At 41.3% G+C, this 1,002,261-nt stretch overlaps 3 protein-coding genes and 2 pseudogenes across 5 annotated transcripts; 2 read left to right on the forward strand and 3 right to left on the reverse strand.

Moving 5' to 3' along the window:
• Positions 1-295,457: 295,457 nt before the first annotated feature.
• On the reverse strand, positions 295,458-321,674 carry LOC134354121 (sodium/hydrogen exchanger 10-like; annotated as a pseudogene).
• Positions 321,675-382,851: 61,177 nt separating this feature from the next.
• Positions 382,852-398,145, forward strand: thbs1b (thrombospondin 1b). The gene is made up of 22 exons (XM_063051180.1): positions 382,852-383,061; positions 383,180-383,267; positions 383,426-383,976; positions 384,329-384,404; positions 384,786-384,979; positions 385,063-385,191; positions 386,175-386,268; positions 387,094-387,270; positions 388,084-388,260; positions 388,391-388,564; positions 389,249-389,376; positions 389,468-389,620; positions 389,799-390,017; positions 390,525-390,632; positions 391,120-391,279; positions 391,762-391,880; positions 393,354-393,588; positions 393,717-393,944; positions 394,727-394,998; positions 395,442-395,539; positions 395,710-395,849; positions 396,129-398,145. The coding sequence occupies exons 2-22, from the start codon at positions 383,201-383,203 to the stop codon at positions 396,134-396,136; spliced, it is 3,507 nt and encodes a 1,168-aa protein (XP_062907250.1). The 5' UTR covers positions 382,852-383,061; positions 383,180-383,200; the 3' UTR covers positions 396,137-398,145.
• Positions 398,146-400,942: 2,797 nt separating this feature from the next.
• Positions 400,943-814,385, reverse strand: fsip1 (fibrous sheath interacting protein 1). 3 transcript variants are annotated; one of them, XR_010018372.1, is made up of 15 exons: positions 814,330-814,385; positions 801,190-801,363; positions 793,240-793,462; positions 787,411-787,500; positions 784,643-784,812; positions 781,025-781,109; positions 768,902-768,994; positions 759,869-760,005; positions 754,419-754,520; positions 744,365-744,538; positions 573,275-573,415; positions 411,623-412,181; positions 406,370-406,422; positions 403,408-403,668; positions 400,943-401,151 (listed from the first exon to the last, which is right to left on the reverse strand). XR_010018372.1 is itself a non-coding variant. In XM_063051206.1 (14 exons), the coding sequence occupies exons 2-14, from the start codon at positions 801,355-801,357 to the stop codon at positions 401,140-401,142; spliced, it is 2,007 nt and encodes a 668-aa protein (XP_062907276.1). In that variant the 5' UTR covers positions 801,358-801,363; positions 814,330-814,385; the 3' UTR covers positions 400,943-401,139. The 3 variants fall into 3 exon arrangements, 2 of the variants coding, with proteins under 2 accessions (XP_062907276.1, XP_062907264.1); XM_063051206.1 differs by lacking the exon at positions 403,408-403,668; XM_063051194.1 differs by lacking the exon at positions 400,943-401,151 and having other exon boundaries at positions 401,162-403,668.
• Positions 543,708-544,676, forward strand: LOC134356587 (sin3 histone deacetylase corepressor complex component SDS3-like; annotated as a pseudogene).
• Positions 814,386-828,089: 13,704 nt separating the features above from the next.
• On the reverse strand, positions 828,090-895,594 carry gpr176 (G protein-coupled receptor 176). The gene is made up of 3 exons (XM_063051220.1): positions 895,195-895,594; positions 863,465-863,717; positions 828,090-830,464 (listed from the first exon to the last, which is right to left on the reverse strand). The coding sequence occupies exons 1-3, from the start codon at positions 895,439-895,441 to the stop codon at positions 829,339-829,341; spliced, it is 1,626 nt and encodes a 541-aa protein (XP_062907290.1). The 5' UTR covers positions 895,442-895,594; the 3' UTR covers positions 828,090-829,338.
• Between the last annotated feature and the right edge of the window lie 106,667 nt (positions 895,595-1,002,261).

Raw genomic sequence — 1,002,261 nt, forward strand, 5'->3', positions numbered from 1 at the left:
ATCTAATCATAAAGGACCAGAAGCTTTTAGCAAAGTTCCTGGATATTTCTCCTTGAGCAGAAGAAAATCACTTGTTTTCTACAACCATGTACCTGGAGGAAGAGAACCTACTTCACGTTCAGTAATCCAGCTCCAAATTGTACCAGTTTTCAGAATTGAATAATTTGTTCAAGTATCAATATAGAATCACATATAAAATGTGAACAAAAAATCATCAGCCCAATAAAGTGATATAATTTTTTAAATGAATGTAACTGTCTTTTTTTCTGGTTTTTAATATTCTTGAGAATAGTAACATAATTGTGTTTTATTTATAGCACTAAAATAGGATTTGATAAGAAAAACAACAATTTTTAGTTGAAATGGAAAATAATTATAAATAACCTGACCATTTAATAGCTATATGGCATCATTTGCTAGCTGCAAGGTTGTATATAAACCAATAACTTATTAAATACCTTTTTGGTATTAAAATCTTTGGGAAGGTGTCTATTACAATCATTCTAAATCAAATGCTTAAAACCTTGAGCCTCCTTGAAAACCTGCAGATCAGTGCATTTCATTTTTTAAATCTTGTTTATTAATTATTATTAAAGATCAACAAAAAATACATTAATGTAATCAAGACAATATGTCAATATATACAATGAAGAAGTAAATTAGCAAATAACTGATTAACAAAGCTAAGCAATATGTCAATAATAATAAGAAAAAATAAAGTGTTAAGAATACTTTTTGGAAAATAAAAAAAGAACCCCTACTAACTAAGAGAAAAAAACCCTACTAACTAAAAAAAAACCAAGAAACAACCATTGGGAGCACAACCCCGGAGCTATACGTTATATAAGCTTCCATAAAAGAAAAACATCAATCCACCAACTCAAATCTATTTAAACAAAAATCCGAAGGAAACCATATTAATTAACTCAAATCAGGTGATAGTAGTGGGCAAATGAACCCCACATTTTTTCTCGAAATCAAATCGAGGATCAAAAGTTCGACTTCTGATTTCTCCAAACTAAGACATAGCATCACCTGAGAGAACCATTGTATCAAAGTAGGAGCAGAAGCATCTTTCCATTTCAACAAAATAGTCCTTACGGCCAATAATGTAACAAATGCAATTACATGTTGCCTGATAGAGAAATAGCATGAATATATTGAGGGATTATACCAAACAGAACTGTCAATTTATTAAGTTGTAGTAAGTTAATCTTTAAAACTTGAGAAATTATAGAAAAACTAGATTTCCAGAAATGTTTCAATACAGAACACAGAATACAGATCAGTGCATTTAACAAAATCTCGCCAAGGTGGTAAATTGACTGGCTACCCGAGCACATTGAGCTGCCAGGATTCCGTTTTAAAGACAGTACACTTCCGATTGAGGTTAGAGGCAGAATCGGATGCACATCGGCTCTGGCAGGGTTTGCAGGCCAGTACTTTCTACAAAGGGAAAACTTACATCGCGAATGTCTGTGATGCTTCACTCCTAGATGAGCTCAACGCCTCTTATGCACAGTTTGAAAGGGAAATAAAACTGAGGATCCCTGCAGCATCCCATCACCCTGTGAGTTCTGTCCCAGAGGCCGATGACAGAACGTCTTTCAAGAGGGTGAACCCTCGCAAAGGCCGCGATGGAGTACTTGGTAGGGCTCTGAAGCCCTGTGCCAACCAAATGGTGGGAGTGTTCAAAGACATTTTCAATCTCTCATTGTAGCAGTTGAAAGTTCCCACCTGCTTCAAAAGGACAACAATCAGTGCCCAAGGAGAACAGGGTGCGTTGCCTTAGTGACTATCATCCGGTAGCAGTTACACTTATGATGATGAGGTGCTTTGAAAGGTCGGTTAAAGATAGAATCAACTGTGACACACTGCAGTTTGCCTATCTCCACAATAGGTCTACAGTGGATGTGATCTCATTGGCACAGGCTGCTGCTTAGTGAGTACAGCTCAGTGTTCAACACAATCATTCCAACAGTTCAGATCAAAGGGCTCCAAAGCCACGGTCTCTGTACCTCACCTACAACTGGATCCTCACCTTCCTCACTAGAAGACCACAATCTGTGCGGATTGGAAGTAACGTCTTCACCCCACTGATAATCAACACTGGTGTCCCTCAGGGATGTGTGCTTCGTCCACTGCTCTACCCTCTCTACACCCATAACTGTACAGCTAGGTACAGCTCAATTGCAGCTTATAAATCTGCTGATGATACAACTATTATTGGATGAATTTCATATGGTGAGCATCTGGTTGAGTGATGTTCCAGCAACAATTTTGCACTCAATGTCAGTAAGATCAAAGAATTGATTGTGGACTTCAGAAAGCATAAGATACCAGTCCTCATTGAGGGATCAGTAGTGGAAAGGGTAAGCAGTTTCAGCTTCCTGGATGTCAACATCTCTGAGGAACTATCCTCAGTTCAAGTATATTGATGCTGTTACAAAGAAGGCATGACAATGGCTATATTTCATTAGGAGTTTGAGGAGGTTTAATATGTCAGCTAAGATACTCACAAATTTCTACAGGTGTAAGGTGGAGAGCATTCTAACTGGCTACATCACCGTCCGATATGGGATCAAAATAAGCTGAAGAAAGTTGTGAACTCACTCAGCTCTATCATGGGCAGCAGCCTCCCCAGCATCCAGGGCATCTTCAAGGAGCGATGCCTCAAAAAGGTAGCATCCATCATTAAGGACCCCCATCACTCAGGATATACGCTCTTCTCATTGCTACCATCAGGGAGGAGGTGCAGGAGCCTGAAGGCACACACTCAATGATTCAGTAATAGCTTCTTCTAATGAACATTGAGCCAATGAACACTACCTCACTACATTTAACTTTTTAAATTATATATATATATATATATTTACTGTAAATTACAGTTTTTAATTATAATGTTTCACAATGTACTGCTGAAACATAACAACAAATTTCATAACATATGCTGGTGATGTTAAACTTGATTCTGAAACTAATGGAAACAGAATTTACATTGATCATTATTTGTGCTTGAAATTTCCTCTCTCTTTTATGTAAACTGGCCAACTCTGAGCAAATTGCACTGAAGAATATGATGGAAGCCAATGGACAACTTGGCACTTGTGACTGTTGGTAGTAAATAACATTGCTCAATCGTGCAACTTATTATGAAAGCTCTTCCAGCTCCCTGGCACAAAACACAAGTGACAGTCCCACATTCATTATTATTATTCTCATCAACATCAGAAACATGAAAGCACAGTCTAAACATTCAAAATGGGAAATATACTGGCCAATTATTTTCCTTTTCTTCATAAACATTCTGTTTCCATAACGTTCATGTAGTTGCTTCATACTTTAATTCTGGTCATTTCCCACTCCAGTCATATTGTTTTCATGTTTTGCTTTTGATTGGAAACCAACTTGAAGCACTTTCAGACACTTACCTTTCCAACTTTCTCTCTTATATTTTCCAATCTCTCTTCCAAATCTGAGGAGATGATTTCATTTTCTTTTTATTTTTTTTCGCCCCAATATTTTTGCTTCTTTGAGTCACCTAAAATGACCCAACCCTGCCTCACTAAGTGTATCATGTGCTATTATATCTATGAATGACAAAGTAGCAGAATTCAAAGAGCAACACACATCAAAGTTGCTGGTGAACGCAGCAGGCCAGGCAGCATCTATAGGAAGAGGCGCAGTCGACGTTTCAGGCCGAGACCCTTCGTCCTGACGAAGGGTCTTGGCCTGAAACGTCGACTGCACCTCTTCCTATAGATGCTGCCTGGCCTGCTGCGTTCACCAGCAACTTTGATGTGTGTTGCTTGAATTTCCAGCATCTGCAGAATTCCTGTTGTTTGCGTTAGAATTCAAAGAGAATAGTTTATCTATTTAAGTAACTCTGCTTTTCAGTTTCATTGCTAATTATCACAGAGAGCTTCATTTCTCCTCACTAAAAGATCTCAATGACCATGGCAATCTGAGTGAGTTCACCATGTTCCTGTACCTGCATTGTCTCAGATAATCTTCCAAGTCATTTCTGCAACTCCATTACCAATTCATGCAGAATATCTTCTTCCTCTTCTGTCTGTTGTTTTGTATTTCTCTCCTCTAGTGTGTTGTATAATCAGTCACAAACATTGAATTAGTCTGCTCTTTTATGGCACTGTGGTTTCTTCCAAATGCTCGCCAAAATTTTAATGGACCCGCAAAAACTGTCAGAAAAAAAGTTGTAAATGTGTATCTTCTGTCAAAGGTGTAGCAATCATTTGGAAGCATATCTGTGTCAATTCAGGATTGGTAAAGGAACTGAAAGAGTACAATGAGAATTTGTGTAACTCCAAGCTTTAAATCTTGCATTCTGTTATTTTTTCCAATGTTAATTAGGCCAATAAACAAACAGATCAGCCTTCAGGAGGTTGAAATGCTTACACTTAATAATGACCCTTTTTATATTTTTTTGCAATAGCATTTTTTTTAATGTAATTTATCTGTCTTCTTTTAGATGGAAAATTGACCAAGTAGAAATGCAGCAAATTTTGATGAGTCAGACAAAATCTTCGCTTCAAAATTATATTTCAGATGAGGAAGCAAGGAAAAGCATGAATGTCAATAACCAAACAACAGGAATTCTGCAGATGCTGGAAATTCAAGCAACACACATCAAAGTTGCTGGTGAACGCAGCAGGCCAGGCAGCATCTGTAGGAAGAGGTGCAGTCGACGTTTCAGGCCGAGACCCTTCGTCAGGACTAACTGAAGGAAGAGTGAGTAAGGGATTTGAAAGTTGGAGGGGGAGGGGGAGATCCAAAATGATAGGAGAAGACAGGAGGGGGAGGGATAGAGTCAAGAGCTGGACAGGTGATAGGCAAAAGGGGATACGAGAGGATCATGGGACAGGAGGTCCGGGAAGAAAGACAAGGGGGGGGGACCCAGAGGATGGGCAAGAGGTACATTCAGAGGGACAGAGGGAGAAAAAGGAGAGTGAGAGAAAGAATGTGTGCATAAAAGTAAGTAACAGATGGGGTACGAGGGGGAGGTGGGGCCTTAGCGGAAGTTAGAGAAGTCGATGTTCATGCCATCAGGTTGGAGGCTACCCAGATGGAATATAAGGTGTTGTTCCTCCAACCTGAGTGTGGCTTCATCTTTACAGTAGAGGAGGCCATGGATAGACATGTCAGAATGAGAATGGGATGTGGCCACTGGGAGATCCTGCTTTCTCTGGCGGACAGAGCGTAGATGTTCAGCAAAGCGGTCTCCCAGTCTGCGTCGGGTCTCGCCAATATATAAAAGGCCACATCGGGAGCACCGGACTCAGTATATCACCCCAGTCGACTCACAGGTGAAGTGTTGCCTCACCAGGAAGGACTGTTTGGGGCCCTGAATGGTGGTAAGGGAGGAAGTGTAAGGGCATATGTAGCACTTGTTCCGCTTACACGGATAAGTGCCAGGAGGGAGATCAGTGGGGAGGGATGGGGGACGAATGGACAAGGGAGTTGCGAGGAATAGTCCAGATAGCTGTGAGAGTCAGTAGGCTTATAGTAGACATCAGTGGATAAGCTGTCTCCAGAAACAGAGACAGAAAGATCTAGAAAGGGGAGGGAGGTATCGGAAATGGGAGGAGCCAAATGGGAGGCGGGGTCTCTGTCTCTGGAGACAGCTTATCCACTGATGTCTACTATAAGCCTACTGACTCTCACAACTATCTGGACTATTCCTCTTCTCACCCTGTCTCTTGCAAAAACGCCATCCCCTTCTCGCAATTCCTCTGTCTCCGCCGCATCTGCTCTCAGGATGAGGCTTTTCATTCTAGGACGAGGGAGATGTTTTCCTTTTTTAAAGAAAGGGGCTTCCCTTCCTCCACTATCAACTCTGCTCTTAAACGCATCTCCCCCATTTCACGTACATCTGCTCTCACTCCATCCTTCCGCCACCCCACTAGGAATAGGGTTCCCCTGGTCCTCACCTACCACCCCACCAGCCTCCGGGTCCAACAGATTATTCTCCGTAACTTCCGCCACCTCCAGCGGGATCCCGCCACTAAACACATCTTTCCCTCCCCCCCTCTCTCTGCATTCCGCAGGGATCGCTCCCTACACAACTCCCTTGTCCATTCGTCCCCCCCATCCCTCCCCACTGATCTCCCTCCTAGCGCTTATCCGTGTAAGCGGAACAAGTGCTACACATGCCCTTACACATCCTCCCTTACCACCATTCAGGGCCCCAAACAGTCCTTCCAGGTGAGGTAACACTTCACCTGTGAGTCGACTGGGGTGATATACTGTGTCCGGTGCTCCCGATGTGGCCTTTTATATATTGGTGAGACCCGACGCAGACTGGGAGACCGCTTTGCTGAACATCTACGCTCTGTCCGCCAGAGAAAGTAGGATCTCCCAGTGGCCACACATTTTAATTCCACACCCCATTCCCATTCTGACATGTCTATGTACGGCCTCCCCTACTGTAAAGATGAAGCCACACTCAGGTTGGAGGAACAACACCTTATATTCCATCTGGGTAGCCTCCAACCTGATGGCATGAACATCGACTTCTCTAACTTCCGCTAAGGCCCCACCTCCCCTTCGTACCCCATCTGTTACTTACTTTTATGCACACATTCTTTCTCTCTCTCCTTTTTCTCCCTCTATCCCTCTGAATATACCTCTTGCCCATCCTCTGGGTCCCCCCCCACCTTGTCTTTCTTCCCGGACCTCCTGTCCCATGATCCTCTCGTATCCCCTTTTGCCTATCACCTGTCCAGCTCTTGACTCTATCCCTCCCCCTCCTGTCTTCTCCTATCATTTTGGATCTCCCCCTCCCCCTCCAGCTTTCAAATCCCTTACTCACTCTTCCTTCAGTTAGTCCTGACAAAGGGTCTCGGCCTGAAACGTCAACTATGTCAATAAGCAATCTTTCTTTGTGTTTCCAATTTTAGATGTGGAAATAACTGTTCAGCCAAATTTTTCATGTGTTACTATTATTGCTGATGTTCTCATGATTTTCATATTCTCAAAACATTCCACATAAAACCATACAGAGCAGATGACAGAAGGGAAAACTTGGATTTACCTTCAAAAATAATCTTAAATGAATGTTTCTGCATTTTTTTTAGTTTAAATATTGAGTTAAAATTAAACAATGACAAAATGTCGTTTTCTGTAAGGAGGAAAGATTACATACAACAGCAAATCCCACTCAATAACAGTATCATCATCATTATTATCAGATTCCATGCCCAGTTTGAGCTTTGACTGCCCACACAAACTTTTTGGCCCACACACTCCTGTTTTGCGTCAAGTGGATCAGTTCATTGGTATTCATTTCCAGTTCTCTGGCTGCTGTCTCCATCGTCATTTATCTTTGCCTTCCTCTTGCTTTCTTCCCTTCAATCTTTCCCATAATAACCTTGCATTCTAACTCCTCTTTCCTAATCATATGTCCAATGAAGTTATGTTGCCTTTTCATGATCTCATACATTATTTCTCTTTTTGTGCTTGCTCTGTTCATGACATCCTCATTAGATATTCATCTCGTCCATGATATTCTTTGCATCCTCCTCAAAAACCAATCAGTCCTCCGTCAGTCCAGATTGGAAGCAGCATCTCCAACACCATCATACTGAGCACAGGGCCCCCCCAGGGCTGTGTGCTCAGTCCACTGCTGTTCACTCTGATGACCCACGATTGTGCTGCAACACACAGCTCAAACCACATCATGGAGTTCGCTGATGATACAACTCTGGTGGGTCTCATCAGCAAGAACAATGAGTCAGCATACAGAGAGGAGGTGCAGCAGCTAACGGACTGGTGCAGAGCCAACAACCTGTCTCTGAATGTGAACAAAACAAAAGAGATGGTTGTTGATTTCTGGAGGACATGGAACGATCACTCTTCGCTGAACATCAAAAACTCCTCCGTAGAGATTGTTAAGAGCACCAACTTTCTTGGTATTCATCTGGTGGAGAATCTCACCTAGTCCCTCAACACCAGCTCCATTGCAAAGAAAGCCCAGCAGTGTCTGTACTTTCTGCGAAGGCTGAAAAAAGTCCATCTCCCACCCCCCATCCTCACCACATTCTACAGAGGTTGTATTGAGAGCATCCTGAGCTGCTGCATCAATTTCCTGGTTCGGAAATTGCACCATCTCGGATCACAAGACCCTGCAGCGGATAGTGAGGTCAGCTGAGATGATCATCGGGGTCTCTCTTCCCACCATTACAGACATTTACACCACACGCTGCATCCGTAACAGCATTATGAAGGACCCCACGCACCCATCACACAAACTCTTCTCCCTCCTGCCATCTGGCAAAAGGCACCGAAGTATTCAGGCTCTCACGACCAGACTATGTAACAATTTCTTCCCCCAAGCCATCAGACTCCTCAATACCCAGAGCCTGGACTGACACCAACCTACTGCCTCCTACTGTGCCTATTGTCTTGTTTATTATTTATTGTAATGTCTGTACTGTTTTATGCACTTTATGCAGTCATGGGTAGGTCTGTAGTCTAGTGTAGTTTTGTGTTTTTTTTTACGTAGTTCAGTGTAGTTTTTGTATTGTTCATGTAGCACCAAGGTCCTGAAACACGTTGTCTCATTTTTACTGTGTACTGTACCAACAGTTATGGTCGAAATGACAACAGAAAGTGTTTTGACTTGATCTTTGCTGCTTCAATTCGTTTCCTCGTGTTATTAGAGATTGTCCAACATTCTGAGCCATGTAACATAACTGGATAAACGTAACATTTCAGTACTCTAAGCGGTTGTCATGCCTAGTTTAGTATTGGTCAGTATACTCTTCATTCTCATAAAGGTGTCTTTTGCCATCCCTATTCGTCTTTTGATGTCCATGTCGCACCTGCCATCTGATGTCACCCAGCTTCCTAAGTAGCAAAAGTTCTGTACTTGTTTTATGTCTTCCCCGTTTATTCTCAGCCTGCAGATAGGATTCTCCTTCATTTTGGATATCACCATACATTCTCTCTTTTTGCAATTGATAGATAGACCCATTTTTGCACTTTCTTCAACAACTACATCAATTAAGTTTTGTAGTTCTTCCTCCGTACTTGCAATTAACACAGTGTCATCCGCTTATCTGAAATTATTGATGTTTTCACCACCAGCTTTGATTCCCAAGATGTCTCCTATTTTTTATAATATTGTTTCACTGTACACATTAAACAAATCGGGGAGAAAGCACATCCTTGTCTAACGCCTCTCTTGATTTTCATAAATTGACTCACTTTTCCATCTATTCTTACAACGGCAGTTTGTTCCTAGTACAGATTTCTGATTAGGCGGAGGTCTTTCGAATCTAGATCTAGAGTTTCCTGTAATATTTTAAATAATTTATTATGCTTCACTTTATCAAATGCTTTTGTGCAGTTGATAAAACAAACAAATCTTTTTGCACTTGAATAGCTTGTTCTGATAGTATTCTTAACATCAATATTGCATTTCTTGTACTTCTGTCTTTCACAAAACCACATTGTTCTTTACCTATTTCAGCTTGTATCTTTCTTTTAGCTCTTGTCATCAAAATTCTTCGAAGTATCTTGGTGATATGACTCATTAAACTTATGGTCCTATGTAATTCACATTCTATTGCTCCAGGTTTCTTAGGAAGAGTGATAAATACTGATTTTTTTCATTGATTTTGATTTTGATGGACTGAGTATATTCAGGAATTGCTTGAAGACAATCAAGGTGAAAAAACAGAAACTAAGAAGAACATCCAAGTATTTTAAAATCTGAAGTTCATAATGCAATAAATAAGATGAAGAAAGGAAAAGCAGCAGGTCCTGATGAATTAGTGATAGAACAAATTATCACCCTTGAAGATTATGGATTTGAAAAACTTACTGATTTAATCAATGACATTTATGAGACTGGAATAATCTCAGAAGGGATGAAAAATCAATAATAATATAGACAATAAAATGGTATCGTTAACACTTGCCTACTTGTAATAAAATTAAGAATGAGTAACCTGCTGCTTCTGGTTCACTTTTGGAAATCTGACTGCAACCTATCATATGTGCAGCACCACTGCTTCCTGTATATATGTTGTTTTAGATTATGGGGCTGTATTGGATCAAACTTCTCAACAATTGCAGATTATAATTATTTTTTGTACTTTACTAACCTAGCCGGATACATTTTAGAATGAACCAATGGTTATTATTTTGAAATTTCTGGTAAATGTAAGAGGATATTATTAATTCACCTATCTCCCCAGGGTTGTTTCTCTTTAACTTCCAGAAGGTATGTTTATAAATATTCAAGATAGGTGACACAGTGCGCAGCCAATGCTCCTGCTGCCTCGCTGCCCCGGCAACCCTTGGTGGATGTCTGCGAGGAGCTTGTGCGTTCAACAAGAGAAAAAAAAGTTGAACGTAAACTGTACAAAATTCTACTAGAAACAACATGATTAGAAGAAAAAGATGTCCACTGTAGTAAAAAAGCAGAAATTCCCAGCCAGAAATTTTAATCCCGATTCCCATTACCATTCCGACATGTCAGTTGATAGCCTCCTCTTGTGCCACAAAGAGGCCACCCTCAGGGTTGAGGAGCAACACAGTATATTCTGTTTGGGTAGCCTCTAACCTGATGGCTTAAATACTGATTTCTCCTTCTGGTAAAAACAATTTTCCCTCCCCATACCCTCTTCTTCTATTCCCTACTCTGGCCTCTTATCTCTTCTCGCCTGCCTATCACCTCCCCTGGTGCCTCTTCTCCTTCCCTTTCCACTCTCCTCTCCTATCAGATTCCTTCATCTCCAGCCCTTTACCTTTCCCACCCACCTGACCTCCCCTATCACCTTCTAGCTATCCATCCTCCACTGCCCCCACCTTTTTATTCTGGCATTTCCCTGCTTCCTTTCCAGTCCTGATGATTAATCATTTCCCAAAACATCGACTGTTTATTCATTTCCATTGATACTGCCTGACCTGCTGATTTCCTCCAACATTTTGTGTGTGTGCCATTGTAGTGTGTTCTTTCTGTGACTGTGTGAGCTTTCCCCCAGTGGCCCTGGTTTCCTGCCATTTCACAGGCTGATAGGTTAATTGGCTGCTGTAAGTTGCCCCTCATACGTACTGTATGTGGCTGGTAGAATCTGGGAGGAATCAGTGGGGATATGGGGAGAATAAAATGGGTGGGGTAGGATTAGTATAAAATTAGGTGCTTAATAGTCAGTATCAAAATTGATGCTCTAAAAGGGCTTTCCCCCTACTTTTCTTTACTAAAGTGATGTCCTTTGTTCACCAAGTTGTTCTAATTTCCTTTTAAATATCATTAAACTGAAGAGCAATTACAATATTTTATATCTACTTATAACATTTCTAGTTTCTGAATTGGAATCAGGTTTATTTGCATTGTTTTATATGATATGAAATTTGATGCTTTGCAGCAGCAGTACAGTGCAAAGAAATTTAGAACATGTCAAAGCATACCTGGCCCTACCTGCACACAATCTTCTGGTAAGAAATTGCTTGAAAAGAGTTAATACTTACTAAAGAAACTGATACGTTGGAGGCCATCTTGGATTATTCCAGCCCGCACATCAGCATGACTTAGCTCAACGGGAAATCAAAGACTTGACCTCTGGTCTGCCCTCTGATTTGACTGATTGTTTCCACGGATGCTGCCCAACCTGCTGAGTTCCTCCAGCGTGTTGTGAATGTTGCCCTCTGATTTCTCTGTTTGGGAGTTAGCCAGTTTAGCTGTCAATCAAACTGAGTACCACTTGGTAAAAGCAAGTGCTCTCTAGCTTGACTCGTGCATTGAGGAAATTTGAATGTCCGATATTGTTTATTCTTTGCGGGCTGTTATTGTAATTCATTATTTCATATTGTAATAAAATCAATTATTTTGTGTCTATTATATTTTTGAGAGCATAGTTTATCTGTTGTTTTAAAGTGCAAAAGGTACTACAGTTTTAATTTGTAATGTTAAAAAAATTCTGTTGATACTAGAAATCTATATAATTAAGAAAATATTGGGAATACTCATCTGGTAAGATAACATCTGAATTCAAAGAAACAGTTTTAACATTTTTGGCTATCCCTTATAGTTTCAGAATAAGTGTATTTTGAGAATTGTCAATAAGATTTAAATTAAAAGGAAATGTTTAAATCAAGTTAGTCGAAAAGGTTATTTTGGCACAAATTATAACAGGCAATAAGGCCGCAAAGGTTTCCTCTGAGATGGAGCTATTGCTGATAGGGTTGTGGTGGAGTTGATGAGACTGGGCGGCAGATCAATAACAGGTTGGAGAGAGAAGCAGTTTATGTTGTTTGGAAATGAAAAGATGAGCTGTGCATTGCTTGCTACCTCATAGCTCTACACAAACCTCACAGCCTCAGAAATGCTGTGCTATGTTATAAGTTTATAGACTGTGGAGCTTACCTACTAATGGCGCTATCTGACCTGCACAACTGTGAGAGAAAGGATAGCCACAAGGTGGCTGTTTCAGAATGATACTTCTTGGATTTAGAAAAGTCAACCTCATCCACTTCTGCTTCTCTTTTGAATATTTACAACACATTCGGAAAAATAAATTCCTTCCTCTGTATAACAGAGATCCAGATTACTGCAGCTTGGTTGTTTACCTTCTCATTCTATTCAAGCAATCTGAAAACAGGCAGAAGGTATGAACTGAATTGACATTATTTTCTACATCTTTCACATACATGAGGAGTAAAAATCTTTATGTTACATCTCCGTCTAAATGTGTAATGTACAATCATTGTAATGTACAATCATTTATAATAAATAGAACAGTCAATGTAACATAGGACACACTCAAATCAGCGTGAGTTAATCAGTCTGATGGCCTGGTGGAAAAAGCTGTCCCGGAGCCTGTTGGTCCTGGCTTTTATGCTGCAGTACAGTTTCTCAAATGGTAGCAGCTGGAATAGATTGTGGTTGAGGTGACTCGGGTCCCCAATAATCCTACAGGCCCCTTTTACACACTTGTCTTTGTAAATGTCCTGAATCATGGGAAGTTCATGACTACAGATGCACTGGGCTGTCCGCACCATTCTCTGCAGAGTCCTGTGATTAAGGGAGGTACAGTTCCCATACCAGGCAGTGATGCAGCTGTAGAAAGTTCTTAGGATTTGGGGGCCCATACCAAACTTCCTCAATCGTCTGAGGTGAAAAGGGCATTGTTGTGCCTTTTTCACCACACAGCTGGTGTGTACAGACCACATGAGGTCCTCAGTGATGTGGATGCCGAGGAACTTGAAGCTTCTCAACCCCAGATCCATTGTTGTCAATAGCGGTTAGCCCGTCTCCATTCCTCCTGTAATCCATAACCAGTTCCTTTGTTTTTGCGACATTGAGGGAGAGGTTGTCTTCTTGACACCACTGTCAGAGAGTTAATTTCTTTCCTGTAGGCCACCTCGTTATTGTTTGAGATAAGGCCAATCAATATAGTGTCATCGGCAAATTTAATTAGCAGATTGGAACTGTGGGTGGTGATACAGTCATGGGTATACAGGGGGTAAAGGAGGGGACTCAGTACGCTGCCCTGAGGGGCTCCTGTATTGAGAGTCAGAGGGGTGGAGGTGAGGGAGCCCACTCTTACCACCTGCTGGTGATCTGACAGGAAGTCCAGGATCCAGCTTCAGAAGACAGGTCAAGTCCGAGGTCTCTGAGCTTCTTGTCAAGCCTGGATGGAACTATGGTGTTGAATTCTGAACTGTAGTCCGAGAACAGCATTCTCACATAAACATCCGTCTTCGCCAGATGTGTAAGGACGATATGTAGAGCAGTGGCTATTGCATCGTCTGTCGATTCGTTGTGTCAGAAGACGAATTGTAGAGGGTCCAGTCTGGGTAGTAGCAAGCTGTAGGTGTAATCCTTGACCAGTCTGTCAAAGCATTTGCTTTTTATTGAGGTGAGTGCGACAGGATGCCAGTCATTCAGGCATGTTACCTTGGTCTTTTTTGGTACAGGGACAATGGTGGATAATTTGAAGCAGGAGGGCACTCTACACTGGGAGAGGGAGAGATTAAAAATGTCAGTAAACACACCTGCCAGTTGTGCTGCGCACATCCTGAGTACTCGCTCTGGGATGCCGTCCGGTTCCGCAGCCTTGTGACTGTCCACACATGAGAAACATCTGCATACCTCAGCCTCAGAGATGACCAGGTTGCAGGTTGTAGCGGTGGCTTTCCTCGGAGGCTCAGAGTTAGCGACGTCGAACCGAGCATAAAAGTGATTGAGCTCATCTGGGAGAGAGGCCACGATGTTGGCGGCACCACAACGTTTGACTTTGAAATCTGCGATGGTGTGCAGCCCTCGCCTGACGTCACGTGTGCTATTCATTGTGAATACGAAGAGAAAAATCGAGACCATTTACCTGAAGAACGGTATTTGAAAAGTTGTTGTCTGCAAATGTTTAAAAGTGCTTGTATTAATTATTTTACAGACGATATAGAGGGTCATAGTCAGAATCATAGAAGCATAAAGCAATGAACAGGGTTTTGAAGCTTTTACCCAATGGCAGCAAAACAAAAGAACTCATTATTGACTTCAGGAGGAGGGGACCGGCTGTCTATGAGCCAGTCCCTATCAGGAGATCAGAGTTGTAATCATTTCAGCGGATCTGTCCTGGGCCTAGCATGTAAGTCCAATTATAAAGAAAGCACAGCAGGGCCTCTATTTCCTTAGAGGTTTGTGAAGATTCAGCATGACTCCTAATACTTTGACAACCTTCTCCAGATGCGCAGTGGAGAGCATATTGGCTGGTTGCATCATGGCCTCATGTGGCAACATCAATGCCCTTGAATGGAAAATCCTCCAAAAAGTAGAGGATACAGCCCAGTCCAACACAGGTAAAACCCTCCCTACCACTGAGCACATCTGCATGGAGCACTGTCACAGGAAAGCAGCATCCATCATCAAGGGCCCCCACTATCAGACAATGCACTCTTCTCACTGCTGCCATTAGGAAAAAGGTACATGAGGATCAGGACCCACACTGCCAGGTGAAAGAACAGTTATTACCCATCAACCATTAGGCTCTTAAACCGGGGATAACGTCACTGACCCCAACAGTGAACAGTTCCCACAACCTATGGATTCATTTTGAAGGACTCTTCATCTTACGTTCTCAATATTTATTGCTTATTATTTATTTATATTTTTCTCTTTTGTATTTGCAGTTTGTTGTATTTTGCCTATTGGTTGTTTGTTCATCCTGTTGGGTATGGTCTTTCACTGATCCTATTGTGTTTCCTGGATTTATTGTGTATGTCTGCAAGACAATGAATCCCAGGCTTGTATATGTCAACAGAGAGTGTATGTACTTTGAACATAACCCCAACATGTCAGTGTCAACTAAGGTGCTATGCTTGTCTCAATTGTCTGCATTTGACCTCCACTCAGTGGTTACTTTATTAGATACACCTGCTTGTTAATACAAATATCTAATCAGCTAATCTGAAAAGCATGCAGACATGGTCACAAAGCTCAGTTGTCGTTCAGACCAAATATCAGAATGTCTAAGGAATGCGTTTCAAGTAAATGACCATGGAATGACTGCTGGTGCCAGACAGGGTGGTTTGAGTATATCAGAAACTGATGATCTCCTGGGCTTTTCACACGCAAAAGTTTACAGAGTATGGTATTATAAACAAAAAACATCCAGTGAATGGCAGTTCTGTGGGCAAAAACACCTTGTTAATGAGTGAGGTCAGAGGAGAATGACCAGACTGGTTCAAGCTGACGGAAAGAGGAGAGTAACTCAAATAAATCATGTGTTACAACAGTGGTGTGCAGAAGAGCATCTCTGAATGCACAACACATCAAACCTTGAAGTGAATGGGTTACAGCAGCAGAAGACCATGAAGATACACCCAGAGCCATCTTCTTAGGTACGGGAGGTAGGTGGAAGGAGCATCAATCACAGAACAGTTTGTGGAATTAATGATAATTTAGTTAGAAATACTTTCAAAAGAGGGAAAATATATACTCAGAGTAAATATCCTGAAAAGTCATTTTCAACTTTGCTTGATTGATATGACAAATGTGAATTAGAAATAGCAATTTGATAAATCAGTATCAGTAAAACTCCATAATGTGGTTCAGAGCAAACATGTTCCTCAAGGGAAAATTGTGACTGGATCTAAGACTGAATGAACATTAAGACTAAAGAAAGAATGTTTATATCTGACATTACGCGTAGCAGAAGGGAAAGTTTGAATGCAAAGAGAAGCTTTGAATAAATGCTAGGATTTAAAAGCAAAGGAAATCCAAATCGACAGCATGTCTTGTATAGATATCTTCAGAAGTTAATGCAACAGACTGAAAGAGCACACAATGAGATTTGTTGAATGCACTGTAAGCTTCAGTTCATGCTACAAGAAGTACTTTCCAGCAAAACTCCTTTGTATGAATCACATAAAAATCATGATTTGTGAGGGGGTCCTATCTCACCAGTGTTCAAAATCTGATTTTAAACAAACATGGCTTCTCGTCTCTAGGACAGATGGATGAGATTGAATAGCATGAGGAAACATTGTCTGCACAAGATCATATTTGTAGAACTGAAGTGTCTGAGCATTATCTGCCATGTTTCTTACTATAGAGAATCGACTTTGGAAGTTTTTCCTAGTAAAGTACTGTACATGGGGATATTAGAATAGGCTCAGAGAGCTAAATGACCTTCTCTGAGTCAGGGAAGGAAACCTATACTTAATCCTCATAGAAGGAAAGGAAAACCACTGCTCCTAGACCATTAATTCCTGAGTGTACAACAGGTAGGCCAGTTTACCAGTTAGTCTGTTGTTTCAAATGGATTCAGGACAACTATGATCTACCAGTATTTCTGTTTGATACATTACTTAGATATTCTTCAACCACTAACATATGAATCTGCACAATAAAATCCTTTCAGAGAAAATCCTCGCAATACTGAAAGTAGTGTTATGTTCCATATCTTTTAAAGTGGACACAAAACAGAGGTTAAACTCATGAGGAAATTGCTACCTAGAATTACATACAATGAGTCTTATAACATAACAAGTACAGCGCCTACTAACAAAAACCAGGACCCCACCTGAGCCCAAGGTTGTTATCAAAGCAATTGCTGATGTTAAGTCCTTTACATGTCAAACTCATAAAGGAATACTGATAACATTTTTCATCATTCTTCTTGAATTTATACTGATTTGCCAATTATCACCAGCATAGAAGCTTGTATATTTATATGCAACTGACTGTTGTGCAGTTAATCCCTGAAATTAATACTGGGTTTTCTTTGTGATACCCTTCACCATAATCAGAAAGATTTCTTTCACCAGCCACATCCAATTCCATATCTACGATCATTTCTACAGAGGCAAAGTATGCTGAGAGTGCAAGCAATAGGGGCTCCCATGAAAAACTAAAACAATTCCAGCCCAGTGCTTTACGTAATAAAATGGATAATGGATAAAAGAACAAATTGGCAAGACATCAATTAAGTCATGTCAATATGAATGTTGAAATAAACCATGCTCTGTTGGAATGAATAAAGTTTCTATTCATGACCTTGCCTATGGTATTTCATAGTGAGAAGATTGATCAGTTTTCATTGTCTTTTGCAATTTGACTAAATAAAATATTAAAATGTGCTCTAACATTTGGGGCAAATCTGCCTTAGTTCTGACGTCCACTATGTTGAAACAATGGAACTAAGGCAAATTCTTGGTTTTATTCAGGTAACTTGGACATGATGCTGGAACAGAAAGAGGCGTCCTAGAGAAGACCACGGTATTAGATTTATAATCATTCTGGTCAGTGAGTTGATGAAAATAAAACACAACTTGAAAGTTCACTTCTAAGAAATCATATCCAATGTCTCAAAGGAGCAACTTATTAACTGAGAACAAAATATCTCACATAGAGTAGTTCTGAGAATGCTGTCAATTGAGAGGTAAATCTGGGAAAAAAATTATAAAATAATTGAATATAATGGAATAAATTTTAAACAAGATGCAGTTGGCCCCAGGACAGGCATTGCCACCTTTCTGAGAACATGTTTGTCAGAGAAATAATTTTTCAACAGAACTTTGGCAAAGTGGATACTCACAGTAACATTCTCATGTACAGGAATGATTTCAGTGGAACAAAACATGGAAAAGTACTCATTTTCAGGTTGGAATGATTCATGGGGGAAGATGTTGGTGCCAGATTTTAGCTACTTCTTTCTCTTCATGTAACAGAGTAATAATATCCGCTAAGTCTTCCTCTATGTTATCAAATTCTTTCTTGACGAAGCTGTCTACCAGCACATCTTTGGGGTGTGGGAGGAATGCAGAGCAATCACAGTAAACCCACAAATACACAAAACTCCACACTTGAAGCCTTGATTGATCCGGAGATGTGCACTAGTAGCACTAACTGGTGCATTACTTTGCCACCCACTCTCATGGGGAATATCACCTCCCCACTCACCCCTATGAAATTAATTGTATTTCAACTGATTGACAATGTCCAAAGCTCACTTCTAGCTTAGCCACAATCAGAATCAGGTTTATTATCACTGACCTACAGAACATCATGAAATTTATTGTTTTGTCACAGAGTACAGTGCACATCATAAAAATTATTATAAGTTTCAAAAATAAAGACATAAATAGTGCAAAAGAGGTAGTGTTCATGGTCTCTGCCAACTGATTTCTGAATGGACCTTGAACCCATCAAAACTACCTCACTTCTTTTTAAATTTCTGTTTTTGCACTGCTTATTTAATTTAACTATTATAGGCTCCAGTACCTCCTCCCTGATGGTAGCAATGAGAAGGAGGGGTGGGTCCTTAATGATGGATGCCATCTTCTTGAGGCCCTGCCTTTTGAAGGTGTCCTTTTGATGATTTGGAGGGATGTGCCTGTGATGAAGCTGGCTGAGTTTACAATCCACTGTAGCTTCTTTTGATCTGTGGATTAGAGCCTTCACACCAGCTAGTCAGCATGCTCTCCACTGTGCATCTGTAGAGGTTTGCTAGAGTTTGTGATGACATGCTAAATCTCTTCAATCTTCAAATGAAGCATATCTGCTAATGTGCCTTCTCCATGATTGCATCAATATGTTCAGCTCAGGATGGACCTTCTGAGGTGTTGACGCATAGGATCTTGAAACTGCTCACCTTTTCCACTGCTGACCTCCAAGTGATGACTGATGTACGTTCTCCTGACTTCCCTTTCCCGAAGTTCACAATCAATTCCTTGGTCTTGCTGATATTGAATGCATTATTTTTCGTAATACTAGTCAAGCAGTCATTCTATCTCATGCCTGTACTTTTCCTCATTGAGATTCTGCCCACAACAGCGGTGTCATCAGTGAATTTATCAATGGTGTTTGAACTGTGCCTGGTCATAGAGTCTAGAATGTAGAGAGTAGAGCTGTATGCTAAGCACACATCTTGAGGTGCTTCTGTGTTGATTGTTGGAGAGGAGGAGATGTTATTTCTGAACCCCCAATGAGGACATTACCAGTTGCAGGGGGAGGTCTGGAGGCCCAAGTTTTGAAGCGTTGAATAGCACTGAGGAGATTATGTTGTTGAATGCCAAGCTATAACCAATAAAGAGCAGCCCATCCTATGAGCTGCTTTTGTCCAAAGCCGAGTAGAAAGCCAATGAGATTGCACCTGCTGTCAACCAGTTGTAGTATTAGGCAAATTGCAGCAGGGCCAGATCCCTGCTCAGGGGAGGAGTTAATTCTAGTCATGACCAACCTCTTAAAGCACTTCAGCACAGTAGATGTGAGTACTACTAAGCGATAGTTTTTAAGGTAGCTCACCCCTGCACTTTTTTGGGCATTGGTATGATTGATGGCTTTTCAAAGCAGCTGGGAACCTCCAACCATAACAGTGAGAGATTGAAGATGCCCTTGAACATTTCAGCCAGTCGGTTTCCAGTGCCTTGCCGGGACCTGAAACCTGGTGAGGGTTTGCCATCTTGAAGGACGTTCTGATGTCAGTATCTGAGACAGAGATCACAGGTTTGCCAGATGCTGTGGGGATTCGCACAGGTACAGTGTTATTCTCCCTTTCAATGTGTGCATAAAAGTCATTGAGCTTATCGGAGAATGAAGCTGTTAGGTTTCGCCTCATAGGAAGTGCTGGCAGGCAAACCCTGTAACAGTTGCATGTATCCAATTGTGTCTTTAACGACATTATGGCCTTTTCACACCCATAATGACATTATGTGTCCCACCTAGATTTGTTTTAGAGTTCTGGATTGCACGTCTTGAACACCACAGATCTGGCCCTCAAGCAGACTGCAAACCTCCTCTAATACATGCAGAATGCTAGAGTTACTCAGCAGGCCAGGCAGCATCCATGGAAAAGAGTGAACAGCCGATCTTTGGTGCTGAAGGTCTCCGTAGATGCTGTCAGACCTGCTGAGTTCTTCCAGCATTTTGTGTGTATTACTTTGATATCCAGCATCTGCAGATTTCCTCTTGTCTGCAAATCTCCTGGTTCATCCAAGACTTCTTCTGGTTTGGGATGTTTGCTATTTTCTCAAAGACACACATTCATCCACACAGGTCTTGGTGAAGTTGGTTTATTCATTCAGATTCGAAGAATACGGTCCAGTCCACTGATTCAAAGCATTCTTATAAACTCTCCTCCCCCTCCCTTGACTCTGTGGTCCTTTTCACTGGTACTGCAGTCCTCCGTCTCTGCCTATATGCTGGAAGTAGAAGTATACCCAGATGATCAAACTAACTGGCGTGTGGGGCTGAGATGACACAGTAAATGTTCTTGATGAAAGTGTAACAGTGATCAATTGAGCTGCCAGATTAAAGGTTTCTGTTGTATTACCATATTTATTTGATTGATATAAATGAAAATTTACATTGATAATTCTTATATATTCTTGTGCACTTATTTTATGAAATGGTTTGATATTTATTTATTTAGCAATTCAGCATGAAAACGGGCCTTTCTGGCCCAATGAGCCTGTGCTGCCCAATTACACCCAGGTGACCAATTAACCGACTACTCACACGTCTTTGAAATGTCGGAGGAGACTAGAGCACTTGGAGGAAACCCATGCAGTCATGGGGAGAACGTGCAACCTCCTTACACTCAGTGGTGGGAATTGAACCTGTGTCTCTAGTGCTGTAACAGCATTATGCTAACTACTCTGCCACCATGCCATTCACATTTGTTAGGTAAAGTTTACAATGAATGTTATTGAAAGAGCAAAAGGGGATTCAGATGCCACAACTTAAGGAAATGTCTTTGTGGAAAAGAGGCCAAGACCATACCCTTCCTTAGACACCAATCAGACTAGCACAGCGTGGGATTTGTCAGAAGGAGATAATGCTGAACTATTCTGAGACAGGTCGTGCCAACAGGGCTTTTACCAAACCATGAGAATTGTGGTATGCCAATCTACAAATACCATCCCAAGAAAAACAGCAGGAGTTGGACACACATTAAGTCTGCTCATCGTTTCAGTAAAATCAGGATAAATACCTAATTTTTCTGCCTGCTCACTATATCCCTTGATTCCCAAAAAGTCCAAAAGCTTTACATCTCTCTACAGCTTGGGGCTTTGAGGCCTCAGTCATCGTCCACCAATTAAGAAGAGGAATCACTCCGAGTATCTTGTGGTAAATTGAGTACAGTATATCTGAATACATTAAAGATTTTTCTTAGTGAGGATTGCCCCTCAGTAATATTGATCAGTTAGGCAGAGAGAGGATCTGTATTTATGGACAATTACCTTCATCGGCTCAGTTAGCAAACACATAAATTTACAAAACTAATTACCTGTGTGCACATCCACTAGGTTTCCCTGACCCTCCCAGAACAGTTGAAGAAGAGAGAAGGTAATACCCAGGAAAACGAGTCAGCTTCTGATATGATCTCCACATAACTAACATGGAGTTCTCCGCATCCACGATGGTTGTTCTCCATTGAACTGTCACTGCTTGTGCTCCCAAAATCCGTTGGTCTTTTTCTTTTCCTTATCAGATCAATCTGTGATATTTCAATTTCATTGGCTAAAGGTCATCTGACTGAACTGTCTCTCTTTCTCACTAGATGTGGCCTAAGGTGACAAGTAGTTCCTTTCAGCCTCGTGACCTAGGTAATGTCTTTTGATCTGTTCAACTCAAACTGGTTTAAACTAGTTTAAGCAAGTCAGTCAAACATTGGACCCAGCTGATCAGATCATAGACCGGTTCTTCTGCAAATTTGCCATTTTACAAAATAAATAGCTTCTTATCTGAGAATGGTCTCAGATCATTAGCAGAATTTCCTTCCGTCCAACTTTGCTGGTTAAGTTATCCGGGAGCAAGAGCCAGGTCAACAAACAGACCTGGCTCTTGCCAGACCTGGCGCGTGAAAGAGCAATTTCACAAAATATTGCCTCCATTCCTGCAAACACACGGCAAGATTTTTGCTTTGTTCTATTTCTATTGCCCTTGCCTCATCTCTATTTGCTAATTTGTGGATTGTAGTTCTTTCTGGCCTACAGTGATTTGCATTTCCTTCATATGCAAAAAATTCTTTGGCAAGTTTTTGAAAGTTTTTAATGCTTTTGCATGTTGTTGAATATTTTGAAAGTCGGGGTACTTTTAGGGTTTGACAGCTTTACATTTGCAGCCAGACAATAGACATGTTCCTGGTTTGCTGTCCGTTTCAGGGATGGGGCTTAACCAACGGATTTCAATCTATGGCATCTACTCCACAGGGCCACGATTGCTCAATTATTAAGTATGTCATAGAGTCAGAGTGTCATACATGATGAAAATAAGCCCTGCGGCCCAACTGGACCAAGCTGACCACAGCATCCCCACTTTTGTCCCAGCTTTGGGCCCATAAAAACCCTCCGAGCTCTTTCCTGTCCAAATGCCTCTCCAATATTGCAATTGTGAACTTTGATCACTTCCTCTTGCAGCTGGAGTACAAGTCTTTATATTTAAGGCAGGCTGATAGATTCTTGATTGGTCAGGGCATGAAAGGTTACGGGGAGAAGGCAGGAGTTTGGGGCTGAGAGGAAAATTAGATCAGCCATGATGAAATGGCAGAGCAGACTCGATGGGTCGAATGCCCTAATTCTGCTCCTATATCTTATGGTCTTATGGTCTTCATTCCAAAGGTTCATTTATTATCAAAGTATATATGGAATATACTAATATGAGATTCTTCTCCAGTTAGCCACAAAACAAAGAAAACCATGGAAGTAAGTTCAAAGAGAAACAGCAAACCCAACCCCTGCACAAATAAAGAACGGTGACATGATCATTAACCCTCCCAACACCCCCTCCCCACCCACACAAAAACAGGTAATCATTGCCCTCTGTGTAAAGAAGTTACCTCTGGGGTCTCTTTTAAATGTTTCCCCTGTTATCTTGTACCTGCACCGTTTTGGACTCTCCAAACCTGGCAAAAAGGCTACAACTTGTCCACCTTATCCACATTTCTCCTGATAATATAAAATTCTATGAGGTTACTTCTCATTCTCATGTGCTCTCCGAAGAATAAAAAAATCCAGGGCAAAATTTATTCAATTTGTGCATACGAAGTGGATTTAACAATATGTGCAATAAAGTTAACTTAAGGTTTACCTCAGGAAAAGGATCAGGTAGAGTTTTGTTGAATAATAAAGACCATTTGAGTAGGGGAATCCATTACTTTTGCAGGCAGAGGAGTTGAGGTATGGGAGTGTGTGACCACTGGAGGGTGATGCTTGTCACCATTGACTCTGAAGGCATTAGTCTTCTGATGGAGTGAGAAAGGAAACACTGTTCCTGACAGATTCCTGGTGGCTCGACTTCAAAATCTTTCTCGCCTTTCTCCTTTGATCATGAGTCAGTACGAGGCTTCGCCCCACAGCCTTTGTCCTCCTTGTCCCAGTCACACAACAGACTAGCTGGGAGTCTTCCAAATATAATAAAATGACAATTGCAAAACTGTGGCAAGTCCAAAGTTCAGCACGGGTGACTGCAACTCACTTTCTTGCAAATGATTTCCAAATCAACTCAAAAATAATTAATGATGCTGAACAGTTCAGCACAAGAACAGGACTTCTTGGTCTACAGTGTTGTGCCCAGTGCTAATCTCTTTGGTCCATTTCCTTCATTCTCTGCATACCTATATGCCTGCCTATAGGCACCTTAAACACTTTTGTCATATGGGTGAGAAGCCAGAAAGTGGTGTAACGCTCAGCTATATTGGCTCGTATATATCTAGGGGAAATCCCACCCAGCACCGACCTGAACGCTTCCCACGGAGTCGGTTGCTGTACCACTGCCACCCAAATCAATCCCAAACATAAATCCTCAGCCAGCACACACAGTACGTTTTACCAAGTACATTTTATAGATGTTACTAAGTCTATGAAATTAATATAAATTTGATACAGAAAAGGAAGTAATGGAGAAAAAAAGGCGCCAGACTTATCAAAGTTCAAGTTCTTCGTGCGCAAGTTGGAGCTAAGAAATTCCTGGTGACCACTCGGACCCCGTTGACTCCCGGCTTGGGACCACCCAGACCCCGTCAACTCGCGGCTCGGGACCACCCGGACCCCGCCGACTCGCGGCTCGGGACCACCCGGACCCCGTCGACTTGCAGCTCGGGACCACCTGGAGTGATCAACTGGAGCGTTTTCGCATGTCTGTCGTCCTCCCAGTCTCTCCTCCAACTCCCCGCCAAAACCCCGTCCACCGTTCTCCCCGTCTCTCCTCCGACTCGCCCCAAAAATCCCGTCCCCAGTCATATGACACAGCATTATCACCCCAAGAAATAATAACATGAGCACCCATTGGCTGATAGCACCCTGCTGTCTGTATTAGCCCAAGCAAATGTCCAGCTAGAGACTTTCTCAGCATTTAACATAACAGAGAAGCCATTTTAATCCACATACGCAGCAGTTTAAAATATTAACATAACAAAGAAGCCATTTTAAATTTAACATACAAAGAAGAGACCCCGTACAGTGGTAGTAGAAGATTGCCTCTCTGAGTGGAGGCCTGTGACTAGTGGTGTGTAACAGAGATCAGTGCTGAGTCCTTTGCTGTTTGTCATCTATATTAATAACCTGGATGATATTGTGGAGCTGGAGCTGCAGACTTGTAAATGACACCAAGATTGGGGATGTAGTGGACAGTGAGGAAGGCAATCATGGCTTGCAGAGAGATCTGGATCAGCTGGAAAAATGGGCTTAAAAATGGCAAATGGAATTTAATGCAGACAAGTGCAAGGTTTTGCACTTCAGTAGGACCAATCAGGGTAGGTCTTACACAGTGAACAGTAGGGAAATGAGGAGTGTGATTGAACAAAGGGATCTGGGAATACAGGTACATAATTCACTGAAAGTGCTGTCACAGGTAGATAGGGTTCTAAAGAAAGCTTTTGGCACGTTAGCCTTCATAAATCAATGTATTGAGTACAGAAAATGGGATGGTATTTTGAAGTTCTATAAGAAGTTGGTAAGGCCTAATTTGGAGTATTATGTGCAGTTTTGGTTACCTATCTACAGGAAAGATGTAAGCAACGGTGAAAGAGTGAAGAGAAAATTTACAAAGATGCTCTGGGTTTGGAGGGTCTGAGTTAGAAGGAAGAACTGAATTGGTTAGGACTGTATTCTTCAGAACATAGAAGGCTGAGAGGAGATTTGATAGAGGTAAACACAATTATGAGGGTATAGATAGAGTAAATGCAAGAAGGCTTTTTCCACTGAGGTTGTGTGGTCTACAGCCAGAGGTCATGGGCTAAGTGTGAAAAGTGAGAAGTTTAAGGGGAATGAGAAGAAGCATTTTCACTCAGAGGGTCACAAGTGTGTAGAATGAGCCGCCAGCATAAGTGGTGCATACGAGCTTGATTTCAACATTTAAGGTAAGTTTGGATAGTAGTGATATGGAGGACTATGGTCCTGGTGCAGGTCACTGGGCTGAAGGGCCTGTTTCTGTGCCGTATTTCTCTATGCCTCTCTGAGTCCTTGAAAGTGACTCCATTTCAGCGGAAAGTTTAGTGATGGGACGAGTGAAGTTGAGTGAAGTAATCCCCTCTGGTTCAAGAGGGTGATGGTTGAGGGATAATAACTTTTCTGAACCTGCATGGGGGTGTGGGTCCTGAGGCTCCCGTGCATTCTTCCTGATGGCAGCAGTGAGAAGATATCATGGCTTGGACAGAGGGGGTTTTGATGATGAATGCTGCTCCCCTGCAAAGGTACTCAGTGTAGATGTGCTTAATGGTGGGGAGATATTTATCCATGGCCATATCCACTACTTTTTGTGGGCTTTTCCGTACAAGGGCATTGGTGTTCCTGTACCAGGCCATGATGCAACCAGTCAATATACTCTCCACCACACATCTATAGAAGTTTGTCAAAGTTTTAGATGACATGCCAAATCTTCACAGACATTTAAGAAAATAGAGGCACTGCCATGCTTTCTTTGTAATGACAGTTAGGTTCTGGATCCTGGACAGATATACTAAAGTGGTAACACTGAGGAATTTAAAGTTCCTGACCTTCTCCGCTTCTGATACCCTGATGAAGATTGGCTCATAGACCTCTGGTTCCCTCCTCCTGAAGTCAATAATCAGCTCCTTGGTCTTGCTGACATTGAGTGAGAAGTTGTTCTTGTCGCACTACTCTGCTAGATTTTTAGTCTCCCTCCCGTATGCTGATTCATCATCACACTTGATTCAGCCAACAATAGCATTGTCATCAGAAAACTTAAATATGGCATTGGAGCTGTGCTTAGTCTCACATTCGTAAGTATAGAGTGAGTAGAGTATGGGACTAAGCCTTGTGGTGCACCTGTGTTGAGGGAGGTTGTGGAGGAGATGTTGTTGTCAATCTGAATAATCTGGGATCTGCAAGTGAGGAAATCAAAGATCTTGTTGCACAAGGAGGTATTGAGGTCAAGGACTTAAAACTTATTGATTAGTTGTGAGGGTCTGATAGTATTGATTGCTGAGCTGTAGTCAATAAAGAGCATCCTGATGTATGCAGCTCTGCTGTCCACATGTTTCAGGATTGAGTGAAGAGCCAATGAAATGGCATCTGCTGTTGACCTGTTGTGACAGTAGGCAAATTGGAGTGGATCCAAGTCACTTCTCAGGCAGGAGTTGATATGTTTTTTGTTGGCAACCTCTCAAAATACCTCATCACAGTGGATGTAAGTGCTACTGGATGATAGTCATTGAGGTAGGTTACCACGTTCTTCTTAGGTACCAGTATAATTGAAGCCTTCTTGAAGTAGGTGGGTACCATGGACTGCCAATGCGATATCAGTGAACCAGTGAACACTCCAGCCAGTTGATCTGCGCAGGTCATTAGTACTCGGCCAGGTACACTGTCTGGGCCAGGTGCTTTCTGTGAATTCAGCCTCCTGAAGGATACTCTCATATCAGCCTCAGAGACAGTAATCACAGGGTCATCTGGGACAGTGGAAGTCCATAAAGGTGCCTCCATGTTTTCATGATCAAAGCGAGCATAGAAGGCATTGAGCTAATCTGGGAACAAATCCTTGTCACCTATGTTGCTTGGTTCCACTTTGTAGAAAGTGATAGCATTCAAGCCCTGCCACAGCTGTTGAGCATCCTCCATGATTCAAGTTTTGTCTGGAATTGCCACTTCCCACATGAGATGGCTTCTGGAAATCATACCTGGACCTCTTGTATTTAACTTGGTTGGCAGTCTTGCATGCCACTGATCTGGCCCTCAGAAGATTGCAGATCCCATGGTTCATCCAGGACTTCTTTTTAGGAACCATTTTGTGGGGACACACTCGTCTACGACAGTTCTTATGAAGTCTGTGTACGACAACAGTGGTGTATTTTAACCAAGATATTAGCCTGGTTCTTCAGATCTGATTTCCTATCTATGCATTAGTTCAGTCCCACTGAGCAGAGGGAAACATAACTTAATTTATTGTTTCATATAACTGAACTACTGGAAAGTCAAGGATGATAGCTTGTGATGGCAGTGTGTGGCTGTTTCAGATTATGGGCATGCCAAAGCATCCATCTAGTAATGTGGAAAGTGACACCATGTGGTTAAAATTACTGCAAAATAAAAAGATAGTACGATTGTGATTAAAAAGTTAATAACACAATCCAGATTTCAATTTTGGCATTGGTCAAAAGAAAACAGCTTTACACTTTCAATTAAATGGGTTATGTTGGAATTATAGAAGATGAAAAAGATGTTTTGTTTTTCTTGCTGCTGTAATGAAACAATTATCTATAAATGAGTTAGGTATTCTGATCATACTTGCTTTCTTGGCAACAACCATATGCTTGAAGAGCTCCATGTTTACATTTACTGGAAATTTACATCATTTGACAAGGAAAGAACGTAAGTTCCATTGCCATCAACATAATACGAAAACTTGTATCATGAAAAATTTCCTTTTGGAAGACCAGGTAGAGAAATTTCACCTCAAGTATGTTCAACTCTTCTGTCAGCTATTTTCTCCACTAAAATAAGTGGAATTACCTGTCTTTTTTTGTAGAAAAGGCAATGACTGCATATAAGCAGATAGTCTTGTGTCATGTAACAATAAAAAGCAAAATTCCAAAACTCTCAATTGGTTGCATTGAAGTATTTGTGTGTATCTTGTGGATATAAGCTAGAAAATGCTAAGCTGGTCTGCATTCACAATAATTGAGCTTACTGCAGTGTAGTAAGTTCACAAATTTATTATCTCAGCGGTGAAAGGCAGAATTATTAGACTAGTATCTGGGAGCTAACACCATTCATGCAGGCACAAGTGCAATTGCCAATAGTAGCAAGGGAATTTAAATTCAATTAAATTAGTAAGTACAAGGTTAGAATGAGTGCTGGAGATCACAAGACATTAGGATGGTCATAAATACTCATTCAGCTCACTAATGTTCTTAGAGCTAATAGGACGATGTTTCAATCCTTATGATAAGTTGGCACTCTCGATGTTGGCAGTGGGCTTGGAGTGGTGACAAGGAGGGTAGGTACCTCATCAGGGTTGTCAGGTGGGCTCTCTCCTTCTTTGACGTTTAATTGATAAGCCCACGATGTCTCCAGAGGGCTCACCGGTGCTACCTGGCACCGCAGATACACCCCCCTCAGTTCCATACCCTCCTGTCTTCATCTTGCAGCCCAGTTGTTGTATTTCCTTTTAATCCAAATCCAATTACTACTTTCTTCTGCTGCATTTGACAAGGACTTGATTGCTTGTTGGAGTGAATAACCCCAACCCCCATCTTTTTCAATAGACTGGTCATAGGTGTAGCCCACTTCTACAGGGAAAACCTTGGTCTTCCAGCCGTTCTGAGAAGCTTCAGTTACCAGTTCAGAGTACTTGGTCTTTTTCTTCTCATAAGCTTCTTCAACACCATCTTCCCATGGTACTGTCAATTCCACAACATATGCCAACTTGGCTGTTGTGGACCACAGGACCATGTCTGGCCGGAGTGTTGTAGCCACAATGTCTGGGGGAAACACAAGCTCTTTTTTCCCAAGTCCACATCCATTTTCCAATCCCGAGCAACCTGCAGAATGCTTACCTCTTTTGATGTTATGTGGTGCTCTGGATGTTGGCCTGCTGGTACAAATCGTGTGATGTGAACATTTCTTGCTGATTTTTGTGAGAGAGCATTTGTGGTGATTCGCCACTGTTCCAAGATTGATGCCAGCTGTCTGAGAACTTGGTTATGCCGCCAAGTATAATGCCCCTGGTTGAGGCTCATGGTGCATCCTGTTAAAATGTGCCTTAGTGATCCAGGTGCTTGACAAAGAGAGCAAGCGGGGTCTTCTCCCCACCACTGGTTCAGGTTCTGGGGTGTGGACAGGAGGTCATAAGTGCCTCTGATGACAAAACTTAGCCAAGATCCCTCCATCTCCCAGATGTCACACCAGCTGAGTTTCCTCTTTTCCAAGCTCTCCCAAATAGTCCATTGGCCCTGCTTGGCCATTGAGACAGCCCTGGCATGTTGCTCTGCCTCCTCCTGTCTTCACAACTCCTCCACCACGAGCCGTCTCTTCTGCACTGGTGTTGCCTTGTGCCATTGAGGAGCTTTTGGGACGAGCCCGAGCCCGGCTCTCACAAGTTGGACTTGGCCAACCACATCCCTGAAGCGAAGAGCAGACTTAGCACTCTGAATGGCCTCAGATGGGGTCCACTTCCTACCCGTTGCCACACCGGGGGCCACTGTTCAAATAACAGTATCTTCAGATTCAGTGAGGGGCATGACCAACCTTGCTTTGGTGCATTTGAATTCTTCCACAAGACTTGCAATTGGTAATTCTAATTTGCCATTCCCGTACAGTCCAACAGGACTTGAGCATTGTGGAAGTCCAAGCCACTGTTTCACATGTGTGCTGATCACTCTTTCGAGCTTTTCCACCTTGTTGATGGGGATTTCATACACTGTTAAAGGCCACGTGAGTCTTGTGAGTATGCCGAACTGGAAGCACCACAGCTTGAGTTTTCCTGGCAGCCAGGTCTTGTTGATGCGAGCTATGTACATGATGGCATCCTTTTTGAATTGTTTAAACTGCTCAGTGTCCTTGAGCTTAGCATCATACCATCGGCCCAAGCTCTTCACTGGCATTTCTGAAACAGTTGGGACGAGTGTTCCGTCAATATGAAATCTTTGATCCGTGACTTGACCTTTGACAATGGAGATGCTTCTGCCCTTGCTGGGCTTGATCTTCATTCTTGCCCATGTGATGTTTTGATGAAGCTTTTCCAGAAGTCTCTTGGTGCAGGGGACAGTTGTCGTCATTATTACTTTCTCATCTTTGAAGGAAAAAAAGGATGTACAATTAATACCATTTTACTTTCATAGCTGCATATTCAGAAACATCAATTGAAACTGGGTGAGTGTGAGTAATCCCATGGATCATCCCTCCAGATTGGAGTCTCTAGATTTGTGATCGATGGTGATGGTTCTGCTATCATTTTTAGTGGTGGCAGTGTAGAATTAGATTAAAGTATGCAGCTTCCCATAATCAACATTATTGGCAATTTTGCAGTTCATTTATCTCCTTCACTCTGCGATTCCTAATCTTTATTTTTCATGTGGAACCTTTTTGAAATTCTATCTAAAGGACATCACAATCCTCACTCTTTTTATTCCCTTCCTAAGTATCCTGTCAGATTATTTAATCATAGCTTAGTATTTTGATAACCACACTAGTTATTTCCATTATTATATTTTCTTCCTTTAGCTGTACTTCAGTAATTAATTTAATGCAGATGGGAGAGGGGGAGGGGGAAGAGGGAGGGGACAGAGAGGGGTACAAGTAGGGGAACAGAGATGAGACAGAGAAGAGGAGATTCACTAGGATGTGCTTGGAACACAGGGCAACAGTTGAAGGGAGAAATTGGACAATTCTGGGTTTATTCTCTGGAATGAGGAATGACATCATAATAGTTTACAAAAATATCCTATATAGATAGGATATACAGTCAGGACCTTCATTTTTTTTTATTGAGCAGGGGAGTCCTAAACCGGAGGCAATTGGTTTAAAAGTGAGAGGGGAGAAAGGGGATCTGAGGGGTTAGTTTTTTTTAATAGAGAAAGTAATGAATATTTGCTAGAGAAGGTGGCAGAGGGAAGTACTCTTACAACAGTTAAAAGGCATCTTGGAAAGGAAAAGAGGGATATAATCCTAATGCAAGTGTATGTGATCACCACAGATCAGCATGGACGAGGTAGGTCTATACTGTTACATTTCTGTGATTCTATAAAGTACAGATACTATTATCATTGCTATTATTGACATTCAACTGACAGGTTTATCATTCACAGGTTTTGTTCTGTCCATTCTGTGTATGAAAACATTGATTGTTCAGCAGTCCTGGATGACATTACACTTTCTCAGCTTAGTAAAATACACCATTGTCTCTGCTTTCTTCTTTCAAGTGACTGTGCGAAGATAGCATCTGGAGGTGAAATTGGATCCTTGATTTTACTATTTTGCCAATTATTTCTTTCTTTCCTATCTCAACAACATTAATGTTTATTTTAAGTTTAGCCTCTAGCAAAAAAAATATTTTGTTAACCTCTTAAAGAAATAGTCATTAAATGCAAATCATGAATATTCTTTATATTTTTCTGTGAATAGCTTTTACGTTTCACTGGCTCACTAGCCATTGGCCCTGTCCTTACTTGAAGTTTCCTTTTGCTCCTTATATAGAAATACTATTATTTATTTTAACCTTTGTTAATAAATTTACAGTACTTTGAGCTTTTATATGCCTCTGATTCAATTATGTAATTTCACATCACCTTCCTCATAGTTTTTGTGAATTTCTCTCCTACATTCTCTGTATTCCTTATCATCCCCCTCATCTTCAGTACCTCAATATTTCATGTATGCTGTCTTTTATAGAACTAATTAGTTGTTTATTCACGGTGTCCCAATATTACCTTGCTTGTTTTGAGGTTTTAGTGACCTACACTTCTCCTGAGCTCTCTTCCACTTCTAGTTCTTTACAGATTTAGAAATATTGAAATTTAACTTAACTTACTTTAATCACTTTGCTTCATGTCTTGTTCTTTTCTTATCTTTTACCTGTCTGCACTATGAATGACACTAATCTTGAAACTTGCTGCATTGCTACCAGCATGTCTCCAGTTCTTAGCAGTCTCACCTGTTCTAGTTCACCAACCAATTCAAAACCCAGAGGTAGTAATTTTTTTTTATTGTCTCATCTGTATTGGTTGAAGAAAGAGTCCTGTATATTAGCGTAAAATCTTTATTCCCTTGAGGTTTGTAGAGTGAATTTCAGATACAAAATACAGATACATTTCTGGGCAACTACCTATCTTCTAGTTGAAGAAATAGATTGAACTGTTCTATTTTAACATAGTGCACATTTGTGACTTATTGGTAGATTTTATGTTTTGTGCATTTATAAAACAGTATAACCATCAGTTTTCTCCTCTGCAACTGCTTCACTTGGACAGCCATTTGCTCAGTGGTATGTTGGTAAGGGTACTGGCTGTATTCTCCACTGTCTTTTTCCACAAACTGACAGGAATTAGCCTATGTCATTCACTCCTGACAGACTCACTGATTTGATTATTTATTGTGTCTTTTGACATTTGAGTTCTTGAAAGCTGTCAAGATGAAATAGGTTATCCAAAGAAGAAAAACACTAAAAGCTTTTCCCCTGCACTGGCACTTCAGCTTAATGAAAGTGCACACTGTTCGATATACCACGCAGGTTGTAATATTCTAGCCAGCCAGTGTGGTCAAGAACTACATAAACGAGCATTTGATTATATTGGCTGGCATTAAATGAAAATGCCTTTTCATACAAGCACACTATCCACATTAATATAAAATGGCTTCAAACTGAAGATTCCAGCAGCCCAGCCAACATTCTTTAATGGAAAAGAAATGAGGTTTTAGCAGTCAAATTAAAATTAATTAATAGCAAAAAAAAGATGGAAAATAAAAAATGCACATACAGAGAATGAATTACACATTCCTGACTAACAAGAGGGGGTTACAAAAACATCATAATATACAGGGAACTGGGTAGCTCATTAGTCTGAGCATACTGCCATTTACTGCACATGGATGGAATGAAATTCTCTGGTCTCAAGATTAACTATGAAAAATTGGTGTTACTCAAAGTCTATATAAATGCAAGTCTTTGTCTTTTGTTAAATTGTGTGAAATTAGTTTGTACTTTTATTCATCCATTCTGCTTTAGACTAAATCATATTTACATCCATTACATCAGATTATGAGTTAACGAATCTGAATTTCTGTTAAAGTTGCTCCTGCCTGTGATTGGTCTTTAGATTCACCATCTAACAACACATTATTTTCAGCTTACTCATTCCTTGCTTTTTTAAATTGTGCATTCAAGATGAATGCTCTAGAAATTGACAGAAAGCAGACCTCCATGACATTTAGCTAAACTGAAAAAAATAATTTTTGTTAATTTTGAAAATAAAATGTCAACCAGCACAAATCTGTTTTTCAACTAATCAGCACAGTGGACCACACTCTAGATGACGATTCTAGGAACTGGTACTTAGAAAACAGAAGGAAAACCACTATTATTACAATTGTCTCAATGTATACAATACCCCCCAGCATCAAAAGCATGGTTATATTCCTCCTCAGTTATTATCAGAAGCAATTTTCTTGCAGTTTTCCTTCTGAATGCACAGATGAAGAAATGCAAAATTTATTAATAGATTACCTGCTTTGCTGCATAACAAAATAACAAAATTTATTCTAATTATAATAGTCCTATTAAGTTTCCTTCTGTTGATACAGTCCACAGAAAATTGCAGATTTGACCACTACAAAAGTGGCTGTCCCACTTTGTTGAATCCAGTGAATAACTGGTCTTGCTATGTTACAATCCATCACTGCACTTCTGTCAAACTCTCGTTTTCTCTTCCTTTGTCTCGCCTACAGATTTTCTTTCCTCACTGTCCTTGATATGGGAATGGCTGGAGACTGAAAGTGTATATCTGAGACATATGACACTTCTGTAGTAAGTGGAGAAATGGGAGGATTTCTTGCCAAATCACACATTAAGTATCAATGCCTGTATTTCATGAAAACACATGGAATTGCTCTCCCTTATGCCTTTAATTTCTTGGACTATTTTGATAGGAACTATAAATAACTATCAAATGGAAAATCAGGAAGGAAAACATTTCTGCCATTATATTTATCCATAAGGGCAATGATACGATGTAAAAACCAAATGGATTTTTTATGGAATAGCCAAACAATAACGCAATCTCAAATCTTTCTTCTGTATCTCACTGAACCCATTACAGTCATTTGTTGTGACGGATGGTTTAAGTGCATGATAAAACACTGTCAGATTAAATTACTCTGATAATGTTTTTTTTCTTCACAGCAATGAACTAGTGATCTAAACGCCTGTAAAACTTCCAAAAGTTATGTTCCTTAACTGTCCACAAATTCCAGGGTATTTATTGAAAAAGAAACATATCATTGTAAGGTAATGATTTAGCTTGACATTACAGAATTTGGAATTCATTGCTTTCCACTTATTGTATATTTACATGTGTTCAGCAGCTGCCTTTAAAATTAAGTTACAATGATTAGATGACTATCTGTGCAAACTCTTTTAAGTTCAGGCTCCGGGGAGGCGTGGCAGTGAATTCCGCCAGTTTCTGACTTCATCAGAAGGACACTTACTGAGTGCTGACAGGCACGATGAAACCACCCTGTGATCTGACCACACCAGGTGGCTAAGGTAATAATACACTGCCACTGCAATCCTTCTTCGTAGTGTTGATTTTTTTTCCCCCTGAAACACTGGCTTTTGAGAATAAACATAAATCAATTAAATGTCCCACAGTTCACTTGACTATACCTCATCCCACCCTACTTCCTGTAAAAATGCTATTCCCTTTTCTCAGTTCCTTCACCTCTGCCACTTCTGTTCCCAGGATGAGGCTTTTCTTTCCAGGACATCGGAAATGTCCTCCTTCTACAAAGAATGGGGTTTTGCTCCCTCCACTATTGATGCTGCCCTCACCCGTATCTCCTCCAATTCCCAAACATCCACACTCACCCCATCTTCTCACTGTGGTAGAGTTCCTTTTGTCCTTGTCGTCCTCTCCATGAGCACCCACATCTAATGCACCATACTCAGCAACTCCCACCGTACCTTTATTTCCCATTTCCCTCCTGCCTTCTGCAGAAATCCCTCGATGATAAATCCCTCCCCACTAACCTCCCTCCCAGCACTTATCCCTGCAAGTGGCCTAAATGCCACACCTGTCCATACACTTCCTCCCTCACCTCCATTCAAGGTGCCAAACAGTCCTTCCAGGTGAGGCAACACTTCACCTGTGAATCTGCTGGGGTCATCTATTGTGTCCAGTGCACCAGATGTAGCCTCCTCCACATTGGTGAGGCCCGTCATAAACTGGAGGGCCACTTTGATGAGCACCTCCTCTCCATCTGCCTAATGTTGAACTTCCCAGTGACCAAACACTTTAATTTTGATTCCCATTCCCGTTCTGACATGTTGGTCCATGGCCTCCCCTTGTGCTAAGATAAAGTCACCTTCAGGGTGGAGGAGCAACACCTTATATTCTGTTTGGTTAGCCTCCAAATGATGGCATGAGTATCAATTTCTCCTTCTGGTAAAAAAAAATCCCCTCCCCTCCCCTCTTCTTCTATTCCCCACTGTGGCTTCTTATCTCTTCTCACCTGTCTAACATTACCCCCTGGATCCTCTCCTCCTTCCCTTTCTCCTGTGGTCCACTCTCCTCTCCCATCAGATTCCTTCTTCTCTAGGCCTTTATTTTTCTTACCCACATGGCTTCACTTAGCACCTTCTCACTATCCTCCTTCCCCTCCCCCCACATTTTTATTTTGGTGTCTTCCCCCTTCCTTTCCACCCCTTAATAAGGATCTCAACCCGAAGCGTTGACTGTTTATTCATTTCTATAGATGCTGCTCCTGACTTGCTGAGCTCCCACCTCCGTTTCCACGCCCCCCCCCCCCCCGCCAGCAGGCTGACAAAGCCAGTAATGGAGTCACAGAGTCCTGGTGTAGATAGACTTACTAATGCTACTTGTTCTGACTTTCCCTGGCATAATTGTATGGTGTGGCCCCTAGGCATGAGACCCTTGAGGTATGGAGTGTAATACTAATATAACCCTACTTGTCAAGATCCACCAATCCATGCAAGTGTTATACATGTATCAGATTCAGAAAGGACGAGTTTGATCACTGATGCTCCTCACATAGGCAAAGAGCCTCTTGCTATTCTTGACAAAGGGTCACATGTAAAAACCTTGTTGCAGAGTGAACTATGAAAGGGGACCTTTGCAACCTGAGATCTATTCACTCTTACCATGGAAGGAGATGGAAAGACAATTGAAGTGAAAGTAAGGATTTACCTACTTATTCTTTCACTGGCTGCGGATATCACAGGAATACTGGCATTAATTGTCCTTCCCTGATCATCCCAGAGTGGGCCATTATGAGTCACAACATTGTCTGGCAGCACTTGCAAAACCCTCTGTGTGAAGAAGGTCCCCTTTAGGCTTCCCTTAAAATATTTCATCTTTAAGCCTTAACCTATGACCTCTAGTTCTAGACTCACCCTGCATCAGTGGAAAAAGCCTGCTTGCATTTACTTTATCGACACTCCTCATAATTTTGTATCCCTCTGTCAAATCTCCTCTCAATCTTCTATGTTCCAAGGGATAAAATTCTCAGCTATTTAACCACTCCCTATAACTCTGGCCCTCAAGTCCTCAGAAACGTCCTTGTAAATTTTCTCTGCATTCTTTTAATCTTATTGATATCTTTCCAGTAAGTAGGTGACCAGAACGGCACAAAATACTTCAAATTTGGCCTCACCAATGTCCTGTACAACTTCAACATCCCAACATCCCAACTCCTGTACTCAATAGTTGTCTATTTATTTACAGATACAGCACGATAACAGAACCTTCCAGCCTTCCAAGGCTGTGCTGCACAATTACAACCATGTGACCAATTAACCTACTAACCCGTGTCTCTGGAATGTGGGAGAAAAAAGGAGTGTGTTGTGAAAAGCCAGGTGGTCATGGGGAGAACGTACAAACTCCTTACGGATAGCAGTGGTATTGAACCCAGTTCACTAGGTACCATAATAGCATTATGCAAACCGTGCAGCACCAAATTCATGATCGCCAGCATAGAGATGGCGGAGACTGAGACTCATACAATGCTTTTATTTATGAAGGATAATGCACCAAAAGTTCCCTTTATGACCCCATCTACCTGTGACACCACATTCAAGGAATTATGGATTTGTATTCCCAGATCTATCACACTCCTCAGTGCCCTACCATTCATTGTGCATGTCCTACTGTGATGGTACTGCATTGTCTGCCTGCAGGGCCCTGAACTCAAAGGAAGATTTTAACTTTAATCCAATATCCAGTAGATATCTATGAGTACTCTCACTGTAGGGAGGTTATACTGATCCATGTACTCTACAAGGCCTAGCTTACTTCCCTGTCTAGTCTCTTTGGTGAGGTCTAGTTGCCAATATCCACACTTGAGTGGTGGGTCCCCCCTCCCTCCTAAAGAGGAGATATATCCAGCGAACAAAGCTGTTTTAACTTTAACTTAAATTTTATTTTTAATAACATACGTTTATTTTTGGACAAATACAGTAGTTCTTAACACACATTTAACACTCACAGAGGATTTCTGATGTATAAAAGATTTCCAAATTTCAAATGATTTATGAACTACAAAGGATTTACAAACTCAGGAACAATTCTTATGAACTAAAAGAACATGCCAACGAGTTGCAGACAATCAAGACATCTATTAAAGAAATCGAAAGCTGAGGAATGAATTCTAGTTCTTCTTTCTGTCTCCTCATCTTTCTGTCAATCTCCTTGTCATTTCTAACAGTCCCCAGTGCGTTCCAATATTTATACTGCATTGCTACTAGTTGACATTATTTGCATGTGATGTTTCACAGACACCTTTGTTGGGATAAAGTAATTCGCACAAATGGTCTAAAAGCTTCTAGATCCCAAATACCTAAAATACACGTTGTGACGGCTGGCTCTCTGGGCACACAAATATCCCAACCTTTGACTGATCGTACCTGGGGCCATGTTTGTGTTTGGCTAATGCAGTCAAGAAATCAGATTCAGGTTTAATATCACCGGCATTTCATGAAATTTGTTGCCTTTGCGGCAGCAACACAATAAAATACATAATAATAGAGAAAGTAACTGTGACTTACAGTAAGAAATGCAGTGACTACAGTGAGTATTGTGGTCACTTTATTTTGCAATCCATACCTCTTAGCAGCCAGCCCCCTGTTATAGGTGAGTGGCCTCTGCTGTGTAACGCTGTTTGCAAAGTTGTGCTTTTATCTTCAAACTGATTGTTGCTTGCAATTTACATTTAGAACTGACAACTCTTATTTACAACAACAAGCTGAGCAAGGAATACTTGTTAGAAGTTTAACTTTGTCACAAACAACTCTGACCCTCTGGAAAAGTCACGCTGCTGCCCTAGAAATCTGACTACTACTACTACGTTGACTCTGGCCTAGGGGGCCAGCGTCGGGCAGATTTCTGAAGTTAGCAGTAAGCCTCCTGGGCCCTGGAAAATCAATATAAATCACACGACCCTGGTTTGTCCTCCCAAAGTGCAACACCTCTCAATTGTCTGTATTAAATTCCACTTGTCATTTTTCATCTCAATTTTTCCAGCTGGTCCAGATCCCACTGTAAACTGCGATAACCTTCCTCACTATCCACTATGGCCCCAGTCTTCCTGGCATCCACAAATTTGCCAATCCAGTTTATCATGTTATCAGCCAAATCATTGATATGGATGACAAACGGAAACAGATCCCAGTGCTGATCCCTGCAGAACACCACCAGTCACAGGCCTCCAGTCAGAGAGGCAACCAGCTACTACCACTCTCTGGCTTCTCCCACACAGCCAATGTCAAATCCAATTTACTTCTGAGCATCACACTTAGGAATTCCTTCCCGAAAGGCATGAGTGAATCAGACAAGTGGACTTGTTTTCACTAGACTCTGATAGTTTCCTGGTTACCCTTATTGATAGCAGCTTTTTACTTAAGATTTAATAATTACCTATAATCGTGTGAATTTAAGCTACCCAGCTGTCTTGATTCAATTTAAACTCAGGTCTATAAATCAATATTCCACACAGTCAGATAAATGGCCATACCAACACTATACTATCACATGTATGGGGTGTCAGGGAGAGGTAGCACCCCTGGTGGGGGAATATGTCACGTCCTTTTCAAGGCGGTTAATCCACCTTTGGTCCCCACCTGGCACACAGCTCTCACCTGTGGCTCCCTGTAGCTGTTTGCATGCGACAGCAGCCACACCCCAGGCAATGGCTTCAAGAAGCCGGCTAAACCAGGTGAGGGTAGCCGACGGGTCTCAAACCCTCGGTGAGATAGGGAGTTGTCTATCCCAGCATGTGAAGACAGACTCCAGTGGATTGAGCGGACGAGACCAATGGAAGGTCCAACGGTCAAGAAGGCGGTCACTGCAAGCGTCGTGGAACGTGTAGAGCAGGACAAGACACAGAAGACGTCCTGGTCATCCACTGCGCCTAGTCCCATCTCCAGCCGTCTCAACTCCGTCTTGCCACTGGATCCACATGGGAATTGGGAAGAGAGAGTGAGGCTGACACTGTGCAACTCTCCCTCACTTAAATCAAAATCAAGCACTAGTCTCGACACCGTCATAATGGTGTTAAGGTCCTCGTCAACGTCGACGATGGACGAACACATACTATCACATCTTGTTGGCCTCTAAGAACAACAAAAATAGTTTAAATAACTGCTTAAAAGGGTTACAGTTGTAACACAAAAGCATGCTACTATCATTAAACAATGGCATATTGACTGATACACAAGTAACAAATATTTCTGCTTAAGATGCTGCATAGTTCCTTGGTGTTTTGAAACTACAGGTTTTCACCATTTTTCAAATTTGAATCCTTTGGCAGAAATAAAACACTCAAATGAATCATTCAAGAACTTCCAACAATTCTTGAACTGGCCAGTTATGTCATAAAAATTCATGGAGCAAGGTGACCTTTAAGAGAAACCACCATCTCTGAGTTGGTTATACTAGTTAGTTAGGAAGCTAATTTACTAAATGATTTTACATTTGAATCGTTTTCTCTAGTTAGCTTGCACTTGGAAAATATCTTTTCCCACTCCATTTCCCTTATTTTTTCCCATTCCAGTTTTGAATTTTAACCATTTGCACTCAGACATTTTTATGCCAAAATGGTTTAAGGCAGGGAAAATGCATCTTTTAATTTTATTATTAATATGAGATGAATAAATTTGTGATTAGAGGTAAGAATGAGAATCGAAAGGAGTGGAGTAGTCAATGTAACTTCCTTTTCTCTGTGTTCCAATGCATTTTCAGCCAGTTAGTGAAAACGGAAATCTGTTACTAATCCAAAATGTTTTTAAATTGAATATTTGTTTTCTTTAATTATTCCTAGTTTATTCAGTGAGAAAAACAATATAAGGACTGACATGCTGGCTTCTTATAAGAGGTCAGCATGCAAAATCAACACACATGGGGTTGAAGGCAGTGGATTGAGAACTACTGGACTACAGGACATCGTTTCAACCAAAAAAACGATCATTTCAACCCAAAGGCAACCTAACCTGAAGGAAATACCCAATAGAATGTTTAAATTATATAGTAGTGACTCCTAAGGCATTCTCTGGTTAATCATTAAGCTTCAGCTAGAGGTTAACATGAAGTGCTTTGAAAGGAGATTGAAATTCAGAGACAGACAACCAAGTGTTTACCATGGCTCTCAATAACTATAATACCTGCATTTGACATTGTTTTGCTCTTTGAACCAGATCATATTCAATTCAGGCTGCATCTATGGAGAGCAATAAGCCATAAACATTCCGGTCCAAGACCTTATCTAGGTGTGTTCTCACCAGTGAAGTCCTCAACCATAGGGTCAACCATAGATGTTGTGTCCCAGCTATCTACATGATATGCAAACCAGTACACACACCAAGGCAGTACGATATGAAAAACAAGCTGTTGTCCATGTAGCTAATGAATCCAAAGGAATGGCAGAGACTGATATAGGCTGGCATCTGGCATCGCAGAAGATGCTGGTCAGAAGTTGAACTCAATGTAGGACTGCAGGAGGGACTCCAGCTCTGGATTTTTCCTTCGACTTCACTCCCAAAGTCTTCCTATAAGTGGGTATAGCTGCAAGGCACCGTAGGTTTGAGATTAGAGTTCTCATCCTCCTAAATGAGCTGCTAACCACAGCCTACGAGCCCGATCTGCCCAAAGTGAATGGTTTTAATGTGCCAGTAACCCACGTTTGTCCCTTCGCCTGTCAGTAGAAATGGTTCTGCGGGATTAGTAGCTAAGCCACACGTGAAGGCCAAGAGCTGGACTTGGTCATCAGAGCTATTTGAGATGCATGCTATGGGATGCATTTAATAGGTAGTGGGAGCTTGTCCTCACTACCACTCCCAGCCATAACAACCTTTAGAACCACTGGTGTTCTCACCAATATAATAATAATCATCGTCATTATTATTATTATTCAGTTTCCTCATCGAAATCGCAGATGTTTTTGTGGTTGGCTGGAACCCAAGCACTGATCCCTGTGGTATACTGAAAAGAATGTTTATTCCTCGATGTCCTGTAGTCTACCAGTTCTCAATCCACTGCCTTCAACCCCACGTGCGTTGATTTTGTATGCTGACCTCTATGGATTTTTATTATAAGCTCTCAGAAAATATAGATAAACTATACCCCTAGTTCTCCATTCTCTACTTCACTGCTTACGCTCTGCATAAAACCTTCCATGAACCAGAGCATTTTGGAAGTTGACTGCCAATAATGTATTATTTCTGTGGCTACCTATTTTAGTTCTCTTTCAGTCCCATTAAATTTACTGCCACAATATTTTCACTGATATTAATTTTGTTTAGCTCCTCATTTGCATTACACTCTTCACTCCTGAGTGCTTCTGGGAAGCTACTTTACTTTTCCTTTTCTGAGGTATTTTTCCACAAAGATAAAACTAAAATATTTTGTATAATTATCCTTGCTTTTTAATTCTCCATTACAAATACACCTGTTTCTGGTTGAAAAAGATAGAAAATTGATTTCACTAATCGTTTTTCTTTGCATGTATATACCAGTAGGAGCTTTTACAGATCATAGGTCTTATTCCCAAAATCTTGCTGTGACATGGAACAATCTACAATTAACAACTAGTCCTTGAGACTCTGCCAAAAGAATGCTAACGGGCCTTTGAATTCTTATTGTTGTCAGTGGCTTTTGTACTGCTCTTAAAAATTTATGTTGATCAGAAATGGTTAAAATGAGTTTAATGGAAGTCAAAATATTTTAACAAATAAAATGATAACACATTTACTAAAATATCACCTTTACAGACCATTAATTAAAAATATTGAGATTAAAGAAAAAATTTTAAAGACCTCATCTTACTTACATTTTCATTTCTGGTGGTCTCATTCAAGTGAATAAGACTGTGCTAACAGCCAGCCATGACTGAGGCCGGATGCAAAGTTCAATCATCTGCACTGCTAAGGATGTTTATTCTCTGGCAATGTAACCTGGAATGGATGGTAAATATTGGCCTTGCCACTGACATACATATTCCATAAACTGGATAAATAAATGAAAATTTAATTTTGATAAATCCCAACATCAGTTCTTAAAATAATTTGCTGTAGCAGTCTGACCTACCCGACAGGCCCACACAAAAATATCTGCTCTTAGAACCTGTGCCAAGTCAGAGTGTTCGAGCAGGAGTTCCTTCATCTTAATGGAGATGTCATTGTGAGAGGTGAAAATTAGATGTTACCTTTTTTAATTATTTATGCTTGCAGCAGTGTTCATAAATTCTAAGTGCTTTTCAGTGATTTAATCTTTTTATCTTTTAAAAAGTAATTTATTAATTATACTTATTTCATTCTTTATTGAAGTGGCAGCATGTTTGAACACAGCAGCCTCTCTGGGGCCTACCAAAGGTGCTCTGTCCTTTGCTAAATGTGTTTTTTATGATTGAAAGACAGTGCTGGGCTCCAAGAACTTTGGGTGCAGCAGGTCTACTGCACCAGTGAGCTGCTTGTTGATCGAAGTAGCTAGCTGGGATGTCAAAGGAGCTGCCCGTAGTGTTGGAGAAGGAGACAGCTGAGGGCTGGGGAATGAGCTGGTTGAAATGTTGGAGGAGCCGGACTGGGTTTGGAGGAATGGTGCTGGCTACAGACCGTAATGTTATCTGCTACTCGAAGGCATCGGAGTTGGTGAGCAATGGCAGCATGCAGTGTAACCATGAGTGACTGTCTTGGATGTTTCTCCTGTGATCACATGACTCTGTTGGACACTGATAATATAAATTGGCACAGGCCTGGTTCCCTTGTTTGGTGATGAGACAGGCACCATAGGACCTGTGTAGCCTCAGTTGTGGTGAGGACAAGGCCTCAAGTCGCAGGCTTGCCTGCTGCTGCTGTCCAGGTAAGGTGGCACTGGAGGCAGTGAAGCATGGCAGCCAAGCTCAGTTATGGACTGGCATCTACCATTGGTGCTGCCCTCCAGTGTTCAATCAGTAGAATGACAAGCTGATTTGCCAGGAACAGTACCAACTATGTGTGGGACATGTCATTCAAAGTCTTGGACTACATGTATGTTTTGTTTTTGCTCGCTGTTTTGAATGTGCTGTGTATGTTTTGCACCTTGTCTGTCCATCATGCTCTTTGTATGTGCCCTGCTTTGTTGCATTTTCTGCAAGTTTTGCTTTTAAACCTACATTGGTCTGGCGTATGCGAGTTCCTGCCACAATGGTAACATAATTTGCTCAGCCAGGCTGGTTTCTGTTCAGATGTTGCAATTTTGCTCACTTTCATTTTCATTCCTGACTGCAATTCAATTCCTTCTCTGGCTGCTGTTTCCACTAATACAGCAATTTCAACTATTCTTTTAAACATAAATTGTACTTCAGCTGGGAGGTATTTTTTGAAAACCTCCTTTCAGATTCCACAAACTAAAGAATCTCTCAGTGCATCATTAAACGCATCACTGAACTGACAATGCTAAGACATCTTCTTCAATTCAGCCACATATGCTGATAAGGACTCCTGTTCTTTTTGACTTCACTTCTGAAACCTAAAGTGTTCAACAATCAACAATAGTTTCAGTTCTACATGTTCCTGCATTGCTTTAATGATATCAGCAAAGCTCATTCTGCTGGTTTTGCTGAAGTAGTTAAACTTCCAAGGAAACTGTATGCTCCTCCACCTATTACACTCAGCAAAACTGGCACTCGCTTTGTATTGCTTATTTCATTTGTTTCAAAATGATAACAACTCTAAAGTGGTTTAAATCCTATTTACAGGACAGGGAATATTGATTGGTAGCTGCATATCTGACTGAACAAAAATGACATGTGAAGTACCTCAAATGCCCATATTAGGGCCTCTTCTGTTTAACATAAACATGCTCCCTCTAGCTCAAATCATGGTGAGCAACAAAATTTCTTATCATAATTATGCAGATGACACTCAGATTTATATGTTAGTGTCATCAAGTGACTATGGTCCCATACAATCACTAAAAAACTGTATTGAACAAATCATTGATTGGATGAGCCAAAATTTCCTCCAGTTAAATGAAGCGAAAACTGAAATAATTGTTTTTCATGCCAAAAAAGAATGAGTAAAAGTCAGTGTTCTTAAAATCCCTATCACTACAGACCACAAATCAAGCCAGAAATCTTGGTGCTGTGATGGACTCTGACTTAAATTTTAATTGCCACATTAAGATAATGACAAAGCCTGCCTACTACCATCTTAAAAATACAGCGAGAGTTAAAGGGCTTATGTCTTAGCAAGATCTAGAAAAACTCATGCATGCATCTATTTTTAGCAGGCCTGCCTACTGTAAGGGTGTTTTTACAGGTCCCTGAAAAAACAATCCCCAAGGCAGCTGCAGCTCATTCATAACACTGCTGCTAGAGTCCTCATTAAGACCAAGGTAGTAGAATCTATCACTTCAGTTCCCAGATAGCCACGCCATCAGAGGATTGACTTTAAAATATTACTACTGGTTTACAAAGCACTGAATGTCTAGGGCCAAAATACATCTCTGATCTCTTGCTGCATTATGAACCTTCCCGAGCTCTCAGGTCATCTGGGGCGGGCCTGCATACTGTCCCCATTTTACAACTAAACATGGTGAAGCAGCTTTTGGGTATGATGCTCCACATATATGAAATAACCTTCCAGAAGATCTGAAGTCTACCCCAACTTTAAGCTTGATTAAATCAAGGCTTAAAACTTTTCTTTTCATTGTAGCTTTTAATTAGAATCTCCTGTGCCATAACTTCTATTTATCATATCTATTTTTGTGTGGTTTTATTCTCTTACATATTGTCTGAAACTTGATGCTTGTTTTTTATATCTTCTTCCATGTAAAGCACTTTAAATTGCCTTAAGTTTGGAAAGTGCTATAAAAATAAACTTGGTTGCTTCAAAATGCTGCTCAATTAGCTCAACATACAATATACAGTTATCTGTCATGCAATTGAACACATCTATCTTTCCAATGCACCCAGCCATTTCTGCTTTTTAAAAAAATTATTATAATCACCCAGTACTTACTGTTCATGAACTCATGAATTTCATCCAATTATTTCTTTATTCTTTTAACTCAACTGTATGCTGTGCTTCCAAAGAAAAAAGAACGCTCTGCCTTTCTACAGGTAGCTAGTCTTCTCAGATTTATTTATAAAATTTACTCTTCACCATTGTTATGTTTTGTAATTCCAAAACATAAAACTAATCAAAAGAACAACATGGAGCAACGAATAATGTGTACATTTAGTTTTCACTTTAGTGAGGCACTTATGTGTGGTGTAATGGTGTGTGCCATTCACATACTTTTATATATGACCCATAATCAATTATGTAAACAACAAAGAAAGCTTAATCAAACAATATATACACAATATTACTGAAATATTAAATACATAATATAAATAGCGCAAAAGGAGAACAAAAAGGAAGAAAAATAGTAAGGTACTGAATATATAAAGTATATGTTTGTTGACCATTCAGAAATATGGTGCTAGTTTCTATAGATATGCTTTTTGTTTGCTGTGGGTAGAAAACAAAGGTTGAAGATCACACATTTAGCAACCAATTTCTGTTCGAAAACAGCAAAATTGTCACTGCCTGTTCTGTAGTGATATCTGACATTGGGAAAACATGCTTAAGAGACTTACATCAAGGAAGATATAGGCCATTTTCTCATGACCTGTAAGTGATCACTTGTGGGACTTTATGGATGCAAACAGCTTTCACCCATAAGCAGTATTTTAAAACTGAGAGCAAATCAGGCTAATTTCAGGGTAATTTTCTCGATGTGTAACCACTGAAATCAGATGCAATTGGTCAAATCCTGAAACAAGAGATTGCAGATGCTGAAATCTGGAGCAAAGGTAAACTGCTGGAGGAACTCAGTGGGTAGGACAGCATCTGTAAGGGAAAGGAATTTTCCTGATACAGAGTCTCGACTCAAATTATTGACAATTTCTTCGCACCCCTCCCCCCACAGCAGCTCGACCCTAAACGTTCCCTCAGGATTCTGTTTATTTACCTTTTAAACAACCTGAGTCTGGTCAATTGAGTCTACTCCAGTGTTAAGTTTCCTAGCATAATTCACATTTCCCAATAAATGGTAAATCTTATTTGACTTAATCTTCTTTGAATATTATTCAGTATGAATGTTTTTTTTCTAGATGAGGAGACCAGAATGATTCCTAACCATATATAGAAACATAGAAAACCTACAGCACAATACAGGCCCTTCGGCCCACAAAGCTGTGTTGAACATATCCCTACCTTAGAACTACCTAGGCTTTACCAATAGTCCTCTATTTTTCTAAGCTCCATGTAGCCATCCAGGAGTCTCTTAAAAGACCCTATCATTTCCGCCTCCACCACCACTGCCAGCAGCCCATTCCATGCACTCACCAATCTCTGCGTAAAAAACTTACTCCTGACATCTCCTCTGTACCTTCTTCCAAGCACCTTGAAATTATGCCCTCTCATGCAAGCCATTTCAGCCCTGAAGAAAAGCCTTGACTATCCACACGATCAATGCCTCTCATTATCTTGAACACCTCTATCAGGTCATACCTCACATCCTCCATCACTCCAAGTAGAAAAGGCCGAGTTCACTCAACCTATTCTTATAAGGCATGCTCCCCAATCCAGGCAACATCCTTGTAAATTTCCTCTGCACCCTTTCTATGGTTTCCACGTCCTTCCTGTAGTGAGGCGACCAGAACTGAGCACAGTACTGCCAGTGGGGTCTGACCAGGGTCCTATATAGATGCAATAATACCTCTCAGCTCTTAAACTCAATGCCACGATTGATGAAGGCCAATGCACCATATGCCTTCATAACCACAGAGTCAACCTGTGTTGTAGCTTTGAGTTACCCTTGTTAATTAGTGTCAGTTGCATATTTTCAATATTAATATTTGAAAATTTGTCCTCTTAAATTCTGGCTGAACTTGCATACAAGTCTACTGTAACCTGTTTTCAACTACACCCAGGACTCCCTCACCACCAATTTCTATCTCACCACATAATAAATATTCTGTGTACCTGTCATGATTATCAAAGTAGATGGCTTCACATTTTTTCTACATTATATTCCTTCTGCCTTGTCCTTGTCCAATCACTTATTTTATCCAGGTACCCCTAAAGCATTTTTACATCATCTTCTATACACGTAATCCTGTCAAGTTCAATATTATCAGCAAATAAGAAAAAAAACTGACTTTTCGTACCATCAGTAAAATTGTTGATATACTGTTCCCACTGGTCACAGCTAGCTCACTTAACTTGAGTCTGTTTGTTCCTACTTCTTTTGTTTTCTGTCCAATTACCAATTTTCTATTCATGTCACACCCTATCCTTATTAACCAATTTCCTGTCAGTGAAGTGGAACATTATCAAAAGTATTCTGAAAATCCAAATTCAATAGATTCCAGGAATTGGGACACATTGGGACTAGTACATTTTGGCCCAATTAAGTGGCTGCCCTGATTAGCCAAAGAGTCACGGAAATAGTTAAAAAGGTTAAAAAAAAAGACAAACAACCGTTTAAATGAGTAGCAAATTATGCATTTAAATTAAATTCAGAACAAATTATAACACACAAATACTACTACAGTAATACAAAGCTGTGTATTAGTTCTTAATAGTTATCGATGGAGGAATTCATCTGGCGTACGCTGCTGTGTTCTTTTGATTGACTGTAACTGAACAACATCAGTGCAGACAACTAGTGCAGATAATGGATTGCCTTCATTGCCTTCCTGCATGAAGTAATGTAGTAATCTAATAATAAATCTCCTGGCATCCTGCATAGTCACTAGATTAAATTCAGATGTGTCATCTTCATCTCTTTCCTCGTCCTCATATTTCCTGCCATGGTGTTTTGATACAATGCTTTCAACAACTGCATCCTCCAAATCTACATTTTCATCATAACATTCAAGAGAAAACTGATCAATTTCTCTAACACTTCTGGCAGGGAAAGTGCACATATTTGTAGATAACTTCAAATCCTTTGTAGTTCCGAACTTGTTGAAGTAGTGAAATCATTCCATTTTCACTCACAGCTGTTTTTGGCATTTGCAAGCCATTCAAATGTATGCAACTGACACTAATAAGAAACTGTTCAGCAACAGTCTCCTGTCCAAATTAAGTGGCATAGTGGCCCAAATAAATGAAGGGAATCCCAGCTATTTTCTCAATAACTTTTTGTTCTGTAAGAGTTGTCCCAAATATGTGATTTCCCCCATTACCCAATGGCCCAATTAACTGGAATCCACTTGTTTTATTGTTCAATGTTATTAGTGGTGATACAAATATTCACAGTGGACATGACACCAGTAAAACATTTTCTGCAGGATTTCAGGCATAAGCTTTAGTGAAAGTGGTTCTGAATGATTGTTTACACACTGCTCAATATCAGGGCACAATAGGAAGAATAGGAACCTATTCACTTGTAAGTAAATTGGTAAAACTGTGACAATTTTTAGTAATAAATGTTCAGCTATATTTTGTTGGCAAAAATATTATATTCAAGTTCCAGCCACAAAATCATTACAGTTATTTTGATCATAGTCCATCCTAATTATTGGAACTAAATAAATCAGCCAGCACCTCACTAAATATGACGAGATGTTCCCACAATTAACTGGCAGCAAGTTTAAGGTCCTCAGCAGTTATGATTACAAAGCAAAATGATATTACTTCACCATGATGTCATTTAATCTCCCATGCTTAACACAAGTGCTGTATCCATTAGAAAGATCAAAAGATTTCTGCCCGGTCATTTTGCCCCCTCTTTCATACTTGTTACTAATCAGGGAGTTACACTTTCAAATATGGACACTCGCCAAATTTGCAATAGAATTGGGGGCTTTCATTGTTTCCCATCCACCCTTAGGGTAATACCAGCTTTGTCATCTGAAACTTCTGGTAATTTCTCCCTGTTTCCCCTTCTCTCTTTTTCCATTTCCCATTCTGGTTCCCCTCTCACCCCTTCTCGTCTCCTCACCTGCCCATCACCTCCTTCTGTTGCCCCTCCTCCTTCCCTTTCTTCCATGGTCCACTCTCCTCTCCTATAAGACTCATCCTTCTTCAGCCCTTTACCTCTTCCACCTATTACCTTCCAACTTCTTTATTTATACCCCCTCCCCCATCCACCTTCCCCCTTCACCTGGTATCACTTATAGCTCACCTGTCAGCTTGTACATCTTCCCCTCTCCCCCACTCCACTTTTTCTTCTGGCTTCTTTACCCTTCCTTTCTAGTCCTGATAAAGAGTTGGTCCAATCCATCAATTGTTTTCTCCTTCCATAGATGCTGCCTGACTTGCTGATTCTGAGATACATCCTGTGGATGCGCTGGGACACACCATCAGTGATGTAACCTGGGGTCGTCAGGCGTTTCGGGTCTTTCGACACCATACACCCTCGCCCAGGTGATCCTGCCGGGGTTGATCAGACCCCAGCTTGTGTCCCAGCAGCATTGGCCCACGGGTCACCCCTCCTGATCCACAGCCATCTCGAGGCTCTCTCAGTGGCCTCTGTGATCGCTTTCCTCTTGCCAGCCCCAGTGATGCCAAGTAGGGGGTAGACTCTGCAGAGTGAGCAGCCGGCAGAACCCCTGCACCCCACTTCGATGGGCTTGCAGTGAGCCTCCCAGCCTTGCCTCCAGCACTGCTCCACCAGCTCCTGGTACTTGGCCCGCTTCCACTCATTTGCCTCTTCAATGTGGTCCTCCCAGGGAACTGCCATCTCGATGAGGACAACCTGCTTCGAGGACACTGAAGAAAGGACCACATCTGGCCTCAGTGAAGTTGTTGCTATTTGGTCGGGAAACTTCAGCTGCCTCCCCAGGTCAATCTGAAGCAGCCAATCTGCTGCGGTGCTAAGCAGGCCCGATGATGATGCTGGTCCAGGCTGACGTAAGGGTTGTGCTCCGGTTCTGACAAAGGAGATGTTCTTCCTCTGACCACTCTGTTTGCTGGTGGTCATGGCCATTGCAATGCTCTCTGACACTGGAGGTGGTCCAGGAGGGAGTCATTAGGGTAATTTTTGGGACGAGAGGGCTATCCTACTACAAATAGCTAAAGCACTTACAGTAGATCTACATATATTCTTTGGAGTTTACAAGACTAAAATGTTCCCGTTCAAACATATAAGATCCTAAGGGTATCTGACAGGGTAAATAAAGATACGTTTCCACCAATGGAAGAGTCTCATATAAGGAGACGTACTTCCAAGATGAGGTGGCAGTCACATGAATGTGAGTTGCATAAGAATTTCTTCCCACTGAGAGAGGATAGAAACTTTTTGTCTATCTCAGAGAGCTGTGGAAGCCAGATCATTAGAGATATTTAAAGAGAAGGTGAACGAATATTTGAAAGATCGGTGAATGTGGAATTGGAATGGAGGGAGAACAACATCCTGAGACAGGTCATGAGGAGCCAGGTGGCCCACAACTGCTCCTATTATCTTACTTGCTTGTATTAGAACTCATTATGAGGTAGACCAGTAGAGTTAACCCCACATCACAGTGATAATGAAGACATCAAGTAGGCAAAACTGACCATGTGTGAAGCATTCATGTACTGAATTCATTAGAATGGTTTCAAAGTATAAAAGAAACTGTTTCTATTTAATTTTGACATTGGTTCATTTGGAGGAGAATAGAACAATATGAATATGGCTGTTAATTTAGTGAATTATTAGGAGAGAAAGATTTCTGGACATGTCTCAGGCAACATTAGATAGCTACAGCTTGCCAAAGAGAAGAAGTGGTTAAATTAAATTGTCACACCATTATTTAACTAGAAGTTCTACCAGTATAATAGAACTGCATCTCCAATCAGAAAAAGTGGTAAACAATAGGGACAAGTCAAAAATTCAGCTTTGTAATACTCCTTGAGGCTTGAGAAAAATTAACAGGCTCCAGTTTAGACACAGATGCTACCCAGCCTACAAAGTATTTAAAAGATTTATTGCTGTTGCTTTCACGCACCAAATGTTAGAGGAATTTCTTGACAAATCACCCTCAAAGGATCTAATGGGCTCCTGCTTCTCCTATGAGCTGTTAGTTTCTTCCTGTAGGTGCTGGGAAATTGTTATGTATTTTCATAATTTTCTGTTTTTATTAATCAGTGACATGTATTGGCAGGATTCAACCTATACAATATTAAACGGCCAAAGATTAAAAAAATATACTGTTCTTCTAGTTCCTAGAATCCAATATATATGATAAATAAATATTTTTACTGAGATTTAAAGCAAATTTACGATTAGTTACTAACACCCCTCTATGAATTTGATGGTCAGATTGATTGACTTAGCTGAATAAAATGTTAAAGCATTAATTAATGCAATTGATATTAAGCAGGCTATCTATGAATACATATGTAAAAGTTGCCACTGCAGATACAATTTGAACCCATTTTTACATTCACTGGGGTGTTTCAACATTTTTCTACACAATAATGATTCGTTGGACTAAAGATGACCATTTAATAAAAAAAGATCAAGCAGCTGAAATAAGAAGAGAAATTGCAGGAGATAATCAATATGTCAAGCGGCATCAGTGGAGAAAGAACCAGAGGTAATCTCCCAGATGAAAGAACCCTCATCAGAGCTGAAAAAAAATTATGAAAAGCTATTGACTTGAAAGTATGACTGTTTTCCTTTCACTCTTTACAGATGCGGCAGGAGAAGAGAAGAAGATGGCGGTGCGACGGCAGCGTGCGTGGTCTCTCCGGTGATTGATATCTGTAATATGTCAAATAGGAGACCGTGCACAATTCTAATTTGATGGAGACGGACGTGATAGTACGGAGGAACATCTGGAAAACTTCTGAAGTACCCGCTTTGCTGCTGCTGCTGCTGCTGCTGCTGCTACTGTGTGGTAACTGGAATCTCCGGAGCAGAAGGCCCAGAATCCTCGACTTTGCTTGTTTCGGCGGCTGGGGCGAGGTCGAAGGTGCTCGGCAGAGGATGGCGCTCGGGAGGCTGCATCGGAGGGGCTGGTCGGTGGCTCGAAGTTTTCGGATGGATGGACTCAGTGTCGGCTGTGATCGGCTGCTTCCAAGGCATCGACGTTGACGGTGCCTGGAGGTTTATAGCAGGGAGTTTCTCCCTTTTGCCGCCTGCTATCGGGGACTCGGGAGTCAATCGACTCGGGGACTTGGAGACTATTTTTTTACCGTGCCCATGGTTTGTTCTTCATCAAATTATGGTATTGGTTTGCACTGCTGTAACTATATGTTATAATTATGTGGTTCTGTCAGTGTTAGTCTTTGGTTTGTCCTGTTTTCTGTGAAATCACTCCGGAGAAACATTGTATCATTTCTTAATACATGTATGCATTCCTAAATGACAATAAAAGAGGACTGAGTGTTCTCATAATCTAATCTAATCTAATACTGCCTGACCTGCTGAGTATTTCCAGCATGTTCCATTCTTATTTCAGGCCTCAGATATCAGTCTTTCAGTGACCGCAGAAGCAGAGCACATTCGCGTTTCTTCCAAAGAGGAATGCAGGACTGTATTATGTCATCGGTTACCATGTAACAGAAGGCCACATCAAGGCAAGCTAGAGAAAAGGTGTACATTTTCCCAGCCTTTAATAGTACCTCAGATGCTGAGTGACCTGCCAATAGCCAAAATTGTTTATTTCATTCCTACTATTTCAGCTATAATCCAAATAGAAAATTATAGAAATGTTTAGCAGGCCGGGCAGCATCTGTGGAATCTGTAACTTCAAATATTTAAGGTCAAAGACCCTTCCTCGGAACTGTTCAAGAATCTGCAATTTTTGTTTTCATTGTAACCTTGAAGCTAATTTGCATCAATCAATGTGAATAATATCACGATAGGCTGCATATTTATGCAAAGAATGGTTAACATCTAGACCTCCTAGATGCATCTTACCACCTCTAACTCTCAAGCCAAGCCTAAGTGATAGAGCTGCAGTAACACTCAGACAGCTTCACACTATCCAGGACAGGCCACATCACGTAATCAGTATATTTATATCCACTTGTTCTTTCACTTCCATTCAATGGCTTCACACATGAGATTTAGAGATTATTCCAGTGGCAGCTGCCTCTTTACTACCTCTGTCATTGAAAATGACAAGCTCAGCTTCAAGTCAAATCCCATCCTGGAAAAGGGAATGTTTTGGCATCTCTTCATTGAAGTTAGGTCAGAATCCTGCATTTCTCCCAGCCCACACTTAGATTGCAAGGACTGTGGCAATGGTAAAGTTAAGAAACTGCATGGATGAAAAGAACCTGTTGGGAGTTACACAGGTGACTAAATAGTAGCAAAAGTGTGGAGGACAATTTACAAGAGATAGAAAAGGCATGTAAGAAAGGCAATGTTGGGGTGCTCATAGAGGACTTCAATATGCAGGTAGACTGGGAAAATAAGATTGGTGCTGAATTGCAAAAGAAGGAATTTGTAGAATACCTGTGAGATAGCTTTTTAGAGCAGCTTGTAGCTGAGCCCACTAGGGAAAAGCCATGTCTGGATTGGGTACTGTGCAATGAACCAGATTTGGTTAGGGAACTTAAGGTAAAGGAACTCTTAGGAGACAGTGGTCATAATAGAGTAGAATTCACCCTACAGCTGGAGAGGGAAAAGTTAAAATTGGATGTATCAGTAAAAGTAACTATGGGACATGAAGGAAGAGCTGGCCAAAATTGATTGTAAGAAGCCCTGGCAGGAATGATGGTAGAGCAGAAATGGCAGATGTTTCTGGAGGTAATTCAAAAGATACATGATAATTTCATCCAAAACAAGAAGTGGCATTCCAAACGGATGATGGGTCGGGGGGGGGGGGGTGATCTCAAAGACAGCATAAAAGCAAAAGAGAGGGTATAAAATATTGCAAAAAATTGGGAGGGTAGAGGATTGGAAAGATTTTAAAAATCAACAGAAAGCAATTATAAAACCAATAAATGAGGAAAATGAAATATGAAGTAAGGTAGAAAATAATTTAAAAGAGGACCCCTAAATCTTTTTCAGATACGAATATAAAGAATAAAAAAGATGCAAGAATGGAGATAGGACCAAGTGAAAACTACACTAGAGAAGTAGTAATGAAAACAAAAAATGGTGGAGGTCTTCACTGTGGAAGACAGCAGCAATGTGCCAGAAATTTGAGAATCAGGATGGCAGCAGAAGTCAGAGTAGTTGCTATTACTAAGGAGAAGGTGCTTAGGAAGCTGAAAAATCTGAAGGTGTTTAAGTCACCTGGATTCAATGGACTGCAATTTAGTGTTCTGAAAGAGGTATCTGAAAAAATTGTGGAGGCATTAGTAATAATCTTTCAAGAATCACCTGAGTTAGAAATGGTTCCAGAGGACTAGAAAATTGCAAATGTCACTCCACTTCCAAGAAAGGAGGGAGGAAATTATAGGCCAGTTAGCCTGAGTTCGGTAATTGGTGAGATTTTAGAGTCCATTATTAAAGAATGGGTTTTCGGGAATTTGGATGCACATGATAAAGCAGGCCGAAATCAGTATGGCTTCCCTAAGCAGAGATCTTGCCTAACAACTCTGTTGAAGTTCTCTGAGGAAGAAATAGGTAGGATAGATAAAAGAGAACATACAGATATTGTTAACTTGGATTTTCAGAAGGCTTTTGACGAGGTGCCACATATGAGGCTGCTAAACAAGATAGGAGCCCACCATATTGCAGGAAAGGTACCAGCATGGATGGAAGATTGGTTAACTCACAGAAAACAAACAATGGGAATAAAAATGGCCATTTCTGGTTGGTTGTCAGTGACTAGTAGAGTTCCACAGGAGTCTGTGTTGGGTGTACTACTTTTCATGATCTGCATGACAGAACTGATCTCTTTATGGCCAAGTTTGTGGATGATACAAAGATAGGTAGAGGGACAGGTAGCGCTGAAGAAGTAGGGAGTCTGCAGAAGGATTTGGACAGGTTGGGAGAATGGGCAAAGAAGAGGCAGATACTGCAAAGGGAAATTTATGGTCATGAAATTTGGTAGAGGGTATAAAAGTGTATTCTATATTCTAAACATGCTGCGAATTCAGAAATTGAAGATGCAAAAGGACTTAGGAGTCCTAGTGCAGGATTCCTTAAAAGTTAACTTGCAATGTTAGTATTCCTTTCAAGAGGAGTAGAATATAGAAGCAGAAATGTAATGCTAATACCTTATGAAGTAAAGGTCAGACCGCATTAAGAGAGTTGTGAGCAGTTTTGGACCCATATCCAAGAAAAGATAGGCTGGTGTTGGAGAAGGCCCACAGGAGTATACAAGAATAATCTTGGGGATGAAAGGGTTAATATATGAGGGGCATTTTGAGGCTTCAGGCCTGTATTCATTGGAGTTTAGAAGGATGAGGAAGGATATCATTGCAATCTAATATTGTAAGGGGGTCTGAATTCAGTGGATGTACAGAGTATGTTTCCATTAGTGGAAGAGTCTAGGATCAGAAGGCACATCAGAATAAAAGGATGTCCCTTTAGAACAAAGATGAAGAGGAATTTCGTTAGCCAGAGGATGGTGAATCTGTGGAATTCATTGCTAAACGTAGCAGTAGAAGCAAAGTCATTGAGTATACTTAAAGTGGAGGTTGATAGGTTATTCATTAGTAAGTTCATCATAGGTTTACAAGAAGAAGACAGGAGAATGGGGTTGAGAGGGAGTAATACATCAGCTTTGACCAGCTGGTGGAGCAGATTTGATGGGCTGAATGGCTTAATTCTACTCCCATGTCTCATGGTCTAACATCAGATGGTAGTTCAGAAATGTGACAGGTAGTAGTGGCTTTTGCAGCATTACTAATGTCATAGGTGAAAAATGAAGTCTATTTGAAAAAGAACAGTATATTTTCAGATTTTTTAAAGTTTAATTTTAATATTTCATGTTAACTATGTTGTGCTGTTTGGATATAATTAAGCTTAAAATCAAATCCAGTCATCCTTTTTTTCACTTGGAGGTTTCACATTTAACAATAAATAGAGTGTGATAACATCCTGCTCTGGGATCACTAGATTTCATTTCATAACTCAAACAGAAAAGAAGGGAAAGTATTTCTGGTAATATTTGCCATCTTATCCTCATGGGTCACAAACATGAGAAAAAATGGCATTCAATGAATTCTGGATAAATTTGCTTCTAAATTCAAAGAAGTTCAGAAGAACAAGATAAACAAATACTTTGTGGAACTCTTTTTTAGCAGAAATGTTGGCACCACTGTTAGGACAGATTGAAAGCCTGGAATTATGCTGCTTTGTCTTTTTGGAACAGATGGCTATTTTACAAAGTACTTTTTTTGGAAGACTTAACTGTGACAATTCACTTTCTAATCAAATCGATCATTTTATACTTTCTTCTTGCTTGTTAACAAGAGGATAGATTTATTATTGCCCCAAGTTCATTAAGGGTTAATCCAACCCAATGAAAAGGAGGTGTGCATCAGCCAAAAGGGTGAGACTGAGACCCTTTCATTTCTAAATGACATGAACAGAACAACAGAACAAATAACTTTTTTAAAACAATTCAACAGATATCTTGGATTTTTTTATATCTATTTGGCATTAACTCATAATTTGGTATATTTAATTAGTTTAATTTCACAAGCAAACTAGAATGTGAGAGAGGTTGTGTATTATCATGTCCTCAACTGATTAGGGAAGGTTCAATAAACATTCAAATTGTCCAGAGAATATTTTTGTTCAATTGCTTTACTATAAAAATGCTCAGTACACATCAGTCATAACCGAAACCCAGTTGGCAGCATTCATACCTCTCAGTAAGCAGATTAATGGATTCAGTCTCCCCCTAACCCCCCCCCCAAACACACACACACACACACACACACACAGTGCTGTACAGGTGGAGGTTTTGCTTTCTGATGAAATGTTAAAGCAAGTCTTCATCCCCTTTCTCAGGTAAATGTAAAAGCTCAGAGGTTCTTACAACACAACCATTCCCCAAAGTACTTCATTGGTTGCAGAGTGCTTTGAGTTTTCTTGAAAAGGATGTGATGGCATGGTCTTTCTTTATGCCAGTGATGGTAGCAACAGCACTCACTGCATTTTTCTGTTTGCCTTGTTGAATAACAAAAATTGCAATTGCTCTGCAATCACTCGATCTGTGCTTCCTCACTTCGTTGCTTTTTTGTTTATCATTTTAAAGATTACACAGCACACTTGCATTTTAATTAAAAATTACTGAATCAGAATCAGGTTTAATATCACCAGCATTGTTGTGAAATTTATTGTCTTTGCAGCAGCAGTACAATGCAATACATAACAATAAAAAAGCACAGTAAGTATATATACTGTATATTAAATAGTTAAATTAAATAAGTCATGCAAAAACAGAAATTTAAAAAGTAGTGAGGTAGTGTTCATGTTGTCAATGTCCATTCAGAAGTCAGATCGCAGGGGGAAGCTGTCCCTGAATCACTGAGTGTGTGCCTTCAGGCTTCTGTACCTCCTTCCTGATGGTAGCATTGAGAACAAGGCATGACCTGGGTGATAGAGCTCCTTAAAGATGAACGTTTCCTTTTTGAGACTTCACGCTTTGAAGATGTCCTGTACACTACACGCACAACACGCTGGAGGAACTCAGCAGGTCGGGCAGCATCTGTGGAAACGAACAGTCAACATTTTGGGCTGAGACCCTTCGTCAGGACCCAATGAGTTCCTCCAGCGTGTTGTGCATGTTGCTTTGACCCCAGCATCTGCAGAGTATTTTGTGTTCCCAAATACTACGGAGGCTAATGACTATGATGGAGCTGACTTTCTGCAGCTTATTTTGTTCCTGTGCAGTAGCCCTAGCCCCCATACCAGACAGTGATGCAGCCAGTTAGAATGCACTCCGTAGTACATCTGGAGAAGTTATTGTGCGCTTTAGGTGACACACCAAATCTCCTCAAATTCCTAATGAAGCTGCTGTCTTGCCTTCTTTGTAGCTGCATCAATATGTTGGGTCCAGGTTAGATTCTCAGAGATATTGAAACACGAGAGCTTGAAATTGCTCAGTCTTTCCACTTCCAACCCTCTAGGAGGACTGGTGTGTGTTCCTTTGTCTTACCCTTTCTCAAGTCCACAATCAATTCTTTGGTTTTACTGACAACGAGTGCAAGGTTGTTGCTGCGACATCACTCAACTAGCTGACATATCTCGCTCCTGCACGCTCTCTCATCATCTGAAATTCTGCTAACAATGTTGTATTGTCAGCAAATTTATAGATGACACTTGAGCTGTGCCTAGCCACACATTCATGGGTGTAGCGAGAGTAGAGCAGCGGGATAAGCACACATCCCTGAGGTGCACCAGTGTAGATTGTCAGCAAGGTGGAGATGTTATTTCCAATCCACACAGGTTGTGGTTTTCCAGTTAGGAAGTCAAGGATCTAGATGCAGAGGCCCAGCTTCTGAGCTTTTTGATCAAAACTGTAGGAATAATTGTGTTAAACGCTGAGCTGTAGTTAATAAACAGCGTCCTAACATAGTTAGTTGTATTGTCTAGGTGATCCAAGGCCTGTGAAGAACCGCTATAGACCTATTGTGGCAATAGGCAAATTGCATTGGATTCAGGTCCTTGCTGAGGCAGAAGTTAATTCTAGCCTTAACTGACCTCTCAGAGCACTTGATAACTTATGTGAGTGTTACTGGATGGTAGTCATTACAGCAGTTCACCCTGCTCTTCTTGGGCACAGGTACGATTGCTTCCTTTTTGAATCAAGTGGGAACTCCCAAATGTAGCAATGAAAGATTGAAAGTGTCTTTGAACACCCCCACCACTTGGTTCGCACAGATTTTCAGAGTCCTTCCAGGTACACCACTGGGGCCTGTCGCCTTACGAGGATTTACCCTTGTGAAAAGCAGCCTGACATTGGCTTCCAAGACAGAGATCACAGGATCACCGGATACTGCAGGGATCCTGTTAGCTGTAGTTTTATTCTTCCTTTCAAAGTGTACATAAAAGACATTGAACTCTTCTGGGAGGGAAGCATCACTGCCATTCATAATGTTAGCTTTTGCTTTGTTGGAAATACTGGCCTGCAAACCCTGCCAGAGCTGACATGCATCCGATTCCACTTCCAACCTCATTCAGAATTGTTCCTTTGATCTTCAGACAGCCTTCTACAAGTCATGTCTCGTTTTCTTGTACAAACCCAGCTCACCAGACTTGAATGCCACAGATATAGCCCTCAGCACACCACGAACCTCCTGGTTCATCCATGGCTTCCGATTTGAGTCTGTACAATAAGTTCTTGTAGGCACACTCTCATCCACACAGGTTTTAATGAAGTCAGTGATAGCTGTGACATAGTCATGCAGACTCAAAGATGAATTCCTAAATGCAGTCCAGTCCACCGATTCAAAGCAGTCCTGTAGGTGCTCCTGCACCTCCCTTGTCTATACCTTCTTGGTCTTCACTACTGGTGCTGCAGTTTTCAGTCTCTGCCTATACTCAGGGAGTAGAAATACAGCCAGGTGATCAGACATTCCAAAGTGTGGGCATGGGAAAGCATGGTAAGCACTCTTGATGGTGGTGTAACAATGGTCCAGTGAGTTGGCTCAGCTGGTATTACAAGTGATTTCTTTGTAATAATTATTTAGAGACTTTTTCAAGCTTGCTTGGTTAAGGGGGAAGGCATCAGGATGTGCTGTTGATTATATTGCTCAGTTCATCTAGAGCATGCTTTACACTGGCTTGAGCTGGGATGTACACCACTGCCAAGATGATTGCTGAAATATCCTGCGGCAGATAAAATAGACGACGCTTGATCACGAGGTGCTCCAGGTCTGGTGAATAGGACTGGGACAGAAATTGCCTTCTGCTTTCAATGTTAATTCATGCATAATATGTTAATTCATGCATAATATTTTGGCGCATTGTACAATATTAAAGAAAACAGGAGGCCAGACCTTCATTTTCCACAGTTTAGCAATACTGTACATCACACATGGATCATGAACAGATGTGTTAACTGATGAGTTCTACTGAGGAATCTTGATCAGATGGATTATGCAAGATCCCACTCCACATTTATTTTAGAGAGTGATTCATTTTAAAACAAAGCTGTATAACTTCTTCTACATAAATTATTAATCTTCCAGACCTATTGTATATATTGTTGGTTATAAAGGCAGTTCCCCCTCATGTGTTCATCTTGTTACGTACCCTGTAACTGGGTTGCCAAACCAGCAGAAATGGATCACTCAGTTGGAGTCTGGATTACTAGAACTAAGAAAATTTTATTAAAGAAACAAGCAACACAGTACTCTAATCAAAGGATAATAAATGCAACAGTTCAGCAATGATAAACACACATGTACACAGAATTAAGATAACAGGATCAATCAAGCTCTATCGTTGTCTAGGGGTAAATGACCAGTTTCAAAGTGACGCAAAGTTCAGTTCAATTTAGTTCAGTTCAGTTTGCAGTAATTGCTGCCGTGGGAGATGGACAGTAGGGGGAAAGAGAGAGAGAGCAAAATGAATGAATATTCAAATGTCTTCCACACACAGACCTTCAATATTCTTCACAGTCAGCTTTCGTGTGAGCCCTTTGTGATGTCATTTGAGGTCACCGACCGTGACCCCTCCGTTTCCAGATATGATCGTTTCTCTGCGGTGAACCTGGCACCCAGGCAAGGGCGGACACACACCAGGTTCCCGCCGATCATGTCTTTCCACCCTGTACGTCTTTGGCTTGAATCCGTGACCAGCCATCCAAAACTTCCCACCAACTTGTGGGAGACGCATCGCTTCCAGGGTCTCGTTACCTCGGGGTGTCGTGTGTGTCCTGCTTTAGCGAACCTGTCCCTTTTTATCCCCCTGCTGGGGTATCGCCTGTCCATCACTTTAAACAGTTCAGGGTTTAAAGGGGGAGCCGATCTTGACAGCTCTCCTTCCATTAGACTCTCCCGTCCCTTCATTAACATCTCCAAGTGCAGCTCTATTGTTTTCCTTATCTCTCTCTCTCCTGAAGACAGGTGGCAGACCAACTGCTGATCCCACTGGTGCCAGCCCAGGCCAGCTAACATCGTAATTTATGTGTATTCTCGTCACACTTCCCACCTTTAAGGATTTTTACCGGGGTAAAAATTACAAACATGAATACATTATTTGATACACACAAATATACATCTTTATCAGCTATTTGGCTAATACAGCGAATTTGAAGTTGTCAACACCTGACAGACAGTCAGCCATCACATTTTCTGTTCCTTTTATATGTGTTATTAATAATCCCTTAGACCAGGCTCCAACTTAGCAAACTTCGTAGTGGCCAAAAACACTGATGAATTGCGATCAATGTAACCTCTCATTGGGGTTTGTCCTGGACCACAATAACAAGGGTCGTCCCATTCCGACTTAGTTTTCTCTCGCAAGGGCTTAGTAGGAGGGGGAGGGGTAGTAACCGCAGAGTTATTGCAAAACCTCCTACAGTACCCCACCATCTCCAAGAGCCTTCTGAGGGCCCTCTTGTCTGTCGGGGTTGGGATGTCAGAGATACCCGCACTTTAGCTTGCATCGCTGCCAGCTGCCCCTGTTTCACCACAATTCCCAGGTAAGTGACCTTCGTGTGGCCGAACTCATTTTTTTCAAGGTTCACTATCAAGCTGGCTTCAGACAGCCGTATTACATCGCCAATACACACCTCTGTGTTCGTCAGCCCTTTCGTCACTGAATTACTCATTCTATAGGACTGATGCTCGCTAGGCTAGCCTAGTGTAACAAACACCACCCAACATCCCAGTTCTTTGCATTGCCTCGGGACAATCAAACACACGTGTGCGAGTCGTTTAATTACTTCTCCTAAAGAGTCGCTTTGTTCGGGGATTAAGGGAGAGACCTTATCAGCAGAGCTGGCCAAAACAATAGCCTTCTCCCATCTGGTCGATACCATACTCATCTTTTCAAAATGGTTTTTTTCTCTTATCAGGGGGACCCTAGCTTCATTGATTTCCACGCTAACACCGACTAGGTTTGTTAGCATATCAAAAGCCTGTGACCGTCTCAGTTCGCGTCGGCCATAATCAATAACATCCTTCCTCCGGTGCAGCCGGTAAACTTCTTTCATGATTCCACCAATTGTTTCCTCCAGCACCTCAAAATGTCAACCGAGGGGTACCTTGTGGGCCAGGTTAAAAATATCATCCCCATAACTCTTTTGCACCACCCCCCATTCCTCATCTGCGGGTACGGTACTTGGTCTCCCTTTCTTCCTTAGCACTTCCTCCTCCACACAATAGCCTACTAGTTCCCTTGTTAATTCTGTGTCAGAGAGAGCTGTCTCCGCCCAAACCATCAGCCCCTCGTCTCACTCCTGCGCCTGCACAAATTCTTTCCTGGTTAATGCTAAGTCTGTCTCAGCTCCCTCACTACCTCTTGTTTCACTACACTCCTTCTTTTCACTTTCTACCCCCTTCTCGTACAAGGCTGGCAGAAACGTCTCAGCTAAATTTACTACCGCAGTCCCGTGATGAACCTGTGAGTCCATGGGCAGGGCCTCAATGCTGGCAGGCTGACCTGTCAATCTCACAGCTGGGAACACGATTCCCCCGGCCAGGTCATTACCGAGCAAAACTTCCACGCCTTTCATCGGTAATTCGGGCCTCACCCCGATCGTGACTAGTCCAGAGACCAGGTTGCTTTGTAAGTGTATCTGGTGCAAAGGGACTGCCTCTGTCCCTTCCCCAATACCTTTGACCTTGACCTCCCCAGTCTGGGTCTCTGAGCTAAACTCTAATACACTCTTCAGTATCAGTGACTGACATGCTCCCGTGTCTCTCCAGATCTGCACTGGAACTGGTTTTAACCCCTCCTTCACTGACACCAATCCGGCCGAGATAAACCTCTCGCACCCTTCCTGAACTTTGGCAGACCTGTCCTTTCCTAGCGGTTCGTTTACCAGCTCGATACAGCCAGTCAAAATCGCCGTTTTTCCTTTTCCCGTCTCCTTCTTTGGGGCAAAGCACCTGGACGCAAAGTGTCCGACTTTCCCGCAATTATAACAGACGACCCCAGGAGACTTCCTACCAGACTGCTCCCGGTCTACCTTATCCTTCTCACTAGTCCCCGGCTTACTTTCTGACTTTTCTGGTGGACTCTCCCCGCCGTCCTGACTACCCTTCTGGTAGCCTTTACTCGGGGCAAACTTCATTTTATGCGTCAACGCATACTCATCCGCTAACTTAGCAGTTGCGGCTAACATGGCTGCCTCTTTCTCATCCAGGTAGGATCTCATACCCTCAGGGACACAACCTTTAAACTGCTCAATCAGGATCAGCTGTAGCAGTCTGCCATAATCCCCCTCTACCCCCTTCGAGGTGCACCAACGCTCACAATATGTCTGCATCTCACGGGCAAACTCTAAATACATGCGGTCCCACTGCTTCCTCGCATTCCGGAACCTCTGCCGGTATACCTCCGGGACCAACTCATAAATCCTGACGATGGCCTCTCTCACCACCTCATACCTCTGGGCATGTTCCGTGGACAAAGCTGAGTAAGCTTGTTGGGCTTTTCCTTTCAGTACACTCTGAAGCAAAACAGCCCACTTATCCCTCAGCCAGTCCTGACTTGTAGCAACTTTTTTGAAATGGGGAAAGTACCGATCCATGTCGGTATAGTCAAATGGGGGAACTAGCCTAACCTCCTGGGTCGCCCGGAACCCTCCACCTTGGTTCGGCATGGGCCCCTGCTCTGCCCTTATCCTTAACTTCTCCAGCTCAAATTCCCTTTCCCTCTGTTTCTCCTCTCGCTCCAACTGTCTCTCTCTCTCTCTCTCCTGCCTTTCTAACTCTCCCTCCTGCCTTTCTAACTCTTTCTCTTTCTCCTGCCTTTCTGTTTCTCTTTCTCCCGCCTTTCTAATTCTCTCTCTTTCTCCTGCCTTTCTAATTCTCTCTCTTTCTCCTGCCTTTCTAACTCTCTCTCTTTCTCCCGCCTTTCTAACTGTTTCTCTTCGTGTTCTAACTGCCGTACCCGGAACTCGTGCTCGAGTCTCAGTTTTTCAAGCCGCACCTGTACCGCATCTCCAGCAGGTTTTTCAATAGACACCACCTCCAGCTCGTCTTGGGGAAACACACCTTTTGATACATAGTGCTCTACGATAGCTCTGTGTATCTCCTCTCTCCTCATTGTCGACTTCCCCTTAGCAAGATTCAACCGTTTGGCCACAGCTACCAATTCCGTTTTCCTGGCATCCTCTAATGCCTCCAAGGTCGGCGCCTTTATAAATTCCTCAACCTCCATTTCTGCTGTTTGTCTTTTCTTTCTTTCGGGAATTTTGACCCAATCAATTTACTCCATCCCAAATTTAGCATTCAAAATTGCGGACGAGAACCCCACTTATGTTACGTACCCCGTAACTGGGTTGCCAAACCAGCAGAAATGGATCACTCAGTTGGAGTCTGGATTACTAGAACTAAGAAAGTTTTATTAAAGAAACAAGCAACACAGTACTCTACAAAAGGATAATAAATGCAACAGTTCAGCAATGATAAACACACATGTACACAGAATTAAGATAATAGGATCAATCAAGCTCTATCGTTGTCTAGGGGTAAATGACCAGTTTCAAAGTGACGCAAAGTTCAGTTCAGTTCGCAGTAATCGCTGCCGTGGGAGATGGACAGTGGGGGGAAGAGAGAGAGAGGAAAACGAATGAATATTCAAACAGTTTCCACACACAGACCTTCGATATTCTTCGCAGTCAGCTTTCGTGCGAGCCCTTTGTGATGTCATCTGAGGTCACCAACCGTGACCCCTCCATTTCCAGATACGATCGTTTCTCTGCGGTGAACCTGGCACCCAGGCAAGGGTGGACACACACCAAGTTCCTGCCGATCGTGCTTTTCCACCCTGTACGTCTATGGCTTGATCCTGCCATCAGCTGTCCAAAACTTCCCACCGACTTGCGGGAGACGCATCGCTTCCAGGGTCTCGTTACCTCGGGGTGTCGTGTGTGTCCTGCCTTAGCGGACCTGTCCCTTTTTATCCCCCTGCTGGGGTATCGCCTGTCCATCACTTCAAACAGTTCAGGGTTCAAAGGGGGAGCCGATCTTGACAGCTCTCCTTCCGTTAGACTCTCCCGTCCTTTCATTAATATTTCCAAATGCTGCTCCATTGTTTTCCTTATCTCTCTCTCTCCTGAAGACAGGTGGCAGATCAACTGCTGATCCCACTGGTGCCAGCCCAGGCCAGCTAACATCTTAATTTATGTGTATTCTCGTCACAATCTGTACAGTGAAGTAGCAAACACTCATTTCATACAGAACCTTTATCAGATCAGTAATATTTTCAGCTCATTTATCTGAGCTGAGATTCATTCCTGAGCACAGGAGAAAGAGTTGAACAATTAATTCTCTCTCCATTCTTTTCTTATTCTGGAATATAATAGAAGAGGTATCTCAATCTGGAATTTATTGGAAGAGGTGTCTCAAAAAGTTGAACAAAGTTGAACAATTAATTCTTCCTTATTCTTATCTTTAGCTGGGATTTATTGCAAGAAGTACAGTACTTTTCAAAAGTCTTAGGTATATATATTGCACTGTAGTCCTGCAACAAAAAAAAACAAATTTCATGACATATATGAGTGATGATTCTAATATGGGTCTCTGTTGTGGACTGAGAGTGGGAAGGGACAGGGAGTGGGGAATCATGGTTGGGAAAAAGGGAAGGGAGAGGAGAAGGAGCAGGAAGCACCAGGGAGACATAATGTAATGATCAATAAACCAATTGTTTGGAATTAAATGACTTTGCCTGGTGTCTCAGGGCTGGATGAGTCTGCACCCGTGCTGCCCTCTGCCCTTGTCACTCCCAAATCACAGTACTAATTCTTTATGTTTTTCAGCAGCAATAACAGCCATTACCACACTGCCAGTTTTACATTTGGTCAATACATCTGAATAGATAATCAGATGGGAAACTAATTACAATCAAGATAAGTACTTAGGAAGATTCTTTCATTATTTTAATAGGGGTGATTCTGATTCAACTAATGAAGTAGCACATGTCAGGGAATAAGAGATATTTTTTTAAAAAGGCAATCAATTCACCAAGTGAGTTGATGTTCCTGCATGATCCTACCCTCTGTAGGAGGGTAAATTACCATTCTTAGATAATTGTACAACATGAATTACTGACAATACATTGGGAAATGCTGTGCAAAGTGTGGTTTCCTGATTACACATAGTTGGCTAAGGCATTGTGCAATCTTATCTCACTTGTTAGGAAAGATTGTCATTGTACGTGCGATATGGAACGAAACCGACACAGAAGGAAATCTACATTTCAACCCAAACAATTTTAAAACTTATTAATGCACTGTTTTAATTTTGAAAATCTGCTCAGTCAACACACTCTTATATGAGTGAGTAGTTTCCTGGAATTCATTCTGTGTGAATACCAAGCTGATGACATGAGCCATTTTGGCTGGACTGGACTGGACTTGTCGGAAACAATTGGGACCAGAGGGGACTGGACTAGGCTAGACCAGATTGGTTGGGACTGCTCCCCTCCCTCACCCCTCTACACAGATCCCAGCTGGATTTGAATGAATGTGCAGGGCATGTGTCCTTTTACTCTATATGTTCACATGTTCACCATGGCTGAGACCAGCCAGCAGCATACTGAACTGTGGAGGACTGACATTGAGGAGGAAAGAAGTACTTTTGTTACAATTGCTAGAAGTACCTAAACTGCAATAAATATATTGCTGAATTTTGCCTAATAACATTGCAATCAAGTCTCCTGTCAATCAGATTAGTTTCTCAAACATTCCCCACACACGTCCAGAAGGTGAAGAGTTCATGAAAGGGAGCAAGAGGAAAATTAGTCGAAGCTTGGTATTGCATTTTAATTAGGAGGGCAGTTATTTCATTCCAAATGATACTATATTCTTCCTATAGTGTGGTGGCCAGAACTGTATACAATGCTCCAAAACAGGTGCAGCATGATGTTCCACCTGTTATACTCAATGCCTTCTTCTCTACTTAATCCACTGGAGTCACCACTTTTAGGGAGCTATGGGCTTGTACTCTAAGGTCCATCTGTACATTAATTTTCCTGAGGTCCTGGCATTTGTATATTGAAACAGAATTTCATCTCCCTAAATGCACACTTAGCCCAATTAAATTCCACCTACCACAACTCCACCCAACTCTCCAGTCGATCTATGCCCCACTGTATCCTTCGATAAAATTTCTTTGCTATCCGACTCCACCAATGTAATAGGCTTCACTTCTGATTATTGTTTTGTTAAACCAGCAAACCTGTGCAGTGTGTGATTTCCTGATTACAAATAGGCCAAAACATTGAATTGGTAACCACAATCATTTACAATAAGGAGCATATCATTGAAAGCTCTAAACTTTATCCTGACCTACTAAATTGCTGGATGATATCTCAACTAAGTTGGGATGTCAGTCATTCTTTAAACATTTTTTAAAATCTACCACATAGGAAGTGTGTCCTTATACTTCACACATTCACAATGGTTCACAGCTGATGGAATGGATAAAGTAGAATTGGACAGGTTGGGTCCAGACCAGACTGAACAGAGTTCACTAGAGATGTAGCTGGCCAGTCAGACCCACACAGAGCTAGATAAGACAAGACTAGGTAAAAGTCAGGACCAGACCAGTTGGGTCCAGACTAAACCAGTTAGTTCTGACATTGTGGAAGGAAGATGTACTTTGGTTAGAACTGCTGAATGTGCCCAAACTGCAATAGGTGTATTGATAGATTTTATTGCATTGACTTCACAACCAATTCACTGCTAATCAGATCAGTGTCTCAGACATTCCCCAAACATGTCTTTTCCAGAAATAGAACAAAAGGAAAATTAACTGCCTTATGGTGTTGCATCTTAATAGGGATGCAAGTTACTTAATTCCAAATGATACTGTATTATTCCTCTGTTGTAGCTCTTATAATCAATGTCTTCTTCCCTATCTTATCCATTTACGTCTTCACTATCAGGGAGCTATGGGCTTGTGCCCCAAGATCCATCTGTACAATAATGCTCCTAATGTTCCTTCAATTATGTGTCCAAATAGTGTTTGGTTTGCTCAAGTGCATTACCTTACACTTGACCTGATTAAATTCCATCTGCCTCATCGATCCATCTTTCCAACTGATAGATGCATATCCTGCTGTATCCTGAAAGAACTTCCTTTGTTGTCTATGCCTCCACCAAAGTAACATACTTCACTTCTGATAAGTGAGTTGTGGAACCACAACTTATAAGATGTGTTAATCAAACCACAATTGCTTGCAATAATATTACTGAAGCTCCAGACTTCTATCCTGACTTCTGCCATACCATAGCACTGCTTAATACAGATTATAACATCAAAATTAGCCACTTAAATTCAGTATGGGAAAATTGCTAGGAAACCGAGTCATCAATAAGAATAAAAATGCTTTTGTACAACACAGTCATTGGTGATCACTCAAGAACAACTTGGAGCCAGTCAGGTTGTTGCTGCAGTAGAGGAAGCATAAGAGCTGACAACATACACAGCAAACTTCCACAACAACAAGGTCATTATTATTGGGCTTTTGAACTATTTAGCGAAGGGTTTGCATTCAGGGCCTCTTCTTCTAAGTTGTCTCTGTGATTAGATCTGGTATAATGTAAGGATTCATTCAGACAGCTCATCTGAAAGGCAACACTATCAGCTTCAGTCCCAATCCACTGTGCTGTCTGTACTTCTGATTTCTATCTGAGACTGTGGTGTCGAATTTGACCTCACCAACCTTAGACCACAAAAGTTTACTGACCCAGACACAGATTACACTTGAACAAATGGTGAAGAAAAATACCACATGCTTGCAATTGTCTTCTCTCCACCACCACCCCACCGCCTTATAACTTAACCCATCACGTAAGGTCAAATGAGTATAAGCTATAAATAAAGCAATCCCAGAAGTTTCTTGGGTTTACGTAACTGGATTATACATTAACATTTTCATTGTGGTTCCCTCTGTGCCAGTATATTGTAATTTACTTGTGGAAATGAACTGCTGAACTACTGGGAGTTGTGCATTAACCTCACAGAGTGAGAAATTATCAGCCTAAATAAAACACTGGGCTGTACAATTACGTGCCATCAAGTGCCCCAGCAGCAAGGAAATACATTTGTTTCTGTTGGCTTGCCTTGAAAAAGAACTCAGATATCATAAGGCTGCTTTCAATTAGATTGCTTCCCATCATCTGAATTCCACATATTGAGCTGCACTCTAAACGTGATATCCTGAATTTATATACTATACAACATGGTGCTCCAAGCAAAATTTCTGAAAATACAGTGCTTACTCCTTGATTTCTGACCAAAAGAGAACAATTCCTTTGTCTGCTTAGAGGCCACGTCATTAGACCCAGAACATTAAGCCACATTATGGTTTGGGAAAAAATGCTCAAAGGAGCAGGAAATCAGTGAACTCTCACTGCTTTAATTTATTTAATTAAGTTAAACATCCCCAGATACTTCATACTTTTTATTGTGAAAAGAAATTAAATAAGATAGCCAATGCTCACTAAAGCTTAGAGGAATGAGAATTGGTATGCTTTGTAACACGAAAACATTAAATTAATGACAAGAAAAAGACAGGATTCCGAAATGTGAGTCTAACTTAAGTTATACTTTCAAGTGAGGCACACACTTATCACATGGTAGAGTCATGACGTATGCAATTCACTTATTTTTACATATAAACTGTAAAGAATTATTTAAATGAACAAGAATGCCTAGTCAAATAATATATTTACAATATTACTCAAATACTACTGAAATATTAAATACAAAATAAGAACTGATCTCATTGAGATTCAGAGAGATTGTGACATGGTTGATGCTGAGACAGTCCAGCTCAAAAGTCTATCACCAAGAGACATGGTGTTGAGAATTGGGTTGACTATTTAAGATTGATACAACAGGGACATTTGAAATTCCTTACTCCAGAGGGCTGTGAGCACTCCATTATTGTTGCTTTGAATGAATCACTGGATGCTGAGGAATTCAGAGGACATAGAGACCAGTTGGCAAAGCTAACAGGGCACATGAGCTTATCAAACATTAGGCTGTTCCCTTCTGAAAGTCATTATCCATGAAACACTCAGCCTCTTGGATGAAGCCAGCAATGACAGCTTCTGTTCAAACTTAAAAATCCAAAGCTCAGCCTACTTTAGACAAAGCCATTTGCTACACCTGTTATTGCTCAGCACATGGGAAGTCTCATGGGCACATTATATGAGTTTCATTAATTGTCTCTATCTATTATTTTAAGCAGAAATCTGTCACAGAAAGCCAATACGCAAACGCAGTAAGTTATTACCAAAGTAAACAGTGGATCAGCCTTACCATGAGGGGATACAAGTAGAGGAGTAAGGAAGTCTGATTACACTGCACAGGGTCTTGGTGAGGCCTCACCTGGAGTATTGTGCATAATTTTCATCTCCTGAACTAAGAAATCAGGGTCGTAAAGAGAGCTTTTAGTACATTGGCCTTTATTAATCAAAGTATTGAGTATAAGAGCTGGAATGTTATGATGAGGTTGTATAAGGCATTGGTGAGACCAAATCTGGAGTATTGTGTTCAGTTTTGGTCACCAAATTACAAGGATATAAATAAGGTTGAAAGAGTGCAGAGAAGGTTTACAAGGATGTTGCCGGGACTTGAGAAACTCCATTACAGAGAAAGGTTGAATGGGTTACGACTTTATTCCCTGGAGCGTAGAAGAATGAGGGGAGATTTGATAGAGGTATATAAAATTATGATGGGTATAGATAGAGTGAATGCAAGCAGGCTTTTTCCACTGAGGCAAGAGGAGAAAAAAACCAGAGGACATGGGTTAAGGGTGAGGGGGGGAAAAGTTTAAAGGGAACATTAGGGGGGGCTTCTTCACACAGACAGTGGTAGGAGTATGGAATAAGCTGCCAGACGAGGTGGTAAATGTGGGTTCTTTTTTAACATATAAGAATAAATTGGACAGATACATGGATGGAAGGTGTATGGAGGGATATGGTCCATGTGCAGGTCAGTGAGACTAGGCAGAAAATAGTTCGGCACAGCCAAGAAGGGCCAAAAGGCCTGTTTCTGTGCTGTAGTTTTTCTATGGTTTCTATGTACTTCCTGTTCAGAGATGGTGTGGTAAACCATATATATGTTGTAGCTGGGTTAACTGTCTGGCCACACACCCCTCTGCTGACTGCCCCTGTGGTTCCTCCCACAGACCCTCAATAAAGGTGATTTCGCCTTGCCCCTCCCCCTCAGTGCAGGGGCAGACACTCAGCATGGAAGTCGTATTGTACAGCGAATAAAAGCCCTTCAGTATTTACTCTACTTCAGTCTTTTGGAGTTATTGAAGGTGCTTCAATGTTATTCGCTGTAATTTTAAAGCATGGAACGTGTTCTGAGACCCGACAAGTTAGATCTCAATCCACAAATGCCTGAAGCTGGAAACGCTTTCGAACTCTGGCTGGCATACTTTGAATCGTACCTAGAGGAGATTAAAGCGACCAACTCCGCAGTGAAGCGCAGAGTTCTACTCTCCAGGGTCAGTCCACGGGTCTACTCAATGATCAGAGACCAGCCGAGCTATGACAGCATGATGAGCGCACTCAAAGGACAATACCTGCGGCCGATAAACAGTGTCTACACACGACATCATTTAGCGACTTGAAACCTGTGGCCTGGGGAATCAAGTGCTGAGTTTGTCCAGGCCCTACGGATGCTCATGCAAGCCTGCAATTGCCAAGAACTGACGGCAGTACAGCATGTAGAGCTCCTAGTGAGAGACGCCTTCGTCACGGGGACCAGGTCAGTGTAGGTGCACCAGCAGCTGTTAGAAAAAGCCAATCTTACCTTAAGTTTGGCGATCAAGCTGGCCAACACGCTGGAGGCCGCTCTGCATAACTCTGAGGCTCTCCAGGCACGTGATCCCCCAATGGCCTCGTGGGTGCCGCAGACCCTGCAACCCACTGGTGAATCAACCATGGCTGCTGCTGGTCGCGAGTCCGTGAAGTGCTACTTCTGCGGACTCGAGAAGCACCCCCGGAAACGCTGCCCGGCTCGACAAGCTACCTGTTCCAGCTGTGCAAAGAAGGGCCATTTCACCAAGGTCTGTAAGTCCAAACCATGAGCAGGATCGAGCAGCGCCACGTGCGAGACATGGGGGTCGCAATCTTGCCTGCCGCCATCTTCCCTGCACGCCGCCACCACGTGCGAGACATGGGGGTCGCAATCTTGCCTGCCGCCATCTTCCCTGCACGCCGCCACCATGTGTGAGACGTGGGGGCGGCCATCTTGGTCGTCGCCCCTTCCCACCGCCTACGATCAATGGGTACTCATGGGGCACCCCACCGCGCTGGACCAAGACAGCGACTCCGTGACTCTCGACCAAAGCGCCCCTCACCAGCTCGCAGGGTCAATGATGGACATCCTGGTGGAGGGGCGCAGGACAAGCTGCCTGTTTGACATAGGCAGCATGGAGAGTTTTATCCACCTGGACACGGTGCAGCATTACGGACTCGTGATACAGCCGGTAAGTCAGAGGGTCACCATGGCTTCTGGGTCGCATACAACAGACATCCGGGGAGGGCTGTGTAGCGACGCTAGTGGTGCAGGGCACAGAATATCGAGACTTTACGTTACTGGTCATGCCTCAACTGTGTGCCCCTGTGTTATTGGGGTTCGACTTCCAGAGCCACCTGAAAAGCGTGACAATGGAGTATGATGGGCCCCTCCCACCAATCACTGTCGTAAATCCCCAGTTTGTAGGAATACTTCACATACCCTGCTACTGACCACCCACACACACCGACCCGCACATCCCACCCAACACCATGCCAACTGCCACACTACCAATGCCACTTACGGCTTCTCCACCCTCAGGATCCCTCCCCCACCGCTGTTCGCCAACCTGACCCCCGACTGTAAACCTGTGGCAACTAAAAGCAGGAGGTACAGCACGGGGGACAGAGCCTTCATTAAGTCGGAGGTGCAGCGGCCACTTAGGGAGGGAGTCATTGAGGCAAGCACAAGTCCTTGGAGGGCGCAGATGGTCTTTGTTCAGAATGGGGAGAAGAACAGGATGGTCGTGGACTATAGCCAGACCATCAATAGGTTCACGCAGCTCGACACGTACCCTCTACCCCGCATCGCAGATATGGTCAATCCGATAGCACAGTACAAGGTGTACTCGACCATAGACCTAAAATCCGCTTACCATCAGCTCTCCATCCACCGGGAGGACTGCCCTTACACTGCCTTCGAGGCGGACGGCAGGCTTTATCACTTCCTGTGCGTCCCCTTCGGTGTCACGAATGGTGTATCTGTCTTCCAGAGGGCAATAGACTGGATGGTGGAACAGTGCCAACTGAAGGCCATGTTCCCATATCTGGATAATATCACCATCTGCAATCACGACCAGCAGGATCACGACAACAACCTCCAAAAATTTCTCCAAGCGGCCAAAGCTTTCAATCTCACCTATAACAAGGACAAGTGTGTGTCCGGAACCACCCGACTTGCTATCCTTGGGTGTGTCGTGGAGAATGGAGTCATTGGCCCTGACCCCGACCGTATGTGCCCCCTGTTGAAACTCCCTCTTCCCAAAACCCTCAGAGCCCTCAAAAGGTGTCTGGGCTTCTTTTCATATTACGCCCAATGGATCTCTAACTATGCAGACAAGGCCAACCCCCTGGTCAAGTTCACCACATTCCCCCTCTCAGCCGAGGCCCGTGCGGCCTTCAGCCGCATAAAAGGGGACATTGCCAAAGCAGCAATGCATGCGGTGGATGAGGCCATTCCCTCCCAAGTAGAGAGTGACGCCTCCGACTTTGCACTGGCTGCTACCCTCAACCAGGTGGGAAGACCAGTGGCGTTCTTCTCCCGTACCCTTCAAGGCCCTGAAATTCGGCACTCCGCAGTGGAGAAAGAGGCCTAGGCCATAGTGGAAGCTATTAAGCACTGGAGGCACTACCTTGCTGGCAAAAAGTTCATGTTTAACAACCCACAGCGGGGCAAAATCAAAAATGATGAAATTCTGAGGTGGAGAATCGAACTCTCCACCTACAACTATGACATCATGTACCGGCCTGGGAAGCTCAACGAGCCCTCCAATGCCCTATCCCGGGGAACATGCGCCAGCGCGCAGATCGACCGGCTATACGCCCTACATGTAGACCTTTGCCACCCCGGGGTCACCCGGCTTTTCCACTTTGTGAAAGCCTGGAACCTGCCTTACTCCCTTGAGGAGATCAGGACGATGGCCAGGGACTGCCAAGTCTGTGCAGAGTGCAAACCGCACTTCTACCGACCCGAAAAGGCACCACTCATCAAGGCCACCCGCCCCTTTGAGCGACTGAGTGTTGACTTTAAGGGCCCCCTTCCCTCCACCGACCGCAATGTGTACTTTCTTAATGTTATCAACAAGTACTCACGGGTCCCCTTTGCCATCCCCTGCCCCGACACCACTACCACGTCAGTTTTAAAAGCCCTGTGCAAGCTCTTCACTCTGTTCGAATACCCATGCTATATCCACAGTGACAGAGGGTCCTCGTTTATGAATGACGAGCTGCGCCAATATCGACTGGTTAGGGAAATTGCAACTAGTAGGACCACGAGCTATAATCCCTGGGGGAATGGACAGGTAGAGAAGGAGAATGGCACAGTGTGGAAAGCCACACTCTTAGCCCTCAGGTCAAAGGGACTGCCGGTCTCCAGCTGACAGGAGGTCCTTCCCGAGGCACTCCACTCCATCTGCTCCCTGTTACGCACGTCCACCAATGCCACCCCTCATGAGTGGATCTTTTCTTTTCCCAGAAAGTCGACCACTGGGACCACCCTACCAACTTGGCTGATGTCCCCGGGGCCAGTGTTACTCCGGAAACATGCGAGGAGCAATAAATACTCCCCGATGGTCGAGAGGTTTCACTTACTTCATGCGAACCCTCAGTATGCCATTGCGACTTTACCTGATGGGCGGGAGGACACGGTCTCCATCCGCGACCTGGCGCCCGCAGGAGCACCGGGCCCCTACCCTGAACACTCCGTGGTGACTATTGACCTCGTACCCACCGATGTATGTACCCACGAGACACCACGCACTCTAAGCCCTACACAGACACCACACGACACTCTCACACCGGGCATGATGCACACGCACGAAGGGCTAACAACGCCTAACATGCTGACACCTCAAGTCAGGCCGGAGCCAGCACAACCGCCATCGCCGACGTAATCACCGTCGGTGCTACGTAGATCACAGTGACGGACTCGACTGCCTGATAGACTTGACCTGTAAATATACTTGTTTTAAATATTGTCAATCACTTCACCCCGCAGGACTCTTTTAAAAAAAGGAGGGGTGAATGTAGTAAACCATATATATGTTGTAACTGGGTTTACTGTCTGGACACGCCCTCTGCTGACTGCCCCTGTGGCTCCTCCCACAGTGTCCTATATAAAGGTGTTTCGCCTTGCTCCTCCCCCTCAGTCCGGCGACAAACACTCAGCATGGAAGTTGTATTGTACAGCGAATAAAAGCCTTTCAGTATTTACCTTACTTCAGTCTTTTGGAGTTACTGAAGGTGCTTCAGATGGAAAGATATTAAATGGATTTTTTGCATCTGTATTTACTCGGAAGATGGACACAGAGTCTATAGAAGTGAGGCAAAGCAGCAGTGACATCATGGACCCTGGACAGGTTACAAAGGAGGAGGTGTTTGCTGTCTTGAGGCAAATTAGCATGGATAAATCCCTAGGGCCTGACACATTGTTTCCTTGGACCCTTTTGGATGCCAGTGCAGAAATTGCAGGGGCCCAAGCAGAGACATTTACAACATCCTTGGCCTCGTGCGAGGTGCGGAAGGATTGGAGGATAGCTAATGCTGTTGCTTTGTTTAAGAAAAGCTCCAAGAATAAGCTAGGAAATTAGGTGAGCTTAGCATCAATAGTGGGAAGGGTATTGAGGTTTCTAACCAACCGAAGATCTAAGTATTTGGATAGACATAGACTAATTAGGGATAGACAAGCTGGCAATGTGTGCAGTAAATCATATGTAACTAATCTCATAGAGCTTATGGTTATACACTTTGGTAGAAGAAATAAACGGGCAGACTATTATTTAAATGGGGAGAGAATTCAAAGTTCTGAGATGCAACAGGACTTGGGAGTCCTCGTGCAGGATACCCTTAAGGTTAACCTCCAGGCTGAGTCGGTGGTGAAGAAGGCGAATGCAGTGTTGGCATTCATTTCTAGAGGAATAGAGTATAGGAACAGGGATGTGATGTTGAGGCTCTATAAGGCACTGGTAAGACCTCACTTAGAGTACTGTAGGCAGTTTTGGGCTCCTTATTTAAGAAAGGATGTGCTAACATTGGAGAGGGTACAGAGAAGATTCACTAGAATGATTCCGGGAATGAGAGGTTTAACATATGAGGAATGTTTGACCGCTCTTGGACTGTACTCCTTGGAGTTTAGAAGAATGAGGGGGGGACCTCATAAAAACATTTTGAATGTTGAAAGACATGAAGAGACTGGATGTGGCAAAGTTGTTTCCCATGGTGGGGGAGTCTAGCACAAGAGGACATGACTTAAGGATTGAAGGGTGCCCATTCAGAACAGAGATGCAAAGAAATTTTTTTAGCCAGAGGGTGGTGAATCTGTGGAATTTGTTGCCACGGGCAACAGTGGAGGTCAAGTCATTGGGTGTATTTAAGGCAGAGATTGATAGGTATCTGAGTAGCCAGGGCATCAAAGGTTATGGGGAGAAGGCGGGGGAGTGGGACTAAATGGGAGAATGAATCAGCTCATGATAAAATGGTGGAGCAGACTTGATGGGCCAAATGACCGTCTTCTGCTCCTTGGTCTTATGGTCTTTTTGAGGAATTTGCCAAGAAAGTTGATGAAGGCAAAGCAGTGGATGCTGCCTACCTGAACTTTAACAAGGCATTTAACAAGGTTCCACATGGAGATTGGTCAAGAAGGTTCAGTTGCTTCGCATTCAAGATGAGGTTATTAATTAGCTTTGTAGGAGAAGCCAGAGAGTAGAAGTAGATAGTCACCTCTCTGACTAAAACACTGTGGCTAATGGTGTGCCATAATGATTGATGCTGGTTCCATTGTTCTTTGTCATATATATAAATGATTTGCATGATAATGTGGTAAATTGGACTTCAAAGTGGTGGATGACACCAAGTTTGGGGGTGTTAACAAGTGGACAGGGAGGAAAATTATCAAAGCTTGCTGCGGGATCTAGGCCAGCTGGAAAAATGGACTGAAAGAAGGCAAATGGAATTTAATGCAGACAAGTGTAAGGGTTTCTTCTTTTATGTTACTGCTAAGGTGAATAAAATGCTTTCTCTGTACTGTTAACTGCTGAGACAGCGGTTCTCTATAGCAGTGTGTTTGGATTATAATTAGTGATAATGGGACTTGTATTAATTTGTTAACCAATTGGGATAGATGTTATTCTTTCTGTCTGTGTGAAAGCTGTTAGTTCATGCGGGCTTGGGAGACGAAGGCGTGAAGAGGATGAAGAGAGAAGAGGTGGCTTGAGGAGATGGTTGCTGGACCTGGGCTCAGGACAGGAGCCCAGGGGTCGACGATGAGCGAGGTAGGATCAGCGAAAGGGAATTCGTGAGCTCCAATGTTTGCACACTGGACATGTTGATGAGATTATTGGTGCCTTTTATTTGTTCTCCTTTTCTTTTGTTTCTCTACTAACCCCATACTTAAATATAAAATCTTAATCGTTTAACCGCACATTGTGGACTGAATGTTATTTCGGGGTACTGATATTACACAGGGGACACGACACACAGCATTCACACAAACTTGATTACCCAGTTTGGCAGGGTCGAAGGCTGGTCCCCCTAAACGGAAGCGAGCTGAGGGAGCCTGAGGCTTACCAGGGGGCTGCACAAGTGTGAGATGTTTCACTTTGGGAGGACTAACCAGGCTAGGCCTTACATGGTGAGCAGTAGGGCATGAAGGAATGCAGTACCCAGAGATATCTGGGAATACAGATGCATAATTTCTTCTAAGTGGCATCACAGGTAGATAGAGCTGTAAAGAAATCTTTTGCCGCATTGGCCTTCACAAATCAGTGTATTGAGTACAGGAGTTGGATTGTTATGTTGAAATTGTATAAAATTTTGGTGAGGGCTTATCTGTAATTCCCTTTGCTCCAGAGGAATGAGGTGAATGTGCAGAGTGAATTTTATGATATTATAATTACTGAACTCCTAAGGGTTCCTTTACTTTAAGCTCCCTAATCATATTTGGTTCATTACCTGACACCCAGTCCAGCACTGCCTTTTCCCTCATGGGCTATTCTAAAAAGCCACCTTGTAGGTATTCTACAACTTACCTCTCTAAACTTACCAGTCTAAGTTTCCCAATCACCCTGCACATTGAAATCCCCACGACTATCAGAAAATTCAAACACGAGGAAATCTGCAGGTGGTGGAAATTCAAGCAACACACACAAAAATTGCTGGTGGCCTGCTGCATTCACCAGCATTTTCTGTGTGTGTGACTATCAGAAAATTGTCCTTTTTAATGCCTTTTCTATCCCCCATTGCCAGGTGTACTCCACATCCTGTCTACTGTCCAGTATATAATTCCCATCAGGGAATTTTATCCTTGCAGGTCCTAAACTCTATCCACAAGAAGTCTAAATCTCCTGATCCTATGTCATCTCTTTCTAAAGATTTCATCTCATTCTGTACCAACAGAGCTACCATAATCCTTATGCCTATCTGCTTGTCCCTTTGCTACATTATGTATCCTTGGATGTTATGGTCCCAACTATGATCTTCTTTCAGCCACAACTCAGTGATACACACACAATGCTATACCTGCTAATGTGCTACAAAGATCATCTATCTTATCCAGTATGCTGCATGCATTCAAATATAACACTTTCAGTCCTGTATACATCACCATATTTGATTTTTCCTGCATGTTACATTTCATCTCATCCCACTGACTGCAATTTTACCCTATCATCTGCTTGTTCTTCCTCACAGTCTTACTACACTCTGTATCTACTTGTATACTAACTGCCTTATCCTCAGCCCTATCAGTCCGTTTCCTAAACCCCTGCCAAATTAATTTTACTCCTTCCCAACATTTCTAGCAAACCTGCATGCAAAGGCATTGGTCCCAATCGAGTTCAGGTGTAACCTATCCTTTTCATACAGATCACACCTTCCCCGGAAGAGATCCCAATGATCCAGAAATCTGAAACACTGCCACCTGCACCAATTCCTCAACCACACATTACAGTGACATTCATGAAATTATTCCTCCAGACACTGTCTAAATAAGCTTTCTCAGTGGAAATGTAGTTCTTTGAAGACAGATTAGCTCAGTCTACATAAATGCTTCTAAATCTATTTCACAGTGGTTTTTAAATCATACTGTCTGCTTCCAAAAATCTGACATAGAACGTAAGATAGTTTCAGTACAGAAAGAGGCCATGGAGTTCACTGTGTCTATACTAGCTTCCCAAAAAGAACCCAAAACTAATCACAGTTTTTCTTCATCCAAGTAATCTGTTATCATTAAAGCCTCTGAAATATGTATCTACATTTTCCTTTCAAAGGTATAAGGCATAACCTCAGCCTCAATTTCTTGTACGCATATGTCTCTTAATGTTACCCCTCAAGCTTCCCCAACAGGAGAAAACTGTCCTTCCAGTTCAATCTCTCTGGCCCTTACATATTTGTAAAAATCTTCTTACCCTCCCCATTAGTGTTGGAATAGATCGAACATCTCAAATTACTGTTTATGCATAAACAACTGTAATGAAAGAACAGGCTAAAGTCTGGGTGTACTGCAGCAACTTCTCTGGAATTCTCCTATTTTGGGCAGTGATGTTATAACCTCTACTTGCTTTGATGAGTACACCTCCTATAACAATCAGATGATGGACAGCATCTAGCATAAAGCAGCCTGTTTGATTGACACCTCATCCACCAACCTACACATAAGGCTGAGGTGTCTGCCATCTCCATGGTATACTGCAGTGACAGAACAAGGCACCATTGACTGGAGCTCCCAAACACTTTTACCGTTGCCATGTGAAGGGATAAATGCAATGAATACATGGAAACAACAACACCTGCAATTTCCCCTGTATGTCAAAGACTGTCCTGGCTTGGATCAGTATTGGATCTGAATCCCAGAACTTCCTATCTAACAGCACTGTGGAAATACTAAACCTGGAGGTATTGAAATGGTTTTCATCTCTGCTGCAATTAGGGCTTAAGCAGAAATTCTGGCCCTTTCAGCAAAACACATCCCAGGAAGGGATAATTAATTATAAGTCCTCACTGCTAAGCAACCACCTTTTCCACTCTATTGTCTTTGTCTTTAATATATTTTGAAAAAGGACAATCCAAAACCATACAGCAATTCATCAAGAACAGATGAACCTATGTTTCACAGTTGATGGAAGTACAGCTCAAATCAACAGGTTTTTTTTTATTTTACCCATAGGTGATGATAAACAGAGTCATTTTTAACTTCATCTCTTGAGAAAATGTCATGTCCTTCCTTTCTAAAGCCCACCTTATTTTGATTTTCAAGGGTTTTACAATGGAACATGTTTCAGGTCTTAAAGATGATAGTGCGGTTACTCTTGATCCACAGAATGACAAGAACAATCACAGTCACAATCCCAAAGCCATTCAGAAGTACATAACAGATGTGGCCAAGCCCACTCGCCTTTGGATCTGCTCACAAAAACATCCAGCGGTTGGAGAGCCTTAAAGCACACATGCCACTTTTACAGGCATTTTTATTACCAACATCCCACCTTATAAAATTATTTAGAGAAATATTGTGAACACAGCCTAATGCATCATGGAGAGTTCTTGCCAGAGCTGAAGGATTTTTGGGTCTCATTTAATCATGAGCTTTTTTAAAAAAAAACTGGAATTTGATTTATTAGTCATTATTTGGATCTAAAACTGCACTATTATCCTTAATAAATTCTAATGGAGAATTTATTAAGGAGAAGATTAGAGACGTAACATACCATTGAATAACAAAACTAGCTTCAATTGTTATGTCTGACTGAAGAAATTGGTGTCTGTTGGCTCATTAGACATGATTTTAAATCAATTACCTTGGTCTTCCTTAATTTTGTCCCAGAAGGATACTGAGCTAAAAATTTGCTTTTGTTCATTTTATGGTGATAGCAAGTGACTCCCTTTCTCAGATGAGGCACAGTGACTTTACCAGTGAATGCAATATTTTATCTTCTGCTCTGGCTTAAAAGTAATGTGTCCATCATTCTCAATTTCTTTCAATTCAGTGATGTTGTTGTCTTCCATGAAGTTACTGTTAGGCACTTCATTTCAGTACGTAGGGACCGCAGGGTCACAGGTGGGTATTTTAAGCAAGAAGTGCATGTTTTAAGGCCTGCCTGGCAACATTAGAGGGAGCCGTGGTCAGAGACATCCAGGTACACATCTGGTAAAGTTAGAGAATGAAATGTGGTATTGGTAATGAATCCGTATAAACCACATTTAAACCATGAATGAGCAGTGGTTTAGTTACTATTGTAATGCATGTACAAAGAGATTCACAGTAATATATGGTATTTAAAAGTTAAGTCATTCTCACAAACATATTACGAGATAGAATTTTATTTGTATCTTTACTATGTATTACTACATGCATCCTTGATTTTCAGACAGAGGTTTTGAAATTCGATTGTACCATTCATTCTTCCAGTGTTAAAATGTTGTTACTCATCTCTTTTCAGCACTCAAACTATGTTGTTAGAGTCTATCACATGATGCTGATTCAGGAACAGCAAGCATTGATTTATTTATTTATTTTCAGCAGCTCACACTACATTGTTAGGGTCTATCACATGATGCTGGGTACAAGGTACAGCAAGCATTTATTTATTTATTGAGATACAGGGTAGAACAGGCCCTTCCAGCCCTTCAGCCTACAACTCCTGATTTAACCCTAGCCAAATCACCGGACAACTTACAGTGACCAATTAACCTCCTAACCGAGAGGTCTTTGGACTGTGGGAGGAAACCAGAGCATCTACATGGCCACGGGGAGAACGTACAAACTCCTTACAGATAACAGTGGGAAGTGGTACTGTAAAGCATGGTGCTAACCACTATGCTACCATGCTGCCAGTCCAAGGCACCAGTCAAACTTCTCACCACTGCCTGGGCTTGGTCAGACAGCTGAGAACTCAGCAACGTGATGTTAAACATACAAGTGCACAGCCCCATCAGCAGTCTTCTAGCAATTGGATACAAGAGACTGCGGGTGCTGGAACGTGCAGCAACACACCAAAGCACTGGAGGAACTTCATTTTCCAGGAGCAACAATGGAAAGAAATGGAAGTCAATATTTTGGGTTGAGACCCTTTTCCTGGACTGGTCCAAGTGAAGGATATCAACCTGAAACATTGTCTAGTTCCCCCCATAGATGCTGCCAGACCTCTTGAGTTCCTTCTGCATTTTGTGTTTTACTAAAGACTGATGTTTCTTCACCAGTGACTCCTCAGCTCAGAGCTCTGGTTTACAAATAGGGAACTTGGGAGGAGGGCAAAGCAGGTCATCCACAGGAGTGTTCTTCTCTTCGTGGGGCAGCAGAGATTTACCAATGCCACAAACAGGAACTCCTGGCAGGAAGCTGCCGGGATCTCTGAAAAGACATTTGTGCAGTCTGTGAGTGTCTGTAGTATGGGCAAGGCTGGCATGGCGCATTATATCTGTACCCACTCTGCCTGCTTCTACGGGCTGGTGGGGAAGTAGCTGATCTTCTCTTGTTATAAGCAACAAGAGAGATATGCTTGTGCTCAGCAAAGCTGCGCTGTGCGTCATGTATTAACAGCCACAGGCTGGAATGATTCAGAGGCCAGGAAACCAAGAGTGATGTCTACATTTACTGACTGTGAGCACATTCCAGCCACATGTACAAGCTTGCATTTGATCCATTACAAAACCATGTTATCATCACGGAGACATAGCTAGCATAGCAATTACACCTTCAAGCAATGGAGATTAGAGCATGGGAACAGTGAAGTCTGGGTGGATATAGTTTTGTGCTGATCCCTTGAATGCTTCATGATATGGTCACCTTGTGGGTGCCTGTGGGGTGTAGGAGGCAGCATTTGTATGCCCACGTCATCCATAGGAAATGAAAGATAGCCACCAGGAGGCAAATTAGATGTATCAAGATAATTGAAGGTCCATGGAACACCCCATTCTTGGTGTGAGCACTGTGCAGAATGAGCATGTAGATCTACATGCAACAGTCTACAAATGCAGGTCTAGAGTGATTGACCCGACATATAACACAGTTGCTTAGCAAAAGCTTAACCTTTTGGGTGGCTTCGAGGCAATGGAGTAGCAGTGTTACCTGATCCAAAAATGCCCTTTAAAAATGCACAGGAGATCATAGCATCTGTGCTAAAACAATCAGAAATGGACTCAGAAGTGTTTTACTGCACATTAACACAGTATTTAACTTTTCAGTTTGATGTTGTGCAAACAAATTTCAAGGCTTACTGCTGAGGGAATATACCATATTCATGGTGAATTAATGAATAGTTCATTGAGAAACACAGAAGTGAGATCATCATTAGATGTAGATAAATATTAAAGTTTTAGAAAATTGAATGGATAAACAAATAACCAAATATCTTCCAACCTCTCCACATTTCAAACATCTCCACTGTTTATAGTTGCAAGTGATAGAGCGACATCTTGCATGGTGGACGCCAGTTGAAAACTGCAAGATTGGTCAGGAGAGAGTCACTGTTTGAGCCAATAAAAAGGGGTGTGTAAGCGGAGCGGCCATTGTCTGAGAGGGGCAATATTAGAGTGGTCCAGCTCTGGCTCAACAAACTTGGTCAAGCACAGGAGCAGATTCTAGTTAAGTTTCTAGTAAGTTTTTTTTACCTCTGTTAGTACATAGCTAGTTTGCTGAGTTAGTGGTATGTTTCTTGTGTGAGTTGTGGGAACTTTGGGAGAACTCCAGTCTCCCTGACAACTACATTAACAGGAAGCGCACAGAGCTACAGCTCCTTAAAGACCGGGTTAAGGAACTGGAGTTGCAACATGGTGAACTTTGGTTCATTAGGGATAATGAGAGGTGACAGGTAGGAGCTACAGGGAGGTAGGAACCCCTAAGTTGCAGGAAGTAGATCCCTGGGTGACTGTCAGGAGAGGGAAACTGAATAGGCAGCCAGTGCAGGGTACCCCTGTGACCATTCCCCTCAGTAATATGTACACCACTTTGGATACTGTTGGGGGAGATGATTTACCAGGGAAAAGCCACAGCGAACTGGTTTTTGGCACTAAGTCTGGCTTTGTGGTGCAGAACAGAAGGGGGGAGAAGAGGCGAGCTGTAGTGATAAAGGATTTGTTCCTTAAGGGAACAGAAAGGAGATTCTGTGGATGAAAACAAGTTTCCTGGATTGTTTGCAGCCACCCTAGTGCCAGGTCAGGGATAGCTCAGATTGAATCCATGTCATTGTTAAGAGGGAGAATGAAGAGCTGGAGGTCCTGGTCCACATTGGTACCAATGGGTAGGATGGGTTATGAGGTCCTGCAAAGTGAGTTCAAGGAGATAGGTACTAAGTGAAAGAACAGGACCCCCAGGGTTGTGATCTCAGAACTGCCACCTGTGAGGCCAGAAATAGGAAGTTTTAACATGTGGCGAAGGAGATGGTGCAGGAGGGAAGGTTTCAAGTTTTTGGATTATTGGGCTCTCTTCTAGGAAAGGTTGGACCTGGACAGAAGGGACAGTTTGAATCTGAAGTGGAGGGGGACTAATATCCTAGCAGGATAGTTTGCTAGTACTGCATGGGCTGAAGAGGGGGGTTAAACTAGAGCTGCAGTTTGGAATGGGAACCAAAGCACCAACACAGATCGTGAAATGGTTGTGAAGAAAAATGCTGTTAAGCCCACATACAAGGTCAGGAATCAAAAGGTTGAGTTTAGTAGGATTAATGTTCTGAGCTGCATGTATTGTAGGAAAGGCTGATGATCTCAGGGCAGGCATCAGCATGAGGAAATATTGCATTGTAGCCATTAATTGCAGGAGGGACTGAACTGGCAGCCTGGTGTTCTGGGATTCTATTGTTTCAGCTGTGATAGAGTAAAAGGGATTAAAGGGGGAGGAGTTGCACTACTGGTCAGGGAGACTATCACGGCATTGGTCCATCCGGACAGACTGGAGAGTTCATCTATTGAGGCTTTATAATTCGAACCATGGAATAAGAAAGATATAACCATGTTAATGTGATTATATTATAGACCACTGAACAGTCCACGGGATTTAGAGGAACAAATTTGTAGAGAGATCGCAGACTATTGCAAGAAATATAAGGTTGTGATAGTAGGTGGTTTTAACTTTCCACATATTAACTGGGACTCCCGTACTGTAAAAGGGATGGATGAGAAAGAGTTTGTCAGATGTGTTCAGGAAAATTTCCTCAATTGGTACATAGAAGTTCCAACTAGAAAGAGTGTGATACTTGATCTTCTATTAGGGAATGAGACAGGGCAAGTGACAGAAGTTTGTGTAGGGGAACATGTTGCATTTAGTGATTATAATGCTATTAGTTTCAATGTAATTAAGGAAACCAATTGGTTTGGCCCTTGGATTGAGATTCTAAATCGGAGAAAGGCCAAGTTTGATGGTATCAGATAGGCAAGGTGTAGATAAGATTGAATGTGCAGAGAAACTTTACAAAAATGTTCCCAGGACTTAAGAACCTGAGTTCCAGGGAAAGGTAGAATAGGATAGAACTTTAATCCCTAGAACATAGAAGACTGAGGTGAGATTTGATGGAGGTAAACAAAATTATGAGGGGTAGAGATGGAGTAAATACAAGCAAGCTTTTTCCTCTGAGGTTGGTGAGACTAGAGTTCATGGGTTAAGGGAGAAAGGTTAAATGTTTAAGGAGAACATGAGGGGGAGCTTCTTCACACAGAGTGTGGTATGGGTTGCCAGCATAAGTGGTAGAGATGCAGGTTCAATTTCAACATTTTAGAGCCGCCTGGATAAGTACTTGGATGAGGGAGGCATGGAGGGCTATGGTTTACGTGCAGGTCGATACGACTAAGCAAATTAATAGTTTGGCATCGACTAGACAGGCCAAAGGGCTTGTTTATGGGCTGTAGTGTTCTATGACTCCATAAATCTTTTAAAGATGAATGATGAATCTTAAACTGAGCAGAAATATATGCTTTGCCATAAAATTTACCAAAAAACTTATTTTGTTCAAAGCTTACAGACTTTTGGACTTCTCTCATGACTCTATGTTGACCAACGATGGAAATAAAATAAAAAGGACCCAAGTGTATTTGTTTATTGTTTAACCTATGACATCACTTGACAGATGGGGAAAAATCCAATTCACATTCTTGGACTCTTTTCCCTTCCTCTGAAGTGCGATAGAAAATGTGTTTAATTCAGCCAATTGAGATCTCAATATTTTGGAGCATTTTCTCACTGAAAATAATTCAAAGTTAAAAAATTCAAAGTAAATTTATTATCCAAGTATGTACTGTATATATATGTCACTATATACTGTACCGCATTGAGGTTCATTTATTGCAGACATTCACAGTAAAACAGAGAAATACCATGGAATTAATGAAAAATGACACAGACTGACAAAAAAAACAAGGTGCAAAAGCTGACAAGCTGTGCAAGTAAATAGTAAATCAAGTCCATGGAAGTGAATCCACGGGTTATGGAATCAGTTCAGTGCTGAAGTGAGTGAAGTTATCCAAAGTAGCATAACGGTTAGCTTGACATTATTACAGCTCAGGGGTCGGAGTTCAGAGTTCAATCCCAGTATCCTCTGTAAGGAGTCTCTGTACGTCCTCCCCGTGGAATGTGTGGGTTTCCTCCGGGTGCTCTGGTTTTCTCCTACAGGCAAAGGCGTACTGGGTAGGTTAATTGGTCTTTTTAAATTATCCTGTGATTTGGTTAGGGTTAAATAGGGTTGTCGGGGCTTACTGTGCAGCATGGCTCCAAGGGTCAGAAGGACCTTTTCCGCGCTGTATCTCCAAATGAAAAATAAATAAGTATGCACTCTGGTTCAGAGGCCTGATTGTTGAATGGTTCTGAACCTACTGGTGTGGGTTCTGAGGCTCCTGGGCCTCCTTCCCAATTGCAGCATCGAAAAGACAGCACAGCATGGATGGTAGAAGTCATTGATGATGGATGCTGCTTTCTTGATGAAGAACTCCTTGTAGATGTGCTCAATGGTGGTGAGGGCTTTCCCTGTGATAGACTAGATCGTGTTCACAAGTTTTTGTAGGCTTTTCCGTTCGTGAGCATTGATAGTTCCATATTATTTATTTATTTGTGTGTCTACTTATTTGGGATGAATAGAACAGTAAAATTATTGGCCACACTTGGTAGAAAGTCTTTCCAAGAAGTCTAACTCCTTCAGACGGAATGCTGGTTCAGCATGATGGGGTTGATGCGGTTCCGTTGGCAAGAAATGACATTTCACATTGCATCGGAGACTAATCTCCCAACCAGCACTGCCTCAAAGTCCCAATAATGAAATATGTTTTCTATTAATCGGCTGACAAAAAATAATAAATGATTGCTGTAACAGTGGGTGATAACAAGATTCAGTAAGCTATTAGCGCTAAGGCTGAAGAGATCAGAGAGCAATGTTTAACTTTAGTTTTAATCTCTTAAAGGAATGCTTCCAAAATGGAAAACACCATATTTGGTTATGAGGAAAACTATATTTTCCCTTTAAATCTTGAATGGGATAACGATGAATAGTATTAGCATCTAAATAATGTTCTGCTTATAGCGTACATCCACCCCTGAACCGTGCGACTCCCTTCTGTTAATCAAAATGACCAGGCCACTTAACATTCCTTCCGCATTCGCTGTTCCATATAACCCCTGGAAGCACAAGTATCCAATCTGTAGCTAAGGAACACAAGATAAGGTCTAGCATGTCACGCCAGCGAAAGTCCCCTCATCATCCTCAAGTTTTTTTTTTACAAACTAAAGCACCAATAACATAAACACAAAGCTAATCTAATTTTAAAATATTTGATTACTTAGAATCCAAACATTTTCTGCATTGGTGATCTAATAAGGATGACAGGATAATAACGACAATGTTTTGGAACATATTTGGAATTAGCTCAGCTGACATTTGGTATTAATTCTTTTTAAGGTGTAAATAATGAATTTATAAATGAGCTGTGAATTACAGGTTATTCTCAACATTGGGACCAGAATCAGGAATCCCAATAGGGCATCAATGAGAAAAATCTTGAGATCTGGCAGTACCTCAGCCAAGGGTTCAGGTGATCCATCGGCGAGGGGCATCTGGAGGTCCAACTGTACCTCAGAATTGGATACCTGACTGTACATCAGTAAGGAGATCAAGAGATCCGCATGTACCTCAGTGAAATAAATCGAGATATATGGGAGCTGAGAGACCTATCTGCATCTGAGATAAGAGGTGGGATCCAGCTGTACCTCAGTGAGGGGGAACTGGGGTGGCAGGAGATCCAGCCATACCTCTCTGAGAAGGTCAGCTTATTTAGCAATATCCCAGTGAAGGGGGATTGGGAAATCTGACTGTACTTCAGAAAAGAGGCTCAGAATATCTAACTTTATCTTAGTGTGACTGTCAGGATATCAGGCTATACCTCATTGAGGAAGATCAAAAGATGCAAGATCGGAGTGAGAGGGAATCTGGATATGCATTTGTACCTCAATGGGCAGACTGGAGCTCAGGGTGTACCTCATTGAGAGGAATAGAACACCTGACTGTAAGTCATGGAGGTGGCTTTGAAGATACTAGTGTAGTGGAGTGTGGGAACACAGACCACAGGTGAAGGGTAGGTGTCAGGTTATTCTGGCTGGAGTTTGGATTCAGGGCATAGTTTGATGCAATACCGGACAAATCACAGGTGGAGCCTTCAAGAAATGAGGTTGAGTAATGTTCTGCCAAGATAATGCGCAAGACCCAATGACCACGGGATGAAGAGAGCCTTTCAAAACACCGTCAGAGGAGATTGCAAGGGAAATTACATCATGGGGACACTGCTGAAATGGAATCATGGCAACGTCAAGAGATTAACTCATGACAGGAACTGTCTAGTCAAATGTTCATAGTCAGTCGTTTGGAAAAAGTGGCATTTCTGTTAGTAGCTATGTAGGAAGGTCATGTGACTATTTAATTGTAACGCTACTTTTGAGTGAGAGTGTGGCAACAGTACCTTTCAGCACAGCAACTGAGTGATGCAAGCACGTATACAATTTACAGATACAGCATGGTAACGGGTCGTGCTGCCCAGTTACAGCACACCCATGTGACTAAATAACTTTTTAGCCCAAATGTCTTTGGCATGGTCTTTCTGCAATAGAATGCATACCCTTGATTTGAAGATCCAGCATCTCCTAGGAATTATCAGCACCACAAAATTGGCTCACCCCCAAAATACATCTCAACTGGTGACAAAGATAGTTACAAAATGAAGGGTTATGTGTTGCAGAGCAACTAGAAATTGAAGGGAGCTCTTCAATGTCTCCACCAAGCACTAGTGATTGATTTCACTCAGGGTAACACCTCAAGATTCTGCACTCGGGCTGTCAACATTTTTTGGAAGCAGGAAGAGTTAGTAAGTCTGAGGGGGTAGTGGCAATTAAACAAAACACACACATAAGCCATTCTCTGTATCATGGAGAGAAATACCGATCAAAGAAAGCAGAAACAAAACAAAGCGGAATGATAGTTCAAGCACTGAAAGATCACATAAGTAGCATTGTGGTGTGCAACAAAGACATTCACAGTGTTTATGGAAAGAATGAATGATATTTATTCTAACAACATCTTTGAGCTGGAAGTTTATGTTGAGAATATGCAGGCTCTGAATACTGCTCTACGAGAGCTATTCAGCAGAGGAAGATTAGCACCGAGAACTTTCATGTGCTTACTAATCCTGAGGCATCACAGAAAGCTAAAGGTGGTTCTTCCACGGTTGTAGAATAAAAACTCAAACTTCAGGCATTCAGAAAATATGGTGACAAACACAGATTGGAGAATTGTAAAACAGGTGAAACTGTAAGTGACCATGTTGTGGTGTTGTAATATTGGAAACTTTTTAAACTCTGCATTGTGGGACAGATTTGGTTGTGGCTTAAATCATGAAAGATCCAATCAAAAAAAAAAGGATTTCAAAGGCAAGAGAGATTCTGAAGATGCTGGGAATCCAGAGCAACACACACAAAATGTGGGAGGATCTCAGCAGACCAGGCAGCATCGATGGAGAGGAGTAAACAGGCCTTCAAGCACAAATAAACTCAATCGCCCTTTAGGACTGAACATCAGTGGAAATAGCTGCTAAAGATAACAAAGAATTTCTTCAAACATCAAGCACAAATGGGGCAATAGCTTATTGTCAAAAGATAGCAGAAAAAAAGCTCCACTGTCGGGGTACCATGTGAGGAAATGTGGTATAATGGCACTTTTGATGTAATGGCAACCGTTCACTCACAGTTGGTCCCCTAAGCAGATGCATCACAGAGAATAAGGCAACTGCATTGATAAGAACACTTATTAGCAGTTTTTTTTTTACTCAGAGACTGGTGTGTGTGTGTAGAATGAGTTGCCAACAGAAGTGGTAGATGCAGGTTCAATGTAACATTTAAGAGAAGCTTAGATAGGTACATGGGTAGGTTTGGATGGATATGGTCTGGGTATAGGTTGATGGGACTAGGCGGAATATTGGATCAGCATGGACTGGATGGGCTGATGGGCTTTTTCTTGTGATGTAGTGCTCTATGACTCTAAAGACTATTACCGTTGCGAGACAGGGAGATGGGGAGACGGACTTGGATAATGCAAAATTTAATTGGTACATCATCTATACCACAAGTGGTATTGAAAAGAAACACAATGACTTTAAATCCCTTTATAGATTATAGATCAATCAATAGGAAGTCATATTAGTAAGAATATCTGTGGTAGGAAATTTTTTCACCATCTTTGGCAGAATAAAGAAGTGAAGTACTGAGAAGTAACAGAGCAAATACAATAAAATATGTGCTAAAGGTCAGAGATTACTAATAGTTGTAGCTGACTACATTAAACAACTGACATTGTTGGCAAGAATCAGAATCGAAATCTAAACAACACACACAAAATGCTGGAGGAACTCAGCAGATGAGGCAGTATCTATGGAAAAGAGCAGAGTTAACATTTCAAGCAGAGACCCTTCAGCAGGACTAGAGAAAAAAGGCTGAGAAGTGGATTTGAAAGGTTGCAGAAGGGGGAGAGAGAGACACAAGTGATAGGTGAAACCTGAAGGAGGGATGAGGTAAAGAGCTGGGAATTTGATTGGTGAAAGAGATACCGGGCTGGAGAAGGGGGAGTCTGATAGAAGGGAACAGAAAGCCATGGAAGAAAGAAAAAAGGGGGAGGAACACCAGCAGGAGATGATGGGAGGGCAAGGAGATAAGGTAGATTGGGTGACCACTTCACTGAGCACCTACACTCCATCTGCCAGAAAAAGTGGGATCTTCCAGTGGCCACTCATTTTAATTCCACTTCCCATTTCCGTTCTGATATGTCTATCCACGGCCTCTTCCACTGTTGTGATGAGACTACACTCAGGTTGGAGGAACAACACCTTATATTCCATCTGGGTAGTCTCCAACCTGATGGCATGAACATCGATTTTTCGAACTTCTAGTAATGCCCCCCACCCCCGCCATTCCCCATCCTCTTTTCCCTCTCTCACCTCATCTCCCTGCCTGCCCACTGCCTCACTCTGGTGCTCCTCTGCCCTCTTCTCTATTCCATGGCCTTCTGTCCTCTTCTGTCAGACTCCCCCTTCTCCAGCCCTGTATCTCTTTCATCAATCAACTTTCCAGCTCTTTACTTCATCCCTCCCCCTTCAGGTTTCACCTATCACCTTATGTTTCCCTCTCCCCTTCCCCCACCCTTTAAATCTACTCCTCAGCTTTATTTCTGCAGTCCCACCGAAGGGTTTCGGCCTGAAACATCAACTGTACTCTTCTCTGATGCTGCCTGGCCTGCTGAGTTCCTCATGCATTTTGTGTGTGCTGCTTGGATTTCCAGCATCTGCAGATTTTCTGTTGTTAGTGATTAGAAATCTGAAGTGCAGTTATAAGAATGTATTCTTATAATTGTTCTTGAAATCATGCTTGAAACCACTACTAGACAATTATAATGAAATCATTAAAACTGGCCACAGTGACTCATAAACTGCAAGTGTACACACACACACACACACACACACACACACACAGTATACACATATACAGTATATACATATATCTATAGTTGTAAGGTTGTACAGCTCACAAGGTCCATGCCAATACTCTTACCCATCTACACTAATCACATTTACTCTATATCTTTCTATGCTTTTCCCATTGAAGTGACTGCCTAAATATCTCTTAAACAGTGTGATCGTATCTGACCCCACTACCTCCTCTGGCAGCAAATTCCAACTGTCATCCATATTTTAAGATAAAAAAATCTTTCCCCTTTAAACTCTTTCTTTAACCCTTACATACTGTTCGGGTCAAATTTGACCCGTTTTGACATTTGACAGCAGTAAAAACACCCTAAATGCCATTTTTTTAGTCAAAATTTGATGACTTTTCCTAAAGTGACCCAAAATGCGCAAAAATGAAAATATTTTAAAATGTTATACTTTTGTACAGGTGCTACAAATTTTTGTACATTGAGGCTGCTCTGGGTCAAATTTGACCCGTATCTATTGAAATGGATATTAAATCTCTGAAACGTTAATTAAGGATTAATGCACATTGAGGCTGTTGCGGGTCAAATTTGACCCGTATCTATTGAAATGGATTTTACATCTCTGAAACATAAATTAAGGATTAATCACCTATTTATTAATGTCAGATAGGCTATTTATACATTCTAACTAGATCTGTGGTTCAAAATTTGGTATAGACACTTGTTATGAGGGGATTCTTGGGCCGGGTCAGAATTGACCTGGACCATACTGTGAAGGTATAGAATATGAACTGTATGTAAAGGTTAAACTTAAACCCATGCCCTCATGTTGTTAATGCACCTACCATGGGAAAATATTTCTGATTATATATCCTATCCATGCTCTAATCATTTTATTTGTATGTATCAGATCACTCTTCATTTCATCCTAGTGTATCTCCTCTACAATAAATCCATATCAAATCGAATGCGAAAATTGCTGTATTGTAAAGACAAAGATTAGTTTATAACAAACAAGGAACCCCAATCACAATTTCACTCGGAACTAATCAGACCATTAGATTATTCAGAAGCCATAAGACATCAGTCAATAATGGCAACCTCTGAATGCAGAAATGGGTGTTTTTTTCTGCCCAATAGGCTGATAAAATTGAGTATTGGTCTTCCAAGCAAAACACTGTTGCCAATAATTTTCCTAGAGAGTCATATTAAGATTCAGGTGTACAGTGAGGATCCATGAATTCTCCATCTAACTACAACTACAGAAATTGCTCAGATGACAAGCACAATATGCTTTTGGAATATCTATTAACAAACTCCAAGACTGAAATCACTTGGATGTGTCCAAATACAGCCTGCCATCATTTTACAAGAGAAGATTTGTCCATTGAATCAGGGCAGAGAATATCTATCTCCAATGTCCTGAAAAGACAAATTTTGAATGAGATATATTCAAAGCCCACTGGCAAGTTCAGTGATCCAGAGCTATACAGGAAGTCCAGGTACAACACATGGAAGGCTATTTTAAGTGTGAAAATAAAACTCTAGTTGAACTTAGAGATGAAATGCACATCAGCTCTGGTAGGGCCTGCAGGACATTACTTCCTACAAGGCAAAACTTAGCTTCATGAATGGCTGTGATGATTCACTCCCAGATGAATTCAACACATTTTGTACATGCTTTGAAAAGGAGAATAAAACTACACGTGTGTGAATTCCTGCACCATCTGGTGACCCTGTGATCTCTATCTTGGAGGCCAACGTCAGAACATTTTACAAGAGAGTGAGCCTTGGTAGGGCACTGAAAACTTGTGCCAACCAACTGGGTGGGAGTCTTCAAGGACATCTTCAATCTCTGACTGCTGCAGTCGGAGGTCCCACCTGCTTCAAAAGGGTAACAATCATATCAGTGCTCAAGAAGAACAGAGTGAGCTTCCTAAATGACTATTGCCCAGTTGCACTCACATCTGCCGTGATGAAGTGCTTTGAGTGGTGAGTCATGGCCAGAATCAAGTCTTGTCTAACCAAGGATCGAGACCTGCTGTAAGTTGCCTATCACCACAATAGATTACAAAGGATGCAAAACCACTGGCTGTTACCTTGGATCACCTGGACAATAACAGTATCTACAGCAGGCTGCTGTTTACTATTTACAGCTCAGTGTTCAACACAATCATACTCATAGTTCTAACCAAAAAGCTCCAAATCCTGGGCCTCTATACCTCTCTCTGCAACTAGATCCTTGACTTCTTCATCAACAGACTACAGTTAGTGCTCTTCCTTGCTGACAGTCAACAATGGCACTCTTCAAAGATGTGTGCAGAGCCCATTGCTGTACTCTCTGTACACTCATGACTCTGTGGCTAGGCACAGCTCAAATGTAATCTATAAATTTGCTGATGACACAACCATTGTTGGCAGAATTTCAGATGGTGAGGAGGCGGCTACAGGAATGAGATCGATCAGTTGGTTGAGTGGCGTTGCAACAACCTTGCACTCAACATCAGTAAGACCAAGGAATTGACTGTGGACTTCAGGAACAGGAAGTTGAGGGAACACACACCAGTCCTCATCAAGGGATCAGCAGTGGAAAGGGTGAGCAGTTTCAAATTCCAAGGTGTCAACATCTCTGAAGATCTATCCTGGGCCCAACATACTGATGCAATTACAAAGACACAACAGCAGCTACTTATTATTGGGAGTTTGAGAAGACTTAGTATATCATCAAAGACTCCCACAAATTTCTGCCCATATACCATGGAGAGCATACTAACTGGTTACATCAATGTCTGGTATGGAGGGGCCACTGTACAGGATTGAAAAAAGCTGCAGAAAGTTGTAAACTCAGCCAGCTCTGTCATGGGCACTAGCCTCCCAGGCATTGAGAGCATCTTCAAAAGGCGATGCCTTAAAAAGGCAATAGCCATCATAAATTTGTTTATTTATTGATTGATTAATTGAGATAAAGCTCAGAATAGGCCCTTTGGCTCTTTGAGCTGCACTGCACAGCAATCCCCTAATTTTAAAACCAGCCTAATTACAGGACAATTAACAATGACCAATTAACCTACCAACTGGCACATCTTTGGACAGTGTGAGGAAACCAGAGCACCTGGAGGAAACCCACGCGGTCACAGGGAGAGCGTACAAACTCCTTACAGGCAGTGGTGAGAAGGACTCCCGTCACCCAGGGCATGACCACTTCTCACTGCTACCATCAAGGTGGTGGTACAGGAGCCTGAACACACACACTCAGTGTTTCAGGAACAGCTTCCATCAGATTTCTGAATAGACAATGAACCCATGTAGATAACCTCACTACTTCTCTTGTTCCTTTTGCACTACTTAATTTAATTTTTATATATATATAAAAAAAATTGTAATCTATATTTTTAATTATTATGTATTGCAACGAACTGCTGCTGCAAAACAGCACATTTCATGACATACCCTATGCCAGTGATATTAAACCTGATTCTGGTTCAACGCTAGTGAAATTTCAATGCTAGTGTAATGTCAATTACGATAGCAGCATTTAAGAGGGTTTGGATGAGCATATGAACAGGCAGTGACGACAGCAATAGGGGACAACCTGAGAGCAGACGGGATTCATTTAATTTGGCATCAAGTTTGGCACAAATCAAAGACTGCAAGAGGCCTTTCCTCTGCCATACTGTTCTCTGTTCTATATACCAGGAGCATATTATAAGATGTGTATAAGATGATGAGAGGCATTGGTCGTGTGGATAGTCAGAGGCTTTTTCCCTGGGATGAAATGGCTAGCACGAGAGGACACGGTTCTAAGGTGCTTGGAAGTAGATACAAAGGAGATGTTTTTTTACGTAGAGAGTGGTGAGTGCATGGAATGGGCTGCCGGCGACGGTTGTGGAGGCAGATGTGATAGGGTCTTTTAAGAGACTCCTGGACAGGTACACAGATCTCAGAAAAATGGAGGGCTATTGGGTAACCTTAGGTAATTTCTAAGGTATGGACATCTTTGGCACGGCTTTGTGGACTGAAGGGCCTGTATTGTGCTATAGGTTTTCTATGTTTCTAATATATTGGCCATATGAGGGGTGATTGATAAGTTTGTGGCCTAAGGTAGAAGGAGAGGAGTTATTAACTTCAAACTTTCTGCATTATCACTCAAAGAGTTGACCTGCACGTGCATGTAACGAGAGCATCTTGGACCTCCAGGTGGTCCATAGCAGGGGCGATTGATAAGTTCGTAGCCTAAGGTAGAAGGAGATGAGTTATACAGCTCTCGTTCCATGCACGTGCAGTTCAACTCTGAATGAAAATGCAGAAAGTTTGAAGTTAATAACTCATCCCCTTCTACTGTAGGTGACGAACTTATCAATCACCCCTGCTGTGAACCACTTCTGTAGGTCCAAGATGCCGACCTCTACAAAGAAGCTCCACGACCGCTGGACTAAGTGTGTAAATGTAGGAAAAATAAATGTGCTAGGTTTTCTAAAATTGATTCCTTTTACCTTAGGCCATGAACTTATCAATCACCCCTTGTATATTAATATAGATTTAGAAGAATGAGGATTGATGTGTATGTTTCATCAAGTGTGTGGGACAAAACAGCAAAAACACCAAAACGATCATGGAAATGTCTGACATGACTACATCAGACAGTTCATGTTGACTTGTTGTCAGAAAGGCAAAGGCGGGTTTGTAATCTTTCTTGGTGACACTTGAGAAGTACTGCGAGAACCTGCACAACAGGAGAACGTAACCTGCAATAACTGGGATTCATCTGTGGGAAAGACTGTTCTTGAGGAGCTAGCATCAGACAATGGGCCAAGATCATATCAGATTTGTTTGAGGGTTTCATAATCATCCCAGACCACTCAGCCTTTAATGGTTTAAAGTATATATACAACCTTGAGAGTTGTCTTCTTGCAGGCAGCCACAAAACAAAGAAATACAATAGAACCCATTAAAGAATAATCTCACACAACAAAGACGGTCAAACACCCAATGTGTGAAAAAAAGAGCAAATTATGCAAACAATAAGAAAGTAAACAAATAACACAGAGATCACTAACCAAAAGTGAGTCCATAGCCAGGGAGCCAACTCAGCACTGCAGCCAGTGAAGCTGGTGGCTACAGGCCATAGCCACCGAGCCAATCCAGTGCTGAGGCCAGTGTCGATGGTTGCAGGCCACAGCTGCAGAGCCAGTGCAGCACTGAAGTGCCTTGATCAAATCGTGCAAATAGTGAAAACAAAAGTAAACAAAAACACATGGAACGTGAACTGCAGAGTGAGTTCACAGCTGCAGAGCCCGTTCAGCATCGAGGTGAGTGAAGCTGGTCCAGAAGCCTGATGGCTGCAGGGTAACAACTGCTCCTGAACCTGGCGAAATGGGTCCTCCAGGACCTCCCACCCCAAGAATTCTGCCTGTTGTTTTCAGCTGCAGGGAAAGCAGTGTTGGACCTTGCTCCCCAGATGGCCTTAAAGGCATGCCCCCACACACATGCTTGGGCCATTGTCTAGTCCATAAGGGGAGGTACGTGGCAGCATTGCTGTTGTTTTTAGTTTATTTATTTTAGTGACCATGTGTACCCATGTGAGGTGTGTTACTTATGTAGCTCCTTTGGTACATTGTCCTGTGAGTCACGACTTTTATTTAAGGTCTTTTGCTTAACTTGATTTTATGGTATTTGTATGGTTAGACTTAAAACTGCATGTAAACCTGAGGCACTGCTGTGCTTTATTATACTGGTGAGTAACTGTACCTACACTCTTTATTCAGTCTGGTGATAACTCAGAAGCTGTATCTTCTATGAAATCTGACTTGTCTCTCTATGTACAATGTTTTAACAAAACTGCTGTTTGTTAATAAAATGCTATCAGCTTAGAATACTTTGTCAGACTGCCTGCCTTAAAGGTTCAGAACCTGCCTGTAACCCTGGGATCTGTAACCACTACGTTCTGCAATGTACAAAAAGAGCTGCACAAGTAACATACCTCACATAGTCACTAAAATAAATCTAATAAAAATATTAGTAATGCTGCAATTTACCTCCCATTATGGACTAGACAATGGCCCAAGTACATGTAGGGCATGCTTTTAAGGCCATCTGGGGAGGAATGTCCGATGCTCTTTTCTCTCCTGCCGGAAAGAACAGGCACAATTCTCTGTTCCACCTGGCTACATTTGCCCCCCCCCCCCAACCAAAACTAATCCCTATCCCACTGATACTCATTTACACTACTGACTGGGAATCTTATTATACAGCCCTCCCTATCAGTACTATGAAGGCTCCCACGCAGCCCCACTCTCTTCACTTCAGCGATGGATGATAGACCTCAGTAAATTGAAGGAGTTGGAATGGGCGCCAGCAGGGTCCGCATCGATCACCGGAGGGAGCACTGGGGAGCCTTCTCTGCCTCCCTCCTCTTCGGACCCTGAGGAGTTCTGCTGCTCCTGCCCAGAGCTTTCATGTGTGGTAAACCATATAATTATATGTTGTAACTGGGTTACCTGTCTGGACACGCCCCTCTGCTGACTGCTCCTGTGGCTCCTCCCTCAGACTTCTGAATAAAGGTGATTGGGCCATTGCTCCTCCTCTCAGTCCAGGGGCAGATACTCAGCATGGTGGAGGTCACATTTTACTGCTAATAAAAGCCTTTCAGTGTTTACTCTACTTCCAGTCTTTTGGAGTTATTGATAGTGCATCATCATGTTCTTCCAATTGATCTAGCACTGAGCTATTACCTGCCATATATTCTATACATTCTTCTGGTCCATAGGGAGCCTGGAAACACCACACTCTCAGAGTCTGTCTTCTCTTCATTGCTCTATGGCTCAGTAGGGACCCACTCAGGTGCAAGATTCTCTGGTTGTCTCTTGTCCTCAACTCCAGGGCTGTGTAGTCAAGGTTCAGAGCAGTGGAGATTTCTAAGGGGCCGTGAGGAATCCGCTGGTACTACTGTATACACTGGTTTATCAGGGCTCAGCTGTGGTGGGGAATGGAAAGCTAGAGATCCTGAATCTTATGGCGGCCTGTGTATTGCCAATTTCGCACATACACTGGTCCTGAGTGCAGATCTGCATCCGTTGTGGGGTGCTTGGAGAGCTAACACCAGGACTCTGTTGCCTTTTCCAGCCTTAACACAGCCTGGCCATAGGCCACCTTCAATCGGCCTCAGTGCAGCTGAATCCACTCCTCCACCCCTCCCCCAAAGTCATCCTCTTCAGCCCCCAATATAATGTCTAGGGTATGTTGAGGATCCATCCAAAGAGGAGAAAATATGGACAATACTCAGTACTTTAAGTAGTTGTTACTCCAGGTCTGAGGCAGCACAAAAAAAATACCATGGTAGTGTAGCTTCTAGCACAATACTGTTGCAGGTCAGGTGTCAGAGTTCAGAGTTCAGTCCCAGCATCCTCAGTATGGAATTTGTAAGTCCTCCCCATGGAATGCATAGGGTTCTTCCGGGTGCTTCGGTTTTCTCCCACAGTCTAAAGATGTACCAATTAGTAGGTTAACCAAGGCCTTAAACCTATCGAATGTGAAAGGTCTTGATAGAGTTGATGTGGAGAAGATGTTTCCTATGGTGGGAGTGTCTAAGACCAGAGGACACAGCCACAGAATCAAGGGTGCCCTTTTAAAACAGAGAAGAGGAATTTCTTAAGCCAAAAAGTAGTGAATCTGTGGAATTTGTTGCCACAGGCAGCTGTGGAGGCCAAGTCTTTATGTATATTTAAGGCAGAGATGGATAGATAGATTCTTGATTGGTCAGGGCATGAAGGGATACAGGGAGAAGGCAGGAGATTAGGGCTGAGAGGAAAATTGGGACAGCCATGATGAAATGGCAGCACAGACTTGATGAGCCACATGGCCTAATTCTGCTCCTATAGCTCATGCTGTGTGGTCCATGAACAGGGTGTGTGGGATCTTTCAGGATGTTACTGGCCCTTTTCAGGCACCTTTCTGTATATATGTGATACAAATGCTTTGATCGGTGTAGAAAATATATTGCAAACGGAAATGAAATTCCTGAACTGAGAAGCTAGGGAAACAGACATAAATACATTTTATAATGATAATTCCAGGAATATAAATCACACAAGTGTTCTGGATATTTCACTTCAACAAATCTGCAAGATCATAAATATTTTTAACCTGTTGCTTTTGTCTTGTAGGTGTCTTCAACGTCACGTTTGCATATTTGTAGGGTGATGGGAAGATTGGCGAAAGCAGTCTATGTGGGTAAGTATGATATCACTGCTCAATGTACTTGATCATATGTGTAATATTGTACACATGTGAGCAGTCCAAGAAGAGCCCCGCGAAACCAGATGCACCTTTCAAAGCTCTTTGCTGCCATATGTTTTTCTGCACACTGTGTATATCACAGTGTCTAGTGATCTAACATTGTACAGGCAATGAAAATCAAATGGAAAAGGTTTGAAGCTGCCCAGAGTACTTAAAGTTGTCAAATGCACTGAGCTTCCATGTGGGAGAATAGATTTGAAAACTTCTATTACCCACAGCAATTTCAATGTGCAGACTTAAAGCAACTCCACAGACAAGCGCAGGAGAAATAAAGGGCCGATCGCTGAGTATCAATGCTCACGTGACTATTGAGCAGAAACTGTGCAGGATGGCAGCTCGAACCCAATATGGTGTCTGTAGTGTTCTTGTGCAGTGCGTTGAAACTCTGACTAAATACCAAGTTAAACCGGAGCCAATGAAGACAGAGTCGTAGTAAGGTTAACCATTTACTGTTCACTCTTCCACATTAACATCGTATGGTGAAAACTCTTGGTAACAAAATACCAACATATACAATGTCTGCTTCATTCTTGAGACAACACACGCGCTTTTCTTTTAGCGAGTGTCTTCAGCCACCCGGGGAGGGAGATGGTCGCGTCAAACTGCCGCCGGGCTCGAGCTGACCCCACATTTGAAACTGAAAAGCCGCCACTCATGCTGCTCCAACCGCCGCTTCCTTTAAGAGAATCCGCGTTAATATTTTCACTTCAAATACTGTCATATGAACTTATGGTTTTGCTTCTATAATGCTTCTTTGTGGGTAAGCACGGAGCTCTTCCCCTTCATGCTGCACGATTGGCCCCACCTTTTCACCTTCTCTGAACCGGAAGTTACCTCCAAGACGCGACGAAACCGGAGTTGACGTCACCACACGCCGCGACATACCACAGACAATGAACTTTACCTTCATTAAACTGTAATGTAGTTATCAACCTTTAACCCCAACTAGAAAATGGTTACAAACAAATTATTTAAAACAGAAACTTAACAAAGTCAAATAAATGCCTTAAGGGCAACACTGTCTGTTTTGGGGGAAAATTGGTGCGCCCTTCAGTTCTTGTATAGAACAAATGGAGTTGCTGGCTGGTCAAATGATATAATTGATGTTGAAGACAGAAGCAAAAGTGTGCCTGTTCCAAAGGAACCTATGCATAAGCATAAGAAAGTAAAGTCAGTAGTGTCAGTAACAAAAGTTAGGCTCACAGATACTTGCCAGTTTAACAGACCTGACACCAACAAGACAAAAGATGTTTAATTCTTTTTAATTAAGGATTAATTAAATCCTTTTTCAGTAAATTGATAACAAGATTTCAGATTGTTGAAAACCATGATACTATTAGTGACTACGGAGTTGTTGGGATGACTTTGTCTCAGTTGAACAATTTTGGCCCTTTCTTAGTTGAGAACTGTGAGACTAGTTCACATATGATCGGCCATGGGTAAAAAACCATCAGTCTAAACCAGTGGTCCCCAACCACCGGGCTGCGGTGGAAACGATATGATTTGACGATATGAGTCAGCTGCACCTTTCCTCATTCCGTCACGCACTATTGAACTTGGACATAGGGTTGCCAACTGTCCCGTATTAGCCCGGACATACCGCATATTGGGCTAAATTGGTTTGTCCCATACGGGACAGCTCTTATCCCATATTTTTCCCACTAAGGTAGAGCGTTCCTGTGAAACCATTCGTAAGCCAAAATGGCATAAAGCGAAGAAGCAATTACCATTAATTTATATGGAAAAAAAACTTGTTCCCAGACCCAAAAAATAACCTGCCAAATCATACCAAATAACTCATAAAACCTAAAATACTAACATTTAGTAAAAGCAGAAATGATATGGTAAGTACACAACCTATATAAAGTAGAGATAATGTATGTACAGTGTAGTTTCACTTAACACAATCGGGAAGATTAAGCCAAAACCGACCTGTAGAGGAGAAACAAAAAGGCATGTACACACATGCGCGTGTCACACATGCACACACAGGTGCCCAAACAAGGCTTCATGGTCATGGCAGTGTTTCCCGGGGTAAGCACAAGTGTCCTGTATTTGATGCTACTTTTGTCCCTTATTTGGGAGTGAGAAAGCTGGCAACCCTACTTGAACACCCCCATCCACCCCGTCAGCCCGTCCGCAAGAATATTGTCGATATTAAACTGGTCCGCAGTGCAAAAAAGGTTGGGGACCCCTGATCTAAATTACAGAATTCACCAGAATTAAACTTTCCAGTGTTTGTAAGGTCAAACGAAATGGTTTCCATTCGCAGCAAAACATGACAGCTACTGCACAGACTCCATGCTGATGCTGTACATGAGTAAATTGTAGAAAAAGTGGGAGATCACGTAATATGGCCAATTCACATGTGTAAGTAGACACAGGCAGGAAATGCTGCTCCTGACATAACGGACCTTTCCCTTCACAATAGCAGTGGTTTAGTACCACAAACTGCTTCAATTAGGATAAGGACATAGACCAAGGACTGCAAGGCAGAATAAAATCCAGTCAAGAAGCGTTTCAATATAAATGAAACACTTAAACAAAGTTTCATAGAAAATACTGTAAAATCAGTGTTGAATCTGATGAAGTGCAAACACCTGATTGACATTAATGGTAATGCATCAGTTTTCAAATTAAATGTAAATTAAGGATTCAACTATCAATAGAGAACTTAATACAATTTTTGAGTGCTGAATTGTGGGTAAGAGTGAACAGTTTTTAAAGAGAGTTTCAACTGCATGTGTTTGTGTTCAAAAAGTAGATATTGTTGTTACTGACAGACAGTTAGGAAAAAGCTAAAAGACAATTTAGAACTGTTTGCTCACTGTGGTTTCAAGCATTCAGGCTTAGAGATGCCAGAAATGACCAGGAGTGAAAATGAAATGATTTTGCTACCTCAGTGAGTTAGGAACTACAAAGAATTTGAAAGTATCGACAATCATCTCGAATGTTACAATAAAAATGAAGATTTGGAGGAGGCAATCATTGACAGCATTGTATGAAGGCAGTCCATTATCGACACTAGGAGTTTGCACTGATTTTGTTCATTTACAGTCAATCCAAAGAGTACAGCCAGTTTACAATACTGTGGTAGTATTTATAGTGTTCCAGTGTATTTCATTTAAATACATAATTTGTTATTCAGTTAATGATTTGTCCTTTTTACACTCTTAAATATTTCCATGAAAATTCAACTGATTGTGACACCTGCTTAATTGGGCCAAAATGTACTGGTCCCAATTAACCAGAATCCACTGTACATACATGCACTCCAAGGCTACTTTATTAGGTCCACCTGTACATCTGTTCGATAATGCAAATATCTTCCCAGCAATCATGTGGCAACTCAAGGCAGAAAAGTGTGCAGACCTGGTCAAGAGGCTCAGTTGTTATTCAGACCAAACATCAGATCTAAATGATTTTGTGGAATGATTGTTGGTGCCAGACAGGAAAGTTTGAGTATATCAGAAACTGCTGATCTCCTTGGATTTTCATGTACAGCAGTATCTAGAGTTTACAGAGAATGTTGTGAAAAACAAAATAAAGCCAGCATGTAGCAGGTCTGTGGGGAAAATGCCACCTTAATGAAAGAGATCAGAGGAGAATGACCAGACTGGTTCAAGCTGACAGGAATGTGGCAGTAACTTAAATAACCACATGTTAAACAGTGCTGTGCAGAAGAGCTTCTTCTGAAGAGGATGGACGACAACAGAAGACCATGAACAGGAGGTATCTAATAAAGTGGCAACTGAATGTATTATTACTTAAAATAATCTTGAGTGGACATCCCTTAAACTAGCATCCATATGTAATCAAGATTGGATTAGCCAAATTTGAGAGAAAATTGAACTGAAATTCTCTCAAGTTTTCTGATAAATAAATTGAGAACTTAGTGCTCACTTAGCCACAGGTCTAAAAAAAATTGTTAAGTCAGTCATACTTTATTGATCCCAGGGGGAAATTGGTTTTTGTTACAGTTGCACCATAAATAATAGTCATAGAACCATAAATAGTTAAATAGTAATATGTAAATTATGCCAGTAATTATGAAATAAGTCCAGGACCAGCCTATCAGCTCAGGATGTCTGACCTCCAAGAGAGGAGTTGTAAAGTTTGATGACCACAGGCAGGAATGACTTCCTATGACGCTCAGTGCTGCATCTCGGTGGAATGAGTCTCTGGCTGAATGTACTCCTGTGCCCACCCAGTACATTATGTAGTGGATGGGAGACTGTCCAAGATGGCATGCAACTTAGACAGCATCCCCTTTTCAGACACCACCATCAGAGAGTCCAGTTCCATCCCCACAACATCACTGGCCTTACAAATAAGTTTGTTGATTCTGTTGGTGTCTGCTACCCTCAGTCTGCTGCCCCAGCACACAACAGCAAACATGATAGCACTGGCCACCACAGACTCATAGAACATCCTCAGCATCGTCCGGCAGATGTTAAAGGACTTCAGTCTCCTCAGGAAATAGAGACAGCTCTGACCCTTCTTGTAGACAGCCTAAGTGTTCTTTGACCAGTCCAGTTTATTGTCAATTCGTATCCCCAGGTATTTGTAATCCTCCACCATGTCCACAGTGACCCCCTGGCTGGAAACAGGGGTCACCAGTACCTCAGCTCTCCTCAGGTCTACCACCAGCTCCTTAGTCTTTTTCATATTAGGCTGCAGATAATTCTGCTCACACCATGTGACAAAGTTTCCTACAGTAGCCCTGTACTCAGCCTCATCTCCCGGGTTGAGATTCTTCATCTCGAAAGAGTGTGTTATCATTGAATTCTGCCAGTTGGATTTCATGTGGTTCCATAGGTATACCCCTTGCTTCTTCCCAGGGCTGGTCAATGTGGAGAAGCACTGATTTATCAATGAAAGACTAAACTTGGTAATATTCAGGAGTGGGTTCCCTACCTTCCAAGGATATGAGATATGAGTTGATCTTGAGAAATCTTGATTCCTACATGACTTGTGCGCTGGTCTCTGTTCAGATTTGTAAACACAGAAGGAATCAAATGGAAAATTTTCATTTTAATAGCATAACCAGAATAAATAATGCTACCATGACAACCCTTCAACATGTTGGACTAAAGGCATACCAGCATGAGTGAATGTCCAGTATATGTCATATTTCACAGGAATTTCAGTGTGAAGACAACTGTTGCCCAGAAATAAAGTGACTGGTGCTAAAATAAATCTTTATAAAAAGTAATTTTTTATGCCGCATCAGTACATAATTTTTCTTAAGTAATCTATTTGAAATTTGCTGCTTTGAGGATTTGAGCAGTTGTGTCAGGCCACATGTCGTCATTTTGATGTAGAATGCATCTCCAGAATTAATTGTATGGTTGCACTGAAAGATTTTTAGGTATGGAAAGTTTGCAGTTGATTACCATTTCAAAAATTTCTTAACCCACTCCTGAATATTACCAAGTTTCGTCTTTCAGTTGATAAATCAGTGCTTCTCCACATTGACCTGCCCTGGGAAGAAGCAAGGGGTATACCTATGGAACCACATGAAATCCAACTGGCAGAATTCAATGATAACACACTCTTTCGAGATGAAGGATCTCAACCCAGGATACTGACTGGCCATTTCTCTCCATAAATGCTGACTGACCTACCGATCTCCTCCAGCTTTTTGTGATTTGCAGCATTTGCAGTCTCTCGTGTTTCCTATCTGGAGGAAGTTAATGCCCATTACCAGGTCGGTTTGGTAACAACCAATCAACCTTATCTAGTCCTGAAGGGGGGCTTGTAGTACATGGAAAGTGGAGCAACCTTACTAACTTCTTACATAATCTAACTCCTTGAAATGCACCTTCTAATAAAACTATTAGTAATGAGGATACTTTCCATTAAGCAACAATGAGATCAAAACAAATTACTCTCATAGCATGGACAATCCATTGGGCCATCAGTATCAGAATTATCCAATCAGGACCTTAGTATTTCATTAAAGTCAGGAGGACAACACCAGTTTATGGAGTGTGTAAAGGCATTGTATAAGCAGTAGCAGATACTCCAAGAAAATATGGTGGCATTATATGTATGCTACAGGCAAACTGCAGCATGCAGTGGGCAGAGATAATCCCACAGACAAGAGATCGGATCAAAGTTTTGTAGTCCTGATTCATCCATGAGCGAAATACATGTTAGTAGGGAAGTGGTGTTAGGTAAATTGAAGGGATTGAAGGCAGATAAATCCCCAGGGCCAGATGGTCTGCATCCCAGAGTGCTTAAGGAAGTGGCCCAAGAAATAGTGGATGCATTAGTGATAATTTTTCAAAACTCGTTAGATTCTGGACTAGTTCCTGAGGATTGGAGGGTGGCTAATGTAACCCCACTTTTTAAAAAAGGAGGGAGAGAGAAACCGGGGAATTATAGGCCGGTTAGCCCAACGTCGGTGGTGGGGAAACTGCTGGAGTCAGTTATCAAGGATGTGATAACAGCACATTTGGAAAGCGGTGAAATGATCGGACAAAGTCAGCATGGATTTGTGAAAGGAAAATCATGTCTGACGAATCTCATAGAATTCTTTGAGGATGTAACTAGTAGAGTGGATAGGGGAGAACCAGTGGATGTGGTATATTTGGATTTTCAAAAGGCTTTTGACAAGGTCCCACATAGGAGATTAGTGTGCAAACTTAAAGCACACGGTATTGGGGGTAAGGTATTGGTGTGGGTGGAGAATTGGTTAGCAGACAGGAAGCAAAGAGTGGGAATAAACGGGACCTTTTCAGAATGGCAGGCGGTGACTAGTGGGGTACCGCAAGGCTCAGTGCTGGGACCCCAGTTGTTTACAATATATATTAATGACTTGGATGAGGGAATTAAATGCAGCATCTCCAAGTTTGCGGATGACACAAAGCTGGGTGGCAGTGTTAGCAGTGAGGAGGATGCTAAGAGGATGCAGGGTGACTTGGATAGGTTGGGTGAGTGGGCAAACTCATGGCAGATGCAATTTAATGTGGATAAATGTGAAGTTATCCACTTTGGTGGCAAAAATAGGAAAACAGATTATTATCTGAATGGTGGCCGATTAGGAAAAGGGGAGGTGCAACGAGACCTGGGTGTCATTATACACCAGTCATTGAAAGTGGGCATGCAGGTACAGCAGGCGGTGAAAAAGGCGAACGGTATGCTGGCATTTATAGCGAGAGGATTCGAGTACAGGAGCAGGGAGGTACTACTGCAGTTGTACAAGGCCTTGGTGAGACCACACCTGGAGTATTGTGTGCAGTTTTGGTCCCCTAATCTGAGGAAAGACATCTTTGCCATAGAGGGAGTACAAAGAAGGTTCACCAGATTGATTCCTGGGATGACAGGTCTTTCATATGAAGAAAGACTGGATGAACTGGGCTTGTACTCGTTGGAATTTAGAAGATTGAGGGGGGATCTGATTGAAACGTATAAGATCCTAAAGGGATTGGACAGGCTAGATGCGGGAAGATTGTTCCCGATGTTGGGGAGGTCTAGAACGAGGGGTCACAGTTTGAGGATAGAGGGGAAGCCTTTTAGGACCGAGGTTAGGAAAAACTTCTTCACACAGAGAGTGGTGAATCTGTGGAATTCTCTACCACAGCAAACTGTTGAGGCCAGTTCATTAGCTATGTTTAAAAGGAAGTTAGATATGGCCCTTGTGGCTACAGGGGTCAGGGGGTATGGAGGGAAGGCTGGGTTCTGAGTTGGATGATCAGCCATGATCATAATAAATGGTGGTGCAGGCTCGAAGGGCCGAATGGCCTACTCCTGCACCTATTTTCTATGTTTCTATGTTTCTATTTGTGATAGTGGGCCACAATTAGCCTACAAACAGGAGGTAGACATTCCCGAATAGCCAAGCCCATATTCACAAGGCAGATACAGTAAGTGAGATGGATCCAGGCAGAAGGAGGAAGGGAGACTGGAAATATAGAATCAATTATCCTTAGCCTTTGTCACCTCTACCCATCACATTTTAGCTTCAATCTTAACTCCCACTCTCTTCACTCCCATCTGCCAATCACCCCTACTCACTTTGATCCACCTATTGCTGGCCAACTCTTGCTCCACTACTTCCCTCCATATACATCTCCTCTAACTTCCAATGCCCTGGGTGCTGGAGGTCCTTAGTAAGGGACACTGCCTTTCTGAGACTCCACTCCTTGAAGATACCCTGGGTACTTTGTAGGCTAATGCCCAAGATGGAGCCAACTAAATTTATGACCCTCTGCAGCTTCTTTCAGTCCTGTGAGGTAGCCACCCCCCATCCCCCCTACCAGACAGTGATGCAGCCTGTCAGAATGCTCGCCACTGTACATTTATAGAAGTTATTGAGTGTATTTGTTGATGTACCAAATCTCCTCAAACTCCTCAAAGTATAGCTGCTGTCTTGCCTTCTTTATAGCTGCATCGATATGTTGGGACCAGGTTAGATCCTTCGAGATCTTGACACCCAGGAACTTGAAACTGCTCACACTCTCCATTTCTGATCCCTCTATGAGGATTGGTATGTGTTCCTTCGTCTTACCCTTCCTGAAGTTCACAATCAGCTCTTTCGTCTTACTGACGCTGAGTGCCAGGTTGTTGCTGCGGCACCATTCCACTAGTTGGCATATCTCACTCCTGTACGCCCTCTCGTCACCACCTGAGATTCTACCAACAATGGTTGTATCATCAGCAAATTTATGGATGGTAATTGAGCTACAACCTGGTCACACAGTCATGGCTATAGAGAGAGTAGAGCAGTGGGCTAAGCACAAACCCCTGATGCGCATGCACCAGTGTTGATTGTAAATGAGGAGATGTTATCACCAATCCACACAGATTGTGGTCTTCTGGTTGGGAAGTCGAGGATCCAATTGCAGAGGGACGTACAGAGGCCCAGGTTCTGTAACTTATCAATCAGGATTATGGGAATAATGGTTTTAAATGCTGAGCTATAGTCAATGAGCAGCATCCAGATATAGGTGTTTGTATTGTCCAGGTGGTCTAAAGCCATGTGAAGAGACTTTGAGATTGCTTCTGCTGTTGACCTATTGTGGCGATAGACAAACTGCAGTGGGTCCAGGTCCTTGCTGAGGCAGGAGTTCAGTCCAATCATGACCAACCTCTTAAAGCATTTCGTCACTGTAGATGTGAGTGCCACATCTGGCGGACAATGCTGAGGATGTTCTACGAGTCTGTGGTGGCCAGTGCTATCATGTTTGCTGTTGTGGGCTGGGGCAGCAGGCTGAGGGCAGCAGACACCAACAGAATCAACAAACTCATTCATAAGGCCAGTGATGTTGTGGGGGTGGAACTGGACTCTCTGACGGTGGTGTCTGAAAAGGGGATGCTGTCCAAGTTGCATGCCATCTTGGACAATGTCTCCCATCCACTACATAATGTACTGGTTGGGCACAGGAGTACATTCAGCCAGAGACTCATTCCACCGAGATGCAGCACAAAGCGTCATAGGAAGTCATTCCTGCCTGTGGCCATCAAACTTTACAACTCCTCCCTTGGAGGGTCAGACACCCTGAGCCAATAGGCTGGTCCTGGACTTATTTCCTGGCATAATTTACATATTACTATTTATGGTTTTATTACTATTTAATTATTTATGGTGCAACTGTAACGAAAACCAATTTCCCCCGGGATCAGTAAAGTATGACTACCGGGTGATATCCATTAAGGGAGCTCGCATTATTCTTAGGCAGTGGTATAATTGTCACCTTTTTGAAGTTGGAACTTCTGCCCATAGCAGTGAGAGGTTGAAAATGTCCTTGAATACTCCTACCAGTTGGTTGGCATAGGTTTTCAGAGCCTTACCAGCAATGTTCCCTCTAATTTTTAGTAGTCAGTGTGCACAAAAATCTTTTGTGCAAATGTTTTTCCTGTGACAAAAGTATGTGCGCACTGAATGCGCGCATGGCATAGTTTATGTAGGTTTACAAAATATTTGATATAAAACTGCACAGAATAACAACAAAATAACATACATATTTAAGTCACTCAGTTATTTTTTCTCTCCTGTCTTTGGCATTTACCCATTCTTTGTAAACTATCTAGACTAATAGAACTTCCATCCAATTGATAGCATTTGATTCTTATTAAAATATCCAAATGACATTCACCCAAATGGTTTCTCAGCTTGTTTTTGAGTTGATTCATTAGGCCAAAGCCTTGCTTACAGTCCGCACTAGACGCAAGAAAGGTTCCCCCAATGTCCATCAACTGTGCAAGATTGCAAAACTGTTCATTTTGAAGTACAAATGCCACCATTTGAGCAAAGTTTGAAATCAGTTTGGATTTAATTATTTCTTGCACGGAAAATTTGAAATCATTAAACTGACTAACTATTACGGTATTTTCAGCTAGAAAATCATGATATTTTAGACACAAGGCATTAACTTGTTCATCGCCAAATGTGAAGTCACAATCTGCAATTGCGGAGAAATCAAAAGCTGACTATTCTTGTACCTCATCTTCAGGAAACCTTTCTTCTAAATGAACACAAAGACTATTTATAAAAGTCAACAGCGAACTTGTATCTACTGTGATGTTTTCTTCACGTTGTTGGCTTAGCAAAACTTTAACTTTGTCACTCCACAAAACATTGTCTCCCCGATACAGCTTTCTTATCTTGTTAATTTTGTGTCGAGCAAAATGAAGTGAATTAATCAGTGTCAGGCCACTCTTTTGCAGAATCTTGCACAGTGCAGCCAGTTCATCAAAGAAATCACTTAAAACCTGTAAAGCTACTTTGTATGTGATGTTTATCCATTTCTTGTGACAGTATTTAGCCGCAAGGTTATTTGACAGATCTTTTTCAATAAAAACTTAGTAAGCTATCTACAGGATTTGAAACAGATCTTTGTCAACTTTACAATATGAACACGGTCCGCCAAAGATGGCTGCCGCCGTGATGCAGCTGTACAAACCGGAACAGGACGGTGAGGTGATGTAAATTAGTGACGTGCATTATGGTATTTGAAAAACTGACTAACTAGTTAACAGAAACATTTAGCTAAAAGATTATTTTCAATAAGTATAAATATTAATTACTACATTATTTTAGGTAACTAACCTGTGTGCACATTAATTTCCTTTGTGTGCTGGTTGAAAAACGTGTGTGCACGCACACACGTGCACAACTTAGAGGGAATATAGATTACCAGTTACTCCATCAGGACCTTCCACCTTGCAAAAGTTCACTCTCTTTAAAGACAGCCTAACATCGGCTTCTGAGACAGAGATCACAGGGTCATCAGGTGCAGGATCTTCACAGCTGCAGTTAATATTCTCCCTTTCAAAGCAGGCATGGAAGGCATTGAGTTCATCAGGTTGTGAAGCATCGCTGCCAGTCCTGACGAAGGGTTCTGGCCCAAAACGTCGACCGATCTTTTCCACTGATGCTGCCCGACCTGCTGAGTTCCTCCAGCCTGTTGCGAGTGTTGCTTTGACCCCAGCATCTGCAGATTATATTGTGTGTTTACGACTGCTATTCATGCTATTGGGTTTCTCTCTGTAGGAAGTAATGTCTTGCAAACCCTGCCAGAGTCGTCGTACATCCGATGTCACCTCCAATCTCATTCAAAATTGTCTCTTCGCCCTTGAAATAGCCCTCCACAAGTCATATCTGGGTTTCTGGTACAGGTTAGGTTTGGCAGACTTGAATGCCCCAGACTAACCTTCAGCAGATGACATACCTCCTGGTTCATCCATGGCTTTTGGTCTGGGAACGGACAGCATCTTTGTAGGCACACGCTCATCCACACAGGTTTTAATGAAGTTTATAACATCTGCAGCATACTCACCCAGGTTCAAAGATGAATCCCTGAATACAGGCCAGTCCATCAATTCAAAGCAGCCCTGTAGACACTCATGTGCTTCCCTTGTCTAAACCTTCTTGGTCCTCACTACTGTTGCCGCAGTCTTCGGTCCCTGCCCGTACTCAGGGAGTAGAAGTACAGCCAGGTGATCACACTTCCAGAAGTGAGGGCATAGAATAGCACTGTAGGCATTCTTGATTGTTGTGTAGTAATGGTCCAAAACACAATAATTGGTTGCATAAGAATTCACCCCCTTTAATATGACACACTAAATCATCACTGGTGCAGACAATTGGTTTTAAAAGTCACATAATTAGTTAAATGGAGATCACCTGTGTGCAGTCAAGGTGTTTCAATTGATTGTAGTAAAAATACACATGTATCTGGAAGGTCCAACTGCTGCTGAGTCAGTATCCTGGCAAACACTACACCATAAGACAAAAGTACACTCCAAGCAACCCTGCCATAAGGTTATTGAAAAGCACAAAGTAGGAGATGGATACAAGAAAGCTTCCAAGTCACTGAATATCCCTTGGAGTACAGTTAAGTCAACCATCAAGAAATGCAAGAATATGGCACAGCTGTAAATCTGCATAGAGCAGGCCGTCCTCAAAAACTGAGTCACTGTGCAAGAAGGGGACTAGTGAGGGAGGCCACCAAGAGACCTATGACAACTCTGGGGGAGTTACAAGCTTCATTGGCTGAGATGGGAGAGACTGTACATACAATAACTGTTGCCTGGGTACTTCATCAGTCACAGCTTTATGGGACAGTGGCAATGAGAAAGCCACCATTGAAAAAAAGACTCACATAAATCTTGGCAAGAGTTTGCCTAAGTCATGTGGGAAAATCTGAAGTCAGCCAGAAGTTGTTCTATGGTCTGATGAAACCAATATTGAGCCTTTTGGCCATCAGACTAAACTCTATGTTTGGTATAAGCCAAACACCACACATCATCAAAAACACACCATCCCTACCGTGAAGCATGGTGGTGGCTGCATCATGCTGTGGGGATGCTTCACTGCAGCAGGCCATGGAAGGCTTGTGAAGGTAGAGGGTAAAATGAATGCAGCAAAATACGGGGAAATCCTGGAGGAAAACCTGATGCAGTCTGAAAGAGAACTGTGACTTGGGAGAAGATTTGTTTTCCAGCAAGACAATGACCTCAAGCATAAATCTAAAGCTACACAGGAATGGCTTAAAACAACAAAGTTAATGTTCTGGAGTGGCCAAGTTTGAGTCCAGGCCTCAATCCAATTGAAAGTTTGTGGCTGGACTTGAAAAGCACTGTTCACTCACAATCTCCATGTAACCTAACTGAGCTTGAGCAGTTTTGTAAAGAAGAATGGAGGAAAATTGCAGTGTGCAGATGTGCAAAGCTGATAGAGACCTATCCAGACAGACTCAAAGCTGTAATTGCTGCCAAAGGTGCATCGACTAAACACTAACTTGAAGGGATGTGTTGTATGCCATCAGTTATTTTGTGTTTAATAATTGTAATAAATTTAGGCCAATTTGTAGAAATTAGTTTTCACTTTGATACAAAAGAGTCTTTCTGTTGCTCAATGTCAAAAAAGCCAAATTAAATCCATTGTGATTCAATGTTATAAAAGAATAAAACATGAAAACGTCCTAGGAGATGATACATTTTATAAGCACTCTATATACAGAGTCCTTAAAACTGAGTCCATAGGTTGTGAAATCAGTTCAGTGTTGGGGTGAGTGAAGTTATCCCCTCTAGTTCAAAAGCTGATGGTTGAGGGGTAATAACTGTTCCTGAACCTCCTTCCTGATGGCAGCAGTGAGAAGAGAGGATGGCCTGGTTGTTGGGGGTCCCTAATGATAGATACTGCTTTCCTGCAACAACACTCTTTATAAACGTACTCAGTAGTGGGGGGGGGGTTTTACCTGTGATAGACTGGGCTATATCCACACCTCCTTTTTGCAGTTTCTTTTTGCATGTTCAAGGAGCTTGGTGTTTCCATACCAGGTTGTAAGGTAACCGGTCAATACACTCTACACCATGCATCCATAGAAGTTTTTCAATGTTTTAGATGACATGCAGAATCGGTACAAACTTCAGAAGAAGTAGAGGCACTGCCATGCTTTCTTTGCAATGGTAGTTACATGCTGAACCCAGGACAGACCCCCAGAAATGATAATGCCAAGGAACTTAAAGTTGCTGACTCCCTCTACCTCTGATCGCCTGATGAGGACTGGCTCATGGACCTTCGGTTTCCTCCTCCTGTAATCAATAACTGGCTCTTTAGTTCTGCTGACATTGAGACAGGACAAATGTAAGCAGGTTTTTTACACTGATGTTGGGTGAGATTAGAACCGGAAGTTATGATTTACGGATGAAGGGTGAAGTGTTTAAGGGGAAGGTGAGAGAAGATCTCTTCCCTCAAAAAGTGGTTACAGTGTGGAACAAGCTGCCCATGGAAGTGGTGGATGAGGGTTCAAATTCAGAGAAATTTGGATAGGTACGTGGATGGGAGAGGTATAGGGTCCTATGGTCCAGGGGTGCAGATTGATGGCAGTAGGTAGCATAATGGTTTGGTATGGACTAGATGGGCCAAAGGACCTTTTTCTACGCTCTAGTGTTTTATTACTCTACGATTCTATAGAAAGGAAGATGTCTATGGTTGTTGGAGGTCCAACTGCGCAGTCCTAGCATGACGTTATCCCATGACATTAAATGACACTCCCATTATTAGTATACAGAAACTGAAGTGAAAAGGTACCTTGGTTACAAAAGTAGCTCAGAATTGGAATTGGTTTAGTATTGTCATATGTACTGAAGTACAGTGAAAAGCTTGTCTTGCACACTGTTCATACAGATCAAATCATTGCACAGGTCATTGATGTAGAATGAGGTGAAACAATAACAGAACACAATAAACAGTAACAGCTGCAGAGGAAGTACAGTGCACGTAGACAATAATGTACAAGATCAAGAGCCCATCTTGTACTAGAGGACCATTCAATATTCTTATTAAAGTGAGGAAGAAGCTGTCCTTGAGCCTGTTGGTATGTGTCCAGATCTTCTAAACAAAAAGTCTGCTGTTGCTGGAAACCCAAAGCTAACACATTCAATGCTGGAGGAACTCAGCAAGTCGGGCAGCATCTATAGAAATAAATAGATAGTCGCTGTTTCATGCCAAAACCTGTCATCAGGACTCGTATCTTCTGTCTGGTAGGAGAAGGAAGAAGAGAGAATGTCCAGGTTGGGAGGGGTGTTTGATTTTTCTGGCTGCTTTAATGAAGTAGCAAAAAATGTAAACAGCTTACTCTATAGCTTGGCATTCATTACTATCATCCTCTTAAAACTAATCAATCAGCTTCAAGACTGTGAGGCGAAGCACAGCTCTAATGCCATACTTAAGCGTGCTGACGACAGCACTGTTGTTGACTGAATCAAAGGTGGTGACGTATCATAATATACAAGGGCGACTGGAAATCTGGCTGAGTGGTGCCACAAAAACAACCTCTCACTAAATGTCAGCAAGACCAAAGAGATGATTATTGACTTCAGGAAGCGGAAACTGGAGCTTCATGAGCCAGTCCTCACTGGGGGTCAGAAACGTGAGGTTCCCCGGTGTTATCATTTCAGAAGATCTGTCCTGGGCCCAGCACATAAGTGCAATTACAAAGAAAGCACAATAGTACCTCTATTTCCTAAGAAGTTTGCGAAGATTTGGCATGACTTCTAAAACTTTGACAAACTTCTATAGATGTGTGGTGGGGAATATATTAACTGGTTGCATCATGGCCTGGTATAGAAACAGAAATGCCCTTGAACAGAAAATCCTGCAAAAAGTAGTGGATATAGAAACATAGAAACATAGAAAATAGGTGCAGGAGTAGGCCATTCGGCCCTTCGAGCCTGCACCGCCATTTATTATGATCATGGCTGATCATCCAACTCAGAACCCAGTCTTCCCTCCATACCCCCTGACCCCTGTAGCCACAAGGGCCATATCTAACTCCCTCTTAAACATAGCCAATGAACTGGCCTCAACAGTTTGCTGTGGCAGAGAATTCCACAGATTCACCACTCTCTGTGTGAAGAAGTTTTTCCTAATCTCGGTCCTAAAAGGCTTCCCCTCTATCCTCAAACTGTGACTCCTCATTCTGGACCTCCCCAACCTTGGGAACAATCTTCCCGCATCTAGCCTGTCCAATCCCTTTAGGATTTTATACGTTTCAATCAGATCCCCCCTCAATCTTCTAAATTCCAACGAGTACAAGCCCAGTTCATCCAGTCTTTCTTCATATGAAAGACCTGCCATCCCAGGAATCAATCTGGTGAACCTTCTTTGTACTCCCTCTATGGCAAAGATGTCTTTCCTCAGATTAGGGGACCAAAACTGCACACAATACTCCAGGTGTGGTCTCACCAAGGCCCTGTACAACTGCAGTAGTACCTCCCTGCTCCTGTACTCGAATCCTCTCGCTATAAATGCCAGCATACCGTTCGCCTTTTTCACCGCCTGCTGTACCTGCATGCCCACTTTCAATCACTGGTGTATAATGACACCCAGGTCTCGTTGCACCTCCCCTTTTCCTAATCGGCCACCATTCAGATAATAATCTGTTTTCCTATTTTTGCCACCAAAGTGGATAACTTCACATTTATCCACATTAAATTGCATCTGCCATGAGTTTGCCCACTCACCCAACCTATCCAAGTCACCCTGCATCCTCTTAGCATCCTCCTCACTGCTAACACTGCCACCCAGCTTCGTGTCATCCGCAAACTTGGAGATGCTGCATTTAATTCCCTCATCCAAGTCATTAATATATATTGTAAGCAACTGGGGTCCCAGCACTGAGCCTTGCGGTACCCCACTAGTTACCGCCTGCCATTCTGAAAAGGTCCCGTTTATTCCCACTCTTTGCTTCCTGTCTGCTAACCAATTCTCCACCCACACCAATACCTTACCCCCAATACCGTGTGCTTTAAGTTTGCACACTAATCTCCTGTGTGGGACCTTGTCAAAAGCCTTTTGAAAATCCAAATATAGCCCAAATATGGCCCAGTCCGTCACGGGTAAATCCTTCCACACCATTGAGCACATCTACATGGAATGCAGTCGCAAGAAAGCAGCACCCATCACCAAGGAGTCTCCTCACTACGGCCGTGCTCTTTTCTTGTTGTTGCCATCAGGAAGAAGGTACCGGATCTGAGGACCCACACCACTGGGTTCAGGAGCAGCTATTACCCATCAACCATCAGGCTGTTGAACCAGTGGGGATAACTTCACTCAACTTCACTCGCCCCATCACTGAACTGTTCCCACAACTAATGAACTCACTTTCTAGAACCTTTTATCTGATGTTCTTGATAGTTATTGCTTATTTATTATTATTTCCTTTTTTCTTTTTCCTTCTGTATTTGCGCTGTTCGTTGCCTTTTGTACACTGATTGTTTGTCCTGTTTCTATTATGTTTTCTTGGATTTTCTGGGAATGCCGGCAAGAAAACAAACCTAAGGGTGTATGAAGTGATGTGTAACTACTTTGATAATAAATTTACTTTTAATTTTAATAATCTGGGAAGACTGCCTAAGTAGATACATATACAATATTTGATGCAGAAAAATGGTTTCCCCTAGTGATAGCATGGAGATCAAGGCAGCATTGGAAATGTAACTGAGCCATGCCAAGGAGAGGAGTCTTGGGAAAACGGAAGGCATAATATTGAGTTTGTTGAATCCTTCATAGACCACAACAGAAGGTCCATCAAAAGTCGTATTGTTTTAAAATAAGCAGGATTGTTTAGCTTGAGTCTTGAAGGTACTTGGATATATTTCTGAGCAATTATCTTTCAGGATCAATCAGAATTTCCATTAACATCTCAAAATCCACAGCCACTGGGGTGTTATCAAGGATTTCATTTTGAAGTGCATTCATCACTGTTTGAACAACACCAGTCTAACCAACAGAAGCGGACAGATACGCAAATGAACAATATTGTGGTAGTGGAGTCTCATATTGATGAGTACACAAGGCAGTGCCATCTCCATTTTTACACAGGCCCATGATTTCTTAAATGTTGGCCTGAAAAGTTAGACAGGGAGTCATTCTCCAGCAGGCATCTCAGAAAATATACCAGCTTCTCAGCCCTGCATTTAGATGACCCAGATCCCAGACCAATGCTTGAACCACCTACAGCATTGCAAAGCTAACACTGGAAAGAAAATGAATACTAGGAAGTTTCCTTTTGGGGGTTAACTTGCAGCTGTTCTGTAAAACTGCCTTTGACTCTCTTCATGCTGTTTCACAGCAGAGCAAGTGTAACCATCAGCCAAATACTTTTGGTTCAACAACTGTTTCTGAACAACATCTTCTCGGACCTAGTCTGCATCCTGGGCTCACTGCCAACTGTCCTCTCTTACCCGTATTTGCTTTTACAAGATACATTGGATGACACGGAGCAGGCTCAGGGAGGTAACTCGTCCTCCGACATCCTGCATGCGGGACATTCTAAAAGCTTTTGTCAGTTCGCCAATTGTTAAAAGTTTCTGAATTACTTCAAAATGCTTCTGAAATTCAGTAACATTTTAAAAATTTTATAAATAAATCTAAATAATGAAATAATATATTTTCAATAAAAGCACATTAAATCCTGGAATTAATTAAAAACAGGGAATGTCGGGACCAGAGGCAATGGTCAAGCCAATTCTGCCTGCTCTCCTGAGATATTCACTCCTCTCTTCACAGTGCTGAAGCTGTGAGACTGCCCCGGTTGTTACGCACTTAGTGCCCATAAGCTTTGCAGTGATTTGCCCCACTATGTGATATCAGTTCCTTAAGGTTGTTATAGCTGGGGGTGGTAATGGGGTCAAACTCCCAGTACCTATTAAATGCTCCCAATGGCGTGTGCCTCAAACAGCCTCTGACAACCAAGTCCAGCTCCTGGTCTTCACGTGCGGAATGATTTCTACTGATAGGAGGAGAGGGAAAGGCAGGTTACTGGCGCCTTAAAACTAATCACTTCGGGCTGATAGGGCTCATCAGCTGTAGCTGGCAGCTCACCCAGGAGAAGGAAAACTCTGATCCCAAACCTCCACTGCCTTGCGGCTATATCCACTCATGGGGAAGGCTTCGGGAGTAAACTGTGAAGGGGAGAAATCCAGAGCTGGAGTCCTACACTGAGCTCAGTGTTGATTGGCAACTCCCGCGATGCTGCTGGTACCAAACTGTATCGGTCTCTGCCGTTCCTTTGGGTTCATCAGATGTGTGGAGAAGGGGAGCTTGCTACATGTGCAACAACTTGCTCTTCATATTGTACTGTCCAGGTTTGCATATCTAGACAGCTAGGACTCAGTATCCATGATCAACTCTGACCGACGGAGGCCCTCACCTCACCTCATGATGAACTGAGACTGAGGCTTTGGGCCTACACCAGCTGCTCCAGGATTCAGGTCTGTGGACTCAGTTTGGTTTGAAATGCTTTTGATTGCTTCTATTCTTTGCATGATCTGTGTTTTTTTTTTCTCTTTCTCTGCACATTGGGTGTTGGTCTTTCTTTTTTTAATTGGGTTATTTTGGGCTTCTTACTTTGTGGCTGCCTGTCAGCAGGTGTATTTCAAGCTTGTATTATTTGTGCATACTTTGATAACAGATGTACTTGGAATCCTTTGAATGTCATTCAAATGAATGGGATTTTCTTTATTGCGTCCCTCCTCCCACCTCATCCCCCCCTCCACTGCCCCACACTGAGGCATCCCAGTTTGAATTATGCCAAAAAATGCAGGAGGAACTCAGACATCAAGCAGCATCAGAGGGAAATAGATAGTCAACATTTTGGTCTTGACTGAACGATTGAAGGGAGATAACCAATACGGAGGTGAGAGGGAGAGATGGAGTAAGTGCTGGCAAGTGACAGTGGATTCAGGTGAGAAGGGGAGAAAGGCAACTGAAGAGCAGAGACTGGGAGGTTATGGGCATCTGCAGCCATTTGTTGCCTCCATCTATCACCTCCCAGCCTCTGTCATTGTTTCCACTCTTCCCTCCTCCATCTGCCTATCACTCCTCCTCACCTGGACCCACCTATCACTGGCTAGCTCTTGCCTTACCTCTTCCGCTCACTCCTTTATATTGGCCATCTCCCCTCTATTCTTCCAGTCTTGACTGCCAAACACTGACCGTCCAGTTCCATCACAGTTGCTGCCTCACTGCTGAGAACTTCCAGCAGCTTGTTCCTTGCTCCAGGTTCTAGCATCCGCAGTCACCGTATCTCCAGTGAGACTAACTTTGGACGACCTTCAGGGTTTGATTATAACTGGCAGGAACAGGAAGGTTGAGAGATAGTGCAGAGCTCATCCAGATCCCCTCTTCAGGAAATGACAGCTCTGTGCTCTGCTGAACAGAGTGTCCAGATGTAGATAGGCAGTCAGATAGGTAGGCACCTGACCTCCAGGACACCTGATGCTTCCATGTTTGTTTGCAAATGCGCACAAATCCACAACTTCCTGAGGCATGACAGGCAAGTAGCCAATGGTTGATTTGGAATTGCTGGCCAAGAGGCAGCATGATTTAATTTAACAATTCACTGTACAGGAGTGCAAACTGATTGAGAGCAACCATACAGTATCAGCATGTCCTGCCAGGTGAAATATCGCCTCAAACAGCTTCCTGAAGTAAGAGACAAGGAAAATTGCCCCTTCTTTCTCCAACTAGAGACAGTTGAGAATGCGTTAGTAAAACCGCTACATCATAACCCCAGTCTCCCATGTTCAACCGTGACCTACATTGGTGTCTGTATGGAGTCTGCATATTGTCCCGGTGACTACACAGATTTCTCCTGGGTGCTCTGCTTTCTTCAAACATCTCAAAGACGCGTGGTAGATAGGTTCATTGGCTACTGTATGCTGCCCCTGGTGTGTCAGGAAGATGTAAAATCCAAGAGAAAATGATAGAATTGAGGAGAAAATCAGATGGTATAAGTGTTGGCACAGACCACGTGGGCTGAAAGTCTGGTTTACATGCTGCGTTACTGTGTGGACAAGCATGTTACACCAATTGGCCTTCTGGGTGACCGTGGCTCATTGCTCCTGTATTCACCCAACTTTTTCTCCACCTAACTTTTTCTCCACCTTCCCCTCGGACATACAAAATGTTCCAAAATTCAGGAGTAATGTTGCCTTCTACCATATTCAGACGTACCCCAGCAATTATAGGATCATGCATGCACACAGCACCCCAGTTCGATATATTTTAAATGCACTTCAGCGCTACTATTTTGTTTAAACGGCAAAGAAATGAAGTGTCGTATTTCATTGTGCCCCACACATTTACATTGTTCTGTGAAGTGGGATTTTTCATTCACAATTAACAACAGATGACAATGTGAAAGAATTATTCATTTATAGCAACATTATCAGAGCCATAAAGAGCCCACGTGTCCGTTTCCCTTTTGCACTAGGAAAGGTCAACTATTGGCCACACCTTGGTATTTGGGCCTTCTGCCCACAACCAACACCCAAAGCATTAGAAACTAAAGGAAAGAATGACACTCACAATAACATTTCCATAATTTTCTGATCAAGTTGACTGCTGATACAGAATACTGGCCTCCAAATGATAAACATAGACAGTTCTCTAATGTGGATTAAATGCCATCACACCCACTGCGCCATTCATTCCTAATCAATGTTTGTCAGTCTGCCTATCAGTCCTTAATAAGTGTGCATGGATCTAGGGCACTGGTTCAAAACAATTTGACAATACACAACTTAGCTGTAAGGATTTAATGACAACCAGATATAAATCTTATGCCTTGTAATACATCATGAGAGTAACCTTTAAAGAAAAGTCACTCTCACTAAGGAACACATTTCCTTGTTCTTTAGAGTTATCACTCCTACATTCCCAAAAAGGCTAAAGTGACAGGAGTGAGAGACGCCCGTCATAAAGTAAACTCAAGTAAGAATGGAAGTATTAACAGTTTTGTAGTCCATATTTAAATAAGCATCAGACTGTGACTGATGAAGAGCTGATCCACTAAGCACAAAGTGTATCTGAACACTCTCTATTGAAGGGCAAAGCTTAACTACACATAACAACATTCTACCCCTTCTGGGACAAGTAAATAAAGGCAGGAAATGATACAAGATGTGGCCACACATTAAACTGATAAGTGTTATGTGGTCCCTTTGCTAGAATGAAATGCCCTTACAACACTTGTCTCCACATGGCACTGGGAGATCCAGAAGTGTTCTCATAGGTTCAAATGCAGCTCCAAAGACCATTGCCATCATCCTCTTGGTAGTGTTCACAGTCCTAACTGCCCACTTCCTCCTGATCACTTTCCTTTTATCCAGGCTTGTCCCCTCCATCTCAATTACTTCCCTACCTGCCCCTAGAGCAATCTCTGTCCTTCATTCTACCTCCCACTCTTTGATAAAATTGGGGCTTTATGACAGGGAAAAATATCAGAATAATGTTGGGATTGAAAAAGAAAATGAATGCTCCAGAGAGGCAGGGATCACCTGAAATCTATTTGATTTGTTTTCTAAACTAATTGGCCTACAAGCATTAAAGCACCTCCATGTACGAGGGGTGATTGATAAGTTCATGGCCTAAGGTAGAAGGAGTCAATTTTAGAAAACCTAGCACAGTTATTTTTCAACATAGTCCCCTCCTACATGTACACACTTAGTCCAGTGGCTGTGGAGCATACGGATCCCTTCTTTGTGGAAGTGGTCCACAGCAGGGGTGATTGATAAGTTTGTGGCCTAAGGTAGAAGGAGACGAGTTATTAACTTCAAACGTTCTGCATTATCACTCAAAGAGTTGATGTGCATGTGCATATAACGAGAGCATCTTGGACCTCCAGGTGGTCCATAGCTGGGGCGATTGATAAGTTCATGGCCTAAAATAGAAGGAGATGAGTTACATTCACATGCAGTTCAACTCTTAGAGTGAAAATGCAGAAAGTTTGAAGTTAATAACTCAACTCCTTCTACCTTAGGCCACGAACTTATCAATCACCCCGGCTGTGGACCACCTCTGGAGGTCCAAGACACCAACTTCTAAAAAGAAGGGATTTGTATGCTCCACGACCACTGGACTAAGTGTGTAAATGTAGCAGGGGACTATGTTGAAAAATAAATGTGCGAGTTCTTCTAAAATTGACTCCTTCTACCTTAGGCCATGAACTTATCAATCACCCCACGTACACCACTATTGAACTCAAGATGGTTTGTAATGTGATGTAGTCAGGTTTATCCATTCCTTTTGTGTTTGCTGCAGATACAGTAACTCAACCAGCCTGGGCTGTGTTAATCAATGCCACAGTGTTTACTTAACCATAGAGTATATCAGGGGCTACCTCCCTGATACATACAGGACAAGTAACATTAAACAAAATTCATCACATGGCATTGTGTTTAAAAATAATCAGTGAATAATAAGTCCCTTTTAAAGCTGAATTGGTAGTAAGTTTGTGCATGAAAGCACTGAATTAAAACAATTAACAAACTTTTCCAGAGGAAGTGTTTGAGGCAAGTACAAACATACAAATGCTTTATTTAAGAGGCATTTGGATTGGTATACAGACCGGAAGGGCTTGGAAGGTTATGGGCCAGACATGGGTAACTGGGACCAGCAGGGAGCATTCACTGGTTGGCCTGGAATACTACAGCACAGAAACAGGCCCTTCGCCCCTTCTAGTCCATGCCAAACTATTTATCTGCCTAGTCCCATCGAGCTGCAACCAGACTCATAGTCCACCATACCCTTCCCATTCATGCACCTATCCAAATTTCTCTTAAATGTTCAAATCAAACCTGCATCCCCCACTCGTGCTAAAAGCTTGTTCCACACTCTCACAACCCTCTGAGTGAAGAAGTTCCACCTCATGTTCCCTTTCATCATTTTACCTTTCACCCTTAACCCATGACCTTTAGTTGAAGTCTCACCCAAACTCAGTGGAAAAAACCTGCTTACATTTGCCTTAATCTATTCCCCTCATATTTTGTATATCTCTTTCAAATCTCCCTTCAATCTTCTATGTTCTAAGAAATAAAGTCCTAACCTGTTCAACCTTTCCCTAGAACTCAGGTCCTCAAGACCTGACAACATCCTTGTAAATTTTATCTGCACTCTTTCGACCTTATTCACATCTTTCCTGTAGTACAATAGACGACCAAAACTGCATCACTACTCCAAATTAGGCTTCACCAACATCTTATACAACTTCAACATAGCATCCCAACTCCTCTACTCAATGCATTGATTTATGAAGAATAATGTGCCAAAAAGCTTTTTTTATGACCCAATCTACCTGTGACGCCACCTTCAAGGAATAATGGATCTGTATTCCCAGATTCCTCTGCTGTACTGCACTCTTCAATGACTTGCCACTTACTGTGTAAGACTTACCCTGGTTGGTCCTCCTTTGTCTTGTCAGCTAAAGCAACCTCATGTTTTCTTTTTGCCCTCCTGATTTCTTCTTAAGTCTTCTCTTGCATTTCTTATACTCCCCGGGTACCTCATTTGTTCCTGCCTGCCTATACACTTGCTTCTATTTCTTACCAGGGCCTCAATATGCCTTGAAAACCAAGGTTCCCTAAATGTGTTTTCCCTGCCTTTTATTCAGGCAGGAGCACTAAAGACCCTATTCTCTCAAAATTTCACTTTTTAAGGCCTCGCACTTACCAAGTACACCTTTGCCAGGAAACAACCTGTCCCAGTTGACACTTGCCAGATCCTTTCCGATACCATCAAAATTGGCCTTTCTGCAATTTAGAATCTCAACCTGAAGACCAGATGTATCCTTTTGCATAAACACAGGAAAATCTGCAGATGCTGGAGATCCCAGCAACACACACAAAATGCTGGAGGAACTTAGCAGGCCAGGCAGCATCTATGGAAAAGAGTACAGTCAACGTTTCAGGCCAAGACCCTTTGGCAGGTCTATCCTTTTCCACAATTATCTTGAAACTAATGGCATTATGATCACTAGATGCAATGTGTTCCCCTATGTACCTTTCTATCACCTGCCCTGCTTGTTCCCTGGCAGGGGATCTAGCACTACACTCTCTCTAGTTAAGACTTCCATATATTGATTTAGGAAACTTTCTTGAACACATCTGACAAACTCTATCCCATTCTTTCACACTATGAAAGTCTCAATCAATATAGTTAAAATCACCCACCATCACAAACTTATGTTTCTTGCAACAACTGCAAGCTCTCTAGAAATTTGCTCTGCTAAATCCCACAGGCTGTTGGGTGGTCTTTAACATAATCCCATTAATGTGGTCGTCCCTTTCTTATTGCTCAATTTTACCTTGTCATGAGGTTTTGGTTATGGTTTTGTACTGCTCAAGATTTATGTTGCTATTTATGTCATTTTTATCTTCACTGTCCATGCATCTGGTCCCCTTAGTTTATTTTTAATCGCAAATGGCTACAAATCTTGGCAGACAATGAGTGGCACGGTAGCATAGTGGTTAGTGCAATACTTTGCAGCATTATGATTCAAATCCCACCGCTGCCTGTAAAGAATTTGTACATTATCCCTGTAACTGCATGAGTTTCATCCCACATTCCAAAAAGATATATAGGGGTTAGGGTTAATAAATTGTGGAGAAACTTTGTTGGCATGAGAAACACCATGACAGTTGTGGACTTCCACCAGCAAATGCTTGGACTATGCAGGTCGATAACACAAGTAACACATTTCACCGTATGGTTCAATGTTTTTTATGTACGTATAACAAATAAACCTAATCTTTCTTTAAACTTTTAGCTATGAGCCCAGTTATAGGCCACATTTTCCTGATTAAAAGTACCAGTCATCTCTTTCTTTCAAAATCTTCTCAGATTTCTTCTTGCTGTTGCTAACTGTAAACAGCTGTAAATGATCATAAATGGAAGTCTTACTGAATTCTGTTCCAGTGCAGGTGATTCCCAGCTTATTCAGTGTTATATCTGTAATTGGAATGTATGTCTGATTATATGGTTGGTATTGGTGGCAATAGCTTCAGAAGATTAGAGGTGCATTGATTCTGAATTAACAGGAAATTGTCACCTGCATATGGGTGAACCACTGAAGATTATAGGCTGGATCCTGACCGGTCGTATTGTTCTCTTCCTCAGTTTTCTCCTCTCTCCAGAGTTGTGAGCTGAGAAAGAGCACCCCTTGGACTATTAGCTGGTAACCACCAGCAAGCAGTGTTCTTGCCTTCCACAACCATGCATTTCTGACCTTTGCACTTCTTCCATCATCATTACTTCATCACTTCCTGTCAGTCATCTTATCTGCAGAATCTCCTGTACCCAGCTTCATTTCATGGACATACAATCAATCTATGTAAATAACCTATCTTATGTATTGATACTTACTGTGTTTTTTATTATTATTGTGTTCTTTATCTTATTGTTTTTTTAGCGCTGCATCAGATCCTGAGTAACAATTATTTCATTCTCTGTTACAGTTGTGTACTGGAAATAACATTATATAATCTTGAATCTTGAATCTCTCTGGCCACTAGACTATGTTGAGGGATGAAGATCAGTTTTACTGAATTGAAGAACTGGATACACTTCATATCTGGATCCTCAGCCTTCTGGCCTATTTAGTTCAGGCCCCAGTTACTTGAAATAAGACCATAAGACGTAGGAGCAGAATTAGGCCATCTGGCCCATCGAGTCTGCTCCGCCAGTCAATTATGGCTGATCATTTTTTTCGATCTTCTCAACCTCAGTTCCCGGACTTCTCCCCGTAACCTTTGATGCCTTGCCCAATCAAGAAACTATTAATCTCTGCCTTAAATACGCCCAACAACCTGGCCTCCACAGCTGCATGTGGCAACAAATTCCACAAATTCACCACCTTTTGGCTAAAGAAATTTCTCCGCATCTGTGTTTTGAAAGGGCGCCCCTCTATCCTGAGACTATGCCCACTTGTCCTACACTCTCCCACCATGGGAAACATCCTTTCCACATCTACTCTGTCTAGGCGTTTCAACATTCGAAAGGTTTCAATGAGATCCCCTCCCATCCTTCTAAATTCCAGCAAGTACAGGCCCAGAGCCATCAAACGTTCCTCATAATGATAACCTTTTCATTCCTGGAATCATCCTTGTGAACATCCTCTGGACCCTCTCCAATGCCAGCACATCTTCTCTAAGATGAGGGGCCCAAAACTGTTCACAGTACTCAAGGTGAGGCGTCATCAGTGCCTTATAAAACCTCAGCATCACATTCTTGCTCTTATATTCTAGATTTCTTGAAATGAGTGCTAACATGGCATTTACCTTCCTCAGCACTGACTCAACCTGCAAGTTAACTTTCAGGCTGTTCTGCACAAGGACTCCCAATTCCCTCTGCAACTCAGATTCCTGGATTTTCTCCCTGTTTAGAAAATAATCTGCACAATTATTTCTACTAACAAAGTGCATGACCAGGCATTTTCCAACATTGTATTTCATTTGCCACTTTCTTGCCCATTCTCTTAATGTGTCTAAGTCCTTCTGCGTCCTACCTGTTTCCTCAACATTACCTGCCCCTCTGCCAATCTTCATATTATTGTCAAACTTGACAACAAAGCCATCTACTTCATTCACTAAATCATTTATATACAGCATAAAAAGAAATGGTCCCAACACTGACCCCTGCAGAACACCACTAGTCACTGGCAGCTGACCAGAAAAGGATCCTTTTATTTCCATTCACTGTCTCCTACCAATCAGCCAATGCTCTAACCATGTTAGTAATTTTCCTGTAATAGCATGGGCTCTTAACTTGGTAAGCGCCTCATGTGTGGCACTTGTCAAAGGCCTTCTGAAAGTCCAAATATACAACATCCGCTGCATCATCTTTATTCTATCCTACTTGTAATCTCCTCAAAGAATTCCAACAGGTTTGTCAGGCAGGATTTTCCTTGAAGGAAACCATGCTGACTTTGTACTATCTTGTCCTGTGTCACCAAGTACTCCATCACCTCATCCTTAACAATTGACTCTGACATATTCCCAACCACTGAAGTCAGGTTAAATGGTCTATAATTCCCGTTCTGTTGCCTTCCTCCTTTCTTAAAGAGTCGAGTAACATTTGCAATTTTCTAGTCCTCTGGCACCTCGTCAGAGTCCAGTGAGTTTTGAAAGATAATTTCTAATGCCACCACAATCTCTAACGCTGCCTCTTTCAGAACCCTAGGGTGCAGTTCATCTGGTCCGGGTGACTTATGTACCTTCAGGTCTTTCAGCTTTTTGAGCACCTTCTCTCTTGTAACAGTAACAGTACCCACTTCTCTTCCTTCACACACTAAAACATCAGGCATATTGTTAGTGTCTTCCACAACAAAGACTAACGCAAAAAACTCACTTAGTTCATCAGCCATCTCCTTTCCCCCCGTTATTATTGCTCCTGCCTGATTTTCTAGTGGTTCTATATCCACTCTCATTTCTCTTTTATTTTTAACATACTGGAATAAAACTTTTACTATCCACTTTGATATTATTTGCTAACTTACTTTCATATTTCATCTTTTTCCTTCTAATAATTTTTTTAGTTGCTCTCTGTAGGTTTTTAAAAACTTCTTAATCCTCTATCTTCCCACTATTTTTTGCTTTCTTGTATGCCCTTTCTTTTGCTTTTACAATAGCTTTGACTTCCCTTGTCAGCCATGGTTGTACTATTTTACCATTTGAGTTTTTCTTTATTTTTGGAATACACATGTCCTGCACCTTCCTCGTTTTTACCGGAAACCCACGTCATTGCTGCTCTGCTGACATCCCTGCCAGGAGTTTCTTCCAATTTACTTTGGCCAACTCCTCTCTCATCCCACTGTAATTTCCCTTACTCCACTGAAATACTGCTACATCAGACATTACTTTCTCCCTATCAAATTTCAAGTTGAACACGATCATATTGTGATCACTGGTTCCTAAGGGTTCTTTTAACTTTGCTCCCTAATCGCCTCCAGTTCATTACATAGCACTAATCCAGTATAGCTGATCCCCTAGTAGGCTCAAGGACAAACTGCTCTAAAAAGCTATATCCTAGGCATTCAACAAACTCATTCTCTTGAAATCCATTACCAACCTGATTTGCCCAATGGACCTGCATGTTAAAATCTCCCATGGCTACCATAACATTGCCCTTTTTACTTGCCGTTTCTATTACCTGTTGTAACCTGTGGTCCATCTCCCAGCCACTGTTGGGAGGCCTGTATATAACTGCCATCAATGTCCTTTTAACCTTGCAGTTTCTTAACTCAACCCACGAGGATTCAACATCTCCCGATCCTATGTCACATCTTTCTACTGATTTGATGCCATTCTTTACCAGTAGAGCCACACCACCCCCTCTGCCTACCTTCCTATCCCTCTGATATTACATTCAGCTCCCAACTACCACCATCCTTCAGTCACGATTCAGTGATGGGCACAACATCATGCCTGGCAATCTGTACTATTGTAACAAGAGCACCCACCTTATTTCTTATACTACATGCATTTAGATACAACACCTTGAATACCGTATTTGCTATCCTTTCTGACTCTGCATCCCCAATGTTTTGATACTCAGCCTGTTGGCTGCAACTAAGTCCCATCGCCTGCCTGCCCTTCCTGACAATCTGACTGCAGGCTATCTTTACCTTTTTACCATCTGTCCTTTCCTGAGTCCCTTCACTCTGGTTCCCACCCCTCTGCCAAGTTAGTTTAAACCCTCCCCAGCAGCTCTAACAAACCTGGCCATGAGAATATTGGTCCCCCTTGGGTTCAGGCGCAACCCGTCACTTTTGAACAGGTCATACCTCCCCCAGGAGAGATCTCAATTATCCAAGAACCTGAAGCCTTGCCCCCTGCACCAGCTTCTCAGCCATGCATTTATCTGCCAAATTATCCTGTTTCTACCCTCACTGGTGCGTAGCACAGGAAGCAATCCAGAAATTACTACCTGGGACGTCCTGCTTTTCCTACCTAGCTCTCTAAGTTCTCTATTCAGGACCTCATTGCTTTTCCTTCCTATGTCATTGGTACCAATATGTACCAAGACATCTGGCTGCTCCCCCTCCCTCTCCAAAACGTTGTGGACATAATCTGAGACATCCCCGACCCTGGCACCTGGGAGGCAACATACCATCCGGGGTGTCCCGTTCACATCCACAGAATCTCCTGTCTGTTCCCCTCACTACCGAGTCCCCTATCACTACTGCTCCATTCTTCTCTCTCTTTCCCTTCTGCACCAAGGACCCATGCTCAGCGCCTGTAACCCGGTCGCTGTGGCATTCTCCCATGAGGTCATCCCCCCCACAAAAGGATCCAAAGCAGCATACTTGTTTTCGAGGGGAATGGCCACAGGGGTGCTCTGCTCTAGCTGCCTATTTGCTTTTCTCCTGACGGTCACCCAGCTACTCCTGCAACTTTGGGGTGACCACTTCCCTGTAACTTTGATCAATTATATCCTCACTCTCCCATATAAGCCGAAGGTCATCCAGTTGCTGCTCCAGATCCCCAACACAGTCTTCAAGGAGCTGCAGCCGGATGCACTTCACGCAAATATAGTTCCCCAAGAGTCTTTGGGTCTCCCAGTTCTCCAACATCCAGCAGGAAGAGCACACCACTGCCATTTAAATGGTACAGTAAAAGAGGGGGGGAAAAATCCCAAAAAGTTGCTACTCTGGACTGAAAAATAAGTGCAGAAATGTTTTTTTTCTTTTAATCACTTTGCTTAATTTATATTTATTTAATTTATGTTAATAAATATATCTAAACAGATAAATACTTTTTCAGATTAAATAGTTTTTATATTTCCGTAGCAAAGGTTCCCAAGTTTGAATCCAGTCGGACCGCTCCCGGGCACGCTTTCCATCCGTGCCAGGTTGAGTGTCGAGCTCGCAACTCAGCCGCGTTAAAAAAAAATCTGTGCTGTGAGAAGGACGTGGGGGACCACTCACAGATTCTTTCCTCCAAGACAACCACTTGAAAAGTGGTCGCTGAGGCTCTGGCAAGAGTATGGCACACAAAAAAAAGTTTTTATGCTTCTATGTTATTTAAATCTGTTTCAAGTTTTTAAATGACTCTGATCACAGGCAATTAGGAATAGCTGAAGAGCCCGTCAAGAAGATTCACTTCCTGACACCCAATCACTCTTTGTGGATTGCTCTGCTGACAGGACAGGAAGACTTGGAGGGTGATCAGTCCCATGCAGTTATAAAGAATAAGGGCAACCACTGGGGCTGTATTAGGATAGGGAAATGGGATGATGGAGAAGGAAGAATATTGGGAACACACCACCTCAAGTTTGAACCAGCCCAGTATTAGGAGTGCTCTACCACACTCTGGAGCAGAGTATTCCCATTTACAGGAGACCCCATTTTTCAAAATTACCAGCAGTGAGTATTCCTTTTTTAAAAAGTTTTACAATGCCTCAGATGTAATCCCAACAGCAAACTTCCATTCTCTATAAAAAATAGAATATTGTCATTGACTGTGTGCATGATAACAAATAAAACTCTGAACACAACTCTCTTTTACCTTCATGACTGAAGGCTGTGAGACAGCAATGATCTCATTGTATGGCCATCCATTACCATTCAAAAGATGCAGGAAATTCCAATCCAAAGTGATAAAGGTAGATTTATAACAGACTGGCTGAACTGAAGAGATTAAAAAAAGGTACAAATAGTTTTTTTAAACACAATTTGACTGAGATCCTGTTTTTTTCCTACCCAGCAGCCATCCATGTCAGAATGTTTGATTTACAGGTTGATGTACAGTGAACAACAGGAAATTGCTGCTCTTCCTGTGAGATTGTGTTGAAATACCGACAACTCCTAAGCTACGTTCAGTCCCAGAAGCAATGCTGTAGCAGTGAAATCATGGGTGGGCTCAATGCCACAAAGCCCTTGATGCCAACACTTCAGCGCCCTTCATTGCTATATTGTGGAATTGCCACATTTTTCAAGGTGCTGATGTTCTGATGAGATTGCCTTGATATTATTTGAATAAAACAGAGAATTCAGCAAAATCTTGGTCAGTGTCCATTCCTTTATCAATATCAATAAATGTAGGTGAATTGCTTCTTCACCAATTTACTGTTGGTGGTAGAGAATCATAGAGTCATAGAAAAAGTACAGCACAGAAACAGGGCCTTTGGCCTATCTAGTACATGCCAAAACTATTTTAACTGCCTATTCCTATTGACCTGCACCAGGACCATAGACTACCATACCCCTACCGTCCATGGATGTAACTAACCAAACTTTGCTCCAGTGTTGAGATCGTGCTCGCATGCACGTCTTGTCTGGAAGCACATTCCACATTCTCATGACCCTCTGAGTGAAGAAGTTTTCCCTCGTGTTCCCCTTAAACTTGTCACCTTTCAACCTTACCCCAAAACTTCTGCTTGTAGTCTCACGCAACCTCAGTGGAAAAAGCCTGCTTGCATTTACCTTCGTAATTTTGTGGTAGGTGACCAGTAACAGCAAAAATACTCCAAATTAGGCCTCACCAACATCTTATAGAACTTCAAGATAACATCCCATCTCCTGTACTCAATACATTGATTTATGAAGGACAATGTGCCAAAAGCTTTCTTTGCAACCCTATCTACATGTGATACCACTTTCAATGAATTATGGACTTGTATTCCCAGATCCCTTTGTTTTACCACACTCCTCAGTGCCTTACCATTCACTGCGTAAGACCATTCACTGGTGGTCCTACCAAAGTGCAAAACCTTGTACTTGCCTGCATTAAATTCCACCAACTATTTTTCAGCCCATTTTTCCAGCTGATCCAGATCCCTTTGCTGACCACTACACCCCAGTCTTGGTGTCATCCACAAATTTGCTGATCCAATTAACCACATTATCATCCAGATCGTTGGTATAGATGATAAACCGCAATGGACACAGCCCAGTCCCTGTGGCACTCCACTAGTCACAGGCCTCCAGTCAGAGAGGCAATCATCTACTATTCTCTGACTTCTCCCACAAAGCCAATGTCTAATCCAATTTACTACCTCATCTTGAAAGCCAAGTGACTGAAACTTCTTGATCAACCTCCCACATGGCACCTTTTCAAATGCCTTGCTAAAGTCCATGTAGACAATGTCCACTGCCTTGCCTTCATCGACTTTCCTGGGAACTTCCTCAAAAAACTACATAAGGTTGGTTAGACATGACCTGCCACACACAAAGCCATGCTAACTATCCTTAATCAGTCCAAGTCTATCCAAATACTTATATATTCAGTCACTTAGAATAACTTCCAATAATTTTCCCACAATTAATGTCTGACTCACCAGCCTATAATTTCCTGATTTATGTTTAAAGCCTTTCTTAAACAGCAGAATAACATTAGCTATCCTCTAATCCCCTGGTACCTCTCCTGTTGCTAAAGTTGATTTACATATCTCTGTAAGGGCCCAGCAGTATCTGCACTTGCCTCTCATAGGTCCAAGGAAACACCTTGTCAGGCCCTGGGGATTTATCCACCCTGATTTCCTGCAGGATAGCAAACTACTCCTCCTCTGTAATCTGTACAGGGTCCATGAAGTTGATGCCACTTTGCCTCATTTCTATAGACTCTGTGTCCATATCCTGAGTAAATACAGATGTAAAAACTCTTTAAGATCTCCCACACCTCTCTTGGCTCCACACATGGATTACTATTCTGATCTTCCAGAGGACCAATTTTCCCATTGCAATCCTTTTGTTCTTAACGTATCTGTAGAATCCCTTAGGATTGTCCTTCACCTTGTCTGCTTGGGCAACTTCATGCCTTTTTTAAGTCCTCCTGATTTCCTTCACAAGTATCCTCTTGCATTTCTTATACTCTATAAGCATCTCCTTTGTTCCTCCCAGCCTATACCCGCTATTCATCTCCTTTTTTTTCTTAACTGGTGCCTCAATGTCTCGTGAAAGCTAAGGCTCCCTACATTTGTTATCTTTATCTTTTATTCTGACAGTCAAGATACAAGCTTTGTATGCTCAGTACTTAACTTTTGAAGGACCCCCACTTACCAAGTACACCTTTGCCAGAAAATAACCTGTCGCGATCCACACTTAAACCAAATAATTTCAGATACTGTCAAAGTTGGCCTTTCTCCAATTTAGAATCTCAACCCGCGAATCAGACCTACCTTTTTGCATACTTTGAAACTAAAGTGATCACTAGATACAAAGTGTTCCCCTACATAAACTTCTGTCACCTGCCCTGTCTCATTCTCTAATAGCCGATCAAGTATTGCGCACACTGTCATTGGGACTTCTATGTACTGATTTAGGAAAACTTTCCTGAACACATTTGACAAAGTCTATCTCATCTAGTCTTTCTACAGTATGAGAGTCCCAGTTAATATCTGGAAAGTTTAAAATCTCCTGCTGTCACAACCATATGTTTCTTGACACAGTCTGCAATCTCTCTCCAAATTTATTCCTCTAAATCCCTCAGATTGTCAGGTGGTCTGTAATATTGCCCCATTAACATGGTCGCACCTTACTTATTTCTCAGCTCCACCTGTAACACCTCATTTGATGAATTCTTCAGTCTGTCCTGACAGAGCCCTGTTGTGACATTTTCCCTGACTAGTAACACCACTCCTCCTCCTCCAAGAGGGTTTCCAGGAGGGTCCCGACAGGCAGCTCAATAATCTGGGGTTCTATTGTTTTAGATGTGGCACTGCAATCTTGCTGTGAATTCATCATCTCTTGTCTTTGCTGACTTAATGGCAACAACAGTGCTTCAAAAATAATTCACTGATTATGGTGCACTTTGGAATATGGTGCAACTTGGAAACTGCTGAGGATGTGAAGAAATGCTATATAGATGCAAATTCTGCCTTTCTCATTGTTTTGGGGTAAAATTTTTGAACTGCTTTGGTGATCAGGGCGTTAACAACAAAGACACTCACACAAAAATGACCTTTCATTGGAATTGTGATGGGAAAGATTTCAGGGCAATGTTAAAAAAAAGGTTTATTTTGAGCTAGGACATTGCTTAACAACATCTGTTTTGAATTTGTCCACAACTCTTGATCACCTTTGGAAAATGTAACCTTCATCATTTGACTGCTGTGCAAAGAGCTGCAGAAGAGGAAAGTGTAACCATTTTGCTTCTTCCAGCTGGAACAGACCTTTTCTCAGCCCTTCACAACATTCCAATGACCCTTCCAAAGCAACCACAGATGCTCAAAACCTGAAATAGCAACAGCAAATGATGGAAGTACTCAGCAAGTCAGGCAGCCTCAGCAGAAAGGGAGAAACAAAAATAATGCTTCAGCTCAATGACCTTTCATTGCAAGGTCTTCTATCCAAAATGCTACCTTGGTTTGTCCCCCTACACATGTTCCATGACTTACTAAGTATTTCCAGCTCTTTATATTATCATTTAATGACAATTTTGCATTCTAGTGTCCTGGTATCTATATGAAGCAGTAGCAAGTTGACTCATCAATAAACCTCTAATTCAATGGTTTGTGACAGGCTCAGAGATGGTTTACAAAAAAGCCCATTGGTGCAGAAATTTGGCTCCAAACTCTCGAAAGTATACAACATCGAAATCAGCTTTTGTCTCAAGCTACTGATATACCATATTTCTAAATATAATCATTGAGGCATTGACTGGTACTTGGGAGAGTTCGAAACTGCTGCTTGTCATTGTTTGGCCAAACTAATAATGTGGTGAATAGGAATCCCATCAGGCCATTGAGAGTATATAAACTCGGTTGTAAACATTTACAAATATCATTAAAATAAACTAGTCTAAAAGCAGTTCAATTATAACATGAGTCTGCTCGGAAAGAATTATGTCAACTGATACCAAAATTGTTCAATCTTAATGCCTCCTGATATGGTTTAGCAAGCCATGCAGTTGTGAAAGGAATGGGAATTGAATGATAGATTTGATCTCTTCTGTCCCATAATTCATTTTCAGACCTAGTAGAAATCATCCTCTGTAAATTGTTCTTCTTTGCAGAAATTCTGTTGGATTGTGCACTCATTTGATGTAGGTTTATGAATAGTTGTTATCATTCAGGACCTTATAAATACTCTCAGGAAAGATTTTTCACATTTTTGTGAAAAGTTCCCCACACAACATTGTAACCACAAACTTAATGAGATATTTTGTATTTTTTGTCAAGTATTCACTGACCACTACTTCTGCCTACAACCCCCTTGCTCCTTGTTCTTCACCATAAAGGATTGTTCACTGACTATTAGTCTTCCATTCTGATCCTGGAATTTGCATTCATGGTCAGCAAGATTTATCAGCAGAATTTTAATATTGGTTTTTCATCGGTACTTTTCCAAATGCAATTTTTTAATATTGGTTTTTCATAAGTACTTTTCCAAGTGTAATTTTTTTTACTGTTTTGTTCATATACAAGCAGGGGTAAAATCTACTCAATTGATTCATGCGGCTGATTTCAGAGTCAACTCTGTTTTCTACATGTTAGCTCTCTTCCCATAAATTATTAACTAAATAAAAGATCATTGACCTGAAATGTTAACTCTGTTAATGTATTCACAGATGCTGCCTGAACTATATTTTTAAAGTTTGTCTATGATTTTGCCTCTCCTACTATATCAGTATGGAGTCCATTGAGTAGATTGAGGACTCTAGGTTGTAATGGCAACATTCAGTGATTGAAGACCACATTCTAAACTTGGGAGATGGAACTCACAACTTCCTAACTCCAAACTCTACATCTCTACTGTGGCTTTGTAGTCAACCTGTTAGTAAAGAACCTAAACAAGAGGAATTCTGCAGATGCTGGAAATTCAAGCAGCACACATCAAATTTGCTGGTGAACGCAACAGGCCAGGCAGCATCTCTAGGAAGAGGTACAGCCGACGTTTCAGGCCGAGACCCTTTGTCAGGACTAACTGAAGGAAGAGTTAGTACTTAAGAGTTAGTAACTCTTCCTTCAGTAAAGAACCTAAGTGTTTTGTGGCGTTAGGAAACATTTCTCTTTAAAGGACAGAGATCATTTGCTGCACACACTGGCAAGTACAAAATAAATAAATCCTAAGAAACCTCCTTTTTAGCTTTGAAGACATACAGTAATATTTGTCCTTGTATTATTTTACGAATTTTTGACGTCAAATTGGATCATAATTGGGATTCTAACTGAACCTTGAAATCTCATTTAATGTATTATATTACTGAAACATTTGTAGTATGATATGTTAAATATTTTAATCCCTAAGATCTCTGTAGAAGAATTGCTTTATTTCTTCATTCACTCTTCAAAAAGCTCCAGACTTTTGAAATGCTATCTGCTATTTGTATCTGAAAACAGTTCAAAACTATTTTTTCTTACATCATTGCTGAGAAAGGTCAGGATAATCATATGTTTTTTCAGGCTCGGGGTGTTCTGGAGTTCAGAGTTCATTTCTTATGCCGACTGTGAGCAGTTTGTACTGTGGAGGTTGGAGTAAGGCAAGGATAGCCTGGGGCAGTTTTAGTCAAGTGAGATCTTTCGAGGAAGACTGCCATTGACTACAGATGAGATAGGCTACTGCTTACTACAGACGACATAAGCTGGGTTGACTGTGCTAATGTGTACTCAAGACAGACCAGCGAGGCCTCTGTAGTGAGCCTTTTCTAGAAAGGTCTTCCTGGGGCATAGTGTCCCTTTACCCAATGGGGGGAAGGGCCAGAGACAGGCCAGTTAAGTATAACAGAGAGATGTGAAACGACCCCAGCAACCAAGGCGCTATTGCTTTTACTAACTTCAAAACATCATTGGCTGTCTGTTCAAAGTTTCAATTGACTTCAACACCTCTATTGTGAATGGTGATTGATCTTGCAAGTAAGGAATTCAAAATATACAATTCACAATGATCATTGTCCATAACTGATAAGCTAGTTCTGTATAAAAATCACAGTTTTCCTCTTAGACTTCAGAACAGTGTGGGTGACACGGGCTCAAGCTGCTCTCCTTGTGCACAAATAAAATAAGAAGAATGCTCGGGTCATACGAGTGTGTGTGGCTTGAGCCCAGTTATTTTAGTTATATTAGTTATTTTATTTTACTGTCAGCAACGACGGTCACATCGACAGCATGTTATTTCCATGAGTGCCTGGGTTTCTACTGGGTACTCCAGTTTCCTCCCACACTTCACAGGTGTACCAGTTAGTAGATTGGTCACTGTAAATTGTCCTGTGATTAGGCTAGCGTTAAATTGTTGGGTTGCTGGGTAGTGCAGCTCATTGGGCCAGAAAGGCCTGTCCCGTATTGTATCTCTAAATAAATAAAAAAGAACTAAATAAGTTGTATATCAACACATTGGACACACACAATGGACACACATTCACTATAATACACACACACAGACGCGCACACACACACACACACACACACACACACACACACACATGCACGCACATGCACACACACGCACACACACACGCACAGAGGTACACACTGAGGTGTGCACACGCACACACACACTAGCATGAACACACAAGTGCTCATGCATATGTATCATATATCATACAGATGCACATAAGCATATACTGCACACATACTCACACTCAGGTAAGACGACGTTATCCAGACATAGAAATACAGACATACTGACACACATGCAAAAATATAGCTGTAAATAGGTATATACAGTATATATTCACAGACAGGTACATACCAACTAAAAGAAAGCTATGTACAACTATAGTATCTGCAGCTAATCCATGTTCCAAGAAGAAAGTCATTCCTTTCAAAACACAGAACCGGTAGAATACAACTTTCTCATTTGAACTTATCAACAATAGTTAAATGCATCAGGTTATCTCCTGGCCAAATGTATCAGATTTAATTAAAGGTCTCTGTAAAGTGTTTACAAATTAGAAATAAAGTATTGTGTTAATCTTATGGTTTATACTACTAAGAAGTTCAGCTGCTTATTGTAGTCAGGAACATAGGAGTCTACAAGATAAACATGAAATTGTAATCAGTAAATTATGTAATTAAGAAATTGCTTTTCCTGGTTGGTTTTTTCATCTTCATATAATTATATGAATTGAGGTGTAATTCATTAGGATGTACTTTGGTTAAATAAAAGATAATAATGCAGATCTAATCTCATAAGAACATAAGGCCATATGACATTGGAGCAGAATTTGGCCATTCAGCCTATTGAGCTTGTTCAGCCATTCCATCATGGCTGATTATATATACCTCTAAACCCATTCTCCTGCCTTCTACTCTTACTCATCGAGAGGCTATCAACTTTCACTTTAAATATACCAAATTACATCAAATTTTAACAACATATGCCTGTGATATTAAACATGATTCTGATTCTGATTCTGACGTGGCCTCCATAGCCATTCATGGCAATGAATTCCTCATCATCTCTGTCCTAAAGGAATGTCTTTGCATTCTGAGGTAGTGGCATTTGGTCCTAGACTCCCCTACTACAGGAAATGTCCTTTCCATGTCTACTGTATCTACGCCTTTCAATATTCAATAGGTTTCAATGAGATCCCCCCCCCGCCCGCATTCTCCTACGCTCCACCGAGTACAGACACAGAGCTATCATGTGCTCCACGTATATGAAACCTTTCTTTCCTGGGATCATTCTCATGAACCACCTCTGGACCCTCTCCAATGCCACCACATCCTTTCTTAGATAAAGGGGCCCAAAAGTGGACACAATAATCCAAGTGCCATCTGACCATTATCTTAAAAGTCTAGACATTATATCCTTGTTTTATATTCTAGTCCTCTTGAAATGAATACTGACTAACCTGCAAGCTAAACCTAAGAAAATCCTCCCCATGTCCCTTTGCACCTCTGATTTCTGAATTTGTTCCCCAGTTACAAAATAATATGTGCCTTTATTCCTTCTACCAAAGTGTATGACCATATATTTCCCTAAAGTGTATTCCATCTGCCCATTCTCCTAATCTGTCTAAGTTCTGCAGACTTCCTGCTTCCTCAACACTACCTGCCCCTTTGTATCATTCACAAACTCAATCACAAATGCGTTATCTAATCATTGAAATGTAACATGAAAAGGAGAGGTCCCAAAACCAACCCTTGCGGAACCCCACTAGTCGTTGGCAGCCAAGCATAAAAACGGGTCCCTTTATTTTCATTTTTTGCTTCAAACTGCTTAACCAATCTTCTGTCCATGCTAGTATCTTTCCTGTAAGACCATGGGCTCTTATCTTGGTAAGCAGCCTCATGTGGGTCACCTTGTCAAAAACCTTCGAAATCAAATTAAACAGCATCCACTGACTCACCTTTGCCTATTCTGTTATTTCCTCAAAGAATTCCAACAGCTTTGTCAGGCAAGATTTCCTCTTAAAGAAACAATGCTGACTTTGGCCTTTTTTATTACATGCCTCCAATACACCGCAACCTCATCCTTAATAATGGACTTCAACATCTTACCAACCACTGATGTCAGGCTAACAGGCCTATAATCTCCTTTCTTCTGCCTCCTTTCCATTTTAAAGAGTGGAGTGAAATTTGCAATTTTCCAATCCTGTGGAACCATTCCAGAATCGAGAATTTATGTTAGTCCACTATTAATGCCTTCACAATCTCTTCAGCTACCTCTTTCAGAACTCTGGGGCGTAGTCCATCTGGTCCAGGTAACATATCTACCTTTAGACTTTTCAGCTTCCCAAGCACCTTCTTCTTAGTAATAGCAACTACGCTGACTTCTGTCCTCTGACACCTTCGAATTTCTGGCATACTGCTAATGTCTTCTACAGTGAAGGCTGACACAAAATATTTAAATGCATCCGCCATTTCTTTGTCCCCAATTACTACCTCTCCAGTGTTGTTTTCCAGTGGTCTGATATCCACTCACAACTTTTCTGTACCCTCTATACATCTGAAGAAATTTTATATTATTGGCTAACTTACCTTCACATTTCATCTTTTCTCTCCTTATGGCTTTTTAGTTTCTTTCTGTTGGTCTTTAAAAGCTTTCCAATCCCCTAACTTCACACTAATTTTTACTATATTGTGTGCCCTCTCATTTGCTTTTATGCTGTCTTTGACTTCCCTTGTCAGTCGCGGTGGTCTCATCTCACTTTAGAATATTTCCTCATTAGGATGAATTTATCGTGCCCCTTACAAATCACTCCCAGAAACTCCAGCCGTTGCTGTTCTGCCGTCATCCCTGCTAGTGTTCCCTTCCAATCGACTTTAGCCAGCTCCTCATTTGTGCTTCTGTGGTTCACTTCACACCTGCAATCTTGATACACCCAACTTTATCTTCTCCCCCCTAAACTACAGGATGAATGGTATATTATGGCCATTGTCTCCTAAGGGCCCTTAAGCTCCATAATCAAGTCTGATTTATTACACAACACACAATGCAGAATTGCATTTTCCCTAATAGGATCAAACACAAGCTACTCTAAAAAGCCATCTCATAAGCATTCTACAAGTTCCTTCTCTTGGGAGCATTGCTCTCCCAGACAATAAGTGACCTATCCTCCTCTACAATGACTCCCATTTCACGGCAGCTGTTATTTACCACAATATAAGATCATAAGATATAGGAGCAGAATTAGGCCACTTGGGCCATAAAGTCTGCTCTGCGATTCGATCATGGCTGATTTCTTTTGTTCTTAACTCCATTCTCCTGCCTTCTCCCCATAACCTCTGACAGCCTTACTATAATATCCAAGGTAGTAGCAGGTTCATGTTGCTGGTGATGCATTATTATGCAGCCTTTATGCAAAGAAGAAGGAGGATTATTTTGTTCTGAAAATATTCTGAGAAGTGGCTTATTACTGGAATCAGAATCAGGTTTATTATCATTGGCATGTGACATGAAATCTGTTAACTTAGCAGCAGCAGTTCAATGAAATACATAATATACAATAGAAAAAATAATAGTAAACAAATAAAAAATAATAATAAGTAAATCAATTACAGTATACGTATGTTGAATAGATTTTTAAAAGTGCAAAAAACAGAAATACTGTATATTTTAAAAAGTAAGGTAGTGTCCAAGGGTTCAATGTCCGTTTAGGAATCAGATGACAGAGGGGAAGAAGCTGTTCCTAAATTGCTGAGTGTGTGCCTTCAGGCTTCTGTACCTCCTACCTGATGGTAACAGTGAGAAAAAGCATGCCCTGGGTGCTGGAGGTCCTTAATAATGGATGCTGCCTTTCTGAAACACTGCTCCCTGAAGATGCCATGGGTACTTAGTAGAAAAAATAGTGAGGTAGTGTACAAGGGTTAATCATTCATTCAGAAATCTGATGATGGCTGGGAAAAAGCTGTTTCTAAAACGTTGAGTGTTGCCTTCAGGCATGAGAAAAGAACAGGTCCTGGGTGATGGAGATGTTTAATGTTGGATGCCTTTTAGAGGTATCTTCTTTTGAAGATGTCCTCAAAGCTGGGGAGGCTACTGCTCGTGATGAAGCTTGGTGAGTTTGTAACTTACTGTGTTTTCTTCCATCCCCACCATACTAGGCAGTCATTCAGAATGCTCTCCATGGCACAGAGCATTTGTAGAAATTTGCTATTTTTTGGTGACATACCAAGTCTCCTCAAGCTCCTAATGAAATATAGCTGCTGTCGTGCCTTCTTTGTAATTGCACCAATATGTTGGGCCCAGAATAAATTTTCAGCGACACTGACACCCAGGAACTTGAAACTGCTCACTCTTTCCATTTGTGATACCTCGATGAGCACTAGTGCATGTTCCCTTGACTTACCCTTTCTGAAGTCCTCAATCCTTGTCTTACCGACGATGAATGCAAATTGTTGTTGCGACTTCACTCAATCAGCTGATCTATCTCACTCCTCTACACTTCCTTGTCACCATCTGAAATTCTGCCAACAATAGTCCTGTGATCAGCAAATTTATAGATGGCATTTGAGCTGTGCATAGCATACAGTTGTGGTTGTAAAAGCAGTAGAGCAGTGGGCTAAGCACACATCCTTGAGGAGCATCAGTATTGTCTGTCAGCGAGGAGGAGATGTCATTTCCAATCTGCACAGATGGTGGTCTCCAGGTGAGTAAGTCAAAGATCCAGTTGCCAAGGGGGGAACAGAGGCCCACGATTTGGAGCTTGTTGATTAGTACTGAGGGTATGATGATGTTGAATGCTGAGCTGTAATCAATAGACAGCAGCCTGATGTACTGTAGGTATTGCTGTTGTCCAGGTGATCCAAGACCAAGTGACGAGCCAGTGAGATTGCATCTGCAGTAGACCTATTGTGGTCATAGGCAAATTACAGCAGGTCCAGGTCCTTGCTTAGGCAGGAGCCGATTCTGGCCATGACCAACCTCTCAAAGAACTTCATTACAGTAGATGAGAAAGCAACTGTGCGATAGTCATTGAGGCAATTCACCCTGCTCTACTTGGCCACAGGTATAATTGTCACCACTCTTTTGAAGCAGGTGAGAATCTCCATCTGCAACAGTGACAGAATTAAGATAACCCTGAATTCTCCTGCCAGTTGGTTGGCACAGGTTTGCAGTGCCCTACCACAGAGATCCCCAACCACCGGGCCGCAGACTGGTACCAGGCCACAAAGCATGTGCTACCAGGCCGTGAGGAGACGATATGAGTCAGCTGCACCTTTCCTCATTTCCTGTCATGCACTGTTGAACTTCAACGTAGGGTTGCCAACTGTCCCATATTTGCTGGGAAATCCCGTACATTGGGCTAAATTTGTTTGTCCCGTATTTCCCCCGCTAAGGTAGAGCGTTCCTATGAGAGCTTTCGTCCCGAAATGGCGTGAAGCAAAGAAGCAATTACCATTAATTTATATGGGAAAAATTTTTGACCGTTCCCAGACCCAAAAAATAACCTAACAAATCATACCAAATAACACATAAAACTGAAAATAAATAACACTAACATATAGCAAAAGCCGGAATGATATGATAAATACACAGCCTATATAAAGTAGAAATAATGTATGTACAGTATAGTCGGGAAGATGATGGCAAAACCGATTTGTGGGGAAAAACATTGGCACGTACGCGCATGCGCACATCACATGCGCACGTCACACATGCGCACACAGGTGCCCGCGCAAGGCTTCATGGTCATGGTAGTCTTTCCTGGGGTAAAGTGTCCCAGGATTTGACTGCAACTTTTGTCCCTTATTTTAGAGTGAGAAAGTTGGCAACCCTAACTGTAAAAGACATGTTGAGGTGACTTTAACCCCACTTGAACACCCCCCCCCCCACCCCGGTCAGCCGGTCCACAAGAATATTGTCAATATTAAATCGGTCCGCAGTGTAAAAACGGTTGGGGACCCCTGCCCTACCAGGTACAACATCAGGGCCTGATGCCTTGTAAGTGTTCACACTCATGAAAGATGTTCTGACATCAGCCTCCGAGACAGAGATCACAGTGCAACCAGGTGCTACAGGGATTGAAACAAGTGCAGTTCTATTCTCTCTTTCAAAGCAAGCATGAAAGGCATTGAGCTCATCAAGGAGTGAAGCATCACAGCCAATCTGGATGTTAGGTCTACTTTATAAGAAGTAAACGCCTTCAAACCCTGTCTCAGCTGACAAGAGTCCAATTCTGCCTCTAACCTTGACTGAAATCACTTTTTTCGCACTTAAAATTGCAGAGGGTAGTATGACTAGTGGTGTGCCTTACAGATTGGTGCTGGGTCCATTGCTATTTATTATCGATATCAATGATTTGGATGAGAACATATATGGCATTGTTATTCAGATTGAAAATAACACTAAACAGGGGGTTTTGTAGACAGTGAAGATGGCTATCAGGAACTACACAGGGATTTTAATCAGCCAGGTAACAGAGCAAATGGGATTTAATTCAGATAAGTGTGAGATATTGCATTTGCAGGAGACAAATGAAGGTAGGACTTTCACAGTGAATGGTAGCGCCCTGGCAACCATTGTAGAACAGAAGAACTTAGAGGTACCAGCACATGGTTCCCTGAAAATGGTATCACAGACAGATAGGGGGTAAAGGCTGCTTTTGACGTGCTGGCTTTCATCAGTCAGGACGCTAAGCTCTGAAACTTGGAGGTTATGTTGAAGTTTAATAGTTGTTAGTGAGGCTGATTTTGGAATAACTGTAATATGGAAAGATGCTACTCTAAGTTGGAAATCGTGCATAAAATATTTACAACAATGTTGCCAGGACTTGAGGGACTGAGCTGTATAGAGAAGTTAGCAGGCTTGGACTTTTTTTAATTGGAGCGTGGGAGAATAAAGGGTGAGCTTGGAAAGGAGTATAAATTCATGAGGGGCATAGATAAGGTGAATGAACAGTCCTTTCCCCAGAGAAGGGGAATCAAGAACTAGAGAGCATCAGTTTAAGGTGAGATGGGAGAAATTTAGTAGGAACCTGAGGGACGACTTCTTCACCCAGAGGAAGGTCCATATATGAAATGAGCTACCAGAGGTAATAGCTCAGGCAGCTACATTATGACCATTCAAGAGACCCCTGAATATGTACATTGATAGGAAAGGTTCAGAATGAAGTGGATCAAATGTAGACAAATGGGTCTAGCTTAGATGGGCATCTTAGTCGAAGTGGAGTGGTTGAGCTGAAGGGTCTACTTCCGTACTGTATTACTCTATATATGGAAACAACCAATCGGTTTCTGTCTGTGCCACAGCACTGCAATGATCCTTATTTAAGTTGCATATGACATCTTATGGGCTAGTGACCGCAGTAGACTACCTGTGCCTTTACCTTCCCAACTTTTGATGGAGCTGGCCACAGCATTTACTTTTACGTTTCTTCTCAGCCATTTGTTGGACAGGCCTTTTCCAGCCATGGTTTTCTTCTATCTTTTCTATTAATGCCAGAGATGGCTTTCTGGCAGGAATCCCTATTACCTCCCCATGACCCTTGGCTTTTGTTCTTGCAGGATTCCACATGTAAACTGAGGAGATTACCCATGAGCTCTACCACTAATTCTCACCACCATTCTACTGTCAACGATCTGTCTTTTCGTGTGCACTGCCCCAATATCCCTGGAATACAAAATTACAACCATAAAGTATGGAAGAATAAAATCATTGCCTTGGTCTCCATCATAACCGTAATCACAATTGACAACCCACTCCTTGAATGCAGATGAACCAAATTGTTTGTGGTTTTGTCATGCAGTTTGACATTGGTTAAGCTCCTGATCCATGTTTTCACCATCTCTAAGAGAGGTAAGCACTTCTGCTGCTGAAACCATCCATGTCTTTGTCGCTTACTGCTCAGCTATTCCAAACGCTCCATGTCAATGTCCTATTTTGCACCTTCTATAAACTTGCTGCCTGTAACTTAATTCATCAAATTTGAGTCAACCCTAATAAAAACAGATCATGGTGAAATATCTCAGGCAGTCTGGCAGCATTTGTGGAGAGAAAAACAGAGTTAATGTTTCAGGTCAACAAATTGTCAGTCTTGGGATGTTTTGTCTCATTTGATATATATTGAAGGAAATATTCTATGGAGTTCTTCACGTGTAAACTCTAAATGAAGAATTTTGATAAAATCACTGATTTCATAAATGCCAATGAAATGATTATTTAATTGGGTTAATTGAGGTGTTTGAATAAAGATATTTTATTAGGGAAGCAATTATTTGTAAAGCCACTCGTGTCTAAGTCTATCAACACACACAAAATGTTGGAGGAAATCAGCTGGCCAGGCAACATCTATAAAAAAAGTACAGTCAACATTTCAGGCCAAAACCCCCTTGACAGGACATGAGAAAAAAAGCTGAGGAGTAGATTTGAAAGGTGGGGGGAGGGGAGAGAGAATCACCAGGCCGTAGGTGAATCTTGGAGGGGGAGAGATGAAACAAAGAACTGGGATGTTGATTGGTGAAAGAGACAGAAGTACATGGAAGAACGAAGAAGGGGGGATGGGGATGAGGAGCACCAGAGAGAGGCATTGGGCAGGCAAGGAGATAACATGAGAGAAGGACAAGGGAATTGGAAATGGTGAGGGGGGTGGGGGTGGAGGCATTACTGGAAGTTTGAGAAATTGATGGTAATGCCATCAGGTTGGAGGCTATCTAACGGAATATAAAGTGCTTTTCCTCCAACCTAAGTGTGGCCTTATCCCGACAGCAGACGAGGCCATGGATGGACATATTGGAATAGGAATGGGAAGTGGAATTAAAATGGGTGGCCACTGGGAGATCCCATTTGTTCTGGCTGACGAAACATAGATGCTCGGCAAAATGGTCTCCCAATCTATGTTGGGTCTCACTGATATACAGGAGGCCACACCAGGAGCACCAAACATACTATATGACCACAACAGACTCACAGGTGAGGTGTCGCCTCACCTGGAAGGACTATTTGGGGCCCTGAAAGGTAGTAGGGATGATGTGTAGGGCAAGGTGAAGTACTTGTCCCACTTGCAAGGAGAAGTGCCAGGAGGGAGATCAGTGAGGAGGGACGAATGGACACGGGAATCACATAGGGACCGATCCCTGTAGAAAGTAGAAAGTGGGGGGAGGTAAAAATATGTTTGGTGGTGGGATCCAGTTTGAGGTGGTGGAAGTTTCGAAGAATTATGTGCTGCCAAGAGTGTGTGAGGAGTTACGGATGTAGAGTCGAGGTATACCTTTATGAGTTCAGTGGGGCAGGAACAAGCTGAAACAATAGGTCTACCTGGACAAACAGGTTTGTGGATTTTGGGTAGGAGGTAGAAGTTGGAGGTGCGGGGTGTGGGAACTTTGAGATTGGTGGCAGTGGTTGGGAGATCCCCAGAGTCAATAAAGTTGGTGATGGTGTGGGAGACAATGGCCTGGTGTTTCTTAGTGGGGTCCTGTTTGAAGGGTAAGTAAGAGGAGGTGTCTGAGAGTTGTCACTGGGCCTCAGGAAAGTAGAGATCAGTTTCCCAGACTACCACAGCACCTTCCTTATCTGCAGGTTTGATGGTGAGGTTAGGATTAGTGCAGAAGGAGTGGAGAGCCGAGCGTTCGGAAGAGGTGAGGTTGGAATAGGAGGGAGGAGTGCTAAAGTCTAGACAGTTAATGCCCCATCAGCAGTTGGTAATGATAAGGTCCAGAGCAGGTAGAAGACCAGAGCAGGGTGTCGAGGAAGAGGAGAGGGTTGAAGACGAGAGAAGGGGTCATCAGTGTGGAGCGGGAAGTCCTTGCCAAAGAAATAGGCTCAGAGACAGAGGAAGAAGAGCTCAGCCTTGTGACGGGTGTGGGTGCAGGGGAGCAAAGCTGAGGCCCTTATTGAGGACAGAACAGAAGGTTGGAGGGAATGGTAAAAACCCAGCATGGATGAGAGCTGGGATTGGAAGGGGGAAGGGGGTTGGTGGGCTCAGAGGAGAAGGGAGGTTTGGAGTGTTCAGGGCCGGTGGGGTGAGAGGAAGATGGAGTCTCAGATGGAGACCCAGGAGCTGACAGTGGGCCCTGAGAGAGATAGGATCTAAGTCCATCACTGGCCAAACCAAGAAAAAAAGGCACTTAAAATTTGATTTGAGAATTAACTTTGGAGCCATTAGCTGTCAGAGTATTATACTTGCCATGAGAAAGTATGACTGCTTGACCCGGGACAGACTTGAGTTCAATGGGTTTACGGTCATACAAAATGAACTGTAGAAAGCTATTGAATTTACAGTACATCAGCTTGTTTTCCTCTAGCTAAAATGCTGGCAAATGCTCTATAGACATAGTTGAATAACTCAAACACTAAGCCAATGTACCTATTCTAGTTTCAAAGGGACTTTATCCAGTACTAAAACAAAGCCACATTGTGATACACAATTGCATTAGAAGACTAAATTGATGTTCAATTGTAGCAACACAGAAACATTCCATAAAATGGAATAACAATGCAGATCTTGGGTAATCTGGTATTAACTGTGCTCGATAACAAGCTGTTCAGTTTCAGAGCCACCCATGGAACCTGGTGTAGTATAAAACTATTCAAGTATCCCATTACAAAAGGTGGTTTAACCTTCCCTCCCCAAATCAAGGAACATCTCCATAGTGCATACATTTAGAAGTGAATCTTCTTCACTCTATTTTCCTTCTCTTTGCATGTCTTAATGTCCTTTCATAACTTCATAAACTCAGATTGTTGTACAGCTCCTTAAAGTCAAAAGGGATATTGTAATCAGTGCAATTCTGTAAAGTTTCTCAGGTTTACTCTAATAACCTTGTTGAATCATCATAGTACAATGCCAGTGAGGTGGGCCGTGCCACAGTGATGGGATAATAAACTTCAGAGTGCCTGTCTCAACTTACGGCTGGCAAATGAGGGAAGCCAGCAGCAACAATGCTCTCTCTACTGCAAACAAAAAACTGACCCTGCAAAGTTATCTGATTCACCTCATGAAACAATATATTTCAGAGCACATCACTGATAGAACAGAGAATAAAGGAAGCATTAATGGGAACTTGTCGAGAAGGTACGTCAATAAACGAGGACATTTTAATTGATACGTGGACTGGAAAAGAAAATTAACTGGGCTAAAGACACAATCTTAAAGCAATAGAATGAAAGCAAGCTGCCCATCAGGCCCATGCCAGCTCCAAGCAGAACAATCTTATTAGGCCCATTTCTGCCAGAGGAACGGAACACAACATTTAGAGGTTGTACTTAGTATACAGGGTATTGGTGCTATATGGGTAGATCACAATGTGCAATATTCGTCTCTTCAAGAAACGATGTTAATGTATTGAAGCTAGGTCAACTCTCTGGTTGATCAGAGTTTTAACAAGAATAGGCAGATTGCTTTATGATGAAAGGTCAGACTTTCTGGGCTTGCACAGAGTTTAGAAGAGAAAGAGATGCTCTTATGGAAACCCAAAAGGGTCAACAGGGTGGATACAATGATGTTATCTTCTGTTATGGGAGAATCTAGGACTAGAGATCACTGCGAATAGGGCGTTAATTTAAGACCGGTGAATATTTTTTTCTTCAGAATGTCACGAGTCTTTAGATCACTCTTCCTCAGAGGGTTGTGGAAGCAAATTCTTTGAGCATTTTTAAAGCAGATTCTTAATATGGAAGGGGGTGAATGGTTATCTACCACAAGTTCACCGGAATGCAGATTTAAGGTCACAATCAGATCAGCAATTATCTTATTAAATTGAGGGTTGGGCTTGAGGAGCTTCGTGGCCTATTCCCGTTCAAAATGTCTCTGTTTGTATTAATCTGCTATTAGCCTTTGGCGAGTTTTAGGATAACAACTAACTGACACTCTAAAGTTGAGCTTTATTTTGTAATATTGCACTGTGCTACTTTGATTTTTAATTTCAAAATTCACAACTGCTCCAGTCATTTGTATCCAGAAAAATCACATGACTTTTGACTGCAAACATCAAATCAAACTTTTTTTCTGTTTGACAAGACTTCTAATAATTCCATATAATAATTTAACTTTTTTGAAAAATTCATTTATATAATTGTGTTTACTTTTCCCCCCAGCTGAGAGTTTAAAATATGGTGCATTATAAAAGATCGCCTAAACACAAGACCAATTCAATCAGACATAGCAGCAGTTTCAGTGTTATTCTGTAGAAGATCTCAATAGCTGAGTTAAATTAAGTGCCAATTTTACTGAGCCTTTCTGTGAAATAAATGCCTTATGACTTTACCAAATAGCTATCCTCTTCTGTTTTAAATATAAAGACGGGATAAAAACAAGTATGTACAAGGAAACTGTAGTGTTTTATTACCGTAGCCAAACTTTAGAAGAATGCAGTTGAGTTGAGTTACAAATGAAAAATGAAAAAGCAATTGCTCATAATTCTTGATATCTACATATATGGTAGTAAGATTATTTTATATAACAAAAGTATATTGTTGCTGGTTGTTTTAATAATTGCAAGACATATACAAAAATGTATCTGACTGTAAAATAATCTCAAAATAAAAAGTAATAAACAATAGTTATTTAGCAGATAACACATTTCTTTACCTAATCAAGTTGTACTTAGTTAATTTTCACATTAAGTAAGAAATATTGTATATTTATCAAGAAGCTACAGTGTCAGAGAGTTGCATTTCTATTGTAAACACAGAATAATCTGCAGATGCTGGGGTCAAAGTAACACTTACAACACGCTGGAGGAACTCAGCAGGTCAGGCAGCATCCTTGGAAACGATCAGTCAACGTTTTGGGCCAGAGCACTTCGTCAGGACTGTAGAGGGAAGGGGCAGAGGCCCTATAAAGAAGGTGGGGGGAGGGTGGGAAAGAGAAGGCTGGTAGGTTCCAGGTGAAAACCAGTAAGGGGAAAGATAAAGGAGTGGGGGAGGGGAAGCAGGGAGGTGATAGGCAGGAAAGGTGAAGAAGGAATAGGGGAAAACACAATGGGTTTCCCTCTTCCCTCTGCAGTCCTGATGAAGCATTCTGGCCTGAAACGTTGACTGATTGTTTCCACAGATGCTGCCCGACCTGCTGAGTTCCTCCAGCGTGTTGTGAGTGTTGTATTTCTATTGGATGGATAGTTGCACTCAGAGCTCTTCAATCCATTACTCCCACCACTGTCCACCTTTGGAAGTCAATTGCTCATCTTAGCTCGAATGCTTTACAGAGAACCTCATAATGACCACCAACGTTTCTCAAAGATACACACTTTTTCACCACAGATTCATCTGATTGGCCATTCTGCTGAGCAAGATTTGCATCTTGCTAACATGAAGAAACTAAAGATCTTGATTTATAATCTCCCAGATGATTAGTGAGATCAGGATCAAAAGTGAGGACTAGAAATAGTTTTAGAAAGGAAAATGAATTAATCAAACGTACTGTACTTTGAGCAAATGGGACAGGAGAGGGCTATACCTCACCGTCTTGCTGGTCCCTGCTACTTAGTTCATTTTATGATTGTTGTTCTTAATCTATTTTAAAAATCCAGAGGGATTTATTTTAGTAGGTGATGTGCAAACCAAACAAAACTGTCAATTTATTAATTTAGCATTTCTTTATACTAACACACTCTCAGCTTTCAAAGTCTATGTAGATCCTCAGATGAAATCAAATAGCTCTGGCATGTCAAAGATGAAAGTTCAGAGTAAATGTATTTTTGAAGTATATACAGAATATATCACCATATACAATCCTGAGATTCATTTTCTTGTGGGCGTACTGAATACATCCAATAACCATAATAGAATTAATGAAAGACCACACCAAGAGAGTGGGCACCCAGTATATAAAAGACAACAAATTGTGCAAATACAAATAATAATAATACATAAGCAATAAATATTGAGAACATGAGATGAAGATTTTTGAAAGTGAGTCCATAGGTTGTGGGAATAGTTCAGTGATGGGGCAAGTGAAGTTAAGTGAAGTTATTCTCTCTAGTTCAAGTGCCTGATGGTTGAGGGGTAATAACTGTTTCTGAACCTGCTAGTGTGAATCCTGAGGCTCCTGTACCTTCTTCCTGATGGTAGCTGTGAGAAGAGAGCATGACCTGGGTGGTGGGGGTCCCTAATGATGGATGATGCTTTCCCGCAACAATGCTCTGTGTAGCTGTGCTCTACCGTGGGGAGAGTTTTACTTGTGATGGACATGGCCATATAAACTACTTTTGATAGGATTTCCTTTCAAGGGCATTGGTGTTTCCATATCAGGCAATGATGCAGCCAGTCAACATACTCTCCTCAGCACACCTATAGAACTTTGTCAAAGTTTTAGATGTTAAGCTGAATCTTCACAAACGCTAAGGAAGTAGATGTGCTGCTGTGCCTTCTTCGTAACTGCACTTATGTGGTGGATCCAGGACAGATCCTCTGAAATGATAACACTAAGGAATTTAAGGTTGTTGACTCCTTCCACCTCTGATCCCCCAATGATGATTGGCTCATGGACCTCCGGTTTCCTCCTCCTAAAGTCAATTATCAGCTCCTTGGTCTTGCTGATATTGTGTGAGAGGCTGTTGTTGTGGCACCGCTCGGCCAGATTTTCAATCTCCCTTTTATGTGCAGATTCGTTAGCACCTTTGATTAGGCCTACAACAGAGGTGTCATCTGCAAACTTGAAGATGGCATTAGATCTGTGCTTAGCCATACAGTTTTAATTGTAAAGCAAGTAGAGCAGGGGGCTAGGCACACAGCCTTGTGGTCCACCTGTGCTGATGGAGAGTGTGGAGGAGATGTTGTTCCCAATCCAAACTGGCTGGGTTCTGCAAGTGAGGAAATTCAGGATCCAATTACTTAAGGATGTATTGAGATCAAGGTCTTGAAGCTTATTGATTAGATTTGAGGAGATGTAATTCTGCAGACTTTGATTGATTAGACAAATATTAGATCATTTACATTACAGGCAGAGAATGTCTAAGCTCTGGTGAAGTTACTAAAATTGAATATAAGCAATTCACCAGTTCTTGTGTATAATATTTATTTACCTAAGGTACAAAAGGGGAATATTCAAGAACTTAATAATGCTTTGCTCCCATTCCTAAGCCTTGATAGTCAGAGATGGAAAACCTTTCAATGCAACATCATACTCAAAAAAAACTTCCAAAAAAGCTAATTCATTGTTACTACAATAAAAAGCTGCATATTCATTTACATTTTTCAGCTGTATAGGATATAAAATCAAAGTTACTTTTAACATGTTGCGAATATAATACACAAACCCAACAAACAACTGTGATGAGATTGATCATGAAAGCTTTTCATAGACAGTAATGCATTCCCCAACTAATCAGTTTTAAAATGATCAAACTTAAGCATGTTTATAGATGACAAAAAATTATTGCTTTATTAACTTCATGGACTATAAATTTTGAAGACCATTATGCCAGCATAAAAGCTCAAGCAAGTGAGAATATGGTAAAATCGTTATTATTTCAACAAACAATTCTGGTGCTGTGTGATACAAATTGAAACTCAGCAAAAATGTTATACTCACAATTCAAAATAAATTTGATTTACTTCTCTTCCTATTCTAGGCCTGTTTTTAAACATGAACTAGTTTATGCATTTAGACTACACTCACAGAACTTCCAACATTGGAGTTTATGTAATTTGGGGAGGTGATCTCATCTGGGTAACACGTTGGCCAAGATAATTAGAATCATATTGCAATTAGAAATAAAAAACCAGCAAATACGGGAAACACTCAGCAGATCAGAAAACGTCTGTGGAAAGAGAAACAGAGTTCAAAATCCAGTGCTGACACCCTTTGTTAGACCCAGTTCAGATGAAGGATCCAGGATCTGAAACATAAACCCTGTTTTTCTTTCCATGAGCGGTTCCTGACCCACTGAGTGTCTCTAAAATGTCCTGGTTTTATTTCAGAATTCCAGTATCTGCAGTTTCTTGATTTTTTTTCTCAGAAGTTGCAATTCTGACTCCCCTATGAGTGAACAGCAGAGTGTTCCTTCAATCTGCTGAAATCAGTGAACTTATTGCCTGCACAGAATCCAATTTAAGTTTAAAAGAGTGCACCTGAAGGACTCTGAGGAGAGAAATCCTTGTAAATTTCCATCTATAGGAGGAGCGCTCAATCACCAAATATAAGGCAGCAGCTCAGAAAGAAATATTTCCGCCTAAGCAAAAGAGCTGACCCTCTGTCTCTTTTGTTAGGCCTGTTTCCATTAAAGGGCAAGGGCCCACTTCAACTTTGAGAGAAGCCTATCAAATCCTAGTATCAATGGAGCAGAGGCTGCTGCGCCATTATCCACTGCCCTTGGGAAAGCAAATACCAATTCCCTAAACACAAGGCACAATGGTCAAGAATTAGTCATGATAAAGGTCTTTTCTTTGTCCCAGTTTGTATTCTCAAATAGCTTTGATGCTAGTGAAACACCTTCTGAGGGTCAATATTAGCATCTGACACTGCCTGGATCAGATGCGATTTATACTTCCCAACACATTGAGGGAGCGAAGAGAACAACCACAGAAAATAACACAGCTCTTCAAGATAAGAAAGCAGGGGAATCAGAGGTAATAAAATACCTTTGATCACACTATATATAAGGCATCCGTTAGTCTTGCGAGACCATGGATCTGCACCTGGAAAGTCTTCACTCTCCACTAACTAGCAGCATATACTGTATGTGCAGATGGTTTCTCCAATAACATTCAAACACATGTGAAGTTCATAGGAATAATCTGATTATTCATACATCAATGTGGAAATATAGAGCAAGATTGTTTATTAAGAATAAAATGTACTGCTTGAGTATCTTCCAAGTAAGCTTTGTGCGCCACTTAAGGTAATTGTGATCCAACATCTCAATAGAATTCTTAGGAGACATTCAGTCGTGGTCAGGCTAAAAAATTGTAAAGTATGCAACCAGCAGTAATGATCCTGCCAACATTTTGCAGAACAGCTACTAAACTACTTAAATATTATAGTCAGTGCAATAGATAGTGGCTGTGGAAGAGGTTTGGGTCTTCTTCAACGTGGACCAGAAATGTAGTGAGTGCTTCCAAGCTCCAAAACTGTACTTTTGAAATGGTAACGAATATTTCATCCCAGCAATATATGGTATTTTGACTATTTTTAAGGAAACTTTTATCAATTTCTGTTACCCGAGATGAGTGGCCAGAAGCAGGCTCACTTACAGGCTGAGACATCTTTGAGATTCATGTGCTGTTCACTGGGTGTTCGTCGGTTAGCAAATATGAAATCAGTCATCCCATAAAATGCAGCTATTTCTACGATTCCTAAGTTCCTTCCTGATTAGTTCTTCCTCTTTGATGACCTGTTGCAAATAAGGAATTGGTTCTTTAATCAATGTGCTCTCCTCCACTTTGTAAGGGCCCAGAGCAAATAAGGTGCTTTAGCTCTGTAGAAATGTTTACGAGCTGTTGACACCATTTGCCCTGCGGTTAGCGGGAGATCATTGAGAGGTATGTTGCTGAACTCTTCATGGCTGACAAAAAGGTGAAGGTCCAACTAAAATATTCATGAACACTACAGGTTCAACATAGTATTTCTGAAATCAAGTTTTATATGAAGGTTAATTAGAAAAAAGAGTACAGTGAGATCCCAATAACCTAGAATGCACGGGTCCTTGGTTGTGCTGGACCATGATATTTCCAGACTACTGGATGTTATTATGTCACTGAAATCTCAATACGTTATTTTAGGTATTACACAGTATTATGACAAAATTTTCAGCGAACCCAACAGGTTTAGTGGGAACATGGGAACCAGGGTCCCAGTGGATTAAAACAGAGAATCAAAAACATCATCCAGTGAGCCAGATACTAAAATATCAAGATTGCCAAATAGTTGGACAGCAGATTACTGGAGTTTTCCTGTGGCAGGGACAAACACAAAGGAGTGTTACCTAAGGTGATGTTATGCCACATCATTGTCATTAGCACTTTGTTCCTTCCGTTGGCTGGGAGATTCCTGGATTTGTGTGGTTACTGAATAAAACAGCATGTTATATGTCAAAGGGCATAGAGTTTTTAAGACATTTTTCTGTGGCATTATAGCCTGTATATTCTCACACAGCTGGCAATAATGGTGAAGAAACACCTTCACAGGCTTTTGGGCAGAGCAAAATGCCCACAATAGTCATGAAATGTAGGGAAACTTGAAACACATTTCCAGCTTTTCCTTGATGCTGTTTCACAGAAATTCTCAGTAAGAGGAGGTAAATGTGAATACACCAAATCTCTGTAAGATTTCACATCTTCTGTTTCATTCCCCTCATTTGAAAACTGACACACAGCAGTAATCATCACCACACATGTACTTTCTTCTGCTTCAAGCTAACTACCCACTCAGCTCCAGGAATATATGTATTAATATTGGCCGATATGCTATATTTTGCCCGGATTGAATGATGACATGGAGGAATCTGGCCCAATTTGGTAGCATGGAAATACTGAACTTACGGCATACAGCCCTCAGGATTCTCTCTTTAACCAGATGTATTAAAGTTACTTGCTGTTCTAAATTCAGCTTGGCCAAATACACCAAATCTATTTCCCTACCTGTTGGTTGCACAAGGCAGGTACTGGTGCTGAGACCTGGTAGCAGGGCTAGTTAGTTGTGTGCATACAAGATGCATTAGGAATAACTTTTGACATATCTCCAAGTTTACTTTGCATCATATTTTGGGAATCCTAGTCCAAGCATAAAATAATCTCCTGCCCATTGAATATTTGAGGTTTAAAAAATTTCTTTTATATTAGCAAATGAAAAAATATTGCCAGTGCAATAAAAACTGCCCTGTCTGTCGAGAAAAAAAATATTTTCCTGGGCATATTTCAACAGAGAAAAAGTGGAGAAAAACATAAATCTGTTGTCTAGAAAATAGCATAAGCATCATGACAAAGAGGCTATAGCCCAACCTGACACAAATGAAACTAAAAATGCCAATAGTATTTTAATTCCTCCACGACAAAAATCAAAGTTCAGCAGTTGTAATGGTAGCTTCACCTATGCTGATTAAATATAGGCAGCATTCATCGGTTTTGGTGATCCCTTGGATCAAGGCTGACTCATCCCCACTCTAGTTCTGTGGATTCTCAAGGAATTGATGTGGCTACTGAGAGAAACACAGAGTCTCTCTGATGAAACAAGCAGGTGGGTGCTGGGCTTCAGGCGCTTGTAAAAATATAGGTCTCTAATTTCTCAATTCCCATTCTAAATGCTGATACTCCATTTTGGGCAGTAGTGGGTCTTAGGTTCCCAAGAGTCGGTGGGGCGGGGGGGGGGTTCCATTTTTTCACCAAGTCTACCTCACACACTTTTCACAATTCATGCAGACTCTGCTCATTTGCCCTATGTACATTTGCACAGGGCCATATTTGCAGCTGGACTTGAGTAGTGAACACTGTCACCTTGGGTTGACCTACTGTAATCCAGTCTTTATTTCGACATTTGATTTATATTCTGAGTACACAACACTAAGAAGAAAAATAAACAGCAATGACCAGAGTGCAAACTGGGCAATGGCAGTCTCAGATTTACATAGCAGAGGTTAAATTCAGGATGGGAACCAGTGGTATAATTAAGGTGCCTCCAAGGATGAGAACTATTAGTAACCATGGGAAAATTCTTAACAGTGAGTTGCAATGTCACAAAAGGCAATGGTAAGGCTGTGAATAAACATCACAGAGTCAATATCAGAAAATGCCTTGCCACACACCAGCAACAAGGAAACATTTGATTGGCCAACTTCACTTGCAGGAAAAATTCTGCATCAGGCCCAGAAATTCTTATAATCCGGTGTTTCACGTAGTTGTGCAGTGAGAATATTAAAGACAAACCAACAGAGCAATTCATTAATTAGATTTGACAGAATGGGATTCCTTGCAGAATCTGTACTTTGCAAAGATCACAACATATTTTAACACACATTTACATGCACATGTAGATAAATGTCTAGATATGAAGGGTGTGGCAAAATAAACAGGGTAGTAGTGAAATTCTTCTCATTATCTGGACTGTAAAAAAGACAGATCATGACAGTCTTTGGAAACATTCTTACATTGGTATGTCCTTAAGAAAGTTGTGGTATTAATTTTGACATGGTCAGAGTTGAGGCAAGTCAGGCTGGAAAATTTACCACACTGAAACAAAATCATAACAAAGCTTAGTGCAATGTTCTTCCAGCAGACTCCAGACTGAGCCCACACTTCATGGACTGCAGTTCATTCTGTAAGCAGAAGCCATTCAAAGTACCCTTTCAGCAAGAAGGTTGGAGGACAGTGATAGTGTCATAGAAACCACTTTCTACACCAGTCTCCACAATATGCTTATCCCATTCCTCCCAAGCTGAGCTCAATTTGTATCCCCATGCAGTGAACTCATTCCTTTTTACAGTCTGGAACCATATCTTCCCTTAATAATATAGAGAGTTAAGTTGTCCCTCAGGACTAAGTACAAGTTAAAACCCCTTGAAATGAGCATAATGTCATTGCCAAGGAAGAATATTTGCGTCTTTCCCTTCTCATTTTCCTCCCCACAAATGAGTCTAAACTGTAAGTATAAGAATTACATTAAATACCACCTTCACCCTGGTGGTTCACTTCCACCTTCACAACGGAATCCCATAGCTCCAATGACCGTGTGATTTCAGTTTCTGAGGCTGACATGAGATCATCATTCAGAAGGGTTCACCCACAGAAAGCATCCAGTCCAGACGGGGTAGCTGGCTGAGTACTAAGGGCTTGTGCTGATCAAGTGGCTGGGGTGTCCACTGAGAAGGTTAACCTTTAACTTTGGCAATCTGAGGTACCCATCTGCTTCAAGCAGGCTTCAATTATAATGGTACTTAAGAAGAATGTGGTAACCTTCCTCATTAACTATCATCTAGCAGCACTTATAACCACAGTGATGAAGTACTTTGAGGCGTTGGTGAGGAAAGATATGAAATCTTCCACTCCAATTTGCCTACCTCCACAACACGTCAACAGCAAATGCCATTTCATTGACCCTTCACTCAACCCTGGAACAGGTGGACAGTGAAGTTCTCTTTGACTACAGCTCAGCATTCATTACTGTCATCCCATCAAAAATATCAATACGCTCCAAGACCTAGGCCTCAAAGCCTCCTTGTGCAACTGGATTCTCAATTTCCTCACTTTCAGTCAGTTTGGATTGGGAACAATATCTTCTCCACAATTACCATCAACACAGGTGCACCACAAGGTCTCTACTCTACTCACTTCATACTTATGACTTTGAGGCAAAGCACAGCTTGAATACCATATTTAAGTTTCCTGATGACACCAAAGTCACTGGCCAAATCAAAGGTGGTGATGAATCAGCATATTGAGGGAGATTGAAAATCTGGCCGAATGATGCCACAACAACTAAACCTCTTACTCAATGCCAGCCAGACCAAGGAGCTGGTTATTGATTTCAGAAGGAGGAAATCAGAGGTTCATCTGTCAGTCTTCATCAGTGGATTAGAGGTGGAGAGGGTCAGCAACTTTACAATCCTTGGTGTTATCATTTCAGAGGATCGGTCTTGGGTCCATCAAAAAGAAAGCACAGCAGTACCTCTAGTTTCTTATAGGTTTATGAAGATACAGCATGTCATCTAAAACATTAACAAACTTCTGTAGGTACATGGTGGAGAGAATATACTGAGTGGCTGCATTACAGCCAATATGGAAACACCAATGACTTTGAATGGAAAATTCTACAAACAGTTGTGGAAACAGTCCAGTCCATCAATGGTGAAACCCTCCCCACCTCTGAGCACAAACAAGAGAAAATCTGCAGATGCTGGAAATCCGAGCAACACACACAAAATGCTGGAGGAACTCAGCAGGCCAGGCAGCATCTACGGAAAAAAAGTACAGTTGACGTTTCGGGCCGAAACCCTTCAACAGCACAACTACATGGAGCATTGTCGCAGAAAAGCAGCATCCACCGTCAGGACCTCGATTACCCAGGCCATGGTCTCTTCTCGCAGCTGCCATCAGGAAGGAGGTACAGAAGCCTCAGGACTCACACCACCAGGTTCAGAAAGAGTCATTACCCTGCAACTGTCAGTCACTTGAACCAGAGGGGATAACTTCACACCACTTCACTTGCCGCCATCATTGAAATGTTCCCACAACCCCTGAACTCACTTTCAATAACTCTTCATGTTCTCAATACTTATTGCTCACGTATTCATTTTTTTTTCTTTCTGTTTTTGCACAATTTGTTGTCTTTTGCACATTGGTTGTTTTTTCATCATGTTATGTACAGTCCTTCACTGATGCTATTGATGTATATTTGCATTTTCTGTGAATTCCCCACAAGAAAACAAACCTCACAGTTGTATATGGGGACGTATATGTACTTTGATATCAAATACGTTTGATATCGTATATGTACTTTGAAATAAGAACTCCTGATAAGAGAAAAAAAAATTATCCGGATCAGTGAATGGAAAATTGTTGAAAATTTAAATAAACACAGAGAGTGTGGGAACATTCAGGTTGTCAGGCAGATTTGTACAAAGGAGAAAGAGTTAATGCTTCAGGTCCGATACCCATCATCCAAACTGGGAAAGCGAGGAAACAAGTTAGTTTTCAGTGCCAAATGTAGGGAAGGGATGGATAGAACAAATGGAATTGCTCTCAAAGATTGAGATTAACAGAGAACCATTAAATTTACTCATCTGCTCTTGCCAGGTCAGAGAAATTCTTTTTGTTCTACCCATCCAACCATGCCACTCCATAACCACCATTTCTGCTACTACAAATTAGTGTTTTTTTCCCCGCAGGTCTGATGTAAATTCAATGTGTTTCTTTTTCTACAGATACTGTCTGGCCTGCCTAGTGCTTCCACCATTTTTTCTTTTATTCATTTAAATTGACAAGAAGAAGATAATCTAATCCTACCTCCTTGCATAGGTACAAGTGACCACCCACCATGTTATGGACATTCAGGTAATGGAAATTCTCCATTAAGGAGTTAACACAGGCAGCTAGGTCAAGGTGAACGGAGACCATTATTGTTGTGTATTATCTCCCACCCTCTGGCACCTTCCTATATAACCAACCAGCCATTACTCTTCCAAACAATAAATTTGAAAAGGTACAGTATGTCAAGATACCGTATAACATAAATTTCTATAGATGTACAGTAGGAAGCAACCTGGTTGCATCACAGCCTAGTACGGGGGTTTCTTGCACAGGATTACAAGAGGCTTGTAGACTCTTCCAGCTTCATCACAGGTACAACCCTCAACCTTTCCCTCCATCCAGGCCACCTTCAAGAGGCGGTGCCTGAAGAAGGCAGCACCCATCACTAAGAACCCTCAACATCTGGAACATGCCCTTTTCTCATTGCACCATCAAGGAGGAGGTACAGGTGCCTGAAGACCACTGATGATTCTGAAGCAGCTTCTTCCCCTCCACAATGAGATTTTTGTATTGTCTGTGAATAATACCCCCTTTTTTTACTTTAAGGTTGTTAAAGTAAAATATGGGAGGTGGTAAAGGGGATAGACTCCCACTACCTATTAAATGCTCCCAGTGGACTGCACCTCAAATAGCCTCTGACAACCAAGTCTAGCTCTCGGCCTTCACGTTATGGCTTAGCTATTAAGCCCGGCGGAACCATTTCTACTGACAGGAGAAGGGGTAAAGGAGGGTTACTGGCACCTGAAAAACAGTCACTTCAGGAAGATGGGGGCTCGTCAGCCGTGGGTGGCATCTCATCTCAAAGAAGGAAAACTCTGATCTCAAACCTCGGCTGCCTTGCAGCTGTACCCACTCATGGGGAAGGCTTTGGGAGTAAACCCAATGGAAAATTCTGGAGCTGGAGTCCATAAGGCAGTCCAACGCTGAGTTCAACACTGACTGGTAGCTCCTGTGATACCACTGATACCAAACTATATCGGTCTCTGTCATTCCTTTGAATTCATCAGCTGCATGGAAGGGGAAACCTGCTGCATGGGAAACAGTTTTCTCGCTATATAGTACTGCCCGGGCTTGCGTATTACATTGACAACCTGGATGCAATATCCATGGTTGAACCCCAACCAGCAGAAGGCCTCATTTTTGTAATTTATAGTAATTTTGTACCTATGCACTGTACTGTTGCCTCCTGTTGCCTCAAAACAACAAAATTTCATGGCATATCAATCAGTGAGAATAAATCTGATCTGGTGCCAACTGACCCATCAAAATAAATCCAGGGCACGTTTTCAGCCAATAACCTGTTGCCAATCACTTTGCTAAAGGGCCATAGTGTATATTACTAACCAAAGAAAGGCAGCTGGCCCTTTAAATAAAAGTGCCTTTCACCATGCTGGAACTACATTAGGTTATTTGATTCAAAGTAAATTGACGTGTGGAAAACAAAACAGAGAGAGAGGAAGAAAGATGGAACGAAAAGAGAAATAAAAGACATGGAAGGGGAAAACAAATTAAAATGTAGCTTTTTTAATACTTAAATTTAAATAAATACAACTTTGCCTTTCTAAATTTTCATTCCCATAGCCAGACGAAATTTTGAAGAGTAATTTCAAATTATATTTTGTTATTACAGAGAAGAGGTCATCTGGTCCTTTGAGTCTATTTTAATAAGTATCATGATGCCAAAAACTCACTTTCACTTGAAAGCAAGAGGACTGGTATTTCCATATGCTTAGTGGGTAATTAAGTAGGTATAAGTATTGTAAGCTCAAACCCTTCACATATCTTTCAACAAGATACTGATGTTCCAAGAACTTCTGAGAATGGGAAAGCAAAACAAAAATCAGCTGGCAGGTTCTGGATTTCTGCATATACTGTAACTTTGCATATGGAAATGGTGGAAGCTGCCAGACTGACTGCACAGGAATGATGAGAGTCGTGAGTCTTCTCAGCATTATTATGCAACCTCGAAATCAATGTAGCTCGTGATTCCAAGCCAAGGTCCTGAAGAAACTTTAAAAAGTTGCTGCGTGGACTGAGCTAATTTATCACCTTAAGTGGAAAGGAACCTCAGGGCCTCACACTCCAAATAAAAGGTAAAACAAGTTCTCCCTAGAGCTATTTAAAATGTAATATATCTACGGCAAACTTGTAACTTTAATGTCAATGAAGTGAGTCATATTGAAAAATGTGGTTTAAATCAGAAGCAAATTTAAAACAGACATGAAGACGTATTTTACTTAAAGGTGATAATGCCATGAAATGATTTAGCAAATTGATTAAGAGGTAGAACTTGGTGTCTGGATAGTGTATCAAGTGTTGTTTCTTAGTCCATTATGGGTACAATTCTTTGCCACCAAAATACCTGGGGTCAGGGGTAAGGGAGACCAAACGCACTACCTGCAAGAGCAAGAAGGCATCTGTAAGCGGGAGTGGAATTGAGTTCAACGGGCATTCTGTCTGAGATAACCAATGCAAGAGGATCTGACAACTGAGTGGGCTCAATAAAGCTTCATTTGCTACCTCAGAGGAAAGGATAATTCCCATGACTTTGCTCTCACCCTTGCCCAGAAGTCACCTCCATGTCTTCAACAGAACGTCAAGCTCATAACTTCCTTTCCAATGGAATAGAATGGTCACCTTTGAAGGGAAGGATGCTCACGTAGACAAAATGTTAATCTATAATATACCAACAGAATCAACAAACAGTAACAGACACCAACAGAATCAACAAACTCATTCGTAAGGCCAGTGATGTTGTGGGGATGGAACTGGACTCTCTGACGGTGGTGTCTGAAAAGAGAATGCTGTCCAAGTTGCATGCCATCTTGGACAACGTCTCCCATCCACTACATAACGTACTGGTTAGGCACAGGAGTACATTCAGCCAGAGACTCATTCCACCGAGATGCAACACAGAGCGTCATAGGAAGTCATTCCTGCCTGTGGTCATCAAACTTTACAACTCCTCCCTTGGGGGGTCAGACACCCTGAGCCAATAAACTGGTCCTGGACTTACTTCCTGGCATAATTTACATATTATTATTTAAATATTTATGGTTTTATTTTGCTATATTTATACTTTATTCTTCGTTGGTGCAACTGTAACAAAACCCAATTTCCCCCAGGATCAATAAGGTATGACTATGACTATGAATATGTTGATGCCCCAAGCCATCCGTATGGGCTACTGGGAGTTGCATTCCTTTGTATTTCAATTGACATAGAGTTTCGGTGCTGCAACCTTTTAAGTAGATCTGAGGATTATTAAACCTTCCTGTTATGTTCAATCTGGCCACAAATGGAAACTGATGTGAGAAAGTGTCTATGATCTTTTCTGGATTCTTTTTTACTATGGTGATCAGACTTTCAGAAACTAAGGTGATCGATTAATGCCAGATGATTATACTTCTTAAAATGTTTGTGCATAATTGGTTAGGTTTTCTGGTTAATTATTTGAACGGGGAATAGACTTTAGAGCGTACTTGAAAGATCAGATCATGCCAATATTATGCAATCCTAAATCTCATTATATATTAATTGTGACAAACAACAATTCTCTGACTTAAACATCAATAGACCTCTATACAATGCTTGGAAATCAGGGTTCCTGCTTTGTAGCTAGTAGCAGGCTTGGAACTGGTTTAATAGCTTAGTTATATACTTGACTAGAAGAATTTGGTACACTTACTAAACCATTAAGTTAAGTCAAGTCATCACTTTTTATTGTCATTTCAACCATAACTGCTGGTACAGTACACAGTAAAAACGAGACAACGTTTTTCAGGACCATCGTGCTACATGAAACAATACAAAACCTACACTGAACCACGTAAAAAGAACACAAAAACTACACTAGACTACAGACCTACCCAGGACTGCATAAAGTGCACAAAACAGCGCAGGCATTACAATAAATAATAAACAAGACAATATGCACAGTAGAGGGCAGTAGTTTGGTGTCAGTCCAGGTTCTGGGTATTGAGGAGTCTGATGGCTTGGGGGAAGAAACTGTTACATAGTCTGGTTGTGAGAGCCCGAAAGCTTCGGTGCCTTTTGTCAGATGGCAGGAGGGAGAAGAGTTTGTATGAGGGGTGCGTGGGGTCCTTCACAATACTGTTTACTTTACGGATGCAGCGTGTGGTGTAAACATCTGTAATGGCGGGAAGAGAGACCCCGATGATCTTCTCAGCTGACCTCACTATCCGCTGTAGGGTCTTGTGATCCGAGATGGTGCAATTTCTGAACCAGGCCGTGATGCAGCTGCTTAGGATGCTCTCAATACAACCTCTGTAGAATGTGGTGAGGATGGGGGGGGTGGGAGATGGACTTTTCTCAGCCTTCGCAGAAAGTAGGAACGCTGTTGGGCTTTCTTTGCTATGGATCTGGTGTTGAAGGACCAGGTGAGATTCTCCCCCAGGTGAATACCAAGAAATTTGGTGCTCTTAACGATCTCTACGGAGGAGTCGTCGATGTTCAGCGGAGAGTGATTGCTCCGTGTCCTCCTGAAGTCAACAATCATTTCTTTTGTTTTGTTCACATTCAGAGAGGGGTTGTTGGCTCTGCACCAGTTTGTTAGCCGCTGCACCTCCTCTCTGTATGCTGACTCATTGTTCTTGCTGATGAGACCCACCACGGTCGTGTCATCGGTGAACTTGATGATGTGGTTCGAGCTGTGTGTTGCAGCACAGTTGTGGGTCAGCAGAGTGCACAGCAGTGGACTGAGCACACAGCCCTGGGGTGCCCCCGTGCTCAGTGTGATGGTGTTGGAGATGCTGCTTCCAATCCGGACTGACTGAGGTCTCCCAGTCAGGAAGTCTAGGATCCAGTTGCAGAGGGAGGTGTTCAGGCCCAGTAGACTCAGCTTTCCAATCAGTTTCTGAGTAATGATTGTGTTGAATGCTGAACTGAAGTCTATGAACAGCATTCGAACGTTCGTGTCTTTTTTGTCCAGGTGGGTTAGGACCAGGTAGAGGGTGAGGACAATGGCGTCATCTGTTGAATGGTTGGGACGGTACGCAAACTGCAGGGGATCCAGTGAGGGGGGCAGCAGGGTCTTGATGTGCCTCATGACGAGCCACTTGACTTCATGATGATGGATTGAGTGCAATGGGACGGTAGTCATTGAGGCAGGACACTGAAGACTTCTTCGGCACGGGGACGATGATGGTGGCCTTGAAGCACATAGGAACAACAGCGCTGCTCAGGAAGATGTTGAATATGTCAGTGAGAATCTCTGCTAGCTGGTCTGCACATCCTCTAAGCACTCTGCCAGGAATATTGTCTGGTCCAGCAGGCTTCCGTGGGTTGACCCTGCACAGGGTTCTCTTCACATCGGAAAGTTCATAACAAAATCATAATTTCCCCATAGCTATCAAATTCTTTTCAAGGCCTCAGTTTTACTTACGAGTTTATTAAGTACAAAAAAACTTTAATTGACATATCAGTATCTCTTTCACCAATCAACTTCCAAATTCTTTACTTCAGCCCTCCCTCACCTAGTTTCACCTATCACCTTGTGTTTTTCCCTCCCTTCCATCCCACCTGTTAGAGTGATTTTTGGGTTTAGGCCATTTACATTTAACAAATGGCGTTGGCTACCAGTTTGTATGTAGCTTCCAAAGATAGAAAGCATTTTCTACTTTGTAAATATGAAATTATCCTTTGTGTTTAGCAAATAAATATCGAGCCCCACATTGGGTCAGCAGACCTTTCCACTGAAAGCGTCTCTGTATGATGTCTGCTGTACCTTGTTTTGTTGAATAAAGAAGCTGCTTTGTATCTACCAGTAACTCTCTCTCCGGTGATCTTGTTCACACAACGACACCACCCTCTTCCTCTGACTCCTCATCTTCTTTCTCCAGCCCTGCTGAAGGGTCTCAGCCCAAAATGTCAACTGTAAGCTTTTACATAGGCATTGCCTGACATGCTGAGTTCCTCCAGCATTTTGTGTGTGTTGCTTTGGATTTCCAGCATCTGCAGATTTTCTTTTGTTTGCTACCTGTTGAAAAGATTTTTCAATGTGTATTTGTTTTGAAGCATTCTGGATGAACATAAGCTTCATTTCTAAGAGCAGAAAAAATTGTTAAAAGATAGAAGTTTGTTTTGGTATCAGTTCCACGTGAATAGCTGTGCAAAAGAGGATATTGCGGAAAGACCACTTGTATGTTCTCCCTGATACTCAGCTGCACTGATTTCAAGAGACTGTAACATCCATCAGGGTACATAACAGCTACCGAAGTCAAATTGCCGCTCCTGTTATAGAACTTCAAGCACTGCAGCAAGAAAATAATTAGGAGGGCAAAGAGGAGAGTGAAATATCAATAGTAGACAAGATTAAAGAAAACCCCAAACAATTTTACAAGTATTATAAGGAAGAGTTGGATTAATTAAGAATAGCACGGTCATCCATGTATGCTGCAAGAGGACGTAGGGGAGGACTTAACTGAATATACTGTAGTTTTCATCTTTACTCCATTCAAAGAAGAATATTGTACGTAGAGTGTTCAAGGAGGAGGAGAGGTGACATTCTAGAACATGTTATCTCTAAAAAGATGAAAGCATCAGGCTTAATAAGAACATTAGAAATAGGAGCAAGAGTAGGCCATCTGACACATTGAGCCTGCTCCACCATTCAATAAGATCATGGCTGATCTGGCCGTGGATTCAACTCCATCTGCTTGCCTTTATCCCCAAACCTTTAATTCCCATAACATGCAAAAGATCTATCGAACTGTGTCTTAAAGATATTTAATGAGGTAACCTCTACTGCTTCCCTGGGCAGAGAATTCAACAAGTTCTCTATTCTCTGGGAAAAGCAGTTCTTCCCCATGTTCATCCTAAATCTTCTCTTGCAAATCTTGAAGCTATGATTCCAAGTTTTACTCAGAGCTTTCAATGGAAACAACTTTCCTGCCTCTAACTTATCTATCTCTTTCATAATTTTATATGTTTCCTTCTTATTCTTCTGAATTTCAACAAGAATAGTCCCAGATGACTCAATCTCTCCTCATTGGCTAAACCCATCACCTCCACAGGCAGTATATATTTTCTTAAGTCAGGAGACCAGAACTGTGCATCTGCACCAGTACCCTGTACTGTGAGCGTAACCTCCCTGCTCTTTAATCCAATCCCTCTAACAGTGTAGCTCAACATTCCATTTACGTTCTTGAAAACCTGTAGCACCTACAAACCTTCTGCAATTCATACCCTCCCAAGTCCCTCTTCACAGCAGCATGCTGTAATCTGTCAGTCTTTAAATAATAAAGTAATCTTTAATATTTAACGATGGATAAGTCTCCAAAGCCTGACTAACTATATCCATGGTTGCTACAGGAGGTAAAGTAGGAGACTGCTGGAGCTCTGAAAAATAAATTCAAATTTTAGAAGGCCACAGGCCTGGAGAGGAGCAAATGAGGTGCACATATTAAAGGAGGCAGCAGGAGTAAAATAGGCAATTACAGGCCTGTGATAACATAGCGGTAGCAAAGATATTGGAAGAATATCTGAAGGACAGGATTAATCTTTTCCTGGAAACCAGAGATTAATCAAAGGAAGTTAGTATAGTTTTATGAGTGGTAGATCCCATCTGTTCAACTTGACTGGATTTTTTGAAGAGGTAATAAAATGTATTGATGAGGGCAGTGTCGTTGACATAGTCTACATGAACTTCAGTTAGGCCTTTAGTAAGGAGAAATTGATCAGAAGGGTTGAAGCCCATGGAAACCAGGGCAAATTGGACCTAAACTTGTCTTGGTGATGGAGGCTGCAGGTGATGATAGAAAGCTAGAACACTTGTTACTATATTATTGATTTAGATATGAACACAGGAGGTATGTTTCGTTAATTTGTAGGTGATATAAAAATTTGTAAAGTTGATAGTGAGGAGGATAGTGATAGGCTGCAGAATGACAGAGGATAGAGCTAGAGGGTAGAGTGGATAGAGGGGAACAGGTAGATGTTGTATACTTGGATATCCAGAAGGTGTTTGATAAGGTGCTGCACAAGGTACGGAAGCATGGAGTTGGAGGAAGTGTATTGGCATGGATAGTGGATTGGTTAACTAATAGAAGGCAGAAAGTTGGTACAAATGGGTGTTTCTCTGGTTGGCAGTCAGTGGTGAGTGGGGTGCTGCAGGGGTAGGTGCTGGGCCCGCGGCTGTTTACCATTTACATTGATGTTTTGGAAGCGGGGACTGAGTGTAGCATAACCAAATTTGCTCAGACTTGCTGTTGAGAGAACAGGAACAAGGAAAATGGAACACAGAGCCGGGACCCCTCCTTGGGAACAGGACTTGGGGCCAGGGCTCTACACAGAGTCAGGACCCCTCCGAGGGAGCAGGACGTAGGGCCGGAACTCATACACAGAACACTGAGATACAGATCTCCACTCAAGCTAGCGGCAAACAGCCAGACCTACCCAGTGGAGGCGAGGGCACAAAGAGACGGATCCCAACACAAGGTAGTGGCAAACGGCTGGACTTACCTAGCAAAGGCGAGGACACAAAGAGACAGTTCCAAACAACGAAAGACAGTTCCTTATCTAGACACAGCAAGGCTCCGGTCTTGCCCTGGTGGGTGAACTTGATGATGTTACAGGCGAGGGCACAGGCTAAGGTAGCAGGCAATGCTTCAGACGAAGGTAGCAGGCGATGCTCCAGGCGAAGGTAGCAGGCAAGGGAAAAGTCCAGCAAATGAAGCTGAAACAAGGAGCTATTTGTGTAGCCAGCCCAAAATGAGAATCATGTGCCTCAATTAAGGTACACAACAGGACAAGGGAAAACCGGAAAACCTGGAATACGGATCGATGGACTGGACCGTGACAGTCCCTACCTTAGAAATTACTAGGCTTACCTACAGCCCTCTATTTTTCTAAGCTGCATGTACTTATTTAAAAGTCTCTTAAAAGACCCTATCGTATTCACCTCCACCACCGTTGCCGGCAGCCTACTCACCACTCTCTGAGTAAAAAACTTACCCCTGACATCTCCTCTGTACCTTCTCCCCAGCACCTTAAACCTGTGTCCTCTTGTGGCAACCATTTCAGCCTGGGAAAAAGCCTCTGACTATCCACACGATCAATGCCTCTCATAATCTTATACCCCTCTATCAGGTCACCTTTTATCCTCCATCGCTCCAAGGAGAAAAGGCCGAGTTCACTCAACCTATTCTCATAAGGTATGCTCCCCAATCCAGGCAACATCCTTGTAAATCTCCTCTACACCCTATCTATGGCTTCCACATCCTTCCTGTAGTGAGGCAACCAGAACTGAGCATAGTACTCCAAGTGGGGTCTGACCAAGGTCCTATATAGCTACAACATTACCTCTCGGCTCCTAAATTCAATGCCATGATTGATGAGGGCCAAAACACCGTACACCTTCTTAACCACAGAGACAACCTGCGCAGTTGCTTTGAACGTCCTATAGACTCGGACCCTAAGATCACTCTGATCCTCCACAATGCCAAGAGTCTTACCATTAATACTATATTCTGTCATCATATTTGACCTACCGAAATGAACCACTTCACACTTATCTGAGTTGAACTCCATCTGCCACTTCTCAGCCCAGTTTTGCATCGTATCACTGTCCCGCTGTAACCTCTGACAGCCCTCCACACTATCCATAACACCTCCAACCTTGTGTCATCAGCAAACCTACTAACCCATCCCTCCACTTCCTCATCCAGGTCATTTATAAAAATCATGAAGAGTAAAGGTCCCAGAATAGATCCCTGAGGCACTCCACTGGTGACCAACCTCCATGCAGAATATGAACCATCTACAACCACTCTTTGCCTTCTGTGAGCAAGCCATTTCTGGATCCACAAAGCAATGTCCCCTTGGATCCCATGCCTCCTTACTTTCTCAATAACACTGGCATGGGGTACCTTATCAAATACCTTGCTGAAATTCATATACACTACATCTACTACTCTTCCTTCACCAATGTGTTTAGTCACATTCTCAAAAAGTTCAATAAGGCTCGTAAGGCATGCCTGCCCTTGACAAAGCCATGCTGACTATTCCTAATCATATTATACCTCTACAAATGTTCATAAATCCCACCTCTCAGGATCTTCTCCATCAACTTACCAACCACTGAGGTAAGATTCAGTGGTCTATAATTTCCTGGGCTATCTCTACTCTCTTTCTTGAATAAAGGAACAACATCCGCAACCCTTCAATCCTCCGGAACCTCTCCTATCCCCATTGATGATGCAAAGATCATCACTAGAGGCTCAGCAATCTCCTCCCTCTCCTCCCACAGTAGCCTGGGGTACATCTCATCCGGTCCTGGCGACTTATCCAACTTGATGCTTTCCAAAAGCTCCAGCACATCCTCTTTCTTAATTTCTACATGCTCAAGTTTTTCAGTCTGCTGCAAGTCATCACTACAATCACCAAGATCCTTTTCCATAGTGAATACTGAAGTAAAGTATTCATTAAGTACCTCTGTTATTTCCTTTGGTTCCATACATACTTTCCCACTGTCACACTTGATAGGTCATATTCTTTCACGTCTTATCCTCTTGTTCTTCACATGTTTGTAGAATACCTTGGGGTTTTCCTTAATCCTGCCCACCAAGGCCTTCCCATGGTTCCTTCTGGCTCTCCTAATTTCCTTCTTAAGTTCCTTCCTATTAGCCTTATAATCTTCTAGATCTCTAACATTACCTAGCTCTCTGAACCTTTCGTAAGCTTTTCTTTCCTTCTTGACTAGATTTATTACAGCCTTTTTACACCACGGTTCCTGTACCCTACCATAACTTCCCTGTCTCATTGGAACTTACCTATGCAGAACTCCACACAAATATCCCCTGAACATTTACCACATTTCTTCTGTACTTTTCCCTGAGAACATCTGTTTCCAATTTAAGCTTCCAATTTCCTGCCTGATAGCCTCATAATTCCCCTTACTCCAATTAAATGCTTTTCTAACTTGTCTGTTCCTATCTCTCTCCAATGCTATTGTAAAGGATTGAATTATGACCACTATCTCCAAAATGCTCTCCCACTGAGAGATCTGACACCTGACCAGGTTCATTTCCCAATACCAAATCAAGTACAGACTCTCCTCTTGTAGGCTTATCTACATATTGTGTCAAGAAACCTTCTTGAACACACCTAACAAACTCCACCCCATCTAAACCTCTTGCTCTAGGGAAATGCCAATCGATATTTGGGAAATTAACATCTCCCATCACGACAACTCTGTTATTATTACACCTTTTCAGGATCTGTTTCCTTATCTGCTCCTCGATATCCCTGTTACTATTGGGCGGCCTATAAAAAACACCCAGTATAGTTATTGACACCTTCCTGTTCCTAACCTCCACCCCCAGAGACTACATAGACAATCACTCCATGGCGTCTACCTTTTTTGCAGCCGTGACACTGTCTCTGATCAACAGTGCCGCGCCCCCACCTCTTTTGCTTCCCTCCCTGTCTTTTCTGAAATATCTAAAACCTGGCACTTGAAGTAACCATTCCTGTCCCTGAGCCATCCAAGTCTCTGTAATGGCCACCACATCATATCTCCAAGTACTGATCCACACTTTAAGCTCATCTGCTTTGTTCACAACACTCCTTATGTTAAAATAGACGCATCTCAAACCTTCGGTCTGAGTGCATCCCTTCTCTATCACCTGCTTATCCTCCCTCTCACACTGTCTACAAGCTTTCTCTATTTGTGAGCCAACCTCCTCTTCCCCAATCTCTTCAGTTCAGTTCCCACCCCACAACAATTCTAGTTTAAGCTCTCTCCGGTAGCCTTAGCAAACCTCCCCGCCAGGATATTGGTCCCCCTGGGATTCAAGTGCAACCCATCCTTTTTGTATAGGTCACACCTGCCCCAAAAGTGGTCCCAATGATCCAGAAATCCGAATCCCTGCCCCCTGGTTCAAACCCTCAGCCACGCATTTATCATCCACCTCTTTGTGGTCCTGCTTCTCAACTTCCTTCCTAACTCCCTGTACTCTTTTTTTCGGATCCTCTTCCCTTTTCCTACCTATGTCATTGGTACCAATATGTACCACGACCTCTGACTGTTCTCCCTCCCACTGCAGGATATCTTGGACGCGATCTGAAACATCCTGGACCCTGGCACCAGGGAGGCAAACTACCATCCGAGTTTCTTTCCTGCAGAAGGGAGTGTATTTAATTCTATTTGCCTTCTGTCACAACTTGCTTCAAACTCATTTCACTTCCACAACATATTTTGCAGTCTTCTTGAAAATATTTAGCACTTTTTTCCTTACGTCTGAGGGGCGGCCAATTATTCATCCCATTAGCTTTCCTCTGTCTCCAAGCCACACATACCAGCACACAATCTCTTGACTCACTCTCACTAAGAATTGCATGCTTAATCACATTTGCTGGCTATTCCACCCACTGTTCTCATCAAAAGTCTACTAATAAATGTCAGGAAAATTAAAAAAAAAACATTCTTTCCTAGAAATAAAGCTGGTGCACACAGAGAAACTCCATAGGATCCATCTGTTCTTGCTTATGCTGCCCTTCTGAAAGAAAATGAGGACTCAATGACCTTGTGTCCTTTTTTTTGGCTTCTGTTACCTTGTAAACCTGTGTCCTGTAGCTTATCCCATAGAATCATCTGCTGCACCCATCCTGGGCTACCTTGAATACCACCGTCAATAAAAGGAAAACATTGCCCAGTTCCTATTCAATCCACACTGTCTATAATAACATCATGGAATTGTGGAACTACTTTCTTCTTTCAAATCAACAATCACCAGAGTTAATTCATTAAACATAAAAAATATATCGTTAGAGGATGAGCGCTGTTGGCAAGGTTGGTATTCTTATCCATTATCAAAGTGCTCATCAATTAAACTCAACCATATTGATGCAATACTAAATATAGGTCAAAGTACCTTTAATTGTGTAGTGTTTTTACTGATGTTTCACGATGCCTTAAAAAGTAGCGGCATTTTACTTCACATATTTTTTTTTTAATCTGCTATCCAGGGTAGGATTTGAGCCATTGGGGTATGAATCACTTTTACAGGCTTATTGATGACTTGGCTGGTGATATATTTTGAGATCTTCAATACATTTTTCAATAAGTAGTTTTAACCATGTGCAGCCCCCTGGTCAGCCTCAAGCTCCCTCAGCTCACTTTCATCTAGGGGAGCAGCCTTCGGCCCTACCAAACTGGGTAATCAGTTTGTGTAGATGCTGTGTGATGTACCCCACCATGCCAAATAACAGACAATACACCATATGCGATTAAATGATTACACTTTAAAATTTTTTCTGGAACTATGTAATTAATAGAGATACAATATAAAAGGGAAAGTAAAAGGCGCCAAACTTATCAAAGTTCAACCATTTCATACACAACCATTGGAGCTCAATTAACAGAGTCTTCTTTCCACCATTCAATCTCCTCCGACCTCCTCGACCCGCCGCCACGGTGGTCGAGCAGACGCTCCACACGAGTCTGTCCTCGTCTCCTCTCCTCGCCGAAGACCCTGGGCCTCGGACTCCCACTGGGGGTCAGTTCCATCACCCAGCTTACAGCATCGCTCTCCTCTCTCTGTCCCCATCGCGCTTTCTGCCCCAAAGCCTGCGAAAACAATAGCTTACAGACACACAAGAAAGAACAACATCTATCCCAATTGGTTAGCAAATGAATACAACTCTCTTTATCAGTAATTATAACCCAAACAACCTACTAGAGAGAAGCACTTTCTCAGCAGTTAACGTGACAAAGGAGCCATTTTATTCTAACATAACAAAGAAGCCATTTTTATTAGCCTTAGCAGTAACATAAAAGAAGAAACCCCACACATGAGTTATCCTTTGAGGATTCTTTAGTTAATCCTGTAGCCTTCATCCTAACCTATAAATAAGGAGCCAAAATACTATGCCAATCTTTATTCTCTACAAGACTGTCTTTATCCCTTAATAGTCCAAATGGAACAATTACAAATTGCAGTCAAAGCTCTAAATAACCTTTAATAAGGTACTGATATGCAACAGCATAGATAATAAAATAATAAAAAAGGGTCTGACTAACAAGAATTTACTCAGTTTTATAAACACATTAGATTCTGCAAATGCTATAAATCTTGAGCAATACACACAAAATGCTGGAGGAACTCAGCAAGTTAGGCAGCATTCTTGGAGGTGAATAAACAGTCAATGTTTTGGGCCAAGACCCAATGTACATAAGCAATTTTTTGTATTTATATTTATTGTCTTCTTCTTCTTATTATTATTATTATGTTCTTTAACTTATCGTGTTTTCATTTTTTTGGTGCTGTATTGTATCAGGAATAACAATTATTTTGCTCTCCTTTACATTCGGTGTACTGGAAATGACATTAAATAATCCTGAATTAGGATTGGAAAGGAAGGGGTCAGGCACCAGAATAATAAGGTGGGGGGGGGGTGTGGGAAGAAGGAATAGAAGCTGGTAGGTGATAGGTGAAAAATAGTGGGGAAGATGGGTTGCTGGGGGAGGGGTGATGATACAAGAAGCTGGGAGATGATAAGTGGAAGATGTAAAGGGCTGAAGAAGAATGAGTCTGTTGGGAGAGGATAGTTGGTCATGGAAGAAAGGGAAGGAGGAGAGTGGTGGAGGGGTGAGGAGAAGAGATGGAGTGACAGGGGAACCAGAATAGGGAATGGAAAAAGAGAGAAGGGGTAGAGTATTTTCATATATATAATTCCTTTTGCATATTTAAATATCTCAAGAGGCTTAGCAATGAACAACACAATGAACTAGGGTTGGCAAAGACTTGCTAAGAGTTGAGCGGAGTATGGATCATTGCTAAAAGTGGGAATGAAAAGGTAAGTTTTATTAATGCTGAACATGGAGTCTAAAGACAAAAATGATTATATATGTGGAAGTGATTGATAATTTTGTGGCCTAAGGTAGAAGGAGATGAGACTTACAGCTCTTGTTACATGCACATGCAGTTCAACTCTTTGAGTGATTATGCAGAAAATTTGGTTAATAACTTATCTCCTTCTACTGTAGGCCACGAATTTATCAATCACCCCTGATGAGTTATTAACTGATGGGTTATTAACTTCAAACTTTCTGCATAATCACTCAGAGTTAAGCTGCATGTGCATGTGACAAGAGCTGTATAACTCATCTCCTTCTACCTCAGGCCACGAACTTATCAATCACCCCCGCTGTGGACACTTTCTGGAGGTCCAAAGTCTGTATGTTCCACAATCACTGGACTAAGTATGTAAATGTAGGAGGGGACTAAGTTGAAAAATAAATGTGCTAGGTTTTCTAAAATTGACTCCTTCTACCTTAGACCTCGGGCTTATCAATCACCCCTCGTATACACACACAATTAAGGCAAACAAGAAAGATACCAGAGAGGGGAAGGAAGATCATTAGAGAGTAACAGCATGGAAAGAGACCTGTACTTCAGCGTAAAGAATGAGGCTTTCATTACTAAAGAGAATAAGAAACAGTAGAAGTACTTAATTATTACTTTGGATGAAAAGAATTGGTTGCAAGAATGCTAAGTGAAAAATTATAGAGCTACAATTAATATTAGATACATGACTGTATTAAGCAGGTGAATAGAAGCATAAATCATCCGAGAGTTTCCTGAAGATATGCATTTTGAATAGTGTATCAATTCTAGTGGTACCATTTTACATTCAAACTCACTGGAAGTTATAAAGTTAATTTTTAAGCCATTCATAATTTCCAGTAAATCAGCTGTGCTCCACCAATAGCTTTGCCAAACCAGTGCAAGGATAATCATCATAGTTCATCTCTGAAGTTAAATCAGTGGCAGTTGCAAATTTCCTAGATGTTTGTCAGTTTTTTTGCTTTAGCCAATTGGACTGAAAATTATTGGTGTAGGTAACCGTGTTTAAATTCAAGTATACAAAATATTAGGTAGTGCAACTCAGGGCGTTTGGATTTTCGATTTCAATTCTGGCTCTGTTTGTGAGGAGTTTGTATGTTCTCTTCATGACTATATGGGTTTCCTCCAAATGCTCTGGTTTCCTCCCACAGTCCAAAGACATATCAGTTAGTAGGTTAATTGGTCATTATAAATTGTTCTGTGATTGGGCTAGTGTTTAATAGGTGGATTGCTGAACAGTGCAGCTTACTGAACTGCAAAGGCCTATTTTGCACTGTATCACTGAATAAATATTTAACAAATAACAAATAAATATAAATACTTAACAAAGAAATAAAAATTAATAATAAATTAATATAAGATACAATTTCTGCTGCTAATTGGTCATGTAAATTTACTATATATCCTCAAAAGAAAATTGGATGTCCCTAAACTGCAGATATTATCAGGGCTATGAAAAATTCAAATGGACTTTTTAGGGACCTGGCAAAGGCATAATGGGCCAGATTTTCTCCATCTACCCTGTAAATTATCATGCATATATTTAATTATGAGGACACGCAGTCTTCTTTTATTGTCATTTAGTAATACATGCGTTAAGAAATGATATAAAAATAGATTAGATCAGAAATGGCTCAGCTTTATGCAAATCATTCGATCTATGAGGCTATTTCTAGCTTTTTAAATTTAATACATGCTTATCATGTGAGGTCTACGGTTTCTACTTGCTGAAATGGAAGCAAGTAAAATGAGGCTTTTCAGCTGAGGGTGAACCATTTGAGAATATGTACATCTACACCTTGCATTCATAAATTGTCGATTTTCTTTACCCAATAAGCTATAATTCTGTAATTTAGAGTTAGAGTTCAACACATCTCTCCACCTGTGTAAATGCTAAACAGTAACTGTACCTCCCCACATGTTTGTTCCCTCCTGAAAGAGCCACAATTAAAGGTTCACATGGGCTGTGTCCTCCCCTCCTGAACTCTGCTGTCACTGTGCTCACAAGCAGTGTTTTCTTGCTCCTGGCTCTGATGTGGGTAAACCAGGTGTCCATCAGGAAACAAGAGAAACTGCCAACAGGCCTTTTACTTACAATGAATTCTTTTACTGCAGTCTCAGTGATTTCACAAACATATCTTATCTGGTTTCTGTACTATTCCAAATAATATTTGCAGAGTACTTAATTGAAATGCAGTTCCAGCCGAAAAAGAAGGCTGGAAGAGAAGTGATAAGCTTGTACTGAATCCTGTTAATAAGGCTACTGTTTATATCTTTCTATCTGAAAATAATTTTGAAGGCTTTTGATTAGGATTGTATGAGGTGATTGAAGGAGGAATGTACTGTAGGTATATACAGGAAAGGATAGCCTTATCTTAACAAGTCAAAAAGGGGTGGCAAAAGCTGTAGCCTTGTAGCATCAGTGATCTGGGTTCCTGACCTCCTTGGTGACCTGTGTGCAGCTTGCACGTTCTTCCTGTGACTGAGTGGGATTCTCCCTGGCCCCAAAGACAGGTGAGTTGGCAGGTTAACCAGTCGCTGTAAACTGCCCTGAGTGGACGAGTGACTGGTAGAACCTAGAGGAAGTTGATGGGAAGGTGAGCTGAATAAAGTGGGATCAGTCCAGGGTCAATCTAAATGGGTGCCTAGAGATTGATGTAAACCTAGTGAAACAAAGGGTCTGACTCCTTGATGTTTCACTCTGTGACTTTAAAATTACAAGTTTTCAAGATCACTATGATCCTTTACCATGTTGGCTGTTGCAATGTCTTCTATGACCGTGGGAGGAAACTGGGGCATGCAGGGAAAATCCACGCACTCCACGTGGAGCATGTACAAAAACACCTTACAGAGTTGAAAACTCCAGAACATTCTGAGTTGTAATAGCGTCATGCTAATGTTAATCCACCCAGGGAAGAACAATTGCAAAAGTCTGAGATAGTACATTTACCTAAAAATGCGAAGATGTTAGTTAATTGCATCAAGATTAAACAAAATAATAAAACGCTAACACTTTTTCAAATGAGATGGGCCACGTAAAGTTAGGGAGCCAGGTACAAGTTACTTTGGCTGAGGACAACTGTGCCCTACTTACATTAGATGTTCAACTCACCTCGCAATGAGCAGGCTTGTCTGCCTGTTAAATATCTAAAAATTAATTACATAAAGATCAGTTGTTCATTCCAGCACACATTCTCCAAAAATTGACATCTACCTGAGATGTATTCTGGTGACAATGTTTGTGAAATTGTTTTGTTGTGGTTGGAGATTGTTCAAGGTTTGCAACATTTTAAATGAAGAAATCTTTCTTAGAAAGAAAGCTATGTTGAGTGACTGGGGATGGGGTAACTATATTTAATAGTCCCTGAACTTAGTTGCAGTGACTATGAGGCACAATTAACCAAAACCCATTCAGTGTAATATAGGCAACAAGCCAACTGTGAGTTACTTGCTAATTCCAACGAATGCAGCTTCTAGCCAACTGTAATAATATCTTCATTGACAGAATACATCTGTCAGGAACCAACATCTTGAGCAGACAAAGCTAGCCTACATACCTGTTAGGGAGGTGCATGGTGGAAGCAGGAGCTGTGGATAAGCTTCCGATACCTGAGGTTAATCAGGAATTTTTTGAAATGAGAATGTACTCTCTGATTTTCCATAGGGTGTATAGGATTTCTTGAAAGAAGAAATGAAAAGAAAGAGAAATGTCCCATAACTTCAAATAGCTTAAGAATACTCCAGATCGATCCTGAGCAGGAAGTGGGATCCACCAGGAGTTGAAGGGTCGAACCAGGAGTTGAAGGCCACAATGTAAAAAGATCATAGGGCTCATTTGAGTAGGCTGGTAAATGTGTCTTCAAAATCTCACACCAATTCTTTAACATCAGAAACTGCTCAGTTTACCTACAGAAAAGGCATCAATAAACTTGAAAGAGTGCAGAGAAAATTTATACGGGTGCTCTGAACCTTGAAGACCTGAGTTAAAGGGAAAGATTGAATAGGTTAGGACTTTATTCATTGGTGTGCAGGAGAATGAAGGGAGATCTTATAGAGGTATACAAAATTATAAAGACTATAGATAAGGTGAATGCTTGCAGGTTTTTTCACTTCAGGCTGGATAAAACTAGAACTAGAGGTTTAGGCTGAAATGAAAAATATTAAGAGGAATCTGAAGGGAATCTTCTTCACTCAGAGGGTCATGCAAGTGTGGAACAAGCTGCTGGCACAGTGGTAGGTATGAGTTCAATTGTAGCATTTAAGAGAAGTTTGGGTAGGTTCATGAATGAAAGGGTTATTATGAAGGGCTATGATCCGGGTGCAAAGTGTAGATGGACGAGATAGAAGAGCAGGCTGGGTGCAGACTATCGGTGCTGAAGGGCTCTGTCTGTGCTGTAGGGCTCTATGACTCCACCAGCCATTCCCACCCAACCAGCCGTGACCCACCAAACATCTCCACCAATCACAATGTACAGTTTTAGTGTAAATGGGCAAAGCGTTGTCAAGGATGGTACTTATTGTTCACAAGCTCCACACTTCACATGCTTAGCAACGCTGTCAATCCACAGCTACATGTGCTGCCAAAACTTGCTGGCTACAATACCCTGATATCCTTTCAATCCTTAGATGACTAAGAACTGCATAATTCAGATGGTATGGCAAAGGAAGAAAAGGAATGATGAGTAAGACTCACCCTCACGCTGGAGGTGGCATCATATCTTCAGTAGTACCAAAAAAATGCCTGATACTAAGTGCAGTTGATCTTCAATTCTAGAAATAGCAAATGTTCTACATTACAGGGCATAATGGTTCGTTGCAGATCTCTGCAAACTTTTTTCTTGGTTATGTGACTCAGCCATTCAGTAGTAACTATATTTCTACTTTCCAGATGGTGTTTTGTCAGTTAGGAGACCATTGTAGCTACAGTTTGCTATACGAGGGGTGCTTGTTAAATTCGTGGCCTAAAGTAGAAGGAGTCAATTTTAGAAAACCTAGCACATTTATTTTTCAAAATAGTCCCCTCCTACATTTATACACTTATTCCAGCGGTCGTGGAGCATACGGATCCTTTCTTTGTAGAAGTCGGCGTTTTGGACCTCCAGAAAGTGGTCCACAGCAGAGGTGATAGATAAGTTCGTGGCCTAAGGTAGAAGGAGATGAGTGATACAGCTCTCGTTACATGCACGTACAGTTCAACTCTTTGAGTGATTATGCAGAAAGTTTGAAGTTAATAACTCATCTCCTTCTATCTTAGGTATATATCTTTAAATTTTTATTATTCTTTAATAACTCATTTTATCTTTTTTATTTAGTTTGCCAATAAATGTTCATTATTATACAGCACGCCCTCATCTGTAAAAGGGATGGAATAAATACTTTGGAATGAGATCAGAAATGAGTGAAGTAAATGGAAGAAATAATCAAAATTAATCAAATGTGCAAGTGTTTCTATTTTAAAATGTATTGAAGAAATTCCAGGATGTTTCATTCTATTTATTCTAATCTTCTTTCAACAAAGCAGTAAGGAGATTTTTTTTCTCAGCATTTATGATTCAGATTATTAACATCTGGATCCAGGCACTCAGAAAGTTCAGAATGTACTCATCTGGATGGAGTTAAATGCAAGTAACAAGAAAAGCCCCATTGGCTGATATGATGAAAGAAATTTCACATCCTGGCATAAATTTATATGTTCACAAGTCTGTGGAAATGCTGACATCATGAATTTCTGATAACAGTTGAAAGACCATGAAAAAATTTTGTGAACTAATTTTCCAGACTAACTTTATTGCCCATCTCTTTCCATCTGATTACAGAGAACCATGCTGGTGCAAACTTGCTAAAGCAATGTAAGATAATTCGAGCACTTAGAAACATAGAAAACCTACAGCACTATACAGGCCCTTCGGCCCACATAGCAGTGCTGAACATGTCCTTACCTTAGAAATTACCTAGGGTTAGCCCTCTATTTCTCTGAGCTCCATGTACCTATCCAGGAGTCTGTTAAAGGACCCTATTGTATCCGCCTCCACCACCGTTGCCGGCAGCCCATCCTATGCACTCACCACTCTCTGCATAAAAAAACTTACCCTGACATCTGACATGCAAAGTTTTTATTGAAATGGCAATAAGGCACAACTGAAATATGAGACAATAACCAAATGCTTTCTTTAGGATCTTTTTTAAATTTTGGAAGAATCTACAAATTTGTATCAAAAGAATTAACTGGAAGCTTGGGTATATTTCTTTTAGGCATTTCCTATTAGGACCATAGTATGGTATCAGCATATCTTACCTTCAATTGTGAGAAGATAGATTCTAGTTCATTCTGTGCATTTCTGTTATCTCTATACCAACCATAATCAAATAAATATGGCACTTCAATATACCTGTGGGGAATGATCCTGGAAAAGCCAGCCTCTTTATTGTTAGAACTTCAAAAAACTGACTCAAAGCCAGAATCAACAGAAAACAGCTCCTTGGATTTAATAATGGCACAATTAACATAGTAAAATAACCCATGTTGATTTATGGATGTCTTGCCAATTAAAGTTTGGGGCTAAGATATGAACAATGAACAGAAATGTTATAAAAGAGACAGGGTTTTAATCAGTTTCATAAAGAGGAGAGTCAGGGAGAGGAATGACCACAAGTAACAAAGCAGTTCCCAGATGATTGTCGAGTTCGGGCATAATGCAAGTCATTTTGAACCATAATTGGTAGACCCCATAACCTGACTACGTCATGAAGTCCTGCATGGTATACTAGCTTTCGGAGCTGTCAAGAAAATCGAATATTTATTAATATTCCAACATCCAGAATTCCAAAAACATTATTAAAACTAAAAATGCTGTTAAGTTACTTCTCTTAAAACATGAAAATGCTAAAATATTTTTAAAAAATAAGGAAACACTTGAAACATTTAAAAAGCTTTCCAATTAAATAAGAAAAAAGGAAATTATTTTCCACTTGGAGCTTTGAGCAGCAACCAGTTGAGAGATCAGAAGCTTGAGAGCAGGGAATTTTGCTCAGGCTTGCTAACAGAGTAGAAAAAGGCAGCAGCTCGCAGCAATTTTTTCTTTGAGCTTTGACTAGCTACCGATCGGAGATCAGAAGCTTGAGCAGAGGGAATTTCACACAGATTCACTGACCGAGTAGACAAAGGCAGTTTTTTGGAGCTCTGACCAGTAACCAATCAGTGTTTGGAATTGATTAGCAGGGACAAGCACAGTAGCCATCGTCACAGTGGCCATTGCTGGAGTGACAGTTAGAGTGATGATTTTGAGGCTTTAGCGAAGAGAGGCTTCGGTCGGAGAAAGCGGAAAAGAAAAGCTGTAAGTAGAGAATTTTCCCCTCTCTTCTTTACATTTGCTCAGATAGGACAGTAGGGATGCTGAGCTGGATATTTGAATGCTCTTCTTGTGGGATGTGGGAAGGCAGGGGGGCATCCAATGTCATTGACAACTACTACTGCAGGAAGTGCATCCAGATGCAGCTTCTAACAATCTACGTTAAGGAGCTGGAGTTGGATCTGGATGAACTCCAGTTCATTCGGGAGGCTGAAGGGGTGATCGATAGTTCATATAGGGAGAGAGCTACACCCAAAATGCAAAATACTGGAAACTAGTGACAGTCAGTCAGGAAGGGGAAAGGGGTTAAGGAGCCAGTGCAGAATACCTCTGTGGCCATCCCCCTCAACCATCAGAGCTCCATCCCCATCAAACTCCAAGGCAGAGTACAAAGTAAATGGCAGGATACTTGGTAGTGTGGAGGAGCAGAGGGATCTGGGGGTACATGTCCACAGATCCCTGAAAGTTGCCTCACAGGTAGATAGGGTAGTTAAGAAAGCTTATGAGGTGTTAGCTTTCATAAGTCGAGGGATAGAGTTTAAGAGTCGTGATGTAATGATGCAGCTCTATAAAACTCTGGTTAGGCCACACTTGGAGTACTGTGTCCAGTTCCGGTCGCCTCACTATAGGAAGGATGTGGAAGCATTGGAAAGGGTACAGAGGAGATTTACCAGGATGCTGCCTGCTTTAGAGAGTATGCATTATGATCAGAGAGTAAGGGAGCTCGGGCTTTACTCTCTGGAGAGAAGGAGGATGAGAGGAGACATGATAGAGGTGTACAAGATATTAAGAGGAATAGATAGAGTGGATAGCCAGTGCCTCTTCCCCAGGGCACCACTGCTCAATAGAAGAGGACATGGCTTTAAGGTAAGGGGTGGAAAGTTCAAAGGGGATATTAGAGGAAGGTTTTTTACTCAGAGAGTGGTTGGTGTGTGGAATGCACTGCCTGAGTCAGTGGTGGAGGCAGATACACTAATGAAGTTTAAGAGACTACTAGACAGGTATATGGAGGAAATTAAGGTGGTGGGGGTGTTATATGGGAGGCAGGGTTTGAGGGTTAGCACAACATGTGGGCCGAAGGGCCCGTAATGTGCTGTACTATTCTGTGTTCTATGTTCTATGTTTTAACAACAGGTGTATCATTTTGGGTACTGTTGGGGGCATGAACTAGCAGAGAAAAGTCACAGTGGTCAGGTCTCTGCCACTGAGTCTGCCTCTGTGACTCAGAAGGGAAGAGGGGAAAGAGGCGCACTATGGTGATAGGGGATCTGTTATTTAGGGGTGCCTGGGTCTGGGACATTTTGGGTCATCCTCAGCATTCTCAGTGGGAAGGTGAACAACCAGAATTCATGGTCCATGAAGGTACCAATAACAGAGGTGGAATGAGTGACGAGGTTTTGCATAGGGAGTTCAGGGAGTTAGATGCCTAGTTAAAGGGTAGGACTTCAAGGGTTGTAATCTCAAGACTGAACCCGTGCTACGTGCTAGTGAGGCCAGAAATAGGAAGATTATACAGTTTTAACACATGGCTAAGGAGTTGGGGTAGGAGGGAGGGCTTCGTATTTTTGGATCATTAGGCTCTCTTCCAGGGAGGATAGAACTTGTACAGAAGGGACAGTTTGCATCTGAACTAGATGGGGACTAATATTCTAGCAGGAAAGTTTGCTAATGCTGCACAGTGGGGTTTAAATTAGAGTTGGAGGGGGATGGGAACTAGAGTGCCAGAACAATTGGTGGAGAAGTTGTGGAGACAGATATTAGTAAGACCTCAGCCAAAGTCAGGAATCAATTGGTTGAGCATGGTGCGACCAGTGTCCTGAGCTGCGTATGTTTCAATGCAAGAGGTATCATATGAAAGGCAGATGAGCTCAGGGCATGGATCAACACCTGGAATTGAAGCCATAGTGAGACTTGATTGCAGGAGGGGCAGAACTGGCAGCTCAGTATTCCAGGGTTCTATTGTTTTAGATGTGACAGAGTGCGAGGGGTTAAAGGATGCAGGGTGGTCTTACTAGTCAGGGACAATGTCATGGCAGTGCTCTGCCAGGACAGACTGGAGAACTCATCTAGTGAGGCGGTATGGGTGGAACTGAGAAATAAGAAAGATATGACCATGTTAATGGTGCTTTATAACAGATCGCCCAAATAGTCTAGGGATTTAGGGGAACTAATTTGTAAAGAGATCACAGACTGTTGAAAAAACATAAGGTTGTTTAGTAGGTGATTTTAACTTTCAGTATTGACGGGGACTCCCATACTGTAAAAGGACTAGATGGGACATAGTTTGTCAACTATGTTCAGGAGATATTCCTTTATCATTACAGAGAAGTCCCAATGAAAGAGTGTGCGATACTGGATCTTTTATCAGGGGATTAGACAGAGCAGCTGACAGAAGCTTGTATAGGGAAACACGTTGCATCTAGTGACCACAGTGCCACTAGTTTCAAAGTAAATAAGCAAAAAGATAGGTCTGGTCCAAAGGTGGACATTCTAAACTGGAGTAAAGCTGATTTTGACTGTATCAGAAATGATCAGGCAAGTGTGGATTGGGACAGGCTACTCTCTGATAAACGTGCACTTGGTTAGTGGGAGGCCTCCAAAAGTGAAATTTTGAGAGTACAAAGTTTGTATGTGCCAGTCAGAATAAAAGGTAAAGATAACAAATGTAGGGAACTTTTTAACAGATTTTGAGGGCCTGGTTGAAAGAGAAAGGGAAGCACATAGCAGGTATAGGCAGGTAAAAACAAATCAGGTGCTTATGGAGTATAAGAAGTGTAAGAGAACACTTAAGAAAGAAAATAGGAGGGCTAAAAGAAGGCGTGAAGTTGCTCTAGCAAACAAGGTGAAGGACAATCTTAAGGGTGTCATGGTCCGGTCCGTAAAGTCCAGATTCCGGTTCATGGTCTGGTCCATTGCTCCTTATTCCAGGTTTTCTGGTTTTTCCGGTTTTCCCGTTTTCTGTTGGGTGCTCTAACTGAGGCAGCTGATGCACATTTTGAGCTGGCTACATAAATAGCTCCTTGGGTCAGCTTCAGTGGCTTTTTAATGTCATGATAAATGATATCTTTGATCAGGTAGGGACAGGATTTGGCAAATCATTATTTGTAGATGATGGTGCAATCTGAAAAAGAGGAAGAAACAGCAAGTATATATTAAGGCAGGTACAAAAGGCTTTAAGATCAGTTGAAAACTGGGCCAATAAATGGGGTTTCAGGATTTCTGCTTCTAAGTCCAAATATATGATTTTTGACTTTGGAAGAAAGATTCCTGATTGTGAATTGTGATTCTCCACTAGAAAAAGTCAAGGTATTCAAGTTTTTAGATGTCTAGTTTGATGAAAGACTTACTTGGAGGGTTCATATAGATAAAACAACTGGAAAGTGTGAGAAAGTTTTAAATGTAATGAGAAGTATTGCTGTATGTGACTGGGGAGCAGGGCGGGAAACTATGTACTTAATATATCTAGCTATGATTAGATTAGTTATAGATAATGGTTGTATTGCTTATGGTTCTGCTGCTATGGCAGTGCTTGGAAAACTAGACACTGTGCAGTCCAAAGCACTTAGACTCTGTTGTGGAGCTTTTAGAACAACATCAGTCCTGGCATTATGTGTGGAGATGGGAGAAGTACCTCTGCGTTTAAGACAAATTCAATTGGGCCTGCAGTATTGGGCAAAACTAAATGGATTCAATCACAGCTGTCTACCAAAATGTCTTTTACAGGGGAAGTCGGAGTGCCAAAGTAATATTAAAAGATACCCATTTTTAGATTTGGGGTTAATGACTGGGCTGTGAAATTGAAACAGACTGAGGAAGACTTAGTTGACCAAATTTGCTTGCCACCTGTCCCTTTTTGGCTCTTTCCAGAACCAGAAGTAGTCCTATTCCTCCTTTTTCAGCTTCAAGGAAGCAGTGCAACTTTATCAATATTGATCACAAAAGAATATTTTAATAATAAATGGGGATCTTATCTGAAGATTTTTACTGATGGCTCAGTGGACCCAGAGAGCAGTAGGGCAAGATTTGGGATGTATGTGTCTCAACTTGGAGTTAAGATTGCTCACTGGGTTTCAGATGGTGTTTGTCTTTGCAACAGAATTATTAGCAATCCTCTGGGCCTTATGGTGGATAGAAGACTCTCGACCACGTAGGGATATCATCTGTTTGGATTCTGCTGCTGCCTTAGAGACTTTAAAAGGGAATAAATCAAAAGCTCGTCCTGACATAGTTATTAAGATTCTCTTAGTGTTGTTTAGAGTAGGGAAGATGGGTTGTGCAGTTAGATTTTCATGGATACATGGGCATACTGGGTGGAGGGAAATGAAACTGTGAATGGCATTGCAAAGTCTTCCTTGCAGAGCAGGCAAGTAGAAATTAAGAGTTCCCCTAGGCAGAGCAGAATTGAGAAGTAGGATTAAAAAATCTATAGAGAAGAAGTGGCAGGAGGATTGGAAAAATGAATTAAGGGGCAGGCATTATTTTTCTAGTTACCCACTAATTAAAAAGGTCTCAGACTGTTCCCTTTTAAGTCTTAGAGATATGGTGAGAATAACATGACTTAGGTTGGGGCATTGTGAGTTAAACTATTACTTAAAGATAATAGGAAAACATCCCACTGGATTATGTGACTGTGGTAGTCCAGAGACAGTCCAGCATGTTTTGCTAAGCTGTAATCGATACAAACTTGAAAGAAGCATGTTGTTCAAGAGGCTAACTGGCTTAAATTTATTTTGGTTTTCTATTAAATCTTTGTTAGGCCATCAAGAGAATCAATATCTGATTGAAGAGTTTATTATTCAGTTTATACGTGAGACTAGGTTATATTCGAGAATTTGAGTTCCTTGAAGTTCTGTAATTAATTATACATCCTGCAGAGGGCTGTAATACGCCTAGATGCATCTAAACAGCTGGAAATAGAAGAAGAAGTAGAAGAAGCTTCAGTGGCTGGACTCCTCTCCTCCCGCTGGAGCAAGACTGGAGCCTTGTTCTATCAAGATAAGGGACTGTCTATCATTGCTTGGAGCTGTCTCTGTGTCCTCGCCTTCACTAGGTAGGTCCGGCCATTTGCCGCTACCTTGTGTTGGGAACTGTGTCTCTGTATGAGTCCCAGCCCTACGTCCTGTTCCCAAAGAGGGGTCCAGGCTCTGTGTTCCATGTTCCTGTTCTCCCTTGACTAATGCTCTGCATTCCTGTTCTCCCTCGACCAAGTCAAGGCTTCATGTTCCCGTCCTGTCCATGTGTCTCGCCCAGCACAGGAGTACCTCACCCAGCCCGGTGCTGGAGTTCCCTCGTCCTGTCAAAGCCACGTCCAAGAACCTCGTCCTGTCCAAGTCAAGGCTTTGTGTTCTCGTCCTGTCCATGTGCCTCATCCTGTGCAGGAGTTCCATGTCCTGTTCTGTAGCCACGTCCTGTCCTAGCCAAGATCCTAGTCCCGAGTCCTAGCCTAGACCCGGGTCCCGGTTCCGAGTCAAGACCCAGATTCTGGGTCCTTGTCCAGGCTCTGGTTCCAGAGTTCCATGTCACTAGTCCAGGCTCCTTGTTCCTAGTTCCCTGTCCGGGTTCCGTGTTTCTTGTCCATGTTCTAGCCCAGGCCTTTATCCTAGTCTCGTCCAGGGCCTGTGTCTTGTCCAATATCGTTTCTTCCCCACTTCCCTTGCTTTCCTGACACTCCTATTCCTGTTCCTAGTCCTTCAGTGTCTGTGTCTTGCATTTGGGTCCACTCCCAGTGCCCTTCCCCCAGTACGACAAAGGGATTCTATAGATATATTAAGAGCAAAAGGAATTCAAGGGACAAAATTGGTCCTCTTTGAGATGAGAATGGTAATCCATGTGTGGAGCCAAAACAGATGGAGGAGATCTTAAATAATTCTTTTGCATTTTTGTTTACTCAAAAGATGAGCACAGAGTCTATAGAAGTGAGGCAAAGTGGCATCAACTTCATGGACCCTGTACAGATTACAAAAGAGGAGATGTTTGCTACCTTGAGGCAAATCAGGGTGGATAAATAATTATTTGGACAGACATGGACAAATTAAGGGCATGACTTTATGTGTGGTAGGTCATGTTTAACCAATCCTACAGAGTTTTTTGAGAAAGTTCCCAGGAAAATGGATGAAGGCACTTTATGAAGGATGAAGGATATGGTCTACATGGACTTTCGCAAGGCATTTGACAAGGTCCTACATGGGTGGTTTGTCAAAAAGTTTCAGTCACTTGGCATTCAAGATGAAGTAGTAAATTGGATTAAGCATTGGCTTTGCGGGAGAAGCCAGGGAGTGGTAGTAGATGGTTGCCTCTCTGACTGGAGGCCGATGAATAGTGGTGTCCTGCAGGAATTGGTGCTGGTTCCATTGTTCTTTGTCATCTGTATCAATGATCTAGATGATAATGTGGTCAACTGGATCAGCAAATTTGTGGATGGCACCAAGACTGGGGGTGTAGTGGACAGCAAGGAAGGCTATCATGGCTTGCAGAGGGATTTGGATCAGCTGGAAATATGGGCTGGAAAATGGAATTTAAAGCAGACAGGTTTGAGGTTTTGCACTTCAGTAGGACCACGTCAGGGTAGGTCTTACACAGTAGGGTACTGAGGAGTGTGGTAGAACAAAAGGATCTAGGAAAGTCTTGAGGAAATTGTACTGGCTTAGGTCAGACCATATCTAGTGTAATGTGTACAGTACACTCCTACTTTACAAAGAAAGCTTTCCTTGGATGTTGTGCAACTAGCTCAGTACACTTGTGTACTGGAAATAACATTAAATAATCTTGAATCTTGAAAAGGGAAATAAAATAGAGATGAATTAGACCATTACCCATGATCTTAATGAATGATAAAGAGATCATTTACAAGTATTTCCAATTATATCTTTGTGTTCGAATCCTTCTAATTGATTAGGGCATTTACTGCCCGTCCGAATTACGTTACTCATGATAGCTGATGATATGCAATCATCTTGAACTGCTGCAGTCCTGTGGATGAACGTATTCCGGTAGTGCTGTTGGTTAGGAGTTCCAAGTTATGAATCCTGTGATAATGGAGTTGCAAAATATTTCCAGGTCAGTGTGTGGCATCAGAGAAGTCACTTACAGATCATGATAATGGCTCTGTCCTCCTTAGTGGTGGAGATCAGGGGTTTGAGACAGTACTTCCAGAGCAATTGAGAATCCTGGGATGAATGCAACTCTCGCTTCGCCTAGCAGCTTAATATAAGGGGTGATAACCCCCTGTCCGGCCAAACTTAAGAAATTTCTTTTGTGTGGATGCTGTGTGATGTGTCCCCTGTTAAAAATCAGTACCCCGAAATAACAAACAGTACTCAATATGCAATTAAACGATTAAGCTTTATAACTCTTACCTTGACTATATGGTTAGTAGAGAAACAAAATTTTAAAAAAGGGCCTAAATGTTATTGAACAATCTGTGCGCAAAGTTGAATCTCAGTCATAGGCTGATCGGTCCCCATCGACCTTCTCCGATCGTCGCTGCCCTTCGGACGCTTGTTCCAAGTCCACCCCATCTGGCGGTCCACCAAATCTCTCCATTCGCATCTTCTCTCTTCATCTCTCTCCCCCTCACCCTCTCTCTGGCAAAAGCCCGTGAAATCAACTGCTTCAGGATTCACAAGACAGGGCAACAAAATCCTGATTGGCTAACATGCATCCCATAGTCCTGTTATCTCCAGACATAACCCAAACATTGCTGCTACAGAGAAACCATTACTTCAGCAGTGAACATTACAAAAAAAGCCATTACATTAGCAGTGAAAACTTATGGCGTATTACATGAAAATGTAGCTTTGGCTTGAAATTGATAACCGCATGGGCCCAAGGCTACATTTAATAATGCCTTATGTGTTTGTATGCACATTGAATGACAAACCATCTGCAAGCTTTTATTATGATGATACCTACACAGTGTTCTAATCACTAGATTTTACTGTAAGTGTTAAGATTCTGCCGCAAGTTGAGCTCATATTATTTTAGCATGATCTACTGAAGTTTATAGAGATCACTCCGGGATATGATCTGAAATGATCAAGAAGGATTCCATAAAAGTTTTTGAAAAGCAATGTGAATCAATAAATGCTGAATGGAATAGTGTCTGGCACCTCAGAATAAACATTCCATGTGGATCTCAAGAACAAACTGAAGTGGTGAGAATTAAAATTAAGTTTTAAGCAAGAGTCTTGAAGTTAAAAGATTCCAACCATGCATCCCAAAAGAAGACCATATTTTCCCAACCAATGTCTTTTAGGAATAGTATTAGCATTAATTTTCAAAAGGACTTAATTCTCAAGAGGTAAAACAAATCTATAAATCTGTATTCATTGTGTATCCTTAGCTGCTCCATGCATTTCTGCCCAATATCAGTACAAGAACCTATATGTACATGCAAGCAAACTAACCTGCTTTAGACAGGTACCAGGATTAGCTGAAAAATGGCCACACCAACCAAGTCAATGCAAACCTGTGGTCTTCCCACACTGTTTTGCAATGTGGAGGGTAAAGAGGTGAAAAAAACAATTCTCTTAATCTTCATTGACAACCCAAATAACCTTGTTTGATGTTTCTAGCCTCCTATTGTCAGTCCACTATTCCTATATGTGACACTGTTTCCCACCATCCCCAGGATCTCCTTCGTGACACTCAGCTGTAGCCCTTTCTGCTGATTTTCCACCTGGCTGAGACATCATAAATATGGAACACAAATACAAAAGGGAATAGAGGGATCCTTTACCCCCTTTCACCCCACAACCAGTCTCCCATGATAGGGGTGTCTAAAACTAGAGGCTATAGATTTAAGGCAGGGGTCCATCAAGGGTCTCAGCCTGAAACGTCGACTGTATCTCTTCCTAGAGATGCTGCCTGGCCTGCTACGTTCACCAGCAACTTTGATGTGTGTTGCTTGAATTTCCAGCATCTGCAGAATTCCTGTTGTTTAACTTATTTTTATTGTTTGTTATCGTTTTGCAAAACTGGACAGTTCAAATGAGAATTCTTAGCTCTCTGTAAGGCCAGCAGCCCTTTGACATAAGAGACTCCATGTGCAACATTGGCCAAATTTCATAGTGTTTTTTGTGCAGAAGGTGTCTTGCGAACAGGTGAAACCAGCAAAACTGAAAAAGCACCTCAAGTCTGTCCATCCCAAAAATGCATCTAAAGATGCAAATTTTTTTTTGTATGAAGAAAACTCAATTGGAAGAAGTTGGAACACTTCCGAAACTTGGATTTGCCATTTTGCAAAAATTTTTTCCGGAAGCATCCTTTAATGTTGCTTACCGGATTGCCGAACAAAAGAAGGCCCACACCTATTGGAGGGACTTTAGTAAAGCCACTTGCACTGGAAATGGTCGAGCTGGTTTATGGACTGGAACATAATTTTTTTAAATGGAAGCTGTTCCCTTATCAAATAATATGATTCCTTCTAGAATACTTGATATTCCCTTTCGCAATTCCCATTCAGTATGCAAGTGGATAAAACTACAGACATCTCTCAATGTAGCCAGATCCTTGTTTACATTCGTTGGTTTCAAAGAATTCATTGGAAATGGTAATAAGTCTTTTTTTGCCTGGAAAGAAAATCTTCATACACTTTGCATAAATGGAGCACCTGCGATGCTTGGTAATGCATTTGGTTTTGCTACTTTAGTGTAAAAGGAAGCTCCTCATGTTGTTGTCATTCATTGTTTTTTACACAGACATGGAGTAACAACAAAGGCTCTTTCATCAACCCCGACTGAAGTTTTGTCAACAGCCATAAAAGTTATTTAATTTATTCAAAGCAGAACTCTGAATAAAGGACCTCACTGAGAATTAGGTGTAGAATATGAAGTGCTTCTCTACCACACAAGAGGATAAGTCTTGAAGCGCTTGTTTGAATGGAGGACAAAAGTTTCACTTTTTTGAAAGAGAAAGAACCTCCACTCTTGGAACAGTTTGAAACAAAAGGATTGCATCCATGCATTGGCTTCCCTGCAGGTATTTTTAACCACACGAATGAAATAAACCTTTCAAATCAAGCTCCTGAAGTTACCATTATAGATTCTACTGAAAAAATACAAGCCTTCTTGGCGAAACTACCGATATGGAAGTAGACGGTAGAGGCAACATCTTTGCAAACTTACAAATGTTGGAGGAAGTACATCTTAACGTTAAGGCTACAGTCAGTCTGTGCGGGCAGAGATGTCTCTTGTCCAATATGCTGAGCACTGACGCTCCCCAAGGCAGTGTGCTCAGCCCGCTGTTGATGCATGACTGTGTCGTAGGATCAAGTACAAACTGTGTCAGGTTTGCGTATGACACAACCATAGTTTGGCCTTACCAAGAATGATGACGAGGCGGAGTATAGAGAGGAAATGGAGTGGCTGGTGAATTGGTGTGGGAAAAACAACCTAGGCCCAAATGTAGAGAAGACAAATGAAATTATTGTGGACTTCAGGAAGGTGCAGATGAGCCATCCCCCTCTGCAAATACATGGCTCCTCCATAGAAAGACTTAAGTGCACCAAGTTCCTGGGAGTTCACATCACAGATGACCTCACCTTGTCCCTTAATATCACCTCCCTTTGAAAAGTTCAAAGTAAAATATATTATCAGAGTACGTACATGTCACCACATACAACCCCGAGATCTTTCTCTATGGGCACACGTAACAAATCTGTAGAACAGTAACTATAAAGTAGAAACATCAGGAATTGCAAACTGTAACCAAACTGTGCAAATACAGATATACAAGAAGGCACAGCAGTGCCTCCACTTCCTAAGAAGGTTGAGGCAAGCGAGACTTCCCCGCCACACCCCTCCACCCATCTTAACTGTGTTTTACAGGAGCACCATTGAGAACAACCTGACGTTGCATCCCCATTGGGGACATTTATCAGGAGTGCTGCGTTACCAGGGCCCTTGGTATTATTAAGGATACCACCCATCCATCGTGCATCCTTTGACTTTTCTACCATCAAGCAGGAAACTATGACGCATAAAGACAAGAATGGTCAGGATAAGAAACAGTTTTATCCCCCAGGTCATTAGGCTTCTGAACTCCCCGCTGCATCGTATTCTCTTCTGTACCTAACAATATTTAATATTTGTGCACTTTTGTTTGTTTTTTATGTGTAATTCATCTGTAGATTTTATCCTTACCTTCATAAGTTATTGTGTGTTATGTGTGTTACTGTACTTTACACCCTGGTTTGGAGAAATGTTGTCTCATTTCTATATACATTATATGGTTATATATGTTATATACATGTACATAGTTAAATGACAATAAACTTGACTTGACTTTGCCAAGATTGAGTTGAGATACAAAATTCTCTGTCAATTTCTTTGAAGAGAGACATCTGGGAACATCTGGGAACACTTCAGAACTCTTTTGAAAGTTATTTCCATCTTGATGATATTAAAGTTGAACCATGGATCCACAGTCCTTTTCTTTCTGATATAAACTGTATCAAAGGTGTTGAAATAGCCAAAGATGAACTCATTGATCTTAGAACACAAAACTTACTTCATTTGGAGTTTAAGTCTAAAAGCCTTGGATAATTCTGATGTTCCTTGAGGGAAGCCTATCTTCACCTGGAAAAGTGAGCTATGGAAGCTTTAATTCCATCTGCAACAGCATATCTTTGCGAGTCAGGATTTTCAACACTTGTAACGTTAAAACAAAAAATCAAAATGGATTGGATGTCTGACATGACGTGTATTGCTTTTGTCAAAGACAACCCCACTTGTTCTTATAATGTTCCTATTCAAGTGGAGCAACAACAACTTCATACTGATATGTCGTTAGAAAATAAAATTTAATCGTAACTTGCATATATTTTTAATGTATGACTTTGTTACTTACTGCATTAATAAAGAAGCCCATATATTACAATATCACAAATTTTGATGACCGTATTTCAATATAATTAGTTTCATTTGTAATCCTATGCATTTTATTTGATATACTTAGAACATAGAAGTTTACAGCACATTACAGGCCCTTCATCCCACCATCTTTGCCATTCATGTAACCTTCTCTATAAACTGGCTAGAATTTCCTTAGCGCATGGCCCTCTATTTTTCTAAGCTCCATGCACCTATCTAAGAGTCTCTTAAAAGACCCTAATGTATCCTCTTCCACCACCACCGCCAGCAGTGCATTCCACGCACCCACCATTCTGTGTGAAAAACTTAGCCCTGACGTCGCCTCGGTACCTACTTCCAAGCACCTTAAAACAATGTTATCTTATGTACAGTTAATAATCAAACCACCTCAATAGGTATTTCGAATGAATCACTGCCCCAACTCACATTCACTTGAGTGTGATCCCACAGAACTGTAAACTTACCATGGACGTCATTAACTAAGGACTGTTCAGTAAATGGACCTAAAAACGCTATTGTTCCCTCCGTGATACTTGACATGAGCTTTCACCTTTGTAAATGTATTCTTTTACCCTCAGATATATCCCACATTTGGGTGTCTTCTCACCATCCTGTACAGGTGAGCAATCATCTACAAAACATAAATATTATTTATTTTGTTTGTCTTGGTTCTCAGATATTGCTTTCTGATCTTGTTCTACCACCCCTCATTATTATTTGATACAAATGGTGCCTTGGGATCATTTGTTATCGTATCCTGATGCCCATGTGGTTGTCCAGTACATTAAAAATATCTGCAAGGAAGGTAGAAACATTAATACCCTTTTACATAGAGCATAGACCATAGAAATCTACAGCACATTACAGGCCCTTTGACCCACAATGTTGTGCCGACCATGTAATTTACTCTAGAAACTGCCTAGAATTGCTCAACGATGTAGCCTTCTATTTTTCTAAGCTCCATGTACCTGTCTAAGACCCTATTGTATACGCCTCCACCACCATCACTGGCAGTGCATTCCAATGCACCACTCTGTGCGGAAAACTTGCCCTGACATCTCCTCTATACCTACTTACAAGCACCTTAAAACTATGCCCCCTCCTGTTAGCCATTTCAGCCCTGGGGCAAAGCCTCTGGCTATCCACACGATCAATGCCTATCACTATCTTATACACCTCTATCAGGTCACCACTCACCCTCTGTTGCTCCCAGGAGAAAAGGCCAAGTTCACTCAATCTAGTCTCATAAGGTATGCCCTCCAATCCAGGCAACATCCTTGTAAATCTCCTCTGCACTCTCTCTGTAGTATCCACATCTTTCCTGTAGAGAGGTGACCAGGACTGAGCACAGTACTCCAAATGGGGTCTTACCAAGGTATTCTATAGCTGTAACGTTACCTCACGGCTCGTGAACTCATTCTCATGGTTGATGAATCTCAACACACCATATGCCTTCTTAACAACACTGTCAACCTGCATAGCAGCTTTGAGTGTCCTATGGACATAGACCCTAAGATCTCTCAGATCCTCCTCACTGCCAGGAGTCTTACCATTAATATTATATTCTGTCTTCAAACTTGACCTACCAAAATGAACCACTTCACACTTATCTGGGATGAAGTCAATCTGCCACTTCCCAGCCCGGTTCTGCATCCTATAGATGTCCTGGTGTAACCTCTGACAACCCTCCAGACTATCCACAACACCCCCAACCTTTGTGTCATCAGCAAACTTACTAACCCACCCTTCTACTTCTTCATCCAGGTCATTTATAACCATCACAAAGAGGAGGGGTCCCAGAACTGATCCCTGCGGAACACCACTGGTCACCGACCTCCATGCAGAAAACAAACAATCTACAACCACCCTTTGCCTTCTGTGGGCAAGCCAGCTCTGGATCCACAAAGCAAGGTCTCCTTGGATCCCATGCCTCCTTACTTTCTGAAGGAGCCTGGCATGGGGAACCTTATCAAATGCCTTACTGAAGTCCACATACACTACATCCACTGCTCTACCTTCATCAATTATTCTGTGAAGGGGTCCATAGGCTTTACTGGTCTGCCAAAGAGGTCCATGGCATTAAAAAAAAGCCCTTGATTTAAGGTGAGAGGGAGGAGTGAATCTGAGGAGTTAATTTTTCACACAAAGTAGTTGGTATCTGGAATAAACTACCAAGGACGTGGAGGTGGCAGGAGCAATAACAACATTTAAGAGGCATTTGGGCAGGTACATGAAGAAGTAAAGCACAAAGGCATATGGAATTGAAGCAAGTAATTAGATACGATTGTCAGCAGAGGCACAGTTGGCTGTAGCTCTGTGTTTCTATGGAGTAAAACTTTCTGACTCAATTACCTTCCTTAAGCAATAGAGCCTCTTTTCCAGATGTACTTTGGATCAGAACAATAGTCCCTGATATTACCTCTTGTGCCCATTCTGCACCTGGAAAATACACTTCAAAATCTAATTTATCATCTAAAATATGTGCAACCTTGGACTTGTTTTAGCAATCACACTTTAATTCAAAGAACCATATCAATCAAGGTTTTGGACTACAAGCTTGTTATTTGCCACCATCTTTTACTTCACAGACATCTGTCAGTGAATGGCAATTAAACTACAATGGTCTTTATCTTGGTTTATTTGTCATCAATTAGTCTTTACAGTCTTCTTGGAAAACCTTGGAGGAACATTTTAAACATAGGTACAGTATAATATGTCAAGATAATGTAATGTAACATCCTGACGAAGGGTCTCAGCCTGAAACGTCAACTGTACCTCTTCCTACAGATGCTGCCTGGCCTGTTGCTTTCACCAGCAACTTTGATGTGTGTTGCTTGAATTTCCAGCATCTGCAGAATTCCTCATGTTAATGTAATGTTTCATGCTCTGTCATGGTCCAGTCCATGAAGTCCCCATTCCGGTTCACTGTCCGGTCCGTGGACTCAGGACTCTGGGTCTTCCAGCTGTCCCTTGTTTGACTAAATCAAAGGCACCTGATTCCCATCCTCGGGCTTGCACCCTTGAGATTGAGTGTGGACAGCTGGTTTGTCTTGTCAGTCCCCCTTGGAGTAACCTGCTGATGGAAGGCTAGTGAAACCATTCGTGATCTCTAGGCCTGGTTGGAGGACCACTGCTTCATGGAGCCTTGTTGCCACTCGTTGGAGTGGTCTTTGTGGTATGGATTTGGCTGTTTCCCGGGCCAGCTGAGTGGCTGCCAGCCACTCTGAGCTAGGTAGGGAGCTGGCTGCTTCCGTAGCAAGCTGAGGTTGCTGGCCAAACTGAGACTTGGAGCTTCCCGGAGCAAAGGTGGAACTCTCTGTCATTCTTTGGTGTTTGTCTCTTCTTGTCCTTGCCTCCGTGGGGTAAGTCAGGCTATTCTGCTGTTGCCCCGTGGGGGGTCATGTCTTGTCTTGTCCTCACCTCCGTGGGGTAAGTCAGGCCATCTTGCTGTTGCCCTGTTGGGGGGGGGGTGTTGGTGGTCATGTCTTGTCTTGTCTTTGCCTCTGTTGGGTAAGTCTGGCCATCCTGCCGTTACCCAACAGGTGGACCTGTCCCACCTTGGTGTGGAGATGAAGTTGAGTCCCGGCTTGTCATAGGATAAGTCCTGGCTCTATGTCTATGTTCTGTCCTGTCTCATGTTAGTGTTGTGTTAAAGATGAGTTCTGGCATGTCGAAGGATAAGTCCCAGCTCTATGTTGATGTTCAGTTCCCAGTCTGTCTCTCAGCTCCAGCCTCCGAGTTATCAGACTTCGCATTTCAAGACGACAATCCCGCAGCCAAGCTCCAAGAACCCTAGCCTCGATGATCCCGCAGCCAGGCTCCAAGAACCCAAGCCTCGAGGATCCCGCAGCCAAGCTCAAGACCCAAGAACCCAAGCCTCGAGGACCCCGCAGCCAAGCTCAAGACCCAAGAACCCAGGCCTCGAGGATCCCAAGCCAGGCTCAAGACCCAAGACAACAGCCTCAAGCCATGTCATGTCCTTGCCTGGTTCTGGGGTCTGAGCCCAAGGCAAGACCCAGGCTCTGGGTCCTTGTCCAGTCTCGGGCTCAGAGTCCAAGCCTTGTCTCCTAGTCTATGTTTCCTAGTCCTGGTCCTGCCTTCCCTAGCCCAACTCTGCGTTCTTGTCCCTGCTCCTTGCCTGAATTCTGTCATGTCCCTACTCTGGTCAAGTCCTGTCCTTGTACTTCAGTGTCTGTGTCTGCATTTGGGTCCGTTCCCAGCACCCCATTGAGACATGGTTACATTAATAAAACTTTTATGTCCAGAGTAAACATCTATCAGGTCCTGGCCCCGGCGGCTCCAAGTCTCAAGTCCTGGCCCCGGCGGCCCGTGATTCTGAGTCCTAGCCCAGACCCTTAGTCCCAGCCTAGTCCAAGGCCTGAGTCCTTGTCTGGTTCGCTATTCCTGCTTCTGCTTTGTTCTCCTTGTAACAAACAATAAACTCAATTTAGTTTACCTCACATAGTGTTTTTGTGTCTTGCATTGGGGTCCACCCTCACTCCCAGCCCTCCCACTGTGACACATATAGTGTAACGCGAGGAGCAAATATTAACCACAACCCGGCTTAGAGCAGCACACCCAAAATGCTGGAGGGAGTCAGCAGGTCACCATCAATGGAGCCATTAGAACATGGCTTTACTGATAAGAACAAATCAATCTAGCAGATTTTGAGTTCAGTTGACTTGGAACTTGGCAATATAAAGTGAACACAGGAAACCGATCTAGCCTTCCCACACCTCAAGGATGGCCTTACACAGTGTGAGATCTTTTCAGAACAGTCTGTGACGGTTTGTCACCAGAGTGAAACATAACTTTAATAGCTGCAGAGAACAGTAGATTCGCCTCTAGATCAGAATCCCTGCAATGGTGCCTCTCATGTTTTGAGGATTACTCACTGTGTCACATATGATGATTTAAAACAAAACTTTAAGGTGTTGCTGATGTATACTGCATCCCTGTAACAACACTTCATGTAGATGTGCTCAATGGCGGGGAAGGCTTTATCCATGATGGACTGGGTTGTATCCACTACATTTTTAGGCTGTTCCACTCAAGGGCATTGTTGTTTCTGTATCAGGCTGTGATGTAACCAGTCAGTACTCTCTCCACTACACATCTATAGAAGGTGGCAAAGTCTTAGATGTCATGCCAAACCTTCACAAACTCCTAAGGAAGTAGAGGCACTGCCATGCTTTCTTTGTAATTACTGGGTCCAGGAGAGCTCCACCAAAATAATAACACCGCGGAACTTAAGGTTGATTTTCCTGTCCATCCATGATCCTCCAATGAGGAATGTCTCACAGACCTCTAGCTTCCTTCTAAAGTCAATAATCGGCTCCTTGGTATTGCTGACATTGAATAAGAGTTTGTTGTTATGGCACCACTCAGCCAGATTTTCAATTTCCCTCCTATATCCTGATTTATTACCACCTTTGATTCGACCTACAACAGTGGTGTCATCAGCAAACTTGTATATGGCATTGGAGCTGTGCTTAGCCTCACAGTCATAAGTGTGAAGTGTGTAGAGCAAGTAGAGCTAAACACACAGCCTTGTGCTGTTGGAGATTACGGTGGAGATGTTATTGCCAGTCCCAACTGACTGGTGTCTGCAAGTGGAAAAAATTGAGGATCCAATTGCACAAGGAGGTATTAAGGCCAAGATCTTGCAGCTTATTGATTAGTGTTGAGGGGATGATGGTATTGAATGCTGAGCTGTAGTCACTGAAGAGCATCCTGATGTATACACCTTTGCTGTCCAGATATCCCAGGGTTGAGTAAAGACACAATGAGATGGCGTTTGTTGCTCTGGTAAGCAAATTGGAGTGGATCCAAGTTGCTTCCCAGACAGGAGTTGGTCTGCTTCATCACCAGCCTCACAAGACACTTTGCCACTGTGGATGTAAGTGCTAATGGATGGTAGTCATTAAAGCAGGTTACCACTTTCTTCTTAGGCAGTGAAGTGAAGTCTGTTTGATGCAGATTGGTACCTCAGACTGCCGAAGCAAGAGATTAAAGATCTCATTGACCACTCCAGCCAGTAGATCAGAGACAGCTCTTTAGTACTTGGCCAGGTAGCACATCTGGGCCAGATGATTTTCATGGGTTCACCCTTCAGAGGGGAGCTCAGACGTTGGCCTCAGAGACTGAAATCACAGGACCATCGAGGGATCTGGGAGTGCATGAAGTTTCCTCCATGGCATAGAGGCATTGAGCTCACCTGGAAATGAAGCTCTACTGTTGCTTGATTTAACTTTATAAGAGGTGATAGCATTCAAGCCCTGCCACAACTGTTGAGCATCCTTCATTGATTCAAGTTTAGTCTAGAATTGTCACTTTGCTCATGAGATGGTTTTCCAGAGTTTGTAGCTGGATCTCTTGTATCTTCCTTGGGCACCAGACTTGAACACCTATGATCTGGTCCTCAGCAGATTGTGGATCTCATGGTTCATCTATGGCTTCTGGCTGGGGAAGACTCTGAATGATTTTGTGAAGACACACTCCTCTGCAACTGTTTTAGTAAATCCATGACAGCCATTGTGTATTCATTCAGATCCACAAATGAGTCCTTGTAAACAGCCCAGTTCACTGACGCGAAACAATCCCATAGCCGCTCCTCTACCTCTTGCAACCAAGTCAGTCCACAAAAAAGGCAGAGGGTCTTATTCAGTTACCAAGGAAGGAAAATGAAATCAGGAAAAGTAGGATTTCTTTTGATAGAGCAGAACAATAACTAACAGTAACAGTTAAATATTAGCCTTGCTGATCATGCATCACAAAGATCTTGCAATACTGGATTGTTTGAAGCCAGCTAAAAGAACAACTTCCACGTGGGTTTGAAGGGATGCATGACAAATAAATAATCTAGAAAATTATCCATGGTTGGTAATGTTAAATCTGCTGTATAATTTAATCAAGGTGCGTACCCTTCCACTGAAATTCACTCTGCTGATGGAATGGATGCTGAAGCAATATATAACACATCAAAGTGACGATATAATGTATTTAGCAGCATTGAACAGTGATGATCTTTCAATGTAACAAAATCATGATCATTCGCTTAGAAAGGATGGACAGCCAGCTACAATGTGGACACTGGAGATTGTGTCAACTCCTTGGCTCCTTGTGCAGCCTACTTTCTTTGAGCAATACTCAATACTTTCACCATATTTACTGCATGAGGGGGCCTGGCTGATTTTAGACACCTCTGTTTCACCCTTAACACCACCCAGTTTTTCGAACTGGCCTCACTTGCAATAGATGGCGACTTCAGCTGGATTTATAAAGATTTGGGCTGTCCAGCAGCATTCCAATTGGAAAACTGCTAGGAATGTTCAGCATCATTATATCCCAGCAATGACAGGCTAATCCCCATCCAAACTCAATCAGAACCAATTGGAAATTCATGAAACTAAAAGGCCAAATCAAGTGTCTTCACCTCCCTGCAATACCATGTATATGTTATTAACTTTTGACATGTTTTAAAAATCCTTGCAGGAGTCCCCGCAGGAATGTCAGTTTTTCATTGAAAACGTTCACATTAACCTACACTGTTCCACTAAATATTTTTGCTGAAAGTTTTGTCATTGGAATATAGAGGTAGCATTCTTCTCTCTCTAATCCTCAAAGCCAATTAATAAAATATTTATTTATAATTTATAAAATATTTTATATTTGTAGGCATACTGCACAAATTGCAGCCTGTCTGCACATCATTACATTTTAAGACGTGCTGACCAGATAGCTTTTCATTTCAAAACCTCTGGACAGAGGCTGCATTGTGCACAGACTGATAGCACCACAGTTAAACAAAATAAAGTCTGTCAAGGCATTGCTGAACCGCTCAGGAATGTGAAATGCTGCTCAATGCTATCACAGGTACTTTCTTGACCTTAATTTGCACAGGAGGCTTGCTGGGTCTCAGAATAAAAACTGTGCACATTGGAACATCAGGATTTCTTATTTTCACAAACACAAGCTGATCTAGAAGTGGTGGAAGAATAATTTTCCATATGGCTTTCCAAGTCTGTCACTCACTCACAAGAGGAAATTGTTGGAGGCTGTGTTGTACCACTTGTCAGATACTTCATAGCATGTTATCATTCATTCAAAGAATGTCTGAGATGAACCATTTGTCACATGCTTTTACTGAAGTATCAAAGAAATCCAAAATGGAAGGTGTCTCAATATTAAAATGTCCTTTCTGTAGTAAATTACTATTTCTTAGTGACTGGTCCCAATTTAACTTGTTTCATGAGAGTGATAAGATGAATGGGATGAAGGAGAAAGGGAGTGGTGATGATTTGGGGTGGGAGTGAAGGGAGACCACAATTCTACCATCTGAATATTGTTTCCTTTTTCATTCCAAGGCAATTAGCATTATATCTAAATACGGACTCCTTCCCGAAACCTACGGGAATGATGTGTCTGAGGGTTTGAGAAGAAGAAAAGGAAGCAGTGAATCGTGAAGGGGCTTTATGTTGGCTTAGAACCAAAGGCAATAACAGCAGGCAGCCTATGGCTGGGGCTGTCTGGTCAAGTTTTGATAGGGTTTAATGTGAGTATGACAAACAGAATGCCTGAAATTTAAATGGAAACTGCCACTTGGCTTAATGTTACATTCCTTCACATTGTGCCAACTAAAACAACTAGGGTTAAGATCATGACAAATCCCAACTTTAATTCTTAAGTAATATTGAGGGGTCTGCCTGTTGAGACTAGCCCCAAGATCAGCAGTTAAAATGGTAACAAGCACACTTGCAGCAGCAGCAAATCATTATTTTTGACCTTCCTCATCCCTCACATTGCCCAAAGGCACTGTTAAAATCAGGAAAATGGTGCAAACATTAGTGAAGAGTTCCTTGACTGTACAATAAGAGGAGTTATTAAGGCATATTTCTATGTAAAGAGCCAGTGATTTGGCAGATCCCTCCAACTTAATATAATTCTGAATTTATTTATTCTCATTATTATTGGAATTAACTTCTATTGCAAAGTATAACATGACTTATTTTAGTTGGCCCTTGTACTTCTATGAGTATATTGAGAAACCTCATTCCGGCATGTTCTCAGTCTAGCACTAGCATGCCACCCCTAGTCTCTAATACAAGCCTCTTTCCAATCTACCTATCCCCACCACTCAAAGGTTAGCAGTCCTCCTCAAAAACGAGACATACTTCTAAGCCACAGTGGCTAATATCTTAACTCAATAGTTTGGCCAGTTGATCTCCGAGAAATGAGTCTCTGTTTCTCTACAGGGAATGTTTTTCCATCTTCTCTAATCATCCAGTCTCTCCTCTGTGGATCTTGGCTGCAAATTAACAATGTGGCAAATGAATGAACATTTTCCTACCATACAACAGTGTTTCTACTTCAAAAATACTTTGGCTGTAAAGCACTTTGGGACACCCTGAAGTTGTAAAAGACAATAGGTAAGCACATAGTTTTTAAAGTTTTTGACATTGCTCAAGGCTTGAATATGTAAATGTTTCTTCTCTTTTTATAACTGTTGGTATCTGAGCTTATAAATTATGGATTGATTGATCTGAATTAGAGAAACATTGTTTTGCCATTTAACTTATAAGTACCGTAACAATTATTCTCCTGCTCTTATTCTTTACGTTCTAATGCTCTTATTTATTAGCTAAGATTAGGAATAATGTTGAGGATAGCATCAAAGTTATGCAGCAGTATCAGGCATTAAAGAATTCTCAAATACCACAGACCCATCTATTTGGTCTTTAAGAAAGTCTATTGTAACCAGTGATTCTCTTCAATTTGTGGGATTATTCAGTCTCACAATGGAAAACAGATCCTTAACAAAGAAAAGTATTCATTTATTCTTCTGCTATTTGCATCATCAGTGATGATGGAAACATAATCCAAATTTGTCAAGGAGCCAGAAGACTGGTTGAGCTAATGTTCTACAAGTATCAAGCTACTACATACCTTACATAGCCATCTTGCAACCCTTAACCACGACTCCATCAATGAGTTATGGTCAATTGCAATGCAATGACACACACAGCACCAAGAGCAGAATGAGATACAGTGGTGCTGTGTCTGTGAAGTGCAGCCAAAGTGTTTATTTGTCTTTGTGGTCTTTAAGTGCATGCTACAATGACTCCTGAGCTCAATTCAAAATATATATTTTCTCCATTTATCCATAAATATCTCACATTGTTGGACAAACAAATTTAAAATATTACATTTTTCTGCGTGTTCTGTAAGGATATAATAACTTTAATCTTATCCAAACCTCCAGTGTCATGGTTCACAACGATTTAATAAAATAAAAAAAAGCCAAAGTCTGTTACCTGGGATATTCTAGTTATGTGACCTATGAACTATTGTGTGGACATCCCCATTGATCTATGTGCCATGTTATCCAAAGGGCATTTGAGATGTCAATAGTAAATTGCAGATGCTTCAAATGTTAAGAAGCAAACATACACCCCTCAAAAAGGCCCTGCTAATTCCTTGAGATGCAATGTATACTAGTGCATGACCTTCCTGATTAAAGAGTGTAACAAAGGGTGGTTACCAGGCTGGGTTGAACCGGGGTTGTTATCGTGAAATTCAGTATCTTTAACCAGTGGACGACCAGAGGAGATGTAAACCATAGACCAGGACTCAAGTGCAGAGAAAACCAGAGATGAGGATGGAGTTGAAAGAAAAATCTGTACTTCAGGATTAGTTTGTGGGGACCTCAAGAATCGCCACACACAGACTGAAGAAGTTCAAGACTGAGTGAGCGAAGACATTCTCTGGAGAAACAAGCAAGGCACAGATGCACTGGTATCTAAAACAAGATACAGGTGGAAATAATCAACTGGTAATCAGGGGAAGAGGAGCATTGGATTTTGGCAGATTCCTGAACCTCCTAGTGATCAAACCAAAGTATGACAGGACCACCTCGCTAGACCTAGCACCTGACAGCCCAGGGCAATCTGGGTGATGACACTGGAAGTGTCTGATCCGGTCTGAGTCCAGGAGGTCATGGGAGAGAACCCACAACCTTTCCTCTGGGCTGTAACCATCCCAATGCACTAAATGCTGGAGCCAGCCATGAACCAGACAGGAGTGCAGAAGCTGACAGATGGTGCATGACCGCTGAACATCACCAGGTCTTGGGATTGGTGCTAGCGGACTGCACTGAAGGGGTTTTAGATGGGAGACATAGAAGGTGGAGAGATATGCATTGCATGAGGTAACTGGAGACAGTAAGTGACTGTGTTGATCTGACAAGGAACCTTGAACGGCCTAATGTAGCATGGCGCCTTTTTCCAAGACTCAACCCACATCAGGAGATCCTTTGTGAGAGCCAGACACTCTGACCAGGATGGAACAAAGGCCCCAGCTGCTGTCGACAGTTGTCATGTGGCTGTTTCTGCTGAGAGGCCTTCAGCGAGGCTGCCCAGCTTTCTTCTACTTCTGGTGGCAATGATGGGCCAGTTGTTTAGCAGCTGGGACCCCCACCTCAGACACCTGCTTTGGAAACAGAGGGGATGGATAACCAAACTGACACTCAAAGGGAGATGTACCTGTGGAAGAGTAGTGCAGTGTTATGAACAAACTTTGCCCAGAGCGGGTATCACTCCAAGAGGATGGGTTGCCCAACGCAAGACCCCTCAGGGACTTGTCCAGGTTCTAGTTAGTCTTCTCTGTCTGCCCATTGGACTGGGGGTGAAATCCATTGAGAGCCTGACTGTAGCTCTAATGAGCCAACAGAAGGCTTTCCAGAAGCAAGAGGTAATCTGAGAATCTCAGTCAGAAACAACGTCTTGGGGAAAGCTGTGCTCTCTAAATACATGATGCAGCTAAAATTTGGCCCTCTCTGGAGCTGAGGGAAGCTAGAGTAGGGGTACAAATTGGAGGCCCTTGGAGAACCAGTCCATCACCATAATCATAGTATTTCCTTGTGATGGTGGCAGACCAATAATGAAGTCCATGGAGATATGGGACCAGGGACTGGAAGATATGGGCACTGGGTATACCAGTTCCTATTGGCATGATCTCGATTCCTTGTTCTCAACATTGATGTGACAGGCTGAAAGGTATAATTTAACATTCCCATCCATGCCCAGCCTCCAGAACTGCCTGTTGATGAACTCCGCTGTTCAAGCAGTCACTAGATGTTCTGTGGTACATGACGCCTGCCCCCACTGTAACGCACCTAAATGGAGAGAGTGCAAAGACAACCATATGGGTTGTTCCCTGGGTCTGCTTCCTGCTGTTGTGCTCTCCCGAAATGGTCTCAACCTCCCATTGATCAGGTGCCACCAGTATGGACCTCGGGAGGATGCATTAAAGTGTTTAATGGATACATTAGACATTTACTTTAGGGACAATGGTGAAGAGAAACTTCATATACCTTTAGTGGTTTGATGATTGAGAAATAGAAAATGAACCCCTGATGGCCTTATTTTCAAAATTATAGTTTGTGAAGGCAGACTGACTTTGAAAATGGTGCAAGACTTTTATTAAAGAGTTTTATCTTCACAATTTTTTAATAAGGCAGAGGTTAGGAAAAACTTCTTCACACAGAGAGTGGTGAATCTGTGGAATTCTCTGCCACAGCAAACTGTTGAGGCCAGTTCATTAGCTATGTTTAAAAGGAAGTTAGATATGGCCCTTGTGGCTACAGGGGTCAGGGGGTATGGAGGGAAGGCTGGGTTCTGAGTTGGATGATCAGCCATGATCAGCCATGATCAGCCATGATCATAATAAATGGCGGTGCAGGCTCGAAGGGCCGAATGGCCTACTCCTGCACCTATTTTCTATGTTTCTATGTTTCTATTCAATGTGACTTTGACTGATTTGCTTTACTCTACAGACACCATTCTAATTTCCAACCATGAGCGCATGATTTTGATTGTGTGCTGCCCTGTATTAACATATGGGAGGCTACTCATTTAAACTGATGACAAAGTTTGATCCTTTTTGTACAAACAGAATACTCAGCATCCAATTCAACTTCAGTGAATTCAATAGCCAAATGTTCCTTCAAGCACTGGAAGAAACTTTCATCTACTTCATTTTTCTATGTCATCTACAAAGTATTTTTATCAAATGTAGATTTATTAGTGTTTAGCCTAGTGAACATACTGTTTTCACAAAGTCATCAAAATCCTAGCAAAGTACTCAAAGGATGAATTAATCCAACTGACAGACTTATAATAAGGCTCTGGTCTGAACTCATTAACACAAGTGACTTCCACTTAAGTTATCAGTGCTGCATTTGAAATTAAAAGCAAAAATTGACATGTGATGTAAAATTTATTCAAATCTGTCCTAACAAGTATATTGTCCTTGAATATGTTTTTTTTTGGAATCTGTGGATCACTAGCAAGGGCAACATTAATTTTTCATCTCTAATTGTCAGTGGTGGTGAGTCACCTGCTTCAGCAGCTGCAGTTCTTTTGGTGAAGATGCTTCCACAGTACTGATGAGTAGGGTATTCAACAGCCTAGTCCCAATGTGAAGAAGAGATAGACATCTATTTCCAAATTATGATAATATGTAGCTTGGAAAGGAATCTAGAGGAAGTAGTGTTACCATGCACTTGCTATCACTGTCCTTCTTGGTGGTAGAATTTGTGGATTTAGGAGATGCTGTCAGAGTAGCCAAAGTGAGTAAGCACAGTGTATTTTGAATTTAGCACATACAGCCACAGGACAACAGTGTCAGGAGATTCAATGACTATTAAATGGGCTCAGATTTATCCTTAATGGTGTTGAGAGTGTTTCTAAAGCTGCACTCATCTGGGAATTCATGCTGTAAATCTCCTCATTTTTTCCTTATAGAATGCAGAAAGGTTTGTGGTAGCAAGAGGAGAGTTGTTCACAGCAGGATACCTACTATAGCATCTGCCCTGTTCTTGTAACCACAGTCATCATACGATTGTGAAGGTTGAAAAGGTCAGTGTGTCAAGGCCCGAGGTGAGGGACAGGCCAGTTTAGATCGCTGCACAGAATACGGGACTCTCTTTGCAAACTTCAGTTCCGAATGCTACTTGCTTGCGGTTACTGCTGGCATAATGTAATTATTTTCTTTCTGCACAAAGGGTGTTCGATGGTCTTTTTCTTATATGAGTTATTTTGTGTTTCTTTGTTTTGTGGTTGCCTGTTAGGAGACGAATCTCAAGGTTGTATAATGTACACATACTAAATGTACTTGATAGATTTAGTATGATATGATAATAAAAGTACTTTGAACTTTGAATGGTTTTATTGAGTTTCTCTAATTTTCTCTTAACTCTCCCTTCTTTGAGTTGAGTACTACCCGTCATATAGAGAACAGAATTGAAGTAAATGGATCATTTTCATGCTGTTGCTAGTGGAGTGCACTACGGATCAGTTAGACTCTCAATTGATTACTATTTATAATGTTTCCAATTTTGCTGAGGATACAGAATTAGGCAGAAATACATATTTGTGATGAGGATGTTGTGGTTCTGCAACAGGATGCAGGTAGATTGAATAACTGGGCAAAAATTTGTCAAATGGAGCTTAATGTGGAGAAGTATGAAATCAGTAGAAGATTATTATCTATAAAGGCAGATTATTATCTAAATGTAGAGAGAGTGCAAATGAATGAAATTCGCAGAGTATTTCCCAAAATGGGAATTTTTATGCATGAATCACATAGAGTTAACAGGCAGGTCCAAAGTGTAGTTACAAATGGCATGCAGGCTTTCATTCTGAAGAAGTGGTAGTATAAGGACAGAGAGGTTTTGTTACAGTTGTATAGGGCATTGGTGACACCACATCTGGAATACCGTTTTGATACCTTTGCCGAAAAAAACATATACTGGACTTGGATACATTCCAAGTGAGATTCACCAAACTAATCCCTGGGCTGAGAGGGTTGTCCTATCAAGAGCAGCTAGGCAGTTTTGGTCTGTTTTCCTGGAGTCTCGAAGAATGAGAAATGATCTTACTCAAATATATAAGTTCCTAAGAGGACTTGACAGGATAGATGATGAGATGCTTTCATTAGTGGAGGAGTTATAAGCAAGGGGATATTACTACAAAATAAGGGGCTAGTCATTTTTTTTTAAATTAGATTCTTTTTCTCCCAGATTGTAGTGAATCCCTGTGATTCTCTGAAAGTAAGAATGCTGAGGGCCAGAGCTTTAGATACACTTAAGATGGAGATAGACAAATATCTGAAAGATCAAATAATTGAGGGAAAAAAGGGAACTGGCCACTAAAGAGGAATTGAGGGCAGCATGGATCAGTCATGATCAAATTGAATGGTAGAGCAGACCTGAGGGTCTGAGTATCATACTCCTGCTCCTATTAGAGTTAATAGATTTTCGGTTGTTTTCCTGGCTACCAAATATAAAGCATAAAATTTTGGTTCATTAAGGGTTAATTTTAGGATTATGTTATTTTTATGATCAATATCTGTAGTATGCAATTGTAAAAGAATCAAATGAGCAAAGCTAGCAAATATTTGCTTGGGAAATATTGTCTTTCATTGAAGAGATCTTGAAATCAATTTTTTTAATTTTCTAATGTGAATGTTATAAACCAAGAATGGAGAAATACTTCACATTAAAATCCATCACACTGGGAACCCTGAAATTATATTAAGCTCCATTCATTAGAATTGTCAGCCTTATTTTTAATTCTGATGTAACTTGATTCAGACTCGGATGAGTTGTCATTTATTCCAGAATCCAGACAGACCTACTGCACCTCAGTTTCCAACTATACTACTTTCACGTGACCAGTCTTCCGATTATGGTGAAGGAAAAAAATGCCCGTGAAAACTCTTTTGGAGCAAAACAGGGAATCTTCTGGACAGAATATACTATACTCTTGGAATCACGTGGAAAAAGGAAACATTCTTCACATAGTAAAAGAATGAATATTGTAACTACCCTGGAAGCGACATTTCCAGCAAAACCAAATTCCCGGTAGATGATCGATTTTAGTTCCTTCCAACATAGTTGTGTCTGTCATGGAAAAGCTGAAAATAATGCTGAGGGTAACATATGCTAAACTAATATTCCACAAACAAGTGCTAGAACCTAATGTTTTAGCTTTTTTTTTCACCACAGTCCTAAGAATATTATAACAGCTGCTGATTTGATTTAATATATGCTTCTGGTTGTAAATTACAATAGACTACCACTTTCATAGAAGCGGCAACCAATTTTTGACCAACAGTGAAGCTATAGTTGGTCCAACTCAAAACAATCTCCAATAGCAGTCACTTTAACCCCTCAACTATAAAAGGGATAATAGTAACATCTGTGTTTCAGTTGTAGATTTGTGCAGTTGATTAATCGATTCTCTGATTTGCTGTCAGAAATAAAAGGGGAAGAAAGGAGAAATTGTGGCAGTTCCATGTCCTCTAAAACCAACCATCCAAAAGGACTTTCAGATAAATTGATGGTGTTATTCAATGCAGTTAAAATACAATAAAAGTGCAAAGAAATAAAACAGTAATTTTACACCTACAATTGAAAAACACTTGTAAACTGCTGAGATAAGGCTTATGTACTTAATTTCCAAGGTCAGTTTCCTGCCAGTTTGAATAACACTGCCTGTGCCATCATCTTCCATAATGAGATCACGTCCACTATCAGTAGCACCATATTTCATATCAAGAGCATGTGCATTGAACATTCAGTGGCAACTTTATTAGTTACGCCTGTCCATCTGCTCATTAATGCAAATATCAATCCAACCAATCATGTGGCAGCAACTCAATGCATAAAAGCATGCAGACATAGTCAAGAGGTTCAGTTTTTGTTCAGACCAAACATCAGAATGAGGAAGAAATCTAATCTAAGTGACTTCGACTGTGGAATGGTGCCAGACAATGATTATTGGGTGGTTTCAGGATCTCAGACACCGCTGGAATTTTCTAGAGCTTACACAGAATGGTGCGAGAAACAAAAATCATCCACTGAGCAGCAGTTTGGTGGGTGAAAATGCTTTTTTAATGAGAGAGGTCAGAGGAGAATGGCCAGACAGGAAGGTGACCGTAACTCAAATAACCACGTGTTACCACAGCGGTGTGCAGAAGAGCATCTCTGAATATCCAGCCTTGAAGTGGATGGGCTGCAGCAGCAGAAGACCACAAACATACACTCAATGGCCACTTTATTAGGTACGGGAGGTACTGAATAAAGTGGGCATTAAGCATACATGCTAATTTTTGTATTGAGTCTGTGTACTATCAGCAGCACTGCCATTTGTTCTGAACTGTAGAGAACTGCACACACTTGAAAATACTGCCTTTTGCACTCAGTGGGTGTATTGTCAGTAGGCACTTTTCCTATCGTGAGTTTGTGCATTTTCTTCACTGATAAGAGTTTACTCTCAGAGGTATGTCTTTCATGCTGAGAGTATAGGCAACATCAAAGATACTGGTTTTCAGCTTCTGATATTTACTCAAGATGTTGTTTGCTCTCTCAAAGGGGTAGAATTATCCCGTTGCACTATAGAGTAGTGAAGGCTGGTTTTCCCTGTGGCCAAACACATATATAAATCCATCAATAGCATTAGTAAATTATAATAGATATCGAACTGTTATGGTTTGTGTAGTTTGTTATTTTGTTACTTTGCATTGTTTGTCATTTTCTATACTCAACAATATTTCATTGTGTTGTGGCAAAATTTCATGTCCTGATTTTCTTTTCAACTTCTTCATTAGCGTTCAAAAGCAACCCTCTTGCTCAAAGTGTAAGGAAATACCAGTTCTATTTGGATCCATGGAGCAAAGCAGCAGGGTGGAGATGTTTGAGCCAATCTTACCCATACTGACTGTTCAGCAGAGTTTTCCAATTTGTTTAGCTCCCAGGTTCTGTCCCCACAGCCCTATAAAAGATTTCTACATGAGTACATTTCCAATTACCCTTTAAAAGTAACCAATAAACTTTGTTCCTTTATGTTCTTAGCCAGAGGATTCCTGCATTCAACAAATATTAGCAAATAATATCCTGACGAAGGGTCTCGGCCTGAAACGTCGACTGCGCCTCTTCCTATAGATGCTGCTTGGCCTGCTGCGTTCACCAGCAACTTTGATGTATGTTGTTAGCAAATATTATGACCTTTTTCTCTTCTTTGTTCCATTAGGTTACTGCTATGTTGACTCAGGCCTAGGGGGCCGGCATCGGGCCTCCATTAGGTTCCTCCCCTGAAACTCAGAACCTCTGGTTTCTGCCTTGATTGCTGCTATGAATAGCTTCTCCATCTTTACAGACTTGTCCAGTCTGAGGATCAGTGCATGTCTTCTGGAGAATGAGGCAGACTTCATGGTGAAAGAAAGAGGACAATAGGGAGCCATGAACAGAACACAGGAGGAACCAGATAGAAAGTGACCCGGGGTGGGGTGGGGGGGGGAGAGAGAGAGAGAGAGAGATGTCAAATATGAGCCAATTATTAAGCTCATATGCCTCCTCTGCTTTATCATTTTGTATATAATTTCAGTCATCCCTCAACCTCTCCTATTGACATATTTCCATTATTTTATTTCTGCTGTGTGTTTACAACATCTCCTTTTTGATGGTCTCTCAATTTTTTAACTGTTGTTTTGCCTCCTGATGTTTGAATTAAATCTCATTTATTACTTACATTTACAATCAGCTTTCTTTCAAAGATCATTACTATATTATTCCATACCCTTTTCTATATTTACTTTACTTATCTTATTTTTTATTTATTTCTCCAAATAATCTCTGGGTAATATCTGCTGACTTGCCCATTCTATTGCTCAGACTGATAGACTGTGAGGCCACTTTTACATGAGAGGATTGGCATCCTTAGTGACTTCCCACACAGGGTGGTGAATCTCCGCAATTCTCTACCTTGAAGGAATTCTGGAGACCGCGGATCATTTTTCTGGAAGATTGGGAAATTGAAAGCTGTGTGAAACTGGCAGAGATGTGGAGTCTGCCATGATCATATTGAATAGTGGGACAGGACTAAAATGGTAAGTGCCCTTCCTGCTACTGTCCTTTCATATTTCTGTGTCATCGTGAGTTTACATTGCTTTAATCATGTTTTATTTTTAAGGCCAAAATTCACTATGTCTGTCAAAAATATCTTATTTATTATTCCTTTACTGAGAAAAATAGATCAGGTTAATGGAAGTTAAATTAGTAAAGATATCTGTATCTATTTTGCTGAATGACAATGCAATTTGTTACTCCTGCTTTTTCATTTAGCAGACAGCCTCCTGAGAAGACAAACAAGGAACTACAGTACATCAAGAATTCAGGGATTTTTATTTATATTATACACCCACATTTTCAGCCATACAGAGATAAGGTGCAAGGTTATTGTGACTGAGTCAATTGCTGCACTATGACAGAGGTCCCCAACCACCGGGCCACAAAACATGTGCTACCGGGCTGCGAGGAAACAATATTATTTGGCGGTATGAAGCGATATGAGTCAGCTGCACCTTTCCCCATTCCCTGTCACGTCCACTGTTGAACTTGAACGTACACGATGTCATCAATCTGTATGAGTAAAAAACAAACGTCGTTTGAGAGTTTCTTTGAAAGAGGTTGAAGATGACATAAAAGGCCTAATGATGATGATAACGCAGAGACAGCTGAGGCAGAGACTGCAAAAATAAAGAAAACTTCCTTTAACAGAAAATACGACGAGTCGTACATAAAATATGGCTTTATTGCAACCGGTGACTCGCATGCTCCAAGCCCCCTGTGTGTGATATGTGGAGACAAGCTGTCTAATGAGGCAATGAAGCCCTCAAAACTGCTTCAGCACCTTGAGTCCGAGCGCCCTGCACTTAAAGACAAACTCGTTGAGTATTTCGAGAGGAAAAAACGTGAGCAAGCGGGACAGAAGCAAATGCTGAGAGTAACGACCTCCACAGATGTTGCTGCTCTGAGAGCGTTGTACTTACTGACTAGCTGTGTGACATCTTCAACCTGCTCAATGAACTCAGTTTGTCACTTCAGGGGAGAATGACAACTGTCAAGTTGGCAGATAAAGTGTCTGCTTTCAAAGCGAAACTGTAACTGTGGGGATGGTGAGTGGACAGGGGCATATTTGACTTGTTCCCAACATTAACTGGGATTTTGGGAGAGACTGAGGCTGCACCGTCTTTCTCACAGCTGGTGCGCGATCACCTAACTTCACTGTCGGCAGAATTTGAGCGTTACTTCCCAACCGCAAATGACCGAAGACGTGCAAAGGAATGGGTCCGTGACCCATTTATGAATGTCCCCGGTGAATCATCCATGTCAGCGTGGGAAGAAGATCAACTCCTCAAGCTTGCAAATGACGGTGGGCTGAAAAGTATGCTTGACATAACATCTCTGCCGGCATTCTGGATCAAAGTCAAGGCTGAATATCCTGAGATAGCCATGAAAGCACTGAAAACGTTGCTTCCATTTCCAACATCATATCTCTGCGAAGCAGAGTTTTCTGCAATGAATGCAACGAAAACTAAATTGCGGAATAGACTGGACATAAAGAACCCCCTTCAAGTATCGCTGTCTCCCATCACCCCTTGATGGGACCGTCTTGTTGCAGGGAAACAAGCCCAGGGCTCCCACTGATTCACTGATGATTGCAATGATTTTATATGTTCAAACAAGGAAAATATGCGCTGTGTGTTTAATATCCAAACGTTACTTAAAATGTTATGATGCTATTGACTTATAAGTGACATTATTGGCTTATCACTATATTCATGGGAGGAAAATATGTGCTGTCTGTTTAATATTAAATTTTTTAGATAAACCCTTTTAGAAATGAAATTGAGTGTATTATTAGCCACTTACAAGTGACTTATAGTTTCAACTATATTCCAGGTCGCAATTAACAACCCACCTCCCGGTTGGCCGGTCTGCAAGAATATTATCAATATTAAACCGGTCTGCGGTGCAGAAAAGGTTGGGGACCCCTGCACTATGACCCCACCAAGAGCAAAGGACTATGTTAATAAACAGATTCTGCCGACTGGTTATCGAGCCAACATTCCAAGTATACAACCTACAAGCTCTTTGTGTAGATTAATTATCCACTCGGGGCTCTGCCAGCGGTGCAGCTTGACAACTACCTCCAGGATTCTATTGCCATTAAAAACGCTGAGCTTTCGTAGCTGGAAGTGTCGACAATCTAGATTTATGCAGATACTGGAAGGATAAAATGTAGTTATTTCAATACCAAAGCCAAAATTATACCTTCACTGGATTTGAGGGAATTCTGTTCACGTTTGCATTCCAATTCCTTTCATCAGATCAGCTGGATGGCAACTCTGCCCAGATCTTGACTGCAAAATACTACAAGATAAAACCCCAGAACATAGAAGACAGCCACCTCATTATAGTTCTAATATTCTTTTAGACACTGGAGTTTATTTGGCCCATTGAGTTGATGCAGGCCCGCACACTAGGTCATAATTGGCTCCTTGTTACCTACGCTCTCCAGATTTTCCTGCCAGTCACTTATTCTTGGGGTAGCTTACAATAACCGATTAACAATACATCTATGGAAAGTGGGGGCAAACCAGAGCACTCAGAGGGGACCCACACAGTAATGGGAAACATAGAAACACAGAAACATAGAAAATAGGTGCAGGAGTAGGCCATTCGGCCCTTCAAGCCTGCACCACCATTTATTATGATCATGGCTGATCATCCAACTCAGAACCACACCCCAGCCTTCCCTCCATACCCCCTGACCCCCGTAGCCACAAGGGCCATATCTAACTCCCTCTTAAATACAGCCAATGAACTGGCCTCAACTGCTTCCTGTAGCAGAGAATTCCACAGATTCACCACTCCCTGTGTGAAGAAGTTTTTCCTAATCTCGGTCCTAAAAGGCATCCCCTTTATCCTCAAACTGTGACCCCTTGTTCTGGACTTCCCCAACATCGGGAACAATCTTCCTGCATCTAGCCTGTCCAATCCCTTTAAGATTTTATACGTTTCAATCAGATACCCCCTCAATCTTCTAAATTCCAATGAGTACAAGCCCAGTTCATCCAGTCTTTCTTCATATGAAAGTCCTGCCATCCCAGGAATCAATCTGGTGAACATTCTTTGCACTCCCTCTATGACAAGGATGTCTTTCCTCAGATTAGGGGACCAAAACTGCACACAATACTCCAGGTGTGGTCTCACCAAGGCCTTGTACAACTGCAGTAGTACCTCCCTGCTCCTGTACTCAAATCCTCTCGCTATAAATGCCAGCATACCATTCGCCTTTTTCACCGCCTGCTGTACCTGCATGCCCACTTTCAATGACTGGTGTATAATGACACCTAGGTCTCGTTGCACCTCCCCTTTTCCTAATCGGTCACGATTCAGATAATAATCTGTTTTCCTGTTTTTGCCACCAAAGTGGATAACTTCACATTTATCCACATTAAATTGCATCTGCCATGAATTTGCCCACTCACCCAACCTATCCAAGTCACCCTGCATCCTCTTAGCATCCTCCTCACAGCTAACACTGCCACCCAGCTTTGTGTCATCCGCAAACTTGGAGATGCTGCATTTAATTCCCTCATCCAAGTCATTAATATATATTGTAAACAACTGGGGTCCCAGCACTGAGCCTTGCGGTACCCCACTAGTCACTGCCTGCCATTCCGTTTATTCCCACTCTTTGCTTCCTGTCTGCTAACCAATTCTCCATCCACATCAATACCTTACCCCCAATACCGTGTGCTTTAAGTTTGCACACTAATCTGTGTGGGACCTTGTCAAAAGCCTTCTGAAAATCCAAATATACCACATCCACTGGTTCTCCCCTATCCACTCTACTAGTTACATCCTCAAAAAATTCTATGAGATTCGTCAGACATGATTTTCCTTTCACAAATCCATGCTGATGATTTCACCGCTTTCCAAATGTGCTGTTATCACATCTTTGATAACTGACTCCAGCAGTTTCCCCACCACCGACGTTAGGCTAACCAGTCTATAATTCTCCGGTTTCTCTCTCCCTCCTTTTTTAAAAAGTGGGGTTACATTAGCCACCCTCCAATCCTCAGGAACTAGTCCAGAATCTAACGAGTTTTGAAAAATTATCACTAATGCATCCACTATTTCTTGGGCTACTTCATTAAGCACTCTAGGATGCAGACCATCTGGCCCTGGAGATTTATCTGCCTTCAATCCCTTCAATTTACCTAACACCACTTCCCTACTAACATGTATTTCGCTCAGTTCCTTCATCTCACTGGACCCTCTGTCCCTTACTATTTCTGGAAGATTATTTATGTCCTCCTTAGTGAAGACAGAACCAAAGTAATTATTCAATTGGTCTTCCATGTCCTTGCTCCCCATAATCAATTCACCTGATTCTGTCTGTAGGGGACCTACATTTGTCTTTACCAGTCTTTTCCTTTTTACATATCTATAAAAGCTTTTACAGTCAGTTTTTATGTTCCCTGCCAGTTTTCTCTCATAATCTTTTTTCCCCTTCCTAATTAAGCCCTTTGTCCTCCTCTGCTGAACTCTGAATTTCTCCCAGTCCTCAGGTGAGCCACTTTTTCTGGCTAATTTGTATGCTTCTTCTTTGGAATTGATACTATCCCTAATTTCTCTTGTCAGCCACGGGTGCACTATCTTCCTTGATTTATTCTTTTGCCAAACTGGGATGAACAATTGTTGTAGTTCATCCATGCAATCTTTAAATGCTTGCCATTGCATATCCACCGTCAATCCTTTAAGTGTCATTTGCCAGTCTATCTTAGCTAATTCACGTCTCATACCTTCAAAGTTACCCCTCTTTAAGTTCAGAACTTTTGTTTCTGAATTAACTATGTCACTCTCCATCTTAATGAAGAATTCCACCATATTATGGTCACTCTTGCCCAAGGGGCCTCTCACGACAAGATTGCTAATTAACCCTTCCTCATTGCTCAAAACGCAGTCCAGAATAGCCTGCTCTCTAGTTGGTTCCTCGACATGTTGGTTCAAAAATCCATCCCGCATACATTCCAAGAAATCCTCTTCCTCAGCACCTTTACCAATTTGGTTCACCCAATCTACATGTAGATTGAAGTCACCCATTATAACTGCTGTTCCTTTATTGCACACATTTCTAATTTCCTGTTTAATACCATTTCCGACCTCACTACTACTGTTAGGTGGCCTGTACACAACTCCCACCAGCGTCTTCTGCCCCTTAGTGTTACGCAGCTCTACCCATATTGATTCCACATCTTCCCGGCTTATGTCCTTCCTTTCTATTGCGTTAATCTCTTCTTTAACCAGCAACGCCACCCCACCTCCCCTTCCTTCATGTCTATCCCTCCTGAATATTAAGTATCCCTGAACGTTGAGTTCCCATCCTTGGTCACCCTGGAGCCATGTCTCTGTGATCCCAACTATATCATAATCATTAATAACAATCTGCACTTTCAATTTATCCACCTTATTACGAATGCTCCTTGCATTGACACACAAAGCCTTCAGGCGCTCTTTTACAACTCTCTTAGCCCTTATACAATTATGTTGAAAAGTGGCCCTTTTTAATGCTTGCCCTGGAATTGTCAGCCTGCCACTTTTACTTTTCTCCTTAGTACTTTTTGCTTCTACCCTCACTTTACACCCCTCTGTCTCTCTGCACTGATTCCCATCCCCCTGTTGTGAACTAACCTCCTCACGCCTAGCCCACAACATACAAATTCCACACAAACAGCTCCAGAGGTCAGGACTGAACCCAAGTTATAGCAGCTGAAATATCCAAACTAACTGCTGCAGCATTGCATTGCCCTGTAATATACGTACTTTGTAAATCATAATCACTTAATATGCAGTGGTGCAAATTATTCATCATTTTTGCACCAATATAGGCCGGCAAATGCTGCAGATGCAGGTAATTGAGATCACAATACCTTTTCAGTGTTTTGTCCCCTGAGGAAATAGTAGATGTGGCCAAAGAGTTTCACATTCTATTGACTTCCACCCACAAGTTGATCAGTCACTGAAACCAAAGAGATTTCAAAAATTCCCTGTCCGCTTTCTGGGGATGAAAAACCTCCATGTTTTTGGAATAGCTTATTCCCTCTACCATCAGATTGTCGAACAGCCCATGAACCCGTAAACACTACCTTGTTATTCTTCTTTAGGAGTGTATGGGGTGTCAGGGAGGGGTAGCACCTCTGGTGGGGGAACATGTCGCGTCCTTTTCAAGGTGGTTAGTCCACCTTTGGTCTCCACCTGGCACTCAGCTCTCACCTATGGCTCCCCGTAGCTGTTTGCATGCGACAGCAGCCACACCCCGGGCAATGGCTTCAACAAGCCGGCTAAACCAGGTGAGGGTAGCCGATGGGTCTCAAACCCTCGGTGAGATAGGGAGTTGTCTCTCCCAGCATGTGAAGACAGACTCCGGCGGATTGAGCGGACGAGACCAATGGAAGGTCCAACGGTCAAGAAGGCGGTCTCTGCAAGTGTCGTGGAACGTGTAGAGCAGGACAAGACACAGAAGACGTCCTGGTCATCCACTGCACCTAGTCCCATCTCCAGCCGCCTAGACTCTGTCTTGCCACTGGATCCAGATGGGAATTGGGAAGAGAGAGTGCGGCTGACGCTGCGCAACTCTCCCTCACTTAAATCCAAGTGACGCGCTAGTCTCGACACCATCATAATGGTGTCGAGGTCCTCATCGACATCAACGATGGACGAACAACAACATTCTTCTTTAAAACTATTTATTTTTGTAATCTATAATAAATTTTGTGTCTGCACTGTACTGCTGCTGCAGACAACACACTGTACATCAGTAATAATAAACATGATTCTGATTTTGATCATCTCACTGCAGAATGTGCCAGCCTGTGGGAGGCAAAATAAACTGTAAAATTTACGGTGTTTAATATTTATTTAGTGTTTGTGACTACTAAAAACAATACACTTATTTAAACACATTAAAGTTACAAAAATAATGAAAATAACTAAATAAATAAAGTTCAGAAATGCTTTCCATTTACCTTCCATTACATTTTTACAGTCACAGGTGGAGTAAAGTGGAGAGGCCAGAAACAAAGTGTATCTAACCGCCCATTTCAGCTCATTAAAGAAAGTGAGTTGCATCATGACCATGGGTCCAACCACACACCAAATATGGAGCATTCTGATATTTCTGCTATAGTGGGCATCCATATAAGTCTGGAGCACATGTAAGTCTCAAGCTAGCCCCTGTTCTTTTGGTCTGAGTAATCTGGCCTAATGCATTTGGACTGTAATCACTGTGAGCTGGAAATTGAGCTATCCCAGAAAACAGTTCCTCATGGGTCGGTGCCAATTTAGCACAGGGAAACCCAGGCAGTCGCAATCTTCCCTGCTTGAAGTGAAACTCTATATGTCCTTCCCACAGCCAGTTCTTGCCGCTGCAAATCACACAGCTGGCAGGTTACAAGAAGTGGGCGAGGATGGAATAATGGTAGAATGAGCATTGTAAGACATCCTGAAGAGAGGATCAAAAGGGAGAGGGAAACAGAGATGTGCTTAAACTTTAAAATATGTACCACAAACTGGTTACAGCAACAGAAACTATAATTATTGGTTGATGAATTGGGTGGCAACTTTTTCAGGAATGGAGTTAGCAATGTTCTTTAGAGAAGTAACCTTGCATTGTCTAGTCTAGGTTTTATTAACTTCAGGCCCAGTAATGTGCATTGTCTTCTAAAACAGCTGAGAGAAGCAGTGCCAATGAGAGACAGGCAATAAATCCAAACTTTGTTAGTGGTGGTCAGAACAGATGTTTAAACCTCGGCTATTTGTGATCTTATTGAATGGCAAGAGGCCTAAGAAGCAAATTGGCCGATAGACCATGTTCTTATTTTACTTCTTGCATTTGCACAAAACAATATTTTATAGAAATGTCTCAGATATTGAAAATTACCCTGAAGAATTAGAATTGAAGGTCAATCAGTATAATGGTCTGTAGAAATGCTACCCACCATTTCAGGGACTTCTGGAATGCTAGTATATAAGTCAATTATTATGAAAATTTGTGGAGAGTTCCTTTTTGTTGCTAGAAGATCCTATTAGCACTAGCAAAACAAAAATGATTAAATAATCTTCCATTGACTCAGTTGTCAGAGGCACTGCACTTATCTTTCAGCAGAAGTCTGCAGGTTTCCTGTGGACTAAAATTCTATCTACTTTCACTCATCCAATAGTTAAAAGACAGGGCAACCTCACTTAGATCCTTCAATCATTTGTTCCCTTTTTGACTTTACTTGACCTACACAAGATCCAATTAGGAAAAAACAAATATTTGCATGACTGTTCCTTAAATAAATACTGCTTCTGTGTATATGGTTCTTATCACAGTCAAGTGCAGGGTCAGCACTAAATTACCAAGAAATGTATTATTGCTAAGTATGAAGCAAATTCACTGGAAACATTGATACAAGAATGCCTGCATCTTGACATCGTGGGTCTGTACTATTGTAAGCTGCTTTCGTATTGGGAACTTTGAGAGCAGAATTCAGGCTGGTCAGTTCCACCTGTAGTTTCAACCAAATTATATCAAATCTTCATTTCCAAACAATTTTGCACAATCAACCCCTGTCACCCTTCACTCCATCGGCCCTACCTAATAAAAATGCATCAGATCTATGGACTCTACACAGAGAGTAAAGCAAGCCAAATATCCACTAGTCTTTAGCTGAATCTATATTGTTTGCTGAGGATAAGTCTGGATAGAAAATAACAGATAGACATGGAAATTAAAAATTCTCCACGTGTCATTTTTTCCGGTCCCAGTGATGCCTGGGAAAGAAAGCATATTCAGGAGCCACCCCACCTTCTGTTCTATCTCACTCTCAGTCTGTTACTCATGGTTGACAAATAACTTTTAAGTTAGTAGCAAGTAAATAGTGGGAACATTGGGTCATGTACAGAGGGGACGACAGGATTAAGCATCTCATTTAAAAACTATTTATTAATCAAACACTGAATCACCACTTAAGAAAAGATTTCTACAGTTCAGTACATGCTTTATATAAAATCATTCCCCTAGGGTTGACAACAAATTGCAGACATCCTTTCAATGACTTCATTCAGCCTACACATGGCCAGTGAAGTATCAAACGATCTACTTGGTTCCCCTACAGGGAAATGCAATAATCAGCCGGTTAGCCGGAGCTGTTCCCTGGTAACATCCTGCTGCAATTCCCATGGCTCTCCGTGCTTCTTGGCCAGAGCACTAGTGGAGTCTATACAGCTGGAGGAACAAGGTCAACATTTTGTTCAGCTTACTACGTTGTTTAGTCTTTAATACATTCATTTCTACTGGAGTAGATTAATCGACTGGTAAAGAATGAAAATTTATTTACACTAACAAACAGCTTCATTCATCAAACTACTTTGTAGCATCAGTAAACAGTATAACAGGGTTGTTAGCTTTTGCTAAGCCCAAGATAAGATTATTTTTTGCGCCAAGCATTGACAATAAACCATCTCACGTAGCACATTTTGTTGTGACGATTGTCTAGTTTGAAAAGAATCATACAACTCAAGACAAGATATTTTGGACTTTTTTCAATTACATTGGGCTTATAAATATGGTCCTCATTGACCTCTTCAAGGAGGAGTATCAGGTAAAGAATTGATTCTGGGAAACAATCTCTACCTGCAATCCAGAGGGCAGTCTCTCCAGTAATTTTGAACTAAGCCATGGTGAAGGAGCTCTACCATCTCACTAGCAGGCCCATGAACATCTTAAGGATGCACTTTAACTGCCTGCACAAATGCAGAAGCTCTTTAGCATCCTTCAGATCCATTCTCATGCCCAGCTTCGCCATTCAAACTGAGCTAAGCTTCCTTCTCTCATGTAATCAATAAGTGGTTGCTTCTCAATGAGAGGACAGCAGTGACACCCTCCCAGAAGGAAGCTGCCATGGGAACTCTTCAGAATCAGCTTTATTATCAATGAGGGGTAGATAGTGCTGAGGAAGCATGCGATTGCAGCAGAACTTAGGCAAAAAAGGGCAGTGGAATACAGTGTTGGGAAATGCATGATAATACATTTTGGTAAAAGGAACAATAGTGCAGAGTATTTTCTAAATGGGGAGAAAATTCATACATCAGAGGTACAGAGGGACTTAGGAGTCCTCATGCAAGACTCCTACCGAATGTTGATAGGACTAGATAGGGCGGATGTGGAGAGGATGTTTCCTATGGTGGAGTATCCAGAACTAGAGGGCACAGCCTCAAAATTAAGGAGCGACCTTTTAGAACAGAGGTAGGGAGGAATTCTTTTAGACAGACAGTATTGAATCTGTGGAATACTCTGCCACAGACTGTGATGGAGGTCAATTCCAAAAGTATACTTAAAGCAGAAGTTGATAGTTTCCTGATTGTTCAAGGCATCAAAGTTTATGGCAAGAAGGTAGGTGTACAGAGTTGAGTGGGATTTGGGGTCAGCCATGATGGAATGGTGGAGTGGACTCGATGGGCTGAATGGCCCAATTCTTCTCCTATGTCTTCTTGTCTTAATACTTAGATGATGTGAAAATTGTTTTGTGCAGTAGTACAGTGCAGACATATAACAATATGCAGCAAGTCCTGGTAACAACGCGGTACACAGCTCCATCGCTATCAAGCAACTCACTCATGGGGTAGACCTGATGTTCTTAATAGCCAACAGTGTCTTATGATGGTGAGAAAGATATTAATGACAAACAATTTCACCTTTGGTTTTACCCGGAGAGGCCGCTGCAACCATGCTCGCAACCATCTTACCAGAACCTGCTCTCATCAGAAGACATTCTACCCCTTTCGTTCCTTTCTGTAGTTGGTCGTCCTGCTTTGCTTTAATTGGAATTACAGGAAGTGGTTGGACATGGCTGACAGTTTTGATTGAAGGAACGAAAGGGGTAGAATGGCAGCTTCCTTCTGGGAGGCTGTCATTGCTGTCTGGATCTTGAGAATTAACCACTTACTGATTGAGATATTTTAAAATTTGTTCATAGGATCTGGCATTACTAACTATGCCAACATTTATTACCCATCTCTCATTAGCTCCCCATCTCCTCAGCTACCTTCGAGGGCAATATACATTACTGGGCCTACAATTACACACAACCCAGAGTGGATAATTATGCCAGATTTGCTTCCCCAATGAACATCTTTTTAAACAATGGAACATTTTAATGTCTGCCATTATTAAAAGAAAGAAACATTGGTAAATTCAATTACATTAGCAAATTGGTTTATTAATGTCACATGTACAGAGGTATAGTGAAAACTTTGTTTTGCATGTTGTCCATACAGATAATTTCATTTACAACAGTTTATTGAGGTAGTACAAGGGAAACAATAATAGTGTGCAGAATGAAGTGTTATGGTTACATTGAAAGTGTAGTGCAAATAGTTAATCAGAGTCATTGCAAAGTACCTCCTAGAGAAGCACAACCTTGTTGTGGTTTGGAGGCTTACGTGCCTTGCCTCAATATCCTGGAGAGTTACATTGGCTGGAGTCAGGGCCTCGTGTTGACTCTTGGTAGGGTCACCCATGCCAAACAGGTCAAAGGGTACAGGCCAGTGGACAACGGTCCTCCAGGTTTGGGGCTTCAGCTCAGGGCTAACATCTCTGACTGGTCAAAAAAAATTGTTATGAAAACAGCAATGAAGAATCTTTCTCGATCTGTGCGTGAAGATATTCCTGAGTCTCTGCTTGGCATCTGCATGAATGACAGTAGTGGAAAGCAAGAAGAAGCTACTGAAATGATGGAAGAAGCAAAGAACACTGCCAAGACCAAGCAGAACCTTCATTGCTGCCTTAAATGCCAGCAGTATAAGAGGCAGTAACTAACTGATTACAAGATAGATCATGAGGTGAAGAGTCTATCTGTCATATGGAGGTGCTGGGAGCAGACCCAAATGCAAGACACAGACACTGAAGTACTAGGAACAGGACTTGACTAGAGACCTGGGACAAGAACACAGACTTGGCTAGGCAAGCAGGACCAGAACAAGGAACTAGGAACTTGGAACCCGGACAAGGACTCTGAGCCAGAGACTGGACAGGGACCTGGAACCTGGGTCTTGACTCGGGCTCGGACCCTGGATACAGGAGAGGATAAAACGTGGACAAATCCCCCTCCTTGGGAACAGGACTTGGGACTGGGGCTCTACACAGAGTCAGGACCCCTCCTAGGGAGCAGGACATAGGGCTGGGACTTGTACACAGAACATTGAGAGACAGATGTCCACTCAAGGTAACAGCAAACGGCCGGACCTACCCAGCAGAGCCGAGGGCACAAAGAGACGGTTCTCAATACAAGGTAGCGGCAAACGGCTGGACCTACCTAGCGAAGGCGTGGACACAGAGACAGTTCCCAACTCAAAGGAAGTGGCAAATGTCCGGACCTACCTAGTGAAGGCGTGGACACAGAGACAGTTCCCAATTCAAGGTAGTAGCAAACAGCCGGACCTACCTACCGAAGGTGAGGACACAAAGAGACAGTTCCAAACAATGAAAGACAGTTCCTTATCTAGACACAGCAAGGCCCCGGTCTTGCCCTGGTGGTTGAACCTGACGGCGTTACAGGCGAAGGTAGCAGGCGAGGCTTCAGGCGAAGGTAGCAGGCAAGGCTTCAGGAGGAAGGGGAAGGGGAGGGAACAGTCCAGCAACTGAAGCTGAACCTAGGAGCTGTTTATGTAGCCAGCCCAAAATGAGAATCATGTGCCTCAATTAAGGCACACAACAGAACAAGGGAAAAGCAGAAAACCTGGAATAAGGATCAATAGACCGGACCGTGAACCGGAATGTGGACTTCACAGACCGGACCATGACACTATCCTTACCATACAGGGGACCATTCAATTGTCTTAGAAAAAGGGAATAGAAGATTGTCTTGTCAAGAAACAAGTGATTGTCACACACTTCCCAAACTCATTTTGCTGTGTTGATCACTCAGAAGCACAGCCTCGATTATCCTGCTATGTGGAAGTCCAAGTGAGACAGACTTGAGATTGCTTTCACAGAAGAAATCATGGAGTGATCTCCACAATAACTCACTGATGGGCTTGACTCGACTTATCCTCACCTTATCAACTACACCTTGGGATTATGGCTCAAAAATAGTTTGTTGCCAGTCTGCGTTATTTCCCCTCATTTTATCAGCTTTATTACTGTTGTGGATTTGCAAGAAAGAAGGTCATAGTGAGCCCTCCAAAAAGGAAGTGCTGAGAGCATATCATTGTGAGATGCTTTGCAAGGACAACAGGTCAGTAATGCTGTGTCTAGTCACTAAAATTACATTGCTAATATATGCCCCTATCTTGATGGGCTCTGACAAAAGCAGACCTCTATCAGTTTATATTGGATGATATAAATATGCAGGATGAGGATTTGTTGGCCTGGACCTTTTCTGACTATCACATTTTGATGCTTTGCTGGGCTCTGTGTGCCGGGGTTATATTGTAGATGGCCCTGTAAGGATACTTACTCAGTATTTTTAAGAACAAAAGATATCAACATAAAGCTGGCCCGGATTGTTCTCTTTGGAGCGAGTTGATAGAAATATACATAACCATGACCACTTTAAAGAGGGTAAAGAGAGAGAAGTTGTTCTGCTAGTACGAGGGGTGACTGATAAGTTCGTGGCCTAAGCTAGAAGGAGATGAGTTATACAGCTCTCGTTACATGCACGTGCAGTTCAACTCTTTGAGTGATTATGCAGAAAGTTTGAAGTTAATAACTCATCTCCTTCTACCTTAGGCCACAAACTTATCCATCACCCCTGCTGTGGACCACTTTCTGGACAGGTCCAAGATGCCGACTTCTACAAGGAAGGGATCTGCCTGCTCCATGACCGCTGGACTAAGTGTGTAAATGTAGGAAAAATAAATGTGCCAGGTTTTCTACAATTGACTCCTTATACCTTAGGCTGCAAACTTATCAATCACCCCTTGGAAATGGTTCAAAGGTCATAGGATGCATTTTAATAATTTGGCCAAAAGCTGCAAGTGAAATATAAGACAACATGTTTTTTAAACATGGAGTATCACTGATCTGGATTTCACTCTCTGTAGCCCTTCAAACTACCATTCCTGTTTTCATAACTCTTCACCTAAACTTATCCCAAAATCTAATTATTATTTTATTCATCTAGTTGACGATTCTTGTGACATGTTCAAAATATTCCAGTACAAGGCTTGAAACTAATTGTGACATTGTTAAGTGGATTATAGTCATTTTATTCCAAAGCTTTCACTGAAGGATTAGCAATGATTCAAATCCTAGGAATCCTTCCAAACTATCAGCAGGCATGTTTTTTCTGTTAATGCATAAAAGCTGCAGTTGAAAGTCCTGAAACTTTAGATATTTGTTTGGTGGTCACACTCTCCACTGAGTTCTTAATTACAGTCATGATCCTGAAATAGTATCCACTAGAAATGGTGGCACAGAATCGTTCAGTGACAGAGCACTTGAGAGATACACAGCTTGCTGGTTAAAAAGCAAACACGGTGGTTCTGAAGCCTTTCTCTCAGGAAACTCCAAAATCCACTTTAAATTCAGAGATCGAAAAAAGAATTTCCTACCATACACAGTACAGAATACAGAACAGTACAGCCCAATTCAGAAAATTATGTACAATTGTGTCCACTAACATGTATCATTAACAACAAACGTCAAGCTGTCAAAGCATAGACATTCCAGTCAATACGAAAAGATTTTTAAAAATTTAGATAAATAGAAATTTATCTATTCAACACTTCTTAATGGTATTTAGGAATGTATTGCATTGGACCCAGCCCAAGTTTTGTGTTCATCACTCGTGAAAATTGTATCCGGCAAGATGGCATTGTTGAACAACAATCATGTGTTGCGGCCAACTTACAAAACTTCTAAATATACTTCTTTTGAACTACTCGCACAGCAATCTACAATTCGTAATAGCCCTTTAAGTAATGCATTATTGAACCTTCTTAATGAACTAGTGGTTTCACAATGTTTTGAAGGACTCAGTGGACTTAACTCCCAGGTGTGTTTTAAGCGGACGAACGTACATCACCATGGCCAAAAGAAAGGAAGGAGGGAGAACTCCAAGCCAGGCTAAAGTAAAGGGGCATGAAGATTCCTCTCTCCAGCATCTTGTTAGCAAATGTACAGTCGCTGGAGAACAAGATTGAGTATCTAAGGGCAAGATTGCTGTATTGGAGGTAAATGAGGAATTGTTGTGTTCTCTGTTTCATGGAAACATGGCTCACTTCACACATGCCAGATACATTCATAAGACTAGAGGGCTTCTCAATACACAGGCTGCACTGGCCTGTTGATTTGTAGGGGAAGGGTCTAAGTTTCATGATACATTTGTTATGGCGCTCAGATGCAGCTAAAATGCCACAGTCTTGTTCTACCAACCTGGAACATCTAATGATTAAGTGCCGACTGTTCTACTTACAAAGAGAGTCCTCCTCCATGATCCTAACCATAGTTTACATACTGCCAAAGGCCAATGTTAAACAGGCACTCAATGAATTGAGTGCTGCCTATCAGAAGACAAGAAACAGCCTACCCCAACATCTTTGAAATCATCACATGCAAATTGCTGGAGTAACTCAGCAGGCCAGGCAACATCTATGGAAAAGAGTAAACAGTTGATGTTTTGGGTTGAGACCTTCATCAAGACTGGTAAAAAATATAAGAAGTTAGAGCAAGAAGGTAGGGGGCAGAGGTGGAAGAAGTACAAGATGATAGGTGATAGGTGAAACTGGGAGAAGGGGAAGGGTGAAGTAAAGATTTAGGAAGTTGATTGGTGAAAGAGATAAAGGGCTGGAGAGGGGGAATCTGATAGGAAAGGGTAGAAGACCATGGAAGAAAAGGATTGGTGGGGAGCACCAGAGCAAGGTGATGGGGAGGTAAGGACATAAGGTGAGAGAGGGAAATGGGAAAGGGGGAACAGTGAGGGGTGGGGGGCAATTACCGGACGTTTGAGAAGTCGATGTTCATGCCATCAGGTTGGAGGCTACCCAGATGGAATATAAGGTATTGCTCCTCCAACCTGAGTGTGGTCTCATCATGGCAGCAGAAGAGGCCATGGACTGACATGTCAGAATGAGAAGTAGAATTGAAATGGGTGGGCACTCGGAGAACCCACTTTTCTGGCAGATGGAGCATAGGTGCTTGGCGAAGTCGTCTCTCAACCTACTTCAGGCCTCACCGATATACAGGAGGCCACTCAGGGAGCACCGGATATAGCAGATGACCCCACCAGACACCAGAGGCGAAGTGTCGCCTCACCTGGATGGACTGTTTGGGGTCCTGAATGGTAGTGAGGGAGGAGGTGTAGGAGTAGGTATGGTACTTGTTCTGTTTGCAAGGATAAGTGCCAGGAGGGTGATCAATTGGGAGGGACGAATGCACGAGGGAGTAGCGTAGGGAGCAATCCCCGTGGACAGCAGAAAGTTGGGGGGAGGGAAAGATGTGTTTGGTGGTGGGATCCCGTTGGAGGTGGCTGATGTTTTGGAGAATTAAGTGCTGGACGCGAAGACTAGTGGGGTGGTAGGTGAGGACAAAAATATCCTATCCCTTTTGAGGTATCAGTGGGGAGGGACGAATGGACATAGGAGTCATGTATCAATGGGGAAACACCTGGAGAGAGTCTTCGCTTGCAAGGATCTCAGGTTGGAGGAGCAACATCTTATATTCTGTATGGGTAGCCTCCATCCTGATGACATGAACACCGATTTCTCAAACCTGGTAATTGCCTTCCTGCTGTGTTCACCAGCAACTTTGATGTGTGTTAATTGCCTCACACCTTTCACCATTCCCCCATTCCCATTTCCCTCTGACACCTTATCTCCTTACATGCCCATCACCTCCCTCTGCTGCTCCTCCCCCTTCCCTTTTTCCATGAGCTTCTACCCTCTCCGATCAGATTCCTCCTTCTCTGGCCCTTTATCTCTTCCACCAATCAATTCCCAGATCTTTACTTCACCCCTCCCGCCTCCCAGTTTCACCTATCACCTACCACTTTATCCTTCTTCCTCCTCTCCCTCCCATTCTTGCTCTAAGTTCTCATCCTCTCAGCACAAGTGGTCCACAAGGCTGTGTGCTTAGACCCCTGCCCTATCTACCTTATACTTAAGACTTGTGAGGCTAAGTACAGCTCCAATGTCATATTCAAACTTGCTGATGACACCATTGTTGTAGGCCGAAACAAAAGTGGTGACAAATCAGCTTATAGGAGGGAGATCGAAAATCTGGCTGAGTGGTGCCACAGCAACAACCTCTCACTCAATGTCAGCAAGAAAAAGAAGGAGGAAACTGGAGGCCCAGGGGTTAATTGTCATTAGGGGAACAGAAGTGAAGAGAGTTAGTGACTTTAAATTCCTCAGTTTTATCATTTTATATCATTTGAGTCTAGCACATAAGTGCCATTACAAAGAAAGCACGACAATTCCTTTACTTTCTTACAAGTTTGCAAAGGTTCTGCATATCATCTAAAACATTGACAAACTTCTACAGATGTGGGGTGAAGAGTATATTGACTGGTTGCAGCATTCCTGGTATGGAAACGCCAATGCCCTTGAATGGAAAATCCTACAAAAAGTAGTGGATATGACCCAGTCCATCACAGGTAAAGCTAACCATTGAACGCATCTACATGGAGCGCTTTTGCAGGAAAACAGCATCCATCATCAAGGACTGCCACCACCCAGGTCATGCTCTCTTCTCTCTGTTGCCATCAGGAACAAGGTACGACAGCCTCAGGACTCACATCACCAGGTTCAGGAACAGTTGTTACCCCTCAACCATCAGGTTTTTGAACCGGGGGATAACTTAACTCAACTTCACTCACCCGCATCATTGAAATGTTCTCACACCCTATAGACTCACTTTCAAAGACTGTTCGTCTCATGCTCTCAGTATTTTATTGCTTGTTTCCTTGTTATTATTATTGTATTTTTTACTTTTTCTCAGGTCGAGCTGGTAAAACCTGAGGTATGGGCATAGACAAACACATTCATTTCTCAATTGCTAGAATTGTTTAATGCTATTGTGTAGTGATTTTGGAAAGATACCAGTTGTAGATATTACTATTGGGACGATATATACCCTGTTTATGTTCCAAAGTCTTTCAATTCACTCTTTTAATTCAGCATATTTCTGGTGTTTTTCACATTGATTTCTATATGTTATGTGCGTTTCAAAAGGCTATATTTATTAAGTAAGTTGTTCTTGCTTGGTAATCCTGTAATATCATATCAGGATAATTATTATTTCTATTTATTTTTTCTTAGCTTAAACTGGTAAAACTATTATTATTCTTTTCATTTTTTTCTCCAGTCATGCTAGTAAACCCTAAGGTATGGGCAAAGCCAAGCACACTCATTTCTCAATTTCTAGGAACTTCTGAATTATTCAAGTGGTGTTTAGTATTAGCTGTCTGGATATTTTGCATGAGTATTGGTGTGTAGACCTAATTGTTTAATGCTATTGTGTAGTGACTTTGGGATGATACCAGTTGTAGTTATTACTATTGGAACACCCTGCTCATGTTCCATAGTCTTTCTATTTCCTCTTTTAATTCAGCATATGTCTGGTGATTTTCATATATTGATTTCTGTTTGTTGCTTGTGCTTTGAATGGCTGTATCTATTAAGTAAGCTGTTCTTGCTTGTTTATCCTGTAATATTATATCCGAACAGTTATGATGGATTGTTCTATCTGTTATTATAGATCAGTCGTAATATAATTTGTAAGGCTCTAAAAATGGATCAGGCTTCAATTTATAGTAAAGTATGGTGTCCGTTGTGAGTTGTATTTTAAAGCAAGATTTTTGTGATTGTGCCTGTAGAAGTAATCAGATTCAGTTTAACTGCTGCAGGATCCTGTAATATGTTGAACTGATTCTGGTTTCTCTTGGCATTTTCTGTATTTATCATCAATTTATCTTCAATTTGTTGGTCTTTTTTGTGTATGTGTTAACCACTTGGTCCTATATTGCCAAAAGGAACCCCTCTGTTTCTGGTAAGAGGTCTCCATCTCTAAGCCAAGCATTTGACAATTCCTTGTCAACATCTAGTCTGCTCAGATAGTGGGGATGACTTCCACAGAGGGTCATGCTCTTCATTTGGTTAAATTCTTTCTTCCGCAGAGATAATTTCTTCATTTTTCTGGGTTGTGCTTTCACTTAAATTTATTGATGTGTACTTCTTACCAGAATTGCATATAGTTGTATGGGGTGCTGAATACTGTTTCCGTTGATGAGAAAATATCCTTAGAAATTTTGTATAACTGTTGTGTAATTTTTTTATGTTTGTTTTTTCACTTCTTCCTTCTGTGCTTGGTAGTGTTAATCCAAGTGTGCTTGAGTGTACATAGTGTTTTCTAAAATTTGTCACTTCAGTTCTTATTTTTCTTTGTAAATTTTCCAGATCAGTTTCAGACCAATGTATTATGCCAGAAGACTATCTTAATGTGGGTATAGTGAAAGTGTTTATTGCTTTTTTTTACTATTGAGCTTTGTTTGGCAGAATTTCTTGAGCCTTGATGTAAATTCTGTTGAAAGTTTTCCCTTTATTGCACTAAGACCTATTTTCTTTGCTTGTTGGGATCCCAGATACTTATATGTTTCATCTTCATCCATCAGTTGTATTGTATCCTGCTGCTCTAATATAGCACCTTTCTTTATGTTTAATGTTCCGCACTTATCTGATTTTTCTCAGCTCAAGCTGGTAAAACCTAAGGTACAGACATAGCCAAGTATGCCCATTTGTCAATTGCTAGGAACTTTCAGAATATCCTAGTGGTGTTTAGTATTGTGGCTTTCTGAAGATTTACGCATATGTTATTTCCCTAATTGTTTAATGCTGTTGTGTAGTGCCGTTAGGATGATACCAGCTGTAAATATTATTATCAGGACAGTGTATATGTTGATCATGTTCCAAAGTCTCTCAATTTCCTCTTTTAATTCAGCATATTTCTGGTGTTTTTCACTTATGGAATTCTGTATGTTATGTGTGTTTAGACTGGCTATATCTATCAAGTATGTTGTTCTTGTATTATTATATCTGAATGGTTATTATGGATTGTCCTATCTGTAATAACTGATTGGTCATAATATAAGTTGTGATATTCTGAGTCTAAAACTGGATCAGGCTTGTATTTAGAGTAAGGTGTGATTTCATTTATGAGTTTGTATTTTAGAGCAAGATTTTAATGAATGATGTTTGCCACTTGATTGTGCCTGTGTAAGTATTCAGAATGTGTTAAACTGTTACAGGTTCCTGAAATGTGCTGGATTGTTTCTGGTATTTCTCAGCATTTTTTACATTTATCATCTTGAATTTGTTGGTCTTTTATTATGCATTTTAGATTTTTTTTATGTTAACCATCTGGTCCTGTATTGCCACAAGGAACCTTTTTTGTTTCTGGGAAGAGGTCTCCAACTCTGAGCTAGGCATTCGATACTTCCTTGTTGCCATCTAGTTTGCTCAGATCATAGGGATTGAATTGAATTAAATTGACTTTATTTCTTACATCCTTCACATATATGAGGAGCTACGTTACGTCTCCGTCTAAATGTGCAATGTGCAATCGTAGTAACTTATAATAAATAGAACAGTCAATGTAACATAGAAATACACTCAAATCAGCGTGTGTTAATCAGTCCGTTGGCCTGGTGGAAGAAGCTGTCCTGGAGCCTGTTGGTCCTGGCTTTTATGCTGCGGTATCATTTCCCAGATGGTAGCAGCTGGAAGAGTTTGTGGTTGGGGTGACTCAGGTCCCCAGTGATCCTTCAATCCCTTTTTACACACGACTTTGTAAGTGTCCTGAATCATGGGAAGTTCACAACTACAGATGTGCTGGGCTGTCCACACCACTCTCTGCAGAGCCCAGTGATTAAGGGAGGTACAGTTCCCATACCAGGCAGTGATGCAGCCAGTCAGGATGCTCTCAGTTGTGCCCCTGTAGAAAATTCTTAGGATTTGTGGGCCCATACCAAACTCCATCAACCGTCTGAAGTGAAAGAGGCCTTGTTGTGCCTTTTCCACCACAGCACTGGTGTGTACAGACCATGTGAGGTGCTCGGTGATGTGGATGCCAAGGAACTTAAAGCTGTTTACCCTCTCAACCCCAGATCCATTGATGTCAATAGGGGTTAACCTGTCTCCATTCCTCCTGTTATCCACAACCAGCTCCTTTGTTTTTGTGACATTGAAGGAGAGTCTTCCATGGAGAGTCATACTCTTCCATTGGTTAACTTTTTCTTTAACAGTGATAATGTCTTCATTTTTTGGGTTGTGGCTTAATTTAAGTTAGTTGTGTATACTTCTTATTGGAATTGCATATGCTTGTGTGGAGTGCTGATTTCTGTTTTTGTTGATAAAAGCATATCCTTAGAAGTTTTATCTGACTGATGTATAGATGTTTAATGTCTGTTATTCCTCTTCTCCCTTCTGTCCAGGTACATATTGTTTTCTGAAATTTGTCATTTCATTTCTTATTTTTCTTTGTAAATTTTCCAGATCGGTTTTGGACCAAGATAATATGCCAGAAGAATACATTAACATAGGTACAGAAAAAGTAGTGTTTATTGCCTTTGTTATAATTTTACTGTTGAACTCTGTTTGGCAGATTTTCTTAAGCCTTGAAGTAAATTCTGTCAAAAGGTTTTCCTTTATTACACTATAATTTATTTTCTTCCTTGTCGATTTTCCAGGTACTTACAAGTTTCAACTTTGTGCATCAATTCTGTTGTATCCTGCACCTTTCTTTATGTTTAGTGTACTGCATTTATCCAGTCCAAAGTTCATAGTTATATCTTTGGAAAACAGCTCTGCTATTTAAATTAATTGTTTGTCCCTGTATCCTATCACAACTGTCTCAAATTCTGTTACTCGGTAGTATACACGCATTATAAATGTGTTTATTTTTAATGACCATTTCATGCCTGACTTTCTTCTTTTAGCTGCTTGAGTGGTTGCAGTTATTATTATTATTATTATTATTTCTTTTTTTATTTTTGTATTTGCAGTTTGTTGCCTTTTGCACATAGATTGTTTTCCCATCCTGTTGGGGGTGATCTTTCATTGATTCAATTGTATTTCTTGCATTTACTGTAAATGCCCACAAGAAAATAAACCTCAGCATTGTGTATGGTGACATATTTGTACTTTGAACTTCATACTTAGCTTTATTTTATGGGTCTAAAATTGTTATTTTTCTCATAGTTTAACATTTCTTCTGCTTGCTTATGACTTTTTATAATCACCTATATGTGTGTAATGGTGGTATATTGTTCTGCGAATTTTCAGTAACCGTAGTGTAGCTGATTCTGTGTTTTTCTTGAAGTTTCTCTGCAGCCTGTATCACACCACTGAATTCAACTATTTCAAAGGTTACCATTTATCAATGGAATGTCTTGTTATCCGTCTAGTTTGTATAAGACGACCAAGACTTCTTTGATATTTTTCTTGGCTTTTCTTTGTTTGGCTGTTTGTTCTTTGTTTTCACCCTTCCTAACATTAGATTAAGATGGTTACCATTAATTCATTATGATGAGCTCCTTATAAAATGGCTGTAACCACCAAAAGTTATGCCTCATTCTTGACTTCCAAAGGACATCTGGATCACAATATCACCAGATCCAAGAGCTTTCACAACCCTGAAAATTATAGATCAGTGAGTCTTACTTCAGTGGGGAAATTATAGACCAGTGAGTCTTACGTCAGTGGTTGGTAAGTTGATGGAGAAGATCCTGAGAGGCAGGATTTATGAACATTTGGAGAGGCATAATATGATTAGGAATAGTCAGCATAGCTTTGGCAAAGACAAGTCGTGCCTTATGAGCTGATTGAATATTTTGAGGATATGACTAAATACATTGATGAAGGTAAAGCAGTAGATGTAGTGTACATGGATTTCAGCAAGGCATTTAATAACATACCCCATGCAAGGCTTATTGAGAAAGTAAGGAGGCATGGAATCCAAGGGGACATTGCTTTGTGGATCCAGAATTGGCTTGCCCACAGAAGGCAAAGAGTAGTTGCAGACAAGTCATATTCTGCATGGAGGTTGGTGACCAGTGGTGTGCCTCAGGGAACTGTTCTGGGATCCCATCTCTTCATGATTTTTATAAATGACCTGGATGAGGAAGGGGAGGGATGGGTTAGTAAATTTGCTGATGACACAACAGTTACTGGTGTTGTGGATAGTGTAGAGGGCTGTCAGAGGTTACTGCGGACATTGATAGGATGCAAAACTGGGCTGATAAGTGGCAGATGGAGTTCAACCCAAATAAGAATGAGGTGGTTCATTTTGGTAGGTCAAATATGATGGCAGAATATAGTATTAATGGTAAGACTTTTGGCAGTGTGGAGGATCAGAAGGATCTTGGGGTCCGAGTCCATAGGACACTCAAAGCTGCTGTGCAGCTTGACTCCGTAGTTAAGAAGGCATATAGTGCAGCGACCTTCATCAACCGTGCGATTGAGTTTAAGAGCCGAGGGGTAATGTTCCAGCTATATAGACCCCTGGTCAGACCCCACTTGGAGTACTGTGCTTGGTTCTGGTCCACTCACTGCAGGAAGGATGTGGAAACTATAGAAAGCGTACAGAGGAGATTTACAAGGATGTTGCCTGGATTGGGAAGCATGCCTTATGAGAATAGGTTGAGTGAACTTGGCCTTTTCTCCTTGGAGCAGCAGAGGATGAGACTGACCTAATAGAGGTGTATAAGATGATGAGAGGCATTGATCGTATGGATAGTCAGAGGCTTTTTCCCAGGGCTGAAATGGCTGTCACAAGAGGGTACAGTTTTAAGGTGCTTGGAAGTAGGTACAGAGGAGATATCAGGGGTAAGTTTTTTTATGCAGAGAGTGGTGAATGTGTGGGATGGACTGCCAGCAACGGTGGTGGAGGCGGATACAATAGGGTCTTTTAAGAGACTTCTGGATAGGTACATAGAGCTTAGAAAAATAGAGGGCTATGGGTAACCCTAGGTAATTTCTTAAGTAAGTATGTGTTTGGCACAGCATTGTGAGCCAAAGGGCCTGTATTGTGCTGTAGGTTTTCTATGTTTCTATCTCCTAACAAACTGCTGGTCTCACTGTTATCAGCATTCCAGAAGGTAGTAGTCATAGCTGATGACAAAGCCTAAGGCTCACTCATACTCAATCAGGGGCATTTCTCACTATTCCTAAATGTTTCCAGTAACAAGCACATTTAGAAACAACTGAATGCAAACAAATAGCTGTAACAAAAATAAAAACTGAAAAAAAATTAAAGGCATTTTCAACTTACGTGAATTAAAGATAGAAAGTGTCATTTAGCATTTTGGTGAACATCAGCCCACTTATTTCGTGAGTGTGGTGACACCAAAAGTGACAACATTGTCTCATGTAGAACTGAGGGTGCAGGTACAACATACAACTGCATCTTCGATCAGGTCACCAGTGGGATCCAAACCATTATTATTTTATATCCTGTTAATTCCTTCACTATATTACCAGCTCAATCTAAACTTACCGCATCACATTATTTTGCATGCTGACCATTGCAGTGACCTCCAAAATACTCTAGTTCTGTCAAGGCCTAATTCTATGCTTGTAAATCATAAAGGAGGTTAGAACACATTCACTTGTCATGTTCTGTTCACATCTGCCAAAGTGCCACGCTAGTGCTTATTAAACAAATGACATTGCAAGGGGGAATTATACTGGCATGGATTGAAGACTAGTTAACAGAGAGACAGTGTAGTCTGGTATTAAGCTAGTGGTTTGGGCTGCATTTTCCCGATTCCTCTGCTTGCACATTGCAACACAGAAGTACAGAATATGCTGAAGTTCAGACAGCATCATGTCTGATCTCCTTGGCTGCCATCACACTCAGCTGAGAATTCAGAAGAATCCCATAATGTCCCAAACTGAAGAGCCAGATACACTGCAAATCTGCTCCTCCCCCATCATTAAACCAGCAGTAGTTAGCATTTCTTTTATCTTCGCTATACAGATAAGTGAGGGAATAGGTTTTGCATGTTTTTTTAATTAGCTTAATGGTGACTCTTACTTAAAATAAATCAATATTATTTCTTTAATTACAATAATGTTTTTCAACTGTTTAATGATGCCTTTGATTGCCTCACGTTAATTCCTCTTCAAAGTTCAAAGTACATACATGTCACCATATACAACTCTGAGATTCATTTTCTTGTGGGCATACTCAATAAGTCCATAATAGAATAATAACCATAATAGAATCAATGAAAAACCCCACATCACCTTGGGTGTTCAATCAATGTACAAAAGACAATATGTGCAAATACAAAATAAAAGAAATAATAGTAATAAATAAATAAGCAATAAATATCAGGAATCTTTTGGTCTAAACAGAACCCCCATAGCCTAGAGAGTCTCACAGACCAGGTAGAGGCAATCTGCCCCCATGTCCTGAAGGTTTACAAGTATACTATATGTCTTTACCATTCTAAAAATAATAGATCTTCATTCACCACCTTATTCTTACACAAGCTTGTCGAAATGTATTATTTCTTGAAAACATTTGTTGACTTTTCATTCCCTCTTATTGATATTACTTTGCAATCTCTGGAATATTTGGTGTCAAGAACTGATATTCTGTCCACTTAAGTCAATACAAGTTTCCCCCGCCATCCGAAGGTAGAGCGTTCCTATTAAACGGTTCGTAAGCCGAAATGTCGTAAAGTGAAGAAGCAATTAACGTTTACTTATATGGGAAAATTTTGTGAGCGTTCACAGACCCAAAAATAACCTACCAAATCATGCCAAATAACACATAAAACCTAAAATAACAGTAACATATAGTAAAAGCAGGAATGATATGATAAATACACAGCCTATATAAAGTAGAAATACTTTTCCACAATCATTACTGAACTGTTCTCCGTAGCGAAAATCTCACGCAAGTGCCTTCGGCAAAAAATCTCACACAAGCGCTGTTGGCAAGCACACTCTCTCCTGTAACCTTTAAGCTATGAAGCTGCCAAATCATACCAAATAACACGTAAAAATACACTGCCAATATAAAGTAGAAATAACGCATGTACAGTGTAGTATCACTTACGGGAATCGGGAAGACAGCGCAGAGCACACTGATGATGGTGTGTTAGACTGAGTCGTTGCAGGTTGTGTGGTACAGTGGTCCCCACCGTCCAGGCCACTGAGCGATACATTGCTGCGAAGAACGCAGGGGTCCAGCGGTAGCCGGGAGGTACACAGCACATCTTTAAGAAAAAAGCCGAAACAAACATGCTAATTAATTAGGTGCCACCCGTAATTGTCGGCCCAAATCAGTGCCGATTTCCTTATTGTGTCGTCTCTGATCTGGGCCAACAATTAGGTGTCGGCGGCACCTAATTAATTAGCATGTTTATTTCGGCTTTTTTCTTAAAGATGTGCTGTGTGCCTCCTGGCTGCCTTTGCATTCTCTGCGAATCGGTATCTCTCCATGGCCTGGGGGTTGGGGTGGTGGGACACTGGGGTGTCATCTCGTCATCTGTTTCCATTACAGCAGGCAGCTCATCTTCTTCTATCTCTGCCCGCCTCGATGTCGAAGGTCAAGGTTCGTCGTCTGCTGTGGCTGATGTGGAAGGCTTGCTTGACTGCTGAGCCTCGTGCATTTTTCTATCACACAGTTCTTTAATAAGAACTCAAACCATCCTGCAAATATCCCCTAAACTGACGTACCCTTTCAAAATTAAAGTCGTACTTTATCATTACTCATTCGGTTTCGATTGTTATCCTTTTTTCTTCCAGTTGCATCAGCTCTTCATCTGTCAGTTCTTGGTGATGGGATGTCAAAACCTCTTCAACATCATGTTCGTCAGCTTCCACAAGCCAAACTCACGCTGTCCTTACTTCATTCACCACGATCAAAACGCTTAATTATATCTAGTTTTACCATAAGTGTAACACCCTTACGAGCTCTTTCAGGCTTTTCCGATACTATAGAACTCATCTTGCAAACGGCTGCTTGCAGGCACATGTTAAAGCAATGCTGTTCCGAATCTGGGGGAGAGCAGCCTCTCAGGGCGCGCTGCCTTTTATCGCGTGCTGAGTTTTCTTTCGTAACAGTGAAAACACCTTCTGAAAGCGAAAACAGAGTACTAATGTAGGTCTTTCGTAACAGTGAGGTTTCATAAAGCGAACATTCAAAAAGCGGGGGACACCTGTAATGTCTTTCTTGCGCATTTGTCAAAATCTAATTCCAGGTTTTGCCAAGCACTGCTTTTTCCATTCATAAGATAGATTCAAAGGGGTAGAACTTGTCGCACACATTAAGCATGTGCTGTTTCCTTTACTTCCATAATTCATATCCATGATTTTCGATGGAATCCAATATCAAATATCTAAAATAGATTCTATTGTGTATATACTACCGAATTCTGTATTCAGCACCTGCAATTGACAACTAATGGTAGCTGAGGTTATGTTTCTTCTCTTACCATTTATCCTTAACATTGTGACCTACAGTACCTTTAAATCTCAACACAGTATATTTCTGCTCCTCCAGAGATATTTTACCTGACATAACTTATATTGTAACCTCCCAAATCTTCTGTTTATTATAGTTGTCTCAGTTTATCAGTGCTAGCTAACGATATTTGCCAGCCTCCAATCCTCCATCTGCAGACTGAGCTTCTTTTATGAATTTTCATGTGTATATCCATGTAGACATTTTCAGTATAAAGAGGTAGTTTTAACTACTACCCAGCTTGTACTTGTTTTCTTGGCTTTTAACAAACTAAATAAAGGATCAACCCTTTATTATCTTAAAGAACCTGAAGACTTTTTGAGGTTATTAACTTTGTCCATCCCTACAGCAAACTGAAGAGCTGAAATTCCAAAATGATTAATGTTTTGGCCTTATATTTCTTATCATCTCATCCAAACTAATACAACTTCCAAGAATCATTTCGTCTTCATTGCAGTCCTCAAACCCAAACTGCTGCCACTGAATCAACCAAAACATGAACACTTCCTTATAAACACCCATCGACCCACCATGCTCTTGTTTTGTTGGCTTCATTGCTTCACAAAACTCAAAATCATGCAAATTACAATCTCTTAGTCAATGTTTAAACTAACATTGTTTTTATTTTACTGATTGATTTAGATCAGCTTATTGCTTTCATTACAGCTTGGAAAGTTAAGTGACTATTTTATCATTAAAATTATAGAATGAGAGTTTCCACAGTTAGAATATGCTCTCTTAACAATGAAATTCTATGTCCCTGAAGAAAAACTCTGTGCCTAATTACTTATGGCCTTCCTGAAAACTTCACAACATTTACAAAATTTTCAACAATTCATATTTCATTCTTGATTTTTTAAAATAATGTATAATACATTCAAGTTCAAATGGAATAAAATAAATCAAGTCTGTTTCCACCAAATAAGAATACAAAAGTACAGTATATTAAAGCAAGCTGTAAGGTTGACAAGCAATTTCATGCTTATCTACTTTTGTATATTTATTTCCTTTAACTTTAGATGAAAACAATAGGTTAGTGCGATATGATCAGAATAATAAAAAGTTGTCCAAGTTTAAATATTAACTTGCAGTCATGGTTTCATATTTCTAGAGGTAATACATTACCCCTATTCAAGTTCGTTTAGATGTTAAAAGCATGACTATTCATGAGCTACCAATACATAGCATTATGGGAAAAATATGCTATTCAGACTAGTAGCTTATAGAGTCTTGGAGTTGTACAGTGTAGAAATAGGGTTTTCAGGCCACCACATCTACTGCATACCAACCACAGGACCTCTTTATACTGATCCCAAAAGCCTGCATTAGTTTCATATCACTCTGTGACTTCAGAATCAGAATCAGAATCAGGTTTATTGTCACTGACCTAAGTCATGAAATTAGTTGTTTTGTGGCAGCAGAACGGTGTAGACGTAACAAATTACAATAAATGACAATAAATAAATAAATAATGCACAAGAAGAACCATGAGATAGTGTTCACAGACTGTTCAGAAATCTGACAGCAGAGGGGAAACTGATGAAATCACCCTGACATTTGAGAAGGAGAAGCTAAACTCAGATGTATCAGTATTACAGTGGAGTAAAGGGAATTACAGAGGCATGAGAGAGGAGTTGGCCAAAATTGATTGAAAAGAACACTGGCAGGAATGACAACAGAACAGCAATGGCTGTAATCTCTGGAAGCAATTTGGAAGGCTGAATATATATACATCCCAAAGAGGAAGAAGGATTCAGAATCAGAATCAGGTTTATTATCACCAGCATGTGACTTGAAATTTCTTAACTTAGCAGCAGCAGTTCAATGCAATACATAATCTAGCAGAGAAAAAAAATAAATAAAATTTAAAATGATAATTATAAATAAACAAGTAAATCAATTACGTATATTGAATAGATTTTTTTTAATGTGCAGAAACAGAAATACTGTATGTTAAAAAGAAGTGAGGTAATGTCCAAAGATTCAATGTCCATTTAGGAATCGGATGGCAGAGGTGAAGAAGCTGTTCCTGAATTGCTGAGTGTGTGCCTACAGGTTTCTGTACCTCCTACCTGATGGTAACAGTGTGAAAAGGGCATGCCCTGGGTGCTGGAGGTCCTTAATAATGGACGCTGCCTTTCTGAGACACCGCTCCCCAAAGATGTCCTGGGTACTTTGCAGGCTAGTACACAACATGGAGCTGACTAGATTTACAACCTTCTGCAGCTTCTTTCGGTCCTGTACAGTAGCCCCTCCATACCAGACAGTGATGCAGCCTGTCAGAATGCTCTCCACAGTACAACTATAGAAGTTTTTGAGTGTATTCGTTGACATGCCAAGTCAAACTCCTTCAAACTCCTAATAAAAACTCCATCCACAAGGCTGTGTACTCAGTCCCCTGCTGTACTCACTGTACACCCATGATTGTGTAGCAAAGTTTCCATCAAACTCAATATATAAGTTTGCTGATGACACAACAATTGTAGGCCGTATCTCGGGTAATGATGAGTTTGGGTACAGAGAGGAAGTTAAGAACCTGGTGGCATGGTGCGAAGACAATAACCTATCCCTCAACGTCAGCAAGACGAAGGAATTGGTTGTTGACTTCAGAAGGAGTAGCAGACCGCATGACCCAATTTACATCGGTGGTGCGCAAGTGGAACAGGTCAAAAGCTTTAAGTTCCTTGGGGTCAATATCACAAATGACCAGACTTGGTCCAACCAAGCAGAGTTCACTGCCAAGAAGGCCCACCAGCGCCTTTACTTCCTGAGAAAACTAAAGAGATTTGGCCTGTCTCCTAAAACCCTCACTAATTTTTATAGATGCACCGTAGAAAGCATTCTTCTAGGGTGCATCACAACCTGATATAGAAGTTGTCCTGTCCAAGACCGAAAGAAGCTGCAGAAGATCGTGAACACGGCGCACCACATCACATAAACCAATCTTCTGTCCGTGGTCTCACTTTACACTGCACGCTGTTGGAGAAGTGCTGCCAGGATAATCAAGGACATGACCCACCCAGCCAACACACTTTTCGTCCCTCTTCCCTCCGGGAGAAGGCTCAGGAGCTTGAAGACTCGTATAGCCAGATTTGGGAGCAGCTTCTTTCCAACTGTGATAAGACTGCTGAAAGGATCCTGACCCGGATCTGGGCCATTTCCTCCAAATGTCCGGACCTGCCTCTCAGTTTTTTTGCACTACCTTACTTTCCGTTTTTCTATTTTCTATTTATCATTTATAATTTAAATTTTCAATGTTTACTAATTTTTACTATTTTTACTATTTTTAATATTTAATATTTGTGACCAAGGGAGTGGGAAGCGCAGAATCAAATATCGCTGTGATGATTGTACGTTCTAGTACCAATTGTTTGGCGACAATAAAATATAAAGTATAAAGTATCTTTCTATTTACCCCCCACCCCCTTTCCCCATACCTCCACACACGATTTTCCCTCAATTGCTTATCCAATTCCTTTTTGAAAGATTCAATTGATTTTGATTCAACATCTTTTACAGGGAGAGGGGCCAGAGCATACATTATACTCTCATTGTATACAAAACAGTTTTTTCTTCATATTTGCCTTGCATCTCTTACCCATCACTTTGAATTCCAGTTAAGATGACACTACCGAATGCATGTGACTGCACACTTATAGTTAAAAAGTTAAGAAATATGAATAAAAAATCACTAAAAATACTTTTTCTGAGGTAAATTGTATTTAATTATTACCACAACAGTGAAGGGCTGAGCGATTGTGAGGTGAGTTTGGGAGATGAGCCGAGATGGTATGTTGCAGAAGGGGTTCTGATGCCCATATAACTGGACTGGATGTGAGGTTGGATCACTCTGGGTGCCCGGGGCCCAGGCAGAGGAGATTCGATGCCTGCACACCTGGCCCGGGTGCGAGGTTAGGCAAGGACTTATTTCACTCACTCTCTGCGATGTTCAGTCCTCTCTGCAGGGTGCCAGAGCCTTTCGCTGTTCCATTGTTTGGTCAATTTAAATGCCGGCCCAGATAGACTGAAAAGACAGGGTGTTGGGATCTGGGACGAGAGGCAATTTCACTTGTTCTCCACAATGGTCACTCCTCTCTCTGTGGCACTTAGGCTATGAAGGCTGTGCTGGCTACAGTGCTCTGTGCCCGCTAACGTGATGAATTGGTAAATGAGGCTCTGGACCTACTCCAGGCTGTTCCGGGATTGGGATCTGAGGACTGAATCTGGTTTGGAATGTTGTTGTTTGCTTCAATTGTTTGCGTGGTTTGTAGTTTATTTTCTTTCTCTTGTGCATTGGGTGTTGGTCTTTTATTTTTTTTCTTTAATTGGGTTGTTTCAGGTTTCCTGCTTTGTGACTGCTTGTGACCAAGCTAATCTCAAAATGTTGTATAATTTATAGATTCTTTGATAATAAATATACTTTGAATCTTTAATCTGTTCTCTCTATCTTTGATCCACCTACTAACGGAAACAGGCCCTCTGCTAACTAATCTAAAATCATCATCATTTATACTGTAGGTGTAATATTGTGATATATAATTAGTGTATTTGCTAATTTACACATAGTATGAGTTTTTAAATCTTAGCTCAAGATATCAAGAAAGGCGTTAAGAAAAGCCTATACATTTTGCCATGAAAAGTAGGGATTCTGGGCAGTGAAGTGGTCGAAAATCCACTGCTCGGTTGCATCATGGCCTGATGTGGCAATTCCAAAGACCTGGAATGCAAGAGGCTGCAGAGAGTAATAGGCATAGCCCAGTCCATTACGTACATGGCTCTCCCAATTACAGACAGTGCTGTCTCAAGAAGAGCATATTTCCCAAGGATCCCAGCACTTCTTGCTACTGCCATTAAGCAAAAGGCATCAAAGCCCGAAGTGTTACACGATCAGCTTCTTTCCCACAATAGCTTAAAAATTGCTGCTGAACATGGGGGGACACAAACCAGGAAATCCACACTTGGGCCAAGAAACATCTGCTGTAATACTTTTCAGCACAAAATCCAGCTCAAGTGGACTTTAAAATAGTAAGTGAATTACCTATATTTAAATAATTTAATTAATTCACCTTGTTTATAATATAGATATTCTGGTCCTTATTTTCTTTAAAACATTTTTTTCCGTAAAATATTTTTTTAAATTGTTAATTTTTCTGTTTCTTTCTACCTTACACAAATTCCTCAATATTTTAAGCAGGTCGATGACATCAGTAAAGTTAAATGGCATGGATCCCAACAGCACCAATATTGGAAAAGATGAAGAACGCATTGCAGGCCTCGGCCTTCTTGCGTCTTCTGCCAGCAATCCCACAGCATCAATGGGTTGTGACGAAGCCATCCACCCACCCTCCCAGATATGGGGGAGATGTGGTCCGTTAAAAGCCAAAAGCACTGAAAGATTTCAAGTGAAGGTTTGTGGTGTATAATTTTAAATAGGTTCATGATGTAGAAATCAAATGCTATTTTAAATCAAATGCTACTTTTGCAACAAGTTGAAAACTCTTTAAAGAATATCCAATTATTGAGAACAAAATAATGCAAACCACAATATCAACACAATTTCAGTAATTAATCTTTTACATAGTCACAGAATTATTCATTTGGGATCATGTCAACATCTGCTCTCTATTCAATTTGCAACTTAAAGGATTGTCCACTTTTACAGATAAAAATCAGGCAAGAATATCAGACTTATACAACTTCATTAATGGAAAAGAGAACTACAGGACAATATCTGAAGTGCTTCAAAATATGAATGAGAGTACACAAACAGAAAGTATGTTCTAGATCAATAATAATACAGAGCAGTCTTAACATTCAAGTTTTTTAAATGAAAAGGGCTTGGTGAAACTTATTTCAAAAACTGTTTCAAATATCAAAATGATAAACTTGAGCTTTTTAACACTGTGCAGCAGAAGCGGAAAGAAGTTTTGATTTGATTCATGCTGGTCAACTAATGTTGCTTTAAAGGTCCAAAATACTTTGACGGTTGGGAGCTGGAGAGGATTCTGAGAACCAGAAAGGTCTAATTTTAACCAAAGGAGCCACTCACAAATCCAGAGAAACCCCTTGAAGTGCATTGTATGATGTCACACAGTGCCTGCTTGCCTTACAAAGAATTATTATAAAAAATGAAGGAAAGGAGGGAAAATAGTAATATTAATTTATATAGTTTTTTTCTTGATCTCAAGTTGTTTAATGAGCAAGGTAAAGATAGTAATGTAATAAGCTGCTTCTCTTACTGATATTTATAGGAGAATAGATAAAGACCAGGATGCCTGGGGGGGCTTCCCTGCTTTACAAATAGTGCCGAGAGATCTCCTGAGTTCAAGTGACAGAACAGATGGGGTTGAAGCTTAACATTTCATTTGATAGGCAGCAACTCCAGCAACTCCGCATTAATGCACCGCGATGAGACAAGAAAACCCAACCTTCTGATTCAAAAGTGGGAGTGTTATCAGTAATTACTTCCAGCTTTGAGAATGGCATCCTCTGAGTGTAGGGCCTGGCAAAGCTCAAGGGCCAGTCTCAAAGTGTCCAGCTGGGTGACATAATAGATGGTGATCAAGATCTGTGGAAGTGGACCCCAGGGGAAGGCTAATATTGGTGGAAGTTGAAGGATGGAAGAAAAATTATACAGCAGTGTAATAATTACCATCGTAGGAGGATGAGTCATCATTTCAGTATGGCTCAGTAAAACAAGAAAGAAATAAACTCAATCTGCATCATGTTGCCAACAACAAGTCATGAAAGAAAATAGTTCGTGAGAAAGTTTTAAAATTCCTATTCTTCCGTGACACACTTAGCCAAAGCAAAAAAAAATCCTGAGAAATGTTTCAGCTATAATAAACAGGACACCACAAACTGAGCGGTATTGTACTGCATAAGAGTCATGTTAGAAAATTGTGTTATTATTGACTGGACCGGCATGATTTTCTATTGTTTTTTTTTCCCCACACTCTCTCTAAAAGGACCTCTTCCTTGGACAGTCAGCAATAATCCAGCTGGATCCAACACCATTGCTTGATCAGTCCAAAGGGACCAGATAGGATAATGCTCTTCTCTTCAGCCACTCAGTAAAGAATCCACCCCAGAAACTTCTCACTGATGTAGCAACATCGCAGGTTTTAAAGATTTATCCTGTTCCATGACCATGAAATGCTGCAGAATTCAAAAAGGCTATATTAACATGAGAGGACGTGATGCTATAAGTTAAGGTCCATTTCACATCATGATCTGGGGAAGAAAACACCCCAAAACCTAAAACTGGAAAACCATGACAAAATGGCTTGTGGAGAGGGGATATGAAGTGAGAAGAGGTTTTAGGTCGTTGTTGTGGCTATCGCTCAAGGTCGAGGATGATGGTCTTCATTCTGTTGATCTACTTATGGGCTCTCAAGTGGCTTATGAGTCCAATCTTGGCTTTGAAAGTTCTTCCACATTCAGGACAGGTAGTTCCAGATGGCAGATTGGGCTTTGGTTGTTGCTGCCTCTTTTTCTATTTTCTTCTCTTTTCTTCTAATTCTGCGTATCTGCTGGCTTCAAAAGTTGCTGTTCCTTCTCGGATGATGGCTTGCCAGAGTTTCCTGTCCTTGGCATTGGTTTCCCAATTGTTGATGTCGAGGTTACATTTCTTCATGTTGGCTTTTAAGACGTCTTTGAATCTCTTCTGTTGTCCACCTCTTTTACGTTTGCCTTCTTTAAGCTGGGAGTAGAAGATTTGTTTCGGCAGACGTTCGTCTTTCATCTGAACAACGTGACCACTCCATCTTAGTTGGTTCTTGATGACGTAGACTTTAATGCTTGTTTTTGCTTCATTTAGCATACTGACGTTGGTTCTTCTATCTTCCCAGCTGATATTTAAGATGTTTCGAAGACAGTGTTGATGGAACTTTTCAAGTGCCTTCAGATGTCATCGGTATGTTGTCCAGGTTTCTGATGCATACAGGAGCGTTGGGATTACCACTGCTTTGTACACTAAATTTTGGTGTCTGTTCGGATGTCACGATCATGAAAGACTCTTGTTCGAAGACGTCCAAAAGCTGTTCCATCGCATTTAAGACGATGTTGAATCTTGTCATTAAGGTCGACATTGGAGGAAAAGTGACTTCCAAGATACGGAAAGTGGTCCACGTTTTCCAGAGTTGTTTCGCCAAGTTGAATTGATGGTTCTATCCAATTTGTCTCAATTGGTGATAGTTGATAGATGATCTGAGTCTCCTTGGAATTGATGGTAAGTCCAAGTTTCATTTATGCACGGTTGAAGGCAGTCAGAATCTGTTGTAGGTAGTTTTCTGAAAGAACTGCAACACTGTTGTCATCTGCGTATTGGAACTCGATGAGGGAACTCGTGGATGTCTTCGTTTTGGATTTGAGATGGGCAAGATTGAAAAGTCTGCCATCTGTTCTGTAGACAATTTCGATTCCTGGCGGTAGGTCGTCCTTGATAATGTGGATGATTGTTGCAATGAAGATGGTGAACAAAGTTGGAGTAATCACGCATCCCTGTTTTACTCCTGATCTAACTTGAAAAGGCTCACAGTTACTGTTGCTGACCATGACTGTGGCAAGCATGCCATTGTGAAGGAGTCTCAGGATTCAAATGTACTTTTCAGGGCATCCATAGATGGATAGGACATCCTGTAGGAGTTCCCTTGATACCAAGTCAAAGGCTTTGGTGAGGTCAATGAATGCCATGTACAAAGGTTGAAGTTGTTCAGGACATTTTTCTTGTAGTTTTCGCATTGTGAAGATCATTGCTCCACATGATGGTCTAAAACTGGCTTGTGTCTCTGGAAGGATCTTCTCAGCTAAAGACTTGAGCCAGCTGTTCATGATGCAGGTGAGGATCTTTCCTGCTGTTGCTAACAGGGAAATTCCACTGTAGTTTCCGCATTTGGATCGATCACCTTTCCTTTTGTAGATGGTAACAATTGCTGAGTCTCTAAAGTCTGCTGGTACGTCTTCATTTATCCAGATCTTGATGAGAAGCTTATGCAGTTGATAATGAAGCGGGTTACCTCCAATTTTGTAGACCTTGGCTGGTATTCCATCGTGTCCAGCGGCCTTGGTGTTTTTCAAGGTTTTGATGGCTTCCTTGACTTCTTCAAGTGTTGGTATTTTGCTTAGGGAGTCATCAATGGGCTTTTTTTGGAATGTTGTTAATAACATTCCTGTCAAGTGAGACAGTTTGATTTAGAAGATCTTCAAAGTGCTCCCTACGTCTAGAATTGATGTCAGCATTGCTCTTCAGGATGGTTGAACCATCTTTGCTTTTGAGAGGGGCTTGACCGTGAGTGGATGGGCCAAAAATAGCTTTAGTCGCGTTGAAAAAGACATGAGTGTCGTTGGCGTCTGCTAGTTGTTGGATTTCCTGAGCTTTCTTCCTCCACCATTGGTTTTTCAGGTTTCGGGTGCTCTACTGGACTGCAGCCTTGCATTCCTGATAGCATTTCATTTTGGTAGCTGATTGTTGGTCATTTTGTAAGGTAATGAAAGCTTTTCTCTTTTCATCGATGAGTTGTTGGAGTAGTTTGTCGTTATCATCAAACCAATCCTGATGTTTTTTCATCTTGAACCCAACTGTTTCTTTGCAGGATGTGATAATAGCGTTCTTCAATGGATTCCAGTGTTCTTCTACAGATGGTGGGATTTGTTGAGGCAGTTGTTCTTGAAGATTTTGTTGGAACTTCTGTACATGGCTGATGTCTTGAAGGATATCAACATTAAATTTCTTAATAATGTTCTGATGTTGGTGTTTCCTTTTGGGCCAAATCTTCATTCTCATGGTGGACGAGATGAGCCGATGGTCTGTCCAACATTCGTCAGCACCAGTAACAGCTCTTGTTATCAGTACATCTTGTTGGGCCTGAGATCGTACGATGATGTAGTCGATGAGGTGCCAGTGTTTGGAGCGTGGATGCTGCCAGGAGACTTTGTGTCTGTTTTTCTGGCGAAATACGGTGTTTGTAATCACCAGGTTGTGCACAGCACATTTTGTGAGGAGGAGTGTTCCATTGGCGTTGACCTTGCCAACTCCTTCCTTGCTTATTATTCCAGTCCAGAGCCTATGATCTTCCCGACTCTGGCATTGAAGTCTCCCAAGAGAATGATCTTGTCATTGTTGGGAACAGAGGAAAGGACGTGGTCAAGTTGGGCGTAGAAGTTCGTCTTTACTTCATCTTCAGCATCCAGAGTTGGAGCGTAGGTGCTGATGATGGTAGTGTGTTGGTTCTTGACAAACTGGATTCGCAGGGTCATGAGACGTTCATTGATTCCTAGTGGTTGCTCTGTCAGCTTCTGAAGAAGGCTGTTTCAGATTGCAAAACCTACTCCATGGATCCTTGGTTGTTCAGGATCAAGTCCTTTCCAGAAAAAGGTGTATTGACCTTGCTCTTCCTTTAGTTGCCCTTCTCCAGCTCTGCGGGTCTCACTCAGAGCAACAATGTCAAAGTTGAAATTTTGGAGTTCCCGGGCAACAAAGGCAGTTCTCCTTTCTGGTCGGTCTGAGTTTGGTTTTAGAGGTTTTAGGTAATCGTCTATTAACTAACAGGAGAGACGGAGCGAAGTCAAGATGGCGCTAAACAGTGACTCCTTTGCTTGCATCTTCGGAAACAGCTTTATTCCTATCTTTGATATCTCTTTTTTTCCTTTTCAAGGTTCTTTTCAAGACCCTGACTCTGACTTCAGTTCTTTGTGGGAATGGGACCCACTCTTAGGGCCTCACGACTGGCCGCCTTTTGATATCCCAAGGACACGGCCTGGAAGGCGAGCGCGCCTTCAAGATTCCAGATTTTCATGGCTCTGGAGACGTGCTGATTCTAGGCCGGTGCCCCTGACTGAAGCTTCGGGGGAGTACACAGAACATCTGGAGCAGCGGGCTAGCTGCCGGGAGTTGTGCATCCAGAGAGCTGAGCCTTTTTGGTGCCGACTCCCCGGGCACAGAGCTCGGAAAAAGCGACATGACAGACTTTTAACATCATAAATCAGCGAGCTGTTTGTTATGTCTCCCCTCTCTCTGTGAAATGGAGACATCTCTTTTTCCCTTATTAGGGAGAGAGAGAGCCTGTCGTACGGTGAATTGCCGGGTGAACGATTAGGTTTTGGGGTACTGCAAGTCTGTGTCTTTATTGATGCTTGCTGCATGCTTAAGTGCCCAGTGGAGTGTGCTGATGCTTTTTTGCTGGTGTGGGTGGGGGTGGTCGTTGCCTTGCTGCTGCTCGTGCGTGGGAGTGGGGAGCAGGGGGGTGCTTTGGGGTTCTAATGTTTTAACTGTCAGTCGTTCTTTGGGGCACTCCTCTGTTTTCATGGATATTTGCGAAGAAAGAGAATTTCAGGATGTATATTGTATACATTTCTCTTGACATTAAATGTACCTATTGAGACCCCAAATGAAAAACAATCACCACTCTAGCCCATCACTGAATTATCTTACTATGTACGGGACACAGTGGAATCATCAGGAGCTTCCATTTTTGGCCTGCCGATGTGCTGGGGAGTATTTGTGTGACCCATATTCCCATTGCTCTGTGTATGACCTTCAGCTCTCAGTAGCGGAAGCAATATTTCATAAAACATCAACATTTCTTGTTCCAAATCAGTCTTTTTATTGCATGTTTACAGCACTAGAAGGAATTCATAGCATTCGATTTAACTTAGTAATACCTCACCTTATTTCACTTCAGTGCTTAATTAATCCAAACTGGGATTTATGCTCACAAAAATATTTTAAAAATATTTTATTGATAGATGTCAGTGGTAAGTTATTGTTGAAATACTGATTACAACACATTTCAAACAAGTTTAAAAATAACCTTCAAAATGAAAAGTACACAACACAGTGAACCTTTAAACTCTTTACCAAGTGATAACAGGACACTGCAGCACAGAAGTTTAAGTTCGTGTTGCACAAGGAAACAATTCCAAGCTCCTGTCTCTTAAATCTTCTTTATTTCTCAATAATCAGTTTATTTGTCATCATTTTTGTTGAGGAACCAAACAGAAAAAAATATAATAAATTTAAAATCAAAAGTTAAGAAAGAGAGAAAGAATAAGTTCTGTTGCAAAAAAGAGCTAGGTGGGAATTTAGAAGATATATTTAAAAACATCAGCCGTGAGGCCAGCCAGCAGTTCAGTGAAGGGAATAAAAAGTATTTCCCAACTTTGGAAATCTTTGGCCTGGTTCCACTGATTCCAAACACATTGCTTTGCAGGTCTGCATGTCTTCCCGACTCCCCCGTGCTGCAGCCTAGTCTAATCATTCATTAGGAATCCAGCAAAGGACACAGAATGGTCATGACAGTGGTATGGGGGTAGGGAAAAAATTGTGCTTGTTTGAGCAGATTGGACTGTTCATTAACTCTAACTATGCTGCAAAGAGAAAAATAACTGTTTTACTATTCCCATTTATTTGGGTGTAACGGTCATTGAGTCATGGAATTGTGGAGCGTGAAAACAGGCCCTTCGGCCCAACTAATCCGTGCAACCAAGCTGTCACTGAGGTTGTCCCGTTTCCCCATATTTGGCTCCTGTCTCTCTAAATCTTTCCTATCCATACACCTGCTCAATGTCTTTGAAACTATATAATTTTAAAGTTACTTTGTAAAGTTAAATTCTAAAGAGCCTTCACTATGTCTTTTGACAACTTATTCCATGTGTGCACTTTACATTAGACTATTTTGTTGTGGACTACAGCTCCGCCTTGAATACTGTCCAGGCAAATCCATGTCCAACCTTCTAGACCTGGGACTCAGAACCTCCCTTTGCAGCTAAATCCTTGACTTCCTGATCAATAGACTACAATTAGTAAGGATAGCCAACAACAGCTCCACCAGATTTTATCCTCAACACTGGTGTCCCACAAGGCAGCATCCTCCGTCCCCTACAGCTCCCTGTAGCCTCAGCACTGCGTGCCTTATACTAAGATAATGGGCCATATCTTAAATAATAATGAATTGGAGTACAGAAAAGAGATATAGAACACAGTGACTTGGTGTCCTGAAGGTAATCTTACCCTCAGTGTCATCAAAGCAAAAGAACAGAACATTGACTTCAAGATGAGAGAGATTACATGCTCCCGTTTACATCAATAGTGCTGAGGTTGAGAGAATTTAGAGTTTCAAGTTCCTGGGAGTGAACATCAAAATAGTCTGTTCTCTCTGACCACGTGGACACTATGGCCAAGAATTTGTACCAGCACCTCTAATTCCTCAGGAGGGTAAAGAAATTTGGTATGATCTGCTTAATCCTTGCCATCTTTACTGAGGCACTATAGAAAGCATCCGAAGTACCGAAGATTCTGCAGATGCTGGAAATCCAGAGTAAAACTGCACAAAATGCTAGAAAAACACAGCAGGTCAGGCAGTATCTATGGAGAGGAATAAACAGTCAACGGTTCAAGTTAGAGCCCCTTCATCAGGAGCAAAAGTGCCATTTCTGGATGCATCATGGCTTGGTCTGGCAACTGCTCATGCCAAGGCAACACAAACTTGCAACGAGTCGTGGACCCATCACGGAAACTAAGCTTCCCTCCGTAGACTGTGGCTATACTTCTTGCTGCTTTGGTAAAGTGGCTACATAATCAAAGTCCTCACCCATCCCAGGCATTCTCTCATCTCTCCCCTCCCATTATGCAGAAGATACAAAAGCCTGAAAGAATGTACTACCAGGATCAAGGCCAGCTTCCATCTTGCTATTATAAGAAAATTTAAATGTTCCCTGTATGATAACATGGTCTCTTAACTTCAAATCTACCTTGTTATGGCCTTGCACCTTATTGTCTGCCTGCACTACACTTTCTTGTATCTATAAGATTTTATTCTGTATTCCATTAATGCTTAACCTAGTACTACCTCAATTCACCGATGTGATGAAATTATTTGTACAGATGGCATAGAAAACAAGTTTTCCCTCTGTATTTTGGCACATGTGACAATAATAAACTGATATCAATATCTAATACCCTCTAGGTGTAAAAGATTTTCCCCTCAGATTCCTTTTAAATCTTTCCCCTCTCAACTCATGTGAATCCTTCATTATAGGGTGAAATTCCTCTGAGGCATTGAGGAGAGAGAACATAAATTAAGCAACAATGAATCAGAAGCCGTATTCCCAAGCTGCCCATTACTTTTTCTTCAACCGCATGATGTCAGGTACATATGTGACAAATAAAGCTAATCTAATCTAATTAATCGGTGCACATATCTGTCATAACAATGGCAGCTGCCAAAAATAATGAAAAGCTGTTGAACTTTCTGTGACTATGGACCATCGTTCTCTCTGACATTATAAGGATCGCCCCAAATATCTGCTGAAAACGCACAGAAAACATTTCACTACATTGATTTACTGTGAACATCAACGGATTGTTATGACATGGGTAACACATAGGGTGAGGCTCAAACTTATAAACTTTTTATACATTGGGAAGAGCTACGTCAACTATGTCAAGGCTGACACACAATTAAAGAAGCTATCCATCAAAAGGCTCTCAGCAATATGTATCAGAGATTTTCTAACATGCTCTTGGGTTCTGCCTGAATCAAATGGATACCACAGCTAGTCCACCTCCTCTGCCTCCTCTTAGAGCCCTGCAAATTTTTTCCTTCCAAATGTTTATCCAGCTCAAATTTGAGTTCTACAATGGATCGACCTCCAACACCACACCTGGCAGTCCAAGTTCCGATTCTATCGCTGCATTTAAAAATTTCTTGTGATATTTGTGATCTTTTGTCTTTCTATATCCTCTGATCCTTGTGGACTGTTTCTCTTAATCTTCTCGAACTTTTTAAATACTTTTTATCAGATCTCCTTTCAATCTTCTCCAGTTCATCCACACAACAAAAGCCGTTCATCTCCAGAGTTACTCCAGTAGACCTCTCTTGCACTCTCTTGAACTAAAGCCTTCCCTTACTTCTTAAGGCATGACAGAACTGTACATAATGTTCCAACTGTGGAATAAAATAACATTTAGTCAACATCCATTGTGACTTATTTGCTTGTAATAAGGAACCGTCAGGTTTGTTTGGCTCCAGGCTTGTTCCATAACTGAACACCACGTAGTAGTGAGAGTAATGCCTCCTGGCTTCCAGATCAAGATCAGCAGTCTTATGCAACAAAATGCCCAAGCCAAGGCAAGTTCAGTTAATTCAAAGGGAATTTCCTCCCAGTGTCTGTTGAAAAAGTTATGAGCTGGACATCAGTCCTCACAGATTCAGGACATATTCAGTGAATTCCTAAGAGCCCTGTTCTTGGATCAACTCAAGCACTTGAGCAACCATCCTCCTGCAGCCAAAAAATTAAGAGGGGAACGGTTTGCTGGTAGTTCCATTCAGTACAACTTCGCTGAGCTCACACTCCCCTGCCACAGAACCTGGATAACACCTAGATTCAGGTTAATAAGTAACAGGTGGCAAAGACTAAACAGTAAAGAAAATCATGGAGTCAACTGATTCATCTTGTTATAGCTCCAAAGAACTTTTGGAGACTAAGGGATTCAAGTGATATCTGGTCCAAATGGAAAAATAGATTAGAGGATCAATTATAATCTTATTTAACAACAAAACTGGCTCAAGGGGCTATATGACTTAATTCTTCTTAAATTTCTTATATTCTTTTACTCTTATACAGATTTATCTGTAAATCATTAGTTTAATTTTGTGGCCAGCATGTGAAGCATTCAGCTCAGAATCTCTTCCATATCATCAGTGCTCCTCAAAGAAAAAAAACATAGATCCCAACTGAACATCTTTCAGTGTGTAATTAAAGTAGGTAATGAATTCTCGGCCAAGTATCCTTCCATAACTCAGCAAGTACACTGGGCAGGTCAAACTCCCAAATGGCTCTTTGAGCTGTTGTAGCCAAACTCAGAAATGAAGCAAACACCCTTGAGTTTTGCAGTGGCCTCATGCTGGACATAAATTGCTCTGTAAGCAAATGGCCAGACATGTACATCTCTATCACAATCAAAGAAAGAATTAGTAAAGTGCTTATGGAATTTGATACAGTGACTCCAATGTAAATTAGTCTCAAATTGATAAAAAAAAACGTTTAGCACCCCACAGCTACACATTTGGTAAATTTTTCCCATATTATCCCATTCCTTAAAATTATTGGGCACTCAGTCTTGCTAGCAATCACATCAGATCATTTTGAGAAAGGCTTTGCTTAAAATGTTAGCAATGGTTTCAAAATAAAAAATCAGAAAAGATGAGAACCAAGTGGAAAATAACAGCTTGATGATATCAGGAGGGACAGTTGTGATTCCTCCCATCACTGAACAGTATTTAGATGAAAGCAATAATGGGACTTGCCCTCCCTGCAATGGATATTTTCAAGGTGTGGTAGTTAATTCTCCTCACAAGTACTCTTCCACCTTGACTTTCTCCACCCCGTCTTAGAGCTGATGCCTCAGGCAGCTGTTCACGCCGCTGTTTTTGCCACCTCAGGGATATCAAAGTGTGCTTGGGCTTCCTGTAGGAATTATTTATACCTAGAAGATTTATCCTCTTAAATAAGGCATTGTAATTGCCATATCCCACTGTGGTATAGAGCAATTAACACTATGCAGTCCAAGATTATTTTGTGCCTTTGTTACTAATGGGCTACACAGGTTCATTCGCCGAGGCAATCTGGTTTATAATATTTCCTAACTGTGGTACTCTGCAGGACAGAGTGATCAGCAACCTTGAAGAAAATGGCCCATGACCACATTTTTCTCAGAGAATTGTAAATGTTAACAACTGTTTAGTGTCATAAAGAACTACAGTATAGAAACAGGTCCTTCAACCCATCTAGTCCATGCCAAACAATATTTCTGCCCAGTTCCATTCACCTGCACCTACTTGGACCACAGCCCCCTATTTCACTCCCATCCATCTACTTACCCAAACTTTTCTTAAATGCTGAATTTGAACTCACATTCACCACATCTGCTAGCAGCTCATTCCACAATCTCATCCCCCTCTGAGTGAAGATGTTCCCCCCATGTTCCCCTTAAATGTTTCACTTTTCACCTTTAACACATAACCTCTGGTTCTAGTCTTATCCAACCTCAGTGGAAAAATTGAGATGCTGGAAGGCCAGAGCAACACACACAAGGTGCTGGCAGAATTCAGCAGGTCAGGCAGCAACTATGGAAAAGAGTAAGCAGTCAATATTTTGGGCTGAGACACTTCATCATGACAGGAGAGGAGGAGGGGTGGGGGGAAGAAGCCAAAATAAGAAGGTGGGGGAGGAGAGGAGGACAAGCTCGAAGGTGATAGGTAGCAACAGTTGGGTGGGAATGTAGTAATAAACTGGGAGCTGATAAGTGGAAAAGGCAAAGGGCTGGAGAAAAAGGAATCTGATTGGGGAGGAGAGTGGATCATAGGAGAAAGGGAAGTGGGAGGGGCTCCAGGAGGAGGTGATATGCAGGTGAGGAAATGAGGTAATAGGTCAGAGTGGGAAAAGGACGAAGAGGGAAGAGAGAGCCAAACAAAAAAACAGAAGTTGGAGAAATTACTGTTCATGCCATCAGGTTGGCATGAACGATTGGCATCGTTTGTAAGCACCCCTCACCGGGCTCATATGCAAACTTGGCTTGGAAACCAGCTCTGCTGAGAGCCACAGTGGCTCAGTGGTGAGAAGGCCACCTTTCCTGAACAACATATGTCTAGGGTCAGTACGATTTGGGGACCAACCAAATAGGAAAGTTGGGATGTTCTGATTAATGGAACCCCAATTTGAGCAGATGCTGTGTAAATATGGCCCATACACAATCATCAGTGAGCAAGAAATAACAGATAGTACACCGCATACAATTATAAGGAAAGTTTAATTACTAATTTCAGCTTTATTAAACAGTTATTAAGAGAAAGAAAAGAAAGAAAATAAAAAAATAAAAGGGCCCATTACAGTTAAACCAGTCTAAGTTGCACACTGCATTGGAGCTTGTATTGTCCAAAGCCGAGTATGACCATTTCTACAACACTAAACTCTTATCACCATTCACCGGTAGAGGTTTCCATCTTAGACTCCTTCATCTTGTGAAGCACTTCTTGTAATCGTGTCATCCATCGGATCAAATCCTACGGCTGCCTCTTCCAACCTTCTCTTCTCTGCATCTCCCACAAAAAAGACCACAAACTCCATCAGTGACCATCACAAATCTCTCTCCATCAAGCTCACTCTAGAACCTTATTCCAGTTCCACCATCCTGATTGGCTGACACAACACTCCTAAGTTGAACATCATAGCCCTTTCTGCCGAAACAAAAACATTCTACCAGGAGGACACACTGCTTTTACTGAAAGCTACGAAGTGAAACACCCCACAGAATTAGCAGTGGAAATCTTAACAAGGGCATTACACTAGACAGAATATGAGGTGGCGCTCCTCCAACCTGAGAATGGCCTCTTTGTGGCAGAAGAGAAAACCATGGACTGACATGTCAGAACAGGAATGGGGATAGGAATTGAAATGGTTGGCCACCAGAAAATTTTGTTTTTTGTAGATGGAGCTGAGGTGCTTGACAAGCAGTCCTCCGATCTACATTGGGTCTCAGCAATGTAGAGGAGGCCACACCAGGATAAAATAGATCACCCTAACAGATTCACATGCAAAGAGCTGCCTCAGCTGATAGGTTTGTTTGGGGCTTTGCATGGAGGTGAGAGAGGAGGTGAATGTGCAGGCGTAGCACTTCTGCCATTTGCAGGGATAAGTGCTGGGAGGGCGATTAGTGGGGAGGGAGGAATGGACAAGGGAATTATGGATGGAGTTGGCCCTGTGGAAGGTGGAGAGTGGGGCTGTAGAGACGTGTTTGATGGTAGGGACGTGTTGAAGATGGCAGAAGCTATGGAGAATGATGTGATAGATGTGCAGGCTCATGCAATGGCAGGTGAAGACAAAAGGAACTCCATTCCTGTTAAAGTGGAGAAAAGATGGGGTGAGCGCTGACGTCTGGGAAAGGAAGGAGATGTGGGTGAGGGCAGCATCAATGATGGAGGAAGAAGAACCCCATTCTTTGAAGAAGGACATCTCTGATGGATGCCCTGGAATTAAAAGAATCATCCTGGGAACAGATGTGGTAGAGACAAAAGTAACTGAGAAAAGTAAATGACATTTTTACAGGAAGCAGGGTGGGAAGAGGTATAGTCAGTAAAGCCATGGGAATTGGTGTGTCTATAAAAGATATCGGTAGATAGTTTGTCTCCAGTGATGGAGACACAGAGATCGAAAAAGGAGAAAGAGGTGCCAGAATTGGACCAAGTGAATTTAAGGGCAAGGTGGAAGTTGAAGGTAAAGTTGATGAAATTGATGGATTCAGCATGAATGCTTGAAGCAGCACCAATGCAATTGTCAACGTAGTGTAGAAAAAGTTGGGGAGTATTACCCAGGAAGACTTGGAACATGTCCAAAAAAATGCAGGCAGAGCTGGGACCCATGTGTGTGCCCATGGCTACGTCTGAGTTTTGAGAAACTGAGATGAGCTGAAAGAGAAATTGCTGAGAATTGGGTGAACACATCATTCTCCCCAACTTCTGCCATCTCTAAAGAGATCTTAACACCAAACACACCCTTGCCACCACATCCCCCCCCCCACCATCTCTCCATTCCACAGGGATCCCTCCCTCAATGATTCCCTTGTCCATTTGTCCCTCCCCACTAATCTCCTTCCCGGCACTTATCCCTGCAAGCAACCAAAGTGCTATACCTGCCTATTCACCTCCTTCCTCACCTCCATTCAGGGCCCCAAACAGTCCTTCCAGATGAGGCAACACTTCACCTGCATATCTTCTGTCTTTTGTATCCAGTGCTCCCAGTGAAAATTAGGGAGATCTTTTCAATGAGCACCACAGTTCCATCCTCCAAAAGCTGAACTTTCTAGTGGCCCAACATTTTAATTCCCATTCCCATTCCAACATGTGGGTCCATGGCCTCCTCTTGTGCCACAACCCACCCCACCCACCTGGCTTCACCTACTACATTTTAACTATCCTTCTTCGTCTTCCCCCACCTTTTTGTCCTGGTGTTTTCCACTTCCTTTCCCAGTCCTAAAGAAGGGACTTGACCCATAAATGCTGCCTGACCTGCTGAGTTACTCCAGCATTTTGTGTCTGCCAGATGGAGGGGAACTGGTCAAGTTTGTTGTCAAGAAATAAATGGAGAGCTTTAAGGCCTTTTTAATCAGGAACTATGAACCTGAAAATATCTCTGAATGCCTTTGATTCAGTCTCTCTGGACTTCCAGCCTCTCACAAGCATTTGTCTTGCTCTTCATGCAACCTAAAATATATTCAGTTTTTAATCCTTCCCCTAGTTCTAATAAAAAGTTATTACACTGAAATTTTAAGTCTGACTTTCTTTCCACGGATGCTACCTGACCAACTGAGTATATCGAGACTTTACTGTTTTCAATGAATTTTACACCACTGAAATTGTGTTATCACATACATCAGGTATTAGGCTCATATGTCAGAGTCCTGAGTGTCTTAGTGGATATTTCCAGGGGATAAAGAGGAGGAATCACTGAAGAATCTACTCATAAATCAAAGCCCTTTTCATTTCAACATTTAGTTTTAAGTCTCTGGGTGCTACATTAACTATCATTGGTCACCAGCATTAAGTATGATTGCTTCACTAACAATGCAAACTTCCAAGCATAAGTGTTGATTCTCAACCAATTGCAATTCTCAATTCAATGAAAATTGATCTCTATCAATAATTGTTTCCTGCTTCCCCTCTAAAGTCTTTAATCACACGGTTATCCATTATCTTCACCACACTAGAAAGCTAGAAAGCACAAAATATTATTCAGCAGGTGAGCAGGACAGCACTGAACATCATTGGGACACATCTATCAGATATGGAAAACATCTACAAACTCCCGATGGACTCATTCCACCCCACTTGTTTGATCTCCTATCATCTGGAAGAAGATACAGAAACATCTCTGCACAGACATCCTGACTGAGAAATAACTTATTCCCCCTGAGGTTGTCATGCAATTGAACAATGCTCACCCCATCTCCCCATAGTCCATAGGCATGCAAAACATGGGCATAATTCTTGATGTAAAGGCAAATTAATTCTTGAAGGAAGCAAATTATATTTATATAGCATGTTTTAGAACTATGGGACAACATACAACTCTTCACAATTACGTACAATTTTAATTGTGGGAAAGACAGCAAAAATTTGATGTAAATCAATATCCCAAACAATAATAATCCTCTTCTGTGGAGAGATAAATGTTAACCACTATATACAGCGGACTCATCTGCTCTTCTCTGAATAGCCCATGGATTCCTGACAAATTTATAAGACCCAAGAAGATTATGTACTCATGCTTCTGGGTAGCAGCTTGAACCTATGACTTTTTGACCAAAGAGAAACAAGTACACTAGTCCAAGCCTGATTCAAGCTCACAGTGAATAGGTCAAACAAATAAATCAGATTTCATTCCATGTGCATCCTACGCTAATCAATGGGACATGTGCTGCACATCGGTTTGCAAGACTCAACACATCTTCTAATACCCAAACAAGTGGATACTCATAGAGATAACAGGAAAAGAATGTGCCTGCACAAAAGTCAAGCACAGGAGAAGGACAGAAACTCCTTTTTCATGACAGAATTGATTTATAGGGTTTACAATTTTGATGCACAGGTGTTTTGTGTAAATCTATCTTTGTGTCCTACGACTGAACACATACTTTAAAAATTATATGCAGTTACATACATTCTACCCTCTTGGGAATTTAGCATAGAAGTAGACATGATCTCCTAATCAGACTAAGGTTTATACTGAGTTTGGCGGGGGATAGTTTCAGACAGAGGGTGGAAGGTTTAACCTCAACTCAAAATTTCCATCAGTTTTGGCATGTGCTGCAAATGCGGACAACAAAGAGAAAATCATGTGAACAGTGAGCACTGACACACGGTCCCAAGAAATGCTTTGATCTCTATGGCAACAATCCTCCAGAATGGTCCGCTGACTCTCAACGGGTAAGGGAACCATCAAGTCGGATCAGATTCAGGGAACGTGGCACCCATCTCAACTATCAGTTTTCACTGTGCTCTAAAATGCAGGGTAATCTGAGGAATCACACATGGATGCAAATAGAAACAAAACTCCACTTACTCAGTTGTCGAAGGCCAGGCAAAACCAGTCTGCAGAGGAAGAGTAATTTTAGTTTTAGAATTTTGCTCATCTATTAGTCACATAAATCTCTAGTTATTTACCAAAATAATTCCAAAATGGCTGATTATGACCCAGGGAGAACTTAACAGTGGAGTTGTCCATGTGCACTTATTGGCCTTCTCTTTTCAAGCAATCGAGGACAGAAGATGTTGCAGTGTTGTGGGAAGAGAGTTCAACCCAGAACGATGGGAGATGGTATGAGAAGATGAATGCTCAAGCAAGCAAATGAGAGGCTGATCTAGTGGGCAGCAATGTCCTAATATGATGAGTGTTCTTTTCAAATTAATCCTCGGTATATAGGTGTAACTAAAAAGGCGGGTATTCATTTCTCATCAACGGCTGCCCTCGGGCAGGTGATGATATGTATTCATGAATCTTCGCATTCCATGTGATAAAGTTACTTTCAAAGTGTTGCTAGAGAAATCCAGGATTTTGGCATTGCAGCAATGAAAGAATATTGATACATTTCAAAATCATGATGGCATGTAGCTCAAAGGTATGAGACACAAGTCTGTTACCATTGCCCTTCTTAATGCTGAGGATAAGACTTGCATGTTTGAGAGATAGTTCTGAAAATCACAATGAATACTACAGGACATTCTGTAACTAACAGATACAACAATCATGGTCATTGATGATAGAGGGATACTAGATGAAGTGCAGACAGGCAGGTTATGTTATCTTGTATAACCTGATTATTGTGGCTGTGACCAGGCCAGGCAGGTAGGGAGCAGGTGCTTGAAAGTCTGGATGCAAGACAATTGCTTTTATAGTGTGTCACCGTCTTCCACTAGGATCCATCCAGTTCTTTCTGGTTCAGCGATGACCTCCAGAGTGTAGACTGTGCAAGGCAATGATAATACTAATGAATGGCAAGGGTGTGGGGGGACTAGAACACTAAGCTTTCTTATGCTGGTCTTTGAATGGCACTCCTTGGTACTCATCACTGATCAGTCCAAGCCTGGATAGCGGACAAAACCTGTTACTTGCAGCTACATATGGCTTTATAAATAAAAACACAAAACCGTCTCTCAGCGCAGTGCAATCATCAGCACACATCTTGATGCCTGATCTTATGTGCATAGAGTGTCTTTGATGAAACGGCTGAACATAGTTGACCATAGGACATTGGACTCCTACACTGAGATCAGTGTAAGGTGGTGGGCCTGGAACAACTATGGCCATTGTCTCTTATGCTGGGCCTGGCTCCTCACACTCAACAGGCTTCACCCTAACCATCATTGCCTTCAGTTTTGTTCAAAATCTTTGCAGCAGCTGTGGTCAGAGTAGCCTCTCTTATCTCCTTCGGGAGTATAGTACTATGGTAGTATAGTCTAGAGCAAAGCCAATCTGAACACTGGAGGCATGCCCTGTCGAAGGATCTTGGCCTGAAACGTCGACTGTACTCTTTTCCATAGATGCTGCCTGGCCTGCTGAGTTCCCCCAGCATTTTGTGTGTGTGTGTGTGTGTGTGTGTGTGTGTGTGTGTGTGTGTGTGTGTGTGTGCGTGTGTGTGTGTGTGTGTGTGTGTGTGTGTGTTGACTGGAGATAGGTTACTGGTAACTGCAAAAATGCTGGTATCTTTAATCTTTTCTTTCATGATATCTTTATATCTTTAGATGAACTCATGCTGGTGTTCTATGCGTTTAGAAAACAACTCAGTCACTATCCCTGTTATTGGTTCTGTGGCTAGAACAGTTCAAAATGTGCTATTTCTAAAATGGAGATCTTTAGTTCTGCATACCCATTTTTAAATAATGCACTCAATGATTTTTAATGTCATGTGGACGTACTCAGATCAGGTGATTACTGCCACTTGAAAGTTTAGAGTGTTAAGAATTTAACTTCAGGCAACACGGAGACAAAATTGAGAAGAAGGTTAGTGAATACAGGAATGGACATTTTATATTTGAATGCAGAAAGTATATGAAATGAGGTAGATGAGCATATAGCCCAGCTAGAAATTGGCAGGTATGGCTTTGTGGGCATCACAGAGTCATGGTTGAAAGCAGATCACAGCCTATCAAAAAGACAGGCAGCTGGACAGAGAGGGTTGGGTAGCTCTGTTGGTAAAAACTGATATCATATACTTTGAGGGAAGTGACATAGGATGAAAAGATATAGAATCTTTGTGGGTAAAGTTAAGAAGTAGCAAAGGTAAAAAGACCTTAATGGTAGTTATATATAGGCCTCTAAATAGTAGCCAGGGTGTAAGGTTGAATGGCCTAATTCTGCACTGATGTCTTATGAGCTTATGGTAACAGTCACAAGCTCAAGAGAAGTGCTTTCCATTAAACAATTGTGCTTGTGTGATTGTAGAAATAAAAACATAATCCATACATTCAGAGGACTACAAGACTATGCATTAATAATTTCAACCTTTCTCCATAGCAATAGATTCCACTCACTACATGGAAGTCAGACATGCAAAACTTGATTAAACACAACAGCTGATCCTCTCCCACACATCCAGGACTAGCCATCAACAAGGAATTTCTCATCCAACGTTTTCTGAGTGGAAGTTTGTCCACAGTTGCTGAGGCTTTACCTGACATTCGGACAATCTGCTTCTGAAATTCAATCCCCTTGCCTCCGGTAGAACAAAGTGTCCAAAGTTCTGTGCAATTCACAATCTCTACTACACTGTATGCTCAGCAGAGATATATTTCAACATTTCAATGCTCTTAAGACACACATATGCAAAATATTTTTCAAATCTACTTCCACATGAATGTATATCTGTGCCAGTAACAAATAAATCTGCAAAGATTATTGGGTAATTTAATCTCATATATAATCTAAAATATTATTAGTATGAACATTGCCAAGAAAATAAAAGTGCAGGTGGCCTGCTAAACTTTGGTATGTAAGATTCCTTTACGAATATTTCTTAACACACAGATGGCTACATTAACAATTTCTGCTAAATCTGTTTTCCAGAGCAGCCAAGTCTCCTGAAAAGAGATTTGCTTATAAATTCTTTTTAGGAGGGGATAAGAAGAGGGAAACATGCTATCAAGTATTAGTGTGTAAAGTTCATTCAAAGAGGTAATTCTCCCATGCAGATTGCCAATTTAAATACCGCAAGTGAGGTCTCCATGATGAATTCCAACTGCACTTCAGAGAATTGTCTCTCCTTCAGGTGGTACTGGTGGAGGTAGAGTCGAAGGAGAGTTTATTAGCTTGAAACTATGGCCATTGTCACAACAAAAAATTAAAATCAATCTCTGTGGGAGAGGTCTGTTTTCTTTCGCTAAGAGAGTGTTGACAAAAAGAAAAATATGTTCATGGCTTTGTGTTTTCTGCTTTTCAAATTAACTTTATGTTTAACATCTTGAGGAATTTCTGTGAAATTGACTGTGAAAATTAATTCAAAAAGCTGAAAGCACGATGGACATAAGATAAACATATTAAGCATTTAAGAACTTTTAGCTTGATTGTTGTGGGATTCATGAAGAACATAATATTCTCCTAGGAAGTGCCTTTCTGCAGACAGAGAAATGTTATACATAATAGGTATAAGCAGAGATTTCAAGGTAAGAGGGTTACCAGCAGGACAAAGCTGGCATCCTCATCCATATTCAGAAATGAAGTGATGGGATGAGGGAATTTCTGCTACAAGGTTAGAATTGAAAATTCAACTTGGCCTTGGAGCAGAGAAGGCTGGAAAGAGATGTGATTGGTGAATCCAAAATCATGATGGACACAGGTAAGGTAAACAGAAGGAGGACATTATCAGTAGCGAGTGATTCAAGGAATAGGGACTCAGCTTTGATGTAATGGGAGAAAGAAATACAGACAGTGTGTGAGAAAAAAGTTGCTTTTATTAATAAAGAGAGAGTGTGAGCTGGACCTCACTGTCAGCAAAAATTTTGAAAGTAGTCAATCACGCCGCTATAGATTCTTGAAGGAAAATAATGTGGGGTATAGGGGAAATGGGTGTTGGGGACATTTTCTGGAGTTAAGGTGTATAGCAAATATTTACTTCACCAGCAACCAGTCTTTAGACATGAACGTGGATTGTAGATTGAATTTAAAATGCAGCCTTGAACAGTATTTTTCCTGGAGCTCTGGATTGGAGTTGATTACAAACCAGACAATGCTGATTAACAATAATTTTGGGTGTCTGGAGTGTGGATGTGAAGACGGAGGTGTGTATAATTCAAAGAAAGCATTGTAGATACATTGTAAAATTGTCCTGCTGTTGCCTTGACCTTTAGCATATAAAAATGCCACGTAGTATTCAGCCGGGAGGCCACTTCCTCCAACAGCATCACATTTTGTTGAATAACACACTTCTGTATCGAGTGGCTTCAGTGTCCTTCCAGTGACTTTGTTCACACTAGGGGTAAATGGGACTGACTGGGTATCTCCACTAAAGGGCACAGTAGATTGATGTGCTGAATTGCATTCCTGCATGCAGCAATGATTCGTGATTTTGTTCTAAAGCTCCCCATAAGAATTATGGAGCCAAAATGAATACCATTAGTAGATGTCAGCAATAGCTATCAAAAACTAAGCATTCTAAAATCAAAACATATATTTTCAAATAGCTTGGATGAAATTACTTCAGTAGGAGCTCCACATCTATTTTTCATTACAGCAAGGGACATTTGCCAGGAATAAGAAAATAATGATCAGCAGATGCAAAGGAACATTCATTCGAGCAACTCACACAAAATGCTGGAGGAACTCTGCAGACCAGGCAGCATCTAGGGAAAAGAGTAACCTGTCGATATTTCAGGCCAAGACCCTTCATCAGGACCTTTCACCTTAACCCATGACCTCTGGTTGTAGTCTCAAGCAACCTCAGTGGAAAAAGCCTGCTTGCCTGATGAAGGGTCTCGGCCTGAAACATCAACTGCTTACTCTTTTTCATAGCTGCTGCCTGGCCTGCTGAGTTCCTCCAGCATTTTGTGCGCATTGCTTGGATTTCCAGCATCAGCAGATTTTCTTGTATTTATTTGTGCATTTGTTTCCATTAAAACTAAAGAAAATGAAGAAAAGTTAATGAGATCTAACTATTGCAACTCAGTTCAAAGTAGTTCAGAAAGGCTCATTGAAATTCTATCACAAAGTCTAACAATTTCTGTGATCAGATTTAATAAGAAAGCAGATTATAGGCTGCAATTGGGAGTATTTCCATAAATGCATTTTCTGAGTGTACGTGTTTCATGTACACACAAGAGATATCAGAAGTGTGTAGAGATATTAATCTGCATACATCATACAATTCACTGCTTTTCTTATTAATCTTTCAAGAAAATTTGACAAATGATATGGGTCCTGAACACTGGAGGAAGTAAAATTGGATGGTTAAAGCTACTCCCATGTTCCTTAAAAAATCCACATGCTGCAGTGGAGGCACACCCCACCTAAATTAAGTCCCTCCCAATGGATAGACACACACTCTCTACATTCCCACACCATCCACTCACGTTCAAACACACCCAGATACACATAATCATACACATCCTTCCAAACCCCCTACATAATCTACTGCTATTCCCTGACACTCTCTATTCCTACCCCACCATCCATATCTTATCCACAGCACCAATCTGCACTCCAATCATCTCTCCATCAGTCTGTCCAACCCCTGCTCCCCCAGTGATCTCAGAATTAGTATCAGGTTGCTTATCACTGACATAAGTCGTGAAATTAGTTGTTTTGCAGCAGCTGTACAATGCAATACATAAAATATACTATAAGAAATATCATATATAAATACAGTACATCAAAATAATATGTAGGTGCAAAAAGTGAGCAAAGATAGTCAGGGATTATTTTCCATTCAGAAATCTGATAGCAGAGAAAAAAATGCTATTTCTAAAATGCTGAGTCTTCACACTCCTGATACTAGCAATAAGAAGACCCTGTTACTCGTAAAAAAAAAACGCCATCCGCTGTTCTCAATTCATCTGTCTCCGCCACATCTGCTCTCAGGATGAGGCTTTTCATTCAGGAGCTAAGAAGATGTCCTCCTTTTTCAAAGAAAGGGCTTTCCTTCCTCCATCATCAATGCTGCCCTCAACCGCACCTCTTCCATTCGCATTTGTCTGCTTCACCCTATCCTCCCGCCACCCCACCACAGACAGAGTTCCTCTTGTCCTCACCTGCCACCGCACTAATCACCACGACCAGCACATAATTCTCTGTAACTTTCACCATCTACAACGGGATCCCACCACCAAGTGATTTTTCACTCCCACCCACCCATATTCTGCCTTCCGCAGGGATCACTCCCTATGTGACTCCATTGTCCATTTGTCCCTCCCCACTGATCTCCCTCCCGGCACTTATCCTTACAAGCAGAACAAGTGCTACACCTGCCCCTACAACTCCTCCTTCACTACCATTCAGAACCCCAAGCATTCCTTGCAGGTGAGGTGACACTTCATCTGTGAGCCTGAAGGGGTCAGCTACTGTATCCGGTGCTCGCAGTGTGGCCTCCTGTTTATCGGAGAGCCCTGAAGCAGATTGGGAGACCACTTCACCAAGCACTTATGCTCCGTCTGCCAGAAAATGCAGGATCTCCCAGTGGCCACCAATTTTAATTCCGCTTCCCTTTCCTGTACCAACATGTCGGGCCATGGCCTTCTGTAGTGTTGCAATGAGGCCACACTCAGGGTGGAGGAACAACACCTTATATTCCATCTGTGTAGCCTCCAACCTGATGGCATGAACATCGATTTCTTGAACTTCCAGTAATGCCCCCACCTTCCCCATTCCCTTTCCCTCTCTCTCAGCTTATCTCCATGCCCGCCATCACCTCTCTCTGGTGCTCCTCCCCCTTTTCATTCTTCCATGGTCTTCTCCCCTCTCCTATCAGACTCCCTCTTCTCAAGCCCTGTAACATTTTCACCAATCAACTTCCCAGCTCGTTACTTCACCCCTCCCAGTTTCACCTATCACCTTGTGTTCTTCCTTCCCTCCCCCCAATTTCTTACTCTGACTCCTCATTTTTTTTCCCAGTCCTGATGAAGTGTCTAGGCCCGAGACCGTGACTGTATTCTTTTCCATAGACACTGCCTGGCTGCTGCGTTTCTCTGGCATTTTGTGGGTGTTGTTTGGATTTCCAGCACCTGCAGATATTCTCTTGTTTGAGCGGAGGACAAATGTGCTGGATGGTGGAGTCCTTTGATGACTAATGCCACATTTCTGAGACATCACCTTTTGAAGATGTCCTCGATGGTGGGGAGGCTGGATCCCAAGATGGAGCTGGCTGAGCTTACAATCCTCTGCAACTTTTTCCCACTCTTTGCAGTAGCCCTTCCATACCATTCTGTGATGCAACCAGCTAGAATGTTCTCATTCTAGAGTCTTTGTTGGCTACCAAATCACCTTAAACTCTTAATGAAATATAGCCGCTGGTGTGCCTTCTTCATAATTGCATCAATATTTTGGGACCAGGATGCAGCATATTTTGGTCTCCTGATGAGGAATTCAGGGATCCAGTTGCAGAGGAAGGTACAGAACCTTATGTTTTGAAGCTTTTTGATTTCTGCTGAGGGGATGACTGAATTGAACACTGAGCTGTAATCAATAGACAGCAGCCTGACATATGTATTGCTGTGGTCCAAGGCCGAATGGAGAGCCAGTGAGACTGCATTTGCTGTAGACCTATTCTGGTGGTACGTCTTGCTTTTCAGCGAAGAGTTTTGAGATGCGTTCTTTGCATTGACAACCCCCTTGTTTTAGATGAGATGGAAATCAGTTTAGAAAAGAAAGAGTTGGAGGGAGAGCATAATAATGAAACGGAGGTGAGCCCAGATTTTCCTACAGCTAATTTTCAGACATAATCTGGAGGTAAATGAATCGGCCATTGAGACTTGGTCTCAGGTGTTGTGCGTGCTTGTTTAGGGGTTGAATTCTGAGGAATGTAGAGCACTGGAGTACACCACTGGCCTGCCTTTGCACCCACTGGTGTTTATTTCACAGCCTTACTAGGAACATTTCTGTGTAGCTTTGCATATTTTCCTATCCTCCTATCCGTGCTTTTCTCCCACTCCATTTGATAATTACTCAACTTCTTCAGCCGTCTCGCTACTAATCTCCCCCTCCACAGCAGACTGGTAGCCCTATCATGTGATGCAAAAAGCAGCCTCATACCAAACTGGCACAGATCCCTTTCACAGCAAAGAACTCCTAGACCACTGCCTATTGCAACTGAAGGCAGATTTAATAAGAACCTTCTGCCATTTTTGGACCTGCTCACTGAATCCATTATGATATCGAATTGCAGAATCCTCTAGGGCAGAAAGCAGCCTTTCAACCTATCACCTACAGTAAGTGCCTTAGGTCTTTTTGAAAGTTATTCATTTAATCTGATTCTTCTCTAGGGCTCTGTACATTTTCCCTTTCAAGTGTATATGCAAAATCTTTTTGAGATTTACTATCGAACCTTTGTCTTGAATCAATGAGTTCAGATAACAACAGCTAATTATATAAAGTACACACTGTTCTTCATCGTTTCTTAAATTCCTTGCCAATTATCAAAAGTTTCCTTATGAAGTCCATTCATTCTGGATCAATATGAACATTCTTTGAAGTCTTTAAAACCTCTTATTTTGACATTTTAAATATAAAGAGCTTGGAGTTACTATACAAGAGACAATGATCAGTGCACCTTTAAAGCCCAAGCAAACCATCCAGTTGTCATAAAGGCAGCTCAGCATAAGCTTCAGGTCAGGTAGCATCAATGGAGGGAAATGGACAGTCAACATTTTGGGTCAAGACCCTTTATTTGTATTAGATGAAGAGACTTGATCTGAAATGTTGACTGTCCATTCCCCTCCATAGATGCTGACTTACTTATTGAGTTCCTCCAGCAATTTGTTTGCTGCTCCAGATTCCAGCATCCACAGTCTTTTGTGTCAATACTACCTTCAAATAACAAGCCATGGGTGACAAAGGACATTAAGGACATCCTGAAGGCTAAAAAGAGGGCGTTTAGAGATGGAAAGAGGGAGGAGCTGAGGGCAATACAGAGGGACCTGAAAGCCGGGATCAGGGAGGCTAAAGACATGTACAAGAGGAAGCTTGAGTGGAAACTCCAGCAGAACAACATGAGAGAGGTCTGGAGGGGGATGAGGACAATCACTGGGTTTCGGCAAACTAGCAACAGAGGAGCGGAAGGCAGTGTGGACAGGGCCAATGAACTTAACCTGTTCTTTAACAGATTTGACATTGTGACCCCTGCCCATCTCCCACATGAGCCATCTGTTGTCGGCCCCCAACCAACACATATTCTACTCTCCCCTCCTACCCCTCCTCACAGTCCCCCACCCTGCTGTCATGACTACACCCCTCCCCCACACGAAACCACCACGGTGGGCTTCATGGCTGAACAGGTGAGAAGACAGCTGAAACGTCTCAACCCAAGCAAGGCTGCAGGACCGGATGGTGTCAGTACCAGGGTGCTCAAAGCCTGTGCCCCTCAGCTACGTGGAGTACTTTGCCATGTACTCAACATGAGCTTGAGGCTCCGAAGGGTTCCTGTACTGTAGAAGATGTCCTGCCTCGTCCCTGTGCCGAAGACGCCGCGCCCCAGCGGCCTCAATGACTACAGACTGGTGGCGTTGACCTCCCACATCATGAAGACCCTGGAGAGACTTGTTCTGGAGCTGCTCCGGCCTATGGTCAGACCACAATTAGATCCCCTCCAGTTCGCCTACCAGCCCCGACTAGGAGTTGAGGATGTCATAATCTACCTGCTGAACCGTGTCTACGCCCAACAGGACAAGCCAGCGAGCACTGTGAGGATCATGTTTTTTGACTTCTCCAGTGCATTCAACACCATCCGCACTGCTCTGCTGGGGGAGAAGCTGACAGCGATGCAGGTGGATGCTTCCCTGGTATCATGGATTCTTGATTGCCTGACTGGCAGACCACAGTACGTGTGCTTGCAACACTGTGTGTCCGACAGAGTGATCAGCAGCACTGGGGCTCCACAGGGGACTGTCTTGTCTCCCTTTCTCTTCACCATTTACACCTCGGACTTCAACTACTGCACAGAGTCCTGTCATCTTCAGAAGTTTTCGGATGACTCTGCCATAGTTGGATGCATCAGCAAGGAAGATGAGGCTGAGTACAGGGCTACGGTAGGAAACTTTGTCATGTGGTGTGAGCAGAATTATCTGCAGCTTAATGTGAAAAAGACTAAGGAGCTGGTGGTAGACCTGAGGAGAGCAAAGGTACCGGTGACCCCTGTTTCCATCCCAGGGGGTCAGTGTGGACATGGTGGAGGATTACAAGTACCTGGGGATACGAATTGACAATAAACTGGACTGTTCTAAGAACACTGAGGCTGTCTACAAGAAGGGTCAGAGCCATCTCTATTTCCTGAGGAGACTGAGGTCCTTTAACATCTGTCGGACGATGCTGAGGATGTTCTACGAGTCTGTGGTGGCCAGTGCTATCATGTTTGCTGTTGTGTGCTGGGGCAGCAGGCTGAGGGTAGCAGACACCAAAAGAATCAACAAACTCATTCGTAAGGCCAGTGATGTTGTGGGGATGGAACTGGACTCTCTGACGGTGGTGTCTGAAAAGAGGATGCTGTCTAAGTTGCATGCCATCTTGGACAATGTCTCCCATCCAGTACATAATGTACTGGCTGGGCACAGGAGTACATTCAGCCAGAGACTCATTCCACCGAGATGCAACACTGAGCGTCATAGGAAGTCATTCCTGCCTGTGGCCATCAAACTTTACAATTCCTCCCTTGGAGGGTCAGACACCCTGAGCCAACAGGCTGGTCCTGGACTTATTTCATAATTTACTGGCATAATTTACATATTACTATTTAACTATTTATGGTTCTATTACTATTTATTATTTATGGTGCAACTGTAAAGAAAACCAATTTCCCCCGGGATCAATGAAGTATGACTATGACTATGACTATGACTTCTCCAGGCCAATAGACAAGGGCAATACTGCCAGGTGTGACAGCAGCATCCACATACCATAGCTGAATCAAGAAATGTATGGCCTTCCTTGGGCTATGTTCAAGGTTTTGGCTGTAAAATGTGAATTGCAAACTTGCACGCAGGAAATGAAATGTAGTCAAAGCAGGATGTGAACTCATAGCTCCACACTCCAGCATTGGTATTCTCAGCAGTCTAAACATTTTAGTAAAACCACACACATGCACAACCATGCACATACATACATACATACACACATACACTGACACATTCACACACTTTCAAATACACACACATGTACTCTAATTGGCATACACTCTCACGCTTGCCCTCTCACTGTCTGTCAAACACGCACACACCTCAAAGCAGCAGATTTGTCCTGCTGGTTTCAGAAGTAATAATCAGATAAACCTGCGGCTTGTAGTCACAATGGAATTAAATACTGACATGATGCACTGATGGCATTCAAAGTCAGTTTGTGTCCAGAATGACTGCCCTATCAGAAATGAATTTCTGCTTCTTCCTTGGCAAGTCTTCAGTCTTTTCAGTTACCAGCCTTCCTTAAAAAGTATTTTTTACCTCAATCTGATGAAGCTGATCATCAATGTTTTTTTTCAATATCAATACTATACAGTTACACTTCCTCTTAACAACGTTTTTTTAAATTCCTTTTTTAGGGAATCTCCTATTTTGAGCGTACAACATCTTAAAATAATTTTAAACAATAAAATCTAAGAATGAAAATTTTAAAAACCTGCAGATGGATATCTGAAATAAAAATAGATAATACTGAAAACCCCTAACATATCAGCCAGAATCCATGGAAAGGGAAACAATAAACACTTCGGGTCAGCCACCCTTTAGCAGAACTAAGTACTGTAGCAAAGGGATGAATCATTTCTGAATGCTAGTGCTGAATTTAGAAAGGTGTTCAATCATAAGGGTAGATTTCTATTCCACACAGTTAACACCTACCTGAACCTAAGGCTCAAATCTATCTGAGAACCTGATTTCTGACTTAGTTGGCTATGGGAAGGAAAATGGTCTAGTTGATGATAATACTTAATATAAACTTTATTAAAGCCACTTTATAAATAAATGCACCATACAATCCAACAAAAGCAATATATTCAAAACATTTCCATGAATAAGAACAATTCAAAATTCCAACATCTGTTTAAGTTCCAAATCTCAGATATCAACAAAAAACAAATTCCTGCTTGGCTAGAATCAGTGATATTCATTGGAATAACCTTTGTTACTCCAATTCCTCTAACTAATTAGATCTAGTGTTATTCCCCATTTAAAAGTTTACAGACTAAACTTTCCCTTTTTTTTAGAAAACTAATTGAATTCCTATTCTTAAATATTATGATTAACTTTATTTTCAGTTCGTCAGTATATCTATAAATTGAAATTCAAATTCAAAAATGATATATCTATACAGCTCAACTCCTTTCACAGCAATTCACCAATATCACCCTCTTTAAACAAAGTAAATCTCATTCAGTAACTTATCAAAGTCTTTGTAAAAATAATCCGTTCTCACAGAAAATCAAGTTCAGATCCTTCGAATGAAAATGAACTGGTACATCCAGCCGTATTAAATCCTCTATGTCACGAAACATTTTGTTCCCCCGATGGTTCTTCTTGGGTGGCTTGCCATCTTGTTTGGTTGGATGAAATAGTTGATCATCCATGGAAAGTCAATTCACAGTACTTACCCAAAAGAAAAACCTGACCAAATCCCTCGGTGTAATTTAACAGAACTAATTCCTGGTTGCATGGCAGAGATCTTGGACGTTCATTTCTGCCGATATTGTCTCGCTACAGCTGCTGCTTTGTTGTAGCTGTAACTCCAATAGATCTTTTGTCACTATCATCTCTCCTCCAGGGGTTTCACCCTGAGGTTTTCAAGTAAGTAAGGTACAGATACTCACTACTAATTCCACTGTTAACAATTTATACATTTATTTTCTAATAGTTCACTGCGTTTCTCTCGTTTTCCTGCACTGTATCAGCCATGCCTCCTTCTCGCATAGCTTTTTTTCACCACCAAGTTCTTTTTTAAAGTTAGGTAAACCTCGTCTTCATCTCTCCACAGCTGGAGCATTCTAACATTACAACTTTGGGTTTAATTAACCTGGGTTACACTTCCGAAAGCAAGAGCATAAAGACATGACCAAGTTCATGAAGCACTGGAGTTACAGATAGCAATGGATATGAGACTGAAAACTCAGTCCAAGGACTGAATCTTCTGGCCAAACTGAAACAGTGGGGTCCAGGCCCAAACCCAAGACCAGATAACAAACTGATAACATGCCAATTTAAGCACCGAGCCAAGTTAAAAATACGAAGGCATCAAGGCCAAGGGCGGAGAATGAACTCACTACTCCAAGAGGCCTTAGTACTGAACTGACTCTGCAGTGGTGGCCTGCAACCATTGACACTTGCCTCAGACTGAACCTGGTTCCAAAGCTGTGTCCCACAACCATCAACCCTTGCCTCACACTGAACCTGGTTCCACAGCAGTGGCCCACAACCATCAACCCTTGCCTCACACTGAACCTGGTTCCACAGCAGTGGTCTGCAGCCATCGGACTCCTTGAACTAGCTGCAGTGCTGAACTGGCTATGTGGCTGTGGACTTACTTTTTGGTTCATGTTCTATAGATTGTTTGTTTGCACGATTTGTTCTTTGTTTTCTCACAATGAATAGATGACAGTCTTTGTGGTGAGGGTTTTTTCATGAATTCTGACTGTAAGAAAATGAATCTCAGGGTTGCATATAGTAAACATACTTTGATAATGTACGTATTTTGAACTTTGTGCTCCCACCTCATATCTGGTTTATAATAACAGTATATTTGGAAACTATCAATGAACAGAGTATTCCAAATTCAAAATACGGATGGGCAGAAGGATGACGAAGGAATAATGTTCTAACCTTGTGTCACTTTGATTACTTCAGTTTCCCAAAATTTAGTTAATTGAAAGTTCAGTTTATCCAGTATTGCGTGCTGAATAAACAGTCTGACAATTTACAGTAAGTAGAGGGGTCAAAAGAAGTTTAAAATTCAATTTATAATGACTTAACATTTTGAGGCATTTCTGAAATTACAGCTTGTCACATTGAATTTACTTTTTAATAGAAAAGGCATATATATGTATATTATCTTTATATTTGACCAATATTAATTGTATTTTCTTGCCTGGAGTTCAATATCATAATTATTAATGTAAATAAATTGATGAAGTATGTTCAAGGATGTAAAACTCTGGTGTAAAATATTTCAGGTTTAAAAAATCCACAGTGAAGTTTAAGATCCTTTCTTTAGATCATGAGATTGTTTTGTTGGAACCTGGTCCTCAGTTGCCTGTAAACTGTAAACTAGGGAAGGCTCAGTAGCACCCATGCTATCTTCAGAGCTTAAAGAGAGCAAATCAGCCCCAAAAGCTGCTGGTAAACCTTTATCGATGTATAATTGAGAACATACTGACCGCATGGCAGTATGGTGCACTAGCTGCAATAAGATAAGCAATATCCTTGCAGATAGATTTGCTAGCATGGTCCGGGAGGGTTTAAACTAATTTACAAGGGGGATGGGACCCAGAGCGATAGAGCAGTGGAAGAAGTGCATGGAGTAAAGCCAGATTTAACATATAAATAGGCTTTGAGGAAAGAGAAGCAAAATATAGGGTGTGAAGGTAGTAAGGTAGAAGGGCTAAAGTGCGTGTACTTCAATGCAAGAAGCATCAGGAACAAAGGTGATGAACTGAGAGCTTGGATACATACATGGAATTATGACGTAGTGGCTATTTAAGAGACTTGGTTGGCACCAGGGCAGGAATAGATTCTCAATATTCCTGGATTTCAGTGCTTTAAGAGGGATAGAGAGTGGGGAAAAGGGGAGGAGATGTGGCATGACTGGTCAGGGATACTATTACAGCTACAGAAAGGGTGGGTAATGTAGCAGGATCTTCTTTTGAGTCAGTATGGGTAGAAGTCAAGAACAGGACGGGAGCAGTTACTCTATTGGGAGTATTCTATAGGCCCCCTGGTAGCAGCAGAGATACCGAGGAGCAGATTGGGAGGCAGATTTCGGAAAGGTGCAAAAATAACAGGGTTGTTATCATGGTTGACTTTAACTTCCCTAATATTGATTGGCAGCTGATAAGTTCCAATGGTTTAGACGGGGAGGAGTTTGTTAAGTGTGTCCAGGACGGATTCCTGTCACAGTATGTTGACAGGCCGACTAGGGGGAATGCCATACTAGATCTAGTATTGGGTAACGAACCGGGTCAGGTCACAGATCTCTCAGTGGGTGAGCATCTGGGGGACAGTGACCACCGCTCCCTGGCCTTTAGCATTATCATGGAAAAGGATAGAATTAGAGAGGACAGGAAAATTTTTAATTGGGGAAGGGCAACTTATGAGGCTATAAGGCTAGAACTTGCAGGTGTGAATTGGGATGATGTTTTTGCAGGGAAATGTATTATGGACGTGTGGTCAATGTTTAGAGATCTTTTGCAGGATGTTAGGGATAAATTTGTCCAGGTGAGGAAGATAAAGAATGGTAGGGTGAAGGAACCATGAGTGACAAGTGAGGTGGAAAATCTAGTCAGGTGGAAGAAGGCAGCATACATGAGGTTTAGGAAGCAAGGATCAGATGGGTCTATTGAGGAATATAGGGTAGCAAGAGAGGAGCTTAAGAAGGAGCTGAGGAGAGCAAGAAGGGGGCATGAGAAGGCCTTGGTGAGTAGGGTAAAGGAAAACCCCAAGGTATTCTTCAATTATGTGAAGAACAAAAGGATGACAGGAGTAAAGGTCAGACCAATTGGAGATGAAGGTGGGAAGATGTGCCTGGGGGCTGTGGAAGTGAGCGAGGTCCTCAATGAATACTTCTCATCAGTATTCACCAATGAGAGGGAACTTGATGACGGTGAGGACAATGTGAGTGAGGTTGATGTTCTGGAGCATGTTGATATTAAGGGAGAGGAGGGGTTGGAGTTATTAAAATACATTAGGATGGATAAGTCCCCGGGGCCTGACGGAATATTCCCCAAGCTGCTCCACGAGGCAAGGGAAGAGATTGCTGAGCCTCTGGCTAGGATCTTCATGTCCTCGTTCTCCACGGGAACAGTACTGGAGGATTGAAGGGAGGCGAATGTTGTCCCCTTGTTCAAAAAAAGTAGTAGGGATAGTCTGGGTAATTATAGGCCAGTGAGCCTTATGTCTGTGGTGAGAAAGCTGGTGGAAAAGATTCTTAGAGAAAGGATCTATGGGCATTTAGAGAATCATGGTCTGATCAGGGACAGTCAGTATAGCTTTGTGAAGGGCAGATCGTGTCTAACAAGACTGATAGAGTTCATTGAGGAGGTCACCAGGCATATAGATGAGGGTAGTGCAGTGGATGTGATCTACATGGATTTTAGTAAGGCAATTGACAAGGTTCCACATGGTAGGCTTATTCAAAAAGTCAGAAGGCATGGGATCCAGGGAAGTTTGGCCAGGTGGGTTCAGAATTGGCTTGCCTGCAGAAAGCACAGGGTCGTGGTGGAGGGAGTACATTCGGATTGGAGGGTTGTTACTAATGGAGTCCCACAAGGATCGGTTCTAGGACCTCTACTTTTCGTGATTTTTATTAACCACCTGGATGTGGGGGTAGAAGGGTGGGTTGGCAAGTTTGCAGATGACACAAAGGTTGGTGGTGTTGTGGATAATGTAGAGGATTGTCGAAGATTGCAGCGAGACATTGTTAGGATACAGAAGTGGGCTGAGAAGTGGCAGATGGAGTTCAACCCGGAGAAGTGTCAGGTGGTACACTTTGGAAGGACAAACTCCAAGGCAGAGTACAAAGTAAATGACAGGATACTTGGTAGTGTGGAGGAGCAGAGGGATCTGGGGGTACATGTCCACAGATCCCTGAAAGTTGCCTCACAGGTAGATAAGGTAGTTAAGAAAGCTTATGGGGTGTTAGCTTTCATAAGCCGAGGGATAGAGTTTAAGAGTTGCGAGGTTATGATGCAGCTCTGTAAAACTCTGGTTAGGCCACACTTGGAATACTGTGTCCATTTCTAGTTGCCTCACTATAGGAAGGATGTGGAAGCATTGGAAAGGGTACAGAGGAGATTTACCAGGATTCTGCCTGGTTTAGAGAGTATGCATTATGATCAGAGATTAAGGGAGCTAGGGCTTTACTCTCTGGAGAGAAGGCAGATAAAAGGAGACATGATAGATGTGTACAAGATATTAAGAGGAATAGTTAGAGTGGACAGCCAGCGCCTCTTCCCCAGGGCACCGCTGCTCTGAGGACATGGCTTTAAGGTAAGGGGTGGGAAGTTCAAGGGGAATATTAGAGGAAGGTTTTTCACTCAGAGAGTGGTTGGTGCGTGGAATGCACTGCCTGAGTTAGTGGTGGAGGCAGATACACTAGCGAAATTTAAGAGACAACTAGACAAGTATATGGAGGAATTTAAGGTAGGGGTTATATGGGAGGCAGGAGTTAAGAGTCGGCACAACATTGTGGGCCGAAGGGCCTGTACTGTGCTGTACTATTCTATGTTCTATGTTCTAACAGCACATAGATCGGGACTGCACAGAACATCACTGGGATGCAACTACCAGATATGGAAACAATCTACAGCTCATGCAAGATCGTTATGGACTCATCCCAGCTGCTCATTCCCCTACCATCCAGCAGGAGATACAGAAACGTCTCTGCACAGACTTCCAGTCTGAAAGACAACTTCTATGCCCAGAGCTGTCATGCAACTAAATAATGCCCTCCCCCTTCTACACTTAGTTCAAAGGCATGTAATTCATGGGCATAATTCTTGAAGCTATTTTACACTTAATGATTGTATTTATAACATGAGCAAGTGCAAAACTTGAATGGGACAGTCACTGTTTCTTTTTAATTTTAAAGTTGTTTGTTTTTAATTCAGTTGTAACTTAGATGTCATTCTAAATAGCTCAAATGTTAAATATAGTCATTGTGTTTTAGTAATTGAATTGCCAGTATTTTTTTTGCACTGAATGGAATAACACTGCAATCTTGATGTCCTTGGCAATGACGATAAATCTCTAACTAACTCACTAAATCTGCTTTTCTCTTTTAGAGATGTGATGTGATGGATAAGAAGGTCTTGTGTTTGTAAAGAATTAGTTCCCGAATTTCTAGTCATTCTCATTAAAATAGTCATTATGTTTTCATAGAGAAACTAAGCGTCTCCTCCGAAGTTGCTAATTATGATGGACAAGACAGAAGGCACACTTCAGACATGTTACAGCTCCTGAAGCTTGGGACTCATTACGTTGTATGTGAGGTGCTGACACAAAGGAACTGTCTTTATGGGCTCTTGCAATCTTTGATATTGATTTTCATTGGACTGAGCTTCTTTCACCACTGTTTGTTCAAAGATGGAAGTGGTTCCATCTTTATCCCACTACTCCAAAAGGAAGGTAACTCCATCCTCAGTCAATAAGCTGTTGCATGTTGTTAACATGCAACCAACCGCCACTAACCAATTGGAAGCTAAGGACAGAGGTTATGCAAATAAAGCAAGTATGAAAAGGAAGGGATTCAATCTGTTGTACACTATAGAACTATAAACACAAGAGACTCTGGAGGTGCTGGAAATCCAGAGTACCACATACTCTGGGGCTCTTCAGCATGTCAGGCAGCATCTATGAAAAGGAGTAGACAGTTGATGTTTCGGGTTTGCATTTGTATATGTCACCAGTTTGTGCTCTACCAAAAAAGACATTAAAATATAAAAGAATAACAGAATAAAAGAACAAAAAGAAAAATAAAATATAAAAGAATAAAAAGAATGGAAGCAAGATGCAGTTCAGTGTCAATATGAATAAGACACAATCTAAGCCACAAATTACTATCACAGTACTTACCAGAGAAAATCTGCAGATGCTGGAAATCCGAGCAACACACACAAAATGCTGGAGGAACTCCGTAGGCCAGGCAACATCTATGGAAAAAAGTACAGTCGACATCTTGGCCTGAAACGCCTGCTGTGTTCCTCCAATTATTATTATTTAACAATTTATCATTATTGCATGGCTTATTACTGCACAGTTGGAATTTTGTTGTTAAGATACTTTCCCCTGTACTGGCTCTCAGATCCCTGCTTTCTTTTGGACTTCAGTTACTTTCCTATTCCTCACAGTAATTACTTGGCAGCATAATCCTTGATGTCTTAACAATAATTTGCATAGATTTGATGGAATAAGTAACAACCAGAGATTTAAGTAAAAGCTTTATTTCCACCAGCTGAAATTCTTCTATCATCCCCACTTATTCTTATTCTCCTATTGCAAAACCAAGCTCTGGCTTCTGAGCATAACTGACTGATACTGCTCATTAGAAAGATCTTTCCAGGTCTAAAGGGCCATATTTTATGAAGCAATCTAAACCCTGGAGAAAAGTGCAGTGGTGAAAATTGCTTCATAAATATGACTTGAATTCCAATGACCTTTATGATTGAGACTAGTAGCTAACAGAAAAACTAATTACAGTTAAACTAAGCTTTGTATGTATTTAGTAGAAAACAGAAAGTGACCAAAAACTAGCAGCAGAAGGAGAGATGGGGCAACCATGTTCTTTTCAAATTTTATAAATCAGTCCCTTTAAGTTGATTACAACTACAACTATCCTTTACAGAATATTCACTTGTGAGTTATTCCAAGGATGCTACCAAAACAATCAAGGGCTGAGGTTTAAAGTATCTAAGAGGATCACAATCTTGTCATAGGGTTTGGAGGCTTCTGTGCATCAATGGCCCAGACAGCCATGTTAGCTGGAGTCAGGGCCTCATGCTTTGGCTCTTGGTAAGGTCACCCATGTCAAGCAAGTCAAGAGTGGTCCACCGATCCTCCAGGTTTGGGGGTTCAACTCAGGGCTAATAACCCTGACTGTTAAAAGAATTGTTATGGGAACAGCAGTGAAGTATCCTTATGTATTTGTGTGTGGTTCTATGGACAGACTGAGACGGAGGACCTTCATTACTGCCCTAAATTCCAGTGGCAATATGGGCAGTTACAACAGGTTTATGGAGAGACAGAGGAAGGAGCTTTAATGTGAATTTGAGGGAAAAGTTCTTGTGGTCAGTAGCTGTAATTTACTGCTAGTGGGAACAGTGGAGACAGATACAATCACAGTGTTTATTTAGACAGGCACTTAAATAGGCAAGGCATGGAAGGATACAGATATAGTGCTTGAAGTGGCTTTGGGACCTTTGTCTTTGTTAAAATTCTTTTCTGCTAGTTTTATTTGAATGGCTTCCTTTACCAGGCGATCCCAAGGCCACTGGTGCGACACAGCGGTTTTGCGCCGTCAAAGTCAACCCTATGGCCATTGCAAATCTTTTTACTGTATCTTATTACATGTGACAATAATAAACCAAAAATAAAACCAGAATAGTCTTGTATGAAGCTACAGAAGTTCTCCACTCCAGGGCAGTTGACTAGTTTTCATTCCTATTTGCTAGAGCTGGAGACTTTATGCATCACAAAGGTTTCAAGCTGTTCCCTTGGAGCAGAATGCTGCTAAGTACACACGTGTTGCATTGCAAATATTCAAATCAACTCCAATGTAGTCCACAACCGAAAGGGTTTTCAGTTTTGTGCATGATCATAGACATGCACCATGCACAATAAAGCTTGACACTTTGATAGCAGTCATAATGCCTTCAGTGTGAACTTGCCCACTCTTCTGCCTGAGTCCCGTGGTCTGCTAGAGCAATGATTCTGGTGCCCAGACTGGTCTTGAGGAGTCCAGCAGCTTATTTGCTGCTCAGCTCTCTATCTTGAGACCTCAGTCCTTGCCCTGTAACAGTGGATGAGGTGCTGCAGAGTGGGTAAGTGAGCACCTTGAGGAGGGGGGAGAAGAAGAGGAAGCTACCTAAAGCTATCTGTTAGATCACCGACAACAGCCAGATGCTGGGAAAACCAAAGCTAATTGCCTTTGGTGTCCATTGAAAACTCCATTCACAAGCCAGCTAATCCATCCATCATCTTGATATGGAGCTGAAGCTGAAACTGACTGTTCACCAACTCCTGATACATTTGATTCCATATAGCCGTACTATCAGTAGGAATACTTATCCATGACATTGTCCAAATTCTATCTAATTTCAATTCACTGGTGCAGAATCCCCGTCTACACACATGTTACTTACCAGAAAGTTTATTTCTAACACATTCTTGGTCAGCCTCCCTTACTTTATCCTTCGTTAATCCAAATATGTCATATAAATATGAGCACAAGAAAGTCTGCAGATGCTGGATATCCAAATTGTTGGAGGAAGCAATTTGTGTGTGTTGATATAAATATAAGTCCTGCTTAATGGGTGTTCTTAGTAGGTGACTGGACAAGCGTGATGAATTGAGCAGGATCAGAGGCTGATAGTGTAAATGTGTGTAAAATCATTCTCATTTGCATTTACCTGAACTTCACTATACTTTTGAGAATATTAAACATTTTTCAGCATTGCATCCAGGTCACGTATGTGACACCTGATTTGAACCACCACTGTGCTCTTCTATCACTGCCTTTATCGTGTTGTGTAGTGTCATCCCTTGCATAGAGTTCACACCTTCCACTGACCTCCAAAACTCCATCAAATACAATACTGAGCCACTCTTTCCTATGCCTTGTCCTTATGGCAACATTATCTGTAACTTCCATCACCTATCTTAGCCAAAATGCATTGCATCTTCAGAGGATGCAAGCTGACTGCAAGCAGCTCAGGCTAGCTTTAAATTCTGCTAGCTACTGATGAAATTAGTTGAGATTACTACCTCTCAACCATTAGGCTCTTGAACTAAAGGGGATAACTACAGTCACTTGCCCATCCATTGAGATGTTCCCAGAACCAATGATCTCACTTTGCGGACTCTTTATTTCATTACCTCATGTTCTCACTATTTTTTGCTATTTATTTATATTTGCATCTACACAGCTTGTTGTCTCCTGCACTCTAGCTGATTGTTCATTGATGCTGTTATAGTTACTGTCTATACATTAGCTGTGTGTGCCCGCAGGAAAATCTCAGGGTTGAATATGGTGACGTATAAGTACTTTGATAATAAAATTTACCTTAAACTTTATTAAAATTGGGACTTGTTTGTTCAGAGTCAATAAGCAGTACACTTAGAGAAATAACTTACAAATGAGCAGACCGCACATTGTTGACTTACTTCTTCACTGAGCAGGGTTTAACTGCACACCACACGCTGTACTTCCCTCCTCAGGAGCAACACAATATGACTTTCAAAAGCTTCATATCTATTTAACACAGGTCATTGTCCTCCTGAGGCAATCAGCTGTATTTGCACATCATTAGCACAAAATCCACAGGCAGCTCAATCAAATCAGTGAAAATTGACATGGACCAATTAATGTGAAGTCATGCTTTTGATAGGTCTTTTCCTCACACCTTCTGATAACATTATCTGCATATGATAACTCAATGTTGTTTGGGTGAAGACTGTTGTGTAATTATTACAATACTGCTCACTGTTTGGCCTGGAATATACCCAAAATCTAAATAACTATCACAAATCATAAATTGGTCAGTTCAGAGTAATATTCCTCACAACCACATAAATGGAACTTCTAGCAGAAACATTTTTACATGATCATTAATCTCTTAAATGTTTATATTCCTGTCAATGAGGAAGATGCACCTGAACGGCTTAACATATATGACATATAGTTAAAATAGATATGTGCTGTGGATGAAATTGTTCATGGTTTAACTTCCGATTTACTATGATGAAATCTCTGTTAAAGGACAATTTTAGATATGTCAGTGAAGGTGCCGTAACATAGGTTATGGTCTTAGTAAATATTGTGAAGCTGACTAGAGTTAGGGGAAAACCCCATCGGCTAAAGAGCCTAGTATCACTCGAGCAGGATGTCCGTGATGAATCTTTTTATCCTGCGCCCTTCACTCAAAGTACTTCTGCTCTGTAATTTTCTGGATGTGCAAACTGGCAACATCATGCCCTAAAAAAAAATGTGTATCAAGATAATGAAGAACTTCATATCCAGTTTCATCGGCCAGGATAAGGAACAGGAGCCAACAAAAGTTGTTGAAAACCTTGATATGGCTGAAAGAGGAGAAACGAACTGCTTCAGCACAGCATTGATCCTATAAGCTTACATTAACTTCCCAATCTAGTAACTTACTGGATCTTATATATTCACAAAGAAAATTAAAATGATTAGATGCAAGGAGAACCAACTAACTTGTTTAACTGAAACTAAAGTAAAGCTCTTCAGATGTTACAATTCTGAAACAAAATACAGAAAATGGTCAACAGATTGGTAGCATCTGTGGAGACAGCTAGATTGACAAAATTAACATTTCAGGTTGACTCGAATTGACATCAGAAATAATTCTTGATGTCAGGTCAATGATCTGAAATATTAACTATAGGATATGTTTTGCTTTATAGATAGTGCCTGACCTGCTAAATATTTTCAACATTTTCTGTTTTTTTACTAAACACTGAACTGTGCTTCCAAGATGAGGCATTTGAACTGTACCAACAGCAGCACTACAAGTTTCAAACCAAAAGGAAGAAATAAGTGGCACCAGCAGTCTAATAAAGCAGTTATGACATCGTGACTGAATGAGAACGCTATTTGTCAGTACTACGTCTTCAATAAAGCTGGCAGAAATGCATACAGTATTTGTGATTACTTTCTCTCTAACTAGTTGAGTCTGATGAGCACGCTAGAAGCATGGATTTATCTTGGGTAATTGTGTAGACCATCAATCCCTCATGTCCAATTTTATTCCTGCTCAGATCAGCGTTTCAGTAGTGCATTTTCTGGCTTGTTGGTCCTTCTTCTGCCAGCTACAGTCTAATCAAATCAGTGATTCCTCTACACTTAAAAGGTGAGATACACAGTTGCACAATATAATTCAGGTCTTTTCTATGAGTACAAATTATTCACAAAACTAGATACAGACAAGTTGATATTGTAATTAAGAACTTATCTGAGAAATGTATTGATAATGTTTAGTAGCTAATTCAGCAAATACCAACTGAAAATAAACAGATCATCATAAATAGAGTATAAAATCTGGAAGCAGAAAGGATTTGCAGGAGGAAAAGCTAAAAGATGGGAATTTATTTCTCATTCTAAAGTTAATATTTACTCTTTTATAAACACACATATAGAACACAAATCAAGATAACTTGATGTATTTTGAATTAATCACCCATATTGTGAGATGAAATAGAGATACTGGCATTAAATAAACAGTCACCTGACTACTAGATCACAACAGTTTTTAAGTAATTATTTAAAGTCCTTGATCTGAACCATCAATCTTTCTTCACATGTGCTCCCTATGTTTTTCTGTGTTTGTCTTATACCTGCAGTATTATGATTTTTGGTCAAATAAATCTTGCTGCAGCTTTGTAAGAATTGTCAGATTTGATGCCTCAGAGATTTACTAAAACAATTAATTTGTCAAAACTCCATCATTAAAAAGCCTCTGATTTCAATATTGACTATAGTCACAACTTAGTTATTAAACATGTCTACATTTGACAATAAATTCTGAAGGTTCATTCTGTATAAGTTCTGACCAAGATGTTCTCAACTTTCTAGGCAAATTATTAAAAGGCTGATAAACGCTAATGTAGATAATCATGAGGATATTGCACTTGGGTAGCAGGAACAGAACACCAGTCACTCGGAAAATATCCAAATGGATAAAGGAGCAAAAGGAGCTGGAAGTACAAACACACAAATCATTGAAAGTTGAGATGCAGGTTGATAAGGCCTGAAGAATAAAAAACAAGCACAGAAAGTTGTGTTGAACTTGTCTTAAACCTTGGTTAGTCACTCTTGGAGTATTGTAAATAGTTTGCTCATACTTTGTCCCAACATGGATGGAGGCCGTTGACCCATCAAGATCATGCCAGATGTCACAGCGTTCCCATCAATCCCATTACACATTGATTTCCTTTCAACTTGCTCTCTCTCACATGGTCATTAACCTCCCCACTCCCACTCCATGATACTCCCACCATCTATCTACACCAGGAGATTTTGAGAGGTCAGTTACTGCACCAGAAGATCTTTGGTATATGAATGCTTGTGAGAGTCCCATGCAGTGACAAGGAGAAAGTGCATGTAGTCTATATGGACAGAAGCCAAGGTCAGGATTGAATGTTGGTCTTGGAAACAGTGAGGCAGCAGCACACACTGCTAGGCTGCTATGCTGACTCTCGTTGGTAGATCATAAGAAGAACACAGGAGCCTGTGGTGCGTACAAAAAAGATTTTAAAGTGCAATAAAAAGATTGAGTTTCCTATCTAAAGCAAAGCGATAAGGCCTATCAAGACCTTTTTAAAAGCATGAAAGTTGCCATCTAAACATCAGAAGAATTCAGAAGAAAATCTTTCCTCAGAGAAAGAATGTTTAAAGGCTGCCAAAGGGTGTTAGAAGTAAAAAGCATAAGTTTGTTTAAGGGAAAGGGAGATAAGAATTTATGTGGAAAAATAAAAAAGAGGATTATGCTGATAGAGTTAGATGTGAGAAAGGGAAGAGGCTCAAGTGGGCCATAAAAGTACAAGCAGTTGGGCCAAATGGCTCACGTCCAAATTAATTAATTATGCAACTTTATAAACTATTTCATAAACTTCAGTGCCTGCTTACTATCCCCAGATATCACCAGCTTAAAAATATGTCAGACTATTCATGAATCCAATAAAACAGATGTCTCACCAAATTTTGTCTGCCTCTCCACAGTGTCAAATGTTCTGGAGTAATCCATGCTTAACTTTTTAATCATAATAAAACATAAAAATCTTGAGCTAACCCCAGAACTTTGACTTACAGAAATTTGTATGAAATAAACAGGCCCAATGTAAGTGGGTAAGGCCACTTGTTAAGTTTACTTGCATAATGTTTGTGCAGCTGCTACTTTGATCAACTATTATCACAATGATCCCGAACTTTAAAATGATTATAAGACGAGAAACCATAAGATATAAGAGCAGAATTAGGACATTTGGCCCATTGAGTCTGCTCTACCATTTCATCACAGCTGATCCATTTTTCCTCTCAGCCCCAATTTCCTGCCTTCTCCCCATATCCCTTCGTGCCCTGACCAATCAAGAATCTATCAACCTCTGCCTTAAATATACATAAAGACTTGGGCTCCACACCTGCCTGGGGAAAAGAATTTCACAGATTCACCTTTCCCTGGCTAAAGAATATTCCTCTTCATCTCTATTCTAAAAAGACGCTCCTCTATTTTTAGGTTGTCTCCTCTGGTATTAGACTCTCCCACTTCTCCGTGGATTGTCACCTTGTCGCGGTGGAGAGGCTTATGTGGTCCTGTGATCCTAAGAGCGATGCTGTCTGGGGCTATGCTCCTGGTAGGGTCACCCATGGCGGTAAGGTCGAGGGTGAGGTCTCTGACAAAGAACAATCCAACCAATACCTCAATGGTGGAACAGGCGGATGAAGTTACTTCGAACTCAACGGCTGTGAAGGTGGATGAAGGTTGCAACAAATCCATCTGCTCCAATCATCGTGGTTTCCATGCACTTAGAATCAGTTGGTTGATTTGTGAAGTATCGTGTGCTTCTTGGAATGCAACATCAGGTACACGTTAAACAAATATGTCTTCACTCTGTGGGCCACTTCAGTACGAAGACCATCATCCTCGACCTCGAGGGATAGCCACGACGATGAGACTCTCCCACTATAGGAAACATCCTCTCCACATCCATTCAATCAAGGCCTTTCATCATTCAATAGGCTTCAATAAGGTCATCCCTCATTCTTCTGAATTCCAGTGAGTACAAGCCCAAAACCATCAGACAGTCTTCTTATCACAAGCCATTTAATCCTAGAATCATTTTTGTGAACCTCCTTTTAACCCTCTCCAGTTTCGGCACATCCTGTTTAAGATAAGGGGCCCAAAACTGCTCACAATACTCTAAGTGAGGCCTCTCCAGTGCTTTATAAAGTCTCAACATTACATCCATGCTTTTACATTGTAGTCCTCTTGAAATGAATGCTATCATTGCATTTACCTTCCACATCACAGACTCAAACTGTAAATTAACCTTTAGGGAATCTGGCACAAGGAATCCCAAGTCCCTTTGCACTTCAGATTTTTTTAATATTTTCTCTCCATTTAGAAAATAGTCAACCCTTTCAATTTTTCTACTGAAGTGCATGACCATATACTTCTCAATTTTGTATTTCATCTGCCATTTCTTTGTCCATTCTCCTAATCTGTCCCACGTCCTTCTGTAGCCTCGCAACTTCCTAAAAACTACCTTCCCCTCCACCTATCTTCATATCATCTGCAAACTTTGCAATGAAGCCATCAATTCCATCATCCAAATCATTGACATATATACAAACGTTTGTAGTAAAAAGAATCGGTCCAAACACTGACGCCTGTGGAACACCACTGGTCACCAATAGCCAACCAGAAAAGGCTCCCTTTCTTCCCACTCTTTACCTCCAGTCAATCAGCCACTGCTTTATCCATCCTATAATCTTTCCTGTAATATCATGGGCTCGTAACTTGTTAAGTAGCTTCATGTGTGGCACCTTGTCAAAGGCCTTCTGAAAATCCAAGTACACGACATCAACTGATTCTCTTTTGTCTATCCTGCTTGTTATTTCTTCAAAGAATTCCAACAGGTTTGTCAGACAAAGTTTTCCCTTGAGGAGACCATGCTGATTACAGCCTATTTTATCATGTGCCTCCAAGTACCCTGAGACATCATCCTTAATAATTGGCTCCAACATCTTCTCAACCACTACGGTCAGACTAACTGGCTTATAGTTTCCTTTCTTCTGCCTCTCTCCCTTCTTGCAGCATCCACAGGGAAGAAGCTGTTACCCACTCTGGCAATCCTAGTCCTGATGCTCCTGTACCTCCTTCCTGATGCTCCTGTACCTCCTTCCTGACAGTAGTGGATCAAAGAAGTTGTGAGATGGGTGGTGGGGTCGCTCAACAATGCTTTGGGTCCTTCGTCTGCAAGGCTCCCAGTAAATGTCACGAATGAGGAGGGGGGTAGTGTTGGGTGGAAAGCCAAAGATCCTCTCGGTGGCTTTTACTGTCCACTGTAGGGTCCTACAGTCCGATGATTTGCAGTTTGTTTACTACACAATGATGCAGACAGACAGGACTCTGTCGATGGTGCTCCTGTAGAACGTTGTTAGAATGGAGGCAGGGAGCTTTGCACTCCTCAATCTCCTCAGAAAGTGCAAACATTGCTGTGCCTCCTTGACTCAGGAGGTGTTGTGAATCCAGGTTAGATCATCCATTGTGTGCACACCAAGGAACTTTGTGTTCTTCACTCTCTCCACCACAGAGCCATTGATGTGCAGTGGAGAGTAGTCACACAGCACCTTCCTGAAGTCCACAATCATCTCTTTTGTCTTGTCTACGTTGAGACTCAGATTGTTGTTCCCACACCATTTAATAAGCCTCTCTACCTCCTCTCTGTAAACCAACTCATCATTGTTGCTGATGAGGTCAACCACTGTTGTATTATCAGTGAAAATGATGATGCGGTTTGAGCTGAATCTGGCAGTGCAGACGCAAGCCAGCAGCTTGAACAGCAGCAAAATGAGCACACAACACCCCGGGGGTGGTGGGGGCGGGGGGAGCGGGGCGGCATTAGTCCTCAGGGTGATGGAGCTTGAGATGTTGCTGCCAACTTGAACTGACTGGAGTCTTTCTACCAAGAAGTCCATGATCCAGTTAAAGAGAGGGGTGTTGAGTCCCTAAGAGGCCAGTTTACCCACCAGCCTTTGAGGGCTGATCAAGTTAAACACTGAGCTGAAGTTGATGAACAACATCCTGGTGTATGAGGCTTTGTTTTCTAGGCAGGACAGGATGGAGTGGAGGGTCGAAGTTATGGCGTCATCAGTGGACTGGTTTGAGCAGTAGGAGAACTGAGTCTAATTGGAAGGTGGGATTTTGTACAATCCATTACCAACCACACAAAGCACTTCATAATTTTTGAAGTCAGTACCACTGGGCAGTGATCATTTCGGCCATTTACCATTGCTCTCTTTGGCACTGATGGTGGCTGCCTTGAAGTTGCAAGTTCAGTGGACTGTTTCAGAGAGATATTGAAGATGTCCATTAAGACCTCTGTTAGCTGGGCCACACAGTACCTCAGCACCCGACCAGGTATGTTGTCTGGCCCTGCAGCTTTGCACAGATTTACCCTGGTTGGGGTCATCCTCACCTCAGCTGCAGCCAGAATGTGCCCATTCCTAAGGAAGAGAGGGGGCTTTCTATTGATGTCACATCAAATCATGCATAGAAAGCATTCAGCCTATCAGGAGGGAGGCGTGCAGTCATTGACATGCAGGGTGGACTCGTGATCAGTTATGATTTGCACAACTTACACTTGCATTATATGACTAACCATTGTCCCTTGACATTCAGTGGCCTCACCATCACTGAATCCCCTACTATCAACATCCTGGGGGTTACCATTGACAGGAAACTGAATTGGTCTCGCCATATAAACACCGTCGCTACCAGAGCAAGTGAAAGGCTACGGATCCTGTGGCTCAGACTCCTGACTTCCCAAAACTTGTCTTCCATCTACAAGGCTCAGGTCAGGAGTGTAATGGAATACTCGCTACTCAGCTGGATGAGCGCAGTTCTATCAACACTCAAAAAGCTTGACACCATCCAATACAAGGCAGCCCAATTGATTGGTACTGCTTCCACAAGCATCCAATCCCTCTACCATTGACGAACATTTGCAGCTCTGTGTACTGTCTACAAGATGCACTGCAACAACACACCAAAGTTTCTAAAGCAGCACCTTCCAGACCCATGACCGCTACCATCTAGAAGGATGAAAACAGCAGATACCTGGGAACACCACCACTCAGAAATCCACCTCCAAGTCACTCACCATCCTGACTTGGAGGCATATTACCATTCCTTCACAGTCGCTGGGTCAAAATCATGGAACTCCCTCCCTAACAGCAATGTGAGTGTACCTACACCTCGGCGACTGCAGCGGTTCAAGAAAAGACCTCATCACCACCTTCTCAAGGGTAACTAGGGATGGGCAAAAAATGCTGGCTTAGCTGGCGATGGCCACATCCTGTAAGTGAATAAAATAACAAAAATCTCTAGTGTCACAAAAGAGTCTGTGGATTTCCTGTGTAGACTCTCACTTTGCTTTCCTGATGGAACAGGGGAGCACGGCTCTTGCAGATGTTAGAGTCATCCTGTCCACCAATCTGAAGACAGCATATCGATCCCTGAGAAGTGCAGGAGATTTGCTGCAGCAGTGTCGTGTTTCATCACAGTAACATCCTCAGTGCAATTTCCTACGTAGCCAGTCACTGATCCCGCATATTCATCAATGTTGACGTTTTTTTGACTAGGAAGTTTTTTGATTAAATTGATTCTATTATTTTATATTTTATTTGGAATAATAAAAGAGCAAGAATTAGTAAATGTCATTTACAAAAATTGAAAAAGGATGAAGGTTTTGTTTTGCCTAATTTTAGAATGTATTATTGGGCTGTTAATCTTTGATATATGTCTTTTTGGTTATACTGGGTTGATAAGACTGATCGGCCAATTTAGGTAGATCTGGAACTAAAAGTTGTAAAACAGTTTTATTTAACTTCGTTATTGGGGGCTCCATTACCTATGCAATTAGGTAAAGTTGTTAATTTAAACTTATATCCTGTGATTAAGTATTCTTTACAAATTTGGCTCCAGTTCCGCAATTCTTTTAATCTTACAAAATTTAAACTTTGTAGTCTAATTTACCGAAATTACTTTTTTAAGCCTTCGTTGAGTGATCCAATTTTTCTACTTTGGAAAAATAAAGGTATTAATTTTTTTTTGGATTTATTTAAAAAAGATAGATTGATGTCCTTTGAACGATTAACTGATAAATATTCTCTTTCATATTCACACTTTTTGGAATACCTTCAAGTTAGACATTTTTTACAAAAATATTTAAGTAATTTCCCTTACATATTGGAGGCTGACCTGTTAGATACTATTATGAGTATGAATCCTTTGATTAAGGGTTCTATTGGAAGAATTTATAATTTATTATTACAATGGGATAAGCATCAGTTGTCTAAGATTAAACAGGATTGGGAAAAGGAATTTAATTTGACTTTTATGACAGAGGATTGGATGTGGATATTGAAGTTGGTTAACTCTTCTTCAATTTGTGCTAGCCATTCATTGATTCAATTTAAAATTGTACATCATTATAATTTGACAAAGGAGAGACTTTCTAAAATTTTTCCTAATGTTGATAGTCATTGTGATAGATGTAAAACTGAGATAGCTACGCTGACACATATGTTTTGGTCTTGTTCTATATTGGAACAGTTCTGGAAGTCGGTTTTCTCGATAATTTCTAAAGCACTTAAAATTAATTTACAACCTCATAAATTAACTGTGCTTTTTGGAATAGTTCCTCAAAATATTCATGGTATTTCTGTGTCTGAGCAACGTGTTATTGCGTTTGTTACATTGATAACTAGGAGGGCCATTTTGTAGAAGTGGAAGGATACATCAACTCCCACTTTGTCACAATGGTTCTCTCAAGTGATGCTATGTCTTAGTTTGGAGAAAATTAGAAGTCGAACCTTTGAACCTTTATTTGATTTTGAGAAAAGATGGGGCTCATTTGCTCGTTATTATCATTTGAGTTAATTGATATAATTTTTCCATGATCTAATTGTAAACTCTTTTAGTATATTTTCTTTTTTTGCTGGCGGTTTGATGTTTATTTTTAGAAGCTTTTTGTATGATGCATGGCTCCGGGGTTGTACACCTAATGGGTTCTCTTTTTTTTTCTCACTTTCCGGCTTAGTAGGTTTTTTTTGTTATCACAAAATTTTTTTTCAATCTTTAAGGTGATGAGTTTTTTTTGAGGCATTGTAAGTGTTGTTACTTCGATGTATTCATGTTATTTTTCGTATATATATACAATAAAAAGATTTGAAAAGAAAAAAAAAGAAAGAATGTTGACGTGATGATATTAGGTAGCCGCCTCCCTGAATGTGCTCCAGTCCATGCTTTTGAAACAGTCCTCCAGCGCTAGCTGGCACCTTCTGGCCAGGTCCCTAATTGTAACCAACCAACAGTGCCATTGATTGCCGATACATTTCAGAATTGTATTATAAATAACCTCATCAGTTTTGAGCTGGATTTGGCAATGGAAATGCCTTTGCCTAGCAGGGCTATGGCCCAGATGCTTCACCCTAAGTTTTTATTCTAACTTGTTCTTCAGCAGATTTTGATATAACTGATAATATCAGCAATTATTATCAATTCCCTGAACTGAAAGGATATTTATGAGTCAGCAGTTTCCATTGTTCCAGAGTTACATAGAAGTCAAACTGGGAAAATATGGCAGACCGCCACTGAAGACCGATGGAACAGTACAGTACAGTATGGGCCCTGCAGAGCAGACCCGATGGGCCAAGTGGCCTATTTCTGTTCCTGTGTCTTATGTCTTACATCTTAAGATGTTGTGCTGATCGATGTAAACCCATTCCATGATCAATCCTACCCATCCATTAGTGAAACAGGATTTACAACAGACTGCTATTTACTGTTGGTGAAACTAATCATTTGCTCTAATTCTAGATTTATTTAATTACTTGAGCTTAGATTCTTTGGGTATTACAGTGGAATTTGAGCTCATTCCCTTGGACTGATGATGCTAGCAAGCAACATAACTACTAAATTATTGTATCCTCAACTTGAATATGTCTAAATGTTCAATGCATATAGGTGCAAGCTGCTTTACTATCCAATAAATAGCAAATGTACAATTGTCAGTGAGTGGCCCTAACTCCTCCTCCTTTCTGTAGCTTGATCTTCTGTCTTCTGGAGCATTCTGTATCCAAGACCTCTCACACTACAGTTTTGTATTCAAAATCACTTCTACATGAAAGATTGTGGGAGAGAAATTATCAATATCATAACGCATCAATGCAAATAGAAAACTGCATACCGCGCCTGTCTTCTAGGTGACTGGGAACAATGCAATTTTCAGGCAAGGATTCATTTTAACCTCTAATCTAACCTGTGCAAGAACGTCACTTGTGTGCACATGGTTCTGTTGACAAATTTGTTCCCAGAGTTTCAATAAAAGACAAAATCACAGAGGGTACATAATGTTTAGAAATAACAAAACCTTAAGTTTAGAAAGACCAGTCTCAGAGAGGGCAAATAGGAGAACATTTTTTTCAAATTGCTCCAAGTCACCCGCAAAAAGCAAGTACGGGTGCTGAACAATTTATCCTTAGCCCTTGGACATTGAAGAGGTTACTTTGCCATAAATGTAAAACTGGGATAAAGTGCAAATGTTCCTCTCTGAAAAAATAACTGCTGTTTACAGGGGATCAAAATGTGAATGCTGTGTTAATGGTTCCAAATGAAAAGGTGTAGATGACCATGAATATGGGGAAAATCCCAAATAAATACAATGGATTCCTCATACTTGGGCCATCGGTTAATCAGCCAGCCACTTATTTGGGGCAACTCTTAAAGAACAAATCGAGAAAGTAACCAGGATTGCCTTCATTTATTTGGGATACTATTCCACTTAGTTGGGACAGGAAATGATCATCTACATGCACTTGTCTGACCATTAGACACTACACCGTGCTTAGAGCAAATAGTTGTATCTGTTGTTTGTGCTTATGTTATGTTATCCATTTGGGCTGATGGACACTGATTCAAGAGGCAATGATTTTTAATAATTATTTTTATATTGACTTATTAAAAAGTTGAGACCCTTGCCGAGATGCCATGAAAAGATTTGACACTAGCTGAAAAGAATTACCCTTCTGGACCAGATTAAAAGCTGTCCACCTATCGCCACTCATTGTCAGCTGGCAGAGATAACCGCAGTGATGAAATCTACAATTTCACGCTTGATACAGCAACAAGACAAACCAGAAGAAGAATGGGCATTATGTGAGGGAGAACAGGGAACATTCGAAAAAATGAAAGCGTGAAGGTAAGGATCCAGATGTTAAAGAGGCCCCCGGTCAATGGTTTTACATTGTAACTGGACGAGGTGTGAGTGTCAGTGGAACAATGTTAAAAAAACGATTCAGAAGATATTAAAGCCACAGATGGTCGGCTGTCTCAATGGAAGTGTAGGCTCCACATTAAGTTTAAGAGAGCACGCAGTGAGAAAGGTAGTGCTGATGCTGAAAGTGCAGAAACATGGAAATCTACAAAATTCTCCAAATTGCTTCAAAAACTTGTGTAGATGAAACTTACAATGTTGACGATACAGGCCTCTTTTTTTCATGCCATGCTTGGCGGTTCCCTTTGCTACACAACACTATAGTATCACTCCGCATACACTTAATATCATTCTTACATTTTATTTATTTACTTACTGGGGTGCAGCCCAAAACAGGCCCTTCCGGCCCTTCAAGCTATGCTGCTAGCAAACCCTGATTTAACTCTAGCCTAATCATGGGTCAATTTACAATGACCAATTAATTTAACAACCGGTACATCTTTGAATTGTGGGAGAAAACCAGAGCACCCAGAGGCAACTCATGTGTCCTGGGGAGAATGTACAAATTCCGTACAGGAAGCAGAGGGAATTGAACCCAGGTGGCCTGTACTGTAAAGCCTTGTGTTATCCACTATGCTATCATGTCACCCTGTTGAGTAATCATCCTAACACCACCCATAATTAAAATCATGGAAAGTATATTGTATCCAGTCAATAATGAATACCATGGAATATTTTTTGTTATTATTACCACTGGCTGGAAAATACTTTAAGATGTGTGGAGAAGTTGTGTAAAATCAGATTTCTGTAGATCCGGTCATTTATAACCCACAGAGCCCTGTATTTCTGGCAGTCAAATGTTTCCTAAGTCGTGTGACCTACAATAATTCACTCAATATCCTGTGAAGCATGGCTGAATTTCATTTGGGGACTTCTTCAGTCCCTGCCTGTGATCAGTGACCCAAAATGCAAACATTTTTTGTCACTATTATCCGAACTTTCTAAGAAATACTGACATTGAATGAGAGTTTTGGCTTTGCAGCAATGTAACAAACGTTGCCAAAATGGTTGGGGAAATAAATGATTTTGAAGTTAATTCTTTCAGTATATACTGCTATCAGGTTGAATGACAATTTGCTCCATTCACTTGGCCCCTTCACCAGTCTTGAGCAAAATATAATCAGCTTCTCATCTGCTTTAGCTGCTAACTTGTATACACTTCACAAAAGGGGGAATTAACTTATACAGGTGGAAGACTAAAATCCAAAGTGGGAGTCATTCTGTCCATGATAACCAAGGATCCCACTTTCCAACACTTGGTTTAAAGTGTGACATAAGCTGTTTCTTCGGCTACCTACCAGGTACTTTCTTAAAGTAGGGGCAAAAATACAATGGATTCTGGTTAACTGGTTAACACATCAGGACCAGTACATTTTGGCCTATTTAAGTGTTTGCCCTAATTACCCGGAGTTTTATTGAAATAGTTAAAAAGGTATAAAAAAAGTCTAAGTACCATTTAACTGAGGTAACAAATTATGTTTTAAGTAAAGTGAACAAATTAGAAGACTTTCAATACAACTACAGTGCTATAAAACTGTGTATTAGTTCCTAATAGCTATCAACGGAGTAATTCATTCAGTGCACGCTGCGTGTCCTTTTGGTTATCTGTAAATGAACAAAATCACTGTAGACACCTACTTCTGATGATTGCATTGTCCAAATCTCTATTTTCATTGTAACGTTCAAGATGATTGTCAATGCCTTCAAATTTGTCGTAAACTTGTTGAGGTAGTGAAATTGTTTCATTTTCACTCCCGGCTGTTCCTGGCATCTCCAAGCCAGATCACTTGAAACTGCAGGGAGCAAGACAGTTCTGAATTGTCTCACTACTCATTTCTCATCTAGTATCAGTGACAAAAATCACTGCATTTTCAATACAAGCACACAGAATTGATGCTGTGTAAAAACTGTTCACTCTAAATACAGTGTGGTGTCTAACGCCACACAAGTGCTTGCATCAGATGCTAGTTAGAAACTGTTCAGCAACAATCGCCTGCCTTAATTAAGTGGTGTAGTGCCACCAATAAACAAAGGGAGTCCTGACTACTTTCTCAATTAATTTTTGTTCTTTAAGAGTTATCCCAAATATGTAGAATCCACTGTATGTTGCTCTTCTCCAGAGGTGAAAGTGATCTGGCAGAGCTGGTTGCTAAATAGCCAAAGCTGTGTTTATGATATGACCATACTGGTTATCTTCACTGTACATACATTGGTCTTTGTGTTATATATTCATACAACATTGAAGTGGGCCCATTGGCCCGCTGGGTCCATGCTGACAGTTGTCATTCAGCTCATTTACCAGCACTTGATCCATGCCTTCCCCGATTTGGTGATTCAAATGCTCCCCCAGATACCTTTTAGATGCTGTGAGAGTACCCGTCAGTGTCACTTTCTTCAGCAGTATACTCCAGACCACAACTGGAATGAAAAACATTCCTCTGAATAAAGAAAAAAATCCTCCTCAGATCTTTTCTAACCTTCAACCTTTGCCCTCTGGTCTTATACATGCCCACTATGAAGAAATCTTTCTCACTATCTACTCCATCTATGCCACTCATAATTCTGTATAGCCTTATGATCCATCACTCTACACTCTCGGTTTCCTCTTCTCCAAAGAAAACAAACCCAACCTGAATAGTCAGTCATTCCTCATAAATGAAATGCCCCAGCACAGTTAGTCTCCTCTGCACCTTCTCCAGTGTGTTCAGATCCTTCCTGTAGTGCTGTGACCAGAACTTCACCCAATGCTCTTGCTGGAGCTTAAACAAATTTTTATGACATTGTGCTATGATTTTTCTGCTTTTAGATTCAATACCCCTTCTGATGAAGACCAGCATTCTCTATGTATTTTTCACCACTTTTCTAGTTGTGCTGCCATCTTCAGGAAACTAGGCTGTTGGGCACCATGATCCCTTTCTTCCTCAATATTCCCTAGGGCCCTACCATTCATCTGTCCTAACTTTAATTCCCAAAATTCATCAGCCTGAATTTTCCAGGATTAAATTCATCTGCCATTACTCCACCCAATTTATCAGCTGATGTAACCTCCTCCTTACAAATCAGGCCAGGTTATAAGTTGAACAGTTTCTGAGATAATCTTTCATTTAATCATTTGAGTCCCACTAACAGCTACAATTTGCCACCATTAAAATAAAAACAACAAAATCTTACATTATCTACAAAAAACTAGATAATGTTATTAAACGCACCTTGGATTTTTCCATGATTACCTGCAAAACTAGGACCAAGTGGAAATATTATTCTGTAACAGCTGCAGCTGTATTCAAAGGAACTTTGCTCAAGACGTAAGTGTAATAATTCCAAGAAAAAAATGCAGATGGTCGTAGATATGGCAAACAATCACAAATAAATATTTGGGTTTGAAAGTTAAATTGGTTACACGAAGTGCTTCAGAGCAAACATGATATTCTTTACTATAATAAATGTCTCTAATATTATCACAGGTTTCGTCTGTGGAAACAAAGTCAGAAGATGTGAGCCTCAACTTTTTCAGCCAGTTGCAGGCTTTTATGACTGTTTTCAAAAAAGGCACGTTCAGCTTCCTCTGAGAGCAGTCTATAGAAGTCAAGCATAACTTTCAGTTAAAAGAAGTACACAATAGGTGATGATAGTGCATTTGTAAAGCTTGATCAGAGATGAGAATAAATGAAATTGCACATCTTTCACTCAGTATCATGTACTTAAATCTACATTCTTAACAAAATATTAGGACTTTCAAAACACTTTCCAATTACATATTTTTCAAGTTTAATCGCTGTTGTAATGGCCCATTTGTCCATGGATGGTTCTTCGCTCTGTGGTAGTGATGTTTGCTTATACGCTCAATGGCCACTTTATTAGTTACCTCCTGTATCGAATAAAGTGGCCACAGAGTGTATGCTCGTGGTCTTCTGCTGCTATAGTCCATCCACTTCAATGATGGACACGTGCATTCAGAAATGCTCTTCTGTACACCAACGTCGTACCATGTAGTTATTTGGATTACTCTTGCCTTGCTGCCAGCTTGAACCAATCTAGCCATCCTCCTCTGACCTCTCTCATTACAACGCATTTTCACCCATAGAACTGCCACTCACAGGATTATTTTTAATTTTTTACACTATTCTCTGTAGACTCCAGAGATGGTTGTTCGTGAAAATCCCAGGAGATCAGCTGTTTCTGAAATACTCAAACCACCCTCTCTGGCACCAACAATCATCCCACTGCCAAACTTACTTGGCCATTCTGATGTTTGGTTTGAACAACAACTGAACCTCTTGACCACGTCTGCACACCTTTGTGCATTGAGTTGCTGTCACATAATTGTCTGATTAGATATTTGCATTAATAAGCAAGGTATCCAATAAGGTGGCCACTGAATATACTTCCAGAGTTTATAGACCAATGTGATATAAAACTGCATGCTCACCTGCTTGTAACACAAGAGAGGAATTATGTTGGTTTACATCATGGCCATGGTAATCCTATGAAAATAGATTACTGTTAAGCAGAGTCATGCTGACATAATAAATGTACACATTTGTTTAGATTATGAGGACACTCAGTCCTCGTTTATTGTCATTTAGAAATGCATGCATTAAGAAATGATACAATGTTCCTACAGTATGATATCACAGAAACACAGGACAGACCAAGACTAAAACTGACAAAAACCACATAATTATAGCATATAGTTACAACAGTGCAAAGCAATACCGTAATTTGATAAAGAGCAGACCATGGGCACGGTAAAAAAAAGTCTCAAAGTCCCGATAGCCCCATCATTTCACGCAGACAGTAGAAGGGAGAAACTCTCCCTGCCATGAACCTCCAGCACCGCAAACTTACCAATGCAGCACCCTGGAAGCAACAATTGTAGGCTGTATCTCGGGTAATGATGAGTTTGAGTACAGAGAGGAAATTAAGAACCTGGTGGCATGGTGCAAAGACAATAACTTATCCCTCAACATCAGCAAGATGAAGGAATTGGATGTTGACTTCAGAAGGAGTAGCGGACCGCACGACCCAACTTACATCGGTGGTGCGCAAGTGCAACAGGTCAAAAGCTTTAAGTTTCTCGGGGTCAATATCACAAATGACCTGACTTGGTCCAACCAAGCAGAGTTCACTGCCAAGAAGGCCCACCAGCACCTTTACTTCCTGACAAAAGTAAAGAAATATGGCCTGTTCGCTACAACCCTCACTAATTTTTATAGATGCACCATAGAAAGCATTCTTCTAGGGTGCATCGCAACCTGGTACAGAAGTTGTCCTGTCCAAGACCAAAAGAAGCTGCAGAAGATCGTGAACACGGCACAGCACATCACACAAACCAATCTTCCATCCGTGGTTTTAAACATCACTATTTAAAAACTGCTCTCAGCATGGTGTAGAGTCTAACGTCTACACAACATGCATGCGACTGATGCTAGAGAGAAAAAGTTCAGCAACTGTCCCTAGCCCCAATTACGTGGCGTATTATCCCAAATAAACAAAGTGAATACTGGATATTTTCTCAATTTGTTTCTGTTCTTCAAGAATTGTCCCAAATAAGCGGTTGCCCAGATTAACCAATGGCCCAATTAACTGGAATTCATTATATTTTTTAAATTTTGTTTTAGATTAACTATCTCCATACATCTTCTGATGAAAGACCCTTGTGTGAGGAGAGACAGGATTTCCCTAAAACGTTTTCACTAGAGTTTAGAAAAGTAGCACAAGATCTCACTGAAATGTACCAAATTTGGCTTGGAATCAATAGACTGGATACAGGGATATACATTTCCGCTGACTGAGTGTGAGGATGAGAACTCATGGTCACGGTCCCAGGAATATGGGATAACATATTTAGATCTGACATGTGAGGAAATTCCATCATTGGAAGTATGCTGAAACTGGAATTCACTTCCACACAGTGTTCATCACCATCATCATCAAGTGCCGTGCCCACTTTGAGCTTTGACTGCCATGGCCCACACACACTTGTTTTGGGTCATGTGGATCAATTCATTGGTATTCGTTTCCAGTTCTCTGGCTGCTGTCTCCATCATCATTTGTCTTTGTCTTCCTCTTGCTTCCTTCCCTTCAGTCTATCCCATAATTACCGTGCATTCTAACTCCTCTTTCTTAATCACATGTCCAATGAAGTTACGTTGCCTTTTCATGATCTCATACATTGTTTCTCTTTTTGTGCTTGCTCTGTTCATGAAATCCTCGTTAGATATTTGTTTTGTCCATGATATTCTTTGCATTCTCCTCAAAAACCACATTTCTGCTGCTTCAATTCGATTCCTCATGTTACTAGATATTGTCCAACATTCTGAGCCATAACATAACTGGATAAACGTAACATTTCAGTACTCTGAGGTGGGTTGTCATGCCTAGTTTAGTATTGGTCAGTATACTCTTCATTCTTGTAAAGGTGTCTTTTGCCATCCCTATTCTTCTTTTGATGTCCATATCGCACCTGCCATCTGATCTCACCCAGCTTCCTAAGTAGCAAAAGTTCTGTACTTGTTTTATGTCTTCCCTATCTATTCTCAGCCTGCAGATAGAATTCTCCTCCTTTTTGGATATCACCATACATTCTGTCTTTTTGCAATTGATAGATAGACCCATTTTTGCACTTTGTTCAACAATTATATCAATTAAGTTTTGCAGTTCTTTCTCCGTACTTGCAATTAACATAGTGTCACCTGCATATCTGAAATTGATGTTTTCACCACCAACTTTGATTCCCAAGATGTCTCTTATTTTTTGTAATATTGTTTCACTGTACACATTAAATAAATCAGGGGAGAAAACATACCCTTGTCTAATGCCTTTCTTGATTTTTGTAAACTGACTCACTTCTCCATCTATTCTTACAGTGGCAGTTTGTTCCCTATACAGATTTCTGATTAAGCGGAGGTCTTTTGAATCTAGATCCAGAGTTCTCTGTAATACTTCAAATAACTTATTGTGCTTCACTTTAGCAAATGCTTTTGTGTAGTCGATAAAACAAACAAACAAATCTTTTTGCACTTGAATAGCTCATTCTGATAATAACCTTAACATCAATATTGCGTTTCTTGTACCTTTGTCTTTCACAAAACCATATTGTTCTTTACCTATTTCAGCATGTATCTTACTTTTAGCTCTTAGAAGCTATATCACCAAGATACTTCAAAATTCTTGGTGATAGAAACCATAGAAACCATAGAAACTACAGCACAGAAACAGGCCCTTTGGCCCTTCTTGGCTGTGCCGAACCATTTTCTGCCTAGTCCCACTGACCTGCACATGGACCATATCCCTCCATACACCTCCCATCCATGTATCTGTCCAATTTATTCTTAAATGTTAAAAAAGAACCCACATTTACCACCTCGTCTGGCAGCTCATTCCATACTCCCACCACTCTCTGTGTGAAGAAGCCCCCACTAATGTTCCCTTTAAACATTTCCCCCCTCACCCTTAACCCATGTCCTCTGGTTTTTTTCTCCCCTTGCCTCAGTGGAAAAAGCCTGCTTGCATTCACTCGATCTATACCCATCATAATTTTATATACTTCTATCAAATCTCACCTCATTCTTCTACGCTCCAGGGAATAAAGTCCTAACCTATTCAACCTTTCTCTGTAACTGAGTTTCTCAAGTCCCGGCAACATCCTTGTAAACCTTCTCTGCACTCTTTCAACCTTATTTATATCCTTCCTGTAATTTGGTGACCAAAACTGAACACAATACTCCAGATTCGGCCTCACCAATGCCTTATACAACCTCATCATAACATTCCAGCTCTTATACTCAATACTTCGATTAATAAAGGCCAATGTACCAAAAGCTCTCGTTATGACCCTATCTACATGTGACGACACTTTTAGGGAATTTTGTATCTGTATTCCCAGATCCCTCTGTTCCACTGCATTCCTCAGTGCCTTACCATTAACCCTGTATGTTCTACGTTGGTTTGTCCTTCCAACGTGCAATACCTCACACTTGTCAGTATTAAACTCCATCTGCCATTTTTCAGCCCATTTTCCCAGCTGGTCCAAGTCCCTCTGCAGGCTCTGAAAACCTTCCTCACTGTCTACTACACCTCCAAACTTTGTATCATCAGCAAACTTGCTGATCCAATTTACCACATTATCATCCAGATCATTGATATAGATGACAAATAACAATGGACCCAGCACTGATCCCTGTGGCACACCACTAGTCACAGGCCTCCACTCAGAGAAGCAATTCTCTACCACCACTCTCTGGCTTCTTCCATCGAGCCAATGTCTAATCCAATTTACCACCTCTCCATGTATACCTAGCGACTGAATTTTCCTAACTAACCTCCCATGCGGGACCTTGTCAAAGGTCTTACTGAAGTCCATGTAGACAATATCCACTGCCTTCCCTTCATCCACTTTCCTGGTAACCTCCTCAAAAAACTCCAACAGATTGGTCAAACATGACCTACCATGCACAAAGCCATGTTGACTCTCCCTAATAAGCCCCTGTCTATCCAAATGCTTGTAGATTCTGTCTCTTAGTACTCCCTCCAATAATTTACCTACTACTGATGTTAAACTCACTGGCTTATAATTTCCCGGATTACTTTTCGATCCTTTTTTAAACAACGGAACAACATGAGCCACTCTCCAATCCTCCGGCTCTTCACTCATAGACAGCGACATTTTAAATATTTCTGCCAGGGCCCCCGCAATTTCAACACTAGTCTCCTTCAAGGTCCGAGGGAACATTCTGTCAGGTCCCGGGGATTTATCCACTTTAATTTTCCTCAAGACAACAAGCACCTCCTCCTTTTCAATCTGTACAGTTTCCATGGTCTCACTACTTGATTCCCTCAATTCCACAGATTTCATGCCAGCTTCCTTAGTAAATACAGACGCAAAAAACCTATTTAAGATCTCCCCCATTTCCTTTGGTTCCGCACAAAGCCGACCACTCTGATCTTCAAGAGGACCAATTTTATCCCTTACAATCCTTTTGCTCTTAATATACTTGTAAAAGCTCTTTGGATTATCCTTCACTTTGACTGCCAAGTCTTCTTTTTGCCCTCCTGATTTCTTTCTTAAGTATATGACTCATGATATGACTCATTAAACTTATGGTCCTATGTAATTCACATTCTATTGCTCCAGGTTTCTTAGGAAGAGTGATAAATACTGATTTCTTCATCTCTTCTGGTAATATCCCAGTCTCATAAATGTTATTGATTAAATCAGTAACTATTTCAATTCCATAATCTTCAAGGGCGATAATTTGTTCTATTACTAATTCATCAGGACCTGCTGCCTTTCCTTTCTTCATCTTATTTATTGCATTACGAACTTCAGATTGTAAAATACTTGGACCTTTAATGTTTTTCTTAATTTCTGGTTTTTCACCTCGATCGTCTTCAAACAATTCCCGAATATACTCATTCCATCTGTTCAAAATCTCATCTTTTTCCATGATAATGGTACCGTCCTTTGCTTTCAAACATCCACCTGAAGAACAGAGCTTTTCACCAGTGATATTCTTGATTTGTTGATGTAACCTTTTTGGATCAGTGATAGGGATTCTTTCTATTTGCTCACATTCCTGGTTTAACCATTCTTCTTTGGCTTTTTGACATGAGCTTTTAGCTTTTTTATCTAAGGACTTATATTCTGTAGGATTTGCTTTCTTCTGTCTCCTTTCTTCCATTAGATTTTTGATTTCATCTGTCATCCATTTATTCTTTGTGCTTTTTTCTTTTTTAGGAATCACTGACATTGCTGATTCTACCAAGACATCCTTTAGAGAGTTAAATTTCATTTCTGCATGATTGCTATCATCTTCAACAGGTTCTATTTCTAGACTTTGAAATCTATTCCTTACTTCAATTGTAAATTTTTGTCTTACATTTTCTTCTTTAATTAATTGCAAGTAGTCAAGGGATTGTTAAGGTTTTTGCTTCTTTGGTTTTTTAAGTTTTACTTTTACATGACATACTACTGGGTTATGGTCACTATTAAAGTCTGCACCTGGATATGTTTTGCATTGAGTTACTGAGTTTCTAAATCTTTGGTTTATAGTAATAAAGTCAATTTGATTTCTAGTGTTATCACCTGGACTTTTCCCGGTCCACAAATGCCTTGGATGGTTTTTAAAGTAGGTATTCATAATGACCTGATTATTTATCTTGCACCATTCTACCCATTTCTCACCTCTTTCATTTCCTTCCCCAAATTTTCCTAGGGTATTTCCATCAGCACCTTGTCCTACTATAGTATTTTGATCTCCCATGACAATAACAATATCTTGAGATTTGCATCCATTCTTTGCTTGTTCAAGCTCTTCGTAGAATTTATCTATATCCTCATTTGTTCCATCTGTTGTTGGTGCATATGCCTGTATAATTGCTAAATCAAATGGTTGTCTTTTGAATCTAACAAGGAGCACTCTTTCTGATATTGCCCTATGTCCTAAAACACTTTTTGCCATGTTTTCATCCATAAGAATTCCTACTCCATTAGTATGGGATGTTCCACAAGAATAAATTAGTGTTTTATTTCTATTCTGACATGTTCCAGCACCTATCCAATGAACTTCACTAATTCCCATGATGTTAATCTTTAGTCCTTCCATTTCATTTATCACATTGTCCAATCTTCCTGCTTGATATAGGGTTCTTACATTCCAAGTGGCAATAATTTTCTATTGTGCTTCTTGAATTTTTTGAGCAGCAGCTTGATGACGGTCGGGGATCCCCTGCTGACCAGAATCAATCCTATCGAGCGAAACATTTTCAGAATTATCTTGAAGATCCTCTTGACATTGTTGTTGTGTGATACATTTTGTGAGTTTGACCATGGTTTTCTTAGCAAATAGAATCTAGGAAACCTAGTATCTAGCAACGGTGGTTTGCTATTGCCTACAGTTGGGCGAACTAAAGAAATCGCCATTTCTCTTCCCAAATGTTCATCCGCCTCTCCTATAGCTTCCCAAATGTTCATCCGCCTCTCCTATAGCCGTTGACATTTGAGGTCCTAGCTCATCTGCCTTCTCCGTCATAAGTTCAGTTACTGAACCTGCCAAATCTGCTGCTGGCCTTCGCTCATATCCTGAGCAGGAACCCTTGCAGGTGCTACCATTCCAGGTCAGAGCTGCCCTGGGAGTAATGAATGACTAAGGGGTAACTCCACTTTCCCCAAAGCTCTGAAAGTCCCCAATCAGAGCCTCATCACCAGTTGCAGTTTAGAGTCATACCCAGGACTACTGATATCAAAGAACATTTTGTTTTAGTTTCAGGGAAATTAGATAATAAGTTAATGGTTTTTGCTCATTTGCATGCCCCAAATATAGATGATCCAGGCTTTTTTGAATGTTTTTGTTTCACTTTTATCAAATTTAAGTTTAAGTTTATATTCTTTGGTTTTAGGAGGAGACTTCATCTGTTGTTTAGATCCTGTTTTAGATCGTTCTTCTTCTAAATGATTGACTTGTAGTAGATCTGCCTCCTTTATCCAATCTTTTCTAATGAAATGTGATATTATTGATGTTTGGCGTAATGTGATATTATTGATGTTTGGCGTATTTTTGCATCCAACAGATAAACTCATTTTTTTCTCATGTTCATCATACGCATTCCAGGATTGATTATTTTTTTGTTGATAGCCAATTGATTCCATTGGTTCAATCCCAATTCTTTTATTGCCTCTTGATAATTTCTCTCCACAATACTTCTCAGTTGCTGAGAGATCACTTTTTGGTCTGGAATGTGATCAATAAGATTACTAACATCCTCTTCTCCTACAATATATCCTTTTCCAATACCACATCCAAAGCAGAGTTGTTTGTTTAGCTTTTAGTTGAGAAGATGTATGAAGGATGGTAACAGGAAAGGAATGGAGGGTTATGGGCTGAGTGCAGGTCGGTAGCACTAGGTGAGAGTAAGAGTTCGGCACGGACTAGAAGGGCCGAGATGGCCTTTTTCCGTACTGTGATTGTTATATGGTTATATAATCTTTAAAAGCTGAAGAACCCTGGCAAGGTGTATCAAGCTGAAAATTCGAACCATACGAACCTTGTACTCACTACGATCAAAGAATTGATCAACTATGACATCAGCTGCTGCTAATGTGATGATGAATAGGTCAAACAGATTCCAATGATCAAGGAAATAGGATTTACGCACAGCAAGAATCTTCATAAGTGCTTCTGTTTATACATATTATGAAGAAAACATAATTGGTCATTTGCAGTTCCAGAGCATACTGTATATTCATTTTGGGATGCATTCCAGGATGATTGGGAAGATATTTAGGATTACCAGTACATGAAAAACATTCAAATGCACTGTTGTATACCATACAATGACAATATTTTGAAATTCTGCCTTTGTATGGCTTGTATTTGTCCACTTTGACATTATACATCCAGTCTTTCAGCTTTTTCCTGATGGTAACATAAATTCCTTTGAGATCCCAGTGTTTCTTCACATCTATTACAGTCATAAATCTTCTGGAATCAATCATGTTCTCGGTGATACTAATCAGCGTACGTGCAGCTTGACGGTTTAGCATATCAGCACTATATTGCCGCCAGTAACTTGTCTTTTAAGCCTTTAAAAGGCATATTTTGGCTTCTTCCATCATGTCATCTATCTCACGGAGGGAAGGCTCCCATGGAATATTTTTTTCACAGTCAGGGCAATGAACTGCTTTAGTGCTTGGCAAAATTTCATCAATTTGAACATTTTTTTGTGACATTTGTATGGGTCATCAATTTGCACAACTTTTTCTGCAATTACCCGGTTTGCATCTACCAGGAATCTATCCATTTTCAATAAAGAAAATCTGTTGGCCTGACTTTCTCTGATACGCTGAATTGCACCGTACATAGCCATGCATTTAGGGGCTGGAATATCTCGAAGGCCCAAGGTATCGATAATCCATTCCATGGCGGTGCCATTGATTAGCAGTGTCAATAATACAGACCCCAATACATGCAGCAATATCTTGTTTCTGACATTCACTTCATCAGGTCCTTCCAAATGATATGCCATAAGAGATAAACTTAGAGTGAAAGCACCTTTTGTACCACTTCAGATGCAAACAGCTCCCCAGCGCCAATTGAAACCATAGCCCAGATGTTTTAACAATAGTGCCAAGCCCACGATAATTATCAAGCGTATATTATTTATTCCAAACTAAAGTACAATAATGAAAAAGCCATCAGTGATGGACATATGTTCCAATGTTTTTTGTGATATGACAACTCCAACAATCATGAAGATGAGAGAATTTCCTAGATATGTTAGCATTTCCCAAGAGCGCAATAAGAACACCTCAGTCTTTGGGCTGAAACTCACTGTTTCCATAAAGAGCCCCATAAATGTAACAGATATCACACCCAATATACCAACCCATTCACCGACATGGAACGCTATGTAAGTATTTGCCAAACTGATCGTTATCTCCATTACCCCATCATTAAAGACATAGGTTAGGCAAAACATGGTGATTTTGACCATTATATATCCAAATACTGGGCTTACAAACACCTTTAGCATCAGTCTTATAGCAAGTTCAACAGCTTCAACATCATGTGGTTCAAGAGCAAGTTCTAATGAAATTGAAATTTTAATTCAAAAAGGGAAAATGAAAAAATTTAGTTCTTGTATGTATAATTTGATTCAAAAACAGACAAAGAATCCATAAACAAGGAATCCATAAGTCAAAACAAAAATGGGAAACAGATCTGAATATTAATATTGATGAAACAAATTGGTCAAGACTGTGTCTTGACAGTATGACAAATACAATAAATGTTCGACTTAGATTAGTACAATATAACTTTTTACACCAATTATATATTACACCACAAAAAATAAATAGATTAAATTCAAATCTATCTGATAAATGCTTTCGGTGTAATCAAGAAATTGGTACTTTCTTACATTCTACTTGGTCTTGTTTTGAAATTCAACCCTTTTGGATAAATTTAAGAGTCTTATTGGAACAAATTACTGGAACTCAACTTCCACATAACCCTGTATTATTTCTACTAGGTGATATTGAAGGGATAAAGCCGAAACTTAAATTGAATAAATATCAGAAAGAATTTATGAAAATTGCATTGGCAGTAGCTAAGAAGACTATAGCAGTTACTTGGAAATCTGATTCGTATTTAAGTATGAATCGTTGGAACAATGAAATGGCTAGTTCTATTCCACTTGAAAAAATTACTTATAATTTGAGATAAATATGAAACATTTTTGAATATTTGGCGCCCTTATTTACAAAAGATAGGATGGCATATTTAATTGCTCCGATAAAGATCTTGGTCCCTTGGGGAAACTAACGAATAAGTATACTAAACTTATTTTGAATCCCATGGAGCATGTGGAAACCTTCCAATACCCAGGCGGTTCTTTTTTTCTTTCTTTCTTTTCTTTTTTAGGTAGGACTATATATGGAGGGGGAGGGTTAAGGGGAGGGGGAGGAGGGTAGATATTATCTTTCCATGTATTCATTTTGAAAACTTAATAAAAATTATATTAAAAAAAGAGCAAGTTCTCAAAAGACTTCAAACATGGCAATAGCAGTTCCATCATTCAGCAATGATTCCCCTTCAATCAATAGAGTAAGCATTTTCGATGCACCTAGTTTCTAAGCAGAGCGACAGCTGTAATAGGGTCAGTGCAGGCAAGCATTGACCCAAACGTCACACCAACGTGCCAATCCCAGTTGAATGTGTAAACCTTGACAGCCAAAACAGCAATCATTGCAGCACTCAGGACCAAACCGGGACCAGCCAAAAGCACCACCTGGGAAAGTGACTTCAAAAATACGTGAGATTCAATTTCAAATGCACTGCTGAATATCAAAACTCGCATAAATGTATGAATAAGCAGCAATGGGTCAATTTGTGCAATGATTTCCCTGTACCTTTGCACCAATGTATACTTGGTACTTAATGTTCCAAAAGCAATACCGAATATGTAGAGAACTACAGTGTGTGGAAGTTTTACTCCCTTTAGCAGAGTTCTGATCACAGCTCCGAATAGAAGAGTTCCAAAGATGAAGAGAATGATGTGAGACAGATCTTGAGCGATGATTCTGAAGTTGCTACCTTTAAACCCCAAATGTGCCATAAGCGGGAGTCGTGGACATGTTGCTCAATTTAACACTTGTCGTGGCATACTCTGGGCGTAGATATTGATCAAGTGAATATAGTCACACACTGTTAGGGATTCCTATTTACTCAATGAATTTAAGAAGGACATAAAGAGATGCCTAGTCTCAAAATTCATCAAGGACAATGAGGAGAGAGCAGAGATATGATATTGATATCAGCCATTTTGTATTGAATTGCAGAACAGATTGAATGCCCCACTCCTGCTCATAAGATGGCACCAGAGGTTTCTGCAGACCTGGACCTTCCAGTTTGTCTGCAAAACAGTTTTATTTCTTCTCTTTTAATGATTTTTCAAGGTGGTTGGGGTCCTGTCGGCGTCCAGGATCTATAGCTGCAATCAAACTGCAGTTCTTCACGATGATGTATTCTTGCTCTCAGAGTTTGCCGAGCAGCCTGGTGTTTTTCAATATCTCCAGGTATGGCTTGGAAGACGTGCACCCTCAGTGTGCAGTCCTGTGAACAACCTGATTCCTCGCTGGTGTGGCCGACTGAAGTATCCCAGGAGATTAAAACATCGAGACAGCAGTGTAGGTTGCCGTCAAAATAAGTTATGCTACAGATTGTAACATTGAAACAACAAGCTGTTTGTCTCCCTCATGCTTTGGCAGGAGAAAAATCTCTCACTCCTTCGTTAGTGAGAGAGTGAGAGCCTGTCTGAGATATTGAAGTGTTGGGATGGCTTTTGATGGAATCTAGATCACTGGGGGGTGGGGGGCTTTGTTCTTGTTTGCATGATGGGTGGTGGAGGATGATGCTTTTGTGCTTTTACTGGGGCAAATATGGATAAGGGAGAGACATTGATTGATGCTTTTCTGCTTTTGTGCATGGGAGGTGGGAAGGGGGATTTGGGGATCTAACATTTTCTGTCATTCATTCTTTGAGATTGTTCTCTCTGCTTTGTGGATGTTTGTGAAGAGTAAGGATTTCAGGTTGTATACTTACACATTCTTTAATACTAGATTGAACCTTTGACCATAGAAATATTTTCATATTTCTATGTTTCTATTATTGCTCATTAACGGATGATATTTAATTTTAAGAAGGAATGAGATTTTAGAGTAAATTATTTTGAATTAAAACACTCATAAATAACTCAAAATTTCCAAAGAAATGAAATGGATATGCCACAAAAATATTGAAAATTTGGAGGGAAAATACAAATATAAATGTACAAGGGTTAATTTTCACACTCATCAGAGAAGTGTACTTTCATTCTGGACACAAACCTTCTGGTTTCCACTTGAATTAAATTTAATTAAGTTAAAATCTGAGAATTTCTATATTGAGTGGGCAAGTTACTCTATTAATTTACTGAACAAATGGTGAAAGTTATTAAATCACTAAGAACTTGAAAAATAGGGTGGATTACCCATAATTTGAAGGATTGGTTCCAAAATAAGCAATCTGCAGAATCCACAGGACATAGCAGACATGAACTCACATTTCATGGAAAAGTGTTAACTATTTTTCATACAGTTTTCAAAGAGACTAAAGAGCAACCCAAACTGTGTGAACTCCATGGACTGAAATGATGGAAGAGTGATATATTACAATGTAATCCCATGACTCTTTTGATGCTCATCAGATAATCTTTTGCCTACGTCAATTGTGAAAAGTGGGAATCCTGCCAAGGAGAGCAGAGATGCTTGCATCAGTTGAAAGAAACAGATTTATACAGGAAGCTCTATTAATTGTGAGATTTCTAGTTGAGACAAAATAATGGCTAATTTCAAAGCAGATGAATTAAATCGGCATGTAGCTTTCATTAGAAGAACATTATAACCATATAACTATATAACAATTACAGCACGGAAACAGGCCATCTTGGCCCTTCTAGTCCATGTTGAACGCTTGCTCTCACCTAGTTCCACCGACCTGCACTCAGCCCAAAACCCTCCATTCCTTTCCTGTCCACATACCTATCCAATTTTTCTTTAAATGACAATATCGAACCTGTCTCTACCACTTCTACTGGAAGCTCATTCCACACAGCCACCACTCTCTGAGTAAAGAATTTCCCCCTTGTGTTACCCCTAAACTTTTGCCCCCTAACTCTCAACTCATGTCCTCTTGTTTGAATCTCCCCTACTCTCAATGGAAAAAGCCTATCCACGTCAACTCTATCTATCCCACTCATAATTTTAAATACCTCTATCAAGTTCCCCCCTCAACCTTCTACGCTCCAAAGAATAAAGACCTAACTTATTCAACCTTTCTCTGTAACTCAGGTGCTGAAATCCAGGTAACATTCTAGTAAACCTTCTCTGTACTCTCTCTATTTTGTTGACATCTTTCCTATAATTCGGTGACCAGAACTGTACACAATACTCCAAATTTGGCCTTACCAATGCCTTGTACAATTTTAACATTACATCCCAACTCCTATACTCAATGCTCTGATTTATAAAGGCCAACATACCAAAAGCTTTCTTCACCACACTATCCATGTGAGATTCCATCTTCAGGGAACTATGCACCATTATTCCTAGATCCCTCTGTTCTACTGCATTCTTCAATGCACTACCAATTACCATGTATGTCCTAATTTGATTAGTCCTACCAAAATGTAGCACCTCACACTTATATGTAGTATATAATGTATATTATGTTACTATAATTATCATGTCCTGTGAATTAAGTTCTGAAAAGCCAATCGGACAATGTAATTTTACTCAAGTTTGACTCCACTTTGAAAACACGGCGTTAAATTATCAGTTAAAGACCAATATAAACTTGTGCATTTTTTTCTTTTTTATTATGTATTTTTCTTTTTATTATCAATAATCTTCTTCAGAAAATGAGCAATAAGGGCCAGAAATATTTTCTTCTGGAAAATAATGATTACATTCATGCTTTTGTCTTCATTACAGTAATAAATTGTGTAAGAATATTCTGCCTTAAAAAATTATACTGTTCTAATCATTTACTTCTTTGAGATCCAAGCTCAAAGAATCAATTTTTCCCTCCAAAGGAAGAAGACTTTCTTTTAGTTGAGTTAATCCAGCGATGATAGAGCTCATTTGAGTCTCTAATCTATTAACCTAGGCTGGCTCTTCAGAACCTTTGTCAATTTTTTTTAGATTTACCATTACCTGTATCCGGGAATTTTTTTAGTGCTTCTCGAGGTAGCCATGGTTGTAATTATCACTTTAACAGATCTGACTGAATAAAGTTAAAATTTCAAAGTTTAAGTCAGGAAAGGGAGAAATTAAAGGCAGACAGAAAGACACATGTCCACAGGCGGAAGGCGGAGTCACTGTTCTAGTCATTAAACATCAGAAAGACACTGGATTAGATTTATTGCAAACTGGTGGTTTACAGAATATGCCAAAGGGAAATCAATCACACCTTTTACCACTAAAATCTAACAAAGAATGAGTTAATAGAAATCTTCAATAAAAGAGATGCAATACCTTGGTTCATTCTTCCTCTCCAATCTAATTATATTTTGTTTTCATCTGGATGGTCTCTATAAGCTAAGGGTAGGTCTGGCAACTGTAAATTATCCTGAGTCTAGGTGAGTGGTAGGAAATCACATGGGGTTTGATGACCATGTAAGGGCATACAGGTTATGGAGAAGAGCGGCAGTAGGTTTTTCTTTGAAAGGGAGTAGAGACTCAATGGGTCAAATGTACGAAAATACTAGAGATAATCATTTATTAGTCAACTAAACTTACTATGGTGAGTTCTATGTACAAACATTGTACTAATCCAGTTGGATCAACAGAAGTACAACGTGGTTAAGGGCAGCAATATAACTGTGTGACACTGAAAGCAAAGTGGCCCTCATCATTGAACAAGTTATGACACTCTGTAACTCACTGGGTGTACTTTCCTTGCCACAAGTTACAGGCCAATTTATGCTTTAATAATTGCATGTCAGTCACACATTATTATTTTTAACAAAATCTGGGATACCAGTTCCAAAGCATCTAAAAGTGCACCATTAGGTCATGTCATCCTCAAACGTTTGCCAAGAATCTCTTTGTCAACTGATTTATTGAGTTCACCCTAACTTAACCCTTCGCATTAGTTCAATTTTGAAAACTAAGTTAAAGACTATAAAGGAAAGCGAGCCTTCTGCAACACTAAATCTATGGCATGAGAAGTGAAATGGTGAAGATATATACCTGGCAATGGGGCAAAAACTATCAGTGAAACAGGAAGAAAATTGTCAAAGTTGGCAAATCTGGAAGAGTTGAGGAGATTTCGTTCAGGTGGTGTAAGCGGATCCAGAAGTAATTTCAGAAGGGACTTGGAAAGTTACTTGAGGAAGAAGTTATTCAAGGTAAGGGACTGAGAATGGGATGCCTTCCTCTGACTCACTTGTCAGTGGTCTGCGTTTACATGAAGATTCATGGACAGGGAAGTGGGAAGACAGGTGAAGCGCGAAGTGAACAGCTAGTCAGTATCAGGAAAATACAGACTATTTGAACTTAATAGCAAGGTATTATTTAAAGAAATCAAGACAGTCTCCCACCTTTCTGGCTGACTTGATTGATTAGCTGGTTATAGGAAGTGTAAGTGAGCAGTTGCAACAATGAATGTATTGAGGCAGCTGTCAGTAATCAACCAAAAGCAACTGGCTCTTGGACACTCAGGAGCTGAGAAGGCCAGAGTCTTCCTTGCAACACTGAGAAGTACTCCTGGTCTTCCAGAACCAATGAAGCATGAACAATTATGTATTACTTGGACCAATAAAATGTAAATTAAACTTGCATTTCTCCAAACTGTCTGCAGCATTAAATATTTCCATAATAATTCTTAAAATGCTGGGCACATTCATTGGGACTGGGAGTTTCAGTTCTCTTTCTTCTCAGGGGCCCAAATATAATGAAAATCCATTTCCCAAATGAAGAATAAAAAAAAAAGAACTAGCAGTCAGAATGCCCAGGTTTAGTTAGCACAAGAAAGATTAAGAGTGGAAAGGAACAAGAAAGACTCCAAGACTAAAATTGTTTCTATGTAGAAGTCTCGCCTACTCTGCAGGGATCAAATAAAGTTTGCTTACTCCAGGGCAAAGCCAGTCATTTAATTCCGGGCATCTTCAGGCAACTAAGAGTCAAGCTGCTCCCCACAATGATCTGACATTCTCATCACAGGGTATTCTCAAATAACAAGATGTGTTCCAAATTGTAATAAAGAAAATCCCTTTACAACACATTCCAAACATTATTCCTCAGCTGTAATATTTGGAAGGGAGCGAGTGTGTGTGAAGGAGAGAGGTATAGATCAAATTAATTACTTTTCTGCAACCAAGTAGTCGAACGCGCAGTATAGTCACAAGCACCTATCTTACATTTAGTCCATGAGTTAAAGAAACGCCTTTGCTCTGGTCTATTGCATGGTGTGACCTCACTGATAAGAATGATTGGGTGTCCTGCCGTAAGTGGTGATCAGGTCAGACCTCACAGCATAACAGTAAGAAACCATTCACCATGTTCGGAGCTCAGGCAACAGGAAGAAAAATGAGGCAATCATTTCAAAATTGTGACCAAAATAGCACTGCTTGTCTTTGCTGAGGAAAAGGTAATTTGAGGTCAGCAATTCAGCTGAGTATTCCCTATCTTCATCAGTAAATTACAGATACAGGGTTTGAATTCAGTTCTAACGACTAAAAGTAAAAGAGTGACTGGTAAAATAAAAACAAGAAGTGTTTACAATTTGAATTACACAGGGAAATAACCTGTGAACTGGTACACTTTATGTTAAGGTTATCTTTGAACTAGTTATGTTTTCCAAAAATATCATCAAGAAAATTTTGCATGAGTAAGTTAATATATAGAGAAGAATGTGAGATTATTAACACATTCTTAGTCCATATTTTAAAACATTGTTAAGAACAATAAATGAATACCCAAGAGGATTCTGCTGATCAGTTGAGATTGGCATTGACACTGACTATCAAGGTTTCAGCGTTGCTTTGCAAATAACATTGGACCATTAGGAGAAGCTCTGCGGGAACTCATTCTGAAATAATTAGATCCTCACATACCTCAAGGTCTTCCTTCAATCTACTGGCTATTTGCAGACATGACTGGAGTAAGCAACTTTTATGTGTGTTGCTGGAGTATATCTGCCTTTCATCGTCAATGGCTCAAGTTCAGGAGTCAGGCAAAAAAAGAAAACATCCACAAAATATACTCATTTCTTCATGATCTGAACAAATAAAAGGAGGATTTCTTTTGCATAAATCCAACAAAAGAAACATGGAAGCAAAATGAACAGTTTTCAAGGATCAGTCAATATAACTCAGCAATATCTATCTCTTGTCCTTTCATTATCAGTTCAGCAGAGGCTGACATTTTTGCTCTGAAATGAGAGGATCGTTTAGTAAAAGAGTAGGATTTGACCAAGCTCAAGAGCTGCCCACTGGAGCCATCAGAGATGAATGCTAGTGCACAAAACTTAACAATTAAAAGCAGAACATGCCACTCAGCCCCTTGATCCTGCTCTGTTATTAGCAAGATTGTGGCTGATCTGGTTGCTACCTCAATTTCACGTTCCTGCCTCTCCCTGATAAACTTTCATATCCCTGCTGATCAAGAACTCATCTGCCACTGCCTGGAAAACATTTGTCACTCATCTTCCACTTCACTTTAAGGAAGAGAGCACCAAAGACTCACAACTGTGTGAGAAAAAATGAATTTTACCCTCCAGGAAATCAGCTGCTTTAAAATGTCAAGCTCATATTTTAAAACAATGCTGTGTGCATCTTCTCCTGTAAGAGAAAATATCCACTCCAAATCTATTCAGTAAGGAACCCTCAAGATGTTATAGAAGTAACAGTCATGAAATTATTCAGTTCAGTTTACTGTATATCTGTGACAACTCTTTGGGGGAGCTGTACAGTCAACCTTACTGCTCTGCCTTTTCTCAGTTTTTTCTTCCAATTTGAATCTACATCTAGTTCTCTTCGCAATTACTGCTGAAGCTGTTTTCACCACCCTTTTAGGGAGTCACTTTATTCACTTACCAGCCCATGGAATGCGAACATTCCTTGAGTATTCCACTTGCCCTTGGGAAAAGAGTGGTGGCCTGCTGCTGTGCTCATGGTGAGGTGTGTTCATAGAGCTGTTAGGGAAAGATGTTCATGATTTTAACCAGCAATGATGAAAGAATGATGATATATCTCCAAGTCCGGTGGTGTGCAACTTGAAAGCAAACTTGCTTTGTGCATGTTGCCTTTAATATTTTACATGGCATTGATTGTAGGCCAGAGAGGCGCTGTCGAAGAAGTGTTGCTGAATTTCAGATCACAGAAGACTTGCTGTCTTACACCATCCAAGTGATCAGACAGGATTAGCTAGATCATTGTTGGGAACAATTGTCATATTCAGGTTTTGCTACTTGACCCAAGAATTAAGACAGCAACTTTATGAAACCCATTACAACTATCTCTGGGCTGGTGATCAAAGACTGGACTTTTCTGATCTATTTCACTCAATATCACACCACAAGGCAGCTTTGGACTGAAAAGCATTAGAAATCCATGAAACTCTTTGAAATTTATTTAACTTCAGCATGTTTGGCACACCTTTACTACAGAACGGCTTCACTTTGGGTGGCCTGGTATCACAGGTGGTGGAGCACCTGCCTTGAAGCTAAGTTTGGGTAAGTTCATCCCAAATGCTCGATTCCTTTATTACTTCAGGCTTCACGTTTGAACTTTGCAAACCATATCACATTACCTCAGCAGCAATTCTATCACGTGCCAGTGTTTCTATTTTACGTTTTATGAGAAACATGTAGCTTACATTATGAAACAAAAGTTAAAGTTAGAATTGTAGCTATGGATTGAGATGAAAAACTCTTCAGTGTTTTCTAATCATTTTGAAAAAGAGCTTGTGTTCTGAATTAAAATAACATACATACTAAGTGTTCTGCTGACAATCTTTGTGCTCAATGTACTGAACAACAAAGCAAAAAAAAACTTTCAGTTTAAGGTGGTGTGATAGCTTACTGGTAGTTCGAAAGCAACAAAATTTGATTAAAAATATAATTAACCACACTTTTTTTTGAAGTAAGTTGGGATAAACCATCAGCACAAACAATGAAGAGGTGAGCGAAGGCAAAGCAAATTTGAGAGGTGTGCCCTGCTGGTGTGCTGCAAAATCAACACACTTGGAGTTGGAGCTGTGGGGGCTGGAGTGAACAATTCAGAGAGAAGACGAGGCAGAGGAGTTCCGATGCCAGTCCAAGTGACCTGGGTGCAAGGGTAGATCGCTCTAAGTGCTGAGCCAATTTGAAGAGGGTGAGAATGGTTTCTTCGGCAGCGAAATCTCAGCACAGAGCAACTTACTGTGGCGGAGCCCGGGTCCGAATGCAAGCTTCAATCCACTGTTCAGACAATTTAAACACCAGCCCAGATAGACTGGGGGCTCCTCTCTCCAGGATGCTAGGCTATGAGACTGACCCTGGCTGCTGTGCTTCATGTCTATGAACTTTGCGACGATTTGCCCCGCTAATATAATGTACTGAATACCGAGGTTTTGGATCTACTCTGGGCTGCTCTGTGGGTTTGGATCCAAGGATTCGTTTTGGTTCAGAATGCTGTTGTTGTTGTTGTTGTTGTTGCTCTCTTTTACTGTTTGCATGATTTGTGTCTTTTTTTCACTTTTTCTGTGTGCATTGGGAGGGTTGGTCTTTATTATTTTTTATATTTGGTTCTTTTGGGCTTCTTGCTTTCTGGCTGCCTCCAAGCAAACCAATCTCAAGGTGTATAATTAATACATTTTTTGAATATTTGAATACAGAGAGGTATACCAAATATAGAAAAGTGTATCAAATATAGAGAAGTGTACTATCTTACCCCAAACCAGTTTGATTCCCCAAATACAGAGGTTTAGCAGTTGGGCTGTGCAACCCACAAATATGTTAATGAGTGAGCTCTAGGTAAATGAACTGCATTGTCAGCTATATCGCCAATTAATTCCTGGAAGATCTTCCTTTGTTCTCTACTTACAATAAAATTTCAAATTAATTTGTCATCATTTAGCCATGTTCCTCATTGGTGACATCACAGCCCCCCAGTCTGTATTAACTGTAGGTACAATTGAAAGTGAACGTTAAAGAAATAGCCACATCTTGCTTATGCTCCCGATTTTTCATATATTTCCTGCAACGTGCTTCAAATTGTTTTGTTTTCCTGGTAACAGGCAATGGGGATGTGACCTGCAAAAGATAGGCTGTATGAAGGAAATATTTCCAGATGGAAACCATCTTGAACCAGCACCAGAGGAACTCACGAGAAACTGAACAATGTTCATAACACATGGATTGCTAGGAGTACATGTGACTGACAATAGGCCACAAAATTCTTCAACACAGTTTGAAAGATTTATGCACTTCAAAGTTGTAAGTACTTTTTCACATCTCTGTACTGCATGAATCAGATGGGGAGGTTGTGCATTCTGTCCACACAGCAGAGACGACACTCAAAGGACAGCTCAAATTTGCCCAAATGGTATAAGATGGCTACTTTCCTGTTAATATGCAGGAATGCACTCAATACATCCTGGCTGAGATGTTCGCGAACTGCAGGCTCAGGGAAACCATTGACATGTACAATAATAAACTGCCTTTCCGTAACAATTAATTCCAGCTACAGCAACAGACACATGCTACAACTTAATATCGCTTCTGGAGCACTCTTTTGCCTTCAATAATAAAAGCAAAAATCACTGCGTACTCAGCTAGACAGGCGACATTAACATTTCTAGGCAATGTTAAAGATGTAACAAGCTTTAAGAAGGAACAATAAAAAGGTCTGGGTATGGTGGAAAACAGGAGAGGTTAGATAACAACAAGAATGATGTTACAAGGCCAAATGAGGTAGTAACCAGCTAAGTAAATGAACAAGAAATGGACCAGTGAAAATAGCAAAAAGAAACGCAGATAATGGAAATACAAAATACAAAAAGAAAGTACTGAAAATATACACCAAGTCAGGTTGCATCCATGGGAAGAGAAAGTCAAAAGTTGCAAGTGGATGTATTGTCATATCCACACATTCAGGTATGCATAGGTGCAATGAAAAACTTACTTGTAGCAGCATCACAGGCACATACCATCAGATAAGCAGCATTTACAAGAGAAACATGGACTACTTAAATGTTATATAAATGTTTTACAGAAAAACAAACAACTGGAACAAAACATCTTAGTGCAAATGATGGAAGTGTTCAGTGCTGCTAAACTGTAGTGATTAGGTCAAGAAATATATGGTTGGAGCCAAGCGGTTGTTCTTGAATCTGGTGGTGTGGGACTTCAGGCTTTTGTACCTCCTGCTCGATGGTAGCTGCAAAAAGATGGTATGGTCCACATGGTGGGGATCTTTGGTAAAAGATGTTGCCTTTTTCAGACAGTACCTCCTATAGACACGATGAATGGTGAGGAGGGAAGTAACTGTGATATACTGGCCAAGCCCACTACTCTCTGCAACTTCTTACGTTCCTGTGAATTCAAGTTGCTGTACCAAACCATTATCCCACCAGTCAGGATTCTTTCAACAGTACATCTTTAGAAGTTTGTTAGCGTGTTCCATCACAAGGTGAGTCTTAACCTCTTAAGAGAGTAATGATTTCAGCATATTTTCCTTACGATTGCATCTATATGCAGGGCTAACATTTCAGATTAAAGATGCTCCACCTGAAATAACAACTTTGTTTTAGCAATGGACTGGAGTAGGTATGAATGATAACGGTAGAAGTCCTCAGATGCCGTTGTAGGTTTAGAAGCTGTGGTTATGATGTGAAACTGTTGAGCTTCATATTGGACCCACTTCGTTTCTGTTCTTCAGTCATTCTCATCTATTCATTTAAAACCCTTTTGAAAGCCCATTACCCTGAAGTGTTAACATTTTTCCTTTCTCCATAAGTGGCCTGACCTAAAAAACTTTTCTAAATGCCTTGTTTATTAGTTTTACTACAGGTTGTTCAGTAAACATCACTAAACAACATCCACCACAGGCTTTGCACTCTTCACACAGTATTCTTACTATCCTTTTGGACATTTGATCCACAGGTTTCAGTGGCAAAATTCCCAGAAACTGTTTAAAATTTGAAAGTAATTTTATTCTGAGACCATGGAGTCTGTTGTTGAAACAGTGGAAATATTTAGCAAATAACAAATGAAGGAGTTTATAAAAGAACTTGCACCCCGGTTATAGAAAGGCCACAGCTGATTTGCTTCATATATAAACACTGTATTGTATCTGCTCATATCCATGTTGCGGCTGCAAATAATTAAGAAAATGTTAGTATAACGTGATCCTTATTGTGACATACCTTTAGGGAATATTGTACAGAAATAGAATATTGTTTTTATGTGCTAACGATGAGGCCTCCATTCCCTTTCCTGGTGCTCCTTCTCCATCACATTTGCTATGATGATGAGATGTTCCACACAATTGCCTCTGAAATGCTTTCCTTTCTCTTTTTTCCTTTCCCTTGACTGTAGCCTGACCTGTTTAGATTTTTTTCTGGCATTTCCTGTTTTTCTTTTAACAAAATAAAATTGGTTAAACAATTTGACAATGAAAGTTACTTCTTGAAAACATTTCATATGGTCTGATGAAGGTGACAGTTCAGATTTAACTTATTTTAAATATAATGACAAAGTTGAGAAGGACTCAAAACAATTGCTCATAATTTGTTGAAACCCATCTGCCCAATCCAAGGCCACCAGGACTTTTCTAACAATGAAGTATAGTTCTGCACAGCTGCAGTCTTTCAACACCGAATTGCAAAAGGTTTTTGCAAAATCCTAAATGCTGCTAAGACAACAAACCAGGGTAACTAATCTTAGCCAAACCTTAACATAAAGTGAGCATTTTAGTTACAATTATCGAGTAATTACTATACATTTATCACACAAATCCTGAATATATCCTCTCCCACCAGCAGGACAAGACATCAGAAGTGGAATTAAATGATATACGGTGGAAAGGAGAAGTGAGAATCCCCAACTTTCATCCAAGGCATCCAAAGGTTTCATGGAATTAGGTCAAACATGGACAAAGAAATCTTCTCCTGATTTCCGCCTATCATCCACTCTCAGTTAATGAATCAAGGATCCTGTACCTTGAACAATACCTTGAAATATCAAAGGCACAGAATACACTCTAGGTGAGAAACTTCATTGTCCAAGGGTGGTTGAGATTCCTTCACCATTGCTATGTCTAACTCCACTCTTCAAACCCTGTTAAGAGTTTCTATGTTTCAACAAGATCACTTCATATTCTTCTTGACTCTGGAAAATCTGCTTAATTTCTGCTCAAACAACAAACCAGGATTCAATCTGGCATACTGGTATACTCCTCCCTTACATTAGGTGACTAGATCTGTTTTTGATGTTCTAAGTGTGGCAATGTCTTGCACAATATAATTGCTATAAGACATCTTTATCCGTATTGAAATCTTGTTCTTTCAGAGTTGAGAAGGAATGTCTTCTATCAAGGTTCCATGAATCTTTGGAATTCCTTATTCCAATGAATTGTAGAAGCAGAATGATGGAACAGAGTTTGGCATGCAAACTACAGGAGTTTTAAGGGGTATGTGGAGAGAAAAAAAAAAGATCTTTAAGCCAAGATTGGATCAGTCATGACCTTAAAGGAACAAGCTCAAAGGGTCAGCAGGCCTGTTTGTGCATTTATTTCTTATGTTCTTATCATGTTATTTAAAAGAAAAGCACTGTTTGCTGTCCAAACTGCTTGCTTAACCTGCATGTTAACCTTCAGTGATTTATGCACAAAAACACCCAAGTACCTCTCAATACCAATACCTTCCAATCTCTAACCATGTAAAAAGTGGCCCACCCAACTATAGTTTTATCAAAGTGGATTATACAACATTTCTAATCATATAATATTCCATCTATTGAGCTCTCACCCATTCAACAAACTAACCTCTATCACCACTGAATCTTCTCCACACCTTTCTCACAACATGCACTGTTGCCCCACCGAGCACTGACTCTGTTTATCTTGATGCACTCATCCAAATTTAGCTTGTTGGGTCCCTTGCAGCATCCCAATACTCAAAACACAATCACAATATCATAAACACAGATGGTTCTCCCAAAATAAACCCATTTATGTTATTCTCTGTTTTCCCTTTCTCAATCACATGTTGGTCCTATTCAATTGAAATCTTAAATGTTCCTAGTATTCAGACTGTCTGCTCTTTTAAGGAGCGCACTAATCCTTTTCCGTTCATGTAACACTGTCCTTCACTTCTCTTGTTAACCACAAATTGGCTCTCAACTTGCTCTCATCTGTTTTACACCATCACACTTGATGTTTTCAATTCCCACATTTGAATTTAATGAAAGCAACACTGGCTCTGCTTGAAACCATTTATCATTTCCTAAATTGAGCAGCACAATCCAAATGAATCAAAATTTGCCCCCACTGGAACTCCAAAGCAATTGGAAAACACAACTCAAGTAACAACAGTAAAAAGTTTAAGTTTTGCTCATATTAACATGCTGCCCATGTAGACCAGTAACAGGCGCATAAGAAAAGATGAATATTTACTCTTTTTTAATTCAGAGTCAAAGCCTGCCATGAAGATGTCAGCCCCTGAAATATTACAAGTTTCTCTTATTTGGTCAAAATGTTTGAAATATTCATAATTGGTGCATGCGTTTGCTAATAAAGGCAATATCAATGATTCAAGCCATAATATTACAGATTTTGCAAGTATTGGATGTTTTGTTGATAATTAGAAAAAAAAATTGTACATTGAAAGAAAACTTGAATCTGGTTCAGAAAAGTGGGAGAGTTTGAGAGATTTTGAGAACAGCCTGGAGCTTTTATTCTCCCAGAGGGCATGCATTGAAGGTAAAAGGGGACAAATTATTTACAAAGAGAGTGGTAGGTGCCTAGAATGCACCACCAGGGTGAAGGTGGATATGATAGAGTAACACACACGAGATGCTGGAGGGACTCAGCAGGTCAGGCAGCATCTATAGAAATGAATAAATAGTTGACTTTTTGGGCCAAAACCCTTCAACAGGACTGTAAAGTGGAAAGAAAGGTGGAAGACGCTGGAATAAAAAGGTGGGGGGTAAGTAAAGGAGTACTTGCTAGAAGGTGATAGGTGAAGCCACACAGGTGGGAAAGGTAAAGGGCTGGAGAAGGAGGAATCTGATACGAGAGGAGAATGGACCATGGGAGAAAGAAAAGAAGGAGGAGCACAAGGGGGAGTTGATTGTCTGGTGAGGAGAAGAGGTAAGACGCCAGAGTGAAGAATAGAAGAGGGAAGAGGGCGGGGAAAAATTACTGGAAGAAGAAATTGATGTTCATACCATCAATTTGGAAGCTACCTAGACAGAATATGAGGTGTTGCTCCTCCACCATGAGTGTGGCCTCATCATTGAAAAAGAAGAGGCCATGGACCGACATTTTGGATAGGATTGGGAGAGAAAGTAAAGTGGTTGACCACTGGGAAATTCTGAATTTGGATGATGGAGCAGAGGTGCTCAACAAAGTGTTCCCCCAATTTACGTCAGGTCTCAATGTAGAGGAGGCCATATCAGGATACAATAAACAACCCCAACAAATTCTTAGGTGAACTATTACCTCGCCTGGAAGGGCTGTTTGGGGCCCTGAATGGAGGTGAGGGAGAAAGTGAATAGGCAGGTGTAGCATTGCAGGGATGTGTGCCAGGAGGCAGATTAGTCGGGGAGGAATGAATAGACAAGGAATTTAGAGATAGTGATCCCTACAGAAAGCAGCTTTGGGGGAGGGAGAGGTAAAGACGTGTTTGGTGGTAGAATCCCATTGAAAATGGCAGAAGTTACAGTAAATAATGTGTTGGATGTGGAAGCTCATGGAATGTGCTAGAGGTGTCTAAGAGGCCCTTAGGTAGACACATAAATAAGTTGAGAGTCGAGGAATACAGACTTGTTTAGGCAGGTAGGATTAGTTTTAATAGACTTTTAAGACTTCTAATTACTAGCTTAATTATTTCAATACATTATTGTGTACTAAGGGGCCTGTTTCTATGCTGTACTCTTCAATGAACACCAGAATTTTATGTTAACTATCAAACAATGGCAGGGTGCTGAGTAGTGCAGAGGACCAGAAGGGTAATGGAGTGTAGACTCATAGATAATTCAAGAATGCAGGGAAGGAGCTTAAGGCAAAAAGGATAACTTCCTTTATAAGGACAGAATACAAGAATTCTTGGGTTGCAGATGGGGTGCTGTGTACTGTTCTGGACAACAAGTTACTTATGCCAGTTTGACAATTGATATACAAGAGATCAATAAGGATGTTGCCTGAACTGCAGACTCTTAAATATGGGGTAAGGCTAGATGCTCTGATATCATTTTCTTTAAGGCAGAGGAAGATGAGGATGTGATTTTACTGAGGTATTTATAGTTATAAAGTCACTAGAAGGAGTGGATAGAAAGCTATTTCCAAGAACAGCAATAAGTAAGGTCATAAGCATCCATGGCACTTCCAAGCACCACCTGTCTTCATCTTTCCTTAAAGTGCTCGAGCTGTAAGTGGGTATAAAAATAGAAGGCAAATATTGGGGTTCCTGGTTATATTTCCTTAATTTTGTTCAGAGCTTCCTTTCCTTGCAAGCAGAGTCAAAAAAGTGAAAGCCAAGCCGCAGCCTGCAGTGCACATGGATATTGTAGCCAAAGCTTTCAGCAAGTCTGCCTTAACATCTAGTAAACCAACGTGGACTAAAGGTTCCTCAGAGCTACCCCAGCACACTCTGATGGACCATGGGGCTCTGTAATAGGCTATCCAAATAGCTTGTGTTTTGAGAAAGAAAAACGCCAGTTTATGTGCAATCAAAGCAATTCACTGAACCCTTGTGTTTTGATGGTCAAGGAAGGTTTACGAGGAATGACAATGGTCCTGGTGTGGCTGGTTCTGTGCCTTATAGTCTTTAGATGTGGTAAACATCACTGCCACAGGAGTAGAACACATTCATTAATTCTTCAGAATGTTGACAAGCTATGAGATTTCCCCATCAAGACATTGATGTTGTGCTTGAGATCGAATACGAAACATTTCTATATGAGGGAGTCCATGGCCTTGCAGCAGACAAACAGGATTGTGATGGTACAATTAAAGGGGAACATGCATCACTTAAGTTGTCTGGAATGTGATGATTGCATGATAAAATAAAAGGGGTTTGGGATGGATATTCCCTTCCTGCGCCAGGGGCCCTCTTCTTTTTTTTCTGCCAAGCTTAGCTTTCTAAACACAAGAGCTGCCATTTGTAAAGATCAAAAAGTTGTAAGATAAACTTCCATCTGCATTCTTTGTTTAGCTTCTGGTTGAAAATGGAAGCCAGTGTTCAGTTCTTAAAATATACAATATATATACAAACCACAAACCATTTCTGAAACACAAAGTGTTTCCAAAAGATAGGTTCAATTCCTTTAAGATAAAAAGACATACCAATAATACAGATGAACCAGTCATCTGTCACAGAAATCGAAGACAAAGGAATGGATTTTGGTTCACCAATGGATTTTTTTTTCATGCTTCTTGATATTCCTTACCACATTCCTAATAAGCCTGAACTGCTCTCTACATTCAGACCATAAGATCATAAGGCATAGGAGCAGAATTAGGCCATGATCTGCCCCATCATGTCTGATCTGCCATTCAATCATGGCTGATCCTTTTTTTTTATCTCCTCCTCAACCTCAGTTCCTGGCCTTCTCCCCGTAATCTTTGATGCCATGTCCAATCAAGAACCTATCAATCTCTGCCTGAAATATACCCAATGCCCTGGCCTCTACAGTTGCATGTGGCAACAAATTCCATAAGTTCACCACCATTTGGCTAAAGAAATTCCTACGCATCTTTGTTTTGAAAAGGTGCCCTTCTATCCTGAGGCTGTGCCCTTTTCTCCTAGACTGTCCCACCACGGGAAACATCCTTTCCACATCTACTCTGTCTAGGCCTTTCAACATTCAAAAGGTTGCATTGAGATCCCCCCTCATCCTTCTGAATTCCAGCGAGTACAGACTCAGAGCTATCAAACATTCCTCGTATGATAACCCTTTCATTCCTAGAATCATTCTTGTGAACCTCCTCTGGATCCTCTCCAGTGCCAGCACATCTTTTCTAAGATGAGGGGCCCAAAACTGTTCACAATACTCAAGGTGAAGCCTCATCAGTGCTTTATAAAGCCTCAGCATAACATCCTTTATACAGTTTATACAGTTAAAGATTTATACAGTTTATTTGCCACTCGGGTGATTTCACACACACATGATATTCTTTCAGACATCTTTTAACAAAGACAGTCTTAAAGCTTCTTGGAGACACAGATGCTAGGTACCCACAATTAATACAATGAATCTAACTTTCCCGAGTACATAAGCCTTCCAAATTATCAGTTATTGATGTGCTACGTGATTGTCTCCATCTGATCTTCAAACTTCCTTGAATAAAGTAACTTAGCTACTGTTGTCTATTTTTAAACAAGCCAAATTAAATAATCCATTGTCTTATACTGCACCTCTGGGTGCCTAAGGCCAATGCACAGTGCTGTCCTTGTCAACGTGGAGTGGAGAGCAAGTTTGTAAATCTGGCCAGATCAAAGGATATTGGGAATGGTGGGTGTGGGGCGCTGTGGGACAAGTGGCAAAGAAGAAGTGTCCGGGGTGGAGGGTGGCATGTGTGCATTCACACCCAGCCCTGAGACACCAGGCAAGGTCATTTGATTCCAAACAATTATTTTATTGATCATTACAGAATGTCTCCCTGGTGCTTCCCACTTTCTCCACTCTCCCTTTTCCTTTCCCCAACCATGATTCCCCACCCCTGCCCCCTTCCTACTCTCAGTCCACAAAAAAGCCCCATATCAGAATCAGGTTTATCATCACTCACATATGTCAACAGCAGTACATAAAATTACTAGAGTACTGTGCAAAATTCTTAGGCACCCTAGCTATATATATGTGTCTAAGGCTTTTGCACAGTACTGTAAATGGAAAGCAGACATCAGTTTGAAGTTGAGAAAACACAGTTTTGCAAACAAGCACTGAACGGAGCCTATCCCTCTGGAGTCCATTTTTCTGTCTTCAATTTCTGTGATGAATGACTGGTTCATCTGCATTGTTGGTATGTCTTTTTGTCTTACAGGAATTTTATCTGTGTTTGGAAATCCTTTGTGTTCTAGAAATGGTTTGTAATTTGAAAACCTTTTATAAGACCATAAGACATAGGAGCAGGATTAGGCCATTCAGCCCATCAAGTCTTCTCTGCCATTCCATTATGCCTGATCTTGGATCCCACTCAATCCCAAACACCTGCCATCTTTCCATATCCTTTGATGCCCTGACCGATCAAGAAACTATCAATTTCTGCCTTAAATATATGCATGGACGTGGCCTCCACCGCAGTCTGTGGCAGAGCATTCCACAGATTTACAACTCTCTGGCTAAAAAAATTCCCCCTTACTTCTGTTCTAAAGGGTCGTCCCTCAATTTTCAGGCTGTGCTCTCTAGTTCTGGATACACCCATCATAGGAAATATCCCCTCCATATCCACCCTATCTAGTCTTTTCAACATTCAAACTCAAAACAGGAATTCTGCAGATGCTGGAAATTCAAGCAACACACATAAAAGTTGCTGGTGAATGCAGCAGGCCAGGCAGCATCTCTAGGAAGAGGTGCAGTCGACGTTTCTGGCCGAGACGTCGACTGCACCTTTTTCAACATTCGGTAGGTTTCAATGAGATCTCCCCCGCATTCTTCAAAATTCCAGTGAGTACAGGCCCAATGCTGCCATATTCTTCTCGTATGTTAACCCCTTCATTCCCAGAATCATCCTCATGTATCTCCTCTGGACTCTCTCCAATGAGAAAACATCCTTTGAGATATGGGGCCCAAAACTGTTGACAATACGTTAAGTGAGGCCTGACTAGTGTCTTATAAAAAGTTCAGCATTATCTCTTTGCTTTTATATTCTATTTCTCTTGAAATAAATGCCAACATTGCATTTGCCTTCTTTACCAGAGACTCAACCTGTAAATTAACTTTCTGGGAGACTTGCACATGGACTCCTAAGTCCTTCTGTACCTCTGATGTTTGAACCTTCTCCGCATTTAGTTAATAGTCCACTCTGTTGTTCCTTTTACTAAAATGCATTGCCATACATTTCCCAACACTGCATTCCATCTGCCACTTTTCTGCCCATTCTTCCAATTTCTCTCAGTCCTGCTGCAATCACATTGCTTTTTCAGCACTACCTACCCCTCCACCTATCATCATATCATCTGCAAACGTTGCCACAAAGCTATCAATTCCGTTCTCTAAATCACTGACAAATTATGTGAAAAGCAGCACTCCCAATACTGACCCCTGAGGAGCACCACTAGTCACTGGCAGACAAACAGAAAAGGCTCCTTTTATTCCCACTCGCTGCCTGCTGCCTGTCAGTCATTCCTGTATTCATGCCAATATCTTTCCTGTAATCTCATAGGATTTTATCTTGTTAAGCAGCCTTATGTGTGGTACCTTATCAAATGCCTTCTGAAAATCCAAGTAAATGACATCCACTGCCTCTCGTTTGTGCACCCTGCTTGTTACTTCCTCGAAGAACTCTAACACATTTGACAGGCAAGATTTCCCTTTACAGAAACTATGCTGTCTTTGACTTATTTTATCATTAGTCTCCAAGTACCTTGAAACATCATGCTTAATAATAGACTCCAACACTTTCCCAACCACTGACTAGCCTATAATTTCCTTTCATTTGTCTTCCTTCCTTTTTAAAGAGTGAGAAGACATTTGCAATCTTCCAGTCCTCCGGGACCATGCCAGAATCAAGTGATTCTTGAAAGATCATGACCAATGCATCTGTTATCTCTTCAGCAACCTCTCTCAGGTCTCTGGGTTTTGACCATCTGGCCCAGGTGACTTATCCACATTAAGACCTTTGAGTTTGCCTTGCACTGTTTCCTTTTTAACAGCAACGGCACTCGCTCCTGCTCCCTGACACTCACAGATCTCTGGCACACTGCTCATGTCTTCCATAGTGAAGACAGATGCAAAGTACCCATTAAGTTAATCTGCCATTTCTTGGTCCCCCATTACTACCTCACCAGCATCATTATCCAGTGGTCCAATATCAACTCTTGCCTCCCTTTTATTCTTTATATAACTGAAAAAAACTTCTGGTATCCTGCTTTATATTATTGTCTAGTCTGCCCTCATATTTCATCTTTTCCCTTCTTATAACTTTTGAGTTACATTTTGTTAGATTTTAATAGTTTCCCAATCATCCAACTTCCCACTCACTTTTATTACCTTATATACCCTTTCTTTGGCTTTTATACAGACCTTACCTTCCTTTATCAGCCACAGTTGCCTACCCCTGCCATTTGAGAACTTCTTCCTCTGTGGGACATGTCTATCCTGTGCCTTGTGAACTCTTCCTAGAACTTCAGCCATCTCTGCTCTGCCGTCATCCCTGCCAGAGTCTTAAGTATGTTTTAAGAATGTTATTAGGATTTAAATGTATATCACTGAAACTAAATGAACTGTTTTTAAACTATTTTATTAGCTGGAAGTATCTTCTCCTTGATAGGGACCCAACAGTGGGTCTGTTAGAGTCTGTTAAATCTGTTAGAGTTCTTCGAGGAAGTAACATGCTGGCTAGTGGGTATTGGCAGCTAAAATCGCCATGGACAATAAACAGCGAAATGACCTACTGTTTGAAGAATAGGTAGTTACAGTATAACCTCCCTTTAGTGAGGGCATTTGTAGGTATTTATATCAAATAGGGCTTAAGGTCTTCGTTTGAGTTTAGAACTTCATGGTCAGCAAACCCATTACCATCACAGGCTCAAGATAAAATATAGCAACTTGTAATGGAACTACATACAGGGAAAGACTTCTGTGAGTGATCACCAGGATGAAGTGTGTTCAACCTTCTCCAAAAAAATAAGCTGCTATTTAGAAGATTAAGGGCATCTTGCAAAGGAACTGTGAAGAGAGAAGATCTCCTGTGCACGTGAGGCTGGGCCTTCCAAGTGCCCACTGCTGCAAGTTACATTCAAAGTCAAAGTTTGAAAGAACTATTGCTTGATTGGAAACCTTTGTTACATTTTAAAGTTAAAGTTGCATAAGATATGGTGCACAGAGGCCAAGTGATGGAAGTCTGTAGTATTTTACATAACCTGTTTTCACTTAACTTTTTTGTGGGACCTTTTCCAGGTTGTGCTACTCTGTGACCCTTGACCAGAAGGGTTCAGTTCAAATGCTAACAGGCGTACGAGACAACTACCTACAATGTGAGGATACTGCACAACATGTTGTTGTCAGATTACATGAAATACTTGGGCTGAATGGTTGCATGATATGAGTGAAGCAAGAACTGCAGCAGATGAGTGTAACTCTAAAGGAAGGGTGATAAGGGTTAAGTGTGTGACGAGGCAGTCAGTAATTCCTGGAGATAAACTTGGCAGGGTGTCTCTATGCTGGCGACAACATTGTTTCCCCTTTGAATAACCAGTGTAAGTGCATGTTCTAAGATGCAGCAACATGTGGGGAATATCACTCTGTAGCTACAAGAGAAAGTGTGGAGCTTATCATTGGTGCCAGTAAAGCTGCCCTGCCTCCCTCTGATTATTTTTCCTCTCTTCCTCCTAACAATGCAGGGGGACACTGTGAGAGCAGTGAATAGTGTTAAATCAAAGGGAAATATTGCCAGAAAACTGTGTGTGGTGCAAAGCCGACAGAAAACTGGCATGACAGATCTCCATCCACATTTCCAGCTGATTTATGCTTTTCCAAATAAAACCCTTATTGGAGAATTCAGAATATGATTATCTCAATCCCTGCCCCATCCAACAGTATGATCATTGTAAGTCAGTGTGACAACAGTCATTATATCAATCCAAGCTAAAGAATTGCTAAAAAATCAGAACTTTCATGGGAAATATCTAACTAAATTGGATTTCGAATGTAATTGTTTGATATTTTCAGAGATGTGTCAATCTTCTAACCATTTGATGATTTTTATGAGAGCATTTTAGACTGAAGTGATGCCACACTGAAACAATGGAAACAGTCCCAATGTGAACAGCCGATTTCAGCAATTCCATGTGGCAACACAAGATACAGCTTTAACTTCGTTGACTGTGCCCAACGGGTGGCCTTGGTTTGAATATCCATTCAGACACACAAAGTTTTGACTTTCCATTAATGTGCATAATGTAAAAAGGTGTTTTATCTCTGTGTTTATGAAGCCAGAACACTGCCATGTTCAATGGTTTCTGTATTCCTGTTCTGCAAGGTGAAAGAGAGGTATTCAGTTATTTAGAGAAATTTTTCTTCTCAGTAGCCAGCCTGGTACGGTGACAAGGCCTAGCTTAATACAAACTTACAATCCATTGTCATCAGGTTACTATTAAACAAGCCATAGATCTGGATAGCAGTGCATTTCTATTACTTACCTTGGTCACAAGGATTGATTTCTCAATGAATGAAGAAAGGGACAAATGCAATTCTTCCTCCTTTTTACCCGCGAATTGTAAAAAAAAGCAATGTCAATGACTCACAATTTGTTTTATTTATTCTGGAAACAGAGCATCAGCTTCCGGGCCAATATCAATTAGCTCGGGAACCTTCTTGAGAAGCTAATGGATAGACTTTCTCTAGAGCTGCAGCAAGGCATATGGCAAAAGATGTCAATGAATTTTGTAAATTGGAGAGTTCAGGGATGGCGGAAGAAGTGCCACACCTCCCCTTTCTCCTCCTCCCTCAGCTCTATTCAGGGCCCCGGACAGTCCATCAGGTGAGGCAACACTTCTTCGTCACCAATAATAAAATAAAATAAAGTAACTGGGCCTAGAACACACATACTCTTAGACCTCCGGCATTCTCCGTATTTTACTTGCCCCCTGCCACCCACGTTGTTCTGTAGTCTGGAAAGAAAACTTGCTGTTTTATGCAGAATTGGCTGATCAGTTGTGGATATTGACTATTTGGTAAATTGTACAAATGGAACTCCTTGCTAGCAGTATCAATTGCCATTCACAATAGTGGTGCCAAAGTCAATCGAAATTTCAGGCGGACAGCTGATGACATTTTGAAATTAGTAAAGGCAATTGTGCCCTAGTATGTTTCACATCCTTCCAATGTTCTTATCTCATCGGTCTCCAGCACCCCTATTGTGTAAAGGGACGCTATGTTTTAGGAAGACCTTTCCGGAAAAGTCTCATTACAGAGGTCTCACTTGTCTGGCCTGAGCATTCACTGCCACAGTCACCCCAGCCTATCTCATCTGTAGTAGGCAGAGGCGTCTCCAGCAGTCTCACTTCAAAGGTCCCACTTGACTACAACTGCCTCAGGTTATCCTTGTCCGGACGTTGTCTTTAACTCTTGTCTGACCACATCTTCCACACTCTCTCCTCTTTGTCCTTTGAGGACAACATAAATAATATTGAACTGCAAGAGTACAGAGTCTCTGAAACTCTGTGATGGTTTCATCAGGGATGGTTGGGTATGGATATAAGAAACTTACACGCAACACTCCTGGCTAATAATGGCACAAGTACCACCTCTCTTAAACAGCAGAAAGTCTAGTGCTGGTCAGTTTTGGGGACCACAATGAAGATTGCCAGCATTTCAGCAGTAATGTCACTGATGGCCTGGCTCACGCCATGTTGCACTGAGGCTGTTTTAGAAGCTGGATTCTCCAGCAGTTCTGAGGCCATGTTATTGCATTCATGAGTCAGTCTGGAAGGTTCCCAGACTACGATGGCACCCCCACACAGTAGGATGTAGAGATAAAGTGGGTAGTTTTATACTGTGCCTGTTTTTTCTGTGTCTTTACTTTCTTTAACTTTTGCTTACTTTCCCTGTTTTTTTTTACAAGATTCATCTAACTGCCTTTACATTTCACATCTACATTAAGCAAACACAGACCACCATACAGGCTTCTCACGGTACACACACACACACACACACACACAAAAGATCTTACGTGATCACAACTGCCCTCAGGCTATTCTTGCCTGGACATTGATTTTAAACCTTTGCCTTATCACAACTTCCAAAAATTCAGCTACAAGTCAATCAGGGACTTGGGTCCAGTGGTCCTGATGCATCCTCCTCTACATCAATGAGATCTGATGTAAATTGGGGGACTGCTTTGTTGAGCATCTTCATTTCACCCGCATCAAGCAGCATTTCCCAGTGGCCAGCCATTTTAAATCCAGTCCCCATTCCTATTCCAGCATTTCAGTCCATGGGCTCCTGTACTGACACGATGAGGCCACTTTCAGTGTGGAGGAGAAACACCTCATGTTCCACTTGGAGTAGCCTCCAAACTGATGGCATGAACAATGATTTCTTTAAAATCCAGTAATTTTTCCATCTCTCCCTTCCTTCTTCTTCCTTTCCCTATTCTGGCTCCACTATCACCTCTTTACCTCACCTGCCTGTCACTCTTGGTGTCCCTCCTCCCTTCCTTTCCTCTATGGTCCACACTACTCTCTTATCAGATTCTTCCTTCTTCAGTCCTTTACCTTTTTCGCCTATCACCTCCCAATTTCTCACTTGATCCCTCCTCCCACCTCCGTCTTCTGCCTCCTTCCTCATTGTTTTCTAGTCCTGATGATGGATCTCAGACTGAAATGTTGACTGCTTTCCATAGGTGCTGCCTGACCTGCTGGTTTCATCTATGTGCTACTCACGGATAGAATGGGCTGGATTTCCTGGACCCAGCTCACTACCTGGAGAATCTGCCCTCAATCCCCAAATACCTGGACTTGCCTCTTCCTGATGTGAAAGGGTAAGCTTGTTGGGGGCAACTAGAGCTCAGGTGGTTGAAGTGCTGAGGCCCTGCGTATGAAACATTCTGACGGACTTTGACAGAAGGGAATTCTCTGACATTTATAAACATTTAAAAGCCATCAAAACTGGTGTTAATAATTCAAAATATATTATGGATATTTAAAAATAAAAAAGATAGTAAAAATAATTCAGAAATAATGAAAATCATTCAATTAAAGTACTTTTTTAATGACTTGCATACCTCTTTGCCTTCACTAGAGAACCTCTAGTGAAATGAAGGAGGTCAGACCACTTCAGATCTGGTCCAGTAAAGGACTGGGGAAACTATCCCAGCAAAGGGACTGGAAATCCCAGCAACACTGGAGTCTGCAGGTGGATTCCACATGGAATCCATGATAGAGCATAACTTGGAACAAGGTGGAGCCAGCGACCAACAGCGACATCCTGCAGACAGTTCACAAAACTACTCGTTCTTCTCTTAAATATGCTTTTACTACTAAACTGTATGTGGTTGAAGCCTGTAATTTACATTTTGATGATGTGCTTTTGGCCCAGCTGAACAATTTGGTGCTCTTGTTGTCTTTGGGAGAATTCACTGAGGCTGAGAGCAGAGTGTGTGACCTAAAGGTGGAGGGTGAACCCACAATCGGGTCCATTGCTCCTCACCAATTAAAGCATTGAACAAGATTGGAACCATCGAGGAATGAGAGTGGAAGGAGAGCTGCTGTTCAGTGCCACCTGCCAGCGTTTGACTGGTCTCCCTTGCTTGCTGCTGCTGAAGGAAGGAGCAGGAGTCTTCCAAGTAAGGGTGGCCAGTGACCTGGAAGTGAGAGTGATTCCTCTGGAACTGCGGCTGATGTCCTTGAGAGAAAAAAAATTAATTGCAGCATTTGGCTACAACAAGATGAGCCGCAGTCATAACAAGAATCAATTAGACTGGGTAACATCAGAAATATTCTAACCATGTATATATCTAAGATCAACAAAACAACCTGTTTCCCGTCTTTAGCTTCAAGTTCATGTTTCTTGTTATTTCAACCATATGCATGTTCCTCTTTTCCAAGGTAGACCACACAGCCCATTTAACCCATATTGCCATAATAAAACAATATTGCCACTAACAAATTAACAAACAATAAAGGTGTATTTGCAGAACAAATTAAAAATTAAACAGTATCCTGCTATTGGTATTTCATATGTGATGAGACACGGACGGGGGCAGGGAGCTCTTTAGTTTTAAAAATCTATACACAGTCGGAGTCCACTATTCTTCTTCACCACATAGGAAAAGCCCACATCAGCTGGGGATGTGGAGGGGTGGATGAAACAGAATGCTAGGTCATCACGGATTTGCCCCTTCGTGGCCACCCTTTCTGGAGATGACAGGGAGTAGAGTCTTCCTTGGGGTGGACAGATTCCAGGCAGCAATTCAGTTGCGTGGTCATGGGTTTGATGCGGTGTGACTGTTGTGGCCCTTTTCTCACTAAAATCCTTTGGCAGGCTATCACACTTGAGAGGAACTCGAGACGGCTCAGGAGAGACAGGAGGCAACTCGGGAGAAGCAGGATGCAGCCCGGGAGAAGTGGGTAGGTACATGACCTGGCAGCGAGAAGACCATCCATGGAGTGCATTGGTGATTCAGTCAAGTTGCGGGTTGTGGAGAGCTAACCAGCGGTGTCTTAAGTTCAAGATCAGGAGAATGAATGTGATGAAACTGGATATTCTCAGTATGGCGATCTACACATAGGTAGAAGGAAGCAGTGAGATGGCAGATCCTCTCAGGGCCCAGATATCTTCCATCCAGAGTGTGGCCATGACAGGTTGGTCAAGACACATCAAGGGAACTCAGAGATGTCTTTGTCTTGCTAACCCAAGGTCCATGAAATTGCCTCCTGCGCTGAAATCCATGAAGGCTCCAAAGGCATGCTGTCATTAGCCCCAGGAGATTGAGGTAGGTAGAAGGACTCTGAGGGGAGCTTGGGGTGTGTATAACAACATCAAGGACAATAAGGCTGGAGGGGCTTAGAGAATGGCAACTCTAGAGGACTCACTGTGGCACTGGTGACGATTGTCAATCTAGATGGAGGTATCGATGAGAGTCTTGAGATCTTCAGCTGGGTCTCTGGCTGCCAATTCATCTTGAGTTTCACCTGATGGGCCATGGTGGAACATGGCTATAACGTCTTCAGTGTTACAACCACTATGCACCCCCAGGATGCAGAACATGATTATGTAGTCAGCCACACTGTGGGTATCCTGATGACGTTGGACGAGTCTGTTGGCCACCTCTCATCTGTTGCCTGGGTGTTTAAACACCCTCTTCATCTCCCTAGTGAAGAGGGAACTTGATCTTCTCCCAGAGTGCCATAGTGGAGCAAGAGCTTTGCCAGAGAGGAGAGAGATGGTACAGGCCACTTTGCAGTGGTTGGAGGGTAACTTGGTGGGATGCAGCTCGAAAGCCAGAGAGCACTGAGTAAAAAACCCTCTACATGTCCCTGGGTTGCCATCAAGTCACTTAGGGTGCCACCATGGAAACCATGGGGAAATGAAACTGAACAAACAGATGATGTTTCCATGTTGACTGGAGACTCAGGAGTTGGGGTGGTAGCAGGGGTTTGCTGGCTCAGCCAGATGGTCTTGATGAATGACTGCATAGTGGTCAAGATCTACTGGAGCCTATGCTCATGTCTACTCACCATGATTTCTCTGGCCAGCACGGATCGGAGATGCTCATTCTCTGTTTGGCCTCAGCCCTGCTGTAGCAAGGGTGATTGCCAGGCTGGGTTTGAACCGAGGTTGTTATGGTGAAGTTCCATATATTTAACCAGTGGATTACCAGGAGAGACTTAGACCAGGTGGACCCAAATGCAGAGGAGACCAGGGACAAGGATGGAACTGAACAAAGAACCGTTGCTTGTGGATTGGTTCACAGAGAACATAAACCTAAGACATGAGAATGACTACACATAGGGTAGGTGGATTCAAGACAAAGACGATCAAAACAGAGTAAACATAAACAGACAAACAAAACAAGGCACAGGTGTGTTGATAACTAAAACAAGATACAGGTGAAAATAATCAAGAAATAACCAAGGGAGAAGGAGCATCAGAGCCGAGAGGACTCTGGTGTTTAGGTGGTTAGACTGAGGCATGACATTTGGTGGTAGGTAAGGACAAGGGGGAAGGAAGAGTCCATAGAATGAAATACATTTAATCCTGTCTGTAATATATCCTAAGGATCTTACATCATGACTCAGAGATCTAATACAATATGGTCATTAAATTAATTATAATTTCTCATTGGATACTACTTCCTAATTTGTTTTCTTTGTTTCTAATTCTTCAATCTTTTTAATGGTTCCAAACATGCTTTGACTCTATTAATATCTCCATTATTATATAATTAACACAATACAAATTATATCTGAGGCTACCATACATACATTTTGTGTTATCTTCATCGAAAGGTTATGTTAGATTCTTTCACTGAAAGATATACAACCATTCCTACATAAAACATAAATACTCATCTACTAGAATTATTGTAAAGATGCTCAACAAAACAACGCTGAGCTTTGTAGGCAGCATACAAAAACAAAACTGTTCTAGGAAGCTAGCCTCAATATTTAAGTTCACTTCATTGGAAAGAATCCTACTTGCACAAATGCCCAATTTCGGAAATTTCTGTATTGACATAGGGAGCAAAGGCAGGACAATAGAGAAATATTCAACCCACATATTTGTTCCAACACTCAGCAGCTGAAATGCACAAAGAAATTTTGCAATTTCAAACAGTAAATAAGTGAGTTGAATTATTCATTTTGTTTCAATCAAGCAAAATTTTTACGGAAGTCAGTTACTGTTATTCAATAAATATTGCAGAAAGTAGCACCGTGATCAAATCCTTACAAGCTGTGACCTTAAGAGCAGTCAGGCAATCAAATCAGAACTGCACAAAAAGCTATTCAAGCCTGACTTTTCACATTTTTAATTTCCTTGATTTTATTGTTCTCTTTAGCCTCAACAAACTTTTGTTGATGTCGCACTCCCACTTTGGCCAGAAATGGCACGTACATAACCACAGCATAAAATGTGTCCCTTTAACTCACACAGTGCCCAAATCCTTTTAATTTCCTTCCGTGCCTTTGTGGTCAGATCCGTCTTTTGGACATTCAGTAAGTCAATTAGCATGCTCTCCCACAGGAATTCCACAGCATCATCCAAAATCATAAGGACTGTGTTCAGGATTGTTTCTCTGACAACTCAAGTGCAGACAATGACAAAAAATAAAAATGGCCATTGATTCCCATGTTAACTCATTGTATCTAAAATTAGTTTCAAAAGTCAAGAATGAAGAAAGTCTCTGTAAGGAAAATGCTAAAGGAGACATTTTACTTTCAATAAATGCTGTTTTCTGACAACCCTCCAAGTAGTGCTTTTTTTCACAAATTACAGCATTTGGTATTCCCACCTGCCTGTAACTCAACCACAAGAATTTAGGCTAGACTAATGTTGATCCATGCAGTTTACAGCAATTGATAAGAAATCACTATGTAATTTGCACTTGTCAACATTAGCAAATTCTATCTTTGTCCCCACGTCCTTTTGGAATCCTACATTAGTTCTCCTCTGTACATCAGGGTGGCCTTGTCTAGGTGATCATACTGACCGCAGATTACATATCCTGATCAGCCACTTAATAAAGATAAAGACTTGCAAGTACTGAAAATCTGGAACAACACACAAAATGCAGGAGGAACTCAACAGGCCAGACATCTATGGAGGGAAATGGACAGTTTTGGGTCAAGACCCTTCATCAGGACTGACATTTAATAAAAGTGTGAAACCAGTTCAAAGGAAGGTTTACAGATCCTTGTCTGACAATTATGCCCATTCCTTCAGAAACATTGGATCAATCATCTACCTTTCTCTGATCAGCTGCCCTACCAAAAAAATACAAACATTCCAATTGTGCAAGTGAATCTTGAGTCTGCAATAAAAATAAGTTGCATAATTTATTATCTCTACAATATTGTTACAAAAGACCAAATCCACAATAAAACTACCTTATTAGTTAACAACTTGATGATCATAGAATCATAGAAATCTACAGCACATTACAGGCCCTTTGGCCCACAATGTTCTGCCGACCATGTAACCTACTCTAGAACCTACCTAGAATTTCCCTACTGCATAGCCCTCTATTTTTCTAAGCTCCATGTACCTGTCTAAGATGATGTCCTTTGTTGCGTACAAGGCTCACTAGTCAGAGATCTGACATCCATGTCTTCTCCCAATAACATCACCCCTATTCCTTTCAAGCTCCACGGGGGACCCTTCCATCACCTGTTTGACTCTTAAGACCTGTGCTCTCATCAAAGCAATGTATCTTCTTGAAGTAAATGCCAGCTCGCATACTCCATGCCACTGATTTCAGATTATTCTTCATTTCACCACCCAAGCCCATATTTCAGCCACCATTTCTTACAAAGGTTATTGCTGTTGACAGTGTGAATCGGTTTGAGAATTACTTCCTTCACTATTTTTACCATAGCCTGAGGGATCTTGCTAACATCTCAGTTAGAGGGCTTTTGATATCCTCTCTAGGGTTTTACAGTTGGTTTTACAGGTCTGAGAGAAGGCTGGTTTGATAGAGGCAATAGTGAATTGAGTTGGTACTCCCTTGCAATAGTGAATTGAGTTGGTACTCCTTTGCAATAGTGAATGATTAGTTTAAACTCCGGTTTTATAGACAAGAGAAAATCTGCAGATGCTGGAAATCCAAGCGACGCACACAAAATGCTGGAGAAATGCAACAGACCGAGGTTTTATAGATTCAGTTATCTGATGAGGCCAGTGTTGGAACCTTTGACTCTTCCATAGATGGGATAGGGGTTGCATGATTGGAGTTGCATATTAGTTTCTGAGATGGCACACTTCTTCCACTATTTTACCGTGAGTTTAGAGAAAAAAAATGGTCTCAGGATAATCTTGAAAGTACTGGTCAGGGAAATGCAGACACATTTGACATCAAACCTTGAGAAGTCAATACCACCAAAAACAAAATCGTTTGTCAACTGTCTCATTTTCAATTGTAGGTTCGGATACTAATTCTAGAGAGGATTAAACTGAACACTCAGGAAAGATTCATAAGGCATTTGCCTACACAGCAATAGTGACTATTTTTCAAATATAATTCATTGGCAATAAGTATTTAGGAGGTCCAAAAAATGAAAAGAAATGTGTTGAATAGATCATACTGTATATAGTCAATAAAATTAAATTTTTTTTAAACGTTAAATAAAATCAGTCTGGCATTACAGGACAGTGGCCTCTTGGCAGTTACTATTTCATGGGAAGCTCAGATACCCATCAGTTCAGTGGGGGGCAAGGAATGTGTATAATAGTAAAACAGTAGTGAGGACAAACTTCACAAGAATCAAATGCTGCCTCAAACGTAAACAGGAATTCAGTGTTGCGTGTAGCATAACGGCCACACTAATTCTGAAGAAGAGCAAACAGTACCCCCAGCAGAGATTTATCATGCTTCTAACTAATAGATGGAATTAAGACCTTCTGTCGTACAAAACTTCGTGAACCATCCTCTGGGATGTGTTGAGAGACATTCTAAATAATTTATTACCCAAATAAAGGAATTCTTGCATTCTTTCCACTTAGCTCATTTTTGATTCTTAACATTGTTTTTTTTAACCATAGTTCTCCTGGGAGAACTCTGACCACAGAACTTCCATTAATTGTTAATATTGAAAAGCGACGACAACTTAACTTACATTTTAAAGGAGGAACTAATTAATAGTAATAAATATTTGGCCTGCATTACTTCATAATGTGCTTTCAGAGGAGAGATTGGGTTGCTTTAATGATGATATGTGAATTCCAACAGGCTCTAACTGCACACAGTATTTAACATAGCTGAAAACAGCCATTCAACCCCAGTGGACTGTGTTGGTGTTTTATGTTTCACCTAGTCTCTCATATAGAACATTACCACAAAGGAACAGGCCCTTTGGACCATAATGTCTGTGCTGAACACAATGCCGCATTAAAATAATTCTCATTTTCCTGCCCACGATCCATATCCCTCCATTCCTTCCACATGTCTAACAGCTTCTTAAACACCACTTATATCCCATAGATTTTTGTAAGGAAAAAATATTACAGGTGGCTAAAATTAAATGAAGTAACAAAGTTTATATATGACAGAACACATTTTGAGAAAATATTTAAAGAAAGAAAAGGTAAGTAGAAATACTTACATTTATGAGAATTTATATCAGAATAATTGAAAGCACAGTATAGTTCGGACTGAAAGTATAACAAATGTAAAATACACATACAAAATGCTGAAGGAACTCAGCAGGCCAGGCAGCATCTATGGAAAAGAGTAAACAGTCGAAGTTTCAAGCCGTGACCCTTCATCAGGACTGGAAAGGAAGGGTTAAAGGAATCAGACTTCAGGTGGGGGGAGGGGAGGAAATAGTACAAGGTGGCAGGTGATAAGTGAAACTGGGAGATAGGGAAGGTCGAAGTAAAGAGCTGGGAAGTTGATTGGTGAAAGAGATACAGAGCTGGAGAAGGGGGAATCTGATCGGGGAGCACAGAAGACCATGGAAGAAAGGGAAGGGGGAGGAGCACCAAAGAAAGGTGATGAGCAGGTAAGGAGATAAGGTGAGAGAGGGAAACAGGAATGGCGAATTTTGAATAGAGGAAGTGGGGCAATTACCGGAAGTTCAAGAAAATGATGTTCATGTCATCAGGTTGGACCCTACTCAGATGGAATGTAATGTATTGCTCCTCTAACCTATGGTCAGCCTTGTTGTGGCAGTACAGCAGGCCATGGACTAATTGACATGTCGGAATGGGAATGGGAAGTAGAATTGAAATGGGTGGCCACCAGGAAATTCCATTTTCTGTGAAAGATGGAGCAAAGGTGCGTGACAAAGTGGTCTCCCAATGTACATCAGGTCTCACCGATAAACAGGAGGCCACACCAAGAGTACCAGATACAGAGTATGACCCCAACAGACTCACAGGTGACGTGCCGCCTCACCTGGAAGGACTGTTTACAGCCCTGAATGGTAGTGAAGGAGGAGGTGTGGAGCCATGCATAGCACCTGTTCTGCTTGCAAGGAGGGAGATCAGTGGGGAGAGACTAGTGGACAAGGGAGTTGCGTAGGGAGTGATCCCAGGGGAAAGTGGAAAGTGAAGGGGAAAGAAAGGTGCCTTGATGGTGGAATTCCATTGGAGATGGCAGAAGTTACAGAGAATTAAATGCTAGAGGCTAGTGGGGTGATAGGTGAGAACAAGAGGAACCCTATCCCTGCTGTGGTGGCGGGTGGATGGGGTGAGGGCAGACGTGCACAAAATGAAAGAGGTGTGGGTGACGGCAGCATGGATGGTAGAAGAAGTGTGTGCATATGTGTGTGTGCGTGTGTATGTGTGCGTGCGCGTGCGTGTAATGTGACAAGGAGATTAATTTGACAATGATATTGTTGTTAATCACCTGCTGCCCTTGTATTTCTAGGTGGTAAAGGTTACAATTATGGGAGGTGTTGTCAATTTAAATATTGATCATTCGTCTGACCAGGATCTCTTGGAAAATCTACAGCAGCCCAGGGCTTAAATGATAAGCAGTAATATTAGTCTAAAGAGGTACTTTCCAAAGGGGCATGCAACATCCAATTTGTAACTAATAACCACATGCATCAATCTCATGAATCCCCGGACAAAACAAGAGATGACCTGCTAGAAGGCTGACGACCTATAAAACTCCTGTGATGCAACCAGAGGTAACAAATGATTCCATCCCTTCTCCAATTATAACAAAAGTGTGAAAATATGTAAAGATTGTGTTGCCCATAATACGTATTTTACCGAGGGCAGACTGAGCTCTCCAGGTTTAAAGGATTAGATCTCAATATTATGACAGAGGTTACAAAGGTCAGGCAATGGGCCAGTAAATTTCAAGTTGCATTTGCAGTACACAAGAGCCAGGCAATTGTCATCTCCAAAAAGAGGGTGGGTCATCTCCACCCACTCTTGATATTTTGACTTTCAACAGCTTCATTATTGCCACATCTTGGTGAGTTCTGGGTTTTCTATAGTGAGTGACTCACTACGAACTCCTCCACACCTTTCCATTAATAATAGAGCATATGTCAGGATGATTAAATACTCTTCACTGTCCTGGATGAGTGTGGCTCCTGCAACGCTATTAAGTAAGGGTAAAGCAGCCAGTTTGATTACAACCCCGTCCACTAGTCAATGACATTGAACCCATGCAACCAGTGCACTATGACAACAGTAATAATCGTCTCTAAGATCCCTTGACACAAATCACCAAGGCTTCTTTGGAATATCTCCTTAAGCTGCAGTCTCTGAGACCGAGAGGCACAAGGGCAGCAGAAGCATAGAAGCACACATTTCCAACTCATAAAGCAATCGGACTGGGAAATACATTGCTGCATCTCCATTGGTATTGGGTCAAAACCCCGGAATTCTCTAGTTAAAAACTAAACAGTAACTTAGGTAAACAGACTGCTTTAATTCATAAAGACTGCTCATTAAGACAACCTTTAGGGCATTCATAAATGTGTAATACATGCTGGCTTTACTAATATTGTCCAAGTCATGTGTATAATAACAATAAAGAACATTCAGAGGAGTTTACTGCCTGAGGGCCTAGATAGAGCATGCATTGCTAGGTAAATCAGACTATTACATATTGCTAGGTAAATCATAGATAGAGCACTTATTGCTCGGTAAATTGGACTATTGCATATGATGAGGAGTCAGAGAGACTACATTAAGCATTGGTCTGAACTAGTTATTGGACAAGGCAATGGCTACTTTCAACTGAGTGAATCAAATGGGTGAGGGAATAAAGATGTGCATGAGGAATGTACAGTGCCCCAGAAAGGATGTAACTCAAGTCAGTCACCTGGTCAGGTTTTTTAACTAGCGATTCATAAATTACGTATGAGACTCAATATATTTTCTGGAGTAAAACAGCGTCAATTGCTCAGAGCGACATGTTTTCTATTTCCAACATTTTCAGGCAATCTAGTATTGGAATGTGCAGGAAATATTCCCACATCAAAGTCAGAAGCAAATCTAAAACCCACATTGCAAATGTGGCCATACTTCAGAAAACAGACGACTGATGCTACAAGTTTACATTCCCAACAGTAGCCTCCAGAGAGATTTCAAATGTCTTAAACCCTTGAACAGTTTCACTTGAAATCATCAACAGGAAGGAAGTTCATACAAATTTGGTAGATTGGACAAAAAATGGTGGTGATGGGAGTAGGGGTTTGTTATCTTGACTGGTGGACTTTGAGCAGTGCTGTTCCACAGGGGTCAGTGTTAGGAACTTTATGACCTCTGTTGTTTGTGATACACTGGACCCAAAAGTAGGTGGGATAACTATTAAGTTCTTCAGACAACAGCAAAGTTGCCAGAGTTGTGGATAGTGATGAAGGTGATCAAAGGATATAGCAGGATATAGATCAGTTGGAAACGTGGGGAGATAAATGGCAAAAGGAGTTTAATCTGGACATGTGTAAGATGTCACATTTTGGGATGCAAGAGGAAAGTATGGCATAATCCTATGGAGCATCGATGTTCAGAGGCAACCTAGAGTGCAAGTCCATAGTTGCTGAAAGTGGAAACACAAGTAGAAAGGCATACAGCATATTTACTTCTATCAGTCAGTGAGTACCAAAGTTAGCAACTTTTGTTGGAGCTTTATAAAGCTTTAGTCAAACCATATTCTGAATATTCTGTGCATTTCTGGTTGCCGCAGTGCAGGAAGGATAAGGAGGCTTGGGAAAGGGTGCAGAAAAGGTTCGCCGGAATATTGTCAGGATTAGAATGTTATTACCTATAAGGAGTGGTTGGACAAACTTGGATAGTTTACTCTAGAGACTGGATGGGGGAAACCACTGTCTATGCTCATACATAAAATTATGATGAGCATAGACAGTGCAGGTAGATTTCTTTTCTCTGGGTGGAAGCTTCCAATACTAGAATGCATCATTTTAAAAATGAGGGGGAGGTTTAAAGAAGATTTATGAGATAATTATTTAATACAGAGAATGGTAGATGCCTGGAGCATACTGCCAGTCAACGTGGTAGAGGCAGATATGATAGCAATAATTAAGAGGCACATGAACAGGCAGAGAATGGGGGGATGGGGAGGGGAATATAGATTACGTGCAAGTAAAAGGGAAGAGCTTAAACTGGCATCATGTTCAGCCAAGACATCATTGACCAAAAGACCTGTTCCTGTGCTGTCCTGTTCAATATTTTATTACCCAAAATAAAGCTGCACTAATAACTTAACTCTGTAAAAGTGTACAGTATATGCAAAATAAAGATTGCTTAATAAAAGAACTGGAGATAATTATCTTATGGCATGTGTGAAAATGCTTGCTATATGTATTAACTTGTTCTTATAAGTGCAACACGTAACTCCAATTGCAAGAATTAAAGTTTCCATTGATTCAGCAAAAGAAACTAAAGACATAAGGACAAGAGCATTACTGAAGGAAAGAGTAACAACTGGACAAATTGGGAGGCTGTTGAAGCAATTGATTCAGGTTAATGCCAAGATTTGGGTGTAGTACAGCAACAAGTTATAAGCTTGTCTCACGTGCATAGTTAAGGCTAATACATTTCAAATCCAGTGAACAGCACCACAAGCTTCAGAAAGTGCTCAATGCCAATATCTATCAACACTCAGCTACAGCTTTCAACTGCATCACCTCAGCAACACTCCAAATATTACATTTCATTTAACAGCTTACATCTATCACCAGCTGTTGCATAACTACATGCAAACCCACAGCACACGCACACATGCATAAACACAAACACTTCCCTCTCAATTACAAGATATAGTATCGTACAAATGCATATAACTAAATGCAGCTCATGAGACAGATGGGTCTGCATTTCCAAACTTTGTGGGTCAGCAGCAAAACTGAATGCATTGAAACATTATACCACGCCCTCCAGTCTACTGGTCAGCCCACAACCTCTTGAACTCGCAAGCAGTCGATGTTGCATCTCCTACTTTATCTCTCACCATACTCTAACATTACAGCCATATGTTTTTCTTTACAGATAATGAAGAACTGTAACTTTTATAGTTAATGCAGAGCAGCAAAAAGATACTCATTCAGCAAACACAAAGTGCTGGAGGAATTCAGCAAGCCAGCTGGTTTCGTCCCCTTTCCTTTCCAGTCCTAAAGATAGGTCTTGGTCCAAAACATTGACTGTTTATACACTGCCATAGATGCTGCCTGACCTGCTGAGCTCCTTCAGCACTTTGTGTGTGTTGCTCAATTTGTCCAGCATCTGCGGAATCTCTTGTGTTTAAAATACTCATTCAAATTCACACTCACAGCCACCAGCGTAGACCCTGGTAGTGATTGTTATATAGTGAATTACATGGACAGGTCAGATTTACATGTGGTGAAGTAAGATTAGATTAGATTAGATTATGAGGACATGCAGTCCTCTTTTAGTGTCATTTAGTAATGCATGCAATGTTTTTCCAGAATGATATCACAGAAACACATGACAAACCGACTTAAAAACTGACAAAAACCACATAATTATAACATATAGTTACAGCAGTGCAAAGCAATACCATAATTTGATAAGAACAGACCATGGGCATGGTAAAAGTCTCAAAGTCTCTTGAAAGTCCCATCATCTCACGCAGACGGTGAACCTCCAGCGCCGCAAACTTGCTGATGCAGCATCCTGGAAGCATCCGACCACAGTCCGACTCCGAGTCCGTCCAAAAACTCCGAGCCTCCGACCAGCTCTCCGACACCAAGCACCAAGCACCATCTCTGCCGAGCGCTTCAACCCTGGCCCCGGCAATAGGCAATAGGCAAAGCTGAGGATTTGAGGCCTTCCCCTCCGGAGATTCTCGATCGCACAGTAGTAGTGGCAGCGAAGCGGGCATTTCAGAAGTTTCTCCAGATGTTCCTCTGTGCTTCTTCACGTCTGTCTCCATCAAATCAGGATTGTTCACGGCATCCTACTTCACAGATACAATATCATTCAGAACAGCCGTGCGCGCTGCGTCACGCCGCCATCTTCTCCTCCCTCCTAAAGGCATGAATGAAGTGCAAGGTGGGGAAAAACAAGTATCTACTTGCTAGAGAGCAAGCTCTGTTGGCAAGAACTAAGGTTAGGACTGTGATAGGATAGTCTGTGGTGGAATACTGGTTAAAATTAATTGCCCAATGTATTGCAAGGCTTGCCTAAAGAACGGTATTCCATGTTAATGAGTACAGAGCAGTCTGATATGACCTTGTGCAGTGTCAAGCCACATAAAGAGTCCAGCATCAAAATCACACAGGGTTTTGAATGAGCTTGGAGATGTCATGCATCAGCATAGTGTTATGATCAGCTCAGTTTGCACAGATAGATCCAGTGATTCAGCGTCCACTGAAAACCATGTAGCATCCAGCCGAAGCCAAACTCAGACTGCTCCCAGGAAACGTAGTTTGTTGGCACACCTACAATTCATAAAGATTTGCAAGTGTATGAGTGGTGGGTTCTGCAAATTTGCACTAGCTGGAGACTTGATCTGGCAAATTGAAACTGCTTACAAATTGCTGACACAGTCCATTTACTTTGCACACTTGCAGTTGAGTTTTCAGCATGCGTCTTACTGCGCTCACCAATGTGGCATCCAGTGTAAAGCAAATCTGCACATATGCCAGAACAAACCTCAAATTATGACAGCTGAGTTGCTACTCCTGAAGGTGTTTGTAGGAATGTACTCCATTAAAACTGAATTTTCTCCAATGTGTCAAAACAGTGATGAGCAAACCAAGAAAAGGCTTGGCATTCATTCCTGGCCATCCCATTACAGGGAGGATGTGGAGGCTTTGGAGAGGGGGCAGAAGATGTTTACCAGGCTCTTGCCTAGATTGGAGGACAAGTGCTATTGGAGAGGCTGGACAGACTTCAGTGGTTTTCTCTAGGGTGATGGAGACCTCACAGAAAATTATGAGAGGCACAAATAGACTAAACATCTGGGATCTATTTTTCCAGGGTTGAAATGGCACGTATTTCAGGTGAAAGTGGGAAAGTTCAAAAATCATGTACAGAGCAAATTTTTCTACACCGTGAGTGGAGAGTGCCTGGGGTGTACTCTTCTTAAAAAGGTGTGACACAGTATTGTAGTGATTAGTGTAATGTCTTATAGCACCAGTGAGTTGGGTTCATTTCCCGTCACTGTCTGTAAGGAGTTGATACATTCTCTTCGTAACTGCAATGGTTTCCTTTGGGTGCTCCCACATCTCAAAGACATGTGGGTTAAGAGGTTAATGGGTCTCATGGGTGTAATTGGGTGCTGTGGGCTACTTGGGCTAGAAGAACCTGTTACCGTGCTGTGTCCCTAAATAAAATAAATAAGATGTGCTTCCAGAAGTGGTAGTGGCGACTGATATAATAGAGATGTTTAATAGACTCTCAGATAGGTTTCAATACAGCTGAGAAGTGCTTTAGTTTTAAAATTTGGAGAATGGATAAACATGAGGCAAATGCAGAGTAGTTTTATTTGGGGATTTTAACTCTCATAAAAAGCCCAGCTCATGCCAAAAGAATAGTTTCCAGAATGTGTATTGGCGAGGTTTATAAAATATCAATAATGTCAGGGAACCAGCAAGATGGTAGATCATAAAATATTCAGTGATGAGTAAGATCACACCTAATCTGCAGAATGAACCACAGCTGAGATGCAGACAAAACAGGCCAAATTGCAGCAAAGTAATACGAATGTTTTAATAATATGTCAGTAAGCTAACTTGTTTCTGAAGGGTGGATTTGCAGCTTGAACAATATGAGCACTATTTATAATACTTTAGAATTAAATGAAGTCCCCCACCTAGATCTACTCTGCACTCTTGATTCTCACAGCGCTTTCTCCAAATGTTCAATATATATACAAATACTAACTCATTGGCTGAGAAGGAGCAGTAGATGGAGAACAGGAAGGGTTTCTTTGCTGTGTTTGACCTAAAGTCATGAACTTTATGGGGTTCTGAGTCAATATCAGGACTGCAAGGGCCACATTTTATCTAATGCATACTATTGTTCCTTTCATGAGTCAGTCTGCCAAATGGGAAAGAACAAAAGGTTAATTTTTATCTGTCCCAGCTTGATATCACTACTGTGTTCCTAAAGAAGACTTTGCAGTGCTGACTGGAATAGGAATGTTTTCTACTTGACCAAGTCTAACTGTAATCTGCCATTTCTATTTATTGAACATAAATGCAGTAGTTTGATAGAATGAAGACACTTACTGTGTTGTTTCAATGGATAGTTTAAAAAGAACCACCACTAATTCACACTTAGATCAGACAAGACAAAGTCATCAACTTTCTTTGAAGGATCTTGGCAAACCCAGAAAAGTTTTAAAAGCAGTTCTGTGGTTTAATTAGTACAATTATTTTTAATATCGAGTTATTGAATTAAATGAATTTAAATTTCCCATCTGCTCGATAGGATAATTACTAACAGATCTGGATCTTTTTCCAGGCGTTAGGATTACTACAGTAATTTAAACAACATTGCTTTAGTAACCATAGGAGTGAGTATGTTACATAAGCAGGAAAGAATTCTCTGTTTACATGCAATCATACTTGCTTTTGGTAAAATAGATAACCACAGAGACAAGCCTAGAATCCAAGAAATAAATATATGTGGCAATTTATTGTGGCCAAAGACCATGAAAATATTTCATCAAGCAGGAGAGCAGATATTCTCAAAATGAACACTAACAATCCTCCTGATCATATATATTTTCATACATTTAATCTTTCAAGTGAATTAAATTAGCTAAAATACATTAGATTATATAATCCTCACAATATGTAAGCAAATTCCAATGAGTTAAGGCCAAGATTTAAATTAAAACCAAAATTATTAACAGAAGGCTCTAGTTTAAGATTTCTATCAAATTTATAAACATCCCATCACTTCAAACTGGGAATATATTAGATATATTGCCAAACATATGTTACTGTCCCTACTCACTATTCTCTATCTCACTGATGGGTCCTGAGTGGAAATACAGCTGTATTCTTTGTATCTGCTGCTCCCCCTGACATCCAGTGCCCCTGTCAAAATTAGTCTCTAAACCCAAATCATTTAACAAATTGTGTAGTCATTCTTACATTGCTATTTCTGGAATCTTGCTGCACATGCTTTGGCCACCACATTTCCAAATTGCAATGGTGACTGTACATCAAGAACACAGCATATCATTCATTGTCATCCACTTTGGGATGCTCAAAAATTGTATCTAGCACCATAAGATGCAAAAGCCTTTTACTGTGTCATTCACTGGAAGACTGGGTAGGTGGGGGGGAAGATGCCGTTTGGGACATTTGGTTTGATAGATCAGGTGGGTGTAAGGATACAAGACTGCAGAATTGTGCACACATGTTACTTTTACGCTTCTACTCCTGCAGTCGATTCAATTGTACATGGCTACTTACTCCCTACTACATGGAATGAAATGATCCGAAACAACTCTGATGAGATCACCACGCCACTTCATCTACTAGAAGAAGTCACCTTGGGCGGAAATGTCATAATGGACCTCAATGAGGAACAGTTTTAAGATGTGCAGAGCAATGATAATAACAGCCCCATGGATCCTCGACCCCTACAATCTTCACCATCCAGGATATGATCTCTTCTCATTACTACCATCAGGGAGGAGATACAAGACCCTGAAGACCCACACTCAAAGATTCAGAAACGTCTTCCCCTCTGCCATCAGTTTTGTGAATGGTCCATGAACCCAAGACCACTACCTCATTATTCAATTTTTTGCATTGTTTAATTTGTAATTTATTGTAATTTCATGTAATTACATTGTACTGCTACTGCAAAACAACAAATTCCACATTATATAAGTCGGTGATAATAAGTCTGATTCTGAACGTGAATAAGTTACCCAAGAAATTTGTCAGTTGAAGGTCTCAAAGTCCTTTCCTTCCAGCCATTGCTCGCTATAATTTTACACTGGACAGATATATTTTAAAAGAGCTCATGTCTTCATTTTCTTGCTGTTATCCTTCTTGTCCAAATTTGGTCAGTTTGACATGCAAGACCAGAGCTTTCCCTCCTCTAGGTACTGGTCTAAGTTTTCCTGAACTGAATGCCTACTTCCCACAGTTACACATGGGAAAATCCGTACTACACCTGTGCCAGCTTCAGTAAACCCATTCACCTCTTTGATTATCCATAAATATCAGAATCAGAATCAGGTTTATTATCACCGGAATATGTCGTGAAATTTGTTAACTTAGCAGTTCAATGTAGTACATAATATAGACTAGAGGAAAAAATAAATAAATAAATACATACATAAACAAATTACAGTATACATATATTGAATAGATTAGAAATTGTGCAAAAAAAACATTAATAATATATATTTTAAAAAATGAGGTAGTGTTCACAGGTTCAATATCCATTTAGGAATCGGATGGCAGAGGGGAAGAAGCTGTTCCTGAATCACTGAGTATGTGCCTTCAGGCTTCTGTACCTCCTACCTGATGGTAACAGTGAGAAAAGGGCATTTCCTGGGTGCTGAAGGTCCTTAATAATAGATGCTGCCTTTCTGAGACATCGCTCCTTGAAGATGTCCTGGGTACTTTGTAGGCTACTACCCAAGATGGAGCCGGCAAGATTTACAACCCTCTGCAGCTTCTTTTGGACCTGTGCAGTAGCCACCCCCCCCCCCCCCGCCCCTCCATTCCAGACAGTGATGCAGAGATATGTTACAAATAAGGTAATTGTCTGCCATTTTTCTGAGACTACAAATATAACTTTGCCAGTTGTCAAACAGTTCAGCAACTCTGTAGGTAGATCTGCCACATGATGCCAGTAAAAGATACCAGAAGAGCCTACACAGAGCATCATTGCCCAGATTCAGATTTAGATATTGTTACGTACCCCGTAACTGGGTTGCCAAACCAGCAGAAATGGATCACTCAGTTGGAGTCTGGAGTACTAGAACTAAGAAAGTTTTATTAAGGAAACAAGCAACACAGTAATCGAAAGGATAATAAATGCAACAGTTCAGTGATGATAAACACACATGTGCACAGAATTAAGATAACAGCATCAATCAAGCTCTATCGTTGTCTAGGGGTAAATGACCAATTTCAAAATGACTCAAAGTTCAGTCCAGTTTAGTAGTTCAGTTCGCAGTAATCGTTGCCATGGCGGTGGACAACGTGGGGGAAGAGAGACATAGAATAGGAACAACTCATCATTCAGCACAGCTTCACTCACAGACCAGCGAGATGGCTCACAAACAGCATTTGGGCGGGTCCTTGGTGATGTCACCTGAGGTCACCGACTGTGACCCCTCCTCCAGATGCGGTCGATCCTCTACAGTGAACCCGGCACCCAGGCAAGGGCGGACACACACCGGGTTCCCGCTGATCGTACCTTTCCACCCTTGTCGTTGTCTGGGACTTCTCACCCACTCGTGAGAAGCGCACCGCTTCCAGGGTCTCGTTACCTCGGGTGGCGTGTGTGTCTGTCTTAGCGAACCTGTCCCTTTTTATCCCCCTGCTGGGGTATCGCCTGTCCATCACTTCAAACAGTTCAGGGTTCAAAGGGGGGAGCCGCTCCAGACAGCTCTTCCTCCCACATCCCTTCATTACACATCTCCAGACGCTGCTCCATTGTTCCTTATCTCTCCTTCCCCCGAGGGCAGGTGGCAGACCAACTGCTGATGCCACTGATGCTAGCCCAGGCCAGCAAACATCTTAATTTTATGTGTATTCTCGTAACACTTCCCCCCTTTAAGGATTTTTACCGGGAGGTAAAAATTACAAACATGACTACATTATCTGATACATACACAATATACATCTTTAACAGTTATTTAGCTAATACAGAGAATTTGAAGCTGTCAACACCTTGACAGACAGTCATCACATTTTCTGTTCCTTTTACACGTGTTATTAATAATCCCTTAGACCAGGCTCCAACTCAGCAAACTTCATAGTGGCCAAAAACACTGATGAATTGCGACCAATGTAACCTCTCATTTGGTTTTGTCCCGGACCACAACAACAAGGGTCGTCCCATTCCGACTCAATTTTCTCTCGCAAGGGCTTAGTAGGAGGGGGACGGGTATTGACCGCAGAGTTATTGCAAAACTTCCTGCAGTACCCCACCATCTCCAAAAGCCTTCTGAGGGCCCTCCTGTCTGTCGGGGTTGGGAGGTCAGCGATAGCCTGCACTGTAGCTTGCATCACTGCCAGCTGCCCCTGTGTCACCACAATTCCCAGGTAAGTGACTCTCGTGTGGCCGAATTCATTTTTTTCAAGGTTCACTATCAAGCTGGCTTCAGACAGCCGTGTTAAATTGCCAATACACACCTCTGTGTTCATCAGCCCTTTAGTCACTGAATTACTCGAAAAATATGGGTGTTGTTTACTTGGCCGCCCTATTGTAACCGACATAACCCAACGTCCCAGTTCTTTGCATTTCCTCGGGACAATCAAACACATGGGTGCGAGTCGTTTAATTACTCCTTCGGGGATTAAGGGAGAGACCTTATCAGTAGACCTGGCCAAAACAATAGCCTTCTCCCATCTGACCGATCCCATCCTAATCTTTTCAAAATGGTTTTTTCCTCTTATCAAGGGGCCCCTAGCTTCATTGATTTCCACGCTAACACCGACTAGGTTTGTTAGCATATCAAAAGCCGGTGACCGTCTCAGTTCGCGTCGGTCATGATCAATAACATTCTTCCCCCTGGGCAGCCGGTAAATCTCTTTCATGATTCCACCAACTGTTTCCTCCAGCACCGCAAAATGTCCACCGGGGGGTACCTCGTGGGCCATGTTAAAAACCTCATCCCCATAACTCTTTTGCACCACCCCCCACTCCTCATCTGCGGATGCTGTACTTGATTTCCCTTTCTTCCTTAGCACCTCCTTATCCGCACAATAGCTTGTCAAGGCTGTGTCAGAGAGAGCGGTCTCGGCAAAAACCATCAGCCCCTCGTCTCGCTCCTGCGTCTGCACAAATTCTTTCCTGGCTACTGCTACGTCTGTCCCAGCTCCCTCACTACCTCCTATCTCACTACACCCTGTCTCATACAAGGTTGGCAGAAATGTTTCAGCCAAATTCACCATCGCGGGCGGGGCCTCCATGCTGGCAGGCTGACCCGTCAATCTCACGACTGGGAACACGATTCCTCCGGCGATGTCATTACCGAGCAAGACTTCCACGTCTTTCATCGGTAATTCGGGCCTCACCCCGATCGTGACTAGTCCAGAGACCAGGTTGCTCTGTAAATGTATCTGGTGCAAAGGGACTGACTCTGTCCCTTCCCCAACACCTTTGACCTCTACCTCCCCAGTCTGGGTCTCTGAGCTAAACTCTAATACACTCTTCAGTATTAGTGACTGACACGCTCCCGTGTCTCTCCAGATCCGCACTGGAACTGGTTTTAACCTCTTTTTCACTGACACCAGTCCGGCCGAGATAAACCTCTCGCGCCCTTCCTGGACTTTTTCAGACCTGTCCTTCCCTAGCGGTTCGCTTAACAGCTCGATACAGCCATTCAAAATTTCCGCTTTTCCTTTCCCCGTCTCCTTCCTTGGGGCAAAGCACCTGGACGCAAAGTGTCCGACTTTCCCACAATTATAACAGACGACCCCAGGAGACTTCCTACCAGACTGCTCCCGGTCTACCTTATCCTTTTCACTAGTCCCCGGCTTACTTTCTGACTTTTCCGGTGGACTCTCCCCGCCGTCCTGACTACACTTCTGGTAGCCTTTACTCGGGGCAATCTTCATTTTATGCGTCAACGCATACTCATCCGCTAACTTAGCAGTTGCGGCTAACGTGGCTGCCTCTTTCTCATCGAGGTAGGGTCTCATACCCTCAGGGACACAACCTTTAAACTGCTCAATCAGAACCAGTTGCAGCAGTCTGTCATAATCCCCCTCTACCCCTTTCGAGGCGCACCAACGCTCACAATATGTTTGCATCTCACGAGCAAACTCCAAATACGTGCGGTCCCACTGCTTCCTCGCATTCCGGAACCTCTGCTGGTATGCCTCCGGGACCAACTCATAAGTCCTGAGGATGGCCTCCTTCACCACCTCATACTTCTGGGCATCTTCCGGGGATAAGGCGGAGTAAGCTTGTTGGGCCTTCCCTTTCAGTACACTCTGAAGTAAAACAACCCACTTATCCCTCGGCCAGTCCTGACTTATAGCTACTTTTTCGAAGTGGAGAAAGTACCGATCCACATCGGTATCGTCAAATGGGGGAACCAGCCTAACCTCCTGGGTCGCCCGGAACCCTCCACCTTGGTTCGGCACGAGCCCCTGCTCGGCCCTTATCTTTAACTTCTCCAGCTCAAATTCCCTTTCCCTCTGTTTCTCCTCTCTCTCCAACTGTCTGTCCCTCTCTCTCTCTTCTCTCTCCAACTGTCTTTCTCTCTCTTGCCTTTCTAACTCTTTCTCTCTCTCCCGCCTTTCTAACTCTCTCTCCTGCCTTTCTAACTGCTTCTCTTCGTGTTCTAACTGCCGTACCCGGAACTCGTGCTCGAGTCTCAGTTTTTCAAGCTGTACCTGTACCGCGTCTCCAGCAGGTTTTTCAATAGACACCACCCCCAGCTCACCTTGGGGAAACACACCTTTAGATACATAGTGCTCTACAATAGCTCTGTGTATCTCCTCTCTCCTCATTGTCGACTTCACCTTAGCAAGATTCACCCGTTTGGCCACAGCTATCAATTCCGATTTCCTGGCATCCTCTAATGCCTCCAAGGTCGGCGCCTTTATAAATTCCTCAACCTCCATTTCTGCTGTTTGTCTTTTCTTTCTTTCGGGAATTTTAACCCAATCAATTTACTCCGTCCCAAATTTAGCGTTCAAAATCGCGGACGAGAACCCCACTTATGTTACGTACCCCGTAACTGGGTTGCCAAACCAGCAGAAATGGATCACTCAGTTGGAGTCTGGAGTACTAGAACTAAGAAAGTTTTATTAAGGAAACAAGCAACACAGTAATCGAAAGGATAATAAATGCAACAGTTCAGTGATGATAAACACACATGTGCACAGAATTAAGATAACAGCATCAATCAAGCTCTATCGTTGTCTAGGGGTAAATGACCAATTTCAAAATGACTCAAAGTTCAGTCCAGTTTAGTAGTTCAGTTCGCAGTAATCGTTGCCATGGCGGTGGACAACGTGGGGGAAGAGAGACATAGAATAGGAACAACTCATCATTCAGCACAGCTTCACTCACAGACCAGCGAGATGGCTCACAAACAGCATTTGGGCGGGTCCTTGGTGATGTCACCTGAGGTCACCGACTGTGACCCCTCCTCCAGATGCGGTCGATCCTCTGCAGTGAACCCGGCACCCAGGCAAGGGCGGACACACACCGGGTTCCCGCTGATCGTACCTTTCCACCCTTGTCGTTGTCTGGGACTTCTCACCCACTCGTGAGAAGCGCACCGCTTCCAGGGTCTCGTTACCTCGGGTGGCGTGTGTGTCTGTCTTAGCGAACCTGTCCCTTTTTATCCCCCTGCTGGGGTATCGCCTGTCCATCACTTCAAACAGTTCAGGGTTCAAAGGGGGGAGCCGCTCCAGACAGCTCTTCCTCCCACATCCCTTCATTACACATCTCCAGACGCTGCTCCATTGTTCCTTATCTCTCCTTCCCCTGAGGGCAGGTGGCAGACCAACTGCTGATGCCACTGATGCTAGCCCAGGCCAGCAAACATCTTAATTTTATGTGTATTCTCGTAACAATATATATATCATATGTACATCAAAGCATACAGAGAAATCTGTTGTTTGCCGTAACTGCCATCACATCTAAGGATGAGCAGGAGCATCCCTCTTCAGCACCAGCATAGCATGTCCACAATGCTGGCAGAACACCACCAGTGACAAAACAACAACAGCAAAATAAGCCCCATTCCTCCCTCATACCCACTCACCCAAGCGCCTACACAGTCCTCTAACCCAGGACAGGCCGTCTTCAGCTTTCAAACTGTTATCTTCTCTTATGTTCTGATTTGCAGCCTCAACTTCTGGACTTCAAATTGGCCTTTGGGATTCAATCTGGACTTCTGATTGACCTTTGGGCTTGATCTTTGGTATTGACCCAGTACTTGCTGATGACGACGAATGAAGACCCTGGATGAGGACCTGAACTTTAGGCTCCAAACTCACCACTAGCCCACATTCTCGCTGGTCTGCTGACCCGACATCTGACCACATGTGCAGGGAGAAGGGATTAGGCATCATTGGCTTAACCAGTTCAGCATAACATTATGGGCTGAAAGGTCTGTTCTTAAACTCTAGTGTTTTATGTAATGTATTTTCTCTCCACTAACCCATTCATGTCTCTCCAAACAAATTTTTCTCAATCCCTAGATCCAAAATACAATGTAGGTTTTTCTTTTTGCTATGTGCTTTCTATACACTCACCTGCCCCGTCATGCATTTTACCTGTTCACTTGCCAACATTACAATCCAGCACCATAACACATAGATAAGCCTGTTCAGACTGCTTCTTTCACTAGGGTGTTGGCCTTCCTTCATGCAGAACTGCTGTCATCCAGCACTGGTCTGTTCACTAAACAAACACAATCTCACACACACACACAAACAAACACACAAACTTCCTTGAACATGCCACAACATTTGGCAAAGAGAGCAATCCACCCACGAGCAAGCACCTCTCCAGGGTTGGGCTCACAAGTGGAACTTGCTGCAGTATCAAAAAGCTGTCACAATGGGCGGGGGCTTTGGGAGCAAGGGTGGACCCAAATGCAAGACACATCTTGTGAGGTTAATTAAATTTAGTTTATCATTCAATACCAGGAGAGCAAGGCACGAGCAGGAAATAACAAACTGAACAAGGACTCAGGACTACGACTAGGCTGGGACTAAGGGTCTGGGCTTGGGCTGTGAATCGGCTCCCAGAACTAGAGGAGACATGAAGAGGCTAGGGTATGGACTCCGAGCCAGAGACTGGGCAAGGACCCAGTACCTGGGTCTTGCCTCGGGCTTGGACCCCAGAACCAGGCAAGGCCATGACATGGGCTAGGGAGAGGAGGAACATGGGAACACAGAGCCTCGGTCTTGGGAGAGCAGGTACATGGGACCATAGGCACATACACAGAACAGAGAGCCGGGACCCCTCCTTGGGTACAGGACATAGGACCGGAACTCACACACAGAACAGAGAGCCGGGACCCCTCCTTGGGTACAGGACATTGGGCCGGGACTCATGAATCTCCACGGGGCAACAGCAAGACGGCCTGACTTACCACACGGAGGCAAGGACAAGCCAAGACAAGACATGACTCCCCACGGGGCAACGGCAAGACGGCCAGACTTACCCCCACGGAGGCAAGGACCAGTCAAGACAAGACATGACCTCCCCCGCGGAGCAATGGCAAGACGGCCTGACCTACCCCACGGGGGCGAGGACAAGACAAGACAAGACCAACACAAATGGACACCAGACAGTACCTATCTAGCTCAGGTGATGGAACTAGACCAAAGTGCAGGCGGGGGCTGCAGACGAGGGCTAGAGGCGAGAGAGGCAGAGAAGGGATTCAGACGAGGGGATAGGACAGGAATCACAGACCGCCAGGGCCAGGACTTGGTGCTCGAATGCCGCCAGGGCCAGGACTTGACTTGGTGCTCGAATGCCGCCAGGGTCAGGACTCGACTTGGTGCTTCAATGCCGCCAGGGTCAGGACTCGACTTGGTGCTTCAATGCCGCCAGGGCCAGGACTTGGACTTGGACGTCTTACTTGGATGCTGACAGGGCCAGGACTTGGACTTGGATGTGGTACTTGGATGCCGCCAGGGCCAGGACTTGACTTGGATGTGGTACTCGGATGCCGCCGGAGCCAGAACGTGGTACTTGGAACCTCCGGGTAGTGGCGAGCTCTAGACTCAGCCCGGGAACAGTAGACAGCTGCTTCTGATTCTCTCCAGCGGGTAACTGATGGACCCACCTTGATGAGGAAACTTTGCAGGCTCGCTTCAGCGAGGTAACTGGACTGGGTTGCTGTGGTGCGGAAGGGCGAATTTCCGGCACTCGCTTCGGCAGAGACTAGGCTTACACCGGCCAGATGACATTAGCACGCCTTGACTTTGCAGACGCTCCCGCTCCAGACGGCTGATAGCCGGAGACTATAAACTACCGGTTCAGTCTAGTGTTAATTGTCTCTAATCACCAAAGTCGAGGGACACGGGAAAACAGGGAATCAACGGTCCGGATTGTAACATAAACAAGGTAAATTTAAAGGGACCCCAAACCGGACGATGACAAAAGCTGAAGTAAGTAGCATTTAAAGAGGAGAGAAGCATGCGTGAGAATATGACCTGGCTACAGTGTGAAGAGGCTCATAATGAACATAAACACCAGTGAGAACCTGTTGAGTAGAATGACCGGCTTTGGTGCATAAAGTCCTATCTTAATGTAATCTGCTGCTGCTCCGGGAACAGCTCTTCTTAAGCTCTTTTTAGTCCTTATATGTAAGCATATCACCTCAGCAACATTAGAAATGATTTCACAAGACATTGTAGATGCTGGAATATGAAGCAAAAACAACTGCTGGAAAAGCATAGCAAGGCAAACCGCATCCGAGGAGGGAAAGCAACAGTCGACATTTTGAGTCCAGAAGCGCCTTCTGGACTCACCTCAATTGAAACATAAACTTTTCTTTTCCTTTCAGAGACACTGATTCACCCACTGAGTCCCTGTCTATGTTGTGTTTTGCTGAAATAAGATTGGGTTCTATTTGCATTATATTAAGCTCTAGGTTTGTGTCTCACCACAATGATCTCCAATTGAGCAACTATTGCTCTGCTATCTGAGTGTTTCTTGGACAAGCAAAAACGTATAGCTCCAGAACCTTCTATAGCCAATAACATTCTCTCAAGATTACTCATACAAAATGAAGTTCAAAATGCAGTACAAATTGGGAATTGGTCAGTGGGAATTTTCAGTAGAAGGCTTGGTCGATGGTGTTCTATCCCTAAATTAAGGAAGATCAGTAGATTAGTAAAAGGGTAATGGAATGGTTTAGAGTTTGATGAGGAGGAACTGAATAAGAGAAAGCATTAAATGTGGAAAAACCAGATTAAATCAACAAGCCCAACCAAAATAACAACAGGATGGTGAGAGGAGAGCTAAAGAGAGGCTTGCGGGGATTACACAGACCTACAGAGCAGGTCTTAGCTCCTGCCCATCTTCAGAAGCACCTGAAATTGTGACACAGTGGAACGACTGCCGCAGTGCCAGAGACCTGGATTCAATGCTGACCTCAGACACCATCCATGAGTCTCCCTGTGACCACAAGTGTTTCCTCTAGGAAGTCCAACTCCTTCCCACGTTAGAATCAGATTCATTATCACTGTTACTTTGCTATAGCAATACAGTGCAAATATGTAAAATTTGTAAAAAAAAAATTACAGAAATAAATAAATAATGCCAAAAAGTTAATGAGGTGGTATTCATGAATTCATGCACCGTTCAGAAATGTGATGGAGAAGACATGAAAGTCATGTCGGTAGGTCAACTGGCCTCTGTAGATGGTCCCCAATGTGAAGTAATGATAGAAACAGGGAGAGGGGATTAACGAGAATGTGGGGAGAATAGGAATGGGATAAATGTACGATGTTGATGGTCAGCACAGAATATATTGCCCAAAGGTTCTATTATGCATCTCTCCATGGTTTTAAATCAGAAGTTCCCAACCTGGAATCCACGGACACCTCCGTTAATGGTAAGGATCAAAAAAGGTTGTGAACCCCAGCCCCCTCACTTTAAATAGCCTTACTTGGATCTGACGAAGTCAATAGTTTGTGAGGGGAAGAGTTGGTGCAGAATGGGGAAAGGGAGACAAAAAATGAAATTTACAGGAAACAGAGGATTTACATTTGATGAACTGATTGCACTCATAAACAATATCAGTCCAGCTACCTATACATGATGACTATAGGGGAAACCCATGGTGTGAACTGGGGCATGATGTTAATGTTGATCAAGCAGAGTGGTGATGTTTCCTTTAGTCAGGCAAGCTGTAATTCACTGTTAAATCCATTGGTGAAGAGCAGGTATTTAACTGGGGGAGGGGTGTGATTATGCTGCGAACTGAGGAGCATCCAGGTGGATATAAAATCACTGAGTACACGATTGCCTCAGAATCGCGTGATACGCTACACGTATCAATACCACAATCCGGCACAGCAGAGTGGATGAAGTAAACGGCCGTGCTCAGACCTGCAGAGCAGGTAACAACAAACACTGACTGGTGCTCCCGCCCAGACACACATGCCGAGGTTGTTGATGTCTGCACTGGTGACAGCTGAGTCGTCCTGAAGTTCCCCGGCTGACCTTTGGCACATTTCATTTAGTGTGCAATGCATGGTGCTCAGAAAGCGAACGCACTTAACACGATCAGCCGCACTGGGGCCGGCTGGGAGAAGTGAATGAGGGAAAATAACATGGGTTTGACAGGATTTTGTTTATTCCTACTGCAGGTTTGGTCGGGATACATCTGTTATGCTGTTTGTTAACTGGATTACTTACTTGTGTTGTGTTACATTAGAAAATGGGGTAACACGCTTCTTAGTTATGCATATGAGGATATCCGATTGTTAACTTCCAATTTTGGGGTATTAACTGCAAGGTGCGCGCCGTTTTCAACAACATTGAGAGTATTTAATATCAGACGTCGGGCAAGGGAAAGGGGGGAGAAAGCGAGTGGAGGTAGGCAGAAGGGATTGCGGGAGAGGAGGAGTGGGTGAGGGGTTGGGGTGGGAGGGGGGAGAGAAAGCGAGTGGAGGTAGGCAGAAGGGATTGCGGAGGGAGGAGTGGGTGAGGGGTTGGGGTGGGAGGGGGAGAGAAAGCGAGTGGAGGTAGGCAGAAGGGATTGCGGGAGAGGAGGAGTGGGTGAGGGGTTGGGGTGGGAGGGGGGAGAGAAAGCGAGTGGAGGTAGGCAGAAGGGATTGCGGGAGAGGAGGAGTGGGTGAGGGGTTGGGGTGGGAGGGGGAGAGAAAGCGAGTGGAGGTAGGCAGAAGGGATTGCGGGAGAGGAGGAGTGGGTGAGGGGTTGGGGTGGAAGGGGGAGAGAAAGAGAGTGGAGGTAGGCAGAAGGGATTGCGGGAGAGGAGGAGTGGGTGAGGGGTTGGGGTGGGAGGGGGGAGAGAAAGCGAGTGGAGGTAGGCAGAAGGGATTGCGGGAGAGGAGGAGTGGGTGAGGGGTTGGGGTGGAAGGGGGAGAGAAAGCGAGTGGAGGTAGGCAGAAGGGATTGCGGGAGAGGAGGAGTGGGTGAGGGGTTGGGGTGGGAGGAGCGGGTTTCAGCTGAGCCTGACACCAGCTCCGCTCCGAGCGACTTCTGCGAAACTGGGCACAGAAGTCCTGACCCTGTGACTCTGACTGACGGGCAGAAAGGGTCTGCAGAAGCCCAGATGTTGGCCGAAATCCCGAGATCCCGCCCAAAGAATTAGTAGTGGCTAGTGGATGAACTGACAGACCCTCTCAAAAAGATGAGCAATCGCTGGAAACCCTCTCACAATTGCCAGTTACCAGCACCTGATTAATTAATGGACAAGCTTGTAGATAGTTCCTAAACTAGTCTGGTGGAATGTGGGTGGCGAATGGGGTAGGGGGAGGGTGGGAGTGGTAAAGAATTAAGGAGAATTTGCATTATGAGCAAATATGAGTAAGTGTTGAGCAGTCAAGGGCCCTTTACCTAAGAAAGGATGTGCTAGCCTTGGAGAGGGTCCAGAGGAGGTTCATGAGAGAGATCCCAGGAATAAAAGGGTTAACATATGACTTTGGGCCCGTGATCAATGAAGTTTAGAAGAATGCGGGTGTGGGGGGGGTGGAATCTCATTGAAACTTTCTGAATATGGAAAGGTCTAGATAGAGTGGATGTGGAGAGGATGATTCCAATAGTGGGAGAGTCGAGGACCAGGGAACACAACTTCCCAATAGAAGGACATCCCTTTAGAAAAAAAGAGATGATAGAATTTCTTTCGCCACAGCATGGTGAATCTGTGGAGTTCATGGCCACAGACCGCTGTAGGGCCCAAGACTTTGGATATATTTCAAGTGAAGGTTGATAGGTTCTTGATTAGTAAAGATGTGAAACATTACAGGGAGAAGGCAGGAGAGTGAGTTTGAGGGGGATAACAGATCGGCCATAGTTGAGGGGTAGAATGGATTCAATGGGACGAATGGCCTAGTTCTGCTCATGTGTCTTATGGTCTTATGCAGTGGAGTCACAAGAGACTGCAGATACTGGAATCTGGAGCAGCAAATACTCTGCTGTAGGAACTTCAATCAGGATCTGTGGAAGGAAAGGAATTAACAAGTTCCTTTATACAATTCCAGTTGTCCTTTGGGTAATTAGTTTTCCTCCACAGATGCTGCTCGACATCAACGCCCAACCAAGTCCGTCTGGAAGGTTGTTATTGCTGCATTGATAAGGAGTTTCCCTGTGACTGTGTGAGTTTCCTCCGGGTGATCTGGTTTCCTCCCACATTCCAAAGACATATCAGTTGGTAGGTTTAATTGGTCATTGTAAATTGTCCCGTGATTAGGCTCAGACTAAATCAGGAGAATGCTGGGTGGCATGTCTCGAAGGGTCGGAAGGGTCTGTTCCACACTGTGTCTCAATAGATAAATAAAATAATTAATAGTGCTCTCTCCATCTCCTTCAGGGCATTGCAAAATGTTTCCAAGTCAATCACCGGTGTAGTGGAGGAGAGGCTGATCACACCGTTCACATCAGACTGCCGGGGGGAGAAAGAGAGAGAGAAGGATTCAAGGATGTGCTCAAAAACTTCTTGATTAAGTGCAACATCCCAGAATCTCTGGCCCACCTCCAATCAAAGTGGTGCCGGAGCATTCAGGATGTTAAAGTGAATCTCTATCAGTTGCACAGGGTGGCTATGTGCGGGCAACAAGTTGTGTGAGCCACTTCACAAACCAGCCACCCACTCTGACAAGGCACGCCCACCCCCACCCCCACTGTGTCAGAGTCTGTAGTTCCCACACTGGCCTCATCAGCCACTTCAGACCCATAGGAATGCAGTAACACTCAGTCCTGAAGGACTGCCTAAGATCTAGAAGGAAGACACAACAGACCTACTGTTTTGAAGAGTACTGTGCAATAGTTTACATGGAACAGAGACATTGTTTCCGAATAAAGACCATAAAAAATAGAAGAAGAATGAGGCCATTTGGCCCATTGAGTCTGCTCCACCATTTCATCATGGCTGATCCAATTTTCCTTCATCACCTGCCTTCTCCTTGTATCCCTTCATGCCTTGACTAAACAAGAATTCATTAATCTCTGCCTTAAATATACATAAAGACTTGGACTCCACAGCTGCCTGTGGCAACAAATTCCACAGAAATTCCCTCTTCATCTCCTTTCTAAAAGGATGCCGCTCTATCCTGAGACTGTGTCACTGGTCCTAGACTCTCCCACGAGATGAAACATCCTCTCCACATCCACTCTATCAAGGCCTTTCACCATTCGATAGGTTTCAATGAGGTCACCCCTAATTCTTCTGAATTCTAGCAAATACAGACCCAGAGCCATCAAACACTTTTCATATGACAAGCCATTCAATCCTGGAATCATTTTTTGTGAACCTCCTTTGAACTGTCTCCAGTTTCTGCACATCCTTTCTAAGATACTGGGCCCAAAACTACTCACAATACTCCAAGTGAGAACTCACCAGTGCTTTATAAATTCTCAACATTACATCCTTGCTTTTATATTCTAGTCCTCTTGAAAGGAATGCTGACATTGCATTTGCTATCCTCACCACAGACTCAACCTGCAAATTAACATTTCGGGAATCCTGCACAAGAACTCCCAAGTCCCGGTGCACCTAAGTTTTTTGTATTTTCTCTCCACTTAGAAAATAGTCAACCCTTTCCTTTTTTCTCGCAAAGTGCACGGCCATACACTTTCCAACACTCTATTCCACCCATCATTTCTTTTCCCATTCTCCTAATCTGTCTAAGTCCTTCCGTAGTCTCTCTACTTCCTTAAATCTACCTGCCCCTCCACCTATCTTCATATCATCTGCAAATAAAGTTGGGATAGAAGTTGGTCCAGTGGGTTTATATGTGGAAGATTAAGCATATATCATTTGCTGCTTTTAAAGTTTCCTTTTCGATTTCTCAACTATATTTTGTTTTCTGGTTTTCCAATTTCAAATCAAGAATAACAGGAGCTATAGATTTGTCAGTATATGTATTTCAACTTTGAATGTAACTATGCATCCTTCAGGAGAATTGACTATATCTGAAATTTTGTTGGTAGCAATTTCACCTCTGTAGCTGAGGATTATGGGTTCAAATTTCACTCCAGAGACAAAAAACTCACTAATTTAGGCGGACATTCCAGTGTTGTAATGGGAGGTGCTATATTTTGGGTGAAATGTCAAATAAGGGCCTTTCCTTGAAAAGCATTATATGGATTTGGTGCCAGATGGTTCTAGTTTTATTGCTTCTCTATTTCAGTGTACAAGTGAGTGGACCGCTCAGCATGTTGAATTAATACTTGAATGCGTGTCCACTTGTGTCATTTTCTGATCCCATTTCAGATTTACAGCATACTTGTCCCTTTTCCCAATCATGAACATATTTCCAATGCACAACCAATTTTGCAGGTCTGCTGTACTTCAGAAACAGAACCAGGTTTATATCATTGGCATTTATCATGAAATTTGTTGTTTTGCAACACCACTGCAGTGCAATAATAATATTTTAAAAGCTATAAATAACAGTTATATATACTGTATGTGTGTGTGTGTATCTGCCTATAAAAGCTATTCATCTCTCTTGGAAGTTTTCATGTTTTATTGTTTCATAATATTGAATCACAGTGGATTTAATTTGGCTTTTTTGACACAGATCAACAGGAAAAGACTCTTTTATGTCCAAGTTAAAACAGATCTCTATAAAGTGATCTAAATTAATTACAAATATAAAACACTAAATAATTGATTGCATAATTACTCACCCCCTTCAAGTCAGTATTTAGTAGATGCACCTTTGGAGCAATTACAGCCTTGATTGAGTCTGTGTGGATGGGTCTCTATCAGCTTTGCAAATCTGGACACTGCAAATTTTCCTCTTTCTTCTTTACAAAACTGCTCAAGCTCTGTCAAATTGCGTGAGGATTGCGAGTAAACAGCCCTTTTCAAGTCCAGCCACAAATTCTCAGTTGAATTGAGGTCTGGACTCTGACATGGCCACTCCAGGACATTACCTTTGTTGTTTTTTAAGCCATTACTGTGTAGCTTTGGCTTTATGCTTAGGGTCATTGTCTTGCTAGAACAAATCTCCCAAGTTGCAGTCCTCTTTCAGACTGCATCAGGTTTTCCTCCCGGATTTCTCCGTATTTTGCTGTATTCATTTTACCTTCTACCTTCACAAGCCTTCCAGGGCCTGCTACAGTGAAACATCCCCACAGCATGATGCAGTCACCACCATGCTTCATGGTAGGGATGGTCTCCTTGAAGATGTGCGAAGTTTGCCTTACTCCAAACATAGCTTTTAGTCTGATGGCCAAAAAGCCCAGTTATAGTTTCACCAGACCATAGAACCTTCTTCCATTTGATTTTAGAGTCTCCCACATGCCTTCTGGCAAACTCTAGCTGAGATTTCATGTGAGTTTTTTTCCTGTGGCTTTCTCTTTGCCACTCTCCCATAAAACTGTGACTGGTGAAGCATCCTAGCAACAGTTGTTGTCCGTGTAGTCTCTCCTATCTTAGCCACTGAAGATTGTAACTTCTCCAGAGTTGTCATAGGTCTCTTGGTGGCCTCCCTCACTAGTCCTCTTCTTGCACAGTTACTCAGTTATTGAGGAATACCTACTCTAAGCAGATTTACAGCTGCGTCATATTCCTACCATTTCTTGATGATTGACTCAACTGTAATCCAATGGATAATCAGTGACTTAGAAATTTTCTTGAATCCATCTCCTGACTTGTGCTTTTCAATAACCTTTCAGTGGAGTTGCTTGGAATGTTCTTTTGTCTTCCTAGTGTAGTTTTTGCCAGGATACTGACTCACAAGCAGTTGGATCTTCCTCCTCTTCCTCCTCTTCTTCTTTTTTGTTTTATGGCTGTTGGCAACCAATTATCTGTGCATTACCGCCAACTGCTAGACTTCATGTGTTCCAACCAAATATGTCCTGGAGTTCTCTACTTTAGACAATCTAGTTCAGCCTGCAGTTCTTTATTAGCATCACTCTGTAGTTGCAATTCCTCGTGAATGCTTAATGCGCTCATTAGATAATGCCGCAAAATGCTATTCTTCCCTAACTTTGTCACATGTTTTTGCGAAGTTGCATTACCTCAATCACATTGATTTCATCTACATCATTTGTAGGACTAAAATTGTCTTGCTAAAGAATAGTAATTATCGCGCGTTATACTTTTAAAATTGCTGTTTTTCCAAGTCTATCTGCTTTTTCAGGTTTTCCTTTTCTTGGATTGTAGCCTGCAGTTGTTTACTGAGACCTCAGAGTTCTTCATTTGCTTCCATGTTTTCATCTTATAATCTGAATGTAGATAATTCACTTTGCAACAAATTCCTTTTCCATTTGTATCCTTGTAATAATTTCCTCCATTTTCCAATCTCTTCCCAACTCACTCTTGTTCTTGTCAGGTACTTCTATTTGTTGTTGGAGTTCTGCACATTTACTCTGGGCTTCAACCATAAAATCTGAGGATTTTCCTTAAGTTCTGAAACATTTCTTAAATTCCTGACCATTTGCGATAAATATACTGCCATTAAGATTCCATCTCCCCTGCCTGTGAACTGTTGTATCCTCCATTCAGCATTTCTTTGACTTCTTCCAACCTAATTCCTTTAATACCAAGATACTTTTCTGCAGACTTGACGTTATTTTTAATTTTCTCAGTTCTTTTGCTTGTTTGCGCTGAACAATTAATTGCATCCACCATAAAAAACACGAAATCCTTTCTACACATTAATAGTGTATCCTTATTTTTCATATTACAACTCTCACAATTCACCAGTTTATTATTCCCTGTATTTGTTTGCTTGACAGCCTTTTTTTCAGCAAATTCTTTCACTGCCTCTACATAACTGATTCCTTGAGTTACTTTTACATATTGTATCTCAGCCGCCTTCTTGCTATAAATGCACCCTCGATAAGCTGCGCTGTGTTCCTCGCCACAATTGCAGCATTTCAGCCTAGCTCCCGCTTCACATTTCCCATATTCATGTTCTCCAGCGCATCTCCCACATCTTTGTTTCCCTCTGCAGACCACCGCAATGTGCCCGAATTTCTGACATTTATAGCATCTTAAAGGCGGTGGTATATATATTCTAACCGCATAACACATATACCCTAAGTAAACGTTAGTCGGCAATCTCTCTTCATCAAAGTTAATCATTACCGATAAACTATCACACGTTTTCCCATCTCTTGTAACTTTCAAACGTTTGGCCTCAATAATTTTTGCTCCTTTTATGTTCTGTTTAATCTCATCCATAGTAACTTTTGTTGGTATCCCCGAAATAACTTTAGTCCGCTTTCTATTGTTGGGTATTGAGCATTGTACTTCTTTGCCATCTATTTTACATAATCTTATCACTTGGCCTTGCTGAGCACTATCCCGACAAATCACTAATAGTGATTCATTTCGTAAAATCTTTGCTCCTTTAACCTCACCTATAATTTTGTTGAGCATCTTCGTCAAATGAATCAGGTTCCAGTCACCAAAAGATGCCCCGTCTTCACTTAGTTTTATAATTGCTTTAATCTCATCTTCTTTCCATTGTTTTGCTGTCCTGTTTTGATCATCTGCTGATTCCTCAGAGTCTGATATCCCATACCTCTGCTTTCTTTTCTTCCTCTTTCCATTCCGTTCCTCTTTCCCACCAATCTCCATCTCTAGTTCACTTTCACTCTCGCCAAAAACTTCCCTCAACGGCTCTTTCCTTGATGTTCTCTCTCTCCACCATTTTCCAGTCACAATTCGACTCTCTTCGAACAACTCAATTTACTTTCCACCACAACACCCAGCAGCAGCCCTATCCCATCAGCCAGCAGTTGGACCTTCCAGATACAGATGTATTTTTACTACAATCAATTGAAACATCTTGATTGCACTCAGTGATCTCCATTTAACTAATTATGTGACTTCTAAAACCAATTGGCTGCACCAGTGATGATTTGGTTTTCAAGAAAGGGGGGTGAATACTTATGTATTCAATTATTTTGAGTTTTATGTTTGTAATTAATTTAGATCACTTTGTAGAGATGTGTTTTCATTTTAGCACGAAAGACTTTTTCTGTTGATCAGTGTCAAAAAAGCCAAATTAAATCCATTGTGATTCAACGTTGTAAAACAATATACATGAAAACTTCCAAGGGGGGTGAATACTTGTTATAGGCACTGTATATGTACTTGCTCCCACTTGTTTCAAGAGGGCTATAATTATACCAGTGCCCAAGAAGAGTAGTGAAAGTTGCCTTAAGGACATTCGTCCAATAGCGCTCACATCTATGGTGATGATATGCTTTGAGAGGTTGGTCATGGCTAGGATCAACTCCTGTCTCAGCAAGGAACTGGACCCACTGCAACTTACTATCACCACAATAGATCTACAGCAGACACAATCTCAATGGCACTTCACACAGCCTAGGATCACCTGGACAATACAAATACCTATATCAGGATGCTGTTCATTTACTATACCTCAGCATTTAACACTATCATTCATCCAGTCCTGATCGATAAGTTACAGAACCTGGGCCTCTGTATTTCTCTCTGCAATTGGATCCTTGACTTCCCAACCGGAAGACCACAATCTATGCGGATTGGTAATAACATATCCACTGTGCTGACAATCAATAATGGCACACCTCAGGGATGTGTGCTTAGCCCACTGCTCTACTCTCTCTATAGCCAAGACTGTGTGTCTAGGCATAGCTCAAATGCCATCTATAAATTTGCTGATGATACAACTATTGTTGGCAGAATCTCTGATGGCGACGAGACAGTGTACAGGAGCGAGATAGACCAGCTAGTTGAGTGGTGTCGTAGCAACAACCTTGCACTCAAGGTTAATCGAGGGAACACAAACAAATCATTGTAGAGGGATCAGAAGTGGAAAAAGTGAGCAATTTCAAGTTCTTGGGTGTCAAAATCTCTGAGGATCTAACCTACTTCCTACATACTGATGCAGCTATAAAGAAGGCAAGACAGCAGTTACATTTCATTAAGAGTTTGTGGAGATTTGGTTTATCACCAAAAACACTCAAAAACTTCTCCAGATGTACTGTGGAGAGCACTCTGAGAGGCTGCATCACTGTCTGGTATTTGGGGTGGGGGGGGGATCTACTGCACAGGATCAAAAGAAGCTAAAAAAAGTTGTAAAATTAGTCAGTTCCATCATGGGTACTTGCCTCCATAGTATCCGAGACATCTTCAAGGAACAGTGCCTCAGAGAGGCATCCATTATTAAGGACCCTCATCATCCAAAACATGCCCTCTTCTCACTGTTACCATCAGAAAGGAAGTACAGAAGCCTGAAGGCACGCACCCAGCAATATTCAGGAACAGCTTCTTCCCCTCTACCATCCGATTTCTAAATGGACATTGAACCCATTGACACAACCTCATGTTTTATATATAAATTAATAGTGCAAAAATTAGAGTTAATGTACATGGATTCATTATCCATTTGGAAATCTGATGTTTTGGCAGCAGGGAAGAAGCTTTTCCTCAAATGTTGAGTGTATCTTCAGGTCCTCTTGAAATGAATGCTAACATTGCATTTGCCTTCCTCACCATCAACTCAACCTGAAAATTAACCTTTAGGGAATCCTGCACAAGGACTCCCAAGTCCCTTTGCACCTCCCATTTCTGAATTTTCTCTCCACTTGGAAAATAGTCTATGCTTTTATTACTTCTACCAAAGTACCTGACCATACACTTCCTGACACTATATTCCATTTGCCACTACTTTGTCCATTCTCCCAATCTGTCTACGTCCTTGTGGAGCATCTCTGATTCCTTAACACTACCTACCCATCTACCTATCTTCATTTTGTCCGCAAACTTGGCCACAAAGCCATCAATTTCATTATCTATCATTACCGCTTCCTTTCGCATATAACATAAAAAGAAGTGGACCCAATACAGACTCCTATGGAACACCATTAGTCACCGGTAACCAACCAGAAAAGGCTCCCTTTATTCCCACACTTTGCCTCCTGCTAATCAGTCAATGCTCTATCCATGCAGAATCTTTCCTATAATACCATGGGCTCTGAACTTGTTAAGCATCATCATGTGTGGCACCTTGTCAAAAGCCTTCTGAAAATCCAAGAATGCAACATCCACTGATTCTCCTTCGTCTATCCTGCTTGTTATTTCTTCAAAGAAATCCAACAGATTTCCGTCAGATCCATCCCTAACTTCAAACCGAATTGTGTATTCACTTTTAAGATGGTATTCCAAAGGACATTTTTGGACTTCTTGTATTGTTCTGGATCACCAGTCTTGGATGACATAGATCCAGCCCTCCGCAGACTATGAATTTCCTGGTTCATCTACACCTTTTGGTTTTGGTATGTTACTATGTTGTCAAAGGTACACACTCATCCACAAAGCTCTTGATGAAGTCACTGACAACTGTGGCATATTCATTCAGATTCAAAGATGAATCTCTGAATATTGTCCAGTCCACCAACTTAAAGCAGTCTTGTAAGCACTCTTCCATCTCCTTTGACAATACGTTCTTGGTCTTCACCACTGGTGCTGTGGTCTAGTCTATGCCTGTGTGCTGGGAGTAGAAGTACAGCCAATGATCAGGCCTTCCAAAATGCAGGCATGGGAAGGAATGGAAAGTGTTCTAAATGCTGGGATAACAGTGGTCTTGTGTGTTGGCTTCTCTGTTTCCACGGGTGATATGATGTTGACCTGGTTGAAATTCCCCATGATAGAAGGCATCAGGGTGCACTGTTTTGTGACTGCTGATCACAGTGTTCAGCTACTCCAGTGCCTGCCTGATGTTGGCCAGGTGTGGAATGTACACCACTACCAATATGTTGACTGAAAACCCTCTTGGCAACTAAAATGGATGCTAGATATTCCAGGTTGGCTCAGCAGTACTGAGACAGAACAGTCACATGAGTTGATCATGAAGTATACTCTCTTCCTCCTCTACCTTTAAAAGCCTGTACTGTCCTGTCATAGTGGTGGATGGTGAAGCCTTCAGGCTGATCCCTGCATCCCAAAATGGTGGGGGTAAGCCATGTTTCTGTGAAGCAAAGTACATAGCAGTCCCTGATATTCCTCTGGTACTGCGATCTTACTCTGAGGTCTTCATTTTATGTACATTCACCGGCAGGATAGTAGAGACAGAGGGTCCAAGGGCTCTGAATTTCAATTGTACCTGATAACCAGCATGCTTTCCTCTCTTCCTTTGGTGGACCCCAGTCTGCCATCTGGGGTTCACCAATTTTGAGGATTGATAGATTTTTTTAAACACCTTAAAGTGATGTTGCTTACTGAAGTGCCCTTGGCTGCGACTGAGGATTTCAGCTGCACGAGTCCTAAACACAATTACTTAATAATTCCCTTCAGAGCTATACGCACATACCACTGCGGCATGCACCCATGGCACTCAAGTACTTCTTCGTACATAGGTGCACAAATCAAGCAAAGCAGCACACTAAAGGCACATGACATTAGTGTTTATAAGTGTGTATATTAAGCATGTCACTCCAGAATCCTGCATATGCCCCTTTTTTTAGTTCCAGAGGCAATAAGTCACACAGGATATTATTAGCTTCCAATATCCACATGAATCCTGTAGAAAAGAATAACAAACTGCATTGTATTAGTTTATAATTGTCAAATGTACCAGTGAAAAACTTGTCTTGCATTCTGTTTATGCTGACCAAATCATTACACAGTGCATTGAGCTAGAGTAAGGTAAAACAATTACAATACAGAATGAAGTGTAAAAGATATCATACAAAGTACAGCACAGGTTAACGATGAAGTTCAAGATCACAACAAGGTAGATTGTGAAGTCAAGGGTCCATTTTGTTATAGAAGAGGTCCACTCAAGGACTGATAACAGGGTGACCAAACTGTCCCTGTTCCCTGAGCCTGGTGGTGCATGCTTTCAAGCTTTGTATTTTAGATGGGAGAGGGGAGAAGAGAGAAAGTCCAGGGTAGATAGGGGCTTTGACTATTCTGGCTGCATAATTGGGACAACAAGAGTATAGACAGAGTCCATAGAGTGGAGTTTGATCCTGTGATGTGCTGAAGTCACTGCAGTCTCTTGTGGTCACATGCAGAGCAGTTGCCATAGCAAGCCTTTATGCATCCAGACAGGATGCTTTCATAAAAATTGATAAGTTATTTGACACTGATGTTTTGATAAAAATTGTTAAGCTATTGTACCCTTGGGTGTATCTCAGCTGCGGCTGTCCTCAGCTTCACCAGACTCCCAACCACACATACGAAGTTATTTTTAATTTTATTTTATTTTATTTGGAGGTAGAGCATAGTAAGAGGCCTATCTGGCCTATCAAGCCTGCACCACCCACCCAAGTGACCAGTTGACTGACCGACACATATGTCTTCGGAATGTGGGAAAAAATCGGAGCACCCAGAGGCCATGAGGAGTACAAACTCCTTATGGTCAGCAGTGGGAATTGAACCCAGGCCATTGGCACTGTAAAGCATTATGCTAACCATTACGCTACAGTGCGGTGAAGGCACTGGACAATGATTTTTCCCTTTCATGTTATCAGAATAAATAGTGACCTGCAAAAATTAAAAAAAAAACTTGGTTTGGGTCATGCATCAAAATTTCGGGACTGGACCAGTCACCTCTCTGGTCTGGGTGGTTCAGCAGCATTACACAAGGTGCATTAAAGGTTTTTATATCTGCCCATTCCAGAATGTGGTTTCTACTAACAGGGAGAGCACTACTATTATCATTTCCCTATGAAGATGAAGTTAGATAAGAAGATGGCAGTCTATTTGTGGCAGTTTAATACAATTAAGTGGGTGACTCAAAAGGCAGCTGAACCCAACAAATCGGTGTAAAGCAGGAGCTACAAAAATGTAAAAGTTGGTTAGCATGGCAGATTTTATTCCCTCAGCTATAAATGTGAACCTGTTGACACCTTATCAGCAAAACTAGAAAGACCTGCATTTTGATGGGAATGCTCATCCTTTGAGCTGATTGAATGTTTTTGAATGGAGTCACTTAAACCAGAGGAAACAATGTGCTGGCAGATGCCATTTTTACAGATTCCATTTCAATTTCTACATTAAAAAATCAAATTCACATATTTTAAAATTCTCCATTCACTTAGGAAAAATGTACATACACAGGAAGATATAAATCACAAAATAGCAAAAGTCCAACTCCCAACTATTTGCCCTGTTTCAAGTGACTCCATTCAAAATTTCTACATATTGACTTCATTTCATTGTCACTGGGAACTGCCAACGCTAATGCTTTCCTTGACAGCATCAACTGCCTCCTAGAGGACACCTGATCAAACAACAATGGCTTTGTTTGCCAGTAAAAGCAATCTGAGCACAGACACTGAAAATGCTTGAAATACTCAGCAGGTCAGGCCACAGAGGTGGGAGAAGAAACACTTCATATTAGAGACCATTTGTCAGAACCATCTGCCAAAGGATGTCCGACCTGAAATATTGACTCTTTTGCTCTTACCACAGATGCATCTTGACCTGATAAAAATTTCTTGTATTTTCTGATGTTTTAGATTTCCAGCAATTGCAGTCTATTGATAATTAATCCATATCAATTAAACTTCCATAAACCCAAGCAGATGGGAAGGAAAATTCCACTGATGGAAGGCTATGAAAACTGTTGGTCAAATTCCTTCCAATCATGCTGCATTTACCATAAGCCATTTTCAAATATTATTCACATGCCAATTTATTACTATACTTAAGGAAGAAATCATGCTCTTTGTTATCTAATTCATTCAGTTTTCTACAAATAATATTCTCTTGGTCCTTCAAGACTCAATGAGAACATAATTGAACAATAAAAATGCTCTTATGCTGTAATCTCTTCAACTCATATCATTTTCTCTTCCCCATGGTTAGAACTGTAGATAGTATTCAAAATACAATTTAATCAGCTTTATGATATTTCAAAAAACAAATTGCTGGAGAAACTCAGCAGGCCAGGCAACATCTGTGGAGTGAAATGGACAGGTCAAGACATCTTCTTCTGGACTGGACCCAGCATCTGCAGTCTCTTGTGTCTCCATTTTACAAAGTTTTGGGTTTCATTTCATTATCTGCTTCTCATTATGAATACGGCCACTTTTTATTTATTTGAAGTTATTTCAAGTTTCTTGCCAAATAGGACTATCATATACACTTCAACCATCGCTGTACCCATAAGATCGGTTTCATTTTCCCAATGTTATGTACCCATTTACATAACATATCCTTACTCCATCTACTTCAGCAGATGTGTGATCTCTTATCTCTTGAGCTCAAAAGTTTGTGTATTTGTTCTATTTCCACCGCCTGTCATCCTATAAAGTTCTCTGCTATCTTTTGCTGCAGTCTCCATTGCAGCCGATGGGTGAATCTCAGAAGTCCTTGGTGAAGTCGCATCTAGTGGTTAAGGCTTATCAGAGGCTTATGGTGAGAAGAAGCTATGTTTTGTATCCCAGGGCAGGGTCAATTCTAAGAGATACACGCTCAGAGAATGTTGCATTCCCCACGCCACACGCACACACAACCTGTCTCTTTTACTTCATGGCTGCCGACACCCATTCATAAGTAGACACTCGATAAGAGAGGTATACCACTCTGCTCAGGGCGAATACGGCACGGGAATCCACGTGAGCAAGAGGTTTTTGAGGCAAATAGTTACTCGAGGACAGTGATGCACTGAGAGTTATTTTCCTTCTCTCTCCTTACCCCATTCAATATTTTTTCATCGACCGCACGTGGTTAGAAAGTAAAATATCAGCGCCTTAGTTTAAAATTTTACTGAATAGAACAAGGAATTCACACGAATTGCGGAATAAATATATTTGCGTTTGGGAAAAAAAAATCTCCTCTAAACCGATCGATGAGGGCATAACGGTGCTTAGATACAATTAAAACCCATCTGCTAGAGGAAGAAATTGCATTGATGAAATATTTGGCCGCGCGTAAGACTTGGGAATGAGTGTTGGGCTCGGGGCATTGATACAGGGTGGTGGTGGCGGGGTGTCAGACATTCATGCCGTGCCATAATATTCTGAGGAAGCAGATCAGTTCTGTCTCTACTTCAACAGCCAAGAAAAAAATGCACCGACGTCAAAAAGTATTTCCTGGATCAGATTTTTCCCCAATGACGTATGGCACAACTGAAAAACCAAATAAGTAGAATAGCAAAGAAATCGAATTGATATGATTGAGTCCATTTACGCACATAGAATTTATTGAAAATATAGTTTCTGCGCCTATAAAGTAACATCACGAGCATTTCAAATTGTTCTGTGATTCAGAAATGCATTCATTACTCTCCACTCCTTGTGTCGCTTAACTAAATAAATAAAAAGTCCAGGTCTCTGTTTGCTCGATCAATGTGTTAGGTGAATGCATTCAAAGACAATTTTCTGGTTCGGGACTCATGAAGTGGAGGTTGAACTCGCGGTGCGAGGTACCCGTTCCGTCTCACTCGGAGGTGAGTCACCGAAACTCCAGTCGGATATTGCGCACCGCTCGAAATAAGGTGACACACTTCCCCCTAGTGGCTGATTCAAAATCAATCCCCAATCTCCACAAGATCCGATGGACTGACAAATTATAACTTTTGAAGTACTAAAACACATTAATAATTGACTGGAAACGCACAAATTAGTTGGCATATTTTACGTTCTTTTCCTTGAACATTTCACCTAATTTACATGATCGAAGACGTAAACTACTTTAACGCAAGGTCTTATGATTTTGTTAAACTAAGTCAATATGTGTATGTGTTGTGCGCGTGGCTGCTAAAAATGACTGGGTTAAGGCGAAAATATGATCAATTGAGCAAGGCTCAACCTGGCTCGAATCTTTCTGTCATATTATATGAGTATATTGGCTCCAGTCCACTGGAATCCGCCTAATTGCTTTCCTCGCCGCGGTCTGCCTCCTTTGGAACTGTATCCCTCTTGTTGTGAGGTAACTGAATAAACACAAGCTCGCTTCCTCCCAGGCTGCCGGTGATTGGCAGATGCTGAATGCAAGGAATGCAAAAGGGTATTTAAAGGAGCCGCAGTCGGGCTCCACGGTAGTAGCGATCGCCGGTACCCTCAGCTTCAGGAACTGCTTCTGCACAAGTGGCTAAGCGGAAAGGCAAGCATCGCTCCAAGTCTTTGGTTACTCAGGCTACCCGCTTCTGCACTAGAACTTGTTCCATTTAGGATCTGTCACTGGCACTTCTTGCTTTACGCGGAACTATTACAGTTGATACCGTTCAGTTCATCCGGAGATTACAAGAGTACTGGTCAGTAAAAGTTAGGCTCTAATAACACAGCTAACGAATTGCATTTTATTTGTTAAAACTGATTTCACTGTGGGAAATTATAAGCAGCTAAAACAATTTCACCCCTCTTTTATGCTAGGTAGCGAGCCCCTGTTCTAAAATGAAGCTTCTACAAGGACTCTTCCTCCTGTTAATGATCGTTGCCTGTTCGGCAAAGAGGATCCAAGGTGAGTTGGGTTCGGTATCCCACGCTAGTTGAGACGGACGGGCGGCTGGATCTCTTTCCCGAGTTCTCCCGCCTAGTGAACGATTCTCCCGCCCATTGAACTTATACCTCACTGCACTACTCTTTCTTCCAACCCCCACCCCTCTCCCCACCGCACAGATACAGGAGCAGATGATGTGTTCGACATGTTCGATGTCACCGGGCTCACACGCAAAAACGTTGGGGTGCACATGGTCAAGGGTCCCGAATCTAACAGCCCAGCCTATAGGATCCTCAATCCCGATACCATCAGCCCGGCTTCAGATCACAGTTTCAGGGATCTGATCGACCACATTCAGCAGGAGAGGGGATTCATCTTCCTCGCCACCCTGCGGCAGATGAAGAAGACCCGGGGCACCCTGGTGGCTATCGACACTCTGGATGGCACCCGTCTCTTCGAGATCCTGTCCAATGGAAAAGCCAACACCCTCGACTTAACCATCACCATCGAGGGCAAGCAGAGCATGGTGTCCATCACCGATGCCCACCTGGCCAATGCTCGCTGGAAGAACCTGACCTTGTTCGTGCAAGAGGACGTGGCGACGCTGTATGTGGGATGTGATAAGGTCAACCAAGTGGAACTGGAAGAAGCCATCCACAAGGTGTTGAAATACGGCGACTACAAACTGAGACTGGCCAAAGGAGGCAAAGGTCTCCGCAATAACTTCCAGGTATGAGCGAGGTGGAGCGGCAGGCGCGCGTACAGGTAGGCGGAGAGAGTGGTGGACGGGGAGCGACTAAAACAAGACGGATAGCGGGGATGGACAAAGGAAAGTTAAGAGAGAGACAGAACCGAACCGCGCCCACATTTCACGGAAAGGTTGCACACGGTAGAGGGCTGGATAAATCTGTCCTTGCAGTCCGCTTAGGTGATTTGAAAAGGTTTGCAGAATTAAGAACGGAGAATTAACTTAATATAGCGGTGGTGGGAATTCTCAATGCTGGATTTGCATGATTCAGAGGAGACATCGGAGTGGGTTTTGAAGTAGCTTCAACGGTGTTTGTTCCTTCTTTCTGACACAGGGAGTCCTACAGAATGTCCGTTTTGTGTTTGGGACCAACATAGAAACGATACTGCTGAACAAGGGCTGCTACAGTTGTAAGTATTTGTCACAAATCCCGACTGTGCATGCTGCTGTCCAGTCGCGCCCAAAGCGCCTGCCGCACTTTGAATTCTACTAACGCGGTCAGTGAGCCGCCTTGTACATTGGCTCAACCAGTCGCTGACGTTTAATCAGTAGCCAGCAGTTATAAAGGGGCAGATCGCATTCAATGGCTAAGCAATCGATAAGTCTTGTGTTTTGCTACTGAAGCCGAGCCTGGGCATGTTAACAGTTGATGCGCGAAGCGCAGATTCGTCATGTGCCGGGGCGGGGGGTGAGCGTCTGATGTTTGAGTCCTACACCTAAACAGTCTGAGACCCTTGCAAAAGAAACTGTGCGTTGTATTGGATGGTGACCGCGGGAATCTTCTCTTCCAGCCACACATGGCATCGTGTCTTTACCGATTGGGGGCTCTGAAAGCCCAGCCATCCGGACCAACTTCTATGGTCACAAAACAAAGGACCTTCAGACGATATGCGGCATATCCTGCGAGGAACTATCCAGCATGTTCACCGAGCTTCAAGCTCTCAGGACCATGGTTACCCAGTTGGTTGACAAGGTTCAGAAATTGGTAAGAAAAATAAGTGTTTTAGGGGGGGGAAATATCTCTTTTAAACTTGCCAGTATTGTAATGAACTCTGTTTGTTTCTCCAGACTGCAGATAACGAACTGATTGCAAGAGCCATTGGGATCAGACAAATTGGAGGGTGCGTTCATAATGGCATGACCTACAAAGACAAGGATCAGTGGAAAGTGGACTACTGCACTGACTGCACTTGCCAGGTATGAGCATTGAACCCAACCCAAACTGCAACTTACTTTTGTTTTCCAAATTAAATGATCCCAAAATCTGTAAGAGTTACAATACTGAATTAGCCACTTAAAAAGTTGTATGAAGAAAAAAAATGAAGTTTGTATTCTGCATTCCAATGGAAATCTACTGTTTGGCAGTCATTGGTATTCTAGAGCAGTAGCTCCAACCATTGCCAATGCTACTAAAGTGCTTTAAATCCCTATTTTAGGTTATTTAAATAACTTGTATGTATGAAAAGTACTATCGGTGTTTATGCCCTGTAGTATTTGAGTGTGTAGGGAACTATCTCTGGCAATATCCTCAGGAGAGAAGGTCTATGACAATACAATATTGTATCAGCTTGGAACTGCACAAAAAAACCTCCTTACACCCCCTCCACAAAAAAACAAGTTTTTATTTCTATGAGATCATTTATCTTTATGGTTCCAAATAATGATGTAAATCATCAAAAGTATGTTAGCTGGACACAATTAAATAAGCAAGCAGGCAATTTCCAAACATTCCATTAATAAATGGAGTCCTTGTTGGTTCCAAATTATTCAAAAGGCATCCATGCAGTCCCTGAAGTCATCGTGCATTCCCTTTATGGCACGTGATATTATACTGCCTCCAGCACTTTCTAGATAAAAGCCAAAGCAACTTATAAATACAAATTTGGGAAATAAAAACACATTTCAACCAGAACAACACACGCAACATTTGGAAGAGCACAGCAGCAAAATCTATGGAAATGTCAACTGTTTATTTATTTCCATAAATGCTGCCTGACCTGCTAAGTCCCTCCAGTATTTTGTTTGTGATACTCTGGATTTCTATCATCTGCAGAATCTCTTGTGTTCACATTTTAACCAGCTGCTTTTGCGTTGGCTTTGTCAGTCCTCTGTTGTCAGATAGCTGTTAACAACATTTACTACCTCCCAAAGTCATTTGCTCAATTTGTTTTTCTTTTCAGTCATCTGTCACGTTTTGCCAAAGGATTTCCTGCCCTACTGTATCCTGTGCAGATGCTGTGGTTCCAGATGGGGAATGCTGTGCCCGATGCCCATGTAAGTAATCTAAGTATCTGAAACCAAATGCTAGGTATGGAGTATTGCGGCTAGACTTAGTGGGTATCAATATTAGGTAGAATCCAATTTGTACAACTTTCTGGAAAACTGCCCTGTGATAAAGGTGCCTTTTTCCCCAACTTCCCCCATTTTTGTAAACTGTCAGATTAGGTGGCAAATATTCCAATTTACATTTAAATTTTTACCTTTTATTTGTGAAATGTATTGGATAAAATCCGGAGCTACTTAAGAAATACCACCCATGGTATTTGTGGAGTGACATCCCCATCAGAAAAGCTTTGAGACACATCACCATAAATTAAACTTGACTTCCTTTGGAAATTGCAGTTACAGTCTGCAGTTTAGCCATACTCTGATTTGAAGAACTAATTTTCTCGCCAGAATGAAAAGAGATTATTTAATATTTAATGTGAAAATTTGGCGTATTCATTAACCAAGGATATTGAGGATTGAGATTAGGGAGGGAGGGGGAGGGATTATCGACTCAGGCCAAAGAGGCCAGCGTCAGGCATTTTCATGCCTTACAAGGCGTGGAACGAAAGACTGTGGCGCGTCACTCCTCACACAGACATAGAGCAATGTGTGGTTAAGTGCCTCGATGATTAGTTGTACTGTAAATAGGAAGGTAACATCCTCACACAACATATTTCTATGGGTATTAGCAGTTACCTGAAGTTGTTGAAAATAAACAAGCATAGACTTTACAATGTGGCGAGTTTACAGTTTAAGCATTGGGTTAGGATATTCTAGATCACAACTTTTCATTTTTGAGACTTCATTGGAGATGTACTTAAATTCCTACAGCAATTCTGAATGAATCCGAGGCTGGCTGGTCTCCATGGTCTGAATGGACTCATTGTTCTGTCACCTGTGGAATTGGAACTCAGCAGCGAGGTCGGTCCTGTGATCGGATTAACAGCGACTGTCATGGGACCTCTGTTCAGACTCGCAGTTGCCATTTGGAAGAATGTGACAAGAGATGTAAGTTTACTTTCCTGTCTCCCACCTTTCCCCTTCCCCCACTGTTTTGCTTGCATGTGCAAAGGCAATATGATGTTAGGGTGGAATTTTAAATATAAACACAACTGTGCACCTGCAAGAGCAGGCACACAATTCTGTTTCTTCCCTCTCACACAAGATTCAAGATTGTTTAATGCCATTTCCAGTACAGAAGTGTAAAGGAGAATGAAATAATTGTTACTGCAGATCTGATGCAGCGCACAAAGAAACACAATAAGATAAAGAATGCAATAGCTATAAAAAAAAACACAATAAATATAAAAACATACAATAGCTCATATACAATAGATTGACTGTATGTCCACAAAGTGATGCTAGGTACATAAGGTGATTGTGACAGGTGGGTGGAGGTGTTGATCAGCCTTACTGTTTTTGAGTCTGGTGGTCCTGGCATGGATGCTATGTGGCCTCTTCCCTGATGGGAGTGGGACAAGCAGTTCATGAACAGAGTGGGTGGGATCCTTCATCATGTTAGTGGACCTTTTCTGGCATCTTTCTGTACTTGTGGTGGGTAGGCTGGTTCCGATGATGCGTTGGGTAGTTTTGACCACCCATTATAGAGCCTTCCAGTCCAGTTTCCATAACATGCAGTGATGCAGCTTGTTAGGATGCTCTCAACTGCGGAAGGACAGTGTAGAAGAGCATGTACTTGGCTAACCAAGCTGAGCAAATTTGACAAATGTTTATTGAATTTGGCTTGCTATCTATTGAACTGTAACAGCAAGACCTGTCTGTCCAACAATAGATGTTAATATTTTCTCTTTTCTATACTAGTCAAGCAAGATGGTGGTTGGAGTTATTGGTCTCCTTGGTCATCTTGTTCTGTGAGCTGTGGTACTGGAGTGATCACTCGAATCCGCCTATGTAACTCACCAATGCCACAAATGGGTGGCAAAGAATGTGTGGGAGAGAAGAGGGAAACCGAAAAATGTGAACAGGCTCCGTGCCCAAGTGAGTATTTGCTTAGGCTGCATGGTGTTGTAGCAGCAGAGATGTTAATCAAACCACTTGCCTATCAAAAGCTACAACCAAAATCTTCAAATGTTTGACATTAAAACTAAACATTTGCTTCGTTTTTCAGTTGACGGAAACTGGGGTATCTGGTCACCATGGAACCCTTGTACTGTCACCTGTGGAGGAGGAATACAGAAACGCACGCGTCTTTGTGACAGTCCGGCACCCAAGCATGGAGGCAAGAGGTGCGTGGGTCAACCTCGGGAGACCCAGATTTGCAACAAACTGGAGTGTCCAATTGGTAAGCTTGCAAGTTTTCTTTTTTACCTACAGTTTAATAACATTAATAAGGTGGCAATCTTTTTTTTTAATCCCAACTATGTGTCCTTACAGTAACTTTAAAAATGAAACTGTGAATAGTTTTGGGCCCCTCATCTTAGAAAAGATGTGCTGGCATTGGAGAGGGTCCAGAAGATGATTCTAGGAATGAAAGGGTTATCATACAATGAACGTTTGATGGCTCTGAGTCTGTACTCGCTGGAATTCAGAAGGATGAGGGGGAGATCTCTGAAAACTTTTGAATGTTGAAAGGCCTAGACAGTAGATGTAAAATGGATGTTTCCCATGGTGGGAGAGTCTAGGACAAGAGGGCACAGCCTCAGGATAGAGGGGTGCCCTTCCAAAACAGAGATGCGGAGAAATTTCTTTAGCCAAAGGGTGGTGACGTTGTGGAATTTGTTACCACATGCAGCTGTGGAGGCCAGGTTGTTGGGTGTATTTAAGGCAGAGATTGATAGGATCTTGATTGGACATGGCATCAATGGTTATGGGGAGAAGGCCAGGAACTGGAGTTGAGGAGGAGAAAAAAAGTATCAGCCATGACTGGCAGAGCAGACTTGATGGGCCAGATGGCCTAATCCTGCTCCTGTGTTTTATGGTCTTTACACAACAAATAGTCACATGTACAAATCCACCTATATTACAGATGGATGTTTATCAAATCCATGCTTTGCTGAGAGCAAGTGTACCAGCTTCCCAGACGGCTCCTGGGAGTGTGGTCCATGCCCGTCTGGCTACAAAGGTGATGGCATTCACTGTGAGGACATTAATGAGGTAAATACTGGCCAGTATTTAGTCAGTACAGTACTTTTACGCACATCTTAGATTCTTGTCTTTGATACCATTATTTTTAAATCTCATACAGTGCGTGGAAGTGCCTGACACCTGCTTTCACACCAATGGAGAGCACAGGTGCGAAAACACAGAACCCGGTTACAACTGCCTGCCCTGTCCAGCTCGGTACACTGGAAATCAACCATTTGGCAGAGGCATCGAGGAGGCTACAAAGAACAAGCAGGTGAGGGTTAAAAGAAAACTTAATGACAATTAAATGGTGGCATTTCTTCGTATTTCAAAGAAGTAGCATATACATGAGTATAAATAGTCTGTAAAACAGGGCATCACCAGAATTATTGAAAAATAAAAGTGTGGTATACCACATGCACAAATGGTTAAATCATGCTTTTTATACACAGATCTGTGAGCCACGCAATCCCTGCAAAGATAAGACAAACAACTGCAATAAACATGCCAAGTGTATTTACCTTGGTATCTTCAGTGACCAGATGTTCCGCTGTGAATGTAAGCCTGGTTTTGCTGGCAACGGCATCATCTGTGGAGAAGATACTGACCTGGACGGTTGGCCAAATAAAGATCTCACCTGCGTTGCCAATGCAACTTACCACTGCAAAAAAGTAAGCTGTAATTACTTCTATATTAAGAGTTTCTTGACGTTCTTCGTCAACATCTTAGGCTTATTACCTCATAGTTTAAAATTTGATATGGTGCTTCAGTTCTACTATGTAATGCAAGAGTCTATAGCAGGGACTTCATTACAGGTGTTCTAACCCTTGTATCAGGAAGTATATTGAAGTAACACAAGATCTAAGGAATGAAATATATGAACTTGTCCTGCCAGTTTATGAACTAAAAAGTCTGTGTTGTAACAGGGGAAGGATAGGGTGTGCTTTATGTAAGATATTTCTGTCAGCCTGTCCATTTAGTATTAGTTATAATAGCCTGTTTTGCTTGGATGTGCAAACTCATAACATTTTTGTTAGACAGCTGCCTTTTAAGTTATATCAAAGAGGAAATGGCTAAAAACGTTAATTCCTGCAGTGGTATCTTTCTGTAAAATTACACTTAACAGATCTTTAAGTGTTATTGTTCACATCTAAACTGCAATCCTTTTTTATTTTTAGGATAACTGCCCATTGCTGCCTAACTCTGGACAAGAAGACCATGATAAGGACGGAATTGGAGATGCCTGTGATAACGATGATGATAATGATGGCATTCCAGATGAGAGGGTAGGTTCTGAATGAAAGATATTCTACACCTTGCTATTCTGTTAAGCCAGACAATACTAACAGAAAGCACATTCTCCCCTATGACACTAACTCATCACAGAATGAAGGCAAGATTCACTCGGAGCTCTGTATTCTGAACACATAGCATACAGCTGGCGAAACAGTCTAGTCGTTGTTTCAGGCACCTGAGAAATCTATTTGTGGAGTGCAATGTCTTTAAAAGGAAGGTTACTTCTGACATCAGGGTTTGTGTTTTCACGTCCACATTGGCAGAATCTGTGAGACAGTCACAGCTTCACAAGCAAACAAAATTTTCCAGCAATCTGACACCTAGGTGGCCAAGAATGTTCCTCTAGATTTTATTTGAATAATGGACTGTTTGCAAGAACACTTTACTGAATTAAATTGAAGTTGACTTTATTAAAGTGAGCACTGACCTTTTATTTAAAACTTGTATTTCAACTTAATCACTCAAACTTAATTTCAGGACAATTGCCCTTTCCTGTTTAACCCTACGCAATATGATTACGACCGGGATGATGTGGGTGATCGTTGTGACAACTGCCCTTATAACAGTAACCCTGACCAGACAGACACTGATGGAAATGGGGAAGGAGATGCCTGTGCCATTGACATTGATGGAGATGGTAAGGATGCTCTGCTGGCAAAGTTGAAGACCACAAATAAGTTAGTCATAGAAAGTCACGTAGCCCAATCTATGAGAGCTGTCTGTTTGACAGAACAATTCGGTCTTATGCTTTTCCTGGATTACTTCTGCAACTTCGTTTTCCGATTCCCTTATTCTAAAGTTAACCAATGAACCTGCTTCTCTCTCTCGTTCACTCTCTTGCTTGTACTCTGACATCAGTGTTAGCTGTTCATCGTTATCCATGAAATCTTAAACCACTGATAAATTTTGAAATGCATAAGTCTGTCTTTAAATCTTCTTTTCCACTTAGAGAATCAGTACTAGTTTCAGTAAGTCACTTTATCATAACCCTTTATGGTATATGGAGAACAATCCCATTTTTTGGTTTAGTTTATAATAGTGGACTCGTAGTGAAAGGAAGTCTGCCCTAAAGCGCCACCTCTTAACCATATTACAACAATGTTTTGATTTGCTTTCCAGGTATTTTAAATGAGAAGGACAACTGTCCTTATGTGTACAATGTTGATCAGAGGGACACAGATTTAGATGGCATTGGTGATCAGTGTGACAACTGTCCACTAGAACACAATCCAGATCAAGTAAGTACTTTTCAATTAATGGCTACCAACAAACTAATTACTGTAATATTAGACTATTTTGAGAAAAAATACTGTTGCTTGTTTTTAGTTATTCATGAAAATCACAAAAATATCTTAAAAAATATATGATTTTGTGTAATTTAGTGGAAGAATTCTGTCATTTCCACCCAAAGTGGATCAGAATGTGCTTGAAGCATATTTTAGCTCAATATTCATGACCATGAATTCCAATGCTGAGAATATAAAAAGTTGCAATAAAATGTAAACCTGTATCTTGACCGTATCTACCATGGAATCCACCATAAATTTCAATGTTATCTAGTTCAGCTTATTCACTTCTGTCAGATATATCTTCCACCAGATCAGTGATAAGGTTTTTATTATTTAGTTCTTAACCTGCTAGGAAGCTAGATGTTGATGTTGTTATATGACATATATATTGAGAAGAGATTTGATAGGGCAGGGGTTCCCAACTTTTTATGCCATGGACCAATACCATTAAGCAAGAGTTCCATGGACCCAGGTCGAGAATCCCTGTGATAAAGGTAATGAGGGATATAGATAGGGTAAATGAAAGCACATTTTTTCCATTAAGGTTGAGTGAGATTAAAACTAAGGGTCATGTGTTAAGGGTGAATAGTGAAATGTTTCAGGGGACCATGAGGGGGAACTTCTTCACTCAGAGAGTGGTAAGAGTGTAGAACAATCTCCAAACAAAATTTATAGATTCAGGCTTGATTTCAACATTTACGAGCAATTTGGATAGGTACTTGGATGGAAGGATATAGTCCAGGTGCAGGTCAATGGGACTAGTCTGCATAATAGTTCAGTATGGTCTAGATGGGCTGAAGGTGCTGTTTCTGTGCCGTAGTATTCTATGACTATATGCATTTTAAGAGAACTTTGTTCACTTGAGAGGTTGATTGAATGGAGTATAACCTCAAGTCAAAAGTTACTGTGGAAGTATTGTAAATGGGACCAAAGTGAGCATCAAATGTATTTTGTTTAAATCGTGGTGTTGTAATGGACTTGTATAATAATAATCCAGTCCACACCATGTTGCTGAAGGGTGCAACACTGCACAGCACACTACACTAATTATTTCATACTGACGTAATACAGTGACTCCAAACAGTCAATAGTCAGTGTAATGGATTTTATGCATTTGACTGTGTAAATATTGGATTAAGATAAGTGTAGCATAGTATCATCCCTCAGTTCATAAAACTAGAAGTCACAGAGAAAGGCCCTTTGACCTGCCAAGTATACACCGGCCTTTAAGCCCCTTTAAATATTAATCATAGTTTATTATTCCCATATTCCGTACGCAAATGTCACATTCCAAATAATACATCTGTTTGATTTAGGCTTGTAAAAGGACTGCTTAATCAGTAAAACAAGGACATTTTTGGTGCTTCCTGTATTTAGTTCTGCAGAAGGCTTATCTAATATGGATGTGCTTGCCAATTCCAGACTGATTCAGACTCTGACCTTGTGGGAGACAAGTGTGACAACAACATGGATATCGATGAGGATGGTCATCAGAATAATCTGGACAACTGCCCCTACATTGCTAATTCCAACCAGGCAGACCACGACAAGGATGGCAGGGGTGATGCCTGCGATCATGATGATGATAATGATGGTATTCCTGATGACAGGGATAACTGTCGATTGAAATTCAACCCCAACCAAACTGACTCTGATGGTAAGACTGAAAATTTCATGTCAGTACAACTATTAGCTATAAACTGGGATGGAGAGGAATAAATATTAACTAATGGGAAAAACATTTTAATGGGTACCTTTGCTTAAAATATCACTTCTTTTATTCAGGTGATGGTCGAGGCGATGCTTGTAAGGATGATTTTGATGGAGACAGTATCCCGGATATCTATGATGTTTGTCCTGAAAACTTCGAAATCACTGAGACCGATTTCCGCAAATTCCAAATGGTACCACTGGATCCAAAGGGAACATCCCAAAATGACCCCAATTGGGTTGTGCGACACAAGGGCAAAGAGTTGGTGCAGACAGTTAACTGTGATCCTGGCATTGCTGTGGGTGAGTGTTGAGCTTGCAAAGAAAAATGACACCAAATTGGCAATGTGTAGTTGTGACAACTTGTGGCCACAGTAGGCTGGGAAACTGATTCCTTATCCAAAATAGTTCTGTTTGATGTTCAAGCCATTTGCTCTGGGTTTCATTCAAACTTTTGGCACCAACAATTTCATTGCCACAATATAGGGTTGGAAAACTGAGTCTAGGGAGTGAAGGGACAAGTTTCGGAGGAATTACCAGCAGCAGACTTGAGATCTTTCTTTACTGGGGCTTTCTGGTTAGGCCACTGACACTTGGGATTGTGGAGTACAGCTTGCAGAGCATAAACTCCACTCAGTTAATCAAGGGCCTACACCTGGCCGAGGAAACCTCTTTGCATTCTTATGCCAGACTTGCTTCCCTACAGCTGACAGACTGCTCAGGTATTTTGAGCCATGTTTGAGTAAAGCGTTATAGGTTTCCCCTTATGAGTACACATTCATATTCTGGTTTCTCCAAAATAAATGCGAAGGGATACCTGGGTCTGGCTCACAATGCAAAGTTTTGTTAATAGCAAGTCTCTGGAAAACAAGACCAGTATAACTAGATTAGGAAGCCTTCCTGAATAATCCTAGCTACGAATAAACTCTTCTCAGGCTAGAATTTATTCGTCATAAGAATGCCGGGAAAGCACTAGATCCTTTTTTTTTTAAATCCTAGCTACCTTTCATATTTGTGGAATATAATAACCAAATTGGGCAAGTTTAGTATAATATTTTACTCAAAGCACATTTTTTTTAAATTAGGATATGATGAATTCAATGCAGTTGACTTCAGTGGAACATTCTTCATCAATACCGAACGTGATGATGATTATGCTGGATTTGTTTTTGGATACCAGTCCAGTAGCCGCTTCTATGTGGTAATGTGGAAGCAGATCACACAAACTTACTGGCATGATACACCAACCAAAGCTCAGGGATATGCTGGACTCTCCATCAAAGTGGTGAACTCTACAACTGGTCCAGGAGAGCACTTGCGTAATGCACTTTGGCACACTGGGAATACAGCAGGACAAGTAAGGGAACTTTAAATACTTCTACAAGATTATTATGACTCAAATATTTTGCAAATGAAGGTTTTAAGTTGCTCATCAGGGGTATAATTTATATTAAGGCTAGTGTGAAAATCAGAAGTCCTTGATGGGTTTTTGAAACTGAAATTGTCATTGTTATCTGTTTAGAATTAGAGGAGTTGCTAGAAAATAACTAAAAATAAAGAATGTCTCCTTTTTAGAGGAAGCCCTTCAAGCCTGTTTTCACCATTCAGTTAAATTCTCACATGATGTTCATGATTTAAATACTTTTGAATTTAATGCTGTTTATTTTCTGGGTACCACCTACTTTTTGTTTAAAATACATAAGTACCTGCATATGCAGAACATGGAATTCTTCTTGTATGAGCTGAATTCTGATGTTCTTAGGAAGCAATTAAATAATAAAATTTGCTTTATTTTATTAGGTTAAAACTCTGTGGCATGATCCCCATAACATTGGCTGGAAGGACAAGGCAGCTTACAGATGGCAATTAACCCACAGACCAAAGACTGGATTTATCCGGTAATTTCTTCACACTTTATCCTGCTATATTATTGACTATAGATGATGTTGCTTTAAGTATCTGGGAATGGCATTAGCTTTTGAGTCACAAGACAAATTGAGGATGGAATTGATTTGGACAGTAACTTTCTTGTATCAGACGAATAAAGATTTTGTTATTTATATTACAGAGTTGTAATGTATGAAGGGAAGAAAATTATGGCAGACTCTGGAGCAATCTACGACAAGACCTATGCTGGAGGACGGTTGGGTCTCTTTGTCTTCTCTCAAGAAATGGTTTACTTCTCTGATCTTAAATATGAATGTAGAGGTAAGGGGTATATCCATATGTGAAAAAATTGAAAATGTAACACCACTGCAAAATTTCTTAACTAAACCTTAAAGTGATATAAATACATGTACTAATGCATGCTTGTTCCTTGGTAATGCAACTTGGGAAAAATTAACTGACAAGGTGCTGGTAAATGAATGTTATGTTGGAAAATCATTTCAAAACAGGGGAGCAGTGAAAGCCAGAGAAAATGGTAAATCTGTGTTAAAAATCAGAATCTTTCTGATTTGGATTTTGACTGTTTCTTTTTCCCCACAGATTCTTAATTAACAGTCGTGGATGTGGAAATGTTTAAGAAACCGGTGTTGCACCTATCTATTTTCTTGGAGCCATTGTTTCCTCCTTCTTTGTTTTACTTACGGAAAGCACATGACCTGCATTGGCTGATAGAACTCACTGGATGATATCAACTTAAAATACAGCAATGTCTGCAAGGAAATTATTCCCTAGATCATGACTCAGTATAATGTTTCCACTTCTGACAAATGCAAATTACAGGTACATTTAAACAAAACCTCTTGCATCTGGAAAAGGCAAATCATTAATCATTCCAATTCTACTACATCTCATGGCAGGAGGCCCCGTGAAAGGAGACTGCACACTGTTAATGAGACTATCTCTGCTGTGGACTTTTTCTCAAATAAAAAGAGATGAGGACCATTCTATGGTGAAAGGATAGCTGAGGATTAAATGAGCAGAAAAAGAACTCACAAATGGGGTGGGAGAACTGTGATAGATCTATTATGTGCAAATATATCTGGAAGACACCTTGGAGGAACTGTTTCTTGTTTTGTATTGGAACTTGTTTATTATACAAAATTAATATGTGTGAATACTAGCAGAATTAGTCAGTTGATTACACACATGAAAATCTAATTCCGTAGATCCTGAGCCCACTGTAAATCACATCAAAACCAACCATCTCTCCAGGTATGTGCTGACCAGATTAAGTTAAAGGTTGCAAAATCTATCTTCAGGTCTTGTTGCCAGGAAGAGTTTATGAAGATCAAACATAACTTCGGCTCCTATAGGATAAGATTGCTGTCACTTGCTTTTATTCAAAGTGAAGCTAGTCTGATGATGGCAAGTTAAGTTAGAAGAGCAGTCCACAAGTATTCTCTTCTGCACTGATACTAGCCACCATGGAAGGAGTGTTTGCTTCAAATACTATGGTTTTAAAAAAGGCGCAAGTGGACAGTTGAGAGATTGCTCTTCTCTTAACCTAACATTTGTTAAAATAACAAATTGTTGTGCCTGTAGATATTTTTTTAAAAAGTCATAAATTATTTATTTTCTTATCCTGGGTGAAATAAGATTGAAGGACACTTTAAAAAAATGCGGCAGACTATCCATGAGAATTTATCATAGTCTTTGTATGCATTCTAAGATTGTAAATACAGTGATTATTTATTAATATTGTTCTATATTGATGCTAGCTAGTTTAGGTTTTTTATTATTTGTTGAAACATTTTGTTCTACTGCCCAACCTAAAGGGTAGCCCATAGGTGAAGCTGAAAGTGAGGGACTCCGCTGGAGTCTGTAATCTTGTTTTTGCAGGCTGTTGGGCCGTGAGATGCAGTTGTCTCTATTTTGCTCCTAACAAAGTAGCCCTTTTAGAGCCTAGAACTTTTTTCAACCATGTGATACACATGGATCTATATGGTTTCCAAAAAGAGAAAAAGGTGAAACTTTTCTATGTACAAATATTACCTCACTGTTGTCTGATCAATAAGAACCTTTAGATCAAGCAGCAGAAAACCTTGCTCATGTGTCTAAAGTCTCTCAAAGCTACTGTAGTATTAAAGGCTGTGTACATAGTCAAAAATTTATTTTTACAGAAGAAAAATGTATTGCCCCATAACAAAAAATGTTAACAGCAACTAGTGTTCTCAAACTGGCTCATGTTTTCTCCCAAAATTAATAGTATGTCATTGCTCTTTATCAAAAGAAAACAAAAAGTTGTATAAATTATTGAGTTTTTTCTGGTGAAACTTGTAACATTAAGCAAGTAAACAAATCTCATTATTTTGTAGATATGCTATTTAAGTAATTTATCAGGAAATGCTACCTAGAGTTAGTGTTTCTGTCTGTATGAAATCTTTTGCACATTGAATTCATGTTGCTTTTTACATATTGTTTTATCAATAGGAGTTGCTTTTTTGTACATCTTTCTAGCCATTTTACAATTAAAGCTGTTAAAATCAAACATTGCTGTTTATAACAAACATGAAATTACTATAAAACATTTAGAACCAATCTCTCTCGTTGTGTAATTACTTGTAATCCATTCAAGACTGAAGATATTTTATCAGTTGGTTTGTGTTAAGTATCTCTGCAGATCAACAATATGGTTTCCATTCCAGTTCAGCATCTCAATGCTACTCATAAGGTAAAGTGCATTTTGCATCTGGCATTGAAGTTGCTTATGTAAAATGGTCTGAAAATGCACTTTTAATCCTTTTATTATCTTTCAGAATAAATACACTGAATATAAACATTTTGAAGATGTTTTCACAGTTACCCCACCCCACCGCACCTGTCTTAACAGTGCACATTCAGCACAATAAGCCTTTGCTCAGTGGAAAAAGGGACGGCCGTATTGCACATGGACCTCTCAGTAATTTTGTTTCAGTAACCAAGGTCTGGGTGGGAATGGAAGAAGGAAGGTCTTTTGCCTGGGGTTGGACTGCAATGCACAACCCACCTCAATAATTATTTAGCACATTAGGGACTTACAGGTGTCCACCCGAGTAATGTGCATACAGAACCTGTCCCTCCAAAACAGCAAATTTTAACTTTGGTTCACATCCCTGAACTACACAGATCTTTTTCTTTTACAAAATGACAATCCATTTCCTGATGATGGTAGAAAGCTTGTTTGATTTTTCCCAGATTTTGTATCATTAATTTCCATTCAGCTTCAATCCCTAACATACAATAATGCCATTTGAAAAGTATTTTCTTTGATTTAAAAGGAGGCCGATGTCAGGACAGCAATGGAGTTGGTAATGGATATTTTGGCACCCATTCAGCTGTGGTTGATGTGATCATGCTTTTTGCTAGTTAATTACCTCCATATTTTGCTCAATTTTCTCAACTACCAATATAATTCTGGATTATCTATCTAACTATGTTGATGGCAAAATCTGCAGTATTTATTTACATCACACAATCAGACAACACTGCTGACTACCAAATATATACTTTAAAATTGTTTGTATCACTTTTACTTAACACAATTTAAGGAATAATATCTGAATTCATATAATGAAATTAGAGCTAAAAAGGATTTATCATTGTCTTGTAAAGATTTCAGTTGCAGTAGTTCAACTTCATTTGTATTTTCACTTACAGTACATCTGGCATTCAACCAATTCCACTTTAAAAGCCGCTTCAGCTTCTGCATCCGCTTCCACCACCTTTGTAGGTAGTGAAGTGGAAACATTTTTCCCCAAGCTGGTTTTGGTTCTTCACCTAAGATCAGTGCCCAATTGTCAATCCTTGAGCTAAAGGCAAATATTTCTCCTCATTTACTTTTCAAGACTTATGTGATTTTGAAACTTATCTGTCCTTCCTTGAAGGAAAACAATTTCAGCTACTCTGGGCTGTCTCTCAGCTCTGGAAGCATTCCAGTAAATCTTTTCTATACTCCTTCTCAATGGACATTTTAATCAAATTATGGTCCAGTGTTTTACAAAATGTTCAAAACAAACATTCTGCTTCTGTAGTATTTACTGGGTGGGGCTCTGTACATCAATTTAGCAAGCTTCATCACATGAATTAAAACCTTTGTTTTATTTTCCTGCTTTGTTTTATGTAATACCACACAATGATGCAGCCAGACAGGACACACTCAATGGTGTTCCTGTAGAAAGCTGTTAGAAGGAGAGCCTTGCACACCTCAGTCTCCTCAGAAAATGTAATCTATGCCATGACTTCTGATGAGGAGGTGGTGTGGGTCCAGGTTATATCATCCATGATGTGTACATCGAGGAAATTCGTGCTTTTCACTCTCTCCACCACAGAGTCATTAATGTGCCAGGGAAAGTAGTCAATCTGTGCCTTCCTGAAGTCCATAATCGTCTCTTTCATCTTGTCCACATTGAGGCTCAGGTTGTTGCTTTTGCACCATTTGACATGCCTCTCTAGGTCCTCTCTGTATGCTGACTCATCACCGCCCTGGGGAGCATCAGTGCTCAGAGTGATGGAGCTTGAGATGTTGCTGCCAACTTGGACTGATTGGGGTCCTTCCATCAAGTAGTCCAAGATCCAGTTACAGAGAGAGGTGTTGAGTCCCAACAATGACAGCTAACCACCAACCTGGCATACAGGGTATCATTTTCTAGGTGGAACAGGATGGAGTGGAGGACTGAGGCTATGGCATCATCAGTGCACTGGTTTGAGTGGTAGGTGAACTGGAAAGGGCTAGTTTATTTGGAACCTTCCTCCATCATAAGTTGAAAAATGGGGATTTTGCATAATTAGGTAATTTTGGACTGCAAAAGTGCACTGAGCTTCTCCAACAAGAGAGAACTTAACCACCGATCCTTGATAGGTAATGGTTTTACCATTACCAAGACTCTACCCTCAACATTCTAGGGATAACCATTGACCAGATATTCAACTAGATTAGCCACCTAAATACTGTAGCTGCAAGAGTAAGTCAAGAGTAATTTATCTAACCCACCATGAACCCTTTCCACGCTCTACAGTGCACATGATGGGAGCATAATGGATAACTGCAGTCCCAGCAATTCACAAGTCCTGTTTAGATGGGACCCCATTCATTCATTCTCTAAGCATTCATTCCCTTTGCTATAGGAATAGCTATTTCATACATTTCAATGATAATATATGCCGTATTAAAACAAAATATATTTAACCATTGTAAAAAAAACATTTTCAGGTTGATTATATTCCATTCCAAAATCCAGTTAAATTTTCATTTCCTTTTATTGCTGCTTTCTGCTTTCAAAGCCTTAAATTGCCTAGTCCAAAGCAGTCGTGAATCTCTCATGCATTCCATACATCATGAAAATCAATGCCAAATCAGTTATGTTATTAAATACACTTTTAATCATAATTCCAAGTAAAATCAGAAATCAGTATGTCTTCCGTAAAGATAAACATTTCAGCAAAAATACTATAAGCTGACGCTCCCCATGTTTTATATAGATGTCTTTCACTTGATAAGATTTGTGTTATTCAAAGTTTTCATTCCAGAACCTGGTATATTTGTCACTTCAATCCTCCCATCAGTACAAAGTTACTATAATATAATCTGTGGGCAAGAAAACAAATATAAATCAGTATTTTTCAATGCAAGAAAATACATTCACCCCAGAATCCAACCCCTCCCCAACTCTCCACCATTTCTTTCATTTCTTTTCTCTTTAAAAAGCTACTATTATTTCTTTGTAATGTCTAAATGTAAATTTTCCATAAGTAATATACAGAATATAAAGAACAATTTCTCAAGGTCTATCATTTGATTAAAAATGTTCACTCCATTTCCTTCCACTTATTAACTTGATTCTTGAAGCTTTTATCATAGTTAAAATTTAATCCAAATCAAAATTGCTAATTCCTTTTAAAATAGCTTTCTCCTCATAAAAAAATTAGCATGATCTGTCCCAGATGTGATTAAAACCAGCCACTCTACATGCACGTTGAAAAGGAAAACAATTGCATTCCGTGTAAATTTTCAATTTAGGTTTTGCTGCTTATTCTTCAGTGGAATGAACAGGACAAAAACTTGTTTTTGTTAGCTTGGATAAAAATAAGTTATGCTAAATAACAATAGATTCTTGAATTTTACTTACATTAGATATTTCAGGTGATTGTTGGGGTTCGAAGGACTACAAGCCCAAAATAAGGCTTAGACCAGTTAATAACCTAAACTAGTACGAATGTAGTTAATTTACTTATTAATAGACAGGTTTTCTGTTGATTAACTGTGGGGTAGTTAATACTTATCACAAGACAAATGTAGAGAACCACGAACAACGTTCTCGCAGATCAATTTCTCTCTGATTTTTCCTGTACAATCAAAGACAAGAGGTCAGAGGCAAGCTGCAGTTCTGGTGTGAGTGCAGTGAGATGAAAGGTCGGGTGCACTTAGCACCCTGCCCCTTAACTGAGCAGGGCGACATTCATCTGATGAGTCATGGGATCATCAATCCTGAATAAATGATGTTCAGATTTGTTGTAGTTCTGTACTTATGCATTCTGCTTTCTCAATGCTTTAAATTAATTTCCAATCTTTGAATTCATTTCTAATACTTTTAATTTTCAATTTAAGATCATTTTAATGTTTAAAATAAAACACTTCAGATTTTTAAATATCCCTTCATTGATTCAAAGAGTCAGTTTAGTCATCCCTCTGTATTTGAACCAGGTGAACACAAACAGTACAGCTACTGAATCCTCTGTTTTGGGCTCAGTACGAATGCATTCTGGTTCTAGCCTTACCATATTTCAATTTGTTTCCTTTGAATAACACAAAAGACTTGGTAAAAGGTCAAATCACACGTTATTTTCACTATCCTATCGAAATCATCACTATTACACTTTATGTAGATAACTCCACATTCTTATCGTATCCTGGATAAACTACTTCCTACCAATTTCCTTATTAATTTCATACTGACTGTCTACTGTATACTTATGGTTCCTAGTTCTGGTTTTCCCATAAAGTGAAATCATCTCTTCCTCTCTACCATTCCATCCCTCAGTTTACTATAAAGAAAGGAACCTCCAGATGTCCTGTCTTTCCAGATCATGGACTGAACCACTGACCAACTGGAACTTATTCATCTGAGTAAAGTAATAGCTTGTAATCTATAAGGCTGGATATATCACTATCACCTCAGTGCTCATTTGGACAGGTCTGAGGCTGATCACCTGGCTAACTCTCAGAATCATGAGCACCAATCTTTCAGGTTGCCATTATGTAATACACTCCTTTGAGATTGTCTTAGTTCCAAGCCTCAATGCCAGAAATCTTTACATTAGTTCTGTACCTCTTTTTCAGAACTTCCTCAGAGCACTGTCACTCTTCTGGCTGACAGCTTCATCATGAAGGGCTCAAGAGGCTGCTCATGGCATTGCATTAACTTCAACCTCCAAGAGAGCCTCAACCCACTACATTTTGGCTACTGCCAAAACAGGTAAGCAGACACCATCTCCCTGGCCCTACATTCACCTCTAATGACATCAATGTTAGACTATACTTTATTGACTACAGCTTTGCCTCCAATACAATAACTATAAACAAACTCATCTCTAAGCTTCTCTCACTGTCAACAAAACAAAAGAGCTGGTCATTGACTTCAGAATGGGGGCAAGTGCACAATGGACAGTCTCTTGTTTACATCAGTGGTGCAGAGGATGAGAAGGTTGAGTGTTTCAAGTTCCTAGGAATGAACGTCACCAATAGCCTGTCTTGGTCTAACCACATTGTGGCCGAAAAAGCTCACCAGCACCCCTTCTTCCTCAGAAAGCTAAGGAAATTTGGCATGCCCCCTTTGACCCTCACCAATTTTTGTCAATGCACCATATAAAAGGCATTCTATTCGGACGCATCATGACTAGGTACGCCAACTGCTCTGCCTGTGACCATGAGAAATTGCAGGAGGTTATGGTCGCAGCTTAGCACATCCCAGAACACAGACTCCCCTCCAAGGACTCCGTCTTCACTTCTTGATGCCGTAGTTAAGCAGCCAGTACAATCAAAGATCCGGTCTACCCTGGAAATTCTTTCTTCACCATCCTCAATTCAGATAGAAGATACAAAAACCTGAAAGCACACATCCGCGGGCACAAGGTCAACTTCTATCCTTGAATTGCAGCTCAGATTTAGCTGCTTTTTGAGGCTTATCATGATAGTAATGGGGATGGACATAGAAGTTTAGGGGTCTGGTTATGGTTTAGGGCTTAGGGACAGTGATGTTGTGAGTCAGCCCAGAATCTAAGTCTCTGCCCCACGATCGAAGGCCAGTGATGAAGATGTGGGACATCTGTGGTTTTATGTTTGATGTCAAGCCAGCAGAGGGTATACAAGGGTTGAATCAGAAGTCTGGAAATCATGATCAGAACTGAGTCTGCTGGGGAGAAAGAAGCCCAAAATCTGCAGACCTCAGTCCAAGTCAGCTGGAGGCCTGTCATGGGGTTAGAGGACTGTGTATATGCATGCATGAGAGGGAGGGACGGGGACTTGTTTTGCTGTTGTTTTCTAGTTGCTTGTTGTGTTCTGTGTTGTTCTGCCAAGCATTGTGGGCAATCTATGTTGCCGCTGGAGTGTGTTACGACACTTGCGGGCTGACTCTAGTGCACACTTGGATATGCTGGTTATTAATGCAAACAATGCATTTTACTGTACATTTCAATGTACACATGATAAATAAACCTGGATATGGAATCCATCCCACTGTTAGACTATTGAACAGTTCCTAAGTATGATAAAATGGACTCTTAACCTTACACAATCTACCTCATTACGATCTTGCACCTTATTGTCTACCTGCACTGCACGTTCTCTGTAACACTTTATTCTGCACTCCATTAATGTTTTACCTTGTATGACCCCAATTCACCATGGTAACAAATTGATCTGTATGAACAGTGTACAAGATGAGTTTATTGCTGTACCTTAGTACATGTGACAATAATAATAAACCAAAGTGACTTGTGAAATGTATTCTTGAGAAGTACATGAAAAATTGCTTTTTTTTCTACACACATGAAAACTGTTGACGTTCGAAATACGGTGACATTAAACAGCCCAAATCTCACAGATGCTTAGTAGTGCAGGGTGCATCACAGCCTTGTGGACATTGTACCATGATTGTTCCATAAACATTCACAAATGGCTCTGGCTTTGGAAAAACATGCATTAATATCAGTATCTACATTGACTTTAAATGCAGATACTTCCTATGTCTAGTGCTTGCAGTCTGTATTTATCAAACTTATCTGTGATGGACCTATTTAAACTTCAATTTTCTTCAGAGTAATAGTCAACCTGAATCCTAATTCCTATAAGCAGGTGCTCTCAAGAAAGCCACAGTAAGCTGGACTTTAACACTGGCTAAATGGAGCAAACATGCTTGGAATCTAAGGCATTCCACAAAAATATTCTTATAAGGTACCAATAATGATAAACTAAAGCACTCAGAATATTTACGATCACCACACCCAAATGCTTACAAGTAACATGGTTAAGTTATTAGAATTTTAGTGTGCGGGTTGTTGCTAACGCATTTTATTACAATTTCTCCTTTAATTGACCTTTTCTACCTGCAGCCTAGCATTGGATTCCTCAGGCAACAAAAAATCTGCTCGAGTAACTCAGCAGGTTGAGCAGCATCTGTGGGAGGCGGGGAATTGTCGACATTTTGGGTCAAAACCCTGTATCAGGAACTCATGCAAAGTTTCAACCCACAACATCAACAACTCTTTTCCTCCCAAAGATACTGCTCAAACTACTGAGTTCCTCCAGCAGACTGCTTGTTGCTCCAGATTTCAGCATCTTCAGTTTCTTGTGTCTCCATTTGATTCTTATACTTCTACAATGCATAGAATCACAAAAAGACAAATCAGCAATATTAAGATACAAAATTGAAGAGACAAATAAAAAAAAGTCCAAAATAAATTTGCAACAATGCAATACTTTCCAGGAATGGAAGTTAAACAGAAAAATGACAGATTACTACTAGATTGCACGCATTCAATCCAAGAAACTGTGACCAAGGCTGCATTTAAACCCCATCACGGCAGCTAATAAAAAAAAAGCAAACAAAAATCTTCAGTGAAGATCTGGTCTCAAGTGGACATTAAACTATGGTATTGCAAAAACCCATGTGGATCATTAACACCTTTATGATATTATATGGTCTGGTACATACAGTATGTGACTTCATTCAAAGCAATGTAATTGACTCTTAACCATCCTCCAAAATGGCCAACTGTACTAAAACACTCATTTGCAATAGTAACAATTTTGCTAACATGCTATGAACATTCTGCTCATTTGCATTTTAAGAAAGGAGTTCATTTTACCTTCTTTTCAAGGAAAGAAGGAGAAAAATCCAAAATTAAACTTCAAAATAGATCTATTGAAAAATATCACTCACTGGAACTAATACTGTGGAAAGCACAAACTTATTCTGTGAAAATATATTACAGCAAACAAGAAGCAAAATAAAAAGCAGGCACCAAAACACAGCAACTGCAAGTACTAAGGCTTATAGTGTTTAGTTGACTGAAAATGAGAGCATTAACTCTTGAGCTTATTACATTGATATTCTGCCAAATAAATATTAAGCTCTCCTTTAATTTCTACCAAATGGCACAATAATTAACCAACTCAGATAAACTTATTTCCAACGTAAATTTCAGGATAGAAATGTTTTTAAAATCATCTCCTTTTACTGACTTCATTTCAACCAGCAAGCATTAAATTGAAATATAATCAGAAAATTCTTCTACGTTAATATCACCTCATTGTCAGCAATATTTATATCCACTTCACTGGCAGTGACATTTTCATCACCTAAAGAAAATAAAATAATAGAGCTGTATCAATGAAATGTTCAGATTTAGAATTCCTCAAAGAGCATGTAACTGGTAAACTATACAGGCTAGCTCACCGTCCCTCCAGGAGATGGTTTATTGCTGAATAACTTATTGACAAAAGAGTTTGTTACCAACATTAAACAAGTCTGAGAATTGGTGGCCGGTTATATTCATCTCTGTACTTCAACTTGTACAACACATACTCCTGAATCTCTTTAATACCAACAAACAAAGATAAAATTCTCATTTGCGCTGGCAGTGCTGAAGCTCACACTTGAAGTGTAGGCAGATCCCAAAGGACAACTCTTACCTATTTCAGCTTTGTCTGGCCTTCAGGATAAGATCATGATAGAAAATGAGACAAGGATAGCAAAGTATTCTATGAGCAAAATAGATTGTAGCAAGTAATCGTATCCATACTAGAAAGTAATTAAAAATAGTGGTGAATGGTTAATCTTCAGAGGTAAACACATGTAGAGGCTATCTTATCTGGAGTAAGGTATAAGGCATATTAAAGACTTGAATGGCTATATGAAGCAGATTTGCCCACAAAATATGCCTATAAAGGCAATGTCTACATGTGCAATAAAGCAGTGGAAAAAATAACTATCAACTATTAAGAACTTCTCTATGGAATTTCTATTGGTGTTTGGAGCAAAGAAATGAAAATCGCTATAAAGTAGCTGAATCAAAATATTTGGTCTTTGTTTTCTGCAAATAGCAGTTCCCATTGCCTTTCAGACAGATCTTCCTTATTCTATATACATGCCTAATAAACAGCAGAAACTGCATTAAAAAAAAGTAGCTCAAAATTATAATCATACAGTGGGGAAAGCAGACGTTGAACTCATCAAACCCACAGTCTTTGAAAATGCTTTTAAATTAATTCCACCTCTTTGTTCTTTCCACATATTGTTCACCATTATTTTTCAATTCAAATACTTATTCAGATTCCTTCAGATAGCATCTCCAAGATCACAACAAAAGGCAGGCTTCATATTATCTACTTCTTGCCTGTTCTTTTACCAATCACCTTAAATAGGCACCTTCTCATTGCTGACCTATTGTCATACTTTATTCTGCTGACACCATCATAATTTTGAATATTTCCATCATTTCTCTTGTCCTTCCTGTTTTGAATGGTGTAGAAATTTATTCTGTACCTCTCTAAAACCCTGAATTCCTTCCTAAACTGGAAAGTAATATTCCAGCTGAATCCCAACATCACTTTAATAAAGGCTTAGTATAGATTTCTTACTTTTGATTTTAATTAATAAAATTAAAGATCTCTTGTGCTTTTTCTTGAAGCATTCTCACCCTATCCTCCCATATTTATGGTTATCTTCATGCCTTTCTGTTCCTGCACCCCTTTTAAAACTGTAAACATTTTCTACCCAAATGTATCACATACAGTGGATTCCAGTTATTTGTGTCAGCAGTTAATCAAGACAGCCACTTATTTGGGACAACTCATAAAGAACAAAAACTAATCAAGAAAATAGCAGAGGTTCCCTTCATTTATTTAGGATTCTATGCCACTTAATTGAGGCAGGAGACTGTTGCCCAACAGTTTCCAACTACATCAGTTGCTTGCGTTTCCAAATTAGACTCAACATTGCTTCGAGTGAACAGTTTTTAAGTAGCATCCATTGCATGTGCTTATGTTCAAAAAGCAGCAATTTTTTGTCACTGATAATTGGGGATAAATAAGCAATAAGACAATTCAGAACTGTTTGCTCACTATGGTTTCAAGCATTCAGGAATCCAGATGCCAGAAACGGCCAGGAGTGAAAATGAAACAATTTCGTAACTTCAGCAAGTTAGAAACTATGAAGAATGAAAATGAAGATTTGGAGGATGCAATAGTTAACAGCATTGTATAAAGGCAGTCCATTATCTGCCCTAGGTGGCTGCACGGATTTTGTTCATTTCCAGTCAAAAGAATAAAACGCGGATGAATTAGGAACTAATACACAGTTTTATAGTACTGTAATAGTATTGGTAGTGTTCTGATTTGTTCTGTATTTCACTTAAATACATAATTTGTTGTTCCATTTGTCTTATTTATACCTTTTCAACTATTCCCATGAAACTTCAGCTAATTGGGCCAAAATGTACCAGTCCTGATGTGTCCCAATTAACAGAAATTCATTGTATTCCCATTTTACCTTTTTGTCAATGCTTAGCGTTGTTGCTATCCTCCTGATTATTACCAGAGTTCTGAGTTTCATGTCATCTACAAACCATGGAATTATGGTCTCTATCCCTGGATCCAGGCCATTAATGCTGCGAACATTTGCAGTAGTCCTAACATTGATCTCTGTGCAACACCACTGTCCACATTCCTCCTGTCATAAAAGTGAACTTCACTACTCTTTTTTTCTGTCAGTTGTGTATCCATAATGCCACTGACCATTTCATCACATGACTTTTAATCTTAGTTGCAATTCATTACCTGCTCCTTCTTGTGAGTCCGCAAACACAAAACATTACCTGCAAACCATCCTCATCTACACCCTATAATGAATGAATCATATCAGCCAAATGTGATTTGTCTTGCACAGGTTTTTGCGAGGTCAATTAATTTTGTCCTAAGTTATTAACTTAAAAACATTTCCTCAAAACATGCAATTGCTAACTTTATTTCACATTCCTTTTTAAAATATTTACTACCCTCTATTCTCAGGTACAATTTCTCTGTGTAATGATTGGAAGATTGTACCTATAGCTTCCACAATCTCTTTACCCCTTTCAGCTAACTAGAATGCTTTCTTGCAGATTATATGACTCTAGCTGAAAATAACATTTAATTTAACCCCTGTGAGAGTCCTTCTCACTACAGAATATAAAATAATATAACCCAATAAAAGTTACCGACTGCTGAGATACATCATTACTGCTCTGACAATATAATGAACAGACAGCATCTGTAGATAGAAGGGAGCACTGAGGTGAGACCAAAGCAGGAGTGTTAGAAACAGTTCTGGACTCCTTAAACAAGAAGTAGCATACTTAGCATGCAGGAAGCCTAACTTAAGGTTCACCTTGAATGGCAGACGCGTCATTTGGGCAGGGATTGGTTTGACTAGGCCTGTATTTCTAAGAGCAAAATGAGATGACAATTCTGACAGAATTCAGCCGATGAAAAATAGGAAGGATGTTTCTCTGGCTGTATGGGATGGAAGGGTGAGACAAAAAGGTGGGAAGATGGGTCATGTTCTTTTGGATATAGATTAAGATCTCTAAGGCTGAGGCACAGAAAGATTTCATTTGGATACTAGGGGGGTCAATTTTATCACGCATAAGGCTGTGGAGGTCAATTCATTAAAGATTCTTGAGAAGGAAATTGATCAATTTCTCAATACACAAGGAAAATGCTGAGGTACAGAGGAGATTCTCAAGGATGTTGCCTGGATCAGAAGATTTTAGTTAGAGGAGGAGGTTAAATGGGCTGTGCTTCCTTTCCCTGGAACAAAGGAGGCTGGAAGGGTGACTCCTCAGTATATGCAATTTCGGGAGGCAGAGCTGGATAGATAGTCAAAATCTCTTTTCTGTAGTAAGGGTATCAAAAACAAGAGGGCATAGGTTGAAGGTGAGAGGTATGATCTAAGGGGCAAGTTTCTTTACACAGAGATTAGCTGATATCTAAATATGCTGACAGAAAAGGAGATAGAATTGTAAGCAGTTACCATGTTTAAGAGGCATGTAGGCAGACACAAGTCAAAAAAATAAGCTATAATGTGGACAAATGGGCTTAGAGTAGATGGGCAAAAAGGTTGGTTTGAACATGGTGGGTAATAATCATTGAAGCAGCTCACCCTGCTCTTCTTGGGCACTGGTATGATTGTCACCTGATTAGATTGGTACGATTAGAGACTAGTTTAGCAAAATCCCTTGGGCTTTCCATAATAGATGAATTTTAAGATAATGAATCAGGGAGCAAAAGGAGAGAGAATTTTACAAAGGATTTAAATGAGATAAGCCATAAACCAGAGTGTGGATAGGTGTAATTCTGATTTCTACTGAGGGCAAAATGAGATGTATCATAACTGATCTGACACTATAATGCAAAATATAGCACAATCAATTCAAATTAATGTTGAATCATTGGACATTAGAGTTCAAATAAACACAATGGCCTAATTTAACCATTTTTATCCTATCCTGTATTTGTGAGTAATTCCTCATTACTGCAATGAGATTAAGATTATAATGTCATTAAGATTATAACTGACTTTTTACTTATCTTGATGGTCACATTTTCAGTCTTAAATGTATCTATGAAGAGACTTGCTGAGATATGCTGGACTGCATTAAAACTGCTTTTATAAATTTGTAGGTATATAAGTAATTTATTAAATTAGCATTCCTGGTTTGAAACTGTTACAAAGTTAAATATAATGTTATTTGTAAATCGTCTGGAAGTTAAGGAGCAGGGAAGTAGTGAGTTCAAAGGCACAGTATTTAAATTTGGGCCAAATTCCTAGCAACCAGCAAACAATTTATGCAATTAAGAGCATAATTCACAACATAACATTACAGTACTTAAAAAGAATTCTGTGTTATTTTGTGAATCATAAATTACACAAAGATCAAGGATGAATTGTAAACAAAACGTTGATTGCAAATTGGTTGTGCAAAATGGGACATATGCAGGATAGACACAAAGAAGTGCACAAACTCAAGTTAACGAGGGACTCATTGTAAATTGAACACAGTATCACTGTCAAATAACTTCAAACAAATGTATTAAAGTTTAACTATATCTTCCTACCTACATGTATTAATTGAAAACTGAATGGCTGTTTAGGGCTCCATTACGACTGGATAATTGAAAAAAACTGTGACCTCACAACATTGACAAATAACTCTTTGTGCATAATTTGAGGCAAGCATGAGTAAGTAAAGTTTACTTTTTGAAGCACATTCAAGACAATAAAGTTAATTGAATATATGAATTGTATTGAATTAGTTAAGGAGACCTTGCAAACTCAAAGGTTCATCTGCCTGACCTAATCATCAGAAGTATTCTCATCCAGATAAAAGAAGAAATCTGCCTTGAAATTCCAAATTAAAATGAAGCTGGCAAGAGAACAACACTTTTAATGTTTAATTCACCCATATCCACTTATCACCTAAGTCTCACACAGCTTTGGGAGAAAGGATATAATTATTACCTATGTGCGGCAGCTGTGGAATTGCAGGAGTGTTGTCGGTTGTTTGCTGCTCCTGTTCTGTGTCTCCATTAAGGTTTGAATCAACAAGGAAAGAGGGCTTTTTCCCTTGTTTAATCGCCAGTGCCCTGGTCAAGTAGGGCACCTCATTGCTGCTTGGCATCAACTTCCCCACCTCTCCATCTGAGTTATCATCATCTGTTGTTGAAACTGCCAGCAATATTCCTGACAGTCTGTTAACGTTAGCCAGAACTCGGTTCCGATAGTAATTTGGGTCCTCACTCTCAGCCAATTGCTTGCTGCCTCCTTCTGCTCTGCCAGAAGACAGGGAAAGGCCAGATCTATGTGCCTCCTCCAAAAGCTGAGAAAGGACAGAGTCTGACAACCGTGGTGTATTAATTTCAATTATTGCCTGAGAACGTTGAGAACATAAGGAACTAGAAAGGTCAGAATCAGCATCCAAAATGTTATTTTCAAATATCTTTCCTGAACTTTGACATCGGATACAATCGTCCAATAAGGAGGTCAATGTCTCTTTTGGTAAGTCTGGCACGCCGTCAATCTGCAACCAAAGATCATCTGAGTAAGACATAGTATCCAATAAATCTACTTAATCATATTGAAACCTTATCTTCAAATTTTTCAGCAATTAATAAATACATACAAGAAAAAAACAGTAATATAAAAAGGGATTCCTTAAACTCACCATAATTTTTTTTTAAATCATCAAAAATGAGAGCACAGGTTTAAAGGAGAGGGAAAGGATTTAAAAGGGACCTGAGGGTCAACTTTTCACATCGTATGTATATGCAATAAATTGCCAGAGAAAGTAGTTAAGACAGGTAAAATGGTGACATTTAAAAGATGTTTGGATAGATGCATGGATAGGAAAGGTTCAGAGGGATTTGGGCCAAATGCAGGCAAACAGGATTATATCAGTCAGGCTACTTGGTTACATGGATGAAATGGGCTGAAAGTGGGCTATTCCATGCTGTAGAGCTCTAAGACTGTAAGGTAGGAAAAACAACTACTTAATGTGTCAAAACCCCTCAAACATGGAATATACTGATTGTATTTTCTTGAGAAGCATGTGAAGATGATTCAGATTCTACTTACACCAGCAGATGCTAGAACCAGTGATCAACATTTAACATTTAGCACCAAAGTATGATTTCTAACAAGTTAGGCTATAGCAAAACAGACTAATTTTTAGCAAAATCATAGAAATTGACCTAAAAACCTGAGATTTCATTAGAATAATGAAAGGAAACAGAATGAGACTCCTGCAAATACTCATGACACTAGGACTAAACACAAAAGATTCTGCAGATGCTAGAAATCCAGAGCAACACACACAAAATGCTGGAGGAATCCAGCAAATATGGAGGGGAGTAAACAGTTGAGACTTCTCATCAGGTCCTGCTGAGTTCCTCCAGCATTTTGTGTCTGGGGCATTAGGTTTACTATTCTACTGTTTGTGCAGAGAGCAGAGACTGTTTTCTCAGTAGCAAAGCAGCAAAGTCTGTGTAACCATGATGTTTGGACACTTCAGATGGTATTACTCTCCTTCTCACTCAGATATTTGTACTGTACTATCCTCATGCTCACTCAATCCGGTGAGACTCTACGACTCATTCAAATCTGGCATCTGAAGGAAAAGTATACTAGTTCTGAATCAAGCTGATGTGACTATTAGATTATGTTTTAAAAGATAGTAAAATAATAAGGTATGTACACAATCCTGTTCCAGATTTAGTTAATCTTTATAATTCATACTTTTCTTATTGTAAAACTTGTATGAACCACACTTCAATTAGAGCTGAACTTCCCATATGGTTAATGAATGCTTGTTTTAATTTAATCCAGTGGCATTCAGTGACAATGTTACTGAGTAATTTTTGGGCCAAATGAGTGATTTGGCGCTTCGCTGTCTCCGAGTGAGTTCGGTGAGGTTTCAAGTGAAGCGTGCAGCCTTGAGGCCAGGAAGTCTGGAGACAGGGCGCAAGCCCATGATCAACTCCATTTCTTGCTGATCTTGCTGATTAAAGAATCGGGGAAGATTTAAATCATTGAGGCAAGGGGGTATTCAGTGCTGCCTACCTGCCCATTGCTGTGTGTGATATTTTCTCTCTCTATCTCTCTCTCCCCCCTTTGATGCTCTTGGAGGATAGTTCCAGAGCTCTGGGTCATAGGCAAGGTTTATAATAGTTAGATCATATACATATACCTGTATATGATTACATCAAGTAAGTAATGCAAAAAAAAAGTAGTAAGGTAGTGTTCATGGGTTCAACGTACATTCAGAAATCGGATGCCATAGAGGAAGAAGCTGCTCCTGGATTGTTGAGTGTGTGCCTTCAGGCTCCTGGGTGATGGATGCTGCCTTTTTGAGGCATCACTCCTTGAAGATGTCCTGGATGCTACAGAGGTTATGATCGAGCTGATTTGAGTTCACAGTTTCTACAGCTTCTTTCGATCCTAAGTAATTGAACCAGCCCCCCATACCAGACAGTGATGCAGCTGGTTAGAATGTTCTCCATGGTATATTTGTAGAAATTTGCAAGTGTCTTTGGTGACATACAAAATCTCCTCAAACTCTTAATGAACTATAGCCAATGTTGTGCCTTCTTTGTAGCTGCATTGATATGTTGGAGCCAGGATAGATCCTCAAAGATGTTGATACCCAGGAACTCGAAATTACTTACTTTTTCCACTTCTGATCCCTCTATGAGGACTGGTGACCAGTTCTTTGGTCTTACTGCGTTGAGTGCAATGTTGTTGCTGTGACATCACTCAGCTAGCTGATGTATCTCTCTCTAGTATGCCCTCTCATCAACATCCGAAATTCTGCCAACAACAGTTGTGTCACCAGCAAATTTATAGATGGCATTTGAGCTGTTGCCTAGCCACACAGTGATGGATGTAGAGAGAGTAGAGCAAAGGGCTAAGCACACATCCCTGCGGTATGCCAGTACTGATTGTCAGTGAGGTGGAGAGGTTATTTCCGATCGACACAGATTGTGCTCTTCTGGTGAAGAAAACGAGATCTGGTTGCAAAGGGAAGTACAAAGGACCATGTTTTGGAGCTTTTCAATCACAACTGTAGGAACGATTGTGTAAAAATTCCATGGGATTGATAAATTTAAAAATAAAATTGGATACTGATTTGTAAAGGAACAGCACTGAATCTTACAGGGTAAACACCAAGTTGTGGATAGCTTTGATAAATAGCTCACAAGACATGATTAGCCAATGAACTTTTTTCAAGTAAGATTTTAACACACAAAGATATGATAAGCAAGATGACTTAAATTGGTGTTCATTCCCTAAAATGTAATTTCCTTTTTGTGATCCTATAATTTTCCATTCTGAAGAAGTAAATTTGAATGCTTAAATAAATACTTTTTAATATGTACCTAATTCATTCTGTTCTACATCCTTGTTGGTGAAGTTCTATATCTCAACACTGCTGTTTCACAGACCTTGATGAGCAAAATCCTTCTCCTTGGTCTAAATACACCACTATACAACTGAGTGTCAAACTTCCTAATGAACAGATCTCAGACAATCATGATGCACAACCACACCTCCCTCCCTATCATACTCAACGCAGGTGTCTCCCAGGGCTGTGTGCTGAGCCCATTGCTGTAAACTCTGCTCACACATGACTGCATAGCCAAACATTGTCAAGCTCACCGATGACATGACAGTGGTGAGGCTCATCACCAGCAACGATGAGGCAGCCTACAGAGAGGAAGTGGCAGAGCTCGGGGCCAGTTGCCAAGCAAGTAACCTCTTCCTCAATATCAACAAGAAAAAGGAGGTGATTATTGACTTCAAGAGAACTCGCACCACTCACACTACTTTATATCAGTGCACAGCAGTGGAAGCTGCAAGCAGCTTTAAAGTCCTGAGAATGAACACCTCACACAAACTCTCATTGTCCCAGAATGCATCCTGCTCTCTCAGGAATACTCACCAATGGCTCTACTTTTTGAGGAGACTGTTGAGAGCAGGACTTTGCACATATTCATGTTATTCTACCGATATACAGTAGAGAGCATCCTGACAAGCTGCATTACTGCTTGGTACAGAAACTGCACTGTGGTGGACAGGAAGGCTCTACAACGGGTAGGTAAAACTGCCCAAAGCATCACCGGCACCAGCCTACCGCCATCAAGGACGCATATACAGAAAGGTGCAGGAAAAGAACCAGTAGCGTAATGAAGATATCACCCACTCTGCTCATGGTCGGTTTGCCCACTCCTGTCAGGGAGGAGGCTATGTAGCATCCACGCCAGGATCACCAGACTCAAAAACTGTAATTTCCCCAACCAGTAAGGCTGATCAACACCTCCACCCTCTAATGCACCCCTCCACACCCCCAATTATCACTACTTTATTATTTCCTGTTAGTTGCCTAAGTTCAGACACCCCTGTGCCTAATGTCACCTAATGGACATACAATTAACATATGTATATAAGCTATTTTACGTATTTATATTTATTGTGCTTTTTTAAAATTATTATTAACGTGTTCTTTATCTTTAGTAGTTTTTGTGTTGCATTGGATCCAGAGTAACAATTATTTTGTTCTCTTTTACATTTATGTACAGGAAATGACATTAAACAGTCTTGAATCTTGAATCATTAATATTTCCCATCTATACTGTTATTGTTCACATTTGTTCCTGTTAGACAAGGCAGCTTTTGAAAGCAGAAAGGTGTTGATCTGATTAGTAGCTTTGTCGTATTGCGATACAGTATCCTTTCAGTCATTACATAAAGTAACAAGAGTGATTGGTACTGAGGGTGAGTGACTTACGTTAAAGCATCATCACATTGCGTATTATTAACAGCCATTATATGTATATAACATGAAGTATTGCATGGATTCCAATGCCTAAAGAGACATGAAGTATCACAAGGTGCTTTTCGCTTTTGTGTAGAGAACTATCAGAACAATTGTGATATTTAAGTGAAATTAAAATAGTTTAAACAATATGCGTTTGTAATATCTTAGCAACCTATTATTACCAGTTTAATTACAGAGAATGATTTTAAATGATATTATCGGGTCAGCACAAGCACACTTTGGTTTCTCACACCATCTCCAGCTGGAGTTGCATTGTCTTCTGGCATTAATACCATGTAAATAATATGATTAGCTACACGGTTGGTTCTAAAAGTCTTCCATGTCCAGTCGATCAATTGAGAATCCGTCAGATCTCTTAATTTGTAGATCTGTTACCAACCTAGTGATTTATTCTCTTTGATATACTGTACTATAGAGTAATTGATTGTATCAATAAGGTCCATGTTCCTCTTCACAGTTCCATCACACTAGTTTTTTTTTGTGCTTTCTGTGCCAAGTTATGTAAAGCTCTCTTCCCTTAACCTTCAGTATTTTTTAATAAATACTCAAATGAAAAATAAGGTCTATTTTCTGAGAAAAGTCTGCTGTGTTCTTATTTAACTTACTTCTCCTTGAGATAGGTACCAGTAATTCTGCTATCATTTCTAAGAACAAGCCAAATTCAGAAGATTGCTCTGCGATAGAGTGTTCTGAAAGGCTAATATGTAAGTGCAACAAGCAAGTAGGAAAGCTGGCAGAATGGTATTGAGAACTGCATATATATAAAGAGGGAGTTTCAGTTAGACAGGACGCTGGTGACACCAGATCTGGAACACTGTGCACGGCATTGGCCTCTTTATTTAAGGGAGGATATTAATGCATTAGAAAGAGTTCACAAAAGGTTTATTGGAAAGCTTGGTCACTTTAGCATTCTAACCTTGGGAGTTTAGAAATGTATAAGGGGACTTGATTGAAACATATAAGATTCTAATGCGTTGCAAGAGTTTACAGATTTTGAATCAGCTGAGAGAAAAGAATTACACTGCTGGAAGAACTCAACAGGTCAGACAGCATCTATAGAGGAAATGTATTGTCCATTTTTTGAGTCTAGAACTTTTATCTGTAGCAACATTTTTGCTTCAGAGGATCATCCTCAAAGGGCAGTACAAAAAGAGTCTTTGAATGCTTTAAGGCACATGCAGAAAGAAACTAGGTAAGTATGGAGTAACAGGTTACCACCTTGGCAGGAGTACTGAGCTGAGGTTATAGTTCAATCTTTCATTGTCTTATTAAATGGTGGACTAGGCTGAGAAGATGTGGCATACTCATATTATTAACTTCTCTGAAAGTCCATCTATGGAGTATAATCTTGAAAATATATCAACAAGAACTTAAAACTGCATATTCCTAAAGGACAGAATTTGAAAATATTCCATTCTCCACTTTAAATGGCTCTTTCATGCAAATCCTGTTAAAGAAGTGGGAGAGAAAACAAGGACTTTTCCCTCTATGATGCAATTTTTAAATATTACTTCTGCTTGAACTCATGGAGGAATATCAATGTCACTCAATGGAAAACTCTGCCCTCTGAATACAGAAATGATATCAAGGCGTTGTCTGTCTCCTTCAAAAGTGACGAGGATTCTTCCGGATTCTGATGAAAATAAACAGAAAGTCAATAACACAGCACAATGGAAATGTTCTTGTGGTATTCAGGGTCCTCATTTTCCAACTGCCTGGCATTCTGTCTGTCCCAGCTTCAGAAGAACTTCTCAATTCCTCTTATCAGTGTGGCCTGTCATTCTACTTCCCACTCTTACTGTATAAAGATGCTTAGGAAAATGATTAAGTACTTTTCAAAAACTGCAAAATAATTTGAGAGAGCTATAAAATGATAATGATATTTTATTTTCAAAAACATTCCTGACATATACAGTAAATAATTATGTCAGTAAAAATGTCAACAGTGGACGCCAATACATCATATGACACATCATAAACACGAACTGTATGGAGCATCATCAGTATTTCATTCTGGAACCACTTAGCATTGCATTCCTTTCAGTGAGCTGCTGACAGTCAATGATTAGAGTTCGGTCACTATATAAGATTCACTTCCTAAGGATCATTCTGTTTCACTTTTCACTGCATGAATTCAAGTCAAATTAGAATAAAGGATGACATAAGCACAGCATCATATCAATGATGAAGGCCTGACCAGTGGGAAGCTGCAGCCTGACAGATGTTGATGAAACAATCTTGCTGTACCGGACAAGATTGAACAAGACTATAAAAATTCTTTAATGTCTGCATCAAGGTGAAATCAGCAGAGTAAGGAAATCTGACATTAAATGGGGTCTATAATTACTGGGAAGGCAAATTGATGTAAGTCTGTCCAATATAAGGCGCACAACTATCACTGGTCCAAACAATTTTAGACTCTCTGCCTTTGACATTTTGGTAAGAATCTAATGCACACTATTATCAGATGTTCCCCTCACTCAGCTTCCTGCTGAACCATTGACCCTTGTCCTCCTTATTCCTAACTGTATTCTGCATACCACATCACATTAGAGGGAAGGATCGAAGCCTCAGCTTGATGCAGCTGGAATTTCCAGTTATCAAGACCTGGTATATTCCTGCTGTGCATCCTGGCTTAGAGCTGAGACTCTTAGGAAGTATCTGTCTAAGAATTACAGCTGCTTATTTTCTATTAAAGTCTTGCCAAATGTTTGCTCTTCCAGGCACTTCTCGTCACGGTTCCCCGATTTTCTTAAATAGCAGCCGAGACAAAGGAAATGATGTAGTGTCTCCTTTAAAAGTTTATTGGAATAAATTCAAAGTTAACAAAATAAAATATAAGCAATCTCTATACTTTGTCCAATGAGCAAAGAGAGAGTAATTCATAAAAATGTTTTCAAGCATTGGTCAGCAATCACTGTGGTCTTATTTTTAAATTTCCAATGAATATTTATCAAGATCATACAGTATATGTTAGGTTTGTGGTACTGGGAAGCCAGGTGGCCAGGAATAACACACACAAGAGATGGAGAGGTGAGGAACAAATGTGCAGCTATTTATTTTACTTGTAAGTCATCCACCCATAATGCCTTCTCACATTATATTCAGTATGTAACACACAGGGAAGCTCGGCAGCAAATCATAAGTGTCAAAATATACATGAGTACATAACATAGCCCTCCCCCCAAAAGGTTTCTCCCTCTTCTCCAGCCAGTCCAATGGCTGAACTATTAACATTCAATTGAGTAATCATCAAATTTGACAAACAACAATCATTTTTTTCTAAACTAGAAAAGCGGGTAGACTGCCTCTATTCCCAGACAAAACCCTGGGGATTATTCTGCCCATGTGCTGAGATTTTGGTCACTAAACTAGAGATTCAATCTGCCTGGAGGCTCTCTGTTCCTGTGAAGGTACCAATGACCTGAGGATGATGCCAACATTTTATCCCTTCAGGGTGTATGTACAGTATAGATCATGGCTTGGGTACTGCAGTATCAGTAGGGGACATCTCAGAAAGTGCAGGTAATGGGAGAGCACTGGCTGTGTCAGTTGATATTAACAGAAGTTCTGAAGTCATTGTCTCAGAATCCGGTCCCACTTCTGCAACTGGATCTGGATTGATCTGTTTGTGTTGGTTTTCAATAGCCTGAAAAGTGGGCAACAGCTGATCAACATGCCTTCTCCAGATGTTGTGATTACTAATTTCCACTGGGTACGATACAGGACCAGTTTGTGTCACCACCATTGCAGGTATCCACTTTGCTCCAGAAATGTAGTTCTGGGCAAGTACTCTCTCTCCTCCTGTGAAACTTCTGTACAGCAATTTGGCACATTTCTCTGCTTGCGCTTTCTATTCATTTCTGTTCATTCATCTGTTTGTGTTTTGGCATCTCAGCTGGTCAAGCCAGGTGCAAAACAGTTTTTTCATCAGTACAGTTGCTGGAACCATTTTGGTGGCGGTGGTATGTCACAAGAAAGTGCCAAAACACTGGTTAAGAGATCCACTTCCCACTACAGTCTTGAGGGCTTGTTTCATTCTTTGTATGAATCATTCTTCAAGGTTATTAGTGGCTGGATGACCGAGCATCACACACAAAATGCTGGAGGAACTCAGCAGGCCAGGCAGCATCTATGGAAAAGAGTAAACAGTTGATGTTTCAGGCTGAAATCCTTCATCAGGGTCAGAGGGCAGCAGAGATCACAGAGGGAGAGCAATGAGAAAGGGTTTCACTAAACTCCCATTGAAGGGAAGATTTAAACTTCTTCAGGGTAGGCATCCCCGGAAGAGACTTCTCAGTGTAGAACCCCAATCACAAACAAGAGAAAACCTGCAGATGATGAAATCTGAGCAACACACACAAGATGCTGGAAGAATTCAGCAGAGCAGTCAGCTTCTATGGAAAAGAGTGAACAGTTGACGATTTGGACTGAGACCCTCCATATGGACTCAGTGGCCGGATGATATGGTACTGGACTGATGTGCCAAATATCATTTGCTTCCATGAATGTCTTGAACTCTTCATACAGGAGTTGTGGGCCATTGTCACTTACAATTGTTTCAGCATCGCCACAGACTGTGAAATAGATTCACCTTCCTCTCGATTCCTTTTTTGAAATCTAAACCTCTCAGCAATAATCAAAGATTTAGGTGAATAGTGGTCCTTTCAAATTTTAACTATGTCTTCACAGGGCTTATTACCAGGCTTAGCAGGATGCACTAGACGGCATAATAAATTAAATGTGTTTGTACCCATCATGGTCAGAAAAGTTAGAAGATGAGTATCTTCTGAAATTTGATTGTCCAGTGCAAAATATTCAAATCTTTCAGTAAATGAACTCCATTTCTCTGTCATTTCATCATACAGGCTGTATTTCCAAACATTGTTGCTATTTTCAAACACAATCATGTTCCAGAAAAGTGGACTAGTCTTATCCATTTCTCTCTCTCCCTCGTATTTGTTTTATTTAACTGTCCCATTTTCATTTTCTTCCCTCAGATTATTCTCTCCCAGTGCTTCCTGCAGCTGTTTACAGTTCCCTCAACCACGTTACACAGTGGTACACCACCAGCATTGCACAGGGGCTTCTCTGGCCAAACAGAACAAAACAATAAATATCGCATGAGGACCTGTCACCTAATCACCAGCTATTTTGTTTCTGGTACTGGAAAGCCGGGTGGGTGGCCATGAAAACATTCACGAGAGACGGAGAGGTGAGGAACAAACGTGCAACTGCTTATCTTACTTGTAAGTCATCTACCCAGAATGCCCTCTCACATTATGTTCAATAATACATAACACACAGGGAAGCATGACAGCAACCCGTAAGGGTCCAAATGTACACGAATACATAACAATTTAGAACTACGAAACATAGAAAACCTACAGCACAATACAGGCCCTTCGGCCCACAAAACTGTGCCGAACATGTACTTACTTTAGAAATTACCTAGGGTTACCCATAGCCCTCTATTTCTCTGAGCTCCATGTACATGTCCAGGAGTCTCTTAAATGACCCTATTGTATCCACCTCCACCACCGTCACCAGCAGCCTATTCCATGCACTCACCACTCTCTGCGTAAAAAACTCACCCCTGACATCTCCTCTGTACCTACTTCCAAGCACCTTAAAACTGTGCCCTCTTGTGGCAGCCATTTCAGCCCTGGGAAAAAGCTTCTGACTATCCACACAATCCATGCCTCTCATCACCTTGCACACCTCTATCAGGTCACCTCTCATCCTCGTCGCTCCAAAGAGAAAAGGCCGAGTTCACTCAACCTGTTTTCATTAGGCATGCTCCCCAAGCCAGACAAAATCCTTGTAAATCTCCTCTGCATCGTTTCTGTGGTTTCACATCCTTCCTGTAGTGAGGTGACCAGAACTGAGCACAGTACTCCAAGTGTGGTCTGATCAGGGTCCTATGTAGCTGCAACATTATCTCTGGGCTCTTAAGCTCAATCCCATGATTGATGAAGGCCAATGCACCATATGCTTTCTTAACCACAGAGTCAACCTGCGCAGCAGCTTTGAGTGTCCTATTTGATTTAAAAGACTTGAAGATACTAGAAGTATTTGGAGAAAACTCTCCTTCTGCAGAGAGAATAGAATTGGGATGGTTCTAGCTAGTCACACCACCAAGCTGTGATGTGTAAACAGTTCAATCACCACGTCATTTGTGTAGATTTATTTTTCCCCAGGAACACAATATTCCATAAATTCTGATATTTAACCCTGTAGAAAGCATAAGGAATCAGAAATAAAGGTAAGCAAATTTAGAATTATTGACTTATATGACATATTAATAAATTTAAGCCTAACATGGGGTAAACATTCACAGCATGAATAGAGTGACTGGATTGGAGGTTATGCCTCTGTGCATCATATCACAAACATCTGTACTGATGTAGATAACACACTTCATTCCACAAGTTGACTAAAACCCCAGATATTTTCATACTTCTGCTAAAAAAGCCGATGATGTCCATCATATTTTTTTGGCTTTCAGTTAAATCTGTGATTTTGTTAATTAATGCAAAAGAACATTGCTGCTTAATTCTTCTGTCTGCTACTTTAACCAAAATGATTATCTATTTGACCTGGTACTAATACTGTGCAGAGCAGCTTCAGGGTTTGTCATTTTAAAGTTTCTGAGCCAACATAACTTGTTTATAAACTTCAGACCGCTGATGTATCTTCGGCTCTTATAATTTCATAGCAAAGCAATGAGTATATCCTCCAAAATACAAAATGCAAACTGAGGAATAATCTTTTTTACACCCAAAATACTTCTCTAAATTTAAAGGGGGAAAAAAACAGAAATATGTTTTACATAAATAAAAATAAAATTGCTAAACAAATGTTTGCATTAAAGAATAAACTTGTTGGTGCATTTTCAGAAGAGGTACCAAAAGTGCCTGATTAAAAACTATACATCAACAGATGGAACTATTAACTGTTACTGCAATCATCTGGAACAACTATTACAAAAAATGTTTCAGTAACATTTTAATTTAGTTTGGAGTGCCACGCTTGCTGGACCTAATAAACCAAGTTAAAGTCTAAGATGTTACAGATTACAAAGTAGAGAACTTAGCTGTCAAGTGATTTTGAAAGTCAATTATTAAAAGGCTAAAACCAACCTTTAAAAATGAAACTAATAAAAATGCTATTATTAATGCCAGTATTTCTATGTATATTATTTAAAGGTGAAGAAACAATGTGGCATTTTTTGTCAGAAAGTTATCTCCCAATCATATGAAAAAGACTCTTGTCATATATCTGGACACCAGGAATTAATTTGAAATAGAGTCAAACAATTGCATGCCCTGATTTTGATCTCACACTTTCAGTAATTCATAACAGTCCAAAGAAAATCAACAAGATATCTTTGAAATGTAAGCACTTCTACAATGTAGAGATAAAGGCGATAATTTATACACATACAGGCCACTTCTTAGCCTCCAGTTCTTGGCCCTGGACTGTCAGACTCACAGACATCAGGCCTCCAATCTCCATTCCCTGGCGTGGACTTGCAGACTTTGGTCTTCGGGCTTTTACCTCGGGAGTCCAAAAGGTCATCAACGCTCGAGCTATCTACCTCCAAACTCACAGAGCTCTGGACTTCATCTTTCAGTTATGCCCTCCAGACATCACTGACATCTGGGTATCAAACCCATGGCCTGATCACAGGCTTGACTTCAAGCTTTGATCCTAGAACCCCGGGACTCGCTAATCATGGGTTTGATTTTGGGTCCTGACTTACAGACTCATATGAACTTTCAGTCCTGGTGACCATGGGGATTACAGCCCACGTGACCCACACTTGTATAGACCTCCAACTTGGGATTCACCAGCCTGGGGCTCACTGGTCTCCTCAGCATCTCCTGAACCATGATCCAGGATCACTGACCTTGCAACTCAGAGCACTTTGGGCCTCAACTTTCAGACTCATGGTATCTGGACTATTTACTTGACTAACGCTCTGAACTATGCCCCCAAATGCACTAGAGACCACTACCTCTGGCTACATATCCTGCTCAAACTCTGCCACCACCACCCCATCACATTCTAGTGAATGAAATAGATGATATACCATCAAGATTTCTGAATTATTGGATGCTATATTATCAAAGTTTTGCATGACAGACACTAAACAAACAAACAGCTATCAGTTCTAACGTTCAACTAACCATCACTTGTTGGAGAGTTGATATTCCGGTATTAAAATTCTAAAAAGTCCAATTACCTATTTTTCTAATAGTACCTCGCTGAATTGAAGGGATTAATGCTAAATGAACCACATAAAATACTAAGGTGAATGCTGATCTCAAATTCTGTCCCCTCCTGGACACTCTAGAGTTATTTATGAGATACACATACAAAAGTTCAGCTGCCCTTTAAATACAACTGCAGCAACAAACCTTTTGTGAAGTGTCAGAAAAACTTGTCAGTGAACAATGAAATGCTGAATTATGATGTATGGCATCATCAAACAGAATAGTGAACTGTGGTGAATCTCTTAAGAACCTAATTTCGCAGAAATGTGTGAAATTTTGTTCTGGCCTTGGGCCTGGCCAGGTTGCACAGAAAATGAACAGCAAAGGGAAAGAGAACATCAAGATCAGTCAGCTGCGATTTCAGGTCTGTCAGACAACTGATCTTGTGGTATGGAAGTTGAAACAACAGTGGCAGGGTGCAACAGCTAGCAGATCGCTGCACCACTCTGTGCTCAGTCCCCTGAGAGGTTCTCAGGTTCAAAACAGTGATGTTGCTCTCATCGGAGAAGCATGTTATCTCTTATCATGACCCCTCAAGATACATGCTTACACATGACTCATAGATGACTGCCTCAGACTGCTCCTCCAGTGGGCCCTGTTTAGCAGTTTGAAACCACGATATCGAGGACAAGAGCTTCTCTGAGACATCCTCTGAGTAGACAGATGGAAAAACATCAGCTAGAATGGAGCAAAGGGGTGGTACTGCAGAGGAATTGTAGGACATTAAGAGTAAAATGAAAACACACAGAGCCATGCAATGCCAAACATTATGGTTTTCAGTTATTGTATTACACAATATTTTGTAGTTATAAATGATTTGAATTAACTATCACAGTTTAAGTGCATTTGTATTCTTCAAAATGCAGATATAAGCAACATTGATATTGAAGCTGCTAGTGTTGCAGTAGACCTTGCCTCACCTCACTTGGAGAGGTTGATAATGAAATTTGCCCAGGAGTGTCAACAATGTGATACCTAATGAATAAGTATGTCAGCAGGTAAGTGCTGATGAAGACACTCCCTGTTAGCCTTTTTACACACAGTGGACATTACAAGAAGTCTGAGCAGCTTGCAAAGAGCTCTAAAGCTGTGCAGAACATTGGGTTTATCCAATGTCAATCGACACCTCTTTAAGTAACGACAACAGCAACAAAGTAGTATAAAGAGTCCTGCTGAAGGGTTTCGGCCCGAAATGTCGACTGTGCTTTTTTCCATAGATGCTGCCTGACCTGCTGAGTTCCTTCAGCATTTTGTGTGTGTTGCTCGGATTTCCAGCACCTGCAGATTTTCTCTTGTTTGTGAAAGTATTGTTGTTTCTGGCAGAAACTCGGGATGCAACAGAATCACGACAGTGCACATTGAGGTATCAAAATAGAAAGAGGGGTGAAAAAGATGGCACACTTGAAGGAGATGAGACCATAGAAGCAGGATGGAAAATCACAACATGATCTGGTAATGGATTATCCCCACATCCTTTTGCTCAACACGTTGGTGCAACTTCACCAGGTACATTAAAGAAAGCAAAGCCAAGCAACAATAAAGATTTTATGACATATAGGAAAAGTGTAGATCTCAATAAAATGTTATTGGTCTCTGATAGTGCCTATCAATTAAAGAAAAAGTTAAGGAAAAAAATTATTGTGATATTTTACCTTGCTTGGATTTCTGGAAGGTAATATTATAGAAAGCAGAGGATTGAATGTACTAATACAATTTCCCAAATATATAGAATAATTCAAAGTATTTGCCAGCTGTGACTGAGTGAATCGTAATGCCAAAGTTGCCTACCACCTGGAAGTGTTGCTGTAAAGGCACAGAGCAATTCAATTAGCTAAATTCACTTTCAATGCACATTGCGGAATCTCTGTGTTCTCTGCAGCTTCCGCAAAGGAGGATAGCATACTATCAAAAATGTGCGTACCATAGCTTACTATCTTTTAGACTGGAAGGTAAACTGAGGTCATGACACATCTGTATGGCTGATGGAAATTCTGCTGTGCAGGGGTACAGCAGAAATATTGGGCTATTAGATTCATAGAGATCTATATAAATTGAAAAGGACAGTTCCATTAATCTGCCAGCAAAGCATAAGCACTTAGAACAAATGGAGAAAGGGCCTCATGACAAATCACCTCACTGGGGCAAGCTGATTTTGACTTCCAACTGCAGCTGATGTAGATGAGGTGAAAGAATCCCATTGGAGCCTTCACTTCTGGCTATGATTCAACATATGTTTGAGCCCTACTTTCAATACAGATGAGATGAGTAGCTTGTTCTGCTTTACCTCAACGTTCTGGATTTTCTTTGTGTCCATTTAACTGCAAGTATATCATACAGATGTGAAATTGATTAATTGCTGAAGGAGGCAGAAGTGAAACCACAGAGATTTATGCTGTTCAAGTGGAAAAAATATAAAGTCAAAAATAAGTTCATGCCAATGCAATGGACAAATGTTTAAGGTAGCATTGATAAAATTTTCATCCTACAGAGAGTAATTTGACAGCTCTATAAAATTCTGATTGGACTACATTTGTCACCTCATTTTAAGAAAGGTGTAGAAGTTATGGAGAAGGTGCAGAGAAGACTTACCAGCATCCTGCCTGAATTAGAGAACAGGTCTTATGAGAAAAGGCAGAGTGATCTTGGACTTTTCTCTTTGGAGTAAAGGAGGACGAGAGACTGGTGTTTGGAGTTCTGTACAAGTCTGGAATTTGAGGCCCAGAGTTCAAATTCCCATGATCAGCAGGTCCTGGGGTCGATACCAAAGGTCAAAGACCAAAATCGACGAGCCTGGAAGTCGAGACCCAATTGTTGAAGCCTCTGGTTCAGCATGGTAAGAAATCAGAGGCCTGATGTTTGTGAATCTGTGAGTCAAAGACTCACTGCCTGTGAGTCCAAGCCAAGGACTGTCTTGGGGTTGAAAGCTTGTCTATGTTTGGGAGTGGGTGGGTAAGTGGAAGGAAGGCAACAGCCCTGTTTTATTGATGTTGTTTTGTTGATACTGTTGTGTTGCTGTTGTTATTATTGTTGCTTGTGTTGTTCTGTTGGACATTGTGGGCATATTGTGTTGGCACTGGAATGTGTGGCAAAACTTGCAGACTGCCCCCAGCACATCTTTAGGCTGTATTGCTTGTTAACACAAGCATTGCATTTCACTGAATTGTGCGATGTATAAGTTATAAATAAATAAATCTGAATTGGAATTTGATAGAGATGTCTAAGATTATGAGAGGCACAGACGGTGTGGACAGCCATCACCTTCCTGCCAGGATGGCAAGGGTTAATACCAGAGGACATCCATTTAAGATTAGTAGAGGAAAGTTTAGGGAAGATGACAGAAGTAGTCATTTTTTTACACAGAGAAATGGGTGCCTGGAATGCACTGTTGAGGATGGCAGTAGAGGTTGATACTAAGGGATATCTTAAAAACTCTTAGATACATGGATGTAAAAAATGGAGGATTATGTGTTGTATAGGAGGAAAGCATTAGATTGGTTGTGGAGTAGTTTATATTGGGCTGAAGGGCTAGTACTGTGCTGTACTGTTTAATGTTCTATAAATGGAGCTCAGAGCAGTGCAAATTGAAAGTTAAATGATTTCCCTATCTACCCTCAATGAACAGATTGGCAAAAGTGGAAATTTGGGGAGCTGCATTAACACAAACCTTGTTTGTTTCAAATATGCCAACAAACGATTTCAATTACCAGAATCAGATTGAGGCAGATTCCTTGGATGTCTACAAGGTAAACCTTTCTTTTTCAGGTACTTTTGGTTTCAATGTGATGACAGTGAATGTAAAGCAAACCTTTTGAAGCTTGATATACTATTTCTGGGTCAAGTAACCTGCATGAATTCAAGCTGCTGCTTTTGTGTTGAAGAAAAATTCCAGTACAATAAGCAAGAGGGGAAGGATATTTCTACACAGTTTAGCTTCTAATCCCCCTGGACCCATGGTATACAAGATGCATAATTTAATTTTCAGTCATCTCCCCTGTTAGGTGGGAACCTGTAACTCAATACATCTGCCACAGTTTCTGTTTTCAACTTGCTAAATTGGGAATGTCATTACTGCTGCTGGATTGTGAGATGGAACTTCACAGACAGCTTCTGATGTCTGGACTCTGACAGATTCAGTCAGTCATAAGCTTTTGCTACTAGGATCAGTCCTAAGCTCCCTAAAGTGAAACTGGAATTCACATGCTCACATCATGAATACAGCTTGTGTAAAGATGGGTTGTATTTAATTGAATATATGAGATCTAGGCTTGATCTGATCAGGTTGTTTAAATGTTGAGATTTCATTGGATGGTTGTGGAGAAACAATCTGAGAGATCGATAAATAGTTAGGAGAAATGCTTCAATAATATTCAGTGGCCACCTTATTAGGCACACCTGTTTGTTAATATCTAATCAGCTAATCATGGTGGCAGCAACTCAGTGCATGAAAGCATGCAGATATGGTCAAGAGGTTCAGTTGTTGTCCAGACCAAACATCAGAAAGGAGAAGAAATGTCATCTAAATGACTTTGCCTGTGGAATGATTGTTGATGCCAGACAGGGTGGTTTGAGTATCTCAGAGACTGCTGATCTCCTGGGATTTGCATGCACAACTGTCTCTTTAGTTTACAGAGAATGGTATGAGAAACAATAAACATCCAGTGAGGAGCTGTTCTGTGGCAAAAATGCCTGGTTAATGAGAAAGGTCAGAGAGGAATGGCCAGACTAGTCCAAGCTGACAGGAAGGCAACAGTAACTCAAATAACCACGCTGCACCTAATAAAGTGGCAACCAAGTGTATAATCTAATTAAATCCTAACACAAGCTTATTTTGAACAGCACTCTGTCCTTTGTACATCCCTGATTTGCAAGTATTATATATATCTGACTTAAAACATCCACATTAGCTTATTGATAATCTCTATGTTTTACAAAAGTACTTCGTGTAATGATAGGATATCAAGAATAACCATGAAATATTACTCAAAGGCTGTCTAACTCACAGTACTGATGGCATCTGGAATTTCACAAAAATCTGTCAAAATAAGAGTTACAGGGAAAGCTCAAAGCTATTTCCGTCTATATTTATCAAAGTTCTTCACACAGTTTCAAAGCCAATTTCTACTTCAAAGTAGCTTTCATATTGTAAGGTCAAAATATTTCAACAACTTTCTCAGCTCTGTCTTCATACCCATCCTGTAGTTACATAGTTGCACATCTGCCTGGGTTGAGCCCGTTGACTTTGAAATATTCTTTCAACATATTACTTGCTCTACAGAAGAATTTATAATATTCACTGAATGCAGATGGGAAAAGTTTGCTCTTGTTTTTAAAGAAAGGTTTGTCGCAAGTAAATAATGAAGGATTGGTGAAATGCAGGGAAAATAATCCAGATTTTGAAAGAGTTTGAATATTTGCCTGTGTGAGTTTACAAAATCCATATTCATACGCTCAGTAAACAGTCTAACTTTTTTCCACTCCACATCTCCTCTGCCATAACTCTGCTGGTTGTTAGAAAGGCTGCCTGACCCGTGATAGTGTGCTTGCTGACCCGGATATACAGTAGAAAAATGCACAAATGTGTCCTGAGGGAATGTCACAAATTATTTATTCTACCTTTTGCGAAAACTCTGAAGATGTATTATGGCTTCATATGGAACTGTTCTGCCTGAGACCCCAAGAAACGGCAAAAATATGGATGTAACTCAGTACGTCATGAAAAACAGCCTCTCCTCCATGGGCTCTGTCTACACTTCTCGCTGCCTTGTAAAGTCATCCAACATAATCAAAAACTCCTCCCACACTGGATGCTTTCTTGTCTCCCCCCTCCCATCCAGCAGAAGAGACAATCAGCTGAAAGCACATACCATCAGGCTCGAGGACAGCTTCTATCCCGCAGTTATAAGACTACTGAACAGACCTCTTGTAAAACAAGATGGACTCTTGACTTCATAATCTATGTTGCTATGGCCTGGCACTTCATTGTCTGCCTGCACTGCACTTACTCTTTAACAGTATATTCTGCGTTCTGTTATAGCTTTTGACTTGTACCTCAAGCTTAAAATGCTGACAATATGCAAAATAAATTATATAGTCGTAGTCATACTTTATTGATCCTGGGGGAAATTAGTTTTCATTACAGTTGCACCATAAGTAATTAAATAGTAATAAAACCATAAATAGTTAAATAGTAATATGTAAATTATGCCAGGAAATGTCCAGGACCAGCCTATTGGCTCAGGGTGTCTGACCCTCCAAGGGAGGAGTTGTAAAGTTTGATGGCCACAGGCAGGAATGACTTCCTATGACGCTCTGTGTTGCATCTCGGTGGAATGAGTCTCTGGCTGAATGTACTCCTGTGCCCACCCAGTACATTATGTAGTGGATGGGAGACATTGTCCAAGATGGCATGCAACTTGGACAGCGTCCTCTTTTCAGACACCACCATCAGAGAGTCCAGTTCCATCCCCACAACATCACTGGCCTTACGAATGATGTGGGTATTTGTATAAATCCTTGCACATACATCCATCCATCCAGCATATTGCATTTTGCCATTGGACAATATAAGATGCTGCAGCAATAATGCTGAATGGCCAGTAGCCCAGCCCAAGAAGGCACGTAATGCTGAGAATCTCTGCACACCATATGTCTTTTTTTTTATTATTGTGCAATTGATTTTTAATTTTCAGTGGCTCCAGAATTCAGGTGTATTTATATTAGTGTTAGCTCATTTATTTTAAGGGTATTATTTTACCATTTGATGCAAAGGTATGATCCAATAATTGTAGGACATCTTTTTGACAGATTAATCTCGTCAGCTAATTTGACAGAAACAAAAAATAAAGTCAGTTTCTTAAAGCTGAATTCTATCTGTTTTCCTCTTGTTTTCCCTGCTAGTCTATTGCGTGAAGATTTCTTAGTGTGTCTAATTGCAGGTCATGCAGCACAGAGGAGTAGGAGCAAGTTATTGCAGTCTCACACAAGTCATAGAGTAATACAGCCATTTGGCCCGACTTGTACATGGCAACCAAGATGGCCATCTAAACTAAGTCCCTTTGCCCATGTTTGGCCCATATCCCTCTAACTTTTCCTATCCATTCCTTCTGTAACCACTTCTTCTGATAGTTCATTTCATAATGCACAACAACTTTTGCATGAAGGAATTACCTCTCTGGTGTCTCGAAAATCTTTCTCCTGTCATATTGAACCTACGCTATCTAGTTTTGATTTCCTTTCCCTGGGGAAAAAAGATTGTGCATTCACCCTAGCTACGCTTTTCATGATATTTTACACTTATACCTTATAGGTCACACCCCCTCAGTCTCCTACTCTCAAGGAATAAAGTTCTAGTCTGCCGATCCTCTCCCTATAACTCAGGGCCGCAAGTTCTGGCAACTTTCTCATAAAGCTTCCTTGCACTCTAACCAGTTTAATGATATCTTTCCTATTGTACACAGTAGTCCAAATGTGGTTTCACAAACGTCTTGTACTACATGATGCCCCAATCCCTCTGCTCTTTGCTTCAACTAATGAAGGCCAGTTTGCCAAACACCTTCTTCACCAACTTGTGTACCCGTGGCTCCACTTTCAGGGAACTATGTATACTTACATAGTCATAGAGTAATAGAGCCCTGCGGCCTACTCATACACTCCTATTTCCCACTGTTCTACAACACTTCCTAGGGCTCTGCCATCCTCATAGATAAAAACATTTACATGTGAAAACCTTATTTCTCAATGCAGGCATTCATGAGACCCAAGAACCACCTTCAGGACTTGGGAAGTTGTGACAATGACACAGGAACTCTTGATATGACAGCCATAATCTTAGCACATGGTAAATTATCTGCTTCATTTGTGGCCCCCAGCGCAGCCTGTAACATGCAGGAAGCACTGATTGCCAGCTGGCTGTCATATTCCACTGTCTGGGACATTAGTGACAAGTATTCTCATATTCCTAATGAAATGCATTCATAACAGAAAGGCAAATGTCACCATAAATATGCTGTTGATTTGTCACTGATGCAACTGAATTTTGTGAATGATACCAATTGTTAAGCAGATGTTATTAATCCTTTATCTCAAATTGCTATAATATGAAGAACTACATTGAGTGCTGTGTGATAATATGGATTGCAAATTATAGCAGATGATCTTAAAGTCAAATGCACTGCATGGTTATTTGGATCAGAGTTGAAAGGAAGAGAATATGCCTTGGTCAATTATACCAGTAAGAAACTGTCAAATACAAATAAAAACAAGTGGTTAAAATCAGATACATTAGCAATACAACAATACTGGTATGAAATTTAAGTTACTTGGAACTAAATAAATCAGAATCCTGGAAAGGGTCATGTTTCACTGTTGCTTGTAGTAAAGATTACTTTGACCAAAGAAGAACATTTGTGAAGAGGGAATCGGTAAGCAACAAACAGAGGTAAAAGAGGCCCTGTCAATGAGTCAAACAACCTGTCTATAAAGCTAACCAGTCATGCTGTAAATAATCAGGAAGGGAGCAAAATAGGAAAGACTACATGATTGATTCCAGACCTTAAGAAAGTGAATTTTGGAGAAAAGGATGCCTTCAACTTTCCTATTTTCCATTGTTACATTATGTTTCTTTGTGCTGCTAATAGCAAGTTTTTTTCTATTAATATACCCCAACCCATTGGACATGTCCCACAACTTTGCTATTAGCAATTAGTAACATATACAATCAAGCATAATCTGCTTCTTTTGTCGCATTAACTTCTTTGGTTTGACCCTATCCCCTTTGTTCTACCCATCATTTCTTCACCTTCTCTGAAAACAAGCTTGTTTCACTCCTTCTCAATTCTGTCAAGAGTTCACAGGTGTGTAATATTGTTGTAGATGCTGACTGACCTGATGGGTCACCATTTTCTTTTTAAATTTAAATTAAAGAGCTCCAGAAATCAGCTGCAGACATAGAGCAAGCCAATTCTTCTTGAATAGGATTAAGCAGTGCTCAACTATTCTAATTGTGAAGCTGATTTTAGAAACTGTAAAAAAGGTCAAAAATAGTTGATGACACAAAGATAGGTAGGAAAGAAAGTTGTGAAGAGGAGATATAGATCCATGAAAAAGACAGCTAGATTAAGTGATTGGGCAAAATCAGGCATATAAAGTGGAAAATGTGAGGTTTTTTTATGAAAACTATCAACAAAGTTTATGTAAATAGTGAGAGATTGAAAACTCTGTGATGTAAAGGCATCTGGGTGCCCTGTTTCATGATTTACAGAAATTAAAACAGTCATACTGCAAGTAATTAGGAAAACTAACAGAATGTTCAGTTTCAACATAAGGGGAACCAAATACAAAAGTATGAGTCCTGACGAAGGGTCTCGGCCCAAAACGTCGAATTTACCTCTTCTTAGAGATGCTGCCTGGCCTGCTGCGTTCACCAGCAACTTTGCTGTGTGTTACAAAAGTATGAAGGCTATGTTTCACTATAAATTGGCTGATGACACAGCTATTGTTGGCAGAACTTCAGATAGTCACGAGGGGGTGTAGAGGAGTGAAATAGATCAGCTGTTTGAGTGGGGTCACAACAACAACCTTGCACGCAACATCAGTAAGCCCAAGGAATAGATCGTGAACTTCAGAAAGGAGAAGTCGAGGGAAACACACCAGTCTTCATTGACAGTGAGCGGTTTCAATTTCCCGGGTGTCAACATCTCTGAGGATCTATTCTGGGTCCAACATAGTGATGCAATTACAAAGAAAGCATGACAGTGGTTATATTTCATTAGAAATTTGAGGAGACTTGGTATGTCACCAAAGATTCTCACAAATTTCTACAGATATACCATGAAGAGTATTCTAACTGGTTGCAATGCCATCTGGTATGGAGGAGCCACTACACAGGATTGGAAAAAGCTGCGAAAAGTTGCAAACTCAGCCAGCTTCATCATGGGCACTGGCCTCACCAGCATCAAGGACACCTTCAAAAAACAATGTTTCAAAAAGGTGGCATCCACCGTTAAGGCTGCCATCACACAGGACATGACCTCTTCTCATTGCTACCACCAAGGAGGTACAGGAGCCTAGAGACACACACTCAACGTTCTAGAAACAGCATCTTCCCCAATGCCAACAGATTTCTGAATGGACAATGAACCCATGTACACTATTTTTTTCTTTTATTTGCTCACCTTTTGCGCTACTTATTCAATTTATTTTTATATATACTGCCTATCTCTTATTGTCATTTGTAGATTTTTAATTATTATGTATTGCCATGTACTGCTGCTACAAAACAACACATTTCACATCACGTGAAAGTCTGCAGATGCTGGAAATCCAAAGCAACACGCTCAAAATGCTGGAGGAACTCAGCAGGTCAGGCGGCATCTATAGGAATTAATAAATAGTCAACATTTTGGGCTGAAACCCTTAAGGACAGAATTTCATGACATATGCCAGGGATTTTAAACCTGATTCTGATCCTGAAATTCATTAGTGTCTTATGTATGAACAATACAGAATATCATGCTTCATATTAATTTCTATATTTAAGGTGCATATTAATGCTTTGGAAGTAGTTCAGAGAAGTTTTATTGGACAGATAGTGGGATGGAAAAAAGTGTAACATTGAGGAAAGGTTGGATAGGCTTGGCTTCTATATGCTGCAGTTTAGAAACATACAAGATAACTTCATTGAAACCCTAGGGGTTATACGTGAAGACTTTTCCTTGCGTGGAGAATGTGAAGAGTCAGTTTTTTTTTTCAAAATAAGGGTTGTGTAGCTAATACAGGGATAAAGTGATGTTTTTATTTTTCAGAAGGCCATGCAACTTTGTAATGTTCTTCTTCAAAGAGCAGTGGGAAGAGAGTCTTTGAATATTTTTCATGGCATGGGTAGAAAGACTCTAGATAATCAAGGGGGTAACATATTACACTGAGTATAAGGTAATGCTGAGCTGAGCTTATAAATTTATCATGATCTTATAATGGAAGAGTAGCCTTGAAGGAGTGAATGGCCCAGTCCTCCTAGCCATTCCTTTGTTTAAGAGCAAGCTTTAAGAATTTTGTGCATTACACTGGAGGGTGTGGTGAAGAGCGAAGAAAATGGAATGGATGACCTAGAAGTCCATCAGAAAACATGATCTATAGGAAATAGAAACAGAGAAAGCTGGAGGTCATGGAAACTAACATGGGTGGAATGCCACAAGAAATTCAATCTTTCAGGACTAATCAGTACAGTAAATTTATCTTCAGACACCACTTGACATAACAAGCCACAGATATTCTTCAACTTACTGTGCATTTCAAAAGTTGTCTTCTGAGGAATGAGGAGAAAAGCTTTTGACAATCAGGTCAGTTGGGGCATAAAGTGACAAACAGAAACCAAAGCTGATTATTGTTGCACCTCTCTAAATATATTTAGGGAAGTGAAACTAGGCTTGTGAACAGGAAATAAAAGGGAGGATATTGAATGTTGTGGATGAATATAAAGAATGTGTGATCATTGATCCTTAGAGGTAGCAAAATAGAAAGCTGAAAAGGCATTCTGGATGATTAATTTATTAGCAAAGTTATGGAATATTAGAACAGGTATGTTAGTTATACAACAGTACACATACAGCCAGTACAGTTAAAGGGTAGGGTGAGTGTCTGCGCTTAGAGTGTACACAAGTTCCACTGCAGAGTACTTTATATAAGAACATCAATGATGCAGGCAGTGGCAATAGATTGACAAGCAAGTACAATGAAACTGGGCATTGGGAAGTCTGACAAAAACTTGTGTTCAATATCAAGGAGCATGGAAGAATCTAGCACAAATGTGGCATATAGCATTGTCGAGCCTAAAGCACATCCATTCCAGGGTGGAAACTGGCAGCAAAGCCCATTACCACATAATGTCACAAAAACTCTTGCTGCCCAGCAGCAGATAACTAAGGTCTGAGAATTGCCATGGAAAGTCAAATGCTATCATGCATTTTCAGAATACTGTGGTTATAGCACTGGATTCCAAAGTTCAAAGGAACTTGAGGATACGATGCCACTCCAAAAATTACTTTTCTACTCAGGCCGTCCCTTAAAATCAAAAATGACTTGCTCTGTAGGTTCTGAGTTGTCCAATGAAGGTAATATGGCACCAATAGACATTACCACAGGTGAGACAGGATGTGCTTAATGGGGCAGGTAAGAAGAAGTGTACTCCTTCTGTGATTAATGCCAAGCTTCCGTCTGCTCCTGGGAATCTTGCTATGCCAGGTTCCATGCACAATTGAGACAATGTTTTATTTTCTGCTACCTGCATCCAGATTTCTTTTTTAGGATTACCTTTGTTCAGGAATACATTTCCATTCCAAAAACATCCAACAATTCCTTCAAGTCACTCCCCAAAATTGTATGTTTCCCTCATTGTGACTAACTACTGCCACTTGGGGCTTGGAGACAGTTTGCTTTCAAGGGCTTTTAACATTTGTTGGCCTCCTGTACTTAATGCACTCTGCAGCAGGGGTGCTGTCTTTAATTATTTATTGAAGGAGAGCCAAAGACTGTCAGAACATAGCCATTACTACTGGCCTCTAGAGAAAGAAATTACTGGAAATACTCAACAAGTCAGATAACTTGTAGAGAGAGTGAAACAAAGTTAAAGTTTCAATGGACTCCAAGCATTAACACTATCTCTGACTCTATAAATGCTGCCTGACCTGCTGAGCATTTCTAGCATCTTCTATTTTATTTTAGAATTCCAGCAGATTTCAAATTTTCTGTGGCTTATCAAGAATCAAACAAATATATGACCATGTTATTATATATCATTGTTTCAAAAAGTGATTAATAAGAAACATTGAGGATGAACAGGAGGTGGTTAAGTTATTCCCACGTTCTGCCTCTTTTCCGCAAAAATAAAGACATCACTCTGTGATCATTCCTGCATCAACCTGACAACAAATTTATGCCTTATGATATACAGTACCCCTAAATTAATTCAATGGTTTTCTCAAGTGTTATGTCTTAGCTTGGAAAAAATTAGAAATAGAACTTTTGATCCTCGATTCGATTTTGAGAGAAGATAGGGCTCTTTTGCCAAATATTATCATTTAATTTGAATTAATTTATATGGTTTCCTTCCAACCTTATTTATATAAATGTAAGTTGGCAGTTGGTGATTTTTCTTCTTTATATATATAGATGATTGTAAGTCGTATTGCTCCAGGAGTTGGTTCCTAATGTTTTTTTTTCTTTTTTCTTTTTCTTTCTCTTGTAGTTAGTGGGTTTTTTTTTCTTTTAATTAGTTGGGGTTCTCTTTTTTCCTTCTTTTCTTTATAAAATTTTTTTTTCATTATATATTATTTTTTTGATAAGTTTTCTTCTTCAGCTGTATTAACTGTATATACATACATTAATTTGTTGAAGTCTTGTATCATTTTATAGCTGTAGAAGATTATGTATCAATAAAATGATTTTAAAAATGAAGTGATATACAGTACGTCCTGTACCTAATAAAGTGGCAACTGAGTGTATGTTCATGGTTTTCTGCTTCTGTGACCCATCCACTTCAAGGTTCGACGTGTTATACATTCAGATGTGCTCTTCTGCACATCACTGTTGTAATGTGTCATTATTTGCATTACTGTCACAGTCCTGTCAGCTGAACCCATCTGGCCATTCTTCTCTGACCTCTTTCTTCAGTGAACTGGTCTCACCCACAGAACTGCCACTGACTGGATGTTTTTTGTTTTGTTTATTGCACCATTCTCTGAGACTGCTGTGCGTGAAAATCCCAGGGGATCAGAGTTTCTGAGATACTCAAACCGCCCCATCTGCCACCAACAATCATTCCACATTCAAAGTCACTTAGATCACGTTTTGATGTTTGGTCTGAGCAATTGAACCTCCTGACTTTGTCTTCATGCTTTTATGTATTGGGTTGGTGCCACATGATTGGCTTTTTAGATATTAGGTTTCTCTAATGTCTGAGTGTATATGTTTGCAAACATGATAATATGGTGGAAGGGAAGGGACAGATTCATTTACATCTTACCATTAATTTGAATGTCTTTTTTAAAGTATATATTCTAAATAATAAGATGACAACAATCACTCAGTTTCCCACTTCAGATCAAATGATTACACCAATTAACAAGTATTTTTTGCATTAAAATAGGGAAATAGTTCTCAAAATGATTTGTTAAACTTTGGATAAACATTTGGGTGTCATTTCAAGTAGGGATGGCATGTGCAGTTGAAACTCAAATATTGTTCTTGTGCTGTGCTCTTGACCTTATTGAAGGCTAGGTAATAGGTACCAATATATCACTCTGGATGCAAAGTAAACCCGATCAAGAAGGTTCTGTTTCTTTTCATTTCTAGCTACACATTAGTTACATATGAACATGTGAAATGTTACTTCAGAATTTAGTCATAGATAAGTACAGCACAGAAACAGGCTCTTTGGCCTATCTAGTCCATGCCGAACCTTTAAACTGCCTACTCCTGTAGATCTGCACCAGGACCAGACTCTCCATACCTGCCACCCATGTACCTATTCAAACTTCTCTTAAACATTGAAATCATGCTCCCATGCACTACTTGTGCTGACAGCTCATTCCACATTCTCATGACCTTCTGAGTGAGGAAGTTTCCCCCTAATGTTCCCTTTAAACTTTTCACCTTTCACCCTTAACCCATGACTTCTGTTTGCAACCTCACACAACCTCAGTGGAAAAAACCTACTTGCATTTACCCTATCTATATCTCTCATAATTTTGGATACCTCTATCAAATCTCCTCTCAATCTTCTACGTTCCAAGGAATAGTCCTAACCTATTCAATATTTCCATATAATTCAGAGCCTCCAGACCCGGCAATGGATTCTCAGAAACATCTTGTTTCACTTTACTATTCTAATTCTCTTAAAGTCTCTCTATCCAAACGTCAGTTCCCATTTCCAATTCCTCATCATGAATTGGCACTGAATTCAACCACATTAAAAGCCCTTTAGTTTTTTTTCCCAATTAATTTTGCAGTTAAACTTTATTCTGCAAGGTTGTTCTTCATGAACAAAAAGTCGCAGAGCAGATGTCTGGTTTCTTTTGCTGTAACACTGCAAAACGTCCATGCTACTGCTCTCAATCATTCAGTACTTGAACCATCCAGGACAACCCTTATCAGGAGAATTCAGTAACTCCAAGACCACTTCAACCATTTTGCACTGAAATTGCCTTTCTTATTCTAATTGTGTTTTCTTGTGAATGTACCTTATTATGATGCTATGTGCCTGTGATGCTGCTTAAGTAAATTTTCTGTTGCACCTGTGCATAACATGTACTTGTATACATGACAATAAACTCAACTTCAACTTGTAAAAAACACTTAAAATCTATACGTTCAAAAGCAAGTCAAATAATGGTAAATGCCATTAGATGCCCTGCTGCAGCAAATTATGATCAATAAGTACTACTTTCTAAAAGTTATCTAAAATCCAAGAGTTTACAGAGAAAGCAAACCCTGCCCAAAATGTTTTACCAAAGCAGTGTCCAAAACATTTTAGCTGAACTAAATATTTCATTGACCAGAAGCTGCCTCGGAAAAAGCAACAAACTTCAACATTCAGTGTTCTTACCAGCCAAACTTCCACCTTCAAAGTAATTGTTTCCTGGATCACAGACTGTAAATTAGGTGTCCAGGACAGAAAAATTACAAAAAGAGAAAGACTTGAACCATATAAAGGCTAGTAACAGTTAAATACGATGAAAAAGTAATTATGGTTTTGTTGACATTTTGCTGGATGAATGTTCAAAATAAATTTAGTTCTACAACATAGCACTATAATATTTACACAGAGGTTCCAGGAAAGGTTAGGAATTTATCAAAAACTGTTGTGAAAAAGGCTACAGAGTGAGAGTAAGGTTATAATATATATGAGCAGAATTGGGCACTTGGCCCAACAAGTCTGCTCCACCATTCCTTCATGGCTGATTTACCATCCCTTTCAACCCCACTTCCCTGCCATCTCCCTGTAACCTCTGACACCCTGATTAATCAAGAACCTATCAACCTCCGCTTTCAATAAACTCAATGACTTGCCCTCACGACCAACCATATCAATAAATTCCACCATCTGACTGAAGAAATTCTTCCTCATCTCTGTTCTAAATGGGCATCCCTCTATTCTGAGGTTGTGCCCTCTGATCCTAGACTTATCCTATATAGGAAACATCCTCCCCACATCCACTTTATCTAGGCCTTTCAATATTTGTTAAGTTTCAATAAGATTCTCCCTCATTCTTCTAAGCTCCAGTGAGTACAGGCCCAGAACCATCAAATTCCCTTATACGTTAACACTTTTCATTCCTGGAAACATTCTTGGGAACCTTTTCTGGACTATTTCCAATACTAGCACATCTTTTCTTAGACAAGGAGCCCAAAACTGCTCACAATACTTCAAAGTGTACTCTGACCAGTGCCTTATAACATTGACCACAGTGACTCCATCTTTTCCAGTATCGTCTGCCCAGTACATACAAGTTAAGATTCAAGATTCAAAAAAACTTTATTGTCATTCTAACCATACATCAGCTCTGCAGGGCAGAATGAGACAGCATTTCTCACGGGCAGTGCAATCATAACATAACAAACGCAACACTAAATAATAAACATAACAATAAATAGTAAAACACAACAGCCACATGTCAGTTAAATCAGTTATAAGTGTCCAGTGCAAGTTAAAAGTGTCCAAAGCAGGGTCAGGTGGAGCAGCTATTTAGCAGTCTGACTGCCTGTGGGAGGAAGCTGTTTAGTAGCCTTGTGGTTTTAGTTTTGATGCTCCTGTAACGTTTGCCTGATGGCAGAAGAACAAACAGTTCATGGAGAGGGTGTGAGGGGTCTTTAATGATGTAACGAGTACAAACTACATTTCCTTTCTGTACTATGGCGTCATTCACATTGAACAGCAATACCTCTTGAGCCTTCCAGTCAAAAACATCACATCCAAAATTTGAAAAAAAAAATCCTAGTGGCCTTGCCCACCAAAAGATGGATGACTGAGAACAAACTTAAAAATGTCAAGCTCCTGAATCCAAAACTAATAACTTACATTGGAAAAAATGAGGTATCAATCTCAGTGTGGACAATATGCTTTTCAATTGATGAATTTAAATATCTTGGCTCTGAAAGTCAACAGATTCAGTTAAACAGAAAATTAGGAGGGTAGTCAGGAAATATTCTTACTAAGGCTACATAGAAATCTGGAATTCTCTGCACCATTACGTTGTGGTGCCAGAAAAGTTCTGAATGTATGGTACTGACTGGTTCTCACAGATACAATTACTATCTTAACTATATTTTCACAGATACAATTGCTATCTTTACTATATTTTCTGGGTTTTTTAAATTCCATCATAAGGTCACAAACCCTCTTGTTTTTTTTAAATTTCTCTATTCCTCTAATATTTCTATGCTTTTTCAGTTCTTGTTGAACCCCAGTATTAGTATTGTACCAGTAGCATCCAGACCTTCAACTGTCTAGAACTCAATCTAAATTGCTTTGACTCTTTCTCCTTTTCTCTTCCTTTGAGATGCTTCTTAAAAGCTAAATTGACAAATCTTTTGATCATTAGATCAAATTACATTTTTTGCCAAATCTTGATTAATAATACATTGTTGAAGCACCTTGGGCTGTTGTGCTCCATCGATATATTTTTGCTGCTCCTCAAACTCTTGATAACTTCATTGATTATCCAAACATTACCTTGCATGAATAATTTAGAATAAACTAAATACCAGAAAATATATCCAAAATAATTGTTAGATATAGTTTCTTATATTCTGAAAACTATTTTAAATAAAGTATTTGACTTATCTAATAGAGAAAGTATGATGATTTGGGTGGCGGGGTAGAGATACATCTCTACCAAAGGAGGTGTAAGGTGCTCCTTCCATCCGCTACCTGCAGGTTACCCTTGGGCAAGCTGCAGTACCTGCTTAGCACCCTGATCAGGATCACATTAAGCCATGTGAGCAGGTAGTGGATGGTGATATGATCATATCATAACTCCTGGTTATATTACCACTGATGCCAGGCAGACAATCCCTGAAGAGTATTGATAATGGCTAGGCTCATCTGTCTCTTAAAGACACTGCCCAGAAGAAGGCAATAGGAAACCACTTCTGTTGAAAAATTTGCCAAGAACAATCACGGTCATAGATAGAGAGAGGAAGACAATGATCACCTATGTAAAATGATGATGATTATGATCATGATGATTTATCTAATAATTATGATGATAATAAAGATCATACGAGGGGTGATTGATAAGATTGTGGCCCAGGGTAGAAGGAGTCAATTTTAGAAAACCTAGCACATTTATTTTTCAACATAGTCCCCTCCTACACGTAACACTTAGTCCAGCAGTTGTGGTGCGTCCGGATCCCTTCTTTGTAGAAGTGGTCCACAGCAAGGGTGATTGATAAGTTTGTGGCCTAGGTAAAAGGAGATAAGTTATACAGCTCTCGTTACATTCACATGCAGTTCAACTCCTTGCGTGAGAATGCAGGAAGTTTGAAGTTAATAACTCATCTCCTTCTACCTTAGGCCACAAACTTATCAATCACCCCTGCTGTGGACCACTTTCTGGAGGTCCAAGATGCCGACTTCTATAAAGAAGGGATCCATATGCTCCACGACTGCTGGACTAAGTGTGTAAATGTAGGAAAAATAAATATGCTAGGTTTTCTACATTTGACTCCTTCTACCTTAGGCCACGAAGTTATCAATCACCTTTCGTAGATTTACATAAACAATAATTCCGGTGTAAAGGCATTATCAAAGAACTATCTTTGATAGTATGAAATTTTCTGAACTCCATTCCCTCCTAAAAAAAAGAAACACCCTTTTAACTTTCAATTCATCACTGAGATTAGTGCTAAATTCCTTAGATAGTTAATTTGAGTACATTTAGACATGACAATCAAGTGGAAAATCCCCCTTGGTCAGTACTCGGTTGAACCACCTTTCACAGCTATTACAGCCAGTAGTCTTTTTGGATAAGTCTCTATTAGCTTTGCACAACATTTTGGAGTAAGATTTTCCCATTCTTCCTTGCAAAATTGCTCAAGCTGTGCCAGATTATTGGGGAGCAGTGAGTGGATAGCAATCTTGAGAGCATGCCAGAGTTGTTCTATTTTGTTAAGGTCAAAACTCTAACTGGGCCACTCAAGAACATTTTCTTCATTTGAAGCCACTCCATGATTGTTCTGGCAGTGTGCTTTAGGTCATTGTCCTGCTGAGAAATGAACTTCCCCTCCAGTTCAAGCTTTTCAGCAGAAGCCAGCAGGTTTTTATCCAGGACCTCTCTGTATTTAGAAGCATTCATCCTCCCATCCACCCTGACCAAATTTCCAGTCCCTGCTGCTGAAAAGCATCCCAATAGCATGATGCTACCTCCACCATACTTTACAGTAGGGATGGTGTTACCAGGCTGTTGCACTGTATTAGATTTACGGCACATGTACCACTTAGTGTTGAGGCCAAGAAGTTCCACTTTAGTCTCATCCAACCACAAGACCTTCTTCCACATCTTTACAATATCTTCTATGTGACACTTTGCAAAGTCGTTATGGGCAAGGATATGCTTTTATTTTAGCCTGTGTCAAGATGCTGGAGCAGAGATCCAATCGCAGACCCAGTACTGTGCACACAGTGATATTAATTGAGTAACAAATCCCGAGGTGCAAACACAGTCGGCGTCAAAGTTCAGGCAGAGATCAAAAGATCCAGAGAAATCCAAAAACCAGAATTAGGAAACAGGCAGAGTCGATATTCAGACAGAGTTCAGATACAAATGCTAGAAAGGCTCAGGAAAATTCATTGGCACAATCTGGCAACAAACAGGTGAAAACACAGGACTGAAATACACTGAGCAATAAACAGAGAGGCAGATGATAAGTGGAGGATGATAATTGTTGACAGGTTTTGGGATTTTTCTTTTGATTTGACATGATGCACAATGTTTTGCAGATTAGCTCAAAATCCTACTTCAATATATTTTAAATTTAGAAAATCAGACAGTAAAATGTGAAAGTAGTTTTGGGGACTGAATACTTTTTCAAGGCACTGTACATTTTATATTACTTAATATTGTTTGTTCTTTTTCTTTCAGGAAGTTAATAGAACATAGAATAGTACAGCACAGTACAGGCCCTTCGGCCCACAATGTTGTGCCGACCCTCAAACCCTGCCTCCCATATAAGCCCCCACCTTAGATTCCTCCATATACTCTAGTAGTCTCTTAAACTTCACTAGTGTATCTGCCTCCACCACTGACTCAGGCAGTGCATTCCATGCACCAACCACTCCCTGAGTAAAAAACCTTCTTCTAATATCCCCCTTGAACTTCCCACCCCTTACCTTAAAGTCATGTCCTCTTGTATTGAGCAGTGGTGCCCTGGGGAAGAGGCGCTGGCTATCCACTCTATCTATTCCTCTTATTATCTTGTACACCTCTGTCATGTCTCCTCTCATCCTCCTTCTCTCCAAAGAGTAAAGCCCTAGCTCCCTTAATCTCTGATCACAATGCATACTTTCTAAACCAGGCAGCATCCTGGTAAATCTCCTCTGTACCCTTTCCAATGCTTCCACATCCTTCCTATAGTGAGGTGACCAGAACCGGACACAATACTCCAAGTGTGGCCTAACCAGAGTTTTATAGAGCTGCATCATTACATCACGACTCTTAAACTCTATCCCTCGACTTATGAAAGCTAACACCCCATAAGCTTTCTTAACTACCCTACCCACCCGTGAGGCAACTTTCAGGGATCTGTGGACAAGTACCCCAAGATCCCTCTGCTCCTCCACATTACCAAGTATCCTGCCATTTACTTTGTACTCTGCCTTGAAGTTTGTCCTTCCAAAGTGTACCACCTCACATTTCTCTGGGTTGAACTCCATCTGCCACTTCTCAGCCCACTTCTGCATCCTATCAATGTCTCTCTGCAATCTTTGACAATCCTCTACACTATCTACAACACCACCAACCTTTGTGTCGTCTGCAAACTTGCCAACCCACCCTTCTACCCCCACATCCAGGTTGTTAATAAAAATCACGAAAAGTAGAGGTCCCAGAACAGATCCTTGTGGGACACCACTAGTCACAATCCTCCAATCTGAATGTACTCCCTCCACCACCACCCTCTGCCTTCTGCAGGCAAGCCAATTCTGAATCCACCTGGCCAAACTTCCCTGGATCCCATGCCTTCTAACTTTCTGAATAAGCCTACCATGTGGAACCTTGTCAAATGCCTTACTAAAATCCATATAGATATCCATATAAGTTTGTTTGGAGGTCTGTCCTTGTTATTTGTTTCATTAAGAAATAATTCAGAAGAACTTGTTGGGTGCCTTCAAGTCATCATTTTTGTGGCAATATACAGAAGTAGATTGCCGGGCCTTTCTTCTGCACAGATACTGCTGGGGCCCACTTTGGGACCCGACCAAGTTCGAACTCAGGACCATCCACCTAAAAGTCCATTGCTGATGCCAATACACCACCGGCTGACCCATAGAAGAACTTACAATTGCTTTATATGAAATGAGTTTGAATATCGATGGTGATGAAAGAGCAAGGCAGTGTAGTTTTAAGTTTAATTTATATGGTGGCATTGTGGTGAAATGTTAGAAAATGAGTAGATTAATGTTCAATTTTTATTTATAATTGACTGAATATATGTCTACATAAAGTTTAAACTTGCAGGTTGGTTAATATCTGATAGAAGCTTGTACGGATAGTTATTATTGTTATAAGTTTCTTTTTTAAGAGGAAATAAAAGTCATATATATGCTTGTATATAATTTGAAGAATGATGTGGTATAATTTTTGATATGCTGTTTTATCAGTCACTGCAGTTAGTTGAAAGTTACTCACTACTAATAAAGCCTATCATTTTATAAGCTTTACCCTTGTTGCTCACTATATTAAACAGTCTATGAACACTACAGTTAAGAATCGTAATGGAAACTCCGCTAGGGAGGTTTTTTCCTTTCCTAAGGTCAGCAACCTGGTTGCTTTTTTGGTTGAGGCTTACTTTTGAGCAGTGACTCACTGGAGAGTTTGTTTCACGGTGAGCAAGGAGACAGAAGTAAAATAATTCCTTCCAATGCTGGATATTCCACCTTGACAACTGCAATTGATAAGACTGGACAAGGATGCCTTTCAATATTAACTCCTTTCCTCATCCCACACAACATTGCAATGAACCCAGCACATGGTTACCAAGACAAACAAACTAATCACATGTTATATTCCCATTATTTGTGCTTCATTGGGTGGATCTATTCCTTGACTTCCTAGAGTTGCATTTGAAACCCTCCAGAAGTGGTGGAGTCTGTGGGGAGCCAGTGGAATGGGTCCGTGTTTAATTTTCCTGGCCACAAGTGCATCGGGGAACCAATATGAGTACAGTTGAAAATATCAATACAAAAGTGCACTGTGTGCAGAGGTATAATATAATCCCATAGTAAACCACTGTGTGGTGCATACTTTGCTACTCTCATCATTGTGTTATGACCTTTTGGATGGAATGGTGTTTGCAGACCAAGAGCCAAGCATAACTGAGGTCAAAACTCAAGTTTCCTACATATAAAATTATATTTCTGCTTAATCCAACAGAATGCTTCATGGCTGAAAGAACTTACATAGCATCATTAACCTAGAAAAATGTTCAACATCATTTTGTGGTGGTATAATCAGACACCAAAAATTTAAAAAAAAACATGGAGGTTAGGAGGGGTGAGCAAAAGCTTAAATGAAGTAGTGAGCTTTGTCGAGACCCATAAAGTTGGAGTGAGAGTGGTTTCTGAAAGAGGTTCCAGAATGGGTGGCCCAAAGGTCTGAAAGTACAGGTATCAATATGGGGAAGAGTACAGTATGTCCAAAAGACTAGTCAGAAGGTGAAGTGGTAGCGGCAGTGGAAATGGGGTGAGAGTGATTATGATTACTGAGGTAATATCATGGTGAGACCATGAAGTGTTTTAATATGAGGATGATAATTTTAGAGTTGTGGTGCTGGAAGAACCAATATAGTTCTGATGTGTAAGTGTTAGTTACTGTGCAATGGGATACAGATGGGGTTTTGTATAAGTTGATCTTTAGAGAGGATGGAGGATTGCTTTCCAGGTGAATGTGAATCAGGTAAATGTTAAGGTGCAAAATGAGTAAAGGTCAAAGCAGATGCTGCAAATGGCAATTTAAAGTATAAATAAAATAACAGCATTTCTCCTTTTTAAAAATGTTTTTGGAGGTTTGTAAATACAATTTTATATCTAATTTCTGTTATTCGAAACAGCTGGAAAGTCTTGGTCAATGACATGTTCATAAGAGTTACACCTTATTTATCATTACCATTTACTAAAATATCTGAAAAAAAATATATAGGGAAACTGAGACCACGCAGCAGAGGTAGACAGAAGCCCTTTGTGAGTAATGGAAACAGCACACCATCTCACAAACCTACCACCCAGCCACCCTGTCAGCCAACATCTGCAGAAGAGGCTGCAGTTCTCACATTGGTTTCATTAGCCCCTTCAGAATCCATGAAACTGGAATGAAAGTAAATCAAAAGGGATAAAAGAGGAAGAGACAGAGGAGGAGGAGAAGATAGCGGTAGAGGAGAAGGAGAATGAGGTAGAGGAGAATTACTTGCATGAGAAGAAAAGAGGAGAAAACACATATTTTATTTCTGACATCAGTCAGGTAAATCTCTGTAGTGGATTTCATGTGGAAGCCCAAATGCAGCAACAAACCTTTAAAAGATCTGCATAGGAGTAGCTAACATTAACAACACATCTGTTGATCTTTGCTGGGACACAACAGATCTTGTAATAACAATGGTAAACTTCAAACATTACACATCCAGACTTTGGAATCATCTGCGCAGATTTCTAATGCAGAATTCAACGTCTCTTTCAGGATTTTTGTTTTTAATTTGCAATACATATTAGGCAATGGAAAACAGCCATCAGTACCTTTCATACCCTCACATAATTTCTGCAAGTTATTCTGGACTAAAGTCAGGGACATAGGATGAAATGTGGTCTTATTAGAACCTCACTGGTTCCATCCTGCCATGTTACCATGGCTTCAAATAAATATGCATACACTAATAAAATAAGTAAAACCAAATATTATTTCTTTCACAGCCTCCTATGCATCCTTAAAGCAGACTTTATAAGTCTCATTTCACAAATAAGTATCTTTTTAACTTACAATTATAAATTTTAAAATGTCCAAGCCCTTTTCACAAATTGACATTTGGACATTCTTTTTATTTCTACTTCTGACTTAATAGTAAAAAAAGACACAAGTGAAGCAGCAGAAGATTGTTGGACATGGGACACTGCGCTGAGGGACTCTCACACTGCAGACAGTAGAATAATCAGGCAGTAATTAGATAGCATTCTGCTGCATTTTATGAACATGACCTACCTAGTAAACATGCCACATTGTTGGGTGGATGCCAGTATTGCCACTAAATCAATTGTATTAAAACACTAAATCAATTATATTAAAACAATTTGTCCACTGGCATGGCTAGATTTAGAATATTATCCGATCACATAACCATGATGTCACATGGAGAGATGCATATTGAATAAAGAGCAGCTTTTGTGATGGTGAAAGCAAGCTGGCTGAGCAGTTCTGAAGCTCAGTCTTGTCCTTAGCACTTGCATGCTGGTTGAAGAGGAAGAAGACAATATTCTTGGCTGTTTAATTGTTCACCACCGTTCATGATGAGAGGTGGCAAGGCTGCAGAGCTTTGAGCTAATCCGCTGAATGTGGGATCACTTAGCTCTGTCCATTACTTTCCATTTCTTTCCTCATGACTCTAATCAAACTATTACTGTAGGTCAGCTCAGCTGCATGGATCCAGCAGGACAAGAATAATGCAAGACATTCTGTTTAAAGTACTTCAGTGGAGAGGAAAATATAAATGTGATTACACACTAACCACTCATTGAATAATAGCTGCCAACTTTTTATAACAAGCTTTTTGAAAGTGCTGAGGAAAATATTCAGTATATAATTTTACATTCCAATTAATAAAAACAGATAACTGTGTCCTAATAATATCCAAAGCCCAAACACATTTTTACTGTGGCCGGAATACTGGTCAAAATAAGTAGTGTTATAAATTCCAGATGTATTGCTGAAGGTCAAAGTTACACTGAATCATTTGCTTTTATACAATTTGATAGCTAACAGTCTGCAACCATTCCCTATTACTCAATTTTTGATGCTGTAATAGCTTTTATAATTCAACATCACATGACCCTATCCCTTAATAAATATGATATATTTTCATGTTTTTTTCTAATATTGGGTTGAAATAGCCACCCCAACTTGTAAATGATTTTTGAAAACAATTTCTCCCTTGCTTATGGCAGTTGTCCAGAGAGAGGGACCACACAGGGAATGATTTATTCTGGTTCAGACATACTGGATACAGGACTTTCAAGAATGACTGGATTTATGCCTGGGGCTATCTCAAGATGTATCTGTGAGTAGCACTTACAGGAAACTCATTAATCTCCTCTAAAATTACAAAAGAAGTAACTAAAGAAAGGCCACAGAGTACATCCAATAGCAAGTCTTTGATGGAGGTCCTTTTCAGCTGGAACCTTCTTTATAACAAGAGATATTTTTAATTAAGTCAAAACTTATAATGTGATCTGCCACAAAGGAGGGGGGGGCGACATATCAGACAGAATTCCTGTGTGTGATCCGAATCACTGATCTGTGAAAGTAAGCATAATAACTGGATTGGGAAATTATGACTGTCATGTGAAAAATAGTCCCTTAGGTGAATATCAGAGGTTTTAGCATTTGAAGTATAAAACGCAGCTAGGGTACACATTAACAGAATGGAAAGTGAGTAATGAGCATATATACTCCTGAAATACATGCTAAGGATATCTACTAAATCCATGGCATTAAACGGTTAAAAGATGCATGATTGCAGTAGTGGTTAAGATACAGAAAGAAGAAATATTGATTTTGCAGACAAGAGAGATGATACAGTGATGGTACTCATGGGAAACCAGAGTGTTTAATGGGCTGAGTTATGCTGACCCTCAATCTCGAGATTTGTAAAGAAACACTAGCTTCCTGCAGTAACAGATTCGACATCCATGCCTAGGTATTGTCATGCTGAGGTCAGGAATGGCCTGGATGCCTGATGTTCAATAGCAAGAGTGTTTTCTTCGGAAAAGCAAGAATGTGCAGATGCTGAATCTGGAGCTCCAAGCACAATGCTGGAGGCACTCAGAGGGTCAGGTACTGTAGCATCTGTGGAGGGTAATGGATGTTGAACTCCAGGTCAAGATGCTTCATTGTTCCTCGGCTGTCCAAGGCATGACTGCCAATGGTGAGACAGTGAACCATGCGCCCTGAATAAGAGAGTTTAGATTGGAGGCAGCTACAGAGGCAAGAAGGATAGCTGGGCTGAGTTTCTGACGTGCTCAAACTTACAGGGTTGAAAGGTAAGAGACTGGCAAGGTCAGCTTTACAATTCTTGAGTCCGGAGTCATTCAGCAGAATTTGATCCAGGGTAATTTAAGGCATAAGAGAAGTGGGATATTGTAGAGGTAGGCAAGGTCATTGTAAGAAAAGTAGGAACTCTTGATGAAGATGTAGGATCCCAAAGCCAGCTCAGGCTCTATCTAGAACCCCAATTAGAGAAAACTAGAGGAAATAAAGTAACTTTAAGTAGAAAGAGTCCTTGACATATGCAAGTTTATGTTGCACAAATGTGCAATTAAAACCATTACTTCAAAATATGTCACATATTGTTCTCCTGAATACTGAATTAAAAACTTAACTTGAAACTTACTGGCTTTTTAAGTTTTTAAATCTTGTGTAAAAAAGTTCAAAATATCATTCTGGGGAAAAAAAACACTTATTGGATGAATTATCAAACCAACTGGTCAAATGGAGTGATAAAGTCATAGAGTCATAATAGAGTAATACAGCACAAAAACAGGCCCTTCAGCCCAACTTGTTGGTGCCAGCTGTGTTGCCAAACGAGCTTGTCTCATCTTCCTGCATTTGTTGTGAATCAATTTATTACTCTTGATTTTGAGATCCCTGAATATATCAGTTCTGATACCTGACCAACTGAATTTCATTGGTTAAATTATTTGACAATGTTCTTAAATCTCCATTCATTACATTTACTGTACTTATACCATTGTTTCTTCTCTTGAAGTAATTTACTATAATTAATTGAAAAGAATTTAATATACGGCACTGACCTAAGTTAAATGCAACTGACCAAAGATATGTTCATCTTGCAAGAGTCCATTTATGAAAAATGACAAGACAAATGGACACTCCATCTTTATCATTCTCCAAGAAAGAATCAGATTCAACTAAATTTCTCTGTTAGGTATATTCAAAAAACTTGCAAGTATTTTGCATGAAATTGCACTTTTTGAATTTCAGGTTCATACTTCTGATAGACATACACTCAGTAGCCACTTTATTACTGTCACCTGTACATCTGCCCGTTGATGCAAATACCTAATCATCAATTCAAGTAGCAGAAATTCAATGCATAAAAACAGCAAACATGGTTAAGAGGTTCTGTTGTTGTTCAGACCAAACATCAAAATTGGGAAGAAATGTGATCTAAGTGACTTTGACGGTGGAATGATTGTTGGTGCCAGATGGGGTGGTTTGAGTATCTCCGAAACTACTGATTTCCTGAGATTTTCATGCACAACAGTCTCTAGAATTTACAGAGAATTGTGCAAAAACAATAAAACATCCAGTGAGCAGCAGTTCTGTGGGGGAAATGTCTTGTTAATGAGAGAGATCAGAGGAAAATAGTCAGACTGGTTCAACCTGACAGACAAACGACAGAAACTCAAATAACAGTGGTGTGCAGAAGAATATCTCTGAATGTACAAACACGTTGAGCCTTAAAGTTGATGGGCTACAACAGCAGAAGACCACAAACATACACTCAGTGGCCACTTTATTAAGTAGAAGAGGTACCTAATAAAGTGGTTGCTGAGTGTATTTACAGACATTAATATCTTTCATGTCCCAGTGCAATTGCTTAACACAATTTAGCATTGTTTATGTATGAAGATATATTCATTGAAGCATTTCTGTCTGGAAACCTGGTCTTGATTCATTAATACAGCAGAAATTGGATAACATTTCAACAAAACCTAAGGATGTGCTGGGGGCACCCCATGTGTGGCCACACAATTCTGACACCAATATAGCTTGCCCACAATGCTCTATATGCATTTCTAAATGCAAAATCAAGCTTACCTTCTGTAGGTAAATGTCTTTTAAAAGCACAGGAAATGATTTAAAGTGAACTAAATTGAATGGCTTAGGGAAGTCAATCTCTTTTTTAAATTTATTTCTTAAAAAATGTGCAGGCTCTTTTCAGTTGGATGCTACTGGCAGAAATTTGTGGACAAGGTTGACTTTGGGATAAAAGCCACGTTGAAGATTACAAAGCTTGATCTTAAATAACAATTCATAATTTTTTGCATGAATTCGTTGATTTTGTTTGGAATGCATTGCTAACATAAGATGAGTCATCAATTAAAGTAAAGTTGATGAGGGAAAGATAGTGGACATTGTCTACATGGCAAAGTCCCACATGAGAGGCTACTCCATAGGGTTCGGTCACTTGGCGTTGAGGAAGAAGTAGTACAAAAATACGTGAGATGGTGTTCTACTTCTCTTATTTCAGAGGAAAAAAAAGGTTAAAAAAATGAAGGTAACAATATTCGTTCACTTGAACATCCGCGTGGTCATCTACGCATGGTGCGGAAAGAGATGGGGAGATCTTAAATTAACTTTATGTATCTGTATTTAGTTGGGAGACAGACACAGACTCTATAGAATATATGCTATTTTTAAGGCAAGATGGTAATGATGTCATGGACCATATCTAAATTACAGAAGAGAAGATGCTTGTTGTCATGAGCCAAATTAGAGTGAGTAAGTCCCCAGGCCTGACAAGATGTTCCCTTGGACCTTGTGGGAGGCCAATGCAGAGATTACAGGGGACCTGGAAGAGGTACTTAAAATGTCCTGAACCACAGCTGAGGTGCCAGAGGACTGAAGGATAGCTAATGTTGTTCCATTGTTCAAGATAGTCTTTAAGAATAAACCGGGAATTTTTAGGCTGGTGAGCCTGACATCAAAGGTGGATAAATTATTGGCAGGCATTTTAAGTGACAGGATTATATAAGTACTTGGAGAGACAAAACCTGATTAGGGATGGTCAACGTGGCTTTGTGCATGATAAATGATACCTAACCAATGTTATAGAGTTTTTTTAAGGAGGTTACGAAGAAAGTTGATGAAGGGAAGGTAGTGGACGTTGTCTACATGGACTTTAGCAAGGCCTTTGACCAAGTCCCGCATGGAAGGTTACTCCAGAAGGATGAAGTAGTAAATTGGATTCAACATTGGTTTAGCAGGAGAAGCCAGAGAGTGGTAGCAGATGGTTGCCACTCTGACTAGAGGCCTTTGACTAGTGGCGTGCCCCAAAGATGGGTGCTAGGCTCCTTGCTGTTTGTTGTTGATATCAATGAATTGGATAATAATGAGGCAAACTGGATCAGCAAATTTGTGGATGACACCCAGATATGGGGTGTAGCGGACAGTAAGGAAAACTATCAAGAAAATGGCAGATGGAATTTCATGCAGACAAGTGTGAGATGTTGCACTTTAAGAGGACAAACCAGAGTAGACTTATACAGTGAATGGTAGAGCACTGAGAAGTTTCGTAGGACAAAGGGATCTGGGAATACAGATCTATAATTCCTTGAAAGTGGCATCACAGGTAGATAGGTTCACAGAAAGAGGTTTTGGCCTGAGGCGCTGGAGGGTTCCTGTGCTGTGGAAGATATCCTGCCTCGTCCCTGTGCCGAAGATGTCGTGCCCCAGCAGTCTCAATGACTACAGACCAGTGGCATTGACCTCCCACATCATGAAGACCCTGGAGAGACTTGTTCTGGAGCTGCTCCGGCCTATGGTCAGGCCACACTTAGATCCCCTCCAGTTCGCCTACCAGCCCCGACTAGGAGTTGAGGATGCCATCGTCTACCTGCTGAACCATGTCTACGCCCACCTGGACAAGCCAGCAAGCACTGTGAGGATCATGTTTTTTGACTTCTCCAGTGCGTTCAACACCATCCGCCCTGCTCTGCTGGGGGAGAAGCTGACAGCGATGCAGGTGGAAGCTTCACTGGTGTCATGGATTCTTGATTACCTGACCGGCAGACCACAGTACGTGTGCTTGCAACGTTGTGTGTCCGACAGAGTGATCAGCAGCACTGGGGCTCCACAGGGGACTGTCTTGACTCCCTTTCTCTTCACCATTTACACCTCGGACTTCAACTACTGCACAGAGTCTTGTCATCTTCAGAAGTTTTCGGATGACTCTGCCATAGTTGGATGCATCAGCAAGGGAGATGAGGCTGAGTACAGGGCTACGGTAGGAAACTTTGTCACATGGTGTGAGCAGAATTATCTGCAGTTTAATGTGAAAAAGACTAAGGAGCTGGTGGTAGACTTGAGGAGAGCTAAGGTACCGGTGACCCCTGTTTCCATCCAGGGGGTCAGTGTGGACATGGAGGAGGATTACAAATACCTGCGGATATGAATTGACAATAAACTGGACTGGTCAAAGAACACTGAGGCTGTCTACAAGAAGGGTCAGAGCCGTCTCTATTTCCTGAGGAGACTGAGGTCCTTTAATATCTGCCGGACGATGCTGAGGATGTTCTACGAGTCTGTGGTGGCCAGTGCGATCACATTTGCTGTTGTGTGCTGGGGCAGCAGGCTGAGGGTAGCAGACACCAACAGAATCAACAAATTCATTCGTAAGGCCAGTGATGTTGTGGGGATGGAACTGGACTCTCTCATGGTGGTGTCTGAAAAGAGGATGCTGTCCAAGTTGCATGCCATCTTGGACAATGTCTCCCATCCACTACATAATGTACTGGGTGGGCACAGGAGTACATTCAGCCAGAGACTCATTCCACTGAGATGCAGCACAGAGCGTCATAGGAAGTCATTACTGCCTGTGGCCATCAAACTTTACAACTCCTCCCTTGGAGGGTCAGACACCCTGAGCCAATAGGCTGGTCCTGGACATTTCCTGGCATAATTTACATATTACTATTTAACTATTTATGGTTTTATTACTATTTAATTACTTATGGTGCAACTGTAACGAAAACCAATTTCCCCCGGGATCAATAAAGTATGACTATGACTGTGACTATGACTATGATTTGCCTTCACAAATCAGAGTATTAAGTACTGGAGTTGAGATGTTATATTGAAGTTGTTTAAATTGCTGATGAGGCCAAATTTAGAGTATTGTGTGCAGTTCACCTACCTACAGGAAAGATATCAATAAGATTTAAGGAGTATAGAGAAAATTTACAATGACGTTGCCAACCTGAGTTATAAGGAAAGGTTGAATAGATAAGGGCTTTGTACCCTGGAGCATAGAAGGATAAGGGGAGATTTGATCAAGGTATACAAAATTATGAGGGGTATAGATAGGGCAAATACAAGCAGACTTTTCTCACTGTTCGGGTGAGACTGGAACTAAAAGTTATAGTTCAAAGGCTAAAGGTCAAATATTTAAGGGGAAGCTGGGTGCTAGTTTCTTCACTCAGGGTGATGTTGCAACTGTGGAACACGCTGCCAGCTGAAGTGGTGGGTTCATGTTTGATTGCAACATTTAAAAGAAATTTGGATAAGTAATTTGGATGGGAGGTGTATGGAGGGCTATTGTTCAGGAGTAGGTCAATGAGACTAGGCAGAATAACAATTCAGTATGGACTAGATGAATTGAAAAGCCTGTTTTTGTGCTCTAGTGCTCCATAACTCTAAGGTCCATTTGAACTATTTTTAAATAACACATCATTCTGCCAAATAGTTGTCAGTCAACCAATCAACAATACTTCATTGTAATCTTTCAATAAATGTCTAAATATTTAATGCAGCAAGACTGTTAGAGTTAACAAGCTATCTGTAGTAAAGTAGGAATAGATTTAGCATGGTATATGCTGGTTAAAACTTGACAAAGATGTGCATTAGCAGTATAAAATGCAGCAATGATAAAAAAAACTAGTGAGTCAGTGCGGCAATAAAGATTATCTGAGCAACTCAGGGTAGTTGGATTCTGAAATATAGATAAAATTTCAGTTGAAAATGAATAAACATGCTGCTCTCAGTAAAAATCATTGAAGTTAATATTTCCAAAGAAATATCTGCCATTCATAAGAAAATTCACTGATGAACAAGGACTGACGGTAGGCAACTTGTGAATAAAAGCGAGTGCACTGTAAAATTCTAGCACTTTGTAATGTTTTGTATGCATTATGTCACTGAATTTTATCTCAGATTAATTTGTTGAATAAGGCTGGCATCACATTAACCATAGATTATGCTCACGAATGCTTTGCCTATTAGAATAGAACTCAGTCTGGGGCTCAGTTAAAACTGGTGCAAATCTTTTCCATGCACTGATGAAGCTTTTGAACATGCCACTGTGAAGATGGCTGGAAGGACTTATGGAACCTTTGAACTTGTGTTTTTAAATAATGCTAAGCTTACTAATTTACTGATCCATGGATGATATATGAAGGTACAATGGGCTGGGATAAACTAAAATAGGGGAGTGTGTGAAAGTGTTTCAACAAATATTATTGGCCAAAAAAGCTAAACTCATTTATTGTTTTAGGAAGGAGTCCACTCATTAAGATATTTAATCTCCATTGTCACTTCTGTAAGTATTAACAAAAGAGAATAGTGAAGACAGTAAACATGAACTTCTCTTATATAATCTTATTTTCAAAGAGAAAATCAGTGGCACTGAAGCAACCTTTATTATCAGACTATATCCAGACTAACTGGAGCATTGTCAGTCTGCGATGTTTAAAGTCAGATACCTCCCTATATCTCTGCATCTGCAGCATGTGGGAAACTAAAACAACTGTGCATCATCTCAAAGGAAGGTGTCAGATTCATACCAGTTTACATGATGGCTATCTTAATAAGGTTTGAACCTTGGGATGCAGGTGGATTAGAGACACTGTCTGCTGGTTTTCACCTCTGAGGTTTAGAATTCAAATATTTAAAGAGCTTAATAAGAAGTATACAGGGTGATTTGGGATTTTGGTAACTGAGCACACACATACATAAATAAATATACACGTACATACAAATAAGTAAATGATTTGAATTGATAAACAGACAACTAGGTAGATATATAGATAGAAAGTCAGATAGACTAAACAACAAATTGGACAGACAGATGACCAGACAGACTAATATTCAATCTGCTTGGCTATTACATCTTTCTACATACATCAAATAGATAAAAAGCTTTGGAAAGGACTCAACAGACAGATCCCTCTCTCTGATAGATAGAGAGAGTTTCAAAGTATTGATAATTAAAATTATGCGAAACAACTCAAGTATTTGCTTTTATTTATCTTGTTTTACAAGGTTGGCTTAACTTTGAGGGACTCTCCCTCATCGTGTCAATCTGTCACCATTGAGCTCAATGATAAGTCTAGTTAGAGCACATGCTCCACAACTTTACCTAACGAGACCATAGCTGGAGTATTGTGACCAGTGTTGGTCTCCTTTCCAGAGAATGTGAACAAAGATTTGTCAGTTAGGTCAATTACCCTAGTGTACTGTTGTGTTTAAAATTAATAAGAAGGAATCTCATTGAAACTTAGAGAAGTTGAGAGCAACGCTACACTTTCAGGACTCAGGACAATACTTACCAGGAAAAATATTCTTCACTGTTTGGGAGACAAACCTGTGGCATTCTCTAACACAGAAAATGGAAAAGTTAAATTGCTGAATGAATGTAATAGGAGTTCTAGAATCCTCTGAACTTCCATGTTTCTAATAAAATGTGTTACTTCACTTTTTCTTATAATCAATGAAAAGACACTTTCCAGAAAATGAATTTAAATGAAATAAATTCCAGAAATGAATTGATTACAGTTTTAACAACTGCACCAATATATACTTCATGGCGTGCACAAGAAAGGGCACTAATACCCTATTAACTGGAGAGTAATCTCGTATGTACTGTGACTCACAGCGCATAATAGCCAAGGATTGGATAGAACATTATATTTAGTTCAGTTTACTAATCATAAGGATGTGAATTTATCTTCTCCAAATCTATAGATTTGGAGAACAATAGCAAGTTAACAATCTCACACTTCGTTGTTTTTTCTAGGTTTGTAGAAATAGTTCTGAGGGCGGGGGGGAGTTAGGAGCCAGGTTGAACTTTAGGGATGGGGATGTGAGGAAACTGGAATCTAAGAATCCACTCCACATTTGAATGCCAGTGACGTGGACGTGGTTGGATGGTGGGATGGCAGACCAGCAAGGACATTCAGGGTCACATCATCAGTGAATCTGGAGTTCAAGGCCTGGAATTCGGGTCCTCATTTATCGTCATTAGCACATCCTTGGTCAATACGACAGATTGAAGCCCAAGGTTGATCAGAAGCCCAAATCAACTCCCGGAGATTGTTCAGCCTGAAGATAGATCAGAAGTCCATCAAGGCCCAATGGCCAGAGCCCTGATGCCGCGAATTTCTGCAAGTCCACAGGGGAAGCTGAAGGCCAAATATCTACAAAGCCACTAGCACGCTGGAGGCTGGAAGCAGAAAATGACCTGCTCTGGGGTTAGAGGGTTGTGTATGTGAATAGGGAAGAATGGGGCTTGTTTCACTTTTGTTGGTTTGTCACTTGATATGTTCTGTTTTGTTGTGGTCAAAGTGGTTCTGTCAAGCAATGTGGAATGTTCTGTTTACATCAGAATGTGGTGACATCATTGGTCGTTAATGCAAATTACGCATTGCACTGTATGTTTTGATGTACATGAGATAAATAAATCTGAATCTGAACACTTCCTGAAAGATATATTTCAATGTCACAAAACAGACTAGAACAGTGCATTAGCCCTCAAAAGTCTGTCTTGTTCTGTCATAAATTCCATACAAATTGCAGGGTCATGGAGGGTCATATATACTCTTGGAGACCAATGTAAATATTCAGAAGCAACTCCCATTGCCTGCTACAATATCCTTCTTTGTAACAAATGCTTAAGGATCAAGAATGACTGGCTTCCACTTCTGTTCTGTGGGCTCTAAAGTAGTTGGTAAGATCACTGCTGGATCCACATATCCTTCTACGGATAGTTCAAGAGGTGTTTGATAGTATAAGTAGATAAGTGTATGGTGAAGCGATCCTTCCTCCATTTGCAGTAGGCCTCTCTGTTCATGATGCATGCCATGGGCTCTCAGTGTCACCTTGAATGTTCCTTCTCAGTTTGTGCAGGCCAGAGAGTCCCAAGAATCTCATGCAAAGTGAGTGTGTTCCAAGGAATTTTTGAACATATCCTTGAACCTTTTCCTCTCAGAGTACATTGTTTCAGGAATCCAATGTTGGGCATACAGTACCCTCTGACAATTAAGGTTCTCAGTAAAACCCTGGAAAGTATGGAACTCTTCCCACTTCTCAGTAGCCATGTCTCTGCAAAATTAAGGTTCAACATTGCCTTCTGTGCATTATAATAGATTTTGGACATGTGAAGAAACAGGTGTTTGAATGTTTAAAACCTCAACCTGGTACAAAACTCCTGGTTCATTGGGCAACACCGGAAAGCAGCACCAATGCTGTCTCTGCAAAGTCCAGCCAAAGCATTGGCAATATAAACAAACCAACATGAGCATCCTCTCCTATACCAATGTCCTCAGCAATGAGAGTTTAAACATACATTGTCAGCTTTGCTGGGCAACAGACATGGCGCGACTGCCATTTCTGGCCCTAAGCAAGCGAAAAGGAAAAATGGCATAGATTGAAATTACTTAAAGTACCTACATACCTCTTTAAAAGGAGAATATGGAAAAATATTCTGATGGCAATCCGTTTACTTATAATTGAATACCCTTGGATCTCAACACCTTTGTGAAATTTAAGGAAGCTTGCACGGAATAATACATGCACACAGATGTCATTAGTCCATAAATCTAATACCGATAATCTGCTTATATATCCAAAGATGCCCAGGGAATGTAACCATACAAAAGAGCCAGTGAACAAGTAGAGTTCTTTGTACTTTCCAAAACCACCTATGGGGATTGTATTTTAGTTTCTATTGGACCCAGGAATCTTACCTTAATGCACACAAAACAATGTTCACCTACTCCTCTATTAGTATCTGGCCTGAAGTCCATATCAAAGCTATCTATGACATTTAATCTGCATGTATGGATGCTTTGTATACTTGCTGTATAATGGTGCAGTGCAGTAACAGTGAGAAAAATATCTTGTTTCCTGAAACTCAGAAGACAAAGGTGTGAGGCAGAAAGGTGAACCTGACACATCATCAAGAAGGCAAGTCCTTCAAAATTCTATCAGTTCATACGATGATTATATTTATTTTCTACGTATAGAATATTTTTCAGAATTCATTTGATGAGTTGAAGGTCACTGTTGTGATTTCTTGTTAAGATTTAGTTTGATGTATTTTCTCTGTAAACTGCTTCAACAATGTTGTATAATTATTACTGTTGCAATTAGATTTAAAGTAATGAAAAGGTTCCTATTCATAGATAATTTTAATAAACAGAAATTATGAAATCTCACAATATGCACAAAATGCTGAAGAAACTCCATTCCATGAAGGGGAATAAACAATCGATGTTTTGGACAAGCCACTTCACCAGGACTAGAAAAGAAAAGGGTAGAAGCCAGAATAAGAAGGTGGGGCAGGGGGGAGGAATTACAAGATGGCAGGAGATAGGTGAGACAAGCTGAGGGGAATGATGGGTGGGTGGACGAGTGAGGATGATGGAAGAAACTGGGAGGTGATCGGTTGAAGACGTAAAGGACTGAAGAAGAAGGAATCCAATTCCTTCCGTGAACCAAGGAATAAAGGGAAGGAGGTTGGGAACCAGGAGGAGGAGATTAACAGGTTATGAGGGTGGGGGAGGAGAAGAGAAGAGATGAGAAGATTTATGTGCATTGCTCAATATTTCCAGCATCTGCAGAATCTCTTGTCTCCATGAAATCTCACAGACGTTCTACCAGCCTCCTGATTTAATTCCAGCAGGAACCTCAAAAGACAGCAAGTATTCTATGCAACCTATTCTCTTGTCATATTTTAGGGGTATCAGTGGTCTTCCAAGAGAAAACCTTTCAATGCAACATGTATGATAACTATGGCATCCATCATGGGCACTTCATTTTCACAGCACTCACATGGACCTTTCTTTCTAGAAAGCTTTCTTTAAAAGTTGCAAATAAAATTGGTTCATTACTTGGAAAATAAAAGGAAATAAGTTTCAAATAGAGATCTCTGAATTTTAAGGAAATTACAACAAAAGTCAGTTTATTTATTTGACAAACTTATTTTTTACCTGTTAAAATATTTTGCAATGATATGAGACATCTCATGATCCATAACTATTAAATTTCATCATACATTTGAATAGAAAGCAGCTCTGACGATCTAGATGTAGAAATACTGTACATCAGCACTTACTTTGCAAGATAGTGAAAAGAAGATTAAGATGATATAAGCACACTAAGGTCAATCCAAAGAAACCTTACAGTCAGTGTCTACTACCTTAATTCAAATAACCTACTAGCACAGAATAACTCATAGTGTGGGCTACATAGGTTTCTTAGAATAACTGCAAACAAAATCTGGCAAGGTGGCAGGTCTTCAAAGGCTGTAGTTTGTGATAAAAAGTGTTGATGTTTCCAAAGAAAAGTAGATTTAACGGTGACTTGTGGGTAGTAGCCACATCTCTGATGCTGACGATTTAGAGATGTGGGATGTGCTAATGATCCTGCCATTGCTTTTCTTGGTGGTAGAGATCATAGTTGAGCAACTGAAGCACATTTTGTCAAAGTAATCCACTGCAATTACTGTGCACTGTTTGTCTGGATGGCAGTGGAATAGCTAGTAAAGTTGCTGTCCTACAGTTCCATTGATCCAGATTCATTTCATACCTCTAGTGCAGACTGTGTGGAAGTTGCAACATTCTCACTGTGATCTCATGAGTAATCCCCAGAATCTCCAATTTCCTTCCAAATCCCAAGGACATACGGGTTGGTAGTTTAAATGGCCACTGTAAATAGCCAGTAAGTGTGTAGGTATGTCAGGCAATATAAGGGAATTTGAATGTGGGAGAATGGTTACAGAAAATTTTACTGGGATTGATTTTGGTCAGTTTCCTGAGCTCAAAGATGTGAGGACACATTTGATAAATGGCAAAAATCTACCCAGTAATGCCTATTGTTCATAAAATTAATGGCATTACGCAAAAAATCCCAAGAGTGCTGTTTTCAACCAGGTGCAAACAAATTTTGTTTATGAGTTTTTTAGAATGGTATTAGGGAGTTTACTACTGCCATATTAACAGCAGAAATGACAACAACACACTTCCCCTTGTTTTATGATTGCAAAACATCAAAAACCTTTTTTAACTACAAGAAGTTCACAGGTATCCTTTTTAAAATAACTTAAATGGTGGAAATCAAATAAGGAAATTGATTAAATTACAAAATAACAATTAGATGACTAAGGGGACAAATTACGTCCCTAAACAGAAGGAAAATATTACTCTCTTATTCACACAGTAGAATAAGAGATTAAAACTAATCACCATTTAAGACTTTTCACAAATTTCTTTGGAAAAACAACAGCAAATTCCATTGCACTTCCCTCATTTAACTGCTAAGAACTTTAAGAAGACTACTGGAAAGATGATGTAAACGTTCAATAATAGTTCTGTGCAAAACATATTATGTTATACAAATACCACATGCTAAATTCCTTTGGGTGCATTCAGAAGAGTTGTCAAAGAAAAATTGGGAACTTTATCTAATTGTCGGCTAATCCACAACACCTTTGTTTTATGCAGCAAGTTACAAATTAATTGGGTATTCATTGCAATGGGGAATAAGTAAATCCAGTGTGGAAGATGATCAATTAATGATACCCAAATCAGTTCAAATAGAAGTCACTGTACGTAACAGACAAATAAATTATGAACTTGTTTCCTTGAATTAGAATTCACAGCAGTCACTGTTGATAAGAAATGAATCTGGCATGTTATCCAGACATGACTCATGATCCACAGCACATTGCGTTCAGATTTGTCTTTTGTCACTCAGTTTGGCCACACATAAACTTACAGCTATGTAGTATCAAGCACTTTCAGATAACAAAGAAAAGGAACTACTGGAAATATGAAGTTTCTTTAAGTTTCCATTTAATATTGGATACTTGAAAATGACTTCTAAAAATATGAACTGGAACCAATGTCAATTGCAAATCAGAGAGAAATGGAGAGTTTTTCTCTTTGTTTTCTAGCACCAAGCATGAAATAATCAGCAGTTACTTATACTTAACTCCGCATATTAATTCCAGAGCTTGCAGAAGTTGAGACCAACTGGCAGCCAAAAGCTTTTAGAGGTCGTAAAAATGAACAAAGCTATACCCCTAAACACTCCCACAAAACTTTACCAAATATCCATTATAACTCAGTACAACTGAATATGAGAGAAGAGTTGATTGGCTGCAGTCACCACATTAATATAAGACAATATTAATCCTGCATAACTTAATAATCTAAAATGGCACAAGGAAAGGAAATGGTAAATCAAGACAAGAATCTGTAACAGGATCAAACTGATGGCCAAAATATTCCAATGATAATTGTAAAGGAAATAGAAGTTACCTGAAAATATTTCATACAAATCTCCCCATTTAAAACCTTTTAGTGTTCAGTATAGTTAGATCAAATATAAATAATAAACATGCAAGAGCATAAGGATCACAGAAATGGTAATAAGATGTATGTCCTTCAAGCTTGTTCGAACAGTCAATAAAATTAAAGTTGTTTTAACTTCTAAGCTTGCTCCATCTAGGTCTCAAGATGTGACAGCTATCATCCTTTTTTATTACTTTCCATTCATGTCCTTGACATTTTAATTATGAATACACATGAACTCTAAGACTCTAGACTTTCCTGGCTTCCAGCGTTTCATCATTTAAAACATCACCAGATTTTCATTATTTATTGATGAATGTTCTGGACTTCAAACATCCAAAATGAATGACCCCATAGTTCACAACTTAGAAACCTATCTGCTGCAGTTTTGCTCCTCCACTTAAGTATTGGAATCCATATGTAATACAATGCTTTTATCGACAGTGTTTACAGTACCTCTTAACATTGTAACTTTTGGGGTGCCCCAGAACCTGTTGCTGGAGCCTTAACAATTTATAATCTATATTGATGCCTTAGATGAATGGTCTGAGTTATTGCAGCCAAAAATATTGAGGAAATAAAAATAGATGAGTCATCAATTTGTGAGAAGATTCCAAAGAACCTACAAAGGGATATAGATGGAAATGCCGGGAGAGGTGAGTAGGTAAATTTTTATGAGGGTTTAAAGTGTTTGCAAGGTATATACACTTGTTGAATAAGTATGCAAAAAGATGGCAGTTGAAAGAAAAGGCGATAGACTGTGAGGCTATTCCATTTAATTAGAAAGAATAAAAGGCGACCTTTTATTTAAATTGTGTGTGATAATTAAATATTGTTGATCAAGGGCTGCTAAATGAAGCAAGGGAGAAAACTGCAAGTTTTACTACATAATTACAATATTTTTTGGTTCTCCCTGGTTACAGATGGAAGGACAGCTACTGCTGTACTGTTGTTTAAAAAGGGAGGAAGAGATAAACAGAGTCATCACAAGGCCAGTTAGTTCAACTTCATTGGTGGGTAAATTATTGCAATACATTTTGAAAGATAATATAAATGTTTGTTTTAAAAGACAGAGATTGCCTAACTACTTCAATTTTTTTTTTTTGAAAATAAATAAATGACAACGTTGGCAGTGTACTTGACGTTCGGTCATGGATCTCAGCAAGGCTTTTGATGAAGTCCTATATGACAGGTTGGTTAAAATGAAAGTGCATTTCGGAACAAGAGAGTGGTGAGCTGGATCCAAATTTGGTTTATTGGCAAGAAGCAGAGGTCAATGATTGAAAACTTCTTCTGTTACTCCTGGGCCTCCACATTCTCCTTTGAATTTTGATGTATATACTAATAGCGTTGACTTAAAGGTTGAGTGGACAATTAAGAAATTTGCATTTCTATAAAAATAGCTGTTGTTGTTGACAGGGAGGAGGATATTTGTTTATTTTCAGAGGGATGTAGATGCTCTTGGGCATTTAAGTAGCAAATGCAAATTAATACAGAGAAGTCTGAGGTTTGGGTAGGTTCAAAGTTCAAAGTAAATCTGTTATCAAAGTACGCATATGATATCATATATTACCTTGAGATTTGGCTTATTGCAGGCATTTACAGGAAAATAAAGAAATACAATAGAACTTATGAAAAACCACAAACACCAAGGATTGACAAATGACCGATGTGCAAAAAAAAAACCAGAAGTAAATTAATGATACTGAGTTGTAGAATCCTTGAAAGTGAGTCTACAGGTTGTGGAGTCAGTTCAATGTTGAGATGAGAGAAATTATTCACCGTGGTTCAGGAGACTGATGGTTGTAGGGTAATAACCATTGCTGAGCTGGTGGTGTGGAACCTAAGGCTCCTGAACATCCTGCCCAGTGATAGTTGTGAGAAGAGGGCTGGTTTGGATGATTGGAGTCCTTTACAAGGAGTGCTGCTTTCTTGCGCACAATGTTTGTTGGGCTGCAACTTGAATGTTGTGTACAGTTCTGGTCACCACATGACGGGAAATGTAATTAGACTGTAGAGGATGCAAAAGATATTTATGAGAAGGCTGCCAGGATTTGAAAATGTTAATAATGAAGAAAGATTGGATAGGATGGGGTTGTTTTCTTTGGAATTAAAGGGGCTTAAGTGGAGAATATTAAGGGATGCTTTTAGACTAGATGGGAAGGAGCTATTTCCTTGTTCCAGTGTTTAGACCAATTCCACTAATGTGTCAGACTATAAGATATAGGAGCAGTATTGGGTCATTTGGCCCATCGTGTCTGCTCCACCATTCAATTGTAGCTGAGTTTGTTCTCAATTCCATTCTCTTTTCTTCTCCTCATAACCTTTCACCTACTTAATCAAGAATGTATCAATCTTTACCTTAAATACTCCCAATGACTTGACATCTACAGCCCTCTGTGGCAGCGACTTCTACAGATTCACCACCCTGTGACTGAAGATATTCCTCTTCATCTCAGATTTAAAGGGATGTCCCTTTATTCTGATGTGTGCCCTCAGACTGTAACTCTATCTAGGCCTTTCAGCATTTGGTATTTTTCAATGAGATCCCCCTTATCTTTCTAAACTTCATAGAGTACAGATCCAGAAACATAAAATGCTCCTCATGTGTTAAGCCTTTCATTCCCAGGACCATTCTTGTGAAATTCCTCTGGACCTTCTCCAGGGCCAGCACATCTTTCCTTAGATACAGTGCCCAATCATAATACAGTAGATTCCAGTTAAACTGGGACACATCAGAACCGGTACATTTTGGCCCAAATAAGTGACTGCCCCAATTAGCTGAAGTTTCAAGAAATAGTTAAAAAGGTATAAAAAGATAAATGGAGTAATAAATTATGTAGTTAAATGAAATACAGAACAAATTAGAACACTATTAATACTACTACAGTACTATAAAACTGTGCGTTAGTGCCTAATAGTTATTGACGGATATGGAGTCACTAAGTATATTCAAGGCTGAAGAGGTTAGATTCTTAATTTATGGGAAAAATTTAGGACTTTGGGAGTAGGACAGGAAAGTGAGTTTGAAGCCAATGGTGAGATCAGTCCTGGTTGTACTGAATAGCAGAACAGGCTCACAAGGGCTCGTGGTCCACTCAGTCTCATTTTCCCCTTATATTCGTATGAGACACTCCTGTTTGGGTTGTAAACTGTGTTGTGTCTTTCTGTAAGATAAATGGTCAGATTATCAACCAGGGCAGTAGGTCATGGGAAAATTGTAAAAGCCAGTGAAGTAGCAGTGGAGAAGTTTATTTAATTTCAGTTTATTTAGTTACAGAGAAAGGTTGAACAAGTTGGGTCTTTATTCTTTGGAACATAGAAGGTTGAGGGGGGACTTGATAGAGGTATTTAAAATTATAAGGGGGATAGATAGAGTTGATGTGGATAGGCTTTTTCCATTGAGATTGGGGGAGATTCAAACAAGAGGACATGAGTTGAGAGTTAGGGGGCAAAAATTTAGGGGTAACATGAGGGGGAACTTCTTTACTCAGAGAGTGGTAGCTGTGTGGAACGAACTTCCAGCAGAAGTGGTTGAGGCAGGTTTGATGTTGTTGTTTGAAGTTAAATTGGACAGCTATATGGACAGGAAAGGAATGGAGGGTAATGGGCTGAGTTCAGGTTGGTGGGACTAGGTGAGGGTAAGAGTTCGGTATGGACTAGAAGGGCCGAGATGGCCTGTTTCCGTGCTGTAATTGTTATATGGTTATATAGATGGCTTAAGTGAATGAAACAAAAACATTGGCAGATGGAATATAATGTGAGGAAATGGGAAATCATCCACTTTAGAAATAAAATAAAAAATGTAAATTACTATTTAAATGGACCAGACTACAAAATGTTGAAGTAGAAAGTTATCTGGAGGTCCTAGTATATGAAATACCACAAGTAAGCATGCAGGTACAGGAATAATTAGAATGACTAGTACAAAGTTGATCTTTATTGCAACAGATAGAAGATATAGCACAGAACAGTACAGTACAGTATGGGCCCTTCAGCTCATGATGTTGTACTGACCCATATAAACTTATTCCATGATCAATCTAACCCTTTCTTCCTACACAGCTCATATGAAGTATAAAAGTACAAAAGTAATGAAAGCAAATTTATAGAGTGCTAGTGAAACCACCGTTAGAACTATGCATGCAGTTTTGGTCTTCACATTTAAAGAAAATTGTGCTTGTATTGAAGGCAGTGCAGAAAAGTTTCACTGGATCAATTCTTGGGATAAAATGTTTGATGTATGAAGAACAATTGAGCATGCTAGGCATACTGTATAATGATTGGAGAACAGAAATATACAAGATTCTGGGGAGAATCTATATGGTGGATGCTAAGAACGTGTCCAACTAGGATGCATAGTTTCATAGTTCACAAAAAAGGGATTTCCCATATTAAAAATAGGTATGGTGAAATTTCTTCTCTCAGAGCATTGCAACTCCTTGGCATTCTCTAATTCCAGGTAGCTAGATGACAGAATTGATGGCTTTGTAGCCAAGTCTGTGGAAGATCAGATGATACAATAGGTGGGGGGGTGCAGGTAGTGTTGAGGAAGCAAGGAGTCTGCAAAAGGACTTAGACGGATTAGGAGAATGAGCAAAGAAGTGGCAGATGGAATGCAGTGTAGGGAAGTGTACGGTCATGCACTTTGGTAGAAGGAATAAAGACAAAGATTATTTTCTCAACAGAGAGTGAATTAGAAATCAGAGATGCATAGAAACTTGAGGGTCCTGGAGAAGGATTCCCTAAAAGTTAACTTGCAGGTTGGAACAATAGTAAAGAAGGCAAATGCAATATTAGTATCAGTTTCATAGAATATAAAAGCAAGGATGTAATGCTAAAGCTGTTGGTCAGACCACATTGGGAGTATTGTGAACAGTTTTGGGCCCCATATCTAAGAAAGGATGCACTGGTATTGGAGAAGATTCAGAGGAAATTTACAAGAATGATTCTGGTATTGAAGAGGTTAATGTATGAGGAGTGTTAGATGGCTTTGGGCCTGTACTCGCTGAAGTTTGGAAGAATGAGGTGGGGAGATCCTACTGAAAGCAACCGAATATTGGAAGTCCTAGAGTGCAATAGTGTGAGAGTACTGCCTCAGAACAGAAGATGTCCATTTAGAACAGTGATAAGAAGGAATTTCTTTAGCCAGAGGATGATGAATCCTTGGAATTCATTGCCACAGACTGCTGTGGAGGATAAGTCATTTGCTATTTTTAAGGCAAAGGTTGAGTGGTTCTTGATTAGTAAGTGGATCAAAAGTTAGGAAAGGCAGGAAAATGAAGTTGAGAGGAAAAATAAATCAGCCATGATTGACTGGCAGAGTGGACTCAATGGTTTGAAACTAATTCTGCTTCTGTGTCTTACGGTGTTATTGCCTAACTGTGAATGCAAGGTTGTTGAATGTATTCAAGGTGGGGATTTATAACAATTAAACTACAAAAGAGCAAAATATGTAGTGAAAATGGGAAAATGGCATAGAGGTCAACACTGGATCTGGTAAACACAAAATAATCTGCAGATGCTGGGATCAAAGCAACACTTACAACATGCTGGAGGAACTCAGCAGGTCGGGCAGCATCCGTGGAAACGATGTGTCGACGTTTTGGGCCAGAACCCTTCGTCAGGACTGAACAGAGAAGGGGCAGAGGCCCTATAAAGAAGGTGGGGGAGGGTGGGAAGGAGAAGGCTGGTAGGTTCCAGGCGAAAAACCAGTAAGGGGAAAGATAAAGGGGTGGGGAGGGGAAGCAGGGAGGTGATAGGAGGAAAGGTCAAGAAGGAATAGGGGAAAACACAATGGGTAGTAGAAGGAGGCAGAACCATGAGGGAGGTGATAGGCAGCTGGGGGAGGGGGCAGAGTGAAATAGGGATAGAGGAAGGGAGGGGGAGGGAATTACCAGAAGTTGGAGAATTCTATGTTCATACCAAGGGGCTGGAGACTACCTAGATGGTATACGAGTTGTTGCTCTTCCAACTTGAGTTTAGCCTCATCATGGCAGTAGAGGAGACCATGTATGGACGTATCTGAATGAATGGGAAGCAGAGTTGAAGTGGGTGGCTACCGGGAGATGGTGTCTGTTGTGGCGGACGGAGCGGAGGTGCTCGACGAAGCAGTCCCCCAATCTGCGTCGGGTTTCCCCGATGTAGAGGAGGCCGCACCGGGAGCACCAGATGCAATAGATGACCCCAACAGACTCACAAGTGAAGTGTTGCCTCACCTGGAAGGACTGTTTGGGGCCCTGAATGGTGGCAAGAGAGGAGGTGTAGGGACAGGTGTAGCACTTACGCTTACAGGGATAGGTGCCAGGTGGGAGATCCATGGGGAGGGACATGTGGACCAGGGAGTTGCGGAGGGACCGATCCCTGCGGAAAGCGGAGACAGGTGGAGAGGGAAAGATGTGCTTAGTGGTGGGGTCCTGTTGAAGGTGGCGGATTTGGTTCCTTCTATCATGGGGTCAAGTAATTTAGTTTTATAGTAAATAGATGATAACACAAATACAAAATGAATTAATAAAGTAACTAAAACTATGATTTGAACAAGTTAAAGCAAAATACCTGCACGAGGAAGAAAGATGAAAATAGTTTTCAAAAATACATAAATGTACAACGTGGTAGACAATAATTATCTTGCTCAAATTTCAAACATTGATCCAATGCATTTTCATAATTTACCAATTAGATATCTTTGAAAAAAATTGCCACATGTGTTTATCTTTGCCCCTTCCTCCCTTTCACCAAGCAAAACATGATTAGCGATGTAATCACACATGATACTCATGTAATTAAGTACAGAAGTTACCAAGATTGAAAGCTGGTCAATTAAAATGACCAGCTTTAATGAGTTAAAGACCTAACTCACTTCAGGCAACTGAAGGAAACCAACTCAGCTGTGTTTGTCATTTTGTGAGTATGTATTGTTCCATGTGTCAGAAGTTATTACTTTTGTTAATGCCGAAGTATGTATTGTACTGAAAGCTATATATCAAATTGACGACAGAATTTAATTTAGCAACAGTAGACTTACTGGAAGGTAATCTGACCTGTGAATGAATACAGTGTTGGTCTCCATGGAGTATGGATATGCTTCAACATTTTTGTTCAACTGGTTGATCACAGGTTACCTGAAGGGATGTTAGATTTTCAATGGTAATATTCAGATGTTCCTAAAATTAAATTACTACACCAGAAGCTAAAATCATACCATATAAAACTATAAAGAATAGATTTTCATTCATTCCTTCCAGATGAGAACATGAGGGTTCTTGGATGCAAAGTGTAACAGATTATTTTAGTACTACAGAAATCTGCAACTGTGTTCTTGTGTTGAAAGAAGGCATCCAGAGAAGAGTTGAGAACTCTAAAAGATAATGCAAAGTTTTATGTAAACTGATGCTGATGGTGCAACTTGCAAACCACACCAGGGTTTATGACTAGAGATTTTGTTCATCTATCCACAACAATTTCACACTCTTGCTCCAAAGCATTCTGCAGTTTTTAACCTTTCTTTAACTATTAAAAGAAGATTAGTAACAGAAGTAGAGCATATGATAGTTAATATCAACTTTGACTGCTTCTTCTATAATTTCTCCATGTAACTTCAAAAGAAAGCAATGCTCTATCTAAACTGTGGTAACCTAAACTTTGATTTGAATAATAGGAAAGCATTAGTGTGGATTTCTCCTTGCTTTAGGTCTTTTAGACTTTCTAATTTATCCTGAGAGATAGTTAGCATTTACTGCAAAAAGGCAAAAGACATAAGGATAACTAATATATTCTTAGAATAAAATCATGGTTCATTGTCCAGTTTGAATATCTGAACATAAAATCACATCTATGCTCTAATACAATTGTTGCTTTTTTCAGCTTTCTTAGAAAGAAGATCAATAGCTTACCCCATTCCACTAAAATTTCAGCAGGGTTCTTATTTGATGACTCAATGTTTACTAAATGTATTCATCTTACCTTATTCCCCTGAGATAAAAGGCTCCATCTAGTGTTCCTCTGTAGAAATTATGAAAGTAATTGCCCATCTATAATAAGCATATTCTGCAACAGTGTGAGGAATATTTATTTATTTACTTGCTTACTTAGTTACTTACTTGATGCAAACAAGTGCTAAATGTGAGCATCACTGGCAAGAACAGCAATTATTCTCCATCTTTAATTGCTCTTGAAGAGTGGTAGTGAGCTGGTCTCTGGAACCACACCAGATTGCAGCAAGGGTTTCACCAAAATGTGGAAGTTAAGGAGTTCAAGGATTTTGACACAGAGATGATAAATGAGTCCCTTTAACTTTCCAAATCAGGACTGTGTGCAACTTAAGGGAATGTGGAAGTATGGGTATTTCATAGAAACATAGAAAACTTACAGCACAATACAGGCCCTTCGGCCCACAAAGCTGTGCTGAACATGTTTTTACCTTATTTCCATGTGTCTTTTGCCATTGTCTTACACAGTAGAGACAATGTGGGATACAACAGAAAAAGAAATCAAAAGATACTGCCACCACAGTGAAGTTTTCATTACTTATGTTAATTTAATATATCATAGCAGATGTCAACAGAACTGGACACAGTGTAATGAATGGGCTCCTCTCATATGAAAAGTTTATGAGGTGACACGTAGATAAAAGAATACCACACTTAATGGTAATTTTCATCAGGGAATAAAATAAGTACTGGAGGGAGAAATTACCAAAGAAATATAGGTATATCACAGTGTCTGGCCATTTTGAAGCAATACTTTAGGAGTGCTGCACCACCATGGGTGTTGCCTTTTATACGTAGCCTGAACCAGAGGTCCTGTCCGCTTCTTCAAGCAGAAATAAAGTATGTTCAGAAAGAAATTAAAGATCCTGTTTGTTTTAGATTTCTCTAAATCCAGTTTAGTTTTTCCATCTCAACCAATAGTATTAAGAAGAGAATACAGAAAATGCTGGAAACACTTAAGAGTCACTGTTTTAAATTGATTGTGTTTATTCTCTCTCCACCAAGTTCGTTTGATCTTCTGATTATTTACAGCATTTCATACTTTATTTCATATTTCTAGCATATGTAGATTTTTTCTTTTCTATTAAACATCAGGATTGTTTCGCTGATAATGACAAACTACTCCAAAAATTCATCGACGAAAAGAGAAAAGCTTTCATCACCTTACAAAATGACCAACAATCGGCTACCGAAAGGAAACACTATCAGGAATACAAGGCTGCAGTCCAGAAGAGCACCCAAAACTTGAAAAACCAATGGTGGAGGAAGAAAGCTCAGGAAATCCAACGACTAGCAGACACCAATGACACTCGAGGCTTTTTCAACGCAAGCTATTTTTGGCCTATCCACTCACGGTCAAGCCCCTCTCAAAAGCAAAGGTGGTTCAACCATCCTGAAGAGCAATGCTGACACCTTCACTCAGAGGGTGGTGTGAGCATGGAACAAGCTCCCAGTGGCAATGGTGGACATGGGTTTAATTGCAGCATTTAAGAGAAATTAGGATGCAAGGATGGGAGGGGTATGGAGCGCTATGGTCCACATGCATTCGATGAAACTAGCAAAGTAACAGATGAACATGGACTAGGTGTGCTGAATGTCCTTTTTCTGTCCTACAATACTCTATGTCACTATTGTAAGACACAACAGAAAAATGTGCAAGTCACAAAGGCAGAAGTGGAGATACAAGCTGATGACTGCACAATGCTCAACTGCACTTTCATCTCCACAGCAAACCAATTAGTCCATGTCTACATGTAGCAAGACCAAGAGAATATTCAAGCATAGGCTGATAAGTCACAAGTAATATTTGCACTAAGTGATAATCAATGACAAAATCTAACCATTTTGCCTTGACATTCAATGGTATTTCCACTGTCAGATGCCCAGATACTGAAAATGAATTTCATAAAAGATGAAGGTAATTAGTTGAATTTATCTTTTGATGGACTTATTGATGGTTAACACACCTGCATGAACTTAGCACTTCTGTAGAGGAGATGTTACTTGTCATTTAGTTTGAATGGTATCTATGCCTTGCTACAAAAATGTTTAAACTAATTCATTTGTTTAGTTGAGAATCAAAAAGTGTTTGCAATCTTCAGCGAGAATTCATACTTCTAATCTGACAACATAATTACGTTTTATTTTATAATCATCTTTCATTTTCGATTTAACAAGGCAAGTCATGAAGAAAAGATTCTTGTTAAAATAACATGTTATATCATTGGGCTTTTAGCTATCAATTTTGCTATTGAGGAGGGAGGAAAAGATGGCAACGCGATGCAGCGCGTGTGGCCATTCCAAATGATATCGTATGTGTTAACAGGATGCCGTGCACAATCCTGATTTGATGGAGACAGCCTTGAGAAGCACGGAGGAATACCTGGAGAAACTTCTGAAATGCCTGCTTCGCTGCTGCTGCTACTGTGCGATCGAGAATCTCCAGTGGGGAAGGCCCCAAATCCTCGGCTTTACCTATTGCCTGTTGCCGGGGCCGGGGTCGAAACGCTCAGCAGAGATGGTGCTCGGTGCTCAGTGTCGGAGAGCTGGTCGGAGGCTCGGAGTTTTCGGACGGACTCGGAGTCGGACTGTGGTCGGGTGCTTCCAGGATGTTGCATCGGCAAGTTTGCGGTGCTGGAGGTTCACCGTCTGCGTGAGATAATGGGACTTTCGAGAGACTTTGAGACTTTTTATCATGCCCATGGTCTGTTCTTTATCAAATTACAGTAATGCTTTGCACTGTTGTAACTATATGTTATAATTATGTGATTTTTGTCAGTTTTTCAGTCGGTTTGTCATGTGTTTCTGTGATATCATTCTGGAGAAACATTGTATCATTTCTTAATGCATGGATTACTAAATGACAAAAAAGAGGACTGTGTCCTCAGAATCTAATCTAATCTAATCTAATTATAGTTTTGTGTGCAGTTTTTTCCAATTTATATTTGAAATCATTATGAATAATTTAAAGTCAACATTTCTACTTCAAATGAATTAGGAATACAAGATTTTAACAATTCAGAATTCAAAACATAACGGCTTCATGTCTGTGATCTTGCAATAGAGATTAGGCACTATAAAGCATCAGCTAATATAGTTGGATATAATTTAAGCTTCATTGTTGAAAAGAATTGCAGTACTTTGTCAAATTAATAACTTAATCAATGCATTAAATTACACATTATAGTAGTACACTAATGCTATATAAAAAGATGAATAGTTTAAATGTGCCTTGCCTTTAAGCAAGGTTTTGTTTGTTTTAGAATTGAGGTTCACAACAAATTTGCTGGCTTCAAAGATTCCTTTAAAGGAAATCAAAACTGTAATAATGGAATGTGCAGGAATTCTCCAATTTTCCCTTCAATTTTTCACAAACTTTAGGGAAGATGAACAAAAGAAAGCCCTGTGAAATTTCATCCCCGGTATGCACATATCTATTAGACAATAGTAAATAAATAATTTCTGAAGAACTGGATCTGAGTTTCATACCTGTCATTCTGAACTAAATACAATGATCACACTTCCATGGAATAATCTGGTTAATCCCAATTCAGATTATTTGGGGAGAAACTTTGGAGTTTGAATTAGCCAATTAAAACAAACTGACAATCTTAAATCTAAGTCAAGTTCATTGCCATATGCACAAGTGTGTGTGTGTGCACAGTTGCAATGAAAGTGAGTAGAGAGTACAGACAGTAGAGCAGGGGACTAAGCATACATCTTTTAGGGACACCTCTGTTGATGATCAGTGACAAGGAGATGTTGTTACCAATCCCCATTGATTGAGGTCTGCCAATGCAGGAGTCAAGTATCCAGTTAGAGAACGAGGCACAAAGGCCCAAGTCTTGAAGCTAGGTGATGTGCTGGGCGGGACGATTGTGTTGAATGCCAAGCTGCAGCCGATGAATGTATGAGTTCCAGTTGTTCAGATGATCTAGTGCAGAGTGAAAAGTCTCAGACATCACATCTGCTGTTAATTGGTAGGGAAAATCAAGCCAATCCAAATCATCTCTGAGACAGGAGTTGATTCACACCATAACCAACCTCTCAAAGCACTTCATTATAGTTGATGTAAAATGCAACTGGATGGCCGTCATTGAGGCAGATCACAATGGTCCTCCTGGGCACATCGTTTTGCATCCTGACATTCGTCATTGAAGTCAGAGGAAAAAGGAAGTGGCCTTGGTAAAAATCATAAGTTATTCACTGCTGCAAAATGAGTTAATAAGACGATTTAATGCTCTTTTCATCACCTTTCTGCCTCCTTGGTTTCAGGTGGGAATCTTCCTAAACAAATCCACACTGATTTCCCTTGATTACTTTTGAATCTATTGAAATGAAAGTTTATGGTGTCCCTTAAAAATGATCTCCTTGATTAGCAATGCTGCTAATTAAGGAGATCATTTATTATTTTAAGTGGGTGGAATCAAATAGTGTTGTGCAATCTTCAGCAAAAATACCATGAAATCTGAGATTGAATGGTTAATTAAATCTGAAATTTTCTCATTGGCAAGAAGTAATTCAAAATGTTTGACAGATACTTTTGTAATGGATGGCTATTACCAGTAGGTGTGGGCACGTGGCCAAGTGGCTAAGGCATTGGACTAGCTACCTGAAGGTCGTGAGTTCGAGCCCCAGCCGAGGGAACATGTTGTGTCCTTGAGCAAGGCGCTTAATGTCATGGTCCGGATCAGGGTCTCTTTAAATTTACTTTGTTTATGTTATGATCCGGACCGTTGACTCCCTGTTTCCCTTTGGTTCCCTGTTTTCCCGTGTCCCTCGGCCTTGGTGATTAGAGGCAATTTACTCTTGGCTGAACCGGTAGTTTATAGTCTCTGGCTTTCAGCTGTTCAGCGCGAGAGCGTTTGTAAAGTCACCAAAGGTACGGCGTGCCAATGTCATCTGGCCGGAGCAAGCCTAGTCTCTGCCCGAAGCGAGTGCCGGTAATTCACCTTTCCTCACCAGAGCAACCCTGTCAAGTTACCTCGCCAAAGCGAGCCTGCAAAGTTTCCTCACCGAGGTGGGTCCGTCAGTTAACCCGCCGGAGGGAATCAAGAACTGCTGTCTACTGTTCCCGAGCCGAGTCGAGAGCTCGCCACTACCCGGAGGCTCCAAGTCATGTCCTGGCCCTGGCAGCATCCAAGTACCCAGTCAAGTCCTGTCCCTGGCGGCATCCAAGTACCAAGTCAAGTCCCGTCCCTGGCGGCATCCAAGTACCGAGTCAAGTCCCGTCCCTGGCCGCATCCAAGTTCCGAGTCAAGCCCTGGCCCTGGCGGTCTGTGATTCCTGTCCTACCCCCATGTCTGAATCCCTTCTCTGCCCCTCTCACCTCCAGCCCTCATCTGCAGCCCTCTCCGGCACCTCGGTCTAGTTCTATCGCCGGAGCTAGATAGGTACTGTCTTGTGTTCTTTCGTGTTGGTCTTGTCTTGTCCTCACATCCGTGGGTTAAGTCAGGCAGTCTTGCCATTGCCCTGCGGGGGGTCATGTCTTGTCTTGTCTTGTCTTGTCCTTGCCTCCGTGGGGTAAGTCAGGCCGTCTTGCCGTTGCCCTGCAGGGGGGGTCATGAGTCCCGGCCCTATGTCCTGTACCCAAGGAGGGGTCCCGACTCTGTGTTCTGTATATGTGTTCATGGTTCCATGTACCTGCTCTCCCAAGACTGAGGCTCTGTTTTTCCATGTTCCTCCTCTCCCTAGCCCACGTCATGTCCTTGCCTGGTTCTGGGGTCCAAGCCCAAGGCAAGACCCAGGTACTGGGTCCTTGCCCAGTCCCTGGCTCTGAGTCTATACCATAGCCTCTTCATGTCGCCTCTAGTTCTAGGATCCTATTCCGAGTCCTAGCCCAGACCCTTGTCCCAGCCTAGTCATAGTCCTGAGTCCTTGTCCATTTCGCTATTCCTGCTCCTGCTTTGCTCTCCTGGTATCAAACAATAAACTAAATTTACTTAACCTCACAAGATGTGTCTTGCATTTGGGTCCACCCTTGCTCCCAATGCCCCCCCAATGTCACACTTAATCACACATTGCTCTGCGATCGCACTGGTGCCAAGCTGTATGGGTCCTAATGCCCTTCCCTTGGACAACATTGATGTCATGGAGAGGGGAGCATGGGCAACTGCTGGTCTTCCATACAACCTTGCCCAGGCCTGCACCCTGGAGAGTGAAGACTTTCCAGGCGCAGATCCATGGTCTCGCAAGACCAGTAGGTCCTATGGGGTTCCACATTTAACTCTTTGCATTTTTTAATATTTCTTGATGAATTAGACTGAAATTTTGGACCACAATAAGGAAGATGATGCACAATTTGAATCTATGGTTAATAATGAGGATGAAAGCTTAAGAGTGCAGGAAGATGAAGACGGTATGATCAATTGGACAGAGAACAATGAAAGAATTCAGTCCACCAAAATGTGAGGTAATGCATCTAGGAAGGTGCAATAAGACAAAGGAGCACACAATAAATGGATGGATATGGCAGAGGAACATAGGAAAATGGAGTGCATGTCCTTAAAGAAAGGAAGACAAAGCAAAAGGGAGGTTAACAAAGAATATTGAATTAGCCCTTATTAGCCAAGGCAGAGAATATAACGAGAAGCAGGATCAGGTTTACTGTCACCGGTATATGTCATGAAATTTGTTCTCTTCACATAATAATAGAAAAAATATGAATTACAGTAAATGTGAAATGTGAATTTAAGTATATTAAATAGTTACATTAAGTATGTAGTGCAAAAATAAAAATTTTTTAAAGTAGAGAGGTAATGTTAATGGGTTCGTCCATTCAGAAATTGGATGGCAGAGGGGAAGGAGCTGTTCCTGAATCATTGAGTGTGTGCCTTCAGGCTTCTGTACCTCCTACCTGAGGGTAGCAATGAGAACAGTTCACGTCCTGGGTGATGAGGTCCTTAATAATGGAGGCCACTTTGTTGAGGCTTCGCTCCATGAAGATGTTGTTGATACAACAGAGGCTAGTGTTCATAATGGAGCTGACTAAGTTTACTACTCTCTGCAGTTTATTTTGATCCTGTGCAATATTCTTTAGTGAAATACCAAGTTTCCTCAAACTCCTAATGAAATTTAGCCACTGTCATGCCTTCTTTGTAGCTGCATCAATATGTTGTGCCCAGGATAGAACATCAGAGACATTGACACCCAGGGAACTAGAAACTGCTCACTCTTTCCAATTCTGATCCCTTTATGAGGATTGGTGTGTGTTCCCTCACCTTACCCTTTTTGGAGTCCACAATCAGTTCTTGGATCTTACTGACATAGAGTGTAAGGTTGTTGCTGCGACACCACTCAACTAGCTGATATATTTCACTTCTGTACACCCTCTCATCACCATCTGAAATTCTGCCAACAATGGTTGTATCATCAGCAAATTTAAAGATGGCATTTGAACTGTGCCTAGCCACACAGTCATGGGTATAGACAGAGTAGAGCAGTGGGCTAAGCACACACCCCTGAAGTGTGCCAGTGTTGATTGTCAGTGAGGTGGAGATGTTATTTCCAATCAACATAGATTGTGGTCTTCCAGTAAAGAAGTCGAGGATCCAGTTGCAGAGGGAGTTGCAGAGGGCCAGGTTTTGGAGCTTTTCAATCAGAACTGTAGGAATGATAGCGTTAAATGCTGAGCTGGAGACAATGAACAACATCCTGACACAGGTATTTGTATTGTCCAGGTGATCCAAGAGCCAATGAGATCGCATCTGCTGTATACTTATTGTGGCAATAAGCAAACTGCATTGGGTCCAGGTCCTTGCTGAGACAGGAGTTAATTCTAGCTATAACCAGCTTCTCAAAGCACTTCATCACTGTAAACGTGAGTGCTATTGGATGATAGTCATTAAGGCAGCTCACTCAGCTCTTTTGGGCAGTAGCATAATTGTTGACCTTTTGATGCAGGTGAGAACTCCCAACTGTAGCAATGAGAGATTGAAAATGTCTTTGACCACCCTCGAAGGCAACGTTAATCATACTAATTCCGGTCAACTCATTACATGAAAGATGGAAGTGCATTGCTGATGTTACTTTGGAGATTTGAGAATATTGCCAAGGTTGGAAAATTTTAAGTGAAAGATTGGATTATTTGGAACAGAGGAGACTGAGGGGAGAATTAATTAAGGTGTATGAAATTATAAAGAGCTTGAGACAAGGTGAGAAGAAAGGTCCCAATTTTCTTATCAATGAAGTTAAAAAAAAAGGACATAAATTTAAAGTAGGATTAGAGGGAAGACGAGGAAAATAAAATTCAACCAAGCATGTTGAAATCTGGAAATCTCTGGCTAAGGGGGTGGTAGAGGACAAACCACTTGTCACTTTTGAGATGTGTGCTTGAAGACCTGTGACACACGGTGCCGGAGAACAAGTGCTGGAGGATGGGATTAGACTGATTATTTTTTTAGAACATAGAAATAGGAGCAAAGTAAGCCATCTGGTCCATCAAGCCTGGTCTGCTTTTAATTAAGATCATGGCTGACTGACTGTAGACTTAGCTCCACCTACCTACTTAATTCCCCTACTATGCAAAATCTATCTGTGTATTAAATATAGTTAACAAGCAAAACACAAAATATTGGAGGAACTCAGAGGGTCAGGCTATTTTCATCTATGGATGAAAATAAACAGTCAACATTTTGGGTCAAGACTCTCATCAGGACGGAAAAAGAAAGGGGCAGTAGCTAGATTAAAATGGTGCAGATGGGAAGTGGAGAGTAAAAGCTGTCATGTGATAGGTGAGTCCAGGTGGGGGAGAAGGTACTGTAGGTAAGTGGACGAGGGTGAGAGGTGATAGGTGGAAGAGGGATAGGTGAAGAAGGAAGAAGGAAAGCTGAAGAAGGACAGGGGAGTGGCAATGGAACAAAGGGAAGGAGGTGGAATATTGAGGAGATGTAATGGGCATGTCATAATGATGGGGGGAGGGGGAGAGGAGAAGAACATGGTTGAAAGAGCCTCCAGAAAAGGAATAAAACAAAACAAAGAGGGGGCAAAACAGAGTAGAGTAGTTACAGGAAATTAGAGAAGTCAATGGTCATGCCATTATATTGGAGACTACTCAGACAGAATATGAGGTGTTGCTCCTTCAGTTTACATTTGATCTCATCGTGTTAGTAATGGAAACGTGCAGACATGTCAGTGTGGGAACGGAAAGTTGAATTGAAATGGATAGCCACTGGGAGTTACTGCCTTTTGCAATGGACAGAATGAAGGTGTTTAATGAAGCAATGCCCCAGTCTGCATTGGACCTTGCTGATCTTGAAGCAGCTGTATCGGAGGGAGCCTCTATTGCCTCCATAAACAAAGAATTCCACAGATTCATTATTCTCTAGGAAAAGTGGCCCATCTTCATCTCTGTCATAAATCTACTTCGCCAAATCTTGAATCTATATCCGTTAGTTCTACGCTCACTTTGACCGAGAGAACAAGGAGGCCACCCTCAAAGTGGATCTCCAACCTGGTGAACTGCCTGTCTCACTTTCCATCTCTGATGTTTACACCACCCTGAGCAGGGTGAATGTACGGAAGGCAGCTGGTCCGGATGAATTACCTGGCCGTGTGCTCAGAGTATATTCAGGACAGTTGGCTGGGGTCTTCACGGACATTTTTAATCTGTCCCTGGCCCAGGCAATTGTCCCCACAAGCTTCAAGATCGCTACCATCGTGCCAGTGCCGAAGAATTCCACTGCCACGGGCCTGAATGACTTTCGTCCAGTTGCACTCACCCCGATCATTGCAAAGTGCTTTGAGAGGCTGGTTCTATCACATCTGAAATCCTGTCCGCCCTCTACCCTGGACCCCCATCAATTTGCCTATCGCACCAACAGGTCAACAGAGGATGCCATCTCCACGGCACTTCACTCTGCCCCGACCCACCTGGACAGCCCCAACTCTTACGTCAGAATGCTGTTCATTGACTTTAGTTTGGCATTCAATACTGTGATCCCCTCCAAGCTGATCACCAAACTTCACCAGCTTGGTATCAGTGTATCACTCTGCAATTGGACCTTGGACTTTCTGACTAACAGACTCCAATCAGTTAAGTTAGACAAGTTCTCCTCCTCCACTCTCACCTGAACGCCGGCGTGCCTCAAGGCAGTGTGCTGAGCCCTCTTTTGTACTTCCTTTTCACCTACAAACCCCATTTCCAGAAAAGTTGGGATATTTTCCAAAACACAATAAAAACAAAAATCTGTGATATGTTAATTCACGTGAAACTTTATTTAACTGACAAAAGTACAAAGAAAAGATTTTCAGTAGTTTTACTGACCAACTTAATTATATTTTGTAAACATACACAAATTTAGAATTTGATGGCTGCAACACACTCAACAAAAGTTGGGACAGAGGCATGTTTACCATTGTGTTACATCACCTTTCCTTTTAATAACACTTTTTATTCATTTTGGAACTGAGGATACTAATTGTAGTAGATTTGCAATTGGAAATTTTGTCCATTCTTGCTTGATATAAGACTTCAGCTGCTCAACAGTCCGTGGTCTCCGTTGTCTGATTCTCCTCTTCATGATGCGCCATACATTTTCAATAGGAGATAGATCTGGACTGGCAGCAGGCCAGTCAAGCACATGCACTCTGTGTCTAAAAAGCCACGCTGTTGTAGCCCGTGCAGAATGTGGTCTGGCATTGTCCTGCTGAAATAAGCATGGACGACCCAGGAAGAGACGTTGCCTTGATGGCAACATATGTCTCTCTAAAATCCTAATATACGCCTCAGAGTCAATGGTACCTTCACATACATGCAACTCACTCATGCCGTGGGCACTGATGCACCCCCATACCATCACAGATGCTGGCTTTTGCACCTTTCGCTGATAACAATCTGGATGGTCGTTTTCACCTTTGGCACGGAGAACTCGACACCCGTTTTTTCCGAAAACTAGCTGAAATGTGGACTCATCTGCCCACAGCACACGGTTCCACAGTCTTTCAGTCCATCTGAGATGAGCTCGGGCCCAGAGAACTCGCCGGCGTTTCTGCATAGAGTTGATATATGGCTTCCTCCTTGCATAATACAGTTTCAAGTTGCATTTCTGGATGCAGCGACAGACTGTGTTGAGTGACGATGGTTTTCCGAAGTACTCCTAAGCCCGGGTGCCTATAATTGTCACAGTAGCATGGTTTCTTAGGCAGTGCCGCCTGAAGGCTCGAAGATCACGCGCATTCAACAATGGTTTCTGACCTTGCCCTTTATGCACTGAGATGTCTCTGAATTCTCTGAATCTTTTCACAATATTATGTACTGTAGATGTTGAAAGACCTGAATTCTCTGCAATCTTGCGTTGAGAAATGTTCCTTTTGAACTGACTAACAATTCTCTCACAAATTTTGGCACAAAGGGGTGAGCCATAACCCATCCTTGCTTGCAAAGGCTGAGCCCTTGATGGATGCTACTTTTATACCCAGTCATGATACCTCACCTGCTACCAATTAGCCTGCTTAATGTGGAGTCTTCCAAACCGGTGTTACTTGAATATTCTGTTCACTTTTCAATCTTATTTTAACTCTGTCCCAACTTTTGTTGAGTGTGTTGCAGCCATCAAATTCTAAATCTGTGTTTATTTACAAAATACAATTAAGTTGGTCAGTAAAACTATTGAAAATCTTTTCTTTGTACTTTTGTCAGTTAAATAAAGGTACACGTGAATAACATATCACAGATTTTTGTTTTTATTGCATTTTGGAAAATATCCCAATTTTTCTGGAAATGGGGTTTATATGACTGCGTTCCTATACATGGTTCTAACTCCATAATCAAGTTCGCAGACGACACCACGGTGGTTGGTCTGATCAAAGGGAATGACGAGATGGCTTACATGGTTGAGGTTCAGCACCTGGCTGCGTGGTGTGCCGACAACAATCTGGCCCTTAACACCCAGAAGACCAAGGAGATCATTGTGGACTTCAGGTATGCCAGGAGTCACACTCACATCCCCACCTACATCAACGGAACTGTAGTGGAGCGTGTTCCAAGCTTCAAATTCCTTGGTGTCCACATTTCCACAGATCTCACCTGGTCCCTGAACTCCTCCATCCTGATCAAAAAGGTGCAACAGCGCCTTTATTTCCTGCGGAGCATGAAGAAAGCTCACCTCTGTCCCAGGATACTGATGCTATACCATTGAGAGCATACTCACCAACTGCATCGAAGTGTGGTATGGCAATTGTCCCGTATCGGACCGCAAAGCACTCCAGCGTGTGGTGAAAACTGCCCAGCGGATTATCGGCACCCAATTGCCCACCATTGAGAACATCTACCACAAACGCTGCCTGGGCAGGGCAAAAAGCATTATCAAGGATGCATCTCACCCTAACCATGGACTTTTTACTCTCCTCCCATCCGGTAGGCGCTACAGGAGCCTCCGCTCCCGCACCAGCAGGCGCAGGAAGAGCTTCTTCCCTGAGGCTGTGACACTGCTGAACCTCTCATCACAGCGCCAAGCAGTGTTGCATCTGTATTGTACTGTCTCAGTACTTTTATGTTTGTGTGCTGTAGCCCTTTTTTTATTCACAGTTATTTTGTAAATAACACTATTCTTTGCATTTCTGGTCAGGTGCTAGATGCATTTCATTGGCTTTGTATCTGTACTCGGCCCAATGACAATAAGGTTGAATCTAATCTAATTTAGTTCTAGTCTGAGCTACTAATGAAAACAACTTTACTGCCTCTATCTTACTTTACTTTGCCCTTTCATTACTTTATGTTTCTATAAGATCCCCTCTCATTCTTTTAAATTCCAATGAGTACAGTCAAAGGGAATAAACATTATGAGACAAAATGTGTTCAGTATCAAGATTTCTTGTGATTTTACATGATTGTTAATCCACAAGATTCACATAAATGCAAAGACAGATTACAAAACAAATAAATTCTGAGTCGAAACTACAAGGTACAGTTGTTGGAATTGCTACTGAGCAATTAGGCAAGAAGAAAGATCAATTTATAAACCAAAACTTTCAACAATGATCCACATTGTACCACAGTATATACTGTATAAACAAAACATTGAAGTCTTGGCCATTATCTGACATGCATACAGGTTGCTAGCTTCTTCTTCATGTGCCTTGCACATTACACACTTGGGCGATCATGGCTCTCCAAATCAAATGATCCCTCGCAGCGTCAATGATATCTCGCACACTTAGATCTGTAAGTTCTTTCACAGTGTCCATATATTTTCTTCTTTGCCTTCCTCTACCGCTTTTCCCAGGCATACGGCCTTGTAATGTAAGGCATTCTATTTCTCCCTTTCTGATGACATGGCCCAGGAACTTAAGTTTCCTCTCATTTAATGTTCTCATTAAAGATCTTTTCGTATGGGCACGTTGGAGTACTGTCTCATTAGTTACCCTATCTCCATATGATATTTTCAGCATTCTTCTAAGAAACCACGTTTCTGTTGCTTCTAAGTTTCTTTGGAATTCTGGTGTTATAGTCCATGTTTCGGAAGCACACAGCAAGATTGACCAGATATAACATTTTAGTAGCCTAAGCCTTGTTGTCATAGAAATGTGTCTGTTGGTAAAAATGGGTTTCATTTTTTGGAAGTTGGTTTTGGCAATGGCAATTCTTCTTGCAAGATCAAAATGATAAAGCCCAAGTAAAGTAAAACTTTACTACATTATTAAACTTGTGATGTTGGTAGCTTAACCTAGATAAAGACTATTAATCATACAACATAATTGTAATTATTATCCAATACCTCATTCTATGTAGCTATCAGCTTGTGAATACCATCAAAAAGAGGTCCAAGTCCAATTTTTCTAAATGAATTGTGTCTGAATTTTGTTTTATAAATATTATCCTTTAACTGTGATATCTATATATGCACTGGATTTGAAAAAGATGAAAGCAGCATTTTTCAGGAAATATTTTATTAAAATTATCATTGTGATGTAGATATATCAATACCTCATATTTTCTGTAGCACTAATGCATTTCTAATTTAAAAAAACACTTTACTAACAAGAAATACACACAAAGTGCTCGAGAACCTCAGCAGGCCAGGCAGCATCTATGGAAAACAATAGTCGACGTTTCGGGCCGAAAGCCTTCGGCAGGACACTGACGGATCTTGGCCCGAAATGTTGACTATACTCTTTTCCATAGATGCTGCCTGGCCTGCTGAGTTCCTCCAGCATTTTGTGCGTGCTGCTTGGATTTCCAGCATCTGCAGATTTTCTCTTGTTTGTTACTAACAAGAAAGAAATTTTAAAGGATTACACCCCACAGCAAGAATGTGCTGAATGCTTCAAATTTGACATTCTTCTCAGGGGTAATAGGGGCTAAATAAGATAGCCCGCCAAAACAAGTACAGGTGCTGATTAACACATTCTTATTGACAGCAATGCAGGTAGCACACCAACTCCAAACTGTCTGGTTTTTATAACATTGGGGGAAGTATGGCAAGTCCTCTGCTGTTCTGCGATTACTATACTTCTGTTATTTCTTCCAGTATGATGTTGACTAGGTTTTTTGTTGGAAGGTCAGCTATCAGCACAACAGCATAGGGATGAATACAGAAGGGATTCTTCGAACACAAATGACTGTCTCTGCTTATAGAAGGCCTTGAGAACCAATGAAGCCAAGCTCTGCTGAAAAGAAGCTGACTAGTTGTAAAAACTGACACTGTTACTGAGCACTTGTAAATACCTTTGCCTTCACAAAACCAAACATTTTAAACAAAAGTATGTGGTGTACAAGATAATCAGAGACATTGATCATGTGGATAGTCAGAGGCTTTTTCCCAGGGCTGAAATGGCTAGCATGAGAGGACATAGCTTTAAGGAAGTAGGTACAGGAGGAGATGTCGGGTACGTTTTTTTACGCAGAGACTGGTGAGTGCATGGAATGGGCTGCTGCTGGCAGTGATGGAGGCAGAAATGATAGCTTCTTTTAAGAGACTCCCGGATAGGTACATGGAACTTAGAAAAATAGAGGGCTATGGGTAAACCCAGATAGTTCTAAGGTAAGGACATGTTTGGCACAGCTTTGTACTGTAGGTTTTCTATGTTTCTATGTCAAGAAAGTTAAATTCATTCTCAAAACTTGAAAGTTCAAAATCAAGTTAACAAGAATCCGTGAAAGTTTGCATTGTACATGAGGCTACTACCTGCACAGCATAACTGTCCTGGATCAGCTAAGTATATGCCCCAGGCCCTATTCCAAAATAGGGCAAATCCGTGTGCACATTAGTGATGCTGATGAAAGATTGCACCCAGCAGTAGCAGCAGTATCCATAGTATAATCAGGTGGTAATGGTTAACATTAAGCAGCAACCCTTCAGGGTGGTCAGCACCTCTTAAAGGAGAGGTACGTAATTGCTGGAGCAGATGAGCGTATTCACATAAGCAGTAAATCTGATCAGCGACAGAATGGTACATCATGAGAGTGTGGGTTCTCAGGTGATTAGATAGTGGACAAGATGGCTTAGTGGCAGAAGTGAAAATGTGAGAGACTAGGAAGCCTCCCAGACATATTCTTTGAATGTTACAAACAAGAGAAAATCTGCAGATGCTGGAAATCCGAGCAACACACACAAAATACCGGAGGAACTCAGCAGACCAAGCAACTTCGGAAGTCCTGTGGAAGGGTTTCGGCCCGAAACATTGACTGTATTTTTTTCCATAAATGCTGCCTGGCCTGCTGAGTTCCACCAGAATTTTGTGTGTTTTCCTTCAAAAGTGATGAACTCAGATAGCCAGAGGCCACTGTCTAACCCAGAGTGCAGTTTCTCTAGGAGTTTAATAATCATATACAGTGGATTCCTGCTAATTGAGACACATTGGGTCCAGTACATTTTGGCCCAATTAAGCAGCTACTTCAATTAGTCAAAGTTTCATGGAAATAGTTAAAACTATAAAGAATATAAGCTACCATTTAATTGAGTAAAAAATTATGTATTTAAGTGAAATATAGAACAAATTAGAAGACTTCTAATACTACTACAGTACTATAAAAGTATGTATTAGTTCCTAATAGTGATCAATGGAGGAATTCAACCAGTGTACACTGCCACATTTTTTTGATTGACTGTAACTGAACAATATCACCGTGGACACCTATTGTAGATAATGGACCGTCTTCATACAATACTTTCAACAATTGCATTCTCCATATCTTCATTTTAATTAAAATATTCAAGATGATTGTTGATACCTTCAAATTCTTCATAGTTTCAAAATTGTTGAAGTAGTGAAATCATCTTATTTTCACTCCCAGCCGTCTCTGGCATCTCTAGGTTTGAATGTTTGAAACCACAGTGAGCAAAACAGCACTGAATCATCTTACTGCTTATTTCTTGCTAACTATCAGGGACAAAAGTCACTCCTTGTTGAATACATGCACACAAAACTGACAATTTTTTAAAACTATTTGCTCTAAGCACAATGTAATATCTAATGGCCACAAAGTGCATGTCTGTTCAGCAACAGTCTCCTGCCCAAATTAAGTGGAATAGTGTCCCAAATAAATGAAGGGAATTTTGGCTCTATTCTCTGTCGGTTTTTGTTCTTTAACAGTTGTCCCAAATAAGCAGTTGCTCCAATTACCGATAGCCCAATTAGCAAGAATCCACTGTACATGTGCCCTGCACAGGCATATGTGATTACAATACCCATGCTACCAATTACACCACTAACCTCAAACGTTTCTTCTTTCATCATACCCTCATCACTCACCTATCATCAATTTCTAACAGTTAGGATCTAGACACCTGTATTTCTTTTATCTCACTTTAGCAGAGCAACAAAATTGGCCTTTACTGATAAAAAATCATATCCTGCCAAGTCATGTTTTAGTTCATCTTTAGTTAGGCATTAATAAACATTAATTAATCTCATAGTCACATCATATAACTTGCACATATAGAAACATAGAAACATAAAAAACCTACAGCACAATACAGGCCCTTTGGCCCATAATGCTGTGCTGAACATGTACTTACTTTAGAAATTATCTACGGTTACCCAAAGCCCTCTGTTTTTCTTATATTCTTTTTATTTTTTATTACAAACAAACAAACAAAAATACAGCACATCCACAAAAACCACGACCTTGGCAAAATCAAATTAACTATTGAGCAGCAAAAGGGAGAAAAATATAAAGACAGAAGTAAACATACACAGCAGAGGTACACTGCACCAAAAAACCTCAGTCCTCACCCAATAAGAAAGTCCAATACAGGGCCCCATATCCTTTCAAAGATGTCCCCTCTGTCCTCATTACACAGCCTCAGTCTCTCCAAATGTAAAGTATTTGCCAGTTCTCTCAGCCACAGATCGTACGTAGGCACAGAGTCCATTTTCCACATTTGCAGGATGAACTTCTTAGCAATCACCATTCCAAACAATACAGCCATTTTTTCATACGTATTGGCTGAAGATAGGGAGCTTGTTTCTCCAAGGACGGCTATGAGAAGGTCTGGTTCCCACCGCTTCTCAAAAGCCTCAGAGAAACAGTGAAAAGTACTTCTCCAGTATGCATAAAGCTTACAACATGACCAGAATGAACATGACAAGTTAATGTTCACAGATTTACATTTATTACAAACTAGTGAAACATCAGGGTAGAAACTGTGCAACTTTTCTTTGGAATAATGGAGTCTATGTATTGTTTTGAACTGTATAAGTCTGTATCTGACATTGACCGAACAATCATGTATACTCTTTAAACATTCATCCCAGACCTCCTCTGTCAGTTCTATACCCAATTCATCCACCCATGCCTGTTTAAGACCTGCAGTATTCACCCAAGCTCCATTATGTAGGATCTGATAAAAATAGGATACCGCACTACGAGAAACAGGATCAAATTTATTTATTGCCTCCAGGGATTCATGTTTGTCTAAAACTTCGAAGTTAGGTATATATTTCCTAACATAATCTCGAATCTGTAAATATCTAAAAAAAACTAAATGCAGGGATATTGTAAACTGCTTGTAACTGTGCAAATGAGGCAAAGTTTCCATTAACATATAGGTCACCTACACCACAGATGCCTCTCTGTTTCCAGGTAGAAAAAACAGTATCATTCAGGCCAGGCAAAAAAGAATGATTGTCACAAATCGGAGTGTCAATATAAGTTTTTGGGGCCCTAATGTGTAATTGAATCTGCTTCCAAATTCTTATAGTGCTGCCAACCACGAAGCTGTGACTTATTAACTGCAGTGGGGCTATTAAGGAGAGCTGGTAAGGAAGTCTTCTTACAAAGCATTCGCTCTATGAGTAACCATGCTGGGCATGAGTCTGAGGTAGAGGGTGGGCCTTTTTTCCACCATGCAAGAATGGATAGGTGGGCAGCCTAGTAATACATTTTAATGTCCGGTAGGGCAAAACCACCTGCTTCCTTGGGCTTTGACAAGTATTTTTTTAGTAATTTTAATGGCTTTATAATTCCAAATGAAGGGTATAATAATTGAATCCAATTGCTTAAAATATGACAGAGGAATAAAACATGGAATTGACTGGAAAAGATTAAGAAATCATGGCAGTACAATCATCTTGATTGTGTTAACCCTCCCCACCAAAGAAATTGGAAGGGTTTTCCAAAAGTCAATATTGCGTTTAACCTGCTCAAATTTGTTTCGCCAATTCACTTGCAAAAAGGTCATCTGGGTTTTTTGTAATAGTCACACCAAGATAGGAAAAATTATCGTAAGTTATTTTAAAGGGAATGGACTGTAAATACGCTGTATTAACCACTGCAGTGACTGACATTAGTTCACTCTTTTCCCAATTGATAGAGAAACCTGAGAAACTACCAAGATTATTAATTAGACTCAGAAGGGCGGGTATTGATGATTGTGGGCTGGAGATATATAAAAGGATATCATCAGCATATAACAAAAGGTGATGTTTATGCCGATGCATATCAATGGGAGATATCAAAGGGTCCTGTCGGATGCTAACAGCCAGTGGCTCAATGATAACTGCAAACAAAAATGGAGAAGAGGGGCAGCCTTGACGAGTCCCATGATAAATTGTAAAAGGGGAGGAAATATTCTGAATAGTGATAATAGAAGCCGATGGGTGTGAATAAATTATCTCAATCTATTTAATGAAAGATGGTCCAAATCCAAACTTCTTAAGTGCAAACATCATATATGGCCATTCCACTTGGTCAAATGCACGTTGCACATCTAGTGAAATGACCACAGCCTCTTCTGCATGTTTTGTATATAAAATATTGAAATGATGATGCAAATTGAAATACATATGTCTACCTGGCATAAAGCCAGTTTGATCTGGATGAATAATAGAACGAATACATTATTTTAATCTATTGGCCAGGACTTTCCCAAGAATTTTGGTTTCAATGGGCAGCAGCGAAATGGGGCGAATGATGAAACCACCTCGGCATCATGGCCGGGTTTTGGAATCAGAGAAACATTGGCTTTACGTAAAGTGGGTGGCAATCTGGAAGCTGTCCTAGAGTGATTCAACATTCGTAAGAGTAGAGGTGACAATTTTGGACCAAATACTTTGAAGAATTCCATGCTAAAACCATCCGGACCCGCTGCCTTATTATTGGGGAGGGAAGAGATTACCTTCTTGATCTCATCTAGGCTTTTATCAGCATCAAGTGTATTTACTGAATCTGTTGACAGTGTGGGCAGATTCAGATTATCAAAAAATGCTTCCATAGCTTCAACGTCCAGATTGCCTTGTGATTGGTAAATATTAGCATAGAACTCCGCAAAACACTTATTAATTTTTTCCGGGTCTGTCAATAAAAAGCCATCTTTCGCCTTTATATGATATATGGCCCTGAAGGCCTGCATCTGTCTTAACTGGCGGGCTAATAACTTATGGGGCTTTTCACTAAGCTCAAAATACCTCTGTCTGACTTGCGTCAGTAGTTTTGAAACACTCTTGGACATTATAGAATTATACTCATACCATAAAGCAGTAATCTTACTAAGTAGTCTGCTTCCTGGTTTATTTTGTAAGAAGCTTCCAGATTTGCCAACTGATCACCTACTTCAGTTAACCTTTTCTTGAATGTCCTTTTTTCCGCTGTCTCATATGCTGTTATGTAACCTCTAATAACCACCTTCATGGCCTCCCAAAGAGTGGAATCATCAACACCACCCACATCATTGGTGCTTAAGTATAGATCTATCTTATCTGAAAGATAAGAGAAAAAATCCTTATCCTTTAGCAAAGCATTATTTAAACGCCAACTATATTCACCTCTTTTGTGGTTCAATTTGAGTATAAGGGAGACAGGAGCATGATCCGATATAAGTATATTATGGCAAGTGCAACCGACTATTGACGAGACCAATTTCGAATCTAACAGAAAATAATCAATCCTAGAGTAGGATTTATATGCTGCAGAGAAATATGAAAAATCCTTCTTCATGGGATTAAGAAGCCTCCAAATATCCACCATGTTATACAATTGCATGAGATTATCAAGTGTTACACTATTTTTAAGTGAACAAACTTGGGGACGTTGTCTATCTAGTAGGGAGTTTAAGATGCAATTAAAGTCTCCACGTACAATTATGTTATAGTCAGACAGATTAGGTATGGCCTTAAAGAGGTTCTGAATAAAGAATTGGATCATCAAAGTTGGGCCCGTACACGTTCACTAGTGTCAATGGTATAGAATTTAATATTCCACTTACTATTACATATCTGCCCATCTGGTCAGTGATAGTTTATGTATGAATAAACGGTATGGTCTTTTTATTAGGATTGCAACACTGCTAGTTTTAGTACTAAAGTTCAACTGGTAGACCTGAGATGCTCAGGAGGGACAAAGCACTTTCGCTGCTGTTTTCTTAATGTGCGTTTCTTGGAGAAAACAAATATCAGCTTTGAGTGTACGAGGATATGCATACACCTTCCCTCTCTTCAGTGGACTATTCATTCCCCGTACATTCCAGCTGACAAGTTTAGTCTCACCAATGCTGTGCATATGGGAATTAGATGTCATATCTGCTGCTTAACAAAAAAAATATGCTGTATGGTCGTGGCATAACACAAACTGGAACTAGAACAAATAGATGTGCTGTAACAACCCCTTGAGAAACACAAAATACCCTCCCAAAAATAAAAACACACCAGGAGTAGTACTTCCATACCCCTAACCTAGAGTCAAAACTATATCCAAGAGCCAACACATGGCCCGGAATAGTGAGATAACTACCCATTACTCACTAAACACGGGAGAAACACCTCTTCACAAATACACTATGAAATATAAAAATAAACAATAACAATTAGTCCTCACCCACATCTTAAAGTGAGCTTATTTTTCAGTTCCTCATGCGCTGAACTAACAAACAGTCTCCAGATGAAGCTGCCATCGATCAACGACAAATCCAGTAACCCATTGTTAATCCATTTTTAAGTTGATACGATGTCCAAATGCCAACCTTTAACTTCTCGGCTCAGGAACTCCTCCGCTACAGCTGCAGTGCTGAATGTACTGGTGGTATTGTTAACTGTAACCACAAACCTTTCCGGATACTGGAATCCACACCTAATTTTCCTGGCTTTGCATTTCTCCTTAATGTGCTGAAAATCTTGACATTTCCTCATGGTAGCCGAGGTTAAATCCGGGTAAATGAACACCAGGCGCCCGTCATATAGCAGCGGAGCTCTCTCCCTGGACAATCGTAGCACCAGCTCTTTAACCTGGTAGTGGTGTAGCCTCGCAATAATAGCTCTTGGCCTACCATTTTCAGCAGGTGCTAGGCTCCAGTAGGCATGGTCCACTTCAATCGGCTGGTGGGAACGTTCTTCCCCCAGCAACGTGGCTACAAATTCTGTCGGCGTATTGTTTTCGGCTTTCTCCGGAACCCCAATAATGCGAATGTTTTGACGGTGAGACCGAGCTTCAAGGTCATCCAACTTAGCCTATAGCTGTGTGGTTTGGGATATTAGGCTTTCAAGCCGCCTCTCCAACTCATCGATTCGCCTCTCATACGATTTGGCGGTATCCTCAATTAAAGAAACATGCTTACTGACTTCAGTTAGAGCCGCTGTTAGGTTCATGATTGACTTACTATGCTCTGCATGTCTCCCGTCTACCAAACTGTACAGTTTGTTTACTGCCACAAGGACTTCTTCAATGGTAGTTGGGACCGGGGCCCCAGCAGCATTGGCTTTAGCTTCTCCTGGGCCCACTAGCTTCACGGAGCCCTCGTCAGGATCTTCTTCTCGTGCACCCTTTTCTTGTTTCTTCCCTTTACCTGGCTTCGTCATTTCATTCAGCCTGTTACAGCTCACTTCAGTCTCTTAAAAAATAAGAATTAACTGCTGTTTGGGTGAGGCAAAGGTGAAGGTAGGTGCAGCTCCTGGGACACACGTCCACTCCATACCAGGACCCCACGTGACACCCCCCTCTGTTTTTCTAAGCTCCATGTACCTGTCCAGGAGTCTCTTAAGAGACCCTATCGTATCCACCTCCACCACCATCGCTGGCAGCCTACCCCACGCACTCACCACTCTCTGCGTAAAAAACTTAGCCCTGACATCTCCTCTGTACCTACTTTCAAGCACCTTAAAACTGTACCCTCTCGTGTTAGCCATTTCAGCCCTAGGAAAAAGCCTCTGACTATCCACATGATCAATGCCTCTCATCATCTTATACACCTCTATCAGGTCGCCTCTCATGCTCTGCCGCTCCAAGGAGAAAAGGCCGAGTTCACTCAACCTCTTCCCATAAGGTATGCTCCCCAATCCTGGGAACATCCTTGTAAATCTTCTCTGCACCCTTTCTATAGTTTCCACATCATTTCTGTAGTGAGGTGACCTGAAATGAGCACAGTACTCCAAGTAGGGTCTGAACAGGGTCCTATGTAGCTGTAACATTACCTCTCAGCTCTTAAACTCAATCCCATGGTTGGTGAAGGCCAATGCACTGTATGTTTTTTTAACCACAGAGTGCCCTATGAATTCGGACCCCAAGATCCCTCTGATCCTCCACACTGCCAAGAGTCTTACCATTAATACTATATTCTGCCATCATATTTGGCCTACCAAAGTGAACCACCTCACACTTATCTGGGTTAACCTCCAACTGCCACTTCTCAGCCCAGTTTTGCATCCCATCAATGTCCTACTGTAACCTCTGACAGCCCTTCACTCTACCCATAACAGCCCCAACCTTTGTGTCATCAGCAAATTTACTAACCCATCCCTCCACTTCCTCATCCAGTTCATTTATAAAAACCACGAAGAGAAGGGGGTCCCAGAACAGAATCCTGAGGCACACCACTGGTCACCAACCTCCTTGCAAATTATGACCTGTCTACAACTACTCTTTGCCTTCTATGGGCAGGCCAAATCTGGATCCACAAAACAAGATCCCCTTGGATCCCATGCCTCCTTACTTTCTCAATAAGCCTTGCATGGGTACCTTATCAAGTGCCTTGCTGAAATCCATATACACTACATCTACTACTCTACCTTCATCAACATGTTTAGTCACATCCTCAAAAAATTCAATCAGGCTCGTAAGGCACGACCTGCCTTTGACAAAGCCATGCTGACTATTTCTAATCATATTATGCCTCTCCAAATGTTTATAAATCCTGTCTCTCAGGATCTCTCCATCAACTTACCAACCACTGAAGTAAGACTCACTGGTCTATAATTTCCTGGGCTATGTCTACTCTCTTTCTTGAACAAGGGAATAACATCTACAACCCTCCAATCCTCCGGAACCTCTTCCGTCCCCATTGATGATGCAAAGATCATTGCCAGAGGCTCAGCAATCTCCTCCCTCACCTCCCACGGTAGCCTGGGGTACATCTCGTCCAGTCACGGAGACTTATCCAACTTGATGCTTTCCAAAAGCTCCAGCACATCCTCTTTCTTAATGTCTATATGCTCAAGCTTTTCAATCCGCTGTAAGTCATCTCTACAACTGCCAAGATCCTTTTCCGTAGTGAATACTGATGCAAAGTATTCATTAAGTACCTCTGCTATCTCCACTGGTTCCGTACACACTTTTCCACTGTCACACTTAGTTGGTCCTATTCTCTCATGCCTTATCCTCTTGCTCTTCACATACTTGAAGAATGCCTTGGGGTTTTCCTTAATCCTGTCCGCCAATGCCTTCTCATGGCCCCTTCTGGCTCTCCTAATTTCATTCCTTAGCTCCTTCCTACTTAGTTTGTTATACCTTTCGTAAGCTTTTCTTTTCTTCTTGACTAGATTTTCAACAGCCTTTGTACACCATGGTTCCTGTACCCTACCATCCTTTCCCTGCCTCATTGGAACGTACCTATGCAGAATCCCATGCAAATATCCCCTGAACATTTGCCACATTTCTGCCATACATTTCCCTGAGAACACCTGTTCCCAGTTTATGCTTCCAAGTTCCTGTCTGATAGCTTCATATTTCCCCTTACTCCAATTAAACACTTTCCTAACTTGTCTGTTCCTATCTCTCTCCAATGCTAAGGTAAAGGAGATAGAATTGTGATCACTATCCCCAAAATGTTCTCCCACTGAGAGACCTGACACCTGACCAGGTTCATTTCCCAACACCAGATCAAGTACAGACTCTCCTCTTGTAGGCTTATCTACATATTGTGTCAGGAAACCTTCCTGAACACACCTAACAAATTCCACCCCATCTAAACCCCTTGCTCTATTTGGAAAATTAAAATCTCCCACCATGACAACCCTGTTATTATTACACCTTTCCAGAATCTGTCACCCTATCTGCTCCTCGATGTCCCTGTTACTATTGGGTGGTTTATAAATAACACCCAGTAGAGTTATTGACCCCTTCCTGTTTCTAAACTTCCACCCACAGAGACTCAGTAGACAAACCCTCCATGACTTCCTCCTTTTCTGTAGCTGTGACACTATCTCTGAGCAGCAGTGCCACTCCCCCACCTCTTTTGCCTTCCTCCCTGTCCTTTCTGAAATATCTAAAGCCTGGCACTCTAAGTAACCATTCCTGCCCCTGAGCCATCCAAATCTCTGTAATGTCCACAACATCATAGTTCCAAATACTAATCTATGCTCTAAGCTCTTCCCCTTTGTTCATGATGCTTCCTGCATTAAAATAGACATTTCAAACAATCAGTCTGAGTGCATCCCTTCTCCATCACCTGCCTATCCTTCCTCTTGCACTGTCTCCAAGCTTTCTCTATTTGTGAGCCAACCACCCCTCCGTCTCTTCAGTTCAGTTCCCATCTAGTTTAAACACATTGCTAGATATTCAACTGCAACAATCATATTGTCTATCACTGATTGGCACACCTTCTCTCTTGGAGCAGCTGATTATTTGGGACAACTCAAAGAATAAAAACTAATCGAGTATGTTGCAATTACTTTGAAGTCATACAGTTCCAATTTAATCGGAGAATAAAACATATCCAACAATAATTTTTTTACTTGTTTTATAGACAAGAATTAGTTTGGTTAGCCAAAGTCATGACATAAAGCTCCTTTCTGTGCAAGGCTTCAGCCTAGAGAACTCTCCCAGTACTTTCTTCAAATTTCCTTTGGAATGATTGTCTTAAGTAATTTTGGAATTTTATCATGGTTAAGTGAGCTGTAAGTGCTCACCACTGATTGCAAGGTCTGTCCTATTGTTGGCTTCTGTGGTTCAGGTTGGAAAATGCTCTTTGTAAACTGTGGGCATACAGTACATGACCTTCTGTTGAGAGCCTTTATACACATCCTCCTCCTCCTCCTCCTCCTCCTCCTCCTCTTTCTTCTTGTACTGGCTCATCCTTCTAGATATTACATCTGCTTATTCTCCCAGTTACAGTGTACTTCACGGAGGATATGTACGAATGAATATACACCTGGTCATTTTTGGCTTATGAAGGAGCATTGAGATTCATTGACTCGCAGGACTTCTTAAAACGCATCTAACATTTGCTTACTAACAACATCCAGACAGTAACTGACTACTCTCATCTGGAGTATTACTTCATGAACAAATAAATAGACATAATACATCTGCTCAGCTGGTTTTCATTTCATGATTTTTAACTTTTCTATGTGGGTTAGTCTGGTAGGATTTGTTTTTGTCAATATTTTCAAACAAACATTAAAAAATAATGGAAAGTAGCAATGGTAAAATCAGTATGATTCCACTGCAACTTGTGAAAGATAAAGGTATATTTTCATGGAAACTGGAATAGGTCAGGCCGCCTGTTCTGCCATGTTATTATCTACGGCATCTTAATTTGTTATAAAGTCAAACTTTCACCAACTTTGCCTCCTTTAAGTGTCCTTATATCATAAGAATAAAGCTATCAATAAGACAACTACATTTATTCTGCATATGATAATGGAAAACATTGAATCATAAAAGATTATGATATGGAAGGAAGCAATTCAACCAATCAGGTCAATGGCAGCCAAAATTTTAGCAATTTTGATTATTCTTCTTTTTCAATGCTCAATCTAGAGCCTTGAAGACTATGACTTTTCAAGTATTTATCCAGATCCATTTTAAATGTGGGATTTCTGCTCCACCATACTTCCATGTGATGAATCCCAAACCTCCATTCATCTACAAGTGAACAATCTCAATGCCTTTCTAATATTTCAGGATTTTTCCTTGAAAACTACTATTTGCATTCTACATTTTCATAGCTTTTGTGTTGCTATATTCTTCGGGATTATTTTTCATAGTTTCAATGTGACCTGTGAAAGGAAGAATAGGTAATGACGTATGTGACAAACTGTACAATATCTTATACTGTACTTAGTACCATTTAACTTAGTGTTTTCTTAATTCATAATCCTCTGGTTTATAGCTTGTTATTCTAAATAGTAGCAGCATTTTGGCACCTTCTTCAACTTTACACCTCCCACAATCAAAACAATTTATGTACTTATAAAGCTAACAACATTGAACCAAAGCTGCAGTAAATCCACAGTGATTATACTTACACAACAGTTCCTCAGATTCTCAGAAGAATTTCAACTGTTCTCAACTAGAATAATACTAATTAGTGTTAAAACTATGTCTGAACCTTTTTTGACAGATACCACAGCATCCTTTGTCTAAATCATCCATGTATAACCTAAGCTTAGAACTAGCAATAAAAGATGCTAAAGGTACATTGCTATTGGCTAATTGGAAAACAGAGATTTTGCCAAATACATAAGCTCTGGCTTTTTCAAACAAGAAAAATATTTTCCTTTAGATTTGCACATTTTAATGTCCCAGGGTAACGATCTCCACCTCAAACCAATTCCCAGATTCATGCTGACATTAAATGAAGAGACAGCAGTAAATTACTTTCTTCCTATTCCCACAGCCAACCTGATACCTGCAGTTATATTCATTCTGGGAATAATAACTAAGTTCCTTGCTCACAAATCTCTGAACAATGGAGCTAGGACATAACTACAGAGTAAGTCATAGACATTCTTGGTGATTTGAGCAGAAAACCCATTGTATAATGGATTGAGCAACACACATCAAAGTTGCTGGTGAACGCAGCAGGCCAGGCAGCATCTCTAGGAAGAGGTACAGTCGACATTTCGGGCCGAGACCCTTCGTCAGAACTAACGTTAGTTCTGACGGAGGGTCTCGGCCTGAAACGTCAACTGTACCTCTTCCTAGAGATGCTGCCTGGCCTACTGCATTCACCAGCAACTTTGATGTGTGTTGCTTGAATTTCCAGCATCTGCAGAATTCCTGTTGTTTGCATATAATGGGTTGAGTAAGGTTGATGTATCACTAAAGGAGTGTGAGGCTGCTTGTGTTTATTTAAACAATTTACCCTATTTCAAAATGTCAGCAAACAATTGATATTTTATTGTGAATGTGATGTTGTTTTACAAAGGTAGTAGACCTATGACTGTAAATATGTAAACCTAAAAATATACATCTGCTCCTTCTATTCAATGATTGCATTATTCGTTTTCATAACATCAGGTCAAAGAGCATTCTACAAAAAATATTTTTTTCATCTTAATGCATGGACGTCACAATCAAAACCAGATTTAGTTTGCCAGTGAGGTACAAATGTACTAACAAATACAACATCTTAAATATTGCATATAAGGAAGAACAAGGAAGAGAAGAAGCTGTCCGAATCTAATGGGATGTATTGTAGAGGCACTTGAAATGCAAGGAATGAGAAAAAAATATCAGGCTAATTTTAGAAAATCAGCTGAGAAATGGCTCTCTGTTCCCTTAGCAAATTGAACATGTATCAGGATAGCAATTACAAGACAAACTAATGCACCCACCTTTAAGACTCAAAATATCTTTTATTCATTGCAATTCATTAGGCAATCTTGCCATATGGTGAACAAACATTCATTGCACATACTGCTAATGTATTCCAGAGATTAACATCCCACTGCAAAATGAATTTCTCACTGGCATCAAAATAATTCCTTTCATTTGTTGAATATATTCCCCACTCTTAAGTTTTCCATTGCCTGTCAAATTTGGTAACCTATCTATTTGAATAGCTTCTTATCCTCCATTATGCTAAAGCTCAATCATATTCTCATAAAGAGTATACTTTCCCACAGCTTTCAAAAGAAATTCTAACTTTCCAAGTCAACCATGATTTCTAGAGGTCCTTAAGACAGCCATTAATCAAGTGACACACCCTGAATTTTAGGCCTAATTCAATATTCTCCACCAGTATTGTGGATTATCATCAGACACAATAATCCAGATGGATCCAAGAAAGTCACATTTTCATGATGAGAAATATGCTTTACTGCTTCTTATCATTCATCCCAGTTGTACAGCCTAAATTATTAGGGTTGTTTGTACTGGTATTCATGGATAGTCTGGATTGTGATTTTTTTATGATCATTAGCTGTTATACAATGTGTGCCTCTACCTTTCAACTTCTCTTGGTGAAAAATTCAAAGAGATCAGATTATTGTAGGTAATCACACCTGTAATAAGGTTAGAAGAGGCCATTTGACCCAATTGTGCTCATTCGGTTTATTTTGAAAAAGCAGTCATGCATGGTCCACAAGTGCATTTTTGTCCATAAGTCTTATCCTCATCTTAAAATGCCTGAATAACTCTCTTTTCCAGCGGTGTTCCAAATCCTGAACATGCTAACCAAAGGGGGAAAAAAATCTCCTTACTTCCCCTGTGATTATTAAATGCAACATTTCTAGTTGATTCATCACTCACCAGATCATCCAAGCTTATTTCATATATAAAAACCCTCTTTGTTTATAAAACCTCAACACTTTCTTTGTTTCAAGGACAACAAGCCTTCTCATTTTCTTTAAATAATGATGTCCAAAGTTAAAAGTTGTAACTTCATTCGGTAACTAACCAATAGATTTTAACATTTTACTGTTAGACCATAAGACCACAAGACCATAAGATATTGGAGCAAAAGCAGGCCATTCAGCCCATTGTGTCTGCTCCACCATTCAACCATGGGATGATCCAATTCTTCCAGTCATTCCCCACTCCCCCTACCCTTTGATGCCCTGGCTAATCAAGAACCTATCTATCTCTGCCTTAAATGCACCCAATGACTTTAATCGCTTGTGGCAACAAATTACACAGATTTACTACCCTCTGACTAAAGTAATTTCTCTGCAGCTCAGTTCTAAATGGACGCCCTTCAATCCTGAAGTCATGTCCTCTTGTCTTTGACTCCTCTACCATGGGAAATAACTTTACCATATCTAATCTGTTCAGGCCTTTTAACATTTGGAATGTTTCTATGAGATCCCCCCTCATTCTCCTGAACTCCAGGGAATACAACCCAAGAGCTGCCAGATGTTCCTCATACGGTAACCCTTTCATTCCTGGAATCATTCTTGTGAATCTTCTCTGAACCCTCTCCAATATCAGTATATCCTTTCTAAAGTAAGGAGCCCAAAACTGCACACAATACTCCAAGTGTGGTCTCACAAGTACCTTATAGAGCCTCACATCACATCCCTGCATTTATATTCTATACCTCTAGAAATGAATGCCAATATTGCATTCACCTTCTTCGCCACGGACTCAACTTGGAGGTTAACCTTTAGGGTATCCTGCACAAGGACTCCCAAGTTCCTTTGCATCTCTGCATTTTGAATTCTCTCCCCATCTAAATAATAATCTGCCCATTTATTTCTTCCACCAAAGTGTATGACCATACACTTTCCAACATTGTATTTCATTTGCCACTTCTTTCCCATTCCCCTAAACTATCCAAGTCTTTCTGCAGGCTCTCTGTTTCCTCAACACTACCCACTCCTCCATCTATTTTTGTATTATTGGCAAAGTTAGCCACAAATCCATTAATCCCATAGTCCAAATCATTGACATACATCGTAAAAAGCAGCAGTCCCAACACCGACCCCTGTGGAACTCCACTGGTAACCGGCAGCATGCCGGAATAAGATCCCTTTATTCCCACTCTCTGTTTTCTGCCGATCAGCCAATGCTCCACCCATGCCAGTAACTTCCCTGTAATTCCATGGGCTCTTATCTTGCTAAGCAGCCTCATGTGCGACATCTTCTCAAAGGCCTTCTGAAAATCCAAGTACACCACGTCTACTGCATCTCCTTTGTCTACACTGCTTGTAATTTCCTCAAAAAAATTGCAGTAAGTTAGTCAGGCAGGATTTTCCTTTCAGGAAACCATGCTGGCTTTGGCCTATCTTGTCATGTGTCTCCAGGTATTCCGTAATCTCATCCCTAACAATCGATTCCAACAACTTCCCAACCACTGATGTCAGGCTAACAGGTCTATATTTTCCTTTCTGCTGCGTCCCACCCTTCTTAAATAGCGGAGTAACATTTGTAATTTTCCAGTTATCCAGTACAATGCCAGAATCTATCGATTCTTGAAAGATCATTGTTAATACCTCTCCAGCTACTTCCTTCAGAACCCAAGGGAGCATTCCATCGGGTCCAGGAGATTTATCTACCCTCAGACCATTAAACTTCCTGAGCATCTTCTCGTCATAATTTTTACTGCACATACTTCACTTCCTTGACACTCTTGAATGTCGAATATATTGCAGATGTCATCCACTGTAAAGACTGATGCAAAATACGCATTCAGTTCTTCTGCCCATCTCTGCGTCTCTCACTACAATATCTCCAGTATCATTTTCTATTGGTCCTATATCTACCCTCAACTCTCTTTTACCCTTCATATACTTAAAAAAGCTTTCAGTATCTTCTTTGATATTATTCACCAGCTTCCTTTCATAATTCATCTCTTCCTTCCAAATTACCTTCTTAGTTTCCTTCTGAAAGTTTTTAAAAGCTTCCCGATCCTCTATCTTCCCACTAGCTTTGGCTTCCTTGTATGCCCTCTCTATTGCTTTTACTTTGGCTCTGACTTCACTTGTCAGCCACAGTAGTGTCCTTCTTCCATTTGAAAATTTCTTCTTATTTGGAATATATCTATCTTGCACTTCTCCCATTTTTCGCAGAAACTCCAGCCATTGCTGCTCTTCTGTCCTTCCTGCTAGTGTCCCTTTCCAGTCAACCTTGGCTAGTTCCCCTCTCATGCCATTGTAATTTCTTTTATTTCACTGAATTACCGACGCATTGGAATTTAGTTTCTCCTTCTTAAATTTCCAAGTGAACTCGAACATATTGTGATCACTGTTCCCTAAGGGTTTCTTAACCTTAGGCTCTCTTATCACCTCCGAATCATTGCACAACACCCAATCCAGCACAGCCAATCTCCTAGAGGGCTCAACAACAAGCTGTTCTAAAAAGCCATCCCTTAGACATTTTACAAATTCTCTCTCTTGAGGTCCAGTACTGGCCTGGTTTTCCCAATCCACTTTCATGTTAAAATCCCCAACAATTATCATGCCATTGCCCTTCTGACATGCCTTTTCTATCTCCTGCTGTAATTTGTAATCCACATCCCAGCTGCTGTTTGGAGACTTGTATACAACTGCCTTTTACCCTTGCCATTTCTTAACTCAACCCATAGAGATTCTACACCTTCGGATCCTATGTCATCCCTTTCTAATGATTTAATATTATTTCTTATACGTAGGGCCACACCACCCCCTCTGCCTACTAACCTATCTTTCCGATACACCGTATATGCTTGGACATTCAACTCCCAGTGGCAGCCGTCCTTTACTCTTATTTCTTTGTTTTTATGTTCTCTGTCTCTGTTTGTAAATCTAACCAACCCATACAGGTTTTAATGCCTACCAGTGTGGCGTGTGGCCAAGTGGTTAAGACTTCGGTTTAGTGATCTGAAGGTCGCTAGTTCGAGTCTCAGCTAAGGCAGCATGTTGTGTCCTTGAGCAAGGCACTTAATCACACATTACTCTGTGATGACACCGGTGCCAAGCTGTGATGTACGGTGATAGCTAACCTGCACCTTTCCAAGCCAACAATGGGTGGAAAATACAAACTGACCTTACCAGCAATACCCACTTCCTTGAAAAACATCTCCTCAGGTGGTATAGCTTGAACAACTGAGCTTCAGAGAACTTCCACCATAGAAAGCAGAGAGGGGTCTCAGTTTAATAATTCAAATAATGGTATCTCTGTTCACAGTGACAAATGGTTTTGATATTATTAAATTGGTTTACTGTCGTTCATTGTTCTGAGTTACAATGAAAAACCTATCTTAGTCCCATACAGATAAATTCATTACAACAGACCATTGAGGTATACAAAGTAAAACAATAAAAGAACACAGAATAAAGTATTATGGATAAAGAGAAATTTCCATGCAGGTAGTCGGTAAAGTTCAAGGTCACAATGAGGTCTAAAGATTCCATCTTGTTGTACTAGGGAACCATTCAATAATCTAATGACAGTGGGATAGAAACCATCCTTAAGCCTGGTGGTTTGTGTTTTCAGGCTTTTGCGCCTTCTGCATAACAGGAGAAGGAGAAGAGAGAGTGTTCAGAGTAGGTGGGATCTTTGATTATGCTGGCTTCTTTACCAAGGCAGCGAGAAGTAGAGACAGATTACATAAAAGGGAGGCTGTATTCTGTGATATGTATGCTGTATTCACAAATCTGCAGTTTCTTGCAGTCAAGTTTGCATATGATGCCACCATAGTTGCCATAGCCAGCTGTGATGCATTCGATAGGATCCTTTCTGTAGTGTATTGATAAAATTTGGTAAGGGTAGAAAGAGTACTTGCAAAGTTCTTTAGTCTTTTGAAAAAATGGAGGCACTGGTAAGTTTGGCCATGGCATCAATGTGATTGGACCAGGACAGGCTATTAATGATGTTCACTCCTAGGAAACTGAAACTCTCACCCTCCTGACCTTAGCACCACTGATGTACACACACCTCCCCTTTCCTGAAGTCAATGAGCAATGTTTTTGTGTTGCTGACATTGAGAGAAAGGTTGTTATCGTGGCACCGTATCACTAAGCTCACTATCTCCTTCCTGTACTCCAACTCACTTTGTTCTTTCAGATAAAGTCCACTATGGTGGCATCATCTGCAAACTTGTGGATAGAGTTAGAGTAAAGTCTGGCCAAACAGTTTGAATAAGGGTCTGAGGTTGCAGCCTTGTGGCATACCAGTGTTGTGAATAATTGTGATGGAGGTGTTGCTACCCATCTTTACTGACTGCAGTTGTTGGTCAGAAAGTCAAAGACCCAATTGCAAAGGGAGGTGTTCAGTCCCACCATTTGGAGTTTGCTGGTGAGTTCTCTCAGATGTATTGACGTCAAAGCAGTTGAAGTGAACTCCATGACAGGTAATATTGGTAACATTTTACTGTTAGGTCTTCCAGGTTGGATTATCAGGAACTCGCCAGACCGTCATATCCAAGCACCATGAGGAGTTGTTTACAAAACAGACCTCTCCACCCATAAGTTTGCCAGAAAATGCCATGTGGTTCAATCCACGAACTGAGAAACCACCACACTGTACAGTGTAGACAGGCAATGCAGATATAAACAACGTTTCCATGAAACATAGCACAGAGCAGTCTCTCAGTTCCCTTTGGTAGGTCATTCTCACTCTTAGATTAATAACCTTGCTCTTGGTGGCCTGAACTTTAGCTAGTAGTATGCTAGGGAGAGAGGACTTGAACCCATATTGTTTTAGCCTTACCTACAACCCAACCCTTCTACCACACTTCTGAGGTATGTGGCTGCATCCAATCAGTTCTTAAGAGGAGCGGCCTGGCCTGAAGGGTAAGTGATTGCTTAAGCATAGACCTGGAAGACCTGAAATGGATTCATCTGGACTAGAAGATACGTGATTTCTTCTGGGCAGATCTGGAATAGATTCAGCTGGCCTTTAAAGTAAGTTGTTGTACCCATGCCATTTTAAAAGTCCTGAGGAGAAGTTAATCTAGGATAGCCTTGGTGTTGGGACTTAGCCCTGGATGCTTTGTAAGATGTTTTTGATCCAGAGGGGTGTGGGTGTCAAGATATGCAAAAGCTCTGGAGTTATGGGACTGAACACTGCTCTGTCTGAAGATGCTGGAATTAAAGAGTAATGGGTGCAGAGACTGTGGGGCTTTCACTCCAGAAACTTCTCATAAATTAAACTAATTTTTCCAAGAGCAAAAATGTGATTTGTATGGCTCTCACTGTTTACTTCTGCCTCCTATTTTAACCTATTACTCTAAAATGACAGAAGTAATTTAAATAGCTTTTAAAGTTTTGTCTTATTCCATGGTGAGTTTTATGGGCTGCAATTTTCACCACCATTCCATAACAGTTAATTATAAGCTGTTCTGTTCTAAGAATATATTGTTGAATAACATTCTGCTTTGTAACCCACTGCTGGATATATAAATATCATTAATCCTTAAACTGTAAGCACAGAACACTGCTACTTGTAAATGTGTATGGCTGTTAACATGAGGAAAGAAAGACATTTCATTTAAACTGTAAGATATTATTGTCAAGCAAGACAGGGAGGCACCTATAGAATGAATGGTTTCAAGCAAATAACAAAATGTTGCTGTATTTACTCATATGCTTACATGTATTAGTTAGAATTTTAGAATATATGACAGGTTGCTTTCTGCCAGCTAACCTCTGGGAGAAATGGTAAATAAATAAATGTTCATGTTAGCTTAACTTATTAACCTATAAACTTTTCTCATTAATTTGTAATATTTTCAAAACAATCTAAAACTAATTTGCCATATTACAAAATTAAATCAATACTACTTTTATTTCCAAATGTTGTTGTTGGCTCAGATGGTCTGGTCAGAGAGAATGAATGGTACTCACTATTGATTCTACCGGTATTTAAAATTGTCAAAAGGTATTTGGGTTATTTATGCACTCTGGTTTGTGGTAATTAGAGAACAAAATCAGAATCCTTTAATCCCCTAAACCAAGTAGATTTGCATTTATGACCTACAGGCACCAATCTGGTTCCAATACATTGCCTACATCTGGAGAGATATTTGCAGCATGAATTTGCTAGCCAAATCTGATTGTGCAACAACATATACTTGTGCAGCCTTCGAAGTCAGTAGACTGCAACATCAATGAAAATGCAAAAGACTTGAGAAAGTTCTGTTGGTCTCCTGATGCTTTTTAAAGAAGGAAATGTGTTTATCCTACCTTGATCTGGACAGTATACAACTCCAGTCACATGTCAATGCTTAACTTCTATCTGAAATTGCCACTCAGAGGCAAGCGGGGGAAGCAATTAGTGCTAGCCTTCTCACCAACAATCACAACACACAATTAAAAATAAATGTCCACAATCCCGACTCAGACCAGAGAATATCTGAATTTGTTGACCACAGTCATTAGCCAGGAAGCTCACAACATAAGAAAAGCACCATTGTTGGGTCTTGTACTACGAGCTATAAATGGTAAGAAAAGGTGGAAATGGCTTTGGGAACTTGAACTAAAGGCACCTCGAAAGTCTTGCAATTTTCTCTCCTCAAATATTGACAGGAGGAAGGCCAAAGCAAGAGCTTTATCCTGTGCTTCTTCAGGCAATGCTGCAATGAGGGTCTTTTATAACAAAGAGATAAAAAGATGATGCTAGCGATCTTGGAACACTTCTTGGGTAATGGTTAGATGGAGTAATATTAAAGACGGAAATTAACATCCCCTTGCATCCTCATCATAAGGAATGTCAACAAAATTCCAGTTCAGTACATGATGTAATATACCCCATTCCTTTCCTTACAGGTTAGGTGACACAAAATGTTGATAGTTATGCGATTTCTACCAAGGTTAAAATATGTTTTGGTTTTATTAATCCAGGTCTAGCCTAATCTTTATTCTTCCCAGAAAAATGTACTATCTCACACTTATCCAGTTTAAATGTAATTTGCAATAAAAACACCAACTGAAAATTCATTAATGCTCTCTTTTATTTTGTTACAATCTTATGATATTGTACTTCCTGCCCTTAGATCTCAATGCATTTTTATACAATTGTAGCCTTAACACCAGTACTGGTGGAAAACTACTTTCCACCTTTGCTAGTCTAAGTAACTACATTTGACCCAACATATTTATTTTCTGTTATGTCGCCAACTACCAAACTAGCCTTGGCAACTCACTGTTACTTTTTCAAGAGTTTCAATAAGCATGGTTGTGTTTATGTAAATCTTTGCTGAGACCCTTTTTATATTTTATGTTTTCATATGGTTTTGTTATTTGAGCTAGTTTTGGGTACTATTTTCTAGTGGGTGCTACTTGTAGATTTGCCAGTTTCCTCCCTCCTCAAGCTTCCTTCTAAATGCGAATGAAATCAATCTAGACCAGGGGGTCCCAATCTTTGTCATGCCAAAGACCAATATCATTAAGCAAGGGGTCTGTGGACCCCAGTTTGGGAACCCCTGATCTAGACCTTCACCACCTAGGACACGCCCTCTTCTCAATACTACCATCAGGGAGGAGGTACAGTAAACTCAAGAGCCACACTCAACATTTAAACGTAACTTCTCTTCCTCTGCCATCAGATCTCTGAAAAGTCCATGAACACTACCTCATTATTCCCCTTTTTTACACTATTTACCTGTAACCAGGTAACCATTGGGTCTTATTCAGTATCATTAAAAGTGTACTTTGACATTCATCCAGGTAATGCTAGAATAGTTGTCTGTGCCTTTAAGAGAGACTGTGATGTCATTACGCACGCACAAGATAGTGGGGAGACCATTTTGTTTCTGCTGAAGATGCTGGTGGGGTGTTGGAATCTGGTCTCTCCCAGAGTGTGCTGGGCGTGGTGAGGAAAGGTGACCATTAATTGACGATATCCATGTGAATTCATTTATTCTTGCTGGCGAATTGCGAATGTCGGTAACTTGACATGTTTTACATGTGGATGCTTTACATTTTCTCAAGTGAATGACTCAACGCTGGATCGCGTGGCTTGGGCAAAGTTCCTCATCATCCAAGTAGGTCAGTCTTCCTGTAATTTAACTACCAGGCAATACCTTGTAAAAGTTGTGCCAAAGTGTACCTTTTGTCTAACTTTATTGTATTGGGACTGATAGTGCATGTAACCGTGTAACGTGAATGTTTAGTCTCTGTTCAGAAGTTCAGCACGTGTGTATGTCTTAGATGAGATGTATTCGCTTACATTTTTCGCTGTTATGTATAAGATGCAGGGTGGGTGGGATTCTAATGTTGTTTGTATTGTGTTCCTTCAGGATTGCCACTACCGTATTTGTACTGTATTAGTACCATATTAGTTCTGGTGTTTTTTATACTGCATACACAATTCTGTCCATACACAAGGGTGTGAATCGGAAGTTAAACTGAGATTGTAACAACAAGAACTGGTTGTAAATTCGTTCGTTTTGTTTCGCGACCCTCTACTGGCACTTAAACATCGAAAACCGATAAAGGAATTAAAACCCGAAAAAGTCTTTGTTATCCTGAGTGTGTACTTTCCCCAGCCGACATAACTATTTTTTGTAATTGATAGATTTTTTTTATGCCTTTGCACTGTACTATGGCCACAAAACATGAGAGTTAATAGACCTGATTCTGATTCTGATTTTGGATCAGGAATTTGACCCTCTCTAATTTGATTTTTTAAAATTATCTCCATAGTACCATTTTAAATCTGTATCTTTGGTGATCTCAATAGTAAATACCCAGGCAAAGAAATAATTCCATATTTTTGCCATTTTGCTGTCACTAACTGTGAGGTTTCCTAGAGCATCCATTGCTGGCCATATCCTATTCTGACTTGCTTTTTGTTAATTGTAAGTCTGCACAATACCTCAATATTTTCTTTTTACATACCTTGATCATTTGTAGCCCTGCTTTGCTTTACAGGTTGTTTTTGTTTGCATGTGTCCTGATATCTATATCTTTCCTTTGCATTTTTGGGCATTAACTCTGCATCAGAGTCTGGATCTGTAACCATGCACATCATTCAATACAGTATTAACATACAGAAAGAGAACCAGAAATGAGTTCTTGAGAACAATTAAATATAACATCTTTTGTTTTTACATGACTATTTAATACATAAAGTATTTTTAAAATAATCTTTTTGGCTCTCAAAAGTTCATTAATCCCAATAAACAGTGCTAAATTATGCTAGATAAATGTGGGGCAGTATGATCGTTAGTTACATTACTTTGGAATCCAAACATATTGTTGAAAATGTAGCAGGATTCATACGCAAAGAATCTTGTCATTTTTTGCAGTTATTAATCTTAATTTATTTATACCTGTAAATTTGTAATACCTATAAGCAAACCAAACATCAGATCACAAAACCAAAAGTAGACTGAAGCCTCATATCAGAAGAAGCTATGTACTTAAATTACTGTTTTCAAGAAAAAAATACACAAGTTTATTTTTCACTAAAAGCAATTAGTGTCTTTCTTAAATGTTCCGATGCTTATTCTGGTTAAAGCATACATTTCAGCTAAATATGTCTTGTTATAAAGCAGCAACTTCAATTGTAACTACAGTGTGGAACATTTGGGGTATCAAATAGCTTCAAGAAACAAAGAAGCAACTGGGATGTTAATAAAGAAATACCAGACCTTGGAAACTATGCTTCTCTTGCGCTTGTATAATTACTTAGGCACAAGGAAGGCTCTGCCCTTCCATGAAATCTCAGAGAGTGAAAAGACAGAAAGTGTTAGGCTATAGAATTAGCACCTGCAGTCCTTCCTCACTCTCTCACACAAACACATTTTGTTATGCAAGTGAATTTACACATACCAAGAATCATCATCAAAATGTTCAACGCACTATGTCTCCAACTACTTCATGATCAGTGGCCCATGAGACACCACAAACAGGCAGGGGGTTATTCTGTCCCTTCCTCTTCTGCTCAGCATGGGAATGGTCAAGCTTTAATTCCTTTGCAGTCTGTTGCCAGGCACTGCCTTTGGCAGCAGGAACAGATGTACAATTAGCTTTGTTATGTTTCTCCTTCATGAGCTGTCCTATATAAAAATAAGAAAATCTCTATCTGGCTCAAATCTGCTTTGAAACGATTCACTACATTCACATGTTTAATATCCTGAGAACTCTCCTAATAATTAACATATTTATAAATTAACAGTTTCTTTTGAAATAATAGATGCATATTATTTGACAAACATCAGCATGGAAACAGGTAGTAAATTATTTGACATCAGACTATATTGACTGATTTTTATATACCTTTTTCTAAACCATAACTTGGTTGTCAACCAGCTTGGTTATTTCTAATGAAACATACTAAGGAGTTTGGAGAACTTCAGAGCTTCAATAACATGTATATAAAATATATGAAAATAATTTGTTTTGTCAAATACTTCATCAAACTAGCATAATTTAACAAAGCAGTATAACAAAAGTGAGATCTTTTGGTTAATATAAACAGTAATCTTTGTGTGATCATTAATATTGTAATTAGAAAAACATACCAGATTCCTGAGTATTGAAATAGCAGCATAAATACTATAATTCTGCTGAACTATAGTCATTGGTTTTTGCCTGATTCTGGGCATGATCCTTTGAGAAGGATATCAAGACTTTGGATAGGGTGCTAAGGTAACTTACTAAAAAGGCAGCAGGAATGAGGGACTTCCATCATGTGGAGCAATAGGGGAAATTGAGATTATTATCCTTGGCAAAAGGAAGACTTATTTAGTTACAAGCTTTTAAAATTGTGTGTATTTTTGCTATGACAATTATTCAAACTTAAATCAGTCTTTTCCATGTTGCACACCAAGTGTTTAATTTCTAGATATTTTTTCTTAGGATAACTCTTAAAGCTTTGTTGATAAACCCAAAGGGATTCTGGTGTAACAAATAAAAAAAACACTCTAGTCCTGAAATCAGCCTACCAGAATGTATACAGACCCAATCATTCATTAAAGTACACCCATTATTATAATACACTTTGCATAATGCACCATACTCTCTGAACAATGTAAATGCAATGCATGATTAAAGTGAAAAAGATGTTGCAATTAAAAGGAAATAAATCAACACATGGAATTTAAGTAATGGCTCCAATTGTACAAGTCTCCTTGTGAAGTACCAAAGGCAATGTTTGTCCAAATTAACAGCAAGGAAAAAGACAAAGTCATGACATGCTTTGTAAATCTCTCTATCTTTATGGACTCAGCCAAATGGTTTGAGATTTGGCTAGTTTAATGTAAGGAATATCATGAGCAAGGCGGATAAACTTAGAGCCTGGATCAGTACATGGAACTATGATGTGGCCACTACAGAAATTTGGATGACTCAGGGGTAAGAAGGACTGTGAGGGAGGCAAAAGAGGTGGGGGAGTGGCACTGCTAATCAGAGATAGTATCATGGCTGCAAAAAAGGAGGGATTGTCTACTGAGTCATTATGGGTGGAAGTCAGAAACGGGAAGGGGGCAATACTCTACTGGGTGTTTTTTATAGACCCCCTATAGTAACAGAAACATCGAGGAGCAGATAGAGAGGCAGATTCTGGAATGGTGCAATAATAATAAGGTTGTTGTGATGAGTGATTATAACTTTCCTAATATTGACAGACATCTCCTTAGAGCAAGGGGTTTAGATGGGGTGGAGCTTGTTAGGTATGTTCAGGAAGGTTTCCAGATGTAATATGTAGATAAGCCAACTAGAGAAGAGGCTGTACTTGATCTGGTATTGGGAAATGAATCTGGTCAGGTGTCAGATCTCTCAGTGAGAGAGCAATTTGGAGGTAGTGGATGAAGGTAGAGCAGTGGATGTAGTGTATATGGATTTCAGTAAGGCACTTGATAAGGTTCCCTATGCGAGGTTCATTCAGAAAGTGATAAGCCATGGAATCCAAGAAGACCTTGCTTTGTGGATCCAGAATTCACTTGACCACAGAAAGCAAAGGGTGGCTGTGGATGGTTTGTATTCTGCATGGAGGACAGTGCCCAGTGGTGTTCTGCAGGGATCTGTTCTGGGACCCCTCCTTTTTTTGAGTTTCATAAATGACCTGGATGAGGAAGTAGAAGGGTGGATTAGTAAGGTTGCTGATAACACAAAAGTTATGGGTGTTGTGGATAGTCTGAAGGTTGTCAGGGGTTACAGCGGGACATCGATAGGATGCAGAACTGGTCTGAGAAGTGGTAGATGGAGTTCAACCCAGATAAGTGAGAAGTGATTTAGTTCGGTAGGTCAAATCTGAAGACATAATATAATATTAATATTAAGACTGTTGACAGTGAAGGATCAGCGAGATCTTGGGGTGCATGTCCATATGACCCTCAAAGCTGCTACGTAGGTTGACAGTGTTGTTAAGAAGGTATATGATGTGTTGGCTTTCATCAACTGTGGGATTGAGTTCAAGAGCATGTGGTAATGTTACAGCTATATAAGACCTTAGCTAGACCCCACTTGGAAAACTGTTTTCAGTTCTGGTTACCTCATTACAGGAAGGATGTTGATGCTATAGTGACAGTGCAGAGGAGGTTTACAAGGATGTTACCTGGATTGGAGAACATGCCTTATGTTGAATGAACTTGGTCTTTTCTCCTCGGAGCGATGGAGGATGAGAGATGTATAAGATGGTGAGATGCATTGATCATGTGGATAGCTAGAGGCTTTTTTCCCAGGGCTGAAATGGCTAACACGAGGGGGCATAGTTTTAAGGTGCTTGGAAGTAGGTACAAGGGGGATGTCAGAGGTAAGTTTTTAACACAGAGAGTGATGGGTGCATGGAATGCACTGCCAGTGAAGGGATACAAAAGGGTCTTTTAAGAGACTCTTAGGTAAGTACATGGAGCTTAGAAAAATAGAGGGCAATGTGGTAGGGAAATTCTAGGCAGCTTCTAGAGCAGGTTACATGGTCAGCACAACATTGTGGGCCGAATGGCCTGTAATGTGCTGTAGATTTTCTAAGTTCTAAGTTTTATGTTTATACTTCTGTCTTCATGCACCTTGCACCCTGACTTTTTCACCAGACCTTTCCTCTTTCCAACTATCATCTTTGAAGTCAGAGTTATCTTATTATCCTTTTAAATTCATCTTCATTAACTTCAATTCTGACATGACTGTTTTCAGTCTGTCCTATCACACTGACTCCTCTCTATTGGGTTTACAATAATAAACTGGGTCTATAATAATAAATAAGCCTTCCTCTTCTGTACTGGGTTTACATGAATAAATTAATGTTTGGTGAATATTTAACTAATGTTTGCTATTGCATGCTTCAGAGATTTCCAGAGCTTTGGAAATTCGTCACGTTGCAATTCAGTCCTCTCTCAAAGCTCCTAGAGAATCCATGTTTGAGTTAGTCCATTCAGCCCTTTATAAGAGCAAGAGCCTTGCATTCATTGGTTGTACTATTGAATTTAAACAATGCCAGCACCTCTATCCATACCAATTTTGCCAGACCCAATTAATATAAATTAATATTATAACAGTGTAACTCCTCGTATTGAGCTGTTGCTTTTCAATTGATTTGTGGACTCTTACAATGACATGGCAGTGACCTTTGAGCTTGTTCTCTTCCACTCTTCCTTTGGTCTGCATTCCTGCCTTCAAATTTTGTCAAAGATTCCATTCTTCTGAAATTGCCGAGCCACTACCGAAATGATGTTTTTAAATTGTACTACAATCTTCCACTGGCCCCAGATTTGGAAGGTCTTTTACTCCGAGAGACCTCACCCAACTTGATATTCTGATCAACACACATCAAAGTTGCTGGTGAACGCAGCAGGCCAAGCAGCATCTCTAGGAAGAGGTACAGTCGATGTTTCAGGCCGAGACCCTTTGTCAGGACTAACTGAAAGAAGAGCTAGTAAGAGATTTGAAAGTGGGAGGGGGAGAGGGAGATCCAAAATGATAGGAGAAGACAGGAGGGGGAGGGATGGAGCCAAGAGCTGGACAGGTGATTGGCAAAAGGGATATGAGAGGATCATGGTACAGGAGGCCCGGGGAGAAAGGGGGTGTGAACCCCAGAGGATGGGTAAGGGGTATAGTGAGAGGGACAGAGGGAGAAAAAGAAAGTGTGTATATAAATAAATAGATAACAGATGGGGTACGAGGGGGAGGTGGGGCATTAGCGGAAGTTTGAGAAGTCAATGTTCATGCCATCAGGTTGGAGGCTACCCAGATGGAATATAAGGTGTTGTTCCTCCAACCTGAGTGTGGCTTCATCTTTACAGTAGAGGAGGCCGTGGATAGACATATCAGAATGGGAATGGACGTGGAATTAAAATGTGTGGCCACTGGGAGATCCTGCTTTCTCTGGCGGACAGAGCGTAGCTGTTCAGCGAAACGATCTCCCAGTCTGCGTCGGGTCTCACCAATATATAGAAGGCCTCATCGGGAGCACTGGACGCAGTATATCATCCCAGCTGACTCACAGGTGAAGTGTCGCCTCACCTGGAAGGACTGTCTGGGGCCCTGAATGGTGGTAAGGGAGGAAGTGTAAGGGCATGTGTAGCACTTGTTCCGCTTACAAGGATAAGTGCCAGGAGGGAGATCGGTGGGGAGGGAAGGGGGGGACGAATGGACAAGGGAGTCATGTAGGGAGCGATCCCTACGGAAAGATGTGCTTAATGGTGGGATCCCGTTGGAGGTGGCAGAGGTTACGGAGAATTATATGTTGGACCTGGAGGCTGGTGGGCTGGTAGGTGAGGACAAGGGGAACCCTATTCCTAGTGGGGTGGCGGGAGGATGGAGTGAGAGCAGATGTGCGTGAAATGGGGGAGATGTGTTTGAGAGCAGAGTTGATGGTGGGGGAAGGGAAACCCCTTTCTTTAAAAAAGGAGGGCATCTCCCTCGTCCTGGAATGAAAAGCCACATCCTGAGAGCAGATGCGGCGGAGACAGAGGAATTGTGAGAAGGGGATAGCATTTTTGCAAGAGACAGGGTGAGAAGAGGAATAGTCCAGATAGCTGTGAGAGTCAGTAGGCTTATAGTAGACATCAGTAGATAAGCTGTCTCCAGAGACAGAGACAGAAAGATCTTGAAAGGGGAGGGAGGTGTCGGAAATGGACCAGGTAAACTTGAGGGCAGGGTGAAAGTTGGAGGCAAGGATAATGAAGTTAACGAGCTCAGCATGCATGCAGGAAGCAGCGCCAATGCAGTTGTCGATGTAGCGAAGGAAAAGTGGGGTATAGATACCAGAATAGGTTTGGAAGATAGATTGTTCCACAAAGCCAACAAAAAGGCAGGCATAGCTGTGACCCATACGGGTGCCCATGGCTACACCTTTAGTTTGGAGGAAGTGGGAGGAACCAAAGGAGAAATTATTAAGAGTAAGGACTAATTCCGCTAGATGGAGCAGAGTGGTGGTAGAGGGGAACTGGTTAGGTCTGGAATCCAAAAAGATGCAGAGAGCTTTGAAACCTTCTTGATGGGAGATGGAAGTATATAGGGACTGGACATCCATAATGAAAATAAAGCGGTGGGGGCCAGGAAACTTAAAATCATCGAAAAGTTTCAGAGTCTTTTTATTTGGTTTGCAGGTTCATTTCTGGGCTGCATGCTGGCATCTGCAGGAAGTTCTATAATCTACACCTTCAGCATTGTCATGAATGTAATAGTAGTTTCACTTATTGACAGACCTTGAAATAGCCCAACTAAAGCCTTAGTGTTGTGAATCCATAACTCTCAAAGAATGCCTTCAGAATGCTCAGCACATTACTGAAGGAATGCCTTTTGATTATAACATCCACTCATATTATAAATCCACATCCGGAACCATCATGTTCCTACCTACTGCTGTGCTGTCTCATCTCAGCATAGCCCTGTAACTTTAAAGCAAAGCAAAAGATTATGCTATCATTACCACCTCTGAAAGCTTGTTCTCTTCTTGCACCTGGGGATTATGACCTGAGTGAAACTACCACTCATTTCTAGACACCACATGCACACTGGTAGCCATTCTATACGTTCCATTGAACGTTACAGCCACAGTGTTAAAAATGTTGTCTGAATTCTCTTATCTGCTAGTCCATAAAAGTATCACAATATCGCAAGGCCCAAACTAAAATTTCTAGAAACTGCATCCTTTTACAAGTGTCATTACCCTGACCAAATATTCAACACTACTTCTCTGGCCCCTAGTTTGCAGTTCTTTAATTTCTCTGACAGCATTAAATTAAAGTGTCTCTTCAAGACTTCCAGCCTGTTTGTAATTTGTTCTTCTAGTAGATTTTCTAACCTCTCATTTATCTCCACCACAATTAATAGAATTGTCCTCATCTTTTCAAGATGTGTTGTATTTCCATATTCTGTGTCCTCTCCGAGGATTTTGACAATCTAATTTGCCTGTAGAAACCTTTCCAGTCATTCCAGAAACAGGGTGAATGGCTAATTCTACTCGTACCTCTCCAGCTCTCTTTCACATTTAGCAGGCCTGGTGCATGACATCATCATTGTTTAGGCAGCAACTTCACAAAACAGAGGTAGGGTTCTAAACAGAACATTTTTTTTTCAGAATAAATCTCAATTAAGCAGCAATAAGCATACTAAAATAATTTACCCACGTGGTGTGCACAATTCTTAAAGAAACACAAGATAGAAAGGAATGCTTGTGCACTCATTTGGGGCCCAGTCAAGAGTCGTATGCTTGGGGGAAATAGGGATCAATAGACAACACAAAGAAAGTATGTATTTAAAGTTGATCTGCCAATGTAGATGTCCTGTGCATTGAAATCTCATTTAAATACCTAGTTATTAAAACCCGGGAGCGGGAAGAAGATGGTGGCGCGACGGCAGCGCGCGCAGCCACTTCGGTGATGAATATCTGTTATTTGTCAAGTAGGGGACCGTGCACAATCCTGATTTGATGGAGACAGATGTGAGAGCACAGCGGAACATCTGGAAAACTTCTGAAATGACAGCTTTGCTACCGCTGCTACTGTGTGGTAACTGGAATCTCTGGAGCTGAAGGCCCCGCGATCCTCGGCTTTGCGTGTTTCAGCGGCTGGGGAGAGATCGAAGGAGCTCGGCAGAAGATGGCGCTCGGGAGGCTGTATTGGAGAGGCTGCTCGGAAGCTCGGAGTTTTCGGACGGATGGACTCAGGGTCGGCTGGGGTCGGCTCCTTCCAAGGTATCGGCAAGTTGACGGTGCCTGGAGGTTTATGGCAGGGAGTTTCTCCCTTTTGCCACCTGCTATCAGGGACTCGGGAGTTGATTGACTTGGGACTTTGAGAACTTTTTTTTACTGTGCCTATGGGTCTGTTCTTTATCAAGTTATGGTATTGCTTTGCACTGCTGTAACTATATGTTATAATTATGCGGTTTTGTCAGTGTTAGTCTTTGGTCTATCTTGTTTTCTGTGATATCACTCCGGAGAAACATTGTATCATTTCTTAATGCATGTATGCATTTCTAAATAACAGTAAAAGAGGACTGAGTGTCCTCATAATCTAATTGATCAAGGTTGCCCTCAGAACAACTGGATGAATCTTCCTAGGAAATGATTTCATTTGGTGCATGTCTTTTAGGAAAACTGGTCATAGAGTTATTAAACATGAACAGAGGCCCTTCAGCCCAATGAATCCAGGCTGACCACTGTGACCACCCAGTTAATTCCAATTTCCTATATTCACCCCATATCCTTCTAAGCCTTACCTCTCTATCTACCAATCCAGAACCTGCCTCAACCTCTTCCTCTGGCAGCTTATTCCGTATACTCATCGCACCGTATGAAAAAAAATTGATCCTTAGGTCCCCTTTAAATCTTACCCTATCACTAAGTTTATTCCCACTAGTTTTGGACTCCATCCATATCTCTCATAATTGTAAGCATTCCTATAAGGTTCCCCCTCAATCTTATATGTCAAAAGAATAAAGACCCAACCTGGCGATCATTTCCCTTTAACTCAGGCCCTCTAGCCATGTCAATGTCCTCACAAATCTTTTTCTGCATTCTATCTAGTTTAACCACATTTTTCCTGTAACAGGGTGATCAAAACTAGATGCAGTATCCAAGTGTATGTAGCCTCAGCAACAACTAATACCTCTGCAATATAATGTCACAACTCCTATACTCAGTGCCCCAACTGATAAAGGACAAGATAGTAACACTTTTTTTCCACCACCCTTCTACCTGTGACACCATTTTCAATGGACTTTGCACTTGTACCTCTAAGTTCCTCTGTTCAATTACACTCCCTAGTGCCCTACCATTCATTCACTGGTTTGACTTTTCAAACTTATTGAAGTCCATTTGCCACTCTTCAGCCTATTCCCCTAACTGATCAAGATCCCCTTGTAATCTACAATACCCTTCAACAACAGCTCCTGATTTAGTGTTATCCACAAACTTACTGAACAAGCTTTGTGCATTCGCATCCAATTTATTACAGAAATAATGAATAACGACAGTCCCAGCACTGAACCATGTGGCACACCACTTGTCACCAGCCTCCATTCCAAGAAACAACCTTCAACCACAACCCTCTGCCTCCTACCTCTGAGCCAATTGTGAATCCACCTTACTAGCTCACCCTGGACTCCATAAAACCTAATCTTCCTGACCAGCATACAAAGTGGGACCTTGTCAAAGGCCTTGTTAAAATCCAAACAAACATCCATTGCCATACCTTCATCTGCCTTTTTCGTCACTTCTTCAAAAAACTCTAAAAGGTTCATGAAGCACAAATTTCCATCCACAAAGCTTTGTCCTAATCAGACTCTGTCTATTCAAATGCAGGTAAATCCTACCCTTTAGAAATCTTTCCAGTAACTTCTCCACTACCGACATCAAGCCGACCAGCTTGTGGTTGCCTGGTTTGTCCTTGCCATAATTGTTAAACAATGAAGCAGCATTAACTAACTTCAGGTCTTCAGTAACCTCAGCAGTGGCTAAGAATGAAACAAGTACCTCCACAAGAGCCTCAGCAATGTCCTCTCTAGCCTCCCACAAAATCCTGGGATGGTCAGGCCCTGGGGATTTATATATCTGGTAAAACGAACATTTTCCAAACCATCGGTATTTGTTTTCCTTACCTCTTCAACAACCATGATTTTCTTCTCAGTAAATGCCAAGAAGAAATATTTGTTAAAAATTCCACTCATCTACCATAGCTCAAAATATACACAGCCCTGCTGATCTCTAAGAGGAGCTACTCTCTCCCTAGGCACCCTCTGATATTTAATATAGGTATAGAATCTCTTGGGATTTTCCTTAATCTTACCTGCCAGATCCATCTCATACCTCTCTTTGCTCTCCTGATATCCCTCTTAATCTTTTTATAGACATCAAGCGATAGGCTCAATCCTGGCCTCCTAAGCCTAAACCCAATGTATACTTCCTTCTATTTCGTAACCAGAGCTTCAAGATATCTCTTGGCATGCATAGAATACAGGAGGAACTCAGCAAGTTGATATTTTGGGCTGAAACTCATCATCAGGATTAGAAAGGAATGGGTGGGGTAGGGGGGTGGTGGCAGAAGCCAGACTTGGCACATTTACCCTCACCCTGACAAGAACATGCTGCTCCTGGAAATTTGCATTCACATTCTTAAAAGTCTCCCAGTTGCCATTTGATTCTTTCCTTTCAAACAGGCTCACTGAATTGACAACTGCTAGATTCTGTCTAATTCCCCCATAATTAGTCTTGCTCTAGCTTAGGACCCTAACTGTGGACCTGGACTATCCTTTTCCATCAGTATTTTAAAACAGATAGAATTATCGTCTTTGAAGCCAAAGTGCTCCCCTGTCTACCACTTCAGTTACTTACCTTGCCTCCCTCCCTAAGAGATGGCCCAGTATTGCACTCTCCCAAGTAGGGCCCTCTATCTATTGACAGAGAAAACTTTTCTGGACACATTTCACAAACTCCACCCCATCCAGGCCCTTAGCACTCTGGGTTGTCATCGAATTAAAGTGATTTCTGACCAGAAGCGTCTGGTCAAATATCCAGAGTAGCTTCATTTGATCCATAAATCACCAAATTACTTTGGAATGAAACAACATTACTCCAAACCAGGGTGTAAAGCACAGTAACACACAATAACTTAAGAAGGTAAGGATAAAACCTATGGGTGAATCACACATAAATAATGAACTGAAGTGCATTAATATTAAATATTCTAAGGTTCAAAACAGATTAATCAGTGACACTTCGAATACGATGCAGCAAAATGTTCAGAACCCTAATAGCCTGGGGAAAGAAACTGTTTCTCATGCATTGTAGTCTCCTCTCTGATGGTAGAAAGTCAAAGAGGATGCTGGATGGATGGGTGGGATCCTTAACAATACTAAGGCCCCTGCGTACACAGAGCTCCTGATAAATTCCCCAATGAATGGTAGGGAGACCTCTATAACCCTCTCACCTGTTCACCCTTATGAATTTGAAAATAGTTTGAAAGCACCTCAATATTTGGAAATGCACAGAGGACTGTGTATCTCGCAAGACGATTCAGGTATTCCCTAACCGGAAACCTTGGATGAATTATGAGGTCAAGTCCCTTTTAAAGGCTAGAGCTGCAGCTTTTAGGTCCGGGCATACCAGTCGCTACACGGAATCCAGGCATGAACTCCGGAAAGTCATTAAGGGTGCCAAGAGGCAATATTCAGCTAAGTTGGAAGCCCAGGCTAACCAGAGGGATGCCAGTAGACTATGGCAGGGTCTAAATGAGATCACCGGGCGCAAAGAGAAGGCTGGGAATATCAATAACTGTGGCGCTTCTCTTCCTGACGAACTTAATGTATTCTATGCAAGATTCTAACAGAAGAGGAGCGTCCCGCTCCCTCCGGATGAACCGGACCTGGTGGCATCAAGGAGGAAGTTAGAAGGGCCTTCCTGAAGATAAATCCAAGGAAGGCGACGGGCCCAGATGGCGTCCCGGGATGGGTTCTCCGGGCCTGTGCAAGCGAGCTAGCTGGAGTGTTTGCTGACATCTTCAGCTGCTCCTTGCTTCAGCCTAAGATCCCCTCGTGTTTTAAGAAGGCACCGATAATCCCAGTGCCGGAGAAGAGCAAGGTGGCATGCCCGAATGACTATCGACCTGTGGCTCTGACATCAATTGCTATGAAGTGCTTTGAGAGATTGGTTATGGCACACATCAACCACAGCCTACCGGTCAACCTCAACACTTTGCAATTCACCTACCGGAGCAACAGGTCAACGGCAGATGCCATCTCTCTAGGGCTACCTTCCTCCTTAGAACACCTGGAGAATAAAGATGCATACGTAAGGCTGCTTTTCATTGACTACAGCTCTGTCTTTAGTACCATCATTCTGAATAAGCTGATTCCTAAGCTCCGGAACCTGGGCCTTCGCACTCAGATCTGCAGCTGGATCTTCAACTTCCTCACAGACAGGACCCAGGCTGTAAAAATAGGGGACAAGCACTCCTCTACAATCACTCCGAGCACCGGTGCCCCACAAGGCTGTGTACTCAGCCCCCTCCTGTACTCACTGTACACCCATGTTTGTGTAGCCAAGTTTCCATCATACTCAATATATAAGTTTGCTGATGACACAACAATTGTAGGCCGTATCTCGGGTAACGATGAGTTTGAGTACAGAGAGGAAATTAAGAACCTGGTGGCACGGTGCAAAGACAATAACCTATCCCTCAACGTCAGCAAGACGAAGGAATTGGTTGTTGACTTCAGAAGGAGTAGCGGACCACATGACCCAATTTACATAGGTGGTGCGCAAGTCAAAAGCTTTAAGTTCCTTGGGGTCAATATTACAAATGACCTGACTTGGTCCAACCAAGCAGAGTTCACTGCCAAGAAGGCCCACCAGCGCCTTTACTTCCTGAGAAAGCTAAAGAAATTTGGCCTGGCCCTTAAAACCCTCACTATTTTTTATAGATGCACCATAGAAAGCATTCTTCTAGAGTGCATCATAACCTGGTATGGAAGTTGTCCTGTCCAAGACTGAAAGAAGCTGCAGAAGACCATGAACACGGCGCAGCACATCACACAAACCAATCTTCCGTCCTTGGACTCACTTTACACCGCACGCTGTCAGAGCAGTGCTGCCAGGATAATCAAGGACACGATCCACCCAGCCAACACACCTCCGGGAGAAGGCTCAGGAGCTTGAAGACTCGTACGGCCAGATTTCAGAACAGCTTCTTTCCAACTGTGATAAGACAGCTGAACGGATCCTGACCCAGATCTGGGCTGGACCCTCCAAATATCCGGACCTGTCTCTCGGCTTTTTTTGCACTACCTTACTTTTCATTTTTCTATTTTCTATTTATGATTTATAATTTAAATTTTTAATTTTTACTATTTTAATATTTTTAATATTTAATATTTGTAATCTAGGGAGTGGGAAGCGCAGAATCAAATATCGCTGTGATGATTGTACATTCTAGTGTCAATTGTTTGGCGACAATAAAGTATAAAGTAATAAAGTATAAAGTATTTATTCTAAAAATCCCCAGGGTTTGATGGCATTTTGGCTGTGATATGTTTCAGTAATTGTTAGTGACTTCCTTGAGGTGAAATTTAAAACTGGTACAAAATAGGTCACAAGAAAGCCAAACCTGCAGAACAAATACACAATTAGTCAACGTAAATATTCTCAGTCAGTAATACATAATATAGTAGAAATAAACTTGACAAAAAAAGTGAGGATTAAGCACAGCAGCCATTGTGGGCATGGCCATAGTGTAAGTGGGTATGATTTAAAGTGTGGAACTGAGGCTTTGCCTCAATAGGCTTCAGAAAGAAGAGGTGGAAACTAAGGTGAGTTTCTGGTGTTTCTCATTCTTCCTTTATTATTGCACAGGTAGAGCAGCGAGAATGGAACCCAGGGCAGCGGTGCGCTCTTCTTTCATGTTGTGGGAGGTCAGGGTGACCTCTAGTGTCCCTGATAAGTGTACCTGCAAGTGTACCGGTTACAGTTCCTGGTAGACCACATTAGGGATCTGCAGCTGAAGATGGATGAGCAGATCAGTCAGGTGAATGAGGAGTTGATAGATAGGAACTACACAGAAGCAGTCACACCTAAGTTGCAGGAGGCAGATAACAGGGGATTCAACAGTTAGGGAAACAGACAGGTGATTCTGTTTATGTATAAGAGACTCCTGGACAATATGATGTCTCCTTGGTGCCAGGATCAGGGAGATCTCAGATCTAGTCGACAGTATTCTAAAGGGGGAGTGAGAGTAGCCAGAAGATGCAGTATGTATTGGGATGAGGTCCTGAAAAGCAAATATGGGGAAATAGGAAAGAAGCTGAAAGGCATGACTTAAAGGCAGAGTACAAAGTTATTGATAGGATTCTCAGCAGTGTGGAGGGTCAGAGGATCTTGGATCCAAGCCCATAAATACCTCAAAGTTACCACGCAGGGGTTTGTGCATTTTAAAATGACGTTCCTCAGAATGCTAGCCTTGGCTGGAGACGTTTTGCAAGGCAGCAATGGCCTCTTTTACATTTGACACAATCGATGCTGGTCTCCTTATTTTATTCCACAACTGCTGTTGGTACAAAGCACATTTGACTGGATGAGGCACAACAGCTGCCAGGATCAGATAAAAAAAGAAAATCATGATTGAAAACAGATTGTTTTGTGCAATTTTTTAAATACAGGAAACACTTTTAAGTGTTTCTTCTTTGCAATCTGCCTAATATGTAATTAGTTCTAACTGTTCCTCACAGGGTGCATCATTGAATGATTTTCAGACCATTGCTCCTAGGCCATAGGCAATTTTGGCAGGAACCGGATTGGAACTCCCAAAGGTCATATACTGTACATGTATGCTATTATTACAGCTATGCACAAGCAGCACAAGTTGGAGCATTTACAATACTGGCATCCACCCAATAATGTGCAGAAATGACCAGCTCAGCAGAAATATATCTAATTTGGCTCAGCACCACCCAGCCATTCTATTCCCTATCATCAACAAAGAGATTAAAAGTATAATTTTCTATGCTATTGTGCAGCACTTAGTTGCAAGTAAATTACTTACCAGTTCTCAGTTTGGGTTTTGCCAAGATGACTCGGCTCCAGATGTTGTCACAGACTTGTTCCAAGCATGCACCAAAGAGTCAGATTACTGAGTTGAGGTGAGAGTGGCCGATCTTGACCAAACATGGAGATCTTGATCTCCTACAGCAGAGGTTGAGTGTTTTTTTAAAACCAGAAACTTGAAATGTTCAACCTCTTCCTTAAAGTGCAAGCAGCATTTCACATTAAAACAACGCCACTCCTCTCCTCTGAACAAAACGTACTGCAATTAATTGTTATTCGAAGCTACTTCAGCAATTAGACCAAACTTGCAAACCCAGTTATCAAGGACAAGTACAGCAAGTTCTTGGGAATTCCACTACATGCACATTCCCCTCCAAGATGCAGTACTTCCTGACTTGCAAATGCATCACTGTCCTACATTCTAATGAGGCCAAAATCTCAAAAGTCCTCCTTAAATGCACCATGCTGTATTTTCATATGAAGGACTGCAGTGGCTCATAAAACCAGATCACCACCAGCAATTAAGGATGAGCAAAATGTACCAGCCTTGCCAGCAATCCCCAGAAACTAAAATTATTTTTTAAAAGTCAGCATTTGGTCTAAAATGCATCAGAACAATAGCATTCTCTCTTTAGCTTTCACACCACAGCCTTACCTCCCTCTGGCCAATAAAAGAAAAAATAAAGATATTCGCTTTAACAACTAATCCTGAACCACAGAACGAAGAGCACAACATCAACCAAGTCTTACTTCCTAAAATACTACTGCTGGCTGCTCACTTGAAGTAGTTCCATTGTCCGTGGTTAATGGAAATTCTTGAGGTTCACTTAAATGCCATTTGAGGACCAAGATTATGGGGTTAAGAGGGAATGGAAAATTGGGAGATAAGTAAGATGTTGACCGCATCTGTGCACAACTAGAAATCTAGTAATAGCAAAATAACATTGATCTCCTATAGCAGAGGTTGGAATGTTTTTTTACCAGAAACTGAAATGTTCAACCTCTTCTTTAAAATGGAAGCAGCACTTACATTAAAACAAACCTTCTCTCATACTCTACACATTATTAGAGAAAATGATAACTGGATTAACAGATGAGTGACAGCTGGCAAAAAAAGGGTGAAATGAGAAATATATGGGCACATGCATGTTCTTATTTAGTACTATTCTTGCTAATAGCTGTTGTGAAGGGAATGGGTGGCCAGAGCACGTGTTGCTGAGGTGACATTTATAATAGAACATGGGCCTACTTAATAAAAGATCATTGAAAGCAGTTATTCTTGAGATGGTCCTTTCAGGGGCAAAAGTGATGATGGCATTCGGAGGAAAGAAAGAAATGGGAAGTATGTGCAGTGTGCTATAGTGCCTGCCTATTGAGGGCATTAGATGTCTTCCACTATTGCTCTGCAGCCCAAGACAGTGAGGGAAATACCACTCAGTGTAATTACAATTTCCCTCCAGCTGGCACGATAATGCTTTAATATTCCCAAGAAGTGTTTTGAATTCTGAACGAGTAAAAGTTCCGTGAATGTTTCTTTGGGCTTGGCGTCATACCTTTTGCACACTGAGCTCAAATTGTGTACTTGTTTATAATTCTGTGTATGGGCAATAACAAAATATTGCTAAAACTTCAAGAGCAAAGCACAGATCCTCTTCTACCTACATTCATCCTCCTGTACCACAACAGTGAAGATAGAATAGTCTTTTTAAAGATTGTCCAGAGATATCTTTGCAGCTCAAGAACTTAGTTCAGATGCACACTAATTGTTGCAAACAAGAATGAAGAAACTCCAGGGGCAATCACCAGATCCGATATATTTCAAGGTAACCTGTCAGATGCTAGGGTGTTGAAATGAAATGATCGGGAAATGACCATTTGATCATCTATTATATTAATTGTGCTCATATTCTATTACAAGGAAAACACTACGCACTATAATTCAAAATCACCAGACTGGTACAGTGAAACTAATAGAAAAGAATAAAGTTTTCCTACTCATTAACTATATCTTTGATCTGAATATCATTACAGACCAAGACTAATTGAGCTTATGAATGTTTAAAACAACTTTCAGGTCAAAGTAAGATCAGCAATAGAGTTCGTATTACTACTCTCACTATGGTATTTCCAGTTTTTTCCTCAATACCCTTTTTCGACTTTTAAGTGCCTCAACAAACTTTTTACTGTGACCTTCAGGGTCAGCATGCTTCACAATCAAACTTTTCATGAACATATCCCAATGGACTTATTATGAATTCATTTAGCATAATTTTACTTCTGAGTACTAATAAAATAAGAATATATAGCAAGCTTTTGGTTAAGTCATAACAGAAAGCTCAGATATTGCTGCTTATGCTATTAGGAATAGCACACATAGGTCGGTGGCTAAAGACTTATCCATCTTCTTTAATTTCATGCTCATTTTAACAACTGATTTTAAAAAGTTACTTGTTATTGTCATTCAGGAATTAGAGAATAAAATATAGTTCAGAAGGGCACTCCATTTATAATTGATTAAAAGAAAAACATCTACTTTGACTTGATGCTTACAAATGCATTGTGAAATTCCATCAATCATATTAAACTATGCTGGGGTGGATTGAACTGCTTCTCAGAACATAATTATATACAGAACGTTTGATCCAGCCAGGACAATCCTTCTGTGCACATTATGTGTATTGAGTTTAGTTTGAATCCAATGGAATGAAATAGACCAAAATGCTGTCTCATGAGCACGATCACTCTGACACAACTTTATCTCAGTGCAGCATCTGCGACTTGGTTATGACATAAAGACATCAAACCGTATTGGCCCTAATTCAATGAATAAATTATAGAATGGAAATTAAGATCTCTGAAGTCGAAATATGAATTTTCTATCATAATGTTAATCACTGAAGGGATACAGAAACCGAAAAATTTGGCATGAATGCATTAACAACTCAATTATGTATGTACTACACAAATTATTATGGTAGTATGCTTGTATTAGCTAGCATCATAGTTTAGTTATTATACTCCAGAGCTGGTAAGTCTAACAAAATAATGAAGTTAGACAGATTAAATAAATTCACTATAATTGTAGATAATTAAGTTTATCTACAATTGTAATGAATCTTTGCAGAGCTACAGCATTTCTGGGGACAGCTTTGCGGGGGGGGGTGGTGCGTGTGGTAGCACAGTGGTCAGCATAACACTTTACAGCACCAGTGATCGAGATCCAATGTCCACCACTACATTCTCCCTGTGACCTCCAGGTGCTCCGGTTCTCCCCCCAAATTCTGAAGACGTATGAGTTTGTAAGGGCTAGTAATTTGCAGACATGCTATGTTGAGGTATAGCAACACTTGGGGGCCACCCTCAGCAATCCTCGGTCATTGAGGCAAACTACAGATTTTACTATATGTTTCAATGTATGTGTGACAAATAAAACTATCTTTAAAAAATAATCTTTTATATCTTTATTTGGAATGTTAGATTCCACAATATATAAATCAAATTAGATTGATAAAATTAAAACAGTGATTCCCTTTAATAGACACTGTTTGCTTCTATATCTTAGTAAAATATCATAATCTCTGAAATACAGCATTTAGCTGTAGTTTTAAGATCCAGAGGATAACAGTGTCAGTATCTAATTTGACTTCGCATATCTCCATTCTTAATCATTTGCCTACATAATACTGGAGGAGCATTGCATGCCACAGTACCACTGGCAAGTGCTTTAAGAAATGTCTAATTCTCCCAACCAATAGCAACTTAATGATTCTCTTAAAACATCCAGTAGCTGATGTACAGAATACTTTGAAATTGCTAAAGAAAGCAGTAATAAAGGATGACTCCAGAAATGGAATCACTGGAGTGAGGAAAACGTTAGAAGCAACTTCAAGATTTGGACTTAATAGCTGGAGGAGGAAGAGTGCAATGTAACTCAGGTCATATTAGATAGGCTAGGAATCATTATTTAGTAATTGGAATAATAAACTCTATTGGAGGAATGCTCGTAGATGTGGTTTTACAGCTGCCTCACTCATACATATTTTTATGAAAAAGCAGCTCTATTGTTCTGGCCAATTTTCAGCTCACATATTGAAATTCCAATCTTCAGCTGCCATTAAACTCCTACCCATTCCTCCCACAGTTCTATACTAACATCTCCGTGACTGAAATATTTTGGTGGATCTAATACATCTGTTACCAAACACAGACCAGGCCTCAATGTTCTAATTAAGACTGTTATATTTGTTGCATTATAGAGCCACAAAATCTTATTGCTAATTTATGATTATAAAACACATTTTGAAAGAAAGAAGTTACAAAATTCAAGCATAAGCGAATAGCTTGCCCTAATGAAGTATTGTTAATATAGTAAAGTTTTCAAAGATACTTTAAAGGGGAAAGCAACTGCATGCTAAACTTCAGTGAGACTTATAGGAGATGGTTCCAAAAAAATTGGTTAGAGCAAGGTAGGAAAAGAAGGTATGGGTTGGTTTGGAAAGAAAGCTCATAGAGCAAAGACTAGGTATCCAAAAGATTTAACAATAATCATGAAACAGTGTCAGAGGACATACAGAAATGGTCAGAGATAAGAGTCTGAAATAGGTTGACGATATTGTTCATGATAAAGCAATGAAGATAAGGAGATAGAACATGCTGAGTTTGGGCTTATTAGTATTTTAAGAAGTTTCGACGGCAGTAAGAAAGGCACTGAAGAAAGTGAGATAGAGTTTATTAAAGAAAATGGGTAGATAAAAATGATACAAAATTTATCGGAATTAGTTTTATCTTTCCTTTGAATGCTTAGGTCAAACAAAGTAAAAAATAATGTACAACCAGACATATAACATGATATAACATAAATAAGTATAAGATCAATAGGGCTTTCCCCTGTTTTTGATGTTATATATGGTACTTACATATTTAACAAAACAAACTATAGATTTTCCATGATCTAGCCTGTAATATATTTGCAGGCTCTTTATTATGCAAAGGGATATTTTAGATATATTTGTACTGGATTCTAAAATACGCCAAATCCAACCAAGAAATTCAATCTGATCCTGACTCGTCACAATATAAAGACTCATGGATACCAAACAGATGAATTGACATTTACTTAGTGCTATTCAAATACCATTCATCCTTTCTATCAGAGCTCAATTCAGAACAAAGAGTAAACATTGGTAAGGGCTATTATTATTTGAACTAAAAGGACAGAAAACAACTAATTATATAGTAATATTAGCACACTGAAGAATGATTTAGTGATGTCATATATTCATATTTGCTCCCTATGTGTATATTTCTATAGAATAATGCAATATATTAGATACCTTATGGGTTTCACAACATGTGTTTAAGAATTAACGGTCTATAAGGTGAAAACAATGGTAAAATCACCCAAATTCTATCCATCTGCATCATGGGAGAAGGTTGAGCATATACGTTTTTGATTAGCTATGGAGTTCTTGGGTGAAAGCCCTGTCATGACCAAAAGTGTAAATTAACTTGATTGGTTTTGTCATAACATGAAAACATCGCTGAATGAAAATATTCACTGCTACCAGCTACAATCATCTGGGGCTGGTTAGAGAATTTATAAATATTCCAATAATTTGGAAACAGAGAACCTTTTTCTAAATACCTAATGAGCAAAGTGCAGGGTTGCTTCCAGTTACAAATGTTTACATTGAACCTAAGTCCTGTTTTTTGACAGAAAGTAGCATAGATTCTTTTTACCTTTTAAAAATACTGATTCTGCATACCTCATGTTTTTATTTTAGTGGGTACTAAAATACTATATAAAAAAGAGCCCAAATTCAACTCTCCATGGAAGTATTAAAGCATTTGAAACGATGCTGCTAATTGGCAATAATTCATCTGGATAATGCTCCTAAAAGGTACATCTGACAATTTCACAGATCTTGCAGAAAATCTTCCTTTATCTCTTCATACCACAAGTAATAGCACTAGAGTTTCAATGTCTCATAAGTTAGTTCAATGAAAGCGTTAACACAGCACTCAAACTGAGTCACCACTGATGGTTTGATTATCTACCTTGACCAATATAAAGCCAAAAAATCTAAAATAATTGCAAGTTCATGCAAATTAAATTGAAATTTATTTTTAGTTGATTCTACTAACCTCAAGAAACACTGTTTTTTTTTCCTTAATGCTTCTATATCAAGTTGCTTTAAATTTAGAAACCAGATTTAAAGTTCTGGGTCATACTAAACATCAAAAGGGTGAAGACTATAAAGGTAAAGAAAGACAAAATAAATCCTGTTAGAACATGTACATCCTAATGTTGCTTTGAGAATTGACTTTTTTTTTATTTTAGTGTCCAATTATTTGTGAAAACAAATGTGTTTAATACATTACACAGACTAAATATCTTTATTAGACTCAGAGAAAATAGTATTCTGTCTGTGATGTGCTGGTAGTACTGTACATTGAATCCTGTGCCCATTTTTAACCAGTAAGACATAATTGAAATGTTCCAACCTAGTGTTTTGCAGGAAATTGACTTAAAAGCTGATTTTTCATTATCAAGAGACTTAACTGAAAAATGAGAAAAACTGAAAGGAAACAAGAGACAGTTCAACTTCATAGAGGGATTGAAATCTTCTAACAAAATGTTAAAAAAAACCTAAGGCAAAAGATTGAAAAAATGTATTACTCTTAAGACAAGGAAGCTTATGTTCATACCAGTGAACAGTAAATTTAAGACACATGTCAGGAAGTATTTCTTCACGTAAAGAGGAATGAATTCTTTGAAAAGATATATATGACGAGCAATAGAAGAGAAACCATAGTCATTCCAGTCTTTAAATTGCTTGATACAGGACCATCAGCTATTCTTTTTGAGTAGATCAACCAGATAATTTTGTTGTGCTGTTATGCAAAGTTATAGTCTGTGAGGAATGTTCATGATACTCAAATGTTCAACACTGTATATTCTTACTACAAGAAATAAGTTTCACAAAATGATAATTCTGTACATAAACGAGAATTTTTCAAATATGATAAATATGTATGTACTCATTAATATTGCTGTTACAGATGCACACTCATAATCTGCATACAAATGAGTAAGTATTTCATTGAAAATTGTAACAAATGTGCTCACTATATCATTCTCTATAATAGCTTGAATAATGCAATTGAGACTCCTTAATTCAAAAGAAAACTGATCAAACCTTCTAACACAGATGCTCTTGCACCAATCTGAATTCCAGATCTTAATAGAATTTACTGAAAAAGCAGATTTTTGAGCCAAGTGCATTATTGTTGTTAAAAAGACCCATGAATCACACTAATCGGGTGTGAAGGTATTTGCGAGGGCTCAAAAGACTCCCATCCAAATTTAACAAAAACAAAATTGCTTAAACTCTTGAACAACAACTCACTGTGTAATGCTGAAATAAACCTATTTGAAAAAGCAGATAGCGTACAACTTACCAGGTAGATATGGATAAGGAAAACCATTAAATCAAATAAATAGCAGGGTATCTCGTTGTTTCTTAAACAATTTTAATTAAGCATAATTTTACATCAGCATTTACCATTATGGTTGCTAAGAGTACTCGGTCTCAAATTAACTTTATCATAAAAGTTGAATTAAAGATATCATGTTAAATACTAAATTCTGACATGAGGAGACCATAGCTAGGTTTGAATATCAGGAAATACAAGTCACGATTGAATGTTCTATAATTGGATTCAATTAAAAAAATAATTCTTAAGATTACAGCTTTTTTTGGAAGTCCTTTTCTGTAGCAGTTGGTAAAAGACTCAACATGATATTGAGTACAAAAACCACAACTTTCATTGTGTGACTATTTGCTTGAATCTTCATGATTTTATGGTACTAATCTGTGAAGAATCGTGGTTTTCCTTCAGTACTGTTGTGCAATACACTTGCACTTCACAAGACATAAATACTTCACCAACTGCAAGAATCAGGTTTAAATAAAGCTTTGGGGGATTTGTAGGCTTGATGCAAAGCATGTGTGTCTAATCCAGATTTCACATTCTTGCTGTCAGTTATTGCCTCTGAAAATGTATAGTCCAGCGAACAAAGTGTCTATTTTGGGAAAGTTGTGCAATTGTGCTACTGAATGCCTCTCCCTCCTGGAGACCAATTCTTTGAATGATAAATTTGTGGTTGGTAGCATTGAAAGGTTTTAAAACTAAGTCACAAGAATTCCCAAGATAAAAATGTTTGTTGGAGGGGGAAAGTAAGCCTGTTAATCTTATTATTGACAATAGTTTGATATAAAGAGCAATTGTAGTGTTTATGTATATGTGTTTCTAAAAATGTATAATTTGGAGAGATGCATAGCAGAGCAGGGAAACAATGCACTAAAGCACATTAAAAATACATTTTATTAGGCTGCAATTGAATATAAAGCCCTAAAAGTTGTCTTATTGATAAATTTGATGATTTATCTGACATTCGGGATTTCAGATTGAAAAATATCTTGTTTTCCTATCCCACTAGATGTAAGATTAGAGTAATTTATGACAGAATTGAATTTCCTCACCCATTCACAGCTTTATTAACAAAAATATTTTATGGTATGTGTGAGTTACACTACTGTATATTACATGAAATAAGTATTCTGCAACTCTTAAACAATGGAACATACATGAAATGCATATGTTGTGCCAACTGACTTTTTTTCAGAAAATAAACTGTTTATTAGCCTACTATCTTTTTGTTAACTATGGAACACTCTGTTCCATTTTTAACAAAGAGATAGGTGGCTGATAAACAGTTTATTTTCTGGGAAAAAAGTCTGATCAAGCCAACGTGTTCAAGGAAACTCACATAAGCTAGACATTATTTATTAGGAGTGAACACATTGCACAAAGCTTAAGGTAGTCTTGCTACATTTTTTTGTCTAAAATTCAGTCAATGACTTGAGGTATGAAACAATGAGCTCAGCAACAAGATTAGACTTAGAGACTCCATTGTGATTGCCAACTGACTGCATTCTCACCCAGCAAAGGAGAAGACAGAAATATTAAAAATGTGACAGAAAATGCTTTTTCATTTGAATGACTTTCCTCTTGTCAAGATCTATTTTTGCTGGATCATGTTTCTTATGCTGATGTGTCCTAATATAACAGTAATCCATATGATCTAGTTGGCTGAACTTACAAGAAAAAACATAATAAAGCTTTGAAAGTTTAACCATGGAAAAATCGCAGCTCTGCAAACAAAACAGATTTTATAACATTTCAAGCATATTCATTATTCATGATAGGAGAAGACAGAAGACACAAGACTTAAATTTTTATTTTACTGCAATATTTACAGTGTGTTTTTCCTGACAATATTTGAATATAGTTTTCATTGTTAAGATTTCAGACATAACATCATTTGTAAAGATAATTTGTTGCACAATTTTGTCTCATATATGTACACAACCATAAAGGAGGCCATTCTCTACATTGATGTACGGCCAACTCTCAGGGCAAGCCCATCCTGCCTCTATTTATTGCACTGTAACTTATTTTCTTTTACATGCCCATTAATTCCCCCCACCCCCATTTCTAAATATTCCACATAATTTGTATTTTATAGTAGTCAACTGATTTATCAACCAGCATGTATTTAGACATGCGAGGAAACTAGAGCACTTGGGAAAATCTCAAGTACTCCACAGAGACTTACCATGGGCCAGGGTCACTGGAGCAGCTGGGGGACAGGAGCACTGTTGTGTTCAATGCCACCCAACTAAGGGGAAAAAGTGTCATAGTTTGAAATTCAGTATGACGTAAGCTCCAGCAATATATTTTTCTTCTGATAACATCTGTAAAGGAGTCATTGTTGCTCAGACTGAATAACGATAATAATGAAAATGACAGATTCTTGAGTATCTTATTACAAAAGAGGGCCAAGGTTGTTGTTAATATATTGAGCTCTTCATATCCAAAAGAAGACACTACAAATAAAATATGGGAATTATAGACCAGTGACTTTTAACTCAGTGGGGAGCAAATCATTGGAAAGAATTCTTAGAGACAGAATTTATGAGTATTTGGAGAAGCATAGTTTGATTATAGACAGTCAACATGGCTTTGTAAGGGGCAGGTCATGCCTGGCTGAAATCTTTGAGGAAGTGACAAAACAAATTGATGAAGTTAGAGTAATTGATGTGGTGTACAGGGATTTTAGTAGGTGTTTGACATGGTTCTCCATAGCAGGGCCCATTTAGAAAGTCAGGAGGCATGGGTTCAGAATCAGAATCAGAATCAGAATCAGGTTTATTATCACCAGTTTGTGTCATGAAATTTATTAACTTAGCAGCAGCAGTTCAATCCAATATATAATATAGAAGAAAAAAACAAAATAAAATAATAATAATAATAATAATAAGTAAATCAATAACAGTATACGTATATTGAATAGATTAAAAATCATGCAAGAACAGAAATAATATATATTTAAAAAGTGAGGTAGTGTCCAAGGGCTCAATGTCCATTTAGGAATCGGATAGCAAAGTGGAAGGAGCTGTTCTTAAATCACTGAGTGTGTGCCTTCAGGCTTCTGTACCTCCGACCTGTTGGTAACAGTGAGAAAAAGGCATGCCCTGGGTGTTGGAGGTCCTTAATAATAAACGCTGCCTTTCTAAGACACCATTCCTTTGTAGGCTAGTACCCAAGATGGAGCCAACTAAACTTAAAACCCTCTGCAACTTCTTTCGGTCCTGTGCAGTAGCCCCCACCCCATACCAGACAGTGATGCAGCCTGTCAGAATGCTCTCCACGGTATATCTATAGAAGTTTTTTAGTTTATTTGTTGACATACCAAATCTCTTCCAGTCCACAATCAGCTCTTTCCTCTTACTAACATTGTGTGCCAGGTTGTTGCTGTGACACCACTCCACTAGTTGGGATATCTTTCTCTTGTATGCCCTCTCGTCACCACCTGAGATTCTACCAACAATGGTTGTATCATCAGCAAATTTATAGATGGTATTTGACCTATGCCTAGCCACACAGTTATGGGTATATAGAGAGCAGAGCAGAGGGCTAAGCACACATCCCTGAAGTGGACCAATGTTGATCATCAGTGAGGAGGAGATGTTATCACGAATCCACTCAGATTGTGGTCCTCCGGTTAGGAAGTCAAGGATTGAATTGCAGGGGGAGGTACAGAGGCCTAGGTTCTGTAACTTCTCAATCAGGATTGTGGGAATGATGGTATTAAATGCTGAGCTATAGTCGATGAACAGCATTCTGACATAGGTGTTTGTGTTGTCCAGGTGGTCTAAAGCTGTGTGAAGGGCAATTGAGATTGCATCTGCCATTGCTCTACTGTGGCGATAGGCAAATTGCAATGGGTCCAGGTCCTTGCTGAGGCAGGAGTTCAGTCTAGTCATGACCAACCACTCAAAGCATTCATCACTGTAGATGCGAGTGCTACCGGGTGATAGTCATTAAGGCAGCTCATATTATTCATGGAATAATGAATAGAAGGTCTATGGGAACCTAGCTGTTTGGATTCAGAACTGGCTCGTCCACAGAAAGCAGAGGGTGGAGCGTATTCTGCCCGGAGATCGGTGACCAGTGATTTTTATAAATGATTTAGATGTGGAAGTGGAAGGGTGGGCTAGTAAGTTTGCAGGTAACATGAAGGTTGTGGATAGTGTAGAAGGTTGGTATAGGTTACAATGGGACATTTATAGGATGCAGAGCAGGGCTGAGGAGTGTCAGATGGAAAGGGTGAAGTGATTCACTTTAGAAAGCCACACTTGAAGGCAGAGTACAGAGTTGATGGCAGGATTCTGAGCAGAGAAATTTTGAGTCCGCAGCCATCGGTCCCTCAAAGTTGCAGCACAAGTTAACAGGGTAGTTAAGAAGGCATAAGGTGTGTTGGCCTTCATTAGTCAAGGGATTGAGTTCAAGAGCTGCAAAATAATGTTTTAGTTCTATAAAATTCTGGTTAGACCACACTTTGAGTATTGTGTCCAGTTCTGGTCACCTCATGTGACCATATGAGAGCATGTCTTATGAGGATAGATTGAGCAAGCTAGGGCATTTCTCTCTGGAGTGAAGAAGGATAAAATGTGACTTGATAGAGATGTATGAGAGGCATAGACAGTGTGGACAGCCAGAGACATTTTCCCAAGGCAGAAATGACTAATACGAGTGGTCATATTTATAAGATGATTGGAGGAAAGTATAGGGGTGATGTCAGAGGTAGTATTTTTTTACATAGATGGGTGCATAGAACATGCTGCTGGGAGTGGTGGTAGAGGCAAATACATTGGGGACACTTAAGAGTCTCTTAGATAGACACAGGGATAAAGGAAATACAGCTAAAAAGCACAACTGCTTCCAAAGTCAGTACAGTCAACAAAGATGCCTTAAAACTATTTCTGCTTGAAACTGACACAAACAATGCTGACTGGGGACAGAGTTGTCACAGGATTCGATGCAGGAAACATGGCAGCAGGTCAGCGATACAAGTGTGTTTAAGGAAACGGGGTTTTAAACTCCCAATACTGACTAGCTTGCTGGTAAACATGCAGTCTCTGGTGAATAAAATCGATGGTCTCAGAGCTAGGGTGCTGAATCAGAGGGACAGTAGGACAGCATGTGTCCTTTGTTTCACAGAATCCTAGTTAACCCCTTCTGTACCAGATGCAGTGATTCAGATTGACAGGTTTACTATACACTGTCAGGATAGATCTATAGGGTCTCTCAAAAGCAGAGGTGGAGGAGTATGCCTCATGATCAACTCTTCTAGGTGCACAAATATACTAGTGCTGTCCCAATTCTGCTCATCAGACCTGGAATATCTAGCAGTTAAGTGTTGTCCTTTTTACTTACCGCGGGAGATTTCTGGGATCATTTTGGTAGCAGTATACATTCCACCTCAGGCCAATGTCAATCAGGCTTTAGATGATCTGAGCAACGGGATCAACATGCATGAAACAGCGCACCCTAATGCCTTCACCATCATTTTCAAGGATTTTAACCAGACCAGTCTGAAAAAACTAAGCAATTACCACCAACAGATCACTTGCAATACTAGAGTAAACAACACACTGGACCATTGCTACACCACCATCAAGAATGCCTACCGTGCTATTCCACGCCCTCACTTCGGGAAGTCTGATCACCTGGCTGTACTTCTATTTCCTGAGTATAGGCAGAGACTGAAGACTGCAGCACCAGTGGTGAGGACCAAGAAGCTTTGGACAAGGGAAGTGCAGGAGTGCCTACAGTACTGCTTTGAACTGGTGGACTGGACTGTATTCAGGAATTCATCTTCGAACCTGGATGAGTATGCTGCAGTTGTTGCTGACTTCATTAAAACCTGTGTGGATGAGTGTGTGCCTGCAAAGATTTACTGTACATTCCCAAACCAAAAGCCGTGGACGAACCAGGAGGTACGTCATCTGCTGAAGGCTAGATCTGTGGCATTCAAGTCTGCGACCCACCCCAGTAAACCAGGTATGATTTGCGGAGAGATGTTTCAAGGGCTAAGAGGCGACTTCGAATGTATGACAACTCTGGCAGGGTTTGCAATACATTACTTCCTACAAAACAAAACCCAATAGCATGAATGGCAGCGATGCTTCACTACCAGATGAACTCAACGCCTTCTATGCACACTTTGAAAGGGAGAATATAACTACAGCTGTGAAGATCCCTGCTGCACCTGATGACCCTGTGATCTCTGTCTCAGAGGCTGATGTTAGGCTGTCTTTAAAGAGACTGAACCCTCGCAAGGTAGAAGGTCCCGATGGAGTACCTGGTAAGGTTTTGAAAACCTGTGCCAACCAAATGGCGAGAGTATTCAAGGACATTTTCAACCTCTCACTGCTTCAGGCAGAAGTTCCTACTTGTTTCAAAACGGCAACAATTATACCAGTGCCTAAGAAGAATAATGTGAGCTGCCTTAATGACTATTACCTGGTAGCACTCACATCAACAATGATGAAATGCTTTGAGTGGTTGGTCATGACTAGACTGAACTCCTGCCTCAGCAAGGACCTGGACCCATTGCAATTTGCCTATCGCCACAACAGGTCAACAGTAGATGGAATCTCAATGGCCCTTCACACAGCTTTTAACCACTAGGACAACACAAACACCTATGTCAGAATGCTGTTCATCGACTATAGCTCAGCATTTAATACCATCATTCCCACAATTCTGATTGAGAAGTTACAGAACCTGGGCCTTTGTACCTCCCTCTGCAATTGGATCTTCGACTTCCTAACTGGAAGACCACAATTTGTGGGGATTGGTGATAATATCTCCTCCTCACTGACTATCAACACTGGTGCACCTCTGGGATGTATGCTTAGCCCACTGCTCCACTCTGTCTATACCCATGACTGTGTGGCTAGGCGTAGCTCAAATACCATGTATAAATTTGTTGATGATACAACCATTGTTAGTAGAATCTCAGATGGAGAGGAGAGGGCGTACAGGAGTGAGATATGCCAACTAGTGGAGTGGTGCCGTAGCAACAACCTGGCATTCCAATGTCAGTAAGACGAAAGAGCTGATTGTGCACTTCAGGAAGGGTAAGATAAACACATACCAATCCTTATAGAGGGATCAGAAGTGGAGAGAGTAGGTAGTTTCAAGTTCTTGGGTGTCAAGATCTCTGAGGACCTCACCTGGTCCCAACATATCAATACAGTTATAAAGAAGGAAAGACAAACACTATATTTCATTAGCAGTTTGAAGAGATTTGGTACGTCAACAAATACACTCAAAAACTTCTATAGATGTACCGTGGAGAGCATTCTGACAGGCTGCATCACTGTCGGGTTTGGGGGAACGACTGCACAGGACCAAAAGAAGCTGGAGAGGGTTGCAAATTTAGTCAGTTCCATCTTGGGTACTAGCCTACAAAGTATCCAGGACATCTTCAAGGAGCGGTGTCTCAGAAATGCAGTGTTCATTATTAAGGACCTCCAGCACCCAGGGCATGCCCTTTTCTCACTGTTACCATCAAGTAGGAGGTACAGAAGCCTGAAGGCACACACTCAGAGATTCAGAAACAGCTTCTTGTCCTCTGCCATCTGATTCCTAAATGGACGTTGAACCCTTGAACGCTACCTCACTTTTTTAAATATACAGTGCATTATTTCTGTTTTTGCATGATTTTCAATCTATTCAATATACGTATACTGTAATTGACTTACTTATTTTTTTCCTTCTATATTATGTATTGCATTGAACTGCTGCTGCTAAGTTAACAAATTTCACGACACATGCCAGTGATAATAAACCTGATTCTGATTATTTGGATATAGGCCCTATGAGTATGGAAACCCTGAAGTAAAAGACATCAAAATGATGGACAGTAAAGTATTTAAAACTACAGTACATACTTGAACAACATAATTATCAAAATTTGCCATCAGAGTCAAACAAGACTTCACAAATAATAAGATCACACTTGTGCACACAAATTACTTCTGAAGTCACCCCGTGTCAGTCCATTTCACCAGACCTATCATCTGAGATACAAGATAGCTATTTTAATCATGGTTAAATACATCTCTCAAAAACACGGAGTGTCGCACGGAAGTTGTACTGTATGGCCTACATTATAATAAGGGACTACTTTATGTTGTAGTAACATGCTGTTGCATGCGGTATTAGGCGTGTAGGGATCTGTATGTGTGTGAGTAAAAGTTTGGACTCTACCAGTAAAGAACCATGAAACTTAGCTGCCGTCTCTTGCGTTTTTATTAATAACATAGTTGTGTAAACAGGCCACATACACAACAAATTGGTGACGAGGTTAATGAACCTACATCTTATCGGAACGCCGGGTTTTAGTTGATAACGACACTTGGAGGAAGAGCGCAAGGAACAAGCCAAGGAGTGGAAGAAGGAGGCAGAGCAGGGCCGCGAGTCCGAAAGGAAGCAGGAGCACAGCCGGAGTCGGGAACATCGGGAGGCCAAGAAACACAGTCGGAGCCGCAGCATGTCCAGCCGAGACCACAGCCAGCGCTGACCCCCAGGGGCTGAGGGTCTGCCTGCCCCAGAAGGGAGATAAAAAGGAGCGACACACACATCTAGACAGAGTGCGCTCGTGGGGCTAGCAAAAAGGACACATGAGTCAAAAAGAAAAAAAGGGGGAAAAGGGGCTAACTTAACATAACAAAGGTGGCAATGATTGGAACCATTACAGCATTTGATAGTGGCATTGAAGACTAGGCAACTTACATTGAGAGAGTGGAGTTATATAGTGAGGCTAATGATGTTAATGATGAAAAGAAAGCCAGTGTCTTACTCAGTATTATGAGAGCAAAAACATATGGGCTGCTACAGAGCTTGTTAACCCCTGAAAAGCCAGCTGACAAAACATTCAAGCAAATAGTAGACACTCTCCAACAGCATTAAACCCCAAACCACTGGTCATTGCTGAAAGATTTAAATTTCACAAACAGAATTAGAGCAAAAATGAAAGCATTTCTGAACATTGTGACTTGCGCAAATTATCGGAACGTTGTCAATTTGGACCTTGTCTATCGGACACATTGAGGGACAGGTTAGTGTGCGGAATGTGAAACCACACAGAAGAAGCTCCTGAGTGAAAAAGACCTTAATTACAGAAGGTGCCGAACATCGCAATATCAACGGAAACAGAAGCACAAGGTGCTTCAGAGGTACAAAAAAATCTCTCGAGTATGCTACGAATAAAATGTCACCAAACAGAAATGAAGGAAATAAATGTTACAATTATGGGAACATGTCACATGACCCTGAGGACTGTTGGTTTAAAGACAAAGAATGCAGAAACTGTGGCAAACAGGGCCACATTGGCAGAGTATGCAAAGCTAGTAAACAACAGAAAACAGACAAAATACAGAGAAACAAGAAACCCCAGAAAGGAAAACACAACAATGTACACAAAATGGAAGAAATCAGTTCTGATGAAAACAACTCAGACGAAAGTGAATTGTCTTGTCTGCGGCTTCACAGCGTGAAAGAGACAGATGATTGAAGAGTAATAAGGATCACTCCACAAGTGGCAGGCGTGAGACTGAAAATGGAGTTGGACACAGGCTCAGCTTTAACAGTGATCTCTGTACATGACTACTAACGACTGTTTTCTCACATACCTCTGAAACGAACTAAACTACTGCTAAAGACTTTCACAGGACAGAAAGTGCGTCCCAAAGCCAAAATTAAAGTGACAGTGACCTACGGAGACAAAACACAGCAGCTGAACCTCTATGTACTGAAAAATGGAGGACCACTGTTGCTAGGACGGGAATGGCTCAGGAAAATCCAGTTGGATTGGCACACCATCAAGGCACAAGATGTGTCAGGGGTGTATGGGGTGTCAGGGAGTGGTAGCACCTCTGGTGGGGGAACATGTCACGTCCTTTTCAAGGCAGTTAGTCCACCTTTGGTCCCCACCTGGCACTCAGCTCTCACCTGTGGCTCCTCGTAGCTGTTTGCATGTGACAGTGGCCACACCCCGGGCAACGACTTCGACAAGCCGGCTAAATGGCTAAACCAGGTGAGGGAAGCCGATGGGTCTCAAACCCTCGGTGAGATAGGGAGATGTCTATCCCAGCATGTGAAGACAGACTCCGGCGGATTGAGTGGACAAAACCAATGGAAGGTCCAACGGTCAAGAAGACAGACTCTGCAAGCGTCATGGAACGGGTAGAGCACAACAAGACACAGAAGACGTCCTGGTTATCCACTGTGCCTAGTCCCATCTCCAGCTATCTCGACTCTGTCTTGCCATTGGATCCAGATGGGAATTGGGAAGAGAGAGTGAAGCTGACGCTGCGCAACTCTCCCTCACTTAAATCCAAATCATGCGCTAGTCTGGGCACCATCAATGGTGTCAAGGTCTTCATCGATGACAACGATGGACGAATAAAGATGCGTCAACAAAGGAGGGCAGCTCGGTGGGGAGGATGTCCGCAGCTCTCCTCACCCATTGTCGACTATTACAACGACAAGGAGGAGCTAAACAGCATTGACGATGAGGACGAATGCAGTATCCGTGGCCACGACTCGGATAAAGATACAGAGGAAGCAAGAGAGACAGATATTGCCAATAAGCAGGATGATGAAGACTACCTGGAAGTAAAAGGGCAGATGTACCAGGAGAAGTTGACGTCTCTCAAAGGACAGCTACAGCAGTTACAGGAAGACACTTTGCAGGAGTATCAGAAAAGGATGAAGAAACTAGATCGAAAATACATGGAAACAATACGAAATGCAGAGCTTTTTCTGCAACTGGAGACAGAACAAGTGGAAAGGAATTATATTAAAGAGAAGAAAGCTGCAGTGAAGAGATTTGAAGATAAAAAGATTGAGTTAGAAGAAAAGAAAAAGATGATTGAGAATGAGAGGCTAACAATGGAACTCACAGGAGAGTCTATGGAGATAGAGCCAATAATGTCTAGGAAACTAAGGAGGAGACCTAATGACCCTGTTCCAATTACAGACAAAAGATGAAAACCTGCACCTGCGCAGTTAAATTACTTGTTAACAGATGAACAGATAATGGAAGATCTGCAAACTCTCAATCGGCTTAAATCTCCAAAAAGACCAGCACCTCCGTCTTCTACTGAGCATCTTCTCAGCACTCCTGCTGAATCACCAGCACAAAGATATGAAGGACAAATAGAAGATGGAAAGTTATATTACAATAAGAGATGGTATCATAAAGGTCAGGCTATCTATTTGGAATCTAAGGAGAATACGAAGATTGGCTATGTAATTAGCTCAGTTGGAACAAATGAGATATGGGTAAGGAAGACAAGTGATAGCACAAAGATGCGTATATATCTAGGACAGCTGCAAAGAGGAGTCTTCATTATACAGAGACGATCTGCTGCCTAGAACTCTTAGCAAGTTGGAGGTGCACATCTTAACTCCCTATTCTCAGAAGTCAACTTTTCATGACTTTTATATGGAAATTTGTATTAAAACAAACAAGTTTATTGACAGTCGTTATCCAGAGAAGCAGAGAAGAACCACCCCTCCCACTAGAGACTTGAGTTATAAATGGGTCTTAGACCCAAAGTAAAAAAAAAGGCTTGTTATAATTTGATATTATTAAGTTACTTTGTTATGATTTGATATTATTAAGTTACTAAGTAAACAAATGGTAGGCGTTTGTATGTTGGGGTAGACAAATTTGTTTAGCATAGTGACCCAGTAAAAAAAAACAGTTGATACACTATTAAAATAAAAGGGGAGGAGTGTACTGTATGGCCTACATTATAATAGGGGTCTACTTTACGTTGTAGTAACACGTCATTGCATGCGCTATTAGGTGCGTAGGGATCTGTATGTGTGTGAGTAAAAGTTCAGACTCTACCAGTAAAGAACCATGAAACTTAGCTCCTGTTTCCCGCGTTTTTATTAATAACATAGTTGTGTAAACAGGCCACATACACAAGAGAAGTGAAACAATAAAAACTATATTATCACTAGGCGTGTCACTGAAAAACATACTGTTAGGTTGGAGATGTGAGCAGCAGCAAAACTTGGATCTATAGAAGGACAAGATATAGGGCAGTGAACCCCTTCCTATTATCCAAGGAAAAAAACAAAGTTGAGTCAGAGAAGAAAATTGAGAAGAATGGTGAAAAGGTGATTGTTCAGCTCGATTTACTCACTTTGTAAGGTTCACTTTGATTCCACTAATGTATTCACTCATAATCTCATGAACCCCTACAGTCCCTAATGATACTGTGATTTCATTCTCTGAGGCTGATGAGAGACTTTCCTGCAGGAATATGAATCCATGGAAAGCATCTCGCCCAGATAGCTCAACTGGCCCAGTTCTAAAGACCTGTGCTAATTTACTGGTTGCAGAGTTTATGGACATCTTCAGCTTCTTGTTTTGGAGTCTGAGGTACCCAAGAGGAACGTGGTAACCTGCCTCAGTGACTATTTAGTCCAGTAGCACTCACATCCACTGTGATGAAGTTCTTTGAGAGGTTGGTCGTGAAGCATAACAATTCTTGTCTGAGGAGTGACTGGGATCTATTCCAGTTTGCCTACTGTCACAACAGGTCAACTGCAGATGCCATTTCATTGGCCCTTGACTCAGCTCTGGAGCATCTGGACAATGAAGGTGCCTATATCAGGATGCTCTTCATTGGCTACAGCTCAGCATTCGATACTATCATCCCCTTGAATCTAATCACTAAGCTCCAAGACCTAGGCCTTAATACCTTCCTATGCAACTGGATCCTTTATTTTCTCACTTGCATACCCCAGTTAGTATGGATTGGCAACAACATCTAATCTACGATCGCCTTCAGCAAACTGTGAGATTAACCCCCTACTCTACTCATTTTATACCTATGATTGTGTGGCTAAGTGCAGCTCCAACATCATATTTAAGTTTCGAATATCAAAGCATATTTATTATCAAAGTACATATATGTCATCATATACAATCCTGAGAATCATTTGCTTACAGACATACTCAATAAATCCAATAACCATAATAGAATCAATGAAAGTCCACACCAACAGAGCAGACAACCAGTGTGCAGAAGACAACAAACTGTTCAAATACAAAAAGAAAGAAGAAAAAAAGAACTACATGCTGGACCCAGGACAGATCCTCTGAAATGAAAAAAAACTGAGGAATTTAAAGTTGCTGACGTTCTCCGCCTCTGATTCCCCGATGGGGACTGGTTCACGGACCTCCAGTTTCCTACTTCTGAAGTCAATAATCAACTGCTTGGTCTTGCTGACATTGAGTAAGAGACTGTTGTTGTTTCAATCGCCCTCTTCTATGCTGATTCATCACCTCCTCTAATTCGGCCTACAACAGTGGTGTCGTCAGCAAACAGATATGACATTGGAGCTGTGCTTAGCCACACAATCATAAGTTTAGACTGAGTAGAGCAGGGGGCTAAGCACACAGCCTTGTGGTGTACCTGCAGTGATGGACATTGTGGAGGAGGTGTTGTCAATCGAAACTGACTAGGGTCTGCAAGTGAGGAAATCAAGGATCCAATTGCACAAGCAAGTATTGAGGCACAGGTCTTGGAGCTTATTGATTAGTTTTGAGGGGATGATAGTACTAAATGCCGAGCTGTAGTCAATAAAGAGCACTCTGATGTATGTATAAAGAGCCCATGAAAATGGCATTTGCGTGAATCTATTGTGCTGGTAGGCAAATTGGAGTGGATCCAAGTCACTTCTCAAGCAGGAGTGATACATTTCTTCACCAACACTTCATCACTATGGAGGTAAGTGCTACTGGATATGTGGCAGGTTATCACATTCTTCTTAGGTACTGGTATAACTGAAGTCTGCTTGAAACAGGTGGGTACTTCAGACTGCCAAAGCGGAAGATTAAAGATCTCAATGAACACTCCAGCCAGTTTCAGCACAGGTCTTTAGCACTCGGTCAGGTTCCCCACCTGGGCTGGATGCTTTCCAAGGGTTCACCCTCCAGAAGGGATCTTCCCACATCGGACTCATAGGTTGAAATTACAGGGTCCTAGGGGCTGGGAGAGTTGGTGATAACATCTCTGTTGCTAGTCGAATCAAAGGTTGTAATGAATCGGCACATACATAGGATTGAGATTGAAAATGTGGTCCAATGGTGCCACGACAACCTCTCACTCAACATCAGCAAAACCAAAGAAACCCTCGGTCAATGAACCGGTTTTCATTAAAGGATTGTAGATGGAGAGAGTGGGTAATTATAAATTCCTTACTGTTATCATATTAGAGGATCTGTCCTAGGACCAACACATAAATGCCATCATAAAGAAGGTCAACTGTGCCTCTGCTTAGAGGTTTGTGTTGGTTCAGCACGCCATCAAAAACTTCAACAAATTTCTACAGATGCAGAGTGGAGAGTATCTTAACTGGTTGCATCATGGCCTGCTATGGAAACACCAAATCCCAGGAATGGAAAAGTCTACACAAAGTGGTGGATATTGCCCAGTCCATCACAGGCAAAGCCCTCCCCACCATTCTGCACCGTTACATGGAACATTGCCATATGAAAGGAGCATCCATCATGAAAGACACTCATCATCCAGGTCATGCTCTCTTCCCACAAATACCATTGGGCAGGAGGTACAGGAGCCTTAAGTTCACACCAGTAATTATCCTACAACCACCAAGGAACAGTAATTATCCTACAACCACCAAGTAACTCAACTGACATGTAACTTTACACACCTCAACTCTAAACTGATTCCACATCTTACAGACTCACTTTCAAGGACTCGACAATTCATATCCTTAATATTATTTATATTTTTACTTGCATAATTTATCTTCTGCATATTGGTTGTTTGTAAGGCTTTGTTTAATATACCATTTGTAGTTTTTTCATAACTTCTTTTTATTTTCTTGTAAATAGCTGCAAGAAAATGAATCTTAAGGTAGTATATGATGATATATCTGTACTTTGATAATAAATTTACTTAGACTTTGACTAATCTAATACAAACTCTACTTTTTTACCCTGCATACACCTCCTCCATGTTATTGACACCAAACAGTTCTGCAAACACAAACAACCAAGTCTCTCTCCCAACACCCAACTAATATCTATAGCAATTTATATTTTCCCATTCATCATCACACAAATGTAAGGTCACTTGCTTTCTGCAAGCTAAATGGGCAAGACATGTAAATAGTGCAAAACAATAATATTTATGTGGGTTTTATATATACATGAAACCACTCTGGTTTCCTCAGCTGTGTAAGTCTAGAGAAGACGACCTCTGGCCACGCCAAACTCCTGAGATTGAGGCACACTTCAGTCCATCCCAAACCTCAGTTTGTGTGGATGCTGTGTCATTTGCTACCCTGCTACAAATTAATGCCACAAAATAACCGACAGTACACTGCATACGATGAAAGGAATTATATTTATGAATCTTAACTGAAGGGTTAGTAAAGAATAACAAAAAGAAAAGGGCCCATTCCAATTGAACAGTCAAATGTGCACGAATTGGAGCTCATCTTGAACTTCTCTGTCACTCACGCACTGGGCCCTCAGCCAACGTGAAAGACCACATCACCTTTTGAATGTTGCTCGCAATCTATCTTGAACAAATGGGTCTCCCACCAGATCGTATGCTATGACCGGTTCTCCCCAACGTCTTATCTCTTCATCTCTCTTGAACAAAGGCCCCAAGCCCAACCTTATTGTCCTTCCCCAAGAAAACCTCCCACTAATTGGATGGCACACATTCCAAATCATCCCTTATCTTCAACCATAACCCAAACAGGCTGAAAGCAGAACAGCAGCTCTTACAGAGCTGCTAAATGAAATGCCTACAGCATGACAATAAAGATGTGAACCAGGGCATTACATACAACTGAAACTGAACATTTGAAGAATGTGTAGCTCGGCCATGTATATCAAATGAAATACCAAAGTCTCCATTGCTCCTCTTCCTAGAATTTCTATGTTAGGTAACTCATGTGGCTTCAGCAAAGTTAGAGGTAGTTACAGCCAAGTAGTAGCTAAAATGTTTCAAATATCCTTTGTGTTTCACAGCCAGATGACAGCCCTGCCAAGTTTGGATAAATTGGAAGAACAGGTATGACCTGCAAGTACCTTAAGTGAAGTATCCACTCCCTTATCTACTTTCACCCCATCATTCTATTCATTCTGTAAGCACAGATCTTGTCTGCCATTGATCCAGAGAGTACTTAGCAGTATATCAGTTGAATGCTCATCTCCGCCCAACAGCAAGATTCACAGCTCCTAGCATTCTAAGTACGCAAATCATTGCATTTCTGCAAGAGAAAACACAATGAAATGATGGTGAGTAGGCTTGAGGTGGATTTGTGAGGGGTTAGGGGTCCCGAGCATACCAGAATACAGATGGTTGAATTATGCATACTAATTTTTGGAGCAGGAGTAGGCTACTCGAACATTCAGTGAGATTATTGATAATCTAATTGCAGCCTCAGCTCCACAATCTCGGTAACTGATGAGCAAAGAGCATGGAGTGCAGGGAAAGCTCATAAAAAGAGAAGGGAAAGAAGGGCTCAACAGGAGAACACATCAGCCCGAGGATTTTAAGGACAAACTCTATTGACTGAACCTCAGTGGGGAACAGAATGCACATTGTCTGTTGTCAGTATCAACATCTTCATTGAAAAATGCCAGCAACTGCAGCCTCAATGTAGCTCCTCTTTAAGAGACTCAATTTGGTATTGTGCAGTGCTGCCTAACTTCAAGAGGTGCTAGCCTCTCACAATTTGAGGCATGCAGCCATCCGGCAATCACTGAAAGTGGTAAGTACAACAAAATTCAAATGCTACCTGCATCAGAAGCAACAGATGTAATTTAATCCTGTATTGTGATGCCGGCAAACATTTTTGGGAGCTATCAAATTTAGCATTTATTTTATCTGAACCTCGGTACGGTACTTTCAACCCAAATGAATATTTCTATTAACCGTAACGGAAAAGTTTAAGAAGAATGGAATGTGCCTGCATATCTGATAAAAAAGCATTGCTGGCATATTTATATGAAGTGCCAGCAGGAAACAGTGATGATAAGAAGGGTGTTGGTGAAGAAATGCAAGCTTTAATCTGCTTTATATCTAACTCCACTTTAGATCTCAATTATTCCATGAAACACAAAAATATTAGAGACTTGGGAAACCTGCCATCAGAGATTGCCCTAACTCTTTAATTTGATGCAACATTTCTGTTCAAGAAAATTAAAATTGTGTGTTTTCATCTTACTTTTCATTTGGTATGTGTGACAATAACAATCCAATTCAAATCATAAATGAAAAATTCTGTTAAATAGATTATTGCAATTTTCATATTTTTCCATATGTTCAGAGGAACTAATATTTTGCAAATGTAATGCAACACTAAATACCTGGTTAAGGAAATGGTTTTCCTTTTTCAATAAATATTTGAAACACAATTTGCAGTGAATCCAAGCTGTCTACACAGAAAAATAATGGCCACAGATAGGTTCTAACGCTTGCTTTGTCATAACTAATTCCAAGAATCAATTCATTGCTATTGTCTCAGGAATGGTTTACTGCTCTTCTAAAAAAATAATCTTTCAATGAGTCTTGCTAATTCATACAACCAAGGGAAAACTGGTACATTTAGTATCACTAAATATGGAAAAACAACAAGCTTCAAAGGAAAGCTTCAACAACTGAGAAAAAAGTTTTATAATTATATTCACACCTAGCTTTGCAAAGCTGAATGTAATAGACGGGAGAATGCATGCTTAATCAGGTCCCTTTGTTAAAATGTGTTAATAGATGCAGTTTAAACAATGACGCAGCAAAATTCAGGAATTCAGTGCTTTCACTACCAGCCATTATATCCCATCACAATCAACGAATTAAAGTCACAAATGTCCAAAGAGAATGAAACAACAAATCTGTCACCTTTTGTCCAAAAGATTCCTTCACTTGGCACCTAGCAACCATGCTATTAAAATTTGAATATATTTTTAGCTGCACATCAGTGACGTATACTTAATGAAGTAGTACTGAATGGTTTCCAGGTTCTCAGAGGTGAAAGGAATGCAATAAAGAGTCACCCTTGCTTTGATCATAGTGAGCAATATGTAACTGCAGGCCACCGAGGGAACAAGATAAAACATCATCTCAGGGAGATTTGAAAATTCATGTTCAAAGACGAAATGTGAAAACAGCAGATAAATTTGCACAGGATTAATAGTTTATTATATTCATTTTTTGTGATTTTTTTAAACTGGTGAAGATTTTCAAAAATGCCTGTTACCTATTAATTACACACCTCTAAACTTGTAATTCATGCAACGTTAATGCAAATATTACCTTCCACTTGATTTCAAAGTGAATGTAAATATTATGTTTCATCAGTTTTTACAAATACTGCAACTAATATTCGGATTGGCAGTGTATCGCCACTTAATTTCTGCAGATATTGTAGCTTAATAGACAATTTATATGTGATATCATTTTTGCGATGATATTTAGATGTTTAAACAAGGAAAATATGTTTCCATAATACTATCCTATGCACAATATGAAATTTATAAAAGTGGGATAAAGCTCAAAGTGTCAGTGGTACAAAGTTCTGTAGAACTCCTTGAAACAGGTAACAAAGCCAATAGCTACTGATTTAAAAAGTACTATTAATTCACAGGGATTACATCTTGCTGAAGTGTTATGTGATTAAGGCCTATCGAATGAACAAAACAGGCAAAGTCCATGTCAGCTTGTACATTAGCTTCCATTTATCTCTACTCAATGCCTGCAACATGATGATTCCAAACAGATCCACCACATATACAATTCCAATGCAAACTGGGTCCAAGCAAGCCCATGTCACTGCTCCTGCTCTTCTCTCTTTGCAAAATTGCACCATCTACAACGCTATTTCGCCTCCTATTCTGCCTCTAACCTTGATCAGAATTGTTCTTTTGCTTGAGATAACTCTTGAAATTCTTTTGCACTTAAGATTTCCACAGATGTACCGTGAGGAGCATTTTATCTGGCTGCATTACCGTCTGGTATGGAGGGGCCACCGCACGGGATCAAAATAACCTGCAGAAAGTTGTAAATACGGTCAGCTCCATCACAGGCACGAGATTCCCCAGCATCCAGCATACCTTAAGGGGTAATACTTCAAAAAGGCAGCATCCATCATTAAGGACCCCCACCACCCAAGACATGCCCTCTTCTCATTGCTACCATCTGGGAGGAGGTATAGGAGCCTGAAGGCCCACACTCAGCGATCCAGGAACAGCTTCTTCCCTCCCGCCATCTGATTTCAGAATGGACAATGAACCCATGAACACTACCTCACCACCTTCTTTTTCTCTTTTTGCACTACTTATTTAATTTAACTTTTTATATATATCTATACGCCTACTTACTGTAATTCACAGTTTTTATTATGTATTGCATTGTACTGCTGCCACATAACAACAAACTTCAAGACATATGACAGTGACATTACACCAAATTCTGATTCGGATTCTGAGCTATCCACTGCAATGGAACCAATCTATACACCAAATGAAAAACAGACAACCTCCATTTCCTCCACTCCAGTAGCAAGGTCACTTCAACTTCAGTTTTCAAGCTGCAGTGTGTATTTCATGCTAGTATAGGCATACACATGGAGCCTTGCTTAACATCACTACTGACTCACTCACTGAAGTTCCCAAGAGAATAGGCCTTACAGTAAACTTTCTTAAAACTAAAGTCTTTGACATATCTTGCTTCACAGCACTGTTGTGTCAATCAAGGCCCAAGACCCTGTTGGATATGGATCATCTGCCTTCAATAACTGCGTGCAGTTCTGATCTCCTTACTTGAGGAAGGACATACTCGCTTTGGAGATGATGCAGAGGAAGTTCACCAGGTTGATTCCAGAGATGAGGGGGTTAGACTATAAGGAGAGATTGAGCCACCTGGGACTGTGCTCGCTGGAATTCAGAAGAATGAGAGGGGATCGTATAGAAACATATAAAATTAATGAAAGCGATAGATAAGATAGAGGCAGGAAAGTTGTTTACACCAGTAGGTGAGACTAGAACTAGGGGACATAGCCTCAAGATTCAGGGCAATAGATTTAAGATGGAGATGAGGAGGAACTGCTTTTCCCAGAGAGTGGTGAATCTCTGGAATTCTCTGCCCAATGAAGCAGATGAGGCTATCTCAGTAACTATACTGAAGTGGTGGCGAGGAAGACCAACCCTCCTCCAAACGACCAGGTGCTGTGTCTTACCGTGCCTGAGGTGAGAACCCTGTGCAGGGTCAACCCACGGAAGACTGCTGGACCAGACAATATTCCTGGCAGAGTGTAGGATGTGCAGACCAGCTAGCTGAGATTCTCACCGACACCTTCAACATCTCCCTGAGCAGTGCCATCGTTCCTAAGTGCTTCAAGGCCGCTACCATCATCCCCGTGCCGAAGAAGTCTTCAGAGTCCTGCCTCAGTGACTACCATCCAGTCACACTGAGATCCATCATCATGAACTGATTCAAGAGGCTCGTCATGAGGCACATCAAGACCCTGCTGCCCCCCCTCACTGGACCCCCTGCAGTTCGCATACCGTCCCAACTGTCCAACAGACGATGCCATTGCCATCACCCTCCAGCTGGCCCTAACCCACCTGGACAAAAAAGACACGTATGTTTGAAAGCTGTTCATAGACTTCAGTTCAGCATTCAACACAACCATTCCTCAGACACTGATTCAAAAGCTGAGCCTACTGGTCCTGAACACCTCCCTCTGCAACTGGATCCTAGACTTCCTGGCTGGGAGAACTCATTTAGTCCGGATTGGAAGCAGCATCTCCAACACCATCACACTGAGCACAGGGGCCCTCCAGGACTGTGTGCTCAGTCCACTGCTGTTCACTCTGCTGACCCACGACTGTGCTGCAACACACAGCTCAAACCACATCGTGAAGTTCACTGATGACACAACCGTGGTGGGTCTCATCAGCAAGAACGATGAGTCAGCATACAGTGAGGAGGTGCAGTGGCTATCGGACTGGTGCAGAGCCAACAACCTGTCTCTGAATGTGAACAAAACAAAAGAGATGGTTGTTAACTTCAGGAAGACACGGAATGACCACTCTCCACTGAACATCGACGACTCCTCCGTAGAGATCGTTAAGACCACCAAATTTCTTGGTGTTCACCTGGTGGAGAATCTCACCTGGTCCCTCAACACCAGCTCCATAGCAAAGAAAGCCCAGCTGCGTCTCTACTTTCTGTGAAGGCTGAGAGAAATCCATCTCCCACCCCGCATCCTCACCACATTCTACAGAGGTTGTATTGAGAGCATCCTGAGCAGCTGCATCACTGCCTGGTTCGGAAATTGCACCATCTCGGATCGCAAGACCCTGCAGCGGATAGTGAGGTCAGCTGAGAAGATCATCGGGGTGTCTCTTCCCGCCATTAGAAACATTTACACCACACGCTGCATCCGTAAAACAAACAGCATTATGAAGCATCCCACGCACCCCTCATACAAACTCTTCTCCCTCCTGCGATCTGGCAAAAGGCACTGAAGTATTCAGGCTCTCACAACCAGACAATGTAACAGTTTCTTCCCCCAAACCATCAGACTCCTCAATACCCAGAGCCTGGACTGACACCAACCTACTGCCCTCTACTGTGCCTATTGTCTTGTTTATTATTTATTGTAATGCCTGTATTGTTTTGTGCACTTATGCAGTCATGGGTAGGTCTGTAGTCTAGTGTAGTTTTGTGTTGTTTTACGTGGTTCAGTGTAGTTTTTGTATTGTTCATGTAGCACCATGGTACTGAAAAACGTCTCATTTTTACTGTGTACTGTACCAGCAGTTATGGTCAAAATGACAATAAAACGTGACTTGACTTGACTAGACTATATTTAAGACAAGGTTAGATAGATTTTTGCATAGTAGGGGAATTAAATGTTATGAATAAAAGGCAGGTAGTTGAAGAACAGTCCACGGTCAGCTCAGTAGTGATCTTATTGAATAGCAGAGCAGGTTCGACAGGCCAGATGGCCTACTCCTGCTTCTATTTCTTATGATTTTTTTAATGTTCTTATTAAGAGGACTCAGGAGCCACCTCTCAATGAAGACATGCATTATGGCAAAGATTATCAATGTCTCCAGCATGTTAGATTACCCTTTGGTCACCTGAAGCAAAGAATATGAAATCAGGACTTCAAACATATTAAAATTCATAATCCATAAGTTACCAGTGATCCCTGCACTCCAATGTTCCCTCTAAGGTGTATGCATGTGTGCGCGCACACGTATTTTGCTACTAGTGCACGAAGAAATTTAAACTGTGCACAAAAGGTTGTCACCATCTACTTTGTTGGCAAGTTTGCGATCATTTGTCTGCAGATTTTAGAACTGGCTTATTAATACTGTTTTTATTTAAGAAATTATTCTGTACGCACGTGTTGTTGTAACCGGGCAAAAAGCTGCACGGCACAAGATTTTTGTGCCCACTGGTCATTACAAATTAGAGGAAACATTGCTTCACTCCTGTAAGCACGCAAGCATTAACCACCTAGAGGAGACAGCTCAGGGTACTCAAAAAGTTACTAACAACATTGTCCCTTCAAAATCTTCCAAATCTATTGGCAGAATAAATGAACCAACATTAACATAATCACACAAGCCAACTGCACCAGATTGATATTCCTGTTATATTCAGCTGGCTCCAATGGGCAGGCCACGTCATCCTTAGCAATAATACCAGACTCCTAAATAGGGACTCAAGGCATACATTAACATTCTCACTGATTCTTGGGAAGCTTTGACAGTAGCCAAACTAAACAGAGAAGGAAAATAGGAAGGCACTAAAACCCTTGAGTCTCTTTCTGGGAAGCTCAGGAAATGAGCAAAAATAGCAGAGCACACCAGCTCCAGTCATAAATAATCTGTCGTATTTGTAGTAGAGACTGCAGACTCCGCATTAGCCTTTTCAGTGACCTCAGATCCACGGACTAGCAATGGAAGCAAGCCATTCTTGATCCTCAGGTTTTTAATCTCTAAATCAGTCAAGTTATTTTGCTTAAGTGGAGCTTGGGAAAGTTGGTCCATCCAGTGTAAAAGTAGCTTAACTTTTATTCAATGCAATGGAAATGTGAAGAGCGTGGCCATCTAGTAAATGAAATTACATTTCCAATACTTTTTCCACAAAATGAAAGGCAATCTCTACTAGGATATATTTAACAGAATATGATAGAATATGATTTGGTCCTCTGCCCATATTTCTCCTGCAGTTACATGCTATTGGAGCATTAATAAGTTATAACAATAAATTAAGCAAAGTGTTGCATGCTCTAGCCACAAACTTCTTCTTAGCTTATACTCATGACTAAATACCATATCCAGATTGCATCAAAATGGACAGATGGAGGATTCCATATAGAACATAGAACAGTATAGCAGAGTACAGGCCCTTCAGCCCATGATTTGTGCCAATCTTTTAACCTCCTCCAAGGTTAATCTAACCCTTGCCTCCCACATAGGCCTCCACTTTTCCTTCCTCCATGTGCTTATCTAAGAGTCTCTTATAAGTCCCTAATGATTCTGCCTCTACCAGTATCCCTGGCTGTGTGTTTTACACACCTACTACACTGTGTAAAAATGCTCAATCCAGCATTTCCCCTATACTTTCTTCCAAACACCTTAACGTTTCTGGCACTCTTTCAAAGGTTCAAAGGTTCAAAGATTCATTTATTATCCGAGCATCCCACCAAAACTATAAGACTGTAAGAAACTTCTTATCAATGCTTCTTATCACCTTATCATCTTGTACCTCTGTCAAATCACCTCTCAGCCTCCTTCACTCCAAAGAGAAAAGCCTTAGCTCACTCAACCTATTCTCATAAAACAAGCTTTCTAATCCAGGGAGTAACCTTAAAATTCTCTTCTGCATCCCCTGCAAAGCATCCACACCATTCCTATAAGGCAACCAGAATATTCCATGTGTGGTCTAACCAGGCTTTTAAAAAGCTGCATCATTACTTCATGCCTCTTGAACTCAATCCCTCAACTAACAATGAAGACCAGCATCCCATACACCTTCTTAATCACACTATCAACTTGCACTGCAATTTATGGGATTTATGATGTGGACCCCCAGATCTCCCTGTTCCTCCATACAGTTGTGAATCTTGCCATTAACTCTATATTCTGCCTTCAAATTTGAATTTCCAAAATGTATCACTTCACACTTTACCAGATTGAAATCCATCTGCCCTTTCTCAGCCCAGCTCTGCATCCCATCAATCTCCCATTGCAGCTTACAACAACCTCTTATACTATCCACAGCACCATATGAAAACTTATTAACCCACCCTACCACTTACCCATCCATCAATTATAAATATCACGAAGGACAGGGATTCCACAACGGATCCCTGAGGAACACCACTGGCCAGTAACCTCTGGCCAGAATATGCTCCCATCTACTACCAACCTCTGGCTTCTGTGGGCAAACCATTTCTGAATCCACACGGCCATGTTTCCCAGGATCCCATTCTTGTTGTTTTTCTAAATGACCCTACAGGAACTTTGCCAAATGCCTTACTAAGATCCACATACACCACATCCGGTGCTCTACCTTCATCAATTTAGTTTGTCACTTCCTCAAAGTACTTAATCAGACTTATGAGGCACGACCTTCCCCCCTCAGAAAGCCATGTTAATTATCTGTAAATAGACTCTCCAACTGCTCGTAAATTCTATCTCTAGGAATCTCCTCCAATAGTTTGTCCACTACTATGGGATTAACCTTAGTACATTTTATTGACTAAAGGAATAATATTTGACTCCCTTCAATCTTCAGGAACTAATCCTCAAGCCAATGAGGACACAAAAGTCATCACCAAAGGCACAGAATTCTCTTCCCTCACTTCCTGTAGAAACTTGGGGTATATCTCATCTGGCTCCAGAGACTTAGCTCTCTTTTAATGTCTTTTAAAAGTTCCAGCATATCCTCTTTCTTATCGTCAATATGTTCCAATGTGTGAGCCTGCTCTATGCTGACCTCATTCATAAAGATCCCTCTCACTGCTGAATACTGAAGTAAAGTACCAATTAAGGATTTTCCCAACCTACTCCAACTCCAGACATATCTTTCCTCTTATATCTCTGATCAATCCTACTCTGACTCTAGTCATCCTCCGATTCTTCACATGCGTATAGAATGACTTGGGGGTCTTCCTTAATCCTATTCGCCAAGGCCTACTCTTGCTTCCATCCAGCTCTCCTGTTTATTCATAAGCCCCTTCCTAGCTACCTTGTAACTGTTTAGACCTCTGTCTGATTCTTGCTTCCTAAACCTTAAGCAAGCTTCTTTCTTCCTCTTGACCAGATGTTCCAAATATCTTGTGAACCATGGTCCCTTTCACCCTGTAATCATTTCTCTGCCTCAATGGGACAAACTATTCAGAACCCCATGCAACTGCTCCCTAAACAACCTTCACATTTCCATTGTACATTTCCCTGAGTCTATCCATTCCCAATTTAGAACATACACTCAATGCCCACTTTATTAGGTACACCTGCACACCTGCTTGTTAATGCACCTATATAATCAGCTAATCATGTGGCAGCAACTCAATGCATAGAAGCATGCAGACAAGGTCAAGAGGTTCAGTTGTTGCTCAAAGCAAACATCAGAATGGGGTCAGAAATGTGATCTAAGTGACTTTGACCATGGAGTGTTTGTTGGTGCCAGATGGGGTGGTTTAAGTATCTCAGAAACTTATTTCCTGGAATTTTCCCACATGAGTCTCTAGAGCAGGGGTAGGTAACCTACGGCCCGTGGGCCAGATCCGGTCCGTCAGCAAATATTGGGATACTATGCTTATCCGGCCTGCAAGCGATTTTTCCTTATTCTTAGTGTTTCACGCGACCTCACTCATGGACATGCATGGTGTCTTGTTACACTGGCCCCAGGTTCCGTTCTGTTCCAAACCAAACATTGGTATATACAAATGACGGGAAGGCAGGCTACCTTATTAATATGTATTAGATACTCTCCGTGCACGCGCAGGTTTTCAGATGGGATCGTTCAAATTTCTAAACAGAAACAGCATCACTGTGTTTTAACAAGAAATCCACACTAAATATCCAGATATTTACATGTGCTATGATACTTGTTGAATAACTCCCGCTTCGAAATAAAATCGAAGAAAAAAATTCCAAAGGCAATGAATGCAAAACGCAGGAATTTAGACACTGAGTGCTGAAATTTCCAGGACATTTGGACACTAGATTACTTCTTCATCGAGCAAGCTGGGAAACCAGTTTGTCTCATTTGCCTAGAAAATGTTGCTGTGAAGAAGGTGGCAAATATCAGGCAACATAGTCCCGCCATAGTGGAAATTTGAACAAGTTTACTGGGCAAGCAAGGAAAGATTAAGTTGAGTGAATGAAGGCTAGTTTCGGAAAACAAACGTTATTTTTTTGCCAAGAAAAGCAATGAAAATGAGGGAAATACCCGTGCCAGCTATGAAGTCTCAAAACGTATTGCAGAAAAGAAGAAGCCTTTTACAGATGGAGAGTTTGTCAAAGAATGTTTACTGGCAGTGGTGGATATTGTTTGTCCTGAAAAGAAATCTTCATTTGCATCTATGAGCATGTCAGCAAGAACGATCACAGGGCGAGTTGAAGAAATGTCAGCAGACGTTAAAAGTTGTTTAAGGGATGCCTGCAACGAATTGCAATTTTTTTCAATTGAGCTTGATCGTTTTGTTGATTTTCGCCTGCCTGCAAATGAGTTCAAGTTGTTTGCTACTCCATTTGATGTGGCAGTGGACACTGCATCAGATATTTTTCAAATGGAATTGATTGAGATGCAGTGTGACGACATATTGAGATCGGAGTTTCATTCTGAAGATGTGTCAGTGTTTGACTTCTATAGAAAATACATTCATCCAAGTGGGAAGTATCCTAACTTAGTGGACCATGCAAAAAAGATGGCATCATTGTTTGCCAGCACTTACCTGTGTGAGCAATTATTTTCAAAAATGAAGCACACCCAGAACTATTTGAGAACAAGATTGACTGATGCCCATCTGGATAATGTCTTGCTCTTGGCATCAACAAGTCTGACACCCAATATTGAGAAGCTTTCAAGCACCAAACAGCATCAAGTTTCACATTGATTTATCAACTGTTTGCATTAAATGTTTCTTTTTTATTATACTTAATTTACCACCATTCAATGCATCATGTTCATACGTTTTATTCTTTGTGTCCTTTTAATAGATTCATAAGATGCCTTGATTGAATAAATTACAACTAAACTGAGTTCTTTGATTACTAATTGGCATCCTTGGTTAAGCACAAATGATTTTCTAGCATGCGTTATTAATTTAAGGCAAAACATAACTAGATGTATTTAAATGGATAATTCCCATATTCTAATTTTTTTATGGCATTTATCTGGCCCACCATCCGCTCATTAATACGCAATCCAGCCCACAGAGGCAAAAAGGTTGCCAACCCCTGCTCTATACTTTACAGTGAATGTCGCATAAAACAAAAATCATCCAGTGAAGAGCATTCTGTGGGTGAAAATGTCCAGTTAATGAGAGAGATCAGAAGAGAATTGCCTGACTAGTTCAAACTGATAGGAAGGTGACACTAACTCAAATAACCACGCATTAAACAGTGAATGCAGAAAAATATCTCTGAATGCACAACATGTCGAACTTTTAAGTGGATGGGCTACAGAAGCAGAAGACCACACCAGGTACCACTCTTATACCTAATAAATTGGCCACTGAGTTTAGAACACCACAGCACAATATCACCCCCTTGACCCATGATACTGTGGTGACCTTTTAAGCTACTTTAACATGAATCTAAACCTTCTCTTTTACGTAGCTCTCTATTTTTCTTTCAACCTTGTGCCTATCTAAAGAATTTCTTGATTGCCCCTAAAGTTTCTACCACTTAGAACATAAAACCATAAAACATAGGAGCAAATAGGCCATTCAGCCCACAGAGTCTGATCTGCCATTCTATCATGGGTGATTAATTTTCCCTCTCAACTCTATTCTCCTGACTTCTCCTATTAACCTTTGACACCCTTATTAATCAACAACCTTCACTTTAAACACAACCAGTGTCTTGGATTCCACAGCCATCTGTGTCAATGGAGTTCACAGATTCATCACCCTCTGGCTAAAGAAATTCCTTCTTATCTCTATTCTAATGAGACAACTTTCTATTTTAAGGCTGTGCCGCCTGGTCTTAAGCACTCCTACTATTTGAAACATCCTCTCCACCTCCCTTTCAATATTCAGTAGGTTTCAATAAGATCCCACCGAATTCTTCTAAACTCCAGTGAGTACAGGCCCAGAGCCATCAAAAGCTGCTCATACATTAACAATTTAATTTCCAGGGTCATTCTCGTAAACCTCCTCTGGACCCTCTCTAATGCTTGCACATCCTTTCTTAGATGTGGGATCCTACACTGCTCACAATACTCCAAATATAATCTGATCAATGTCTCAGCATTGCATTCTTGCTTTTACATTCTTGTCCTCTTGAAATGAATGCTAATAATTGCATTTGGCTTCTTTACTGATGGCTTAACCCTGCTAGTTAACCTTTAAGGAATCCTGCATTAGGATTCCTAACTCCCTTTGCAACTTCAATTTCTGAATTTTCTCCTTGCTTAAAAAATAGTCTATGCCTACATTTCTTCTTCAAATGCATGTCTGTCTAAGTCCTTCTGCGCACTCTCTTTCTTCAACATAACCTTCCCCTCAACCTACCTTTGTATCATCCACAAAGTCATCAATTTCATCATGCAGGTCATTAGATTTTTTTTAGATTAGATTAGATTATGAGGACAGTCAGTCCTCGTTTATTGTCATTTAGAAATGCATGCATTAAAAAATGTTACGACACTCCTCCAGAATGATTTAACAAGATGTTTTCGCTCACAGAACAGCCACTCACTGGATGTCTTTTTGTTTTTGGCACCATTCTTTGTAAACTCCAGAGTCTGTTGTGCATAAAAATCCCAGGAGATCAGCAGTTTCTGAGATACTCAAATCACCCTGGGCGGCACCTAATTAATTAGCTTGTTTATTTCGGTGCTGGTGCACTCTGGCTAGCACTGCACCACTGACTGCTGAACTCTCTGCCACCACCCAGGTCTCATCACGTATGAAGCACCAGTAGTGTTATACTGTTTACTTTTTAACCTGTGTAGTAAATGCCATTCCACCCTGAGAACAAATCTGTGGCTAACCATTTAATCCATTTAACCATTTATTCTTATTATATCTATCAAGTCTATCAAGTCAATTTTCATCCACCTTTGCTTCAAAAAGAAAAATGTTAGCTCGCTCAACCTAACTTCATAACACATGTTCTGTAATCCAGGCAATATCCAAGTAAATCCTGAAAGGGCCTTCTCCATGCTGTAAATCAAAGTCACAGTTCAATGTTCAAAGTAAATTTTATTATCAGAGTACATGTATGTCATCACATACAACCCTGAGATTCAGTTTTCTGCAGGCATACTCAGTAAATCTATAGAATAGTAACTATGATAGGATAAATGAAAAATCAGCCAGAGACAACAAACTGTGCAAATACAAATATAGCAATAAATAATGAGAACGTGAAATATCACGATAAAGAGTTCTTAAAATGAGATCGTTGGTTGTGGGAACATCTCAATGGATGAGTAAGTGAATGTAATTATCCCCTTTTGTTCAAGAGCCTGATGCTTGAGGGGTAGTAACTGTTCCTAAACCTGGTAGTGTGAGTCCTGAAGTTCTTGTACCTTCTACCTGAAGGGTGGTGTGGATCTCTGATGATGGATGGTGCTTTCCTATGACTGTGTTTCATGTGGATGTGCTCATGGTTGGGAGGACTTCACCAGTGATGTACTAGGCCGCATCCACTACCTTTTGTATGATTTTCTGTTCAAAGGCATTGGTATTTCCATATCAGGCCATGATACAACCAGTCAATACATTCTCCCACTACACATCAATAAAAATTTGTCCGAGTTTTTGATGACAGACCAAATCTCCACAGTCTCCTAAGGAAGTTGAAATGCTCTCGTGCTTTTTTGCAATTACATTTACATGCTGGGTCCAGGGAAGGCCCTCTGAAATAGTAACACCCAAGAATTTAAAGATGCTAGCCCCCTCTGGTGCTGATTCTCCAATAAGGACTGACTCATGGACTTCTGGTTTTCCTCTCCTGAAGTCTACAATCAGTTGCTTGGTCTTGCTGACAGAGTGGGAGGTTATTGACTCCACTCAGCCAAGTTTTCAATCATCCTCTTGTATGCTGATTCATCACCACCTTTGGTAAAAATTTAAATAAATAAATCTCCTTTGCACCTTCTCTGAAGCGTTTACACCCTTTCTATAATGAGGCAACCAGAACTGAACACAATACTCCCCAAGTGTGGTCTAGCCAGGATTTTATAGAGCTGCAACAATACCACATGCTGCTTTAACTTAATCCCATGAGTAATGAACCTACTTATACCATACACTACTTAACCACCCTATCAACTTGCCCAGCAACTTTGAAGGATTTGCGGATGTATACCCCAAGATCTCTCTGTGCTCCTCCACACTCTTAAGAATCCTGCCATTAACTTTGTATTCTGCCTCAAAATCTGACCCTCCAAAGTGAATCACTTCACTCTTCTCCGGGATGAACTGCATCTGCCAGTCCTCAGCCCAGCTCTGTGTTCTGTCAATGTCCTGTTGTAACCTACAACAACCTTCTACACATCCACAACTCCATGTCATCTGCAAATTTACTAACCCACTCTCCCACTTCCTTATCCAAGTCATCTATAAAAATCACAAACGGCAGGGATCCCAGAACAGTTCCCTGTGGAACATCAATGATCACTGACCTCCAGGAAGAATATCTTTTGCCTTCTATAGGTAAACCAATTCTGAATCCAAGCTTCCCTGGATCCCAAGTCTCTTGACTTTCAGAATGAGCCTACCATTCATTTATACTCCCAAGTTCCTGTCTAATAGCATAATTATTCACCCTCTCCCAATTAAATACTTTCCTATACCGCTTGCTCCTATCCCTCTCCAGGGCTATGAGTTGTGGTCACTGCTCACGCACTGAGAGATCTGACACCGGATCAGTACCAAATTCAGTAAGACCTCTCCTCCAGTTGGCTGTCTACATACTGTGTCAGGAATCCTTCTTGGGCACACCTAACATATATGCAAGCAACACACATCAAAGTTGCTGGTGAATGCAGCAGGCCAGGCAGCATCTCTAGGAAGAGGTACAGTCGACATTTCAGGCCGAGACCCTTCGTCAGGACTAACTGAAGGAAGAGTTAGTAAGGGATTTGAAAGTGGGAGGGGGAGGGGGAGATCCGAAATGATAGGAGAAGACAGGAGGGGGAGGGATGGAGCCAAGAGCTGGACAGGTGATTGGCAAAGGGGATATGAGAGGATCATGGGACAGGAGGCCCAGGGAGAAAGACAAGAGGGGGGGAACCCAGAGGATGGGCAAGGGGTATAGTCAGAGGGACAGAGGGAGAAAAAGGAGAGTGAGAGAAAGAATGTGTGTATAAAAATAAATAACGGATGGGATACGAGGGGGAGGTGGGGCATTAGCGCAAGTTAGAGAAGTCAATGTTCATGCCATCAGGTTGGAGGCTACCCAGACAGAATATAAGGTGTTGTTCCTCCAACCTGAGTGTGGCTTCATCTTTACAGTAGAGGAGGCCGTGGGTAGACATGTCAGAATGGGAATGGGATGTGGAATTAAAATGTGTGGCCACTGGGAGATCCTGCTTTCTTTGGCGGACACATTCCTTCTCTCACTCTCCTTTTTCTCCCTCTGTCCCTCTGACTATACCCCTTGCCCATCCTCTGGGTTCCCCCCCCACCCCCTTGTCTTTCTCCCCAGGCCTCCTGTCCAATGATCCTCTCATATCCCCTTTGCCAATCACCTGTCCAGCTCTTGGCTCCATCCTCCCCCTCCTGTCTTCTCCTATCATTTTGGATCTCCCCCTTCCTGTCCCACTTTCAAATCTCTTACTAACTCTCCCTTCAGTTAGTCCTGATGAAGGGTCTCGGCCTGAAACGTCGCCCGTACCTCTTCCTAGAGATGCTGCCTGGCCTGCTGCGTTCACCAGCAACTTTAATGTGTGTTGCTTGAATTTCCAGCATCTGCAGAATTCTTGTTGTTAACATATATGCAATGCTGTTTATGCTATTTATATCAGAAAGAATTATGAAATATTCCTCCAGAAAAAACAGGTATGGTAATTTCAGGAAAGTGTCTGGCACGCTTGAAGAAACTGAAAGAGTTTCAAGTACCAAGGAACTGCATTACATTTATGTGCTCATTAATGTTCTAGCGTTTACCCTCGGCCATTAGGCTCTATAATGAGTCAACCTATAGCCAGCAAAGTGAGGTGACATCCTCTTGTTAGACTGTTTGTGGAAACTTATTTTTTATTCTTTCTATTTCTCTTCTAATATTTATATCTGTACACTTGTAATGCTACTGTGACACTGTAATTTCCTTTGGGATAAATGAAGTATCTATCCATCTATCTATAGTGTAGTTAGCAAGTACTATAATGTATTTCTAACAGAAGATATCATCAAATTCAAAGTTCATTTGGTCCAAATTGACCAAGATACTAAGAAAAATTATTTAAATATATGCTATTCAGGACACTAAGTTGTTACGGACAAATTAATGTCTCTGGGTCAGGACTCGACAGCATTTTCTAAGTTGAAAGTGATGCAGTTCAGATATAATCTACAGACTTGTGCACAGTTTACAGAAAGTCTTTGCAAGCACAAAATATGCTTGATTACAGTAATCCCATCCGTAAATATGTTTCAAGTGTGACATGTTAGTCAAAGTTTATGGTTCTACCCCATAATTTAGCACAACGATCTGAACTTACAAAGATAGTATCTTCTGTTTTCAGCATTCATGTAAAAAAAATGTCTCAAAGCACTCATCAGGATCCTCCATAGCAAATGAGATTGCCAATGTAAGTAAATGAAAATTATAGAAATCAGTTAAAAGAAGTAGATCAAGAAATATCTGTAGGAAGAGGTGCAGTCGACGTTTCAGGACAAAGGGTCTCGGCCTGAAACGTCGACTGCACCTCTTCCTACAGATGCTGCCTGGCCTGCTGCGTTCACCAGCAACTTTGATGTGTGTTGCTTGAATTTCCAGCATCTGCAGAATTCCTGTTGTTTGCGTTTAAAGATCAAGAAATATGCATGTTTCATAACATATTCAACAGCAGCTGGGCCTTAGGCACCAAGCCCTGCCCCAGACAACCCCAGTGACCTTCTGTCAACTCATGCTGTCAAAAGGCCTTTTCAGATCTCGCAAAATGTCAGAGGCAGCTATGAGGACATGTGATAGAAACACAGAAACATAGAAAACCTACAGCACAATACAGGCCCTTCGGCCGAACATGTCCTTACCTTAGAAATTACCTAGGGTGACACATAGCCCTCCATTTTTCTAAGATCCATGTACCTATCCAGGAGTCTCTTAAAAGACCCTATTGTATCCACCTCCACCACCGTTGCTGGCAACCCATTCCACGTACTCACCACTCTCTGAGTAAAAAAACTTACCACTGACATCTCCTCTGTACCTACTTCCAAGCACCTTAAAACTGTGCCCTCTTCTGCTAGCCATTTCTGCCCTGGGAAAATGCCTCTGACTATCCGCACAATCAATGCCTCTCATCATCTTATACACCTCTAATCAGGTCATCTCTCATCCTCCTTCACTCGAAGGAGAAAAGGCCAAGTTCATTCAACCTATTCTCATAAGGCATGCTCCCCAATCCAGGCAACATCCTTATAAATCTCCTCTGCACCCTTTCTATGGTTTCCACATCCTTCATGTAGTGAGGCGACCAGAACTGAGCTCCGTACTCCAAGTGGGGTCTGATCAGGGTCCGATATAGCTGCAACATAAAGTTGTTATAGCCAGGGGTGGTAATGGGGACAAGCTCTCACTATCTATTAAATGCTCTAATGACATCGGTCTCAAATAGCCTTTGACAATCAAGTCCAGCTCCTGACCTTCACGTGTGGCTGAGCTACTAAGCCTGGCAGAGCTGTTTCTACTGATCGGAGAAGGGGAAAAGGTAGTTATTGGCATCTTAAAACCAGTCACTTTGGGCAGATGGGATTTGTCAGCTGTGGTTAGCAACTGATCTAGAAGGAAAACTCTGATCTCAAACCTTTGCTGCCCTGCGGCTATACTCATTCATGGAGAAGGCTTTCAGAGTAAACCACCAAGGGAAAAGTCTGGAGCTGGCGTCCATAAGACAGACCCTATATTGAAGTAAATGTTGACTGGCAACCCCTGCAAAACCGATGGTGCCAAACTGTATCGGTCTCTGCCGTTCCTTTGGGCGCATCAGCTGCGTGGAAAGGGGGAGCTTGCTACATGGGCAATAGCTTACTGTCCATATCGTATTGATCTTGCTTGTGTATCTAGACAAGCAGGACACAATACCCATGGTTGACCCTGACCAACGGAGTCCTCAGATTTTGGCCAGTGCATGACTAAACAAAGGTAACAAACAGGATGCTAATAATCAATGACATAATGAGTTGAATGAACTAAACTGATTCACTGAAACAGAAACGGGTGTAGAAGGAATCAAACTTAATGAAGGACAAACAAACTAAAAGGTGAAGGTGTGGAAATATATTTACATAATTTATATGTAATTATCATAAAAAATAATGTATTTTGCAGCACAATGGATAAAACATTTAAAATATTAAATGGGGATAAAAAGATGACAAAACCCCTTAGGTTTACATACTTTTGAATAAGGTTATTAATCATAGATACAGGAGCAGAATTACATCATTTGGCCCATCAAGTCTGCTCCATCATTTCATCATGGCTGATCCAATTTTCCTCTCATCCCCAATCTCCTGCCTTCTTCCCATATCCCTTCATGCTCTGACTAATCAAAAATCTATCAACTTTTGCTAAAAATATACCCAATGACTTGGCCTCCACAGCCGCCTGTGGCAATGAATTCCAGATTCACCACACGCTGGCTAAAGAAATTCAAATCCTGATGAGCTGGGAAAAGTCGCCCTCTGGCACCATCTTTAGTTCCGCCTCTCATCTGATAAACATTTTAATCCCAGAATCATTTTTATGAACCTCCTTTAAACTCTCTCCAATGTCAGCAGATCCTTTCTTAAATAAGGAGTTCAAAACTACTCACAAAACGCCAAATAAGGCCTTACCAGCACCTTATAAAACCTTAACATTACATCCTTGCTTTTATATTCTAATTCTCTCGACATCCATGCTAACATTGCATTTTCCTTCCTCACCACTGACTGAATCTGTTAAGTAACCTTTAGGGAATCCTGCACAAGGACTCCTAAATTCCTTTGCACCTCAGAGTTTTGAATTTTTTCTCCATTTAGGAAATAGTCTACCCTTTTATTTCTTCTACTAAAGTGCATGACCATACACTTCTTGGCACTGTATTCCATCTGACATTTCTTAGCCATTTTCTTAATCTGTCCAAGTCCTTCTGTAGCCTCCTCAACACCACCTGCCCTTCCACCTCTCTTTGTATTGTCCGTAAATTTGGCCACAATACCAGTAATTCCTTCATCCAAATCATTGAGATACAGTACAATGTAAAAGAAGCAGTCCCAACACAAACCCATGTGGAACACCAGAAAAGACTCAGTTTATTCCCACACTTTGCCTCCTGCTAATCAGCCAATGCTCCATCCTTGCTGGTATCTTTCCTGTAATAACATGGGATCTTAACTTGTTAAGCAGTCTCATGTGTGGTACCTTGTCAAAGGCCTTCTGAAAATCCAATATTACCACTGGTGTTGTGAAGCTGTGGGGATAAGAAGTGTATCTGGCCCCTCAGCTCAGTACAGTTAGGAAATACCCCTGGACTCAAGTGTTAAGTTCAGGGATGCCATGGAAAGTCATATGTGGTAAAGCCACCAGCAAGCAATCAGCGCACTCTGCCCCAATAAGATTAACAATGTGTCTGAAAGTTTGAAATGGTCTCAAAGTTTCTTCTTCTGAATTTCACCTAGCAGAATTTTGAGCAGACCTAAAAAAATGTTACATTTTCCAACAGGACTTAACACTTGCTTTACCATAGCCACTTTGTGTAGTGGGGCAGATTGGTGGACAAGGACGTCACTTACCTTTGACGTGCATTGTCAAATTTGGGTGCCTAGAACGAAGGTCACAATGATTGCACACCCCAAGAATAAAGAATTAAATTTTTTGATGGCCTCATGAACGTCATGGAAGAATCTTACCTGTTGGACTTCCCTATAATCTTGCTATAGTCGTCAGGTAGTAGGGATGCGCTTAAATCTATCTGTATAGGCTTTCATCCTCTTGTGAAGTCCTAATCCTGCAGGCAAGGTTTCATGCCATTGATGAATTGCATATTTGCATTAAACATTGCAAGAGGAGTGTCAATCATTAATTACCTGCCAATTGGCATCACTAGGTTTGCCTAGAAGACTTTGTGCATAAATAGTATATTGCCTAGAAGGCTTCATGCATGTGGACTATACCTCAGATTTCAGAAAAGCACTATATGTTCACAAAATACCACATAACGTTTCATCATATCATGTGTAAAGATCATACTATCCAATGGTATGTCCAGGCTAAATTCTTTGTCAAAATCTTTGCAGTACTTAGGAGCTAACCCCAGAGGGACTGCTACACACCCAGATGTTTTAATAATCTCATCCAAACAGAGACACAGGATTTCTTTTGTTCTACCTGAGGAAATTATAGATCACTCAACCATCTACACTGTCTAACCCCTACGGTAGAACTTTACTATACACAAATTATCACTAAATTTCCTTAAATTACAACAGTAACTATTATCTATATGTTGCTTCATTGGCTAGGAATAACATTAGAACATTCTGAAGTCCTGTTTCTATAAACTAAAGCGTTAAGTTGCAATTTATATTTCACAGTGTATTTTAATAATTTTGCCTAAATTACCCGTTTGTACTTCTGCATATTTTCAGAGTTTGAGCACCGCTACAAGACAGCATTAATTGCTGATCACTAATTATCCTGGTGTTCGTGAACCAGATCCCCAGCTACGGGTAAATAGCCCCACTGCTTGTTGGCAGTTTGGGAAGACTCAAAGGCTACAGGAGTAAACCCAGACAGCAAATCCGAGTGGACGTCATTGAGCATTCTTCCGGCAACTCCTGCAGCCAAGCTGGTGTCAAACATATTGCTTCATAAGCTTTCCTTTGGACTACACTGGCGAAGCCAAGAGGGGGATCTTGACAACTGGGCATCTCAGGATCTCCATTCCTTCTGCCCAGGCTTGTGATGATGATCAGCATCACTCATTGTCCTTCAAGACAGGCGGAAGCAACCAACCAACCAATTGACCTTGAAATGAATGGTTTGCTCAGTTACTTCAGAGGCAACCACATTGGTGGGTCTGGAATCACATATGGAAAAGGCTGGCAGATTTCTTCCCCCTAAAGCCCAATAATAGACCAAATAGGTTTTCAGACAGTGCAGTGTATTGTGCTCATCATTATTATGTGTTCATTTATTTTAAATCCCAGGATATTTATTAAATTTAAATTCAACTGCTTCATGACTTATAGCCCAAGAGGAGAGGAGAAGATAGTGGTGCAACACAGCTCACAGCGGCCACTCCAGTGGTGATGTCTGTTATTTGCCAAGTAGCGTGCCGTGCACAATCCTGATTTGATGGAGACGGATGTCAGAGTACGGAGGAACATCTGGTGAAACTTCTGAAATGGCTGCTTCGCTACTGCTGCTACTGTGTGGTCCGAAATCTCCAAAGGGGAAGGCCCTGAGTCCTCGGCTTTGCTTGTTGCCCGGCAGCCGGGGCAGGGTTGAAGCCCTCGGCAGAGGATGGTGCTCGGAGAGGCTGTGTCGAAAGGCTGATCAGAGGCTCGAAGTTTTCGGACGGACTCAGAGTCCGCTGCAGTCGGGTGCTTCCAGTGCTGCTGCATCGGCAAGTTTGTGGTGCTTGGAGGTTCATGGCAGGGAGGGTTTCTCCCTTCTACCGTCTGTGTGAGATGATGAGGCTATTGGGACTTCGAGACTTTTTTTTACCGTGCCCATGGTCTGCTCTTTATCCAATTACAGTATTGCTTTGCCCTGTTGTAACTATATGTTATAATTATGTGGTTTTGTCAGTTTTAGTCTTGGTTTGTCCTGTGTTTCTTGTGATATCATTCTGGAGGAACATTGTATCATTTTTTAATGCATGCATTTCTAAATGACAATAAACGAGGACTGAGTGTCCTCATAATCTAATCGAATCTAAGTTCTTTGCTGGCTCTATTATTTTCAAACCTCGATTACTTTTTTAATTTATCCTAATTTTAGAGATTTGTTTAATAGTACAATAATCTAAACCATTTACCAGTTTGAAAGAAAATATATCAAACATTTGTTATAATTCAGGATATCTTTGGGGTTGTGAACAAAAGGAATGTATTGTTCATAGAAGTAACATTTACAGACTTTCAAACTATAATCCATTCAAGTGTGGTCTCAGATTTTATCAAGTTATTATCAATCAAAACTGCTGTTTGGAAACTAATAGGTTCTAAAGTTTAGGATACTTGCCTACGATTGTTTCCTTTAAAATATTGGTAATTCTCAGTATTCAAACACCATACCTTTCCAGTAAAAACCAACACCATCAATGAGCTACATGAACTCTTCCAAGGAATACAAATGCATACAGTACTTTATTGTTGGTTGCTGTAAGTCATGCACACCAAAGAACAGAATAATTAGACGAATTGTCCCCTGGAGTATTGGTGGCAAACAAGACTGTAGGTGAAATCTCCTTCATTCTATTTTGAAAAGCAAATCAAAATTACAATTAACTTTAGTTTATGAGTTGCTAATGAACAAAAACTCTTCTGAATTGAGATTCATTTTAAGTAGTTTTAAAGTTTTTCGTTACTGGTGATTTACTGTATAATGAACACTGTATGGAGATAAGAGTATGCAATGCAAGTACAATACAACTTTTTCTGGATTACCAACACCTTTTCAGAGGTCAAGGGTTTGTTTGAGGGAGGTTAGACCTTTCATATAATCTTGTGCTATGAAACAGTCCATTTCTACATTCGCCACTTCCATCGTATTCCTGCTGCACTTAACTATTGAAGATCTGGTGAGTGTAGCAAACCCACGAGCAGTGATTTGATCTCGGATGTATATTTAGAGACCCCCACTCCAAGTATTTGTGCTGTTGTCAAAAGCTCTGTAACCACTGATAGGTGACTCTGATATAAGCATTTTTTTTCAAAAAATAATATGAAATTTTTTAAAAAAGCCTCAACTTTTGTTTTTAATCCAGGTTGGCTACCCCAATAAAATGCCTCCAACACATGCTACAGATGGTGTAGAACTAGGGTTGGATGTGCTGACCTTCCCTACAGAATAAGTACCTGTGACACTTCCCGACAGAACCACAAGCCAGAGGTATCAGGCCAAGAAGTATAATGATTTGTATTTGTATTTGAACCTCCACAATATTCCGCGTGGGAATTTAAACTGGAGGTGGCAGTGTTTTATTTACGAGGTCAAGTTGCGAGCTCGACATCAACCCCGGTGCGGATGGAGAGTGCGCACGGGGGCAGTCTGTCACTGGGAACCTCCGTTCTCGAGCCCAGCGCTGATCTCACTGCACCACCATTTATACAAAATTAATTAGTTATCCTCTTTAGAACAAGATATATGGGGCCAAAGTTGCAAAGGCAAATGAAACAAAATGATAACCAATAAGTTTGTCATACAAGTAAGAAAAGCAACAATTTCAAACACAGCTCCTACTTCTTACTTCCATGACCAATTCCCCACATACAATGCCCATTACTACATGCAACTTCATTTACAAAGCTTGTAAAATTTATCTTTTACTCACAGCAGCATCACTGGATATTGCCTCCAGACATTTCAACTGTTGTTCTATCTCTTCCATTCGCAAGTGTTGCTCTCGTTCATCTCGCAACTGAACAAGGACCTCTTCTCCTGGCCCAATCTCTGTATAACTATCCACGGAGCTCTGCAAATAAGTTGGATTGAATACATTTAAGAATAACTTAAAGTCTAATTAATTTCTTGATACTTAATAAATTCTTCACAGTTTCAATACTTTAGATTGTGCAGCTTTATAAATTGACAGAAAATAATATCAATAGGTACTCACTTAAAGATTAAAGCCTGAGTAAGTAAGAAGCAAATCAGTCTCCATATGTGAAGGAAGAAATAAAGTTAAATTTCAAGTTGATGGCCAATCATCTTCTAAGGAAAATGTGATAAATGGGGAGCCCATTGTTGAGGAAAAAGAAAGACCTATTTGAAACACTGGCATGGAAGGTGACACTGGCATGGAAGGTGACACTGGCATAGGAGGAAACACTGGCATGGAAGGTGACACTGGCATGGAAGGTGACATTGGCATGGAAGGTGACACTGGCATGGAAGGAAATACTGGCATGGAAGGTGACACTGGCATGGGTGACACTGGCATGGAAGGTGACACTGGCATGGAAGGTGACATTGGCATGGAAGGTGACACAGACAGGGAAGGAAACATTGGCATGGAAGGTGACACTGGCATGGGTGACACTGGCATGGAAGGTGACACTGGCATAGGAGGAAACACTGGCATGGAAGGTGACACTGGCATGGAAGGAAATACTGGCATGGAAGGTGACACTGTCATGGAAGGTGACACTGGCATGGAAGGAAATACTGGCATGGAAGGTGACACTGGCATGGAAGGTGACACTGGCAGGGAAGGTGACACTGGCATAGGAGGAAACACTGGCATGGAAGGTGACACTGGCAGGGAAGGTGACATTGGCATAGGAGGAAACACTGGCAGGGAAGGTGACACTGGCATGGAAGGTGACACTGGCATGAAAGGTGACATTGGCATGGAAGGTGACACTGGCAGGGAAGGTGACACTGGCATAGGAGGAAACACTGGCATGGAAGGTGACACTGGCATGGAAGGAAATACTGGCATGGAAGGTGACACTGGCATGGAAGGTGACACTGGCAGGGAAGGTGACACTGGCATAGGAGGAAACACTGGCATGGAAGGTGACACTGGCAGGGAAGGTGACACTGGCATAGGAGGAAACACTGGCATGGAAGGTGACACTGGCAGGGAAGGTGACACTGGCATAGGAGGAAACACTGGCATGGAAGGTGACACTGGCATGGGTGACACTGGCATGGAAGGTGACACTGGCATAGGAGGAAACACTGGCATGGAAGGTGACACTGGCATGGAAGGAAATACTGGCATGGAAGGCGACACTGGCATGGAAGGTGACACTGGCAGGGAAGGTGACACTGGCATGGAAGGTGACACTGGCAGGGAAGGTGACATTGGCATGGAAGGTGACATTGGCATGGAAGATGACACTGGCATGGAAGGAAATACTGGCATGGAAGGTGACACTGGCATGGAAGGTGACACAGACAGGGAAGGAAACATTGGCATGGAAGGTGACACTGGCATGGGTGACACTGGCATGGAAGGTGACACTGGCATAGGAGGAAACACTAGCATGGACGGTGACACTGGCATGGAAGGAAATACTGGCATGGAAGGTGGCACTGGCATGGAAGGCGACACTGGCATGAAAGGTGACACTGGCATAGGAGGAAACACTGGCATGGAAGGTGACACTGGCAGGGAAGGTGACACTGGCATGGAAGGTGACACTGGCATGGTAGGTGACACTGGCAGGGAAGGTGACACTGGCATGGAAGGTGACACTGGCAGGGAAGGTGACACTGGCATGGAAGAAAACACTGGCATGGAAGGTGACACTGGCATGGAAGGTGACACTGGCAGGGAAGGTGACACTGGCATGGAAGGTGACACTGGCAGGGAAGGTGACACTGGCATGGAAGGTGACACTGGCAGGGAAGGTGACACTGGCATGGAAGGTGACACTGGCAGGGAAGGTGACACTGGCATGGAAGAAAACACTGGCATGGAAGGTGCCACTGTCAAGACAGGTGCAACCAAAATAGAAAATCTGAAGGAATGGGGTGGAGTCAGTTCAAGATGAGGTATTAAGAGGATATTAATGTACATAAATATCAGATAGGGATATGATAGCTACTGAGTAATTCCCTTTGAGTCTGAAAAGAGAGATTTTTAAAAGCAGGGTAAAACATTGAAGAAAAACTGGAGTGCACAACCTTCTTTGTGTGATTATCGTTATTAGATTTGCCTCAGGAAAAATAATTGTCAGACACTACAACATTAAATTCAAGCAATGCAAAATCTAATTATTTCTAGTGTATTCAGTAGATTTCAACAAAATCAGTTAAAATAAGTAGAAATTTAAATAAACCACAGAATCAACAATTGTAAGCTGCCTGCTGCAGTTTTAGATTGTGTGTTGTATGTCCTTGGTGATGTAGAAGTAAAATGTAGTTTTTTCAATGCCCCCATGCCTTCTCTTCCAGAAGTACACTTCCTTTGCATTATTCCTGACCAAAGATCTAAATATTATTCTAGCTGGATGTATAAATATGATTAATATGATGTATAAATTTATCAATGACACAACTATTGTTGGCTAAAGTTCAGATGGTGACAAGGAGGTGTACAGGAGCGAGATAAATCAGCTGATTGAGGGGTGTCACAACAACCTCGCACACAATGTCAGTAAGACCAGGGAATGATTACGGACTTCAGGAAGGGGAAGTCGAGGGAACACACACCAGTCCTCATCAAGGGATCAGCAGTAGAAAGGGTGAGCAGTTTCAAGATCCCAGGTGTCAACATCTCTGAAGATCTATCCTGGGCCCAACATATTGATGAAATTACAAAGAAAGCACGGCAGCAGTTATATTCCATTAGGAGTTTGAGGACACTTGGTGTGTCACCAAAAAACTCACAAATTTCTACAGATGTACAATGGAGAGCATTCTAACTGGTTGCATCAATATCTGGTATAGAGGAACTACTGCGCAAGATCAGAAAAAGCTGCAGAAAATTGTAAACTCAAGCTGCTCCATCATGGGCACTAGCCTCCCCAACATCCAGGACATCTTCAAAAGGTGATGCCTCAAAAAGGCAGTATCCATCATTAAGGACCTCTATCAGCAGGTCATGCTTGCTTCTCATGGCTACCATCAAGGAGGAGGTACAGGAGCCTGAAAGCACACACTCAGTGTTTCAGGAACCGTTTCTTCCCCTCCACCATCAGATTTCTGAATGGAGAATGAACTGATGAACACTACCTCAGTATTTTTCCCTCTCTTTTTGCACTACTCATTTAATTTAATTTTCTTTTTTAAAATATATACTTCTTACTGTAATTTATAGCTTTTATTATAATGTATTCCAATGTATTACAGCCCCAATACAACAAATTTCACAAAAATGCCAGTGATGTTAAACCTGATTCTGATAACCATTATTCCACTGATTAAAATCAACTCAACCAATACACTTCTGTAAAAATGGTTTTTTTCTTGACCAGTATGTTGCAACAAAGAATAATCATCTTGCATTTTGGCCTTCCCGTGGAGTCTAATTAGTCAATTTTCAGCTGTGATCAAATTGATCAGATTGGAATACTACTACTTTAACATGTGTCTATTACTGATAAAAACCCTATTTAAGAAAAATGAACTATTTTCATGATGATGTCAGGCAGAATATTATTTATGGATGAGAATGCCTCACATATTACAGATGTGTTGAACAATACCAGCCAAAATACAGAACACTTTCTGAATAATACAAGATTGCATACAAATATATCTAGAACCCAACATAACCTCCCATTACTATGAATTTAATATAAGTTGGGTTTGCTCTGTACACTATAATGCAAATTCATTGCAGTGGGTGCAATCAATGGTTTCGGACCAATATTAGTGAGACCGATATTATGAGAGTTAAGCATTTACACATTCACTCTCACTATCCATGAAAAAAGATAGTTTTGATTTCAAGTCATAAGCTGATGTACTAAGAATGACTGAAGATAGAAGATATTTTAGTGTATTTGAATAATATGAATTAACATGATGAATTCTGAATACAATGGAGTAAGGAACATTGAATTGAACATTAAATACAAGAAAGTCTGCTAATGGTGTAAATCCAAAGCAACACACACAAAATGCTGGAGGAACTCAGCAGGTCATAGATCATCTATGAAAATGAACAAACAGTTAACATTTCAGGCCAAGATCCTTCTTCAGGACTGAGAAGAAAGGGGAAGATGTCAGAATAAAAAGATGGGGGGAGGGGAAAGAGGTTAGCTGGAAGGTAATAGGTGAAGCCAAGTGGGTGGGAAAGGTCAAGGGATGGAGAAGAGGAGAGTGTACCATAGGAGAAAGTGAAGGAGGAGGGGAACCTGGGGGATGTAATAGGCTGGTGAGAAGAGGTGAAAAGTCAGAGTGGGGAATAAAGTTGCAGGGGGTGGATTTGGTTACCAGAAGGAGAAATCGATATTCATGCTGTCAGGTTGGAGAGTGCGGTTATTTGGGAAATGGAGGAGATGCAGGTGAGGGCAACATCAGTGGTGGAGGGAGGGAAACCCCATTCTTTAAAGGAGGAGGACATCTCTGATGCTCTGAAATGGAAAGTCGCATCCTAGGAACAGATGTGGCAGAGGCAAAGAAATTGAGAAAAGGGAATAGCATTTTTACAGGAGATAGGGTAGGAAGAGGTATCGTCGAGCTAACCATGTGAATCAGTAGGCTTGTAAAAGGTGTTGGTTGATAGAGATGAAGACAGAGAGATCAAGAAAGGGAAGGGTGGTATAAGAAATGGTCCAAGTGAATTTAAGCAACACACATCAAAGTTGCTGGTGAACGCAGCAGGCCAGGCAGCATCTCTAGGAAGAGGTACAGTCGACGTTTCAGGCCGAGACCCTTCATCAGGACTAACTGAAGGAAGAGTTAGTAAGAGATTTGAAAGTGAGAAAGTTAAGGGCAGGGTGCAAGTTAGAGGTAAAATTGATGAGCTCAGCGTGGATGTGCGAAACTATTTTTAATTTATGAAAATATCAGTAGATAGGATTAAGGATTACAAACTATTCCATCATCGGTTACAAAAATGATTAATGGCTCGTATAACTATCTTAACGTACAGAACATTTGCTAAAAACATGCAGATTTTATATTTTTTTAAAAAAGAACCAGTATTATGTTCAAGAATAAAGGAAATCAGAATCCACCTAAAGGCTTACTGCATTTGAAATATAATATTGTCAAGTGAATCAACTGACAGATTCTTCCTAGCAAGACAATTATTAAGAGGTGTTTCTAAAATTAATGATAAAAGTCAGTTGTTCAGTTATAATGACAACCCATGCTAGTAAATCAGTGTTCAATATTTTCCATATATGAATGCTATACACCTCACAGAAAAATTCATGCTTCAATGATACAAACATCTGTTGGTGTTTGACCTAAATTAAAAATGTACAGATGTGTCTTTTACACTCTAAACTGCCACAAGCGACATGTAATTCTGATGAAGTGACTCTTTGGTTCTAAAGGAAGTACATTACCTTTGAATCAGATTGTTACAAGTTCAGATAGCAAACCAGAGCTGAAGCTACATTGTCACAGGTACTATCTTGAGATTAAATAACAAATTAAAAATCCCACCTGTTTTTAGAATACTCATCACTTGAGAATTAAGTTCTCGCTTTTTCTTGGTCAGGTGATGCTCCCAAGGAAAAAATGTTATCCATCACACTCCACGCTTTACTCATGGAAGGATAGTTATAAAAGCAATGGTCATGATGGGTTGAATGTCATTCTTACATCTCCGCTATATATAAATTTTGAAAATATCCATGATCCTTATGATTGCCATTATTTCCTTTTATTACTGAATCTCAAAACGGCCCAATCAACCCAAAACATATGGATATAGTGTTAAAAAAGTTAAAATTCACCAAGCTGAATGGTGCATTTGTTTTCCAATCTGCTTACAAAGCAATTACTTTATTTTTGAAAATATGAAATGACTACAGTGCTTTACAGTTGAATTATTTTCCTGTTAGCTGTTAACTTGGTGGTTTTCGGCAAAGTGTGAGTATTTCTCCAATGAAGAAGCTTTATAAATCTAAAATTAGAAACCCTTGGTACAAACATATGAAGCCACTCTTGACCCAGCTAGTTGCTGGAGGATTTCTCCTTGCCAGCATACACTCCAGGGCAGAAGGAAATGTTTTCAAATAATCACTTAGTAAACTACTGTTTTGGGAATAATTGAGCCAACTCTTAAGGAATGTAACTGTTGCCTGAAGGGTGTTACTGTTCATTCTATATATATATATATATATACAAACGTTTGTACTACAGGGAGTAAGCTTTCAACTTGGTGGTTTAGTTCTGTGGACAAGTCTGGCCTACCTGGGAAGTTTAAAGCCTGGGTGTATCAGCATGGCATTCTTCCCAGAATCCTGTGGCCCCTCCTTGTCTATGCAGTTCCGATCTCGACAGTCGAAACCTTAGAGAGGAGGGGTTAGCAACCACCTCAGGAGATGGCTGGGGCTGCCAAAGAGCCTGAGCAGCATCGCACTCTATGGACACCACAACAAACTGCAACTGCCCTTCAAATCCTTGGAGGAAGAATTCAAGGTAACAAGAGCCAGAGAAGTGCTACAGTATAGGGACTCAAGTCACCCGAAGGTGGCTAGAGCAGGGATCCAAGTAAGTACTAGCAGGAAGTGGAGGACAGAGGAAGCTGTTCAGGAGGCAGAGGTGAGGCTACGTCACAGGAGGCTGGTGGGAGTGGTCACACGAGGCCGAGCTGGGCTAGGATCCTTTCCAACTCCCCAAATGGACACCAGAGGGAAGGAAAGGTGTCATCTAGGTCAGGAGGAAGTGACAGCAGTAGTGGAGGAGATGAGAGCCTGCAAGGCAGTGAGGATGAAGCAACAGGGAGCTTGGACAAGATGGGAGAATGTGGTTGAGAGGAAAGTGACCTGGGCTGATCTTTGGAAAGCCGAACCACACCGCATCCAATTTCTCACCCAGGCAGTGTACAATGTGCTTCCAAGCCCATCAAACCTGCACACATGGGGCAAGATAGAGTCATCTGTGTGCCCACTGCGCTCCAAGCGAGGAACCCTGGAGCACATCCTCAGCGGCTGTGCAAGGGCACTTGGTGAGGGATGGTACAGGTGGAGGCATGATCAGGTCCTGAAGACCATCGCTGAAGCCGTCAACGTGGGAGTTGAGTGGGCGAAGCGGTCCCAACCCTCCAAGCAGACCACTGCCTTTGTCAGAGCTGGGGAGCAACCAATACCTGCCAAAAGAACATCTGCAGGCATTCTGACCTCTGCAAGGGACTGGCAGCTGTTGGTGGACCTCGAAGGGCAGCTGAAGTTCCCCAACCATATCGTAGCCACCACCCTGCAACCAGACATTGTCCTCGTGTCTGAGTCGACTAAGCAACTGGTGCTGCTGGAGCTGACAGACCCATGGGAAGAGAGCTTGGAAGAGGCCTTTGAAAGGAAGCTCTCCAAGTACGCAGGACTGGTCAGCAATTGTCAGCAGGCTGGATGGAGAGCGAGGTGTCTCCCAGTGGAGGTTGGCTGTAGGGGATTCGTAGCCCATTCTTTAGTTAGAGCCTTCAGCATTTTGGGCATCAAGGGAGAGAGGAAGAGGAGAGCCATCCGCAGTACCACCGATGTGGCAGAGAGGGCCTCAAGGTGGCTGTGACTCAAAAGAGGGGAGCCATGGAGTCATAAGTAGCTAGCCATCTGGACACAAGCTGGGGTCTGATCAGCCCCGGCTGGGTCACCTGGAGGAGGTTGTATGATGTTGAAAGACCCGAAACACCCGATGATTCCAGGAACATGACTGAAGATGTGTCCAGAAGCATCAATAGATGTATGTACACAGCTTCTGCAATAGATATTCAGCTCAAAATTCTGGTTGGTAGTGTTCCCATGGACGGCTGCCTCGTGCATATGTTGCAAATGGTTGATGACTCCTCTGGTGTGTTGGGGTTATCCGTTCTTTTGGACCTTCCTAATCCGGTAGCAAAAGGATTGCAGCTGCTGTTGTACAATGTCACCATCCTTGTGTCAGTCATAGCTAATCAGTCCCACCCCATCCCAACTTTTGTCTTCAGTAGTCACTGCCATCAACCAAACAAAGAGACACTGCTATCATCTCCATTCAATCAACTTTCTCAGCCTCCTTTTAGCACTTACATGAGTACCATTTCTAGAACTTAAAATATTCACTTTTACATTCTTCTTTGATGCTGAACTGTTTGAGTCTTGCCTATTGACTCCCGAGTAACACTGTAGGTTCAAGTCACAAAATAATCATCTATAAATACAAGGAAACAAAAATCTACTTAACCAATTTCCCTATCCTCTAGTTACTACATTGACACATCAGCTTGCAGCTGCATGTACTTCCCTGGAAATAGGGAGTAAATCCATGACTTCCTGATAGTTGTCCCGAAGGCTAATATCTTAATTTAAGCACATTTTCCAAAAACCTGCAGTAAAATTTCAGCCAAAGACAACGAAGTTCAAGTCTGATCTGTTCCCACTGCAAGAATATATATAAAAAAAACTAATTAAAGACAATAGCAGGGCACACAACTCGTACAATCTATCCCTCTACTGGCTTTCATAAAAGAAAGTCCAGCATGGATCTAATTGAAATTGAAACAACATTTTAGGGTTCAATTAACACCAAATAACTCATTGAAAGCTAACGACAGCAGATGTTACATCCCATTCCTTCAAGTTTTAATTACCGAAATTTTGGAAAGTTGATTTTCAACTTCCTTTTTTAATTGTTCTTCAATTTTCTATTCTATTATTAAAATATATATAACTTCCTTTATATTCTTGGGCATGTTTAAATATTTTTCCAATTTGATGTTAAAATCAAAATCACTGATTCGTACTTTATCCCCTGTCCTTGCAATGCTTATTTTAAAATCTGTCGGTCTGATTGGTTAAAAAAGATATATGTCAAAGAACTCAACTCATACCACTGTGATTTTAAACATGAGCAATTGAAGATCATTACTTTGGAAAGGAAATTGCACAAACACACTTAATCTTTGAGAAAGATGCAGTCATGGAACTTTGTCCTAGTTCTTCCAGTATACACAGCCATTACTCTGCCTGTGCAGATACTCCGTCATACTTTGCCTTTTTGAGTGATGCCAGACGAAAAAGCTTACCTTTTCTGCTTCAGAAGTGTCATCGACCTCCCACAAAGGTACAGGTTTCCACTGCATTCCATTCACTACAGCACTACAATTTAAAAGATAATTCAAACAATTGACACTTTATTCTGTTGACTGCCACAGAACATTCTGGAGACTGCCAACTGATTCCTGGATCTCCTGCCATTCACCACCTTTGGATGAAATTTCTGTACATGTTATCATTTTACATTAAGCGCTTCTGAGGTGGTTGTTCTGGGAATGCTGCATGTTGTTTATGAGAGGCAGGCCAGATGAACACAGGGACCCTGAAGACAGAGGTTTGAAGAACCCATGTCTGCCATGTCCCCAAAATTCTTCAAAGAGATCTGTTCTTAACTTCAGCGTTCCAAAGAGATTCATCTTTCCTAAAGCACTGGTGGTAAAAATCTGTGACCATCTGCAGGCCGAGGTACAGTCTGTCCACAGGGGGTCAAACTCATGGTCACCTGCATTTCCTAGTATGCAAATTATTCTACTCAACTGCAGCTGATCTATGCTACAATTCACAATATGCGGCATGCTGCAATATCAGTGAAATCACTAAAGCACTCATGGAAAACGTAAATCATTTACATTTACTCGAATAAGTGATTCATGTTAAATGGGCTTTGCAGGCTTCCAACAGTATTAGGGAGGAATTCAAAGGCACAACACGCATGGTCCTACCTGCATAAAACTCCAAGAAAAATGCAACAAGCAGCACCAGTCACTGTATAGGGCCTTTTTCAACCTTGATTAGGCAAAGCCTTAGATTCACCAAACCCATCGTTGTCTTACCGCTATATTACAACAAAGTCTGCACATGGGTCGTCATGTCACTTAATTAGCTTTCATGCTACACTATTAAGTCTAAAGAATGTGCTCTCTGAGGGATCAGGTAAAGGTAAATGTTTGCACTATTCAGCAACCATAGAAAATAAATATTGATTACAGAGCAACACAGAATTTAACAGAGCAGGAGCCAAAAATTTGACCACCAGCGCTGCAAGCAATATGGCAAACCACTCATGCATTCATTTATTCTTCTTTGGAGCTGACTCCCCAAATGTAGGACAGTGATCCCAATGTAACAGTCTTTAAGGTAAAGGTCTCCAGATGGAACCCAGTTGAGGAACTAATTACCTGTGCTATATAAAATGTAGAGTTTGAACTGGTCAGAAAATTGCTCAACATAAATTGGTTAATCAAATTGGTTTATAATTGTCACATGTACACTGAAAAATTTGTTCTAACAGATCATTTCATTATAACAGTGCATCAATATGGTACAAGGGAAAACAATAACATAATGCAGAACAAAGTATTACAGTTACAGAGAAAGTGCAGTGCAAGAAGGCAATAAGGTACGCAAATGCAACATGTAGAATTCTGAACACTTGCCATCTTCCCAAGAGTCATGGATACTCACCTCACTTTAACAATGTGTTTGTCTCCGAATAAACATGTACTTAATTGACACCGTATGAATTTAAACAAAAGGTTGACAAATGGATCAAATATAAGGGAAGATCAGGCAACATTTGTTTCCTTCTGAATGATGGAGGAATCTGCCATTGATAGACATGTAGGTTCCAATTTCAACAAATGGTAATGGTAAAGCTCTAGGCTACTAATTACCATCCACCTTTCTATCAAATTACTCACATTACTTCTGAAACCATCTTATTTCTTTGCCACCTTTGCATACACTGGAACATAGGAACATACATTGTATACTTTGGATACATTGGAACATAGGAGAATCTTCAAGATCTGTCAACTTTCAAGCATGTTTAGTAAATTAAATAGAAAAAGTTCACACACAAAGATCATTACATATGCATTCATATTTCAGAAGTTTCCATGGGCATTTTCCCTGCATTTGTAAGTGAAATCCTGAGAATCATTGTTTTAAATAATATAGCTTCGAGAATTACCTTGTCAAAACAATTGCCACAAAGAAAACTTGACACTTATATACTGTATGAGAACTAACATCGTGACAATCTTGTATGTGAGTTTGCTGGCATCATAGTTTGTCATTCTATTTGGTATCTAATGCATTACATTTACATAATATGTGATGGAATTTCTTTAAGTACTGCTATCAGCTATGGGATAATTCACACTTGCGGTCCATTGTGCTGACACATCTTAGTCACTGTCATATTGTATACTAATGGGTCTTTCAGTTCAGCAGATCCTCGCCAACTATCAACAAAGTTCAAAATTCAAAGTAAATTTATTATCAAAGTACATATATGTCACTATACACAATGCTGAGATTCATTATCTTGCAGGTATCCACAGTAAATACAAAGAAACACAATAAGTACAATGAAAGATCACACATAACAAGATGGACAAGCTACCAGTGTGCAAAAGACAACAAAATGTGCAAATATAAAAAGAGAAATATGAAATAATAATAATAGTAATAATAAATAAACCATAAATACTGTTTGGGAAAGACTCTCAAAGATTTTGTGGGGACACTTTCATCTACAACTGTTTAGATACAAGTTCATTACAACCACGGTGTATACGTTCAAATCCTCTGATGAGTCCTTGGACACAGCCCAGTCCACTGCTGAAACGCACATCGACACTAATCCCACATGCCCATCAATTCTCCCCAAATTCTACCACTCATCTGCATACTTGATTTACAGTGGCCAATTAACCTACTAACCCCACTTACCTTTGAGATGTGGAAAGAAACTGGAACACCCATAGAACATGGGAAACTTCACACAGACAGTACCAGAGGTCACAACTGAACCCCAGTCACTGGAGGTGTAAAGCAGCGTTTCTGATAACTGTGCCCTTGTGCCATCCAGTACTCCCCAGCTCGTTTCTCGGTGCCTTCCAAATACAAAAGATGCTTTCTATACTGTGTCTCATACACAGGATGATGAGATCTGCATTAGACAGAAGTATTTACACAGAAGTATATATACAGGACCTCAACCTTAGTATAGAGAACCCTCCAAAGGCTTATGCTTTAAATTTCATCACTATATGCAGAAAGTGTCTAAAGTGCCTTAATAATTGTGGGAATGGCACAGATAACCAAAAAGGACCAAATGCACATTTACATTTACATGTAGACTGCACCAATATGAATTGGCACAGACTAACTTTACTCCAGGATTATTCATCCTACTTAAGAACAATACATTTTGTTGATCCCATGTCCCAGATGATCCCATGATCACAGGATCACATGTCCCTGTGCAACATTATCACTCTGCACTTTCAGCAACCTGCTCTGCAAATTATTTTAAAGCTTGAACATCTAAAGATAAACCATCATTAGATACTCAGCTACAGTAAATTATGACTCAGTATTTTCTTTAGGCCTCACGTTCATTGTTCAATATTTCAAGAGCAATTTCTTACAGTTACAGAATCATAGAGCATGGAAGCATACCCTTTGCCTCAACATATCCCTGCTGACTATGTTGCCTAACAAGCTAACCCCATCTGCCCAATTTGACCCTTGGCCATCAAAATTTCTCCTATCCATTGCTGGACTCTGACATTTTTAATTCAAGGTTCTTTCAGAACTCAGGCAAGAGGCACAAAATTTGTTACTTCACAATTGTTTTGTTAGGCGTTAATAGAGCAAAGCAAATTGAAAACAGACAATGATAGAGATCTAGTCATTAAAGAGAGGGAGAGGCAAAAGATGTCGCCGCTGCACAGTCAGCTCTTTTTATATGCATAGATAGGAAATACTCCATTCAGATTAGTAGATCAATCCGTCAATCAGGAAGCCCCTATTCAAATAATGCAGCATCCAGAGATTTCCAGAATTATACGAGGGGTGATTGATAATTTCGTGGCCTAAGGTAGAAGGAGATGAGTTATACAGCTCTCATTACATGTTCATGCAGTTCAACTCTTTGAGTGATTATGCAGAAAGTTTGAAGTTAATAACTCATCTCCTTCTACCTTAGGCCACGAACTTATCAATCACCCCTGCTGTGGACCACTTTCTGGAGGTCCAAGACGCCGACTTCTACAAAGAAGGGATCCGTATGCTCCATGACCGCCGGACTAAATGTGTAAATGTAGGAGGGGACTATGTTGAGAATAAGTGTGCTAGGTTTTCTAAAATTGACACCTTCTACCTTAGGCCACAAACTAGAAGGAGTCAGCCTCGCCTGCTACCTTTCGCCTGAAGCCTCGCCTGCATCCTCACCTATTCTCGCCATCAAGTTCTACCGCCGGAACAAGACTGGAGGATTGGTATGTCTAGGTAAGGAACTGTCTTTCATTGTTTGGATCTGTCTCTGTGTCCACGCCTTCGCTAGGTAGGTCCAGCCTGAGTCAAGACCCAGGTTCCAGGTCCCTGTCCAGTCTCTGGCTCGGGGTCCTTGTCCAGGTTCCAAGTTCCTAGTTCCTCGTCCAGGTCTCACTTTCTTAGTCTAGTCCTAGCCCAGGCCCTGTATCCTAGTCTCGTCCAGGGCCTGTGTTTTGTCCAGTGTCGTTTCTTCCCCACTTCTCTTGCTTTCTTGACACACCTAGTCCTGTTCCTAGTACTTCAGTGTCTGTGTCTTGCATTTGGGTCTGCCACCAGTGCTCCCGCTATGACACTTGCCTTTGATCCTAAATCTATGCCCTCTTACTTTGAGCACCACTCCATGTCTCTGCTTTCACCCTGTTTAAGCCCCATATATTCTTACTGTATATATCTCTATCAGTTCATCGCTCAGTCTGCTCAGTTTCAGGGAATGAAGCCCTAGTCTACACAACCTCTCCATATAATTTTGGCCCTCAAGTCCAGGCAATATCTTGGTAAATCATTTCTGCACTCTCTAAGTTTAATAACATTGTTCCTATAAGAGAGTGACCAAAATAATTTGACCATTTAATGTCCTTAATCATGTCCTTAATAGTATTTCTACTATTATTAATAATTCATAATAAAAACTTTCTAGGTAATCCTGTGAAATATATACCAATCCTCTTAATACATTTCAACTTTCTCTTCTGCAGATTATATAAGCAACACACATCAAAGTTGCTGGCGAACGCAGCAGGCCAGGCAGCATCTCTAGGAAGAGGTACAGTTGACATTTCAGGCCGAGACCCTTCATCAGGACTAACTCTGTTAGCCTTGGCCTGAAACGTCAACTGTACCTCTTCCTAGAGATGCTGCCTGGCCTGCTGCGTTCACCAGCAACTTTGATGTGTGTTGCTTGAATTTCCAGCATCTGCAGAATTCCTGTTGTCTGCAGATTATATACTAGGATTTACGGTATTTTGAAAATCACAGCAGCAGCAAAATGAGAAACTATCTTGCAACCATCTTACAACCTTACAACTCAGACTGAATTCTTATTGAACAGTTCTTTGTCATAATCTAAGGGTTATAAAATATGCTCCAAATTATGTGACATACAGAGCAGATAAAAAACAACTTATTCACTTCATAATCTATTGTGGCTAATACCTCAGACTACAGTGATTGTCAACCTTTGATTAGCATTTCAAGACTTTATCTTTCCCATTGTCCCATTCTTCCAGGTGTCTTTGCTTATCAGCGTTATGAAGCCAGACAGATTAATTCATGCTTCAACAATTTTATATCTTCTTGATAATCTTCATAGTTTCATTTTTTTCACTTCCCATGTTCCACTTTCATCTTCACTTGACCCTAGCCGTAATTCACATTCAAACAAATTACTTTCCAGTGCATTTAATTTATACTTTGAAAATCCTTAATGTTTTGAGCTTCTTTTCATCTTGTCTATTTGACCCTTTTCAACCAACCATTTATCAGACAGCTTGACAGCTTGTAACATTCCATTTCTGGGACTACAGGGTTTCGCTCCAGGCAGAGAGATACCTAGAATCAAAGCACCATTATATGAAAGTGAAAAGAAAAATATAGGCTCTGATTTTATTCAAGGAGTTAGCAAGATTGCTCTAAATACAAACAAGTAATATAATTTATAGATTAGCTGGTGTTGCTCTGCAACCTACATAAAAGGAATCAACAGTCCAGAAATAATGAACATTCAACCTCTCAATGCTCAAACACCAACTATTTAGACACAAATTGGAGAGTCCTGGAAATAATGAGAGATTGTAAATTGCACATTGAAATATGAGAGTTGTGCATCAATTTTGTACTGCCTGATCACTTAGATGATTGCTGCATGTATCCAGCACTGATTGTTGTATTCATTGTCTGTATATATTAGATTGGAGCCTAATTGCAGAAGTTGTCAGAATTAGTTAAATCTTAAACAGTCTACTTAAAGTCAGTTTGAAGTACTTGAAACGGTAGCACACCATGACTCTAGCAGGTGATATCACGATATCTGGAACTGAGTCCGACCTGGTAGACCTTCACTAATAGCATGAAATGGAAGACCACAAGCTCCATGTGTCTTTCTGAAACTATAATGAAAGTTTTAGTAAGGATGTAGAAAGCAAGAAGTCATGGGTATGATAATAAAACAAATGCACAGCATTTTAAATTTTAAAGCACTGGTCATGATTTCAGATTGCCATAGTCCTTTACTCTTAGTTATGTGTTGTTGCTTATTTAAGCTTCAAGATTCAAGATCTAAGATGGTTTAATGTCAGTTCCAGTACACAAATGTAATGGAGATTGAAACAATTGTTAGCACATCGCTGTATTTGCTGTTGCTATGTGAGGAATGGAATAATCAACTTCCATGCAGCAAATATGCATAAGCAATATGCAATACTTAATCAAATTATCCCTTTAGATATACAGGCTGAGGAACAAAGATTTGGTCAAGATACTGGAAACTCTGGCAGTCTTCTTTGAATTGCTGTTTGGGTTCATTTTTATCCATCTTAAAGATCAGTCAAGGTCTTGATTTAATGACATTTTATAAATGATGAACCATGTGCCACGATGCAGCATTGAACAGAATGTAGCTGGTGCAGTGCTATAGCACTTAGTGTTGCTGCTGTACAGTTCTAGCAATTCAGGTTCAATCCTGATCTTCCGTGCTTCCTCTGTGGAATTTGGACATTCACTCTGATGGCACGAGTCGGGTTTCTCTTGGGTTTCCTCCCACATTCCAAAGATGCTGGTAGGCCAATGCCACTGCATATTGTTTCTGGAGTAGATAGATGGCAGGGCAGTCTGGGGAGGGGAGAGCGGTGGTGGTCTGAGCTGAATAATTGGGTGAATGAGAGGGAAAAGCAAGGGAAATAGACAAATGGGCGCCCTCCTGTGTTGTTATGAAATATGAATTAGCCTAGATTAGATGCTCCTGAGTCATGAATACCACCAATAAGCCAAGGTTAGCAGCTGTTTGAATATACGAACAACTGTAAAGACAGAGATTTTTAAGCCAAATATGTGGAAATACCCCAGTCATGGGATGATGGAGAAAATTGTAGAACTTTGAACTCAAGATTATCTGCCCGTTCACATATATACCCATGTCCATAAAATTTTATGGAAGCAGTCACTGACCAGATACTAAAAGTTATGAAAGTGAGACTAGCTAAAAGAAAGCCACATGTATTCACATCGAGGTTTGTACGCTGATAAGGTTAGCATTAGATCAATATGGCACTGTTGAGGTCTCCGTCAATGTTATAGATCACTGGTTTATAGGTCTGTAGAAATGGCCACTTGCAATGCTGGTAGTGACCATAAAATGTTACCTGAGCCATTTAACACCCCTTTACCAGGGGGTATTGTAGTCGTCCCTACGCTCATTGACTCGGGTAATCGCATAGTGCCAGTACAGATTTTAAACCTCTCTAGAGAGGATGTATGGCTCGCACCTAGGACCCGGCTGGGTATCCTGTCGAAGGTGGAGTGCGTGGATAGTGATCCACAATGTGCAGTAAGATTTCAGCAGATCTCAGCTGGCGTTGATCACGTGACAGTGGGTGTAAAGGAGGAGTGTAGTAATCACAAGTTAAAGTCAATTCTAGACAAGCTTGACATTGGGGGTAGTGAAGGACAACAAGCTCAGCTAAGAGCTTTACTGGTTAAGTACCTAGATATCTTTGCAGTTGAAAAGGAAGACCTTGGGCACACTGACAAGGTCAAGCATGAAATTCAGTTAATTGATGACGAGCCTGTTTCATAGCCATACCATCGCATTCCTTCGAATCAGTACAATGAAGTGAAAGAGCACATCTCAAAGTTGTTGAAGAAGGGTGTGATTCAGGAGAGCAATAGTGCGTATGCCTCACCTGTGGTGTTGGTCCGGAAGGCTGATGGTAGCATAAGACTGTGTGTAGATTATCGGAGACTAAATCTTAAGACCAGAAAGGATGCGTTCCTGCTCCCGCGTATTGATGAGAGTTTTGATGCCCTGCGGGGAGTGCAATTTTTCTCAACAATAGATCTCGCGAGTGGTTACCACCAAGTGCAGTAGAGGAGCGTGACAGGCATAAGACTGCTTTTTCAACCCCGTTTGGTCTGTATGAATATCTTCGTATGCCATTTGTGGTCTGCGATGGACCGGCAACTTTCCAAAGGCTCATGCAGGCAACCATGAATGACTTAGTCTTCCAAACCATGCTTGTGTACTTGGATGATATTCTGGTGTATTCACAGACTCTCCAGGAACACTTGGAGAGGCTGAACACTGTGCTTATGCACCTCAAGGAGACTGGTCTGAAGGTAAAATTGGAGAAGTGTCATTTTCTGCAGTCAGAGGTCAAGTTCTTCAGACACCAGATAGCAGCCAAGGGGATAGGCACCGAACCTGAGAAGGTCTCAGCTGTTCAGCAGTGGCCAGTACCATCGACAGTTAAGGAGTTAAGATCGTTTCTTGGCTTTTGCAATTACAATGATTCATTCAGGGATTCTCAAAGATTGCAGGTCCACTGCATGATGTAGTAGTAACATAGAAAATAGGTGCAAGAGTAGGCCATTCGGCCCTTCGAGCCTGCACCGCCATTCAGTATGATCATGGCTGATCATCCAACTCAGTGAATTTGTGTACTAATGTAGGGAGTCCAAGTAAAACAAACCAGCTGTTAAAACAGTCTTGGACGGAAGAATGTCAAACTGCCTTTGACTTGCTCAAAGAGAAACTGACCAGTTTGATGTGTGTTGCTTCAGTTTCCCCATCCTTGGCTTTGCCGCTTTCTCCCAGCCCTTTATAGTGGAGACCAATGTCAGCAATCATGGGCTAGGAGCTGTGTTATACCAACAGCAGGGAGAGGCAAAGAGGGTTATTGCATATGCAAGCCGGCAATTAAGGAATGCTGAAAAGAATGATAGGAATTATAGCAGCATGAAATTGGAGCTGCTTGCACTTACGTGGGCGGTAGTAGAGAAGTTTCGTGGATACTTGTTGGGTTCCAAATTCACTGTAATCACTGACAATAACTCCCTATCCCACTTGAAAACTGCCAAGTTGGGAACAGTGGAGCAGAGATGGATCTGACAGCTGTCAGTGTTTGACTTCGATGTCCAGTATCGTCTGGGTCGGAGCAATACCGTGGCTGATGCACTCCCTAGGCAGCCATCTGCAGGGGAGCCTGAGCCTGCCTCCGAGAATGTGGAGTTTGATGGGTCTGTGGCAATCTGTAGTTTGATCAATTGCGGCACTGCTCTTGGCCTGGCCGCTGGTCTTAACAGCTATAGGGTTAAACAGATTCGAGCCTGGGAAGCTGGTACTAGTGATGTAAGTGGTCCGATGCAAGGGAACATTGCAACCCTCCCAGGTTATTCTAACAGGGACTTGCATACTTTTCAGCAGCAAGACCCTGTGTTAGGTATCCTAAGAGACTTATGGGATCAGAAAAGAAAGCTGAGTGGCCAGCAGCGTAAAACTCTGCCTAAACCTGTTTTGTCTCTTTTAAGGCACTGGGATAGTATCAGGGAGCGTGAAGGGTTGCTGTATAGGGTAGTTGAGGATGAGAAGCTTAGGGAGTCTTACCAGCTTCTGGTACCTATCAGCTTGAGGAGCAAAGTGTTAGAGTATGTACATGACTCTATGGGCCATCAAGGCATAGAACGTACTCTGCAGTTGAGAAGCCGATGTTTTTGGGTGGGCGTATACGAGGATGTGGCACGGTGGATCAAAAATTGTCCACATTGTGTGCTAACTAAGATGCCGCAGCCTAGGATCCGTCCCCCAATGAAGTCATTCCTGGCTTCTAGGCCGCTTGAAGTTGTAGCGGTAGATTTCACTGTGTTGGAGCCGGCAACTGATGGGCATGAGAATGTCTTAGTGGTCACGGACGTTTTCAGTAAATTCACCCAGGCATTTCCAACTCGGGATCAAAAGGTGGATACCACAGCAAAGGTGCTCTTGAGGGAATGGTTCATGAAATACGGTGTTCCTGAGAGATTACATTCTGACCAGGGCCGTAACTTCGAAAGTGAGGTCATAGCTGAGCTTTGCAGACTATACGGGGTAAAGAAGAGCCGTACTACACCTCATCATCCTACTGGCAACACAGTGTGAGCATTTCAACAGGACGATGCATGATTTGTTGCGTACGTTCCCTCCAGAAAAGAAGCACAGATGGCCAGAACATCCACCCGAGTTGGTGTTTGCATATAATGTGACACCTCACGCAACCACGAGGCATTCGTCTTACTGTCTGTTGTTTGGGGTGGATCCCCACTTGCCCGTGGATGCTCTGCTGGGGCAGGAACAGACTGTGGACCGGAAACATGACTGGCTAGCTGTACACCAGAGCCGACTGAGGGATGCGCATGCCAGAACAAAAGAATACTATGAACAGAAGGCGGCAGAACGCATTGCCTGGCAGGAGGACAAAGTTTACTGTCCCAAAGTTGATGTGAATGTGCTGGTTTATCTGAGGAACAGACCATTAGGCCGTAATAAGATCCAGGATGCTTGGAACTCAACCGTCTACAAGGTGGTAGAAGTACTAGGCAACACATACACTGTGGAACCTTTGGAGGGTGGGCCGAGCAAGAGGGTGAACAGGGTAGGCATCGGGCCCTGCGAGAACCATCCCATTCCAGCTACCCGAAGGAGATTGCAAACTCCAGTAACTCAGGCCAGCTCACCCCGGGGCAGGAATCAGATTCTGCGGATTCAGAAAATGGTGTGATATTGGTAGAAGATATATCAGAACAGGGTGCACAAATCCTTGAACCTAGCCTAGACAGCATATCTTCTGAAAATATGACACCTTCTGGAACTGAGACTGGGGAGCCGACGACAGCTAATGCGTCGGTAGCCCTCCTGTAGCAGCACCCCACAGGGGTAAACGCTGGACAGCACACTAACCCACATCGTGAACCAAGGTCAGTCCTTGATGAGGCCTCCATAAGTTCGGCAGCAGTGTCTGAGATACTGGATAGTCTCAGTTCAGTTCTCTTTAGAGAAGCAGTTAAGGAGGTTAAAAGTACCTTTGTAGTGAGCGAGTAATCGAGGACGATTACTTGAATGCAGGGGAGAATGTAACCGGGTGACCGTCGAATCTTATTCATTATCGTTAAAAGTGTACTAAGGCATCCATCCGGGTAATGCTAGAATAGTTGTCTGTGCCTTTAGGTGGAGACGGTGGTGTCATTACATACGCGTGGGGTAGTGGGGAGGCCATTTTTGTTTTCTGCAGAAGAAGCTGCTGGAGCTTTGGGATTAAGTTCCTCCCAGAGATACTGGGCATGGTGAGGAAAGGTGAGTATTAATTGACGATATCCATGTGAATTTGTTTATGCTTGTTGGCGAATCGAGAATATCGGTAACTTGACATGTTTTACATGTGGATGCTTTAGATTTTCACGAGTGAAGGCATCAGCGCTGGATAGCGTGGCTTGTGCAAAGTTCCTTACTGGCCAAGTAGGTCAGTCTTCCTGCAATTTAACTGCCAGGCAATACCTTGTAAAAGTTGTGCCAAAGTGTAACTTTTGTCTAACTTTATTGTATCATGACTGATTGTGAATGTAACAACGTAACATGAATGTTTAATCTCTGTTTGGAAGTTAAGCACGTGTGTACTAAAAGGGAGTAGATATCTTAGATGAGATGTATTCGCTTACATTTTCACTGCTATGTATAAGGTACAGGGTTGGTGGGATTCTAATGTTGTTTGTATTGTGTTCCTTCAGAATTGCCACTACCGTATTAGTTTTGTATTAGATTTGTGAGGTTTGCCTTATGTATTTTTATACTGCATACGCAATTCATCGATACTGTTACGTACCCCGTAACTGGGTTGCCAAACCAGCAGAAATGGACCACTTAGTTGGAGTCTGGATTACCGGAACTAAGAAAGTTTTATTACAGAAATAAGCAACACAGTACTCTAATCAAAAGGATATAAATGCAACAGTTTAGCAATGATAAAACACACATGTACACAGAACTAGGATAATAGGATCAATCAAGCTCTATCGCAGTCTAGGGGTAAAATGATCGGTCATCAAGTGACACAGAGTTCAGTTCAATTCAGTTCGCAGTAATCGTCGTCGTGCCATTAGGGAGAGAGAGAGAGAGCGAGAGAACGAATGAATATGCAAATCGGTTTCCAAACAGACCTTCGATATTCCTCGCAGTTAGGTTTCGGGCGAGCCCTTTGTAATGTCTTCTGAGGTCACCGACTGTGACCCCTCCGTTCCAGATACGATCGTTCTTCTGCGGTGAACCCGGCACCCAGGCAAGGGCGGACACACACCCCAGGTTCCCGCCGACCCATACCTTTCTACCCTGTGCGTCTATGGCTGGTCCCGCGATCAGACCTCCAAAACTCCCACCAACTTGTGGGGGGCACACCGCTTTCAGGGTCTCGTTACCTCGTGGAGTCGTGTGTCTCGCCTTTGCAAACCTGTCCCTTTTTATCCCCCTGCTGGGGTATCGCCTGTCCATCAAACTTCAAACAGGTCAGGGTTCAAAGCCACCGGTCTCTGATAATACTCGGATCTGTGTCTCCTTTCCGTTAATCCCTCTCGTCTCTCTCTTATTAGCACCTTGCATGTCCCCCATTGTCCTCTTATCGGCATCAATCTTCTGATAACTGGTTCTTTTGTCACAATACACAAGGGTGTGGATCGAAAGTTAAACTGAGATTGTAACGGCAGGAACTGGTTGTAAATTCGTCCATTTTGTTTTGAGACCCTCTTCCAACACTAAAACATCTAAAACAGATAAAGGAATTAAAACCTGAAGAAGTATTTGTTGTCCTGAGTGTGTACTTTTACCCAGGCTACAAAATTACAGTGCACATGTGATAAATAAATAAATGAAACTGAATCTGAATGATTAACAGCACAAATTCTAAAGGCAGCTTTGGCATTTTAAGTATCATTCCTTTGGCAAAAATGGTAAAAGTATGGCTAGACAGGAGCTGAAAGCTTCTGTACTCATAAAAAGATTGATGCTGGAAATTTGCATTAGATATTCAAATAAACTGTTAAGTTTTAGATAGAACAATGATTACACACTTTGATTGCAACACTTTATTAGAAAAGGATTTTCATAAGTACCAAAATGCTGGAAATAATGCAGCAGACTATGTGGACTAGATATGTTTACCCAATGATGTAGTAATGTTGGTTTCTTGGAACTTGTTTGATTGCCTTACAGAGACTGGAAGGAATTTCTCACTTTCTCTTGAATTTGGCTTCCATCTTTTTTTCCTCTCTAATTCTGCATCCCTGGAGAGCTCACATTGCTACCAGGTGATGCATAACATTCCATGGAGAAGGCTAACTGTTCGTTTTTGTTTTCTTCTTTCTCTCTCTCTCTAAACTCCTGGGCAATAGATGTAAATATATCATGTCTATGTTTACACATCTTTCACTTTTAGAATTCTGATTTTCATATGGAGGTAATGCAAAGTTCTACGTGATCTTGTCTAGTATTTTAATGGAGTACTAATTCTTTCAGAAAAGCTATTAAGTGTTTATATATATTTTCTCGATGAATTAAAGATAATTCTGTTCATTCCGTTGGTAAGAGATTAAATCAAATCATTAGAAAGAGGTGACATAGGATTGGAAAGTGTAGAATCATTGTGGGTTGGGCTAACAAACTACGAGTGTAAAAATACCTTGGTGGGAGTTATATACAGACCTCCAAACAATAACAAAGATGTGATCTACAATTTACAACAGGAGATAGAAAATGTATGTCAAAAGGGTATTATTACAATAGGCATTGGGGATTTCAATACACGGGTAGATTTGAAAAATCAGGTTGGTGCTGGATTCCATGAAAGGGAATTTGTAGAATGCTTATGAGATGATTTTTCGAGCAGCTCATGATTGAGTCCATGACAGGATCAGCATTTCTCGTTTGGATGTTGTGCAATGAACTGGAATTGATTAGAGAGTGTAAAGGTAAGGGAGCTCTTAGGGGCCAGTGATCATGATATGATAGAATCTATCCTACAATTTGAGAAGGAGAAACTTAATTCAGAAGTATCAGTACTATAGTGGAGTAAAGGGAATTACAGAGGCACGAGGGAGGAGCTGGCCAAAATTGATTGTAAAAGAACATTAGCAGGAATGATAGCAGAACAAAAATGGCTGGAGTTTCTGGGAGCAATTCGGAAGGCACAGGATAGGTACATTCTAAAGAAAAAGTGGTATTCTAAAGGTTGGTGGATGCAAATGTGGCTGACAAGACAAGTAAAAGCCAAAGAGATAGCATATAATAGAGCAAAAATTAGTGGGAAGTTCGAGGATTGGAAAGGTTTTAAAAACCAATGGAAGACAACTAAAAAAGCCGTAAAGAAGGAAAAGATGGAGAGTGAAGGTAAGCTAGCCAACAATATTAAAGAGAATATTCAGATTTATAAAATGTGGAAGAGAGGCAAGAGTAGATAGCGGACCACTGGAAAATAATGCTAGAGAGGTAGTAATGGAGGGCAAGGAAATGGTGGACGAACTGATTAAGTATTTTGCCTCAGTTTTCACTGTGGAAAACTTAAGCAGTAAGCTGGAAGTTCAAGACTGTCAGAGGGTAGAAGGGAGTGAAATTGCCATTACTGGGAGAAGGTACTTGGGAAAGTGGAAGGTCTAAAGCTAGATAAGTCACGTGGACCAGACGGTCTACACCCCAGGGTTCTGAAAGAGGTGGCTGAAGAGATTGTGAAGGCATTAGAAATGATCTTTCAAAACTCCATTGATTCTGACATGGTTCTGGTGGATTGGAAAATTGCAAATGTCACTCCGCTCTTAAAGCAGAGAGAGAGGCAGAAGAAAGGAAATTATAGGCCAGTTAGTCTGACCTCAGTGGTTGGGAAGATGTTGGAGTTGCTTGTTAAGGATGTGATTTTGGGGTACTTGGAGGTACATGATAAAATAGGCTGAAGTCAGTATGGTTTTCTTAAGGGAAAATCTTGTCTGACAAATCCTGTTACTCTTTGAAGAAATAGTAGCAGGAAAGACAACGCTGCATCAGTGGATGTTGTGTATTTGGATTTTCAGAAGACCTTTGACAAGTGCCACACATGAGGCTACTTAACAAGTTAAGAGCCCATGCTATTACAGGAGAGCTATTACCATGGATAGAGCATTGGCTGACTAGCAGGAGGCAAAGAGTAGGAATAAAGGGAGCCTTTTCTGGTTGACTGTCGATGACTAGTGATGTTCCACAGGGGTCTGTGTTGGGACCGCTTCTTTTTATGTTATATGTCAATGATCTGGATGAAAGAATTGTTAGCTTTGTGGCCAAGTCTATGGACAATACAAAGTTAAGTGGTGGAGAAAGGCTACAAAAGGACTTAGACAGATTAGAAGAATGGGCAAAGAAGTGGCAGATGAAATACAGTGTTGGGAAGTGTATGGTCATGCACTTTGGTAGAAGAAATAAAAACATAGACTATTTTCTAAAAAGGCAGAAAATTCAAAATTCTGAGGCACAAAGGGACTTAGGAGTCCTTTTGCAGGATTCCCGAAAGGTTAATTTGCAAGTTGAGTCAATGGTGAGAAAGGCAAATACAAAGGTAGCATTCATTTTGAGAGGACTGGATAAAAACAAGGATGTGATGTTGAGGCTTTATAAGGCACTGGTGAGGCCTCACTTGGAGTTCTGTGAGCAGTTTTGGGCCCCTTATCTAAGAAAGGATGTGCTGACATTGGAGAGGGTTCAAAGGAGGTTCATAAAAATTACTTTGTGATTGAAAGGCTTATCACATGAGAAGTGCTTGGTGCCTCTGGGCCTGTACTCACTAGAATTCAGAAGAATGAGGAGGGACTTCATTGAAACCTATCAAATGTTGAAAGGCCTTTATAGAGTGGGTGTGGAGAGGATGTTTCCATGGTGGGGGAGTCTAAGACCAGAGGACACAGCCTCAGAATAGAGGGATGTCCATGTAGATGAGGAATTTCTTCACCCAGAGAGTGGTTAATCTGTGGAATTTGTCAGGTGTGTTTAAGGCCGAGATTGACAGATTCTTGATTAGAGATACGAGGAGAAGGCAGAAGACTGAGGCTGAGAGGGAAATGGATCAGCCATGATGAAATGGTGGAGCAGACTCAATTGGCCAAATGGCCCAATTCTGCTCTTATATCTTATGGCCTTTCACCATAATAAAGATCAAAGTCAAAGTAATACTTATTGCCAAATGTGTACTTGCAGCAGCAGCAGCACCATAACAGCATTCAAGGAAAACATAAATTGAGCACAAATTGTCATAGAGTGCTGCCACGTCATCATCAGGTAATGGCGACCCTGTGGATAGGGTAGTTGTCACAGAGTTTTTATGGTAAGACATGGAAATAGTTTGCCAGGTCTTTTTTCCACACAGATACTGCTGCTGCTCAGGTTGGAACCTGGCTGGATTTGAACTCGGGACCATGCACTTCAAAGTCCAAAGCTGTGGCCACTACATCACCAGCTGGCCCAAAAGCGTAAGTCATACACTAATTTTTCAAGAAAGAAAAAATAGTTTTAGTGCAAAGTGGTTATAGTGTTGCTAAACTGTAGTGATGATGGTTTTGCTGATAATTGCAGGCCACAGTTGCAAAGTCAGTTCAGTGCTGAAGCGAGTATACCTTGCTGAGTAGTGAGCTGAACACCAGATCTTTCTTCACCCTCAGCCTTGACTCTTTGGTCAAATCATGCAAATAGTTAAAAAAAAGTAAAAACATGGACCATTAACTGCAGGGTGCCTGGAAGTGAGTTCACAGTTGCAGAGTCCATTCAGCACTATGGCAAGTGAAACCTAATGGTTGCAAGGCTGAATCTGACAATGTGGGACTAAAGACTGGCGAAGGGTTTCGGCCCGAAACGTTGACCGATTTTTTCCACGGATGCTGCCCGACCTGCTGAGTTCCTCCAGCGTGTTGTGAGTGTTGCTGGGACTAAAGACTCCTGCATCTCCCACCAGATGGTAGCAGTGAGAAGAGAGGGAAATGGGTTAAACGCAGGCAGACGGTGCTGAACACGTTCGTTTTCCTCTCTCATCCTCAACGATTTTAATATTGCTCGTTGTTTTAATCAGAGTGGAGTAATAGAACCAACCACAGGTGTGTCTTCCAACATCATGTTTTGATGCAGCATCTACCCCAGTACTGGCCGTCCCAGAGTCTAGTTCACCAAATCCCCCATGAAATCATAAAAGCACCAGATAGCTTAGTCAGTGCAAAAGGATGTCCTTAAATAGGAAATTACAGACTGCAGACTGCAGACTGCAGCAATCACAGTTCATAAGAAAGAAGTATATCTACTAGAGTATCTGGTAATTTTGTGAGCTATCTGAAAAAACATCACTGTTGGTTGTTGTCACCATTTTACTAATAAAACCAGTTCCTTAAAAGTCCAGCACTGGTTCCAGTGAGCAGCATTCAATCCTGATCTCTGATATTGAACATTCTCACTCTGACTACATGAGATTCATACAGATACCGTGATTTCCTTTCACATCCAAAGTCATTTGATTTGGCAGGTAAATTACTACTGTAAGTTGTCCCTTAGTGTCTAAACAAGTGGTAAAATCAGGAGGGCAATGAGGGTACTGTGTAATGAATAAAATGGGTTCGAGTACGATTTGTGTAAAAATGAATCTCAATGGTCGGTGTCAACTTGGAGAACCAAAAGGCCTGGATCCCCTTCTGGTAACTCCATGACAATGAGAGGTTTTAAGCAATTCACCAACTATGCTCTAAAACTAAGATTCTCTGGAGTCTAGGAACAGAACACCAACTTCTTGGAGCTTTCTGGAAATTATGCCAAGAAATATACTTATTGATCATGGAGATAATTATGTTTCATGTCACTTGTATATTTTGGAATTAGATTAGATTAGATTATGAGGACTCTTTTATTGTCATTTAGTAATGCATGCATTAAGAAATGATGCAATGTTTTTCCAGAATGATATCACAGAAACACATGACAAACCGACTTAAAAACTGACAAAAACCACATAATTATAATATATAGTTACAACAGTGCAAAGCAATACCGTAATTTGATAAGAACAGACCATGGGCATGGTAAAAGTTTCAAAGTCTGTTGAAAGTCCCATCATTTCATGCAGACGGTGAACCTCCAGCGCCACAAACTTGCCAATGCAACATCCTGGAAGCATCCAACAGCAGTCTAACTCCGAGTCCGTCGGAAAACTCCAAGCCTCCAACCAGCTCTCCGACACCGAGCACCAAGCACCATCTCTGCCAAGCGCTTCGACCCCGGCCCCGGCAACAGGCAATAGGCAAAGCCGAGGATTTGGGGCCTTCCCCTCTGGAGATTCTCGGTCGCACAGTAGCAGCGGCAGCGAAGCGGGCATTTCAGAAGTTCCTCCAGGTGTTCCTCCGTGCTTCTCAAGGTTGTCTCCATCAAATCAGGATTGTGCAGGCCCCCCTAGTTAACACATATCGATATCATTCGAAACGGCCGCGCGCGCTGCGTTGCGCCGCCATCTTCTCCTCCCTCCTTTAACCAGTTCAGTATTTTAATCTGACTCACAAGTCACTCTGATCTGGATAAATAACATAACCCTTAATTAAACTACTGTTGGTGAATCATCAGCATAATGACCAAAGTAGTTCAAAAAGTGGGCCCAATGCAAATATGGATAGCCAAAAAATGGGCAATAAGATATGATCTTGTTACATCCTCACATTAAAAGAGCAAATAATTTTAAAAGGAGTAAAATAACTTTACAATACACGATTAGCTTTTGAGTACTACAATCTAAAAGTTAAATGTGCTCCTATAACATAAAATAAACAAAAATATCCCGAGTGGGTTTTGTAATATCAGGTACAGTATGGTTTATTTATACATGTTTCTCTTTTGGGAATGTAATGGTTCACTTATATAACAGCACTAGGAATGCGGTCGTACAATTTGTAAATCAAGGATTTAAATAATTTTAGCTTCTCATTGCATTCAACCTTCAAGATATTCAAGAAACGGTGCTCCAAAACAAAAGTGTGCTTAAAAAATTTATAAGACCATAAGACCATAAGACAAAGGAGCAGAAGTCGGCCATTCAGCCCATTGAGTCTGCTCCGCTATTTTATCATGAGCTGATCCATTCTCCCATTTAGTTCCACTCCCCCACCTTCTCACCATAACCTTTGATGCCCTGGCTACTCAGATACCTATCAACCTCTGCCTTAAATACACCCAATGACTTGGCCTCCACTGCTGCCCGTGGCAACAAATTCCATAGATTCACCACCCTCTGACTAAAAAAATTTCTTCGCATTTCTGTTCTGAATGGGTGCCCTTCAGTCCTTAAGTCATGCCTTCTCGTACTAGACTCCCCCATCATGGGAAACAACTTTGCCACATCCACTCTGTCCATGCCTTATAAAGGACAATCAAATGCACAACAGGTTAAAAGATCTTGATTGGAAAAACTTTTACAAGGGCCAATGGCAATATATTGGCAGCTTGGCAGATGAATGTAATCCATCCACAGAGATTGTAACTACAGTTAGAGGAGTTGGATATCTACATCTTGTCCTCAGATGTATCCCTATCATAGAAAATGTGTTCCTGCAGCTAGAGTAATTCCAAGCAACTTACTGAAATAAAATAAACAATGTTATTATTTTTCTTTCAGGCAATAATAATGAAATATTGACAAAATCATTAACACACTTCTTCCTTCCAAAAGTAGGCAAGTTTCAGAGATGCACTCAATGTATCATTAGGAGTGCTTTGTGATGCCAACAAACCAGCAGTTCTATTACATTCTGGACTTCTGACGAGTTTATATAAAACTGGCATCTGGTGGGATGACTTGCAAGTTTGATCTGCATAAGAGCTGCCATGTCCAGTTCCTCACACTCACAGACTCATGCTTGACCAAAAAAAAAATGGAGATGGTCTACTAGAGGAGGCTGGAACAGTGGACCTAGTGTTTAGCTAATTGTACTGTTTTGGTACTACTTTCAAAGCAGCTCAGTGACAGAACGTCATGGTTTCTGTGGCACCATACTGATAAGCAGAAAAAAAATAGGGCAACCTACAGCTTCAACATCCCGAGTAATTCCTTCTCCACATCCATCTTCTGTAGATTTCACTAAATATGATTTTAGTGCTAAAAGACTTTTTATATGTTTTAATGTTTCGATGATTGCACAATCTACTTACTTTAACAGTTACAGATATAACTGCCTGACAAATATACTTTCCATCTGTGACTAATATTGTATTTGATATCACTAAACAGTTCTGGTTTTAGTGGTTTTGAAAGTATGGTCTGGTATATTTTCATGTGTTTGTACTTGATTTGTCAGTCCTATGCTTTCAGTGTTTATTGTGATATCCCATTAGAATTTTATATAGATTTATGACTTCCTTCAACAAACTGTTAACGCAGTCTGCACAGACATTCCATTTTACTGAGGAAAGCAGCAGTATCCACATTCCTCAAAACCAAAATTGCCAAGGTGTCCTTCATTACAGGGGTAAAAATTAGGGTTGCCGTGGTTCTGATTCTGATCTTCCTGGGTGGGCGGGGTGGGGGGCGCGCAAGCACTAGGGGGATAGAATCACAAATTTTACCTACCTCTTCCTTTAAATAGGGTGAGAAGCATAAACTTGGCAATAATATGCTACACATTCTAACAAGAACAGTGGATTAATTTATGAAGACAATTCTGAAGATAACATGCAGTTTGAAAATGTACGTCTAATAAATAAATAATTCAAGACATGTTAAATGAAAATCATATAAAAGTTTCTAACTTTTTTTTGGATGACAGGCATTAAGTTAACCAACCTTTGGTTTCCTGCTTTCTGTATCATTCCTCTTTAGGATATTGCAATTATATTTGATCATTTGCAAACCCTCCTGAATCTAACAAACTTTGGAAAATTAATATCATTGTAGAAACCTCCTCTCTAGCTGTGTCTTTACAAACCCTAAAACAAAGGCTATCAGGACCTAAAGATTCAACAATCACAGCTCCAAAAATTTTCTCAGTGCTGTTACCCTCTGACTGTAATTTATCTGTCTCTCTCCCTCCCTCACTCACTCCTAATTCTAGCATTTCTGGAACGTTACTTGTTTTCCAATAGTGAAGACTGCTGCTAAATGCTCAGTTAATTCATCTGTCAACTCTGTGCTCTGCGTTATTAATTGCCCAGACTCGCTTTCTATTGGATCAATACCTCTAATGTTCATTTTCATTTTAAGTGTCAATAGAAACCTTGCTAATCTGTTATATCTTTGGTGAAGTTATCCTGTAGTCCAGTTTTCCCTTCCTTGTTAACATTTTAAATTAAATACAAGATGTTTTTGATTTTTGAACGGACTGCGTTCTTCCAATGATGTGAAAAAAGTGATCACTTCTCTAAGTTATTATCTCATGGGAGGAACACAGCAAGAGTGAGAAGGACTGGGTGAATTGGAGCTTAGGACTTAGAAGCCTCCAGGTCCAGGTCCAGCTATCTTACTTACTCATTCTAGTGATACAACCAGATCATTATTTCTTGCAACACAGCAATTAAAGACTTCAAATTTAAGAGCTTCTTAACAGCAACCACAAGGGACACACACAAAATGCTGGAGGAACTCAGGCAGCATCTATGCAGGGGAATTAGCAGTCAACATTTCAGGTAATCAAATAACCATGGGGAAAGAAACACCTTTTACAAGTCAGCTACACCCTATTCTCGTTATATGTGTCTTCAGACTATGCGGATTCACAGTTATGCGAGGAACCTATTTCTACCAACGTCTCGTTATACGCGTCCAAAATTCACAGTTATACGAGGAGCACTGCCTTCCCGCTAATACAAGTCACGTGCGCACGCCTCACAGTCTCACTGTTGGGATGAGAAGCACCGCTTTCCTGCCAATACAAGTCAGGTGCGCGCGCCTCACAATCTCTCTCCCGCCACTCTCGCATTGGTTTTGGCAAGGTGTGGATGCGCAATCTTAAACTTTTGTTGGTTTTACCTACGGTGCAGTGATTTTGTGCTTGATATATTTAACTATGCCTCCTAAGCATCCGATATCATGTCTTGGGCCGTCAGCCGAGCGGCAGAGAACTGCTTTAACACTTGAAAAAAGTTGGAAATTATAAACAGCGCGGCATCAGCTGAAGGTAACACAGCTCTGGGATGCTACTGCCAAGAACAGAATCTTGCCTTTAAATTTCTTTTGTTGCTTGACAATGCACCAGCCCATCCTAAACATTTGGACAGCATTCATCCTAACATAACAGTGTGTTTCCCGCCGCCTAACACAACATCGCTGATTCAACCACTCGACCGGTGTGATCCACATTCAAGGCGTACATATTTTTTTTACTGTGAACTATCTCTCAGATGCTGCAAGCAACAGACGATTTTGAAAATCCCGGGAGTTTACCAACTGTGAGGGATTGGTGGAAGTCAGAACAATTGGCACAAATGGCGATGGACATGGACCCAAGTTTAGAACGGAGTCAGCTTTTCAGTCGTTCCCTGCCGTCAACCCTTCTTCCCTACAAGCAGATTTATGCTGAAAAACAAAATGCTGCCAAGCAAACAACCTTCACCACTTTATGCAAATCACTGTAATCTTCTGCTGCCGGCAGTTCTAAGAGTTCTGTGAGTCTTCCTTCACCCCTTGCTGTCCTTGATATTATCATGATGACCACAACCATCCACCTTATCCGTGTAAAGCTGCCCGACACCACAACCACTCATCTCCCAGAGCGAACACACCTGCCACTGTTGGTGAGTACTGTACACCAGATGATGTTAACTTTCTATGATTTATTACATTGAATATTATCTTAAATTGATTAAATATAATACAAATGTTGTCTTGTAGTACTGCTTTGTGTCGTATTGGTATAAAAATATGAATAAGTTACAGATAAAACATATTTAGGAAGCCCTCTGGAATGCATCCCTATTTTCTCCATTTAAATAATTATTCACGTTATGCGATTTCACATTATGCGTCAACTTCAAGGAACGTATCCCTCGCATATAACGAGGATAGGGTGTACTAGGTGAAAGTCTGCCTTCAAGTTCTTCCTGAAGAACAGTGTGTGTGTGTGTGTGTGTGTGTGTGTGTGTATGTGTATGTGCGTATTTTCTTTGTTATTAAAAGAAATCTTTCCAATACTGCCTTTCCTTCAAATTATGGTAGATGCATTGAAACATAACTTCATTGCAGTATTAAGGAATGCAAGCAGAAGCTTGGGAAATAGAAGGTGAACTGCAAAGCATCAGAAGTACATGTAACTCTAACAAGGTGCAAAATCATTCAAATTCCTTTCTCTGTATTTCTCTGACTTGTTGTCTCTTTCTCTCATAATATCCTCCTTACATCTGACCTTCAAAACCAAATTTTTGGTCAAATACAGCAATGCCTCTTTTGACTGTAATTGGTAAGATTTTGCCAGGTAATATTCATATTTATCACCTAGGTGTTTCTTACCATTTTTGAGGAAATTACATCAATGCCAATTGCAACTGATGCTTTGTAGAGTTTGACAGAAAAAAAGGTTGCTTGGATGCAGGACCTGTACTGGACTTGAAGTCATAGAGTCACAAAAGCAGGTCCTTTGGCACCACAAGTACAGCCAACCAGCAAACTCCCATTTTACACTAGTATTCCACTAGAGATTTATAAGAGTGTTGCCAAGACTCAAGAGAGGATGAGCAGGCTAAGACTTTATTCCCTGTATCATAGGAGACAGAAGGGTAATCTTATAGAGATGCATAAAATCACAAGGAGCTGAGAAAGGGTGAAGTGCACAGTCTTTTTCCACAGAGAAGAAATCATCACCATCATCATCAGGTTCCATGCCCAGTTTGAGCTTTGACTGCCATGGCCCACACACTCCTGTTTTGGGTCAAGTGGATCAGTTCACTGGTATTCATTTCCAGTTCTCTGGCTGCTGTCTCCATCATCATTTGTCTTTGTCTTCCTCTTGCTTTCCCCCCTTCAATCTTTCCCGTATTATCATGCATTCTAACTCCTCTTTCCTAATTACATGTCCAATGAAGTTACGTTACTTTTTCATGATCTCATACATTATTTCTCTTTTTGTGTTTGCTTGTTCATGACATCCTCGTTAGATATTCGTTTCGTCCATGATATTCTTTGCATCCTCCTCAAAAACCACATCTCTGCTGCTACAATTCATTTCCTCATGATACTAGATATTGTCCAACATTCTGAGCCATATAACATAACTGGATAAATGTAACATTTCAGTACTCTGAGGCGGGTTGTCCTGCCTAGTTTAGTCAACCAACACACATCAAAGTTGCTGGTGAACACAGCAGGCCAGGCAGCATCTCTAGGAAGAGGTACAGTCGACGTTTCAGGCCGAGACCGTTCATCAGGACTAACTGAAGGAAGAGCTAGTAAGAGATTTGAAAGTGGGAGGGGGAGGGGGAGATCCAAAATGATAGGAGAAGACAGGAGGGGGAGGGATGGAGCCAAGAGCTGGACAGGTGATTGGCAAGAGGGATATGAGAGGATCATAGGACAGGAGGCCCAGGGAGAAGGAAAAGGGGGAGGGGGGGAAAACCCAGAGGATGGGCAAGGGGTATAGTCAGAGGGACAGAGGGAGAAAAAGGAGAGAATGAGAAATAATGTGTGTATATAAATAAATAACGGATGGGGTACGAGGGGGAGGTGGGGCATTAGCGGAAGTTAGAGGTCAATGTTCGTGCCATCAGGTTGGAGGCTACCCAGACGGAATATAAGGTGTTGTTCCTCCAACCTGAGTGTGGCTTCATCTTTACAGCAGAGGAGGCCGTGGATAGGCGTATCAGAATAGGAATGGGATGTGGAATTAAAATGTGTGGCCACTGGGAGATCCTGCTTTCTCTGGCGGACAGAGCGTAGGTGTTCAGCAAAGCGGTCTCCCAGTCTGCGTCGGGTCTCGCCAATATAAAGAAGGCCACATCGGGAGCACCAGACGCAGTATATCACCCTAGCCGACTCACAGGTGAAGTGTCGCCTCACCTGGAAGGACTGTCTGGGGCCCTGAATGGTGGTAAGGGAGGAAGTGTAAGGGCATGTGTAGCACTTGTTCCGCTTACAAGGGTAAGTGCCAGGAGGGAGATCAGTGGGAGGGATGGGGGGAACGAATGGACAAGGGAGTCACGTAGGGAGCGATCCCTGCGGAAAGCAGGGGGGGAGGGAAAGATATGCTTAGTGGTGGGATCCCATTGGAGGTGGTGGAAGTTACGGAGAATAATATGTTGAACTCGGAGGCTAGTGGGGTTGTAGGTGAGGACCAGGGGAGCCCTATTCCTAGTGGGGTGGTGGGAGGATGGAGTGAGAGCAAATGTGCATGAAATTGGGGAGATGCGTTTGAGATGCCTGGTTTAGTATTGGTCGGTATACTCGTAAAGGTGTCTTTTGCCATCCCTATTCTTCTTTTGATGTCCATGTCGCACCTGCCATCTGATGTCACCCAGCTTCCTAAGTAACAAAAGTTCTGTACTTGTTTTATGTCTTCTCCATTTATTCTCAGCCTGCAGATAGGATTCTCCTTCTTTTTGGATATCACCATACATTCTGTCTTTTTGCAATTTGTAGATAGACCCATTTTTGCACTTTCTTCAACAATTATATCATTTAAGTTTTGTAGTTCTTCCTCCGTACTTGCAATTGGAGAAGAAATAAAGAACTAGAAAGCATAGTTTTAAGTGGGAGGGAAGAAATTTAAAGGGACCCAAAGGGGAACATTTTCATCCAAAGGGTGATGTGTATGCTGAACAAGTTGCCAGAGGATGTGTCTGAGGAAGGTACAATTATAACACTTAAAGGGTACTTGGACAGGCATATGACAGGAAAGATTTAGAGGAACATTCGGCCAAACACAGGCAAATGAGACTAGTTTAGATGGGCATCTTGGTTACCATGAATGAGTTGGGTAGAAGGGTCTGTTTCTTTGTTGTTTTATTCTATCACTCTACACTGCAAGTCTAAACTAATAACAGAAAATACTGGAAGCATTCAGCAAGTCAGGCAGCATCTGTAGAGAAACTGAGTCAGTGTTTCAAGTAGGTGCAATTTCTTCAAGTTGCAACATTAATTCCGTTTTATTCTTTTCACAGATGCTACCCAACATGCTGAGTGTTTTCTTCTTTTTTATTATTTGGTAAAACAAGTAGGACCTTAAATCTCCACTAATAAGCCCACAGTTCCCCATGGCATTGACGGATGTTAGCTCCGTACAGAGATCCCGCCCTCCTGTTTAATTTTCACGTACGTAATTGAAGGCTCAGATGGCACTCCTTATCCCCTAAATGTGAATAAAAAGCCACACTCTGACCTCCAGCTCTTTGTGGAACATTGTAACTTTTTGCCACACGCTCTTAACATGAAGTTGAAAATCACTACAGTCTGAACTTCTGATCACTCAAAACTGCAATGGTTGCTGACATATGCATACTCTCAGAATGCAGCTTAACTCAACAGTAGGGAGGTCACTGATTTTCTCCATAAAAAGTGATATTATCTCATTTACTTTGAGGAGGGTTATCAGGCTGAGTGACATGTCCAATTATGAGAGCAACAGCATTCTGAACACTCATTGAGTAAAAGGTGATAGGCAATGCTAGGTGAGGGAGAAGGTAGGTGGTGGGAACAGGGGATTAATTAGAATGAAGACTTTCCCCCCCAAAAAAGCAGACCACATAGCTTAAATTACCTTTTTAATTGTCAGTGGCCCCACTAAATCACTAGGCAAGAAAAGTTGCACTCAAGGCTCTTGCTGTGGCTGGCGTAAACCTATGAAGCCAAATATGAAGTGCCCCACAACATCATGGCTCATCTCCATACATTACATAATACCTCTTCATTTAGGGCAAAGAGGAAGGCAAATGCACCCACATCTGATCTCTAGAACAAGTATGCCGGTCTATATTGCATTCACACACACCCTTTAACTTGCTGACATTTCACTTATCAGGCCACCTTCATTATCTGGCCCATCAGTTACCCTCATACCTACCTCTTTGAAAAAGTCTTCATTCATTTCTCTCGTGTAGATGAAAACCAAATGTTTTTGGGATGTCTTATTATATTAAACAGGCTAAGATGTTGTTATGTTGTTGTTGATTTTTGAAGGTGGAGAATAACATAATAATAGTGGAACAGGTCAAAAGCTTTAAGTTCCTCAGGGTCAATATCACAAATGACCTGACTTGGTCCAACCAAGCAGAGTTCACTGCCAAGAAGGCCTACCAGCGCCTTTACTTCCTGAGAAAACTAAAGAAACTTGGCCTATCCCCTAAAACCCTCACTAATTTTTATAGATGCACCATAGAAAGCATTCTTCTAGGGTGCATCAAAACCTGATATGGAAGTCATCCTGTCCAAAACCGAAAGAAGCTGCAGAAGATTGTGAACACGACGCAGCACATCACAGAAACCAATCTTCCGTCTGTGGACTCACTTTACACCGCACGCTGTCGGAGCAGTGCTGCCAGGATAATCAAGGACACGACCCACCCAGCCAACACGCTTTTCAGCCCTCTTCCCTCCGGGAGAAGGCTCAGGAGCTTGAAGACTTGTACGGCCAGATTTGGGAACAGCTTCTTTCCAACTGTGATAAGACTGCTGAATGGATCCTGACCCGGATCTGGACCGTACCCTCCAAATATCCGGACCTGCCTCTCAGTTTTTTTGCACTACCTTACTTCCCATTTTTCTATTTTCTATTTATGATTTATAACTTAAATTTTTTTAATATTTACTAATTGTAACTATTTTTAATATTTTTAATATTTAATATTTGTAATCCAGGGAGTGTGAAGCGCAGCAGCAAATATCACTGTGATGATTGTACGTTCTAGTACCAATTGTTTGGCGACAATAAAGTATGAAGTATAACTCTTTAAATATAACCCAAGGATACATTAACAATATTCCACTGGACCAGTATCTGAGTTATGGCAGGCAACCAAAACTGATCACTGGAGATGTACTGCATTCTTAAATTACTATTGGGAAAGCAACTAAACACTGTTGTCATTTAAAAAGCTCCCTCTGTTATATTTCAGATTACCAAAATTGGCCTTTGTACATTCTAATGTAAACTCCTACCTTATTTAATAAACTGGCTGTGATTACAAAACTGAAGGCAAATGCTGTACTTAAAGAGCTCCAGTATTTTGATTCCATTATTGCATGTTCAAGGAAAAAAATCCACTTGGCACTGTGATTCCATAAAGCTACTCAGCAGACAACTTGAGAAATTGCATATTTATCTGGTTAACATACTGTGCGTGTTGAACTTAATGACTCCAAGTGGAGGCACTCATGCTCCCAGACTTTGTGGCACCCAGAGTCTGGGCTGTGTGTCCACCATTTTTCAATGCTCTATTAGAAACTTTGAAAACTACAAGTCCAGAGAAATCAAACATATTTCAGATGATTGATCAGAAAGTATCAACATCAACATTCCCAACAGCTTCTGCCTTTTCATCGTTTACTTTAATAAAAAATACAGTTAACTCTTGAATTTAATAATTTGATCATATTGCACTGTCTTCTGGATAGTCTGCTCCAAAAGAACAGCACCTACTGTGAGAAGTATTTGAATATAAAACAACTACTAAATGCACTTCTGTACTTGAGTTTGTGCTACTGTTATAAGACCTCTCCTGGAAACAACTTCTCCAATAAGTGAATTTCCTTAGAATTTCTTTCAATCTTTTCACTGAGGTACTTTGCTGCATTTTATTTACTTTTTAAAAATATTTCTTATCTTTTAATAACACCCTCAGATACCTGCAGCAGTTTAACAAATCAATGTACAAAAGCATGCATCTTTGAAATGGAAAAAGGCCATACAATTTAAAAGGTTCTTACAAACTGAAAAATCTGTTCTAATAAACTATGTTGAAAAACTTCCTTCATGTAACTTGAGCTTAGCTATGACTGGGATATAAGTCAGCGGAGAGACTGGAGAAGTTGTAGATATGAACGCCTTTACTTACAACAAAAAACAGACATTCTCTTGGAGATGTTATTGGTAGGAGTCCCATAAATTCAAAGTGCATCACATTCTTCTAATCTTAACGTCAAAGGTAACAAGGTGATTCAATACAATTTCAATAGTTACAATGAAATTGTTTACTTTAATACTTTAGGTCGACAATATTTCCTTTGATTTACATATATACAGTGGGAGACACCTTTGAATGTTCAAATACTTTGTGGGACCGACCAATTTGTTTACACAATGTTCACAATGTAACAATGGTGCAAATTGCTTAAACCCGTCGCTGATGTAGGGCAATTGAATTGAATTGAATTGAATTGACTTTATTACTTACACTCTTCATATACATGACGAGTAAAAATCTTTACATTATGTCTCCATCTAAATGTGCAATGTGCAATTATAGTAATTTATAATAAATATTATGTACAACAGGATTATCAATGTAACACAGGAATACAGTTGCATCAGCATGAATTAAGCAGTCTGATGGCCTGGTGAAAGAAGCTGTCCCGGAGCCTGTTGGTCCTGGCTTTTATGCTGCAGTACTATTTCCCGGATTGTAGCAGCTGGAACAGTTTGTAGTTGGGGTGACTCAGATCTCCAATGATCCTTTGGGCCCTTTTTACATGCCTGTCTTTGTAAATGTCCTGACTAGTGGGAAGTTCACATCTATAGATGCGCTGGGCTGTCTGCACCACTCTCTGCAGAGTCCTGTGATTGAGGGAAGTAGAATTCCCATACTAGGTAGTGGTGCAGCCTGTAAAGATGCTCTTAATCGTGACCCTATAGAAAGCTCTTAGAATTTGGGGGGGCCATACCAAACTTCTTCAACCATCTGAGGTGAAAGAGGCAATTGACAAAACTTCATTGTCCTAACATTTGGCTGATGCATATGCAAACGTGATACATGGTCATCATTTTGTAAACCATATCTCTTAGTCCATACTACACACACAGTATTGTTTATTTGCAAATATGTGCTTTAATTTCAATTTATTGCTTGCAGTTTACAATTTACATTAGAACTGAAGACTGGTTTTAGCTTGAATTAATATCTACTATATTCACTTAACTACAGAATACTTCTAAACAGGTTCATAAGTATTTAAATCTTCCTGAGATTGTAAAAAGTATTGGTGAGTACAGATCTGGAATATTATATTTAGTACTGGAACCAAAGAAAGATGTGCTGTCCATTAGGATAATAAAGTACAAATTCTTAGGATGGATTTTTAGGATCAGTGACTTACCCTATAAAGTGAAATTTAGAAAGATCAGTCCATACATTCCAAAGTTTAGAAGAGTGAGAGGGGATCGCACAAGGATATAACATGACTATATGTAAAAAACAAGCCAAATGCCAGGAGATCTTCTCCAGCTAATGAAATCATCCTGCTTCTATTTCTTATAATGTTGATCAATTTTATAGTATGCAATAACATATTACATATTTGGCACTTCAATGTAATTTAATAAGTACTCTGAAGATAATAGGATCTGGGGGTTAATAGATTGGAATACTTTTCATTGCATCACACTGGAACATAGGTACATAATCAAAGAAAATTACTTCCCACATTGATTTGCTCTACATAGAATATTAACCAACACTGGCATGTATAGAAGTGGTGAACATTAATTTAGCCTTGACTTGCTGACTACACACCATATTCAATAGGGATTGGCAACAAATAAAAACAAGAAAGAGTACTGAAAGGAAATAGAGTGCCTAAATTCATGATTCCAAGATAGCAACCTCTCCCTCAATATCAGCTAAACAAAAAAGCTGGTCATTGTCTTCAGGAAGTAGGCCAAAGTACGTGCTGCTTTATGATATCGATGGTGATGAGGTGGGCACAGTTGAGAGCCTCAAGTTCCTAGGTGTAAACATTACGAATAGTTTGTCTTAATCCAACCTCATAGACACTATGCCCAAGGAAGCAGACCAACACAACAACTTGCTCAGAAAGCTAAGGAAATTTGGCATGTCCCTGATGAATCTCACTAAACTTTACAGATACACCATAGAAAGCATGCTGTTTGGATGCATCACAGCTTGGTATAGCAACTACTCTCCTCAAAACAGAGTGATAAATTGCAGAGTTCTGAGCATTACTCAGTCTATTATGAAAACCATCCTTCCTTTCATTGCCTCTGTCTACACTTTCTGCTGCCTTGGGAAAGCAGCCAACATATTCAAGAACCCCTCCCACACACCAGTCATTCTCTCTTCCCCTCTCCCAATGGACAGAAAAAAAATCAAAAGCTAGAAAGCACAACAGTAACAGACTCAGTAAAGTAAAGCACAAGAGTAACAGACTCAGTAACAGCTTCCATCCCACTGTTACCAGACTCTTGCACAGACATTTTATACGATAAAGATGAGCTCTTGATCTCTCAGTCTACCTCATCATTGCCCTTGTACTTCATCTGACTACCTGCACTGCACTCTTTCTAAGTGTAACAACTGTAGTCTGCACTTTTACCATTTACACTACCTTGATGTACTTACGTATGGCATGATCAGTCTGGATGACACTCAGACAGAAGTTTTTCACTGTATTTCAGTACATGTGACAATAATAAACCATTCACCAATACTCTGACTTAGATAACTGATTATAATTATCATGACCACTTTTCAAAAAAAGAGCAAGCTATCTCAATAGATAATTAAGCAGAGATGCAAGGTTCAAGAGACTCAAAACTCATTTCATGCGTCTCAAACCAGTGTTTATTGAGATGAAAATTAATTGTTATGAGTAGAAGGTTGCCTGTTCGCAAAAAATCATGCAGCTTGAGGATTTTAAAAGTGTCTTAAAATATAAAAAGCAAATTTGAGCCTAGTTAACTAAATTCCTAGTAAATTAGTTCAATCTGCACCACAATAACCTATAAAATTCCCAGAATCCCATCATATATATAAATGACTAACATTATATGTGGCATTTTCTTTTCCATGAAACTGAATGTACACACCCATTCTGCAGAATGACCTTCGGCCCCCTTGTTAGATACGAACTCTCGAATTTTACATTAGCAGACATTTAAATATGTTTTAAAAACTGAATTGAACTGATGATTTGGCTATTGGCTGCTTTCTGGTCTGCTGTCCTTAGAAGTCACATTCTATATAATTCATTCAGATCACTGGAAATTTTGAGAAAAACTACAAATATATTGAAGTCAAATGTTAAAATAAATATTGTGTATCATGTTTTAAAAGTCAGAATAAAATGTACTGAGTTAAGATATCAGTAGCTTTTTTTCCAAAATGTTTAATTTATCTAATACTGACTTCTAGGTATTGACAAATCTTGACTGAGCAGCCTACAATTTTTAGGCTTTAATCAAGGGTCGAAAAGAATCTGTCAACTTTGATAATCTGCAATTTAAAGAGTTCTTTTAAGTGCTAAATTTAAAAAACAATGCCCTTTGGAGTATGGATTGTTAAACTCTATACATTGCCCTGGACTAGTATCAATTCAATGCATTATCGGAGCCAAATTAAGCTAATGTACAGAATATAAACTAAAATCAACCTCATTTCTGAGCATTATAATCAAAAATAAGGAAACTGTCTCATTCATTTAATATTGTAGAACTTCCTACCATTAATATAAAATAAATTATACTGGTTGAATGAGAGATGTGCTTGTTCTTTGCAAATGTTGCTCTGGGAAAGATCAATGAGCTCATATTGTGCTTTCCATTTTCCCAAGTTAACCTCAACAACTTCATACAAATATAATTAGAACTTCTGGAAAGAGCTTGATTTTTTTTAACCACAGAACCCATTCAAGAAAATAATAGTTGTCCTTCTGTTAACTAGCTTTGATCAGAAACCTCAATTTGAACAGCACCTTTCCTATAATTATCCAGACTGTGATTTGTACTGTGTCCTTCTACAATTCACATCATACTTAACTTTCTTATAACAGCCAGGTATATCAGAACTTCAGCAATAAATTGTTACTTGTGATACTAATAGAGTACATTTCACATTACTAATTTGGGTTCTTAAAATCGAAAGTGTTTGCACAAAGTAATCTAGAAAGCAAAAGCATGAGATCATTTGGGTCTGATGCAAGGGATTGGAGGTACCAACCATACAAAATATGCCTCCATCTATATATGTTTATTTTTATGAGTGCAGTTGTATAATTATGTGTGCATCAATGTGTACAAAATTAAATTAAGTATCTTTTATACCTTGGAGTAAATAATTATTCCAGGTAATTTCAACATTCTTAATATAGAACACTGTGCAGTACAGCACTGTACAGGCTTTTTTTGCCCAAGTTGTTGTGCCAACTTTTTAACTTTATCCAAGATCAAACTAACCCTTCCCTCCTACATAGCTCTCCATTTTTCTTTCATTCATGTGCCTATCTAAGAGTCTCAAATGTTCCTAATGTATCTGCCTTTATATATGTCCTTTTATGTTTCAAATACTCATCACCTAGGCTACGTCCACACTACGCCAGTTAGTTTTGAAAACGAAGCCTTTTCTCTTCGTTTTAACCCTCTGTCCACACTAAAACGGCGTTTTCATCCCCAGAAAATGGAGATTTTCAGAAACGGTCTCCAGAGTGAATAGATCTGAAAACGCCTAATATCCGTTGCAGTGTGTACGGGGTAACCAGAGCTTTTTAAAACCGCTGTCATGACGTGCCGGAACAGATGGTGACAGCGCGGCATTTCATTGTTTTCTTCTTATTATTCTTATTATTACTACTTTATTGTCGCCAAACAATTGATACTGGAGCGTACAATCATCACAGCGATATTTGATTCTGCGCTTCACATAACCGAACAATTTCAGAACAGACGGCAACGAGACTGAAGCCAGAAGAGTTAGAAATGTATTCACCAAATACTTTGACCCATAGCTTACTGAATAAATAAGTATACTCACTTTGCCCTGTTTTCTGTCCTTGCTTGTATGAAGGTGGTTTACTTATTTATGCAAGTACTTCTCTGACAAAAGATGTGTAACAGCCTAATGTAACATTGTATGGAAATACAAGATAACACTGATGCAGACGTGTTTTATACATTTAACAAGGTGCTTTATTAATGCAACAGAGTTAGTCAGTTTTTCAATGTTCATCGTCAGCCGGGTCATACTGTCCGTGAACTCCCTGTCGGTTGCCTCCATACGCTCCAGTATTTGTTTCTTTTTAGTTTTAAGTCCTCCTGCGCGAGAGCCAAGAGCAATTCCTTTTAAGTTTTTCTACTCTGTAACTGGACAAACGCGCACTAAATATACCGTTTCCTCTTCGCTTGTTTTCTGTGTGTCCTGCGCATGCCCAGTAGAGGAGATTCGCCCAAATATCCGTGTTAGTGTGGACAGATATTTTGAAAAACACTTAGTGTGTACGCCTGTTGTTTTTACTCGAAACCGGCATTTTCAAAATTATCTGGCGTAGTGTGGACGTAGCCCTAGTGTGGATATGGAGCCACAAGCTATATTGATACCATTCACACCCTTTGATTAACATATATACTTGATTTGTCTCCAGACTTCTCAGTCTCTGAAAAGTGACCACTAGCTGAATATTCATCAGTATGCAGGTTCTTGACATATAGCACGCCCTCACTCAGTTATTCCAAATAAACCAAAATGGTTAAGTTCAGAGGTCAAAAACCAAAAGTATGGAAACTAGTGAAGGTAAAACGTGCTTGACCTCACAACTTTTATTGGCCACATAAATTTTCATAAGCAAAGCAGTTGAAAAACTTTTGCACAGAAATTAATCTCTGCCACTTTCTCTTTTAAGTAAAGGTGATTTCCCCATCAATGAAGTAATATTCCAAAAATTCCGATGCACCAATAAAGAAGGTCGATCTGTAATGTGATAACAAAATACACAAAATTTATATTGAAGTAAATCCATTGAAATCTCAATCTGTGGATTGGCCACCAGTTGCTTTAATAGAATATAGTTTTGTTGGATTTGGTTTCTGTAGATGAAGTATAATTGCGAAGAGCAACCTGGCATAATATTTCCATCAAACACTTCTATCGCAGTATGCCAGCAACTAACACAAGAAGCTTACAGTCAGAAGTTGCAGCTTGCCAGATGAAATCTGAAACTAATGGGCAGTATGAGCACTTTTGGTGAATGAGCTTCATTGACACGTCAAATAGCAGCCAAAAATCAGCCACTATTTAGATTTATTTTCATGGAAATTTGATTGCAAGTATGTAACTCTTTATTGTTAGGAAGCACAATTTACACTTTATAACATTGGGAGGAATGAATTTGAATTATTTTATCAATAACCTAAAGAGCAACAATATGGTTAAAAATAACATTGTCCAGTTCCAGGACAATGTAAGTGTCAACTAGCATCTGATCCAAACTATTAGTTCAGGGGCAATAGAGCAGTGGGGTGGGAAGAGTGGAGAGGTGGAGACCATTGCTGCAATCTGGTTTGGGCAAATTGGGAATATGTTAGGGTGGGTGGGGGTGGCAGGACTGTTGGTGACTCAAACATATGGCAAGGAAAATTCTTCTTTCTCATAAAATCTGTACAATGGATTGAATGGTTGTAATACAAGTAAAGCTTTCCCTTTTAATTAATAGAAAAGAAGATCTCATTTGTTCTGATAAATTTTGCTTTAGGTGAGTGTCCACACCATCTGAAGGCCTTAGATGCATAAATTAATTTTACGCAAGATCAAAGTATGCATCTCACATAATTTGATTTGACAGGTATACAGTAACATAAGCCAGCAAAGCTTTTTCCCTTGACTCTGCTTCCTTTTAGGAATGCTGTAAAGGCACTAATTTCCAGATCTAAATATGAACATTTACTTTAGTAATAGAATGTAAACAGAACCTTATGTTGCTAGGCTACACCTTCAGATCAGAGGATATTTATATGGGCAACCAGCAACTTCCTTAGGATTGAGATTTAATTTATTTTAAAACAATATCTATTTTGAGTGAAAACACAAAGGTCCTAGGGTAGTTAGGACACTAAACTGGATAACATAGAACATAAGTACAAAGAATTATACAATATATTCTGTAATTAAACCATTCAAAACCTAACATATCCATACAAATATTTATATAGCACACACATATAACCTCCTATCTGTCTTTATTACTGAAAAGGTAAATAAATGTAATACTGCCTAGTCTTGAAGTTTCCATTGCCATGTGACAAAATGCATAGCTTTCATTAACTCATACTTTTGTTCAGCTTGCTATCCACTCTGTGACTTGTCCACGTGTTCTACCCTTAGTCACTAATCTATTTGTAGCTCCTTACCAATATATTAAAATCCAAAATTATAAATACAAACCCAGAAATCCTATCATAATGTGACAGCATCTTATCAAAAACTTATCATACTTCAAGCACACATCTGGATTTTTGTACTGTGGACTCTGTGTAATGACATGCATATGCGTGTCTACTACTAGGCACATAAACACACGGAGCGCTCATTTTATCATGAAAAAGTACCTGTGTATTCAGGATTCAGCACAGCTACCAGTCTTGCACAAGCCTGCTTTTACACTAAAGGGAATCTTACACTGTTAACAGCTGGGGAGTCTTTTTCCGGGTAGATTTTACTTTAGTTGTTATCTTCAGGGATCCCTACCTTCCTGCAACCTCCTCTCCAACACCCACATTACCAATATCTTGAGATGCCCCCAACTGTCTCCCTTTCCTACACACTCAGTCATCACCCTGAACCACAATTAACCAATTCCTCCAGCACATCTGAACCCCTGCCATGATTCCCTTCTACATGTATTCCCTTTTACATGCATCTTCACCCACCATGATTCCCTTTTACATGCATTTGATTCCTTCCACTCTCCTCTCTAATTCCTCTTCCTCCATTTCGAATCTCTCCCACAAGCATTTTAATCCCATAATTTATTACCCTTCTGATTTCCTCTGCAAAGTGCTGTTATTGGATATATTTAAGTTGAAGTGGTCAGTCCTACCATACACAGTGACCTCACAACATTATCACACACCCTTTTCTCAAAATTGTTTTAACTGAATATGATTTCTAGTCTATTAACTTCCTTTTAATTTTCCAAGGAATTTGACTTTGACCACTATTATATTTTGGTTTCAATATTTTCCATCAGACTTTTGAAAAGAAATTTAATTATTTTTCTTTTTACTCATATTGTCATTGTTAAACAGCTTCATCATGTTTCAAGTTTTGAGAGAAAGTTAATATATATCAAAATGAACAATTGATCTCTATAAAAAGCTTCTCAGGCTCAGCACTACAAGTCATCATAAATTGCAGGTTTTTAAAACAGCAAAATCAGTGAAACAGCTCATTTTTTAAAAAAGTACTATCATTCAGAAAATATTTGGGACCTGGGCATCACCAGTGAGATTGCAGATGCTAGAAATCTGGAACACACAAAATTTTCAAAGAACTCAGCAGGTCAAGCAGCACCTATGGAAGGAAATGAACAGCTGATATTTTAGGCCAAGACTCTTCCTCAGACTTCAACTTTCTCCTCACCAGCAAGTTTATCCCTTTGGATACCGTTGGTGTGGATGACCTTTTAGAAGCCAGGTCAACGGCACCACGCTTTGTTCTGAGGCAAAGAAGGGAAGGATGAAGTCAGGCAGAGTAATAGTAACAGGGAAGTCAATATTAAAAGGCATAGACAGACATTTCTTTGGTCAAATTTGAGACTCCAGGATGATGTATTGCCTCCCTACTGTCAGGGTTAATGATATGTCGCAGAGGGTATAGGATGTCCTGAGAGGTGAGGGTGAAAAGCCAGAAGCCCATGTAGATACTAATGACATAGGCAAGAGCAAAGATCAGGTCCCGCAAGGGATTTTAGAGAGCTAGTTAGAAAGTTAAAAAGCAGGACTTTCAAGGCTGTAATCTCAGGATTACAACCTATACCACATGCTAGAGAAATGAGAAACATAGAAAACCTACAGCATAATACAGGCCCTTCAGCCCACAAAGTTGAGCCGAACATGTCCTTACCTTAGAACTACCTAGGCTTACCCATAGCCCTCAATTTTTCTAAGCTCCATGTATCAATCCAGGAGTCTCTTAAAGGACCCTATCGTTTCCGCCTCCATCGCTGCCACTAGCAGCCCACTCCACACAATAGGTACATTGTGATAGGTACAACTAGAGAGCAGGCCATCCTAGACTGGGTATTGAGCAATGAGGAAGGGTTAATTAGCAGTCTTGTCGTAAGAGGCCCCTTGGGTAAGAGTGACCATCATATGGTGGAATTCTTCATTAAGATGGAGAGTGACATAGTTAATTCAGAAACAAAGGTTCTGAACTTAAAGAGGGTTAACTTTGAAAGTATGAGATGTGAATTAGCTAAGAGAGACTGGCAAATGATACTTAAAGGGTTGATGGTGGATATGCAATGGCAAGCATTTAAGGATCGCATGGATGAATTACAACAATTGTTCATCCCAGTTTGGCAAAAGAATAAACCAGGAAAGGTAGTGCACCAGTGGCTGACAAGGGAAATTAGGGATAGTATCAATTTCAAAGAAGAAACATACAATTTAGCCAGAAAAAGCGGCTCACCTGAGGACTGGGAGAAATTCGGAGTCCAGCAGAGGAGGACAAAGGGCTTAATTAGGAAAGGGAAAAGAGATTATGAGAGAAAACTGGCAGGGAACATAAAAACTGACTGTAAAAGCTTTTATAGATATGTGAAAAGAAAAAGATTGGTTAAGACAAATGTAGGTCCATTACAGACAGAAACAGGTGAATTGATTATGGGGAACAAGGACATAGCAGACCAATTGAATAACTACTTTGGTTCTGTCTTCACTAAGGAGGACATAAATAATCTTCCAGAAATAGTAGGGGACAGACGGTCTAGTGAGATGGAGGAACTGAGGGAAATACATGTTAGTAGGGAAGTGGTATTAGGTAAATTGAAGGGATTAAAGGCAGATAAATCCCCAGGGCTAGATGGTCTGCATCCCAGAGTGCTTAAAGAAGTAGCCCAAGAAATAGTGGATGCATTAGTGATAATTTTTCAAAACTCTTTAGATTCTGGACTAGTTCCTGAGGATTGGAGGATGGCTAATGTAACCCCGATTTTTAAAAAAGGAGGGAGAGAGAAACTGGGGAATTATAGACCGGTTAGCCTAACATCAGTGGTGGAGAAAATGCTAGAGTCTGTTATCAAAGATGTGATAACAGCACATTTGGAAAGCGGTGAAATCATCGGACAAAGTCAGCATGGATTTGTGAAAGGAAAATCATGTCTGATGAATCTCATAGAATTTTTTGAGGATGTAACTAGTAGAGTGGATAGGGGAGAACCAGTGGATCTTTGGATTTTCAAAAGGCTTTTGACAAGGTCCCACACAGGAGATTAGTGTGCAATCTTAAAGCACACGGTATTGGGGGGATGGTATTGTTGTGGATAGAGAATTAGTTGGCAGACAGGAAGCAAAGAGTGGGAATAAACGGAACCTTTTCAGAATGGCAGGCAGTGACTAGTGGGGAACCGCAAGGCTCAGTGCTGGGACCCCAGTTGTTTACAATATATATTAATGTCTTAGATGAGGGAATTAAATGCAGCATCTCCAAGTTTGCGGATGACACAAAGCTGGGCGGCAGTGTTAGCTGTGAGGAGGATGGTAAGAGGATGCAGGGTGACTTGGATAGGTTGGCTGAGTGGGCAAATTCATGGCAGATGCAACTTAATGTGGATAAATGTGAGGTTATCCACTTTGGTGGTAAAAACAGGAAAACAGATTATTATCGGAATGGTGGCCGATTAGGAAAAGGGGAGGTACAACAAAACCTGGGTGTCATTCTACACCAGTCATTGAAAGTGGGCATGAAGGTACAGCAGGCAGTGAAAAAGGCGAATGGTATGCTGGCATTCATAGCAAGAGGATTCGAGTACAGGAGCAGGGAGGTACTCTGCAGTTGTACAAGGCCTTGGTGAGACCACACCTGGAGCATTGTGTGTAGTTTTGGTACCCTAATCTGAGGAAGGACATTCTTGCCATAGATGGAGTACAAAGAAGGTTCACCAGATTGATTCCCGGGATGGCAGGACTTTCATATGATAAAAGATTGGATCGGCTAGGCTTATACTCGTTGGAATTTAGAAGATTGAGGGGGGACTTTATTGAAACATATAAAATCCTAAAAGGATAGGACAGGCTAGATGCAGGAAGATTGTTCCCGATGTTGGGGAAGTCCAGAACGAGGGGTCCAGAACGAGGGATTTGTGGATAAAGGGGAAGCCTTATAGGACCGAGATTAGGAAAAACTTCTTCACACAGAGAGTGGAGAATCTGTGGAATTCTCTGCCACAGGAAACAGTTGAGGCCAGTTCATTGGCTATATTTAAGAGGGAGCTAGATATGGCCCTTGTGGCTAAAGGGATTGGGGGTATGGAGAGAAGGCAGGTACAGGGTTCTGAGTTGGATGATCAGCCATGATCATACTGAATGGCGGTGCAGGCTCGAAGGGCCAAATGGCCTGCTTCTGCACCTATTTTCTATGTTTCTGTGTTTCTATTGTGCAGTTGAATATCTGGCTAAAGAGCTGGTACAGGAGGGAAGGCTTCATTTTTAGAAATCACTAGGTTCTCTTCCAGGACATGGTTCCTGTACAAACAGGACAGTTTGCATCTGAATTGGAAGGGAACCAATATCCTCACTGGAAAATTTGTTAGTGCTACTTGGAAACAAGAGAAATTCCGCAGATGTTGCAAATCTAAGCAACACACACAAAATGCTGGAGGAACTCTGCAAGCCAGGCAACATCTATGGAAAAGTATACAGTTGACATTTCGGGTTAAGACACTTCAGTCGGACTTCTCAGGATGTTAATACAACTCAGGGTGGTTTAGAATGGCAGAGGGATGGGAAACACAAAATCAGGGCAACAGATAGTGGAGGTACATTACAAGAAAGATGGTATAACAAGTAAGGAAAGCAAGGGACAAACTAATAAACATGATGGGATTGATAGGCTGAAATGTGTTTATTCCAATGCTGGGAGTATTACACTGCAGATTAAAAAAACGATGAACTGAGAGCCTAGATCAGTATGTGGAATTACAATATTATTGCCTTTACAGAAATCTGGTTGCATGAGGGGTAGGACTGGCAGCTAAATATTTCTGGATTTCATTGTTCTTGATGTGATAAAAAGGGGGGGGGAGGGTAAAAGAGGTAGAGGGGTTGCACAACTTATAAGGCACAATGCCACATCAGTACTCAGAGGACACACTGGAGGGCTCATCTACAGAGGCAATTTCGAAATAAGAAAGGTGCAATTACACTGATGGGATTACACTATAGCTACTGAGAGATAGAGCAACAGAAATACAGACAGATTATGGAAAAGTGCAGAAATACTAGGTTTGAAATAGTGGGAGATATTAACCTCCCCAGAGTTGATTGGAACATCCTTAGTATAAGAAGGTTAGATGGGGTGACATATGAAGGTTAGATGGAGTGCATCCAAGAGGAGTTCTTGAAGCTGTACGTGATGAATCCAGCTACAGGAGAAGGCACACTGAACCTGACTTTGGGAAATGAACCAGGCCACATAACAAACCTGAGAGCTGGTGAACATTTTAGAAATACTGACCACAATTCATGTTTTAAGTAAGTAAGGATAAAATTGCATCTTGCAGGAAGGTACTAAACTGGGGAAGGGCAAGTTACCAGAAGGTAAGAGAGGAGCTAAGGGGCATTAAATAGGAGGAGCTGCTATTTGACAAGTCCATGTCTGGGAGATGTTTAAAGACTAGCTGATCAGAGTTCAGAATTGGCATGTTCTGCTAAGGAGTAGGGACAAGGATGCTAAGATAAAGAACTTCGAATGACTCAAGAAGTTCTAAAAGGAAGCATATATGTAAGGCACTGTATAGGAAAACCTCAAGGCTCTTTATACTTGTATTAAGAAAAAGAGGATAACTGGGAAGATAGGTCCACTCAAGGATAAAAGAGGGAATTTCTAATTGGAGTCAGAGAAGTGACTGAAGTATTAAATAAGTGCTGATCAGTAGTGTTGGTATTTACTGCGAAGGATCTGGAGGATAGTGGGAACAGAATGGGGCATGCTAATGTGCTGGGACATTTTGAGATTAAGGAAAACGTAGTGCTGGGCCTTCCGAAAAGCAATAGAGTGCACAAGTCCCCAGGGTCTGACGGCATATATCTCAGAATATTGAAAGAAGTGAAGAGATTGCTGGGGCTCTAACAAAGATTTTTGTGTCCTCACTAGCAAATGACAAGATACCAGAAGATTGGAAAGTAACAAATGTGTGCCTTTATTCAAAAAAGGAAATAGGAATAATCCAGGTAACTATAGACCATTGAGCCTCTCTCTTCTGGTAGAGAAGATACTGAAGAGGATACTGAGGGTTTTAAAGGTTTCAAAAGTTTCAAAGATACATTTAATGTCAGAGAAATGTATACAGTATACATCCTGAAAATGCTTTTTCTTTGCAACCATCCATGAAAACAGAGGAGTGCCCCGAAGAATGAATGTCAATTAAATGTTAGAACCCCAAAGCCCCCGCAGCTCCCCTTCCCACGTGTTAGCAGCATCAAAGCAACGATCCTCCCTCCCCCACCAGCAAAAAAAAGCATCAGTGCCCCCCACCAAGCACTCAAGCATGCAGCAAAGCATCAGGGTGGGATTTATGTGAATTTGGAAAGGTATGTCCTACTTAGCAACAGTCAACATGGCTTTGTACAGGGTAGGTCATGCATTACAAACTTAATCAAGTTTTTTAAGGAGGAGACAAAGGAGCCCAATGATGGTAAAGCAATGGATGTAATCTATTAGAAGTTTAGTAAAGCATTTGATAAGGTCCCTCACAATAGATTGATTTAGAAGATAAAGATGCATGGAATCCAGAGTGAATTGCAAGTTTGGATTCACGACTTTTTGCATGCCCATAGAGCATTGGGTTGGAAGGGTTAGAGGTGGGCCAGCTGGTGGTGCAATGACATCGGCGCCAGACCCGGGAGCGGAGGTTCCCAGGTTCAAAACCAGTCGGGTCTGCTCCCCAGTACGCTTTCCATCCATGCCAGGTTGAGTGTCGAGATCGTAACTCGACCTCGTAAAATAAAGGGAAAATGCTGCGAAAATGTCTGTGTAGGGAGTGGTGCGCCACACGGTCTTGCTCTCTCTCGTTCCGCACCTTGTAAAAAAGCCATGAAAAAGACATCATCACGGATCCATACATGCACATGCACAGACTTGCACACACGCAGGCACACGCAAAAAAAAAGGGTTAGAGGTCCAAGATCAGTGGTGTTTCACAATGATTGGTGCTGGGACCTCTCTATTGTTTGCAAGTTTGCAGATGACACCAAGATTGGTGGACGTAGCTAGTGTAAAGTACTATCAAAGAATACAGTAGAATAATGATCAGTTACAGATATGGGCAGAGAAGTGGCAGATAGTTTAATTTGGGCAAGTGTGAAGTGTTTGCTCTTTGGGAGGTCAAATGAAAGGAAAAAGTGTACAGTTAATGGTAGACCCCTTAATAGCAATGAGGTAGAGAGGATCTTGGGGTCCAGGTCCATAGTTCACTGAAAGTAGCTATGCAACTGGATAAGGTGATAAAGAAAGTGCACGGCATGTCTGCCTTCAATGGTAAGGATGTTGAGTAAGGAAGTCACGCTGCAGTTATATAAAACTTTAGTCAGACTGCACTTGGAGTATTCTGTGCAATATTATAAGATAGATGCTGTCTGGTCATTACAAGACACTTTATAAGTGCAATTATTACTTGACACTTATCAACCAAAGTCTGGATATTGCCAAATTCTTGCCTCATGCAGGGGTAAACCGGTAAACTTCCAGAACAGTTGTAAGTGAAAATGAAAGTTATAAAATCATCAGCATTTTTGACCTCATGATCATTGATGAACCAGCTAAAGATGGGTTTAGGACTACGCCATGAAACCCACAGCAGTAATATCCTGGGTCTAGGATTATTGACCTCCAACAACCAGAAACATCCACTTTGGTGCAAGACATGAGCCCAACCACTGGAGTATTTTCTCTAGATACCAGCCAATTTCACCTTTATTTGGGCTTCCTGATGCCACATTTGCTCAGATGTCAAGGCCAATCACTCTTATAAGATCACACTTATGATCAATATTTAAACCAAAGATGTAACAAGGCCTGGAAATGAATGACACTGGCAAAACCCAATCTGGAGAGTAGATTATTGATGAGTAAGTATCGATAACAGCTGTAATCATTCTGTTGAGATTGAGAGCTAACAGACAAGGCTGAAGGTGCTTAGATTGGATGTTTCTTGTTTTTTTGTGAATTGGACATTGGGTGACAACTTTTCATCTTGTCAGGTAAATTCCAGCGTTCTAATTGCACTGGTTCCAGAGCATGGATGTTCTGCACTGTTGTCAAGTTGTTGTGTAATCCCATATTCTTTGCCATAACCCATGTTCATGGCCATTTCTTAATATCACATGGAATGAATCAAGTTAGTTTTATACTGACTTTGATAATGATGGGATCTCAGGGAGAAGTTAAATTGCCAGATCACTAAGACTGGGTACTGGGAAGAAAACATATTTAGTAAGTTAATTGGTCTAGTAGTGGTAGCCAGTCCCTACAATCTTGCATTTGGCCTTCTGCAAATTGTTTAAATCCTACACTTTGGAAAGCTATTGATGTTAAAGTTCATTTGTGGGTACATTGAAAAGAGTTATAAAATGAGAAAACATTAAAAAAGTTAATTAATGTTAACTGTGCTAGTGTAGGAATTATAACATTTGGTACCAAACTGACAAACTAAATTATGCAAAACCCATTACCAATTCCATTGTACAATTGTTTTGCATTATGTTCAGTTCTTTGTAGGATGTAACAGTGCAAATGACACCTCTCACAGTATGTTCTTGACCTGAGTATAGAATCTAGAATAATTAATTCATGTTATTATTGCCAGTGTGGACTCCAAATAAAATTAAAGTGGGTCCCAAACTCATGAGAGGGAAAACCCTTTTCCATCAGCCAGTCACCCCAAGACTGCTCCTTTGTGTATACCAGGGTGTTTGAAACTTAGTTTTTATGATTTCCGTGAGGTAATCTTCTAAAGCAGGTGTTCTCACCCTGGGGTTCACGGATCCCTTGCTTAATGGTATTGGTCCATGGCATAAAAAAGGTTGGGAATGCCTGCTCTAAAGTTATTTCCATTAATCTCTCCTGAAAGTAAGTTGCCTTCTGAGGGCAGCAAAGGAATATTATACAAGCACAATTAGATTAGTCATATGTTGCAATATGGCATAATTCCATTCATGTATTTTCTCAAAAATGTTGTTTTATGTTTGCTTATATGTCTGCATTGTGAATGAGGAGGAACTAATTGCTGATAATTGTCAAAAAGGAAAATAGCACAATGCTACTGGTAAATGAGCAGTTGGGATGGAGTTTGCATACAACAAAGACAGAAGGGGATTGTATGGAATATTACTACCAGTCTTTCTCTTCCTCACATTTTATTTCCTGAACTTCTCAGTTTATAGATCGGGGTTCCCAACCTGGTCTCCATGGATCCCAATGGAAAGGCTCCATAGCATTAAAATGGCTGGGAACCCTACAGATAGCAGCGAAAGTCCATATTAAGTAGCAGAATGCACATACTAACATATGCCTTGAGATTCAGACGTGCAAGTTTAGAACAGTCCAGGCAGTGAAGTTGTTTCTTCAGTACATCATCTATTATAATTCTTGTCCCAGCACGTCTCATATTACGTGCATGTTGGAAATTGGAAATAAGAGCAATGTTGTCAGCACTATAAAACCTTGTTGCTTAATAATTATCCATGGTTTGCTGCTTGGTCAAAAAGAGTAACTGATACAATGGACTGTTGCAGAACGAAATTGACTGCTGCCAGGACATCTTGGCTTTGATCTTCCTGATGCTCTTCCACCACTCAAATACCCAGCGGGATGCTGAGTGAATTGCTTCTGGTCTTAATAAATGACAGAGCTAATATGTTGAGCCTACAAATCATTGTGCAGGCAATCAATAGCACTCTGGCAAACTTTGTAAATCTTAGTGCTCATTTGTGTTTCATCTTATCAAGAAGCATGGAAAATAAATTATCCATTTTTTGTACACAACGTAATGACATCCAGAACTTCAAACACTTGCCCAGAGAGAGCAAGATTCATAACATCATCACTGCAGTCACCTTAGCAGCCTATGGTAATCCAGCTGTTAACACTGCACAATTTGTGGCTGCTATGTGGCAGATTGCAGTGAAGATATTCTTTACTGAAGTACTATCAGTTTAAACATGATCGTTCCAAAAGCAAAATTATTTTAGAGAGGTTGTTACGTACCCCGTAACTGGGTTGCCAAACCAGCAGAAATGGAACACACGTTGGAGTCTGAATTACTAGGAACTAATAAAGTTTTATTAAAGACATAAGTAATACAGTACTCTAATCGTAAGGATATCAGTGTAATTGGTTAGCAATGATAATACACACATATACACAGAAATAGGGTAATAGGAATCAACCAAGCTCTATCGCAGTCTAAGGGTAAAATGATCAGTCTTAAGTGAAGCAGAGTTCAGTTCAGTTCGCAGTAATCACTGTTGTTGTACTGTTGGAGAGAGAGAGAGAGATGCAATTTGGTTCAGGCAGACCTTTGATGTCTTTGCAGTTGGTTTCGGGCAGACCCTTTTATGTCTTCTAATCCCCGCTGTGGTCACCGACTGTGACCCCTCCGTTCCGGATACAATCATTCTTCCGCGGTGAACCCAGCACCCAGGCAAGGGTGGACACACACCCCAGGTTCCCACCGATCGTACCTTTACACCCTGTGAGCCTCTGGTCAGTTCCTGCGAACCAGACCTCCAAACTCCTACCACTTCTGGGGGTACACTGCTCTTTCCAGGGTCTCGTGGTGTGTTGTGTGCCTTAGCAAACCTGCTCTTTTTATCCCCCTGCTGGGGTATCACCTGTCCATCAAACTTCAAACAGTTCAGGTTCAAAGCAACCGGTCTGTCAATATTCTGAATTGTGTTTCTTATCCGTTAATCCCTCTCTTCTCTCTTATTAGCATTTTGAATGTTTCTCCATTGTCTTTCTTATCTCTCTCATTAGCATCAATCGTCCGATAGCTTTGCTTGGCGTCACAAGGTATATTGAACAAATCAAAAGAATGGTTAAAGGGGAACCTTAAGATACACAATGAACTGAGCAGGCAAAGAAATTAAGGATGGAATTGAAGCTGAAGATATGACTACTGACAGTAAAGTATCAAAAAGTATGGAGGCTCAAAAGGTAGAATAAAATGAGAAGGCAGAAAAGGATTACAGAGACAAGATGGAATTTAGCCATTTAATTACAATGAAGCCACTATAAATTGGCATGTATATTAATAATAAGTAAATAGAACTCAGAGAAAGTGTAAATAAAGAGTCTTGATTGAACTCTATTTCACAGTGGATTAAGACCAAAACTCAACTCATTTTTAATTACGAAATTGCATTTGATTTAGCCTTAGAGACTGACCGACTATGGATGTGATGAGTTTATTGATTAAGGCTGGAAGTTACGGTAAGCTTTATGACAGAAGACAATGACTTTAGATATCTTACTTGGAAGAATTCCACAGTCAGAGATAGAAATAAAATAGCAATTTAACTATGTAGGGAGGCCAAGAGGAACTGTGGTTTTATTGAACTAGAAGCTTTCAAAATGGTGACATTTTCTGTTCAAATAACGTCACCAAAGATAAGAAATACTTTCCACCTGACTGAACATTGCAGAAGTAGGAAGAGATGAGAACTTACAGTAGACTAGATAAACAAGAACAGAGCTTCTAAGTCTGAAACCTGAATATTTTCAAACTAGACATCCATTAACATATGCTTCAAGATATATTACCCAGGATTGTCAACCTATGTGCAACCTTCTCATGCATTCAGAGGGAATGAATGGCTTACAGAATTGGAAGGCTGTGAGGAATTAGTGCTAAAGCGGGGGCTGTTCATTGAATAACAATGCTTATCGTGAAGACAATGTAGCATCATTAGATATGCTCAGGCTAGAGGAGCAACACCTCATATTCCATCTAGGTAGTCTACAACCTGATGGCATTAAAATCAATTTCTTCAACTTCTATACGAGGAAATTTGCAGATGCTGGAATTTCAAGCAACACACACAGAAGTTGCTGGTGAACGCAGCAGGCCAGGCAGCATCTCTAGGAAGAGGTACAGTCGATGTTTCGGGCCGAGACCCTTCATCAGAACTAACTGAAAGAAGCGCTAGTAAGAGATTTGAAAGTGGGAGGGGGAGGGGGAGATCCTAAATGATAGGAGAAGATAGGAGGGAATTCCCATTCTGATATGTCTATCCACGGTCTCCTCTACTGTAAAGATGAAGCCACACTCAGGTTGGAGGAACAGCACCTTATATTCCGTCTGGGTAGCCTCCAACCTGATGGCATGAACATTGACTTCTCTAACTTCCGTTAGTGCCCCACCTCCCCCTCGTACCCCATCTGTTATTAATTTATTTGTATACACACATTCTTTCTCTCTCTCTCTCTCCTTTTTCTCCCTCTGTCCCTCTCACTATACCCCTTGCCCATCCTCTGGGCTTCCCCCCCCTTCTTTTCTTTCTCCCTCAGCCTCCCGTCCCATGATCCTCTCATATCCCTTTTGCCAATCAACTGTCCAGCTCTTGGCTCCATCCTTCCCCCTCCTGTCTTCTCCTATCATTTCAGATCTCCCCCTCCCCCTCCCACTTTCAAATCTCTTACTATCTCTTCTTTCAGTTAGTCCTGACGAAGGGTCTCAGCCCGAAACATCAACTGTACCTCTTCCTAGAGATGCTGCCTGGCCTGCTGCGTTCACCAACAACTTTTATGTGTGTTTCTTCAACTTCTGGTAATTTTTTCTCCTCCCCTTCTCTCTTCTTCATTTCCCCACTCTGCCTCCTGCCTCTTCTCCTCACCTGCCTATCACAAATGATATAAATAGAATGTGGATCATAAATTTATCATTTATTAGTCACATTGTGTTCTGTTGTTTAAAAACTGTACAGCAGCCCTTTACTGTAATAAAACATTTGTTAATTCATGTCATGAAATAATCGACACAGAAAATCAGAACTGATAAGCAACTAATATCCATGACACTAAAACAGTTTTACAAATGCAGATTACTTTTTCCTATGCAAAGAATTAATGGGAATAGATTTCCAGTAAAAACTCCATGGAAATAACTCAGAAAATGTGTAGCTTGGGTGGTTGATGGCTGGGCTAAATTGTTCTCCAGTCTTATCTATCCATTTGCAAATGTTTCATCACGATACAAGGAGACATCACCAGTGCACTGTTCATTTGTGGTATGTCCTCTGAATGCTTGGACCTTACATACTTCTCAATCATCTGATGGTGGTCATCATTATGGAAAGTCAACTGTGACATAGAGGGGAGGCCTTTTAGCTGATTGGTTGCATAGTGAACTCTGTGCGTTGTGGTCCGGAATTTTGCCCACATTGGCTTATAAATAGGATGGAAGTCTACATGGGCTGTGTACAGAATAGTCTGCAGAAAACTACATTTCTAGGAATTCTCTTGCATACCGTATGTTTGCTTGCACCATGACTTTCACTGATGCCCAGTCGAATTTGTGCCCCTCTCGATCTTCCGCTAACAATTCTGTAATCAGTGATAAGACCCCCTCACTATGTCACGATTGAGTTTCTGTAATGAGAACTGATCAGCTGATTGATAAGTATATAAAGGCCAAGCATTCGGAGGACACGCCACAAATAAACAGCGAACTGATGATACCTCCTTCTATGGTGGCAAAGCGTTTGCAAATGGATTGTCAAGTTCAGAGAACAACTCAACCTAACCAAAGACTCCATATTATCGATTTAATAGAATTGTCAATTTCTACACACATCTTTGAATTTTAGGAATGGCAAAAAGAGACTAGAACAGGCAAAGATAGAAGTTCTCCTCAAAGGTAACAATGCAACAGGATAGAAATGTGCCAATGAAAATTTGCATAAGAATGACATTGGCATTTGCTCTCCTCTAGAGTAATGAAGTAAATACAAACTCAAAGCAAAGTTATGCCTGTTCAGACTTCAGCAACATAAAATTGTGTCGCAATAAATTAGGTTAACTGATTCAGTATGCTGCTGAAGGCTAGATCTGTGTCATTCAAGTCTGGTGACCCAGGCCTGTACCAGAAAACCAGGTATGATTTGCGGAGACGAGGAAATCTGCAGATGCTGGAAATTCAAGCAACACACATAAAATGCTCATGGAACGCAGCAGGCCAGGCAACATCTATAGGAAAAAGTTCAGGCGACGTTTCAGGCCGAGACTCTTCATCAGGACTAACTGAAAGAAGAGATAGTAAGAGATTTAAAAGTGGGAGGGGGAGGGATGAAGCTAAGAGCTGGAAAGTTGATAAGTTGATTGGCAAAAGGCTGGAGAAGGGAGAGGATCATGGGATAGGAGGCCTAGGGAAAAAGAGAGGGGGAGGGGGGCACCAGAGGAAGATGGAGAGCAGGTAAGGAGTTATTGTGAGAGGGACAGAGAGAAAAAAAAGAGAGAGAAAAAAGAAAAATCTAATTAATTAATTAATAAGGGATGGGATAAGAAGGGGAGGAGGGGCATTAACGGAAGTTTGAGAAGTCAATGTTCATGCCATCAGGTTGAAGGCTACCCAGATGGAATATAAGGTGTTGTTCCTCCAACCTGAGTGTGGCTTCATCTTGACAGTAGAGGAGGCCATGGATGGACATAGCAGAATGGGAATGGGACATGGAATTAAAATGTGTTGCCACTGGGAGATCCTGCTTTCTCTGGCAGACAGAGTGTAGATGTTCAGTGAAACAGTCTCCCAGTCTGCGTCGGGTCTCGCCAATATATAGAAGGCTGCACTGAGAGCACCAGATGCAGTATATCACACCAGCCGACTCACAGGTAAAGTGTCGCCTCACCTGGAAGGACTGTCTGGGGCCCTGAATGGTGGTGAGGGAGGAAGTGTAAGGGCACTTATTCCGCTTACAAGGATAAGTGCCAGGAGGGAGATCGTGGGAAGGGGATGGGGGGGGGACGAATGGACAAGGGAGTCGCGTAAGAAGCAATCTCTCTGGAAAGCAGAAAGGGGGGGGTAGGAAAAGATATGCTTGGTGGTGGGATCCCGTTGGAGGTGGAGGAAGTTACGGAAAATTATATGTTGGGCCTGGAGACTGGTATCCAGCCTTATCAATCAACTTATGAACTTTCCAGCTCTTGGCTTCATCCATCCCCCTCCTGTCTTCTCCTATCATTTCAGATCTCCCCCTCCCCCTCCCACTTTCAAATCTCTTACTAGCTCTTCTTTCAGTTAGTCCTGACGAAGGGTCTCGGCCCGAAACATCATCTGTCCTTCTTCCTATAGATGCTGCCTGGCCTGCTGCGTTCCACCAGCATTTTGTGTGTGTTGCTATGATTTGTGGAGGGCTATTTCAAGGCCGAAGAGACAATTTCAAACGAGGTTGGAGGCAACATCGGATGCACGGCAACTCTGGCAGGGCTTATAAGACATTACTTCCTACAAAGTGAAACCCAATTGCATGAATGGCAGCGATGCTTCACTACCAGATGAACTCAATACCTTCTATGCCTGCTTTGAAAGGGAGAACACAACTACAGCTGAGAAGATCCTGCTACACCTGATGACCCTGTGATCTCTGTCTTAGAGGCTGATGTTAGGCTGTCTTTAAAGACAGTGACCCTCAGAAGGCAGAAGGTCCTGATAATGTACCTGGTAAGGTTCTGAAAACCTGTGCCAACCAACTAGTGGGAGTACTCAAGGATATTTTCAACCTCTCCCTGCTATGGGTGGAAGTTCCCACTTGCTTCAAAAAGGCAATAATTATGCCAGTGCCCAAGAAGAATAATGTAAGCTGCCTTAATGACTGTCGCCCAGTAGCACTCACGTCGAACAGTGATGAAATGCTTTGAGAGATTGGTCATGAATAGACTGAACTCCTGCCTCAGCAAGGATCTGGACCCATTACAATTTGCCTATCGCCACAATAGGTCAACGGCAGACACAATGTCAGTGGCTCTCCACACGGCTTTGGACCACCTGGACAACACAAACACCTATGTCAGGATGCTGTTCTTCTACTATAGCTCAGCATTTAATACCATCATTCCCATTATCCTGATTGAGATGTTAGAGAACCTGGGCCTCTGTACCTCCCTCTGCAATTGGATCCTCGACTTCCTAACTGGAAGACCACAATCTGTGCGGATTGGTGATTATGATGGGGAAGAAATGGGGAAAGCGCTCTGTGATGTTATCGTAGATGGACATTCCTGGCATTGCCATATCAACTAGTTGTGGTCACGTGCTCCCAAAGTCACCAAGGAGTCATCGAACAGATTGTCAAATACAGAGATGGAACTTCATCTCCTCCTGGAAGGGATTAATTTACCCCGCCTGAACCAACCACTAGTGTTAACACAACCACAAGTAACATCACAAAGAGAACATGACAGCCTGTGACCATGAAGGTGGAATGATAGCCAGTGCAAGCCGGTTGTTCCAATCCAAGTGAACACCCTGCCCAAATCCTCCAGGTAATCATCTCCAAGAGGGAGGTGTTACAGTGAGCTGAAAGCAACAAACACCTATTGGTAGGCTCCCAACCAATCCCAGACTAACTTCTCTAATTGGCTGTATTTCCTGACAATGTCGCGAATGTTCTTTGTGATCTCTAACTAGTCATGCTCTGGTTGCACTGTTGAATTTTGACAGCTTGGTTTGCTGAATAAAGATTTATTCTATGTTCCTGTTTTGTTATATCTCCAGGCTCAGGGTCTCATCAGTAATTACAGGCAAGCAGACACAACACCATGAGACTTCATAAGGTTTACAGTAAATGTTAAAGACTTTCAGGATTACTCTCCCTACCTGTATTGCACTCTATTTTCATTAGTGCTAAACATATTCTGCTAGTGGCTCAGGATGAGTCTACGGATTAAGATGGATGAGTCTAGTATATTGTTTGTAAGATGTGAGTTCTATGCATGTGACAACAGTCTCCAGAAATGTGAATAGAGGTATCTACAAGGTCATCCGGACAGGGAATGACATTGATTTAATGGAATTCAGTGGCTTGGTGAAACCTGGTTATTGGTTTGATTTTACCCTTTCTTTGTTTTAGAATAGTGATGGTGATTTGAGCAGGTGATTCACTAGGTTATTTCAGAGGGTAGTTAAGAATCAGTCACTGTGAACGTTCAGCCACATAATGTCTAATCTATTTAAGGATGACAGATTTTATTTCCTGATGGACATTAGCAAATGTCTATCGACATCTTTCATAAACCTACCAATTCCCACTACTATCTTGACTATACATCTTCCCATCCTGTCTTCTGTAAAAATGCTATTTTCTTTTCTCTGTTCCTTCATCTCTGCCACATCTGTTCCTAGGATGAGGCTTTTCTTTCCAGGACATCAGAGACGTCCTCCTTCTTAAAAAAAAAGGAGTTTCCATCCCTCCATCACTGATGCTGCTCTCACCTGCATCTCCTCCATTTCCCAGACATCCACACTCACCCCATCTTCCCACCACCTTAACAGGGATAGACTTCCTCTTTTCCTAACCTAATACCCATGACCTTTCACATCCAACACTTCTTTCTCCGCAGCTTCCATCAAAGTTCCATCAACTATCACCAAGCATATCTCTACCTCCCATTCTCCGCTTTCCACAGGGATCGAGCCTTCCATAATTCCCTTGTCTATTCATCCCTCCCCACTAATCTCCCTGCTGGCACTTATCCCTGCAAGTGGCCAAAGTTCTATACCTGCCCATTCATCTCCTCTGTCACCTTCACTGAGGGCCCTAAACAGTCCTTACAGGCGAGGCAACACTTAACCTACAAATCTGTTGGGCTTGTCTATTGTATCTGGTGTTCCCCATGCGGCATCCCCTACATTGGTGAGATCTGTCATAAATTGGAGGATTGCTTTGTCAAGCACCTCCACACCATCCACCAAAGCGGTACTTCCTGATGGCCAACCATTTTAATAACTATTCCCATTCCCGTTCCCGTTCCGACATGTCGGTCCACGGCATTCTCATGCCATGACAAGGCCACTCTCAGGGCGGAGAGGCAATACTTCATTTTCCATCTGGGTAGCCTCCAACCTGATGGCATGAACATTGATTTCTCCTTCCGGTTAAAAAAACCCTCCCCTTCCCTCTTCCTCTATTCCCCACTCTGGCCTCTTACCTCTTCTAACCTACCTATTACCTCCTCTGGTGCCTCTCCTTCTTCCCTTTCTCCCATGGTCCATTCTCCTCTCCTATCGGATTAATTCCTCTTTAGCCCTTAACCTTTCCCACCCACCTGGCTTTACCTATCACCTTCTAGCTAACTCTCCTTCACCTCCCCCCATCTTTTTATTCTGGTGCCTCCCCGCTTCCTTTCCAGTCCTGAAGAAGGGTCTCTGCCTGAAACGTCAACCTTAAATGCTTCCTGACCTGCTGAGTTCCTCTAGCATTTTGTGTGCATCACTTTAATAGTTTAATGGTCGCCATTACTGAGAATAATTGGCATCACCAATAACCTATCCTAGTCTACTCACATCGACATCATGGCCAAGAAAGCTCACTAGTGCTTTCTTCATGAGGTTAAAAATATTGACATGTCTCCTTTGATCTTCACAACCTTTAATTGATGCATCCTATCCAATTCCTTAACCTCAACAACCAAGCAGAGACAGGCTGCATCACTGTCTGGTATGTGGGGGAGGGTGGGGTGGGGGGGGGGGGCTACTGCACGGGACCAAAAGAAGCTGCAGAGGATTGTAAATCTAGTCAGCTGCATCTTAGGTTCTAGCCTACAAAGTATCCAGGACATCTTCAAGGAGCGGTGTCTCAGAAAGGTAGCATCCATTATTAAGGACCTCCAGCACCCAGGGCATGTCCTTTTCTCACTGTTACCATCAGGTAGGAGGTACAGAAGCCTGAAGGTACACACTCAGAAATTCAGGTACAGCTTCTTCCTCTCTGCCATCCAATTCCTAAATGGACATTGAACCTTAGAACACTACCTCACTTTTTTAATATATATTATTTGTTTTTTTGCACAATTTTTAATCCATTCACTATACATACACTGTAATTGATTTACTTATTTATTATAATTATTTTATTTTGCTTTTTTTACTTCTATATTATGTATTGCATTGGACTGCTGCTGCTAAGTTAACAAATTTCACGACACATGCCAGTGATGATAAACTTGATTCTGATTCTGACTCGGATTCGGATTTGTGGGCACAGCTCGACACATCTTGGATATCGGCCTTCCTTCCATGACGTCTGTCTACCCTCCTCACTTCCTTGATAAAATAGTCAATATAATTCAAGATCTCAGTTCCCTGGACATTCTCTTTTCTCCCCCATCCAACTGGGCAGAAGATACAAAAGACTGAAGCACATATCACCAGCCTGAAGACAGCTTCTATCCCACTGTCATAAAACTATTGAACACCCCACTAGTATGATAAGAATGGACTCTTTACTTGCAATAAATAAATGATCCATACAGTCCCAGGTCTCTTCTTCATATTTTCCCCCTGGCTCTGCAACTTATTATCTCTTGCATGCTCATCAATTCCCATGTGCTCTTTACCTACATTAAGTAGTCCATTACCAGCATGTCTTTGGGATGTGCACAGAAACCTTAGTAGTCACAGGAGAATTTCATATTCCGCACAGATAGTACTTGAGGTCAGATTTGAATCCAGACCTGAAGATGTAGGTTTGCAGCACTGATTGCTCTGCCATCAAGTAATATTCTTTGATTTTTTTTTTAATCAATTGGTGCTGTTTTCCAATTGTAATTGTTCGCTTTAGACTGATACATTTTTCAGCAATATCTAATTCCATTTTGAAAATTAATGGAAAATCTAATTCAGTCGTGTTTCCGGGTCATGCATTTTAGGTCATAGTAACTCTGCTCTGATTCTTCAGAAAGCTACCTTAAATCTGCATCTACTAATCTACTCACCTGCGGAAAATGCCTCAAGGTAATCCTTTGAAGCCATAACTCACAGTCAGTGGCAGCACCAGAGATTTTTTCTTGCTGGTGCTACAGTAGGGCTGAATTATTCAGTGATGGTGCTGAGGGATGTACCCTATGGTAATATGTATTCGCAAGGCCAGACGTGTGGCGTTCAAAAGTCAGTTTCAAGCATTATGTGCCTACTATAAATGCCTCTGTTGATTCACAAGCAACAGCAATTGATAAATATAATATAGAAGTGAACTGTGACAATGTCAACAGCTTCAGAGACAATCCGGGCTACACAGAGCACAAACAAACCAACAGAGCGTCCGACCCACAGCGCACAACGTGAATCACGCACCAATCCCGCAATCAGCATCAAATGTGTGCTTTTCAACTGAAAAACGCAACACTAACCTACAACGTCCACTGCTATTCGTATTACATAGACAGACAATGCCAAAAGATACACCGCTATTAAAGTCAAATAAGGCAAACAACAGATGCAAGGCTTTACAGGAGTTGAACAAATCGTACTCTGATCATGCAATACCTCAATTAATTTAGCTAATGAATTTAAAACAAAAATCAACAGAATCACCGCTTGGAAGTCTAAGCAAAACCAGTAGGCTTAATAGCAGTAAATGTAATAGTTTAGGATTTGCAGGAAACGTAAGGACTATGGGGTATCCACCACAGAATAATAATATTAATCAGCATTAGTCTTGGCGCAAATTTTTTAAAAAATCAACTGCACTCACCATTGATGTTTTCAGAGAAGCACAATCCATCTGTTGCTGTGATTGGTGGCGAAAGCATCATTGATTTTCTGGATGTCAAGTGCTTTGGTCCCCCGGCTGTTTATGGCCAACTGGGCCAAGTTGCTGTTCCGAGCATCACCGCTGCTATTCCTTAGGTAGTTTTTGAGGTGTCTGAGGCAAGAGAAACTCCGTTTGCATGAGGCAGATGTCACAGGTAGAGTCAGTGATATGCAGATTAGTTTATATAAATCTATAAATGCATCGCAGTAGGGTTTCATTGGAGCTAGAAATTCCACTGTGTCATTCACTGTCTGTCCTTGCTGGAGACTCAACCACTGCTCTCATATACTCACGATTTTCTTGGACAATCTTTGCATGTCCTTTGCCAAGCATATTTCCCAATCTTGAACCGTCTTGTTTTCTCAATCTGAATTCGGCCCATGCCTCCATAGCAAACTTCTGAGCTGCACTTACACGGTGGGTTTTGAAAGCTGTTGTAGCTTTCCGCCAGTTGCGGTAACCGGTGACAGTGAAGGTAGACTCAGAATGGAAACCATGTTCTCCACACAGGAAATGCCTGTATGCGAAGCAGAACGTAATATCTTTCATGATCGAATATTCCAGCCAGTCAAAACAGCCACGAATAAAACTCCTTTGCTGATTGCCAAACTGTTGCGAGCAGCGAAGGGTACTTTTTCAATGCTGGCCAACGGGGTCCTTCCTCAGGTTGCTGGCTAACATCGCTAACAGTATTCCCACTAGCACCAAGAGCAGCTTCATCCATGTTCTCTTCCGAATCCCACTCCATTTCTTGTTCCTCTACTTCGCCCTCACACTCCTTCGATGAACTGCTGTCGTCCTCATCCCCACTTACTTCTTTCTGCATGTCACTTTCAATTAAGACAGGCTCAGGCTGAGACACCACTGATTCCTCTGGATGAGGTCGTTTTCTCACTAAAAATCGATCCATTTTTCATGCCGCCAAAATAATACACGTGGTAGGCCAACACTAGCTTGTAAAAGCACAATGTGCGTGCGTGTGTGTGTGTGTGTGTGTGTGTGTGTGGGTGTTTGAGGGGGGGGGCATCCGTTAGTCTCGCGAGACCATGGATCTGTGCCTGGATGTATACTATCAATCTCTCGCGTGAGTGACAGTGAGTGACATCACCACCTTAAGTGATCTTAGATCAGTTTAACTGATCTGAGGACAGCAACGGTGAGACATTGACAACAAATGAAGTGTAGAGTGGATCTGACGGAGTTTATAACTTCATCGCTGTGTGGGTGCTATGGTAATTGAGGGTGCTGTTTCACTAGATCAACTGGAGAAACAAGCTGTATTCAAAACTATACAGAGAAAGCAAAGCAGCTGCAATTTGTATGTGAAATTTCAGTTAATTTCTTGGTGGTGCTACGCTGGTGCTATTGCAATTTCTATTGCTAGCACCACCTTAGCGCCACCCCTGCTCACAGTAGTAAAGTCAGCCCAATTAGTCAAACAAGAGGATACTTACCCCATGGGCCAGATAGTGTGTACCACTCTTACCAAGCGAAAGAAAGCAAGTGGAACGAAATTCCAAGTTATGATTAATTTTGCATTTCTGCATGAAAGAATCTTCAAACGTTTGAAAACATGCCTGTACAACTTTTCCAAGTAACTCTCCCTTAGTTCATGATAGACACCAACATTTCCAGTTCAGCTTTCTTATTTTTTCAACTGCAGCATACTCATCCAGGTTTGAAAATGAATTCCTGAATACAGTCCATTCCACCGATTCAAAGCAGTCCTCTAGGCACTCCTGTGCTTCCCTTGTCCATACCTTCTTGGTCCTCACTACTGGTGCTGCAGTCTTCAGTCTCTGCCTATACTCAGGGAGTAGAAGTACAGCCAGGTGATCAGACTTCCCAAAGTGAGGGCGTGGAATAGCATGGTAGGCATTCTTGATGGTGGTGTAGCAATAGTCTAGTGTGTTGTTTCCTCTGGTATTGCAAGTGATCTGTTGATGGTAATTGCTTAGTAATTTTTTTCAGACTGGCCTGGCTAAAATCTCCCAAAACGATGGTGAATGTGTTAGGGTGCGCTGTTCATGCATGTTGATCCCACTGCTCAGATCATCTGAAGCCTGCTTGACATTGGCCTGAGGTGGAATGTATACTGCTACCAAAATGACCCCGGAGAACTCCCATGGTAGGTAAAAAGGACCAGCACTAGATATTCCAGGTCTGTTGAGCAGAATTGGGACAGCACTGATGTATTTATGCATCAAGAAGAGTTGATCATGAGGCATACTCCTCCATCTCTGCTTTTGAGAGACTCTATAGATCCCTTCCATAATTTTATATGTTTCTATAAGATCTCCTCTCATTCTTCAGAATTCCAGCAAGTACAGTCTCAGACGACTCATCTCTCCTCATAGTCTAACCCCCTCATCTCTGGAATCAACCTGTTGAACCTCCTCTGCACCACCTCAAAAGCCAATATATCCTTCCTCAAGTAAGGAGACCAGAACTGCACACAGTACTCCACATGCGGCCTCACCAGTACCCTGTATAGTTGCAGCATGACCTCCCTGCTCTTAAATTCAATCCCTCTAGCAATGAAGGCCAACATCTCATTTGCCTTCTTGCTAGCCTGTTGCACCTGCAAACCAATTTTTTGTGATTCATGCACAAGAACCCCCAAGTCCCTCTGCAAAGCAGAATGCTGCAATTTTTTACCATTTAAATAATAATCTGCTCTTTTATGTTTCCTTCCAAAGTGCATGACCTCACATTTACCAACATTGTACTCCATCTGCCAGATCCTTGCCCACTCACTTAACCTATCTATAACTCTTTGCAAACTGTCTGTATCTTCTGCACAATTTGCTTTTTCACTCAATTTAGTATCATCAGCAAACTCAGATACACTACACTTGGTCCCCTCTTCCAGATCGTTGATGTATATATCGTGAACAGTTGTGGGCCCAGCACCGACCCCTGCGGCACACCACTCGTCACTGATTGCCAACCAGAGTATCACCCATGTATCCCAACTCTCTGCTTTCTATTAGTTAACTAATCCTCTATCCATGCTAATACATCACCCCAACTCTATGCATCCTTATCTTATGGATGAATCTTTGATGCGGCAGTTTTTCAAACGCCTTCTGGAAATCCAGGTAAATAACGCCCATCTGTTCCCCTCTCCACTGCGCTCATTATATCCTCAAAGATCTCCAGTAAGTTTGTTAAACATGACCTGCCTTTGCTGAATCCGTGCTGTGTCTGCCTGATGAATCCATTTCTTTCTAGATGCCTCGCTATTTCTTGTTTAATGATAGCTTCAAGCATTTTCTCAACTACAGATGTTAATACTAAATGGCCAATAGTTACCTGCCTTTTTCCTGCATCCTTTTTTGAACAGTGGCATAATATTTGCCATCTTCCAATCTGCTGGGACCTGCCCAGAGTCCAGAGAATTTTGGTAAGTTATCTCCAAAGCCTCTACTATAACTTCTGCCATTTCTTTCAGTATGCTAGGATGCATTCCATCAGTACCAGGAGACTTAGCTATCTTCAGACCCACAAGTTTGCTCAGCACTACCTCTTTAGTAATAGCTATTGTATCGAGGTCCTCACCTCCCATCGTATCCATAACATCTTTCTTTGGCATGTTAGACATGTCCTCCACCGTGAAGACTGACCCAGAACAGTCATTCAAAGCCTCTGCCATTTCCTCATTACCCAATATCAATTCCCCCTTCTTGTCCTCCAAGGGACCTACATTCACTTTAGCCACCCTTTTCTGCTTTATATAACTATAAAAACTTTTACTATCTATTTTTATATTTTGTGTTAGTTTATTTTTCATAATCTAGCTTCCCTTTCTTTATTGCTCACTTAGTGGTTCTTTGTTGCTTTTTAAAGTTTTCCCAATCTTCCAGTTTCCCATTACTCTTAGCGACTTTGTATGCACAAGCTTTTCGTTTGACCATCTACTGTCTCAGATATTGGACACACTGGCAGCATTGTATCCAATACTGTGTGCATTTTCCTCCCCATAAACCAGGGGTTCCCAACTTTTTTATGCCATGGACCCAAAGCCATTAAACAAGGGGTTCATGGACCTCAGGTTGGGAACTGCAGCTATTAGCATTTCAGCTGGAGACTTCCCCTCAAAGCCTGGATGTGGTGTAAACTGATATATCAGCAGAAATGTGTTGAGAGCCTTGGTTGTTTCTCCTTCCCTTCTTGATTTCAGAAGTGACCATTTGACACAAATGTTTCTGGCATCCAAATCAGCTGAAGATCTACAGCAGCTGTTGAATGGTAGGTTCTGTCATTGTTGACTTCATAGATAATACTTCTGGCTATTTGGAATGGGCATCACTCAGGATGAGATAGGCACACCTGTTGAATGGGCCAGTGAAATCAATATGTACTTGACTCTAAGATCTGGTAGCCTGAGGCCATGGTTGTGGATCAGCTCTGTAAGACCATAAGTCCCTTAAGACATAGAAGCAGAATTATGCCATTGGGCTAATTGAGTCAGTCCAACATTCCATCAAGGCTGATTTATTATCCACTCAACCCCATTCTCCTGGCTTCCCCCCATAACCTTTGATGCCCTGACTAATCAAGAACCTATCAACCTCTGCTTTAAATGCACCCAAAGACTTGGCCCCCACAGCCATCTGTGGCAATGAATTCCACAGTTTCACCACCCTCTAGCTAAAGAAATTCCTCCTCATCTCCATCCTAAATGGACGTCCCTCCATTCAGAGGCTGTACTCTCTGGTCCTAGTCTCCCCTACTATAGGAAAAATCCTCTCCACATCCACTCTATCTGGGCCTTTCAATATTCAATGAGTTTCAGTGAGATCCTCCTCATTCTTCTAAACTGGTGTGTACAGGCCCAGGGTCATCAAATGTTCCTCATATGTTAACTCTTCCATTCCTGGAACCATTCTCATGAACCTCCTCTGGATCCTCTCCAATGCCAGCATATCTTTTCTTAGATAAGGAACCAAAACTGCTCACAATACTCCAAGCTCTACTTGGGTTGTTTTTGCTGCCATAGAGTACGGAGTACACTGCTTGTAAATAGATGTAATATCTTCATCTATGTCAGTACACAAAGCTTCTATCCAGGGCTTTCATTCAATCAATGCCCAGGTGACCATGGTGGAATCATTTCAGTACTTTCAGTTGAAGTGCTTGTGGAAGGGTATAACATCTTCACCTTTAACTAGCCATCTGTTAACAAAATATCTAGAGATATATTGAAGAAGAGGATCTGCAGCTATTTCTGCTCTGATATTGTTGACCATGAGCAGAAGACCTTCAGCGGCATCTGATCCAACCAGTTGGCTTCGCAATCAACTGGAATCACAGGCACGACTGCGTCTTCTTTTTCAGTAACTCACTGATAAGTATGTAGAAGGCATCTGCCTAACCAAGTTCCTGGGTTGTCAGTGATCTGGCTGCATGCATGCCAGCTTTTATGAAACCATCAGGAAAGGTATGGTATATGACAGCACCCTCACTAGCTAGGTTCATTCTGCTGTCCCCAAGAGTTTGCCAAATTAATTACCCCCATGAAACAAGTTTGAATACAAATTATAAACCCAAACAACCACTATTTTGCCTATTTTCGATCTGCATTTAAAAGTCTATGTTTCCATTCACGTAATCCCTTAAGTTCCTGCCTGCTATGAACTAGCAACTGCAGTACTCATCATTATTGTTAAGAAAAAAAATCCCATATCAAACATTACTATTTATAACATGGAATTCAATAGCAAATGGGGTTTTGCATTTTAGAAAGTCACAATACAGAATGCTTTTGAGGAAATGCAACCTCTCTGTAACACAGGGTTTACCTGTACTTACAAATCTCCACCAATTCAACTTGTTTGAATCTCCTAGAGTTTATTATCCCTCTTACCCACAGCTCACTACATCTAAGTTTTGAGTCATCTGCAAATTTGGAAATTACACCTTACACACCCAAGTTCCGATCAATAATATGTATTAAGTAAAGCAGTGGCCCTAATATAGGAGAAACCTTGGGGAATTCACCTGTACTTTTGTTTCCAGTCTGAAAAATAACCTTTCATTATTCCTCAAACAACAGGAATTCTGCAGATGCTGGAAATTCAAGCAACACACATCAAAGTTGCTGGTGAACGCAGCAGGCCCGGCAGCACCTCTAGGAAGAGGTGCAGTCAACGTTTCAGGCCAAGACCCTTCATCAAGACTAACTGAAGGAAGAGTGAGTAAGAGATTTGAAAGTTGGAGGGGGAGGGAGAGATCCAAAATGATAGGAGAAGATAGGAGAAGACAGGAGGGGGAGGGATGGAGCCATTTTGGATCTCCCCCTCCCCCTCCAACTTTCAAATCTCTTACTCACTCTTCCTTCAGTTAGTCCTGACGAAGGGTCTTGGCCTGAAACGTCGACTGCACTGCTTCCTAGAGATGCTGCCTGGCCTGCTGCGTTCACCAGCAACTTTGATGTGTGTTGCTTTCATTATTCCTTGCTGTTTCCTGTTATTTAGCCAATGATTTATCCATTTGCTACAGCTCTATTTATTCTATGGTCTTCAATGTAGATAACAACCCTTCTGTGTGGTAGACTATCAAATGGGGACGTATGCAACTTGTGTATCCTCAAGTGGTGTGGCTCTGCATCAGAATCAGGTTTAATATCACAGGCATACTATATGTCAAGAAATTTGTTGTTTCAGGACACACAGAATAACATCACTGGCCATGTAATGCTTATTTTTGAGTGGAGTAACAGTCACATTGTTTCCAGGAGCAATCAATGCAACTTAGTCTGCTCAGTTCATTACTGGATTGTGACCTTTATCAAATGAGCTTCATCAAAATGACTCCCATCCCCACCTTTTCGAGGCACAGGCTCAAGCCCACTCTTTCAGCATAGCCACAGCAACAGTTCAATCTGCTTCATCACAATTCACCAACGTTAACAAATTCCAACCTCTTTCTTCCTAACCATGGTGTAGCACAATCTCATCTACAATTTCCCAGCCCAGCCATAACACTAGTTTAGCTCCTTCTCCTTTCACTTATGCTACAGCACAAGATCTGATCCTTTTCTTTTCTCTCTGACCACGCCATAGATTTAATTTCACTCTTTGCACTCAGGCCACACCACAAAATAATTCCTTTTTAAGGTGGAGGATTACAAATACCTGGGGATACGAATTGACAATAAACTGGACTGGTCAAAGAACACTGAGGCTGTCTACAAGAAGGGTCAGAGCTGTCTCTATTTCCTGAGGAGACTGAGGTCCTTTAACATCTGCTGGACGATGCTGAGGATGTTCTACGAGTCTGTGGTGGCCAGTGCTATCATGTTTGCTGTTGTGTGCTGGGGTAGCAGGCTGAGGGTAGCAGACACCAACAGAATCAACAAACTCATTCGTAAGGCCAATGATGTTGTGGGGATGGAACTGGACTCTCTCACGGTGGTGTCTGAAAAGAGGATGCTGTCTAAGTTGCATGCCATCTTGGTCAATGTCTCCCATCCACTACATAATGTACTGGGTGGGCACAGGAGTACATTCAGCCAGAGACTCATTCCACCGAGATGCAGCACAGAGCGTCATAGAAAGTCATTCCTGCCTGTGGCCATCAAACTTTACAACTCCTCCCTTGGAGGGTCAGACACCCTGAGCCGATAGGCTGGTCCTGGACTTATTTCATAATTTACTGGCATAATTTACATATTACTATTTAACTATTTATTACTATTTTTCTATTACTATTCTATTACTATTTATTATTTCCATGACTATTACTATTTACTAATAGTAGTATTACTATTACTATTTCTATTACTATTTATTATTTATGGTGCAACTGTAACGAAAACCAATTTCCCCCGGGATCAATAAAGTATGACTATGACTATGACTATTTAACAATTAAACTAAGTACATTAAATAAGTTTGCTCCCCTCCTCTCACCCAAACTGCAGCCCCCACCCAAACCCTCGCTTTTCCCAAACTGCAGTCAAGACATAGAAGCTCAAAGCTGAAGTAGCCATGGGTTCCCTCCAGAAAAGAACCATTTTGCACCACCGTCTGGATTTACTGGAATTTCAGAAAGTAAAACATTATGTCAAACAATAATGAAGAGTTGAATATGGAATTTTACTGTAATGAAAACAAAAGCAAATACTCACTTTGGAAATTATTTCTGCTGATTTATAACATATCTATCTTGATAAAATGTCCCAAAGATTTCTATTCGTAATTATAAGTCTTTCTGAGTTACACAACATAAATTGTTTAACTAAGTAGATTATTAAGTTGGCTGAAAGATAAAAAAAACATTTTTTGCCAACTTCAGTTGCAAACATAAAAGAAATGTGTTATAAAAATGCAGTTTTACCATGCCTCTGCTAAATTATGTAGCTTATTCAACATACTGAGTTAATTCTCAGCCTTTTAATCATGTTTGCTTACAAGTATTTATTAAAAGCATGCAGAACATGATGGCAACAATTAAATTTTGAAATTTTGAGATTACTGAAATTAGCTGATTTTAAGGCTTTTAGAAGCAAATGTGGTTCCTAGATTCTACAGAGTTAGCAGAGCCACATCTGACATCTATTACCCTATTTCAATACCGTAAGTATTGAAAATCAAAACCAAATAAAAACCAAATTCTCTTGGAGATAGTCTAATGAAAAAAGCCACAGCGTGTCATGGAACCCAGGTTCAACAGTCCTAAAGTAACAGAGAAAACTGAATGTTCTAAATTTACAAGAGGTGTTCATCTGACCCAAGATCAGTTTTAAGATCTAAATCAATCTATTTTCCCGATGAAATTAAAATAAATCTTTTGGCACCTCCAAGCTAGATATGGAGTATTCTACTCAAAAGATACATACTATTTCTTAATAATAAAACTAGAATTGCAGTTGATACTTGTTAATTAATTAAATTTGGATTATGAACCTGTGTCATCTTCGCTGATGCTTAGTTTCCTGCTCTATGCTAACAGCACTTACTGTTTTGCTGTCTATGGTAATGATTCTGACTCCACTGAAAAATGCTGATAAATACTTTCTTGTACTCACAAATGGGACTTTTGTTATTTCCTAACAAACATCTTTAATAGCAGTGCAGTCATTTTCTCAACCACCAGTTACATTATACTACAGCAAGAGATTGCATCATGCAAGAGAAGTACATAATATATACTAAAACTGTTACCATCCTTAAACCTACAAGATCTGTGAAATGTGATCAGTGTGAATGATGACAGAAGTGTTGGAGCATGAATGTAATAAATTAATATTCCTAGTACATCTCCTCCTGGAAAATTGTTTATTCTTCACCATTATGTTACCTAGCAATTAGAAAATAATATTGATTAATTAAATTGCAGAAATATTTGAAGGTATGAAGTGAGGTAATCCTTGGTATCTGATTATTTGATTCAATAGTATGGTTAACTTGAAATAGAAAACCAAAGCTGAGAGCTAAACCATTATTCACTTTTGGAGTTCAAACTGAAAAAATATTTGTCATTTCATTTTTCACATTGATTTTAGAACAGTGATTTCCTGCTCAGGCATGTATCTCTTCCAATTGGACAATCTTTTCAGTACAGGCTTACAGAGAAACAGTTTTATTAAATGCATGTGAAGTGAAATTATGGGTCACTTTGAAGACACCAGAGAAGCATCAGCGGTTATGTCAGGAAATGAGATCTTCCACTGACAACAAAGTTGGAAATCCAGATACAATCATTTCCCACTCCACAACTGTTATGCAAGGAATGAGCAAGTATAAACAACACCTCAGGCACACCAAGGAAAGGTTTCTCATATGCACAGCAAAGACAAGATAGACCAAGAATAACTTCAATTGAGCCAATCATTTTTTCCAGTGATATATCAACAATGAGATACATTTACATTCATGGAAATATTTTCCTTTTTTTCCACTATTTATTTATTGTAACTTACAGTACTTTTGTCTTGAACATAAAACAACAAATTTTATGACATATGCCAGTGATAATAAACTTGATTCTGATTATACTGTACAACAACTTGAATAAGGGACTATATGGCTTTGAGAGAGATAAATATTGAAACAGATGCAGACCATTCAGCCCAACAAATCCATGCCAACCACCATGCCCACCCAGCTAGCCCACATTTCCAAAAGAATTAAGATTAAGGGCACATAAGGTGTACAAAGACCAATAGACAATTGACAAAAAGAAATAATTCTGATGGGTACAGTAAATAATGAGAACAGAAAAAAGCAGTGCTTTTTATTCCACACTCGAGCTTGCATGCTAAATGGACACCAAAGTATAATATGAAAAAGCTGCTGAAATCTACTACACTATAACCTGATGTTCCAAAGATTAACCCTCAAATAATAATGATCAGTTAGGCACAGAGAGAATATGTATTTACTGACAAACACATAAATTTACAAACTAAACACCTGTGTGCATGCCCACTAGGTTTCCCTGACCCTCCATGAACAGTCAAAGAAGAGAAAGGTAATATCTGGGAAGAGGAGGAGTTTACACAGGGAAGAGGAGGTGTTCCTCATGACCCTGATGTAATTTTCATGTGTCTGATGTGGAGTCATCCACTTCTGTGATGGTTGTCATTCCCTGTACTCCAGAAACCCTCCATTCTTATTCTTTTCTTCATCAGATCAGTCTATGATGTTTCATTTGTGTGGGCTCAAAGTTATCCAACTGATCTGTGTCAGCTTCTCATAGGATGTGGCCCAAGTCTACAAGCAGTATTGCTTTTTGGCTCTCCCTTCAGCCTTGTGCCTCAGGTGATTTATTTTGTTCTGTCCAACTCAGACTGGTTCAAACCAGTTCATCCAGGTCAACCAAACACTGGACCCAGATAACCAGAACACAGGCTATTCCTTCTGCATGCCTTCCACACTACATAATAAACAGCTTCTCATCTGAAAATGGTCTTAGGTTTAGCAGATCATCAGCAGAAACTCCTTGTGTCCACGTTAAATTGCTCTGATAAAGTTATCCCTGAGCAAGAAGCAGTTCACAAAGCGGCGGCTGCAAAAACAGTTTCACAAAATTGCCACCTCCATTCCTGTAACCACTTGGCAAGAACAAAGCCAGTTGCTCTGTCTGTTTCCATTGCCCTTGCCTCTTTCCTGTTCACAAATCGGTAGATTGTAATTCTTCCTGACCAACAGTGGCAAGAGTTGGGATATTGATTTACAGCTGAACATAATGTTGAGTAGAACGCATTTGGAGTATTGTGTGCGGGTCTGGTAGCTGTACTATAGGAAGCCTGTAATAAATCTAGAGAGGTTGCAGAAAGCAGCTACAAAGATACTGTTACAAGGGTCCTGAAGAAGGGTATTGGCCCAAACGTCCACTCTTTGTTCATTTCCATGGATGCTACCTGACCTGCTGAGTTCTTCCAGCATCTTGTGTATGTTACAAGGTACTGCCTGGACTGGAGGGAACTGAGTAACAAGATGAGATTAGGTATGCTAATTCTGTTTTCCCTGGAGCTAAGGGGTGATCTTAGAGAGGTTTATAAAATCTTGAGGAGCATATGCAGGGTAAATAGTCTTTTTTTTTTCTCTAGGGTAAGGGAACCTAAGAGTAGAGAGCATAAATTTAAGGTGAGAGGGAAAGATTTAAAGGGATCAGAGTTGTGAGATATTTTTAACACAGGATAGTAGAACAAGCTGCCTGAGGAAGTAGTGAAAGTGGGTATGATTACATGTAAAAGAGATTTGGATAGGCACATGGATAGGAAAGGTTTAGAGAGATATAGACCAAACTCAGGGCAAATGGGACAAGCTTTGATAGACATTTTGGTTGACATGGATGAGTTGGGCCACAAGGCCCATTTCCTAGCTGTATAACTCTGACTCTATGAGTAATTTGCATAGAAGCCAAAACAGATCAACATAATTATATTTAATGCAGAGGAGGCTTGAGGGACTGATTGACCTACTCCTGCAACTACATACTTTCTTTTGAACTTGTGTCAGTTTATTAAAAGAAGAACCCCACTATCTTCACCCTCCTGCAATTGTTCCACAGTCCTATTCTGTTTGTACAACATTGTTTAGACAACTACATTAGTACTTTCGGAATGTTGCATATTACCCTATGGGTAAAATGCAACACTTTATCATCTATTCAGAAATGTAAGTATAAATATTTAACATTAGATATTTATCATAATTTACATAACATCATAAATCTCAGGTAGATTAAATGGAATATAAATATTATGCAATAAAATTCTAATGCTTGCAACGGTCATCAATTTTAGATAAATGACATACACCACGTGAATAGTTTTTAAAAGGCCCTGTAATCCCACCATTGTATCTTTATAAATGTTATTTTTCACTGTTCAGGAGAAAATATTTACCCTGTTTCATTAGGGAAGAAGGGAACATTGAGAAGCAAACAAAGAACAAAGGACTTTGGGTCTCTAATTTGTACATCCTACTACAAGTTGAAACTCCTGGGTTTGGTATTCAGTAGTCCAACAACTCCTATGGTTGTGCACATTGGTGATGCCTAACTTGGAGCACTGTAGGCCGTTTTGGTCACCTACCTACAGGAAATGTATAAATAAGGTTGAAAGAATACAGAGCAAATGTACAAGGATGTTGCCGTGACTAGAAGACCTGAGTTATAAGGAAAGATTGAGGGGAGATTTGATAGAGGTATATGAAATTATGAGGGATATAGATAGGATAAAAGCAAGCAGGATTTTTCCCCTGAGTTTGATGGAACTAGAACTAGAGGTCCTAGGTTAAGGCTGAAAAGTGAGATGTTTAAGGGAAACTTGAGGGGAAACTTTCTCATTCAGAGGGCCATGACAATGTGGAATGAGTTGCCAGCACAAGTGGTGTATGCAAGCTTTATTCCAATATTTAAAAGAAGTTTGCATAGTTTCATGGATGGAATAGGTATTGAGGGCCTTGGCCTGAGTGCAGGTTGATGGGACTAGGCAGTTTAAATAGTTTGTCACGGACTAGATGGGTCAAAGGCCCTGTTTCTGTCAGCATGGATTTACGAAGGGGAAATCATGCTTGACTTATCTTCTGGAATTTTTTGAGGATGTAACTATGAAAATGGACAAGGGAGAGCCAGTGGATGTAGTGTACCTGGACTTTCAGAAAGCCTTTGATAAAGTCCCACATAGGAGATTTGTGAGCAAAATTAGGGCACATGGTATTGGGGGTAGAGTACTGACATAGATTGAAAATTGGCTGGCTGACAGGAAACAAAGAGTAGCAATTAACAGGTCCATTTCAGAATGGCAGGCGGTGACCAGTGGAGTACCGCAGGGTTCAGTGCTGGGACCACAGCCGTTTACAATATACATTAATGATTTAGATGAAGGGATTAAAAGTAACATTACCAAATTTGCAGATGACACAAAGCTGGGTGGCAGTGTGAAATGTGATGAGGATGTTATGAGAATGCAGGGTGACCTGGACAGGCTGAGTGAGTGGGCAGATGCATGGCAGATGCAGTTTAATGTGGATAAATGTGAGGTTATCCATTCTGGTAGTAAGAACAGGAAGGCAGATTATTATCTAAATGGAGTCAAGTTAGGAAAAGGGGAAGTACAATGAGACCTAGGTGTTCTTGTACATCAGTCACTGAAAGCAAGCATGCAGGTACAGCAGGCAGTGAAGAAAGCTAATGGCATTCTGGCCTTCATAACAAGGGGAATTGAGTATAGGAGCAAGGAGGTCCTTCTGCAGCTATACAGGGCCCTGGTGAGACCACATCTGGACTATTGTGTGCAGATTTGGTCTCCAAATTTGAGGAAGGACTTTCTTGCTATTGAGGGAGTGCAGTGTAGGTTCACAAGGCTAATTCCCGGGATGGTGTGACTGTCATATGTTGAAAGATTGGAGCGACTGGGCTTGTATACACTGGAATTTAGAAGGATGAGAGGGGATCTGATTGAAACATATAAAACTATTAAGGGATTGGACACGCTGGAGGCAGGAAGCATGTTCCCGTTGATGGGTGAGTCCAGAACCAGAGGCCACAGTTTAAGAATAAGGGGTAGGCCATTTAGAAGGGAGTTGAGGAAAAGTTTTTTCACCCAGAGAGTGGTGGATATGTGGAATGCTCTGCCCCAGAAAGCAGTGGAAGCCAAGTCTCTGGATGCTTTCAAGAAAGAGATGGATAGAGCTCTTAAAGATAGCAGAATCAAAGGTTATGGGGATAAGGCAAGAACTGGATACTGATTGTGGATGATCAGCCATGATCACGGTGAATGGCAGTGCTGGCTCGAAGGGCCGAATGGCCTACTCCTGCACCTATTGTCTATTGTACGTTACTGTGACTCTATAGTGCTAACTAATTCTAATTTTAGATCTAAAATTTACTAAGATACATACTAATCCTTGTGTTAGAGTGATTTTTAGGTTTAGGACATATACATTTAACAATTGACTTTGGCTAACAGTCTTCATATCTGAAAATGCATTTAATTTGGAGTGCTGCTCTCAACAGTGGGTTCCTAAGAGCTGTGAATCCCAGTCCAGACAATGCTGATTAAAATACATTTGGATGTCTGTGGTGTGGATGCGAATCAGGAGGTATGAAGGTTGTATTTAGTTTCAAAGAAAGCATTGTTCATACATTGTAAATATGGAATTGTCCCTTGATGTTTGGCACATAAAATATCGAGCCCCACATTGGGCCAGGAGACCTTTCCACTGAAAGTATCTCCATATGATGCCTGCTGTACCTTGTTTTGTTGAATAAAGAAGCTGCTTTGTATCTATCAGTAATATTCTCTGGTGATTTCATTATCGCAACAACATCTTGTGCAAAATACCCTGAAGGTTAACTTGCAGGTAGAGTTGATGGTGAGGTAGATACATGCAATGTTAGCATTCATTTCAAGAGGTCTAGAATACAAGAACAGGGATGTGATGCTGAGGCTTTATAAGGCACTGGTGAAGCCTCACCTTGAATATCGTGAACAGTCCTGGACTTCTCATCTAAGAAAAGATATACCAGCATTGGAGAGGGTTCAGAGGAGGTTCACAAGGATAATTTTGGGAATGAAAGAGTTATCATACGAGTTAACATTTGATAGCTCTGGTTCTGTACTCACTGGAATTTAGAAGGATGAAGGAGGATCACATTGAAACCTTTCAAATGCTGAAAGGCCCAGACAGAGTAGATGTGGAAAGAATGTTTCACATGGTGGGGAGTTTAGGACAAGAGGGCACAGCCTCAGGATGGGGGGGGGGGGCGTCCATTTAAAACAGAAATGCAGATAAATTTCTCTAGCCAGAGGGTGGTGAATTTGTGGAATTTGTTACCACAGGCAGCTATGGAGGCCAGCTCATAGGGTGTATTTAAGGCAGAGCTTGACAGGTTCTTGGTTAGACACAGCATCAAAGGTTACAACGAGAAAGCCGTAAAGTGAGGCTGAGGAGGAGAAAATAGGATCAGCCATGATTGAATGGCGGAGCAGACTCAACGGGATATATGGCCTAATTCTGCTCCAATGTCTTCTCCAATGTCCAATCCTGATCAAATCTATAGCTAATTAACATATTAGTGCAACTTTTGCAATTTCAGCTGACAGCGATCACAGCATTTTTAACATAGAGATAGTTCAGATTATGGATTGTTCTTGGACCACAATGTAATCTAAGGACAGGTTCCAAGGGGCCAGATTTGAGAGATTCAACCTGAACTATAAAAATAGGCATAGAAGAAAATTGTAAAATTACCACAACTCTGAACCTTAAAACCAAAAATCAAGCACGTTTAATCAATGGTGACTGCATTTCAATTTTACATTCGTTTTTGGAATCTGTTAATAAACAGCCCATAAGGTACCTAGTCATGTGGGCTACTAATTTTTAAAAAAATGTTGACCCCCCCGCCCAATCTGATTACTTCAATCAAATACATATCATTATTTGGTTTAATGACAGCGATTGATTATGATATATATAATGAATACCCCAACTAATAAAACAATTACCCTGTTTTTAATAATTTATTTTCATTGTCTGAAGGACATGTGAAACTATCCAATAAATATTTTTGTTCCAAGTTTATATTAAGAAAATGACAGGTCACATAGATTACTTATTGAACAACTGTGCCAGCTGTGATTCATAACCAGAGCTATAAACCAAGATTATAATTGTGAGAGAGCTATAATGCCAGAAAATGGAACCTGATGTGTATACCTAGAAAGTAATTTGTAACTGTAAATAAGATCAATAAATAAATGTGATGTTGAAACATACATTAAATTTTGTGAATGTGATATTCAGCACAGAGGATGGTTACCTACTGCAAGAAAACATGCTGGGTTTTATTCAGGAAAACAGAAACAGGCTGCTTGAATAAGCAGACAAGTAGAAGACAAAATTTAATACAGTGACACACACAAAGTGCTGGAGGAACCCAGCAGGCCAGGCAGCATCCAATGAAAACAGAAAACAGTCGTCGCTTCAGGCCAAGACCCTTCATCAGGAATGGAAAAAAATGCAGTGGTGTGTGAAGCATTACACAAGGCAGGGTCATTAAGAAGAGAAAATACAGATTAAATGGTATGGTTCTAAGGGGTGTGCTGGAATAGAGGGGACCTAAGTGTATATCCTAGAGTGGAAGCAACATAGAATCACCTGAATGGTTCCAGAATTGAAGTATTTAAGATTTAACGTTAGAACAGAGGAGCAAAAGGGAAGCTGGTGTTAATTTTCACTAACATGCATTAACATCCTCAGTCTTTACAAGATGGAAGAGACTTTTGCCAATCAATGGTTAACTATACGTTTGATGACACCAATATTAATTTACTATATTTTATATTTTCATCCTGCTTTGGATTCTCAGTCAACTATAGTATTATATTCAAACAATCTCATTTCTTTCAAGGTTATAACCAGCTGAATATCCTTTCTGGGAAGGGTCTCCCACAGAGGACTTCAACCCCTCATCCTCCTTGTGGGTTGTCAGTCTCTGTGAGATGTTTCTTCGTTCTCCAAACCATGCTGCTTTCTGAAGTGAACAGACTTTAAAGCATCCATATCTGGAAGTAAAAGGGTCTGACTGAGGATTGCATTATACTGTCAAACCATTCCCTGTAAATTATAAAAGCCACCCAGAGCTGGAGAAAAGGATTGAGCCACACGATGCAGCAATCAGCACTGTATAAGCCAATGATCTCTTAAATAAAAATGCAAAGCCTTAAAAAGGGCCAGATGGCAAACAGATTATTTGAAAGGAAGTTTTCTCCACAAAAGACATGTGAATTTGAGAAATGTAAAGAAATGATAGACTTCCTTCAAGAGAAAAATAAGATATTGAAGAAGCTTAGAATGTAAAATCAAGTCAACTGCACCAGGCCCACATGGGTTGAATAAGAACAAGATCCCACTCTCAATACTTCTAACCCTCAAACTGAAAGCAGCAGGTATCTTACACACACTAAAAGTGAAGAGAACTTCTGACCTGCCGACTTAATCTGGCTAACTAAAGAATAGTTCTATTTAAACAAGCCCTAACAACAACAACTCCTTTCCTGCACTGCTCCATAAATAACCACTCACAGTTCTGCCTAGCATCTGAGGGATATAAATATTTAGCAGCTGAAATGTGCCTACAATGGTATTGATAAGCTGGTCCTTCCTGTAAACAAATATTGAGTCATCTATATTTGTTTATGATTTGACACTAATTGTAACATTGGGTCCAATACCACAGCCACAGAGCTGTTAGGAGGATTGATATCATATTCTACCTATTCTACATAGATCTACAGTACGAGTGTCACATACATTTCATCCCAATACAATGATCAAATATGATTCATGTTACAAATTGGAATCATCCCTGTCCTTTGCAATGCAATACAATCTCCTTAATAGGGATATTTTGGGATCTATAGACACCAGGCCTTGACTGCTCGAGCACCAAATTTAGCAGTCTGCAGCAAACACAGTGGTTCAGCAGATCAGGGGCTAACCAGTATACACATCTTAAGTACATTGGAAAGTTTCTGGCAAGAACAGGCCATTCAGCCCAACAAAACTTGCCAAATGCATATTCACAGAATGTGTTGAAATAATCACTGAGTTTAGATTTCAACGTCTCTAAGGTACTACTCTCAACTACACAACTGGGTAGTTTGTTCCATGTGTCCACAACTCGCTGTGTAGAGAAATGCTTCCTGATGTTAGTCTGAAATCCCCTTTTAACCAGTCTCCACCTATGGTCTCGCATCCTTGATTATGGATCAATTTTGAAGTAGCATCTGACATCCACCTTACTTATACCCTTAATGATTAATGGCTTCTATCATGTCCCCTCTCATTCAACGTCTGCTTAGGCTAAAAAGATTTAATTCTTTCATACTTTCTTCATAGCTCATACCCTGCAGACCTGGAATGAGTATTGTCACCCTTCTCTGGACTCTCTCCAGTGCCTTCACATCCCTCACTCAACATGGAGACCAAAATTGTACACAATATTCAAGGTGTGGCCTCACAAGCATATTATACAACTTCAGGAGAACACCACTTGCCTTTATCTTCACTGAGTGTATTATATAGACCAAGATTCTATTAGCCTTCCTAATCACTTCTGTGCATTGTCTAGATGTTGATAGTGATGATTCCATCAGGATGCCCAAGTCCTTCTCATATAGTGTACTTTCTAACTCAAGACCCCTCACTGTATATTTACATTTAATATATCTTCTTCCAAAATGTAATACTTTACAATACCTTACATACAATTTCATCTGCTACTTATCTGCCCACAATTGGATTTTGTTTAGATCTAACTGTATTGACTCTGCTGCCAGAATGTTATCTGCCCACCCCACTAATTTTGTGTCATTGGCAGACTTTACTATTTTATTTGTGAGGTGTTTATCCAAATCATTAATGTAAATTTAAAAAAAGTGGCCTCAAAATTGATCCCTGCAGAACCCCACTTTTAACATCTTCTATGTGTGAAAATGATCCCTTCACCATAACTTGTTGTTTTCTGTTTTTGAGTCAATATTGCACCCATTTGCACACCTTACCCTGAATCCCTACCACTTGCAATTTGATTATTAACCTCTCATGGGGTACCTTGTCAAAAGCTTTCTGAAAGTACTAGTAGATGATATCAATCACTCTATTAATATCATAAATTTTAGTTGTCTCTTCATAGAACGCCAGCATATTAGTAAAACATGATTTCCCCTTTCTGAACCCATACTGACTTTCTGCTAACATGACTGTTCTTATCAGCTGCTTTTCCATCTCACTCTTGATTATTGCTAATTGGTATATAAAACTGCAAATGCCACTCCACACTTTAAGAAGGAACAAAGGCAGAAGAAAGGAATTATAGGCCAATTAGCCTGACTTCAGTGGTTGGAAAGATATTAGAGTCCATTATTAAGGATGAGGATTTGGGGCCTTTGAGGTAAATGTTAAAATGGGCCAAAGTCAGCATGCTTTCCTTAAGGGTAAATCTTTCCTGACTAATCTGTTGGAATTCTTTGAGAAAATAAGAGGTAGAATAGATAAAGCAGAGTCAGTGGATGTTGTTCACTTGGATTTCTAGAAGGCCTTTGACAAGGTGCCACATATGAGGCAGCTAAGGAAGATCAGAGCCCATGGTACTCCAGGAAAGATACAAGCATGGATAGAAAATTAGCTGACTGGCAGGAGGCAAAAGACTGGAATAAAGGGGTCCAATTCAGGTTACTGCCAGTATCTAGTGGCGTTCGGCAGGGACAACATTGAGACCATTTCATTTCATGTACTACGTCATTGATTTTGATGACAGAATTGATGACTTTGTGGCCAAGTTTGTGGAAAATTTTTAAAAATCACAAGTGCACAGGGATTTGGGAGTTAAAAGTCATAGGGACATAAAACATCACAGCATACAGGCCCTTTGGCCAATCTATTCTGTGCCAAACCATTAATCTACCTAGTCCCATCAACCTGCACTCGGACCATAGCCCTCCATACCCTACCCATCCATGTACCTACCTGAATATCTCTTAAATGCCACCATCAATCCTGCATCTACTACTTGCACTGGCAGCTCATTCCACACTCTCACCACCTGCTGAGTGAAGAAGTTTCCCTCATATTCCCCTTAAACATTTCACATTTTACTTTTAAACCATAACCTCTACTTTATCTCACCCAACCTCAGTGGATAAAACCTGCTTGCATTTACCCTATTTATACCCCTCATAATTTCATATACCTCTATCAAATCTCCCCATAATCTTCTACCTTCTACGGAATAAGGTCCTATCCTATTCAACCTTTCCCTATAACTCAGGTCCTCAACATCCTTGTAAATTTTCTGTACACTCTTTCAATTCTATTCACAACTTCCTTGTAGGTATGTAACTATAATTGCACATAACACTCTGAATTAGGCCTCACCAATGTCTTATACAATTTTAACATAAGATCCCAATTCCTGTACTCAATACATTGACTTAAGAAGGTCAATGTGCCAAAAACTTTCTTTCCAACCATATATAACCAGGACAGCACTTTCAAGGAATTATGGATCTGTATTCCCAGTCCCTTCTGCTCTACTGCACTCCTCAGTTCCTTATTACTCAGCGTGTAAAACCTACCCTGGTTGGTCCTCCCGTAATGCAACACCTCAAGTCTGTCTGTATTAAATTCCATCTGCCATTTTTCAGCCCATTTTTCCAGCTGGTCCAGGTCCCCCTGCAATCTTTGATAGTCTTCCTCGCTGTGTACTATGCCTCCAGTCTTGGTTTCGTCCACAGACTTGCTGATGCACTTTACCATATTATCATCCAGATGACAAACAACATGGACCTAGCAACAATTCCAGTGGCACACCATTAATCACAGGTCTCCAGTCAGAGAGGCAACCATCTGCAAACACTCTCTGGCTTCTTCCATAAAGCCAATGTCTGATCAAATTCACTAACTCATCATGGAGTGCAAGGTAATTGAACCTTCTTGACAAACCTCCCATGCAGGACCTTGACAAATGCCCTGCTAAAGTCCATGTGGACAACATCCACTGTCTTGCCTTCATCAGCTTTCCTGGTTTCTTCCTCAAAAAACTCAACATGTTTGGTTAGACATGTATGAAGTCAAGCTGACTAACTCTAGTCTAACCAAATACGTATATATCTGGTCCATCAGAATACCTTCCGATAGCTTTCTCACTGCTAATGATAGGTTCACCGTCCTATAATTTTCTGGGTTATTCTTAGGGACTTCCTTAAACAACGGAAAATTAGCTATTCTCCAATCCTCCAGCACTTCATCTGTGGCTAAGGATGTTTTAAATATCTCTGCAAATGCCCCTACAATGTCTGCCCTAGCCTCCACAGTGTCTGAGGGAACACCTTGTCAGACCCTGGAGATTTATCCATCCTAACATCCCTCAAAACAGCAAACACTTTCTCCTCTGTAACCTGTTTAGGGTCCATGACCTCACTGCTGATTGGCTTCACTTCTATAGACTTTGTGCCCATCTCCTGAGTAAATACAGATTCAAAAATTCCAGTTAAGATCTCCCCCAAATCTTTCAGCTCCATGCATAGATTAACATTCTGATCTTCCAGAGAACCAATTTTGCCCTGTGCTATCCTTTGGCTCTTAATTTATTTGTAGAGGCCCATAGACTTCTCCTTCACCTTGTCTGCTAGAGCAATCTCATGTCTTTCATGTCTTTAGCCCACCTGACTTCCTGCTTAAGTGTTCTCTTGCATTTCTTATACTCCTTAAGTACTGAAGTCACTGGAGAAAATTACTGGTAGATACAAAGCAGCTTCCTTATTTGACAAAACAAGGTACAGCAGGTATCATATGGAGATTCTTTCAGTGGAAAGGTCTGCTGGCCCAATGTAGAGCTTGATATTTTATGTGCCAAACATTAAAGGATAACTCCATATTTACAATGTATGAACAATGCTTTCTTTGAAACTACATACAACCTTCACACCTCCTGGTCCACATCCACACCACAGACATCCAGATGAATTTTGATCAGCATTGCCTGGTCTGGGATTCACAGCTTTTAGGAACCCATTGTTCAGAGCTGCACTCCAAATTAAAGGCACAATACATTTTCAGATGTGAAGACAGGTAGCCAAAGTCAATTGTGAAATGGATATGTCCAAAACCCAAAAACCACTCTAACAAGTACCTCATTTGTTTCTGCCTACATATACCAGCAATGTACCTCCTTTTTGTCCTTAACCAGGGCCTCAATATCTCTTGAAAACCAAGGTTTCATGAATCTGTTACCTCTGCCTTTTATTCTGACAGTTACGTACAAACTCTGTAGTCTCAAAATTTTGCTTTTGAAGGCCTCCCATTTACCAAGTGCACCATTGCCAGAAAACGAACTAACCCAATCTGCACTTACCAGATCCTTTCTGATACCATCAAAATTAGCCTTTCTCCAATTTAGAATGTTAACTTGAGGACCAGACCTATCCTTCTCCATAATTTCCTTGAAACTAATGGCAAAATGATCACTAGGTGCAAAGTGTTCCCCTACACAAACTTCTGTCACCTGCTCCAAATAGGAGATCCAGTATCCCATTCTCTCTAGCTAAGGCTTTTATGTACTGATTAAGGAAACTTTCCTAAAGGCAATTAACAACTCCTTCCCCTCCAGCCCTTTTACATTATGGGAGTCCCAGTCATTATGTGGAAAGTTAAAATCACCTACTATTCACAACTTTATGTTTCCTGCAAAAGTCTCCAATCACTCTACAAATTTGCCTCTCTAAATCCCAATGGCTGGGTGGTCCTCGTGCAGGATTCCCTAAAGGTTAACTTGCAGGTTGAGTCGGAGGTAAGGAAGGCAAGTGCAATTTTAGCATTCATTTCAAGAGGACTAAAATATAAAGACAAGCTTTATAAGGCATTAGTCAGAACTGCACTTACAAGTTTCAAGATTCAAAATTGTTTAATGTCACTTTTAGTACACAGGATATAAAGGAGAACAAAATGATTGTTACTCCAGATCCAATGCTGCACAAAAAAAAACACAATAAGATAAAGAAACAGAATAATAAAAACACGCAATATTAGAGATTAGGGTAGAAGGACAAGGGCATGATGCCAAGTGTTCTGAGTTGATGAGGAAGGACAGGCAGGGGACAAAACATAAACGTAGCCAGTTAGAGGGGTTGAAATGTGTCTATTTCAACGCTAGGAGTATTAGGAATAAAGGGGATGAACTTAGAGCATGGATCAGTACTTGGAACTACGATGTTGTGGCCGTTACTGAAACTTGGCTGGAGGAAGGGCAGGATTGGTTGTTGCAGGTACCGGGGTTTAGGTGCTTTAAAAGGAATAGGATGGAAGGTAGAAAAGGTGGGGGGGAGTAGCATTACTGGTCAGGGATAGTATCACGGCTATAGAAAGGGAGGATGCTGCAGAGGGAGTGTCCACTGAGTCGGTATGGGTGGAAGTCAGAAATAGGAAGGGATCAATCACTGTGCTAGGAGTAGTCTATAAGATGGGGGTTATATGGGAAGCAGGGTTTGACGGACAGCACAACAATGTGGGCCGAAGAGCCTGTACTGTGCTGTACTATTCTATGTTCTGTAGGCCCCCCAAATAGCCCTCGGGACACCGAGGAGCAGATAAGCAGGCAGATTTTAGAATGATGCAGGAAATACAGGGTTGCAGTTAAGGGTGATTTCAACTTCCCTCATATTGACTGGTACCTCCTGACTGCAAGGGGGACAGATGGGGCTGAACTTGTCAGGAGTGCTCAAGGAGGATTCCTGACACAGTATGTGGACCGGACGACAAGAGGAGAGGCTATACTGGATCTAGTTCTGGGTAATGAACCTGGTTAGGTGGCAGACCTCTTGGTGGGGGAGCATTTTTGTGAGAGTGACCACAACTCCCTTAGCTTCAGCATAGCTATGGAAAAGGATAAAAACAGACAAAATGGGAAAGTGCTTAGCTGGGGAAGGGCTAACTATGAAGGGATGAGGCAGGAACTAGCGAGAGTAAATTGGAAACAGATGTTCAAGGGTGAAAGCACAGAAGTAATGTGGAAGAAGTTTAGGGACTACTTGTGCTGGGTTCAGGATAGGTTTGTACCACTGAGACAAGGAAAAAATTATAGGAAAAGGCAACCGTGGCTGACGAAACACGTGAGGCAACTCATCAAGAGGAAGAAGGAAGCATACGTTAGATATAAGAAGCAGGAAGCAGGAGGGGCTCATGAGGAATATAGGGTAGCGAGGAAGGAGCTTAAGAAAGGACTTAGGAGAGCTCGAAGGAGGGCATGAGAAGGCCTTGACATATAGGATTAAGGAGAATCCCAAGGCATTCTATGTGTATGTGAAGAACAGAAGGATGACAAGAATGAAGGTGGGGCTGCTAAAGGATAAAAAAAAAGCAACATGTGCCTGGAGGCGGAGGAGGTTGGGAAGGTCCTAAATGAATACTTTGCTTCAGTATTCATAAGTGAAAAGGACCTTGATCAGGTTGAAGGTCAAAATAGAACAGGCCTGTGTGCTGGACAATGTGGAGATTAAGGAAGAAGTAGTGTTGGATCTTCTTAAAAACATCAACATTGATAAGTCCCCAGGGCCAGACCTGATATACCCCGGGTTGCTGTGGGAAGTGAGAGAAGAGATCGCTGGAGCAGTAGCTATGATCTTTGAATGCTCTTTGGCTGCGGGGGAGGTGCTGGAGGATTGGAGAATGGCAAATGTAGTTCCCTTGTTTAAAAAAGGTAATAGGGAGAATCCTGGGAACTATAGACTGGTGAGTCTTAAGTCGGTGGTCTGCAAACTATTGGAAAGGATTCTTAAGGATAGGACCTACGAGCATTTGGAGAAGTACAGTCTACTCAAGGATAGTCAACATGGCTTTGTGAAGGGAAGGTCATGTCTCACGAGCCTAATTGAGTTTTTTGAAGAAGTAACAAAAAAATTGATGAGGGTAGGGCGGTAGATGTGGTCTACATGGATTTTAGTAAAGCAATTGACAAGGTGCCCCACGCGAGACTCATCCAGAAAGTCATGAGGCATGGGATCAGTGGAACCTTGGCTGTTTGGATAAAAAAAATTGGCTTACAGGAAGAAAGCAGAGGGTAGTAGTGGAAAGAAAGTATTCTGCCTGGAGGTCGATGACTAGTGGAGTGCCGCAAGGATCTGTCCTGGGACCCTTGCTCTTTGTGATCTTTATAAATGACCTGGATGAAGAGGCAGAAGCATAGGTGAGCAAGTTTGCAGATGACACGAAGATTGGAGGAGTTGTGGATGGAGCTGTAGGTTGTCGAAGGTTACAAGAGAATATAAACAGGATGCAGAGTTGGGCAGAAAAGTGACAGATGGAGTTCATTCCAGGTAAGTGTGAGGTGATGCATTTTGGAAGGACAAACTAGAAGACTGAGTACAGGGTTAATGGTCGGTTACTTAAGAGTGTGGATGAACAGAGGGACCTTGGGGTTCAAATCCATGCATCCCTCAAGGTCGCTGCACAGGTTGAAAGGATAGTTAAGAAGACCTATGGGATGCTAGTCTTCATTAATAGGGGGACTGAGTTCAAGAGTAGAGAGGTCATGTAGTAACTCTACAAATGTCTGGTGAGACCACACTTATAGAGTATTGTGTTCAGTTCTGGTCACCTCATTATAGGAAGGACGTGGAAGCTATTGCCTGGATTGGAAAACAAGTCTTATGAGGCAAGGTTAGCAGAGCTGGGACTTTTCTCTTTGGAGTGTAGAAGGATGAGAGGGGACTTGATAGAGGTCTACAAGATTATAAGAGGCATAGATAGGGTGGATAGCCAGTACCTGTTTCCCAGGGCACCAATAGCAAACACCAGAGGGCATATGTACAAAATTAAGGGAGGGAAGTTTAGGGGAGATATCAGGGGTAAGTTTTTTTTTACACAGAGGTTTGTGGGTGTCTGGAACAACTTTCCAGGGATGGTGGTGGAGGCTAAAACATTAGGGGTATCTAAGAGTCTCTTGGACAGACACATGGATGAAAGAAAAATAGAGGGTTACGGGGTAGTGTGGGTTTAGTACTTTTTTTGAAGGAATATATGGGTCGGCACAACATCAAGGGCCCAAGGGCCTGTACTGTGCTGTAGTATTCTAGTGTCTAGTGTCTAAATATAAATATATAAGATAGGTTATATAGATAGATTGTGTGCCTATAAAGAAATGTTGGGCCCAGTAGTATCTGTACATAAGGTGACTCTGACAGGAAATGATAAAGTAGTGGTGGTGGGATTGTAGAGGGATGGGGTTGGTGGGTGTGTGTTGATCAGCCTTATTGCTTATGGGAAGTAACTGTTTTTGAGTCTGGTGTGGATGCTACATAGCCTTCTCTCCGATGAGAGTGGGACAAACAGTCCATGAGCATGGTGGATGGGATCCTTCATGATGCTACTTGCCCTTTCTGGCACCTTTCTGTAAATATACCCTTGATAGTGGATAGGCTGATACCAGTAATGCGCTCGGCAATTTTGACTACCTGTTGTACAGCCTTTCCTGTCTGCCAAAAAGCAGTTTCTGTACAATGCAATGATGCAGCATGTTAGGACACTCTCTACTGCACAGCTGTAAAATGACATGGGTATAGAAACGCATAGTCCAGCTCTCTTCAGTCGCCTCCGGAAGTAGAGGCATTTGTCAGCTTTTCTGGCTGTGTAGGATGTGTCCTGGGTCCATGAGAAGCTGTGTGAGATGTGTACTCCCAGGAGTTTGAAAATGTGCACAGTTTCCAATGCTGTGCCACCATTGTAAAGAGCGGTGTGAGTAGTGTGAAGCCAATAACCATCTCCTTTTTCTTGTTGACATTAGGAAGAGGCTATTTTCCTGTTGCCAGGCCTCGAGCTCTTCCACCTCCTCTCTGTAGGCTGTCTCATTGTCATTGGTGATGAGATCCACCACTGCCATGTCATCCACAAACCTGACAATGTGATTACTTGGGTGTTTGGTCGAGTAGTCATAGGCAAGCAAAATGTACAGTAATGGCTCAGCACACAGTCCTGGGGGCACCCATTGAGAATGATGGGGAGGGAGGAGAGGTTGTGCATCTTGACTATCTAAGAAAGAATGTGCTGGCGTGGGAGTGTATCCAGAGGAGATTCAACAGAATGAAGAATTATTTCAGGAATGAAAGGGTTAGCGTATGAGGAGCATTTGATAGCTCTGGGCCTGTATTCGTTGGAATTCAGATGAATGAGGGGGGGATCTCTTTGAAATCTATCAAATTTTGAAAGACCTGTGATGTAGTGAAAGTGGAGAGTATGCTTCCTATAGTGGGTGAGTCAAGGACCAGAGGGCACAGTCTCAGAATAGACGGATGGCCATTTAGAACAGAGGTGAGGAGGAATTTCTTTAGCACCAGGGTGGTTAATCTGTGGAATTCATTGCCGTAAACGGCTGTGCAGGCCAAGTCGTTGAATATATTTAAATTGCAGGTTGATAGGTTAATCAGTGTGTCAAAGGTTACAGGGAGAAGGCAGGAGAATGGGGTTGAGAGAGATAATAAATCAGGCATGGTGAAACAGAGTCCATAGGTCGAATAGCCTAATTCTGCACCTATGTCTTATAGTTTTATTGTATATTAAAGGTGAAGAGCTACATAAATCAAAATTTCACTCAACACTCCTTGGAACCAGCTCAAAGTTAATCTGCTTCACTTCCAAATTAGAGTATGTTTGGACAATGAATTATCCACATTTGATTTCAGTTTTCAACTGAAAATAATTTTCAAATGAGCTTTTTTTTACTAAATACATACAGAAGTACACCTACATTGCAATACTAAAGTGACTCCAGCTGTACTTACATTGCAGAAGTCAAAAATCTCTGATACCATATGTATGGTCTTCAAAAAGATTAAAATATCAATAAATAGGTTCTTACCACCAAGAAAAAGATACTCGCTCTAGATCACTTCAGATTACTGTTCAAATGGCAACAGCCAAGTTAAACATAAAGATATTTTGTGGGGCAAATGGTTGCCATTTATATTGTCCCATTAAAGTAGATAAACATTCCAATGTACTTAAGGTCATATAATCAAAAGAATTCCCACAACAAAATAAGTCACATTAATTAACTACCACAAACATGAAAATAAATTGGTGTGAAAAAAATCTCATTAAATGATTCAGCTTCATGTAGAATATTTGCCTGTATTTTCTACAAGCAAATTATTTTCATTGGAATAAAGCATTTTACCAGATTTATTTTTGTTCTTGATTGTTTACATCTATCAAATAGATTTTTATTTTTGCTTTGAAACAAAGCATCTGGAAGTTTTAAAAGAACATCATGTGATGTAAGAGAAGAATCAGAACACGCTGACATTTTGATTAGTTAAGTTGATTTTCATGTACGGATTTCCTTTGACTTTACACCAATTGTTTCAAGGTTCAACTAAGCTTTCTGTTTTCAGAACAGTTGATTTTTGTACATCAAACCTTAATTGTTCTGTTAATTTGCTCCAATACATCCCGAAGGTATTCCTATATCATGTGTTTAAATGAACTGCATTTAAAGCAGAAGTAAGATCCTTAAGACATTGATAATATCATAAACCAAAATGAATAATTTACTTCCTGACTTTCAATTAAAATCATCTGGAATTTGTTTGAACTAAAAAGTTAAAGTCAAGCCTCCATAAAAGAATGAAGCAGTTTTAAATAATAATCAAAATATTTTTCCAGCTATGACTGCCAATATGATGTCAAGAAATCAAAATTAGCAGCAGACCTCACACACCATTTAGTACAGATGTGGACTTCTAACATTCATACTCAGGATTTATCCAGAGCAATTTTACAAAACATTGTCTGATCAAATTGGAAAATGTTATCATCTTTGCTTCCAATTTTCTTCCTCTTTTTTCATGGCTTATTTCTCCTCTCTTCCTTGCTTTATCTATCTCTTCTTTTTAACTAAAGATAGTCTATCAACAGAGAACTATCAAAAGTCTCCAGGCTCATGCAGCAAAATTGATAGGACTTCCTCTTAACTTTCTACCTGAAAGGGCATCAATATCCAATTCCGATTTCTCTGTATCAGATCCATCTTTTCTAGTATTGCACCTACGTGACTCATGCTTGCAGTAGAACTTCCTCTCTCCTCAGCTACATAATGCCCTTCACAAGTGGTTGCCAAGATTCTGAATGCATCCGTGCCAGATCCCACAATTCTTCCCTTAAATCTTCCCCCAGAACACACAGGATCCACTGTCCTTATATAACAGCTTAACAACCTCCACCATTTCCACCCCCTCCAACCCAATGACACTAAAGTTCACCTTCCCCTGCCCAACCTTTGAGAATTCAAAGACTTGTTCCATTCATGACAGCTACAGGTAAACCCATTAAATTATGTGAAGATTCCACTTGATAATGGATACGTAAATCCATTTTTAATTCGGAATTTTTTCCTGATAAAATAGTTCATTTCACATGTGGCTCCTGCAACACATTTCAGCAGAACTTTACTCCACAAATGTTTTTGATACCTGAATCTTTGTGAAATCCTGCTGTTCTTTATTTAAAATGATGGAATTGAATTCCTCACTCCTTTAATAGATTTTAACTCACAAATGGAACTTATTTCTGCCTCCTGAAATGACCTGGCTTCTAAAAATATTAAGTCGCTGTTATCTTCAACTCCACAGGCAGAGCAATCCTGAGCTCTACCTGGAGCTCATCTCAGAGAACACTAGTTTCGTGAACTTCGCTTTCTAGATACATTGTTTCTTAGATATGGGATCTTAAAGCATTTTTTGCAGAAGATTCTTGGAAGATTAGTCAACTGGCTAAAGTTCTCCTTACCCATTTATTCTGGGGGGGCTTTTCTTTGTACTCCTGATTATTCTGGAGCCCCAATGGGTCTATTATGAAGTGTTTTACCAAAGGTGCAGAAAACTACACTTTACTGTGGAAAACACATGAACTCTTTCTCAATACCTAAATAGCAAGCTATTGTGGCACTCTGGTGGGGCGTGGGGAAGGGGTGGATGTGGTGTGGTCGACAGCTCGATCCAGCATTCCTAGCGGCCAGTGTTACTTATTGCTCTTGTTTTAAACTGCATTCATGGAATTATGGTGAGATGTTCAAGTTAATTTTTGTTACATTTTAGCTCAGGTTACAGTTGTCCCTCGGTATCCAGGGGGGGATTGGTTCCAGGACCCCCATGGATACCAAAATCCGCGGATGCTCAAGTCCCTTATATAAAATGGCGTAGTATTTGCATATAATCTACGCACATCCACCCGTATACTTTAAATCATCTCTAGATTACTTATAATACCAAATACAATGTAAATGCTATGTAAATAGTTGTTATACTGTATTGTTTAGGGAATAATGACAAGAAAAAAAAGTCTGTACATGTTCAGTACAGATGCAACCTCGGCATCAGCCGATGCTGATTCTCCCGTGATCTTTAAGCTCTTGAGGCCGTAGCACTTTACATAGCTAGCCAGTCATCCCTTACACGCCTAAAACTCCTTCCTCTTGCTCACAACAGAAGTAGCGAACGAACGAGATGCGAGGTGAACGATGCTCAAACAACGAGTGCTGGAGAGAGACTGAGGAGCTGTGAAATGGCGGGAGGCTACAGCAGGGTATGCCTACATATCATTTCATTCGCGTGGATTCAGCGTAGTGCTCGGCATGCAGCAAAGTCAAGTTTTGCTTTTTGGAACTTTCTGGAATTTTTTTCCGAATATTTTCGATCCGCAGTTGGTTGAATGCGGAGGGCCGATTGTGTACAGTTATCCACTTGTGTGTTTGTGCGTCACCCTGACTGTAAGAGGGAGGGTGTATGACAGTCACCTCCCACATCTGTATGTGACTGAGTTAATTTTCACCGAGCGATGGCGCGCTGTCTGTTATTCTGCTTATTGCAATGAAACTAGCTATTGAGATAAACGAGCTCTTTCCGTCTAACACCATGAACCGAATGCTTGCCACATTGGTGTCAGGAATGGGATTAGAAATTGGCGGCAAGATTGAAGAGCCATGACGCTGTATGGAGCACCTTAAGACCTGGGGGGAAAGTCAAGGGACAGAGCAGTATTCCTCCCCCGCACCCCCGGGTTGGACTCCCGAAGATGGGACGCTGACCCAGAAGGAGGACCCGGGAACTGAGCATCATGCTTTCCCAGGAAACCCAACGGAGTGAGCATACCGAAGCTTCCCAAACCATGGGGACACAGTGCAGTGCATCACTCACCTCCCCTGTGGCCTGCCACTCCAGCCATGGGAGGGCGGGCAACATGGCAGGCACCACCGATCTACCGGAACAAGAAGAAGACCAACGTTAATTAATGCCACAAGGTTCACCCTGAAGTTCCCAGATACAATGGTACAGTCACCTGGAGACTTACCTGGTACTAGTCAAACTTGCCACATGGCACAAGTGGTGGAGACCTACCAGACAGCAGTGCACCTTGCCCTAGTGCTGGAGAGGGCTGCCCTGCAGGCCCTGGACCTAGCGCCAGGGCCCTCATAGCAGTGTTTTGAACAGAGGCCACTGGAGGAATCAATGAGGGAGTACTTGTCAGCAGATGGTGCCATGTGGGAGAAAGCCAAGGAGCATTCATAGCAGATCTCCACCAGTATGCATGGCATGGCTACCCCCAGTTCCCTACCGTGGCCCAGGAAGAGCTTATCTGTCATCATGAACCGAATGTTTGCCACACATTTTTAAAAAATATATAACACAGGAATTTCTGTTTGCTGTTCAGGCCCAACTTTTAGTGCATGGCCCATGTTATGTAAGGAGAAAAAATGTTAAATGGACATTGCACAAGAATCTCTGCTTATTTTATGTAGTATCCTTCAGGCATGCACACATGAGGCACAACAAAAAGATGGACAACAAACATGGGAACATTGTAATTGTGAATCCTATTTAATTTGTAAACAAATGTGGACATACTGCAAAAACCTGACGTTAAGCATGAAAATTCCACACTTTGCAATAGTCTGCAAACAAAAGCAACAATATGAAAGATGATTATTCTCATTTGATCAGGATATAGTTTGTAATACCAAAGTTATAAGTTTAAGTATATTAGAGGTATATCATGATATCAAAATATTCACTAAAATATTATAAACATGAGAACGTCTGCAGGTGTGAGTAAATCCAGAGCAATATACACAGAATGCTGGAGGACCTCAGCAAGTCAGGCAGCATCTATGGAAATAAATAAACAGTTGATGTTTCAGGCAGAGACCCCTCTTCAGAACTTAAAATTTCATTAAAATATTAAGTATCAGAAATTTTAAAGAGTAATTTGAACTTCTGTGAGAATCATTAACTCATTATAAATCAACTTCTTCACTTTCATTAACAAAAAAATATGCTTTCAAACTGTGAACTGGATTTAGGCAAAGAAATTATGTAACATTTGTAAGAAGAAAAATTTTGCACATGTACAAATTTGTTTTCATAAACCTAGCTGTTACCAATTGTGATAATGTTAAACATGAAAACTGTTCAAGGTCCAGCTGGATTCCCAGTCAGAGACTGAGTGGCCTTCATGCAAAGCCAAACCATTAAAATGTGGAGCCAACTCTCACTGAATTGCAAAGGCCATGGGGGCTTTTACTAGTAAACAAATTGCTATATCCATCAGAATGGATTTTAATGCTTGGTATTTTCTTTTATACATCCACAAAAGAAAAAGACAGGATATTGCAACTTAAGGAGAGGCTATTCAGCCCATTATGTATATGTTGATTCTTTCAGTGAGTAATTTCATTAGTCCCACTACACTTTCTTCATCTCCCCAAATCACACATTGTTCGTTTTTTTCCACTTTGGGCATTTGTCCAATTCCCTTTATAGTTGAGGTGTGCATTCCAAATCTTAACTACTTGTCCCATAGAAGCTTTCTCCTCAAGATTCCTCATGTCCTTTTGCAAATAGATTCCCTCTCATAGCAGTGCAATGCACCTAAGGAACTTAATAATTCATTGGTGGACACAGTAGGTCGCATCAGAATGAATGAATCATTCACTTCTTAGGTACATCATGCTGCCATGAAGATACACACAGTGGCCACTTTATTAGTTATTTCCTGTACCTAATAAAGTAGCAACTGAGTGTTATGTTCATGGTCTTTGCTGCTGTAGCCCATTCACTTCAAGGTTCGGTGTATTGTGCATTCAGGGATATTCTTTGGCATGCTGCTGTTTCAATACATGGTTATTTGAGTTACTGTCATCTTCCTGTCAGCTTGATCCAGTCTGGCCATTCTCCTCTGACCTCCCTCATTAACAAGATGTTTTCGCCAACAGAACTGGGTGTTTTTTTTTTGTTTTCAAACCATTCTCTGTAAACCTCATTATAACTGACACCTGCAGATTAATTATCTAATATTGCATGAAAATCCCAGGAAATCAGCAGTTTCTGAGATACTCAAATCACTCTCAAACAATTATTTCATGGCCAAAGAAAGTTACATCACGTTTCTTTCCCATTCTGATGTTTGCTCTGAACAAGCACTGAACAATTTGACCATATCTGCAAACATTTATGTATTGAATTGCTGCCACATGGTTGGCTGATTAGAAATTTACATTGAGAAGCAGCTGTACGGGTGTATCTAATAAAGTGGCTACTGAGTGTATGTTGGTATTAGTGGTGCTAAACTTGCATATTCAGAAAGTGATAGAATCTTTTTCTGATTCAAGGTTCACACATGGACCCTGCAAAGCACATTGGCAGCAAATCACTCCCCCCCAAATCTCTTCTCATCTTTGTCCTGAACAGCTTGGCCCTTATTTTATGATCACATGATGCTGGCCTAACGAAACATCTACCCTGTCAAGGCCTGCAACAATTCTATATACTTCAGTAAAATCACTTTCATTCTTCTAAACCCTAAAGAACTTAAAACCAGTCATTTAATCTCTCCTCAGAGGACAAACAATCATCCAGGAATCAATGTGCTGAATTTTTATTGTACTCTTTCTATTGTAAGGCTTCCTTCCCTGGGTGGAGAGATCAGACCTGTATACAATATTTCAGGCCCTTCCTCATCACAAACTCAAATCACCTTGCAATAAAGGCCAGTAAACTGTTTCCTCTTAACTTACTTGATGCACCTGGAAGTTAACTTTCAGGGATTCTACCCATATCCCAAATACACACAGGCTGCTATATTAATTGGTCTACTGTAAATTGCCCTTTTTGTAGATGGATGCTAGAACCTGGAGTGAGTTGAAGAGAATGCATGGAGAATCAGTAATGAGATTATTATATGATTAGTGTATATGTGTGTTTTATGGTCAGCATGAATTTAGTGGCTGGAGAATCTGTTTGTGGGGTGTATCATTCTGTAACCTATAGCCTAAATAGCATCTTGAACACTTCAGTATTCACTCCTCATAACTGATATCTGCAGGTTGATGATCTAATATTGTTACAAGATACGCTGATTGTGCAACAGCAGACATGCTCAGAATATATTCACATAACTCCACAAAATTGCCCATAAAACTCCCTACCTACATCTTACAGATCCTTCTTGCATAACAGAATCAGAAGCACAGAAGGCTTCACCAAACTCCAAGATCTGGGAGTCAACACCTTCTTCTGAAAGTGGATCCTTAACTTCCAGGCAAAAAGACTGCAGACAGTAAGGATAGGTAGCAAGTCCTCCAGCACACTCTGCCTCCTACTCTACTCCCCATACATTCAAGATTGTATGGACAGGTTCTGCTCTGACTTCATCTACAAGTTTGCATTGGAATCTCTTCTTGGGAAGGTAAAACTTGGACAAAAGGAATTGGTTACATCTGAGCGATCCAACATCCTAGTGGGCAGGCTTGCTAGAACTGTTGGGGAGGGTTTAAACTAGGTTAGCAGGGGAATTAGAGTCAGAGTAACAACTCAGAAGATGGAACACTTGAGGGAAAAAGGTAGATGTGATATGTAGAGAGATTGTGAGGAAGAATAGGCCGTGGATAGGGCATAAATACAAAATATTTAGATGGGTTGAAATGTGTCTAATACAAGAAATACAAGGGCAGTAATGGCTGCTGGTTGTTCCAAGGTTCAGACGTTCCAAAAGCGACAGGATAGGAGGTAAAGGAGGTGGGAGAATGGCATTGCTAATCAGGGATATTATCACAGCTGCAGAAAGGGAGGACATCATGAAGAGATCATCGACTGAATTAGTGTGGGAGGAAGTCAAAAACAGGAAGGGAGCAATCACTCTGTTGGGAATATTCAATAGACCTCCCTCACCCATAGCAACAGAGGCACTGAGGAGCAGATTGGGAGATTGTGAAAAATGTATAAATAACAAATAGGGCTGTTGTCATGGATAACTTCAACTTCACTAATAAGGCTCCTCCTTCGTGCAAAAGGTTTAGATGAAGCAGAATTTATGACGTCTGTCCTGGAAGGATTCCTGACAAAATATGTAGACAGGCTGTGGAACCTTTAGAGAGGGTGCAGAGAAGATTTACCAGGATACTGCCTGAATTTGAGAGCTTGCCTTATGAGGAAAGGCTGAGCAAGCCAGGGCTTTTCCCTTTGGAGCGAAGGAAAATAAGAGGCGGCTTGATAGTGTATAAGAATAAAAAGTATGGATAGAGTGGACTGCTAACACCATTTTCTCATGGCTGAAATGGCGCTTAACAAGAAGGCATAATTTTAAGGTGATTGGAGGAAAGTATAGGTGATGTCAAAGAGGTAATTTTTTTGCATAGACAGTTGTAAGTGTATGGAATGCACTGTCAGAGATGGTGATAAAAGTGGATACATTAGGGAGATTTAAGATACTCAGGCACATGGATGAAAAAAGTGGAAGATTATGTGGGAGGGAGGGTTTAAAGTTGGGCACAACATTGTTGGCTGAAGGGCCTGAACTATGCTGTATTTTCCAAGATACCACCATTGTGAACAGTATGTCAAATAACAAGTTGAAGTACAGGTGACAGAGAGTTTAATAACGGTGTCAGGATGACAAATTTTTCCCTCAATGCAAGAGCTGGTCATTGACTTTAGGAAGGTGTACATGTTCCTGTTTACATCAATGGTGTTAAGATTAAGAGGCCTGAGGGCTTCAAGTTCCTAAGAGTGAACATCACCAATACCCTGCCCTGGTTCAACCACGTTGATGCCACACCAAGAAAGTTCACCTCAAATTCCTCAAAAGGCCTAAGAAATCTGGCATGTCTCTGTCAACCCTTATCAATTTTTATCACTATACCATAAAAAATCCACTCTGGATACATCATGGCTTGTTATGGCAACTGCTTAGCCCATAACTGCAAGAAACAGCAGAGAGTTGTGGACACCATAAGACCATAAGATATTGGAGCAGAATTAAAGCATTTGGCCCATCGAGTCTGCTCCACCATTTCATCATGGTTGATCTAATTTTCCTCTCAGCCCCAATCTCCTGCCTTCTCCCCGTACCCCTTCATGCCCTGACCAATCAAAAATCTATCAACCTCTGCATCAGCTCAGCACATCACAGAAACCAGACTCCCTTCCATGGATTCTGTCTATACTTATCGCTGCCTCAGCAAAGCAGCCAGCCTAATCAAAGGCCCCATCCATCTCAGACATTCTCTCTTCTCTCCTCTTCAATCAGGCAGAAGGTACAAAAGCCTGAAAGCATGTAACAACAGGCTCAAAGACAACTTCTACCCGACTGTTGTAAAACTATTGAATGGTTCCCCAGTATGACAAAATGGACCTGACCTCACAATCTATCTCATTACAACCATGTACTTTATTGTCCACCAGTTCCGTTCTTTCTCTGTAGCTGTTACACTTTATTGTGTATTCTGTTAATATTTATCTTGTACTACCTTACTGCACTGTTGTAATGAATTGATCTGTATGAACAGCTTTTCACTGTACCTCGTGACAGTAATAAACTAATTCCAAATTAATTTTCTGGTTTTTATGTCTTGCACTGTACTGCACTGCTGCCACAAAACAACAAAGTCCGTGACATACTGTATGTCAGTGATAATAAACCTGATTCTAATTTGGACTCTGTCCCCTGAGAGGCTCATTGTAGGAGTTACCTATTGATTTTCACATGTGTGCTCTTTTCCTATTACTGCAAATATTTATTTTGCAAGTATGTATCTAATTAATTGCAGAAAGTTGTAGTGATTCTACTTCCACTAAACTTTCAGGCAATCTATTCCACATTTTTAAAAAACTTGCTGCCTACAGTTTGTTCCAATCTTTTCTTTTACTTTCCTTCAAGACCATGCGGGCTTCACAAGCTGAGCCAGCATTTAATTGCCCTTACCTACTTGTCCTACAGATAACTATATAACTTTAAACAATTCTACTTAAAATCCCTCAAGGAACAAAACAGAAATTGGATCCGAGGCGAGAGCCGATTTTGCTCACTCTTCGCGATGGTCACTCCTCTCATTATGGAGCTGAGGCTATGAAGACTATCCTGGCTGATGTGCTCCATGCCCGCTAACATGATGAACTGATAAGTGAGGTTTTGGGCCTACTCCGGTTTGCTCCACGTTCAGACCCGAAGACTCAATTCAGTTTGGAATGCTGTTGTTCGCTTCAATTGTTCGGCATGATTTGTGTTTTGTTTTCTTTCTCTTGCACATCGGATGTTGGTCTTTTATTTTCTTTAATTGGGTTCTTTCGGGTTTCGTGCTTTGCAGCTACATGTAAGCAAACAAATCTCAAGGTTGTATAATTTATACATTCTTTGATAATAAATGTACTTAGAATCTTCAAATCTTGAATTCTAGTAAATCACATCTGCAATTTCCCAGGTTCAATGTCCTTCCTATAATGTAGTACACAGATGGAAACAATAACCCAGATTTTGCCTAAATCTTAATTTATTAATGTTCAGCATTTTCCTTCCTTCTGCATTCTTGTTTTCTATTAATAAACCAAGGACCCTATGTACATTGTTTGAAAATGTCTGTCCAACTTCAAAGATTTGTTTTAATGACTCACAGGTTCTAATTTCCTACAGCCATTTTAAGATTATTCCATCTAGACTGCAATGCATCTCTTCATTCTTACAGCCAAAATAGACACTTACACACCATGACACTTACACACCTACTTCATTAGTCTATATCTTCCTACTGTTCACTATATGGGCACCCCACTACCACAGTATTTAGCATGACGCTATTACAGTTCAGGGAGTCAGAGTTCAGAGTGCAATTCCAACGACATCTGTAAGGAGTCTGTATATCCTCCCTGTAGAATGTCTGGTTTTCTCGGGATGCTCCAGGTTCCTCCTACAGTCCAAAGATGTACTGGTTAATGGGTTAATTGGTCATTGTAAATTGTCCCGTGACTTGGCTAGAGTTAAATCGGGGGTTGCTGGGCAACATGGATCAACAGGGATGATAGAAGGATCGATGGATGGATGGATGGATAGACAGATAGATAGACAGATATTTCCTTGTATCAACTTCTATATATGAGTTCAGGACTTGTATTTAAAGCAAAAAAGAACTTTTTTAAACTCAAAGACTTAACAGATGTTGGAAATACAGAGCAACACACAAAATGCTGTGGGAACTCGGCAGGTCAGGAAGCATCTGTCAAGAGGAATAAACTGTCGATGTTTTGGGCCAAGACCTTTCATCAGGAAATGTGGTGAACACCCTTCACTACTTTCATAAACTACTTACAGTACATTTGCACAGTACCTTTAACACCTAAGATATTTTATAAGAACATTATCAATAAAATGTTTGTTATTAAGCAACAGAAAGAAGCTATTTGGACATATGACTAACAGCTTGATCAAAAATGTGTTTTTCAATTTTGTTTTTGAATTGTTTTAAAGACTATCTAAATGATAGAACACAGTGACACAAAAACAGTGAAGTTTAAAGAGGAGAGGCCAGAATTGTTGGTGAGGCTGCACTGTGTATATCTATAATCACACTTTTATAGTAAAGATGTGATTAAACTGGAAAGAGTGAAGAAAAGATTTTTAAGGATATTGCTAGGAAGACGGCCTGAATTATAGGCAACAGTTGACGAGACTAAGTCTGATTCCTCAGAATGTATGACAATGAGTGGGCAACCTTAGATCATGAGACCACAAGACATAGGAGCAGAATTAGGCCATTCAGCCCATCATGTCTGCTCCGCAATTCCATCATGTCTGATCTTGGATCCCACTCAACCCCATAAAACTGCCTTCCCACTGTATCCTTTGATGCCCTGACAATCAGGAAACTATCAAATTCCGCGTTCAATATACATACAGACTGCAGTCTGTAGCAGAGTATTCCACAGATTCATCATTCTCTGGCTAAAATATACCTCCTTACCTCCATTCTAAAAGGTCACCCTCAATTTTGAGACTGTGCCCCCTAGTTCTGGATACCCCCACCATAGGAACATCCTCTCCACATCCACCCTATCTAGTCCTTTCAACATTTGGGAGGTTTCAATGAGATCCCCCTGACATTCTTCTAAATTCCAGTGAGTACAGGCTTGAAGCTGCCAAATGTTCTTCATATATTAACCCCTTCATTCCCAGAAGCATCCTTGTGAACCTCCTCTGAACTCTCTTCAATAACAACACATCCTTTCTGAGATAAGGGGCACAAAACTGTTGACAATACTCAAAGTGTGGCCTGACTAGTATCTTATAAAGCCTCAACATATAAAGCCACACCTTTATATTCTATTCCCCTTGAAATAAATGCTAACATTGCATTTGCTTTCTTTACCACAGACTCAACCTATAAATTAACCTTCTGGGAGTCTTGCAGGAGGACTCCCTACATCTGCATCTCTGATGTTTGAGCCTTCTCCCCATATAGATGATAGTCTGCACTATTGTTCCCTTTACCAAAATGCATTTCCCAACTTTGTATTCCATCTGCCACGTTTTTGCCCATTCTTCCAGTTTGTCTTCGCATTTCTTCCTCAGCACTCCCTACCCCTCCACCTATCTTTGCATCGTCCACAAACTTTGCCACAAAGCTATCAATTCCATTATCCAAATCATTGACAGATGATGTGAAAAGTAGTGATCCCAATACTGACCTCTGAAGAACACCACTAATCACTGGCAGCCAAGCAGAAAAGGGCCCCCTTGATTCCCACTCACTGCCTCCTGGCTGTCAGCCATTCCTCTATCCAGCCTAGAATCTTTCCTGTAACATCATAGGATTTTATCTTGTTAAGCAGCCTCATGTGTGGCACCTTATCAAATGCCTTCTGAAAATCCAGATAAATAATATCCACTGCCTCTCATTTGTCCACCCTGCTTATTACTTCCTCGAAGAACTTTAACAGATTTGTCAGGCGAGATTTTCCTTCACAGAAACCATGTTGATTTTGACTTATCTTATCATTAGTCTCCAAGTACCCCAAAACCTTATCCTTCGTATTACACTCCAACACTCTCCCAACCTCTGAGGTCAGGCTAACAGGCTTATAATTTCATTTCTCTGCTTTCCTCATTTCCTAAAGAGTAAAGTGGCATTTGCAACCTTCCAGTCCTCTGGGACCATGCCAGAATCAAATGATTCTTGAAAGATCATGACCAATGCATCCATTATCTCCTTAGCAACCTCTTTCAGGACTCCGGGATGTAGTCTATTTGGTCCAGATGTTTTATCCACCTTAAGACCTTTGAGTTTACCTAGCATTTCTTCCTTTGTAATAGCAATGGCACTCACGGACCTCTGGCACACTGCTAGAGTCTTCCATAATGAAGACTGGTGCAAAGCACCCTTTGAGTTCATTTGTCATTTCTTTGTCCCCCATTACTACCTCAGCAGCATCATTTTCCAGAGGTCCAATATCAACTGTCACTTCCCTTTTATTCTTTATATAACTGAAAACATTTCTCTTATGATCCGACACCAAACTGATTTTCCTAATCCCTTGCATATTGAAGTCCCCCCATAAGTCTTTTCAACCTTATAGAGCTGTTTAAAATTATGGGATGCATAGATGAGATGAATGGTGGGTCTTTTCTCTGTGATGGGGGAATCCAACACCTGGGACATAGATTTAGTGTGAGAGGGGAAACATCTTAAAAGTCGACCCAAGGGGCAACTTCTTCACACAGAGAGTGGTGATTGTATAGAATATGCTGCCAGGCAAAGTGGTTGAGGTAGTACAGTAGTATCATTTAAAAGCCACATGGATAGGTACATGGAGAGGAGGGACCTGGAGGAATATGGGCCAAACACAGTAAATTTGGACTGGCTAGAAGGACAATATGGTCAGTAAGGGTCATTGCACTGAAGTGCTTGTATCCGTGCTGTGCTGTATTGCTCTATGACTTTATTCAATAATCAGAATGGAATACAACATACATGGTTTAATACACTATGCTTTTAAGTGTTGCTGCCACCTCAGTGGAAAGTAAAAGTCACATCATTAAGGTTGCTGTTTTGATCAAGGAGATGTAGAGCACAAGTAACATAGTTATCTATCAACTGGTGAAAGGCCTTGATAGAGTGGAAGTGAAGTGGATGTTTCCTATGGTGGGAAAGTCTAAGACCAGAGGACACAGCTTCAGAATTAGAGGGGCAACCTTTTAGAAGGGAGATCAGGAGAATTTCTTTAGCCAGAAAGTGGTGAACCTGTGGAATTCTTTGCCACAGGCAGCTGTGTAGGCCAAGGCTTTATGTATATTTAAGGCAGAGGTTGATTAATTCTTGATTAGTCAGGGCATGAAGGGACACGGAAGAAAAGCAGGAGATTGGGGCTGAAAGGAAAATTGGATCAGCCATGATGAAATGGCAGAGCGGACTTGATGGGCCAAATGGCCTAATTACACTCCTACATAATGGTCTTAAAGTAAAGATTCAAAAGCTGTTGAAAATGGCTCTGGGATACTCCACAGGAAGTGCCTCTTCTAAACCTTCTGCAATGTAATTGTCATACAACACTGAAATAGCAAGGAATTCAGATCACTGAAGCTGTAGGTCAGCTTTGTTCCTCTACCACCTCAGTTTTATATTTCAAAATTCTATTATTTTTCCTTAGAGCTACTATTCAGTATTTTAGACATCACAGTTTACATGCAAAGCAAAATTTTACAGGTGTACGAAATGCAAACCAAAAAAGTGAATATTATAAGCACTCAGCAGTTCAGACAGCAACTTTGCAGAGCAAAAAAACAAATTTAAAGATTCTGATCAATGATGTCGTGGTTGACAACTATTTAGATATTGAGAACAAATGTGATACTAGAATGCAAATTCTTGCATTTCCAATGAAGTATTGCAATGTTTGATGGAGGTCTTTAGTGGATACAGTATAGGTATAATCCACCATACTCTGCACTGAGGAAGCCAAAGCCTGTAGAACTTAGAGACAACAATGTGAGTTCATGCTTCCTTGTTGAAGTACTAATGAACAGCATTCTGAGATACACTGAAGTTTCCAAGTAAAGATTCAAAGCCAGAAAATATGGCCGCATCTACAGTGGGCAAGAATGCACTATTGTCCTGTCCTGTCACCACCTATTTGAAGAAGTTGAGTTTTTGCAAGATTTGCCCCATGAAAAATGTACAAAGGAGCTGTACTCTCTAAACACAATGTCAGAGTTCTTATCCCCCTTCTTCCTGTCTCTGACGCTTTGTCACATGCCAAGGTCTCACTTCCTCCTCCCTATCATATTGAATACCAAGCAATGTGTACACTTAAACATTCTATTTTATTCAGCACTATGGATGACAGGAGATGCCAACAAAGCCCCAGCCTCACAGACAGCTTAACATCTCTTTCTCCAGCTGTGTATTCAATGCACTCTTTTGAACATGATGAGCTCCTGCTCAAAGCCAACATACTTCCCAGTAAGTGAAAATCTCTTTCTGGCAGAGGGTGTTCAGGATTTTAATACATTACCAGGACCATTATAGTTAAACTTAGCAAGGAGATTATTGTTAGTTTTGTATGAGGATTAACATTCACAATAACTTATTTGCTTTTTTTCAATCCATTTATGAAATGTGTATACCTGTTACAATGCTCTAGAGAAATGGTGATAAGAAATCTTCTTGAACCATGCAGTTGCTCTGGTGAAGGTACTTCACAGATCTTGTGAGTAGGGAACTCCAGTAATTAGGCCCAGAAACAGAAAGGAATGGCACTATATTTCCAAGTCAGAAAAGTGATAGCAGGTGTTGGGCATTGGGTGGTGTCCACCTGCCCCACTTGGGTAAAGGCTCACATTTTTCAAGGGCCAATGTCCAAGAGAAGGCTGTGCAGTCCAGCATTCTGTGGGCTTTCCACATTCCCTACTACCCTCATGCGGCAAGGCCGGTCAAACGCATGAACGGCAAATAAAGCAGATAGAGTTATTGATTCCCACCTGCACCTTTCAGGTGCGGCTCAGTGTGCTGCAGCATGTGGTGGATAGCCTGAAACCCCGGTCAGCAGGCCTGGGAGGGTCCCTGCACTTGGCAGTTTCAGATCCTCCCAAGATGAAAGAGGTGGAGTTGGAGGAGGAATCAGGGACAGTTTGAGTGCAGCACCCATGAGGGCCACCAGAGTATGGGCAGATTGTGGCACATGGACTGAGGAATACATGATGGATGGCTACTGGGGGAACAGGAAATAGTCTGCCTAAATAGCCAGCAACTAACCAGGAGGGAGTGAGTTTGTGTCTCCCTATATTACAGAATGGCAAAGTGGTGAGTGCTGGCAGCAGTGACAATGGTGGTGGTCATTCTGAGATCCTACAACACACTCCAAGGTCGGCGTACAAGTATGTGAACCACACCTACCCTGTTGAGTCTGCATGAGAGCTCCAACACACGCTGTAGAAGGGGTGCCGCTGATACTGATCCTCTCTAACGAAGAGGAACAGAACTGTAGGAAGAACTTGTCCAGCTTCTTGAGTTTTGGCACTCTGTTTTGGGGGACACCAGGAGGGAATAGTCCATTCAGCAAACCTCGCCCAATCATATGGAAATGGCCTTAAAGAACTCGAGTTTCAGTAACCCCTGGTGGAGAAGTCTTTTAAGGGCTCGTACTTCCCTGCTTATGATTTGTCTGATCCCAAGGTTCCAACTTGGAAAGTACTCCCTCTTTCAGCAGGGAGAGGGAAGGAGTGTTGGTGCAAGCGGTGTGATGAGAACAGGTCCAACCAGTCAGTGGGACACAGTGAGTATGAGCAGGAGCAGTATCCTTGGATGACTGTGTCAACACTGAATGGTGCCATGAAGGTGGGCACTCCCTGGATGCAAAATGGTAAGTACTGGATATATAGCACCCGGGCCTACCCATAGCTGCTGCTATCTGGGGTATGTGGTACCATACATACACTGCCTTAATAGCCTGGACTGGCATCCTACCCATGAGGGTTGGCGCAGTAAGAGGTGTATCACAGAGGCAGAGAGGTTCTGGATGAAAGACATATCTTTGTATGACACTGCCAAATGGGGCTTTAGTTCACTTGTCGGTCGAAAGCCACTTCTACTGTGCCAGTCATTAATTGGCCTGTTTGAAGTATGTAGCAGCTCTTTGCCATTATTTGCCTTGTGTGCCACGGCACCAGTGTCTGGTTTCAGGCACCTCAGGGGTATAAAAATAGAACGTGCAGGAGGCTCAGCCTCTTTTTTCGTGTCCCCAGTCACCCAGTTTCTCACTGAGGTCGCAATAGTGCTGAAGAACCATTGGGAACATATGCTGCAGATACGGAAGGGCCCACACGCACTCTGAGCTAATTATCTGTTTGTTGAATGTTTAGTTTTGTAGTCTGTGTAACTGGGAGAGGGGGAATTCGAATGTTTGGTCGAATCTTTTACTGCTTGTAAATAAATAATTAATGTGCTTATTCATAATCAGTGCCATCTGTCTCACTCACCAAACCCATGAACCTGCTTCATCATAATAGCTATGGCCAGGCTGTACTAGGAACTAGTATGCATGGCCTCTGCGATGGAGTCGCTGGCCAACAAGATGGCCACAGCACTCAAGCATACAGAGGATGCACTGAATGGAGTGTCAGCTGAAATAATGACTATTTGGATGGTGGCCTTGCAAAGTCAGATAGCCTTGGACTACCTACTCGGTAAACAGTGGGGGTGTGCTGCAGTAAAGAGGGCCCGAGTGCACACTTTAGATAAGCAGTTGCCATTGTGTGTACGTTTAGTATCTGTTTTGTCCTGCCACTTTGGGCACTCAGCTAAGATAGATAGCTGTAAACAAGTTTAGCATAATATGTGAATGTTTAGTGTCTGTCTTGTCTTGTAAATAATTGTTTATCTTACTTACCAGTAGTGAGCCTCTTCTATCCCCACTCACTGAACCCACGAACCTGATTTCATACACAGCACACATCTGTTTTTGGAATTGGAATCGGTTTATTATTATCACAGTGAAATGCTTATCTTGCAGACGGTTCATATGGATCAAATCATTACACAGTGCACTGAGGTAAAACAAGGTAAAACAGTAACAGAATGCAGAATAATGTGAAACAGATACAGATAAAGTGCAAGATCATAACAAGGTAGGTTGTGAGGTCAAGAGTCCATTAGTCATTCTCGGGAACAATTCAATAGGTTTGTAACAGAGGGATAGAGCTGTCCCTGAGCCTGGTGGAACATGTTTCAGGCTTTTTCATCTTCTGCCCAATGGGAGGGGAGAGGGGAAAAGGGGAAAATGTCTTTAAGGAGTGTGATCTTTGATTATGTTGGCTGCTTTACTGAGGCAGCAAGAGTACAGACAGAGTCCATGGAGTGGAGGCTGTTTTTCGTGACATAATGAGTTGTCTCCACAACTCTGCATTTTCAATGGTTCTAAATACCATAATTACATTCTAAATGTTGGCATTTTGTTATCTTAACTGCAGTTAATAATATAAAATCCAAGTATTATATGGAATGTTATTCTGTTTTCACCAAGACCACTCCACAATCAGGTTTGATTTCATACTTGGAACATTTTACACACTCATTCACTAGACAGTGATACTCAAAAACAATGAAACAAATTCAAATAAATTCAAACTGAGCGTGCCAGTATCAACATGAACAATTAAAGCAAAAGGTTAATGCACTTGCATTTAAGTGTGTCAGGTCAATTCTAATTGCATTAAGCCTTCATTAAGTATCAAGATATTATCACTAATTTTATGTGCTAGCTTCTGACTTATTCATCTCAGAAAGGTCATGAATAAAACAGTTGCTGGCTCTAGGACACTGCTCCAGGGATTTTATTTGTTAGCTTTCAAATTTCCACGAAGTTCAGCATGAAAGGCAACAGCATAGTTGGACAAATAGCCTTTTTGCATGCTTTTATGAATAAGTATGCAAGGCACCTAACAAAGGAGAGCTAGCTATGTGATACATAATTGGCTTCATGGTAGCTAGCAAAGGATGGTGGTACAAAGTTGTTTTTCAGTCCAGAGTTCTGTAACTAGATGTGTCCTGGACCTATTGTTCTTTGTCATTTGGATGAGAATGTACAAGACATAGTCAGCAAATTTGCAGATGACACTAAAATGATCCTGACCCAGATCTGGGCGTACCCTCCAACTATCCGGACCTGCATCTCAGTTTTTTTGCACTACCTTACCTTCCATTTTTCTATTTTCTATTTATGATTTATAATTTAAATTTTTAATATTTACTATTGATTTGTAATCCAGGGAGCAGGAAGCGCAGAATCAAATATCGCTATGATGATTGTACGTTCTAGTATCAATTGTTTGGTGACAATAAAGTACAAAGTATAAATAGGTGGTGTCATAGTCAGTAAAGAAGATTATCAAAAATTCCTGGGATTACAATGCTGGAAATCCTGCTTTTCAGCTAGTTCCCTAAAATCACTTCCCAGGATCTCCTCTCTGCTTCTGCTTCTGCCTATGCCATTGTCTAGATGAAGCTTTCTCCTCTCACCCTAATTCTATGTCCCCCAGTTTTGGAATCCTCCACATTATCTGTACATCCCATAACTGAAACACTTTATAACATTACCCTTCATTCTCCTATATTCCAAGAAATAAAAATCTAGTCGGCCAACCTCTCCTTATAACTCAAGCCTGCTGGTCCTGGCAATATCTTCATACATCTTTTCTACCCTCTTTCCAGTTCAACAGCATCTTTCCTATAAAAGAATCACCAAAACTGTACAAAGTGCTCCAAGTGTAGCCTCATTAATGACTTATATAACATAGTATCGCAACTCCTATTCTCAGTGCCCTGACTGATAAACACCAGCGTGATAAATGCATTTTACACAACCCTGTCTACTTGTGAAGCCACTTTCAACAAACTATGTACCAAGTCCCTCTGTCCCATTACACTCTGTATAACCCTACTTATCATCACATAAATCCTACATGTTTAAATTTTCCAAAATACATCAACCCGCATTTATCTGCATTGAAATCCATTTGCCGCTCCTTGACTGTCTTCCCTTCCTGATCAAGATCCCCTTAAAATTATTTTAAGGTTACATTTATCTGTCGCATGTACATTGAAACATACAGTAAAATGCGTTATTTGAATCAATGATCAACAGGGTCCGAGGATGTGCAAGAGGCAGCCCACCAGTGCTTTCATGCTTCCGGCACCGACACAGCAATCCCACCACTTACTAACCCAAACGTGTACACCTTTCGACTATGGGAGGAAACTGGAGCACCTAGAGGGAACCTGTGCAGTTATGGGGAAAACATACAAACTCTTTACAGAGAGCAGCGTGAATTGAACATGGGTTACTGAAACTGTAATAGTGTCAGTAACCACCACACTACCATGTTGCCCTCCTGTAATCTTCGATAACCTTCTTCACTATCAAAATCTCTTAATTTTATGTCATCTGCAAGCTTCCTGATCAAGCTTTATGCATTCATATCCAAGTCATTGATATAAATAACAAATAACAAGGGTTCAATCACTGATTCCTGCAACATACCACTAGTCATCAATCTCCATTCGAAGAAACAAATTTCAAACAACACCCTCTGCTTCTTACCTTTCAGACAACTTTGAATCTACCTAACTACCTCTCTGTGAATTCTTAGGCTATGCTGGACCCTATCAAAGGCTTTGCTTAAGTCCTGATAGATAACATTCACTACTCTACCCTCGTGTACCCTTTTGGCTACCTCTTCAAAGAATTTGTCAAACACAACTTTATGTGCATAAAGCGATGCTAACTCCTTCAGCAGGTTTTATAAATCAGCTGATCTGTACTGGTAACTAAGACCCCGCAGCAAATTATATAGTTTTTTAGTCAATGGTACAAACAATAACGTTCAGAACCCTATTTCAAAGGAAATGTTGGCTTCTGTAAAATAGATTAAGCCGATTGCTTTGGCATTTGATTAAAATGTTGCAAGGCAACTTATCAAAATCATACAAATTCCCAGAGGCATTTCTGTCTCCAAAAAGAACAAAAAACTATATCCTTTCTATACTTTCTCTATGTAGTAAGCTATTCGAATTCCTAGACTTCTATTAACATTGCATTATTACAAAAAATATTCTGTTTTTCTTTAAATTTTATTTCTTTTGAGATTTTAGATAAACAATAATTCTTTGCCAGGACTGGAAAATTTTTCTTGCCAACAATTTAGCCCAAAGGTGGAAAGTACGTTCCAGCTCCAATAAGATAAATACACACCGCAAGTCACCAGAATGCTGATTCCCATGAATTTTTGGCAAGTTAAAAGGCAAATGCAATACAAATCCAAATATGCCAAAAGAATATCACTCAGAAAGAAATACTAAAAAGTTATTGCAATAAAAATACTTCCATTCTCTACAATGTTTATTTACAATCTTATTATATTGTAACAATGTAGAGGACATTTTAAACTCATCCACCCATCTTGCACCCAAATGCAAGATTGGGAAGAATATAAGGTAGATATCTGATCTTATTTAAAGCTTCTCTTTGATGCTGGCAGTATGAATTTGTCAATATGATTGATTCCCGTTTCTCTCCTGAAATAACATCAAAATCATATCAAAACTGCTACTACATGAACTGAAATGGTTCAAGAAGATGGCTTACTACCATCTTCAAGATTAATTAGGATAGACTCCCACATCCATTTTGTGATGGAGCAACTGATGAGTGTAAGCAAAAGAAACAATGACATTCATCACTGGATGGTGAAATCTGTGCTTCACATAGTAAAGCAACACACATCAAAGTTGCTGGTGAACGCAGCAGGCCAAGCAGCATCTATAGGAAGAGGCGCAGTCGACGTTTCAGGCTGAGACCCTTCGTCAGGACTAACTTTAGGAAGAGTGAGTAAGGGATTTGAAAGCTGGAGGGGGAGGGGGAGATGCAAAATGATAGGAGATGACAGGAGGGGGAGGGATAGAGCCGAGAGCTGGACAGGTGATAGGCAAAAGGGGATACGAGAGGATCATGGGACAGGAGGTCCGGGAAGAAAGACGGGGGGGGGTGACCCAGAGGATGGGCAAGAGGTATATTCAGAGGGACAGAGGGAGAAAAAGGAGAGTGAGAGAAAGAATGTGTGCATAAAAATGAGTAACAGATGGGGTACGAGGGGGAGGTGGGGCCTAGCGGAAGTTAGAGAAGTCAATGTTCATGCCATCAGGTTGGAGGCTACCCAGACGGAATATAAGGTGTTGTTCCTCCAACCTGAGTGTGGCTTCATCTTTACAGTAGAGGAGGCCATGGATAGACATATCAGAATGGGAATAGGATGTGGAATTAAAATGTGTGGCCACTGGGAGATCCTGCTTTCTCTGGCGGACAGAGCGTAGATGTTCAGCAAAGCGGTCTCCCAGTCTGCGTCGGGTCTCACCAATATATAAAAGGCCACATCGGGAGCACCGGACGCAGTATATCACCCCAGTCGACTCACAGGTGAAGTGATGCCTCACCTGGAAGGACTGTTTGGGGCCCTGAATGGTGATAAGGGAGGAAGTGTAAGGGCATGTGTAGCACTTGTTCCACTTACACGGATAAGTGCCAGGAGGGAGATCAGTGGGGAGGGATGGGGGGGACGAATGGACAAGGGAGTTGTGTAGGGAGCGATCCCTGCGGAATGCAGAGGGGGGGGGAGGGAAAGATGTGCTTAGTGGTGGGATCCCGTTGGAGGTGGCGGAAATTACGGAGAATAATATGTTGGACCCGGAGGCTGGTGGGGTGGTAGGTGAGGACCGGGGAACCCTATTCCTAGTGGGGTGGTGGGAGGATGGAGTGAGAGCAGATGTACGTGAAATGGGGGAGATGCGTTTAAGAGCAGAGTTGATAGTGGAGGAAGGGAAGCCCCTTTCTTTAAAAAATGAAGACATCTCCCTCATCCTAGAATGAAAAGCCTCATCCTGAGAGCAGATGCGGCGGAGATGGAGGAATTGCGAGAAGGGGATGGCGTTTTTGCAAGAGACAGGGTGAGAAGAGGAATAGTCCAGATAGCTGTGAGAGTCAGTAGGCTTATAGTAGACATCAGTGGATAAGCTGTCTCCAGAGACAGAGACAGAAAGATCTAGAAAGGGGAGGGAGGTGTCGGAAATGGACCAGGTAAACTTGAGGGCAGGGTGAAAGTTGGAGGCAAAGTTAATAAAGTCAACGAGTTCTGCATGCGTGCAGGAAGCAGCGCCAATGCAGTCGTCGATGTAGCGAAGGAAAAGTGGGGGACAGATACCAGAATAGGCACGGAACATAGATTGTTCCACAAACCCAACAAAAAGGCAGGCATAGCTAGGACCCATACGGGTGCCCATAGCTACACCTTTAGTTTGGAGGAAATGGGAGGAGCAAAAGGAGAAATTATTAAGAGTAAGGACTAATTCCGCTAGACGGAGCAGAGTGGTGGTAGAGGGAAACTGATTAGGCCTAGGTGTAGCTATGGGCACCCGTATGGGTCTTAGCTATGCCTGCCTTTTTGTTGGGTTTGTGGAACAATCTATGTTCCGTGCCTATTCTGGTATCTGTCCCCCACTTTTCCTTCGCTACATCGACGACTGCATTGGCGCTGCTTCCTGCACGCATGCAGAACTCGTTGACTTTATTAACTTTGCCTCCAACTTTCACCCTGCCCTCAAGTTTACCTGGTCCATTTCCGACACCTCCCTCCCCTTTCTAGATCTTTCTGTCTCTGTCTCTGGAGACAGCTTATCCACTGATGTCTACTATAAGCCTACTGACTCTCACAGCTATCTGGACTATTCCTCTTCTCACCCTGTCTCTTGCAAAAACGCCATCCCCTTCTCGCAATTCCTCCGTCTCCGCCGCATCTGCTCTCAGGATGAGGCTTTTCATTCTAGGACAAGGGAGATGTCTTCATTTTTTAAAGAAAGGGGCTTCCCTTCCTCCACTATCAACTCTGCTCTTAAACGCATCTCCCCCATTTCACGTACATCTGCTCTCACTCCATCCTCCCACCACCCCACTAGGAATAGGGTTCCCCTGGTCCTCACCTACCACCCCACCAGCCTCCGGGTCCAACATATTATTCTCCGTAACTTCCGTCACTTCCAACGGGATCCCACCACTAAGCACATCTTTCCCTCCCCCCCTCTCTCTGCATTCCGCTGGGATCGCTCCCTACACAACTCCCTTGTCCATTCGTCCCCCCCATCCCTCCCCACTGATCTCCCTCCTGGCACTTATCCGTGTAAGTGGAACAAGTGCTACACATGCCCTTACACTTCCTCCCTTATCACCATTCAGGGCCCCAAACAGTCCTTCCAGGTGAGGCATCACTTCACCTGTGAGTCGACTGGGGTGATATACTGCGTCCGGTGCTCCCGATGTGGCCTTTTATATATTGGTGAGACCCGACGCAGACTGGGAGACCGCTTTGCTGAACATCTACGCTCTGTCCGCCAGAGAAAGCAGGATCTCCCAGTGGCCACACATTTTAATTCCACATCCCATTCCCATTCTGATATGTCTATCCACGGCCTCCTCTACTGTAAAGATGAAGCCACACTCAGGTTGGAGGAACAACACCTTATATTCCGTCTGGGTAGCCTCCAACCTGATGGCATGAACATTGACTTCTCTAACTTCCGCTAGGCCCCACCTCCTCCTCGTACCTCATCTGTTACTCATTTTTATGCACACATTCTTTCTCTCACTCTCCTTTTTCTCCCTCTGTCCCTCTGAATATACCTCTTGCCCATCCTCTGGGTCACCCCCCCCCGTCTTTCTTCCCGGACCTCCTGTCCCATGATCCTCTCGTATCCCCTTTTGCCTATCACCTGTCCAGCTCTCGGCTCTATCCCTCCCCCTCCTGTCTTCTCCTATCATTTTGCATCTCCCCCTCCCCCTCCAGCTTTCAAATCCCTTACTCACTCTTCCTTCAGTTAGTCCTGACGAAGGGTCTCAGCCTGAAACGTCGACTGCGCCTCTTCCTATAGATGCTGCTTGGCCTGCTGCGTTCACCAGCAACTTTGATGTGTGTTGCTTGAATTTCCAGCATCTGCAGAATTCCTGTTGTTCACATAGTAAAGGATAGGTTCTAGGAAAAGGCTTGCCATGGCCATAGTACTCTGGCATTCCTATTGGAAAATTCTGTTAGGTAGGTTCAACTACTTTGTGGTATGTTGCAAAGTATATACGAACACAGTAAATGAGGCAAACACTAATCACAGAGTAAAACAACATTTTCAAGTGTCAATGAAGACCTGGAAGTGAAATGGAGGAACTATTTCAGAAGTGGTTGAGGCACGTTCGATGTTGTCATTTAAAGTTAAATTGGACAGCTATACGGACAGGAAAGGAATGGAGGGTCATGGGCTGAGTGCAGGTTGGTGGGACTAGGTGACAGTAGGAGTTCGGCACGGACTAGAAGGGCCGAGATGGCCTGTTTCCATGCTGTAATTGTTATATGGTTATATATTTCATTTTTCTATGGAATGTACAAAAATGACCAACCTTGGCAAAGCAGGCTAGTGACAATGATTTACTGAGATTTACTTACTCTTTAAAAGATATAATAAGGGAGTTGTAGCTTTACGAGTAGATAGCGCAGAATTAAAAGAAAATTTCACCAACAATATGAAAGACACTGCAGGAATTTACACCAAAGTTTCACTCAGGGATATCTAGTGTTTTGAAAGATATTTTTGAGTAGTGGAGCATCAGGCAATGGAAAGCAAGTAATGAAGATATTAGATGATTTTTGGGCCTTTTTTGTTTTATGTTTCAAATGCCGTTATAAGTTCACTTTAAATTAATCAGGAACTGCAATACCCAATTATTTTCTGCAAATCTTATTTTCTAACAAAAAGTTTTAGAAATATCTGGGTGAGGGAATAGAATTTTTATATTCCAATATGGAATATCCTCAGTTTTCTATTATTGATATGAAATATGTTTATTAGCATTCCTCTTTTTAAATTTATTTTAACCTTTTATGCTTTCACAAAATTCAATTCAATTACTAACTTCATTTAAAAAGTAAAATCCCAAGTATTCACAAGACACTGCCAAATATTTAAGTATTTCCTTTTGTTTTTCTTCAATCAATTGTCTAACCCAATTTTGAAAATAGTTATGTCCCAAGATTGCTGTATTTTGAAAAATGTTTGCTTTGTTCTACTCTCCAGAATCGTTATGACTGAGCTATTTAGGCCTACAAGCTTGATTTAACTATAGTTGAGAGCATACAAGCTTGATTTAACTTTAGTTGAGGGTTGAGGACACAGTTTTAAGGTGCTTGGAAGTAGGTACAGAGGAGATGTCAGGGGTAAGTTTTTTTTTTACGCAGAGAGTGGTGAGTGCGTGGAATGGGCTGCCAGCAACAGTGGTGGAGGCAAATACAATAGGGTATTTTAAGAGACTCCTGGGTAGGTACATGGAGCTTAGAAAAATAGAGGGCTATGGGTAACCCTAGGTAATTTCTAAGGTAAGAATATGTTCAGCATAGCATTGTGGGCCGAAGAGCCTGTATTGTGCTGTAGGTTTTCTATGTTTCTATAACTCTGCTATGATTGCTTTCCAAACTCTTGCCTTTGGCCCATATTCCTCAACACTTTTGATGAACAAATGCAATTCATTCAGCACCATGAGATGATCTGCGTGAGGTCAAAACAAATGTGAAAGGTAACGTTCTCCAAAAGGGAAGATATTCAGATATATGAGTGACACTTCCACTGCATTGGACTCAGCAGAGGAACAGTGACTTGTTGAAGAGAGATTTTGGATACACCTTGCATCAGGACCTGTTTTATGCGAGAAAGGGAGGGCAGCTGAACAAAGATACCATTAATTTGTCCAAAATTGCAGTTAACTGCTTTACAAATATTACTTTATATCACTTTGTTTCTAATTATTTGTTGTTGTATTTTAATTAAATGGATTTTTTCATTTAACTGATTTAATTTATCTTGAAAATATATTCTATCAATTTGAATAGCTGGTAAATGTCCATGATTAAAATCTGTTAAAAATGTTTTTGACAGCTAACTAAGTGACAATAGCTATCAGGAGATGGGAAACCAAGGTAAGATACTTCAGAGCAAGTCATCAACTCAAATACCATCTGGATCTGGCAAAAGTGTATGCAGAAAGGGTCCCCAGTTGACATGTACAACCAGTGGACTAGATTCAATTTGATTCAATCCATTTGCCCATATAAAATTAAAATTTCATGTTATGTACTGTCTTTTCTCTGACTTACGATAAGCCACAACATAAGTCATCAGGCATTCTACAACCCTATTGTACAAACTGGGGTGAGATAAGTGAGTGATAGCACATTCACTGCTGAAAATTTTTACTTTATTTTGTTTAGAGATACAGGAAGGAACAGGCCCTTCCGGCTCACTGAGCCGTGCCACTAGGTAACCCACTGATTTGCACAGTTTGTTGTCTTTTGCATACAGTATTGGTTTTATATCTAGTCAGTGCAGTCTTTCATTGATTCTATTATGGTTATTGGGTTTATTAAATTTGCTCACAAGAAAATGAATCTCAAGGTTGAATATAGTGACATTTATGTACTTTGATAATAAATTTCCTTTGACCCTTAAACCTTGTGAGGTCAGTTATGGTCAGAATCAACTCCTACTTAAGCAAGGACCTGAAACCACTGTAATTTGCCTATTACCAGAATAGGTTTACAGCAGATGCAGTCTCACTCTGAATTCGATCCTTGGACAATAGCAAAACCTACATCAAGCTGCTATTTATTGGTTACAACTCAGCATTCAATACCATCAAATCCTCAATACTAATCAAAAAGCTCCAAAACCTGGCTCTCTGTACCTGCCTCTGTAACTGGATCCTTGACTTCCTCATTGGGAGACCACAGACAATACAGTTCTCAAATAAAATCTCCTCTACAACACTGCTCTACTTTCTCTATACCTACAACTGTGTGGCTACACAAAGTTCAAACCCCATCTATAAATTTGCCCAATGCTTATTAGCTCAGTTTCAGATGGTCAAAGAGGCATACGGGAGTGAGACAGATCAGCTGGTTGAGTGGTGGTATCACAACAAAACCCTTGCACCCAATGCAAGACCAAGGAACTGATTGTGGACTTAAGGAAGGGGAAGTCGAAGGAACATATACCAGTTCACTTCGAGGGATCAGCAGTGAAAAGGATGAGCAGTTTCAAATTCTTGGGTAATCAACGTCTCTGAAGATCTATTCTGGGACCAACATATTGATGAAATTACAAATAAGGCATGACAGCAGCTATATTTCATTAGCATTTTGAAGAGAATTGGTACGTCATCAAAGACATTTGCAAATTTCCAGAGATATACCAGGGAGAACATGTTATTATGTGTGTACATAATAAAGAACATCAGTTCCCAGTGTGCAATGCAGGCCGTTCACCAGAAACCAGATGTGACATTGGGGAGCTAGTCTCATGCACTCAGGTTCTAGTCCTTTTGAAATAGTCCTTACCACTGACTCAACCTGCAAATTAACCCTTAGGGAATCCTGCTCAAGAAACCACAAGTTCCATTGCACCTCTGATTTATGAATTTTCTCCCCATTTATAAAATATTCCACAGCTTTATTGTTTCTGCCATAGCATATGACCATGCACTTGCCTACACTATATTATGTCTGCCACTTCTTTGTCCATTTCCACAAACTGTCTAAGTCCTTCTGCAGACACCTTGCTTCCTCAACACTACCTTCCCCTCCACCTATCTTCATATCATCCACAAACTTGAACACAAAGCCATCAATTTCTACATCCAAATCATTGACATATTTCATGAAAAGAAGCAGTCCCAACACCAACCACTGCATCACACCATTAGTCACCGACAGACAACCATAAAAGACCCCCTTTGTTCACACATTTTGCCTCCTGTCAGTCAGCCAATCTTCTATCCATACTAGTCCCTTTCCTGTAATATCATGGGCTTTTATCTGGCTTAGCATGCTCACATGTAGCACCTTGTCAAAGGCCTTTTGAACATTCAAGTAAACATTAGCCACTGACTCTCTTTTGTCTGTCCTGCCTTTTATTTCCTCAAAAACTTCCAACGGATTTGTCAGGCAAGTTTTCCCACTGAGAAAACTGTGGTAAACCATATATATGTTGTAACTGGGTTACCTGTCTGGACACACCCCTCTGCTGACTGCTCCTGTGGCTCCTCCCACAGACCCCTGAATAAAGGCCACTGTGCCATTGCTCCTCCTCTCAGTCCAGGGGCAGATACTCAGCATGGTGGAGGTCACATTTTACTGCTAATAAAAGCCTTTCAGTATTTACTCTACTTCCAGTCTTTTGGAGTTATTGATAGTGCATCAGAAACCAAGCTGACTATGTCCTATTTTATCATGTGACAAGTACCCTGAAACTTCATCTTTAATAATAGACTCCAACACCTTCCCAACCACTAAGATCAGGCTAACTGGTTTATAGTTTCCTTTCTTTTGCTTCCCTCCCATCTTAAAGAGTGGAGTAACATTTGCCATTTCCTGGTCCTCAGGAACCATTTCAGAATCTAATGATGCCTAAAAGATCATTACTAATGCCTCCACATTCTTTTCAGCTACCACTTTCAGAACACACGAGCATAAGTCCATCTGGTTCAGGTGACTTATCTACCTTCAAACCTTTCAGCTTCCCAAGTACCTTCTCCTTAGTAATAGCAGTTACATTCATTTCCATTTCCTAACACTCTCAAATTTCTGGCATTATTATTAGTGTCTTTCACAGTGCACACAGATGCAAAATACTAATTAAGTTTGTTTGCCATTTCGTTATCCCCCATTACTATCTCTCCAGCACCATTTTCCAGCAGTCTAATATTCACTCTCTCTTTTATTCTTTATATATTTGAAAATAACTTTTTGTATCCTCTTTTATATTATTGTCTAGCTTACCTTCATATTTCATCTTTCTCCCCTTATTGCTTTTTAGTTGCCTTCTGTTGGTTTCAAAAAGCTTTCCAATCCTCTAATTTTGCACTAATTTTTGCAGTACAAATATGTATTATATGCCCTCTTTTTTTAATGCTTGCTTTGACTTCCCTTGTCTGCCACGGTTACCTCATCCTCTCTTTAGAATACTCCTTCACTTTTGGAATGTATTTTTCCTACACCTTCTGAATTGCCCCCAGGAACCCTAGCCATTTCTGTTCTGCTGTCATCTCTTCTAGTATCCTCTACCAATCAACTTTGGCCAGCTCCTCTCTCATGCTTCTGTAATTCCCTTTACCCCACTGTAATTCTGATACATCCAATTTTAGCTTCTACTTCTCGCATTGCAGGATGAATTATGTCACATTTTGATCACCAGCTCCTAAGGGTTCCTTTACCTATGCTCCCTAATCAAATCTGGGTCATTACATAACACCCAATCCAGAATTTCCTTTCACCTAGTGGTCTCAACCAGAAGTTGGTCTGGAAAGCAATCTCATTGGCATTCTAAAGCTTCCTTCTCTTGGGATCCAGCACCATCCTGATTTCCCCAATCTACCTGCATATTGAAATCCCCCATGATTATCGCAACATTGAACTTTTTACATGCCTTCTCTATTTCTCATTGTAATTTGGAGCTTACATCCTGACTACTGTTCTCAGGTCTGTATATAAATCCCATCAGGGTCTTTTTATCCTCACAGTTTCTTAACTCTACCCACAACAAGTCTACATCTTCCGATCCAATGTCACTTCTTCCTAAGAATTTGATTTAATTTTTTAACCAACAGAGCCACCACACTGATTCTGCCTATCTGCCTGTCCTTTCGATATAATGTGTATCCTTGGATTTTAAGTTCCCAACTATGATCTTCTTTCAGCCATGGCTCAAAGATGCCCACATCATCATACCTGCCAATTTCATATAGAAAAGATTTACCAGGATTTGCCCAGACTTGGGGGCCTGAGTCACAAGGAGAGATTGTGTAGATTTGGGGTTTTATTCCCTGGCAGGTGGTAGATGGAATGGTGACCAAATAGGAGATCATGAAGAAGATAGACATGCTGAAAGTGCATAGTATTTTTCCCAGGAAGAAGGCATAGGTTCAAGAACAGAGGCGAGCGATTTAAAAATGGACATCAAGGGAAACTTCTTCATGCAAAAAATGATGAGTATTTGGAATGAGCATCTAGAAATAGTGGTTAAGGTGAGCATACTGGCAGCATTTAAAAATGGGCAGATGGGACTCATTCTCTGGGCCACACTGTTGGTATGAACAAGTTGCGTCAAACAGCCTGTTTCCATGCTGAGTGACTATGGCTATGATTTAGTCAACTTTATGTTACTGGGCACCAGCAACTTCCTTAGTAACTATCTACTACAACCAATATGGTTTGACCCATTATAATTAGGGAGAGACAGAAATTAAGAAAACAAGTTTGGCAAATTTAATATTTTTCTGATTATGCAACAAGCAGAGGAGGCATAAAAGGCACTGGATCAACCTAGATTTTATTGAATGAGGGAGACAGCTTCATGATCGTAAAGCCTACCGTAGTTGTTCTTTCTTGAGAGAGCTCATTCACAACTTTTCAAGACCATGCAGCAACAGATAAAATACCCTATCTTTCCAGTAACCCTACTTTTTATATAAATTTTCTATACTTTCCACTGAGAAGGAAGTCACTCAGCACACTGACTCAATGTTAACCCTCAAACCATGCCATGTTGTTGTAATCATTGAAATGGAACAAATTTTAATGACAATAAACATTGAAAAATTTAACTGGTCATCCAGGCTCTTGGAGCAACTGTTAGTAACTCAATCAAATGAACAGACCTCAGCTTTTGAGAGAATGAACACTAAAGTAGAGCTGAGAACATAGCTTTTATGCTAAGTTCATCAAGTTCTCTTATTTTTATTTATTTAGAGATAGAGCACAGAACACGCCTTTCCTGCCCAACTAATCGCACTGCCCAGCAATCCATCTGTTTAACTCTAGCCTAATCACAGGACAATATACAATGACCAATTAACTAGTATATCTTTGGACTGTGGGAGGAAACCAGATGATCTGGATGAAACCCAAGCTTTGCAGAACTTTCTCAAAGATAATTATAAAGGTAATTACAAAAGATAATTTTAAAACATAATGTACAGTCAAATGCGAAGCATTTTCATTTATTTTTCGGAAGTAGGCATCACTGGCAGGTCAACATTCAAACTCATGCCCAGCTGACCTTGAGAAGCTGGTGTTGGGCCTCTTCATGGGGAACCATTCCAGTTCTTTAAGTGAAAGTACCCCCACAATGATTTTGAAAAGGAGATTTCAGGACTTAAACCTAGTGACATGAAGCGCTAGACTTACAGGATGGGGTGGTTTCCTGAGGGATATTTACAGATTTTAGGTGCCTATCTGTCTGATGCCCTTATCCATTTTGGTGGTAAATTTTGTGTATTGGAAGCTGCTGTCAGAGTAGCTTATGTGGGTAACTGTGATGAGTTTTGTGGATAACATGCAGAGCACCCAGAGAGCCTTACTGATGGATGGAATGAATGTTGAGAGCAGTTCATGAGGAATCAAAGAAATTTCTTTTTCTGGATAGTGTTCAGTTTCTTGAGTGTCTGGATTTACACCTTTTTCAGACAAGAGACAAGTTTTCTATCATGCTCCTGACTTGTGCCTTTTGAATGGCAAAGATGAAATGAATCAGTTCCTGCCGAACACGGAACCTCTGAATTGCTACTAAAGTTGCAGTCTTTATTCAAATGCTTCAACTGAGTTTCAGGTCAATGGTAACTCCAAGGGGGGAATTTAACAATGGCTAACTAACTTGACATTCTCTTGATGGAGATACTCATTGCTTAGATTTTGTAACATGAATGTGGCTTGCCACTTTTCAGCCAATGCTTGAATGTTGCCTAGATCCTGCTTCATACAGGCAATGACTTGTTCATTTGTTAAGGAATTGTGTAAGAAGTTGAACATTGAGCAATCGCCACCTAAAATCTGACGTGATGGAAGATAGGTTATGGATGAGGAGAATGAAGATGCAATCATCATTGCACCTATTAAACAAAATTTTCAATCTGGTCTATTAAATATTTCTGGGGAAATAAGAGTTAATGATGTCAGCCAAATATATGGTGTGAAGGATAGCATGATAAAGATGTTTTCTGAAGTTTGTGTTAATAGCTAATAATCCATGAAGTTCGCTATGGAAGATGGAAATTACAAAACCTCAACAAAATGCTCTGATGCTTTCAATTTCATAGTTCTTAGCTAAATGTTGTTGTTACGCATTACTTGTGTGAAGGAAAACTAAAAAAAATACAAAGTAGAAATGCAACCTCAGTGGAAAATGTGTATTGCAATTGTGATGAGAATAAAAGCATTTAAAAAAAAAGGGAACATGAGTAGGTCATCTAACCCTCCAGCATTCCAAAGTTCAAAGTATATTTATTATCAAAGTATGTATACATTATACAACCTTGAGATTCGTCTCCTTACAGGCAGCCACAAACAAAGAAACCTCAAAAGAATATTTAAGAAAAAGAAGACCGTCAAGCACCCAATGTGCAGAGAGAAAAAAAAACAAATTGTGTAAACAATAAAAGTAAGAAAACAGCTTAAGAACTAAAGTTTTATGAAAGGCATGAGGCAGACATCATTGCAGCTGGAGCAGACCACTGCCTCAGTTCATTGCAAAGCTGAGTAAATGCTGCAAGACCACAGACATGAAGCTGAGCATCACTGCGGCCAGAACAGGACGCAGCCTCAGTTCAGTGCAGAGCTGAGTAAACATTGCAGAGCAGCGAGCAGAACCAGACAAAATGTCTCACCTCACCTCCAGTCCTGACACCATGACCTCTTCAAAACTGGCCCGGCACTTAAATTGTCCATTGGTTGTTTCTTGGAGATGTACACAGAGTCTATAGAAGTGAGGCAAAGTGTGCAGGTTATAGAGGAGGAGGTGTTTTCCATCCTGAGGCAGATCAGGTTGGATAAATCCCCAGAGCTTGACAAGGTGTTCCCTCAGATCTTACAGGAGGTACTGAAACAGCAGATATTGTCGGGGCTCTAGCAGAGATATTTAAAACATCCTTAGTGAAAGGAGAGGTACCAGAGGACTGGAAGATAGCCAATGTTGTGCTGCTGTTTAAAAAAGGTTCTAAACAGAAACCAGGAAATTATAGGCAGTGAGTCTGACATCAGTTGTGGGAAAGTCATTGGAAAATATTCTAAGAGGCTGGATATATAAGTATTTGAGGGAGTTAGATATGGCCCTTGTGGCTACGGGGGTCAGGGGGTATGGAGGGAAGGCTGGGGCGGGGTTCTGAGTTGGATGATCAGCCATGATCATAATAAATGGCGGTGCAGGCTCGAAGGGCTGAATGGCCTACTCCTGCACCTATTTTCTATGTTTCTATGTTTCTATTTGGATAGGCATAAATTGATTAAGGATAGTCAGCATGGCTTTGTGCATGGTAGGTCATGTCTAACCAATCTTATAGATTTTTTCGAGGAAGTTACCAGGAAAATGGATGAAGTCAAGACAGTGAATGTTGCCTACAGGGACTTTAGTAAGACGTTTGACAATCTCCCGTAGGGAGGCTGGTCAATAATGTTCGGTAGCTTAGCATTCAGGATGAGGTAGTAAATTGGATTAGACATTAGCTTTGTTGGAGAAGTCAGAGAATGATAGTAAAGGGTTGCCTCTCTGACTGGAGGCCTGTGACTAGTTTGTGCCACCGGTATCAGTGCTGGGTCCTTTGTTGTTTGTCATCTATATCAATAATCTGGATGATAACATGGTTAACTGGATCAGTAAATTTGTGGTTGATACCAAGATTGGGGATGTAGTGGACTGTGAGAAAGGCTAGCATGGTTTGCAGAGGGATCTGCATCAGTTGGAAAAATGGGCTAAAAAATGTCAGGTGGAATTTAATGCAGACAAGCGCAAGGCTTTCCATTTCGGAAGGACCTACCAGGGTAGGACTTACATAGTCAACAATAGGACATTGAAGAGTGTGGTAGCACATAGGGATTTAGGAATACAGATCCCTCATTCATTGAAAGTGGCGTCACAGGTAGATAGGGTCACAAAGAAACATTCTGGCACATATATGTATTGAGTACAGAAGATGGGATGTTATGTTGAAGTTGATGAGGCCTAATTTGGAGTATTGTGTTAAATTTTGGTCACCTACCTACAGGAAAGATGTAAACAAGGTTGAAAGAGTACACAGAAAATTTACAAGGATGTTGCTGGGTCTGGAGGACCTAAGCTATAAGGAAAGATTGAATAGGTTAGGTCTGTATTCTTTAGAACATAGAAGACTGAGGGGAGATTTGATAGAGGTATTCAAACTTATGAGGGGTATAGATAGGATAAATGTAAGCAGGCTTTTTCCACTGAGGTTGGGTGGCACTACAACCAGAGGTCATGGGTTAAGAGTGGAATGAGCTGCTAGCACAAGTGGTGCATGCAAACTCCATTTCAATGTTTAAGAGAAGTTTGGATAGGTACATGAATAGTGGGGATATGGAGGGCTATGGGAGTTGTTGGGAGTAGGCAGTTTAAATAGTTTTGGCATGGACCAGATGGGCCGAAGGGCTGTTTCTGTGCTGTACTTCTCTATGACTCTATGGTACCTGAAATTTATATTCACACCTATCATTGCCATGTTGAATCAGCATCAAACATGTTATTGAGGATATTTTTACATTTTCCCTAGATGAAATCTTGGAAAATGCTAGCACCAGCTGACTCTTACTGGGCTAATCATACTTGTGCCTTTTTAGAGGAAATGCTCAGTTTTGCCAGCCACTGCTGTTAGACTTTCCAGAGGTCTGGACAAAACAGTCTGTCACAAGATTGAGCACTGAACTGTTATAAAGCCATTTTTCATATGCTGTTGAAGATGGGAGAATGGAGAAGTCCTTGGCACACAAGAATTTAGAAAACCATTGAGATCTATTATGTAAAGTGACCTAGAAGATCATCACCAGAAGCAAAATGCTTAAGAATGGATGCAGTGCCATAAAAGCTCTACTTGAACAAACGTAACTGCTTTACCACACTTCCATGTTGCTCTATGCTAAGCATCACCCATCAAACATCACCTTCAGTCAATTAAGATTAATACTTAACATGTTTTTTAGTATCACACCTTCACATACTTGTCACAATTCCAGCATGCATACGACCTCTCAAACACACCCTCAAATCATGAAACAGGCTCAGCACTCAGACGCATTATCCTGCACTTACTAACACTTGACTTTACAGGAAGGAGCACATAATTCCTGTTAGGAGCAATACACTAATGACAGACAATTTAACACCAATAATTAATGATAGATCTATTTTGCTGACCATTACTGTCCATTCATGCCTGCAGTCAGCAACAACACTGAGCTCACTAAAGATGGTGTATTCATGTCATGTCAATTTGTCTATTGACAATAAAATCATGCTCAAATCATATTTTACTTTCCATAACCTACTGGAACTTCATCCCATAAATCTTCTATGATTTACAAGATATAAATTGAGGAAGAAAGCACCCATTATTTTCACTCAACACTCACAATCAGTTAACACCATCTTTCTTTCGCCAGATTGCCTCGAAGTGCTGATGTACTTAGATGATTACTGCTTTGATTAACTAGATTCTGAAGGTTGTGAAGGGATATTTCATAGCATTCCTGACTTGTGTTTTATAGCTGGTCGTAAAGGGATATTGAAGTAACTTTGGCAGGTTATCATCACCCATTTTGTAAACTCTTATGCACTGTTTCTGAATGCAGTGCATTGAATCTTCAAACGTGTACAAATTCTAGTCAAGCTAATTTCTTTGCTCTTGATAGACATGCCTTTTCAGAGTGGTTGGAGCTCACTTACTGCAGGCAGATACAGGATATTTCATAACATTCCTGACTTGTGTTTTATAGTTGGTGGAAATGTTCTGTGGTCAGGATCCGCGTCCATATCTGTAGAATTTACTGTTGCCACTTCAGACATAACACAATATTGTCCAGGCCTTTGCACAGTGATACAGACTGCCTCAGTTTGATCCATGATTATGTGAAATGCAATCCTCATCTGAAACTATCAATCGCACCTTGACCACATGCACTGAGAAAGCTTCTTGTCCTTGTCTCCTACTACTGAGGCTGTGGTATGAGCTGCACCTACACTTTGACCAGAGTATGCAGCTGGAAGCAAGCACCAAAACAGAAGGCTCAGACTATACTGTACAGCTTCTAAACCAGAAGACAAATTATACAACGGAACATTTAATAAAGAATCCCTATGATGAATAACTGAGCTGTGCTTGCTGGCTGAGTCACCAATTGGTTTGAGTACGATATTCAGGGAAGTGCCCCTAGGTCAAGTAAGTTCTCTGTCTGGGTGCTTGGAACTTGTCATCATTTTCAGAGTTACTAGGCAATTTTACAGTGAGTTTGGTTCAGAGAGCTTTTGGACTTTAGTCCAATACCTTCAATTGCCATAAGGGCTACTACCTGATGTCATATTCTAGCACATCGTGCAAAATTACTTCCAGAAAAATCCCACACTCTTGAAAAGTCAGTATGTCCCTGACCAAAGACAAACTTAATTCAGCAATTTCACTTGAATCAAAACCAGAGTTTATTGACACAAGCTACTCATGAACAAAACAGAAGTTCAAAGTACATTATACAACCTTGAGATTTGTCTCCTTACAGCCAGCCACAAAAGAAACCCAAAAAACCCTACAAATACCCTATGTGCATTTAGAATGAATGTGAGTCCTCAGACACAAAGCTCAGAGCAGCCAGAGCAGGCCATGGCACAGCCTCAGCCTTAGTCCAGTGCATAGCAGAGTAAATGTCAAGGAGCCCATAGACACAGAGTCTGCAGAGTAAATGTCAAGGAGCCCACAGACACAGAGCCCGCAGCAGCTGGAGCAGGCCACAGCCTCAGTGCAGTGCAGTGAAGAGTAGATTAAATGTCACAGAGCAGTGAATAGAAATGGCCTGACCGTCCCCTCTGGTCCCAACACCCTGCTTTTAATCCATCTAGCTCAGCATTTAAGTAGTCCAAACTTCAGGTCATTCCATGCTCTAGGACCCAGGCCCCACTGCCACATCTTGGCCCATACCCACCTTTCCAAATTGGCCCAGCGTTTAGATCAATCAAACCTCCCTGTCAGTTTAGGTGGATGGGTCTCGAATCTGCCTTTCCTCCGCTCCGACTTCGCTCCACCTCACTCGCCTCGACTTTGTCTCGAATGTTTGGTCCTCGCCTCATCTTCGCCTCATACCCACATGCTTTAACTCTCAACTCAGCCTCACCTTCACTCACCTCTCCATTGAATGCTGTGATCGTTTACCATCCTTTTTTTTAAACAGAAAAAGTGTTATTAATAATGTATTTTGCTGTATTCCTTGTTTTGTCTAATAACCAGTAAGTAGTCACTCACCTTCAACAGTACCATCTTAAACAGAATGGTGTTCCACTATAAAATCTCTGTCTGGTTTGACGTTAGGGAACACTCCTGCCCTAGCAGAATGAGCTGCTCTCACCAGAGTGATAAGATGCATGGAGTGGAGCTACTGTCAGTAAATACAGATTCTCTTTGCATCTAATTGATCAGTATTATTGCAGGAAAATACTTGTAACACTTTCTTGTTAATTGTAGATAATTTTTTTTAAAAATCTTCAAATGCTTAAAAAAACAAAATTGTATTTTTTCCAATACAATTTGTTTAAGATTACAATAAAACTTTTACCATAGTAACTCCTCAGCTTTCATTTATTTTTAATTGATAAAAAATGGTGTCCTAGCCTGTCCTGCCAACTCAGTAAATAATTCTCCATATGACCATGAGACCATAAGATTTAGGAGCAGAATTAGACCACTTGACCCATTGAGTCTGCTCCGCCATTTCATCATGGCTGATCCAGTTTTCCTCCCAGCACCAATCTCTGCTTTCTCCCGGTATCCCTTCATGCCCTGACCAATCAAGAATCTAACAACCTCTGCCTTAAGTATACATAAAGACTTGACTTCCATAGGTGCCTGTGGTAAAGAATTCCACAGATTCACCACTCTCTGGCTAAAGAAATTCCTCCTCATCTCTGTTCTAAAAGGATGCCCCTCTATTTTAAGACTGTGTCCTCTGGTCTTAGACTCTCACACCATTCGGAAACACACTCTCCACATCCACTCATTCTTCTGAATTCTAGTGAATACAAACCCCGAGCCATCAGACTCTTCATATGACAAGCTATTCAATCCTGGGATCACTTTCATGAGCTTCATTTGAATTATCAATTTTGTGGTCAACATTAGATGTCATAGATTATAAATGAAGTTGTTATGACTGTGTTTAAACACACATTCATTAGTTGCTAATAAGACTGAGGGAAGACTTTAGCTTCTATCATACTGAATGCCTGTCCTGCAGAATTGCCACAATTAATGTAAACCATAAGATTGTAAAACAATTAACTGGTCACGAATGCTAATATGTTTTGCTATTGTAAAATGTGTAGTTATGTAGAAATGTTCAAAACAAATCACATGGTAAATCACTCTGATGCACTTCACTAATTCTAAACATTACAGAAGTGGAGAAGTTAATTGTTCTTGCAAGAGCTGGTGAAAATGAATACTAAAATGTCATTACAAGTAGAGTTATAGTCATAATATACAAAAACAATATAATATTCACTAATTGGATATCTACCCTGAAAACCAGTCTATTGCCAAATTCTGGAGAACTTCAATGCACTGCACAGTGTGTACACCACTTCTCACACCCAATTTGCATTCCTATACCGTACACAGATTTTATTCCCATTCACCTTAGGCACTACACCAACTGAATAAAGATGACTCTGAAACAAAGCTGGATATAGTTTCAACAAAACACTGGCACTGACGCTGGATGTAAAGGCAACATCCAAATGAACCTCTCCTTTCAAATTTTCACATCCTTCGTACGGCATAGAGACTGGAAATGCGCACAATATTCCAAATATGGCCTTACTATATTTTTATATAGAACCTCAAAATGACTTTGCTCACTTTTATACTCAGTGCCCCTATGAATGAAGGCAATCATGCCAAACATTTTCTTTACCACCAAGTCAACTTAAATTGTTATTTTCAAGGAGCTGGGCTTTCCTATGAATCATATCTAAAATATTTCAAGGATAAATGCATTCATGATCAAACTTGTCCTTCCTTTATTCATCTTACCTGACCTGTCTGGTTTTTCCAATTGTTACTTCCTCAAAACACATCCAGTTACTTATTTGCTGCCTAAATCTGTTACTTTCACCAATAAGGACATTACCTTATGGTATGAGAAGTCAATTTCTCACCACAGCTTCAGTATTTTCTGAAGCAATGCTAAAGTTCAAAGTTCAAAGTAAATTTATTATCGAAGTACATATACGTCACCATATCCAAACCTGCAATTCATTTTCTTGCAGACATGCTCAATAAATCCATAATAGAATAATAACCTTAACAGAATAAATGAAAGACATTACTGACTTGGGCATTCAACTGGTGTGCAAAAGACAACAAACTGTACAAACACAAAAGGAAAGAAAGAATAACAATAAATAAACAATAAATATTGAGAACATGAGATGAAGAGTCCTTGAAAGTGAGTAAATGGGTTGTGGGAACATTTCAGTAATGGGGCAAGTGAAATTGAGTGAAGTTATCCCATTGGGATCAAGAGCCTGATGGTTGAGGGGTAATAACTGTTCCTGAACGTGTGGGTATGAGTCCTAAGACTCCTGTGCCTTCTTCCCAATGGCAACAGTGAGAAGAAAGCATGGCCTGGGTGGTAGGGATCCTTGAAGATGGATGATGCTTTCCTGCGACAATGTTTTGTGTAGATGTGCTCAATGGTGGGGAGGGCTTTAACCGTGATGGACTGGGCTATATCCACTACTTGTTGCAGGATTTTCTGTTCAAGGGCACAGGTATTTCTAACCAGGCTATGATGCAGCTAATCAATATACTCTCCACTATACATCTATGAAATTTACGTCTGTGTGCAATAATTTAGAATTATATCATCATGATTAGCTCAAACAATTATCAAGTGGGTTTGAATAATATATTATTTTGTTCTTAATTTGAGCCCAAAGTCTCTATAAGTAGTAATGCAGATATTCCTGAAAGGGTTTCTGATTGTATCCTGCAAGTACATAAATATAAACTACTTTGGACCAAAGGAGGAAAGGAGGGAGGGGGGACACAGGGGGAAGTAATAGGCAGGTGAGAAGAGGTAAAGATTTAGACTGGGGCATAGAGGAGGGGGAGTTTGTTTACTGGAAGGAGAAATCGATATTTGTGCAGTCAGGTTGGAGGCTACCCAGACAGACAAGGTGTTGATCCTCCACCCTCAGGGTGGCCTCATCTTGGCACAAGAGGAAGCCATGGGCCAACATGTCGGAATGAGAATGGGAATTGGAATTAAAATGTTTGGCCACTGTGAAGTTCCGCTTGTGGCGGATGGAATGGAGGTGCTCATTGAAGCAGTCCCCCAGTTAATGACAGGTCTCACCAGTCTAGAGGAGGCCATGTTGGAAGCAGGGGACACATTGGATGACCCCAGCAGCTTCGGAGGTGAAGCGTTACCGTATCTGGAAGGACTGTCTGGGGCCCTGATTGGAGGTGAGCAAGGAGGTATATGGGCAGGTCTGGCACTTAGGCTGCTTGCAAGGAAAAGTGCCAGGATGGAGATTAGGGGGAGGGATGGACGGACAAGGAAATCGTGCAGAGAGCAATCTCTGAGGAAAGCTTTAGGGGTGGGATGGGGAGGTAAAGCTATGTCTAGAGATAGGATCCCTTTGGAGATGGCGGAAGTTGCAGAGGATAATGTGTTGGATGCAGGGGCTGATGGGGTGGTACGTAAGGACAAGAGGAACCCTCAAATTGTTAAAGTGGCAGGAAGATGGGTGAGCACAGGTGTTCCAAAACTGGAGGAGGTGCAGGGAGGGCAACATCAATAGTAGAAGGAGGGAAACCCTGTTAGCATCAATAGTAGAGGGAGGAAAATATCGCTCTCTCCACGATTCCCTTGTCTAATCATCCCCCCCAGCATGATCCCTGCAAGTGGCCTAAGTGACACACCTGTCCCTACACCTGCTCCCTCACCTCCATTCAGGGCCCCAGGCAGGTGAGGTAACACTTCATCTACGAACCTACTGTGGTCGTCTATTGTGTCCGATGATTGGTGAGACCCGTTGTAAATTGGGGGACCACTTCATCGAGTACCTCCACTCCATTAGCCACAAGTGGAACTTCTTGATGGCCAAAACATTTTAATTCCCATTCCTATTTCATTCCAGCATGTTGGTCCGTGGCTTCCTTTTGTGCCAAGATAAGGCAACCCTCAGAGTGGAGGAGCAACACCTTATATTCTTTCTGGGTAGTCTCCAACCTGTTGGCATGAATATTGATTTCTCCTAATGGAAAACAAATTTCAGCCCCCCCCCCCATTTCCCACTCTAACCCTTCACTTTCTCACCTTCCTATTACTTCCCCCTGGGTCCCCTCCTCTTTCCCTTTTTCCTATAGCCCGTTGTCCTCTCCTATCAGATTCCTTCTTCTCCAGGCCTTGACCTTTCCCACCCACCTGGCTTCACCTATCACCTTCCAGCTCGCGTCCTTTTTCTTCCCCCACCTTTTTATTTTGGCATCTTCCCCCTTCCTTCTCAGTCCTGAAAAAGGGTCTTAGCCCAAAACATCAGCGGAATATTCATTTCCAGACCTGCCTGACCTGTTGAGTTTCTCCAGCATTTTGTGTGTTGCTTTGGGTTACCAGCACGTGCAGAATTTCTTGTGTTTATACATTGCAGGTGAAACTGGATTCACTCGTGATCAACAGCAGACACCATTTATAACCAAATGGCATGATATTATTCTTGTGGAAGCTGAAATCCAATATCTTTGACTCCTCCATGCAACCAAGTCAGACACACAGAAGAGAGTGACCGCTCATTGCACTTGCTGTAGCAGTTCTCATTTAAAATCAGGTTAGTAACATCAATGGCCACTCTGTTAGATTTAAATCTGTTGACCTAACATCTATAGCAAGGAAAATGCTAAAATCCATAATGAGGTATTAACAAAACACCTTGAAAATAATGGGATTCAACAGAGTCACATGGATTTATTAAGGAAAATATCATGTTTGATTACTTTGTTGGCAGGGATTGGAAATTAACTATGAAATGGATGGGAGTCTACCAGAATGGGTAAGTAATTAATAAAGGAACCTATGTTAATGCAGATTGGCATTTCAGACACTTGAACCTCATGTCATGTGGGGATGGATCCTTTAACAAGTAATGGAGCAGACTTTGATCCTCCAGTTTAGATTCCAGTCAAAAATCAAGTAAATGACATCATCCGTGTGAGAGCCATACATATATTTTATATTCATGAAGAACACATATTAGCAACCAGTCTGCCGATCAAATATATTGCTGCACTAAATAAGAGGATTTCTTGACTTCTGGGTCTTCATACAGGTCATAATTTGATTCTTTCACCCCTGCAATGTCCATCATTTCAGATCTTAATTCAAATAAGGTAGCCGAATTGTGTTCCATATAGTTGACGTTTCATAATAATACCCCTTCCCCCACCCACAACCCCAACTCAGACATGGCCAGACTAACCTCTCAAAGCGCTGTAAACTGCTACAAAATAACAATTTCATGACATACAAGTCAGTGATGATAAACCCGATTCTAATTTATTGCACTAAACGCCATTTCTCTACTCCTCTCCCGCCAGACACAACCCTGTGCTGTCAGAGGACATTTCACTTTTTTTGAAAGATGTTTCTGATATTCAGAAACATCCTTAAACAATTATATGAATTTAAATATTTTAAATATAAATTAGAAATATAGAAATAATGAATGTACTAAAGATATGAAATAGAAATGAAGAGCACAAAATTACCAAAAAATTAACCTTTTTTTATGGGAGGTCATCAACCTCATTCAAAAGGTCAGTGTAGTAATTTGGTTGCATTCATAGCTGGCATGGAGCTGTAGGGCTAGATGTGGTGCATGCAGTACCTTAAGTCAGAACAACCCAGAACTACCATCGGACTTGGTAGTGAATCCAGCAGTAAAGCTGATGGTCAGATGTGTGGAGACAAAAACTGAAGATGTCATGAATAGTTTGTGAGAACGGATGCAAGGACTATCTCAATCCAGCCAGATACTCACTAAGAGAGAAGATGGTACATTACTTCCACATCACACTGTTTAACTATCTCAATATAACAGCAGGAGAGCTAATTGTGAAATAATGAGTTCCACACCAAACCATCAACACTTCTGTATAAAAGTGTAATTCCACATAAATATACAAGCTCTAAACTTGTTGACCAAATTTCACTCTAACCTTCTTACACTCACAATCACATTCCAATATTGAATTCCATGTGAAATTCACTGGTAGAACATAAAAATTGGCTACAGTTTCTCTGTGCTCACACTGGTGAAACTATCTGCTAAAACTGTGCCAGCTCCAAAGTAGGCTATTTCAAAGGAGAGCAGAGGGCAAGTATCAGTTCACTTACATTTCTTTTTTTAAGTGCTTTGAGTTTAGTGAAATGTTTCTAACTGTTTTAAGTGTTTTAAGGGGCTTATTTTTCAAAATAATTCTTTAAAATTTTACCTTCTCTATATTTTGTTTAAATAGTATTTCCAAATGTCAGGAAATGCCCAAATATTCAAGTCTTTGATAGATTTATCCATGCTTGGGCCATGGCTTAGCTGCTGCCTACATTTCTCACCTGCTATTTGGACAGGACTTACTCTGAAACCAGCCCACAGCACATGCTCCCCCCACCCCCTCACACCAAGAACACAAAATGGCACTGAGCTGCATCAGACTCCAGTACCCCATAAAGCCTCACCATTCAGAGTTGGAATAACATCTTCAGCCAATGATTTCTTTAAAATTCTGTCTGACACAAAAATGGTGATCAGGATAATCATAAAAGGCTTGTTTAGTATTGTTATATAGAGAATAAATAATAAATATTATTTTCATCTATTTGCAACTTGATTAACAAGGAAAGAGGAATGTCAATTTCATATTTTATTTAGATGTTTTTCTTCATTGTATGTTCCTCTTGATTGAGCCACTTCTCTCTTGAGCCACTTCTCTCTTTAGTTCAGTACATCACCGAACATGTATTTCTTAATAAGCACCTTCTATTTCTGAGTAAGCATATGTGCAGTATCTTGTTAGCTCAAATCTAAACTCATGTTGGTGTAATAAAATGCTATTTTACTTTGTTTTCCACAAGAACAGATGTTCTTTCAGATATCTGCCAACATGAGCCCAGCTCTGCGCTGCAAGAAGTTTGAGTCTCAAACATTAAGGATCATTGGCACCACAGTAGCTTAGCAGTTCGCACGAAACTATTACAGCTCAGAGTGTCAGAGTTCGGAGTTCAATCCCAGCAAGGGGTGTGTACCTCCTCCCCATGAAATGCCTGGGCGTTCCCCAGGTCCTCCATTTTCTTCCCACAGTCCAAAGACAGACCAGGCTAGGTTAATTGGTCATTGTAAATTGTCCTGTGATTAAGTTAGGGTTAATCGGGTTGTCAGGGGTTGCTGGGGCAGGTCTGCTCGAAGGGCTGGGAAGACCTACTCAGCACTGTATCACTAAATGAATAAAATCATTGCTTTCTTTCATTGTGCTACATATATTACCAGTTGCTGACCATTTTCCTTTCATATAATACAATATAGGTTTAACTAAAAAGACATGGAAACATTTTAACTACTTCACACATTTTTATTAGTACCAGCATTATATCAAACAAATCACGCTCAGAGTACTTTCTATAGTAGATCAAAGTACTTTCTATAGTAGATTCACCAAATATTTTATTAGATTATAGAAAAATGTTTGAGTCTAGCTCGGCAAAGAAAATACGATCACTTCTATTAGAAGTATGCTTCTAAGTTTACTTCAAAAAACACTTCTCATCTTTCACTATTGCAAAAACAACACAGTAAAATAACAGAAGTTTACCTCATATCAGGCAAATGTACCTAATATTTTGAATGACAGACTTGAGCAAATTAGCTGGTATTTCAGCGAACCTACTGGTGTTAATTACATTCTCTTTGGTTATCCTATTATTCATTATTAGTAATGAGATAGATTTTTTCCCTGCCTTCCAGATGTAACATAGCACTTCCGAATGGATCACCCATTACAGAAACAAGGCAATTCTAACTTCCTAGTTGAAAATCTATTCCAAGGTGTCCAATGGACTGATTAGGGATAGTCAGCTTGGTTTTGTATGTGGTAGGTCATGTCTAACCAATTTTATAGAGTTTTTTGAGGAAATTAACAGGAAAGTGGATGAAGACAAGGCAGTGGATGTTGTCTACGTGGACTTTAGTAAGGCCTTTGACAAAGTCCTGCATGGGAGGCTGGTCAGGAATATTCAGTCGCTCGGCATTCATGATGAGGTAGTATATTGGATTAGACATTGGCTTTGTGGGAGAAGCTAGAGAGTGGTAGTAGAGGGTTGTTCCTTTGACTGTGACTAGTGGTGTGCCACAGAGATCAGTGCTGGGTCCTTTGTCCTTTGTCATCTATATCAATGATCTGGATGATAATGTGGTAAACTGGATCAGCAAATTTGCGGATGACACCAAGATTGGGCGAGTAGTGGACAGTGAGGAAGGCTATCATTGCAGAGAGATCTGTATCAGCTGGAAAAAATGGGCTGAAAAATGGCAGGTGGAACTTAATGCAGACAAGCGTAAGATTTTGCATTTTGGTAGGACCTTCCAGAGTAGGTCTTACACAGTGAACAGTAGGGCTCTGAGGAGTGTGATTGAACAAAGGGATCTGGGAATACAGGCCCATAATTCATTGAAAGTGGTGTCACAAGCAGATAGGCTCATAACGAAAGCTTTTGGCACAATGGCCTTCATAAATCAATGGATTGAGTATAGGAGATGGGGATGTTAGTTGAAGCTGTATAAGACACTGATGGGGCCAAATTTGGAGTATTGTGTGCAGTTTAGGTCACCTAGGTAGGGGAAAGATGTAAACAAGGGTGAGAGAGTACACCTTGTTTCACAGGGATTTACAGGGATGTTGCCGGATCTGGAGGACCCAAGTTCTAAGAAAAGATTGAATGGGTTAAGTCTGTATTCTTTAGAACATAGAAGATTGAGAGGAGATTTGATAGAGGTACTCAAAATTATGAGGGGTATAGACAGGGAAAATGCAAGCAGGCTTTTCCCACTGAGGTTGGGTGAGACTACAATAAGAGGTCATCAGTTAGGGGTGAAAGGTGAGAAGTTTAAAGGGAACATGAGGGGAAACTTCTTCACTCAGAGGGTCACGAGAGTATGGAATGAGTTGCCAGCGCAAGTGGTGCATGTAATCTCAATTTAAACGTTTAAGAGAAGCTTGGATACATACATGGATGGTAGGGGTTTGGAGAGTTATGTCCGGGTGCAAGTCAATGGGAGTAGGGAGTTTAAATGATTCCAGCGTGGACTAGATGGGCCAAAGAGCCTGTTTCTGCACTGTACTTCTCTATGACTAATAGCCGAGGGTAAGAATGACCTCATATAGCACTCTTTGGAGCAGCGCAATTGTCTTAGTCTATGACTAAAAGTGCTCCTCTGCTCAGCCAAGGTGGCATGCAGAGGGTGAGAACATTGTCCAGAATTGCGAGGATTTTCCGGAGGGTACTTTGTTCTACCACAGTCTCCAGTGTGTCCAGTTTGACTCCCGCAACAAAGCCAGCCTTTCTAATCAGTTTATTGAGCCTGTTGACATTACCCGTGTTGATGCCATTGCCCCAACACAGCACCCCATAGAAGATTGTATTGATAACAACAGACTACTAGAACATGTAAAGGAGAGGCCTGAATATTCCAAAGGACCTCAGTATCCTCAGGAAGTAGAGGCAACTCTGACCCTTCTTGTACACAACCTCTGTTTTGGTGCTTCACTCAAGGCTGTCATCCAGGTGCACCCCTAGGTAATTGTAGGTCCTCACCACATCCACGTCACCATCAATAGTAACAGCAAGCAGTGCAGGCTTAGTCTACCTGAAGTCCATCACCATCTCCTTTGTCTTACTGATGTTGAGCTCAACCAATGCAGTACCTCAAGAATGGTCATCTCACGGCCCAGCCAGAAGTTCTGGCTGAACACAGAGGTGCGCTCCCTTCTAAATATCTAGGACATTGCCCTCAAGTCTGTGATAGAACAGATCTCAGAGCATCTAGGAAAAATCTTATCTTAGGCATCAAGAGGGCAAGAGAACTTATGCAAAAACACCTATCTGATAATAATCCCCAGTGTATGTGGCTGGTTATCAAGGTCATTACTGAGTACACAAGGAAAAACAGCATCAGCTGTGTCAATTACTCCTCCCTCCTCCCAGATGCTCTGAATAACTTTTATGCACACCTTGAGAAATGCAATACAACACTGGCCAGAAAAGCTACCAGTTGAGCAGCCACTATCTGTAATCAGTAAACGTGAGAAGGACTTTGCAGAGAATCAACCCACCACCCCGCACCACCCACGCCCCCCCCGCCCCCCCGTAATGCAACCAGACCAGACAACATCCCTGGCCAAGTACTCCACAAATCCAGGCTACTGTCCCCACATGCTTCAAATCAGCCATCATCATCCCTGTACCAAAGAATTCTACATCCTCAGAACTAAACAACTACTATCCAGTGGCACTGATGCTAATCAGCATGGGGTGCTTTAAACAGCCAGTAATGGTACATATCAAAAATTTCATCCCTACTATATTGGACACTTACTTATGCTTACCAACAGAACCACTCTATGACAGATGCCACAGCATCTATCATGCACTTGGCTCTGACACACCTAGAAAATAAGGACACTTGTGTCAGAATGCTGTTTCTGCGTTTTAGATCAGCATTCCACACTACTGTCCCACAGACCAGGGTGAACTACTCCTCACTCTAAATATACCACTGTGCAGCTGGGTGTTGGACTTCCTAACCAACAGACCTCATGGTCAAGATGCATGACCACTCCCCCCACCCCATCATCCTCAACACGCATCTACCCCAGGCTTGTGTGCTGAGCCCATTGCTGTACATTCTGCTCACATATGACTACACTGCCAAACACTCAAGTAATCACATTGTCAAATTCACTGATGACATGAAGGTGGTGGGGCTCATCACCAACAATGGTGAGACAGCCTACAGAGAGGAGTTGGAAGAGCTCAAGGCCTGCTGCCAGGCAAATAACTTCTTCCTCAATGTCAACAAGACAAAGGGCATTGTTATTGACTTCAGCAGAACTCGCAACACTCATACCCCTTTTTACATCAGCAGTGGATACTGTGCACAGTTTCAAAGTCCTGGGAATGCACATCTCACACAACCTCTTATGGTCCCAGAATACATTCTACACAATTATGAAAGCTCACCAACACCTCTTCTTTCTGAGGAGGCTGAAGAGAGCTGGACTGTACACATCTATACTCATGTCATTCTATAGATACGCAGTAGAGAGCATCCTAACATGCTACATCACTGCTTGGTATGGAAACTGCTCTTTACCAGATAGGAAGGCTCTACAATGGGAAGTTAACACTCCCCAATGTATCATTGGCACCAGCCTTTCCCATCAAGGTCATATATACAGGCTGGTGCCGGAAAAGGGCCATTAACATCATGAAAAGTCCCATCCACCTCGTTCATGGGCTTTGTCCCAGGCCCATCAGGGAGGAGGCTACGTATCACCTACACCAGGATCACTAGGATCAAAAACAGTTACTTTCCCCAAGCAGTAATGCTGATCAACACCCCTCCACACCCCGAACCACCACTGCTTTAACATTTCCTGTTAGTCATCTTATGTATAGATACTCTGATGCCTAGCATCACTTTAAGAACCTACGATCAACCTACATATAGAAGTCATCTTATGTATTTGTATTTATATTTATTATGTTTTTAAATACTGTATTCTTTAACTTTTGGCTGCCCTGGATCCGAAGTAACTTCTTTATACTTCTGCACTGTAAATGACATTAAACAATCTTGAACCTTGAACCTTAAGTAAGGTCATGGCTGAAATGTATCTTAACTCCGCTCACCTGCCCTATATGATTGTTTACCTTACTGAGCAGAATTCCAATAATTTCTTATTTAAAATTATTAATTGAGCTAACATTTATTTGTTTTCATGGAAAGGAAGCTTGACACTCTTCATCACATTTCCATTTTCTCTCCTGAATAACATAATTCTGAGTTTAACATTGTGTCCTCTACTTTAAGTCACTATTGATAGAAAACATTTTTCTTATCCAACGGTAAAATTCTCTTCAAAAATCTTAAACTCTTCAATCCAATCACTCATACTCCTTTATTCCAAAGAAAACAAACCTAGTTTATTTAGTCTTCACTCAAAATCTTTTCTTTGGGGTCTTGGTAATCTTCTGGTAAATCTTTAGCACACTTCTGCTGAGGCCAATATCTGACGTAAACCACATTAACTTGCTTTGTAAGGCAAGTGGTAAGTGCCAAGCTTTTGCTGGAAGAAACTCATTTATTTTCAATTCTGCAATCTACAATCATTTTAAATTAAAGACTTTCCAAAATGCTTTCAACCACAAAGAATAAGTCCACAGGATCTATTGCCAGGGCTTTAAACCTTCTGAATTTTAAACCATCAAAGTCTATTCAAATTTCAAGGTTGTTTATGCAGTTAATGTACATCTGAGTTATTCCATGATATTGTTACGAGAATACACATAAAATTAAGATGTTTGCTGGCCTGGGCTAGCATCAGTGGCATCAGCAGTTGGTCTGCCACCTGCCCTCAGGGGAAGGAGAGATAAGGAACAATGGAGCAGCGTCTGGAGATGTGTAATGAAGGGATGTGGGAGGAAGAGCTGTCTGGAGCGGCTCCCCCCTTTGAACCCTGAACTGTTTGAAGTGATGGACAGGCGATACCCCAGCAGGGGGATAAAAAGGGACAGGTTCGCTAAGACAGACACACGCCACCCGAGGTAACGAGACCCTGGAAGCGGTGCGCCTCTCACGAGTGGTGAGAAGTACCGGACAACGCACAGGGTGGAAAGGTACGATCAGCGGGAACCCGGTGTGTGTCCGCCCTTGCCTGGGTGCCGGGTTCACTGCAGAGGATCGACCGCATCTGGAGGAGGGGTCACAGTCGGTGACCTCAGGTGACATCACCAAGGACCTGCCCAAAAGCTGTTTGTGAGCCATCTCGCTGGTCTGTGAGTGAAGCAGTGTTCTGAATGATCAGTTGTTCCTATTCTGTCTCTCTTCCCCCACCTTGTCCATCGCCATGGCAACGATTACTGCGAACTGAACTACAAACTGGACTGAACTTTGAGTCATTTTGAAATTGGTCATTTACCCCTAGACAACGATAGAGCTTGATTGATGCTGTTATCTTAATTCTGTGCACATGTGTGGTTATCATTGTTGAATTGTTGCATTTATTATCCTTTCGATTACTGTGTTGCTTGTTTCTTTAATAAAACTTTCTTAGTTCTAGTACTCCAGACTCCAACTGAGTGATCCATTTCTGCTGGTTTGGCAACCCAGTTACGGGGTACGTAACAATATCATTACAAAGATATTTTTAAAAAAGATCATTTCCTTTACAAAACCCATCTTTGTAGATCATCTAATCTCTGATTGTTTTTCAATGTCACTAATGAGGCAGCTCTGTTGAATGCAGAGGTGACCATGACCTCACATCAATGTTAAAAACTATACTGGAACTGTTCTATTTGAAAAATAACCCCACCATCTTGCCCCTTAGAGTTTCATTTGTACTAATTATTGTCATGTGTATACTAAGAAATGATCCTCTCTAGATTCTTCATTGAGGATTAAAATGGCAAGCAATTATAAATAAGGGGTTAAGACTGCTCTGAAAGAAGAATTAAGGATAATGATCAAGAATTTGTCAGTATGTAGGAAAATTGCAAACTGCTTTGTAAGGTTCCAAGTAGAAGCAAATTACTTAACAATATGGTACAGAATATGAATTGCCTTAGGTACTAGTATTCTCAACAATTACAACACATTGTTTAGGATAGAATTATGACATAATTTCCTTTATAGATGAACTTTCTCAAGTAGAAGCTGGTGAATTCCACTACCTGTTTATCTTTCAGGGCTCTGCATAAATGATAGATTCAACCATCTATTTACTTAAGGACACAACATTCTGTCTGCTTCATTTCAAAGAAGTAAATTTATCAATTGCTGTATAGATCTCAAAGATTGCAATAAACGGGATATAAACTTCAATAGTAAACATGTTGCGACATCCAGTCTGAATTTTATTGACACAATAGCTCAACTTAGCTATACTGCATCTGGCTGTTTAGAGCAGGAGGGAGATACAGTTACACAGCTCCTACCAGTGTGCTGTGCTTCAAAAATGTAAACTTCAGAAAGGCAAAAAGGGCCAACATTCCGCTGCGGCGCCACTTTCCAGCAGTTTTGCCATGAACAATTCTGAATCAGAAGCTGCATTAAAGCTATTAAGAATTCAGTATTAAACTCTATCATATGCATGAGCAAATGATAGCTTTTGTTGAAAAATAAAATGCTTGAATATTGCAAAAATACATTTCCTATAATTAACACATTAAAACAAGTCCCAAGAAGCTACTACTTTAGTTCTCTGAAAATATCTTGGGAGAAAAAAAAAATCACAGTTCTATAATTATGCCAACATTCCAGAGGGAAGAGATTTTTTGCAGTATGGGACACAGCTCAACTTAAACTTTTTCTAAAGGCCTAACAATTTCATAGCTGTAAGAAAGATTTCAGTGCCAAGTTAATATAAAGAAGGCCCAACTCATAACTAGATGTGTAAATTAAAAGTGAATAGTTAGTCACAGAATAAATAATTTTACTTCAATGAATAGTTGACCCTTTCCGAGCAAGAAAAACAATTGTCTAATAAGGAAAGATTAAATAGAATTCAAATTTTTAAGACATTTCAAATTATGGCAAACACACTTTGTAGTCACTATTGCAACATTTATGTTGCACTCAAAATGTTTAAAAGCAGTTAAGTGATCGATAAGGTATATCTTCCAAGTTGAAATAATACATCCCATTTGAAAGCAGCTTTCATGAAATGAGACATACCACAGTATTTCCAAACAAAACAGTCACATCCATATTCAAATTAAATGCTGTATTTCATGCATTACAATAGAAATTATTTTTCAGCAGTGTTCCATTGGTCATTGTCTTCAATAGCACTAGTAAAGGCTTTGGATCTATTAAGAAGAAACATCCCCAGATCTGGCACAAAATACAAGGTTTTCTGGGCACCAGTGAGCCTTGACTTCCTAAATCTTACATAAGATAAGCAATCAGAGTATGCCATCTGGCTCAGTGAGCCTACTCCACCATTCAATGAGATCATGGCTGATCTGGATGTGAACTTAACTCCAGCTACCTACTTTTCTCCATAACATTTAATTTCCATACTATACAAGAATATATCTAGCTGTGTCTTAAATATATTTAATGAAGCAGATTCTCTACTACTTCCCTGGGTAGAGAATTCCAGATTCTGGGAAAACCCATTTCTCTTCATCTCCGTTCAAAACCTATTCATCCGAATCTTGAGGCTATCAGTGGAAACAATGTTCCTGCCTCTATCCTATCTATCCCTTTCATAATTTTCTCTGTTTCTGTAAGATCCCTCTCATTCTTCTGAATTCCAGTGAGTACAGTCCCAGGAGACTCAATCTCTCATCATAGGTGAGCCCCATTATCTCCAAAATCAACCTGGTGAACCTCCACTACACCATCTCCAAAATCTCTTTTGGTCTTAAATTCAGTCCTTCTAGCAATGAAAGACCAACATTCCATTTGCTTTCTTGATAAGTTGTTACACCTGCAAACTAACCTTCTGTGATTTGTGCTTAAACACTTCCAAGTCCATCTGTAGAATTGCATTTGCAATCTTTCACTATTTAAATACAGTCGACTTTCACTGATCCGACTACCTGTAATTCGGTTCCTTCGATAATCCAGCACTGATGATGCTTAATGTGATCCTTCTGTAACTCGGCATTTTCACTAATCTGGCACTCCTCAGGTCCCAATGGTGCCGGATTAGTGAAGGTTAGCTATTGCTCAAAGTGATCCTTCTGTAATTCGGCATTTTCACTAATCCGGCACTCCTCAGGTCCCAGTAGTGCCAGATTAGTGAAGGTTGACCTGTAATAACCTGATCTATTTTTCGTTCCAAAGTGGATGATTTCACATTTACCAACATTATACTCCATCTGCCAGACCCTTACCCACTGACTTAACCTATCTAAATCTTTCTACAGCTTCTGCACTATTTGCTTTTCCACTGAATTTAATGTCATCTGCAAATTTAGATATGATCCACTCTGTTGTAACTTCCACAATTGCTTTTTAGTCTGGGATGCATTCTATTAGGGCCAGGGAACTTGTGTGCCTTTAAGCCCACTAGTTTGCTCAGCACTACCTCTTTAGTGATACCAACTGCATCAGGGTCTTCAACTCCCATCACAAGCATAACATCTTTCTTTACTGTATTAGCGTATCTTCTACTATGAAGACCAACACAAAATAGTTGTTCAAAGCCTTGTATATTTCTGTATTACTGAATAGTAAGACCTCTTTCTCATCTTCCAAGGGACCCATGCTCCAGACTCCTAAAGCAGACGCACTATTTCAAGCTCTATCAGGGGAGCAAATTGTCAGAAAGGCAGAGAAGGAAGTTGAAAGATGTGCTCAAATTTTTTTGAAGGGGTACACAACCCGACTGGTTCATAGCAACTTCTGAGCCATGAGTGATCAAATCGAAGGAGGTACATTCAAGATGGTATTGAAAACAAAGTGCAGGCATCAGGAGCACAGAGAAACCCTACATAAACTGCAGAAGAAATACATCTCTACACAGACAACCCATCCATTGTCTAACTAGCCATTTCCCACCCCATCTGTGGAAGAGTTAGTGATGCCTACATTGTTCCCAGTTGTAAACTCAACAAGGTCCCACATAGTAAACTAATCCAGAAGGTTACAGCCCAAGGGATGAGAGGTATGCTAGCAAACTGGATCCAAAACTGGCTTGATAATGAATTAGAGGCAGATGTAGTAGTGAAAGTATGCTTTCATAACTGATAGTCTGTAACAAGTGGTGTACAGCAGATTGCTGGGGCCTTTGTTTGCAACATATTTAGTTTATTTAGAGATACATCGTGGAACAGGCCCTTCTGACTAACAACCCACCTATTTACCCACAGCCTAATCACAGGACAATTTACAAAGACCAATTAACCTACTAACCAATACGTCTTTGGACTGTGGGAGAAAATCAGAGCATCTGAAGGAAACCCACATGCTCACAGGAAGAATGTACAAACTTCTTACAGAACAAGCCAGAATTGAAACCCAGTGTCTCGAGCTGCAATAACATTGCGCTGACCACTGTCCTATCGTGGTGCCCTAGAGCTGCTTTGGATAAGAACATTGGTAGTATAATTACTAAGTTAGTAAACAACATAAGAATTGGTAGTCATAGATAGCAAAGAAAGATATTAAAGATACAGTGGGACATAGATCAGATGGAATTTAATCCAGACAAGTGTGAGGTACTGCACTGTGGGAATTCTGATTCTGGGAGGACATATAGAGTAAATGGCAACAATCTAAGGAGCATTCTTATAGAAAGAGATCTTGGGGTGCAAGCCCATAGCTTCCTGAAAGTGAAGACACAGGTTCATAGGCTAGTTAAAAAGGCATTTTGTATGCCTGCCTTTATAGGAATGGCATTGAATAAAAGAGTTGGGACGTCATGTTGCAGTTGTACTAAACATTAGGTAGACGGACTTAAAGGACTGTGTATAATTCTGGTTGCCACACCACAGGAAGAACATGGCAGCAAAAGGGAGAGGACAGATGAGGTTCATTGGGTTGCTGCTGAGAATAGAAAACTGTAGTTAATAAGATGGGTCAGTTCTCACTGGAACATAGGAGGCAGGGGTGACCCTACAGAGGTTGATAAAATCTGAGTGCCATACCCAGACTGTCAGAATCTTTATCTCATGTTAGATTAGAGCTATATAGCACAGGTTGAAGGTGACAAGATAGAAATTTTAAAAAGATCTGAGAGGTAAGTATTTCCATGCAGAGGGCGAACTGCTGGAGAAGGTAACAAAGGCAAATGCAGATACAATGTTTGAAGATATTTGGACAAATATTTGCTTAGAAAATGTGCTAAAGGCAGGCTTAATGAAGGCAAATGGGATTGGTAAATATTGGCATGGTGAGATGGGCTGAAAGAGTCTGTTTCTATTCTCTAAATGAGCTCATTTGATAGGTAAGCAAAATATATTAAAACTACTAAAATAATAGGATTTTCCCCTAACTTCATTCTAATTTGATTTATAAAAGATTTATTTTTATTTTAGCAATCCAACAAGCTTTACTAATATTCACAAACACTTTACTAATATCTTACAGCAATTCCAATATTATTGGGTAATGACTGCAGATAAAACTGCAGTATTGACGTTTGCTGCTGTTATTTATAGGAAGCATGACAATTCAACCAAAATAACAATACATTTTGCCAAAGAAACCAGTAGATTAAAAAAAAGTTAATAGGCTCCATATGAGCTTTATGACATGATATTCTGTTTATTAAAAGCAGTATACTTTTTCCAAGTTCATCATAGAAATACAGATAGCAAGAAACATCAATTTTTTTTTAAGTAGAAGATAGGTGAATACCTTCCAAATATTCATGCAGTTCATCAATTTTTCACAAGCAAGGAAGGTAATCAATATTGCTAATCTGTTCTTACACATAATTAATTAATAAGCAAAAAAAACAAAATACATTTTACTTCCTCATCTTGAATTCATATGCAAAGTTCAAATTATTCATACAAATTTATACGCAATCTAAAATATATAACACAAAACAATTCTTAAAAATGACTGTGACAGATCATCAGTATTCATTTCAATTTTGCTGGAATTTGGAAATCAATGTGCAACTTAATTAGGCAATTTCAGGAGTTTACTAAATTCCACATTATTCTATTCCATCAATTCCATCAATCTCTGGAATCATGGAGCAATAACTACAGAAAGTCATTGTTTTACAACTTATAACACACAGAAGATGCATACATCCTATTAAAATGCATGGATTAGTACAAAGTTTGTAAATGCAGCAGCAAAGCAAAACTATAAAAGCAATAACCAGCACTTGTTATAGTTCATGAAATTTACTCAAATAATTACAGTATTGAAAAGTTAGAGTTAGTGACTTGCAATTAAAACCCGTTCTCGGAGTTGAGCAAATACTCTAAATTTATTTTTCTCCATCCTACTGAAGGAAAGTTATACAATCAGAAATATTAAATGATGTATTAACCAAAGTAACTGGTTTATTTGCTTTACTTTAATTAAAATGAATGTTTTAATTGACTTGCGTCATTTTTTTCAATAAACTTACTTTACTTTCTATTCTATAAATTACAGAATAGCTCCTATAGGTTTGATGATAATCTCACCATTCAAAAAGGGACAGCAAAAGAAAAACATGGGAAACTACATACTGCGTTATCAGTCATGGAGAAAATGTAAGAGGATTTGATAAATGATGAAATAAAAGGAAATTTAGAAGGAATCAACAATGTTAGACTATCAACATTGATTTTTGGAAAGAAACTTCTGTATGACAAATCTAATGAGGATCTTTTTGAGGATGTAACTGGTAGAATAGAGTAGTGAAAACCAATGGATGTGGTGCAACTGGATGTGGTCCAAGCAAAGGATTAGTGAAAAATTAAACCAAATTCTTTCGAGGGCTATGTATTGACATGTTGTAAATTGATTGTTTGGAAGGAGGAAGGTTCACATTCAGACTTATTTATCACACGTGTACATGGAAACATACACTAACAAGCAACACACCCAAGGATGTGCTGGGGGAAGCCCACAAGTATCGCCACACATTCCGGCACCAACATAGCGTGCCCACAATGCTTGGCGGAATAACACAGAGCACAACAAACAACAAAAAAAAAACAAAAGCAAAGCAACCCCCTTTCCTGTCTGCCACCCACCTACACATATGGACAGTTCTCCAACACCAGGACAGGACAGGTACTCAGAGTGATGAAATGCTTTGAGAGGATGGCCATGGTTAGGATAAACTCCTGTCTCAGCAAGTACCTGGACCCTCTGCAATTTGCCTATTTCCAGAATAAGTCTGCAGCAGACACAATCTCAATGGCTTTCCACATGGCCTTGGATCACCTGGACAATACAAACACTTATGTCAGGATGCTGTTCATCGACTATAGCTCAGCATTCAACACCATCATTCCTACAGTCCTGATTGAAAAGCTACAGAACCTGGGGTCCTGTACCTCCCTCTGCAATGGCCCCACGACTTCCTACCCAGAAGATCACAATCCGTGTGGATTGGTAATAACATCTCCACCTCACTGACAATCAATACTGGCGCACCTCAGGGATGTGTGCTTAGCCCACTGCTCTACTCTCTCTACACCCATGAATGTGCGACTAGGCATAGCTCAAATTCCATCTATAAATTTGATGATGATATAACCATTGTTATCAGAATCTCAGATGGTGATGAGAGGGTGTGCAGGAGTGAGATATACCAACCAGTTGAGTGGTGTCACAATAACAAACTTGCACTCAACATTAGTAAGAACAAAGAGCTGACTGTGGACTTCAGGAAGGATAAGATGAGGGAACATAACCAATCCTCACAGATGGATCCGAAGTGGTGTCACTGTCTCTGAGGATCTAACCTGGTCCCAACATATTGATGCAGCTATAAAGGCGGCCAGACAGTGACTATATTTCATCAGGACTTCGAGAAAATTTGGTTTGTCACCTAAAGCACTTGAAAACCTCTACAGACATACCGTGGAGAGCATTCTGACTGGCCGCATCACCTTCTGCTATGGTGGGGGTGGTGGGGGAGGTATTACTGCACAGGATCGCAGTAAGCTGCAGAGAGTTGTAAAATTAGTCAGCTCTGTCATGGGTACTAGCCTCCATAATATACAAGACATCTTAGTCATAGTCATAGTCATACTTTATTGATCCCAGGGGAAATCAGTTTTCGTTACAGTTGCACCATAAATAATTAAATAGTAATATGTAAATTATGCCAGGAAATAAGTCCAGGACCAGCCTATTGGCTCAGGGTGTCTGACCCTCCAAGGGAGGAGTTGTAAAGTTTGCTGGCCACAGGCAGGAATGACTTCCTATGACCCTCTGTGCTGCATCTCGGTGGAATGAGTCTGTGGCTGAATGTACTTCTGTGCCCAACCAGTACATTATGTAGTGGATGGGAGACATTGTCCAAGATGGCATGCAACTTGGACAGCATCCTCTTTTCAGACACGACCGTCAGAGAGTCCAGTTCCATCCCCACAACATCACTGGCCTTACGAAAGAGTTTGTTGATTCTGTTGGTGTCTGCTACCCTCAGCCTGCTGCTCCAGCACACAACAGCAAACATGATCGCACTGGCCATCATAGACTCGTAGAACATCCTCAGCATCATCCGACAGATGTTAAAGGACTTCAGTCTCCTCAGAAAATAGAGACGGCTCTGACCCTCCTTGTAGACAGCCTCAGTGTTCTTTGACCAGTCCAGTTTATTGTCAATTCGTATCCCCAGGTATTTGTAATCCTCCACCATGTCCACACTGACCCCCTGGATGGAAACAGGGGTCACCGGTGCCTTGGCTCTCCTCAGGTCTACCACAAGCTCCTTAGTCTTTTTCACATTAAGCTGCAGATAATTCTGCTCACACCATGTGACAAAGTTTCCTACCATAGCCCTGTACTCAGCCTGATGCATCCAACTATGGCAGAGTCATCAGAAAACTTCTGAAGATGGCAAGACTCTGTGCAGTAGTTGAAGTCCGAGGTGTAAATGGTGAAGAGAAAGGGAGACAAAGCTGTCCCTTGTGGAGCCCCAGTGCTGCTGACCACTCTGTCAGACACACAGTATTGCAAGCACACGTACTGTGGTCTGCCATTGACTACAACTAAGAGGTAGAAAGAATTCAAGATATAAAAGGTGCTTGGGGCAGAGAGCAGAAACTGGGTATTAAGATACATGATCAGCTATAATCAAACTGAATTATCATCGCAAGCTTGTGAAGTTCAATTGTCTCCTTTTTATGTTTTTATGTTTCTATAATTCCTTGGATAAGGAGGTTGTTCTGAAAGGAGAGGTTGAATAGTCTAGGTCAATATTCCCTTGCGTTTAGAAGAATGAGAGACAATTGCATCGAAACATTTCAAATTCTTCAAAGGCTTGGCAGGGTAGATCTTGCAGGTTGTTTCCTATGGCCAAGTCTGTAACTCAGAATCAGTATTTAAACCCAAGTTGAGGAGAAATTTCTTCAAAAAAGTGCTCAATGAGAGGAAGGCAATGCAAAACTGTAAAGAGTCAGTGCCATCAGAAATTTGAGTCAACTTTTAATTTTTATTAAGTGTACCGCACACAAGATGCTGGAAGAACTTAGCAGATATGACAGCATCAATGGAGAGGAATAAAGTCAACGTTTTGGGCCAAGACCCTTCATCCAGAATGGAAACAAAGGCGGAAGAAGCCAGAATAAGAAGATCGGGGTGGGGGGGGGAGACAGTAGAACCTGAAAGGTGATAGGTGAAACAGATAACGGGGAGATGGGTAGGTTAGTGGGTCGGGGAGGGGGATTAAGGAAGGTGAAAGGTGGAGGTGGTAAAGGGCCGAAATAGAAGGAATCTGATAGGAGAGGAGTGTGGACCATGGGATAAAGGGAAGGTAAAGGGCAACAGAGGAATGTGATGGGCAGTTGATGAGGAGAAGGGGAAAAGGGGAGCCAGAATGGAGAATGAAAAAAAGAGACAAGGGTGTGGGTGCAGAAATTATGGGAAGTTAGGGAAATCGATGTTCATACCGTCAGGTATAGGCAATCCAGATGGAATGAGGAGTCGTGAGTATGGCTTTATTGTGGCTGCAGAGGAGACCATGGCTGACATATTGGAATGGGAATAGGACTGGGAAGTTGAATAGAAATGAGTGGCCTTTGGGAAATCCTGCCTTTTGTGACAGACAAGCAAAGGTGTTCAAGGGTGGCTTTCCAACTAACATCCGGTCTCATCAATGTAGAGGAAGCCACACTGGGAGTACTGGATACAATAACTAACCCCAACAGACTCACAGTGAAGTGTCACATCACCTGGAAGCATTGTTTAGGATGCCGAATACTGACAAGGGAAGACATGTAGAACTTGCTCCACTTGCAGGGATAAGTGCCAGTGGGGAGGAACAAATGAACAGGGAGTCACATAGAGTGTGTTGGAAGACTTGTGGTCAGCAAGCCCAATACCATCACATGAGAAAAAAGAATATTATTTTTACAAGAGACAGAGTGGAAAAAGGTACAGTCAAAATAACTGTGAGAGCCAGTACATTTATAAGAGATACCAGTAGATAGTCTGTCTCCAGAAATAGAAACAGAAAGATCAAGAAAGGGGAGAGAGGTGTCAGAGGTGGACCAAGTAAGTGACAAGAGGGTGGAAGGTTGATGCAAAGATGCTGAAACTCAAACTTGGTCCTTCCATATCGTTTTTCTTAAGTAATATTGCATGACACATATAATGTCTTACTTTTTAAGTAATGTTTCATGAAATATTTGTTCTGTCAGGAGTTAAGTAGTTTAACAATAAAGTGCAAATTCAACAATTTTATGCAACAATAACTTTCAAAGATATCATTCAAAAGGTAACAGAATCTAAATAAGAGTTACCTAGATTCAAAGTTGGAATGAATGGTACCTATAATCGATTGTTAGAATTCAGATGCATAGTTGATATAACTGCTGATGCCTAGAAAATGGATCATATGACACTTCTTTATCTAGCGTTAACTTTTCCAGAAGGGTTCAATCTGGTCTAAGTGAATGGTGGAGAATTGGACCAGGCATATTCAGTTGCAATCCAAATAAATGTGGTTTAACTTTTCTCAATATTGGGTGTACTCATAACGATGCCAAATATCATACAAATTAATCTCAGCCAAGACTAACATAAATTGGAGCTCAAAGCTTCATATGAGTGCAGCGGAACAATGTCAGGAGGAACACAGTACGTTACAAACTAGCTTTTCTCAATAATTAAAGATATGTTATGCTGATATCATAAGATTTCAAAGGAAAGTTTCAAAGTGTAAAAATGTGTGTGAAAAAGACCAGGGAACATTCAGCTGCTGATCTGTCCTTTGGGGTAACCTATGAGTCCTCGCTTTCTGGTGATAAAGGCCCTGGTCATTCTCAGCATCTGAATAACTCCAGGTGGCTCCCACCAACCTCTGTTGCCTTTATTATGCTTCCTGTTCACCATGGTTGAGGAAAGCTATCAGAAAGGTGTCCTTACCGGACATCAGTAATTTCATCTTCCAGCTGAACAGAGGAGGAAGACATTGAACAGACAAGAAGGGATTCTCTCATAGAAAAATAGTTTACATTCCACAAAAATCAGAGATCCTTCTGCAATCAAGTGACAATTTCCTTACTCCTAGTATTACTACCACTTCACAAGCTACTTTTTAGTTCTATCAGCATTGTTTATAACCCATCCAGATCCAATTAGTTAAGTGGCTTACTACCTCATCTCTGCATTCCTGGCAAATGACACTTTGCTGAAAAAAGTCAATTTGTACATTACTTGGAGGTGTTTCACTGTGAACCAGAACTTGAATGGTTTTGACTGCTGTTCAACATCAATGGGTCAATGCAGCACAGAGTAATGAATATCACAATATTTAACAACTCAGAGCAAATGAAAATAGTTCATTTTTTCATGTTCTTTTGTCAATTATTTTTACTTTATACTCTATGGATATGACACCTGCCAGTAGAAACAGCTCCTTATAAAATTTATAAGAACTCATTCCATTAATTAACCATGTTCAATTTGTAGCACGCAGAGGTAAAATTCTGTGGATTCAAGTTTTATTCCATTTGAAACCAATCTGAAGTAACAGTTCAATGTAAAACTATTCAAGTACTGCATTATCCAAAACATCCTTCTCAAATTAAGTGCTGAAGAGCCAGGGTTATTTTTAAAAAGAATGGTGTTCTTCTGGAATCCTGGCCACCATTTATACCTTCATCAGTAACACATTACCTTGTCGCTAGAACATTAATTTTGACAGACTTTGCTAAACACAGAATGGCAGCCATATTTTTTCAATGACTTTGTTGGTTGTAGAAACCATAGAAACCATGGAAAAACTACAGCACAGAAACAGGCCTTTTGGCCCTTCTTGGCTGTGCCAAACCATTTTCTGCCTAGTCCCACTGACCTGCACACATAGAATAGGTTGTATTGCATGTTAGGACATTTTGAAGTTGTGAAAGATGATTTGTGTATGCACATAGAAACAAGACTTTCTTGCATTTCTTTCTCAACTTTAGTAATAATATTGATGCATCTAGGTTGTCACATACATTGTCCCTAAATTCTGGTAATTCTTAAAATTTTCCATGGTGAAAACAATTTTAAAACCAAGGATAATTTCCACCACTTTCAAATAAAACGAAAGTGTATACATGCACTAGAGTTGTCATGGGTGACTGAATCATCCTCCCACCCCCATGTGTCAATGAGTTGCTGAGTTCCTGTGCTCTATCCATTCACCTCATACTCTGTGCTTTTTGCTGGATCTCTTCTTCAGTTATTTGTTTCAGGTGCTTGTCCTCCAAAATTGGAAGTTACCTCAATGCAATCCTGCCAGAAATAATTTCTCGGTGCCACTATGAGGAGTCCTTTTCAGCTTGTCAAAGAAACAACAGCCCTTCAACTCAGCCAGCTGTCATAATTGTCAAAATGCAACCATCGGTTGCAGATAGTGGAGCACATCCTAATACCCCAATCTCAATACAAATAACTTCATATCTCAATCTTCCATTATAGCAAGCATTCGCTCAGTGTTGCATGGGAACTCCAAAACAAAGTTTCAAATTCTTTTCATTCCATAAGATGTAGGAGCAAAGTAGACCATTCGGCCCAATGAGTCTTGTTTATTCACTTGTTTATTATCTAGAAGGAAATATACAACATGCAGCTTTCTTCCAAATCTTCTCACCAAATGTCTGTCAACTGATTAGTCATGATGCAAGGATTTACGATAGAATAATGGACATACACACCTTTCAAGGTATATTGGTCTGCATTCCAAAGGAAGAAAAACTGATAAATTCAAGGATTGAGGACAACTCAAAAGAGCTTTTATTTCACAAAAACTAGCAGTACATACACATATATGTATAAAAAATAGGTTTCTTTAGAGAGAAATATGATATCATGGCAACCCCTCCTCCCCCACCCAACCCACACACCATCCACAAACTGGCAACTGCTACCTTTTATAGATGTCTAAGCAAAGGAATGTAAAGATGGCTACATCACCTGTGTCATAATAAACATGAACGACTGCTGGACAAACCACCTTCTAAGCAACCCACACAAAATGCTGGTGGAACTTAGCAGGCCAGGCAGCATCTATGAATGATTTCACTGATCAACCTCCCAGCTCTTTACTTCACCTCTCCCCGTCTTCCAGTTTCATCTATCATCTACCACCTTGTACTTCTTCCTCCCTCCTCCTAACTTCTTACTTTGACTTCTCATCTTTTTTTCCAGTCCTGACAAAGGGTCACGGACCAAAACATCGACTGTTTACTCTTTTCCATAGCTTGCAGAGTTCTTCCAGCATTTTGTCTGTGTTGCTTTGGATTTCCAGCAAATGCAGATTTTCTCATGTTTGTGAAACCACATTCTAATCTGCTTTATTAGCTTCACTGACTTGACCTCAAACACCAGAGTCAACAGAAGCAATGCCAGAAGTCAGTGTCAAAGCTTTAAAGAACATGACAGTGCAATCTCAGTGCCTACTTATCAACCTGACAAACCTCAGTCTACGGGAGCAGCAAGGTATCCACAGCATACAAACGGTCCTGATGTCCACCTTAACTAGCACATGTGCAGAGACTCTGGCTTCTCTACCAATAAACACCAGGATTGGTTTACTGAGAATGATAAGGGGAGTGGGGAGTGAATTAACCACAACTATAAAAAATGCCTGGATTTTAAGTTCCATCTTTCTAAGGGAAAAGCAGCAATCCAGCAAAAGGAACTCAGCAAATGTGTTTTTTTTTTCCCCAGTTATCTATGGCCCCAAAAGTCAAGGCCTCACCATCTCCCCCTCCACCCCACAGCCTGAAATTATGAATAGGGACGAACTTATTCATGACAGGGAGGCTCTTAACACCCACTCAAAGAAACATTTCAAATAGCTACTGAAAACACGAAAGTCCTTGACATGAGAGCTCATGAGACCCACAGTAGTCTATCCGGGTGAGCCTTGCCACTACTCCTAACCAACAGGGAACCAGGTGGTCATATCCCAACTCAAAAATAACAATGCCTTGAGAGCAGACAGTATTATGGCTGAAGTCCTCATTCTCAACAGTGAAAATCTTCAGCTAACAAATTCACAGCCTTATCAACTGTGCTTGGAAAAAGGAAGAATTCCTGAGGACCTTCGAGATGCTGGTATTTTTGAACATCCTCCAGAAGAAAAAAAGACAAGTTCATGGTGATAGAGAGTCTGCCTGCTCACTGTTGCAGAAAACATCATCATCAGGACTCATCTCCACCACAGCATTCTGCTGGCCAAACAACTTTTCCTAGAATAATAATATAGATTTCATCCGTTCCAGGTCAGAGTGGTGTTATCTCTACATAAGTAGAATCAGCCACTATACATGGGCTTTCTCAACCGCACCAAAGCCTTTCGGTCCATCATTCAGGAGGAACATCATCTCCATCTTATGTGTATTTCACTGCAGCATGTGAGCCTTGATGTTAACCAATGAATTTACAGAACATTTTTCAGTAAAGGTGTCAGATAAGGATTATCACCTCCTCTACCATTCTCAATGTTTTTGTTTCAACAATATTCCACTTCATCTCCAAACAACCTGCTGCAAAAGTGCAGTTCATCTTCAGAGTTAATGGGAAGCTACCAACTTTCAGCAATTGCACTCCAAGATCAAGGTTACCCAAATCTCAGAGTCAAGCTGCCTGTCGATGGTGGACGATGGACGATGCCTGTGTTTAAGTACATTTAGGGCCCAAGCTCACTGAAACACAGGGAGAATGGTTCTTGCACTCAACATCCAGCTCCTCTACAACTGGCCCCCATATTGCTGTCTGACAATAAAGTTTCATGGTCAAACCCTGGAAAAAGTATTCCCTTCTCATACCTCAGGAACAAGCTCTCAAAAACCAGACATCACTGATAAAATTCATCCTTGCCTCATGCACTAGCACAACCTTCAGCTGATTGAGGAAAATGGTATTTAAAGACTTGTAAAAAAAAAACCCTAATCAACCAGGCAACGGTGATCCCTGCCTTCCTCAATACTTTAAGAACCTACCATCTCAGAATTGGAAAAACACCACTAATTATTTTCACTCAATTCAAGCTCCTTTGTGGGGAAAATCATCAAGCAGATGAAAAGATTCAAAGAAATACTGAAAGCCTCCTTAAATAAATGCAAGGAATCAAATAATGATGCAGGGTTTTGATTTAAGATAGTGAACAATGTTCCTCCACCAACACACAGTATTTAGCCTGCTGAGGTCCTCTGGCACATTGTGGATGTTGGAATCTGGAGCAGCGAACAATCTCCTGTATCTACAACTTATCAGAATGCTGCATTGTGACTAATCAAAGCGGAGAAAGAACATTTTAGATGATATTGAGAATGACAAGGCCATACTTTGAGAACACACAGAGACCCTACTTTTAACTGGAAACAGCAAATTACCCATCCACCTGTCCAAAGAGCCACTGCCTGCACCATCCGTTACTTTGTCTGTAGTTCTGTATTGGGCTCATCATCCAACTGAGAATCCACAAAAATGGTGTGGAGCAAAAAAAAAATCATCCTTAACCTCGAAGTACTGCCTAAAAAGAGCTAATGAAAATATAACACTGGTTTATTTTGTTTGCATAATTTATATAAAACAAAATTTGATATTTCACTTGCAAAATCTGGAATTCTCAGAATTTTATTATTTTAAATGCACTACAATCACATTATTCGTGACAGTCATAACTCAATTGATAGCTTACTTGTGTGTAAAATGAGAAGGGTGGGAGTTAAAGTCCCACTACATCTAGGAAACAATAATCTAAGGTAGATACTTTATTGATCCCAAAGGGAATTACAGTGTCATAGTAGTGCACAGATATACAAATATTAGAAGAGAGATAAGAAAGAATAAAGTCACCACAAATGTCTAACAGGAGGGAGTCGTCACTTCCCTGGCTATAGGTTGACTTATTATAGAGTCTAATAGCTGAGGGCATGAATGACCTCATATAGCACCTTTTGGAACAGCGCAATTGTCTTATCCTATTACTAAAATTTTTCTTCTATTCAGCCACTGTGGCATGTAGAAGATGAGAAACATTGTCCAGAATTGCCAGGATTTTTCAGAGGGTCCTTTGTTCTACCACAGCCTCCTGTGTGTCCAGTTTGACTCCTACAACAGAGCCAGACTTTCTAATCACTTTATTGAGCCTGTTGACATCACCCGTGTTGATAGCATTGCCCCAGCACGTCACTGCATAGAAGATTGCACTAGTGACAACGGATTGGTAGAACATGTGAAGGAGAGGCCCGATACTGCAAAGGGCCTCAGTCTCCTCAGGAAGTAACAACAATTCTGGCCCTTCTTGTACACAGCCTCATTGTTGGTGCTCCACTCAAGTCTGTCACCCAGGTGTACACCCAGGTCCTCACCACATCCAAGTCCTCACCATCAATAGTAAGAGGGAGCAGTGTAGGCTTAGTCTTCTTAAAGGCCGTCACCATCTCCCTTGTCTTACTGATGTTGAGCAGCAGACGATTAAGCATGCACCATTTGACAAAGTCCTCCACCAGGGCCCTGTATTCATCCTCCTGTCTTCCTCTTATACACCCAACTAAGCTGATGCTCCAGTGCAGTACCAAAGGAGTGTTGGGATATTCTTTCTTCTCATTTTGATGTTAAAACCAAGATTACATCTGCTTTCAAGGTGGATATAAAAGATCCCAATGTTTTTGCGAAACATCAAGGAACTGGTTTCCTGCATCATATTTATCCCCCATTACTAAATTCATTTATGCAGTTATCATCACAGTGCTGTTTTGGCCATAAAGCATTTTGATGCTTCTGGAGGCAGTAAAAGGTAAGATACAAAGGCAAAATTTTTTTGTAAAAGAATTTCAGCATTCCTACTGAAGAAACTGGAAATGGATTTGCTGTCCACCAGGCTCTTGCACACATTTGAGTTCTATATTTACCTGGCAATCACAATAAACCATTGTACCAACAGTGTTATTGCCACATGGTAAAACAATACTTAAACACAATCACAGAAATGTAAAATTGAAACAGGTTCACCCACTGCTACTATAAAACTCATTAAACAATGGAAATTGAATCCTAACATCCCAATATCCCAGCGCCCTTAACTTTAATTGGCTTCCATTGCTTTGAAAGGTGTTTTGTTTTACAGATCCAAACTGAGAGCCTCAAAAGCAAACGTATTTAATTAATATTGTGTTTGTATGAACTCTATCAATCTCAGTGAAACCCAACTGGAGTAATTCTGAAATAGTTATGAACACTTAATTGTCAAATAAACTGAAATACAATATGCCCTTGATCAAGATAAGATGACAATTCTTTCCTTAATATTAACATGCTCCATATCTACACACAGTGGCCACTTCATTAGGTACAGGAGGTATCTAATAAAGTGGCCACTGAGTGTATATTTGTGGTCTTCTGCTGCTGTAACCCATCCACTTCAATGTTCAACATGTTGTGCATTCAGAGATGCTCTTCTGCACACATCTGTTGTAACATGTGGTTATGTGAGTCACTTGCTTTCCTGCCAGCTTGAACCAGTCTGGTCATTCTGCTCTGACCTCACTCAATAACAAGGCGTTTTCGCCCACAGAACTGCTGCCCAAAGGTATGATTTTTTTTTTTGTTTTTCACACTATTCTCTGCAATTCTAGAGACTTATGCATGAAAATCCCAGGAGACTAGCAGTTACTGAAATATTCAAACCACTCCATCTGGCAACAACAATTATTCTATAGTCAAAGTCACATTTTTCCCCCATTCTAATGTTTGGTCTGAACAACTGAACCTCTTGACCATGTCTGCATGCTTTTATGCATCAAATTGTTGCCACATAATTGGCTGATCCAATATCTGTATTAACAAGCAGGTGTACAGGTGTGCCCAATAAAATGGCCACTGAGTACATTTTACAAGAATTCTAAATGGTGCATAAATTCAGACAGCAGTAACTACTCCAATGTCAGATAATACAAATAAATGTATTACAAAAAATGACAAACAAAGATCAAACAAAGAATTTGAAGATCAGGCAAGCTCAATATTTGAAATTATTCATGAGGGAAATAGATCGTTTTGCCATTTACAAATATTTCAGATGCTGGTGAATACACCAAATGAAATTAATCAGCCTCGTAGAAGTTTCAGTCCTTTCAATATATTTTGGAGGTTAAACTGGATAGACTCAAACAGACACTGGCATGACACCTTGATTGTAATGTATGCAACTTGGCAGTTTTATATTACCTACTCAAAAAAGACTTCAGTCAGTACTAAAATTACGGTTTACTGGTTATAATATTGGCAAAAGAGCCATTTTATAATTTGTTAGCCCTTCTTAAAATAAGCCTGAACCTCAAAAGAGAGATAAACTGTTTGTAGGGGTATTAACAATCCTGCAGGAATTGACTCTGACTTGGAAAACAGAAGAAATGAGATTACATGGGAGACAATGGACTAAATCTTGATGGATAGCCCACAGAAGATGATGGTGACATGTAGGATGCTTTGGAGGCACCAAACATGAAACACTAACCACTATCAATACAATACAAAGACATATAAATATTACGTACTATTTTTTGTGATTATTTATTTTTTCCAATTCAGTTTTAAAATACATCTAGACGAATTTGCAGGGCTCAGACTGCAACATTCTGACCAAAATCTGAAAAGCACAAAATTAAACATGGCTCAGAAAAGAAAATGCCCCTTTATGCATCAAAATATATTATTTTTACTCTTCCACTAAGCAACCCCTTGGCCAAATAATTAAAAATATATGGTTAGACATGTGGAGCTCTGAGTCTTATGGCAGTTTCCATGGTCAGAAATCTACTCATGAATATCCAAGGGCAAATTTAATTTTAATTTAAGTTGAAAAAGTTAATTTTAAAATGCTTAAGAAAATCAAAATGTTAAAAGAAATTCTCGTGAACTTCAATGAGCACATAAGAGTGAGAGACAGTTTTATAGAAATATAGAAGATTCTGGGGAATTGGTGAAGTGACAAAGTTAACAATGAGATGATGTTTTCTCTAGTATAGGTTATCTAGAACTAGGGAGCACTGTTTCTATAAAAGGAATTATCCATTTAAGAGGATAGAAACATAGAAAACCTACAGCACAATACAGGCCCTTCGGCCCACATAGCTGTGCCAAACATGTCCTTACCTTAGAACTACCTAGGCTTACCTATAGCCCTCTATTTTTCTAAGCTCCATGTATCCATCCAGGAGTCTCTTGAAACAGGGGTCCCCAACCTTTTTTGCACCGCGGACCGGTTTAATATTGACAATATTCTTGCGGACTGGCCAACCGCGGGGGGTGTTAATCACGACCAGAATATAGGTGATAAGTCAACTATAAGTCACTTATCAGTGGCTAATACACTCAATTTTGTTTCTGAAAGGGTTTATATAATGAATTTAATATTAAACACACAGTGCATATTTTCCTCCCATGAATATACTGATAAGTCAATTATAAGTCATAAGGGGGTTCTTTATGTCCAGTCTATTCTGCAATTTAGTTTTCATTGCATTCATTGCAGAAAACTCCGCTTCGCGGAGGTATGATGTTGGAAATGGAAGCAACGTCTTCAGTGCTTTCGTGGCTGTCTCAGGATATTCAGCCTTGACTTTGATCCAGAACGCCGGCAGAGATTTTATGTCAAACATACATTTCAGCCCACCGTCATTTGCAAGCTTGAGGAGTTGATCTTCTTCCTGCGCTGACATGGATAATTCACTGGGGACCCATTCCTTTGCACGTCTTGGGTCATTTGCGGTTGGGAAGTAACGCTCGAATTCTGTCGACAGCGAAGATAGGTGTTAGCGCACCAGATATGAGCCTCAGTCTCTCCCAAATTCCCAGCTAATGTTGGGAACATGTCAAATATGCCCCTGTCCACTCGCCGACCCACAGTTCCAGTTTGGCTGTGAAAGCAGACACTTTATCTACCAACTTGAAGACAGTTGTCATTCTCCCCTGAAGTGACAAATTGGGTTCATTGAGCAGGTTGAAGATGTCACACAGATAAGCGAGTTTTGCTATCCACTCCTCGTGACTGAAGTGTTCAGCCATTGGTGACTTTTTTCCTGAAAAAATTCTCTGCAGCTGCTCTCTTAATTCAAAAACCCTGGCCAGGGCTCTCCCCCTTGATCGCCACCTGACTTCAGTGTGTGAGAGAAGGCGTTTGTGCTCTGCATCTACTTCCTTGCAAAGCTGCTCAAACAGATGTGAGTTAAGGGCTTTTGCTTTGATGTGACTGATAGCTTCAACAATGTCACTCAATAGGCCGTTTTTCGGCTAGCCAGCATTTCCCTGTGTGTGACACAGTGTGTAGACTGGCATTCAGGAGCAACCTTTTTGACTCAGGTAGTGAAACCAGACTCGTTAAGCCGTTCCAACAGCTGTGCTTCGATGTCCTCCGCTATGTCATCGATTCTCCTTGAAACTGTGGTAGCTGAAAGAGAAACCTGTGCCATCTTGTTAGCTGCAGCTTCTCCCAACAGTTCATAGCACATGTCCTTGGCAGCAGGCAGAATCAGTTCTTCACCGACAGTGAAAGGCTTCTTAGCCTTAGCAATATGGCTAGCCACTAAGTACACCGCTCTCAGAGCAGCAGCAGTTGTGGAGGTGGTGGCTGTCAGCACTTGCTTCTGTCCCGCTTGCTCACGTTTTTTCTGCTCAAAAAACTCAATGGGTTTGTCTTTAAGTGCAGGGCGCTTGGACTCAAGGTGCCGAAGCAGTTTTGAGGGCTTCATTGCCTCATTGGACAGCTTGTCTCCACATATCACACACAGGGGGCTTGGAGCGTGCGAGTCACCGGTCGCAATAAAGCCATATTTTATGTACGACTCATCGTATTTTCTGTTGAAGGAAACTTTCTTCTTTTTGCAGTCTCGGCCTCAGTTGTCTCTGCATTATCATCATCGTTAGGCCTTTTATGTCCCCTACCATCTCTTCCAAAGAAACTCTCAAGCGACGTTTGTTTTTTACTCATCGAGTAGTTGTAGGTTAATGACCGACTGATATCCTCGTGTGGGTAATGACCTCGTCTGCATTCAAGTTCAACAGTGGACATGACAGGAAATGAGGAAAGGTGCAGTTGACTCATATCGTTTTCTCGCGGCCCGGTAGCACATGCTTTGCGGCCTGGTACCAGTCCGCGGCCCAGTGGTTGGGGACCACTGTCTTAAAAGACCCTATTGTTTCTGCCTTCACCGCTGCTGCCAGCAGCCGATTCCACGCACTCACTATTCTGCAGAAAAATAGATGAGGAATAAGCTTTTCCCCTCAGTTTGTTGGAATTCTCTACACCTCTCTGCCATGGAAGCAGAGTCATTTAATATATCCAAGGAGAGTGGAAGACATTTAAACTAAAAGGGAGTGAACTATGGGGAGAGAAAGCAGGAAAAATGGTGTTGAGACCAAGACTGGATTAGCCATAATGCTTTTGAAAGGCAAAGCAGACACAAGGGGATAATGGCCTATTCCTGCTACTGCTATTTCTCTTGAAAATCATGAGATACCAGGGGTAAAATGCAGCCATCAAGTTCTGGAGATTCTTATCTCCTAATCCCCTAGTTTTCAGGCCAGTTTGTGCACCAACACTCTGTTATTCTTGCAGAACACTTCAGCGTTTCAATTTCCTCTTCTTGTTTTCCAGCCTGCGAATAATTGGCCTCCTCCCAAGAAGAGAAGTTAGCTGTTCCAACCTAAAGAAACTTGAACTATCAACAAAGTTGCTGACTGAGCTGTCAGCAATATGTGCCAATCAGACTTGCTTCCTACAAAGCTATCCCATAACAAGAAATGCAAAACTATTTCAGTGTTTCAATATCTGGGGTTCCCTACCTGGGGGAAACAGACCCCTCATGGCATAAAAAAAAGGCTGGGAACCCCTGTTTCAGATTGTTAAATGATTAATAACTGATAGATTGATTCTTGATTAACATTTTGTTCCTCTCAATGAAATTCATGACACTTAATTTGTAATTTCCTCTCTCTCAGTATTTGAAAGGCAAGCTTTGGTTAGGCAACCCACACTAAGGTATTTAATCTTAATTCAGAAACATTAACCAATACACATACAAAATAAAGATACAGTGTGTTGACATTTGAGCAATACAAAAGCAAATCCAGTGTTCAAGCGCCAAATGTTCAATGATGAAAGCCCACAAGTTTAGATCATTCGAAATAAAGTTAACATTACAAAACAAGATAAACCACTGAATTAAAGGGTATTTTATATCACCAGAAAAGAGGAATTGTTGAGCAATATTTTAATGTTATCCATAAAGGACAGTCCTTAGCCTGTTAGCCACAATTGATTAGTAATTATTTTTCTCAAACTTGGTGTCCACGCTGGTTAGATAGCTGAACTTTTTCTTTATGGATGTAACTTGTTTGTTCGTAGTTTAGTGAACAGTACACCATCAAATAACCAGCATATCAGATAGGCTCTAGCCTGCAGTAAATTGGCTAACTTTAACTTGGGCAGGATTGAGAGCTGCTATAGATTCTTTCCCGTGGAAGGAAAGGGAAAGAAGTTCTGCGAGTGTTTCAAGTTGTGACAGCTAAATTCGGCATGTGAAAAATGTGACAAAATTATAGGTAATGTACTTTTTCAGGAAATGTAGATGATGACCCAGTAATTATAACACACCTTTACTGTCTTGCTAGTAGAATCATCCCATGGCCCCATTTCCATCTGGGGCTTGCCATGAAAACTTCAATATTCGACGCCTTGAACCTACAGTAAGCATTGCAAAAATTATTTGTGCATTTTCACATGGTCACTGAACATAAGCCATCCAGAACCAAGACCCTGTTCAGGAACTTGGGGGCTTGCTGAAAGAGCAGGTTGGAAGTCCAGAGAGCTTGAACAAGGCATGCAGGGATTATAAATTATTATAGATCTCTACTGCAGAGAAGTATACGTGTTCAGTCATTGAATATATTCAAGGCTAGGATAAATAAATTCTAGGATTGTCAGGGAATCAGAAGACAAAGGAATACGGTAGTAAAGACAAGTGGTAAAGAATCATCCATGATCTTACTGAATTGCACAGAAGTCTCAAGCAATTATTTGGTCTAATCCCCAACTCTAATAAAGTTTCTGCTAATGTTAAATTGTGGAAATCTGATTTTAAGCCCTGCCCTGATTACAGAACAAAACAGAATAGTAACTCACTGTTATTAGACTGTTAAATAGATGTCAGCTTAAGTGGTGCAGTCAAATAATAGACTTTCTATAAAACAAAGCATTTCTCTTTCAATTACACATAGTACCCATGAAATTCAGCACTGCTTGGACATTACAGGAGCGATTTGCTTCAAAATTAAAATAACTTGTCATTTTGAGAACACAGCAGCATGTGAGAAACACCTGCACCCACAGAAGTACCCACAAGTTCCCAGGTGGTAACATTGATGAGCAGAAGTTAGGACAGTTTTAGTAGTCTACACAATATGGTGTTGCCGAAAAATTGATAGGCTTCAAATGGCAATCTGTGGCATTATTGAGGTGTTTCCATGGCAGTTCATGACAGTGCAGCATACTGGAAAGATGTGGGAAACTCACACAGAGCTTAATCACAAGCCAAAAGAAGGAGAAGGCAATGGTGTGGAAAATAATGCACTCAGTACAATGTCCAACCAAGCAAGAGTATTTTGAGGTTTTTTTGTTCTTCCATCTTTAATGAGGAGACTCTGCTTCACTATCAAAATCCTGACTTGATAGACCACATGCTGCAGCCACAAATATAACCACAAACTGCCAGAATCAGTTGTCAATATCTGTGAAGGTCATAGTGGCCATAAAATTTTATAATTCTGGATTTTTACGGACTGAAGTATGAGTCATCTGCAACAGTAGTAGAAAATATGGCAAACATCTTTGAAAAATGCCCTTGAACAGCCATGAGCCTTGACAGTATTGAAATTGAATGTACAATTCTGCATAAACTCCAGTGGACTGGGTTGACAGGCTGTCAACCTGATAGATAAAGCAGCAGAAAACAACAGACTGATGTTCCACAAAATATGGCCAAATGCATCATCAGTGTGGCATTCATCAGTCATAATCTGCTGGGGAACAGTTTTGTGGTCTTGCAAAATTTAACCAAACTTCTTTTAACATTGATTTTCAAAACCAGACTGACAGTATTCAGAGATTCCAAGGCTGCAAACAATCTTACAGAAGACTGAGTGTTTGCAAAGAGAATCATTTAAGCTATCACTGCAAACTCAGATGTTAGCTTCTGCTTGTGTTACAGTGGAAACGTATGCATCAGATGCTGCATAAGCACTTGCTGATCCAAGGTTTGGGTGAGTCAATACACTAAGGGATGGATGCAAGCCAGTGAGGGCAAGGTGGAATAAGTGAACATATGAAAGTTACATGCCAGTTTTGACTGCTAAGAGAATTTTGGAAAGTGAATTGAGAGCTTGGAAGGATGTGAAGGGATTTGGGGGGGGGGTTGTTTTGATGGTAATAAGGTAGTTGTACTGATCTGTTTCAGGTCTGGCGGTATACTTGGTGGAGGATAACATTTGAGTACATACTTACCGATCTTCATCATTCATAGGTGATCACCAAATTTTTTTGTGGTACTACGTCCCTGTCTTTTGAGCTTTACTCCTGACATTAACATGTTCTGCTGTCTTTACTCACTTGCACTTTTCAAATACCTGGAAGCTTTCCTGACTTCCAAAAGATTAAGGATTTATTTCCACCTCATGATTCAAGGCTCCAAGCAACGCATCTGACAATGTGGTTTCTCAGTCTCACCTGTGCCCATTCATGTCTCACAGCAGGAAGAAAAGACCTCTTAAATAATTTGCAAAGACACTTACAGCCACAAAAGACAATCTATTTAAGAAAAGCAAACTGGCTTTTAATCAGTGCCAGCGAACTTGAACTGTTTCTATTTATTCGCCATATTGTATTGCTTTATGACCAAAAAACATTTAAATAGCATGTGCCTGGCACAATTTATTTGTTATAAGATCAGGATGATAGCCTAGTTTACACTTCTAATTATAAAGCACCTGTGTGTATACCACATTAATATCGAATTTCCAAAATAAAAGCTGAAACATCCAAAAATAATTTGATTTTTCACAAGTTACATTTTCATACCAGTACCTTCTAATCCATATAGTTTATCAATGTTAAGTGTTACTAATGTACACCATGATATTTCAACTCACGGCAGTTCTTGTTTTAAGAAGCATTACAGAGAATACATTAATGTAAACCTTAAAAATGGTTCACTGGAAAGTCTGCATCTAATAACAATTTGAACTAGCATAAAATTTATAATAAAAATGTTGCATCAACAAAATATTGTACATACTTAGTGAAAGATGAAATACTTAGCTGAAATACAAAATGAGTTGATGAATACATATTAATTTCTCCAACATACTGCAAAAAAGGTACTTAATTTATAAATTGCTTGTTCTTCTACTCAATCAATCTCATGCAAGTTACTCATTTGTTTGAGTCATTTGTTAATCAAATACATAACCATTTCAGAGAAAGTGTATAAAATTTTATGGTAATCATATTTTAAACATTTATACTCTTCACAGATAAATTAATTATGTACTTTCCATTGAATATATTTATATCTTACCTGATTATTCCAGATTTGTACACTGGATCTTGTGCTTGTTTTCATGGGTATATTCTCAGCTGAAAGGTAAACTTGCAGTTTAGCATCAATCTCAGCCAACTGTTGTTGCTCTATGGGTTCTGGCGTATATCCATCCCTTTCTGCCACTGTTACTGCCCAGGGCATCAAAGTATCCTAACAAACAATAATATGTAAAACTTCAAAGTATTATTTGTGTATATAAGAGTAAAACTCATTTTTTACATCTGAGAACCAGAGCATAGGAAGCAGCCGGGTGAAAACATTTATTCTCTGCAACACTGATGGAACAGAGTTTAATACAGAAAAAAGATAAAAGAAGAAAAGCTTGAGAGAGGCTATTTAGCATTACATAAAATGTATGATGGTAATTAATCAAGTGGTAGGGAGTCAACAGATAATCGTGTACAAAATTCAGAAATCACTAGTAGTGCCAATGAATTCCACAGATTCACTACCCTCTGACTAAAGTAATTCCTCCTCATCTTTGTTCGAATGGATGTCCCTCTATTCTGTGCCCTCTGGTCCTCATAATGGACTCATTGTAGATGTTTCCAGTACTGCACTCACCCACCATAGGAAATCTTCCCAAATCTACTCTATCCAAGCCTTACAATCTTCGATTGGGGAGAGGAGATCTCATTGAAACCTTTCTTCTAAACTCCAATGAGCACAGGCACAGAATCATCAAACACTCCTCGTGCATTAATCCTATCAGGCAAAGAGTGGTTGTAGACAGGTAATATTCTGCATGGAGGTCAGTCACCAATGGAGTGCCTCAGGGATCTGTTCTGGGACCCTTACTCTTCGTGATTTTTATTAATGACCTGGATGAGGAAGTGGAGGGATGGATTAGTAAGTTTGCTGATGACACAAAGGTTGGAGGTGTTGTGAATAGGGTGGAGGGCTGTCAGAGGTTACAGCGGGACACTGATAGGATGCAAAACTGGGCTCAGAAGTGGCAGATGGATTTCAACCCACATAAGTGTGAAGTGGTTCATTTTGGTAGGTCAAATATGATGGCAGAATATAGTATTAATGATAAGACTCTTGGAAGTGTGGAGGATCAGAGGGATCTTGGGGTCTGAGTCCATAGGACGCTCAAAGAAGCTGCGCAGGTTGACTTTGTGGTTAAGAAGGTGTACGGTGTATTGGCCTTCATCAATCATGGAATTGAATTTAGGAGCCAAGAGGTAATGTTGCAGCTATATAGGACCCTGGTCAGACCCCACTTGGAGTACTGTGCTCAGTTCTGGTCGCCTCACTACAGGAAGGATGTGGAAGCCATAGAAAGGGTGCAGAGGAGATTTACAAGGATGTTGCCTGGCTTGGGGAGCATGCCTTATGAGAATAGGTTGAGTGAACTTGGCCCTTTCTCCATGGAGCGACAGAAGATGAGAGGTGACCTGATAGAGGTGTATAAGATGATCAGATGCATTGATCATGTGGTTAGTCAGAGGCCTTTTCCTAGGGCTGAAATGGTTGCCACAAGAGGACACAGGTTTAAGGTGCTGGGGAGTAGGAATGGGCTGCCGGCAACGGTGGTAGAGGTGGATACGATAGGGTCTTTTAAGAGGCTTTTGGATAGGTACATGGAGCTTAGAAAAATAGAGGGCTATTTCACCGACCTCCATGCAGAATATTACCTGTCTACAACCACTCTTTGCCTGATAGGATTAATGCACGAGGAGTGTTTGATGATTCTGTGCCTGTGCTCATTGGAAATCCTAGTAATTTCTAAGGTAGGGACATGTTCGGCACAACTTTGTGGGCCGAAGGACCTGTACTGTGCTGTAGGTTTTCTATGTTTCTATCATTCTCGTGAACTTCCTTTGGACTCTGTTCAATGTCTGCACATCTCTTTTTAGATAAGGGGCCCAAAACTGCTCACGATACACCAAGTGTGATCTGATCAATGCTTGATAAAGCCTCAGGTTTATATTCTTGTTCCTATATTCTAGTCCTCTCAAAATAAATGTATTTGCTTTCTTTACCACTGACTCAACCTGCAAGTTAACCTTTAGGGAACCCTGCACAAGGTCTTCCTAGTCCTTTTGCACCTCTGATTTGTTGAATTTTCTCCCCATTTAGAAAATAGTCTACACCTTAATTCCTTCTACCAACATGCATGACCATCAACTTCCCTACACTATGTTCTACTTCTTTGCCCATTCTCCCAATCTGTCCAGGTCCTTCAGCAGACACCCTGCTTTCTCAACACTATCTGCCCCTCCACCCATCTTCATATTGTCCACAAACTTTACCACAAAACCATTAATTTTGTCTTCCAAATTATTGGCATATAATGTGAAAAGAAGCAGTCCCATTACAGACCCCTGAGGAACACCACTCATCACCAGCAGCCAGCCAGAACAGGCTCCCTATATTCCCACTCATTGCCTCCTGCAGGTCAGCCAATCTTCTATCAATGCTAGCATCTTTCATGTAATACCATGGGTTCTTATCTTATTTATCAGTCTCATACATGGCGCCTTCTCAAAGGCCTTCGGGGAATCCAAGGAAATAACATCAACTGGCTGGCCTTTGTCTATCCTATCTATTTGTCTATCTATTCACCAGCAACTTTGATGTATGTTGCTTGAATTTCCAGCATCTGCAGAATTCCTGTTGTCTTTGTCTATCCTGCCTGTTATTTCCTCAAAGAGTTCCAACAGATTTGTTACGCAAGATTTCCTCTTAAGGAAACCATGCTGGCTTTGACCTACTTTATCATGTGCCTCCAAGTACCCCGCAACCTCATCCTTAATAACGGACTCCAACATCTTCCCAACCACTGAAGTCAGGCTAACTGGCCTATAATTTCCTTTCTTCTGCCTCACTCCTTTCTTAGAGTGACATTTGCAATTTTCCTATCCTCCAGAACCATTCTAGAATCTAGTGATTCTTGAAAGATCACTACTGACGTCTCTGCAATCTCTTCAACTACCTCTTTCAGAACACTAGGGTGTGGTCCAGCTGGTCCAGGTGATCTAACTATCTTCAGCCCTTCCAGCTCCCCATGCACCTCTTCGGTAATAACAACTACACTCACTTCTGCCCCTGACACACTCAAATTGCTGGTATCACCACTCATGTCTTCCACAGTGAAGACTGATGCAAAATACTTATTCAGTTTGCCTGCCGTTTCTTTGTCCCCCATTGCTACCTCTCCAGCATCATCTTCTATCAGTCCAATATCCACTTGTCTCTCTTTTACTGTTCATATATCTGAAAAATCTTAAAGTATTCTCTTTTGCATTACCTTCACATTTCATCTAGTCTCACCTCGTAGCCTTTTTAGTTATCTTCTGTTGGATTTTAAAAGCTTCCTAGTCCTCTAAAAATCCACTAATTATTTCTATATTATATACCCTCTCTCTTGCTTTAATGCTGTCTTTGGATTCCCTTGTCAACCACTGTAGCATCATCCTTCCTTTAGAATACTTCTTCCTCATAGGCATGTGCCTAGCATGTAGCTTCCGAGTTGCCCCAGAAACTCCAGCCATCGAGGTTCTGCTGTCATCCCTGGTAATGTCCCTTTCCAATCAACTTTTCCCGACTCTTCTCTCATACCTCTAATTCCCATTACTCCACTGTAACATTGATATGTCTGACCTTATCTTCAGCCTCTCAGACTGCAGGGTAAATTCCATTATACTATGATCTGTCTCCTAAAGGTTCCTTTACTTAAACTCGCTAATCAAATCTGGTTCATTACACAACACCCATTTCAGGATTGTCTTTTTCCTTGAGAGCTCAAAAACAAGCTGCTCTAAAACGCCATCTCTTAAGCATTCTAAAAATTTCATTTCTTGAGATCTAACACCAACCTGATTTTTCCATTTTACCTGCATATTGAAATTACCCCATGACTATTGTTACATTGTCTTTATTACGTGCCTTTTCTATCTCCCATTGTAATTTATATCCCACATCCTAGTTAATGTTTGGAGGCCTATATACAACTCCCATCAGGGCCTTTTAACCCTTACACTCTCTTAACTCTACCCGCAAGGATTCTACATCTTCCAATCCTATGTCACCTCTTCCTAAGGATTTGATTTCATTTTTTACCAGAGACACACCATACCATCTGCTTACCTACCCGACCATTTGATATAATGTGCATCCTGGGATGTTTAGCTCACAGCTATGATCTTCTTATGGCCACAACTCAATGATGCTCACGACATTATACCTACCAATCTCTAACTGCACTGCAAGATTATCTACCTTATTGCATATCCTGCATGTATTCAAATATAACACCTACAGTCCTGTATTTGCCACCCTTTTCAATTTTGTTGCCATGTTACACTTCAACTCATCCCACTGACTGCAATTATTCCATCATCTGCCTGTCTTTCCTCACAGTTTCACTACACATTGTATCGATTTGTATACCAACTGCCCCATCGTCAGCCCTATCACTCCAGTTTCCACCGTCCTGCTAAATTAACTTAAATCCTCCCCAACACCCTCTACCAAACTTGCCCGCAAGGATTTTGGTCCCTTTTGGGTTCAGGTGTAACCCAGCCTTTTTCTACATGTCATACCTTTCCCAGAAGAAATCCCAATGATCCAGAAATTTAAAACCCTGCCTCCTGCACCACATCTTTAACTACTCATTCATCTGTAATATCATCCTATTTCTGCCCTGACGAGCATGTGGTATTGGGAGTAATCCAGAGATTGGAGATCTTGCTCTTCAGACTCTTCTTTAACTCCCTACACATACCATAGGGAGTATACTCACCATCTCCCTCCCGTCCTCTGTAAATTGGTGCCACAACCTCTGGCTGCTCACCCTCCCTCTAGAGAATCTTCTGCAGCTGCTCGCAGACATCCTGGACCCTAGCACCTGGGATACCATCCTGGTGTCTTTTGCATGGACAAAGAATCTCCTATCTATCTCCCTAACTGTAGTCTCTTATTGCAATTGCTCTTTCCTGCTGGGCCTCAGAGCCAGCCACAGTGCCACTAGCCCGGCTGATGCTGCTGTGCCCTGATAAGTCCACCCCCAGCAGTATCCAGAGGGTTGCTGAGGGGAACTCTGCCTTGACTACTTACTCCCTTTATTTCTCCTAGTGGTCACCCATCTACTATCTGAAGCCTGCACTCTGGGTGTGATAATTAAGCTTCTTTACAAGAAAGTAAACTTTAAGCTGCATGTAATAGCAATTCAATAGTCATAGAATCTAGATTTGTCCTAGAAAATCCTTCGAGAAATATTGAAAAATATAAATATTAGAACAAATAAACAACAATATCATTTTTCTTAAAAGCATTATGAACACAATCAATTCTGTAGAACAGTACTGGATTCATTTCCTTCAGCTTCCTGTTATCTACTACCAGCACCATAAGCTGCGATTTAGTATTTACAGCAATAGGCTCTTCATCAATGCCAATTAAAGCAATTGTATCTGTCATGTTCTAATAAAATGTGGTTTGAAGTGTTGACAGGATTTTAAGTAAGATAATTATAAATCAATGCCAGATGAGAATCAGTACTATGTTCATTAAGATAAATCATTTTAGTTCCCTAGCATTGTTACATTCTAAAATGCAGTGAAGTGGTGAGCCACATAAAACTCTTCTCAGGTTAATTTCAATGATTTTTCACTTTGTGGAGGCTGAGTTGGGAATGGAGAAGGGGAAATTAATCCAATTAATGGATCACACAGTCCGTGAGCATTCTCCGGTTGTACAAGTCATGGCAATTTATATATACTCAGTGATAGCAGCACAAGCTTTACAATGTACAAACGTACTGGTATCACTTCTGTACCAATCCCACACAAGAAGTCACATTGCCATTCTTCTGACTTCACCTTCCCTGCCATGTCACGTGCCTGTGTTTGGTACATGGTAGTCTCATGGCCAAAGTATCACTTTGTTCAATGAAAGCCTTGGTTACCATTCTGATGGGCCAATTCCCACATTCCTCACTGCAGCCTTCTTGTATTTCTTATGCTGTTACACAAACCAGCTCTGACTTATTTGATGGGGTAGAAATATACTTTTATCTAACACTATGCTTTCATAATATAATTTTAAGTTAATATTATAAACTGGGGATGTCCAAATATCTGTGCTATAAGATCCTTCAAAAAGGTTAGAGCTCAACACAGCAGTCACATTGCATGTTATTGATGCTTTAAATCCATTCCTTCTACAAATTGGTGATGTGCAAAAATTCTTTAGTTTAATGAACATCCTGAACATTCTTACTGAATAGCCCATCACCTCACATACCATATGAGGACACGCATGACAGCTCCCTCAACCCTCTTCCCCTACACAGTTCATACCAACTTTCTCTTCTGTCCATAACCACTTTCATAAGACTATAAGACATAGGAGGAGAATTAGGCCATTCAGTCCATCAAGTCTGCTCTACCATTCCATTATGGCTGATTTATTATCCCCATCAACCCCATCCTCTTGTCTTCTCCCCATAATCTTTGACACCTTGACTAATCAAGAACCTAACTTCTGCTTTAAATCTACCCAGAGACCTGGCCTCCACAGACATCTGTGGCAATGAGTTCCAAAGATTCATTACCCTCTAGTTAAAGGAATTCCTTCTCACCTCTGTTCTAAATAGATGTCCCTCTATTCTGAGGCTGTGACCTCTAGTCCTAGAATCCCCCACTAAAGGAAACATCCTCTCACTATCCACTTTATCTTGGCCTTTCAATATTCAGTATGTTTCATGAGATCCCACCTCATTCTTCTAAACTCCAGCAAGTACAAGCCCAGAGCTGTCAAACTCTCCTCATACTTTGTACATTAATCTTTTCATTCCCAGAATAATCCTTATACACCTCCTCTGGACCTTCTCGAATGCCAGCACATCTTTTCGTAGATAAGGAGCCCAAACCGTTCACAGTACTGCAGTCTGACCACGGCCTTATAAAGCCTCAGCATTACATCCTTGCTCTTATATTGTAGTCCTCTCAAAATGAATGCTAACATTGCACTTGCCTTACTTACCACCTACTCAACCTGCAAATTAACCTTCAGGGAACCCTGCACAAGGACCCCAGGTCCCTTTGCACCTCTGATTTTTGAATTTTCTCCTCATTTACAAAATAATCTATGCCTTTATTCCTTCTATCAAAGTACACTTCCCTACATAGTATTCCATCTGCCACTTCTTTGCCTATTCTCCCAATCTGTCTAAATCCTTCTGCAGAATCCTGCTTCCTCAATGCTACCTGTCCCTCCACCTATCTTTGTATCGCCCACAATCTTGCCACAAAGCCACTTTCTCTCTCCTACCCATCATATTCACATAATCACCAATTTTCACAAAGTCAAAAGATTGCATTAAAAAATGTATACAAGATTATTAACCAAAAGATATAATGTTAAAACATGGAGCCAATCAAAGGCATATTTCCATCTCAACAAAGCAAGTCCTAGCTTGCATAGCTTAGTTAACAGGTACACTGCAGTTCTTATAAAGTTAATGCTATTTTCACTGGAGTCCACAGAATTTTAGCAGAATTACAATCTTTGTAGAAATGTATAATGTTATTCGGGTCCTGATCAGCATATGGGCATACAGAACTACAGAAAGTAAGATATATTGTAAAGACTAGGTTGCCATATGCATAAATTCCAAATTGTTTCCTCAGGTACAGTAGGCTGTGGACCAGGTAAATAGAGCAAGAAGCATTGACACAAGTAGCTCCAGATGTAAATGGATAAAAATGAACAAATATGATGCTGGAGGAACTCAGCTGGTCAGACAGTACCTGTGGAGGAAATAGATAGTTGTTTTGGATTGAGCCCATCCTATGGACTGAAAAGATAGAAGGAAGATTGCCAGTATAAAGATATAAAAAGGAAGAGATAGAGCAAGAGTGGGCAAGCCAAAATGGATCCAGGTGAGGAGGGGTGATAAGCAGATAGAGAAGGAGAGAGTGGAAATAGCAATTGAGGCTCAGAGGGGATAGATTGACAAAGCAAAGGGCTGCAGATGATAGATTTTGATAGCAAACTAAGGTGGAGCATGAAATCGAATAAATGAGGTAGCGTGGGCTAATCTGACCAGCAGGGGATGTGGAACCAATGAAAGGACCATGAGACAGAGAGACAGAGAGAACACAACCGACAGGCAGTCATGAAGTAAAACCACACTTGGTGAAGTACAGTTCTTCCTTATCCACTTGCTTGAGCTTAACCAAATGAGGAGACCAGTGGTGCCATGCCATATAACAGCAATCAATCAATAATGCTGGGTTATAGCTCAAACATGACTTCTTAAAGACCTCCCATCGTTGACTATATTTTTTCTTTACGTTAATGTTTGGATAATAGTTTGTACAATATACAGTACAACTGTTTGTGCTTATTACAAAATAAGATCTGCATTTTTTTCTTAATATAATTGCCAGTTTTTCTGCTAAGCATCATTAAGTTAAATTGTTTAAAAGTTATTGCATTTTAGATCTCTGATGCACTTCCCTCTTTAAATAAAATTAGAAAATTAACAATATTCCCGAATTCAGGCTGCATCAGTAGAAGGAGCCCATTAAATAGTTTGTGCAATACCCCAATTAGCAGCTTTCTCTGTCTGATGAAATACCCTTTAAACTATTCTATGACTGTTATTTTTATAACTAAATTTATATCCCAGTCTTCCATGCTTCATCCAGTGCTGAATGTGACTTTTTGGCTTAATGAGTGAGCTAATTACTACAAATTCTCTTGTTCTTTCCCTATAATCTTTCAGATATCTCCTGTTCAAATATTCAACCACTGGACTGCTGATATGGCAGCAGAAGAGAAAGACCAAATGTGAAAGCAACAATTTGCTGTGGTGGTATAAACCTGCACTAAAGGAATGTTAGAGATGGAAATCTGAAGTCAAAGCTGGAAATATTCTTCTAAAAAGATTTGTATACAGAGATTCAACGAACTTGACCTCTTGGAAGAGTCATGTTTCCACATGCAGAGTCTGAAATGTCAGATAGAGGCAGACACTCACATTCTAAGATAAAAGACCTCTTGTCCACATGATCAAATTAACGCAAAAAGATCAAAAGTGGCCTCTGTATTAGCTTCTAATCCCTCCCCAACTGTTACTGGATCAAAATGGTTTGTTTGCTAGAAGTATAGAACTATCTAATCCTGAGATAACACTTAAATTTATCTTTATGTCAGCTATATGATGCCAAGCATAGCAATCCAGGTACTACAACAAAGAGAGAGAAAAAAAATTATAAACCATAAAAAATATTCTTCCATCAATACCAGCTGGTGTACAACAAAATATTCATATAGGAATATATTAAACTGTCTGGCCTGCTGTTGCGAGAATACCCTTCATTCCTTAAGATTTTAAACATCTGTCATGGTTGGAACATTGTGGTTAGATTCTGCAATTACTACTATGACTTGCTTTAGGGTCCAAGAATACATCCCATCCCATCTTCCTAGTGAACACTACTTTCAGTGCTTTCTTTCTGCCTATCTTTAGTTTATCCATATTCTCCATTTCCCTTTATTTAAAGGTACAAAGTACCCATTCAGAAGTTGCAGCACAACATTCATTATGGCCCAACCTGGATGTTATCATTTAAACCTGTAACAGGAGTTGTGCTGCACTGTTTGAAAACCTAACTTTTTTGTCATGCAGAGATTGAAATCCATCTCTCAGCAGTTTGTCACACATCACTTTAGAATGATCATGATCTGAACATGAAACACCTCGCCTTGAGTTTAATTCTTTAGTTGATATAGTTGGCTAAAATTTTAATGAAGCCTGGAGCCAAGTGATCCTGCAAAACCCAACTTATGCTTCAGAAAGCAGGTTTTTAGTGAGTAAGAGCCAATAACACCATCATCAATACCCTCAAAAATTTTGTTGATGAACCTGTCTTGATTTTTATGACAATAACAAGTAAACATAATTACTTTGACAAGGTACCAGAAAACAGTACCTCTATAAAAACATAATACAACAAGCAATCAAGATTACTTTTGCCTTAGAGTGATGTAAATCTCTAAAAGCTGGTCTTACTTCATGGTTTGGTATCTCAGCATCAACATTCTTCAATAGTTCTGCTAATCTTCTTTTCTCATCATCAGTCAACAGCACTGGGTTCTTAGCTTCTTTTGCTAACTGAAAATATCAGTAAATAGCTATTATCAATAAAGGCTTGAAATAGAAAAAAATCATTATAAATAAGCCTGTTTTAAAAGTACACACAGAAGCACGTTAAATAAAAATTGATAGAAGTAATTAATGCACCATCAACAACAATTAGTCAAAGCCTGCAGCTAATAACATTGTGCACCTAACAATTCCACCTAGGAAGGATGTTGATATGTTTTGTAACGCCAAAAACTAAGCAAAAGAAAAACAAAGGAGCCAAGAGATGCGTATCTACCTTGTTTTACTTTAAACTAACCTATCCACCAAGCCACTTGTAGCTGGGTGGTACAGTGCAGATATAAATGCCTTATTCCATTCATTTTCAGGAATGACTGAAATTGTTCCACAACAAACTGTGGTCCTTTCTCACTGACTAAATGTTCTGAAACAACAGTCCTTGAGAAGAGGCTTCTCAATACATCAGCAGAATGTGAAGCTGTAGTGAAGGCCACTGGGAACATTCCTGCCCACTTTGTAGCTGCATCCACTACAGCCAAGAAATTTGTGCCCATGAATAGTCCAGCAAAATCCACATGAATCCCCTGCCAGGCAAAACAGGCCATCCCCAGGGATGGAGAGGCGCTGCACTTGGTATCTTCCGGGCACGTTAGCATCCCAAACAGTACATGGAAATCCATTCAATCTGTTGATCTATCCCAGGATACCAAGCAAAGCTTCAAGCCAACTCTTTCATTTTGACAATGCCTAGATGACCAGCATGTAGATCCTCTAACACTATAGCTCTCAGCTTGGATGGTATAACAATTCTCAATCCCCACACAAGGCAACCTCTGTCTAGGCAAGCTCATCTCAGCATTCGTAAAAATGAGGGAAAGGCAATTTCATCTGGACATTCCAGCCATTTTGTGTGGCCACGTAGACTTGAGACAGTGTGGGATCTTTTCTAGTTTCCCTTAGGATCATCTCTGCGCTGTAATAGATTAGATTAGATTCAACTTTATTGTCATTGTGCGATCATCTGACTAGAAATGAAAAGAACAGTGTTATTTACAAAATAACTGCGAATAAAAAGTAAGTGCTACAGCACACAAATATAAAAGTACTAAGACAGTATAGTATGGGTGAAATACTGCTCAGCGCTGTGATGTGAGGTTCAGCAGGGTCACAGCCTCAGGGAAGAAGCTCTTCCTGTGCCTGCTGGTGCGAGAGCAGAGGCTCCTGTAGCGCCTACTGGATGGGAGGAAAGTAAAAAGTCCATGGTTAGGATGAGATGCATCCTTTTTTTAAAAATTTTTTAATTCAATATTCAAACTTGATTACATAAAATAATATCTACCCTCACCCCTCCCCTAGATGCATCTTTGATAATGCTTTTCGCCCTGCCTAGGCAGCGTTTATGGTAAATGTCCTCAATGGTGGGCATTTGGGTGCCAATAATCCGCTGGGTAGTTTTCACCACACGCTGGAGTGGTTTGCGGTCCGATACGGGACAATTGCCATACCACACGGAGATGCAGTTGGTGAGCATGCTCTCAATAGTACAGCGGTAAAAGTCCATCAGTATCCTGGGACAGAGGTGAGCTTTCTTGATGCTCCGCAGGAAATAAAGGCACTGTTGCGCCTTTTTGATCAGGATAGAGGAGCTCAGGGACCAGGTGAGATCCTCGGAAATGTCAACACCAAGGAATCTGAAGCTTGATACACACTCCACTACAGCTCCATTGATGTAGATGGGGACGTGAGTGTGGCTCCTAGCATGCCTGAAGTCCACAATGATCCCCTTGGTCTTCTGGGTGTTAAGGCCATGTTTTTGTCAGCACACCATGCGGCCAGGTGCTGGACCTCATCCCTGTAGGCCGTCTCGTCATCCCCTCTGGTCAGGCCAACCACCGTGGTGTCGTCTGCAAACTTGATTATGGAGTTAGAACCATGTACAGGAACGCAGTATTGGTGAAAAGGGAGTACAGAAGAGGGCTCAGCACACAGCCTTGAGGCTTTCTATTTGCATTAGGGAGAATACATCAAGACGAGTATCCTCCTTGTAAATTTTTCAGTTATTTCTATTTCCAAGGCTAAAGAGGACAATCCATCAGCAGTTCCATGATTAGTCATCCTCTTGAATTTGATCTTGTAATTGTGTCCTCTAAGAAACAGAGCCCCTATTTGCATTTGTGCTGCTGCTGTTAGCAGAACATCTTTCTGCGGATTGAAAATGGACACTAGTGGCTGATGATCAGTAACAAGGGTAAACTCTCTCCCACAGAAGTACTGGTCGAAATGTTTTACACCCAAACCAGACTCAAGTCCTCTGTCAATCTGTGCATAATTTTTCTTTGCAACGATAAGGGAACATAATGCAAAAGCTATGGGGCGTTCACTTCCATCACTCATAACAGGTGACATGACTACACCTATACCATAAGGTGAGGCATCATGGGCAAGCTTCACTGGATGCACAAGGATTACACAAGTATCAATGGTGTGACCACAGTAAGCGATGCTTGATTTAAAGAATTCATACTTGTTGCATCGTGCTCTGAGCCCATAATCTTCTAAACTTTTTAACACTGTCTTGAGATTTTGACGATATTCCTTGTCATCCTTATGGGTAATAATGATGTCTTCCAGGTAACACTGAGAGCTTGGGCAGCCTAGCAACACTTGGTCCATGGCTTTCTGCCAGAGTCCAGGTGCAGATGCTACTCCAAATACAAGCCTACTGTAGCGATAAAGCCATTTGTAAGTGTTAATGGTGAGAAATTGTCCATTTCCATCAGCCTCAGCTAAGTCCACTTTGCTCAAGTATTTTCCCCCAAAGAAGTTTGCAAAGATTTCCTCTATCTGGGCAGGGGGTATTGATCTACTTTCAGTACTGGGTTGATAGTGACATTAAAATCATCACAAATCCTGACAGACCTGTCCTTATTGGCTGTTGTCCATGGGCTCCACTCAACCTCGGAAAGCATTCCTTCCGGCTCCATGTAACTTAGTTCACTGGCTACTTTACCACGGATGGTATAAGGAACCAAACAGTTATTAAAAACTTGTGTGTGGCATTTTCATTTAAGACTATTTCACCCTTTACATGTTTGAGTTTTCCAGTGCCACCCTTGAACACTGCCATGGCTTCATCCAGAATCTTTCTTTATTCACTTTCTGTTGACTCTATTACAGAGGATGTGGCATGCAAATTGAGGATAGATCTGCAATCATGTTGTAGTTGTCTCAGCCAATCATGGCCCCACAATGCTTACCACATAGAAGCCCAGTGTGGCTTTTTGGTTGTCGTATTTCACGGTTACAGGAGTTATCTTTTCTCCAGTATAAGTTCTTAGTTGGATATATGTAGCCTTCAGTTCAGTATCTTTGAAATGCCATTCAAAAGCATTTTGTGCAATGACTGAAACAGCCAAGCCAGTTTCCAATTCCATTTTAATTAATTTGCTGTTCATTTCTGGTAAGTCATATTACTTATCTCTTGCGAGTTTTCACATTATAAATTTCAAGGCTAGCAGTCCGATGTAACTCTCATCATTATCAGGTTTTTCCATCAACAGCACGCAGATTAATGCTCCATTTGAAACTGCAACTTGACATTTTATCTTTCTCTCTTCCCAATGCAGCCCATTTATTTTTAACTGCCCAACCTGTTCTTTGTACAGTATGTATCCTACTTCGTTACAGCTTCTGCAAGTTTCACCTTTAATCCTGCATTGGGCTGGTGTATGTGAGCCCCTGTCAAAATGGTCACACAATTTGTTCAGCCAGGCAGGTTTCTGTTCAGACCTTGCAATTTTATTCACGCTCACTTTCATTCCTGACTGCAACTCAATTGCATCTCCAGTTGTTGTTTCTATTGATACTCTGATTTTAACTGATCTTTTAAGTGTGAGTTGTGCTTCAGTTAGGAGTCATTCTTGAATGGTTTTTTGTAAGATTACACAAACTAAACGATCTCTCTGTGCATCATTAACCCCATCACTGATCTGACGATACTCAATTTACTTTGTTCAGCCACAAAAGTTGAAATGAACTTTCCTTCCTTTTAAATCAGTTTTTGAAACCTAAAGAGTTCTGCAATCAATAATGTTCCTGCATTACTTTCATATTATCAGCTCATTTCAGCTGGTTTGGTTGGAGCAATCAAACTTATAAGCAAACTGTATGCTCTTCCACCAATTGCACTCAGCAAAATTGGCACTCATTTCTCGTCAGCTATTCCATTTGCTTTAAAATACTGCTCAATTCATTTTTGTATACATAATCCAGTTATCTGTTATGGAATAGAATGCATCTATCTTTCCAATGTAGCCAACTATTTCTGCTTTTTTAAGAATATTATCATCATTTGGTACTCTGTTTATGAAACCATGAAATTCTTCTGTTTTCTGCCTTTTTTAAAAAATTGTACCTCTCTCTCTCTCCTCCCAAAGAAGAAAGCGTGTTGTACTTTTTTAAAACTCAAACTTCTTGCTACACTTCAACAGATAGGCAGTTGTCTTGGGTTCATTTTAAAACTTCCCCATCACCACTGTTATGCTTTTTAACTCCAAAAATTGATCAACAGAAAAACACAGGAGCCAGGAGATGCATGTCTACTTTGTTTTACTCCAGTGAGGCCTGCACATATGATGTGCTAGCATAATGACGTATGCCATTCACATATTTTTACATATAACCCATAATGAATTATGTAAATAACAAAAAAATCCTTAAACAATATACAGTCGGCTCTCTGTATCCACAGGTTCCGTATCCGCAGATTCAACCAATCGCGGATCGGGATCGGAAAAAAAACCGGAGGTTCTCTCTCCAGCACTCGTTTGAGCATTGTTCACCTCGCATCTCGTTCATTTGTCACTTGTGTTGTGAGCGAGAGGAAGGAGTTTAAGGCTAGTAGGGGATGACTGGCTAGCTACGTAAAGCGCTACAGCCTCAAGAACTTAAAGATCACGGGAGAATCGGCATCGGCTGATGCCGAGGCAGCATCAGCGTTCCCAGAAGAGCTACGATGGTCGCGTCTGTACTGAACATGTACAGACTTTTTTTTCTTGTCAATATTCCCTAAACAATACAGTATGACAACTATTTACATAGCATTTACATTGTAATAGGTAGTATAAGTAATCTAGAGATGATTTAAAGTATACGGAAGGATGTGTGTAGGTTATATGCAAACACTATGCCATTTTATATATGGGACTCGAGCATCTGTGGAAATTGGTATCCACGGTGGGGGGGGGGGTCCAAGAACCAAACCCCAGTGGATACGGAGGGCCAACTGTACTTACAATATTACTTAAATATTACTGAAATATTAAATACACAAGGAGTAGTGAAATGAACTTACATACCTCAATGTTCTTCTTAATAAAATCTTTAACTTTAATCTTATTTTGGGGAAGTATTTGGCTCCCATTTTCTTTGTTTTGGACATTTTTGGAGCAAGCTTCTGAAGGCAATTTAACTTCTTCAGCACAGCCCTGGTAAACTGACAAAATAAAGTGTTGGCACTTATTGAACAAACTGTTTTGACTCAATGCATAAAATATCACATCCTGCTCCAACCCTAATAAATGTGTAACCAATTTACTCAGATTGCTGTATAACTAATGTGCAGAACTAAAAGCTATTTTAAAATACTTTCAGCAACTTGTACTGTTGAAGATCATAGATTTTGTATAATATTTACAAAATAAATGTGGCCTCTGAAAATCTGACATATTCCATAAAATTTGAGGGTGCAACACTCTTATTTAGTACAATCTAAAAATCTATCAGGACTTCATATTGCTTTGATCTTGCAAAAAATGGCAAATCTCTGGAATTTTTTTTTACTCTGCAGGGTTGTGGAAGCTGGATCATTGGACATTTTTAAAAAGAGGGGTTGAATTATTTCTGAAAGTTCAGGGATTTGAGTGCTGCCACATTAGGGGAATTGAAACTACAATCATAATAAATGGCGGGACGAGCTTGAGAAGCCAGATGTCTACTCCACCTATTTTCTGTACTTTTAGAAACTAAACATATAGTAGATATAACTCCAGAAAAATAGTGATCCTAACCTCTAACAAATACAATAACAAAATTACAAACTGTATTCTCTTCATATATAAAAATATTTCAACCTGGGAAGTTTAAACATAGAACTGTAGAAAAGTTGGAGTAAGTTTTTAAAAATTTCTAAGGAGTAATGAAAGGTTAGAGATGGAAGAGATATGTGGTTGAGGGCAGGTTACTAAATGCAAAAGTTATGATTTTGAAAGGGATTGGCAACATGTCTGAGGTCTAAAATGGCTGCCTAAGAGTTATTTTGGGTACTCCTTTGGTCATACAGAAATGGTGACATGGTAGCAAAATGAGACAGAAGTAATCAGCAAGCAAAACAACATAGGGGAGAGAGAAAAGAAATTAATATTTCTGTATTATGACCTATTATAAGCTCTTACAATAAGTCATCAATTAGAAATATCAACATGCTCTTTTCCCCTCTTGGCACTACTAAGTATTTTCACCATTTCTCATTTTAATTTCAGATTCTAGCATATGCATTATTTTGCTTTGGCAAAGAAAAAAATTTTGTGAGAAAATGACAGAGCGGACCGCCCGACCCAATTTACATCAGTGGTGCACAAGTGGAACAGGTCAAAAGCTTCAAGTTCCTCAGGATCAATATCACAAATGACCTGACTTGGTCCAACCAAGCAGAGTTCACTGCCAAGAAGCCCCACCAGCGCCTTTACTTCCTGAGAAAACTAAAAAAATTTGGCCTGTCCCCTAAAACCCTCACTAATTTTTATAGATGCACCGTAGAAAGCATTCTTCTAGAGTGCATCACAACCTGGTATGGAAGTTGTCCTGTCCAAGACTGAAAGAAGCTGCAGAAGATCGTGAACATGGCGCAGCACATCACACAAACCAATCTTCTGTCCGTGGACTCACTTTACACCACACGCTGTCAGAGCAGTGCTGCCAGGATAATCAAGGACACCACCCACCCAGCCAACAGACTTTTTGTCCCTCTTCCCTCTGGGAGAAGGTTCAGGAGCTTGAAGACTCGTACGGCCAGATTTGGGAACAGCTTGTTTCCAACTGTGATAAGACTGCTGAGCGGATCCTGACCCGCATCTGGGCCGTACCCTCCAAATATCTGGACCTGCCGCTCGGTTTTTTTGCACTACCTTACTTTCCATTTTTCTATTTTCTATTTATGATTTATAATTTAAATTTTTAATATTTACTAATTTTAACTATTTTTAATATTTTTAATATTTAATATTTGTAATCCAGGGAGTGTGAAGCGCAGAATCAAATTTTGCTGTGATGATTGTACGTTCTAGTACCAATTGTTTGGCGACAATAAAGTATAAAGTAAAGAGCAAAATACGGATTCAGGGCTAGGGTTAGATAAGAAAGCAGGTGGAGATGAACACAAGGTCTCAATCCCATCTTAGAGGCTTTCATTGGCACAAAGAGTAAGTAACACAGAATCTTATTTATTTATTGGGATACAGAACGAAGTAGGCCCTTCGGTCCATTCAAGCAGTGCCACCCGGCAACTTCCGATTTAACCCTAGCCTAATCACAGGGCAATGGACAACGACCAATTATCGTACCAACTGGTATGTTTTTCGATACGTTGTGGGAGCAAACTGGAGCACCCGGAGGAAACCCACATGGTCATAGAGAGAACGTACAAATTCCTTTCAGACAGTGGCAAGAATCTGGGTTGCTGGCATTGTAAAGCATCGTGCTAACCACTACACTACTATATACAAAGTCCTGATTCTATAAGCAAGAAACTCAAAATTTGGTGCAGTGCTTGTATCAAGAAAGTAAATTGGGTTTCACAAATGAAGAAGCACCAGCCTGTAGCAACCCAAATCAAGAGTTTAATATATGAGATATGAATAAAACTGCAACATGACAGGAAGGCCATAACATAATTAGATGGTGAGTTCTACAGTTTTTCTCTCACCCTTAAGAAGGTTGAGTCTCAATTATAATTCAGTACTAACAACACAACTAAAATTAATATCTGGAAATCAATTATGAACTTAATAACAATTAAACATTATTAACAGCTACAAAGCACCCTTCCTAGTAAAGCGAATTAAATTATAAAAAAAACAGCAAGGCAGGGCGTGGCTTTTGACTGTTCCATGTGAGAACACTCAAGATCACAATGATAAACAGCATCCCCATTAAGAGTAAGGGTCTGCAGCTTGAGGACCTTAACGTCTGGAATTCAGGGAGAGGCATGGCCCCCCTTGCACTTTGTTCCAGCATGTTCCCACAAATAGAAAGAAAGCACAAACTGACTATTTCAGTAGGGACACACAAGAGACAACAAATACTGGAATCTGAAACAAAACAAAAGTTGCTGGAAGAGGTCTGTGGTTCAAGCAGCTCTAGGAAGGATATAGACATTTTGGGTCATGACCTTTCATCTGCACTGAAGGAGTAGGGAGGGAATAGCCAATACACGGGGATAAATGGGAAGGTTAGGGCAAGAGCTGGCAGGGGTTCATTAGGTCTAGGTGAGGAGGGTTTCATTGCAGATAGAGAGAGTCAGCACAGAGGGGGAAATGGAGGTAACCTCCTCTACTTGGTTACACCATCCACTTTCCTTTCTTAACTGATTTTGATTCCCTAACTTGTGCCTCTTGGTTACCTCTACTTATCACTTCTCAGCCTATGTCATTATCTGCACCTATCACTTGCCACCACTTGACCCCCCAACCACCACCTTCCCCTCTTCCCCTCACCTCTTTAGACTGGCCTTCCAATCTTTCAGTCCAGATGAAGTTCTCAACCCAAAACATAGACTATCCATTTCCCTTTGCAGATGCTGCTTGATACACCAAATTCCTCCAGCAGGCAGTTTTTGTTCATTTTGCATGGGCAAGGGTGTAATGTTCAAATTGGGGAAATGAAAGGAATTAGTAGTGATGACAGAGTGTAATAAGAGAAGAAGATACTCTTCACTGCAGTAATGAGCACAAGTCCCAAAACTAGAGTTGCCTGCTCAATGTCAGTTAAGGGTTGGAAAGATATGAAATGAACAGAGAAATATTTAATTGTTATGATCCATGAAGGTGCCAACAACATGGGTAGCATGGAGGTTACAATGAGGATATTTGAGTGCACAGAATCTAAACTTAAAACCAGAAATATAAGATAATAATCTTTTGATTACTGATTGCATCACATGTAATTGGCATAGATTCAAAAAGGTCAGAGAGTTGAATGCAGGTCACCGAGACTGAAGTTGGAAAAGTGGATTTCAATTCACAAGGCATTGTTAACAGTTCTGGGAAAGAGGAGGCTTTTTAATGGGACAGGTTTGATCTGATTCCAGGAAAAACCAGTGCCCTAGTGAACCTAGCAGGGCTATTGAAGGAGCTTTAATCTAAACAATGGGGAAGGAGATAGATACAGAAGTATGTGGGCACAACACACTGGTGAGAGTGCCCAACACCATGCTTTAAAGAAGCTTGCTGTAATTCAAACCTCATGTACTGACTTTGCAGATGCTTCCGACGATTTTTAACAAAAGCTTAATGATCATATACCATTTTAAAGACACATCACTTCCACATCTAAGATAATAGAGAGTTGCTGATGGAGATGAGCAGCTTATTGACTCTTCAGTTTTCAATTACCTCAACAAAAGGAGGAAATCATAAGCCATATTAACTTCTCACCTACACCATACCGGCAGTTTAAAATACCAAAAATTCTTAGCTTCTATAGTTAAATATATCTTTGTTGCAGAAAACCTTAGCCTGACTACTTGCAGCACCGACGCTGTTGAAGAAAGCCCTTAACTCCGAGTGGAGTCATCGGGACACCGTCACGACAGCGTTTTTTTTAAGCAGGCTTTCCTATTTTTATGAGGCCGAGTTGCGAGCTCGACGTTTAACCCAGCACAGATGGAAAGTGTACAAGTGAGCCGGCTGGATTCGAACTCCGGAGCCTTTGCTCCGAAGTCCGGCGCTGATGCCACTACGCCACCAGCTGGCGTACTGACGCTATAAGCTGATCTAAAAAATCTGACAATCTCCATTGCACATGACAATACTATCTTGCATTAGACCGTTAAAATTTGTCACTTTAATCTCTAAAGTTTTAAATCTAAACGCTGATACCAATAAGGAGTTTTATTAGAAATATAAAATGTTGAATTTCCGCTTGCCCAACTATTCTAATCCCTTTTTCTCTCTCATGCTTGAGTTAAATAAATAAATAAATTCAATCAAAGGCAGACAAATCTAGCTAAAATGTGATTCCATGCCCTTTTGTTTAGGATTTAAGAACTAATCAAGCTACTTAATCTATTAAATTAAAGCACAACTTCAGAGTTGTCACTTAACATACTACTCCTATGATTATTTTTACTTTTTACATTCATTGGAAGAAAAACATTAAAATTTTGGTAAGATAAATAGAAAGATTTTGGTAAGAAAATAGAAAGTGCATTTCCCACTATAATTAAAATAGCTCTAAATTTGCAATTGAAGCTAAAGCTAAAATCAAAATATTTCTTAAACAAAAAAAACGATGTCATTAAGTCTTCTGATGTCAATCCTAGGAAATATTTAATTTTATATAAAGTATTTTATTGAGTGAGTTGAAAGTTAGTTAGTGATTAGTAATACTCTGCTGCCATCTGCTGTCATTAGGATAAACTCCTCTGAAGCTTCTATTCACTTTCTACGATTTCTGAGGTGGCTAGTGTGGTCAGTTGGGGAAGAAAGTGCTTCAGGGCAGATAAATGGATAATTTAGAAATGTTTCCCTTCCTTCTATTTACACTAAACTTCTGTGTGCTCCTGACAAATGAATTTCAAACTCTTAATGCCATCATGAATGACCATTTCTCCATTATGAGTGGTCATGAGGCAGAGAGACTCAATTGCACATTTTCAAGGAGCATTTAAGAACATCTGTGAATCATTTCTTCTGTCCACCTTGCAATTTCTTGCTGCAATAGAGCTCAAAATAGAGTGTCTATTTCAGGAGTCCATTGTCAAACATTTAAAAAGCATACCCTAACCAACAGCTCAAACTGAGGATGACTGGGCCCTCAATACTGGGGATTTAGCTGGGAAATCATTCTACCAATTCTTGACGCAAATTTCCGCCTGATCTATATCCTTATGCGTCCATTGATGACCTTCCCAATTATCCAAAACTCCATCAATTTTCATGTTACCTGCAAACTTACAAACTAGACCACCTACATTTTCAAACAATCAACGTACATCACGAACAGCTGAGCTTCCAGCAATGATCCACGCAAACCACCACTAGTCACCGCCTCCAGACAGAAAAGCACACCGCTACCACTCTCTTGACTTCTATGAACAAGCCAATTTTGGATCTAATTTACCAAGTAGACAACACCCACAGCCCTACCCTCAAAAAACATCTTTGTTATCTCCTCAAGAAACTAAATCAAATTTTTGAAACAGTACCTTCTCAACATAAAGCAATGCAGACTATCCATAATAGGTCTACGCTTTTCAGAAAGCAAATAAATCATGGTCTTATGGATCATCTCCACTAATTTTCCTACCACTGAAGTAAGGCCCACCAGCTTTGAAATTCCTGGTTTATCCTTGTTGTCCTTATAAACAAGGAACAACATTGATTATTTTCAATTCCTTGTGTACCTTATTCATAACTGACCCTTATGCAGAATTTGTTTGATGCATTCAGGACGGTTTCTTAAATCAATATGTAAGTGTTCCAGTAAGAGGAAGGGTCATACAGGACCTGATGTTGAACTGTCCAGGTAACTAGACCTTTCAATAAGATAACATTTAGGAAACAGTGATCACCATTCCTTAAGTTTTAAAATAGCTATAGATATTAGATATATAATCATGGACCCCGTGGGAAAGTAATAAGTTGGAGCAGGGCAAAGACCGTAAGACCATAAGACAAAGGAGCAGAAGTAGGCCATTTGGCCCATCGAGTCTGCTCCGCCAATTTATCATGAGCTGATCCACTCTCCTATTTAGTCCCACTCCCCCACCTTCTCACCATAACCTTTGATGCCCTGGCTACTCAGATACCTATCAATCTCTGCCTTAAATACACCCAATGACTTGGCCTCCACTGCTGCCCGTGGCAACAATTTCCATAGATTCACCATCCTCTGACTAAAAAAATTTCTTCGCATTTCTGTTCTGAATGGGCGCCTTTCAATCCTTAAGTCATGCCCTCTCGTACTAGACTCCCCCATCATGGGAAACAACTTTGCCACATCCACTCTGTCCATGTGCAGACTATTAGACAGCAGCTAGGGAGAGTTAATTAGAAACAACTGTTTCTGGGCAGGTATGTTCCAGTAAGAAAGATAGACAAGGATGCCAAGATAAGGGAACCTTGGATATTGAGAGGTGGTGAATTTAGTCAAGATGAAAAGGGAAGCATATGCAAAGTTTAGGAAGCTAAAATCAAACAGAGCCCAAGAGGACTATAAAGAAGTCAGACAAGAATGCATGAAGGTAAAGAGGAAAGCGAAAGGGGGCCATAAACAAAGTCCTTGGTAAGTGGGATTAAAGAGATTCCCAGAGCATTCTATACATACACAAAGAGCAAGAGGATAACTAGGGAGCAGGTAGGGCCAGTCAAGGATAAAGGAGGGAACATGTGCTTGAAGGCAGAGGATGTGAGTGAGGTTGTAAAGGAGTACTTTGCATCAGTAATACCGAGGAGAAAAGCGTGGAGGATAGGGAGATTAGTGTGAAGCATGCTAATATGTTAGGGTATTTTGAGATAAAGAAAGGGGCAATGCTGGGTCTCTTAATGAACATTACAGTGGATAAGCCCTCAAGGCTTGATGGGATGTAGCCCAGGTTACTGAGAAAGGCAAGAGATGAGATTCATGGGGCATTGCCCAATATCTTCATGTCCTCTCTAGCCACAGGTGAATTCCCAGAGAATTGGTGAGTAATTTATGTTGTTCCTTCATTCAAGGAGGGAAATAGGGGCAATCCTGGAAACTATAGACTGGGGAATCTCACATCAGTGGTAGGAAAGTCATTGGAAAGCATTCTTAGGGATAGGATTTATGACCAATTGGACAACCATGGCCTAATTAGGAACAGTCAGAATAGCTTTGGGAAAGGCAAATTGTGTCTTACTAACCAGAATTTTTTTTGAGAAGGTGACATGAGGTAGATGCTGGATATTGTGTATATGAATTTTAGTAAAGCATTTAACAAGATCATTCATGAGAGGTTCATCCTGAAGATTAAGAGGCATAGGATCTATGGTAAATTGACCATTTGGATTCAGAAGACAGAGGATAGTAGTTCTTGGGACCTATTCTGGCTGAAGATTAGTGGCTAACTGTGTTCCACAAGTTCCGTTGATGAACGGTCAGCTCAGATGTCATTACATTTAGCTGCAATGTGGCTTTTTGGCATTTATCATTCTAACATATTATCTTGTCAAATTGATAAGGTTTCTCAAGTGCAATCATTTTTATTCTACTATAACCACTATGATAAACTTTAGATATCGTCTTCCTTGATCTATGTTATTATGTTTCTTCCTTACACAGATGCAGTGACTTACTGATTGTATCTTAAAATGATACGCAATTCTGTTTAAGATTATAGATACGCAAAGGAAATGTATGTACCATGAACCAACATCATTCTGAGTCAGATAAGATTGCTGCCCAGAAAGAGCTAAAATAGATGAAAAATGATGGTATCAGTGATGGCAAGCAAAGAGAGAATAACTAAAAGAAAAAACATGGCAACAGAGTGCATTCAGAGTTGGCACAGGAAGAGAAACTATGATGGAAGATGGGAACAGATCAGGGATTAACTAAATAGGACCCAGAATGCAATGGTACTGAAATACAAGTAAAACTAAATTCTGACTTTAAAACTGTAAAAAGTAGAGAAAGCCCTCCCATTTACAGTCAAGGTTGCTGATTGTTTTAAACAGTAGTCTATTGTTCCTCCAGAGAGCATTAAGTTAGAATTTCATTTAATAATGAATAAAGCTCTACGAACTTATCATAGCCAGGCATCTCATCCTTGTCGCTAATTTGTTGAGTTCACTGACCTATTACGACTGATGAAACCCAAGCCAGGAGATAGAACATGAAATGAACCTTTATTCAGGAAAACCATGCAGCTATGAAAGCTTCACAGTTTATCACAAAGTATGACTACTTAAACAGTTTACCCAAGAATATTTGAGATGTTGTTAGAACAACGACCCGTCGGTGAAAGTCAGCCTAGGATTGACTGTCAGCCAATCAGTAGGAGTTAGTTGTTTCAGCTTGCTGTAACACAGAGCAAACAGGAAGAGATCACCAGTAATAAAAAAAATCTTGTAAACCGTCTAAATTCATACCATGGGCTTGTTCATTAGATTTCCTTTCATAGTCCTCCACAGGGAGTTGGGTGTGGAATATAGACATAACCAGGAGTTCTTCAGCTGATTGAACTGAAAAGGAAGAATCATGTAATCATAGTCACAAAGAATTAATAAATTATAAAGTTTATACTGATGTGTTTTCACTTTACTACAGATTATTTTTTGTTTTGTATTCAAAACAACTTTGAAACCCTGTTGGTGATGTTGCCCCACAAAGCGGAGTAAACCACAATCATGAAAAGGCCTCAAATAGTGCATCCTGAGGACCTACTTCTTGAATGGTCAAATGGTGTTTATGCAGCTCACAGTTGTAAAAGCCTTTTGAACCACTTCTTAATGTTTCTGAAAATCATTTAGATCATCATAAAAATAAAACTTAATCAATAAAATAATACACTTACTCTACACTGTAGAAAGCAAAGTAAAATAATTATTGATGAACCAATCACTTCTATACAATTATTTTTGCTTTAAATATGCTTTATTGATCCTATCAAATAATTGGAACCACACTACTAACATCAGTTAGTCCTACAAAGTGCACACGACACTGACTTCATTGTCGTAGATAAAGATCAGATGTATCTACATCCATTGTACAGAGAAAACAAACTGAACAGGACATGGATACTAAGCAGCACAGCCTAACCATGATCACTCTTTATAATCCTTCCAACTACTGATCCTTTCGACAAGGTGTAATTGTATAGATCTAATCAATCACATTTCAACAAAAATCAAAAATCCCAAAGTATTTGAAATAATGCAAATATTCACAAATTGCATGTACTGTATGCAAACAAGTGCATTGTTGTCAAACATAAATACTAAATATGGATCATAAACATTGGCAGAGATTTATTGAATGAAGTAGTCTTTTGCTCCAAAACAAAATTTAATATAAAATATATCTAGCAGTCTTTGCCAACCTTTAAAAATGTAGTTTAATTGCAGATTAGATCTTACCAATAAAATTACATAAACAAAAATCATTTAGTCTACAGCTTCTGTAAAAGTTTCTCACCCTTCCTATTTTATATCCTAATAAAAATAATTGCTTTATCAACACAAATTTTTGGAGATAGAGGGCAGAATTAAATCTACGAACTCCAACTCTTCAGCTTCCTCTGCCAATCCCTCCCTTTTTGATATGAACTGCCTGCTGCAGATGTACTCTTGCCTGTCAGTATTCAGGTCACACCCATTAAAGAACCTGCTCCCAAGGTCTCTCCAAATCAGAATCACCAGAAAGAACAGTGTAGATTGAAGGCACATTTACATTAGTGCCTCCATATCTTCCACTGTCAGACTCCATTTGCAATGCCATTCACTTTCTTGGCTTCTACTCAGTGCCAGCTCTGGCAGTTCTGCAACAAAACCTTAGATTCTCATGTCAGATTGGTTCCCCAAATAGTGTTGAGTTTAGTGTTACCTTCCTTGTCTTAACCCAGCTGAAAAGCAGAACTGACCAAGCACCCTTCAACACTCCAGTCAAAAAAATTAATAATATCTGGACAAAATACTAAAACAGATAAAAAGCAAAATAGAAACAAAAAAATCCTGGAGTTCAAAATAATGTGGAAACAAAAATCAGAAATTGGAAACAAAACACTATGTGCCAAAGCAAGTTCAGAATGAGGATGGACAGAGAAGTCCACTAGGTCAATAGCCAGAGATTAGAAAGTATAACTAGATTCTTGGTCAAATAACTGTATATAAAACTTGATTTTAATAGGGTAGAAAGAAAAATTTTACGCCAAAATTTCTGAATGTAAGTCATCTAGGCCGTCTGACACTCTTCCATCAATGATGTAGAGAAGGAATTATCTAATAAAATCATTGCAGAAGGAAATACAAAGTTGACAACAATACAAAAAAAAAGGAATTGGGGTCAATCTTAAAGTCCAGGTTTTGAAATTTATGCATGGGAGTTTAGGATGAACTTTGTCAACCTAGTTTTACAGGGTTATCTATGCACTCTGGATTATCTGATGAATTGCAAGATAAAGAGGTGTATAATTCAATACACAACAGATTATTATAAAGCAAAGCAGTCCATTTACTCAGTAAATATAGTACTTTTAAAGAATAAAAAAAGGGAACACAAAAGAACATCATTCAGGATAGAAGCTCATCCTACCTGTGACATCCTGAGCTAGCTCTCAGTACATTTTACCATTCCTTCTTCAAATCCAGGTGAGTTCTTTTTCAAACAGAGATATAGTTCCCTGCTGAATATTGTTATCAAATCTGCCACCACCACTCTACAAGGCCATGTATTGTGAAGCTTAATGTCAAGAAACAGAACCATTCATACAAGTCCATTGTATCAATACATTAACAACTCTGAAGCTTTTACACTTGCTCTCCATTCTTATTGTTTGACCTTATTCTACCTCAATGCAATGTGTAATCATTTGATCTATATGAACAGTATGCAAGACAAGCCTTTCACTGTATCTTGGTACATATGACAATAATAACTCACCAATAATAACAACTCACTAAAATTCCCCATTTGACCTCACCACTTGTTTCTTTTTATCAATAATTTTAATTCTGTGTCCTTAGAATTACTAACCTTCCTACGAATAGCAAAATTTTCCCTCTAGAAATTCCATTAAAACTCCTTGAAGGAGAGTTTAATAAAGTGCTTATCTTTACAGTTCTAGGAACAGCAGTTATAATGGGTGACTTCAATCTACATGTAGACTGGGTGAACCAAATTGGTAAAGGTGCTGAGGAAGAGGATTTCTTGGAATGTATGCGGGATGGTTTTTTGAACCAACATGTCGAGGAACCGACTAGAGAGCAGGCTATTCTGGACTGGGTTTTGAGCAATGAGGAAGGGTTAATTAGCGATCTTGTCGTGAGAGGCCCCTTGGGTAAGAGTGACCATAATATGGTGGAATTCTTCATTAACATGGAGAGTGACGTAGTTAATTCAGAAACAAAGGTTCTGAACTTAAAGAGGGGTAACTTTGAAGGTATGAGAATTGTTCATAGGGGAGAACCAGTGGATGTGGTATATTTGGATTTTCAAAAGGCTTTTGACAAGGTCCCACATAGGAGATTAGTGTGCAAACTTAAAGCACACGGTATTGGGGGTAAGGTATTGGTGTGGGTGGAGAATTGGTTAGCAGACAGGAAGCAAAGAGTGGGAATAAACGGGACCTTTTCAGAATGGCAGGCGGTGACTAGTGGGGTACCGCAAGGCTCAGTGCTGGGACCCCAGTTGTTTACAATATATATTAATGACTTGGATGAGGGAATTAAATGCAGCATCTCCAAGTTTGCGGATGACACGAAGCTGGGTGGCAGTGTTAGCAGTGAGGAGGATGCTAAGAGGATGCAGGGTGACTTGGATAGGTTGGGTGATTATACACCAGTCATTGAAAGTGGGCATGCAGGTACAGCAGGCGGTGAAAAAGGCGAACGGTATGCTGGCATTTATAGCGAGAGGATTCGAGTACAGGAGCAGGGAGGTACTACTGCAGTTGTACAAGGCCTTGGTGAGACCACACCTGGAGTATTGTGTGCAGTTTTGGTCCCCTAATCTGAGGAAAGACATCTTTGCCATAGAGGGAGTACAAAGAAGGTTCACCAGATTGATTCCTGGGATGGCAGGTCTTTCATATGAAGAAAGACTGGATGAACTGGGCTTGTACTCGTTGGAATTTAGAAGATTGAGGGGGGATCTGATTGAAACGTATAAGATCCTAAAGGGATTGGACAGGCTAGATGCAGGAAGATTGTTCCCGATGTTGGGGAGGTCTAGAACGAGGGGTCACAGTTTGAGGATAGAGGGGAAGCCTTTTAGGACCGAGGTTAGGAAAAACTTCTTCACACAGAGAGTGGTGAATCTGTGGAATTCTCTGCCACAGCAAACTGTTGAGGCCAGTTCATTAGCTATGTTTAAAAGGAAGTTAGATATGGCCCTTGTGGCTTCAGGGGTCAGGGGGTATGGAGGGAAGGCTGGGTTCTGAGTTGGATGATCAGCCATGATCATAATAAATGGCGGTGCAGGCTCGAAGGGCCGAATGGCCTACTCCTGCACCTATTTTCTATGTTTCTATGTTTCTATGTAATCCCAGTTTCGCTATTCTCTCCAGATAACCAAAACCACTCAGCCCTGATATCAGTCCTGTAAATCTCTTCACTTCCCTCTTAAGATGTTGATGTTATGTCTACAGCTAGATGCATTACTTTGGCCATGATATTCCTTGTTTTTTGTCATAAAGCAAAAACCACAGGTGTTACTTAATCTGCTAAACTAAAAATGCTGGAAAAGTTTTAAGTTTTTTTGTTTTATCTTGCTTCCTTGTCAAAGTTGCTCCCTGGCGGGGCACAAATATTGACAATCAACATTTAAGTAAGGAGCACCATTGAATTATAATCAGCAATTTCAAAATATGATGTGAAAATTTTCATAAAACAAGTGTTTTAAGATATTTGACAAAATTGATCATAATAATTTTGTCCATTTATAACTTCTTCATCCTGATAAACCAGTTTACATGTACCAAAATACAGTGAAAAACATGTCTTGAATACTGTTCTTGCTTATCTATTCATTAGGAGTTTAGAGATAACTTTGGTTATGATTACAGTATTGATGGAGCTACAGTCAATAAACAGTCATCTAATACAAGTGTCTTTACTGCGCAAATGGCCCAGAAATGAGTGTAGTGCCAGGGAAATGGCATCTGTGTAGACATTAATTGTATGTCTAAATCTAAACAAAAAATTACCACTGAATCACATTCCCAATAACCTCTGCTTTTATAGAGTCATAGAATCATAGTTATAGATTACTACAGCACAGAAACAGGCTCTTTGGCTCATCGAGTCCACACCAAACTATTGATCAGCCGAGTCCTATCGATCTGCACCTGGACCATAGCTCCACATACCACTCCCATCCATGTTCAAAGTTCAAAGTACAGTAAATTTAATATCAACGTATAGATATATCACCATATACAACCCTGAGATTCATTTTCTTCTGGGGCATACTCTCAAAAACCATAATGAATCAATAGAAGATCCCCCCAACAGGGCGAACAAACAACCAATATGCAAAAGATGATAAACTGGGAAAATACAAAAGAAAAATAATAATAATAATAATAAATAAGCAGTAAATATCAAGAACATGAGGTGAAGATTTAGTCCTTGAAAGTGAGACCATAGGTTGAGGGAACAATTCAGTGATGGCATGAGTGAAGTTGGGTGAAGTTATCCCCCCTGGTTCAAGAACCTGATGGTTGAGGAGTAATAACTGTTTCTGAACCTGGTGGTGAGAGTCCTGAGGCTCCAGCACCTTTTTGCTGATGGTAGCAGCGAGAAGAGAGCATGACCTAAGTAATGGGATCCCAGACGATCAATGCTGCTTTCCTGTAACAGCACTCCACATAGATGTGCTCAGTGGCAGCGGAGGGTTTTATCCATGATGAATCGATCCAACTTGCTCTTAAGTGTTGAAATTGAACGGGCATCCCACATTTCAGCAGGCAACTTGTTCCACACTCTCACCACCCTCAGTGAAGAAGTTCCTCCTTATGCCCCCCTTAAACATTTCACCTTTCAGCCTTAACCCATCACCTCTACGTTTAGTCCCAGCCAAACACAGTGGAAAAAGTCTGCTTGCTGTACTACCTTTAATATTCCAGTAATATTTGAGTAATATTGTAAGTATATTGTTTGCTTACATAATTCATTATGGGTTTATATACAGTACTGTGCAAAAATCCTGGGCACATATATAGAGCTAAGGTGCACAGTACTGTATTTGTAAACATGGAGCGGAGAGCGAGTTTGTAAATCTGGTGGGAGCCAAGGATGTTGGAAATGCCGAGGGTGGAGTGCTGCAGGAGATGTGTGGACACGTGGCAGAGAATGAGTAACAAGGTGATGGGGTGGCATGGCTGCAGGCACACCCAGTCCTGAGACACGAAGCAAGGTCATTCGATTACAAACAATTGTTTTATTACAGAATGTCTCGGATGCTTCCTGCTCCCTTCCCTCTCCCTTCTCTTTTCAAAGCCATGATTCCCCTCACCCAGTTTCCTTCCTACTCTCAATCCACAGTCGAGACCCATATCAGACTCAGGGTTATCATCACTCACGTAGGTCAAGAATTTGAGGGTTTTTGCAACAGCAATACAGTGCATTACAAAAAATTACTACAGGACTGTTCAAAAGTCTTAGGCACCCTAGCTAGATATGTGCCTAAGACTTTTGCACAGTACTGTAAATAGTATGTGAATAGCATATGACATTATGCCACCACTAGGAGAAAAACAAAGTACACAAGTATCTGGCTCCTGTGTTTTTTCTTTTGATTATGCTCTGGAGTTACTAAAACATAACAACAGCAATGAAGAAGTTTCAAATGAACCCAACTACCAACTTGTTGAAGCATAGCATGTTGTTCTTTGGAAGTGAAGAGAGACGGTCAAGATTTTAAAAAGTCAGAGAATGGACAAAATTAACAAGCAATGAGTATGGCCATGGGTTCATAAGCAATGAGTAACAATAATAATAAATTTTAAAAAGCAGGAACACCCGGCTACGTCAGAAAGACAGATGCATTCGATTGCACAACAGCTAGCTAGATAACATATACTGAAAGACTTTTGCGGTATCTTGAAACAAATGAAATAGCTGATGATAATCGAGTGCCAGTATTGCTGAGTACAATGAGTAGAAAAGCATGCAGTTTGTTATAAGTTTAACTGCTCCAACCAAAACAGCCAAAATAAGCTTTTCTGATATTGTGAACAAAATGAAAGAACATTTAGAACTGAAACCATTGTTCATTGCAGAGCGCTTTATGTTTCATAAGCGGAATCAAAAGGAAGGGCGTCCATTTCAGCTTAAGTGGCTGAATTGACCAAGCATTGTCATTTTAATGATAGGTTTAATAATGCACTGAGAGATTGTTTAGTTGGTGGTATCTTACAAGAAAGTATTCAAAAATGGCTCCTAATTGAAGCACAACCCACATTTAAAAGAACAATTGAAATCAGAGTATCAATAGAAATCACAGACAGACATATAATTGAGTAGAAGTCAATTGAAGTGGAAGTGAGTGTGAGTAAAATTGCAACATCTAAACAGAAACCTGTCCTGTTGAACAAATTGTGTTACTATTGTGGCAAGGGATCACATACACTAGACCAAAGCAGGTTTAAAGGCAAAAATTGCAGAAAATGCAATAAAGTAGGATACATACAAAGAGCATGTCAGACAGACAAAAATAATTAGACTGCACAGGGAAGGGAAAAAGATAAAAAGCCATATTTGCAGTTTCAAAAAGAGCACTAATCTGCATGCTATTGATGAAAAATCTGATAATGCTCAAAGTGACACAGAACTAGGTAGCCTTGAGACTAACATAGTGAAAGCTAACAAGAGATAAGTAACATGGCTTATAACAGAAGTGAACAGCAAATTAAAATGAATTGGACGCTGGCTGGGCTGTTTCAGTAATTCCACAAAATGAGTTTGAACAGCATTTCAAAGATAATGAACTGAAGCCTGCAAATATCCAACCAAGAACTTATACTGTAGAAAAGATAACTCCAGCGGGAATGACATTCGTAACAATGAAATACATTGGGCTCGTATGTGGTAAAAACAGAAGGGCCAGCATTGTGAGTCCGTGATTGGCTGAGACAACTACAACTTGATTGGAGATCCATCCACAATTTGCATGCCATATCCCCTGGAATAGAGTCAATTGAAAACAAATTAAGAAACGTTCTGGATGATGCCACAGCAGTGTCCAAGGATGGCATTGCAAAACTCATACATATCAAGGGCAAAATAGTGTTAAATGACAATGCCACTCCCAAGTTTAACAAAGCATGTCCAGTTCCTTAAACCATCCATGATAAAGTACTCAGTGAGCTAGATTGCATGGAGGCTGAAGGAATTCTTTCCAAGGTTGAGTGGAGTACATAGACAACACCAGAGGTCCCAGTAATTAAGAGGGATGGGTCTATCAGGATCTGTGGTGATTTTAAGGTCACCATAAACCTAGTACTGAAAGTAAATTAATACCCTCATGGTAATGGAAGAAGAGTCCAAAGAGTTTCTCACCATTGACACTTACAAAGGGCTTTAGTGTTATAATTGGTGAACATTGGAGCAACATCTGCACCTGCACTCTGGCAGAAAGCTATGGACCAGGTGTTGCAATGCTACCAAAGCACTCAGTGTTATCTGGATGACATAAATGTTACCCATGAGGATGACAAAGATCATCTCCAAAATCTCAAGACAGCATTAAAATGATTAGAAGATTATGTGCTCCGAGTATAACACAACAAGTGTGGATTCTTTAAACCAAGCATCACTGATGCACATCATTGATGCACACGCATTACATAAACGTGCAAAGAAAGCTCAAAAAGTATTGAATGCCCCAAAGTGAAAGGATGTGTCACAGTTGGGATCCCTTTTTATAATTTGTCAATTACAATAATAGCTTCTTGCCAAACCTGGCTGCTCTGCTCCACCACTTGAACTCACTATAAACGGGGAAGAAATGAGAATGTACAAAGCAGTATGAGCTGGCTTCCCAAAAGGGAAAGGAAATGGTGACATCAGATATCATATTCACACATTATGATCCACATCATCTAGTAAAGTTTGCCTGTGATGCTTCACCTTATGGTATCGATGCAGTCATATCTTTAGCTTTTACATCATGTTCCTTTACAGCTGCAGAGAAAAATTATGCACAGAATGACAGACAGGCTTTGAGTCTGGTTTGGCTGTAAAATATTTCAACTAGTACTTGTAAGGGAGAGAGTTCACCCTCATTACTGATCATCAACCATTAATGTTCATTTTCAATCCATAGAAATGTGTTCCACGAAGGACACAATTACAAGGTTGAATTCAAGAGGACAATTAATCATGGAAATGCTGATGGATTGTCCCATTTAAAAGGAAATACTTGAAAAATTTACAAAAGAGGCAAATAGAGTCTCCCAATTGTGGCAGCTATGGTCCAAAGAAAAACCACAGAAGACCCCATACTGTATCAGATCTACATGGCCACACAAAATGGCCAGAATGTGCAGCAGATACAGTTATAGAAACGTAGAAAACCTCCAGCAGAATACAGGCCCTTCGGCCCACAAAGCTGTGCCGAACATGGCCCTACCTTAGAGCTACCTAGGCTTTACCCATAGCCCTCTATTTTTCTAAGCTCCATGTAGACATCCAGGAGTCTCTTAAAAGACCCTATCATTTCTGCCTCCACCACCACTACCGATTCCATGCACTCACCACTCTCTGCGTAAAAAACTTACCCCTGACATCTCATCTGTACCTACTTCCAAGCACCTTAAAGTTATGCCCTCTCATGCTCGCCATTTCAGCCCTGGGGAAAAGGCTCTGACTATCCACACGATCAATGCCTCTCAATATCTTGTACACCTCTATCAGGTCACCTCTTATCCTCAGTCGCTCCAAGGAGAAAAGGCAGAGTCCACTCAACCTATTCTCATAAGGCATGCTCCCCAATCCAGGCAACATCCTTGTAAATCTCCTCTATGTCCTTCCTGTAGTGAGGCAACCAGAACTGAGCACAGTACTCCAAGTGGGGTCTGACCAGGGTCCTATACAGCTGCAGCATTACTTCTCAGCTCGTAAACTCAATCCCACGATTGAGTTCCCCCATTTTGACTAGTACTGGGATGAATTGCCTTCAACAGGGTTGCCTTATGTGGGGATTGAGAGTTGTTATACCATCCAACCTGAGAACTAGTGTTGGAGGAGCTGCATACTGGTTGTCTAGGCGTGGTTAAAATGAAGGCGCTGGTTGAAAGCTTTGTCTGGTGGTTTGCAATAGATCAGCAGTTCAAGCAGCTTGACATACACTGTCGGGATGCCAATGCTACCAGAAGATGCCAAGAGCAGAGCCTTTCCATCCCATTGAATGACCTGCATTGCCCTGGCAGAGGATTCATGTGGATTTTGCCATCATAGGCACAAATTTCTTAGTAGTAGTGGATACAGCTACGAAGTAGGCAGGAGTGTTTCCAATAGCCTCCATTACAGTTGCACACTGCTGATGTGTTGAGAAGCCTCTTCTCAAGGACTAGTGTTCCAGACACTTAGTCAGTGACCATGGACCACAGTTTGGTACAGAACAGTTTCTGTCATTCAGGAGAATAAACAGGATAAGACACATTATATTTGCACTGTACAACCCAGTTACAAATGGCTTGACAGAAACGTTTGTCCAGGGTCTAAAGAACACAGTGCGTGTAATGTCGACAGAATACATGACACTGAATCAGAAGCATGCCAATTTCCTCTTTGCATATTGCAATGTAACAGTCCATAACAAACATCTCACCGTCTATGCTGTTCCTTGGTTGTCCCTTGCGCTCACACTTGGATCTCCTCAAACCCAGTCTCAGAAGGAGTATGCAGGACAAACAGCGGATGCAAGTTGAGGGCTCCTCAAGCAAGGAGGTTTGATGTTTCACACCTGGACAAGCGATTCTGGTGAGGGACTACAGAGATGATTAAAAGTGGGTGGTTGGAAAGATTAAGGATAGAATGGGACCTCTCTCCTACACAGCAGAGATTGCACCTCAAGTCATCTGGAGATGATATCACCAGTTGAGGAGAGCAGAGTCAACTGTTAGAGAAGGAACTTGTCAGAGCTGTCAGAACAGCTTTCTGCAGTCCCAGAGTCAACTCCTACAAACACCACTAAGGAAGCCCCAGAACCTGAGATTGTTTCACAGCTACAAATCTCATCTGCCAAGCAAAGAGACCCTCCACCCGTTGTCAGGAAAGACGTTATCCACAAGAATAAGAAATCCTCCACAGAACTTCAATCTTTAGACCTGAATGGAACTATTTTAAATTTACTATGCTATGGATGTCTATTTAGGAGCTGTATTATATAGTATACATATTTGAGTTAAGAGTCAAGATGTATTCTATATTGTTGGAGTTTATAGCTAAGCAGGGAGGAGTGTAGTGTATTTAATATTTGATTAATATTGGAGATATATTGTTTGATTCAGTATTCTTTGCTTGTTTATGCAATTCATATGGTTTTATGTAAGAAGTACATGAATGGCATATGTTATTATGCCACCATGTCATAGGTGAGTGTCTGACTAAATATAAAGGAGGAAAAAAACTCTGTAGACAAATATCCTGGCTCCTGTATTTTTCCTTTCAATTAGTTTCTGTAGTTACAAAACTTGCCTTTACCCTCTCTATGCCCCTCACACTCTTCCACTCTGGGGAATGAAGTTCTCACCTATTTAACATTTCCCTTTAACTAAGGTTCTCAAGTCCTGGCAACGTCCTTGTAAATTTTCTCCACACAATAGATAGGTGACCTGAACTGCACACAATACTCCAAATCAGGCCTCACCAACATCTTATACAAGTTCAACCTTACATCCCAACTCCTGTACTCGTTACCTTGACTTATGAAGGCCAATGAGGCAAAAGTTTGCCTTATGACCTTATTTACCGATGACACCATTTTTAAGGAACTATGGATCCATATACCCAGATCTCTCTGTTCTACCACACTCCACGGTGCCATACTGCTCACTGTGCAAGTCCTACCCTGGTTTGTCCTCCAAAAGTGCAACACCCCACACTTGTTTTCGTTAAAATCCACCTGCCATTTTTCAGCTGATCCAAATCCCGCTGAAAGCTTTGATAACCTTCCTTGCTGTCCACTACATCACCTGTCTTGGTGTCATCTGCAGAACTGCTGATTCAATTTACTACGTGATCATCCAGATCATTGATATACATTTATAGATCACAAACAACAACAGACACAGCACCAATCCCTATGGCACACTACTAGTCGCAGGCCTCCAGTTAGAGAGACAACTAACTACTACCACTCCTTAGATTCTCCCACAAAAAAAATGTCTAATCCAGTTTCCTACTTCATCCTGAATGCCAAGCAACTAAACCTTCTTGACGAATTTTTATTTCAGAATACGTGCAGTTAGGTTTTATAGCTTCAATTATTTTAATAAATGTCATAGTATTTTGTATAATTAACCAGCCTACATATTTCTTCTGACTCACCATTTCCACCTGGTGTCAGAGCTAGGAATCTCATTGTATTTTCTGTCACCTCAGGGTGCTCAAACATTCCTTCAGGTTTTGCATTCTGAAACAAAGAAAATTATTAATTCTTAACTGCAAACATTTTCCAATTTTCACATACAAATTTACTATGATATTATAGTATGAATTCAAATATAAATGAAGTATTTATATTTAATTACTTTTACGGAGTAATTGTTTTTCATAACAATGTGATCATAGGGGGTTGATTAAAATAATATTACATCATTAAACACTTTTCAAAAGCAAATAAATTACAAAGACTACAGTTGTAATATCATTTTTCAACACAAACATCATTAGCATTTAGGTCATTAGAGCTTACAGAAACAAAAATTAGCATTTATGTAAGGTTTTCTTTAAGGAAGAAGGTTCATATTTCAAACAGTTATAATTGAACAATAATAAACAGAACAAATAAAGTACTTATTCATTGGGGTTAAAATTTGCATTATTTTGATTAACATTTACAACTGATAACGAAATACCATAAGATCATTTATACTTCAATACTTATTTAAAGATAGTAGCCACCATAATCAAGGATTAGCAAAGACATAATGTGGAAGAAGATGACAATACTCTCCAGTTTGTGAACTCATACTTAAGAATATAGGTCTTATGGTTACATACAAAAAGATATAAAACTCAGTGTAATTGTGAATACATGTAAGAATCTTTTTAGACCACATTTATGGGAGAATGTGCCGATTTGGGCTCCAATATGAAGAGTGATGTACTGTACATGGCACAATACAGATTCAAAGGTGCTTTCTAATATCAGGAAATAAAAAGGCATAACATAAAAGAAATAACAAGACAACAACTGCTTGAGATCCTCAAGTTGCAAATGAAACATTAAGTCTATGTCTTGTAGAAAATGACATTAATCAAGCAACAGTATACTAAGTATTACTTTCAGTAAAATTATGGAACTGTTAGTAGATTTTTTCCAACTGACACATAACACTGATCTGCAAAAATAAATACAATCTCGAGAATTAATTTGGATAGCATACTGAACAGCAGGGTTGACATCGATACTATGGGAAAAAAAATGTTGAAATGTTGAAATGTGCAGTTGAGAATACATTCTCTCATGCAGCAGAGTGGAGAGAAAAAAGATAATCAGGATTGTAATACCACGACACCAACTTCTTAAAAGAGGTCTTTACCCCATAGCCATTAATGTAACAATAATATCCTATTCATGTTCAAAGTGAATGAGTTACTTTATATAATTAATGCTATGTTCCCTGCTCTTACTATTGTGCACTTCTTTATTTGACAATAAATTTTATACAAGGAATTGTTTCCTCAGAACTTACTTTTTCTGCAACTGACTTTTCAGTAATCACATTCCTGCTGCTTGTGTTCCTCCGAGTCTCTTTCTCACTCTTTTCCTACCAAATAATCAAGCTTAATAAAAGGGTACTATAAAAGGTTGATTTTTTACTATCTATACTGAACAAAATAAATTGCTTTATACTACAGCTTAATATACTAACAGATAATTTACTTTCTTGTTTTTGCAATTCTTTTTCATTTCTTCCATATTCTTGCCTTTCTATTGTTTTTTTACTGTAGAGTTTATTATCTTCAGCTGTCGGCTCAACTTCACTTTATTTTGCCGATTTTTTGTCATCAACACTTGTCATCAGTGAGCTATGGAGTAAATTGCTCAGTCACTGTGGAACCCATGTCATATTGATTCCATAATGGAATGGGAACCAGGCAGAAGAACTAAGGTGACAGATTACCAGTCAACCTAAGCAGTGAAGGTGAAAACTTACTCCCACATCTGTCAAAAAAGTTACTTTCATCATGTTATTTTCTCAGTCTTTAAATCAATTTGTTTCCTAATTGCTAGCATTGCATTTTATTTCATGCCATTCTTTAGACATTTTCCAAATTTTCCAATAACTTCTTTTGCATTTCCGTTTCCTCCTTGTTAAATAAAAGTTTTGCTAAGATTTAAACTCCTCTCTTCAAATCCATGTTGAAACATACATTTTTTAAAATCTCTAAAATCTTTCCTAACTAGTCATTTCACATTCACTTCCCATCACTCTTCCAAATGTGCTCGCCAAATAACTTCTTCTGTTAGGAACATTAATCTAAATAAAGTCCTGATGAAGGGTCTCAGCCCAAAACATCAACAGTTTATTCACTTCCATAGATGCTGCCTGACCTGCTGAATTCCTCTGGCATTTTGTGTGTATTGCTTTGTACTTCCACCATCTGCAGACTTTATCGTGTGTAATCTAAACATTTTCCCAGTTTCCATTTCAAAAACCCAACTGTTTTAACCCAGGAGGAATTATAATAGTGAGAATATGCATAGAAAAAAAACCCCACAAATTTAGTGAAATAGAAATTAGGAATTAGATTGGGTCACCATGAATGTTGCACAATAAAAAATAAACATCGAACTTAATTACAAAATAACTCACTCTAGAAAGTAAACAACCTCAGAGCTATCACAGAAAGTTACAGTTGCAATACTGGAATCACAAATTTAAATTCAAGACAATTATAGACTAGTTTGCTAACAACTTCAAAAATGCCGATATTTGTTCCAAATTCAACTCTTAACACCTCAAATGCAACAATATGATAAGAATACAATCCTGTTCAATTTACATTCAATCCTGCCTCAGACATCCATGATCATGCCTTCATTACCAAATTTCACGACATATGCCAGCAATATTAAATCTGATTCTGATTAATTATTCTGGAATAAAAATCCAATAGTTCCTTAATCAATACGATCATAAGGGTGTCATGACCTTAAGAATTCTAGAAATTCATTGAGAAAACATAACACCACTATTTCAAGAAACAAATGACAAGACATACAATAAATGCAGCAGTGCCAGCAAAGCCCATTTCCCAAAAATAAAAATATGTACTCAATAAATGCATAATATGACAGCTAAATCCAAAAAATACATTGTTTCAACCCCAGAAGCAAAATTCCATTAATCAGTTATACTTATGACAAAAAAATTAAATGATCTCAAAATAAAGGGAAGATTTAATCTCAAGTTTTAATTTTCATTATCAATTTGAGCCAGGTTCTATGTTGTCATTTAAAGTTAAATTGGATAGATATATGGACAGGTAAAGAATGGAGGGTTATGGACTGAGTGCAGGTCGGTGGGAATAGGATCAGGTAAGAGTTCGGCACAGACTAGAAGGGCAGAGATGGCCTGTTTCTGTGCTGTAATTGTTATATGGTTACATGATTTCACAAGTAAACTTACGAACCAAAAAGGTAAAAGAGATAAATTGAGAAATTTCAGCAAGTACAATTTCCACATTTTATATATGCAAGTATGAACATTAGGTAACATTTTTGAACATCATCAGCAAACAGTTAAAAATGAGATTTCACAATAAAGATACAAGATTTATCAAGACAGAAGGGACCCTGAAAATTGTCGTTCATTTGACAAAATAAATGATTTATTTTGTACTCAGCTCAAGAAAGGCAATAATTTTCATTGCTTTTTACTGACATTAATCTGAAGAGAAACAGAATTAATACAAGGATTTCTAATGCCAATTTACCTCAAGTTCTTCCCAAAGCTTTTTCCTTAGTTCTTCTCCCTGTTTCTTCACTTGCCTTTCTTTTTCTTCTTTCATTACCAAAATCTTATCCAATGTTTTCATTTTTGCTATTGCTTCTTCAAGTTGGGAATCTTCAGCTTTGTCAACTAAATCCTCTTGCTTATAATTATCTAGTATTTATTAAGGAATGATCTTTGTTACTATTTCTTCAGACAATAATAATTACGCCTTAAAGGCAATAGAGCATCACTTCCAATCTATGCAATGTCAATTGTGAAAACCACTGCCCAAAGCTGCTAAAACTAGGACTCCTCAGGAATGCACCTCAGCTGAAGGCATCAAGGCACAGGATGAAGAAAAGATGACAATCACAGCTGGGGATTGAGCAAGGTTGTGAATGATAAGGCTTATATGAAAGAGCAAGGACAACACACCTGCTCTTCATTGTCCAAGAAAGAAATGCTGTAAAAGGCCTTCAGCTCTTGGTTCCATTTCCAAAATATTGCAAAGCTCAGACAGTGTCATAAATTTTAAATTGCAAAATGTGAGCCTAATTTAAATATGTTAATAAATAGTTCACTTTTTTGTCAAATTGTGTTACTTCAGTGTTACACCTTTAGCATTACTCATTTGACAATATCCCTGATAGTTGATCCAGAAGATTAAGATGCATGGAATCCACAGTAACATAGATAGATTGGATTCAGAATAGGCTTGCCCATTAAAAACAGAATAGTGTTGGAGGGAGCTATTCAGGCTGAAGGCCTGTGATCTGTGACCAGCAGTGCTCCACAGGGATTAGTGCTGGGGAGTCTGCTGCTTGTGATTTACATATCACTTTGATGAAAATGTAGGTGAATGGGTCAGTATGTTTGCAGACCACATAGATTTGGTGCAGTTGTGGACAGTGTAGAGGGATATCAACTGATACAAGAAGATTATAGATCAGTACAGATACAGGTAGAGAAATGGAAGATGGAATTTAAACCAAGCCAATGTGAGGTTCCACATTTAGGGAGGAAAAAGGTAAAGTATACAGTTAATGGCATGCTCTTGGGGAGCAGACACCTAGCTTCTTGAAAGTGGCTACACAAGTCAAAGAGGTTATAAAGAAGGTATACATCATGTCTGCCTTCATTGGTTAGGGAATTGAGTATAAGAGTAAACAATTCATGTTACAGCAACATGGAACATTGGTTTCACTGCAGTTGGAGTATTGTGTGTAATTCTGATCACTCTATTATAGGAATGATATGGAGAACAAAAGGGTACAGATGAAACTTGTCAAAATATTGCCTGAACTAGAGAGTGTTTGCTATAAGGAGAGGTTAGATAAATTTCAGTTGTTTTCTCTGTATCACTGAAAGATAAGAGGAGACTCGACAGGCATTACATTATGATTTTATTTTGTTCCAGTTGTGCTTTCTTGTAAACAAATGTGCATAATTTGTTAAGTTTTCCTTGTAAATGCTGCTTATATGGTGCTATGTGTGTATATGGCCTTGAATTTTTAAACTCCTATATGGTCCTTATGTCAGTTATGTACAAATATTAATAAATGATATTGTACCTGAATTGCTAAAAAAAAGTCTATACTCAACTTAAACATTGATTTCTCTTAAAATGTACTGAAGTAGCACAATTTCCAGAAACAAAGGTGGTAATTTTTGCAATTCCACTCGTATGCACCATGTCTAAATGTATCATAGACTTAAAAAACCTGAAAAAATTATTATTGATTCTCACATACAAATGTGTGTTATGGTTTCCAGTATGGAAGCTGCCCTGAAGTTGTATTAGAAATACTTCACATTAGATTCCAATAATTTTACTTATTATTATAAGCTTACTCAGTTTGTCAGATAAAACATTTTGTGCAGCAATCTTAGGATATCTTCAAACAATCATTACAGAACCTATTCCTTGTGCTGTGAATCTGGAGACAAGTTGATGTGCATTTAATCAATATTTTGATTTATGCATGAGAGATCTTTGTATTACAGTGATATAAGAGACTCCCACTTCGGTCAGCGTTCCAAAACAAATTGAGTGGTTTACTTAGTTCTAGCAGCAATGGTTGACAATCCTTTCCCGGGTCCAAAGACCTGCTGTCAGAACTCCAGACTTTGTAAATACAAAAAGAAAAAAAGTTTCCAATCCTCTGAAACCCATTCTGAATTGGATGAGTAGAATGGATTATTGGAAGAGAATAAGGTAGTGTTTTGACAATTCTTTGGGATGCTGCTACTGTTCATGATATAAAACCATCTTTATGATTCTCATTTGTGATCACTTAAATAGATTATGAAAGTGATTCTCAGAAATGACAAGTATTACCATGCCAACAGGAGATCAATGGAAACTCTTTATGTTAAGTAATGGTCAGTTTAAATCAGTAATGGTCAATAATCAAAGTTCAGAAATTCAGTCCGGAGTTTATTTAAGCATTGATTAAATGCTTGCGCACTATTGTGAATTTCACCATTTCTTTTAGCTGTTACTCAAAACAAAAACAACTAAACTTTCAAGTTATCAAGAGTTTAGTGAAAAAAATACAAATTAAATTGGGATTGTTTAAAACAACACACAAATCATTCAGCATGCAAAGAGAGCAAGCATTCTTGAATAGGTTTCTTCAGAATTGAATTGACTTTATTTCTTACATCCTTCACATACTTGAGGAGTAAAAATCTTTACATTACGTCTCCAAAACACAAGAAAATGTGTTAAATTCAAATCAGTTCCTCGTGTTAAAAATATATTCCTACCAGATTCATTTTTTAATGGTATTGTCTGATCTTGGATAGTTAAATGATCATCAGAATTCTCCTCTGAATCTGTTGGAGTAGGAGGGATCCCTGGAAGACAGGCAAGATGGAAAAGCAAACATGAATTTTCCAATGAATATAACATGTTCATGGATCGACTCTATGTTTTTCAATTTAGATATCTGAAGTTTCCGTGCTTAGGATTAACCTTGTCAGTACCATTCCCTCCTCATACTGTGTAAAGAATTTTAACTGTCTAGCTGTGGATTCACGGAGAGATCTGGAATAAACAGACATGTCTTTAGTTTATTTCAATCACTATTGTAATTACGTAATCCTCCTCTTCAGAAATTGACATACGTGTTACTGGTTAGACATTCTGTTGCACCTGAAGGTCAGATAGAATTGCAGAGACACAGTTGAAAAATGACTATCCGTATCAGATTTCAGAGGCCTCAAACACAAGTGACTTGATATCGCATTCTTCTGCATCCAAAAAATTGAACACAAGTCCTTTGTTCCACAGACTGCATTCAGGAGATTAACCACAGACTGGAATTATAACCTTGCGAGTTGGGCCCTTAAATTTTGGGACTTAACAGCACTCTGGCAGCTTTGGAGGTTTTTTTTTGCAGGGGGGAGAAAGGAAGAGAGCAGAGGAACACCTATAATTTAAAGGGGGTGGGTGGGAGAGAGAGGGATGTCAGGCAACCACAGGGATTTTGAAACTAGTACTTGGTATGAGACAGTGTGGCCAGCCAGCAAGGAAGAAGGTAAATTACAGACCTACATTTTAATAGCTCAGGTTTGAGTGGTGGTAGGAGAGTGAGGTGGGGTAGGGGGAGTTGGACCTCAGCTGCATTTCAAGGAAGACTTAGGAGGTAGTGAGGGTGGGGGATAGATCATGGCTGTTTCAGAGTATGCTATATATCAAGGGTGGGGGATATCATGCTTGTAATGTGAGGAGGCATAGTTGCATAACATGACCTGGAAATGCCCGATATCAGACAGCCACCAAAACAGGACAAGCAAAAGCACCCACATGCAGAAAGTTAGAACTTCAGATACTTGCCATGCATGCTCATTCTTTTTTTGTGTACGTTGGTTTCAAAATCAGAATCAGGTTTAATATCACTGACATGTTCTGAAATTTGTTTTGCACCAGCAGTACTTTGCAATACATAATAATAAAAACTTAAAATTACAATAATTTGTAAATATAAAACAAGAAAATATTAAATAAGTAGAGCAAAAAGAGAGGGGAAAATACTGAGGTAGTGTTTATAAATTCATTGACTATTCAGAAATCTGACGGGAGAGGGGAAGAAGCTGTATGTGAAACATTGAGTGTGTCTTCAGGGTCCCATAACTCCTCCATGATGGTAGCAACAAGAAGATTATGTGTCCTGGGTGATGGGGGTCTTTAATGGTGGATGCAGCTTTTTTGAGACATTGTCTTTTGAAGATGTCCTAGATGCTGGGGAGGCTAGTCCCATGATGAAGCTGGCAGAGTTCACAATTTTCTGCAACATTTTCCAATCCTTTGCAGTGGCCCCTCCATATCAGATGGTGATGCAACCAGTTAGAATGCTCTCCATGGTACATGTGTAGAAATTTGCAAGTTTCTTTGCTGACACCAATTCTCCTCAAACTCCCAAAATATAGCCACCATCATACCTTCTTTGTAATTGTATAAATATGTTGGACCAGGGTAGATCCTCAAACATATTGACACCCAGGAACTTGAAACTGCTCACCCTTTCTGCTTCTGATCATTCGATGAGGACTGGTGTGTGTTCCCTCAACTTCCCCTTCCTGAAGTCCACAATCAGTTCCTTGGTCATACTAACGTTGAGTGCAAGGTTGTTGCTGCAACACCACTCAGCTGATCTATCTCGCTCTTATGTGCCTTCTTGTCACCATCTGAAATTCTGCCAGTAGTTGTTCCTAGCCACATCTCTGTGGGTGTACAGAGGAGGGCAGCCAGCTAAGCATACACCCTTGAGATGCACTACTGTTGATTGTCCACAAAGAGGAGATGTTATTTCTGATCCCCACAGACTTTGGTCACCCAGTGAGGAAATCAAGGATCCGGTGCAGAGGTTGGTACAGAGGCCCAGGTCTTGGATCTTTAGATTAAAACTGAGGGTATGACTGTATTGAATGCTGATCTGTAATCAATAAACAGCAGCCTAATGTCAGTATTACTGCTGTCTATGTGATCCAAAGCCAAGTGAAGATCCAGTAAAATTGTGCCTGCTATAGACCTATTGTGGTGATAAGCAAATTGCAGTGAATCCATATCCTTGCTTAGGCAGAAGTTGATTCTAGCCATGACCAACCTCTTAAAGCACTTCATCACAGCATATGAGAATGCCACTGGGCAATTGTGTTGTATTAAATTTTTTGAAACATTTAATGAATGTCTGAACAGTTCAAAATGATAATTTAACTCTTTGTGAGCTTGCAGCATGTATAATGTCTGTACAAGGCAAACACTGTAGATCTATTAACATGTAATGTTTGTTGATAGTAGCTGGATTCTTTCTTAGTCTCAGGCACCATTAACTTGAGGATGTCTGCTAATGACTAAATGTCTGCTGGTCACTTTGACAATGAGGTTGATGGATTCTTTCTTAGTGACTTAATAGATTCCTTATATGCATTCGTGCTTATCGTTTATATGTAATCAATATTATTTTCTAACTAAAGGAATGTTAAAATATTGGTGGACTGATGGATAAGGAGTGAACATTAAAGTGTCTAATTGATTTATAAGAGTATGCTGAACACTGTTAATGAACCCATGTATTATTTGAATGAAAGAAACTAAGCTCAGCTAATGGCATGAGAACAAAAGATCGAAGAGTTTGTCTGTCTCTGTATATTGCTCTACACTTACGGAACTCGTATTTATTGGAGTACCTTTCCCTGGGTTAGTTCGACATCACCGAGACTGGAAATCACAATTGGTGCTGAGGCCCCAGGGCGGTTTCACGACCGAGTTGGAATTTGGAGTTTCCCCCAACAATGGCGACAATCAAGTGGTGACTAAAAATCGTGAGCCTGAAATCTTTGTGACTTACTACATAGCATTTTATGTGGTTGATTTGTGCCTTCTATTTATGACAATAAATTAGGCTTATGTTACTTTCTTGTGCTTGCATGCTTATTGCCACATCTCTTACACGCTCATTGTTTAGGTCTGATCAACCCAGCCAGTTACAGCGACAGTATTTGAGGCAGCTCACCCTGCTCTTCTTTGGCACTGGTATGATTGTTGCCTTTTTGAAGCAGGTAGGAACCTCTAACTGTAGCACTGAGAGATTGAAAATGTTCTTGAAGACTCCCACCAGTTGGTTAGCACACATTTTCAGTGCCCTACCAGGTACACCATCAGGGCCTGAAGCCTTGAGCGGGTTCACCCCCTTGAAAGATGTTCTGATGTCAGCCTCCAAGATAGAGATCACAAGGCCACTAGATGCTGCAAGGATTCACACAGGTGTAGTTTCATTCTTCCTTTCAAAACATGCATAGCAAGTCTTAAGCTCATCGGGGAGTGAAGTGTCACAGCCAGTCATAATGTTAGGTTTTGCCTTGTTGAAGTAATGGCCTGCAAACACTTAAGGGAGCTTGAAGAGAAGTATGCTTAGACAGTCATTGAAATAGCTCTCAATACTAGTACCCAAAAAGGTTTGAGAATGTCATGGCATCCCAGCAATGAATCCTCCAACAACAGTCAAGCATTGCCAAAGTCCCACCCAGCATAGTGGTAAGAACTCTGTTGGGCAAATTGCTATCATCTTTCAGAATGATAACATTTGTGATTTTACCACCGTCCTCTGCCAGTATCCTTTCTGTTAGCCTATCAGCAGTGCTGTCTACTAAATAACACTGCATTAACCTGTAATTATTAAAAGGGAAAATTTATAAAAAATAAAAACCTGCAACCCACCACCCAAACACCTAATGAAATTATGTTAGAGCTAAATTTTGTGTTCATTATATCAAAGATCTTTGTCTATTAAACTGGACATCCAGGTTTCCATTGCGCGATTCAAACATAAAGGTCATTGTTATGCTTGTTCTTTAACAAAGACAAACTTGCGTGGGTAAAAAACACGAACTATTTTACAGAATGGCTTCAGCTCGACCACATTTTACTTGGGACCTTCAGCCTGCCAACAGCGTGTGACTCCCATTCCCCCAAAATCTATTCTGGTTCCAGGTGTTTGCTTTTACCCTATCTTACTCATAAGAATAAAGTTCTAACCCAGGAGTTCCCAATCTTTTTTTTATACCATTAATCAAGAGTTCCATGGACCGCAGGATGGGAACCCCTGTCCTAACTTATTTAACCTTTCCCTACCACTCAGTCCTCAAGACTTAGCAACATCACAAGACCATAAACCTTAAGACATAGGAGCAGACTTAGGCCACTCTGCCCATCGAGTACACTCTAGTCCATCATGGCTGATCCATCATTCCTTTCAACCCCATTTTCCTGCCTCATCCTCAATCTTTTATGCCCTGACACACCAAGAACCTATCAACCTCTGCTTTAAATATACTCAATGCCTTGACCTCCACAGCCATCCATGGCAATGAATTCCACAGAACCACCACTCTCTGGCTAAAGAAATTCCTTCTAATCTCTGTTCTAAATGGACATCCCTCTAATCTGAAGCTGTGGACCTTAGTCCTAAACTCACACACTTCTGGAAACATTCTCTCCACATCCACTCTGTCTAGGCCTTTCAATATTTGATAGGTTTCAATGAGATCCCTTCTCATTCCTGTAAACACCAGCAAGTACAGGTACAGAGCTATCAAATGCTCCTCATACGTTAACCCTTTCATTTGTGAAATCACTCTCGTGAACCTCTTCTGGACCCTATCCAATGCCAACACATCTTTTCCTAGATAAGAAACTGCAATTTTCAGTCACTCTATTGATTGAATGAAATCTTATCAATTCAAATTAATTAAAATTTCGGGCAAATGCACACAAGTTTAGCTTTATAAGCTTTAATTAATTCTTCTTGTTAAAGTCAAGTCTATCTGTTCGAAAGTTTTTCATTTCTGGCCATTATGCTTTTGGATCCAACGGCTCGAATAAACATACCTCAAACACAAACAAGTCAGGCCGAATGCAAAACTCCCACTTAAAATCACCCTACTGAAAAATTAATTAACCCTGTTACTGAAAGGACAGAATTCTTAAAAAAAAAGTGTGTCGGGGTAGGGGTTTACTCTGTAATGGTCCATATTTTATGCCTGAGATGTATTTGACATTCAGGGGCATTAAGTATTATTCAAAATATAGAATTTAAATAACCTAAAAAACCTTGCAAATAATTAAAAACATAACAACTAAAACAAATGATTCAAAATCTTTTTACCTTTCTTCTTTGCAGCCATATCCCTTCAAATAAATGGAATCAAAGATCCTGAATCATTCCTAACCTTACACAAAATGTGCAAGGACAATTTTCAGCTTAAATGTGAGTGAATTCCAGCATAGCCAAGCTTTGCTGTTGGATTCCACATACACTGGTTAATTTACCACAGGCAAATTCTATACTTCCCAAATATGCCAGAATTTATACAGTTCACAGCAGAAATGCCAAACAATTTAAGAAAAAAAATTAGGATAATTTTAATCATAACTGGGTCTCCTAAATCATTTCTAGTCATGGCTAAAATGACTCAAGTATAGATGATTATTCTGCCACTTGCTTTTTATTTGCTTTAAAATTCATGTAGGAAATAGACTGAGTGAACAAATAATGTCACCAAGTTCTGAAATGTTAGTGTACTGCAATGTACCTGATTTTTCTGAAATCAGAACTTCCATTGTATTAGATTTAATGTGATCCCTTGGTGGGGAAAGACATCCGTGTTGTCCTTCAGGATCTATATTGTTAGTACCCAAAATCTTCACTCCGTCTTCTTCAGTAAAAATTTGCAGTTCACTGTCCAGATCATCAAAGTAAGGATTAGCTGAGGATTCCACGGGGTTAAAATGGCTTTCCAAAGACTCAGACCTTTCCTGCAATCAGAAGAGTAATTTTGATTTAGTGAAATTCATCTTTTTCTCATCTATACAGAGTTTAGGCCTGACTGGTTTGCTACAGAATCAGTGCATGGCACACTAGTGACCATTTTGATTCTGATCTTACTGCTTCAAATTTTGTTTCAGTGATGCACTAAGTTTATGCCAGGTTTCACAGCCATCTCATTGATTCCCTTTGTCCAGTTACTGCCTGGTAGACTATTCACTTTGATATGCTCATCATCTCCAAACAGATTTTCTTTCACCTGCCAATTAACTGACCATGTCTTGGGAATGTGGGAGGAAACTAAGGCACCCCAGAAAAAAAACACATACAATCATCAAGAGAGTATTAAAACTTCACACAGAAAGCAATGGAGGTCAGATCCAACCTGAGTCACTGAAGCTGTAATGAAGCAACATTATATGCCACTGGGATATGAGACTTCTGGAGCAGCTCTTAAATGGACATGCTAAAATACAAGAACATTCTCCTAGCTACACAGATATAGTGCTACTGATTTAATGGCTATTTCAACAATAAAAGGAAGGTAGGAAAGTGCTCCAAGGGTCTCAAAAGAGGAATCAGGACAGGCTGGTACAGCACAATGGCAAGAGCTGACAAATTCTATGTGCAGGAGGGCTACAAAGATCCTCTAGAGCAGGGGTTCCCAACATTGTATGCCATGCACCCCTAGCAATAACAAGGAGTCCATGGACCCCAGGTTGAGAATCATTACTCTATGCACTCCTGGTAGAAAGGTACAAGGAATGTCACCGTGAGACAAGCAAGAAGTCCAAGAATGCTTGCAATTTGAGGAATCCTGCAATGTAGGCAAATTCTTTTCCTTATCTACTCTCAAGTGCTGATGGGAAAATTAACTCTGGAGTTCAGGTAACCTTTTTAAACACAGCAGTAAACAGCAGCCTATGAAATGTAGTAGAGGTGAGCAGCTTTAGGCTGGAATGATCCCAAAACTAAGAACCCAAGAATGATCTTGGTCTTAACATCCATAAACAATCTGGTGTGTTAGGCACATTTGAGTTCACAAATCTCTGAAGACAAAGAATGTACTTTTAAATAGAACCATTTCAGGGGAAAATGGAATTAATAAACCTGGATACTCCATGAGTAAAAATAACTCTTGTCTTACAGACGAGTGATGTTGAAAATCAGGTAGGACATGAACTTTGGAACTTAGCAGGTCAGGCAACATGAATGGAGGGGAATAAACAGCTAACAATGTGGGCTAAGACTCTTCATCAGGTCTCTTAATGAAGGGTCTTGGGCTGAAACATTGACTGTTCATTCCCCTCCACAGATGATGCTCGACTGCTGAGTTCCTCTAGCATTTTGTGAATGTTGTTCAAGATTTCCTGCATCCGTAGAATCTCTTGTGTTTAGGATATGCAGTTTGTATGTTGCACTACTGTATGGTATCCTATGGAAGGCAGGGTTATGGATTATAGAAACGTATAGAAACAGCCCTATCAGCCAGCCACCTTGTCTAATCCTACCTATACTACTCCCATTTGCCTGAATTAGAGTTGCATTTCTCTATAACTTTCCTATCCAAATACCTTTCTATACACCTTTTAAACATTGTATCTGCCTCTTCCACTTTCACTGGTCACTCATTCCAGATATTTACCTTAATGTATGTGGAGAACTTATCTCCAGATCTCTTTTAAATGCCTTTCCTCTTCTGTTAAAATTGGGCCCCCTAGTTCTAGACCCTCCTGATCTTGAGAAAAGACGACTCTGGCTATCCAATCTACACTATACTTCTCATAATTTTATAAACCTCTAAAGGGGCATTCCTCAGCCCTTTAACCTCCAGTGAAAAAAACCCCAACCTATCCAATCACTCCTTATAACTACAGCCCTCTCTTTCAAGAAACGTTCTATGTGAAATCTCTTCTGTGCTCTCCTATTTGCCACCACATCCTTCCTATAATGCAGTGACCAGAACTGTTTATGATACTCTTAAGTGCTGTCTACCCAGTGTTTGGTACAACTGCAAAACAAAAAGGCACGAGGGCAAACAAATATCTTGTCAAAAGCCAGATACTGAGTTTCTTGATAGGCATTAAGATATCCAGAAGAGCATAAAAACACCATATACAAAAATAGGAGTGGATCATTCAGTTACTCCCTCCCCCTAGTATATAATATAATGAGATTGTGACTGCTCTTTTACCTCAATGCCGGTTTCCTACACTACCTTCCATATCCCTTGATTCTGTTTTGGCCCAAAAACTCTTTCGGTCTTTGTCTTAAATGTACTCAGTGCTGAGCTTCCAGAGCCCTCTTGGGTTAAAAATTCCAAAGAATCTCTACTCTTGCTGTGAAGAAATGTATTCCCATCTCAGCCAACCCCTTTATTTTGAGATTGCCCCCCTGATTGAGACACCCCGGCCAGAGTGTCACAAATCATCTCTAATTCCATTCCATCAGACCTGCATCCCAAAGTTCAGACAGATGTGGCAAAGGAGTGGGTTGTCATCTTTCAAATTTCCCACAGGTGTCGCCCTCATATAAGAAAGGAGAGAAGGAAAAAGCAAGGAACTAAACATCAATGAATCTGACATCAATATCAGGAAAAGTGCTCAAATCTACCCTGGAGAAAATGGTTGTAGGGCATTTTAAAAAATAATAATTTTATTATGCAGAGTAAACATGAGCTCATGAAAGACAAAACATATGCTCTTGATGTAACAGAATGATAAGAGGGAGCCAATGGATGTGGTATATTTACTTTTTAAAAGGCCTTCAATATATCCACACAAGAAATTACTGAGCAAAATTAGAGACACTGGGGATCAGGGATAACATACTACTGTGGATTGAGGATTGGGTTATAAACAGAAACAGGTAGATAAACTAGATGGATTGTTTGCTAGTTGAGAGTCTGTGCAGAGTGAAGCGATATAGAGATTGGTGCTGTGCCTTTGCTGTATCAATACATTGAATATATCAATTGCAATGAGGAACCCAAATGTAATATCTTCCCAGATGCCAACAAATGTGAAAAGGATGCAGAGACTTCAGATGTTGTAGATTATAATCAGAGTGTTACAGATTAGAGAGCAAAGTGAATGGATAAGAAACATGAAAAGATTCTTTGCTAAAAAAATCTGAGTACTTTTTTTAAATGGTGATACTTGGAAGGTTTTAGTGTCAAGAAGAAACCAAATATCTTTGAACAGAATCACTAGAAGTTAATCATAAACGCAAGAGATTCAGCAAATGCTGGAAATCTTGGAAAAACATGCACAACATGCTTGAGGAAGTCAGCAAGTTAGGCTGTATCTATAAGGGGAATAAACAGTTTTAGCATTTCAGGCTGAGACCTTTCATCGAGACCAGAAAGGAAGGCAGCAGAAGCCGGAATGAGAAGCTGGGAGAGGGGGTGGAATACAAGCTGGCAGGTGATAGGTGGGATCATGTGAGGGGGAATGTGTGAGTGGGGGAAGGGGATGAAGTAAGAAGCTTGGAGAGGACAGGTAAAAGAGATAAAAGGCTGAAGAAGAAATTCTAATAGAAGACCCTTCCTTCCATGGTCCACTGCCTTCTCCTATTAGATTCACCTTTCACCTGCCAGCCTGTACTCTTTCCCCACCCCCTCCATACTTATTCTGGCTTCTGCTCCATTCCTTTCCAGTCCTGATGAAGGGTCTCAGCCTGAAGTGTCAACAGTTTCCCTCCATAGATGCTGCCTGACTTGCTAAATTCCTCCAGCATTTAGTGCATACTGCACTGAAAGTTAGCATGCAAGCACAACAAATAAAGGAAATCAAATGACACTTGATTTTTACTACAAGAGTAACTCCATTTTACTGCAATCATCTGGATCCCTAGTGAGACTACATCTGGAATGCTGCAAGAAAAACACAGGTCAGGCAATATTTATAGAAAAAGAAACAGAACATTTCAGGAGTAAGACTCTTCATTAGAGCTGAGAAAGGGAGAAAACAAGTTAGTCTGGGTAGCAGAAAAGTACTCAAAAAGGTTTTTCTGAATAATGTGGCAATTAAGAGGCAGTTAAGCTTCTTTTCTGTAGACAATATATTGCTAATATTGTAAAGTATGGCCAACTAGAACAAGCCCAGCAAGCCAAAATATACAAATGAAAGAAAAAGGAAGAGAGAGATGCCAGCCCTGATACTCCCTTAGTCTACAGGAGTAATCCTGAGCCTACAGCTGCCCAATAATTTAATTCCACGTCCCACTTCCACACCTGCCCCTCTGTTTGTGGCCTCCTGAACTCATAACAAGGTCCAATATAAGTTAAGGGAAAGACAACCCATCAGGAAGGTCTCAAAGCTCTACGCTTCTTTTTGGATTCCAGACCTAATCAGTTCCCCTCTACCACCACTCTGCTCCGTCTAGCAGAATTAGTCCTTACTCTTAACAATTTCTCCTTTTGCTCCTCCCATTTCCTCCAAACTAAAGGTGTAGCTATGGGCACCCATATGGGTCCTAGCTATGCCTGCCTTTTTGTTGGGTTTGTGGAACAATCTATGTTCCGTGCCTATTCTGGTATCTGTCCCCCACTTTTCCTTCGCTACATCGACGACTGCATTGGCGCTGCTTCCTGCACGCATGCAGAACTCGTTGACTTTATTAACTTTGCCTCCAACTTTCACCCTGCCCTCAAGTTTACCTGGTCCATTTCTGACACCTCCCTCCCCTTTCTAGATCTTTCTGTCTCTGTCTCTGGAGACAGCTTATCCACTGATGTCTACTATAAGCCTACTGACTCTCACAACTATCTGGACTATTCCTCTTCTCACCCTGTCTCTTGCAAAAACGCCATCCCCTTCTCGCAATTCCTCCGTCTCCGCCGCATCTGCTCTCAGGATGAGGCTTTTCATTCTAGGACGAGGGAGATGTCTTCATTTTTTAAAGAAAGGGGCTTCCCTTCCTCCACTATCAACTCTGCTCTTAAACGCATCTCCCCCATTTCACGTACATCTGCTCTCACTCCATCCTCCCACCACCCCACTAGGAATAGGGTTCCCCTGGTCCTCACCTACCACCCCACCAGCCTCCGGGTCCAACATATTATTCTCCGTAACTTCCGCCACCTCCAACGGGATCCCACCACTAAGCATATCTTTCCCTCCCCGCCTCTCTCTGCATTCCGCAGGGATCACTCCCTACACAACTCCCTTGTCCATTCATCCCCCCCATCCCTCCCCACTGATCTCCCTCCTGGCACTTATCCGTGTAAGCGGAACAAGTGCTACACATGCCCTTACACTTCCTCCCTTACCACCATTCAGGGCCCCAAACAGTCCTTCCAGGTGAGGCATCACTTCGCCTGTGAGTCGACTGGGGTGATATACTGCGTCCGGTGCTCCCGATGTGGCCTTTTATATATTGGTGAGACCCGACGCAGACTGGGAGACCGCTTTGCTGAACATCTACGCTCTGTCCGCCAGAGAAAGCAGGATCTCCCAGTGGCCACATATTTTAATTCCACATCCCATTCCCATTCTGACATGTCTATCCACGGCCTCCTCTACTGTAAAGATGAAGCCACACTCAGGTTGGAGGAACAACACCTTATATTCCGTCTGGGTAGCCTCCAACCTGATGGCATGAACATTGACTTCTCTAACTTCCGCTAGGCCCCACCTCCCCCTCGTACCCCATCTGTTACTCTTTTTAATGCACACATTCTTTCTCTCACTCTCCTTTTTCTCCCTCTGTCCCTCTGAATATACCTCTTGCCCATCCTCTGGGTCACCCCCCCCCCGTCTTTCTTCCCGGACCTCCTGTCCCATGATCCTCTCGTATCCCCTTCAGCCTATCACCTGTCCAGCTCTCGGCTCCATCCCTCCCCCTCCTGTCTTCTCCTATCATTTTGCATCTCCCCCTCCCTCTCCAGCTTTCAAATCCCTTACTCACTCTTCCTTCAGTTAGTCCTGACGAAGGGTCTCGGCCTGAAACGTCGACTGCGCCTCTTCCTATAGATGCTGCCTGGCCTGCTGCGTTCACCAGCAACTTTGATGTATGTTGCTTGAATTTCCAGCATCTGCAGAATTCCTGTTGTTCATCTTTCTTCAGGGCACATTGCAGGACTCAATAATTAATTTTCCAACTTTAGATAATTTGTTCATTCTTTTTGTTTGCATCAGGGTTAGCTATTTCTTTTTGCCTATCATCCCTCTTCTTTCATTATTTCACCCTCTGGTAAGTTCCCTTTATTCCACCCACTGCCGTCACTCACCTTCTCTGCTACATAGACTAACTAGTTTTCTCTCTTTCTCAGTTTTGATTAAGGTGGGGGAGGGTGTGACTGTTAACAGTTTCTCTATCCATTTATGCTGCTTGCCCTGCTTAGTTGTTTTTTTTTCCCCAGCATTAAACACAGATGTGAAGTTTCCCCTGTCTAAGATGTCTAAAGCTTAGAGATCAAACAATAAGGGGCCAGCCAATTAGGTGAGGAAAAAAAATCTTCTTCACACAATGAATAGGGAATCTTTTGGATTCCTCAACTATGGGGAATGTGGAAGCTCAAGAAAAAGCTCAATGGACAATTTGGAAATTAATCTATACTGAGCCAGGTAAAAGATCAGCTATGATCATATTGAATGGTGCATCAGTCACAAGGTACCACACTGCATTGCAGTCACATCTGGGAACAATATTCCATGTTAAGAAAATTTGCATCTGCATAACAACATTTGTTTTGAAATTCTATGAAGGAATTTCTAGGCCAGTATCTTTCAGCTCCAATTTGAAATGAAAGCTCTCTATCCCAATCATCAAAATCAGGTTTAATATCACCGGCATATGTCATGAAATTTGTTAACTTTGCAGCAGCAGTACAATGCAATACATGATAAATATAGCAAAAATAGAATTACAGTAATTATATATATGCATATTAAATAGTTAAATTAAAAATAGTGCAAAAACAGAAATAAAAAAGGAGTGAGGTAGTGTTCATGAGTTCAATATAGAAATCACATGACAGAGGAGAAGAAGCTGTTCCTGAATCACTGGGTGTGTGCCTTCAGGCTCCTGTACCTCCTTCCTGATGGTAAGTGTGAGAAAAGGACATCTCCTGGTGGTGGGGGTCCTTAATGATGGACGGTGCCTTTCTGAAGCACCACTCCTTGAAGATGTCACGGATACTACAAAGGCTAATACCCATGATTCAGTTGGCTAAATTTTACAATTTTCTGTAACTTACTTTGATCCTGTGCTGTAGCACCCCACCCCATAGCAGACGGTGATGTAGTCCTCAGAATGCTTGTTACAGTACATCTATAGAAGTTTTTGAGTGTTTTAGGTGACAAACCAAAGCTCCTCAATCTCCTTATGAAATATAACCATTGTCTTGCCTTCTTTATAGCTACATTAATATATCGCAACCAGGTTAGGTCCTCCGAGATATTTACACCCAGGAACTTGAAAATGCTCACTCTCTTCTTCTGATCCCTCTATGAGAATTGGTTTGTGTTCCTTCGTCTTACCTTTTCTGAAGTCCACAATTTGCTCTTTAGTCTTACTAAAGTTGAGTGCAAGGACGTTGCTATGACACCACTCAGCTAGCTGGTATATCTCACACTACCACCACGTTCCCATTGGGAATCATTATTTATGACAATGGTTCCATTACTGTTTACAATTTCATTTTATTGAATTGCCTGAAATATTTGAGCACTGAGAGGAAATATAACTGATATTCAAACCATACACATTTTACCTGGGATAAATTTGGTTCTGGTGTTAAAACCACCATAGCTCCAGAGCAGTGTATATTCCGTCTTTGCTTGTCTGGTGATGGACCACTTGCCACTCGGCTGCCAGGGCGTGTTCGAAAACCAGTTGCTGAACGTGTGACCTCATCAAACTGGCCTCTAACAATGTCCATTATAACCTAAAATAATCCAATGTTTTAAATAAGTGCACATGATGATGTCAGGGAATCACAATGTGCATCAACATACAACACCAGAATGAATAAATGACAATTTACCAATGTTTTAGACCTGGTGTAAAGCACATTTAATTTTCAATATTTTAACAATATCCAACAATTACCAGCAGAACAGAACTGCCAGTAGTTGTCACACAAACAAACAAATACAATACTGGAATATCAACACAAACTAGATTTTTCACACTACAATATCTGCGCAAGCATGTTACAGAAAGGGAAAGTAAACTTCATTTTTAGACTTTTTAATTCAGGAAATAGAGATCCACAGGAGAAGTATGTGTTAAGAGCTAAGGTAATACAGCCCATACACTAGAAACTCTTGCACTCCTGCTCCGAAAATAATAGACCATGTCGTGTAAGGTTCAGCTAGATTTTCCATATACAGAAACAAACTACAACAAATTCAGAGTGGAGCACATTATTAATTAATTATTAATAATTAATTAATTATTGTTCTTGCAAGAGGAGATATACTTACAGCCAATTTATGTCTGGAAATATAGCTCTGATCTTCTGTTTCAACCAAGGTACTTTTATAGTGTTTTTTAATATATATGCATATGTATATATATATGTGTGTGTGTGTATATATATATATATATATATACACACACATATATATACACACACACACACACACACACACACACACGAAGGACAGTGATTAGATTGCTCCATTCCATAACATTACATTCATCTGCTATCTTCATCCCCATCTCATTCTCACATTTGATCTTTAGAAATTGCGTCCTGTTTCCCTACTATCTAGACATCCTCTCTGGCCATAAAACAAATTGCCTGTCATCAAAGAAAATAGTTTGTTCCATATAACGCAAACACACTTGTAAGTTTTCTCACCCAAACCAACAAGGCATCTTAGGATTTTACAGACCCCATTTTGTTACATTATATTTTACAAAAAATACAAATTCATAAAGAATTCAGGGCTACAAATACATTTCCAAAGCCACATTTTGTTATGAACATCAAGTGATTGGCGACCATTCACTTGATTTACAATTTCACTTGTGTACAAGCTGCTGTATGGAGGATCAGTAAAGTCCCCTCCACAGACTATTTAGTGTATGCAGATAGAACAAGCAACTGTTTACCTCTTTAATCAACTGAACTGAAGAATTCTTAATAAGCATAAGCATTCTTAAGCAGTATAAAGTTCAAACTAAGAAAAGCAAATTGAATGCCAAATCACAAACAGCAAACTAAGTTAATGGCAAACTAAGAGAAATACCTCAGTGAAGGCAAACTCGTGGAGAGGATTTTTAGGGGCTGGATTTACAAGCATTTAAAGAATCAGAGTCATACTAGAGATATCGGCATGGTTGTGAGCGGGATGAGGCTGATTTAGTTTTAAGGAGGTGACAAAGCAAATTGATTGAAGTACAGTGGCGAATGTGGTGACAAGGCTCCCGATGGTAGACTCATCCAGAAAGTCAGGAGGCAAGGGATCCATGGAAACTTGGCTGTGTAGATTCAAAATTGGCTTACCTACCCATAGAAGGCAGAGGATGGTAGTAGGTGGAGCAACTTCTCCCTAGAGGTCAATAACTAGTGGTATTCCACGGGAATCTATTGTAGAACCTTTACTCTTTGTGATAAGAATATAAGAAAGAGGAGCAGGAGTAGGCCATCCGGTCCATCAAGCCTGCCCTGCCATTCAATAAGATCATGGCTGATCTGTCCGTAAACTCAGCTCCATTTACCTACCTTTTCCCCATAACCCTTAATTCTCCTATGTAAAAATCTAACTGTATCTTAAATATATTTAGTGAAGAAGCCTCAACTGCTTCCCTGGGCAGAGAATTCCACAGATTCACCACTCTCTGGGAAAAACAGTTTCTCCTTATCTCCATCCTAAATCTTCTCCCCTGAATCATGAGGCAATGTCCCCTGGTTCTAGTCTCACCTACCAATAGAAACAACTTTTCTACTTCTATCTTATCAATACCTTTCAAAATTTTGTATGTTTCTGTAAGATCCCCTGTCATTCTTCTGAATTCCAGACTGTATAGTCTCAGGCGACTCAATCGCTCCTCATAGGTTAACCCCTTCATCTCTGGAATCGTCCTGGTGAACCTCCTCTGCACTGCCTCCAAAGCCAGTATATCCTTCCTCAAGCATGGAAACCAGAACTGCACACAGTACTCCAGGTGCAGCCTCACCAGTACCCTGTATAGTTGCAGCATGACCTCCCTGCTCTTGAATTCAATCCCCCTAGCAATAAAGGCCAACGTTCCATTTGCCTTCTTAATAACCTGCTGTACCTGCAAGCCAACTTATTGTGATTCATGAACAAGCACTCCCAAGTCCCTCTGCACAACAGTATGCTGCAATCTTTCACCATTTAAATAATAATCTGCTTTTCTATTATTCCTTCCAAAGTGGATGATCTCACATTTACCAACATTGTATTCCATCTACTAGACCTTGGCCCACTCACTTAACCTATCTATATCCCTCTGCAGACTCTCCACATCATCTGTACAATTTGCTTTTCCACTCAGTTTAGTGTCATCAGCAAATTTTGCTACACTACACTCAGTCCCCTCTTCCAAATCATCAATGCAAATGGTAAACAGCTGCGGGCCCAGCACCGACCCCTGCGGCACCCCACTCACCACGGACTGCCAACCAGAGAAACACCCATTTATACCAACTCTCTGCCTTCTATTAGTTAACCAATCCACTATCCATGCCAATACACTTCCTCCAACTCCATGTGTCGGTATCTTATTTATAAGTCTCTTGTGCGGCACCTTATCGAACACCTTCTGGAAATTCAAGTATACAACATCCATCTGTTCCCCTCTATCCACTGCACCCATTATGTCCTCAAAGAACTCCAGTAAGTTTGTCAAACAGGACCTGACCTTTCTGAATCCATGCTGCGTCTGTCTAATGGAACCACTCCTTTCTAAATGTTTCGCTGTTTCTTCCTTAAAGACATCTTCAAGCATCTTCCCAACTACAGATGTTAAGCTAACTAGCCTATAGTTGCCCATCTTTTGACTGCATGCTTTTTAAAAAAGTGGTGTAACATATGCTGTCTTCCAATCCACCAGGACCTGCTCAGAGTCTAGAGAGTTTTGCTAAGTGATTACCAACGTGTCTACTATAACGTCTGCCAGTTCCCTCAGCACCCTGGGATGCATCCCAGCAGAATCAAGGGACTTATCTACCTTCAGGCCCTCTAGTTAGCTCATCGCTATCTCTTTACTGAGAGTGATTTTATCCAGGTCCTCACCTCCCATTTCGTCCATAACATCACTCTTTGGCATATTAGACGTGTCCTCCACTGTGAAGACCGACACAAAATAGTCATTCAATGCCTCAGCCGTTTCCTTATCACCCAGTATCAATCTCCCCTTCTCATCTTTCAAGGGACCTACATTGACTTTAGCCACCCTCTTCCACTTTATATATTTATAAAAACTTTTGCTATTGATCGTGTGGATAGTTAGAGGCTTTTGCCCAGGGTTGAAATGGTTGTCACAAGAGGACACAGGTTTAAGGTGCTGGGAAGCAGATACAGAGGAGATGTCGGGGGTAAGTTTTTTTTATGCAGAGAGTGGCGAGTGTGCGGAATGGGCTGCCGGCAACAGTGGTGGAGGCGGATATGATAGGGTCTTTTAAAAGACTTTTGGATAGGTACATGGGGCTTAGAAAAATAGAGGGCTATGGGTAAGCCTAGTAATTTCTAAGTTAGGGACATGTTCAGCACAACTTTGTGGGCCGAAGGGCCTGTATTGTGCTGTAGGTTTTCGATGTTTCTATTTTGTGCTAATTTACTTCATATTCTATCTTCCCTATATTTAGAAATGACTTAGATGACAAAGTGGAAGGTGGATGAGTAAGTTTGCAGATGAAACAAAGGTTTGTGGCAACTTGGATAATGTGGAAGGTTATCATAGGTTACAAAGGGATAAAGACATGATATCGATATATATGGAGAAATAGCAGATGGAGTTCAATCAGAAAAATGTGAAGTGATACACTTTGGAACATCGAACTTGAAGGCAGAGCACAAAATTGATGGCAGGATATTTAACAATGTGGAGTAAAAGAGGGATCTTGGGGTTCAATCCAGAGATCTCTCAGAGTTAAAACACAAGTTGATAGGCTGATTAAGAAGGCCCGTGATGAATTGGCCTTTGTTAGAAGAGGGATTGAGTTCAAGAACCATTAAGTTATGCTACAGCTTTATAAACCTCTGTTTAGACCATACTTGGAATATTACATTCAGTTCTGATTGCCTCATTATAGTAGGATGTTGAAGCTTTAAAGAGGGGGCAGAGAAGATGTACCAGGATTCTGTCTGGATTAAAGAACTTGTCTTATGAAGAAAAGATGAGCAAGCTAGGGTTTTTTTCCTCTTTGGAGCAAAGGAGGATGAGAGGCAACTTAATAGAGGTGTATAAGATAATGAGAAGCATACACAGAGTGGGCAGCCAGCACCTTTCTCTCAAGACAGCAATGACCAGTACTCCAAGTGAGGCCTCACCAGTGCTTTATAAAGTCTCAACATTACATCTTTGCATCTATATTCTAGTGTTTTTGAAATTAATACTAACATTGCATTTGCCTTCCTCACCACAGACTCAATCTGCAAATTAACCTTTACAGAATCCTGTACAAAGACTCCCACCATTGTGCCTCAGGTTTTGGTATTTTCTCTCCATTTAGAAAATAGTCAACTCTTTCATTTCTTCTACCAAAGTGCATGACCATACACTTCCCGACATTGTATTCCATCTGCCTCTTTTTTTGCCCATTCTTCTAATCTGTCCAAGTCCTTCTGTAGCCTCTCTACTTCCTCAAAACTACCTGCCCTTCCACCTATCTTCATATCTTCTGCAAACTTTGCAACAAAGCCATCAATTCCATCATCCTAATCATTGACACAACGTAAAATGATTCGGTCGCAACGCAGACCGCTAAGGAATACCACTAGTCACCAACAACCAACCGGAAAAGGCTCTCTTTATTCCCACTCCTTGACTCCTGCCAATCAGCCACTATTTTATCCATGCTAGAATCTTTCCTGTAATACCATGGGCTGATAGCTTGTTAAGCAGCTTCATGTGTGGCACCTTCCTTCTGAAAATCCAAATACACAACATCAACCAATTCTCCTTTGTCTATTCTTGTTATTTCGTCAAAGAATTCCAACAGATTTGTCAGGCATGATTTTCCCTTGAGGAAACAAAGCTGACTATGGACTATTTTATCACATGCCTCCAAATAACCAGAAATCACATTCTTAATAATCAACCTCAACATCTTCCATCAACCACCAACATCTGACCTTTGGAGGTCAGACTAACTGGCCAATAATGTTTTTCTTTTGCCTCCCTCTCTTCTTGAAGAGTGCAGTGACTTTTGTAATTTTCCAATTTTTCAGAACCATTCCAGATTCTAGTGATCTTGAAAGATCATTACTAATTCCTCCATGATCTCTCTCAGAACCCTGGGGTGCATGCCATCTGGTCCAGGTGACTTATCCACATTCAGATTTTTCAGTTTCCCAAGAACCTTCTCCCTAGTAACGGTAATTTCACATACTTCATGACCCCTGACATCTAGAACTTCTGCTGTTAGTGTCTTCCACAGTGAAGACTGATGCAAAATAATTATTCAATTCATCCACCATTTCCTTGTCCCCCATTGCTACCTCTCCAGCATTGTTTTCCAGTGGGCTGATATCCACTCTCGCCTCTTTTGCATTTAAGTGTCTGAAATAAACTTCTGGTATCCTCTTTAATATTATTGGCTAGCTTACTTTCGTACTCCATCTTTACCTTCTTAATTACTTTTTTAGTTGCCTCCTGTTGGTTTTAAAAGCTTCCCAATCTTCTAACTTCTCACTAATTTTTGCTCTATTATATGCCCTCTCTTTGGCTTTTATGGTGGCTGTGACTTCTCATTAGCTATGGTTATGTCATCTTGCCTTTAGAATACATCTTCCTTTCTGGGATGTATACATCCTGTGCCTTCCAAATTGATTCCAGAAATTCCAGCCATTGCAGCTATGCCACCATCCCTGCCTGTGTTCCTTTCCAATCAATTCTAACCAACTTCTCTCTCATGCTTCTGTAATTCCCATTACTCCACTGTAATACTGATATATCTGACTTTAACTTCTCCATCTCAAATTTCAGGGTGAAATCAATCATATTATGATCACTTTCCCCTAAGGGTTCTTTTACCTTAAGCTCTCTAATCAATTCTGGTTCATTGCACAACACTCAATCCAGGATAGCCGATCCTCTAGTGGGCTCAACCACGAGCTGCTCTAAAAAACCATCTCATAGGCATTCTAGAAATTTCCCCCTCTTGGAATTCAACACCAACCTGATTTTTCCCAACTACGTACATATTGAAATCCCCTATGACTAGTGTAGCATTGCCCTTTTGGCATGCATTTTCAACTTCCCATTGTAATTTGTAGACAACATCCTTACTATTGTTTGGTGGTCTGTAAATAACTCCCATCAGGGTCTTTTTACCCTTGCAGTTCCTTAACTCTATCCACAATGATTCAACACATTCTGACCCTATGTCACCTCTTTCTAATGATTTGATTTCATTTTTTAAAATCAACAGAGCAATGCTACCCCCTCTGCCTTCCTGACTGTCCTTTCAATACATTAAGCTCCCAGCTATAATCTTCTTTCAGCCATGCTTCAGAAATGCCTACATCATGCATGCCAATCTGTAACTGGGCTCCAAGTTCATCTCCCTTATTCATTAATTCTGTGTCCATTCAAATATAACACTTTCGGTCCTGTATTCACCTTTTTCCATTTTGTCTGCCTTTTACATTGCAACTCATTCTGTTGACCGCAATTTTGCCCCACCATCAACCTCTCCTTGCTAGGAGTCTCACTACATATTCAATCTGTTTGTAAGCCAACTACATGGTCTTCAGCACTATCACTCTGGTTCCCAACCCCCTGCCAAATTAGTTTAAACCCGCCTGAACAACTCTAGCCAACCTGCCTGCAAGGATATTGGACCCCTTCGGGTTCAGGTGTAACCCATCCCTTTTGGACAGGTCATACCTTCCCCAGAGTGATCCCAATGATACACAAATCTGAACCCCTCCCCCCTGCACCAATTCCTCAGCCATACACTCCTCTGCCAAATCACCCTATTCTTGTCCTCACGGGCACAGGGCAGGAGCAGCAACCCAGAGATTACTAACCTGGAGGTCGTGTTTCTCAACTTTCTACCTAACTCCTCAAAATCTCTTTTCAGGACCTCATCACCTTGTCTACCTATGCCATGGGTGCCAACATATACCAAGACTTATGGCTGCTCACCCTCACCTTGAGAATGCCATGGACCCGATCCGAGACATCTCTAATCCTGGCACCAGGGAGGCAAGATATGATCTGGGTTCCTCAATCGTGCCCACAGTATCTCATTTCTGTTCCTCTGACTAAGGAATCTCCTATCAACACAGCAGTCCTCTTCACCTCTATGCTCTTCTGAGCCACAGCACCAGACTCAGAGCCAGGCACCTGGTCACTATGGTTCCCCACGGTAGGAAGTCCCTGACAATATTATCTGAAGTTGTATAATTATTATTGAGGGGAATGGCCACAGTTATACTCTGCACTGGCTGCACATTTCCCCTCCTTCTCCTCACAGTCACCCAGTTACCCTTCTCCTGCAATATAGGTGTGACTACCTCCCTGTAGCTCCTGTCCATCACCTCCTCATTCTCCCACATGAGTCAACGGTCATCAAGCTGCAGCTCCAGTTCCTTAATACATTGTCAGAAGCTATAGCTCAGTGCACCTGGTGCAGATGTGTTTATCTGGGAGACTGGAGGCCACCCAGACTTCCCACATCCCACACACAGTACAAAACACTGTGCCGGAACCATTCCCACTAAAGTATTATGCCTTAATAGATGTGGAATGAACAAATAAGAACAGAGAGACAGAGTAACTTACAATATACTTTACCTTACCCAAGCCTGCTCTCACCTCAGCCTGACGAGCCAAAGGCACTCTAAAGCTGACACACTCAAAAGAATGCCACTCTGCTTGCACTTGAGTTATTTGTACTGGTCCTTTCTGATGAATCACTTTAGTTGACTGGTTGCTCCTCATCTCAAACTACTGCAAAACTCTACCTTTAAAATCCTGGTTAAAAGATAGATCTTTTTATGCACCCTTGACATTAATTGTCGAACTCAAAGAAAACTACTGTGAAGCTCTGATTTTTAAATCTTCACCATGGACCAGACTGAAAGATAGCTCTTTTCACACACTGCCTTTTGCTAATTGGTCACTCCTTGACTCAGAGAAACTGTCATGAAACTCTGCCTTTAAAATCTCAATCACCATCCTGGTTGACAGGTAGCTCTTTTTATGCACCCAACGTTTATTGTTCAACCTGTGCTGTGGATACAGATGCGGCTGAGAAGACACGTTGGCATTTATTGCCCACCCCTACTTTCCACGATAGGACAGCAGTAGGCTTTCCTCTTGAATCACCTTAATCCATGTGGTACTGTATCAATGACCTTGTAATATCGTCTAGTTGTGAGTTTCACTCAATAAGCAAAATATCAGCAATATATTGCATACAGAAATGTATAGGTAATAATGAACCTACACATGTCTTCAAGGTGATAGTGATTACAGCTCTTGCAGATACAGATAACAAAGCCCTGGCAATGGCTGCAGTGCATACTGTGGATAGTGTAAAATGCAGTAAAGGCACTGAGAGTGGGGATTTAAATAAAATTGATAGGGTGCCAACAGCTGCAGATGTGTCCTCCCAGACAAGCAGAGTACACTCTGAAACCTGCCTGATCTTCATTTGTAAGTAGAGAAGATTTAGTGATTTGTCTCAAGATATAAAACCTGCTGTAGAGCTGCAGTACAGCAGTGATTTTATGTATTGTACTGTACTGCTGCAACAACAAAAGGAACCAAATTTCATGGCATACTGTATGTGAGGGAAGACAAACCTGATTCTGATATGAGTCTCTATTGCGGACTGAGAGTATTAAGGGGTCAAGGAGAGAGGAATCATGGTTGGAAAATGGGGAGTGGAGAGGGGAAGGAGCAGGATGCAACAGAAAAACATTCTGTAATGATCAATAAACCAATTGTTTTCAATCAAATAACCTTGCTTGGTGTCTCAGGGCTGGGTGTGTCTGCACACACACCACTTCACCCCCTTCCTGCCTCTGGCATTCCTTCTCTTCCACCTGTCCCACACCCCTTCTGCGATGCTCCACCCTCACCATTCCCAACGTCCCTTAACAAACTCACTCTCTGCTCCACGTTGACAAAGATGCTGTAAAAGTCTTAAGCACCCTAGCTACTGTATATAAATGTGCCTATGTGCCTAACTACAGTATTTTTGCACAGTACTGTATTTATTGAACCAGAAATTTTGCTGTTTAATGTTGTTCCTGGAGGAGACCTTTGTTTAAAATATCAACTTTTGACAAGATTTCAAATGATTGACTGAACAAAACAGTAAGAACTCACGTGATCTAAGTTTAAGTTGCAAACTGAATCAAAACTCAAGTAAGTGACAGGAAGCTTGGTCATGGTTGCTGATTGTTTTTGTGATTCAATTCAGCTGGGCTCAGTATTCAGCCCATATGTTTTTGCAAAATATAGCAATGGTATAGATGAAAATATAGATCTATAAAATCTATAGAGGATACAAAAATAGCCGACATTGAGTAAGAAAGCTTTAAAATACAAGTAAATATAGATAGTCTGGTCAGTTGTGCTAAAAATGAAAGGCAACTGGAATTTAATACAGAGAATAAAGCATCTGGAGAGCTAAAACAGAGGAAAGAAATATACAATAAATGGAAGGATACTGGTTGAGGAAGAACCAAAGAATTGTGGAATACATGTCCACGATGGATAGAGTGCAAAGGGAATTTACAAACAAAATGTTGTCAGATCTTGAAATTTTCAGCCATAGTGCAAGATTAGAAAAAAACTAGGATTGTTTTCTTTAAAATAGGTGAGACTGATGGGAAATTTAATGGCGGGGGCAGGGGGGAAGACTTGAGGATCCTAGATAGTATAAATAGGAAATGCAATAGCAGGATGGCCAAAGTCCAGGAGTAAAGTTTTAAAAGTAATTGCTAGAAAGCATATGAAGGAAAATATTTTCATTAAACACATGGGAACTGTTAGAAATCCATTACCTGAAAGTGTGCTGGTTCTAGTAAAGTTCACCACATTCATAATGTACTTGGACGTGTGCTTGAAGAACCATGACCTGCAGACCTTTAGACCTATTACTGGGATCAATACCTTTTTCAACCAGCACTTATTTTGGAGGGAGCAATCTCCATTGTGTTGTAATTTTCTATAGCAGATTTTCCAGATACCATTCAACAAATTATTTCATTTTGAAAGCTATATTCCAATACATTATAAACAAAGTCACTTTATTTGCTGCAACTTGACAAGACTGGTTCTGCAAGAATGAGCAATATTCCAATAGATCCCAGGTTTTGTATACTCACAAAAGAAGGAAGCATGCACACAAGAGAAAGCACCATATACAAAAACATGCTGCAAGCAGTCCACAGTGGAATAATATCAGCATACAGGCAGCCCATTTATGTGGACAAGAAGTGCACAATGTCAGGGCTGCACATAAATCAACTGTATGTTTTGTGCAAGCACCACACACATGCTGCAAGCAGGCTGCATTTTCAGTGCAAGTGATATACCTGAGTAGGTTGTACACTTCCAGCAAGCATCATATACAGGCAAACTGCACCAGTGGTACCAGCACTCTTCACCAGCAGCCTGCACATTCACTGCCAACTCTGTACTCGAAGGCCACAGGTTACCCTGAAAAGGCTGCACGCCCATTACCAGCACTGTACATGGCACACTTTCATTGCAATGCCAACTCCATACACAGGCAAGATGCCTATTTGATACCAACACTGTAAGAGGGCATGCTGTGCAACACTGAACATAAGCAAGTTGCACAGTCAGTGCAGTAAACGTAGTAGGAGTTATAGGTGGGGAGGTAGGGGAAAGTGTTTGGAAGTTAAAGTCAAATATAGCAGAAAAAGTAAGTAGATTTCAGCTACTCCATTATTAACTGGGTCTGCCTTGATGTGAAAGAGTGAGTAGAGTTTCTAAAATGCATCCAGGAGAGCTTTCAGAGATAGAAAAGTCAAGTTTATTGTCATTTAACTACATACGTGTATATGAGGTATATAATGCATACAGAAATGTCACAACGTTTCTCCGAACCAGGGTGTAAAGCGCGGAACACACGATAACTTATGAGGTAACGATAAAATCTACAGATGAATCTCACATAAATAACAAACTAAAGTGTATTAATACTAAATATTGTAAGGTACGGAACATATTAACCAGTAGCTCTTCTAATACGATGAGGCCGGGAGTTTAGAAGCCTAATGGCCTGGGGGAAGAAACTGTTTCTCATCCCGACCGTTCTTGTTTTTATGCATGGTAGTCTCCTGTCTGATGGTAGAAAGTCAAAGAGGATGCTGGATGAATGGGCGGGATTCTTAATAATTTTAAGGACAGTGCGTATGCAGCGCTCCTGATAAATATCCCCAGTGGATGGTAGTGAGACCACTACAGTATCCTCTCAGCCATTTTCATAGTCCTTCGTAGGGACTTCAGATCCGAAGCTCGACTGCTCCCATACCCGATGGAGATGCAACTAATCAGATGCTCTCAATGGTGCTCCTGTAAAACGTAGTTAGGATTGGGGAGGGGGGGGGGAGAGTCTTGTTTGCCTCAGCCTTCTTAGGAAGTGGAGACGCTGCTGTGCCTTCTTATGCGGGGAAGTGATATGAAGGTACCACGTGAGGTCATCCGTGATGTGAACTCCCAGGAACTTGGGGTACTTAACTCTCTCTACGTAGAAGCCATGTATTCGCAGAGGGGAATGGTTTTTCTGCACCTTCCTGAAGTCCGCAATGATTTCCTTTGTCCTGACCACGTTCAGGCTTAAGCTGTTCTTCTCACACCAATCCACCAGCCGCTCCACTTCCTCTCTATGCTCTGGCTTGTCATCGTTTTTGATAAGGCCATCCACTGTTGTGTCATCGCAAACTTGATGACACGGTTTTAACTAGATCCTGCGACACAGCAGCGGGCTGAGCACACAGCCTTAGGAGCGCAAGTGCTCAGCGAAAAGGAGCAGTACTCAACGAATCTCAGAGAATATAGCCAAAGTCGAGTTTACTGCCTTGTGCCTAAGTACATGAATGCACGGGCACTGACTTGCAGAGGCATCACAAGCACATAGCTTCGTATAAACATCATTCACGAGAAACGCATAAATTATACCCATTTTTTCCAAGGGAAAAAAAAGAGAACACACTAAGTCCATTTTAGTGCAAAGTGATCACAGTTGCCATAGTTTTGTCTCCGGCCAGATGATTTAAGTGTCAGTGTAAATATAAGAAAATGGGAGCAGTAGTAGCAGAATCAGGATTTAGCCCCTCAAGCCTACCCCACCAGAACACAGGAAAACCGGCATACTGCAAGCTCTAAACACAAATAGACTATCTAGTACTCTAAACCTAATATTCTCTGCAATACATGGATAGACTTCTCATGCCCTGATATTGCTGTTCTAGGTCAAACTGCGCAGGCTCTACTAGTTCCATGTACCAACTGCCGTCCCTCTGTCCCTGAATCCCGCCGAGTCTCAGGCACCGCACTCGGGCATTTAGGCAGCCTCTGGGGCGTTCATAGCAACGGCTCTGTGGGGAGGGTTGATGCAGGTGAACGGGCCCCGCATCGCCTTCCTAACTGATGGAATCATCCCTTAAGCTGTCAGTGACCTGGCCCCAAAGTCAAAAGTGGACTAAGAACGAAAACATTTTACCAGACGATCGAAAATAGATTGAAAGAAGTTGAGCTCTCGCCGCTAATGGATGCCCAGGGTCCCGGATGTGGTTGCTATTCAAACCAAAGGCAACTTTATTTATAGGTTTTGAACATTGTTGTTCTGATGTCGCTGTTGCATAATTCCGATAGACTGCAACAGACATGGTCATCATTGCTGCTGCCGACAAGCTCGCCACTGTCTGCTAGATCAGGGCAGTTGGCATTTAAGGAGAAACTAGATATGCATTAGAGGAGAAAGTACAGGGTTCTTTGATTGCGATGTGAAGTCTGAAGAAGGAACATGAATGCCAAATGCTTTTCCTCCAGTGTATGTTCTGTGAGATTCCATATGATTCAACTAAATACTTGCAGCAACCTTATGAAATATAATAATGCTGCGAATTTGACAGCGTGCCAGACAAGCTTTTCACTCTATCTCGATGCATGTGACAATAATGTAATTCCGATCCTCTGCAGCAGCCAGAGATATACAAGAAACTGGCCCATATGTAATGCGCATTTCTTTAAAATAGCAAAACTGGAGATTCTTTCCTGATAGTAGATCCACTGTTTGTTAAGAAAATAAAAACTGAAAGGCCTGTATTTATATAGCACTCCTTACAATTATTTCAGAGCATACCAAAGTGCGTTACAACCAATAATTTAAAGCAGTGCTACTGTTGCGATTCAGGAAAAACCGAGCGTGCTTATTAAATACAGAGTGTGGCCCAGGAGCAGTCAGGAATCATTAAACAGTTTTATATTAAGATTCTTGATTTCTAAAACAAAGTCTTTATTTTCAGACATTTCTATTTTACATCCTTAAGACTTTATAACCACCCTAATCCAACCCGATGTTCGGCATCGGATGGGAGCCAATAGGAAACTTTGCCATATTAAGTATTTTGGCGCTTGCATTGTGCTTCTATTAACAGCGGGAATAATTTAGACCTGAACAGGATGAACTTCCACACTAAAAAAGGGGATTACTCACGCTACATATCTCTTACACTTAGGGTGGTATATCAGTTAATGCTGCTATCAGACAGCTCCAGGAACCTGTGCTTGCCTCTATCATCGCAGACTGTCTCTGTAAAGGGTGCACTTTCCATCCTCGACAGCGTGTGTTTTCAAGAAACTGTGCAAAAAGGTCCATTGACTAAGTAAATTATTGCCTAATGAAGGTAAGTGATAAAAATAAATCTAAAGAGGTATGTTGGGCATGTGAGAGGGGAAGCAAGTTGCAAAGGTGCACAGAAACAGTAAGTAGGATTGACAGGATTGCCCTTCTGAGAGTCAATAGGGATCTCATTGCTAAATGTCTTCTTTCTATTAAATTACATACAAGATATTATACAATATTTGATTAACTGAAGTATCATCTTGCAAAATCAACCACCATCATACTTCTTATCTTGTTACAAAACAGAAACAGGAAATTATTTAACTGGTACTATAATCAGACATGAAAGGTTTCATGGTCGATATTATGGTACAATTTTTTTTATTTTTTGAGTGTAATTTCCTTCTTATTAACAATAACAACAATAAATCAAAGAGTTGTAAGAGAAATTGAGATTTTATTATACTAAATTTCCTGCATCTAATATAGATTGGTCTCCAACTTACCACCTTACATTCCACTGAAACTGATTAAATTTTAATTCAAAACAAATGATTTCTTCACTAAGTATGTGTTAAAAGAAATAGTTCACTCAAACAATCACCAAGAAAAAAAAATCAAATAAGAAGCCCCCAGATTTCCTCCAGATCTTGAGTCTGTGTATAGTTTTCACATCCTTTCTGTCACTGCAAGGCTATGCCAATATCCCAAAACCAAATTGGTTGGTAGATTAATTGACCACTGTAAGTTTCCTTAATTCATAGATAGAATCTGGGGGAGTTGGGGAGACTAAAGATAGTATTCATGTAGTCATATTTTCAGTAGTTTCAACATAATTATGATAGGGGTGGCCCTTGGGCTGAGATTCTAAATTGGAGAAAGGCCAGTTCTGATGGCATCAGAAAAGAGCTGGCAGCTGTGGAATGAAATAGGCAAAGGGCCACATGGTAAGTGTGAGGTCTTCAAAAGTGAAATACTGAGAGTACAGAATTTGTATGCTCCTATTAAAATAAAAAGCAAGACTAACAGATTTATGGAACCTTGGTTTTTTTGAGAGATATTAAGGACCTGGTTAAGAAGAAAAATTAGGCACATATCAAGTAGAGGCAGTCCAGATCCTATGAGACACTTGGGAATATACGAGATGCAAGAGAACACAGAAGAGAAATCATGACATAACGTTGCAGCCAAGGTGAAAGAGAATCCCAATCATTATGTTCATCTATGCATGGATCCAAAAGATACAGGGGAGTTTTTTTTTTGCATGTCTATTTACTTAGGAAACATGCACAGGGTCTACAGAACAGAGGCAAAATAAAGTAGTAAAGGTTATAGACCATATCCAGATTACGGAAAAGATGCTTGCTACCTTGAGCCAAGTTAGGGTAGGTAAATCCCCAGAGCCTGACAAGGTGTCCCCTTGGACCTTGCAGGAGGCTAATAAAGAAATTGCAGGGGCCCTAGATGAGATATTTAAAACATCCTTAGCCACAACAAGGTGCAGAGGACTGGAGGACAACAAATGTTCCATTGTTTAAGGAAGTCTGTAAGGATAAGCTGAAAGTTATAAGCCAGTGAGCCTGACATCAGTTATGAGTGAATCATTGAAATGTATTACAAAGGACAAGATATATACTGTAACACACAAAGTTGCTTGAATTTCCAGCATCTGCAGAATTCCTCATGTTTACGAAGATATATACTGTAAGTATTTTGATAGACAGGACATAACTAGGGGTAATCAACCTGGCTTTGTGTGTGGTAGGTCACATCTAACCATTCTTGTAGAGATTTTTGAGGAGGTTATGAGGAACAAAAGGCACTGGACGTTGTCTACATGGACTTTAGCAAAGTCCCACATGGAAAGTTGGTCCAAATGATTGACATTCAGGATGAAGTCATAAACTAGGCTCATGATTGGCTTAACAAGAGAATACAGAGAGGGATAGTAGATGGTTGCCTCTCTGACTGGAGCCCTGTAACTAGTAGTGTGCCGCAGGGATCAGTGCCAGGTCTGCTGTTGTTTGTCATCTCTATAAATTACTTAGGCGATAATGTGGTAAACTGGATAAGTAAATTTGTGGATGACACCAAGACTGGGGGAGTAGTGGACAGCGAGGAAGGCCAGCAAAGCTTGCAGTGTGAGCTGAACCAGCAGGTAAAATAGGCTGAAAATTATAGATGGAATTTAATGCAGGCAAGTGTGAGGAGTTGCACTTTGGGAGGGAAAAACAGTAGGATTTACACAGTGAAGGGATCTGGGAATGCAGATCCATAATTCTTTGACAGTGACACCACCGGTAGATAGAGTTGCAAAAAGAGCTTTTGGCACATTGCCCTTCATAAATCAGACTACTAAGTACAGGAGCTGGGATGTTATGTTGAATTTTTATAAGACTTTAATGAAGACAAACTTGGAGTATTGTGTGGAATTCTGGTACCTACTGGAAAGATATCAATAAACCTGAAAGAACGTAGGGAAAACTTACAGGGCTGTTTTAGCATCATTGATTTACAGAGTCATACAGCATGGAAATGAGCCCTTTGGCCCAACTAGTCAGTGCTGACCAAGTTCATTATCAATCCACGTACCTGCCCAAGCACCTTTTAAATGTTAATGTACCTGCCTCAACTACTTCCCATGGCAGCTTGTTCTATATACTGACCACACTCAGGTCCCACTAAAGCTCTTAATCTTACATATGTCCTTAGGTGTTGCTAGGGCTTGAGGATTTGAGTTATAGACAAAGGTTCAATAGCAATGCACACAAAAATGCTGGAGGAACACAGCAGGCCAGGCAGCATCTATGGAAAAGAGTAAACAGTCAATATTTTGGGCTGAGACCCTTCATCAGGACTGGAAAGAAAGGGGAGAAGTCTGAGTAAGAATGTAGGGGGAGGGGAGGAAGTACAAGATGGCAGGTGATAGGTGAAACCGTGACTGGGGAGAGGGTAAAGTAAAGAGCTGGGAAGTTGATTGGTGAAAAAGATAAAGGGCTGGAGAAGAGGGAATCTGATAGGAGAAGACAGAACACCATGGAAGAAAGAGAAGAGGGAGGAACACCAGAGGGAGGTGATGGGCAAGTAAAGAGACAAGGTGAGACAGGGAAACAAATGGGGAATGGTGAAGGGGGGGGGACCAATTACTGCAAGTTCGAGAAATCGATGTTCATGCCATCAGGTTGGAGGCTAACCAGCTGGAGTATAAAGTGTTGCTCCTCCAGTCAATCCTCCAGATTGACAGTCAGTATGGACATGGTGGGCTGAAGTGATCATTGCCATGATGAATCATTCTTTTACTCTATACCTATAAAGTTTTCAAAGTATTAAGAAAAAATACATTCTTATTCAAATCATCTATCAAATGTTTATTGTAGCACAGGACTACAACAAAAAAATGATGAGAGTTGACAGTTGACTCACCAGCTAAAACAGGAGAAAGAAAGTAATTGCAACAGCATTAACAAGCAGGAGAGGCAACTGGAGCTAAAACCTGCTAGAATTAAAATAACTTTTCTGCAGTTCGTGCAGCATCTGTGGAATAAGAAACAGTTAGTGTTTCAGATCTGAGACTCTTTGTCAAAAGTTGGAAAAGGAGAAAAAATAGTTTTAAGCTGCTGAGAAGGTGAGGAAGGATGGGAAGAATAAAGAAATATCTTAGATAGGAAAGGCCAAATGACGTGAACCTATTATACTTCTTTTCCTGTGCTGCGTTGCAAATAGCAGTGCTATGGGATAGGCCCTGTAGACCAAACTACACAAATCAAAAGAGAAAAACTGAGCTAAAATTATGGCAGGCAGAATCTGTCAGTTAAGATACAGATAGAAAAAAAGTCAATTATGTATAATTGGAGAATTTTATATTGAATTCAGAGTACTGCATCATGTCAGGACAGAAGACATGGTAGTATTCCTAAGCCTGCGACCACTGCTTGGTTAGAGTTGTCATAACGGGGATGCTGGTGGCGGACCCAAATGCAACACACAGACACTGAAGTACTAGGAACAGGACTCAGAGTGTCAAGAAAGCAAAGGAAGTGGGGAAGAAAGGACACTGGACATTGACACAGGCCCTGGATGAGACTAGGATGCAGGGCCTGGGCTAGGACATGGACAAGAAACACAGAACCCAGACAAGGAACTAGGAACAAGGAGCCTGGACTAGTGACACAGAACTCCAGAACCAGAGCCCGGACAAGGACCCAGAACCTGGGTCTTGGTTGGGACTCGGAACTAGGATGTTGGCAAGGACAGGACGTGGCTACAGAACAGGACATAGAACTCCTGCACAGGACAAGGCACATGGACAGGACGAGAACACAAAGCCTTGACTTGGACAGAATGAGAGACTCCTGGACAGGATGAGGGAACCCCAGCACGGGGCTGGACGAGGTACTCCAGGGTTGGGTGAGGCACATGGACAGGTTGAGAACATGATGCCTTGACTTGGTCTTGGGGAGGCAGGTAACCCAGAGCCTTGGTCTTGGGGAGGCCGGCAACCCAGAACACAGAGCCGGGACCACTCCTTGGGAACAGGACGTAGGGCCGGGTCTCATACACAGAATGCTGAACGCGATGAGACAGTTCTCAACACAAGGTAGCGGCAAACAGCCGGACCTACCTAGCAAAGGATTGGACACAGAGACAGTTCCCAACTCAAGGTAGTGGCAAACGGCCGAACCTACTTAGCGAATGCAAGGACACAAAGAGACAGTTCCAAACAATGAAAGACAGTTCCTTATCTAGTCACAGCAAGGCTCCAGTCTTGCTCCGGCAGTAGAACTTGACAGCAATACAGGCGAGATTGCAGACAAGTCTTCAGGCCAAGGCTTCGGAAGGAAAAAGAAGGGAAGGGAACAGTCCAGCAACTGAAGCTGAACCCAGGAGCTGTTTATGTAGCCAGTTCAAAATGGTAATCATGTGCCTCAATTTAGGTGCACAACAGGACAGGGGAAAACTGGAAAACCTGGAATAAGGAACGATGGACTGGACCGTGAACTGGAATGCGGACTTCGCGGGCCGGACCATGACAAGAGTGGGAGTGGGATATTAAATTAAAGAAGCAAGCAATCCTGTGCAGGTTCTTTGCAAAGAGATATCACAATCTCTGCAGTTCAATAAAGAAGAAACCATATCAAGGCTGCCACTACATCTTTCATCCACTGTGCTTTAATTTGTCATTGGTCTTGAATGGAGCAATTTATAAAACATTCTTATGAAGCTTAAACAAAATCTACTGTCCTATCTTCAGTAACTTTTTCCTTGGTTAATGTTTTATTCTTTGTATCTTTATAAAGTATTTCAGTATTACCTTTTATGTTGCCTGCTGATCTTTCTTATAAATATAATTTACCATTTTTTCAGTTTTTCTTGCACTTTTTTGCAAATAAACTTATATTTCTGCTGTTATTACAAACAAGGAAAATGAACCTGATTCATTTTAAATACAACTTTGCCATTCATTCGGGGAGTTCCACCTTTGGACATCTTTCCTTCACCTTTGTAGATGTGTGTCTAGTCTGTACACATTCTTTTTACTCTCTTAAAATCCTCCAATTATTGACTTACTGTTTTGCCTGCCAGTCAACCTCAGCCAAATCCCAATTCAGCTCACTGAATATCTAAATTAATGATTGTTCAAGGAGACATTAGAAGCAGAGATTTTCCTTCAACTGGGCCACTATGAAGTCTTTGAGATGTGGATGTTCTTTTTTCCCTATTGCTAAAGGCAGTGAAAAACAGACGTGTTGGTTCTCCAAAGACAATAAAATAAATACAAGGTCCACAGCATAAATAATAAGCTGGACGTTTTTAAGACCTAAAAGCAATCATAATAAAGTATTTTAATTTGTGATCTTTGAAACGTAGCTACAAATCAAATACAACACAACCAGAGAAAAATGATACAGGCTAAAAAAATATCCAAAGTGGAACCCAATAAAAAATTGTTAGTACACACTTCATATGTTTAAATTGGATTTTTCAATTAATGACAGGGAAACAGAGATCTAACATTCTGGCAGAACAAAAAGTCACTGTTCTTGTAATATTAAGTTAAAGTTATAATTTAATTTGATACATATTTAAAATCTTATGAAAATTTGCTGACCAGTGTACATTAAAGTGTAAAAAATATCATGCTTCTATTTCTAATTTTTTTGGGAAATACAGCTTGCAGATCACTGCCTAAAATCTGGCTGGATGCATTCTTCGAGTTGAGTAACAGTGACACATTCCAGAATTAAATTACTGATTAATGCTATTGTAAATACAGTGCCATTGGGCAATTTAGTAAGTCAGCCTTTGCATGACATGATGATTTGAAAGTTAAGAAGCTCTCAAAAGCAGCACAAATCTTCAATAAGGAAAATATTACGATTCATTGCCCTTACGTCAGAAATTGATTGTTATAAAACTTAAGTTGATCAATCTATTCTCTTGCAAAAATACAAATAACTAGTAAAATATTGATCTGTTAAGAAAATCACAATGACTTAAGTAAGTTTCAATACTTAAAGCACAATTTTTTTCTGTTTATCTTAAAGCAACAAAGTTGAAATGCAATCAATAGGCCTTGGTCCAACAAGATTATTTGAGAGGCATCATTTTATTTCTAAGCAGTTTTTGTTATTGAAATTTAATATTTGCCTCCACTTTGGCAATTTACATCCTATCTTATGCTGGCTTTGGTCACTTTAAACTTCTTGTAGGTTTCTTCCTTCTTAAGTGAATATTTTTCCTCAGAATAAAACTAATTGAAAAATTTGCATTAGAACACTAAACAGAGTTTATGTGACAAGAATAGAAATTAAACTTCTTCGAACACCTTTACTTCCTTCAAGCAGAATCAACTGTAATCAGTATGTAAACGGGAAGAATTCACACGCATTCTGCAGTTTACCTTCAGAACAAACTTCTCTTTATTACAAGCTGTTGTCAGCAAGAAAGTCACTCATATTGGAACAAATGCTCCCCAATCCAAAGTTTTCATTATTTTTATACTTCTTATATACTTCCTCCCGTCATCCGCCGCCATCCCAACCTGGCATGTGCTCTGTATACCATAGTGTGACATAACCCCTTTGCAGTGTCAAGCTTCAGTGCCTATGTGGTAGTGAGCTTTCTAGTTTCAGTGCTTTGTGTACTACGTGAGTGTGAGCAGTTCTACTTTTACCTAATATGTACAAAGGCAAGATGCTATCCTGGAGTTTATGGGATTGTTTTTAGGTTGGCAACCAGGCACATTTACTACAGTTGACTTTAACCTGCAGTTCATGGCTTGGTCTGGTTTGAACCTGCTGCAGACTTTAACTGCCTGGTACTACCCCTGTAGTGTACTCCCTTATCTCTCTACTACATAATCAATCCCCTTCTATCTCACCGCTGTGCTATAGAACCAAAAAAAAATCACTATTCCGTACTTCACAGCACATATTGGATTGGAAGCTCTGTTGTCTGGATTTGGCACACACTTACCCTTGGGCCACACTCTCTCACCCAGCATGGTCCTTGGCACCGTCTTCTGTGGGAGGCCATAATCCAGCTGAATGCTGTGGTACAGCAAAACTCAAGATGCCATGATAGCTTTGCCTCCAGTACGTCTTTGAAAGTTGGTGAAGCCCCATCCCAGACTCACCACCTATCAGTGAGATTCAATGTTGATGGAATTCCCTAATGTCACAAATACTCTACTATACCTAGGCATGATTAAACACCTACAATTAAAAAATAAAGTTGCTTAAATATGAAGACGCTGGTAGGTGCACACACATAATAATTAAATTAACTGAACTGAATCAAAGAAAATGATCATCTTACCATCTGCAGACAGGAATATACACCCAAAAATTTTAATGTGGCTGCTGTTCTTTCTCCAGGCTCAGAGGGAAAATGTTTCTGGGCTGAGGATCTGAGAAACATATCTTCACAGTAAGACTACAGGTATTATCCAGGTATCCAGGATTTGGGACCAGCATTGTGGAAGGCTGCACTCCAGTTTGCCCTTGGGATTTCCAGGTTTCTGCCCAGGTTTCTCTCAGATCTGCCAGCTTTAAGCAGATGAACTGCCCCATTATTTCATTAGAATGATGATGGAATTTCTTTAGCATTAATGCATATATTGACAAACAGAATGTTTTCAAGCAATAATCCCTATGTTAAAATTCAATAAAATAATTTTTTAAATGGACTTGTCAAAAGTAATGTACAATTTGCATACTGTTTCCCAAACACTGCCCCTCTCAACCCTCCCCAAACACACCTAGTAAGTTTATCTGTAATTATTAAAATGTAATTATTTTAATAAAATAAACCAATCCATTCTGTAAACAACAGGAATTCTGCAGATGCTGGAGATTCAAGCAACACACATCAAAGTTGCTGGTGAACGCAGCAGGCCAGGCAACATCTGTAGGAAGAGGTGCAGTCGACGTTTCAGGCCGAGACCCTTCGTCAGGACTAACTGAAGGAAGAGTGAGTAAGGGATTTGAAAGTTGGAGGGGGAGGGGGAGATCCAAAATGATAGGAGAAGACAGGAGGGGGAGGGATAGAGCCAAGAGCTGGACAGGTGATAGGCAAAAGGGGATACGAGAGGATCATGGGACAGGAGGTCCGGGAAGAAAGACAAGGGGGGGGGTGACCCAGAGGATGGGCAAGAGGTATATTCAGAGGGACAGAGGGAGAAAAAGGAGAGTGAGAGAAAGAATGTGTGCAAAAAAGTAAGTAACAGATGGGGTACGAGGGGGAGGTGGGGCCTTAGAGGAAGTTAGAGAAGTCGATGTTTATGCCATCAGGTTGGAGGCTACCCAGAAGAAATATAAGGTGTTGTTCCTCCAACCTGAGTGTGGCTTCATCTTTACAGTAGAGGAGGCCGTGGATAGACATGTCAGAATGGGAATGGGATGTGGAATTAAAATGTGTGGCCACTGGGAGATCCTGCTTTCTCTGGCGGACAGAGCGTAGATGTTCAGCAAAGCGGTCTCCCAGTCTGCGTCGGGTCTCGCCAATATATAAAAGGCCACATCGGGAGCACCGGACGCAGTATATCACCCCAGTCGACTCACAGGTGAAGTGTTGCCTCACCTGGAAGGACTGTTTGGGGCCCTGAATGGTGGTAAGGGAGGAAGTGTAAGGGCATGTGTAGCACTTGTTCCGCTTACACGGATAAGTGCCAGGAGGGAGATCAGTGGGGAGGGATGGGGGGGACGAATGGACAAGGGAGTTGCGTAGGGAGCAATCCCTGCGGAATGCAGAGAGAGGGGGGGAGGGAAAGATGTGCTTAGCGGTGGGATCCCATTGGAGGTGGCGGAAGTTACGGAGAATAATATGTTGGACCCGGAGGCTGGTGGGGTGGTAGGTGAGGACCAGGGGAACCCTATTCCTAGTGGGGTGGCGGGAGGATGGAGTGAGAGCAGATGTACGTGAAATGGGGGAGATGCGTTTAAGAGCAGAGTTGATAGTGGAGGAAGGGAAGCCCCTTTCTTTAAAAAAGGAAGACATCTCCCTCGTCCTAGAATGAAAAGCGTCATCCTGAGAGCAGATGCGGCGGAGACGGAGGAATTGCGAGAAGGGGATGGCGTTTTTGCAAGAGACAGGGTGAGAAGAGGAATAGTCCAGATAGCTGTGAGAGTCAGTAGGCTTATAGTAGACATCAGTGGATAAGCTGTCTCCAGAGACAGAGACAGAAAGATCTAGAAAGGGGAGGGAGGTGTCGGAAATGGACCAGGTAAACTTGAGGGCAGGGTGAAAGTTGGAGGCAAAGTTAATACAGTCAGCGAGTTCTGCATGCGTGCAGGAAGCAGCGCCAATGCAGTCGTCGATGTAGCGAAGGAAAAGTGGGGGACAGATACCAGAATAGGTACGGAACATAGATTGTTCCACAAACCCAACAAAAAGGCAGGCATAGCTAGGACCCATACGGGTGCCCATAGCTACACCTTTAGTTTGGAGGAAGTGGGAGGAGCCAAAGGAGAAATTATTAAGAGTAAGGACTAATTCCGCTAGACGGAGCAGAGTGGTGGTAGAGGGGAACTGATTAGGTCTGGAATCCAAAAAGAAGCGTAGAGCTTTGAGACCTTCCTGATGGGGGATGGAAGTATATAAGGACTGGACATCCATGGTGAAAAAATAAAGCGGTGGGGGCCAGGGAACTTAAAATCATCGAAAAGTTTAAGAGCGTGAGAAGTGTCACGAACATAGGTCGGAAGGGATTGAACAAGGGGTGATAAAACCGTGTCGAGGTATGCAGAAACGAGTTCGGTGGGGCAGGAGCAAGCTGAGACAATAGGTCGGCCAGGACAGGCAGGTTTGTGGATCTTGGGTAGGAGGTAGAAACGGGAAGTGCGGGGTGTGGGAACTATAAGGTTGGTAGCAGTGGATGGGAGATTCCCAGAGCGGATAGAGTCGGTAATGGTGTGGGAGACAATGGCCTGGTGCACCTTAGAGGGGTCACGATCGAGGGGTAAATAAGAGGAGGTATCCGCGAGTTGTCGCTGTGCCTCGGCAAGGTAGAGGTCAGTACGCCAGACTACAACAGCAGCCCCCTTATCGGCGGGTTTAATAATAATGTTAGGATTAGTGCGGAGGGAGTGGAGAGCAGAGCGTTCCGAAGGAGTGAGGTTGGAATGGGGACAAGGTGCGGTGAAGTCGAGACGGTTGATGTCCCGTCGGCAGTTGGCAATAAAGAGATCCAGAGCAGGCAGAAGACCAGAGCGGGGTGTCCATGAAGAAGAGGAGGGTTGAAGATGGGAGAAGGGGTCATCGGTGGGGGTGGAAGAGTCCTTGCCGAAGAAGTAGGCTCGGAGACGGAGACGGCGGAAGAAAAGTTCCGCATCATGGCGAACACGGAACTCGCTGAGGTGTGGGCGAAGGGGGACAAACGTGAGGCCCTTACTGAGAACAGAGCGTTCTGCCTCCGACAGTTGAAGGTCGGAGGGGATGGTAAAGACCCGGCACGGATGAGAGCTGGGATCAGAGCGGGGAGGGGGGAGGCTGGGGGTGTCAATGGAGAGGGGAGGGTTGGGGTGACAGGAAGATGGAGCCTCTGAGGGCCCAGGAGCTGACGGTGGGATCTGAGGGAGTCGGGAGTCACAACAGCAGCACATAAAGACCCGGCCTGGAGTTCAAGGCTGGAATCTTGAGAGCTGGGATCAGAGGGGGGAGGGGGGAGGCTGGGGGTGTCAGTGGAGAGAGGAGGGTTGGGGTGAGAGGAAGATGGAGCCTCTGAGGGCCCAGGAGTTGACGGTGGGATCTGAGGAAGACGGGGCTGCGGAGTGGTGGTGGGTGAAGGGGAGACGGGAGTCACAACAGCAGCACATAAAGACCCGGCCTGGAGTTCAAGGCTGGAGTTGCAGTTGGTGGTTGCGCAATCGCTGTGAAGGTGTCCATGGTCGTTGCTGGAGTCCGGGTTTTGAGTATGCCCTGAGGTGTTGGAGCCGGCGAGATCAATGGCAGAGGCAATCTGAAGTTCATGCCTGCTAGCGTCGGGGCCGGCAGGCTCTGGAGTCCGTAGATGTAGGATCTTGCGATCTTTGCCTAACATGACAAAGTCAAAAAAACGGCGATCGCGGAGGATGAAATAACGGGTAGGACCATTACAGACGGCGAAGAAAGTGTCCCGAAGGTGTGGAAGGGTCTGGGATAGGGACACCAAGTACTTCCATTCTGTTCAATTTTACATACTTATTAAAGAGAGGAGTTTGGAGTTCCATTCTGGCCTCATCTAAAAAGAGTCTGTCCATCACCCCTGTGGAATGCATGGGTGTTTTCCGGGTCATCTGGTTTCCTCCCGCAGTCCAAAGACTACAGGGTAGGTTAATTTGGTCATCATAAGTTGTCCTATGGGTAGGTTACAGTTAAATCACGGTTCTATGGGGTTGCAAGGCAGTGTAGCTCCAAGGGCAGGAAGGACATATTCTATGCTGTATCTCCAAGTTTTTTCCCCCCTATTTGGCATGCCAACAAAACAACCTGACCCAAAATTTCTCAAAAGTCAATGGAATTCTTATCCCAGCACGGACATAATGGACTAAAGAGCCTGTTTCTGTCCTGTGCAGCTCTATGATTCTAAAGCCACTTCCCACTGATGTTCTCCTGTGGTTATGATAAAGTTTTAGCCATTAGAATCCTACTACACTTCATAAAGGAACTCGACCTCTTCGTATTTCTTTCCAGTGTTCATAAAGCAATTTTCCCATAAAACCTTTTACAATCTCAACTTTTCCTCATTTGTATTTATCTTCCTTCCTTTTTTACCCACAAACTACATTTCCATTGTTTCATACTTCCTGTTTCGGGTGGAATGAATTCTGAATTGTCACAAGATTAGGAATTCCCAAATAAGAATAGAAACTGGACCTTTTCTTAAGCTGAAGTCTCAACAATGACTCAGATTGATATAGCATCTTTGATCTTTTCAGAGTGTCTCAAGTCACTTCACAGGTTCATGAACAACTTTTGCCTTTCCCGAGCACATTATTGATAAATAAAAATCATTAAAATATGCAGTCATATGGCTTAATAAACTTTGTTCAAGCCTGCAAGTCAATCGCTCCAAGGAATTGAAATAAAATTAAAATTGTTTTAACATTTAAAACACAATTAAACTACAAACAACTTTAACTATGGTGCACAAATTTTTTCCGTTATATTATTTTATAATAAAAGTAACAGCCACATAATGTTATGGGATTGTTTATACACAGAGTAGTCAATCAAAATACACCTACCAAATAGACAAACAACAAGTGATAGCATTTTTTTTACTAATTGAAAGTAGTGAGCTGGTCAATGCAGTTCAAACTATTCTTTCTTTTTGGTCACATGAACAATAATATATGTACGTACCAGACAGAAACATCATACCATAGACCATTTTATGTGTGTTTTGGAAAGTGCAGAGAAAATATAAAGGTGTCATCTATAGAGTATCAGTGCAATTTGGGGTTTGATTATGTATTGGTTCTATTATTGAACCAGTAATCCAGAGACCTGGGTTCATTTTGCAGACTGTACAAGTTAAAATTCCATCTTGGCAGTTCAAGAATCAGAATTCAATTTCAAAAGAGATAGAGATTTTTAAAATATTTCAATAATTGTGACCATGAAACTTGCAGCTCCCACCTGACCCATGTGTGACCTCACTCCCAAATCACTAAGGTTAAGTTTTACCTGCACTCTGAGATCTCTCAAAATACATTGAGTTGTATCAAAGAGATAAAAATGCAATGCCCAGTGCCATATTATCAGGCCACACAGGAATGGCTAATAATTTTCAAACAAACCAGCAATGCCCTTATTCCAACAGTACATTTTAAGGACTGATAAAATGGCTTGAGAAGTGATACTAACTAATTAGTGGAAGAATCTCATCCTTCGGTTCCAGATGAAACTGAATTACTATAAAAGAATGTGGCATTCTGGCTGAATTTGATACTGCAGTACAAGAATCTATAGGATGGCGATAAAGCAGGGCTGATGAAATCATCCAGAAAAACTGCTACTTTCACCTTCAGATTCAAGTCAAATACAGATGAATATCAATTTTAAGTAAGATTAAGCAATCCTATACAAAATAAGAAAATAAATAACTTCTCACTTTTGAATGTCAATGGATTAAAGTATTTCCCACTCACTCTTCCATGTCAAAATATGAACTATTTGCAATTCAGATGGTGAAACAAGGAAGTTCAAATGCAAATCCTTCTGATCATTGGCCACAGGAGCACTGCTAATTGAAGAATGAGTCTGTAGCTTGTACTTCATTTGCTTTAAAAATAGTTTGACATACAATATTGTGTAGGCAGTGCTATGTTACTGTGTGCTATAGAAACTGATAGGACTGTGTTTTCAAAACATTCTTCACTCTTGCTGGACTAAATCGAAGGACTAAGAATCCACTTTGGGAAAAATGCTGATTTTATTGTTCCTGCTAATCTTCCGCTCTGCTTTGAACTTTGGTTGCTTGTCAGCTGTCTGAATCAGTTCCTCTGGTGTGTTACCCAAGGGGGGCAAGAGCCTTTTCTTGCTGTTTCGTGTCTCGGAGAGCCACTGTGGAGGAAGTTCGAATGGGCCAAAGCCAAACTGCATTTCATACTTGTCGGAGACTGCATCTGAATCTGGAGGTGCTGCTGTTGCTCCTGGCACTGCACCCGGATCATTGTTAACGTGTGGAGTAACTTTGGTCTCTAAAGACTGCTCCACCTCCAAACTAGCAGTAGGTATTTCTTTCTGCCGGCATTCACTAGATGCCAGCGACTTAATCTCATTTACGTCCTCCTCCTCCTCATCCGAAGGTTTGAAGATCTGCTGCTGTCCAATATGGAACATCTCAAGCAATTGACTGCCTGACCGAACCCCAGGCTCAAGTGTGGCATCGCTGAGGGCACCAGAGTTTATGATGTTCCGTCTACTGTACCTGCGATGGAGCTGAATCATGGTCCCCACTAAGCACTTCCGGACAGACTTATTGACAGTCAGGAAGAGTAATGGGTTAGTGAGCAGAGAAACTTTGGGCAACCAGATGGCTGTCAGCATCAAAAAGACAGAAATATCGGTGATATTAAAAATGATTCGATAAATCACAAAGACCACATAAGGAACACTGCAAACAATAAATACCAGCACCATAGAGAGCAGCATAGCATGTAGTTCAGCCTCCCGCTGGGAAACATACGGGATTGAAATTATGTTCTGTGGAGTTCGTAATGCAGCAATAATTACTTTCTTCTTCTGGCTGGCACTGAGAGCTCTGCGAATCAGAATCATCACCAAGAACACCATGGCTATTGGCAGTATCACGGTGGTGACATGATATACAATTACATAAGTCAGGTGTCCAAAAGAATGGTTCCATGAGCTGCTGCATGTAGACATGGCATAGATATCTGAAACACTAGTCACCGCGAAAACTGGAGCACTGGCTAATACTGCATGAATCCAGATGTAGATCACCAAGTCCCTGGACTTTGTATCAGAGATCTTCCTCTCTAAAGGATATAAGACAGAGTAGTACCTGTAATTAAAAAAAAGTGTGAATGCACAAGTCACCCTTGCTCACTCTCTCTACATTTAGAACATTACAGCACAGTACAGGCCATTCAGGCTACAAATTTAGTGGCATAAAATTCTTCCCAGATGCTTTCTTGATTATTTCGTGCTCATGAAATTTACTTTTATTAACTTTTCCTTATCCTAATTTTCTGCAGCATTGTTTACTAATCCTGAGCTTTGTCCTAATTATTCTACAGAACTTTCATTACTTCCTCCCAGCTAGGTCTCTGAACTCATTTGCCTTGTGCTACTTGTTACTGTGACCTCTAAAATATTTTATTCTTATTCTGTGACTTGCGTGTCAACAAACCCACCAAACTAGATTCATCAGATCTGTTCTTTCAACATAACACACCATCTGGCAGTGATAATTTCTTTCTGTTCTTATTTCTAATCAAATTGGTTCCCTTCATTAAAAATAATACCAAACACAAATCCCTTTTGAAAATAAATCATTCAACTTGGTCTTTGGAAGTTTATCTTGAAATTCACTGAATTATTTATTTTGTGACATAAAGTAGGATTAACATTAAGCTATTTACCCTCTCAGGTATATCCAGGGGTTCCCAATCTTTTTTATGACATGGACCAATACTATTAAGCAAAGGGTCCACACTGGGAGCTGCTGCTTTAATGAAATCTTAATTCCACCCAAACAAATATCATTCTTTACAGTTCTAAAATGCCATGAGCCTTATAACCTCATAAAATCTTAATATAAATTGTCATCTTGATATCCCTCAAAAGTTTCATTTTGTATTCCCTTTTTTCATGTTTTACTACTCTTTTGTTTCTTTTGCTAGTGTTGCATCTTTCCTAGTTAGCTGTACTTCCATAATTAATTGAATGCCAAACCCTTCGCTTTAGTGTTAATTCTCTAACAACGATGGCTGTCATATTTGGTCAGGAGGTTTAAACTAAAGTGGCAGAGGGATGGAAACCTACTGGCAAGGCATGAGCAGTGGAAATTAGGATTGAGACAAAGTACAGGAAGGAGAAAAACTAAAGCCAAAGACAGAGCAATCAAGGATGAAAAATAAACAGGATTACAATGCAAAATAATACTAAAATGACCAAGAGAGTCAAAGCTAAAAGCTGTGTTCTTAATGTATAGAATGTTTGTAATAAAGTGGATGGATTAATAATGCAAATGGATATGCAATAAATGGGTCTGAAATAACTGGGTTTATGGAGACATGAGAGCAGGAGGATCAAGGATGGGAACTGAATGTTTAGGAATATTCAATACTTAGGAAGGAAGGGCAAAAAGTAAAGGAGTTGGAATTGTGTCACTGATGAAAGAAAAGATTAATATAACAGTGGGAAAGAATATCAGTTCATATAATGTGGAATCTGTAAGGTTTGAGCTAAGAAATACAAAGGATAGAAAAAGTTAGTGGGAAATATATACCTTATAGACCCTAAAACAGTAGTGAAGTTATTAGGAGCAGCATTAAGCAAGAAATGTACATGCAATAAAAATACTACTGTAATCGTGGATGGTTAGAGACGTCATAGCTTCATTTCAGTTCATATTTCAGACCTAAGTAGCACCCCCATATAGTGGGGTAGGCTATTTAAGACTGAAATGAGGAGCAACGTTTTTGTCAAAAGAATGGCGAATCTGTGGAACTCCCCACTACAGAAGGAAGTTGAGGCCTATCTGTTGAATATATCACAGAAGGAGTTAGATATAGTACTAAAGACGAAAGAGATCAAGCAAAATGTGGAGAAAACAGGAGAATGAATTTGGATAATTAGCCAAGATCATACTGAATGGTAAAGCAGGCCTGGATAGCTGAATGATTTATACCTTCTCTAACTTCCTTGTTTCTAATTTGCTTTTAGGAATACTACCTTGCTGTTACTCGGTCTTTTTTTCTGAGAACAATTTTGCATCATAAATCTTTGTCCAACAGCTTTCAATCATTCTCATGTTCCTTGCCAAAATCTTATCCTTGGCATTAATGTTATGTTCCCTCTTTTTAATCCTAATAATGATTTTGGATACATTATGTTATTGATGATGATTACTTTTTGGAAAATATTAATAAATGTCTGTCTCATTACCCATTAACAATTCTAGTATGACCTGCCTTCTTGTTGGTCTGGACTATATTGCTGGCACATTTGTCCCCATTTTCTTGAAGTCCATCTATATCCAATACATATGCTGGTTACTGTTGTTAATTCAATATGGCCATCATGCTTCAAAAAAAAGAATTATTCATTACTTTGAATTTAATAATAAACTGCCCAAGAGATTATTTTAGGACTACAATTAAAGTTAAACAGAGCATATTGTTTAAAAAATGAAGTTGTGCCAAGTTTGCACAGTTTTGGTGAGGCAATAAGTAGTTTTTTAACAAAGTCCAACTCATTAGCTGCAAATAACTACATACCAAATGCAAATTATTCATTTAAATTTGTTGCTTTCATTCTTGTGCTGATTCAATGTTCCTCTTCAAAATGTATATGAAAAGTGTTAAACAAAGGCTGAATTATGCCAAAACTGCAAGACACCATGATGGGAAAGCATGGTTAATCCTGTGGAAATGTGAAGATACATCAAGTCAGATCTGATTTTGACTCTCCAAGTGTAACCTCCGTGGAGACAGATTGGTTTTGATAGATAACTGTTGAATAGAGCCAATTATTCCAAATGATGGAAAGGCTTCCTCAGCAATAAAAAGCATCATCAAAATAACTTCAGGATGACAACAAATGTGGTCTCTATATAACTTCAGAATATTTTAACTTTAGTTCTTAAACAAGAGCTCTGTTATACAAGCTGCTCTTGAACTGCATTAAAATACTCATATGTATGTAAAAATGTTCTCAGACTTACCATCAAACCATATATAAACAACATCTACATTAAAAACCTTCAAATTATTTAAAAGGAGCATTATTAGGAATGTTGTTCATTGCCACTAAAGTAAAGGTCCAAATAGGAAAGTAGCATTTATAATGAAAACGTCCTCTATATTAGACAACAATATTTTATGATCTTTGAACTCTTTATATTTGAACTCTTATCTCCCGAAAACCACCATGAAGACTGATGAGAACGTGGATCATTTGGAGAGGTTGGGTGGAAGCGAGCTGGAGAAATATGTGGATATGAGTAAGTAAGTGTGGGAAAATGAGATATAAAAGACCTAAGAGTTCTATCTTTTGTCAAAGGCGGCACTTGTAGAAATTTAAAACCCTTATTGTATTGAAGTAAGTAAATTGAAGTATTACTGAAGCATGTTGTAAAGAATTTAACTAAAACTCAGAAAATTGAAACTATAGCAACATAAGTAAAAGATAATATTCTCTTTTGCAGAAGGAAAGAAAAAAACATGGGACATTTTTATTGATAAGAAGTAAAGTGAGCTGAGGCTAGTTGTTTGACTTGCAACTGGATCAATTATCTGCGCAAGAAGCTCAAAACTGTAATGGGCCTTATCGATTTGCTGCTGACAGTCCGACATTTAAATGGAAGCATGTCCCATATGTCCCTACGAGTGTTGTGTATTTGGTAGTTCCCGAATGGCAGATGGTAAAGCATCTGAAACTATATTTCAGGTGGAGTCTACTTAGCAGTGAAGCATAGGCTCGCAGAAATTTCCAAACATTATGCTGGGTAATTTTCAGGGATCAGATCAGAACCAAATCAAATTTCTGGCTTCATGCACATCTAATGGTTTAAGCAAACTATAATTTGTATATGTGTACTTTCACTTGCCCAAGCTTTAAACAGTGAAATCCACTCTCTAACCTGACCACCTCTCCAAGTGTGTCTCCTCATTTAAGATGTTCTTGAAAATGGTGTTTCCTTGACCAGTTTTTAACCATCTGTACTATTAATACTTCATGTACCCTTGTATATTTACCAGAGCTTTTCCAGCTATTCCGCTGGGTTTCTCTGTCTCTATGGAGCATGCAGGACTCCTTCAATATGAAAATGATATCACCGGTTGTGATTTCAAAGTGCAAAGCTGGCCTTTACCTGTCTTGTGCTCTAGCTTTGCCTCTGGCCTAACAATATCTGAAATGCCCTCATTACAGCAGCAAGTGAAGGACGATAATTCTGGACTGGCATTCCTTACATTATAGAATGGTACAACACAATACAGGCCATTTGACCCACAATGTCATGCCAACCTTTTATCCTATGCTAAAATCAATCTAATGTTTCCTGCATAATCCTCAAATTTTCTTACATTTTTTTTGTTATAAACTCTGTATGACACTTTTTGAAATTATTTGACAGAAAAGGAACGGTTGTAGACACAGCTGTGTCCTTGTACACCACAGATTCTGCAAATCTTGGAAATCCTAAGTAATACAACCAAAACGCTGGAGAAACACGAAGTCAGGCAGCATCTATGGAGAGGAATAAACACTCAACATTTGAGGCTAAGACTCTTCATCGTCAACTGTTTATTTCTCCCCATAGACGCTATTTTTCTTACATCTATGTACCTACCTTAAGAGTCTCTTAGATGTCCCTCATATCTCTACCACCACCCCCGGCAGTACGTTCCACACTCCCACCACTCACTGTGCAAAGAACCTACCTCAGACATTCTCCTATACTTTCTTCCAATCACTTTAAAATTATGCCCTCTCATATTAGCTATCTCCACCCTCGGAAAAAGGTGCTGTCTGCCAACACTATCAATCCCTCATCTTCTTATACACCACTAACATCTTTCACCCTCTTTCATTCCAAAGAGAAAAACCCAGATTGCTTAAACTTGCCTCATAAAACAAGCTCTCTAATCCCGGCAGCATCCTAGTAAGTCTTCTCTATCCCCTCTCTAAAGTTTCCAACATCCTTTCTATAATGAGCTGAACAGAACTGAACACAATACTCCAAGTTTAATCTAACCAGAGTTTTATAAATCTGCAACATTCCCTTGCAGCTCTCGAACTCAATCCCCCCTGACTAATTAAGACCGACACACCATTCACCTTCTTAACCATCCTATCAAATTTTGTGGCAACTTTGAGAGATCTACAGACGTGGACCCTAAAATCCTGCTGTTCCTCCATACTGTTAAGAATCCTATCATTAACCCTGTACTCTGCCTTCAGGTTTGACTTTCTGAAGAATACTGTATCACAGTTTTCCATATTCAACTCCATCTGCCACTTACTTCTCAACCGAGCTTGCCTCCTATCAATGTCCCATTGTAACCTATGACAACCTTCTACATTGTCCGCAGCACCACTAACCTTCATGTCACCTGCAAACTTACTAACTCACCCTTGCACCTCCTCATCCAAGTTATTGATAAAAGTCATAAAGAGCAGGGATCCCGGAAAATATCCCTGTGCAACACCACTGGCCACTGGCCACCCAGCAGAACACGCTCCATCTGCAATCACCCTCTGCCTTCTGTGGGCAAGTCAATTCTAAATCCATACAGCCAAATTTCCCTGAATCTCATGACCCCTGACTCTCTGAATGAGCCTACCATGGGGAACCTTGTCAAATGCCTCACAAAAATCCACATACACCACACCCACTGCCCTACCTCCATCAACTTGTTCTGTCATTCCCTCTGGGAATTCAATCAGGCTCATGAGGCACAACTTGCCCTCCACAAAGACATGCTGACTATCCCTAATTGGACTATGCTTCTCCAAATGCTTGTGAAAACTTTCTCTAGGAATCCTCACCAACAGCTTGCCCACCACTGATATAAGACTCATTAGTCTATAATTCACCAGATTATCCCTATTATTTTTTTGAACAAAGGAACAACATTTGCCACCTTCCAATCTTCTGGTACTACTCTTGTGGCCAGTGAAGACTCAGACAACATCACCAAAGGTGCAGCAATCTCTTCCTTCACTTCCTGTAGTAACCTGAGGTATATTCCGTATGGCTCCAGGAACATACCTATCCTAATGCTTTTCAATAGTTCCAAGAAATTCTCTTTCTTAATGTCAACACGTTCCAGTATTTCAGCCTGTTTTATGCTATCCACACATTCGTGAACGTCCATCTCACTGGTAAATACTGAAGCAAAGTATTCATTAAGGACATCCCTACTTACTCCGACCCAGGCACATGTTTCCTCTTCTATCACTGCTTGGTCTTACCCTCACTCTAGTCATCCTCCGATTCTTCACATACATGTAGGATGCCTCAGAATTTTCCTTAATCCTACTCACCAAGGCCTTCTCATGTCTCCTTCTAGCTTTCCCACGTCCCTTCTTAAGCTCCTTCCTGGCTACCTTGTTACTCTCTAGAGCCCTGTCTGAACCTTGCTTCCTAAACCTTAAGTAAGCTTCTTTCTTCCACTTGACTAGATGTTCCACATCTTTTGTCAACCATGGTTCCTTCACCCTGCCTCATTGGACAAACCTATCCAAAACTCCGTGCAAGTGCTCCCTGAACAAACTCCACATTTCTGTTGTACATTTTCCCGAGTGCATCTGTTCCTAATTTATGCTCCCAGGTTCCTACCTAATAGCATCATCATTCTCTCTCTCCCATTTAAATACTTCCCCATAGCATGTGCTCCTATTCCTCTCCAAGGCTATAGTAAAGGTCAGGGAGTTGTGGTCACTGTCTCTGACATCTCGCCCACTGAGAGATCTGCTACCAGGGTTCATTGCCTAGCACCAAGTCAGTATAGCCTCTTCTCTTTTCGACATGTCTATGTATTGTGGCAGGAATCCTTCCTGGACACACCTACCAAATTCTACCCATTTAAACCTTTTGCACTACAGAATTGCCAATCAATATTAGGGAAGTTAAAGTCACCCATGACAATATTCCTGTTATTTCTGCACCTTTCCAAAATCTGCCTCCCAATCTGTGTCTCAGTGTCTAGGTTGCTATGAGGAGTCCATAGAATACTCCCAATAGTGTGATTGCTCCCTTCCTGTTTCTGACCTCCACCCACACTGACTCAGTAGACAATCCCTCCACCATGGCCTCCCTTTCTACAGCTATGATACTATTCCTGATTAGCAAATCCACTCCCCACCTATTTTACCTCTCTCTCCCTGAGCCTTTTGAAACATCTAAACCACAAAACATCCAGTAGCCATTCCTATACTTGTGACAGCCAAGTCTCTGTAATGACTACAACATCATAGTCCCATGTATAGATCCATGCCCAAAATTCATCACCCTTGTTCCTGATACCTCTTACTTTAAAGTAGACATATTTCAATCCAGCCAACTCCATTTGTGCCTATCCACCGCCTATTCTTGAAGTGTTGGGTATGCTGGGTTTAAACTGGAGTTTGAGACTGGTATATGTATTGCCAAAGTAAAAGTATATGTAAGCAATCAATGGACATTATTGGAGCTTGGTAGGAGGTGAAAGACAAAGAAGTCAGGGTGGGAGTAACAACGTGAATTAAAGTGACATGAAACTGGAAGCTCAGAGGGTGTCCTTGTGAATTGACCAGTGATGTACAGCAAAGTGGTAAATTGTGATACACAAAAATACTTCTACAAATAAACTTGATGTTGCCATAAGGCCAGATCATCTTTGTAATGCCTTTATGATCTTTATTAAATGAGTAAGCTACCTCAAAGCTCAATTTTAATGGTGAGTCTCCATTGCATTTCTTGCTTTTCAAAAACAAATCATAAAATATAACTGTTAAGAAATTACACAATGGGGAATGCATAAAAATTGCAAACTGCTGGCTTTACAAAAAAGTACAATTCAAGCAATGCAAAGCCATTGGTAAAATTCTAACTTAGGAGTGGGATTCCACAATACAATGTTATAAAAGACACCTGTTGTACTCTTAAATTCCTGCTTCAATCAAGAAATCAAACTTAAAGAACAACATTAATTTGGTGATTTAGGTTACATTGATCAGAATCTGTAGATTATTTGATTGCAATTAGCCTGTATGACTTAAAGGGAGAGTAAGTCCCACTTTATTGCCCCACCTGGTCACCTCCTTTTCCTCTGGGGCCACTGTTGAAGCATCCAGATGTGTTCAACCTAGCAGATATCATAGGTAACAGTGGAGAAGCCACATGACAGTGCTCCTTTGTAGATCCCACTTTACCTTCTGGTAAGTGACATTGATACCATTACTCATGTACAGGACAAGGACCGAGGCATCCAGAAAGCAAACAGCAGCCAGCTGCAGCACCTTCCAGCTGACTCGCAGTAAAAAGTACTGATTACTTCATCCCAAGTTTCCTGTTACAGTTTTCTCCATCTTGTCAGATTCAGATGTAAAAGCTTGTAGTTCATCATTGTGTGTCAGCTAAATTCACAAATCAATTATTTTCCCATCAAATACCGCTTCAATATGAAAGAGTAAGCAAACGTGGTTCATCCTTGCATGAGGATAAAATAGTTGTGGTTACCCCATTAAAACCAGTTACAGAGAGGATCTAGTAAATATTCCTCAAAATGTGACCTAAATCTACTTGGGATTAAAATTAGAATTGAGCTTTAAATATATGGAAATAACAAAGAGCTACCAATGAAAGTGACCTCATAGCTATCAGATTTGTGTAAAGTCCCAAATCATTAACTAATGTCCTTGATAAAACAAGACTTGGTCCTCCTTGTTCGGGTTTGTATGGCACTCCAGTAGTTGTTTTAATTGCCCACTGATATGGTTGAGCTGTCTCAAATCAAACCACAAATTAAGGAGAAGGAGAAGATGGCGGCGCGACACAGCGCGCTCGGCCTCTTCGGTGAATGAGATCTGTAATCTGTCAAGTAGGGTACCATGCACAATTCTAGTATGATGGAGACAGACGTGAGAGTATGGAGGAACATCTGGAGAAACTTCTGAAATGCCCGCTTCGCTGCCATGGCTACTGTGTGATCCGGAATCTCCGGAGCAGAAGGCCCCGAATCCTCGGCTTTGCTTGTTTCAGCAGCTGGGGCAAGGTCGAAGGCGCTCGGCAGAGGATGGTGCTCGCGAAGCTGTATTGGAGGGGCTGGTCGGAGGCTCGAAGTTTTCGGATGGACGAACTCAGTGTCGGCTGTGGTCAGATTCTTCCAATGCATCGGCAGCTGTCGGTGCCGGGAGGTTTATGGCAGGGAGCTTCTCTCTTTTGCCGCCTGCTATTGGGGACTCAGGAGTCAATCGGAACTTGAGACTTTCTTTTACCGTGCCCATGGTCTGTTCTTTATCAAATTATGGTATTACTATGTAAATTATGCTGTAACTATACAGGTATGTTATAATTATGTGGTTCTGTCAGTGTTAGTCTTTGGTTTGTCCTGTTTTTTTGTGATATCAGTCTGGAGGAACATTATATCATTTCTTAATGCATGTATGCATTTCTAAATGACAATAAACGAGAACTGAGTGTTCTCATAATCTAAAATGATCAGGACCCCAAATCTTCCAGGTGAGACAACGCTTCACCTGCAAATCTGTTGGGGTTATTTACTATACCTGCTGCTCTTGGTGCTGCCTCCTCTGCATCAGTGATACTGAACATAGAATGGGGGATCACTTCGTCAAGCAACTTTGCTCCATACACCACAAAAGGCAGGAATACCTGATGGGAAATATACTTCGCATTCCCATTCCAACATGTGTGTCCTTGGCCTCCTTTACTATCACAATGAGGCCCTGCTCAGATTGGAGGAACAACACCTCATATGTCATCAAGTAACCTCCAACCTGATGACATGAACATCAATTTCTCTAAATTCCAGTAATTCCCCACCCTCCCTTTCCCTCTTTTTCCATTCCCCATTCTGGTTCCTCTTTCAGCCCTTCTCTTCTCAATGTCAGTGGTTCTGAATTATGTACATTTCTCCCAATTCCATCACCTAGCACGGGTCCCCACCGCCCCCAGAATTCACTATAACAGGCATTGTGAGACTGTCTGGCGCTCGGACAAGCTACCCGGTTTGGTTCTTGTGTTCCATGGGTGGAGGAACAGCAGGTGCTTATGGCTCATCCAAAGGTCCGTTGACATTATGTGAAACCAGGGGCATGGCAGTGGAGTACTCCAAATCTTAGAAACATAGAAACATAGAAAACCTACAGCACAATACAGGCCCTTTGGCTCACAAAGCTGTGCCAAACATATCCTTACCTTAGAACCACCTAGTCTCACCCATAGCCCTCTATTTTTCTAAGCTTCATGTATCCATCCATAAGTCTCTTAAAAGACCCTATCGTTTCTGCCTCCACTGCCACCGGCAGCCCATTTCACGCACTCACCACTCTCTGCGTTAAAAAAAACTTACCCCTGACATCTCCTCTGTACCTGCTTCCAAGCACCTTAAAACTATGCTCTCTTGTGCTAGCCATTTCAGCCCTGGGAAAAAGCCTCTGACTACGCACAAGATCAATGCCTCTCATTACCTTGTACACCTCTATCAGGTCACCTCTCATCATCTTGGTGGGATGATTTAAAGTGATCTATTTATATATGTTCAGGATTACCCCTCTTATCTATGATAAAAGTATTTTCTCCACATTCCAAAACATGGAACAGGCCATTGTAAGGGGGCCTAAGGGGATGTTGGTGTGCGTCATGGCAGATGAAAACAAACGAGGTGGAATGTAAGTCAACCAGAATCCCAAGAGTGCTGTCTGCCATGATGGGAGGTAAAAATAGATGAAAAGGATCTGAATTTACTGAGGATGGTGTGTTGCATGAATGAGGTCACTGGAGAAAAGTACTGGGAGATACGAAACAGCTTCCTTTTTCCGCAAGACAAGGTACAGCAGGCATCATAGAGTGGCACTTTCGGTCAATAGGTCTGGCTGGCCTAACGTGGGGCTCGATATTTTATGTGCCAAACATCAAAGAACAATTCTAGATTTACAACGTATGGACAATGCTTTCTTTGAAACTATGTACAACCTTCACACCTCCTGATTCACATCTACACCACAGACATCCAAATGAATTTTAATCAGTATTGCCTGGTCTGGGATTCACAGCTTTTAGGAACCCATTGTTCAGAGCTCCAGATTAAATCCACAATTCATTTTCAGCCAAAGTCAATTGCTAAATGTATGTGACCTAAACCCAAAAATTGCTCTAATAATTTGGAGCACTGTTGAGAGGCCAACTAGGTGGTCGTGGCATCAGGAAGGAAATCCGTGGCACTCATAATGAGTGCCCGTGTACCAACTCTGCCACGGACAACTGCAGGTACTCCTTTGGAGCAGTTCTAAGCTCTAGGAGGACCCACGGGAGCCAATCATGCCAAAACTCATCGGTCAGGGAAGCCCTCAGAGCAGCCTTCAAGAAGCAGTGAAGCTGTTTGCGTAGACCATTGGACTGCAAGTGATGCACTGTGGTGTGATGTAGCCTAATTCCAAGGTTCTGGGCCATCACAGCCCAGAGGTCTGAAATGAATTGGGGACCGCGGTCAGAAGAAATATCAGATGGGGTGCCAAACCAAGCAACCCAAGTACTGATGAATGCCTGAGCCACGACTGCAGCCATCGTCAGTGCTGGAGGGACGACCTCTAGCCACCTGGTGGTACGATCCACCATGGTAAGAAGGTGCATGGAACTGCAGGGGAGGGGGGAAGAGGACCAACAAGGTACACATTGACAAACCATCGCGCAGGGACCTCTAACTGAACATGGTGGTTAATTTTTCTCTTTTGGCACCCCACACAAGCTGCAGTCCAATCACGCTGTGCCAAACAAGCTTTTAGTGCAACCATTTCCTGCGAGGCCTTCCAGCCTGGATGCAACAGTCCATCTGCAATTTGCGGGCATGGCGGGGTGAGGGCGACCAGTTGAGACATCACAATTGGAGACAAACCTCAGCTTCCCTGAACTTAATATCAGCCAACTGCAGGCCTGTGACTGCTGTTTGGTAAGTCTGGACCCCTGGGTCAGTAACTTGGTCGGCTGCCATGCCAGCATAGTCAGACCCTATGTGCACAGCCTCAAAGGCTGGCCATGAGAGGCAATCATCCATGGCATTATTTTCTCCTTGACACATCGTCTATCAGTTGTGAACTTGGATATGTAGGCCAGGTGGCATTGCTGCCATGCAGACCAAGGGTCAGATGTTTTGGCCATCGCATCACCAGGAGTTTGTGATCAACTAACGCTGTGAATGGGGTTGGTAATAACAACATGGGCAGCAACCACCATTGGATTTAGAGACCAGTATGGAGGGGTGAAGCCCAGAGCTATTCGACCAGCGTACAATGCCAAGTCTTGCCATCAAAGGGTGATGCTGGCAGCACACTCACTTGAGCACCCTTGTCACACCGGAAGTGCCACCTCAAAATGGTCTCCATAATGAACAGTAGATGACCCTGGCAGCTGTAATCCACACTGTTCGCAGACGTCCGATGTCTCTGTGCACTGGCACTGTCAAAGCTGCAAGGCAATCAGCACTTCCAAAACGACTGTGGTAAAAACACAGGCCCGGCTTCATCTGTTTCGCAGCTGCAGCTGTACTTATGTTGGGAGCCTTGCTAACTGGGTTTATAGAGGTAAAGAAAGGAGAAGGAATGATGCATCTCTGCCCAACTAAGTGTAGACTATCAGCCATTTTAGCAAGCTTCCTATCGTCCTTCATGGGTGCATAATTGAGGGCTACGTGAACTTGATCAGGCATTTGCTGCATTGAGAGCTCTTTGAAACCAGAACAAGGATGGTGATTTCCCAGGAGAGACAGCATGTGGTCCTTTTGCTCCAAAGGCTTACCATTGCCAAGGACAGCAACTGTTTGGCACGCTCAGATTCCAATAGTCCAAAAGACTGTAGAAGGTGAATTTTTAGTGATCGGTTTTTATCATGGTCAGCCAAGTGTTCAAGCAGACTCACCACTCTCACAGCTGTGGAATTGCTGAGTGACACAACCACATAGTAGGATTTGGTGTCATTGGCAATGATTTCTCACAGAGCAAATTAGGCCTCAGCTTGTACAAGCCAAGCAACAAAATTTCCCTCCCCAAGCTACAGAAGTTTCAAAGCAACTGGATTGACCTAGAGCATCAGGGTCACCACTGTAAGGTTTTCACAAATAAAGTGAAGTGAGACGTTTTAAGGTTAATAAAACCTGTAGCATATTTTATTGAATTCAAAACCTGAACACAAAAGCCTGCTCAAAATCCTTACGTAATAATGTCATCATGACAGACCAGCCTCTTAAAGTGAATCCCCAACTCAATGTCAGTGGTTGTGAATTATGTAAATTTCTCCCAATTACATTACCCTACACTATCACTGTTTAGCATCGCATCATGTGACAACTTCAGCAAAGCCATCATGTCACACCCATCAAAGCTAGTTACTGATTTCAGCTTAAAGATTGTAACCAAAGAGCCCTAGGATTCAAGGGTGACACATATGTCCATAATGCCTTAAACAGCATAGGGATTGGCTTGAACCAAGTCAGTACTGATCGAGGGATCTTGCCAGAGGACCCAAGACCATTTACAAAGCTTGAGTGGGAATAAGTCAAAGAATATTAAAACATCAAAAAGCTCATCCCTTGATTGTGTATGGCATATATACCTGAAAAACACATACAAACTTTCAACTCGTCTATATCTGGTATCAAAGGTGAGAGGTTACAACAGTCTCACATGACTGGCTTTTTTTCTATTCTTTAGAGAGTACCAGAGAGAGAGATCTTCACAAATATGAAGAAATTAAAGTTAGAAATACATCTGCTTTTGAGGATTCAGTGAGTACAGGTTATAAATTGTAGTTAGTGACTAACAAATCATTCAGAACAAAGAATTCAGGAGAAGTTTCTAAAAAAATTGGAACTTGCTTCTAGAGTTAAAAATACACGTGGACTAAGATGTTAACTGTCCTGTGCTATTACTGGTGGGATCATCAGTTGATCTGCCAACTGTCCTCAGGAGTTTCGGCCCACTTATGATCAAGACTCCCTCAAGGTGGTGGGCCAGCAGTGCTAAAGCACCACCTCCCACTGGTGAGCTTAAAAACTTGGCATCTGCCTCTATCAGAGTTGTCGGTCACTTCCATCCAACAGATAGTCTACTCTTCAGGTGTCTATGCAACTACTGAAGGGTTTGTAAGATATGTATACACTGTCTGACAATCTGTCCCTCTGGACATACTTGGTCCACACCCCTGCTGATCCTTTCTCTGCTGCCTCAGCTACAGCCCTGCTGGTTGACTTGATCTCTCTTCTAGTGAAGCCAAGGTCACTCAGCCACTTCTGGAGAGTGAATGCAATGAACCCACGGCAGCCTACTTTGAATGGATAGCATGAGACCTTCCACCCTCTGTCTCTGCACTCTGATCTTAATTCTGCATACTTATTAACTTGCGCTCATGGGCTTCATCGATGTTGTCTTCCCAGGGGACTGTGAGTTCACCAAGAACCACTTCTCTACTGGTGTCAGACCATATAATTATATCTGGACGCAATGTGGTGAAAGCTTTTTGCTCCGGGAAACTGCCTTTCCCATCCAGGTCGGCCTTGACACACCAGTCATTGGCTGAAGAAAATATATGTATTAAGGTGGTTATCACAGATACCTAAGATAAATCTAGAAAAGAGTACATGGAAGAACAGAATAGGGAATTATGTTGAAAGTGTTTGATTAAATTAATTGGCAAGAAGCTAATATGGGGCACTAATGTTAACATAAAAATGCTGGGCCATGCTATATGATGTGCACATAACCATGTAACACAATTTACTTAATTGTTTTGGATTGTGGATACTTATATTGATCACTTTGTGTGAACTCTGAAGTAAATATGCAGGATTAAGATTATTATTTTCATAAAATATGCTTTATTCAGATAATATAGACTGTTGGTTTATCTTGTGCCAGTTATAATAAATTGTTTCAGAAACCTGCCATATTGCATGAAGGTAAATGCCATGGATTCCAGGCTGCAGCATGTAGACAGCACTGAATGCAATCTCACAAAAACAGCTACACTAAGAGGGCATCTCACCTCTCCACTCTCAGTGCTGTTGCTTTGTTTCTACTCGAAACGTCAACAATTCCTTTCCTCCCATAGACGCTGCTCGAGCTGCTAAACTTCAGCACAATGTTGTTCCCAGATCGTGGCACCTGCAATCTCTTGCGTCTCACAGAAAATAATGGCTATAAGGATTGAACAGTTGATTTGAAATTTTGATATGACATTCAATGCCAGTAAGACGAAAGACCTGATTGTGGACTTCAGGAAGGGTAAGACGAAGGAACGGATACCAATCCTCATAGAGGGAGAGAGTGAGCAGCTTCCACTTCCTGGGTGTCAAGATCTCCTGATCCCAACATATCGATATAGTTATAAAGAAGGCAAGTCAGCGGCTATATTTCATTAGGAGTTCGAAGAGATTTAGCATGTCAACAAATACACTCAAAAACTTCTATAGTTGTACCATGGAGAGCATTTTGACAGGTTGCGTCACTGTCTGGTATGGAGGGGCTACTGCACAGGACCAAAAATAAGCTGCAGAAGGTTGTAAATCTAGTCAGCTCCATCTTGGGTACTAGCCTACAAAGTACCCAGGATATCTTTAGGGAGTGATGTCTCAGAAAGGCAGCGTCCATTATTAAGGACCTCCAGCACCCAGGGCATGCCCTTTTCCCACTGTTGCCATCAGGTAGGAGGTACAGAAGCCTGAAGGCACACACTCAGTGACTCAGGAACAGCTTCTTCCCCTCTGCCATCCGATTCCTAAATGGACATTGAATCCTTGAACACTACCTCACTTTTTTTTGATGTTCAGTATTTCTGTTTCTGCATGTTTTTTTAAAATCTATTCAATATACGTAATTGATTTACTTGTTTATTTAGTATTATTGTTCTATTTTATTTATTTTTTTTTCTCTCTGTAGATTATGAATTGCATTGAACTGCTGCTGCTAAGTTAACAAACTTCACATGACATGCCAGTGATAATAAACCTGATTCCGATATGCATTGTATTAAAATTTATGCATTCTGAACACAGAAGTATATCAAATTTATTCCCAGAAATTGCTTTTTAGAATTATATCTACTTCAACCAATCCTGATGTGCATTCTGAATCAGACTGGTGCACTTAATCAATACCCATACTTCTTCCTTTCAAGTGTTTACAGTATCTAATTCCCTCTGAGGAGTACTGATTGAGACAGCTTCAATCATCACTAGTATAAATAATATTTGTTATAATGACCCTTAATTTTATGTTTACTTCTAACCTCAACCTCCTATTTCAAGGATTAATATGAAATTCCCAGTTTTTTCTTACCGATTCACTCAGTGGAAAAAATCTCTCAATTCTTAACACTTCCACTTTTTGTTTAACTTTCACTGCTCCAAAATCTTCCAACTAAATCCTCACAACCCAGTATCATCTCACTAAACCACTTTGAAACTTTGCTACAACTGGAATAGTTTATCCAGCAGAGTCCCAAGCTATAAACTCCAGCTGTAACCTCAAGACAAATTAATGTTTCTACTGGAATACAATGAACAAGCGTATTTCGTAGCTTTTGCTTCTCACAATTCAAACACTGCAAGGTGTATACGCAACATGGAGACTAAATTGCAGAGCCCTTAACAATAGCTGTGGCAATCACATTGTGTAAATAACCCAATTACGAATTGATAATGCTGTATTTGAGTTGGTTGTGATTATGTTTACCATTTGTATGATTAGCTGCCATTAAAATAACCTCATATTGTTTGGTTGAATAGGTTCTTGTTCCATGATCTAAAAAATGAATACTAGTCATTATCTTTTCATTTTGGCCAGTTGCTAACCCCTCTTGAATGTCCATCAAGCACTTCTCATGTGTTAACCCTTTCATTCCCAGGATCATTCTCGTAAACCTCCTCTGGAACTTCTCTAATGACAGCACCTCATTTCTTAGAAGAGGGGCCAAAAAGTGCTCACAATACTTCCAATCTGATCGATGCCTTATAAAGCCTCAGAATTATATCCTTGTCTTTAAATTCTAGTCCTCTCAAAATGACTGCAAACATTGCATTTGCCTTCCTTACTACTGACTCAACCAGCAAGCTAACCTTTAGGGAGATCAGCACTATGATTTTGCACTTCCGATTTCTGAATTCACCCCCCCACCATTTAGAAAATAGTCTACACATTTATTCCTTCTACCAAAGTGTGTGGCTATATATTCCCTACACTATTCCAATTGACATTTCTTTGCCCATTCTCCTAATAAGTCCAAGTTCTTCTGCAGATTCTCTGCTTCTTCTACACTACCTGGTCCTCCAACTATCTTGGTATTGTCCACAAAGGTAGTCACAAACCTATTAACTCTGTCATCCAATTCATTGACATATAACATTAAAAGAAGCAGTCCCTACACCAAACCCTGTGGAACTCCACTAGCTACTGACAACCAACCAGAAAATGCTCCCTTTATTCCTATCCTTTGCGCCCTGCCAGTCAACCAGTCTTCTGTCCTGTAATACAAGGATCTCTTATCTTGTTTAACAGACTCATGTGCAGCACCTTGTCAAAGGCCTTCTGAAAATTCAAGTGAACAACGAATGACTCTCCTTTGTCTAATCTGCTTGCTATTTCCTCAAAGAATTCCAATAGATCTGTCAGACAAGATTTCCTCTGAAGGAAACCATGTTGGCTTCAGCCTATTTCATCATGTGCCTCCATGTACCCTGAAACCGTACCCTTGGTAATGGATTCCAACATCTTGTCAACCACTGAAGTCAGGCTAACTGGCCTATAATTTCTGGTCTTTTGCCTCTCTTCCTTCTTAAAGAGTAGAGTGTCATTTGCAAATTTCCACTCCTCCAGGACCATCCCAGAATCTTAAAAAAATCTTTGATTTGTGAAAAATCACTATTAATGTCTCCACAATCTCTTCAGTTACCTCTTTCAAAACTCTGGAGTGTAGTCCCTCTGGTCCACATGACAACTACCTTCAGACATCTCAGCTTCCCAAGCTCCTCCTTAGTAATAGTAAATGTACTCACCTCTGCCCCTCTGACACATTTAAATAACTGCCATGTTGCTGGTGTCTTTCACAGTGAAGACTGACATAAAAATAATTATGGAGTTCATCTGCTATTTATATGTTCCCCATTACTGCCTCTCCAGCATTATTTTCCAGCAGACTGATATCCATTCCTGCCTCTCTTTTACTCTTTATATATCTGAAAAAAATTTTGGTTTCTCCTTTTACATTATTGGCTAGCTTACTTTCATATTTCATCTTTTCTATTATGGTTTTAGCTGCTTTCTATTGGTCTTTTAAAGTTTCCTAATCCTCTAACTTCCCATTCTTTTTTGCTAAATTGTATGTCTTCTCTTTCGCTTTTATTCTGTCCTCGACTTTCCTTGTCATCCTCACTTTAGAATGGTTCTCTTCTTTGGGATGATACAATCCCATACCTTCCAGGTTGCTTCCAGAAACTCCAATCAACACCGCTCTGTCATCATTCCTGCTAGTATCCCCTTCCAATCAACTTCAGCCAGTTCATCAGTCATGCCTCTGTAGTTCCCTTTACTTCATTGTAAGACTAATGTATCTCATTTTATCTTCCCCCCCCCCCAAACTGTAGGGTGAATTCTAACATTATGATCACTACCTCCTAAATGTTCCTTTACCATAAGCTCCCTAATTAAATCTGGTTCATTGTGCAATACCCAATCCAGAATTGCCTTTTCCCTAATGGGCTCAGCCACAAACTGCTCTAAAAAGTCACCTTGTAAGCATTCTATAAATTCCTTCTCTTAGGATCCTGCACCGAACTGATTTTCCCAATCTACCTCCATATTGAAATCCTCCATAACTATCATAATATTGCCCTTTTACAAGCTTTTTCTATTTACCATTGTCATTTGTACCTCATCCTGGCTACTGTTCAATGATCCAAATGGCACAACACTCCTCTCAAATTCTCCTTTCACTTTCAGGGCAACATGGTGCACCTACAGAGCCAAAATATAGAAACCACAGAATTGATAGGATCATGATATGAGAATATTTCACCTAGTGAAAATATGTAGAACAGGAAGCAAGGCCTCAGAATTAGGAGTGCCAACCAAAGCCAAAGGTGGGAATTCTCTACTTCAAAAGCTGTGGGGATAGAGTTATTCAATATATTCAAGGAAGTATTTGAGAGACACTAAAATGGAAAAGGAGTCAAGGTTTATGTCAAGAGAACTGGAAAAAGTGTTGATGCCAAGATGGGATCAATCATGAATGACAGAATAGGCTGAAGGGGCTGAATGGCCTTTTCTTGCTATTTATGTTTTTAAGGATTGGGGGGGAATGCAGGAAAGAGGAGTTTGGCCAGGTTCAGCTCAGCCATGACATTATTGAATAGTTGATCAGGCATGAGGACCCCCATGGTCATACATCGTGATTTTTATGATATTGCTATCCAATGAAGCTTTCATAAGTCTCCTCTATTTCTTCTCCTTCCACTTACCTGCCAATATAGCTCTGAGCTATGTTGGAGCTCTGTAGATATTCACTGTATGCCAACTGTTTTAGTTTCTTACCAATTAGCTCATTTAACAAAGAATAATAAATAAACTGCTACTAAACCTTGAAAAACTTATTTTAGAATAAGCTCCAGCAAGTCATTCTATGTCAAAATGGCAAATTCAAAACTGCTATTTCTTTTAAAAACTTGCAAACATAAATTGGATTTGATAAAAACATCAAAAATGTTAATTTTGTAACCACATGATCCAAAGGGGCTACACCTCAGGCAGTTGAATCACTTGTATCTCATTACAGATCATAAATGGAATAATATTGTCTAAGCAGGCTGACATTAATCTCCTGGTGAAAAGCAGCAGTAAAGCTGTTACCAGCTCTATAAATAAAGTCTTATAATGTCAGCCAACTGTGGAAACCACTATACTGTCTTTGCCAGGGTGATAATGATAAACAGTTCATGACCAAGCAGATACTGCATGTAGTCAGGGGGTATCCACGTGTGCTCAGAGTTTGTGTAGATACCTGGACATGTGGGTATTTAACTTGTGCAGCTGAGCCTTGTCCTAAATCATCTTGGGTCTTCTTGGCATTGGACCAAAACCTCACTTTCAAGACTACATGATAGTTGGTATGCAAACACTACCTCACATTGAAGGAATTCACACACAGGCATCTTACCCACCTAAGAACTGAAGTGGAAGCAAATCATCCTGGAACTGAAGAAGAAAAGTAAAATTTTATGCCATTAATTTGTGTCAATATAGATGAGTTCCTTTCTGGTGGATGCTGCATGTTCTGAAATGCTGTCATGGGAGTGGTTGTTCTACTCTTGACTCATTTAAGAACGCAGCTATAATCAAGGCTTCTGGCCAAGTGAAGCAAAGCAACAAGTTAGAGTTTTACTGGCTGTTTTATTAGTCTTTACCACATACTACAAGTTGTAGGGGTAGAATTTTGCTCAATAGAAGTGCTTTTGCAAACTCAATGGTTCTTCACACAGCCATAGACCACCTGGACAATACAAACTCCTATGTCAGGATGCTGTTCATCGACTATAGCTCTGTATTTCCCACAATCTTGATTGTTAAGTTACAGAACCTGGACTCTGTACCTGCCTCTGCAGTGGAGTCCTCGGCTTCCTAAATGGAAGACCACAATCTGTGCAGATTGGTGATAACATCTCCTCCTTGCTGACAATCAACAATGGTGCACCTCAGGGGTGTGTGCTTAGCCCACTGTTCTACTCTCTCTATACCCATGACTGTATGGCTAGGCATAGCTCAAATACCATCTATAAAATCGCTGATGATACAACCATTGTTGGCAGAATCTCAGATGGTGACGAGAGGGCGTACAGGAGTGAGATGTCCCAAGTAGTGGAGTGGTGTCACAGCACCAACCTGGCACTCAACTTCAGTAAAATGAGAGTTGATTGTGGACTTCAGGAAGGGTAAGATGAAGGAACATATACCAATCTTCATAGGAGGGATCAGAAATGGAGAGAGTGAGCAGTTTCAAGTTCCTGGGTGTCGAGATCTCTGAGGACCTAACAGGATCCCAACATATCAATGCAGCTATAAAGAAGGCAAGACAGTAACTATACTTCATTAGGAGTTTGAAGAAATTTGGTATGTCAACAAAAACACTCAAAAACTTCTATAGATGTACCATGGAGAGCATTCTGACAGGCTGCATTGCTGTCTGGTATGGGTGGGGCTACTACACAGGACCGAAAGAAGCTGCAGAGGATTGTAAATTTAGTCAGCTCCATCTTGGGTACCAGCCTACAAAGTACCTGTCACCAGGTTTGGATAAGACCCAAGTGCGGAGTGAGAAACACTGAAGTGGATCGATAGTTCACAAAACTTTAATGCGAACAGTGTTAAAGGGAAAATAAAACAATAAAGGCTAGGCCAAAGAGGGCCATTAACTAAAACTCTGAAACGGGAAACGAAGCCCGCATTGCAGCTGAAAAGAACATCTAAACATTAAACAAATACCGCTAGTCTTCAGAGTCGATTTCTCAGGCAAGGCCGATGTTAGCAAAAGCAAGTCACTGCTGTGCTCTGTCCATGTCTCGACAGGCACTACGACAACAAGTATGGAGTTCAATACTATCACGATTAAATAATTACCTGACATGTGCAAATTCACAAGCGCAATTGCCGTATTTACTGTGCTGCCGAATCCGTGATTGTGACAGGGCCCCCCTCTCTCTGCGCAGCCCCTGAGGCGCCACAGACCTGTGTCCGCTGGAAGTCCCAGATCAGCAACTTGTCCAAAATGTCCTTTGCTGGGATCCAAACACGTTCTTCTGGGCCATACCCCTCCCAGTCCACAAGGTACTGGACATTATCACGTACCCAGCGAGATGCCAGGAGGCGGCACACGGTATAGACAAGGGAACCATCTACCAGGGGGGGAGGAGGGGGAGGTGGGGTGACTGGGGCCAGGGGAGAGGTAGTAATGGCTTGAGCTGGTAAACATGCAATACTGGGTGGATTTTCATTTGATGCTGGTAGATGTTATCTATAGGACACCTTGTTGACAGCCTTTTCCACTACAAACGGTCCCACATAGCGCGATGCCAATTTCTGGTTCTCGACTTTCAGGGGAAGATCCCTAGATGCCAACCAGACCGCCTCTCCTGGCTTGAATGGCCTTACCTGTTGACAAGAGTCAGTCAGCCTGTTGGGAATGCTGTTTCTGGGCACGCAGCAGAGAAGCCCTGGCTCGACTCCATGTGCGCTTGTGGTGCTGGATCATCTGTTCGGCTGCAGGAACTCCTACGTCAATCTCCTGATCGGGGAGGAGCGGGGACTGGAATCCCTTCTGACATTCAAAGGGAGACATACCGGTGGAGGACGACTGGAGGTTATTGTGAGCGATCTCTGCCCAAACCAATTGGGAGCTCCAGAACGTGGAGTTGGAAGAAGCAAGACAGTGCAGGGTTGTATCCAACTCCTGGTTCACTCTCTCAGTCTGGCCATCAGATTGGGAATGGAAGCCAGACGAGAGGCTGGCCGTGGCTTCTACAAGAGAGCAGAAAGCCTTCCAAAAGTGGGAGTGAACTGTGGTCCACGATCAGACACTATGTCTTGAGGAAAACCATGGAGCCTGAACACATGTTGAACCATGAGTGTGACAGTCTCACGAGCTGATAGGAGCTTGGAGAGGGCAATGAATTGGGCAGCCTTGGAAAATAGATCCATATCGACCAAAATGGTGGTGTTTCCATTAGATGGGAGCAGACCAGTAATGAAATCTACTGAGAGGTGGGACCAGGGGCGGAGGGGCACAGGCAGTGGACATAACAGACCCGCAGGACGCTGGAGTGATGTCTTGTTCTGAGCGCAGGTGGGACAGGCAGATACAAAGTCGTGGACATCCTGGGACATAGGCCACCAAAATTGTCTCTTTATAAACTCTTGAGTCTGTTGATTTCCTGGATGTCCAGCTAGACGGGAGGAGTGACCCCATTCCAACACTTTGGAACGCACCACAACAGGGACAAACAGCCGATTGGGAGGTCCCCCATCCAGGCCTGGATCTGATTGTTGGGCAGCCCTCACCTCTGCCTCTATTCCCCAGTTCACCGGAGCAGCTACACACAAGCAAGGAAGATTGGGCTCTGGATCGGCATTGTCCTCAGATCTGTCGAACTGCTGGGAGAGAGCGGTGGCCTTTGTATTCTTGCTGCCGGGACGATAAGTGAGGACGAAATTGAACCATGTGAAGAAGAGAGCCCACCGGGCTTGACGAGAGTTGAGTCTCTTAGCATCCTGAATATAGGAGACGTTCTTGCAATCTGTCCAGACCAAGAATGAATGCTTTGCCCCCTCCAGCCAGAGTGGCCATTCCTCCAGGGCCTCCTTGACAGCCAGAAGCTCCCGGTTCCCAACGTCGTAATTCCTCTCAGCTGGAGTCAAGCAATAGGAAAGAAAGGCACAAGGATGCAGCCGGCTATCCGCAGACGAGCACTGAGAGAGGACTGCTCCAATGCCCACTTTGGATGCATCCACCTCGACAATGAATGACTGAGATGTGTCTGGGTGTTGCAACAGCGGGGCAGTGGTGAAACATTGCTTTAGCTGTGAAAATCCTTTGTCGGCATAGTCATAGTCATAGTCATACTTTATCGATCCTGGGGGAAATTGGTTTTCGTTACAGTTGCACCATAAATAATTAAGTAGTAATAAAACCATAAATAATTAAATAGTAATATGTAAATTATGCATTGGACTGCTGCTGCTAAGTTAACAAATTTCACGACACATGCCAGTGATGATAAACTTGATTCTGGTTCTGACTCGGATTCGGATTTGTGGGCACAGCTCGACACATCTTGGATATCGGCCTTCCTTCCATGACGTCTGTCTACCCTTCTCACTTCCTTGATAAAATAGTCAATATAATTCAAGATCTCAGTTCCCTGGACATTCTCTTTTCTCCCCCATCCAACTGGGCAGAAGATACAAAAGACTGAAGCACATATCACCAGCCTGAGGACAGCTTCTATTCCACTGTCATAAAACTATTGAACACCCCACTAGTACGATAAGAATGGACTCTTTACTTGCAATAAATAAATGATCCATACAGTCCCAGGTCTCTTCTTCATATTTTCCCCCTGGCTCTGCAACTTATTATCTCTTGCATGCTCATCAATTCCCATGTGCTCTTTACCTACATTAAGTAGTCCATTACCAGCATGTCTTTGGAATGTGCACAGAAACCTTAGTAGTCACAGGAGAATTTCATATTCCGCACAGATAGTACTTGAGGTCAGATTTGAATCCAGACCTGAAGATGTAGGTTTGCAGCACTGATTGCTCTGCCATCAAGAAATATTCTTTGATTTTTTTAATCAATTGGTGCTGTTTTCCAATTGTAATTGTTCCCTTTAGACTGATACATTTTTCAGCAATATCTAATTCCATTTTGAAAATTAATGGAAAATCTAATTCAGCCGTGTTTCTGGGTCATGCATTTTAGGTCATAGTAACTCTGCTCTGATTCTTCAGAAAGCTACCTTAAATCTGCATCTACTAATCTACTCACCTGCGGAAAATGCCTCAAGGTAATCCTTTGAAGCCATAACTCACAGTCAGTGGCAGCACCAGATATTTTTTCTTGCTGGTGCTACAGTGGGGCTGAATTATTCAGTGATGGTGCTGAGAGATGTACCCTATGGTAATATGTATTCGCAAGGCCAGACGCGTGACGTTCAAAAGTCCGTTTCAAGCATTATGTGCCTACTATAAATGCCTCTGTTGATTCACAAGCAACAGCAATTGATAAATATAATATAGAAGTAAACTGTGACAGTGTCAACAGCTTCAGAGACAATCTGGGCTACACAGAGCACAAACAAACCAACAGAGCGTCCGACCCACAGCGCACAACGTGAATCACGCACCAATCCCACAATCAGCATCAAATGCATGCTTTTCAACTGAAAAGCACAACACTAACCCACAATGTCCACTGCTATTCGCATTACATAGACAGACAATGCCAAAAGATACACTGTTATTAAAGTCAAATAAGGCAAACAACAGATGCAAGGCTCTACCAGGAGTTGGACAAATCGTACTCTGACCATGCAATACCTCAATGAATTCAGCTATTGAATTTAAAACGAAAATCAACAGAATCACCGCTTGGAAGTCCAAGCAAAACCAGTAGGCTTAATAGCAGTAAATGTAATAGTTTAGGATTTAGTCATAGTCATTGTCATAGTCATACTTTATTGATCACAGGGGAAATTGGTTTTCGTTACAGTTGCACCATAAATAATTAAGTAGTAATAAAGCCATAAATAATTAAATAGTAATATGTAAATTATGCCAGGAAATAAGTCCAGGACCAGCCTATTGGCTCAGGGTGTCTGACCCTCCAAGGGAGGAGTTGTAAAGTTTGATGGCCACAGGCAGGAATGACTTCCTATGACGCTCTGTGTTATATCTCGGTGCAATGAGTCTCCAGCTGAATGTACTCCTGTGCCCAACCAGTCCATTATGTAGTGGATGGGAGACATTGTCCGAGATGGCATGTAACTTGGACAGCATCCTCTTTTCAGACACCACCGTCAGAGAGTCCAGTTCCATCCCCACAACATCACTGACCTTACGAATGAGTTTGTTGATTCTGTTGGTGTCTGCTACCCTCAGCCTGCTGCCCCAGCACACAACAGCAAACATGATTGCACGGGCCACCACAGACTCATAGAACATCCTCAGCATCGTCCGGCAGATGTTAAAGGACCTCAGTCTCCTCGGGAAATAGAGACGGCTCTGATCCTTCTTGTAGACAGCCTCAGTGTTCTTTGACCAGTCCAGTTTATTGTCAATTCATATCCCCAGGTATTTGTAATCCTCCACCATGTCCACACTGACCCCCTGGATGGAAACAGGGGTCACCGGTACCTTAGATCTCCTCAGGTCTACCACCAGCTCCTTAGTCTTTTTCACATTAAGCTGCAGATAATTCTGCTCACACCAAGTGACAAAGTTTCCTACCGTAGCTCTGTACTCAGCCTCATCTCCCCTGCTGATGCATCCAACTATGGCAGAGTCATCAGAAAACTTCTGAAGATGACAAGACTCTGTGCAGTAGTTGAAGTCCGAGGTGTAAATGGTGAAGAGAAAGGGAGACAAGACAGTCCCCTGTGGAGCCCCAGTGCTGCTGATCACTCTGTCAGACACACAGTGTTGCAAGCACACGTACTGTGGTCTGCCAGTCAGGTAATCAAGAATCCATGATACCAGGGAAGCATCCACCTGCATCGCTGTCAGCTTCTCCCCCAGCAGTGCAGGGCGGATGGTGTTGAACGCACTGGGAAGTCAAAAAACATGACCCTCACAGTGCTCGCTGGCTTGTCCAGGTGGGCGTAGACACGGATCAGCAGGTAGGCGATGGCATCCTCAACTCCTAGTCGGGGCTGGTAGGTGATCTTGAGGGGATCTAAGTGTGGCCTGACCATAGGCCGGAGCAGCTCCAGAACAAGTCTCTCCAGGGTCTTCATGATGTGGGAGATCAATGCCACCGGTCTGTAGTCATTGAGGCCGCTGGGGCACGGCATCTTCGGCACAGGGACGAGGCAGGATGTCTTCCATAGCACAGGAACCCTCCGGGTTCGTCTGTCCAATGGAATCCTGCCGATGTCTTCTTGGTGAGTGCATTAATAGGAACCACGATAGAGCCGAAATGGCAATAAAAGTTTGCAAGCCCCATGAAGCGCCGTACCTGTTTGACTGCAGACAGTTTGGGCCACTCTGCAACTGCCTGACCTTTACTGCGGTCCATTTGAACACTGGATGAGGTACGTACAGTTGAAATCAGAAGTTTACATACACCTGAGCCAAATACATTTAAACTCAGTTTTTCACAATTCCTGACATTTAATCTTAGAAAACATTCCCTGTCTTAGGTCAGTTAGGATCACTACTTTATTTTAAGAATGTGAAATGTCAGAATAATAGTAGAGAGAATGATTTATTTCAGCTTTTATTTCTTTCATCACTTTCCCAGTGGGTCAGAAGTTTACATACACTTTGTTAGTATTTGGTAGCATTGCCTTTAAATTTTAACTTGTGTCAAACGTTTTGGATAGCCTTCAAAAAGCTTCTCACAGTAAGTTGCTGGAATTTTGTTCCATTCCTCCAGACAGAACTGGTGTAACTGAGTCAGATCTGTAGGCCTCCTTCCTTGCACACGCTTTTTCAGTTCTATCCACAAAACAAAGGTGTATGTAAACTTCTGATTTCAACTGTAATAAACCCAAAAATGACACCTGGTCTTTATGGAATTCACATTTTTCAGGCTTGGCGTACAGGTTGTTTTCAAGAAGGAGTCTGAGTACTCTCCGGACATGCTGGACGTGCTCCTGATGAAACCGGGAATAGATGGGGATGTCATCTGAATACACAAACTGGTTCAACATGTCCCTGAGCACATCGTTAACCAAAGCCTGGAATACAGCGAGGGCATTGGCCAGACCAAAAGGCATCACCAGGTATTCATTAGATGTGTTGAAAGCCTTTTTCCACTTATCCCCTTCTCTTATGAGAATCAGATTGTAAACATTGCGCAGATCAATTTTGGAAAATATGGTTGCTCCCTGGAGATGTTCAAACGCAGACGCCAGCAAGGGAAGAGGGTAGTGGTTCTTCACAGTGATGTTGTCTAGGGGCCGATAATCGATGCAGGGATGGAGCTTGCCATCTTTCTTGTTCACAAAAAAAGAAGCCCACTCTTGCCGGTGAGGTTGACGGAGGGATAATCCCCATGCTCAATGCCTCCTTAATGTATTCCACCATGGCCACCGTTTCAGGACAAGAGAGGGAAAAGAGCCGGCCCCAGGGAGGACTATGACACAGTCGTACGGCTGGTATGGGGGCACGGTGGTGGCCTTTCTTTTATTGAAAACCTCAATGAGATCTGAATATTCACTGGAACCCAGACTGGTCCACATCCCTTAGCTGGCACAGGAGAGGATTCATGGAACGGAGCTTGAGCTGGACCCAGACAGGTAGACAGGCATGCCAGTCCCCACTCTTGGAGTACCTTCAGAGACCAATCAATCCATGGGTTATGTCGGGATAACCAGGGGAGACCAAGTACCAGTGGCAGTTCAGGTGAATTAACCAGATAGAAAGACATTTCTTTATGATGGTTGCCTTCGAGCACCAGTTGGAGAGTTTGGGTGGAAAGGTGGATCTGGCCAGTTCCCAGAGGTTGACTGTCCAGTGCCTTGATGTTGATCTTTTCTCTTAATTCCTGAGTTGGAACTCCCATCTTTGAGCGAGAGAGATGTCCATGAGATTCCTGGCTGCACCAGAGTCGATAAGCGCCTTAAGTTCATGGGTCTGAGACCTCCACGACAAGGAACTGCAAGCATTACAGAATTAGGGAAAGCTGACTGAAGAGAGAACCGACCCTTCAGGATTACCCTCCTTGCTGACAGGCATTCTTTTTCACCGAACACTTGGAACATGCCGCTCAGAAGTGTCCTGGATCACCACAATAGAGACAGGAACCTGTTCTCCGGCGCCGCTCTCGTTCCTCCTGAGACAGGTGCATGCACCCCACTTGCACAGGCTCCTCAGTGTCCGTGGGCTGGGTGGTGAGGGAGGGGAAGAGGGGAGGAAAGACGATAATCAGGTGGGGTGTAGGAAGTTTGAAACATTCTTTCCCTGTGCCACTCAGTCACCCGGTCGTCAGCTCAAATAGCAAGATTAATCAGGTCATCCAGACTATTCTGCTCATCCCAGATGGCGATCTCATGCTGGACCCCTGCCTTCAGTCCAACCCATCTCCACTGCAAGGGTACGGAATTTAACTGCATAGGCTCTCACCGTTCCTCTGCCTTGGTGCAGGTCCAAGAGTCGGTGGGCAACCTCCTGACCCCATACTGGAAGATCTAAAACCCTCCCTTAACTCCACCACGAAATATCGAAACGACTGGGCTGCGGGGTATCCTTGCTCCCATAAAGCGTTGAACAGGCTGAGTGGAGGTCCATCAAGAAAATTGACCATGTACACCAGTTTTATAATCCACATCAAAATAACCAGGCTGGGCTTGGAATGTCAGCTCGCATTGGATAATAAAATTCTTGCAGCCATCAGGATCACCAGAATATCTGCCTGGTGGTGGAATACTCAGTTCTTGTATGGACACGGGTGTCTGTGGGGGTCCAAATGTGGGAGTCAGCTCTGGTCCAGGCGCGAGAGCCAGTTTTGATCCAGGAGTGGGAGCATTAGTAGCAGAGATTGTAGGGCAGCAGAAAAGGAGGACCTGCGAGATGCTGGGAGTGGGACTGAGGCGGCCTGAGTCTGCTGAATTGTGTTGGTGAGAACGTTAATGGCTGTTAACTGATGCTGGCTGTTCACAGTAAGTTCGTGGACGGCAGCCGTGAGTGCAGAAATTGCAGACACCTGAGTCTGGTTGTCTGCTGTGAGCTGTTGAACAGTTGCAGCTAGGGACGACACCTGTTCCTCCAAGTGAGACTGGGCTTTTTGGCACGAGATTATCTACCTCATTACCTCCATAACATCACTGAGAATAGATTCCATTGCCTGTAGCCTGTACCCTACCTGACCAATGAGTCTCACAGCCAAGGTCAGCTGCTCTTGCTCTGCTGGGTTCATCTTTGTGCGTTTGAGACTTGCTGCCACAAGGTTTGGACATGGCCCAAGTGCGGAGTGACAGACACTGAAGCAAGTCGATAGTTCACAAAGCTTTAATGCGAACAGTGTTAAAGGGAAAATAAAACAACAAATGCTAGGCCGAACAGGGCCATTAACTAAAACCCTCAGACAGGAAATGAAGCCTACACTGTGGCTGATATGAACATCTAATTATTAAACAAATACCACTAGTCTTCAGAGTCAATACAAATAACAGCGTAGCGTTGCTGTGCTCTGTCCAAGTCTCAACAGGCACTACAATGACAAGTATGGAGTTAAATGCTATCACGATTAAATAATTAGCTGACATGTGCAAATTCACAAGCGCAATTGACGTATCTACTGTGCTGCCAGATCTGTGGTTGTGACAGTACTCAGGACATCTTCAAGGAGCGGTGTCTCAGAAAGGTAGTGTCCATTATTAAGGGCCCCCAGCACCCAGGGCATGCCCTTTTCTCACTGTTACCATCAGGTGGGAGGTACAAAAGCCTGAAAGCACACACTCAGTGATTCAGGAACAGCTTCTTCCCCTCTGCCATCCAATTCCTAAATGGACATTGAACCCGTGAACACTACCTCACTTTTTTTATATAAATTATTTCTGTTTTTGCACAATTTTTAATCTATACAATATACATATACTGTAATTGATTTACTTATTTATTTATTTTTTTCTATATTATGTATTGGATTGAACTGCTGCTGCTACATTAACAAATTTCATGACATATGCTGCTGATAATGGACCGGATTCTGATTCTGATTCTGATTTTTTTAAAGTGCACGGGTGAACTTCTTCATCTTAAGTCTTCCTATGAGTGTAATTTTGTTTTAGTGTATGCATTGCCTTTACAAAGAACCAGGCAGCAACAGGTTCAGGATCAATCCACATCAGCTGCTTTTCCAAATGGGATGATTTTATTCCAATGAAAATACTAAGTATCAAATACAATAATTGATATTGCAGCAACATTAGCTTTATAGATTGCATGCTTTGGTGTCAGTTTCATCTCATTGATAAGATTTTCCTCATAGACGGCATAACTTATTGTGATTTTTCAGCCCACTGTGTACAGTCTAAGGTCCATAAAGTTTACTTTGGAGCAAAACTCAAAACTGAGTCACCTCGTACTTGTTTACAAACACTATGCTATTTGGAAGAAATTGGAGTTGTTCATATGGCCTGATTAACAAACAACTCTTATTTACCATCATTAACCATAAATGGATTGGCTTGTTTCCCATTTATTATTTTCTATTCTGTTTGGACTGCTAGGCATACAGCCTCCACTTTCTTGTACTTAACAAAAATGACTTTGCTTTGAAGGCTATATATAAGACTGGAAATCTCCCTGTTTACCTCCAGCATAGAATTTCAAACAGTGCTTGTACTTCATCATGACAGAGCTTAAGAAACAAAAGTGTATATATATAAATGATCCATTCCATCACCACAAAATATACAAAGGGAAAAGAACCATAAAACACTCATTTAAAACAACAAATATTTTAGGGTAATGTAATTGGCAGAAACATTCATAATTCACAGCTACCAACATTGTGTTGGGGTTCACCTTAAGAGGCTGGTCTGATGTGATGACATAATTACGTAAAGTACTTTTACCGTACATTGTTTTCAATGTTTTGGAGTACAATGAATGAGTTGCTAGGATTTTTCTGAAACATAAAGTGCTTCAGCCAATTTTATCTGTGAAAACCTACAATATCAAATATATCCAAAGAAGCTTCTTCATTCAAAAATTGATAAATATTTGAATCAAACTGGTAGGTCAGATAATAAAACAAAATTGTAAATTCTTACTAGAGAGCTAGAGCTATTTTATATTCTGCCTATCTATGCTCTCATAAAGAATGACAACAACTAGTTATGGGGTGGTTGTGAGCAACGTGTATGCAGGTCCTACCCAAGGAAGTTGAATCTATAGCACAGAAAAAGGACATGCAGTCCGACTGATTAATATTGAAGCTTCTATATCACCTACCCATTATCAGCTTATGCCATTTTTATGGCACGAAAATTAAAGTTGCTGACATAAAGCATCTACCTAGGATCCACACATCCCTTATTCCGACCCCACCTCCATCCTCACCATGACCCCATATGTAAAGGTATCTTGCAATCATACATTCAAGAGGGGTTAGCAACTGGCCAAAATGAAAAGATAATGACTAGTATTCATTTTTTAGATCATGGAACAAGAACCTATTCAACCAAACTATGATTATTTTAATGGCAGCTAATCATACAAATGGTAAACATAATCACAACCAACTCAAATACAGCATTATCAATTCGTAATCATTGTTGCATATTTTTAAAATATTTACATAGCTCCACTAGCAGGTACTTAATAGAGAAAAAAATCTTTCTTTTATTTTTTGGTTTAGCCTAAAATGCCTTTTTACTGCCTATCCCATATTGCTTGAGAAGGCGCTAGTGAGCCATATTCCTGAACCACTGTGGTCCTCCTGTGAAGGAATTCCCAAGGCAGTTCCAGGATTTAGACCTAGCAACAATGATGGATTGGTGATAAATTTTCAAGTCAGAATGGACTGCAAATTGGAAGGCAAAATACAAACAGCTGGCAGTGTTCTTTGTTGCTTGCAGCCTTTGTATTTTGCAGTTTAGGTATGGGTTTGGAAAGTGTTGCCAGGGCAGGAAACTGCAGCACATTTTGTAGACAGTACACGTGTAATGAATGTAATACCACTAGTTGCTAACAAGATTCTCAGTTGGGGCTCGTTCACTTACTCCATGACTGACAAGCAAAAGTTGAGTCCGAGAGCAGAAGCAAAACTGTAAGATTGATGGGAGAAAGGGGTAAGACAAGAAGGTAAGGAATTATATTGACTCAACTTAGAACTGGGCATACTATGCTTAATTATTCCTTGTAACTTGTTGGAAGACATCACTCAGGGGTGTGCAGGTTTTGTCATCATTATGAAACAGTAGAACACATTCTTTCACAATGTGAAGCATATAAGGTTGAATGCAGGCTGCACTATTATCTTTGGGGGTCGAAAGTTTTCATTTATAAACTTTACTAAGTTATGGAAGTGAATTTAATTTAATTCACAATATTGTCTTTCATTACTTACAGTGTTTTGCGGGTAATTTAGTTTTCATTCAATAAAGAACTAGTAGGGGTTTTATTTCCCAACTCTCTACACCACACTCTAGCCCAGTTGGTGGTGGTAATGCACCTGTAAGTTGGACTGCCAACCACCATTAAATCAGAAGAAAAAGAAGAGGCAACAAATAATAAACTGGGCATCATTACTCTTATCCTGTAAACGAATAAATGAAAAATCTGAAAATCCACAAACTCCTTTGCTTGAAGAATGTTTACAGCAGACCTGTAATAAGTTGTTACCTACCTGTCCAATGCAATGACTGTAAAGCTGAGGACAGTGACTGAACAGAAGACTTTGTGCAGGAATTTGATGATTTTGCAGAACAGCAGGGTATAAATCCACCAGCAGCAGTATGGATTGGCACTCAGAATGATGTCGAAAGGCACACAAACAACACTTGCACAGATTCCAGCGCAGGCCAGGTTTTTGATGAAACGATTTGTGACGGACTTGAATACTGTTGTGTGGCACGTTGACCACAATACCATTAGATTTCCTGTATCAAAATTAAGTAGCAGAATGGTGAGAAACATTGAGGAATAAAATGCTGCAGAGACCCTACGAGGTTTTATTTAGAAATCACACTCTTTTTAACATTGTGCTTTAAGACCTGGGCATGTAAAACAAAAATGATTAATTTTACATGTTTCACAAAAATGAAAAAGAAACAATTGAATGGATGATAAACAGAAATATAATGTCTTTAAAATTCTATGTGTATCTGAAACCAATGTTCTCCTCTGCTCTCCTGAAAATACCTGCTAATCCATTTTCCACATATTCTAATATCACCCAGTGTTCTTTAAAACTCTTCCTTTGATGTCAGTGAGTTATATTGCACTACTTGACTATGTACAGAGTTACAGTCACAATTAACCCCCGAACAGGCTGAGGGAAAATAGTCAGAAATAGCTTTTTTTTTGTACCTTCAACACCAGGTAGAGACATAACCTGTAACAATCTTCTCTCTTACCAAGGTTTTTTAAAAAAAGTTTTGACATGAAATATTAATTCATTTGCTCTTTCCACAGATTCTGCCCTGTTGAGAGAATCCAACATTTTTTGGCTATTATATCATATTCCTGATCTAAGTAATACTTGAGTTAAGATGACTCAAGACAAAACCAGAACTTAAAGCTAAGTAACATGATTTATATGGGGCAGTAGCACAAGAAAGGGGTATCAAATCATGAGGGAAGTTATCTGAATTCTTTTATAAGTCAAGCATTTTAATAAATCTGCTATTCCTCGGTCTTCATATTAGCTCTGACAGTGGATAAATTTTGCAAACATAGTTCCAGTCTGTCCAAAGTTTTCTTCAGCTGACTCCAATAAATAATCAAGGTTCAAGGAGAAAAGCTGTAAGATATTGGATGACCAAGCCTAAATGAATTTGAACCTTGCACCATATTATCCTTGCAGGTGCTGGTATATGATTTTGTGGAAGCAAAATTAACAAGACAAAATTAGCCAGACTCCAGACTGAGATTTTTTCTGTATTCATTTGTTGAATGTGGAAATTCTCACTTGCCCTGTTTGAGAACTGCATTACTGAAAAAAAAATGGTTTGTGAAGGTATTCCAACTGTATTATCCAGAAGTTTAACTTAATGACAATGACCAGCTATGCATTTCCAAGTCTGAATGGCATGGGACTTCAAAGTAATCGTGCATCTGACAGTGTTTCCACGTGTTTGTTCTTCTTGTTCTGTGAGTTTGAAAGGTGGGCATGATATTGAAGAAGCCTTGAGAAGTTCCTGCTGTGTATTTTATGCCTGATATACATTTCAACCATTGTGAAGGAGGGACTGAATGCATAATGTGGTGTAACGCCTGATTACGATTCCTACTGCTATGATGTAGGTATTTCACTTTAGTAGTTTTCTGCAAAAGCACTGCGCCCTGCTGCTAGAATGTTTTGGTTTCAGCCAAAGACAAGAAGCCCTGCTGTTCAACTTAGGAATGTTGTGTCAGCCAATCAGGATGGTGGGCTCTGCAGAAGGCTCTAGAGAGAGCAGAGCGGAGAGAGATTTGTGACTGACACTAGTCAGGTTTGAGGTCTTTAGGCGGGAGCTGTGGAGCAGGACAGAAGGGAAAATACTGCAGAATGCTGTGGAAAGGAGAGCCCCTGTTGCAAGAAGAGCTTTGTGCAGATGAATGGCTCCAAGGAGGAAGGTCAATACCCCTGACAGAGAGCCAGTTTGTTTGAGATGGACTTTGAGGGAAGTTCAGACTGTGACAGATGCTTTCATGCAGACTGTGGGTTCGGCACCATGAATAGCAGTTATACCCAGCTTTGGAAGAGACGAGCTCCAACGGTCATGTGCACGTTTAGACTGGTGTAACCATAATTTTTTTCCTTCTTTCTTTTCTTTCACTTAATAACTGTTTGATAAAGCTGAAATTGGTAAATATACTTTTTTATAATTTGACATGGCGTACGATCTATTATTTCTTGCTGACTGAAAATTGTGTATGGGCAGTATTTACACAGCATTCATTCAAATCAAGGTTTCTTTTATCAGGTCATTCCTGCTTGGTTGGACCCCAAATCATACCAACCCTAGACATATGTTTATGAAAGCTGGCCCCCTCACCACTGAGTCACATGGCTGTCAGTAGAGTTAGCTAATGAGCCGAGGTTGTATACGAGCCTGGTGAGGGGGTTACACTGGCTAATTGAATACCAGTCGAGAGAAAAGCATTGTCCTAGATAGCACTGAGTGTTAAAAGAGGGTATTCCATTGCACTCCTTATTTACCTCACTGGCAGTTGAAAGGCTTTGTGGAGATGACAGGGGTATCAAACCCCTAGGAATACCAGTCCCCAACTGCTGTTGAACCCAGAGTATTTGTGTGATAGGTGCAATTAAATTTCTAATCAGTAGTATCACCTGTATATTATTCATACAATATACAGGGACCGAAATCTCATTTAATGTCCAGAAGAACTGTTTGGACATGAATAAGATATGAATGTTGTTTACCGTCATCATATTCACCTCGGATACTGTTCACGTCCATGTTTTGCTACCTGTGGGAATGAGTTGATTATTATCAATGAAGTTCTGGACTTTAATACAGACATCAATGGATATCCTCAGTTCTGAGCCTAAGGGAGACATCGATTCACATCGTATACAACAATACATATTGCAATACCAATTAACTCAAAATGTAGACCTTGATTTCATTTGTTTGTTTATAAAACTTAAAGTTGTCAATTTAATTTCTCAATCCATGTACTCTGGTTGATTTATGGTCAAAGCTGTTGTAATGTTTTAATAGCCAACATATTTTCTTTAATCACTGATGGTTTCAACTCTCATTCTGTACTCCTTTTCTAAGCATTCTGAATATAAGTTATATTTAAACAGGAATGAAAAGAGAGAATCCTCAAAAGCGGTCAGCGGTGGAGAAAGAAATACTCAACTTTGATCCTGGATTTCCTCACTTGTAGACCACAGTCAGTTTGGATTGGCAACAGCATCTCCTTCACGATCTGCATCAGCACAGGTGCACCACAAGGCTGTGTGCTTAATCCCTTACTTTACACTAATGACTGTGTGGATAAGCACAGCTCCAATGCCATGTTCAAGTTTGCTGATTACATCACTGTCCTGGGCCAAATCAAAAGTGGTGATGAATCAGCATACAGGTGGGAGCTTGAAAATCTGGCTGAGTGGTGCCATAACAACAACCTCTCATTCAATGTCAGTAAGACCAAGGAACGATTAAAGACTTCAGGAGAGGGAAAGCAGAGGTCCATGACCCAGTCCTCATTGGAGGATCAGAGGAGGAGAGGGTTAACAAATTTAAATTCCTGGGAGTTACTATTTCAGGGGACCTGTCCTGGCCCCAGCACATAAGTGCAATTGCAAAGAAAACACAGCAGCACCTCTACTTCCTTCAGACTAGCAGAGATTCAGCAAGGCATCTAAAACTTTGACAAACTTCTATAGGTATGTAGTGGAGAGTATATTGACTACAGCCTGGTATGGAAACACCAATGCCTTTGAATGGAAAATCCTGCAAAAAGTAGTGGATTCAGCCTAATACATCACGGGTAAAATCTCACCCCCCAACCATTGAGCACATCTACATGAAACACTGTTGTAGGAAAGCAGCATCCATTATCAGAGATACCCACCACCCAAATCATTCTCTCTTCTCACTGCTGCCATAAGGTAGAAGGTACATGAGCCTCAGGACTCGCACCACCAAGCTCCAGAACAGTTACTACCCTTCAACCATCAGATTCCTGAATAAAAGGGGATAACTACACTCAACTTCACTTGCCCTATCATTGAAATGTTCCCACAACCAATGATCTCACTTTCAAAGACTCTTTATCTCATTATCACCTGTTCTCATAATTTATTGCTATTTATTTATATTTGCATTTGCACAACTTGTTGTCTTCTGCACACTGGTTGATCCTGTTATAGGTACTATTCTAAGGATTTGGTGAGTATGCCCACAAGAAATGAAACTCAGGGTTGAATATGGTGACATATATGTAGTTTGATAATAAAATTTACATCAACCTTTGAAATTTTCCTGCAATTTATAATTATCAGTCTTTAAACAAAATTATAGGCTTGAGATTATCTCATTTGTTTCACATTTCTTTCGATAATAAATGGGCTACCAAAATTGAGGGGATGCTTTAATTCTGGATCAATTATAAGCTTTTAGGTGGCCTGCCAAACCAGTTTTGACAGTTTCAATCACTTTAGTACCGATTATAAGATGACATCTACATTTCAGGGTTGACAAATGTGTCCACACCAATCCAAATATATGGAGTAATACTGTAACTGTGGTTATTGGGAAATAACATGACTAAATATATTAAATAGAATCGCAACTACAGCTATTTGGTTTTGGAGTTAGCCCAGCATGTGGCATAAGGCTGAAAGTTAAAGAGGAGTCCAAAATCAATGTTGCCAGTGAACGCAGCATCTCTAGGAAGAGGTACAGTCGATGTTTCAGGTCCAGACCCTTCGTCAGGACTAACTGAAGGAAGAGTTAGTCTGATGTGTGTTGCTTGAATTTCCAGCATCTGCAGAAGTTCTGTTGTTTGAGGAGTCCAAAATGATATATTTCCAACAAGAGGTAAGATAGATATTGTGAATCCTTTCCTTATTTATATTTAGACATATATTTCATAGGCGAACATAAAGTTTCAGAGAAAACAATGGCTGTCTGTAAAATGGTTTTTATCAATCTATAAAATAAAATGATATTTAATGTCCAAAGAGACACAAGAGATTGTCGATGCTGGAGTCTGGAGCAACAAACAACAAGCTGGTTGAGCTCAGCCGTTCATACAGCACCTGTGGGAAGAGAAGAAATTGTTGCAGTTACAGGTCAAAACCCTGCATCAGGATTGAGAGCAGAAAGGCAAGATGGCCAAACCAAATAAAAGGAAGTGGCAAGAAAGGATTGTGTGGTGATCCTTTGGCAGAGGATGGGGTGTGAGATGAAGGATGGGTAGTGTCAGGTTAAGGGGTGGATTTGGAAGACTGTGACAGGTGAATGTTAGATGGAGGCAGAGAGATTAAGGAAAAAGAGAATAAACACAGAGGGAGTAAGGTGTGACGAGGGAATCTAAAAACAGGAGACAGGCGCTAAGGGGAGCTAAGTAGGAATGCAAAATGCTACCAGAGCTGGAGGTGAGAATTGGCAGCATTAAGGGAGAGGAGAATAACAGATGGAACTAGATTGGGCGGGGGGAATGGGGCTGTGTCAAGTGGGTGGATGGAGCCAGGAAGGAAGGGGGAAAAGCTAGGTGAAGGTGGACTGGGGAGAGGGTAGAAAAGGAGTCATGGTTTACAACTGGGAGCTCAGAATGACCACTGTGGACTGAGTAAAAGAGTTCTGCAAAACATTCACCAAGTCTGCACTTGGTCTTGCTGATGGAGAGGAAGCCACATCAGGAACACTGAATGCAGTAGACAAGGTTGGAGGAGACTTGTGTAAACTTTCGCCTCTTCTGGAAGGTCTGTTTATGTCCCTGGATGGTGGTGAGGAAGAAGGTGTAAAGGCAAGTATCACATCTATTGCAAAGGCAAGGGGCAAGTACCAGGGTTGAGGGAGAGATGGTTAAGGAGAAATGAGAGGACCATAGAGTTACAGAGGGAGAAAGGGATGGGAGGAGAAAATGTGGCTGTTGGTGAGATTTTATGGCAGACAAAGGACATGGCAAAGGATAAAATATAAATGTAAAAGGATGAAAGGTAAGGACCAGGAGAATTTAATCTCTAACACAAAATAATCTGCAGATGCTGGGATCAAAGCAACACCCACAATATGCTGGAGGAACTCAGCAGGCCGGGCAGCACCAGTGGAAATGATGAGTCGACGCTTCGCGCCGGAACCCTTCGCCAGGATTGAAGAAAGAAGGTGGGGGAGGGTTAGAAGAAGGCTCATAGTTTCAGTTGAATTATTGTTTTTTTTATTACTGGTTTTTCAACTGAAACTACGAGCCTTCTTCCAACACTCCCCCACCTTCTTTCTTCAGTCCTGGCGGGGGGTTCCGGCCCGAAGCGTCGACTCATCGTTTCCAATTTAATCTCTGTTCAGTCTGGGAGGAGGCAAGTTGACAGCATAAGTACTAGTAACAGACAAGATGCAAGATCAGGCTCCTATCAGTCACAGCAGAAGGGAATCCATACTTCCTGAAAAAGAAAATGTCCGTATCCAGGAACATAAACCCTCATTTTGAGAGAAGATGCAGTGGAAAGGAAGAAACTGGGAGAAAGGAATGACATCCTTCCAAGAGTCAGGTCAGGAAGAGTTGTAGTCTAAATAGCTGTGGGAGTTAGTGAGTTTATAGTAAATATCAATGGATTGTTTGCCTCATGAATAAAGGGAAAGAAGTGTCAGAAATGCTCCATGTGAATTAGAGGACACGGTGGAAGTTGGTAGCACAAATGATAAAGTTGATGCATTCAGCACAGGGCCAGGGGGCAGCACCAATGCAGTCATCAATTAGACAGAGAGCATTTGAAACGGGGACTGTCCATGGAGCCAACAATAAGACAAGCACAGCCGGAGCCCATGTGGGTGCCCATGGCTACATCTTTGATTTTTAGAAAGTGACAGGAGTCAAAAGAGAAGTTGATTAAGGTAAAAACAAGTTCAGCCAGGCAGATGAGAATAGTGGTGGAGGGGAAACTGTTTGAATATTTGTTGTAGATAGAAACAAAAGGCTTTAAGACCTTCCTGATGGGGGATGGAGGTGTATAAAGAGGAGGCAGTGGGGGCGGGCAATCAAAGTTGTCCAAACGGTGAAAGGTATGTGAGGGGATCAAGCTGTAGGTAGGAAGGGACTGGACAAGGGGAGACAGGATGGATTCAAGGTATGAGGAGGGTCAATGCAGGCAGAAACACTGAGTATACCAAGACCATGCTGCTTGTGCAGCTTGGATAACAGACAGAAGTTGGGAGTGCTGAGATGAAGCACTATCAGGTTAGACGCTGTGAAGGAAAGATCTAACCTGGGGAGGGGAGGAGAATCTGGCGGTTCACAACGCAGTGTGCGCAGCCGCTCCGAAATGATGTTCTATTTGTTAAGTAGGGGCTGTGCACAATCCTGATTTGATGGAGACAGACATGAAGAAGCACGGAGGAACATCTGGAGAAACTTCTAAAAATGCCTGCTTCGCTGCCGCTGCTACTGTGCGACTGAGAATCTCTGGAGGGGAAGGCCCCAAATCCTCAGATTTGCCTATTGCCTGGTGCCGGGGTCGGGGTCAAAGTGCTCGGCAAAGATGGTGCTCGGTGTCGGAGGCTCGAAGTTTTCGGACGGACTCAGAGTCGGACTGTGGTCGGGTGCTTCCAGGATGCTGCATCGGCAAGTTTGCCACGCCGGAAGCTCATGGCAGGGAGAGTTTCTCCCTTCAACCATCTGAGTGAGATGATGGGATTTTCGAGAGACTTTGAGACTTTTTTTTACCGTGCCCATGGTCTGTTCTTCATCAAATTACGGTATTGCTTTGCACTGTTGTAACTATATGTTATAATTATGTGGGTTTTGTCAGTTTTTTTAGTCTTGGTTTGTCTTGTGTTTCTGTGATATCATTCTGGAGGAACAAATTGTATCATTTCTTAATGCATGCATTACTAAATGACAATAAAAGAGGACTGCGTGTCCTCATAATCTAATCTAATCTCTGGATATAATCAAATTTATGAAGTGCGGGAGATGATGGCTTGATGTGTCAGTGGGATTGGTAAGAGAAGATATTTCGGAGAGATGTGATTTGGCCTCTGCAAGGTAGTGGTAGGCCTGTCCGTCTATAATGGCACTGCTTTGATGGCTGGTTTGTGATTGGTGCAAAGTGAATGGAGGGCTGTGTGTTTGTAGGAAGTGACGTTGGAATGGGCCAGAGGAGTGGAGAAGTCAAGGCGAGTGGTGTTACAGTGGTAATCGAAACTGAAAAGATCTTGGGGAGGGGGTGACAGTAAAAGGCCTGAATGGGGATGGCCAAGTAGAAGGGGAGTGTTGGAGACATGAGAAGGGGTCATCAGTTGGGAGTAAGGACTCCTTGCCAAAGAAATAAGTGTGGAGGCAGAAGCAAAAGAAGAGCTCCACGTCATGGCAGGCCTGGAACTTGTTGCGGTATGGACCATGCACAAAATGAGCCCTTTGCTAAGGACTAACCACTCAGCATCAGAGAGGAAGAGGTCGGGGGATGGCAAAAACATCTAATTTTTAAATTGGTTAGAGAGGAAAACTTGAAGCTGCATAGCAATGTGGAATTTTAATGCTTTCCAAAAGATCATCGAGATTACAAAAAAGCCAATCAGATGTGAAGCCTGCTCAGAACGATGAATTTTATCTCTAAGTTACTTACTCCTTTAAAGCAGATGGAGTGGAACTGTAGAAGTTTTCTAAATATGCAGGCACATTTCAACTTCTAATCCATAACTGCTGTCAGACTGACTGATGAGTTTTCAGGTGATTAGGTCATTGGCATAATGCGCCACTCTATTAAAGCAAATACTTAGTTTGTATTACCTCACTGAGTCAGTGAACAGAATTGCAAATCCACTCCCAGTTTACTACACTCTCATTCATTAACAGCTGTGATGTTGTATGTTTCAGAAAAATGCTTCAAATGTATTAAGATATGTATAGACTACACCTTCCTCTGAATTGACTAACAAGCACAATTTAGGTTGTTGCATCTATGCAGGCATCTATTGCTTACACCAAGTAATTATGCCATGATAATCCCCACATGTATTGTTATGGTACTATATGAATAAAATGTCTGCATTTCAGTGACATGGTTTGCTTTAGCTTTCTTCATTCTATTTATTTATTGTGATACAGCACAGAATAGGCCCTTTCCAGCCCTTCAAGCCACACCTCCCAGCAATCCCCCGACTTAATCCTCGCCTAATCATGGCCTAATATGTCCTTGGACTGTGCGGGGAAACGGGAGCAGTCGAAGGGTCAGAGGGAAAATACACAAACTCCTTACAGGCAGTGCGGGGATTGAACCCGGGTCGCTGGTAAAGCGTTGTGCTAAGCGTGCTGGCCTCACTTGTTTCACTGTCAGTGCTCAGACTTCCCAGAACTTGCTTCAGTCAGTTCCAGGAGACATATTTTTCAGCCAGGTAGTTGTGGAATAAGAGGCCCAGGCCAACATAACAAAGAGACAAAATGGATCAGAACAAGCTCTGCCCATGTAATTCCTTTTTCAGCCTTTCACAGGCAGCAGATGTCATTTCAGCTTTACCTGTCAGGGATATTATATGCTTCTGAATTCCCTTACAAAAACTATGATAAATACTTCTTATAAATATTGTATTCCCATTAAATACATCATTCAAAATATTAAAAACTTCAGATGTTTTAAATAAAACATTTAATAAACTATGCAATTTTTTTTAAAATAGTGAATCTACCTTCCCCTTCCCTGTGTTGTCACTGGGGAACATTAGGAAGCTTTTGCTCTGCCATTGATTCTCCATGGTAAGTACAATGAAAGAGCATAGCCAGGAAAAGGTTGTAAAAGCTTAGCCAGTAAGTTTGACATTTCCAAATCCAGGCATGACTCCCAGCACTTATTGGCACCTTCACCTAGAAATGCCAGCAACTCAATGCAGAATTTGAAGCATTCCCCAGCAAAGCCCAGGCCACAAGTTTTCTCGATTTTGATTTTTTTTTTAAATAGTGGTGGGTATGTGGCAATGTCATATGATGAGAAAAGGGCAGTCCAAAATTGATTTCAGTTTGCCTTGACAATACTGCAGCAAACTCAGAATAATCTTTCATGGTTGACTGAAATCTGTCCATTATCAGTTTCTTCAGAAAACCTGAGATTTGAAATTTGACTTTTTAAAATTAATCTTTAAATAATCACTCAGGATCTTTCAGTACAGTATTCTAACTGCTGATATAAAGGTACAAGGACAGAAATCAATTATTTTCCAATAGTTATCTTTTCAGTTCAAAAAATAAGATAAACCTAGAACATAGTATGGAACTGTGTGTCAAGACACTGGAGCAAGGCTCCAATCGCAGACCCAGTACTGCGCACACAATGATATTAATTGAGTAACAAATCCCAAGGTGGAAACAAAGTCAGCATCAAAGTTCAGGCAGAGATCAAAACATCCAGAGAAATCCAGAAACAGGAAACAGGCAGAGTCACTATTCAGAAGGACAGAATACAAATTCAAATGCAGGAAAATTCACTGACACAATCTGGCAACAAACAGGTGAAAACACAGGACTGAAATACACTGAGCAATAAACAGAGAGGCAGGTGATAGGTGGAGCACAGTGAGACACAGGTGGCTGCAATACAGGTAATAATGAGAAGCAGATGAGAGACGGAATACTCAGTAATACAAGGGCTGGAGTAGAGCAGGAGTACATGGCAATACAAAACCACAGACTGACAGCTAGGGGGGATACACACAAAAAGACAGAATTCAACTGGAGGTACTGGCACTGTAATGGTTAGATGTTAAGAGAAGATCTGACTAATAAGATGACCTAAATTACTTCTAATTAATACTAATTTAGTGACTTACATTGTAATTAGAATTCTATCTTAAACTATTGGAAGTAAAAAATGAAATTGATCATATAACTATTAAATTGTCATTAACTAACGAGCTTTTAAAAACAAAATTTGAATCCTCCCCAGGTCTGAGTTGTATGTAACTCAGTGGTTGTCTCAACTGCCCTCTGATGTGGTTGAATTGTCTCAGGTAAAACTAGTGATGATTAATAATGCTGGTGCAGCCAACAATATTATAGTTATATCATGAGAATTTTATTTTAAATTATGTCACAAGCTCTGGATCCCAACAAAGCAACACCTGACCCAGTGCTGGGAGATCTAGATTCTCTCAATCTCTCATTAATATGAACCCAGGAACATTACATCAGGACCTAGATAAATTTGTAATTAAATTGAAGCATAACTGTTCAGCTTTTCTCTAAAGGAGCCCATATTACAGTAAGTAGACAAATGGGATAGTAGTATAACCCGGCCATGGACAGTCCCAGGCCTGACTGTGAACTGAGGAGGGTTCACTTGGGGCTAGCAACCCCATCACATAAGAAACTAAATCTACAGAAATGCCAGCAGAAGCTCCAAAGACTTCATCCCTGGGAAAGGAAGGATGCACAAAGATGATGGGAAATTTGAAAGAATGGCCAGGACAGAAGACTCTGTCGAGCAGCTGTCAGCTCCAGTTGGGATGATGTGCTTAAGAAGAAGACAACAACTAGCAGTAACCTAAACAACACCAGTACTGCATTCCTTTTACTAATATTTATTTGTCAGTAAAAACGTCTAATATTTTTTCAGATTGGAATATGAAAGAATGACACCAGTTTTTACTTACTGTGAAATTTTCTGATAACCTAACCCTTACACTGAAAGTTCATCAGCATCAGTTCCACAGGTGAACAGATTTCGAGGGAAAAACAGAAATATACAGTTCCATGTTTGCCTGACTGATGAGCCTGGAATTCCAAACTCTTAAAATCTACCTTCAAAGAAAGAACGCTTTCTATGTATTACTATTTAAAGTAGTCACTGGGTCCAAGTGTAGTTTGGATTAAAGTTTATGCCTGCCGTGATACTTCTGAACATCTTAAACTCAGAAGTGTGGAATGTCTCATTAGTAGAGCAGATATGATGAAGGATAAGAAATCGGAGAATGGAACAGAGTCCTTACAAGGTGAGGGTGAGTGTAGGTGAGATACCTATGAAGGTTCGTAGGCTTATAACAGATATTAATAGGATGCTAATCTATTCCCTGAGATGAAGATGAAATTACCAATGACAAGAAGGAGAATAATTAGAAACAGACTGTGAAATATAAAGCATGATGGAAATTGACAGCAAAGTTAATGAAGCTCTGTACAAGTGCAGGAAGCAACACTAATACAACAATGTAACAGGAACACAGTCATTGGGAGGGGCCTGTCCCATGTATTGTAGAGTGGGACCACAAGAATTCACACATACTTAACTTTCATTTGCAGAATTTGAATGCAGCAGAGGGCAATTTATTCATAATAAGATTGAGTTCAGCCACAAAAAAAAAGTGAAATTCATCAAACCATCTTGGTACAGATTGGGGATGCAGAGGAATTAGATGAATTGAATTGAATTGATTTTATTACTTGCATCCTTCATATACGTGAGGAGTAAAAACCTTTATGTTACGTTTCTGTCTAAATGTGCAATTTATAGTAATTTATAATAAATAGTACATACAACAGGACAGTCAATATAACATAGAAATACAATTGTATCAGCATGAATTAATCAGTCTGATGGCCTGGTGGAAAAAACTGTCCCAGAGCTTATTGGTCCTGGCTTTTATGCTATAGTACTGTTTCCTGGATGGTAGCAGCTGGAACAGTTTGTGATTGGAGTGACTCAGGTCCCCAGTGGAGGAGCAGCAGATCAGTACTGAGTGTATAGACATGTTAGGGTGTTTAGAAGTCAAGATGGATGAAGTGTTGGGCCTCCCAATGAGTATTAATGTGGACAAGTCCCCAGGGCCTGATGGGATTTACCCCAGGTTCTTGAAGGAAGCAAGAAATGAGATTGCTGGGCCTTTGAGCAGTATCTTTTTGTCCTCTCTAGCCAGAGGGGAGGTCCCAGAGGACTGGTGAGTGGCTAATGTTGTACCTCTATTTAAGAAGGGAACATGGAACAATACTGGGAACTATAGACCGGTGAGTCTCACATCAGTTGTAGGGAAATTGCTGGAGAAAATTCTTAGTGATAGGATATATGAGCATTTGGGAACCCATGGCCTAATTAGGGAGAACCAGCATGCCTTAGTGTGTAGCAGGTCATGCCTTATCAACTTGACTGAGTTTTTTGGCAAGGTGACAAGAGAGATTGTTGAGGGTAGGTCAGGGGATATTGTCTACATGGACAACATATGTGGCCTAACCAGAGTTTATAAAGTTGCAATATAACCACCTGACCTTTGAACTCAGTGCCTCAACTAACAAAAGCAAGCATTCCATAAGCCTTCTAAATGTGTAATGTGCAATTTATAGTAATTTGTAATAAAATAGTATGTACAACAGGACAGTCAATATAACATATAAGTATAATTGTATCAGCATGAATTAATCGGTCTGATGGCCCAGTAGGAGAAGGTGTCCCAGAGCCTGTTGGTCCTGGCTTTTATGCTGCAGTACTGTTTCCTGGACAGTAGCAGCTGAAACAGTTTGTGGTTGGGGTGACTTTTCTTCAGCTGTCTGAGGTGAAAGACGCATTGTGCTTTTTTCACCACACAGCCAGTATATACAAACCTCGTGAGATCCTCCTGATGTGTATGCCGAAGAACTTAAAGCTGTTCACCCTCTCAACCCAGATCCATTGACGTCAATAGGGGTTAGCCTATCACCATTCCTCCTGTAGTCCACAACCAGCTCCTTTGTTTTTGCGACATTGAGGGAGAGGTTGTTTTCTTGACACCACTGCGTCAGGGTGATGACTTCTTCTCTGTAGACTGCCTCGTTATTATTTGAGATTAGGCCAATCAATGTAGTATCGTCAGCAAATTTAATTAGCAGATTCTAGCTGTGGGTGGCATCACAGTCATGGCTGTACAGAGAGTAAAGGAGGGGGCTCAGGACGCAACCCTGGGGGCACCTGTGTTGAGGGTGAGAGAGATAGAGGTGAGGGAGCCCACACTTGCCACCTGCAGGCGATCTGACAGGAAGTCCAGGTTCCAGCTGCACAAGGCAGGGTGAAGGCCAAAGTCTCTGTGTTTCTTGTCGACCCTGGAAGGAATTATGGTGTTGAATACTGAACTGTAGTCCAGGAACAGCATTCTCACATAAGTATCCTTCTTCTCCAGATGTGTAAGGAAGGCATGTAGAGCCGTGGCTATTGCGTCATCTGTCCATTGGTTGTGTCGATAGGTAAATTGTAGGGGGTCCAGTGTGGGTGACAGCCTGCTGCAGATGTAATCCAGTCTCTCAAAGCATTTGCTTATTATTGAGGTGAGTGCGACAGGACGCCAGTCGTTCAGACATGTTACCTTGGTATTTTTAGGTACAGGGACAATGGTGGAAGTTTTGAAGCAGGAAGGCACTCTACACTGGGAGAGGGAGAGATTAAAAATGTCTGTAAACATACCTTCCAGCTGTGCTGAGCACATCCTGAGAACCTGCCCTGGGATGCTGTCCGGTCCCGCAGCCTTGCGACTGTCCACTCATTGAAAACATCTGCATTCTTCAGCCTCAGAACATAACAACGGACACTTTCAAAGTGGCAGAGATGATCAGAAGTTCAAAGGTCAAAGAAAATTTATTATCAAATTACATGTATGTCACCATACACAACCCTGAGATTAATTTTCTTGCAGGCATACTCTGTAAACCCATAATAGAAAAATAACCATAATAGATAGAATCAATGAAAGTCTGCACCAACTTGAGGGTTTACCAGCGTGCAAAAGACAACAAACTGTGGGAGTACAAAAAGAAAGAAATAATAATAGTAAATAAATAAGCAATAAAAGTTGAGAACATGAAATAAAGAGTCCTTGAGAGTGAGTCCATAGGTTATGGGAACAGTTCAGTGATGGGACAAGTGAATTTGAGTGAAGTTATTCCCTTTGATTCAAGAGCCTAATGATTGAGGGGTAATAACTGTTCCTGAACCTGGTGGTTTGAGGCTCCTGTACCTTCTTCCTGATAGCAGTAGCAAAAAGAGAGCATGACCTGGTGGTGGTGGTTCCTAATGATGGATGTTGTTTTCCTGCAACAACACTCTCTGTAGATGTGCTCAACAGTGGGGAGGGCTTTACCTGCAATACACTGGGCCATATACACTACTTTTTGAAGTATTCTCCATTCAAGAGCATTGCATATCAGGCTATTGTTCAGCAGATCAATATACTCTCCACCAAACAGAAGTTTTAGATGTCACACTGAATCTTCGCAAACTCCTAAGGAAGTAGAAGTCCTGCCATGCTTTCTTTGTAGTTGCCCAGGACAGGTCCTCTGAACTCATAACACTGAGGAATTTAAAGTTGCTGACCCTCTCCACCTCTGATCCTCCAATCAGGATTGGCTCATGGACCCCTGGTTTCCTCTTCTTGAAGACAATAATCAGCCTCTTGGTGTTGCTGACATTGAGTAAGAGGTTGTAGTTATGGCACCACTCAGCCAGATTTCAATCTCCTTCCACTCTGCTGATTCACCACCACCTTGATAATTCTGTCATCAGCAAACTTGAGTATGGTAATGGAGCTTCGCTTAGCTACACAGTCGTAACTGTAAAATGAGTAGAGCAGGAGCGTAAGCACACAGCCTTGTGGTGCATCTGTGCTGATGCAGTGTGTGGAGGAGACGGTGTTGCCAATCTGAATTGACTGGGCTACACACACAAAATACTGGAGGAACTCAGCAGGGCAGACAGCACCTATGGAAAAAAAGTGCAGTCAACAGTTCTGGCTGAGATGGCTGGCCTGCTGAGTTCCTACAGCATTTTGTGTGTGTTGCTTGGATTTCCAGCATCTGTAGATTTTCTCTTGTTTGCGAACTGGCTGGAGTCTGCAAGTGAGGAAATTAATTGTACAGGGAGGTATTGAGGCCAAGGTCTTAAAGTTTATTGATAACTTTGAGGTGGATGATGGTATTGAAAGTCGAGCTGTAGTCAATAAAGAGCACACTGATGTAGGTGTCTTTGCTGTCCAAATATTCCAGAGTTAAGCGAAGAGCCAATGAAATGGCATCTGCTGTGGACCTGTTGTGCTGGTAGGCAAATTGGAGTGGATCCCAACTCACTTCTCTGGCAGGAGTTGATATGTTACATCACCAACCCACTGGTTGATAGTCATTGAGGCAGATTACCATGTAATTTTTAGGCCCCAGTATAACTGAAGCCTGCTTAAAGCAGGTAGGTACCCCAGAATGCCAAAGTGAGAGCTTAAAGATATCAGTGACACTCCAGCCAGTTGATCAGCACAGGCCTTGAGTGCTCGGCCAGGTACCCCGTCCATCTGGGCTGGATGTTTTTCATGGATTCATCCTCCTGAAGGCTGCTCAACATCGGCCTCAGAGACTGAAATCACAGGATCATCGGGATCCTGCGTGAGTTCGTGATAGTTCTACTTTGACGGTTAAAGTGAGCATAGAAGGCATTGAGCTCATCTGGAAGCAAAGTCCTGTTTTCGCCTATGCTGCTTGATTTTACTTTATAAGAGGTGAAAACATTCCAACCATGCCGCAATTGTCAAGCGTCCTTCATTGATTCAAGTTTAGTCCAGAATTGCCTCTTTGCCCATGAAATGGCCTTCCAGAAATGGTACCTGGATTTCTTGTAATTTTCTTGGTCACCAGACCTGAATCCCACTGATCTAGCCCTCAACAGATTGTGGATCTCATGGTTCATCCAGGGCTCCTGGTTGAGGAAGGCTCTGAATGATTTTATGGGGACATTTTCATCTATAACTGTTTTTATAAAGTCCATGTCAACCATGCTGTATTCATTCAGATCCACAAATGAGTCTTGAACACAGCCCAGTCCACCAACTTGAAGCAATCCCATAGCCACTCCTCTACCTCCTGTGACCAACTCTTTGTTGTCCTAATCTCTGGAGTTTTGCTCTTTAGTCTCTGCTTGTATACAGGGTAGCAGAAAGACAGCCAAGTGATCAGATTTACCGAAATGCAGTCTGAGCATGGAATAGTAGGTTTTCTTTATCTTAGTATAGTCTAGTGTGTTGGGGTCTCTGGTGCTAAAGTTTATACACTGATGGTATTTGAACAGGGTTTTCTTCAATCAAGCCTGGTTGATGTCCCCAGCTATGTTTTGAAATGCATCAGAATGGATTATTTCTTGTTTGGAGAAGGCATTATACAGTATTTCAAGTGCTTGATTATAGTTAGCTTCTGGTAGTATGTAATCTCCTGTGAGGATCACAGATAAGTATTCCCTAGGTAACTAGAATGGGTGGCATTTGATTGTTATGTGTTCAAGATCAGGGGAACACAAGTTTGACAAAACTGCCACATCAGAGCATCACTGAGAATTTGTCATGAAACACACACCTGCACCTTTTGCCTCTTCCAAATCAGCAGTTCAGTCCATTTTGTGAATTGAGAAGCCTATAGGTCTGATCGCAATATCTGGCATGCTGGGAGTAAACCATGTCTCAGTCAAACATAGAATACAACAATCTCTCATTTCCCTCCGATATAGCAATCTTGCCCTAGGTCGTCAATTCTGTTCTCCAGCGACTGCACATTTGCTAACAAGATGCTGGGTAAAAGGGTCTCATTCCATTGTGTTTCAGCCTGGCTTGGAGATCCCCTTCCTGCCTTACTTCCAGCAATGGTGATGAACCTTCGTCCGCTTCAGGTTGCCGTATCTGCTTGCTTGAGAGGTAAGTCCGTCAAGTCCTTCAAAAGATTGTGAAATCTGTAGTACATTAAGTAATTTCAAAAGTACATTGCTCAAAGGGAAATTACATGCTGTAGAATGCAGTGAGAATAATTCAAGAGGTATATTTGGAAGTTTTGTATGTAGCCTGCAGAACATCGCCATTGTTCAGCGATGCCATCTTGATTAACCATTGATTTGAGTAGGAAATGACAGTAAAATAGACAAGGAAGCAATTTCTGTGGGGCATAGGCTGTAGAAATACTGGATCTACCAGAAGAATCCTGCTTTTAGGTTTTGGGGAGAAAGTGGAAGGGAGCTGTGCAATGCTAAGAGACTGGAAGCTGTGAAAGAAGTTATCCTAATTAGATTATTGATTTTCTGGGAGACTATGACCAGATCATCATGGGCTCAGGATTCAAAGAGAGGCATGAGAAAGCATCTGAAAGCTTTCACCTCCTGCAGGGTTCAGATCTGTTTGCCAAAACACAACAGTGACAACTTCGTCAATTGGTTTGGTGACAATGTTAGGGTCAGTGTCTTTTTACCAAGTATCCCTAACAGGACATGAATATGTTTGTGGAACAAGTCAATAAGTAGCAGATGAAACTTTACACAGTGAAGGGTGAGGTGATATATTCTGGCAGAAGATATGAGGAGAGGTAATGTGGCCTTCAAGGCCTAGTTTATAAAATATGCAGCATCAGAGGACCTGGAGACAAATTGAAGTTGGAATGATAATTGAAAGGTTGAATGCTAAGCAAGCTGAATTTTGACCATCTATAATTGGTATTCAGAAATTTTGTCAGAATTCAAATAATAGATGCTGTTCTGTGCATCACAAAAAGTCCCACTATTAAAAAACACTCAGTGACATTTTGATTTAATAGGACAGCTATTTCATTTTGTTTCCTCTTGACAAGAAAAAATTGCTTCTCAGAGGTGACATCAAACATATATACTGTACATCTTTTCTATTTGAGGTTGAGCTTGTGCTTAAATATCTCATCCATTGACTATTAAATGTATAAATCAGTGTGTAGGAGAGAGATCGAAATTCTAGCTGAGTGGTGCCACAGCAACATCCTCCTACTCAACGTCAGCAGACCAAAGAGCTGAAGATTGACCAGGAGAAGGAAACCAGGGGTCCAAAAGCCAGCCCTCTTCGGAGAATCAAAGGTGGAGAGGGTCAGCCATTTTAAATTCTTTAGGTTACTATTTTGGAGGAACTGTCCTACGTCCAGCACATAACTGCAATTATGAAGAAAGCACGGCAGCATCTCTACTTCTTAGCAGTTTGCTAAGATTCGGCATGACATCTCAAACTTGACAAACTTCTATAAATGTAAGGTAGAGAGCATATTGACTGGCAGCCTCACTGCCTAGAATGGAAACACCAATACCCTTAAATGGAAAATTCTACAAAAAGTAGAGGATATGACCCAGTCCGTCACAGGTAAAACCCTCCCCACCACTGAGTATATCTGCATGGAGCATTGTTTCAAGAAAGCAGCATCCATCATCAATGACCCCACCACCCATGCCCTGGTCATGCTCACTTCTTGCTGCTGCCATCAGGAATAAGATACAGACTCCTCAGGGCTCACACCACCAGGTTCAGGAACAGCTATTACCCCTCAACCATCAGGCTCTTGAACCAGAGGGGATAACTTCACTCAACTTCACTTGCCCCATCATTGAACTGTTCCCACAACCTATGGACTCACTTTCCAACAACTCTTCATCTCATGTTCTCAGTAATTATTGCTTTTTATCTATTATTTTTTTCTATGTTTTTGTGCTTGCACAGTTTATCTTTTGCACACCAGTTGTCTACCCTGTTTGTGCAGTCTTTCTTTAATTCTATTATGGTATTAGATTTATTGAGTATGCCCACAAGAAAATGAACCTCAGGGTTGTATCTGGTGACACGTATGTACTTTGGCAATAAATTTACTTTGAACTTCAAACTTTCTAGAAGTCCAGTGTTACTATATGTGAAAGCTGTACCGACCAATCATTGCTACTGATCTTGCTTTTCAGGTTGAGACAGTAAAAACAGTGATGCCACATCAGATTCATAACAGCTTATTTCAATATACAGTGCCAGCAAATGGACAGAAGTAAATCTAAACAACAGGAATTCTGCAGATGCTGGAAATTCAAGCAACATACATCAAAGTTGCTGGTGAACGCAGCAGGCCAAGCAGCATCTATAGGAAGAGGCGCAGTCGACGTTTCAGGCCGAGACCCTTCGTCAGGACTAACTGAAGGAAGAGTGAGTAAGGGATTTGAAAGCTGGAGGGGGAGGGGGAGATCCAAAATGATAGGAGAAGACAGGAGGGGGAGGGATAGAGCCGAGAGCTGGACAGGTGATAGGCAAAAGGGGATACGAGAGGATCATGGGACAGGAGGTCCGGGAAGAAAGACGGGGGGGGGGTGACCCAGAGGATGGGCAAGAGGTATATTCAGAGGGACAGAGGGAGAAAAAGGAGAGTGAGCGAAAGAATGTGTGCATAAAAATGAGTAACAGATGGGGTACGAGGGGGAGGTGGGGCCTTAGCGGAAGTTAGAGAAGTCGATGTTCATGCCATCAGGTTGGAGGCTACCCAGACGGAATATAATGTGTTGTTCCTCCAACCTGAGTGTGGCTTCATCTTTACAGTAGAGGAGGCCGTGGATAGACATGTCAGAATGGGAATGGGATGTGGAATTAAAATGTGTGGCCACTGGGAGATCCTGCTTTCTCTGGCGGACAGAGTGTAGATGTTCAGCAAAGCGGTCTCCCAGTCTGCGTCGGGTCTCACCAATATATAAAAGGCCACATCGGGAGCACCGGACGCAGTATATCACCCCAGTCGACTCACAGGTGAAGTGATGCCTCACCTGGAAGGACTGTTTGGGGCCCTGAATGGTGGTAAGGGAGGAAGTGTAAGGGCATGTGTAGCACTTGTTCCACTTACACGGATAAGTGCCAGGAGAGAGATCAGTGGGGAGGGACGGGGGGGGACGAATGGACAAGGGAGTTGTGCAGGGAGTGATCCCTGCGGAATGCAGAGAGATGGGGGGGAGGGAAAGATGTGCTTAGTGGTGGGATCCCGTTGGAGGTGGCGGAAGTTACGGAGAATAATATATTGGACCCGGAGGCTGGTGGGGTGGTAGGTGAGGACCAGGGGAACCCTATTCCTAGTGGGGTGGTGGGAGGATGGAGTGAGAGCAGATGTACGTGAAATGGGGGAGATGTGTTTAAGAGCAGAGTTGATAGTGGAGGAAGGGAAGCCCCTTTCTTTAAAAAATGAAGACATCTCCCTCGTCCTAGAATGAAAAGCCTCATCCTGAGAGCAGATGCGGCGGAGACGGAGGAATTGCGAGAAGGGGATGGCGTTTTTGCAAGAGACAGGGTGAGAAGAGGAATAGTCCAGATAGCTGTGAGAGTCAGTAGGCTTGTAGTAGACATCAGTGGATAAGCTGTCTCCAGAGACAGAGACAGAAAGATCTAGAAAGGGGAGGGAGGTGTCGGAAATGGACCAGGTAAACTTGAGGGCAGGGTGAAAGTTGGAGGCAAAGTTAATAAAGTCAACGAGTTCTGCATGCGTGCAGGAAGCAGCGCCAATGCAGTCGTCGATGTAGCGAAGGAAAAGTGGGGGACAGATACCAGAATAGGCACGGAACATAGATTGTTCCACAAACCCAACAAAAAGGCAGGCATAGCTAGGACCCATACGGGTGCCCATAGCTACACCTTTAGTTTGGAGGAAATGGGAGGAGCAAAAGGAGAAATTATTAAGAGTAAGGACTAATTCCGCTAGACGGAGCAGAGTGGTGGTAGTGGGGAACTGATTAGGTCTGGAATCCAAAAAGAAGCGTAGAGCTTTGAGACCTTCCTGATGGGGGATGGAAGTATATAAGGACTGGACATCCATGGTGAAAATAAAGCGGTGGGGGCCAGGGAACTTAAAATCATCGAAAAGTTTAAGAGCGTGAGAAGTGTCATGAACATAGGTCGGAAGGGATTGAACAAGGGGTGATAAAACCGTGTCGAGGTATGCAGAAACGAGTTTGGTGGGGCAGGAGCAAGCTGAGACAATAGGTCGGCCAGGACAGGCAGGTTTGTGGATCTTGGGTAGGAGGTAGAAACGGGAAGTGTGGGGTGTGGGAACTATAAGGTTGGTAGCAGTGGATGGGAGATCCCCTGAGCGGATAAAGTCGGTGATGGTGTGGGAGACAATGGCCTGGTGCTCCTTAGTGGGGTCACGATCGAGGGGTAAATAAGAAGTAAATCTACTCAGCTTTTGACACCTTTTAACAAGTGGTACATGCAGAACCTGCGAAATAATAGAAACAATTGGGAAAATACAAGAGAGTTCTCTTCACTACTACCAATTTGAATACGGCGCAAAAGTTCTTGGAAAGTGTCCAGATTTGTGTTTATTTTCAATTTTCTATTTTTCTTTGACTTATAAAGGTATATTGACCATACAGAACTATATAAAATCATAAGAGGCATACTGTAGATAAGGTGAATGGTCACTGTCTTTTACCCATGGTAGGGGAGGGTGAAACTAGAGACATAGACTTAAGGTGAGAGGGGAAAGGTTTAAAGGTGAGATTCTGTGGCCACGAAAGAGAAGCCAGAGTGGTGTTGCCTCCCAGGTGGTAGAGTCCAGGATGTCTCAGGGTGGCTGCAGAAGATTCTCAAGGGGTGGAGGGTAAGGCGGGGTAGCCAGAGATTGTGGTGCACATTGGCATCAATGACATAGGTAGAAAGGGGTAAGAGGTCCTCTGCAGTGAACATAGGAAGTCAGGAAAAAGGCTGATGAGCAGGACCTCTCTGGATTACTCCCAGTACCACGTGCTAATAAGGGCAGGAATAGGATGATGGTACAGATGAATGAGAGGCTGAGGAACTGGTGCAGGGGGGCAGGGTTTCAGGTTATTGAATCATTGGAGCCTTTTCTGGGTCAGGGATGATGAGGGGAACTCATTTCCTGGCAGGAAGGTTCACTAGCGCTACCCGGGAGGATTTAAACTAGTTCGACAGGGGGATGGGAACCGAATCTCCAGGTCAGAAAGTGGTGGAACAGAGAGAAAGGTAGATGACAGGTAGGTCCAGTAAAATCAAGCAGGAGCAAAGTAATAGATACGATGGGACAGAGAGTTTGAAGTGTGTGGATTTTAATGCTAGGAGTATTCTGGGTAAAGATGATGAACAGAGTACGAATCAGTACATGGAATAATGATGTTGGGCATTGCAGAGACTTGGTTGAGAGAGGATCAGGAATGGGTGATTACCATCCCAGGGTTTTGACATTTTAGAAAAGATAGAGAGGGTGATAAAGGGGTGGGGGTGGAGAGTTGCACCACTAATCAGAGACACAACTGCACTCAAAAGGTACGAAACTGAGTCTATATGAATAGAATTCAAAAATAGGAAAGATGCAAACAGTCTGATGGGATTGGACTACAGACCCCCCAGTTGCTGCCAGGATATTGAAGAACAGATAAACAGGCAGATTAGGGAAATGTGTAAAAACGATAGGGTTGTTGTCATGGGGGCTTCAACTTCCCTAATATAAACTGGAACTTCCTTGTGCAAAAAGTTTAGATGGAGCAGGAGGATTTCTTAAATCAATATGTAGATAGTCCAACAAGAGAATGTGCTGTAATGGACATGGTGTAAAAAGCCTGGCCAGGTGACCAACCCATCAGTGGGTGAGCAGATAGGGAACAGTGACCACTAAGTTTTAAGATAGCTACAGATAAGAATAAGTATGGACTTTGCAGGAGAGTATTAAATTGGAGCAGAGCAAAATATGAAAGTATTAGGCAGGAACTAGGGAGAGATAATTGGGAACAGCTGTTCTTGCAAGTCCACATCTAACGTGGACAGTGTTTAAAGACCAACTGCACAGAGTACAGGACAGGCATGCTCCAGTCAGAAGGAAGGACAAGGATGTCAAGGTGGAGAAGTGATGAATTTAGCCAAGAAGATAAAGGAAATGTATGTAAAACTTAGGAAGCTAGAATCAAATGGAGCCCTTGAGAGTTGTAAAGAATCCAGAAAATAACTCAAGAAGGGAATTAGGAAAGCCAAGAGGGGCCATGAAAAGTCCTTGGCAAATAGAATTAAAGAGAATCCAGAAGTATTTTATACATACAGTGAGTAAATCAAGAGCAAGAGGATAATTAAGAGCAGGTAGGACTACTCAAGGATAAAGGGGGAACATTTGCTTGGATGCAGAGGATGTGGGTAAGGTCCTTAATGAGTACATCAGTATTTACCATGAAGGACGGGGATGATAGGGAGATCAGTGCCAAGAGTATTAATATGTGAGGGCATTTTGAGGTAAAGGAGGAAGTAGCATTGGGTCTTTTAAAGAGCAATGAGGTATATAAGTCCCCAGGTCCCTATGGGGTATGCCCCAGGTTATTGAGTGAGCCAAGGGAAGAGATTGCTGGAGCCTTGACCAATATCTTCGTATCCTCTCTAGCCACACCAGGGATAATCCTGGAAACTATAGGCCAGAGAATGTCACATCAGTGGTAGGGGAGTTACTGGAATGAAGTCTTAGGGATAGGAATTATAAGCATTTGGAAAATCATGGTCTAATTAGGAAGAGCTAACATAGCTTTGCACAGGTCAAGTCATGTCTTACTAACTTGATTGAGTTTTTGTCAAGGTGACAAGGGTGATTGATGACAGCAGAGGTATAAATGTTGTCTACATGGATTTTAGTAAAGCTTTTGATGAGGTTCCTCACAGGAGGCTCATCCAGAAGATTAAGATGCATGGGATCCATGGTGAGTTGACCATTTGGATTCAGAACTGGCTTGCCCAGAGGGTAGGTGTCAAAGGGACTTATTTAGTTAGAGGTCTGTGTTTAGTTGTGTTCTGCAGGGATCTGTATGGGGATCTCTGCTGTTTGTGATGTATATAAATGGCCTGGATGAAAATATAGATGGGTGGGTTAGTAAGTTTGCAGGTGACACAAAGATTGCTGGTGTTATGGAGAGTGTAGAAGAATACAGCAGGATTTAGATCAAATACAGATATGGGCAGAGAAATTTCAAATAGACTTTAACCCAGCCAACTGAAATGTTGCATCTTGATAGATCAAATGTAAAGAGACCCTTAACAGGGTCTTAAAAGACAAGATCCTTAACAGTGTTGATGAGCAGAGGGATCTTGGAGTCCAAGTTCATAACTCCCTGAAAGTGGCTACACAGGTTGAGGGGGTGGTTAAGGCAGCAAATGGTATGCTTGCCATTACTCGTCAAGGCATTGAGTTCAAAAGTTAGAAAGTTATGTTGCAACTTTATAAAACCCTAGTTAGGCCGTATCTAGAGTACTGCGTACAGTTCTGGTCACCCCATTTAAGGAAGAATGTCAAGGCTTTGGAGGGGGCGCAGAAGAGGTCTACTAGGATGCTGCCTGGTTTAGAGGGCATGTGCTAGTATGAGAGGTTGGACAAACTATTTTCTCTGGAGCAGTGAAGACTGAGGGGAGATTATGAGAGGCATAGATTGAGTAGTCACACAGTATCTTTCTCCCAGGTTTGAAAAGATGAGAGAGGGTAATTTCAAAGGAGAAGGGCATTTTTTTTTACACAGAGAGTGGAGGGTGCCAGGAATGCAGTAGCTTGGCATGGTAGTAGAGGCAGAAACATTAGGGACTCTTAAGATTCATTTAGATAGACACATGAATGAGAGGAAAATGAAGGATATGTACATTATGGCAGAATAGATTAGTTTAGTTACTCATTTGATTACTCATTTAACTGAGTTGGCACCAGTTCCTGTGCTGTACTAATCTATGTTCTATGGGACCTGAGAGGAAACTTTGTCACTCAGAGGATAGCAGAAATATAGAACAATCTGCCAGAGGAGATGAGAGAAGCGGGTACAATCACAACGTTTAAAATTCATTTGGACAGTGCATCCATAGAAAAGGTTTTGAGGGATGTGGGCCAAATTACAGACAAATGTAACTAAGCTTATGCAGACAACTTAGTCAGCATGGATGGGTTGAACCAAATAGTTATGGTAATAACTATTGCTTTTAAAAACCAAAGAGATAGGTGCAATGATTAAATCTACTGTACTTTATTTTGCCAACTCTTTGAATATTTGCTAAAATATTTCATTTGTTATAACCACTGATCTGAATTTACGTATGAGGTCACAAAATTAATATTTATTATTGTAACAATAGAAGCCCTTGGGATTAATTGCTCTTCTAATGATGACACTTATTCAGCTTCTTCACGCAATGCTATTTAAAGAGATAATACAAAAATAGCATAACGTGGTTGTTCTTCAGGTTTCTGAATTAATTCATTTAAATGCTGATCCTAAGGTTAACTGTTGACTCACTATCCAAATTCATAACTACAATGCAAATTTTATGCAAAAGCCTAAAAACAAATTACAAACCATGAACATGAACAAAACCGCAGCCTTATTTTTATAGAATTGCAGTGGGAGAATATTAAAATAAAAGTTATCGAAGTATCAAGTTCAAAATTCAAAGTTCAAACTAAATTTATTATCAAAGTACATACTATATATTTCACCTTATACTATTTGGAGATTCATTTTCTTCCAGGCATTCACAGTAAATACAGTAAAACACAATAGAATTAATGAAAAACTGCACACAACGATGATGGACAAACAACCAATGTGTAAAAGACAACAAATTGTGCAAATGCAAAAATAATAATAAATAAATAAGCAATAAACAACAAGAACATGACTTGTAGCATTCTTAAAAGTGAGTTCATAGGTTGCAGAATCAGTTCAGCGTTGGGGTGGTGAGTAAATTTATCCCCTCTGGTTGAAGAGCTTGATGGTTGAGAGGTACTAACTGTTCTTGAGCCTTGTGGTGTGGGACTTGAAGCTCCTGTGCCTCCTTGCTGATACCTGCAGCAAGAAAAGAGCATGGCCTAGATCAGCCTTTCTCAAATGTTTTGTCCTGGAGGAACCCTTGAAATAATTTTCAGGTCTCAGGGAACCCCTGCATAAAAATGATTATATTGAGAGCTCATGGTACATTAGTGTGATCGGCAAGCTGTAGATATAATAATCCAATAATAATTGTCAATGCTCTTCTAAGTAGAGAATGAATTTTGAGCCCACCTTTCTTGAAAAAAAGCTTTCTTGACATTAATCTTTTTCTTTCTCTTTCATAAATTTTAAAAGCTCATAAGGCAACATAATAAATCTTCTCAATTCTGGATCAAACTTAAGATAAGCACACACAGATTTGCGCTTCAACTGAAATGAGATGATTTCTATCCTTGCTCTTGATGCTTGTTAAACAAGAAAAAGCTTGCTTCCACATGTAAGAAGTTGAAAACTGCAGCAAAATGTTCATTGCTTTCCTATGAATGACAGGATACTCTTCTTTCACAGAAACCCAGAACTTGTTCAAGGGCAGCTCAGTAAATCTCATCTTGAGTGCATGATCAGAGTGCAGCTCATAATGTTCTTTCTTTTCACCTAAAGCCATATTCTCAGGCTGAGCAGAGGATTCAGAGAAAGGGTCCCTCGCCCAGTTATACACTTGTGTTGAAAGGGAGGAAAATACTCATCAATTTTGTTCTGCAGTTCCTCCTAGTGGTTTTCAATAAGACTTGAGACTTTCTGATGTCCTTCCTCACGCTCAAGCCCAAGCAGTAGTGAAGACATTTCAAGATTTCCTTTTGCAACAGGATTTTTCCAAAGATTCAGTTTTCTTTTAAATCTAAGAATCTTGTCACTTGAAGTCAAAACATTTTCTCCAGGGCCTTGCTCAACTGGTTCATATGATGAAAAATGTCTGTTAAGTAGGTTAGTTTCTGCAGCCATTCATCTTCAAAGCACTCACTATTTTCTTGAAAGTACTCCTGCAATTCACCTTTCAGCTCAAACACCCTGTTGAGAACTCTTTCACTGCTAAGCCACCAAGTTTCTGTATGTAGCAGGAGGTTGGTGTGCTCTTTGTCCAGGTTTTCACATGTTTTAAACATTCTTGAGAGAACTGATCTTAAAGCTACTAAATAACTTGCTTCCTGAACCCCTTTACTAACTGTGACTTTATTTTCAAAAGCTTTAATCTGTCTGTTTTGAGGTTCCAATAGTTTTCTAAAGTAATCAGCACTTTTACATGTCGTATGGTTGTGATTTGTAGTTAAATGTCTTTTCAATTTTGCCATTGCTACATTTGAAAGTTGTTTGCCACAGATTAGGCACAATGGAATAGAAAAACTAAGGGGTAGTGGAGGTATAATTTGTCCATCTGTGCCGATCACCCCATCCTTGACTCAGCTGTTCCACCATGAATACGATCTGTTATGAGTCAACATGATGCTTTCAGATCAGGTCATGCATAGCACATACCTCCACCGCACTGCTCAGGTGTGTTTCTGGGGTACAGGGGCTAGCGACTCTTGTGCCTGTTTTGTGTTCTATCGCTGAGCAGCAGTGAACCATCTGATTGGCCTATCAGAGTTCTCTTTGGGAACTAGTTGACTTGATCAGCATTTTTCATCTGGCTATTGTTCACAATTGCACTTAATAAACAAAAACTTGGATCACCAGTCCATGTAAAACCCATTGATAAGTAGCTTTCATTGTAAAGTCCATTGTTGCACTAGTGCAGTGAATTGACTCAGAAGATTGTAATTCTTCATCATTAATCTTAGCAGAATTTACCCTAGGCATAGGCACAGAATCCTCCTCTTCCATCTCACACCTCCTCTTCAAAAATTCACCACACTGGACTGTCTTTAGAATGACAATTTCCTTCCAATATTCTACTGCACTGGTAGTTTGTTTGCTCCCATAAGTCAGTCGGCAGTGCACAAGGGGAAGTTGGAGGAGGAAATTCGGGAGCAAGAGGCTGACGTCACAGACCAAGCTGAGCGAATCCATTCAATGCTCAGAAAGCGCACTTCACACTCCTCAACAGCCTACCATCCTCTCCTCCGTACGATACAACACTCACCAATTATCAACAGCTTCCCCCATCTTGCGTCAAAAACTGAGAATGGACCATACCAAATAAACATGGTCCAACTGTGGACTGCCGTACTGGGCTGAGAGATCTCTCACGAGGCGGCTGCTCAGTCACTGCCCACCACTGCAAGCGCGAACATTATACATTGCACAAAGTTTTTAAAAAATGATATTTATTCTTTTATCATGATCTCTCATGGAACCCTAGGTTTCTGAGGAACCCCGGCCCAGATAGTGACAGTCCTTGACAATGGATGCTGCTTTCCTGCAACACCACTCCATGTAGACGTGCTAAAGGGTGGAGAGGGCTTTACCGTGATGGACTGAGCTGTATCCACTATTCTTGCAGGCTTTTCTGTTCAAGGTCATTGGAGTTTCCATACCAGGCTGCGATGCAATGAGTCAATATACTCTCCACCATACATCTATAGAAGATTGTCAAATTTCTGGATGACATACCATTTCTTTGCAAACTTCTAACAAAGCAGAGGCACTGCTGTGCCTTCTTTGTAATGGCTCTTACATGCTGGACCAAGACAGATCCTCTGAAATAATAACACCAAAAAATTTAAAATTGCTGACCCTCTCCACCTCTAATTCCTTGATGAGGACTAGTTCATGGACCTCTGGTTTCCTCCTCCTGAAGTCAATAATCAGCTCCTTGGTGTTGCCGACATTCAGTGAGAATTTGGTGTCGTGACACCATTCAGCCAGATTTTCAATCTCCCTTCTTAATGCTGATTCGTCACCATCTTTGATCCAGCCAACAACAGTGGTGTCATCAGCAAACTCAGATATGGCATTGAAGCTGTACTTAGCCTCATGGTCATAAGTATAAGGCTAGTAGAGCAGGGGGCTAAGCACACAGTCTCGTGGTGCACCCCTACTAATGGTGATTGTGGAGGAGATGTTGTGGGAATCCAAACTGTCTGGAGTCTCTGAGTGAGGAAGTCAAGGATCCAATTGTACAATTGTACAAGGAGGAGGCCTGTGTCTTGGAGCTTATTGATTAGTTTTGAGGGGATGATAGTACTGAGTGCTGAACTGTAATCAATGAAGTGCATCCGGATGTTGAAGGAGAGCTGAAATAATTGCAGATTTTACAAACATCTGCAACGAATAGAGGCTAGATAAGTATATTGAAAGGCATGTGGAACCATTATAACCCCAAGTTTAGCAGAAATGCCCATGTTGGTGCTCTGTGAACTACCATGCACAAGCCCCTAGACTCCACCATCTATTCACTTATGCCTATTAATTTAAGTGTAAACTTTCAATGACAAGTTTGGTTAAGAAAGCTGCAAATTATACTATCTCTAGATAGCACCATCTTCATAAGCATCATTATTTTTCACTGTTTAGCATGATCAAAATAAGTAACAGCACATATTAGTCCTACTGTAGCAATAAGCATGAACAGCTCTTGGAAGTTTCTGGGTCCAAATCAACGTACATTTTATAGCATTTTTAATATTAAAAAATCCTAACTTGTTTTATAGAATAATGTGGTGGAAGAGTTAGGTGGATATCGAAACCCAAGTCAAAAAGAGTCAAGGAGTCTATCTTATTGAAGAAGGTAGAACGGTTTCAGGAATGAAGTCCAACCTATGGTCAAAAATTCAGCGTCTATTGACACTAATGTCACAGCCAATGAACCGTGTCATGTCAGTCAAACAAAAGGCACGTGCAAATTGGTTGTATGTGCCATGGGATTTACAGGATGACTTACTGCCGTTACAGTGAAGTCAATTTAAATAGTGCACTTAAAAACTCAAACCTGTTTCTATCCAATTTAAGCATTCCCCCTGCGTCCACATGGCTTCCCCTGGGTGTTCTGGTACCCTTCCAAAGGCCTTATTATTGATAGGATTATTGGTAACTGTAAATTGCCCTTAATAAAGATGGGGGAGGGGCAGGAGAATCAGGGAAGATGATGGCCACATCAGAAAGAACAGGCTACGGGAAATAATTAGGAAAATAAGACTGATGGAAATATTCTGATTCCATGGGTGAAGAAGTTTCCTCTTATGTCCTAAGGAAATAGGTCAAATATGAGTTACTTTACTCCATGACCTGCATAAAATCTAACCCTTTCATTTTCAGAACTATAGTTCTATTTAGCTGGGGAATTAAACTATCAGCTCCATTCTAGCTGAAAACTGTGGTGCCACTAATTGCTGCCTAAGAGGATTGTCCTCGTTGCTGGGATGAAGAAGGCTTGGAGAAAGAATAAAAAACAAAGCAAGAATGAAGAAGTGCAGTGGCGCTCGGATCCGTTTGATATTTAATCTTTATGGTTGGAAGTCCTGTGATCTTGAAGGGCGCGACATACACGGCAGAACTGGAGTTACTATACGGCTACGGTCCGTGCATTATCTCTTTTCTGGTGTGACTGGACATTATATTAATAGCGGAGGCAGCTGGTCAGATCAGGAGCACTACTGGTGAGTCTGATGCCAAAACCTGCACTTTGACAGACCTCCAGTTACGCGCTTGCAAACCTGCGGAATTTACACCACTTTCGAGAACCCTGGTGCAATTAACTGCGCTCGTAGTCCGCAACTTGATTATTTCGTTTGGCAGTACTGTAAAAGTAAACCAACACTCTCACTCGAAATCATTGATCTACCTGTCCATGGCAAAACCACACACAGCAGCGGGTCATTACAAACTGCATATATCATCATCATCACACATCAGACGATGCAACATAATGCAAGAGGATATAAAGTTCAAAATTTAAAATGCCTACATTCCTATGAATGCAGTATACCCAGGATCCGTTCTTGCCCAATAGATTGATACTTCCAAAACAGGCATTAAAAAATAAATAGGCATTCCTCGTCCAGCCTGCCATCGCTTAGATAATATACATACCAAGCTGAAATTTCACTGTTGTTCCCATTGTGGGACTCAGTGTCAGTGAAGCAGCCGCTGTGGTACCGCACCAGCAACCCAACCACGATGCGTGTGCCAGATGTGCGAGACGTGCCTGAGCTCTGAGAGTCTGACCGAGAAGCGGTATCACTCGCATCCACCCGCGGCCGGAGCAATTGGACGCTGCGGGCACTTACCCAGCACGGAGCCGATAAATATAAGGATCTGCGCCGAGGTGGTGAAGTCTCGGTAGATGTCCTCTTCGCCGTACTGCAGCAGGCTGCCGAAGGGGTGGCTCCCGCCCGTGGTCCTGTTATCAGTTGCCCGGGTGCTGCTCACGTTGCCCTGCTCGTCTGACCCACCGCCCGAGCCCCAGTCGACGCTCCAGCTCGCAGTGGAGCTTGCGTTGGGTTCCATGGTCCTCACCGGCTGCCGATGCGACATGCTAAAACTTCACCCCCACCCCAGCATCTCGGAGGAAGATCCTTTTTTAAAATCTCCCCTCCCCGGTAGTACCGGGAAGAGAAAAAGAAATTCAAATCCTGGCCACGGTGACGATCAATCCGAGCCTCTTCACGTTCTCTCCTATCAACGTACCTTTCCTCCCTTCATCCCCTCCCCCACTCCCCATCCCAAAAACAGGCTGTCGTGATGCTGGATACGATCCACAACACAACTGTACAGGCAGAGACATATTTCGTCAGAAATTGGTTGCTTGGAGACGGCAATGAGTATAGGAAGAGAGGGAGGGAAAAGTCTAATTTCTTCTCAGTGGCTTTCCCCTGCCATTGCCTCCTTCCCCACCGACAACCACTGCACATTTCTTTCTGGAGACAAGCCCGCTCCAGCCTCTCCAGGGGTCTCTGCTTCCTTCCCAGTGCTGAGGGGGCTCCCCGCAGTTTTCCCGCGGGCTCATCTGCCAAGCAGGACACCGCAGATGTTTCTAACTGCATGACTCCACCAAGGCGTCAGCATCACACCAGTGACATTCTGTTTAAATGCAGAGTTAGCTTTAAGCAAGACGTGGATAATTTAAATTAATTATGTTCGGAAAACAATGACAATTCTTTCTCAATGCATTACAGTCCCCGTGCACTAACAGAAGCGCCTTACTGCATCGACATTCTTCATTTTTTTTCCTAACAGCCAGGGAGAATAAACGACGGATTGCACTGCATCTACTGCAGGCAACCCCGAAAATATAATTTAATTTAAATAATGAACACTGCACATCTTAGCACTGAGTGAAGAAAATTACTGCCTTCAAGTACTTATCAATTTGAAGATGGCTTTCAACAAATATAAATTCTAAGTTGGTATCTAATTATGGATTAGAAATGTAACGTTTTTGTTAAATTAGAAATAGAACAGTGTTTTTGCAACAGTTCACTCCACATGTTATCAAGAAACAGTGATATATTGCAAAATCAGTGAACCTTAATAACATCTAGGTAGTAGTGCTCCAGAACGAAATGTGACTCCAGCCAAGAATTTTCAATGTAGCCATATCACTGGCACCATGCATCATTTTGAAACATTGCCAAAGAATGTAATTCGCATAAGGTATATTGAGAACCAATCAGCTAATTATACCGCTGTGGGAATATACTCAAATATTTGCAAAATGAATGAAGTCGACATCAAAAGCCCTACATATTCACAATACCTTACTCAGTTTGGGTTTTGCCAAAATGTCCCCAGCTCACTACAGTTCTTGCACAAGCACAGACACAAGAAGGAAGAAGACTGTCTGTTTTGCCAGCAGGACAGCATTTGGCAACTGTGGCACAAAAGAGCATTCCTCTGTCAAATCAGGAGGAACCTGTTTCATTAGTTGAGACTTATATCCTGCAGAAAGGAAGAAGGTTGAGGCTTGTTAGCAGAAATACCCTTTCGCTATCATGATCTCCTTACAAAAGCCTTACAAGAGAGTGTGCTAGAGCACAATAAATGTAGCTGCCAACGATAGTTTTCACAGATAATTAGAATGGGACAATGAATATCCAGAGAAAGCAGCAACTCATTCTACAAACTGCAAAAATTGAACAGTATACAGGCTTGTATTAGTTGGTGTCCTATAACACTTCTGTCATTTGAGTGTCAGACAATGGCACACCCACAAATAAAACAAATCAAGACATCCAATTGTACCATCAACTTCCACGTGTCAGACTAGCTCAGTAAATATTCAATAGTAAATGTAATAGTTTTCTAATATATTGAGGCACAGCAGAATTCTATTCAAAGGGATGGAGGTTTATTTACAAGACAATAGAACGGCTATTTATAAGTCAAGTCTTTAAGTTACAATGCAACACAGATGTGCCTGAGTCCTGAAGAGGAGCCTCAGCCTGAAATGTCAACAGTACTCTTTTCCATAGATGCTTCCTGGCCTGCTGAGTTCCTCCAGCAGTTTGTACATGTTGCTCTGAAACAGTAATGTGGTTGAGAAACAGGCGCATATTGCTTGCTATCCAATAGAATCACAACATGAAGCATGCGTTAGATATTGATAAAACAATGTTTTCTATGCTTAATGGTGCGTTATAATGGGCATTACAAAGGCTGCTTGTGTTCTATAAAACCAGTCTGGCAAGTACAGAGCAGAGGTTAGGAAAGTTCACTAGCTGCATTGATGAGTATAAGATATGTATAACAGGTCAGTAATCCATTATATAAACAGTACAATTTCCAAATTATACTCTTTCCATATTGGTTCAGGAAGATTACTATTTTTACTAGATGGCTGACTTAATTGCAGTCTTGCAAGTATGAAACTGCAGCAGAGAAACAGCCCAGGAAAGTGAATAGTTTTTGGTCATTATGATGACCCACCCACATGATATCAACAGTCCAGTAACATATCCTATTCGATTCAATCCCTTGTACTTAAACACATGTCCTCCAGTTCAACTATTCCATGTGACTCCAAATTCCACATTCCGGCCAACTTTAAATGATTTTATAGTGAATTTCTTTTTGGGTTTTATTGATAAAAGTTTTACGTTTATGGCTCGAGTTTTAGACTTGCCCTTCCTGGAAATGTTTTTTTTGTAGTCTATCTCATCAAATTCTTTCATAAGTTACAAGCGTGTATTGGTTCCACTCTGAACTTTTTCTTCTCTGTAATAAGGAGCCGCAACCTGTATAGTTTTTTTTCTTCTGAGAGATAGAACAGAACTTCTGTTTAAATAGAAATCTTGAAAAACAATCTTCTTAATTACATTGAATTTTAATCTAGTCAGTGTAAGGCAAGTATTCAAAGTGGAAGCAAATTTGGCATATTTTTTTTGGTGGGGGAGTGGGTTACCAAATAACTCTCCTTAACTTTGTGTCTACTGAATTGTATAACCTAATCTGTTTTATGTATTTATTTTATTTAGCGATACAATGAGCCCGGGCTGTCCAATTCCACCCTACTAACCTGTACATATTTGGAAAAGGGAAGGAAACTGGAGCACCCAGAGGAAATCCATGCGGCTGTGGGACGAACATACAAACTCCTCATAGACAGCGGTGGAACTGAACTCATTTTGCTGGTGCTGTAATTGTCATGGTCCAGTCCGTGAAGACCGTATTCCGCTTCACGGTCCGGTCCATCGACCCTTGCTCCAGGTTTTCCTATCTACCCTGTTTCTGTTCTTGTTGAGCTAATTGAGGCAGCTGATGCTCCTTGGGGCTGGCTGCATAAATACCTCCAGAGACCCAGGCATGGCTGCTGGATTGTTCTTGTCCTTACTGCTTGGATCCCTTGCTCTGCCTTCTGTTTCCTCGCCTGAAGCCCTGCCTTGTCTTGCCGGTAACTCTCGCCTCGCCTGAAGTTCTCATCTCGCCTCGCATTGCCTGAAGCTTTGCCTTGACTTGCTGGTAACTCTCGCCTCGTCTCACCTGCAGTCTTGTCCCGGAGCCACCCTGTACCTAGCTCCCTTCCTGTCCCTTGCCTCCGTCGGGTAAGCCAGGCCGTCTCGCCATTACAGGCAGTTGGTTCTGTCCCTTCCGATCCCATGCCTCCGTCAGGTGGTCATCCGCGCCCTGCCAGGTGAACCGTGCCCTGCCCCGGAGGAGCCTGTCTAGCCTCAAGCCTGAAGACTCCAACGTCACCTCGCCTCTAGTCTCCTGCCTCCAGCCTCCAGCCACGCCTCACCTCAAGTCTCCTGCCTCCAGCCTCCAGCCTTGCATCAAGACTCCAGCCTCCAGCCTCACCTCGCCTCGCCTCATCTCCTGCCTCCAGCCTCCTGCCTCGCCTCGCCTGAAGACTCCAGCCTCCTGCCTAGCCTCAAGCCTGAAGACTCCAGCCTCCTGCCTAGCCTCAAGCCTGAAGAGTCCAGCCTCTAGCCTCTAGCCTCTTGCCAAGCCAAGACAAGCATCTAGCCTCTAGCCTCTAGACTCAAACCTGAAGACTCCAGCCTCCTGCCTCCTGCCAAGCCTCACCTCTAACCTCAAGTCTGAAGACTCCAGCCTCCTGCTTCCTGCCAAGTTTTGCCTCTAGCCTCAGGCCTGAAGACTCCAGCCTCATCCTGCCTGCCTGCCAAGCCTCGTCCTTGCCAGGTTCTGGGGTCCGAGCTAGAGGCAAGACCCAGATACTGGGTCCTTGTACAGTCTCTGGCTCGGAATCTAAGCCCGGGCTCCTATCTCTCTTGTCCAGCCCTGTTCTAGGTTCCTGGTTTTCCTGTCCATGTCCTTGCCATCGCCCTGTATCCTAGTCCTGTCCCTAGTACTTCAGTGTCTGTGTCTTGTACTTGGGTCCATTCCCAGACACCGCCCTATAACAGAATGATCCAGCCAACCATGGACCCAGCGACACAGACACTGTCGTTTTCCTCTTGCCACCCGGGGTTCCTTTCTGTTACATACCCTCCCACCCGCCTGGGTCATCCATAGTCTGGATACCCTGTTTGGTTGCCAGGAAGTTCCCGTAGAGGAGGGGGTTACTGTCATGGTCCGGTCCGTGAAGTCCGTATTCCGGTTCACGGTCCGGTCCATTGACCCTTGCTCCAGGTTTTCCTATCTACCCTATTTCTGTTCTTGTTGAGCTAATTGAGGCAGCTGATGCTCGTTGGGACTGGCTGCATAAATACCTTCACAGACCAGGGCGTGGCTGCTGGATTGTTCTTGTCCTTACTCCTTGTACCCCTTGCTCTGCCTTCTGTTTCCTGGTCTGAAGCCCTGCCTTGTGTTGCCAGTAGCTCTCGCCTCGCCTGAACTTCTCGTCTCGCCTTGCATTGCCTGAAGCCTTGCCTTGACTTGCTGGTAACTCTCGCTTCATCTTGCCTGCTGTCTTGTCCTGGAGCCACCCTGAACCTAGCTCGCTTCCTGTCCCTTGCCTCTGTCGGGTAAGCCAGGCCATCTCGCCATTACATGTGGTTGGTTCTGTCCCTTCCTGTCCCATGCCTCCGTCGGGTGGTGATCCGCGCCCTGCCCAGGTGATCCACGCTCTGCCCCGGAGGAGCCTGCCTAGACTCAAACCTAAAGACTCCAGCTTCACCTCGCTTCAAGTCTCCTGCCTCCAGCCTCCAGCCTCACCTCGCTTCAAGTCTCCTGCCTCCAGCCTTGCCTCAAGCCTCCAGCCTTCAGCCTCACCTTGCCTCAAGCCTCCAGCCTTCAGCCTCACCTCGCTTCAAGTCTCCTGCCTCCAGCCTCGCCTCGCCTGAAGACTCCAGCCTCCTGCCTCCTGCCAAGCCTCGCCTCTAGCCTCAAGCCAGAAGACTCAAGCCTCCTGCCTCCTGCCAAGCCTCGCCTCTAGCCTCAAGCCTGAAGACTCCAGCCTCACCCTGCCTGCCTTTCAAGCCTCGTGTTTGCCTGGTTCTGGGGTCCGAGCCAGAGGCAAGACCCAGGTACTGGGTCCTTGTGCAGTCTCTGGCTCGGAGTCCATCCTGTCTCCTGCCAAGCCTCGCCTCTTAGCCTCAAGCCTGAAGACTCCAGATTCGTCCTGCCTGCCTGCCAAGCCTCGTCCTTGCCTGGTTCTGGGGTCCAAGCCAGAGGCAAGACCCAGCTACTGGGTCCTTGTCCGGTCTCTGGCTCAGAGTTCAAGCCCAGGCTCCTAGCTCCCTTGTCCAGTCCTGTTCCAGGTTCCTGGTTTTCCTGTCCATGTCCTTGCCATCGCCCTGTATCCTAGTCCTGTCCCTAGTACTTCAGTGTCTGTGTCTGGCACTTGGGTCCTTTCCCAGTCACCGCCCTATGACAGTAATAGCATTTACGCTAACCGCTACGGTACAATGCTACCCTCTTTTCCTTTATTCTTTAGCTGCCAGTTTCTTTGCGAACTTTAATTTCTTCCTTTGGACCTGTATTGCCCTTCATAAAAAGTTTTTTTTAATAATGCAGCAATGTCATTTTTAGATAGTTTTTTTTGCAAGGAGATTGCAAGCTACAGTGCGTAAAGTATATAATGGGATAATGTAAACCTATAATCTGAAGGAACAGAACATCTACCTGGGAGTCCACATCTCACACAACCTTTCATGGTCCCAGAACATATCCTTTGCAGTCAGGAAAGCCCACCGATACCTCTACTCTCTGAAGAGAACTGGACTTTGCATATTAATACTCTCGACCTCCTACAAATGCCAAGTTGAAAGCATCCTAACACTGTATGGCATGGAAACTGCACTGCTAATGGACAGGGCGGCCCAACATCAGGTAGTTAACACCACCCAATGCATCACCAACACCAGCCTAATGGTCATCAAGGACAAACACTCAGTGGCCACTTTATTAGATACGCCTGTACATCTGCCCGTTAATGCAAATATCTAATCAGCTTATCACATGGCAACAACCTAATGCATAAAAACATACAGATATGGTCAAGAGCTTCATTTGTTGTTCAGATCAAATGTCAGAATGGGGGGAAAATATGATTCCACTGACTTTGACAATGCAATGATTGTTGGAGACAGACGGGGTGGTTTCAGTATCTCAGAAATTGCCGAACTGCTGGGATTTCCACACACAACAGTCTCTGGAGTTTGCAGCGAATGCTGCAAAAAACACAGATACATCCAGTGAGCGGCAGTTCTGTTGGTAAAAATGCCTTGTTAACGAGAGAAATCAGAGGAGAATGGACAGACCGGTTGAAGCTGACACAAAGTTGACAGTAACTCAAGTAACCGCATATTACAATTGTAGTATGCAGAAGAGCATTTCTGAACACACAACACATCAGATCTTGAAGTGGATGGGCCACAGCAGCAGAAGATGGCAAACATACACTCAATGGCCTCTTGATTGGGTACAGAAAGTATTTAATAAAGTGGCCACTGAGTATATGTAAGCCAATTTTACATATGTATGGCCACATTCAAACAGTAACTTCTATGTTTATTGGACTGTTTTTTATTTATATCTATTGAGTTCATTATTTATGCTGCATTGGTTCCAGAATAACAATCATTTTGTTCTCCTTTACACTCTTATACTAAAGAATGACAATAAACAACTTTGAATTTTGAAATGGGCAATCGACATTTCAGGTCAAGACCCTTTTTCAGGAATAGGTCTTGATGAAGCATCTCAATTGTCCATTTCACTCCATAGATGCCGCCTGGCCTGCTGAAATCTGGGAATTCAAGAGAATTTCATGTAAATATTTAAACAATTATCATTACCATCACTTACCCTAATCTCTCATGGATGAAATATCGGTATACCAAGTTAATTTGCTGTGAACGCAAAGGAGAAAGGTGAAATACTCCAGCTGTACCCTGATACTATTTTACTATAAGTAGGTAATAATTTTAATCGACATGAGACATTTCAAAAAATCGCAATTGTGGGTGGTATATATTAACAAATTTGCTCATTGTGATAAAATTTCAAACTATCATATATGTAATAATGCATTAATATTTCTGCTTTTGTGTGAGTATGGTACAGATTGAGTTGTTGAAATGCTTATGTTTATATTAACTATATGATCATTATCCTCAGAACTATGTGTGTAAATGTTGTGCACATATTTTCTGCCACGGTTCCTACTTTATATCATCGACTACACTTCAAGAGCACTCCATTGCCTAGGGTCAAGGAGGACACATTGTAAATTGAGTTCTATCTTTTCATCTAGTGTGCTGCTGTAATCATAATAATATTAAGTGCTCTGCTATCATGGGGGTTAAACCACATAATCCTTGGAAGCATGCACAGCAATTGCAGTGCTTGATTAAGCATGGTCATTTGTCTGCAACCTGCTCGAGAAAATGGTTTCACCATTCAGCTAGCACCATCTGCAGTGCTCTTTCACTGAACCACCTCGAACTGTTTTAAGCTAGTCTGTATTTCAAGGGCATGAGCACCACAACTTCACATTTTAGAATACTGCACTCGAGATCTTGAAGAGTAATTTGAGTAGACAAAAGCTATTCTATATTGTCGGGGGCGGGGCAGAAAGCCCTTTAGTTGCACTCTCAGAAGGTAATGGGAGAAGATAGCTTTCATTATCAGTAGTTAAGGACCCAGATTGAGTTCCAGAGTAAGTCTAATGACCTGAGAAGGATGGTCATGGGCATAGTAAATTTTGCAGGGAACCTAAAGGTCAGTTGTAAACCCTTCTGCAAATATGCAGAAAGAAAAAGGTTGGTGGTCAAATATAGGTCCATTGTCAATGATGGGGGAATTTCACAATGGAGAATAGTAAAGTAGCAGAGCAATTGAACAAATATTAGAAACATAGAAAACCTACAGCACAATACAGCCCCTTCGGCCCACAAAGTTGTGCTGAACATGTCCCTGCCTTACAAATTACTAGGGTTACCCATAGCCCTCTATTTTTCTAAGCTCCATGTACCTATCCAAAAGTCTCTTAAAAGACCCTATTGTATCCACCTCCACCACCGTTGCCGGCAGCCCATTCCATGCACTCACCACTCTCTGAGTGAAAAACTTACCCCTGTCATCTCCTCTGTACCTACTCCCCAGCACCTTAAACCTGTGCCCTCTTGTGGCAGCCATTTCAGCCCTGGGAAAAAGCCTCTGACTATCCACATGATCAAAGCCTCTCATCATCTTATATTCCTCTATCAGATCATCTCTCATCCTCCGTTGCTCCAAGGAGAAAAGGCCAAATTAACTCAACCTGTTTTCATAAGGCATGCTCCCCAATCCTGGCAACAAATTTGAAGGCTAGAGGAGAAAATGGCACCGCGACGCAGTTCGCAGCAGCCACTCCAGTGGTGATGTCTGTAATTTGTCAAGTAGGGTTCCGTGCACAATCCTGATTTGATGGAGACAGACGTGAGAGCATGGAGGAACATCTGGTGAAACTTCTGAAATGCCTGCTTTGCTGCTGTTGCTACTGTGTGGTCCAGAATCTCTGGAGGAGAAGGCCCCGAGTCCTTGGCTTTGCTTGTTGCTCAGCGGTCAGGTCGGGGTCGAAGCACTCGGCAGAGGATGTTGCTCGGAGAGGCTGTGTCGGAGGGGCTGGTCGGAGGCTCGAAGTTTTCGGACGGACTCAGAGTCGGCTGCAGTCGGGTGCTTCCAATGGTGCCGCATGGGCAGGTTGGCGGCGCTTGGAGGTTCATGGCAGGGAGAGTTTCTCCCTTCTGCCGCCTGCATGAGATGATGAGTCTATCGGGACTCTGAGACTTTTTTTTACTGTGCCCGTGGTCTGCTCTTTATCAAATTATGGTATTGCTTTGCATGGTTGTAACTATATGTTATAATTATGTGATTTTGTCAGTTTTAGTCTTGGTTTGTGCTGTGTTTTCTTATGATATCGTTCTGGAGGAACATAGTATCAGTTTTTAATGCATGCATTTCTAAATGACAATGTGAGGACTGAGTGTCCTCATAATCTAATGTAACCTAATCCTTGTAAATCTCCTCTGCACCCTTTCTATGGTTTCCACATCCTTCCCATAGTGAGGCGACCAGAACTAAGCACAGTTCTCCAAGTGGGCTCTGACCAGGGTCCTATATAGCTGCAACATTACCTCTCGGCTCCTAAATTCAATTCCACGATTGATGAAGGCCAATACACCGGATGCCTTTTTAACCACAGAGTCAACCTACGCAGCTGCATTGAGTGTCCTATGGACTCAGACCCCAAGATGCCTTGTCTTCACAGAAGAGAAGACAAGTGAGGAAGCGAGCAAAGGATCAACTGAGGAAGCGAGCAAAGGAACGACAGAAGGAATTTAGACAAGTGTAAAGTGATGCACTTTCCAACATTTTACACACAGGAATGGCAGGGCATGTTGTTGACTGAGGCAGCTTGGGGTACAAGTACATAGTTCCCCAGAAGGGCCAACACAGTCGACAAGGTGGTGACAAAAGCCTCGTGCCTCCAGCCTCGCCTCACCTCAGCTCTCCTGCCTCCAGCCTCCAGCCTCACCTAGCCTTAAGTCTCCTGCCTCCAGTCTCGCCTCGCCTCAAGTCTCCAGCCTCGCCTCACCTCAACTCTCCTGCCTCCAACCTCGCCTCGCCTGAAGACTCCAGCCTCCTGCCTAGCCTCAAGCCTGAAGACTCCAGCCTCCTGCCTAGCCTCTTGCCAAGCTGAGCCAAGCCTCTAGCCTCTAGCCTCAAGCCTCAAGCCTGAAGACTCCAGCCTCCTGCCTCCTGTCAAGCCTCACCTCTGGCCTCAAGCCTGCAGTTCTCATCTCGCCTTCCTGCCTCCTGTCAAGCCTCACCTCTGGCCTCAAGCCTGAAGTTCTCATCTCGCCTTGCATTGCCTGAAGCCTTGCCTTGACTGTATCCTAGTCCTGTCCCTAGTACTTCAGTGTCTGGGTCTTGCACTTGGGTCCATTCCCAGCCACCGCCCTATGACAGAACGATCCAGACAACCATGGACCCAGTGACACAGACACTGTTGCTTTCCTCTTGCGACCCGGGGTTCCTTTCTGTTACATACCTTCCCACCCACCCGGGTCGTCCATATTCTTGGGTACCCTGTTTGGTCGTCAGGAGGCTCCTGTAGAGGGGGGCGTACTGTCATGGTCCGGTCCGTCAACTCCGCATTCCGGTTCACGGTCCGGTCCATCGACCCTTGCTCCAGGTTTTCCTATCTACCCTGTTTCTGTTCTTGTCGAGCTAATTGAGGCAGCTGATGCTCTTTGGGGCTGGCTGCATAAATACCTGCATAAATAGCGTGGCTGCTGGATTGTTCTTGTCCTTACTCCTCGTAACCTTTGCTCTGTCTTTGGTTTCTGCCTTGCCTTGTCTTGCCGGTAACTCTCATAGAAACATAGAAACATAGAAAATAGGTGCAGGAGTAGGCCATTCAACCCTTCGAGGCTGCACCGCCATTTATTATGATCATGGGTGATTATCCAACTCAGATCCCTGCCCCAGCCTTCCCTCCATACTCCCTGATCCCCGAAGCCACAAGGGCCATATCTAACTCCCTCTTAAATATAGCCAATGAACTGGCCTCAACTGTTTCCTGTGGCAGAGAATTCCACAGATTCACCACTCTCTGTGTGAAGAAGTTTTTCCTCATCTCGGTCCGAAAAGGCTTCCCCTTTATCCTCAAACGGTGACCCCTCGTTCTGGACTTCCCAACATCGGGAACAATCTTCCTGCATCTAGCCTGTTCAATCCCTTTAGGATTTTATACGTTTCAATCAGATCCCCCCTCAATCTTCTGGATTCCAACGAGTACAAGCCCAGTTCATCCAGTCTTTCTTCATATAAAAGTCCTGCCATCCCAGGAATCAATCTGGTGAACCTTCTTTGTACTCCCTCTATGGCAAGGATGTCTTTCCTCAGATTAGGGGACCAAAACTGCACACAATACTCCAGGTGTGGTCTCACCAAGGCCTTGTACAACTGCAGTAGTACCTCCCTGCTCCTGTACTCGAATCCTCTCGCTATAAATGCCAGCATACCATTCACCTTTTTCACCGCCTGCTGTACCTGCATGCCCACTTTCAATGACTGGTGTATAATGACACCCAGGTCTCGTTGCACCTCCCCTTTTCCTAATCGGCCACCATTCAGATAATAATCTCTTTTCCTATTTTTGCCACCAAAGTGGATAACTTCACATTTATCCACATTAAATTGCATCTGCCATGAATTTGCCCACTCACCCAACCTATCCAAGTCATTCTGCATCCTCTTAGCATCCTTCTCACAGCTAACACTTCCACCCAGCTTCGTGTCATCCGCAAACTTGGAGATGCTGCATTTAATTCCCTCATCCAAGTCATTAATATACATTGTAAACATCTGGGGTCCCAGCACTGAGCCTTGCGCTACCCCACTAGTCACCGCCTGCCATTCTGAAAAGGTCCCGTTTATTCCCACTCTTTGCTTCCTGTCTGCTAACCAATTCTCTATCCACATCAATACCTTACCCCCAATACCGTGTGCTTTAAGTTTGCACACTAATCTCCTGCGTGGGACCTTGTCAAAAGCCTTTTGAAAATCCAAATACACCACATCCACTAGTTCTCCCCTATCCACTCTACTAGTTACATCCTCAAAAATTTCTATGGGATTCGTCGGACATGATTTTCCTTTCATAAATCCATGCTGACTTTGTCCAATGATTTCACCGCTTTCCAAATGTGCTGTTATCACATCTTTGATAACTGACTCCAGCAGTTTCCCCACCACCGACGTTAGGCTAACCGGTCTATAATTCCCCGGTTTCTTTCTCCCTCCTTTTTTAAACAGTGGGGTTACATTAGCCACCCTCCAATCCTCAGGAACTAGTCCAGAATCTAACGAGTTTTGAAAAATTATCACTAATGCATCCACTATTTCTTGGGTACTTCCTTAAGCTCTCTGGGATACAGACCATCTGGCCCTGGGGATTTATCTGCCTTCAATCCCTTCAATTTACCTAACACCGCTTCCCTACTAACATGTATTTCGCTCAGTTCCTCCATCTCACTGGACCCTCTGTCCCCTACTATTTCTGGAAGATTATTTATGTCCTCCTTAGTGAAGACAGAACCAAAGTAATTATTCAATTGGTCTGCCATGTCCTTGCTCCCCATAATCAATTCACCTGTTTCTGTCTGTAGGGGACCTACATTTGTCTTTACCAGTCTTTTCCTTTTTACATATCTATAAAAGCTTTTACAGTCAGTTTTTATGTTCCCTGCCACTTTTCTCTCATCATCTTTTTTCCCCTTCCTACTTAAGCCCTTTGTCCTCCTCTGCTGAACTCTGAATTTCTCCCAGTGCTCAGGTGAGACACTTTTTCTGGCTAATATGTATGCTCTTGCCTTGCCTGAAGTTCTCATCTCGCATTGCATGGCCTGAAGCCTTGCCTTGACTTGCTGGTAATTCTCGTCTCGTCTCGCCTGCGGTCTTGTCCTGGAGCCACCCTGTACCTAGCTCCCTTCCTGTCCATTGCCTCAGTCGGGTAAGCCAGGCCGTCTCGCCATTACCTGTGGTTGGTTCTGTCCCATGCCTCCGTCAGGTGGTGATCCGCGCCCTGCCCAGGAGTACGGCGTCCTGCCCAGGTGAACCGCGCCCTGCCCCGGAGGAGCCTGCCTAGCCTCAAGCCTCAAGTCTCCTGCCTCCAGCCTCGCCTTGTCTCCTGCCACCAGCCTCGCCTCAAATCTCCTGCCTCCAGCCTCACCTCGCCTCAAGTCTCCTGCCTCCAGCCTCGCCTCACCTCAGCTCTCCTGCCTCCAGCCTCCAGCCTCACCTAGCCTCCAGTCTCCTGCCTCCAGCCTCCAGCCTCACCTCGAATCAAGCCTCCAGCCTCCAGCCTCACCTCGCCTGAAGTCTCCTGCCTCCAGCCTCGTCTCGCCTGAAGACTCCAGCCTCCTGCCTAGCCTCAAGCCTGAAGACTCCAGCCTCGCCCTGCCTGCCTTTCAATCCTCGTGTTTGCCTGGTTCTGGGGTCCGAGCCAGAGGCAAGACCCAGGTACTGGGTCCTTGTCCAGTCTCTGGCTCGGAGTCCATCCTGCCTCCTGCCAAGCCTCGCCTCTAGCCTCAAGCCTGAAAACTCCAGCCTCCTGCTTCCTGCCAAGTCTCGCCTCTAGCCTCAGGCCTGAAGACTCCGGCCTCGTCCTACCTGCCTGCCAAGGTTCATCCTGGCCTGGTCCTGGGGTCCGAGCCAGAGGCAAGACCCAGCTACTGGGTCCTTGTCCAGTCTCTGGCTCAGAGTTCAAGCCCAGGCTCCTAGCTCCCTTGTCCAGTCCTGTTCCAGGTTCCTGGTTTTCCTGTCCATGTCCCTGCCATCGTCCTGTATCCCAGTTCGGTCCCTAGTCCCTAGAGGCCTGTCCTCCAGCCTCGCCTCATCTCAAGTCTCCTTCCTCCAGCCTCACCTCACCTGAAGACTCCAGCCTCCTGCCTAGCCTCAAGCCTGAAGACTCCAGCCTCCTGCCTAGCCTCAAGCCTGAAGACTCCAGACTCCTACCTCGCCTCATGCCTGAAGACTCCAGACTCCTGCCTAGCCTCTTGCCAAGCCAAGCCAAGTCTCTGGCCTCTTGCCAAGCTGAGCCAAGCCTCTAGCCTCTAGCCTCTAGCCTCTAGCCTCAAGCCTCAAGCCTGAAGACTCCAGCCTCGCCCTGCCTGCCTTTCAAGCCTCGTGTTTGCCTGGTTCTGGGGTCCGAGCCAGAGGCAAGACCCAGGTACTGGGTCCTTGTTCAGTCTCTGGCTCGGAGTCCATCCTGCCTCCTGCCAAGCCTCGCCTCTAGCCTCAAGCCTGAAGACTCCAGCCTCGTCCTGCCTGCCTGCCAAGTCTCGCCTCTGGTCTCAGGACTGAAGACTCCAGCCTCGTCCTGCCTGCCTGCCAAGGTTCATCCTTGCCTGGTCCTGGGGTCCGAGCCAGAGGCAAGACCCAGCTCCTGGGTCCTTGTCCAGTCTCTGGCTCAGAGTTCAAGCCCAGGCTCCAAGCTCCCTTGTCCAGTCCTGTACCAGGTTCCTGGTTTTCCTGTCCATGTCCCTGCCATTGCCCTGTATCCTAGTCCTGTCTCTAGTACTTTAGTGTCTGTGTCTTGCACTTGGGTCCATTCCCAGCCACCGCCCTATGACAGAACGATCCAGACAACCATGGACCCAGTGACACAGACACTGTTGCTTTCCTCTTGCGACCCGGGGTTCCTTTCTGTTACATACCTTCCCACCCACCCGGGTCGTCCATATTCTGGGTACCCTGTTTGGTCGCCAGGAGGCTCCTGTAGAGGGGGGCATACTGTCATGGTCCGGTCCGTCAAGTCCGTATTGCGGTTCACGGTCCGGTCCAGCAACCCTTGCTCCAGGTTTTCCTATCTACCCTGTTTCTGTTCTTGTAGAGCTAATTGAGACAGCTGATGCTCTTTGTGGCTGGCTGCATAAATACCTGCATAAATAGCGTGGCTGCTGGATTGTTCTTGTCCTTACTCCTCGTAACCTTTGATCTGCCTTTTGTTTCTGCCTTGCCTTGTCTTGCCGGTAACTCTCATAGAAACATAGTAGGCCATTCGGCCCTTCGAGCCTGCACAGCCATTTATTATGATCATGGCTGATCATCCACTCAGAACCCTGCCCCAGCCTTCCCTCCATACCCCCTGACCCCCGTAGCCACAAGGGCCATATCTAACTCCCTCTTAAATATAGCCAATGAACTGGCCTCAACTGTTTCCTGTGGCAGAGAATTCCACAGATTCACCACTCTCTGTGTGAAGAAGTTTTTCCTCATCTCAGTCCTAAAAGGCTTCCCCTTTATCCTCAAACTGTGACCCCTCGTTCTGGACTTCCCCAAAATCGCGAACAATCTTCCTGCATCTAGCCTGTCCAATCCCTTTAGGATTTTATACGTTTCAATCAGATCCCCCCCTCAATCTTCTAAATTCCAACGAGTACAAGCCAAGTTCATCCAGTCTTCCTTCATATGAAAGTCCTGCCATCCCAGGAATCAATCTGGTGAACGTTCTTTGTACTCCCTCTATGGGAAGGATGTCCTTCCTCAGATTAGGGGACCAAAACTGCACACAATACTCCAGGTGTGGTCTCACCAAGGCCTTGTACAACTGCAGTGGTACCTCCCTGCTCCTGTACTCGAATCCTCTCGCTTTAAATGCCAGCATACCATTCACCTTTTTCACTGCCTGCTGTACCTGCATGCCCACTTTCAATGACTGGTGTATAATGACACCCAGGTCTTGTTGCACCTCCCCTTTTCCGAATCGGCCACCATTCAAGTAATAATCTCTTTTCCTATTTTTGCCACCAAAGTGGATAACTTCACATTTATCCACATTAAATTGCATCTGCCATGAATTTGCCCATTCACCCAACCTATCCAAGTCACTCTGCATCCTCTTAGCATCCTCCTCACAGCTAACACTGCCACCCAGCTTCCTGTCATCCGCAAACTTGGAGATGCTGCACTTAATTCCCTCATCCAAGTCATTAATACATATTGTAAACAACTGGGCTCCCAGCACTGAGCCTTGCGGTACCCCACTAGTCACCGCCTGCCATTTTGAAAAGGTCCCGTTTATTCCCACGCTTTGCTTCCTGTCTGCTAACCAATTCTCTATCCACATCAATACCTTACCCCCAATAACGTGTGCTTTAAGTTTGTACACTAATCTCCTGTGTGGGAACTTGTCAACAGCCTTTTGAAAATCCAAATACACCACATCCACTAGTTCTCCCCTATCCACTCTACTAGTTACATCCTCAAAAAATTCTATGAGATTCGTCAGACATGATTTTCCTTTCACAAATCCATGCTGACTTTATCCGATCATTTCACCGCTTTCCAAATGTGCTGTTATCACATCTTTGATAACTGACTCCAGCAGTTTCCCCACCACCGACGTTAGGCTAACCGGTCTATAATTCCCTGGTTTCTTTCTCCCTCCTTTTTTAAAAAGTGGGGTTACATTAGCCACCCTCCAATCCTCAGGAACTAGTCCAGAATCTAACGAGTTTTGAAATATTATCACTAATGCATCCACTATTTCTTGGGCTACTTCCTTAAGCACTCTGGGATGCAGACCATCTGGCCCTGGGGATTTATCTGCCTTCAATCCCTTCAATTTACCTAACACCACTTCCCTACTAACATGTATTTCGCTCAGTTCCTCCATCTCACTGGACCCTCTGTCCCCTACTATTTCTGGAAGATTATTTATGTCCTCCTTAGTGAAGACAGAACCAAAGTAGTTATTCAATTGGTCTGCCATGTCCTTGCTCCCCATAATCAATTCACCTGTTTCTGTCTGTAGGGGACCTACATTTGTCTTTACCAGTCCTTTCCTTTTTACATATCTATAAAAGCTTTTACAGTCAGTTTTTATGTTCCCTGCCAGTTTTCTCTCCACATCTTTTTTCCCCTTCCTAATTAAGCCCTTTGTCCTCCTCTGCTGAACTCTGAATTTCTCCCAGTGCTCAGGTGAGACACTTTTCCTGGCTAATTTGTATGTTCTCGCTTCGCCTGAAGTTCTCATCTCGCCTTGCATTGCCTGAAACCTTGCCTTGACTTGGTGGTAATTGTCATCTCGTCTCGCCTGCAGTCTTGTCCTGGAGCCACCCTGTGCCTAGCACCCTTCCTGTCCATTGCCTCCGTCGGGTAAGCCAGCTGTCTCGCCATTACCTGTGGTTGGTTCTGTCCCTTCCTGTCCCATGCCTCCGTCAGGTGGTGATCCGCGCCCTGCCCAGGAGTACGGCGTCCTGCCCAGGTGAACCGCGCCCTGCCCCAGAGGAGCCTGCCGAGCCTCAAGCCTCGTCTCAAGTCTCCTGGCTCCAGCCTCGCCTCACCTCAAGTCTCCAGCCTCCAGCCTCCAGCCTCGCCTCACCTCAACTCTCCTGCCTCCAGCTTCCAGCCTCACCTGGCCTCAAGTCTCCTGCCTCCAGCCTCGCCTCAAGCCTCCAGCCTCCAGCCTCACATCGCATCAAGCCTCCAGCCTCGAGTCTCACCTCGCCTCAAGTCTCCTGCCTCCAGCCTCGCCTCGCCTGAAACTTCAGCCTCCTGCCTAGCCTCAAGCCTGAAGACTCCAGCCTCCTGCCTAGCCTCTTGCCAAGCCAAGCCAAGTCTCTAGCCTCTTGCCAAGCTGAGACAAGCCTCTAGCCTCTAGCCTCTTGCCTCAAGCCTCAAGCCTGAAGACTCCAGCCTCGCCCTGCCTGCCTTTCAAGCATCGTGTTTGCCTGGTTCTGGGGTCCGAGCCAGAGGCAAGACCCAGGTACTGGGTCCTTGTTCAGTCTCTGGCTCGGAGTCCATCCTGCCTCCTGCCAAGCCTCGCCTCAAACCTCAAGCCTGAAGACTCCAGCCTCGTCCTGCCTGCCTGCCAAGTCTCGCCTCTGGCCTCAGGACTGAAGATTCCAGTCTCGTCCTGCCTGCCTGCCAAGGTTCATCCTTGCCTGGTCCTGGGGTCCGAGCCAGAGGCAAGACCCAGCTCCTGGGTCCTTGTCCAGTCTCTGGCTCAGAGTTCAAGCCCAGGCTCCTAGCTCCCTTGTCCAGTCCTGTTCCAGGTTCCTGGTTTTCCTGTCCATGTCCCTGCCATTGCCCTGTATCCAAGTCCTGTCTCTAGTACTTTAGTGTCTGTGTCTTGCACTTGGGTCCATTCCCAGCCACCGCCCTATGACAGAACGATCCAGACAACCATGGACCCAGTGACACAGACACTGTTGCTTTCCTCTTGCCACCCAGGGTTCCTTTCTGTTACATACCTTCCCACACACCCGGGTCGTCCATATTCTGGGTACCCTGTTTGGTCGCCAGGAGGCTCCTGTAGAGGGGGGTGTACTGTCATGGTCCAGTCCGTCAAGTCCGTATTGCGGTTCACGGTCCGGTCCAGCAACCCTTGCTCCAGGTTTTCCTATCTACCCTGTTTCTGTTCTTGTCGAGCTAATTGAGGCAGCTGATGCTCTTTGGGGCTGGCTGCATAAATACCTGCATAAATAGCGTGGCTGCTGGATTGTTCTTGTCCTTACTCCTCGTAACCTTTGATCTGCCTTTTGTTTCTGCCTTGCCTTGTCTTGCCGGTAACTCTCATAGAAACATAGAAACATAGAAAATAGGTGCAAGAGTAGGCCATTCGGCCCTTCGAGCCTGCACCGCCATTTATTATGATCATGGCTGATCATCCAACTCAGAACCCTGCCCCAGCCTTCCCTCCATACTCACTGATCCCCGTAGCCACAAGGGCCATATCTAACTCCCTCTTAAATATAGCCAATGAACTGGCCTCAACTGTTTCCTGTGGCAGAGAATTCCACAGATTCACCACTCTCTGTGTGAAGAAGTTTTTCCTCATCTCGGTCCTAAAAGGCTTCCCCTTTATCCTCAAACTGTGACCCCTCGTTCTGGACTTCCCCAAAATCGCGAACCATCTTCCTGCATCTAGCCTGTCCAATCCCTTTAGGATTTTATACGTTTCAATCAGATCCCCCCTCAATCGTCTAAATTCCAACGAGTACAAGCCAAGTTCATCCAGTCTTCCTTCATATAAAAGTCCTGCCATCCCAGGAATCAATCTGGTGAACGTTCTCTGTACTCCCTCTATGGGAAGGATGTCCTTCCTCAGATTAGGGGGCCAAAACTGCACACAATACTCCAGGTGTGGTCTCACCAAGGCCTTGTACAACTGCAGTGGTACCTCCCTGCTCCTGTACTCGAATCCTCTCGCTTTAAATGCCAGCATACCATTCACCTTTTTCACTGCCTGCTGTACCTGCATGCCCACTTTCAATGACTGGTGTATAATGACACCCAGGTCTCGTTGCACCTCCCCTTTTCCTAATCGGCCACCATTCAAATAATAATCTCTTTTCCTATTTTTGCCACCAAAGTGGATAACTTCACATTTATCCACATTAAATTGCATCTGCCATGAATTTGCCCACTCACCCAACCTATCCAAGTCACTCTGCATCCTCTTAGCATCCTCCTCACAGCTAACACTGCCACCCAGCTTCCTGTCATCCGCAAACTTGGAGATGCTGCACTTAATTCCCTCATCCAAGTCATTAATATATATTGTAAACAACTGGGCTCCCAGCACTGAGCCTTGCGGTACCCCACTAGTCACCGCCTGCCATTTTGAAAAGGTCCCGTTTATTCCCACGCTTTGCTTCCTGTCTGCTAACCAATTCTCTATCCACATCAATACCTTACCCCCAATAACGTGTGCTTTAAGTTTGTACACTAATCTCCTGTGTGGGAACTTGTCAACAGCCTTCTGAAAATCCAAATACACCACATCCACTAGTTCTCCTCTATCCATTCTACTAGTTACATGCTCAAAAAATTCTATGAGATTCGTCAGACATGATTTTCCTTTCACAAATCCATGCTGACTTTGTCCGATGATTTCACCGCTTTCCAAATGTGCTGTTATCACATCTTTGATAACTGACTCCAGCAGTTTCCCCACCACCGACGTTAGGCTAACCGGTCTATAATTCCCTGGTTTCTTTCTCCCTCCTTTTTTAAAAAATGGGGTTACATTAGCCACCCTCCAATCCTCAGGAACTAGTCCAGAATCTAACGAGTTTTGAAATATTATCACTAATGCATCCACTATTTCTTGGGCTACTTCCTTAAGCACTCTGGGATGCAGACCATCTGGCCCTGGGGATTTATCTGCCTTCAATCCCTTCAATTTACCTAACACCACTTCCCTACTAACATGTATTTCGCTCAGTTCCTCCATCTCACTGGACCCTCTGTCCCCTACTATTTCTGGAAGATAATTTATGTCCTCCTTAGTGAACCAAAGTAATTATTCAATTGGTCTGCCATGTCCATGCTCCCCATAATCAATTCACCTGTTTCTGTCTGTAGGGGACCTACATTTGTCTTTACCAGTCCTTTCCTTTTTACATATCTATAAAAGCTTTTACAGTCAGTTTTTATGTTCCCTGCCAGTTTTCTCTCCACATCTTTTTTCCCCTTCCTAATTAAGCCCTTTGTCCTCCTCTGCTGAACTCTGAATTTCTCCCAGTGCTCAGGTGAGACACTTTTCCTGGCTAATTTGTATGTTCTCGCTTCGCCTGAAGTTCTCATCTCGCCTTGCATTGCCTGAAGCCTTGCTTTGACTTGGTGGTAATTGTCATCTCGTCTTGCCTGCAGTCTTGTCCTGGAGCCACCCTGTACCTAGCACCCTTCCTGTCCATTGCCTCCGTCGGGTAAGCCAGCCGTCTCGCCATTACCTGTGGTTGATTCTGTCCCTTCCTGTCCCATGCCTCCGTCAGGTGGTGATCCGCGCCCTGCCCAGGAGTACGGCGTCCTGCCCAGGTGAACCGCGCCCTGCCCCGGAGGAGCCTGCCTAGCCTCAAGCCTCGTCTCAAGTCTCCTGCCTGCAGCCTCGCCTCGCCTCAAGTCTCCTGCCTCCAGCCTCGCCTCACCTCAAGTCTCCAGCCTCCAGCCTCCAGCCTCGCCTCACCTCAACTCTCCTGCCTCCAGCTTCCAGCCTCACCTGGCCTCAAGTCTCCTGCCTCCAGCCTCGCCTCAAGCCTCCAGCCTCACTTAAGCCTCCAGCCTCCAAACTCACATCGCATCAAGCCTCCAGCATCCAGCCTCACCTCGCCTCAAGTCTCCTGCCTCCAGCCTCGCCTCGCCTGAAGACTTCAGCCTCCTGCCGAGCCTCAAGCCTGAAGACTCCAGCCTCCTGCCTAGCCTCTTGCCAAGCCAAGCCAAGTCTCTAGCCTCTTGCCAAGCTGAGACAAGCCTCTAGCCTCTAGCCTCTAGCCTCAAGCCTCAAGCCTGAAGACTCCAGCCTCGCCCTGCCTGCCTTTCAAGCCTCGTGTTTGCCTGGTTCTGGGGTCCGAGCTAGAGGCAAGACCCAGGTACTGGGTCCTTGTTCAGTCTCTGGCTCGGAGTCCATCCTGCCTCCTGCCAAGCCTCGCCTCAAACCTCAAGCCTGAAGACTCCAGCCTCATCCTGCCTGCCTGCCAAGTCTCGCCTCTAGCCTCAGGACTGAAGACTCCAGCCTCGTCCTGCCTGCCTGCCAAGGTTCATCCTTGCCTGGTCCTGGGGTCCGAGCCAGAGGTAAGACCCAGCTCCTGGGTCCTTGTCCAGTCTCTGGCTCAGAGTTCAAGCCCAGGCTCCTAGCTCCCTTGTCCAGTCCTGTTCCAGGTTCCTGGTTTTCCTGTCCATGTCCCTGCCATTGCCCTGTATCCTCGTCCTGTCTCTCGTACTTCAGTGTCTGTGTCTTGCACTTGGGTCCATTCTCAGCCACCGCCCTATGACAGAACGATCCAGACAACCATAGACCCAGTGACACAGACACTGTTGCTTTCCTCTTGCCACCTGGGGTTCCTTTCTGTTACATACCTTTCCACACACCCGGGTCGTCCATATTCTGGGTACCCTGTTTGGTCGCCAGGAGGCTCCTGTAGAGGGGGGCGTACTGTCATGGTCCGGTCCGTCAAGTCCGTATTGCGGTTCACGGTCCGGTCCAGCAACCCTTGCTCCAGGTTTTCCTATCTACCCTGTTTCTGTTCTTGTCGAGCTAATTGAGGCAGCTGATGCTCTTTGGGGCTGGCTGCATAAATACCTGCATAAATAGCGTGGCTGCTGGATTGTTCTTGTCCTTACTCCTTGTAACCTTTGCTCTGCCTTTCGTTTCTGCCTTACCTTGTCTTGCCGGTAACTCTCATAGAAACATAGAAACATAGAAAATAGGTGCAGGAGTAGGCCATTCAGCCCTTCGAGCCTGCACAGCCATTTATTATGATCATGGCTGATCATCCAACTCAGAACCCTGCCCCAGCCTTCCCTCCATACCCACTGATCCCCGTAGCCACAAGGGCCATATCTAACTCCCTCTTAAATATAGCCAATGAACTGGCCTCAACTGTTCCCTGTGGCAGAGAATTCCGCAGATTCACCACTCTCTGTGTGAAGAAGTTTATCCTCATCTCGGTCCTAAAAGGCTTCCCCTTTATCCTCAAACTGTGACCCCTCGTTCTGGACTTCCCCAAAATCGCGAACAATCTTCCTGCATCTAGCCTGTCCAATCCCTTTAGGATTTTATACGTTTCAATCAGATCCCCCCCTCAATCTTCTAAATTCCAACGAGTACAAGCCAAGTTCATCCAGTCTTCCTTCATATGAAAGTCCTGTCATCCCAGGAATCAATCTGGTGAACGTTCTTTGTACTCCCTCTGATGTCCTTCCTCAGATTAGGGGACCAAAACTGCACACCATACTCCAGGTGTGGTCTCACTAAGGCCTTGTACAACTGCAGTGGTACCTCCCTGCTCCTGTACTCGAATCCTCTCGCTTTAAATGCCAGCATACCATTCACCTTTTTCACTGCCTGCTGTACCTGCATGCCCACTTTCAATGACTGGTACATAATGACACCCAGGTCTCGTTGCACCTCCCCTTTTCCTAATCGGCCACCATTCAGATAATAATCTCTTTTCCTATTTTTGCCACCAAAGTGGATAACTTCACATTTATCCACATTAAATTGCATCTGCCATGAATTTGTCCACTCACCCAACCTATCCAAGTCACTCTGCATCCTCTTAGCATCCTCCTCACAGCTAACACTGCCACCCAGCTTCGTGTCATCCGCAAACTTGGAGATGCTGCATTTAATTCCCTCATCCAAGTCATTAATATATATTGTAAACAACTGGGGTCCCAGCACTGAGCCTTGCGGTACCCCACTAGTCACCGCCTGCCATTTTGAAAATGTCCCGTTTATTCCCACGCTTTGCTTCCTGTCTGCTAACCAATTCTCTATCCACATCAATACCCTACCCCCAATAACGTGTGCTTTAAGTTTGTACACTAATGTCCTGTGTGGGAACTTGTCAACAGCCTTTTGAAAATCCAAATACACCACATCCACTAGTTCTCCCCTATCCATTCTACTAGTTACATCCTCAAAAAATTCTATGAGATTCGTCAGACATGATTTTCCTTTCACAAATCCATGCTGACTTTGTCCGATCATTTCACCGCTTTCCAAATGTGCTGTTATCACATCTTTGATAACTGACTCCAGCAGTTTCCCCACCACCGACGTTAGGCTAACCGGTCTATAATTCCCCGGTTTCTTTCTCCCTCCTTTTTTAAAAAGTGGGGTTACATTAGCCACCCTCCAATCCTCAGGAACTAGTCCAGAATCTAATGAGTTTTGAAAAATTATCACTAATGCATCCACTATTTCTTGGGCTACTTCCTTAAGCACTCTGGGATGCAGACCATCTGACCCTGGGGATTTATCTGCCTTCAATCCCTTCAATTCACCTAACACCGCTTCCCTACTAACATGTATTTCGCTCAGTTCCTCCATCTCACTGGACCCTCTGTCCCCTACTATTTCTGGAAGATTATTTATGTCCTCCTTTGTGAAGACAGAACCAAAGTAATTATTCAATTGGTCTGCCATGTCCATGCTCCCCATAATCAATTCACCTGTTTCTGTCTGTAGGGGACCTACATTTGTCTTTACCAGTCTTTTCCTTTTTACATATCTATAAAAGCTTTTACAGTCAGTTTTTATGTTCCCTGCCAGTTTTCTCTCTACATCTTTTTTCCCCTTCCTAATTAAGCCCTTTGTCCTCCTCTGCTGAACTCTGAATTTCTCCAAGTGCTCAGGTGAGACACTTTTCCTGGCTAATTTGTATGTCCTCGCTTCGCCTGAAGTTCTCATCTCGCCTTGCATTGCCTGAAGCCTTGCCTTGACTTGGTGGTAATTCTCATCTCGTCTTGCCTGCAGTCTTGTCCTGGAGCCACCCTGTACCTAACACCCTTGCTGTCCATTGCCTCCGTCGGGTAAGCCAGCCGTCTCGCCATTACCTGTGGTTGGTTCTGTCCCTTCCTGTCCCATGCCTCCGTCAGGTGGTGATCCGCGCCCTGCCCAGGAGTACGGCGTCCTGCCCAGGTGAACCGCGCCCTGCCCCGGAGGAGCCTGCCTAGCCTCAAGCCTCGTCTCAAGTCTCCTGCCTCCAGCCTCGCCTCGCCTCAAGTCTCCAGCTTCCAGCCTCCAGCCTCGCCTCACCTCAACTCTCCTGCCTCCAGCCTCCAGCCTCACCTCGCCTCAAGTCTCCTGCCTCCAGCCTCGTCTCGCCTGAAGACTTCAGCCTCCTGCCTAGCCTCTTTCCAAGCCAAGCCAAGTCTCTAGCCTCTTGCCAAGCTGAGACAAGCCTCTAGCCTCTAGCCTCTAGCCTCAAGCCTCAAGCCTGAAGACTCCAGCCTCGCCCTGCCTGCCTTTCAAGCCTCGTGTTTGCCTGGTTCTGGGGTCGGAGCCAGAGGCAAGACCCAGGTACTGGGTCCTTGTTCAGTCTCTGGCTCGGAGTCCATCCTGCCTCCTGCCAAGCCTCGCCTCTAGCCTCAAGCTTGAAGACTCCAGCCTCGTCCTGCCTGCCTGCCAAGTCTCGCCTCTAGCCTCAGGACTGAAGACTCCAGCCTCGTCCTGCCTGCCTGCCAAGGTTCATCCTTGCCTGGTCCTGGGGTCCGAGCCAGAGGCAAGACCCAGCTCCTGGGTCCTTGTCCAGTCTCTGGCTCAGAGTTCAAGCCCAGGCTCCTAGCTCCCTTGTCCAGTCCTGTACCAGGTTCCTGGTTTTCCTGTCCATGCCCCTGCCATTGCCCTGTATCCTAGTCCTGTCTCTAGTACTTTAGTGTCTGTGTCTTGCACTTGGGTCCATTCCCAGCCACCGCCCTATGACAGAATAATCCAGACAACCATGGACCCAGTGACACAGACACTGTTGCTTTCCTCTTGCCACCCGGGGTTCCTTTCTGTTACATACCTTCCCACCCACCCGGGTCGTCCATATTCTGGGTACCCTGTTTTGTCGCCAGGAGGCTCCTGTAGAGGGGGGCGTACTGTCATGGTCCGGTCCGTTAACTCCGCATTCCGGTTCACGGTCCGGTCCATCGACCCTTGCTCCAGGTTTTCCTATCTACCCTGTTTCTGTTCTTGTAGAGCTAATTGAGGCAGCTGATGCTCTTTGGGGCTGGCTGCATAAATATCTGCATAAATGGCGTGGCTGCTGGATTGTTCTTGTCCTTACTCCTCGTAACCTTTGATCTGCCTTTTGTTTCTGCCTTGCCTTGTCTTGCCGGTAACTCTCATAGAAACATAGAAACATAGAAAATAGGTGCAGGAGTAGGCCATTCGGCCCTTCGAGCCTGCACCGCCATTTATTATGATCATGGCTGATCATCCAACTCAGAACCCTGCCCCAGCCTTCCCTCCATATCCCCTGATCCCCGTAGCCACAAGGGCCATATCTAACTCCATCTTAAATATAGCCAATGAACTGGCCTCAACTGTTTCCTGTGGCAGAGAATTCCACAGATTCACCACTCTCTGTGTGAAGAAGTTTTTCCTCATCTCGGTCCTAAAAGGCTTCCCCTTTATCCTCAAACTGTGACCCCTCGTTCTGGACTTCCCCAACATCAGGAACAATCTTCCTGCATCTAGCCTGTCCAATCCCTTTAGGATTTTATACGTTTCAATCAGATCCCCCCTCAATCTTCTAAATTCCAACGAGTACAAGCCCAGTTCATCCAGTATTTCTTCATATGAAAGTCCTGCCATCCCAGGAATCAATCTGGTAAACCTTCTTTGTACTCCCTCTATGGCAAGGATGTCTTTCCTCAGATTCGGGGACCAAAACTGCACACAATACTCCAGGTGTGGTCTCACCAAGGCCTTGTACAACTGCAGTAGTACCTTCCCTGCTCCTGTACTCGAATCCGCTCGCTAGAAATGCCAGCATACCATTCACCTTTTTCACCGCCTGCTGTACCTGCATGCCCACTTTCAATGACTGGTGTCTAATGACACCTGGGTCTCGTTGCACCTCCCCTTTTCCTAATCGGCCACCATTCAGATAATAATCTCTTTTCCTATTTTTGCCACTAAAGTGGATAACTTCACATTTATCCACATTAAATTGCTATGAATTTGCCCACTCACCCAACTTATCCAAGTCACTCTGCATCCTCTTAGCATCCTCCTCACAGCTAACACTGCCACCCAGCTTCGTGTCATCCGCAAACTTGGAGATGCTGCATTTAATTCCCTCATCCAAGTCATTAATATATATTGTAAACAACTGGGGTCCCAGCACTGAGCCTTGCGGTACCCCACTAGTCACCGCCTGCCATTTTGAAAAGGTCCCATTTATTCCCACTCTTTGCTTCCTGTCTGCTAACCAATTCTCTATCCACATCAATACCTTACCCCCAATAACGTGTGCTTTAAGTTTGCACACGAATCTCCTGTGTGGGACCTTGTCAACAGCCTTTTGAAAATCCAAATACACCACATCCACTAGTTCTCCCCTATCCACTCTACTAGTTACATCCTCAAAAAATTCTATGAGAGTCGTCAGACATGATTTTCCTTTCACAAATCCATGCTGACTTTGTCCGATCATTTCACCGCTTTCCAAATGTGCTGTTATCACATCTTTGATAACTGACTCCAGCAGTTTCTCCACCACCGACGTTAGGCTAACCGGTCTATAATTCCCCGGTTTCTTTCTCCCTCCTTTTTTAAAAAGTGGGGTTACATTAGCCACCCTCCAATCCTCAGGAACTAGTCCAGAATCTAATGAGTTTTGAAAAATTATCACTAATGCATCCACTATTTCTTGGGCTACTTCCTTAAGCACTCTGGGATGCAGACCATCTGGCCCTGGGGATTTATCTGCCTTCAATCCCTTCAATTCACCTAACACCGCTTCCCTACTAACATGTATTTCGCTCAGTTCCTCCATCTCACTGGACCCTCTGTCCCCTACTATTTCTGGAAGATTATTTATGTCCTCCTTAGTGAAGACAGAACCAAAGTAATTATTCAATTGGTCTGCCATGTCCTTGCTCCCCATAATCAATTCACCTGTTTCTGTCTGTAGGGGACCTACATTTGTCTTTACCAGTCTTTTCCTTTTTACATATCTATAAAAGCTTTTACAGTCAGTTTTTATGTTCCCTGCCAGTTTTCTCTCCACATCTTTTTTCCCCTTCCTAATTAAGCCCTTTGTCCTCCTCTGCTGAACTCTGAATTTCTCCCAGTGCTCAGGTGAGACACTTTTCCTGGCTAATTTGTATGTTCTCGCTTCGCCTGAAGTTCTCATCTCGCCTTGCATTGCCTGAAGCCTTGCCTTGACTTGGTGGTAATTGTCATCTCATCTCGCCTGCAGTCTTGTCCTGGAGCCACCCTGTACCTAGCACCCTTCCTGTCCATTGCCTCCGTCGGGTAAGCCAGCCGTCTCGCCGTTACCTGTGGTTGGTTCTGTCCCTTCCTGTCCCATGCCTCCGTCAGGTGGTGCTCCGCGCCCTGCCCAGGAGTACGGCGTCCTGCCCAGATGAATCGCGCCCTGCCCCGGAGGAGCCTGCCTAGCCTCAAGTCTCAAGTCTCAAGTCTCCTGCCTCCAGCCTCGCCTCGCCTCATCTCCTGCCTCCAGCCTAGGCTCGCCTCAAGTCTCCAGCCTCCAGCCTCCAGCCTCGCCTCACCTCAACTCTCCTGCCTCCAGCCTCCAGCCTCACCTGGCCTCAAGTCTCCTGCCTCCAGCCTCGCCTCAAGTCTCCAGCCTCCAGCCTCACATCGCATCAAGCCTCCAGCCTCCAGCCTCACCTCACCTCAAGTCTCCTGCCTCCAGCCTCGCCTCGCCTGAAGACTTCAGCCTCCTGCCTAGCCTCAAGCCTGAAGACTCCAGCCTCCTGCCTAGCCTCTTGCCAAGCCAAGCCAAGTCTCTAGCCTCTTGCCAAGCTGAGACAAGCCTCTAGCCTCTAGCCTCTAGCCTCAAGCCTCAAGCCTGAAAACTCAAGCCTCCTGCCTCCTGCCAAGCCTCGCCTCTAGCCTCAAGCCTGAAGACTCCAGCCTCGCCCTGCCTGCCTTTCAAGCCTCGTGTTTGCCTGGTTCTGGGGTCGGAGCCAGAGGCAACACCCAGGTACTGGGTCCTTGTTCAGTCTCTGGCTCGGAGTCCATCCTGCCTCCTGCCAAGCCTCGCCTCTAGCCTCAAGCCTGAAGACTCCAGCCTCGTCCTGCCTGCCTGCCAAGTCTCGCCTCTAGCCTCAGGACTGAAGACTCCAGCCTCGTCCTGCCTGCCTGCCAAGGTTCATCCTTGCCTGGTCCTGGGGTCCGAGCCAGAGGCAAGACCCAGCTCATGGGTCCTCGTCCAGTCTCTGGCTCAGAGTTCAAGCCCAGGCTCCTAGCTCCCTTGTCCAGTCCTGTACCAGGTTCCTGGTTTTCCTGTCCATGTCCCTGCCATTGCCCTGTATCCTAGTCCTGTCTCTAGTACTTCAGTGTCTGTGTCTTGCACTTGGGTCTATTCCCAGCCACCGCCCTATGACAGAACGATCCAGACAACCATGGACCCAGTGACACAGACACTGTTGCTTTCCTCTTGCCACCCGGGGTTCCTTTCTGTTACATACCTTCCCACCCACCCAGGTCGTCCATATTCTGGGTACCCTGTTTGGTCGCCAGGAGGCTCCTGTAGAGGGGGGCGTACTGTCATGGTCCGGTCCGTCAAGTCCGTATTGCGGTTCACGGTCCGGTCCAGCAACCCTTGCTCCAGGATTTCCTATCTACCCTGTTTCTGTTCTTGTAGAGCTAATTGAGGCAGCTGATGCTCTTTGGGGCTGGCTGCATAAATACCTGCATAAATAGCGTGGCTGCTGGATTGTTCTTGTCCTTACTCCTCGTAACCTTTGATCTGCCTTTTGTTTCTGCCTTCCCTTGTCTTGCCGGTAACTTTCATAGAAACATAGAAACATAGAAAATAGGTGCAGGAGTAGGCCATTCAGCCCTTCGAGCCTGCACCGCCATTTATTATGATCATGGCTGATCATCCAACTCAGAACCCTGCCCCAGCCTTCCCTCCATACCCACTGATCCCCGTAGCCACAAGGGCCATATCTAACTCCCTCTTAAATATAGCCAATGAACTGGCCTCAACTGTTTCCTGTGGCAGAGAATTCCACAGATTCACCACTCTCTGTGTGAAGAAGTTTTTCCTCATCTCGGTCCTAAAAGGCTTCCCCTTTATCCTCAAACTGTGACCCCTCGTTCTGGACTTCCCCAAAATCGCGAACAATCTTCCTGCATCTAGCCTGTCCAATCCCTTTAGGATTTTATACGTTTCAATCAGATCCCCCCTCAATCTTCTAAATTCCAACGAGTACAAGCCCAGTTCATCCAGTCTTTCTTCATATGAAAGTCCTGCAATCCCAGGAATCAATCTGGTGAACCTTCTTTGTACTCCCTCTATGGGAAGGATGTCCTTCCTCAGATTAGGGGACCAAAACTGCACACAATACTCCAGGTGTGGTCTCACCAAGGCCTTGTACAACTGCAGTGGTACCTCCCTGCTCCTGTACTCGAATCCTCTCGCTATAAATGCCAGCATACCATTCACCTTTTTCACTGCCTGCTGTACCTGCATGCCCACTTTCAATGACTGGTGTATAATGACACCCAGGTCTCGTTGCACCTCCCTTTTCCTAATCAGCCACCATTCAGATAATAATCTCTTTTCCTATTTTTGCCACCAAAGTGGATTACTTCACATTTATCCACATTAAATTGCATCTGCCATGAATTTGCCCACTCACCCAACCTATCCAAGTCACTCTGCATCCTCTTAGCATCCTCCTCACAGCTAACACTGCCACCCAGCTTCATGTCATCCGCAAACTTGGAGATGCTGCATTTAATTCCGTCATCCAAGTCATTAATATATATTGTAAACAACTGGGGTCCCAGCACTGTGCCTTGCGGTACCCCACTAGTCACCGCCTGCCATTTTGAAAAGGTCCCGTTTATTCCCACTCTTTGCTTCCTGTCTGCTAACCAATTCTGTATCCACATCAATACCTTACCCCCAATAACGTGTGCTTTAAGTTTGCACACTAAGCTCCTGTGTGGGACCTTGTCAACAGCCTTTTGAAAATCCAAATACACCACATCCACTAGTTCTCCCCTATCCACTCTACTAGTTACATCCTCAAGAAATTCTATGAGATTCGTCAGACATGATTTTCCTTTCACAAATCCATGCTGACTTTGTCAGATGATTTCACCGCTTTCCAAATGTGCTGTTATCACATCTTTGATAACTGACTCCAGCAGTTTCCCCACCACCGACGTTAGGCTAACCGGTCTATAATTCCCCGGTTTCTTTCTCCCTGCTTTTTTAAAAAGTGGGGTTACATTAGCCACCCTCCAATCCTCAGGAACTAGTCCAGAATCTAATGAGTTTTGAAAAATTATCACTAATGCATCCACTATTTCTTGGGCTACTTCCTTAAGCACTCTGGGATGCAGACCATCTGGCCCTGGGGATTTATCTGCCTTCAATCCCTTCAATTCACCTAACACCGCTTCCCTACTAACATGTATTTCGCTCAGTTCCTCCATCTCACTGGACCCTCTGTCCCCTACTATTTCTGGAAGATTATTTATGTCCTCCTTAGTGAAGACAGAACCAAAGTAATTATTCAATTGGTCTGCCATGTCCTTGCTCCCCATAATCAATTCACCTGTTTCTGTCTGTAGGGGACCTACATTTGTCTTTACCAGTCTTTTCCTTTTTACATATCTATAAAAGCTTTTACAGTCAGTTTTTATGTTCCCTGCCAGTTTTCTCTCCACATCTTTTTTCCCCTTCCTAATTAAGCCCTTTGTCCTCCTCTGCTGAACTCTGAATTTCTCCCAGTGCTCAGGTGAGACACTTTTCCTGGCTAATTTGTATGTTCTCGCTTCGCCTGAAGTTCTCATCTCGCCTTGCATTGCCTGAAGCCTTGCCTTGACTTGGTGGTAATTCTCATCTCGTCCCGCCTGCAGTCTTGTCCTGGAGCCACCCTGTACCTAGCACCCTTCCTGTCCATTGCCTCCGTCGGGTAAGCCAGCCGTCTCGCCATTACCTGTGGTTGGTTCTGTCCCTTCCTGTCCCATGCCTCTGTCAGGTGGTGATCCGCGCCCTGCCCAGGAGTACGGCGTCCTGCCCAGGTGAACCGCGCCCTGCCCCGGAGGAGCCTGCCTAGCCTCAAGCCTCGTCTCAAGTCTCCTGCCTGCAGCCTCGCCTCGCCTCAAGTCTCCTGCCTCCAGCCTCGCCTCACCTCAAGTCTCCAGCCTCCAGCCTCGCCTCACCTCACCTCAACTCTCCTGCCTCCAGCTTCCAGCCTCACCTGGCCTCAAGTCTCCTGCCTCCAGCCTCGCCTCAAGCCTCCAGCCTCCAAACTCACATCGCATCAAGCCTCCAGCCTCCAGCCTCACCTCGCCTCAAGTCTCCTGCCTCCAGCCTCGCCTCGCCTGAAGACTTCAGCCTCCTGCCTAGCCTCAAGCCTGAAGACTCCAGCCTCCTGCCTAGCCTCTTGCCAAGCCAAGCCAAGTCTCTAGCCTCTTGCCAAGCTGAGACAAGCCTCTAGCCTCTAGCCTCTAGCCTCAAGCCTCAAGCCTGAAAACTCAACCCTCCTGCTTCCTGCCAAGTCTCGCCTCTCGCCTCAGGCCTGAAGACTCCAGCTTCGTCCTGCCTGCCTGCCAAGCCTCATCCTTGCCTGGTTCTGGGGTCCAAGCCAGAGGCAAGACCCAGCTACTGGGTCCTTGTCCGGTCTCTGGCTCAGAGTTCAAGCCCAGGCTCCTAGCTCCCTTGTCCAGTCCTGTTCCAGGTTCCTGGTTTTCCTGTCCATGTCCTTGCCATCGCCCTGTATCCTAGTCCTGTCCCTAGTACTTCAGTGTCTGTGTCTTGTACTTGGGTCCTTTCCCAGTCACCGCCCTATGACAGTTATAGCATTACGCTAACCGCTACGGTACAATGCTACCCTCTTTTCCTTTGTTCTCTAGCTGACAGTTTCTTTGCGAACTTTAATTTCTTCCTTTGGACCTGTATTGCCCTTCATAAGAAGTTTTTTTTAATAATGCAGCAATGTCATTTTTACATAGTTTTTTTTGCAAGGAGATTGCAAGGTACAGCGCGTAAAGTATATAATAGGATAATGTAAACCTATAATCTGAAGGAACAGAACATCTACCTGGGAGTCCACATCTCACACAACCTTTCATGGTCCCAGAACATATCCTTTGCAGTCAGGAAAGCCCACCGATATCTCTACTCTCTGAAGAGAGCTGGACTTTGCATATTAATACTCTCGACCTCCTACAAATGCCAAGTTGAAAGCATCCTAACACTGTATGGCATGGAAACTGCACTGCTAATGGACAGGACGGCCCAACATCAGGTAGTTAAGACCACCCAATGCATAACCAACACCAGCCTAATGGTCATCAAGGACAAACACTCAGTGGCCACTTTATTAGATACGCCTGTACATCTGCCCGTTAATGCAAATATCTAATCAGCTTATCACATGGCAACAACCTAATGCATAAAATCATACAGATATGGTCAAGAGCTTCATTTGTTGTTCAGATCAAATGTCAGAATGGGGGGAAAATATGATTCCACTGACTTTGACAATGCAATGATTGTTGGAGACAGACGGGGTGGTTTCAGTATCTCAGAAATTGCTGAACTGCTGGGATTTCCACACACAACAGTCTCTGGAGTTTGCAGCGAATGCTGCAAAAAACACAGATACATCCAGTGAGCGGCAGTTCTGTTGGTAAAAATGCCTTGTTAACGAGAGAAATCAGAGGAGAATGGACAGACCGGTTGAAGCTGACACAAAGTTGACAGCAACTCAAGTAACCGCATATTACAATTGTAGTATGCAGAAGAGCATTTCTGAACACACAACACATCATATCTTGAAGTGGATGGGCCACAGCAGCAGAAGATGACAAACATACACTCAATGGCCTCTTGATTGGGTACAGAAAGTATTTAATAAAGTGGCCACTGAGTATATGTAAGCCAATTTTACATATGTATGGCCACATTCAAACAGTAACTTCTATGTTTATTGGACTGTTTTTTATTTATATCTATTGAGTTCATTATTTATGCTGCATTGGTTCCAGAATAACAATCATTTTGTTCTCCTTTACACTCTTATACTGAAGAATGACAATAAACAACTTTGAATTTTGAAATGGGCAATCGACATTTCAGGTCAAGACCCTTTTTCAGGAATAGGTCTTGATGAAGCATCTCAATTGTCCATTTCACTCCATAGATGCCGCCTGGCCTGCTGAAATCTGGGAATTCAAGAGAATTTCATGTAAATATTTAAACAATTATCATTACCATCACTTACCCTAATCTCTCATGGATGAAGTATCGGTATACCAAGTTAATTGGCTGTGAACGCAAAGGAGAAAGGTGAAATACTCCAGCTGTACCCTGATACTATTTTACTATAAGTAGGTAATAATTTTAATCGACATGAGACATTTCAAAAAATCGCAATTGTGGGTGGTATATATTAACAAATTTGCTCATTGTGATAAAATTTCAAACTATCATATATGTAATAATGCATTAATATTTCTGCTTTTGTGTGAGTATGGTACAGATTGAGTTGTTGAAATGCTTATGTTTATATTAGCTATATGATCATTATCCTCAGAACTATGTGTGTAAATGTTGTGCACATATTTTCTGCCACGGTTCCTACTTTATATCACCGACTACACTTCAAGAGCACTCCATTGCCTAGGGTCAAGGAGGACACATTGTAAATTGAGTTCTATCTTTTCATCTAGTGTGCTGCTGTAATCATAACAATATTAAGTGCTCTGCTATCATGGGGGTTAAACCACATAATCCTTGGAAGCATGCACAGCAATTGCAGTGCTTGATTAAGCATGGTCATTTGTCTGCAACCTGCTCGAGAAAATGGTTTCACCATTCAGCTAGCACCATCTGCAGTGCTCTTTCACTGAACCACCTCGAACTGTTTTAAGCTAGTCTGTATTTCAAGGGCATGAGTACCGTAGCTGTGGCCATGGCTGCAGTATATATTAGAGGCACCACAACAACTTCACATTTTAGAATACTGCACTCGAGATCTTGAAGAGTAATTTGAGTGGACAAAAGGTATTCTATATTGTCGGGGGCGGGGCAGAAAGCCCTTTAGTTGCACTCTCAGAAGGTAATGGGAGAAGATAGCTTTCATTATCAGTAGTTAAGGACCTAGATTGAGTTCCAGAGTAAGTCTAATGACCTGAGAAGGATGGTCATGGGCATAGTAAATTTTGCAGGGAACCGAAAGGTCAGTTGTAAACCCTTCTGCAAATATTCAGAAAGAAAAAGGTTGGTGGTCAAATATAGGTCCATTGTCAATGATGGGGGAATTTCACAATGGAGAATAGTAAAGTAGCAGAGCAATTGAACAAATATTAGAAACATAGAAAACCTACAGCACAATACAGCCCCTTCGGCTCACAAAGTTGTGCTGAACATGTCCCTGCCTTACAAATTACTAGGGTTACCCATAGCCCTCTATTTTTCTAAGCTCCATGTACCTATCCAAAAGTCTCTTAAAAGACCCTATTGTATCCGCCTCCACCAGCATTGCCGGCAGCCCATTCCATACACTCACCACTCTCTGAGTGAAAAACTTACCCCTGACATCTCCTCTGTACCTACTCCCCAGCACCTTAAACCTGTGCCCTCTTGTGGCAGCCATTTCAGCCCTGGGAAAAAGCCTCTGACTATCCACATGATCAAAGCCTCTCATCATCTTATACACCTCTATCAGATCATCTCTCATCCTCCGTTGCTCCAAGGAGAAAAGGCCAAATTAACTCAAACTGTTTTCATAAGGCATGCTCCCCAATCCTGGCAACAAATTTGAAGGCTAGAGGAGAAAATGGCACCACGACGCAGTTCGCAGCAGCCACTCCAGTGGTGATGTCTGTAATTTGTCAAGTAGGGTTCCGTGCACAATCCTGATTTGATGGAGACAGATGTGAGAGCATGGAGGAACATCTGGTGAAACTTCTGAAATGCCTGCTTTGCTGCTGTTGCTACTGTGTGGTCCAGAATCTCTGGAGGAGAAGGCCCCGAGTCCTCGGCTTTGCTTGTTGCTCGGCGGTCAGGTCGGGGTTGAAGCACTCGGCAGAGGATGTTGCTCGGAGAGGCTGTGTCGGAGGGGTTGGTCGGAGGCTCGAAGTTTTCGGACGGACTCAGAGTCGACTGCAGTCGGGTGCTTCCAATGGTGCTGCATGGGCAAGTTGGCGGCACTTGGAGGTTCATGGCAGGGAGAGTTTCTCCCTTCTGCCGTCTGCATGAGATGATGAGTCTATCGGGACTCTGAGACTTTTTTTTACTGTGCCCGTGGTCTGCTCTTTATCAAATTATGGTATTGCTTTGCATGGTTGTAACTATATGTTATAATTATGTGATTTTGTCAGTTTTAGTCTTGGTTTGTGCTGTGTTTTCTTATGATATCGTTCTGGAGGAATGTAGTATCAGTTTTTAATGCATGCATTTATAAATGACAATGTGAGGACTGAGTGTCCTCATAATCTAATGTAACCTAATCCTTGTAAATCTCCTCTGCACCCTTTCTATGGTTTCCACATCCTTCCTGTAGTGAGGCGACCAGAACTAAGCACAGTACTCCAAGTGGGCTCTGACCAGGGTCCTATATAGCTGCAACATTACCTCTCGGCTCCTAAATTCAATTCCACGATTGATGAAGGCCAATACACCGGATGCCTTTTTAACCACAGAGTCAACCTACGCAGCTGCATTGAGTGTCCTATGGACTCGGACCCCAAGATGCCTTGTCTTCACAGAAGAGAAGACAAGTAATGTTGCAAGACAATCAACAATCTGATGAATGTGAGCAACTTAAGGAAATCAATACTGGTAAGAAAATAGCACTGGAGAAACTAATGTGTATAAGATTGGATTGGTGGTTGGAGGGAGGAGATGGTAGTGGAGGGATTTTGTTCAGACTGGAGGCCCGTGACCAGTGGGGTGCCCGAGAGATCAGTGCTCGGCCTTCTGGAGTTTGTCATATAAATTAATGATTTGTATGAAAATGTAGGTGGTCTGGTTAAAAAGTCTATGGATGACATCAACATTGGTTGTGCACTGGACAGTGAAGAAGAGCTGCAACAGAAACTAGATCAACTGAGGAAGCGAGCAAAGGAACGACAGAAGGAATTTAGACAAGTGTAAAGTGATGCACTTTCCAACAATTTACACACAGGAATGGCAGGGCATGTTGTTGACTGAGGCAGCTAGGGGTACAAGTACATAGTTCCCCAGAAGGGCCAACACAGTCGACAAGGTGGTGACAAAAGCAAGTGCCATGGCAAAGTCATTGAGTACAAGAGATGGGATACCATGTTACAGTTGTGCAAAATGTTGGTTAGGCCAGACTTGGGAAAATTGCATGAGCTTTGCTTGTCATACTACAGGATAGATGTGATTAAGCTAGAGAGAGTGCTGCCTGGATTGGAGGTCAAGTTCGAAGGAGAGGTTGTATAAACTGGGTGAGGAGGCTGTGAGGTGATATGATAGAGCTGTATAAAATTGGGAGAACCATATTTTTTTCTATGGATACATCTATGGATAGGTTGATAGATCACCAGAGCAACACACACATACAATGCTGCAGGAACTCAGCAAGTCAGGCAGCATCTATAGAAGTGAATAAATAGTTGGCATTTTTGCCGAGACCCTTCTTCAGTACTCAGAAGATGGAAGATGCCAGAATAAAAAGGTGGGGGGAGAAGAAAGAGGCTATCTCGAGGGTGATAGGTGAAGCCAGGTTGGTGGGAAAGGTCAAGGGCTGGTGAAGAAGGAATCTGATGGGAGAGGAGAGTGGACTATAGGAGAAAGGGAAGGTGGAGGGGAAGTAATAGGCAGGTGAGAAGTAAAAGGTTAGAGTGGTGAATAAAGGAAGGACGGAGAAATTTGTTTACCAGAAAGAGAAATCGATATTCATGCCACCTGCTTGGAGGTTACCCAGATAGAACAGTCTGGTTCTCATTGTAGTCATGTCTAAAATTAGTGGGCATAGGTTTAAGGTGAGATAGAGGAGGTTTGAAGGGGACCATAGGGGTTAAATTTTGCATAAAGAACAGTTGGTATCTGGAATGAGATGCCTGTGGTGGTGGTGGTGGAGGCAGGAACGCAGACAGTATTTATGAAGCATCTGAAAAGCATTTGAATGATGTTTGACTTTAGAAACATGCAGTAAATGAACTGCCCATGACTAACATATCATCTAGAGCTCTTTAGCAGCATTCACGATTTGAATATTGCTTTAACATCAAAGGCATTCATTTAGATCTCTCCCCTTTTTCTTATCATTGGACTGAGATCCGGATGGTGGAACCTTTTGGTATTTAGTTGTGTGATCGCAAAGCGATGCTCATTGCTATGGAGCATAATTCATTTGTTATAACTCCTTACCATGTAATGAGCAATGAATGTGAGTGGAAATTAGTATTCACAACAGTTTAAAGATAAGAAAGCAATCATAATGATATCACTATAACCAAAATGGTAGCAGAATAAAAATGATAGGATGCCTTATGTCTGATATGGTACTGAAAAAAATGGAAGAACTCATGGATTAATAAATATGGCTGATTCACTATTGTTAACAGTGAGCTCATCAAGCTAAATTAGTCGTACTTGTTCCCTATCCTTTTTCCATCCATTATTTCACAACCATAATCATGGACTTTCGAGTATCCATAGTAACATTTGTTGGATGAATTTGATTAAGTGTCATTATTCACATCATTTCAGAACTGAACACGATAGAAATTTTGAAGGTTGTTACCTCAAGTGCAAGATCAAATCTAATTGTAAATGGAAAAACATGTTCAAAGCATGTGCTTTGTAACATTTGGCATGCTGTGCAGTTTTATTGTCTAATTATACAAGATATTGACAGAATGAGCTTTAATTTAGCAAAATGATTGATATTAATTTAGTCCAAAGCTTACAAGTCAGTCAAGATTAAAAAAAGTCAAAGACAGAATTTAAGTTTGTGCATTTTGAATCTAAAGGAAGAACTACTTTGCAATTAAAAATATTTTTTGAGCAAAATAACCTTGTTTAACATGATATTGTTCTTTTTGTTCATGAGACTACCTAATATATTAGAGGAATAGGAATGTTCCAACCTGTTGAGAGACTGGGGACTTTGTACAACATGATAACTCAACATGGTGTAACAGCCAAAAGGCCATCTAACACCAGTCTACTGGATCCAACATTATCCAGAGAAAATCATCCCCCAACAAGCACTCGAGATTGGAAGCTACAAGAACTCTTTTGCACCACCCCCCATTCCTCATCTGCGGGTACGGTACTTGGTTTCCCTTTCTTCCTTAGCACTTCCTCCTCCACACAATAGCCTACTAGTTCCCTTGTTAAGTCTGTGTCAGAGAGAGCTGTCTCTGCCAAAACCATAAGCCCCTCGTCTCACTCCTGCGCCTGCACAAATTATTTCCTGGCTAATGCTAAGTCTGTCTCAGCTCCCTCACTACCTCTTGTTTCACTACACTCCTTCTTTTCACTTTCTACCCCCTTCTCGTACAAGGCTGGCAGAAACGTCTCAGCTAAATTTACTACCGCAGTCCCGTGATGAACCTGTGAGTCCATGGGCAGGGCCTCAATGCTGGCAGGCTGACCTGTTAATCTCACGGCTGGGAACACGATTCCCCCGGCGATGTCATTACCGAGCAAAACTTCCACACCTTTCATCGGTAATTCGGACCTCACCCCGATCGTGACTAGTCCAGAGACCTGGTTGCTTTGTAAGTGTATCTGGTGCAAAGGGACGGCCTCTGTCCCTTCCCCAATACCTTTGATCTTGACCTCCACAGTCTGGGTCTCTGAGCTAAACTCTAATACACTCTTCAGTATTAGTGACTGACACGCTCCCGTGTCTCTCCAGATCCACACTGGAACTGGTTTTAACCCCTCCTTCACTGACACCAATTCGGCCGAGATAAACCTCTCGCGCCCTTCCTGAACTTTGGCAGACCTGTCCTGTCCTAGCAGTTCGTTTACCAGCTCGATTCAGCCAGTCAAAATCGCTATTTTTCCTTTTCCCGTCTCCTTCTTTGGGGCAAAGCACCTGGACGCAAAGTGTCCGACTTTCCGGCAATTATAACAGACGACCCCAGGAGACTTCCTACCAGACTGCTCCCGGTCTACCTTATCCTTCTCACTAGTCCCCGGCTTACTTTCTGACTTTTCTGGCGGACTCTCCCCGCTGTCCTGACATCCCTTCTGGTAGCCTTTACTCGGGGAAAACTTCATTTTATGCGTCAACGCATACTCATCCGCTAACTTAGCAGTTGCGGCTAACGTGGCTGCCTCTTTCTCATCCAGGTAGGATCTCATACCCTCAGGGACACAACCTTTAAACTGCTCAATCAGGATCAGTTGTAGCAGTCTGTCATAATCCCCCTCTACCCCCTTCGAGGTGCACCAACGCTCACAATATGTCTGCATCTCACGGGCAAACTCTAAATACGTGCGGTCCCACTGCTTCCTCGCATTCCGGAACCTCTGCCGGTATACCTCCGGGACCAACTCATAAATCCTGAGGATGGCCTCTCTCACCACCTCATACCTCTGGGCATGTTCCGCGGACAAAGCTGAGTAAGCTTGTTGGGCTTTTCCTTTCAGTACACTCTGAAGCAAAACAGCCCACTTATCCCTCAGCCAGTCCTGACTTGTAGCAACTTTTTCGAAATGGAGAAAGTACCAATCCATGTTGGTATCGTCAAATGGGGGAACCAGCCTAACCTCCTGGGTCACCCGGAACCCTCCACCTTGGTTCGGCACGGGCCCCTGCTCTGCCCTTATCCTTAACTTCTCCAGCTCAAATTCCCTTTCCCTCTGTTTCTCCTCTCACTCCAACTGTCTCTCTCTCTCTCTCTCCTGCCTTTCTAACTCTTTCTCTTTCTCCTGCCTTTCTAACTGTTTCTCTTTCTCCCGCCTTTCTAACTCTCTCTCTTTCTCCTGCCTTTCTAGTTCTCTCTCTTTCTCCTGCCTTTCTAATTCTCTCTCTTTCTCCTGCCTTTCTAACTCTCTCTCTTTCTCCCGCCTTTCTAACTGCTTCTCTTCGTGTTCTAACTGCCGTACCCGGAACTCGTGCTCGAGTCTCAGTTTTTCAAGCTGCACCTGTACCGCGTCTCCAGCAGGTTTTTCAATAGACACCACCTCCAGCTCGCCTTGGGGAAACACACCTTTTGATACATAGTGCTCTACGATAGCTCTGTGTATCTCCTCTCTCCTCATTGTCGACTTCCCCTTAGCAAGATTCAACCGTTTGGCCACAGCTACCAATTCCGATTTCCTGGCATCCTCTAATGCCTCCAAGGTCGGCGCCTTTATAATTTCTTCAGCCTCCATTTCTGCTGTTTGTCTTTTCTTTCTTTCGGGAATTTTGACCCAATCAATTTACTCCGTCCCAAATTTAGCATTCAAAATCGCGGACGAGAACCCCACTTATGTTACGTACCCCGTAACTGGGATGCCAAACCAGCAGAAATGGATCACTCAGTTGGAGTCTGGATTACTAGAACTAAGAAAGTTTTATTAAAGAAACAGGCAACACAGTACTCTACAAAAGGATAATAAATGCAACAGTTCAGCAATGATAAACATACATGTATACAGAATTAAGATAACAGGATCAATCAAGCTCTATCGTTGTCTAGGGGTAAATGACCAGTTTCAAAGTGACGCAAAGTTCAGTTCAATTTAGTTCAGTTCAGTTCGCAGACAGTGGGGGGAAGGAGAGAGAGAGCAAAACGAATGAATATTCAAACGGCTTCCACACACAAACCTTCACAGTCAGCTTTCGGGCGAGCCCTTTGTGATGTCACCTGAGGTCACTGACCGTGACCCCTCCGTTTCCAGATACGATCGTTTCCCTGCAGTGAACCTGGCACCCAGGCAAGGGTGCACACACACCAGGTTCCCGCCGATCGTGCCTTTCCACCCTGTGCGTCTATGGCCTGGTCTCGCAACCGGCCTTCCAAAACTTCCCACCGACTTATGAGAGACGCAGCACTCCGGGGTCTCGTTATCTCGGGTGTTGTGTGTGTCCTGCCTTAGCGAACCTGTCCCTTTTTATCCCCCTGCTGGGGTATCGCCTGTCCATCACTTCAAACAGTTCGGGGTTCAAAGGGGGAGCCGATCTTGACAGCTCTCTCCTTCTGTTTCTCTCTCTCCCGTCCCTTCATTACACATCTCCAAATGCTGCTCGATTGTTTTCCTTATCTCTCTCTCTCCTGAAGACAGGTGGCAGACCAACTACTGATTCCACTGGTTCCAGCACAGGACAGCTACATCTTAATCTATGTGTATTCTTGTCACAATGATCATCTAGTATATTAGCAAAATTACTTCTTTCTGTAGCAATCTCCTTTATTAACTTTACAACTGCCTGACATTGATTTTTAACTGAGATGCCATACTGCCTTCGGTTTAGCTATTAAATGTGCCTTTGCTCTGTCTTTAGTGGTACAGGTCATGGTGGTTTGGAGAGTGATGTTGGATTAGCATGGCCTGATTATGCACTTATTAATAATGGATATTATTTATGAAAAATTAATAAATATCCGTTAATTTTTAAAGTTCCCAATTTTTAAAAATGGTCAATCACTTCCATGGAGCTAGTTACACTTAATATGTTAGTTATTTTCAACAAAGAAAAGCTGATGACTAAACAAAAGAGACTCTGCAGTTGCTGAAAATCCAGAGCAACACACACAAAATGTTAGATGAACCCAGCAGGTCAGGCACTATCTATGGAGGGAATATACAGTTAATGTCTTGGGCTGAGACCCTTCATCAAGACTGGAAAAGAAAGGGGGAAGAATCCAGAATAACAGAGATATAGTTTCCTTTGTCCTTACCTACCACCCATCAGCCTTCATGTCCAGCACATTATGCTCTGTAACTTCTGCCATCTTTAGTGAGATCCTACCACCCTCCCCCCAGCTCCCACTCACCACTTTCCTCAGGGATTGCTCTCTACATGACTCCCTTGTCCATTTGTTCCTCCCCACTGATCCCCGCAAGTAGGGTAAGTACTTGCGGGGATCAGTGGGGAGGAACAAATGGACAAGGGAGTCATGTAGAGAGCAATCCCTGAGGATTCTTCTCCTCCCTCATCTCCTCCCTCACCACCACCATTCAGGGCCCCAAACAATCCATCCAGATGAGGCAACGCTTCATCTGCAAGTCTGTAGGGATAATCTACTGTACCTGGCACTCCCAGTGTGGCCTCCTCTACATCAGCGAGACTTGACTTAGATTGGGAGACCACTTCATCAAACACCTTCGCTCTGTCCACCACAACAGGCAGAACTTCCTGGTGGCCACCCATTTTAATTCTACTTCCCATTCCCTTTCAACATGTCACTCAATGACCTCCTCTACTGCTACAATGTGGCCTCTGTCAGGTTGGAAGATGAACACCTCATAATCCATCTCGGCAGCCTCCAACCTAACAACATGAACACCAATTGCCCTAACTTCCGGTAATTTCACCCCCCATCCCCCTTCACTCTTTTTACATTACCCATTCTGGCTCTAGGCTTACCCATTCTCTTTTCTCTTTACCTGCCCATCACCTCCCTCAGGTACCCTTCTCCTTTCCCTTTCCTCCATGGTCCACTCTCCTATCAGATTCTTTCTTCTTCAGCCCTTTACCTTTTCTACCTATCACCCCGCCCTCATCTGGTCTCATCTATCACCTGCTTACTTATACTCCTCCCCCCCCCTCCTTATTCTGGCTTCTTCCACCTTCATTTTCAGTCCTGATGAATGATTTTGGCCTGGAACATTGATTGTTCATTCTCCTCTATAGATGCTGCCTGACCTGCTGAGTTCCTTCAGCATTTTGCAACTGGTGGTTAAATCCCTTTTAATTTTAGAGTTTTGTAAAGGAGCAGATTAATTGCCTAAAAAATTACTCATGCTAAAATGATCCCATAAAAGTCATCACTATAATATGGAAATTATTGGGAGGGAGTTCAAGCAAACATAATTTAAAAATACAAAGCTCAAGCTTTGTGCAGCTATTTGTTAAATTTTGCACATTTTCCATGGTCCATTTCCTAAACAGTGTAGCACTCTGCCTAAATGTATCTTCAGTCAGTGCAGTCCCATTGCTTATTAGAGTGCAAGCTAGCTCCCTTAAGATGACTGCACGTGCATAGTCCTTCATTCTGATTGAGGGGTTATTTACACAATAGGAGCAATTGTGCACAATTAAAATCAGTGGCAGGTGTCACAAAAATGTCCAGTACCAATGTACTTTGTATTTCAGGTCCATGACATTAAGGAGTCACGAAACTCTGCAAGGTCTGCAGAGGAAGGGTGTAAGGGATAAGAATAATTTCAGATTCAGAGAAACACATAAAGATAATGTAGACCATTATGAGTATTCACTCAAGCTATAGTATTGACGAGTATGATCAACGACTGCCTGCAGAAATTATTGATTTATGGTTGACACAGAGAAGTACAGGTAAGTTACAACAAGAAATAGGTCAGAAAGTGTGTGGTTGGTTTTCCAAACAGGCAAATAATTCTTTCACACCTACATGTCCTCTAAGATACTATTCTCTTTTTATTCATCTGACAGTCTTCAACATTCATAAGCTTCTACGTCACCCACTAACCAAGTAAATTCCACATCCTTCTGCAAAATGCCACTAAATTCCAATAATCTGCACACTCAGGACTTAAATGGTGCCAGGACAGCAGATTTGCAGGATTTTTGAATTTTATTCCTAATTATTACGCACACATTTAATTCACTTTTTTTAAAGCTGTCACAGAATAATACAGTAATGTAATATATTTTCCAATGAACCAAGTGAGTTTACAGAGAGAGAGGAAATTAATCTCTGGCAGTCTAAAAGGAGCATGGGAATCAGCATACAGTGAGCCAAATGCCAAAGCATCAGAATTCCCAAACAATTGGATAGTAGATTCTAGGTGTTTTACTAGTAGATCTCTTTCAAACCCTTCATTCTAAATCTTTTACATTTAATCTTCTGCCGAGGGCCCATCCATTATGATTCTTTAACTCAAGGCGTACAAATTTGCATTTAGTCAGCAATATAAGGAGCCCAGGTCAGTTGGCCTCTGGTGGCAATACTCGATTACGCACAAGACCCAGGGTATTATATGTGATATAATAAGCTTTACACATAAAAAATTCAGAAGGATCTCTCCTCCGCTAATTCCATCACTGCAGTGCTAGCGGAAGATATCAGGTGACCAGTCAATTGTTTGGATGGGAGAGCTGATAGAGGACCCGCGTGTTAAGAGACTGTTGTGACAGGGTTGTTAAGGAAAGGCACAACATAGTGACAAGGGGCATGACTGAATAGAAGGGAACACTGAGAGATAAAAATAAGCTAAATAATGCCAAGGGAAGTGCATCTGGAGTCAGAAATGCAGTTAAGCTTTCTTTCAGGGAGGGGAACGTTTAGGGAGGTGGTTAGAGTTCTGAAATATGATAATGGTGCTGGGCTAGTGGGGGTGAATTAGCCAGTAATCAGAGATCCCAGAGAGATCAATAAGATGAGGGAGTGGTGGGGGGGGGTCAGCTCTGAGAACAAACACCAAATCAGGTGTTTAAAGTGGACACCTTGGACTCCTCACTTATGACCCAGGGAAGTATGGTCCCCTTTAACTCTTGTTGTGGGACATGACTCACACGTTAACGCTCACTTTGGTATGATTGACTTGTACTGTTAAGGGCTTTGAGGTAGCAAATTAATTTTGCATTAGAAATGAAATTCAAACATCACAAAATATTTGATAATACTGCATTTGCCCAAGAATCTCTGTACTTGAGTTCACACAATGCATAGAAGAGCCAAAACTTTTTTTTAGATTATGCTATACATTGACCTAAATTATTTAGAAACTGTTTAAAATTACTTGGCATGGTGTCATTACCAAATTTGAAACAACTCCATATCATATTTTCCATAATTTAAACAAATAAGCTATACCATCACATAAGCAGCTGCAAACATAAAATTTTAAATTTTTCTTCATGTCTGGCTAATCTAGACCAGTTGAACAACTTGGATTGGATTTCCGCAAATAAGGGTGCCGAAAGTAAACAGGTGTACGTGCTGAGCAATGAAGAGAGAGAAATGAAAAAACTGGCAAATAGAAAATGCAGTTACAAATTAGACAACAGAGGCTTTTATCCAAAGACACACACCTGAAGGAAATGAGTTAGAATTTAAACAGTGAAACTAAAGTCAGTGTTTTGTGTTCAAAAAATAATTTATTTGTTCCACTATCAGTATTTTGTGTCTTGTGTACAAATATGTAATAGCAAACATTATAACCCTTACTTTTGGCCAAAAGGTGACAAGGTGTGACTAAGAAATAAGGTGATAATTGTCAGCTAATTCCATAACTTCATATATCTTCAGAGTTTTTGTCTGGGTGGGATAGGTTTTTGTATTGCTTATGCCTGACATGACGAATAGTGCTTTAATGTTATGCTTGGAAGCGCCTCCCTTCTTAATTAATCAAATTGTGAGGGGGGTTAGAGGGCTGTCAGAAATATTTCTTTGACACATGACTTCATCAAGAAAAGAAAAATGCTTGCTAAGTCGAATTTGAAAAGCACAAGTGATTAATCATTTTGCAGTGTATATAATAAATCAAATGACATGTATTTCCTCCCATGAAGGGCGCATGATATTGAGAAACAGCATTTTTAAAAAAGAAATCCTACTGTTAACTAGATTGTTCACATTTTGGCCGAAAGTAAGGAATGTGATGTGCAACACAAGGAATATAAATCTTACCTACATCGAGCACTGACTCCAGATGGAACCCCGTGGAGCCAGAGCAAGTATAGTAGTTATTACTGTGGTTTTACTAATAAATATTTTCCCATTTTACCTTGTCCTTCATCATTTCAACCTGAATCTAGAATTTTGTGCTTACTCCCAATCTAACCGCATTGAACTCAATCACCTTAGACCAGAACATACTGTTTACAGCAGGAATCTCACACTTGATGTTGTATTATAAAATAAGCTTTTGTGTCTTCATGTTTGTAAACTCTCTTCAAGCTATTTGCCCAGTTTTCAATTACTCAGGCATGTACACAGGTGGATGCCAATGCTTTTTCCCAGCTGTTTCATTGGTAAGCCTTGTTCTGCACCCTATCCCTAAACATCACAAGTTACCTTACAAAGGTAGTGAGAGAAAATGCGGATAATAAACATCTAAATATCTTCAAGTTCCAAAACATTTAATCAAACAATTAAAAACTGAAAATCACCTGACACTTTGGAACATCCTCCATTGAGACTGTGAGGGGTTCCTCACATATCCTAAAGGTGTGCTGCTGAGTATTTGGTCACTGTAATTTACCCCAAACATTGGTGAGTGGCAGGGTAACAAGTAGAGAGCTGAGGGGCTTGTGAGAGGAAATAGGTTACGGAGATATGTGGGAGGAAGAGACGGGTGGAAATTGAGTGACAGCAGCATAGTATCAGAAAGAAAACAAGGTTTATTATAACTGATATATGTTGAAAATATGTTGTTTTACAGCAGCAGTACAGTGAAAAATATAAAGAATTATTATGCAAACAACAGGAATTCTGCAGATGCTGGAAATTCAAGCAACACACATCAAAGTTGCTGGTGAACGCAGCAGGCCAGGCAGCATCTGTAGGAAGAGGTGCAGTCGACGTTTCGGGCCGAGACCCTTCTTCAGGACTAACTGAAGGAAGACTGAGTAAGGGATTTGAAAGTTGGAGGGGGAGGAGGAGATCCAAAATGATAGGAGAAGACAGGAGGGGGAGGAATAGAGCCAAGAGCTGGACAGGTGATGGGCAAAAGGGATACGAGAGGATCATGGGACAGGAGGTCCGGGAAGAAAGACAAGGAGGGGGGGACCCAGAGGGTGGGCAAGAGGTATATTCAGAGGGACAGAGGGAGAAAAAGGACAGTGAGAAAAAGAATGTGTGCATAAAAATAAGTAACAGATGGGGTACGAGGGGGAGGTGGGGCCTTAGCGGAAGTTAGAGAAGTCGATATTCATGCCATCAGGTTGGAGGTTACCCAGATGGAATATAAGGTGTTGTTCCTCCAACCTGAGTGTGGCTTCATCTTTACAGTAGAGGAGGCCGCGGATAGACATGTCAGAATGGGAATGGGATGTGGAATTAAAATGTGTGGCCACTGGGAGATCCTGCTTTCTCTGGCGGACAGAGCGTAGATGTTCAGCAAAGCGGTCTCCCAGTCTGCGTCGGGTCTCGCCAATATATAAAAGGCCACATCGGGAGCACCGGACACAGTATATCACCCCAGTCGACTCACAGGTGAAGTGTTACCTCACCTGGAAGGACTGTTTGGGGCCCTGAATGGTGGTAAGGGAGGAAGTGTAAGGGCATGTGTAGCACTTGTTCCGCTTACACGGATAAGTGCCAGGAGGGAGATCAGTGGGGAGGGATGGGGGGGACGAATGGACAAGGGAGTTGCGTAGGGAGCGATCCCTGCGGAATGCAGAGGGGGGGAGGGAAAGATGTGCTTAGTGGTGGGATCCCGTTGGAGGTGGCAGAAATTACGGAGAATAATATGTTGGACCTGGAGGCTGGTGGGGTGGTACCTACATATTATTCTCATATTGTTCACTTTCCTAAAGAGTTTACTTATTCAGAAATTCTTGAGTTTTGGGATCCATGGAAACTTGGCTTGCATGGATTCTGATTTGACTTGCCTACAGAAGGCAGAAAGCGGCAGTAGATGGAGTGCATTCCGCCTGGAAGTCAGTGACGAGTTGTGTTCTGCAGGGATCTGTTCTGAGATCCCTGCTTGCTGCGATTTTTATAAATGACTTGGATGAGGAAGTGGTTTAGTAAGTTTGCAGAAGGTTGATGGTGTTGTGGATAGTGTAGGATGGTCACAAATTAGTGGGGCAGGCCTGATTATTAAAAGGGGCCACACAGGTAATCCATATTCTGGCGAGCTAGAGTATCTAAACTCTGGGGGCTGGCACAGTCAGTTAACAGGACACCTTCCCTACGGTTGACTCCTGGCATGATGGTGGTCATGGATGAGCATCACATCCAAGAAGTCTCTTTCCAGAACCCAGCACTGTTCCTTGGGTCCGAATCCTTCTCAGTTTATGAGGAGTTACAGAAAACCCTGGACAGTTCAAGAAAGCAGAATTCTTTTTCCAGTGAAGACCTGTTACCCATCAACACACTTGGGTTGCAGCGGGACTGATGGTGGTGAGGCTAAAAGACTGATTTTACAGGTTTTAATTTTGAAATGTGGAAGGTGGAATTGATCTTGAGGGTCTTGGGGAGCTGCAAGGTGTTAGCCACCGGGTTTACTTTTTTGAGACCTTGAAGGGTCCAATGAACTTGGGTGCCAACTTCCTGGACTCCACCCGGAGAGGCAAATCCTGAGTAGATAGCCAGACCTGTTGCCCAGTCTGCAAAGCTGGTCCCTGTCTTCTCTTGCAGTTAGCCTTCATTTCAGCCTTCTGGGTAGAGGCCAGCAAAATCTCCCCTGCCCTGCTCCAAATTCCTTGTAGCGTCAGACAAGATCTTCAGCCCCAGGAACCCCAACCTCAGTCTCTTGCTCAAGGAAGAATGGCAGAGAATACCCAAAATGGCATTCAAACAGGGATATCCTGTGTGCAGAATGCCATAAAGTATTGTGGCGACCTCTATCCAAATCAGATGGTCTTTCTGAGGCCAGGCACTTTAAGGTTCATTCCATATCCCAGCTCACCCGCTCTGTCTGGCAGTTGGACTGCCGGTGAAACCCGGAGGGAAAACTTGCTGTTGTTCCAGTCAGTGTACAGAATGCCCTCCAAAAACGTGATGCAAATTGAGGACTACAATCTGACAAAATTTCCACTGAAAATCCATGGATCCTGAAGACCTTGTGCAGGACAATTTTGGCTGTCTCTGCTGCAAATGGTAGTTTGTCCAATGCAATGAGTTTGTAGGCCTTCAAAAAACAATCTACAAATACCATGATGATGGTCTTCCCCTTGGAAGCTGGAAGACCCGTGACAAAGTCCATGGAGAGGTGCGCTTATGGTCTGTCTGGAACAGGTGAAGGAGCCCTTGAGATTGGGTGCAGGGCTCCTAGCTCTGGGCGCACACCTCGCATGCCTGCACGTATTGTAGGACCTTCCCTCGCCATTCCAGGCCACCGGTATCTTCTCTCGATGAACTTGAGGGCCCTGGCTATCTCTGGGTGAGTGGTCATTCTTGATGCGTGTCCCCATTGAAGTACCTGAGATCTGATGGAACTTGGGATGAACAGACAACCAAGAGGATTGTTTTTGGGAATCTCCCCTTGCGCCTGGGCCTTGCGAACAAGTGCATTGATGCCCCAATGAAATGGCGCTATTACCTTACCTTGGGGAAAAACGGTGGCAGGCTGCTCTTTTCTTTTGGTTTTGTCAAACTGACGGGACATGATATCTGGTTTCTGATTCTTTGACCCTGGTCAATAGGTCAGGATGAAATTGAAGTGTTTAAATAAAAGAGACCACCTGGCCTGCCTGGAATTCAGTCTTTTAGCCTTCTGAACATAAGTCAGGTTGTTGTGGTCTTGGCCCCCTCAAGCCAGTGACGCCATTCCTCCAAAGCCAGCTTGACCTCAAGCAGCTCTCTATTGCCAACGTTGTAGTTCACCGCTGGCAGGTGTTAGCCGCCTGGAGAAGAATGCACATGAATGCAGTTTATTGTCCAAAGGTGTCCGTTGAGACAACACTACACCCACTCTGATGTCCGAGGTGTCCAACTCTACGATGAAGAGAAGTTAGGTGAAACCAAAATGGGAGCTGTTGTAAACCACTGTTTGAGTTCTGCGAAAGCACCCTCCACTTCAGTAGACCAAACCAAGGGCCCATTGATCTCTGAGTTAGTGCTGTCAGTGGAGTCACCGCTCAGCTGAAGTTCCTGATGAACTTTCTGTAAAAGTTGGCAAATCCCAGGAATCATTGGCCTTGTTCCATATTGGATGGCTGTGGCCAGTCTTTGACTGCTTGTGCCTTAGTGGGGTCCATCTTGAGATTGCCATGAGAGATGATAAAACCCAAAAATGAAATGATGTTTTTGTGAAATTCAGATTTCTTCAACTTGATATAAAGTCAGTGATCTAGAAGCCTCTTTAAGGTATTTCTGACGAGGACTTGAGAAGATTTGGATATTATCCGAGTAGACAAAGGCATACTTATGGAGAGCATCTGGATCACATCATTTATGAACCCTAAAAAACTGCTCTCACGTTCTCAAGGCCAAAGGGCATGACCAGGTACTCAGAGTCCCCTGTTGGTGTGTTGAATGCAGTATTCCACTCGTTGCCCTCCTTTATGAGGACCAGATTGTACACACTCCACAAGCTTCGAGAATACTCTTGCCCCTTGGAGAATCTTGGAAGCAGTGTTCATGAGTGGAAGGAGTTTAAGATTTTTGACTGTTATGCGATTCAGCCCAATATAATCAACACATGGCCACAGGCTCCTGTCCTTTTTCTATATAAAAAAGAAGCCTGCGCCAGTGAGTGAGGTGGAGGGCTGAAGAACCCCATGGCAAGAGCCCCCTTTACCTACTCCTCTATAGCACTTCCCCCTGGGCCTAATCAACCCCGTGGAGGACAAGGGCCCCCTTTACGTACTCCTCTATAGCACTTCCCCCTGGGCCTAATCAACCCCGTGGAGGACAAGGGCCCCCTTTACGTACTCCTCTATAGCACTTCCCCCTGGGCCTAGTCAACCCCACGGAGGACAAGAGCCCCCTTTACGTACTCCTCTATAGCACTTCCCCCTGGGCCTAGTCAACCCCGCGGAGGACAAGAGCCCCCTTTACGTACTCCTCTATAGCACTTCCCCCTGGGCCTAGTCAACCCCGCGGAGGACAAGGTCCCCCTTTACCTAGTCCTCTATAGCACTTCCCCCTGGGCCTAGTCAACCCCGCGGAGGACAAGAGCCCCCTTTACGTACTCCTCTATAGCACTTCCCCCTGGGCCTAGTCAACCCCGCGGAGGACAAGAGCCCCCTTTACGTACTCCTCTATAGCACTTCCCCCTGGGCCTAGTCAACCCCGCGGAGGACAAGGTCCCCCTTTACCTAGTCCTCTATAGCACTTCCCCCTGGGCCTAGTCAACCCCGCGGAGGACAAGGGCCCCCTTTACCTACTCCTCTATAGCACTTCCCCCTGGGCCTAGTCAACCCCGCGGAGGACAAGAGCCCCCTTTACCTACTCCTCTATAGCACTTCCCCCTGGGCCTAGTCAACCCCGCGGAGGACAAGGCCCCCTTTACCTACTCCTCTATAGCACTTCCCCCTGGGCCTAGTCAACCCCGCGGAGGACAAGAGCCCCCTTTACCTACTCCTCTATAGCACTTCCCCCTGGGCCTAGTCAACCCCGCGGAGGACAAGAGCCCCCTTTACCTACTCCTCTATAGCACTTCCCCCTGGGCCTAGTCAACCCCGCGGAGGACAAGAGCCCCCTTTACCTACTCCTCTATAGCACTTCCCCCTGGGCCTAGTCAACCCCGCGGAGGACAAGAGCCCCCTTTACCTACTCCTCTATAGCACTTCCCCCTGGGCCTAATCAACCCCGTGGAGGACAAGTACTAGGCAATAGATCTATTGTACAGTCATAGGGTTGGTGAGGTGGAGGAATCGAGGCCTTTCCCTTTTTGAAGGCCTCTTACAAATTCATGTGGATGTAAGGGATTTTGACTGATTTGGGCATCGCATCTGCCCCCAATTCCTCAGACAACGGCATCGAGGCACTATAAATGGTCTTTATGCTCTTTGGTCTAGGTTCCAAGGGTCTACGTTTAGGAATTTTTCCCTTAGACGGGACCTGATCACTGGATCCCTAAGGTTTGGATGCCAGAGCTCCAGACTGCATAGGCTCATCCTTGGCTTGCTCCTGAGCTAGAGATTCTCTCCCTCTAGTTCCAGCGCATCCCCAACCAGACAGGGTTGGTACTCATGGTCCTGTTGGCTGGAGCCAGCTTGTCTGCCCTTGGAGGCAGGGCTGGGTCTCCCGAAAGCTCCAGGTTACCCCCAACAAAAGTCTGCCTCCTCGACAGCCACTGGTCTTGGGAGAGTCTGGGGGTTGGATCACCAAGCCGAAAACATATCCTCTTGCTATGTCTTGCTATGAATGATCCTCCCTTCCTTCCAGTTCATGGATAGGTTATACTGGGACAGCCAAGGGTGCCTGAGGATCAGTGGTATGTGAAGAGAATTAATGATATAGAAACAAATGTCCTCCACATATCTGCTGCAGAATCTGCCTGGAACCTATAGGTTGACCGTGCAGGGTTATTGCAGGCATGGGCTGGCTCAACTCTTGCAGAGGTATGTCGAGGCAATGGGCAGTCCTCAAGTCCAGAAAATTACCAGCTGCGCTAGAGTCCGCAAAGGCAGGGGTCCCCAACCTTTTTTGCACCGCGGACCGGTTTAATATTGACAATATACTTGTGGACCGGCTGACAGGGGGTTGGGGGGGGGGGGTTGTTCAAGTAGGGTTGCCAACTTTCTCACTCCCAAATAAGGGACAAAAGTAGCAGTCAAATACAGGACACTGTGTTTACCTCAAGAAAGACTAGCATGACGTGTCTTGTGCGCATGTGTGACAGGTGCATGCGTGTGTGTGCTGATTTATTTTTCCACAAATCGGTTTTGGCTTAATCTTCCCAATTCTGTTAAGTGAAACTACACTGTACATACATTATTTCTACTTCATATAGGCCGTGTATTTATCATATCATTCCTGCTTTTATTGTATGTTAGTGTTATTTTAGGTTATATGTGTTATTTGGTATGATTTGGTAGGTTATTTCAAGTTCAACAGTGCGTGACAGGGAATGAGGAAAGGTGCAGCTGACTCATATCGTTTCATATCACCAAATCATATCATTTCCTTGCATGCCTTGCGGCCCAGTACCAGTCCACAGCCCGGTGGTTGGGGACCACTGCACAAAGGTATTCACCTCTCGTCAGTTTTCAGTCCAGGAGATCTCTGCCTTCAGTGTGTCACCAGAATCAGTAGAGTTGGGAGCAGTGGCTGCTACCGTCACAGACTTCCTAACACTGCTAACCGACTACTCTGATGCACCATCATCAGATAGTCCGAGGCTCTGTTTACTCCGGTGGGATGATGGAACACCCTCTTCATGGTATCCATGAATTCCTCCGATTCTGAGCAAACCTTCAACCTCCAACCTCTACTCCCAATGTGCAATGGCCCATGCCAGGGCTCTCTCGGTCAGGAGAGAGATCAAGAAGGCCATCTTTCCGGGCTGCACAGGACACTGGGACAGCTGGAGTTCAAACACCAATGAGCACTGAGTGAGAAAGCCACGGCAAGAGCCAGGGTCACTGCGAAATCTCTCCGGGGTCGTAAGATGGAGTGACTCCGTAGAGCAATCGACAGCCTCACCTGAGCGACTCTGGCTTCTTCCTTGCGAAGGTTGGCACTTGGCCCGGAGGTTGTGTATCTCCAGGTTTTGTCTAGAAATGCTCTCACTGTGGCTGGCCATAGCTGATGAGAGGCTCTGATACCTCCCTGGGTCCATGTTAGGCACAATCGTACTGTAATGAGAGACCCAGGAAAGGATGGTTTGGACCCAAGTGTTGGAGTATCTGAGACTAGAATTGAGACATGAATTGAGACTGAAAGGGTATTAAACTAGACACTAGATGAGAATCCAAAATTGAGCTGCCAATTTAGCACCGAACCTCAGTTCAGGTGCTCTTTAAATATTAATTTGTTGGCACCAAAACAAGACCACCAATTAGCAGAACAGGCCTGAATCTTAAAAGCACCAGCTACCCATATTCCAGAGAGCTAGAGCATCTAAATGCCAGAGCCAGTTGCAGTCAGGATCATGTCATAACAGGACTGAGTTCGAGAGTCCTGAGGCACTGTTGAAGCTCTATAAAACTGGTTAGACCACACTTGGAGTATTGTGTTCATTTCTGGTCACCTCATGAGAGGAAAGGTATGGAAGCTTTAAGAAGCATGCAAAGGAGATTTACCAAGGTTTTGCCTGGATTAGAGAACATGTCTTATGAAAATATGTTGAGCGAGTAAGGCTTTTCTCTTTGGAGTGAAGGAGGATGAGTGGTATCTTGATAGACGTGTATAAGATTATAAGAGGCATAGATAGAGTGGATACCCAAGTGCCTTTTCCCCAGTGTGGCAGTGGCTAACACCAGAGGATCTTCTTTTAAGGTGAATGGAGGAAAGTTTAGGCGAGATATCAGAAGCAATTTTTTTTTTACACAGGGAGTGGTAGGTGTGCGGAATGCACTGCTGAGAGTGGTGGTGGAGGCTGATATATTAGGAATATTTAAGAGACTCTAGATAGGCACATGAGTGAAAGGAAAAAGGAAGGTTATGAACTATGTAGGTGGGAAGTGTTAGATTGAACTTGGATTAAAGTTAAAGGCTGGCACAACATTGAGGCGTCAGTCATGTTGACTGAGGGTAGTCTGATTGGGTAGTAATTAGCTAAAGTGGACTTCTACAGTGTTTTGTGACTTGGATGCACCTGAACAGTTTACTATGTTGTTAAGTAATTGCCAAAATTATAATTTTACTGGAACAGTGCGGATGGAGGCATAGCTGGTTCAGAATCATGTGTTTTCAGTACTGCAGCTGTAAGTTGTTCAGCTGTATAGCCAGTCAGCCCATTTGCTTCTCGATATCATGTGGACTGAACTGGATGAAGGTTGGCCCTGATATGATGAAGAAATGCCAAACTATATTATCAGCGTGTGCAATGGTACACCTGGTTAAAAGTGAATGAAAGGCTTGTGCTTCCCCTTTACCACGATGTACCTGGACTCCAGCATTGTTGACATTGAAGATGCTTTTGTGGACAATTGTGTGTGTGTGTGTGTGTGTGTGTGTGTGTGTGTCTGTGTCTGTGTCAGAGTGGGGTGCATGCCTGTTTTGCCTCTGGCCCCAGTGCTTTGTAAGTAATATACCAGACTTTGCCCTCCTGCTAACAGAGCCTTTTCCTCTGTCAGCTTTGCAATTAGGAATGGAAAGTAGTCACTGGACTGTGAGTGAAGGTAAAAAGCTCCAAAACCTTTGCTTGTCTCTGCCTCAATGTGCTTTAAAGTTATTCATTCAGTCATAGTAAGTTAGGGAGGTTGTAAAACTTATGGAACTACTTTGAAACATCCACATCCAGTCCCATTATTAGAGAGAGGGACAGATTAAAGTGATGATAGATCAAACATGCAGTATTGAAGGACATGACTGAACTATCAGCACAGTGACAGTCAGTGACTGACCTTTGAGCACAATGTATCAATATGAGACATCATTCACTGTTGCACTTTCATCAATTGCACAAATATCCCATAGAACTTGCATCAGACCTAATAAACTGTAAATAATTATGTTGAGCCATGGTATTGAGCCAGAAATGATCAGTAAAATCAAAGTTCAAGGACATTTCTATGGTAAAATTATACTTAAAAATAAAAATCAGTTAATTGCCTAAATCTAAATCATAAATAGGGCAGTGTCTTTTTAAAATCATTCAATCCCACTGTGTAAATAAATCCTTGTTCAGCTTCTCTTGTTTGCTCTCTGAGGTCAGGGTACCTTCAGCAACTGTTACTTTATCAGAGGCCTTATCACCACAGGAATTACTGCGATTGAAATCTTTTTTTCTTTTGAAACCATGTTGTTACTAATTTGCCTAGTGGCTGAATACAACAGCCCAATACCAGATCCCAGCGGGAAATGTAAAACAGCAAATTAAGTGGGATAATAATTTCTAAATCTTCACTTCAAATTAAAGCTTGTATACTTAGCAGGAAACTATAAGCCATACCTCAGAACAACACAAAGTATTTCCAGTATATATCACTGTTTGGGTAAACCGACGGTATGCTCTAAAAGAGGACCCGACCATCTTGCATCATCTCACTCTTTCAATATATTGTTCCATTCCTTTATTCTTGGTTTACTTTTTTGTGGCTGAAATGCACTCATGGTGTTCACTGCAATTAATATGCAAAGCATGTTCTTGCCATTCTCTGGATAAGATTTATGACACCTAATGTTCCACTACCTTGAGTTGGAAGTGTCTTTATTATCCCCACTCTTCCACCTCTTCTACTTTTTTTGCTGTGCATGTTAAGAGTGCAAAACCTACTGATTTCTCCTTAGCCTGTAGCCCTCTAGTGCAGGGGATTTTCTCATTTCAGTGTTACATGTGGTGTGAGGTCACCACAAGTATGCCTAAAGATTGGTTAAGGTGGAGTGCAAAAGCACACTACTTTCCAATCTTGCAATTAATGAGTACCCTCCTTAGAGAAGTGGACAACTGCAGAGAGCAAACATGCTGTGGTGGTGTAACGTCACAGCAGTACAACACCAAGCACTCTACTCTAATCAGACTACATGAATTTTACTCACAGGGCAAAAGGAAAAGTTGTAATAGGTTATCAAAAGAACACATATCAAGTTTAACACCAACCAGCCAATGGGTTTAATTTGCATTGTAGAAGGAAAATTTATGCTTGCAGAAAATAATGAGTAGAGTGAATTTATTTTCTCTGGAATTTAGAACACAAAAGCTGATCTGACCAAATCTTAGCATTTGTTTGAAGGGTTTTACAGAAGACTGGACATCTTTGTCTATTAGTTACTCTCAGTACAATAGGGTTAGCCATTTGGGGCTGAGACAGGAGGAAATTATTTTTCACTTAGATGTTTTAAATCTCTGCATTAAGAGATTGAGTTATTAAATGCATGTAAGCCAAAAAAAAAGAGATTAAAACGTTTTTGAGTAGGAAATTGGAAATGCAGATCAGTCATCATCTCATTGAAAGGAAATTGTCAAATGCAAAGATAAGCCATGTGAGTTGCTCTTGTCTTCATGAAAGATAATTGCTGCTCCAAGCTTACATCGCATGACATTTGAAGAGTGTAGGAAGCCAAAGACAAAGTAGTGGAAGTGGCATGGAGAATTGAGGTGACAGGCAACTGAAAGCTGGAGGCCTTTCTGACTACACCCAATCTGCCTTTCTTTCATTTCTCCAGTGTAGGGGAGACTGCATCATGAACACTGAGTACAGAACACTAAACTGAAAGTTCAGCCAGAAGGCCATTTATGTCTCTGGATTGTGGGACAGGAAGAGGTAAAAGGTCAGGTGTTGCATTTCCTGTGGCTGCTTAGCAAAGTTCTTGTGAAGAGGTTGTTCTTGGAGATGGAAGAAAGAAATAGAGAGTCAGACAGGAAATGGTCCCTCTGAAATGCTGGAAGGGAATGTGAAGTGTCATTTGGTGGCACTTCTTTCAAGGTGGAAGAAATTACAGAGGATGAAAAATGAAAATGAAATTAGAGGGTAGATGAGAATAAGGAGAATTCTATCCTTACTCTTGGCATAAGAAGGAGGAATGAACGTAGAGGTGGGTTTAATGTGAGGATGGTTTAAATGAGATTTAGGAGGGAAGAGTGGTAGGTGCTTCGAATGCACTGCTAGGGCGTGAGGTAGAAGTAGATACAACAGCAATGTTTATGTAGCATTTAGACAGGCAGATGAACAGGATGGGAAGAGAGGGATATAGACACAGACATGTAGGTTTAGGTTACATAGGCATTGGGCAGCAGGGACATTGTGAAGCAATGTTGTAAAGTTCTGCTTTCCATCTGTGCAGCAAATAGAGCAAGTGAAGTTAATAGGGCTAGAAATTATAGCAGAGGGGAAGCCATTTTTAAGAAAATAGGTCAGTGTGGAAAGTCTTATCATCAGGACAAGTAAAACAGAGGCAAAGAAACTTGGAGACAGAATAGAGTTCTTATAGGAAGCTGGCTGAGAGATGGTGTTGTCCAGAAAGCCTTGGGAATCCTTGAGATGGAAATAGAAAGAAAATTATGAAAAAGAAGGTGAATAGCCAGAAATGGACCACGTGAAAGTGAGACCTTTCGGTGACCTTCACTCAAAAGAAACCTCTATGGATTCGACTATACCAAAAGTTTCCTAATAATACTGAGATTTGTGTTGCCAATCTTACATCTATTTCCATTTTTAACCAAGGCAAACAGACTTGCTATAACCTTCCTGTCTTGGTGGAATGGGACAATCTATTTCTAATTGGTCTCACACAGTGTAGTTATCTGCAGATCATCCACATAGAAAAGTCAATAGTTTTGGTGAATAATAGCTACCATATGCTATAAAATCTTATCTAAATGAGTTGCTGGCTCTTACAAAGACAGAAGGTTAGAATTCCACATTGCCGATAAAGTCCTGTTAATAATTAGCATTTGTTTGGCAGTTTTTGCAGTCCCTGCTGTACATTACCTTTATTCTAAATGCTATCTACAATGAGCTAAACAATATCAAGTCTGATAATCTAGGTGAGATTGGTTACCTCGCTTTTGCAATGAAACTAAAGCAATGTTTTAGGGTTGAGTGGTGATGGGGAGTTCAGTACTCTTTGTAACTGGTACCTCAATGTACCTGTTCCAGGAGGTCCCCAGTCATTGCCACTCTTAAAACTTTCCTGATTTGCAGAATGCCGAATATGGAGATCAGAAACAAAAAGTATGCACAGAAAAATCCAGTCAGTAAAGATGATTAAAAAATACAAACCTTAACATTTTAAATGGAATACATATGGCATTTGAAAAAAGATAGATGAGTTGACAGTAACTTATGAGTACATTACGGAGACATGTGGCAGGGTGACCAAGATTGCATTCCCAATATTATAGGCTATCTGATGTTCCAAAACAACAAGGCAAAAGGGAAAGGGGATGAGATAGACTTGTTAATCAAGGAAAGTATCAGAGTGGTGTCCAGTGATAATATAGGTGCAGTGGATAGTGATGTAGAATCGGTTTGGATTGAAATTATGAACAACAGGGGAAAGAACACATAGGTGAGAGGAGTCTATTGATCCCCAAAATGTGACCTCTCAATGGGATGGAGCATAAAAAGGAAATATCTAAGCCATTTTTGAAATGAACTGCATTTGTCTTGGGGATGGGGGTTAATCTACATTTTGATTGGACAAACCAAACTGGCAAGTGCATAACAAGTTGTGGATTATGCCAGGGATTGTTTCTGAGAATGGTGTGTTACAGAATCTATCCTGGAACTGGCTATTTTAGATTTGGTCTTGTGTAATGCAGAACAATTAAGATCTTGTCCCTTGAATCAAGATCTTAAACCTTTCCCTATCACTCAGGTCCTCAAGTCCTGGCAACATCCTTGTAAATTTTCTTTGCACTCTTTCTTGTAAGTAGATGAACAGAATTGCACACAATAGGCCAATAGTCTAATTCATCTACTCAGTACTTTGACTTCTGAAAGCCAATGCGAAAGTTCATCTGGTCCCGGTGATTTCCCAAGCACCTTCTCCACAGTAATAGTGACTACACTAACTTCTACCCCTAACACTCTCAAATTTCTGGCATGCTGCTAGTATCTTCCACAGTGAAGACAGATGCAAATGATTTATTCAGACTGCTATTCGTTTATTCCCCATTGTTACTTTTCCAGCATCATTTTCCATTAGCCCAATGTCTATTCTTACCTCTCTTTTACTCTTCCTATATCTGATAAAAAAACACTTTTGCCATCCTCTTTTATATTATTGACTAATTTAACTTCATCAATCATCTTTTCCCTCCTTATTGCTTTTTTTTTGTTGCCTTCTGCTGGTTTTTAAAAGTTTCCCAATCCTCTAGCTCCTCACAAATTTTTGGTATACTATATGCCTTTTGCTTTTACTGTCAGCCATGGTTGCCTCATTCTCCCTTTAGAATGCTTCATCTTTGGGATGAACCGATCCTGCAACTTCAAAATTACTCCCAGAAAGTCTAGCTATTGTTGCTCTACCATCATCCCTGCTATTGTTGCCTTCCAACCAACTTTGTCCAGCTCCTCTCTTATGCCTTTACCCATCTTTAATACAGATACATCTGATCTTAGCTTCTCCCTTTCAAACTGCAGAGTGAATTCTATCATATTATGCTCACGGCCTTTTAAGGGTTCCTTTACCTTAAACTCCCTAATCAAACCTTGTTCATTGCATAACACCCAATCTAGAATTACCTTTTCCCAAATGGACTCGACCACAAACCTCTCTAAAAAGCCATCTCATAGGCATTCTACAAATTCATTTTCTTTGGATCCTATACCAACTTGATTTTTCCATACTGCTGTACCTGCATATTGAAATCCCCCATGACCATCATAACTTTGCCCTTTTTTATGTGTTTTCTATCTCAAGGTCTTTCATCAGGGTCTTATTATCCTTGCAATTCTTCTCCGTGGATTGTCACCTTGTCAGGGTGGAGAGGCTTGTGTGGTCCTGAGATCCCGAGAGCGATGCCATCTGGAGCTATGCTCCTGGTAGGGTCACCCACGGCGATAAGGTCGAGGGTGAGGTCCCTGACAAAGAACAATCCTACCAAGACCTCAACGGTAAAACAGGCAGATTAAGTTACTTCGAACTCAATGGCTGTGAAGGCGGATGAAGGCTGCAACAAATCCATCAGCTCCAATCATCATGGTTTCCATGCCATTGGAATCAGTTGGTTGATTTGTGAAGTATTACGTGCTTCTTGGAGTGCAACATCAAGTACACGTTAAACAAATACACGCACAGGCGTCTTCACTCTGTGAACAGAATGAAGGCCATCATCCTCGACCTTGAGGGATAGCCATGACATCCTTGCAATTTCTTAACTCTTCCAAGGATTCTACATCTTCTGATCCTTTGTCGCTTTCTACCAACAAAGCACCCCAACCCCTCTGCCCACCTACCTATCCTTTTGATATGATATGTATCCTTGGATGTTAAGCTCCTTTGAACCATGACTCTGTGATGCACATAATGTCACACCCGCCAATTTCTAACTGTGCTACAAGATCACCTATTTATTTCATACCCCTCTTTCAATTTTGAATGAAAATTGTCTAAAGTTGTCTACATGTTGTCTAAAGTTAATTCTTTAACCCTTTCAAAACTTTTTGTCTTATTCTTTGTTCTGGAGACCTCAGTAACCTCCCCTGAACCTTTCTTCCTTACTAAATTATTTTATTAGTTGTAATTTGGTATATTTTAATTAGCTATAAAGAAGCTTGAACTAAAGACTGTCTTCAGTTTAAATGAGGGTTATTATAATGGAATGATAATGGAGTTGTAGAGGAAAAAGAAGTTGAAACACAGGTTGGTAGATGATCATCATCAGGTTATGAACCGCTGGAATGAGAAAGAGGGGCTCCATGAGAAAGAGACATAATCTGTTGTTCACAAAGAGAATCAAGGATAATGTTAAATTGAAAGGTAGAGCATAAAATGGCAAGTGCTAGCAGTAGCCAGAGGGCTTGGAAATTTCTTAGATCCAATGGTGAATTGATTTTGGGGGAATACTTGTATGTAATATCAAAGCAAACAGTAAAAGTTTCTACAGATTTGAAAAAAGGAAGGCAGTGGTTATGGTTGGTGTAATACGTCTACTGAACAAGATTGGTGAATTAATAACAGGGTCAAGGAAACAGCAGATGTGTTAATCAATATTTTGCATTAGACCTCACTGTGGAGAACATTGCAAATACTTCTAAAATAACAGATGGGCTACTTTAAAGTAACAGGAAGAAACTTTAAAATATCTGAATTGCAAGGGGTAAAGTATTGGAGAATCTCATATGAGGCCAAAGATGACAAATTGCTAGGATCCTATGGCTTGTACCCAATGGTTTTAAAGAAAGTACTGCATATATAGTGAATCCATTGGTTGAAATTGATCAAAACTCACTGAATTCAGGGATGGGTGGAAGGTGGAAAATACCTAATGTCAATCCCTTGTTCAAAAAGAGAGGAATGCAGAAGACAGGGAATTATCGACCAGTTAATTTAAAATATCTTAGGGGTAAGATACTAGAGTTAATAATTAAAGAGAAAATTACCAATCACATCACTAAGTCAACATGGTTTTATGGAAGGTAAATCACATTTGACATACTTACTCAACTTCTTTGAAGATGTGACAGGGAAAGTTGATAAGAGAGGAATTAGTTGATGTAATTTATTTAAATTACCAAAAGATATATACCAAAGTGCCACTTGAGAAGCAGGTGTCTAAATTACGGGCCAGAGTAGTAGAGGAATTTGCATGTATGGAAAGCTGATGTCACATAGAAAACATAGAGCTGGGGAAAATAAATTATCTTATTCAGGGTGGAGCATGTGCTGTGATTCGTGCTGTGCCCCAGGGATTGGCTCTCTGTCCTCAGTTGTTTATCATTAATGGTCATGATGAAGGGATGGAGCGAAATGTAAGATTTCCAAGTTTCCCAATGATATGAAAATAGGTGAAAGGGCATGTTGTGAGGAGGCCAAGGAGGCCACTGTGATTCTGCAGCAGGATGCAAATAGTTTAAATGATTGGGTGAAACCCTGGCAAGTAGATTTTAATGTGGTGAAGTGTGAGGTCATGAACTTTGGTAGGAGGAATCAGAGCTGTCTAGATACACAAGCCTGGGAAGGACAATATGGAGAGCAAGCTGTTGCCCATGTAGCAAGCTCCCCCTCTCTATGCATTTGATGAACGCACAGGAACGGCAGAGACCAATACAGCTTGGTACCAGCAGTGTCACAGGAGTTGCCAGTCGGCACTGAACTCAATGTAGGACTGCCTTAGGGACTCCAGCTCCAGCATTCCCCACCCCCACAGGGTTTACTTCCGAAACCTTCCCCACAAGCGGATAGAGCCACAAGCAGCAAAGTTTTGAGATCGGATTTTTCCTTCTCCTAGATGAGCTACCAACCACGGCTGATGAGCCCCATCTGCCGAAAGCGATTGGTCTTAAGACATCATTAACCCGCTTTTGCCCATTTTCCTGTCAGTAGTTCCACCAGGCTTAGTAGCCAAGACACATGTGAAGGCCAGGAGCTGGACTTAGTTGTCAGAGGTTATTTGAGACACACACCATTGGGAGCATTTGATAGGTAGTGGGAGCTTGAGACTTCCGGTAGCGCTCATGGAGTGAAGTCGCGTTCTTGACTCGCTCCATTACCTCTGAGTTTTTTTTCTCTATGGTCAGCTATACTTTAATTAACCATTAAGGCATCAACTCTTACAATACTTTGAATTAAACTGAATTCTCCGACAACTGGATGGAACTTAGATCTGCTATGTCTAAGAACGAGAAAGACGGCAAGGATGGTAAACCTCCGGTTAAACCGAAAGCTACGGATCTCCCTCCGACTGAATCACCGGTGACTTTGAAAGCGATATCGGAGTTAATTCAGAGGGAAATCTCAACCTCTGTTAGGGAGATGATTCGTGCGGAAATTGCAGGCCCTGTTAAAGACCTGATTCATACGGAAATCTCAACTAATTTCCAGAAAATTGCCGCTTTAATTGATAAGATGCAAACATGTATTGCGGAACATCAGTCGGCTATATCTGATCTTCAAAAATTCGCGCAACAAAGTGAGCTTAAGATGGGGAAAATCGAAGAAACAATTAATGTAATGAAGAAGAAACTTGACTTTTTGACTTTTAAAAACTCTGACTTGGAATCTAGAATGCGACGGCAGAATTTACGAATGATTGGCGTGAGGGAAGCCGCTGAAGGTAACAACCCCATGAAATATTTCTCCCAACTTTTAAAAGATGCATTCCCTACTGTATTTCCTGACCAACCACCGCTACTGGATCGTGTTCACAGAACCCCATCATACTCGTCTAGGTCAGATAGACCTCGGCATGTTATCTTACGTTTTCATTACTTTCAAGACAAGGAGAGACTGTTTCGATTCGCTCGATCTAAAGGTTTCATTGATTTTTCGGATCTTAAGTTCCGATTCGTGGAAGATTTCAGTAAACCAATCTGGGACCAACGGGTCCGTTACAGATCCGTGATGTCGGAATTCTATAAGATGGATTTAAGACCAGCGCTGCTGTACCCTGCACGTCTAAGGATTCGCATGGCAGATGGAGCCCTTCGTTTTTTTGATTCTCCATCGGATGCCCAGAGTTATCTGGATCAACTTTCATCTCCAACATCTTAATTGCTTTCTTTTTAATTTTCTCCGTCGATCGGAGGCTGTGAATTGGTTGGTTTTAACTTTTCTGTGCCCTATTTGGGCAGAAAAGTTTACTTTCGATTTCTTAATATGGCTACTAAACTTTCTTTTTAACTGCGTCATTTCTTTCTTTTCCCAGGGGATTCTGGGTGGTTACTTCCCTTTTGTCATCTTACGTATTTCCTGTGCGGCCTTAAATTTTGTAGTTTTTGTTTAAATTTTATTTTGTTTTGCTTTTTATAATCACTTTATGTTAATAATCCTATTTTTTTTTTTGTTGCTGTGTCTATTCATGAGTTTGAGGTTTATTGTGGTTTTTTTAAATATATATTTTCCGGCTTTTGATCTGTTCTGTGTGTATTCTAATTGAGTTAACTTTTTTTTACTTATTTTTTTACTGTTTTACAATTAGCTGATCCTTTTCATATTTATACCTTTTTTTTAGGGAGCGTATACCGGAAGTCATGGGGGTAGTTTTAGCGCTTGCTTCTTTCTGGCGGGTCTGCTTTAGATTTTGCCTTGGGGTCTTGGGCTGGGGGGTGGCGGGAGGGGCTTCACGTTTTAGTTTGTTTTTCTTTGGGCTATATACATTATTGAAGTACTGGTTGCGTCCTTTTCCCCGGTATCTTTTGTATGTTCTGTTTCCTCTCCGGGTTTGTGGGTCGCGCCTATTGTCAATCCTCCTCGTCGTGGGTTGACTTTAGGATTTATGGAGTCTATTATTAATTTTGTCTCCTGGAATACTAATGGTCTTAATCATCCTATTAAAAGAAAAAAAGTTTTTAAAGTGTTCCGGAGACTTAAAGCACAAATTTTATTTTTACAAGAGACCCATGTACGGAGGGGGGACAGACTACGTTTTTTCAAATTCTGGAAGGGACAACAATTTCATTCGAACTCCAATGCTAAGATTCGAGGCGTCTCTATTTTTATAGATTCCTCAGTTACTTTTATACAACAGGATATTATCTCTGATCCGAATGGTAGATTTTTATTGGTTAGTGGTTTACTATTTAATAAAAAAGTAGTTTTGGTTAATGTTTATGCTCCTAATATGGATTGTCCGGAATTTTATAAATCATTGTTTGATCAGTTTCCGAATTTGAACGAGTTTTCATTGATTTGGGGCGGAGATCTTAATACCTGTTTATCTCCAGCTTTGGACCGTTCGGCTCCTTTACGGACTTTACCTAATAAATCTGCAAATTTGATTAATTTTTTCCTTTCTGATTCTGGGTCGACGGATATTTGGCGTTTTCTGCATCCTCAGGAAAAAGATTTTTCCTTTTTTTCACATGTTCATCATTCCTATTCAAGAATTGATTATTTTTTTATTGATTCTCGTCTCATTCCTTCAGTGATTAAATGTGATTATGATTCTATAACCATTTCGGATCATGCTCCACTTAAGCTTTCTATTAAAATTATGGCCAATATACCAAACAATAGACAATGGCGTTTTAATTCGCTGTTGCTTCAGGACTCGGACTTTGTTAATTTTATGAATGAACAGATTGAGCTTTTTTTTATAATTAACCATACAGAAGATATTTCGGTTAACACTCTTTGGGACACTTTTAAAGCCTATATTCAGGGTCAGATTATTTCGTATTCCGTTGCTTTGAGGAAGAAACAGAAGCAGGAGGAGATGGCAATTGTGGACAAGATTAAAGAAATTGATAAGAAATATGTTATGGCTCCTTCTGAGGAGCTATACAAACAAAGAACTGAACTTCAAATGGAACACAGTTTACTACTCTCGTCCTCGATTGTAAACCAATTAAAGAAAACAAGAAGTGATTTTTATGTTCACAGTGATAAAATTGGCAAGCTGCTGGCTAATCAATTGAAATCTAATTATGTTAAATCTCAAATCAATCAGATTTATAACCAAAATGATCGATTGGTAGTGGGAGCTTGTCCCCATTACCACTCCCATCTATAACAACCTTAAGGAACCATATCAAGGTAGTGTTAAATGACTTCGCCACACCCAAGTTTTACAAAGCCCATCCAATTTCTAATGTCATTTATGATAAAGTAGCCAGTGAGCTAGGTCACATGGATGCTGAAGGAATTCTTTCCAAGGTTGAGTAGAACCCATGCCAGTTTAATTGTCATTTGACCATTCATGAATACAGCCAAACGAAACAGCATTACTCCAGGGCCAAAGTGAAACACACAATACCAACAGTCACACACAGCACAAAGCCAGTTGAAAGAAAAAGTTTGTGAACCCTTTTCAATTAGACTTGATTGAACTTGCATATTGGCACGGAGGAATTTTAGACCATTCCTCTATATAAAACCATTTCACAGTTCATCAATATTTCTGGGATACCCTACATGAACAATCCTCTTCAGGTCAAGCATCTCTGTTGGGTTAAGGTCTGGACTCTGATCTGGCCATTCCAAAAGATTAATTTTCTTCTTTTTAAACCATTCCGTTGTTGATTTACTCTTGTGTTTTGGATCATTGACTTGTTGCGTCATTCAACTTCTATCAAACTTTCAGGTGATGAAACATTACCCTGACATTCCCCTGGAAGATGTCTTGATACATTTTTGAATTAATTGTTCCCTCAATGATTGTAAGCTGCCCAGGCCCTGCGGCACTGGAACAGTTCCAAACCATGATGCTCCGCCCACCATGCTTCACAGTTGGGATGAGGTTTTGGTGTTGGTGTGCAGCGGCCTTTACCCTTCAAACATAACAGTGTGCATTTCTGCCAAAAAGCTCAACTTTTGTTTCATCTGTTCACGGAACATTGCCCCAGGAGCATTGTGAAACATCCAGTTGGCCTTTTACAAACTTGAGACATGCAGCAATGTTTTTTTTTCTGGAGAGCAGTGGTTTCCTCCACGGTGTCCTGCCATGAGCACCATTGTTGTTCACTGTTTTTCTTATAGTTGTCACATGAACAGAGACTTCAGCAAGTTCTAGAGATTTCTGCAGGTCTTTTGCTGTTACCCTTGGGTTCTTTTTCACCTCCTTCAGCATTGCACATTTTGGTCTTGGTGTGAAATAGGCAGGATGTCCGCTCCTGGGAACAATGGCAAGAGTACTGAGTTCCCTCCAATCTCTCTCACTGTGGATTAATGAACATTCAAGTCTTTAGAAATGCTTTTGTAGCCTTTCCCAGCTTCATACATCTCTACAATTCTTCTTCCTAGGTCCTCTGAAAGTTGTTTTGACTGAGGCATGGTGCACATAAACAGATCTTTCTTGAAAAGGACTGGCTCTGTCAGTAACCTGACTTTGTGTGTCCTTTTTGTAGGGCAGGACACCTCTGCAAGCCACACCTCCAATCTCATCTCATTGATTGGAACACCCGACTCCAAGTAGCTTTACCCCAGAGGTTCACATACCTTTTTGAACCCAGACTGTGATGGCTTAAATGGTGTACTCAGTATTGACAAGAAGAAGTATAATTGTTTTTGTATTATTAGTTTAGATAAATTGTGTTAGTCCAATATTGTGATTTAGATGATTAGATCACATTTTATGAATAATTAATGCAGAGAACCAGTTGATTGCAAAGTGATCACAAACTTTTTCCTGCATCTGCACATATATCATGTATAAGACTGTTGGGGCACTGAAGCAGGGACCCAATCGCAGACCAAGTACTGTGCATACTGTGATATTTACTGAGTAGCAAATCCAGAGGGGCAACAAAGTCGGCATCAAAGTTCAGGCTGAGATCAAAAATTCCAGAGAAATCCAAAAACCAGAATCAGGAAACAGGCAGAGTCGATATTCAGGCAGAGAGAGTACAGATACAAATGCTGGAAAGGCTCAGGAAAACTCACTAGCACAATCTGGCAACAAACAGGTGAAAGCACAGGACTAAAATACACTGAGCAATAAACAGAGAGGCAGATGATAGGTGGAGCACAATACGACAGAAGAGGCAGCAAAACAGGTGAGAGGCGGAGTACTCAGTAATACAGGGGCCAGAGTAGAGCCGGAGCACATGGGGTGTGAAAACAAACAAGAGTACATGGCAATACAAACCCAGAGACTGACGGCTAGGGGAAAACACACATAAAGATAAAGTTCAACTGGAGGTACTGACAAAGACAGCAATCACATACAAGATATCAGATATACAGTCAGACAAAAAAATATAGTCCAAAACCCTGAGTCCATGAATATTGCAGAAATCCGCAGTCAAACACAATGGAGATTGTCTTCTGTCAAGATACCAGGGAGTAGCCCAAACTCCAGCTTGGATGGTGCACCACCCCGCCTCCAGCATAGCGCAATGACTCTGATGCTTCTTTTCCTGGGTGTCTGTAAAATGGGTGGCACCACAGCTTGAGACCTAGTCCTTGCTATGAACGAGGCCATGCATTTCCCCTGCTGTCCACCCCTGCCGTCCACCAATAAATTAGTTATCCGGACTTGCAGCATTCCACATAAACAATGGCCAACAGGGTCTTGCAATCACAAGAAAAGTGATTAAGATCACCACTCACCATTAGACTCCACACCTCTTTCATGCACTGATGCCTCCAATGCCTCCCTGGCGCACGCAGCAGCACAATCTGCACCAAGTCCAGCTCCTTCAGTTCCTTCGCCAATGAGCAACTCACTGAGGGGGTAGACCAGCAGTACTTTAAGTCTAGAAGGGTTTTGCGATCCTAAAAAAATACATTTAAAAAGGACAATAACTCCTTTGGTAGACCCCATAGAAACCATTGCAATTGAACGTGCCACTGTCTTACCAGAAGGTAGCCAAGAAGAATGGGTCTGTCAAGATCTATGGTGATTTTAAGGACACCATGAACACAGTGATGAAAGTAGGCCAATACCCTCTACCCAGAATAGAGAACATCTTTGCAGACCTTTCGGTAGGGAAAGTGAACTTTGCTGGGGCCTAACTACAGATGGAGATGAAAGAAGAGTCCGAAGTGTTGCTCACCATAAATGATCACAAAGGATATTATTGTTATAACAGGCTTATTTTTGGAGCAGCGTCTGCATCTGCACTCTGGCAAAGAGCTATAGACCAGGTGCTGCATAGCTGCTCAGGAACACAGTGCTACTTGCATGATATCATTGTTACCTGTGAATATGATAAGGAACATCTCCAAAACCTCAAGACAGTGTTAAAACGATGAGAAGATTAAGGGCTCAGAGCACAGTGCAGCAAGTGTGAATTCTTTAAATCAGGCATTACTTACTGTGTCACAACACTGAAGCTCAAGTATTAAGTGAGCTGAGAAAATTCAAGCAGTGGCGGATACCTCAAGGCCAAAGCACATGTCACGGCTGTGGGCCATTTTAGGATTTGTCAATTACTATAACAGGTTCCTGCCAAACCTGGCGACTGTCCTCCACTCCTTGAACTCATTACTACGGATCAGGAAGAAATGGCAATGGACATAGCAGTGTGAGTTGGCTTTCCAAAAGGCAAAGGAAATGGTAATGTCAGACACTGTACTCACACATTACGATCTACATTGTCCAGTGAACCTTGCCTGTGATGCCTCAGTCTGGTTTGTGGTGTAAAACTTTTCAACCAGTATTTGTATGGGAGACAGTTTACCCTCATTGCTGATCATCAGCCACTAGCGTCCATTTTCAACCTACAGAGGGCTGTTCCACTAACAGCAGCAGCACAAAGGCAGAAATGGGCTCTGTTTCTCGAAGGACACAATAACGAGAGATAAACTAATCATTGAAATGCTGACGGATTGTTCTGATTACCTTTGGAAAAGGAAATACCCGTACAATTTACAAAAGAGGATACTTCTCTTGATGTATTCTTCCTAATGCAAAATGAAAGTCTCTTTTTTTGGCAGAGATGATCCTAAGGAAATCCAGAAAAGCTGCAGGTCTACATGGCAACCCAAAATGGCTAGAATGTACAGCAGAAATGCAAGTTCCCCTAATTTACCAGCACTGGCAAGAACTTGCCCTTGACAGGGGTTGCCTTACATGGGGATTGAGAGCTGTTGTACCAACTAAGCTGAGAGCTAAAGAGTTGAAGGAGCTACATGCTTGTCATCTAGGCGTGGTTAAAATGAAAAAGAGAAGATCTGCAGATGCTGAAAATCCAAAGCAAAATGCTGGAGGAACTGAGTAGGCCAGGCAGCATCTATGGAAAAGAGTAAACAGTCGACGACTCAGGCCAAGACCCTTCATCAGGACTAGGGAAAAAATGAGGCGAGCAACAAGGCTGGGGGAGGGGAGAAAGATGTACAAGGTGGCGGCTGATAGGTGAAGCCGGGAGAGAGGGAGGAGTGAAGTAAAGAGCTGGGAAGCTGTTAAGTGAATCTGATAGGAGAGGGTAGAAGACCATGGAAGAAAGGGAAGGGGAAGGTAGGAGATGGGCAGATGAGGAGATAAGGTGAGAGAGAAAAACGCCAATGAAAATGGTGAAGGGGAAGGGGAATTACCAGAAGTTTGGGAAATCGATGTTCATGCCATCAGGTTGGAGGCTACCCAAACTGAATATAAGGCGCTGTTCCTCCAATCTGAGTGTGGCCTCATCGCGGCAGTAGGGGAGGCCATGGACTGACATGTCAGAATGGGAATAGGAGGTAGAATTGAAATGACCACCGAGAGATCCCACTTTTTCTGGCAGACGGAGAGTAGATGCTCGGCAAAGTAGTCTCCCAGTCTACGATAGGTCTCATCAATCTACAGGAGGCCACAACAGGAGTACCGGATACAATCGATGACACCAACAGACTCACAGATGAAGTGTCATCACCTCAACTGGAAGGACCGGTTGGGGCCATGAATGGTAGTGAAGGAGGAGGTGTAGGGGCAGGCATGGCAATTGTTCAGCTTGCAAGGATAAGTGGCAGGAGGGAGATCAGTGGGGAGGGATGAATGGACAAGGGAGCTATGAAGGGAGTAGAATCTCTGTGGAAAGCAGAAGGTGGGGGATGGGCGGGGGAAGATGTATTTGGTGGTGGGATCCTATTGCAGAGGGCAGAAGTTACAGAGAATTATGTGCCGGACATGGAGGCAGATGGGGTGGTAGGTGAGGACAAGACGAACCCTATCCCTGGTGGAGTGGCAGGAGGATGGGATGAGGGCAGACGTGTGAAATGGAAGAGATGTGAGTGAGGGCAACGTTGACGGTGGAGGAAGGAAAACCCCCTCCTTTGAAGAAAGGGGACATCTCATTAGTTCTAGAATGGAAAGGTTGATCCTAAGAGCAGATGCAGTGAAGATGGAGGAATGAGAGAAGGGGATGGCATTTTTACAAATAACAGAGTGGGAAGAAGTATAGTCGAGAGAGCTGTAAGAATGAGTGGATTTATAAAAGAGATCAGTAGATAAACTGTCTCCAGAGACAGAAACAGAGAGATCGAGAAAGGGGAGGGAGGTGTCAGAAAAAGACCAGGTAAATTTGAGGGCAGGGTGGAAGTTGGAGGCAAAGTTGATGAAGTTAATGAGCTCAGCATGGGTGTAGAAAGCAGACTCAATGCGGTCATTGATGTAGCACAGGAAAAGCTGGGGAGTGATACTGGTGTAGTCTTAGAACATGGACTAAGACTACACCAGTATCACTCCCCAGGTATCTAGGAAGAAGCAGAGAGCTTTAAGACCCTCCTGATGGGCGTCCGTGATGAAAATGAGATGATCGAGGCCAGGGAACCTGAAGTCATTGTAGAAATCGAGAGTCCGTGAAGTGGGATATAGGTAGGAAGGGACTGACCAGGGTGGGGGGGGGGGGTGGGGGGAGGTATGCAGATACAAATCGGTGGGGCAAGAACAAGCAGAAATAATGGGTCCACCTGAACAGGCAGGTTTATGGATCTTGGGTAGGAGGTAGAAACAGGAAGTGTGAGGCAAGGGAACTATGAGGTTGCTAGCAGTGGATGGGAGATCCCCAAAGTTAATAAGTGATGGTTCAGGTAACAATGGCCTGGTGAACCTTAGTGGGGTCATGTTCAAGGGATAATTAAGAGGAGGTGTCTGAGAGTTGTCAATTGGCCTCAGCAAGGTAGACGTCAGTCCACCAGATGACTGCAGCACCCCACTTATCTGCGAGTTCGATGGTGAGTTCAGAATTAGTGTGGAGAGAGTGGAGAGCTGAGCATTCGGAAAGAGTGAGATTAGAATTGGAGAGCAGAGTGGTAAAGTTGAGCTGGTTATGTCTCATTGGCAGTTAGCAGTGAAAAGATCCAGAGCAGGCAGAAGATCAGAGCAGAGTAATCTGAAATGAAAGTGCTTACTCAAAGCTTTGTCTGGTGGTCTGGGATAGATCAGCAGATCAAGCATCTTGCCGTGCACTGTTTGGGATGCTAATTCATCCAGAAGATGCCAAGAGCAGTGCCTCTCCATCCCTGGGAATGGCCTCCTAAGAGTTCTTTCAATAGTCAAAGAAAACTACAGCACAGAATCAGGCACATCTAGTCTGTACTGAACCATCTTAACTCCCTAATCAAATCATTACACAACACCCAATCCAGAATTGCCTTTTCTGTAGTGGCCTCAAACACAAGCTGCTCTAAAAAACCATCTCATAGGGATTCTACATATTCCTTCATTTGGGGTACAGCACCAACCTGATTTTTTTCAGTCTGTGTATTCAACTCCCCCAAGATCATCATAACATTGCCCTATTTACATGCCTTTTCTCCCATTGTAATTTGTACCCCATACTCTGGCTACTGTTCGGAGGCCTGTATATAAATCCCCTCAGTTTCTTTACCCATAAGGATTCTGCATCTTCCAATCCTTCTTTTGAAGGATTTGATTTCATTTTTTCCAACAGAGCCATCCCACCCTTCTGACCGCTTGCCTGCGCTTCCTATGTATCCATAGGAAGCAGTGAAAATAATATGATAGATGTCACCCTGCTAGGAGTTTAAGTCAGATGTTTCAGCATTACAGTGGAGTAAAGGGAATTACAGAGGCCTGAGAGAGGAGCTGGCCATAGCTGATTCAAAAGAGTCACTGGGAAGGGATGAAAGCAGATCAACATTGACTGGAGTTTCCTAGATCAATGCGGAAGTCAAAGGGTAGTTCTTCCAAAAAAAGAAGTCTTCCGAAGTCTTCCACCGTGGCTGAAAAGGCAAGTGAAAGACAGCATAAAAGCTGTATAAATATCACAAAAAAAAGTGGGAAGCTAGAGGATTGGGAAGCTTTTAAAAACCAACATCAGGCAATTAAGAAGCAATGAGAAAAGATGAAATATGAAGGTAAGCTAGCCAATAATGTAAAAGGGAATACTAAAAGATTTTACTGATATATATATATATATATAAAGAATAAAAGAGAGTCGAACGTGGATATCGGATTACTGGAAAATGATACTGGAGAGGTAGCAACTGGGGACAAAGAAATGGCAGACAGACTCATTAAGTAATTTGTGTCAGTCTTCACTGTGGAAGACACCAGCAATATGCTACAAATTGGAAAGTGCAGGGAACAGATGTAAAAGTATTCACTAATATTAAGGAGAATGTGCTTGGGAACTGAAATGTCTGAAGTTAGGTAAGTCACCTGAACCACATGGATTAGACTTCCAGAGTACAAAGGAGGTAGAGGAAGAGATTGTGGAGACATTATAGTCATAGAGTTATAGAAAAGTACAGCACAAAAGAAAATCCTTCAATCCACCAAATTCATGCCAAACCATTTAAACTGCCTGCTTCCTTTACGACCCTATCAACCTGTGACACCACTTTCAATGACTTATAGACCTATCTTCCCTGAGCCCTTTATTCTGCCGCACTCCTCAGTACCCTACAATTCACTGTGCAAGAGCAACCATGGTTGGTTCTACCAAAATGCAACACCGCGCACTTGTATGCATTAAATTCCATGTGCCCATTTTTCCAGCTGGCCCAGATCCCGCTGCAAGCTATGATAGTCTTCCTCATTGTCCACTTCACCCCCAATCTTGGTGTCATCCACAGATCTGCTGATCCAGTTAGTCACATTATCATCCAGATCGTTGATATAGATGACAAACAACAAAGGACCCAGCTTCAGTCCACGCAGCACTCCACTATTCACAGGCCTCCAGTCAGAGAGATGGCCATGTATCACCACTCTCTGGCTTCTCCCACAAAGCCAATGTCCAATCTAATTTACTACCTCATCTTGAATGACAAGCAACTGAACATTCATGACCAACCTCCTACGCGGGACCTTTTCAAATGCCTTGCTAAGGTCCATGTAGGCAACATCCACTGCCTTGCCTTCATCAACATTCCTGGTAACTTGCTCCATAAACTCCATAAGATTTGTTAGATATGAATTACCACGCATGAAGCCACGTTGACCATCCTTAATCAGTCCATGGCAATCCAAATATTCATATACCTGGACCCTTAGAATACCTTCCAATACCTTTCCCACTGCCGGTGCCAGGATCACCGGCCTATAATTTCCTGGTTTATTTTTAGAGCCTTTCTTAAACAGTGGAACAACATTGACTATCCTGCAATCCATTGGCACCTCACCTGTCACAAAGGATGATTTAAATATCTCTGCTAGAGCCCCGGCCATTTCTGCATTTACCTCCTGGAGTGTCCGAGGGAACACCTTGTCAGTCCCTGGGGATTTATCCCCCCTAACTTGCCTCGAGACAGACAACACCTCCTTCTCTGTAATCGGTCCAAGCAGTTGATGCCATTGTGCCTTAATTCTATGGACTCTGTGTCTGCCTCCTGAGTAAAAATGCATTTAAGATTTCCCCCATCTCTTTTGGCTCTACACATGGATTACCATTCTGATCTTCCAAAGGGAGCCTCATGCCTTCTTTTAAACCTCCTGATTTTTTTCTTAAGTGTCCTCTTGCATTTCTTCTACTCCAGAAGCAGTTAATTTATTCCTACTTTCCTATACCTACAATGCATCTCCTTTTTTCTTAACCAGGGCCTCAATATCTCTTGAAAACCAACATTCCCTACACCTGTTATCTTTACCTTTTATTCTGACAGGCACATACAGACTTTGTACTCTCAAAATTTCATTTTTGGAGACCTCCCACTTGCCAAGTACATCTTTGCCAGAAAACAGCTTATTCCAAACCATACCCAGCAGATCCTTTCCGATACCATCAATATTGGCCCTTCTCCAATTTAGAATCACAACCCTTGGACTAGACCTATCTTTTTGCATATTTACTTTAAAACTATTGACATTGTGTTCACCTACACAAACGTCTGTAACCTGCCCTGTCTCATTCAAATCAAGTATCACACATTCTCTCACTGGAACTTCTGTGTACTGATTAAATAAACCTTCCTGAGCACATTTGACAAACTCTGTCCCATCTAGTCCCTTTATAGTATGGAAGTCCCAGTCAATATGTGGAAAGTTAAAATCACCTACCATAACAATCTTATGTTTCTTGCAACAGTCTGCCATCTCTCAGCAAATTTGTTCCTCTAACTCCCTCGGACTGTTGGGTGGTCTGTAATATATCCCCATTAACCTTTCTTATTCTTCAGTTCCACCTATAAAGCCTCAATAGATGAGTTTTCCAGTCTGTCCTGACAGAGCACTGCCGTGATATTTTCCTTGACTCGTAACACCTCCCTCCTCCTTTAACCCCTCTCGTTCTGTTGTGTTTAAAACAAAGGAGACCCGGAATACTGGGCTGCCATGCCTGCCTCTCCTGCAACCAAGTCCCACTATTTGCCACAATATCATAGATCCAGGTGTTGTTCCATGCCCTGAGCTCATCTATCTTCCCTACAATACTTCCTGAGCATATATTGAAATATACACTGCTCGGGATATTAGTCACAACATGCTCAACCTTTTGACTTTGTTACAGTTCTTAACAACATCTGTCTCCACATCCTCTCCACTCTCTGTTCTGGCACTCTGTTTCCACCCTCTCTGCAACTCTTGTTTAAACTAGAGTTAGTAGATCATTGTAGTTTGAAGATCATTAACAATATCTTTCAAGAATCACTGGACCATGGAATGGTTTTGGAAGACTGAAACATTGAAAATGTCACTCACCTCTTTCATAAGGGAGGGAAGCAAAAGACAGGAAGTTATAGGCTAGTTAGCCTGACTTCAGTGGCTGGCAAGATGTTGGAGTCCATTAGTAAGGATAAGTTTTTGGGGTACAGTACTTGGAGGGACATGATAAAATAGGCCCATGTCAGCGGTGTTTCCTTAATGGAAAAATTTACCTGACAAATCTGTTGGAATTCTTTGAGGGATTAACCGGCTGGATAGACAAAGGAGAGCCAGTGGATGTTGTTTACTTGGATTTTCAGAAGGCCTTTGACAAGGTGCCACACATGAGGCCGCTGAACATAAGAGCCCCTGGTATTACAGGAAAGATAGTAGCCTGGATACAAAATTGGCTGATTAACAGGAGACAAAGAGTGGGAATAAAAGGGGACCTTTTCTGGTTAGCTGCTGGTGAATAATGGTGTTCCACAGGGGTTGGTATTGGGACCGCTTCGTTTCACGTTATATGTCAATGATCTGGATGACAGAATTGATGGCTTTGTGGCCAAGTTTGTGGACAATATGAAGATAGGTGGAGGGGCAGGTAGTGTTGAGGAAGCAAAGAGTCTACTGAAGAACTTAAGACAGATTAGGAGAATGTGCAAAGAAGTGGCAGATGGAATACAGTGCAGGGAAATGTATGGTCATGCACTTTGGTAGAAGGAATATTTTCTAAACTGGGAGAAAATTTAAAAATCCGTGGTGCAAAGAGACTTGGAAGTCCACCTGCAGGATTCTCTAGAGGTTTACTTGCAGTTTGAGTCAGTAGTAACAAAGGCAAATGCAATGACAGCATTTATTTTGAGGACTAGAGTACAAAAGCAAGGATCTAATGTTGAGGCTTTATAAGGCTTTGGTCAGCCCACACTTGGAATATGGTGAGCAGCTTTGGGCTCCGTATCTGAGAAAGGATGTGCTGGCATTGGAGACTGTTCAGTGGAGATTCATGAGAATGATCCCGGAAATGAAAGGGTTAACATCTAAGGAGCATTTGACCACTCTATGCCTATACTCACTGGAGAGGATGTTTCCTATAGTGGGGGAGTCCAGGACCAGACAGCACAGCCTCAGAATACAAGCATATCCCCTTAGAACAGAGATGAGGAGGAACTTCTTTAACCAGAGGGTGGTGAATCTGTGGAATTCATTGGTATATTTAAATAAAAGGTTGATAGATTCTTGATTAGTAACAGTGTCAAAGGTTACTGGGAGAGGCAGGAGAATGGAGTTGAGATGGATGATGATGGAATGGGAGAACAGACTCGATGGGACAAATGGCCTAATTCTACTCCTGTGCCTTACCGTGTTGTGAAATTTCACCATGTACAAGCCCGCACTGCTTCATTCTTTTAAGTTATGGAAGTGGGTGGGAAGGCAAGTAAGATTTGGTTGCAAATGGTAAACAAGTATGACAGTATCAGCTGCTTTTTATGCTTCCCACAAAAGAAATAAATGTACCTAAAAGTATCACGGTGGATCTGAATGCATCAGAATTTATCCCTGCTTGCTAATAACATGTGCAGATTGCATTCTGCTGTGGATTATTCGTAACCAAATTAAATTTGGAATGCTTTGTGGTCTGTACACATGGAAAATTCCAGGTCTATTTTCTGAAATAGAATCACTTGGCAACAAATAATATATTCCGGCTTTTTGCCACAGCAGTTTGAACTGAAAAACATTGCAGGGAACAGCAACATTGAAACATCGTGCAATGTCAATCATGGTAATTTATGAAGTACCCCACCTTGTACCTGTGAATATACATAGTATGGAATGTAGTAACCGCCAACAGAGTAACAGCTGCTTGATCAAGACCTTTCTAGTTTGGTTCATGCAAAGAACAGATATAATTCTGTCAACTCACACAAAATGCTGGTGGAACGCTGCAGGCCAGGCAGCCTCTATAGGAAGAAGTACAGTCGAAGTTTTGGGTTGAGACCCTTCATCAGGACAAACAGAAAAAAGAAATAGTAAGAGATTTGAAAGTGGGAGGGGGAGGGGGAGACCCGAAATGATAGGAGAAGACAGGAGGGGGAGGGATGAAGCCAAGAGCTGGGAAGTTGATTGGCAAAAGGGATACAAAGCTGGAGAAGGGCGGGAGGAGAAGATGGTGGTGCACCTGCGTGTGTGCAGCCCTCCGGTGAAAAATGATATCGTATCTGTTAAATAGGGGCCGTGGACAATTCTGATTTGATGGAGAATGGACGTGAAAGCACAGAGGAACATCTGGAGAAATTTCTGAAACGCCCATTCGCTGCTGTCGTTACTGTGTGGTCGGGAATCTTTCGGAGGGTAGGCCTCAAAATCCCCGGCCTTGCCTGCTTTTGGTGACCGAGAAGGAGGTCGAATCGTTCGGACAGAGATGGCACTCAGTACTCGGTGTCGGAGAGCTGATCAGAGCTCGAAGTTTTCGGATGACTCAGAGTCAGATTGTGGTCGGCATGGCAGGGAGAGTTTTTCTTCCTTCTCCCGTCTGCATGAGATGTGGGACATTTGAGAAACTTTGAACTTTACTGTGCTCATGGACTTCTTAATCAAGTTATGTCATTGTTGTACTATTGTAACTATAAGTAATAATTATGCGGTTTTGTCAGTTTTTTCAGTCTTGGTCTGTCTTGTGTTTTGTGATATCAAACCGGAGGCAATAATGTATCATTTCTTAATGCAAGCATTACTAAGTGACAATAAAAGAGGACTACGTGTCTTCATAATCTAATCATAGGATGGAGGGCCTTGGAAGAAAGAATGGGGGAGGGGAGCACCAGAGGAAGATGGAGAACAGGCAAGGAGTTATTGGGAGAGGGAAAGAGAGAAAAAAAAATTAGGAATGGGGTAAGAACGGGAGGAGGGGCATTAACAGAAGTTAGAGAAATCAACTTTTATGCCATCAGGTTGGAGGCTACCCAGACAGAATATAAGGTATTTTTCCTCCAACCTGAGTGTGGCTTCATCTTGACAGTAGAGGAGACAATGGATTGACATATCGGAATGGGAATGAGACATGGGATTAAAATGTATAGCCACTGGGAGATCCTGCTTCCTCTGGCAGACAGAGCATAGGTGTTCAGCGAAGTGGCCTCCCAATCTGTGTCGGGTCTCACCAATATATAGAAGGACGCACTGGACGCAATATATCACACCAGCAGACTCACAGGTAAAGTGTCGCCTCACCTGGAAGGACTGTTTGGGGCCCTGAATGGTGCTAAGGGAGGAAGTGTAAGGGCATGTGTAGCACTTGTTCCGCTTACACGGATAAGTGCCAGGAGGGAGATCAGTGGGGAGGGATGAGGGGGACGAATGGACAAGGGAGCTGCGTAGGGAGTGATCCCTGCGGAATGCAGAGAGAGGGGGGGAGGGAAAGATGTGCTTGGTGGTGGGATCCCATTGGAGATGGCGGAAGTTATGGAGAATTATATGTTGGACACGGAGGCTGGTGGGATGGTAGGTGAGGACAAAGGGAACCCTATTCCTAGTGGGGTGGTTGAAGGATGGGGTGAGAGCAGACGTGCGTGAAATGGGAGAGATGCGTTTGAGGGCAGAGTTGATGGTGGAGGAAGGAAAGCCCCTTTCTTTAAAAAAGGAAGACATCTCCTTCATCCTGGAATGAAAAGCCTCATTCTGAGAGCAGATGTGGCAGAGACAGAGGAATTGAGAGAAGGGGATGGCATTTTTACAAGTAACAGGGTGGGAAGAGAAATAGTCCAGGTAGCTGTGAGAGTCCGTAGGTTTATAGTAGACATCAGTAGATAAGCTGTCTCCAGAGAAAGAGACAGAGAGATCAAGGAAGGGGAGGGAGGTGTCAGAAATGGACCAGTTAAATTTGAGGGCAGGGTGGAAGCTGGAGGCAAAGTTGATGAAGTCAACGAGATCAGCATGCGTGCAGGAAGCAGCACCAGTGCCATCCTCTTCTCTCAATTCCTCTTTCCCTCTCACAACAACTCCTTGCCTGTTCTCCATCTTCCTCTGGTACTCCCCTCCCCCTTTCTTTCTTCCAAAGCCCTCCGTCCGATGGTACTCCCCCTTCTCTAGCTTTATCCCTTTTGCCAATCAACTTCCCAGCTCTTGGCTTCATCCCTCTCCCTCCTGTCTTATCCTATCATTTTGGGTCTCCCCCTCCCCCTCCCACTTTCAAATTTCTTACTATCTCTTTTTTCCATTAGTCCTGATGAAGGATCTCGACCCGAAACGTCAACTGTACCTCTTCCTATAGATGCTGCCTGGCCTGCTGTGTTCCACCAGCATTTTGTGTGTGTTGCTTGAATTTCCAGCATCTGCAGATTTTCTCGTGTTTGAGATATAAATCTGTGTCCATTTTGTAATTTTAATGTAAAGACTCAGCTTAATGCTTTGTAATAACTATCTAAATATCAGTTGCAAGATTCATTATGTCACAATTAGTAGGTAAACTAGACCTCAGTTTTGTTTCAAAAATTGTAAGTAAATATTGGCACAAATACCCAGCCATAACTGAACAAATAGTTTTGATTCATTAATTGGAGGCTTCTTTAATTGAATAATCATAGATGGACTCTGTGCAGAAGTATCTAATGTACCCCATTCCTCTTTTCAATGGTCCAGCCATCCTGATTCACATTGATTGATGTCCACTTATAACACCTCTGTCTGACCTTCAAGTCACTTCGTTTAAACAATACTTCCTTTTTCTTTTTTTATTTTGTTTTCTAATCACTCCATGGTCTTACTGTCCCTTATCTTCATAAACTCCTACAGTCCTTTAACCCAATCAGATATCAGCTCCTCCAGTTCTCTCAGCTAATTAATTCCCCCCTCCCACTGCACTAACACAGGCTGGCTTTATTTTATCTGCTTGAATTTCTGGAATTCTCTCACTGTCTTTTCAATTCTGTGGTGCTCTTTAAAACCTATGTTTTGATCAAGCCTTTGATCATCTGTCCTAATATCTTCTTATGTGCCTTAACATTTTTAAAAATTGATAGTGTCCCTGTGAAATGCTTTAGGATGATTATGCTGCAATGAAGATACTACGTATCTGGAAGTGGTTGCTGTTGGCATTGCAACCAATTATTGAGATTTCCCTTCAAGAAAAGCTTTATGTTGATACTTCAAAAGAGTTTGTGCACTACAAGTCTTTGAAGATTTCTAAACTATTATAAAATATTGTTTTGCTCAGGACAGCTGAGTATACTAAATTCATGGCAGGATGTTAAAACATTTTGAGGGCTATGACTTGGATCTGTAAACTATTATCTATATGGTTACTGAAGTAAGTAAGTATTTCCTTTGCTTTTCAAACGTGATGATTGGTTGACAATTTCTCAAACTTAAAGAAAAAGATCTTGATGGATATGTACCATCCTATTTCAGAATATCAAACATCAGAATGTCAAAGTGCCAACAGACTGTTCAAAACTAGAGTTCAAAATAAGGATAGTCTGGCTTTTGATGTTCTGAAATAGGATCAAAGGTTTGCAACTTTTATTCATGATTTGGTTTCAGCCACTGTCTGAATATAATGACTTCTTGACACTAGATGGGCCACATTGAATGCAAATAGATGCAAGAACATGTATTATGACATAATTCATTATTCCAGGAGCTGTCCAATTTTGATTATAAGTATTATAATTTAAAATAACTTTAAAAATGATCTGGATGGAAGCCTTGCACAGACTTCAACCGAGAGGAACGGCTGGACAGATCCAATCCACGTTTGCACTTACTATTCTAGTAAAAGACGCAGAGAACCACAAGAATGTGCTGTCTGCCAGGAGATGGTGGAAGACCTGTCAGCTAGGATAAATCAATTTGTAATGAGAATACAAGGAATCAGTGATTGAGGCCCTGCATGTTCAGTGCCAAAGGATGGTTAACGACTTCTGTTTAATGTTCCAGACTCTGCTTGCCACCAGCCACTTGCTCTGGTGCTTGTGCTGAGGAGTTTAGACACGGTTTATTGGGCAAGTTGCAGAAAGGAGAATGACAGCAAAGAAAAAGAGGACATATTTCTGTAGCTGGGGATGCTATTTGCCCTAGAGTCCAACTCGCATGGCTTGACCATCAACAGTTTATTTCAGTCCATCCCTATTTTCCCCTTCAAGTGAACGGTTTGCTAAGGGCGGGTGGAGGGTATGATTTCACATGTAGACTTAAACAGGTACGGGTAGCAGATTTTCTCCTTTGCAGGATGATAATAAACCAGAATATTAGCATTGCAATTCAGTAATATCACACAATCATTATTATATGGAAGGTTTGTCCAGTCCAATATAGCTAGTCTATTCTTTAACACGTCCCACATAAATTAACAGTTTCCTCTACACTTCCAGAATATTAGGCACTATGCCGAACTCCTGCTTTGTGCCAATTGAGCATAAACCATTACCTAATGCGTGTGCTTCTTTCCAAGCCCAGGTTCCCATCGGGATCTTTCACACTTCTTTCACATTTGTCAAACTTCTTTCCAAAGGGAACAGCCTGTGCTTTATAAAAGCTCATTATAGTCAACATGCTGTTGCATGTTATCCTTCTCGCCATCACTATTCTCACCACTTAGCACCTTTGCAAGTTTTACCTTACATGTGAATATCCAAAATATTATTATGTATAATCATTGAGAAAAAGCAACCTTTTTGAATTTAAATTCCTCCGCTGCTGTGATGGGATTCAAACTTACACTGTAGATCAATACTTCAGGCCTTTAGATGTTAGTACCCAAGGTTCATTGGCAGTTTATTGGATTTTATTCCCGATCTTCATATGTAGTGTTTTTCTTTTTGATTGCTCTGTTTTGCATTGCAACCAAATTAATAAAAAAAATCTACAAAATTAACCTGTGACCTTTGATACACCTGAGTAAAATGGAATTTCAACATGGCCAGGCAGAGGTGATAGAAGTGCAGTGTCATCTAATATGAAACTGTCTATGTACAGAAAGAGAGAAGCAAAATCCTAGATTACAGATCATCTATATGAATGTAGTAACATTATCCTCTTATGTGAGGTGCCGTGCTCAAAGCAGCTGTTTCAAATATTTGACATTTGAACTGCCAAGTTTTTGTTTGGTTCAAAGAGCTTACATCTAGTTAACTAACCTTTAAAAAGAAAATATTCTTGTTCATAACAAATTGATTAATATAGAGAGCCTCTTTAGCTGTTTCCATCTAATTAACATTGCACATGTTCAAACCATAAAGGTAGAGTGTAATCATACCCTTGCCATCACCAGTATGATTTTATTTTATATGCATGAGCACATGCAGACTGATGTGTCCAAGTCTTAAGAATACATGTAGTCAGAGGGAATAATAATGGGAACTCAAACTTCATAATCCAAAGGGTCACAACTCAAATTATCCAGCAATGTTTATAGTCACTTAAGTGATAAAAAATGCAACTCTAGACACCATCAATCTGAAATTACAACAGAAAATATTAAAAATACTCAGCATGTCAGGCAGCATCAATAAAGATGAGATTGTGTAGAGAAATGTAGTTCTGTGCAGGATAGTTAGCTTTTCACATATAAAAGCCACCAGGTTTGAGATTCCCACATATGGACCACCAAGAGGGGGTTTCTTCACTGAACTCCAGTATGGATTTCTTGTTAACTTTAGACCCAGTACGTGAGGTTAAAGAAATTCCCTTGCGTTTTCCCTGAAAATATGCCCCAGATTAGATTTGGCAGAGGAACAGAATCTACATAGACTTCAATGGAGAGGAAAGGCTCTTGGGTACTAGATTATCTAAATTTAGCTGAATTGGTGGAGTTTCTTAATTTTTTTCAAAGTGAGCTTTGGTTTATTTTCTCGTTTATAATTTTTTAAACTATCCAACCATTCATATTGTAATAGTTGAAAATGCTGGCTTAGCCAGGAAGTATGGTTTCATCATCTTAGGTAAATATGTACTTAAAGTACACTTTATAAACCAAAAGCTCAATAGCAGGGCTTTGTTGTAATGGAAAAAGGCCAAAGTGTCATTTATCTTTCAAAGATGTCCATCAAACGTTGGAGCTCAGTCAGGAAATTCACTCAAAACTTCATTACTTCTGATAAATGTCAGTTCCTTCAGATCATTCTCCTGTCTGCCACCTGGGTTTCTTAAAGACATCATGTCGCATTCAGATATGAGAAGTTGAGGAGCAGATAACAGAACCATTACCAAATCGAAATCCCATTCCTCATTGAAAATAAGGAGAAAAAATTCAGTGTATCCTAATGAGATCCCACCAACAAGACAATTAGTCTGCAAAAAGAAACAATCCAATACTGCTGAAACTCTACCACTAAAACATTTCAAGACAAATTGACTAAAAACTAACACCTGGCATGATAAGAACACGAGTAAAAGCCTGTAGTTTTGTTTTCCTCAGCATGGAAAGGAGATGGGTTCACTCAACTTATCATATATTTGTACTCTTGAAGTACAGGATTTAACTATACATTTCTATCATTTCCACCTTTTAAGGCACAAGGATCAGAATTGCTAACAGGTAGAGTAAAAGAATCTGACCTGCAGAAGACTCAAAAGTAAATTGAATTGATTTCTTCTCATTTATTCCAGAGCATCCAATATGTATGAAAGAACATGAAGAACAATCTTACTTCAGGAAGATTCCATGCCAATTATCTTCATTATTATGGATGGAAACTACACACCTCAAATAGATTTAGAACATAAATCTGTGGGTCAATGGCTGTCTGTATGGTTCAAAGCTTTGTCTCACTTAGAACAGCACTCAAAACTTTAATGTTATGACCACATTTTTGTCATCATATATCTTCCCAGATGTCCAATTTTGAATGAGGTGCAATTTATACAAATTAGGACAGCCAAAGCCAATTTCATGTAAGCTTCTCCCAAACTCATTATTACCTCAGTTCATCCATGAGTGAAACTGTCAGTAATCCATGTCTATCTCCATACTCAACCACTTTTATGCTCTCTGCCTCCCACCTATTCCAAACTGTGCAGCAGTTATCACCAAGTTTGTATTCCTCTGTCATTGTCATGGTTGCTGAATGTTAGAGCTGTCATTGATCCTATATTTAATTGATAGCCCGATTTTTTAAACTGAAAGATTAGCTATCCAGTACCATACCTGAATGGAATGTTTATTTTTCCATACAATGTGCTCCTAACCTGAGTATCCAAGCTGTAAAGATTTATTCCAGATTGATCGTAAGCTGAATGACTCTGAGGTAGTATTTCCCCTAGGGTCATCCAAATATAATCACCAAAATTTGCTGGTCAGAGGCAATTACTATTGGCTCACTATAACCTCAAACTTATCTTGTAGCTTCCCTTTGCTTCACTTCAATGAAGACAGTCTTATAGGTCCTGATTCATCCCTGGCCTGTTCCCCTCAGAAGCAGACAGTGTTTACTTTAGTAAACTAACTTTCAAGTTGGTTTATATTTAGAGCCAAAGATTTGGCTTCTCATGTATCAATGCAAGGTTGCTAAAAATACGCAATTAAATCAGAATCAAGTTTATTATCACTAACATATGTCATGAATTTTGTGTTTTGCTGCAGCAGTAGAGTGCAATACATAAAATATACTCTAAATTATAATGAGAAATGTGTGTGTGTGTGTGTGTGTGTGTATGTGGGAATGTGCACGCGTGCATAAGAGAACAAACATAAGGTAAAGGTCATGAGTTCATTGTCCATCCAGAAATCTGATGGCAGGGGGTAAGAGACTGTCCTTAATACATTGAGTGTGTGTCTTCAGGTTTCTGTACCTCCTGTCTGATGGTAACAATGGGAAGACAGCATGTCCTGGGTGGTGGAGGTCCTTAATGGTTGATGCTGTATTTTTGAGGCATCGCCTTTTGAAGATCTCCTTGATGGTAGGGAGGCTAGTGCCCATTATGTAGCTGACTGAGTTTACAACCTTCTGCAGATTTTTCTGATCCTGTATAGTGGCCCCTCCTTACCAAACGGTGATGCAGTTAGAATGGTCTCCACAGTACATCTGTAGAAATCTGCTAGAGCCTTTGGTGACATACCAGATCTCCTCAACCTCCCAGCGAATTATAGCATCTGGCATGCCCTTTTCATAATTGCATCAATCTGTTGGACTGCGATAGGTCTTCAGAGATGTGGACACCTAGGAACATAAAGTTGCTCACCTTCCCACTGCTGTCCCTCGATAGCAATTGGTGTGTGTTCCTTTGACTTCCCCTTCTTGAAGTCCACAATCAACACCTTGGTCTTACTGGCATTGAGTGCAAGGTTGTTATTGTGACAGGCATACAGGAGTGGGATGGCTGATCTAGCTCACTCCTATATGCCTCCTTGTCACTATCTGAAGTTCCGCTGGCAACAAAGTTGTGTCACTAGCAAATTTATAGATGGCATTTTCACTGTACCAGCACACACAGTCATGAATGTAGAGAGAGTAGAACAGTGGGCTAAGCACACGTCCTTGTTGATGTTGATTATCTGTTCTGCACTGACTGTGGTCTCCTGATGAGGAAGTCAAGGATCCAGTTGCAGAAAGGGGTACAGAGGCCCAGGTTTTGAAGTTTACTGATTAGTCCAGAGAGAATGATAGTGTTGAATGCTGAGCTGTAATCAATAAACAGCGGCCAGACAGAGATATTGTTATTGTGCAGGTGATCAAAGGCTGAGTGGAGGGTCAGTGAGTTTGCATCCGCTGTGGGCCTATTGTGGTGATAGGCAAATTGCAAAGAGTCCGAGTCCTTGCTTAGGCAGGAGTTAATTCTAGCCATGACCAACCTCTCAAAGCACCCCATCACAGTAGTTGTGAGTGCTACTGGGTGATAGTTGTTGAGGCAGCTCACCCTGCTCTGCTGTTCTTGGGCATTTGTATGATAATCACCCTTTTGAAGCATGTGGAAACCTTTGACTGCAGCAGAGAGAGATTAGAAATGTACTTGAAGACTCCAGTCAGCTGGTTGGCATAGGTTTACGATGCCCTACCAGGTACATGATCAATGTCTGACTCCTTGTAAGGTTCACCCACTTGAAAGAAGTCCTGACATTGGTCCCTGAGCCAGACTTCACAGGGTTGCCTGATGCTGCAAGGATTTGCACAGGTGCAGTTCTAAGTTCTCCTGTTCAAAGCAAGCATAAAAGGCATTGAACTTCTTGTCGAGTATTGGATCACCAACCTTAAACACCACAGATCGAGCCCTCAGCAGACTGTGAATCTCACAGTCCATCCATGGCTTCTGATTTGGGTATGTCTGGTATGTTCTCAAAGGCATACACTAATCCAACAGGTCTTGATGAAGTCAGTGGCAACAGTATATTTAACAAAAGACTTATTTTAAACAATAAGCCCAAACAATAAATGTAAAAGAATAACTCATCATAACTAAACAAATGAACAGAGTTTTTAAATAAATATAGTATTTTTTAACTTACTGACTTCACAAATCTGGAGTCTAGACTCCATACTGCCAAGTAAAGTGGAATAATTGAAACTTGCTTCTCTCAGAAGTCAGGAATGGGTAAGTGCAGCATTCTTGAAGGTGACAAACTGGAGGTCTTAGGAGTTGGTAGGGCCAAGGCTATGGAAGGATTTCAAAACAAATGTAATTTTTAAACTTTTGGATAAACAGGGTAGTAGGTTTGGAATTCAAATGTGAACTGCAGTTTCAGTTCAATACAATCATGTCTTTATCTCATGGTCATAATAGGAACCTTTGAGGTAGGTCACATGGTAATAATCTATCACAGAAGCACTTGCTAACTTCCATGTCTGAGACGTGGTAAATGCCGTAGTTACATTCGGCCTATTCAGAACCACAAGCCTCAAAACTCCGACTCACCAAGCAATCTTAAAACAACAGAGTTCCTTTAAATTCTACACATGACTTTGTCAAAGACAACAATCAAATTTAGTAAAGATAAAGCCCAGTTCTCATAGGACATTCCCCAAAGAACCGAATTCACCATTCATCAAAATAACAATGAAAGAGGAAAAATTCTCGTTGAGAATTCCAGTTTTAATTAAAATATTGAGTGCCTTCCTTTCCATTACTTTCATTGAAATTTTGTTAAACCCGATCTGAGACCATTTTGTTCCCTCTTTTGCCCCTTTGGTGAAGCCAAGGGGAGGATCTGTCTATATCCAAGACTGGGTATGACTATTTCAAGTAAGGATATTAATTAGGATACAAGTTAGTTGTAAGATGGCCAGCCAGGACCATACTCTTCCCTCTAAGCTTGTAGTAACACCCATCTGCTGATGTTTTTCTTCTAAAAGGGCATAAGCTTTTGGACAAAGCTTTTCCTAACTTCATCCTCTTGTTGAGCCCAGCTTAAGTTCTCTTTGCTTAAATGTCAAGAAAATAGCATAACGCTTAAGTCAATGAACCAGTGACACATATCCAAACTGGTTTATAAAATAAATAAAGAAATTTAGTGTCCGTAGTCATGACTCTGAAACTTCCAAACAGTGATTAAAATCTTATTCCATTACTTCACTAACGTGTTATTAAACATAAAACATAGAACATAGAAATCTACAGCACATTACAAGCCCTTCAGCCCACGATGTTGTGCCGACCATGTAACCAACTCTAGAAACTGCCTAGAATTTCCCTTGCACATAGCCATCTATATTCCTAAGCTCCATGTAACTCTCTAAGAGGCTCTTAAAAGACCCTTTTGTATCTGCTTCCACCACCGCCGCTGGCAGTGCATTCCACGTACCCACCACTCTCGCTGTGAAAAACTTACCTCCTGACATCCCCTCTGTAACCTATTTACAAGCACCTTAAAACTATGCCCCCACGTGTTAGCCATTTCAGCCCTGGGAAAAAGCCTCTGGCTATCCACACGATCAATGTCCCTCATCATCTTATAAACCTCTATCAGGTCACCTCTCATTCTCCGTCACTCCAAGGAGAAAAAGCCGAGTTCACTCAACCTATTCTCATAAGGTATGCCCTCCAATCCAGACAACATCCTTGTAAATCTCCTCTGCACTCTCTTGATAATATTTACATTCTTCCTGTACTGAGGTGACCAGAACTGAACACAGTACTCCAAGTGAGGTCTTAAATAGCTGTAATATTACCTCACAGCTCTTGAACTCAATCCACGGTTAATGAATGCTAACGCACCATACGCCTTCTTAACACTGTCAACCTGTGCAGCAACTTTGAGTGTCCTATGGACACGAACCCCAAGATCTCTCAGATCCTCTACACTGCCAAGTGTCTAACCATTTATATTATATTCTGTCTTCAAATTGGACCTACAAAAATGAACCACTTCACACTTATCTGGTTGAACTCCATCTGCCACTTCTCAGCCCAGTTTTGCATCCTATCAATGTTGTGCTGTAACCTCTGACAACCCTCCAGACTATCCACAACACTCCCAACCCCCAGCCTATTGGTGATGGAGATCCATCGTCCTAGTCAACTTTAGGTAACTGTTGTTTTGTAACTGCTCACAGTAATGACCTACTGCAATAATAAGAAGCACAACTCAAATGCCTTTTAAAAATTTGCTGTTGACACAACTATTGTTGACAGAATTTCAGGTGTGACGAGAAGGTGTACAGGAGTGAGATAGATCAGCTGGTTGAGTGGTGTTGCAACAGCAATCTGGCACTCAGCGTCAGGAAGACCAAGGAGTTGATTATGGACTTCGGGAAAGGAACACAATACATTCCTCATCAAGAGATCACCAGTAGAAAGGGTGAGCAATTTCAAGTTTCTGAGTGTCAACATCCCTGGAGATTTATCCTGGGCCCAATATATTGATGCAGTTACAAAGAAGGCACAACAGTGGCGATATTTCATTAGGAGTTTGAGGGGATTTGTTATGTCGTCTAAGATTCTAGTAAATTTCTATAAATGTACCAAAAAGAGCACGCTGACTGGTTGCATCCACTCTCTAGCATAGATGGCCCTCTCATAGAATCTGAAAAAGCTGCGGGAAGTTGCAAATTCAGCCAGTTCCATCATGGGCACTAGCCTCCCCAGCATCGAGGACACCTTCAAAAGGCGATGCCTGAAAAAGCTGCCGTCCATCATTAAGGAACCCCATCAGTAAGGACATGCTGTCCTCTCATTGCTCATTGCTGCCATCAGCGAGGAGGTACAAGAGCCTAAAGACGCACCCTTAATGCTTTAAGAACAGCTTCTTCCCCCTTGCCATCAGAATTCTGAATGAACAATGAACCCATGTACACTACCTGACTATTTTGTTTTCTCTCTCTCTTTTTGTACTACTTATATAAGTTAATTTTTTTATATCTACTTCTTATTGTAATTGATTGTTTCTTAAATTATGTATTGCACTTCTTCTGTGGCCGCAGAACAACACATATCACAACATATATCAGAAATATTAAACTGATTCTGATATAGCTATTTATCACGTCATCAGTAAAGGTTACTGGAATTTCAGACTCTAGAATAATACCTATGGTATCAGATCAGACATGAACAAGGAATTCTCATGTCAAATGCCACATTGCTCCTTCCCTCAGCTGAAGAATCAGTACTCAGTGTTGAGTACATTTGGTAGAGGTTTTGAGGGTAACAAGGGCATTGAGAAACAAGAGTGCAGAATAGGCCTGAAGCTGAGAGCAGCTCAATAATACACCATTGACAGAGCTGTCAGATTTCAGATAGTGATAGGAGTCACTTTAAGCCTGTCATAGGTTGCTAAGTGCACCAGGACAAGGGAAACGCTGTTTCTCTGTAAACCAATTCTGTCTCATATTTTCCATGGATCTTTGGTAACTTAACAAGAGTACAAATGACAACAACAGCGAGAAGTTAAGTGTTTTGGTCGTGGTTTTCTGATAAACTGTTGGAACATTTCTTGTAAAGGGCAATATTTATTTTTGTTAGATTGGATGCAGCATCAGCCTTTATTGTGAAATCAGTTATTGATTCTACTTAAATTTCCTTGTACAGAGGATGTTTTCTGAAAATGGCAAAGGTTGGCAGAGAGCTTATCAGACAAAAGGAATGGAGCTTCAGAGATCCGATAAGGTTGTCTGCTAAAAATTAATGTAATTAAAGTTCAGCAGTAGTTCACATTTTGCAGGCTTCTGGTAGCAACATGAACATTTGGCATAAGTGCTAGCAAAATTTATTGCTTTATTCATAATCTCGTAAGGCTCTGGTACAGAGTGGCTATTCTTAAGCAACACACAAAATGCCAGAGGAATTCAGCATGTCAGGTCCATGGAAGTGAACTGTCAATGTTTTAGGCCAAAACCCTTCTTCAGTACTGGAAAGGAAGGGGGAAGATGCCAGAATCATTTTTAACTCCTCTGTACTCCATGACTTTTGTTAACGGAGTGAGTAAATAAAATTTTACAGAAAATCAAAGCAATTGTAGACGCTGGAAATCTAAAATAAAAACAGAAAATCCCAATCACAAGAAAGTCTGCAGATGCTGGAAATCCAAAGCAACACATAGGAACTCAGCAGGTCAGGCAGCATCTATGGAAATGAATAAACATAGAAACATAGAAACATAGAAAATAGGTGCAGGAGTAGGCCATTTGGCCCTTCGAGCCTGCACCACCATTCAGTATGATCATGGCTGATCATCCAACTCAGAACCCTGTACCAGCCTTCCCTCCATACCCCCGATCCCTTTAGCCACAAGGGCCATATCTAACTCCCTCTTAAATATAGCCAATGAACTGGCCTCAACTGTTTCCTGTGGCAGAGAATTCCACAGATTCACCACTCTCTGTGTGAAGAAGTTTTTCCTAATCTCAGTCCTAAAAGGCTTCCCCTCTATCCTCAAACTGTGGCCCCTCGTTCTGGACTTCCCCAACATCGGGAACAATCTTCCTGCATCTAGCCTGTCCAATCCCTTTAGGATCTTATATGTTTCAATCAGATCCCCTCTCAATCTTCTAAATTCCAACGAGTACAAGCCCAGTTCATCCAGTCTTTCTTCATATGAAAGTCCTGCCATCCCAGGAATCAATCTGGTGAACCTTCTTTGTACTCCCTCTATGGCAAGGATGTCTTTCCTCAGATTAGGGGACCAAAACTGCACACAATACTCCAGGTGTGGTCTCACCAAGGCCTTGTACAACTGCAGTAGTACCTCCCTGCTCCTGTACTCGAACTCTCTTGCTATGAATGCCCGCATACCATTCGCCTTTTTCACCGCCTGCTATACCTTCATGTCCAATTTCAATGACTGGTGTATAATGACACCCAGGTCTCGTTGCACCTCCCCTTTTCCAAATCAGCCACCATTCAAATAATAATTTGTTTTCCTGTTTTTGCCACCAAAGTGGATAACTTCACATTTATCCACATTAAATAGCATCTGCCATGAATTTGCCCACTCACCCAACCTATCCAAGTCACTCTGCATCCTCGTAGCATCCTCCTCACAGCTAACACTGCCACCCAGCTTCGTGTCATCCGCAGACTTGGAGATGCTGCATTTAATTCCCTCATCCAAGTCATTAATATATATTGTAAACAACTGGGGTCCCAGCACTGAGCCTTGCGGTACCCCACTAGTCACCGCCTGCCATTCTGAAAAGGTCCCGTTTATTACCACTCTTTGCTTCCTGTCTGCCAACCAATTTTCAATCCACATCAATACCTTACCCCCAATACTGTGTGCTTCAAGTTTGCACACTAATCTCCTGTGTGAGACCTTGTCAAAAGCCTTTTGAAAATCCAAATATACCACATCCACTGGTTCTCCCCTATCCACTCTACTAGTTACATCCTCAAAAAATTCTATGAGATTTGTCAGACATGATTTTCCTTTCATAAATCCATGCTGACTTTGTCCGATGATTTCACCGCTTTCCAAATGTGCTGTTATCACATCTTTGATAACTGACTCTAGCATTTTCCCCACCACCGATGTTAGGCTAACCGGTCTATAATTCCCCGGTTTCTCTCTCCCTCCTTTTTTAAAAAGTGGGTTACATTAGCCACCCTCCAATCCTCAGGAACTAGTCCAGAATCTAACGAGTTTTGAAAAATTATCACTAATGCATCCACTATTTCTTGGGCTACTTCCTTAAGCACTCTGGGATGCAGACCATCTGGCCCTTGGGATTTATCTCCCTTCAATTTACCTAACACCACTTCCCTACTAACATGTATTTCCCTCAGTTCCTCCATCTCACTAGACCCTCTGTCCCCTACTATTTCTGGAAGATTATTTATGTCCTCCTTAGTGAAGACAGAACCAAAGTAGTTATTCAATTGGTCTGCCATGTCCTTGTTCCCCATAATCAATTCACCTGTTTCTGTCTGTAGGGGACCTACACTTGTCTTAACCAATCTTTTTCTTTTCACATATCTATAAAAGCTTTTACAGTCAGTCGACATTTTGAGCCGAGACCCTTCTGCAGGACTGAAGAAGAAAACAGAAAATGCTGGAAATATTCGAAAGATTACTACGGGTCCTACCTTAGGGTCCCAGCCCAAAACGTCAACTGTGCTTTTTTTCCATAGATGCTGCCTGACCTGCTGTGTTCCTCCAGCATTTTGTGTGTGTTGCTTGGATTTCCAGCATCTGCAGGTTTTCTCTTGTTTGTGAGAAGATTATCACTGTTCCATTTTCAATATTGTTACCAAATCTTAAAACTGATTGAGGTTATAGGCCACTTGCAAGAGTACAAATAGGCGCAGTTGGCCTCTTGTGCATTTGTGTCATTCTACCTGTGCTAATGGTATCTACCAGTTCAGGGACAAATAAAAGTCGAGCTTTACTGAGGGTGCCCTGCATATGTGTTATCACAAGAGCAAACATTTGTACTTTAAAATATTTGCAAGGTGTTGGTATTGCAGTCAGGCTTGGGGAAGATTTTGTTCTATTGATGTGCCCATCAGTGAAGCAATAAAATAATTGTAATTCCTGGTTAAGTTTATTGTGCCATCTCAATCAGATTATTTGTTATCTGTTACTCACTGTTTTGTAATTTTGTAACCTTGTAATGAATATGTGATATAATTGACTGAAATCTCGAGGAACCTCACTCAGATTGTGGATTTTGAATTCCAGTATATAATATGAGACAGATCTTAAGTACTTACTCTGCAGTGAGGGAATGGTCAGCTGGTATATAGAGTTTACACACAGTCTTAAAAAACCTAACAGCAGACCTAATAATGGTATTTATTTGACATTATTCTGAAGTTCCCCTCATGTTCCCCTTAAATATTTCACGTTTCACCCTTAACCCATGATCTCTAGTTTTTGGATGGAACTACAAGTAAAAGTTGTAGATTAAGGGTGAAAGGTGAAAATTTTAAGGGGAACACGAGGGGAAACTTCTTCACTCAGAGGGTTGAGAGAGTGTGGAATGAGCTGCCAGAGCAAGTGATGCACGCGAGCTCGGTTTCCACATTTAAGAGAAGTTTAGATACGTACATGGATGGTTGTGGTATGGAGGTCTAAGGTCCCAGTGCAAGTTGATGGAAGCAGGCAGTTCAACCGGTCTGGCATGAAGTAGATGGGCCAAAGGGCCTGTTTCTGTGCTGTACTTTTCTAAGACTCTACAAGCATTCAAGCTGCCTCCTGACCTGACCACTACCTGAGATGTTAGGCAAGTCTATCCTTTGTCCTCTTTCTTTCTCCTCACTTCCACTTTTTAAATTCTTACTGTTTTAGTTTATTTTATTTAGAGATATGGTGTTGAATAGGTCCTTCTGGCCCTTCAAGCCACGCCACCTATCAACCCCCAATTTACGCAACACACATCAAAGTTGCTGGTGAATGCATTTACCCTTGATCTCATCACAGGACAATTTATTGTGAGTGTTTCAAGTCAGTGGAGCCATTACCAACTGTCCAAATTAAAAGTGCCAGCTCCTTGGTTTTCTCCTTGAATTCTCGAGGTGTTTCTGTCTTCATTTTTCTATGAAAGGTATCTGGGTTTCTAAATGTTTCCAACTAATCTGTTTTTATTTCATATTTCCAGCATCTATAGTTTACTTGCTTTGTGACCCATTAACTAGAACACAAAATAATCTGCAGATACTGCGGTCAAAGCAACACTCACAACACGCTGGAGGAACTCAGCAGGTCGGGCAGCATCCGTGGAAAAGATCGGTCGACGTTTCGGGCCGGAACCCTTCGTCAGGACTGTAGGGGGAAGGGGTAGAGGCCCTGTAAAGAAGGTGGGGGGAGGGTGGGAAGGAGAAGGCTGGTAGGTTCCAGGTGAAAAACCAGGAACGAGAAAGATAAAGGGGTGGGAGAGGAGAGGCAGGGAGGTGATAGGCAGGAAAGGTGAAGAAAGAATAGGGGAAAACTCAATGGGTAGTAGAAGGAGGCAGAACCATGAGGGAGGTGGTAGGCATCTGGGGGAGGGGGCAGAGTGACATGAGGCTCCGCTTCATCGAGCACCTCCGCTCCGTCCACCAAAACAGACAGGATCTCCCAGTAGCCACCCACTTCAACTCTGCTTCCCATTCCCGTTCAGATATGTCCATACATGGCCTCCTCTACTGCCATGATGAGGCTAAACTCAGGTTGGAGGAGCAACACCCCATATACCGTCTAGGTAGCCTCTAGCATCTTGGTATGAACATAGAATTCTCCAACTTCCGGTAATTCCCTCCCCCTCCCTTCCTCTATCCCTATTTCACTCTGTCCCCTCCCCCAGCTGCCTATCACCTCCCTCATGGTTCCACCTCCTTCTACTACCCATTGTGTTTTCCCCTATTCTTTCTTCACCTTTCCTGCCTGTCACCTCCCTGCCTCCCCTCCCCCGCCCCTTTATCGTTCCCCTTACTGGTTTTTCACCTTGTGAGTGTTCCATTAACTATAATATTCTTTCTGATAATCTGGACTCTGAAATGGGCTAGAATCTGCTATGGCAGGGCATTTCTTTTATCTTGGACACTCCCTCATGATCAAAGATGTCTTGTTCCATCTTAGTTCCATGGGTACTGAAGTGACTGATGAATCCTATACTGGATCCACACTATGTGCTGGGGTGAGACAGGCACTACCCAACTGAGTGGGTATCTGGACTAACACCTCTGCAGAACTAGAATAGGTGAGATAATAGTAGCTGAAGTAGCACAAAAAGGAGGGTATCTTCTTAACTAATCGGCTTGAAAGATTAGGAAATATACAGAGGGTGAATTCAATGTCAAATCAGGTAAAGCCTTATAATTAAAGTGAAAGAATTACTTGATTACGAGAGGGAAAAGATGGAAAGGGAGGGTAAATAGAGCCATAGTATCACAGGAAATGCACACATGGATTGAAGATTGGCTGATTGGCAGGATGCAAAAAAATGGGAATAAAGGGGGTCTTTTCAGGTTGGCTGCCAGTGACGAGTGGTGTTCCACTTCTTTTAACGTTACCTGTCAATGGTTTGGATGACGGAGTTGATGGTTTTGTGGCCAAGTTTGTCGCTGATATAAAGGTAGGTGGAGGGGCAGGCAGTGTTGAAGAAGCAGGGACTCTGCAGAAGGATGGATGTAGATTAGAAGAATGGGCAAAGAAGTGGCAGATAGAATACAGTGTAAGGACTTGTATGGTCATGCACTTCAGTAGAAAGATTATAGGTATAGAATATTTTCTAAATGGGGAGCAAATTCAGAATTCAAAATGGGGTCCCAGTGCAGGACTCCTTAAAGATTAAATTGTAATTGAGTCGGTACTAAGGAAGGCAAATGCAATGTAAGCATTCATATCAAAAGAATGTGAATGTATTTCATACTGGAATACAAAAGTAAGTTAGCCAATAATATTAAAGAGGATCCCAAAAGTTTATTCAGATACTTATAGTGTAAAAGAGAGGCAAGAATGGATATTGGACCATTGGAAAACGATGCTAGAGAAGTAATAATGGAGGATAAGGAAATGGTAGGCAAACTGAACAAGTATTTTGCATCAGTCTTCACAGTAGAAGACATTAGCTGTATGGTGGAAGTTCCAGGTACCAGGAGTCATGAAGTGTGTGAAGTTACCGTAACTAGAGAGAAGGTTCTTGGGAAACTGGAAGGTCTGAAGGTAGATAAGTCACCCGGACCAGATGGTGTACATCTCAGGATTCTGAAAGAGGTGGCTGAAGAGATTGTGGAGGCATTAGTAATGATCTTTCAAGAACCACTAGATTCTGAAAAGGTTCTGGAAGACTGGAAAATTGCAAATGTAACTCTACTCTTCAAGAAGGCAGAGAGGAAAAAGAAGGAAACTATAGGCCAGTTAGTCTGATCTCAGTGGTTTGGAAGATGGTGGAGTCGATTATTAAGGATGAGGTCTCAGGGTACTTGGAAGTACATGATAAAATAGGCCGTGGACTTTAGGGTTTCCTCATGGGAAAATCTTGTCTGACAAATCTGTGGAATTCTTTGAAGAATTAACAAGCAGGATAGACAAAGGAGAATCAGGTGATGTTGTGTAATTTGGTTTTTCAGAAGGCCTTTGACATGGTGCCAAACATGAGGCTGCTTAACAAGCTATGGGCCTATCGTATTACAAGAAAGATCCTAATGTGGATAAAGCAGTGGCTGATTGGCAGTGAGGCAAAGAGTGGGAATAAAGGGGGCTGCCAGTGACTAGTGGTGTTTCACAGGGGCCTATGTTGGGACTGTTCTTTTTTCATTTAATATCAATAACTTGGATGATGGAATGATGGATTTAATGCAAAGTTTGCAGATGATATGAAGATAGATGGAAGGGCAGGTAGTTTTGGGGAAATAGAGAGGCTACAGAAGGATTTAGACAGACTAGGAGAATGGGCAAAGAAATGGCAGATGGAATACAGTGTTGGGAAGTGTATGGTCATGCACTTTGGTTAAAGAAATGAAAGGGTTGGCTACTTTCTAAATGGAGAGAAAATACAAAAAATTTAGGTGCAGAGGGACTTGGGAGTCCTTGTACAGAATTCTCAAAAGGTTACTTTGCAGGTTGAGTCTGTGGTGAGGAAGGCAAATGCAATGTTAGCATTCATTTCAAGAGGACTAGAATATAAAAGCAAGGACATAATGTTGAGACTTTATAAAGCATTGGCGAGGCCTCACTTGGAGTATTGCGAGCAGGTTTAGCCCTTTATCTTAGAAAGGATGAGCTGAAACTGGAGAGGGTTCAAAGGAGGTTCACGAAAATGATTCCAGGATTGAATGGCTTGTCAAATGAAGAGCGTTTGATAACTCTGAAGCCTGCATTCACCAGAATTCAGAAGAATGAGAGGTGACCCCATTGAAACTATCCAATAGTGTAAGGTCTTTATAGTGTGTAAGTGGAGAGGACGTTCCCTGTATTGGTAGAGTCTAAGACCAGAGAACACAGCCTCAGAATAGAAGGATGTCCTTCTAGAATGGAGATGAGGTGGAGAGGTGAATCTGTCGAATTCTTTGCCACAGATGGCTGGGAAGCCAAGTCACTGGATATATTTAAAGTGGAGGTTGATATGTTCTTGATTAGTCAGGGCATCAAAGGTTACAGCGATAAGGCAGGAGAATGGGGTTGAGAGGAATAATAAATCAGCCATGATGGAATGGCAGAGCAAACTTGATGGTGTAAATGAGATAATTCTGCTCCTATGCCTTATGGTCTAATAAAGCTTGAAAATTAACATTTGACACTTTTCAAAATACTCCATGTCAATAGATTAATTGAGGAATTGATATTTCACATTCACAACAATTAAGTTTTGGTGCCAGAAAGATTGAACATTCAACTTTTCTCGGGTCTGTACACTATTCTCCTTTAGTATCTGCACCAAAGTGTATTTGTACATACCTCACCAACTTCAGGATATTCTTTGCAAGTTAGTGGTGAGGTAGTCAGTCAGATGCTGCTTCTGTGAAGCCCACATTAGAGTGGCACAACATTGGATATCCATATTTAAAGATATGTATGCTCTTCACTGAACATGGCTTATCATTCAGTGCCAACAATAAAATGACCAGCAGTTGGAATAATAATGTACTGTGCTCTTTTATTGGGGAACTGTTCGTCAACATTTGGCATCTGTTATCAACAGACATAAAGCACTCAACCTCACTGTTGCAAGGGGTTGATATTTATTTTAATGCTGGTGTATAGATGTTGGAATTGTGGTATACACCCCAAAACAGTGACAACAGCCTATTTATGTAACACTATTCACATAGTTGGTTGGTTGGTTGGCATCCGCCTGTCTTGGAGGAAAATGGGTGATCATCATCATCTCAAACCTGGGCGGAAGGTATGGAGACCCTGACATGCCCGGTCGTCAAGATCCCCCTCTTGGCCTCACCATGCAGCCCAAATGAAAGTTCATGAAGCAATACGTTTGGCACCAGCTTGGCTGACGGAAGGATGTTCAATGATGTCCAGCCTCCTTAGGGGCTCCACTCCGGATTTGCTGTCTGGGTTCACTCCCATAGCCATCGTCTCTCCTGAGGCTGCCCACAAGACAGTGAGGCTATTTACCCATAGCTGGGGATCTGGTTCACGAGTACCAGGGTGTGTCCACGCGCCAGTGGGCCTGTGCGCTATGTGAGCAGGGGCCAAACCTCCTCTCCATCCTCTGTAGTTCAGCCTGAGTCCGAAAGGAGTTTGATTTACGTGTGTCGCCAGCAAGGAGGCACTACATGAGGCTTGCTGTTGGAGAGGTTATGTACTGGCAGGGAAAGACTTACACATTCAGCTCTTCATTCAGCGCGGTGGAGTAGTCTTCCGGAACCTCCGCCCTCTGGCATGCGAGCCGTTGCTGGATTGTGCTGCTATCCCAGTCAAACTGATTCAGATCAACGCGAGATCCTTATCCAATAAGACTTGTATTCTCAATGACTTTTTCACCACCCAGGGATTGGGTTTCTTACTGGTGACGGAAACCTAGCTAACTACCAGCAAGCTTGCTCCACTTGTTGAACTCTGTCCAGATGACTGTAACTTTTTTAGCACGCCTAGACCCTCTGGACGCAGAGGGGTCTAGCTGCTGTGTTTAATAATCATTTTAATTGCCGTCTACTGAACTCTGATTATTTCCCCAACTTTGAGGTGCAATTAATTAAAGTGGGCCTGGTCAATCCCCTCTTAATTGCTCTTGTGTATCGTCCACCAAAAGTACATAAAGATTTTATTACTCAATTTTTGGACTTCCTCTCAAACACTACGCTCAACTTTGATCAAGTTCTGATTTTTGGCGATTTTAATATTCATGTTTGCTGTCCCATGAAGCCTCTCGTAAGTGATTTTATGTATCTGGTTGAGTCTTTTAATCTTGCTCTGCTTATCACCAGACCCACTCACATGCTAGGCCATACACTCGACCTAGTCTTATCATCTGGTTTCCCTATCTGCAATGCGGTAATAATTGAGGCTTGTCTGTCGGATCATAGCGCTGTTATGTTCAATGTATCTCTGCCTTTTTCCTCTATTAAATCTCATCTTCCTGTATGTTATTCTCACTATATTAATTCTTCAACTGCCAGTAAGTTCTCTGAGGCTGTCATAGCTGCTCCCAACACTTGCACCATTGAGGCTTCCCTTCCCATCTCAGCACTGGGGAGCTTTCTTCCTTATTTAATACCACCTGCTCTTCTATTCTGAATACTGTTGCTCCACTTAAATTGAAAATGTTTAAGCCTAAAGGTTTGCCTTGGCTTAATGACACCACCAGAGCGCTGAGGAGGGAGTGCAGAATATCTGAACGAAAGTGGAAGTGTGACAAGCTTCAAATTTCTTTTGAAATTTTGAGAAACAATCTTCACAAGTATCAGGAAGCAGTTAAAGCTGCGAGAGCAAAATACTTTTCTGACCTAACTTCCAACAACTCTCATAATCCCAAGGTCTTATTCAGTACCATAAATTCTGTCATTTGTCCCTCCTGTATTACTTTAGATGTGTCCCCTGCTAAGTGCAAAGAATTTTTAAAATTCTTCATTAGCAAAGTTGGGGACATTAGAATGAATATTTCACTCCCCCCCCCCACCTGTGACCTAGCTGTTTCACTGGTTTGTTCATCTAAACTGGACTGTTTCTAACCCATCACACTATCCTCCCTTACGAAAATTATTTCCACCATGAAACCTGCAACCTGCCCCCTTGATGTTGTCCCCACTGCCCTCCCGAAGGATGTCTTTGACATAGCCGGTCCCACCATCCTCTCTATTATCAACAGCTTCCTGGCCACTGTACCGTTCCAACCTGCTTCAAGCGTGCCGTGGTCCAGCCCCTCCTGAAAAAACCCAACTTAGACCCTACCTTACCTAGTAACTACAGACCTATTTCTAAACTTCCATTCCTGTCAAAGGTTCTCGAAAAGGTTATTCTTAGTCAATTGCTGCCCTACCTACACCAAAACAACATCTTGGAAAGATTTCAGTCAGGTTTTAAGGCTTATCATAGCACAGAGTCTGCCCTGCTGAAAGTGTACAATGACCTGCTCCTCTCTACCGACTCAGGTGACTCTGCCATCCTAATTCTTCTTGACCTCAGCACAGCATTCGATACTGTGGATCATGCCATCTTAATAGACCGTCTCCAGTACAGGGTTGGTGTTGATAGCACTGCCTTGAACTGGTTTATATCCTACCTCAAAAATAGAAGTTTCTCCGTCAACATAGGCAAGTTCTCTTCTCGCCCAGCTAGTCTCTCCTGCGGGGTCCCACGAGGTTCTATCCTAGGTCCCATTCTTTTCTCTATATACATGCTTCCCCTCGGTCAAATCGTTCAAAAATATGACATTTCTTTCCATTGTTATGCTGACAACACACAGCTTCATCTCCCCCTGAAACCAAACGACCAGTCAAATCTACTCAGCCTCATGAACTGCCTTGAGGGCATAAAGTGTTGGATGGCACAAATCTTCCTACAGCTGAATGAAGGCAAGTCTGAAGTTGTCCTACTTGGCCCCCCTGACTCCATCAAAGTGATTACCAACAGTCTTGGTAACTTGTCCACCCTTGTCAAACCCCATGTCAAAAACCTTGGTGTGGTATTTGATTCCACCTTTAAGTTTGACAAGCAAGTTAATACAGTAGTAAAAGCCAGTTTTTCCAACTTTGTACTATTGCCAAAATCAAGCAGTTTATCTCTTTCAAAGATCTCGAGAAAATTATCCACACCCTTATATCCTCCTGCTTGGACTACTCCAACTCCCTGTACACTGGGATTAGTCAGTCGTCCCTGTCCCACCTGCAACTGGTCCAGAATGCCGCAGCCAGGCTCCTGACAGGTGCCCGGAAGAAGGACCATATTACTTCTATCCTGGCCTCCCTCCACTGGCTGCCAGTACAGTTCAGAATTGATTTTAAGATTCTCCTTTTTGTTTATAAAGCCCTAAATGGGCTGGCCCCCTCCTATATCGCAGACCTTTTAACCCCTTATTCTACTTCCAGGTCCCTCAGGTTGGCTGACTTGGGGCTCCTGGCTGTCCCGCGATCTAAACTTAAGCTCAGGGGTGACAGCGCCTTTGCTGTTGTAGCCCCTAGACAGTGGAACAGCATTCCCCTCCCTATCAGATCTGCCCCCTCCATTGACTCTTTTAAATCCAGGCTCAAAACTTACCTTTATTCACTAGCTTTTGAATCCTCCTGATGTGGCTGATTTTTGGCTTGTGCCAGGGCCTTTTTGCTGTTTCTTTTGTGCCTATAAGCTGTTTGCCTTGTTGGTTATGTCTGTGTTTCTTGTATTTGTGATTTTAGCTATTTGCTCTGATCTGTACAGCACTTCGGTCAACATGGGTTGTTTTTAAATGTGCTATGGATGTTGCATATTTGGATATGCAGTGGATGTTGTATATTTGGATTTTCAGAAGATGCAGTGGATGTTGTATATTTGGATTTTCAGAAGAGCTTTGACAAGGTGCCACACATGAGGCTGTTTAACAAGATAAGAGCCGATGGAATTACCGGAAAGTTACATACGTGGATGAGCGTTGGCTGATTGGCAGGAAACAGAGAGTGGGAATAAAGGGATCCCATTCTGGTTGGCTGCCGGTTACCAGTGGTGTTCCACAGGGGTCCGTGTTGGGGCCACTTCTTTTTACTTTGTACATCAACGATTTGGATTATGGAATAGATGGCTTTGTGGCTAAGTTTGCTGATGATACAAAGATAGGTGGAGGGGCCGGTAGTGCTAAGGAAACAGAGAGTCTGCAGAGAGACTTGGATAGATTGGGAGAATGGGCAAAGTGGCAAATGAAATACAATGTTGGAAAGTGTATGGTTATGCACTTTGGCAGAATAAATAAACAGGCAGACTATTATTTAAATGGGGAGAGAATTCAAAATTCTGAGATGCAACAGCAATTGGGAGTCCTTGTGCAGGATACCGTTAAAGTTAACCTCCAGGCTGAATCGGTGGTGAAGAAGGTGAGTGCAATGTTGGCATTCATTTCTAGAGGAATAGAGTATAGGAGCAGGGATATGATGTTGAGGCTCTATAAGGCACTGGTAAGATCTCACTTGGAGTACTGTGGGCAGTTTTGGGCTCCTTATTTAAGAAAGGATGTGCTGATGTTGGAGAGGGTTCAGAGAAGATTCACTAGAATGATTCCAGGAATGAGAGGGTTAACATATGAGGAACGTTTGACCACTCTTGGACTGTATTACTTGGAGTTTGAAAGAATGACGGGGGACCTCATAGAAACATTTCGAATGTTGAAAGGCATGGACAGAGTGGATGTGGCAAAATTGTTTCCCATGAAGGGGGTGTCTAGTACAAGAGAGCATGATTTAAGGATTGAAGGGCGCCCATTCAGAACAGAGATGCGAAGAAATTTTTTTAGCCAGAGGGTGGAGAATCTATGGAATTTGTTGCCACGGGCGGCAGTAGATGCCAAGTCATTGGGTGTATTTAAGGCAGAGATTGATAGGTATCTGAGTAGCCAGGCTATCAAAGGTTATGGTGAAAAGGCAGGGGAGTGGGACTAAATGGGAGAATGTATAAACTCATGATAAAATAGCAGAGCAGACTCGATGGGCCGAATGGCTAACTTCTGCTCCTTTGTCTTATGGTCTTATATAAATAAATTTGACTTGACTTGACTTGTTCGCAAGACTGCTGGCCAGCGGTGGCAGCTGAAAGTGAGAGCGACAAGCACTACCCACTACACTACCATATCAGACATGTCACAACGACAATTTTGACAATTGTATAGTGAAATATCCCAAATGACAAGTATGAAAAGGTGAGTTTCAAAGGAGAGCCTGAAGGGCAAATGTGTTTATAAAAAGACCTGCAGATCGAGGACCAAACAGACGAAGTAAGAACTATCATTAGTAGGGAAATAGAAATGTCATTTGTATAGGGGCAGAGCCAGGTCAGAGAAGCTCAAAAGTTTCTGGAGAATTACTAAGCACTTCCATCAGAGGTAATGATGTTGCAGTGGGCAAAGAACTTGTTGTAGGATACATAACTGCACGACAAGGTGAGGGCAGACCTACAACCAGATTACAGCTGGGAATGGTATCGTCAAACCACAGAGAAAGAGGAAGAATCAAAAAGTTGGAAAATTGACACAGGTTTGACAGATTAAATAGCTTCCTGCTTTGTTCTCCGAAAGGCTAATGCTTCAGTGCAATATGATCAAGGGGATTAATCCCAGAGTCCTAGCAGTGTTTATAAAGACATAAGCAATAGGTGCAGGAGGAGACCATTTCGCTTGTTGACCTGCTGTCACAAAACTAAGTAACAGATTCATGAATATTAAAATGAATCCCTCAATTCATTTATTTTTCAGAAATCTCTCGCTCTTAATTTTGAGTGTAGTGTAGCCTGTGACTGAACCTCCACACCTTTCCAGGCTATAAGATTCTATATGTTTACCACCCTTTGAGTGAAGAAATTTCTCATTTCACTCTAAATGGCCTGTTCTTATTTTGTTGCTCTGATCCCAAAATCTAGGCTACTCAACCTGAAGAAACATCCTCCCTTGAGCCGTTGAAAGATATATACGCTTTTACAATAAAGTCCCTTCTTATTCTTCTAAATCTATAGAAAAGAGGCTTCGTCACACAACCTCTCCCTGCACTTGGAATCAAACAAGTGGAACTTCACAGTATTTTCTCTCCAACAAATAGATAAGCAAATCAAAACTGTACATAATACTCCAGATTTGCTCTCATCAAGGGCCTTTACCATTGTTCCCTCCAAGCTACAGGGCTGCACGGCCATACAGTAACTGAAATACTCCCGAGCACATAGTCTTTGTTGTTGCGGAGCTGGAATTTTCTTTTATATGATGTTATTATAATTTTGAAAGCTATGTTAATAACATAGTGAAATATGTGTAATTAATTAATATAATACATATTTTTCTAAGTAATAAATGTAACACAACCTTTACTTTGAAACATTTCAGAGCTTCAATGTATTTACATTGTCAATGTTTCAAATTACAACACTTCTGAATTGTAACAATAAACACAGAATGCAAGTCGGTAGCTCCTTGTGAAAAAAGCTGGCCTGCTGAACGCTGATGTCATCTAGTCAAAACATTTTATTTTTGCCACTGTGTCTGTCAGCCATAGCTGTGGCTCAAAAGAGGGGAGCCATGGAGTCATAAGTAGCTAGCCATCTGGACACAAGCTGGGGTCTGATCAGCCCCGGCTGGGTCACCTGGAGGAGGTTGTATGATGTTGAAAGACCCGAAACACCCGATGATTCCAGGAACATCACTGAAGATGTGTCCAGAAGCATCAATAGATGTATGTACACAATAGACTGCCTGACATTATTTACCTGTTTTGCAAGTTGTGGTTTGTGTTTGTTTGATGTGAAAAAATCGTATATTCTGAATTTTTTGGTAAATGTTATTTCAAAAATATCATTATCAAAACATTTAAAGCACTGCTGTACAGTTTTCAGGCCATGTAAAAATTTCTTGCTCAGAGCAATTGTTGGTCTGCACAGCTGTAAAAAAAAACTAGAGGAAGTTGTCTCTAATATCCCCATTGTATTTTACTCCAAACACTTTAAAGTTATGTCTTGTTGCACTAACCATTTTCAAACTGGGGGAAAAATCTCTGGTTGTCCACTCTATCTATGCCTCTTACCGTCATATACACTTCAATCAAGTTACCTCTCATTCTTCTCTCCAAAGAGAAAACCCGAGTTTACTCAACCTATCCCCAAAAGACTTGCTCTGTCATCCAGGCAGCATTCTGGTAAATATCCTCTGCAGCCTCTCTAAAGTTTCCACATCATCATATAATGAGGTGACCAGAACTGATTCTCCCGTGTGGTTTAATCGGGGTTTTACAGAGCAGCAACATTGCCGCGCGCTCTTGAACTCAGTGCCCGGCTAATAAAGACTGAATACTAGAACCCTCGTAGCCACGGACTTCAGTAGCGAGAATTAGTGACGTAAATCGACAGCGGCAAAGTTAGATTTCATGAGAGCTTGCCCGGGAAGGGAAGAACACGTAAGTTCAGTGTAGGTCAAGTTTCTCACAGAATGCTATAGGAAAATCCCCAAACCGACACCGTGCCAGCCGGCGGGCAGACACTTTTATTCTTGTTATTGACTCACGTGCTGGAATAGTACCAGCTGGATCCCCATTGATTGGCGGAATCTTGGTGCGACCCGTCCTATTGCGTGGCTCAGTTCG

The sequence above is a fragment of the Mobula hypostoma genome, chromosome 1, assembly GCF_963921235.1.
Source record: "Mobula hypostoma chromosome 1, sMobHyp1.1, whole genome shotgun sequence".
Classification (NCBI taxonomy): Eukaryota; Metazoa; Chordata; class Chondrichthyes; order Myliobatiformes; family Myliobatidae; genus Mobula; species Mobula hypostoma.

Bases quoted from the DNA above. Each gene is read 5' to 3' on its own strand.
- thbs1b (XM_063051180.1), top strand. From the start codon at position 383,201: ATGAAGCTTCTACAAGGACTCTTCCTCCTGTTAATGATCGTTGCCTGT. The intron at 387,271-388,083 runs GTAAGTTTACTT...TTTCTATACTAG, and splicing joins GGAAGAATGTGACAAGAGAT to TCAAGCAAGATGGTGGTTGG. The intron at 389,621-389,798 runs GTGAGGGTTAAA...TTTTATACACAG, and splicing joins AGGCTACAAAGAACAAGCAG to ATCTGTGAGCCACGCAATCC.
- fsip1 (XM_063051194.1), bottom strand. From the start codon at position 801,357: ATGGACATTGTTAGAGGCCAGTTTGATGAGGTCACACGTTCAGCAACT. The intron at 768,995-781,024 runs GTGAGTCAGAAG...CTTCCTTTTCAG, and splicing joins TCTGACACCAGGTGGAAATG to TTCAATCAGCTGAAGAACTC. The intron at 744,539-754,418 runs GTAAGACCAGCT...ATTGTTTGTTAG, and splicing joins CTGAGATACCAAACCATGAA to GATACTTTGATGCCCTGGGC.
- gpr176 (XM_063051220.1), bottom strand. From the start codon at position 895,441: ATGTCGCATCGGCAGCCGGTGAGGACCATGGAACCCAACGCAAGCTCC. The intron at 863,718-895,194 runs GTAAGTGCCCGC...ATTTTGATACAG, and splicing joins ATTTATCGGCTCCGTGCTGG to GAAATCTAATGGTATTGTGG. The intron at 830,465-863,464 runs GTAGGTAACAAC...TTTTAATTACAG, and splicing joins ACAGTCATTGCATTGGACAG to GTACTACTCTGTCTTATATC.